Source organism: Bos indicus, chromosome 21 (assembly GCF_029378745.1).
Source record: "Bos indicus isolate NIAB-ARS_2022 breed Sahiwal x Tharparkar chromosome 21, NIAB-ARS_B.indTharparkar_mat_pri_1.0, whole genome shotgun sequence".
Lineage (NCBI taxonomy): Eukaryota > Metazoa > Chordata > Mammalia > Artiodactyla > Bovidae > Bos > Bos indicus.
Genome location: NC_091780.1, coordinates 237756 through 1391188, shown reverse-complemented (window position 1 = coordinate 1391188; position 1153433 = coordinate 237756). Strand labels below are relative to the sequence as shown.

General features: G+C 42.5%; 6 protein-coding genes, 1 long non-coding RNA gene, 3 other non-coding genes and 13 pseudogenes across 10 annotated transcripts in view; 13 read left to right on the top strand and 10 right to left on the bottom strand.

Moving 5' to 3' along the window:
- Positions 1-21556: 21556 nt before the first annotated feature.
- MAGEL2 (MAGE family member L2) lies at positions 21557-25728 on the top strand. The gene has a single exon (XM_070774975.1). It carries the CDS (start codon positions 21720-21722, stop codon positions 25269-25271), a length of 3552 nt encoding a protein of 1183 aa, XP_070631076.1. The 5' UTR covers positions 21557-21719; the 3' UTR covers positions 25272-25728.
- A 34600-nt stretch (positions 25729-60328) lies between these two features.
- MKRN3 (makorin ring finger protein 3) lies at positions 60329-70377 on the bottom strand. Its single transcript, XM_070774973.1, has one exon. It carries the CDS (start codon positions 70257-70259, stop codon positions 68832-68834), a length of 1428 nt encoding a protein of 475 aa, XP_070631074.1. The 5' UTR covers positions 70260-70377; the 3' UTR covers positions 60329-68831.
- A 370711-nt stretch (positions 70378-441088) lies between these two features.
- Positions 441089-943285, top strand: LOC109575113 (ankyrin repeat domain-containing protein 26-like; annotated as a pseudogene).
- On the bottom strand, positions 480123-492158 carry LOC139178156 (liprin-alpha-1-like). The gene is made up of 4 exons (XM_070774972.1): positions 491803-492158; positions 487926-488468; positions 484457-484588; positions 480123-480698 (listed from the first exon to the last, which is right to left on the bottom strand). The coding sequence occupies exons 2-4, from the start codon at positions 488049-488051 to the stop codon at positions 480639-480641; spliced, it is 318 nt and encodes a 105-aa protein (XP_070631073.1). The 5' UTR covers positions 488052-488468; positions 491803-492158; the 3' UTR covers positions 480123-480638.
- On the top strand, positions 524511-524617 carry LOC139178522 (U6 spliceosomal RNA). The gene has a single exon (XR_011562905.1). It is a non-coding gene; the product is annotated as a U6 spliceosomal RNA (small nuclear RNA).
- Positions 539116-539234, top strand: LOC139178507 (5S ribosomal RNA; annotated as a pseudogene).
- LOC139176048 (liprin-alpha-1-like) lies at positions 577309-582786 on the bottom strand (annotated as a pseudogene).
- Positions 660965-661070, top strand: LOC139178533 (U6 spliceosomal RNA). Its single transcript, XR_011562914.1, has one exon. It is a non-coding gene; the product is annotated as a U6 spliceosomal RNA (small nuclear RNA).
- On the bottom strand, positions 673554-701537 carry LOC139178155 (uncharacterized). Its single transcript, XR_011562539.1, has 4 exons — positions 701196-701537; positions 688016-688051; positions 680711-681136; positions 673554-676442 (listed from the first exon to the last, which is right to left on the bottom strand). It is a non-coding gene; the product is annotated as an uncharacterized lncRNA (long non-coding RNA).
- Positions 758733-760755, top strand: LOC109575114 (frizzled-3 pseudogene; annotated as a pseudogene).
- On the top strand, positions 798550-836971 carry LOC139176066 (liprin-alpha-1-like; annotated as a pseudogene).
- On the bottom strand, positions 851192-851298 carry LOC139178530 (U6 spliceosomal RNA). Its single transcript, XR_011562911.1, has one exon. It is a non-coding gene; the product is annotated as a U6 spliceosomal RNA (small nuclear RNA).
- On the bottom strand, positions 916807-916925 carry LOC139178382 (5S ribosomal RNA; annotated as a pseudogene).
- Positions 943286-945502: 2217 nt separating the features above from the next.
- Positions 945503-961278, top strand: LOC139178154 (putative ankyrin repeat domain-containing protein 20A5). The gene is made up of 3 exons (XM_070774971.1): positions 945503-945981; positions 948564-948678; positions 948841-961278. Exons 1-3 carry the CDS (start codon positions 945725-945727, stop codon positions 948979-948981), a joined length of 513 nt encoding a protein of 170 aa, XP_070631072.1. The 5' UTR covers positions 945503-945724; the 3' UTR covers positions 948982-961278.
- Positions 961279-1001058: 39780 nt separating this feature from the next.
- Positions 1001059-1073197, top strand: LOC139178153 (coiled-coil domain-containing protein 3-like). Its single transcript, XM_070774970.1, has 6 exons — positions 1001059-1001428; positions 1005549-1005754; positions 1019442-1019559; positions 1063223-1063335; positions 1064876-1065005; positions 1071525-1073197. The coding sequence occupies exons 1-4, from the start codon at positions 1001059-1001061 to the stop codon at positions 1063225-1063227; spliced, it is 699 nt and encodes a 232-aa protein (XP_070631071.1). The 3' UTR covers positions 1063228-1063335; positions 1064876-1065005; positions 1071525-1073197.
- Positions 1073198-1087430: 14233 nt separating this feature from the next.
- On the top strand, positions 1087431-1088873 carry LOC109574659 (olfactory receptor 5I1-like; annotated as a pseudogene).
- Positions 1088874-1092387: 3514 nt separating this feature from the next.
- On the top strand, positions 1092388-1093399 carry LOC139178343 (olfactory receptor 5W2-like; annotated as a pseudogene).
- Positions 1093400-1100903: 7504 nt separating this feature from the next.
- On the top strand, positions 1100904-1101916 carry LOC109575120 (olfactory receptor 5W2-like; annotated as a pseudogene).
- A 6070-nt stretch (positions 1101917-1107986) lies between these two features.
- Positions 1107987-1111158, bottom strand: LOC139178374 (olfactory receptor 5D13-like; annotated as a pseudogene).
- Positions 1111159-1114585: 3427 nt separating this feature from the next.
- LOC139178373 (olfactory receptor 5D13-like) lies at positions 1114586-1116001 on the bottom strand (annotated as a pseudogene).
- A 12351-nt stretch (positions 1116002-1128352) lies between these two features.
- Positions 1128353-1129265, bottom strand: LOC139178372 (olfactory receptor 1165-like; annotated as a pseudogene).
- Positions 1129266-1138356: 9091 nt separating this feature from the next.
- LOC139178529 (5S ribosomal RNA) lies at positions 1138357-1138475 on the top strand (annotated as a pseudogene).
- A 7323-nt stretch (positions 1138476-1145798) lies between these two features.
- The window catches only part of LOC139178152 (liprin-alpha-1-like), an 11562-nt gene continuing 3927 nt past the window's right edge, over positions 1145799-1153433 (bottom strand). Inside the window, exons 3-6 of the mRNA XM_070774968.1 lie at positions 1149805-1149885; positions 1149028-1149171; positions 1148009-1148181; positions 1145799-1146697 (exon numbers count right to left, since the gene is read on the bottom strand). Coding sequence (XP_070631069.1) covers positions 1149049-1149171; positions 1149805-1149885 — 204 coding nt within the window. The 3' untranslated portion in view covers positions 1145799-1146697; positions 1148009-1148181; positions 1149028-1149048. The remainder of the gene's footprint in view (positions 1146698-1148008; positions 1148182-1149027; positions 1149172-1149804; positions 1149886-1153433) is intronic.

Below are 1153433 nucleotides of genomic sequence, written 5' to 3'. Positions count from 1 at the left end.
ATGGAATATGGAAGAGATGTGGCCAGGATCATGTCCTGCTCCCCAGATTGCACAGCTCATTCAAAAACCTCTTTAAACAACCACTGACTAACATTTTTATTTTCTTTAATTGTTGCTCATTGTCTGTTTTAAAGTATGCAGTATTTTTCAATCCAGACAGAAGATGATGTAGAGGTGATACGCTCTGCCCACTCCTTTCCCATTTTTTGATGGGAAATTCCTTTAGGAGTGTGAAGAATATGTGTCCTCAAGGGCACTTCCAAAGGGCTTCCTCTTAATCTGGCCTTGAGGGATTCAGTGGAGGTAGAGTCAATCCTGAGGTCCCCTTCTCAGAAGTCCCAGAAGATCAAATAGAACTTCAACCCCCAAACTCTCCCACCAGTTCAAGAGAAATAGGCCTCTCAAGATGCTTTCTAAAGGGTGTGGCTAAACTCTTCTGCCACCTTGTGACTGATTCCATTTATCCTTTCCCATTAGATGAATGCATCTCTAGAAACTCCTCAAGTGGAACTTTAATTTTCAGGAGAGGCTCTTGACAAATCTAAGGACACAGGGACAAGAATCTACAAAGGATTTTTTCAACACAGAGGTAAGCCTAAATCAAAGGTTATACTTGCTAATGAAATGGACAATGGACTAGAAAGAAAAGGCCTTGGAGATCATGTATTTTATGGCCACCTGAGAAGTAGAGAAAGCAAAGATGCAAACTTAGGTATGGGAAAGAAGAATGAAGGGACTGAATGGCAGGTATCTCCTTGGAACTCCATTTAATTGTCAACATCTTCTTTATGACAGCTACTCAGGTTCCAATGAATCCAATATCTCCTTTCTCTACATGCCCACCTGAAACTGAATCCTCTGTTGTTAGGAGAGGTATCTACCTGTCCATAGGCAACTGTCTTTCCCTTTCCCAATAAAGAGACCCTACCAACTAGCCTCACTCTCCTCAAGCCCACTCTGTCCTCTTGTGAGGAAATCTAGGCTGTCATTCAAGAACTCAATTAATAATTGGACTTTGTTCTGTTTAAGATGGATGCCTAGGTCCAGCCTCTCTGTTCTTTGTTTGTTTTTGCTGTTTTGTTTAAGTAAATATTACATTCCACCTACCACATCATATCTCTCATTGTTGTTCAGTTGCTCAGACATGTCTGACTATGCAACACCAAGGATGGCAGGATACCAGGCTTCCCTGTCCTTCACCATTCCCTGGAGCTTGCTCAAACTCATGTTCATTGAGTTGTGATGCCACCCAAGTATCTCAACCTCTGTCATTCCCTTCTCCTCCTGCCTTCTGTATTTCCCAGCATCAGGGTCTTTTCCAATGAGCTGGCATTTAATATCAGGTAGCCAAAGTATTGGAGTTTCAGCTTCAGCATCAGTCTTTCCAATGAATATTCAGGGTTGATGTTCTTTAGGATTAATTGGCTTGATCACCTTGCAGTCCAAAGGACTCTCAAGTATCTTCTCCAACAACACAGCTCAAAAGCATGAATTCTTTAGTGCTCAGCCTTCATTAAGGTCCAACTCTCACATCCATACATGACAACTGGAAAAATCATACCTTTGACTATACAGACCTTTGTTTGCAAAGTAATATTTCTGATTTTTAATACACTCTCTAGGTTTGTCATAGCTTTTCTTCTAAGGAGCAAGGGTTTTTTTTTTTTTTTTTTAATATAATTTCATGGCTGTAGTCACCATCTGCAGTGATTTTAAAGCCCAAGAAAATAAAGTCTGTCACTGTTGCCATCATTTCCCCATCTATTTGCCAAAAAATGATGAGACCAGATGCCATGATCTTAGCTTTATGAATGTTGAGCTTTAAGCCAACTTTTTCACTCTCCTCTTTCACTTTCATCAAGAAGCTCTTTAGTTCTTCTTCCCTTTCTGCCATAAGGGTGGTGTCATCTGCATATCTGAGGTTATTGATATTTCTCCCAGCAGGCTTGATTCAAGCTTTTGCTTCATCCAGCCCAGCATTTCTCATGATGTACTCCGCATATAAGTTAAATAAGTAGGGTGACAGAATACAGCCTTGACGTACTCCTTTCCCGATTTGGAAACAGTCTGTTGTTCTATGTCCAATTCTAACTGTTGCTTCTTGACCTGCATACAGATTTCTCAGAAGGCAGGTAAGGTGCTCTGGTATTCCTATCTCTTAATTATTTTCCACAGTTTGTCGTGATCCACACTGTAAAAGACTTTAGTGTACTCAACGAAGCAGAAGTAGATCCATCTCTTCAGTTCAGGTCAGTTCGGTCACTCAGTTGTGTCCGACTTTTTGCGACCCCATGAATCGCAGCACGCCAGGCCTCCCTGTCCATCACCAACTCCTGGAGTTCACTCAACCTCACGTCCATTGAGTCGGTGATGTCATCCAGCCATCTCATCCTCTGTCATCCCCTTCTTCTCCTGCCCCCAATCCCTCCCAACATCAGAGTCTTTTCCAATGAGTCCACTCTTTGCATGAGGTGGCCAAAGTACTGGAGTTTCAGCTTTAGCATCATTCCTTCCAAAGAACACCCAGGACTGATCTCCTTTAGAATGGGCTGGTTAGATATCCTTGCAGTCCATGGGACGCTCAAGAGTCTTCTCCGACACCACAGTTCAAAAGCATCAATTCTTCAGCACTCAGCTTTCTTCACAGTCCAACTCTCACATCCATACATGACTACTGGAAAAACCATAGCCTTGACTAGATGGACCTTTGTTGGCAAAGTAATGTCTCTGCTTTTGAATATGCTATCTAAGTTGGTCATAACTTTCCTTCCAAGGAGTAAGTGTCTTTTAATTTCAATTTAATTGGCTGCAATCACCATCTGCTATAATTTTGGAACCCCCCAAATAAAGTCTGACACTGTTTCCACTGTTTCCCCATCTATTTCCCATGAAGTGATGGGACCAGATGTCATGATCTTAGTTTTCTGAATGTTGAGCTTTAAGCCAACTTTTTCACTCTCCTCTTTCACCTTTATCAAGAGGCGTTTTAGTTCCTCTTCACTTTCTGCCATAAGGCTTGTGTCATCTGCATATCTGAGGTTATTTATATTTCTCCTGGCAATCTTGATTCCAGCTTCTGCTTCTTCCAGCCAAGCCTTTCTCATGATGTACTCTGCATAGAAGTTAAATAAGCAGGGTGACAATATACAGACTTGACATACTCCTTTTCCTATTTGGAACCAGTCTGTTGTTCCATGTCCAGTTCTAACTGTTGCTTCCTGACCTGCATATAGGTTTCTCAAGAAGCAGGTCAGGTGTTCTGGTATTCCCATCTCTTTCAGAATTTTCCACAGTTTATTGTGATCCACTCAGTCAAAGGCTTTGGCATAGTCAATGAAGCAGAAATATTTGTTTTTCTGAAACTCTCTTGCTTTTTCCATGACCCAGCAGATGTTGGCAATTTGATCTCTGCTTCCTCTGCCTTTTCTAAAACCAGCTTGAACATCAGGAAGTTCACGGTTCACATATTGCTGAAGCCTGGCTTGGAGAATTTTTATTTTATTTTTAAACTTTACATAATTGTATTAGTTTTGCCAAATATCAAAATGAATCCGCCACAGGTATACATGTGTTCCCCATCCTGAACCCTCCTCCCACCTCCCTCCCCACACCATCCCTCTGGGTCATCCCTGTGCAGCGTGTGAGATGACTGCAATTGTGTGGTAGTTTGAGTATTCTTTGGCATTGCCTTTCTTTTGGATTGGAATGAAAACTGGCCTTTTCCAGTCCTGTGGCCACTCCTGAGTTTTCCAAATTGGCTGCCATATAGAGTGCAGCACTTTCACAGCATCATCTTTCAGGATTTGAAATAGCTCAACTGGAATTCCGTCACCTCCACTAGCTTTGTTTGTAGTGATATTTTCTAAGGCCCACTTAACCTCACATTCTAGGATATCTTGCTCTAGGTGAGTGATCACACCATCGTGATTATCTTGGTCATGAAGATCCTTTTTGTACAGTTCTTCTGTGATCCATCTCTTATGAGACACCAATTCTCCTTCAGTTTACCTTGGTGTATTTTCAACCTCTACCCTCTACTTCATAGATGCATGCCCTGAACATCCTTTGTATGACCCTGTGTTGGCAGTAACAGCAGTGCTATTATCATACACTACTCAGTCTGTGCTGTGCTAAGTGCTGCCCAACTTAAGACACAGAAATTAATTCCTGGGCTCTTTGCAAATCACAGTAGTTACTCAAAGTGTCATTAGACTGAAAAAAGCAAAGAGAATTAATGACTCTTGGTCAAGTCATTGGCACTGTTATTCTTTGATCCTGTTCTACTATGAATGTGAATGCACACTTTGGGTGAATTTTTTAATATAAATCTTGATATTTCAAATAAATTTCAGGGTCAAGGAGGGCTGTTATAGTAGTATTTTCAGTTCTATCACACAGTGATGAATCAAATATTTTATAGGTATTCTTTGGCTAAAAGTTTTGGAAAGGATTTCATCTTCTGGGTTGGAAACTAAAAGTTTCACCCTAATCATGAGAGCAACATGGATAAATTACAAAACACAACAGCACACTGAAGACACAGAGAAACCTGAATGAATTAAATTTTAGAAATAACAAGGGGCCCTTTGGTGCTTTCATCTCTGTGGGTAATGCAGAGCTATAGAAAAAAGTCCCCAAGGATGGGTGAAAAGAAAAACCAAACTATTAACAAAAATTTTATTGACTACATATTTATGATGTGACAGATTCAAATTCTGGGGAGTCTAAAAGAACTCCAAATCTGACTGTCAAATCTCCTTCAAGGCTCTCACTGGTTGCCCGTGAGTATCACACCAATGACTGAGAGCAGAGCAAGGTAGATGAGACAGAACCATGAATTCTTCCTTAAGTGCAAGATAATGACCAAAAGGAGGATGCTAATGTGGAACAAGGAACTAAGACCCTCCAAGGTACAGATCTTTCCTGAGTATAAAGCAGTAGCATGCAAGGTACTGTGGGCAGAGAAAGGGAACTGACAGCCCATACCCCCAAGGCGTACAGAGTCATTGAGTACACTGTAGCCTAATAAAGATTGAGGCAGGGAATTAAGAATAAGAAAGACTTCCTAAAGCTTGAAAATGCAGGATCAGAGCTAGATAGTAAAGAAAACTCCCTATTGAACCCCAAAACTGTCATCCAGGTTTAAAGGAAGAGAATCAGAAAAGGGAAACTTGGATGTGGGCAAGGGGAGGGAGAGATGCAGGGCAGGCAGAAAGTAAAATAACAATTTCTTTCCTATAGTCCTACAACAAGCAACTGGACCTAATAGATACATATTTGAATTCTCATTGATCTTAGATTCAAATCTCTGCTGAAAAGAATGTCTTACTCTAACCCTCAAAATATGAAAAGCCATTATCTCCAGAAACTGAGTCTCAGTATAGTTGAAAATTCTCTATCCAGCAGGGAAAAAAAAAAAAAAAAAGCTTTCAAGAATAAGTTGATAGAGAATATACAATGAAGAAAGGATAATCTTTTCAGTGAAAGCTTTCGGGAATATTGGACAGCTCATGCAAAACAATGAAACTGGACAGCCATACACAAAAACCAACTCAAAACAAAGATTAAAGATTTGAATGTAAAAGACCTGAAACCATAAAAATAGAAGTAAACAAAACAATAAAGCCCCTTGACATTGATCTTAGCAATGCTTTTTTGTTTGTTTGTTTTTGCAGGGGTGGGGAGATTTGATTCCAAAAGCAAAGACAAAATAAACAAGTGGAACTACATGAAAGTAAAAGGCTTCTGCACGGCAAAGGAAACCATCAGCAAAATAAAAAGGACACCTGCAGAATGGTAGAAAATGTTTGCAAAGTATTTATCTAATAAGTAGTTAGCCTCCAAAATATATACAAAATGCATACAGCTCATTAGCAAAACAAAACAATTAAAAAATTCTCAGAGGAATTAAACATTTTTCCAAAGAAGACATACAAATGGCCAACAGGTACATCAAAAAGTGCTCATCAACTCCAATCATTAGGGAAATGCAAGTCAAAACCACCAAGTGAGATATCACCATATTGTTAGAATGCTGCTGCTAAGTCACTTCAGTAGTGTCTGACTCTGTGCAACCCCGTAGAGGGCAGCCCACCAGGCTCTGCCATCCCTGGAATTCTCCAGGCAAGAACACTGGAGTGGGTTGCCATTTCCTTCTCCAATGCATGAAAGTGGAAAGTGAAAGGGAAGTCATGCAGCCGTGTCTGACTCTTCGCAACTCCATGGACTGAAGCCTACCAGGCTCCTCTGTCCATGGGATTTTCCAGGCAAGAGTACTGGAGTGGGTTGCCATAGCTATCATTAAAAACACAATAGATAAGAAATGTTGGCAAAAAAAAATGTGGAGGAAAAAAGAACCCTTTATGAACTATTGGTAAGAATGTAAATTGATTTAGCCACTATGGAAAAGAGTGTGAAGTTTCCTTTAAAAATTAAAAAGAGAATTGCCACATGATCCGGAAATCCAATTTCTGGGTATATATTCAAAGAAGACAAAATCACTACCTAGAAAATATATATGTGCCTCCATGTTCATTGCAGCATATTTACAGTACCCAAGACACAAAATAAAGCTGAGTGTAGATCAGTGAATCTATAAAGAACATGATATGTGAGTGGGGTGTGTGTATATATAATGGAATATTATTCAGCCATGAAAAATATTCTACCATTTGTTATAACATGGATGGACCATAGGGCATTATGCTAAATGAGGTAAGTTGGGCAGAGAAAGACAAAAAGTGTATAATCTCTCTTATAAAAGAAACTACATTCATAGTTACAGAAAAAAGACTGGTGTTGCCAGAGGTGGGGTGAGGAGTGGGCAAAATATGTAAAGGTGGCTCCCCCAAAAAATAATGAAGGTAATGAGAGTAAAATAACATTTTCAGATAGGCAACAGCTGAGAAAATTTGTTTCTTGCAAATATTCACGATAAATAATACTAAGGAAATTTTCTCAGGCTGAAGGGAATTAATACCAGAAGAAATCTTGATATGCAGGAAGGAATGATGGGAAATAGAAAGTACATATATATTTATATGTGTGTGTATATATTTATATTTTATAAATGTAATGCAATATAAAATATAAAAGGACTTTAAAAACTATTCTGCTATATATTATATGTATAATGTTTACAACAGTTTAGCATGTAATATTTAATATAATGCATAATATAATAATAATTCATATATTTAAAATTGTATACACACATATAGATAGTATAGGCAGTCTATGATTTGTATAGTGTTGTGTTGAGTAAAACTTGTGTGTATCAGAACAACATTCTCATTTGTTCAGCTACCAGATATCTGAACAAAATGAGTACACTTTTCCAATGTACACAGGTTTCAGTTAATATGGTTTTGTGCATAGTAAGAACGGTAATATATATATACTACATATTAGATCAGATCAGATCAGTCGCTCAGTCGTGTCCAACTCTTTGCGACCCCATGAATCACAGCACGCCAGGCCTCCCTGTCCATCACCAACTCCCGGAGTTCACTCAGACTCATGTCCATCGAGTCAGTGATGCCATCCAGCCATCTCATCCTCTGTCATCCCTTTCTCCTCCTGCCCCCAATCCCTCCCAGCATCAGAGTCTTTTCCAATGAGTCAACTCTTCGCATGAGGTGGCCAAAGTACTGGAGTTTCAGCTTTAGCATCATTCCTTCCAAAGAAATCCCAGGGCTGATCTCCTTCAGAATGGACTGGTTGGATCTTCTTGCAGTCCAAGGGACTCTCAAAAGTCTTCTCCAACACCACAGTTCAAAACCATTATTCTTTGGCGCTCAGCCTTCTTCACAGTCCAACTCTCACATGCATACATGACCACAGGAAAAACCGTAGCCTTGACTAGACGAATCTTTGTTGGCAAAGTAATGTCTCTGCTTTTGAATATGCTATCTAGGTTGGTCATAACTTTCCTTCCAAGGAGTAAGCGTCTTTTAATTTCATGGCTGCAGTCACCATCTGCAGTGATTTTGGAACCCAGAAAAATAAAGTCTGACACTGTTTCCACTGTTTCCCCATCTATTTCCCATGAAGTGGTGGGACCGGATGCCATGATCTTCATTTTCTGAATGTTGAGCTTTAAGCCAACTTTTTCACTCTCCACTTTCACTTTCATTAAGAGGCTTTTTAGTTCCTCTTCACTTTCTGCCATAAGGGTGGTGTCATCTGCATGTCTGAGATTATTGATATTTCTCCCGGAAATCTTGATTCCAGCTTGTGTTTCTTCCAGTCCAGCGTTTCTCATGATGTACTCTGCATATAAGTTAAATAAACAGGGTGACAATATACAGCCTTGACGAACTCCTTTTCCTATTTAGAACCAGTCTGTTGTTCCATGTCCAGTTCTAACGGTTGCTTCCTGACCTGCATACAAATTTCTCAGGAGGCAGATCAGGTGGTCTGGTATTCCCATCTTTTTCAGAATTTTCCACAGTTTATTGTGATCCACACAGTCAAAGGCTTTGGCATAGTTAATAAAGCAGAAATAGATGCTTTTCTGGAACTCTCTTGCTTTTTTCCATGATCCAGCGGATGTTGGCAATTTGATCTCTGTTTCCTCTGCCTTTTCTAAAACCCGCTTGAACACCAGGAAGTTCACGGTTCACGTGTTGCTGAAGCCTGGCTTGGAGAATTTTGAGCATTACTTTACTAGTGTGTGAGATGAGTACAACTGTGTGGTCGTTTGAGTATTCTTTGGCATTGCCTTTCTTTGCAATTGGAATGAAAACTGACCTTTTCCAGTCCTGTGGCCACTGCTGAGTTTTCCAAATTTGCTGGCATATTGAGTGTAGCACTTTCACAGCATCATCTTTCAGGATTTGGAATAGCTCAACTGGAATTCCATCACCTCCACTAGCTTTGTTCGTAGTGATGCTTTCTAAGGCCCAATTGACTTCACGTTCCAGGATGTCTGGCTCTAGGTCAGTGATCACACCAATGTGATTATCTGGGTTGTGAAGATCTTTTTTGTACAGTTCTTCTGTGTATTCTTGCCATCTCTTCTTAGTATCTTCTGCTTCTGTTAGGTCCATACCATTTCTGTCCTTTATCGAGCTCATCTTTGCATGAAATGTTCCTTTTGTATCTCTGATTTTCTTGAAGAAATCCCTTGTCTTTCCCATTCTGTTGTTTTCCTCTATTTCTTATATTTTTGGAGGACCTTCATCCATTTTACCCACCCATCACTCCTATCTCTGTCAACCACCAATCTGTTTTTTGTATATATCATACATCATTTTAAAAAGGCAACTGACCATTTAAATCGAAATAAATAGCCATGTATTGTGGGGTTTGTAGCACATACAGAGGCAAAATAAATGGCAACAAGAACACAGAGCTATGAAGAGTCTAAACAGAATTACACTGTTGACAAACTGTTATATTACACATGAAGTAAGTAAGATATTTGAATTAAATGTGGCTAAATTAAAGGTGCATATTGTAATCTGTAGAGCACTATAAGAACATGAAGGAGGTCTAAATTAAAATCCAATACAGGAGATCAAATTGAATGCTAAAATATTTGATTAATCCTAAATGGGAAACAAAAATTAGATGGCAGACATAGAAAATAAATGCCAATATAGTCAACCTGCATCCTATTGTATCATTAATTATAGTAAATGTTAAGTGATTCCAGGAAAAAGGCAGTAATTAGCAGACAGATTTAATAAATCACAACCTAAGTGTGACTGTTAACTTTATGTGTGAAGTTGACTGGGGCACATGGTGGCCAGATTTGGTCAAACATTATTCTGGGTGTTTCTGTAAAGTTATTTTATATATGATTAGCATTTAGGTCAGTAGACTCAGTTCAGTCACTCAATTGTTTTTGACTCTGCTACATCATGGACCGCAGCATGTCAGGTCTCCCTGTTCATCACCAAATCCCAGAATTTACTCAAACTCATGTCCATTGAGTTGGTGATGCCATCAAATCATCTCATCTTCTGTCATCCCCGTCTCCTCCCCGCTTCACTCTTTCCCAGCATTAGGTTCTTTTCAAATGAGTCAGTTCTTTGCATCAGGTGGCCAAAGTCACCTGTACAGAATATTGTCCTTCATAATGTGGATGCTGCTGCTAAGTCGCTTCAGTCATGTCCGACTCTGTGCGACCCCATAGACAGCAGCCCACCAGGCTCCCCTATCCCTGGGATTCTCCAGGCAAGAATACTGAGTGGGTTGCCATTTCCTTCTCCAATGCATGAAGTGAAAAGTCAAAGTGAAGTCTCTCAGTCGTGTCTGACTCTTAGCGACCTCATGGACTGCAGCCTACCAGGCTCCTCTGTCCATGGGATTTTCCAGGCAAGAGTACTGGAGTGGGGTGCCATTGCCTTCTCCGCATAATGTGGATAAGCCTTATCTAATTAGTTGAATGACTACATAGAACAAAAAGGCTCACCCTCCCCCCAAGTAAGAGAGAGTTATTTTGGTCTAATGGCCTTGGAACTGAGACACTGGGTTTTTGGTTTTTTTTTTTTTTTTTTTGGCTCTCTTTGGACTTGAGCTGCAACAATAGCTCTGACTGGGTTTCAAACCTGATGGTCCTCAGGTTGGAATTACACTATTAGCTCTGCTGGTTCTCAGTCCTTCTAATTCAGACTGGAATTAAATTATTTGCTCCTCTAGGTCTCCAGCCTGATGACTGACCCTGCAGATTTTTGGACTTGCCAGCCTCCATAATCACATGATAATAATATCTCTATAATAAACCATAAATTACATGTATGTATATATATATATATATTTATACACATACACATACACACACTCACATACACACATTCACACACACATAAATTTCCCATGGGAGAGTAACAGAAAAGTGTCACTTTATCAAAAATACATAATCACATACATAATGTGTGTTCCAAGAAAAGAACTCATAATAGATTAAATTTTTAAGTAAGGGAAGAAATAAACAAATTCACCATCAAACAAATCTACCAAGTGTTAGATTCTATCTAACCCTTCTGATTAATTGATAGAACAAACAGATAAAAAAAAATCATCTATGATACAGAAGATGTGAACACCATGCTCAATCTAATTGACCTAAGTGACAAATACATAATCAGTCAATGGCAGAACATAGTTTCTTAATCACAAGACATTTTTCAAAATATACCTTATGTTGAGCACTAAATTCAAGCTTTAATACATTTACAATAACTAAGTAATATTAGCAATATTCTCTGATCACATATTACAGTGTAATGAAATTAATGTTAAGAAAACATGCATAATACATACAAAAGTTTGGACATTAAGTGACATATTTCCAAAAAACATATAAATCAAACAAAACAAAGAAAAGCATAAAATATTTTGAAATGAATGATAATTCATTTCAGTTCAGTCGCTCAGTCGTGTCTGATTCTTTGAGACCCCATGAATCGCAGCATGCCAGGCCTCCCTGTCCATCACCAACTCCCAGAGTTTATTCAAACTCATATTCACTGAGTCGGTGATGCCACCTAGCCATCTCATCCTCTGTTGTCCCCTTCTCCTCCTGCACCCAATCCCTCCCAGCATCACAGTCTTTTCCAATGAGTCAACTCTCCACATGAGGTGGCCAAAGTATTGGAGTTTCAGCTTTAGCATGATTCTTTCCAAAGAAATCCCAGGGCTGATCTCCTTCAGAATGGACTGGTTGGATCTCCTTGCAGTCCAAGGGACTCTCAAGAGTCTTTCCAACACCACAGTTCAAAAGCATCAATTCTTCAGTGCTCAGCTTTCTTCACAGTCCAACTCTCACAGCCATACATGACTACTGGAAAAACCATAGCCTTGACTAGACGAACCTTTGTTGGCAAAGTAATATCTCTGCTTTTTAATTAAAACATACCAAAATTTGTAATATACTCCTAAAGTAAGGCTGAAAGAGATATTTGTAGTTTTAGTTACCTATGCTACAAAAGAGGGGTTTCACAGGTGGTTCAGTGAGTTAAGTACCTGCCTGCAATGCAGGAGACACTGGAGATATGGGTTCAATTCCTAGGTTGGGGAGATCCCCTGGAGGAGGGCACAGCAACACACTCCAGTATTCTTGCCTGGAGAATCCCCATTGACAGAGGAACCTGGCAGGTTACAGTCCATGGAAGTCACAAAGAGTTGCACACAACTGAAGCGACTCAGTACAGCAGAGCACTACAAAAGAGGGGACTTCCCAGGTGGCATTAGTGGTAAAGAACTTGCCTGCCAATGCAGGAGACTTAAGAGACTTGAGTTAGATCCCTGGGTCAGGAAGATCCTCTGGAAGAGGGCATGGCAGACCACTCCAGTATTCTTGCCTGAAGAATCCCCATTGACAGAGGAGCCTGGTGGGGCCACAGTCCATAGGTTCACAGAGAGTTGGACATGATTGAAGCAACTTAGCAGGCATGGACACACTTCAAAAAATGAATGATTTAAAATAAATTACCTAAGCTTGCATGTTACCAACATAGAAAAATAATAAATGAAAATTAAAGTAGAAGAATGAATAGAATAGAAATAAGACCTGAAATAAATTAAAAAGAAAACTGATCAACAATGGAGACCACTACACGTCATTTATGTTGTGAAAAGAGTATGAAAATGAGTAACCTCTAGAAATACTAATAAAAGGAGAAAGAAAGCAAAAGAGAGAGAGAACAAATCATTTATGACAGGAATGAGAGACAATACTGAATATTTTACATTCATTAAAAGGATAATACAGGGACAGTTTGTTGATTTTGATCTCCATTTAATAAAGGAAATCATTAACTTAAAACTTTAAAAATTAGCAAATTGTTAAATGTTAATAAAGGCAGATTAATACCTTTAAGTTGACAACTTAGATGAAACAGAAAAAAATCCTTAGAAACAAAAATTACCCAAATTGGCAAATGATAAAATTGAAAATCTGAACAATGTAATTTCTAAGATGATCATGCATCTGGCAGCTCAAAATCCCTGTGCTATTGTCACACCAATAAAAGACCAAGATATGGTCAGGCAATAAATAAATAAAACAAAACAAAACAAACAAAAAAATCCAGCAGTATAGCTTCAACACAACTAAAAAATTGGAAACAGAATGAAAAACACAAAGAAGATACATTGTGTTGGCCAAAAAGTCAGCTCGGGTTTTTCTGTAACATCTTTTAGAAAAATCTGAATGAAATTTTGGCCAACTCAATAGGAATAGTCTCCAAGTACAGCAACTTTGGAAGTTGGTTTTGGCAGTTTCTTATGAAATTAAATATACTCTTATACAATTCACATTTTTCTCCCTGGAATTCATGTAAATGATTTGAAATGTATGCCAGCACAGAAATCTTCGTGCAAATGTTTATAACAGTTTTATTCATAATTGTCCAAACTTTGAAGCTACTAGCATGTCTACAGTAAGTGAATGCTAATAAACTATGGCCCCTCCACACAGTAGAATATTATACCAAGATGAAAAGAAATGAGTCACCTACACATGGAAGTTTATGGCAGCTTTATTCATATTTGTCAAAATTTGGAAACAACTGAGATGCTCTTTCATAGGTGAATAGATAAATGGTGATACATCCAGGCAATGGAATATTATTCAATGCTAAAAATGAAGCAATCTCACAAGCTATGAGATCTTGGAAGAATCTTAATTGCATATTAGTGAAATTAAAAGATGCTTACTCCTTGGAAGGAAAGTTATGACCAACCTAGATAGCATATTCAAAAGCAGAGACATTACTTTGCCAACAAAGGTCCATCTAGTCAAGCCTATGGTTTTTCCAGTGGTCATGTATGGATATAAGAGTTGGACTGTGAAGAAAGCTGAGCGCTGAAGAATTGATGCTTTTGAACTGTGGTGTTGGAGAAGACTCTTGAGAGTCCCTTAGATTGCAAGGAGATCCAACCAGTCCATTCTGAAGGAGATCAGCCCTGGGATTTCTTTGGAAGGAATGATGCTAAAGCTGAAACTCCAGTACTTTGGCCACCTCATGCGAAGAGTTGACTCATTGGAAAAGACTCTGATGCTGGGAGGGATTGGGGGCAGGAGGAGAAGGGGATGGCAGAGAATGAGATGGCTGGATGGCATCACTGACTCGACGGACGTGAGTCTGAGTGAACTCCGGGATTGGGTGATGGACAGGGAGGCCTGGCGTGCTGTGATTCATGGGGTCGCAAAGAGTCAGACACGACTGAGCGACTGAACTGAACTGAGATGAAAAAAGCCAACTTGAAAAGTTTATGTATGATTCCAAGTAAATGATATTGTGGAAAAGGGAAATCAATGGAGACATTAAAAATGTCAGTATTTTCCAGGGGATAGGGAGTAGGAAGTGTGCTTTCCAGTCGGCACAATGGGGGCGATATAGGAGATGTGGATTCCATCTATGAGTCAGGAAGATGCCTTTGAGTAAGAAATGGCAACCCACTCCCGTATTCATACCTGGAAAATCCCATGGACAGATGAGTCTGGTGGGCAAAAGTCCATAGGCTTACAAAGAATTGGGCACAACTGAGTGACTGAATACACACACAGACACACACACTCACACATAGTGAATATTGGAGCACAGAGGATTTTTCAGATAGTGAAATTATTCTTGTATGTTATAAAGGTGGACACATGTGATTATATATTGTCAAAACCCACAGAACTCCAAGAGGGAAACTTTACATAAACTACAGACTTTAGATGACAATGATGTTTCTATGTAAAGTGAAAGTCACTCAATTGTGTCTGACTCTTTGCAATCCCATGGACTATTAGTCCATAGAATTCTCCAGGCCAGAATACTGAAGTAGAAGTAGGTAGACTTTCCCTTCTCCAGGGAAATCTTCCCAACTCAGGTCCCGCATTGCAGGTGGATTCTTTACCAGCTGAGCCACAAGGGAAGCCCATGTCTATATAGGTTCATGAACAAAACACATGTACTCTCTGGTACAGGATGCTGATATTGGGAGAAGTTGTCTCTGTGTGGGATGGTCAAAGATTATATGAGAACCCTAAATTTCCCCTCAATTTTGGGGGAATCTGCAACTGCTCAAAAATGATCTATTAATAAACAAACATATAGACAGATAAACATTGATACACCATTTTTTACCCACTATTAATAGAATGCCTAAAACCAAAACGGCCAATCACATCCAATTTTGACAAGGATGAGGAGCAAATGGAACACGCATACATTGTTCAGAGGAGCACACAATTATACAGTCACAGTTTCAAATCTGCTAAAATGACCAAAGGACTTCCCTGATGGCTCAGTGGGAAAATAACTTACTGGCAGTGCAGGAGACACAAGAGACACAGGTTCAATCCCTGGGTCAGGAAGGCCCCTGAAGGAGGGCATGGAAACCCACTCCAGTATTTTTGCCTGGAGAATCCAATGGAGAGAGGAGCCTGGTGGGCTACAGTCCACAGAACTGCAGAGTCAGACATGACTGAAGCAACTGAGCACGTTTGTAGAATGACCACAATTAATTAAAAAAAAAAAAAAAAAGACTGACAATTTAAAATCTTGAAAGGCTGCCAAGCACCTGGAATTCTCATGCATTCTGGAAGAGTGTACACAAAGTGTTCTATCCCAACTGTGGATAACTGTCACAGTTCCTTATAAACACACACACACACACACACACACCTGCTCTATTACCCATAGTCTGGCATTTGCTAAAGATACATGAAAATGAAGAATTTTATAAGAGTTTTCAAACAATATTTTTTAAATTTTATTTTATTTTTAAACTTTACAATATTGTATTAGTTTTGCCAAATATCGAAATGAATCTGCCACAGGTATACCCACGTTCCCCATCGTGAACCCTCCTCCCACCTCCCTCCCCTCCCCTCCCTCTGGGTCGTCCCAGTGCACCAGCCCCAAGCATCCAGTACCGTGCGTCGAACCTGGACTGGCGACTCGTTTCATACATGATATTATACATGTTTCAATGCTATTCTCCCAAATCTCCCCACCCTCTCCCTCTCTCCAAAATATAGATAATTGTAGTTGGCCATAGAAAGTAGCGAACTTCTAATATAAGTAACATGTTTAATTCTAAAAAAGTTAAATCCAGACACTTTAAAAAGAATATGCGCTATACTTATTGGATTTATATGAAATTCAGTAACAGATAGAACTTATATTTGGTTAAATAAATCAGGAAGTGGTTCCTTTGTACATGAAAAGATGTTCAACATCACTAATTATTAGAGAAATGCAAAAGAAAACTATAGTGACATATCACCTCACATCAGTCAGAATGAACACCATCAAAAAGTCTACAGTAACAAATGCTGGAGAGGGTGTGGAGAAAAGGGAACCCACCTACACTGTTAGTTGGTTGTTGCAGGCACTATGGAAAACTTATATGGAGATAGCTAGTGGGAACCTGCTGTTTAACATAGGAGCTCAGCTTGGTGCTCAGTGGTGAGCTAGATGGGTGTAATGTCAGGGGAGGGAGATCCAAGAGGGAAGGGTTACATGTACACTTATACTTGAACAGTAGAAATTAACAGTATATCATGAAGCAACTATACCCCAATAAATTTTTTAAAAAACTAAAAACAGAGTTTCCATATGATCCAGTGATTCCATGCCTGGGCATATATCTGAAGAAAACTCAAATTTTAAAAGATACATGTATTTCCAAGTTTTTTTGTTGTTGTTTTTCAGTTGCTAAATCATGTCAAACTCTTTTGCAATCCTGAGGACTATAGCCCACCAGACTCCTCTGCTCATGGGATTTCCCGGGCAAGAATACTGGATTAGGTTGTCATTTCCTTCTCCAGGGGATATTCCTGACTCAGAGAATGAACTTCATCTCCTGCTTGGCAGGTGGATTCTTTGTAATGGAACCACTAGGGAAGCCCAACCCCAATCTTTATAGCAGCACTATATACAATAGCTAGGACATAGAAACAAACCATGTGTTCATCAACAGATAAATAAAGAAGGTGTTGAACACAGTGGAATATTACTCCACCATAAAAATGAACCAAATTTGCAGCAACATGGATGGCTTAGAGATTATTATACCAAGTAAATTAAAGTGAAGTAAAGTAAGTCAGACAAAGAAAGATATGATATAACTTTTATGTGAAATCTCAAAATATAATACAAATGATTTTATATACAAAACAGAAACAAACTCACAGATATAAAAAGCAACCTTCTGGCTACCAAAAGGGAAGGAGTCATTGGGAGGGGATAATCAGGAGTACAGGGTTAACAGATACAGAATACTCTGTATAAAATGAGTGAGCAGGAAGAATTTACTATTTATTTCAGGGAAATATATTTAATATCTTATAACCCATAATGGGAAATGATTTGGAAAAAATAGTGGTTGCCTTTGGAGGAGAAGGAATTGATTGGGGCTTTATTTGATAAGAACTTCATCTTGTTTTGGCAGATGGCTATTTGGTAACAAAGTTCATTTAACAAAATGCTGTGTATCTATGTATCTGTTTGCTGGGGCTTCCCAGGTGGTTCAGTGGTAAAGAATCTACTTGCTAATGCAGAAGAAATTGGTTTGACCTTTGGGTCAGGAAGATCACCTGGAGAAGCAAATGGAAACCCACTCCAGTATTCTTGTATGGGGAATCTCAGGAACAGAGGAGCTTGATGGGCGACAGTCCATGGGGTCACAAAAGAGTTTGACACAACTTAGCAAATAAACAACAACAAGATGGTATGTTAATTATATTTCAAAGTAAAAAAAAAAAAAAGTTTTGGCAGCGCTAGTGTAATGGCCAAAAATGCTCCCTTTTGGCAAAAAAGAGATCAAGTTTCAGTTCCAGATTTTGCTGTAGATTGCTGGATCTTCCACAAGTTAATTATCATCTGAAGCCTCAATTTCTTGATGTGTAAAATGGGGCCAAACACTTGTGGATTTTGTGAGAAATATGCAATGTGTAGAAAGCTTGTAGGATGGTATTTGGTCAAATAATAGCAATTCAATAAACAGCAGTTACACTATTTTTATGAACCTCTTGCAATTCTTCTTTCAAATGCCTGTACTTCTGACATACTCTGTTCTTTTTTTCTTTTAGTGCTCCATCTATCTGGAGAACATGTATGAATTTCCTACAGCTTTGGATTTTTTTCTTTTTCTTTTTCTTCTTTTCATTGCTACTGCCAGAATCACAACCCCACTCCCACACTCCAAGCAGAAGTGAGTACTGTTATTTGCATCGACTATAATCAATATGAGTTTTAAACAGTGCAAACTAATTTATTACACTAAAAATAGCATATTCATATCCCTCTGTATCTGTAAGATCTGATGTCAGATTTTTCTCTAAACACAGCACCATGTCAAGTACATACTAAATCCTTAATAAAAGACATTTCATTAATAAATAATTTTAGACTATGAAAATCATAACATTATTTTACTGACATCCATATTTACACCAAGTCTAAAGGTATCGATGGGCACTTCTAGTACTAATCTTACACTTTCATCCACTAGCTCCTTATTGAATACTCAGAATGGGATGGGAATACAAGAGTGAACAAAAAAGACTCGAGTATGCAAGGAGATACTATGCTTGCTGTGATCCAGGCAATAAAGAAATGTACAGAAACTTCATTCGTCTAGCCAGTAATTTCCCACTCCTATTTGTGTCTCCTCATTTCTCCTAGCCCAATCTTTTCCATTAATTTTGTTACCTTTCTGTTTTATACTTAGGAAATACTGAAAGTTCTTTCTGATTAGGAAGCAGACAGACACCTACATTCCATGAATGTTTTGTGTATATGTCTTTTCTTTCTGATGTACCTTCAATTTTTAAGCTGTTTCATGAGAAGAAAGGATGGGAATGTAACAACACTTGGGTCAGAGGTATGGAGATGGGACAGCATATACACAAAAGGGTGGTGGGAACTTCGGGAAGCTAGAAGATTACACAAGGAGAAGAGGGGGGTTTTGAAGACCTATTTAAGGCTTGTAGTTCACATCCATTAGACTGAGGACATTATTGGGAATGCTTTTATGAAAACAGTCAGCCCTCAAAAGGGTCAATATTTCACTTAATTCTTCAGGTGTGATTGATACTGGAAGTAGGAAATTTTTGGGTAGCTAGGTTGTCAACAGGCCTGGGTCCGAGATCTGTGACTGTCTAAAATAGGCATATTATTTTCCAGGGAAGAAAAATCCAATTCACTCATCATTACTTGACCCACCAGAATCACTGGGTACTTACACCTTAATTTTTCTCAGATAGTTCAGTAACATTACCAGAGAGTTGCAAAGGTGCTACTTTAACTACTTTCCATTTATAATGGCAGCTACACCCCCCACATAATTCCTGATCATTTTTTAGGCTTCCATATCAGTCCCAAGTATAAAGTAGGGGTAAAGGATTTTGACATAAAGCATTTGGTGGGAGTTGACATTGTGTGGCAGTGCTATTCATTAAGCCCTAGCCTCTGTGAGAACAATTGGGCTCTGCTGGCAATCATTTACTCTGTGGGATGACCCACAGCATGATGGACCAAAGGTTAAATCCACCATAATCCTGAAAAACAAATGGTTAGTGGGAGAGCTTAATCTCTGATGAATTTACATATCAGAATTAGAGGAAGAAGAAGTGTGCTTTAGTGAGGGTAGAAATGTAACTGGCTGAAAAATAAACTGATTATCCTAAAGCCATCCACAGCCACCAACTGATATGTGACAGGGTTGATAATAGGGAAACATGAGGGTGAAGGTTTACAGATGGCCCCAGTGAAGTAGGCACTTCTTAACCTCATAAAACTTATAACTCTTTTATGTACTATTATCAACCCATGAGAGGGACCCAAAACCATGAGATATGGTGTGTCCATTCTTCAGAAGCATCTTTCTGTGAGTATGGCAGCATGACACATCATCAGGCACCAGGGAAGGACTACTGCTTATGAAAAGAAGATGCTCCTAGGGGATAAAAATTCTGATTTCTCATCCCTTCAACTGCCAGAGAAACTACTGAAACCTCACTCTCAAGTTATCATTTCATTATTTAAGGCAATAATAAATTTGGGCATGTGTTTCTGCTTTCATTGGGATTCATAAATTACTACATTTGAGGACTACTAGCTAACAATATTCTTGCCTGGAGAATCCCAGGGACGGAGGAGCTTGGTGGGCTGCCTTCTATGGGGTCGTTCAGAGTCGGCCACGACTGAAGTGACTTAGCAGCAGCAGCAGCAGCAGCAGCAGCTAACAGTACTGCAGGCGGAGTGGGGTTTAGCCTTCATCATTCTCATCTGCCCCCTTGTGGTATCTTTCACACTTTTTTTTTTTTTTTTTTTTGGTCACTCCAGACTCCTGCCCTAGGCTGTAAACAGCCTATGCTAAACTAAACATCCTTGATATTTAATATTTTGTATATTTCCAGGAAACTATACTAAAGGAGCTGTCATTTCCTTTCCGCATGAAATAGTATACTGTTACTCAATACATTTGATACCTTCTACTTTATATGTTAATACATTGCTTAATTTTTAAGCTAAATTTCCACACACACACACACCCAATTCTGTGTGATGCTGTTTATCTGTTTTCCCTATATATGAACTGTGGGTCTATTCATTCCCCTATTTTATTATTCTCTAGTGATTTTTTTTTGTTGTCATTGTTATAATTTCTTTCTTGCTCTGCAACTAAAAAATAAGCAGCAGGAAACCTACCTTGCTGTTTCATTCCAGTTACTCCACAGGAATTCCAACCCCCCTCCATACTAAAAATGCTATCTCTCATAGATGTCTGGAACATCTCAACTTCCAGTGTCTCTTTCCTTATCTCTCTATTCTTGGATGTCCTTTTTCTGCCTGTGTCTGAAAATGCCTGCAAGCTCTAAGATATACCTCAGTAATTTCACTCTAAATCTCACTCTTCTGCACCACGATCCCTGCAGCAGCTCTATTTCCATGAAGACTATCTGGATCCCAATTCAGTTTTCTTCTGAATCCCAAGCTTTTATACAAAAATGTCTGCAGGCTATCCTCTTTGGCAGGTCTACAGGACTGTAAATGCCTATGTCCCACCCAATAATCATCAATTTCTCTTCCTTAGGAGCCTCCAGTGTGTCCCTGTAAGAATCACCCACCCTAGCAATTTATCCACTTTCCCGGGACTTCTCCTCCTCTTTCACATTTACATTAAAATATAATAGGTGTCTACTGTGAGTCTATATATATATATATATATATATATATATATATATATATACACTCGTGTGTATGTGTGTGTGTGTATTTTCTTTTCTTCCCTCTGGCTCCCGTTTTGCTGTATCTGAGCTCAGACCACACCATCTTCCCCCTCTTGGATACCTTCCATGTTCCCAGTGGTCTGTTCCCAACTCTATACTGCAGTACAGGGATTTCTAAAACATAAATCTGTCCCTGTCACTCCCCTGTGAAAACTCACCCATGGGGAATCTGACCAGGCTGCATTTGGGGACTGGTCAGAGTGAGGAGGGATCTTGTGTCGGCTAGGATTTCTGGTAGACGCCCCTCTGCACTATCCACTTGTGGTGGTCGGGGGCGGGGAAGGGGCGGGATTGAGCCCCCTTCCCCCCTCCTCCTTACTGCGGAAAGCTGCAGAGCTAAGGGCACTCACTTCCTATTCACCAGTCAGCAGGGAGGACTCCTCTCAGCAGCCACGTAGGCATTCTCTTCTCTCTGGAGGAAAAGGCCCAGCAGCTGTCGGAGGAAAAGGCTCACCAGCTGTCAGAGCAAAAGGACATGTCGCAGCTAAGTAAGAATCTGGGAGATCCGAGTCCCCCGGAGGAGGCCCCTAAGCCCGCGGTTTATAGCCGCCCTACGGTTCTGATGCGGGCCCCGCCCGCCTCCTCGCGGGCCCCTCCAGTCCCTTGGGACCCACCTCCGATTGATTTGCAGGCTTCACTGGCCGCTTGGCAGGCACCGCAGCCTGCTTGGGAGGCTCCGCAGGGCCAGCCGCCTGCCCCCATAGCACCCATGTCCCAGCCTCCGTCCCTAGGGGGCCCGATGGTCCAGGCTCCCCCTCTGGGGGGCCCGATGGGCAAGCCTCCGACTCCCGGAGTCTTGATGATCCATCCTCCACCTCCGGGAGCCCCTCTGGCCCAGCCTCCAACTCCGGGGGTCCTGATGATGCATCCTTCGGCTCCCGGAGCCCCCATGGCACATCCTCCTCCTCCGGGGACACCAATGGCACATCCTCCTCCTCCTGGGACCCCGATGGCCCATCCTCCTCCTCCTGGGACCCCGATGGTGCACCCTCCTCCTCCGGGGACTCCAATGACGCACCCTCCTCCTCCCGGGACCCCGATGGCGCATCCTCCTCCTCCGCCGGCGACCCCAATGGCCCATCCTCCCCCTCCGGGGACCCCGATGGCGCAGCCTCCAGCTCCGGGAGTCCTGATTCCCCAGCCTCTGACTCCGGGAGTCCTGATGGTTCAGCCTCCTGCTCCGGGAGCTCCGATAGCCCAGCCTCCACCTCCGGCACCCCTGATGGCCCAGCCTCCTCCTCTAGGAGCCCCAATGGCCAAGCCTCCAGGTCCTGGAGTCCTGATGATCCATCCTGCAGGCTCAAGACCTCCGATCACCCAGCCTCCAGCGACAGGAGCCCCGATAGTTCAGCCACCGGCGCCGGCCCCACCTGCGCAGCCTATGGCTTCCTGGGCTCCACAGGCTCAGCCTCTGATCCTGCAGATCCAGTCACAGGTTATAAGGGCTCCTCCGCCGGTTCCCCAGGGCCCACAGGCCCCACCGGCGCCGCTGGCCACTCCCCCGGGCTGGCAGGCCACCTCGCCAGGATGGCAGGCCCCACCACAAGGCTGGCCAGCCACACCCCTGGGCTGGTCGACCACACAGGTCACCTGGCCTGGTCCGACGATCGCTTGGCAGGCACCTCTATCAGTGCGCCCTGGGCCACCACCCATCCGCCCTGGCCCACCGCCCATCCGCCCAGGCCCACCGCCCATTCGCCAGGCCCCACCCCCAATACGCCAGGCACCGCCACTGATCCGCCAGGCACCGCCACCCATCCGCCCTGCCCCGCAGGTCCTGGCCACCCCACCGCCTCTCTGGCAGTCCCTGCCGCCCCCGCCACCGCTGCGGCAGGCCCCGCAAACTCGACTGCCTACCCCGCAGTTGAGGGCGGCCCCGCCAATTCGGGCGGCCCCGCAGGTGCCAACAGCCCCTCCAGCACCGCAGATGCCGACCGCACCTCCTGCTGTCCCGCAGGCGCCCCCAACGGTGATGCCGGCCCCTCTACCGGTCCCACTGTCGGCCCCTCAGGCTGTGCACTGCCCACCCATCATCTGGCAGGCACCAAAAGGCCAACCTCCAGTGCCGCAGGAGATGCCAACGTCCATGGAGTTCCAGGAAGTACAGCAAGCCCAGGCCAGCCTGGCCTGGCAGGCTCCAAAGGCCCAGGGGCAATTCTGGCAGTCCCTGCCCACACAGGAGGCCCAGAGGCAGGGCCCACCACTGGTTCAGCTGGAGCAGCCCTTTCAGGGGGCCCCCGCCTCCCAAAAGGCCCTGCAAATCCAACTACCCACCCAGCAGGCCCAGCTCTCGGGCTCGCAGGCAGAGCTGCCATCCATGCAACTCCAGCCCTCCTGGCAGGGCCCCTCTGCAGCCCTGCAGGGCCAGCCTGGAGCCCCCTTAGCAGGGGCAAATTTTCCCATGGGCTCTGCTAAATCATTGATGACTTCATCAGGAGAATCTAGGGCTTCTTCTATGGACCGAAGGACCTCTTCAAAAGATCGTAGGACCTCTTCAAAGGAACGCAAGGCTCCTCTTAAGGACCGGATGATCTTCGGTGGCACTTTCTGTGCTCCCAGGGCAATGCCAACTGCTGGAGCACACCTGCCGACTCCCTGGAAAAACTTGCCTACCACATCTGAGACCTTTAATGCCACCCCAAGGGTCTTTCCATCTACCTCCCAGTTCCAGCCTGCCTCTTCTAATGCCTTCAAGGGCCCATCTGCCACCTCAGAGGCCCCAAAGTCACTGCCATTTACTCTGCAGGATCCATTTGCCTGCATTGAGGCCCTGCCTGCAATCCCATGGGTTCCACAGCCCAATGTGAATTCCTCAAAGGCATCCAAGGCAGGACCCAGTATCCTGATGGCGACTGCAGCTGCCCCACAAGTGATGGCCATCACTCAAGAGGCCTCAAAGACCTCGGCTGAGCCACCACGTCGCTCAGGCAAGGCCACCCGGAAGAAGAAGCATCTGAATACAGAAGAGGAGGATAGTAGTGGCAAGATGCTGAACATGTGTCACTGGCAGGCCCCCAGGCGCTGGGAAAGTCTAGACTTGAACGACTGGGAGGTGCAAACCCCCATCCAATTCCTGTGTGACTGGGAGGGCCCAAGCACCTCCCGAATCCTGAGTGGCTGGGAGGGCCTGAGTACCTCCCAGATCCTGAGTGGCTGGGAAGGGCCCAGCACTTCTTGGGCCCTGAGTGCCTGGGAGGGCCCGAGCACCTCAAGGGCCCTGGGTCTCTGGGAAAGCCCAGTTAGCCCTCCGTCCTTGATCATCTCTGAGCTCCCTACTTTTGCTCAGGGATGTGGTGCCACCCAATATGATCCCAAGCTGGAGACTCAACCACTGTCTCCCTTGGATGAGCGAGCAAATGCACTGGTGCAGTTCCTCTTGGTTAAGGACCAAGCCAAGGTGCCCATTAAGCGCTCGGAGATGGTGAAATTCATCATCCGTGAATATAAAGATGAGTGCTTAGAAATCATCAGCCGTGCTAGCCACAAGCTGGAGTGTGTTTTTGGTTACCAGTTGAAGGAAATTGATCCCCAAAACCACTCTTATATTCTCATCAACAAGGGCAGAAAGGGTGACACAGGTGTGTCCTATTTGGACAGGCCCAAGTTAGGCCTCCTGATGGTGGTTCTGAGCCTCATCTTTATGAAAGGCAATTGTGTCAGGGAGGACCTGATCTTTACTTTTCTGTGTAAATTAGGGCTGAATATCCGGGAGACACATGGTCTCTTCGGAAATACAAAGAAGCTCATCACCGAAGTGTTTGTAAGGGAGAAGTACCTGGAGTACAGGCGAATCCCCTTTACTGAGCCAGAAGAGCATGAGTTCCTCTGGGGCCCCCGAGCATTCCTTGAAACCAGCAAGATGATTGTCCTGAAGTTTTTGGCCAGGCTGTATAAGAAAGATCCACGGTGCTGGCCATACCAGTACTATGAAGCACTGGCAGAGTGTGAGTCTGAAGATCTGGATGAGGATGAGTCTGGCCCCGATGATAAAACCGACGACCCCACCAGCAGCCCCCCTCCCCATTAATGTTGTTTAGCAGATATCTCATGGTTCCTTTGGGTCCCCGGCCTAAGGCCACTGACAGGGTGGGGTGGGGGGGGGACGTTTTGTTTCTGGTGTTTCTGTTCAAGTTCTGTGTGTGTAAGTTTGGATTTCAATTTGCTTTTGTATCTGCCAAAGCTTTGTACATTTTCATGTGGTGTTGATTTCAACTGGCTATTGTTCTATTTGGTATTTTGGCATCTGTATTTTTAACTGAGATCTGTGATTCTCTGTTTTGTGTTATAATTGTTATGTTTTGGTATCAGAGTTGTGCTGGTTTTGTGAAATGAATTGAGAAGCTATCCATCTCATTCTGGTACAGATTATGTAGCATCAAAATAGGCTATTCTTTGAATGTTAAAATGACTCATCAGTAAAAGCTGTCTGCAGAAAAAGAAATATCTATATCTATATATAAATATAATTTCAGCATAATATGGAAGTGTTTGTCTTTATTCTAATTTTTATTCTAGGTACTGGGAGCCAAGTTTTACCATCCTCTCCAAATACAGCTGAACATCAAGACAATTTCCAGTAATAGTAGATACCACGGTGACAGAACTGTTTTTTCAAAACAGTGCTACATATGTTGTAATTATGCAGTAATTGCAGTGGGAGTTGGAATGTAAGATGAAAGCAAGAGTAAAGCTTCACACATCAATGAAGGTGAATCAAGAGGAGGTTTTTAATCCTTCTGATTCATCACAATAGTCTTTTAAAGTAGGCATTATTCCCATTTTGTAGGTGAGTGTCTAAGGCTAAAGTAGATCAATTAAGTGGGACATGTCAGTACCAAGACAAGGTTGTAATTTGAAGCAGAAAATTTTCTTAAGGTTATGTGGAAAGCCACGACCATCTATCTGCCTGTAGATCAAAGTACCAGGTTTGTTAGCCATGGGGAGAACAAAGGGGTCTTGGCCAGTTCTGGTGGGTGGCGGGTGTCCAGCACCTCAGGGAACCATGAGTTTAATCAACACATTGACATGGGCATTGAAAGATGCTCCCTGCAAAATATAACAGGGAAAAGGAAATACCAGGCTTCATTGAACTGAGATCATGCAGGTCGCAGTGGGTCAGGGGGAAGACGGGGGATAACACCGGGGTCTAACATACAAGGGAAGTCAGTTGGAAACTGGCTGATGTACTAAATAACCGGCAGTCAGTCCTTGGGTGCAGGATCTGGTGTGGGAGGTGGGGACCAAAGAGTTTTGGAAGAAGATATTCATGAGCACCTGACCCTGCTGGAGTGAGCAAAAGGACGTTCCTGAAGGTATCGCTATCTTCTCAGGGATGGGGACCATCAGCGTTGTTGCATCTCTACTGTTCTGGAAGGTTCCAGGGCCCCCAAATCCCGCCCTCCTTCTCTTGGTGGATAAAGCGCCTCAGTGGGGTACACGGCAAAAGTGGTATTCATCTGCCACCTAGCGGCCTGTTACGGTTCTGTCGCTCCTGCAATGGCTCAGCCCCAACCGCGGTCAAGAATCTCACACCCCAAATACTTGGATTTAGACTGGAACTTGCTTCACAACCCTTGCCCTTAATTTTACCTGCATTTGGGCTCAAATGCTCTTTCTTTTCTCTTACGTCATAGGGCAAGGTGAAACTTCCTCCCGAGGTCCAATTCAGTCTCATTTGAGAAGCTGAAATTCTAGAAGAGGAGATGAACTCATAAATCCATTCCCCGGCCCCAGCACGGAGCTGTATTTTCTGGGATGACAGCCCCCACCCCAGGACTGTCCTGGCTACAGAGTATTTTTGGCACATGATCCACGTGGCTAGGTTTTCCAGAGATTCGGAAGGAGTTTCTTGTAAACTCCTTAGGTCAGAGTGTACTGGGCTTCCTTGCCAATCTTCACTTATTTAGATGACAACAGCAAATGCCCTTTGAATGTAATAGTACCGTTGCAGCTGAGAACTGTCCCGCAAAGAGGCTTTTTTGAGCCTCAAAATTGGCACATGGGTCTAGGATTTTTAATTTCTTTATAGCTTATTTATTATTTTTATAGTTTTTTTCTCCAAACTATCCACTCACGGGTGACTTGAGCAACTTCATCTCATTTATCCTATCATCTGGTGCAAAGCAAATGATCTCATTTAAGCAATGCCAAAGGCTTAAGACCTGAACAGAATTAAAATGTAATGAGATATAAGTGTCAATAACATTACAGTTTTTTAATTGCATTCAAAATAAATTGGCAAAATATTCAACTGAAATGTTTAAGAAAGAACAGTTGACATTATAAAATCAGAGAGATGAAAACAGAATCCAGGAAAATGGGAAGCTACAGGGTAGGATGCAATGAGAGAAAATTCAAAGCTATTTCGAAGTTCTAAAATGTAGATAAATTTAGTAGGAAGATTTTTAGTATGAAGATTTTTATTACAAAATGAAGAAAAACTAAAATTTCTATAAACTAAATGGGCAAAAGCTATCAGATGACAAACACAAAAAGAAACACAAATGGAAAATGACGTTGGAAATGTTTCACCTCACTAATAGCTAAGGATGTTACCCATTATAAGTATTAGACCAGCATTCCACCTTTCATTTATTAAAGTGGCACAGAATAAAATGAAAGCTCATAGAATATCCAGTGAAAATAGAGTTATTGTAAAACTGGTATCCTTATAAACTGGTGATAAAAGTATAAATTATTGCAAATTACCCTGAAATAAATTCAGTCAACTGCATCTCCAAGAGATTTAAAAATAACACTAGCAGAAATTCATCAAATGGGAATGTATTGAATGGAAATAACTTACATGGGGCAAAAGCTTTTCCACAAAGAGAGCTGCTTAGGGAAGTGGAGGAGACTGATAATATGCACGCACACCTCATACAAGCCTACTAGCAGCAAGGTGGTCCTGCTGCCAAAGGCGTCCTTAGAAACCACTTGCAATTTGCTACAGCACAAAATTATGTGCAACAGAACAGAGACATAACAATCTTTGCCTGAAAATTTTGAAAGTGGGTGCTAGCAGTCTTATATGAAAGCTGTGGAATTATCTCAACCTTTTAGATTAAGCTGTAGATTCCTTGAGAAGAGAAATTTAAAGTTTTTTGCAAAGTGGGACTTCCTTCATGCACAGTGGATAGGAATCTGCCTGCCAGAGCAGGGAACATGGGTTTTATCCTTGTTCCAGGAAGATCCCAAATGAGGTGGAGCAACTAAGCCTGAGTGCTGCAACTGCTGAGCCTATGCTTTAGAGCACGCAAGCTGAAACTTCTGAGCCAGCCTGCATGCCACAACTACTGAAGCCCATGCCTAGAGCCTGTACTCCACAACAAGAGAAGCCACGACAATAAGAAGCCCGTGCACCATGACGAAGAGTAGCCCTCTTCTTGCTGAAACTAGAGAAAGCCCACACAAAGCAGCAAAGACCCAGTGCAGACAAAAATATAATAAATAAACAATTATAAATGTTTCCCAGAGGGATGGAATCAAGTGCATTGTTGTACAGGATGTTAAGTTGTAAGCAAGGTAATATCTTAGGATGTTGACCTAGAAATGATCTGAAATTCACAGTACTATTACTGCAAGTCATTCTTCTTGAGAGACTTAGAGGCAAAGATCAATTGCCTGTCAAAGCAGTACATAAAGCAACATTGTCAGCAACCACAATGTGCAGCATCATCTCATCTAAAAGACAGAAGCTCAGCCCAGACATGTCTGTATCTAACCAGAGCCTAACATGTGTGCAGCTCTCCCCCATTTGGTCACTAGACTGTTGCCTTTGACATTGCCTCCTACCTTCAATATTATCTCACACAAACTGCTGTGTTTGCTGTATGGAGCACAATGTTTCACTCTGTGTAAAGCCTGTGATGGCTTTTAGTTTATCTTAGAGTTAGACATTGCTCACTTTCCTCATCCTGAGTGTCAAGGGGCATCAGGTTAGAGCTGGGTAGCCTAAATTGGATTTACAAATGAGGCCAGGGGTCCCTCTGCTGGAGAGTTGGAGGAACTCCTAGGATTCTATAGGAAACACCCAGGAGTGACAAAAAGGATGGGTCTTAAAGAGAATTCCTACTGTATAGCACAGGGAACTCTGCTCAATACTCTCTAACAACCTAAAGTGGAAAATAATTTGAAAAAGGATAGATACATGTATGTATGTATATATACATATATATATACACATATATGTGTGTGTATATATATATATATATATATATATATATATATATATATATATATATATAACTGAATCATTTTGCTATACACCCTAATGGCAGAAAGCAAAGAGGAACTAGAGTCTCTTGATGATGGTGAAAGAGGAGAGTAAAAAAGCTGGCTTAAAACTGAACACTCAAAAACTGGGATCATGGCATATGGCCCCATGGCAAATAGATGAGGAAAAAATGGCAACAGTGACCTGATGTAAAGAGCCAACTCATTGGAAAAGACCCTGATATTGGGAAAGATTGAGGGCAGGAGAAGGAAGTGACAGAGGATGAGATGGGTGGATAGCATAATAAACTCAATGGACATGAGTTTGAGAAAACTCCAGGAGATGGTGAGGGACAGGGAAGCCTAGAGTCCTTGGGGTCCATGGGGTCCACAAGAGTGGGACATGACGTAGCAACTATTGAACAACAACAATACACCTGAAACTAACACAACATTGTTAATCAACTATCAGATCAGATCAGATCAGTCACTTAGTCGTGTCCGACTCTTTGCGACCCCATGAATCGCAGCACGCCAGGCCTCCCTGTCCATCACCAACTCCTGGAGTTCACTGAGACTCACATCCATCGAGTCAGTGATGCCATCCAGCCATCTCATCCTCTGTCGTCCCCTTCTCCTCCTGCCCCCAATCCCTCCCAGCGTCAGAGTCTTTTCCAGTGAGTCAACTCTTAGCATGAGGTGGCAATACAAAATAAAATTTTTAAAAGAGAGGGACTGTCATTTAGATTACACACTCCCTGTTTTCTTTTATCTCCAACCCCAAAAGTCCTGTGAGCACAAGAAAGACAGGCAAGATAGCAGGTCTGGCTTCTCTGAAGAGAATCTCTGGGAAAGGAAACCTAGCAATCCATTGTGGTTTGTACTATAAAGATAGATTGTTAGGTTTCCTTTCCTGCAGTGCCACTGAGCTAAATAGGAGAAAAATGATAATGAAGGAGTCTCCCCATATGGGCAATGTCCTTCTTTTAAATTGTTCAAAGAACCTTGCTGTGAACCCCAAGGAGAGATTTATAACACTGCTATCCCACTGGGTCAATCCCCTAATCCTTTTAGATTCTGAAACCTATACTGGTTCCTTTCTGTTTTAAGAGACAAAGCCTATATGGGGAGACTCCTTCATTCTCAGTTTTCTCCTATTTAGCTCAGTGGCACGGCAGGAATTCTCCTGGGGTCTCAGAGAGATACGTTCTCAGTGCAAATGACTTCATTCTGCAAGCTGTCAGTCTCCCAGTTAGACTGGCTTTCTCTGCCCTCACTTCTTCAGAGTAACTTCAACTTGTTTGTCTTAGAGGGCTACCAGAGGGATTCAGGTTGTCCCATCAACCAGCAATAATCACAGAAATATTTCCTATACCTGTAGTCCTCCTGGAGTGTGCTCTCTAGTGATGCAGACTCTTCCCTGAAACAGAGCTACCTGGGGTCACAAAGCTGTGGGAATTGATTTCTGACTTTCTTGACTTCTTCAAGGCATGCTTAAAAACATTTTGCTTAATACAATTATGTAAAGTTTAAAAACAAAATAAAATTTAAAAAAAAGACTTAAAAAATTTTTTTGTTTATTAAAATTTTAAAATAAATTTAAATCTAAATTTAAATTAGAGATACAAGGGGAATATTTCAGGTAAAGATGCACACAATAAAGGACATAAATGGTATGGACCTAAGAGAAGCTGAAGATATTAAGAAAAAGTGGCAAAAATATACAGAATAACTATGCAAAAAAAGATCTTAATAACCCAGGTAACCACAATGATGTGATCACTCATCTAGAGCCAGCTATCCTGGAGTGTAAAGTTGAGTGGGCCTTCAGAGGCATCTCTACCAACAAATCTAGTGGAAGTGATGGAATTCCCATTGAGCTATTTCAATAATCAAAGATGATGGTGTTAAAGTGCTGTACCCAATATGCCAGAAAATTTGGAAAAGTCAGCTATGGCCACAGGAATTGAAAGGTCAGTTTTCATTCCAATCCAAAATAAAGTCAATGCCAAAGAAAGTTCAAACTACCACAGAATTTCACTCACCTCACACACTAGCAAAGCAATGCTCAAAATTCTCCAAGGAAGGCTTCAACAGTACGTGAACTGTGAAATTCCAGATATTCAAGCTGGATTTAGAAAAGGCAGAGGAACCAGAGATCCACTTGCTGATATCATTGGATCATCAAAAAAGCAAGAGAGTTCCAGAAAAACACCTACTTCTGCTTTATTGATTACGCCAAAGCCTTTGACTGTGTGGATCACAACAAACTGTGGAAAATTCTTCAAGAGATGTGAATACCAGACCACCTGACCTGCCCCCTGAGATATGTGTATGCAGGTCAAGTAGCAACAGTTAGAACTGGACATGGAACAACAGACTGGTTCCACATCAGGAAAGGAGTACATCAAGGCTGTATATTGTGACCCTCCTTATTTAACTTCTATGCAGAGTACATTATGTGAAATGCCGGGCTGGATAAAGCACAAGCTGGAATCAAGACTACAGGGAGACATATCAATAACCTCAGATATGCAAACGATACCACCCTATGGCAGAAAACAAAGCAGAACTAAAGAGTCTCTTGATGAAAGTGAAAGAGGAGAATGAAAAAGTTGGCTTAAAACTCAACATCAGTAAACTAGGTCATGGCATCCAGTCCCATCACTTCATGGGAAATAGATAGGGAAACAGTGGAAAAAATGAGAGATTTTAATTTTAGGGGCTCCCAAATCACTGCAGATGATAGCCATAAAATTAAAAGATGCTTATTCCTTGGAAGGAAAGTTATGACCAACCTAGACAGCATATTAAAAAGCAGAGACATTACTTTGCCAAAAAAGGTCTATCTAGTCAAGGCTATGTCTTTTCCAGTAGTCATGTATGGATGTGAGAGCTGGAATATAAAGAAAGCTGAGCACTGATGAATTGATGCTTTTGAACTGTGGTGTTGGAAAAGACTCTTGAGAGTTCCTTGGACTGCAAGGAGATCAAACCAGCCAATCCTAGTGGAAATCAGTCCTGAATATTCATTGGAAGGACTGATGCTGAGACTAAAACTTCAATACTTTGGCCTCCTGATATGAAGAGTTGACTCACTGGAAAAGACCTTGATGCTGGGAAAGACTGAAGGCAGGAGAAGAAGGGGACAACAGAGGATGGGATGGTTGGATGGCATCACCGACTCGATGGACATGAGTTTGAGCAAGCCCCAGGAGTTGGTAATGGACAAGGAAGCCTGGCATGCTGCAGTCCATGGGGTCACAAAGAGTCAGACATGAGTGAGTTACGGAACTGAGCTGATTTTTCATTTTTTGCTTTATTTAATTTTTTACAGTGTTTTGTTTGTTTCTGACACACAACAATGGGAATTAGCCATAATGATACATTTAACTCCTCTTTCATGAGCTTCCTTTCCTCCATCCTCCCTACCCTCATCCATCTTGGTCATCACAGAGTGCCAGACTGGGCTCCTTGTGTTATACAGCAAGTTCTCACCAGCTATCTATTTTACACATAGTAGTATGTACATGTTGATGCTACTTTCTTCATTTGTCCCACTTTCTCCCTCCCTGACTATGTCCACAAATCCATTTTCCACACCAGCATCTCCGTTCCTTCCCTGCAAATAGGTTCATCAATACCGTTTTTCTAGATTCCATACATATATGTTTTTCTCTTTTTGACTTACTTCACTCTCCATAATAGGCTCTAGGTTCATCCACCTTACTAAAACTGGCTCAAAAAAAAATTTTTTTTTTACAGTTAAGTGATATTCCATTGTATATATGTCCCACAGTTTCTTTATTCATTCATCTGCTGATAGACATCTAGGTCACTTCCATGCCCTGGCTGTTGTAAATAGTGCTGCAAGTGGCAAAGTTTTACTGGACAGTCTCCTGCATCCTTCGTCTGATCCCCCCCCCGCCCATGTTTACATTGCATATATCAATAGTATAGTTTCAAAGATGCTGACAGCAGTACTAAGTACATATTAAGTTCAATTAAATTTTATCACAAAAATGTGGACTCTATAAATATCATCTCAATCAACATCTAGAATTATTTCACCACCACGAAGATTTCTCTCATGCTGTCTCATTATAGTCATGTGTAAACCTTCTCTCTGGCAATCACTAAACCCTGACAATCACTGCTATGTCCTTCATCACATTAATTTTCTAAGTTTGAGAATGCTATATAAATGGAATCATGCCCTTGAGTGACATTTTTCCACTCAACTATAATACCCTTGATATTTATCCAGGTTGCTGTGTGTATCAATATGGAGTTCATTCCTTTTCAGTGCTGCCAAATCATTTACCTATGAAGGACATTTTGGTTGTTTCAAAATTTGATCTCCTATAAATCTGCTATGGAGATTCCTGTGCAATCTTTTATATGCACATAAATATTTATGTATCTGAGATAAAAACGTCTGGATATAATTGCTGGGTTGGCAATTGAATATGGCAAATGAATAGTTAGTTTTAAAATGAAGCTACCAAACTGCTTTCCAGAATGATTGTAACATTTTACATTCCCATCAACCATGTATGAGAGATCCAGTTACTTCATATCCTCATAAACAGTTGGTATAATCACTTTAAAAATGTAGCCATACTAGTAGATGTGAAAAGAAGAGAAGCGAAAAGCAAAAGAGAAAAGGAAAAATATACCCATTTGATTCAGAATTCCAAAGAATAGCAAGGAGAGATAAGAAAGCCTTCCTAAGTGATTAGTGCAAAGAGAGAGGAAAACAATAGAATGAGAAAGACTAGAGATTGCTTTAAGAAAATTAGAGATAGCAAGGATACATTTCATGCAAAGATGGGCTCAAGAAAGACAGAAATGGTATGGACCTAACAGAAGCAGAAGATATTAAGAAGAGGTGGCAAGAAGATACAGAAGAACTATACATAAAAGATCTTCATGACCCAGATAATCACGATGGTGTGATCACTCACTTAGAACCAGACATCCTGGAATGTGAAGTCAAGTGGGCCTTAGGAAGCATCACTACAAACAAAGAAAGTGGAGGTGATAGAATTCCAGTTGAGCTATTTTAAATCCTAAAAGATGATGCTGTGAAAGTGCTGCACTTAATATGCAGCAAATTTGGAAAACCCAGCTGTGGCTGCAGAACTGTAAAAGGTCAGTTTTCATTCAAATATTAAAGAAAAGCAATGTCAAAAGAATGCTCAAACTACAGCACAATTGCAATCATCTTACGTGCTAGTAAAATAATGCTCAAAATTCTCCAAGGCAGGCTTCAACAATACATTAACTGTGAACTTCCTGATGTTCAAGCTGGTTTTGCTTTGAAAAGGCAGAGGAACCAGAGATCAAATTGCCAACATCCGCTGGATCATCGAAAAAGCAAGACAGTTCCAGAAAAAAAAAAAAAAAAAAAACTGCTTTATTGACTATGCCAAAGCCTTTGACTGTGTGGAACATAATAAACTGTGGAAAATTCTGAAAGAGATGGGAATAACAAACCAACTGACCTGCCTCTTCAGAAACCTATATGCAGGTCAGGAAGCAACAGTTAGAACTGGACATGGAACAACAGACTGGTTCCAAATAGGAAAATGAGTACATCAAGTCTGTATATTGTCACCCTGTTTATTTAATTTATATGCAGAGTACATCATGAAAAATGCCAGACTGTATGAAGCACAAGCTGGAATCAAGATTGCTGGGAGAAATATCAATAACCTTAGATATGCAGATGACATCACCTTTATGGTAGAAAGGGAAGAAGAACTAAAGAGCCTCTTGATGAAAGTGAAAGAGGGGAGTGAAAAAGTTGGCTTAAAGCTCAACATTCAGAAAAGTAAGATCATGGCATCTGGTCCCATCACTTCATGTCAAATGGATGGGGAAACAGTGGAAACAGTGGCAAACTTTATTTTTTTGGGCTTCAAAATCTCTGCAGATGGTGACTGCAGACAGGAAATTAAAAGACGCTTGCTCCTTGGAAGAAAAGGTATGACCAACCAGGACAGCATATTAAAAAGCAGAGACATTACTTTGTAACAAAGTTCTGTCTAGTCAAAGCTGTGGCTTTTTCAGTAGTCATGTATGGATGTGACAGTTGGACTATAAAGAAAGCTGAGCACCAAAGAATTGATGCTTTTGAACTGTGGTGCTGGGGAAGACTCTTGAGAGTCCCTTGGACTGCAAGGAGATCCAGCCAGTCCATCCTAAAGGAGATTAGTTTCTGTTTCTTAAACATAAGCTCCCTGCCTTCGGTTTTTGTATGGTGTCCCCTCTACCTAGAATGATTGATTCCCAGGTATTCACATGGATTGCATTTCTCTGAAACCAGGCATGATTTCAGAATCAAATACCAGGTCCTCACAGGTATCCCTTTTGGGTTGCTCAGATAAGTTATAACTAGGCTCAATCTAGAGGCTTGGTTGTATTATACTGTATTATATTAGGTGATGTCATCCCTTGTCATGTTATGTGATATCACATTATTCTTTTTTTTTTTTTGTCCTTTTTGGCCTTGCCATGAATTATTTGGGATCTTAGCTCCCCTATCAGGGATGAAACTTGTCCTTGCTTCACTGGGGGCATGGAGTCCTAACCATCCAACTGCCAGGGAAGTCTTACATTATTCTTGATAATGTAAATGTCAGTATGGATTAAAGAGAGTGGAGATTGAGAAGCTCTGTTCCCTGTAATTACTCAGGAACTGGGCATTTGCTCACTTAATGACCATATGTTTCACCTGGTTCTTAGAATCTATGTAATTCATTTGTCAGAAGAAGTAAGAGCATGGAGGATTCTGTCAGAGGGTTTCATAGACCAGATACTGGACTGGAGTGTTTTATTTCTGCATAAATCCCATCAGTTGGATTTCAACCATGTGGTATCAACTCACTGTGACTATGGATAGTAAATGTAGACCATCTGTGCATCCCAGGGAAAGAAGGATTGGATGAAAAATGCCAAGGTGGTCATTTTGTTCATTGAATATTCACTTCACTATTTCCTAAGTTGTTGAGCAAACTCCTTTCCTAAAGGGAGACAATCCAAAATTCATCTATGTATCAAATACAGTTCAAAATTTGGAATTTCGGAATGACACTGAAGTCCTGATGTGGTTTTTCATAGTCAAGGGCTTGGATAAATTATTTTCTCTTGACATCAAATAGTCAACCAGAGAAAGGGAAAGGCTGGCCATAATGAAAATCCTTATTTGGAAAAGCAAATGAGACCCAGAGGTGTATAGAAATTATAGGTGCTACTGACACAAGTGATGCCTATCTACTGACACAAGTGATGCCTATGAGACAGGGAGAAGTGATATTCTGGAAGGACATAGATGTGGGATAAAATCCTCATTCCTATTTTGTTAGTAAAAGGAATAAAGATGGAAGGCCTGGTAATACATTTCTTTACATTTGAATGCTGAGCAGAGAAAAGACATATGTCTTGATTCTATGTTGAAGTCTTGTCTAAGTACTTCACAAGTTTAATCCCACACCCTCACATTTGTACCTAGAAGGTCAGGCCACTTGCAGGCATGAGGGAACTTCTCTGAAGGAGAAACCAAAATTCTGTCTTCAAAGAACAAAACTCAAAGTCTGAAAAGAAAGTAAAAAGACATATGCAGTTGTGTGTTTGTAGAGCTATTTTTTTCAGTTCTTAATAACTCAGCTCAAAGAGGAACTAAGGTATGGAAAGTGTGTGTGAATAGGAGATACATATAAATGGGTTATATGTGACCTTGAGAAGTGAAGAGAAAGATGAGGTTGATGCTTCAATAAAAAGGAATGTTTGTGTTTATAACAGGGATCCTTTTGCAGCTTAGGTCCCAAATCAATGCTGGGATTTCATGTGTCTCCTGAGACACTCTCTAGAGAGATGTCAGTCCTTAAGACATTGAGTATGTAGTCTGAGATAATGCTTGTAGGCACTTTGCTCTTTGTGTCCAAAGAACCTAGAAACTTGTAATTCTAGGACAGAGGGTGGGTTGTTTGGACGCTCTGCGCAATGGCAGAGCAATAAGAAATCTTAAACATACAATCATGCTCAGTTCAGAAAGATCCATATAAAATTTACTCTCTGATTTAGAAAAGGGCCCTTGTTCTGTAGGATACCCCATGGTTGTTGGCAATCTATGATAATTGCTTGTCTTCCTTACTAGGCTGTAAGCTCTACGATGGCCAGAACACTGTCTCTTTTTCTTACTATTAGCCTCTCAGCTTTTGTCACAATGCCTGACATATAGCAAATTTTCAGTAAATATGAGCTGAATAAATGAGCAACTTTCCTATAGCCATCATTGATGAACTGAATGAGAATTAGGCAATGATGCCTGTGTATTCTCTCTCAGTGTATACACTGCAGCTCAGAGTCAAATGCCTATGGTACATGTTTGAACTCTTAGTACCTTGTTTAAAAAAATTGGCTGTATTGAATGTTGTCTGCCTGGAATCTTTAAGGTTAACCATATGGGAACCACTGCGTCTAACAATAAACTTAACTTCATTATCTAGAAGAGATTCCTGGGTTTGAAGATGGTTACTGATTCTTGGAAACAAAAACTGAAGACGTGTATCACAACTGAGTTCTGGGAGAACAAATGACAAAGCCTAGACTTATGTGCTCTGACCACCTCTTTGTATTGTAGCAATTATTAGATGGGAGATGGTTTATGGGTGGAGAGATCACCTATGGCATGCATAATTCAGGGTATACCTTGAACAAAACAGATACAAACCATGTCTTGGAGCTCCCAGACTAGTAGGGGGCTATGTAGTTCAACAATGGTAAAGGTACAGTGGATTATGCATCACAAATCAGGAAGATTTACCAACTTTAAGGAGGTTAAAGAAAGCTGTCAGCAGAAGTGTCACATAAATTGAAATTGAAGGCTGAGTAAATGGTAGAACACTCAGGAATCAGCTATTACAAACAGAAGAAAAACATGAATGAAAGCCTGAGAAAGGAATCACAGTGCATTGAGAGAGTGAAAGAGAAAGAGAGAAGTTGATGTATTCATGAGAAAGTATTCTGCATTCAAAGAACTGAGACCAGAGCATTGTTTCTTAAACTTCAAGTGTGTGTGTGTGGGTGCATGTGTGAAGAAGTTGGCAAGGGAGAATGTTGAAAGCGGAAACACAATGAAAAGGAATACGATGAAAGATCTTGTACATTATAATGGTAGGTTTGGTGTTTAACAATAATAAGAGACCTCTGAAGGCATTTAATCAGGAGAACAGTGTAATCAGATTTACATTTTGAGAGAGATGAAATGATATCTGTCTTCCCATACTCCCTGGTCCCCTACCTCCTAGAGCTCCTTTTGCTGCTGCTGCTGCTAAGTCACTTCAGTCATGTCCGACTCTGTGCGACCCCAGAGATGGAAGCCCACCAGGCTCCCCCATCCCTGGGATTCTCCAGGCAAGAACACTGGAGTGGGTTGCCATTTCCTTCTCCAGTGAATGAAAATGAAAAGTGAAAGGGAAGTCGCTCAGTCGTGTCCGACTCTTAGCGACTCCATGGACTGGAGCCTACCAGGCTCCTCCATCCATGGGATTTTCCAGGCAAGAGTACTGGAGTGGGGTGCCATTGCCTTCTCCGAGAGCTCCTTTTACTTTACTGAAAATCCTGGGGCTTAAAGGCAGTTGATTTGGGTAGGTCACGCATCACTGTTAACATTGTAGAGAGGCTTTAAAATAACCAAGGGTTCAGAAGGTGTGAAGGCACCCTTTGCATAATGAGACCATTACAATCATCTGAGGTGGCTTTGTTTCCTTTGTGTCGATTCAGATTCTCATGGAGAAAACTAGCTATAGCTCAGAAAGGAGACCCTTTCCTCTAACACCCCTGGAATGAGAGTATAAGGTCTCCTTCCCCTACAGGGCCACTAGGCAGTGGGAAAACAACAACAACAACAACAACAATTCTCCTCTCCACCAACTACCGACTGAGTATAAACTGAGCTGAAGAAAAAGTGACTAAGAGGCAATGGAGGTGAAGTGACATGAAAATGGTCTTGGTGGCCAGGATCGCATAATGTGAAAAGGAGAGGAAGTGGCAGAGGAGGAGAGGGTAGACAGCCTGGATGGGGAAGAGTTTCAAGGGAGATGACTATGGCAAGGGACATGGAGAGAGCAGGAGTTAGGAGATGATAGAAGCTTCTTCACATGAGACCTCCTTTCAGATCTGGGACATAAGACATTGCCCTGAGCACTGAGGTGTCAAAGTGCAGCAAAACTCAAAATTTTCTATCACAGACTCAAAATTCTAGATCAGCTTAAAGTATTGGCAGAACTCTGAAGGAAAGAAAAGACTGAACATTCTTTGTGAATTAGCAGTCATTTGGTTTGAAGAAGGAATGTGAGAAACCACATGTGTCCCTAATTGGGAGAACAGATCCTGCTCCGAGGCCATCACATGGTACTAGACTATACCCACTATGCCCTTCTGGACAGTATGAAGTATTAACCTGTTAATTTTCCAGTTGGAAAATTGTAAGGCTACCCGCCCTTCCCACCCATGTCCTTCTATTCTGAGACTGAAATTTGTGACATGCACTGTAGAAAGGAACAGAGGATCTTTAAGGTTAGAAAACTCATTCTTACTAGGGTGAAGAGAATGGATTGAGTGGGAATAATTAAGAAAGCAGGAGAGACAGATGGAAACTGTTTCAATAACTCAGCAAAGAGTAAAAGCTCACTAAGGTTACATAGCAGCAATGAGATGGAGAGAACCAGTAGATTTGGAGACTAAGAGCAGCCATCACTTGCCAACTACCTTACACTGAAGATCAAGAGAGATTCAGAGACATATGGAATTAAATATGAATGTAAGCTTTCAGGCTTGAGTGACTTGATGCATACTGGTGTCCTTTCTAGAACAGAAACACAGAAAGGTTGCTACTGAAATGGGAATTCAGTTTCTGATATCTGTGTCACATATCTAGAAAATAATGCCACAAAGGCAGATGCATTTATTTGTTTGTTGGTTTATTGCTTGATTCTGGAAAGCATTTGGAGTGATCTAGAAGGTGTTTATATATTCAACTGTGATTTTAGTTCCGAATGTGGGAAAAAAAAAAAAAATGTGAGTCAGAATAAAGACAATGATTGAAACCCTGGATGGAATTGAGATAGTGACTGATTATACAAAATGCTATTGAGAGCCAGGGATGGGAAGCTCCGAAAGCAGATGTGGAATATGCAAGTAATAGAAGGGTTCAGTTCAATTCAGTTCAGTGTCTCAGTCGTGTCTTACTCTTTGTGACCCCATGGACTGTAGCATGCCAGGCCTCCCTGCCCATCACCATCTCACGGAGCTTACTTAAAGTCATGTCCATCGATCTAGTGATACCATTTAACCATCTTATCCTTTGTCCTTCCCTTCTCCTCCTGCCTTCAATCTTTCCCAACTTCAGGGTATTTTTCAATGAGTCAGTTCTTCGCATCAGGACGCCAAAGTATTGGAGTTTCTGCTTAAGCATCCAATGCATATTCAGGACTGATTTTCTTTAGGATTGACTGGTTGGATCTCCTTGCAGTCCAAGGGACTCTCAAGAGTCTTCTCCAACACCACAGTTCAAAAGCATCAATTCTTCGGTGCTCAGCTTTCTTTATATTCCAACTCTCACATCCATACATGACTACTGGTAAACCATAGCTTTTCAGAACATGGTTGCCAAAGTAATGTCTCTGCTTTTTAATATGCTAAGTTTGTCATAGCTTTCCTTCCAAGGAGCAAGCATCTTTTAATTTCATGGCTGCAGGCACGATCTGCAGTGATTTTGGAGCCTAAAAAAATAAAGTCTGTCACTATTTCCATTGTTTCCCCATCTATTTGCCATGAAGTGATGGGACTGGATGCCATGATCTAAGTTCTCTGAATGTTGAGTTTTAAGTAAACATTTTCACTCTTCTCCTTCACTTTCATCAAAAGTGTCTCTTCAGTTCTTCCCTTTCTGCCATAAGGGTGATGTCATCTGCATATCTGAGGTTATTGATATTTCTCCCAGCAGTCTTGACTCCAGCTTGTGCTTCATCCAGCCCAGCATTTCCCATGATGTACTCAGCATATAAGAAAATAAGCAGGGTGACAATATACAGACTTGACACACTCCTTTCCTAATTTGGAACCAGTCTTTTGTTCCATGTCCAGTTCTAATTGTTGCTTCTTGATTTGCATACAGATTTCTCAGGAGGCAGATAAAGTGGTCTGGTATTCCCATCTCTTTAAAAATTTTCCACAGTTTGTTGTGATTCTCATAGTCAAAGTCTTTGGTATAGTCAATAAAGCAGAAGTAGATATTTTTCTAGAAATCTTTTGCTTTTCTGATTATCCAAAGGATGTTGGCAATTTGATCTCTGTTTCCTCTGCCTGTTCTAAATCCAGCTTGAACATCTGGAAGTTCATGGTTCACATACTGTTGAAGCCTGGCTTGGAGAATTTTGAGCATTACTTTGCTAGTGTGTGAGATGAGTGCAATTGTGTGGTAGTTTGAACATTATTTAGCATTGTCTTTCTTTAGGATTGGAATGAAAATTGACCATTTCAAATCCTGTGGCCACAGCTGAGTTTTCCAAATTTGCTAACATATCGAAGGCAGCTTTTTAGCAGCTTCATCCTTGAGGATTTGAAATAGCTCTACTGCAATTCTATCACCTTCTGTAGCTTTCTTCTTGGTGATGTTTCCTTAGGCCCACTTGACTTTGCATTCTAGGAAGTCTGGCTCTAGGTGAGTGATCACACCATCGTGATTATCTGGATCATGAAGATTTTTTTTTGTATAGTTCTTCTGTGTATTCTTGCCACCTCTTCTTAATATCTTCAGCTTCTGTTAGGTCCATACCATTTCTGTCCTTTATTGTGCTCATCTTTCCATGAAATGTTCTCTTAGTATCACTAATTTTCTAGAAGAGATTTCTAGGCCTTCCCATTATATTGTTTAGAATGGAGGGTATTGTCATACTCTTCTGTTTATAAGAAGGGTATCACAGACAAATAAGAAAAATAATGATAAAATCTATTGACAGAGGCACTAGGAAGCTGCAATGTTCAGTGAACCAAGAAGGGGGAGAATTAGGCACTGCTCACAGGTTTAGATTGTGACGGGAAAGTATTCATTGGATTTAGCAGTAGCAAGGTAATAGGAAGGGAAACTCTGATAACAATGGTATGTAAGAATGCATGTTAGGACTCTTCAGGGCTGTTTTACTTTCTGCAACCCTATGGACTGTAGCCCACCAGACTTCTCTTTCCATGGGATTCTCCAGGCAAGAATACTGGAATAGGTTGCCATGTACTTCAACAGAGGATCTTCTGATCCAGGGATCAAACTCACATCTCTTATGTCTCCTGCTTTGGCAGGTGGGATCTTTACCACACGTGACACCTGAGAAGCCCCAACAATGGTATAAAAATAAGAAAAAAATGAATAAGTAGAAGGAATGAGGTTATACAAATAAATTATAAGTGGAAGTAACGTGCATGTGTACATTTACACAGAAAATTGCAATAAATGTAAAGGAGTATTATGCCAGAATCTGGTCTTGACACTCTTCAGTGATATCATAGCAGTAGCAATTTCACTTACACTCTCTTATTTGCAGTATTATAATAAGTAAAATCAACATGATAATAGTTATCTTACTAAGTTGATCTTAATAGTTCTAGCTTACATTTCTCAAATCCTGCAGCATTCTGGATTCATACTGTTACACCTGGGGGTTACCTCCCATTTCTTGGTCAGTTCTGTTAAGATTCCTTTTCAATCACTGAACAAAATTTTCTGAAAAATAAGGGTTAGATGCCACACAATGGTACATTAGTCTCCTTGATTTTCCTCAAAGTGCAGTACCAAGCAACTCATTTACTCTTTATTTACTCAAAAAATGTATTAATTTTCTACTATGTTCTGGGACTTCTGAATCCCTGTACCCTTTCTTCTAACCAGTTTGTTGATTATTTAGTTATAAATAATCCTGTTTAAAGTTCATGAAAGTTATTTATTGAGTTATTGGAGTTCTTTCAGTTCTATTTGTTCTGTCTCTATATTGTACTTATATATAAACCCGAGCTTGTCTCTTGCAAAGGCTTCATTTCACTAGAAGACACTTATTATGAGGATTTCCATGTGCTTTGTTGGACTGTGAAGAAACCTGAGTGCCAAAGAATTGATGCTTTTGAACTGTGGTGTTGGAGAACACTCTTGAGAGTCCCTTGGACTGCAAGATCCAACCAGTCCATTCTGAAGGAGATAAGCCCTGGGATTTCTTTGGAAGGAATGATGCTAAAGCTGAAACTCCAGTACTTTGGCCACCTCATGTGAAGAGTTGACTCATTGGAAAAGACTCTGATGCTGGGAGGGATTGGGGGCAGGAGGAGAAGGGGACGACAGAGGATGAGATAGCTCGATGGCATCACTGACTTGATGGACGTGAGTCTCAGTGAACTCCGGGAGTTGGTGATGGACAGGGAGGCCTGGCATGCTGTGATTCATGGGGTCGCAAAGAGTCGGACACAACTGAGAGACTGAACTAAACTGAACTAAATTAACCCATGACATTATAGGAACTTGGGTATATAGTCATACCACGTAGGGGTGGTTGTTCCCTGGTTTCTTAAAAAGCCCAGTGTGGTGAAAAGTTGGTGCCCAAGGAAAGTATATCAGCCTGCTTCTGGGACTTAGTCTAAAATGCCATGGGGAGCCATATAAGCACATGTTTGTATCACCCATACCTGCCTGGATTTATCTCTACATTTAACACCTAGTATTTGACAGAGATGTTTTGTAGCTGTGATTTAAGAGATATACAAGTGCCTTAAACTGCCTTAAACAGCTCTGACTTGACCACAGGAAAGCACCCGCACAGATGAGAACTGGAGGTGTCTGAGAGTTCCCTTTGCTTCATTACCAGGCTAAAGTCTCTACCCTGGGCAGGATTTGTAATCTGCTAGGCATAATTCATGATATTTCAAAGATGTGCAGAAAACTGGATGTGCCCCAGCTGCCCCGAGAAAAACCCCATTCCTTTCCTAGAGCCCTGGTGATACACCTGCCTCCTATCCTTAAATTTCTTTACTCCCTGGGAACACTCCCGGGAAGGAGATGTTCTTAAAGAACAAGCTCTCTTTTCCCTATTCCTTGGTCAATGAATAAACTTTCTGCTCTGGTATCCAGAACGTGGTTTCACTTAATTGGTGTTTGCAACTCAGTGCAAAGGATCCACTGGAACCCAGTAACATTTGGTCCAGAGACCCCAGGAGTTATGGTCAGGGGTGGCCAAGGACCCGATTTGGAATGTGGAGTCAAGTGGAACTACAGGTAAAGCTTGGGAGCCTTCCTGTGGGCTGATTTCCAAATCACACTATTAGGGCTTTGCCCAAGGTGCAGGTGGAAGGCTCATATATCTACAGTGTGAAATTAGTGACAGTAATGGATGTGTTGCCTCTAGAACATGAAATTACCTGGGATGTGCTGTCCTGTTTCTGTATGTAACTTGTTTAATGGTGAGTCACAGGTTTTGACTGGGAAATTTTCCAGCTCACAGAGAACAAAATCATGGACAGAACCTTGACAATGATGCTGAACCCTGGATATTGTGAGGGATGGATTGTCCAGCTGTACTGGTGTAGGTAATATGTGAGGTTATACACATCCATCCATACTGCTTCCTCATAGGGACCCTCAGTATCAACATGATACCAAAAATGACATTTCCCACTTGTAAGGGATTTAAATACTGGCATCAGAGTTCTGCAATTACAGAACTGTTTAAATACCCACCAGGAGCTGTGTATATGTATATTAAGCTTTGTCCAGAGTGAAAGAAAAGTGGACTTGGATTTTCCCCATAATGGAAACAGAACAGAACATGTTAACTAGGTTAAGGTCATTTCTTGAACCACTGTTATGGCCTCAAACAATTCTGCAGTATCAGGAATTAGAGTCTTAATCAGGGGGAATCAGAGTATTGAGTTTCTGATAGTCAATGGGGAGGTGCCATTCATTAGTGGTTGGCTTAGGTTTTGACCTAAAGGGGCTTTTGAAAGGGAAGGTTTTGGCTTAATATCTCCAGTGTCAAGCACATTGTTAATGACAGAGTGTTGACCTTCAGTGCTTTATTTAACTTGGTACTAGAGGACATTTACCATCTTGCCTGAGGAAGAAGAGTTACTGGTGTCTATCAGGAAGGCTAAGAATTTGTTCCACATGGCATAGGGCCATGTCATCACAGCCATGAAAGAAAAAGTCCAGGGGCCATGAGGAGGAGAAACAGTTTGAGATAAATGTCCCATAGATTACATCCAAAAGGATTTGTACACTTATGATTATTTTACCTGCATGCCCTGCAGGCAAATATGTTTCCCTTTTATGAATTTAGAGGCACTGTCTGGAATGGCAATGACTTGGGTTAAGGTGTCTAAAAGGTCCCAAAAGACTGTAATTGAAATGGAAGAAAACATTCTATTATTATTTGTATTAAGTAAAATACATGTAAATTGAAGTGTCCAAAATTTTAAACCATATAAATGTAATGACTTCTGGCAAATATACAGATCTGTACAGCAATGTGGTGGTTAACTAGCTCTCTAGACAAACAATCGCTGATGTGCTGTTTGCCAATGTTTATGGTATAAATTTGTTGCTGCTCAGTTGCTCAGATCAGATCAGATCAGTCGCTCAGTCACGTCCGACTCTTTGCGACCCCATGAATTGTAGCACACCAGGCCTCCCTGTCCATCACCAACTCCCGGAGTTCACTCAGACTCGCATCCATTGAGTCAGTGATGCCATCCAGCCATCTCATCCTCTGTCGTCCCCTTCTCCTCTTGCCCCCAATCCCTCCCAGCATCAGAGTCTTTTCCAATGAGTCAACTCTTCACATGAGGTGGCCCAAGTACTGGAGTTTCAGCTTTAGCATCATTCCTTCCAAAGAAATCCCAGGGCTGATCTCCTTCAGAATGGACTGGTTGGATCTCCTTGCAGTCCAAGGGACTCTCAAGTCTTCTCCAACACCGCAGTTCAAAAGCATCAATTCTTTGGCGCTCAGCCTTCTTCACAGCCCAACTCTCACATCCATACATGACCACAGGAAAAACCATAGCCTTGACTAGATGAACCTTTGTTGGCAAAGTAATGTCTCTGCTTTTGAATACGCTATCTAGGTTGGTCATAACTTTCCTTCCAAGGAGTAAGCGTCTTTTAATTTCATGGCTGCAGTCACCATCTGTAGTGATTTTGGAGCCCAGAAAAATAAAGTCTGACATTGTTTCCACTGTTTCCCCATCTATTTCCCATGAAGTGGTGGGACTGGATGCCATGATCTTTGTTTTCTGAATGCTGAGCTTTAAGCCAACTTTTTCACTCTCCACTTCCACTTTCATCAAGAGGCTTTTGAGTTTTTCTTTACTTTCTGCCATAAGGGTGTTGTCATCTGCATATCTGAGGTTATTGATATTTCTCCTGGAAATCTTGATTCCAGTTTGTGTTTCTTCCAGTCCAGCATTTCTCATGATGTACTCTGTATAGAAGTTAAATAAACAGGGTGATAATATACAGCCTAGACGTACTCCTTTTCCTATTTGGAACCAGTCTGTTGTTCCATGTCCAGTTCTAACTGTTGCTTCCTGACCTGCACACAAATTTCTCAAGAGGCAGATCAGGTGGTCTAGTATTCCCATCTCTTTCAGAATTTTCCACAGTTTATTGTGATCCACATAGTGAAAGGCTTTGACATAGTCAATAAAGCAGAAAGAGATGATTTTCTGGAACTCTCTTGCTTTTTCCATGATCCAGCGGATGTTGGCAATTTGATCTCTGGTTCCTCTGCCTTTTCTAAAACCAGCTTGAACATCAGGAAGTTCACGGTTCACATTTTGCTGAAGCCTGGCTTGGAGAATTTTGAGCATGACTTTACTAGCGTGTGAGATGAGTGCAATTGTTCAGTAGTTTGAGCATTCTTTGGCATTGCCTTTAGGTCAGTCATGTCCAAATCTTTACAACCACATGGACTGCAGCATACCAGACTTCCCTGTCCTTCACCATCTCCCAGAGTTTGCCCAAGCTCATGTCCGTTGAATCGATGATACCATATAACCTCTGTTATCCTCTTCTCCTGCCTTCAATCTTTCCCAGCATCAGGGTCTTTTCCAATGAGTCAGTTCTTTCATCTCCTAGCCAAAGTATTGGAGCTTCAGCCCCAGAATTAGTCTTTCCAATGAATATTATGGATTGATATCCTTTAGGATTGACTGGTTTGATCTCCTTGCTGACCAAAGGACTCTCAAGAGTTCAAAAGTATCAATTCCTCAGGGCTCAGCCTTCTTTATGGTCCAACTTTAACATCCATACATGAAAACTGGGGGAAAAAAAACCCATAGCTTTTACTATATGAACTTTCTCAGCAAAGTAATGTCTCTGCATTTTAATATGTTGTCTAGGTTTGTCATAGCTTTTCTTTCAAGGAGCAAGGGTCTTTTAACTTCATAGATGTATTCACCCTCTGCAGTGATTTTGCAGTCTAAGAAAATAAAGTCTATCACTGTTTCCATTGTTTCCCCATCTATTTGCCAGGGAGTGATGGTACTGGATGCATTATCTTAGTTTTTGAATGTTGAGTTTTAAGCCAGCTTTTCCATTCTCCTCTCTCACCTTCATTAAGAGGCACTTTAGTTCCTCTTTGCTTTCTGCCATAAGGGTGGTGTCACCTCCTCTCACCTAATCCAATTTCAAGCCAAAAATGTCACAATACTGAATGTGGAATTGAAAGGGTATGTGCACTTGCCCCTTTGGGGCCATTAGTGCCATTCCAACATGTGGTTAGACATGTGCAGCCAAAGACCATATGAGATACAGAACATTTCCATCATTTAATCATGTTTTCCAAGACCCTTTTCAGACAATCTCTATCCCCATAAGTCACTAACTTTCTGATTTACATCATAATGAGTTATTTTAATTTTCTTTAAACTTTTGTAAATAAAGTATTAATAACCAATATGTTTTCTTAAATATCTGGATGAAAATATTGAAATATTACTTCATCATTTATTAATTTTGCTATTTTCTTAAATAGTTATGTGCCTCCAAATGTATACTTAGGTTTTTTTTTTTTTTCTGTTTGTTAGAAAAATAAAAAGTAACATTACAAGATTTTCAATATCAGAGTTTTAACGTTTTTGCTCTTATAAAAATACATTACAAAATATTCCACTATCTTTAAAGGGTGAGGGGACTGGGTTAATATGCCTCCTGTCTAAATCATTATTTATGTGTGAATAATAAACTCTATAGATCCTGCCTTAAAAATGTTGATAGAGCCCAGATCCTTGAGTACAATCATCATGCACATCTTAGGTTCCAAGATACCCAAAAGTTCCTTATTTATAGTATCTAGATTCCATTTGATTCTTTTCACCCAGATTTCATATAAACACTGCAAATGAGATACTGTTATTACCATTCTCTCTCAGACGAGTAAACTGAGGTATAGGACACTTTATTAACTTGCCCAAGCTACTAAAACAAATAGATGGTGTTAACTTCCAACCTGGCATGTATCTAGTCCTCAAAAACCTTGCCCATTCTATAAGCATAGTCTAGTGTTTCCTCTTCCTCTTATGTGACAGTCTGGATAATGGCACCACTGTATAATATATATTGAGATAGCAGAGAGGAGAAAGAGGGAGAATTAGGAGGAAAAAAAATATGACACCTTTGTAATGAGAAAAGTAGCTTAGGAGAAAATCTGCAAAGTGCCCAGGGCCAGACTCAATGCCTTTTGTTTAGATCTACTTCAACTGCCTTAGTTGGCTTTCTGCCTTTATGTTTTGTAGCACCTACTTTCTTTATTACAGAGTCTCAGATTCTCTAGTCGTTTGGTTCTTTGACTGATTGGAGCCCTCAAAAAGGAAACTCTATTAAGAATGAGTGTCTTGCCATATATCAACATGAATCCGCCACAGGTATACAGGTGTTCCCCATCCTGAACCCTCCTCCCTCCTCCATCCCTGTACCACCCCTCTGGGTCGTCCCAGTGCACCAGCCCAAAGCACCCAGTATCGTGCATCAAACCTGGACTTTGTAAACTTAAATAATAAAATAAAATTTAAAAAAAAGAAAAGCATAAAAAAAGAATGAGTGTCTTCCACCAGAAAATTACTAGAGCTAATCAATTAATAAAGCAAAGTTGCAGGATATAAAATTAACACACAGAAATCACTTGCTTCCCTATGCACTAACAATGAGAGAACAGAAAGAAAAATTAAGGAAATAATTTCATTCACCATTGTGACAAAGAGAATAAAATACTTAGGAATAAATCTACCTAAAGAAACAAAAGATCCATATATAGAAAACTATAAAACACTGATAAAAGAAATCAAAGATGATAGAAACAGATGGAGAAATATACCATGTTCACGGATTGGAAGAATCAATATAGTGAAATGAGTATACTGTGCAAAGCAATCTATATATTCAAGCTATCAATGGTATTTTTCATAGAACTAGAACAAATAATTTCACAATTTGTATGGAAACACCAAAAACCTCGAATAGCCAAAGCAATCCTAAGAAAGAAGAATGGAACTGGAAGAGTCAACCTGCCTGACTTCAGACTATACTACAAACTGCATTCATCAAGACAGTATGGTACTGGCACGAAGACAGAAATATAGATCAATGGAACAAAATAGAAAGCCAGAGATAAATCCACACACCTATGGACAACTTATCTTTGACAAAGGAGGCAAGAATATACAATGGAGAAAAGACAATCTCTTTAACAAGTGGTGCTGGGATAACTGGTCAACTACTTGTGAAAGAATGAAACTAGAACACTTTCTAACACCTACACAATGATAAACTCAAAATGGGTTAAACATCTAAATATGAGACCAGAAACTATAAAACTCCTAGTGGAAATCATAGGCAAAACACTTCCCGACATAAATCCCAGCAGATCCTCTATGACCCACCTCACAGAGTTGTGGAAATAAAGGTAAAAATAAACAAATGGGACCTAATTAAACTTAAAAGCTTTTGCACAATGAAGGAAACTATAAGCAAGGTGAAAAGACCTCCTTCAGAAAGGGAGAAAATAATAGCAAGCGAAGCAATTGACAAATACTTTAAATTTAGTTGTTCAGTCATGTCTGACCCTGTGACACCATGGGCTATAGGCTACCAGGCTCCTTTGTTCACGGGATTTTCCAGGCAAGAGTACTGGAGTGGGTTGCCATTTCCTTCTCCAGAGGATCTTCCTGACCCAGGAATCTATCCCAGGTATCTCACATTGACAAATAATTAATCTCAAAAATCTACAAGCAGCTCACACAGCACAATACCAGAAAAATAAACCACCCAATCAAAAAATGGGCCAAATAACTAAACAGAAAAAACAGACACTTCTCCAAAGAAGACATACAGATGGCTAACACATGAAAAGATGTTCAATATCACTTACTATCAGAGAAATGCAAATCAAAACCACTATGAGGTACCATCTCACGCCAGTCAGAATGGCTGCTATCAAAAAGTCTACAAACAATAAATGCTGGAGAGGGTGTGGAGAAAAAGGATCCCTCTTGCACTGTTGGTGGGAATGCAAACTAGTACAGCAGTCACTATGAAGAACAGTGTGGAGGTTCCTTAAAAAACTGGAAATAGAACTGCCATATGACCCAGCAATCCCACTGCTGGGCATACATACTGAGGAAACCAGAGTTTAAAGAGACACATGTACCACAATGTTCATCGCAGCACTGTTTACAATAGCCAGGACATGGAAGTAACCTAGATGTCCATTGGCAGACGAATGGATAAGAAAGCTGTGATATACGTACACAATGGAATATTACTCAGCTATTAAAAATAAAGCATTTAAATCAGCTCTAATGAGGTGGATGAAACTGGAGCCTATGATACAGAGTGAAGTAAGCCAGAAAGAAAAACACCAATACAGTGCACCAATGCATATATATGGAATTTAGAAAGATGGTAATGATGACCCTATATGTGAGACATCAAAAGAGACACAGATGTATAGAATAGTGTTTTGGACTCTGTGGGAGAAGGCGAGGGTGGGATGATTTGAAAGAATAGCATTGAAAAACTTATATTCGGTTCAGTTCAGTACAGTTCAGTCACTCAGTCATGTCCGACTGTTTGCGACCCCATGAATCGCAGCATGCCAGGCCTCCCTGTCCATCACCAACTCCTGGAGTTCACTCAAACTCATGTGCATCAAGTCGGTGATGCCATCCAGCCATCTCATCCACTGTCATCCCCTTCTCCTCCTGCCCCAATCCTTCCCAGCATCAGAGTCTTTTCCAATGAGTCAGCTCTTCGTATCAGATGGCCAACATATTGGAGTTTCAGCTTTAGCATCGGTCCTTCCAAACAACACCCAGGACTGATCTCCTTTAGAACGGACTGGTTGGATCTCCTTGCAGTCCAAGGGACTCTCAAGAGTCTTCTCCAACACCACAGTTCAAAAGCATCAATTCTTCGGTGCTCAGCTTTCTTCACAGTCCAACTCTCACATCCATACATGACCACTGAAAAAACCATAGCCTTGACTAGACAGACCTTTGTTGGCAAAGTAATGTCTCTGCTTTTTAAATAAGCTATCTAGATTGGTCATAACTTTCCTTCCAAGGAGTAAGCATCTTTTATTTTTTTTTTATTTATTTATTTTTTTTGCTTTCAAAAGTAATTTATTTGGATTTTCCATATCCTTTAATGAATTGCAAATATATTAACAGAAAAGACTTTCCCCCCCAAGACTGTACAATTTCTGAAATAAGTCAGGAAAAGCAAAAAAAGAAGACACAAAATTACATTGTTTCAATGCATATATAACACACACATCACACCCACACTTGCATTTTCCCAGGTTTTCACAAAGAAAACAGGTCACCATATTTCTCTTGAAGACCCATACTATACTCTGGCTAAACAGAGACTTGCAAACTTTTTTCTTCAAAAAGAGCATTTTTAATAGACTAAATACTGGTTATCACTGAGTTTTTGTTTAAGGTACAACAGCAGCATGGTTCAAATATTACTTGCAGTTCTTGGAAAAAAAATAAAAATTTTAAAGTAATGAAATACAGAAAAAGTAGGACCACCTTTCATTATTTTGAGTACCATTGTTCTCTTGAAAAAATATTTCCAACCTTCTAAAATCCCAGAGTTAAGAACCATTTCCAAGGGGGAAAAATATCCAATGCTACAACATAACTTCTGAACAAGAGTGTGTGTGTGTGTATACACACGTGTGAAAGGCTTAAAGAGAAAAAATGATGTTGAAGTACTTAGTATTTCTGATTTCCTTCAAAATACTTACTCCTTACCAAGGAGTAAGCATCTTTTAATTTCATGGCTGCAATCACCATCTGCAGTAATTTTTCAGCACCCAAAAATAAAGTCTGACACTGTTTTCACTGTTTCCCCATCTACTTCCCATGAAGTGATGGGACCAAATGCCATGATCTTAGTTTTCTGAATGTTGAGCTTTATATTACTGTATGTGAAATAGACCTGTAGTCAAAGTTCAATGTAAGAAACAGGGCACTCAAAGCCAATGAACTGGGATGACCCTGAGGGATGGGATAGGGAGGGAGGTGGGTGGGGTTTCAGGATGAGGGACACATGTACACTCATGGCTGATTCAATGTATGGTAAAAACCACTACAATATTGTACAGTAATTAGCCTCTTACCAAAATAAATAAATTAATTTAAAAATAAACAAAAATGAAAAAAGAAAGAGTGCCTTTTGCAGACACAAGAAACAAAGTTACAGTTACCACAGGGGTAAGTGGGGGTCGGGAGGGATGGGGTAATAAATTAGGAGTTTGGAGTTAACATATATACATTGGTATATATAAAATAGGTAAACAACAAAGACATACACAATGAACTATACTCAATATCTCTTAACAACCTACAATAGAAAAGATAATGAAAAATATAAGTGAATCATGTTCCTATACACCTGAAACTAACATAACATTGTAAATCAACAGCACTTCAATTAAAAAAATATTTATGGATATAACAATAATGAGCACCTCATAGGATTGAATGTCCATCATCAGGTATTGCAGCACAGGTGGACAGTTAAAGATCTGGCTCCTTCAACAGGTACTTGGAAATCCTTCCAACTACAGGGATTTTAACCAACCAAGGGCCCCAAAAGCTGTGCTCTGAAATCCATGACTGTGTTTATGTCAAAACCATGCTTCCCATGTGCTGCTCCCAGTTAATAAGGGAATGTGACGGGGACAATTTCTGAGAGATGGGGGAAACTGGTGATGGCTGGTTGTGGCTTGAGGACTCCTGGATGGACATATTGAGACTCCACTAGAGTGCAGATCAGATCAGGATGCTTCCACTCTACCATCCTCCTCTCTCTCTGTCACCTGCAGCCAGACTTTGTATGAAATGTTTTCCCACCTTTCTGGACCTCTCCCTAACTTTTCTCATGAGAATTTACCCCCAATAAAATCTGTGCACACTTAATTTTGTTTTGGTGCCTGCTTCTCAAAGGACCAAGATTACCATCCCTTGTTAACTATTTGGGCGATATCATTTTGGAAGGTGTGATATGGAAGAAATACAGAAAGCCATAGGCAAGGAGTCTGAATCACTGCTGCAGGAAACAAAGAAGCACAGCAAAGAGAACATAAAATCCAAGAAACTAGACAGAACCCAGATAGTGGAAGAACTAGCCCCTTGTTCAGAGGCAGATGAGACGGAAAGATAAGATCTGGAGTTATTTTTATTCCCAGAAATTCAGGGATGCTTGCCCTTGCCTTTGAGGTTTGTCCATTTACAGTGAAAGGGTATGTGCTTTTCTCCAATTAGTTTTATGTAGGAGCCAATCCCATCCGCACACACACACTCACATTCCAGATCAATACGTAGACAGAGTGGGAGAGGCCAATTGGAATAAGATAATCCAGGTTCAAATCCTTTCTCCACAACTTTATGGATGTGGTCCTGACAGTGGGCAAACTATTTAACTTACCCATAATTAGCATTATATTCTCTAGATATCAGAAAGATTATTAGCATACTACTCTGGGTGTTGTCATAAGAATTAGATCACACTTACAGACGCCATTTTCACTTTGCCTACTACATGGTAAAAACTTATTCGTGGTATATATATTTTATAAAGAAAGACAGATCGTGCAAAGTTTTCTGCATCAAGGCATCTGGCCAGGCATCTTCCTTTTTTTATCTGCTATCCATACCACAAGAAATTTTTATGACTGCAGGATCCTAAACCTGAGAAGTTAAGTATACAGTGTTCATAGTGTTATGTAAATCTAGTTTATCCTTATTTCTTTTAAAATGAGGACTGATTAGGATGTATTAAAAATTCTACTAAGTTTGTGGATTCCTGGGTTTCCCCTATTCATTCTTTTGTCTTTGCATTTTCTGAGGCTATGTAATCACACGAATATAAATTTTATCTGCTTTTAACTTCATGATGCACTGAAATTTTATCACCTATTCTACTAACACTTTTGCCTTTAAATTAATTTTTATATAAATCTAGAAAATCTTTCTTTTGGATTATTTGTTAATTTCCAATATTTCTGTTTATTTTCTACTTTTTTGCTTATTCTATGCCAATTTTCTCTTTTTTCTTATCTTCTTATAAATATATTATTTGTATTCTTCTTTTTCCATGCCAATTTTGCCTTCACATACGGCTCATCAGGTTTTCAAGGCAAGAATGCTGAAGTGGTTAGCCATTCCCTTCTTCAGTGGACCACTGAACTCTCCACCATGAGCCATCCATCTTGGGTGGCTCTACACGGGATGGCTCATAGTTTCATTGAGTTACACAAAGTTGTAATCCATGTGATCATTTTGGTTAGTTTTCTGGAGTGTGAAGTCAAGTGGGCCTTAGGAAACATTACTACGAACAAAGCTAGTGAAAGTGATGGAACTCCAGCTGAGCTATTTCTAACCCTAAAAGATGATACTGTTAAAGTGCTGCACTCAATATGCCAGCAAATTTGGAAAACTCAGCAGTGGCCACAGGAGTGGAAAAGATAAGTTTTCATCCCCAAGAAGGGCAATGCCAAAGGTAGTTCAAACTACCACACAATTGCCCTCTTTTCACATGCTAGCAAGATAATGCTCAAAATCCTTCAAGTTAGGTTAAACAATATGTGAATGGAGAGATGTACAAGCTGGATTTAAAAAAGGCAAATAAACCAGAAATCAAATTACCAATATCCACTGGATGATAAAAAATGCAAAAGGATTCCAGAAAAAAAAAAAAATCTATTTCTGCTTCACTGACTACACTAAAGCCATTGACGGTGTGGAGCACAACAAACTGTGGAAAATTCTTCAAGAGATAGGAATACAAGATCACCTTACCTGCCTCCTGAGAAACCTGTATATAGGTCAAGAAGCAACAGTTAGAACCAGACATGGAACAGCAGACTGGTTCCAAATTGGAAAAGGAGTACATCAAGACTGTATGTGGCCACCCTACTTATTTAACTTATACACAAAGCACATCTTGCAAAATGCTGGGCTGGATGAGGAACAAGCTGGAATCAAGATTGCCGGGAGAAATATCAATAACCTCAGATACGCAGATGACACCACCCTAGTGGCAGAAAGTGAAGAGAAACTAAAAAAGCCTCTTGATGAAAAACTTGCTTAAAACTCAACATTAAAAAAACTAAGATCATGGCATCCAGTCCCATCACTTCATGGCAAGTAGACGGGAAAAAAATGAAAATAGTGACATACTTATTTTCTTGGGCTCCCAAATCACTGTGAGTGATGACTGCAGCCATGAAGTTAAATGATGTTTACTCTTGCAAGAAAAGCTATTACAAACCTTGATAGCATATTAAAAAACAGAGACATCACTTTGCTATGGTTTTCCAGTAACCATCTACGGATATGAGAGTTGGACCATAATGAAGGCTGAGAGCCAAAGAATTGATTCTTTCAAACTGTGGTGCTAGAGAAGACTCTTGAGACTCCCTTGGACAGCAAGGAGATCAAAGCAGTCAAACATAAAAGAAATTAACCCCAAATATTCATTGGAAGGACTGATGCTGAAGCTGAAGCTCCAATACATTGGCTACCTGATGTGAAGAATGGACTCATTGGAAAAGACCCTGATGCTAGGAAAAATTGAGGGCAAGAGGAGAATGGAGTGACAGAGGATGAGATGGTTGGATGGCATCATTGACTCAACTGACATGAATTTGACCAAGCTCAGGGAGATAGTGAAGTGCAGAGAAGCCTGGCATGCTGCAGTTCATGGGATCTTAAAGAGTCAGTCGGACATGACTTAGTGACTGAACAACAGGAGAATATTGAGTATAAAGACCTGTGCATCTGGGTCACAATTTGAATTGTCACATGACAAAAGCACCACTACCAAGCCCTACCATGAATGCGTATCTACATCTGTGGGATCTCAGGAGTCATCTCTATTGCCACAGTGACTAATGATAATAGCGACTCATGGGTCCTTACAGTGACAGTGTGCTGTATTTGGCTGAAGCTTTTTAAATGATTTTTCTCATGGAGTCTAATCAACCTTTATATATTTGCAGCTTTTCTTCACACAACCCACAATCATAAGTGAACCAAATGTACTAACTACTGATTCAATTTTCAGATCTACATTTATTATATATATATATATTTACACACACACATATACATATTTTCTCCTGTATGTGTATTTACTTATATTGAACATGCATGCATGTATATGTATGTACATCTACAGATACAATCTTTTTTTTTTAATAAAAAAGACATATATTCTTTTATTAAAAAAATGACTTGTCAGGAGGTTTTTATGCACATAAGCAAAGATACCAAATATAACTATATATATAGACAAAGAGTGTTTATATAATTATTACTGACCTGCCTCTTGGAAAATCTGTATGCAGGTCAGGAAGCAACAATTAGAACTGGACATGGAACAACAGACTGGTTCCAAATAGGAAAAGGAGTACGTCAAGGCTGTATACTGTCACCCTGCTTATTTAACTTATATGCAGAGTACATCATGAGAAACGCTGGGCTGGAGGAAGCACAACCTGGAATCAGGATTGCCAGGAGAAATATCAAGATATGCAGATGACACCACCCTTATGGCAGAAAGTGAAGAAGAACTAAAAAGTCTCTTGATGAAAGTGGAAGAGGAGAGTGAAAAAGTTAGCTTAAAGCACAACATTCAGAAAACTAAGATCATGGCATCTGGCCCCATCACTTCATGGCAAATAGATGGGGAAACAGTGGAAATAGTGGCTGACTATATTTCTCTGGGCTCCAAAATCACTGCAGATGGTGACTGAACCCATGAAATTAAAAGATGCTTACTCCTTGGAAGGAAAGTTATGACCAACCTAGATAACATATTCAAAAGCAGAGACATTACTTTGTCAACAAAGGTCTGTCTAGTCAAGGCTACGGTTTTTCCAGTGGTCATGTATGGATGTGAGAGTTGGACTATAAAGAAAGCTGAGCACTGAAGAATTGATGCTTTTGAACTGTGGTGTTGGAGAAGACTCTTGAGATTCCCTTGGACTGCAAGGAGATCCAACCAGTCCACCCTAAAGGAGATCAGTCCTGGATGTTCATTGGTAGGATTGATCTTGAAGCTGAAACTCCAATACTTTGGCCACCTGATGTGAAGAGCTGACTCATTTGAAAAGACCCTAATGCTGGGAAAGATTGAGGGCAGGAGGAGAAGGGTAAGCCAGAGGAATAGATGGTTGGATGGCATCACGGACTCAATGGACATGGGTTTGGGTGGACTCCAGGAGTTGGTGATGGACAGGGAGGCCTGGCATGCTGTGATTCATGGGGTCACAAAGAGTTGGACATAGCTGAGCGACTGAACTAAACTGAACTGCCTTTACAAACAAGTGATATAATTTCACAAACTTCTGCACATTTAATTCCTACTTACCACCGTATGTTTCCATATCAGCCCATGTAAATTTCCTTCTGTTTTTTTTTTCTTCACTTTCTAAATGTGACTTTATAATGTTCCACTGTATGTCTCAGCTATTTTTAACCAGTTGCCTACTGTTGGATTTATCTAGGTATTTCTAATCTTATACTGTTATAATAAAGCCCACATTTAATATCCTGGTTTTTGAATTATTTCGTACATGTAAAATATACACGTAAGTCTCATTTAAATAAATACCAATAAAATGACTGGTCAAGAAGCATGTGTATGTGAGTTCATGATTTGATAGCATCAAGTATTCCTCTATGGAAACTGTACCAGTTACACTCCAAAACAATATTTGGGGAGGTGCCTGCTTCCCCAGTTGCCATCTGAGGTTCTTTCAGACGTCTGGTTATTTGCCAAATTGAAAGGAGAAAACTGAAACTCCATGCAGTTCTAATAAGCATTATTATTAGCGATGTTTGACATCTTTTACTATCTTTAAATCTATTGGCATTTTTTTCTGTGCAAGGTTTCTTCATACTTTTATTAATTTCTTCATTATATTGTTTGCCTTTTGTTTTATTGGATCACTTTATCATGTATTGCAATAACCTGCTGCCCTGTTTTATGATTTTGTTTTTTTGGTATGTTGATACTGTCTTCTCGTTTAACTCATATGATACTTGTAAGGCTCATTTCAAAGTAGTCACATTGTGAGGCAGTGCAATGGTGAGAGGATAAGCCTTGGCATATCTCTCAACCTCCCTACAAGGGGATAATATTAGGACTTACATCTTTGGATGTAAGATATCTTAGAAAAGAAACTGGAACATAATAAGCTCCTCACATTTGCCACAGCTATTTTCAAAATTTTCTTTAAGGCTTCTGTCAATCATGTCATAGAAAGGCATTTTGGACTACAGGACTTTAAAAGAAAAACATCCTATGTCGTTACTGTAAATTTTGGTTTCAAGCTTATATTTGAAACTTTGATGGAAGTAGAATTTATACTGTATGTAAAGTATGGTATTCGGAGTCCATGTATCAGTTTTCAAGATGACTCCTGAGTTTATCTAATAAGTTTTATTGAATAACTCAGGTTATTTTTCTTTTAAACTTTTTTCATAAATTCAATTCCCATATGTATCTGTGTCCATTTCTGGACCTTTTTAATATATATTTTTGATCTCACAATTAAAGTGCCAACCTCATTTTTCACACTGATGGCATATCTATGCTATGGGATCTGAAAGGGTTCAATGGATGCTTATTTTTCAGTTCTAAAATATTCAAGCCCTACCGTTTTTTTTTTTTTCCCCTTTCATATGAACCTTCACAGTAGATTTATGCATGTATGTATTTACTTACTTAAGCTATACATGATCTATTTTTACTTGTCTTAATCTGTTTGTGCCTGTTGGAATTGAGGTGGCCTTGATGATTTCTAAATAGCATTTGGAATCATCTTCTCCTATCTTGAAGAACAGAGCATGTTCAGAGCCAAACAGCTCTTATGGTCTTGATCTCTCAAATCCAAGAAGTCTGACAGCCTTCATTCCGTCTCATTTCTGCCCCCTTAAGTTCAAACTGAGAGGGTTCCTACTGGGGTGGCTGGTTAGGGCCACAGTTCACACCTGCACTAATCTCATCAACATGTTCAGCTGCCACACCATGAATTTGCTCTTCTGAACACACTTCATTGTTATTATTATTATTGTTGTAATATGTACAGACTGAGAATTTCCCAAATCTGTATGTTCTATTTCCCTTTTCCTATCAATTTGGTCTTCATTTTTCTCTGTCCAAACAGTTAGGAAGAACCAAGCTGCTTCTTCAGCACTTTGGTAACAAATCTTTGCACCTAAATGTCCATTTTCCATTTCACTGCTCACAAGTTCTATTTGCCATTTTGCAACGAGGGTCATATTTTCTATGTTGTCCAATAACATATTCCCTTTTATGCCTGAAATCTCATCAGAATGTCCATTACCATCCTAATTTCTACCAATATTCTGTATATGATTTTTTGTGTGTGTATGTATAAGGACTGATGCTGAAATTGAGTCTTGAATACTCTGGTTACCTGATGCTAAGAGCCAACTCATTGGAAAAGACTGATGCTGGGAAATATTGAAGGCAAAAGGATAAGAGGATGGCAGAGGATGAAATGGTTAGATAGCATCACCAACTCAATGAATATGAATCTGAGAAAACTCCAGGAGATAGTGAAAGACAGGTAAGTCTGGTGTGCGGAAGTCCATGGAGTCACAAAGAGCTAGCCATAACTTACTGAATGAACAACAGCAATTCCCTACATCTCTCTATCTTCCTTTCTGAGCCTTCACCAGTTACTTATATTAACAGAAGACTCCATAGCAATCTCAATCTTTCCAGCAGGCACCTCATGACTCTTCCAGCCTCGACCTATTACTAGTTCCAAAACTACTTCCACATTTTTAGGTAGATGTGAGAGAAGCATCTACTTCTCATTATTCATTTCTGTCTTTTCCAGTTCAGGCTACTACATCAGAATGCCACAGACTAGGTGACATAAAAACAGCCTTTATTTCTCATAGTTCTGGAGGCTGAAGTCGAGCTGCCAGCATGGTCGGGTTTTTAGTGAGGCCCCTTTCCTTTTTTGAAGATGGCCACCTAGATGGGGAAACAGTGGAAACAGTGTCATACTTTATTTTTGGGGGCTCCAAAATCACTGCAGATGGTGACTGCAGCCATGAAATTAAAAGACGCTTAGTCCTTGGAAGGAAAGTTATGACCAACCTAGATAGCATATTCAAAAGCAGAGACATTACTTTGCCAACAAAGGTCCGTCTAGTCAAGGCTATGGTTTTTCCTGTGGTCATGTATGGATGTGAGAGTTGGATTGTGAAGAAGGCTGAGCATCGAAGAATTGATGCTTTTGAACTGTGGTGTTGGAGAAGACTCTTGAGAGTCCCTTGGACTGCAAGGAGATCCAACCAGTCCATTCTGAAGGAGATCAGCTCTGGGATTTCTTTGGAAGGAATGATGCTAAAGCTGAAACTCCAGTACTTTGGCCACCTCATGCGAAGAGTTGACTCATTGGAAAAGACTGTGATGCTGGGAGGGATTGGGGGCAGGAGGAGAAGGGGATGACAGAGGATGAGATGGCTGGGTGGCATCACTGACTCAATGGACGTGAGTCTGAGTGAACTCTGGGAGTTGGTGATGGACAGGGAGGCCTGGCATGCTCGATTCATGGGGGCAAAGAGTGGACACGATTGAGCAACTGAACTGAACTGAACTGAACCTTCTAGCTATATCTTTATATGGTGGAGAGAGAGAAACCATCTCTCTTATGTCTCTTCTTATTAAATCACGTATCCCATTCATGAGGGCTCCACTCTCAACACCAAATTACCTCTGAAAGCAAACAGCTCTAAATACCACCATGTTGAGGATCAACATATGAATGGAGTGGGCAAAAAGTCAGTTGAAAGGAGTAATTTATTAGGATTTTGTCAAGTATGTAAACGAACTTAAAGAACTAACACAATAATATGTTGAACTTCCCTATCAAATTCCGTGGTATACATTTTCACTTCTTCAAGTATTCTTTAAGAATAATTACCTTATCAAAGTGCTTAATTTTGCAGCTTTTCCAAACTTATTTTTGCTTATTTCTATACACTTTATAGTCTCCATAAAAAAGTCTCCATTAAGTTTTCTATATTTTATATATGAAACTTCCATTAATTTTTCTTAGCCTCTTACAGAGTTTTTTCTGAAATTTTTCAGATAGTTTTGGATTTTCAACATGAAATATATTATCTCAGAAAGATAAATTTACATCCTTATTTGAAATTTTATATGCCTCAATTGTTTCATTTTGCATTCCATGTACTGATTCTCAATATAAACCTGACTGGCAGTACAGATAGGGGATCTACTTGTTTTTGCTTGATCAGAGGAGACAATTTTATGGTTACTTCCTTTGTTAAAAGAATGAAAATGCTGAAATAACTTTATTCTGGCTATTACCAATATATTTACACATTACATCAGGTACATGATAATTTTCACAAATAAACCATATTTCAATAAATCATTTAATCATTTGTATGAAAATGTATGTGTGTACACAGTATCATGATTATACTTTGGCATAAATTATGCATCATACAATGGAATATCATATAGCCATAAACAGTAAATAAATCCTACATTTGCTACAATGTGGATAATTCTCGAGGCATTATGCTATGTGAAATAAATCAGACAGAGAAGACAAATGCTATACCATTTATAGCTGGAATCAAAAAAAAAAATGAACTCAGAGAAACAGGGAGCAGATCAGTGGCTGCCAGGGTAGCGGAGTAAAATGGGGGAAATAGGTGAAGGTGGTCAGAGTACACATTTCCAGTTATAAGACAGGTTCCAGGGATTTAATGTACGGCATGGTGACTAGTTAATAATTGAGGTACTGTATATTGTAAAGTCACTGAAACAGTAGATTTAAAAAGTTCTCATCACATACACACACAAATTGTTAACTATGTGAGGGGTGCCACATATACATATATCAAATCATATATTTCACATCTTAAACCTACACAATTTTGTCAACTGTATCTAAGAAAAGCTGAAAAAAATAACAGAACAAAATAAAACCACATAAGAGGTCCTAATTTCCATTTTCCATTTGATAATGGTTTCCAAATTATGTAAAATAGTACTGAAATACTTGTTCTTTAAAGGTTTTATGAAAATCACTATTTTTTTTTGTAAAACTGCATTCTGTGAAATAATTTACTCATATTAAATATTAGGTTATATTTTGTGTAGTCAATGTGTAATTAATTACATGAGCCTAAAATTTATCAACTTCTTTCAAGTTCTGCAATTAATTGGTATCTGTTTGAGGAATGTTCTTTTGTATGTTTAATAGAACTTCTCTTTGTGGTGAATTCCTATGAATTGAGTGTGTGTCCAACTCCGTATTTGCATTTTGTTGCTGTTTTTTCCCTCATTTTCTTAAGTTAGATAATGGTGTACCTATTTTACATATTTTTAAATAAATCGAATCAATCATAATATTTAATATATTAATTTCTTCCATTATTTAATATTTTTAACTCATTTGCTTCCTTTAGTCATGTGTTTTGTGACTGTGCATTAAAAATCTTATAGATGTATACTATATACATGTACACATATACATATATAGATAACACATCTCACACATTTATATAAAATTATATAGAACTTGAATTTAGTGTTTTTCCAGATATAAGATGTCCAAATAATTATGCATTTTGCTACATTAAGATCAAACATTTTTTAATATTCTACCATCCTTTTCTTTTTTTTTTTTGGAAAATAACCTATTCTTTCCTGATGTACTCTTCTTCTGCTGTGCTAGTTTTGCTTGTTTGTCAGTTTTTCATTTGAGATTATTTTGGCATCAATATTCACAAATGAAAATGAGACTGGGCTCTAGTTAACTCTGTGTTATATTATATTAGAAACATTCTGATATCAATGTTAGGTGTCACTCACAAGCTAACTAAATCTTTTTCTTCTCTTCTTTGGAGTGGTGTATATAACATTGCAATCTATTTAAAGGTTTTCGTAAATTTCTGGGACAAATGTCTTTTGGGGCAGTCCAGGGCATAAGTACATTCCTGAAATTTTAACTTTTCATTAGTAATTGTTCTGGTTTGATTTGTTTCTTAGATTGATGTTTGGAAAATCACGCTGAAAATTTTAAAGTCCTATCACATTTCCAGGTGAATCTGTCTTGGTGTAACAAGGGTTTATTTCCTATTTCTTTGGTGTATGCTTTTCTCTGAGTATGTCCTATTCATAGTTTCCTATTTTGTTTAATTGCACTTCCTCCTTTATTTTTTTTTTTATTACATTAATGGTTTATCTGTTTATTGATTTTTCTTAAAAAAAAAAAAACAGCTTATATATTTGCATTTTATTTTTTTGCTTTAATCATTCTTAATTCCTTCTGCTTACCAGTGTGTGTGTGTGCATCTGAATGTTGTAGTTTCCTTAAAACTTACAGATCTGGATACCTAATCAATTATGTAAACTGTATTTCTAGACATTTTATATTAGTATTTAACATTATTTTTACTCTGAGTGCAGATTCAGCACTATTCCATAGATTATAGTATGCATACATTTTCATTATCTTATTCTGCCATTCTAGATGATTTTGAATTTATTCTTTCATCAAATTATTTTTGAGAGAGATATTTTAAAAATCTCTATATAGTAGTGGTTTCAGAGTAGCCAGTGGTACCCCACTCCAGTACTCTTGCCTGGAAAATCCCATGGACAGAGAAGCCTGGTAGGCTGCAGTCCAGGGGGTCGCTAAGAGTTGGACATGACTGAAGTGACTTAGCAGAAGCAGCAGAAGTAGTGGTTTATTTTCTTGTCTTGAATCAGAGACCACTGCCTGTACGACTAATTTTTCAATTTAATTGACAGTTTCATTGTGATCTAATACATAGCCAGTTATTTTTGTTAGTGATCAACTCTAGAAAATGTGATATGCAATATTTTTCATGGCAAAAATTCTAACATGTGTTAATTTATTTCTTTTTACCAGTTTTGGGTTATTTTCCAAGTACCCCTTTTTTCATCCCCACCTCAACTTCATTTGACACTTAGGTTGTAGTTCAGCATTTGCTGTGGAAACAGAAATCACACCCCTGAGATATTTGCAAAAGTGAAAAATGGAACACCTATAGGTATCACATATGAATTAGAAATCTTTCCCTTTAAGTCACTGAGTATGAGATACATTTTTAGCATATTCATTTCATTAAGTCTTTACATCCACCAAACTTAAACAAATGGAGCATAAGAAAATCAGATCTGCTTCACCCAGGCATTCTTTGTGTGGTCAGAATGACACTCTGTATGCTACAAGCCCCAGAGGCTGAATCCATGAATCTCCTGGAGGAGGGAACAGCATACACTCTGAATCACTCACAGAGCAAACCTTTGTATGGCAAAGGGCTCCTTTGTTCCTAACTGCAGCAGGGGTGGTTCATTTGTCCTTATGGGCAGACCCTCAGGACACTTCACCCAGCTTCAGTCCTGGTGATATCCCTGTTATTTGATCTCTTCCTGAATGAGCTGATGAGGAACAGGGAATCTCATTAAAAAAAAATCTTATTTCTTATTTTCCTCATGTAGGTATCAGTCAGAAATAACATAATTTTTGTTATATTTTTAGGAATTGACTAGCACATTTTTGGTTTCAACTGAGTGACATTTGCTAAAAATATTATTTGGTCTTTTTGAAATTATGAATATAAAGTTAATGTACCATTTTCTAAGAAAATCATTTAAAAATAATGTTACCTTAAGACAAATTCCAAAGATGATCAAAGAGAAAAACTTGGTGGTGTTTTAATTCTTGTGCAAGCTTTTCTCAGGTTCACAAGTACACAAATGTCACTTTTATACATGTTATTTTTAAAATACCACCTATGTCCTAAGCATTGTCCAGATTACACTTGACATTCACAACAATCTATAAAAATATATGGTGTTATACCCATTTTTCATATAAAGAAACTGAGGTATAGGAAGTTTAAATAACTTGCTCCTGAATGCAGGGATGGTAAGATGCAGTCGGGATTACAATCATCCTTTTTCCCCCAAACCATATTATGTTCTACAGACCCTTCTCACATGCTATATAAAGATCACTTTATATAATTATTTGGGTTTAAAATATTTGAACAAAATGTGATATTTCACAACATTAGATAGTGCATATTAGGACAAACTTTTCAAATTTTTTTGTGCTTGGCTTAAAGTGTGCTCCTTGACAGCACAGTCACCACACAGAGCTCATGTTTTGAGCCCCTGGGGTTAGTTCAGTCTTTGAGACTGCTCCATCTGGTCCCATTCTTTGGCTGCTTGGTCATCTAAGTCCCCTTTCCCCTGAATGACTAGGACAGCCTAGAAGGTGGAAATATATTTGGATTTACATTTTAGAATCACTCACCCTAGGTGCTGGTAATAACCAGGCATCAAGGGCCTCTTGACTGAGGAATTACTTGGACAACAATGATCAAGAGGGAAGGAATATGGCAAAGACCTCAGTGAAATAGGCTGAGATATTCACCCACAAAATCAGGAATCATGTAATAAGAAAGAGGCAGTTTATGAATACAGGCAGCTGAGGCACATTCTGAGTGGTGAACTAAGAAATACTGGGTCTGCAGCCCACAGATAAAGCTCCAGAACTCCAACATTCTGTAGCTCACTTATTCTCACCTCTGTCCCACCGGGCAGTTTGTGAGACTCCACACATAAATATTGCACATGTGTTTCCAGTAGCTATATTAAGTGTGTCCACCTGCTCTCAGTCATAAATGTGGGACAAGAAGCAGCATGGTGCCTATGATCTGGAAATATACTACCTGAGGTTCATTTGCTGCTGTTCCACTTATTTATGCCTACAGGTCAGAGCTATATAGGCAAGTAATTTAACATCTCTCTCTCTTATTCATCTCATCATGATGGTGATAAAAATTATAGCCAGTACCTCATAAGGTGGTTCTGAGAATTAAATTACTGTTTTGAAGAGTATAAACTCTTCAAATTTGTCCTGTCTTTGTTAAACAGTTGGGGAATTCTGCCACCCCTGTGACTCAGGTCCCCAGGATACTTTCAGCTATGTTAGGCAGGGGGATAGCTTTCTGCAGTTGATACACAGCATTTTATACATGTCAACTAGGTAAACTGTTAAAACTGTGCTATTTAACCCACATTGTTTCTTTCTTTGCTTGTTCAGTTATTGAGAAGTATTCAAATTGTTTACCAAGACTTTGTAGCTTATCAATAATTTATTTGCTTATCTAATACTATGATACTAAACAGAAAATTGGAATAGTTTATCTTCTTGGTAAATTATAATTTCATGTTTATATACTTTATGTATCTCTAGTTGTGTATTAATCTTTAATAATGAACTCTATGCTCAAAAGAGTTATAACACCTCTGATTAGTTTTTCATCCTTATAATGTTTATGTATTCTTCTACTGTATGTAGTATATAGTTAACAACATATAGTTTCATTTTCATTTTAATTATGTCTGCTAATCTTCAGATTTTAAAATACTTCCACTTAATACAGTTATGGTGTATTGGCATTATTAACTTTCCAACTTACTATCTATTCAGTTTTCATTACTTTCTATATTCCATTTATTGTCTTTCCATTATTGCATTATGACTTATTTGAAAATGTTTATTATTCTACTTTAATTTTTATAATCTTATCACTTTTATGCCAAAAATTTCTGTCAAAAGCACTTACTCTGGTATGTCTATAGATGACACAAAATACTGAATACAAAGAACTGTGTATCTGAGTCAAAGACTGTTGTTTTAAATAATAATGATACAGTGGCTAAACTGCATGGGAACTCACATAGCAGCAAGCTATTAATGGCATCACAGTAATTACCAGTGTAATATTCTGTAAATTCTTTAAGATCTGTGTCTGCTACATTTAGATAGAGCCACTGAAATAGCTGTTTTCATTAGATGCTAATCACTGAAACCTGTGAAAGGGACAGAAAAATAATTTACATACCTCACACTCACACAACAGCAATCCTATCAATCTTTCAGCTTCCAGCTCAGTATTTATTTTATTAAATAAAAATTATAGTATACACCTTAAATATATATTTTCAAATGCATAACTTTCATACACATTAATATGTATGTATATATAATTCTTACATATATACTTCCAAATACAAATGATTTCACATCAAGTTAAATAGGATAAAAACATGTAAACATATGCACCTGGTTCTGGTCAAGTAAAACATAAAACCACAAGGTAACCACAAGTTAAGAGTGCACTTGAAGGGGAATGGGGGAGGGAACAGACATGTAAACAACAGAGATGCTGAAGCTGAACCATAAAGCCCCACGAGGGTCCATTTCTTAAGACTGAAGCAGCAAAAAGCTCCTGGTTCAGTTTAGACTTCTCCCTTCACCCTGTCACATTTATTCTTGAGGGGCTTCAAAATGAGTGGAAATTCTGTAAACACTAGACTAGAACTGAGTCAATCCTGTTAAAAACAGATGACAAAATAAACCATAAACTGACAGTCATATTAATTTCACCAAACAATAACTTTAAGGATGTTTTGTTACTTTTTAACACAGTGAAACACCATAATCCTGGGGGACCAGAAATGGGAATGGTCAAGAAAACAGATGGATGTTTCTATACAAATGGTTTCAGCAGCCCCTGGAAGTGACAGATGTGTCTATAAACAAAACACAGACAAGAGCAGATGACAGAGCCTCAGCACACCAGACAACATGCCACAGCAGAATGCCACAGATTCAAAGTGCAATATTCTTCCGGCTCACAATGAGGTAAGTCCCACCAGACCTCTGTGAAGGGAAGCGCATAGCTCCTGGTGAAAACACTTACACAACAGATTGGCCAGCCAAAGCATGACAAGCTCTTTTCTACTGCTTTTAAAGGGCATGTTGCCCTCTCCCACCTGCAGAGGCTCCAAAGGTTCCCAATGGCAAGTACCAGACGCCTCAGCACCCTGCCGCTGAGGCTCCTCTCCCTGGCCCTCAGGATACACATGTTTGTAAAAACAGTTCTCTCCAAATGGGCAGACCCTGCCTCGAACAAAATACCTGCAGGTCTTGTGACTCAAAGCCTCCAAGTACTGCTGAATAAGTTTCTGCTTCTCTTCTTCCTCCTCCACCCAGAACTCACTGGGAATGACAAAGGTGGACATGACCCTGCACTGAGGGCAGGACTTGATAACTCTGCTCCCAAATTGTCTGGCACTTCTCCACCTGCGGATACACTTAAGACAATAGGTGTGGTTGCAGCTGGAGAGGATGCCAAAGCGGCAATCATTCCGGTTGGCTTTCTCATAGACAACCTCCATGCAGATGCCACACACTTTGTCCGCACTGCGCTGCACGGCAAAAGAGAGCTCCATATTCTTTTCGTGTGCTTCAATGCAGGCCTTTACATGGTCTGCCCTCTGGGCACCATCCAAGGGGTGCAAGACTGGCAGCCCACACATATCACATATATCTCCATGGAGATCAATACAGCTCTGCCCACGAAAGCACTGCCCCGCGATAGCATCACGGCAAAGCTGCCTCCCCATGCCCAAGACAATCTGTTCCCTCTCAATCATCGAGCTCTGCACAGGAGCCTCGGAAACAGAAGTGACCATGCGGCCCCGGTAGGGTTGCCCAGGAACAAATTCAACGGCATTCTCCCAGCCTTCTACACCTGCTCCTCCAGCAGCTTCAAGGCCTGCATTGTCTGTCGTGGCTTCAAACAAACCCCTTTCACCAGCCGAGCCAATCACAGGCAAGGAGCTTGAGGAAGCAGCAGGGGGGGCTTCCGCCACTTGCAGGGGCTCCATGTGCGCAGCCGTGCTAGGGCCGCTGTCTGCAGAGGCCTGGGGCTGCGAGCCAGGGCCCTCCCCAGCCGCCTGCCGGCCCGAGAGGTCGTGGGAGTATCGGCACTTCTCCCCCTCCTTGCACAGCCCATGAAGATAATACCTGCAGACGACTTGCTTTGTCCAGCTGCCAGTGCTCCGGCTCTGCAGCCAGCTGGGCCCGGCCCCTCCCCATGAGGCTTGGGCAGGCCTCAGACGTGACGGGCGGAACGGGGATGGGCCTGGAGCCGAGGACCACCGAGAGACAGGGCGCACCGGGACGGTGGGCCGTGGAGCACCTTCCCCTGCTGCCTCGGCACCCCCAGAGGCCCCGGCTGCCTCGTGGGGTTCTTTGGGAGCTGCAGGCTCTTCCATGGCAGCTTTTAGTCCCCAGAATGGTACCGGAACTTCCCCGGTGTGTCTTCCTTTCGGGCTTGAGGCCCGGAGGCCACGAGCCAGCTCCGGGACTTCTCCTTTGGAGCTGTGCGTCTGTTTTCCCGCTCCCCCAGTCCCTACTTCCTGTGCCTGTGTTCCTACTTCCTTCTCTGAGCAGGCGCAGCAGACACTTCCTGTGGCGGCAACGTCAGTCCTCCACTGGGTCGGCGCACGGTCGGTCCGGCTGGAATTGTGACCGGCATTCTCTTTTGTTCACATCCGGCCTCGGTGTCCGCCTCGCCGTCCCTGCTCTGCTGCGTGCAGCCCCTCGCCCTCCCGCGGCTCCTCTGAGGGAAGAAATCACAGCCCTTTGAGGTTTTAAATCAATCCTTTCCAGTGTTCGTTCGGACGCATTCATTTCATTGGTTTTTCATACGTGTCTGTTGAAAACATCGTAATCATGCCTTTTTAAATTTCCCACTGTGTAAAATTCATCTTGTTTCTGAACCATATCACACATGAATTTTATAAATGCTTTGTTCACTTCATTTTATGTCTATGTGGATCTGTTTTTGTTTTAATTATTTTTCATTCTGAGTACCGTAACTGTTGCTTCTGGAAGCTTTATTCATTTAGTTGTGTTGACAAGAGCTCTTTTCTTCTGCTCTTTGTTTTCTGGTAATTCTTACAGGCTTAGGTTGGAAAGGCTTTTCGCCAGTGAGGCATGAGCAGACCTCTGGTCTGAGGCTGCTTTAGTGCCTTTCAGCTGGGTTAGGTTATTGTGGTTTCCAGCCTTTCCCTCCCTTTGTGCAGAAACCTCAGACCTCGCTGGTCCTGATGCTGGCTTAATAAGCCTCTGTCCCCGTTGTGACCCTGGCTTCCCCTGCCCCCCTCTTTCTGATTTAATTCACAGTGGCTCTTTGTTTCTGTTTCTTTATTACACCCAGTTTTGTACGGTATTGTGCTGGGCCAGCCTTTCATGGTAAATCCTCTACCCTTCTGCCCATGTGGTGGTTTTTAATTTCATGAGCTGTCATTTTGCACATACATATTATTAGATTAGTAAACAAAGTAGTTATAAATATAAAGTGTTGATGTATACTGAATTTTATCATGTAGGTTTCTGTACTTTTAAAGAGATGATCATGTTATTTTTCTCTTTTTTATTTTATTGTGATTATTTACAGATAGATTTTTCAATGTTTAACTTACCCTTTTTTTCCTCAAGAATAAACCTTTTGTGGTATGATTATCATTTTACATAGTATTAGATTTTGTTTGCTAAAACAAGTTTCTCAGAGGAAATTTTATGTCCAAATTTTTATTTTAAAATTTGAGAAAATATGAATATAGCACAGAAATTAGATTGAAGTAAATCATAAACATAAATTAATTAAAATCATAAATTAATTAAAGTAAAACAAATATGAAGTAGGGGGAATTAATCAAAATCCTTTGAAAAGATTCTTGAACCTGAAGTGAAGAAGGCTAAAATAACCAAGATCAGAAATATAAAAAGTGGTATCAGTACATTAATAACAGGTATTAAAAATTATATAAGGATATCATAAGAAAAGTTAGTTATTAAATTTTAAAATGTGGAATGGTCATATTTCTAAAAAAACATTTATTAACAAAAATGACAGGACCTGAAGTAAGGAATATAAATATTGATCTGTTAGATAAATATTTATTTTAAAATAACTCCATAAATGAAATTTTTTGAAGTTTCCATCTACAGAAAAGTAAAAAGTCTATATGTGCTATTATTACAAGTCTTGTCCACACCAGTAAGGTAAGCAAAGAAATAATAAATGTTAGAATTGCAAAGAAATTATTCATGGACAGCAGAAAATTAAGAATAATTTACTGATAAACTATTATACTTAAGAGGATTTAGCAAGGACCATGAATAAGAGTGCAATAAAACAAAATAATTTGAATTTGTATTTATATTTATATGTATATTATATATATATATACATGCATATAATCAATGATATTTAGATATTTAGAATTCATAATATTTATAACACTCAAAGCTAATTATCCTAGGAATTAAAGTACTAAAATTAAAATCATTTTATTTATGAAAACAAAAAGAAATTGAAGGATAGTCTGATCATGCAGTAGAAGGCTCAATAATTTCAGATAAATTATGTAAGAATGATGTTACTGCATTATGAATCTAGGAAATCTTGGTGAATTTATATTTATCTCCTTTATGTTGAATTTTGTGTTTAGGATGGTAACTCTTTCAATGTTTGGCTCACTTTCACTCTTTTTCTCTATAAATATGTTGGATATTGATTATTCCTTTGACAACCCTCCAAATTTTCACAGAAAATGACTTGAAACACAGCTTTTGGGTTGTCCACAAATTCACAAACATAAAAAATCCTAAATATAAATCTATTACATGTTTAATGGTAGTATGTTCTCAGCACCATGTCTAAATTATATTTATTTGACTTTTTTACTTTTTATAGATTAGCACTACTCAAAGTAGTGTTTTATGATGACTTCATATGTGTTGTTCTGTATGGTAATCATTAATGCATATGGCTCTTAATCACCTGAAATTCAGGTGAGTGGTAGCTCAGTTCCAGATGGTATTTGATCTTCCTTGTCCTCAAACATGACTTCCCCGGTGGCTCAGACAGTAAAGCATCTGCCTACAATGCGGGAGACCTGGATTTGATCCCTGGGTTAGGAAGATCTCCTGGAGAAGGAAATGGCAACCCGCTCCAGTATTCTTTCCTGGAAAATCCCATGGTTGGAGGAACCTGGTAGGCTATAGTCCATGGGGTCGCAAAGAGTCAGACACAACTGAGCAACATTTACTTTATTTACTCCTGAAACATAAGGAAATGGAGAAAAGGCAGTATCTTCTAACCTGCCCAGCTGTACAGCTGGCATGGGACAGTGTCTGCTTTCAGATCCCCTCCTGTGTGACTCGCAAAAGTGTTTGTGTCTCATCCTTTCACCATGAACCACATCTTCTCATTTTATAATGAGATATTCCTTATGCACTATTAGAAACTAAAATCGTACCCCATGATTTTAAATGTTATCTAAGACTGAATAACTACAAACTCTAGGCAGTGTGTGTTGAGAGAAATAATCTAATATTTTCCATACTAGTCAAATCTCTCTTCTCATAGAATTTTATCTAACCATTATATTTCAAAAACTTATCCTGATTTTTTTTTTAATGTAAGCACTGATGTTGCTTTCACATAGTCTCTGAAAATACTTATCTAATCCTATCTCCAATTATTTGGCTCAGCTGAGCCCTCTTTCCCCAAAACACCACTGAGGGCATCCAGGTCTGGAACGTGACTGAGACCAATTTGTGCACACAGCAATGTGCAGGGCAGCAGGATATCTCCTGGATGATGAGTGTCAAAGTGTCCAACTGGAATGAAGGGAAGTAGCCTTCCACCTAAGCAGGCTGGGCTGAGCACCCAGTCACCAGGGAGCAAATTGATAAATGTAAGGTTGCTGATAGCACTACAATGCTGAGGCATATTCCAGGCAGTGTAACATGAGCCTGATAGGCAAGAGACTAGTTCTGAAGTGGGCTGTGGCCATGGGGAGAAGAGAACTGGAGACTCCCACAGTGTTTTATTTTAAACATCCCAGGCCTTGGGCCCAGCCCCACATGGCTCATATGCCCATATTTAAAGGACATGCATTGTTTCCAATGGCACCCCACTCCAGTACTCTTTCCTGGAAAATCCATGGATGGAGGAGCCTGGTAGGCTGCAGTCCATGGAGTCACTAAGAGTCAGACATGACTGAGCAACTTCACTTTCACTTTTTACTTTCATGCATTGGAGAAGGAAATGGCAACCCACTCCAGTATTCTTGCCTGGAGAATCCCAGGGACAGAGGAGCCTAATGGGCTGCTGTCCATGGGGTTGCACAGAGTCAGACACGACTGAAGTGACTTAGCAGCAGCAGTAGCAGCAGCAGCACTGTTTCCAAGCAGTTTCCTCCAGCACACACCTACTTCAGGTCCAACGTTTAGGCACTACTGTAGGGTGCAGGGAAGGAAGATTAAATATCAGACATTAGGGGTTCAAATCTGGAATGCAGTGCTCTCTAAAAATTTATCTTGGGCAAATTAAACACTCTTTTATCTCATCTAGTAAACAACAACTATCATCATAATAAGAGCAATCAACTCCCAGGTTTGCTGTGAGTATTAAATGAAATAATTATTATAAAATTATTGGAACAGTGTTTACAAGAATAATTTTTGAGATAAAATTATTTGGTAATTTAGATTCTCCCAAAGGATACTGTAACTGGAGCAACTGTGTCAGTCTGCACTTTCTGCTTTCTGGAAACTGGAATAATCCCTGCAGGTTCCCAGTACAGAAGAGGTAGGGGATAAGTATTTGTTTTCTTATACTGATGAAAAAATTGATTTTTATTTTGAAATTTACAAAGAGTTTTCTACAGTTCACCAAATTGCATACATTAATTATGTGCAGTTGTTTGTTTTTGTACACCTTAAGAAAGCTGTAAAATAAGTTGAACTTTAAAGCTGAGCACAATTAAATATATTATCAAAAAGGGAATTTCAGTTGTAGGTACCTTTGTGCAGCATGTTTGGTTCCCAAATCACTTGTATTAATAATTGTATGGGAGTCTGCTTGGGACAGGCATTCTCTCACTCATTCTGAGGGTGGGCTGTTATGAAGAGTCTAGTCACCATGCCTGAACAACTAGATAACAAGTAACCAGAAACACAAAAGTTACTCAAAGATGTCTTTCTAATTTAAAGGTGTTAATCATTTTAAAGCCATTCAAATATAGTATCACAAAACTTCTCTGATTATTAAAATTACATGGAACTATCTGTATTGTAATCAAACACTGAAATTTCAAGAAAAACTCTAAATGTTTTTCTGCAAGTGCCAAGAATTCTGCTATGTGCATATTGTAGTGTGGTTAGCAGAATTTATTTGTATTCATTTATTTTAAAGGCTTAAAACATACTTAAATTTTAATTTCTAGTCATAACCTAGATTAAACACTTAATAAAGCTGATATTTACATATAGAACAATGATAGAAACTAGTTAAGTATAAGAAGTAATTGCTTGAAATACTTAGAAAATAGCTAATATGGTGAGAATTCAAGGAAAAAAATTGAGAGAGAGCATTAAAGTACCTAAATCACCTATGAGTTATAGAAGAACTTACACAAAAACAGAAAAATATTTCAACTGAATAATATTCAAAATATGACAGGTATAAACACTTAGAATACACCTAAGGCCATGCATTGAAGTACAACATTTAGCCTTAAATACACTCATAAAGAAAGATAAGACTTTGTTTCCAAGTGGTAGGGAAAAGAAGATGAAGGCAGAGGTGGGGCAGGAATGTCATATAATGATGTTGGAGTCCTGCTGCCTTCTCCTCTTTAGAGGGGGACATAGATATTATGCCAGGTGTGCACTTGGACCTGCACACTGCCACCGTAGGGAGGGGGAAACAGAATTAATCTGAATCTTTGTTTCTTGAAGAAGGAGTGTTTTTTTTTAATATTTTAAAACATAAAAATACATATTTAGTTTCCTATGTTCTTTGCCCTGTTTCTTTCATCCTCCAAAACGTTTATGCTGTTATTAAGGAGAATTACAAGCAATCATGGCCAGCTGACCAGACAATGTTCATTTCCCACAAGAAACATAAAGTGCATATTTCTGGCCACTAGAGGATGAGGATGTAATTGATTGAATAAGCCAAGGAGGGGAAAAAAAAAAAAAACAGCAAGTTGATAGGTTTTTATACACTATTAATACTGCTGACCAAATCTTGTCAGTGAAAATTATACATTGAACACTTATTAAAATTTACATATTGGGCCTAAAAGATGTCTCAACAATTTCAAAGGCTTGAAATAATTCAGAACATATTTTCTAAGCCCAGACTGAAATTGAATCAGAAATCAATAATAAAATACAGCTAGAAAAATCATTTATATGTCAGGATATTAATAAATACATTTCTAAATCACTTGTCAATGAAAACAATTACAGAAGGAATCAGAAAATATTATTATTTGATTAATAATGAAGTGTTATATAAAAGTTTGTATGCTGGGTGGAAAGCAATACTTGGAGAAAATTTTGTAGATTGAAATAAATATATTAGAAATAAGAAAGTAATTATTTCTGATACAATCGTTAAATTTGGATAATTACAAATGTATGTGTGGGCTTAGTTAGTCATGTCTGACTGTCTGTGACGCCATGGACTATAGCCCACCAGGCTCATCTGTCCATGGAATTCTCCAGGCAAGAATACTGGAGTGGGTTGCCATTTCCTCCTCCAGGGCATCTTCCTGATCCAGGGATGAAACTTGCTTCTCCTGTGTCTCCTGCATTGGCAGGTAGATTATTTTTCACTGAGCCACTTGGGAAGCCCTTACAAATGTACATTATATTACAAAATTGGCAACAAATTTAGCAGAAGGAATACATATGTAAAGAAATGACAAAAATAAGAACAGAAATTAATAAAAGAAAGCAAATGTATAACAAGGAGAATAGACAGAGGCTTGTTCTTTAATAAGTTAAATAATTTAGATAAACCTCTAGTATGCTTCACTGAAAAGATAAAATGGAGATTTCTCAACTAACCAATATCAAGAATGAAAAACTGTGATATCTCTATTGTTCATACATACTTAAAAAGATCATAAGATTGTATCATGAACATTAGGCCATTCAATATAAAAATATAGTTCAAATTTTAAGCTTCCTGGTAAATAAATTATCATAACTAAAGTGGAAGTAAATGGAAAGTATGAATAGCCTTCTAACTTATAAAATTATTTGTAATTAAAAGCCTTCATAGAATGAAAACTCCAGGCCAAGAGAAATTCACAATAAATTCTATTAAGTACGTAATAAGGATCATTACAGACCCATGTTGCTTATAAACTTTGATGCAAATTTCAGGAAAATTGAAATATGAAGTCCAGTGATCTATAAAAGAGTGGACATAAAACAAAGAAGAGTTAGTTCTCATTATGTCAATATTTAAAAACCAGTTGGGAAAAATAGCACATTTATGCATATAGAAAACAGATAAGTGGTTTCCATACCCAGGGATGGGGCTAGCTAAAAAGAGTGAAGGTAGCAAAAAGGAACAAACTCCCAGTTATAAAATAAATGAGTCCTGGAGGTGTAATGATGACTATAGTTAATATGTTGTGTACTGAAGGTTGCTTAGAAAGTAGATCTCAAAATTCTCATGATAAAAAAAAAAAAAAAAAAAAACATTATAACTATATGTGGTGATGGATGTTATAACTAGACTTATTGTGGTGATCATTTCACAATATAAACAAATATCACATTGTTTTATTGTACACCTGAAACTAATATAATGGTTTAAGTCATGTATATATCAATAAGAAATAAATAAAAGGAAAGAACTGATTCACATGCATGCACAAGCACACAACACCAATACAAAGATATTTCCAAGAACACTAACTTCAAGATGCATTTAAAATGCTGTTTGCAAGCTCATTGAGAACAGTGTTATATCAGTGAAAGGGAGTTACACCCATTCTGAAATGCATGCAGAAAAGTGTTTGAGAATACTTGTAGTTAAAGGCGTTTCTAAGATGCTAATTGAAAGCTGCATTGAGAACAGCACCATACCAATGAGTGGAAGTTATATACACCTGTAATGCATGCAGAGAAGTATTTAAGAGCACTTGAGATAAAGATGTTTCTAGGAATGATGAAAAGAAACAAAATCAACTAGTATAAATAACCACATTAAAATATTAAGGAGAAAAAAATCCACATTTTTATGTTTAAGCAATATGTATTTCTGGTAAAATTATTGGGGCAACAGGAAAAGAAATGAATTTTCCTAACTGAATAAAGAAATATTCTTTAAGAACTCTAGATAAATGTCTTACTGATTAATATAAATGTTGAAATGTACAAAGATTATCCTCTGACATCAAGAATGAGGCACAGTGTCATCAACCAACATTTACATTTAAATTTTTACTTAAAGTCTTATCTACTGTAATAAGGAAAGTAAATAAATATAGTATATTACAGTTGGAAAAGAGTTATCAACAGGGGGACAGTTGAAAATAGAGAAGAATCTATAGTTGAACTATTTGAAGTAATAAATTTAGCAAAGCCATTGAGAAAAATCAATATATAAAAACCAATTTTATATTTGCATGTCTATGGTGAACAGTTAGAAATGAAATTTTAGAACTATAGAACTAAAGATGCATTTTCAGTGTTTTAGGGATAAAGATACTTACATGCATTGGAGAAAGAAATGGCAACCCACTCCAGTGTTCTTGCATGGAGAATCCCAGGGATGGCAGAGCCTGGTGGGCTGCTGTCTATGGGGTCGCACAGAGTCAAACACGACTGAAGCGACTTAGCAGCAGCATACTTACATAGAAATATATAAACTATAATTGAGAGAAATTTTGGATGTCCTAAATACATTGAGAATTATTCTATTATAAAGAAGTAAATATGTAATATTTCAAGAAGGTTAATATCTGGAAATTTGATCCATGGATTATCTAGAAACTCAATGAAAATGAGTGTGTGTATGACTCACTAAGGTTAGAGTAAAATGCATATGCAAGTGCTAATAATCAAATATAATTAGGCAATGAAGGGGAAAAGAAGAATTACTTTTACAAGAAATCAAAATGCATTTCAAGGCTAACTAATTAAAATACTAGACATTGTTACAATCATAGAGAGAAAACTGAATAAAAAAGAAAGTTCACAAATAGTCCCCGGCACATAGATGTTTAGTTCTTAACAAGTATGGAACTTCAGAGTAATGAAGATAGCTTTTTTTCAAGAAATGGTATTAAGACAATTGAATAAATAATTTAAAAAAAAGAAATTTGACTTCTATCACTTTGCATGCAAGCAATGTTCCTTGGTGGCTTAGATGGTAAAGAATCTGCCTACATTGGTGCGGACCTGGGTTCAATCCCTAGGTTGGGAAGATCACCTGGAGGAGGACATGGCAACCCTCTCCAGTGTTCTTGCCTGGAGAATCCCCATGGACAGAGGGGCCTGGTAGGCTACAGTCCATGGGGTTGCAAAGAGTCAGACATGACTGAGCAACTAAGTATGGCAATGTTATCTCATGAGAAATATAGATAGGAACCTGAAATATAAAACAATAAAGATATTAGGAGAAAACTAACTTTATCCCAAGAAATAATAAGATTCTCACTTTCTGGCTTTAATATATTTTCTCATATGCAGGGTTGTATTATTGTAGTATTGTTAATTCCTTACAAACTAGACAGAAATGAGCTATTATTTTGTTACTGTATTATTTGCTTGGGCATCATAGCAAAATACCAGAGATTACCTTAAACAAAAAACATTAAGTCTCATAGTTCTGGAAGATGGAAAGTTTAAGATCAAGATGCTTGTTTTGGTTTCTGGTGACAGTGTCACCCTTACTTGCAGACACCTCCCTTTGTTCTATCTTCGTGTGGCAGAAAGAGACACAGTAAGCTGTCTGGTGTCTCCTCTTCAAGGATAGCAATCCTATTGAATCAGGGACCCATACTATGACATCATTTAACCTTAATTATTTCCTTACATATTGTATCTTCAAATACAATTGGATTTGTATTTTGGATATATTTGTACATTGGATATATATACTCCTTAAAGCTATTGTCCTGTAATTTTCTTATTTTTGGTACTGTCGCTGTCTGGTTTTGTTATCAGGGTGACAGGGGCTTCATAGAGTTACTTTGAAAGTGTTCCCTCCTCTTCAGTCTTTAGGGAGAGTTTGAGATGAATCAGATCAGATCAGATCAGTTGCTCAGTCGTGTCTGACTCTTTGAGAACCCATGAATCACAGCATGCCAGGCCTCCCTGTCCATCACCAACTCCCAGAGTTCACTCAGACTCATGTCCATCGAGTCAGTGATGCCACCCAGCCATCTCATCCTCTGTCGTTCCCTTCTCCTCTTGCCTCCAATCCCTGACAGCATCAGAATCTTTTCCAATGAGTTAACTCTTCGCATGAGGTGGCAAAAGTACTGGAGTTTCAGCTTTAGCATCATTCCTTCCAAAGAAATCCCAGGGCTGATCTCCTTCAGAATGGACTGGTTGGATCTCCTTGTAGTCCAAGGGACTCTCAAGAGTCTTCTCCAACACCACAGTTCAAAAGCATCAATTCTTCGGCGCTCAGCCTCTTCATAGTCCAACTCTGACATCCATACACGACCACAGGAAAAACCATAGCCTTGACTTGATGAAACTTTGTTGGCAAAGTAACGTCTCTGCTTTTCAATATGCTATCTAGGTTGGTCATAACTTTCCTTCCAAGGAGTAAGCATCTTTTAATTTAATGGCTGCAGTCACCATCTGCAGTGATTTTGGAGCCCAGAAAAATAAAGTCTGGCACTGTTTCCACTGTTTCCCCATCTATTTCCCATGAAGTGGTGGGACCGGATGCCATAATCTTCATTTTCTGAATGTTGAGCTTTAAGCCAACTTTTTCACTCTCCACTTTCACCTTCATCAAGAGGCTTTTTAGCTCCTCTTCACTTTCTGCCATAAGCGTGGTGTCATCTGCATATCTGAGGTTATTGATATTTCTCCCGGCAATCTTGATTCCAGCTTGTATTTCTTCCAGTCCAGTGTTTCTCATGATGTACTCTGTATAGAAGTTAAATAAACAGGGTGATAATATACAGCCTAGACGTACTCCTTTTCCTATTTGGAACCAGTCTGTTGTTCCATGTCCAGTTCTAACTGTTGCTTCCTGACCTGCATACAAATTTCTCAAGAGGCAGATCAGGTGGTCTGGTATTCCCATCTCTTTCAGAATTTTCCACAGTTTATTGTGATCCACTCAGTCAAAGGCTTTGGCATACTCAATAAAGCAGAAATGGATGATTTTCTGGAACTCTCTTGCTTTTTCCATGATCCAGCGGATGTTGGCAATTTGATCTCTGGTTCCTCTGCCTTTTCTAAAACCAGCTTGAACATCAGGAAGCTCACGGTTCACATATTGCTGAAGCCTGGCTTGGAGAATTTTGAGCATGACTTTACTAGCATGTGAGATGAGTGCAATTGTGCGGTAGTGAGATGAATAGATATAAGTATTTTTTATGTTTTATATAAATTCCCAATTAAGATATGGGGTTCTGGACTTTTGTTTCAGGAGGTGATTGCTATTGTTTTTAAATACAGATTTTATTTCACTTCTTGTGATCAGTCTGTTCAAATTATCTGTTTTTTCTTGACTCAACTGTGGCAGGCTGTGTTTCTAGAAGTGTGCATTTCTTTGAGGTTGTTCAGTTTGTTGGCATATAACTGTTTATGGGTTTATCTTATAATTCTATTGCATTTCTATGGACTTGGTTGCTATTTCTCCTCTTTCTGAATTATTTTGTTTATTTGGATCCTTTCTCTTTTCTTCTTGGTGAGCCTGGCTAGAGGTTTGCAAGTGCTGTTTATTTTCTTTAAAAAATACTTCAAGAGAAGGAAATGGCAACCCACTCCAGTACTCTTGCCTGGAAATTCCCTTGGACAGAGAAGGCTGGTGGGCTACAGTCCATAGGTTGCAGAGTCAGACACAACTGAGCTATTGACACACACACAAATAATTGAGATACTTGATGGTGTAAGGGTATACTTTATCTACTCTCCCATTTCCTGCAGGAATCAGGATGGGGCAGGCAGCACCTGGGAGGCAGGATGGCTCACCACCCCCATCCATTCTGGAAGTCTTTGGGCCTCAGTGCCTGCAACAGCTGGCCTTGGGCAAATAAAAGACTAAGATGTTTACTGGCAAAAAAAAAAAAAATAGTTCTTTGTTTCATTGATCTTTTCTATTGTTTTTATCTATTTTATTTATTTCTTCTCTGATCTTTATTTGGTCCTTCTGCTGACTTTGGTTTTATTTGTTTTGTTTTTACTTTATATTTTTTAAGATGGTAATTTAGGTTGTTTATATGAGATTTGTCTTGTTTCTTGGGGAAGGCCTGTATCAACAAACTTCCCTCTTAGAACTGCATCTTATGGATTTTGTAAGGCTGTGTTTTCATTGTTATTTTTCTGGAGGTATTTTCTGATGTCCTCTTTGATTTTATTATTGATTCATTTTTTAAGTAGTATGCTATATCATCTCCATTTGTTAATTTTTTCATCAAGATTTCTTTCTGTGGTTAATTTCCTTTTTCATAGGTACCACTGTGGACAAAATAGATGGTTGAAAGAATTCTATCCTCTTAAATTTGTTGAGGCTTGTTCTGTGACCTAGTATGTGGTCTCCTTTAGAGATTGTTCCATGCGTGCTTGAAAAGAATGTATATTTCTGTTTTTTTTCTCTCTTTTTAATGTACTGTCCTATAGATATCAATTAATTTCAACTGTCAGTTGTGTTGTTTAGGATTTCTATTGCCTTATTGATTTTCCAGGTGTAAGACCTGTCCAATAACATCAATGGAGTGTTAAAGTCTCCTATTATTGCTGTTCAGTTCAGTTTAGTCACTCAGTAATGTTCGACTCTGTGTGACCCCATGAATCGCAGCACGCCAGGCCTCCCTGTCCATCACCAACTCCCGGAGTTCACTGAGACTCACGTCCATAAAGTCAGTGATGCCATCCAGCCATCTCATCCTCTGTCGTCCCCTTCTCCTCCTGTCCCCAATCCCTCCCAATATCAGAGTCTTTTCCAATGAGTCAACTCTTCGCATGAGGTGGCCAAAGTACTGGAGTTTCAGCTTCAGCATCATTCCCTCCAAAGAAATCCCAGGGCTGATCTCCTTCAGAATGGATTGGTTGGATCTCCTTGTAGTCCAAGGGACTCTCAAGAGTATTGTTGTATTCCTGGCAATTTATCCCTTTATGTCTGTTAGTATTTGTTTTATATATTTAGATTCAGAAGAACCCAACCTATGTTGGGTGCATATATGCTTTTATTAAAACTTTTTTTTTTTTTTCTGTATTGGAGTATAGCCAGTTAATGAGTTTGGGTAAACTCCAGGAGTTGGTGATGGACAGGGAGGCCTGGCTTGCTGCAGATCATGGGGTTGCAAAGAGTCGGACACAACTGAGCGACTGAACTGAACTGAATAACCAATTAACATTGTAGTGATAGTTTCAGGTGGACAGGAAAGTGACTCAGCCATTTAAGTATCCATTCTCCTCCAAACTCCCCTCCTATCTATGCTGCCACATAAGGTTGAGCAGTGTTCTCTATGCTATGCACACAGTAATACCTTGTTGGTTATCCGTTTTAAATAAAGCAGTGTGTGTATGTGGATCCCAAACTGTCTATCTCTTCCCCCATTCTTCCCCCTGCAACTATAAGTTCATTCTCTATATCTGTGAGTCTTTTTCTGTTTTGTAAATAGATTCATTTGTATTATTTCTTTTTAGATTTCACATATAAGGGATGTCATATTATATTTCTCCTTCTCTAACTGACTTACTTTACTCAGTATGACAATCTCTAGGTCCATCCATGTTGCTGCAAATAGGATTCCATTAATTTAATGGCTGAGTAATATTCTATTGCATATATGTGCCACATCTTCTTTATCTGTTTCTATGTCAATGGACATTTGTTTCCATGTCTTAGCTATTGTAAACAATGCTGCAATGAACACTGGGGTGCATATATCCTTTCGGACCATGTTTTTCTCGGGGTATATGCCCAGGAGTTGAATTTCAGGGTTATATGATAGCTATGTTTTTAATTTTTTAAGAACCCTCTGTACTGTTGTCCATAGTGGCTATACCAATATACATTCCTGCCAACAGTGTAGGAGGGTTCCCTTCTCTCCATACCCTCTCTAGCATTTATTGTTTGTGAGTTTTTTGATTATAGTAATTTTGACTGCTGTGAGGTGATATTTCATTGTAGTTTTGATTTGCATTTCTCTAATAGTTAATGATGTTGAACATCTTTTCATGTACCTCTTGGCCATCTGTGTGTCTTTTTGAGAGAAAAATCTCTTTAGGTGCACTTTTTTTTTTTTTTGGTTGGCTTGTTTGATTGATATTGAGACACATGAACTGTTTGTAAATTTTGGAGACTAATCCCTTGCTGGTCACATCATTTGCAAATATATTCTCTCAGTCTGTGAGTTGACTTTTTTGATTTTTTATTGTTTCCTTTGCTGGGTAAAAACATTTGAGTTCAAGCAGGTTCCATTTGTTTATTTTTGTTTTTATTTCCATTATTCTGGGAGACATATCAAAAAAGATATTACTGTGATGTATGTAAAAGAGTGTTCTGCCTATGTTTATGAGTGCATATATTTTAACAAGTGTAATATCCCCTTTCTTGTACACATTCTTCAATTATTGTATAATGTCATTTGTTGTCTTTCTTTTATTCATTTTGTTTTACAGTCTATTTTCTGAGTATTGCTTTCCCTGCTTTCTTCTCATTTCCATTCATGGGAAATGCATTTTTTTCCCCATCCACCTGGTGTCAACATGACTGTGCCTTTTACTCAGAGGTGAGCTCTTGTAGGCAGTGTATTGTAGGTTCTTGTTTTCTTTAACCAATCTGTCACTCTATGCCTTTTATTACAGCATTAATCCATTGACATTTAAAGTAATTAATTGATAGGTACTCATTCCCATATTAAATCTTGTTTTCCAGTTGATTTTTTTACTTCTTTGTTTATCTTTTTTTCCTTTTGTCATTTGGTGGTTTTCTGTTGTATTATATTTGAGTTCATTTTTTGTTGATTTGTTTTTTTGTGTGAATCCATTGCAAGTTTTTGATCTGTGATTTCCCTGGTTTTCAAGTGTCTGAATCCATAACTGTATACATTTGCTTTAGACTGACAGTCTTATAAGTTTAAACACATTCTTAAGGATTTTTTACTTACCTACCACACATAATTTTTTTGCATTTTTTAGCTTCATGTTTATCCTTTCACTGTTAATTGCAGTATAATCACTTTTACAGTTTTTAATCCATGAACTAATTTTTAATTGCTTTTCAATCCTTTTATATATTTATCTTTCCTATGGTGACTTTTCCTTTCCTATAGATTCCTGCTTCTTTTCTGTTTAGAGAAGGCTTTCAGTATTTCCTTTAGATTAGTTTTAATATTACTATACATTGTATTTTTTTTTGTCTGATAAATCATTTATATCTTTACCATTTTTTTTTTTACTCTAAATGATAATCTTGCTGGGTAAAGTATCCTAGGTTGCAGGTTTTCCCCTTTTAGAACTTTGACTATATCATGCCACTCCCTTCTGTTCTGTATTTGTAGAGAAATCAGCTGGCAGCCTTATAGGGGTTCCTTTGTAACTGAATTTGTTTTATCTTACTGTCTTTAGAATCCTCTTTTTATCTTTAATTTTTACCATTTTAATTATGATGTCTTGTGGGTAGGTCTGTTTAGTTTCTTATTTGGGACCCCCTGTGCTTCCTGAAACTGGGTAGCTGTGTTTATTTTCTTTAGGTTTAATACATTTTTCCACCAGAACATTTTAATCTCATGTCTTTTTCTGAAACCTATATTATATGTAGGTTGGCATGTTTTATGTCATCCCATAGAACTCTTATGCAGCTTTTTTTTTTTTTTGTCTTTCTCTCTGCTGTTCTGATTGAGTGATTTCCATTATTGTCTCTTCTAGATCTTTTATTTATTCTTCTGCATTTTTTAGTCTGCTATTTATTGCTTTTAGGTTAGTTTTTATCTTGGCAATTGAGTTGTCTAATTTTTATTCTTCTTCTTCTTCATAGTTTCCATTTATTTGTTAAAGGGATCTGTATTTCTGTTGGTAATTTTTCTTTATTACTTTAGCATATTTATTTCCTCCTTTTTCAACTTGGAGTCTAATAGACTGGTGAGGTCTGTTTCATTATTTGTTATTTCTGGGGATTTATCTTGCACTTTTGATTGGAAGTACTTCCTTTGCCTTTTCATTTACTTCACTTTTTCTGTCTCTCTAAATTTAGGAGAAACAGTTACCTATTGTGGTCTTGAAGGGGTGTGCTCATGTGGGAACATCCCTGGGCAGACTGGGCACATCCAGTATTTTTGGTGTGAGAGCTTTATTGGTATGGATGCCAGCGACATCTTTTCTCAAACCCCTTGATAGGGGGTTAATGTTGTGATATCCAGAGCCTCCACTCTGGATGTTAAGTGAAAGTAACAGTGTTAGATGCTCAGTTGTGTATGACTCTTTGTAACCCCATGGACTATAGCCCACCAGGCTCTTCTGTCCATGGAATTCTCCAGGTAATAATACTACAGCGAGTCGCTGTTACCTTCTTCAGGGGACATTTCCAACCCAGGGATTGAACTGGGTCTCCTGCATTGCAGGCAGATTCTTTACCATCTGAGTAACCAGGGAAGACCTTAAGATGGTAAGTGGGGCCATTTCTCTCCTCCATGGCTGTGACAGCCCTTTGGGAGCAAATTCTGCTCCCCAGTTTTTTAAGTAGATGCCCCAGCTGTCAAGTTTTATAAGGCTCTATTGTCCTTAAGTGTGTGCACCATCTCTAAGAAGGTAATTGCTGAAGCAAATGAGGCCCAAGTGCTCAAGAAGACCTATGTGTTACTTGTGCAGGAATCCACGTTCCACCTAGAAAAAGGCTGAGGTCATGTCCCTTTCTCTTTTGTGCTTGCCCCAGACCTAGTTCTAGGCTGGTGCTTGGGGCTCGGGTGCTCTGGGTGCATAAATTGACGTGGTGCTGCTGTTACTCCCTGTGACCTGTGCTGCATCTGTTGCAGGACCTTTCCAGGACCTATTCATCCCAGATCTAGCTCCAAGCTATGATGAAGGGTGGGTGGAATGGAAGAGCTTCCACTGGGAAATGAACCACTGCATACTCTTCCCCAGGGTCTATCTACCTAAGGGATGCATTTATATAGTGACACCTGCTGTACACACCGACAAAATCAACCCCTGTCAAACCCACTACTACCATGCATTCACTGACAGTGGGCTCTAAATTTCAGCCCAGACCACACCCTAGGCCTTCTGGGCTGTCTCTGTGGAGCTAGACCAAGTCTTCTCCAGGGCCTATCTCCTCAATAGTCAGCACCTAATGCTGCCCATATTAGCAGTCCTACCTGGTGCAGGTTTGTGATGAAAAGTGTGATGAGATGGCTGCCATCAGCATAGATTTCCTTCTGCCCTGATAAACAGCAAGCCTGCACTTGTGCTCTCCTTGAAAGCAGACTCCAAGCCCCTCTAGTCTCTCTCTCTCTTCCTTAGTGGGTCTCCTAGCTGCAGGTAGGCTCCTCAGGGTGAGGACTCACACATGTAGAACTTTTCTCCTTCACAGATCCCTCCTAGGGCACCAGACCCATTCTGACCTTTATTTATGCCACATTCTACCTGACTGCATGGGGATCTTTCTTGCACCTTTGCTGGTATAAGATGTTTTCTTCTAGTTTCCAGTTAGTTTTCTGTGAGAGTTCCATATGTATATGAATGCTGACATGCTTGTGGCCGGGAGGTGAGTTCCATATCCATCTGCTCTGCCATCTGAATCTCTCTGAGACATGATAAGATTCATAACTTAAAGAACAGATAAATAAAAATGTAGTTCTCTCCTGGGAGTTTGGAGTATATTTGTCTGCTATCATAAGTCTTACGGTAATTATTATCAAGATGTTTTTGAAGTACAAGACAACTTTTCTCCAATATCCTGATCTTCTATACTAACTACAAACATTTTGAAAGGAATAGGTAAGGTTTTATGATGGTAAAGATAGGTGGACCTTGACTTGTTTCTAGAGTTGTACTTTTGGTTTTGTAGGAATTTTCAAGTCTAAGAGAGTTATTTCTTTCAGCCCCTAAATACTACTCTAGCTGATTTATTTCCTGGTTATTTGTAAGAGGACCTGGGGAACTGCTTAGAAGAAAGAGTGATTTTTAAGGGGATCTTAATAAGGAGTTCCTTAACACTCATAACTATAATTGTTTTCCTTTCAATTTGATTCTTCTATAGGCACCAATATGACAGTTGCTTATGATGAGGGATCCCATTTTTTTTTTCCTTTTAAAGGCAGTCAATTTAAAATGTCTATTATCTGACTACTGGTAAATAGAATCTTATTTTCAATTAAAATGTTGACTCAAACCAGTTAGCATTTTTTGGCTTAATCAAAGACATAAGAGGCATCTCGCAAAAGATTATAACCCTCACAAGACCAAGAAAGTTTAGTTTCAGATTTAGTCTGAAAAGGTAAAAAGCCATCCCTTCTACTAGCAGTAAGAATGGTGTAGTGAAAATGGTATCTCCAGTGTCCCACAAATGTGGGACACCTTCAGCTATAAAAATGTTAATCAATGCACTGGGAAGATGCTACCAGAATGGGATTTGTCAGCAATCACAATCAACAAAGGGTGATATGAAGCAGACTGGGATCCCTTAGGACAAACTCCCCTGGAAGCCAGCACAGCCAGGCAAATAAAGTGCTGCTTATGATTGTGTATCTCAGGATCCAAGTCTATTTAACTGGCCACCAGTTGCACTCAAGTAAATATACCTTGCAGATGGCAGATACCACAGAGAATATCCTCACTGGACACAAAGCCAAGTTCACAAGACATAGAGAAAAATGGAAGAAAAAAAAAAAAGAAAACTCATCCCATTTTACATAGAGGATCCAGAGCTGAGTTTGACTAAACAAACACTGGTCTGATGATAATGCTTAACTCACCAGCCTGAGAAGTTGGCTCAGAAAGCAGGCTGACAGTGACTCTGCCTGCTTCCTGCCCTATGTTTCTTCCTCCTTATGATAAGCAGCAGGCTTCCCTGGTGGATCAGATGGTAAAGAATCCAGCTGCAATGTGAGAGACCTGGGCTCAATCCTTGGGTTGGGAAGATCCCCTGGAGGAGAACATGGCAACTCACTCCAGTATTCTTGCCTGGAGAATCCCATGATCAGAGGAGCCTAGTAGGCTACAGTCCTTAGGGCTACAAAGAGTCAGACATGACTGAAGTTACTTAGCATGCATGCACATGAGAAAGAACATAATACACAGACAAATAGACATATACACATAGCAAACTTTGAGAGAAGATTCGCCAAGTTTGGCTAAGTCCAAGGAATTTAGTTCCAGAAATATTTTATCTTGCTAATGTAAATTGAGAGAAAATTTTAGAAATTAAAATTGAGTGAGAGAGAGTAAAAGGTACACTTGTCACTTCCCTTTGCAAAAGACCATGGGGTCTGAGATGGGGAGACTGATATGTTAAGGAATCTTACCTTCTGCTGGCCTTTGTCACATGTCTCAGAATCTCTGAGCTGCAGCAGCCTCAGAAAGTGAAGCAGGTCCAGCCACCTTCCTTGTTGAAAGTGAAAGTGAAGTCACTCAGTCGTGTCCGAATCTTTGTGACCCCATGGACTGTAGCCTACTAGGCTCCTCCGTCCATGGGATTTACCAGGCAAGAATGCTGGAGTGGGTTGTCATTTCCTTCTCCAGGGGATCTTCCTGATCCAGGGATTGAACCCAGGTATCCCACATTGTAGGCAGACGTTTTACCCTCTGAGCCACCAGGCAAGGGGAGGGGAAATATCTCCCATCCCACTTGAGTACTTTTTAAAAAATATATAAATTTATTTATTTTAACTGGAGGTTAATTACTTTACAATATTGTATTGGTTTTGCTATACATTAACATGAATCCGCCATGAGTGTACACCTGTTCCCCATCCTGAACCCCCCTCCTACCTCCCTCCCCATACCATCCCTCTGAGTCATCCCAGTACATCAGCCCCAAACATCTTGGATCATGCATGGAACCTGGACTTGTGATTCATTCAACATATGATATTATACATGTTTCAATGCCATTCTCCTAAATCATCCCACCCTTGCCCTCTCCCACAGAGTCCACAAGACTGTCCTATACGTCTGTGTCTCTTTTGCTGTCTCACATACAGGGTTATGGTTGTCATCTTTCTAAATTCCATACATATGCATTAGTATACTGTATTAGTGTTTTTCTTTCTGGCTTACTTCACTCTGTATAATAGGCTCCAGTTTCATCCACCTCATTAGGACTGAATTCAAATGTATTCTTTTTAATGGCTTAGTAATACTCCATTGTGTATATGTACAACAACTTTCTTATCCATTCATCTGCTGATGGACATCTAGGTTGCTTCCATGTCCTGGCTATTATAAACAGTGCTGCGATGAACATCGGGGTACATGTGTCTCTTTCAATTCTGGTTTCCTCGGTGTATATGCCCAGCAGTGGGATTGCTGAGTCGTATGGAAGTTCTATTCCCAGTTTTTAAGGAATCTCCACGCTGTTCTCCATAGTGGCTGTACTAGTTTACATCCACACCAACAGTGTAAGAGGGTTCCCTTTCCTCCACACCCTCTCCAGTATTTATTGCTTGTAGACTTTTGGAGATCAGACATTCTGACTGGTGTGAGATAATACCTCATTGTGGTTTTGATTTGCATTTCTCTGATAATGAGTGATGCTGAGCATCTTTTCATGTGTTTGTTAGCCATCTGTATGTCTTCTTTGGAGAAATATTTGTTTGGTTCTTTGGCCCATTTTTTGATTGGGTCGTTTGTTTTTCTGGAATTGAGCTGGAAGTGTTGCTTGTATATTTTTGAGATTAATTCTTTGTCAGTTGCTCATTTGCTATTATTTTCTCCAATTCTGAAGGCTGTCTTTTCACCTTGCTTAAAGTTTCCTTTGTTGTGCAGAAGATATTTAATTTTAATTAGGTCCCATTTGTTTGTTTTTGCTTTTATTTCCAATATTCTGGGAGGTGGGTCATAGAGAATCCTGCTGTGATTTATGTCAGAGAGTGTTTTGCCTGTTTTTCTCTAGGAATTTTATAGGTTCTGGCCTTACATTTAGATCTTTAATCCATTTTGAGTTTGTTTTTGTGTATGCTGTTAGAAAGTGTTCTAGTTTCATTCTTTTACAAATGGTTGCCAAGTTTTCCCAGCACCACTTGTTAAAGAGATTGCCTTTTCTCCATTGTATATTCTTGCCTCCTTTGTCAAAGATAAGCTGTCCATAGGTGCGTAGATTTATCTCTGGGCTTTCTATTTTGTTCCATTGACCTATATTTCTGTCTTTGTGCCAGGACCATACTGTCTTGATGTCTGTGGCTTTGTCGTAGAGCCTGAAGTCAGGCAGGTTGATTCCTCCAGTTCATTCTTCTTTCTCAAGATTGCTTTGGGTATTTGAGGGTTTTTTTTTTTTTTTTTTGTATTTCTATACAAATTGTGAAAATATTTGTTCTAGCTCTGTGAAAAATACTGTTTGTAGCTTAATAGGGATTGCATTTTAGGCAAGGAAGGTATAGGTGTTCACGCTGCTTATGTAGGACCATTACATCTTTTCCCATAATATGTTGGATGTGGTCCACAATATCCCACAGGGTTGTGGGAGGAGGTGCAATAGCAGCAATGTTTGCAGTGACAGAGATATCAGAGCTGTAACCTGTACCTGCCTTCCTGAGGGTCCATGCTTTCTGGAGTCAGACTGCCTCAAATATAATAGTTAGGCCCAGGAGTCCTGAAAATTCAATAATTAGGAAGGGGAGTGTCCTTCTTTTCCTGAGGGCACTGCCTGGACCTTTATCTGGTAGTACACACTTGGGCTTACTCCTTGGAAGGAAAGTTATGACCAACCTAGATAGCATATAGAAAAGCAGAGACATTATTTTGCCAACAAAGATCCATCTAGTCAAGGCTATGATTTTTCCTGTGGTCAGGTATGGATGTGAGAGTTGGACTGTGAAGAAAGCTGAGTGCCGAAGAATTGATGTGTTTGAACTGTGGTGTTGGAGAAGACTCTTGAGAGTCCCTTGGACTGCAAGGAGATCCAACCAGTCCATTCTGAAGGAGATCAGCCCTGGGATTTCTTTGGAAGGAATGATGCTAAAGCTGAAACTCCAGTACTTTGGCCACCTCATGCAAAGAGTTGACTCATTGGAAAAGACTGTGATGCTGGGAGGGATTGGGGGCAGGAGGAGAAGGGGATGACAGAGGATGAGATGACTGGATGGCATCACTGACTCGATGGACATGAGTCTGAGTGAACTCCGGGAGTTGGTGATGGACAGGGAAGCCTGGCATGCTGCGATTCATGGGGTCACAAAGAGTCAGACATGACTGAGAAACTGAACTGAACTGAACTGACTGACACACTTGGGCAGGAATTGTCACCTGTTTGTTCTAGTCTTTAACTAATGAAGATCTTAGCCAGCTTTCCTAATGTTTATATCATAAGTCTAACACCCACTGGGTGAGTTTACTTTCTGTGGGACACTGATGTGTAAAAGCCATATCCACAGCACCTCAATTCTGCTCTGGTGAGCATTGCTCTGAGATTTGGGAAAGTTCTGGTTGTTCCCTTCGACTTTGCACTGTGGGATGGAAGGCATCTTTGTCGGTGGTTTGCTGCAGCACAAATGCCAGCACGTGGTGAGCCTCTCCCAGACAGAATTGCCCACTCAGGAGAGATAAGAGGGCAACCCCAACTTCCTGCTTCTGAATCCAATTGTTATGACTGTTAAATTAACATTTGTTAAGTAGATGGCTGGAGAATTGCATTTCAGCAACAGACCACAAGAGAAATTAAAATAGTGAAGTTAATCACTCATAGACTTGTCACACTATACCTGGAAGGGCAAAAGGGGACATCAAGGTGAGTGCAGAGTGAGATAGAGAGAGGATCTGGGACACATGCCTTTATAAAGTTCATGGATGGGGTGCTTTGAAGTTCCTGGGACAAGGCTGGATTCGTCAATTCAATCCAAGATAATTGACCAAAAGAATTAGGGCTTGGTGAGCTCCTTGGGTACCTTATCTAAGGTCCCCAAAAGGGAAGACCTTAGGAGGCCAGGGGGGTTATTGATGTCAAGGACTGTTGGGAGAGTCATATTAAGAACTTGCATTGATTTGTGAATCTGGGCTGCTGTCTAGAGAATGTGCTTGCATCAGGAGCTAATGTCAGCTAAGGTCCCTGCAGGTCAGTTTGCCAAACAAAATGAACCCCAGGCAGCAATAACTATGGAGCGTACTGGCCTAGGATGAATAGACTGCAGATATTTCTCCAGCAAATATGAGATTATTTAATGTCAGCAGAGAATTGCATTTTGAGATCCAGGACCTTGGGGAGCCACCTGCATGTTCCTGTGTATCACGGGAAGGATAATTCCTTCATAAAGGGGAAACAGAAGTTGGGAGGACTGTTGTAAACAAAGAGGCCTTGGCTTCTCATTGTCTGGAACCGTCACACGAAGAAAAAGGATTTTTTCTTTTTTTTTCCTTGCTGGGCTCTGCAACTGTTTCAGAGTGTGAGAGCTCCCTCTTCTGGTCTCCAAGCTCTATTCAATGCAGGTGTCTTAATTTTTCACAATGGCTTAGCTAAACACTCAATAAGGATAAAACAGTAATGATCACAACTATAAATATATAATATTTATTCTGGACAACATTATGTTTGCATAAATATAGTGACAAGTGAAATTTAAAAAGTGTATTAAGGCTTTAAAAACTTATCTTCCAGCGGGCGCGCGGGCGCCGGGGGGCGGCCAGGGTCGCGCTGGGCCGCCAGGGCCGCCCGGCCTGGTTGCGCGAGGGGCGGGCGCGCCCGCGGGGGGCCGCGGCGGGCTCGCCTCGGGGCGCGCCCGGCCTGCGCGCTTAAAAAAAAAAAAAAAAAAAAAACTTATCTTCCAGAAAACGCTGCTTCCCATTGTACAAACCCCTTTTCTCAATCTCTCAATTATTTTGGGTGGGAGTGCAGATGAAAAATTTATAGAAAGCTATGATACTTAGCTGTAGTTTCTATGAGTCTGAAATACCATTCAGTTCAGTTCAGTTCAGTCGCTCAGTCGTGTCCGACTCTTTGCGACCCCATGAATTGCAGCACGCCAGGCTTCCCTGTCCATCACCAACTCCCGGAGTTCACTCAGACTAGAGAGAGATAATATTTAGTTTTGGACTAAAGGTATATGTTTATATTCCAATACACTAGCCAAATTCTGTGGTTCAAGCTATGTGTCTATTAAACACTATTTTTTTTGTTGTTGTTGTTATTTGGCTGTTGGCAGTTTTTAATCAAATTTCTCCTTGTATTTCTGCCTCATAATTGACGAGATGGAAACAAAGCCTATGTGTTCCTTATTTTGGAGCAGGTGAGTAATTCAATCCAAAAGCATGGGAATCCTCCTCTCAGGCTCATTTCTTTTTTAGTTTTTTAAATTATGAAAGTATGATAACACATTTACAAGAGGCTTGGAAAATAAAGAAGAAAATTATATATAGTTCCACTTTATATTATAATTATTTTTATGTAGATAAGTTAGGATTTTCAGTTGGAGTTTCACTATCAAGCTCTCAAAAATTAATTGAATGAATAGACAGAAAAGTAGAAGGTTACCATAAACCTGAAAAGTACTATGAACCAATTCAACATAATTAAGATTTATACATTTTTTACACAACCAGGATACAAATTCTATTCAAGTTCCCATAGATCATAAACCAGAAAAGCCTGAAACATAATCAGGGACATAAAACAAGAAGCAAAAATTACATAGTCTTAAAGATTTGAAATCATACAGAGTCTGTTCCCTTATAACTGTGGAATTAAGAATCAATATCAAAAGATATTTGAAAATAACCTTCATATTTTCAAGTGGAATGTGAAATTTACCAAAAGAGATCTTTGACTTTGCCATTGAAAGACTTGGTAAAGTTAAAAGGCTGAAAAAACACAGAGAGTGATTGCAGAGAAGAAAGCATTTAAATGAGTAATTAATATAAAATTATAAATTAATATCAGAGATACTTTAGAAACCCTTTGTATTTGGAAATGAAATTCCTACTTTATTTTTTACAATTGTACCATATTAGTATTAACAGTTATACAGAGTTTATAATTATTATAGAGGAATATATCCTACGTTAGAGAAAATATGTGTCCAACTGAGTTGGCATGTAGTTTTCATGAACTAGAAATAAGTGCAACCTAACAAAACTGCCCACCCACACTTTCTATTAAATCTAAATTTTAGGGAATTTTTTTTTCAAATCTCTGTATATTCCAGGCATGTGTAATACTGAAGAGGAAACAGAAGACTACTTGCTCTTTTTTTTTTTCTTGTAATCTTGATTTTTATCAACCACAAATAAATTAATTTAATACCTTACCTCTTTTGAGCTCTGCAAAGTGTCACTGAGTAGCTGATTTTAGTTACCAAAGAACTTTTGTTTACTCAAACCCCAAGATTTTCATTCTGTTTAAATATTTTGGATGCAGCCCTATCTCAAAAGTATTGGACATTTGCCATAAAACATTGAATTCTGAACGTAATTTAAGATTTTATCAATAACTCAAGTTATAATTATGAACATTAATGATGTTATACTAAATTAGTGACAAAATTAAGACATTGCTAAGAAACCATTACAAGGAAAGTTAGAAAATATTTATACCACAATAAAAATGAAAAGAGAATTCACTGCAGTTTAGTGTATGCAGCTGAAGCTGCTCAGTGCAACTAAACACAATGTGGAATCTTGAATAAGTTATGAAAACATATAATGGACACACATAAAATTTTGTGAAATTTGAACAAAATCTGTACTTAGTTAATACTGTATCACACGTTAGCTTCCTGTTTTTGTTTTACAACATACCATTTCTTTATATTCTCAGAATTAGATTAGAAGTTTCAAGCCTCATTCAAATTTTGTTTAAAAAAATTACTAAAATAATAAACTTTCTAGACTTTTAGCAGTAATACTAGGTGCCAGAGTAAATAGAAGTATATCAAAGGTTTGAGTAAATATCAATTACAAATTTAGTATTCTATTCACACTTAGAAATACAAGTGGAACTAAAATGTAAACAAATAATTAGCTTGGAAAAATGCATAAGTTTTCTAAAATATATATTGTACATACTACAAATACACACATACACATGCACACACACACACATATAAAAGATTTTCCACTACATTTGATAAAGTCTTCAGAAACAACAACAAAAATGAGACGGAGAGATTGTAAAAATATGAACTAAATGAAATGGAAGTGAGGAATATGAAATTTAAAAAAGAGAAATTAAAAAAAAAAAAGTAAAAGATCGACAGGAATATAAGGTCCATGAATCAAGGTAAATAGAAAGCGGTCAAACAGGATATGGCAAGAGTGAACATGAACACTTTAGGAATCAGTGAACTAAATTGAATAGGAATTTAATTGATATAACCATTATGTCTACTACTGTGGACAAGAATCCCTTAGAAGAAATGGAATAGCCCTCATAAGAAAAACTATGACCAACCTAGACAGCGTACTAAAAAGCAGAGACATTACTTTGCTGACAAAAGTCCATCTAGTCAATGCTATGGTTTTTCCAGTAGTCATGTATGGATGTGAGAGTTGTACCATAAAGAAATCTGAGCATCAAAGAATTTGCTTTTTAACTGTGGTGTTGGAGAAGACTTTTGAGAGTCCCTTGGACTGCAAGGAGATCAAACCAGTCAATCATAAAAGAAATAAGTCCTGCCTCCAATACTTTGGCCATGTGATGCAAAGAACTGACTCATCGGAAAAGTCCCTGATGCTGGGAAAGATTGAAGACAGGAGAAGGGGACGACAGAGGATCAGATGGTTGGATGGCATCACCGACTCAATGGACATGGGTTTGGGTGGACTCTGGGAGTTGGTGATGGACAGGGAGGCCTGGCATGCTGTAGTCCATGGGGTCACAAAGAGTTGGATACGACTGAGTGACTGAAGTGACTGAACTTTTTTATTGCTTTTCTTTGAAGATCAAGTGTCTTTTAATTTCAAGATTGCAGTCACTGTCCACAGTGATTTTGGAGCCCAAGGGGAAAAAAAAGTCTGTCACCATTTTCATGGTTTCCCCATCTATTTGCCAGGAAGTTATGGGACAGAATGCCAGGATCCTTGCTTTTTGAATGTTGAGTTTTAAGAAAGCTTTTTCACTCTCCTCTTTTACTATCAAGAGGCTCTTTATTTCCTCTTCATTTTCTGCCATAAGGGTCGTATCACTTCCATATTTGACGTTATTGATGTCTCTCTCCACAATCTTGAGGTATTGGGAGAATAGTTAGTGTTGACTGTAGTACCTGTTGTTACCCTCAGATTGTGAATTTCTATAGACAGATGACTTTCCAGCAAGAATTGGCAAGCAGCCTGTTTCGTTAATAAAACTAACGTACTTGGTCATGGCTGTATAATGAAGAGAAATATTCATCAGTGTGTTTTTCTGGCAGGTTTGAGGCTGAAACTATGCAGCTTTCCCAGGGGAAAAATACTGATTTTATCACCATGCCCCAATTCCCAGGTTCACAAAACATGTTTCCCTACACTTCCAGAGGAGTTCGAGGACACACATAGGACACACAGTACCACTGCACATGGAAAGAGATCACAAGAGAGTGTTTTATTTTATTTTTTTGTTTGTTTGTTTTTTTAGTGTTGTCTGCCATACCTCTTGTTACCCTGATTAGATGAAACAGTACTATCAGTAACTTCACACAAGGAGTGTTAAGCAGCCAATTGCTTTCAGAAAACTCAAATACTTGACCAAATCTGTTGGTTTCATGAAGAGTAAAATGAACTACGGTGTCTTTCTGCAAGGTTTTAGGCTGCAATTATCCAGGTTACAGAGTGGAAAAGTACTGCATTTCCCATATGGCTCCAATTCTCAGAGTCACAAAAACATGTTTTCCAGAAGTTTTAGAGATGAAAAGACACAACACACTTCAAATTCATTGAATTACTCCTTGAGAAGAGAGGACAGGGGAGAGTTCTGTGCGTGTTGACAGCCATATCTGTTACCATGATTAGGTAAAACTGTACTGTCAGTTGACTTTCTACCAACAAAGGGCAAGTGGCTGTTTCTTTCAGAAAACTCAAATGTTTGACCAAAGTTACCGTTGTAATGAAGAGAAGTGAACCACTGTGCTTCTCTCACAGGTTTAAGTCTCCAACCATCCAGCTTTCACATGGGAACAAAAAAATATATATATATTTTGCCATCAGGTCCCAATTTGCAGATTCACAATAACATGTATACCTGCTTTTCAGAGCTGTGTAAAGACACATGTAGGACACAATGAACAATTCTATGAGAAAGGAGGTCAGGGGAGATTGTTCTGTGAGTGTTGAATCTCATACCTGTGGTTATCCTGTTTAAGTGAAACTGAATGTTATATGAATTACCAGCAAGAAGTGGCAAACAGCCTGTTTCTTTTGAAAAAATTCAAATACTTCACCAGAGCTGTTGTTGTAATAAAGAGAAAAATGAATCACTGCCGGGGACCAGCCCCGGCTGATCCAGGGTATTCGAAGGAGAGACGGCGTAGGCGAAGATCAGGAGACAATTGCTTAATTAAATGTTAATTAAGGATATAAAGAGTAATAGAATGAGGATAGCTCAGTAAAATTCAGTGAAGAAAAGAGGCTGAAATAAGGATAGCTCAGTGAGGAAATTCAGTGGAGAAAAGAGGCTGAATAATTCAGCCAGAAGGTAAGAGAAAGAACGACATGGTGAGACCAAGTTTCGGGGAACAAGGCCCGTACTTTATTTTCCAAAGTAGTTTTTATACCTTAAGTTATGCATAGAGGATAATGGGGGAAGGGGTAGAGTCAGGCAGCAAGCCAGGCTTTCTTCCTGCAAACTTATCATATGCAAAAGCTTAGGTGATTTGCATCATCTTCTGGCCTGGAGGCCTGTTAACATTTTAAGACCCTTTCTTCAGAAAACTTATTTTTCTCTAAAGGTGATTGGTCAGGAGCCACCCTCTTCCTACAGCGCAAAGGTGTGGTGGGCTATAACAAGAAAAAGAATTAACTCAAGGGTCCCAGGTTACAAACATTAAAGCTACTACTTACACCAATTATATTAATCAATACACTGCCAGGGACACAGCAGGTAAGGGATATGGAGACTTAGCAGCAAACATTGGCCCAACAAGTGAAAATTCCTTCACCAATACAATTTCTAATCAATCTTTTAACTGCTCAAAGGAATCTGTATTTAGACAGTTTAGAACATCTCCTGCCTCTCACAGTTGGGAGGCTCTGAGCAATCACATGTGGCCGGAAAAACCTATTCAGGCAGGCTAGAGGATTTCCAAAGGAGTTTGTAGGTTAAACACTGTCACACCCAGGAATTATTAACTGGAGCTGTAAGCTAACTTTTTTCAGAGAGGTAGTGGGGGACAGCCCCCCGTAAAGTCAGAGGTGTAGGTGAAAGCACAAAGCAGAAAGTAGGCAGACTCTGGTTTTGGGGGTAGATTGCTCGAGAATTTCCAGGGAGACTCCTGAGGCTTGATCCCGCCTTTGCATATGTCAAGCCTCCTTCCTCATGACCTTTGCCAGAGGCGGAGCTTGCTCCCCGCATCTCCCCCTTTTTTATTTCTTAAAACAGCCAGAGGCAGCTCAGTCGCGAGCTTTTGAATGTTCTGCCGAAGAATCCTGACAATACAAGGAAGAATGATTATGAGAAGCAAAACTAGAACTAAAGATATTAGACAGAATGTTTTTTCCAGAAGTAAAGTTAGAGAAGGTGTGAAATAAGTCATTAGCTGCTCCAGCGGTGGTAAAATCCAGTCGAGAGTGTTCCAGGGTCTGTATTTGATTATGAAGTTTCCCTAAGTCCAGGCCAATGTCAGAGCTGTTCCATACACCTGAGATATGATTTTTGATTTTTTCCCATTCATAATCTGTCTCGTTTACCTTTAAAGATGTCACGCATATCCACCGGTAATCAGCGTGGCAAAACAGAGCCATTTTCCCTTTTAAAGCCTGTAACTCAGTCCCAATATGCATTATTGCCTCTTCTAAGGCGTCTACTCTCATCTCCAATTTTCTATCTATAACTTCCTACGTTGCTCGAGTTAAAGAAACATTTTTAGACATGGTATCAACATATTGGGCAGTATGCACTTGTTGAGTCAATGATATTGCTGTCACAGTAACAGAAGCAATTGCTGCTATTAAAGCTGATATTCCTAAAATAAGTAAGCCCACAGATCGTCGTGATCACATTAAATCTTGTAGTTGTTGTAACACAGCAAGACTGTAGTTAACATATCAGTAAGTGGTTACATCATAAGATAAGGTGGACGTTGTAACACTACAAAGGAGCAAACATTATATTGAGGGTTTAAACAAGATGAGAGCATGCATTGTTCACAAGTCACTACATTGGGTCCACCAGTGAAAGTCACATGTACATTAAGTTTTCCAGAATCGTTGGTAAAGAGAAAAAACATACGGAGAGGGTAGACAAGCCAAAACAGAATAAGTAGAATTATTTTCTGGTTGGAGTTCGCGCTGCAGCAGCCCCGTCGGTCCCGCCGGGATCTCGATGTTTATCTTGCCTCCCCTTCAGGCGGGCTCCTCTTTTGTGATCGAAGCAATGGGGGAACTGGATGTCTGGGGGTCTGCAACATGGCGAATCAACCTGTCCTGGATCTAAATTGGAGAATCTGCATCCTGTGGAAAAATACAAGCACATCCTCGACCGCTAGTTAATAATGGGTCAGGACCCTTCCATTGTCCTGAGAGGAGGTCCTTCCATTTGACTAATGGTTTTGCATTTAATTGCTCCAGGCATCAATGACGAAGCATTGCAGTAGTTCCAGCCAGATCAGTATTTAGAATATTTATTACGAAAAGAGCATGTTGCAAGATTTGATGGGGGAACTATACTTAAACTCCCCTTCTTTTAGTTTTTGAATTTGGATTTTTAATGTTTGATGCGCTCTTTCAACAATGGCCTGTCCCTGGGGATTATAAGGGATGACAGTATTATGTTTAATTTGAAACTTTATACAAAATTCCTGAAAAGACTTAGACGCAGGAGCATTGTCAGTTTTCAGAGCTTTTAGCAGGCTCAAATATGAAAAACAAGTAAAGAGATGTTGTATTACATCTTTAATTGCTTCCCCTGTATGAGCAGTTGCAATAATAACATGAGAAAAGGTGTCTACAGTTAAAGAACAAAGGACAGTTTTCCAAATGAAGAGACATGAGTTACATCCATTTGCCAGAGTACGTTAGGTTTGAGACCGCGAGGATTAACTCCCATAGGTAGACTATTATGAACAGTGGGGCAATATAAGCAAGAACGCACAATTTCTCGAGCAGTCTCTCTGGGAATTTGGAATTGATATCTTAAAGCAGTAGCGTATTGATGATGAAGTAAGTGAGAGGCTCTGGCCTCCTCAATCACAGTAGCCACTGTATTTCTGGTTAACAAGTCAGCCAAGTCATTAAAGGCATTTAAAGGGCCAGGCAATCTGGAATGAGCCCGAATGTGTCCAATGAAAAATATTTTATTTCTTTTCCAAATTTGTTGCTGTAATTTAGTTAACAAATTAAATATGGTAGTTTTATTTTCAGGCAAAACCGCAGTTTCAATGTGTGGAAACAACCTGACAATATACTGAGAATCAGAATAAAGGTTAAATTCCTCATCTGCAAACATAGCAAAAGCCTCTATGACTGCTGTTATTTCAGCTCTTTGAGATGAAGTTTCCCGTGTTTCTAAAACCTTTTGGTGATTTTTAGTAACTATGGAGGCTTTACCATTTGCTGACCCATCAGTAAAAACTATTTGAGCATTTAGAATAGGAGATTGTTTACATCTGACAGGAAAAATAACTGGATGTCTGGATATAAAATTCAGCAAAACATGTGAAGGTAAATGATGCAAAAATTTTGACCAAAATAGTTTCCTATAGCAATCTGCCAATTTTCAAACATTAGAAGAGCAACAAGTTGTTCCTTATTATATGGAATTACAATTTCTGATGGCTCTTTACCAAATAATTCAATGTTCCACTTTTTTCCTTTAATATCAAAGTAGCTATCAATCCCGGATAAGAAGCCACTACATTTTTAGTTTGAGCGGGAAGATGGACCCACTCTAGGGGGCCGTTTTGTTATAAAACCAATTTTTTGTCTGGCCACCCCAATTACACCTATGGGGGTTTTATGGCAAAGGAATTATCAAGCAGTTGTCAATTTAATTTTTAAAATTTACATTTTAACAATATAAATTTAGAGATATGTTAATTTAGGTCTAATGTTTAGTTTAGGTCTCTATAAATTTAAATAATAAATGTATAACCTCCTTATCTCATTTTAGTATACAGATATACCTAAATGTAAAATGTATTTATATATGGCAACAAGTATAAACTTATTGACATACAATATATATAAATCAATATACTTGAATTAATCTTATAATTAATATATTAATTCATATATATTACAGCAATACAACACGCACACAGCCAGTACCAACCAACACAAACCAATGTACTGTAATAATACATGTCACACATATATAATTATACAGCATACAGAACATATATCATCACAGCACATCAATCCATACCAATTAATATCAGCCACACACATTATATTACTGCAATATACATTTAATTATACAGTATATATATAATACATATATTGATTTATATACAAATTAAGTAAGTATAGATCTATAAATAGAATTAGGCATACCTTTATTATATTTTATTTATACCCATACCTAATTAGGCAAACTGTAGTTAGGCAAATATATTTATATTACGTATTTATAACAATATATAAAGTATTGTTAATTGTACCACCTGTTGATAACTAAGAAATTGAGAAAACCCTTCTCTGAGTATCTCCTATTTGAGACAGCACGTCCCTCCCCCATAGGGTAAAGGGGAGCATAGGAACTACATAGGGTTGGAAAGTTCCACAGGTATCCTCAAACTGCCAATCTAACATTTTTGAACTTTTAACTACTGTGGGGGCTTGAGGGCAAATGAAACAAAATTTGACCCCTGAAATCTATCAGGGCAACTTGCCAATTATCACTATTTCATAAAAGACTTGCAGTTGATCCTTATTGAGTGAAATTATTATATTTGTTACTTCTTTTCTAAAAAGTTCCACACTTCTTTTTTCCTCCTTTTATAATTAATTGTGCCACCAAGCGGGGATAAGATAAAACTATTTTTCTTGGGGTCACTGGTAGATGGAACCAATGGGCCTTTTTGTCACAATCACCCTGTAGGTGTATGTTTTATGGCAAGAATAATTTAATCTCATCTTTTGGTAATATTAATCCTAATTAACTGATCATTTAAAGTCTCATCTACTTTAACAAGAGCCGTCTGTCTTATTAGTCAACTTTCTCTTAGAACTGGAATTAGGATCGCTTTTTAAGCAATTAAACAAAGGCTTTAAATCTGCAGTAGTCAGTTTTAAATGTGGGCATATCCAATTAATGTCCCCTAATAATTTTTGGAAATCATTTAAAGTTAGTAAACAATCTCTCCGCAGCTTCAAAGGGGCATTATCAGTTTTTAAAACTTTTGGCAGACCTAAATATGAGAAGCAAGTAAAGAGGTGTTGCACAACATGTTTATAAGCTTCTCCAGTTATCGTTTTGTAACCTAAATCTGGTCTATAGCTTTTTAGATGACAAGCAACCATCTAATATTTGCTTGAATACTTCCAGCAACGGGGAACTCACTACTCTTCAAGGTTTTAAACTCTCCCTCACCTTTTTCTCTACAGCATTCCCACCCCGCATACCAGTTTCTCTAATCTCAACTCATTTTCAATAGTATGTGTTGGCCAGGAGCTGGGTCAGTCTTTTCCAGAAATGTTAAGAGACGTCTGTTCCTGTGTCTAATAGCCCTGACATTTTATTTTCTTGAATTAAAAGATCTTTTAAAGGCCTTGGAGCTGTAATTTCCTGCACCCAAAAAGCTAGATCACTAAATCTAAATACTCTGTGGCTCTTAGCTTGAAAAGTCAAGTTTTTTCCTGCCTGATAAGGTAAAAGCAAAAACTGTGTTATTCTTTGACCTTTATTAATTTGTACAGTTTTGGTAAGCGGCGAGATCAAAACTATAATTTCTCCAATATAATCAGAATCTACCACACCATACACCACCAAAATTTCTTGAAAGGAAAGCGAGCTACACCCTAGCACAAGTCCTACAATGCTCTCAGGCAGGGGGCCAGCCACTCCCATTGGAATCGGATCAGGGGTTAATATTGTTGCTAAATCCCTTTACTGTCCGCTTTTTTCTTAGCCTGGGTGAGACCCCCCTGAGGGGGTTTTCTCCAAAGAGCGCGCTCTGCATATTGTGCACGCAGTCTGTTTTAAAATCTCCACTGTTCAAAAAACTTTTTATCTTCCTCAGGCTTAGGCAACACTTTGAGAGGCTTTGGGGGCAAAGTGGGGATCTCTTGGGCCCTGGAAGGTGCAAACGGAGGCGGCAGCAATGGCCTTAAATCAGAAAGTGGTGGATAAGTTTTTTTTTTTTTTTTTTTTTTTTTAAGGTTTGCGCAGGGTGGGTGGGAGCTCGCCAGGGTACCTGGTCACAGCATCTCTTACAGTCTGTCTCTCTCTTCCTGCTTTTCTCTCCCCCTTCCTTTTTCGCTACCCTTCTCTTTCCTTCGTTTCTTTCCCTTTACCCTCTTCTCTTCCCTAATCTTTTTTTTTCTTTCTCCCTATCTTTTTCTCTGTTATCTCCTTTTTTAACTTCCTTTCTCTATCTTGCTGCGTTCCCTGATTCCTTCCTTCTCCGTTCCTCTCCTTTTCACTCTTTAGCTCTTTCTCTATCTTTAGATCTTTCTCTATTTTCTTTCCTTTTTTCTTTTTCACTTTTTTTTTTTGTTTGTTTTTGTTTTTGTTTTGCTTGGGTGAGGCCCCCCTGAGGGGGTTTTCTGCAAGGAGCAGGCTCTGTATATTGTGTTGTTTTGTTTTTTTTTTTAAAAGCTCCTTTGTTTAAAAGAAATCTTTTTTATCTTTTTCAGCCTTATGCAATGCTCTGGGAGACTTTGGATGTAAACTGGGGAATTTTTAGGCCCTGGGAGGTGCAAGCGGAGGTGGAGTAGTCGCCTTAAATCAGAAATTGTTGGATAAATTTTTAAAGGTTTGTGTAGAGGGGGAGGGGGCTCGCCAGGGCACCCGGCCGCAGTGTCCTGTAAGCCCTCTCCTTCCTCCGGAGGTAGAGCACAGTCTCCCTCCTTTCCTTCGTCAATGGCAGAAAATATGATCTGCGCAGAAGGTGGAGACCCACTACCATCCACCGCTATAGCCTCTCCCATAGGCTATCCCACAGCCTCATGACGAGGGTCCAGAACATTTTTAATCATATTTATAGGATAAGTTTTTAGTTGTATTTTACCTTCACCCAAGTATCTAAATTAACAGTAGCCTCTTTAACAGTTTCAAGATTACTTGTATAAAGAGTTGCCATTCTTAGTTTCGTGTTACCCATGTCAGAAAATTAAGTATAATAGAAGATAAAGCTTTTAGCTTTTAAAAGATCAGGCTCTTCTTTGGCCTTTTAACTTCAGAAACCGTTTTCTCTCTCTAAGTCTAACTCTTTTAACACTTTCAACACTTCCCACTCCTCTCGCCCTGTCTATCCTACAGGGGGGTCCGCGGCACCCTTGAGTGGGGTCCTAGCCATCCCGAACACTGGAAGAACAATAGGGCTGGTGACCCAGATTGTTCCGGGGGAGGAACAGTAGGCTGATGGCCCAAACTTTTCCAAGGGAGGAGCAGTAGGGCTGGTGACCCAAACTGCTCCGTGGGGGAACAAGAGGGCTGGTGACCCAGTGGTTCCGAGAACGGGGAGCAATAGGGCTGATGGCTCTGATTGCTTTGGGGAGCTTACCTTCGAAAATCCCTGTCTCGGGCGCCACCTGCCGGGGACCAGCCCCAGCTGATCCAGGGTATTCGAAGGAGAGAGGGCGTAGGCGAAGATCAGGAGACAATTGCTTAATTAAATGTTAATTAAGGATATAAAGAGTAATAGAATGAGGATAGCTCAGTAAAATTTAGTGAAGAAAAGAGGCTGAAATAAGGATAGCTCAGTGAGGAAATTCAGTGGAGAAAAGAGGCTGAATAATTCAGCCAGAAGGTAAGAGAAAGAACGACATGGTGAGACCAAGTTTCGGTGAACAAGGCCCGTACTTTATTTTCCAAAGTAGTTTTTATACCTTAAGTTATGCATAGAGGATAATGGGGGAAGGGGTAGAGTCAGGCAGCAAGCCAGGCTTTCTTCCTGCAAACTTATCATATGCAAAAGCTTAGGTGATTTGCATCATCTTCTGGCCTGGAGGCCTGTTAACATTTTAAGACCTTTTCTTCAGAAAACTTATTTTTCTCTAAAGGTGATTGGTCAGGAGCCACCCTCCAAAAGCATTAGATAAAGTTGCATTCCTACAGAGCAAAGGTGTGGTGGGCTATAACAAGAAAAAGAATTAACTCAAGGGTCCCAGGTTACAAACATTAAAGCTACTACTTACACCAATTATATTAATCAATACACTGCCAGGGACACAGCAGGTAAGGGATATGGAGACTTAGCAGCAAACATTGGCCCAACAAGTGAAAATCCCTTCACCAATACAATTTCTAATCAATCTTTTAACTGCTCAAAGGAATCTGTATTTAGACAGTTTAGAACATCTCCTGCCTCTCACAGTTGGGAGGCTCTGAGCAATCACATGTGGCTGGAAAAACCTATTCAGGCAGGCTAGAGGATTTCCAAAGGAGTTTGTAGGTTAAACACTGTCACACCCAGGAATTATTAACTGGAGCTGTAAGCTAACTTTTTTCAGAGAGGTAGTGGGGGACAGCCCCCCGTAAAGTCAGAGGTGTAGGTGAAAGCACAAAGCAGAAAGTAGGCAGACTCTGGTTTTGGGGGTAGATTGCTCGAGAATTTCCAGGGAGACTCCTGAGGCTTGATCCCGCCTTTGCGTATGTCAAGCCTCCTTCCTCATGACCTTTGCCAGAGGCGGAGCTTGCTCCCCGCAAATCAGGATGTTTTTCTGGCAGGTTAGAGGCTGCAACATCTTTCACAGGGAGTAAATACTACTTTTACCATCAGGTCCCATTCTCAGGTTCATGAAAACATGTTTCCATGCAGTTTCAGAGCTGTGTAAAGATACACCTAGCACACACGATACCATTCCACGAGAAAAAAAGGTCAGGGATAAGTATTCTGTGAGTTTGACTGCTGTTCTTGTTATTCTAGCTGGTTTAAACTGTATTTTTGTAAGACCTCCAAGCAAGAAGTGGCAAGCATACTGTTTCATTTAGAAAAGTCAAATATCTGACAAGCTGTTATTGTAATTAAGAAAAAATGAACCAGGGTGTTTATCTGGCAGGTATGTGATTTCAAGTTTCTAGCTTTCATGTGTTAAGAATACTGCTTTTGGTATCAGGCCAAATTCTCAGGTTTAAAAACAAACAAACAAACAAACATACTTCCCTACAGTTCCATAGCTTTGTAAAGACACACCTAGGACATATTGTACTATTCCATGAGAAAAGATGTCATGGAAGAATGTTCTGTGAGTGTTGACTGCCATACTTGTTGTTATCTTTTAGGTGAATCTGTACTGTCAGATGACTTCCCCGTAAGACAAAGCAGCAAGTAGCCTGTTTCTTTCAGAAAACTCATACTTGACCAAAGCTGTTACTGTAATGAAGAGAATAATGAACCAGTGTGTTTTTCTGGCAGATTCATCACTGCAACAATCCAGTTTTCACAGGGGAAAAACACTGCTTTTTGCATCCAGCCCCAATCCGCATGTTGCCAGATACATATTTCCTTGCAGTTTCAGAGCTGTGTAAAGATACACCTAAGACACACTGTACCATTCCATGAGAAAAGAATACAGGGACAGTGTTATGTGAGTGTTGACTGCCATACCTGTAGTAACCCTGACTACTTGAAAATGTACTGTGAGTTGATTTCGCGACAAGAACTTCTTTCAGTAAACTCAAATACTTGATCAAAGTTGTTGTAGTAATGAAGAGAAAAGTGAACAAGTGTATTTTTCTGGCAGGTTTGAGGCAGCAACTATCCAGGTATCTCACAGAAAAAACTGCTTTAGGCATCAGGACCCAATTACCACCATGTTCACAAAAAATGTTTCCAAGCAGTTTCTGAGATGTGTTAAGATACACTGAGGACACGTTAAGCCATTCTATGAGAAAAGAGGTCAGGTGAGAGTGTACTGTAAGTGTTGACTGCCATACCTGTTTTTACTCTGCTTAGGTGAAATCTGTACTGTCAGAAGTCTTCCCATAAATAAGTGGTAAGCAGCCTCTTTCTTTCAGAAAGTTCAAACACTTGACTAAAGTTGTTGTTGTAATGAAGAGAAAAATGGAATAGTGTGTTTTCCTGGCAGGTTTGAGACTGAAATTATCCATTTTCTACAGGAGGAAAATTTTGCTTTTGGTATTATGTGCCTATATGCAAGTTCACCAAAATATGGTTTCCTACAGGATCAGAGTGGTGTGAAGGCACACCTAGGACACACTGTACCATCCCATGAGAAATGAGGTACGAGAAGAGTATACTGTGATGTTGACTACCGTCTCTGTTGTTACTCTGATCAGCTGAACTGTCCTATCAGATCACTCCCCAGCAAACAGTGTCAAGTAGCCTGTTGCCTTCAGAAACTCAAATAATTGACCAAAGCTGTTGTTATAGTGTAGAGAAAGATCAACCAGTGTGTTTTCCTATCAGGTTTGAGGCTGCAACTATCCAGCATTCACAGGGGGAAAATACTGATTTTATCCTAAGGCCCCAATTCCATGTTTACAAAAACATGTTTCCCTTCATTTTCAGAGCTTTGTAAAGACACACCTAGGACACACCATACCATTCCATGAAAAAAGAGATCGTGGGAGACTTTTCTGTTAGTGTTGACTGACACAGATGTTGTTATCCTTATTAGGTGAAACTATACTGTCTTTTGACATTACAGTGATGAGTGGCAATTAGCTTGTTGCTTTCAGAAAAGTCAAATACTTGATCAAACCTGTTTTAGTAATGAAGACCAGAATGAGCCAGTGCTATTTTCTGGCAGGTTTGAAGCTGGGCTATTCACCTTTCAGAGGCAGAAAATACTGCTTTTCCATTAGTGGCCAATAGCCTGGTTCAAAAAACATGTTTCCCACATTTTCGGAGCTTTGTAAAGACATGCATAGGACACAATATACCATTCCACGAGAAAAGTTATCTGGGGAGAGTGTTCTGTGAATTTTGACTGGCATATCGTTTCTTAACTCTGGTTAGTTGAAACTGTAATATCAGATGACTTCCCAACAAGAAGTGGCAAGCAGATAATTTACTCAAAGTCAGACCAAATTTGTAGTTGTAATGATGAGAAAAATGAATCAGTGTGTTTTTCTGACAAGTTTTAAGTTGAAAATATCCATCTTTCACTGGGGGAAATACTTGTTTTGCCATTAGGCCCCAATTTCCAGGTTCACAAAAACAAGTTTCCCTGTATTATCAGAGATGTGTAAAGACATTCCTAAGAGACAGTATACCCTTCCTTGAGAAAAAAGATTAGGGGATAGTTCTGTGTGAGAGTCGACAGGCACACTTATTTTTACCCTGATTAAGTGAAACTGAACTATAATAAAGTAATTTCCCAGGAAGAAGTGGCAAGCAGCCTGTTTCTTTAAGAAAACTCAGAAAGTTTACCAGAGATCTTGTAATGAAAAGAGAAAATGAACCAAGTTGTTTTCCTCGCAGGTTTGAGCCTGGCAATATTCAGCTTTCACAGGGGGAAATACTGTTTTTACAATGAAGCCCCAATATCCAGGTTCACAAAAACATGTTTCCCTGGATTTTAAGGCTTTTGAGAGATACACCTAGGACACACTGTACCATTCCATGTGAAAAGATGCCAGGGCATGGTGTTCTATGAGTATTGACTGCCATACTGGTGGTTACTCTGATTAGGTGAGATTGTACTGTCAGATAACTTCCACCAAGACGTGAAAAGAAGCATATTACTGTTAGAAAACTCAAATACTGGATAAAAGTTGTTGTTGTAATGAAGAGAAAAATGATCCCTTATGTTTTTCTGGCAGAAACATGGCTGCAAATATCCATCTTTCAAAGAGGGAAAGTACTGATTTTACCATAAGTCTCCTTTAAACAGGTTCACAAAAACATATTTCCATGCATTTTCTGAGCTTTGTAAAGATCCTCCTAGGAGATACTGTACTATTCTATTAGAAATGATTTCAGGGGAGAGTGTTCTGTAAGTGTTGACCAAACCTGTTGTTACCCTGATTAGGTGAAACTGTATTGTCAGATGACTTCCCAGCAAGTAGTGGCAAGTAGCCTGATGCTTTTAAAAGTGCAAAGGCTTGGCATAACCTGTTGTTGTAATGAAGAGAAAAATCAACTAGTGTCTTTTCCTGGCTGTTTTGAGGCTTCATGTATTCAACTTTCACAGAGGGAAAATACTTCTTTGCCATCAGGCCTCAACTCCCAGGTCCACAAAAATATGTTTCTTTACAGTTTCAGAGCTGTGTAAACACACTCACAGGACACAATGCACCATTCCATGAGAAAAGAGGTCAGGAGAGAGTGTTGTAACTGTTGACTGTCATATCTGTTTTTACCCTGATAGGGGAAACTGTACTGTCACATGACTTTCCACCCAGAACTGGCAAGTAGCCTTTTTCTTTCAGAAAACTCATAAACAAGACTAAAGTTGTTGTTATAACGTTTTTCTGACACTTTCAGGCTAGGACAATTCAGCTTTCACATGAAGAAAATACTGTCTTGCCATCAGGGCCCAATTGCCAGGTTCACAAAAGCATGTATCCCTGCATCTTCAGAGCTTTGTAAAGAAAAAGCTAGGGAACACTGTACCATCACATGAGAAAAGTGGTCAGGGGAGAGTGGTCTGTGAGCATTGACTGCCAGACCTATTGTTATCCTGAATAGGTGAAACTGTACAGTTAGGTGACCTTTCAGCAAAAGTGGCAAGCAGCCTGTTTCTTTCAGAAAGGAAAAACTTGACCAAAGTTGCTGTTGTGAAGAAGAGAAAATTAAACTAGTGTTTTTCTGGCAAGTTTGTTTCTGCAACTATGAGATTTCACTAGGGAAAATAATTCTTTTGCCATCAGGCACCAAATACCAGGTTCACAAAAACATGTTTCCATGCAGTTTCAGAGGTGTATAAAGACTTTTAGGACACACTGTACCATTACATGAGAAAAGCAGTTTGGGGAGAGTGTTCTTTGAGTCTTGAGTTCCATACCTGTCATTTCCCTGATTAGATGAAACTGAACTGTCAGATGACTTCCAAGCAAGAAGTGGCAAGCAGATTGGTTTTTTGTTTGTTTTCAAAAATTAAAAAAAAAAAACAAAAACATGACCAAAGAAGTTGTTGTAATAAAGAGAAAAATCAACCAGTGTGTTTTTTGGGCAGATTTGAGGCTGGAACTATTCAGCTTTCACAATGGAAAAATACTGTTTTGCCTTTAGGGCCGAAGTGCCAAGTTCACAGAAACATGTTTCCCTGCACTTTCAGATTTTGTAAAGACACACCTAGGCCACACTGTACCATTCCATAGGAAAAGAGGTCAGGGGAGAGTGTCCTATGAGCATTGACTGCAATACCTCTTGTAACCCTGATTAGGTGAAACTGTACTTTCAATTGACTTTTTAGTAAGAATTGGCAAACAGCCTGTTTCTTTCAGAAAACAAAAACAGTTGACTAAAGTTGTTTATGTAATGAAGAGAAATATGAACCAGTGTGTTTTCCTGAAAAATCTTAGGCTGAAACTGTCCAGCTTTCACAGGGGAAAAGAATTCTTTTGCCATCCAGCACCAAGCCCAGGTTCACAAAAACATGTTTCCCTGCAGTTTTACAGCTATGTAAAGTTGTTTCTAGGCCACATTGTACCATTCCATAAGAAAAGAGGTTTGGGGAGAGTGTTCTTTGAGACTTGACCTCCATACCTAATGTTACCCTAAATAGATGAAATTGAACTGTCAGTTGAATTCCCTTCAAAAGTGGTGAGCAGCCTGTTGCTTTCATAAATCTCAAATACTTGACAAAACTTGTTTTAATGAAGAGAAAAATGAACTAGCGTGTTTTTCTAGCAGGTATAAGGCTGAAACTATCCAGCCTTCACAGGTGGAAAATATTGTTTTACCATAAGTCTTCAATTCCCAAGTTTACAAAAGCATGTTTCTTGGCTGTTTCAGAGTTTTCTAACAACATACTTAGGATACACTGTACAATTCCATGAAAATGGATGTTGTGGAAGAGTTCTGTGAGTGTTGACTGCCATACTTGTTGTTAGTGTGATTAGATGAAACTGTACTGTCAGATGACTTCACTTCAAGAAGTGGGAAGCATCCTATTTATTTCATAAAACAAAACATCATGACCAATGTTGTCATTGCAAAGAAGAGAAAAATTAACCAGTGTGCTTCTCTGGAAAATTTAAGGCTGCAACTACCCAACTTAAACTGGGAAAAATACTTTTTTTTTTGCTATCAGGCCCCAAAACGCAGGTTAAAAAAAAAATGCTTCACTGCAGTTTCAGTGCTGTGTAAAGATATCCCTAGGACACAGTGTATCATTTCATGAGAAAAGAGGTCAGAGGAGAGTGTTCTTTGACTGTTCACTTCCATACCAGTTGTTACTCTAATAAGGTGAAACTGTACTGTCAGATGGCTTCTCAGTAAGAAGTGGCAAACAGCCTGGTACTTTCAGAAAACATAAATACTTGGTGAAAGCTGTTGCTGTAATAAAGGAAGAAATGAACCTGTGAGCTTTTCTGGCAGGTGTCATTACACTATCCAGATTTTACAGTGGGAAAATACTATTTTTACCATCAGGTCCCAATTTCCAGGTACACAAAACAGGTTTCCCTGCATTTTCAGAGCTTTGAAAAAGCACATTTTGGACACACTGTACAATTTCATGGAAAAAAAAAAAAAGAGGTCAGGGGAGAGTGCTCTGTGAGTTTAACCTGTCATACCTCTTGCTACCCTGATTAGGTTAAACTGTACTATCAATTAACATCCCAGCAAGTGGAGGCAAGAAGCCTGTTTCTGCCACAAAACTAAAAAACTTGGTCAAAGCTATTGTTGTAATGAAGAGAAAAATGAACGAGTGTGTTTTTCTGGCAGGTTTATGCAACTATCTAGCTTTCACAGGTGGAAAAAACTTTTTTTAGCATAAGGCCCCAAAACCCAGTTTCACAAAAGTATGCCTCCTGTCTGTTTCACAGTTGTATAGAGACACGCATAGGATACACCGTACCATTACTTGACAAAGGATGTCAGGAGAGAGTGTTCTGTGAGTATTGACTTCCATACAAGTTGTTAATTTGATTAGGGGAAACGGTATTGTCAGATGACTTCACAGCAATAAGTGGCAAGAAGCCTGTCATTTTCGGAAAACTCAAATACTTGACCACATTTCTTGCTACAATGAAGAGAAAAATGAACCAGTATTTTTTTTTGGGGGGGGGGTGGTGGATAGGTTTGTTGTTACAGTTATTAAGCTTTCATAGGGAGAAAATACTGTGCTTCCAATTTACAGGTTCACAATAACATTTTTCCTTGCATTTTTACAGTTTTGTAAAGATACCTCTAAGACACACTGTATCATTCCATGAGAAAAGAGGTCAGGGGCTCATGCTCTTTGAGTGTTGACTGCCATACCTGTTAGAACCCTGATTAGGTGAGACTGTACTCTCAGATGACTTTGAGAGGGCCAACTTAGGCAGGTTGATATGGAGTCCAAGCCTAAAGTCACTTTAAGGAGGAGGTAAACATTCTTTCTCACATTCTTTTTTTAAATTTCTTTAAATGTATTTATTTTAATTGGAGGCTAATTATTTTACAATATTGTATTGGTTTTGCCGTACATCAACATGAATCTGCCACAGATGTACACGTGCTCCCCATCTTGAATCCCCCTCGCACTTCCTTCCCCGTACCATCCCTCTGGGTCATCCCAGTGCACCAGCCCCAAGCATCCTGTATCCTGCATTGAAACTGGACTGGCGATTTGTTTCTTATATGATATTATACATGTTTAAATGCCATTCTCCCAAATAATCCCACCCTTGCCCTCTCCCACAGAGCCCAAAAGACTGTTCTATACATCTGTGTCTCTTTTGCTCTCTCACATACAGGGTTATCATTACCGTTTTTCTAAATTCCATATATATGCGTTAGTATACTGTATTGGTGTTTTTCTTTCTGGCTTACTTCACTCTGTATAATAGGCTCCAGTTTCATTCACCTCATTAGAACGGATTCAAATGTATTCTTTTTAATGGCTGAGTAATACTCCATTGTGTATATGTACCACAGCTTTCTTATCCATTCATCTGCTGATGGACATCTAGGTTTCTTCCATGTCCTGGCTATTATAAACAGTGCTGCGATGAACACTGGGGTACACGTGTCTCTTTCAATTCTGGTTTCCTCAGTGTGTATGCCCAGCAGTGGGATTGCTGGGTCTTAAGGCAGTTCTATCTCCAGTTTTTTAAGGAATCTGCATACTGTTCTCCATAGTGGCTGTACTAGTTTTCATTCACACCAACAGTGTAAGAGGGTTCCCTTTCCTCCACACCGTCTCCAGCATTTATTGCTTGTAGACTTTTGAATAGCAGCCATTCTGACTGGCGTGAAATGGTACCTCATTGTGGTTTTGATTTGCATTTCTCTGATAATGAGTGATGTTGAGCATCTTTTCATGTGTTTGTTAGCCATCTGTATGTCTTCTTTGGAGAAATGTCTATTTAGTTCTTTGGCCCATTTTTTGATTGGGTCATTTATTTTTCTGGAATTGAGCTGCAGGGAGTTGCTTGTATATTTTTGAGATTAGTTGTTTGTCAGTTGCTTCATTTGCTATTATTTTCTCCCATTCTGAAGGCTGTCTTTTCTACTTGCTTATAGTTTCCTTTGTTGTGCTGCTACTGCTACTGCTAAGTCACTTGAATCGTGTCTGACTCTGTGCAACCCCATAGACAGCAGCCCACCAGGCTTCCCCATCCCTGGAATTCTCCAGGCAAGAACACTGGAGTGGGTTGCCATTTCCTTCTCCAATGCATGAAAGTGAAAAGTGAAAGTAAAATCACTCAGTCGTGTCCGACTCTGTGGGACCCCATGGACTGCCGCCTTCCAGGCTTCTCTGTCCATGGGGTTTTCCAGGCAAGAGTACTGGAGTGGGGTGCCATTGCCTTCTCCTTGTGTGGAAGCTTTTAATTTTAATTAGGTACCATTTATTTATTTTTGCTTTTATTTCCAATATTCTGGGAGGTGGGTCATAGAGGATCCTGCTGTGATTTATGTTGGAGAGTGTTTTGCCTATGTTCTCCTCTAGGAGTTTTATAGTTTCTGGTCTTACATTTAGATCTTTAATCCCTTTTGAGTTTATTTTTGTATATGGTGTTAGAAAGCGTTCTAGTTTCATTCTTTTATAAGTGGTTGACCAGTTTCCCCAGCACCACTTGTTAAAGAGATTGTCTTTTCTCCCCTGTATATTCTTGTCTCCTTTGTCAAAGATAAGGTGTCCATAGGTGCATGGATTTACCTCTTTTCTATTTATCTGGCTTTCTATTTAGTTTCATTAATCTATATTTCTGTCTTTGTGCCAGTACCACACTATCTTGAGAAAGAAGAATGGAACTGGAGGAATCAACCTGCCTGACCTCAGACTCTACTACAAAGTCAGTCATCTTTTTCACATTCTTTTGCCTTATACAAGTAGGCCTTGAAGGCAGCAGTATCTCATGTTCCAGGACATGGCTTTTCTTGAGCTTTTGATGTATGATATGGGAGGTCTGGGTAAAAACTTCTATAGGCTTGAACTCTGGGTTAACCTGTTCCTTCTGGCTTATCTCATGCTGATGTTATCCCAGGATATACATGACAGGAAAGTATCTGAGCAAAATTCTCACAGCCTTGTGGTATTTTTTTAAATGTATTCTCAGCAGCTAGTTGAGAAATATATAAGGCCCTGCTTAAATTAATGAGGCAGGTACTCTCCTTCCCCCTTCTGATGTCCATGTCAGAAGCCTTTTTGGTCACTTTCACTTTAAATAAAAACACTCTCTGACATACATCACAGCAGGATCCTCTATGACCCACCTCCCAGAATATTGGAAATAAAAGCAAAAATAAACAAATGGGACCTAATTAAACTTAAAAGCTTCTGCACATCAAAGGAAACTATTAGCAAGGTGAAAAGACAGCCTTCAGAATGGGAGAAAATAATAGCAAATGAAGCGACTGACAAACAACTAATCTCAAAAATATACAAGTAACTCCTACAGCTCAACTCCAGAAAAATATATGACCCAATCAAAAAATGGGCCAAAGATCTAAATAGACATTTCTCCAAAGAAGACATACAGATGGCTAACAAACACATGAAAAGATGCTCAACATCACTCATTATCAGAGAAATGCAAATCAAAACCACAATGAGGTACCATTTCACACCAGTCAGAATGGCTGCAATCCAAGTCTACAAATAATAAATGCTGGAGAGGGTGTGGAGAAAAGGGAACCCTCTTACACTGTTGGTGGGAATGCAAACTAGTACAGCCACTATGGAGAACAGTGTGGAGATTCCTTAAAAAACTGGAAATAGAACTGCCTTATGATCCAGCAATCCCACTGCTGGGCATACACACTGAGGAAACCAGAAGGGAAAGAGACACGTGTACCCCAATGTTCATCGCAGCACTGTTTATAATAGCCAGGACATGGAAGCAACCTAGATGTCCATCAGCAGATGAATGGATAAGAAAGCTGTGGTACATATACACAATGGAGTATTACTCAGCCATTAAAAAGAATACATTTGAATCAGTCCTAATGAGGTGGATGAAACTGGAGCCTATTATACAGAGTGAAGTAAGCCAGAAGGAAAAACACCAATACAGTATACTAACGCATATATATGGAATTTAGAAAGATGGTAACGATAACCCTGTATACGAGACAGCAAAAGAGACACTGACGTATAGAACAGTCTTATGGACTTTGTGGGAGAGGGAGAGGGTGGGAAGATTTGGGAGAATGGCATTGAAACATGTAAAATATCATGTATGAAACGAGATGCCAGTCCAGGTTCAATGCACGATACTGGATGCTTGGGGCTAGTGCACTGGGACGACCCAGAGGGATGGTATGGGGAGGGAGGAGGGAGGAGGGTTCAGGATGGGGAACACATGTATACCTGTGGTGGATTCATTTTGATATTTGGCAAAACTAATACAATTATGTAAAGTTTAAAAATAAAATAAAATTAATTAAAAAAAAAAATCTACACAAAGCTCTAAGTGACCGAGACTCTCTGGTCCCAGAGTTAAAGCTTCTCCTTCTGGGACACTGAATCCAGGAACACTGTTCACCATTCACCATAGGCTATCATTTTGGGGTCTCTCTCAGAATCTTCAAGGTAAGGACATTTGGAACTCTAGTTCTTTTGTACTCCTAGTAAACAAGTTTTCTACTTTACTTTAACTCTATGGTGTGCCTGTGATTGAAAGCCAGAGACACACAAAACAAGTGTGAAGTGAGAGTAGAGCCCAGCTTTGTGGTTCCATGGCACCTCATAATGACTGAAGGTAGTCCCCAAAGGGGAGACTGTCAGGGGTTTATACTGACTTGTCAATGCCAAAAATCATCCAATGTCCCTGCAAAGGGAGTGGCCAGAAGTGGGTGAAGCATGTGGATTTAACTTTTCTTTCTTGGCCATCTTTGACCATTTAATAATTGCCTGGGGAATTGAAACTACTCACCTAATCTGTTGAATCATAGACTTTCAAGAGACTTGCAATCCATGCTGTTACTGTGTACTATACCTTAAACCCTAAATTTGGATGGACAGTCACGAAGCACCTCATCTTGCTAGAAGATAAACGCTACACCTGGGTTGTCTTTTCATGCACTGTAGACGGGAGCACATTCATGAGCTGCGTGGAGCTCTGGCTCTTGGAACATCTCTCAGGCTAGAGGCTGCTCTCTTAGCTGTCTGCTTCAGAGGCCAGCGACAGGAAAGTAAGTCCTTGTCACAGCTGTGTCTTGGTCTATATATATGGAGGCACTGCTGGTGACCATGAGATTTCTGAGGACACAGGTTGGAGACCTTAGGATCTGGTCAGATTGGAAGTGCAATGGGCTTCATCCTTTGGTAACACTGGCTCTTAGTTGACCAGAGGAGGCTCTCTGGAGACTTTTGTCTCAACTCCTTAGATATTCTTTCTGTGGAATCTCTGGAAATGAAATGGAAGGATTTGCTCTAACAGTTCTAGGACAAAAATCACTTTTTCCTCACTGGCCGGTCCTGTGCCACCTCTTGCTATTACATATCACCCAGGGTGGAATCAGAGGAGGAGATAAAATCAGGCAAAGATTTTTATTTTTGAGGAACTGGACATCAATCTGGGATGCCATCAGATCTACCTCTGGTGCATTTCCACCTACTTTGGTAGTAGAACTGGGAAGGACACTAGTGGGACAACTGCATTGGTAAGAGGCAGGTTAACTCTGGCCAGGGAAGGAAGCTTAGGTGGAAGACCTGTCTTCACCCCCATCTAGAGGAGGGAGGGATGTATCCAGTAGAAAAAAACCCACGGCACTGGGCGTCACCTTTTTTGTCTCTTACAGACGGGAGCTAACATTTCCAGAACCACCCCTTTTTAATTGTATCTTGAAAAAATGGAATATGTTTGATCCTCAGAGCTTAAAAACAGGCTTATATACAGGCTTCCTTTGCTTTAAGAGAAGACCTCTCCTTCCCAGAGAGCCAATCCCTGCTGGGAAAACATCTTATTTGCCAGTCTACCTCTGTGGTCAGAGTCAATTTGAACACTTTTGGTTTAAAATTTTAGCCATGAAACTATGACTAACAAAAGGATATATGACATTTTTAACACTGAATAGTCATGATATTCTTTAGACTCTGGAGAAAACTGGTTAAAATGAAAATGGAAAACTTTGAAATTTCTGTCTGTCCAGATTTATGTTTGTCTCAGTGTGTATCTCTGTCCTTCGACAACACTGCTGAAGGCTATTTGGTCAACAAGCTCTATTTAATTAGCCTAAAGAGAAGTCACATCAGATCAGATCAGTCGCTCAGTCGTGTCCAACTCTTTGCGACCCCATGAATCACGGCATGCCAGGCCTCCCTGTCCATCACCAACTCCCAGAGTTCACTCAGACTCATATCCATCGAGTCAGTGATGCCATCCAGCCATCTCATCCTCTGTCGTCCCCTTCTCCTCCAACTCCCAATCCCTCCCAGCATCAGAGTCTTTTCCAATGAGTCAACTCTTCGCATGAGGTGGCCAAAGTACTGGAGTTTCAGCTTTAGCATCATTCCTTCCAAAGAAATCCCAGGGCTGATCTCCTTCAGAATGGACTGGTTGGATCTCCTTGCAGTCCAAGGGACTCTCAAGAGTCTTCTCCAACACCACAGTTCAAAAGCATCAATTCTTCGGCGCTCAGCCTTCTTCACAGTCCAACTCTGACATCCATACACGACCACAAGAAAAACCATAGCCTTGACTAGACGGACCTTTGTTGGCAAAGTGATGTCTCTGCTTTTCAATGTGCTACCTAGGTTGGTCATAACTTTCCTTCCAAAGAGTAAGTGTCTTTTAATTTCATGGCTGCAGTCACCATCTGCAGTGATTTTGGAGCCCAGAAAAATAAAGTCTGGCACTGTTTCCACTGTTTCCCCATCTATTTCCCATGAAGTGGTGGGCCCGGTTGCCATGATCTTCGTTTTCTCAATGCTGAGCTTTAAGCCAACTTTTTCACTCTCCACTTTCACCTTCATCAAGAGGCTTTTTAGCTCATCTTCACTTTCTGCCATAAGGGTGGTGTCATCTGCATATCTGAGGTTATTGATATTTCTCCCGGCAATCTTGATTCCAGCTTGTATTTCTTCCAGTCCAGCATTTCTCATGATATACTCTGCATAAAAGTTAAATAAACAGGGTGACAATATACAGCCTAGACGTACTCCTTTTCCTATTTGGAACCAGTCTGTTGTTCCATGTCCAGTTCTAACTGTTGCTTCCTGACCTGCATACAAATTTCTCAAGAGGCAGATCAGGTGTTCTGGTATTCCCATCTCTTGAAGAATTTTCCACAGTTTATTGTGATCCACACAGTCAAAGGCTTTGGCATAGTCAATAAAGCAGAAATAGATGTTTTTCTGAAACTCTCTTGCTCTTTCCATGATCCAGCAGATGTTGGCAATTTGATCTCTGGTTCCTCTGCCTTTTCTAAAACCAGCTTGAACATCAGGAAGTTCATGGTTCACGTATTGCTGAAGCCTGGCTTGGAGAATTTTAAGCATTACTTTACTAGCGTGTGAGATGAGTGCAATTGTGCAGTAGTTTGAGCATTCTTTGGCATTGCCTTTCTTTGGGATTGGAATGAAAACTGACCTTTTCCAGTCCTATGGCCACTGCTGAGTGTTCCAAATTTGCTGGCATATTGAGTGCAGCACTTTCACAGCATCATCTTTCAGGATTTGGAATAGCTCAACTGGAATTCCATCACCTCCACTAGCTTTGTTCATAGTGATGCTTTCTAAGGCCCACTTGACTTCACATTCCAGGATGTCTGGCTCTAGGTCAGTGATCACACCATCGTGATTATCTGGGTCGTGAAGATCTTTTTTTTACAGTTCTTCTGTGTATTCTTGCCATCTCTTCTTAATATCTTCTGCTTCTGTTAGGTCCATACCATTGCTGTCCTTTATCGAGCCTATCTTTGCATGAAATGTTCCTTTGGTATCTCTGATTTTTTTGAAGAGATGTCTAGTGTTTCCCATTCTGTTGTTTCCCTCTATTTCTTTGCATTTATCGAATGCTTACAAATCAAGCAATTTTAAATTCAAGAAAATTAAACTAAAATGAATTTCAGGCTTGTATGAATTGGGAAATATTCACTATTGAAGTGATACCTGGTATTGATGTTTGTTTATTGATCTAATTAACATAGACATCATGAAAATATTTTTACAAATAACATAGCTTTGGGTGATTTACGTTTACCAATGTACACAATGATGATATAAAGTACAGTTCATGAACTGTTCATGGTTGCTGAAGAAAAGTAGGATGTGTTTTCAATAAAAAGTTATAAGGAATGGAATTATATTCTAATAAGGAAAAAGAAAGTAAGTCTAAACTTACAGGTGGCTGTTCTCTAAATAGGCAAATGAAGTGGTAAATACAGAAAGTGTAAAAAAGTTTTGTGGCAAGTAAAAAAAAAAAAAAAAACACTTTTGTGCATGGTACAAGTTTCTTAAGACATTAAACTCTCTTTGAATTTTTTTACTGTTACTTTGACTAAGTGAATAAATGTTGTTTCACAGTGAACATAAGCAGGTATCAATCTGGAGTTTGGTTTTCTCTTTGTTAGAAGAACAAAGTTCTCTTGAAATGTGGCTTTTGATAACATACTATGGCACACATAGACAAAACTAATTCTGCTTGTACAAAAATTAACCCCTCATCAGGGAATTTAAAATGGATAAATGATGGCTGTAAATCAAACAGTCAGGGCTATGGAAGTCCAAGATGCCTGCTTGGCTTTTCCTGGCTCCCTGACAAACCTTGGTTTTATTTGATAAGATAAAGCCTTTCCTGGCTTCAGGGTTAAAAATCTCACAATAGATAAACAAATGGTTAAAGTGTATTTTCTGTAATGTCCAGTGATTGGGACATCCACTTTGCTGGACAGGTCATGCAGACATTAGCAAAAAAAAAAAAAAAAAAAAACTTCAATAGTTCCTTGGAGACTTTAAAAAATTTTTTTAATTTATTTTAATTGGAGGCTAATTATTTTACAATATTGTAGTGGTGTTTGCCATCGGAGAAGGCAATGGCACCCCACTCCAGTACTCTTGCCTGGAAAATCCCATGGATGGAGGAGCCTGGAAGGCTGCAGTCCATGGGGTCACTGAGGGTTGGACACGACTGAGCGACTTCCCTTTCACTTTTCACTTTCATGCATTGGAGAAGGAAATGGCAACCCACTCCAGTGTTCTTGCCTGGAGAATCCCAGGGACGGGGGAGCCTGGTGGGCTGCCATCTATGGGGTCACACAGAGTCGGACACGACTGAAGTGACTTAGCAGTAGCAGTAGCAGTGGTTTTTGCCATACATTGACATGAATCAGCCATGGGTGTACATGTGTTCCCCATCCTGAACCCCCATCCCACCTCCCTCCTCATCGCATCCCTCAGGGTCATCCCAGAGCACCAGCCCTGAGCACCCTGTCTCATGTATTGAACCTGGACTGGCGATCCACTTCACATATGATAATATACAAGTTTCAATGATATTCTCTCAAATCATCCCACCTTCGCCCACATAGTCCAAAAGACTGGTCTATACATCTGTGTCTCTCTTGCTGTCTCGCATAAAGGGTTATCGTTACCATCTTTCTAAATTCCATATATATGTGTTAGTGTACTGTATTGGTGTTTTTCTTTCTGGTTTACTTCACTCTATAATCGGCTCCAGTTTCATCCACCTCATTAGAACTGATTCAAATGTATTGTTTTTTATTGGCTGAGTAATATTCCATTGTGTATACGTACCACAACTTTCTTATCCATTCATCTGCTGATGTACATCTAGGTTGCTTCCATGTCCTGGCTATTATAAACAGTGCTGCGATGAACATTGGAGTACACGTGTCTCTTTCATTTCTGATGTCCTCAGTGTGTATGCCCAGCAGTGGGATTGTTGGGTCATATGGCAGTTCTATTTCCAGTTTTTTAAGGAATCTCCACACTGTTCTCCATAGTGGCTGTGCTAGTTTGCATTCCCACCAGCAATGTAAGAGGGTTCCCTTTTCTCCTTGGAGACTCTCATTTTCACTGACATCCTCATTTGTCAGGTAGGGACAACAGAAAAGGGATTGTTTACATAAGATTGAATAGATGGCTAAATACATCTACAACTTCCGTGACTTTCTGTCTGACATATTACTTGTTTCTAATCTTTGTATTCAGATATAAAGAAGCTCTTCTCCTTAAGTTACTGATGGCTTAAAACAACTTAGTGACTTGCACCTATGGGTAGAATTAAAACATTTTTCTTTTCTCTCTGCCTCATCCCTCCTGAAATTGGAGACACTTGGATTCTGAACAGCCTCATCAAGATGAAAAAGACTGTCTCCTAACAGATACAGAAAGCTCAGAGTATACTGGGGAGCTTTAAAAGAAAAGCCCGCCCAACCGACGGCAGGCCTATGGCATCTGTTACGTTTCACTGAATATTATGTTATATTTATGTTAATTAAGGTCTGTATTTACTAAGACTCACTTCGGAGATGGTTCCTTGTGGTTATGCTATATTGCTAAGAGGTTTAATTGAGTTATCAAAAAGGACTCTTTGACTTTGTTTCTAAATCTTATCTCAGTAAACAGTTCTTGAATAAAGATCAGGTGCTCCAGGATCTACAACCAGGAGATTAACAGAAGGCTATAGCTATTTAACAAATTAAGTCAGACGACCTGGAGATGTCATTGGATTATACCTAATGGAAATTCTTCACCTAAGTTCTTATAATTTTACTGTCACTTTCACTTTTAAATAAAATCTACACAAAGCTCTGAGTAACTGAGACTGTCTATGGTCCTGGAGTTAAATCTTCTCCATTAGACTACGAATCCAGTGTCACAGTTTACTGTAAGCTATCAATTTCCTAGCAAGAAGTGGGAAACAGCTTGTTATTATATATATATAATAACTTGACCAAAGTTGTTTTTGTGATGAAGACAAAAATTAACCAGTGTGTTTTTCTAGCAAGTTTAAGCTGAAACTATTCAACTTTCACAGGGGAAAATAATTCTTTTGTAACCTGGTCCCAGTTCCCAGGTTGGTTGTTTCACACACCTAGTTTATTGAGGTGTGCTTGTATTGCTATGAACCTTCCCCTTAGCACTGCTTTTACAGTGTCCCACAGGTTTTGGGTTGTTGTGTTTTCATTTTCAATTATTTCTGTGCATATTTTGATTTCTTTTTTTATTTCTTCTGAGATTTGTTGGTTATTCATCAGCGTGTTGTTCAGCCTCCATATGTTGGAATTTTTAATAGATTTTCTCCTGTAATTGAGATCTAATCTTACTGCATTGTGGTCAGAAAAGATGCTTGGAATGATTTCAATTGTTTTGAATTTACCAAGGCTAGATTTATGGCCCAGGATGTCATCTATCCTGGAGAAGGTTCCATGTGCGCTTGATAAAAAGGTGAAATTCATTGTTTTTGGGTGAAATGGCCTATAGATATCAATTGGGTCTAACTGGTCTATTGTATCATTTAAAGTTTGTGTTTCCTTGTTAATTTTCTGTTTAGTTGATCTATCCATAGGTGTGAGTGGGGTATTAAAGTCTGCCACTATTATTGTGTTATTGTTAATTTTCCCTTTCATACTTGTTAGCATTTGTCTTACATATTGTAGTGCTCCTATGTTGGGTGCATATGTATTTATAACTGTTATGTCTTCTTCTTGGATTGATCCTATGATCATTATGTAGTGTCCTTCTTTGTCCCTTTTCACAGCCTTTGTTTTAAAGTCTATTTTATCTGATATGAGTATTGCTACTCCTGCTTTCTTTTGGTCTCTATTTGCATGGAATATCTTTTTCCAGCCTTTCACTTTCACTCTGTATGTGTCCCTCTACACCCGAAACAACTAGAAAAGGAAGAATTTAAGAACCCCAGGGTTAGTAGAAGGAAATAAATCTTAAAAATTAGGGCAGAAATAAATGCAAAAGAAACAAAAGAGACCATGGCAAAAATCAACAAAGCCAAAAGCTGGTTCTTTGAGAAAATACATAAAATTGACAAACCAATAGCAAGACTCATCAAGAAACAAATGGAGAAAAATCAAATCAATAAAATTATAAATGAAAATGGAGAGATCGTAACAGACAACACAGAAATACAAAGGATCATAAGAGACTACTATCAGCAATTATATGCCAATAAAATGGACAACTTGGAAGAAATGGACAAATTCTTAGAAAAGTACAAAACTGAACCAGGAAGAAATAGAAAATCTTAACAGACCCATCACAAGCACGGAAATTGAAACTGTACTCAGAAATCTTCCAGCAAACAAAACCCCAGGTCCAGACGGCTTCACAGCTGAATTCTACTAAAAATTTAGAGAAGAGCTAACACTTATCCTACTCAAACTCTTCCAGAAAATTGCAGAGGAAAGTAAACATCCAAACTCATTCTATGAGGCCACCATCACCCTAATACCAAAACCTGACAAAGATGCCACACACACACACACACACAAAAAAAAAAGAAAAGAAAAGAAAAGAAAACTACGGGCCAATATCACTGATGAACACAGATGCAAAAATCCTTAACAAAATTCTAGCAGTCAGAATCCAACAACACATTAAAAAGATCATACATCATGACCAAGTGGGCTTTATCCCAGGGATACAAAGATTCTTCAATATCCACAAATCAATCAATGTAATACATCACATTAACAAATTGAAAAAAAAAATAAGCCATGTGATTATCTCAATAGATGCAGAGAAAGCCTTTGACAAAATTCAACATCCATTTATGATAAAAACTCTCTAGAAAGCAGGAATAGAAGGAACATACCTCAACATAATAAAAGCTATATATGACAAACCCACAGCAAACATTATCCTCAATGGTGAAAAATTGAAAGCATTTCCCCTAAAGTCAGGAACAAAACAAGGGTGCCCACTCAAACCACTACTATTCAACATAGTTTTGGAAGTTTTGGCCACAGCAATCAGAGCAGAAAAAGAAATAAAAGGAATCCAAATTGGAAAAGAAGAAGTAAAACTCCCACTGTTTGCAGATGACATGATTGTCTACATAGAAAAACCCTAAAGACTCCACCAGAAAATTACTAGAGCTAATCAATGAATATAGTAAAGTTGCATGATATAAAATCAACACACAGAAATCCCTTGAATTCCTATACACTAACAATGAGAAAACAGAGTAATTAAGGAAACAATTCCATTCACTATTGCAATGAAAATAATAAAATACTTAAGAATATATCTATCTAAAAAAATAAAGACCTATATATAGAAAACTCTAAAACACTGGTGAAAGAAATCAAAGAGGACACTAAAAGATGGAAAAATATACTGTGTTCATTGATCAGAAGAATCAATATAGTGAAAATGAGTATACTACGTAAAGCAATCTATAGATTCAGTAGAATCCCTATCAAACTACCAATGGTATATTTCACAGAGCTAGAACAAATAATTTCACAATTTTTATGGAAATACAAAAAACCTCGAATATCCAAAGCAATCTTGAGAAAGAAGAATGGAACTGGAGGAATCAATCTGGCTCACTTCAGTCTCTACTACAAAGCCACGGTCATCTTGACAGTATGGTATTGACACAAAGACAGAAATATAGATCAATGGAACAAAATAGAAAGCCGAGAGATAATTCCACTCACCTATGGACAGCTTATCTTTGACAAAGGAGGCAAGAATATACAATGGAGAAAAGACAATCTCTTTAACAAGTGGTGCTGGGAAAACTGGGCAACCACTTGTAAAAGAATGAAACTAGAACACTTTCTAACACCATACACAAAAATAAACTCAAAATGGATTAAAGATCTAAATGCAAGACCAGAAACTTGCATTTGAGGAGAACACAGGTAAAACACTCTCCGACATAGCAGGATCCTCTATGACCCACCTCCCAGAATACTGGAAATAAAAGCAAAAATAAACAAATGGGACCTAATTAAAATTAAAAGCTTCTGCACAACAAGGAAACTATAAGCAAGGAGAAAAGAAAGCCTTCAGAATGGGAGAAAATAACAGCACATGAAGCAACAGACAAAGAATTAATCTCAAAAATATACACGCAACTCCTGCAGCTCAATTCCAGAAAAATAAACGATCCAATCAAAAAATGGGCCCAAGAACTAAATAGACATTTCTCCAAAGAAGACATACAGATGGCTAAAAAACACATGAAAAGATGCTCAACATCACTCATTATCAGAGAAATGTAAATCAAAACCACAATGAGATATCATTTCACATCAGTGAGAGTGGCTGATATCCAAAAGTCTACAAGCAATAAATGCTGGAGATGGGGTGGAGAAAAGGGAACTCTCTTACACTGTTGGTGGGAATGCAAATCTAGTACAGCCACTATGGAGAACAGTGTGGAGATTCCTTAAAAAACTGGAACTAGAACTGCCATACTACTACTACTCCTAAGTCGCTTCAGTCATGTCCGACTCTCTGCGACCCCATGCACTGCAGCCTACCAGGCTTCTCCGTCCATGGGATTCTCCAGGCAAGAACACTGGAGTGGGTTTCCATTTCCTTCTCCAATGCGTGAAAATGGAAAGTGAAAGTGAAAATGAAGTCGCTCAGTCGTGTCCAACTCTGAACGACCCCATGGACTGCAACCTACCAGGCTCCTCCATCCATGGGATTTTCCAGGCAAGAGTACTGGAGTGGGTTGCCATTTCCTTCTCCAGAACTGCTATACTACCAGCAATCCCACTGCTGGGCATACACACTGAGGAAACCAGAATTGAAAGAGACACATGTATCCCAATGTTCACTGCAGCACTGTTTATAATAGCCAAGACATGGAAGCAACCTAGATGCCCAGATGAATGGATAAGAAAGCTGTGATACATATACACAATGGAGTATTACTCAGCCATTATAAAGAATACATTTGAATCAGTTCTAATGAGGTGGATGAAACTGGAGCCTATCATACACAGTGAGGTAAGCCAGAAAGAAAAACACCAATACAGTATACTAATGCATATATATGGAATTTAGAAAGATTGTAACAATAACCCTGTATGTGAGACAGCAAAAGAGACACAGACGTGGAGAACAGTCTTTTGGACTCTGTGGGAGAGGGAGAAGGTGTGATGATTTGGGAGAATGGCATTGAAACATGTATAATATCATATATGAAACAAATCGCCAGTCCAGTTTCGATGCATGATACAGGATGCTCGGGGCTGGTGCACTGGTAAGACCCAGAGTGATGGTATGGGGAGGGAGGTGGGAAGTGGGTTCAGGATGGGGAACACGTGTACACCCATGGCAGATTCATGTCAATGTATGGCAAATCCAATGCAATATTGTAAAGTAATTAGCCTCCAATTAAAATAAATAAATTTATATTAAAAAAAAACCGGATTCAAATGTATTCTTTTTAATGGCTGAGTAATACTCCATTTGTATATGTACCACAGCTTTATTATCCATTCATCTGCTGATGGACATCTAGGTTGCTTCCATGCCCTGGCTATTATAAACAGTGCTGCGATGAACATTGGGGTACATGTGTCTCTTTCAATTCTGGTTTCCTTGGTGTGTATTCCCAGCAGTAAACTGGTATATTTTTCTGGAAGTTTGGAGATACAATTATCCAGCTTCCACAGGTGGAACATGTAACATTTACCATAAGGGTTCAATTCCCAAGTTCGCAAAAACATGTTTTGTGGTTTTTCACAGTTGTTTCACGCGTTTCCATTTTATTTCAGAAAACTCAGAATCATCACCAAAATTTTTGATGTAATGAGAATAAAGTGAACCACTGTGTTTTTCTGGAAAGTTTAACTGCAAATATCCAGGTTTCAATGGGGGAAAATACTTTTCTTTTTGCCATCATGCCCAAATTCCTGGGTATATAAAAACATGTTTCCTAGCATTCTCAGAGATGTGTATAGACACTCCTAGGGCACATTGTACCATTCCATAAGAAAAGACGTCAGGGGAGAGTGTTCTTTGAGTATTCATTGCCATACTGGTTTTTACTCTGTGTAGGTGATACTGTGTGTCTCATGACATCCCAGCATGGAATGGCAAGCAGCATATTCCTTTCAGAATACTCAAAAATTAAATCACAGCTATTGTTGTGATGAGGGGGAAATGAACTAGTGTGCTTTTCTGGAAGGTTTGAGGCTGCTTTCACAGTGGAAAAATACTTCTTTTGCCATTAGGCCCCATTTTTCAAGTTCATAAAAACAAGTTTCCCTGCACTGTAGGAGTTTCATAAACACAGATCTAGGAAACACTGCACCATTCCATGAGAAAGAGGTTGGGGTAGTGTTTTTTGAGTGTTCACTGCCATACCTCTTGTTACTCGATTAGGTAAAACTGTACTGTCAGATCCTATTCCAACCAGAAGTGGGAAGCATTCTTTTTATTTCAGAAATCTCAAATTGTGACCAATTCTATTGTTGCAATTGGAGAAGGCAATGACATACCACTCCAGTACTCTTGCCTGGAAAATCCCATGGACAGAGGAGCCTGATAGGCTGCAGTCCATGGGGTCGCTGAGAGTTGGACGCGACTGAGAGACTTTGCTTTCATTTTTCACTTTCATGCATTGGAGAAGGAAATGGCAACCCACTCCAGTGTTCTTGCCTGGAGAATCCCAGGGATGCTGGAGCCTGGTGGGCTTCCATCTGCGGGGTCGCACAGAGTCAGACATGACCGCAGCGACTTAGCAGCAGCAGCAGCTATTTTTGCAATGCAAAGAAAAATGAACTAGTGTGTTTTTCTGGAAAATGTAAGGCTGCAAATATCCAAGTTTCTCTAGAAATAATATTACTTTTGCCATCAGGTCCCAATTTCTGGGTTCAAGTAACATGGTTTCCTCCTGTTGCTGAGATTTGTTAAGACAGTGCTAGGAAGCACTGTGTCATTCCATGAGAAAAGAGGTCAGGAGAGAGTGTTTTTTGAGTGTTGAATGCCATACCTGTTGTAACCCAGATTAGGTGAACTGGTACTATCAGGTGAATTCCAAGAAAATAGTGGTAAGAACTGTTGTCATAATGAAGATAAAAATGAAACAGTGGTTTTTTCTGGCAGGGCTGAGGCTGTAAGTATCTTACTTTCAAAGGTAGAAAATATAGCTTTTACAAAAATGGCCTGCCCAGTTCCTAGATTCACAAAGGCATGTTTCCTGGTTGTTTAAAAGTTGTGTAAAGACACATATAGGACACACTGTACCATTCTGTGAGAAAGGTTGTCAGGGTAGAGTGTTCTGTGAGTGTTGATTGCCATATATATTCTTACCATGATTAGGTGAAATTGTACTGCCAGATGACTTCCAAGCCAGAAGTTAGAGGCATTCTTTTTTATTTCTGAAAACTCAATAGCAAGACCAAATCATTTGTTGTAATGTAGAAGAAATTAACTAGTGTGTTTTTCTGGCAAGTGTAAGTCTACAGGCTTCATTCACTAGGGGAAAATACCTCACTTGCCATCAAACCACAATTCCTATGTTCATAAAAACATGTTTCCCTACAATTTCAGAGCTGTATAAAAACATTCCTTGGACACAATGTACCGTTCTATGAAAAAAAGAGTTCAGGGGAGAGTGTTTTGTGACTGTTGTTTTCCATCCCTGTTTTGCCCTATTAGTAAAATGTACTGTTAAATGACTTCCTTACAAGAATTGGCAAGCAGTCTGTTTCTTTCATAAAACTAAAAAAACTAGACTAAAGCTGTTGTGGTAGTGAAGAGAGAATAAACTATGTGATTTTCTGGTAGGATTGCAGCTATAAAAATCAAACTTTCACAGTTGGAATATACTTATTAAGCATCAGGCACCAGTTGCTAGGTTCACAAAAACAGGGTTTTCTGCATTTTCAGTTTTTAAAAAATACACTTAGAAAACACTGTACCATTATTAATTTCTAGGCATTAGGAAAATAATATGATTTTATTAAATCTTAGAGATGCAATCTTGAGAATGTAAGGAACATGATTAGTAAGGAAAATGGAGTGTGAGACCTGCAGCTAAATAATACTCTATTGATCTATTCTTCTTGAAAATGTGTAAATGTTTTCTCTAATGGATGGACCTAAGGGTCAGTTTTGTTATTCTTCACTTCAAAGATAATAATAAAATTCAGAAAAGTTAAAAAAAAAAGAAAACACTGTACCAGTCCATGAGAAAATTGTCCAAGGAAGAGTCTTCTTTCAGTGTTGACTGCCATACCTGTGTTACCCTGATTAGGTGGAATGCTACTTTCAGGTGTCTTCCAAGAAAGAAGTGGCAAGCACTTAGTTTATTTTGGAAAAGTCTAAAACTGTTTTAGACAATACTTATTTGACCAAAAATGTTGATGTCATGAAGAGAAAAATGAACCAGTGTGTTTCTCTGACAGGTCTGAGGCTGCAACTATCCAGCTTTCACAGAAGGAAGCTTTTTACCAAAAGGGACCTATTTCCAGGTTCACAAAGACATGTTTTCTGGCTGTTTCAGAGTTTTGTAAAGATATACCTAGCATACAATGTGCCATTTTATTAGAAAAGATGTCAGGGGAGAGTGTTCTTTGTGTGTTGAATGTCTTACCTGTTGTAACTCTGATTAGGTGAAACTGTATTGACAGATGACTTCCTATCAAGAAGTGGCAAGTAGTCTGTTGCTCGCAGAAAACTAAAAACTTTACCAAAGCTGTTGTTGTAATGAAGAGAAAAATTAACTATTGGGTTTATCTGGCTTGTTTGAGGTTGAAACTATGCAGCTTTCACAGAGAGGAAATACTTCTTTTGCCATCAGGCCCCAATTCCCAAGTTCTCAAAAGCATGTTTCCCTGCAGTTTCAAAACTGTTTAAAAACACACTTACGATGGCATTGTACTATTCCATGAGAGAAAATGTCAAAGGAGATTATTCTTTGAGTGCTGACTGCCATACTTCTTGTCACCCTGATTTGATGAAATGGTACTGTAAGCTTACTGCCAAGCAAAGAATGGCAAGCAGCCTGTTTCTTTCAGAAAACACAAAAAATTGACTAAATCTAACGTTGTTAAGAAGAGAAAAATAAACAAGTGCGTTTCTTCTGGCTTGTTTAAGCCTTCAATTGTTCTACTTCCAAAGGTGGAAAATATAGCTTTTACTATAAGGGCCCCATTCCCAGGTTCACAAAAGCATGTTTCCTTGTTTTTCTGATTTGTGTACAGATACATTTAGGACACATTGTACCATTCTATGAGAAAAACTGTCAGGGGAGACTGTTCTGTCAGGGGCAGTGTTGACTGTCATAGCTGCTGTTAGTCTGATTAGGTGAAACTGTACTGTCAGTTGACTTCCCAGCAAGAAGTCAGAAACATCTTTTTATTTCAGAAAAGTCAAAATCATGACCAAAGTTGTTGCAATGAAAAAAAAAAAGAATCACTGTGGATTTCTGGCAAGGTTAAGGTGCAACTATCCAGCTTTCACTGGAGGAAAATAATTCTTTGTCATCAGGCTCCAGTTCCCAAGTTCACAAAAACATGTTTCCCAGCAGTTTCATATCTGTGAAAGAAACTCCTCAGTATCACAGTGCCATGCCATGAGAAGTATGTCAAGGGAGATTTTTCTATGAATATTAACTATCACATAGGTTATTCTCAGAGAAGGCAATGGCAACCCACTCCAGTACTTTTGCTTGGAAAATCCCATGGATGGAGGAGCCTGGTAGCCTGTAGTTCATGGGGTCGCTAAGAGTCAGACATGACTGAGTGACTTCACTTTCACTTTTCACTTTAATGCATTGGAGAAGGAAATGGCAACCCACTCCAGTGTTCTTGCCTGGAGAATCCCAGAATGAGGGAGCCTGGTGGGCTGCCATCTATGGGGTCGCACAGAGTTGGACATGACTGAAGCGACTTAGCAGCAGCAGCAGCAGCAGGTTGTTATTCTAATTAGGTGAAAGTGTACTGTTAGATGTCTTCCCAGAAAGAAGCAGCAACCAGCCTGTTTCTTTCAGGAAACTCAAAAAAGAGACCAAATCTGTTGTTGTAATGAAGTAAAAATTGAACCTGTGTGTCTTTCTGGCAGATCTGAGGTTGCAATTATTGAGCTTCCACTGGTGAAAAATACTGCTTTTACCAAAAGGGCCAAGTTTCCAGGTTCACAAAGGCATATTTCCTGGCTGTTTTGAGAATAGTGTAAATATACACTTAGGACACACAGTACCATTCCATTAGAAAGATGTCAGAGGAGATTTCTTTTGAATATTGATTGTCTTACATGCTGTAACCATCATTAGGTGAAAAGGTACTGCCCCTGACTCCGCAGCAAGAAGTTGCAAGCAACTTGTTTCTTTGAGAATATTTAAAAAGTTGACCAAAGCTGCTGTTGTAATGAAAAGAAAAATGAACCTGTGGGGTTTTTTTGGTGTGTGGCAGGTTTGTGGTTGCAGTTATCCAGCTTTCATTAGTAAAAAACATAGCTTTTACAACAAGGTTGCTATTCCCAGGTTCACAAAAGCAGGTTTCTTGGCTGTTTAAGAGCTCTGTAAAGACAGACCTAGGAAATACTGCACCATTGCTTGAGAGAAGAGGTCAAGGGAGAGTGTTTTGTGAGGGCTGACTGCCATACTTCTTGTTACTCTTATTAGGTGTAAGAGTACTGTCAGATGATTTCTCAGCAAGAAGTCAGAAGCATCCATTTCATTTCAGAAAATTCAAAATCATAACCAAAGTTCTTGTTGTAATGAAAAAAAAAATTTGAACAAGTGTGTTTTTCTGGCAAGTTTGAGGCTGCAACTATTCAACCTTTACTCCTGGAAGGTACTTCTTCTGCTATTAGTTCCCAAATCCCAGGTTCGCAAAAACATGTTTTTGTGCAGTTTCAGAGTTGTATAAAGACACTCCTAGAGCACACTGTACAATTTCATGAGAACAGAGGTCAAAAGATGGTATACCTTGAGTGTTGACTGCCATGCCTTGAAAGATAGCTGCTGCAGGCCATGTGCTATGCCAGGATTCATGACCTCCAGAGGATAGGATTCCAATTGGGCCCAGAGACCAGGCTTGACCACTGGAGCTTATGGTTTAACAGAATTTTATTAACGTATAAGAGAGATAGAGAAAACTTCTGACATACACATTAGAAGAGGGAGAAATAATGCCCTATTGCTAGTTTTGGGAAAGGCATTTTATGTCTGTTAATGAGCTGCTAATCAGATAAGAGAGATACCTCAAAGCTGAGGGATTTTCACCAGACCCTTCTCCCACAATATGCATTTTTGAGATAGAATGGCGTAAGGTGTGTCCTGCCTGCCCATAAAACAATTGACATGAATACTGGTTTGTTGAGCTATTATCAACCCAAAGTTTGAGGGAAAAAAAAAAAAAAAAAGCGTAGTCTTAGGCAGAACCGGTTTAATCAACAGAGAAGGAAAAAAAAAAAAAAATGCCACTTGCAGTATATTTCCTCCTCCTGCTTGGGGACATGTGACCTCCCTATTGAGGCTGTTAACACTCTCATTCCCCTCTTTTCTTTTAGGAGAATTATGTTGCCATGGAAAAGGGGCAGCATTATCATCCCGTAATTTCTTCTGAGCTGGTTAAGAGGCATCATCCTTAAATTCTTGAGGCAACATATTCTAACCCTCATATTAAGAGTCTCTGATCCAGGGGTCCAAGTAATAGTTGAAGGAGGCTGTGGCACTCCTAGGAGCCTGAACCACCTTTGAATCTTAAAAGCCTTCCTGTGACTAGAAACAAATCTTGCTACAAAGTTACAAATGTAGGGAGCAAACAGCAAAACAGAAAAATCAGCAAAGTTAAAAGATATATTAGGTAATAGTTAAGGTACAAAGTGTTACATCAGTCCATTAAAAGATTGTTCACTTCAGTTCAGTCACTCAGTCGTGTCCGAGTCTTTGCGACCCCATGAATCCCAGCACGTCAGGCCTCCCTGTCCATCACCATCCCCGTAGTTCACTCAAACTCACGTCCATTGAGTTGGTGATGCCATCTAGCCGTCTCATCCTCTGTCATCCCCTTTTCCTCCTGCCCCCAATCCTTCCCAGCATCAGGGTCTTTTCCAATGAGTCAACTCTTTGCATGAGGTGGCCAAAGTACTGGAGTTTCAGCTTTAGCATCATTCCTTCCAAAGAACATCCGGGGCTGATCTCCTTTAGAATGGACTGGTTGGATCTCCTTGCAGTCCAAGGGACTCTCAAGAGTCTTCTCCAACACCGCAGTTCAAAAGCATCAATTCTTTGGTGCTCAGTTTCTTCACAGTCCAACTCTCACATTCATACATGACCACTGGAAAAACCATAGCCTTAACTAGACGGACTTTGTTGGCAAAATAACGTCTCTGCTTTTCAATATGCTATCTAGGTTGGTCATAAATTTCCTTCCAAGGAGTAAGAGTCTTTTAATTTCATGGCTGCAGTCACCATCTGTAGTGATTTTGGAGCCCAGAAAAAGTCTGACACTGTTTCCACTGTTTCCCCATCTATTTGCCATGAAGTGATGGGACCAGATGTCATGATCTTCGTTTTCTCAATGTTGAGCTTTAAGCCAAATTTTTCACTCTCCTCTTTAACTTTCATCAAGAACTTTTTAGTTCCTCTTCACTTTCTGCCATAAGCGTGGTGTCATCTGCATATCTGAGGTCATTGATATTTCTCCCAGCAATCTTGATTCCAGCTTGTGCTTCTTCCAGCCCAGTGTTTCTCATGATGTACTCTGGATAGAAGTTAAATAAGCAGGGTGATAATATACAGCCTTGATGGCTCCTTTTCCTATTTGGAACCAGTCTGTTGTTCCATGTCCAGTTCTAACTGTTGCTTCCTGACCTGCATATCGGTTTCTCAAGATGCAGGTCAGGTGGTCTGGTATTCCCATCTCTTGAACAATTTTCCACAGTTTATTGTGATCCACACAGTCAAAGGCTTTGGCATAGTCAATAAAGCAGAAATAGATATTTTTATGGAACTCTCTTGCTTTTTTGATGATCCAGTGGATGTTGGCAATTTGATCTCTGGTTCCTCTGCCTTTTCTAAAACCAGCTTAAACATCTGGAAGTTCATGGTTCATGTATTGTTAGATGTCATCAAATTAAGGAGAGGCATCACATATGATTGTTGTTGGCCAAGGTAATCTCAAACGTGGAGAACGTCCTCTCCCTGAAGTGGAGATCCCCACCAATTCCTTGAGTCCTTCAAAAATACATCTGACAAAATGACTCTGATCCCATCTTCCTTAAACGTGTTATAGTCGAAGTCTGGTTCTATAGTTGGTACCACCTTACTCCCAGTGGGGAGGGTGACTATCCCATCCTCCCTCTTTCTGTTGATTAATTACCAAGCCATTTATCTCTATAGGCAATAGTTTGCTCCAAAACTGCTGTCTTTGAGTCAAGAGTTATCATCTGCCCCAGGATATACATTACATCCTTCCAAGTAAGGTCATAAAGCTAGGTTAAAGGCTCTAATATACTTTTCTGGGTCCTCTAAATAGTATCCCAGATCTTCCTTAATTGCTTTCATTTCTTGATAAGAAAAAGGTTTATTAACTCTCATAGATTGATTTTTTTTCCCAGTGGTTGCTTCATGGGGAGGCAACAGCTTGTGTTCCTCAGCCTCTCTGGCTGCCCTTTGCATATGATCCCAGGGCTAGATTGGATAAACCTGCTTTTGTTTATCTCTTTATCTCCTGTCCTCCATTTCATCCTGTATTTAACCTTTAGTTTTACTGTCTGAACTTCTCTTACTTTGTCTGAGTTTCGATTGAAACCAGAGTAGTCTGAAGTCGTAATGAGACAGGAGTTTGAACCTCTACTGACACTGGAGCAGTTTGAAGTTCAGTTTGAGCTTCTCCTGAGACCGAGTCACCCTTCCCCTGATGGGTGCAATGACTTTCAGATTGCTCAGTTGGAGCCCCGGGTATGGTGGCTAAGTAGGACAGGAGGGAGCTGAAGGTTTCACAACCACATCTATACCTTAGGTCATAAGTCTGGCATGTCTTGCAGAGAGAAAACAGGTAACACATATGTTGCTGCTGCTGCTGCTAAGTCGCTTCAGTCGTGTCTGACTCTGTGCGACCCCATAGATGTCAGCCCACCAGGCTCCCTCGTCCCTGGGGTTCTCCAGGCAAGAACACTGGAGTGGGTTGCCACTTCCTTCTCCAATGCATGAAGATGAAAAGAGAAAATGAAGTCGCTCAGTCGTGTCTGACTCTTAGTGACCCCATGGACTGCAGCCTACCAGGCTGCTCCATCCATGGGATTTTCCAGGCAAGAGTACTGGAGTGGGGTGCCATTGCCTTCTTCGAACACGTATGTTACTTCTACCTATTTCCCTTGTTTTCTATAGAATCAGTCTAATTGTAACATAGTATTATAATTAAAGGATCCCCCAACAGGCCACTGTTCTCTGTCCTCCAAAGGATAGCATACATGTGCAGTATCACATAGGAAGATTAGGCATGTCTTCTTTAAGTTATGAGGATTGAGTCTATTCTAATTTTTTTTTAGGATGAGTTCAAAGGAGTGAGGTTGGAATTGTTAGCTCCCACCAGTAAGAGAGAAAAAGCACTGTCCAGCACCCTTTTCTACCAGAGGCACCCTCCCTGCTCTAGATGGGGGCGGTGACACGTCTTCCACCTAAGTTTCCTTCCAGGGCTGGAATTAGGCTGTTCCTTACTAATGTAAGGTGTCCCACTACCATCTCTCCCTGTTCTACCACTGAGGTAGGGTGGAGATGCACCAGGGGTAGACCTGGTGGGATCCCAGAGTGTAGTCCAGTTCCTCACCATTAAACCCTTGCCTGATTTCTGCTCCTCCTCTGATGCCACCTGAGGTGCACAGAGTAGCCGTCTGGAATGCCTCCCAGGCTAAGAATTCTAGGGGAAACATCCATCTTCTGCGTTCCTGTGCACAGTCCTGACTATATTCTTGACTGCAATAGAACCAGTAAATCATAAAAGGATGAACATAAAGCCCAAGATGTCCCTTCTGGGTGTCACCACACCCATATATGTGATAGCAAAAGAGGTGGTGAAGGGCTGGTCAGCGAGGAAAAATTGACTTTTGTCCTTGAATTATTAGGACCAATCCTTCCAAAGCCACTGGAGAGCCTTCTTTGGTCTGTTAAGAGCTACCATTACCAAAGGAAGAAATCGATTGCACTTCCAATCTGATCAGATCCTGGGATTCCCGATCTGTGTCCACAAAACCTCATGGTCACCAGTAGTGCTCCTTTCCACATAGATCAGAGGCACAGTAGTGACAAAGACTCACTTTCAGGTAGCTGGTCCCTGAGCCAAGTAGCTAAGAGAGCGACTTTTGGCCTAAGAGAAGTTCTTGGAGCTAGAGCTCCACCTGGTGCCTGAACATGCACTTGTATCCAGTGCCTGATAAAATAGCCAACAGCATGGATTTCAAGTCCCTTGAAAATTTGTGATCTGAAGGTTTAGGTTAGTAGTTCTAATTCCTCAGGCAGTTATGAAATGGTCAAAGAGACCAGGAAAAGATGACTGAGAAAGGAAAGTTCAGTCCACATGCTTTGCCCATTTCTGGCCATTCCCCTCGCAGGGACATTGGGTGCATCTTGGAATTGGCAGGTCGTTATAAACCCCTGACAAGGCTCACCTTGGGACTGCCTTCAGTCATTATGAACCATCATGAAACCACAAAGCAGGGCTCAATGCTTGCTTCATGGCCAATTACACATTTCATTCATGGTGTTTTCACACACACAGGTACACCATAGAGTTAGTAAAGTACAGCAGAAAACATGTTTACTAGGAGAATGAAGAACTAGAGCTCAAAGCATCCTAACCTTGTCTTGAAGACACAGGATGACCCCCAAGATGAAAGGTAGCTGCTCCAAGCTGTGTGTTACGCCAGGAGTCATGACCTCTGGAAGAGAGGAATTCAGTCTGGGGCCAGAGACCAGGCTTGACCACTAAAGCTTTTTGTGTAACAGAATTTTATTAAAGTGTAAGAGAGATACAGCTTCCAACATAGACATCAGAAGGGGGCAGAAAGAAAGCCTTCTTGGTAGTTTTTGGCAAGATGTTTTATGTCTCTGGTGAGCTGCTAATTGGATAAGAGAGACCTCAATGCTGAGGGTGTTTCACCTGGTCTCTCTCCCACAATATGCATTTTTGAGATAGAATGGCACAAGGTTTGTCATCCTCCAATCCTGGGAATGACATAAAGCAATTTACATGAATACTGGTTTGTTGAGCCATTATGAGCCCAAGGTTTGAAAAAAGAAAAAAAATAGTTAGTCTTAGGCAGAGTTGGTTTTATCAACAGAGGAGGGAAAAAAATATGCAAATGTAGTTTATTTCCTCTGCCTCTTGGGGGCCTCTGACCTCCCTACTGAGGCTGTTAAAACTCTCAATTTGCTGTTACCCTAATTAGGTGAAATGGTACTGTCAGGTGACTTTCCAGGAAGAAGTGGCAAGCAGTATATTTCTTTCCAAAAAATCAAAATCATTACCAAGCTATTGTTGTAATGCAGAGAAAAATTAACCAGTGTGTTTTTTTATGGAAAGATTAAGACTGCAACTATCCAGCCTTCACTGTGGGGAAATATTTATTTTGTCATCAGGCCCCAATTCCCAGGATCACAAAAGAAATGTTTCCTTAGATTTTCAGAGCTTTGTAAAGACACACCTAGGAAACACTGTACCATTCCATGAGAAGAGAGGACAGTGGAGAGTGCTCTTTGAATATTGAATGCTGTGGCTTTTGTTACACAAATTATGTGAAACAATACTGTCAGGTCACTTCCCAGCGAGGAGTGGCAAGCAGCCTGTTTCTTTCAGAATAGTCAAGAGCTTGACCAAAGCTGTTGTTCTAATGAAGTGAAAAATGAATCAGTTTGTTTTCCTGGAAGGCTTGAGACTGAAAATATCCTGCCTCCACAGGTTGAAAATATTGCTTTTATCATAAGGGCCAATTTCCCAAGTTCGCAAAATCATGTTCCTTGGCTGTTTCAGAGTTGTGTAAAGACACACCTAGGGGACACTGTACCATTCCATGAGAAAATATTTCAGGAGAGGGTGTTCTGTGAGTGCTGACTGACATACATTTGTTACCCTGGTTAGGTGAATTTGTACTGACAGGTGACTTCCCAGCAATAAGTGGCAACCAGCCTTTTTCTTTCAGAAAACTAAAAACTGGACAAAAGCTGTTGTTTTAATGAAGAGAGAAATGACCAGTGTGTTTTACTGGCAGATTTGAGGCTGCAACTATCCAGCTTTCACAGTGGGAACGTAATTCTTTGTCATCGGACCTCAGTTCCCAGGTTCACAAAAAAATATTTCTTGTTGTTCAGAATTGTGCAAAGACACATCTAGGACACACTATACTATTCCATGAGAAATGAGAGTGTTCTGTGATTATTGACTGCCTTACCTTTTGTTACTCTGATTAGTTGAAATTATACTGTCAGATGAATTCCCAGCAAAAAGTCAAAAACATTATTTTCATTTCATAAAACTCAACATTGTGCCCAAAACTGCTGTTGTAGTGAGGAGAAACATGGGCCTGTGTGTTTCTCAGGCAAGTTTCAGGCTGCAACGCTCCAGGTTTCTCTGGGGCAAAATACTTCTTTGGACATTAGGCCCCAATATTGTGATTCACAAAAAGTATGGTTCCTTGCAGTTTCAGAGCTGTGTATAGACATTCCTAGGACACAATGTACCATCCAGTCATAAAAGATGTAAGGGGAGAGCTATGAATGGTGACGGTCATACATGTTGTTATCCTGATTAGGTGAAACTGTACTGTCAAATGAATTCCCAGCCAGAAGTTGGAAGCATCCTTTCTATTTCAGAAAATTCAAAATCAGGAACAAAGTTGTTGTTTAATGAAGTGCAAAATGAACCAGAATATTTTTCTGTCAACTTTAAGGCTACAACTATCCAGGTTTCACTTGGGGAAAATACTTTTGACATCAGACCCCGATTACCAGGTTCCCAAAAGCATATTTCCCTGTAGTCTCAGAGCTGTGTAAAGACACTCCTGGGCCACATTGTACCGTTCTATGAGAAAACATGTCAGGTGAGAGTGTGCTGTGAGTATTGACTACCATACAGCAAGAAGTGACAGCCACCCAGATTCTTTCAGAAAACCCATAAACTAGACCAAAACTGTTGTTGTGAGGAAGAGAATAATGAACCAGTGTGTCTGTCTGGCAGCTTTGCAGCTAAAAGTATACAGCTTTCACAGTAGGAAAATACTTTTTGCCAGCAGGCCCCAATTCCCAGGGTCACAAAACATGTGTACCTGCATTTTAGAGCTTTGTAAAGAAACCCCTAGGAAACCTTGAACTATTTCATGAGAAAAGAGATCAGGGGAGAGTGTTCTTTGAGTGTTAACTGCCATACCTATTGTTACCCTGATTTGGTGAAACTGTACTGACCTCCAAACTAGAAATGGCAAGTAGCATGTTTCTTTCAGATAACTCAAAATCTACACCAAAGCTGTTGTTGTGATGAAGAGTAAAATGAACCAGTGTGTTTTTATGGCAGGTCTGAGGCTGTAATTACCCAGCGTCCACATGTTGAAAATATTGCTTTTACCATAAAAGTTCAATTCCCAGATTCACAAAATCATGTTCCTTGGCTGTTTAGGAGCTGATTAAAGACACATCTAGGATACACTGTATCCTAGGATACATGAGAAAAGATGTCAGGGGAGAGTCTGTGAGTTTCGAATTCCATACCTATTGTTACTCTGATTAAGTGAAAATGTACTGTCAGATTGCTTCCCAGCAGGAAGTCAGAAGCATCCTTTATTTTTGAGTAAACTCAAAATCATGACCAAATCTGTTGTTTTAATGAAGAGAAAAATGAGCCATTGTGTTTTTCTGCCTGTTGCATTCCTGCAAATATCCAGCTGTTACTGGGTAAAATATTTCTTCTGCCATCTGGCTCCAATTCCAAGGTTTACAAAAGTACATTTTCCTGTAGTTTCAGAGAAGTGTAAAGACACTTGAAGCACACATTACCATACTATAAGAAAAAAATGTCAGGAAAGAATGTTCTATGAGCACTGACTAATGTAACAGTTGTTACTTTGTTTAGGTGAAACTATAGGGAACTGGAATGCAAAAGTAGGAAGTAAAGAAGCACCTGGGGTAACAAGCAAATTTGGCCTTGGAATAGGGAATGAAGCAGGGCAAAGGCTAATAGAGGTTTGCCAAGAGAACGCACTGTTTATAGCAAATACTCTCTTCCAACAACACAAAAGAAGACTCTACACATGGACATCACCAGATGGTCAACACCAAAATAAGATTGATTATTCTTTGCAGCCAAAGAGAGAGAAGCTCTATACAGTCAACAAAAACAAGATTGGGAGCTGACTGTGGCTCAGATAATGAACTCCTTATTGCCAAATTCAGACTTAAATGGAAGAAAGTAGGGGAAACCATTAGACTATTCAGGTATGACCTAAATCAAATCCCTTATGATTATACAGTGGAAGTGAGAAATAGATTTAAGGGACTAGATCTGATAGAGTGCTTGATGAACTAAGGACGGAGGTTCCTGACATTGTACAGGAACAGGGATCAACACCATCCTCAAGAAGAAAAAATGCAAAAAAGCACAATGGCTGTCTGAGGAGGCCTTACAAATAGCTGTGAAAAGAAGAGAAGTGAAAAGCAAAGGAGAAAAGAAAAGATATAAGCATCTGAATGAAGAGTTCCAAAGAATAGCAAGAAGAGATAAGAAAGCCTTCCTGAGCAATCAATGCAAAGAAATAGAGGAAAACAACAGAGTGGGAAAGCCTAGAGATCTCTTCAAGAAAATTAGAGATACCAAGGAAACATTTCATGCAAAGATGGCCTCGATAAAGACAGAAATGGTATGGACCTAAGAGAAGCTGAAGATATTAAGAAGAGGTGGCAAGAATACACAGAAGAACTGTACCAAAAAGATCATCACGACCCAGTTAATCACGATGGCATGATGACTCACCTAGAGCCAGACATCCTGCAATGTGAAGTCAAGTGGGCCTTCACATCACTGTGAACAAACTAGAAGAGGTGATGGATTTCCAGTGGAGCTATTTCAAATCCTGAAAGATAATGCTGTGAAAGTGCTGCAATCAATGTGCCAGCAAATTTGGAAAACTCAGCAGTGGCCACAGGACTGGAAAAGGTCAGTTTTCATTCCAATGCCAAAGAAAGACAATGCCAAAGAATGCTCAAACTACCACACAATTGCGCTCATCTCATATGCTAGTAAAGTAATGCTCAAAATTCTCCAAGCCAGGCTTCAGCAATACGTGAAGTGTGACCTTCCAGATGTTCAAGCTGGTTTTAGAAAAGGCAGAGGAACCAGAGATCAAATTGCCAACATCCACTGGATCATTGAAAAAGCAAGAGAGTTCCAGAAAAACATCTATTTCTGCTTTATTGACTATGCCAAAGCCTTTGACTGTGTGGATCACAATAAACTGTGGAAAATTGTTCAAGAGATGGGAATACTAGACCACCTGACCTGCCTCTTGAGAAACCTATATGCAGGTCAGGAAGCAACAGTTAGAACTGGACATGGAGCAACAGACTGGTTCCAAAGAGGGAACGGAGTCCGTCAAGGCTGTATATTGTCACCCTACTTATTTAACTTCTATGCAGAGTACATCATGAGAAACACTGGGCTGGAAAAAGCGCAAGCTGGAATCAAGATCAATGGGAGAAATATCAGTAACCTCAGATATGCAGATGACACCACCCTTATGGCAGAAAGTGAAAAGGAACTAAAGAGCCTATGGATGAAAGTGAAAGAGGAGAGTGAAAGTATTGGCTTAAAGCTGAACATTCAGAAAACTAAGATCTTGGTGTCTGGTCCCATTATGTCATGGCAAATAGATGGGAAATTGTGGAAACAGTGTCAGACTTTATTTTGGGGAGGCTCCAAAATCACTGCAGATGGTGATTGCAGCCATGAAATTAGAAGACGCTTATTCCTTGGAAGGAAAGTTATGACCCACCTAGGTAGCATATTCAAAGCAGAAACATTACTTTGCCAACAAAGTTCCGTCTAGTCAAGGCTATGTTTTTTCCTCTGATCATGTACGGATGTTAGAGTTGGACTGTGAAGAAAGCCGAGCACCAAAAAATTGATGCTTTGCAACTGTGGTGTTGGAGAAGACTCTTGAGTCTCTTGGACAGCAAGGAGATCCAACCAGTCCATTCTGAAGGAAATCAGCCCTGGGTGTTCTTTGGAAGGAATGATGCTAAAGCGGAAACTCCAATACTTTGGCCACCTCATGTGAAGAGTTGACTCATTGGAAAAGACTCTGATGCTGGGAGGGATTGGGGGCAGGAGGAGAAGGGGACGACAGAGGATGAGATGGCTGGATGGCATCATTGACTCGATGGATGTGAGTCTGAGTGAACTCTGGGAGTTGGTGATGGTCAGGGAGGCCTGATGTGCTGTGATTCATGGGGTGGCAGAGAGTCGGACACGACTGAGAGTGAACTGAACTGAATATGTAAATGAATAGAGGAAGCCCACTGGGGCTATTTTGCATCCACTGGGTAAATAAGTTGGATACCTGCCTCACAAAACACCACCAAAGCAATTAATACAAATACTAATAACCAACACTTGTAAGGAAAACTTGACAAATTTTACAACAATTTTTGATGAGTGAATATCTTTCTTTTTAATTGAGGTATTATGGATTTTTAAAGATTTGTTAGTTTAAGGTGTACAGCAAAGTGATTCAGGGGTTCAGTGTCTCAGGTGCTTCCTTGGACAAAATTCATTCCATTTGTGGGGCCCCTGGGATATGTCCTCTACTCAGAACAGACAATAATCCTGAAAACACAGAGCAGCATGTGGTGGTGCTCGTGGGTATTTTTGACTGAATCAATTATTCTAACATGACACACAGAAGAAGCCTAGATGCTAGGAGGGGGATCTCCAAACCTATCTTCAAACAGGAGGCCTTGTTCCCTTGAATATGGTTGCATGAAACTGCGCTTGGGAAGGGAAGGGGTGTGCCATGAATATTTTGTCTGCAGAGAGCAAAGTGCTGTGTAGAGATGATGTGCAAGCTCGTCCCAGGACTCTGAGCACATGGACACAGTGACTGGATTCTCAGCTCTGCTCTGGGGGCATCGCACTGTCTCCACCCCTGACATATGGTGAGGCACTCACAGGGGTCCTGGAGAGTATGGTCACACGACCTGGATCTGTCCAATCGGTGTGTTTCATCCTTCCTGGCTACCGTGATGGGCTCAGGACTGGGGCACTGACCAATCGGGGCCCAGGGCCGGGACTCAAGCTGGAATCAAGGGGAAGAGGAGTTCTCCTGCTGCTGGAAGGGGCGGGGCCGGTGAGGTCAGACTATAGCAGTGGGAGGGGCCTGAGGTCAGCCTGGAGCGATTGGTGACCTTCCTGCTCCCGTCAGGGCAGAGGCGCTGGCTTGAGAATGAGGGCGCTGCTGAGCCCAGGGGTTGAGAGCGCTGGTTCCTGCTGTGGTCCCGGAGCTCCACCTGAGATTTGAGGGAAGCCATCTGCCTGTGCGTCCTCCTGCTTCTCTGTGAGCTTGTTTGAACCACGCTGGGTTTTCTGTCCAGTGGGCTAAGTTGAGACCCTGGAAATGCAAGTGTGTGTGTTTTGGCTGGCTTCAGGGAAGAAATGCCGGATGGCACTGGGAAACTCCAATCTAATCTGGATTCAGGGGATATCTCTTGAGAGTGAAGTGAAAAGTCCTTCAGTCGTGTCCAACTCTTTGTGACCCCATAGACTATATGATCCATGGAATTCTGTAGGCAAGAATACTGGGATGGGCAGCCTTTCCCTTCTCCAGGGGATCTTCCAAACCCAGGGGTTGAACCCAGGTCTCTTGCATTGCAGGCAGATTCTTTCCCGGCTGAGCCACAAAGGAGGCCCAGGAATATTGGACTGGGTAGCCTGATCCTTCTGAAGCGGATCAGGATTCTTGACCCAGGAACCAAACTGGGCTCTCCCGCAATGCAGGAGGATTCTTCACCAGCTGAGGTATCAGGGAAGCCCAATATTTCTTAAGACCAGCTACTAATTGTAGGATTACCCTAAAGAGTCTTCACAGGACTAAGGTAGCAACCTGCTAAGGTAGCAATCGATGTCCTTATTCTAGAGGACAAAACTGGGGCTCTAAGAAGGGGATAACTCAGCTATAGCAAGGAAGTGTGTACCCAGACAAACCCCCCAGCTCCTGATGTTTTAACTCAGGGAGGCCACATGGTGGGGCTTGTCCGTGTGACAGGGACTAAGGCACCCAGCCCACACTGGGTGCTGTGGCGACCTGACTTGGTAACTGCCGTCTGGCAGCTCTGAGACTCAAAAAAGCAATTTTCACTGAAGAGAGGAAGTGCACCTCCCTTCATCCAGCCCACCATACCCTCCAGGTACTCCCACACCCTGTTCCCTTTCTCTTGCTTTGTGAGGAAATTAGAGTCATGCTCATGTGACCACATTGGCTGTCCAATGTTCACAGGCTACCACTGGAGCTGCTACAGGAGAAGCCAAGAGCCTTTGCCCCTGAGTACCTCTCTTTCCTTTGCACCACCGGGGCCCTCCTCCAGAGGCCTTTCTGAGACATGCAGGGACCCTCCCTCGGTTTGCAACAAGCTGTATCCACTACTGTCCTTTCAATGCCTCCCTTGAAACTCAACTCATGTGCTCCTTTGGCTGCATGATGGCCCACCTGGCTGCCATGTGAGGGACAGAGCTGACTGTGAATCCAAAGCTCAGATCTGACAGCTGGGAATCTGTGTATAAAGGACCTGATTATTCACACTGTAAAGGCTGAAGTAGGCTCCAGGGGTCCAGAACTAGGGCTTTGGCCAAAGCGACTCCACAGGGGTCTTGATGTCTGGGGAGGCTTCTGGCTATAGTGGGGCTGGGTCGAGTTTCTTGAGGTTCTGAAGGCCCACTGTGTGCAGGTTCATGGTGCATAGAGAAGAGAAGGTGGAGTCTACCCTGGATGTGGTCACAGCTCATGGATGAGCCAGAAAGGCAGGCAGGTCCTGAAAACACCTGAGCTGACTTCCTAAGGCAGTGATGTGGGGCAGAAAAAGAGACCCAGGTCTGCTCCCTCCTCTCTGCTCCCCAGGGCAGATTGTCAACAGACTAAACACTTACACGGTGATGACCATGGCTGCTGTCTACAAGGGTTTACACTGGCGTGTGTCTTCATCTGAGAGGTCAGGCCATCTCTAACCTACACTGGCCATGGGCATGGCCTGTCCACCCTCACATGTTTCTTCTCTTCCTTACTGAACATTCATTTCCAAGAGGGTTTTTGGGCCACAGGATGTTGGCTTTTCTCTAGCTTTGTCCAATGAGGAACTCTTTTGTGTTGTTGGTGTTGTTCGTTTTCCATCTCTCTCTTTTGGCTTATTCTGTGAATTTGTATGTGGAACAGGAAGAGCTCAGCATCTCCCTTCTGGCTGAGATGTCACATTTACAACAGCAATGCCTACCTGGAGGTTCTGACCACATTAGCCAAAAGGGCTTCGTTTTGCCAATGACATCTTGAAAGTACCTACACTGTCCTTTCAGTTACCCAAAGTCTACTTCAAATGAAATAAAAACAAGAATTCTCAAGTTTAGTCTTCCAGTATGTGGAGAATCAGAAAAATCCCCTGGAGAATGGAAAAGCTCCAGTACTCTGGCCTGATAATTCCATGGACTGTAAAAACCATGGGGCTGTAAAGAGTCTAACAAGACTAAGCGACTATAACTTTCACTTTCAGTGAGAAAAAAAATCCATTTTTCTGTCATTTCAGTGATTGGCATTGATTGCAGACACCCAAAGAATGGGAAGAAATGGAGAAAGAAGAAGACTAAATGTCAGGTGGGGGAGGGAGGAACGGGGAGTGATTGACATGAATCCAGGCTTTGCTGGGAAGTCGCGGGGGGTGGGGGGGAATGGAATGAGAGGGTCCGAATGTAGACAGTGGTGATGGTTACACAGCATTGTGAAGGCCTTAATATTCAAAAATTGCATCAATTAAAGTTAATTTTATTAACAACAACTTAACAGAAAAAAATACATAAAGCCATAAAAAAATAAATAAATAAAACATCACAAGAAAGCTACACACAAACCAGATGAGAATAAGCTCAGGGGAAGGGAACTCAATCTGCCCTGGGTGGGGAGTGAGTTGATGGCATCCACGGGAAGCAGACAGGGATGGAGGCTGCAGAGCCAACTGCTCCCCTGGACGAGGTGTTTCCAGAAAGGGCTCTGGGTCTCTGTCCAAAGTGGAGGCCTGTTCTCCCTGCAGGGGTGTGTCAGTCATCATGGGCATCTGGGTCTCTGGCAAGAGCCAGGGCAGGTTCTCCCTGCAGAGGTGGTGACTCATCTCCTGACGGGTTCTCCTGCCAAAGCCCAAACAGGTACAGATGCAGGTGCAGGTCAAGGTGGACGTTCTCATTAAGAGGGTGGGACATCAGTGCCTGGGGCTGGGGGTCCTGCAGGCACAGAGATCCAATCTTCTCAGGGTACTGGCCAGTACCCAGATGGCCTGGTGTGTTTGGGAGGGGAAATCTCAGGTCTCTATCTCTCCTCAGTGGATCCCTGGGTCCTGCACCAGGAGTAATCACCTCTATAGAGACAGGTCTTGGAAGTGGAGCCTGGTTGAATTTGAAGGTCAGAGCTAGAGCTGGGAGAAAAGAAAAGTTTGCCCCCAGGCCAGCATTGCCATGTTCCTAACTGGGAAATAAAACTTCCAAGAGATTCCCAAAGAATACCCAGCATAGGAGTCTTCTCTGCAGTCTATAAGATGGGTGGTGTGAAGCCAGCCTTTGCTCCAGGCCCAGCCCCAGCTCTGCGGGACTTCTCCCTGTGTGGCTCAGCACCCCTCCCCATATACTCACATGCACAGCCCAAGCCTCCTCACCTCTGTGCTCTGCCATGCTGGGCTCCAGGTCTTCCTGCTGCCTCAGAGGCAGGGCTTCTCGGGGCTCTGGGTTGGAGTCGGGTGTGCTGAGCTCTGTGGCAGCCTGAGACTGGGCCCTGGGGTGTGTCCTGGGTGGTGTCTGGGCAGCAGGCCTTCCCTGCTTCCTCTTCATTCCCAGTTGGGCTGACCCCTCCATGGGCATGCTCACCTGGAGCCTGCACTGGGCCTCACGGGCAGAGGGGTGGTGGTCCAACCCCTCCCTCAGGGAGGTGCATGGGGTGTCCCCCTCATTGGCCACATCCAGTGGGAAGCTCTGCAATGACAGTGACCATCAGCCAGCCCTGCTTGGAGTTTTCCAAGCTGGGCCTGGCCAGTGTGGCTACTGCTTCTGCCCACTCGAACTTCTGCTCCCACAATAAGCAGAAATGAGTGTCTGGTCAGATACCCACCCAGGATGAAGGAGACCCACCTGAGAATGTGAGGTCAGCCTGGGCAGCCAGCCCTGCCTGGACTCTCCCCATCGTGCCCAACCTGCTCTCCCCTGGGGTGTGGACACAACTGGCCCACAGGCTTCTGACCCACACCCACCTGGACTTGCTTGAGGCCGACACACCAAAAGAAACCCCCATCCACACTCACAGGGAAAGGTCTCAGGTTTACTCGGGTGGGATAGGAGAGAGGACCTGGCCCAGCCTGGGGCTCCCATGTTACATTCCTGTTCCTTCAGGCAAAGGGCCAGAGGCCTCTCTGTGGGCCCTGAGGCAGGGTTGACTGCATTCCCACACACTCTACCTGTGAGCTCTCTCCAGGCCCCGGCCTCTGGGCAGGAGCAAACAGCAGAACATCTTGGAAGCAAGCGATCTGGCTGGGGGCACCTCTCCACTGTGGAGGCCTGGATACCCAGGTTCCAGGTTCTGTTGGGTTCTGTTGCCAGGAAGTGACATCATTTCCTTGGTTCGTTGCTGAGGTCCCTTACACAAAGCTCCCCAAGGGAACCTCTGGGTTTCTGACTGTTCACTACACCCTTAGGCCATGTGCAGACAAAGTGACTACCACACAGCCCACCCCTCAGCCTTGGGAGGCCTGGGTGCAGCCAGAGCCTGAGCTCTGTTGACACAGCTGCTGTCAGACCAGACTCCTCCTCCTCATCTGTGATGTGGCCCTGGACAAGCAATGTGCTTCTCAGGGTTTCCCCAGTCTCTCCATCTGCAGAGTAGGGGTCATTCTCCCATCTCCTGCCTAGGTCTTTTGGCCTACAAAGAGCTCCAGTGCCTGGTTACCCCATGGGGTGGTATCACATGGAGCTTGTACACTGAGACTTCACACAGGAAGAATTCAATACAGGGCTGACCTAGCACAGAATGGGACAGAAACAGGCCTGGATGGGCTCTGGGACCTAGAAAAGCCACTCCCCTTCCTGCCTATTTCTTGATCCCCACATTGGGAGGACCGGAAAGTAATATTCAGACACTGCCCCCTCTGATATCAACCTTCCTCGTCCTCCTCTTCCATTGAAATTCTGGTTCATGTGTCCCATCTCAGTCTCTAGGGCAGGGGGAGGCTGTACCTACAATGGCTCCCAGCATCCTTGTGTTTCACTCTCATCACCTTGGGTCTTTTCTCCCCTTGCAGGGTGAATAGGCACTGTCATTGGTTCAAACCTCAAGATAGATTCATGCAAATTCTGTGAAATCTACTCACTTCCTGTCTCCATCATCCAGTCTCTCTAGATCCGTCTCTTTCTTGGCCTTTCTAAATTCAGTCTGTCTCTTCCTCTCTGTCTCTCTTGTGGATGCATGCATGCATGTATGCATGTATATTGTTCACTTAGGGTTAGGCTTTAGGGTTTAGTTTAGAGTGAAATAAAGGTTTGGGATTGGAGTTGGTGTTAGGGAAGGGATAGGTGTGGTGGTGTTTCTGGGAGACTTAGTGGTGTGAGTTCTTAGTCTATTTTACGTATGAACCCCTTATCAGATATTCTTCTTGCAAATATTCTTTCATGTTCAGTTTGCTACCATTTTGATTTGTGAATGCTTAGCTTTCTGTTGCAAAGCTGTTCAATTGGATGGAAGCCCATTGGTGTACTTTGGTTCCCTGTTTCCTTTACTTAAAGAGACCCATTTTTGCTTCCCCCCACCACATGTTCAGAAGCCCCTGACATTTAGGAGCCTATGGCCCATGCTTATTTCAAGGAGTTTCATAACTTCAGGCTTTGCATTGATATGTTTCACTGAATCTGAGGTGTTATGAGACCAAAAGCCAATGTGATTGTTCAGATGTAACCATCTAGTTTTCCCATGGCCTTTTATTGAAGAAACTCTTGTTCCCATTTGTATCTTCTCCCCTCCTTTGTCATTGATGAATTGACCATAGAAGCTTTGGTTTATTTCTGGACTCTCAACTCTATTCCATGGATCTGGTTCTGTGTGTTTTATTTATTACCAGTACCACGCTGTCCTGATAGTCCTAGTGTTATAGTCTAATTGGCCATCAGGCAGCCTGGTGTGTCCATTTCAGGGATTTTCATCAGAATGTATTGACTATTTTGGCTCCTTTGTGTTTCCATACAAATTTTGGAATTCTTTGGTTACAATGCCCTAAGAACATCCGTTGGTATTTTGAGAGGAGTAGCATGGACCCTCTGGATTGCCCCACAGTGGGGTTGGGGATGGGTGACATCATTTCACCAATAGGAATTCTTCTGATCCATGAGCACAGCTTATTTTTCATTGGATTGTGTGGGCTTCACCTTCTTTCACCCATCTCTTGCAGTTCCCTGAGAACAGGTGCTTCCCTCCTAGGTTAGATGGACTCCTAGGTATTTCCTTTCAGTGAATATCATTGTCAGTGGGGTTGATACTTGCCTTCTCATTCTAAGTGTTTGCTGTGAGTGTTAGAAATACAAATGATTTCTTTTCCCCTTCTTCCCTGTCCATCTGTCTGAACCTCCAGGTAGAACAGGCCATTCAGGGTCACACAGGGCTCAGGGAGTGGAGCTAGACCGTGTTTCTCAGGCCCTCAGCGCTGGGCATCATTTGGTGTACTCTCCGTGTACCTTCCTTAGCCTGGTGTCCCTTCAGACCTTTCCTTCAGGCTTGTTTGTGTTAATGTTCTTTGTGTATTAGGAAACAAATCCTTTATAAGCTCTGTGTATGCAAATATTTGTCTCCCAGTTTGTGTTATGTCCTTTGCGTTTTTCATAAGGTCTTTACCAGAGTACAAATCTTTGATTTTACAAAGTTCACTGTAATCCTTTGTTATTCTTTGTGTAATGCCTTTTTGTATTGTGTGTGAAGACTCAGAGCTCATGTCTAATTTATGCTCGATTTCCTTCTGGATTTGTGATATGTTTTGCATGGAAAATGTGTCTAGGAATAATTTGAAGTGAATTTGTTGTAAGGTGTCAAGTTGCCATCTACATTCATGTCATCACCTCTGGTTCCCAAGTTCATTGCTCCTAAACTCTTTTGGAGACCTTATCAGAAAGATGGTTGTTTTTCAGTTATAATTTCCACAGTTTAATGGATTCAGCAGTTCTACCAACAGGGATGCTGTGTCCAGTGAAAGGTGAGTCAGGTGTGGCCTCACTTTCAGCACCGACCCCCAGGTCGAGTTGACAGGGCACTGATCTTACATCTGTGAGCCACAGGTCACAGGCATTTTTTTGTGCCCTTGGCTGTGTTAGCAGCTGAAGGGAGTTTAGTGTCCGCAGGTGCCCACCAGGCCTTCGGCTTTGGACCACCAAAGGTGAGGATCTCAGATGACAGGAAAAACTGTGCCAGAAGTGGAGTGGGATCCACCCTGAGGATGGGCACTGATAGTAAAGAGATGCACCTGTGGTACCTTGATGCATCCTGCACACTCTTGTCCCAGAGAGAGAGAGAGATGTCTATGGGCTCTGCTAGGCCCTCTGCTCCCTCTTGTGGTCCTGAAGGCTGGCTGTCACCATCCTGAGCACCTAGCGCTGAGGTGATGACCATTGCTCTCTGCACTGTGTTTATCTTTGCCTGCATGTACATCCGAAGCATCAGGCCATCTCTGAGCTACACTAGAAATGTGCATTGCCTCTCATTGGACCTGCACATGTTTCTTCTCTTTCCTTACAGAATATTGATTTTCTAGAGCATTTGGGGGCCACGAGGATGTTGGGTCTTTCTCTGGCCTTGTCTTATGAGGGACACTTGTCCCTTTTTTGGTGTGGGTTTATCTTTCCAGTTCTCCTGCTTGGTTTATTTTTGTGAGTTTGTTTGTGCCAGCGGAAGAACTTAGCATTTCCCTTTTGGGTGAGGTGTCACACTTACAACAGCAGTGCATACCCATCTTTGCCAAAAAGGCTTCATTTTGCAGATGACATCTCAAAACCACCTCCACTGCCCTTTCTGACACCAAGATGCTATTTCAAATGAAATCAAAACAAGAGTACCCTAGTCCAGTCTTAAATTATGTGGGCAGTCAGAAAAAGCCACCATTTCTATAGTTTCTTTGGTAGGCATTTATTCGAGACATCCAGAATATGGGAAGAAACAGAGAAAGAGGAGGATTACAGGTTGTCAACAACCTCATATACGCAGATGATACTACTGCAATGGCAGAAGGCAGAGAGGAACTAAAGAGCCTCTTGATGAAGGTGAAAGAGGAGAGTGAAAAATCTGGCTTAAAACTCAACATTGAAAAAACTAAGATTATGTCATCTGGTCCCATCTCTTCATGGCAAATGAATGGGGAGAAGTAGGAACAGTGACATATTTTATTTTCTTGGCTTCCATAATCACTGTGGATGATGACTGTAGCCATGTAATTTAAATACACTAGCTTCTTGGAAGGAAAACTATAACAAACCTAGACACTGTATTAAAAAGCAGAGACACCACTTTGCCAACAGTTGTCCATATAGCAAAGCTGTGGTTTTTCCAGTAGTCATACTATATGAATGTGATAGTTGGACCATAAGAAACGTAGAGCGCCCAAGAATCGATGCTTTCAAATTATGCTGGAGAAGACTCTTGAGAGTTTCTTGGACAGCAAGGAGATCAAACCAGCCTGTACTAAAGGAAATCAGTCCTGAATATTCATTGGAAGGGCTGATGCTGAAGCTGATTCTCCAATACTTTGCCCTCCTGATGCGAAGAGCCAACTCATTGGAAATGACCTGGATGCTGGGAACGATTGAAGGCAAAAGGAGATGAAGGGGGCAGAGGATGAGATGGTAAGATAGCATCCCTGACTCAGTGGACATGAATTTGAACAAACTGCAGGAGATAGTGGAGGACAGAGGAGTCTGGCTTGCTGCAGTTCACAGGGTTGCAAAGAGTCAGACACTACTCAGTGACTGAACAACAGCCACGAGTCATTGTCTTGGCTCTTAAAATATGCTTAAATTTTAGGTTTTAATGTATTTTGTCTTAAATTGTCTAAAGTAGTGTGCAATTGCTAGTATTTTAAAGATTACAACTGTTTGGATATTCTAAACTGATTGATGGTATTTTTGTTAATCTCCAAAAATTTTGCTGGTGACCTTGGTATTTTTATTTTTAACAATAGTAATCATATTAGATGTTGCAAAACGTGTTTCAATAAACTAATATCTACAAGTATTTATCTCTATGCTATGAGAAAATATCAAGCATGGCAATATTGTAATTTGAAAACAAGCTAAAAAGTATATTTTAGATGTGCTCCAGATAATTTGTATTCTTTTAAAGCCATGAAAGTAGAATTTAAAAAAATTCTGATTTCGAGATATTAAAAATATGAATACATTAATGTGTTTTCATACACTTCCATTTTAGGTGTTTTTTAAAATTTTTTTTTCCAATCACTTTTACATTCTATGCATATTGTCTGCCCATAGCATATGTTTATTAAAGATCTTTGCAGCAGTGAATAAGTGAATAATTCAGTACCCTTGAGGATCAGGGAGGAAAACTCTCTTCTATGCCACTAGTGATAATAGACATTTTTATAACCTGACAGAGGGCATGTGAAGAAAAAGATACTGACAGCATGTTCATAATTGTAAGAGATTATGTGTCTCTCACCAGGCCCACCCTCCCTGTCCCCATCTCATTCAACTCCCTGGAGTGGAAGGTCCTTGTCACTGATTCTTTCCTTTCCTTACACATGTGTTTCCGTCTCTGAATCATGCAGGGTTTCCTCCCACAAGACAACCCTGAGTCTGTAACGGACCCCAGAGCATGAGTTTCCTCCCAACCAGCCCTTTAAAACCAGCTCCAGCTGTAAAATAAGCTTTGTTAACATATTACCTGAATAGAAATAATAAACTAGTGAATAAAAAAAAAGAAAAAAAAGAAAGACTCATAGATACAGAGAACAAACTAGTAGGAAGAGGGAAGAGGAAAGGGCAGTATAAGACTGGGGGATTAGGAGGTACAAAATTTTATGTTTAAGCTACAAGGAAGTATTGTACAGCACAGGGGATATAGCCAATGTTTTACAATAACTATAAACAGAGTGCATGCTCAGTCACCTCTGACTCTGCGACCCTATGAACCGTAGGCCGCTAGAATCCTCTGTCCATGGGATTCTCCAGGCAAGAATACTGGAGTGGGTTGCTGTTTCCTCCTTCTGGGGATTGTCCCTACCCAAGGATGGAACTTGCATCTCCTGCATCTAATGCATTGAAGGGGCTTCTTTATCCAATGAGGCATGTCCCATAAATGGAGTATATACTTTTAAAATTGTGAATCACTGTCTCACAGACTTTATTGTATATCATCTATACTTTGATAAAAAAAAGATTTTAAATGAAAAAAAATTCAAACAGTAATATAGAAAGTAGAAAGGAAAACACAAGGGAGCTTCCAGGAAAGGAAAGCTCTGTGCTGCTCAGTTCAGTTCAGTTTAGTCACTAAGTCATGTCCGATTCTTTGCGACCCCATGGACTGCAGCACGCCAGGCCTCCCTGTGCTTCACCAACTCAAACTCATGTCCATCGAGTTGGTGATGCCATCCAGCCATCTCATCCTCTGCCATTCCCTTCTCCTCCCTCCTTCACTCTTTCCCAGAATCAAGGTCTTTTCCAATGAGTCAGTTCTTTGCATCAGGTATTTGAGTTTCAGTTTCAGCATCAGTCCTTCCAATGAATATTCAGGATTGATTTCCGTTAGGATGGACTGGTTGGATCTCCTTGTTATCCAAAGGACTCTCAAGAATCTTTCCCAACATCACAGTTCAAAAGCATCATTCTTTGGTTCTCAGCTTTATACTCCAGCTCTCACATCCATACATGACTACTGGAAAAATCATAGCTTATACTAGACAGACCTTTGTTGGGAAAGTAATGTTTCTGCTTTTTAATATGCTGTCTAGGTTTCTCATAGCTTTTCTTCCAAACAGCAAGCATCTTTTAATTTCATGGCTGCATTCACCATCTGCAGTGATTTTGGAACCCAAGAAAATATAAAGTCTCTCATTGTTTCCATTGTTTATCCATGTATTTGCTGTGAAGTGATGGGTCCAGATGCCATGATCTTAGTTTTCTGGATGTTGAGTTTTAAGCCAGCTTTTTCACTCTCCTCTCTCACTTTCAACAAAAGGCTCTTTAGTTACTCTTCATTTTCTGCCATAAGGGTGGTGTCATCTGTTATCTGTGTATCTGAGGTTATTGATACTTCTCCAAACAATCTTGATTTTGTGCTGCTGTTTAAGAAAATAATGTCCTGGACAAGAGCCCCACAGCTTCTCCTCAGGTGCTGTGGCGCCAACAGGGAGATCTCTTTTCCTTCAGACGTGGCCACACGCAGGCACTTGTCCCAAAGGCACTGTGATGTCCCCTCAGTCATCCTGAGCTGGGGGAAGAAAAATCTCTTGGCTGCAGGGAAGAATGGCCTGCAAGTAAGTGGACAGATTGCTCTGGAGCCCTGCACACGGAAGAAAGGACGGGTTCTTGCGCCCCCTGCCGGCCATCTTATGGCAGAGCAGGACGCTCAGAACAGCATTTGGAGAGGGACATGCTCCCCACCCTCACCCCACCCCGCTTGTCCAGGGTTGATAAAATTACTAAATGTATCAATGTCCCAACCTCTCTGCTGATGACACTGGTGATGCCCTGCTCCCGTCATGCCTGCTTTCCTGCTGGACATGGGTCTCACCCCTTGGAACCACAGCCTAGAGAACAAGAGTCATTAGCTTTTTATGCCACCTGAAAAAAATCCCCTCTATTCTGTCCCTAGAAAATAGCTGCACATTTTCACCATCAGATTTTCCACTGGATCATTAACCTGATTATATAAATGGCTATCAGATACATGAAATGGTGCTCAACATCACTAACCATCAGGGAAATGCGAATCAAACCCTACTGAGTGATCATCTTACACCTCTTACAATAGCTGTCATAAAAATGATCAGAAATAAATGCTAGCAATAACGTGCAGCAAAGGGAACTCTCTTGCAGTGTTGGTAGGCATGTAAATTGCTGCAAATGCTACAGATAACAGTCAAAATATTAACAACATAGTTCAGTTCTGTCGCTCAGTTGTGTCTGAATCTTTGCGACCCCATGGACTGCAGCATGCCAGGCTTCCCTGTCCATCACCAACTCCCGGAGCTTGCTCAAACTCATGTCTATCGAATCAGTGATCCCATCCAACATCTCATTCTCTGTAGTCCCGTTCTCCTCCCTCCTTCAGTCTTTCCCAGCATCAAGGACTTTTTCAGTGAGTGAGTTTTTCACATCAAGCGACCAAAATATTGGAGCTTCAGCTTCAGCATCAGGCCTTCCTGTGAATATTCAGGACTGACTTCCTTTACAATTGACTGGTTTAATCTCCTTGCAGTCCAAGGGACTCTCAAGCGTCTTCTCCAACACCAAGTTCAAAAGCATCAACTCTTCAGTGCTCAGCTTTCTTTATAGTCCAACTCTCACATCCATGCTTGGCTCCTGGATAAACCACAGCTTTGACTAGATGGACGTTTTTTGGCAAAGTAATGTCTCTGCTTTTTAATATGTCATCTAGGTTGGTCATAGCTTTTCTTCCAAGGAGCAAGCGCCTTTTAATTCCATGGCTGTAGTCACTATTTGCAGCGATTTTGGAACCCAAGGAAATAATGTCTACCACTGTTTCCATTGTTTCCTCATCTGTTTGCCATGAAGTGCCATGATCTTAGTTTTCTGAATGTTGAGTTGTTTTTAAGCCAGCTTTTTCTTCTCCTCTTCCACTTTCATCAAGAGGCTCTTTAGTTCCTCTTCACTTTCTATCATAGGGTGGTATCATCTGTAGAGGTGAGGTTATCAATATTTCTCCCTGCAATCTTGTTTCCAGCTTGTGCTTCATCCAGCCTATCCCTTCACATGATGTACTGCACATATATGCAGAAGGAAATGGCAACCCACTCCAGTATCCTTGCCTGGAAAATCTCATGGACAGAGGGGCCTGCCTGGTGGGCTGCAATCCATGGGCTCGCAAAGAATTGGGCACAACTGAGCAACTAACACTTACTTACACTTACTCTGCATATAAGTTAAATAAACAGGGTGACAATATACAGCCTTGACATACTTCTTTCCTAACTTGGAACCGTCTGTTGTTCCATGTCCAGTTCTCAATGTTGCTTCTTGAACTGCATACAGATTTCTCGGGAGGCACGTCTGGTGGTCTGATATTTCCATCTCTAAGAATTTTCTACAGATTGTTGTGATCCACACAGTCAAAGATTTAGGCATAGTCAATAAAGCAGAAGTACATGTTTTTCTGGAACTCTCTTGCTTTTTTGATAACTCAATGGATGTTGGCAATTTGATCTCTGGTTCCTTTGCTTTTTATGAATCCAGCTTGAATATCTGGAAGTTCTCATTTCACCTACTAGTTAAGCGTGGCTTGGAGAATTTTGAGCATTACTTTGCTAGCGTGTGAGATGAGTGCAATTGTGTGGTAGTTTGAGCATTCTTTGGCATTGCCTTTCTTTGGGATTGGAAAGAGAACTGACCTTTTCCAGTCCTGTGGCCACTGCTGACTTTTCCAAAATTGCTGGCATATTGAGTGCAGCACTTTCACAGCATCATCTTTCAGGATTTGAAATAGCTCCACTGGAATTCCATCACCTCCACTACCTTTGTTCATAGTAATGCTTCCTAAAGCCCACTCAAATTCGCATTCCAGAATGTCTGGCTCTAGGTGAGTGATCACACCATCATGGTTATCTGGGTCATGAAGATCTTTTTTTGTACAGTTCTTCTGTGTATTCTTGCCAGCTCTTCTTAATATCTTCTGCTTATGCTAGGTCCATACAGTTTCTGTCCTTTATTGTGCCCATATTTGCATGAAATATTCCTTTGGTGTCTCTAGTCCATCCTTAAGGAGATCAGGCCTAGGTGTTCATTGGGAGGACTGACGTTGAAGCTGAATCTTCAGTACTTTGGCCACCTGATGTGGAGAGCTGATTCATTTAAAAAGACCCTGATGCTGGGAAAGATTGAGGGCAGGAGTAGAAGGTGACAACAGAGGATGAGATGGTTGGAAGATGGGTTTGGGTGGACTCTGGAAGTTGGTGATGGACAGGCAGGCCTGGCGTGCTGCCGGGGTCCAGCCCCGGTGCGGTGGATCCAGGGAATTCGAAGAGGGGACGGCGTCAGCGAGGATCAGGAAAAAACTGCTTAATTAAACATTAATTAAGGATATAAAACGTAATAGAATAAGGATAGCTCAGTGGGAAAATTCAGTGAAGAAAAGAGGCTGAAATAAGGATAGCTCAGTGAGGAAATTCAGTGGAGAAAAGAGGCTGAATAATTCAGCCAGAAGGTGAGAGAAAGAACGACACGGGGAGACCAAGTTTCAGTGAACAAGGCCCGCACTTTATTTTCCAAAGTAGTTTTTATACCTTAAGTTATAGAGTTATCCTCTATAAGCATAGAGGATAATGAGGGAAGGGGTAGAGTCATGCAGCAAGCCAGGCTTTCTTCCTGCAAACTTATCATATGCAAAAGCTTAGGTGATTTGCATCATCTTCTGGCCCGGAGGCCTATTAACATTTTAAGACCCTTTCTTCAGAAAACTTATTTTTCTCTAAAGGTGATTGGTCAGAAGCCACCCTCCAAAAGCATTAGATAAAGTTGCATTCCTACAGAGCAAAGGTGTGGTGGGCTATAACAAGAAAAAGAATTAACTCAAGGGTCCCAGGTTACAAACATTAAAGCTACTACTTACACCAATTATATTAATCAATACACTGCCAGGGACACAGCAGGTAAGGGATATGGAGACTTAGCAGCAAACATTGGCCCAACAAGTGAAAATCCCTTCACCAATACAATTTCTAATCAATCTTTTAACTGCTCAAAGGAATCTGTATTTAGACAGTTTAGAACATCTCATGCCTCTCACAGTTGGGAGGCTCTGAGCAATCACATGTGGCTGGAAAAACCTATTCAGGCAGGCTAGAGGACTTCCAAAGGAGTTTGTAGGTTGAAACACTGTCACACCCAGGAATTATTAACTGGAGCTGTAAGCTAACTCTTTTTTCAGAGGGAGGTAGTGGGGGACAGCCCCCTGTAAAGTCAGAGGTGTAGGTGAAAGCACAAAGCAGAAAGTAGGCAGACTCTGGTTTTGGGGGTAGATTGCTCGAGAATTTCCAGGGGAACTCCTGAGGCTCAATCCCGCCTTTGCATATGCCAAGCCTCCTTCCTCATGACCTTTGCCACGGGTGGAGCTCGCTCCCAGCATCTCCCCCTTTTTTATTTCTTAAAACAGCCAGATGCAGCTCAGTTGTGAGCTTCTGAATGTTCTGCCAAATAATCCTGACAATACAAGGAAGAATGATTATGAGATTAGACAGAATGTTTTTTCCAGAAATAAAGTTAGAGAAGGTGTGAAAAAAGTCATTAGCTGCTCCAGCAGCGGTAAAATCCATTCGAGAGTGTTCCAAGGTCTGTATTTGATTATGAAGTTTCCCTAAGTCCAGACCAATGTCAGAGCTGTTCCAAACACCTGAAATACGATTTGTAATTTTTTTTCCCATTTATAATCTGTCTCATTTACCTTTAAAGATGTCATGGATATCCACTGGTAATCAGCATGGCATCACAGAGCCATTTTCACTTTTAAAGCCTGTAACTCAGTCCTAATATGCATCATTGCCTCTTCCAAGGCATCTACCCTCATCTCCAACTTTATATCTATAGCTTCCTGTGTTGCTAGAGTTAAAGAAACACATTTAGACATGGTATCAACATATTGGGCAGTATGCACTTGTTGAGTCAATGATATTGCTGCTGCAGTAACAGAAGTAATTGCTGCTATTAAAGCTGATATTCCTAAAATAAGTAGGCCCACAGATCGTCGCAATCACATTAAATCTTGTAGTTGTTGTAACACAGCAAGACTATAGTTATATCAATAAGTGGTTACATCATAAGATAAGGTGGATGTTGTAACACTACAAAGGAGCAAACATTATATTGAGGGTTTAAACAAGATGAGAGCATGCATTGTTCACAAGTCACTACATTGGGTTCACCAGTGAAAGTCACATGTACATTAAGTTTTCCAGAATCATTGGTAAAGAGAAAAACATAAGGAGAGGGTAGACGAGCCAAAACAGAATAAGTAGAATTATTTTCTGGTTGGAGTTCGCACTGCAGCAGCCACGTCAGTCTCGCTGAGATCTCGATGTTTATCTTGCCTCCCCTTCCAGCCGGCTCCTCTTTTGTGATCGAAGCAATGGGGGAACTGGATGTCTGGGGGACTGCAACATGGTGGATCAGCCTGTCCCGGATCTAAACTGGAGAATCTGCATCCTGTGGAAAAATACAAGCACATCCTTGACCGCTAGTTAATAATGGGTCAGGACCCTTTCATTGTCCTGAGAGGAGGTCCTTCCATTTGACTAATGGTTTTGCATTCAATTGCTCTGGGCACCAATGGCGAATCATTGCAGTAGTTCCGGCTGAATCAGTATTTAAAATATTTATTACGGAAAGAGCATGTTGCAAGATTTGATGGGGAGAACTATACTTAAATTCCCCTTCCTTTAATTTTTTGAATTTGGATTTTTAATGTTTGATGTGCTCTTTCCACAATGGCTTGTCCCTAGGGATTATAAGGGATCCCTGTATTATGTTTAATTTGAAACTTTACACAAAATTCCTGAAAAGACTTAGAAGTATAAGCAGGAGCATTGTCAGTTTTCAAAGCTTTTGGTAGGCCCAAATATGAAAAACAAGTAAAGAGATGTTGTATCACATCTTTAACCACCTCTCTGGTATGAGCAGTTGCAATAATAACGTGAAAAAAGGTATCTACAGTTACATGAACAAAGGACAGTTTTCCAAATGAAGAGACATGAGTTACATCCATTTGCCAGAGTACGTTAGGTTTGAGACCACAAGGATTAACTCCCATAGGTAGACTATTATGAACAGTGGGGCAATATAAGCAAGAACGCACAATTTCTCGAGCAGTCTCTCTGGGAATTTGGAATTGATATCTTAAAGCAGTAGTGTACTGATGATGAAGTGAGTGAGAGGCTCTGGCCTCCTCAATCACAGTAGCCACTGTATTTCTGGTTAACAAGTCAGCCAAATCATTAAAGGCATTTTAAGGGCCAGGCAATCTGGAATGAGCCCGAATGTGTCCAATGAAAAATATTTTATTTCTTTTCCAAATTTGTTGCTGTAATTTAGTTAACAAATGAAATATGGTAGTTTTATTCTCAGACAAAAACCGTAGTTTCAATGTACGGAAACAACCTGCCAATATACTGAGAATCAGAATAAAGGTTAAATTCCGCATCTGCAAACAGCGAAAGCCTTTATGACTGTTGTTATTTCAGCTCTTTGAGCTGAAGTTTTTTGTGTTTTTAAAACTTTTTGTTGATTTTTAGTAACTATGGAGGCTTTACCGTTTGTTGACCCGTCAGTAAAAACTATTTGAGTATTTGGAACAGGAGATTGTTTATATCTCACAGGAAAAATAACTGGATGTCTGGATATAAAATTTAGCAAAACTTGTGAAGGTAAATGATGTAAAAATTTGACCAAAATAGCTTCCTATAGCAATCTGCCAATCCTCATCAAACATTAGAAGAGCATCAAGTTGTTCCTTATTATATGGAATTACAATTTCTGATGGCTTTTTACCAAATAATTCAATGCTCCTTTTTTTCCCTTTAGTATCAAAGTAGCTATCAATCCTGGATAAGAAGCCACTACTTTTTTAGTTTGAGCGGGAAGATGGACCCACTCTAGGGGGCCGTTTTGCCATAAAACCAATTTTTTGTCTGGCTACCCAAATTACACCTATGGGGGGTTTTATGGCAAAGGAATTGTCAAGCAGTTGTCAATTTAATTTTTTAAATTTTTTAAATCTACATTTTAACAACATAAATTTAGAGATATGTTAATTTAGGTGTAATGTTTAGTTTAGGTCTCTGTATAAATTTAAATAATAAATGTATAACCTCCTTATCTCATTTTGGTATACAGATATACCTAAATGCAAAATGTATTTATATATGTATTTATATATGGCTACAAGTATAAACTTATTGATATATATATAAATCAATATGCTTGAATTAATCTTTATAATTAATATATTAATTAATATATATATTACAGCAATACAACATGTACACAGCTAATACCAACCAACACAAACCAATGTACTGCAATAGTACATGTCACACATATATAATTATACAGTATATAGAACATATATCATCACAGCACATCAATCCATACCAATTAATATCAGCCACACACATTATATTACTGCAATATGTATTTATACAGTATATATATAATATGCATACATAGTATACACATTAATTTATATACAAATTGATTAAGTATATATCTATAAATAGAATTAGATATACCTTTATTATATTTTATTTATACCCATACCTAATTAGGCAAACTGTAATTAGGCAAATATATTTGTATTACATATTTATAACAGTATATAAAGTATTGTTAATTGTACCACCTGTTGATAACTAAGAAATTGAGAAAACCCTTCTCTGAGTATTTCCTATTTGAGACAGCACGTCCCTCCCCCATAGGGTAAAGGGGAGGGTAGGAACTACATAGGGTTGGAAAGTTCCACAGGTATCCTCAAACTGCCAATCTAACATTTTTGAACTTTTAACTACTGTGGGGGCTTGAGGGCAAATGAAACAAAATTTGACCCCTGAAATCTGTCAGGGCAACTTGCCAATTATCACTATTTTGTAAAAGACTTGCAGTTGATCCTTATTGAGTGAAATTATTATATTTGCTACTTCTTTTCTAAAAAGTTCCACACTTCTTTTTTCCTCCTTTTATAATTAATTGTGCCACCAAGCTGGGATAAGATAAAACTATTTTTATTGGGGTCACTGGTAGATGGAACCAATGGGCCTTTTTGTCACAATCACCCTGTAGGTGTATGTTTTATGGCAAGAATAATTTAATCTCATCTTTTGGTAATATTAATCCTAATTAACTGATCATTTAAAGTCTCATCTACTCTAACAAGAGCCGTCTGTCTTATTAGTCAACTTTCTCTTAGAACTGGAATTAGGATCGCTTTTTAAGCAATCAAACAAAGGCTTTAAATCTGCAGTAGTCAGTTTTAAATGTGGGCATAGCCAATGAATGTCCCCTAATAATTTTTGGAATTCATTTAAAATTAGTAAACAATCTCTCCGCAGCTTCAAAGGGGCATTATCAGTTTTTAAAACTTTTGGCAGACCTAAATATGAGAAGCAAGTAAAGACGTGTTGCACAACATGTTTATAAGCTTCTCCAGTTATCGTTTTGTAACCTAAATCTGGTCTATAGCTTTTTAGATGACAAGAAACCATCTAATATTTGCTTGAACTTCCAGCAATGGGGAACTCACTACTCTTCAAGGTTTTAAGCTCTCCCTCACCCTTTTCTCTACAGCATTCCTACCCTGCATACCACTTTCTCTAATCTCAACTCATTTTCAGTAGTATGTGTTGGCCAGGAGCTGGATCAGTCTTTCCCAGCAATGCTAAGAGACGTCTGTTCCTGTGTCTAATAGCCCTGACATTTTATTTTCTTGAATTAAAAGATCTTTTAAAGGGCTTGGAGCTGTAATTTCCTGCACACAAAAGGCTAGATCACTAGATCTAAACACTCTGTGGCTCTTAGCTTGAGAAGTCAAGTTTTTTCTTGTCTGATAGTAAGGTAAAAGCAAAAACTGTGTTATTCTTTGACCTTTATTAATTTGCACAGTTTTGGTAGGCGGCGAGATCAAAACTTTAATTTCTCCAATATAAACAGAATCTACTACACCATGCACCACCGAAATTTTTTGAAAAGAAAGCGAACTATGTCTCAGCACAAATCTTACAATGCCCTCAGGCAGGGGGCCAGCCACTCCCGTTGGAATCGGAGCAACCAGCACTTCAGGGGTTAATACTGTTGCTAAATCCCCTTACTATTCTGCTTTTCTCTTAACCTGGGTGAGACCCCCCCTGAGGGGGTTTTCTCCAAGGAGCACCTCTGCATACAGTCTATTTTAAAAGCTCCACTGTTCAAAAAACTTTTTATCTTCTTCAGGCTTAAGCAACACTTTGAGAGGCTTTGGGGGCAAAGTGGTGAACTCTTGGGCCCTGGAAGGCGCAAACGGAGGTGGCAGCAATGGCCTTAAATCAGAAAGTGGTGGATAAGTTTTTTTTTTTTTTTTTTTTAAGGTTTGCACAGAGGGTGAGGGAGCTCACCAGGGCGCCTGGTCACAACATCTCTTACAGTCTCTCTCTCTCTCCCTCTCTTCCTGCCTTTCTCACTTTTCTCTCCACCTTCCTTTTTTGCTACCCTTCTCTTTCTTTCGTTTCTTTCCCTTTACCCTCTTTCTCTCTTTTTCTTCCCTCCTCCCTCTCTTTCTCTCTGTCTCTCTCTTTTTTAACTTCCTTTCTTCCTTTCTCTATCTTGATGTGTTCCCTGATTCCTTCCTTCTCCGTTCCTCTCTCCTTTTCACTCTTTAGCTCTTTATCTTTAGCTCTTTCTCTATTTTCTTTCCTTTTTTCTTTTTCACCTTTTTTTTCACTTTTTTTTTTTTTCTCTCTCTCTCTCTCTCTTTTTTTTTGCTTGGGTGAGGCCCCCCTGAGGGGGTTTTCTGCAAGGAGCAGGCTCTGTATATTGTGTATTTTTTAAAAGCTCCTTTGTTTAAAAGAATTTTTTTTAAAAATCTTTTTCAGCCTGAGGCAATGGTCTGGGAGGCTTTGGATGTAAACTTGGGAATTCCTAGGCCCTTGGAGGTGCAAGCGGAGGTGGGGTAGTCGCCTTAAATCAGAAATTGTTGGATAAATTTTTAAAGGTTTGTGTAGAGGGGGAGGGGGGTTCGCCAGGGCGCCCGGATGCAGCGTCCTGTAAGCCCTCTCCTTCCTCCAGAGGTACAGCACAGTCTCCCTCCTTTCCTTCGTCAATGGCAGAAAATATGATCTGCGCAGAAGGTGGAGACCCACTACCATCCACTGCTATAGCCTCTCCCATAGGCTATCCAACAGCCTCATGATGGGGGTCCAGAACATTTTTAATCATATTTATAGGATAAGTTTTTAGTTGTTGTTGTTTTGTTTTGTTTTACCTTCACCCAAGTATCTAAATTAACAGTACCCTTTTCTGGAAACCAAGGGCACTGTTCTTGTACAAATGAAAAAAATAATTGAATGGTAGATTTTTTAACTTTGATTTCTCTCTTACTTAATAACTGCAAAATTACTCCTATAAAGAGCTGTCTTTCATTTGATTCAGTGTTACCCATGTCAGAAAATTAAGTATAGTAGAAGATGTAGTTTTAATTTTCAAAGATCAGGTTTCTTTCAACCTTTTAACTCTAGAAACCGGGTTTTCTCTCAAACCCCTTTAACACTTCCCACCTCTACTCGCCCTGTCTGTCCTACAGGGGGGTTCGCGGCACCCTCGGTGGGGGCCTATCTGTCCGATAAATTCAATACTTTCTCAACACTTTTTCAATTCAACACTTTCTCAACACTTTTTCTGAGGTACCTACCTTCGAATTAGCCTGTTCCGGGCGCCACTTGCCGGGGTCCAGCCCGGGTGGATCCAGGGAATTTGAAGCGGGGACGGCGTCAGCGAGGATAAGGAAACAACTGCTTAATTAAATGTTAATTAAGGATATAAAGAGTAACAGAATAAGGATAGCTCAGTAGGAAAATTCAGTGAAGAAAAGAGGCTGAAATAAGGATAGCTCAGTGAGGAAATTCGGTGGAGAAAAGAGGCTGAATAATTCAGCCAGAAGGTGAGAGAAAGAACGACATGGGGAGACCAAGTTTCAGTGAACAAGGCCCGCACTTTATTTTCCAAAGTAGTTTTTATACCTTAAGTTATGCATAGAGGATAATGGGGAAAGGGGTAGAGTCATGCAGCAAGCCAGGCTTTCTTCCTGCAAACTTATCATATGCAAAAGCTTAGGTGATTTGCATCATCTTCTGGCCCGGAGGCCTATTAACATTTTAAGACCCTTTCTTCAGAAAACTTATTTTTCTCTAAAGGTAATTGGTCAGGAGCCACCCTCCAAAAGCATTAGATAAAGTTGCATTCCTACAGAGCAAAGGTGTGGTGGGCTATAACAAGAAAAAGAATTAACTCAAGGGTCCCAGGTTACAAACATTAAAGCTACTACTTACACCAATTATATTAATCAATACACTGCCAGGGACACAGCAGGTAAGGGATATGGAGACTTAGCAGCAAACATTGGCCCAACAAGTGAAAATCCCTTCACCAATACAATTTCTAATCAATCTTTTAACTGCTCAAAGGAATCTGTATTTAGACAGTTTAGAACATCTCATGCCTCTCACAGTTGGGAGGCTCTGAGCAATCACATGTGTCTGGAAAAACCTATTCAGGCAGGCTAGAGGACTTCCAAAGGAGTTTGTAGGTTGAAACACTGTCACACCCAGGAATTATTAACTGGAGCTGTAAGCTAACTCTTTTTTCAGAGGGAGGTAGTGGGGGACAGCCCCCTGTAAAGTCAGAGGTGTAGGTGAAAGCACAAAGCAGAAAGTAGGCAGACTCTGGTTTTGGGGGTAGATTGCTCGAGAATTTCCAGGGGAACTCCTGAGGCTCGATCCCGCCTTTGCGTATGCCAAGCCTCCTTCCTCATGACCTTTGCCATGGGCGAAGCTCGCTCCCAGCAGCGTGCTATGGTTCATGGGGTTCAAAGAGTTGGTCATGACTGAGTGACTGAACTGAACTGAATTTTCTTGAAGAGATCTCTTGTTTTTTCCCATTCTATTGTTTTCCTCTATTTCTTGGCACTGATCACTGAGGAAGGCTTTCTTATCCTTCCTTGCTATTCTTTGGAACTCTGCATTCAAATGGGTATATCTTTGCTTTTCACCTTTCCCTTTAGCTTCCCTTCTTTACTCAGCTATTTATACGGCCTCCTCAGACAACAGTTTTGCCTTTTGCATTTCTTTTTCTTGGAGATAGTCTTGATCACTGCCTGCTGTACAGTGTCACGAACCTCCATCCACAGTGCTTAAGGCACTCTATCTATCAGATCTAATCCATTGAATCTATTTATTACTTCTACTGTATAATCATAAGGGATTTGATTTAGGTCATACCTGAATGGTCTAGTAGTTTTCTCCACTTTCCTCAGTTGAATTTGGCAATAAGGAGTTCATGATCTGAGCCACAGTCCGCTCCTGGTTTTGTTTTTGCTGACTGTATAGAGCTTCTCCATCTTTTGCTGCAAAGAATATAATCAGTCTGATTTCCGTATTGACCATCTGGTGATGTCCATGTGTAGAGTCATCTCTTGTGTTGTTGGAAGAGAGTGTTTGCTATGACCAGTGCATTTTCTTGGCAAAACTCTGTCAGCTTTTGCCCTGCTTCATTCTATACTCCAAGGCCAAATTTGCCTGTTACTCCAGGTATCTCCTGACTTCCTACTTTTTCATTCCAGTCCCCTATGATGAAAAAGTCTTTTTTTTTTTTTTTGGTGTTAATTCTAGAAGGTCTTGTAGGTATTCATAGAACTGTTCAACATCAGTTTCTTCAGCGTTACTAGTTGGGGCATGGACTTGGATTACTGTCATAATGAATGGTTTGCCTTGGAAACAGAGATCATTCTGTCATTTTTGAGGTTGCACCCAAGTACTGCATTTCGGACTCTTTTGTTGACTATGAGGGCTACTCCACTCCTTCAAAGGGATTCTTTCCTGCAGTAATAGATATAATAGTCATCTGAATTAATTTTGCCCATTCCAGTGCATTTTAGTTCACTGATTCCTAAAATGTTGATGTTCACTCTTGTCATCTCCTGTTTGACCACTTCCAATTTGCCTTGATTCATGAAAATAACATTCCAGGTTCCTTTGCAATATTGCTCTTTAGAGCATCGGACTTTACTTCCATCACCAGTCACATCCACAACTGGGCACTGTTTCGCTTTGGCTCTATCTCTTCATTTTTTCTGGAGTTATTTCTCCACTATTCCCATAACTACTATATAATCTCACAATTCCACCTCTGGATATTGTATCCAAAGAAAATGAAAATAACCATGGAGAAGACATACTTGCCCTTTCATGTTCATAGCAGCATTAGTTACCATAGCCAAGATATGGAAACAGCCCACGTGCTCATCAATAGATGATTGGTTGAAGAAGGTATGAAATGTGTATATATACACACAAACACACGTACATACATATACATACATGCATATATGCACATACACAAAATAGAATATTACTCAGCATAAAAAGTATATAAGAGACTCAGGTTGGATCCCTAGGTTGGGAAGATTCCCTGGAGAAGGAAATGGCAACCCACTCCAGTATTCTTGCCTGGAGAATCCCATGGACAGAGAGGAGCCTGAAAGGCTGTAGTCCATAGCATAGCAAAGAGCCAGACATGGCTGAAGTGACTTTACATGCACACAATAAAAAAATGAAATATTGCTATTTTCATCAATAAATTGGATCTAGAGGTTATTATACTAGATGAAATAAGTCACACAAAGAAAGGCAAATTATATATATATATGTAATTTATATATGAAATCTAAAGAAATAATGCAAATGATTATATATACAGTGAATCTATATACAGAAACAGATTGGCCACCATAGAAAACAAACTTATGAGGAAGGATAAATTGGGAGTATAGGATAAATAGATACAAGCTACCATATATAAAATAAGCAACAAGGCATTACTTTATAGTTCAAGGAACTATATTCAATATCTTATAAAAACCTATAATGAAAAATAATCTGAAATATATATAACTGAATCATTCTTGCTACACTTGAAACTAACACAGTATTGTAAATCAACTATATTATATTCTGTAAAAAAAAAAAAAAAAAAAGACAAGGGAAATAATAGATATAACAAAAGGAGCATCATTTGATTCTCATGCTCATTTCACCATTATTTCAAACACTTTATGAGATGGTCTGTTTCTAGGAAAACTGACCTTATTAAGATCTGTTCTAAGACAACAAAGTGAATAAAGAATGAATCAGTTATTACAAAGATTCCTAGATTGTTTTTTATTTAGATATGGTCATAAACTGCAATTTTTTTTTCAGAAATAGTACACTAACCATGCAAAATTGAAATGCATATTATATCATTGTCTGTAACTGAAAGTGACTTAATGATATATTTGAACCATAACTGTAAAAGCAAGTCTATCATCAAAATTTAGGGACTGCTCTATAAATTTCTAATGCCTTTTATTTAAAATCTCTGTGTGTGGCTTAAGGGATCTTACTTCCCAGACCAGAAATCAAACCAGGGTCCCAGCAGTGAAAACCTCGAGTCCTAACCACTGAACACTCAGGGTATTCTCTCTAATGCTGTCTTAGTTTAACAGAATTTACATCTTTCAACAGAATGTTTTTAGAAAAGTTTAAGCTAATAATAAATCAAGCATTATGATATGGTTAATCAAAATGCCCCAAACCAAAAGATAGTAAGGGAAAGATTTATTCAACATATTTGAAAGGTAATACAAAAAAGACACTATCTCATTAATCTAGAATTTGCTGCAATATATAATGTACTCAAGTATCAACTAACTACTTTGGCCAGAATTATACATTTTAACAATGAGGACAAATTGTATCAAATTTAGAATGAATAATCTATTATTAATATTAACTTTTTGGTATCAGTTCAGTTCTGTTGCTCAGTCATGTTCGACTCTTTGAGACCCCATGGACTGCAGCACAACAGGCTTCCCTGTCCATCACCAACTCCCAGAGCTTGTTCACACTCATGTCCATTGAGTCGGTGATGCCATCCAACTATCTCATCCTCCGTAGTCCCCTTCTCTTCCTGCTTTCAATATTTCCCAGCATCAGGGTCTTTTCCAATGAGTGAGTTCTTCGATCAGGTGGCCAAAATATTGGAGCTTCAGCTTCAGCATCAGTCCTTCCAATGAATATTCAGGACTGACTTCATTTACGTTTGACTGATTGGATCTCCTTGCAGTCAAAGGGACTCTCAAGAGTCTTCTCCAACACTACAGTTCGAAACATCAATTCTTCACCACTTAGCTTTCTTCACAGTCCAACTCTTACATCCATACATGACTACTGGAAAAACCACAGCTTTGACTAGACGGAACTTTGTTGGCAAAGTAATGTCTCTGCTTCTTAATATGCCATCTAGGTTGGTCATAGCTTTTCATCCATGGAGCAAGTGTCTTTTAATTTCATGGCTGCAGTCACTATCTGCAGCAATTTTGGAGCCCAAGAAAATAAAGTCTGTCATTGTTTCCATTGTTTCCCCATTTGCCATGAAGTGATGGGACTGGAAGCTGTGATCTTGGTTTTTTGAATGTTGAGTTGTTTTAAGCCAGCTTTTTCATTCTCCTATTTCACTTTCTTCAAGAGGCTCTTTAGTTCCTCTTCATTTTCTGTCATAGGGTGGTATCATCTGCATATCTGAGGTTATTGATATTTCTCCCTGCAACCTTGATTCCAGCTTATGCTTCATCCAATCCGGCATTTTGCAAGATGTACTCTGCATATAAGTTAAATGAGCAAGGTGACAATATACAGCCTTTACATCCTCCTTTCCCAATTTGGAACCAGTCCGCTTCTAACTGTTGCTTCCTGACCTGTGTACAGATTTCTCAGGAGTTAGGTCAGGTGGTCTGGTATTCCCATCTCTTGAAGAATTTTCCACAGTTTGTTGTGATCCACACAGTCAAAGGCTGTGGTGTATTCAGTAAAGCAGAAGTAGATGTTTTTCTGGAACTCTTGCTCTTTCTATGATCCAATGGATGTTGGCAACTTGATCTCTGTTTCCTCTGCCTTCTCTAAATCCAGCTTGAACATCTGGAAGTTCTCAGTTCACATACTGTTGAAGCCTTGCTTGGAGAATTTTGAGCATTACTTTGATAGTGTGTGAAATTTATATTGAACATATGACTGAATACCTAAGCCAATTTCCTTAAGCTTGTGTTTTATTCTGTATAAGACATAAATAGTGTATGTTAGCTAGGGAAAAAATTTGATCCATGAGTTAAAGTGTTTTATTGTTACCTTTGAAAAATAAAATTTCAACAAATATTTTACTCCCTTATATAATTCTAATTTTAAGATTTTAGTAGGTACAGAATCGGAATACTTTGTTTGATCAAAGTTGTCTCAAGTAAAAAAGCTCAGGTGAAACAGCAGGGTCAAAATAGAAGAATGAAAATGACAAGACTAAATTTTCCTAGCCTCATATCTCTGTATTTGTACTTTTAAAATAATATATTTGTTGATGTAAAATACACATAATGTACAATTTATCATCTTATTTTATGTGTACAATTCATTACGTACATTTTAAGTATATTGTTGTTTTTCAATTGCTAATTTGTGTCCAACTTTTTGCAACCCCATTGACAGAAACATGTCAGGCTTCCCTGTCCTTCACTATCTCCCAGAATTTGCTCATACTCATGTCCATTGAGTCAGTGATGCCATCCAACCATCTTATGCTCTGTTGTTCCCTTCTCCTCCTGTCCTCAATCTTTCCCAGCATCAGGGTCTTTTCCAATAAGTTGGCTCTTCGCATCAGGTGGCCAAAGTATTGGAGCTTCAGCTTCAGCTTCAGCGTCAGTCCTTCCAAAGAATATTCAGGCTTGATTTCCTTTAGCATTGAATGGTTTGATCTCCTTGCTGTCCAGGGGACTTTCACGAGTTTTCTCCAGAATTATTAAATACATCAATATTGCTGTGCAACCGTCACCACTATCGATCTTCAAAACTCTCATCTTGCAAAATTAAAACTGTATACCACTTAGTCAGCAACTTTCCATTACAGTCTCCTCCCAGCCCCCTGGCAAATACCATTCTACTTTCTGATTCTGTGAATTTGACTATCTAGGTTCCTCCTACGATTGGAATCACACAAGTTTGTGTTTTGTGACTTCAGCACACTTAGCATAACGACCTAAAGGTTCATCCATGTTGTGGCATGTGTCAATATTTCCTTCCTTTGTAAAGATGAATAATGTTTCATTATTTGTATGCATATACCATGTTTTACTTATCCATTCATCCCTGGATGATTGCTTCCATGTTTTATCCTTGGATTGCTTCCATCTATTAGCTATTATGGATAGTGATGCTATAAACACGGTGTTCAGCTATGTCTTCAAGACTATGCTTTCAATTATTTGGGGTGTATATCCGTACATGAGGTTTGGGGCTTCCATGGTGGCTCAGATGGTAAAGAACCTGCCTCCTATGTGGAAAATCAGGGTTCAATCCCTGGGTCTGGAAAATCTTCTGGAGAAGGAAATGGCAACCCACTCCAGTATTCTTGCCTGGGAAATCCCATGGGCAGAGAAGCCCAGTGGGCTACAGTTCATATGGTTGCAAAGAGTTGGACACGACTGAGTGACTAAACACTACACTATCCATAAGTGGAATTGCTAGATCATATGGCAATTTTTAAAATTTCTTTTTAGAAATGTTCATACTCATCTCCACAAAACTGTACCATTTTATGTTTCCACCACCATGCACAAGGGTGCCAGTTTCTCCACACCTTTGTCAATACTTCTTTCTCTCTCACTCTTTTTCTTTTTGGCCACACCTTATGGCATGTTGGATCTTAGTTGCCTGACCAGCGATCAAATCCATACCCCATGCAGTGGAATCACAGAGTCATAACCACTAGACTGCCAGAGAAGTCCTGTTGAACATCTTCTCATACACTTATTAACCCTGCATATATCTTCTTTAAGAAAATGTCTTTTCACATAGTTTGATTTTTTTCAGTTAATTTTAGAAGTTCTCTGTTCCAGACATTAAGCCCTTATCAAATTTATGACTTGTAAATATGATCTCTCACTCTGTCAGTTGCATTTTGACTTGGTTGATAATGTCTTTAGGCACAAAAGTTTTTTAATATTTATGAAGTCCAGTGTGTGCATTTAAAATTTTTTATGGCCTGTGTCTAGGGTGTCCTATCCATTAAATCATTACTAAAGCCTACTTTGTCAAGTTGCTAAAAATGATTACTATTGAACTTAATTTCCAGATATTAAAGAAAAAAAAAGTTTGGTTGGTGCAGTATGACAGTAGCCTCTAGAGCCAGTGGCATGAGGAATGGGGCCATGACTTGTGACAGCATGGTGAGAGGAATATGCTTGGTGGGCAAGTGTGAGATGTGCACAGAGAATGGTAGCTTCTCCAGTGTTTATACTCTCTACATAATGATGGGAGCTGTGAGAGACACAGCTGGAATTGTCCCCAAGTCAGCTCATCTTCAAAGCTAGCCATTCATTTCACTGATTACATTGATGCGTAGAGTTTCTTAATCCCATGAGAAGGGGCTTATCCCTTAACTGTAGGGTAATAATGAGAATGTGGAGTGACTCCTAAAATCCAAGAACCCATGATCCTCCTCAGTGTGATGTATCCAGTGTATGGAGTCAATTTTAAAAGAGTTTAGAATGACTGGAAGAGACCCAGTTCAAGCCCAAAGGATGAACTGCATGTTATTCACATGCTAAGGAGAGTGAAAAAACTGGCTTAAAACTCAACATTCAAAAAACCAAGATCATGGCATCTGGTCCCATTACTTCATGACAAATAGGTGGTGAAACAATAGAAACAGAGAGAGACTTTATTTTCTTGGGTTCCAAAATCACTGCAGATGGTGACTGCAGCCATGAAACTAAAAAAAACACTTGCTCCTTGAAAGAAAAGTTATGACAAACCTAGACAGTATATTAAAAAGCAGAGACATTACTCTGCCAACAAAGGTCCGTCTAGTCAAAACTATGGTTTTTCCAGTAGTCATGTATGGATGTGAGAGTTGGACTATAAAGAAGGCTGAACACCAAAGAATTGATGCTTTTGAGCTGTGGTGTTGGAGAAGACTCCTGAGAGTCCCTTGGACTGCAAGGAGATCCAACCAGTCAATCCTAAAGGAAATCAATCTTGAATATTCATTAGAAGGACTGATGCTGAAGCTGAAGCTCCAATACTTTGGCCAACTGATGTGAAGAACTGACTGATTGGAAAATATCCTGATGCTGGGAAATATTGAAGGCAGAACGAGAAGGGGATGACAGAAGATCATATGGTTCGATGGCATCACTGACTCAATGGACATGACTTTGAGCAAACTCTGGGAGATGGTGATGGACAGGAAGCCTGGCATGCTGCGTTCCATGGGGTTGCAAAGAGTCGGGCACAACTGAGTGACTGAACAACAACAAAGCTGGACTCAGGTGAGAACTTGAGACATTGGCTCATCAGCCCCTGTTCTTTTTCACTGATTTTTTCTAGTTTGTACATGGGAGAGATGAACTTATATGTAAAGGTGAGATACCGTGCCATTTCTCCTCTATGAATGCGATATGGACACTGATCCCCATCACCCTGTAGGTGAAATAACTGATCGGTGTCACTAAAGGTAAAACCATCCTCCCACCACTGATTGTGCCACGTGCAATGGGAAACTGAGAAGAGACTTACAGGTGGCATCAGGTGTACACCTGTAGTAGTAAGGTGACTCATATTGAAGGAAAAACTGTGCTATAACCCAGTTATTTTTTTGTTTGTTTTGGCCATATGGCATACAGGACATTATTTCCCTGATCGGGAATGGAACCAACACCCCCTGCAGTGGAAGCATGGAGTCTTAACCACTGGACCGCCAGGGAAGTGCCTCACAATCCAATTATGATGCCCATAATGAACACAAAAGGCATGGGGGTTGAAATTGAGGACATTTAAAAACGCCTATTAAAAAGACTCACAGACTTAGCAAACGAACTCATGATTGTGGGGGAGAAGGGATAGTTAGGGACTTTGGGAAGGTCATGTACACACTGCTGTGTTTAAAATGGATAACCAGCAAAGACCTATTGTACAGCGTGTGGTGCTCTGCTCAATGTTGTGTGACAGCCTGGATGGGAGGGGTGTTTGAGGGAGAGTGGATACACATACATATATGGTTGAGTCCCTTTTCTGTTCACCTGAAACTACCACAACATTGTTAGTTGGCTGTACCTCAATACAAAATAAAAAGTTTAAAGTTAAAAAAAGCTTAATAGAATATTAGAAAGTTATAAAATAAATAAATAAATGAAAACACCAAAAGAATATTAGAAAGTTATAAAATAAATAAACAAAAACACCTATTGAGGGTTGAACTGAAAATGTCAACATTTAGTGAGAGTTCCCACATCTCAAATAACCCATTTTGTTTCAATGCTAATAGGAAGAATAAAATTGTCTTGCGTTTTTGTGTTTTGGGGAAAAAAACCCCACAAATCTTAACTATTCTTTAAGACAATATGTTTGTATCTTTCAAATATTTACTGAATGTCAGTCTTTTTAAAATAAGACACATATCCTTTCACTAAAGGATATGTCCATTGAACTTTGAAAAAGGAAAGTTCTTCATTTTTCCTTCCTCAGTAATCGAGGAACATAATCCTTGTGTCAGGAAACTTTGTGTCATTTTTAAAGTGGTGACTGCACTAATTATCTGTAAAATTGAGGTGGATAGGGATGCTAAATATTTTCCAAAAGTTTGTGCTTCTGAGATTCAGTGGGCATATAAGCAACTGCCCACTTGATTAAAAAGACGTTTTAAAATTATTAAGATATAGCCTTGTAGAATCTAGAAGCCAGATGTGTATAGCCATAATATGAATTCTTTAAGTGAGTTTCTCTACACATAAAATGTCATGAACAGTACCTTTAGTTTGGAGAGAAAGCCAGGTATGTCTTCTTTCATATTATTAAACTCCACTGTTGCCCTTGGGCCTTAAAATTATCTTTAATGTAGTTTTAGGTTCTGCCCAATGTGACTCTTACTATGACCCCCAGGGAGCACTTTCTCACCTTTATTATCAATGATATCCATGCATTCAAAGTCTTACCTCCGGATGTGAGGGCCAGCTGACTGGCACACCAATCACCCTAGTGATCATCAAAGTTGACCTGGCTGACAAGGCAGGTGACCACTTCCGTCCCACCACTCCATGTGTGTGCCTTCCTTTCTGCTTTTGCACACTCTTGGTTCCCCAGGCCCCAAGCTCTCTTTCCTCTGAGGGACCTACATGAGCGGAAAGCATTTTTCCCAAGCTCACACAGCACAGTGGGTCATGGTTGGAGAACTAAGGTTAACAGAGCTTTCAAGCACACAGAACCCTTGGGGTCAGACAACATAAGCATCCAAGGAACGAAACAGTCCCTCTTGCGTGTAGCTTGTCTATCCTAGGAGATAGGGTGTGTGTTCAGTCTCTTGGATTTGAGAGTGGTGGATTGTAAAGCCCCAGGCCCTGTCCCCTGGAGGACACTATGGAAATGGCCCAAGCACAGGCAGGACTATAAGTATTTTGAGAATCCCTGTCATGCTGTGGACCTCCAGACGGATTGCCAGGGCAGTAGGTGTGCCTGATCCATGGCAGAGCTGTCTGCAACTTCTCTCTCCTCTCTCACTTGTCACTTCTATTGTGTCTGTTCTTCCTTAACTACCCTCCCATGGTCCCCAACTGCAGAGTCTGTTTCTGTTTGTGCACACCTCTGCAGTTATGGTAATGCAGAGAGTTAAATGGCCTGAAATGTAAGGGGATGGCTCATGTTCACCAAGATCTTAAGGATTTTCATTTCTAAACTAAATATGATGGAGAGATTGAGTAGTGGCCTATGAAGCTGGAATCATCACTTTTCTTCTGGATTCTGCCCACACACGTGTATGCATGCTCACTCGCTCTGTTGTGTCCAACTCTCTGCAACTCATGGACTGCAGCCTGCCAGCATCTTCTGTCCATGGGATTCTCCAGGCAAGAATACTGGGATGGGTTGCCCCTTCCTCATCCAGGGGAATCTTCCCAACTCGGGGACTGAACCTGCATTTCCTGCATCTCCTGCACTGGCAGGCAAATTCTTTATCACTGAGCCAGCTGGGAAGCCCCCTCTGCCCACATACTGAGCCCTAAACCAGTCTATACCTCTTGGAGATCTCAGTTTCCCAATTATACAGAGTGTTTGGACAGAGAATTGCATAAGCAAATGCATGGGTGGGCATATTCTTAGGCTCCATCAACACTGGATGTGTTGCTGGTGTGTGTGTGGGCTCAGGAGACACAGGTGCACAGGCCTCCTAAAGTGGGCAGATGCAGGTAGATCTGTAGCAGGAGTGGCCAGGACTCCTGCCGAGGTCGCAGCTGAAACAAGTGGCCATGGGCGGACCCCACAACAGTGAGTGCATCTGAAACCTACCTCCTTGCACAGACATGCACCCTGGACCAAGGGCTCTGTTCTGCTCAGGAGGCAAACTCTTTGCAGTGTTCCTGCATGCAGCCTCTTAAGTATCTCATATCCTCTGGATTCCAGAGGGCAAACATAATTTTACATGTAAGTAGTTCTCAGTGAGGCAATGGGGGTAGAAACCATGTACAGGCTCATTTCCCCCTTAGGACTAAGTGGAATAAACCCAACCAATGCAACAAGAGTTGAAGTCACATGTTGATTAATGTGCATCCAAACATTGAAGGTCACTGGCTCAGTTCAGTTCAGTTCAGTCGCTCAGTCATGTCCGACTCTTTGCAACCCCATGAATCGCAGCAGGCCAGGCCTCTCTGTCCGTCATCAACTCCCAGAGTTTACCCAAACTCATGCCCATCGAGTCAGTGATGCCATCCAGCCATCTTATCCTCTGTTGTCCCCTTCTCCTCCTGCCCCCAATCCCTCCCAGCATCAGGGTCTTTTCCAATGAGTCAACTCTTTGGATGAGATGGCCAAAGTATTAGAGTTTCAGCTTCAGCATCAGTCCTTCCAATGAATACCCAGGACTGATCTCCTTTAGGATGGACTGGTTGGATCTCCTTGCAGGCCAATGGACTCTCAAGAATCTTCTCCAACACCACAGTTCCAAAGCATCAATTCTTCAGTGCTCAGCTTTCTTCACAGTCCAACTCTCACATCCATACATGACCACTGGAAAAGCCATAGCCTTGAGTAGACGGACCTTTGTTGGCCAAGTAACGTCTCTGCTTTTGAATATGCTACCTAGGTTGGTCATAACTTTCCTTCTCAGGAGTAAGTGTCTTTTAATTTCATGGCTGCAGTCACCATCTGCAGTGATTTTGGAGCCCAGAAAAATAGTCTGACACTGTTTCCACTGTTTCTCCATCTCTTTCCCAAGAAGTGACGGGACCAGATGCCATGATCTTAGTATTCTGAATGTTGAGCGTTAAGACAACTTTTTCACTCTCTTCTTTCACTTTCATCAAGAGGCTTTTTAGTTCCTCTTCTCTTTCTGCCATAAGTATGGTGTCATCTGCATATCTGAGGTTTTGATATTTCTCCTGGAAATCTTGATTCCAGCTTGTACTCCTTCTAGTCCAGCGTTTCTCATGATGTACTCTGCATATAAGTTAAATAAGCAGGGTGACAATATACAGCCTTGACATACTCCTTCTCCTCTTTGGAACCAGTCTGTTGTTCCATGTCCAGTTCTAAATGTTGCTTCCTGACCCGCATATAGGTTTCTCAAAAGGCAGGTCAGATGGCCTGGTATTTACATCTCTTGAAGAATTTTCCACAGTTTATTGTGATCCACACAGTCAAAGGCTTTGGCATAGTAAATAAAGCAGAAATAGATGGTTTTCTAGAACTCTTTCTTTTTCGATGATCCAGCAGATGTTGGCAATTTGATCTCTGGTTCCTCTGCCTTTTCTAAAACCAGCTTGAACATCCGGAAGTTCAGGGTTCACGTATTGCTGAAGCCTGGCTTGGAGAATTTTGAGCATTATTTTACTAGCGTGTGAGATGAGTGCAATCGTGCAGCAGTTTCAGCATACATTGGCATTGCCTTTCTTTGGGATTGAAATGAAAACTGACCTTTTCCAGTCCTGTGGCCACTGCTGACTTTTCCAAATTTGCTGGCATACTGAGTGCAACACTTTCACAGTATCATCTTTCAGGATTTGAAATAGCTCCACTGGAATTCCATCACCTCCACTAGCTTTGTTCATAGTGAGGCTTTCTAAGGTGCACTTGACTTCACATTCCAGGGTGTCTGGCCCTTGGTGAGTGATCACACCATCGTGATTATCTGGGTCATGACGATCTTTTTGGTATAGTTATTCTGTGTATTCTTGCCACTTCTTCTTAATATATTCTGCTTCCCTTAGGTCCATATCATTTCTGCCCTTTATCGAGCCCATCTTCTCATAAAATATTCCCTTGGTATCTCTAATTTTCTTCCTGAATGAAATCAACAAGCAGAATCATTTGTTATTTGAGAGCCTCTGTTGAGGTGTGTTATATGAAGTAAAGAGAAGTTTATAAAAAGTTCAACTAATATGTTCGTATACATCTGTTACAGCAGCTAACTAACTTAGAAACAAAAGAATTTTGCAGAGTTTTTCAAGAAAAAGTTTGTGCCAAAATCTAAAAACAGCATTTATTTCTTGAGGTTCTGAAAAAGGATAAAGTAAAAAATTCTTGGGTTTGTTTATTTAAGAAACATAGATTGTGTTCTAAGAAATTGTTTGGATATTCAAGATGTATCATATTTCAAATCTATTACTATTTTTTAGTCTTCAGATGTTTTACAGCTGGAATGAGTTCTGCTTACTTTTTAGTGCATAAAATATAAGTAAGTAAGAGGGTCATGAGCTTAATGTTCTTCCTCTTATATATATATATATAGAGAGAGCAATTGATGCAAGAGAAGCATGGTTTGATCACCCCTGACAAGCTCCAAGACTTCCCAGCTGTATTCCTCTGCTTAAGATAGCTATTGTCTCCTTGGAATCTTCTCTGGAACTCGGTTCCCAGAGAGTATTATACAAACAGCATGCCTGAACCCTCTCATGTTTCACCACAGCACTTACTGCTTTCTGCTTTACAAGATAATTGTTTTCCATTTGTTACTAAGAGCATGTCTGTCCTACATGATTATAAGGTGCAGAATAGATCTCAGACACCTAGAACACTTAGCACATCAGATGATCAATGACCACTGATTAATGAGAAATGAATCTACACTCTCTTATCTAGATGGTCTCATCCATCATCAATGCCATTTATATTTACATGCAGCCCAAATGGAACCTCTGATCTCTAAACCCATATCCAACTATGTTCTCAATATTCATTTCAATATATCATAAGAAACTATGTTCTCAATATTCATTTCAATATATCATAAGAATCTCTAAGTTAACATATCCAAAACCAAACTCTTAATTCATATCCCAATATGCTACTTCAGACTCCTGCTAATGAAAGTAAAACTAATGACTTGATGGTGATATTAGAATAATCACTCAGGGGCTTCCATCATGGTCCAGTGGTTAAGAATCCACCTGCCAATGTAGGGGACACGGGTTCCAACCCTGGCCTGGAAAGATCCCACATACCGCCGGCCAACTAAGCTCCCAAGCCACACCTACTGAGCTCATGTGCTGCAGCTATTGAAGCCCATGCACCTAGAGCCCGTGCTCTTTAACACAAGAAGCCACTGCAATGAGAAGCCTGCACACCACAAGGAAAAGTAACCCCCATTTGCCTCAACTAGAGAAAGCCCACACGCAGCAACCAAGACCCAGTGAAACCAAAAATAAATCAATAAATTTATTTATTTAAAAAAACAAAGAATAAATACATAGATCTCTGACTTTATCTTTTGCTTCAGGGCTGATCATTTATCAAGCAACCTGGGTATCCATGTCTATCAGTGGTTTCTGCATGGTTACAGAGAACAGACTGATCGACAGAGAATATTTAAAAACTTTGTACCAGCTACAGTTATACAATATTACAGTTTAAAACTGTATAGTGCCTGGGCTTGCCTGAGTGATAGCACATTTTATAGAATCCATTTCTGAGATCTGCCCTCATTTGCAGATCCAAGAACTGTAAATGTTAGAGTTCTGAATATTAATCACATTTTGAGAAATATCTCAGGCTAATGTTTAAACTTGGATATTAAGGTAATAGTTGGCAGTGGGAGACATTCTCCTAATGTACCTGAAAGGCATATATCTTTGAATGGTTCAGATGATCCAGGACCATTTGAATGCGATATCTATTGTGTTGTAATTTGCCAGCACAATATTGAAGACTATAACCATCACATCCCATTTTCATTAAGTGTTTTAATATTAGTAGTAGTTCACCAGATTAGATATTAGCCAACAGATATGTCTTGGGTTGGTTTCTACCAGAATGAGCCTAAATTTTTTTAACTTTACTCTTTGGGAAAAATGCAAATACTGATTGCTACAAATTTAGCATCTCGTGGTCTTGATGTCCATAATGTCACACATATGTAATTACAATTTTCCCTGGAACACTGATGAATATGTGCACAGAACAGTGCATAATGGAAGAGCAGGTTAAGTAAGCACAGGCTACTCACAAAAAGAGCTAACACTGGCTCTTCATTTTCGTGACTATTCTTACCTTGTTTTTTTTCATTTTAAGTTGTTCAGTGGTTTCCAACACTTTGCAAACCCATGGACCGTAGCCTGCCAGGCTCCTCTGTCCATGGGATTTCCTAGGCAAGAATACTGGTGTGGGTTGCCATTTCCTCTTCCAGGGGATCGTTCTGGCCCAGGGATCACTCGTGTCTCTGCATCTCCTTCATTGCAGGTGGATTCTTTACTGAATTAGTGAGCCAACTCTCTAGCTGCCCCAGAACCTGCTTTGCTATGTTATCCCTGTCTTTCTGGCCTGTTCCAGAACCATCTGACCCCTCTGTGATTAGTGGCATATAGCTGTTTCCGATTCCACTCTTGGCTTTATTTCTATAGTGCCTCAATTTAGCTATACCCAGTGTCAAAGTTGGCCTATGTAAGGGGACCGTTTTTTCCCTGTGAGCGCGATCATAAACCCCCTGAAACATGCTGTTTAAATAACTGTGGATCATTTAGATTCCAAATTGCTGTTTGAATGGCAGAGTTGAGGTTTTGCTGCTGCTGTATTTATTCTATTTTGCTAGCTGAACCATAATGAGTATAAATCAAATTAAATTGAAGTTCTTTTCCCCTTTGAAAGAGTACGAGGGTATCTATTATCCTTATCACTAGAAATAATTAGAAGATCACCAGTGAATTAATTTTCCAGTCCTGTGGCCACTGCTGAGTTTTCCAAAGTAGGTCTAGCCCCCTCCTATTTTCTAAAAGCACCTTGGCCAGGGAGTCTAGTTGGTCCTGTAAGGCCACTAAAGATTTGGCCACTCTCTCAATGTCGTCTGTGAAGTCTTTGAATAGTGTATGTTAAAAGGTTGTTGATGAAGCAATTTTTCCTGTCATACCTATCCCAGCCGCGATTCCCAGACAAACTAGTAGGGGTGTAAACTGGATGGCTATTTTTGTACACGTATGTGCTGCCAGAGGTATGGTGAGAGTCTGGCTGTTAGGAACAATATTCATCTGAGGAGTGAGGAAGGCTAAGGTGCAGATACCCATCCAATTGACTGGTAGACATGAGTAAGCATCTGTCCCACGAACAAAGAAAAGGCCTCGATGGGGGTGGCACCATTCATTACAGCAAGGGACACCAAAAGGCTGCATAGCAGCCTGCACGTAGCAGATAACTGAGCACTGGCAAAAGGTTTCCTCCCCGTCTTTGGGTTGTCATGGCTGTAGCAACTGAGCCTGTTGTGAAGGGGGGGTCAGCCATACTGTGGAGCAATGTAGGTAGTAGGGAGAATCAATCATAAGAGATGTCTAATAAGAATGAGGCTTCCCACTACAATGAGATAACAGTTAGCTGCAGCTTCTGACCCAAATCCTGGGTGTCCTGGGATGCGACTGAAGCTAGTTCTGTAGCAAAAAGCAGAGCAGTAATACCAATCATGGATAGAGGCCAGGGTTGACAATGAAAATCCACTGCTATTTTGATAGTCAGACCCTCAAGCTTCTGCCTTGTGTTGACCAGCCAGCTGCCAGAGTGTGGCTGGAGCAAGGCTGAAGAATTTTCAAGCTTCTGCCATGCACGGACTAGTCAGCTTCCAGAGTGACAAGAGCAGGGCTCAGCGTCCTTTGTGGGTGAGGCCCATTGTTTTTGGAACCAGACCTTGAGGGGGTCTTGGGGGTCCTGAACTGCTTTCCAGGTGTCCTCATCACAGGAAGCCACTGCCTTCTTGACTCTGGTGTAGTGGATCCAAGGGATGACACCTATATCTTCAACAGCAGTAGGGATTGCCAGGACGACTGTGTGAGGGCCTGTCCAAACTGGCTGAAGTGGGGGTTTTGTTTTCCTAATCTTTAACTCATACCTCATCTCCCAGCTAACAGGGATGAGTCCAGTTGCCCAGTGGAATAGGTGTCCTTTCTTAGGTTTCTGGGGTGATATGGAGGAAGACTTTCCCAGGCCTGGAGGTGTCGGGACATCTCCAGGTCAGCTAGTTGTTGGTGGTCTCCCTTGAGCTGTTTCATCACTGGGGTGGTTCTCCCATGTAAGATCTCAAAGGGAGAATAGCATGAGGACCTTGGGGTGCATTTACAGAGGGACATGAGAATGCACAGAATGATAAGGCAGCTTGTTCTAGCATTGTCTGGATGTTGGCTGGGGGATATTCTTCTCATACTACTACTTGGAGAAACAAACTCAACAAGAAAGTTAAAGATATTTGGCTCAAAGATTAATAGATGTAGGGAAGCTGCTGAGGGGCTAGCCAGGAGAACCAGGTCCAGACCTTGGTTCGTGACATTAGTGTTTCTCTAGGTATGAGAAGATGCAAGAATTTGGATTCGTAAAAATCTTTACCTGAAAACATCTGACTATCTGAAGGCCTGTTTTTCTGGGTTTTTCCAGATCACAGAGTGTCTTATTTTTTGTCTCCACCCTGAACTCCTTTCAAGGGGGTGTTGAAGGACAGCATCTTTTAGTGTCATGACTTAACCTTTGTAGAGGGAGCTGGCAAGGGCCAACTTCCAGTCAGCAGGGCCCCTTCATTGTCATATTTGACCATGTTTTGGGGGCATTTCACAGTCATTGTGTCCCGTGGTGCTGGGAAGGCTCATTCCCAGTCTAACAAAAATTCCATTGACAGGCCACTTAATGTGTTGTCACTAGACCAGGCCTTGTAAGTAGCAAAAGTATCTGGACCATATCTGTCTTACTAACTTCTTGGTCCAGGAAAATATTTCCTCTTGTTGCTTCTTCCCATATCTAGAGTTACATTATTACAATTACTGATCTCATATGGAACTCCGTATCAGCATTTTATCAAAGGCTCGGTCACACATATGGTAACATAAGAAATAATCTTCTGAAGCAAGATACATAGAAAATTATATCCCTAGCAGTTATTAGTAAGGTCACAGGCAAGAAATCAAGTCAAGAACTTTCATTGGGTATAGCCGGGTATACCCCAGGTCATCTGTCTCAGTTAAATGATTATAGCCAAGTGTTATAGAGAAGGCAATGGCACCTCACTCTAGTATTCTTGCCTGGAAAATCCCATGGGCAGAGGAGCCTGGTAGGCTGCAGTCCATGGGGTTGCTAAGAGTCAGACACGACTGAGGGACTTCACTTTCACTTTTCACTTTCATGCATTGGAGAAGGAAATAGCAACCCACTCCAGTGTTTTTACCTGGAGAATCCCAGGGACGTGGGAGCCTGGTGGGCTGCCGTCTATGGAGTCGCACAGAGTCAGACACGACTGAAGTGACTTACCAGCAACAGCAGCCAAGTGTTAATCTCCTGGTTGTACATCATGGAGCATCTGGCTTTTATCCAAAGACTGGTTACTGAGATAAGCTTTAGAAACAATCTTAAAAGTGTCCTTTTTAATAACTTAATTAAGCCTTTTAAAAATATAACAAGGAACTATCTCAGAAGTGAATCTTAGTAAGCACAGACCCTAATTAACAAAATTAGAACTTAATATTTAGTGAAACGTGATTTTGTTTCTTTTTGGAGAACTCATTATGAAGGCATTAACACAGTAGCCAGGTAAGGTTTTAAACCATCAAATAAAAATAGGTCTGTCAGGCAGCCATCTTGCATTTCCCATCGCCCTGGCTCTTTGATTTTAAGCTGTTGTTTATTTATTTTTAATTTCCTGATTTAAGAGCAGACTCTCGCCATGTTTTAAGGACATCAGGATAGCAAAAGTCTAACCATGAGGGATTATTTTTTGTAGAAGCAGAATGAGCTTTGTCTACACATACTATAATCTTCAGATCAGATCAGATCAGTCGCTCAGTCGTGTCCGACTCTTTGTGACCCCATGAATCGCAGCACGCCAGGCCTCCCTGTCCATCACCAACTCCAAAATAACAAAAAAAAAATTTTAAAAACAAACATAAATCGCTTAAATGGAAAGAAATTTATACTCTGTTATTGAAAGCTACATTTTAAGAAAACTTTGTTCTCTAAACAGAGAGAAGACCAAATCCCAGTCTGGTTCCAGCTTACTGTTAATAACCAAATTTGTTTATCTGTTAAATCTTAGAAAGTCTTTTCTGTAAATCTTGAAGAACTAGAAGTATTCTTCTAAAGAAGGCATGTTTAAAATCTGATTCTATTGCAATTGACACAGAAACATGATAACTAGAATTATAGTTGACCATATTTTATCAGGCCATATCAGATCTATATGAATTTCACATAATTTTAGGATATCTATATTAGTAACATCAGCCATACAGTATAACCTGAAAAGATTTTTTTCCTTACCACTTTAACAGTACTTCCCATATAATTTAACATATTCCAATGAACCCCAGTAGCTTAATAGCTCTTTGGGATGTCTCAGGGGCCCTCTGAAGCATCCCAAAGATAGCTAGAAGTCCAGTTATTTAGAAAGTTTTGTCATAAATATAAAAGGGTTTATAACATTCAGTCAGGTAGGATAATATGTTATTGTGAAATAATAATTATTTACTTATCCAAAGTTAACAAAATATTTCAAAGGTAAATATAGAACAGATCAATTAAGAGAGAAAAAAAAACACATATCTGTTATTAAAAGCAGCTCAACATCTGAAGAAAGTATGTACTCTTAACAGAGAGAAAGGCCAAATTTAAGTTTTTGCACCAGCTTACTTTAAACTCACTTCAGTTCAGTTCAGTTCAGTTCACTCGCTCAGTCGTGTCCGACTTTTTGCGACCCCATGAATCGCAGCACTCCAGGCCTCCCTGTCCATCACCAACTCCCAGAGTTCACTCAGACTCACGTCCATCGAGTCAGTGATGCCATCCAGCCATCTCATCCTCTGTCATCCCCTTCTCCTCCTGCCCCCAATCCCTCCCAGCATCAGAGTCTTTTCCAATGAGTCAACTCTTTTCATGAGGTGGCCACAGTACTGGAGTTTCAGCTTTAGCATTATTCCTTCCAAAGAAATCCCAGGGCTGATCTCCTTCAGAATGGACTGGTTGGATCTCCTTGCAGTGCAAGGGACTCTCAAGAGTCTTCTCCAACACCACAGTTCAAAAGCATCAATTCTTCGGCGCTCAGCCTTCTTCATAGTCCAACTCTCACATCCATACAGGACCACAGAAAAAACCATAGCCTTGACTAGATGGACCTTTGTTGGCAAAGTAATGTCTCTGCTTTTGAATATGCTGTCTAGGTTGGACATAACTTTCATTCCAAGGAGTAAGTGTCTTTTGATTTCGTGGCTGCAGTCACCATCTGCAGTGATTTATTTTAAACTTAGTCCTAACCATGCACAAAACTTTTTTTCAGGGTCCACCTTAAATAAACCTTTTAATCACTTTCTGTTACAGCCACCTGTAAGTCAGACCTACTTTCTTTTCCCTTTATAAAATGTAATTTTTATATCTTCATTAAAAAAATACATCCTATTTCCTTATTAGATTAGCAAACAAAAATTAATGCTAGATATTTAATATTGAATATTTTACAGATCATGTGAGTCTGAAATTTATTTAGTTACTTTTTCTTGTATTTAGAATTGTTTTATTTGTAAGCACTTGCTGTTCTTTTGGCCAGTTAAATTAGAATTCATTTACAACTTTATCAATATTATCAGAAGAAAAAAGACATATACTGAGACATACATAAATCCAGACAGACAGACTGACAGTGATCTTATAGTTTTCTGTTTGAGATTTAAAATATATCTTTGATCACCAACCACCACCACCCCTTTTTTTCTTCCCTTGAAGTTCTAATTTGCCCAAGGCTGAAGTCTCGGGCAAAGCTGACTGTGTATTTCAAGGACATGGAAAGGGTTAACTTCAAGCTTTTCCCTCAACAGGTCTTTTTAACAAGCTAGTTGTTTTTAATTGCATATGCAGAAATAACTGGTTTTGTAGTTTCCAAAAAGAAAAAATTCTCTCACTCCAGAAATCAGCAATCAGCAGTCAAATACTCACAGTCATTCAGAGGCTATCATGATACCTCCTTTCTTCCAAGTCCCCAGGTTTCCTTAACTTGCTGCCTTCCTGGGAGCCCAAGGAGGTCATCAGGCTCCTCTTCTACCAGTTGGGGTAGGTTCCTGCCTAGAGACTGGCCCTAGAGCCTTACCTTATCATGTGGCCATTCCTGGTGAGTTGGTCCATCCCTCCAGTGAGTCCAGTTGGGGCTCGGCTGTCCAGAGATTCGGAACAGTGATCGGAAATAGAATGCAGGATACCATCAGGTTTTGTGCCTCCTCGTTCATCTCCAGGTTCCTTCACTTCAGCCGGGCCAAGCACCAGTCCGGCAGCTCGGGGGCCAATGTGGATGTAATCTCGCTGGGGCCTCCAGAAATGTTGCAGAAACCAGTACTTGGGAGACCAAGTGCCACATTCGGAGAGTTGAACTCAGGTTTATTATACTGGCGGGCCCAGAGGAGTTAACACTCCAAGATTTGAGTCCCAAACAAAGAGATTACAGGGCTTTTACAGACAGACTGTAGTGGGCAACACTAGCTCTTATAGGCTGGTTTAAACTAAGGGGATTCACATGGGCAAGAACAGTGGTCAAGATAGGGAGGGAGATGCCTGGCTTAGACAAGCATGATGAAGCAGGTTTGCAGTGGCTGAGCAAGTGCAAAGAGCAGGACAAGGTGACTGAGATAAACTCCAGTTCCTAGTATTGGAAGTACCAAATTTCTGAGACTATGTACCTACAGGATCTAGAATTTGCAAGGGGCCAGCTGAGTTACACAGGCAGAAGGACAAGGTGGTTATGTAAAATTTTAAATTTTCCTTTTCACTACAATGGAAGCCCATACACACACACACACACACACACACACACACACACACACACACACGTTAATATACAATATTTAGGCTTTTTTTTTCCTGTCTTATTTCACTGTGTGACTGACTGTTTGTCCATCCACATCTCTACAAAGGACCCACTTTGATGGCTATGTAATATTGCACTTATTGCCAAACTCAGAGTTAAATTGAAGAAAGTGCAGAAAACCACTAAACCATTCAAGTATGACCTAAATCAAATCCCTTATGGTTATACAGTGGGAGTAAGAAACAGATTTAAGGGACTATATCTGATAGACAGAGTGCCTGATGAACTATGCATAGAGGTTCATGACATTGTAGAGACAGGGATCAAGATGATCCCCAAGGAAAAGAAATGCAAAAAAGCAAAATGGTTGTCTGAGGAGGCCTTATAAATAGCTGTGAAATGAAGAGAAGAGAAAAGCAAAGGAGAAAAGGAAAGATATACCCATTTGAATGCAGAGTTCCAAAGAATAGCAAGAATCAATAAGAAAGCCTTCCTCAGTGATCAGTGCAAAGATATAGAGGAAAACAATAGAATGAGAAAGACTAGAGATCTCTTCAAGAAAATTAGAGATACCAGGGGAACATTTCATGCAAAGATGATTTCAATAAAGGACATAAATCGTGTGGACCTGAAAGAAGCAGAAGATATTAAGAAGAGGTGGCAAGAATACACAAAAGAACTGTACCAAACAGATCTTCATGACCCAGATAATCACGATGCTGTGATCACTCACCTAGAGGCAGACATCTTGGAATGTGAACTCAAGTGGGGCTTAGGAAGCATCAGTATGAACAAAGCTAGTGGAGGTGATGGAATTCTAGTTGAACTATTTCAAATGCTAAAAGATGATGCTGTGAAAGTGCTGCACTCAATATGCCAGCAAATTTGGAAAACTCAGCAGTGACCACAGCACTGGAAAAATTTAGTTTTCATTCGAATTCCAAAGAAAGGCAAAGCTGAAGAATGCACTCATCTCACATGCTAGTAAAGTAATGTTCAAACTTCTCCAAGCCAGGCTTCAGCAATACATGAACTGTGAACTTCCAAATATTCAAGCTGGTTTTATAAAAGGCAGAGGAACCAGACATCAAATTGCAATCTGCTAGATCATGGAAAAGGCAAGATAGTTCCAGAAAAACATATATTTTTGCTTTATTGGCTATGCCAAAGCCTTTGTGTGGATCACAATAAACTGTGGAAAATTCTGAAAGAGATGGGAATACCAGACCACCTGACTTGCCTCTTGAGAAACCTATGTGCAGGTCAGGAAGCAACAGTTAGAACTGGACATGGAACAACAGACTGGTTCCAAATAGGAAAAGGAGTACGTTAAGGCTGTATATTGTCACCCTGCTTGTTTAACTTCTATGCAGAGTACATCATGAGAAACGCTGGGCTGGAAGAAGCACAAGCTGGAATCAAGATCACCGGGAGAAATATCAATAACCTCAGATATGCAGATGACACCACCCTTGTGGCAAAAAGTGAAGAAGAGCTAAAGAGCCTCTTGATGAAAGTGAAAGAGGAGAGTGAGAAAGTTGGCTTAAAACTCAACATTCAGAAAACTAGGATCATGGCATCTGGTCCCATCACGTCTTGGCAAATAGATGGGGGAACAATGGAAACAGTGTCAAACTTTATTTTGGGGGGGGGGGGGCTCCAAAATCACTGCAGATGGTGACTGTATCCATGAACTTAACAGACACTTACTCCTTGGAAGCAGAATTATGACCAACCTAGACAGCATATTAAAAAGCAGAAACATTACTTTTCCAACAAAGGTCCGTCCTGTCAAGATTATGATTTATCCATTAGTCATGTATGGATGTGAGAGTTGGAGTTAAAGAAAGATGAGCACCTAAGAATTGATGCTTTTGAAATGTGATGCTGGAGAAAACTCTTGAGAGTCCCTTGGACTGCAAGGAGATCCAGCCAGTCCATCTTAAAGGAGGTCAGTCCTGAGTGTTCATTGGAAGGACTGATGTTGAAGCTGAAACTCCAGTACTTTGGTCACCTGATGCGAAGAGCTGAGTCAGTTGAAAAGACCCTGGTGCTGTGAAAACTTGAGGGCAGGAGGAGAAGGGGTCGACAGAGGAAGCCGTGGTTGGATGGCATCACTGACTCAATGAACATGAGTTTGGGTAAGCTCTGGGAGTTGCTGATGGACAGGGAGGCCTGGCGTGCTGCAGTTCATGGGGTAGCAAACAGTTGGACATGACTGAGCGACTGAACTGAACTGAATGTTACAGAGCACATATGTAGCATTTTTCCTTATCCATTTCTCTCTTGATGAACATTAGGTTGATTCCATGTCTTAGTTATTGTAAACAGGGCTGAAATGAATCAGTTCTGTTCAGTTCAGTTCAGTCGCTCAGTTGTGTCCGATTCTCTGCGATCCCATGAATTGCAGCACGCCAGGCCTCCCTGTCCATCAAAAACTCCCAGAGTTCACTCAGACTCAAGTCCATCGAGTCAGTGATGCCATCCTGCCATCTCATCCTCTGGCGTCCGCTTCTCTTCCTGCCCCCAATCCCTCCCAGCAACAGAGTCTTTTCCAGTGAGTCAGCTCTTCGCATGAGGTGGCCAAAGTACTGGAGTTTCAGCTTCAGCATCATTCCCTCCAAAGAAATCCCAGGGCCGGTCCTTCAGAATGGACTGGTTGGACCTGCTTGCAGTCCAAGGGACTCTCAAGTGCCTTTTCCAACACCACAGTTCAAAAGCATCAATTCTTCGGCGCTCAGCCTTCTTCACAGTCCAACTCTCACATCCATATATGACCGCAGGAAAAACCATAGCCTTGACTAGACGGACCTTTGTTGGCAAAGTAATGTCTCTGCTTTTCAATATGCTATCTAGGTTGGTCATAACTTTCCTTCCAAGGAGTAAGCGTCTTTTAATTTCATGGCTGCAATCACCATCTGCAGTGATTTTTGAGCCCCCAAAAATAAAGTCTGACACTGTTTCCCCATCTATTTCCCATGAAATGATGGGACTGGATGCCATGATCTTAGTTTTCTAAGCTAACTTTTTAAGCCAACTTTTTCACTCTCCACTTTCACTTTCATCAAGAGGCTTTTTAGTTCCTCTTCATTTTCTGTCATAAGGGTGGTGTCATCTGCATATCTGAGGTTATTGATATTTGTCCTGGAAATCTTGATTCCAGCTTGTGCTTCTTCCAGTCCAGTGTTTCTCATGATGTACTCTACACAGAAGTTAAATAAGCAAGGTGACAATATACAGCCTTGATGTACTCCTTTTCCTGTTTGGAACCAGTCTGTTGTTCCATGTCCAGTTCTAACTGTTGCTTTCTGACCTGCACACAGATTTCTCAAGAGGCAGGTCAGGTGGTCCGGTATTCCCATCTCTTTCAGAATTGTCCACAGTTTATTGTTATCCACACAGTCAAAGGCTTTGGCATAGTCAATAAAGCAGAAATAGATGTTTTTTTCTGAAACTCTCTTGCTTTTTCCATGATCCAGCGGATGTTGGCAATTTGATCTCTGGTTCCTCTGACTTTTCTAAAAGCAGCTTGAACGTCAGGAAGTTAACGGTTTGCGTATTGCTGAAGCCTGGCTTGGAGAATTTTGAGCATTACTTTACTAGCATGTGAGATGAGTGCAATTGTGTGGTAGTTTGAGCATTCTTTGGCATTGCCTTTCTTTGGGATTGGAATGAAAACTGACCTTTTCCAGTCCTGTGATCACTGCTAAGTTTTCCAAATTTGCTGCCATATTGAGTGCATCACTTTCACAGCATCATCTTTCAGGATTTGAAATAGCTCAACTGGAATTCCATCACCTCCATTAGCTTTGTTCGTAGTGATCCTTTCTAAGGCCCATTTGACTTCACATTCCAGAATGTCTGGCTCTAGGTGATTGATCACAGCATCGTGATTATCTGGGTCGTGAAGATCTTTTTAGTACAGTTATTCTGTGTATTCTTGCCACCTGTTCTTAATATCTTCTGCTTCTGTTAGGTCCATACCATTTCTGTCCTTTATCGAGCCCATCTTTGCATGAAATGTTACCTTGGTATCTCTAATTTTCTTGAAGAGATCTCTAGTCTTTCCCATGCTGCTGTTTTCCTCTATTTCTTTGCATTGATTGCTGAGGAAGGCTTTCTTATCTCTTCTTGCTATTCTTTGAAACTCTGCATTCAGATGCTTATATCTTTCCTTTTCTCCTTTACTTTTCGCTTCTCTTCTTTTCACAGCTATTTGTAAGGCCTCTCCAGACAGCCATTTTGCTTTTCTGCATTTCTTTTCCATGGGGATGGTCTTGATCCCTGTTTCTTGTACAATGTCATGAATCTCATTCCATAGTTCATCAGGCACTCTATCTATCAGATCTAGGCCCTTAAATCTATTTCTCACTTCTACTGTATAATCATAAGGGATTTCATTTAGGTCATACCTGAATGGTCTAGTGATTTTCCCTACTTTCTTCAATTTAAGTCTGAATTTGGTAATAAGGAGTTCATGATCTGAGCCACAGTCAGCTCCTGGTCTTGTTTTTGTTGACTGTATAAAGCTTCTCCATCTTTGGCTGCAAAGAACATAATCAATCTGATTTCGGTGTTGACACTGCAGTGAATACAAACGTGCATTTGTCTTTCTGAATTATGGTAGTCTCAACATACACAGTGGGATTACTTAATTATATGGTAGTTCTGTTTTCCATTTTTAAGGACCCTGCATTCTGCCCTCCATAGTGGCTATATCAGTTTACATTCCCACCAACAGTGCAAGAGGGATCTCTTCTCTACATCCTCTCCAGCATTGTTTGTAGATTTTTTGATGATGGGCATTGTGACTGATGTACATTACTTTGCCAACAAAGGTCCGTCTAGTCAAGGCTATGGTTTTTCTGGTGGTCATGTATGGATGTGAGAGTTGGACTGTGAAGAAAGCTGAGTGCCGAAGAATTGATGCTTTTGAACTGTGGTGTTGGAGAAGACTCTTGAGAGTCCTTTGGACTGCAAGGAGATCCAACCAGTCCATTCTGAAGGAGATCAGCCCTGGGATTTCTTTGGAAGGAATAATGCTAAAGCTGAAACTCCAGTACTTTGGCCACCTTATGAGAAGAGTTGACTCATTGGAAAAGACTCTGATGCTGGGAGGGATTGAGGGCAGGAGGAAAAAGGGACGACAGAGGATGAGATGGCTGGATGGCATCACTGACTCGATGGACATGAGTCTGAGTGAACTCCGGGGGTTGGTGATAGACAGGGAGGCCTGGTGAGCTGCAGTTCATGGGGTCGTAAAGAGTTGGACACAACTGAGCAACTGAACTGAACTGAAGGTAATACCTCATTTGAAATTTTGATTTGCATTTCTCTAATGGTGAAAGAATAGTGAGTTATGTTAAGATTCTGTTGTGTTTGGTATTCCATCCTATAACTTATACAATAAATAAGTATATTTGAATATATTCTGATTGACCCCTTGTGCTACACAAATCGATACACTTAGGCCAATGCATATTGACAGGTATCCATCCTAAATGACACTTCCAATTCCCCACCCCATGATCTGCTTATGATCTATGTAGCTTTGTCTTTCCAAGAATGTCACAATTGGGTCAAGAGCTCCTCTTCCCCTTGATTCCAGCGTGAGTTCTGGCCCTGGGCTCCGATTTGTCACTGCCCCTGTCCTGAGCCCATCACAGTGGCCAGGGAGGATGGAACACACTGATTGGACAGATCCAGGTCATGTGACCATGCTCTCCAGGACACCTGTGAGCAGCTCACCATGTGTCAGGGGTGGAGACCGTGCGATGCCCCAAGAGCAGGGCTGAGAATTCAGTCACTGTTTCCGTGTGCTCAGTATCCTGGGATGTGCCTGCTCATCCTCTCTACACACCACTTTGTCCTCTGCAGACAAAATATTCATGACACATGTCTTCCCTTCCCAAGCCCTGTTTCAAGCACCCACATTCAAGGGAGCAAGGCCTTGAATAGGTTTGGAGATCTCCTCCTAGCATCTAGGTTTGTGGTTTTTTGTCATATTATATTTAGTAAAAAACACCCACGGGCACCGCCACATCCTGATTTTCGTTTCATGATTCTTAGATTTTCTTTCTTTTTTTTAAAATTTTATTTTATTTTTAAACTTTACAATATTGTATTAGTTTTGCCAAATATCAAAATGAATCCGCCACAGGTATACATGTATTCCCCATCCTGAACCCTCCTCCTTCCTCCCTCCCCATACCATCCCTCTGGGTCGTCCCAGTGCACTAGCCCCAAGCATCCAGTATCGTGCACCGAACCTGGACTGGCAACTCGTTTCTTACATGATATTTTACATGTTTCAATGCCATTCTCCCAAATCTTCCCACCCTCTCCCTCTCCCACAGAAAACAGAAAGAGAAATTAAGGAAACAATTCCATTCACCATTGCAACGGAAAGAATAAAATACTTAGGAATATATCTATCTAAAGAAACTAAAGACCTATATATAGAAAAACTATAAAACACTGGTGAAAGAAATCAAAGAGGACACTAATAGATGGAGAAATATACCATGTTCATGGATTGGAAGAATCAATATAGTGAAAATGAGTATACTACCCAAAGCAATTTATAGATTCAATGCAATCCCTATCAAGCTACCAACAGTATTCTTCACAGAGTTAGATTTTCTTAATAGAGGACATGGCCCAGGGACCTCCCAAAGGGAGTGAATTTTTTTCCAAGGAAGCACCTGAGACACTGAATCACATTGCTGTACACCTTAAACTAACACATTGCTGTAAATCAGCAATACCTCAATTAAAAATAAAAAAAAAAGGATATTCCCTCATCAAAAATTGTTCTAAAATTTGTAAAAGTTTTCCTTCTAGTGTTGGTTCTTAGTGCATGTCTAATAGGTTTGGTGGTGTTTTGTGAAGTAGGGATCCAAGTTACTTTCCTGTATGGGTACCAAATTGGCCCAATGGGACGATTCCTTTTTCCTTTCTCCTGTAAATGTCCTTTCTCCATTTACATATTAAGAAGCTCTTAAAAAAATACCAAGTATCAAGAACTTAAGGTCTTTGGTAATTTGTGGAGCACCCCAGAGGCAGATTTCCTTTTCTGTGTCCTCTCGTCGCATTTGGCCGTTGCCAGTATCTATTATACACAAGTGCCCTCAGAGGGTTCTCTGTAGTGAACCATGCATGTTTCCATGAGTACAGGGTATGTGAGCACGGAGGAGGGGCTGAGTCCATAGTACCACTGACCATGCTCAGCAACCCCAACATTAAATCTGACTGACACTTCCTAAGGCAAGGTCTGTGTTTCTTCCTATTGGTGTCTGGATGTGCAAAATAATGTTGGTAATTTGGGACTTGGGTCTCTGGGTCCAGAGGTGTAGAGATAGACCCATAGCCTGCTTTTCCATTATATTTTCCTCCTCTGGGTTCTGCTGAGCTGGTGTGGAAATATTCCTGCTAAAGGCTTGAGAGATACTCAATCCTTCTGCTTCCCATTCCTTGCCTTGTCTGTACTTCGGTCATTTTTTTAAAATATAGCAAATTTTCAGTGTTGTTAGTCCTTGTGTCATTCTGACACTCAAGCACCTGTGATTTAATAGACCTCCAGCTCCCAAGAGCTCTTTGCCTGGTGGAGACATAGAGAACTCTGGGAGCAGCACCACATCACACTGGAGCCTGCACAAGAGAGAAGGTTCTTGCCAGGAAGGCTCCATCCCTGCTATGGGGGCCTCAGAGTTATCACCTATGATTGTGCACCCCCCAGGCCCTTGGTGCAGGCCCCACTCTGAGATGTGGAAAGGAGGTGGCTTCCCTTCCTTACACAAAACTAGAATATTTTGTCCTGGTCCTTGTCCAGTCCCATTTGGCTCCCAGGCTCTATCCTGGACCCTCACTCACAGGATCAGGAGAGCCCAGTTCTAGAGGAGTTTCAGACAAGGAGAGACTCCTGGTGATACTCCATCCAGTGGGTCCTAAATAAGCATTTCCTTGGAGTTTCCCAACCCTGAGAGGAGATACTGGGTCTGTGTCCATTTTACAGTTGAATATGTTGTTCCTCAGACCATTGTGTGATTTGCCTTGAGTCACTCTGCAGGTCAGCGGGTGAGCTGGGATTTGAACCCAGACTGTATGTCTTGGAGTCCGTGACTGTACAAGTGTTTCTGCTTCTTGGTTAAATTTATTACAGGTATTTTTTGATGCATTTGTACATGGTACTGTTCTCTCTCTGATGGTTCATATTCTGCTATCTTGCTGATATTAGTTTAATAGTCGTTACTTGGTGAAGTTTTAAGTGTTTCATATAAATCCTGTCATAATCGAATAGTGACAGTGTTACTTCTTCTGTTCCACTGGTGATGCATTTTATTTCCTTTTTTTTGCCTAGTTACTCTGGGTAGGACACTTCCATTACTATGTTGAACAAAATTGGTGAGAGTGTGCATCCTTGTACTATTCCTGATCTTTTAAGAAAATCTTTCACCTTTTTACCACTGGGTCAGATATTAGCTGTGGGCTTGTGTTATATACCCTTTAGAATGTTCCTTGTATAACCACTGTATTGAGAGATTGTATCAAAATTGATGTTACACTTTGTCAAAAGCTTTTTCTGCATTTATTGAGAAGATCACATGATTTTCTTCTTAATTTTGCTCATATTGTGTATCACATTGATTGATGTGCAGATAATAAATCATCGTTGCAGGGATAGGATAAATTTCATTTGATCATAGTGTATGATTCTTTTTTAAAAATTTTATTTTATTTAACTTTACAATATTGTATTGGTTTTGCCATATATCAAATTGAATCTGCCACAGGTATACATATGTTCCCCATCCTGAACCCTCCTCCCTCCTCCCTCCCCATACGATCCCTCTGGGTCATCCCAGTGCACCAGCCCCAAGCATCCAGTATCGTGCATCGAACCTGGACTGGCGACTCGTTTCATATATGATATTATACATATTTCATTGATTCTTTTAATGTATTCTTCATGCTAATATTCTTTTGAAGATTTGTACATGCATGTACACTAGGGTTCTCTGGTGGTTCATGTGGTAAAGAATCTGCCTGCAATGTGGGATACCTGGGTTTGACCCCTGGGTCAGGAAAATCCCCTCGATTAAGGAATGGCTACCCACTCCAGTATTCTTGCCTGGAAAATTCTATGGACAGAGGACCTTGTGGGCTACAGTCCTTGGTTCAATATAACTAGACATGACTGAGTGACTCATATTTAACTAGGGTTCTTCTTGGCATTCTTAATATCTAAATTTAAGATTTTATCTCAGTGAAACAGTACAGTCAAAGCCAAAAATGTTAAAAGTCAAAGAGTCCATAGAAGTAAAGGACAATAAGGCTATCAGATGAAATCAAGAAGGAGTCCAAATAATTTACTTTTCATGAGAATTTAGATCTTCAGAGGAATTCTCATTAAACTGAATTGAAAATGCAAGCTTTAGTTTAAAATGTAAATCTGTTTTGGTATTATGATTCTATGATGAGACTGAGATTTTTATAACATGTATAAGATACTAAGCAATACTGTGTAGCTATTAAAATAATATTTTCAAAACCTTTCATGACATTTATAAGCATTAATATACAGTGGAAAAGTCCTAGGAATGGAAGATGACCCCATATAGCATCAGATGACAGTACAGATGTATTGAATGATAGTTTTTGGATTGTATTTATTTATTTTTAATTGAAGAATATCTGCTTTACAATGTTTGGTTGCTTTTCCTCATACAACAACATGAATCAGCCATAAGTATATTATCCACTGTTTCTTTGGTGAGCCTGCCTCCCACTTCCTGCCATCCCGCCCTCTAGGTCATCACAGAGCACCATGCTGGGCTCCCTATGTTATATAGCAACTTCTCTCTAGTTAGTTATTTTACATATGGTAGTGGCTATGTTTCAATGCTGCTGCTGCTGCTGCTGCTAAATCACTTCAGTCATGTCCGACTCTGTGTGACCCCATAGACGGCAGCCCACCAGGCTCCCCTGTCTTTGGGACTCTGCAGGAAAGAACACTGGAGTGGGTTGCCATTTCCTTCTCCAATGCATGAAAGTGAAAAGTGAAAGGGAAGTCACTCAGTTGTGTCCAACTCTTAGCGACCCCATGGACTGCAGCCTACCAGGCTCCTCCATCCATAGGAATTTCCAGGCTAGAGTACTGGAGTGGGTTGCCATTGCCTTCTCCAATGTTTCATTGGTACTCTCTCAATTCGCCCCAACCTCACCTTCTCCAGCTGAGTTCACAAGTCCTTCCTCTACATCTGTATATCTATTTCTGCCCTTGAAATGTCACCAGTACCATTTTTCAAGATGTATTCATTGATATACTATATTTGTTTTTCTCTTTCTGACTTACTTCACTCTTTATCACAGGTTCTAGGTTCATCCACCTAATTAAAGTGACTCATATTTTTTTTTCCTTTTCATGACTGAGTAAAATTCCATTGTGTATATGTTCCAGAACTTCTTTATCCACTATTCTACTGATGGACATTAGGTTGCTTCCATGCCCTGGCTATTTTAAATAGTGCTTCAATGGACATTCAGGTCCATATGTGTTTTTAGAATTATGGTTTTCTCAGGGTATATGCTCAGTAGGGGATTGTTGGGTCATATGTCAGCTTTATTCCTAGTGTTTTAAGAAATCTACATTCTCTTATCCATAGTGGTTGTACTTATTTACATGTCTAACAACAGTGCAGGAGGGTTCCCTTTCTTCCGTGTCCTGTCCAGCATTTATTATTTGTAGAATTGTTGATGATGGCCATTCTGACTGGTGTGAGGTGATACCTCATGTAGTTTTGATTTGCATGTCCATAATAATGAGTGATGTTGAGCATCTTCTCATGTGTTTGGTGGCCTTCTTAATGTCTTTTTTGGAGAAATGAGTTCAAGTCTTCTGCTCATTTTTTAATTGGTTGTGTTTTTCCTGATATTAGGCTTTATGATCTACTTGATTACTTTGCAGATAATCCTTTGTCAGTTGCTTCATTTAGAAATATTTTCTCTTATTCTGAGGGCTGTGTTTTCATCTTGTTTATAGTTTGCTTTGCTGTTTAAATACTTTGAAGTTTCTCTAGATTCCATTTTTTGTTTATACTTCAGTTACTCTAGGAGATGGGTCAACAAGAATCTTGCTATGATAAATGTCAAAGAGTGTTCTGCCTCTGTTTTCCTCTAAGAATTTAAACTTTCTGGCCTTACATTTGGTCTTCAATCCATTTTAAATTTATTTTTGTGTATAGTGTTAAGAAGTGTTCTAATTTCATTATTTTACATGTTTTTGTCCCATTTCCCAGCACCAGTTATGGAAGAGGCTCTCTTTCTGTTGTTTTCCCATTGTACATTCTTGCTCTCCTTGTCTAAGAAAAGGTGCCTATAGGAGCACCGGTTTATCTCTCAGCTTTTTATCTTGGCCCATTGCTCTATGTTTCTGTTTTTGTGCCTATACCATAATGTCTTGATGACTCTAGCTTGGTGGTATAGTCTTAAGTCAGAAAGGTTGATTCCTCCAGTTCTACATTTCTTTCCAAGATTGCTATGGCCATTCTAGGTCTGTTTTTCCCCATATAAATTGTGAAATTATTACTCCTAGTTCTTTAAAAAGATGTTGTTGGTTGTTTGATAGGGATGAATTGAACCTGCAGATTGCTTTGGGTAGTGTAGTCATTTCACAATATTGATTTCTTCCAATTCAAGAACATGGCATGTCTTTCTATCTGCTTGTTTCATCTTTGACATCTCTCATCATACAGCCTATCTTTCCACATCCACGTGTTTTGTCTGTGTAGGCAGGTTTATTCCTAGCTATGTTATTCCTCTCGTTGCAGTGGGAAATTACACTGTTTCTTTATTTTCTCTGATTTTCTTGTTGTGCTATAGGAATGCAAAGGATTTCTGTGTATTAATTTTGTTTCCTGTGCTTTACTAAATTCATTGATTAGCTCTAGTAATATTCTGGTTCTATCTTTAGGGTTTTCTGTGAATAAACAGCTCAGCTCATCTGCAATCAGTGAGAGATGTACTTCTTCTTTTCCAATAGGCATTCTTTTTCATTTTCTTCTCTGATTGCTATGTCTGTGACTTACAAAACTATATTGAATAATAGGAGTGAGCATGAGCATCATGGTCTTGATCCTAATCTTAGAGGAAATGCTTAAATTTTGACACCATTTAAATAATGTTTGCTGAGAGATTTTCCTGTATGACCTTTATCATGTTGAGGTAGGTATCTTCTATGCCCATTTACAGGGCGTTTTAAAATCATAAACTGGTGTTTAATTTTCTCAAAGTCGTCTTCTGCATCTATCGAGACTATCATATGGTTTCTATCTTTCAATTTGTTAATATAGTGTATCACATTGATTGATTTGCATATAGTGAAGAATCTTTGCATCTCTGGGATAAACCCCACTTGAGCTTGGTGTACGATCCTTTTAATGTGTGTGTGTGTGTGTGTGTGTGTGTTTTCTGCTAGTGTTTTCCACAAGATTTTTGCATTTATGTTCATGAGTGATGTTAGCCTCTAATTTTCTTTTCTGTGTGGCATTTCTGCTTCATTTAGGTTCATGGTGATGGTGGCCTCACAGAATGAGCTGGGGATGTCCCTCCCTTCACGTTTCTGGAAATGTTTGATCAGGATAGGGATTGTCACATCTCCATCATTTGAGAGCATTCACCTGTGAAGTCCTGGGATTTTGTTTGTTGGAGACTTTTGATCACAGTTAGTAGTCCGTGTGATTGATCTGTTCAGAGTTTGTGATTGGTGATTGATTTATTCATATTTTCTGTTTCTTCCTGGTTTAATCTTAGAAGATTGTACTTTTCTAAGAATTTGTCCATTTTTGCAGGTTGTCCATTTTATTGGCATACAGTTATTTCCAATTGTCTCTTATGATCCTTTCTCTTTCTGTGTTGTCTGTAGTAATGTGTGCTTTTTCATTTTGAATCGATTTGAGTCTTCTCCCTATTTTTCTTGATGAATCTGGCTAATGATTTATGCATTTTTCTCATCTTCTCCAAGTCTTATTGTTTATTGATCTGTGCTAGTGTTTCCTTCATTTATTTTTGACTTATTTCTGCTGTGATCTTTATAATTTCTTTCCTTCTGCTAGCTTTGGAAGTTTTGTGACTCTTTTTCTTCCTTTTCTAGGTTATTTAGGTGTAAGATTAGGTTGTTTATTTGATGTTCTTTTCATGTCTTTAGGTAGGCTTCTTGTATTGCTATACAATTCCTTCTTAGCATTGCTTTTATTGCATCACATAGATGTTGGGTTGACATTTTTTCATTGCCATTTTTTTTTTTTTAGTTATTTTTAAATTTCCTCTTTCATTTCTTCAGTGAACTGTTTGATTTTTCCATGTGTTTGTGTTTTTTACATTTTTTTCCTTTAAATGGTCCCTAATCACCTAGCATTGTGATCAGAAAAGATGTTTGCTATGATTTCCGTTTTCTTAATTTTACCAAGGTTTTATTTGTGACCCAAAGTGTGCTCCATTCCAGAGAGTATTTCATGTGCACTTGAAAAGAAAGCTATATTCTTCTGTTTGGTGATGGAATATGCTAAAGTTATCAGTACAGTCAATCTAATGTGTGATTTATGGCCTGTTTCAATATTAATTCTCTCTGTGGATGATCAGTCCATTGCTATAAGTGGGGTGTTAAAGTCCCCTAGTATTATTATTATTTTTTTTTGTCAATTTCCCTTGAATGGTTACTTGTATTTGTCTTATGTATATAGGTTCTCCTGTGTTGGATGCCTGTGTATTTATAATTGCAATATCTCCTTCCTGGATCTATCTCTTTATCATTATCTAGTGTCCTTCCTTGTCTCTAGTAATAGTCTTTATTTAAAAGTCTGTTTTATCTGATATGAGAATTGATACTGCAGCTTTTTTTTTTTTTTTTTAATTTCCATTTGCATGGAATATCTTGTTCCAGGCCCTCACTTTTAGTCTGTATGTGTCCCTAGGTCTGAAGTACAGGTATTATCGACAGCATTTATATGGATCTTGTTTTTGCTTCCATTCAACCAACCTTTGCTTCGGTTGGAGCATTTAATCAATTTACATTTAAGTTAATTATTTATATGCATGAAATTATTGTTATTTACTTTATTGTTCTTTTTTTTTTTTTTTCAGATCTATTCATTGCCTTCTATTTTCTGCCTAGAGAACATCCTCTAACTTTTGTTGTAAAGCTCCTTTGGGGGTGCTGAATTTCTGAACTTTTGCTTATCTGTAAAACTAATGAGTTCTTCTTTGAATCTGAGTGAGATCTTAGCTGGCCACAGTAATCATGCTGGTATGTTTTTCCCTTTCATAAATTTAAGTATATCATGCCACACCCTTTTGGCCTGCAGAGTTTCTTCTGAAAGATCAGCTGTTAAACTTATGTGGATTCCCTTGTTATTTGTTGCTTTTCCCTTCCTGCTTTGAATATTTTTTCTTTTTCTAATTTTTTTCTTAGTTTGATTAATATGTGTCTTGACATGTTTCTCCTTTGGGTTACCCTGTATTGGACTCTCTGTGCTTCTTGGACCAACATGTGTTTCCTTCACCAAGATAGGGAAATTTTCAACCATTGTTTCTTCAAGTGAGTTTTTATCTTTCTCTCTCTCTTCTCCTTGAATACCTATAATGGGAATGGTGGTATGCTTGATATTATCCACCAAATGCATTAAACTATCGTCAAATTTTTGGCTCATTTTTCCTTTTTGGTGTTGACATTGGGTGATTTCCACTACTATGTATCTCAGCTTACTGATGTGTCCTTCTGAATCATCTAATCTATTGATGCATCTGCTGTATTTTTCAAGTTAGTTATTGTATTCTTCAATTATAATCAGTTCCTTTATATACTTATTGCCTCTTTGTGGAGGTTCTCACTCCTTTCTTTCCTTCTTCCCCTGAGATGAGTAAATACCTTTTATTTACTTATTTCATGGGTCCACTGCATCTTGTTGTGTCATTGGCTTTCTCTAGTTGCCTAGAGTGGGAGCTGCACTCTAGTTTTGGTGTGTGGGCTTCCCACAGTTCTGTCCTCTCTCATTGTGGAGCACAGGCTCTAGGGTGCATGAGTTCAATAGCTGTGACATGCAGGTTTAGTTTCCCTGCCGCCTGGGATCATAGTTCCCAGGCCAAATATTGAACCCTTGTCCCCTACATTGTCAGGAAAATCTTAACCAATGATCCAGCAGGAAAGACCCAGTAAATATCTCTATGAGCATTACTTTGCATTCATTTGATATAGATTATTAATCTCCATCTTGTTTAGTTCTTTTTCTGAGGTTATGTCTTGAGTGTTTATTTGGAATATATTCTTTGTCTCATTTTACCTATCTTATTTTTTCTCTATGCATTAATATTAGGTAGATGAACTATGTCTCCATGTTGAATGAGTGGACTTCTGTAGAGTGTCTCCTGTGTGGCCAAGAAGAACAGTTCCTCCAAGTAAGCAGAGACAGGAAATCCAGGGTGTCTCCTATGTAGGCTGAGTGTGGTGTCCTGTTGGATGTATGAACGTTGTTTTGGGCAGGTTGGAGAGAAAGTTCCAACAATTCCTTGCCCCTTTGGCACTTGCCCTAAAATTAGTCCATAATTCTGATTCCCATATGATGCATGCACTTTTCAAGCTGCTGCCTCTGAGCTGGCATTCAGCATCAGTAAGTTTGGCACAAACCTATTAATCATGGGGTCTTAACTTACCACGGCTCTCTCCCAGACATAGCTCTGCTGGTTTCAAATCCAGATATTATGGGGGCTCATCTTCCTGATTCAGGTTACCAGGGCTCAGGTGTTCAAAATATCCTCCCCAGGGAAGATACCAAGTTTGTAATGTCCCCTCCTGCTTCTGGGTTACCCATCACCAGTATGTGTCCTGACTAGACTGCATCTCTGCCCTTCCCATGCATCTCCATGTAGTTTTATCTTTACATCCTTAGTTGTGGAAGAGTTACTCTGCTAGTTTTCAGGTTGACATCTGGGTTTTCTTTGTGAGGAAACTCTAAGAATAGAGTAAATGTCTCAAAAAGTACTGTTTCAATTTCTGTGGAAGCTCTCTCCTTGTGTAAGTCAGTGGTACTCAAAGTGTCATCACTGGACCAGCAGTGTTAGCATCACCTGGGAAGTGGTTAAAAATGGAGATTCTCAATTTCCAGCCTGATCTAATGTATCAGAATTCCTCCATGCCTTACACGTGCTCAACACTAAATCAACCTGAAACACATCTCCCCCAGGGTTCTGTGACCACCATGCCCCTTAGTTTAATCAGGTACTGTTTTGAAATATTTAGGAATTTGGTGGGGGCATATTTCAGCACTCTCACTTGGAATACACGAAGGGATATCTAATAAATTGGACACAATACTTCTCTCTCGTTGTTGTAGCCATGCATTCCAGGAAACAGACTCACTCAGAGGGACAATGCGGATAGTGGAGTGCAGTTTATTACACTGGTAATCCCAAGGCAGAGTTTCCTCGTAGCCAAGGACCCTGACCAGTTTTTGTGAAAGTCTTATTTACTCTTAAGTGTACACGCTGTAACCCACCTCCCCAAATTCCCTGAAACTAGCCTGAACAAAGGAAAAGATACAATCAAAGTTAACCCGTGGTTCATATGCCTTAAGCCTAGGTAGTTAACAGTGGACAATCATCAATAGGCCTGTGGTCATACATCAATAAGCATAGTAGAATTTATAATTCTATTTGGTTACACAGATAATTAGGATATTCTTTTAGGCAATGGAGAGTCTAGGTACAAGCCCTTGGGCTCTTTTGTCTGAGGGTTCTGGTTTTCCAGTTGATACGTTGTCTCCATAGACACTAGGCATATAGCTCAAAGTCCACAGTGTGGCCCAACATGGAGTCCTGCTTTCAAGATAGAGCCTCGGAGGCGGTCCTAAGATGGCGGAGTAATAGGACGGGGAGACCACTTTCTCCCCAACAAATTCATTAAAAGAACATTTAAACGCTGAATACATTCCACAAAACAATTTCTGAATGATGGCAGAGGACATCAGGCACCCAGAAAAGCATCGCATTGTCTTTGAAAGGAGGTAGAAAAAAATATAAAAGACAAAAAAAGAGACAAAAGAGGTAGGGATGGAGCTCCATCCTGGGAAGGGAGTCTTAAAAAGAGAGAAGTTTCCAAACACCAGGAAACACTCTCCCTGCTGAGTCTGTGGTGAGCCTTGGAACCACACAGGGCAACATAACTCGGAGGAAAAATAAATGATTAAAACCCACAGATTATGTGCCCAATGGTAACTCCCCCAATGGAGAAGCAGTGCAGACGCCTGCACCCACCACTAGCAAGCGGGGGCTGGGCAGGGAGGCATGGGCTGCATTGCTTAGAGTAAGGACCAGGCCTGAATGCCCTGAGGGCAATCTGAGGGAACTAACTTGGGCTAGCAAACAAGACTGTGGGATAGCTACCACATGAAAAGCCCTAATTTAAGATACCACCAGGCCCACTCACAGAACAAAGGACTGTACAGATCTAGTCGCCTGCATACCATTCCCCACCGGTGACAGGCAGCCAGAGCCAGAAGGAGGCAACCACAGACCCAGAGAGACATTATCTACAAAACAGCAAACAGGCTTCTTTGCTAAGACTTCTTGATGTTCTGGACAGTCAACATCCACCTGAGAAGGTGTGCTGGTTGTACACCCAGAAAACCGTGTGGCATGGATGGGGGAGGCAATAAGTCGCAGCTACCACACTAGCCAAACACCTCATCACCTGAGCTGCTCGGACCTGGGAAGGGCACAAAACGCAGGCCCAACCGAGTCTGCACCTCTGAGGGCTTCCTGAGTGCCTGAACCTGAGCGGCTTAAAACTGGGAGGTGCATGCAGCCCAGGGCCAACCTTGGACGGTTCCCGGTGGAGCAACATAGAGACTGAGAAGTGTGGGCAAGGAGGGCACACACGCCATGAGCGGGGGCAGGCCCAGTGTGGCTGAGACACTGTGAGCACACACTGGTGTTATTTGTTTGCAGTATCCCTCCCTCCCCACAGCACGACTGAACAAGTGAGCCTAAAAAAGTGTCCACCACCACCCGCCTCGAGTCAGGGCGGAAAACAGACACTGAAGAGACCAGCAAACAAGAAGCTAAAACAGAGGGAACTGCCTTGGAAGTGACAGGTGCAATAGATTAAAACTCTGTAGTTAGTACCGACTACATAGGAAGGGGCCTATAGATCTTGAGAAATATAAGCCAGGCCAAGGAACTATCTGAAAATGAACTGACCCCACACTGCTCCCAACAACACCAGCGAAAGTCCTAGATATATTTTTACAATCATTCTTTATTATTGTTATTATTATTTTATTTTTAAGTCCTCTATTACTCCTTTAATTTTCATTTTTATAACCTACTATTACTTTTCAAAAAAAAGACCCTTTTAATTTTTTTTTTTTAATTTACAATATTGTACTGGTTCTGCCATATGCCAACATGAATCTGCCACAGGTATACATGTGTTCCCCATCCTGAATCCTCCTTGCTCCTCCCTTCCCCATACCATCCCTCTGGGTGGTCCTAGTGTCAAACTTTATATATATATATATATATATATATATATATATATATATATATATGTATGTGTGTGTGTGTGTGTATATATATATATATATATATATATATATATATATAGTGCCTTTTTTTTAATATTGTATTTTTGAAAATCCAACCTCTACTCTAGATTTTTAATCTTTGCTTTTTGGTATTTGTTATCAATTTTGTACCTTTAAGAACCCAATCTTCAGTACCCATTTTTACTTGGGAGCAAGATTACTGGCTTGACTGCTCTCTCCCCCTTTGGACTCTCCTTTTTCTCCACCAGGTCGCCTCTATCTCCTCCCTCCCCCTTCTCTTCTCTACCCAACTCTGTGAATCTCTTTGTGTGTTCCAGACTGTGGATAACATTTAGGAAACTGATTACTGGCTGGATCTGTCTCTCTCCTTTTCATTCCCCCCTTTATCTTCCTAGCCACCTCTGTCTCCTTCCTCCCTCTTCTCTTCTCTGTATAACTCTGAGAACATCTCTGAGTAGTTCAGAGTGTGGAGCGCACATAAGGAAGTGATTGCTGGCTAACTTGCTCTCTCCTCTTTTGATTCCACCTCATCTCATCCTGGTCACCTCTTTCTTCCTCCTCCCTCTTCTCTTCTCTATGTAACTCTGTGAACCTTTCTGGTGTCCCTCACTGTGGAGAAACTTTTCATCTTTAACCTAGAAGTTTTATCAGTGGTGCTGTATAGATGGAGAAGTCTTGAGACTACTGTAAAAATAAGACTGAAAACCAGAAGCAGGAGGCTTAAGTCCAAATCCTGAGAACACCAGAGAACTCCTGACTCCAGGGAACATTAACCAACAGGAACTCATCAAACACCTCCATACCTACACTGAAAACAAGCACCACCCAAGGGCCAACAAGTTTTAGAGCAAAACATACCACTCAAATTCTCCAGCAACACAGGAACACAGTTCTGAGCTTCAATATATAGGCTGTCCAAAGTGACTCCAAACCCACTGACATCTCATAACTCATTACTGGACACTTCATTGCACTCCAGAGAGAAGAAATCCAGCTCTACCCACCAGAACACCGACACAAGCTTACCTAACCAGGAAAACTTGACAAGCCACCTGTACAACCCCACCCACAGCAAGGAGACTCCACAATAAAGAGAACTCCACAAACTGCCAGAATACGGAAAGGCCACCCCAAACTCAGCAGTATAAACAAGATGAAGAGGCAGAGGAATATCCAGCAGGTAAAGGAACAGGACAAATGCCCACCGAACCAAATAAAAGAGGAAGAGATAGAGAATCTACCTGATAAAGAATTCTGAATAATGATAGTGAAAATGATCCAAAATCTTGAAATCAAAAGCGAATCACAGATAAATAGCCTGGAGAAAAGGATTGAAAATATGCAAGAAAGGTTTAACAAGGACCTAGAAGAAATAAAAAAGAGTCAATATATAATGAATAATGCAATAAATGAGATAAAAAAATACTCTGGAGGCAATAAATAGTAGAATAACAGAGGCAGAAGATAGGATTAGTAAAACAGAAGATAGAATGGTAGAAATAAATGAATCAGAGACGAAAAAAGAAAAACTAATTAAAAGAAATAAAGACAATCTCAGCGACCTCCAGGACAATATTAAATGCCCCAACATTCGAATCATAGGAGTCCCAGAAAAAGAAGACAAAAAGAAAGACCATGACAAAATACTTGAGGAGATAATAGTTGAAAACTTCCCTAAAATGGGGAAGGAAATAATCACCCAAGTCCAAGAAACCCAGAGAGTCCCAAACAGGATAAACCCAAGGAGGAAAACCCCAAGACACATATTAATCAAATTAACAAAGATCAAACACAAAGAACAAATATTATAAGCAGCAAGGGAAAAACAACAAATAACACACAAGGGGATTCCCATAAGGATAACAACTGATCTTTCAATAGAAACTCTTCAGGCCAGAAGGGAATGGCAAAACATACTTAAAGTGATGAAAGAAAATAACCTACATCCCAGATTACTGTACCCAGCAAGGAGCTCATTCAAATATGAAGGAGAAATCAAAAGGTTTATAGATAAGCAAAAGCTGGGAGAATTCAGAACCACAAAACCAGCTCTCCAACAAATGCTAAAGGATATTCTCTAGACAGGAAATACAAAAAGGGTGTATAAACTCGAACCCAAAACAATAAAGTAAATGGCAATGGGATCATACTTATCAATAAACCTTAAAAGTAAATGGGTTGAATGCCCCAACCAAAAGACAAAGACTGGCAGAATGGATACAAAAACAAGACCCCTATATATGTTGTCTACAAGAGACTCACCTCAAAATAGGGGACACACACAGACTGAAAGTGAAGGGCTGGAAAAAGTTATTTGATGCAAATAGAGACCAAAAGAAAGCAGGAGTAGCAATACTCATATCAGATAAAATAGACTTTAAAACAAAGGCTGTGAAAAGAGACAAGAAGGACACTACATAATGATCAAAGGATCAATTCAAGAAGAAGATTTAACAATTATATATGTAACCAACATAGGAGCACCACAATATGTAAGATAAATGTTAACAACTATAAAAGGGGAAATTAACAATAACACAATAATAGTGGGATACTTTAATACCCCATTCACACCAATGGATAGATCAACTAACCAGAAAATTAACAAGGAAAGACAAACTTTAAATGATACAATAGACCAGTTAGACCTAATTGATATCTATAGGACATTTCACCCCGAAACAATGAATTTCACCTTTTTCTCAAGCACACACAGAACCTTCTCCAGGGTAGATCAAATCCTGGGCCATAAATCTAGCCTTGGTAAGTTAAAAAAAAATTGAAATCACTCCAAGCATCTTTTCTGACCACAATGCAGTAAGATTAGATCTCAATTACAGGAGAAAAACTATTAAAAATCCAAACATTTTTGTGTAAGGTGTTAGAAAGTGTTCTAGCTTCATTCTTTTACAAATGGTTGACCAGTTTTCCCAGCACCACTTGTTAAAGAGATTGTCTTTTATCCATTGTATATTCTTGCCTCCTTTGTCAAAGATAAGGTGTCCATATGTTCGTGGATTTATCTCTGGGCTTTCTATTTTGTTCCATTGATCAATATTTCTGTCTTTGTGCCAGTACCATACTGTCTTGATAACTGTGGCTTTGTAATAGAGTCTGAAGTCAGGTAGGTTGATTCCTCCAGTTCCATTCTTCTTTCTCAAGATAGCTTTGGCTATTCGAGGTTTTTTGTATTTCCATACCAATTGTGAAATTATTTGTTCTAGCTCTGTGAAGAATACCGTTGGTAGCTTGATAGGGATTGCATTGAATCTATAAATTGCTTTGGGTAGTATACTCATTTTCACTATATTGATTCTTCCAATCCATGAACATGGTATATTTCTCCATCTATTAGTGTCCTCTTTGATTTCTTTCACCAGTGTTTTATAGTTTTCTATATATAGGTCTTTAGTTTCTTTAGGTAGATATATTCCTAAGTATTTTATTCTTTCCATTGCAATGGTGAATGGAGTTTTTTCCTTAATTTCTCTTTCAGTTTTCTCATTATTAGTGTATAGGAATGCAAGGGATTTCTGTGTGTTGATTGTATATCCTGCAACTTTACTATAATCATTGATTAGTTCTAGTAATTTTCTGGTGGAGTCTTTAGGGTTTTCTATGTAAAGGATCATGTCATCTGCAAACAGTGAGAGTTTTACTTCTTCTTTTCCAATTTGGATTCCTTTTATTTCTTTTTCTGCTCTGATTGCTGTGGCCAAAACTTCCAAAACTATGTTGAATAGTAATGGTGAAAGTGGGCACCCTTGTCTTGTTCCTGATTTCAGAGGAAATGCTTTCAGTTTTTCACCATTGAGGATAATGTTTGCTGTGGGTTTGTCATATATAGCTTTTATTATGTTGAGGTATGTTCCTTCTATTCCTGCTTTCTGGAGAGTTCTTATCATAAATGGATGTTGAATTTTGTCAAAGGCTTTCTCTGCATCTATTGAGATAATCATATGGTTTTTGTTTTTCAATTTGTTAGTGTGGTGTATAACATTGATTGATTTGCGGATATCAGTATACTAACACATATATATGGAATTTAGAAAGATGGTAACAATAACCCTGTGTACGAGACAGCAAAAGAGACACCGATGTATAGATCAGTCTCATGGACTCTGTGGGAGAGGGAGAGGGTGGGGAGATTTGGGAGAATAGCATTGAAACATGTATAATATCATTTATGAAATGAGTCGCCAGTCCAGGTTCGATGTACGGTACTGGATGCTTGGGGCTGGTGCACTGGGACGACCCAGAGGGAGGGTAGGTGAGGGAGGAGGGAGGAGGGTTCAGGATAGGGAACGCGGGTATACCTGTGGCGGATTCATTTTGATATTTGGCAAAACTAATACAATATTGTAAAGTTTAAAAATAAAATAAAATTTAAAAAAAATTCCATAAAAAAAAAAATCCAAACATATGGAGGCTGAACAACACACTGCTGAATAACCAGCAAGTCATAGAAGAAATCAAAATATGCATAGAAATGAATGAAAATGAAAACGCAACAACCCAAAACCTGTGGGACATTGTAAAAGCAGTGCTAAGGGGAAAGTTCATAGCAATACAGGCATATCTCAAGAAACAAGAAAAAAGTAAAATAAATAACCTAACTCTACACCTAAAGCAACTAGACAAGGAAGAAATGAAGAACCTCAGGATTAGTAGAAGGAAAGAAATCTTAAAAATTAGGGCAGAAATAAATGCAAAAGAAACAAAAGAAACCATAGCGAAAATCAACAAAGACAAAAGCTGGTTCTTTGAAAGGATACATAAAATTGACAAACCATTAGCCAGACTCATCAAGAAACAAAGTGACAAAAATCAAGTCAATAAAGTTAGAAACGAAAATGGAGAGATAACAACAGACAACACAGAAATACAAAGAATCATAAGAGACTACTATCAGCAATTATATGCCGCTAAATTGACAACTTGGAAGAAAGGGACAAATTCTTAGAAAAGTACAACTTTCCAAAACTGAACCAGGAATAAATAGAAAATCTTAACAGACCCATCACAAGCACAGAAATTGAAACTGTAATCCAAAATCTTCCAACAAACAAAAGCCCAGGTCCAGATGACTTCACAGCTGAATTCTACCAAAAATTTAGAGAGGAGCTAGCATCTATCATACTCAAACTCTTCCAGAAAATTGCAGAGGAAGGTAGACTTCCAAACTCATTCTATGAAGCCACCATCACTCTAATACCAAAACTTGACAAAGATGCCACAAAAAAGGAAAACTACAGGCCAATATAACTGATGAACATAGATGCAAAAATCCTTAACAAAATTCTAGCAATCAGAATCCAACAACACATTAAAAAGATCATACACCATGACCAAGTGGGCTTTATCCCAGGGATGCAAGGATTCTTCAATATCTGCAAATCAATCAATATAATATACCACATTAACAAATTGAAAAACAAAAGCCATATGATTATCTCAATAGATGAAGAGAAAGCCTTTGACAATTCAACATCCATTTATGATAAAAATTCTCCAAAGCAGGAATAGAAGGAACATCAGTTCAGTTCAGTTCAGTCGCTGAGTCGTGTCCGACTCTTTGTGATCCCATGAACTGCAGCACGTCAGGCTTCTCTGTCCAACACCAACTCTCGGAGTTCACTCAGACCCATGTCCATGGAGTCAGTGATGCCATCCAGCCATCTCATCCTCTATCGTCCCCTTCTCCTTCTTCCCCCAATCCCTCCCAGCATCAGAGTCTTTTCCAATGAGTCAGCTCTTCGCATGAGGTGGTCAAAGTACTGGAGTTTCAGCTTTAGCATCATTCCCTCCAAAGAAATCCCAGGGCTGATCTCCTTCAGAATGGACTGGTTGGGTCTCCGTGCAGTCCAAGGGACTCTCAAGAGTCTTCTCCAACACCACAGTTCAAAAGCATCAATTCTTCTGTGCTCAGCTTTCTTCACACAATACCTCAAGTTAAAAACAAACAAACAAACAAAAAAAAAAAACCCACGATATTCACTCATCAAAATTAGTTCTAAAATTTGTCAAGGTTTCAAGTGTTGGCATGTTTCTAATTGCTTTGGTGGTGTTTTGTGAGGTAGGGATTCAACTTACTTTCCCAATGGATACCAAACAGTCCCACTGGGTTTCCCTCTCCATTTACACATTAAGAAACATTTTTCAAAATCCCAAGTATTAAGAACTTCAGGTCTCTGGTAATTTGTGGAGCACCCAAGAGACAGGTATCCTTTTCTGTCTCTTCTCCTAACATGTCACCATTGCCAGTTTCCAGTATACAGAAGTGGAGAAGGCAGTGGCACCCATTACACTACTCTTGCCTGGAAAATCCATGGCCGGAAGAGCCCGGTAGGCTGCAGTCCATGGGATTGCTAAGAGTTGGACACTACTGAGCGACTTCACTTTCACTTTTTACTTTCATGCAATGGAGAAGAAAATGAGAGCCCACTCCAGTGTCCTTTCCTGGAGAACCCCAGGGACAGGGAAGCCTGGTGGGCTGCTGTCTATGTGGTCACATAGAGTCGGACACAACTGAAGTGAATTAGCAGCAGCAGCAGCTCCCAGGGACTCTTTGCCTGGTGGAGACATGGAGAACTCTGAGACCAGCACCATATCACACTAGAACCTGGACTGGAGAGAAGGTTCTTACCAGGAAGGTTTCATCCCTGCTGTGGGGTGTTCGGAGTTCATTTCTGATTGTTCACCTCCCGGGTCCTTGGCGGAGGCCCCACTCTGCGATCTGAAAACGCTGTGGCTTCCCCCCTGAAAAAAAAAAAAAATAGCATTTTTTTTTTTTTTTGCCTCAGTGCACGTCCAGCCCCATCTGGCTCCCCAGCTCCACACTGAACCCTCACCCACAGGTTAAGGAGAGCCCAGTTCCAGAAAAGATTCACACAAGGAGAGGCTGCTGGAGACCCTCCAACACCCTAGTCTAAATAAGCATTTCCTTTGGTTTCACCACCCTGGGAGGAGGTACTGGTTTTGCGTCCATTTTGCAGTTGAAATGGTTGAGCCTCAGATCATTGTGTGATTTGCCCAGGGTCACTCAGCAGGTTATCACTTGAGCTGGGATTTGAACTCAGAATTCCTGTCTCGGAGTCCAGGACTCTGTGCAAGTCATTCAACTCCAATATTCTTGCCAGCAGAATTGTTTGGACAGAAGAGCTTGTCAAGATACAGTCCATAGGTCACAAAGAATTGGACATGGCTGAGTGACTAACACACACAAGGGTCCCTCTTGACATTCTTTAAATTTAAAATGTTAATTCACTGAAAAAGTACAGTCAGAGGAAAAATTACATGAGTAAAAGAGTCGTTAGAACAAAATGACAATAAAGCATAACAGATGAAAAAAATTCCAAATAATGACTTTTCGTAAGAATTTTAGATCTTTGGAGGAATTCTCTTTAAACTGAATTTAACATGAAAGGTTTAATTTTAAATATAAAACTATTTTGGTATTATATTTCTATGATGAGACTGAAAATTTTCTAATTTATGTAAGATATTGAGGAATAGGGTGTAGCTATTAAAATCATATTTCAAAATCATTAAGGAATGAATAAACACTAAAATATATTGGGGAAGTAGCTATGAATAGAAAATGATCCCATATAGTTTAGATGACAGTACAGATATATTGAGTGAAATTTTTCAAATGTCTTTATTTTTAATTGAGGAATAACTGCTTTACAACGTTTAGTTGCTTTCACTCATACAACAACATGAATCAGTTGTAAGTATATATATATATCCCCTCTTTGGTGAGCCTCCCTCCCACCTCCCACCATCCCACCCTTCCAGGTCATCACAGAGCACTGTGTTGGTCTCCCTATATAATATAGCAACTTCCCACTAGCTAGCTATTTTATATATGCTACTGGCTATGTTTCCATGCTATTCTCTCAATTTGGCCCACCCTCTCCTATCATAGCTAGGCAGACAAGTCTTTCCTCTGCATCTGTGTATCTATTTTTGCCTCGAAAAAAACTTCAGCAGTACCATTTTCTAAGATTCCATATATATGCACTGGTATATGATATTTGTTTATCTCTTTTTGACTTAGTTCAATCTGTGTCAAAGGCTCTAGATTCATCCACCTCAGTTAAACTGACTTGTATTTGATCCTTTTGAGGCTCAGTGAAAGTGCTGCACTCAATATGCCAGCAAACTTGGAAAACTCAGCAGTGGCCACAGGACTGGAAAAGGTCAGTTTTCATTCCAATCCCAAAGAAAGGCAATGCCAAAGAATGCTCAAACTACTGCACAATTGCACTCATCTCACATGCTAGTAAAGTAATGCTCAAAATTCAGTCAGGAACAAGATAAGTGTGCCCACTTTCACCATTACTGTTCAACATAGGTTTGGAAGTTTTGGCCACAGCAATCAGAGCAGAAAAAGAAATAAAAGGAATCCAAATAGGAAAAGAAGAAGTAAAACTCTCACTGTGTGCAGATGACATGATCCTCTACATAGAAAACCCTAAAGACTCCACCAGAAAATAACTAGAACTAATCAATGACTATAGTAAAGTTGCAGGATATACAATCAACACACAGAAATCCCTTGCATTCCTATACACTAATAATGAGAAAATAGAAATAGAAATTAAGGAAACAATTCCATTCACCATTGCAATGAAAAGAATAAAATACTTAGGAATATATCTACCTAAAGAAACTAAAGACCTATATATAGAAAACTATAAAACACTGGTGAAAGAAATCAAAGAGGACACTAATAGATGGAGAAATATACCATGTTCATGGATTGGAAGAATCAATATAGTGAAAATGAGTATACTACCCAAAGCAATTTATAGATTCAGTGCGATCCCTATCAAGCTACCAACGGTATTCTTCACAGAGCTAGAACAAATAATTTCACAATTTGTATGGAAATACAAAAAACCTCGAATAGCCAAAGCTATCTTGAGAAAGAAGAATGGAACTGGAGGAATCAACCTGCATGACTTCAGGCTGTACTACAAAGCCGCAGTCATCAAGACAGTATGGTACTGGCACAAAGACAGAAATATAGATCAATGGAACAAAACAGAAAGCCCAGAGATAAATCCACGAACATATGGACACCTTATCTTTGACAAAGGAGGCAAGAATATACAATGGATTAAAGACAATCTCTTTAACAAGTGGTGCTGGGAAAACTGGTCAATCACTTGTAAAAGAATGAAACTAGAGCACTTTCTAACACCATACACAAAATTAACTCAAAATGGATTAAAGATCTCAATGTAAGACCAGAAACTATAAAACTCCTAGAGGAGAACATAGGCAAAACCCTCTCTGACATACATCACAGCAGGATCCTCTATGACCCACCTCCCAGAATATTGGAAATAAAAGCAAAAATAAACAAATGGGACCTAATTAACCTTAAAAGCTTCTGCACAACAAAGGAAACTATTAGCAAGGTGAAAAGGCAGCCTTCAGAATAGGAGAAAATAATAGCAAATGAAGCAACAGACAAACAACTAATCTCAAAAATATACAAGCAACTCCTACAGCTCAATTCCAGAAAAATAAATGACCCAATCAAAAAATGGGCCAAAGAACTAAATAGACATTTCTCCAAAGAAGACGTACAGATGGCTAACAAACACATTGGCTAACAAACACATGAAAAGATGCTCAACATCACTCATTATCAGAGAAATGCAAATCAAAACCACTATGAGATACAATTTCACGCCAGTCAAAATGGCTGCGATCCAAAAATCTACAAGCAATAAATGCTGGAGAGGGTGTGGAGAAAAGGGAACCCTCTTACACTTGTTGGTGGCAGTACAGCCACTATGGAGAACAGTGTGGAGATTCTTTAAAAAACTGGAAATAGAACTGCCTTATGATCCAGCAATCCCACTGCTGGGCATACACACTGAGGAAACCAGAGGGAAAGAGACACGTGTACCCCAATGTTCATCACAGCACTGTTTATAATAGCTAGGACATGGAAGCAACCTAGATGTCTATCAGCAGACCTATGGATAAGAAAACTGTGGTACATATACACAATGGAGTATTACTCAGCCATTAAAAAGAATACATTTGAATCAGTTCTAATGAGGTGGATGAAACTGGAGCCTATTATACAGAGTGAAGTAAGCCAGAAAGAAAAACACCAATACAGTATACTAACACATATATATGGAATTTAGAAAGATGGTAACAATAACCCTGTATACGAGACAGCAAAAGAGACACTGATGTATAGAACAGTCTTTTGGACTCTGTGGGAGAAGGAGAGGATGGGATGATTTGGGAAAATGGCATTGAAATATGTATAATATCATATATGAAATGAGTTGCCAGTCCAGGTTCAATGCACGATACTGGATGCTTGGGGCTGGTGCACTGGGACGACCCAGAGGGAAGGTATGGGGAGGGAGGAGGGAGGATGGAGGAGGGTTCAGGATGGGGAACACATGTATACCTGTGGGAGATTCAATTTGATATATGGCAAAACCAACACAATATTTTAAAGTTAAATAAAAAAAAAAAGAAAATTCTCCAAACCAGGCTTCAGCAATATGTGAACCATGAACTTTCTGATGTTCAATCTGCTTTTAGAAAAGGCAGAGGAACCAGAGATCAAATTGCCAACATCTGCTGGATCATGGAAAAACAAAAGAGTTCCAGAAAAGCATCTATTTCTGCTTTATTGACTATGCCAAAACCTTTGACTGTGTGGATCACAATAAACTGTGGAAAATTCTGAAAGAGATGGGAATACCAGAACACATGATCTGCCTCTTGAGAAATTTGTATGCAGGTCAGGAAGCAGCAGTTAGAACTGGACATGGAACAACAGACTGGTTCCAAATAGGAAAAGGAGTTTGTCAAGGCTGTATATTGTCATCCTGTTTATTTAACTTCTATGCAGAGTACATCATGAGAAACACTGGACTGGAAAAAACAAGCTGAAATCAAGATTGCCGGGAGAAATATCAATAACCTCAGATATGCAGATGACATCGCCCTTATGGCAGAAAGTGAAGAGGAACTAAAAAGCCTCTTGATGAAAATGAAAGTGGAGAGTGAAAAAGTCGGCTAAAAGTCAACATTCAGAAAATGAAGATCATGTCATCCGGTCCCATCACTTCATGGGAAATAGATGGGGAAACAGTGGAAACAGTGTCAGACTTTATTTTTGGGGGCTCAAAAATCACTGCAGATGGTGATTGCAGCCATGAAATTAAAAGACACTTACTCCTTGGAAGGAAAGTTATGTCCAACCTAGATAGCATATTCAAAAGCAGAGACATTACTTCGCCAACAAAGGTCCATCTAGTCAAGGCTATGTTTTTTCCTGTGGTCATGTATGGATGTGAGAGTTGTACTGTGAAGAAGGCTGAGCACCAAAGAATTGATGCTTTGGAACCGTGGTGTTGGAAAAGACTCTTGAGAGTCCCTTGGACTGCAAGGAGATCCAACCAGTCCATTCTGAAGGAGATCAGCCCTGAGATTTCTTTGGAAGAAACGATGCTAAAGCTGAAACTCCAGTACTTTGGCCACCTCATGCGAAGAGTTGACTCATTGGAAAGACTCTGATGCTGGGAGGGATTGGGAGCAGGAGGAGAAGGGGACGACAGAGGATGAGATGTCTGGATGGCATCACTGACTCGATGGACGTGTGTCTCAGTGAACTCTGGGAGTTGGTGATGGACAGGGAGTCCTGGCGTGCTGCGATCATGGGGTCACAAAGAGTCGGACACGACTGAGTGACTGATCTGATCTGATCTGAATATTCCATTGTGTATATGTTCCACAACTTCTTTGTCTATGCATCTATTGATGAACATCTTGGTGTTTCCATGCCCTTGGTGTGCAAATTGTGCTGCAATGAACATTGGGGTACATATGTCTTTTTTCAATTATTATTGTCTCAGAGTATATGCCCAGGAGGGGATTGTTTGGTCATATAATAGTTTTAGTCCTAGTTTATAAAGAAGCCTCTATAGTGTTCTCCTTAGTGGCTATATCCATTTCTATTCCAAGAGTGCTAGAGGCTTCTCTTTTTCCCATTTCTTGTCCAGTGTTTATTGTTTGTAGAATTTTTGATGATGGCCATTCTGACTGGTGCGACATGATACCTCATTTGGTTTTGATTTGCATTTCTTTAATAATGGGCAGTGTTGATCATCTTTACATATACTTGTTGACCCCTGAATGTCTTCTTGGAGAAATGTCTATTTAAGTCTTCTGCTTATTTCTTAATTGGTTGTTTGTTTTTTCTGATATCGAACTGTATGATCCACCTGTAAACTTTGAAATGAAATAATTTTTCAGTTGCTTTGTTTGCAATTATTTTCTCCCATACTGACAGTTGTCTTTCCATCTTGTTTATAGTTTTCTTTGCTGCTTAAATAATTTGAAGTTTAGCTAAACACCATATGTGCGCACGTGTGTGTGTGTGTGTGTGCATGTGTGTGTGTGTTTGGTTTGTTTTTATATTACTCTAGAAGGTGAGTCAAAGAGGCTCTTGCTTTGATATATGTCAAAAAGGGTTCTGCCTATGTTTTCCTCTAAAGTTTTAGTTTCTGGCCTTACATTCAGGCTTTTAACCAATCTTGCATTTACTTTTGTGTATAGTGCTAAGAAGTGTTCTAATTTGATTCTTGTACATGTAGCTGTCCAGTTTCTCCAGAACCACTTATTGAAGAGGCTCTCTTTTCTGTCTTTTGTCCACATTATATTCTTGCCTCCTTTGTGAAAGAAAAGGTACCTATAGGTGCATGAGTTTATCTCTTAGCTTGGTATCTTCTTCGATTGGTTTATATTTCTGTTCTTGTGCCAGTACCATGCTGTCTTGATGACACTTGCTTTGTAGTATCGTGTGACGTCAGAAAAGTTGAAACCTCTAGTTCCACCTTTCTTTTTCAAGATTGCTTTGGCCATTAAGGGTCTTGTTTTATTTTATACAAATTATAAAATTATATGTTCTAGTTCTTTGAAAAATGCCATTGGTAATTTGATAGAGATGAATTGAATCTGCAGATTGCTTTGGGTATTACAGTCATTTTCGCAATATTGATTCTTCCATTTCAAGAACATCATATACCTGTCTTTTGTGTCATCTTTGATATCTTTCATAATACAGAATTTCTTACTTGCATACGCATGTTTTGTCTCTTTAGGTAGGTTTATTCCTAGGTATTTTATTCTTCTTGCAGTTGTGAATGATACTGTTTCCTTAATTTCTTTTTCTGATTTTTCATTGGTGTTGTATAGGAATGCAAGGGATTTCTGTATATTATGTGTCCTGTGCTTTACTTGGCACCCACTCCAGTACTCTTGCCTGGAAAATCCCATGGACGGAGGAGCCTGGTGGGCTGCAGTCCATGGGGTCGCTAAGAGTCAGACACAACTGAACGACTTCACTTTCACTTTCATGCATTGGAGAAGGAAATGGCAACCCACTCCAGTGTTCTTGCCTGGAGAATCCCAGCGATGGTGGAGCCTGGTGGTGCCGTCTATGGGGTCGTACAGTTGGACACAACTGAAGTGCCTTAGCAGCAGTAGCAGCAGTGCTTTACTAAATTCATTGATTAACTCTTGTAATTCTCTGGTTGTATCTTTAGGGTTTTCTATGTATAGAAACAGGTCATCTGCAAACAATGAGAGTTTTACTTCTTTTTTTTTTTTATCTGGATTGTTTTAATTTGTGTTTCTTGTCTAATTGCTCTGGCTATGACTTACAAAACTATATTGTATAATAACAGTGAGAGTAGTCACCCTGGTTGTTCCTGATTTTGGAGGAAATGCTTTCAGGTTTTCACCATCAAGAATAATGTTTGCTGTGAGATTGTCATACATGAGCTTTATTATGTTGAGGTAGGCTCCTTCTGGAGCCTATTTTCTGGAAAGTGCCCATTTTCTGGAGAGTTTTTTTTTTTGTTTTTTTTTAATCATAAGTTGGTGTTGACTTTTGTCAAAAAACTTTTCTGCACCTATTGAGATTATCATATGATCTTTATCTTTCAATTTGTTAACAGGGTATAAAATAGTTTGATTTGCATATAGAGAAAAATTTACACACTCTGGGATAAACTCCACTTGAACTTGGTGTGTGATCCTTTTATGTAGCATTGTGTGTCGTTTTATTTTTTTTCTTCTAGTGTTTTGTTCAAGATTTTTACATCTATGTTCATCAATGATATTGGCTTTTTATTTTCTTTTCTGTGTGGTATTTCTGTTGGCTTTGGTATCACTGTGATGGCAGTTTCACAGAATGGGTTTCAGAGTGTCCTCCTGCTTGCAGTTTTTGAAAAATTTTGAACAGGATGGATGTTAGCTCATCACGAAACCTTTGATAGCATTCACCTGTGAAGCCCTGGGCTTTTGTTCATTGTAGACTTTTGATCACAGTTAGTAGTGGCTGTGATTAATTATCCATATACAGAGCTTGTGATGGGTGTTAGTGACAGGCTCACTCTCAAGAAAAATGGGTTCCAATTTCCACTTCACATCCCAAGAGAGGCACTGTCTTCAAAAGGAACGTATTTAGACATAAAAACAAGGACAGCTTTATCTGCATGCCATCCATGAGTTGTGACATACTGATCACATATTAAAGTGATATTTTTTGTGTGTTGGATTAAAATATAATTTGAATATTAATTTCCAATGCTTATTTTTGCTTTTTAAATGTGGATAATGGAAAATTGAAGTTTTATATGGAGCTTGAATTTGTAGTCCACATTACATTCCATGGACAGCTTTGGCCTAGAACAGAAACCAAGTCAAGGTGACCTAATGACCATCAGGCTGGGAGCGAGGCACACCTTTGCCCAGACAGAGTTAGACTCCCCCCATTAGAGCTGTGTGTGATTGAACTGGTTGTGGGCATAGAGAATCCTTGAGTGTAGTTTGTCTTCACAAATTTTCATTGTTTGCTTGTTTTGGTTCTTACCAAATCTTGGTGGTTTTTGATTGATGACAGAACAAACAGGCCTGGAGCGCATTTCTTGTTAAATGTTTTTGAGCTGGGGCTTCCCAGGTGACTCTAGTGGTAAAGAACCCACCTGCCAATGTAGGAGACATAAGAGACTCAGGTTTGATCTCTTGGTTGGGAAGACCCTCTGGAGGAGGGCATGGCAAACCACTATAGTATTCTTGCCTGGAGAATCCATGGACATAGAAGCCTAGTGGGCTACAGTTTATGGGGTCACACAGCATCAGACATGACTGAAGCGACTGAGCACACATGCATATTTGCTGTTGAATTATGACAGCAGATTGAGACACGTCAATGGAGGCAGAATGGGGATGGAATGAGGGTGAGTTGAGAAAGGTTCTGGTTTCTGTAAGCTGTACTGGGTTGTCCTTTCATGCTCTTCTTTTTCTCACTTTGGTTTTCAGATTGCATGTTGGTGGTGGCAGGACAACACTGACTGTGTTTGCTAGGAGCAGATTTCCTCATTAATTTAGATTTTAAAGACCAAAAGTAAGGAGGGTACCCTATGCAATATGGAATAGGCAAACAACTACTTCATCAGCCAAGTTCAATCTCTGAAAACCTCCTGACTTCTGAAAACTATTTACAGAACTATACTCTTGGAGGAGGGATATCTTTTTGTAACTGCCAATATCTTAGACTCTCATAGTTTAGAGCTAGGATTTAAATTATCTCTGATCATTCACTCCCTTCCTGCTCCATACTGCCTAATCTTCTGAAGTTTTGGGAAAGTCAAGAAAGCTTAATGAGAGCAAAACAAATAAACATTCAAGAGCATGTGGAGTCCAAGGGCTTGGTCTAAGATTAAATAACCTCACCACTACACAGTTCCATTTAAATTCTAAGCCAACCACATCAACCCAGAAAGTCAGCTCTTGCTGCAGGATCCACCTTCTGTCCATTTCCACTTTTCCCTCCATATCTGACTACCCACTGATCATATTTTCACAGTGTCGCCCAGGTACCTTGTCACTAGGTAGAGGAAATGATCCCCAAGATGTCATGCCAGTAGGAAGTATCTGCCACTCACGGCTGCTGGCAGTCTGGTGAATCTGGTGATAATTTAACTAACCTTCAGCCCTCCCTGACCCTAGGTCTTCTCCTTGGCATTGTTGTTATTAATTTGAGGACTTGTGTAGGACACAAGTGACACATGGCTCTTCAGTAAGAGGAGCTGATGTCCTTGGCTGGCAGGATGAGGCACGGGCCTATGTGCTAGGTTCCATCTTCTGAGAGGGAAAGAAAAAAACCTAACTTCCAAGAAGCACTGAGCTCTCAGACCTAAAGGAGACAGACCAAGAGTGTAGAAATTGTGGTAGGTGCTGAGCAGGAAGCTTTGTGAGAAGGTATTGCTACTGGCTGTGTCCTATCTCTCCTAGGTAGTCCAGGCTCAACTGGAGAGGGAAGAGTCAGACATCACTAAGTGACTGAACTGAACTCAACTGGGGCAATGACATCTGGCTTAGAGTTCTGCCAGGTGAAGTTGGAGGTTTGCCAGAGGCTCATCCCCTAGAGAAGGGAATTCCACCCACTGCAGATTCTTGCCTAGAGAACTCCATGGAAAGAGGACCCTGGTGGGCTATGGTCCATGGGTTCACAAAGAGTCAGATATGATGGAGCATCTACCACCACCACCATCATACATGGTCATTGGCCCTTGTCCTAGACCAACAGATCTAACTCTCCTCAGCCCCTGGTACCCTTTTTCTACTTTGTCTTTGCAGTAGACTTACATGGACACTTCATAATGCAATCATAGAATGTCTGTCCTTTTGTGCCTGGCTTGTTTCACTTAGCATAGTGACTTCAAAGTTTACTCACTTTGCAACACATTTCAGAATTTCTTTAGTTGTTAATAATATCACCTAAGTTCAACATCATGTATGATCTGGAAATTACAGATCAAAATCATGATATATCACACCACAACTATTAGGACTGAAACTCCAACTATATGATAAACTAACTCCAACTAAACTCCAACTATATGATAAAACCAATCACTGGAGGGTGAGCAACAAGAGGACCTATCCTTCGTTACTGGTGGAATGCATGTATAGTCACATTCTGAGGCAGTTTGGCAGTTTTCCCCAAAGTTAAATAAGTCTCACCTTGGGATCTGACAATCGTGCTTTCAGTATTTAGGCAATTGCTCTGAAAATCTATGTCCAAATGCAATCAAGGATGCAATTTTGCACTGAACTTCTATACAAAATGGCTATAAATTTAAAAAAAAATCGTGATATCCTTCAGTTAATGAACGTGTAGGTAAATTGGGTTACATTAAAGTCAAGGGGGGCAGAACATGTCACCCTAAGATAAGTCTCTGACATAGGTTTTTTTTTTTTTTTTTTTTTGCTCTATTTAATTCAAAAAAATAAGAAAAAAGAAAAGCTGAGTAGAAGCTACCCTTTTTAATTTTAAGATTTATTAATTTATTTTTTCCCATGTTGGATCTTCATTGCTTTGAGAGGGCTTTCTCTAGTTTTGGTGAGTAGGGGTTACTCTTGTTGCAGAGCTCGGGATCAAGGTGTGCAGGCTTCAGCTGTTATGGTGCATGTGTTTAGTAGTTGTGACTCCCAGGCTCCAGAGTGCTGGCTCAGTAGTTGTTTTGGATGAGTTTAGCTACTCTGAGGCATGTAAGATACTCCTGGACCAAAAATAAAACCCTATCCCATGCATTAGCAGGCAGATCCTTAACCAGTAGAACACCAGGGGAGCCTGAAGTTGCCCTTTTGTGAGTTACATTTACGTTGAGTAGGGAAGTCTCTGTTTGTAAGGGGATGTCCCTCTTTGTACCTGAAACAGGATAGTTACATCTCAAGGAACTCTTTATCAGTGAAGAGGTCCTGACGTAAATATGCAAAGAATCATATTCTTGTTTACTGTGCTTTCCATGATAACCTGCCATAACTGGTCTCCCCTTTTCCACCAAAGTCTTTCATATGTTTTTAGCTGAAGACGGTATTTAAGGTGATGGCTTTGATCACTGCAGGAAGTGACTCAGTTTTCCCTGGCATCTCCCATGTATGCAAGAGGTATATACGTTATTAAACTTCTGTTTCTCTCCTGATAATTCGGCTTTAATTTTGGAGAAATAAGGCTCAAACAAGAACCAAAAGGGCAGAGGGAAATTGTTTTCCCTCCTATACACATGCAAAGGAATAATACTCAACAGTGTATAGGAGTGAAAAGGTATCACTTGAAAGACAGGTAGGATAAAGATGAGAAAGATGATCAGTGACTTAAAATGTATCTATTGTTGCTTGGTTTAACGAAGGAAATAAATAGAAACAGTTGGGAAATGTTTGAATTAGAAGAAGTCACTCAAATGTGTGTTATTTTCCAAAAGAGAACCAGTGACTATAAAAGGCAAAACAAGTTCGATTGCATGTGACATTTTTTGCACTTGTATATGCTTTTTGAACAGTCCATTTGATAAAACTTGAATAAAACTTTCTTTCTGCAATGAAAAAAAAAAAAAAAAAAGAAAGAAAGACAGGGATAAATGTTAGATGTATATGGCTAAGTGAAAGAATCCAGTCTGAAGAGGCTGTGCACAGTATGACCTCATTGATGACATTCTTGGAAAGGCAAATCTACACAAGATGTTAAAACAGATCCTAGGGTGGGGAATTTGAAGTGATCCTTTAAATGGATACCTGTTAATATGCATTTGCTAAACATATCAATTCATATAGTTCAAGGGGTCAATCATGATCTATTCAAACTTATTTTTTCAGACTATAGGAGTACATAGAATGGGATGCCAAATACAACAGAATCTAACTGTATTAGAAATGCATGGAAAAACTTCACTATACGGGATGGGAAAAAGGTGCTGACCTAAGTGAACTTTTGAAATGAACAGACTCTCTAGATTAAAGGCAAAATGGACTATACATAAGCAGTAAGGTTTGTTTTATGGAGTTCTTTCCAGAGTGTGAAAGTGAAAGTCACTCAGTCCTGTCTGACTCTAGGTGACCCCGTGGACTGTATAGTCCATGGAATTCTCCAGGCCAGAATACTGGAGTTGGTAGCCTTTCCCTTCTCCAGGGGATCTTCCCAACCCAGGGATCGAACCCTGGCCTCCTGCACTGCAGGTGGATTCTTTACCACCAGAGCCACAAGGGAAGTGAAGTAGCTAACAATTCTGAAACCACTATTTATATAATCTGGAAAGGTACAGTGCACAGATAAATGACAGATGGTGGGAGCCTTGTTCCTCATTGTGGGAGTGGAAGTTACAGAGAAGCAAGGGGACATAAGAGATATAGATAAGCCCTCCACATCCTGGATCTAGGCTTCCTGGGAGGATGGTGTGGGGAGATGACTACCTGGGGAAATGCACACATCTCAATACCTGGAATGCCATGCAGATGTAGTAAATTCACACCCCATCATTCCACCCACACTAGCTGGAAATGAGGCAGAAGAGAGATAGGCCCCAGACTGAGAACCTAGAGGCTGTCCTATGTGGACAGATACTACAAGATGAAGACAATAGCAGGAGGGAAAAGGAGCTGATCTCTGTTCAGATAGCAGATAAAAGACCACAGAATCCTCATTCTCAAGGTCAAGGAGATCTTTTCCACTACACATGTGCAGAAAAGCTCCAAAGGGTCAAAGGACAAGAATGTGCCAACCTACAGTCAGTAAGTGACATCAACTACCCTTAGGCTTCCTTGCTAGGACCTGACTTGGCTAAGAGATGCACACACGGGAAGAACCCTGAGATAAACCAAATGCCAACTCAGAACCAGGCAGAGCAAGATGATTGGCCAGAAAACCTGTAAGAAACACTGCATATAAGTGATTTAAGCCACCACAATGGTGAAACCTCTTTCAGAGTGCACAGTTTTGTCTATTCACTCATAGTGTTTTTCATCCTAATAAGCACTTTACTTTTTTCAAAACTTTCTGCTTCTTTGTGGAAATTCATTTCTACAAAGCCACTCAGCCAGGGCCTTGTCACTGATCACTGGTCTAGTTATTGGGATTCAACTCTTTCACTGCCATTGCCTGACTTCTGTCTCTGGCTCAGAACAGAAGTCCTAATTCAGGCAATGCTGGCCAAGGCTTCCCAAGAGCAGAAACACTCACACTCTTTTAAGACATGCTCATGTGCCGGCAGATACAGAAGTAAGAGAGCCCTGCTACCCAAAGCCAATCTGAAATCCGGGCCCTAGGGGGTGGAACCATGATAGGGGTGTCTGGGCCTCTGATCAGCAGGTGAAAAGAAGGAGGCGGGCCAGTCCTGAGGGCAGAGATTCCCTTAAGTTTGTGAGCCACGGTGCTCTGATGGGACTTATTCCCGGGGTGGACACGGTCATAGCTACCTTGGTTCTCTTTTTAACCCAAGCCCCTCTGATGCTGCTAATGAAGGGCTAGGCCCATAAAACTGGTGGAGTCTCATACTCTGACACAATATCTTTACAAGGAACAAGAGTATATGCTTCAGAACCTTCTAAAATGAGGGCGAGAGGAGTGAAATTCAAAGATGAGAACCTGAGGAGCTTTTCTTACAAACTGCACTTTTACATTCAGCTTTCAGTTTTTTGTTTGTTTTGGGTTTGTTTTGGCCATGCTGCTTGCTGAATATCAGTTTCCCAACCAGGGGTTGAACTCTGATCACAAGAGAGAAAGGGTAAAATCCTAACCATTATGCTACCAAGCAACTCTCTCATCATTTATTTTAACTGTCCCTCTGGCCACCCCCCAAAGGTCAATTTTTAGCAGCAACTAAGACACTATTTCTCAGAGTACATTATAAAAAATGCTGGGATGGATGAAGCACAAGCTGGAATCAAGATTGCCAGGAAAAATAACAATAACCTCAGATATGCAGATGACACCAACTTTATGCCAGAAAGCAAGGAAGAACTAAAGAGTCTCTTGATGAAAGTGAAAGAGGAGAGAGAAAAAGTTGGCTTAAAGCTCAACATTCAGAACACTAAGATCATGGCATCTGGTCCCATCACTTCATGGCAAATCAATACAGAAACAGTGGAAATAGTGTCAGACTTTATTTTGGGGGCCTCCAAAATCACTGCAGATCGTGATTGCAGCCATGAAATTAAAAGGCATTTGCTCCTTGGAAGAAAATATATGACCAACCTAGACAGCATATTAAAAAGCAGAGACATTACTTTGCCAACAAGGTCTGTCTAGTCAAGGCTATGGTTTTTCCAGTAGTGATGTATGGATATGAGAGTTGGGTTATAAATCAAGCTGAGTTCTGAGTAATTTATGCTTTTGAACTGTGGTGTTGGAGAATACTCTTGAGAGTCCCTTGGACTGCAAGGAGATCCAACCAGTCCATCCTAAAGAAAATCAGTACTGAATATTCATTGGAAGGACTGACACTAAAGCTGAAACGCCAATACTTTGGCCACCTGTTGTGAAGAACTGACTCATTTGAAAAGACCCTGATGCTGGGAAAGGTTGAAGGTGAGAGGAGAAGGGGATGACAGAAAATGAAATGGTTGGATGAGATGGTATCACCGACGTGATGAACATAAGTTTGAGCAGGCTCCAGGAGTTGGTGATGGATAGGGAAGTCTGGTGTGCTGTAGTCCATGGGGTCACAAAGAGTCAGACATGACTGAGAAACTGAAATGCACTGAACTAAACTGTTTATAATAGTTTTACTTAAAATAGCCAAAATTTGGTGGAGAATGAAGCAATTGTTCAACAGATGAACAATAAACGTCTGAACAATGCAGAAGTAGCTTAATAAAGGAATGAACTGCAGACACCTTTAAAATTCGTGAATATCAAAACCTTAAGCTTAAAGATCAAAGATGACAGAAACAGATGGAGAGATACACCATGTTGTTGGATTGAGTGAATCAATATTTTGAAAATGACTCTACTACCCAAAGCAATCTAGAGAGTCAATGCAATCTCTGTCAAGTTACCAATGACATTTTTCACAGAATTAGAACAAAAATTTTGACAATTTGTGTGGAAACACAAAAGAACCCAAATAGCTAAAATCATCTTAAGAATGAGAAATGAATCTGGAACAATTAGCCTCCCTCACTTCAGACTATACAACAAAGCTGAAGTAATCAAAACAGTACGGCAGTAGCACAAGAACAGAAATAAAGATCAATGGAGGCTGGAACATGGAAGAAGATTTTGATGTCTTCTTTAGATGACATATAGATGGCCAGAAACCCATTAAAAGATGTTCAACATCACTCACTATTCTGTCAGTACTAGAGAAATGCAAATCAAAACTACAAATGTGGTATTACCTCACACCAGTCACAATTGGCATCATCAAAAAATCTACAAACAATGCAGAAGAGGTTATAGAGAAAAGGGAACCCTCTTGTACTCTTGCTGGGAATGTACATTGATATAGCCACTATGGAAGGCAGTATGTAGGTTCCTTAAAATTCTGAAAATAAGACTACCTTATGACACAGCAATCCCATTTCTTGGCAGTACCCTAGAAAACCATAATTTGAAAAGATACATGCACCCTACTGTTCATTGGGTTGCAAGGATTCAGACAAGACTGAACAACTAACCACAGAATGGATATATAAATATATATATATGGCTGCTAAGTTGCTTCAGTCATGTCTGACTCTGTGCGACCCCAGAGACTGCAGCCCACCAGGCTCCCCCGTCCCTGGGATTCCCCAGGCAGGAACACTGGAGTGGCTTGCCATTTCCTTCTCCAATGCATGGAAGTGAAAAGTGAAAGTGAAGTCGTTCAGTCATGTCTGACTCCTAGCGACCCCATGGACTGCAGCCTACCAGGCTCCTCTGCCCATGGGATTTTCCAGGCAAGAGTACTGGAGTGGGGTGCGTGAGAGAGAGACCCTACTGTTCATGGGGTTGCTAGGAGTCAGACAGGACTGAGCAACTAAAAACAGAATATATATATATATATATATAATACACACATATGTGTAATACATATATATATAATATACATATATACATAATACATATATATAATATATATGTGTGTGTGTATGTGTGTGTGTTTATGGAATCTAGAAAAATCGTACTGATGAGTCTATTTACAGAGCAGAAATAGAGGTAAGTTTTAAAAAATGAACTCATGGACACAACATGGGAGGGAAAGAAGGGGACGAGTTGAGAGAGTAACATTGACATATATACACTACCATGTGTAAAATGCTAGCTAGTGGGAAGCTGCTGGGCAGCAGAGAGAGCTCAGCTTGGTGCTCTGGGATGACCTAAAGGGGAATGAGGGGTGGAAGATCAACAGGGAGGGTGTATATGTACACATACAAATGATTCATTCATTTTACAGCAGAGACTAATTCAGCATTGTAAAATAACTATAACTCAATTAGAAATAAGAAAAAAGAAAGTGCAAATGAAACGATGAATATCCAGGACTCCCATGGTGGTCCAGTGGTGAAGATTCCATGCTCCCAATACAGGGATCCCAGTTTCCTGTACTACTCAGGGAACTAGTACATGCCACACTGATACCCAGAGCAACCAAATGAAAAACTAAATTAAAACATACAAATACCACGAACAGCATAAATAAACACAATGTTATCCATATATTTCTAATGAACTTTATAAAGAGTGGGCACATTTCCTTATAAGGAAAAGACTTGAACATTAACAGAAATAAATTAAGGAAATTTATAAACAAACAAAAAGCAACCAAAAACTTACTATGCCAAACAATAGGTGTCAGACACAAAGGAAAATACCTGATCCGATCTGTATGAAATCCTAGAAAAGTAGATCTAGTCTCCGGAGATCAGCAGTTTTATTGGCTGCCTGGGGTTGATTGAAGTGGTTGGGAAGAGGACAAGAGAATATTTGGGGTGATAGATGCATTCTGTATCTATTACATATATAGGTAATCCTCAACCAACACAGATGTGAACACAGGTGTTACACCTGGATTGTTTTTTGATAAATACATACTATGACATGACCCATGATTTTTGAATCCACAGATGTGAAACTGAGGCTACAGAGGGCTGACTGTAAAGTGTACACATTATTTTTGACTCCATGGCTGTCTTAATACTTTTTTGCTTTCAAATAACAAAATTTTATAAAGGGCTCAGAGTTATAAATTGTTACTTTCATCTCCACCTGCCTACCTCCCATCTTCATGTTGATATCTAAGAGATGCCTCAAGCTCGGGCAAGTCCACAGCCATGACTTGTCACTTCCCATCTGTTCCACCATGGGCCTCCCCCATAGTTGTCACTGCTTCCTGTTCTCAGGCCCAAACAATGGTGTCATTATTGGCTACTTCCTTTCCACCAACTCCAGATACGAAGATATGAATTGAAGAAAAATAAAGGAGATTCTGTCTTTCAAATATATCTAGTCTTACCCATATATGAGTACTTGCTTTATTACACTACTAGTACCAGTCAGCAGTGAAGTGGATTTTAAGTCAATGGTGTTTTATTAACTGCCCATGTGCTGCTGCTGCTGCTAAGTCACTTCAGTCGTGTCCGACTCTGTACGACCCCATAGACAGCAGCCCACCAGGCTCCCCTGTCCCTGGGATTCTCTAGGCAAGAATACTGGCATGGGTTGCCATTTCCTTCTCCAATGCATGAAAGTGAAAGTGAAGTCGCTCATTCATGTCCAACTCCTAGCGACCCCATGGACTGCAGCCTACCAGCCTCCTTCGTCCATGGGATTTTTCAAGCAAGAGTACTGGAGTGGGTTGCCATTGCCTTCTCTGAACTGCCCATGTAGATGGAATAAAATCAGTCCAACAAAAGTCAGTTCCAAGTGAATAGTGGATCTAAATGGGAAGGTAAGAAAACCTGGAAGAAGATATAGGGGAATATCTTTATAATCTCAGGTAGGCAAAAGTCCAAGGACAAGAAATCGTGTCTACTTTGTTCATGATGCATCTCCAGTATAGATGCCCAGAATTAACAGAAGGAACATAAAGGAAACTTCAGCTCCTTCTGGAGAAATCTATACACATGCAATTACTTGAGTCATTGTGAAGATATACAGTGTTCTTAATGATCAGATTGAATGTGAGAAATGTCACTTCTTATTAGTTTAACATCTAATGCAATCCTAATTAAATAACATTCAGAGTGATTTTCAGGATAAACTGAGTCTAAGCTTCACACAGAAAAACTGAACAAGAATACCTCAGGGAACGCCTGAGGGGAAAAAATCAGGTCAAGTGATGAGGTGTGGTAAGGCCTACCAGGAGATGAGACAGATTTTAAAGATATGATTATTATCATTTTGTTGAAGAATTCAGGCCACTGGTAGTACAAGGTGCATTACTGCCTCATGAACCACCACTAAAAATACTGCCAATTTTTTAGGTTCTGACTTGTTAGGTGCCTCCCAATTCAGATTTCTCAGAAATGTGAAGACATGTGTGCCTTGCACTGGCCTTGATGCATGGATTCTCAGAGAGATGAAGCAAATAATGAAAAAGCCAGATACAGACTCCCAAACATGCATAATTTTAGTAGAAGATTAACATAATATTTCAGATAGTTGGGAAAAGGGATATCTTTTCTTGATTGATAGTGAGAAAACGAGGTAGTCATCTAGGAAAGATATTCTTGTCTCACACTTTATACACAGACACACAGACCCTACAGCTGGCCCAAAGATGTGCAACCAAAAGCCAAGAGACAAACAGTTGTGTAGAAGCCAAGGGATAACAACTATTATATCCTTAGACTAGGAAGGCCTTTCCAAATATGCAAAGAGTCTACAAGCCACACAAACTGATAATCTGACTGCATAAAAATGAAGCCCAGTGGTGAGGCCAACCCTGTCCCAGAACTGAAGTGAAAATCCAAAAGGTAAGATTAGAGGTAGTCTAGCCCCTAGCCCCAACCCATCTTGTTTTCAGAGTCCGCATTCTCCCCAGAACCCCACCCACATGGCTGGTGTTGTTCCAGTTTATATGGGAACTCAGTCAGTTCCTAGAAGAAGAGGGTCACTTTCTATAGAAAGCAGGTTGAATGGTGTCCCCTAAAGATCTGTGCTCCAGAAACTGTGAAGGGATCTTGTCTGAGAAAAGGGTCTTTGATATCAATAGACTTGCTTCACAAAGGGTTGCTACAAACCATCAGTTCAGTTCAGTTCAGTCACTCAGTTGTGTCTGACTCTTTGCGGCCCCATGAATCACAGCACACCAGGCCTCCCTGTCCATCACCAACTCCCGGAGTTCACTCAGACTCACATCCATCAAGTCAGTGATGCCATCCAGCCATCTCATCCTCTGTCATCCCCTTCTCCTCCTGCCCCCAATCCCTGCCAGCATCAGAGTCTTTTCCAATGAGTCAACTCTTCGCATGAGGTGGCCAAAGTACTGGAGTTTCAGCTTTAGCATCGTTTCTTCCAAAGAAATCTCAGGGCTGATCTCCTTCAGAATGGACTGGTTGGATCTCCTTGCAGTCCAAGGGACTCTCAAGAGTCTTTTCCAACACCACGGTTCCAAAGCATCAATTCTTTGGTGCTCAGCCTTCTTCACAGTCCAACTCTCACATCCATACATGACCATAGGAAAAAACATAATGATAGATTTGTTTAAAAAAATATTTTTTCAAGGAAATGATATTTGAGGGGCAATAAATCAAGACTCAATAAACCAAGACACGCCTGCGCTTTGTGCAGCCTAGGAGGATGCCTTGGTGCCCCCTACCACTGACCTCACACAACAGGGTTATCCAGTATTTCAATATCAAAATCTCTTGGAGCTGGCCTGTGCTCTGCCTCCCCTGATGTCCTACAAGCTCTTCATCTTTTAAGGGGCTCTTAAAGTAACAGCACTATTGAGATAAAATTCATACTAACATGTGATTCATCCATTTAGAGCTTACAAATCAGTGGTTTTATTATATTCAAAAATAGCCATTACAGTATTTAATTTCAGAAACTTTCATCACCTCAAGATGAAAACCAGAGAACTTCCCTGGTGGCCCAGTGATTGAGAGTTCACCTTGCAATTCAGGGGACTCAGGAACTGGAATCCTACATGCCATGAAGCAACTGGGTCTATGCCCCAGAACTATTGAGGCTTGCACACTCTGGAGGCTGTACAGCAAAACTGGAGTCTGTGCACCACAGCAAGTGGCCTGGCAAAATGTAGTGAAGATCCAACAGGTAGCAACTAAGACTTGACAAAACCAAATACTTAAAATTAAAAAAAGATATATCATACCTAGGAGTGTTTAAAATTTTAATATTCTTATAGAAAGATTTTAAAATTCTAAGGTGCTCTACAATTTTCAAAAGGTTCACACATGATTTCACCTAATCTCCTATATTCCCATAATAACGCTTTTTTCTCCCACACCCCTATATGGCTGTCCCCACTACTATATTATTTAGATATATAAAATCGTAAACTGTGAAAAATAAACGCAAAAAAACACAAATTGATGTAGTGTGCCATCATAACAGGTCAAGGTGATCCTTGTCTCTCCTAGTGACTAGTGAGGCTGAATATCTTTAACTTGCTGGACATTTGTGTGTCTTTGGAGATACAGCTATTTAACTTCTTTGTGCATGTTCTAAACAGGTTGTTTATATTCTGTTTCAGGAGTTCTCAATGTTAAAGTTATAAATCCCTTATAAGATGTGATTTTATCACACTAGACTTAATTTTGGGTTGCTCAGCATGGTCAGTGGCCACTATAGACTCAGCCCCTCTGTGCTCACATTCCCTGTCCTCAAAGAAACATGCATGGTTCACTACAGAGAACCTTCTGAAGGCACTTCTGTATATTGGAAACTGGCAAAGGCCAAATGCGAAGAGAAGACACAGAAAAGGAAACTGGCTTCTGGGGTGCTCCACAAATTGCCAAAGCTCTGAAATCCTTGCTATTTAGGATTATGAAAAATGCTTACTAATATGTAAACAGAGAGAGGAGGCCCATTGGGCTATTTTTCATCCATTGGGAAAGTAAGTTGGAACCCTGCCTCACAAAACACCACCAAAGCAATTAAGACACATACTTAGAACAAACACTTGAAAAGAAATTTTGAAAAAAAATTTTGATGAGTGAATACCTTTCTTCTTAATTCAGGTATTATGGATTTTTAAAGATTTGTTAGTTTAAGGTGTACAGCAAAATGATTCAGGGATTCAGTGTCTCAGGTGCTTCCTTGGACAAAATTCACTCCATTGGAGGGGCCCCTGGGATATGTCCTCTACTCAGAACAGGCAATAATCCTGAAAACGCAGAGCAGCATGTGGTGGTGCTCGTGGGTATTTTTGACTGAATCAATTATTCTAACATGAGCCACAGAAGAAGCCTAGATGCTAGGAGGGGGATCTCCAAACCTATCTTCAAACAGGAGGCCTTGCTCCATTGTATATGGTTGTGTGAAACTGCGGTTGGGAAGGGAAGAGATGTGTCATGAATATTTTGTCTGCAGAGAACAAAGTGGTGTGTAGAGATGATGTGCAAGCTCATTCCAGGACACTGAGCACATGGACACAGTGACTGCATTCTCAGGCCTGCTCTTGGGACATTGCACTGTCTCCACCCCTGACATATGGTGAGGCGCTCACAGGGGTCCTGGAGAGTATGGTCACACGACCTGGATCTGTCCAATCGATGTGTTCCATCCTCCCTGGCCACCTTGATGGGCTCAGGACTGGGGCAGTGACCAATTGGGGCCCAGGGCCGGGACTCACGCTGGAATTAAGGGGAAGAGGAGCTCTCATTCTGCTGGAAGGGGCGGGGTCGGTGAGGTCAGTCTACAGCAGTGGGAGGGGCATGAGGCCAGCCTGCGGCAGTTGGTGACCTTCCTGCTCCCATCAGGGCAGAGCCGCTGGCTTGAGACTGAGGGTGCTGCTGAGCCCAGGGATTGAGAGCACTGGTTCCTGCTGTGGTCCTGGAGCTCCACCTGAGACCTGAGGGAAGCCGTCTGCCTGTGAGTCCTCCTGCTTCTCTGTGAGTTAGTTTGAACCACGCTGGGTTTTCTGTCCATCAGGCTAAGTGGAGACCCTGGAAATGCAAGTGTGTGGGTTTTGGCTGGCTTCAGGGAAGACATGCCAGATGGCACTGGGAGACTCCAGTCTACTCTTGATTCAGGGGATATCTCTTAAAAGTGAAGTCAAAAGTCCTTCAGTTATGTCCTACTCTTTGCGACCCCATAGACTGTATGATCCATGGAATTCTGTAGGCAAGAATACTGGAGTGGTCAGCCTTTCCCTTCTCCAGGGGATCTTCCAAACCCAGGGGTCAAACCCAGGTCTCCCGCATTGCAGGCAGATTCTTTCCTGGCTGTGCCACAAAGGAGACCCAAGAATATTGGACTGGGTAGCCTGTCCCTTCTGTGACGGATCAGGATTCCTGACCCAGGAATCAAACTGGAGTTTCCTGCAATGCAGGAGGATTCTTCACCAGCTGAGGTATCAGGGAAGCCCAATATCTCTTAAGACCAGATACTAATTGTAGGATTACCCTAAAGAGTCTTCACAGGATTAATAGCAACCTGCTAAGGTAGCAATCGATGTCCTTATTCTAGAGGACAAAACTGGGGCTCTAAGAAGGGGATAACTCAGCTATAGCAAGGAAGTGCGTACCCAGACAAACCCCTGGTTCCTGCTGTTAGAACTCAGGGAGGCCACATGGTGGGGCTTGTCTGTGTGACAGGGTCTAAGGCACCCAGCCCACACTGGGTGCTGTGGGGACCTGACTTGGTAACTGCTGTCTGGCAGCTCTGAGACTCACAAAAGCAGTTTTCACTGAAGAGAGGAAGGGCACCTCCCTTCATCCAGCCCACCACACCCTCCAGGTACTCCCACACCCTTTCCCCTTTCTCTTGCTTTGTGAGGAAATTAGAGTCATGCTCATGTGACCACATTGGCTGTCCAATGTTCACAGGCTACCACTGGAGCTGCTACAAGAGAGGCCAAGAGCCTTTGCCCCTGAGAACCTCTCTTTCCTTTGCACCGTCAGGGCCCTCCTCCACACTTGCACAGCAGAGGCCTTTCCTAGACATGTTTGGACCCTCCCTCAGTTTGCAACAGGCTGTATTCACAGCTGTCCTTTCAATGTCTCCCTTGAAACTCAGCTCATGTGCTCCTTTGCCTGCATTGTGACCCACCTGGCTGTCATGGGAGGGACAGAGCTGACTGTGAATCCAAAGCTCAGATCTGACAGCTGGGAATCTGCATAAAGGACCTGATTATTCACACTGTAAAGGCTGAAGTAGGCTCCAGGGGTCCAGAACTAGGGCTTGGGCCAAAGTGACTCCACAGGTGTTTTGATGCCTGGGGTGGCTTCTGACTATTGTGGGACTGGGAGAGCATCTTGAGGTTCTGAAGGACCACTGTGCAGGTTCACAGTGCATAGAGAAGAGAAGGTGAAGTGTACCCTGTATGTGGTCTCAGCTCATGTATGAGCCAGACAGGCAGGCAGGTCCTGAAAGCACCTGAGCTGCCTTCCTGAGGGAGTGATGTGGGGCAGAGGATGAGACCCAGGTCTGTTCCCTCGTGTGGTACCCGGGGAAGGTTGTCACCAGAGTAAACACTTACACAGTGATGACCATCGCTGCTGTCTGCAAAGGGTTTACACTGGCGTATGTCTTCATTTAAGAGGTCATGCCATCTCTAAACTACACTGGTCATGGGCATGGCCTGTCCACCATCACATATTTCTTCTCTTCCTTACTGAACACTCATTTCCAAGAGGGTTTTTGGGCCATAGGATGTTGGGTTTTCTCTAGCTTTGTCCAATGAGGAACACCTTTTGGTCATTGGTGTTGTTCGTTTTCCAGCTCTCTCTTTTGGCGTATTCTCTGAATTTGCTTGTGGAAGAGGAAGAGCTCAGCATCACCCTTCAGGATGAGATTTCACACATACAACATCAATGCCTACCTGGAGGTTCTGACCACATTTGCCGAAAGGGCTTCATTTTGCATATGATATCATGAAAGTACTTACACTGTCCTTTCAGTTACCCAAAGGCTACTTCAAATGAAATGAAAACAAGAATTCTCAAGTTTAGTCTTTCAATATGCGGAGAGTCAGAAAAATCCCCTAGAGAATGGAAATGCTACCCACTCCAGTATTCTGGCCTAGATAATTCCATGGACTGTAAAATTCATGGGGTTTCAAAGAGTCTAACAAGACTAAGTGACTATAACTTTCAGTATCAGTCAGAAAAAAATCCATTTTTCTATCATTTCAGTGATTGGCTTTGATTGTGAACACCCAAAGAATGGGAAGAAATGGAGAAAGAAGAAGACTAAATGTTGTCAGGCGGGGGAGGGAGGAATGGGGAATCCTTGACATGAATCCAGGCTTTGCTGGGAAGTGGGGGGGATAGAATGAGAGGGTTCAAATGTAGACAGTGTTGATGGTTACACAACATTGTGACGGCCTAAATATTCACAAATTGCATCAATTAAAGTAAAATTTATTAACAAATATTTAACAGAAAAAAAATACATAAAGCCATAAAAAAAAAATCACAAGAAATCTACACACAAACCAGATGAAAAGAAGCTCAGGGGAAGGGAACTCAATCTGCCCTGGGTGGGGAGCAAGTTGATGGCATCCACTGGAAGCAGACAGGGATGGAGGCTGCAGAGCCAACCACTCCCCTGGACAAGGTGTTTCCAGAAAGGGCTCTGGGTCTCTGTCCAGAGCGGGGGCCCATTCTCCCTGCAGGGGTGGGTCAGTCATCATGGGTGGCTGGGTCTTGGGCAGGAGCCAGGGAGGGCTCTCCCTGCAGAGGTGGTGACTCATCCTCTGACTTGGGTTCTCCTGCCAAAGCCCCAGCAGGTACAGGTGCAGTTGGAGGTGGATGTTCTCGTTGAGGGGGTGGAACATAGCTTCCTGTGTCTGGGGTCCTGCAGGCAAAGAGGTGCGATATGCCCAGTGTGCTGGCCAGTACCCAGCTGGCCCGGTGTCTTTGGGAAGGGAAGTCTCAGGTCTCGATCTCCCCTCAGTTTATCCCTGGATCCTGCACCTGTAGCAACTATTGCTGTAGGGACAGGACTTGAAAGTCGAGTCTGGTTGTAATTAGAGGCCAGAGCTGTGAAAGAAGAGAAGGTTACACATTGCCAGTCTTCTGATGTGCGTATACGGGGACAGAAAGCTTTCCAGAGAATCCCGAAGAATACTCAGCATAGGATTCACGCTGACTACAGTGTCAAAGATGGGTGATGTGAGGCCAGCCTTTGCTCCAGGCCCAGCCCTAGGTCTGGGGGACTCCTCCTGTGTGGCTCAGCACCCCCTCCCCACATACTGACATGCACTGCCCCAGCCTTCTTACCTCTGTGCTCTACCATGCTGGGCTCCAGGTCCCCCTGCTGCCTCAGAGGCAGGATTTTTTGGGGCTCTGGGTCAGAGCCGGGTATGCTGAGCTCCGTGTCAGCCTGAGACTGGGCCCTGGCTGTGTCCTGGTTGGCGTCTGTGCAGCAGGCCTTCCCTGCTTCCTCTTCATGTCCAGTTGGGCTGATCCCTCCATGGGCATGATCACCTGGAGCCTGCATTGGGCCTCATGGGCAGGGGCGTGGTTGTCCGACACCCCCTTGGGGAGGTGAACGGAGTGCCCCCCTCATCGGCCACATCCAGTGGGAAGCTGTGAAATGACAGTGACCATCAGCCAGGCCCGCTTGGAGTTTACTGAGCTGAGCATGACCAGTATGGCTGCTGCTTCTGCCCGCTTGAACTTCTGTTCCCAGGAGAAACATGTGTCTGCTCAGGTACCCACCTAGGATGAAGGAGACCCCCCTGAGGGCATGGGGTCATCCTGGGCAGCCAGTGCTGCCTGGACTCTCCCCATCCCGCCCAGCCTGCTCTCCCCTGGGGTGGGGACACACCTGATCCACAGACTTTTGACCCACATCTGCCTGGGCTTGGTTGAGGCAGACATACCCTGAGAAACCCCCATCCACACACATAGGGAAAGGACTCAGGCTTACCCGGGTGGGATGGGAGAGGGGATGTGGCTTGGCCTGGGGCTCCCGTGTTACCTTTCTTTTCCTTCGGGCAAAGGGCCAGCGGCCTCTCGGCGGGAACCTGAGCCAGCGTCAGCCACATTTCCACACACTCTGTCTGTGCGCTCTCCCAAGGCCCTGGCCTCTGGGAAGGGGCAAACATCAGAACTTCTTGGCAGCACGTGATCTGACTGGGGCTCCTGTCCACTGTGAGGCCTGGAGACCTGGGTTCTGGGTTCTGCTGGGTTCTGTTGCCAGGAATTACATCATTTCCTGGGTTCATTGCTGAGGTCCTTTACACAAAGCTCTGTAAGGGAACCTCTGGGATTCTGACTGTTCACCCATGCCCTTAGGCCACGTATAGGCACAGTGACACCCACACCTCTCACCCCACAGCTTTGGCAGGCCTGGGTGCAGCCAGGGCTTGAGCTCTGAGGACACAGCTCTTTCACACAGGCTCATTCTTCCCATCTGTGATGTGGCCCTGGACAAGCCATATGCCCCTCAGGGTTTCCCCAGTCTCTCCATCTGCAGAGTGGGGGTCAGTCTCGCATCTACTGCCTAGGTCTGTCAAACTGCAGTACTTATATGCCTTTCAACCTGGGGCTGGTATCACATGGAACTTGTGCACTGGGACTTCCCAAAGGCAGAATTCAATACAGGGCTGACCTTGCACAGAATGGGGCAGAAACAGCCTGGATGGGCTCTGGGACCTAGGAAAAGGCACTCCCCTTCCTGCCGATTTTGATAACCCGCCCCCCAATGGAGGACTGAAAGAAAGACTCGAAGGTCACCTTCTTTATATCAAAGAGGACCCAACTTTCTGGTCCTTTTCTTTCCATTGAGATTCTGATTCAAGTGCCCCATCTTGGCTTCTGTGGGTGGCTGAGCCTATAATGGGTCCCTGCATTCTTGTCTTTTACTCTCAAAACCTTGGGTCATTTTCCCCATTCTGGGGTGGATGGGCACTGTCATTGCTTCTAACTTCCAGATAGATTTATGAAAAATCTGTACAATCTACTCATTTCCTCTCTTTTGTTCAGTGTCTCTCTCTAGATATGTCTCTTTCTTTTCCTTTCTAAATTCAGTCTCTGTCTTCCTTTTTCTCTTTCTGTCTCTCCTGTAGATGGATGGATGCCTTTGAATGCACATGTATATTGTTAGCTTAGGGTTAGATTTTAGGGATAGGTTAGAGTGAGATAAAGGGTTTAGGTTGGAGTTGGTATTGGGGGATGGGACAAGGGTTGTGTGTTTTTTCTTGGAGACTTGAATGATGTTTGTTCTTAGTCTATTTAACATATGAACCGCTTATCAGATACATCACTTTCAAGTAGTCTCTTATGTTCAGTTTACTATCTTTTTGATTTGCGAAAGCTTGATTCCTTGGTGGCTCAGATGGTAAAGCGTCTGCCCGTAATGTGGGACCCTGGTTTGATCCCTGGCATGGGAAGATCCCCTGGAGAAGGAAATGGCAACCCACTCCTGTATCTTGCCTAGAAAATTCCACGGATGGAGGAACTTGGTGGGCTACAGTCCATGGAGTCACAAAGAGTCGGACACGACTGAGCGACTTCACTTTACTTGTGGTTGGCACAGTCAGATTTGTATTTTAAACACCAGTAAAGGTCATTTGAGGGTGCACGAGGGCCTAGAGGAGCTACTCCACATTCAAGTCAGGAGAGGCGGCCCTGAAGAGGTACCCCTTGTCCAAGGTAAGGAGCAGTTGCTGCACTTTGCTGGAGCAGCCATGAATAGATACCCCATGACCAAGGTAAGAGAAACCCAAGTAAAACAGTAGGTGTTGCGAGAGGGCATCAGAGGGCAGACACACTGAAACCATAATCACAGAAAACTAGCCAATCTGATCACATGGATCACAGCCTTGTCTAACTGAATGAAACTAGGCCATGCCATGAGGGGCCACCCAAGATGGACGGGTCATGATGAAGAGGTCTGACAGAATGTGGCCCACTGGAGAAAGGAATGGCAAACCACTTCACTATTCTTGCCTTGAGAACCCCATGAACATTAGGAAAAGGCAAAATGATAGGATACTGAAAGAGGAACTGCCCAATATGCTACTGGATATCAGTGCAGAAATAACTCCAGAAAGACTGAAGGGATGGAGCCAAAGCAAAAACAATACCCAGCTGTGGATGTGACTGGTGATAAAAGCAAGGTCCAATGCTGTAAAGAGCAATTTTGTGTGGGAACCTGGAATGTTAGGTCCATAAATCAAGCCAAATTGGAAGTGGTCAAACAGGAGATGGCCAGAGTGAACATCAACATTCTAGGAATCAACGAACTAAAATGGACTGGAATGGGTGAATTTAACTCAGATGAGCATTATATCTACTGCTGTGGGCAGGAATCCCTTAGAAGATATGGGGTAGCCATCATGGTCAACAAAACAGTCTGAAATGCAGTACTTGGACGCAATCTCAAAAACGATAGAATGATCTCTGTTCATTTCCAAGGAAAACCATTCAATATCACGGTAATCCAAGCCTATGCCCCAACCAGTAATGCTGAAGAAGTTGAACGGTTCTATGAAGACTTTCAAGACCTTTGAGAACTAATACCAAAAAAAGATGTCCTTTGCATTATAGGGGACTGGAATGCAAAAGTAGGAAGTCAAGAAACACCTGGAGTAACAGGGAAATTTGGCCTTGGAGTACGGAATGAAGCAGGGCAAAGACTAATAGAGTTTTGCCAAGAGAACACACTGGTCATAGCAAACACCCTCTTCCAACAACACAAGAGATGACTCTACACATGGACATCACCAGATGGTCAACACTGAAATCAGACTGATTATATTCTTTGTAGCCAAAGAGGGAGAAGCTCTATACAGTCAGCAAAAACAAGACTGGGAGCTGACTGTGGCTCAGATCATGAACTCCTTATTGCCAAATTCAGACTTAAATGGAAGAAAGTAGGGGAAACCATTAGACCATTCAGGTATGACTTAATCAAATCCCTTATGATTATACAGTGGATGTGACAAATAGATTTAAGGGAATAGTTCTGACAGAGTGCCTGATGAATTATTGACAGAGGTTTGTGACATTGTACAGTAACAGGTATAAAGATTATCCCCAAGAAAAAGAAATGAAAAAAGCAAAAGGGTTGTCTGAGGAGGCCTTACAAATAGCTGAGAAGAGAAGAGAAAAGCAAAGGAGAAAAGGAAAGATATACCCATTTGACTTCAGAGTTCCAAAGAATAGCAAGAATTGATAAGAAAGCCTTCCTCAGTGATCGTTGCAAAGATATAGAGGAAAACAATACAATGGGAAAGCCTAGAGATCTCTTCAAGAAAATGAGAGATAGCAGGGGAGCATTTCATGCAAAGATGGGTTCAATAAAGGACGTAAATGCTATAGGCCTAACAGAAGCAGAAGATATTAAGAAGAGGTGGCAAGAATACACAAAAGAACTATACTAAAAAGATCTTCATAACCCAGATAATCACGGTGCTGTGATCACTCACCTAGAGCCTGACATCCTGGAATGTGAAGTCAAGTGGGGCTTAGGAAGCATCAGTATGAACAAAGCTAGTGGAGGTGATGGAATTCTAGGTGAGGTATTTCAAATCCTAAAAGATGATGTATGAAAGTGCTGCACTCAATATGCCAGCAAAATTGGAAAACTCAGCCGTGACCACAAGACTGGGAAAGTTCAGTTTTCATTCCAATCCCAAAGGAAGGCAAGGCCTAAGAATGCTCAAACTACCGCACAAATGCTCTCATCTCACATGCTAGTAAAGTAATGTCCAAGATTCTCCAAGCCAGGCTTCAGCAATATGTGAACCATGAACTTCCTGACATTCAAGCTGGTTTTAGAAAAGGCAGAGGAACCAGAGATCAAATTGCCAACATCCACTGGATCATACAAAAAGCAAGAGAGTTCCAGAAGAACATCTATTTCTGCTTTATTGACTATGCCAAAGCCTTTGACTGTGTGGATCACAATAAACTGTGGTAAATTGTTCAAAAGATGGGAATACCAGAGCATCTGACCTGCCTCTTGAGAAACGTATATGCAGGTCAGGAATCAACAGTTAGAACTGGACATGGAACAACAGCCTTGTTCCAAATAGGAAAAGGAGTACGTCAAGGCTGTATATTGTCACCCTGCTTATTTAACTTATATGCAGAGTACATCATGAGAAACGCTAGGCTAGAAGGAGCACAAGCTTGAATCAATATTGCCGGGAGAAATATCAATAACTTCAGATATGCAGATGATACCACCCTTATGGCAGAAAGTGAAGAGGAACTAAAGAGCCTCATGATGAACTTGAGAGGAGAGTGAAAATGTTGGCTTAAAGCTCAACATTCAGAAAATTAAGATCATGGCATCTGGTCCCATCACGTCATGGCAAATAGATGGGGAACTGTGGAAAAATTGTCAGACTTTATTTTTGTTGGCTCCAAAATCACTGCAGATGGTGATTGCAGCCATTAATTTAAAAGGCGCTTACTCCTTGGAAGGAAAGTTATGACCAATCTAGATAGCATATTCAAAAGCACAGACATTACTTTGCCCAAAAAGGTCTGTCTAGTCAAGGCTATGGTTTTTACAGTGGTCATGTATGGATGTGAGAGTTGGAATTAAAAAAGCTGAACACCGAATAATTGATGCTTTTAAACTGTGGTGTTGGAGAAGACTCTTGAGAGTCCCGTGGACTGTAAGGAGGTCCAACCATTCCATTCTAAAGGAGATCAGTCCTGGGTGTTCATTGGAAGGACTGATGCTAAAGCTGAAACTCCAATACTTTGGCCACCTCATGCAAAGTGTTGACTCATTGGAAAAGACTGATGCTGGGAGGGATTGGGGGCAGGAGCAGAAGGGTACGACAGAGGATGAGATTGTTGGATGGCATCACCAACTCAATGCACGTGAGTTTGAGTGAAGTCTGCTAGTTGGTGATGGACAGGGAGGCCTGGTGCGCTGTGATTCATGGGGTTGCAAAAAGTCGGACATGACTAAGCGACTAACTGAACTGAACTTAAGTGATGCTTAGCTTTTCCATTACAAAGCTGTTCAATTGGATGGACACCCGTTGGTGTACTTTGTTTTATTGTTTCCTTACTTGAAGAGAGACCCATTTCTGCTTCTGCTCACCAAATGTGATGGAGACTCTGATGTTAAGGAGCCTACGACCTATGCTTATTTCTAGAAATCTCAGAACATCAGCCTTTGGGTTGATGTGTTTCACGGATATTCAGGTGGTATGAGATAAAAACTAATAGAATTCTTTGGATGTAGCTCTCCAGTTTTTCCATGGACATTTAGCAAAGACACTTTCTTGTTCCCATTTGTATATTCTCCCCTTCTTTGTCACAAATGAGTTGACCATGGGTGCTTGGATTTGTTTCTGACAAACTCAACATTATGACATTTCTCCAAAGACACACAAATGGCCAACAAATTTTAGATGCTCAGCCTCATTAATCACTAGGGGAGACAAGGATCACCATACCTCTTTAGGATGGCACACTGCATAAATTGTGTTCTTTTGTGTTATTTTTTAAGAGTTCACGATTTTTCAGAGATATCGTTATTTATGGTACTGTGGAAGCATTGGCAACATGCTGTCAGTATGAAGAGATGAGATTACTGATTCTAAAAATAATAGTGTTTAAATATGTATAATTGAGTATTTTATACCTTCTTTGATAAAGCAAAAAGTATTGAACTGATGTTGATCATTTTTATGGACATTAAATAATATATCCTTAAAGTTTCAGTTTTTACTATCTTCAAAGAAAAAAAGGTAAATTTTTGTATCCTATAATGTTGTTATATGAATATCAGTCTAAATTATTTAAAGCTTGTTCAGATGTAGACATAGCAGTGAAAGTTCTGTTAACACCAGAAATGTTTTTGTATGATAGAAAGGCAATCTGGTCTGTCTTTCTCAATAGTCTTTAATTTTGTGTTTACTACATCGTGTTTCTTTTCATTTTTTAAATTGGAGAATAATTACTTTACAATCTTGTGTTGGTTTCAGCCATAATATCAAGATGTCTCAGCCACAGGTATACATATGCCCCCTTCCTCCTTTAACTCCCTCCATTTTCCCTGCCCATCCCACCCCTCCAGGTTATCACAGAGCAAATTCCACTTGCTCTGGTTTTACATAAGGTAATATGTATGTCTCCATGCTATTCTCTCTATTGGTCCCACCCTCTCTTACCCTACTGTGTCCACAAGTCTGTATTCAGTTCTCTATGTCTGTATCTCCATCTCTGCTTTACAAATAGGTTCATCAGTAACATCTTTCTAGATTCCATACCCATGCATTAATATACAATATTGGCCTTTCTCTGACTTACATACCTTTTTTTTTTTTTTTTTGGTGGTGGTACTTTTCTTAATACTTGACCTAATGTGCAATGAAACATAGAAGGATTTCATGGGATGAAAATGGCAACAACTGAGTGTTACCTTTTAGCCTAGCACTCCAGGCCCAAGTAAATCTAGGGTAAATTCATTTCTATGACAGCTTCTTTGACTGATCACATTCACTACTTTCCCCTGTTATCATGTGTACAATTTTCTGTTCCTACATAATAATTACATGTGTCAAGTATCGTGTGTCAGAAGTTGTATAGCAATGAGGAAATATGTTCATAATGCAGACACAACAAACACCCTCCAAAAGGTGTATGTAATAAGAATAAATTTTGTAATGAATTTCACTCCCTGGAAATACATTTAAAAAATAGAAAAAGTGACATCAATATGGGTTATAGATAGGTTTTCAGTGAAGGTGGACTAGACTAACAGCTAGGATCCCATCTTTCCTTAAAATGAAGTATTAAATATAAAAGGAACACACAATAGAGAAACAAAGAGAGTCTCTTAAATAAGTTGTGTTGGGAAAACTGGTCATTGCCTTTGAGAGATGGGGAAACTGAAATTCAAGAAGACTTGCTGGGCACCAGGGCATCGTCTGAACCAGCCTCTCACCGTCCTGATGTGGTGGGTGCTCATCCACTTCCCGACATGCAGCATAGCCAGTAGAGGTGCATTGAGTCATCCAGAGCTTGCTGATGAAGAGAGGTTCCCAATGCCAGCCTGGCTCTCAGGGACTGAAACAGCCTGCTGGACTCGAGTTTGGGATGGCAGTTGAGAGTTGCCAAATGAATGGGAGGGGAGAATAGAGCAGGCTATGACTAAAGTCCAAGGTTCCACCGTCCTGGTGGGAAATGTGTTGTCCTAGACACCAAACGTTCCCGACATACACTGGATCTGAGGTCTGTGGCTCAGACTTCAGCCTTTCAGGCGGGTCATTTGGGTGACCCATACTTGAGCAGATACAGCTCTGTGGCCCTGTCATAAGCTGTCACATCCCTGTTGGCAAGAAAGGGAGCTGGACTTAAGGACAGGTGAGCTCAGATCACACCCTGGGGAGCGGGTGCACCAGGGCTGCCTTTGTGTTCCTTCCATTTTATTACAGTTTGCAAGTGTCTAGTTAGGAAGGGTGAAGTTGACCCCATTTTTTGTGGTGGAATCCAGACAGGGGCAAGGTAGAAATTTTTCTTAGGGTAGGCATGTCTAGAGGCAGCTTTTTCATCGAATTTGCATCTTCAAACACAAGCCCTTCCATGGGCTTCACTTAATGAACACATCTTCAGGAATGACAGAGATTTGTATATATCTGCTGTTTCACATGTCTACTATCTGTTCTGCCTATCAGAGTGTTGGGGGTGGTGCAAATTTGTTGCTTTCATTGTTCATTTTGTACCTGCACATGTATTTCAGCACTCTTCATATTGTCTGTTACAATAATTTCCTAACAAATTAGGGTTCAGTACACTTGCTCAGTACAGTTGCTCAGTTGTGTCCATCTGTTTTTGAACCCATGGACTGTAGCACACCAGACCTCCCAGTCCTTCACCAACTCCCAGGGATTACTCAAAGTCATCTCCATTGAGTCGATGATGCTATCCAGCCTCTAATCCTCTGTCATCCCCTTCTCCTCCCACCATCAGTCTTTCCCAGCAACAGGGTCATTCAAATGAGTCAGTTCTTCTCATCAGGTGGCCAAAGTATTGGAGTTTCAGCTTCAGCATCAGTCCTTCCAGTGAATTATCAGGACTGATTTCCTTTAGGATGGACTGGTTGGATCTTTTTGCTGTCCAAGGTACTCTCAAGAGTCTTCTCCAACACCACAGTTCAAAAGCATCAATTCTTTGGCGCTCAGCTTTCTTTACAGTCCAACTCTCACATCCATACATGACAACTGGAAAAACCATCGCTTTGACTAGATGGACCTTTGTTGGCAAAGCAATGTCTCTGCTTTTTAATATGCTGTTTACGTTGGTCATAACTTTTCTTGCTAGGAGCAAGCATCTTTTAATTTTCTGGCTGCAGTCACAATCTACACTGATTTTGGAGTCCAAAATAATAATGTTTCTCACTGTTTCCACTGTTTCCCTATTTATATGCCATGGAGTGATGGGGCCATATACCGTGATCTTCATTTTTTTAAATGTTCAGTTTCAAGCCAGCATTTTCTCTCTCTTTTACTTTCATTAAGAGGTCTTCAATTCCTCTTTGCTTTCTGTCATAAGGCTGGTATCCTCTGCAAAGCTGAGGTTATTGATATTTTCTTGGAAATCTTGATTCCAGCTTGTGCTTCATCCAATCCAGCATTTCTCATGATGTACTCTTCATATCAGTTAAATAAAGAAAATGATAATATATAGCCTTGACTTACTCCTTTTCCAATTTGGAACCATCTGTCTTTCCATGTCCATGTCTAACTGTTGCTTCTTGACCTGCATACAGATTTCTTAGGAGGCAGGTCAGGTGCTCTGGTATTCCCATCTCTTGAAGAATTTTAGACACTTTGTTGTGTTCCACACAGTCAAAGGCTTTGGTATAGTCAACTAAGTAGAGGTATATGTTTTTATGGAAATCTCTTGCTTTTCTGATGATCTAAGGGATGCTGAAAATTTGATATGGTTCCTCTGCCTTTTCTAAATACAGCTTGAATATCTAGAAGTTCATTGTTCATTTACTTTTGACCTGACTTTGAGAAATTTTAGCATTGCATTGCTAACGTGTGAGATGAGTGTAATTGTGTGGTAGTTTGAGTATTTTTGGCATTGCCTGTCTTTGGGATTGGAGTGAATACTCACCTTTTCTAGTCCTGTGGCCCCTGCTGAGTTTTCCAAATTTGCAGGCATATTGAGTGCAGCACTTTCACAGCATCATCTTTTAGAATTTGAATGGCTCAACTGGAATACCATCACCTCCACTTGCTTTGTTCATAGTGATGCTTTCTAAGGCCCACCTGACTTCGAATTCCAGGATGTCTGGCTATAGGTGAGTGATCACACCATGGTGATTATCTGGGGTTGTGAAGATCTTTTTTGCATAATTCTTCTGTGTATTCTTTCCACCTCTCCTTAATACCTCTACTTCTGTTATGTCCATACAATTTCTGTCTTTTATTGTGCCTATCTCGGTATGAAAAGTTCCCTTAGTATCTCTAATTATTTTGGAGCTATCTATATTCTTTTGAATTCTCGTTTTCCTCTATTTCTTTTCATTGATCACTGAGGAAGGCCTTCTTATCTCTCCTTGCTATTCTTTGGAACTCTGCATCAAATGGGTATAGCTTTCTTTTTCTCCTTTGTCTTTTGCTTCTTTTCTATTCCTAGCTATATGTAAGTCCTCCTCAGATAGCTAGTTTGCCTTTTTGCATTTCTGTTTCTAGGGGATGATCTTGATCACTGCTTCCTGTACAATGTCTGAAACATCTATCCATAATTTTTCAGGTACTCTGTCTGCCAGATCTAGGCCTTTAAATCTATTTCTCACTTCCACTGTATAATCCTAAGGGATTTGATTTAGGTCATAGCTGAATGGTCTAGTGGTTTTCCCTACTTTCTTCAACTTGAGCCTGAATTTGGTAATAGGGAGTTCATGATCTGAGCCACAGTCAGCTCTGAGTCTTGTTTTTGTTGACTGTATAGAGCTTCTCCATCTTTCCCTGTCTCCTGTACAATGTCGTGAACCTCATTCCATAGTTCATCAGGCACTCTATCTATCAGATCTAGACCCTTAAATCTATTTCTCACTTCCACCATATAATCATAAGGGATTTGATTTAGGTCGTACCTGAATGGTCTAGCGGTTTTCCCTACTTTCTTGAATTTAAGTCTGAATTTGGTAATAAGGAGTTCATGATCTGAGCCACAGTCAGCTCCTGGTCTTGTTTTTGCTGACTGTGTAGAGCTTCTCCATCTTTGGCTGCAAAGAATATAATCAATCTGATTTTGGTGTTGACCATCTGGTGATGTCCATGTGTAGCGTCTTCTCTTATGTTGTTGGAAGAGTGTGTTTGCTATGACCAGTGCATTTTCTTGGCAAAACTCTATTAGTCTTTGCCCTGCTTCATTCCGTATTCCAAGGCCAAATTTGCCTGTTACTCCAGGTGTTTCTTGACTTCCTACTTTTACATTCCAGTTCCCTATAATGAAAGGACATCTTTTTTTGGGTGTTAATTCTAAAAGGTCTTGTAGGTCTTCATAGAACTGTTGAACTTCAGCTTCTTCAGCATTACTTGTTGGGGCATAGACTTGGATTACTGTGTATTGAATGGTTTGCCTTGGAAACGAGCAGAGAGCATTCTTTTGTTTTTGAGATTGCATCCAAGTACTGCATTTTGGACTCTTTGTTGACCATGATGGCTACTCCATTTCTTCTGAGGGATTCCTGCCCGCAGTAGTAGATATAATGGTCATCTGAGTTAAATTCACCCATTCCAGTACATTTTAGTTAGCTGATTCCTAGAATGTCGACATTCACTCTTGCCATCTCTTGTTTGACCACTTACAATTTGCCTTGATTCAAATTCCCTAAGCGTGACTGAGAGGAGCTACCCCACATCCAAGGTCAGGGGCAGAAGCCGGGAGGACCCCATGCCCGAAGGGCAGCGGCCGTAAGGAGTTACCCCACGTCCGAAGTCAGGGGCAGCAGCCGAGAGTGCCAGCTGCAACGGTGCAGGAATGGCTGAGAAGAGCTACTCAAGTCTGAGGTCAGGGGCGGTGGCTGGGAGGAGCTACCCCACGTCCGAGGTCAGGGGCGGTAGCTGGGAGGAGCTACCCTGCATCCGAGGTCAGGGGCTGAGGCCAGGAGGAGCTACCCCATGCCCCCATGCCTGAGGCCAGGGGCAGCCGCTGGGAGGACCAACCCCACGTCCAAGGAGCAATGGCTGCACAGGTGCAGGAGGGCCTAGAGTAGCTATCCCATGTTGAAGGTCAGGAAGGGCGGCAGTGAGGAGCCCTCGTCCAAGATAAGGAGCAGCAGCTGTGCTTTGTTGGAGCAGCCGTGAAGAGATACCACACACCCGAGGTAAGAGAAACCCAAGTAAGATTGTAGGTGTTGCAAGAGGGCTTCAGAGGGCAGACACACTTAAACCATACTCACAGAAAACTAGTCAATCTAATCACACTAGGACCACAGCCTTGTCTAACACAATGAAACTAAGCCATGCCTGTGGGGCCACCCAAGATGGGTGGGTCATGGTGGAGAGATCTGACAGAATGTGGTCCACTGGAGAAAGGAATGGCAAACCACTTCAGTATTCTTGCCTTGAAAACCCCATGAACAGTAGGAAAAGACAAGATGATAGGATACTGAAAGAGGAACTCCCCAGGTCAGTAGGTGCCCAATATGCTACTGGAGATCAGTGGAGACATAACTCCAGAAAGAATGAAGGGATGCAGCCAAAGCAAAAACAATACCCAGCTGTGGATGTGACTGGTGATAGAAGCAAGGTCCGATACTGTAAAGAGCAATATTGCATAGGAACTTGGAATGTCAGGTCTATGAATCAAGGCAAATTGGAAGACTCTTTAAGGTAATCCTAAAATTAGTAGCTGGTCTTAAGAGATATTGGGTTTACATGATGCCTCAGCTGGTGAGAATCCTCCTCCGTTGCAGGAGAGCCCAGTTTGATTCCTGCGTCAAGAATCCTGATCCACTGCAGAAGAGACAGTCTACCCAGTCCAATATTCCTGGGCCTCCTTTGTGGCTCAGCTGATACACAATGTGCCTGCAATGTGGGAGACCTGGATTCGACCCCTGGGTTTGGAAGATCCCCTGGAAAAGGGAAAGGCTTCCCACTCCAGTGTTCTTGCCTGCAGAATTCCATGGATCATGTAGTCTACGGGGTCATAAAGAGGTGGACATGACTGAAGGGCTTTTCACTTCACTATAAAGAGATATCACCTGAATCCAGATTAGACTGGAGTCTCCCAGTATTATCTAGCATTTCTTCCCTGAAGCCAGCCAAAACCCACACACTTGCATTTCCATGGTCTCCACTTAGCCCACTGGACAGGAAATCCAGTGTGGTTCAAACAAGCTCACAGATAAGCAGGAGGACTCACAGGCAGATGGCTTCCCTCAGGTCTCAGGTGGAGCTCCGGGAGCACAGCAGGAACCAGTGCTCTCAATCCCTGGGCTCAGCATCGCCCTCTTTCTCAAGCCAGCGGCTCTGCCCTGATGGGAGCAGGATGGTCACTAACCGCCCCAGACCGACCTCACGCACCTCCCACTGCTGTAGACTGACCTCACTGGCCCCAGCCCTTCCAGCAGCACGAGAGCTTCTCTTCCCCTTGATTCCAGCATGAGTCCTGGCCCTGGGCCCCGATTGGTCACTGCCACAGTCCTGAGCCCATCATGGTGGCCAGGGAGGATGGAACACACTGATTGGACAGATCCAGGTCATGTGACCATTCTCTCCAGGGCACCTGTGAGCGTCTCACCATATATCAGGGGTGAAGACAACGTGATGCCTCAAGAGCAGGCCTGAGAGTCCAGTCACTGTGTCCATGTGCTCAGTGTCCTGAGACTTGCCTGCTCCTCTCTCCACACCGCTTTGTCCTATAAAGACAAAATATTCATGACACACCTCTTCTCTTTCCAAGCCCTGTTTCACGTATCCACATTCAAGGGAGCAAGGTCTCCTGTTTGAAGATATGTTTGGAGATCCTCTGCTAGTCTCTAGGTTTGTTTTTTTGTGTGTCATATTAGAATAATTCATTTTGTCAAAAAATACCAGCATGCAACATCACATGCTGCTCTGTGTTTTCAGGATTATTACCTGTTCTGAGTACAGGACATGGCCCAGGGGCCTGCCAAAGGGAGTGAAGGAAGCACCTGAGACACTGAATCACTGAATCCCTTAGCTTTACACCTTAAACTAACAAAACATTAAAAATCAACAATACCTAAAGTTTAAAAAAAAAACAATATTCACTCATCAAAGATAGTTCTAAAATTTGTCAAGGTTTCCTTTCAAGTGTTGGTATATTTCTAATTGCTTTGGTGGTGTTTTGTGAGGTAGGGATTCAACTTACTTCCCCAATGGATACCAAATAGTCCCAATGGGTTTCTGTTCTCCATTTACATACCAAGAAACATTTTTCAAAACCCCACGTATTAAGAACTTCAGATTTTTGGTAATTTGTGGAGCACCCCAGCGACAGGTGTCCTTTACTGTGTCTCCTCCTAACACGTCACCATTGCCAGTTTCTAGTATACAGAAGTGGAGCAGGCAATGGCACCCCACTCCATTACTCTTGCCTGTAAAAGCCATGGATGCAGGAGCCTGGTAGGCTGCAGTCCATGGGGTCACTTAGAGTTGGACACGACTGAGAAACTTCACTTTCACTTTGTACTTTTATGCATTGGAGAAGGAAATGGCAACCCACTCCAGTGTTCTTGCCTGAAGAATCCCAGGGACAGGGAAGCCTGGTGGGCTGCCATCTATGGGGTCACACAGAGTTGGACACAACTGAAGTGACTTAGCAGCAGCAGCAGCAGTATACAGAAGTGCCCCCAGAAAGTTCTCTGTAGTGAACCATGCATGTTTCTGTGAGGACAGAGGATGTGAGCACGGAGGTGAGGCTAAGTCCATAATGACCACTGATCATGCCCAGCAACCTCAATGTTAGTCTGTCTGTGACTCCCTAAGGCAAGGTCTGTGTTTCTTCCTTTGATGTCTAGCTGCCCACAAAAAGTTTGATGGTTTGAAACCTGATTCTCTTGAACCAGCAGTGTAGAGATTAGATCCATAGCCTGAGTTTCCATTATATTTCTACCATTTGGGCTCTCTTGAGCTGGTGTGGAGATATTTCTGATACATTTCTGGTAAAGGCCTGAAAGGCAGTCCTTGTGCTTCCTACCCCTTGTCTCATCTGTACTTCTGTCATTTTTATCAATATGGTTCCTTTACAATGCTCTTAGTCCTTGTGTCATTCTGACACTCAGGCACCTGTGGTTTAATAGACCTGCAGCTCCCGGGAGCTCTTTGCCTGGTGGAGACGTGGAGAACTCTGGGAGCAGCACCATATCACACTAGAACCTGGACCAGAGAGAAGATTCTTACCAGGAAGACTTCATCCCTGCTGTGGGGTGTTCGGAATTCACTTCTGATTGTGCACCCCCGGGTTCTTGGTGGAGGCCCCGCTCTGAGATCTGGAAAGGAGGTGGCTTTTCCCCTGAAAAAGAAACTAGTATATATATATATATATATATATATATATATATATATATATATATTTTTTTTTTTTTTTTGCCTCGGTCCGTGTCCAGCCCTATCTGGCTCCCCAGCTCCACACTGGACCCTCACCCACAGGTTAAGGAGAGCCCAGTTCCAGAAAAGATTCACACAAGGAGAGGCTGCTGGAGACCCTCCAACCCCCTGGTCTAAATAAGCATTTGCTTTTGGTTTCACAACCCTGGGACTCAAAATGGGTTTTGAATCCATTTTGCAGTTGAAATGGTTGAGCCCCAGATCATTGTGTGATTTGCCCAGGGTCACTCAGCAGGTCATTGCTTGAGCTGGGATTTCAACTCAGAATTCCTGTCTCGGAGTCCATAACTCTGTGCAAGTCATTCAGCTCCTGGTTTACATTTATTTCAAGGTATTTTATTCCTTTTGAAGCATTTGTAAATGGGTCTGTTTTCTTCATTTCTCTCTCTGATGGTTCATATCCTGTTATTGCCGAATTTATTAGTTCGAATAGTCATTTTCTGGTGGAGTTTTTAGGGTTTCACGTAATATCAGGTCATAATCAAATAGTGACAGTTTTACATCTTCTGTTCCAATGCAGATGCCTTTATTTTCTTTTATTGCCAAATTGTTCTGGGGAGGACTTCCAATACTATGTTGAATAAAATTGGTGACAGTGAGCATGCCTGTATTATTCCTGATCTTTTTTTTAGGGAAAACTTTCAACTTTTTACCACTTAGTCAGATGTTAGCTGTGGTCTTGTCTTATATAGCCTTTAGTATGTTCCATGTATAAACACTTTATTGAAAGTTGGAATAATATATAGATATTACACTTGATCAAGAGTTTTTGCTGCAACTAGTGAGGTGAACATACTATTTTTATTCTTTATTTTGCTCATATGGTGTCTCACATTGATTGACTGATTTACAGATAATGTTATCCTCACATCCTTAGAAATAATTCCATCTGATTATAGTGTATGATGGAGAAGGCAATGGCAACCCACTCCAGTACTCTCGCCTGGAAAATCCCCTGGATGCAGGAGCCTGGTAGATTGCAGTGCATGGGGTCCCTAAGAGTCGGACACGACTAAGCGACTTCCCTTTCACTTTTCACTTTCATGCATTGGAGAAGGAAATGGCAATCCACTCCAGTGTTCTTGCCTGAGATTCCCAGGGATGGGGGAGCCTGGTTGGTTTCCGTCTATGGGGTCGCACAGAGTCGGACCCGACTGAAGCGCCTTTGCAGCAGCAGTACCATAGTGTATGATGCTAAAAGTATACTTTTAATGTATACTTGAATTTGGTTTGCTGATATTCTTTGAGGATTTTTGCATCCATTTACACCAATGTCAGTCTTCTCTGGTGGTTCAGATATTAGAGAATCTGCCTATCATGCAGGAGACCCAGGTTTGATCCCTGGGTCAGGAAGGTCCCCTGGAGGAGGGAATGGCTACCCACTCCAGTATTCTTGCCCACAGAACTGTTTGGACAGAAGAGCCGGTCAAGATACAGTCCGTAGGTCACATAGAATATGACATGTGCCTCTTGACATTCTTTACGTTTAAATTTAAAATGTTAATTCACTGAAAAAGTACAGTTGAAGGAAAAAAATACACAAATAAAAGAGTCGTTAGAACAAAGTTACAATAAAGCATAACAGATGAAAAAAAAAATTCCAAATAACGACTTTTCATAAGAATTTTAGATCTTCAGAGGAATTCTTTTTAAACTGAATTTAACATGAAAGGTTTAATTTTAAATATAAAACTATTTTGGTATTATATTTCTATGATGAGACTGAAAATTTTCTAATTTATGTAAGATATTGAGGAATAGGGTGTAGCTATTAAAATCATATTTCAAAATCATTAAGGAATGAATAAACACTAAAATATATTGGGGAAGTAGCTATGAATAGAAAATGATCCCATATAGTTTAGATGACAGTACAAATATATTGAGTGAAATTTTTCAAATGTATTTATTTTTAATTGAGGAATAACTGCTTTACAACGTTTAGTTGCTTTCCCTCATACAACAACATGAATCAGTTGTAAGTATATATATATATCTCCTCTTTGGTTAGCCTCCCTCCCACCTCCCACCATCCCACCCTTCTAGGTCATCACGGAGCACTGTGTTGGTCTCCCTATATAATATAGCAACTTCCCACTAGCTAGCTATTTTACATATGCTACTGGCTATGTTTCCATGCTATTCTCAATTTGGTCCACCCTCTCCTACCATAGCTAGGCAGACAAGTCTTTCCTCTGCATCTGTGTATTTATTTTTGCCTTGCAAAAAAGTTCAGTAGTACCATTTTCCAAGATTCCATATATATGTACTGGTATATAATATTTGTTTATCTCTTTCTGACTTAGTTCAATCTGTATCAAAGGCTCTAGATTCATCCACCTCAGTTGAACTGACTTTTATTTGATCCTTTTGAGTCTAAGTAATATTCCATTGTGTGTATGTTCCACAACTTCTTTATCCATGCATCTATTGATGAACATCTTGGTTGCTTCCATGCCCTGGCTGTATAAATTATGCTGCAATGAATATTGGAGTACGTATGTCTTTTTTCAATTATTATTGTCTCAGAGCATATGCCCAGAAGGGGATTGTTTGGTCATATGATAGTTTTATTCCTAGTTTATAAAGAACCTCCATAGTGTTCTCCTTAGTGGCTATATCCGTTTCTATTCCCTCTAAGAGTGCAAAAGCTTCTCTTTTCCCCATTTCCTGTCCAGCATTTATTATTTGTAGAATTTCTATGATGGCCATTCTGACTTGTGTGACATGATACCTCATGTAGTTTTGATCTCCATTTCTTTAATAATGGGCAGTGTTGATCATATTTTCATATGCTTGTTGATCCTCTTAATGTCTTCTTTGAGAAATGTCTGTTTAAGTCTTCTGCTTATTTCTTAATTGGTTGTTTGTTTTTCTGATATCAAACTGTATGATCCACCTGTAAACTTTGAGATGAATCATTTTTCAGTTGCTTCATTTGCAATTATTTTCTCCCATACTGACAGCTGTCTTTCCATCTTGTTTATAATTTTCATTGCTACTTAAATACTTTGAAGTTTAGCTAAATGCCATTTGTGTGTGTGTGTGTGTGTGTGTGTGTGTGTTTAATTTGTTTTTTATTTCTGTTACTCTAGGAGGTGGGTCAAAGAGGATCTTGCTTTGATATATGTCAAAGAGAGTTCTGCCTATGTTTTCCTCTAAGGTTTTATAGTTTCTGGCCTTACATTCAGGTTTTTAATCAATCTTGTATTTACTTTAATGTATAGTGCTAAGAAGTGTTCTAATTTGATTCTTGTACATGTAGCTGTCCAGTATCCCCAGAACCACTTATTGAAGAGGCTCTCTTTTTTGTCCTTTATACACATTATATTATTACCTCCTTTGTGAAAGAAAAGGTACCTATAGGTGCATGAGTTTATCTCTCAGCTTGGTATCTTCTTCGATTGGTTTATATTTCTGTTCTTGTGCCAATAGCGTGCTGTCTTGATGACACTCGCTTTGTAGTATCGTGTGAAGTCAGAAAAGTTGAAACTTCTAGTTCCACCTTTCTTTTTCAAGATTGCTTTGGCCATTAGGGGTCTTGTTTTTTCCCCGTACAAATTATAAAATTATATTTTCTAGTTCTTTGAAAAATGCCATTGGTAATTTGATAGAGATGAATTGAATCTGCAGATTGCTTTGGATATTACAGTCATTTTCACAAGATTGATATTTCCAATTCAAGAACATCATATACCTGTCTTTTGGGTCATCTTTGATATCTTTCATCATACAGCTGCACACTTTCATACATCTTTCTTACTGCATACACATGTTTTGTCTCTTTAGGTAGGTTTATTCCTATGCATTTTATTCTTGCAGTTGTGAATGATACTGTTTCATTAATTTCTTTTCCTGATTTTTCATTGGTGTTGTATAGGATTGCAAGGGATTTCTGTGTATTAATTATGTGTCCTGTGCTTTACTAAATTCATTGATTAGCTCCTGTAATTCTCTGGTTGTATCTTTAGGGTTTTCTTTTCTTTTTTTTTTTTTTCCTGTTTGAGGAGTCTGAGTTTATTTTTTTATTTTTTTAATGCAATTTTAATTTAAAAAAAAATTATACATGTGTTCCCCATCCTGAACCCTCCTCCCTCCTCCCTCCTCCCTCCCCATACCATCCCTCTGGGTCGTCCCAGTGCACCAGCCCCAAGCATCCAGCATCGTGCATTGAACCTGGACTGGCATCTCGTTTCATACATGACATTTCACATGTTTCAATGCCATTCTCCCAAATCTTCCCACGCTCTCCCTCTCCCACAGAGTCCATAAGCCTGTTCTATACATCAGTGTCTCTTTTGCTGTCTCGTATACAGGGTTATCGTTACCATCTTTCTAAATTCCATATATAATCTGCAAACAATGAGAGTTTTACTTCTTTTTGTTTTTTTTAAATCTGGATTGTTATTTGTGTTTCTTGTCTGATTGCTCTGGCTATGACTTACAAAACTTATTGTATAATAACAGTGAGAGTAGGCACCCTGGTTGTTCCTGATTTTGGAGGAAATGCTTTCAGGTTTTCACCATCAAGAATAATGTTTGCTGTGAGATTGTCATACATGAGCTTTATTATGTTGAGGTAGGCTCCTTCTGGAGCCTATTTTCTGGATAGTGCCCATTTTCTGGAGAGTTTTTTTAAATTAAATTTTTAAAATTTTAATTGGAGGTTAATTACTTTACAATATTGTATTGGTTTTGCCATATATCAACATGAATCTGCCACGGGTGTACATGTGCTCCCCATCCTGAACACCCCTCCCACCTTCCTCCCTGTACCATCCCTCTGGGTCCTCCCAGTGCAACAGCCCCAAGCATCCTGTATCTTGCATCGAACCTGGACTGGTGATTCATTTCTTATATGATATTATACATGTTTCAATGCCATTCTCCCAAATCATCCCACCCTCCCCCTCTCCCACAGAGTCCAAAAGACTGTTCTATACATCTATGTCTCTTTTGCTGTCTCCCGTACAGAGTTATCATTACCATCTTTCTGAATTCCATATATATGCATTAGTATACTGTATCTGGAGAGTTTTTTTTTCTTTTTAATCATAAATTGGTGTTGAATTTTGTCAAAAAACTTTCTCTGCACCTATTGAGATTATCATATGATTTTTATCTTTCAATTTGTTAATATAATATATAAAATAGTTTGATTTGCATATAGAGAAAAATTTACACACTCTGGGATAAACTCCACTTGAACTTGGTGTGCAATCCTTTTATGTAGCATTGCGTGTCATTTTATTTTTTTTTCTTCTAGTGTTTTGTTCAAGATTTTTACATCTATGTTCATCAATGATATTGGCTTTTTATTTTCTTTTCTGTGTGGCATTTCTGTTGGTTTTGGTATAACTGTGATGGCAGTCTCACAGATTGGGTTTCAGAGTGTCACCCTGCTTGCAGTTTTTGAAAAACTTTGATCAGGATGTGTGTTAGCTCATCACGAAACCTTCGATAGCATTCACCTGTGAAGCCCTGGGCTTTTGTTCATTGTAGACTTTTGATCACAATTAGCAGTGTCTGTGATTAATTATTCATATACAGAGCTTATGATGGGTGTTAGTGACAGGCTCACTCCCAAGGAAAAGGGGTTCCAATTTCCACTTCACATCCCAAGAGAGGCACTGTCTTCAAAAGGCACATATTTAGTCATGAAAACAAGGACAGTTTTATCTGTATGCCAGCCATGAGTTGTGACATACTGATCACATATTGAAATGATAATATTTTTGTATGCTGGATTAAAATATGATTTGAATATTAATTTCCAATGCTTATATTTGCCTTTTAAATGTGGATAATAGAAATTTTGAGGTTTTATATGGAGCTTGAATTTGTAGTCCACATTACATTCCATGGAGAGCTTTAGACTAGAACAGAAGCCAAGTCAAGGTGACCTAATGACTGTCAGGCTGGGAGCTAGGCACACCTTTGCCAAGACAGAGTTAGACTCTCCCCATTAGAGCTGTGTGTGATTGAACTGGCTGTGGGCATAGAGAATCCTTGAGTGTAGTTTATTGTCACAAATTTTCATCATTTGCTTGTTTTGGTTCTTACCAAATCTTGGTGGTTTTTGATTGATGACAGAACAAACAGGCCTGGAACACATTTCCTTGTAAGTGTATTTGAGCTGGGGCTTCCCAGGTGACTCTAGTGGTAAAGAACCCACCTGCCAATGCAGGAGATATAAGAGACTCGGGTTTGATCTCTTGGTTGGGAAGACCCTCTGGAGGAGGGCATGACAACCCACTACAGTATTCCTGCCTGAAGAATCTATGGACAGAGAAGCCTAGTGGGATACAGTTTATGGGGTCACACAGCATCAGACATGACTGAAGCGACTGAGCACACATGCGTATTTGCAGTTAAATTATGTCAGCAGATTGAGACACGTCAGTGGAGACACAATGGGGGTGGAATGCAGGTGAGTTGAGAAAGGTTCTGGTTTCTGTAAGCTGTACTGGGTTGTCCTTTCATGCTCTTCTTTTTCTTGCTTTGGTTTTCAGGTTGCATGTTGGTGGTGGCAGGACAACACTGACTGTGTTTGCTAGAAACAGATGTCTCATTAATTTAGATTTTAGAAACTGAAAATAAGGAGGGTGCACTATGCAATATGGAATAAGCAAACAACTACTTCATCAGCCAAGTTCAATCTCTGAAAGCCTCCTGACTTCTGAAAACTATTTACAGAACTAATTCTTGGAGGAGGGATATTTTTTTGTAACTGCCAATATCTTAGACTCTCATAGTTTAGAACTAGGATTTAAATTATCTTTAATCATTCACTCCCTTCCTTCCTCATACTCCCTAACCTTCTGAAGTTTTGGGAAAGTCAAGAAACCTTGGTGAGAGCAAAACAAATAAACATTCAAGAGCATGTGGAGTCCAAGGGCTTGGTCTAAGATTAAATAACCTCACCACTACACAGTTCCATTTAAATTCTAAGCCAACTGCATCAACCCAGAGAGTCAGCTCTTGCTGCAGGATCCACATTCTGTCCATTTCCACTTTTTCCTCCAGCTCTCACTACCAACTGATCATATTGCCACAGTGTCCCCCAGGTACCTTGTCACCAGGTCGAGGAAATGATCCCTAAGATATCAGGCCAGTAGGAAGTTGCTGCCACTAAGCTTAGCAGCTGGCAATCTGGTGAATCTGGTGATAATTTAACTAACCCTCAGCCTTCCCTGACCCTAGGTCTTCTCGTTGACATTGTTGTTGTTAATTTAAGGACTTGTGTAGGACACATATGACACATAGCTCTTCAGTAAGAGGAACTGATGTTCTTAGCTGGGAGGATGAGGCACAGGGTTGTGTGCCAGGTTCCATCTTCTGAGAAGGAAAAAAACCTCACTTCCAAGAAGCCTTGAGCTCTCAGACCTAAAGGAGACAGACAAAGAGTGTAGAAATGGTGTTAGGTGTTAAGCAGGAAAACTATGTGAGACAGTGTTGCTACTGGCTGTGTCCTATCTCTCCTGGGTAGTCCAGGCTCATCTGGAGAGGGAAGAGTCGGACATCACTGAGTGACTAAACTGAACTCAACTGGGACAATGCTGGCTTAGAGTTCTGCCAGGTGAAGCTGGAGGTTTGCCAGAGGCTCATCTCCTGCTCCTGCTGCTGCTGCTGCTAAGTTGCTTCAGTCATGTCCAACTCTGTGTGACCCCATAGACGGAAGCCCACCAGGCTCCCCCATCCCTGGGTTTCTCCAGGCAAGAACATTGGAGTGGGTTGCCATTTCCTTCTCCAATGCATGAAAGTGAAAAGTGAAAGGGAAGTTGCTCAGTCGTGTCTGACTCTTAGCGACCCCATGGACTACAGCCTATCAGGCTCCTCCGTCCATGGGATTTCCCAGGCAAGAGTACTGGAGTGGGGCACCATTGCCTTCTCCAGCTCATCTCCTAGAGAATGGAATTCCACCCACTGCAGTTTCTTGCCTAGAGAACTCCATGGAAAGAGGAGCCTTGTGGGCTACAGTCCATGGGTTCACAAAGAGTCAGATACGATGGAGCATCTACCACCACCACCACCACCATCACCAGCATACGTGGTCATTGGCCCTTGCCCAAGACCAACATTTCTAACTCCCCTCAGGCCCTGGTACACTTATTCTACTTTGTCTTTGCAGTAGACTTACATGGACACTTCATAATGCAATCATAGAATGTCTGTCCTTTTGTGCCTGGCTTGTTTCACTTAGCATATGACTTCAAAGTTTACTCACTTTGCAGCACATTTCAGAATTTCTTTAGTTGTTAATAATATCACGTAGGTTCAACATCATGTACGATCTGGGAATTACAGATCAAAATCATGACATATCACACCACAACTATTAGGACTGCAACTCCAACTATATGATAAACTAACTCCAGCTAAACTCCAACTATATGATAAAACCAATCACTGGAGGGTGAGCAACAATAGGACCTATCCCTCGTTGCTGGTGGAATGCATGTATAGTAATGTTCTAATGCAGTTTGGCAGTTTTCCCCAAAGATAAATAAGTCTTACCTTGGGATCTGACAATCATGCTTTCAGTATTTAGGTAACTGCTCCTAAAAATCTATGTCCAAATGCAAACAAGTACATAATTATGCACAGCAGTTCTATTCAAAATGGCTATAAATTTTAAGAAATCGTGATATCCTTCAGTCGATGAATGTGTAGGTAAATTGGGTTACATTCAAGTCAAGGGGGGTATAACATGTCACCCTAAAATATGTCTCTGACATAGGGTTATTTTGCTGTATTTAATTCAATAAAATAAAAGAAAGAAAGAACGAAAAGCTGAGTAAAAGCTGCCGTTTTTTATTTTAAGATTTGTCCATGCTAGATCTTCATTGCTTCGAGAGGGCTTTCTCTAGTTTTGGTGAGTGGGGGTTACTCTTGTTGCAGAGCATGGGGTCTAGGTGTGCAGGCTTCAGCTGTTATGGTGCATGTGTTTAGTAGTTGTGACTCCGAGGCTCCAGAGCGCTGGCTCAGTAGTTGTGGCAGATGAGTTTAGCTACTCTGAGGCATGTGAAATACTCCTGGACCAAGAATCAAACCCTATCCCATGCATTAGCAGGCAGATCCTTAATCAGTAGAACACCACGGGAGCCCGAGGTTGCCCATTTGTGAGTTACATTTACGTTTAGTAGGGAAGTCTCTGTATATAAGGGGATGTCCTTCTTTGCACCTAAAACAGGATAGTTACATCTCAAGGAACTCTTATCAGTGAAGAGGTCCCGACGTAAATATGCAAAGAATCATATGCTTGTTTACTGTGCTTTCCATGATAACCTGCCGTAACTGGCCTCCCCCTTTCCCCCAAAGTCTTTCATATGTTTTTAGCTGAAGACAGTATTTAAGGTGATGGCTTTGGTCACTGCAGGAAGTGACTCAGTTTTCCTTGGCATCTCCCATGTATGCAAGAGGTATATATGTTATTAAACTTCTGTTTCTCTCCTAATAATTTGGCTTTAATTATGGAGAAGGTAGACTCAATCAAGAACTAAAAGGGCAGAGGCAAATTGTTTTCCCTCCTATACACATGCAAAGGAATAATACTCAACAGTGTACAGGAGTGAAAAGGCAGCCCTTGAAAGACAGGGATAAATGTTAGATGCATATGGCTAAGTGAAAGAATCCAGTCTGAAGAAGCTGTGCACAGTATGACCTCATTGATGACATTCTTGGAAAGGCAAATCTACACAAGATGTTAAAACAGATCCTGGGGTGGGGAATTTGAAGTGATCCTTTTGATGGATTCCTGTTAATTTGCTAAACATATCAATTCATATAGTTCAAGGGGTCAATCATGATCTATTCAAATTTACTTTTTCAGACTATAGGAGTACATAGAATGGGATGCCAAATACAACAGAATCTAACTGTATTAGAAATGCATGGAAAAATTTCACTATACGGGGTGGGAAAAAGGTGCTGACCTAAGTGAACTTTTGAAATGAACAGACTCTCTAGATTAAAGGCAAAATGGACTATACATAAGCAGTAAGGTTTGTTTTATGGAGTTCTTTCCAGAGTGTGAAAGTGAAAGTCACTCAGTCCTGTCTGACTCTAGGTGACCCCGTGGACTGTATAGTCCATGGAATTCTCCAGGCCAGAATACTGGAGTTGGTAGCCTTTCCCTTCTCCAGGGGATCTTCCCAACCCAGGGATCGAACCCTGGCCTCCTGCACTGCAGGTGGATTCTTTACCACCAGAGCCACAAGGGAAGTGAAGTAGCTAACAATTCTGAAACCACTATTTATATAATCTGGAAAGGTACAGTGCACAGATAAATGACAGATGGTGGGAGCCTTGTTCCTCACTGTGGGAGTGGAAGTTACAGAGAAGCAAGGGGACATAAGAGATATAGATAAGCTCTCCACATCCTGGATCTAGGCTTCCTGGGAGGATGGTGTGGGGAGATGACTACCTGGGGAAATGCACAGATCGCAGTACCTGGAATACCATGCAGATGTAGTAAATTCACACCCCATCATTCCACCAACACTAGCTGGAAATGAAGCAAAAGAGAGATAGGCCCCAGATTGAGAACCTGGAGGCTCTCCTATGTGGACAGATACTACAAGATGAAGACAATAGCAGGAGGGAAAAAGAGCTGATGCCTGTTCAGATAGCAGATAAAAGACCACAGAATCCTCATTCTCAAGGTCAAGAAGATCTTTTTAACTACACATGTGCAGAAAAGCTCCAAAGGCTCAAAGGGCGAGAGTGTGCCAACCTACAGTCAGTAAGTGACATCAACTACCCTTAGGCTTCCTTGCTAGGACCTGATTTGGCTAAGAGATGCACACACACGGGAAGGACCCTGAGATAAACCAAATGCCAACTCAGAACCAGGCACAGCAAGATGATTAGCCAGAAAACCTGTAAGAAACTGCATATAAGTGATTTAAGCTACCGCAATGGTGAAACCTCTTTCAGAGTGCAGTTTTGTCTATTCACACATAGTGTTTTTCGTCCTAATAAGAACTTTACTAGTTTCAACACTTTCTGCTTTCTTTGTGGAAATTCATTTCTACAAAGCCACTCAGCCAGGGCCTTGTCACTGATCACTGATCTAGTGGTCAGGATTCAACTCTTTCACTGCCATTGTCTGACTTCTGTCTCTGGCTTGGAACAGAAATCCTAATTCAGACAATGCTGGCCATGGCTTCCCAAGAGCAGAAACACTCACACTCTTTTAAGACATGCTCATGTGCCGGCAGATACAGAAGTAAGAGGGTCCTGCTATTCCAAAGACATTCCTAATCCAGGCCCTAGCAGGCGGAACCACGATGGGGGTGTCTGGGCCTCCGATCAGCAGGTGAAAAGAAGGAGGCGGGCCAGTCCTGAGGGCAGAGATTCCCTTCAGTTTGTGCGTCATGGTGCCTTGATGGGACTTATTCGTGGGGTGGACACAGGCCTAGCTACCTTGGTTCTCTTTTTAACCCAAGCCCCTCTGATGAAGCTAATGAAGGGCTAGGCCCAGAAAACTGGTGGTGTCTCAAACTCTGACACAATAGCTTTACAAGGAAAAAGAGTATATGCTTCAGAATCTTCTAAAATGAGGGCAAGAGGAGTGAAATTCAGAGATGAGAACCGAAGGAGCTTTCCCTACAAACTGCACTTTTACACTCAGCTTTCAGTTTTTTGTTTGTTTTGACCATACTGCTTGCTGAATATCAGTTTCCCAACCAGGGATTGAACTATGGTCACAACAGAGAAAGGGTAAAATCCTAACCATTATGCTACCAGGCAACTCTCTCATAATTGATTTTAACTGTCCCTCTTGCCACCCCCCAAAGGTGGACTTTTAGCAGCAACTAAGACACCATTTCTCAGAGTACATGATAAAAAATGCTGGGCTGGATGAAGCACAAGCTAGAATCAAGATTGCCAGGAGAAATAACAATAACCTCAGATAGGCAGATGACACCACCTTTATGTGAGAAAGCAAAGAAGAACTAAAGAGTCTCTTGTTGAAAGTGGAAGAGGAGAGCAAAGATGTTGGCTTAAAGCTCAATATTCAGAACACTAAGATCATGGCATCTGGTCCCATCACTTCATGGCAAATCAATACAGAAACAGTGGAAACAGTGTCAGACTTTATTTTGGGGAGCTCCAAAATCAATGCAGATCTTGACTGCAGCCATGAAACTGAAAGACATTTGCTCCTTGTAAGAAAATTCATGACCAACTTAAACAGCATATTAAAAAGCAGAGACATTACTTTGCCAACAAAGGTCCATCCAGTCAAAGCTACGGTTTTTCCAGTAGTGATGTATGGATATGAGAGTTGGATTATAAATAAAGCTGAATGCTGAATAATTGATGTTTTTAAACTGTGGTATTGGAGAATACTCTTGAGAGTCCCTTGGACTGTAAGGAGATCCAACCAGTCCATCTTAAAGAATATCAGTACTGAATATTCATTGGAAGGACTGATGCTAACGCTGAAGCTCCAATACTTTGGCCACCTGATATGAAGAACTGACTCATTTGAAAAGACCCTGATGCTGGGAACAATTGATGGTGGGAGGAGAAGGGAATGACAGAAGATGAGATGGTTTGATGGCATAACTGATGTGATGAACATAAGTTTCAGCAGGCTCCAAAAGTTGGTGATGGACAGGGAATCCTGGTGTGCTTCAGTCCTTGGAGTCACAAAGAGTCAGACATGACTGAGAAACCGAACTGCACTGATCTAAACTGTTTATAATAACTTTACTTATAATAGCCAAAACTTAGTCGGGAAAGAAGCAATTGTTCAACAAATGAACAATATATGTCTGAACAATGCAGAAGTAGCTTAATAAAGGAATGAACTGCAGATACCTTTAAAATTCATGAATATCAAAACATTATGATTAGAGATCAAAGATGAGACAAACAGATGGAGAGATACACAATGTTCTTGGGTTAAGTGAATCAATATTATGAAAATGACTCTACTACCCAATGCCATTAATATCTACTGTGGACAAGAATCCCTTAGAAGAAATGGAATAGCCATCATGGTCAACAAAGAGTCCAAAATGCAGTACTTGGATGTAATCTCAAAAACGACAGAATGATCTCTGTTCATTTCCAAGGCAAACCATTCAATACACAGTAATCCAAGTCTATGCCCCAACAAGTAATGCTGAAGAAGCTGAAGTTCAACGGTTCTATGAAGACCTACAAGACCTTTTAGAATTAACACCCAAAAAAGATGTCCTTTTCATTATAGGGAACTGGAATGCAAAAGTAGGAAGTCAAGAAACACCTGGAGTAACAGGCAAATGTGGACTTGGAATACAGAATGAAGCAGGGCAAAGACTAATAGAGTTTTGCCAAGAAAATGCACTGGTCATAGCAAACACCGTCTTCCAACAACACAAGAGAAGACTCTACACATGGACATCACCAGATGGTCAACACCAAAATCAGATTGATTATATTCTTTGCAGCCAAAGATGGAGAAGCTCTATACAGTCATCAAAAACAAGACCAGGGACTGACTGTGGCTCAGATCATGAACTCTTGATTGCCAAATTCAGGCCTACATTGAAGAAAGTAGGGAAAACCACTAGACCATTCAGGTATGACCTAAATCAAATCCCTTATGATTATACAGTGAGAAATATATTTAAGGGCCTAGATCTGATAGATAGAGTGCCTGATGAACTATGGACGGAGATTCGTGACATTGTACAGGAAATGGGGATTGAGACAATCCCATGGAAAAGAAATGCAAAAAAGCAAAATGGCTGCCTGGGGAAGCCTTACGAATAGCTGTGAAAAGAAGAGAAGCAAAAAGCAAAGAAGAAAATGAAAGATATAAGCATCTAAATGCACAGTTCCAAAGAATAGCAAGAAGAGATCAGAAAGCAGTCCTGGGCGATCAATGCAAAGAAATAGAGGAAAAAACAGAATGGGAAAGACAAGATATCTCTTCAAGAAAATCAGATATACCAAGGGAATATTTCTTAGAAAGATGGGCTTGATAAAGGACAGCAATGGTATGGACCTAGAGAAGCAGAAGATATTAAGAAGAGGTGGCAAGAATACACAGAAGAACTGTACAAAAAAGATCTTCAAGACCAAGATAATCACGATGGTGTGATCACTCACCTAGAGCCAGACATCCTGGAATGTGAAGTCAAGTGGGTCTTAGAAAGCATCACTAGAAACAAAGCTAATGGAGGTGATGGAATTCCAGTGGAGCTATTTCAAATCCTGAAAGATGATGCTGTGAAAGTGCTGCACTCAATATGCCAGCAAATTTGGAAAACTCAGCAGTGGCCACAGGACTGGAAAAGGTCAGTTTTCATTCCAATCCCAAAGAAAGGCAATGCCAAAGAATGCTCAAACTACTGCACAATTGCACTCATCTCACACACTAGTAAAGTAATGCTCAAAATTCTCCAAGCCAGGCTTCAGCAATATGAGAACCATGAACTTACTGATGTTCAAGCTGGTTTTAGAAAAGGCAGAGGAACCAGAGATCAAATTTCCAACATCTGAGGGATTATGGAAAAAGCCAGACAGTTACAGAAAAACATCTATTTCTGCTTTATTGACTATGCCAAAGCCTTTGACAGTGTGGATCACAATAAACTGTGGAAAATTCTGAAAGAGATGGGATTACCAGACCACCTAATCTGCCTCTTGAGAAATCTGTATGCAGGTCAGGAAGCAACAGTTAGAACTGGACATGGAACAACAGACTGGTTCCAAATAGGAAAAGGAGTACGTCAAGGCTGTATATTGTCACCCTGTTTACTTAACTTATATGTAGAGTACAGCATGAGAAACACTGGGCTGGAAGAAGCGCAAGCTGGAATCAAAATTGCCGGAAGAAATATCAGTAACCTCAGATATGCAGATGACAACGCCCTTATGGCAGAAAGTGAAGAGGAACTACAAAGCCTCTTGATGAAAGTGAAAGACGAGACTGAAAAAGTTGGCTTAAAACTTAACATTTAGAAAACGAAGATCATGGCATCTGTTCCCATCACTTCATGGAAGATAGATGGGGAAACAGTGGAAACAGTGTCAGACTTTATTTTTTTGGGCTCAAAAATCACTGCAGATGGTGACTGTGGCCATGAAATTAAAAGACGCTTATTCCTTGGAAGAAAAGTTATGACCAACCTAGATAGCATATTGAAAAGCAGAGACATTCCTTTTGCCAACAAAGGTCCATCTAGTCAAGGCTGTAGGTTTTCCTGTGGTCATGTATGGGTGTGAGAGTTGGACTGTGAAGAAGCCTGAGCACCGAAGAATTGATACTTTTGAACTGTGGTGTTGGAGAATATTCTTGAGAGTCCCTTGGACTGCCAGGAGATCCAACCAGTCCATTCTGAAGGAGATCAGCCCTGGGATTTATTTGGAAGAAATGATGCTAAAGCTGAAACTCCAGTACTTTGGCCACCACATTTGAAGAGTTGACTCATTGGAAAAGACTCTGCTGCTGGGAGGGATTGGGGGCGGGAGGAGAAGAAGACGACAGAGGATAAGATGGCTAGATTGCATCACTGACTCGATGGACATGAGTCTGAGTGAACTCTGGGAGTTGGTGATGGACAGGGAGGCCTGGCCTGCTGAGATCCATGAGTTTGCAAGGAGTCGGACACGACTAAGAGACTGAACTGAACCCAAAGCTATCTAGAGTCAGTGCAGTTCCTTTCGAATTACCAATGGCATTTTTCACAGAATTAGAACAAAAATTTTTACCATTTGTGTGAAAACACAAAAGAACCCAAATAGCCAAAGTCATCTTAAGAATGAGAAATGAATCTGGAACAACTAGCCTCCCTCACTTCAGACCATACAATAAATCTACAGTAATCAAGACAGTATGGCAGTGGCACAAGAACAGAAATGAAGATCAATGGAGGCTGAAACATAGAAGATTTTGATGTCTCCTAAAGAAGACATATAGATGGCCAGAAACCCATGAAAAGATGCTCAACATCACTCCCTATTCTGTCAGTACTAGAGAAATGCATATCAAAACTACAAATGTTATATTACCTCACACCAGTCAAAATTGGCATCATCAAAAAATCTACAAACAATGCAGGAGAGGTTACAGAGAAAAGGGAACCCTCTTGTACTTTTGCTGGGAATGTACATTGATACAGTCACTACAGAGGGCAGTATGTAGGTTCCTTAATATTCTAAAAATAAGACTCTCTTATGACATTGCAATTCCATTTCTTGGCAATACCCTAGAAAACCACACTTTGAAAAGAGACGTGCACCCTACTGTTCATGGGGCTGCAAGGATTCAGACAGGACTGAGCAACTAACCACAGAATGAATATATATATATATATATATATATATATATATATATATATATACATATATATATACACACACACATATATATACACCCTAATGTTCATGGGGTTGCTAGGACTCAGACAGGACTGAGCAACTAAGCACATAATATATATGTGTGTGTGTGTGAATATATATATATATATACACACATATACATACTGATGAGTCTATTTACAGAGCAGAAATAGAGGTAAGATATAAAAAATGAACTCATGGACAGAGCAGAGGAGGAAAAGAAGGGGACAAACTGAGAGAGTAGTATTGACGTATATAAACTACCATGTGTAAAATGCTAGCTAGTGGGAAGCAGCTGAGCAACACAGGGAGCTCAGCTTGGTGCTCTGGGATGACTTAAAGAGGAATGAGGGGTGGAGGAGGATCAACAGGGACGGTGTATATGTACTCAGACAAATGATTCATTCACTTTACAGCAGAGACTAATGCAGCATTGTAAAATAATTATAACCCAATTAGATATAAGCTAAAAGAAAAAGCAAATGAAAATATGAACATCCAGCACTCCCCTGGTAGTCCACTGGTGAAGATTCCATGCTCCCATTACAGGGATACCCTACGCCCAAGGTAAGAGAAACCCAAGTATGATGGTAGGTGTTGCAAGAGGGCATCAGAGGGCAGACACACTGAAACCATACTCATAGAAAATTAGTCAATCTAATCACACTAGGACCACAGCCTTGTCTAACTCAATGAGACTAAGCCATGCCCAGGGTCAACCCAAGATGGGTGGGTCATGATGGAGAGGTCTGACAGAATGTGGTCCACTGGAGAAGGGAATGGCAAATCACTTTAGTATTCTTGCCTTGAGAACTTCACGAACAGTATGAAAAGGCAAAATGATAGGATACTGAAAGAGGAACTCCCCAGGTCAGTAGGTCCCCAGTATGCTACTGGAGATCAGTGGAGACATAACTCCAGAAAGAATGAAGGGATGCAGCCAAAGCAAAAAGAATACCCAGCTGTGCATGTGACTGGTGATAGAAGCAAGGTCCGATGCTGTAAACAGCAATAGTGCATAGGAACCTGGAATGTCAGGTCCATGAATCAAGCCAAATTGGAAGTGGTCAAACAAGAGATGGCAAGAGTGAATGTCGACATTCTAGGAATCAGCGGACTAAAATGGACTGGAATGGGTGAATTTAACTCAGATGACCATTATATCTACTACTGCAGGCAGGAATCCCTCAGAAGAAATGGAGTAGCCATCATGGTCAACAAAAGAGTCCGAAATGCAGTACTTGTATGCAATCTCAAAAACGACAGAATGATCTCTGTTCGTTTCCAAGGCAAACCATTCAATATCACAGTAATCCAAGTCTATGCCCCAACAAGTAACACGGAAGGAGCTGAAGTTTAACGGTTCTATGAAGACCTACAAGCCTTTTAGAACTAACACCCAAAAAAGATGTCCTTTTCATTATAGGAGACTGAAATGCAAAAGTAGGAAGTCAAGAAACACCTGGAGTAACAGGCAAATTTGGCCATGGAGTACGGAATGAAGCAGGGCAAAAGCTAATAGTTTTTCCAGGAGAACACACTGGTTATAGCAAACACCGTCTTCCAACAACACAAGAGAAGACTCTACACATGGACATCACCAGATGGTCAACACCGAAATCAGATTGATTATATTCTTTGCAGCCAAAGATGGAGAAGCTCTATACAGTCAGCAAAAACAAGACCAGGAGCTGACTGTGGCTCAGATCATGAACTCCTTATTGCCAAATTCAGACTTAAATTGAAGAAAGTAGGGAAAACCACTAGACCATTCAGGTACGACCTAAATCAAATCACTTAGGATTATACAGTGGAAGTGAGACATAGATTTAAGGGCCTAGATATGATAGACTGCCTGATGAACTATGGAATGAGGTTCGTGACATTGTACTGGACACAGGGATCAAGACCATCCCCATGGAAAAGAAATGCAAAAAAGCAAAATGGCTGTCTGGGGAGGCCTTACAAATAGCTGCGAAAAGAAGTGAAAAGCAAAGTAGAAAAGGAAAGATATAAGCATCTGAATGCGGAGTTCCAAAGAATAGCATAAAGAGATAAGAAACCTTCAGCGATCAGTGCAAAGAAATGGAGGAAAACAACAGAATGGGAAAGACTAGAGATCTCTTCAAGAAAATTAGAGATACCAAGGGAACATTTCATGCAAAGATGGGCTCGATAAAGGACAGAAATGGTATGGACCTAACAGAAGCTGATGATATTAAGAAGAGATGGCAAGAATACACAGAAGAACTGCACAAAAAAGATCTTCATGACCCAAATAATCATGATGGTGTGATCTCTCATCTATAACCAGACATCCTGGAATGTGAAGTCAAGTGGGCCTTAGAAAGCATCACTACAAACAAAGCTAGTGGAGGTGATAGAATTCCAGTGGAGCTATTTCAATCCTGAAAGATGATGCTGTGAAAGTGCTGCACTCAATATGCCAGCAAATTTGGAAAACTCAGCAGTGGCCACAGGACTGGAAAATGTTAGTTTTGATTCCAATCTCAAAGAAAGGCAATGCCAAAGAATGCTCAAACTACCGCACAATTGCACTAATCTCACACGCTAGTAAAGTAATGCTCAAAATTCTCCAAGCCAGGCTTCAGCAATATGAGAACCGTGAACTTCCTGATGTTCAAGCTGGTTTTAGAAAAGACAGAGGAACCAGAGACCAAATTGCCAACATCCACTGGATCATGGAAAAAGCAAGAGAGTTCCAGAAAAACACCTATTTCTGCTTTATTGACTATGCCAAAGCCTTTGACTGTGTGGATCACAATAAACTGTGGAAAATTCTGAAAAAGATGGGAATACCAGACCACCTGATCTGTCTCTTGAGAAATCTGTATGCAGGTCAGGAAGCAACAGTTAGAACTGGACATGGAACAAGAGATTGGTTCCAAATAGGAAAAGGAGCATGTCAAGGCTGTATATTGTCACCATGCTTATTTAACTTATGTGCAGAGTACATCATTAGAAACGCTGGACTGGAAAAAACACAAGCTGGAATCAAGATTTCTGGGAGAAATATCAATAACCTCAGATATGCAGATGACACCACCGTTATGGCAGAAAGTGAAGAGATACTAAAAAGCCTCTTGGTGAAAGTGAAAGTGGAGAGTGAAAAAGTTGGCTTAAAGCTCAACATTCAGAAAACGAAGATCATGGCGTCTGTTGCCATCACTTCATGGGAAATAGATGGGGAAACAGTGGAAACAGCATCAGACTTTATTTTTTGGGGCTCCAAAATCACTGCAGATGGTGACTGCAGCCATAATAGTAAAAGACGCTTACTCCTTTCAAGGAAAGTTATGACCAACCTAGATAGCATATTCAAAAGCAGAGACATTACTTTGCCAACAAAGGTTCATTGCTGGGGTCCAGCCCTGGTTGATCCAGGGTATTCGAATGAGAGATTGTGTCGGCGACCAATTTATTTAAATATTCATCAAAGATATAAAGAGTAATAGAATGAGGATAGCTCAGTGAGGAAATTCAGTGGAGAAAAGAGGCTGAATAATTCAGCCAGAAGGTGAGAGAAAGAACGACATGGGGAGACCAAGCTTTGGTGAACAAGGCCCGCACTTTATTTTCCAAAGTAGTTTTTATACCTTAAGTTATGCATAGAGGATAATGGGGGAAGGGGTAGAGTCATGCAGTAAGCCAGGCTTTCTTCCTGCAAACTTATCATATGCAAAAGTTTAGGTGATTTGCATCATCTTCTGGCCCGGAGGCCTGTTAACATTATAAGACCCTTTCTTCAGAAAACTTATTTTTCTCTAAATGTGAGTAGTCAGGCGCCACCCTCCAAAAGCATTAAAGTTGCATTCCTATAGGGCAAAGGTGTGGTGGGCTGTAACAAGAAAAATAATTAACTCAAGGGTCCAAGGTTACAAACATTAAAGGTACTACTTACACCAATTATATTAGTCAATACACTGCCAGGGACACAGCAGGTAAGGGATATGGAGACTTAGCAGCAAACATTGGCCCAACAAGTGAAAAACCCTTCACCAATACAATTTCTAATCAATCTTTTAACTGCTCAAAGGAATCTGTATTTAGACAGTTTAGAACATCTCATGCCTCTCACAGTTGGGAGGCTCTGAGCAATCACATGTGGCCAGAAAAACCTATTCAGGCAGGCTAGAGGACTTCCAAAGGAGTTTGCAGGTTGAAACACTATCACACCCAGAAACTGTATTAACTGGAGCTATAAGTTAACTCTTTTTTCAGAGAAAGGTAGTCGGGGACAGCCCCCCCGTAAAGTCAGAGGTGTAGGTGAGAGCACAAAGCAGAAAGTAGACAGACTCTGGTTTTGGGGGTAGATGCTCGAGAATTTCCAGGGGGACTCCTGAGGCTCGATCCCGCCTTTGCGTATGCCCAGCCTCCTTCCTCATGACCTTTGCCATGGACGGAGCTCGCTCCTAGCATCTCCCCCTTTTTATTTCTTAAAAACAGCCAGATGCAGCTCAGTCGCGAGTTTCTGAATGTTCTGCTGAAGAATCCTGACAATACAAGAAGAATGATTATGAGAAGATTAGACAGAATGTTTTTTCCAGAAATAAAGTTAGAGAAGGTGTGAAAAAAGTCATTAGCTGCTCCAGCGGTGGTAAAATCCAGTCGAGAGTGTTTCAAGGTCTGTATTTGATTATGAAGTTTCCCTAAGTCCAGGCCAATGTCAGAGCTGTTCCAAACACCTGGGATATGATTTTTGATTTTTTCCCATTCGTAATCTGTCTGGTTTACCTTTAAAGATGTCACGCATATCCACCGGTAATCAGCGTGGCATGACAGAGCCATTTTCACTTTTAAAGCCTGTAACTCAGTCCCAATATGCATTATTGCCTCTTCCAAGGCATCTACTCTCATCTCTAATTTCCTATCTATAGCTTCCTGTGTTGCTAGAGTTAGAGAAACATTTTTAGACATGGTATCAACATATTGGGCAGTATGCACTTGTTGAGTCAATGATATTGCTGCCACAGTAACAGAAGTATTTGCTGCTATCAAAGCTGATATTCCTAAAATAAGTAAGCCCACAAATCGCCGTTGTCACATTAAATCTTGTAGTTGTTGTAACACAGCGAGGCTGTAATTGTCATACCAGTGACTAGTCACTGTCACAGGGTGGGCGTTGTAGCACCACAAAGAGCAAACATTATATTGAGGGGTCAAACAAGATGAAAGCATACATTGTTCACAAGTCACTATATTAGGTCCACCTGAATAATTCATGCATACATTAAGTCTCTTGGAGTCATTAGTAAAAAGAAAAACATAAGGGGAGGGTAGACAAGCCAAAATAGAATAAGTAGAATTGCTATCTGGGCGGTATAAGGAAACAGGAGCAGTAGCAGCAAGGGTTCTCCAAATTTCAGGTTGCCAATAGGTCTGTTTCTTAGTTGTATAAGACAGCATAGGAGGAACAAATTGATTACGATGCCTTCTAGTGGCATGTATTGGCCAAGGAAGAGGAATCCTATCCCAATCCTCGAATCTGCCCTCAAATGTATCATTGGCCAATGGGTCCTCACCTGGATTCGGGTTGCTCCAGTCCTGAATAGTATAATCTCCACCTCCTGGTATCCTATAATCAATCCTTGAATCATAAGTACAAGATGTCCAAGTCGGACACCCTGTACGACTGTCTATGGTGTTCCATACTTTGTCTGAAGGAACAACCTTATAACAATTCGGATATTTTGGTGGAGATTTGAAATGCAGGGTTACATAGGGGTCAAGAATCCCGGGCATACGAGCCAATAATACACAAGCTGACCGATGACGTAAAGACCAGGAATCTGTTATAATTATTTTTTTAGAGGCCCCAACACATCCTTCTTTGGTGAGGGTAATAAAGCTTCTAGGGTCATTGGGGAAGTTAAAGCAAACAGGGAAATCACCTGTTAATCCCCTGAAGGTATAATTGAAGTTAATAGGATATTTATCTCTAGTGTAAGAAGTATAGGATCCTCCCAAGAGCAGAGGTTGGTCTGTGTTGACCCGTATAGGCACATTATTCCAAGTAATAACTTGGAAAGTTGGAGGATCTGGGAGATATGCCCAATATTTGGTTGGAATAGGAGAGGCGCTTACCTGACAGGAAAGCAAAGCAAGCATGACAATAAACATTTTCTCAGGAGAAGCTGGAGATCCCTGTAAGGAAGCTATTTCCCGTGCCTGGGGGCAGAGTGTTTTTATTTGTCCCCAAGTGGGTATGGAGGCATTCCGGGTCGCCTGAGTCAGGCGGCTTGACACCCTTTTGTGAAGCAAAGGATCGGGGGGAGCAATATCCTGTATGTGAAGTTGAGACATCTGTTTTGTGGGCGGATCCATTCCCTGCTCATCCGGGATTCCTGATGTCAGTTGCTCCGATGTCAGTGATGTTTCCTGTGCTGGTGGGGGGATCAAGGGCAGAGAAGGCCTCTTCCTCTTTCGGGGTCACGGCGGCCATGGAATCCGGTATCCAAGGGGCTGAGACATGGCGAATCAATCTATCTGGAACCCAAATTGGAGAATCTGCGTCCTGTGGAAAAATACAAGCATATCCTTGACTGCTGCTTAACAATGGGTCGGAACCTTTCCATTGTCAGGAAAGGAGGTCCTTCCATTTAACTAATGGTTTTGCATTCAGCTGCTCCGGGCACCAATGGCGAAGCATTGCAGTAATTCCATCTGAATCAGTATTTAAAATATTTATTACAAAAAGAGCATGTTGCAAGAGGTGATGGGGAGAACTATATTTAAACTCCCCTTCTTTTAGTTTTTGAATTTGAGTTTTTAACATTTGATGTGCTCTTTCCACAATGGCTTGTCCTTGTGGATTATAAGGGATGCCTGTATTATGTTTAATTTGAAACTTTAGACAAAATTCCTGAAAAGACTTAGATGTGTAAACAGGAGCATTATCGGTTTTCAAGGCTTTTGGCAGACCTATATATGAGAAACAAGTAAAGAGATGTTGTATTACATCTTTAACTGCTTCCCCTGTATAAGCAGTTGCAATAACAACATAAGAAAAGGTATCTACTGTTACATGAACAAAAGACAATTTTGCAAATGAAGAGATTTGAGTTACATCCATCTGCCAGAGTGCATTAGGTTTAAGACCGCAAGGGTTAACTCCCATAGGTAAACTATTTACAGTAGTGGGACAATGAGAACAGGAACGAACAATCTCCCGAGCAGATTCTTGAGGAATCTGAAATTGATATCTTAGCGCAGTAGCATTTTGATGGTGGAGTGAATGAGAAGCTCGGGCTTCTTCAAAAGCAGAAGCCACTGTGACCTTAGTTAGTGCATCTGCCAGGTCGTTTAAGGCATTTAAAGGTCCAGGCAACCCAGAATGAGCCCGAATGTGGCCAATAAAATATGCTCGGCTTCGTTTCCAAATTTGCTGCTGCAGTTTAGTTAAGTGAAATATTGCAGTTTTGTTCTCGGGCAGGACCGCAGTCTCAATGTGTGGAAACAGCCTGACCACATACTGAGAATCAGAGTAAAGGTTAAATTTCTCCTCTGCAAGCATAACAAAAGCCTCTATAACAGCTGTGAGTTCAGCTCTCTGGGCCGAAGTCTCCTGCATATGTAAAACTTTATGCTGATCTTTTGTAACTATAGAAGCTCTACCATTAGCAGACCCGTCAGTAAAAACCATTTGAGCATCTGAGATGGGAGAGTATTTACATCTAACAGGGAAAATAACCGGGTGTTTAGACATAAAATTTAGCAAAACATGTGAAGGTAAATGATGCAGAACTTGGCCAAAATAATTTCCTATAGCAATCTGCCAATCCTCATCAAACATTAGAAGAGCATCAAGTTGTTCTTTATTATATAGAATTACAATTTCTGCTGGTTCTTCACCAAACAATTCAATGCTACGTTTTCTCCCTTTCAATATCAATGTAGCTATCAGTCCTGGATAAGAGGCCACTACTTTTTTAGCCTGGGCGGGGAGATGGACCCATTCTAGGAGGCCGTTTTGCCATAAAACTCTCGTAGGTGCTGTTGGAGTAGCGAGGCAGAGGAATTGCCAATTTGTTTGTAAATTAACTCTTTTTGCACAGCTATCAGATAAAGCTGCTTCCACTTTTTCTAAGGCCTCCTGAGCCTCAGCAGTTAATTGTCTCTTAAAAGTTGGATCAGGATTCCCACGTAAAATGTTAAAAAGAGGTTTTAATTCAGCAGTGGTTAATTTTAAATAAGGTCTGATCCAATTAATGTCGCCTAAAAGTTTTTGATACTCATTTAAAGTAACAAGGTGATTTTTTCTCAATTTTAATGGGGCATGAGTCACAGTTTCTGAATGATAACCCGTCCTAAGTAAGTTACGGGCGGATTGACTTGAATTTTCTCTGGGGCAATTTTTAAGCCTCTGTCTGTTAATGCCTGGGTTAAATCCTGGAGGACAGTTTGTAAATGAGCTCTATCAGGGTGAGCTATTAAAATATCATCCATATAGTGAATCACATAAAGTTGTTCATATTTAGCCCTAATATCTTCTATAGCTGCCTTAACAAATTTTTGACATAAAGTAGGGCTATTTTTCATTCCCTGGGGCAACACTTTCTATTGAAACCTTAAGTGAGGCTGTTTAAAATTTTCTGCTGGTAAACTAAAGGCAAATCGCTTTTTATCCTCAGCATTTAAGGGGATGGTGAAAAAACAGTCTTGCAAATCAATTACAATAATATTATATCCTTCTGGGATGGCTACTGGGGAAGGAAGCCCAGGTTGTAAGGCCCCAATGTCTTCCATAGTGGCATTAATAGCTCTTAAATCTTGTAAAAGTCGCCACTTGCCAGATTTTTTTCTTAATAGCCAAAATAGGAGTATTCCAGGGGCTATTGGAGGGCTCAATATGTCCCAATTCTAGTTGTTCAGAAATTAACACTTTGGCTGCCAGTAGTTTTTCTTTAGTCAGAGGCCATTGTTCTACCCACACCGGGTCCTGAGATTTCCATGTAATGGGGTCAGCAGCAAAAAAAATGGCCTCCATCAAAAATTTGGATACCCTAATCCAGTATGGAACTTTCGAGGAGCCAGGCAAATTGGCTCAATTATTCTTGTCTACTGTTTACCTAACCCTTTTGAGGGGTCATAGCCCATTTGTAGGATTTGAAAAGTTACTTTATAATCAGGGCTAAAAAGTAATATGCCCATTTTAGACAGCACAGCTCTCCTCCACAGGGAAAAGGGGAGCGAAGGAATTACATATGGTTGGAATGTTCCACGGGTATTCTCAAATTGCCAGTCTAAAATTTTAGCACTTTTAGCTACTGCAGGAGCTCTTCCTATGCCCACCAAATCATTTTCAGTAGTATGTGTGGGCCAGTAACTGGGCCAGTCTTTCCCAGAAATACAAGAAACGTCTGCTCCTGTATCTAATAGTCCTTCAATAGACTTGCCACTAACAAGAATAGATTTCATAGGACACTTCTTAGTAATTTCTGTTACCCAAAAAGCCATGTCACTAGATCCAAATCCTTTGTCCTGCCTTTCATTTTGCTTGGCTGTTTGCCCAATTGCATTATGATAAGGCAAAAGTAAAAGTTGGGCTATTCTCTGTCCCTGATGTATTTGGAAACTTTTAGTCGGGGGTGAAATCATTATCTGAATTTCTCCTGTATAATCTGAGTCAATTACTCCAGGAATAATTGTAAGACTTTGTATAGCTAAGGAACTTCTGCCTCATATAATTCCTACCAGGCCTGTCGGTAACGGACCTTTAACTCCTGTAGGGATTTTTATAGTGGGGCTATCTGGTGTTAATATTGTTGAGGTGGTGGAACTGAGGTCCAGTTCTCCGCTGCCTGGGGTTGCTCTGATGAGCTCTGCAATGGGACGAAGGGAATGAATGGGTTCAGTGAGGCTGCCACAGTCGTTGTCGGGGCCTGGGGCTGGCCCCTCAACCCGTTTCCCGACTGCTGGTTGGGGCCTAAAAAGGCTCCATTTCTATGAAATCTTGACCTACAGTCCCTTGCCCAATGATATCCTCTCTGGCAGTGAGGGCAAAGAGACCTAGGATTAATGGGCAGGGGGGCAGGGTTTTGTGGAGCAGACACAGCCGGTTGGGCTGGATTAGGCAGATAAGAACAGGGTGTTCTTTGAGGGCAGTCATGAAAAGTGTGTCCCGTCTGGCCACAGGAAAAACAAGTTCCAGGGAATGCATTCCTGCCTTGGTTATTGGTATCACCTTGTAATGGCTTATTTTTGTTAGTAAAAAAAGATTGGACTGCCTGCTGATAAGAGTTCCCTTTTATCACTGCAGCTATAGCAACACCCTGTAGCATTGACAGTCCTACATCTGCACACTGTTTCATATAATCAATTAAAGATCCAGTTCTTCTAACAGGGTGCAATATAGCCTGGCAGGTAGAATTAGCATTTTCAAAGGCCAAGTGTTTTGTTAACAGTTTAGCTGCCTCAGAGTCAGAAATTATTCTCTGGACAGCTTCTGAGAGTCGTGAGACAAAATCTTCAGGACTTTTGTTTAATATCAGATAGAGTGGCACCTGATGCCTTACCATCGGGCAATGAGCACCAGGCAGTAAAGGCACAATCAGCCACCTGTTGTATAGCAGTCCTATCTAATTTCATCTGTTCATCATACGAGGGGTAGTCAGCCTGTCCAAGTAATATAGGTTCAGTGATATGTTTAAAGTCTCCATTTTGGTTAGAAAAAGCATATATACGAGCGAGATCATCATATTAAGATTTCCAAAGTATAAAATGTCCTCCGGACAGGCAGGCCCTAGCAATTAATTTTCATTCTCGAGGTGTTAACCATTGGCCTGTTAAATTTTCTACTAGCTGCATCGTATATGGGGCTTTAGGCCCATATAAAATACATGCATTTTTAAGTTCTTTTACCAAATGAAAAGAAACAGGCTCCCAGTCGATAGCCTTTTATTCTCTTTCATCATTGTCAAAAATTAAAGGGAAACAAGCCTGAAGTTGGGTATCGAATTTCTCGCCAGGGGCAGAAAAGGTCTGTCTCCGTGGGATCGATATTGGAATTTTCCCACTTCGATAGGGAGGTGACAGCAATAATGCAGGTTTAATAGGACCTGTACGGCTTGGTATGGGAGGTGGTATGGGAGGTGGTGTGGGGGGTGGTATGGGAGGTGGTATGGGAGGAGGTGGCAATGGCATAGGTTCCACATTCTCTGCTCTGTACTCTGGAGCTCTTTGAACTGTTTGATATCCAGAGGTTACATATGGATTAACTGGGAAGGTCTCTTGGGAATCCCTAGGGGCATATAGCCTGATGGGAGACGTTTCCCTTAAGTTCTTTGGAGCTGATGGTTTGACAGGGGAAGTTTCTCTTAGGCCTTTTGGGGCATCTTTGTTTAAGAGATGCTGATCTTCATCAGAGTGATATTTAGCTGTTATCTCGTCTAAATTCTCTTTTTCTTTTGGGGAAGGCTGATCTTGTTTCTCATCCATATCTTTAAGTTGTTCCTGAGTAGTCATGGCTGCTAACATTTTTCTTAGTTGCCAATAGTCAGGCGGGTCTTCGTTTTTCTCATTTTCCTCAGGTTTAACTACAGTTTCGACCTCATTTTCCTCTTTACTTAGTTTTTTTTATTTTTTATTTTTTTTATTTTTAAACTTTACATAATTGTATTAGTTTTGCCAAATATCAAAATGAATCCACCACAGGTATACATGTGTTCCCCATCCTGAACCCTCCTCCCTCCTCCCTCCCCATACCATCCCTCTGGGTCATCCCAGTGCACCAGCCCCAAGCATCCAGTATCGTGCATCGAACCTGGACTGGCATCTCGTTTCAAACATGATATTTTACATGTTTCAATGCCATTCTTCCAAATCTTCCCACCCTCTCCCTCTCCCACAGAGTCCATAAGACTGTTCTATACATCATTGTCTCTTTTGCTGTCTCGTACACAGGGTTATTGTTACCATCTTTCTAAATTCCATATATATGCGTTAGTATACTGTATTGGTGTTTTTCCTTCTGGCTTACTTCACTCTGTATAATAGGCTCCAGTTTCATCCACCTCATTAGAACTGGTTACTCTTTTAGATTCAGGGGCAGGTTTAGCTACAACATTTTTTTCACTATCCCTTTTAAGATGTACTTTTTCTGAATCCGGGGCAGGGTCTAAGACATCTCTAATGATACTCCATAAGGAAAAGGTGTCATTAGGCACCTTTTCTGAGCCATGTTCGGAATGGTAAGTTTTTAGCTGTTTTCCTACTTTCTCCCAGACATCTAAGTTAACAGAGCCTTCGTCTGGAAACCAGGGACAGTGCTCTTGTACAAAGGAAAAAAATGATCGAATGGTAGATTTTTAAACTTTGATTCCTCTTTTATTTAATAACTGTAAAATTACTCCTATAAAGAGCTGTCTTTCATTTGATTCAGTGTTACCCATGTCAGAAAATTAAGTATAATAGAAGTAAAGCTTTTAGCTTTTAAAAGCTCAGGCTTTTCTTTTGCCTTTTAACATCAGAAACCATTTTCTCTCTCTAAGTCTAACTCTTTAACACTTTCAACACTTCCCACTCCTCTCACCCTGTCTATTCTACAGGGGGGTCTGCAGCACCCTGAGTGGGGTCCTAGCCATCCTGCAAACTGGAAGAACAATAGGGCTGATGACCCAGATTGTTCCGAGAAGGGGGGGCAATAGGGCTGATGACCTTGATTGCTTTGGGGAGCTTACCTTCAAATAGCCTGTCTCAGACGCCACCTGCCGGGGTCCAGCCCCGGCTGATCCAGGGTATTCGAAGGAGAGACGGCGTCGGCGACCAATGTATTTAAATATTCGTCAAAGATATAAAGAATAATAGAATGAGGATAGCTCAGTGAGGAAATTCAGTGGAGAAAAGAGGCTGAATAATTCAGCCAGAAGGTGAGAGAAAGAACGACATGGGGAGACCAAGCTTTGGTGAACAAGGCCCGCACTTTATTTTCCAAAGTAGTTTTTATACCTTAAGTTATGCATAGAGGATAATGGGGGAAGGGGTAGAGTCATGCAGTAAGCCAGGCTTTCTTCCTGCAAACTTATCATATGCAAAAGTTTAGGTGATTTGCATCATCTTCTGGCCCGGAGGCCTGTTAACATTATAAGACCCTTTCTTCAGAAAACTTATTTTTCTCTAAATGTGAGTAGTCAGGCGCCACCCTCCAAAAGCATTAAAGTTGCATTCCTATAGGGCAAAGGTGTGGTGGGCTGTAACAAGAAAAATAATTAACTCAAGGGTCCAAGGTTACAAACATTAAAGGTACTACTTACACCAATTATATTAGTCAATACACTGCCAGGGACACAGCAGGTAAGGGATATGGAGACTTAGCAGCAAACATTGGCCCAACAAGTGAAAAACCCTTCACCAATACAATTTCTAATCAATCTTTTAACTGCTCAAAGGAATCTGTATTTAGACAGTTTAGAACATCTCATGCCTCTCACAGTTGGGAGGCTCTGAGCAATCGCATGTGGCCAGAAAAACCTATTCAGGCAGGCTAGAGGACTTCCAAAGGAGTTTGCAGGTTGAAACACTATCACACCCAGAAACTGTATTAACTGGAGCTATAAGTTAACTCTTTTTTTCAGAGAGAGGTAGTCGGGGACAGCCCCCCCATAAAGTCAGAGGTGTAGGTGAGAGCACAAAGCAGAAAGTAGGCAGACTCTGGTTTTGGGGGTAGATGCTCGAGAATTTCCAGGAGGACTCCTGAGGCTCGATCCCGCCTTTGTGTATGCCCAGCCTCCTTCTTCATGACCTTTACCATGGGCAGAGCTCGCTCCCAGCAGTTCGTCTAGTCAAGGCTATGGTTTTTCCTGTGGTCATGTATGGATGTGAGAGTTAGACTGTGAAGAAGGCTGAGCGCCAAAGAATTGATGCTTTTGAAATGTGGTGTTGGAGAAGACTCTTGAGAGTCCCTTGGACTGCAAGGAGATCCAACCAGTCCATCCTGAAGATCAGCCCTGGGATTTCTTTGGAAGGAATGATGCTAAAGCTGAAACTCCAGTACTTTGGCCACCTCATGAGAAGAGTTGACTCATTGGAAAAGACTCTGATGCTGGCAGGGATTGGGGGCAGGAGGAGAAGGGGACGACAGAGATTGAGATGGCTGGATGGCATCACTAACTTGATGGACATGAGTCAGGGTGAACTCTGGGAGTTGGTGATGGACAGGGAGGCCTGGCGTGCTGCGATTTATGGGGTCGCAAAGAGTCAGACAGGACTGAGCGACTGAACTGAACTGAATACAGGGATCCAAGATTCCTGTACTAGTCAGGGAACTAGATCCCACATGCCACAACTGAGATCCAGAGCAACCAAATAAAAAAACGAAATTATAACATAAAAACGTCATAGACAGCATAAATAAACACAATGTTATCCATTGCCGGGGACCAGCCCCGGCTGATCCAGGGAATTCGAAGCGGGGACAGCGTTGGAAAGGATCAGGAAACAAATGCTTAATTAAACGTTTATTAAGTATATAAAGAGTGGTGAAATAAGGATAGCTCAGCGAAGAAATTCAGTGAAGAAAAGAGGCTGAATAAAATTCCAAAGCAGGGAATTTACGTCACCTACGAAGGCCGCAGGCGTCCTCCCGTTCTCCCGAAGGAGAGGAGACACTAAGGCTTCCCCGGTCAGATCTTAGAAGCCCAGGCAAAATTAGTAGGCTTGACGAGCTTCCCTGCCTCAGAGGAAAAGTTCAGCTAGAAGGTGAAAGAAAGAACGACACGGGGAGACCAAATTCCGGTGAACAAAAAGACATACTTTATTTTACAAAGTAGTTTTATACCTTAAGTTGTGCATAGAGGATAATGGGGGAAGGGGTAGAGTCATGCAAAGACAGCAGTTCCTGATCCTTGTCGAAGTCAGGCTTTCAAACTTACCATATGCAAAAGTTTAGGTGATTTACATCATCTTCTGGCCAGGAAGCCTGTTAACATTTTAAGAAACTTATTTTTCTCTAAAGGTGATTATTCTAAAGTCAGGCGCCAGCCTCCAAAAAACACTGGAGAAAGTTGCATTCCTATAGGGCAAAGGTGAGGTGGGCTCAATCAAGAAAAGAATTAACTCAAGGGTCCAAGTTTACAAACATTGAGGCAACTGCTTACATTTCTATACACCCATTATATCAATCAATACACTGCCAAGGACACAGTAGGTAAGGGATATGGAGACTTAGCAGCAAACATTGGCCCAACAAGTGAAAAACCCTTCACCAATACAATTTCTAATCAATCTTTAAACTACTCAAAGGAATCTATGTTTAGACAGTTTAGAACATCTCCTGCCTCTCACAGTTGGGAGGCTCTGAACAATCACATGTTGCCGGAAAAAACCTATTCAGGCAGGCTAGAGGACTTCCAAAGGAGTTTGTAGGTTGAAACACTGTGACACCCAGGAATTATTAACTGGAGCTGTAAGCTAACTCTTTTTTTCAGAGAGAGGTAATGGGGGACAGCCCCCCATAAAGTCAGAGGTGTAGGTGAAAGCACAAAGCAGAAAGTAGGCAGACTCTGGTTTTGGGGGTAGATTGCTCGAGAATTTCCAGGGAGACTCCTGAGGCTTGATCCCACCTTTGCGTATGTCAAGCCTCCTTCCTCATGACCTTTGCCAGGGGCGGAGCTCGCTCCCCACAATCCATATATTTCTAATGAATTTTATAAAGAGTGTGTACATTTCCTTTTAAGGAAAAGACTTGAACATTAACAGAAATAAATTAAGGAAATTTAAAAACAAATAAAAAGTAACCGAAACTTACTATGCCAAACAATAGGTGTCAGACACAGAGGAAAATACATGATCCGATCTATATGAAATCCTAGAAAAGTAGATCTAATCTTTAGAGATCAGCAGATTATTGGCTGCCTCTTGTTGATTAAAGTGGTTAGGAAAAGGACAAAAGAATATTTGAGGTGATGGATTCATTCTGTATCTATTACATATATAGGTAATCCTCAACCAACACAGATGTGAGCTGCACAGGTCCTCTTGCACCTGGGTTTTTTGATAAATACATACAATGACATAACCCATGATTGTTGAATCCACAGATGTTAAACTGAGGCTACAGAGGGCTGACTGTAAAGTGTACACATTATTTTTGACTACATGGAGGGTCTTAATAATTTTTGCTTTCAAATAACTAAGTTTTCTAAAGGGAATGGTGCTCAGAGATATAAATTGTTACTTTCATCTCCACCTTCCTACTTCCCATCTTCATGTTGAAATTTAAGAGATGCCTCAAGTTCAGGCAAGTCCATATACGTGACTTGTCACTTCCCGTCTGTTCCACCAGGGGCCTCCCCCATAGTTGTCACTGTTTCTTGTTTCTCAGTCCCAAACAATGGTGTCATTCTTGGCTATTTCCTTTCCACCAACTCCAGATACAAAGATATGAATTGAAGAAAAATAAAGTTGATTCTGTCTTTCAAATGTATCTAGTCTTACCCATATATAAGCACTTGCTTTATTACACTACTAGTACCAGTCAGCAGTGAAGTGGATTTTAAGTCAATGGTGCTTTATTAACTGCCCATGTGCTTCTGCTGCTGCTGCTAAGTCGCTTCTGTCGTGTCCGACTCTGTACGACCCCATAGATGGCAGCCCAACAGGCTACCCCGTCCCTGGGATGCTCTAGCCAAGAATACTGGCATGGGTTGCCATTTCCTTCTCCAATTCATGAAAGTGAAAAGTGAACATGAAGTCGCTCAGTTGTGTCCAACTCCTAGCAACCCCATGGACTATGGCCTACCAGCATCCTCTATCCATGGGATTTTTCAGGCAAGAGTACTGGAGTGGGTTGCCATTGCCGTCTCTGAACTGCCCATGTAGATGAAATAAAATCAGTCCAACGGAAGTCAGTTCCAAGTGAATAGTGGATCTAAATGGGATGGTAAGAAAACCTGGAAGAAGATATAGGGGAATATCTTCTTAATCTCAGATAGGCAAAAATCCAAAGACAGGAAATTGTGTCTACTTTCTTCATGCTGCATCTCCAGTGTAGATGCCCATTATTAACAGAAGGAACCTAAAGGAAACTTTATCACCTTCTGGAGAAATCTACACATATGCAAGTACTTGAGTCATTGTGAAGACATACAGTGTTCTTAATAAGATTGAATGTGAGAAATGTCACTTCTTATTAGTCTAACATCTAATGCAATCCTAATTAAATAACATTCAGAGTGATTTTCAGGATAAACTGAGTCTAAGCTTCACACAGGAAAACTGAGCAAGAATACCTCAGGAAACCCCTGAGGGGAAAAACTCAGGTCAAGTGATGAGGTGTCATAAGGCCTACCAGGAGATGAGACAGATTTTAAAGCCATGATTATTATTTTGTTGAAGATTTCAGGCCACTGTGTAATAAAAAGTGCATTACTGCCTCATGAACCACCACTAAAAATACTGCCAATTATTTAGGTTCTGACTTGTTAGGTGCCTCCCAATTCAGAGATCTCAGAAGTGTGAAGATATATGTGCCTTGGACTGGCCTTGAAGCATGGATTCTTAGAGAGATAAAGCAAACAATGAAAAAGCCAATATAGACTCCCAAACATGCATAATTTTAGTAGAAGATTAACATAACATTTCAGATAGTTGGGAAAAGGGAGATCTTTTCTTGACTGATAGTGAGAAAACTAGGTAGTCATCTAGGAAAAGATATTCTTGTCTCACACTTTATACACAGACACACACACCCTACAGCTGGCCCAAAAGTGTGCAACCAAAAGCCAAGAGACAAACAATTGTGTAGAAGCCAAAGGATAACAATTATTACATCCTCAGACTAGGAAGGCCTTTCCAAATATGTGAAGAATCTGCAAGCCACACAAACTGATAATCTGACTGCATAAAAACGAAGCCCAGTGGTGAGGCCAACACTGTCCCAGAACTGAAGTGAAAATCCAAAAGGTAAGATTGGAGGTAGCCTATCCCCCAGCCCCAACACATCCTGTTTTTAGAGTCCTCATTCTCCCCAGAACCCCACCTACATAGCTGGTGTTGTTCCAATTTATATGGGACCTCACTCAGTTCCTAGAAGAGGCTCACTTTATATAGAAAGCAGGTTGAATGGTGTCCCCGAAAGATCTGTGCTCCAGAAACTGTGAAGGGATCTTATCTGAGAAAAGGGTCTTTGATATCCATTGACTTGCTCCACAAAGGGCTGCTACAAACCATAGATTTGTTTAAAACATTTTTTTTTCAAGGGAATGATGTGTGAAGGCAATAAATCAAGACTCAATAAACCAAGATATGCCTGCGCTTAGTGCAGCCTAGGAGGATGCCTCGGTGCCCCCTACCCACTGACCTCACAGAGAAGGGACATACAGTATTGCAACATCAAAATCTCTTGGAGCTGGCCTGTTCTCTGCCTCCCCTGATGTCCTACAAGCTCTTCTGCTCTTAAGGGGCTCTTAAAGTAACAGCTCTATTGAGATAAAATTCATATTAACATGCAATTCATCCATTTAGAGCTTACAAATCAGAGGCTTTTATTATATTCAAAAATAGCCATTACACTATGTACTTTCAGAAACTTTAAACACCTCAAGATGAAAACCAGGGAACTTCCCTGGTGGCCCAGTGGTTGAGAGTTCACCTTGAAATTCAGGGGATTCAGGAACCAGAATCCTACATGCCATGAAGCAACTGGCTCTACGCCCCACAACTACTGAGGCTTGCACACTCTGGAGGCCATACAACAAAACTGGAGTCTGCGTACCACAGCAAGTGTTCTGGCAAAATATAGTGAAAATCCAACATGTAGCAACTAAGTCTTGACAAAACCAAACTTAAAATTAAAAAAAAAGAAATATCGTACTTAAGAGTGTTTAAAATTTTAATATTTTTATAGAAATATTTTTAAATTCTAAGGTGCTCTACAACTTTCAAAAGGTTCATACATGATTTCACCTAATCTCCTATATTCCCATAATAATACTTTTTTCTCCCCCACCCCTATATTACTCTCCCCACCACTATATTTTTTAGATATATAAAATCATGAACTGTGGGAAACACACACACACACACAGAAATTGATGTAGTGTGCCATCCTAACATGGGAGCTTGATCCTTGACTTCTTTAGTGATTACTGAGGCTGAACATCTTTAACTTGCTGAAGATTTGTGTGTCTTTGGAGAAACGTTTATTTAACTTCTTTGTGCATGTTCTAAACAGGTTGTTTATGTTCTGTTTTAGGAGTTCTCAATGTTAAAGGTACAAATCCCTTATAAGATGTGATTTTATCACACTAGACTTAGTGTTGGGGTTGCTCAGCATGGTCAGTGGTCACTATGGACTTAGCCCCTCTGTGCTCACATTCCCTGTCCTCAAAGAATCATGCATGGTTCACTACAGAGAACCTTCTGAGGGCACTTCTGTACACTAGAAACTGGCAAAGGCCAAATGCAAGCAGAAGACGCAGAAAAGGAAACCTGCCTCTAGGGTGCTCCACAAATTGCCAAAGCTCTAAAGTCCCTGCTACTTGGGATTTTGAAAAATGCTTCTTAATATGTAAATGGAGAGAGGAGGCCCACTGAGGGTATTTTGCATCCATTGGAAAAGTAACTTGGATCCCTTCCTCACAAAACACCACCAAAGCAATTAAGACACATACTAAGAACCAGCACTTGAAAGGAAAACTTGACAAATTTTACAAAAATTTTTGATGAGTGAATATCTTTATTTTTAATTGAGGTATTATGGATTTTTAAAGATTTGTTAGTTTAAGGTGTATAGCAAAGTGATTCAGGGATTGAATGTCTCAGGTGCTTCCATGGACAAAATTCACTACATTTTAGAGGCCCCTGGGATATGTCCTCTACTCAGAACAGGTAATAATCCTGAAAACACAGAGCAGCATGTGGTGGTGCTCGTGGGTATTTTTTGATGGAATCAATTATTCTAACATGACACACAGAAGAAGCCTAGATGCTAGGAGGGGGATCTCCAAACCTATTTTCAAACAGGAGGCTTTGCTCCGTTGAATATGGTAGCGTGAAACTGCACTTAGGAAGGGAAAAGGTGTGTCATGAATATTTTGTCTGCAGAGAACAAAGCAGTGTGTAGAGATGATATGCAAGCTCATCCCAGGACACTGTGCACATGGACACACTCACTGGATACTCAGCCATGTTCTAGGGGCATCGCACTGTCTCCACCCTTGATATATGGTGAGGCACTCACAGGTGTCCTGGAGAGTATGGTCACACAACCTGGATCTGTCCAATCTGTGTGTTCCATCCTCCCTGGCCACCATGATGGGCTCGGGACTGGAACAGTGACCAATCAGGACACAGGACCAGGACTCATGCTGGAATCAAGGGGAAGAGGAGCTGTCCTTCTGCTGGAAGGGTTGGGGCCAGCGAGGTCAGTCTACAGCAGTGGGAGGGGCGTGAGGTCGGCCTGGGGCGATTGGTGACCTTCCTGCTCCTGTCAGGGCAGAGGTGCTAGCTTGAGAATGAGGGCACTGCTGAGCCCAGGGGTTGAGAGCTCTGGTTCCTGCTGTGGACCCGGAGCTCCACCCAAACCTGAGGCAAGCCGTCTGCCTGCAAGTCCTTCTGTTTATCTGTGAGCTTGTTGGAACCACGCTGGGTTTTCAGTCCAGCGGGCTAAGTGGAGACCCTGGAAATGCAAGTGTGTGGGTTTTGGCTGGCTTCAGGGAAGAAATGCCAGATGACACTGTGAGACTCCTGTGTAATTGGGATTCAGGTGATAGCTCTTGAAAGTGAAGTGAAAAGTCTTTCAGTCGTGTCTGACTCTTTGCGAACCCATAGACTATATGATCCATGGAATTCTGCAGGCAAGAATATGGGAGTGGGCAGCCTTTCCCTTCTCCAGGGGATCTTGCAAACCCAGCAGTCGAACCCAGGTCTCCCGCATTGCAGGCAGATTCTTTACTGGCAGAGCCACAAAGGAGGCCCAAGAATATTGGACTGGGTAGCCTGGCCTTCTGCAGTGGACCAGGATTTCTGATACAGAAATCAAACTGAGCTCTCCTGCAATGCAGGAGGATTCTTCATCAGCTGAGGTATCAGGGAAGCCCAGTATCTCCTAAGACCAGCTTCTAATTGGAGGATTACCCTAAAGAGTCTTCACAGGATTAAGGTAGCAACCTGCTAAGGTAGCAATCGATGTCCTTATTCTAGAGGAAAAAACTGGGGCTCTAAGAAGGGGGTAACTCAGCTATAGCAAGGCAGTGTGTACCCAGACAAGCCACCCAATTCCTGCTGTTAGAACTCAGGGAGGCCACATGGTGGGGCTTGTCCGTGTGACAGGGGCTAAGGCACCCTGCCCCCACTGGGTGCTGTGGGGACCTGACTTGGTAACTGCCGTCTGGCAGCTCTGAGACTCAGAGAAGCAGTTTGCCCTGAAGAGAGGAAGGGCACCTCCCTTCACCCACCCCACCACACCCTCTGGGTACTCCCACACACTCTCCCCTTTCTCTTGTTTTGTGAGGAAATTAGAGTCATGCTCATGTGACCACATTGGCTGTCCAATGTTCATAGGCTACCACTGGAGCTGCTACAGGAGAGGCCAAGAGAGTTTGCCGCTGAGTATCTCTCTTTCCTTTGCACCATCGGGGCCCTCCTCCACACTTGCACACCAGAGGCCTTTTCTGAGACATGTAGGGACGCTCGCTCAGTTTGCAACATGTTGTATCCACCACTGTCCTTTCAATTCCTCCCTTGAAACTCAGCTAATGTGCTCCTTTGCATTCATCATGGCCCCACTGGCTGTCATGGGAGGGACAGAACTGACTGTGAATCCAAAGCTCAGATCTGATAGCTGGGAATCTGTGTATAAAGGACCTGATTATTCATGCTGTAAAGGCTGAAATGGGCTCCAGGGGTCCAGAACTAGGGCTTGCGCCAAAGGGACTCCACAGACATTTTGATGCCTGGGGAGGCTTCTGGCTATAGTGGGTCTGGGGCGAGTTTCTTGAGGTTCTGAAGGCCCACTGTGTGCAGGATCATGGTGCATAGAGAAGAGAAGGTGGCGTCTACCTTGGAGGTGGTAGAAGCTCATGGATGAGCCAGACAGGCAGGCAGGTCCTGAAAGCACCTGAGCTGCTTTCCTGAGGGTGTGATGAGGGGAAGAAGAGACCCAGATCTTCTCCCTCATGTAGTACCCAGGGTAGGTTGTCACGAGACTAAACACTTACACAGTGATGACTATCGCTACTGTCTGCAAAAGGTTTACACTGGCATGTGTCTTCATCTGAGAGATCAGGCCATCTCTAAACTATACTGGCCATGGGCAAGGCCTGTCTACCCTCACATGTTTCTTGTCTTCCTTACTGAACATTCATTTCCAAGAGGGTTTATGAGCCATAGAATATTGGGTTTTCTCTAGCTGTGTCCAATGAGGAACGCTTTTTTTTCATCGGTGTTGTTGGTTTTCCAGTTCTCTCTTTTGGCTTACTCTCTGAATTTTTTTGTGGAACAGGAAGAGCTCAGCATCTCCCTTCTGACTTAGATGTCACATTTACAATAGCAATGCCTACCTGGAAGTTCTGACCACATTTACCAAAAGGGCTTCGTTTTGCAGATGATATCTTGAAAGTACCTACACTGTCCTTTCAGTTACCCAAAGGCTACTTCAAATGAAATAAAAACAAGAATTCTCAAGTTTAGTCTTACAATATGTGGAGAGTCAGAAAAATCCCCTGGAGAAAGGAAAAGCTACCCACTACAGTGTTCTGGCTTAGATAATTCCATGGACTGTAAAATCCATGGGATTGCAAAGAGTCTAACAATATTAAGTGACTATAACCTTCACTTTCAGTCAGAAAAAAAAAATCCATTTTTCTGTCATTTCAGTGATTGGCATTGATTGTGGACACCCAAAGAATGGGAAGAAATGGAGAAATAAGAGGACTAAATGTTGTCAGGTGGGGGAGGGAGGAATGGGGAGTGCTTGACATGAATCCAGACTTTGCTGGGAAGCGGGGAGAATAGAATGAGAGGGTCCCAATGCAGACAGTGGTGATGGTTACACAGAATTGTGAAGGCCTTAATATTCCAAAATTGCATCAATTAAAGTAAAATTTATTAACAAAAACTTAACAGAAAAAAAATATATAAAGCTATAAAAAAATAAAACATCACAAGAAAGCTACTCACAAACCAGATGAAAATAAGCTCAGGTGAAGGCAACTCAATCTCCCTTGGGTTGGAAGTGAGTTGTTACCATCCACTGGAAGCAGACAGGGATGGAGGCTGCAGAGAGAACCGCTTCCCAGACAAGGTGTTTCCAAAAAGGGCTCTGGGTATCTGTTCAGAGCGGGGGCCTGTTCTACCTGCAGGGGTGTGTCAGTCATCATGGGAGTCGTGGTCTTGGGCAGGAGCCAGGGCAGGCTCTCCCTGCAGAGGTGGTGACTCATCTCCTGACTTGGGTTCTCCTGCCAAAGCCTGAGCAGGTACAGGTGCAGGTGGAGGTGGAAGTTCTTGCTGAGGGGGTGGAACATCAGTGCCTGTGGCTGGGGGTCCTGCAGGCACAGAGGTCTGATATGCCCAGTGTGCTGGCCGGTACCCAGCTGGCCTGGTGTCTTTGGGAAGGGAAGTCTCAGGTCTAGATCTCCTCTCAGTGGATCCCTGGGTCCTGCACCTATAGAAACCACAGCTGTAGGGACAGGACTTGGAAGTGTAGTCTGGCTGTAATTAGAGGCCAGTGCTAGAGCTGTGAGAGAAGAGAAGTTTACCCATTCCAGCCTTTTGATATGTGTATAGGGGGACAGAATTGATGCTTTTGAAGTGTGGTGTTGGAGAAGACTCTTGAGAGTCCCTTGGACTGCAAGGAGATCCAACCAGTCCATCCTGAAGATCAGCCCTAGGATTTCTTTGGAAGGAATGATGCTAAAGCTGAAACTCCAGTACTTTGGCCACCTCATGCGAAGAGTTGACTCATTGGAAAAGACTCTGATGCTGGCAGGGATTGGGGGCAGAAGGAGAAGGGGACGACAGAGGATGAGATGGCTGGATGGCATCACTGATTCGATGGACGTGAGTCTGAGTGAACTCCAGGAGTTGGTGATGGACAGGAAGGCCTGGCGTGCTGCGATTCATGGGGTCGCAAAGAGTCGGACACGACTGAGCTACTGAACTGAACTGAACTGATAGGGGGACAGAAAGCTGCCCAGAGAACCATAAAGAATACCCAGCATAGGATGCACTCTGACTGCAGTGTGAAAGATGGGTGGTGTGAAGCCAGTCTATGCTCCAAGTCCAGCCCCAGCTCTGGGGGATTCCTCCCTGTGTGGTTGAGCACCACCACCGCCCCCCCACCCCCCCCCACTACATACTCACTTGCACAGACCCATCCTCCTCACTTCTGTGCTCTGCTGTGGTGGGTCCCAGGTCCTCCTGCTGCCTCAGAGGCAGGGGTTCTCGGGGCTCTGGGTCAGAGTCCAGTGTGCTGAGCTCCGTGGCAGCCTGAGACTGGGCCCTGGGGTGTGTCCCGGGTGGTTTCTGGGCAGCAGGCCTTCCTCACTTCCTCTTCATTCTCAATTGGGCTGACCCCTCCGTGGGCATGCTCACCTGGAGCCTACACTGGGCTTCACGGGCAGGGGGATGGTGGTCCGACTCCTCCCTCAGGGAGGTGAACAGAGTGTTCCCCTCATCAGCAACATCCAGTGGGAAGCTCTGAAATGACAGTGACCATCAGCAAGCCCTTCTTGGAGTATACTGAGCTGGGCCTGACCAGCATGGCTGTTGCTTCTGCCTGCTCAAACTTGTGCTCCCAGAAGAAACATGTGTGTGCTCAGGTACCCACTCGGGACAAAGAACCCCTCTGAGGGCATGGAATCATCCTGGGCAGCCGGTGCTGCCTGGATTTTCCCCATTCCGCCCAGCCTGCTCTCCCCTGGTGTGTGGACACACCCAGCCCACAGACATCTGACCCACATCAGCCTGGGCTTGCTTGAGGCAGACATACCCTGAGAATCCCCCATCCACACACACAAGGAAATGACTCAGGGTTACCTGGGTGTGATGGGAGAGGGGACCTGGCCCGGCCTGGGGCTCCCATGTTACCTTTCTGTTCCTTCAGGTAAAGGGCCAGAGGCCTTTCGGGGGCGGGGTGTGGGCCTGAGCCAGTGTCGACGGCATTCCCACAGACTCTGCTTGTGCACTCTCCTGAGGCCCCAGAATCTGGGAAGGGGAAAAGAGCAGAACATCTTGGCAGCAAGTAATCTGGCTGGGGGCTGCTCTCCACTGTGAGGCCTGAAGACCCAGGTTCCAGATTCTGTTGGGTTCTGTTGCCAGGAAGTGACATCAATTCCTGGGTTCATTGACGAGGTCCCTTACACAAAGCGCCCCAAGGGAACCTCGGGGTTTCTGACTGTTCACTCACCACCTTAGGCCATGTGCAGGCTCTGTGACACACACACACTGCCCACCCCACAGCTCTGGGAGGACTGGGTGAAGCCAGGACCTGAGACTGAGGACACAGTTCTTTCAGACTGGCTCCTTCTTCTCATCTGTGATGTGGCCCTGGACATGCCATGTGCCCCTCAAGGTTTCCCCAGTCTGTCCATCTGCAGAGTGGGGGTCAATCTCCCATCTACTGCCTAGGTCTGTCAGTCTACAACACCTACATGCTTTTCAACCTGGGGCTGATATCACATGGAGCTTGTGCACTAGGAGTTCCCAAAAGCAGGATGACCTAGCACAGAATGGGGCAGAAACTGTCCTGGATGGGCTTTGGGACCAAGGAAAAGGCACCCCCTTCCTGCCTATTTTGAGACCCGCCCCCAATGGACAACTGAAAGGAAGACTCGAAAGTCACCTTCTCTTATACCAAAGAGGACCCAACTTTCGGGTCCTTTTTTTCCATTGAGATTCTGAGATTCTTGTTCAAATGCCCCATCTGAGCTTCTGTGAGTGGCTGAGCCTATAATGGCTCCCTGCATTCTTGTATTTTACTCTCATAATCTTGGGTCTTTTCCCCCCTTCTGGGGTGGATGGGCACTGTCTTTGCTTCTAACTTCCAGATAGATTTATAAAAAGTCTGTAAAATCTACTAATTTCCTCTCTTTTGTTCAGTGTCTCTCTCTAGATATGTCTCTTTCTTTTCCTTTCTAAATTCAGTCTTGGTCTTCCTTTTTCTCTTTCTCTCTGTCTCTCCTGTGGATGGATGGATGCCTTTGAATACACATGTATATTGTTAGCTTAGGGTTAAGTTTAGGGATAGTTTAGAGTGAGATAAAGGGTTTAGGTTGGAGTTGGTGTTGGAGAATTGGACAAGGGTGGTGTGTTTTTTCTTAGAGACTTGAGTGCTGTTTGTTATTAGTCTATTTTACATATGAACCACTTATAAGGTACATCAGTTGCAAGTAGTCTCTTATGTTCAGTTTACTATCTTTTTGATTTGTGAAAGCTTGATTCCCTGGCGGCTCAGATGGTAAAGCATCTGCCTGCAATGTTGGATCCTGGTTTGATCCCTGGGACAGGAAGATGCCCTGGAGAAGGAAATGGCAACGCACTCCAGTACCCTTGCCTAGAAAATTCCATGGATGGAAGAGCCTGGTGGGCTATAGTCCATGGAGTCACAAAGAGTCAGACACGACTGAGAAACTTCATATTTGTGTTTGGCACAGTCAGATTTGTGTTTTAAACACCTCTAAAGTTTGTGCATGGGTGCAGGAGGGCCGAGAGGAGCTACTCCACGTTCAAGGTCAGGAGGGGCGGCCCTGAAGAGATACCCCTTGTCCAAGGTAGAGGGCAGTGGCTGCACTTTGCTGGAGCAGCCATGAATAGATACCCCATGATCAAAGTAAGAGAAACCCAAGTAAAATGGTAGGTATTGTGAAAGGGCATCAGAGTTGAGACACCCAGAAACCATAATCACAGAAAACTAGCCAATCTGATCACATGGACCATGGCCTTGTCTAATTCAATGAAACTACCAATGCTGTGAGGGGCCACCCTAGATGGATGGGTCATGATGGACAGGTCTGACAGAATGTAGTCCACTGGAGAAGGGAATGGCAAACCACGTCAATATTCTTGCCATGAGAACCCCATGAACAGTATGATAAAGGCAAAATGATAGGATACGAAAAGAGGAAATCCCCAGATCGGTAAATGCCCAATATGTTACTGGAGTTCAGAGGAGAAATAACTCCAGAAATACTGAATGGATGAAGCCAAAGCAAAAACAATATCCAGTTGTGGATGTGACTGGTGATAGAAGCAAGGTCCGATGCTGTAAAGAGCAATATTGCAGAGAGGAGGAGCCAAGATGGCAGAGGAGTAGGATGGGGAGAACACTTTCTCCCCCACAAATTCATCAAAAGAGCATTTAAACGTCGAGTAAATTCTACAAAACAACTACTGAATGCCGGCAGAGGACATCAGGCACCCAGAAAAGCAACCCAACTCTTCGAAAGGAGGTAGGAAAAAATATAAAAGACAAAAAAAGAGACAAAAGAGGGAGGGATGGAGCTCCGTCCTGGGAAGGGAGTCTTAAAAAGAGAGAAGTTTCCAAACACCAGGAAACCTTCTCACTGCCGAATCTGTGCTGAGCTTTGGAAGCACAGAGGGCAACATAACAGGGAGAAAAAATAAATAAACAATTAAAACTCGCAGATTGCGAGCCCTACAGTAACTCCCCCTGAGGAGAAGCAGCGCAGACGCCTGCATGCGCCATTAGCAAGCGGGGGCTGGGCAGGGAGGCATGGCGCGGGCTGCATCACTCAGAGTAAGAATCTGGCCTGAATACTCTGAGCACTATCTGAGTGAAATAATTTGGGCTAGCAAACCAGACTGTGGGATATCTACCACGCGAAAAGCCAGCCCCAACCTAAGACACCACCAGGCCCGCGCACGGAACAAAGGACTGAACAGAGATAGCAGGCTGCAGACCTTCCCCCTCCGGTGACAGGCAGCCAGAGCCGGAAGGGGGCAATTGCAGCCCCAGAGAGACATTATCTATAAAACTGTAAGCAGGCTTCTTTGCTAACTAAAACTTCTTGGGGGTCTGGACGGTCAACATCTGCCTGAGAAGGTGCGCTGGTTTTACACCCAGATAACCGAGTGGCGGGAAGGCGATAAGTCGTAGCATTGGCGCTCGCCAAACACCTCATCACCTGAGCTGCTCGGACCTGGGAAGAGCACAAAATGCAGGCCCAACTGAGTCTGCGCCTCTGAGGACTACCCGAGTGCCTGAACCTGAGCGGCTTGGACCTGGGAGGTGCATGCAGCCCAGGGCCAGCCTCGGATTGTTCCCGGCAGAACAACCTAGAGCCCGAGCAGTGTGGGCAGGGAGGCTACACGCGCCGTGAGCAGGGGCAGACCCAGTGTGGCTGAGGCACTGCGAGCACACACCAGTGTTATTTGTTTGCAGCATCCTTCCCTCCCTCCCTACAGCGTGACTGAACAAGTGAGCCTAAAAAAAAAAAAAAAAAAAAAATTTCCCCCACTGTCCCCTTTGTGTCAGGGCAGTAACCGGACACTGAAGAGACCAGCAGACAGAAGAAGTTATAACAGAGGGAAACGCCTTGGAAGCTACAGGCAATAGATTAAAACCCCGTGGTTACTACGGACTACATAGGAAGGGGCCTATAGATCTTGAGAAATATAAGTCGGACCAAGGAACTAGCCAAAAATGAACTGAACCCACAATACTCACAACAAAACCAGAAAAAGTCCTACAAATATTTTCACTATTTTTACAATCATTCTTTCTTTCTCTCTCTTTTTTTTTTAATTTTTAGAAAAAAAAATTGTTTAAGTCCTCTATTGTTCCTTTAATTTTCACTTTTATAACTTATTACTTTGCAAAAAAAAAAAAAAAAAAAGACCCTATTTTTTTCTTCTTCAGCAAACTTCATATATATATATTTTATAATTTTTTGACCTTATTTTTTTTCCCTTCTTTTCTTCAACATTGTATTTTTGAAATTCCAAACTCTACTCCAGTTTTTTAATTTTAGCTTTTTGGTATATGTTATCAATTTTGTACCTATAGTTTTTTTTTTATAATTTCTGTGACTTTTTTTTTCTGTTTCTTTCTCTTCTTTTTTATATAACATTGTATATCTGAAATTCCAAACTCTAGATTTTTAATTTATGCTTTTTGGTATTTGATATTAATTTTGTACTTGTATTTTCCTTATAATTTTTGTGACATTGTTTGTTTTTGTTTGTTTGTTTGTTTTCTCTCTTTATGTCTCTTCTTCCTTGTTTTTTAACATTGTATTTTTGAAATTCCAAACTCTACTCTAGATTTTTAATTTTTGCTTTTTGGTATTAGTTATCAATTTTGTACCTGTATTTTCTTTATAATTTTCGCGACCTTGTTTGTTTTTGTTTGTTCGTTTATTCTCTTTCTTTTCCTTCTTCTTTTCTTTAACATCGTATTTTTGAAATTCCAAACCCTACTCTAGATTTTTAATTTTTGCTTTTATGTATTTGTTACCAATTTTGTACCTTTAAGAACCCAATCCTCAGGACCCATTTTTCACTAGGGAGCGAGATTACTGGCTTGACTGCTCTCCCTCTCTTTGGACTCTCCTTTTTCTCCACCAGGTCGCCTGTGTCTCCTCCCTAACCCCTCTCTACTCTACCCAACTCTGTGAGTTTCTGTGTGTTCCAGATGGTGGAGAACACTTAGGGAACTGATTACTGGATGGATCTGTCTCCCTCCTTTTCATTCCCCCCTTTTATCCTTCCGGCCACCTCTGTCTCCTTCCTCCTTCTTCTCTTCTCTGTATAACTCCGTGAACATCTCTGAGTGGTCCAGTTGTGGAGTGCACATAAGGAAGTGACTACTGGCTACCCCACTTTCTCCACTATTGATTCCACCTCATCTCATTTGAGTCACCTCTAACTCCCTCCTCCCTCTTCTCTTCTCCATGTAATGCTGTGAACCTCTCTGAGTGACCCTCACAGTAGAGAAACTTTTCATCTTTAATGTAGATGTTTTATCAATGGTGCTGTATAGAAGGAGAAGTTTTGAAACTACTGTAAAAATAAGACCAATAAGTGGAAGCAGGAGGCTTAAATCCAAACCCTGACTCCAGGGAACTCCTGACTCCAAGGAACATTAATAGACAGGAGCTCATCAAATGCCTCCATACCGACACTGAAACCAAGCACCACAAAAGGGCCAACAAGTTCCAGGGCAAGACATACCAAGCAAATTCTCCAGCAACAAAGGAACACAGTCTGAGCTTCAAGATACAAGCTGCCCAAAGTCACCCCAAAACCATAGACATCTCATAACTCATTACTGGACATTTCATTGCACTCCAGAGAGAAGAAATACAGCTCCACCCACCAGAACACCGACACAAACTTCCCTAATGAGGAAACCTTGACAAGCCACCTGTACAAACCCACACACAGCGAGGAAAAGCCACAATAAAGAGAACTCCACAAACTGCCAGAATACAGAAAGGACACCCCAAACTCAGCAATTTAAACAAGATGAAGAGACAGAGGAATATGCAGCAGATAAAGGAACAGGATAAATGCCCACCAAACCAAACAAAAGAGGAAGAGATAGAGAATCTACCTGATAAAGAATTCCGAATAATGATAGTGAAATTGATCCAAAATCTCGAAATTAAAACGGAATCACAGATAAATAGCCTGGAGATAAGGATTGAGAAGATGCAAGAAAGGTTTAACAAGGACCTAGAAGAAATAAAAAAGAGTCAATATATAATGAATAATGCAATGAATGAAATTAAAAACACTCTGGAGGCAACAAATAGTAGAATAACTGAGGCAGAAGATAGGATTAGTGAATTAGAAGATAGAATGGTAGAAATAAATGAATCAGAGAGGATAAAAGAAAAACGAATTAAAAGAAATGAGGACAATCTCAGAGACCTCCAGGACAATATTAAACGCTACAACATTCGAATCATAGGGGTTCCAGAAGAAGAAGACAAAAAGAAAGACCATGAGAAAATACTTGAGGAGATAATAGTTGAAAACTTCCCTAAAATGGGGAAGGAAATAATCACCCAAGTTCAAGAAACCCAGAGAGTCCCAAACAGGATAAACCCAAGGCAAAACACCCTAAGACACATATTAATCAAATTAACAAAGATCAAACACGAAGAACAAATATTAAAAGCAGCAAGGGAAAAACAAAAAATAACACACAAGGGAATTCCCATAAGGATAACAGCTGATCTTTCAATAGAAACTCTTCAAGCCAGGAGGGAATGGCAAGACATACTAAAAGTGATGAAAGAAAATAACCTACAGCCCAGATTATTGTACCCAGCAAGGATTTCATTCAAGTATGAAGGAGAAATCAAAAGCTTTTCAGACAAGCAAAAGCTGAGAGAATTCAGAACCACCAAACCAGCTCTCCAACAAATACTAAAGGATATTCTCTAGACAGGAAACACAAAAACGGTGTATAAATTCGAACCCAAAACAATAGAGTAAATGGCAACTGGATCATACTTATCAGTAATTACCTTAAACGTAAATGGGTTGAATGCCCCAACCAAAAGACAAAGACTGGCTGAATGGATACAAAAACAAGACCCCTACATATATTGTCTACAAGAGACCCACCTCAAAACAGGGGACACATACAGACTGAAAGTGAAGGGCTGGAAAAGGATTTTCCATGAAGATAGGGACCAAAAGAAAGCAGGAGTAGCAATACTCATATCAGATAAAATAGACTTTAAAACAAAGCCTGTGAAAAGAGACAAAGAAGGTCACTTCATCATGATAAAAGGATCAATCCAAGAAGAAGATATAACAATTATAAATATATATGCACCCAACACGGGAGCACCACAATATGTAAGACAAATGCTAACAAGTATGAAAGGAGAAATTAACAATAACACAATAATAGTGGGAGACTTTAATACCCCACTCACACCTATGGATAGATCAACTAAACAGAAAATTAACAAGGAAACACAAACTTTAAATGATACAATAGACCAGTTAGACCTAATTGATATCTATAAGACATTTCATCCCAAAACAATGAATTTCACCTTTTTCTCAAGCGCACATGGAACCTTCTCCAGGATAGATCACATCCTGGGCCATAAAGCTAGCCTTGGTAAATTAAAAAAAAAATAGAAATCATTCCAAGCATCTTTTCTGACCACAATGCAGTAAGATTAGATCTCAATTACAGGAGAAAAACTACTAAAAATTCCAACATATGGAGGCTGAACAACACGCTGCTGAATAACCAACAAATCACAGAAGAAATCAAAAAAGAAATCAAAATTTGCATAGAAATGAATGAAAATGAAAACACAACAACCCAAAACCTGTGGGACACGGTAAAAACAGTCCTAAGGGGAAAGTTCATAGCAATACAGGCACACCTCAAGAAACAAGAAAAAAGTCAAATAAATAACCTAACTCTACACCTAAGGCAACTAGAAAAGGAAGAAATGAAGAACCCCAGGGTTAGTAGAAGGAAAGAAATCTTAAAAATTAGAGCAGAAATAAATGCAAAAGAAACAAAAGAGACCATAGCAAAAATCAACAAAACCAAAAGCTGGTTCTTTGAAAGGATAAATAAAATTGACAAACCATTAGCCAGACTCATCAAGAAACAAAGGGAGAAAAATCAAATCAATAAAATTAGAAATGAAAATGGAGAGATCACAACAGACAACACAGAAATACAAAGGATCATAAGGGACTACTATCAACAATTATATGCCAATAAAATGGACAATGTGGAAGAAATGGACAAATTCTTAGAAAACTACAACTTTCCAAAACTCGACCAGGAAGAAATAGAAAATCTTAACAGACCCATCACAAGCACGGAAATTGAAACTGTAATCAAAAATCTTCCAGCAAACAAAAGCCCAGGTCCAGATGGCTTCACAGCTGAATTCTACCAAAAATTTAGAGAAGACCTATCCTGCTCAAACTCTTCCAGAAATTTGCAGAGGAAGGTAAACTTCCAAACTCATTCTATGAGGCCACCATCACCCTAATACCAAAACCTGACAAAGATCCCACAAAAAAAGAAAACTACAGGCCAATATCACTGATGAACATAGATGCAAAAATCCTTAACAAAATTCTAGCAATCAGAATCCAACAACACATTAAAAAGATCACACAACATGACCAAGTGGGCTTTATCCCAGGGATGCAAGGATTCTTCAATATCCACAAATCAATCAATGTAATACACCACATTAACAAACTGAAAAATAAAAACCATATGATTATCTCAATAGATGCAGAGAAAGCCTTTGACAAAATTCAACACCCATTTATGAAAAAACTCTCTTATTGACAAATTTAGACTTAAATAGAAGAAAGTAGGGGAAACCACTAGCCCATTCAGGTATGACCTAAATCAAATCCCTTATGATTATACAGTGGATGTGAGAAATAGAGTTAAGGGATTAGATCTGATAGAGTGCATGATGAACTATGGACAGAGGTTCATGACATTGTACAGGAAAGGGATCAAGACATCCCCAAGAAAAAGAAATGCAAAGAAACAAAATGGCTGTCTGAGGAGGCCTTACAAATAGCTGTGAAAAGAAGAGAAGAGAAAAGCAAAGGAGAAAAGCAAAGACATAAGTATCTGAATGCAGACTTCCAAAGAATAACAAGGAGAGATAAGAAAGCCTTCCTGAGCGATCAATGCAAAGAAATAGAGGAAAACAACAGAATGGGAAAGACTAGAGATCTCTTCAACAAAATTAGAGATACCAAGGGAATACTTCATGCAAAGATGGACTCAATAAAGACAGAAATGGTATGGATCTAACAGAAGCAGAAGATATCAAGAGGTGACAAGAATGCAGAGAAGAACTGTACCAAAAAGATCTTCATAACCCAGATAATCACGATGGTGTTATCACTCACCTAAAGCATACATCCTGAAATGTGAAGCCAAGTGGGCCTTAGAAAGCATCACTATGAACAGGCTAGTGGAGGTGACGTATTTCCAGTGGAGCTCTTTCAAATCCTGAAAGATGATCCTATGAAAGTGCTGCACTCAATATGCCATCAAATTTGGAAAATTCAGCAGTGACCACAGCACTGGAAAAGGTCATATTTCATTCCAATCCCAAAGAAAGACAATGTCAAAGAATGGTCACACTACCACACAATTGCACTCATCTCACACGCTAGTAATGTTCAAAATTCTCCAAGTGAGGCTTCAGCAATACATGAACTGTGAAATTCCAAATATTCAAGATGATTTTAGAAAAGGCATAGGAACCAGAGATCAAATTGCCAATATCCGCTGGATCATTGAAAAAGCGAGTTCCAGAAAAACATCTATTTCTGCTTTATCGACTATGCCAAAGCCTTTGACTGTGTGCATCACAATAAACTGTGGAAAATTGTTCAAGGGATTGGAGTACCAGACCTCCTGACCTGCCTCTTGAGAAAACTATATACAGGTCAGGAAGCAACAGTTAGAACTGGACATGGAACAACAGACTGGTTCCAAATAGGGAAAGGAGTACATCAAGGCTGTATATTGTCACCCTCCTTATTTAACTTCTATGCAGAGTACATCATGAGAAACCCTGGGCTGGAAGAAGCACAAGCTGGAATCAAGATTGCCGGGAGAAATATCAATAACCTCAGATACACAGATGACAACACCCTTATGGCAGAAAGTGAAGAAGAACTAAAGAGCCTCTTGATGAAAGTGAAAGATGAGAGTGAAAAAGTTGGCTTAAAGATCAACATTCCGAAAACTAAGATCATGATAGCTGGTCCCACCACGTCATGGCAAATAGATGGGGAATTGTGGAAACAGTGTCAGACTTTATTTTGGGGGGCTCTAAAACCACTGCAGATAGTGAATGCAGCCATTAAATTAAAAGACGCTTACTCCTTGGAAGGAAAGTTATGACCAACCTAGATAGCATATTTAAGCAGAGACATTACTTTGCCAACAAAGGTTCGTCTAGTCAAAGCTATGGTTTTTCCGGTGGTCATGTATGGATGTGAGAGTTGGACTGTGAAGAAAGCTGAGTGTCGAAGAATTGATGCTTTTAAACTGTGGTGTTGGAGAAGACTCTCGAGAGTCCCTTGGACTGCAAGGAGGTCCAATCAGTCCATTTTAAAGGCGATCAGTCCTGTGTGTTCATTGAAAAGACTGTTGCTAAAGCTGAAACTCCAATACTTTGGCCACCTCATGTGAGGAGTTGACTCATTGGAAAAGACTGATGCTGGGAGGGATTAAGGGCAGGAGGAGAAGGGGACAACAGAGGATAAGATGGCTGGATGGCATCACCGACTCAATGTACATGAATTTGAGTGAACTCTGGGATTTGGTGATGGACAGGGAGTCCTGGCATGCTGCAATTCATGGGTTTGCAAAGAGTTGGATATGACTGAACGACTGAACTGGACTGAACTGAACTGAAGTGATGCTTCGCTTTTTCATTGCAAAGCTGTTCAGTTGGATGGAAACCCATTGGTGTGCTTTGTTTTCCTGTTTCCCTTATTTGAAAAGAGACCCATTTCTGCCTCTGCCCACCAAATTGAAGGACACTCTGATGTTAAGGAGCCTATGATCTATGCTTATTTCTAGAAATCTCATAACATCAGCCTATGGGTTGATGTGTTTCATGAATATTCAGGTGGTATGAGATTAAAAACCAATAGAATTCTTTGGATATAGCTGTCCAGGTTTTCCATGGACATTTACTGAAGATGCTTTCTTGTTCCCATTTGTATATTTTCCCCTTCTTTGTCACAAATGAGTTGACCATGGATGCTTGGATTTGTTTTTGACAAACTACATTTCTCCAAAGACACACAAATGTCCGACAAGTTTTAGATGCTCAGTCTCACTAATCACTAGGGGAGACAAGCATCACCATCCCTCATTAGGATGGTACACTGCATAAATTGTTCTCTTTTGTGTGTTATTTTTAAGAGTTCATGATTTTTCAGAGATGTAGTTATTTATGGTACTGTGGAAGCATTGGAAACCTGCTGTCAGTATGAATAGATGAGATGAATGATTCTAAAAATAATAGTGTTTAAATATGTATATTTGAGTATTTTATACCTTCTTTGATAAAGTGAAAAGTATTTAAACTGAAGTTGATCATTTTTATGGACATTAAAAAATATATCCATAAAGTTTCACTTTTTACTATCTTCAAAGAAAAAAAGATAAAGTTTTGTCTCCTATACTGTTGTTATATGAAGATCAGTCTAAAGGGTTTATTTAAAGCTTTTTCAGATGTAGTCATAGCAGTGAAATGCTGTTAACACTAGAAATGTTTTTTCTATGATAGAAAGGCAATCTGGTCTGTCTTTCTCAATAGCCTTTAATTTTGTGTTTACTACATCATGTTTCTTTTCATTTTTTAAATTGGACAATAATTATTTTACAATCTTGTGTTGGTTTCTGCCATATATCAAGATGTCTCAGCCACAGGTATACATATTTCCCTCTCCTTTTTTAACTCCCTCCCTTCTCCCTGTCCATCCCAGCCCTCCAGGTTGTCACAGAGCAAATTCCACTTGCTTTGGTTTCACATGAGGTAATATATATGTCTCTGTGCTATTCTCTCTATTGGTCCCACACTCTCTTACCCCACTGTGTCAACAAGTCTGTAGTCAGTTCTCTATGTCTGCATCTCCGTCTCTGCCTTACAAATGGGTTCATCAGTAACATCTTTCTAGATTCCATACCCACGCATTAATATACAATATTTGCCTTTCTCTGACTTACATACTTTTTTTGGTGGTGGTACTTTTCTTAATACTTGACCTAATTTGCAATGAAACATAAAAGGATTTCATGGGATGAAAATGGCAACAACTGAGTGTTACATTTTAGCCTAGCACTCCAGGCCCAAGTAAATCTAGGGTAAATTCATTTCTATGACAGCTTCTTTGATCACATTCATTACTTTCCCCTGTTGTCATGTGTACAATTTTCTGTTCCCTATACAATAATTACATGTGTCAAGTATCATCTGTAAGAAGTTGTATAGCAATGAGGAAATATGTTCATAATGTAGACACCACAAACACCCTCCAAAAGGTGTATGTAATAAGAATAAATTTTGTAATGAATTTTACTCCCTGGAAATAAATTTAAAAAATTGAAAAAGTTACATTAATGTGGTTATAGGTAGGTTTTCAGTGAAGGTGGACTAGACTAACAGCTAGGATCCCATCTTTCCTTAAAATGCAGAATAAATATAAAGGGAACACACAGTCTCTTCAGTAAATGGTGTTGGGAAAACTGGTCATTGACTTTTAGAGATTGGGAAACTGAAATTCATGAAGACTTGCAGGGCACCAGGGCATCGACTGGACCAACCTCTCGCCCTCCTGATGCGGCGGGTGCTCATCCACTTCCCGACGTGCAGCACAGCCATAATCCAGCCCGTAGGGGTGCATCGGGTCATCCAGACATTGCCCGTAAGTAGAGGTTCCCAAGGCCAGCCTGGCTCTCAGGGACTGAAACAGCCTGTTGGACTCGAGGTTGGGATGGCAGTTGAGTGTTGCCATATGAATGGGAGTGGAGAATAGAGCAGGCTATGACTGAAGTCCAAGTTTCCACCGTCCTGGTGAGAAATGTATTGTCCTAGACACCGAACATTCATGACATACACTCAATCTGAGGTCTGTGGTTCAGACTTCATTCAGACTTCAGCTTTTCAGGGAGGTCATTCGGGTGACCCTGACTTGAGCAGACACAGCTCTGTGGCCCTGCCATTAGCTGTCATATCCCTTTCGGCGAGAAAGACAGCTGGACTGAAAGACAAGTGAGCTCGGATCACACCCTGGGGAGCGGGTGCACCACGGCTGCCTTTGTGTTCTTTCCATTTTATTCCAGTTTCAAAGTGTCTAGTTAGGAAGTGTGAAGTTGACCCCATTTTTTTTTTTTTTTTTGTGGTGGAATCCAGACAGGGGCAAGGTAGGAATTTTTTTAGGATAGGCATGTCTAGAGGCAGCTTTCATCGAGCTTGCATCTTCAAATAAAAGCCCTTCCATGGACTTCACTTAATGAACACATCTTCAGGAATGACAGAGGTTTGTATATAACTGCTGTTTCACATGTCTACTATCTGTTCTGCCTATCAGAATATTTGGGGGGTGGTGCAAATTTGTTGCTTTCATTATTCATTTTGTACCTGCACATGTATTTCAGCTCTTCTCATATTGTCTGTGACAATAATTTCCTAACAAATTCAGGTTCAGTTCACTTCAGTTACTCAGTTGTGTCCAGCTGTTTATTAACCCATGGACTGCAGAACACCAGACCTCCCAGTCCTTCGCTAACTGCCAGGGATTACTCAAAGTCATCTCCATTGAGTCAGTGATGCTATCCAGCCTCTCATCCTGTTATCCCCTTCTCCTCCCACCATCAGTCTTTCCCAGCAACAGGGTCATTCAAATGAGTCAGTTCTTCTCATCAGGTGGCCAAAGTATTGGAGTTTCAGATTCAGCATCAGTCCTTCCAGTGAATATTCAGGACTGAGTTCCTTTAGGATGGACTGGTTGAATATCTTTGCTGTCCAAGGGACTCTCAAGAACCTTCTCCAACATCACAATTCAAAAGCATCAATTCTTTGGTACTCAGCTTTCTTTACAGTCCAACTCTCACATCCATATATGACAACTGGAAAAACCATTGCTTTGACTAGATGGACATTTGTTGGCAAAGTAATGTCTCTGCTTTTAATATGCTGTTTACCTTGGTAATAAATTTTCTTCCGAGGAGCAAGGGTCTTTTAATTTCCTGGCTGCAGTCACAATCTGCAGTGATTTTAGAGTTCAAAATAATAATGTTTCTCACTGTTTCCACTGTTTCCCTCTCTATATGCCATGCAGTGATGGGACCATATGCCATGATCTTCGTTTTTTTAAATGCTCAGTTTCAAGCCAGCTTTTTCTCTCTCTTTTTCCTTCATCAAGAGGCACTTCAGCTCCTCTTTGCTTTCTGTCATAAGGGTGGTGTCCTCTGCATATTGGAGGGTATTGATATTTCTCTCGGCAATCTTGATTCCAGCTTGTGCTTTATCCAGTCCAGCATATCTCTTGATGTACTTTTCATATTAGTTAAATAAACAGAATCATAATATACAGCCTTGACTTACTCCTTTTCCAATTTGGAACCAGTCTGTAGTTCCATGTCCAGGTCTCACTGTTGTTTCTTGACCTGCATACAGATTTCTCAGGAGGCAGGTCAGGTGCTCTGGTATTCCCATCTCTGGAAGAATTTTAGACAGTTTGTTGTGTTCCACACAGTAAAAGGCTTTGGTGTAGTCAATTAAGCAGAGGTATATGTTTTTCTGAAACTCTTTTGCTTTTCTGATGATCCAAGGGATGCTTGAAATTCGATCTATGGTTCCTCTCCCTTTTTAAAATACAGCTTGAATATCTAGAAGTTCATTGTTCATTTACTTTTGACCTGACTTTGAGAATTTTTAGCATTGAGCTGCTAACGTGTGAGATGAGTGTAATTGTGTGGTAGTTTGAACATTCTTTGGCATTGCCTTTCTTTGGGATTGGAATGAAAACTCACCTTTTCCAGTCCTGTGGCCACTGCTGAGTTTTCCAAATTTGCTGGCATATTGAGTGCAGCCCTTTCAGAGCATCATCTTTTAGAATTTGAAATAGCTCAACTGGAATTCCACCACCTCCACTTGCTTTGTTCATAGTGATGTTTCCTAAGGCTCACCTGACTTCGAATTCCAGCATGTCTGGCTCTAAGTGAGTGATCACACCATGGTGATTATCTGGGGTTGTGAAGATCTTTTTTGCATAATTCTTCTTTGTATTATTGACACCTCTTTTTAGTATCTTCTACTTCTGTTATGTCAATACAATTTCTGTCTTTAATTGTACCCATCTTGGTATGAAAAGTTCTCTTAGTGTCTCTACTTTTTTTGGAACTATATCTATTCTTTTGTGTTCTTGTTTTCCTCTATTTCTTTTCATTGATCACTGAGGAAGGCTTTCTTATCTCTCCTTGCTATTCTTTGGAACTCTGCATCAAATGGGTATATCTTTATTTTTCTCCTTTGCCTTTTGTTTCTCTTCTTTTCATAGCTATTTGTAAGGCCTCCTCAGATAGCTAGTTTGCCTTTTTGCATTTCTTTTTCTTGGGGATGATCTTGATCTCTGCTTCCTGTACAATGTCAGCAACTTCTGTCCATAGTTTTTCAGGTACTCTGTCTACCAAATCCAATCCATTGAATCTATTGGTCACTTCCACTGTGTGATTGTAAGGGATATTATTTAGGTCATACCTGAATGGTCTATTGGTTTTCCCTACTTTCTTCAATTAAAATCTGAATTTGGCAATAAAGAGTAAATGATCAGAGCCACAGTCAGCTCCTCATCCTGTTTTTGCTGACTGTATAGAGCTTCTCCATCTTTGGTTGCAAATATTATAAATATAATCAATCTGAGTTTGTTATTGACCATCTGGTGATGTCCATGTGTAAAGTCATCTCTTGTGTTGTTGGAAGAGGGTGTCTGGTAGTACCAGTGTGTTCTCTTGGCAAAATTCTGTTAGCCTATGCCCTGCTTCATTCTGTACTCCAAGGTCAAATTAGCCTGTTGCTCCAGCTGTTTCTTGACAATTTAGGGTGTGTGAGTGCAAAGTCACTTCATTTGTGTCCCACTCTGTCCAACCCTATGTATTGTAGCCTTTCAGGAGCCTCAGTCCATGGTATTCTCCAGGCAAGAATACTGGAGTGGATTGCCATGCCCTCCTCCAGGGGATCTTCCTGACCCCCATAGAGCACCTGTGAAGCCACACAAAGTATGGGGGTCACTTGTATTTTCATTTTGTATTCTATAGCTCTGTACTACTAAAAGACTCTTAGTTCTGGAAGGATCTCTTTTGTATTGAAATATTGTTGCAATGAGCTGTGATTGATACTGGGATTCTTGGCCTCCGGAGATGAGGAATTCGATACGGTGCCAGGGATGAGGCTTGTTTGCTCAGAGCTTTTTATATAATAAACTTTTATTAAAGTATATAAGAGATAGAGAAAGCTTCTGATATAGAGCTCAGAAGGGAGCAGAAGAGGTGCCTACTTGCTAGTTTCTAACAAGGAGTTATATCTGCTAAGTCACGTCAGTCATGTCCGAATCTGTGTGACCCCATAGATGGCAGTTTACCAGGCTCCCTCTTCCCTGGGATTCTCCAGGCAAGAACACTGGAGTGGGTTGCCATTTCCTTCTCCAATGAATGCAAGTGAAAAGTGAAAGTGAAGTCACTCAGTTGTGTCCGACTCTTAGAGACCGCATGGACTGAAGCCCACCAGGCTCCTCCATCCATGGGATTTTCCAGGCAAGAGTACTGGAGTGGGGTGCCATTTCCTTCTCTGAGGAGTTATATACCTATTAGCAAAGCTTCATTAGAGAAAAGTAACACCTCAACTGAGAGAGTTGCACCAGGCACCTCAGCTACAACATTTATTTTGAGACAGCATTGGAACAAGGTGAGTCGTGCCTGGCTATAAAACAGTTGACAGGAATCTTGAAGAAAGGCAGATTTCCAAGCAAATACATATATATATTTTAACACATTAATATAGTCTAAGGAAGATATTTCCATGATAAAAACACATTGGTAAGCTCAAGATTTGAGATAAAGTTAAGTTCACGCATAACCATTTATTATCATGACAACAGAGAATTTTCACAGATAAAAGGAATTTAAAAAGTCCACCAATTGGAGTTTTATTTTCTCCTGCCACTTGGGCACCTCTGACCTGCCTACAGAGGCTATTAACACTCTCAGTATGTGTATTACATTTTGTGTTGCATAAGCCTGAATGAGATGGCCCAGCTTTCACTCTTAATACATGATCTGATTGCTAAACAGGAAATAAAAAAGAGTGGAGATCTCAGAATCGGGAGGAACCTAACAAGTCAGCCTTAGTAATAGTGTTTTTTGTAGTGGTACCTTAGCCAGTAATGGCACTTGTAATAGAAGTGGCCTGCATTCTTCAAAAAATTGATAACAACCCTGGTTTAAAATCTCTCTTATCTCCTGGTAGGCTTTATCACAGCTCATCACTGGACCTGACTGGTTTTCCCTCAGGGCTTTCCTAGTTATTCTTGCTCAATTTTCTATGTGAAACTTAGAAGCAGTTTATCCTGAAAATCAGTCTGAGTGGTTCTTAATTAGGGTTGCATTAGATGTTAGACTAAGGAGAAGTGACATTTATATGACATTCAATCTTAGCATTAAAAACACTGTGTGTCTTTACAATAAGCCAAGTACTTGCATGTGTGTGGATGTTTATAGATGGTGTTGAACTTTCCTTTATGTGTCCTCTGTAAATACTGGGCATCTACACTAGACATACAGCATGAACACAACAGACATGATTTCCTCTCCTTGGATTTTTGCCTACCTGAGATCATGAAGATATTCCCCTATGTCATCTACCGGTTTTTCTTACCTTTCCACTTGGATTCACTATTCACTAGGAACTGACTTTGGGTATTTATTTTATCAATAAAATAAAATTGATTTTATTCTGTCTAGATGGGCAGGTAATTCAGCAGCATTTACCCAAAATCTACTTCCCTGTCTCTGGTACTGACTCAGTGAGTGAATAAATGAAAGTTACTCAGTCGTATCTGACTCCTTTTAGCCACATGGACTGTACATGGAATTCTCCAGGCCAGAATACTGGAGTGGGTAGCCTATCCCATCTCTAGTGGATCTTCTCAAGCCAAGATTTGATCCAGGTTCTCCTGCATTGCACACAGATTTTTTTTTACCATCTGAGCTCTCAGGGAAGTCATTGGTACTAGTAGTGTAATAAGAAAGTGCTTATACATGAGTAGAATTAGATGTATCTCAAAGACAGAATCAACTTTATTTATTTATTTTCAATTCATGTCTGGAGTTTGTGGGAAGAGGAGCCAAGAATGGAATCGTTGTTTGGGTCTGAGATACTAGAAGCTGTGACAACTATGGAGAGGGGTGGGGGGTGGAGCACCTGGAGGATCAGAATAGAGGTGGAAAATCATGGATGTGGGCCCTGCTGACACTGCGGCAGCTCTTAGACTTCAGAATGAAGATGGGAAGTTAGGCAGGTGGAGATGAAAGTACCGAGTTGTATTTCTGAGCACCATTCCCTTTACAAAATTAGGTCTGTGAAAGCAAAAAAGTATTAAGACCCTCCATGTAGTCAAAAATCTGTGGACACTTTACAGTCAGCCCTCTATAACCTCAGTTTAACTTCTGTGGATTCAAAAACCATGGGACATGTCATAGTATGTATTTATTGAAAAAAATCCAGTTGTAAGTGGACCTGTGCAATTCAAATCTGTGTTGTTTGAGGGGTAGCTGTGTATGTAACACAGTTTGTATATCCATTGCCCCACTGATGAACGATAGATTGCATCTACCTTTGGTTGTTGTGAAATGTGCTAGAATGAATATTCATACACAAGTATCTGTTGGAGACCCTACTGGCAATTATTTTGGGTTTAGATTTTGGAGGAGTATTGCAGGGCCATATAGTAATTTAACATCTTTGAGGGATCTGTGAATTGTTTTCCACAGTGGCCACATCATCTTCCATTCTTCCCAGCAAGATACAGGGTTCCAGTGTCTCCACGTTCTCGCTCCAATTGTTAATCTTGTCCACTCTTGTTATATTCTGTTGTTTCTGATCTTTACATTGAAGCTATCTTTAATGTGAGGTGGTTTCTCATTGTGGTTTTTAATTGCATTTCTCTAGTGACAAATCATGTTAAGTATCTTTTCATGAGCTTAGTATAATCTACATGCATGAAAATTTAATGATATAGTTTTATGATTTCTGACATTTATACACACAGGTTCAGCAACCACAGGCAAGATACAGAATGTTTCCATCACCCCAAATTTTCTCTTATCCTTTTATGAACCACATCGCTCAACACCAGGCAGCCAATGATCTGCTGGTTTCCAGAGATGAGATCTCTTTTCTAGGATTTCATAAAAATCGGATCATGTGTTTTCATTTGTGTCTGACTTCTTTTGTTGGGAATAATAAGTTTTAAGTTGTTGCTTTGTGCTTGTTTTTAAGTTTCCTTATTTCTAACAATCTTCAGGTCTTTTCCTGGAAAGGAAATGTCCCCATTTTTTATAATATTTATCAAAAATATTTGTATATCATTTTTATGCTGTCTGTGGCATTAGTATCTTTTAATGCTTTTTTTTATTATTATTATTTGGCTGCTCTGTGTCTCAGTTGTGGTCTGTGGGATATATTCCCTGATTAGGAATCGAATCTGGGTTCCCTGCTTTGGGAGTGCAGAATTGTAGCACCAGGACCACCAGGGGATTCCTGGATATTCATATTTGTATTTGTTCTCTCTTTTTTTTCTTTTTTTATAAATTCTGTTATCATCATTTTACAATGTTACATTACTATCTGCTGTATAATAAAGTGAATCATTTATATGTATAGATATGTCCACTCCCCTTTGAGCCTCCCTCCCATCCCCTCACTCCTCCTCTTGAGGTCAATGCAGAGCACCAAGCTGAGCTCCGCATGCTACACAGCCACTTTCCACTAGCTATTTGTTTTACACATGGTAGTGTATATATGTCAATGCTAGTCTCTCAGTTGGTTCCCTCCTCTCCTTACCCTGCTATATCCACAAGTTCATTTTCTATATCTGTGCCTCTGTTTGAGCTCTGTAGGTAAGTTCATCAGTGCCATTTATATAAATATGCTGTGCTTAGTTGCTCAATCCTGTTCATACTGTAGCCTGCAAGGCTCCTCTGGCAGGGACTGTATCCTGCCAGGTTCCTCTGCCAAGGGATTCTCCACAAGTATACTAGAGTGGGTTTCCATGCCCTTCTCCAGGGTATCTTCCCAAACCAGGGATCAAACTCAGGTTTTCCACATTGCAGGTAGTTTCTTTACCGTCTGAGCCACAAGAGATGCTCAGATGTTGCAGCCACACGTTCCAGGAAACAAACCCACTCAAAGGGACAATGCAGATACTGGAGTGCAGTTTATTACACCGGCAGGCCCAAGACAGAGTCCTCTATAGCCGAGCACCCTGACCAGTTTTTGTGAAAACCTCATATACCCTAAGTGCATTTGCCCAATTCCACCTCCCCAAATTCCCTGAAATGAGTCTGAACAAAGGAAAAGAAAGACACAAACAAAGTTAACCTTTTATTCACATGCCTTAAGCCTAGGAAGTTAACAGTGGACAATTATCAATAGGCCTGTGGTCATACCCCAATAAGCATAATAGAATGTATGATTCTGTATGGTTACATAGATAATTAGGATATTCTTTTAAGTGGCTGAGAGTCTAGGAATGAGCCCTGGGGCTCTTCCTGCCAGGGGCTTATTTTTCTACTTGGTATGTCATTTCCATAGATACTGGGCATATAGCTCAAAGTCCACAGTCCAGCCCAAGATGGAGTCCTGATTTCAAGATAGAACCTGTTCTGTCTGTTTCCTCCATCGGAAGCTCAGTGAAGAGGGTAGCCTATCCTTTCTTAGTGGATCTTGCCAACCCAGAAATTGAACCTGGGTCTCCTGCATTACAGGAGGATTCTTTACCAGCTGATTTACCATGGAAGACCATATGTCTGTGTATGTATGTGTTAATATTCAATATTTGGTTTTGTTTTTCTGGTTCATTTCACTGTATGACTGACTGTCCATCCACATCTCTACAAAGGACCCACTTACATTCCTTTAATTGCTACCTGCTATTACACTGTAAATAAGCAGAACTTTTCCTTATCCATTTTTCTGTTGATGGACTTTTAGGATGATTCCATGTCCTAGTTATTTGTAAATGGGGCTGCAATGAGCATGAGTGTGCATATGTCTTTTTGAATAATGGTAGTGGGATTGCTGTGTTGTATGGTAGTTCTATTTTCAGTTTTCTAAGGAACCTTCATACTGCCCTCCATAGTGGCTATATCATATTACATTCCCACCAAAGTGTGAGAGGGGCCTCTTTTCTCTACATCCTCTCCATCATTATTTGTAGATTTTTTGATGATGGGCATTGTGACTGATGTAAAGTAATACCTCATTTGCAGTTTTGATTTGCATTTCTCTAATAGTGATCAAATAGTGAGTGATGTTGAGATTCTGTTGTATTTGATATTCCATCCTATAACTTACTTATACAATAAATAAGTAAATTTGAATAGATTCTGATTGACCCCTTGTGCTATACAAGTTGATATGCTTAGAAAAATGCATTAAAAAAACGGCGGATGCATTTCAATATTTGGCAAAACCAATACAATATTGTAAAGTTTAAAAATAAAATAAAATTAAAAAAAAAAAGATTAAAAAAAAAAGAAAGGTAAAAAAAAAATTTAAGTTTAGATGGATAAACTCCTGGAAAAAATAAAACCAACCAGAAAAAATAAAAATTTTGAATAATCCAAAAAAAAAAAAAAAAAAAAAAGGCAACCTTTACTCAGCTTTAAAAATTATTATAATTTTAATCTAATCAGACCAAACTAACTCAAAGGTCAAACAGACATAATTTGTGATGGCTTGTTCTGGTCCCCTTGACATTTGTGTACACCAATATGCTTGCACATTCATCTACCAAAGGATATCCTGATTTCAAGTTTGTAGCCATTATGAATAGTACTGCTGTGCATAATTGCATCCTTGTTTGCACTGAACATCGATTTTCAGAGTGATTGCCTAAATCCTGAAAGCACGATTGCTGGATCCCAAGGTGACTCTTGTTGAGCTTTGGGGAAAACAGTCAGACTGTCTCATGGTGGCTGTACATGCATCCTACCAGTGATGAGTAATGGTTCCTGTCGTTGCTTACCCTCCAGCGATTAGTATTATCTTATATTTGTAGTTTAGCACTCATAATGGGTGTGGTGAGATATATCATGATTTTAATTTATAATTCCCTGATTGTATATGATGGAGAGTCTATGTGTTATTACTAACAACTACGGAAATTCTAACATGTGTTGCAAAGTGAATAAAGTCTGAGGTCACTATGCCAAGTAAAACAAGCCAGACAGAAAAGGACAAATAATCTATGATTCCACTCTGAGGTATCCAGATAAGTCAACTGCAAAGACAAAGTAGAATAAGGGTGCCAGGGGATAAGTGGAGTTGGGCCTGTCGGACTTGGGCAAGGCATCTGGTCCCATCACTTCATGGGAATTAGATGGGGAAAGAATGGAAACAGTGTCAGACTTTATTTTTGGGGGCTCCAGAGTCACTGCAGATAGTGACTGCAGCCATGAGATTAAAAGATGCTTACTCCTTGGAAGAATATTTATGACCAAACTAGAAAGCATATTGAAAAGCAGAGACATTACTTTGCCGACAAAGGTCTGTTTAGTCAAGGCTATCGTTTTTCCAGTGGTCATGTATGGATGCGAGAGTTGGACTGTGAAGAAAGCTGAGCACTGAAGAATTAATGCTTTTAAATTGTGATGTTGGAGAAGACTCTTGAGAGTCCCTTGGACTGCAAGGAGATCCTACCAGTCCATTCTAAAGGAGATCAGCCCTGGGTGTTCCTTGGAAGGAATGATGCTAAAGCTGAAACTCCAGTACTTTAGCAACCTCATGCGAAGAGCTGACTCATTGGAAAAGACTGATGTTGGGAGGGATTGGGGGCAGGAGAAGGGGACAGCAGAGGATCAGATGGCTGGATGGCATCACCGACTCGATGGATGTGAGTTTGAGTGAACTCCGGGAGATGGTGATGGACAGGGAGGCCTGGCGTGCTGTGATTCATGGGGTTGCAAAGCGTCGGATATGACTGCATGACTGAACTGAACTGAACTGAATGACCCTGTATGATGATGGTGGTGGTAATGTTAGTATCTTATTCATGTCTGACCCCATGGACTGTAACCCAACTAGCTCTTCTTCCCATTGAATTCTCTAGGCAAGAGGCCTACAGTGGGTTTCCATTAACTTCTCCAGGGGATGAGCCTCTGGAAAATCTCCACTTTCACCTGGAAGAATGATAAGCCAGGCTATTGCCCCAGACCACTTTCCAGAAGAGCCCGGACTACCCATGAGACCCAGGACAGCCAGCAGCAATACCATCTCACACAGATTTCCAGTCAGCACCTGTCACCCTTTCTACACCCTTGGTCAGTCTCCTTTGGGTCTGAGAGCTCAAGGCCTCATGGAAGTGAGGTCTTCTCCTTCTCAGAAAATGGAACCTGGCAACAGCCCCATGCCTCATTCTGCCAGCCAAGGCTATCAGCTCCTGTTACTGAAGAACCAAGTGTCATACATGTCCTATAGACGTCCTCAAATGAACAACAACAATGCTAAGGAGAAGACTTCAGGTCAGGGAGGGCTGAGCTTAATGAAATTATCACCAGATACACCAGACTGCCAGCTGCTAAGGCATGTGGCAGTAACTACCCACTGGCCTGACATGTGGGAGGTCATGTCCTCAAACTGGTAAAAAGACTCCTGTGAGGGACACTGTGGCAATATGATCAGTGGGTAATGAGACCTGGAGGGAAAAGTGGAAATGGTCAGAAGGTGGTCCTCTGGCAAGAGCTGATTCTCCAGGTTGCTGTGCTTGGCATATGCTGTGCTTAGTTGCTCAGTCATGTCTGACTCTTTGTGACCTCGTGAACTCTAGCCCTCCAGGCTCATTTATCTATGGGGATTCTCCTGGCCAGATACTGCACTGGGGCATCTTCCCAACCCAGGGATCGAACCCACGTCTCCCACATTGCAGGCATTATTTTACCATCTGAGTCTCCCCAGAAGAGAGATTGTAAATGGAACTGAGTAAAGGTCAGGTTATTTGACCAGAGACCAAGCCATTGGCCTCTGAAAACTCTTGAATTTTTATTTGCTTTGCTCTCACTACTACTTCTTCACTTTCCAAGAACTTCAGAAGGTCAGAGGGTAGAGGAGGAAAGGAGTGAATGATCAAGGAGAATTGCAATCCTAGATCTAAACTATGATTTTAAGATATTGTCAGTTATAAAAAGACATCCACCTCTAAGAATCCAGTTCTGAAAAGTCTTGAAAAATCAGAAGATATTCAAAGTTTGAACGTGGCTGAGGAAATTTTCATTTGCTTCTTGCATATTACATAGTGCACCCTCCTTAATTTTCAGTCTCTAAAATCTAAATTAATGGGGAAATCTGCTTCTAGCAAATGCAGTCAGTGTTGTCTTGCCACCACCAGTATGCAATCATAAAAGCAAAGAAAGAAAATGAAGAATAAAAAAGGACAACAAGGTACAGCTTCCCAAAACCAGAACCTTTCCCAAATCACCACTTTTCCACGCCCATCTTGCTTCCTCTGATGTGTCTCAAAATGCTGTCATAATTTAACTGCAAATATGTGTGTGTGCTCAGTCGCCTCAGTCATGTCCGACTCAGTCCATCTCCATTGACTGTAGCCCACCAGGATTCTCTATCCATGGGAGTGGGTTTTCTTGCCCTCCTGCAGGCAATCTTCCTGACCTAGGGATCAAACTTTTATCCCTAGTTTTTTATGTGTCCTGAATTGGCAGACGGGTTCTATTTAACTAGAGTTACCTGGGAATCACCTTGCTGCAAATATACTTACCAGGAAATGCACTCCAGGCCTGTTTGCTCTGTCATCAATCAAAAACTCTCAAGATTTGTCAGAACAGAAAAATTTAAACAATAAAAACTTTGTAAAGACAACACTCAAGGATTCTGTTTGCCTCTGACCAGTTCAGCCACACATGACTCTGATGGGGAGAGTCTAACTCTTTCTGGGAAGAAGGGTGCCCCACTCTCAGCCTGATGGTCATGAGGCCCCCATCTTAGTTTCCACTGTAGCCCAAAGCTGTCCAATGAAGTGTACTGTGGATTACAAATTCAAGCTCCGTGTAAAAGCTGAAGTTTCTAGTAACCACATTTAAAAGCAAAAAAAAAAAAAAAATAATAAATAAATAAAAGCAGATGAAATTAATTTTCAAGTTACATTTTAATCCAGTATACAAAAAGTATTATCATTTCAATATGTGATCAATATGTCACAAGTCATGGGTGGCATGCAGAAAAGTCTGACCTTTTTTTTGATGACTAAATACTTTCCTTTCTAAGACAAAGTTCTACTCCTAGGATGGGAAGCTGAAATGGGAACCCCTTTTCCTTGGGAATAAGCCTGTCAGGTAAAATACAAGACACCTAGTTAAATTTGGTTTTCAATGAATAAATTTTTAGTACAAGTACATCTGAAGCATTCCAGGGGATGGACTTCTACTGAAAAAGGAAATGTTTTCATTGTTTTTCCAAAATTAATTTAACTGGGATTCCTGTATTTCTATTTGGTAAATCCAGCCACTTAAAAAGAATGATTAGAACTGATTCCTTCCTTAGCTAAAATAGAGTACATCAGCGGTGAGTGCACATAGCTCCCTCCCATCAGGGCCAGAGTTACAGTCATGGGAGGATGACGTGTAATTAGGTGGCCAGTTGAGGCAGGAAGGGTATAGGTGTGTCTTCCTTGGCCTAGCACAGACCACAAGGTAGTGGCAACCCCACAAAAGAGAAGCAGATGAAGGCAGAGGAGATGAAGGTCAAAGGAGAAAAGGTGGCCAGTTCTGGAAGCAGCAGAAGGTGATGGTCCACAGAAGGGCAGGGGCCAGCCTGCTAGGGAGTGGTACAGTTCAAGGTGTGAAGCACCCTTCCCAGGGTCCAGTGGTGATTACACCTGCAGGAAGGCACACAGCTGAGCAGCCGTAGTTGCAGAAGCCCAGTGGCTACTCTGCTCCACCCTTCTTCCTTTTCCATGAAGTTTACAAGATATTTGTACATCCTGTATTGCCATCAGTCCATTTTAAAGGAGATCAGTCCTGGTGTTCTGTGGAAGGAATGATGCTAAATCTGAAACTCCAGTACTTTGGCCACCTCATGTGAAGAGATGACTCATTGGAAAAGACTTTGATGCTGGGAAGGATTGGGAGCAGGAGGAGAAGGGGACAACAGAGTATGAGATGGCTGGATGGCATCACCGACTTGATGGATGTGAGTTTGAGTGAACACTGGGAGTTGGTGATGGACAGGGAGGCCTGGCGCACTGCGATTCATGGGGTCGCAAAGAGTCGGATATGACTGAGCGACTGAACTGACTAAACTGACTGACTCCTATGAACCTTGTTGAGGACCTTGATCTTAATGCAGCATTTGCACTTTTCCAACCTGCTGTGGATTTTCTTTTGCAATACATTTTCCTTTATTTTTATTTTATGTAATAAGAACTCTCACAAGGGGTGACAGTGAAGGCGGAAGCAAACAGAAGGGACTCTATCTTGAAAGCAGGACTCCATCTTGGTCCATACTGTGGTCTTTGAGCTATATGCCTAGTGTCTATGGTAACGACATATCAATTGGAAAGCCAGAACCCCCAGAAAAAAAGAGCCCAAGGGCTTGTACCTAGACTCTCCATTGCCTAAAAGAACAGCCTAATTATCTGTGTAACCAAATAGAATTATAAATTCTACTATGCTTATTGGGGTATGACCACAGACCTATTGATAATTGTCCACTGTTAACTACCTATGCTTAAGGTATATGAATCACGGGTTAACTTTGACTATATTTCTTTTCCTTTGTTCAGACTAGTTTCAGGGAATTTGGGTAGGTGGGTTACAGCATGTACACTTAAGAGTAAACAAGGTTTTCACAAACACTGGTCAGGATCCTTGACTAAGAGGAAACCCTGCCTTGGGACCGCTGGTGTAATAAACTGCACTCCACTATCTGCATTGTCCCTCTGAGTGAGTCTGTTTTCTGGAATGCATGGCTACAACATTGAGAGAGAAGTATTGTGTCCAACTTATTAGATATTCCTTTGTGTACTCCAAGTGAGAGTGGTGAAATATGCTCCCCCCCATTCCTAAAATTCCTAAAAATTTCAAAACAGTACCTGGTTAAACTAAGGGGCATGGTGGTCACAGAACCTTGGGGTAGATGTGTTTCAGGTTGATTTAGTGTTGAACACGTGTAAGGCTTTGAGGAATGATTCAGAGTGTCTGATACAGTAAATCAGGGTGGAAATTGAGAATCTCCATTTTTAACCACTTCCCAGGTGATGCTAACACTGCTCGTCCAGTGATGACACTTTGAGTACCACTAACTTACACAAGGAGAGAGCTTCCACAGAAATTGAAACAGCAATTTTTAAGACATTTACTCTATTCTTAGAGTTTCCTCACACAGAAAACCCAGATGTCAACCTGAAAAGTAGCACAGTAACTCTTCCACAACTAAGGATGTAAAGATGAAACCATTTGGAGATGCATGGGAAGGGCAGAAATGCATTCTAGTCAGGACACATAATGCTGATAGATGACCCAGAAGCAGGAGGGGACATTACAAACTTGGTATCTTCCCTGGGGAGGACATTTTGAGCAGCTGAGCCCTGGTAACCTGAATCAGGAAGATAAGCCCCCATAATATCTGGATTTGAAACCAGCAGAGCTATGTCTGGGAGAGAGCTATGGTAAGTCAAGACCCCATGATTAATAGGTTTGTGCCAAACATACTGAGGCTGAACGTCAGCTCCGAGGCAGCAGCTTGAAAAGTGCATGCATCATATGGGAAGCAGAATTATGGACTACTTTCAGGAGAATTGCCAAAGGGGCAAGGATTTGTTGGAACTTTCTCTAGGGGATGAAATCACTGATTGAGGACACTTAAAAAAATCCTCCCTGTACCCAGCTGGCCCAGTGCTAGTAAGAGACATTTCTGTCATTCCCCACTTACCTTGCTAGCACTGCTTGCCCTACAATGTCTCTCTGTTCTCTGTGGAAAACACATATCCAACCCAGTCATGCCCACAACACTCCTCCAAAATGGCTTCACCCCCGAGGGCCTGGATTCCCACACAAGTGCCTCCTTCCCTTCCACACACGGTGGGGGGACTCAGCCACAACTCACATCCCCTCAAGATGGTTCCCACTCCACATCAGCTCCAGCCAGAAGCACATCTGCAACTGTTGAGGTGGGGCTCACGTTCAGCTGCACTGGTTCAACGAGACCCACCAACCTGCCCAAAGCAACGTTGGTACTTCCGACAGAACACCACACTCAGCCTACATAGGAGACACTCTGGATTTCCTGTCTCTGCTGACCTGGAGGAACTGTTCTTCTGGGCCACACAAGAGACACTCTACATAAGTTCACTCATTCAACATGGAGACATAGTTCATCTACCTAATATTAATGCATAGAAACAAAAAGATAGGCAAAATAAGGAGACAAAGAATATATTCCTAACAAACGGCCGAGACATAACTTCAGAAAAAGAACTAAACAAGATATAGATTAATGAATGACCTAAAAAAAATAATAATCTATATCAAATGAGTGCAAAGTAATGCTTATAGAGATATATACTGCGTCTTCCCTGCTGGATCATTGGTTAAGATTTTCCTGAAAATGTAGGGGACAAGGGTTCAACCCTTGGCCTGGGAACTAAGATCCTAGGCGGTGGGGCAACTAAACCTGCGTGTCACAACTGTTGAACTCATGCACCCTAGAGCCTGTGCTCCACAATGTGAGAAGACAGAACCGTGGGAAGCTCACACACCAAAACTAGAATTCAGCCCCCACTCTAGGCAACTAGAGAAAGCCAATGACACAACAAGATGCAGTGGACCCATGAAATAAGTAAATAAAAGGTATTTACTCATCTCAGGGGAAGAAGGAAAGAACGGAGTGAGAACCTCCACAAAGAGGCTATAAGTATAAAAAGGAACTGATTATAATTGAAGAATACAATAACTGACATGAAGAATACAGCAGATGCATCAATAGATTAGATGATTCAGAAGGACACATCAGTAAGCTGAGATACATAGTAGTGGAAATCACCCAATGTCAACACCAAAAAGGAAAAATGAGCCAAAAATTTGATGATAGTTTAATGCATTTGGTGGATAATATCAAGCATACTAACATTCCCACTATAGGGATTCATGGAGAAGAGAGAGAGAAAGATATAAACTCCCTTGAATAAACACTGGCTGAAAATTTCCCTATCTTTGTGAAGGAAACACACACAGGTCCAAGAATCACAGAGAGTCCAATACAGGGTAAATCAAAGGAGAAACATGCCAAGACACATATTAATCAAACTAAGAAAAAAAAATTTTTTTAAGAAAAAATATTCAAAGCAGGAAGGGAAAAGTAACAAGTAACAAGGGAATCCATTTAAGTTTAACAGCTGATCTTTCAGAAGAAATGCTGCAGGCTAAAAGGGTGTGTCATGATATACTTAAATTTATGAAAGAGAAAAACCTACCAGCATGATTACTGTAGCCAGCTAAGATCTCACTCAGATTCAAAGAAAAACTCAGTAGTTTTACAAATAAGCAAAAGTTCAGAAATTCAACACCACCAAAGGAGCTTTCCACAAATATTAAAGGATGTTCTCTAGGCAGAAAATAGAAGGGAATGAATAGGCCTTAAAAAAAAGAACAATAAATTAAATAATAATAATTTCATGCCTATAAATAAGTAACAAATATAAATTGATTAAATGTTCCAACTGAAACACAGACTGGTTGAATGGAAGCAAAAACAAGATCCATATAAATGCTGTCGACAATACATGCACTTCATACCTAGTGACACATAAAGACTAAAAGTGAGGGCCTGGAACAAGATATTCCATGCAAATGGAAATTTTAAAAAATGCTGCAGTAGCAATTCTTATATTAGATAAAACAGACTTTTAAATAAAGACTATTACTAGAGACAAGGAAGGACACTAGATAATGATAAAGAGATAAATCCAGGAAGAAGATATTGCAAATATAAATGCACATGCATCCAAGATAGGGACACCTAAATACATAAGACAAATACAACTAACCATTCAAGGTTAGAACAATTTTTGATGAGGGAATTTTTTTTTTTTTAATTGAGGTATTGCTGATTGACAGCAAAGTGCTAGTTTAAGGTGTACAGCAAAGTGATTCAGTGTCTCAGGTGCTTTCTTGGACAAAATTCACTTCCTTTAGTAGGCCCCTTGGCCATGTCCTCTATTCAGAAAAGCTAAGAATCCTGAAAATGCAAAGTAGGATGTGGTGGTGCTCATGGGTGTTTTTGACTAAATATAATACTACAAAAAAAAAAAAAAAAACCTAGATGCTAGGAGGGGATCTCCAAACCTATCTTCAAACAGGAGACCTTTCTCCCTTGAATGTGGGTGCTTGAAACAGGGCTTTGGAAAGGAAGACGTGTGTTATGAATATTTTGTCTGCAGAGGACAAAGTGCTGTGTAGAGAGGACGCAGGTACATCCCAGGACACTGAGGACATGGAAACAGTGACTGAATTCTCAGCCCCGCTCTTGGGGCATTGCATTGTCTCCACCCCTGACACAGGATGAGCAGCTCATAGGTGTCCTGGAGAGTAGGTCACACGACCTGGGTCTGTCCAACCGGTGTGTTCCATTCTCCCTGGCCACCAGGATGGGCTCAGGACTGGGGCAGTGACCTATCAGGGCTCAGGGCTGGGACTCATGCTGGAACCAAGGGGAAGAGGAGCTCTGGACCCAATTGTGACATTCTTGGAAAGAAAAAGCTACATAGACCATAAGCAGATCATGGGGTGGGGAATTGGAAGTGTCATTTAGGATGGATACCTGTCAATATGCATTGGTTTAAGTGTATTGCTTTGTATAACACAAAGAGTCAAGCAGAATCTATTCAAATTTACTTATTTTTTGTAAAAGTCATAGGATGGAATACTAAACACAACAGAATCTTAACATCACTCACTATGTATTCATCATTAGAGAAATGCAAATAAAAACTGTAAATGAGGTATTACCATACATCAGTCATAATGCCCATCATCAAAAAATCTACAAACAATGCTGGACAGGATGTAGAGAAGAGACCCCTCTTGCACTGTTGGTGGGAATGTAAACTGATATAGCCACTACAGAGGGAGGGCAGTATGCAGGTTCCTTAAAAACGGAAAATAGAACTACCATATAATCCAACAATCCCACTGGGTATGTTGAGACTACCATAATTCAGAAAGACATATGCATGTTCACATTCACTGCAGCCCTGTTTACAATAATTAAGACATGGAATCAACCTAATGTCCATCAAGAGAGAAATTGATAAGGAAAAGTGTGACATTCAGTTCAGTTCAGTCACTCAATCGCGTCTAACTCTTTGCTACCCTATCAGCTGCAGCATGCCAGGCCTCTCTGTCCATCACCAACTCCCAGAGCTTACCAAACCTCATGTCCATTGAGTCGGTGATGCCATCAAACCATCGCATCCTCTGTTGACCCCTTCTCCTCCTGCCCTCAATTTTTCGCAGCATCAGGGTCTTTTCAACTGAGTCAGCTCTTCACATCAGGTGGCAAAAATATTGGCGTTTCAGCTTCAACATCAGTCCTTTCAATGAACACTCAGGACTGATCTCTTTAGGATGGACTGGCTGGATCTCCTTGTAGTCTAAGAGACTCTCAAGAGTCTTCTCCAACACCACATTTCAAAAGCATCAATTCTTAGGCATTCAGCTTTCTTTAAGTCCAACTTTCACATCCATACACGACTACTGGAAAAACCATAGCCTTGACAGGATGGACCTTTGCTGGAAAAGTAATGTCTCTGATTTTTAATATGCTGTCTAGTTTGGTTATAATTCTGCTTCCAAGAAGTAAGTGTCTTTTAATTTCATGGCTGCAGTCATCATCTGCAGTGATTTTGGAGCGCCCCCCCCCCCAAAAAAATGAAGTCTGACACTGTTTCCATTGTTTCTCCATCTATTTGCCAAGACATGATGGGACCAGATGCCATGATCTTCGTTTTCTGAATGTTGAGCTTTCATCCAACGTTTCCACTCTCCTCTTTCACATTGATCATGAGGCTCTTTAGTTCCGCTTCACTTACTGCCATAAGTGTGTTGTCATCTGCATATTTGAGGTTATTAATATTTCTGCCAGCAATCTTGATTCAAGCTTGTGCTTCTTCCAGCCCAGCGTTTATCATGATGTACTCTGCATAGAAGTTAAATAAACAGGGTGACAATATACAGCCTTGACGTACTCCTTTCCCTATTTGGAACCAGTCTGTTGTTCCATGTCCAGTTCTAACAGTTGCTTCCTGATCTGCATATATGTTTCTCAAGAGGCAGGTCAGGTGGTCTGGTATTCCATCTCTTGAACATTTTTCCACAATTTATTGTGATCCACACAGTCAAAGGCTTGGCATAGTCAATAAAGCAGAAATAGATGTTTTTCTGGAACTATTTTGCCTTTTCGATGATCCAGCGGATGTTGGCAATTTGATCTCTGGTTCCCCTGCCTTTTCTAAAATCAGCTTGAATATCTCGAAGGTCATGCTTCACCTATTTCTGAAGCCTCCCTTGGAGAATTTTGAGCATTACTTTACTAGCTTATGAGATGAGTGCAATTGCGCAGTAGTATGAGCATTTTTTGGCACTGCCTTTCTTTGGGATTGGAATGAAAACTGACCTTTTCCAGTCCTGTGGCCACTGCTGTGCTTTCCAAATTTGCGGGCATATTGAGTACAGCACTTTCACAGCATCATCTTTCAGGTTTGAAATAACTCCACTGGAAATCCATCGCCTCCACTCGTTTGTTCCTAGTGATGCCAAGGCCCACTTGACTTCATATTCCAGGATGTCTGGCTCTAGGTGAGTGATCACACCATCGTGATTATCTGGGTCGTGAAGATCTTTTTTGTACAGTTCTTCTGTGTATTCTTGCCACCTCTTCTTAATATCTTCTGCTCCTGTTTGGTCCATACCATTTCTGTCTTTATCACACCCATCTTTGCATGAAATGTTCCTTTGGTACCTCTAATTTTCTTGAAGAGATCTCTAGTCTTTCCTACTCTGTTGTTTTCTCCTATTTCTTTGCATTGATCGCTCAGGAAGGCTTTCTTGTCTCTCCTTTCTATTCTTTGGAACTCTGCATTCAGATGCTTATATCTTTCCTTTTCTCCTTTGCTTGTCTCTTCTCTTCTTTTCACAGCTATTTGTAAGCCTCCTCCGACAGCCATTTTGCTTTTTTGCATTTCTTTTTCTTGGGGATGGCCTTGATCCCTGTTCTTGTACAGTGTCCTGAACCTCCGTCCATAGTTCATCAGGCACTCTATCAGATCTAGTCTTTAAATCTATTTTTCACTTCCACTGTATACTCATAAGGGATTTGATTTAGGTCATACCTGATGGTCTAGTGGTTTTCCCTACTCTCTTTCATTGAAGTCTAAATTTGGCAACAAAAGCGTTCATGATCTGAGCCACAGTCAGCTCCTGGTGTTGTTTTTGCTGACTGTATAGAGCTTATCCATCTTTGGCTGCAAAGAATATAATCAGGCTGATTTCAGTGTTGACCATCTGGTGATGTCCATGTGTAGAGTCTTCTCTTGTGTTGTTGGAAAAGGGTGTTTGCTATGACCAGTGCGTTCTCTTGGCAAAACTCTATTAGCTTTTGCACAGCTTCATTCCGTACTCCAAGGCCAAATTTGCCTGTTACTCCAAGTGTTTCTTGACTTCCTACTTTTACATTCCAGTCCCCTATAATTAAAAGGACGCCTTTTTTGGTGTAAGTTCCGAAAGGTCTTGAAAGTCTTCATAGAACCGTTCAACATCAACTTCTTCAGCATTACTGGTTGGGGCATAGGCTTGTATTACCGTGATATTAAATAGTTTGCCTTGGAAATGAACAGAGATCATTCTGTCATTTTTGAGATGGAATCCAAGTACCACCTTTCAGATTCTTTTGTTGACCATGATGGCTACTCCATTCTTCTAAGGGATTCCTGCCCACAGAAATAGATATAATGGTCATCTGAGTTACATTCACCCATTCCAGTCCATTTTAGTTCGCTGATCCCTAGAATGTCGATGTTCACTCTGGCCAACTCTTGTTGACCACTTCCAATTTCCCTTGGTTCATGGACCTAACATTCCAGGTTCCCACGCAATATTGCTCTTTACAGCATCGGACCTTGCTTCTATCACCAGTCACATCCACAACTGGGTATTGTTTTTGCTATGGCTCCATTCCTTCAGTCTTTCTGGAGTTATTTCTGAACTGATCTCCAGTAGCATACTGGGCACTTACAGACCCAGGGAGTTCCTCTGTCAGTATCCTATCATTTTGCCTTTTCATACTGTTCATTGGGTTCTCAAGGCAAGAATGCTGAAGTGGTTTTCCATTCCCTTCTCCAGTGGACCACATTCTGTCAGATCTCTCCATCATGACCCGTCTGTCTTGGGCGGCCCCTCACGGCAAGGCTTGTTTTCATTGAGTTAGACAAGGCTATGGTCCACGTGATCAGATTGGCTAGTTTTCTGTGATTATGGTTTCAGTGTGTCTGCCCTCTGATGCCCTCTCACAACACCTACGGTCTTACTTGGGTTTCTCTTACCTTGGTCGTGGGGTAACTATTCACGGCCGCTCTGGCAAAGCACAGCCACTGCTCCTTACCTTGGATGAGGGGTATCACTTTAGGGCCAACTCTCCTGACCTTGAAAGTGGAGTAGATCCTCTCGGCTTTCCTGCACCCGTGCACAACCTTTAATGGTGTTTAAAATACAAATCTGACTATGCCAACCACAAGTAAAGTGAAGTCGCTCAGTTGTGTCTGACTCTGTGCGACCTCATGGACTGCGGCCACCAGGCTCCTGCATCCATGGACTTTTCTAGGCAACAGTACTGGAGTGGGTTTCCATTTCCTTCTGCAGGGGATCTTCCCATCCCAAGGATCAAACCAGGGTCCCACATTGCGAGCACACACTTTACCGTCTGAGCCACCAGGGAATCAAGTTTTCACAAATCAAAACGATAGTCAACTGAACATAAGAGACTCTTTGCAAGTGATGTATCTGATAAGCGGTTCATATGTAAATTAGACTAAGAACAAACAGCACTCAAGTCTCCAAGAAAAAACACACCACCCTTGTCCCATCCCCCAACACCAACTCCAACCTAAACCCTTTATCTCACTCTAACCTATCCCTAAAACCTAAGCCTAAGCTAACCATATACATGTGCATTCAAAGGCATCCATCCATCCACAGGAGAGGCAGAGAGAAAGAGAAAAAGGAAGACAGAGACTACATTTATAAAAGAAAAGAAAGACACATATCTAGAAAGAGACACTGAACAAAAGAGAGGAAATGAGTAGATTTTACAGACATTTCATAAATCTATATTGAAGTTAGAAGCAATAACTGTGTCCATCCACACCAGAAGTGGGAAAAGGACCCAGGGTTATGAGAGTAAAAGACAAGAATGCAGGGAAGCCATTATAGGCTCAGCCACCCAAGAAGCTGAGATGGGGTACTTGAACAGAATCTCAATGAAAAAAGAGGACCAGAAAGTTGGGTCCTCTTTGATATAAGAAAAGGTGACCTTTGAGTCTTCCTTTCAGTCCTCCATTGGGGGGGCAGGCTCCCCAAATTGGCAGGAAGGGGAGTGCCTTTTCCTAGGTCCCAGAGCCCATCCAGGCCTGTTTCTGTCCCATTTTGCGCTAGGTCAGCCCTGTATTGAATATTGGCTTTAAGAAGTCCCAGTGCACAAGTTCCATGTGATACCAGCCCCAGGTTGAAAGGCATGTAGGTGTTGTAGGCTGACAGACCTTGGCAGTAGATGGCAGATTGACCCCCACTCTGCAGATGGAGAGACTGGGGAAACCCTGAGGGGCATATGGCTTGTCCAGGGCCACATCACAGATGAGAAGAAGGAGCCTGTCTGAAAGAGCTGTGTCCTCAAAGCGCAGGTCCTAGCTGCACCCAGGCCTGCCAAAGCTGTGGGGTGGGTGGTGTGAGTGTCACTGTGCCTGCACATGGCCTAAGCAGGTGGGTGATCATTCAGAAACCTGGAGGTTCACTTCGGGAGCTTTGTGTAAGGGACCTCGACAATGAACCCAGGAAATGATGTCACTTCCTGGCAAGAGAACTCAACAGAACCCGGAAGCTGGGTCTCCAGGCCTCACAGCTGAGAGGAGCTCCCAGCCAGTTCTTGTGCTGCCAAGATGTTTTGCTGTTTGTCCCTTCCCAGTGGCCAGGGCCTCAGGAGACATCAGAGGCGGAGCATGTCGGAATGCGGTCAATGCTGGCTCAGGACCCCCCTGAGAGGCCTCTGGCCCTTTGTCCAACAAACAGAAAGGTAACACGGGAGCCCCAGGCGGGCCATGTCCCCTCTCCCATCCCGCCCAGGTAACCCTGAGTCCTTTCCCTGTGTGTGTGGATGGGGATGTCTCGGGCTATGTCTGCCTCAAGCAAGCCCAGGCAGATGTGGGTCAGAAGTATGTGGGCTGGGTGTGTCCACACCCCACGGGAGAGCAGGCTGTGAGGGATGGAGAGAGTCCAGGCAGCGCAGGCTGCCAGGAAGAGCCCATGCCCTCAGGGGGGTCTCCTTCATCAAGGGTGGGTACCTGGGCAGACACATGTTTCTGCTGGGAGCAGAAGTTCGAGCGGGCAGAAGCAGCCGCCATACTGTTCAGGCCCAGCTCAGTAAACTCCAAGCAAGGCTGGCTGACGGTCACTGTCATTTGAGAGCTTCCCACTGGATGTGGCCGATGAGGGGGTCACCCCGTTCACCTCCCCGAGGGAGGGGTCGGACCACCATCCCCCTGCCCGTGAGGCCCAGTGCAGGTTCCAGGTGAGTGCCCATGGAGGGGTCAGCCCAACTGGGAATGAAGAGGAAGCGGGGAAGGCCTGCTGCACAGACACACCCCAGGGCCCAGTCTCAGGCTGCCACAGAGCTCAGCAACCCGGCTCTGACCCAGAGCCCTGAGAACCCCTGCCTCTGAGGCAGCAGGAGGACCTGGAGCCCAGCATGGCAGAGCACAGAGGTGAGGAGGCTGGAGCTGTGCATGTGAGTGTGTGGGATTGTGGTGCTGAGCCACACAGGTTGGAGGCCCCCAGAGCTGGGTCTAGGCCTGGAGCAAAGGCTGGCCTCACACCACCCATCTTTCACACTGCAGTCAGAGTGCATCCTATGCTGGATATTCTTTGGGATTCTCTGGGAAGCTTTCTGTCCCTATATATACACATCCAAATGCTGGCGATGGGTAACCTTCTCTTCTCTCACAGCTCTTGCACTGGCCTCTAATTACAACCAGGCTCCACTTCCGAGTCCTGTCCCTACAGCAGTGGTTGCTACAGGTACAGGACCCAGGGATCCACTGAGGGGAGCTAGAGACCTGAGACTTCCCTTCCCAAAGACACCGGGCCAGCTGGGTACTGGCCAGCACACTTGGCATATCGGACCTCTGTGCCTGCAGGACCCCCAGCCACAGGCACCGATGTCCCACCCCCTCAAGGAGAACATCCACCTCCACCTGCACCTGTACCTGCTGGGGCTTTGGCAGGAGAACCCGTGTCAAGGGATGAGTGACCACCTCTTCAGGGAGGGCCTGCCCTGGCTCCTGCCCAAGACCCAGATGCCCATGATAACTGACCCACCCCTGCAGCAAGAAGAGGCCCCTGCTCTGGACACAGACCCAGAGCGCTTTCTGGAAACACCTCGTCCAGGGGAGCAGTTGGCTCTGCAGCCTCCATCCCTTTCTGTTTCCCGTGGATGCCATCAACTCACTCCCCATCCAGGGAAGATTGAGTTCCATTCCCCTGAGCTTTTTCTCATCTGCTTTATGTGTAGCTTTCTTGTGATGTTTTATTTTTTTATGGTTTTATGTATTATTTTTAGTTAAGTTTTTGTTAATAAATTTTACTTTAATTGATGCAATTTGGAAATATAAAGTCGTTCACAATGCTGTGTAACATCACCGCTGTCTACATTCAGACCCTCTCATTCCAGCCCCTCCACTTCCCAGCAAAGCCTGGATTTGTGTCAAGCATTCCCCATTCCTTCCTCCCCGACCTGACAACATTTAGTCTTGTTCTTTCTCCATTTCTTCCCATTCTTTGGGTGTCCACAATCAATGCCAATCACTGAAATGACAAAAAAATGGATTTTTTTCCTGACTGAAAGTGAAAGTTAGAGTCACTTAGTCTTGTGAGACTCTTTGCAGCCCCATGGTTTTTACAGTCCATGGAATTTTCTAGGTCAGAATACTGGAGTGGGTAGCTTTTCCATTCTCCAGGGGATTTTTCTGACTCTCCACATATTGGAAGACTAAACTTGAGAATTCTTGTTTTCATTTCATTTGAAGTAGCCTTTGGGTAACTGAAAGGACAGTGTAGGTACTTTCAAGATGCTGTCTGCAAAATGAAGCCCTTTCGGCCAATGTAGTCAGAACCTCCAGGGAGGCATTGCTGTTGTAAATGTGACATCTCAGCCAGAAGGGAGATGCTGAGCTCTTTCTGTTCCACAAACAAATTCACAGAGTAAGCCAAAATAGAGAGCTGCAAAACGAATGATACCAATGACCCAAAAGTGTTCCTCATTGGACAAAGCTAGAGAAAACCCAAAATCTTATGGCCCAAAAACCCTCTTGGAAATAAATGTTCAGTAAGGAAGAGAATAAACATGTTGGGGTGGACAGGCCATGCCCATGGCCAGAGTAGTTTAGAGATGGCCTGTCCTCTCAGATGAATACACATGGCAGTGTAAACCTTTTGCAGACAGCAGCAATGGTCATCACCGTGTAAGTTCTTAGTCTGGTGACAACCTGTCCCGGGTACCACACAAAGGAGCAGACCTGGGTCTCTTCCTCTGCCCCACGTCACTCCCTCAGGAAGGCAGCTCAGGCGCTTTCAGGACCTGCCTGCCTGTCTGGCTCATCCATGAGCTACAACCACCTCCAGGGTAGACTCCACCTTCTCTTCTTTATGCACCATAAACCTGCACACAGTGGGCCTCCAGAACCTGAAGAAACTTGCCCCATCTCCACTGTAGCCAGAAGCCTCCCCAGGCATCAAACAACTGTGGAGTCACTTTGGCCCAAGCCCTAGTTCTAGACCCCTGGAGCGTACTTCAGCCTTTACAGTGTGAATAATCAGGTCCTTGATACACAGATTCCCAGCTGTCAGATCTGAGCTTTGGATTCACAGTCAGCTCTGTCCCTCCCATGGCAGCCAGGTGGGCCACGATGCAGGCAAAGGAGCACATGAGTTGAGTTTCAAGGGAGGCATTGAAACGACAGCAGTGGATACAACTTGTTGCAATCTGAGTGAGGGTCCCTGCCTGTCTCAGAAAAGGCCTCTGCTGTGCCAGTGTGGAGGAGGGCCCCGATGGTGCAAAGGAAAGAGAGATACTCAGGGGCAAACTCTCTTGGCCTCTCCTGTAGCAGCTCCAGTGGTAGCCTGTGAACATTGGACAGCCAATGTGGTCACATGAGCATGACTCTAATTTCCTCACAAAGCAAGAGAAAGGGAGCAGGGTGTAGGAGTACCCAGAGGGTTTGGTGAGGTGGAGGAAAGGAGGTGCTTTTCCATTTCTTCAGTGCAAACTGATTTTGTGAGTCTCAGAGCTGCCAGATGGGCAGTTATCAAGTCAGGGCCCCACAGTACCCAGTGCGGGCAGGGTGCCTTAGCCCCTGTCACACGGACAACACCCACCATGTGGCCTCCCTGAGTTCTAACAGCAGTAACTGGGTGGTTTGTCTGGGTACACACTTTCTTGCTGTAGCTGAGTTACCCACTTCTTAGAGCCCCAGTTTTCTCTTCTAGAATAAGGATATAGAGTGCTACCTTAGCAGGTTGCTACCTTAATTGTGTGAAGACTCTTTAGGGTAATCCTTCAATTAGAAGCTGGTCTTAAGAGATATTGGGCTTCCCTGATACCTCAGCTGGTGAAGAATCCTCCTGCATTGCAGGAGAGCCCAGTTTGATTCCCGGGTCAGGAATCCTGATCCACTGAAGAAGGGTCAGGCTACCCAGTCCAATATCCTTGGGCCTCCTTTGTGGCTCAGCTGGGAAAGAATCTGCCTGCAATGCCGGAAACCTGGGTTCAACCCCTGGGTTTGGAAGATCCCCTGGAGAAGGGAAAGGCTGCCCACTCCAGTATTCTTGCCTACAGAATTCCATAGATCATGTAGTTTCTGGGGTCACAAAGAGTTGGGCATGACTAAAAGACTTTTCATTTCACTTTCAAGAGATATCCCCTGAATCAAGAGTAGACTGGAGTCTCCCAGTGCCATCTGGCATGTCTTCCCTGAAGCCAGCAAAAACCCACACACTTGCATTTCCAGGGTCTCCATGTAGTCTGCTGGACAGAAAACCCAGCGTGGTTCCAACAAGGTCACAGAGAAGCAGAAGGATTCACAGGCAGACGGCTCCCCTCAGGTCTCAGGGGGAGCTACGGGACCACAACAGGAGCCAGTGCTCTCAATCCCTGGGTTCAGCAGCACCCTCATTCTCAAGCCAGCGCCTCTGCCCTGATGGGAGCAGAAAGGTCACCAATCACCCCAGGCTGACCTCACGCCCCTCCCACTGCTGTAGACTGACCTCACTGGCCCCGCCCCTTCCAGCAGCGGAGGGCTCCTCTTCCCCTTGATTCCAGCGTGGGTCCCGGCCCTGGGCCCCGATTGGTCACTGCCCCAGTCCGGAGCCCATCACGGTAGCCAGGGAGGACGGAACACACTGATTGGACAGGTTCAGGTCTTGTGACCATACTCTCCAGGACACCTGTGAGTGCCTCACCATATGTCAGGGGTAGAGACAGTGCGATGCCCCAAGAGCAGAGCTGGGAATCCAGTCACTGTGTTCATGTGCATAGTGTCCTGGGACAAGCTTGCACATCCTCTCTACACAGTGCTTTGCTCTCTGCAGACAAAATATTCATGGCACACCTCTTCCCTTCCCAAGCGCAGTTTCATGCAACCATATTCAAGGGAGCAAGGCCTCCTGTTTGAAGATAGGTTTGGAGATCCCCCTCCTAGCATCTAGGCTTCTTCTGTGGCTCATGTTAGAATAATTGATTCAGTCTAAAAATACCCACGAGCACCACCACATACTGCTCTGTGTTTTCAGGATTATTACCTGTTCTGAGTAGAGATAATGTGCCAGGGGCCCCTCAAATGGAGTGAATTTTGTCCAAGGAAGCATCTGAGACACTGAATCCCTGAATCACTTTGCTGTACATCTTAAACTAACAACTCTTTAAAAATCCATAATACCACAATGAAAAAGAAAGGTATTCACTCATCAAAAATTGTTGAAAATTTTGTCAAGTTTTCCTTTCAAGTGTTGGTTCTTGGTATGTGTCTTAATTGCTTTGGTGGTGTTTTGTGAGACAGGGATCCAATTTACTTTCCCAATGGATGAAAAATAGCCCCAGTAGGCCTCCTCTCTTCGTTTACATATTCAGTTCAGTCGCTCAGTCTTGTCCGACTCTCTGCCACCCCATGAATCGCAGCATGCCAGGCCTCCCTGTCCATCACCAACACCCGGAGTACTTTCAGGCTCACGTCTATCAAATCAATGATGCCATCTAGCCATCTCATCCTCTGTTGTCCCCTTCTCCTCCTGCCCCCAATCGATCCTAGAATCAGAGTTGTTTCCAATGAGTCAACTCTTCGCATGAGGTGGCCAAAGAACTGGAGTTTCAGCCCTAGCATCATTCCTTCCAAAGAAATCCCAGGGCTGATCTCCTTCAGAATGGACTGGTTGGATCTCCTTGCAGTCCAAGGGACTCTCAAGAGTCTTCTCCAACACCATAGTTTAAAAGCATCAATTCTTTGGCACTCAGCTTTCTTCACAGTCCCACTCTCACCTGCATACATGAACACTGGAAAAACCATAGCCTTCACGAGATGGACCTTTGTTGGCAAAGTAATGTCTCTGCTTTTCAATATGCTATCAAGGTTAATCATAACTTTCCTTCCAAGGAGTAAGTGTCTTTTAATTTCATGGCTGCAGTCACCATCTGCAGTGACTTTGGAGCCTCCCCAAAATAAAGTCTGACACTGTTTCAACAATTCCCCATCTATTTGCCATGACGTGATGGGACCAGATGCCATGATCTTAGTTTCTGAATGTTGAGCTTTAAGCCAACATTTTCACTCTCCACTTTCACTTTCATCAAGAGGCTTTTTAGTTCCCTCTTCACTTTCTGCCATAAGGGTGGTGTCAATTGTCTATCTGAGGCTATTGATATTTCTCCTGGTAATCTTGATTCCAGCTTGTGCTTCTCCTAGCCCAGCATTTCTCATAACGTACCTTGCATAGAAGTTAAATAAGCAGGGTGACAATATACAGCCTTGACGTACTTCTTTCCCTATTTGGAACCAGTCTGTTGTTCCATGTCCAGTTCTAACTGTTGCTACCTGACATGCATATAGGTTTCTCAAGAGGCAGGCCAGGTGGTCTAGTATTCCCATCTCTTTCAGAATTGTCCACAGTTTATTATGATCCACACAGTCAAAGGCTTTGGCATAGTCAATAAACCAGAAATAGATGTTTTTCTGGAACTCTCTTGTTTTTTCAATGATCCAGTGGATGTTGGCAATTTGATCTCTGGTTCCTCTGCCTTTTCTAAAACCAGCTTGAATATCTCGAAGGTCACAGTTCACTTATTTCTGAAGCCTCCCTTGGAGAATTTTGAGCATTACTTTACTAGCTTGTGAGATGAGTGCAATTGTGTAGTAGTTTGAGCATTCTTTGGCATTGTCTTTCTTTGGGATTGGAATGAAAACTTACTTTTTCCAGTCCTGTGGCCACTGCTGTGCTTTCCAAATTTTCTGGCATATTGAGTACAGCACTTTCACAGCATCATCTTTCAGGATTTGAAATAGCTCCACTGGAAATCCATCACCTCCACTCGTTTGTTCCTAGTGATGCCAAGGCCCACTTGACTTCACATTCCAGGATGCCTGGCTCTAGGTGAGTGATCACACCATCGTGATTATCTGGTCGTGAAGATCTTTTTTGTACAGTTCTTTGTATTCTTGCCATCTCTTCTTAATATCTCCTGCTTCTGTTAGGTCCATAACATTTCTGTCTTTATAGAACCCATCTTTGCATGAAATGTTCCCTTGGTATCTCTAATTTTCTTGAAAAGATCTCTAGTCTTTCCCACTCTGTTGTTTTCTTCTATTTCTTTGCACTGATTGCTCAGGAAGGCTTTCTTGTCTCTCCTTGCTATTCTTTGGAACTCTGCATTCAGATGCTTGTATCTTTCCTTTTCTCCTTTGCTTGTCTCTTCTCTTCCTTTCACAGCTATTTGTAAGGCCTCCTTAGACAGCCATTTTGCTTTTTTGCATTTCTTTTTCTTGGGGATGGCCTTGATCCTTGTGCCTGTACAATGTCACGAACCTCTGACCATAGTTCATCAGGCACTCTATCAGATCTAGTCCCTTAAATTTATTTCTCACTTTCACTGTATAATCATAAGGGATTTGACTTAGGTCATACCTGAATGGTCTAGTGGTTTTCCTTACTTTCTTCCATTGAAGTCTAAATTTGGCAATAACGAGTTCATGATCAGAGCCACAGGCAGCTCCCAGTCTTGTTTTTCCTGACTGTATAGAGCTTATCCATCTTTGGCTGAAAAGAATATAATCAATCTGATTTTGGTGTTGACCATCTGGTGATGTCCATGTGTAGAGTCTTCTCTTGTGTTGGTGGAAGTGGGTGTTTGCTATGACCAGTGCATTCTCTTGGCAAAACTCTAATAGTCTTTGCCCTGCTTCACTCCATACTCCAAGGCCAAATTTTCCTGTTACTCCAGGTGTTTCTTGACTTCCTACTTTTGCATTCCATTCCCCTATAATGAAAAGAACATCTTTTTTGGGTGTGAGTTCCAAAAGGTCTTGAAAGGCTTCATAGAACTGATCAGCGTCAACTTCTTCAGCATTACTGGTTGGAGCATAAGCTTGTATTACCATGATATTAAATGGTTTTCCTTGGAAATGAACAGAGATCATTCTGTCATTTTTGAGATGGTATCCAAATACTGCCTTTCAGATTGTTTTGATGACCATTTTGGCTACTCCATTTCTTCTAAGGAATTCCTTCCCACAGAAGTAGATATAATGGTCATCTGAGTTAAATTCACCCATTCCAGTCCATTTTAGTTCGCTGATCCCTAGAATGTTGATGTTCACTCTGGCCATCTCCTTGGAAGTTTGACCAATTCCAATTTGCCTCGATTCATGGACCTAACATTCCAGGTTCCCACACAATATTGCTCTTTACAGCATTGGACCTTGCTTCTATCACCAGTCACATCCACAGCTGGGTATTCTTTTTCTTTGGCTCCATCCCTTCATTCTTCCTGTAGTTATTTCTCCACTGATCTCCAGTAGCATATTGGGCACCTACTGACCTGGGGAGTTCCTCTGTCAGGATCCTACCATTTTACCTTTTCATACGGTTCATGGGGTTCTCAATGCAGGAATGCTGAAGTGGTTTGCCACTTCCTTCTCCAGTGGACCACATTCTGTCAGATCTCTCCATTATTACCCATCTGTCTTGGGTACCCCTCATGGCATGGCTTAGTTTCATTGAGTTAGACAAGGCTGTGTTCCATGTGATAAGATTAGCTACTTTTCTGTGATTATGGTTTCAGTGTGTGTGCCTTCTGATGCCTTCTCACAACACCTACCATCTTACTTGGGTTTCTCTTACCTTGGTCGTGGGGTATCTATTCACAGCTGCCCTGGCAAAGTGCAGCCACTGTTCCTTACCTTGGACGAGGGGTATATCTTCAGGGCTGCCCCTCCTGACCTTGAACGTGGAGTAGCTCCTCTCAGCCGTCCTGCACCCATGCAGAGCCTTTAGTGGTGTTTAAAATACAAATCTGACTGTGCCAACCATAAGTAAAGTGATGTCGCTCAGTCGTGTCTGACTCTTTGCGACTCCATGGACTGTGGCCCACCAGGCTCCTGTATCCATGGACTTTTCTAGGCAACAGTACTGGAGTGGGTTGCCGTTTCCTTCTGAAAGGGATCTTCCCATCCCAAGGATCAAACCAGGGTCCCACATTGCGAGCACACACTTTACCGTCTGAGCCACCAGGGAATCAAGATTTCACAATTCAGAAAGATAGTCAACTGAACATAAGAGACTCCTTGCAAGTGATGTATCTGATGAGCGGTTCATATGTAAATTAGACTAAGAACAAACAGCACTCAAGTCTCCAAGAAAAAACACACCACCTTTGTCCCATCCCTCAACACAAACTGCACCCTAAACCCTTTATCTCACTCTAGTTCAGTTCAGTTCAGTTTATTTGCTCAGTCCTATCCGACCCTTTGCAACCCCTTGAATTGCAGCATTCATGGCCTCTTTGTCCATCAGGATCTCCCAGAGTTCACTCAGACTCACATCCACAGAGTCAGTGATGCCATACAGCAATCTCATCCTCTGTCGTCCCCTTCTCCTCCTGCCCCCAATCCCTCCCAGCATCAGAGTCTTTTCCAATGAGTCAACTCTTCGCATGAGGTGGCCAAAGTACTGGAGTTTCAGCTCTAGCATCATTCCTTCCAAAGAAATCCCAGGGCTGATCTTCTTCAGAATGGACTGGTTGGATCTCCTTGCAGTCCAAGGACTCTCAAGAGTATTCTCCAAAACCACAGTTCAAAAGCATCAATTCTTTGGCGCTCAGACTTCTTCACAGTCCAAATCTCACATCCATACATGACCACAGGAAAAACCATAGTCTTGATGAGACTGACCTTTGTTAGTAAAGTAATGTCTCTGCTTTTGAATAGGCTATCAATGTTGGTCATAACTTTCCTTCCAAGGAGTAAGCGTCTTTTAATTTCATGGCTACAGTCATCATCTGCAGTGATTTTGAACCCCCCAAAATAAAGTCTGACACTGTTTCCACTGTTTACCCGTCTATTTTCCATGACGTGATGGGACCATATGCCATTTTTCTGAATGTTGAGACTTAAGCCAACTTTTTCACTCTCCACTTTCACTTTCATCAAGAGGCTTTTTAGTCCTCTTCACTTTCTGCCATAAAGGTGGTGTCATCTGCATATCTGAGGTTATTGATATTTCTCCTGGCAATCTTGATTCCAGCTTGTCTTTCTTCCAGTCCAAGGTTTCTCATGATGTACTCTGCATAGAAGTTAAATAAGCAGGGTGACAATATACGGCCTTGATGTACTCCTTTTCCTATTTGGAACCAGTCTCTTGTTCCATGTCCAGTTCTAACTGATCCTTTCTGACCTGCATACAGATTTCTCAAGAGGCAGTTCAGATGGTCTGGTATTCCCATCTCTTTCAGAATTTTCCACAGTTTATTGTGATCCACACAGTCAAAGGCTTTGGCATAGTCAATAAAGCAGAAATATATATTATTCTGGAACTCTCTTGCTTTTTTGATGATCCAGCGGATGTTGGCATTTTGATCTCGGGTTCCTCTGCCTTTTCTAAAACCAGCTTGAACATCAGGAAGTTCATGGTTCATGTATTGCTGAAGCCTGACTTGGAGAATTTTGAGCATTACTTTAGTAGCATGTGAGATGAGTGCAATTGTGCGGTAGTTTAAGCATTCTTTGGCATTACCTTTCTATGAATTGGAATGAAAACTGACCTTTTCCAGTCCTGTGGCCACTACTGAGTTTTCCAAATTTGCTGGCATAATGAGTGCAGCACTTTCACAGCATCATCTTTCAGGATTTGAAATAGCTTAACTGAAATTCCATCACCTCCACTAGCTTTGTTCATAGTGATGCTTTCCAAGGCCCACTTGACTTCACATTCCAGGGTGTTTGGCTCTAGATGAGTGATTACACCATCGTGATTATCTGGGTCATGAAGTTCTTTTTTGCACAGTTCTTCTGTGTATTCTTGCCATTTCTTCTTAATATCTTCTGTTTCTGTTAGGTCCATACAATTTTTCTCCTCTATCGAGCCCATCTTTGCATGAAATCTTCCTTTGGTATCTCTCATTTTCTTGAAGAGATCTCTGGTCTTTCCTATTCTGTTGTTCCCCTCTATTTCTTTACATTGATCACTGAGGAAGGCTTTCTTATCTCTTCTTCCTATAATTTGGAACTCTGCATTCAGATGCTTATATCTTTCCTTTTCTCCTTTGCTTTTTGCTTCTCTTCTTTTCACAGCTATTTGGAAGGCCTCCCCAGACAGCCATTTTGGTTTTTTGCATTACTTTTCCATGGGGATGGTCTTGATCCCTGTCTCCTGTATAATGTCACGAATGTCAGTCCATAGTTCATCAGGCACTCTATCTATCAGATCTAGGCCCTTAAATCTATTTCTCACTTACACTGTATAATCATAAGGGATTTGATTTAGATCACACCTGAATGGTCTTGTGGTTTTCCCGATTTTATTCATTTTAAGTCTGAATTTGGCTATAAGGAGTTCATGATCTGAGCCAGAGTCAGCTCCTGGTCTTGTTTTGCTAACTATATAGAGCTTCTCCGTCTTTGGCTGCAAAGTATATAATCAATCTGATTTCTGTGTTGACCATCTTTTGATGTCCATGTGTAGAGTCTTCTCTTGTGTTGTTGAAAGAGGGTGTTCGCTATGACCAGTGCATTTTCTTGGCAAAACTCTATTAGTCTTTGCCCTGCTTCATTCCATATTCCAAGGCCAAATTTGCCTGTTACTCCAGGTGTTTCTTGACTTCCTACTTTTGCATTCCAGTCCCCTATAATGAAAATGACATCTTTTTGGGGTGTTAGTTCTAAAAGGTCTTGTAGTTCTTCATAGAATCGTTCAACTTCAGCTTGTTCAGCATTATTGGTTAGGGCATAGACTTGGATTACTGTGATATTGAATGGTTTGCCTTGGAAATGAACAGAAATCATTCTGTCTTTTTTGTGATTGCATCCAAGTACTGCATTTCGGACTCTTGTTGACCATGGAGAAAGGAAATGTCAACCCACTCCAGTATTTTTGCCTAGAGAATCCCATGGACAGAAGAACCTGGCGGGCTACAGTCCACGGGGTCACAAAACGTCAGACATGACTGAGCGACTAATACTTTATACTGCATTTCAGACTCTTTTGTTGACCATGATGGCTACTCCATTTCTTCTAAGGGATTCCTGCCTGCAGTAGTAGATATAAGGGTCATCTGAGTTAAATTCACCCATTCCAGTCCATTTTAGTTCGCTGATTCCTATAATGTTGACACTCATTCTTGCCATCTCTTGTTTGACCACTTCCAATTTGCCTTGATTCATGAACCTGACATTCCATGTTCCTATGCAATATTGCTCTTTTCAGCATCAGACCTTGCTTCTATGACCAGTCACATCCACAACTGGGTATTGTTTTTGCTTTGGCTCCATCCCTTCATTCTTTCTGGAGTTATTTCTCCACTGATCTCCAGTAGCATATTGGACACCTACTAACCTGTGGAGTTCCTCTTTCAGTATCCTATCATTTTGCCTTTTCATACTGTTCATGGGGTTCTCAAGGCAAGAATGCTGAAGCGGTTTGCCATTCCCTTCTCCAGTGGACCACATTCTGTCAGACCTTTCCATCATGACCCGCCCATCTTGGGTGACACCCCCCCCCCCCACCCGGGCATGGCTTAGTTTCATTGAATTAGACAAGGCTGTGGTCCTAGTGTGATTAGATTGACTAGTTTTCTGTGAGTATGGTTTCAGTGTGTCTGCCCTCTGATGCCCTCTTGCAACACCTACCGTCTTACTTGGGTTTCTCTTACCTTGGACATAGGTTATCTCTTCACGACTGGTCTAGCAAAGCGCAGCCACTGCTCCTTACTTTGGACCAGGGGTATCTCCTTACCACCACCCTTTCTGACCTTGAAGGTGGAATAGCTCCTCTAGGCCCTCCTGTGCCCGCACAACCACTGCTCCTTGGAGGTGGGGTTGCTCCTCCTGGCCATCACCAGATAATCACACCATCGTGATTATCTGGGTCATGAAGATCTTTTATGTATATTTCTTCTGTGTATTCTTGCCATCTCTTCTTAATATCTTCTGTTTCTGTTAGGTCCATACAATTTCTATCTGGTCTCATGTGTGGGGTAGCTCCTCCTGGCCGCTGCCCCTAACCTCGGACATGGGGTACCTCCTCTCAGCCATTCCTGCACTGTCACTTTCTGCACTCTTGGCCGCTGCTCCTGACCTCAGACATGGGGTAACACCTTTCGGCCACCTCCCCTCAGGCATGGGGTCCTCCCGGCTTCTGCCCCTGACCTCGGACATGGGGTAGCTCCTCTCGGCCACGATAAGTGTGCCAGTCGTGGCCGCCTGTGCCTGGCGTGCTGCAGTCCATGGGGTCGCAAAGAGTTGGACGTGACTGAGCAACTGAACTGAACTGAACTAAACCAGATCTGTAGGTCAGAAGATTAGAGAATTTAATTGTTTTCCAAGCTGTTAATATATTATATACAATTCCAGTCAAAATCTTAGCAGATGCTTTGTTAGAAATTAACAAATTAATTATAGAAGTCCAACTGTAATTTAAAAATCTAGAATAATGAAAACAACCTTTCAAAAGAAGATTAAAGATGAAATACAAAGAATATCTTATTTTTAGAATTATGATAAAGCAAAATTAATCAAGACAGTGTGCTGTTTCAAATAGATTAATGAAACAGAATAGAATATAACATACCTATAAATTTTAATCAAAATTGATAACTATAAAATATACTATTTAAATAGTAAGCATAGCACAAATTAAAACTAAAGCCATAACACTTCTATAAGAAAATTTTGGAGAAATTATTTGATGCCTTGTTCTAGAAGAATTCCTTAGCTCTGGTAACAACATGCAAAATCCCTTAAAGAACAGATAATAAAATGGTTAAAAACACTTACCTGCTCTTAAAAAAATCTGTTAAGATAATAAAAATAATAACTGCAACAAAATATTTGCAAAGCACATTTCACCAAAGATGGCATGTGGTTGATGATAAACACATGACTAAGTGGTAACTATCATTAACCATTAGGTAAATACAATTAAAACTACAGTGTGATAACACTGCATACCTATTAGAATGGCCCCAAATTAAAATGAGTGTACCTAGTGTCTGTGAGGATGTGGAGGAGCTAGTGTGATTGAAAGTTGTTCAGTTGTGTCCGACTCTTTGTGACCCCATGGACGATACAGTCCATGGAATTCTCCAGGCAAGAATACTGGAGTGGGTAGCCTCTACCTTTTCCAGGGGATGTTCTCAACCCAGGGTTCAAGCACAGGTGTCCCATATAACAGGCAGATTCCTAACTAGCTGAGCCAAAAGGGAAGCCCAACTGGTATGCTCATGTAATATTAGTGGGAATATGAAAGCCTACAATAACTTTGGAAAAATATATTTTGGCAATTTCTTTGAAAGTTAAACATTGAATACCATATGATCTAGCCAAGTCATTTCCATGTAGAGAAATGAAGGCATATTTGCATACAAAGTATTATATATTAATGTTCATAAAAATTTTATTTCTAATAACTCTAAGCTGGAAACAGTTAAAATGTTATCAATAGAGTTAAACAGAGTGATAAAATGGTTAAACAGAATGGACTAAAAAAACACAATTTGTGGTTTATTCTCATATTGAATACTATTTAGCATTAAAATGCATGAAGTCTTCAGTCAGTTCAGTTCAGTCACTTAGTCATGTTGGACTATTTGCAACCCATGGACTACAGACATCAGGCTTCCCTCTCCATCACTCTCAGAACTTGCTCAAACTCATGTCCATTGAGTCGGGGATGCCATCCAACCATCTCATGCTCTATCATCCCTTTCTCCTCCTGCCTTCAATCTTTCCCAGCATCAGGGTCTTTCCCAATGAGTTAGTGCCTCACATCAGGTGGCCAAAGTATTGGAGCATCAGATTCAGCATCAGTCCTTTCAGTGAATATTCAGGACTGACTTCATTTAGGATGGACTGGTTGGATCTCATTGAAGTCCAAGGGACTCTCAAGAGTCTTCTCCAACACCACAGTTCAAAAGCATCAATTCTTTGGCACTCAACTTTCTTTATAGTCCAACTCTCACATTCATACATGACTACTGGAAAAACCATAGCCTTAACCAGACAAACCTTTGTTGACAGAGTAATACCTCTGCTTTTCAATATGCTGTCTAGGTTGGTCATAACGTTTCTTCCAAGGAGCAAACGTCTTTTAATTTCATGGCTCAAATAGCAATCTGCAGTGATTTTAGACAACTCCCCCCGCCCCCCGCCACATAAAGTCTGTCACTGTTTCCATTGTTTCCCCATCTATTTGCCATGAAGTGATGGGAATAGATGTTGTGATCTTAGTTTTCTCAATATTGAGTTTTAAGCCTACTTTTTCACTGTCCTCTTTTACTTTCATAAAGAGGCTCTTTAGTTCTTCTTCACTTTCTGCCGTAAGGGTGTTGTCATCTGCATATCTGAGGTTATTGATACTTCTCCCAGCAGTCTTGATTCCAGCTTGTGCTTCAACCAGCCTGACATTTCACATGATGTACTCTGCATATTCTTTGGCATTGCCTTTCTTTGGAATTAGAATGAAAACTGATCTTTTCCAGTCCTGTGGCCACTGCTGAGATTTCTAAATTTGTGGACATATTGAGTGCAACACTTTCACAGCATCATCTTTTAGGATTTGAAATAGTGCAACTGGAATTCCATCACTTCCATAGCATTGTTCATAATGATGCTTCCTAAGGTCCACTTGAGTTTGCATTCCAGGATGTCTGGCTCTGGGTAAGTAATCACACCATCGTGATTGTCTGGGTCATGAAGATCTTTTATGTATAGTTCTTCTGTGTATTCTTGCCACCTCTTCTTAATACGTTCTGCTTCTGTTAGGTCCATACCATTTCTGCCTTTTATTGTGCCCATCTTTGCATGAAAAGTTCCCATGATATCGCTAATATTCTTGAAGATATCTCTAGTCTTTCCCATTCTATTGTTGTCCTCCATTTATTTGCATTGATAAATGAGGAAGGCTTTCTTATCTGTCCTTGCTATTCTTTGGAATTTTTCATTCAAATGGGTATATCTTTCCTTTTCTCCTATGCCTTTCATGTCTCTTCTTTTCATAGCTGCTTGTAAGGCCTCCTAAGATAACCAATTTGCCTTTTCCATTTCTTTTTCTTGAGAATGGTCTTGATCACTGCCTTCTGTACAACATCATGAACCTCCATCCACAGATCTTCAGGCACTCTGTCTATCAGATCTAATCCTTTGAATCTATTTTTCACTTTCACTGTATAGTCATAAGGATTTTATTTAGGATATACCTGAAAGGTCTACTGGTTTCCCATATTTTCTTCAATTTAAGTCTGAATTTGGCAAAAAGAATTTCGTGATCTGAACCACAATCAGTTCCCGGTCTTGATTTTGCTGACTGTATAGAGCTTCTCCATCTTTGGCTGGAATGAACATCATTAATATGATTTTGGTATTGACCATATGGTGATGTCCATTTGTAGAGTCTTTCCTTGTGTTGTTTGAAGAGGGTGTTTGCTATGACTAGTGCATTCTCTTGACAAAACTCTGTTAGCCTTTGCCCTGATTCATTCTGTATTCCAAAGCTGAATTTGTCTGTTACTCCAGGTGTTTCTTGACTTCCTACTTTTGCACTCTAGTCCCCTATAATGAAAAGGACATCTTTTTGGGGTATAAGTTCTAGAAGGTCTTATAGGTCTTCATAGGACCATTCACTTCAGCTTCTTCAGCATTATTTGTTGGAGCATAGACCTGGATTACAGTGATATTGAATGATTTGCCTTGGAAACGAACAGAAATCATTCTGTCCTTTTAGAGGTTGCACCCAAGTACTGCACTTTGGACCCCTTTTCCCCCCAAAATGTATCTTTTATTTTTTAATTGAATGATAATTGCTTTACAGAATTTTGCTGTTTTCTGACAAACCTCAATATGAATCAGCCATAGGCATACATATATCCCCTCTCTTTTGAAAATCTCCCCCATCTTCCTCCCCATCCCACCCCACTAGGTTGACACTGAGCCCCTGCTTGAGTTTCCTGAGCCATACAGCAAATTCCTGTTGGCTATCTATTTTACATATGGTAATGTAAGTCTACATGTTATTCTTTCCATACATCTCACTCTCTTCTCCTCTCTCCCCAAGTCCATAAGTCTATTCTGTCTATTTCTCCATTCTGCCTTGTAAATAAATTCTTCAGTACCATTTTTCTAAATTCCATATATATGTGTCAGAATATGGTATTTATGTTTCTCTTTCTGACTCACTTCACTCTGTATAGTTGGTTCTAGGTTCATCCACCTCATTAGAAGTAACTCAAACATATTCCTTTGTATGGCTGAGTAACATTCCAATGTGTATATATATCACAACTTCTTTATCCATTCATCTGTCTATGGACATTTAGGTTGCTTCCATGATATAGCTATTGTAAATAATGCTGCAATGAACAATGGGATACAAGTGTCTCTTTCAATTTTGGTTTCCTCAGGGTATATGCCTAGGAGAGGGATTGTTGAGCTATATGGTGGTTTTATTTCTAGTTTTTAAAGGAATTTCCATACTGTCTTCCATAGTGGCTGTATCAGTTTACTTTCCCACCAACAGTGCAAGACTGTTCCATATTCTCCATACCCTTAGCAGCATTCTTGTTTGTAGACATTTTTGATGAGGTCCATTTTTACTGATATGAAGTGATATCTCATTGTAGTTTTGATGTCCACTGGAGAAGGGAATGGCAAACCACTTCAGTATTCTTGCCTCGAAACCCCATGAATAGTATGAAAAGGCAAAATGATAGGATACTGAGACGAACTCCCCACGTCAGTAGGTGCCCAATATGTTACCTGAGATCAATGGAGAAATAACTCCAGAAAGAATGAAAGGATGGAGCCAAAGCAATAACAATACCCAGTTGTGGATGTGAATGGTGATAGAAGCAAGGTCTGATACTGTAAAGAGCAATATTGCATAGGAACCTGGAACAGCAGGTCCATGAATCAAGGCAAATTGGAAGGGTTCAAACAAGAGATGGCAAGAGTGAATGTCGACATTCTAGGAATCAGCGAACTAAAATGGACTGGAATGGGTGAATTTAACTCAGATGACCATTATATCTACTACGGCGGGCAGGAATCCCTCAGAAGACCTTTTAGAACTAACACCCAAAAAAGATGTCCTTTTCATTATAGGGGACTGGAATGCAAAAGTAGGAAGTCAAGAAACACCTGGAGTAACAGGCAAATTTAGCCTTGGAATACGGAATGAAGCAGGGCAAAGACTAATAGAGTTTTGCCAAGAAAATGCACTGGTCTTAGCAAACACCGTCCTCCAACAACACAAGAGAAGACTCTACACATGGACATCACCAGATGGTCAACACCAAAATCAGATTGATTATATTATTTGCAGCCAAAAATGGAGAAGCTCTATACAGTCAGCAAAAACAAGACCAGGAGCTGACTATGGCTCAGATCATGAACTCCTTATTACCTAATTCAGACTTAAATTGAAGAAAGTAGGGAAAACCACTAGACCATTCAGGTATGACCTAAATCAAATCCCTTATGATTATACAGTGAAAGTGAGAAATAGATTTAAGGGCCTAGATCTGATAGATAGAGTGCCTGATGAACTATGCAATGAGGTTCGTGACATTGTACTGGACACAGGGATCAAGACCATCCCCATGGAAAAGGAATGAAAAAAAGCAAAATGGCTGTATGGGGAGGCCTTCCAAATAGCTGTGAAAAGAAGAGAAGCAAAAAGCAAAGGAGAAAAGGAAAGATATAAGCATCTGAATGCAGAGTTCCAAAAAATAGCAAGAAGAGATAAGAAAGCCTTCCTCAGCGATCAATGCAAAGAAATAGAGGAAAACAACAGAATGGGAAAGACTAGAGATCTCTTCAAGAAAATTAGAGATACCAAGGGAACATTTCATGCAAAGATGAGCTCGATAATGGACAGAAATGGTATGGACCTAACAGAAGCAGAAGATATTAAGAACAGGTGGAAAGAATATACAGAAGAACTGTACAAAAAAGATCTTCACGACCCAGATAGTCACGATGGTGTGATCACTCATCTAGCGCCAGACATTCTGGAATGTGAAGTCAAGTGGGCCTTAGAAAGCATCACTACAAACAAAGCTAGTGGAGGTGATGGAATTTCAGTTAAGCTATTTCAAATCCTGAAAGATGATGCTGTGAAAGTGCTGCACTCAATATGCCAGCAAATTTGGAAAACTCAGAAGTGGCCACAGGACTGGAAAAGTCAGTTTTCATTCCAATTGCAAAGAAAGGCAATGCCAAAGAATGCTCAAACTACTGCACAATTGCATTCATCTCACATACTAGTAAAGTAATGCTCAAAATTCTCCAAACCAGGCTTCAGCAATATGTGAACCGTGAACTTCCTGATGTTCAAGCTGGTTTTAGAAAAGGCAGAAGAACCAGAGATCAAATTGCCAACATCTGCTGGATCATGGAAAAAGCAATAGAGTTCCAGAAAAACATCTATTTCTGGTTTATTGACTATGACAAAGCCTTTGACTGTGTGGATCACAGTAAATTGTGGAAAATTCTGAAAGGGATGGGAATACCAGACAACCTGACCTGCCTCTTGAGAAAGCTGTATGCAAGTCAATAAGCAACAGTTAGAACTGGACATGAAACAACAGACTGGTTCCAAATAGGAAAAGGAGTACGTCAAGGCTGTATATTGTCACTCTGCTTATTTAACTTCTATGCAGAGTGCATCATGAGAAACGCTGGACTGGAAGAAACACAAGCTGGAATCAAGATTTCTGGGAGAAATATCCATAACCTCAGATATGCAGATGACACCACCCTTATGGCAGAAAGTGAAGAGGAACTCAAAAGCCTCTTGATGAAAGTGAAAGTGGAGAGTGAAAATGTCGGCTTAAAGCTCAACATTCAGAAAACGAAGATCATGGCATCTGGTCCCATCACTTCATGGGAAATAGATGGGGAAACAGTGGAAACAGTGTCAGACTTTATTTTTGGGGGGCTACAAAATCACTGCAGATGGTGACTGCAGCCATGAAATTAAAAGTCGCTTACTCCTTGGAAGGAAAGTTTTGACCAACCTAAATAGCATATTAAAAAGCAGAGACATTACTTTGCCAACAAAGGTCCATCTAGTCAAGGCTATGGTTTTTCTAGTGGTCATGTATGGATTTGAGAGTTGGACTGTGAAGCAGACTGAGCCAAAAAATTGATGCTTTTGAACTGTGGTGTTGGAGAATATTCTTGAGAGTCCCTTGGACAGCAAGGAGATCCAACCAGTCCATTCTGAAGAAGATCAGCCCTGGGATTTCTTTGGAAAAAATGATGCTGAAGCGGAAACTCCAGTATTTTGGCCACCTCATGTGAAGAGTTGACTCATTGAAAAGGACTCTGATGCTGGGAGGGATTGGGGGCAGGAGGAGAAGGGGACGACAGAGGATGAGATGGCTGGATGGCATCACTGACTCGATGGACATGAGTTTGAGTGAACTCTGGGAGATTGTGATGGACAGGTAGGCCTAGCCTGCTGCTGTTCATGGGGTCGCAAATAGTCGGATACGACTGAGCGACCCAACTGAAATGAATTGAACTGAACAATGAGCTATACTGAACATCTTTTCATGTGTTTGTTAGCCATCTGTATGTCTTCTTTGGAGAAATGTCTTTTCAGGTCTTTTTCCCACTTTTTGATTGGGTTGTTTTTCTGGTATTGAGTTGTATGAGCTGCTTATATATTTTGGAAATTACACCTTTTTCAGTTGTTTCATTTGCTTTTATCCCATTCTGAGGGCTTTATTTTCACCTTGTTTACAGTTTCCTTTGCTATGCAAGAGCTTTTAAGTTTAATCAGGTTCCACTTATTTACTTTTGTATTTATTTCCATTACTCTAGGAGGTGGGTCACAGAGGATTTTTCTTTTATTTATGTCATCAAGTGTTCTGCCTATGCTTTCCTCTACGAGTTTTATAGTTTCTGGTCTTATATTTAGATCTTTAATCCATTTGTATGGTGTTAGGAAGTGTTCGAATTTCATTTTTTTTATGTGTAGCTGTCCAGTTTTCCAAGAACCAGCCACTTATTGAAGAGGTTGTCTTTGCCTCATTGTGTATTCTTGCCTCCTTTGTCAAAAATAAGATACCCATAGTTGCATGGGTTTATTTCTGGACTATATATCTTGTTCCATTGGTTTATATTTCTGTTTTTGTGCCAATACCATACTGTCTTGATGTCTGTAGTTTTGTAGTGTAACCTAACATCAGGAAGCTTGATTCTTCCAGCTCCATTCTTCTTTCTCAAGACTGCTTTGGCTATTCTGGGTCTTTTGTGTTTCCATATGAGCTGTGAAAAATTTTTGTTGTAGTTCTGTGAAAAATGCCGTTGGTAATTTTATAGGAATTGCATTAAATCTGTAGATTGCATTTGGTAGTATAGTCGTTTTCACAATATTTATTATTTCTACCCAGGAACATGGAATATCTCTCCATCTGTTTATGTCATCTTTGATTTCTTTCATTAGTGTCTTATAATTTTCTGTGTACAGTTCTCTTGTCTCCTTAGGTAAGATTATTCCTAGATATTTAATTATTTTTGTTGCAATGGTGAATGGGATTAATTCCTTAACTGCTCTTTCTGATTTTTCATTATTATTATATAGAAATGCAAATGATTTTTCTGTACTAATTTTGTGTCCTGCAACTTTGCTAAATTCACTGATTAGCTCTAGTAATTTTTCTGATACCATTTTTACTGTTTTCTATGTACAGTATCACATCATCTGCAATCAGAGAGAGCTTTACTTTTTTTCTGATCTGGATTCTTTTAATTTCTTTGTCTTCTCTGATTCCTGTAGTTAGGACTTTCAGAACTATGTTGAATAATAGTTGCAAAAGTGGACATTCTTGTCTTGTTTCTGATCTCAAGGGGAATGCTTTCAGTTTTTCACCATTGGGAATAATGTTTGCCTATCTTATATGGCCTTTACTATCATAAGGTAGTTTCCTTCTATGCCCATATTTTGAAAATGTTTCATCATAAATAGTTGCTGAATTCTGTCAAAGGCTTTTTCTGTGTCTATTGAGATGATCGTATGTTTTCTTTTTCTTTCAATTTGTTAATATGGTGTATCACATTGATTGATTTCCATATATTGAAGAATCCTTGCATCCCTGGAATAAACCCAAATTGATCATGGTATATGAGCTTTTTGACGTGTTGTTGAATTCTGTTTGCTAAAATTTTGTTGAGGATTTTTGCATCTAGGTTCATCAGTGATATTGATCTGTAGTTTTCTTTTTGTGTGTATTGTCTTTGTCTGGTTTTGGTATCAGGGTAATGGTGGCCTCATAGAATGAGTTTGGAATTGTTCCTTCCTCTGAAATTTTTTGAAAGAGTTTTAGAAGGATAGGCATTAGCTCTTCTCCAAATGTTTGATAGAATTCTCCTGTGAAGCCATCTAGTCCTGGGCTCTTGTTTTTCAGGAGATTTTTTATCACAACTTCAATTTCAGTACTTGTAATTGGGTTGCTCATAATTTGTATTTCCTCCTGGAAGATTGAACTTTTCTAAGAATCTGTCCATCTCTCCCAAGTTATCTATTTTATTGCCATAAAGTTGTTCATAACTGTCTCTTATAATCCTTTGTGTTTCTGCATTATCTATTGTAACCACTCCTTTTTCATTACTAATTTTGTCTATTTGATTTTCTCTTTTTTTCTCACTGAGTCTGGGCTAAGGATTTGTCAATTTTGTTTATCTTCTCAAAGAACCAGCTTTTAGTTTTATTAATCTTTGCTATTTTTAAATTTCATTTCTTTTTCATTTATTTCTGTTTGGAACTGTATGATTTCTTTCCATCTACTAATTTTTTTTTCTTCTTTTTCCAGTTTCTTTAGGTGTAAAGTTAGGTTGTCTATTCAATAATTTTCTTGTTTCTTGAGGTAGGATAGTATTGCTCTAAACTTCCCTCTTAGAACTGCTTTTGCTGCATCCCATAGGCTTTAAGTTGTCATGTCTTCATTGTCATTTGTTTCTAGAAATTTTTGAGTTCCCTTTTGATTTTTTTCAGTAACCTGTTGATTATTTAGAAACATATTATTTAATCTCCATATGATTTTGTTTCTTACAGTTTTTTAAATTGTAATTTATATCTATTTTCATAGCATCGTGATCAAAGAAGATGCTTGATAAAATTTCAATTTTGTTAAATTTACTGAGGTTTGATTTGTGACCCAAGATGTGGTCCATCCTGGAGAAGGCTCCAGGCGCACTTGAAAAAAAGGTGTATTCTTCTGCATTTGGATGGAATGTCCTGAAGATACTCATCTCATCTAATGAATCATTTAAGACTTGTATTTCCTTATTAATTTTCTTTTTTGATGATCTGCCTATTGGTGTGTGTGGGGTGTTTAAGTCTCCTTCTATTGTTGTGTTACTGTCACTATCTCCTTTTATGTCTGTTAGTGTTTGTCTTTTACGTATTCAGTTGCTCCTATGTTTGGTGCCTAGATATTTACAATTGTTATGTCTTCCTCTTGGATTGATCCCTTGATCATTATGTAGTGTCCTTCCTTATCTCTTGTAATCTTCTTTATTTTAAAGTCTATTTTGTTTGATATGAGGATTTCTCCTCCAGCTTTCTTTTGCTTCCCATTTACATGGACTATATCTTTTGATCCTCTCAATTTCAGTCTATATGTGTCTGAGGTTTGAAGTGGGTTTCTTATAGACAGCATATATATGGGTTTTGTTTTTGTATCCATTCAGCCAATCTGTGTCTTTTGGTTGGAGCATTTGATCCATTTACATTTCAATTAATTATTGATATATATATTCATATTGCCATTTTTTAATTGTTTGGGGTTGATTTTGTAGATCTTTTTTCTTTTGTTGTATTTCTTGATTATATAAGTCCATTTGACATTTGTTGTAAAGCTGGTTTGGTGGTGCTGAATTCTCTTAACTTTTGTTTGTCTGGAAAGCTTTTTATTTCTCCATCAGTTTTGAATGAGGTTCTTGCTGGGTACAGTAATCTTGATTGTAGATCTTTCCCTTTCAGTACTTTAAATATGTCCTGCCATTCCCTTCTGGCCTGCAGAATTTCTGCTGAAAGATCAGCTGTTATGCATATGGGGTTTCCCTTGTATGTTACTTGTTGCTTCTCCCTTGCTGCTTTTAATATTCTTTCTTTGTGTTAATCTTTGTTAGTTTGATTAGTATGTGTCTTGGCATGTTTCTCCTTGGGCTTATCCTGTATGGGACTCATTGTACCTGTTAGACTTGATTGGCTAGTTCCTTTTCCATATTCGGGAAAATTTCAACTATAATCTCTTCAAAAATTTTCTCATACCCTTTCTTTTCCTCTTCTTTTTCTGGAACCCCTATAATTTGAATGTTAGTTCATTTGATATGGTCCCAGAGGTCTCTGAGATTGTCCTCAGCTTTTTTCATTCTTTTTACCTTATTCTGCTCTTCAGACGTTATTTCCACCATTTTACCTTCCAGCTCACTGATTCGTTCTTCTGCTTCAGATATTCTGCTATTGATTCCTTATAGAGTATTTTTAATTTTAGTAATTGTGTTGTTTGTCTCTTTATGCTTATTCTTTAACTTTCCTGTGGTGGTGGTTTAGTCACTAAGTCATGTCTGACTCTTATAACCCCATGGACTGTAGCCTGCCAGGCTCCCCTGTCCATGGGGTTTTCCAGGCAGGAATACTTAAGTGGATTGTCATTTCCTTCTCCAGGGGATTTTCCCGACCCAGGAATTTAACCCAGGTCTCCTACCTTGCAGACAGATTCTTTACTGACTGAGCTATGACAGAAGCCCTAGGTCTTTGTTAATTGATTCTTGCATTTTCTCCATTTGTTTCTCTTGCATTTGTTTTCAAGGTTTTTGATCATCTTTACTATCATTATTCTGAATTCTTTTTCACGTAATTTTACTATTTCCTCTTAACTTCCTCTTCATTTTTTTTTTTGCACTTCTGTGTTTCTAGTTTGTTCCTTCATTTGTGCAGTGTTTCTCTGCCTTTTCATTTTTTAAAATAGTTATTGTGTTTGAGGTCTCCTTTTCCCAGGCTTCAAGGAAAATTGAATTATTTCCTTGAAGAAAGTTGAATTATTTCTTCCTTTTGGTTTCTGCCCTCCTAAGGTTGGTCCAGTGATTTGTGTGAGGTTTGTATAAGGTGAGACTTGTGCTGAGTTTCTATTTGCTTGTTTGTTTTTCCTCTGACGGGCAAGGCTAAGTGAGGTGGTACTCCTGTCTCCTGATGATTGGGTTTGTATTTTTGTTTTGTTTGTTGTTTAGATGAGGTGTCCTTCACAGGGTGTTACTGGTAGTTGGGTGATCCCAGGTCTTGTATTCAAATAGTTTCCTTCATGTGAGTTCTCACTATTTGATACTCCCTAGGGTTAGTTGTCTGATAGTCTAGGGCCTTGGAGTCAGTGTTCTCACTCCAAAGGCTCAGGGTTTGATCTCTGCTCAGGAATGAAGATTCCACAGTTGGTGTGTTATGGCACTGAGGGAGAGTAAAACAAATGCACAAAAACTAGGAATAAAAGATGCATCCCAGACAAATAGCAGTTACAAAATCAGGCAAATAATAGTTAAAATAATGGAATATGCATATATATATACCCATGAGCAAAGTGAAAACAGTCCAACAAAAATAAAGTACAGTAGATTGATCTGGCAAAGAACAGTTAAGAACAAAACAAAAAGCACAAACTGCAAAATAAAACTAAAGCAAGGTGCCAAGTGGGGAATATAGCAATGAAAACAAAATCAGCTAGTATGTTGAGAGGAAAGGAAAGAAAGAAAATATAGAAAGAATACACACGCAAAGTTAGAGGTAGATGAAGAAGATTTATATATGTTAAAGATTGATTGCAAGGGGAAAAGAAAAGTAGGAAAGGCAAATGAAGGAATAAATGTAGAAAAAAATATAGTAGGTTTAAAAAATTAAAAATTAAAATTAGAGAAAAAAGAAAAAAAATGGAAGAAGAAAGAAAAAAGGGGAAAGAAAGAAAAAGTCCACCGAACTGCAAAAGCCCAATGTAGAGGCAGAGATTTTTTTTTTTTTTTTGAGGCAGAGATTTATACCAACCAAAGAAAGTGCGATTGAATATACACATATACATATATATAGCCATAAGCAAAACCAAAACAGTCCAACAATAATTATGTACAATAGTTTGACCTGGTCAACAAAGGAAAGCAAAAATTATATCTACCAGAGCAAAAATAATTAAAGCACAAACTGGAAAACAAAACTAAAGCAAGGTGCCAATTGGGGGAAAAAGCAATGAAAATTAAACTAACAAATATGTTGAGTGACAAGGATTGAAAGAAAAGAAAAAAGAATAGATATGCAAAATTAATAGAGGTAGATAAGATATATATTCCTTAAAGATTAACTTCAAGGGTAAAAGAACAGTAAGAAAAGCCAACAAAGTAATAAATGTAGAAAAAATAACAATAGGTTTAAAAAAATAAAATTAAAAAAGAGAGAGAGAGAGAGGAAAAAAAAAAGAGGAAAACTCCACAGACCTTCAAAAGCCCAATGTAGAGGCAGAGGTTTATGACAACAATAAAAAATGTGACTGAGGAAAAAGAAAGAAAAAAAAAAAAAAAAAACAGCTCAAAAGCTTAATTGAATTTCTTAGTGCCAATAAATGGCACCCCACTCCAGTACTTTTGCCTGGAAAATCCCATGGATGGAGGAGCCTGGTAGGCTGCAGAGTCAAACACGACTGAGTGACTTCACTTTCACTTTTCACTTTCATGCATTGGAGAAGGAAATGGCAACCCACTCCAGTGTTCTTGCCTGGAGAATCCCAGGGACAGGGGAGCCTGGTGGGCTGCCATCTATGGGGTCGCACAGAGGCAGACACGACTGAAGCGACTTAGCAGCAGCAGCAGCAGTGCCAATAAAATCAACAACTACAGCAGAGAGGGGTACAAAAGGTGGGGGGGACAGAAAAAAAAAATCCAAAAGAACCTACAGAACAAGTCAAAAAATAAGAATATTAAATATTTTTCTTGAGTCACTGCTGTTAGAATCCTTTCCAGCACTGGGAATCACAGTCCACCTTACCTTCCTAGGATGCCCTCCAACACTGTACTGATCTCTGAACCTGCTGTGAGGGCTGCTAAGATTCTAATCTGGACCTACTCCTGTGTGTCCTTGCCTCTGATGTCCACAGCTATTAGAGCTAGTGCATTTTCTTTTGTGGGAGCTCTCAGTGGCCTTTTATATATTCCATAGACACAGTCTGCTTAATTGATAGTGTGGGTTTAATCTGCAGCTTGTGCAGCTGGTGGGAAGGTTTTGGGTCTTCTTCCTTAGCCACACTGCCCCTGGGTTTCAACTATGGTTTTATTTCCACCTCTATATGTGGTCGTCCACTGAGGTTTAGCTCCTGAGGCTGCCCTGGAGGACTTGGGTCTGCCCCTGTGAGGGCCAGGTGTGAAGGTGGTGCAGCTGCTTGGGTCACAGGGGTTCTGGCAGCACCAGGTACTCAGAGGCTTTGGCAGCTAGAGTAGTAGGAAATATAGTGCTCTAGAAGGGTATGGTGATATGCTCCAGTATTCTTGCCTGGAAAAGAATACCTGGCAGCCCCAGTCTACAGGGTAGCAAAGACTCAGACAGGACTGAATCAACTCCGCTTGCATAAGCACAAGAGGTTTTTTTTTTTTCTTTTGCCTGTGGCAGCTCTGCCCCAGTGACAGTTAAGCATGAAGGTGGTGCAGCTGCTTGGCTTGCAGGGACCCTGGGGGTGCCTAATGTTCGGGGACACAGACTGCTTCCATGACAGGAGTTATGGCCCTATAAGAGTCTTTTTTTAAGCCTCTTATAGCTGGCCATCAGAAGGCCTCTTTGGCCTGTTTTTTTCTGTAGCTCCACCTGTTCAGGTACTTAGAGGGATCCCTTGCCTTGGGTCCTTCTCTGTTGTTCAGCACATCCGCCACATAAGGGGCCTCCCTGACTGGGGTCCTACTCTGTATATCAGTGCATCAGGCACTTAAAGGGGCACCCTGCGTGGAGTACTACTCTGTAGTTTAGTGTGTCAGGTACTTGATGGGCCAGCCTCTCTATTGTTCAGCTACTTATGCTGGCTTGTAGGGAGAGAGGGACTATGGTGATGGCTCCAACCCTTATGCGTGACTCAGCAGTATCATCTTGCTTCTGTGGCTGCCTGACTTTCCTCCAAAGGCATTTCCCACCATGATCTTCTCCCTCACATTCCATCAATCCATCTCTCCACAGTTGCTGTCCCTTCCAGGAGTTCCATGTTCCTGTCCAGCATATGTATGGCTGCAGCAAGGACTGTCTGATTCTCATTCAATTTGCACTGCCATAGATCAGCTGTTTCACTCTCAGCCTTAAATATTTCTCCTCTGAATTAGGCAATTGCCCCGATGTGGGGATCTGACCACTGGTTCAGTACCCCCACCCGCCAAGGGCAGGTCCAGTTCTGCTAACGCTCCTGTGTTTTCCCCTAGTTCCTTCATTCTACTGAGTTTTGCATAGTTCTATATACTGTTTTCCACTGGTCAGGTCCTGCTGTCCACTCTCAGCTGGTGTACTGCATGCACTTCTGTGTCTGAAGGTGTATTCCTGATGTATCCATGGAGAGAGATGTACTCCATGTCCACCTACTACTCCACCATCTTGTTCTCCTCTGGACTCTTTTTATGACTATGATGGATATTCTATTTATTCTAAGGGATTCTTGCCCACAGTAGTAGATACAATGGTCATCTGAGTTAAATTCACCCATTCCAGTCCATTTTAGTTCGCTGATTCCTAAAATGTCAACATTAACTCTTGCCATCTCCTATTTGACCACTTCCAGTTTGTCTTGATTCTAACATGGACCTAACATTCCAGGTTCCTATGCAATATTGCTCTTTATAGCATTGGACTTTAGTTCCATCACCAGTCACATCCACAACTGGGTGTTGTCTTTGGTTTGGCTCCATCTCTTCAGTCTTTCAGGAATTAGTTCTCCACTGATCTCCATCAGCATATTGGGCACCTACCGACCTGGAAAGTTCATCTTTCAGTGTCCTATCTTTTTGCCTTTTCATACTGTTCATGGGGTTTTTCAAGGCAAGAATACTGAACTGGTTTGCCAGTCGCTTCTCCAGTGGACCACATGTTGTCAGAATTCTCCACCATGACCCATCCGTCTTGGGTGGCACTACAGGGCATGGCTCATAATTTCATTGAGTTAGATAAGGCTATGGCCCATGTGATCAGATTGGTCAGTTTTCTGTGATTGTTGTTTTCAGTCTGTCTGACCTCTGATGGAGAAGGATAAGAAGCTTATGGAAGCTTCCTGATGGAAGAGACTGACTGAGGGGGAAACTGGGTGGGCAGGGCCATGCTCAGTAAATCTTTAATCCAATTGTCTGTTTAAGGGCAGGGCTGTGTGTTCCCTCCCCCTTATTTGACCTGAGGCCAAACTATGGTGGAAGTGATTAAGATAATGGTGACCTGCTTCAAAATGTCCCATGCAGGCACTGCTATACTCAGTGCCCCCAACCCTGCAGCAAGCCACCACTGACCCATGCCTCTGCCTGAGACTCCTGGACATACAGGGCAAGTCCAGGTCAGTCTCTTGTGGGGTCACTGCTCATTTCTCCTGGGTCCTGGTGCAAACAAGATTTTGTTTGTGCCCTTCAAGAGTCTGTATCCCCAGTCCTGTGTAAATTTTGGTGGATCTAGGGTTGGTTAATGGCAACCTCCTCCAAGAGGACTTATGCCATACCCAGGCCTACTGCACCCAGAGCCCCTGCCCCTGCAGCAGTGCACTGCTGACACATACCTTCTCAGGAGACACCCAGACTGTTCTTTCTCAGTCCCTATGGGGTTTCCTGGTGTGAACAAGCTTTGTTTGAACCCTCTGAGAATCTCAGCAGGTTTTGGGTTTAACTCTAAATGGAGATTTCACCCCTCTTAGTGTCTTGCTGCGGATTCTTCTGTGCTCTTGGAAGAAGGATATCTTCTCAAAGTCACTCCAGCACCTACCATCTTGTGGAGGTGCTGCCATTCTAGTACCTATCATCTTGTGGAGCTTCTCTACCCTTCAGTTCATTTCAATTCAGTCACTCAGTCGAGTACAACTCTTTGAGACACCATGAACTGTAGCACACCAGGCCTCCCTGTCCATCACCGACTCCCGGAGTCCACCCAAACCCATGTCTATTGAGTCAGTGATGCCATCCAACAATCTCAGCCTCTGTTGTACTCTTCTCCTCCTGCCTTCAATCTTTCAAGAATCAGGGTCTTTTCAAATGAGTCAGCTCTCTGCATCAGGTGGTCAAAGTATTGGAGTTTCAGCTTCAACATCAGTCCCTCTAATGAACACCCAGGACTAATCTCCTTTAGGATGAAATCGTTGGATCTCCTTGCAGTCCAAGGGACTCTCAAGAGTCTTCTCCAACACCACAGTTCAAAAGCATCAATTCTTCTGCACTCAGCTTTCTTTATAGTCCAACTATCACATCGATACATGACTACTGGAAAAACCATAACCTTGAATAGACGGACCTTTTTTGGCAAAGTAATGTCTCTGCTTTTTAATATGCTGTCTAGAATGGTGATAACTTTCCTTCCAGGGAGCAAGCATCTTTTAATTTCATGGTTGCAGTCATCATCTGCAGTGATTTTGGAGCCCATAAAAATAAAATTAGCCACTTTTCCCACTGTTTCCCCATCTATTTGCCATGGAGTGATGGGACCGAATGCCATGATCTCAGTTTTCTGAATGTTGAGCTTTAAGCCAACTTTTTCACTCTCCTCTTTCACTTTTATCAAGAGGCTCTTTAGTTCTTCACTTTCTGCCATAAGGGTGGTGTTATCTGCATGTTGTTATCTGGTGGTGTTATCTGAAGTTATTGATATTTCTCCTGGCAATCTTGATTCCCACTTGTGCTTCCAAAACCCAGCGTTTCTCATGATGTACTCTGCATATAAGTTAAATTAGTAGGGTGACTATATACAGCCCTGGTGTACTCCTTTTCCTATTTGGAACCAGTCTGTTGTCCCATATTCAGTTCTAACTGTTGCTTCCTGACCGGCATACAGGTTTCTCCAGAGGCAGATCAGGTGGTCTGGTATTCCCATCTCTTGAAAAAATTTTCACAATTTATTGTGATCCACACAGTCAAAGGCTTTGGGATAGTCAATAAACCAGAAATAGATGTTTTTCTGGAACTCTCTTGCTTTTTCAATGATACAGCAGATGTTGACAATTTGATCTCTGGTTCCTCTGCCTTTTCTAAAACCAGCTTGAACATCTGGAAATTCATGATTCACGTATTGCTGAAGCCTGACTTGGCGAATTTTGAGCATTACTTTACAAGCGTGTGAGATGAGTACAATTGTGCACTAGTTTGAGCATTCTTTGGCATTGCCTTTCTTTGGGATTTGAATGAAAACGGATATTTTCCAGTCCTGTGGCAACTTCTGAGTTTTCCAAATTTGCTGACATATTGAGAAGAGCACTTTCAGAGCATCATTTTTTGGAATTCGAAATAGCTCAACTGGAATTCCATTGTCACTACTAGCTTTGTTAGTAGTGATGCTTCCTAAGGCCCACCTGACTTCACATTCCAGGATGTCCGGCTCTAGGTGAGTGTGAGTTATCATACCTTCATGATTACCTGGGTCATGAAGATCTTTTTTGTACAGTTCTTCTGTGTATTCTTGCCACCTCTTCTTAATGTCTTCTGCTTCTGTTAAGTCCATACAATTTCTGTTCTTTATTGAGCCCATCTTTGCATGAAATGTTCCCTTGGTATCTCTCATTTTCTTGAAAAGATCTCTAGTCTTTCCCATTCTATTGTTTTCCTCTATTTATTTTGCATTGATCACCTAGGAAGGCTTTCTTTCTTTTTTTTTAGTTTTAATTTTATTTTATTTTTAAACTTTACAATATTGTATTAGTTTTGCCAAATATTGAAATGAATCCGCCACAGGTATACATGTGTTCCCCATCTTGAACCCTCCTCCCTCCTCCCTCCCCATACCATCCCTCTGGGTCGTCCTAGTGCACCAGCCCCAAGCATCCAGTATCGTGCATCGAACCTGGACTGGTGACTCGTTTCATACGTGATATTATACATGTTTCAATGCCATTCTCCAAAATCTTCCCACCCTCTCCCTCTCCCACAGAGTCAATAAGACTGTTCTATACATCTGTGTCTCTTTTGCTGTCTCGTATACAGGGTTATTGTTACCATCTTTCTAAATTCCATATATATGCATTAGTATACTGTATTGGTGTTTTTCCTTCTGGCTTACTTCACTCTGTATAATAGGCTCCAGTTTCATTCACCTCATTAGAACTGATTCAAATGTATTCTTTTTAATGGCTGAGTAATACTCCATTGTGTATATGTACCACTGCTTTCTTATCCATTCATCTGCTGATGGACATCTAGGTTGCTTCCATGTCCTGGCTATTCTAAACAGTGCTGCGATGAACATTGGGGTACATGTGTCTCTTTCCCTTCTGGTTTCCTCAGTATGTATGCCCAGCAGTGGGATTGCTGGATCATAAGGCAGTTCTATTTCCAGTTTTTTAAGGAATCTCCACACTGTTCTGCATAGTGGCTGTACTAGTTTGCTTTCCCATCAACAATGGAAGAGGGTTCCCTTTTCTCCACACCCTCTCCAGCATTTATTGCTTGTAGACTTTTGGATCGCAGCCATTCTGACAGGCGTGAAATGGTACCTCATAGTGGTTTTGATTTGCATTTCTCTGATAATGAGTGATGTTGAGCATCTTTTCATGTGTTTGTTAGCCATCTGTATGTCTTCTTTGGAGAAATGTCTATTTAGTTCTTTGGCCCGTTTTTTGATTGGGTCATGTATATTTTCTGGAGTTGAGCTGTAGGAGTTGCTTGTATATTTTAGAGATTAGTTGTTTGTCAGTTGCTTCATTTGCTATTATTTTCTCCCATTCTGAAGGCTGCCTTTTCACCTTGCTAATAGTTTCCTTTGCTGTGCAGGACCTTTTGAGTTTAATTATGTCCCATTTGTTTATTTTTGCTTTTATTTCCAATATTCTGGGAGGTGGGTCATAGAGGATCCTGCTGTGATGTATGTCGGAGAGTGTTTTGCCTATGTTCTCCTCTAGGAGTTTTATAGTTTCTGGTCTTAAGTTTAGATCTTTAATCAATTTTGAGTTTATTTTTGTGTATGGTGTTAGGAAGTGTTCTAGTTTCATTCTTTTACAAGTGGTTGACCAGTTTTCCCAGCACCACTTGTTAAAGAGATTGTCTTTAATCCATTGTATATTCTTGCCTCCTTGATGGAGAAATATACCATGTTCATGGATTGGAAGAATCAATATAGTGAAAATGAGTGTACTATCCAAAGCAATTTATAGATTCAGTGCTATCCCTGTCAAGCTACCAACAGTATTCTTCACAGAGCTAGAACAAATAATTTCACAATTTGTATGGAAATACAAAAAACCTCAAATAGCCAAAGCTATCTTGAGAGAGAAGAATGGATCTGGAGGAATCAACCTACCTGACTTCAGGTTCTACTACAAAGCCACAGTTATCAAGACAGTATGGTACTGGCACAAAGACAGAAATATAGATCAATGGAACAAAATAGAAAGCCCAGAGATAAATCCACACACATATGGACACCTTATCTTTGACAAAGGAGGTAAGAATATACAATAAGGAAGGCTTTCTTATCTGTCCTTGCTATGCTTTGGAACTCTGTATTCAAATGGGTATATCTTTCCTTTTTCCTTTGCTTTTTGCTTCCCTTGTTTTCACAGCTATTTGTAATGCCTCCTCAGACAGCCATTTCACTGTTTTGCATTTCCTTTTCTTGGGGATGGTCTTGATCCTTGTCTCCTGTACATTCTCATGAACCTCTATCCATAGTTCTTCAGGCACTCTATATATCACATATAGTCCCATAAATCTATTTCTCACTTCCATTGTATAGTCATAAGGGATTTGATTTAGGTCATACGTGAATGGTCTAGCGGTTTTCCCCACTTTCTTCAATTTAAGTCTGAATTTGGCAATAAAGAGCTCATGATCTGAGCCACAGTCAGCTTCCTTGTTTTTACTGACTGTATAGAGCTTCTCCATCTTTGGACTCAAAGAATATAATCAATCTGATTTTGATGTTGACCATCTGATAATGTCTATGTGTAGAGTCTTCTGTTGTGTTGTTGGAAGAGGGTGTTTGCTATGACCAGTGCATTCTCTTGGCAAAACTCTATTAGCCTTTGCCTTGCTTCATTCTGTACTCCAAGGCCAAATTTGCCTGTTACTCCAGGTGTTTCTTGACTTCCTACATTTACATTCCAGTCCCCTATAATGAAAAGGACATCTTTTTTGGGTGTTAGTTCTAAAAGGTCTTGTGCTGCTGCTGCTGCTAAGTCGCTTCAGTCATGTCTGACTCTGTGTGACCCCATAGACGGCAGCCCACGAGGCTCCCCAGTCCCCGGGATTCTCCAGGCAACAACACTGAAGTGGGTGTAGGTCTTCATAAAACCATTCAACGTCAGCTTCTTTAGCATTACTGGTCAGGGCATAATCTTGGATTCCCGTGGTATTGAACGGTTTTCCTTGGAAACGAACAGAGTTCATGCTGTCATTTTTGAGATTGCACCCAAGTACTGCATTTTGGACTCTTTTGTTGACTATGATGACTACTCCCTTTCTTGTAAGGGATTACTGCCCACAGTAGTAGATATAATGGTCATCTGAGTTAAATTCACCCATTCCAGTCCATCTTAGTTCGCTGATTCTTAGAATGTTGATGTTCACTCTTGCCATCTCCTGTTTGAACACTTCCAATTTGCCTTGATTCATGGACCTAACATAACACTCCAGGTTCCTATGCAGTATTGCTTTTCACAGAATCAAATCTTGCTTCTATCACCAGTCCCATCCACAATCGGGGTTTGTTTTTGCTTTGTCCCCATCCCTTTATTCTTTCTGAAGTTATTTCTCCACTGATCTCCAGTAGCATATTGGGCACCTACTGACCTGGGGAGTTCATCTTTCAATGGCCTATCTTTTTGCCTTTGCATACTGTTCATGGGGTTTCGAGGCAAGAATACTGAAGTGGCTTGCCATTTCTCCAGTGGACCGCATTCTGTCAGATCTCTCCATCCATCTTGGGTGGCCCCACAGGCATGGCTTAGTTTCATTGAGTTAGACAAGGCTGTGGCCCATGTGATCAGATTGGCTAGTTGTCTGTGATTGTGGTTTCAGTCTGTCTGCCCTCTGATGCCCTCTCTCAGCGCCTACTATTTTACTTGGGTTTCTCTTACCTTGGACGTGGGGTATCTCTTCACGGCCACTGCAGCAAAGTGCAGCTGCCACTCCTTACCTTGGATGTGGGGTAACTCCTCTCAGTCGCTGTCCCTGACCTTTGACGTGGGGTAGCCCCTCTTGGCCATGCTTGTGTGCCATCACAGCCACCGCGCTTATGCCTTGTCACATAGAGGTATCTCCTCACAGTCACTCCAGTGCTCCAATCCCAAAGAAAGGCAATGCCAAAGAATTCTCAAACTGCTGAAAAATTGGATCCATCTCACATGCTAGCAAAGTAATGCTCAAAATTATCCAAGCCTGACTTCAACAGTACATGAACTGTGAACTTCCAGATGTTCAAGCTGGATTCAGAAAAGACAGAGGAACCAGAGATCAAATTGTCAGCATCTGTTGGATCATCAAAAAAGCAAGAGAGTTCCAGCAAAACATCTACTTCTTTTTCACTGACTATACTAAACTCTGATTTTGTGGATCACAACAAACTGTAGAGAATTCTTCAAGAGATGGGAATACCAGATCACCTGACCTGCCTCTTGAGAAATCTGTATGCAGGTCGGGAAACAACAGTTAGAACTGGACATAGAACAACAGGCTGGTTCCAAATCGGGAAAGGAGTGTGGTAAGGCTGTATATTGTCACCCTACTTATTTAACTTATATGCAGAATACATCATGAGAAATGCTGGGCTGGAGGAAGCACAAGCGGGAGTCAAGATTGCCAGGAGAAATATCAATAACCTCAGATATGCAGATGACAAGACACTTATGGCCGAAAGTGAAAAATAATGGAAGAGCCTCTTGATGAAAGTAAAGGAGGAAAGTGAAAAGGTTGGCTTAAAACTCAACATTCAGAAAACTAAGGTCATGGAATCTGGTCCCATCACTTAATGACAGATAGATGGGGAAACAATGGCAACAGTGACAGACTTTATTCTTGGAGCTCTAAAATCAGTGCGAATTGTGACTTAAGCCATGAAATTAAAAGGAGCTTGCTCTTTGGAAGAAAATTTATGACAAACCTAGACAGCTCATTAAGAAGCAGATACATTAGTTTGCCAAGAAAGGTCCATCTAGTCAAAGCTATTATTTTTCTAGTATTCATGTATGGATGTGAGAGTTGAACTATAAAGAAAGCTGAGCACTGAAGAATTTATGCTTTTGAACTGTGGTGTTGGAGAAGATTCTTGAGAGTCCCTTGGACAGCAAGGAGATCCAACCAGTCCATCCTAAAGGAAATCAGTCCTGATAGTCACTGCAAGGAAGATGCTGAGCTGAAACTCCAATATTTTGGCCATCCGATGCGAAAAACTGACCATTTGAAAAATGACTCCCTGATGCTGGGAAAGACTGAAGGTAGGAAGAGAAAGTGATGACAGAGATTGAGATGGTTGGATGGCATCACTGACTTAATGTACATGAGTTCGTGTAAGCTCTGGGAGTTGCTGATGGAAAGGGATGCCTGGCATGCTGCATTCCATGGGATAGTAAAGACTCAGTCATGACTGAGCTACTGAACTGAACTGCATATTTACATATAAGTTAAATAAGCAGGGTGACAATATACAGCCTGGACATGCTTCGTTTCTGATTTGGAACCAGTCTGTTGTTCCATGTCCAGTTATAACTGTTGCTTCTGGTGTGTGGTATAACAGAATCTTAAAATAACCATGCTGAGTAAAGAAGTCAAAGAGAAAATGTATGCAGAATAATTTTTTAATATAAAATTATAGAAAATGCAGACTATTGTGACAGAGAGCAGATCATTGGTTACCTGAAGGTAAAAGTGACCTCAAATACAATTACAGGAATATGAGAGTGATGAATACTATCTTAATTGGGGTCATATTTCCATGAGTATTTATTTTTCAGCATATACTCTTTAAATATATGTAGCGTTCACACATCAATTATACCTCAATAAAGTCATTAAAATAAAATATAAGAATCACTTGTGGAATTAGTTGTGAATAACTGAGATAAAATAGAGCTAAGATTTCAAAGCCACATAGTATACAGTTGTTTTTGTTGTTATTGTTCAATGGCTAAATCATTTCCTTTTGACACCATGGACCATATGACACCAGGATCCTCTGTCCTCTACTGTCTCCGGGAATTCACTCACATTCATGTTCATTGATCATCCTCTGCCACTCCCTTCTCCATTTGCTTTTAATCTTTCCATCATCAGGATCTTTTCCAATGAATAGGCTCTTTGCTCAGGTGGCCAAAGTATTGGAGCTTCACCATCAGCAACAGACCTTCCAGTGAATATTCTGAGTTGATTTTGTTTAAGTTTTGCAGGTTTGATCTCCTTGCAGTCCAGGGCACTCTCAAGACTCTTCTCTGGCACCATAATTTAAAAGCATCAATTCTTAAATGCTCAGTCTCCTTGTGATACAACTCACACGCTTGTACATGACTATTGTATAAACCAAAGCTTTTGCTGGCAAAATACTTTTATTGACTAAATTATGTCTCTGCTTTTTAATATATTGCCTATGTTTGTCATAGCTTTCATTCCTCATCCAGCCCATCATTTTACATGATGTACTCTGCATATGCATTAATTAGACAGGATGGGAATATGTAGTTTTGTCATACTCCTACACCAATTTTAGAACAATCTATTATTTCATGTCCAGTTCTAACTGTTTCTTGTTGATCCACATACAAGTTTCTCAGGAGATGGGTAAAGTAGTCTGATATCCCCATGCTTTTAAGAGTTTCCCACAGTATGTTGATCCACATGGTCAGGAGATTTAGCATAGTCAATGAAGCAGAAGTAGATGTTTTTCTGAAGCTTCCTTCCTTCATCTATGTCCCAACAAATGTTACAATTTGATCTCTTATTCCTCTACCTCTATGAAATCCAGTTTGTACCTCTGGAAGTTCTTACTTCATGCACTGCTGAAGTCTAGCTTGAACGATTTTCAGAAAAAAAACCTGGCTAGCATGTGAAATGAGTAAAATCATATGGTAGTTTAAACATTCTTAGGCTTTAAACATTCTTAGGCTAACCCTTCTTTGAGATTAGAAAGAAAACTGACATTTTCCAGTCCTGTGACCACTGCTGAGTTTTCCATATTTGCTGACGTATTGAATGTGGCACTTTAACAACATCATCTTTTAGGATTTTAAATATTAATAATTCACCTAGAATCCAAACACCTCCAATAGATTTGTTTGCAGTAATGCTTTATAAGGCCCACACATCAGTATGTCTGGCTCTACATGAGTGACCACATCATATTGTTTATCAGGGTCATTAAAACCTTTCTGGGACCAAACAGAAGCTGAAGATATTAAGAAGAGGTAGCAAGAATACACAGATCAGATCAGTCGCTCAGATCAGTCCGACTCTTTGCGACCCCATGAATTGCAGCACGCCAGGCCTCCCTGTCCCTCATCAACTCCCAGAGTTCACTCAGACTCACGTCTATCGAGTCAGTGATGCCATCCAACCATCTCATCCTCTGTCATCCCCTTCTCCTCCTGCCCCCAATCCCTCCCAGCATCAGAGTCTTTTCCAATGAGTCAACTCTTCACATGAGGTGGCCAAAGTACTGGAGTTTCAGCTTTAGCATCATTCCTTCCAAAGAAATCCCAGGGCTGATCTCCTTCAGAATGGACTGGTTGGATCTCCTTGCAGTCCAAGGGACTCTCAAGAGTATTCTCCAAAACCACAGTTCAAAAGCATCAATTAAGAACTGTACAAAAAAAGATCTTCGTGACCCAGATAATCACGATGGTGTGATCACTCACCTAGAGCCAGACATCCTGGAATGTTAAGTCAAGTGGGCCTTAGAAAGCATCACTATGAACAAAGCTAGTGGAGGTGATGGGATTTCAGTTGAGCTATTTCAAATCCTGAAAGATGATGCTGTGAAAGTGCTGCACTCATTATGCCAGCAAATATGGAAAACTCAGAAGTGGCCATAGGACTGGAAAAGGTCAGTTTTCATTCCAATCCCAAAGAAAGGCAATGCCAAAGAATCCTCAAACTACCACACAATTGCACTCATCTCACACACTAATAAAGTAATGCTCAAAATTCTCCAAGCCAGGTTTCAGCAATATGTAAACTGTGAACTTCCTGATGTTCAACCTGGCTTTAGAAAAGGCAGAGGAACCAGAGATCAAATTGCCAACATCTGCTGGATCATCGAAAAATCAAGAGAGTTTCAGAAAAACATCTATTTCTGCTTTATTGACTATGCCAAAGCCTTTGACTGTGAGGATCACAATAAACTGTGGAAAATTCTGAAAGAGATGGGAATACCAGACCACCTGACCTGCCTCTTGAGAAATGTGTATGCAGGTCAGGAAGCAACAGTTAGAACTGGACATGGAACAACCGACTGGTTCCAAATAGAAAGGGAGTACGTCAAGGCTGTATATTGTCACCCTGCTTATTTAACTTCTGTGCAGAGTACATCATGAGAAACGCTGGACTGGAAGAAACACAAGCTGGAATCAAGATTGCCGGGAGAAATATCAATAACCTCAGACAGACAGATGACACCACCGTTATGGCAGAAAGTGAAGAGGAACTAAAAAGCCTCTTGATGAAGGTGAAAGAGGAGAGTGAAAAAGTTGGCTTAAAGCTCAACATTCAGAAAACAAAGATCATGGCATCTGGTCCCATCAGTTCATGGGAAATAGATGGGGAAAGGGTGGAAACAGTGCCAGACTTTATTTTTCTGGGCTCCAAAATCACTGCAGATGGTGACTGCAGCCATGAAATTAAAAGACGCTTACTCCTTGGAAGAAAATTATGACCAATCTAGATAGCATATTGAAAAGCAGAGACATTATTTTGCCAACAAAGGTCCATCTAGTCAAGGCTATGGTTTTTCCAGTGGTCCTGTATGGAGGTGAGAGTTGGACTGTGAAGAAAGCTGAGTGCCGAAGAATTGATGCTTTTGAAGTGTGGTGTTGGAGAAGACTCTTGAGAGTCCCTTGGACTGCAAGGAGATCCAACCAGTCCATCCTGAAGATCAGCCCTAGGATTTCTTTGGAAGGAATGATGCTAAAGCTGAAACTCCAGTACTTTGGCCACCTCATGCGAGGAGTTGACTCATTGGAAAAGACTCTGATGCTGGGAGGGATTGGGGGCAGGAGGAAAAGGGGAAGACAGAGGATGAGATGGCTGGATGGCATCACTGACTTGATGGACATGAATCTGAGTGAACTCCGGGAGTTGGTGTTGGACAAGGAGGCCTGGCGTGCTGCAATTCATGGGGTCACAAAGAGTCGGACACGACTGAGCCATGAACTGAACTGAAGACCTTTCTTGTATAATTTTTCTGTGTATTCTTGCTACCTCTTCTTAATGTCTTCTGCTTCTGTTAGGTCTTTATCATTTCTGTCTATTTTCATGTCCATCCTTAAATGAAATTTTACCTTGGTGTCTCCAATTTTCTTGAAGAGATCTCTAGTCTTTCCCATTCTATTGTTTTCCTATATTTCTTTGCATTGCTCATGTAATAAAACCTTTTTATCTCTCTTTACTATTCTATGGAACTCTACATTCAGTTGGATATATCTTTCCCATTCTCCCTGGCCTTTCTCTTCTCTTCTTTTCTCAGCTATTTGGAAAGCCAACTTAGAACCACTTTGTCTTCTTGCCTTTCTTTTTCTTTGACATGTGTTTAGTCCCTCCTTCCTGCACAGTGCTACAAACCTCCTTAACAGACACACTATCAACCAGATGTTATCATTTGAATCTATTTGTCACTTCCACTGTATAATATTAAGGGGATCGATTTAGGTCATAATTGAATTTTCTAATGTTTTTCCCTACTTTATTCCATTTAATCCTGTCTTTTGTAATAAGAAGCTCATGATCAGAGCCACAGTCAGTGCAAGGTCTTGTTTTGGATGACTATATAGAACTTTTCCATCTTTGGCTGAAAACAACATAATCAATCTGATTTCAGTATTGGCCATCTGGTGATGTCCATGTGTAGAGCTGTCTGTTGGGTTGTTGGAAAATGGTGTTTGTTATGACCAATGTGTTCTTTTGGTAAAACTCTGTTAGACTTTGCCCTGCTTTGTTGGGGGCCAGAGTGAGGTACTCCGCCCGTGACAAAGGTCATGAGGAAGGAGGCTCGACATACGCAAAGGTGGGATCGAGCCTCAGGAGTCCCCCTGGAACTCCTCGAGCATCTACCCCCATAACCAGAGCCTGCCTACTTTACTACTTTGTGCTCTCACCTACATCTCTGACTTTACAGGGGGCTGTCCCCCACCACCTCTTTCGGAGAAGGAGTTAACCTAGAGCTCCAGTTAATAATAATTCCTGGGCGTGATAAGAGTGTTTTAACCTACAAACTCCTCTGAAGGTTCTCTAGCCTGCCTCACAGGCTTGTCCGCCCACATGTGATTGCTCACAGCCTCCCAACCGTGAGAGGCACGAGATGCTTTAAACCTTCTAAAAACAGGTTCCTTAGAAAAGTTAGAAAACTATTGGTATAAGTATAATGGGCTGATTAGAAATTGTATTGGTGAAGGGTTTTTCATTTGTTGAGCCAATGTTTGTTGCTAAGTCTCCACATCCCCTGCCCTTACACACATTAATGAATATATAGAAGAAATAAGTATTAACCTTTGATATTAATCACGTTAGACCTTAGGCTAAGTAAATTCTTTCCTTAACTAAAACCCACTACACCCTCACCCTGTAGGAATGTAACTTTATTTGGGTGGCGTCTGTTTTGAGAATAATCAGCCCTGGAGAAATAAGTGTCCTGATTGACTGACCGCTGTCACAAGGAGAGGGTCGTAAATTGTCAGCAGGCCCCCCTGGCCAGAAGATGATGTAACACCCCTAAGACCTCTGTATACATTTGTGTGAAGCACCTGACTTTAATAAAAGTCAGGACTGCTGTCCCCATGTGACTTTTGTATAACATCTTAGTGTATAAAAACAGACTCTGGAAAATAAAGAATTGGGATCAGTTTTTCGAAATACTGGTCTCCCCATGTCGCTCTCTCTTTCACTCTGGCTGAGTCTCCATCTGGAGCGCGGAACCCACCATGCTTACTAATTATGCCTGGGCTTCTAAGATCCGACCAGGGAGGCCTCAGTGTCTCCTCTCCTTCGGGAGAACGGAAGGACGCCTGCGGCCTACGTAAGTGGTGCAAACTTCTTGTCTTGAAGTTTTATTGGTCTCCCGCGTAAACCAAGCTACTCAGCCTCTTTTCTCCACTGAATTTTCCTACTGAGCTATCCTTATTCTATTACTCTTTATATCTTTAATTAATATCTAATTGAAGCTATTGTATCCTGATCCTCGCCTATGCCGTCTCTCCTTCGAATACCCTGGATCAGCCGGGGCTGGTCCCCGGCACTGCTTCATGTTGTACTCCAAGGCCAAATTTGCCTGTTACTCCAGGTGTCTCTCGGAGAATACAATGGCACCCCACTCCAGTACTCTTGCCTGGAAAATCCCATGGATGGAGGAGCCTGGTAGGCTGCAGTCCATGGGGTCGCGAAGAGTCAGACACGACTGAGCGACTTAACTTTCACTTTTCACTTTCCTGCATTGGAGAAGGAAATGGCAACCCACTCCAGTGTTCTTGCCTGGAGAATCCCAGGGATGGGGGAGCCTGGTGGCTGCGGTCTATGGGGTCACACAGAGTCGGACACGACTGAAGTGACTTAGCAGCAGCACCCAGGTATCTCTTGACTTTCTACTTTTTCATCCTGATCCCTTATGATGAAAAGGACATCTTTTCTGCTGATAATTCTAGAATATGTTATAGGCCTTTTAAAATTAATTAATTTATTTTAATTGGAGGCTAATTACTTTTTAGTATTGGTCAACTTCTGCTTCTTTGACATCAGAGGTTGGAGCATAAACTTGAATTTCTTTGATGTTGAATGATTTGCTTTGGAAATGGACCAAGATCATTCTGTCATATTTCAGATTGCACTCAAGTACTGTATTTCAGACTCTTTTGTTGACTATGAGGGCTACTGTATTTCTTCTAAGGGATTCTTGCCCAAGGTAGTACATATAATTATTGTCATCTGGATTAAACTCTCCCAGTCCTGCCCATTTTAGTTCACTGATTCTTTAGATGCTGATGTTCACCCTTGCCATCTCCTGTTTGACCATGTCCGATTTACTCTGATTATCAACTTAACAGTCTAAGTTCTTATGCAGTTTTGTTCTTTAAAGGATGAGATTTATTTTCACTACCAGACACATCCACAATGCAGCATCGTTTCTGCTTTGGCCAACTGCTTCATTCCTTCTGGAGCTATAAGTAATTGTCCTTTACTCTTCCCCAGTAGCATATTGGACACCTATTGTCCTGGGGGCTCATCTTGTGGTGTCATATCTTTTTGCCTTGTCATACTGTCTATTGGGTTTTCCAGCAAAGATTACTGGAGTAGGTTGCTATTCCCTTCTCCAGTAGACCACATTTTGTCAGAACTCTTCACTATGACCCATCTGTCTTGGGTGGCCTGGCATGGAATGACTCATAGTTTCATTGAGTTATGAAAACCTCATCAACATGGCAAGTCTCTGATCCTTAAAGGGGATATTAAAAAATTATCTATGTTAATTTGTCCCCTACCACATAGTGAAGTCCATAAAATCACTGTCTTGGAGGAAAACTTAATTTTCTACACTCCTGCCATCTATGAAAAAAAAAAAAAGCCTTCTCTCAGCCTTTCCAGAAACATAGAAAGTTCATTCTAACAAGGATGGCAATAGGCATAAAATAGAATTTAGAGAAAAGGAAGGGGATGAGACTGCATTTAAGTTGTCATCACAGGTTGTGGTATAATTAAGAATTTGTCTGGTCTTTGTTCCGTGTTCCTGGCTCAGATTAAAAAATCTTTGTAATTTTCTGAATGACAAGAGTGTCCTCTCTATGCCAATAACCACTGGTTATGGGGGACCAGTGAATTACTTCCAAGCTGCATCTGTTTCTCATAAATATCAATCCTGACTAAAAGATTGGGGCTGTCAGCTTCCAGACTATGAGGGCAGAGAGGGGTGACTGAAAACTAAGTTTAATCACATGGCCAGTGATTGAAACACTCATGCATACATAATGAAACCCCAGTAAAATCTCTGGAACTAAAGCTCAGTGGTGAACACAGTAATATCTTAAGAGGGTGATACACCCTGACCCACAAGGAAAGGGCACGGGAAATTTACCCAGGGAAGAAATCTCCCAGATCTCATCTTATGTATATCCATCACAATAAGCCATAATTCTATATATAGAATTCTTAGTGAGTTCTGTAAGTCTTTCTAGTGAATTGTGGAACTTGAAAGAGTTGCGCATGTGTACTTAGTCTCTCAATTGTGTATGACTCTTTGTGACTTCATGGACTGTAGCCTGTCAGCCTCCTCTCCATGGGATTCTCCAGGCAAGAATACTGGAGTGGGTAGATTTTCCCTACTCCAGACGCTTTTCCCAACCCCGGGATCAAACCCAGATCTCTGGCATTACAGGTGGATTCTTTACCATCTGAGCCACCCAGGAATCCCAAAACAGTCATGAAAAAAGTGAAAGTGTAGTTGCTGTCATGTGTGACTCTTTGTGACCACATGGACCGTAGCCTGCCAGGTTCCTCTGTCTATGGGGTTCTCCAGGCAAGAATACTGGAGTTGGTCGAATCTTCCTGACCCAGGGATTGAGCCCAGGTCTCCCACATTCCATTCAGGTTCTTTACCATCCGAGCAATCAGGGAAGGCTCTTAAAGAGTCATGGGGATCCCTTGAATTTATAACTAGCTGACCAGAATTATGGGTAAACTTGGGACCCCTGAATTGTATCTGGTATCAAAATAAGGACAGTCTTATTCAGAACCATACCCTGAATTGCAGTGCATGCAGTTGAGGTTGAAAGAGTACAAGCAATATAATAAACATAAAGAAAAATGTGAATCACTTATTTATCCAGATTAATGGAAACAGGTGAATATAAGGCCAACATTATAGGATTTATTTTACCTTTTATATTATTATACAATCATAAAAATTAATCCCTGACATCAATGTGAGCAAGTAGAAGCAGCCATTCTAACAGCTAAGGACTCAGATGCAGTGAAATGAATGAAATGAAGAGCCTTTCTTATTCCAAAATTTAGTAACTGAATATAATATCTTAACTTATCAGTGGGTAAGTGGGATTTTAAAACTAAAAGAAAACAACAGAAGGGGAAAGACTAATGATCTCTTCAGGAAAATTGGAGAAACAAGGGAATATTTTCTCCAAAGATGGACGGAATACAGGACAGAAATGGTAGATACCTAGTAGATGTCGAAGAGATCAAGAAGAGATGGAAAGAATAAATGGAAGAACTGTACAAAAAAATCTCAGTGAACCAGATTAATTCAATGATGTGGTCAAGCCCCCAGAGCTACATATTCTGGAGAGTGAAGCCAAGAGGGCCTTAGGTAGTACTGCTGTTAATAAAGCTAGTGGATGAGATGAAATTTCTGTAGAACTATTCAAAACCTCTAAAGGGTGATGCCATAAAGGTGTTTCATTCCATATGTCAGCAAATTTGGAAGACCTAGCAGTGGCCACTGAAAAAGGTCAATCCTCATCCCAGTCTCCAAGAAGCATAGAACTAGTAAGGTCATCTTAAAAAACTTGCATGTTAGGCTTCAGCATTATGTGAACCAGGAACTTCCAATATCCAAGTTAGGTTTGGAAAAGGAAGAGGAAATACAGATCAAATTGCCAACATTCACTGGATCATAGAGAAAGCTATGGGGAATTCCAGAAAGCAATCTACCTCTGTTTCTTAGACTACTCCAAAGTATTTAACTGTGGATCATAATAAACTGTGGAAAGCTCTTAAGAGATTGGAATACCAGACAATCTCACCTGTCTCCTGAGGAACGTGTATGCAGGTCAAGAGGCAACACTTAGAACCCTGTATGGAACAATTATTTGGTTCAAGATTGAGAAAGGAGTACAATAGGGCTGTGTGATGTCACCCAGTCTGATTAGTTTATACACTGAATACATCATGAGGAATGCCAGGATGGAAGAAATACAAGCTGGAATCATGATAGGCAAGAGAAACATAAAAAACCTCAGATATTGCACATGATACCACTCTAGTGGCAGAAAGCAAAGATGAACTAAAAAGCCTCTTGATGAAAGTGAAGGAAGAGAGTGAAAGAGCCAACTTAAAGCTAAATATTAAAAAAATAAGAAACCAAAAACTAAGATCATGGCATTTGCCAAGGTCCAGCCCTGGCTGATCCAGGGTATTTGAAGGGGAGATGGCCTCGGTGACTATTTAAATATTCATCAAAGATATAAAGAGTAATAGAATGAGGATAGCTCAGCAGGAAAATTCAGTGGAGATAAGAGGCTGAGTAGCTTGGTTTACGCGGAAAATCAATATAACCTGTGACACCAGGTTAGCTCTAACCACGGAGGCTGCAGGCGCCCTCTCGAATAGCGGAAGGTGCCCCACCTTAGACACCTTCTCGAGTGGGTTTTAGAAGCCCAGGCAAATAAATGGTTGCAGAGGACCTCCGTGCTCCAGATGGAGACTCAGCTGGAAATTGAGGAAAAGAATGACATGGGGAGACCAAGCTTTGGTGAGCAAGGCCCGTAGCTTTATTTTCAACAGGGGCTTTTATCCCCTAATAGGGGATGTGAAATCATGCAAAGTCAGCAGTCTTTGATCTTTATCAAAAACCAGGGTTTCTTTCCTGCAAATTTATCATATACAAATGGTTTAGGTGATTTACATCACCTTCTGGCCAGAAGGCCGATTAACATTTTATGACTCTTGACAAAGACTTATCAACTGTAAGACTTATTTTCTCTAAGAGTAATTATTTTAAGGTTTGGCGCCATCTTCTGAAGGTGTTAGATAAAATTGCATTCCTATAGGGCAGATGCGTAATGGGTTTACCACAAAGGAAAGAATTTATTACCTTAAGGGTCTAAAGTTGCTAACACCAAGGCCACTACTTATTTTTTCTACATACCAACTATATTAATTAATACACATTCAAGGATACAATACAGGGGATGTGGAAACTTGGCAGCAAGCATTGGCTCATCAATGAAATCTTTTTTTTTTTCATTTTTTTAAATTTTAAATTTATTTATTTATTAAGAAGAATAATTGCTTTAAAGGATTTTGTTGTTTTCTGTCAAACCTCAACATGAATCAACCATAGGTATACATATATCCCCTCACTTTTGAACCTCCCTCCCCTCTCCCTCCCCATCAAACTCCTCTAGATTGATACAGTGCTCCTGTTTGAGTTTCCTGAGCCATACGGCAAACTCCCATTGGCTATTTTACACACGGTAACATATGTTTCTGTTTTACTCTTTGCATACATCTCACCCCCTCCTCCCCTTTCCCCATGTTCATAAGTCTATTCTCTATGTTTGCTTCTCCTTTGCTGCCTGGTAAATAAATTCTTCAGTAACATTTTTTTAGATCGCATATATATGTGTTTAGTTAAGTTCAGTTCAGTCGTTCAGACAATTCCAACTCTTGCGACCCCATGTACTGCAGCACAACAGGCTTCCCTGTCCAACACCAACTCCTGGAGCTTATTCAAACTAATGTCCATCGAGTCGGTGATGTCATCCAACAATCTCATCCTCTGTTATCCCCTTCTCCTCCTGCCATCAATCTTTCCCGACATCAGGGTCTTTTGTAATGCGTCAGTTCTTCACATCAGATGGCCGAAGTATTGGAGCTTCAGCTTCAGCATCAGTCCTTGCAATGAATATTCAGGACTAATTTCCTTCAGGATTGACTGATTGGATCTCTTTGCAGTCCAAGGGACTCTCAAGAGTCTTCTCCAACATGAAATCTTTTACTAGCTTTATTCTGACAGTTTCTAACTCTCTGGGAGGCTCTAAGCTATTTGAGTATCTTAAGCTTCCCGTGCCTCTCGAGGCTGGGAGACTGTAAACAATCGTATGCATAGCTGTAGGAGTCCGGGTAAACTTGTCAGGCAAGTTAGAGAGCTATCTGAGGGGTTTGGATTTAAACACTCCTAATTGCCCAGGAACTTTATTAATTGGAGCTGTAAGTTAACTCTTTGACAGAGAGAGTGAGATGGTGGTGGGGGACAGCCCCCAGTAAAGTCAGAGGTGAGAGCACAAAGCAATAAAGTAGGCAGACTCTGGTTTTTGGGGGGTAGATGCTCGAGAATATCCAGGGGGACTCCTGAGGCTCAATCCCGCCTTTGCGTATGCCGAGCCTCCTTCCTCATGACCTTTGTCATGAGTGGAGTGCCTCTCGCCGGCTCCTGGCAGGCATTGGTCACAACAACAAATTCATGTCCAACTCTTTGCGACCCCATGGACTATAGTACGCCAGGCTTTCCTGTCCTTCACCATCCCCAGGAGCTTGCTCAATCTCATGTTCATATGAGATCTATTCCATGTAGATCCATATAATTACGTTTTTACAAACGTTTTAAGTTGGTTGTGGCAGTTTCACACTGAACACACAAGATTATAAGAGACAGCACAGGGAGAGCTGGTGGAAGAGCAACTCCCTGAGAAAATGTTGAGCGTGTATTTATAGGTAATTTTATGTTGCAATCTTTAACTAAAAGCAGTAAAGCAAGACAGACACCAGAACTCTAGGATTTTGGAAGGTTCCTTCTGGTGGTCTGGAGGTAATCACATGAGAGTCATCAAGAAGGGTCTTTGAAGATAAGGTGGGGACGGTGCTCATTCTGCATGCAGTTAGCATCTAGCTAATGCTAACCTCTCAGCCAGAATGTCTAACTTAAGGAAGGGCGGTGGAAAGAGCAAGCAAGGAAGAAAGAATGAATAAGATTAAATTCCAGGAGACATTTCTGAGAAAGCAGTAAAACAGGGTTCCCACAGTTGACTTTTTGAAAAAGAAAAAGTTTCTCTTTTTGCCTGTTCATGTAGAGAATAATATTCCCACTAGAATGTCTGTAAACCTTTTGAGTTTACTCATGGTCATCCTTGGATATGTTATGCATGCTACAGATAGTATTATATATTTCTGCCTCAGCATTGTCCCTAAAATATGCAGTTGATACAGTAGCTAAATGATACCCACACCCCCTGCATTGAGAGCTTGACACTTAGCCTCTGGACCACCAGGGAAGGCCCAGAGGAGGAGCATATTAAAGAGAAAGAAGATGCACAGGACAATGAGGAGGGGGCTCTTTTTCATTTACTTTCTGACTTTTATTTTTAAGTTCAGAGAATCTATTGCACGATTTTAATTTCAGTTTAGAAATAGGTTAACTGTGTACATTAGAAATGGTTTTCCCTGTTTTACAGGATGACCTGACACTACTGTTACTTGTGATACGTGAAAGGAGAGGGCAAATGGTGGAGTTTTTAGTAAAGAAGCAAATATACATGCAGTTGACAAGATGAAAAGGTACCATTGTTCGTTTTCTTTTTAAAACCCTTAGTGCTGTTCTAGGATGGTAATATCAAGATTAAATTAATAAGAGGATTCATTTGTGATCTACTTAGGTAGTAAATCAATTATTCTGACTGGAAATCATGAACAATATATAGCAGGAATGCATAGAAGGATTCCTATTCCTTTATAATATTGACCGATGTCATATGCAACCTCTTTTTGTTTGGTTGGTTGATCTTGTAATAGCTGAGGTATTTCAAATTAGTTTTATTAGCTTTGTGAAATATGGATTCTGCTTTTTAGTTTACCTCATGACAGTATCGAGTTTCTTAATTCTTTTAAAATAATTATTTAACCTCTATTTTGTATGTATATATTTTTATAAGATGCATAGTAAAACTAAAAGACTTGATTTTGTCATTTGGATAACTGTATGTTTAAATTGCTTTGTTTGAAGAATGCCGATGTTACTAGGTTACAAAAGAGTCAGATACAACATAGCGACTAAATAACAACAGCCACAAAAAGGTGATTATTACTCACGGTCACCAGATCCTGTGGGCTCATCAGTTTTTATCCTTTCTCATTTTAGTACATTTTGATATTTTCATTTTTAATGCAGGTAGAAGCAAGAAAGATAGCTTTGATCAGATAAACAGTTTCTTTAACAAAGACAAGTCAGAGGTGAATGATACAGATGACAATGATGGGCTTTAGATTCAGGCTAGGTTCAATTCCTAGGTTTCCTACCGATTAGGATTATCATCAGCAAATAAGTTTCCTGATACAAAAGGCAAATAGTAATGCATCTTTCAAAGGTGCCTGTGTGTAAGAAAGATTTTATATATAGTATTTCATTATTAGTGCCTAGCACATGCTTGTCCACATCATTAACTGCCGTCATGACTATTTTTATTCCCATTATTATCAATATTTTTTATTTAAACCTGCAACTAGCCTTCCCTTAACCCAACCTCTAGCTGACTTTGAAGCCAAATACATCAGACTAAGGAGGAAATAGGGAATTTATCCCTTAAATAGTCATCTGCCTCAGATAAGTGACCTCAGCATCGTTTCTTGTCCATCAAGAACTTTATTATTATTTTTAAAAAACATTTATTTATTTGGCTACGTGGGGTCCTAGTTGTGGGAACTCTAAGTTGCAGCATATGGTATCAAGTTCCCTGACCAGGGATGGAACCTAGGCCCCCTGCATTGGAAGCCTAGAGTCTTATCCACTGGCCTACCAGGGAAGTCCCCATCAGGGACTTTTCAAATAGTAAGTGCTGATACCTGGCATCCCAGTGGGACAGGAGGCTTCTTTTCTGTCCCTTCATTTTAGCCTTGGGGTTAATTTGCAAAGATGAACACTTGAGCCTGTAAATGGTCAGTTCTTCATGAAAGGGCAAGGCGTTCACTTGGTAAAGCATCTCAAATTAACTGTTTAAGTAAGTCAACTCAACTTCCTGAGGCTGAAGTCATCTCTCTGTTGTTTTAGAACAGCCCTCATGCTTGCTGTCAAGTATGAATCAACAAATGTCATCAGACTTCTCCAGCAAGGTGCTGACATCTTTTCTCAAGATGTTTTTGGATGGACTGCAGAAGAATATGCTGTTATTAGTGGTTTTAATGTGTAAGTGTTCACATTAAAATGCCAGTTTTCACTAAACTGTAGCCAAAAATAATTTTAACTGTTACTTGCTACGTGACCAGTGAGAGTTCCAGTTAGGTACAGGCAGTTTGGAGAATGGTGGTGATATGTTCCCCCTCAAGAGCTTAAAGCCAAGCAAAGGCCAGTTAGTGACTCTTGGCTGTGGGCTCGGGGTGTTTTATCTCAGGACATGTAGACCTTGATCCTTATAAAGCTTGACATTAGCTATTTCATTCCAAGTGTGACCTCTTGGTATGGTGTATGAACAGTGTCACAGTTGTGATATTTCTAACTAGTTCTTTGGGTCTTGAAATATTTATTTCAGCATCAAATCCTGTTTTCCCTTGAGGGCTTGCCTCTCTATACACTTCTGCTTGAATTTTCCAAGAACCTGGAGGATTCCCTAAGATCAATGAAACAGTCCTCTTCCACAAGTCATTTGGAGGGGAGAAAATAGTTCCTTCTCATCATTCTGTTCCTTGCATTGATTCTACTGCTGCAGCACTGCTGCTACAGCTGGTCTTGACAGGGTCTGCTTGGTAGCTGGATCTGGAGTCTGGATGTGGCTCTATAAAAAACCTTTAATAAAATCATTCAGGATGGGGAACACATGTACATCTGTGGCGGATGCATGTTGATGTATGGCAAAACCAACACAATATTGTAAAGTAAAAAAAAAAAAAAATTTACTAACACACACACCAAAAAATCATTTTAAAAGAAAAAAAAAAAAATCCTGCAGTGGGCTTATGATTGACCTTTGCTCCCAGGCCACCCCTCTGGGTCCAGGTTCCCCAGGCTTTAAGGTGATGGACACGTCGACTTCAGAGTGAGAGCTCATTTGTTCTCATATGTATGCTGTCACTCAGTCACCGCTGCAAACAAAGCTCCAGCACCCAGTTTGGGCAGCTTGGAGGCCTAGCTTCCCCCCTCACTCAGAGACCTTATGTGGAGCCCACATGGAAGCCTAGATCTTCATGATGAGGTGCCCTTGAGGCTCTTATTTATCTTTTCTGTTAGCAGATATCAGTGGGGACCATTTTAGGCTGTCAGAGAGGGTCAAGTGCTCCTGCAGGGATTGAGCAGACTTCCCTTTCTCCTTTGTATCTAGACTTGAAACTCAAGGTGGCTTTCTGTCCTGTGGGGGGAACCTTTTATTAGGTCACAAGTTCCCTGTCATCCTTCCTAGAGTAGTGGATGCCAGCTTGCCTGAGATTCCCTAGTTATGCTTGGCCCCTCATGGGATCTGTTTCCTGTAATAATGAAAATCTTCCAACGGACTTCTGTCTGCCTCCGCCTTAAATGTTTTCAGTATCTGCCCCATAAGGAACCCATTCAGCAGAAATCCCTAAATCTCAAGTAAGTAGGCTGGAATTCAGAGAGGTAAGCCCTGTCTAGAACCTGCCAGTACCTACTGTAAGAGTAGGGATATGTCTTCCAAGTGAATTGGAGAGGAACATGGAGATTAAACATCATTGTCAGGAAGATCTGCTCGTTCAGAGTTTGAGTAAGTAGAGAAGGAAGAGTAGTGGTCCAGGCCAGGTCTTGATTGTGATTAGTTTTCTGTTCTTGGTGTAATTAGCTGAAATAATGGTGGTTTATTATGTTATCTAATGTAGTGAATTCATATGTTATAAATAAATTTAGGTACACATTATCTAAAAGCTGAGATTCCCTAAATTACAAACCACAAAGAACATCTAATCACCAGAATTAATAACAGTTTCATGCAACACTTTAATATTAAACATATGAAAAAGCACACATTGGGATTTACTTGGAATTCCAAAGTAATTACAGCAATAAATTTGAAGATGAAATTATTCCACTATTTGTTTCTGCAATCATTTTGGGGGTATATTATCTCATTACATCCTATTAATCCTCTTTTGAAATAAGGTAGTAATATCCCAGTTGTGTAGAGGAAGACTTTGAACTGAAGAGAAACAACTCCTCCAGGAACAAAGAGCAGTTGGTTATAGAGGTAGGACTTGCAAGCTTGAGAGATTTTTCATATGCCAAGCTAAATCTAGTTAATTATTGGAGCTGTACTGCCCTGAGTTCATGACTACTTTATCTTCCTTTTCTTTCTCCTTTCAGTTCAGTTCAGTTGCTCAGTCGTGTTCGACTCTTTGGGACCCCATGAACCACAGCACGCCAAGCCACCCTGTCCATCACCAACTCCCAGAGTTTACTCAAAATCATGCCCATTGAGTCTGTGATGCCATCCAACCATTTCATCCTCTGTTGTCCCCTTCTCCTCCTGCCTTCAATCTTTCCCAGCATCAGGGTCTTTTCAAATGAGTCTGCTCTTCGTATCAGGTGGCCAAAATATTGGAGTTTCAGCTTCAACATCAGTCCTTCCAATGAACATCCAGGACTGATTTCTTTTAGGATGGACCTGTTGGATCTCCTTGCAGTCCAAGGGACTCTCAGGAGTCTTTTCCAAGACCACAGTTCAGAAGCATCAATTCTTCTGCTTTCAGCTTTCTTTATAGTCCAACTCTCACATCCATACATGACTACTGGAAAAACCATAACCTTGAAAGTAATGACTCTTCTTTTTAATATGCTAAGTTGATCTAACTTACTTTCCAGGAGTAAGCGTCTTTTGATTTCTTGGCTGCAATCACCATCTGCAGTGATTTTGGATCCCAAAAAAACAAAGTCAGTCACTCTTTCCCCATCTATTTGCCATGAAGTGATGGGACCAGATGCCATGATCTTAATTTTCTGAATGATGAGCTTTAAGCCAACTTTTTCACTCTCTTCTTTCACTTTCATCAAGAGGCTTTTGAGTTCTTCTTCACTTTCTGCCACAACGGTGGTGTCATCTGCATATCTGAGGTTATTGATATTTCTCCCGGCAATCTTGATTCCAGCTTGTGCTTCATCCAGCTCAGTGTTTCTCATAATGTACTCTTCATATAAGTTAAATAAGCAGGGTGAAAATATACCTTTACTTTCTCCTTTACTACATGTTAAATAAAAGTTTATAGAACTTAGAAACTTGAAAAGTATATGGCAATTGAAGTTTTGATATAATCTCTGACATTGTCTGAAATGATCTAAGAATTTGGCAGTTGTTTTTCGTATCAGTGTTAAAATATTATTTATCACATTTTTAACACATAGCTTTTGCCATCTGATTTCTGAATATAAAGAAAAGAGATCTAAAACTTCTCCTGAAAATAGCAACACAGGTACGTCATCTGATACTGAATTACTCTCAGTGATTCTACCATAGATAAAGTAGGAATGAGAAAGTTTCAATAATGAAAGAACTATGAAAAAAGTAGTGTAAATTGCATGTGCATTTTATTTTTTAATTAATTTTTTTATACTCTAGTATTCAGAATGCTTTAAGAAGTTAATCGTAGGTGATTTAACATCAAAGACAGTATTATCTGATAAGAAATCCATCTCTTTAATATGGCCCCTAAAGTCATATATTAGATCTTTGTGTAAATCAGAAAAAAAATTCAGTGAGTATGATGGATATTTCATCTATAGTCATAGTACAGCAGATTGGACATCTTATGAAAGTGAACTTTCATCTTTAGAAATAGTTTGGATTTAGTGAATGATGGCTCAGATGGTAAAGCATCTGTCTACAATGCAGGAGACCCAGGTTTGATCTCTGGGTCAGGAATATCCCTTGGAGAAGGAAATGGCAATCCACTTCAGTACTACTGCCTGGAAAATCCCATGGACAGAGGATCCTGGTAGGCTACAGTCCATGGGGTCGCAAAGAGTCGGACACGACTGAGTGACTTCACTTTCACTTTAAATTTTACTGTGTAGTGATTCAGTTCAGTTCAGTTCAGTCGCTCAGTCGTGCCCAACTCTTTGTGACCCCATGAATTACAGCATGCCAGGCCTCCCTGTCCATCACCAACTCCTGGAATTCACCCAGACTCACGTCCATCGAGTCAGTGATGCCATCCAGCCATCTCATCCTCTGTCGTCCCCTGTAGTGATTAGTCTCACTGAAATAGTTACCATCATTAAAACTGGGAACTTGAATAATCCCTTCCTGGTAGGATAAGAAATGATAAACAATAACTGCAAAGCTGAGGCAGTGTGCAGCATAGTAGTGAGAGATTATTTCTGAAAGAATCTACCAATTGTACAGAAGGCAGAAAAGCAATGCCTGGTTGAGAACCAGTTATTTTTCCTATTGTACCAAGCAGGTCTAGATTACCAGCTTCATTCCTTACAGATCCAGAGACAGTGAGATAGGTTGATTTCATTAGGATCAGATATTTTCTTTTGTGGGTTGGACAATTGTCATGAGAGTATATTTTTGTAAGAACAAGATGTTATCTTGCCATCAGTTAAAAGATTATCATACTAGATATTCAAATAGAACAACTTGGGACTCTGCAGGTTCTAATAAAAGCACAAAAACAGCATTAGGTCCACTGGATGTTGCATCTAGCACATTGTACAGGGTATTCAAGGATACCTTTAACTGAGTAGATCTCTATCTAATCAAAGGGGGCTTCCCAGGTGGCTCAGTAGTAAAGAATCCACCCGCCACTGCAGGAGATACGGCTTGATCCCCGTGTCGGGAAGATCCCCTGGAGAAGAAAATGGCAACCCGCTTTGAAGCTCTTGCCTGGGAAAACCCATGGACAGAAGGGCCTGATGAGCTGTAGTCCATGAGATCACAAGAGTCAGACACGATTTGGTGACTAAACAACAAAAACATCTATCAAAGAACTGTAGGTTGGTTTATTACACTAGTCAGAGGAGATACAGAGATGACAGTGTCTTGGTCTTCAATACGCTCAGAATACAGTTTTTCTCTGGTTAATTTCTGAATTTTCCTGAAGAAAATTTTCAAAGAAAACATGTTTATTTATTTGTTCATTTGTTCACTAAACAGATACATTCAAGTGTCTTTTATGTACTAAGCATTGTTCTGATGTCACAGGGTGAAAACATTCAAAAATCACTGCCCCTGCTCTCCTTGCTCAAGCTTGCAGTACTCCTCTCCCTGTGGAGTCACTGCGTGTGAGTCATCCCTCCAGCATCAAATCATGACGACCCCTGGGAAATGTTGTCCAACAGCACCAGAGTCCGTGGTTCTCTCCATCCTTCCCTCCCTCCCTTTGTTAATCAGCTTAGGATGTGATGATGTATACCTTCCAAGCTGAAAAAGTATGATTTCTATAAACATTTGACATATAATGGGAAGGACTGATATAATGATATCCCTCACTAGTACACAGCACTCTTTGGACCATCCTGATCTGTGTGGTCCAGATACTCTTGAGCAATGGAAGGAGATAGTTTCAAGAGATTCTTTTTAAACATGTTAGTATACATGTATATATATATATACACATACATACATATACACACACAGAAGCTGAACTTTTTAAAAAGTTCCATATATATATATATATATATATATATATATACACACACATACATACACACACAGAGAAGCTGAACTTTTTTAAAAAGTTTTTTAAACTTTTTATATATATATGGAACTTTTTAAAAAAGTTCAGCTTCTGTATACCCTACTTCTTGCTCACCACTACAAGTCTAGTCCCCGTTCTCATCACTGAATTGAGCCCCTTTACCTGTTTGCCCTCCCCCACCTGCCTTTCAAGAGATTATCCTTTCTAAACCTGGAATCACTATGTCTTTCTTACTTCTCTTGCCTTTGGAAAGAGGGCTAGGAAGAGAAGACTTTTTTTCCAATGCTTTACCTTGCTCTGAGGTTCAGTGCCTTTGACCAAGCTTCCCTGTGATAGGGTGTTTTCATTGTGAACTGAAGAGCCAGAGAAGTAGTTATGTCCCAGCAAGATACCTGTAGTCTCTGTTCAGTCCTCCAGGCAATAGAAATCCAGAAATACTGTGCTTTTTAAGCGTGCTATTGTCAGCTTATAGTACTTATTGTATTAATGGTATAGTATCATTTTCTGTCAGTCTCCTGGAGTTTGTTTAGGATTATGGTCATTGTAAACAGCAGTTATTTTCTTTGTTGTTTTGTTTTGCATTTGATGACTATAAAGGGGAGGAGTGGTTCTTAGGCATTAGTGGCCCAGGAGTATAGTACAACCACTGTTCCCTTCCTCTAGTGTGGCCTCCAGGTGTGGTTTGAAAGGAATGCTTTTAAACAAAGCCTCAGTCTTGGGGTTTTAATATTCTGTATTTTTCTTCCATTGATTTAAAATGTATCTTGCTTTTTTGTTTAATAGTGGATGAGAGTTCTGAAGAGGACTCTTCAAGGAGGTAGGATTTTATGGATGTTGTAAATTATATGTTTAACTAAGGGAACATGGAGAAGAGAAACTAATGATTGTTGAGTGTTCTACTCTGGGTTAGACACTGCATTATGTACTTAACATTTGTGACCTCATAGAGTCATCACAGCAGCTTTGTAAAGTAGCTGGGTCCTACTTTTACTTGATTAGACAACTGTGGTTTCAGGAGGTTAATGAATTGACCCTGGTTAAAATGAGCTGACCTGTGATTTGACAATTGGCCTTTCAGGCTCAAACGTCCACTCCCATGGCCCTCAGCAGAGACTGAGAAGTACCCATGTAGCATATAAGTTAAAGATATAAATTAGTTCTTTGACTTATGTACATTTTAAGTTTCGACATTGTGGGGAAATTCCCTGTACTCCCTTAGAGTAAAGGAAAGAAGTGGTGCCATCTCAGTAAGTGATATCCCTGCTGACAGACCAAGACTCCCATTTTGGATGGACTCAGATTCGTCTCTGAACCTTGAACAGGCAATGGAGAAGGAAAAGCTTATTCTTTCTCTTTGTTTTAAGTCATCAGGTTTATTCCAGTTTGGGCAAACAAGAATTATTTCAATCCATCAATTGGATTTTCAGTTCAGCAATTAGAACTTTTAGTGAAAAATTATTTTTAGACTCTGCCGACACATTGGCTGTCAGTCTCTGTTATGGAAACTAAGAATGAGTGTTAACTAGATATTTCATAGGTTGGGATAGATGGATGCAGAAATAGGTAACGAACAACTTTTTTGGAGACTTCCCTAGGGGTGCAGTGGTTAAGATGGTTAGTAAGACATCTTCTAATGTAGGCAGTATGGGTTCGATACTCAGAGAAGCTAAGATCTCACATGACCCAGGGTCAGACAGCCAAAACCCTAAAATAGAAGCACCATTGGAACTAATTCAGTAAAGACTTTAAAAGTGGTCCACATCAAGAAATCTTAAAAAAAAAAAAAAGCTGTTTTAAAACAGGCCAAATTTTATTCATGTCAAGAAAGTTCATTTAATATATAGACAAACTTTCACTTTTTTTTTCTTTTGTTCAAGGACATGAGCTCACTCATTTTTATTGTATGTTTTTGCTTTAAAGGTTTCCCAAGAAACCTGGCACTGATTTAGGGCCTACATCAGACAATGAAGTCTTAGATCTTAAAACCAAGGTAAAGTGTTTTGTTGTGAAATTAGTTTTCCTGCTCTGAAATTAGTTTCATGTAGTATTTACTCTTATGATTAGACAGTGGAAGTGACCAATAGATTCAAGGGATTAGATCTGATAAACAGAGTGCCTGAAGAACTATGGATGGAAATTTGTGACATTGTACAAGAGGCAGCTATCAAGACCATCCCCAAGAAAAAGAAAAGCAAAAAGGCAAAATGGTTGTCTGAGGAGGCCTTCCAAATACCTGAGGAAAGAAAAGAAGCAAAAGGCAAAGGAGAAATGGAAAGATATACCCATTTGAATGCAGAGTTCCAAAGAATAGCAAGGAGAGATAAGAAAGCCTTTCTCAGTGATGAATGCAAAGGAATAGAGGAAACAATAGAATGGGAAAGGCTAGAGATCTCTTGAAGAAAATTGGAGATACCATGGGAACATTTCATGCAAAGACGGACACCATAAAGGACAAAATGGTATGGACCTAAGAGAAGCAGAAGATATTAAGATGAGGTGGCAAGAATACACAGAACTCTACAAAAATGATCTTTATGATCCAGATAACCTGGATGGTGTGATCACTCACCTAGAGCCAAACATCCAGGAATGTGAAGTCAAGTAGGCCTTAAGAAGCATCACTATGACCAAAGCTAGTGGAGGTGATGGAATTGCAGTTGAGCTATTTCAAATCCTCACAGATGATGCTGTGAAAGTGCTGCACTCAATATGCCAGCAAATCTGGAAACTCATCAGTGGCCACAGGACTGGAAAAGGTCAGTTTTCCTTCCAATCCCAAAGAAAAGCAATGCCAAAGAATGTTCAAACCACCACATAATGGCACACATCTCACATGCTAGCAAAGTAATGCTCAAAATTTTCCAAGCCAGCCTTCAAGAGTACGTGAACCATGAACTTCAGATGTTCAATTTGGATTTAGAAAAGGCAGAGGAACCAGAGATGGGAATGCCAGACCATTTGACCTGCCTCCGGAGAAATCTATATACAGGACAAGAAGCAACAGTTAGAATTGGATATGGAACAATAGACTGGTTCCAAATCAGGAAAGGAGTACATCAAGGATATCAATTTACACCCTACTTATTTTACTTATATGCAGAATACATCATGTGAAATGTTGGGCTGGATGAAGCACAGCTGGAATCAAGATAGCTAGAAGAAATATCAATAACCTCAGATATGCAGATGACACCACCATGATGGCAGAAATTGAAGAACTAAAGAACCTCTTAATGAAAGTGAAAGAGGAGAGTGAAAAAGTTGATTTACAACAAAACATTCAGAAAACTAAGGTCATGGCATCTGGTCCCATCACTTCATGGCAAATAGATGGAGAAACTATGGAAAGCATGACAAACTTCTTTTTGGGGGCTTCAAAATCACTGCAGATGGTGACTGCAGCCATGAAATTAAAAGACGCTTGCTCCTTGCATGAAAAGCTATTCCCATCCTAGACAGCAGATTGAGAAGCAGGGACATTACTTTGCCATCAAAGTTCTGTCTAGTCTAACCTATGGTTTTTATAGTAGTCATGTATTGATGTGAGAGTTGAACTATAAAGCAGGCTGAGCGCCAAATAATTGCTGCTTTTGAACTGTGGTATTGGAGAAGACTCTTCAGAGTCCCTTGGACTGCAAGGAGATCCAATTAGTCCATTCTAAAGGAAATCAGCCCTGAATATTCATTGAAAGGACTGATGCTGAAGCTGAAACTCCAATAGTTTGGTCATCTGATGTGAAGAACCAACTCATTGGAAAATACCAGTTCTGGGAAAGTTTGAAGGCTGGAGGAGAAGGGGATGACAGAGGATGAGATGGTTGGATGGCACCCCGACTCAATGGACAAGAGTTTATAAAACCTCTGTGAGTTGGTGATGAACGGGGAAGCCTGGTGTGCTGCAGTCCATGGGATCGCAGACAGTCGCATACAACTGAGCAACTGAACTGAACTGAACTGATGTTGATATTTTCATAAAATTTGAAGAACAGTGTAGATGCATAAAAATATATTAATAAAATCATATGAAATGGAGGCTTTGCTCATAGTATATCCTTAAGAATACTGATATGTTACTGATCTATTGTATATAAAGTCTAAATATATGTGTTTCTCCACATACGTTATTATACTTGCCCTATGGGTTTAACCTTGTTTTTTTTTTTCCCCTGTTTCATGGAAGCAGCTGAATTTTTCCCCCCTGTTTCATTGGTCTCTAGCTGTTTGACAAACAGAATAGAAGTAGCTTATCGTGTTTGCAGTTCTAGCTCATCTAAATAAGGTTCTGTTAAAACCTAAACTTTCATATTTCCCTTCACAAGTGATAATCCATGTATATATTAACCATGGAAGCAAATTTCAAAATATAGCAATTAATTTAAATGTCTTAGTTTTTCAATAGTGCTCTAAAGTACCGGGGATAAATTATTACTCTAGAACATTTGGGTAGAGAAAGTAATCTAGTGAATGTCCTAGTATTTGTATAGCAGTCAATCAGGGGTAAGGAGAGGAACATCTGGGGCTTCTGATGTCATCTGTCATAATCCTTTCCCCATGAGCAGATCAGTCAGTGACAGAACTGGGATTTGAATCCACATCTGAATGACTCCAGAGCCTGTGCTCATTGTGTTAGATCATAGAGGAATGGGGGATGTTATAATTCTTTTATTCAGGTTGATACTTGTTATATTCTTCAAGCTCTTAATTTCTTCTCCAGCATGTCCTGAAATCAAAGTTAATGAAGCTAATGAAGGCTTCTCAGCAATCCACGAGAAACAGTAAGTTATTTGAAGACTGTCCTCCTGGTGTTATTCCTTGATTTGAAATGACACATGTTCTCATGTACTCTCTCTGTTCAGTGTACTAGAAGCAAAATGTGGCATTTTGAGACCAGAGAGTACAACTTTCTCTCAGGAAAATAATTCTGATAGTAATGTTGAAGATGTGGTTGAAACATTTCCGAAACCATCACCCTGGTTTGAGGGCATCTGTCATCCTGCCTTCCCATCGCCTGAGTCTGTTTCATAACTTCTCAAGTCTGTAGCAGGCCTTGGTCATACAAAGGTAAGTTTGCTCTGTTTGTAACTCTTCCTTTCCTGTATTTGTTCACATACCAGTCCCCTGATCCTTATGGTGACAAAAAGTATCCCACCACAGAAATAGAAGCCCTCAAAGTCACAATATGAAATGGTGTGATAATAAGAGCCATACATGTGCATGATTCAGATTTATAAATATTGGCATACTAAGTATGCTGTTATGAAAGAAAATAATTACAAAGCACTGAGAACAACTAAATGCATATGAAGATGGGGAGGAGGATGAAGGGGAAGAATTCCTTTAAGAAGGACAAGATGAATATAAGATGGAATGAGGGTGAAGATGAGACAGATATTATACAAACACAACAGAAATTGTGGGGTCAGTCAGACCAGGAACTCTATATTATAAATATGTGAGAAATTATTTCTAATTCAACTTAATAAGAGAAAGTGAGGTTGTAAAAAAACAATGCTCATACTTTTTTGAATGACATATAGCTGATTTTTATGAAGAACTAAAAAAAATGTGTGTTCCTTTTTTTTTTTTTTTTTTTCCGGTGATTGTTTTCGAGGTTGGTGGTGGTTCTAGTTTTTTCGTTGAATTGAAGTGTAGTCAGTTTAAAATACTGTGTAAGTTTCAGGTGTATAGCAATGTGATTTGTTTATAGTTCCCTCTGGAAGTTTATTTAAATTTGAAGGATTTCTCTTTAAAAAAAAAAAAAATTCTTGCTTTGAAATTAATGAAGCTATGTCTTCTATTTAACCTAGCAAAACTTTTGTTTAGAGATAATTCAAGATGAGCCCTGTTTTAGGCCTCCAGAGGTGTATTATGAATTAAGAATTTCTGGCCCTTCTGTTTCTTGTGGTTTCTAACTTCCCATCAGTTCAGTCAATCAGTAGTGTCCAACACTAAATACTTACTGTACTTATTTAATTTATCTTACTGTTTGCTATAACCTTGGTGGGTGTTTTAGATCTTTCTGAAAATAAAGAGGAAATACAGAAGCATTTTATCTATTCTTTTTACTAAAATTATAATTTATAATTTTATAAATGAGATTCTTAATCTCTCTTCATTAAATGAGAAAATTTTCAGCTGCAACATTCTGAAATAAGAAATGTAGAAGTATATTTTTTCCTCTGGAGAGATTCTGATTTCTTTTTTCTGAATGTCAGCAAATAATGGGTAATTACATACATTAAATGAATGAGATCACAATTTATGCTTTTTTCTTATATAGACTGCTGCTGCTGTTGCTAAGTCACTTTAGTCATGTCTGACTCTGTGCAACCCCATAGAAAGGAGCCCACCAGGCTCCCCCGTCCCTGGGATTCTCCAGGCAAGAACACTGTAGTGGGTTGCCATTTATATAGACTACTTGTTATTATTAAATAATAAGGAAAGAAAAATTACCACCAGAGTTTATAAAATTATCTGTGGAAGATATTTTTTCTTTTAAAAATATCTCTAGCAACATGTACCTTCCATATTATTTTTATTTATTTATTTTTTGTTTTAATCGGAGGCTAGTTACTTTACAATATTGTAGCAATTTTGCCATACAGGGACATGAATCAGCCATGGATGTACATGTGTTCCCCATCCTGAACTTCCATCCCACCACCTTCCCCATCCCATCCCTCTGGGTCATCCCAGTGCACCAGCCCTGAGCACCCTGTCTCATGTATCGAACCTGGACTGGCGATCTGTTTCACATATGATAATATATATGTTTCAATACTATTCTCTCAAGTCATCCCACCCTTGCCTTCTCCCATAGAGTCCAAAAGACTGTTCTTTACATCTGTGTCTCTTTTGCTGTCTCGCATATAGGGTTATTGTTACCATCTTTCTAAATTCCATATAAATGCATTAATATACTATATTGGTGGTTTTCTTTCTGGCTTACTTCACTCTGTATAATAGGCTCCAGGTTCATCCACCTCATTAGAACTGATTTAAGCATATTCTTTTTAATGGCTGTGTAATATTCCATTGTGTATATGTACCATAGCTTTCTTATCCATTCATCTGCTGATGGACATCTAGGTTGCTTCCATGTCCTGGCTATTATAAACAGTGTTGCGATGAACACTGGGGTACACCTGTCTCTATCATTTCTGGTTTCCTCAGTGTGTATGCCCAGCAGTGGGATTGCTGGGTCATATGGCAGTTCTATTTCTAGTTTTTTAAGGAATCTCCACACTGTTCTGCATAGTGGCTGTACTAGTTTGCTTTCCCACCAACAATGGAAGAGGGTTCCCTTTTCTCCGTACTCTCTCCAGCATTTATTGTTTGTAGACTTTTGGATAGCAGCCATTCTGACCGACGTGAGAGAGTACCACATGGTGGTTTTGATTTGCATTTTCCTTATAATGAGTGATGTTGAGCATCTTTTCATGTGTTTGTTTGTCATCTGTATGTCTTCTTTGGAGAAATGTCTGTTTAGTTCTTTGGCCCACTTTTTGATTGGGTCGTTTATTTTCCTGGAATGAGGTGCAGGAGCTGCTTGTATATTTTGGGGTTTAATTCTTTGTCAGTTGCTTCATTTGCTATTATTTTCTCCCATTCTGAATCTCTCTCTGCAGCATCCTTATAGTTTCCTTCATTGTGCAAAAGCCTTTAAGTTGAATTGGGTCCCATTATGTTTATTTTTGCTTTTATTTCCATTACTCTGGGAGGTGGGTCATAGAGGACCCTGCTGTGATTTATGTCGGAGAGTGTTTTACCTATGTTTTCATCTAGGAGTTTTATAGTTTCTGGTCTTATGTTTAGATCTTTAATCCATTTTGAGTTTATTTTTGTGTATGGTATTAGAAAGTGTTCTTGTTTCATTCTTTTACAAGTGGTTGGCCAGTTTTCCCAGCACCACTTGTTAAAGAGACTGTCTTTTGTCCATTGTATATTCTTGCCTCCTTTGTCATCAATAAGGTGTCCATAGGTGCATGGATTTATCTCTGGGCTTTCTATTTTGTTCCATTGATCTATATTTCTGTCTTTGTGCCAGTACCATACTGTCTTGATGACTGTAGCTTTATAGTATAGCCTGAAGTCAGGCAGGTTGATTCCTCCAGTTCCATTTTTCTTTCATAAAATTGCTTTGGTCATTGGAAGTTTTTTTGTATTTCCATACAAATTGTGATATTATTTGTTCTAGTTTTGTGAAAAATATCGTCAGTAGCTTGATAGCTATTGCATTGAATCTATAGATTGCTTTGGGTAGTATACTCATTTTCACTATATTAAGTCTTCCAGTCCATGAACATGGTATATTTCTCCATCTATTTGTGTCCTCTTTGATTTCTTTTAACAGTGTTTTATAGTTTTCTATGTATAGGTCTTTTATTTCTTTAGGTAGGTATATTCTGAGTATTTTACTCTTTTCGTTGCAATGGTGAATTGAATTGTTTCCTTAATTTCTCTGTTTTCTCATTGTTCATGTATAGGAATACAAGGGATTTCTGTGTGTTAATTTTACATCCTGCAACTTTGCTATATTCATTGATTAGCTCTAGTAATTTTCTGGTGGAGTCTTTGGGGTTTTCTATGTAGAAGATCATGTCATCTGCAAACAGAAAGTTTTACTTCTTCTTTTCCAATCTGGATTCCTTTTATTGCTTTTTTCTGCTCTGATTGCTGTTGCCAAAACTTCCAAAACCGTGTTGAATAGAGTGGGCACCCTTGTGGTGAGAGTGGGTACCCTTGTCTTTTCCCTTGTCTTTTCCCCTCAAGTCAAGTTCCTGACTTGAGGGGAAATGCTTTCAATTTTTCACGACTGAGGATAATGTTTGCTGTGAGTTTGTCATATATAGCTTTTATTATGTGGAGGTATGTTCCTTCTGTTCCTGGTTTCTGGAAAGTTTTTATCATAAAAGAATGTTTAATTTTGTCAAAGGCTTTCTCTGCATCTACTGAGATAATCATATGGTTTTTATCTTTCAATTTGTTAATGTGGTGTATTACATTGATTGATTTGCGGGTATTGAAAAATCCTTGCATCCCTGGGATAAAGCCCACTTGGTCATGATGTATGATCTTTTTAATATGTTGTTGGATTCTGTTTGCTAGAATTTTGTTAAGGATCCTTGCATCTATGTTCATCAGTGATATTGGCCTGTAGTTTTCTTTTTTTGTGGCATCTTTATCTGGTTTTAGTATTAGGGTGATGGTGGCCTCCTAGAATGAGTTTGGAAGTTTACTTTCCTCTGCAGTTTTCTGGAGGAGTTTCAGTAGGATAGGTGTTAGCTCTTCTCTAAATTTTTGGTAGAATTCAGCTGTGAAGCCATCTGGACCTGGGCTTTTGTTTGCTGGAAGATTTTGGATTACAGTTTCAATTTCTGTGCTTGTGATGGGTCTGTTAAGATTTTCTATTTCTTCCTGGTTCAGTTTTGGAAAGTTATACTTTTATAAGAATGTGTCCATTTATTCCAAGTTGTCCATTTTATTGGCATATAGTTGCTGATAGTAGTCTCTTATGATCCTTTGTATTTCTGTGCTGTCTGTTGTGATTTGTCCATTTTCATTTCTAAGTTTTGTTGATTTAATTTTTCTCCCTTTGTTTCTTGATGAATCTGGCTAATGGTTTGTCAGTTTTATTTATCTTCTCAAAGAAACAGCTTTTAGATTTGTTTATTATGGTCTCTTTTGTTTTTTTTTGCTTTTCTTTCTGCCCTAATTGTTAAGATTTCTTTCTTTCTACTAACCCTGGGCTTCTTCATTTCTTCCTTTTCTAGTTGCTTTAGGTGTAGAGTTAGGTTATTTAATTGACTTTTTTCTTGTTTCTTGAGGTAAGCCTGTATTGCTATAAGCCTTCCCCATAACACTGCTTTTACAGTGTCCCATAGGTTTTGGGTTGTTTTGTTTTCATTTTCCTTAGTTTCTATGCATATTTGATTTCTTTTTTGATTTCTTCTGTGATTTGTTGGTTATTCAGAAGAGTGTTGTTCAGCCTCTATATGTTGGAATTTTTAATAGTTTTTCTCCTGTAATTTATGTCTAATCTTACTGCACTGTGGTCAGAAAAGAGGTTTGGAATGATTTCATTTTTTTTTTAATTTACCAAGGCTAGATTTATGACCCAGGATGTGATCTATCCTGGAGAATGTTCCATGCATACTTGAGAAAAAGGTTAAATTCGTTATTCTGGGGTAAAATGTCCTATAGATATCATTTAGGTCTAACTGGTCCATTGTATCATTTAAAGTTTGTGTTTCCTTGTTAATTTTCTGTTTAGTTGATCTATCCATAGGTGTGAGTGAGGTATTAAAGTCTCCCACTATTATTGTGTTATTGTTAATTTCTGCTTTCATACTTGTTAGCATTTGCCTTACATATTGTGGTGCTCCTATGTTGGTGCATATATATATATATTTTAATTGTTATTTCTTCTTCTTGGATTGATCCATTGGTCATTATGTAGTTTCCTTCTTTGTCTCTTTTCATAGCCTTTATTTTAAAGTCTATTTTATCTGATATGAGTATTGCTATTCCTGCTTTCTTTTGGTCTCCATTTGTGTCAAATAAGTTTTTCCAGGACTTCACTTTTAGTCTGTATGTGTCCCCTGTTTTGAAGTGGTCTTTTGTATACAACATATATAGGGGTCTAGTTTTTGTATCCATTCAGTCAGTCTTTGTCTTTTGGTTGGGGCATTTAACCTACTTACATTTAAGTTAATTATTGATAAATATGATCCCGTTGCCATTTACTTTGTTGTCTTGGGTTCAAGTTTATACACCCTTTCTGTGTTTCCTGTCTAGAGAAGATCCTTTAGCATTTGCTGAAGAGCTGGTTTGGTGGTGCTGAATTCTCTCAGCTTTTGCTTATCTGTAAAGCTTTTGATTTCTCCTTCATATTTGAATGAACTCCTTGCTGGATACAGTAATCTGGATTGTAGGTTTTTCTCTTTCATCACTTTAAGTATGTCCTGGCGTTCCCTTCTGGCCTGAAGAGTTTCTATCAAAAGATTAGCTGCTATCCTTATGGGGATCCTCTTGTGTGTTGTTGTTTTTCTCTTGCTGCTTTTAATATTTTTTCTTTGTTAATTTGATTAATATGTGTCTTGGAGTGTTTTGCCTTGGGTTTATCCTATTTGGGACTCTCTGAGTTTCTTTGACTTGGATGACTATTTCCTTCCCATTTTAAGGAAGTTTTCAACTATTATCAGCTCAAGTATTTTCTCATGGCCTTTCTTTTTGTCTTCTTCTTCTGGGACTCCTCTGACTCGCATGTCGGGGTGTTTAGCATTGTCCAAGAGGTCTCTGAAGTTGTCCTCATTTCTTGTAATTCTTTTTTCCTCTATGCTTCATTTATTTCTACCATTATATCTTCTACCTCACTTATCCTATCTTCTGCCTCCGCTATTCGACTGTTGGTTCCCTCCAGAGTGTTTTGATCTCATTTATTGCATTATTCATTATTGATTGACTCTTTTTTATTTCTTCTAGGTCTTTGTTAAACATGTCTTGCATTTTCTCAATCCTTGTCTCCAGGCTATTTATCTGTAACTCCATTTTGTTTTCAAGATTTTGGATCATTTTTACTATCATTATTCTGAATTCTTTTTCAGGTAGACTCCCTATCTCCTCCTCTTTTGTTTGGTTTCGTGGGCATTTATCATGTTCCTTTACCTGCTGAGTATTTCTCTGTTTTTTCATCTTGTTTAGATTGCTGTGTTTGGGGTGGCCTTTCAGTATTCTGGCAGTTTGTGGTTCCTCTTTATTGTGGAGGTTCCTTGCTGTGGGTGGGGATAGTTGGATTGTCAAGATTTCCTGGTTAGGGAAGCTTGTGTCGGTGTTCTGGTGGGTGGAGCTGGATTTCTTCTGTCTGGAGTGCAATGAAGTGTTCAGTAGTGAGTTTTTCTATGTCTATGGGTTTGGTGTGACTTCGGGCAGCCTGTATATTGAAGTTCAGGGCTATGTTCCTGTATTGCTGGAGAATTTGAGTGGCTTGTCTTGCCCTGGAACTTGTTGGCTCTTGGGTGGTGCTTGGTTTCAGTGTAGGTATGCAGGCTTTTGGATGAGCTCTTATCGATTAATGTTCCCAGGAGTCAGGAGTTCTCTGGTGTTCTCAGGTTTTGGACTTAAGCCTCCTGCCTCTGATTTTCAGTCTTATTCTTACAGTAGCCTCAAGACTTCTCCATCTATACAGCACCAATGATAAAACATCTAGGTTAATGATGAAAAGCTCCTCCACAGTAAGGAACACCTGGAGAGGTTCACAGAGTTACATGGAGAAGAGAAGAGGGAGAAGGGAGATAGAGATGACCAGGAGTAGGAGAGGGGGAATCAAAAGGGGTGAGAGCAAGATAGCCAGTAATCATTTGCCTATGTGCTCTCCACAGTCTGGACCCCTTGGAGAGATTCATGGAGTTACAAAGAGAAGAGAAGAGGGAGGAAGGAGACAGAGGTGACCAGGAGGAGAAAAACGTGAATGAAAAGGAGAGAGACAGATCCAGGCGCTAATCATGTCCCTAGGTATTCTCCACAGTCAGGAACACACAAAGAGATTCAAAGAGTTGGGTAGAGAAAAAAAGAGGCAGGGAGGAGATAGAGGCGACTTGGTGGAGACAAAGAAGAGTCAAAAAGGGGAGAGAGCAATCAAGCCAGTACTCACACTCCCAAGTAAAAATGGGTACTGAAGATTGGGTTCTTAAAGGTACACAATTGATAACAAATACCAAAAAGCAAAGATTAAAAATCTAGAGTAGAGGTTAGACTCTGAAAAATACAATATTAGAAAAACAAAACAAAGTCACAAAAATTATGAAATATATACATGAAGTTTGCTTTAAAAATAGGGTCTTTTTTTTTTTTTGCAAGATAATAGTAGGTTCTAAAAATGAAAATTGAAGGAGTAATGTCAGGGGACATTCAGCTTTAAGGAATCCAATATGTTATTCTTTTCTTTTGTGTGCCATTTCTCAAGGATTCTCTATTTCTCATCAATTGCTGCAGGAACGAGCAGAGCTGCACCCAGTTCTTGGGACTGAGATCCTGAGAAAGGACACCTGCTTGGTCCCTTCAGTGACTCCCTCCAGTGACCTCACTGAAATGTGATCTGCTCAGTTATGTGGACATGCAATGCTCTCTGGCCCTTCGAAGATTGTTATTTGCTTGGTTTTGTTTTTGCTCAGTTTTTTTTTTTTTTTTTTTTTACTGCCTAAAGCTGCCTTGTATGAAGATACATAAACATGCTTTTCTGCAAACAAAGCACTCGAGACTTGTTTCACTCGAGACTTGTGTCCCCTGCATCCCTCTTCTCGTAGACTCCAGTCCCCAGGTCCTGGTCTGCACAAACCATGACGGAGTAATAGAGAACTTAAAAATAAAAATAAAATAAAATAAATAAATAATGATAATAGTAAAAATATATCTAGGAATTTCTCTGGAGCTGTTGTGGGCAGTGTGGGGTCAATTCAGTTTCAAATAGTTCCTTAATCCAGCTTATACTTATCAAGATCTATAGGCCCCTTCCAATGTAGTCGCTGCTAACTACATGGTTTTAATCTGTTGCACTCGTCACTTCCAAAGCAGTTCCCTCTGTTTATTTTAGCTTCTTCCTTTTGCGTTCTCTTCAGTGTCTAATTTCTATCCTGACACAAGGGGGGCGAAGGTGGTCACTTATTTAGGCTCATTTGTTCAGTACTGCTGTGGGGACAGAGGGACACTGCAAATAAATATCACTGGCATGTGTGGGGAGCGCTTGCAGCTTCTCGGCCAAACTGGGTTTGCCCCTGCTCATGGTGCATGTGCTTTCCTACTCTACACTCCTCAGGCTCTAGGTTGCTCTGCCGAGGAACTATCTGAGGTGGGCCCTGGGTTGCATGCATTTCTGAGGTCTAAGCCACTCAGGTTCTGGTTCTCAGGTAGTCCACAAAGGGGCAGACTTGGTTGGGCCTGCATTTTTTGTCCTTCCCAGGTCCGAGCAGCTCAGGCGACCAGGTGCTTGGTGAGCTCTGTCTCCCCAGGTGGGGAGTGCGTCTTATCACATCCCTGGTCCCAGCAGCTCGGTTTCCTGGGTGAAAATGGGTGCTCCCATCTCCAGTGTGCCGTATGTCTCTTCTGGGGAGCTGATCTCTGGCTGTGACCCTCCCAGCAGAAGTCTACCATCCAGAATCCCAAGGGGTTTTGGTTAGCGACTGGGTGCCTGCTTGCAGCTTGGTAGAGGATGCCTCTCGGGGGCCGAGTTTGCCTCTTTCCAGCTCTGGCTGCCCCCATCCTGCCTCCCTGTCTCTAGTTGGGGATGGGCCGACCCACAGCCATCTAGGTCTCCTCTGGTATTTGCTCAGTCCTTTGTTTTTTGAGCAGGCCTGGCAATGCCTTAGGTTAGGGCTTTTTGCAGGATAGTTCTCTCTCTCTCTCTCTCTCTCTTTCTCTCTTCTCTCTCTCTCTGGCTATCCCACAGTTTGGGTTGCTATCTCATGTTAGTTCCCTCAGATTGCCCCCTCAGGGCATTGAAGCCCAGTCCTTACTCTAAGCAGTGCAGCCCGCTCCTCCCTGTTCAGCCCCCACTTGCTGGTGGTGGATGCAAGTGCAGGGAGTTCCAGTTAGGCACGTGATCTGTGGGGTTTATTTATTTATGTATTTATTTTTCTTCCTGGTTATGTTGCCCTCTGAGATTCCAAAACTCCCCACAGACCCACCTGTGAGAGTGTTTCCTGGTGTTTGGAAACTTCTCCCCTTTTAAGACTCCCTCCCTGGGATGGATTTCCATCCCTACCTCTTTTTCTCTCTTTTTATGTTTTATATTTTGTGCTACCTCCTTTCAAAGACAATGGGCTGCCTTTCTTGGTGCCTGATGTCCTCTGCCAGCATTCAGAAGTTGTTTTGTGGAATTTGCTCAGCATTCAAATGTTCTTTCAGTGAATTTGTGATGGAGAAAGTGGTCTGCCCGTCCTATTCCTCTGCCATCTTAGGACTGTGCCCCTCATACTATTTTTAAGAAACTTAATTAATTTCAGTGTTTATAGATGTTAAATTACCATGTCAATTCTTTGTTATGTGAAACTAACATGTAAATTCTTCCATATAGAAAAGTTAGTCATTGGGGTACTTGATTTTTTTACTTGTTTTTTTCTTTCCCAATGTGAATATTGAGTCCTTGTTGATCATCATAAATGTATTAGAAAACTTTTAAACCTTCAACTTGGATAATGATAGTTTTACTCCTTTTTTTATATCTAGGTTATTCCTTTAATCTTTACCTACCATTCCAGAAGACATAGATAAGAAGTTACAGTCGTTAGTGTGCTGTTTACAGGGAAAGAGGCAGTAATCCATCTGAATGTTAAAACAGGTTTGTAAAAAAATCCATTTATTTTTAAATGAAGGATAATTGCTTTCCAGAATTTTGTTGTTTTCTGTCAGACATCAACAAGAATCACTCTTAGGTACACCCATGTCCCCTCCCTCCCAAACCCCCCTCCAATCTCCGTCTCCATCCCACCCTTCTAAATTGTTGAAGAGCCCCTCTTTGAGTTCCCTGAGTGATAGGTCAAATTCCCATGGGCTATCTATTTTACATATGGAATTGTAAGTTTCCATGTTACTCTTTCCATCCATCTCACCCTCTCCCCTCTTCCCCCTCACCCGTGTCTCTAAGTCTGTTCTCTCTGTCTGTTTCTCCATTGCTGCCCTGCAAATAAATTCGTCAGTACCATCTTTCTAGACTCCATACATATGCGTTAGTATCAGATATTTATATTTCTTTTTCTGACTTACTTCACTATGTATAATAGGATCTAGGTTCATCCACCTCAATAGAACTGACTCAAATGCATTCCTTTTTACAGCTGAGTTGTGTTCATTTGTATATATGTACCACCACATCTTCATCCATTCATCTGTCGATGCCCATCTAAGTTACTTCCATGTTCTAGCTATCATAAACAGCACTGCAATGAACATCAGGGTGCATGTGTCTTTATCCATTTTGGTTTCCTCAGGGTATACTCCTAGGAGAGGGATTGCTGGGGCATATAGTGGTCTTGTTCCTAGTTTCTTAAGGAACCTGAATACCATCTTCCATAGTGGTTGTATCAATTTACCTTGCCACCAGCAGTGTAAGAGGGTTCCCTTTCCCCCCACACCCTCTCAGGAATTCATTGTTTGTAGACTTTTTGATGATGGCCATTCTGACTGGTGTGAGGTGGTATCTCATTGTAGCTGAGCAGTAAAGAATCTGCCTTCAGTGGGAGACCTGTGTTTGATCCCTGAGTCGGAAAGGAGGGCATGACAACCCACTCCAGTATTCTTTCCTGGAGAATCCAATGGACAGGGGAGCCTGGAAGGCTTCAGTCCTAGGGCAGCACAGAGTCAGACATGACTGAAGCGACTAAGCAGCAGCAGAGGTAACAGACTTCTGCATGATGGCCATTCTGCCTGGTGTGAGGTGGTATCTCATTGTAGTTTTGATTTTTATTTCTACTGTGGTTTTTTACCAAATCAATGTTGACAATATAGGGCTTGAGGCTTAAAAGTATTGCTACATTTGGATTGTCAAGTTGATCTGCAAGGGACAATTCAAGAGAAGCAAAAGCATGGGAAATAGTAATAAATATGTGAGGCTATAATAACACCAGTTAGCTTTAGTGATGTTTTAGTAAGTGCAAACAATTTTGCATAGCTTAAGTAGCACGTGCAGAGTACCTTTATGGCAACCGTACTTGAAGTAACATAAAGTAACCGTGCCCTGTTTGAAGGAGGCAGCTATGGAAGGATATAAGAAGGGCCTGATCTCTTAGATGTGGCAGCCACTTCTTGGTGATGCAGCACCGTGTTTGAATTCAGCATCCTGGTTCTGTCATATGGAAACTGTGGGATCTTGGCAAAACCTGTCTTCACCAGGTTAAAAGTAGAGTATTTCTTCAAAAGTGATTAGGAAAACTTCATGCAACTCATTGTTACCATCCATTCTAGCAGAGTATCTCTGAGAGCCTTCCACAGAAATATGTGGATCATTTACCTGGAACTGCTGGTCAAAGAGGAAAAAAGACATTAAATGGACAAGTAGAAGGTAAGAACTGTATTTTACAGAAAAATCATTTGAAAAAATGTTGATTGAAATTGGGAATGCTGACACATTCTAATAGGCACAGAAAATCACCTGTCGGATGAGTAGTGAGAAAAAAGATGAGAAAAGGAGGGCAATTATGTATCTTATCAGGTGTCTACCACAGATTACATTGAGAATCCAGTTTAAGGAACTAAATTATTAGTTCTTAGACTTACTTCACAGTCCAATGTTTAAGACCTTGTCCGGTTAAGACTCTCCAATGAAGGTGGTGCAGTTTCGATCCCTGCTCAGGGAATTAAGATTCCATGTAACACATGACCAAAAACAAATCATTAATTCGGTTTCAAGATACTCTATGACCTAAGGAAAGTTAAGAAATAAGAGGGAAGAGGGAATGAAGGATGAGAGAGGCAGAGGGTACAGGGAAGAAATGAAGAAAAGGAAGCACAGGTCTGTGGGGGAAGGGGGCAATAAGTAATGAAGGTCTTTAGATAAAGCAAGAATATTTGACATGGATGGTGAATGTGAAGTGAGCTTCTGGCACCAAAACTTGTCAAAGAAAAACAGCAAAGTTCTCGCCCCTTCCTGTTTACTCGTTATTAGGAAGACGTTCAGAACTGTGGTCCCTGGGCATGCAGAGTGGTGTGTCATCCTCTGGGGGAGCGTGGGCATAGGTACTCAGCTGTAATGCGTGCAAATTGGTGTCATATGAAATGTTGCTGCTTTCCAGCATGGTGTCACATGGGACAAAACAAGAGAACTGGAAAGGAGGATAGAGCAGGGGGTGTGATGGGGAGACTAAGGAACCCACAGCCTCATAGAGAGTCCACTGGAAGGTTTCCAACTTCTAATGCCATTTCAGTTTAGGGGGACATGTTCACGTGAGGAAACGGAGGCTGAGATTTCCGGAGAATGAATTAAATTGAAGTCATGTAGAAGTAGACTCCATGTAAACCAGAGTTTCTCAAAATTTAATTAGTCACTTGGGGACCATGTGTGAAGCGCACATGCTGAGCAGGAGGTCTGAAATTCTGTGTTTCTAACAAGCTCTCTGAGTAGCAAGGGTGTAGCCTTGCATATAGAGAAATCTGGAAGAAGAGCATTGGATAGTGCAGGACATAACAGGATCAAGAAAAAGCATCATTTTGTGTTTCTTTCTGAGCGTGTTTATAGCCAGAGGGAAGCAAAGAGTTGAAGTAGCAGTTATAGGTGTAAGATACCATTGCTAAGCAAAGAGGGAGAAAGAAATTGTAGGTGTCAGGGAATGTTTAACTTTAGGACTCCTGTGTGTTGTTTTCTGTTTCTCATGAACCCTCTGTTCCTTATCAGTTCCTGGTATACAGGAACAAGTGGAGCGGTATGCTGTTCCCAGGACTGAGGTCATGGGACAGAACACATACATGGATTTCCTTCAGTAACTTTTACCCTACAGTAAAACCGTTTAGTCACGACACTCTTACTCAAGATATGGATTGTCTTCTGGCCTTGTGGCGATTGTTATTCCTTGTTATTCCCTTGGTGACCGTTGTTATACATCTGGCTTTTGTTCTTTTCTTAACTTTATTTTTTTGCCTAAAGCTCCCTTGTATAACAATATATAAATTCACACAAACATGAAAAATGCACCCTTGTTCCACTAGAGACTTGGGTCTCCCATGTCCTTCTTTGTCCCTCTGGCTAGTTCTTTGGAGCATGGAGGCCTGCCGAACTCACTTTCCTGCCTGGGCTTCCAAGACCTCTTTGAGAGGATACCCTGTGCCTTAGTGAGCAGTACAAGCCCTATTCTAGGGCTTTATTGGTTTTCCATGTAACCCAGGGAATATGAGTCTCTCTCTTTTGCTTTCTTTTCTTCGACTCCGGTCCACCAGGCCCCAGTCTGTTAAGAAGACCACAGGTAGGGGTGATCCATAAAAGGATGCCAAGGGGGAAGATTTAAGTCCAAAGATCCAGAGATTATTACCCTTTGGATAGGAGAGAATCTAATGAAAGGACAAAGGGAGGAAAGGAAGGCCTTAGGGAGGTGAGTTTGGAGTTGATGAGGACACTTAAGAGAACTCCTTCTAGATGACTTCAGTGTATTTGCCCTGAAAAGAGATAAGATCATTATTGCTCCAGATAATCCTGGAGGTGGGAGGGGGTGCTAGAAGTGGGGGAAACCACAACCCCTCCGAGTAACTCTTAGGCATCAAAGATATATGTTGTGCTTGTATTTGTTATTCAAATTAGATTAATTTGTAAAAGGAGGCATTGACTTTTTTTAAAGATAGCTAATTCTTTGAAAGTTGTTTCATAGAAATCCTTTGAAGCATTAGCATGATGTACCAAACCAAACTAAATTTTGAGGCCAAACAGATTAATAGGGTTCATTCCCTAAATTCTAGAAATACTTTTAATAAATACTACACTGAATTTGAAATATGCAAGATTTTTAATTTCTAATAATTCTGTGGCAATTAAATGTAGTATTTCCTTTTCACTATCTTTAGTGGATTCCTATGTCTGTCTTACCAGTGTCCTAAGATCCCCCTAAAAACAAGACACTAAAACTGAATATATTCAGTACCAAGGCTGAATGCGAGGATTCTGCTCAGTACTAACTCTGCATGAATGTACACTGGCTTTCATATTTACATGTAATTAATTTTATGGCCCTTTTTCCTTTGAGATTATCCTGGGAAATATCCTAACGTGAAGATAAACACGTTCATGATTTTACCCTGAATTCTGAACTGTGGATCGTCTCCTATGTATATTATTTAGTAGTCAACTTGTTTCTAAACCCCATTCAGCCAGCAGTCAGAATGAAAGAGTCTGTTGCTAGTAAAACAGTTGGAATGAAGGATTTACAAACATCCAGTTCAGGTAAATTTTGCAATACACAGTTAACTCTGGAAAGAGGGACACTGAACTATTTGAAATGCTCAGTCTTCATACTTCTAATATTTTCTTTCCAAATTTAATTGAAGAATTGGACATACATAAAGCAAATGCTATTGTTGATACCTGTGTTTTGAAACAAAAGATATTTATAAGCATAAGAACAAGAAATTTTTAAATTGTAAGCTTAAACTCAACATGTTTCTGTATATGCTTTGACACTCTGAAGTTCTCACTTTGGAATCTCTATACTTCTCAGGAACACTCTGAGATTAAATTTTAGACTCTAAGTTTTTTCCAATGTCCAAAAGTGCTTGTTTGAACTCTAACCTTTCCTTAGAGTAAAACTTCACTTGCTAATATGTCAGTTGTATTTCAGCTTATAATTGTTTCATTATAGTGTTGTTACACAGATGAATGTAGGCCAATCAGGTGTTTTGATGAGCAGGCTGTGTGTGTGTGTGTGTGTTTGTATGTGCGTGTGTTTGTGTGTGTGTGTGAGTTTGTGATGTCTTTGATTATTAGAAGTAGGGGAAGTAATCATACTTTAATGACTATTGGATAGACCTAATCTTTTGAAACAGTGATTCTGAAAGTTGTTGGCTTTAGGATCTTATTATACTTCTAAAAATTACTGAGAATTCCAAAGAACTTTTGTTTATGTCTATTGATGTTTACTATATGGAAGTTCAGTTGAGTACAGTCGCTCAGTTGTGTCCGACTCTTTGCAACCCCATGGACTGCAGCACACCAGGCTTCAATGTCCATCAGAACTTCCAGAGTTTACTCAGACTCAAGTCCATCGAGTTGGTGATACCATCCAACCATCTCATCCTTTTTCTTCCCCTTCTCCTCCTGCTTTCAGTCTTTGCCAGCATCAGGGTCTTTTCCAGTGAGTCAGTTCTTCACATCAGGTTCCCAAAGTATTGGAGTTTCAGCTTCAGCATCAGTCCTTTCAATGAATATTCAGGACTGAATTCCCTTTGGATGAGTGGTTGAATATCCTTGCAGTCCAAGGGACTCTCAAGAGTCTTCTCCAACTGTACAATTCAAAACCATCAATTCTTCAGTGTGCAGATTTATGTACTGTCCAACTCTCACATCCATACATGACTACTGGAAAAACCATAGCTTGGACGAGACAGACTGATGTTGGCAGACTAATGTCTCTGCTTTTTAATATGCTGTCAATGTCAGTCACAGCTTTTCTTCCAAGCAGCAAACGTCTTTTAATTTCATGGGTGCAGTCACCATCTGCAGTGATTTTGGAGCCCCCCCAAATAAAGTATGTCAGTGTTTCTTTTCTTTCCCCTTCTATTTGCATGAAGGGATGGGGCCGGATGCCATGATCTGAGTTTTTTGAATGTTGAATTTTAAACCAACCTTTTCATTCTCCTCTTTCACTTTTATCCAAAGGCTCTTTAGTTCTTCTTTGATTTCTGCTATAAGGGCGGTGTCATCTTCATATCTGTGGTTATTGATATTTCTTCCAGCTATCTTGATTTCAGCTTGTGCTTCATCCAGCCCAGAATTTTGCATGACGTACTCTGCATATAAGTTAAATAAGCAGGGTGACAATATACAGCCTTGACATACTCCTTTCACTATTTGAAATCAGTCTGTTGTTCCATGTCCATTTCTAAGTTGCCGGGAGCCGGTGAGGCATTCTGCTCATGACAAAGGTCATGAGGAAGGAGGCTCGGCATACACAAAGGCGGGATCGAGTCTCAGGAGTCCCCCCGGATATTCTCGAGCATTGTCCCCCAAAAAACCAGAGTCTGCCTGCTTTATTGCTTTGTGCTCTCACCTCTGACTTTACTGGGGGCTGTCCCCTACCACCATCTCGCTCTCTCTCTGTCAAAGAGTTAACTTATAGCTCCAATTAATAAAGTTCCTGGGCAATTAGGAGTGTTTAAATCCAAACCCCTCAGATGGCTCTCTAACTCGCCTGACAAGTTTACCCGGACTCCTGCAGCTATGCATACGATTGTTTACAGTCTCCTAGCTTCCAGAGGCACGGGAAGCTTAAGATATTCAAATAGCTTAGAGCCTCTCAGAGAGTTAAAAACTGTCAGAATAAACTAGTAAAGGATTTCATTGATGAGTCAATGCTTGTTGCCAAGTTTTCACATCCCCTGAATTGTATCCTTGAATGTGTATTAATTAATAGTTGGTATATAGTAAAAAATAAGTAGTGGCCTTGGTGTTAGTAACTTTAGACCCTTAAGGTAATAAATTCTTTCTTTGTTGTAAACCCATTACACATCCGCCCTATAGGAATGCAATTTTATCTTTGGGAGATGGTGCCAAACCTTAAAATAATTACTCTTAGAGAAAATAAGTCTTTGTTGATAAGTCCTTGTCAAGAGTCATAAAATGTTAGTAGGCCTTCTGGCCAGAAGATGATGTAAATCACCTAAACCATTTGTATACAATAAATTTGCAGGAAAGAAACCTTGGTTTTTGATAAGAATCAAAGACTGCTGACTTTGCATCCCCTATTATCCTCTGTGTGTAACTTAGGGTATAAAAGCCCCTGTTAAAAATAAAGCTATGGGCCTTGTTCACCAATGCTTGGTCTCCCCATGTCATTCTTCCCTTTAACTTCCAGCTGAGTCTCCATCTGGAGCACGGAACCCACCATGCTTATTAATTATGCCTGGGCTTCTAAGACCCACTCGAGAAGGTGTCTAGGGTGAGGCACCTTCCGCTATTCGAGAGGGCGCCTGCGGCCTACGTAAGTGGTGCAAACTTCTTGTCTTGAAGTTTTATTGGTCTCCCGCATAAACCAAGCTACTCAGCTTCTTTTCTCCACTGAATTTTCCTACTGAGCTATCCTCATTCTATTATTCTTTACATCTCTAATTAGCATATAAATAGTCACCTAGGCCGTCTCTCCTTCGAATACCCTGGATCAGCTGGGGCTGGTCCCCAGCATTAAGTGTTGCTTCTTGACCTGCATACAGATTTCTTAGGTCAGGTGGTCTGGTATTCCCGTGTCTTTAAGTATTTTCCAGTTTGTTGTGATCCACACAGTTAAAAGCTTTGCAGTGGTCAATAAAGCAGAAGTAGATATTTTGTCTGGAACTCCCTTGCTTTTTCGATGATCCAGTGGATGTTGTCACTTTGATCTCCGGTTCCTCTGCCTTTTCTAAGTCCACCTTAATGTCTGGAAGTTCACGTTTCATATTCTGTTGAGGCCTGGCCTGGAGAATTTTGAGTATTACTTTGCTAACGTGTGAGATGAGTGCAATTGTGCGGTAGTTTGAACATTCTTTGGCATTGCATTTCGTTGGGATTGGAATGAAAACTGACCATTTCCAGTCTTGTAGCCACTGCTGAGATTTCCAGATTTGCTGGCATATTGAGGGCAGCACTTTCATAGCATCATCTGTTAGGATTTGAAATAGCTCAACTGTAATTCCATCACCTCCACTAGCTTTGTTCATAGTGATGCTTCCTGAGGCCCACTTGACTTCACACTCCAGAATGTCTGGCTCTAAGTAAAGGATTACACCATCATGCTTATCTGGATCATGAAGCTCTTTTCTATATAGTTTTTATGTGTGTGTTCTTACCACCTCTTCTTAATACCTTCTGCATCTGTTAGGTCCATACTATTTCTCTCCTTTATTGTGTCCACTTTTGCATGAAATGGTCCCTTGGTATCTCTTACTCTCTTGAGGAGATCTCTAGTCTTTCCCGTTCTATTATTTTCCTCAATTTCTTTGCATTGACTACTGAGAAAGGCTTTCTTATCTCTCCTTGCTATTCTTTGGAACTCTCCATTCAAATGGGTATATCTTTCCTGTTCTCCCTTGCCTTTAGCTTCTCTTCTTTTCTCAGCTATTTGTAAGGCCTCGTCAGACAATCATTTTGCCTCTTTGAATTTCTTTTTCTCTGGGATGTTCTTTATCAATGTCTCCTGTACAATGTCACGAATCTCCGTCCATAGTTCTTCAGGCACCCTGTCTATCAAAACTAATCCCTTGAATCTATTTGTCACATCCACTGTATAATCCTAAGGGATTTGATTTAGGTCATACCTGGATGGTCTAGTGGTTTTCCCTACTTTCTTCAATTTAAGTCTGAATTTGGCAATCAGGAGTTCATGATCTGAGCCACAGTCAGCTCCTGGTCTTGTTTTTGCTGACTGTATAGAGTGTCTTCATCTTTGGCTGCAAAGAATAGAATCATTCTGATTTCATCATTGACCATCTTGTGATGTCCATGTGTAGTAGAGTCTACTACATGTGTAGTAGAGTTTACTACTCTCTAAAAATAATTACTCTTGTGTTGTTGGAAGAGGGTGTTTGCTATGACAAGTATGTTCTCTTGGCAAAGCTCTGTTTGCCTTTGTCCTGCTTCATTTTGTACTCCAAGGTCAAATTTACCTGTTACTCCAGGTATCTCGTGAATTCCTTCTTGTGCATTCCAGTCCCCTATATTGAAAAGAACATCATTTTTTCAGTGTTAGTTCTAGAAGGTCTTGTCATCATAGAACTGTTCAACTTCAGCTTGTTCAGCATTACTGGTCAGAGCATAGACTTGCATTATTGTGATATTGAATGGTTTGCCATGGAAACGAACAGAGATCATTCTGTCATTTTTGAGATTGAATCCAAGTACTGCATTTGGGACTCTTGTTGACTGTGATGGCTACACCATTTGTTCTAAGGGATTCTTGCCCACAGTGGTAGACATAATGGTCATCTGAGTTAAATTCACCCATTCCAGTCTGCCGGGAGCCAGCGTGAGTAACTCCTCCCATGGCAAAGGTCATGAGGAAGGAGGCTCGACATACGCAAAGGCGGGATTGAGCCTCAGGAGTCCTCCTGGAAATTCTTGAGCATCTACCCCCAAAACCAGAGTCTGCCTACTTTACTGCTTTGTGCTCTCACCTACACCTCTGACTTTACGGGGGGCTGTCCCCCACCACCATCTCTGTCTCTGAAAAAGAGTTAACTTACAGCTCCAGTTAATAAAGTTCCTGGGCGTGACAGGAGTGTTTTGGTTGACAGACCCCTCAGATGGCTCTCTAACTTGCCTGACAGGTTTACCCGCACTCCTACAGCTATGTATACGATTGTTTACAGTCTCCCAGCTGCGAAAGGCATGGGAAGCTTAAGATATTCAAATAGTATAGAGCCTCTCGAAGAGTTAGAAATTGTTAGGATAGAACTAGTAGAAGATTTCATTGTTGAGCCAATGCTTGCTGCCAAGTTTCCACATCCCCTTTATTGTATCCTTGGAAGTGTATTAATTAATATAGTTGGTATGTAGGAAAAATAAGTAGTAGCCTTGGTGTTAACAACTTTAGACCCTTAAGGTAATAAATTCTTTCCTTTGTTGTACACCCACTGCACCTTTGCCCTATAGGAATGCAACTTTATCTAACACCTTTGGAGGATGGCGCCAAACTTTAAAATAATTACTCGTAGAGAAAATAAGTCTTATGGTTGACAAACCTTTGTCAGAGTCATAAAATGTTAACAGGCCTTCTGGCCAGAAGATGATGTAAATCACCTAAACCATTTGTATACGATAAGTTTGCAGAAAAGAAACCCTGGTTTCGATAAGGATCAAAGACTGCTGACTTTTCATGATTTCACACCCCCTATTATCCTCTATGTGCAACTTACGGTATAAAAGCCCCTGTTGAAAATAAAGCTACGGGCCTTGCTCACCGAACTTGGTCTCCCCGTGTCGTGTTTTCTTGTTTCCTTTTCCTCCTTTTCTCTTCTGTTCTTCCTTCATGCCAAAATAATTTGGAGCGCAGGGGTCCTCTGTGACCACTTATTTGCCTGGGCTTCTGAGACCCACTTGAGAAGGTGCCTAAGGTGGGGCACCTTCTGCTGTTCGAGAGGGCGCCTGTGGCCTCCTTGGTCAGAGCAAGTTTGATATCATGAACTTTATTGATTTCCCATGTAAACCAGTTATTACTGAGAGTCTAATAAATCTCTCAGCCTGTGCTATCACTTAATCACAATGCCATCATCCTGAGGGAATCCCTGGATCCAACCGGGGCTGGACCCCGGTAAGTGGCGCCCAAACCAGGCTTTCAGTCAGTTAATCCCCCTAATTGTGCAGTTTTTGGATGGCTAGGACCCCACTCAAGGGTGCCTGGGACCCCCTGCATAAGGTAGGGTAAAGAAGGGTGGGAAGTAGTGAAATCTTTTCAAAGAGAAAAGTAGAAAAGATGGCACACTTTCTGACATGGGTAACACTGAAACTAAAGAATGGCAACTCTATACGAGTAATCTTGAAGTTGTTAAGTAAAAGAGGAATTAAGGTTAAGAAAACTAATACTCAATCCTTCTTTACATTTGTACAAGAGCAATGCCCTTGGTTTCCACAAGAGGGCACTGTTAACCTAGATATCTGGGAAAAAGTAGGTACACAGCTAAGAGCTTCTTGTGCTTAGCACGGCCCAGAGAAAATTCCTACTAACACCTTTTCTCTGTGGAATATGATTAGAGATGCTTTAGATTCTGCTTTTGAATCTGGAAAGGGACTCGCTAAAAAGGAAACTAAAAATGAAAAAATACCAGATAGAAAAGAAAGTGGGCTTGAAAAGGTACCTGTAGAAAAAGGCGATAAAAATGAAACAGTACCTGATAAAAAAGAAAATGAAAATAAAGAGTCCATACATACCTATCAAGAATTAAGGACTGTATTAGCTGCTATGAAAACCAGAAGTCATAAAGATGAAAAGAAAGATCAGCTTTCCCCTCAAGATGAAACATCTTTAGAGTAGGCAGCAGCTCAATATCATTCTGATGAGGATCAGCCTCTCCTAGCAGAAAACATCCCTGAAGAAGTAAGAGAAATATCCCCAGTCAGGCCATCCGCTTCTGAGAACTTTGGAAAAACATTCCCAATTAGGCCATCTGTAAGATCTGGGTATCAGACAGTCAGGGGATCTCCAGAACAGGAGAGGAGACGCTCCTGCTCTCCCATTCCTCCCCACCCTTATGGGAATAAAAGGCCCCTATCAGGAGTTCCCCAGAGGAGGGTCCTCTCGGGCCCTGACGAGATTAATCCCTACATCGAAGCCTGTTTTCCAATAGTGTATGATGCACATGGTACAGGAAAATCCCCTTACTGGGAACACATTCCAGTGAAAATGATAAAAGAGCTTAAACAAGCTTGTGCTACATATGGGCCTACAGCCCCCTATACTATAACACTGTTAGAGGCCTTAGCGGCCAAATGGATGACACCTCATGACTGGAAATCAGTTGCTAAGGCTTGCCTATCTGGAGGGCAATTTATGCTTTGGAAAGCTGAATATTCTGATGCTTCCCAACAGCAGGCTGATGCCAACTGCAGACATGACCTGAGTCATATTACCAAAGATATGATAGCAGGAACTAATGCATTTGGAACACTGGGAGATCAAATGGCTCTAGACACAAGGATTCTAGATCAAGCGACAGGCTGTGCCCTTAAGTCCTGGCAATCACTGTATCAAGGAAAGGAATCAACATCTTCCTTTTCAAACATCAAACAAAAACCAGAGGAGCCATATGAGGACTTTGTAGCACGGCTTATGGAAGGAATTCACAGAGTAATTTCTAGTAATGAGGCAGCTGACATACTGATAAAACAATTAGCATTCGAAAGTGCTAACTCTACTTGCCAGGCTATCCTACTTCCTATAAAAAATATGGAACACTGTCAGATTTCATCAAGCAATGTGCAGATGTAGGGCCAGCAATGATGCAGGGTGCTGCCATAGCAGCAGCCATAAAAGGAGATTCTTATCAGCAAGCAGTTCAATCTTTTCTTACAGGCAGGAATTCCAATAATCAAGGCTGGAATGCTGGCTCGTCCAGAGCCTGCTTTTCTTGTGGTCAGGAGGGGCACTTTACACGTGCCTGCCCCTAAAGAACAGCTAACTCTTCTCAGCCACACCCTGCCTCCACGGCTATGGCTCCTAATCTCCCTAAATCACTTTGTCCTCATTGCCAGAAGGGATATCATTGGGCTAAAGCCTGTAGATCAAGATTCCATAAAAACAGAACCTCACTAGTTCCTGACCAGCAGTCGGGAAATGGGTTGAGGGGCCAGCCTCAGGCCCTGATAACGACTGGGGCAATGGCAACAACAATGGACCCATTCATACCTTTCGTCCCATCACAGAGCTCAACAGAGCAACCCCAGGCAGCGGAGGATTGGACCTCAGTTCCACCACCTCAACAATATTGACACCAGATAGTCTCACTATAAAAATCCCTACTGGGATTAGAGGCCCATTACCGACAGGCTTGGTAGGAATCATATTAGGCAGAAGCTCTTTAGCCATGCAAGGACTTACAATTGTCCCTGGAGTAATTGATTCAGACTCTACAGGAGAGGAGAAGGCGTTGGCACTCTTGCCTGGAAAATCCCATGGATGGAGGAGCCTGGTGGGCTGCAGTCCATGGGGTCGCAAAGAGTTGGACATGACTGAGCGACTTCATTTTCACTTTTCACTTTCATGCATTGGAGAAGGCAATGGCAACCCACTCCAGTGTTCTTGCCTGGAGAATCCCAGGGACGGGGGAGCCTGGTGGGCTGCCATCTATGGGGTCGCACAGAGTCGGACATGACTGAAGCAACTTAGCAGCAGTAGCAGCTACAGGAGAAATTCAAATAATGATTTCACCCCCAACTAAAACTATACAAATTCATAAAGGACAAAGAATAGCTCAGCTTTTACTTTTACCTTATCACACTGCCATAGGGCATGCTGCTACTCAAAGTGAGAGACAAGAAAGAGGGTTTGGGTCTAGTGATATGGTCTTTTGTGTAACAGAGATTACTCAGAAGTGCCCTATGAAAACTATCTTGGTTTATGGCAAGTCTGTTGTGGGGCTGTTAGATACAGGGGCAGATGTTTCCTGCATTGCTGGGAAAGACTAGCCTAGTTCCTGGCCAATGCATACAACTGAAAATGACTTGGTGGGAATAGGGAGAGCCCAGGCGGTAGCTAAAAGTGCAAAAATATTAGATTGGCAGTTTGAGAATACCTGTGGAACTTTCCAGCCTTATGTAGTTCCTTCACTCCCCTTTACTCTGTGGGGGAGGGATGTGTTATCTCAAATAGGAGTGCTACTTTTCAGTCCCGATGAAAAAGTGACCTCTCAAATGCTCCATATGGGCTATGATCCATCCAAAGGATTAGGTAAACAACAGGAAGGAATAATTGAGCCAATTTGTCCAACCCCTCGGCAGCTACATACTGGATTGAGATATCCAAATTTATAATGGAGGCCATTGTTTTTGCTGCTGATCCCATTACATGGAAATCTCAAGACCCAGTGTGGGTAGAACAATGGCCTCTGCCTCAGGAAAAATTACTGACAGCTAAAATGTTAATTTCTGAACAACTGCAACTGGGACATATTGAGCCCTCCACTAGTCCCTGGAACACTCCTATTTTTGTTATTAAGAAAAAATCTGGCAAGTGGCGACTTTTATAAGATTTAAGAGCTATTAATGCCACTATGGAAGATATCAGGGCCTTACAACCTGGGCTTCCTTCCCCAGTAGCCATCCCAGAAGGATATAATATTATTGTAATTGATTTGCAAGACTGTTTTTTCACCATCCCCTTAAATGCTGAGGATAAAAAGCGATTTGCCTTTAGTGTACCAGCAGAAAATTTTAAACAGCCTCATTTAAGGTTTCAATGGAAAGTGTTGCCCCAGGGAATGAAAAATAGCCCAACTTTGTGTCAAAAATTTGTTAATGCAGCTATAGAAGATATTAGGGCTAAATATGAACAACTGTATATGATTCACTATATGGATGATATTTTAATAGCTCATCCTGATAGAGCTCATTTACAAACTGTCCTCCAAGATTTGACCCAGGCATTGACAGCCAGAGGCTTAAAAATTGCCCCAGAAAAATTCAGGTCAATCCGCCTATAACTTATCAACTCAGAAACAGTGACTCATGCTCCTTTACAATTAAGAAAAGATCACCTTGTTACTGTCAATGATTATCAAAAACTTTTAGGTGATATTAATTGGATTAGTCCCTATTTAAAACTAACCACTGCTGAATTAAAGCCTCTTTTTAACATTTTACATGGGGATCCTGATCCAACTTCTAAAAGACAATTAACTGCTGAGGCTCGGGAGGCCTTAGACAAAGTAGAAGCAGCTTTATCTGATAGCTATGTAAAAAGAATTGATTTACAAACAAACTGGCAACTCCTCTGCCTGGCTACTCCAACAGCACCTATGGGAGTTTTATGGCAAAACGGCCCCCTAGAGTGGATCCATCTTCCTGCTCAAGTTAAAAAGATAGTGGCTTCTTATCCAGGTTTAGTGGCTACTTTAATATTAAAGGGAGAAAGCAGAGTATTGAATTATTTGGTAAAGAGCCAGAAGAAATTGTAATTCCATATAATAAAGAACAGCTTGATGTTCTTCTAATGTTTGATGAAAATTGGCAGATTGCTATAGGAAATTATTTTGGCCAAATTCTGCATCATTTACCTTCACATGTTTTGCTAAATTTTATGTCTGAACATCCAGTTATTTTCCCTGTTAGATGTAAATACTCCCCCATCTCAGACGCTCAAATGGGTTTTATTGACGGGTCAGCTAACGGCAGAGCTTCTATAGTTACAAGAGATCAGCATAAAGTTTTCCATATGCAGGAGACTTCGGCCCAGAGAGCTGAACTCACAGCTGTTATAGAGGCTTTTGTTATATTTGCAGAGGAGGAATTTAAAGAAAATGAAAGTGGAGAGTGAAAAAGTTGGCTTAAAGCTCAACATTCAGAAAACAAAGATCATGGCATCTGGCCCTATCACATCATGGGAAATAGATGGGGAAACAGTGGAAACAGTGTCAGACTTTATTTTTCTGGGCCCCCAAATCACTGCAGATGGTGACTGCAGCCATGAAATTAAAAGACGCTTACTCCTTGGAAGGAAAGTTATAACCAACCTAGATAGCATATTCAAAAGCAGAGACATTACTTTGCCAACAAAGGTCCATCTAGTCAAGGCTATGGTTTTTCCTGTGGTCATGTATGGATGTGAGAGTTGGACTATGAAGAAGGCTGAGCACCGAAGAATTGATGCTTTTGAGCTGTGGTGTTGGAGAAGACTCTTGAGAGTCCCTTGGACTGCAAGGAGATCCAACCAGTCCATTCTGAAGGAGATCAGCCCTGGGATTTCTTTGGAAGGAATGATGCTAAAGCTGAAACACCAGTACCTTGGCCACCTCATGCAGAGTTGAATCATTGTAAAAGACTCTAATGATGGGAGGGATTGGGGGCAGGAGGAGAAGGGGAAGACAGAGGATGAGATGGCTGGATGGCATCACTGACTCGATGGACGTGAGTTTGAGTGAACTGAGGAAGTTGGTGATGGACAGGGAGGCCTGGCGTGCTGCGATTCATGGGGTCACAAAGAGTCAGACACGACTGAGTGACTGAACTGAACTGACTCTCAGTATGTGGTCAGGCTGTTTCCACACATTGAGACTGCGGTTCTGCCCAAGAACAAAACTGCAATATTTCACTTGTTAACTAAACTGCAGCAGCAAATTTGGAAACGAATTATTGGCCATATTCAGGCTCATTCTGGATTGCCTGGACCTTTAAATGCCTTAAATGATCTGGAAGATTCACTAACTAAAGTCACAGTGGCTTCTGCTTTTGAAGAAGCCCGAGCTTCTCATTCACTCCACCATCAAAATGCTACTGTGCTAAGATATCAATTTCAGATTCCTCAAGAATCTGCTCGGGAGATTGTTCGTTCCTGTTCTCATTGTCCCACTGCTTTGAATAGTTTACCTATGGGAGTTAACCCTCGCGGTCTTAAACCTAATGCACTCTGGCAGATGGATGTAACTCACATCTCTTCATTTGCAAAATTGGCTTTTGTTCATGTAACTGTGGATACCTTTTCTCATGTTATTATTGCAACTGCTTGTACAGGGGAAGCAGTTAAAGATGTAATACAACATCTCTTTACTTGTTTTTCATATTTGGGCCTGCCAAAAACTTTGAAAACTGACAATGTTCCTGCTTACACTTCTAAGTCTTTTCAGGAATTTTGTATAAAGTTTCAAATTAAACATAATACAGGCATCCCTTATAATCCACAGGGACAAGCCATTGTGGAACGAGCACATCAAATATTAAAAATCCAAATTCAAAAAGTAAAAGAAGGGGAGTTTAAGTACAGCTCTCCCCATCAAATCTTGCAACATGCTCTTTTCGTAATAAATATTTTAAATGCTGATTCAGCCGGAACTACAGCAATGCTTCGCCATTGGTGCTGGGAGCAATTGAATGCAAAACCATTAGTTAAATGGAAGGACCTCCTCTCCGGACTATGGAAAGGTCCCAACCCATTGTTAGCCAGCGGTCGAGGATATGCTTGTATTTTTCCATAGGACGCAGATTCTCCGATTTGGATACCGGACAGACTGATTCGTCATGTCACAGCTCCCCAGGCATCTGGTCCCTCCGCTGCCACGACCACAAAAAAGGAAGGGACCTCCTCTACCTCCACTCCCTCCGTCAACACAGGAAGCCCAGTTGGTGTCCAGACGAATGACACCAGAGATCCCGGATGAACAGGAAGAGGAACCACCCACCAGACAGACGTCACAACTCCGTATAAGAGATATTGTTCCCCCTAATTCTTTACCCCGCAGGAAATGACCGGGATGTCCTACAAGGGGAAACTCAACAAGCTTCCATACCTACCTGGGGACAGATTAAGATGCTCTGTCACCAGGCACAAGGGATAGCTTCCCCGCAGGGCTCTCCTGCCTCCCCTGAGAAGGTGTTTGTTGCTATGTTTGCCTTATTATCTTGCCAGGTAAGCACCTCCTCCCCCACTCCCGAAAAGTATTGGGCTTACTTCCCAGATCCTCCAACCTTTCAAGTAGTTACTTGGAACAGTGACCCCTTTTGGGTCCGCACAAACCGGCCTCAGTTACTAGAAGGGTCATATACTTCCCATACAACAGATAAATATCCTATTAATTTCGATTTTACCTTCAGGTGATTAACAGACGATCCTCCTGTTTGCTTCAACTTCCCCAACAATATAGAAAGCTTTATTACTCCCCCTAAGGAAGGATGTATTGGAGCCTCTAAAAAAGCCATTCTGACCCATTCTCCAGCCTCAAGTATTGAACTTAGAGGGCGTCTAGCGGTTTGGATGTTACAGGCTTGTATGCCCGGGGCCCTTGATCCCCACAAAACTGTATTCCATAGACCCCCTCCTGGATATCCAAGTTGTTATAATACCGAGCCTTCAGATATCATATGGAACACCATAGATGATTGTACAGGGTATCCGATTTGGAAATATTGTACTTATCGTTTAAGAGCTGATTATAGAATACCAGGAGGAGGAAATTACATGATTCAAGACTGGAGTAACCCAGACCCAGGTACAAGCCCATTGTTCCTTGATGACTTTCTCAATAGATATTATAATTGGAAGAAAGACTTGGTTCCTTGGCCATTAAACATCACTAGATGGCATAATAATCAATTTGTTCCTCCTACATTGTCTTACACAACTAAGAACAGAACCTTGTGGCAGCCAGAAATTTGGAGGGCCCTTGCTGTCACTGCTCCCATTTCCTTATTCCATCCAGATAGCAATTCTACTTATTCTGTTTTAGCTTGTATACCCTCACTTTATGCTTTTTCTCTTTACTAATGACTCCAAGAGACTAAATGTATACAAGAATTATTCAGGCGAACTTAATATAGTAACTTGTGAACAATGTATGCTTTCATCTTGTTTGACCCCCCAATATAATGTTTGTTCTCTTGTGGTGTTAAAACACCCACCCTATCTCATGATACCTGTAACTGTGCCTAATTACTGGTATGATAATTACGGTTTGGCTGTATTACAACAACTACAGGATTTGATGCGAACACGACAATTTGTGGGTTTACTATCTTGGGAATAGCATCTTTAATAATTGCAATTACTTCTGTTATTGTGGCAGCAATATCATTGACTCAACAAGTACATACTGCTCAATATGTTGATACTATGTCCAAAATGTTTCTTTAACAGTGGCAACACAGGAAGCTATAGATAGGAAATTAGAAATGAGGGTAGACACCCTAGAGGAAGCAATAATACATATTGGGACTGAATTGCCATACATGTATAATATCATGTATGAAACGAGTTGCCAGTCCAGGTTCGATGCCGGGTACTGGATGCTTGGGGCTGGTGCACTGGGACGACCCAGAGGGAGGGTAGGGGAGGGAGGTGGGAGGAGGGTTCACGATGGGGAACGTGGGTATACCTGTGGTGGATTCATTTCGATATTTGGCAAAACTAATACAATATTGTAAAGTTTAAAAATAAAATAAAATTAAAAAATAAAAAGTGAAAATGGCATTGTCCTGTCATGCCAACTACCAGTGGATATGTGTAACACCCTTGAAAGTAAATGAGACAGATTATGACTGGGAAAAAATTTAAAACCATATTTCAGGTGTCTGGAACAGCTCTGACATTGGTTTAGATTTAGGGAAACTTCACAATCAAACAACAACCATGGAACAATCCCGATTAGATTTTACTGCCACTGGAACAGGAAATGACTTCTTCCACACTTTCTCTAACTTGACTTCAGGAAAGAATATTCTGTCTACTGTTTTTAGCTATGCTGCTGTGGCTGCTTTAATTCTGCTTCTTATAATCATTCTTCCTTGTATTGTCAGGATTCTTCAGCAGAACATTCTGAGGCTCGCGACTGAGCTGCATCTGACTGTTTTAAGAAATAAAAAAGGGGGAGATGCCAGGAGCCAGCGTGAGGAACTCTGCCCATGGCAAAGGGCATGAGGAAGGAGGCTCAACATACGCAAAGGCAGGATCAAGCCTCAGGAGTCCTCCTAGAAATTCTCGAGCATCTACCCCCAAAACCAGAGTCTGCTTACTTTACTGCTTTGTGCTCTCACCTACACCTCTGACTTTATGGGGGGCTGTCCCCCACCACCGTCTCTGTCTCTGAAAAAGAGTTAACTTACAGCTCCAGTTAATAAAGTTCCTGGGCGTGACAGGAGTGTTTTGGTTGACAGACCCCTCAGATGGCTCTCTAACTTGCCTGACAGGTTTACCCGCACTCCTACAGCTATGTATACGATTGTTTACAGTCTCCTAGCTGCGAAAGGCATGGGAAGCTTAAGATATTCAAATAGTATAGAGCCTCTTGGAGAGTTAGAAATTGTTAGGATAGAACTAGTAGAAGATTTCATTGTTGAGCCAATGCTTGCTGCCAAGTTTCCACATCCCCTTTATTGTATCCTTGGAAGTGTATTAATTAATATAGTTGGTATGTAGGAAAAATAAGTAGTGGCCTTGGTGTTAACAACTTTAGACCCTTAAGGTAATAAATTCTTTCCTTTGTTGTACACCCACTGCACCTTTGCCCTATAGGAATGCAACTTTATCTAACACCTTTGGAGGATGGCGCCAAACTTTAAAATAATTACTCGTAGAGAAAATAAGTCTTATGGTTGACAAACCTTTGTCAGAGTCATAAAATGTTAACAGGCCTTCTGGCCAGAAGATGATGTAAATCACCTAAACCATTTGTATACGATAAGTTTGCAGAAAAGAAACCCTGGTTTCGATAAGGATCAAAGACTGCTGACTTTTCATGATTTCACACCCCCTATTATCCTCTATGTGCAACTTACGGTATAAAAGCCCCTGTTGAAAATAAAGCTACGGGCCTTGCTCACCGAACTTGGTCTCCCCGTGTCGTGTTTTCTTGTTTCCTTTTCCTCCTTTTCTCTTCTGTTCTTCCTTCATGCCAAAATAATTTGGAGTGCAGGGGTCCTCTGTGACCACTTATTTGCCTGGGCTTCTAAGACCCACTTGAGAAGGTGCCTAAGGTGGGGCACCTTCTGCTGTTCGAGAGGGCGCCTGTGGCCTCCATGGTCAGAGCAAGTTTGGTGTCGTGAACTTTGTTGATTTCCCATGTAAACCAGTTATTATTGAGAGTCTAATAAATCTCTCAGCCTTTGCTATCCCTTAATTGCCAACGCCGTCATCCTGAGGGAATCCCTGGAACCAACTGAGGCTGGACCCCAGCACCAGTCCATTTGGGGGCTTCCCTGGTAGCTCAGTTGGTAAAGAATCTACCTGCCACGCATAAGACCCAAGTTTGATGCCTGGGTCAGGAAGATCTCCTGAGGAAGGAAATGGCAACCCACCCCAGCATTCTTGCTTGGAAAATCCTATCACCAGAGGAGTCTGGTGAGCTACAAATAGCCCATGGGGTCAGAAGCATTGGACACGACTTGTGGCCTAAACCACAAACCAGTCCATTTTAGTTCACTGATTCCTAAAATGTCGATGTTCACTCTTGCCATTTCCTGCTTGACCGCTTCCAATTTGCCTTGATTCATGGACCTAACATTCCAGGTTCCTATGCAGTATTGCTCTTTACAGCCTTGGGCTTGACTCCCATCACCAGTCACATCCACAGCTAGGTGTTGCTTTTGCTTTGGATCCATCTCTTCACTCTTTCTGGATTTATTTCTCCACTGATCTCTAGTAGCATATTGGACACCTATTGACCTGCTGATGGGGAGTTCATCTTTCAGTGTCCTATCTTATTTCCTGTTCATACTGTTCATGGGGTTCTCAAGGCAAGAATACTGAAGTGGTTTGCCATTCCCTTCTCCAGTGAACCATGTTTTGTCAGAACATTACAGCATAACCCGTCTGTCTCGGATGGCAGTTCATGGCATGGCTCGCTCATAATTTCATTGAGTTAGATAAGTCTGTGGTCCATGTGATCAGTTTGGTTTGTTTTCTGTGATTGAAGTTTTCAGTCTGCTTGCTCTCTGATGGCTAAGGATAAGAGGCTTATGGAAAATCCCTGATGGGAAAGACTGACTGAGGGGGAAACTAGAACCTGCTCTGATGGCGGGGCCATGCTCAGTAAATCTTAAATCCAATTTTCTGTTGATGGATGGGGCTGTGTTCCCTCCCTGTTTTTTGACCTGAGGCCAAACTATGGTGTAGGTAATGAAGATAATGGCACCTCCTTCAACAGGTCCCATGCATGCACTGCTGCACTCAGTGACCCTGGCTGTGCAGCAGGCCACCTCCAACCCTTGCCTCAGCCAGAGACTCCTGGAAAATAAAACTAAAAAGGTAAAAATACAGGCACACACAATCATAATGGCTAATTCCATTAGTCATTAGAGTTCTGATATCACATATCCTGTCTCTGGAGAACTTCCGTGTGCACTCAGAACATAATTGAACATGGAAGTAATGTTTAAAGTTGTTGTGAAAAGAGTTTTGGTCTCTTGGACCCCCTTGCCCAGTGGGTCTCTGGACTTCAGGAATTCTCAGGGCACACTACAGAACCACCATTTTAAATCATTGGCATGGTTGGATGTGAAATGATAAAGGGACCCTTGTGTTGACACGGGGTTTAAAGTTTCACTTTTACATTTCTTGCTTGTTTCTTTGATTTCTCTTAAGAAATTTAGACCGGAGAGTTCCTTTTTTTTTTTTTTTTTTTTAAAGCAAATATTTATGTGTTGCGTTCATTCTTCCCTCATGGTGCTCTGTGCTCTTTGGATCCAGTGTGGTCCTAGACTTATCCTATTTTTATGTGGAAACAATTGGCCACCCATAAGACTATCATGTCTCATATAAGCTTATGATGTCTATCCAGGGCTTAAAAAAATCAGTTCTGAAGATATTGATAATCTGAGGAAAAACCATCTCATTGTAATTAAAGGTGTCATTGGTGGTGGTGTTCAGTCGCTAAGTCGGGTCCAACTCTTTGTGAGCCAATGGGCTGCAGCACGCTAGGCCTGCCTGTGCCTCACAATCTCCCAGAGTTTGCCCAAGTTTATATGCATTGCATCAGTGATGCTATCCCACCATCTCATCCTCTGACGTCTCCTTCTCCTCCTGCCCTCAATCTTTCCCAGCATCAGGGTCTTTTCCAGTGATTCAGCTCTTCACATGAGGTGCCCATATTATTGGAGCTTTAGTTTCAGCATCAGTCCTTCCAGTGAATATTCAGCATTGATTTCTCTTATGATTGACTGGTTTGATCTCTTTGCTGTCCAAGGGACTCTCAGATGTCTTCTCTAGCATCACTCTTTGAAAGCATCAATTCTTTGGCACTCAGCCTTCTGTATAGTCCAACTCTCACATCTGTACATGACTGCTGAAGAAACCATGGCTTTGCTGTATGGACCTTTGTCAGCAAAGTGATGTCTTTGCTTTTTAATGTTGTCTAGGTTTGTAATATTAATTAAAGTAGTAGCATTCATTAAAAGTGTTTTTAAAACCATGGTCTCTAGAGCACACAGTATTACAAGGCATAATTAAGTGTAAAATAAGGTAGATACACATTTTTTAAATAATATATTTGTATGTTGAAAAATAGTCATGTATGGATGAGAGAGGTGGACTATAAAGAAAGCTGAATGCAGAAAAATTGATGCTTTTGAACTGTAGTGTTGGATAAGACTCTTGAGAGTCCCTTGGACTGCAACAAGATCCATCCAGTCCATCCTAAAGGAAATCAGTCCTGGGTGTTCATTGGAAGGACTGATGTTGAAGCTGAAACTCCAATAGTTTGGCCACCTGATGTGAAGAGCTGACTCATTTGAAAAGACCCTGATATTGGGAAAGATTGAGGGCAGGAGGAGAAGGGGACAACAGAGGATGAGATGGTTGGATGGCATCACTGACACAATGGATATGAGTTTGCGTAGACTCCAGGAATTGGTGATATATGGGGAAGCCTGGTGTGCTTCAGTTCATGAGGTCGCAAAGAGTCAGACACGACTGAGTAACTAAATTGAACTGATGTTGAAAAAATAATTATTGGTAAAGTTCTTATGGAATACAGAATATGTAATAGAAGTTAAGTGAATCAAAATCAGTAATCAGGCAGTCAGTTCAGTCGCTCAGTCGTGTCCGACTCTTTGTGATCCCATGAATCGCAGCATTCCAGGCCTCCCTGTCCATCACCAACTCCCGGAGTTCAATCAGACTCACGTCCATCGAGTCAGTGATGCCATCCAACCATCTCATCCTCTGTCATCCCCTTCTCCTGACCCCAAACCCTCCCAGCATCAGAGTCTTTCCCAATGAGTCAACTCTTCGCATGAGGTGGCCAAAGTACTGGAGTTTCAACTTTAGTATCATTCCTTCCAAAGAAATCCCAGGGCTGATCTCCTTCAGAATGGACTGGTTGGATCTCCTTGCAGTCAAAGGGACTTTCAAGAGTCTTCTCCAACAACGCAGTTCAACAGCATCAATTCTTTGGTGCTCAGCCTTCTTCACAGTCCAACTCTCACATCCATACATGACCACTGGAAAAACCATAGCCTTCACTAGACAGACCTTTGTTGGTAAAGTAATGGCTCTGCTTTTGAATATGCTATCTAGGTTGGACATAACTTTCCTTCCAAGGAGTAAGCATCTTTTAATTTCATGACTGCAGTCACCATCTGCAGTGATTTTCGAGCCCCCAAAAATAAAGTCTGATACTGTTTCCACTGATTCCCCATCTATTTCCCATGAAGTGATGGGACCGGATGCTATGATCTTCATTTTCTGAATGTTGAGCTTTAAGCCAACTTTTTCACTCTCCACTTTCACTTTCATCAAGAGGCTTTTTAGCTCCTCTTCACTTTTTGCCATAAGGGTGGTGTCATCTGCATATCTGAGGTTATTGATATTTCTCCTGGCAATCTTGATTCCAGCTTGTGTTTTATCCAGTCCAGCGTTTCTCATGATGTACCCTGCATAGAAGTTAAATAAGTGGGGTGACAATATACAGCCTTGACATACTCCTTTTCCTATTTGGAACCAGTCTGTTGTTCCATGTCCAGTTCTAACTGTTGCTTCCTGACCTGCATACATATTTCTCAAGAGGTAGGTCAGGTGATCTGGTATTCCTATCTCTTTCAGAATTTCCCTCAGTTTATTGTGATGCACACAGTCAAAGGTTTTGGTATGGTCAATAAAGCAGAAATAGATGTTTTTATGGAACTCCCTTGCTTTTGATGATCCAGTGGATGTTGGAAATTTGATCTCTGGTTCCTCTGCCTTTTCTAAAATCAGCTTGAACATCAGGAAGTTCACGGTTCACATATTGCTGAAGCCTGTCTTGGAGAATTTTGAGCATTACTTACTAGCATGTGAGATTAGTGCAATTGTTTGGTAGTTTGAGCATTCTTTGGCATTGACTTTCTTTGGGATCAGAATGAAAACTGCCCTTTTCCAGTCCAGTGGCCACTGCTGAATTTTCCATATTTGCTGGCATATTGAGTGCATCAGTTTCACAGCATTATCTTTCAGGATTTGAAATAGCTCAACTGGAATTCCATCACCTCCACTAGCTTTGTTCGTAGTGATTCTTTCTAAGGCCCAGTTGACTTCACATTCCAGGATGTCTGGCTCTAGGTCAGTCATCACACCATCGTGATTATCTGGGACATGAAGATCTTTTTTGTACAGTTCTTCTGTGTATTTTTGCCACCTCTTCTTAATTTCTTCTGCTTGTTTTAGGTCCATGCCATTTCTGCCCTTTATCGAGCCCATCTTTGCATGAAATGTTCCCTTGATATCTCTAATTTTCTTGAAGAGATCTCTAGTCTTTCCCATTCTGTTGTTTTCCTCTATTTCTTTGCATTGATCACTGAGGAAGACTTTATTATCTCTTCTTGCTATTCTTTGAAACTGTGCATTCAGATGTTTATATCTTTCCTTTTCTCCTTTGCTTTTAACTTCTCTTCTTTTCACAGCTATTGGTAAGGCCTCCCCAGACAGTTATTTTGCTTTTTTGCATTTCTTTTCCATGGGTATGGTCTTGATCCCTGTCTCCTGTACAATGTCACGAACCTCATTCCATAGTTCATCAGGCACTCTATCTATCAGATCTAGGCCCTTAAATCTATTTATCTCTTCCACTGTATAATCATAAGGGATTTGATTTATGTCATACCTGAATGGTCTAGTGGTTTTCCCTACTTTCTTCAATTTAAGTCTGAATTTCTTAATAAGGTAATAAATCAGTACTACTAGGCAATTAAAAAGTAGAAGAAATGAGACACACTAGTTTACGTCTCTTCTTGAATCATGGTGACGTGTGAGATACTGTAAGCTGTGAAGGACTAGTGAGTTTCAGGGGACAGGTGGGTATGGAACTGATTCTCTGAAGAAAGACTTTGTACAAGTTAGTCAGAGCTGTATTCTCACATTCTAATAAATGGAGACCTTGTTTTCACATTTTTCAAATTGGGCTTCTGCTGCTTTGACCCTCAGTAATGAGACTTGTCAACGAGCCAGGCATTTGAGAGTTGATGGTCAGTGTGCATTGGTGGCCCATTCAATGACAAAAATCAGTCAGCATCCACAAATTTGGACAGAAGACTGTAATAGATAAAATGAAGATAGAGACTGTATTGGTGTTCCTGGTAGGGAATTACTTGCTCCGTCCTCTATGCAAATCGGAGCTGCCAGGAAACAGAGGAAGCAAAGAAGGTAATGCAGAAGCCCAGAGCACTCAGCTGTGGGCCACCTGGGCATGGCCTTACCATCCTTCTGATGGTTCCAAATTAAATTCTGTGGCAAAGTCTACCTTGTGCTAACTCCTTTTATACAACCTACAGCCATTCAGTAGCTCTTAGCAAGGTGTTTGCATTCTCCCTCTGACCATTTGTGAAGTTGTGAAATCTCTTAGTCTTGTCTGACTCTTTGCGACCCCATGGACTATAGTCCATCAGGCTCCTCCATCCATGGGATTCTCCAGGCAAGAATACTGGAGTGGGTTGCCATTTCCTTCTCCAGGGAATCTTCCCGACCCAGGGATCAAACCCAGGTCTCCGGCATTGTAGGCGGACGCTTTAATCTCTGAGCCACCAAGGAAGCCCCTCTGACCATAGTAATACAATAAATAACAAAGAGAGTTGGGAAAACGTAATTCTTTCAGGCTGGTGTTTAGCATACACCTAAGAGTGGGTAGCAGGATTATGTTTAGAACTCTGGGACTAGTTGGGAGACTAGGTAGCCATCTAGAGACTGCCTTCTCAAAATGGGACTTTGTAGCAATGTTTTTATATGGCTGTCAATTCATAAGTATTAATCGTGGTTATATTCACTATAACTGCAAAAGCAACCCTGATACCAAATACTAAAATACTTCTTGTGTTTTCTGTGACTTCATGTTTTTAGAATTGGCTTTCCCAGTGGGAATGGGAGTCATGGGAAATTTGCTATATAGTACCTCCTTCTCAGCTGTGTCCACATAGTATATCAACTTGTTTTAGTATTTGTAATGAATTAAGAGTTCACAAGGGAAGTTGGTATAAAGGAGTGGTGTATCACTTAAAAGCAGTATATAGAAAGTCAATTCTGATTCTACTAGGATGCCCAGTCTATTGAGTAACCACGTCTAAGAATGTGTTGTCCATAAATACTAATAAATTTAGTGCCCTTAATCAGTCATACGGTCAGGACTATGGTAAGAAATCATCCACTTTTTCTTTTTTCACTCCTGTACTTTTTTCTTTTCTATCTTCTCCTTGCATTTACAGAATATTATCAGTTATCTCCTAGTATAGTGACTACAGGCCCTAAACTCAACCTGTTTGTCTTTTTTTTTGTTTTTTGTTTTTCTTGTAATCTATACAACTGAGTCATTTGCTCTTGTCTCTCCATGAGCTTGGTAGGTCCAGGAAAAACAAGTTCAAAGAAATGCCTACATGAGTCCCTTCAACACTGGACGATGTGAGATAGGAAAACTACAAAATAGATAGAAGCCACTTCAGTCAGTTCATGTTGATCATTTTCTTCTCAGTCAATACACTTTATAAAATAATGAGCAGTTATTTTATCCTTCAGGGTCCCTGGATTTGTACATTCATTGGATTCTTAAAGATTTATTCTATACTGTACCCTGAAAGTTTTATATCCTAAATATTTCTGTAAACACTCCCTCAGTTCAGGCCTGCATCACCTTGTTATTCCCAGTATTAGTGCCCTCAGATTCGCCTTCCTCCAGTTATTCATATGCCCTTCAGATTCCTCCCTCCCGTGGTGTTTAGAGTCACCAATCTCAAAAGCACACGTTACCATGAGGCACTCTGAGTCACATTAATGTCTAGACCTCTTAAAGCACCATTGATGCTCTCATAATCTGACTTCTGCCTGATCCTCTATCTCTAGCCCTTTCAGTCCTTTGCTCTAGAATTCTGAACTGCTGCTGGTGCCCTCGTCACTTGTCCCTGTTGTTGTTCAGTCGCTCAGTCGTGTCTGATTCTACATGGCCCCATGGAGCGCAGCACACCAGTCTTCCCTGTCCTTCACCATCTCCTGGTGCTTGCTCAACTCAGGTTCATGGAGTCGGTGATGCCATCCAACCATCTCATCCTCGGTCATTCCCTTTTACTCCCGACTTCAACCTTTCCCAGGATCAGGGTCTTTTCTAATGAGTCAACTGTTCAAATCTGGTGGCCAAAGTACTGGAGCTTCAGCACCAGCGTCAGTCTTTCCAATGAATGTTGAGAACTGATTTTGTTCAGGATTGACTGGTTGGATCTCCTTGCAGTCCAAGGGACTGTCATGAGTCTTTCCGAACACCACAGTTGAAAGCATCAGTTCTTCAGTGCTCAATCTTCTTTTTGGTCCAACTCGCATATCCATACATGACTACTGGAAAAGCCTTTGCTTTGACTAGACGGACCTTTGTCAGCAAAGTAATGTCTCTGCTTTTTAATATGCTGTTTGTCACATCTTTTCTTCCAAGGAGCAGATGTCCTTTAATTTCATGACTGCAGTCACCATCTGCATTGATTTTGGAGCCCAAGAAAATAAAGTCTGTTTCTGTTCTCATTGTTTCCCCATCTGTTTGCCACGAAGTGATGGGACTGGATGCCATTATCTTCATCAGTCCATCCCTTCACTTTGGACAAATATCTACCCTGTGGTGTGTGTGCTTCTCTCCCCATCTTGCTACAACCTGAAATGCCCTCCCTCTCCTGCCCTCTGTTCCCTTGAACAGTGTAAGTCTGCACTCAGGCATTCTCTCTAGAAAAGCCATCCCTGACACACTTTTCTACATTTTTCATGAAACTCCAGTATCTAGTACTGAGCAGAAACCCGATAAATAATTATTGAATAAGAGACATGGGGGCTCTGTATCAACGTAGAGGAGGTGGGATAGGATGAGACGGAGGGGTGGGATGGGATGAGGGGAGGGAAGGAGATGAGACGGAGGTTCAAAGGGGCTATATATGTGTACCTATGGCTGATTCATGTTGAGTTTTGACAGAAAACAACAAAATTCTGTAAAGCAGTTATCCTTCAATTAAAAAAAAAAAAAAAAAGCTATATACAGGTGACTTTTAAGAGCATGTCCTCTGCAGTCTAGGAGCCAAGAGGATAGACATGTAAAGAAATGATTTACAGTTCAGATCTATATCTGTCACTAGGAAAATCTAGAAAGATACACCAGAAAAATCTTTAAAGTACTAAGGGAGCTACAAGGAAAGGCTACCTCTTTATCAGGTGAAAGATGGCAGTAATCAAAGACAACTTCACAAGCAGGTTGAGCTTTAAAAGATGAAAAGTAATTTGTCAGAAGAGTAGAGGGAAGAATTTCAGATGAAGGAACTGACAAAAGCTAAAAAGTAAGAGGAATTTTGTAAACCATGAATAATGTTGCAGTTGATGCTTGGCTGCTGCTGCTAAGTTGCTTCAGTCGTGTCTGACTCTGTGTGACTCCATAGATCACAGCCCACCAGGCTCCCCCGTCCCTGGGATTCTCCAGGCAAAAACACTGGAGTGGGTTGCCATTTCCTTCTCCAATGCATGAAAGTGAAAAGTGAAAGTGAAGTCACTCAGTCGTGTCCAACTCTTTGCACCCCCATGGGCTGCAGCCTATCAGGCTCCTCCACCCATGGGATTTTCCAGGCAAGAGTACTGGAGTGGGTTGCCATTGCCATCTCCCTGATGCTTGGCATGTTGTTAAAAATGTCCTGTTATGAAGTAGAGAAGAGAATGTATGATGACTTTATATGTCTGTCTTGTATTTTGTTTGGTTTCTGATTGTTTTGTTCACTGCTGTTTGATCAATCTGTGACTGAATCTTTGAGCTGTTTGTGTGCTTGTAAGAAAATAAGAGACATTACTTTGCCAACAAAGGTCCATCTAGTCAAGGCTATGGTTTTTCCAGTGGTCATGTATGGATGTGAGAGTAGGACTGTGAAGAAATCTCAGTGCCGAAGAATTGATGCTTTTGAACTGTGGTGTGGGAGAAGACTCTTGAGAGTCCCTTGAACTTCAAGGAGATCCAACCTGTCCTTTCTGAAGGAGATCAGCCCTAGGATTTCTTTGGAAGGAATGATGCTAAAGCTGAAACTCCAGTACTTTGGCCACCTCATGTGAAGAGTTGGCTCATTGGAAAAGACTCTAATGCGGGGAGGGATTGGGGGCAGGAGGAGAAGGGGACAACAGAGGATTAGATGGCTGGATGGCATCACTGACTCAATGGATATGAGTCTGAGTGAACTCCTGGAGTTGGTGTTGGACAGGGAGGCCTGGCGTGCTGTGATTCATGGGGTCACAAAGAGTCAGACACGACTGAGCGACTGAACTGAACTGAACTGAAACTGGTGACGTCTGGTATTTCCCAAATGGTTTGTTGAAGTTTTCAGGTCATTGGAAGTAGTTCTTAAAGAAGTAAATATTCAGCTGAAGATTAAGATTGATTTAATCTGTGATTTCATGCAATGTTTTAGATCTCTGTTTTAAATGAGGATTATGTCTTTTATCTAAACATTCTAAGTAATTTTAACTAAACATGAAGATCTGTCGAGAGAACTAGACTTTGAAATGATAACAGAGAAAGAACAAGAAAAATTTGATGAATATGAGAGTAACCATGCACAGTTTTGTAAAACTTTAAATTTCGTTATCTGGTGTAGTACTGTATGAGAAAATGTGTATCAAACAAGGCAAATTAGAATGGAAAGATAAGTTAACACCCATCACAAATGAGTTAAAGTGGAAGATCAGTTAAATTTTGTGAGGAATACCAATTACCATTTCTCCTCAGGAAGATCCACTATGTGATAGCCCTAAAGAAGGAGCAATCCAAAAGGAAATATCTCCTAATCTCACAAGTAATATACTTGATTGTGAGGAAAAAGATGAATTTGGAGTATCTGTCTCTCTAGTATTCCAAGCATTTCCTGAACAAAAAGAACCTAGTCTCAAAAATGTTTTTCTGTAAACTCTGGGTCCCTTGGATAGACTTGTCTGTCATCTTCAAAACTTTATTTCCCTGAAAATAAATAGACTTTGAAAATTGTCAACTAGACATTGAACATGTGTTTATGAAAATTGAGGAGAATTTTTATAATAATACAGAAAATAAAAAAGTAGGGGAGCCAGTATTTATATTTGAAGTAAAAGACCAAGAGATTGATATGCAAATGTCACAAAATATGAGGCAAGATACCACTAATTGGAAATTTGACACGGGACAGGCATGTCATTCTAGTCTGTGGCTTGTCTACTCTGGTAAGATGAAACATAGAATTCAAATAAAAATTCATGTTCCCCTTACTGTTGTTAAAATACTGTTCTGAAAAATAAAGCAATACAGGACTGGTTCCAGAAACCACTGCATGCAGATAATTGCAGTGCTAGTAGCAATAAAAGCATGGAACCCAAATTAGAAAATGGGAATACTTCTCCACCTAATAGTCACAGCATATCTGAACTGTATGTAAATGAAGAATTAGAGAAGATATGCAGAGGTTTAAGAATGAAATAGACATGTTTCAAGTAGAGCTGCTGGCTCTGGAAAAAAAGAAAATCTAATTTCCAAAGAGTTTCTCATTTTCTCTTGCTTTGGTTTGTCTCTTTCTTGATGATGTGGTCCATTTTGATTTTCCATTTATGAATAAAGCAGGGTCATCCAAAGAGGTAATTGTGTAGAAATCGATTATTATTTCAATAACAGGAATTCAGGAAACTATTTTCATGGCTTTTGTCCTTCAATAAATTCTCATATCTAATTCTTCTCCATCCATCTTTATATGGACTGGGAAACTCATTTAGCTATGTACCATGTGGTCTTCTGAGCCAGAATAAGCACCAAGGAAATTGCTTAAGAAGAATAATCAGCTAGGGTTTTGTGTCTTTTTTTCCCCTTTAACTCTATTGGGTTAAATATGTTATATTTCTGTAGGATGGGAATAAAGCACTGACTGAGAGATGGGACATGCACATGTGTTCCCTCTAATCTCTTCATTGTGGCTGAATATGTGTGATCTTCTTTGCTTTCTGCAATCACTGGGCACTTAGATTTCCAGCATGGCCACTTCAGGATCTTTTTAATAACAAATATGTGTGCTCCCAATATGCTTTAATCAGCACTCTCAGATGTTTCTTTTGAGACAGACTTTTCCATTATGTTGTTTACTAAAATGTGGAAAGTTTTGACATGTGTGATTTTGTTACATAGATTGTGTGTGTGTGTGTGTGTGTGTGTGTGAAAGTTGCTCAGTCATGTCCAACTCTTTGTGAACCCTTGGACTGTAGCCTGCCAGGCTCCTCTGCCCATGGAATTCCCCAGGCCAGAAAGAATACCAGAGTGGCTAGTTGTTCCCTTCTCCAGAGGATCTTCCTAACCCAGGGATCGAACCCAGGTCTCCCCATTGAGGGTGGATTCTTTAATATTTGAGCCACCAGGGAAGCCCATAGGTAGTATAAACCCTGAGCAAAAAAGAAAAAGAAAATTAAGTGTTTATCTACAAAGGAGAAGACTGAGTTCTGAGATGCTGTGAGATTTTTCTTTCTTCAGTAATAGGTTTGTAAACTTGTTTGTTTGCTGTTTTGTGTTTTGACTGAATTTGAACAACAGATAAAAAGATAAAAAAAAAAAAAAAGAAACAAAAATACTTTATGTATTCTCCTGTTTAAAAAAAAAAAAAAAAGGAGATGAGCCCTACCCCCAACTAAGGCATTGAGTTACTGTGCCAAAGTCACGCTTTTAACTTATCTGATTAATCTGATGAATTCATTTGATAATATATAACATTCAACGTTCCAGAATTGTATCATCTCTTTTGATGCCATAAAATGCTAGGGAGTGCCAGTTTAGGGGCCTTAAACAAAACCGTGAACATTTTTTTTTTGTTTTTGGTAAATAGTGGGGCAATACTAGGTAATTATTTCTATACCCTCTAGCTGTAAGGTTTGATGGTTATTGAATGTGGAATTGGGAAGCATTACTTATATTCCAGAATTCCACACTAACAACTCCTCAGTTTCATTCTGGTCCTTGTGTTTTGGTAAACTCTGGTTCATTTAATTTAGTGAACACTGTCACTTTTTTGCTACCTCCCGGATCCAAGTGAAAAAAGAATTGTGAAAGGCAGAGGGGAAAGAATAGCTTTAGTGCAGAGAGAAGAATGTTTCCTTTTTGAGGTCCAAAGGTGTCATGTCCTCTAAATCTGGCTGTTTAATGGAAAATCCCGGTAGTGGTAGTAAAGACCAAAGAGGACAGATTTTGTGTCTTTGTCTTTTTATCTCTCTGTCTCTGCCAGTCAGATGACTGGGAAGACTGAATATGAATAATCGCATGTTATTAAGAAAGCCATTTTTGAAATTTTGGGGAATTTTGCTTCTTTTCTTCAAACAGAAAGGAGCAGATTTTACAAAAATTTCAGTGACTTGTAAGTGATAAAATTAAAATAAACACAAAAATATTTTTATCACTTAAATTCAGGGTGAGCACTGAGTCAAATAATAAAATTGAAAACAAACATCTTTGTAATCAATACATAGCAGTTATTCTTAGTGTCAAACTTCCATTAAAGGTTGAAGAAGAAAAGAAGCTCAAAAGTAGTGAAGTGGAGGTATCAGAGAACATATGTGATGCTGCTGATGAGAGTGGATTGTTTCAGCAGAGAAAGAGTGGAGGAAACAGCAACCAGGAGTTTCCTGCTATGCAGAATAAGGGTTCTGATAGGTAACCCTATATCAATATTTAACAGCACAGCCCTTGTTATGTTCCTATAAAATAATTTCTAACTTGAGCTAATGTTTGTGATGTACACATTTTATATTTTACTAGAGATATAGTTATTTTTAATACTCTTGTCCTTTAGCCTTATTACTAGAGTTCCTTTTTTAACATACCGCCATGTTACATATTAGAGTATTCTGGATTTGACTGCATATTTGCCTTAATCAGCGTGTTGTATATTTAAATTTGTTTTATCACTAATGAACATCCTTTCGTTTCAGTTTGAAGACTTCTTTCAGCATTTCTCATGAGGCGGGACTAGTGGTGATGAACTCCATCAGGTTTGCTTTGTTTGGGAAAGTTTTTATTTCTCTTTCATTTCTGAAAGACAACTTTTCTGGAAAGAGTACTCTTGGCTGGCAGGTTTTTCTCTCCTAGCACTTTGAGTATGTCCATGGAGGGAGCCCAAATTGCTGATGGTGGCGGGTGAACCGATGAGGCATCAGTCTTTCAGCTGTGATGCTGCTGTCGCCACATCATATGGATGGTTTAAAAGTGAGCTTTCCTCCCCTGGCCAAATATTTCCTTGGTTTCTTTTTTCGTGGTATATGTGCCTCATGTCTTTTAAAATACTACCTAAGTTAAGAGTGGCTTTTTTTTTTTCTGTGAATTCTCTTTTTCATTTATTTTTGGCTGTGCTGGATCTTTGCCACAGCAGTGCTTGGGCTTCTCAGTGTGGTGGCTTCTCTGGATGCTGAGCGTGGGCTCTAGGGTGCTGGTTTCAGTAGCTGTGGAGCACGGTTTAGTTGCACCATGGCATGCAGAATCTTCCCTGACCAGGAATGGAACACTTTCCTCCTTTATTGGTAGGTGAACTCCTAAGCACTGGACCACCAGGGAAGTCCTTAAATTCACCATTATTATATTTAGAAGCAAAACAAAAAATATAGTGTAAATCTACTTATGATTCCATGTTTAAGAGTCAAGGTGCTTAGCCAGTGGACTCCAGGTTTTCAGTGTGGCCCTTGAGGTTTTTCTCAATGTCTTTCCAGATGCATCTCTCTACTGTCTTCCATGTATTTTGTGCTCTTCCTTCCAGGTTCCTCAGAAACAAGCCAGATGCCCTGTGCTTGATGGTTGTGCTCACATTAGAATCTCCAAGTAGAATGATTTTCTCCCTTTTCTGTTTCTCATGACCTCCTCTCTTCACTTCTTCTGCAAATCCTTCCTTATTTCACTTATCACTTTCATATGTCAAGTTTTATATATCATATTGTATCATAATCATATCTGCGTTTGAAGGAAGAATTTGTTTTCTTGCATATGGTTGGTACTCTATAACTTTCTTGTGAATTAATAAATGACTTAAGACGGGTAAGAGTTGGAATTTTATAAGAATTGGTTGTTTTTTATTCTTTATCAGTTGAATTATTGGAAAACACTGGCTTTTTTTGTGGACTTTTTAAAGTAGCGATCCTGGTGTGCATAGGAAGGAAGTAAAGAAAAAGCACGATGACAAATGGACACTGGAAGAACGTGTGATTGCACCAATATTTGAAAAGACCAATTCACTGACTAGTGGTCTGCTGCATGTGAATGATGATGGCATTTTAAGGGAAGTGGATCAGGGTGATGACAGGTACATTCTCCAGATTCCTTGCTTGTAGGGGAAGATATATTAGCACTGAATACTTCTTCTGGAAATAGAGCAGCATTATACAGTGCTCAGGCCAAGACAAGAGATTGCTCAACTCTAGTGAACAAACACTGCTGAAAGGTTAAGGTGAGGACCAGTGCCTTTGGCCAGAAGTCATTTCAGTAAATAGTCCCCTTGGAAGCTGGACTGTAATGAATACATGTAAACATTCAGTAGGGAATGTTATTGGGACAGGCAATGAAGAACTGGATGGTAACTGAAGAGGAATGTGGAGTTCACAGGTGTTACTTGTTTTATGTTAAGAAGGGAGCTTTTAGAGTATGTATGCTATTGGAGGGAGAAGGCAATGGCAATCCACTCCAGTACTCTTGCCTGGCAAATCCCATGGAGGGAGGAGCCTGGTGGGCTGCAGTCCATGGGGTCCTTAAAGTCGGACACGACTGAGCGACTTCACTTTCACTTTTCACTTTCATGCATTGGAGAATGAAATGGCAACCCACTCCAGTGTTCTTGCCTGGAGAATCCCAGGGACAGGGGAACCTGGTGGGCTGCTGTCTATGGGGTAACACAGAGTCGGACGCGACTGAAGTGACTTAGCAGTAGCAGCAGCATGCTATTGGAAATGAGCCAGCAGATGGCATATTTATTTAGTTTAGTCTTGTTTGCATTTCCAATACTAGAAAGCTTATTGATTGTATGACATTATCTTTAAACTATTACAGTGAACTAATTGTACATACTACTTCTATTCATGTATAGTTTTATGGTAAGGGCTTGTTCATTGGTTCTGAAGTGTAATATTTCTATGTAATGGAATATTCAGATGATTGCTTAAATTAATTCTATCATATATAGATTTTCAAAAATTACATAATTGTGAATTTACAAACACTTAGGCTATACTGAATAGGATATAGTCATTCCTTGATGATTCTAATTGATAGTAACATGATGAGTAGCTATGATTTTGTAAGGTGCTCTGAAACATCAGAGAAGGCAATGGAACCCCACTCCAGTACTCTTGCCTGGAAAATCCCATGGATGGAGGAGCCCGGTGGGCTGCTGTCATGGGGTCGCTAAAAGTCGGACACGACTGAGCGACTTCACTTTCATGCATTGGAGAAGGAAATGGCAACCCACTCCAGTGTTCTTGCCTGGAGAATCCCAGGGACGGGGGAGCCTGCTGGGCTGCTGTCTATGGGGTCACACAGAGTCGGACACGACTGAAGTGACTTAGCAGTAGCAGCAGTTGAAACATCACATCATATTAACTTCATAGTTGTATATAGATTCCAGGGAAAGGGGGAATATTTTATTTATATTCAATAGAAAAACATTATTAGCATTCTTTCACAAATTGCTGATATATTTTCTGTGTCCTTTAATGCTGCTCTTATTTATTTCTGCATCCTTTATAGACAATTACTTGCCAATGCAAAGAGTTTATATAAAAAAGTAAAGTTTAGGTATTGTTTGTATTTTTGAATATTTAATATTAGCCAGAAAAGAATCATTTGTTCTTTTAGGCCTGCAAGGTAAACACCATATGAAAAGAAGAAGGTATAGTAAAAAAAAAAAAAAAAATGAACTGTCAAAAATATTATCCTTGTTGAAAATACTTTGCCAAAGGAATAATGGTAAAATAGAAAATCTTCCTTTGTTGTAGAGAAGTTTACTTTGAATACATCATTTAGAAACACTGTTGATAAAGTTATCCTTTTGATAAAAATCTCTTCTTTTAAGAAATGTCTGTTTTTGTTTTGATATAGAGATTTATCACCTCTGTACACTTGGTGTATTTATACATATTTTAAGCACATTGTGAAACAGTATTGTTTACGTGTAGGTCAAATAACAAATTAATTACGTGAACAAACTGGATGACTTAACTCAGTCATCCGAGACTATTTCTGAGGATGGTGACGTGCTTTACTCTACGAATTCCATGTTCCAAGTAGAACCTCTCAACATGGGGTATAAAAGTAGGACCACAGTGTAAATGTTAATGGAAAGCCTGTCTGTGTATAGAGTAGTGATATATGCACCCCTTGTCAGTACTGCTCTAGAGCCAGGGATATGCTACAGTGCTGTGCATCTCAGAAGTTTGTTTTGCATTAAAAGGACATGAAAGTGAGAGTATACTCTGAGCCACAGGCCTATGATACTCTCACTCACTGTACCTTCTGTTGACTCTTCTTCTTTCCTGTGCCTTCACCCATGGTCAGGCCAGCATTATTTTCCTCCTAGAGTAACTGAACTAATCTCAGGACTTCTTTCCCTGCCACTCCACCTGGCAGAACCTCGGTCTGCACAGCAACTGTAATTATTGCCTATTTTTAAACATTCAGGTCTCATCATGCTACCCTCTTGCTTCAAGCCCAACTGTTGCTTCTCTTTGCTATGTGGTTAAAGGTCACAATTGTGTGGTTCCATCTGGTTTTAGTTTTCACCCTTCTTTCTACATGAATTCTAGAATCAGCTTGTCAGTTCCCTAAAATGTCTGCTGGTCTTAACCTTTTCATTTTCCTTCAGTTCAAAATACTTTGTACTTTCTCTTTTCATTACCTTTTTGATCCAAGGGTTATTTAGATCCATATGATTTAGTTTCCAAATATTGAGAGTTTTCCAGAGATCCTTCTGTGCTCTTGCTTCTCATGATTCATTAGGTGCTTCCAGAGGGGCTCTGGGGCTAGGGCTGATTATTTCCTGCCTTGGAGGCAAGACCTTGCTGACTACCCTGTTCATTCTGCTGGTACCTAGGAATTTTCCAGCCTGGGTCATGAGAATAGACAGAATTCCTGGGATTGAGTGAGCACCAGTCACAGGTTCCTATAGTCTTTTCAGATGGTTTCTCCCTGGTCTCAGGTGGTTTCTCCCAGATGGGCTCTGTTCATTCCTCTGCTGAATACCCGAAGGGCTCCTCCTTAGATCTCCAGGGTCCTTTTTCTCTCTGTTCCACTCTCTCCTCTCCGTGGTTCTGATCTGTGATCTCTGCCCACTTTCACCACAGTTCACCAGACTGTCAGCTTCATCACCTCCTGTCAGGGAGTCTGGTTAACTCAGCTTCCATTCCTTGTCCCTGTGTTGGGGCCTGGAAATTCTCTCAAGGCAGTGAGCTGGGGCATTCCTTAGGCTAACCTCATGTGTTTCCAGGATCATTGTCTTTCATTCCCTGAAGTCCTTTGTCATGAAAATCATTGTTTAATGTATTTTGTCCACGTTGTTTTTGCTTGCTCCCCTCAGGAAGGTAAATCAGTAGCTGTTCACTCTGTCTTGGTTAAAAACATAATGGCAGCTGGAGACTGTCCACAGGGTTGTTCTTCCTACTCTACTTACTACTTCCTGCTCATCCATTTCTCAGTGTGACATCTCTTCCCCAGGGAAATCTTTCTTGGACCCAGTCTACGCCAAGTTCGGTTATGTGATCATAGAACTCTCTTTTCTTAGAGCATCTATCTAAGTTCATAATTATTTTATTTGTCTTTGTATTCTACTAGACTTCAAGCTAAACAAGACCCAGGAGCATCTGTTTCATTTGTAGAGCTTTAGAATAATGTCTTTCACATTATAGACCCTTAATACTTGTTCAGTGCGTGGATGAGTGAACATGAAAGGCACAGTCCTTTATGCTAAAAAATTACTCATATAATTTTTTTTGTTTGTTTCTATCTTTGTTTTCTTCATCATGCAGATTCTGTTAGCTTGTTGAAAATTCAGGATACAATTCTTTTGCAGGAAAGATTAGTAGATTTTCAAAGAAGCCACTGTGAACTACTTAGAGGAGAATTTTACAGAAAGAAAAGTAAGGTTCATGGGCTACAAAAAGAGCTGTCAGAAACCAAAGAAGTGGAATTACAGTTAGAGCAACAGAAAGTGAAGTGGGAACGAGAGCTCAGCAGCTTGAGGTACTGTACACCTCGCTTTTAAAGAAATATTTGAACTATTGTTTCCTTTAATACTGCAGAGACATAGACATGTTGTAAGGACTAACTTATCCTCTAGGATTTTACAGGGGAGAAAGTGTTACTAGTATTGTGGAGTGTGAAATTCTTGGAAATAATATAGCAGGTTCTTAACAGTGAATGCTTCTAATAACTTAATGTACATTTTTCCAAATCATCATTTTCATGAGTATACAGAAGTCCACCATAATGGAAACCCCATTAAATATTTACCAAATTGACTTTCAGTTGTTTTTCACTTTTCTGTATTCTATTTAATACTGCAAGGAACAACTTTTCTATAAATTCATTTCTACCTTTCTAATTATTTTAAATGCATTTTCTTTAATAATATCCTATAATTTGGTCAAAGTATGAGAACTTAAAAATGGTCTGTGATCTATATTTCTAAACTATTCTTAGGAAAGTTTATATTACTTTACACTCCCACCCACAGATTTATGAAGTAGCCATTTTTCTCAAGAGAAGATGAAAACAAAATTTATGCAGTTTTATTCTTAACCCTCTGTCTTAAAACAGTGACCATTATATTGTATTCCCCCAAAATTTACTAAATTTACTATTTTAAACATTGTGAAGAGGGAACGAAAGTTATTGCAACAGTGAAAAACCTCATGATTTTCTAAGAAGAGTTTTAAATTTTGCAGATTCACCTTAAAGCAAGAAGAAGAGAACAGAAGAAATACCAAGATGTTGCATGAAAAAATGAGGGAGCATTTAAGAACAAAAGAAGACCGATATAGTAAAGAAGTTGAAGTGAAACAGTACCTAGAACTCACTTTCCAAGCAGTAGAAGTGAAAGTGAAGACTAAGAGAAATAATCTGAATCAGGTAGAGTAATCTTTGGTGGAAATTTCAAATATGATTTTATCAATATTATTTATAATATCCCCTTTAAAAAAATATCATTTATTTAGTGTCATTTTGTTTAGTGTTATGGGAAATTTTAGGTAAATTGTTAAAAACAAAAGAAAAGAAATTCAAAGTTCCCAAAGTAACAAGGCCGGAAATAAGAATTGCATGATCCTGACGTGCTAGGTGCACTTTTTCGAGCAGAGGGATGAAGAGGTCACAGCAATAGCTCACACAATAGATCTTGAGAAACTACAGGGTTGAGAATGGTGTAGAAACCGGAGGTTAAGCTCTCAGCCCACCTCAGGCAACCGATCCTTCAGCCTTGACAGACCATTCGTGAGTGAATAGGTCTAGAAGAGAAGGGTTGCTGGGAGGGACCATCGTGCCTAATTTTACATCAAGTTGCCTCTGGTCGTCAATCTGGCAGGTGGCTGAGGGTCGTGGACCCCCCTCCCTCTGTGCCCATCAGCCCTCCAGTCCACCTGCCCCATGAACAGCTCAGAACAGGCTCCAGCTTTCTCAGCTGTGTTCTCCCTCACAGCAGAGTAATCAAGGACAGGTGTTAACTGGCATCCTTGAAAGGTGCAGGAATTTTTTTTCCAGCAGTTGGTAGAAACCAGACATTCTTGAAGTTGATTGTCCTTCCTTTGGCAGAGTTCTCGAGTGGCATCTCACAGCAGAGGAATTTGCTTCCACACCCGATGTCCCTCTCAAACATGGACTGGGTCCCATCCCCGAGGTCCTAGCAACAGATCTCCCACAATAAAACGTCTCGGGAAGAGCTCGGGAAAGTAGTATTTTTAATTCAAATCCATTTGTCTAGAGCAGTCAGGTGGTGACATACGATGGCCTCATCCAAGGAGAGGCCTTTAATATTTCCATAGGAATCAATCTCAAAATTTTTGTGACTATCTCAGAGGAGCCGGCACCCTGATTGTGATTTAGGCAAGGAAGACCATGTGTGGTCTACCAAGTCCCTCTGCTTTGGAGTGAAGGTGTCAGTCACTCCACGCACATCATCACCTTCAGTGTCTGAATCAGAGTTCATTCTTGGCTCCACTGTCATTTCTTTAACCAATACCCTGTCAACGATCTTTTCACATCATTTACTGTTTTTCATTTTGTAAAAACTATGACATCAGTTGTAAAAACACTTTTGAACACTTTAAAAATTCGTTTCTTCAGAATAAACTTATAAAAGTGCCTCCCCCACACCAAGTTGGGGAGGAGGGGGGACTCTTGCTACCAATTAAAGATATTCTGGGTTTTGGTAATGATTTCACTTCCTTGATTGATCATTAGGTTAGTTTATCACTTTCCCTAATGGTAAAGAGGTAACTATAGGCAGTTCAGAGACCACATTTTGGGTGTGATTCTTCTACTTGTGAGAAAATGAGCACTCTGCTCTGTGAGTGTCCTATTTCAGTACAAGGAACTTTTGAAAACAGTGATAGATATGACATAATATATATTTAGTGATAGTTATTAAGTGTTTTTCATTGTATTTTCCCCATTTTACTATTTTAAACATTATGGAGAGATAATGAAAGTTATTGCAGCAGCAAATAATCTTATAGTTTTCTAAGAGCTTTCTAAATTTTAGCTTATTTACCATTAGTGTATGTACCATGAATGAAATAGGAAGCTTATTTTGTATTGATATGTTTGTACTAGAGACATGTGGTTTGATGTAAGAAGACTAGTAGAGTCCAAAGACCTGGAGAAAGGCTGCAGCTTACTCATATTTTTAACTTTTTCCTTTCCAGAATCCTTACAGCTAATGAGTTAATTAATGTTTGTAGAAGTGCCTAGTACAGTTGTCAATAGGTATAATTCTTGTAATTGCCTATTAAAATGTTAGAAGGTAGCATATTCTCAAGGAAAAACTTTTGTACAAAATTTAGTCTATTTATAAAGAGTTAAGGCTCTTACTGTGAAGTAGATTTATAGGATGTATCAAATGTAGTGTTTATAAACCTAGAAAGTGGTGTTGTTTATTGAATTATAGTTAATTAGCAATATTCTGTTAGTTTCAGGTATACAGCACAGTGATTCAGATATATATGTATATGTGTGTGTATATTATATAAATGGGGCTTCCCTGTTGGCTCAGACTGTAAAGAATCTGCCTGCAATGCAGGAGACCTGGGTTCAGTCCTTGGGTTTGGAAGATCCCCTGGAGAAGGTGGAGAAGGCAATGGCACCCCACTCCAGTACTCTTGCCTGGAAAATCCCATGGGCGGAAGAGCCTGGTAGGCTGCAGTCCATGGGGTCGCTAAGAGTCAGACACGACAGAGCGACTTCACTTTCACTTTTCACTTTCATGCATTCGAGAAGGAAAAGACAACCCACTCCAGTGTTCTTGCCTGGAGAACCCCAGGGATGGGAGAGCCTGTTGGGCTAAAGTCTAAGGAGTCGCACAGAGTCAGACACGACTGAAGCAACTTAGCAGCAGTAGCAGCAGCAGCCTGGAGAAGGAAATGGCTACCCATTCCACTATTCTTGCCTGGGAAATTCCATGGACAGAGGAGCCTGGCAGGCTATATTCTATGGGGTCCCAAAGAGTTGGACATGACTGAGTGACTAATACACATACACACTCACTCACACATATCTTTGTCTGACTTACATCACTTAGGGTGATAATGTCTAGGTCCGTCCCTGTTGCTGCAAATAGCATTATTTCATTCTGTTTTATGGCTTACTAGTTTTCCATTATATAAATATTCCATATCAGATGCAATTTTTAAGTGTAGTCAGATCTATGAATCTTTTATTTTAAGCCTTCTGGGTTTGTTGTAGTTCAGAGAGAAGCCTTTCCAGTTCTGAGCTTCTTGAAAAGTCTCTTGGGATTTCTTTTTGACTTTCGTGGATTCATTGTCTTCCATTAAATTTTTGAACCTTTGGGAATTTATGCTTGTATAAAGTCTGAGATTTGTATTGAACCTTATTTTTTTCCTGTTGGAGACACACTTGGTGCAGTCTTCTCATTGTATAAACATACAAGTTAGTCTTTCATTTCAGAAGAAATCATGGAATGTCAGTTTACTGAGTACTAGCTAAACATCTCCTTTGTTTCACTTAGGTTTATGATAGTTGTGAAGAAACAAAAGACCTGTTGCACAAAAAGCACATGTTGCAAGAGGAAATTGCCATGCTAAGACTGGAGATAGATGCACTGAAAAATCAGCACCGGGAAAAGGAAGAGAACTATTTTGAGGACATTGACATTCTCAAAGTAAAGAATAATGATCTTCAAAAGGCAATAAAACTGAATGAGGAAATGTTAACAAAGACTATATCCTACTATACAGGCCAGCTTAATGCTCAGACAGCTGAGAATACAGTGCTAAACTCTAAGCTGGAGAATGAAAAAGAAAGCAAACAAAGACTGGAAACGGAAGTAAAATCCTACCGTTCTAGACTGGCTGCTGCCTTACATGATCATGATCAAGGTCAGACATCAAAAAGAGATCTGGAACTTGCCTTCTGGAGAGCAAGAGACGAGTGGTTATGTTTGCGGGAAAAAATGAAGTATGATGTGGCTAATCTAAAAGATAACATCAAGATGCTTTCCCAGCAACCACCTACAGTGGAAAGTATATTCAATAAGCTGAAAATCAAGCTGCATCACATGAGAGATGATCTTAGAGAAAAGACTTTGATGTTAGAATGTGTCCAGAGAGATCTAAGCCAATCAAAGTGTCAAAAGCAGGAAATTGAACACATGTATCAGAATGAACAAAGCAAAGTGAATACATACCTTGGAAAGCAGGAGTCCTTAGAGGACAGATTATCTCAACTCCAGAGTGAAAACATGTTGCTCTGACAGCAACTGGGTAATGCATGAAACAGAGCCAACAGTAAAGAGAAGACGGTCATTAGCATCCAAGACCAGTTTGAGCAGATCATGAGAAAACTTCAGGCTGAATGTGAGAAACAAGGTCTGATGCTCAAGAAAAGAAACAAGGAGTTAATCAAGGAATGGAATCACTTAAAAGAGAGAATGTATTGGTACGAAAATAAGAAAGCAGAAGGAGAAATGAGTATCCAGAAGGAGAAATAATTCTCAGACTTCCTGAAAAAAGTTCAAAGTGATTCTTCATTCTGGCTAAGTGTTGAATCTGCTACTGCTGCTGCTGCTAAGTCGCTTCAGTCGTGTCCGACTCTGTGTGACCCCATAGACGGCAGCCCACCAGGCTCCCCTGTCCCTGGGATTCTCCAGGCAAGAACACTGGAGTGGGTTGCCATTTCCTTCTCCAATGCATGAAAGTGAAAAGTGAAAGTGAAGTTGCTCAGTTGTGTCTGACTCTTAGCGACCCCATGGACTGCAGCCTACCAGGCTCCTCCATCCATGGGATTTTCCAGGCAAGAGTACTGGAGTGGGGTGCCATTGCCTTCTCCAAAGTGTTGAATCTAGTTGAATACAAAAATACACAGGCTGTGAATCTATGGCCTCTCAACCAGCCTAAAAGCATACCTTGTATCCAGCAAATAAAAATTAGACCGAAGAAATCCTTTACTTTGAGTAGGGACATCGTGTCATTTATGAAATGTTAAGAGATTTAGTTCTAAATTGTTAACATAGACAGGTACTGGTAATTTACTCTTTATTAAGGTAATAATTTTAATCTTTATGTTACCACATTTCAGTATCATGACAAAAAAGATAAATGAAATGCTCAAACCTGAAATAAAAATTTTGAAATGAAGCTTCAGTTACCTGGATTATCTTGATAGTCAATTCCAGATTTCCCAGAGGCTGTATTTTATATATCGTACTTTGGCTTCAGTAGCTTATCATAGCTTTTTGTTATATTTGTTGGTACAATTTTATTTTTATTCAAGTCAGTTTGAGTTAATATGGGAAACACTTTAGCCTTGAATAATTTATTCTTTAAGCCTCCCAACTCTTCAAATGCATCTACTTATCATTAAATCATAATTTGGGACTCAGGTGTTGAGTTTTAGCAAAACTATTCTTGATTTAATTTTCCCACTGGTATTTATGATTTATTTAACATTTTTACAAACAATTTCCTCATAATTCTCATTTCAAGTATCAATTACTATCATTTGAATACAAGCTGGTCCTCTAAAAATGAAGGATGGTAGGATTCGTGAGCAGCAGGAATGGAGTGAGTCAGGGAGAGGGTTGTAGGATCTGCAATCTGGAAGCAGGTAGAGGCCAGGTTATCAAGGCTCCTTGAAGGCCATGGGAGCAACCTCATTTTTTAGATTGCATTTTTTTTTATATTGGAATAATCATGATGGTGTGATCACTGACCTATAGCCAGACATCCTGGAATGTGAAGTCAAGTGGGCCTTACAAAGCATCACTATGAACAAAGCTAGTGGAGGTGATGGAATTCCAGTTGAGCTCTTTCAAATCCTGAAAGATGATGCTGTGAAACTGCGGCACTCAATTTGCCAGCAAATATGGAAAACTCAGCAGTGGCCACTGGACTGGAAAAGGTCAATTTTCATTCCAATCCCAAAGAAAGGCAATGACAAAGAATGCTCAAACTACCAAACAATTGCACTTATCTCACATGCTAGTAAAGAAATGCTTAAAATTCTCCAAGACAGGCTTCAGCAATACATGAACCGTGAACTTCCTGATGTTCAAGCTGGTTTTAGAAAAGGCAGAGGAACCAGAGATCAAATTTCCAACATCCACTGGATCATGGAAAAAGCAAGAGAATTCCAGAAAAACACCTATTTCTGCTTTATTGATTATGCCAAAACCTTTGACTGTGTGGATCACAATAAACTGTGGAAAATTCTGAAAGAGATGGGAATACCAGACCACCTGACCTGCCTCTTGAGAAATGTGTATGCAGGTCAGGAAGCAACAGTTAGAACTGGACATGGAACAACAGACTGGTTCCAAACAGGAAAAGGAGTACGTCAAGGCTGTATATTGTCACCCTGCTTATTTAACTTATATGCAGAGTACATCATGAGAAACACTGGGCTGGAGGAAGCACAAGCGGGAATCAAGATTGCCGGGAGAAATATCAATAACCTCAGATATGCAGATGACAACACCCTTATGGCAGAAAGTGAAGAAGAACTAAAAAGCCTCTTGATGAAAGTGAAAGTGGAGAGTGAAAAAGTTGGATTAAAGCTCAACATTCAGAAAACGAAGATCATGGCATCTGGTCCCATCACTTCGTGGGAAATAGATGGGGAAACAGTGGAAACAATAAAGTCAGACTTTATTTTTTGGGGCTCCAAAATCACTGCAGATGGTGACTGCAGCCATGAAATTAAAAGACGCTTACTCCTTGGAAGGAAGGTTATGACCAACCTAGATAGCATATTCAAAAGCAGAGACATTACTTTGCCAACCAAGGTCTGTCTAGTCAAGGCTATGGTTTTTCCTGTGGTCATGTATGGATGTGAGAGTTGGACTGTGAAGAAGGCTGAGCACGGAAGAATTTATGCTTTTGAACTGTGGTGTGGATGAAGACTCTTGAGAGTCCCTTGGACTGCAAGGAGATCCAACCAGTCCATTCTGAAGGAGATGAGCCCTGGGATTTCTTTGGAAGGAATGACGCTAAAGCTGAAGCCCCAGTACTTTGGCCACCTCATGTGAAGAGTTGACTCATTGGAAAAGACTCTGATGCTGGGAGGGATTGGGGGCAGGAGGAGAAAGGGACGACAGAGGATGAGATGGCTGGATGGCATCACTGACTCAATAGACGTGAGTCTGATTGAACTCTGGGAGTTGATGATGGACAGGGAGGCCTGGTGTGCTGCAATTCATGGGGTTGCAAAGAGTTGGACATGGTTGAGCGACTGAACTGAACTGAACTGATGGTTGATTATAATTTTGTGTTAGTTTCAGAGGTACAGCAAGTTGATTCAGTTACTTGTACACTATATCCATTATTTTTCAGTTCCTTTTCCCAGGTAGGTGACTACAAAATATTGAGGAAAGCGGTTAGCTAAGGGCAAAGGTGGGGAGGAGTGATAAATTAGGAGTTTGGGATTAATATAGACACACTACTATATATAAAATAGATAAGCCACAAGGGAATGGCTTCATTTTTCTGCTGAGGTAGGAATCTATTGGAAAGATCTGAGCAACGGTTGGAATATGTGAAGATCTCTGAGTTAATCAAAGCTTCTAATAAAAAAGGAAAGGAAAATATTTCCACATTGTTTCCATAGTGTGGAATTTTCCATCACTTTTCCCACCTACACATTCATTTCTTTCTGGACGTGAGGTGGTGAAGCTCTGCAGATTTATTGGGAGGGGCAAGGTGTGGACAGTGGGGCCACATCCTTTGTCTGAGTAACTTAATATCAGGAAGGCTGGAGGGTGGCCCCTTCTCTGTCTATAACCAGAGTCAGTGAGGAGGAAAAAGAAGATGAGTTGCTGTCTGTGGTGATGGTTTTCAAAGTCCATATGTTGGAGTTACCTATTATTAACATAACATAATAGTAAAGTGGTTTGATAAACTCAGTGAGAGAGCATCTTATTAGGCAGTTTTGAGACAACTTCAACAGGAACTGGATGACGCTGTAAAAAAGCAGTCTATGTTGGAGGCTTAACTGAAAGTCATGTCATGTTATTGTGCTAAGTTTTTGTGCTGAGGCTCAGGATTTGAAGAACAATTGTAAACTACTACAACTACGTCAACTCACAAGTCAGGTATGTATGAAATTGAACGTGTTAACAGTTAATATGTAGGATAAAGTGTTTTAGGACGCTCATTTTCATGGTCAGCTTTCTTCTGTATTTTTGTTACAAGTAACTTACTATAATTTTCTTATCTTTATAATGTACTCATTCCTTAAACTCTGACTTTCAGCCTACCATTTGCATTATATTACTTTTTCCTTATATTATTTATCCTTAGGAAAGTTGAGAATTGTGCCTCATTATTCACACAAGTTGAGAGCCCTTTTTTCCTTTGAAACAATACTTTTAAAAGTGATAGCTGTATTACCATGATGAGGCAAGCCAGATTAAAATCAGAGGATAATATAAATTTAATGGAATATTCAGAAAATTATCATTTCTCATCTTTCCTTTTGTGAGTGGCTGTAGAGTTCTGTATATATTTATTTCATGGATTTCAGAATAACTTGTGCAGAAAGGGTATTATACAAACCAGTTGAAGTTTAGGCATTGCCTTCTTTCCTTTTCATTTTAAGGATATTGTAAAAGCATGGAGGTACACCCACTCAACATGTGTAGTTCAGTATCTCTTAGGCTAGAGAGGTGTAACCGGTGACTACAGTCAATTTTAGAGCATTTCCATCACCCACTAAAAGAAACCCTGCATCCTTTAGCCACCACTCATGGCTTCCCATCTCCCTCAGCCCCAGGCAACCCCCAGTCTAATATCTGTCTCTGTAGACAGGCCTGTCCTAGGTGTTTTATATAAATGGAATTAGCTTTGCTCATTTGATTTCATGTTTTCACAGTTCATCCATGTGATAACAAGTATCAGTTTTTCCATTTCTGTTGGTTGTCAACAGTAAGCTAAGCCATGTATCCATCATCACTTGATGGAACTTTGGGTTGTTTCTGCTTTGGGACTATTAATAATGCTGTTTTGAACATTGATTTCCATGATTCTGTGTGCACATGGTTTTATTTCCCTGTGGTTGGATCTTATCCTCAAAGTTAGCTGGCTGATTTCACCTTTTCTTGGCCTTTGCTCAGACTGTCATTTCTGTCTTTACAGTTTCTTTTCCTCTTCGGTAGTCCTTCATTATTTGAGACCTGGAGCCCAGTCTCTCGTCCTTCGTGGAGCTTTTGTGACTGTCCAGCTCTTTGAGCCTTTTCACATCAGCGCTTGTTACCTAGTCTCTGAGGAAGAGTTTAGCCCCTAATTTTACACTGTTGACATTTCTTGCATGAGGGGGAATCTTGGCTAAGTATACATTGGTGTAATAGGGAATATTTATTGATATGCACATCACTTGTCTTGTATAAATGGACAGTAACAAAGGATTACAAGAATGAGACATTTTTTATTGTTGCTGTTCAGAAAAATGTGTGGATCATCTCTGTAAACTGTTAGGAAATGGGATTTCTTTAACTTTGCAAATAATTCTCTTTGGAATGCAATTCAAATTAGCAAAAAGTCTTAGTACTTCAGAAAAAGGCTTATGGGATTAGAATCCATATTTATAAGATTTATTAATTAGAGTCTTATTCTCACAGTCTTCTTTTGGGAGGGACTTATTAACTTAGCCCTAGATAACTCAGTACAGTATCCCTGAAACTTCTTTAAAATCCTGTGATATTAAAATGGGGGAGGAGTAACAGACATTCTACTAAGAGGTGACTTGTAGTCATTTTATGAAGAAAGATAGAGAAACATTATTGTAGAACAATAAAAGAGCGTAAAATCAAGTGCAATTGTTGTGTGACAAAGATGACAGTGAAGAACATTATTTTGTGACTCTTGGTTTGAACTTCTTTCTTGATTCTCTAAGTAATCCCTAGTCCTACATTCTATAATACAGATATCGTCATACTTATTTGATCCTGAATTTGAGTTAGGCTGTGCTCAGTCCACTTTCTTCACTAGCAAACAGTATCTTATTATTTTTGAAGACTGATGATTTTCCAGCAGAGCTGGAAACTACATCTTCAAAATGTCTGCACCTGGCTGCAAAAAATCAAGTTTTTCAACAGGAGTTATTATCTATGAAACTAATGCAAAAGAAATGTAAAAACTAGGGAAGAAGAAAAAGAAGTTGGAGTAAGAAGTAGTGAACCTCAGATGTCATATAGAAATGAATATGATAGAACACACTCAAGGAGAGCAATATCAGCAGGAGACTGAAGAAAGAGTGAGACAGGATCTTGTAGAGAAATGAAAAGAATGCAACCTATTTTTTCAGGTTAATTTGTTGATCTGTCATATGCTTGAATTCACTTTCACTGTACATTACATTTTAGATCTATACAGCTTACATGTTTTCTCTACCTCCCTTAGAGCAGTTAGTTTTGTTGATTTCTGGAAGGAAGGGAGGCACTTGTTTTCCCTTTAAATATTTCAGTTTCCATCACAGTTATCACTAAATTGATCTTTCAGAATGATTCTCACTAGATAATCCTTTTACTTATAAGACCAATTGGTAAAAAACAAGGTCATTAGGAAGAAAAGAAAATATTGTGGTTTAAAACTGGTACCATCCTCTTGAATTATTCTTAAGTCATCTTGTTCAATTTTTAAAATTTTAAGTTGATCCTCTTATTCTGTGAATTATCAGGTTATATAAGTACTACTATAACAGTGATTCCACTTTAATTTTATAATTCAGATTTAATTCACTTCACATTAATGATAATTGTTTTAAACTTCTGCTCTTTTTTTTTTTTCACCTTTAAAATCACTCTCTGAATCACTGACTCAAAAGTAAAGGGAACAAGTATAATTTTCAAGGTTAATGATTATTTTAAAAATGTTATCTTTTTCAATTTGCCTTAGACACAAGCTGAATTTCAACAGATGAAACTCAGAATTAAAGACTTGGAATCCGAACTGTCCAAAATGAAAAATTTGCAAGAAGATTCTAACAAAGCAGAGTTGGAAAAATATAAGCAACTCTACCTAGTAGAATGTGAAGTTAGAAAGTCATTGGAAGATAAACTAGAAAAGCAAGTCAAAACACAGAATCACAGAAACTAAATTTAGTTCATTAATTTGTCTCTGAAGCCTAATTTTTATAGAGTGGGGTACATGAGATGAGTAGGAAGTGAAAGCTAACTACATGGTCACTGCTAAGCGGACGCTTTAAGACAAATTATTAGTACTGTATCAAGTTTTTCCACACTATGTAAAGGCATACTTATGAAATAGGGGGAAATGAACACATGGGTTAAAGGCAGGATAAATCACAAAGTGGCTAAAAGTAATATAGTGACCTGACTGAGGGGTCTGGAGAATGGAAAGGGCAGATCCCACCTGCAGTGCCTAGTCCAAGTTTCCCCAACTATCTGAAAGCAGAGCACTCCTAGGAAGCCTTTCATAAGCCAAAGCAGCATAAAGCAAAGAAGCAGGTACCCAAGGACACATTCTGCTAGTTGATACATAAAATGAATATGCACAAGTGAAGCACAGGTGCTCCCAGACAGGGCTTTGGGGACTTGATGCTGAGATGTGGGGTGTGGCTTCTGGGGAAAGAGCTCAGTGGGGCCAGTCTCCCTGCTGGGGGAGTGCAATGCCTCTCACTGTAAAACCGTACACTGAACACTGTTTAGGGTTCTCTATCATCAAAAACAGGTACTGACATAGGTCCTTTGTAGAAGTGAAGTAACCTAAAGTGAACTGTGGAAAAGCACGGGGTACTTGTAACTGATCCTGGGGCTGTTTTAGCTCTTTTCAGCCTCATCCTTTGACTTTCTCAGCCTCACTTCAGAATGTGGCTCTAAGTGATACCTCAGAGCCAAAAGCTTAATTTCTCCAAGGTCATGAGTGAAACATGTATACAAGGGTGGTGAAAGCAAATGCTTGAAAGTGGCTTTGTGGGATGGGGTGTTTCTTCATCCCTGAACTGTTTCCTGGAGGCAGGTGTGTCCCAGACGGCAGCAGGTGTCACTGTGAAGCCACCTCCTTTTCTCTCTGATGCCCTTTCTCTCCTCTCCCAACTGTGATTTGTTGATTGAGGAGCCCTAGACACATGTGTAGTTCTTTAGAACAAGGTTACAACTATCATTGTTTATAGGAGGTCTGCTCTGTGTTTTCAGTGTTCAAACAGTTTATTGGGAATTCCATTTACTATATGGCAACTTTAAAATGCAGATAATTTGGGGAAACATGAGTAAAGTTGGTGTTTTCCATCTTCCCCAGGACTCATGAGAAGCTGGCGGTGATCAGCACCAAACTTGAGGTGAAGAAAGAGCAGAACAGATCTTTACTCAGTCCTCTTAGCACGAGGCCAGTCCTGGAGCCCTGTTGTGTTGGAAATTTCAATAATCCTTTAGTGCTCAACTGAAATCCTACTCCAAGAGCAAACATAGGGTTTTCTACCTCAATTCCACGCCCTTCGAAAAACAGCATGGAGACTTACTTGACCGACGTTAGTTCTATTATCTTTTGTTCATTGGGTTTCAGATTTCTGATATGAATGATCCTTGTTTTTAATTTGGTGAACTTATAAGTTGTTTATTTGACTTATGCACACTAAGTAAAAGCTGTCATTAACTGTGCTAATCAAGGAGACATTTAATGATTTTTTTTTTTTTTTTTGGTCCTAGATCTCTGGTTTTAAGAGATACTTTTAAATTTCTTGAAAAGCTGCATTGATATTCTACTTTAGAAATGAAATCTTATTGCCTAGTAACTGAAAGTATACTTAAAGATGTTTGACTTACTTTCCAATTGATTTCACTTTGGCAGTGGTTCATAATCATTTCCAAGCTTTGCTGCACCCACCACAGTTTATCTACACCTAAGCATAAGTGACACTGGCAACCCATTCCAATACTCTTGCCAGGAAAATACCATGGACTTTATCTCACTTTATCTCTATCTTGACATCATCTGGATAAATGGTATCTAAGATAGCAATGATAGGGAGTCTTGAAATTGCAACCAGTTTTCATTTTGTAATCATTGTAGTTAGAATATCCATTTCAGTCTGTGCACACGGGTTTATCATTTTGATACTGTTTCTGTGATGTTGGTGATGCAGAGACAAGTAGCCCTTGTTAAATGCAGTCTCAACCTGTTTTCTCATTTGACATCTTGCCATCATAGAAGAGCAACCCAAAGTTTCTTCTACAGCAATGTGTCTATGTTGGGTCTTAGTACTTGAGAGCCGTGAAACTGGAGGACGTGCTTTAACTGTGCAGTCACAGCAGGCCTCCGAAAACTTCATCCCAAGTCAGACACTTCCCCATGCAGGCCTAAGGGGAGGAAGCAAATGCTTGACCCCCATCCCAGACACAGGCTGCCTACTGCACACCCAAGTTCACGGTGCTGTGGGCACCTACATCTTTTCAAAGAAGAGATTTGGAACAGAGCAGGCGAGCGGCATACCCAGGTCACAAACCCCAGGGGGACAGCGCTGCTCTGCTGTGCACAGCAGAAGGGCTCCTGGTCACTGAGCTGCCTGAACTGGAGCGCTGCTGCCCCAGTCCTGCGGGAAGGCCCAGGAGTGCTTGGTCAGCGGGCTGGGAGCAGCAGAAGGATAAGGAAGGCCAACACTTGGGGCACTGGACTCCAACAACAGGGGCTCATCCAAGAGACCCGAGGGGAGAGGCAACGAGCTCCCTCCTGATGCTCCCTCCATCAGGGATGCCGTGATGGACATGAGAGCCTCTGGAGGAAAGCAGGCTGGATGGCTCCACAGTTAATTGTCTAGGCTCTGATCAGACCAGTCTGCACGGCGCTGCTGGGTGTGAGAGCCTGGGCAGGGTGCCCGGCCTCGCTAAGCCTCAGTGTCTATGTCTGCTGAATGCGGATGGCAGCAGCCTGGAGCTCACCTGGGGATGAGATGACAGACTCAGAAAGCACGTGCATAGCGCATAGAGCCTCCTGCACACTGCTACCCACCATTATTAAATTGGCTTCCTGCAAATCTAACATCTATGTCTCTGATTCAGTCATTTCTTATAAGAAAACACTAAGCGGAAATTCCATGGTGGTCCAGAGGTTAAGACTTGGCACTTTCACTGCCGGGACACTGGTCTGATCCCTGCTTGGGGAACTAAGATCCCATAAGCTGTGCAGCATGGCCAAAAACATAAGTAAAGAACATTTTAAAAATAATAAATAATACTATGTCTATTATAAACAAGCATGAGATGATGAGAAGGCAAACAAGTGGGAGAAAGGCAAACTGTTACAATTGTCCCAACGAATGACCAATTTCCAACAGAACCATCAGCACATTTTAAGTGGTGGGTGAGTTTCATTACTTCCATTAAAACATCAATTATTCACCAGGACATAACCACACAGTATTCATTCATGTTAAACGATAAGGACTCTTTAATACTTCACAGAGAAACAAAGGCCTGCTTAATTACTAAATAGTTTACCTTTCAATGCTGCTTCCTTAAATCACTAGGCCAATAGATGCATGCAAAGAAATGAAGAGAAACCAGATTAGTTGTGACTTTGAAGCTAAAATTTCAAGAATCCGTATAGGCAAATACAATAAAGCAAAAATGATGGCAAACACGTTAAGTGACATGAAGATTTAGAGAACATGTGACTGGAAACAGAGCATTTGTTTTGAGCACAGAAGTTAAATAAGCTATTCAAGATTTACTGCTGCTAAGTTGCTTCAGTAGTGTCTGACTCTGTGCGACCCCATAGATGGCAGCCCACCAGGCTCCCCTGTCCCTGGGATTCTCCAGGCAAGAACACTGGAGTGGGTTGCCATTTCCTTCTCCAATGCGTGAAAGTGAAAAGTGAAAGTGAAGTCACTCAGTCGTGTCCGACTCTTAGTGACCCCATGGACTGCAGCCTACCAGGCTCCTCCATCCATGGGATTGTCCAGGCAAGAGTACTGGAGTGGGTTGCCAATCAAGATTTACTAGAGAAACAGTAAAAATTATTACTCTGGAAGATATTATTCTATTACAACATCATGATTTATTAAAGCACAGCATTCTGTACAACAAAAGGCCTTAACAGTTGTCTATTCTCAGCCAAATTTCTCTGTAAGTTAGTTTCTCTTAATAAAAAACATGATATACTTTAGGGGGAGCTCCCGATCCTGGGCTGTGGCCCGGAGAGGGGGCGCGGTGGTGGCGGGCTTTCTCCTTTTGTTGTTGTTTCCTCCGCCCGGGGAGCTGAAGAGGGGACGCGCCTGGGTGGGGCGGCTCGGAGCCCGGGCCTGGTGGCCCCTGGGGGCTCCCGGGCGGGCAGGGTAGGGCCGCGTAGAGCGGGCTTCAACATGATGGCGGCCGAGGCCGGCGGTGACGAGGGCGGCCCGGTCACCGCCGGGGCAGCGGGAGGCGAAAAAATTAAAAAAAAAAAAAAAAACATGATATACTTTAAATTAGTAATTTAACTGATAAGGAAGTTACCATAATACCTAGTTTAACATTGAACAAATCTAACCACCTATTGGACATTAATGTAAAATCCTGACATAGAATTTGATTTAAAACTTCTCAAAATAAATTCATTAAAGCAAGTTCCCTGTGAAAATATGTAAGAATGAGCGCTAGCATAATAGCAGGTACAGTCTTTACAATTTATTAACCATAGAAGATACTTTTTTAATGAGTCTAATAGAGACATTAACTGTGCAAAAGCTGATGAGATTTACAGTCTAAAATACAAGCACCAACACAGAAAGGATATTGTGTCAGTTCAGTTCAGTTCAGTCACTCAATCGTGTCAAACTCTTTGTGACCCCATGAATTGCAGCACGCCAGGCCCCCCTGTCCATCACCAACACTCAGAGTTCAACCAAACTCATGTCCATCGAGTCGGTGATGCCATCCAGCCATCTCATCCTCTGTCGTTCCCTTCACCTCCTGCCCCCAATCCCTCCCAGCATGAGAGTCTTTTCCAGTGAGTCAATTCTTCACTTGACGTGGCCAAAGTACTGGAGTTTCAGCTTTAGCATCAGTCCTTCCAATCAACACCCAGGACTGATCTCTTTTAGAATGGACTGGTTGCATTTCCTTGCAGTCCAAGGGACTCACTCTCAAGAGTCTTCTCCAACACCACAGCTCAAAAGCATCAATTCTTTGGTGCTCAGCTTTCTTCACAGTCCAACATTCATATCCATACATGACAACTGGAAAAACCATAGCCTTGACTACATGGACCTTTGTTGGCAAAGTAATGTCTCTGCTTTTTAATACCCTATCTAGGTTGGTCATTAACTTTCCTTCCAAGGAGTAAGCGTCTTTTTAATTTCATGGCTGCAATCACTATCTGTAGTGATTTTGGAGCCCAAAAAAATAAAGTCTGACACTGTTTCCTCATCTATTTCCCATGAAGTGATGGGACCAGATGCCATGATCTTAGTTTTCTGAATGGTGAGCTTTAAGCCAACTTTTTCACTCTCCTCTTTCACTTTCATCAAGAGGCTTTCTAGTTCCTCTTCACTTTCTGCCATAAGGGTGGTGTCATCTGCATATCTAAAAGTCCATTAATTCTACACTTAAGAGGATCATTTCTTTATGTAAGCACAATCTCATTTATGAATTACACATGATATGTAGTTTAGGATCCATCTACATTATGCTTATAACTGCGTGCAGCTGCTGCTAAGTCGCTTCAGTCGTGTCTGACTCTGTTGGACCCCATGGACCCCACCAAGCTCCTCCGTCCATGGGATTTTCCAGGCAAGAGTACTGAAGTGGGTTGCCATTGCCTTTGCCTGTAACTGCACTGTGATACACCAATTCAAATTACTGCTATGGGGGAAAAACACCATTTAATGAGACATGAAGACAAATCACAAACCTGACTAAGGGGACACACGCTGTGGACCACAGCACTGCTATGACCAGAGCAAGTGGGGGCATGGGGGAGGGGAGATGGATGGGCAAACTACAGCCTCGGGGGCTGGGGGGGGAATCTGGATTGACGATGACTAAGCAGACAACAGGATGAGACAGGAAATCAAAACCAATGATGAAAGCAGACACACCGTCAGAGAAATCCAACAGCAAGGAAAACATACAGAACTGTTCTTTTCCAAATACTCAGAAAGAAATCAAGCATGAAACCACAGAGAAATCATCAAAGAATTTTAAATATCACCTAATTAGCCAATGACCCGAATTCCAAAAACAGTGTGTCAGAAGACCACAAAATGGCCTAGTTACCACTTCACAGGCTGCTAAAATGATTCACGGTTAATTTAATTATAAGCTGACTAACAATGCAGCTAACATGAAATGGGTGGTAACAGAAAAAAGAGATAATACAAGTCCAGTAACAAAGCAGAGTGTTGTACAAGTGATTTCATGGGGTAAATAGCAATGCACTCACAAAACCTAAGCTAAACATGCAAGAAAGCTGGAACATGTGCTTTAGAGCTGCACACTCTGTCACCAAATGCCCTAGGTTGTCATCCCAGTTTTAGACTTGGAAAAGTGAGGCAGCCCAACGTCTTCCCTGGGGCCCTGGGGCACTGGGCTTTTAACCTGGTCTCACATGCAGAGCTGGCCTGAGCACGTAGCCAGGTCCATCAGCAAGCAGACCAGTGTAGATTCTTGGTTTTGTTCTCACCGCATGCCCTGCACCCTGCAGCCAGGCTTCCTCAATGGAAAATGTGCTGCACGGCTTTCCCATGCCATGAGAGCTGCCTATGGTTACTTTCACGAAGCTGTCTGCTCCCTGAGAACAGAAACTTCCATGAAGCTGCTGTGCCCAGCACAGGCCAGGCCCAAGGTTACAGAAGCAGGCTCTGGCTGAGTTCATGATGACATGCTAAGCTGGTGGTCCAAATATCAAGACTAATTTGTCACTGTGCCATTGTGGAATGATTAAAGACTAGGCAGTTCAAAAACTTTTAGACCTCTGAGTGTAGCAAATGTACCTGATTTTCTTCTGGGTATAAAGACAAAAAACAAAAACCAAACAAACAAACAAAAAAAGAGTTTTCTGGGGGAGGGATGTGGCAGGGAGGAGGCAGACAGATACCAGAGTCATGATGCCCAGCCAGTCTCCCTCCCGCACCGGGCTGTGCCGCCTCCTTCTGGGCTTGGGTTGGGGCGGGCAGGAGCCGGCATTCGAGGAGGTGGCAAGCAGGTTGAGGGAGCTCATTGATTTAAAACGATGGAGGCTGCCTAACCTCCCCCTGCCCTCCCTGCTGTCAGTCTCCTCGGCTCGCTGCTTCATGTTCTCCTCTTCTTCGATCAACCTAAAATAGAATAAAACCTGTCACCTGCCTTTGTCAGCAGAGGAACCTGTCTGGACAATAAATTTGGGCTGGCATTCTGTGTCATGATTAGCAAATTCCAGAAACAGTTGCTCAATTAACATCTCTGCCAAAAGTTTGTACTTTTCCTCTTCTGAATATTCTCAAACCTAGAATAACTTAGCGTTGAGTCTTACAAACTGGCCCTGATTATTGATGCTTGATTTTACTTATTTACTCTAACATTCTGAAGGGGCCCTGGTGGCGACTGTTTTCCTGTGAGAAGGTACCTCAAGTTGACAACCCTTACCACGCCTGCTCTCAGGGCAGAGATGCATGTCAGTGCCTCAAGTCTTTTCCACTGGGAATCGGGAACTCTGTACAATCAAAACAGCAATTCACGAACAAGCTGGAGTTTTGAAACACAAGTATTCAGACCAGATGAAGTGCTGAGTTGATTTTTTTTTTTTTTTAGGGTTGTATATATACAAATGCATCACTTGATGAAGTTCTCCACCAGCTTTGTGTGAGTTTCTGGATTCATGTCAATGTGCTGCATTAACCTAGAATTCACAGTTTCTGCTCTTCTCCCCTAATGTGTGGTGGATGATTTTATATAGCATTTTAAATACACAGTTATGCAAATAAAATGATTTTCAAATTAAAATATAAGATTGTTACAAGAAGTAAACTCTCCAGCTTCACTTCTACTTATACATCTTGAAAGGTTTTCACTGTTGATAACAAGTTGATGGACAAAATTTACCATTTACATCAAGTCAACTTGTTGCATAAGGAAAAATCACTTTTACCTGACAACTTGCTGTAAAAATAAAAACATTAATATATAACCATTCCTTACTTCCTGCAGGGACACAGAAAGACCATCTTTCTGAGCTTGTCTGTGCTCAAACACGGCCCACAAAGCTGTCTGTCTTGGCGTCAAATGGGCAGGCTGTACCACCTGCATTTGCTGGTTGTCCTGTTCACCTCCTGCCTTTCCCCAGGCCCCTCGCTCTCGGCCATCAGGAGCGAGCACCTTGGCCTGGGCTGACGTGACAAGAACAGTCTGAGCAGCAGCTCTGCCTGGTACTGTGCAGGGTCACTGGCCTGCGGCCACTCTGAATGTGGACTCGGGACATGGGCATATCTGTGCGGGTGTGACACCAGGCAGGCCTCAGTGCCCCCAGCCACCCGACTGCACCCAGACCCAAGGCCCCCTGCTCATCAAGAGGCGGGCCTTTGGATTCTATCTCGTTTTGAAAATTGTTATAACTGCCAAGACGGTGTCTAAAGAAAACATCTTAAATATACTGATGAAATGAGAAAAACTCAAACACATGTCCTTGGACCACTGTTTTACAACAAGTCAATCTTCACACTGCATTAAGTTAAAAAGGAAAATGCAGATCTGAGTGGGAATTTGCCAACCCCAAAACCCCAGCTTTCACCAGGTGACTTTTCACCAGAACGTGGGGGGCTCCGAGGGACACAGGAGGGTGCACGGGCCACAGGGGACACCGCATCTGCACCTCACCCACCTTGGGGCTCAGAGCTGAGGGGGGACACCCCACAACGCCCCCCCACAGAGAGCTGACACCGCACCATGGACAGAATGCCCTGGTTGACCGAGCTCTATAATCAAAGGCAATCTCAAAACTGAAAATTCTTGAAGCAGACCTGAGGTCAGGTTTCTTACTATGGAACACTCAGACGTCCCTAGGAGAAGACAGCTCCTCAGAGAAACCGAGTTTCTGGGGAGCTGACTTTGCAATCACCCACTGGATCTCTTCGTTGATGGCGTCCAGCTGCTTCTGCAGCATCACAGTCAGAGTCTCGGCATCAGCCTGCCCGCTGGGCAACAGTTGAGTTGGCGAGCTGAAGAAGGTGACCCTGTCGCCCTCACCGTCAGACACGCCCCCGTCACTCTTGAATGCCTGAGCCACGTTGGCCAGCACGCTGGCTTGCTGAGCACGCTCCCAGTCCTGCTTCTTCAGGGTGTGCATCTGGGCATGAGAGGACCACTTCTCGTCAGCGACATTCAGGGCAGCTCAAGTCTATCAGGAACTGAACCCAATTTTACATGGAAGCCCTGACTGTGGATAAATGGGCCATGCTCATGAGACACTGCCATCTCTTAAGCGAGCAGGATTGAAGAAACAGGCACAGGGACAATCCAGTTCCTAGACGGCCTTGTGACACTCAGGTCTCAGGCATTCCTATGAGGATATTCACAAGGGTGGGCTGATGGAGTCAGAGACAGAAACCGAAAATTACAAAAATACATCCATGCCTCCATCAGCCAGGCTGGAGGAAAATAAGAAAAAAGAACACTTCAGCTTGGCAGCCACTGTGTTCCTATCAGTGGTCATCACTGGTACCAGTTCACCAGAGAGTCCCGTCCTTGCAGGCTCCCAGCCCTCCGTTTCCCAGGCTGGTCTGAACATCCACAGACAGGAGTGAGCAGGGGCAGCCAGGGGACGGGAGGGCCAGCCCCTCCACGGTTCTCCTCTTGGGGCACAGGCCCTTGGGCTGTTCTGGGGGATGGCTCCTCGCACCGCAAGGGTGGCTCTGTCATCAGAGACACATGGGGGAGTGACTGCGGGGCCCCGTGCCGCCCTCCTGCTCTCACACCTCACACCCTTCTCTCTGAAAACGTCCCCCCTGCCACACTGTCACCCAGGTCCTGCCTTCTTTCCCAGACATGACCTCAAAGGAACTGAGGGGCAGCCTCAAGGTGCTGGCTTGCTGGTTCCCTGTCCCCTGTGGCCAGTGCCCTTGCCTCCTGTCTTCATCATGACCCTGCCCCAGGGCCGGGCTACCCCCTTTGCTGGCTCCAGGACCACCTGCCATCATTCCTCCTCTGGTCCAGCAAACCAGCTGCCTATGGGTTCACCCCCATCAGCCTGGTCAGCACGTCCTCTCCCTTCTCTCGCCTTCCAATCACACAAGGGGAACCAGCAGATTCCTCCTCCAGGGCTCCCTGCAGCACCCTCTGCTGGTCTCTGAAAGCTTCCTGGGAGTGGCCTCTACAGTCCCCCTCCCCGCCTGGTCTCCAGCTCTCTACCAGCAGGCAGTGGGCCCTGCCCTGCAGGGCAGCTCCCTGGGGGTTCCAGGAACGCATGTTATCAAGCCCCCTCCCCTCCTTGCCCTCCCCCATGCCTGCCCCAGCATGTCTCTCCCTGGGCTCCAGGCCCTGCCCTCCCTGCGGTTATTCCTCAGTCCCTTGTGCCCTTCTCATCCTTGGAATGTGGAGTGCCCCAGACCTCTACCCTTGCAGCCCATCTCTCTCCACTGGCACCCGCCTGGTGACTTTACCATGCTCGTGGCTTTAAATGCCATCTGTATGCCCACGACCCCAAGTCCACCCTGAGCTGAGTGAATCCTCTCCCGGATGCAGGCCAGAACACTCAGACTGCTCTCCTGACATGTCCCTGGGACACCCCATGGGCTCGTCCACCTCAACAAGGCTGAGGTCCAGCTCTTAGCTCCCCGCCCCAGCAGCCCTCCTCACCTCAGGAAACAGGCTCTAGGCTCGAGCTGCTGAGGCCTGAGCCCGGGCTCCTCCCTGATGCGGCCTGCTCTCTCCCTTGTCCCCACTGGTTGACACGACCCTTTCTCTATCTCCGAGCAGCTACTTCTCTTCCTAACTCCGGGTCTCTGGTTCAAGGACACTCTCCTTGTGTCACCTCGCTGGCCACCCTGTTCACACATGATCATCCCCTCCTCCTCGGACAACTCGGGCACTCTGGTCTCCTTTCCCTGCTCATTACTGTCTGACAGGTTGCACCAGTTTAAAAAGGGGTCCACAAATTCTTGCATCCTCCTCCCTTCAAGAGGCAGAAGGGGCGACTCCTGCTCAGCCCCTGAGCGAGGCAGGACTTCGCAGCTCACTCTCACAAACAGAAGTGAAGGTGTGTGGCCTCGAGACCAGGGCGCAAAAGACCCCAGGCTACACCCCATGCTCTCGCTCTCAGAGGGTGTTCCAAAGAAAGCCAGGCCATGGGAAAGCCACACGGCAGGGACCTGGGCCTGTCCCTTGCAGCCAGGTGAGTCTGAAAGCCTGCCATCCAGCCCTGGGGGCGCCTTCCCGTGTCTGTGCCCTCAGGAGGCCCTGAACCAGGCCTGCCTGCTACAATGCACAAGCACTGTGGACTGTGAGCTGCTCCCTAGGAAGTCACTAAGCTTTGCAATGATTCGTTACATAGCAGTGGATAAAGAACACACACAGTTTTTAATTCACTACTGGAGTCCTACTTCTGACCATGTCTGGCCCAAACTAACTGCTCACTGAATATGGAAGCTCTAAACACAGACATGTATGAACAAATACATGCCATGAATGAGGTGGAAATATAAAGGCACTTAAACTTCCAATGAGAATTCTTCTCATTATAAGCTGATGGATATGTGTATCCATTTACTCGTAGGATGATTTCAAAACTATGCTAATTAGTACCATGCTGGGCCTCACAGTAAGCCACAAGTTATCCAAATTGGTTATTTTAAGGAAAAAAAGCATGCCTTAAAAGTAAACTCTTAGCCAGCAAAAGGAAAATGGAAAGACGTAAAGTGAAGTATCAGCGCTTTGTTCCAAACCCACCTCAGGACCACAGTGTGAGGGGGCAGGTGCCTCACAAGGTGCCCACCAGGGATGGGAAGGTGGCGGCAGGGTCCTTGCCTCGGACGGCTCACCGTGCAGCGCTGCCAGCCTGCCTTTCTGGGGGCATCGCAGCACCACCCCATTGCCCGAGTAGTCTGCTGGCCAGTCCACCGCAGGGAACCTGAGATCCGGGGCACTGCCCAAGTGGGGTTGGCTGAAAAACACGGCAAAGAGCAGCGCTGTTAGAAGAAAAGAGAGCTCACTCTGTCAATCAAGCCAGAGCCTGTCCGTTTGGAAGATAGGCAATTTCACAGCAAAAGGGCCCACGGGAGGGCACTGCCCTCCTGGCTCCAACAGCAACAGGCCACCCGCTGCTCCACAGACACTCAGGGCTCATCCCCAGCAGCTGGAAAACTCCCATATGTGGGGAAGGCAGTGCTGACGTGAGGGTGTGGGACTAGGACAGGATCAGCTGTCTGGGGCTGGGGCATCCAGGGTCCCCCTGGAGCCCACTCTCAGGTCCCAGGGCGGGGCCTGCACCTGCTCTGCTTTCCCCTTGGCACCCTACCTCCCCTTCGGCCCGCACCTGCTCTGACCTCCCTCTCCCACGTGAAGTCCATGGATCACAATCACCGGTCTGCCTGGAACACCGTCTGCACTGCTCTCAGTGTTTTTAAAGGCGCCTCAGACAACCCGCAGCAGAAAGGCCTCGGACCCACAGCTCGGAGCTGAGCACCATTGGTGTCTCCCATTAAAGCAGAGGTGAGCATGTCACCAGACTCTGGGCTGAACAAGGCCCAGCACAGATGCTCAGGCCCTGAGCTCTAAGGCCTGGGCCTGCAGCTACCAGGAGCTCACTCAGCAGGGGCCTGCTGAGAGGCAGGGTGGCCAGCCTTGACTGTGAGCCACCTGCACTGCAGGACCTCCTGGGCTCTGCTCAATCTTGTCCCTGGGAAGAGGGTGGCGCCTTCACATGCAGGAGTCCATAAACCCGGGAGATAGGGCCCTCCTCCAAGGACAGGACACCCCATACGTCTGCACGTGGTCAGGGCCAACAACCAGCTCAGCTTGCTCGGGGTCACACGCTGCTCTGCTCGATGGATTTGCGAGGAACATTGTGCTGCACAGGAGATGGAAGTCTGAAATCTCCCGGAGCCACACCTGTCTTCCCTCCCGTCTCCCCTCCCTCCTGACAGAATTGCTCCCTTCTCTGCTCCACTTCCACCAAGGGCCTGGGGCCAGAACACCCTTGGGAACTGGGTAGGGGGTACGACACAGTCCCACTGTGGACTGCGGACCCTCGAGGGTCCTCTGAGGGCCACAGAGGCCTCCGGGTTGGGTCGCCCCCCAACCATCACCTCCCAGTCCCCTCGCGGGGTGCACCCTCCATCTCTTTCCCCCTCCTCACCCGAAGCTCTATCCTCCCGGAGAAGGTCTCAGAGACAAGGTAACCAGTTCCTCTAGGAGGTCTCACCAAATACGCCGTGCCTGCCCTGCCTGTGAGCCAGGTTTTCAGTCCCCACTCCCTTCCTCCTGAGCCAGCATAGTGCCCCCCACCCAGCCCACACTGCCTGCAAGCCCCACTCCGAAGTCCCACCTGTGCTGCTAAGTCACTGTCGTGACCCCTCGAGAGCTGCCTCCTAGAGACATCCCTCCCTCACACCAGCCGCTGTGGCCCACTGTCTTCAGAGCACAGAGGCCCCTCCTGCCCCACGGCTTCTTCCTTTTCTCATCTCTCACTCTCACTGACACACAGTGGAATGGTGACCAGGCCCCAGGCTTCTCCATCTTAACCCCCCAATTGTGCCAGGCCTCGGGTCTTGGCACCAGGGCCCTCCTCATTACCCCAAAACCCCCAAGAGCAGGAGGCCGTGTCCACCTCCTCTTCTTCCACTGTCTACGCAGTCCTCCTCACACCTCATCCACCCGGGGAGCAGGGGTTCCCCACCTCTGACAGCACCAGCCCCTCACCCTGAAAGAGCTCTGCCACCAAGTCCGGCCATGTCCCCTCCCGTTCTGCAGGGCACGTGCTCTCCTTCAACTCCACCCGCCATGGTTTCAGACACAGGACCAATTTCTGGCTCTGCCTTTGTCTCAAATGACATCTCCTTTTCTCTACAAGAAGGCTGGGTGGGGGCCCTGAACTGCAAGGATCCCCTAAGCACACAAACACAGAAGTATGGGCTCCAAACTGTCTCCTAAGTCAGGATTCAAGCAGTAGTCGATTTCCTACAGATGAATGAATGTCTGCGGGGAGCCGGTGAGGCATTCCACTCGTGACAAAGGTCATGAGGAAGGAGGCTCGGCATACGCAAAGGCGGGATCGAGCCTCAGGAGTCCCCCCGGATATTCTCGAGCATTGTCCCCCAAAAAACCAGAGTCTGCCTACTTTATTGCTTTGTGCTCTCACCTCTGACTTTACTGGGGGCTGTCCCCTACCACCATCTCGCTCTCTCTCTGTCAAAGAGTTAACTTACAACTCCAATTAATAAAGTTCCTGGGCAATTAGGAGTGTTTAAATCCAAACCCCTCAGATGGCTCTCTAACTCGCCTGACAAGTTTACCCGGACTCCTGCAGCTATGCATACGATTGTTTACAGTCTCCTAGCCTCCAGAGGCACGGGAAGCTTAAGATATTCAAATAGCTTAGAGCCTCTCAGAGAGTTAAAAACTGTCAGAATAAACTAGTAAAGGATTTCATTGATGAGTCAATGTTTGTTGCCAAGTTTTCACATCCCCTGAATTGTATCCTTGAATATGTATTAATTAATAGTGGGTATGTAGAAAAAATAAGTAGTGGCCTTGGTGTTAGTAACTTTAGACCCTTAAGGTAATAAATTCTTTCCTTTGTTGTAAACCCATTACACATCCGCCCTATAGGAATGCAATTTTATCTTTGGAAGATGGTGCCAAACCTTAAAATAATTACTCTTAGAGAAAGTAAGTCTTTGTTGATAAGTCCTTGTCAAGAGTCATAAAATGTTAGTAGGCCTTCTGGCCAGAAGATGATGTAAATCACCTAAACCATTTGTATACGATAAATTTGCAGGAAAGAAACCTTGGTTTTTGATAAGAATCAAAGACTGCTGACTTTGCATCCCCTATTATCCTCTATGTGTAACTTAGGGTATAAAAGCCCCTGTTAAAAATAAAGCTATGGGCCTTGCTCACCAACGCTTGGTCTCCCCATGTCATTCTTTCTTTTAACTTCCAGCTGAGTCTCCATCTGGAGCGCGGAACCCACCACGCTTACTAATCATGCCTGGGCTTCTAAGACCCACTCGAGAAGGTGTCTAGGGTGAGATACCTTCCGCTATTCGAGAGGGCGCCTGCGGCCTACGTAAGTGGTGCAAACTTCTTGTCTTGAAGTTTTATTGGTCTCCCGCGTAAACCAACCTACTCAGCTTCTTTTTTCCACTGAATTTTCCTACTGAGCTATCCTCATTCTATTGTTCTCTATATCTCTAATTAGCATATAAATAGTCGCCGACGCCGTCTCCCCTTCGAATACCCTGGATCAGCCGGGGCTGGTCCTCGGCAGGTGGCGCCCGATACAGGCGTTTCGAAGGTAAGTCCCCAACCCCATTCCCCCAGTGTTGAGTTTTCGGGACGGATAGGACCCCACTTAGGGTGCTGCAGACCCCCCTGTAGAATAGACAGGGAGAGAGGAGTGGGAAGTGTTGAAAGTGTTGAAGAGTTAGAGAGAAAAAAACGATTTCTAAAAAGGCTGACAAAAAAGGCCTAATCTTTTGATAGCTAAAAGCAAAATCTTTTACTATACTTAATTTTCTGACATGGGTAATACTGAATCAAATGAAAGACAGCTCTTTATAGGAGTAATTTTACATTTATTAGGTAAAAGAGGAATTAAAGTTAAAAAATCTGCCATTCAATCATTTTTTTCCTTTGTACAAGAGCACTGTCCCTGGTTTCCAGACGAAGGCTCTGTTAACTTAGATGTCTGGGAAAAAGTAGGAAAACAGTTAAAAACTTACCATGCCGAACATGGCTCAGAAAAGGTGCCTAATGACGCCTTTTCCTTATGGAATATTATTAGAGATGTCTTAGACCCTGCCCCAGATTCAGAAAAAGTACATCTTAAAAGGGATAGTGAAGAAAATGCTGTAGTTAAACCTACCCCTGAATCTAAAAAAGTAACCTTTAAAGAGGAAAATGAAGTCGAAATTGTAGTTAAACCTGAAGAAAATGAGAAAAACGAAGACCCGCCTAACTATCAGCAACTAAGAAAAATGTTAGCAGCCATGACTACTCAGGAACAACTTAAAGATAGGGATGAGAAAGAAGATCAGCCTTCCCCAAAAGGAAAAGAGAATTTAGATGAGATAACAGCTAAATATCATTCCAATGAAGATCGGCATCTCTTAAACAAAGATGCCCCAAAAGGCCTAAGAGAAACTTCCCCTGTCAGGCCATCAGCTCCAAAGAGCTTAAGGGAAACGTCTCCCATCAGGCTATATGCCCCCAGGGATTCCCAAGAGAGCTTCCCAGTTAATCCATATGTAACTTCTGCATACCAAACAGTTCAAAGAGCTCCAGAGTACAGAGCAGAGAATATAAAACCTATGCCATTGCCACCTCCTCCCATACCACCTCCCATACCACCTCCCCCCATACCACCTCCCATACCAAGCCGTACAGGTCCTATTAAACCCACATTATTGCTGCCACCTCCCTATCGAAGTGGGAAAATTCCAAAATCGATCCCACAGAGACGGACCTCTTCTGCCCCTGGCGAGAAATTTGATCCCCAGCTTCAGGCTTGTTTCCCTTTAATTTTTGACAATGATGAAAGAGAACAAAAGGCTATCGACTTGGAGCCTGTTTCTTTTCAATTGGTAAAAGAACTTAAAAATGCATGTATTTCATATGGGCCTAAAGCCCCATATACAATGCAGCTAGTAGAAAATTTAGCAGGTCAGTGCTTAACACCTCGAGAATGGAAATCAATTGCTAGGGCCTGCCTGTCTGGAGGACATTTTATACTTTGGAAATCTGAATATGATGATCTCGCTCGTATATATGCTTTTTCTAACCAAAATGGAGACTTTACACATATCACTGAACCTATATTACTTGGTCAGGCCGACTACCCCTCGTATGACGAACAGATGAAATTAGATAGAACTACTATACAACAGGTGGCTGATTGTGCCTTTACTGCCTGGCGCTCATTGCCCGATGGTAAAGCATCAGGTGCCGCTCTATCTGATATTAAACAAAAGTCAGAAGAGCCATTTGAAGACTTTTTCTCACGACTCTCAGAAGCTGTCCAGAGAATAATTTCTGATTCTGAGGCAGCTAAACTGTTAACAAAACACTTGGCCTTTGAAAATGCTAATTCTACCTGCCAGGCTATATTGCGCCCTCTTAGAAGAACTGGATCTTTAATTGATTATATGAAACAGTGTGCAGATGTAGGACCGTCAATGCTACAAGGTGTTGCGATAGCTGCAGCAATAACAGGGAATTCTTATCAGCAGGCAGTCCAGTCCTTTTTTACTAACAAGAATAAGCCATCACAAAGTGATCTCAATAACCAAAGCAAGAATGCATTCCCTAAAACTTGTTTCTCCTGTGGCCAGGAGGGACACACTTCTCGTTACTGCCCTCAAAGAACACCCGGTTCTTATCTACCTAATCCGGCCCAAACAGCTGTGTTTGCTCCGCAAAACCCTGCCCCCCCGCCCATGAATGCTAGGTCTCTTTGCCCTCGCTGCCAGAAAGGATATCACTGGGCAAGGGACTGCAGGTCAAGACTCCACAGAAATGGAGCCCTTTTAGGCCCTGACCAGCAGTCGGGAAACGGGTTGAGGGGCCAGCCCCAGGCCCCGACAACGATTGGGGCAGCCTCACTGAACCCATTCATTCCCTTCGTCCCGTCGCAGAGCTCATCAGAGCAACCCCAGGCAGCGCAGGACTGGACCTCAGTTCCACCACCTCAACAATATTAACACCAGATAGCCCCACTATAAAAATCCCTACAGGAGTTAAAGGTCCATTACCGACAGGCCTGGTAGGAATTATACTAGGCAGAAGTTCCTTAGCTATACAAGGTCTTACAATTATTCCTGGAGTAATTGACTCAGATTATACAGGAGAAATTCAGATAATGATTTCACCCCCGACTAAAACTTTCCAAATACATCAGGGACAGAGAATAGCCCAACTTTTACTTTTGCCTTATCATAATGCAATTGGGCAAACAGCCACCCAAAATGAAAGACAGGACAAAGGATTTGGGTCTAGTGACATGGTTTTTTGGGTAACAGAAATTACTAAAAAGCGTCCTATGAAATCTATTCTTGTCAGTGGCAAGTCTATTGAAGGGCTATTAGACACAGGAGCAGATGTTTCCTGTATTTCTGGGAAAGACTGGCCCAATTCCTGGCCCACACATACTACTGCAAATAACTTAGTGGGCATCGGGAGAGCTCCTGCAGTAGCCCAAAGTGCAAAAATTTTAGACTGGCAATTTGAGGATACCCGTGGAACATTCCAACCGTATATGATTCCTTCGCTGCCCTTCTTGCTGTGGGGGAGAGATGTGCTGTCTCAAATGGGCATGTTACTTTTTAGCCCTGATGATAAAGTAACTTTGCAAATGCTACAAATGGGCTATGACCCTTCAAAAGGGTTAGGTAAACAGCAGACAGGAATAACTGAACCAATTTGCCCTGCTCCTCTAAAGTTCCGTGCTGGGTTAGGGTATCCAAATTTTTGATGGAGGCCATTGTTTTTGCTGCCGACCCCATTACCTGGAAATCTCAGGACCCGGTGTGGGTAGAACAATGGCCTCTGACTAAAGAAAAACAACTGGCAGCCAAAGCGTTAATTTCTGAACAACTAGCACTGGGACATATTGAGCCCTCCAATAGCCCCTGGAATACTCCTATTTTTGTTATTAAGAAAAAATCTGGCAACTGGCGACTTTTACAAGATTTAAGAGCTATTAATGCCACTATGGAAGATATGGGAGCCTTACAACCTGGGCTTCCTTCCCCAGTAGCCGTCCCAGAAGGATATAATATTATTGTAATTGATTTACAAGACTGTTTTTTCACCATCCCCTTAAATGCTGAGGATAAAAAGCGATTTGCTTTTAGTTTACCAGCAGAAAATTTTAAGCAGCCTCATTTAAGGTTTCAATGGAAAGTGTTGCCCCAGGGAATGAAAAACAGCCCTACTCTATGTCAAAAATTTGTTAATGCAGCTATAGAAGATATTAGGGCTAAATATGAACAACTGTATATGATTCACTATATGGATGATATTTTAATAGCTCACCCTGATAGAGCTCATTTACAAACTGTTCTCCAGGATTTGACTCAGGCTTTAACAGACAGAGGCTTAAAAATTGCCCCAGAGAAAATTCAAGTCAATCCGCCCATAACTTACTTAGGACGGGTTATCAATTCAGAAACTGTGACTCATGCCCCATTAAAATTGAGAAAGGATCACCTTGTTACTTTAAATGATTATCAAAAACTTTTAGGCGACATTAATTGGATCAGACCTTATTTAAAATTAACCACTGCTGAATTAAAGCCTCTTTTTAACATTTTACGTGGGGATCCTGATCCAACTTCTAAGAGACAATTAACTGCTGAGGCTCAGGAGGCCTTAGAAAAAGTGGAAGCAGCTTTATCTGATAGCTATGTAAAAAGAGTTAATTTACAAACAAATTGGCAATTCCTCTGCCTGGCTACTCCAACAGCACCTACGGGAGTTTTGTGGCAAAACGGCCCCCTAGAATGGGTCCATCTCCCCGCCCAGGCTAAAAAAGTAGTGGCCTCTTATCCAGGACTGATAGCTACACTGATATTGAAAGGGAGAAAACGTAGCATTGAATTGTTTGGTAAAGAACCAGCAGAAATTGTAATTCCATATAATAAAGAACAACTTGATGCTCTTCTAATGTTTGATGAGGATTGGCAGATTGCTATAGGAAATTATTTTGGCCAAATTCTGCATCATTTACCTTCACATGTTTTGCTAAATTTTATGTCTAAACACCCAGTTATTTTCCCTGTTAGGTGTAAATACTCTCCCATCTCAGATGCTCAAATGGTATTTACTGACGGGTCTGCTAATGGCAGAGCTTCTATAGTTACAAAAGATCAGCGTAAAGTTTTACATACGCAGGAGACTTCGGCCCAGAGAGCTGAACTCACAGCTGTTATAGAGGCTTTTGTTATGTTTGCAGAGGAGGAATTTAACCTTTATTCTGATTCTCAGTATGTGGTCAGGCTGTTTCCACACATTGAGACTGCGATCCTGCCTGAGAACAAAACTGCAATATTTCACTTGTTAACTAAACTGCAGCAGCAAATTTGGAAACGAAGCCGAGCATATTTTATTGGTCACATTCGGGCTCATTCTGGATTGCCTGGACCTTTAAGTGCCTTAAATGACCTGGCAGATTCACTAACTAAGGTCACAGTGGCTTCTGCTTTTGAAGAAGCCCGAGCTTCTCATTCACTCCACCATCAAAATGCTACTGCGCTAAGATATCAATTTCAGATTCCTCGAGACTCTGCTCGGGAGATTGTTCGTCCCTGTTCTCATTGTCCCACTACTATAAATAGTTTACCTATGGGAGTTAACCCTCGCGGTCTTAAACCTAATGCACTCTGGCAGATGGATGTAACTCACATCTCTTCATTTGCAAAACTGTCTTTTGTTCATGTAACAGTAGACACCTTTTCTCATGTTATTGTTGCAACTGCTCGCACAGGGGAAGCAGTTAAAGACGTAATACAACATCTCTTTACTTGTTTCTCATATATGGGTCTGCCAAAAGCCTTGAAAACTGATAATGCTCCTGCTTACACATCTAAGTCTTTTCAGGAATTTTGTCTAAAGTTTCAAATTAAACATAATACAGGCATCCCTTATAATCCACAAGGACAAGCCATTGTGGAAAGAGCACATCAAACGTTAAAAACCCAAATTCAAAAACTAAAAGAAGGGGAGTTTAAATATAGTTCTCCCCATCACCTCTTGCAACATGCTCTTTTTGTAATAAATATTTTAAATACTGATTCAGCTGGAATGACTGCAATGCTTCGCCATTGGTGCCCGGAGCAATTGAATGCAAAACCATTAGTTAAATGGAAGGACCTCCTTTCCGGACAATGGAAAGGTCCTGACCCATTGTTAACCAGCGGTCGAGGATATGCTTGTATTTTTCCACAGGACGCAGATTCTCCAATTTGGGTTCCGGATAGATTGATTCGCCATGTCTCAGCCTCTCGGATACCGAGTTCCACGGCCGCCGCGACCCCGAAAGAGAAAAGGGCCTCCTCTGCCTTCGCTCCCCCCGCCAGCACGGGAAACACCACTGACATCGGAGCAACTGACATCAGGGATCCCGGATGAGCAGGGGACGGATCCGCCCACCAAACAGATGTCTCAACTTCACATACAGGATATCGCTCCCCCCGATCCTTTGCCTCACAAAAGGGGGTCAGGCCGCCTGACTCAGGCGACCTGGAATGCCTCCATACCTACTTGGGGACAAATAAAAACACTCTGCCATCAGGCGCGGGGAATAACCTCTTTGCAGGGCTCTCCAACCTCCCCTGAGAAGATGTTTATTGCTATGCTTGCCTTATTATCTTGCCAGGTAAGCGCCTCCTCCCCCACTCCTGAAAAGTATTGGGCTTACTTTCCAGATCCTCCAACCCTTCAAGTAGTTACCTGGAACAGTGACCCCCTACGGGTCCACACAAACCAGCCTCAGTTACTGGGAGGGTCATATACTTCCTATACCACAGACGAATATCCTATTAATTTCAATTTTACCTTCAGGGGATTAGCAGACGACCTTCCTGTTTGTTTCAACTTTCCCAGTGATATAGAAAGCTTTATTATTCCCCCTAAAGAAGGATGTGTCGGAGCCTCTAAAAAGGCAGTTCTGACTCATTCTCCAGCCTCAGGTATTGAACACAGAGGGCGTCTAGCGCTTTGGGTTTTACAGGCTCGTATGCCCGGGGCCCTTGATCCCCACGAACTTATAATCCATAGACCCCCTCCTGGATATTCAAGTTGTTATAATACCGAGCCTTCAGATGCCATATGGAACACTATAGATGATCGTACAGGGTATCCGATTTGGAAATCTTGTACTTATCGTTTAAGAGCTGATTATAGAATACCGGGAGGAGGAAATTACATGATTCAAGATTGGAGTAACTCAGACCTAGATAGGAGCCCATTGCCCCTTGATGACTTTCCCAGCAGATTTTATAATTGGAAGAAAGATTTGGTTTCTTGGCCTTTAAGCATTACTAGATGGCATAATAATCGATTTGTTTCGCCTATATTGTCCTATACAACTAAGAACAGAACCTCTTGGCAGCCATAAATTTGGAGGGCCCTTGCTGCCACTGCTCCCATTTCCTTATTCCGTCCAAATAGCAATTCTACTTATTCTGTTTTAGCTTGTGTACCTTCGCCTTATGTTTTTCTCTTTACTAATGACTCCAAAAGATTAAATGTACACATGAATTATTCAGGTGGACCTAATATCGTAACTTGTGAACAATGTATGCTTTCATCTTGTTTGACCCCCCAATATAATGTTTGTTCTTTTGTTGTGTTGAAACGCCCACCCTATCTCATGATACCAATGTCTGTACATTCTTATTGGTATGATAATTATGGTTTGGCTGTATTGCAACAACTGCAGGATTTAATGCGAACACGACGGTTTGTGGGCTTACTTATCTTGGGAATAGCAGCTTTGATAAGTGCAATTACTTCTGTTACTGTGGCAGCAATATCATTGACTCAACAAGTACATACTGCTCAATATGTTGATTCTATGTCCAAAAATGTTTCTTTAGCATTGGCAACACAGGAAGCTATAGACAGAAAATTAGAGATGAGGGTAGACGCCCTAGAGGAAGCAGTAATACATATTGGGACTGAATTGCAGGCTTTAAAGGTGAAAATGGCATTGTCCTGTCATGCTGACTACCGGTGGATATGTGTAACACCCCTGAAAGTAAATGAGACAGATTTTGAATGGGAAAAGATTAAAAACCATATTTCAGGTATTTGGAACAGCTCTGACATTAGCTTAGACTTAGGGAAACTTCACAATCAAATAGCAACCCTGGAACACTCCCGATTAGATTTTACTGCCGCTGGAACAGCAAATGATTTCTTCCATACTTTCTCTAACTACATTTCAGGAAAAAATATTCTGTCTACCTTCCTCGGCTATGCTACGTTGGCTGTTTTAATTTTATTTCTAATAATCATTCTTCCTTGTATTGTCAGGATTCTTCGGCAGAGCATTCAGAGGCTCGCGACTGAGCTACATCTGGCTGTTTTAAGAAATAAAAAAGGGGGAGATGCAGGGAGCCGGTGAGGCATTCCACTCGTGACAAAGGTCATGAGGAAGGAGGCTCGGCATACGCAAAGGCGGGATCGAGCCTCAGGAGTCCCCCCGAATATTCTCGAGCATTGTCCCCCCAAAAACCAGAGTCTGCCTACTTTATTGCTTTGTGCTCTCACCTCTGACTTTACTGGGGGCTGTCCCCTACCACCATCTCGCTCTCTCTCTGTCAAAGAGTTAACTTACAACTCCAATTAATAAAGTTCCTGGGCAATTAGGAGTGTTTAAATCCAAACCCCTCAGATGGCTCTCTAACTCGCCTGACAAGTTTACCCGGACTCCTGCAGCTATGCATACGATTGTTTACAGTCTCCTAGCCTCCAGAGGCACGGGAAGCTTAAGATATTCAAATAGCTTAGAGCCTCTCAGAGAGTTAAAAACTGTCAGAATAAACTAGTAAAGGATTTCATTGATGAGTCAATGTTTGTTGCCAAGTTTTCACATCCCCTGAATTGTATCCTTGAATATGTATTAATTAATAGTGGGTATGTAGAAAAAATAAGTAGTGGCCTTGGTGTTAGTAACTTTAGACCCTTAAGGTAATAAATTCTTTCCTTTGTTGTAAACCCATTACACATCCGCCCTATAGGAATGCAATTTTATCTTTGGAAGATGGTGCCAAACCTTAAAATAATTACTCTTAGAGAAAGTAAGTCTTTGTTGATAAGTCCTTGTCAAGAGTCATAAAATGTTAGTAGGCCTTCTGGCCAGAAGATGATGTAAATCACCTAAACCATTTGTATACGATAAATTTGCAGGAAAGAAACCTTGGTTTTTGATAAGAATCAAAGACTGCTGACTTTGCATCCCCTATTATCCTCTATGTGTAACTTAGGGTATAAAAGCCCCTGTTAAAAATAAAGCTATGGGCCTTGCTCACCAACGCTTGGTCTCCCCATGTCATTCTTTCTTTTAACTTCCAGCTGAGTCTCCATCTGGAGCGCGGAACCCACCACGCTTACTAATCATGCCTGGGCTTCTAAGACCCACTCGAGAAGGTGTCTAGGGTGAGACACCTTCCGCTATTCGAGAGGGCGCCTGCGGCCTACGTAAGTGGTGCAAACTTCTTGTCTTGAAGTTTTATTGGTCTCCCGCGTAAACCAAGCTACTCAGCTTCTTTTTTCCACTGAATTTTCCTACTGAGCTATCCTCATTCTATTGTTCTCTATATCTCTAATTAGCATATAAATAGTCACCGACACCGTCTCCCCTTCGAATACCCTGGATCAGCCGGGGCTGGTCCTCAGCAAATGTCACCAGTTAAGCACTTAATAACCTTTGCTAAAGTTTCTCTCTCACTTGTGACCATTTTCCGTGAAGAAGTCAAAGAAACATTTAAATACTTAAGAATTACTGCCCCTATAACAATGAGTAAGAAAAAATCAGGATGCTCAGTAATCTGCTCTCCTCATTCACAAGCCAGGTGATTCCTCCCACTGCAGTCAACAGCAAGTCATGTCTCAGTCTCCACTCACATAAAAAAGGCTACAGGTCATTAACCTTCTGTGACTCTTCAGAAACATCAGTGTCACAGTCTCTTAGGCCCCTCAAATGAATACACCCAAATATCAACTGGTCGGCCCCCCACTTCCAAACCTCTGCCTGTGGTTTTAAATGTTGTCAATCCTGTTACTACCACTCCATGGTACCAAGTTTGACCCTAAGGAACGATGCTTGTCTCTTCCCTCTCGCTGGCCACGAAGCTACAGGCTCCTTGAGGTGTGACCATGAGCAACACCCAGTCATACTGTCCACATACCAGACAGGCCCTTGTCACACTTGACAGTGCTGAGGGGAGCTGCCCGGGGGAGCAGCCTACCTGTGGTGGAAGGGAGCCCCTCACAGTCTCGTCTGGTCCACTTTGGCTCTCAGGGTTTCCAGGTTTAGAATCAGCTGGTCCTACGAAACAGCAAATGACACAGCCTGCACCGTTTGCTTTCTGGATATAAAATGACTTGCACCAAAATGTGCAGAACAGGTTACATGAGTAGGTATCAACTCCGAACATTTTAATTCTGAGAAAATGTTCTCTAAGTGTCCCTAGCAAATATAAACACTCAGAACAATATTAACCCTTATAAACCATAATGAAGAGGAAGTTCCATCTCAGGTGTAGAAAAGGTTTCTCTGGAGGAAACATCGTAAGCCATGAACAATGATGAAGTGGGTAGAGAGAAGCTGGACTTGGGGCGGGGGTTTGGGTCACGGGGACATGACTCACTCTATTGCCCTCACTGCTTTAAAGTGTCTCCATGGAGCTCACCTGCATTCCTCACATTCATTCCTCTACAGCCCACTTCACTTCCTCATGGGGTAAAACAAGTCAAATGGGCCAAGTTTCTGAGTCACTCAAGTCAACCTGGAAGCTCTGTGCTGTCGGCCACAACAGTCACCCGCCTCGTGCAGCCCCTGAGCACGTGAGACAGGCTGGTGCAAAGCTCGATGTGGAAATCACACAGAGGATTTCAAGATTCGCAGTGAAAGAAGGACGTCAAGTAGCCTATTTGTTTTTAGGAAATTTTAGATTGTGTAGGTGGCTCGTATTATCTTTCTGACGCACAGCACAGTCCATGTGAAAGGCTCACGCTTTGTCTCAGCTTTCGGGTGAACCCACAAAGGACTGCTCAGAATTCTGAACCACACATAATGGCCACACACTCTAAACCCATCTATAATGCAAACACATTCAGTGTTCAAAACCAGAAATGCTATACGTGTTACAGCACTGGATTAGCCATAAGGAAAATGTAACTCGACTTCCGCAAGCATCTGCTCAAACTCATGTCCATTGAGTTGGTGATGCCGACTAACCATCTCATGCTCTGTCATCTGCTCTCTTCCTGCCTTCAATCTTTTCCAGCACCAGGGTCTTTTCCAATATGAAAATTCATATTAAAAATGAAATAATTACCTCAAGCAATTTTTAAATGTAATAACAAAGTTGGAAAGTCTGTGTTTTATAAAATGAGCATCAATTTCAAGGTTTAAAAAGCTGTTTTAGGACTTACTGTATTAAAAAATAAAATGGAGAGAAGACAAGAGAATGATCTATTTGAGATTGGCTCTGTGTGAGAATTTGCTGAGATTAATTGACGGGATGGGTCATGGGTATTTATTATACTACTCCATCCACTTTTGTGCATGTTTGAAATTTTCCATTGTAATACATTTAAAAACAGTTTATTTTCTGATAAAGCAGAGTCTTCTCCAGCAACACAATTCGAAAGCATCAATTCTTCAGTGCTCAGCCTTCTTTATGGTCCAACTCTCACACCCATACGTGACTACCGGAAAAACCATGGCTTTGACGATATGGACCTTTGTCAGCAAAGTGATGTCTGTACTTTTCAATATGCTGTCTATGTTTGTCATAGCTTTCCAAGGAGCAAGCATTTTTTAATCTCATGGCTGCAGTCACGATCGGCAGTGATTTTTGAGCCCAAGGAAAGAAAACCTGTCACAGCTTCCACAATAAGGCATCAGCATTCAAAGATTTTTAAAGCAAAACAAAAGTTGACTTTGAATTGGCTTAGTCATAAACAGCATCCTGATCTCAACAGCCTCTGAGCAGCAGTTCTGAAAGTAAGGAAGAGCACCCTTGATCGGGAAACATTGAGCTCTCTGCCTAAGCGGGGAGGGTGCCTCACTGTGGGTTTCACGATGGGAGTCAGAACCACTGCCCCCTGGGATCCCGCCTGTGAGGCTCTGCAGTCCAGGCCCAAGAACACAGGCATGGTGGGGACTGTACAGACACGTGAGGCTGGACCTGGGATCCCCACTCCATTTCCTGGATGGTCTGTATCACCATGTAGCCAACCTTTCCAGGAAACCTCTCTCAGGACTCGGTGATGCGAGCCTCCACCATCGCCCTTTCCTGATGCACCTTCTGTCGAAGCGCAACTACGGTTCTCCTCCTGCCTAGGAGCAGCCATCCTACCACACACCATGTCTGGAACACCCGTTTGGCATTTGGGACTCCAGTGCCACGTCCGAGGCAAACAGGCTTCACACCTGGTCGCCATGCCTTCAGTTTCATAGGCCCCAGGCTGGCAACCTCAAGTTTGTTTGAGGGGCAGTCCTGAGGTCCACCTGTATCCCAAGCAGCTCCCAGACTGGCTGGTCAGAGCAACAAGCAGCCTCTTTGAACGTGGGGACGCCCTGGCCCCTGCCTACCACCTATGGGCGACCACCTCTGGCCCTGCTCCCGAGGAGGTGGATGCCCGGATCAGCAGATGGGGCCACACAGGCACACACTCAGCAGCAGAGATGGGAGTGGCGGAGAAAGGCAGCGCTGGCCCCCACCCAAGCCGTGTCTCCTGCCCAGACACCGCTTCCCTGTCAGCACAGGCACCCGCTGCAACTCCTTGATCTTCTCCTCCATTTGGGCCTCCATCTGGCGCAGCCTATCTTCTATGCTGCCGTGACTCTGTCCCGCCTGTCGCCCAAGAACAGCATCAGCTCCGCTTGCAACGACCCTGTCCTGACAGCACTCGGGCTGTGACTGCAGGGGCGGCAATTGGGCCATGCTCTATGCAGACCACGGGGCTCGGGTTCAAGGGGGGGCACATCCGCACACCTGCTCATGCAGCCTGCACGGCTTCATGTGTGACACATGGCTCACGGAGGGTGCTGGTGACCAGCTCGTGAGAGGAGACGTGCTCCCCCTGCCCCAGGCCCTGCACCCATGGCCGCTGCGCTCCCTCCTCGGACTGCCTGTGGTGAGCCAGCGTGGGCAGCAGCTGCAAGCACAAGGTACACGTTCTACCTTCCTAAGCTGGGAAAGAAGTTCAAATCGTTTAGCCTCCTGAGTGGTAGAGCTTCCGGAAGACAAAAGGTCGGACTACAAGGCAGACCGGGGACGGACAGCAGGGATGCCAGGGGAAAGGAGAAACCAAGCCTGGAGAGGAAGATCACAGGCAGAAGGGTGCCCCCTGGCGGCTGTTAGTGACCCTGCTCTGGCAGGGTCTGCGAGCACCCGACACCGCCGGCCGCCCGCGACCTGACGGCCCCTCAGGTGCTCACTGAGCCCCGGGCAACGCTTCCGACAGCCGCACCAGCACAGACCCGGCCCGACTCTCCATGCCCAGCCAGTGCCCTCCGGCAGTGCGGGGCAACACCTTTCCCGCCAGAAGGACGGGGTGGCTGGCTGGCTGGCAGTGGGGATGGTGCCCCCAGCAGCGCCATATCCCAGGGACGCGGCCTCTCACCCGCGGGCTCCCGGGGACGGCGAGTGGGGAGTGGGGCCCCGGGTCTGCATGTGCCCTGCTGGGACTTCTTCAACAAGTGTATGGATAATGACTTAAAACTGTGTTCATTACAGAGCTATTTTGGCCATCTCTTAAACGAGAATGGGATTTTTCGATGTCTGTATCTTGCTAGGTTTTGAGTAGCTGACTGAACTCTGAGCAGCAGTGACTCGGAGCTGAAGCGTCCTAGGGACACACAGAACATGGGACAAAACTGGAGGGAAATTAACTTAGGGATGACACAGAAGCGGGGGCTGCCTCACACTCAGGGAGCGCTCCCATCTCAGACGGGCAGCAGGACCCCCGAGTCTGCGCTCCTGTGTGGACCAAGCAGCATGGGCAGGGGCACGGTGGGACAGCAGGGGAACAGGCCCTCCCAGCGCCCACCCCCCCAGGGACCCAGAACAGCACCTTGGAGAGAGAGGCCACCCTCTGCGCCTGCTCCGCCTCCACCTCAGGCAGCGTCTCCGCCCTCCGCAGCGTCTGCTGCAGCTCCTCTACCAGCTCCAGGCGCTCCTGCAACTGGCGGTTCTTATCCTCTGTCTACAAAGGGAGAGCAGAGGATCAAAACAGACCGAGAGGTGTAGCCACTGTCGCTTTAAGTAAGCTGAGACAAAACCTAAATGCACGTGTCTACTGGATTCCTTCTGATTTGGAAGCTGCATCAGGGTAAATTTTGTCCCAGTGTTCCTGGGCTTGGTCTCAGCAGAACACCTCCTGCCAGAGTATTTGCTTTTCTTAAATGTTCCCCAAGGACGTATTAAAAAAAAAAAAAAAAAAGTTCTTATATAGTAAAGAAGATCATTTTTCCGTAGTGTCTTATTCATTCTTATTGACAAGTTAAGGGAAGAAGGGTTCAGTACGGACCCTTCTTAAAACATCACCAGAATCATCATTTAGAGGGAACCCTACTGACAGCACATGGCCACGGGTGTGTAAGCCAAAATATGGCTTGCATCTCCTCTGAAATACAGACCTGATAAGAGCATGCCTGGGGAAATGTCAGTCAACTAATATTTGTAAATGCACGATTATTCTTTTAACAGATCTTCTTACTCTGAAAAACTTTCAATGTAGAACATTTAGACAGATTCGTTTTTAAAAAAGAAAAAAATTAAAGTATCTATAAGCTCAGGTTCCTGAGAGGTTAGCATTTGTTTCTAAGCAGCTTTATTACTTTTTCTGTGTGTGTATTACTCTATGTACATACACAAACAATATGATATGCTTTAAAACCCTCAGAAAACAATAGCATGTGGTACGCAATATTTTCTGATCTGCCTTTTACAGCCATTATTTTGTATATCGTAATGCTCTTAATTAGCATTCCCCATCATACATTTCAATGGCTTTCTAGTATTTTATTTTTGTGGTGGGGACAATGATACACTTTGGCATGTGGGGACAATGATACACTTTGGCACACACCAGACTGACTCATTTGTTTTGGAGAAGCCAGATTGGGTTTTCCTGGTTAAATCCTGATTATCTGAGACCACTTGGAACAGGAGTGAGTAAGGCTCACCAAACCACAGGAAGTACAAATCCTAATCAGACTGGAGCTCTAACCCTGCCTTTTGTCACAGTGACCCCAGTTCCCAACAGGCAGCCAGCTGCCATGAAGTTCCCTGCTGCACTCTGCTCTTTCAGTAAAAACCCTACCAAGCCACCAGATTCACGTTCAAGTAAAACAAAAGAGTCAGGAGTGGAATTCCACAAAATGGTTAAACTAAGTCCCAAATAATTCAAACCTGTAAGTTGCAGTCACCCCCAAATTTTTAAAAATGTATTTCCTTCCAGTACAGCTGATTTACAATGATGCACATCCACACTTTTGAACGCAATATTTTAGGGTCATAAGAACTTTGCACTGGGACTTGATTTCCAACGTGGGAGTCACATGAAAAGATCTTTACCTTCCTTCCTCAGGAATTCACTACTATAAAAGTCAGACACAGTTCATAAAGGCTGTCGATGCCTAGAATCCTTATTTGTAATTTCATTTTCAAGTTTATCACTGAGGTCATCCTAAGTTTCAAATCAAACATAAAGTTAATGTCCTCAAAATAAAAGTCCTAAACATGGCAGTTTTCTCAGAGGTGAGCAAAAATGTGCCTACCCCAAAGGTCACATTTGCCACGATTGGCACCCATCTGTCTTAAGGTTCTGTCCAGCCACTTGGTTTACCAAGCTTCTTTTCTACATAATAAGCCCAAACAGCAAACAAAAAGTATACTAAACTACCCTGTTATTGCAAGAATTCCAGGAGGGAAGGTATCTGGCATGAAGTCAGGACCTCTGTCTGCTACACCATACATGCGGGCTTGACCCAGAACAGGGAGGGACCTTCAACAGATCCAATGGGGAGCTCTGAGGCTCGTTTCCTTGAGGAAAAGTTGGAAAAGTCTCATGCAATTTCCTCAGAATTAAAGTAAGAATATTAAAGAGTGGAAACAGAAGTCAAATTGTACGCAACTGGGAGCAGCCTTCTCAAGCCTAGTTCTGCTAAAGCAGAGTTACACCACATGGATGAAACGCTCAAACCAGGACCAGAAATTGCTGCTGGTGCAACTCCTATCCGCCAGTTCAAAATCCATTTCAGGTCCCTCCCTTGTCACTAAGTAACCAATGTGGGCCAAGTCCTAACATTAGAAATGAAAGGTCTTAAAAATGCTTTTTCAAGAATTCTATATGTATTAAACTCTGATACCTAATCTCCTCCTGTTGCCAAAGAGTAGTGTGAATAGCTTATACAAACCTGTGCAAATATTTCTGTTTTGAGTTCTCACACAGAATTACTCACACCAAGCTACTGAACAAGGACACCTGCTGTACTACATGTTGGAGGGGTTCTCTCTGAGATGGTGTCATGGGGGAGGGGTGGGCAGGATGGGTGCTGTCTGTCTGCACACAGAGGAGAGGCAAGGCTCACAGGAGGAGGCCTGAGTCCCCAGCACTCTTCTGTTTTCACAGTGACTGCTAGAGAGTTTCTCATAAATCACGACACCTGCAGACACGACCGCCAGAAACATCATGATTCCACATGGTTACACAGCTCGGGCCTGAGGATCTGAGGGTGAGCAAATGCCACTCAACTTGTCTGACTGCCGGTATCACTGTCACAGCTCCCTTCAAGGAGCAGAACCTAAGAAAACTAGAGAAGATGGCCAGGCAAGCTGCCTCAGCAGAGCCCACACAGCATGCTCCCATCTCTCCAAGAGAACGAGCTCCACAGGTGTAATCAGACTCGCCTGAGTGAATCAGAAGGAAATTTCAGCATCATCAGGAACACATTCGACAGGCAGTTGTGGGGCGGGGGGCGGGGGGTGGGGGGTGATGAACCGGGAGACTCAGGTTGACATATATACAGCATTGATACTACACATAAAGTCAACGAGTAAGGACCTAGTGTACAGCACAGGGAAGTCTACTCAGTGCCCTGTGGTGAAGTAAAGGGGCAGGAAATATAAAAGAGAGGCAGATACATAAATAGATAGACATATGACTGATTCACTTTGCTGTACAGCAGAAATTGACACAGCAGTGTAAAGCCACTATATGCCAATAAATGAATGAATGGATGAATGAATTTTTAAAAAAGGAACACAGTGGGCCCCCTAGAACTTGTGGAAATGAGGAGTCCACACCCAGGGTGCAGCACAGCACCAGGGATGCCCTCATGTTGGTCCACTGCCAACCAACCGCCTGGACCAGGCCTCTTCTACCCTGGAGACCTCGACGCAGAGGCAGGGAGGCAGCCAGTTGTGGTGTCTCCAGTGCTCTGCTCTTACTCACGCAGCCATGCCAAGGCTGAGATCCCCGGGAGAACAAGGGACCCACATTCCACCTCAGGACAACAGACACAGCCGCTGTCACTCACTTCATGGATGTCCTGCTTCAGTTTCCTGTTCACGTCCGTGGACTTGAGGAGGTCCTTCCTGGCCGTGTCCAGGTCCTCCTCCATCTCTGTCACATGGGCAGAGAGGGCTTCCAGGCGCTCCTTCATCTGGCTCTGCTCCCGAGACTGCCTCTCTATGATTTTCTGGAGCTCGATCACCTTAGCCAGGTCTTCCTCGTGGCCTAGAGAGCCGTCAGAGGATCTCTAAGGGGGAAAGGAAGCCTTACACAGCCTGGTTTTGGGAGGGAAGGAATACAGTACTTCCGGGCAATCGGTGAGGTCAAAACTGCCTTCTGTGCTCTGGGAGCTCACAGGATCCTCACGGTTGCTCAGACCTACATGGTGCATCGGTGAGAGGTCCTGACAGCCCCACACAGACTGGATGGTAAGACAAGAACCAGACAGAGAGTGAGACCAAGGACGTGCATTTCCACTGGCGCTGGACATGTTTTCTTGCTCGTGATGTACATCAAGCACCCTGTCCGTTAGTATCTTTTCCTGGTTATTATCCTCTGTAAGAATCATCTGCTAAAACCAAAAAAATTGAATCAGAGTAAAGAAATAAGTAAATACAGCAAAACTCCACCTGGAAAAACTCAACTTTAAACTGAAAACACAACATAAAAAGAAAATATATGGTGATGCTATCCATCCCGAATACCACCAGGTGATTAGAGTCAGAATTTGTCTTCTACTGGACAAAGGGGTACGTAAGAAATCTGCAGCTCTGAGCCACAAGTCTAGTTTACTAGTCATTAAAATAACCCAGGAGGGCGGGTCCTCAATCAGAAAGATAAATAACATCTAATGCCCACCACTACAGCCTTCATTCTTTTTTAAAACAAAAAGATTCAAATGACAAACCCTTCACGGAAACTACACAATGACTGATCAAACTTACCTCTTTATGTGTGGCACCTAATTCTTCTTCTAACAAACTATACCTTTCGAGTGCTACTCGTAATCGTGCTCTCAACTCAAATAAAAGGGGCCGAGTCACTGTGTGTTGATGTGTGTATATACATTAGTACACTTCTTAGTGTGTACTCACCCTAATACATGGATACTGTCACAGAATACCTTTAATGTCTCTCATTGATCTTAACGTCAAGAAAATCTGCTTGTTAATAGCTTTAAATTCTAAGTTTGAGAGAACAAAATGTTATCCTAAACTAATTCTATTACCCAGTTTTTAACTGCAAGTTGATATACAGAATATAATAAATCTTGAGACCTTCATGCCAACTAATACTTTTTAACTGGGGGCTTCCCAGGTGGCTCAGTAGTAAAGAATCTTCCTGCCAATGCAAGAGAGCAGGTTCGATCCCTGGGTCAGGAAGATTGCCTGGAGTAGAAGATGGACACCCACTCCAGTATTCATGCCTGGGAAGCCCCATGAAGAGAGGAGCGTGGTGGGCTACAGTCCACAGGGTTGCAAAGATTTGGACATGACTGAGCATGTACGCAGGCAATGCTTTTTAACCACATAAAACTCTGACTTCTTACAGAAAAAAAATGTATATACAAGAATTCAAGTTCAAAAGTCAACTAGTTGCATAAATACGTGTATCATCCACCTAACAAGGCAGCAAGTATACAAATCCAGGATAGCTGGGTTGCTGGTACCTTCTCGTCCAGGGCCTTGTGGTGCTCATACAGCCATTTCAGTGCCCTGAGCACCTCCACCTTTCTGGTCATGCTGGCTGGGGACTGCGCCTGCTGCTTGCCAGCCGTCATCTGGAGGGATGGTACAAACCGGGAAACCAGGCACTCCAGGTGCTCCAGCAGCAGCTGCAGGGCAGGGCCAAAGGAGCACCTTCAACCTCATGCTTGAATTCAGGGCCGATAACTCCTCTCAGCCTCATGCTATAGCCGGAAACATGCTAAGGCATGTCAGAATCCCGCCAGTTCAGTCTAAAGTTAGAGTGGACTTCCCCAGGGGCCCAGTAGTTAAGACTCCACACTTCTGCAGGGGACACGGGTTTTAATCCCTAGTCGGGGAACTAAGATCCCACACAAAGTGTAGTGTGGACAAAAATCTAAGTTAAGAGTACTCCTCCCTCAAATGTACTAGAACTAAATTACTGCTTCTACTGCTGCTACTGTTGCTGCTAAGTTGCTTCAGTCGTGTCTGACTCTGTGCGATCCCATGATCTGCAGCCTACCAGGCTCCCCCTCCCTGGGATTCTCCAAGCAAGAACAATGGAGTGGGTTGCCATTTCCTTCTCCAATGCATGAAAGTGAAAAGTGAATGTGAAGTCGCTCAGTCATGTCTGACTCTTTGCGACCCCATGGTCTGCAGCCTACCAGGCTCCTCCATCCATGGGATTTTCCAGGCAAGAGTACTGGAGTGGGGTACCATTGCCTTCTCCAAAACTACATTAGCTCTCATCATAAATTTGAAACAAGGTATGAGAACCCCGAACTGATCCACCCTAGTCTGCTCAGTGGGAATATGTGAAAGATGACTTGAAAATCACACAAAGTTTAAAGACAGCAACACGGAGGCTAGCGGTGACCCCCACGGGGCAAATGTCAACACCTGAGAATCCCCCTACTGACCATGGTGTTGCTTCTTTTGGCTTTTAGCTGAGCGATTTCGTCTTCTGTTTTAAGAAGCTGCTCCTTTTACCTTTTGAGGTCTTCACTAGGAGTTGGAAACTCCTAGAAAACAGTTAAAGGAGAAACTAAATGCAAACATAAATTAAAAAGAGAGTGAGACTGTGAAGACTGACCCTGTCAAGTCTCTCCAGGCTCCACACAAAGGATCTCCTTGCCCCTCCAGAGAAGAGGGGGTCCGCTGACCCCAAGACCACACAGACCACCACAACTCAGACTGGCCTTCGGCCTCCACCTCGACCTGGCAGGCATGTGGCAGGAGAGAACCCGGAATCCAAGCCCGCCTTCTCAAGACCCAGGGACATCTGAGAAGCTTTCCAAAACATAAGCCTAACAACAAAGTGGATAAAGAGATTCTTAAACGCCACAGAGACCAAGGACCTAGAGCCACTAGGGAGAGTGAAGAATAAAGGGAAAGTCTACAAGGCCATCAAGCTTTGGAGTGTTCCTCTGGGAGAACGGCGGATGGCACCTCAGGGCCATCTGTTAGCCTGACTCCACTGAAGCCACCCAGTCATTCAGTCAACTGGTTAAAATGTTAAATTTATGTTATATGTACTTCACCACAATTTGTGTCCATGTGGGGCCACCCATGTGGTGAACTTGCTCCAACTGAACCACACGGAGTCTTTTGTTCTTCTCTTTTTCTTTGCAGAAATTAAAAAATCCTGGGCTACATATCCCCTACTACATACTGAGTGTTCAGCACCCAGAACAGCGCCCAGCACTTGTAAGAGGCATGTAGTAGACATGTGTAGCTATGAGGGTGTATGTCATACATGTAAGCAGTAGGTACCCGTCATTAAAATATTGCAAACACTGGTCTGTGCTTTGTAAGATGGGAGACATTTACATGCTTAGCCTTTCTACTTCAAGGACTGACTCTCTAGCTCGATCCTCATACCCCAGAGACTCCTCCAGCCAGTATATCCTTTCTTTGGAAGAAGGGAGACGTTAAGGGGCTTAGCCTTTCTGCTTCAAGGACTGACTCGATAGCTCAGTCCACATGCCCCAGTGACTCCTCCAGCCAGTGTTTCCCTTCTTGTGGAGCCTCCACCCATCCTCCACACAGCATCTGCACAACCTCTTACAAGGTAATCTGCTGGGGTCGATCCTGCTCACTAAGGCCAAAACACCCTGGCCGGCAGGGCCCACAGCCATGCTAACAAAATGAAACACAATCCCAATGCTTCACCGGGTGAGGGCCAATCTGACGGGCCCAGCCCCCAGCTGCTCTCACCTCAGGCCACTCTGCTTCCAGGACGTGGGCCGAGGCCACGTTCTTCCTTGTCTTGGCCTTTGCCTTGGGGTTGCAGCACTGGAATAACGCCCACAGGCGGGCCGTTCTGTGACCCATCCTCACGGATGGAGGCAGCCACCCACTCAGGGGCAACCGTTGTTTCATGGTAGGATACCTCAGCTCCTGACCTATCACCACCGATCTCACACTACCACCACCAATATTCACGCTACGACCACCGCTGCCACACACACTGCTATCACACACCGCTCTCACACACACCGCTCTCACACTATGACCACTGCTCTCACACTATGATCACCAGCACCGCTGTCTCAAGGAGAAATGGCATGAAGGCTATGCCTCCACCACGTCTCCCAGGAGCCCGGAACCGGAACCCACTCAGTCACAAGGGACTCCATGGTAACAGGGGGGCTGGGCTCAGGCCTACCGTCAAGGGTGCAGAGAGGGGGGAGGGGCTGCCAAAAAGATGACAAGTGAGTGTGGGGTGCGGGAGAAGGAAGGCCGTGCCCACAGCTCAGGCCCCCTGTCAAACATGAGCCTGCAAGGTACTGGGTCACAGTCGAACCGACCAGTATAAACTCTTTCAGAAACCACCACCCCTGGGAATGAGTGAGAGAGTCATTTCCTAGGCAGGTTGATAGGGAGTCTAGGGGTCCCCAAGGAGAGAGGGGTCTGGAATTCTCAAGGAGGAAGAAAGGACAAACTTTTTTTCTTTCTTCACATTCCTTAGGATTATATAACAATAATGTATCCTGCCTAAGGACAGTCTTTGGATTCAACCTTCTGTTATCTTAAAATGTTGATTATGGGAGTAGACCTGGTCTTTACAAGGATATATCTTGCCTGAGGACAGTGTTTTCTTAAAATGTAAATTATGGGAGTAGGTCTGATGAGGTCTTTACAACCTCCAGACATTCTTTGGATTATATAACCTCATTGTTAACACTAGCAAGCGGGTACTCTTTCTGCCCCCTGCTGAGGCCTATGTCAGAAGCTTTCTCTATCTCCTTTATACTTTAATAAAACTTTATTACACAAAAGCTCTGAGTGATCAAGCCTCGTCTCTGGCCCCGGATTGAATTCTTCTCCTCCGGGGGCCACGAATCCTGGTGTATTTGCGTGATTCAACAATAACCTTTCATGAGCACGTCTTCTAAGTGGGCTTCTGCCCCCTCTAACCCCCAAACAAGCCTCCAGTGAGGCTACTGAAAGGGCACCCATGAACTCAAGGGTGTCCCCAGAACCCACCCAGCTGAGGAGGACTCCCCGCATTAACTGCCCCTCACTCTCACCCTGAGCTCGGTCCTCCCTGACTGACTCCCTCACTCGAGCTCAGCAAGGGCTTGACCAACCTCCCTCCAGGCACTTAAAATGAACCCAGAGTGGGTACAGGGGTTCTTTCAACCTGCTGCGAACTTGCCCTCTTAACTTCGACCCTGGGCTGCCAGACAACTCTGCCCCATGGGGGCTGCAAGGTGGAGGTTCAGGGGTGTGCTTGCCTCGAGCCGTGACAGCCAGTGCCTCCCAGACCCCGCCTGAGTCTCCCACCCCTCTCCTGGCCCCACTCCCACCCTCGCGGCTCTCCACTAGCCAGGGCACAGGCCCCACTGCTCCTGTCTCAGCTCGGACCTCTGCTGTCACTTGAGGACCTTGGTCCCCAGGGTGCTTGGGGTGCTATATCCACCCATCTCAGCTATTACACACTCTGGGAGAGACAGAGTACAGTCTGGGGTCCCGCCCGCAGTTCACCCTGAACACGTTCTCTTTTTTTGGCTTTATCTACTGGAGTTCTCTGAGATGTGTTTTTAAAACCTCAACTGTTGCTTTCAAAAAGACTATAAGGTCTCTGTGCTCAACTTTACGAATAAAATCTTCATTTTCCACCTTAAAGTGAAACTGGAGGGAAGACTAAAAGCAGTCTTTTTTTCAAACTGAAAAAGAAAACCCACATGTGACCATGTCACAGAGTACAGGTCACGTAACCCCTCCCTCCTCAGCCTTCTCCTCCACCACCAGCAGCCCGTCATCGGAAGGCCTGCCCTGGGTCTGCAGGGGCAAGGGAAGAGGGGAGACCGGCTCCTGTCTTCAGCCTGCATGGGCTGCTTGCTCCACCTCCTTCCCAAGTTCATGTGGCACTGAAACAGCCCGGGCAACCTGGGGATTCTTATCAGAAACACAACCATGGGTACCAAGCAAGGAGTCCTGGTTCTTGTTTTCCCCGGTATCAAATAAACTTGATTTATACAATTACTGTGACTGTTACATGTGGCTTCAGATGACAGAAGACCCCCAGGGTGTCTCCACTTCCAGTGACAGATGCAAGCAGCTTGTAGGTCAGCCTACCAATAGCTAGAAAAGCTAAATACAGTTTAAAAGAGGTCCTTAGGCAGCCACAATCCAAGATTTCAAACAAAAGGGAAGCCCAGTGAGGGAGCTGAAGACTGAGAGGGCCGCTCCTTCCCTCGGGCATCTGAGCAAAGCCAACTCTGTGAAGAAAAGGCAGGGAAAAAGTCAAGTAGAAGGGGATAGCTAACACAGCTCTGGAGGGTTCCTTGGGCTGTGGAGACAAATAATGGAGCGCAGGCCTGACGAGTCAGTCCAGATGTCAGAAAACGTACCCAACACTCTGCCCAAACCGGCTGAGTGCTATCTGTCACGTCGTGGTGCTCAGGAGACAGACGGTGGGCTTCAGGACTTGCTGAGAAGGTGTGTGTGGGGGGGGGGGGCGGGGTGGTGGGCTGGGAGGCAGCTGAGGCTTCCAGAGCGAGATGCTGGAAAGCTCCTCCCTGGGATCGGGGGGGAAGGTGGGTGAAGGCTGCTGAGACTGAGCTTACAAGGAACCCCTAGCCTCAAGTCCGTCAGGCCCTGAGTGAACAGACACCTCTGTCCCCACTGGAGGTCTGTGTCAGAGGAAACTCTGGAGAAGACAGAATCCCTCAGAACCTCTAGGGTTATCCAAACATAATGTCCAACATGCAACCAAAAAAGCAAAAGAGGGTTTAACAACAAACAGGACCAAGAGAAAAAAAAAAAAAACTGAACCAGATCCAGAGGTATCAGATGTATATCAGCATATCAGAGGTATGCTACAGGCATACAGATGCAAACGTCACCTGTTCAAAAATATACTTGACAAAAGGAAAAATTTCTGAGAATCAAAACCGACTCTCGAACTTTACAATAACAGTGACTGAATTTAAGAACTCAGTCTCTGGGCTTAACATCTGATTGGACGTAGCTGAAGAGAGGATCAGTGAACTGAAGGATGGGTCAGGTAAAAAATATATATAAGAGAGAAAAAAGGATAGAATATATTGAAGGAGCCCCTTGTTAAACTACATTGTTAAAAAGTATAAATGGGGACCCTCATGGTGGAGAAAAGACAGAAAGGGGAATAAGAAATGCCTCTAGGGGTTGAAACGAAAGAGCCTCTTCATGAAAGTGAAAGAGAGAGTGAAAAAGCTGGCATAAATCTCAACATTCACAAAATGAAGATCATGGCATACGGCCCCATCACTTCTTGGCAAATAAATGGGGCAACAATGGAAACAGTGACAAACTTTATTTTCTTGGGCTCCAAAACTACTGCAGATGGTGAAATTAAAAGATGGTTGCTCCTTGGAAGGAAACCTATGACAAACTTAGAAAGCATATTAAAAAGCAGAGACATTACTTCGCAGACAAAGGTTCATTGAGTCAAAGCAATGGTTTTTCCAGTAGTCATGTATGGATGTGAGAGTTGCCCCATGAAGAAGGCTGAACACCGAAGAATTGATGCTTCTGAACTGGGGAGTTGGAGAAGACTCTTGAGAGCCCCGTGGACTGCTAGGAGATCCAACAAGTCAATCCTAAAGAAAATCATACCTGAATATTCACTGCAAAGACTGATACCGAAGCCCCAATACTTTGGCCATCTGATGCTAAGAACTGACTCATTGGAAAAGAACCTGATGCTGGGGAAGACTGAAGGCAGCAGGAGAAGGGGATGACAGAGGATGAGATGGTTGGATGGCATCAATGACTCGATGGTCATGAGCCTGAGCAAGCTCGGGGAGTTGGTGATGGACAGAGAAGCCTGGTGTGTTGCAGTCCATGGGGTCGCAATGGGTCAGATACTGAGCGACTGAACTGACTGACAGGGACAGTGACAAGATTTGGTTCAAGAATCAGACCACTGACTCAAAAATGAAAACCACACATTGGTTTCAGCAGCCCTGCAGGTGCCTAAGGCAAGAAGAAAATGTTCAAGTGCTCAGAGGAAAAAAGGTGTGGCTTTTAGTGGCACAGCAACACTGAGAGCTGACTTTTCAAGAACAAGGAAGTCAGAAGATAATGGACTGGCATCTATAAAATGCTGAAAAACAAATAACCACAAACCTGGAATTCTATACCCAAGAAAAACATTCTTCGAAAGTGAAAGCAAATAAAGACTTTTAGGGCAAATGGAAATGAGACAACTCATCACCCACACACATGAACTAAAAAAATATTCAGGCAGTGCTTTGGGAAAAAGAAAAGTAGTCTCTGATGGAAATATAAAAAACAAGTAGAGACCAACAACGAGGTAACTGTGAGGGTAAATACTAACTCTACAAAACGATGTTAACACCAAATATATATCTAACAGTTCAAAGTGTAACAGTGACAAGGAGGAAACAGTTGTGTCAGGGAGGCAGTAAAAGTACTAAGTTAGACTTGAATGTAAAACACACGCTGTGTCTGTGAATGTACACACAACAACCTGACAGAGGAGCACAGAACTAGAGAAACACTTCAAACTTCTAAAAGAAGGCAAGAGCAAAGAACACAGACTAGGTGGGACAAACAGAAAACACACAGCAACATGATGTCTACACACTGAATATCAACATTATAAACAGAGCAAATATTCTCATTAAAAGATAAAGTGTCAAACTGATTCCAATGAAAACTATACACTATTCACAGAGCTACATGTTAAGATGGAATATCTTTTAGACAGGTGAACCTAAAAGATACCCAGGCCAACAACGACAGAAAACTGACGTGGCAATATCACTGTCAATATTCTCTAAAGAAAGAAGGATTATTAGTGATAAAAAGGAGCATCTCATACTGATACAAGTTCAGTCTAGCAAGATGACAAGTCTAAATTTGAATGTACCTAATAACATAACTTCAAAATATCAATACATAAAAACCGACAGAAATAGAAAAGGAGTAACAGCCAAGTTCATAATCCCAGTGGGAGAGGTTAAAGACACATCTCTTGTGGAACTGAGCCCCCTGTTATGAAGTCACCTGCAGCCATGAGGTACCTGAAATGCAGCTGGCTCTACAATGATATGCGCTGCAAGTCTGAAACACACACTGGATTTTAAAGACTTAGTATGAAAAAAAGAACGTGACCTATTTCATTAGATTTTATCATGTTGATTACACACTGAAATGATATTTTGGGTGTGCTAAAATAAAATATATTACAGGTAATTTCACCTACTTCTGCTTTTACTCAACGTGGCTACCGGAATCTGAATTACATGAATGACAAGCCTGATCTGACTGATACACACAACATTGCATTCCCACTGATATATATTATTTTCAAGAGCCCAAGGAACATATACCAAAAAGAATATATATTGGGCCATTAGGAAAGCTCAAATTATTTCAAAGGACTGAATAATGCAGGGTATACTTAGGGATTGCAATGGGCTGATGGTTTATGGGCCCTCAAACTTCACCCGGCAGGTGGTGATGATCCCAGGAGGCAGGCACTCTGGGAGGGGTCAGGCCAGGAGGGAATGGGCTCCCGTGCTGCGAGGACAGGGAGAAGCAGCAGGCAGTCTAGGAACCAGGAAACAGGCCTCACCAGACGTGGCACCTGCTGGTGATCTTGGGACTCCTCAGCCTCCAGGCCTACAAGAAACAACTTTCTGTTGTTTATCATCTAGCCTACAGTATTTATAATAGTAGCCCAAAAAGACAAAGACAGGGCTCTTCATGGAACTAAGCTAGAAATCAAAAAAAGAAATCAAAAAAGCAAAACCTCCCCAAACATTGGGAAGATAAATAACATACTGCTTGAAGAATTTCATGAATAATAATTTTAAAAAACACAATGAAAATTAGAAAATACTTTTCCATAAAAGATAATGAAAATCTGGCTTCTTCAAACTTGTGGGATGCAGCGAACTGTGTGTAGAGAGTAGCTTAAAGCCTTAAACACATATACTGGAAAAGAAGGAAGGCTAAAAATACATTAAGCCTGTATCCCTAGAAACCAGAAAAAAAGCAAAGCAAACGAAACACAAGGCAGATGGGGAAAAAAGGAGCAGAAAATAAGGAAACAGAAATCAAATATGAATTTTTAAAAAAACAAAGCCAAAAGTTGGCTCTTTGAAAGGGCCGATAAACCTGATAAACCCCTAGAGAGACTGATTAAGAAAAAGAGACAAAGCACAAATCATCAGCATCGAAGATTTTTAAAAGGGGAGACAACACATCTTACAGATAAGAAAGATATTCTGAACCACAGTTCACTTACTAACTGGAGAGTCTGCTCGCCTCAATAAATTCCTAGCAGGAGGGAAATGCTTTACTGAAATAGACCCAGGAAGACATACAAAATCAAAAAATTTTATTTGCATGAAAAAATTACATCTGAAATTAAAAGCCTCCCCACAATGAAACCAACTGGTTTTGCCAATCAATTCTTCCAAAACTCTAGGGAAGAAAACAGTAACCTCACAGGCATTCTCAGGGTAAACAAGGAACACTCTCCAACCTTGTTTTATAAGACTAGCTTAACCTTGGTACTAAAACCAACCAGGAAGAAGTACAAGAAAGTAAAATTACAGACTCTGAGTATAGATGAAATAATCCTAAATAAAACACTAACAAATAAAGTCCAAAAGAAGGAGAATACATCGAGATCAGGTTGGGGTTGTTTTAGAAACACAAATTTTTTTTTTAAGTTAAATTACCACATAAAAGAAAAATCACCTGTTTCAAAATCTGCAGAAAATAAACTTAAGAAAATTTAATGTAATAATTTTAGTTCATGACTAAGAAAAAACTCTTAGTAAACTAACAGAGAAGAATTTACATATTTTGATAAAAATATCTACAGAAAAGCTAATATTCTGTGTGATGGAGAAATACTGAAAGCTTTTCCTCTGATAATGGGACAGAGACAAGGATACTTCTTCTCACTACTTCTGTTCACCAATGTACGCTGTATTGGAGATCCTAGGGCATACAATAAGGCAAGAAGAAGAAAAGGGTAATCACAGTTGCAAAAGGGAAAAAAATAACTTATTTGCAGACATAATTATGTACACATAAATAAATATAATTAAAATTATTTGAAATAAATGGATTTAGCAAGTGAATATAGAAAAGTCAATTCTATATTAGGAATTTATAAAGACACTGAAAATATCAAATATCTAATTAAACATGTGCAAGACATACAGCAAACTATAAACTTCTAAGATAAGGTAAAGAAGATCCAAAAAAAATGGAGTGCTATCTATATTGTGTTCATGGATTATAAGAACAACATAAAAGACACACACACATACACACACAGAGTTAACCGTGTGAGGTGATGCGTATGTTTGGCAGTCATTCCACGACATCTATGGACATCAAGTCATCACAATGTAGACTTGAAATACACACAAACTGTATCTGTCAATGACTCCTTAGTGAAGCTGGGGGTCCAAAATCAGCGCCTGGTACCTGGCAGGTGTGGGAACCTGGGTTCACGTGCAGGCTGTACACACTCTTAATCACAGGTGAGACCTGAAGCAACCCAGCAACTCTCCATTTTTCTTTTTCTGTTTTGCTCTGTTCCCCTTGCCATTTGTGTTTAACATATTCCCAGTATCGAGTGAGCAGTGTCAATGCAGCAATAATGTTTCCCCATCTAAGGCAGGAGCATGTAACACCAACAGACTTCCCAATCAACCCAAGATACCTGGGGTGCCCCATCACAACAGAAAGCAAAGAAACCCGACATTCCCCGAGAGAGAGCTGCCCGATGGCAGGGGGAACTAGGTCCACCAGAAGTCCCAAGGGGACCCCAAGGGGCTTGGAGCCCACACTGGGTCCCTCAGCTTGAGGCCACACTTGCCTTTCCACCATTCTGGGGGTCCTGGCAGAAGAAAGTCAGGCCACAGAAGGGGGATGGTGTGGCTGGCCCATGGGACTCAGGGCAGGACTGACTTGAGTCTGTGCTGGGCTCCGCGTCTAGTCACCACCCTTGAAGTGTACAAAGCTCTTGGGAATCATTGTAGGTTTTTGGCAAAAAGCAATGGAGCCGAAGTCACTTATGATGGTTTTTTTAAAAAAAATCCTCACTGGGGAGTCACTCAGCACCAGCCTCGGCCCCTAGTGAGATGCAGACTCGTGATCATCCATGACTCTGCCCGCAGCCTGCTAGGGCAAGGGGAGGCTCCCAGACACCAGGTGCCACGTGGGGTTCTTTCCCCACTTTGAGTGAAGGGCTGCACCCCCCAGGATGAACCCGACTCAACCCTCCACCTCTGATGCTGAGGCGCCCATGCCTCCCATGACCAGAGGATCCAGCCTCTCCCGGGGCCTCCATGTCACTGCACAGGCCTTGTCCATGCGGCCCCAGCAGGCAGGGTGAGTCCTGTGCAGAGCCTCCCAGCTCGCAGGCCTCACTGCCCACATCAGGGCCTTGGAGGAACACTGTGTGTTCACTGAACGAGTGGATGAGGGCCCCTCACAATGACAGTGATGATGACGAGGAGGAGGAATTGAAGGGGGCTGAGATCCAAGTGTCAGTCCCTGATTCAGGCATCTGTGTGTATTAACTCATTTAACCTCATGACAAGATTGTGTGTCAGGGTGGGGTGTGGGAGGCGGGTCCTGCCACTGTTCTCACCTTGGAGCCGGCAAGTTCACTCTCAGTGTCCAGGGGTGGCTGCAGCCACTGGCCACAGACTGGACAGCTTTAACACAAATTGATTCCCCCCCAGTTCTGGAGTCAGAAACCTGTGATCAAGGTGTGGGCAGGGCTGAGCTCCCTCCAGAGGCTCCAGCAGAGGGTCCCTCTGGCCTGGTCCAGCCCTTGGGGTACCCCAGGCCTCCCTGGGCTTGTGGCTACATCACCACGACCTCTGCATCCATCTGCACAAACCTTCTCCCCTGGGTGGCTCTGTGCCTCAGATCACACCCTCTTCTCTTCCAAGGACACCTGTCATTGGATTTAGGGTCCACATGCATCCCGGGTGATCTGGTGCGGAGGTCAGAAACTTACTTCCATCTGCTGAGACCTTTCATTGGAATAAGGCCACCTCTGGAGGCTGCAGAATGATGGACGGCTTTCGGGGCCACCACTGAGCCCACCACACTTGTCATGAGGCCACAGGGCAGAGCCTCACTGGGCTTGGTGAAGGGAGCTTTGAAGAAGCAGGGCTCAGTCCTGGGGCTGCCTCAAGAAAACAGTTAGGATCAGGACACTCGGGCACAGAGACCAGATGGGCAGGGCTCGGAGGTGTGCTGGTGGGCGTGGGGCTCACCTGCAGGGAGCCTGGAGCCTGACATGACAGCCCAGGGCTGGGGGACACAGCGCGTGGTTTGGGAATGGACACATCCCAGCACGGACGAGGGGAGGCAGGCCCGGGGGCTCAGGCCAGGGGAGCCCAGATCTTCCTGCTGCTCTCAAGGGGCAGGTCAGATGGGCACAGGAGGGAGCCATGGTTTCAGCGACCTGGGTCAGAGTCCTGGTCTGCTGCTGTGTTGTCTCTGGTGAGTGACTCAGCCTCTCTGAGCCCACCGGAGAAGTGCTCGGTGGTGCCCGGGAAACAATGCATGCATATTGGAACTGGGAGAATCCTCGTCACTTATTGGTACAGCTCAATCTTTTCTGGAGGCCATAACCAATGTCTTTATGCTTGATGTTCATTTCAAAGTCAACAAGTTTTTAAAAAGATATGTGTGGCAAAGGATTTAATTAGACTTTGAAAGGATCTTCTTTCTCTTATATGAGCATGGCCATTTCATTATCATATGAGCAATAATGATATATGACTGAATATTCACATCACCAGTGAGAATTTCCCTAGTGCCAGACACCAAGTTTAGTACTTTAGGATAACCCAGTGATGTAATGACTTGTTTCCCAGGTGGTTCAGCAGAAAAGAACCTGACAGCCAATGGAGGAGATGCAGGAGACCTGGGTTCAATTCCTGGGTGGGGAAGATCCCCTGCAGGAGGAAACAGCAACCCATTTCAGTATTCTTGCCTGAAAAATTCCACAGAGAGAGGATCTTAGGGGTTACAGGGTTGCAAAGAGTTTGACACATAAGAGCCACTGAACATGCACACAGTCATGTAAATACTGTTGTTATCTCTGACAAATGGTGAAGCTTCGGTGTTGTTGTTGTTATTCATCAGATTTTGTCTGATTCTTTGTGACCCCATGGAGTATGCACTCCATGGAATTTTCTAGGCCAGAATACTGGAGTGGTTGGTGTTTCCCTTCTCCAGGGGATTTTTCTGACTCCCCACATATTGTAAGACTAAACTTGAGAATTCTTATTTTTATTTCATTTCAAGTAGCCTTTGGGTATCTGAAAGGACAGTGTAGGTACTTTCAAGATGTCTTCTGCAAAACAAAGCCCTTTCGGCAAATGTGGTCATAATATCCAGGTAGGCGTTGCTGTTGTAAGTGTCACATATCAGCCAGAGGCAAATTCTGAGCTCTTCCTCTGGCAGAAACAAATTGACAAAATAAGGCAAGAAAGAGAGCTGGGAAAACAAACCACACCAACAAGTGGAAAAGCGTTCCTCATGAGACAGAGCTAGAGAAAAACCCAACATCTTTGTGACCCCAAAACCCTCTTAGAAATGAATGTTCAATAAGGAAGAGATGAAACATGTCAAGTTCCAAGGAGAGGCAATGCCCATGGCCAGTGTAGCTTAGAGACGGACTGACCACTCGATGAAGACACACACCAACGTAAACCCTTTGCAGACAGCAGTGACGGTCATCACCATAGTAAGTGTTTAGTCTGGGGACAACCTGCCCTGGGCTCCAATAAGCGAGCAGACCTGGTTCTCTTCCTCTGCCCCCACACCATTCACTCATGAAGGCAGCTCAGGTTCTATCATACCCTGCGTGCCTGTCTGGCTCATTCATGAGCTGTGACCACCTCCAGGGAAGGACTCTGCCTTCTCTTCTCTCTGCGCCATGAATCTTCACACAGTGGGCCTTCAGAACCTCAGGAGACTCACCCCACCCCCACTATAGCCAGACCCTCCCCAGGCATTAAAACAGCTGTGGAATCACTTTGGTCCAAGTCCTACTTACGGATCCTTGGAGCCCACTACAGCCTCTACGGAGTGATTAAGCAGGCCCTCTAAACACAGATTCCTGCCTGTCAGATCTGAGCTTTGAATTCATGGTCAGCTCTGTCCCTCCCGTGGCAGCCAGGTGGGCCACATTGCAGACAAAGGAGCTCAGGAACTGTGTGTCAAGGGAAGCATTGAAATGACAGCGATGGATGCAACCTGTTGCAAACTGAAGGAGGGTCCCTGCGTGTCTCAGAAACGGCCTCTGGTGTGCAGGTGTCGAGGAGGGCCGCCACAGTGCAAAGGAAAGAGGGGTACTCGGGGGCAAAGGCTCTTGGCCTCTCGGGTAGCAGCTCCAGGTGGTAGCTCGTGAACAGTGGACAGCCAATGTGGTCACATGAGCGTGACGCTTATTCCCTCACAAAGAAAGAGAAAGGGGGCAGGGTGTGGGAGTACCCGGAGGATGTGGTGGGTTGGATGGAGGGACGTATCCTTCCTCTCTCCAGTGAAAATTGCTTTTTTGAGTCTCAGAGCTGCCAGAAGGCAGTTACAGGTCAGGTCCCCACAGTATCCAGTGTGGGCTGGGTGTCCTAGCCCCCGTCACATGGACAAGCCACACCATATGGCTTCCCTGAGTTCTAACGGCAGGATCTGGGGGTTTTGTCTAGGTACACACTTTCTTGCGGTAGCTGTGTTACCCCCTTCTTTGAGCCTCAGTTTTGTCCTCTAGAAAAAGGACATCGATTGCTACCTTAGCAGGTTGCTACCTTAATCCCATGAAGACTAATTAGGGTGATCCTACAATGAATAGTTGGCCTTAAGAGATACTGGGCTTCCCTGATAGCTCAGCTGGTAAAGAATTCTCCTGCCATGCAGGAGACCCCGGTTGGATTCCTGGGTCGGGAATGCTGATCCGCTACAGAAGGGACAGACTACCCACTGCCGTATTCTTGAGTTTCTCTTGTGGCTCAGCTTGTAAAGAATCTGCCTGCAATGCGGGAAACCTGGGTTCAATCCCTGGACTGGGAAGATCCCCTGGAGAAGGGAAAGGCTCCACTCCAGTATTCTGGCCTGCAGAATTCCATGTACTGTATAGCCCACAGGGTCGCCAAGAGGTGGACACGACTGAAGGACTTTAACTTCACTTTCAAGAGATATGACCTGAATCCAGATTAAACTGGAGTCTCCCAGTGTCATCTGGCATTTCTTCCCTGAAGCCAGCCAAAACCCACACAGGTGCATTTCCAGGGTCTCCACGTAGCCAGCTGGACAGAAAACCCAGCGTGGTTCAAACAAGCTGACAGACAAGCAGGAGAGGACTCATGGGCAGATGGCTTCCCTCCGGTCTCAGGTGGAGCTGCGGGACCACAGCAGGAACCAGCATCTCAACCCCTGGGCTCAGCAGTGCCCTTCTTCTCAGGCCGGCGGATCGGCCCTGACGGGCGCAGGAAGGTCACCAACTGCCCCAGGTGACCTCACGCCCCCTCCCACTGCTGCAGCATGACCTCACAGGGCCCCAGCCCTTCTGCAGAGCCAGCCCTCCTCTTCCCTTGATTCCAGCTTGAGCCCTGGTCCTGGGTCCCAATTGGTCAGCACCAATCATGGTGGCCAGGGGTGGAGCACACCGATTGGCCAGGTCCAGGTCATGTGACCATACTCTTCAGGACACGTGTGAGCTGCTCACGCTCTGTCAGGGATGGAGACAGTGCAATGCCCCCAGAGCAGGGCTGAGAGTCCGATCACTCTGTCCGTGTGCTCAGTGTCCTGGGACATGCCTGCACGTCATCTCTACACACCACTTTGTCTCCTCTGCAGACCAAATATTCATGACATACCTTTCCCCTTCCCAAGCGCTGTTTCACACACCAACGTCCAAGGGAGCAAGACCTCCTTTTGGAAGGTAGGTTTGGAGATCCTCTCTTAAACTCTGGACTTGTTTCTTGTATCATGTTAGAATAATTTATTCAGTCTAAAAACCCCCACTGAGCACGACCACATGCTGCTTTGCCTATTCAGGATTCTTAGCTGTTCTGAGTAGAGAGCATGGCCTAGGGGCCTCCCAAAGGGAATGAATTTTGTCCAGGGAAGTACCTGAGAGGCTGAATCACTGAATCACTTTGCTGTACACCTTAAACAAATTATTGTAAATCAACAATACCTCAATTTAAAGAAAAGATATTCCCCCATCAAAAATGGTTTGAAATTTTGTAAAGTTTTTCCTTCAATTGTTGGTTTTTAGTATGTGTCGAATTGATTTGGTGCTGTCTTTTGAGGTAGGGATCCAACTTACTTTCCCACATGGATACCAAATTGTCCCAATGGGACGATTCCTTTGTCCTTTCTTCTGGAAATGTCCTTTCTGCATTTACACATTAAGAAGTTTCTTTTAAAAATGCCAAGTATCAAGAACTTCAGATCTTTGGAAATTTGTACAGCACCCCAGAGGCATGTTTCCATTTCTGTGTCTTCTCTTCACACTTTACCATTGCCTGTTTCTAGTATACACAAGTACCCTCAGAGGGTTCTCTGTAGTGAACCATGTATGTTTCTGTGAGGACAGAGGATGTGAGCACAGAGGAGGAACTGAGTGACCATAGTGACCAATATTAAGTCTGGCTGAGACTTCCTAAGGCAAGGTCTGTGTTTCTCCCTCTTGCTGTCTGGATATGCAATATGATGTTGGTGGATTGGTACTTGGATCCCTGGGTCCAGCAGTGTAGAAACATACCCATAGCCTGCTTTTCCATTATATTTTCCTCCGGTGGGTTCTGCTGAGCTGGTGTGGGGATATTTCTGCTAAAGGCTTGAGAGGTAGTCAGTCCTTCTGCTTCTCATCCCCTGCCCTGTCTGTACTTCTGTCACTTTTGTAAATATAGCTAATTTTCAATGTTGTTAGTCCTTGTGTCATTCTGACTCTCAGGCACCTGTGGTTTAATAGACCTCCAAGTCCCAAGAGCTCTTTGCCTGGTGGAGACCTGGAGAACTCAGGGAGCAGCACCACATCATACTGGAACCTGGACCAGAGAGAAGGTTCTTGCCAGGAAGGCTCCATACCTTCTGGGGGGTGGTTCAGGGTTCACATCTGATTGTGCATCCCCTGGGCCTTTGGTGCAGGCCCCACTCTGAGATCTGGAAAGGAGGTGGCTTCCCTCCCTGACACAGAACTAGTATTTTTTTTTTTTGTCCTCGTCCTTGTCCAGTCCCATTTGGCTCCCAGGCTCTACACTTGACCCTCACCCACAGGATCAGGAGAGCCCAGTTCTAGAGGAGTTTCATACAAGGAGAGGCTCCCAGAGACACTCCAACACCCGGGCCTAAATAAGTATTTCCTTGGAGTTTCACAGCCCTGGGAGGATATACTGGGTTTGTGTCCATTTTACAGTTGAATATGTTGAGCCTCAGATCATTGTGTGATTTGGCCTGGGTCACTCTTCAGGTCAGTGTAAGGTGGGATTTGAGCCCAGCCTCTATGTCTTGGAGCCTGTGACTGTACAGGTGTTTCTGCTTGTCAGTCAAATTTATTTCATGGTTGTTTTTTTTATGCATTTGTATATGGTACTGTTCTGTTCTCTCTCTGATGGTTCATATCCTGCTACATTGCTGAGTTTATTAGCTTTAATACTTGTTACTTGGTGGAGTTTTTATGGCTTCATATAAATCCTGTCATAATTGAATAGTGGCAGTGTAACTTCATTTGTTCCAATGGGGATGCTTTTATTTCCTTTTCTTGCCTAGTTATTCTGGGTAGGACACTTCCACTACTATGTTGAACAAGATTGGTGAGAGTGGGCATCCTTGTACTATTCCTGATCTCTTAGGAAATTCTTTCACCTCTTTACCACTGACTTGGATGTTAGCTGTGGGTTTGTCTTATATACCCTTTAGGATGTTCCATGTTTAACCACTATATTGAGAGATTGTACCAAAATTGATGTTACACTTTGTTGAACGCTTTTTCTGCAATTATTGAGAAGATCACATGATTTCGTTCTTAATTTTGTTCATATTGTGTATCACAGTGATTGATGTGCAAATAATAAATCATGCTTTCAGGCACAGAATAAATTCCATTTGATCATAGTGTATGATTCTTTTTAATGTGTCTTCAATTTGGTTTGCTAATATTCTTTTGAAGATTATTCTGTGTACACCAGGGTCAGGGTTCTCTGGTGGTTCATATGGTAAAGAGTCTGCCTGCAATGCGGGAGATCAGGGTTTGACCCCTGGGTCAGGAAGATCCCCTCGAGAAAGGAATGGCTACACACTCCAATATTCTTGCCTGGAAAATTCTGTGGACAGAGGACCTGGTGAGCTACAGTCCGTGGGTCACAAATAACTGGACATGACTGACTGACTCACACTTACAAGAGTGCTTCTTGACATTCTTAATATCTAAATTTAAGATTTTATCTCAGTCAAAAATTACAGCCTAAGGCAAAAATGTCAAAAGTCCAAGAGTCCTTAGAAGTAAATGAGAATACAGCATAACAGATGAAAGCAAGAAGGACTCCACATAATTTACTTTTCATAAGAATTTTAGATCTTCAGAGGAATTCTCATTGAACTGAATTAAAATGCAAGCTTTAGTTTAAAATGGAAAACTTTTTTGGTATTATGTTTCTATGTTGAGACTGAAATGTTATTATTTATATGTGAGATATTAAGCAATACTGTGTAGCTATTAAAATCATATTTTCAAAACCTTTAATGACATTTATAAGCACTTATAATGGAAAAATAGCTAGGAATAGAAGATGATCCAATATAGCTTTAGATGATAGTATAGATGTGTTGAACGATAGTTTTTAGATTGTATTTATTTATTTTTAATTGAAGGATAACTGCTTTACAATGTTTGGTTTGTTTTCCTCATACAACAACACAAATAGGCCATAAGTGTATTATCCACTCTTTGGTTAGCCTGCCTCCCACTTCCTGCCATCCCACCCTCTGGGTAGTCACAGAGCACCATGCTGGGCTCCCCATGTTATATAGAAACTTCCCACTAGCTAGCTATTTTACATATGGTAGTGGCGATGTTTCAATGCTACTCTCTCAATTCATCCCACCCTCTCCTTCTCCAGCCGAGTTCACAAGTCCTTCCTCTACATCTGTGTATCTATTTCTGCCCTTCAAATATTCACCAGTACCATTTTACAAGATTCCATGTGTATGCATTCATATACTATATTTGTTTTTCTCTTTCTGACTTACTTCACTCTGTATCACAGTTTCTAGGTTCATCCACCTCAGTTAAACTAACTCGTATTGTTCCTTTTCATGGCTGAGTAATATTCCATTGTGTATGTGTTCCACAACTTCTTTATACATTGTTTTCTTGATAGACATTAGGTTGCTTCCATGCCCTGGCTATTTTAAATAGTGCTGCAGTGGACATTGGGGTACATATGTCTTTTTAGAGGTATGGTTTTCTCCGGGTATATGTCCAGTAGGGGATTGTTGCATCATATGGTAGTTTTATTCCTACTTTTTAAAGAAACCTACATTCCTTCTCCATAGTGGCTGTTGGGGATTTTCTCCCCGGGACTTGGAAGCGACGAACCTGAAAGAAGGACACTCGGACAGTCTCTTGCAAGGACTGACAAGTTTATTTCTGCAGTCAAGCTTTTTTATAGAAGAAGGAACAAAGAGCTTAGAGTATACAGCCAGCAGAGTGCATACAGGGTTAACACCTAATCAGTAAAAATATTTCAAGGACAGCGTGCTCTAAGTGACCCATGTGCTTATCCCATAACCTGTTTTCTCAAGCAACATCCTTAATATTTATTATTAAATCTTGGCGCCAAGCATATCCAAAGGCAGGAGATGTTTTTCTGCCCGAGCACACCAAGCCCGGGTATTTCTGGCCCTTCGCCATTTTCCCAAGGACTTCCTTCAACCGGCTATTTTGTACTGGGCTTCCCAACAGTGGCTGTATCCATTTACATGTCTACCAACAGTGCAAGAGGGTTCCCTTTCTTCCGTGTCCTGTCCAGCATTTATTATTTGTAGAATTGTTGATGATGGCCATTCTGACTGGTGTGAGGTGATACCTCATGTAGTTTTGATTAGCATTTCCTTAATAATGAGTGACGTGGAGCATCTTTGCACGGGTTTGGTGTCCTTCTTAATGTCTTCTTTGGAGAAATTTGTTCATGTCTGCTGCTCACTTTTCAGTTGGTTGCTTTTTATCTGATATTAGGCTCGATGATCTACTTGTGTACTTCGTAGATAATCCTTTGTCAATTGCTTAATTTACACTTCTCCTATTCTGAGGGTTGTCTTTTCATCTTGTTTATAGTTTTCTTTGCTGCTTAAATACTTTGAAGTTTCTCTAGATGCCATTTTTTTTATTTTTGTTTTTATTTCAGTCATTCTTGGAGGTCTTGCTGTGATAAATGGCAAAGAGTGTTCTGCCTATGTTTTCCTCTAAGAATTTTATAGTTTCTGGCCTTACTTTTGGTCTTTAATCCATTGTGAATTATTTTTGTGTATAGTGTGAAGAAGTGTTCCAATTTCATTCTTTTACATGTAGTTGTCCAGTTTCCCAGCATCACTTACTGAAGAGACTCTCTTTTCTGTCCTTTCTCCATGGTACATTCTTGCCTGCCTTGTCAAAGAAAAGATGACCATAGGAGTGTGGGTTTGTCTCTCAGCTTTGTATCTTGTTCCATTGCTCTATGTTTCTGCTTTTGTGCCTGTATCATAGTGTCTTGGTAGTATAGTCTGTAGTCAGAAGGTTGATTCCTCCAGTTCCACCTTTCTTTCCAAAATTGCTTTGGCCCTTCTGGGTCTTTTTTCCCCCCATATAATTTGTAAAATTATTAGTCCTACTTCTTTTAAAAAATGTCATTGGTTGTTTGATAGGGATGAATTGAATCTGCAGATTGCTTTGGGTAGTATAGTCATTTTCACAACATTGATTTCTTTCAAGTTAAGAAAAAGGCGTATCTTTCTGTTTGTTTCATCTTTGCTATCTTTCATCATACAGCCTGTCTTTCTGCATACGTGTGTTTTGTCTGTTTAGGTAACTTTATTCCTAGCTATTGGGGAAGAAAATGGCAACCCACTCCAGTACTCTTGCCTGGAAAATCCCATGGACGAAGGAGCCTGATAGGCTACAGTCCATGAGGTCCCAAAGAGTCGGACACGACTGAGCAACTTCACTTTCACATTTCACTTTCATGCATTGGAGAAGGAAATGGCAACCCACTCCAGTGTTCTTGCCAGGAGAATCCCAGGGATGGGGGAGGCTGGTGGGCTCCCATCTATGGGGTCGCACAGAGTCAGATGTGACTGACATGACTTAGCAGCAGCAGCATTCCTAGCTATGCTATTCTTGTTGCAGTGGGGAGTGGCACTGTTTCCTTAGTTTCTCTTCCTGATTTTTCTTGTTGTGCTATAAGTATGCAAAGGATTTCTGTGTATTAATTTTGTATCCTGGGCTTTACGAAATTCATTGATTAGCTCTAGTAATTTTCTGGTTCTATCTTTAGGGTCTTCTGTGAATAGAAACAGGTCATCTGCAATCAATGACAGATGGACTTCTTCTTTTCCAATATGCATTCTTTCTCATTTTCTTCTCTGATTGCTGTGTCTTTGACTCACAAAACTATATTGATTAATAGGAATAAGAGTGGGCACCATTGTCTTGATGCTGATCTTAGAGGAAATGCTTACATTTTGACACCATTGACAATAGTTTGCTGAGAGATTTTCCTATATGACCTTTCTTATGTTGAGGTAGGTTTCTTCCATGTCCATTTATGGGGTGCTTTTTAAATCATAAACTTGTATTTAATTTTGTCAAAACCTTTCTCTTCATTGATCAAGATTATCATTTGCTTTTTATCTTTTAATTTGTTAATATAGTGTATCACATTGATTGATTTGCAGATAGTGAAGAATCTTTGAATCCCTGGGATAAACCCCACTTGAACTTGGTGTATGATCCTTTTCATGTGTTTTTGATTGGTTTTTGCTACAATTTTCCCCAGGATTGTTGCGTTGATGTTCATCAGTGATGTTAGCCTGTAATTTTCTTTTCTGTGTGGCATTTCTGCTTCCTTTTGGTTCATGGTAATGGTGGCCTCGCAGAATGAGTTGGGAATGCTCCTCCCTCCACATTTTTCTGGAATGGTTTGACCACCCTAGGTATTATCACATCTCTACCATTTGAGAGTATTCATCTGTGAAGTCCCGGGCATTTCTTTGTTGGAGACTTTTTATCACAGTTAGTAGTGCTTGTGATTGATCTGTTCATAGTTAGAGCTTGTGACTGGTGTTGGTGCTTGACTTATTCATATTTTCTATTTCTTCCTGGTTCAGTCTTAGAAGATTGTACTTTTCTAAGAATTTGTCCATTTGTTCCAGGTTATCCATTTTATTATCATGCAGTTGTTTCTAATTGTCTCTTATGATCCTTTCTCTTTCTGTGTTGTCTGTTGTAACGTCTCCTTTTTCCTTTCCAGTTCATTTGAGTGGGCTGCCTTCTATGGGGTTGCATAGAGTTGGACACGACTGAAGCGACCTAGCAGCAGCAGCAGCATATAAGGCTCAGTGACCCCGAGTGCCGAGGTCCAGCCCCAGCTGATCCAGGGTATTCGAAGGGGAGATGGCGTCAGCGACCTATTCAAATGTTAATTAGAGATATAAAGAGTAATAGAATGAGGATAGCTCAGTAGGAAAATTCAGTGGAGAAAAGAAGCTGAGTAGCTTAGTTTACACGGAAATTCAATATAACCCATGACACCAGGTTAGCTCTGACCACGGAGGCCGCAGGCGCCCTCTCGAATAGCGGAAGGTGCCCCACCTTAGACACCTTCTTGAGTGGGTCTTAGAAGCCCAGGCAAATAAATGGTCACAAAGGATATCCGCGCTCCAGATGGAGACTCAGCTGGAAGTTAAGGAGTAAAATGACATGGGGAGACCAAGCTCTGGTGAGCAAGGCCCGTAGCTTTATTTTCAACAGGGGCTTTTATACCCTAAGTTACACATAGAGGATAATAGGGGATGCAAAGTCAGCAGTCCTTGATCCTTATCAAAAACCAGGGTTCCTTTCCTGCAAATTTATCGTATACAAATGGTTTAGGTGATTTACATCATCTTCTGGCCAGAAGGACTATTAACATTTTATGACTCTTGACAAAGACTTATCAACCATAAGACTTATTTTCTCTAAGAGTAATTATTTTAAGGTTTGGCGCCATCTTCCAAAGATAAAATTGCATTCCTATAGGGCGGATGTGTAATGGGTTTACAACAAAGGAAAGAATTTATTACCTTAAGGGTCTAAAGTTACTAACACCAAGGCCACTACTTATTTTTTCTACATACCCACTATTAATTAATACACATTCAAGGATACAATTCAGGGGATGTGAAAACTTGGCAACAAGCATTGGCTCATCAATGGAATCGTTTACTAGTTTTATTCTGACAGTTTCTAACTTTCTGAGAGGCTCTAAGCTATTTCAATATCTTAAGCTTCCCATGCCTCTCGAGGCTGAGAGACTGTAAACAAATGTATGCATAGCTGTAGGAGTCCGGGTAAACTTGTCAGGCGAGTTAGAGAGCTATCTGAGGGGTTTGGATTTAAACACTCCTAATTGCCCAGGACCTTTATTAATTGGAGCTGTAAGTTAACCCTTTGTCAGAGAGAGCGAGATGGTGGTAGGGGACAGCTTCCAGTAAAGTCAGAGGTGAGAGCACAAAGCAATAAAGTAGGCAGACTCTGGTTTTAGGAGGGTAGATGCTCGAGAATATCCAGGGGGACTCCTGAGGCTTGATCCCGCCTTTGCGTGTGCCGAGCCTCCTTCCTCATGACCTTTGTCATGAGTGGAATGTCTCTTGCCAGCTCCCGGAATCTCCCCTTTTTTATTTCTTAAAGCAGCCAGATGTAGCTCAGTCGCGAGCCTCTGAATGCTCTGCCTAAGAATCCTGACAGTACAAGGGAGAATGATTATGAGAAGCAGAATTAAAGCAGCCACTGCAGCATAGCTAAGGACGGTAGACAGAATATTCTTTCCTGAGATGTAGTTAGAGAAAGTATGGAAGAAATCATTTGCTGTTCCAGCAGCAGTAAAATCTAATCGGGAGTGTTCAATGGTTGCTATTTGATTGTGAAGTTTCCCTAAGTCTAAACCAATATCAGAGCTGTTCCAGATACCTGAAATATGGTTTTTAATCTTTTCCCATTCAAAATCTGCCTCATTTACTTTCAGGGGTGTTACGCACATCCACCGGTAGTCAGCATGACAGGACAATGCCATTTTTACCTTTAAAGCCTGCAATTCAGTCCCAATATGTATTACTGCTTCCTCTAGGGCGTCTACCCTCATTTCTAATTTTCTGTCTATAGCTTCCTGTGTTGTCAATGCTAAAGAAACATTTTTGGACATAGAATCAACATATTGAGCAGTATGTACTTGTTGAGTCAATGATATTGCTGCCACAGTAACGGAAGTAATTGCACTTATCAAAGCTGCTATTCCCAAGATAAGTAAGCCCACGAACCATTGTGTTTGCATTAAATCCTATAGTTGTTGTAATACAGCAAGAGCATAACTCAACAAGTGGTTACATCATAAGATAAGGTGGATGTTGTAACATTACAAAGGAGCAAACATTATATTGAGGGTTTAAACAAGATGAGTGCATACATTGTTCACAACAACACCACAAAGGAGCAAACATTATATTGAGGATTTAAACAAGATGAACCAGGGAGCAGCTGTAGGCATCGGCCCAGGGGAGCAGTGTCCCCAGCAGCAGGAGGCAGAATGCGAATGGCAGGCTGTGGGCCGCGGCCCTTACAGCAGGTGGACAGGCGGGGTTTGCGGACTCGGGCTAGCCGCCGCTGCTTGGGCTTGGGGCGTTCCCCTCTTGCCGGTGGGGCCGTGCTGGTCTGGACGGCACTCTGCGGGCACAGTTTTCTTTCTGGCCCTCACTCGCCACACAGATTTCTTTGCTCTTGGTCACAGGGTGCAGCGAGGGGGTGCGGGGCGCTGCTGGCGGCGCGGAGGCGAGAGCTGGCTGGGGGAGGGGGAGCGAGCGAGTGCACGCACCATGAACCTGGTCTTTGGGGAATGTGACATGATGAATTTTTCTGAGATCCAAATCGGAGAATCTGCATTCTGTAGAAATACACAAGCATACCCTCTCCCACAAGTTGGCAACACATCTGGCCTTTTTCACTTTCCAGTAAGGAGGTGTTTTTACTTGACCAGGGGCCGAGTCGTAGCCTGTAATTCAGGCATCTAGTGTCTCATCATTGTAGTCTGCCCCTGTGTGTTTACGTTTAAGTGATTAATTACAATTTGGACATAACTTTACTATTTGTCCAGCTGTTTTCCTAGGGATATGTTAATTTAAGTTTAATGTTTAGTTTAGGTCTCTATATAAATTTAAATAATAAATGTATAACCTCCTTATCTCATTTTGGTATACAGATATACCTAAATGCAAAATGTATTTATATATATATTTATATATGGCAACAAGTATAAACTTATTGACATATAATATATATAAATCAATATACTTGAATTAATCTTTATAATTAATATATTAATTAATATATATTACAGTAATACAGCACGTACACAGCTAATACCAACCAACACAAACCAATGTACTGCAATAATACATGTCACACATATATAATTATACAGTATATAGAACATATATCATCACAGCACATCAATCCATACCAATTAACATCAGCCACACACACATTATATTACTGCAATATATATTTAATTATACAGTATATGTATGTATATATAGTATATATATTAATTTATATACAAATTAATTAAGTATATATCTATAAATAGAATTAGTTATACCTTTATTATATTTTATTTATACCCATACCTAATTAGGCAAACTGTAATTAGGCAAATATATTTATATTATGTATTTATAACAATATATAAAGTATTGTTAAATGTACCACCTGTACAGCATCCCCACCCCACATACCACTTTCTCTAATCCCACCAACTCATTTTCAGTAGTATGTGTTGGCCAGGAGCTGGGCCAGTCTTTCCCAGCAATGTTAAAGACGTCTGTTCCTGTGTCTAATAGCCCTGGCATTTTATTCTCTTGAGTTAAAAGACCTTTTAAAGGCCTTGGAGCTGTAATTTCCTGCACCCAAAAGGCTAGATCACTAGATCCAAATATTTTGTGGCTCCTAGCTTGAGAAGTCAAGTTTTTTCCTATCTGATAATAAGGTAAAAGCAAAAGCTGTGTTACTCTTTGACCTTTATTAATTTGTACAGTTTAGGTAGGCGGTGAGATGAAGACTTTAATTTCTCAATATAATCAGAATCTACTACACCATGCACCACTGAAATTTCTTTCTTTTTTTTTTTTAAGAAAGCGAGCTACGCCCCAGGACAAATCTTACAATGTCCTCGGGTAGGGGGCCAGCCACTCCCGTTGGAATTGGAGTAAGTGGCAAATCAGGGGTTAATATTGTTGCTAAATCCCCTCACCAGTTCTTCTTTTCTCTTATCCTGGGTGAGACCCCCCCACCGAGGGGGTTTTCTCTAAGGAGCATGCTCTGCATATTGTGCACACAGTCTGTTTTAAAAGCTCCTTTGTTTAAAAAACTTTTTATCTTCCTCAGGCTTAGGCAACACTTTGAGAGGTTTTGGGGGCAAAGTGGGGAAATCCTGGGTCCTGGGAGGCACAAACGGAGGCAGTGGCGATCGCCTTAAATCAGAAAGTGGTGGATAAGTTTTTTAAAGGTTTGCACAGAGTGGGAGGGAGCTCGCCAGGGCGCTCGGCCACAGCGTCCTGTAAGCCCTCTCCTTCCTTGGGAGGTAGAGCAGTTTCTCTCTCCTTTTTTTTTTCTTTTTTTCCAATAGCAGAAATTATGATCTGTGCAGAAAGTGGAGACTCACCACCATCTACCGCTATAGCCTCCCCCATAGGCTATCTAACAGCCTCATGACAAGGGTCTAGGACATTTCTAATCATATTTCACAGAGCCAATAAATATTTGTCTATTCTTAGATGCAGAGAAACCCATTTTTTAAATTTTTTTTTTTTTTGAGAATATTTTTATTTATTTTGTAACCTCTTTACCCTGGCTAAACTGCAGCAGGGACTAGAAAAGAAGCCTCAAGGTGAGGATCAAATTTATCCTCTGGACTAGAGAAAACCCTTCTCTGGGAAACTCCTAGCAGAGGCCCCTTACCCCGACATGGAGGAGGAGGCATGGGGGGATGGGAGCATCCCGTATTTCTCGTCTCCTGTTCCGGAGATCCTTTAACTGTTTGGTGACTAAATCTTACGGACGATCTGATCGGGGATGTTTCCCTCAAGCTCCTAGGAGCGGATGGTCTGATTAGGGATGTTTTTCTTAAACTTTTAGGAGCATCTTTAGCTAAAAAAGACCAATGCTCATCAGAATGGTATCGAGCTGTTGTTTTTTCTGAATCTTTTTTATCCTGAGGGGAGAGTTGATCTTTTTTCTCATCCCTATTTTTTACATGCTTATTGGCAGTCATAGCGGCTAGCCATTTGTTTAGCTGCCAATAGCTAGGTATAGCCTCTTCATTTTCACTTTCCTTTATAACAGGTACCTTTTCAGATTCGCTTTTCTGTTTAACAGGTACTTTTCCAACTTCACTTTCCTCTGTAACAGGTACATTTTAAACTCATGAGCTGGATCTAAAGCATCTCTAGTCATATTCCACAGAGGAAAGTTGTAAGTAGGGATTTTCTCCAAGCCATGCTGAACACAATAAGCTCTTAGCTGTTTCCCTACTTTTTCCCAGATATCTAGGTTAACAGTGCCCTGTTGTAGAAACCAAGGGCAGTGGTCTTGTACAAATGAAAAAAAAAAAAAATGATTGAATGGCAGATTTTTTAACTCTTATTCCTCTTTTACTTAATAACTGTAAAATTACTCCTATAAAGAGTTGTCTTTGATTTGATTCAGTGTTACCCATGTCAGAAAATTAAGTATAGTAAAAGATTTTGCTTTTAGCTATCAAAAGATTAGGCCTTTTTTGTCAGCCTTTTTAGAAACCGTTTTTTCTCTCTAACTCTTCAACACTTTCAACACTTCCCACTCCTCTCACCCTGTCTATTCTACAGGGGGATCTGCAGCACCCTAAGTGGGGTCCTATCCGTCCCAAGAACTCAACACTGGGGGAATGGGGTTGGGGACTTACCTTCGAAACTCCTGTCTCAGGCGCCACCTGCCGAGGTCCAGCCCCAGCTGATCCAGGGTATTCGAAGGGGAGATGGCGTCGGCGACCTATTCAAATGTTAATTAGAGATATAAAGAGTAATAGAATGAGGATAGCTCAGTAGGAAAATTCAGTGGAGAAAAGAAGCTGAGTAGCTTGGTTTACGCAGAAAATCAATATAACCCATAACACCAGATTAGCTCTGACCACGGAGGCCGCAGGTGCCCTCTCGAATAGCGGAAGGTGCCCCCACCTTAGACACCTTCTCGAGTGGGTCTTAGAAGCCCAGGCAAATAAATGGTCACAGAGGATATCTGCGCTCCAGATGGAGACTCAGCTGGAAGTTAAGGAGTGAAATGATATGGGGAGACCAAGCTCTGGTGAGCAAGGCCCATAGCTTTATTTTCAACAGGGGCTTTTATACTCTAAGTTACACATAGAGGATAATAGGGGATGCAAAGTCAGCAGTCCTTGATCCTTATCAAAAACCAGGGTTTCTTTCCTGCAAATTTATCGTATACAAATGGTTTAGGTGATTTACATCATCTTCTGGCCAGAAGGACTATTAACATTTTATGACTCTTGACAAAGACTTATCAACCATAAGACTTATTTTCTCTAAGAGTAATTATTTTAAGGTTTGGCGCCATCTTCCGAAGATGTTAGATAAAATTGCATTCCTGTAGGGTGGATGTGTAATGGGTTTACAAAAAAGGAAAGCATTTATTACCTTAAGGGTCTAAAGTTACTAACACCAAGGCCACAACTTATTTTTTCTACATACCAACTATTAATTAATACACATTCAAGGATACAATTCAGGGGATGTGAAAACTTGGCAACAAGCATTGGCTCATCAATTAAATCATTTACTAGCTTTATTCTGACAGTTTCTAACCCTCTGAGAGGCTCTAATCTATTTGAATATCTTAAGCTTCCCAAGCCTCTCGAGGCTGAGAGACTGTAAACAATCGTATGCATAGCTGTAGGAGTCCGGGTAAACTTGTCAGGCGAATTAGAGAGCTATCTGAGGGGTTTGGATTTAAGCACTCCTAATTGCCCAGGAACTTCATTAATTGGAGCTGCAAGTTAACTCTTTGACAGAGAGAGTGAGATGGTGGTAGGGGACAGCCCCCAGTAAAGTCATAGGTGAGAGCACAAAGAAATAAAGTAGGCAGACTCTGGTTTTGGGGGGTAGATGCTCGAGAATATCCAGGGGGACTCCTGAGGCTCGATCCCGCCTTTGCGTGTGCCGAGCCTCCTTCCTCATGACCTTTGTCATGAGTGGAATGTCTCTAGCTGGCTCCCAGCAAGTCATAATGATATACATATATGTATCCCCCCACCCTCTTGAGCCTCCTTTGCCCCGCATTCCACCCCTCTAGGGCATCACAGAGCTCCAGGTTGGGCTCCCTGTGCTATATAGCAGCCTCCCACAAGTTATGAGCATACATGGGGGTTCCTTGGTGGTTCAAATGGTAAAGAATCTGCCTGCAATGCAGTAGACTCATGTTTGATCCTTGGATTGGGAAGATCTCCTGGAGATGGGAATGGCAACGCACCGTAGTATTTTTGCCTGGGAAATCCCATGGACAGAGGAGCCTGGCGGGCTGTAGTTCATGAGGTCTCAAAGAGTCAGACACATCTGAGTGACTTTGAGAGTGAGTGAGTGTATATACATCAATACTACCTTCTCAGTTTGTCCTAGCCTCTCCTTCCCCCGCCGTGTCCACAAGTCCATTCCCTACATCTGCATCTCCATTTCTTCTCTGTAAACAGGTTCATCAGTACTGTTTTCCTAGATTCTGTATATATGTATGGTGCATGCATGTTGAGTCACTTTGGTCGTGACTTTGGTCATATAGACTGTAGCCTGCCATAATGCATATCATACATGCGTTAATATACAATATTTGTTTTTCTCTTTCTGACTTACTCACCTGCTCTCTTTACTCCTTCTCTACATCTATCCTTGGGGGCCCACCTTCTCCAAGAAGCTTGAGTGTTTCAACCCTCAGGGACAGGGATTTTTGTCTCAGCTGCATTCCTGAAGCCATTATCATGCAGACCCCCAAACTCAGCACTGAACATATGCTCTTCAGGACTAGTTCTCTGATGAGATGTCAGCCCCTGGAGAATCAAGCTGGAATCCCACATCCTACTGAATCTATGCTCCTGCTAGTAGATCCATGCATGTTAGCTGTGACTTTTCTGGGAAAGAGTAGGCAAAACTCTGGTTAAACACAGCCAGTCATTGGAATCCAAGAGGAAAGGGGGAAGGAGTGGGAATTTGTCTTCTTGTGTTGGAAGTTTTTCTGTTGTTTCAAGATCCACGTACAGTCAGCATATTCATGTTGCTCTAGGATTAGCACAAGGTAAGAGAACAAACAGAAGCCTTCCTTTGTGCTATTTTAGGAACAAGGAAAATAAAATAATACCTTCCAAATGAAGGAACAGCCTAGCTTTCTGTGACACAAGAATGGGCTCGTAACACCTCGGCTGTAACAGTTTCAAATGGAATCCAATTACAGTGCAGAGTATATTTATCAGTGTATTTGAGGAACCCTTTCTCCTAAGTCCCCCCAGGGGGAGATCCACAGGCCCAGGCAGGCTCCTCTCAAACTCTCCTATTCCACCCTGGCAGGTCCCAGGGATTCCCCCGCCCCACCACCTCTCCTCTTGGTAATTGTCACCACCTCCCAAAGCTGTCAAGTTTCTCACCCCTTCCTGAGGGGCTCTGGAAGCTGGTCTCTTTATGCCCATCTGTTGGACTGCACCTCACAGGCCTACAAAGCCTGCATTTGCCCAGCTTCAAGACTGAAGAAAGCCTGGATTGGGCAACAGAGGGCTTCCCTGGTGGCTCAGCAGTGAAGAATCCACTAGCAATGCAGGAGACACAGGAGATGGGGGTTCGATCCCTGCACCAGGAAGATCCCCTTTAGAAGGGAATGGCAAACCCACTCCAGTGTTATTGACCAGAGAATCCCATGAACAGAGGAATCTGCCGGGCTACAGCCCATAAAGTGCAAAGAGTCAGGCCTGATTGAAGTGCCTTAGCATGCACACGTGCATCAGGCAACAGAGACATCAGTGGTTTGACAGATGGGGAGCTTCTGTGTCTGAAGCAAAGTCCTGGAACGACCCCCCACCCTGTGCAGCAGACACCTTCAGGATGTGGCAGCAGTCTTTGCTCCTGGTGGAGGGGGAGATTGCCAGTTACAGGGGAGTTGATGTCAGATGGGCTCATCGATTACCAGGGAAACCAAAAGAAGGGCATACACCTCACCACCCCTTTGATAAGAACAATCACTAGCTGGCGTCCAAGGCAAGTATGTAGGAAGGCCAGAGTAAGTGTAAATGAAGCAGGCACTGGTCGGGCAAGGGACGGACAGAGAGCAAGGAACAGCCATCTTGAGTGGGCTAGTCAGCCACCACCCTTCCTGGTTGTCCCTGAAAAAAAGCTTGTAGACCCTCATTTTAAGACTTTAATGCCCATCATGACAAGAGGAAAGACAAAATATGGGGAATTACATGAGTGTGTGTGTATGTCCAGTGGCTGAGCTGTGTCTGACTCTTTGTAACCCCGTGGATTGTAGCCTGCCAGGCTCCTCTGTCCATGGAACTTTCCAGACAAGAATACTAGAGTGGGTTGTCATTTCCTCCTCCAGGGGATCTTCCTGACCCAGGGATCAAACCTGTATCTCCTGCATTGGTAGGTGGATTTTTTACCACTTGAGCCACCTGGGAAGCCTGAGGAAATAGACAAAGAGTACAAATCTAACAGTCTTGAGCTTGTTCCAGAGCATCTGATGATCTGGTTGTAATAACTGGAAATTTCCTTTATGTCAACATTGGGTGTTGTAAGCAGATAGGGGAGGGGGTCCCTGGAGAAAGAGAATCAAGCATGACCTCATTTTGGTCCAAGACATTTTGTGATCTAAGCCTGGCCACAATGCTTGCCCTTAAACAGGTCTCAGTTATTTATGATCTTAAGGGAAGAAGGGACTGCAGGCATGAAGGGAAAGCAGTCAAGAAACAATGGGTCTAGGACTCCCCTGGTGGTCCAGTGGCTAAGACTCTGAGCTCCCAATGCAAAGGGGCTGGGTTCCATCCCTGTCAGGGAACTGTATCCTGCATGCCACAACTAAGAGTTTGCATGCCCCAACTAAAGATCCTGCATGCTGTATGATGTGGCCATTGAAAAAAATTGGTCCTCATTAAAAAATTATACCTTAAAATTTTTTTTAATAAATAGGTGAGCAAGTAATAATCAACACAGCAATGGCCGGTTTTTGTTCTTCATTTGTCTTTAGCTCTGGAGTAAAACTATCAGTTGTAGGGGAAAGGCTAAGCAGAAAATTCTAGCCAGGGCTTTGAAGTTTAACTCCAAGATTATATGATGGCACCATTCAGCCTCCCAAATACGTGACATAAAGTTGGGTTGTGCTGCCAAATGTGCAAAGGACATTGAATTCCTATGGTTCTTTGTTAGTAGGGACTATGAATTTACATTTCAAAGCATCCATGTCTGAACAAATTGGCTTCTAACTTAGTTTGCTGTAAAAAGCCAAGCTATTTAGTACAGAGGGTTGTACACATGCACATACATATAGAATACATATATTTTTTTAAAGAATTTTTTTGATGTGGACCATTTTTAAAGTTGTTTATTGAATTTGTTACAATATTGCTTCTGTTTTTTGTTTTGGTTTTTGAGCAGTGAGACATGTGAGATCTTGGTTCCCCCATCAGGGATTGAACCTGCAGCCTCTGCATTGGAAGGCACAGTCTTAACCACGGCATCACCAGGGAAGCCCCTTTTGTTTAACTCTTAAGTAAAAACAAGAAGCCATTTGGCCCCAGTCTAACTATTCAGGGAAAGAAGTAAGTAGAATTACTCCTGTTGGAAATGCCACGTTAATTTATTATGCATAGCATGATCAAACAAGAGGCCACAAGACAGAACAAGCAGACTATGCTCTTTCAGAGGTAAAAGAGTAATGCAAAGATGCTAAGTTGTAGTCCTTCCTGAGAATTAATTGTGCCCCCAGGATTCTTAGCAATTAGGTCTTTTCATCTTGGAGGTATCAGAGGCAGAAGAGGGTGCACAGCACCAAATCCATGGCACAGAGTTCAACACACAGTATTCTACCTGGGGGCGTGGAATCAAAAACCCAGCACTGAGAAGGAGTCATGCACAGACACAAGACTTATGAAGGCCGTGCAGGGAAAGAAAATATATGGGTTACATGTCATACCACTCTGGATGCAACCATTTTTCACACAGCAGAAACTGAGAGAGAAGATAAAGGAGAAAGACAAAGAAAGTGGGGAGGGGCTTTCCCTCGTTGTCCAGTGGTTAAAAATCTGCCTTCCAATGCAGGGAACGAGGGTTTGATCCCTGGTGGGGGAACTAAGATCCCACAAGCCACAGGGCAATTAAGTTTACAAGTCACAACTACTGAGCCTGGGAGCCAAATTTAGAGAGAAGCCCACGCCCCACAGTGAAAGATCCCACATGCTGCAATTCAGACCCACCAATGCGATGGCAAGCTGGAATCAAGATTGCCGGGAGAAATATCAATAACCTCAGATATGCAGATGAATACCACCCTTATGGCAGAAAGTGAAGAGGAACTAAAAAGCCTCTTGATGAAACTGAAAGAGGAGAGTGAAAAAAGTTGGCTTAAAGCTCAACATTCAGAAAACTAAGATCATGGCATCTGGTCCCATCACTTCATGGGAAATAGATGGGGAAACAGTGGAAACCCTGTCAGACTTTACTTTTTGGGGCTCCAAAATCACTGCAGATGGTGACTGCAGCCATGAAATTAAAAGACACTTACTCCTTGGAAGAAAAGTTATGAGCAACCTAGATAGCATATTGAAAAGCAGAGACATTACTTTGACAACAAAGGTCCGTTTAGTCAGGGCTATGGTTTTTCCAGTGGTCATGTATGGAGGTAAGAGTTGGACTGTGAAGAAAGCTGAGCACTGAAGAATTGATGCTTTTGAACTGTGCTGCTGGAGAAGACTCTTGAGAGTCCCTTGGACTGCAAGGAGATCCAACCAGTCCATTCTAAAGGAGATCAGTCCTGGGTGTTCTTTGGAAGGAGTGATGCTAAAGCTGAAACTCCAGTGCTTTGGCCATCTCATGCGAAGAGTTGACTCATTGGAAAAGACTCTGATGCTGGGAGGGATTAGGGGCAGGAGGAAAAGGGGACAACAGAATGAGATGGCTGGTTGGCATCACCCTCTCGATGGATATGAGTTTGAGTGAACTCCGGGAGTTGGTGATGATCAGGGAGGCCTGGTGTGCTGCGATTCATGCTGCAAATAGTCAGACACAACTGAGTGACTGAACTGAACTGAACTGAAAGGGGATGGCACCCCACTCCAGTACTCTTGCCTGGAAAATCCCATGGGTGGAGGACCCTGGTGGGCTGCAGTCCATGGGGTCGCGAAGAGTCAGACACGTCTGAGTGGCTTCACTTTCACTTTTTACTTTCATACATTGGAGAAGGAAATGGCAGTCCACTCCAGTGTTCTTGCCTGGAGAATCCCAGGGACGAGGGAACCTGGTGGGCTGCCGTCTATGGGGTCGCACAGAGTTGGACATCACTGAAGCGACTTAGCAGCAGCAGCAGCATAGCCATAAAATAATTTAAAATATTTAAAAAAAAAGAAAAGCGGGGCAAGTAAAGGTAAAATCAAGAAAGAGAAGGATGGAGCCTCCTCCTGGCCACCTGGCTGACCCCTTGTCAGCAACTCAGCAGCCACTCAGCATCAGCACTCTCTCAGTATCCCTGCTGTCTCCATGGTGATTTAATGTGATTCTGATGGGTCTGACTAGTTCATGAACGCTTCCTGTAGCTGGGCACTGTTGTTGCTAACTCCATTTTCCAGATGAGAAAACAGTGCTTCCGAGATTGTTAACAACTTGTCCCAAATCACCAAGTTGCTAAAATTGTGGGATCAGGCCACTGAACCTAGGTTGTTTCAGGCCCAAGCGTGTGCTCTTGGTGAGCAAAGTAAAAAAATAAGATGATGTTTAATGGAGGAGAACGTGAACATGTTTGAGTACTTAATATATACCTGGCATGTGATCCTCACAACAGTCCTGCAAGGGAGGTATCATTCCCATTTCATAGATGAAGAAATTGAGGCTCAGTGCTCACTTTGGCAGCACATATACTTAAATTAGAATCATACAAAGAAGATTAGCATGGCCCCTGCTCAAGGATGACATGCAAATTGGTGAAGCAGTTCATGTTTTTATGGCAGAAACCATTACAACATTGTAAAGCGATTTTCCTCCAATAAAAAAATAGTTTTAAAAGTATGAATAAAACTGGGAAATTTCTTTAAAAATTGATGCTCAGAGAGGTTAAGTAACTTATCTAAAGTTGCACTGCAGAGCCCCAGTCTGGGGCACTTCACGTCCTCTGTGTCTATGCTGAGAGTTTTGTACTTTCTCTCTGAAGTAAATCCAGTTTGCATGCTACCATGAAAAAGAAAAAGGCCAGGTCTCTCAGACTGCAAAGCCCATATTCCATTTGTTAAAAATATATATTGTTGTTTTGCTCCTGAGTTTTATTTATTTATTTATTTGGCTTCTTCAGGTCTTCACTGTGGCATGTGGAATCTAGTTTCTTGACCAGGGATCAAACCCAGGCCCCCTACATTGGGACTAGTGTCTTAGCCACTGGACAACCAGGGAAGTCCCCCATACTCTTTCTTATTCTTTCTTCCAGATAGAATTCTCAGGAATTTCACGGATTGAACTAAGTAATTAAAAATCTCTCCTTTAGATATTTTTAGTTCTGCATATCTAAACCAAACACCTAGTGTATTTGTCAGAATTTGAAAGAAGTCTATTAAAGACTGCTTGCAAGAAAACCACTGTATAAATTATGTTTTATAAGTTCTTCTGTTTTAATTAATTAGGTTTTCTAAAGTTCGAAGGGAAAAAAAGGAGACAGAAACCAGTTTTTAATGATTTAGAATTAGGATTCATGAATACACTGGATTCTTCCTTGGTACGGGGGAAAGCAAAGAATAAATGTGGTGGGAAACTATGAGGGTCCAGAGATTCAGACTTTAGCCTGGAAGAGACATTAAAGAGGTATTTCAGGGGCTTCCCTGGTGGTCCAGTGGCTAAGACTCTGCTCCCAATGCAGTGGGTGTGGGTTTGAACCCTGGTCAGGGAACTAGATCCCACATGCCACAAGGAAGATTGAAGTTCTTATGTGCTGCAACTAAGACCCGGTGCAGTGAAATAACTCCTTAATAAATTAAATAAATATTTAAAAGAAACCTCAATTATTAAAAAAAAAAAAAAGATGCAATTCTAATTTATTTTAGAAATAGCTTGAGTGTCTGCTAGTCAACAGTAGAGCTAAGGCTGGGGTTTCCCAATTCTTAAACCATTGTTTTTTCTTAAACATGAACCATGATTTGCTTTAGAGAATACTCTGAAAGAGTCAGTTCCTAGGCAGGTTGATAGGGAGTCTAGGGGTCCCCAAGGAGAGAGGGGTCTGGAATTCTCAAGGAGGAAGAAAGGACAAACTTTTTTTCTTTCTCCAAATTCCTTAGGATTATATAACAATAATGTATCCTGCCTAAGGACAGTCTTTGGATTCAACCTTCTGTTATCTTAAAATGTTAATTATGGGAGTAGACCTGGTCTTTACAAGGATGTATCTTGCCTGAGGACAGTGTTATCTTAAAACGTAAATTATGGGAGTAGGTCTGATGAGGTCTTTACAACCTCCAGACATTCTTTGGATTATATAACCTCATTGTTAACACTAGCAAGCGGGTACTCTTTCTGCCCCCTGCTGAGGCCTATGTCAGCTTTCTCTATCTCCTTTATACTTTAATAAAACTTTATTACACAAAAGCTCTGAGTGATCAAGCCTCAGCTGTGGCCCCGGGTTGAATTCTTCTCCTCCGGGGGCCAAGAATCCTGGTGTATTCACGTGACTGAACAACAACATTTCATCTTGGGGGCTCATCCGGGATCCTTCAGGACAAGGTAAGGATGCTTGGAGCTTTAGTTCTTTGTTCTCTTAGCGAACACGTTTTCTGCTGTACTTTACTAACTCTACCGTGTGCTTGTGCAAATGAATGGCATGCCCTGCGTAAATCAAGTAAGGAGCCCTGCTCTGCGGTTCCACGGTGATCTCATAGGGCTTATGGCAGAAACCTGTCAGGGCATTATACCGACCTGCCAATGCCAAGAGGCACCCAATGTCTCCTTCGGGAACCGACCAGAAATGGGCAAAGCGTGTGGACCGAACTCTCCTTTCTCAAACTTTTCGGTCTCTTTGACCATTTCATAACTCCTTGGGAATTAGAAGTACTAACCTAATCTATCGGATCATAGACTTTCAAGGGACTTGTGATCTATACTGTTATTTTGTACTGTGGCTTAGGTCCCAAACTTGGATTGGTAGTCAAGAAAGCACCTAGCCTCGCTAGGAATCGAAAGTTCGGAAGCTAGATGGAGCTCTAGCTCCCAGAACATCTCTGAAGTTAGAGGTTATTGGGACTACAATGGGTTTCTTTGGTAATGCCGGCTCTTAGTAGATCAGAGGAGGCTCTTATACTGGTGTGGTGATGCTTGGAAAGAACATCTCAGTTTTATGCTCGTGTCGGTCTTATTGTGGTCAGGAAATAGGGTCGTGCACAGGCACTCAGGTGAGAAATGTTTCCCACAGCAGTCTTAGCTTGGGAGGCATTCCGGAAGGTTACTTTGATTCACCCTGGGTGATATCAGAGGCAAGCAATGTTAAAGGTGAAGAGCTGGACGTCAAGTAGGGATGCTATCAAGTCTACCCCTGGTACATCCCCACCCCATCTCGGTGGTAGAACTGGGAGGGACGAGTACGGCACCTGTGTCGGTAAGGGACAGACTAAGTCTGACCAGGAAGGAAAAGCTTTTGGTGTAATGTCTGTCGACACCCTCATCTAGAGCAAGGAGGGACGCCTCTGGTAGAAAAATGGCCTTGGTCGCTTTTTTTCTCTCTTACAGATGGGAGCTAACAATTCCAGCCTCACTCCTTTGAACTGTATCCTGAAAAACTGGGATAGATTTTATCCCCAGGGCTTAAAGAAGATACACCTGGTTTTCCTATGTGATACTGCATGGCCACGGTATCCACTGGAGGATGGCAAACGGTGGCCAGTTGGAGAATCTCTTAAGTATAATACTGTTCTACAATTAGACCGGTTCTGTAAGGAACAAGGGAAATGGGTAGAAGTAGCATATGTGTTGCCCTTTTTCTCTCTGTGAAATATGCCAGACTTATGTCCTAAGGGTATAGATTTGGGCGTGAAACCTTCAGCTCCCTCCTGTCCTCTTACTTTGCCCCGTACCTGGGACTCCAAACTGGGATTCAAACTGCCCACATGGAGGTCCAAACAACTCCTGTCTCAGTACGACCTCAGACTACTCTGGTTTCAGTAGAAACTCAGACCATCGAAGTAAGAGATGAGATGGAGGACAGGAGACAGAGAAGAGGAAAAACAGGTTTCTCCAATCTATCCCTGGGATCATATGCACAGAGCAGCCAAAGAGACTGAGGAACAGCCACACAAGCTGTTGCCTCTTTATGAAACACCCACCAGGAGAAATAATCAGTCTGTGAGAGTTAATAAGTCTTTCTCTTATCAAGAAATACAAAGAATCAAGGAGGATCTGCGAGACTATTTAGAGGACCCAGAAAAATATATTAGAGATTTTAAAGGTGTTACTCTGCTTTATGATTTCACTTGGAAGGATGTGATGTATATCTTGGGACAAATGCTGACTCCCAAGTCAAAGACTCGAGTTTTGGGAAAAGCGGCTGCTTATGGAGATGAATGGCTTGGTAATGAATCAGTAGGGAAGAGGAAGAATGAGATATCGGCCCTCCCCACTGGGAATCAGGCGGTCCCAACTATAGAACCAGACTGGGACTACAACACAGCTAAAGGAAGATGGGATCAGAGTCATTTTCTTAGATGTATTCTTGAAGGACTTAGGCAGGCACATTCTAAGCCTTTAAACTATGGCAAATTGGCAGACATAGAATCGGAGGAGAAGGAAGCTCCTGGTAAATTCCTAGATAGACTGAGAGAAGGCCTTCACAGATTCACTGAGATTGATCCCGAAAGTGAAGAGGGAAAAGTGATCTTAAGGGATAGATTTCTCACTCAGTCGGCTCCAGATAGCAGCTGTAAGCTATTAAAACGGGCGTATGGACCAAATCAGTCTTTAGATACTCTGTTACAACCGGCTCAGACAGTTTATTATGGTAGGGAATATGAGGAAAAGAAAGAAAGGCCAAAAAAAAAAAAAAAAAAAAAGACAAAGGAAAAGGCGGAAGCATTCGCCATGGCTATGAAAAACGTTCTTGAACAGCCTGAGAAAAATGCCTAGAGGGGCCCAGGTGAAAAGGGATGGGTTTGCTCTTACTGTGGAAAGGAGGGGCACCTCAAGCGGGATTGCCCTCAGGCATCTAAGCCACCCCCGGCTGCATGTTCGGTCTACAAAGGACCACACTGGAAGAGAGACTGCCCCCAGAGTTGTAGGTCTAACGGGTCAGACTCTCAAGACAATCAGGACTGAAGGTACCCGGGGGTCCCCACACAAGCTCCCGTCCTAATTACACCTGAGGAACCCCGGGTATTAATAATTGTTGGGGGGTCAATCCATCGATTGCCTTTTAGATACTGGGGCAACTTATTCTGTGCTTACTGAAGCCCCTGGCCCACTTTCTTCCCGATCTGCTTCCATAATGGGACTGTCTGGACGAGCCAAAAGGTATTATTTCAGTTATTCTTTATCTTGCAACTGGGATTCTGTGCTGTTTTCACACGAGTTTCTGATCGTGCCAGAATCTCCCTCACCCCTTTTGGGAAGGGATATACTGAGCAAGGCCCATGCCTCTGTTTTCATGAATATGGAGCCCTTCCTTTCTCTCCTTTTGGTTGAACAAAATGTAAATCCTAGAGTATGGGCTGATGGAAAATCTGTGGGTCGAGCACAAGATGCTATTCCTGTAGTTGTTAAGCTCAAAGACCCACATGTATTTCCACATAAGAAGCAGTATCCACTGAAACCTGAAGTTAAGGAAGGGTTAAAACCCATCATCGAAAATTTAAAGGAGCAGGGACTATTAATTCCCTGTAACAGTCCTTGCAACACTTCTATTTTGGGTATAAAGAAATCGAATGGTAAATGGAGACTAGTTCAAGATTTACGAATAATAAATGAGGCTGTAGTTCCTTTACACCCCGTGGTGCCTAATCCTTATACTCTATTGTCTGAAATTCCTGAACGGGCCAAATATTTCTCAGTAATTGATTTAAAGAATGTCTTCTTTTCAGTGCCTTCGGCGGAAGAAAGTCAATTTCTATTTGCCTTTGAAGACCCTACACAGCCAGCTTCTCAGTTAACCTGGACAGTTTTGCCCCAGGGATTTCGTGACAGTCCTCACTTATTTGTACAAAGTTTGTCACAGGATCTACAAAACTTTAACAGCTCTGAAGCAGCGGTGTTACAATATGTAGATGATATTTTGCTCTGTGCTGAGACAGAGGAAGCTTGTTCGCGAGCCTCAGAAGATTTCTTAAACTTTCTGGCAGACTGTGGTTACAAGGCATCAAGAGAAAAGGCTCAGCTTTGTCAACAATTGGTTAGATATCTGGGCCTAATCATATCAGAAGGGACTAGGGCCATAGTCCCTGAGAGAATTAAACCTATACTAAATCACCTCCTACCTATGACTTTAAGACAATTGAGAGGATTTTGGGGAATCACAGGTTACTGTCCCATTTGGATTCCGGGTTATGGGGAACTGGCCCGGCCTTTATATAAACTTATAGCTGAAACTCAGCAGGCCCAAACTGACAAACTGGTTTGGTCTCCAGAAACTCAAAAGGCTTTTAAGGTTCTTCAGACTGCTCTCCTGCAAGCTCCAGCTCTGAGCTTGCCCACAGGGTCAGAGTTTGTTTGTCACTGAAACAAAATGTGTGGCATTGGGAGTTTTGACACAACCCCAAGGGCCTCACCAGCAACCTATTGCTTATCTAAGCAGAGGATTAGATGTGGTTTCATGTGGGTGGTCCCACTGCCTAAGAGTAATTGGGGCAGTGGCTTTATTAGCACCTGAAGCTTTAAAAATAATTAATGGACGAAACCTTACTGTACTGACTTCTCATGATGTGAGTGGAATCTTAAATTTTAAGGTTAATATTGGATGACAGACAGTAGGCTTCCTAAGTATCAGTCATTGTTGTTAGAAGGACCAGTAACTACGCTTAAAGTCTGTGGAAATTTAAATCCTGCCACTTTCCTTCCTGAGAAGGAAAATGAAACACCTGATCACGATTGTTCTCAATTCCTAACTTTAAACTATGCAGCTCGGGAGGATCTAAAGGATAAACTGCTGGGTCTGCAGAGTGCTCCCCTCTTCGTCAGTGGAAGGCTTCCCGTGGTGGACATCCCCACTTCAAGGAAAGGGCTTTCTCCAAGTCTGTGAATACCTTTGACAACAATCATATGCAATGCCTCTTATTCATCTGATGACATCTACCAACCCTAAAATGGACTGGTGCAACACTTTGTACTTTAACTATGGACATAATGTGACTTTTAATTTTGATTCTGATTATTTTGTTCTTGCTGTTTGCTCCCTGCATCTGTAACTGTATAACTGGATTTGTTTCTAGCCGCATGAAAGCTTTTAAGTTACAAATGGTTGCTCAAACTCCTGCTACTGCTGTAGCTTCCTCCAGCTACTATTTGGGGCCCCTGGATCAGAAATCCTCAATATGAGGATTAGGAGAATATGTTGCTTCATCAATTTAGGGACAACGCCCCTTGTCAGCTCGGAAGTAGTTATGGACCGAGAATGACGCCCCTTTTCCCTATGCAACATAATTCTCCTAAAAGAAAAGGGGGGAATGAGAGTCAGTTCCTAGGCAGGTTGATAGGGAGTCTAGGGGTCCCCAAGGAGGGAGGGGTCTGGAATTCTCAAGGAGGAAGAAAGGACAAACTTTTTTTCTTTCTCCACATTCCTTAGGATTATATAACAATAATGTATCCTGCCTAAGGACAGTCTTTGGATTCAACCTTCTGTTATCTTAAAATGTTGATTATGGGAGTAGACCTGGTCTTTACAAGGATGTATCTTGCCTGAGGACAGTGTTATCTTAAAATTATGGGAGTAGGTCTGATGAGGACTTTACAACCTCCAGACATTCTTTGGATTATATAACCTCATTGTTAACACTAGCAAGCGGGTACTCTTTCTGCCCCCTGCTGAGGCCTATGTCAGAAGCTTTCTCTATCTCCTTTATACTTTAATAAAACTTTATTACACAAAACCTCTGAGTGATCAAGCCTCGGCTATGGCCCCGGGTTGAATTCTTCTCCTCCGGGGGCCAGGAATCCCGGTGTATTTGTGTGATTCAACAACAACCTTTCAACTCCTTTCTCCTCCTCTCTTAATCCAGATTGGGGGGCGGGGGAGTGAGAAAACTTAAAGACTATTAAAAAACAATCAGGACATTAAGAATCAAGTTATCCTGGAAGGAGGTCAAGGTGGTAACCACAGAGGCTAGTGTTAAGGGGAGGAGCAACAGGCAAGATAAGGTCTTATCTAAAGCAATTAGAGTAAGCAGGCAAGCTTTTGTTACTTGTATTTAGCTGAACACTATGAACAGAAAGCTTTTTGAAATCCTTGGCTAAATCAAAACCTGGAAAGTGAGGACCTCTAACCTTCAGGAAAAAAAAAGCTGAGCGTGAGACAAAAAGGTATTTGTTTTTATACTTAACTTGGGAGGAAAAAGGAAAGAAAAAACAAGATGTCAATTCAGTTGGGTCCCAATTCCAGCCCTGGGAAGCCCAAAGCCCACCCTTCTTGGTTTTCTTTTTAAGGATAGCATTTTTTCCCTCCCTTGGCCAAGTTCAGTGTGTAGGATCTTAGTTCCCTTACCAAGGACCAAACCTTCACCCCCTGGAAGCGTGAAGTCTTAACCACTGGAAGGCCAGGGAAGTCCCGCCCTCCCCACCTTAGTTTTTGTAAATAGTCCTGAAGGGCTTTCTTGGTTTCTAGACTACTGAGATCTTGCTTCCATGTGTAAATTGAGTCCAATTTCCTAAAGAGGTTGAAGGCAGGCTTTACATCCCAGTAATAGGGAACAAATTTGATTGGGAATGGCTGGGTTACCATCTAACACTGACATGTCATTTTCCCCTGCCGGGGCTCAGCTTCCCTCCATCGGCTGGCTTTTCTTTAGTCGTCTTATTTCTTTCCTTTCTGCCCTCTGCCGTCCCCCCACCAACCTCTCCTTGCAGAAGCAGAAACAAGAAACTCTTCCTCTAATCTCCAGCCTGGCAGGTTTTCCCTCCCCTGGAGTCCAGGTGCCTGTAGCATTTACTCCTCAGTGGCTTTCCCCTAGGGAGACAGCTCCCTCCTTCCTCATCCCCAAAAGAAATCCTGGGGCCAGCTGTTAAGATTTCAATTATTTTTTCATGTCTTTACTCAACATGGGAAAATCTCTGAAATTTAAGGTGGCACCTGGCTGTCCTGTAGTGCTTGTATTTTTTCAAGACTTTGTTCTGTCTGGAATTTTATTATAATAACTAATGATGGGACTTCCTTAATGGTCCAGTGGTTAAGATTCTGAGCGTCCAATGCAGGGAGTCACAGGTTCAATCCCTGGTCAGGGAATTAATATCCCACATGCCACATGGTGTGGCCAAAAAGCAAAGCAAACAAACAACCACTGCAACAAAAAACTAATGGGAATGAACATACCTTGATGTTTACATAATTTTAATAAATCATCTTCAAAATTATAAAGCATTGGTAATCAAATAGAGATTCACTCAGTCATGTCCAACTCTTTGGGACCCCACAGACTGTAGTCCGCGAGGCTCCTCTGTCCATAGGATTTTCCCAGGCAAGAATATTGGAATGGGTTGTCATTTCCTCTCCCAGGGGAATCTTCCCAACCCAGGGATCAAACCTGTGTCTCCAGTATTGGCAGGTGGATTCTTTACCACTGAGCCACATGGGAAGGCTAGCTTGTATCAATGATTCACACCAAAAGTTGGTTCAGTGAAGCAGCTATGATGAGGCAGTGCTAGAATTCAAAGGGGAATCAGGTACCCTTGAAACTCAAACCTCATAATAGTAGAAAACATCACCCACTCACAGCAATATACACAGATTTGAAACTGTTTCTTTGAGAATGTTTCTGTTTGGGGGATAATTCTCTTATTTGAAGGCTCTAAGTAACGACAGGCAAACAGAGAAGATGCCTCAGTGACCTGATAGCCATGCCCTGGAGAGAGAGCTGAGAGAGGGGTCCCCAACCTCCGGGATCTAATACCTGATGATCTGAGGTGGAGCTGATGTAGTAATAATAGAAATAAAGTACACAATAAATGTAATACACTTGAATCATCCTGAAACCATCCCCCTTCTACAAATCATGGGGAAAATTCTCTTTCATAAAACTGCTCCCTGGTGCCAAAAAGTTTGGGGATATTCAAAGGAACGTTCTTTGTCCTTCACACCCACGCTGTTTGTCTTCTAACCGCCCCATCTCACAAAGCTTTAACCTCTCCTAGTGTCACACGCCCCTTCCCACTTTGAGGGGCAGGGTGCACGCCAGTGCTCAGGCCTCAGGTCCTCCCTGGGCGCTGGTGATCTGTCCTTCTCATCCTGCCTTTGTAAGGTGCTCCCCTAAGTTTTCCCTGCTCCCCTGTTTCTCTAGTTTCTCCTCAATCTTCCTAGATAAACCTGTCTAAATGATGCAAGAACTTTCTATCTAATGAATCTGTGATTTTCTCCACTTTAATCACACCTGGGCTGTGTCTACCACACTCTTTCCACAGCTGCACTTGTCGCTTCTGTTTTGTTTTCAGCTTTCTATTTTACACTGGAGCACAGCCGATTAACAATGTTGTGATGGCTTCAGGTGGACAGCAAAGGGACTCAGACGTATGTATTCCTGTGTCCATTCTCCCCCAAACCCCTCTCCCATCCAGGCTGCCACATAACATTAAGCAGAGTTCCCTGTGCTGTACAGTAGGTCCTTCATTATCCATTTTATTGTCAGATTTTATTTACTCCTTACTTTCTTTATGTCCCCTAAATGAATTTCCTCAAAACCCAGTTCCTCTCTTCTCAAGCCCCATAGCTACTATTTCATTTTCACAATCACCTTGCCTCATGTAGGGGTGTGGTGGGCGGGAGTGGGGGGGGGGCAAACTGGTGCAGTGGAGGGAGGGGGCCTTAGCCACCTGCAGCCTCCGACCTGAATAGCCACAAGGCTCCCCCAGTGGCAGAGTGGTACAGACTCTGCCTGCCAAGGCAGGAGATGCAGTAGACTCGGGTTCAATCCCTGGGTCTGAAAGGTCTCCTGGAGTATGAAATGGCAACCCACTGCAGTATTCTTGCCTGGAAAATTCCATGGAAAGGAGGAGCCTGGCAGTCTACAGTCCATGGGGTTGCAAAGAGTCAGACAAGACTGAGCGTGCATGCACATCATAGACGCCAATGTTGAGTTAAACATCCCAGCTTACTTTTGGAGGGTTTAATTATGCCTTAATGCTCCTTATCATAATTAAGCAGAAATAGTGGTTCTAATTAGCATATTTACAGAAACCACACAAGTATGCTTCCCTGGTGGCTCAGATGGTAAAGAACCCACCTGCAATGCAGGAGACCCAGGTTCGATCCCTGGGTCAGAAAATCCCCTGGAGGAGGAAATGGCAAACCACTCCAGTATTCTTGCCTGGAGAATTGCATGGATAGAGAAGCCTAGTGGGCTACAGTCAACAGGGTCGCAAAGAGTCAGACATGACTGAACAAATAACGCACACAAGTAGATCCATATAATCACACACTTCACCTACTCGTAGCTTAATGGTGTTCCATCCTTGTTTACTTTGCCCTGGTTTCCCTTTCAGCTTGAATGAGCACAACTTTTGAAGTCTTTAATTTATGATGGTTTTAATTTAAGCAAGCCCTGCTAGAGGGTGACATGCCCTCCCGGACGCTTGGGGGTCCCAGCGGTAGCTGGCCTGGGGTTGACAATGTTCGGAGGCATAGCGGCGTCGGCAGGCTGGAGTCAGGTCGCGGATCCTGCGGCGCAAGTACAGTGTGCGACCCCCAAGGAGAGGTGCGGCCCGTTGGCCCCACCAGCAGGACAGAGCGAAAGGGAGGCCAAGCTCAAGGCTCTTAGGGGGCCCAGCCGCAGCCACCTCCGTCTCCTGCCATATCAGCCTGAAGGTTCCCAATCTCGTCTGATCGTCGAAGCTATGCAGGGTCCGGCCTGCATAGTACTTAGTACTTGGATGGGAAACCACCAGGGAATACCAGGTGCTGTAGGCTTTGTGCCTACAAGAAGAGGTCTTTTATCCCCCGCCCTGCGTCCCAACTCTTGGACCCCCCGCAGCCCTAGCCCCTCCCGGGGTGGGGTGAGTGGGTGGCCGGGGCCCCGACTCCCGCTGCAGACCTGGGTTGCACCCACGTGGCCCGCAAGCCCCTCCGCATTTTCATTCGGCTTCCAGGAAACCAGACGACTGGCTGTCGGGTCTCCATCTGGGGCTCCCTTGGCTTGCCTCAGGAAATCCTGGGGGTTGCACCAACTCCAGCCCCAGCCCCAGCCCCCTGCACCACCCCCAGCCTCGCAGGTGATCACCCGTGTGCACGTGTGCTCACTAACAGATAGATGTGCCCAAATGGGGCATCTAACTTGTTGACTTATACGTTGGGTGGATCTATGCCTGGGAGTGGGACTACTGAACCATAGGCTACTTCTACTTTTAGTTCCTTCAGGAACCTCCATACTCTTTTCCATACTGGCTGTACCAACTCCCATTCCTATTCACAGTGGAAGAGAGTTCCCTTTGCTCCACATCCTCTCCAGCATTTATTATTGACAGACTTTGCAATGAGGACCATTTGGACTCATGTGAAGTGGTCCCTCCTTGTAATTTGGAGTTGAGTCTCTCTGATCATTAGTGTTGTGGAGCAAGATGACCTTTTGAAATGCAGATGCAATTCTATCACCTCCCTGCTCCACTGCTCTTGTATTTTCCCATCATATTGAATATACGAGCAAATCCCTTCACTGCTTCTTCCCCACATTCTTCTCTGATGTCTTTTCACTGGAATGCCCTCTGCACTCTTTGATTTACATCCCATAGGGCATGTTTCATATCTTGAATGTCCTACGTTTCCCTTGTCACATAGCCTTCCAAGATGCTATTTTCCCTGCCTGAACTTCTTCCTGCATCTCAACCCTGGTTTACGTAGGTTCTACCTATTGATCTCAACTCAATCGTTACTCTGAAAAGCTTTCCCTGACACCCAGGTTTTGGTGAGGGAAGAGGCCCCTCTATAAGTTCTCAAAGTATCTGCCTGTGATTTATCATTAGATTCATCTCAGTGAAAGCAGGAACTCTGTGTCTTCTTCTCTCAGCATTCTATTTCCAGAAACTTATTACATGCCTCCTAGCTCATCGTAGGTGCTCAGTATTTACTTAGTGTGTGAAAGACAGAAAAGTTCTTGGAAGCCTCAAGGTGTCACTTGGCTCGGCACTTTTGATCTCTTTGTATATTTGGTGATTCAATTCTTTCCTTTCCTGGGTTGATGTGTACACTATATTCAAGGCACAATCTAAGGCATTAAGACATATCCATCAATATGCTTTCAAGGAACTCGTACAGCAGATTTCTATAATTTATGGTTTTTACAATGCTCTAGAAGAATGTGAACGTTCAGTATGATCCATTTTCATTTCAAAGAAAGATCGTTTGACTTACATAGCCAAGGTGGAGACCTTCCAATTTTTAGTCCAATACTTATACCTTTACCATTTCAGGCAAGTCTTGTGGTTCTTTCTGTAGGTGTGTGGCTCTTCCAGAAATGTGAAGATCTTTCATCATCCTCAGACTTTGGTGTGATTTGCAATCATCAAGAAAGCTTCCAGGTATAGGTTCCAGACCACCACCACAAACAGTCAGTAGCGAATGGAGTGGATTCCAGGAATATGCGTTGTTAACCAGCATCACTGTTGATATTGTTGCTGCACACTCAATGCAGTGGGCAGGGCCTGGATTGTCCACTGGATCTCATGAGGAATGGAAAGAAGGGCTTCCCCCCATACCCCCACTGTTTACAGCCTTGTGACTAGAAACGGTCCCAAAACAAGGATCAGACAAACCAGATAAGCCCAGATAGTAGTCCATGAGATGAAGGAACTAAGCAGCTAGTTCCGATGACACCAAGGGGAAAGGTTGCTCTTTCTGTCTCCCCCTCTACTCCTTTCTTCCTGGAGGCCTTAGCGATTCATCATGGGGATTTGAAATAAATTTCACCACAGTCATATGTGTTGAATAAAGATTTTGCATTTAACCATCTCTCAAAAACTAAGAGAGCTTAACCTGCACATGTTTCTTTCAAAAAAGTCTATTGCGTTTCAAGTCTGGGGTTTCTCCCTTGCCTTGTTCAAGTAGCCTTAATAGTAAAAATCAAAGAAAACTAAATAAAGATTCAAAGATACCAACAAAGGACACCTTCTGTTTCTTAAATCATCTTTGCACTTAGTAGAACACGAGCTCTTTTCTTTGTATTTTGCCTAGGGAATTAGCAGTATCCTGGTTCAGATGGCAAGGCATCTGCCCGAAGGAGACTCGGGTTTGATCCCTGGGTCGGGAAGATCCCCTGGAGAAGGAAATGGCAACCCACTCCAGTATTCCCGCCTGGGAAATGCCATGGACAGAGGAGCCTGATGGGCCGCAGTCCATGGGTTGTAGAAAAGTTGGGCTCAACCCAGCAACTATGAACAGAAGTATTTCCAAGGATCACACTCAAGTGTGTGTGTGTGTGTGTGTGTGTGTGTGTGTGTGTGGTGGGTGTCTGTCTGTCTGTATCTCCCTCTCGCCATCTTGGAGTTGGTCTCGGAAGCTTCATGTATTTCTGCCTGTGTCTCTCCCGACACCTGGCCACCCGTCCGTTCCTCTGGCCCCGGCCTCTCACAGGTGCTATGGCTCTGGCTGAGGAGCTGGCCCCGGCCGGCTGTCTCCCTTGGCGTGGGTGCATGCGAGTGTCTGTGTGTCTGTCCGTGTGCCTGCCTGTGGCTCGTCTGCTCTCTCAGGAAGGTCGAGTGCTTGGCGGGCGGTGTGGGAGCAAGGGGGGGCCTCGGTAGGGCGAAGGGGCGGGGCTGAGGCGCTCCAGTCGACTGCGCCTCCGTGGCTCCCGGTACGTTTGGGCGCCTGGCAGGATCAGGCAAGATGGGCGCTCAGGGCCCTGGCTGCCCTGCGCCTAGGCCCACAGGAGGTTCAGAGGCCCGCGGGCCGCAGGGGGCGGGCGGCGGAGGGCCCTGAAACCGGACACCTCTGGGTCCTCGTGGCCCTGAGCAGAGAATGGGATCGGGGGGAGGCCCCCCTCAGCGAGCGTGGCCGGGCCTGGATGGCCCGGGGTGGGAGGGCGCCGAGACCTCCGCACCCCTCAGCCAAACCCCCAGGCCCCGCACGCAGGCACGCCCGACCAGCCGCTGGGGCGTCCCAGCAGTTGCTGGTCTGAGATTGTGGTGTTCGGGGCGTGGCGGCCTCGGCAGGCTGGAGTCCGATCTCAGGTCATGTGGCTCAAGTCCAGCGCGTGGCCCCCGAGGAGAGGTGGGTCCCATTGGCCCCACGGTCAGGTCAGAGCGAAAGGGAGGCGCAGCGCAAGGCTCTTAGGGCGCCCAGCGACAGGCGCCTCCGTCTCTGGCCATATCAGCCTGAAGGCGCCCCATCTCCTCTGATCTCGGAAGCTAAGCAGGGTTGGGTCTGGTTAGTACTTGGATGGGAGACCACCTGGGAATACTGGGCGCTGGAGGCTTTTTGCCTACCAGAAGAGGTCCCTTAGCCCCCGCCCCGCGTCCCAACTCTTGGACCCCCCGCAGCCCCAGCCCCTCCCCGGGCGGGGGGAGTGGGTGGCAGGGGCCCGGACTCCCGCTGCAGATCTGGGTTGACTCCGCGCGGCCCGCGAGCCCCTCCGCATTAGCATTTGGCTTCCAGGAAACCAGAGGACCTGCCTTCGGGTCTCTGTCAGGGGCTTCCTTGGCATGCCTCAGGCAATCCTGGGGGTTACACCAGCTCCAGCCGCAGCCCCACCCCCATCTCCCACCGCACCCCCAGCCTCGCAGGCAATCGTGCCTGGGCCCGCGCGCACGCACGCACAGATAGATGAGGCCAATCAGGGCATCTATCTTGTTGACTTATACTTTGGGTGGATCTATGCCTGGGAGTGGGACTGCTGAAGCATAGGCTACTTCTACTTTTAGTTCCTTGAGGAACCCTCATACTCTTTTCCCTACTGGCTGTACCAACTCCCATTTCTACTCACAGGGGAGGAGAGTTCCCTTTGCTCCACATCCTCTCCAGCATTTGTTATTGACAGACTCTGCGATGAGGACCATTTGGACTCATGTGAAGTGGTCCCTCCTTGTAATCTGGAGTTGAGTCTCTCCAATCATTAGTGATGTGGAGCAAGATGACCTTTTGGAAATGCAGATGCAATGCTATCACCTCCCTGCTCCAACTGCTCTTGTATTTTCCCATCATATTGAATATAGGACCAAATCCCTTCATTGTTTGCTCCCCACGTTCTTCTCTGATGTTTTTTCACTGGAATGCCCTCTGCATTCTTTGGCTTCCATCCCGTAGGGCATTTTTCATTTCTGGAGTGTCCTAAGTTTCCCTTGTCACATAGCCTTCCAAGATGCTATGTTCTCTGCCTGAAATTCTTCCTGCATCTCAACCGTGGTTAACGTTGCTTCAACCTATGGATCCCAACTCAATCGTTACTCTGAAAAGCCTTCCCTGACACCCAGGTTTTCTGAGGGATGAGGCCCCTCTATAAGTTCTCAAAGTATCTGCCTGTGATTTATCATTAGGTTTGTCTCAGTGAAAGCAGGAACTCTGTGTCTACTTCTCTCAGCATTCTATTACCAGAAACTTATTACATGCCTCCTAGCTCATTGTTGGTGCTCAGTATTTACTTAGTGTGTGAAAGACAGAAAAGTTCTTGGAAGCCTCAAGGTGTCACTTGGCTCGGCACTTTTGATCTCTTTGTATATTTGGTGATTCAATTCTTTCCTTTCCTGGGTTGATGTGTACACTATATTCAAGGCACAATCTAAGGCATTAAGACATATCCAAAAATATAGGTGCTTGCTTTCAAGGAACTCGTACAGCAGATTTCTACCATTTAGCATTTTTAAAATGCTCTAGCACAATGTGAACCTTCAGTATTATCCATTTTCATTTCAAAGAAAGATCTTTTGACTTACATAGCAAAGGTGGAGACCTTCCAACGTTTAGTCCAATACTTATACCTTTACCATTTCAGGCAAGTCTTGTGGTTCCTTCTGTAGGTGTGTGGCTCTTCCAGAAATATGAAGATCTTCCATAGTCCTCAGACTTTGGTGTGATTTGGAATCATCAAGAAAGCTTGCAGTTATACTTTGCAGACCACCACCACAAACAGTCAGTAGCGAATGGAGTGGATTCCAGGAATATGCCTTGTTAACCAGCATCACCAGTGATTCTATTGCTACAGACTGAATGCAGTGGACAGGGCCTGGATTGTCCACTGGGTCTCATGTGGAATGGAAAGAAGGGCTTCCCCCCACCCAACTGTTTACAGCCTTGTGACTAGAAACGGTCCCCCAAACAAGAATCAGACAAACCAGATAATCCCAGATAGTAGTCCGTGAGATGAAGGAACTAAGCAGCTGGTTGAGATGGCACCAAGGGGAAGGGTTGTTCTTTTTGTCTCCCCCTCTACTCCTTTCTTCCTGGAGGTCTTAGGGATTCATCATGGGGATTTGAAATAAAGTTCACAACAGTCATATGTGTTGAATAAAGATTTTGCCTTTAACCACCTCTAAAAAATGAAGAGAGCTTAACCTGCCACATGCTTCTTTGAAAAAGGTCAATTGCTTTTCAATTCTGGGGTTTCTCCCTTGCCTTGTTCAAGTAGCTATAATAGTAAAAATAAACGAAAACTAAATAAAGATTCAAAGATACCAACAAAGGACACCTTCCGTTTCTTCAATCCTCTTTCCACTTAGTAGAACACGAGCTCTTTTCTTTGTATTTTGACTAGGGAATTAGCAGTATCCTGTCTCAGATGGCAAGGCATCCACTCGCAGGAGATTTGGGTTTGATTCCTGGGTCGGGAAGATCCCCTGGAGAAGGAAATGGCAACCCACTCCAGTATTCTTGCCTGGGATATGGCACGGAGAGAGGAGCCTGACGGGCCTCAGTCCATGGGTCGCATAAAAGTTGGACTCAACCCAGCAACTACGAACAGAAGTATTTCCAAGGATCACACTCAAGTGTGTGTGTGTGTGTGTGTGTGTGCGCGCGCGCGGTGGATGTCTGTCTGTCTGTATCTCCCTCTCACCGTCTTGGAGTTGGTCTCAGAAGCTTCATGTATTTCTGCCTCTTTCTCTCCCGACAGCAGGCAGCCGGCCCGTTCCTCTGGCCCTGGCTTGTCACAGGTGCTATGGCTCTGGCTGAGGAGCTTGCCCCGGCTGCTGTCTCCCTTGGCGTGGGTGCGTGCGAGTGTCTGTGTGTCTGTCCGTGTGCCTGCCTGTGGCTCGTCTGCTCTCTCAGGAAGGTCGAGCGCTTGGCGGGCGGTGTGGGGGCAAGGGGGGGCCTCGGTAGGGCGAAGGGGCGGGGCTGAGGCGCTCCGGTCGACCGCGCCTCCCGGTGGATTTGGGCACCGGGCAGGCAGGTGCCGGGCAAGATGGGCGCTAAAGATTCGCTGCACCTAGGCCCGCAGAAGGTTCAGCAGCCCGCGGGCCGCGGCGGGGCGGGCAGCGGCGGGTCCCGAAGACCGACACCTCCCGGCCGCGTGGCCCTGAGCAGGGAACGGGATGGGGGGGGGAGGTCCCGCTCAGCGAGCGTGGCCGGGCCTGGAGTTGGCTGGGGTGGGAGGGCGCCGAGACCTCCGCACCCCTCAGCCCACCCCCCAGGCCCCGCACGCACACACGCCTGCCCTCCCGGTCACTGGGGGGTCCTGGAAGTCCTTGGGTCCCCCGGGCCCGGCTAGGTGGTTGCTGGTCTGGGGTTGGCAGTGTTCGGGGGCGGGCCGGCGTCAGCAGGCTGGAGTCTGGTCGCTCACGGGTGGTGCAGCTCAAGTACAGCACGCCACCCGAGCAGAGGTGCGGCCTCTTGCCCCGACCGGCAGGTCAGAACGAAAGGGAGGCCAAGTGCACGGCTCTTAGGGCGCCCCGCGGCAACCACCCCCGTCTCCGGCAGTATCAGCCTGAAGGTGCCCGATCTCCTCTGATCTCGGAAGCTAAGCAGAGTCGGTCCTGGTTAGTATCTTGGATGGGAGACCAACTGGGAATACCAGGTGCTGTAGGCTTTTTGCCTACCAGAAGAGGTCCTTTAGCCCCTGCCCCGCGTCCCAATTCTCGGACCCTCCGCAGCCTCAGCCCCTCCCGGGGCGGGGGGAGTGGGTGGCCGGGGCCCGGACTCCCGCTGCAGACCTGGGTTGACTCCGCGCGGCCCGCGAGCCCCTCCACATTCGCATTCGCTTCCAGGAAACCAGAGGACTGGCCTTCCGGTCTCAGTCTGGGGCTCCCTTGGCGTGCCTCAGGCAATGCCAGGGGCTGCACGGGCTCCAGCCCCCGTCCCCGCCCCAGCCCCACCCCCAGCCTCACAGGCGATGGATCACGCGTGCACAGGCACAGATAGGTTTGCCCAAACGGGGCATCTATCTTGTTGACTTATACATTGGGTGAATCTATGCCTGGGAGTGGGACTGCTGAACCATAGGCTACTTCTACTTTTAGTTCCTTCAGGAACCTCCATACTGTTTTCCATACTGGCTGTACCAACTCCCATTCCTACTCACCTTGGAGGACAGTTCCCTTTGCTCCATATCTTCTCCAGAATTTGTTATTGACAGACATTGCAATGAGAACAATTGGACTCATATGAAGTGGTCCCTCCTTGTAGTTTGGAGTTGAGCCTCTCCAATCACTAGTGATGTGGAGCAAGATGACCTTTTCGAAATGCAGATGCAATTCTGTCACCTCCCTGCTCCACTGCTCTTGTATTTTCCCATCATATTGAATGTATGACCAATTCCCTTCATGCTTGCTCCTCACGTGCTTCTGTGATGTCTTTTCACTGGAATGCCCTCTACATTCTTTGGCTTCCATCCCATAGGGCATTTTCATGTCTTGAATGTCCTAAGTTTCCCTTGTCACATAGCCTTCCAAGATGCTATTTTCCCTGCCTGAACTTCTTCCTGCATCTCAACCCTGGTTTACGTAGGTTCTACCTATTGATCTCAACTCAATTGTTACTCTGAAAAGCTTTCCCTGACACCCAGGTTTTGGTGAGGGAAGAGGCCCCTCTATAAGTTCTCAAAGTATCTGCCTGTGATTTATCATTAGATTCATCTCAGTGAAAGCAGGAACTCTGTGTCTTCTTCTCTCAGCATTCTATTTCCAGAAACTTATTACATGCCTCCTAGCTCATTGTTGGTGCTCAGTATTTATTTAGTGTGTGAAAGACAGAAAAGTTCTTGGAAGCCTCAAGGTGTCACTTGGCTCGGCACTTTTGATCTCTTTGTATATTTGGTGATTCAATTCTTTCCTTTCCTGGGTTGATGTGTACACTATATTCAAGGCACAATCTAAGGCATTAAGACATATCCATCAATATATTTTCAAGGAACTCGTACAGCAGATTTCTACAATTTAGGGTTTTTTAAATGCTCTAGCACAATGTGAACCTTCAGTATTATCCATTTTCATTTCAAAGAAAGATCTTTTGACTTACATAGCAAAGGTGGAGACCTTCCAATGTTTAGTCCAATACTTATACCTTTACCATTTCAGGAAAATCTTGTGGTTCCTTCTGTAGGTGTGTGGCTCTTCCAGAAATGTGAAGATCTTCATAGTCCTCAGACTTTGGTGTGATTTGAAATCATCAAGAAAGCTTGCAGTTTTAGTTTGCAGACCACCACCACAAATAGTCAGCAGTGAATGGAGTGGATTCCAGGAATATGCGTTGTTAAAAAGCATCACTGGTGATTCTGTTGCTACAGACTCAATGCACTGGGCACTGCCTGGAATGTCCACTGGGTCTCATGTGGAAAGGAAAGAAGGGCTCCCCCCCCCGCCCCCACAACTGTTTACAGCCTTGTGACTAGAAACAGTCCCCCAAACAAGAATCAGACAAACCAGATAGTCCCAGATAGTAGTCCGTGAGATGAAGGAACTAAGCAGCTGGTTGAGATGGCACCAAGGGGAAGGGTTGTTCTTTTTGTCTCCCCCTCTACTCCTTTCTTCCTGGAGGTCTTAGGGATTCATCATGGGGATTTGAAATAAAGTTCACAACAGTCATATGTGTTGAATAAAGATTTTGCCTTTAACCACCTCTAAAAAATGAAGAGAGCTTAACCTGCCACATGCTTCTTTGAAAAAGGTCAATTGCTTTTCAATTCTGGGGTTTCTCCCTTGCCTTGTTCAAGTAGCTATAATAGTAAAAATAAACGAAAACTAAATAAAGATTCAAAGATACCAACAAAGGACACCTTCCGTTTCTTCAATCCTCTTTCCACTTAGTAGAACACGAGCTCTTTTCTTTGTATTTTGACTAGGGAATTAGCAGTATCCTGTCTCAGATGGCAAGGCATCCACTCGCAGGAGATTTGGGTTTGATTCCTGGGTCGGGAAGATCCCCTGGAGAAGGAAATGGCAACCCACTCCAGTATTCTTGCCTGGGATATGGCACGGAGAGAGGAGCCTGACGGGCCTCAGTCCATGGGTCGCATAAAAGTTGGACTCAACCCAGCAACTACGAACAGAAGTATTTCCAAGGATCACACTCGTGTGTGTGTGTGTGTGTGTGTGGTAGATGTCTATCTATCTCTATCTCCCTCTCACCGTCTTGGAGTTGGTCTCAGAAGCTTCGTGTATTTCTGCCTCTGTCTTTCTGGAAACCCAGCCGCCCATCCTTTCCTCTGGCCCCGGCTTGTCACAGGTGCTATGGCTCTGGCTGAGGAGCTTGCGCCGGCAGGCTGTCTCCCTTCGCGTGAGTGCATGTGAGTGTCTGTGTGTCTGTCCGTGTGCCTGCCTGAGGCTCCTCTTCTTTCTCAGGAAAGTCGAGTGCTTGGCGGGCGGCATGGGGGCAAGGGGGTGCCTCGGTAGGACGAAGGGGCGGGGCTAAGCCGTTCAGGTCGACCGTGCCTCCGTGGCTCCTGGTGGGTTTGTGCACTAGGCAGGTGTCAGGCAAGATGGGCGCTCAGAGCCCAGGCTGGGCTGCGCCTAGGCCGGCAGGATGCTCAGAGGCTTGTGGGCCGCGGGCGGCTTCGGCCCCGAAGCCATACACCTCCAGGTCCGCGTGGCCCTGAGAAGCGAACGGGATGGGGGGCGGCCCTGCTCAGCGGACGAGGGAGCAGAGACAGGCCTGTAGAGGCCCCGGGTGGGAGGGCACCGAAACCTCAGAGCCCTCAGCCTACCCCACAGGCCCCGCATGCAAGCCTGCTCGCCCGGTCCCTGGGGGGTCCCAGCAGTTGCTGGCCTGGGGTTGCGGTGCTGGGGGGCATGGTGGCGTCGGCAGGCTGGAGTCCAGTCCCAGGTCGTGTGGCTCAAGTACAGCATGCGCTCCCCAGAGGAGAGGTGTGGCCGCCTGGCCCGACCGGCATTTCAGAGCGAAAGGGAGGCACAGCAAAAGGGAGGCATAGGGAAAGGCTCTTAGGGCACCCCGAGGCAGCCGCCTACGTCTCCGTCTCTGGCCATACCATCCTGAACGCGCCTGATCTCGTCTGAACTCGAGGTTTCACATTTGATAGTGGTCTTGTCATCTCATACCTCTTCCTGTAAAGCTAGCAGCTGAGGGAATGAAGTAAGTGTAAAACTGAATAACAATAGACTGTGTCAAATCTGTGAATCTGGAGCTCTGTGAATCCGTAGGTCTAAGGAGAGACTGGCAGCTGCTCACCAGGAGTAGCTGTCCCCATGACGGCGTTTCTGTCGTTGAACGTGCCATTGTTGCTCTAGTGTGACCGCCTTCCCCCCACGGATGGCAGGGACCACCATGTGGCAGCCCACTGGCTCGCTCTCTCTGGCTCATCCACCTTCTAGAGGTTTCCCCAGACCCTCAGTAGGAGTGGGTGCCACTGTGGGTGTGAGTGTGTGTCTCCTCGTGCCCCGTATGACATTGCACGACTAACCGCACTCTATGTTTGCATGCTTCCTCCCACGCTAGTGGGACTGGGCAGCATGGCGGGAACGCAGAGGCTGGATTCCACTACAGTCAGGACTTGCTCCTGCTGAGCTTCGTGGTGAGTACAGGCCCGCCTGGTCCCTCGGGGGCACGGAACCCACGCCCCAGGGAGTGGAGTGTCAGCGGGTCTCTGGAGGTTGGCCTGGGAGAGCCCTCAGCAGCAGAGAGTGTAAACCTGGCGCCCCTCTGCTGTCGGAGTGGTGAGAATAAGGCAGAGGTTCCCTCGCGTCAGTGTGCACGGGTTTCCCTCCCTCATTGGCGGTGCCTCTACCCACACCCTGCGTTCACGTTCTCTGAGGGAGCAGGACCCAGAGAGTCAGGGTTCACCAGGCTGCCATGCCCTGGGCCTCTCCATGTGGAGGCCAGTGTTTCACATGGAGGTGCACCAGCATCTGGGGATCGGCCGCTGCTGAAGGGCCACCCTGCCTTGTAGGTGCTGCTCTGGGTGGTCCTCTGGTGGGTCTGGCCCTGGGGCCCAGCCCTGCTCGAGTTGCTCTGAGGGCAGGAGGCTGTCTGCTCTGTCCTGTTCACGTCTCAGCTAGAAAGCTGGATTGGGCTTTTGAGTTTTTTTGTTTTTTTTTTTTTAACAACAGCTTTTAGCTATATGTCAGAATAAAGTCAGCCACAGAGTTCTCTCCTTGATCTGCTTGGTCCTCCATGTTTCTCTGAATTCTCAAAGCAGCTGAAGCCCCGAATGGGGTGGAGGGGTGTCTGGAGGGGCAGGGGCTTGGGCACCACCTGCCGTCCCAGGACTGATTCATCTGTGTGTTTGTTTCCAGTTTACCTGCATTAATTCTCCAGATGATTATACAAAAGACTACATCTTGAACTCAACGCAATCTTTACTGTGTTAATACTTGTTACATGGACCTGAAGATATTTTATTACAGGGTTTTTAATTAGTGAAAAATTCATGAATACCATAGAGAAAATATTTTAGGATTTAATGTTTCTTATATTTATGTAAACTTATGACTTCATTTATATAATTCCTTACTTTTTCTTGTATATTCAGGCTATGAATATCCTTTCAGATCAATTCATGTTCTGATACCTGATTTCAGTCTTTCAAATGAATGTGCTGTAGTGCTTGTCTGTATAAAGCCTATGAACAAATATAGGGCTTTTGTAAATGATGTATTTATTGTAATTATCCTTGTTTAATTGTTAAATGTTAAACCATGAGAGATGAGGTTTTTCTGTGATTGTAAAATCATCATGACACGGTGTGCATGATGTAACCAAGGTCTCCAACAATCACTCTGAGGTAAGCAAACTTATTTCAACCAATTGTTGTTGGATTTTAAGAACTGGCCTAAATTGTACTTTTTCTAGCAAGAAATGCTTTTTGCACCGTGAAGTGATTTAAACGTACTGGTTGTTAAATGTGAGCTTCTAATGAAATCTGGGCTGAAAGGATGACTAGAAGATGATGAAAATCTCTCCCATAACCTATTCTCTGGGGACCCGGATCCCTCCTCTCCAGAGAGACTCTTTGGGAACCAGTTGCAATGCCCTGCACATGCTGCGGAGCCATGGAGCTGGACAGTGAAGGTGCCACTTCTGCGACAGACAGGGTAGTGCAGCTCTGACAAAGGCCTTATTTTTATGTAAATCATCTTTTTACCTGTTTGTAAACATGTTTAAAGAATGGACCTAGGTGTACATTTTTAGATTGTGATGACATAGCAATTCTGGAATGTAGAAGTGGCAAATGTAACTTTTACTTTTTCAGCGGCACATTAAAAAAGCCATCAAGAGATATATTCAGGTCATGGTGCGATATTTATTATTGTTGGGGATTTTCTCCCCGGGACTTGAAAGCGACGAACCCAAAAGGACACTTGTACAGTCTCTTGCAAAGACTGACAAGTTTGTTTCTGCGGTCAAGCTTTTTTATAGAAGCAGAAACAAAGAGCTTAAAGTATGCGGCCAGCAGAGCGCATACGGAGTTAACACATAATCAGTAGAAACATTTCAAGGACAGCGTGCTCTAAATGACTCATGGGCTTCTCCCACAACCCGCTCTCACAAGTAACATCCCTATTTATTATTAACTCTTGGCCCTGAGCATAACCAAAGGCAGGAGATGTCTTTCTGTCTGTAGTACAAAGCCGAGTACTTCTGGCCCTTCACCATTTTCCCAAGGACTTTCTCCTTTTATGGCTATTTTGCACTACGCTTCCCAACATATCCTCCTTTTGTTTTTAAATTAAGCACAGCGGCAGCTAGTTGGACTCCATTGTGGGAGGCATGGAGTCTTGAGTAGAGACTTCTATATCCCATAATCAAGGACAAAAAGAGCAGGGTGATTAATACATATATAAAAATATTGCTTCCTGAAAGCCAAGCTCTAGGGTCTAGAGACGATAGGGTTTTGGTTAAAGTATCATAGAATTGAGTGCTATACAATTCTCTAGGTACCCTAACTTGAAAATTGGCAAGTTGTTGTTTCAACAAATTGAAGTCTAAACTTTAGTTACTTGTGAGATCCTGCAAATGCGCCTTAACCTTATTCCAAGGATATTCAGTGCTATTATAGGGCATGTTAGTCAGACAAAAAGAAGTAAAATTCCAGTGACAGCATATATGTGTTTGGAAAGTCAGTTGCTGCATTTGATCTCCTAAGTAGATAACCACAGTTTGTAACTCATTAATTCATGTTTGTAATTGCTGATCTATTTGAGCTTGTCAAGTCCACAGATCATGAGAGTCTTTGTGCCAAGCAGTGATAAAATCATGATTTTGTATAGAATTACGTAAAGCCATACCAGACAAAGTTCCTACAGTCACAATGGAGATAAGGTTTAAGATGCCTGCAATAATCCACCCAATGATGTGCTTAGATCGCCTAAGCCTAGTTTTCAACAATACAGAAAGAAATATAGAATCAGTCCAAGGATCAATTAAGTTTATGGGAAGCCATAACTCAGATCTTTGTTTAACTAGCACAATGCTAGCATTGTGATATGAAATGGTGTGATTAAGGCAGGTATACAATGCACATGCAGTACAATTGACAATCTTGGCTGATAAGTCAATATCAAAATGCCCTACAATAAACAAGTATGGAAGGTGAACACATGATTGAATATAGCCAGTACTATTAGATAGGAAGGTATAATTAGAAGGACGAAACACACCCATAGTCCCATAAACACTAGTGAAGTGCTCTACGGCTGCTGGAATTTTCCAAATGTGCCATTGCTCTGGCCCCACATTGGGGATGACAATCCTGGGTCGTGGGGGTGATAAGCCCCCATTATACCAATTCAGCAATATGTCCTTATCAGTCAAGAAACTTGTCTTAGATTTATGAAAGCCTCCAATGCTTGATCTATTAAACCAGGAGCAATTATGATGTTCCTCCTGCCCTTCAGAACAGTTTACATTGCCAGAAATAGTTTATCTGGAGTCATAGGAGTTCCAGTACTCTTCAGTGTCCGCTCAGCCTGATAAGTCATGTTTTCACTTGAGCCCATGTCGGGTAAGGATTCAGATGGCGTTTCCTCATTGGCTCCTCCAGGGTCATTGATGAGACCCTTTGCGTCAACTTCGTCACTTCCCAAGGGAGTCCAGTCTTGGGGTCCTTCTCGGTAGCAGACATGGTGAAGGGCAACCCAGATTTGCTCTCCATCTGCAATGACAAGACCATAACCCTTGCCTAGGAGTCGTAAGATTCCTGGCAGCCACTGATTAAATTGCTTATACTATATTGGTGTATCTCCTCTTCCATATTCCCCCTTTCTGTTTACATAAATGAGTTTTAGGGTGCGGTGGGCTCTTTCAATAATGGCTTGCCCCTGAGGATTATAGGGTATTCCTATAATGTGTGTTATGTTCCATTCTGATAAAAATGAATGAAATGAATGCGAGGTGAATGCAGGTCCATTGTCTGTTTTCAAGACAGAAGGAATCCCCATAATGGGGAAGGTGAGTAAGAGTGTGGGAATGGCGTGTTTATTGGATTCTGAAGAGACAGGTACTGTCCAGATAAAGTTGGAAAATATATCTATTGAGACAAAAAGTAAAGAAAATTTTCTTTAAGGAGCAGTGAGTGAAGTCAGATTGCTAAAGGGAATTAGGTTGTTGCCCCTGGTGATTAACTCCTGAAATTGTAGTTCATAAGTGCAGAGGGGTGCAGACAACACAGGTTTTAATAATATGTCGTGTTTCAGTGAGAGGAATATGATATTTAGACTGCAATCTGTTAACATTGGTATGAAGATTAGCATGTTCATCATTGGCAGATGTAAAAATGGGAGCTATGAGCCTGTCAACAGCATCATTTCTTGTGACCAGAGGGCCAAGTAAACCTGAATGAGCACATATATGTGCAATAAAGAAAGGTTCTGTACGTGAGCGAATTAAAGCTTGAGTCTGTGAAAAGAGAGTATATAATTCTTCATCTAGGTTGTATAAAAAGGCGGTAACAAAATCAGGAAAAAGGGAAGCAAGGTATTTGGAATCAGTATATATGTTGAAGGATAATGGTTGAAGCGACAAAAGAGCATATAAAGCATATAATTCAACTCTTTGTATTGAAGAATAGGTGTTGGGTAATTTCTCTTTGATATCAGGGCTGACAATCCCTGCTCTGCCTTTCTTGTTGCCATCAATGAAATAGGTGGGTGCATTGATAATAGGCTGGGATGCAATGATATTAGTTACAATGAATTTAGTACATTGTAGAAAGTCCCATAATTTTCCTTTCGGCAGATGAAATGAGATAACATTTTGAAAATCACTTAATGCCATTTGCATGGTCAGGTTATACTGGAAGGCAATTTGCAATTCCTGTTTTGTCAAGGGAACGTGTATTGCATATGGATCAAATCCAGTCCAAGTTTGTACATGGCTTCTTCCTGACACAATTAAGTGCCCTATTTTCTCAATATATTCTACAATTTTTTTAGACTGTTTAGTTTGTAAATATACACATTCTATTGGGCTATGCTGAGCTATAATTGCAGTGGGCGAATGTTCAGTAGGGAATATATATAAAGAAACTGGTTGATCATAATCTAGCTGAGTTGAAAAAAGATTGTTGAATGCATTTCTCCATTAAGGCCAGTTCTTCTTTGGCCTCTTTTGTTAGCTGCCTAGGGCTATTATGGTCGGGGGATCCCTCTAAAATTTTAAATAGATTTTGTAAGGCATAGGTGGGGATGCCAACAGATGCCACAGCCAATTAATATCTCCTAGCAATTTTTGAAAATCATTCAGCATGTGTAGAGATTGCACAGAAATTTGAGTTTTTTGAGGTTTGATTTTAGATTCTTCCATAACATGTCCTAAATAATTAAAGGGTGCTTTCCACTGAATTTTATCTGGTGCTACAAGCAGGCCATGATTTTGAAAAGTAGTAGTAACTTCATTATATAACTGCTGCAAACAGAATTCAGATTCCATAGAAAGAAGTATGTCATCCATATAATGAATTATAAACACAGTAGGATACTTGTCTCTAATGGGTTGTAATAAAACAGATATGAGATATTGGCAAATGGTAGGGGAGTTCATCATTCCCTGAGGTAGCACCTTCCATTGGAATCTTTTAACAGGAGCCATGTGATTTATAGAAGGAACTGAAAAGGCAAAATGTTTTCTATGTTTAGGGTGCAAAGATATAGTAAAAAAGCAGTCTTGTAAGTCAATAATAACTACAGACCATTCTTTTGGTACCATAGAAGGGGAGGGCAATCCGGGTTGTAAGGGCCCCATAGGTGACATGGTATTATTAACATTTCTTAAATCTATCAACATTCGTCATTTTCCTGATTTCTTTTTTTATTACAAAAATAAGGGAATTCCATGGGGAAAATGAAGGTTCTATATGAGCTTTTTGTAAATGTTCATTAACTAATTGCATAAGAGCTGCCAATTTTTCTTTAGTTAGGGGCCATTGAGGTGTCCATACTGGGGTATCAGATTCCCAATCAAGGGGCAGCGTTGTTAACTCAATGGCCCCCATTAAAAAGGTTCATTTAAAGAAATTGTGGCTTTCATTTGTTCAAGAAAATCCTGTCCCCATAAATTGATTGGGATATTAGTAACATATGGTTTAAGATAAGCTACAATTTGATCAGGGCCATACACTTGTAAATAGGATGCACTGACAAAAGTTTGTGTGGCATCAGTTTCATCCATTCCTAATAGTCTAGAAGGAGCCATAACCTTACCCCATTCGAGGGGCCATTCTGCAGCTCTAATGATTGAAATGTCGGCTCCAGTATCTAACATGCCTGTGAATTTTTTCCCCCGTATGCGTAAAGTAAGCATGGGTTTCTGATGTTCCTTTAGTAAGGTGGATAGTGCAGCAGTAAGGTTGGTATTGCCAAAGCCTCCTTGTCGAACTTTATCAGATGTCTTCATTGGTTTGGCATATGGTAAAAGTAATAATTGTGCAAAATATTCCCCTTTTTTGTAAGTATGCATTTTCCGTTTTGATAACATTTACCATAACATGTATTTCCCCTTCATAATCTTAGTCCACAACACCAGTCAATACCACTAAACTTCTCATTGTGTAGCTACTACGTCCCAAAATCAGTCACATTGTCCTGGGGTGGAATCGGGCCATAATATCCAGTGGGAATTTTGTGGGGGTTGTATAATTCTATTAGTTCCATATCATAAGGACTAGGTATATCAATGCAAGCACTCTTAGATGTAGCTGCTTGTAGCATCATAACGCTAGGTCCTCCTTTTGTAGTGGGGCTAGAGGATGGCCCCTTTACTAGTTTCCCTGTTGTTTTTGCTGTGCACCGGGGTTTAAAGTGTTTCTATCCTTATCAAATTTAGAATGACATTCATTCAGCCAATGAAATCCCCTTTTACATCTTGGACATACTCCTGGGGTTCTCTTCTTATTAGAAGTAGTATTATTTTTTTTGGCCTGTGTTGGCATGCGGCATTGTTTTTTCTTATGGCTGGGCTTCCCACATAAAACATTTGGCATTAGCAGCCTTTTGTACATTAAAGGTTTCCAATTTTGTTCTATGGACATAGATCTGATATCCTTATATGTTTTCAAATATTCCATAAGAGAGCCAGTCTCTCGAATAGGTCTGAGCACGGATCAACATTCCTCATTAGCATTTTCAAAAGCAAGTTGTTTTAAAATAGTATTTTGTAAAGTCACATCCTTAATAGATTTCTCAATTGCATCCTTTAATTTTCCTATAAATTGAGAATATTCCTCTTCATGTCCTTGAATAATCTTAACAAATGAACCATCAGAGTTAGTGCTATCAACCCTTGCTTATGCCCTACAGGCAGTTTCTTTAATGAAATGTAACATCTAAGAGGTAATATTAGCTAGTTGTGCAATCATATTGGCCATGGCTCTTTTTCCAGTGAGTATATCATAGGTTAAATTGGCAGGGTTACCATGAGATTGCTTGTCAATCATCAGCTGTTGGGCCTCATCATTAACCCACATTCGCCATTGCAGTAATTGTTGAGGATTTAAAACCATCTTTGTTACTTGAAAAAAATCATATGGCATCCAACAGTCAGCCCGTCCTCTGAGAAATTCTATACAGTAAGGAGAAGTAGGTCCATACAGAGTACATGCTTTCTTAAAGCTAGACAACATGCCAAAATCTAGATTAGCCTAAGTATTTTGGTCTTGGGCAGGTTGATTAAATTGCACTGGGAAAGCAAAAGTGCAAGCAGGCATCTCCCGAGGAGGAGTGAAATGATTAGTACAAGCAAAGTTAGCAATTGCTGTTACAGGCGGAGCAGAAGGAAAAACCTTAGATTTGGGCTGTCCGTTGAATGAAATGACCTCCGTTCCAAGTGGCTTCAGTTTTGACATATCCTGTATATATATATATGTCTCTAAGTTGTTTTTCTAAGGATTGTGTCTGATTGAGCATAACATTCTTATATTTCAAAGCACCTTGCATATCTTCTTCCTTAAGCTCATATTCATGTAAAGATCGAATAGTTTTTACTTCCAAATCAACGTTATGCCCTTCAATTTGTTCTATGATAGCCCATATGAGTGACCATGTAACCCTTGCTGATACGCTCGCAAAATAATATTTTTAACCCTTTTCCATACATCAAGATCAAGTGTCCCCTCCTCCGGGAACCATGGCTTATGTTCCACTGGTATATGATAGCAGTCATTCAACTGATCTCTTGAAACATTAACACCGTTTTGTTTCAAAAAATGATGCATTATAGAAATGAAAGAAATTTTACTGCTATGTTGTCCCATCCTGCTTACCTCTTTCTGCAGGGGCTCATCGCTTTGTTCAGCCTTTCTCTCAAGTCCCTGTTCATGGCGCCACTTATTGGGGATTTTCTCCCTGGGACTTGGAAGCGACGAATCTGAAAGAAGGACACTTGGACAGTCTCTTGCAAATACTGACAAGTTTATTTCTGCAGTCAAGCTTTTTTATAGAAGCAGAAACAAAGAGCTTAAAGTATGCAGCCAGCAGAGCACATACGGAGTTAACACATAATCGGTAGAAACATTTCAAGGACAGCGTGCTCTAAATGACTCATGGGCTTCTCCCACAACCCGCTCTCACAAGTAACATCCCTATTTATTATTAACTCTTGGCGCTGAGCATAACCAAAGGCAGGAGATGTCTTTCTGTACGTAGTGCAAAGCCAAGTACTTCTGGCCCTTCACCATTTTCCCAAGGACTTTCTCCTTTAATGGCTATTTTGCACTACACTTCCCAACAATTATGCAGCTGGTATCTCAGTAGACAGAGACAACATGTCTCTTTACATGTGGGTTCCACCTTTAATTTACTTGTACAATTCATTGTTATAATTCTATTTTCCTATTTACCTTTTGTGAACTTCCTGAATATGTGACAAAGTATGTACAGTCTACTTTTGAACTATGTTTATCACAGGATTATTGCTTTCTTTCAATAAAGTACTGAAGCAAAATTTCCCAGGGCCAATAAAGAGTGCCGAGGGTAAGCTGTACTCTCACTGAGAACAGACCAGAGCTGGTAATGGGAGCCTGGGTCATCACACGGACATTCTGTTAAAAGAAATGGACGGACACAATGGAAAGGCCAGAAGGTGGAAGCATAGGTGTCCCCAGAGGACGACCGACGGTGTGTTCATGCCTGTGGCTCTGGAGACAAGAGGCTCCATCACTTCAGCATCTGCGGGGACAGGGCCCCTCTGCTGCTGAGGCACAGGCAGCAGGCCAAGGGTGGGAACAAAGTGCAGGTGTCAAGGCTCACCTTCGGTCCCAGGGCAGCGGGTGCCGAGGGCAACCCTGACGTGGACCCAAATGATGCATTAGGGAGTGTGTGTGTGCACACTTGTGTGTGGGAGCTTTTCATGTTATTTTAGTCAACAGTCTTTATTATTCATATATCCATAGAAACAAGAATGTAGCAAGGGGAGGTGGGAGGGAGATTCAAGAGGGACAGGACATACGTACACCTATGGGTAATTTATGTTGATGTATGGCAGAAATCAACCGATATTGCACAAAATTATCCTTAAGTTAAAAAGAACATAGCAAGGTGGTTAGGAAAGTATGAAAAAAAGATTTCTCATAGAGATTTATCCTTAACTCCGTGTACATCTGGGAGCAGGCTTCCACCATCATCAGACCTTCCCCCCAGCATCAGACCCTCCTCCAGTGTCAGGCCCTCATCCAGCATCAGGCCCTTCCCCAGCATCAGGCCCTAGTCCAGCCAGACCCTCCTCCAGCATCAGGCTCTCGTCCAGCACCAGACCTTCCCCCAGCATCAGACCCTCCCCCAGAATTAGACCCTAGCCCAGCATCAGGCTCTAGTCCAGCATTAGACCCTAGTCCAGCTTCACGCCCTAGTCCAGCATCAGGTCCTCCCCCACCCTCAGACCCTCCCCCACCCTCCAACCCTTCCCCAGTATCAGGCCCCCTCCTGAAGTATGAGGTGTGGCAGCTCCACTTGTCTGATGCTCCTGAGCACATTCAGGCAGCCCAGAGCAGCAGGACAATAGCTCTTGCAGGAGGTACATCTTTAGGAATCACCTGCGGAGCAGCAGCAGCTGGGCTCTGTTTCAGGCCAAGGAGAGGCAAAGAAGAGGCACTTGTGCAGGATGCAGTGGAGCCTGTGGGCACGTTCCACAGCTCTGATTCCTCGCCATGGGGGCTTTGCTCTCCTGCTTTCTTTTGGGCCCCAGGGCGGTGTCCTTACAGATTCACGGTCTCCTTGACATCTCAAGGCCAAGTCCTGAGTCGCATCCCAGTCCCGAGTGGCAGAGGGCTGGGAATACCCAAGCTCAAGGCCTGAAAAGATCCCAGGGGGACAGCCGGGCCCCAGGGGGTGGCAGGGCAGAGGATGAGGGTGGCTGCCCACAGAGGGCCCCACAGCAGCACTGAAAGGAGAGCAGTGATACCTTAGCTCACACAGGGACGCTGCCCAGCCTGGCACTCAGAGACGTTATGGCCAGCATCTCTGGGGATGCAGGAAGCCCCGTGAGTGACACCATGCCACCCAGGCCGTGTGGTGGGCACTGCTAACCATGGCCTCGGTTTTCATTCTGGTTCCAACTGTCCCTCCAAGGGCTGATGGGCTCCTCTTCTGAATGGCACAGATATTTTCTTTATGTGGGTGAAAGCATCCCTGCTTGTTTCTGTCAGCCCTGTTGTTGCTCATCATGTGTTTTCCTCTTTACAACCTGTGCTTGCTGCTCTGCCAGTTTAACTTAGGAGCAGCCCTTATTTTCTGCATTTCTAGTTGTCAGCGTTCACTGGGGCTTTCCAGGTGGTGCTAGGGGTAAAGATGCTGCCTGCCCATGCAACAGATAACAAGAGATGTGGGTTCGATCCATGGGTCGAGAAGATGCCCTGGAGGAGGGCGTGGCAACCCACTCAGTATTCTTGCCTGGAGAATCCCATGGACAGAGGAGCTAGTGGGCTACAGTCCCTGGGGTCGCAGTGTCAGACACGACTGAAGCAGGTTATCACACACTCAGGTTTTAGTTCAGCCACTCAGGTGTGTCCGACTCTTTGTCACTCCATGGACTGCAGCACTCCAGGCTTTCCTGTCCTTCACTATCTCCTGGAATTTGCTCCAACTCATGTCTATTGAATCATCATGCTGTAGAACCATCTCATTCTGGTGGCATCCACCAGAGAGGTGGCTGGGGCTTGGCAATGTGCCTGGTCCCGCTGCGTGGGTGTGAACCTGCCCTCACCACTCCCTGACCGTGTGACCGTCACCGTGTCCTCCTCTGTAAATCGGGAGGGGGCAGCACCTGCTTGGGAAGGGGCACACACAGCATCGGTATATAATCAATGCACCATCCATCTCAGTGTTGTATTTATTAATAATAAGGATCACATTTAATAACCTGCTCCTTTTTCTCTCTTGTCACTTAACTGTGCTCCAGATCACATCTGCTTTACTTAACCCTGTAAATCCCACACCCAGCACAAACAAGACTCAACAAATTTGTGGCTGAAGAGGCAGGAACATACCCTGTCTTCAAGGAGATGAAGCCAAGGGAGATGAGGGCCTAATGATAACCCTGTGTGATGAGGGGACCCCAGGAGGACCTGCGTGGCTGTGGGGTGGGGTGGGGGCATGGGCAGAACCCTTGATGAGCTCCTGGGGATGGAGAAGGTGGCAGGAAGGAGGGCAGGTTGTTCCTTGTGGGATGTCCACAGATTGTACTTCACCCCTCACTGATGAGCACTTAGTCAGTTTCCAAACACGTGTCACTGTTAGGAGGAAACAATCATTGCCCAGCTCCTGCTCAATCAATTTCGTACAATATGTTTCTAGCATTGGAGTACAATCATCTGCTTTATTCATTCCATGCTCCATCCATCCACCTATCCAGCCAGCCATCTGTTCATCCATCCATCCACTCACTAATCAATCCATCCATCGACTCATTAGCTCATCTGATCATCTCAGACCCATTGAGAAGACAGACACCTCTTCTGCTCCTGCTCCCAGGAGGACTCCCAGTGTGAGTGACTGGAGCCTCGTGGGGACAATGGAGGAGACACAGAAGGGACATGCCTGCAGGCCCTCCTCCCTCTGAACAGTGAAGCACCCACCTGGTCCTAATGCCTCCTTGCTGGGGTTTTCAGGCTGGCCCTTTTCCTTCTTGCGAAACAAGCAGCTAATGGAGGACTTGATTGATGCCCTTTTTCTTTGGGGCTTTGTGCAGCGAGTCCTGCCTGCTGGTTCTGCTGCTGGGGTTGTTCCCGGGGTTGTCCTGAGAGCCTGTCGAGCTTTAGGGAGAGAAAAGGACCTTTAACTGGCACCCTCGTGCAAACACACACCACTCCACAAGAGCTACTGATAGAAACGGGCATCCAGCAACACCCGCGCCTCAACCTTGCAGCAGAGAGTGGAGTCTCCTTCACCAAACACACTCCACACGAGCAATGCAGGCTCTGAGACACAGACAACCACCCCAGGAATTTGAGATTCTCTGCTTCAAGCTCTCACCCGAGGAGGGCTTGACTCCAGGAAAGCTGGTGCAGAGGGCACTCCGACCCTCCATCAGGGTCGCTGCTTGGCAGGTGAAAATGCTCCAGGAGAAGGCAAGCTCCCCTGCTCTGGGCAGTTCCCCCCGCCTCCTGCAGGGTGACTGTCCCCAGCCGTGGCAGGAGAGCAACAGTCACCGTGCAGGTCTGCTGGCCAAGTGACCACATGTGTCCTCCATCAAGTGCTGCCTGGCTCAGGACTGGAGCTCAGGTGGTAGTCTCAATGAGGACAGTGTCAGTCAAAGGAAGGGACAGAGTCTCCTGAGAGGAGACCCCTGAGGAAAAGGGAGGGACCCTCAAGAGCGAACCTGAGAGGCACGGGGTCGTCACTGTCAGAAACGTGCCCTGGGCCGGGCAGACCTCTACCAATATCAGGAAGAAAGCTACCACAAGAGCCAATATGTAGAGAAGGACGTTTTCTAAAATCATTGAGGTCACTGAGCTCTTCTTCCCCAGCACCTGAAGTTCACCACTAAACACAGGCACTGAACCCAATGGTATTCCTTTAAAATCATCCTTGCAACTCTTTCAAGACAAGAGGCACAGGGCTCCTGAAACTGATGATGCGCACACAGGCCGCTTACTTGTGGGTGTCCCTGATATCCTCGTGGGTGGCTATGCGCAGTGCCCCCGTGTGCAGGCGGTCCAGCCGAAGGGACTGCAGCGAGGTGGGGGGGTCGAGGTTTCACATTTGATGGCAGTCTTGTCATCTCCTACCTCTTCCCGTAAAGCTGGCAGCTGAGGGAGTGAGGTAAGTGTCAAATTGGCTAACAATAGACTGTTTTGAAAATGGCAGTCACACAGGCATTACATTATAACCAGAAACTTATTTGAAAATCTATTAGCTATGCTTTCCCCCAAGTACAAAACCCCCCCTTGTTGTAGCTTAATGCCATCTTAAAGGACAGTCTTGTTCAAGAGAAGCAGGGCTATGGGGCAGTGAGAGCATCCGACTGAATGCAGAGACCCTGGATGGGAGCCTCCCTGCAGCCGGGCTCCACCCTCCCTGGAATCCAGCGACCAGATGGCCCTGCCGGGCAGGACAGCAGAGTGACACCGGTACCATGGACCCTGCATGGCATGAACTGCCCTGATGAAAGGACTGTGCTCATCGCCAGATGCTGCTCAGAAGCACCACAGCTAGAGTATGAAACCTCTCAGCAAAGCCGACCAGACCTTGCTGTTTGAAGGAGAAAAAGATACAGCTTGTGCCACCACCCAAGATCATTTGTAGTGATGATGCAGGTTACTGGAACCCATGACAACAAGAGAAACACAGAAAAGGTACCTAACCCCTCCACGCGAACACCATGTGCCTGGATCGTATTTCTCAGTAACATACAGACTCGGGGCTACCCACTGAAGTACTTACATGCAGTTCGAGTGTCATTCGCTCACAGTGGTTTCCATAAAGCACCCCTGGGTCTTCACTAAGAGATGATCTTGTATCACCCTAGAGGGGTGAGAGGTTCAAAAGGGAGGAGATATATGGGTACCTATGGCTGATTCTTGTTAATGTTTGACAGAAAAGAAAATTCTGTAAAGCAGTTAACTTTCAACTAAAAAATAAACTAATTTTTAAAAAAAGAGATGATCTCTCCTGGACTCCCAGCTTTTCCACTGGTCCTGGATGTGAGGACAAAGACAGTGGTGGTAACAGTGTGGGGAACAGATTAACCCCTCAGGGTCCAGACATGTCTCACTGATACATCTGGGTGTGTGGTTAAGCCAGGGGAGGTTTTAGGAGACATTCATGGCATGTATTTTTATAAACAATGAGTGTGTTGTTTTAACCAACTAACCTGTGCCTTTTTAGTGGGATTCTGTAAAGAATACTGATCCCGTGCAGTCCCACGGGAGCTTGGTGACAACAAAGTGACTTAGTGCAAAATACAGATGAACTCGTTTAACAGCAGCTTGATAAACTGGGCCCCCTCCCCTGAGGTCTAACAAGAACCCTTAGACAATAGAAGGCTACAAAGGCTAGAAATTATCCACATGGAACTGAACAGGGATCGATCTCAAATTCAAGTTAAAATAAGCATCTATAAAAATCAGAAAACAGCAACAAACAGAGAAGGGAAGTGACACACCTGGGTTGACTATGGACTCAGTGGAGACAAACACCTGCCTCAAAGTCAGGGACTGAGGCCAGCCCCTTCCTCCTGAGGAAGGCCTCTGGGTCTGCAGCCTGGCCACCCTCCCCCAGGATGGGAGCTGCCCCACTGGTGCCCACGTGGCCAGGCTGGGCAGCGCCATGTCCACTTAACAGGAGGGCAAAGCAGGCCACACAGCAGGCGAGCGGCACACCCAGGTCACCAACCCCAGGGGGACGGCGCTGCTCTGCTGTGCCCAGCAGAAGGACTCCCGGGCACTGAGCTGCCTGAACTGGAGAGCGGCCACCGCAGTCCTGTGGGAAGGCCCAGGGGTGCTTGGTCAATGGGCTGGGAGCAGGACAGGGACAAGGAAGGCCATCCCTTGGGGCACTGGACTCCAACAACAGGAGCTCATCCAAGTGACCCGAGGGAAGAGGCAGTGAGCTCCCTCCTGATGCTCCCTCCATCAGGGATGCTGTGATGGACATGAGAGCCTCTGGAAGAAAGCGGGCTGGACGGCACAACATTTAAGTGTCCAGACTCTGATCAGACCAGTCCGCACGGCGCTGCTGGGTGTGAGAGCCTGGGCAGGGTGCCTGGCCTCGCTAAGCCTCAGTGTCTATCTATGTCTGCTGAATGGGGATAGAAGCAGCCTGGACCTCACCTGGGGATGAGATGACAGACTCAGAAAGCATGTGCCCAGAGCACAGAGTCTCCTGCACACTGCTACCCACCATCATTAAATTGGCTTCCCACAAATCTATCATCTATGGCTCTGATTCAGTCATTTCTTATAAGAAAACACTAAGCGGAAATTCCATGGTGGTCCAGAGGTTACGACTTGGCACTTTCACTGCTGGGACACTGGTCTGATCCCTGCTTGGGGAACTAAGATCCCATAAGCTGTGCAGCATGGCCAAAAACATAAGTAAAGAACATTTTAAAAATAATAAATAATACTATGTCTATTATAAACAAGCATGAGATGATGAGAAGGCAAACAAGTGGGAGAAAGGCAAACTGTTACAATTGTCCCAACGAATGACCTATTTCCAACAGAACCATCAGCACATTTTAAGTGGTGGGTGAGTTTTATTACTTCCATTAAAACGTCAATTATTCACCAGGACATAACCACACAGTGTTCATTCATGTTAAACAATAAGGACTCTTTAGTACTTCACAGAGAAACCAAGGCCTGCTAAATTACTAGTTTACCTTTCGACGCTGCTTCTTTAAATCACTAGGCTGATGGATTCATGCAAAGAAATGAAGAGAAACCAGATTTATTGCGACTTTGAAGCTAAAATTTCAAGAATCTGTAGAGGCAAATACAGTAAAGCAAAAATGATGGCAAACATGTAAGTGACATGAAGATTTAGAGAACATGTGACTGGAAGCAGAACATTTTTTTTTTTTTTTTTGACCACAGAAGTTAAATAAGCTATTCAAGATTTACTAGAGAAACACTATAAATTATTACTCAGGAATAATACCACTCTATTACAACATCATGATTTATTAAAGCACAGCATTCTGTACAACAAAGGGCCTTAACAGTTATCTATTCTCAGCCAAATTTCTCTATAAGTTAGTTTCTCTTATTAAAAAACATGTTATACTTTAAATTAGTATTTTAACTGATGAGGAACTTACCATGATACCTAGTTTAACATTGAACAAATCTAACCACCTATTGGACATTAATGTAAAATCCTGATATAGAATTTGATTTAAAACTTCTCACAATAAATTCATTAAAGCAAGCTCCCTGTGAAAATATGTAAGAATGAAAGCTAGCATAATAGCAGGTGCAGTCTTTACATTTTATTAACCATAGATGATACTTTTTAAATGAGTCTAACATAGACATTAACTGTGCAAAAGCTGATGAGATTTCCAGAAATACAAGCACCAACACAGAAAGGATATTGTGTCAGTTCAGTTCAGTACAGTCACTCAGTCGTGTCCGACTCTTTGTGACCCCATGAATCGCAGCATGCCAGGCCCCCCTGTCCATCACCAACTCTCGGAGTTCAACCAAACTCATGTCCATCGAGTCCGTGATGCCATCCAGCCATCTCATCCTCTGTCATCCCCTTCTCCTCCTGCCCCTAATCCCTCCCAGCATCAGAGTCTTTTCCAATGAGTCAACTCTTCACTTGAGGTGGCCAAAGTACTGGAGTTTCAGCTTTAGCATCAGTCCTTCCAATCAACACCCAGGACTGATCTCCTTTAGAATGGACTGGTTGCATCTCCTTGCAGTCCAAGGGACTCACTCTCAAGAGTCTTCTCCAACACCACAGCTCAAAAGCATCAATTCTTCGGCGCTCTGCTTTCTTCACAGTCCAACTTTCATATCCATACATGACCAATGGAAAAACCATAGCCTTGACTAGATGCACCTTTGTTGGCAAAGTAATGTCTCTGCTTTTTAATACCTATCCAGGTTGGTCATTAACTTTCCTTCTAAGGAGTAAGCGTCTTTTTAATTTCATGGCTGCAATCACCACCTGCCGTGATTTTGGAGCCCCCCCCCCCCAAAAAAAAAGTCTGACACTGTTTCCCCATCTTTTTCCCATAAAGTGATGGGACCAGATGCCATGGTCTTAGTTTTCTGAATGGTGAGCTTTAAGCCAACTGTTTCACTCTCCTTTTTCACTTTCATTAAGAGGCTTTCTAGTTCCTCTTCACTTTCTGCCATAAGGGTGGTGTCATCTGCGTATCTAAAAGTCCATTAATTCTACACTTAAGAGGATCATTTCTTTATGTAAGCACAATCTCATTTATGAATTACACATAATATATAGTTTAGGATCCATCTACATTATGCTTATAACTGCATGCTGCTGCTGCTAAGTCGCTTCAGTCCTGTCTGACTCTGTGTGACCCCATGGGCTGCATCCTACCAGGCTCCTCCGTCCATGGGATTTTCCAGGCAAGAGTACTGGAGTGGATTGCCATTGCCTTCTCCTGTAACTGCATAGTGATACACCAATTCAAATTAATGCTATGGGGGAAAAACACCATTTAATGAGACATGAAGACAAAGCACAAACCCGACTAAGGGGACTCACGCTGTGGACCACAGCACTGCTATGACCAGAGGAAGTGGGGGGACGGTGGAGGGGAGATAGATGGGTAGATGGAGGGGAGATGGCCCTCGGGGGCTGGAGGGGGGGGGGGGTCTGGATTGATGACGACTAAGCAGACAACAGGATGAGACAGGAAATCAAATCCAATGATGAAAGCAGACACACCATCAGAGAACTCCAACAGCAAGGAAAACATCCAGAACTGTTCTTTTCCAAATACTCGGAAAGAAATCAAGCATGAAACCACAGAGAAATCATCAAAGAATTTTAAATATCAGCTAATTAGCCAATGATGCCAATTATAAAAACAGTGTCAAAAGACCACAAAATGGACTAGTTACCACTTCACAGGCCTCTAAAATGATTCACGGTTAATTTAATTATAAGCTGACTAACAATGCAGCTAACATGAAATGGGTGGTAACAGAAAAAAGAGATAATACAAGTCCAGTTACAAAGCAGAGTGTTCTACACGTGATTTTATGGGGTAAACAGCAATGCACTCACAACACCTAAGCTAAACACACAAGAAAGCTGGAACATGTGCTTTAGAGCTGCACACTCTGTCACCAAAAGCCCTAGCTTGTCATCCCAGTTTTAGACTCGGAAAAGTGAGGCAGCACGATGTCTTCCCTGGGGCCCTGGGGCACTGGGCTTTTAACCAGGTTTCACATGCAGAGCTGGCCTGAGTGCATGGCCAGGTCCATCAGCAAGCAGACCAGTGTAGATTCTTGGTTTTGTTCCCACCGCGTGCCCTGCACCCTGTAGCCAGGCATCCCTAATGGAAAATGTGCTGCATGGCTTTCCCATGCCATGAGAGCTGCCTATAGTTACTTTCACAAAGCTGTCTGCTCCCTGAGAACAGAAACTTCCCTGCAGCTGCTGTGCCCAGCACAGGCCAGGCCCAACGTTACAGAGGCAGGCTCTGGATGAGTTCATGATGACGTGCTAAGTTAGTGGTCCAAATATCAAGACTAATTTATTGCTGTGCCATTGTGGAATGATTAAAGACTAGGCAGTTTAAAAACTTTTAAACCTCTGAGTGTAGCAAATGTACTTGATTTTCTTCTGGGTATAAAGAGAAAAAACAAACAAACAAAAAAACCAGTTTGCTGGGGGAGGGATGCGGCAGGGAGGAGGCAGACACATACCAGAGTCATGATGCCCAGCCAGTCTCACTCCTGTGCCGGGCTGTGCCACCTCCTTTTGGGCTTGGGCAGGAGCAGACAGGAGCCAGTATGCAAGGAGGCGGGAAGCAGGTTGAGGGAGCTCACTGATTTAAAACGACGGAGGCTGCCTAAGCTCCCCCTGCCCTCCCTGCTCTCAGTCTCCTCGGCCCTCTGCTCCGTGTTCTCCTTCTCTTCTTCGATCAACCTAAAATAGAATAAACCCCGTCACCTGCCTTTGTCAGCAGAGGAACCTGTCTGAACAATAAATTTGGGCTGGCATTCTGTGTCATGATTAGCAAATTCCAGAAACAGTTGCTCAATTAATATCTCTGCCAAAAGGTTCTACGTTTCCTCTTTTTAATATTCTCAAACTTAGAATAACTTAGCGTTGAGTCTTACAAACTGTCCTTGATCATTCACACTTGATTTCACTTATTTACTCTAACATTCTGAAGGGGCCCTGGTGGTGACTCTCTTTCTGTGAGGAGATACTTCAAGTTGACAACCCTTACCTCCCCTGCTCTCAGGGCAGAGATGCACGTCAGTGCCTCAAGTCTTTTCCACTGGGAATCGGGAACTCTGTATAATCAAAACAGCAATTCATGAACAAGCTGCAGTTTCCAAACACAAGTCTCCAGACCAGATGAAGTGCTGAGTTGATCTTTTTTTTTTTTTTAAGGTTGTGTATATACAAACACATCACTTGATGAAGTTCTCCACCAGCTTTGTGTGAGTTTCTGGATCCATGTCAATGTGCTGCATTAACCTAGAATTCACAGTTGCTGCTCTTCTCCCCTAATGTGTGGTGGATGATTTTATATAGCATTTTAAATACAAGATTATGCAAATAAAATGATTTTCAAATTAAAATACAAGATTCTTACAGGAAGTAAACTCTCCAGCTTCACTTCTACTTATACATCTTGAAAGTTTTTCACTGTTGATAACAAGTTGATGGACAGAATTTACCATTTACATCAAGTCAACTTGCCGCATAAGGAAAAATCACTTTTACCTGACAACTTTCTGTAAAGTAAAAATATTAATATATAACCGTTCCATACTTCCTGCAGGGACGTGGAAAGACCATCTTTCTGAGCTCGTCTGTGCTCAAACACAGCCCACAAAGAGGTTTGTCTTGGCGTCAAATGGGCAGGCGGCACCACCTGCGTTTGCTGGTTGTCCCGTTCACCACCTGCCTTTCCCCCGGAGCCCCGCGCTCAGCCAACAGGAATGGGCACCTCGGCCTGGGCTGATGTGACAAGAACAGTCTGAGCAGCAGCTCTGCCTGGTCCTGTGCAGTGTCACCGGCCTGCGGCCACTCTGAACGTGGACTCGGGACACGGGCATAGCTGTGCGGGTGTGGCACCAGGCAGGCCTCGGGGCCCCCAGCCACCTGGCTGCACCCAGACCCAAGGCCCCCTGCTCACCACGAGGCAGGCCTTTGGATTCTATCCTGTTTTGAAAATTGTTATAACTGCCAAGATGGTGTCTAAAGAAAACATCTTAAATATACTGATGAGATGAGAAAAACTCAAACACATGTCCTTGGACCACTGTCTTACAACAAGCCAATCTTCACACTGCATTAAGTTAAAAAGGAAAATGCAGATCTGAGTGGGAAGTTGCCAACCCCAAAACCCCAGCTTTCCCCAGGTGGCTTTTCACCAGAACGTGGGGGGCTCCGAGGGATACAGGAGGGTGCACGGGCCGCAGGGGACACCGCCTCGGCACCTCACCCACCTTGGGGCTCAGAGCTGAGGGGGACACCCCACAATGCCCCCCCCCACAGAGTGCTGACAGCACACCGTGGACAGAATGCCCTGGCTCACCAAGCTCGATAATCAAGGGCAATCTCAAAACTGAAAATTCTTGAAGCAGACCTGAGGTCAGGTTTCTTACTACGGAACACTCAGACGTCCCTAGAAGACAGCTCCTCAGAGAAACCGAGTTTCTGGGGAGCCGAGTTTGCCATCACCCACTAGATCTCTTCATTGATGGTGTCCAGCTGCTCCTGCAGCATCACAGTCAGAGTCTCGGCATCGGCCTGCCTGCTGGGTGACAGCTGAGCGACCGAGCTGAAGAAGGTGACCCTGTTGCCCTCACCGTCAGACATTCCCTCGTCACTCTGGAATGCCTGGGTCACGTCGGCCAGCACACTGGCTTGCTGCGCGTGCTCCCAGTCCTGCTCCTTCAGGGTGTGCATCTGGGCACGAGAGGACCACGTCTTGTCAGCGACATTCAGAGCCGTCAAGTCTATCAGGAACTGAGCCCAATTTTACATGGAAGCCCTGACTGTGGATAAATGGCCATGCTCATGAGACACTGCCATCTCTTAAGCGAGCAGGACTGAAGAAACGGGCAGGGGGAGAATCCAGTTCCTAGATGGCCTGGTGACACCCAGGACGGCAGGCAATCCTATGAGGTTATTCACAAGGGTGGGCTGATGGAGTCAGAGACAGAAACTGAAAATTACAAAAATACGTCCATGCCTCCATCAGCCAGGCTGGAGGAAAATAAGAAAAAAAAAAAAAAACCCTTCAGCTCGGCAGCCACTGGGTCCCTATCAGAGGTCATCTCTGGTACCAGTTCACCAGAGAGTGCCATCCTCTCAGGCTTCCAGCCCTCCATTTCCCAGGCTGGTCTGAACACCCACAGACAGGAGCGAGCAGGGGCAGCCAGGAGACAGGAGGGCCAGCCCCCCCCCACCCCCCCGTGGCTCTCCTCTCGGGGCACAGGCCCTCGGGCTGTTCTGGGGGACGGCCCCTCACACCACAAGGGAGGCTCTGTCATCAGAGACACATGGAAGAGTTCCCGCGGGGCCCCGTGCTGCCCTCCGGCTCTCACACCTCACACCCTTCTCTCTGCAAATGTCCCCCCTGCCACACTGTCACCCAGGTCCTGCCTTCTTTCCCAGACATGACCTCAAAGGAACTGAGGGGCAGCCTCGAAGTGCTGGCTTGCTGGCTCCCTGTTCCCTGTGGCCAGTGCCCTCGCCTCCTGTCTTTGTCACGACCCCACTCCAGGGCTGGGCTACCCACTTCGCTGGCTCCAGGACCACCTGCCATCATTCCTGCTCCGCTCCAGCGAACCAGCTGCGTATGGGTTCACCCCCATCAGCCCGGTCAGCACGTCCTCTCCCTTCTCTTGCCTTCCAATAGCACAATGGGAACCAGCAGATTCCTCCTCCGGGGCTCCCTGCAACACCCACTGTGGGTCTCTGAAAGCTCCCTGGGAGCGGCCTCTACAGTCCCCTCCCCACCCAGTCTCTAGCTCTCTGCCAGCAGGCGGTGGGTGTGCCCCACTCTGCAGGGCAGCTCCCTGGGGGTTCGAGGAACCCATGTTACCAAGCCCCCTCCCCTCCTTGCCCTCCCCCACGCCCGCCCCAGCATGTCTTTCCCTGGGCTCCAGGCCCTGCCCTCCCTGGGGTTATTCCTCAGTCCCTTGCACCCCTTCTCAACCTTGGAATGCAGGGTGCCCCACAGCTTTACCCTTGCACCCCATCTCTCTCCACCGGCACCCGCCTGGTGACTTTACTGTGCTCGTGGCTTTCAATGCCATCTGTATGCCCACAACCCCAAGTCCACCCTGAGCTGAGTGAGTTCTCTCCCGGATGCAGGACGGAACACTCAGCTGCTCTACTGACATGTTCCCTGGGACACCCCATGGGCTCATCCACCTCAACAGGGCTGAGGCCCGGCTCTTAGCTTCCCGTCCCGGCAGCCCTCCTCACCTCAGGAAACAGGCTCTGGCCTCGAGCTGCTCAGGCCTGAGCCCGGGCTCCTCCCTGATGTGGCCCGCTCTCTCCCTTGTCCCCACTGGTTGACACGACCCTTTTTCTATTTCCAAGTGGCTACTTCTCTTCCTGCCTCCGGGTCTCTGGTTCAAGGTCACCCTCCTGGTGTCATCTTGCTGGCCACCCTGTTCACACACAATCGTCCCCTCCTCCTCGGACAACTCGGGCACTCTGATCTTTCCCTGCTCATTACTGTTCGACAGCCTACGCGGGTTTAAAAAGGGGTCCACAAATTCTTCCATCCTCCTCCCTTCAAGAGGCAGAAGGGGCAACTCCTGCTCAGCCCCTGAGCAAGGCAGGACTTCGCAGCTCACTCTCACAAACAGAAGTGAAGGTGTGCGGCCTCAAGACGAGGGTGCAAAAGGCCCCGGGCAAAACCCCACGCTCTCGCACTCAGAGGGTGTTCCGGGGAAAGCCAGGCCATGGGAAAGCCACACGGCAGGGACCTGAGCCTGTCCCTTGCAGCCAGGTGAGTCTGAAAGCCTGCCATCCAGCCCTGGGGGGCCTTCCCGTGTCTGTGCCCTCAGGAGGCCCTGAACCAGGCCTGCCTGCTACAATGCACAGGCACTGTGGACTGTGAGCTGCTCCCTGGGAAGTCACTAAGCTTTGCAATGATTCGTTACATAGCAGTGGATAAAGAACACACACAGTTTTTAATTCACTGCTGGAGTCCTACTTCTGACCATGTCTGGTCCAAACTAACTGCTCACTGAATATGGAAGGTCAAAACACAGACATGTATGAACAAATACATGCCATGAATGAGGTGAAAATATAAAAGCACTTAAACTTCCAATGAGAATTCTTCTCACTATAAGCTGATGGATATGTGTATCCATTTACTCATAGGATGATTTCAAAACTATGCTAATTAGTACCATGCTGGGCCTCACAGTAGGCCACAAGTTATCCAAATTGGTTATTTTAAGAAAAAAAAAAAAAAAGCATGCTTTAAAAGTAAACTCTTAGCCAGAAAAAGGAAAATGGGAAGACATAAAGCGACCTATCAGCACTTTGTTCCAAACCGACCTCAGGAGCACAGTGTGAGGGGGCAGGTGCCTCACAAGGTGCCCACCAGGGACGGGAAGGGGGCAGCGGGGTCCTTGCTTCTGGTGGCTCATCATGCAGCGCTGCCAGCTGGCCTTTCTGGAGGCATCGCAGCACTGCCCCATCTCCTGAGTAGTCTGCCGGCCGGTCTGCCACCAGGAACTTGAGGTCCAGGGCACTGCCCAAGTGGGGTAGGCTGAAACACATGGCAAAGAGCAGTGCTGTTAGCAGAAAAGAGAGCTGACTCTGTCAGTCAAGCCAGAGCCTGTCCATTTGGAAGATTGGCAATTTCACAGCAAAAGGGCCCCCGGGAGGACACTGCCCTCCTGGCTCCAACAGCAACAGGCCGCCTGCTGCTCTGCAGACACTCAGGGCTCATCCCCAGCAGCTGGAAAACTCCCGTATGTAGGGAAGGCAGTGCTGACTTGAGGTTGTGGAGCTGACTAGGACAGCATCGGCTGTCTGGGGCTGGGGCATCCAGGGTCCCCCTGGAGCCCACTCTCAGGTCCCAGGGTGGGGCCTGCACCTTCTCTGCTTTCCCCTTGGCACCCCACCTCCCCTTTGGCCTGCACCTTCTCTGACCTCTGTCTCCCGTGTGAAGTCCGTGGATCACAATCACCGGTCTGCCTGGAACACTGTCTGCACTGCTCTCAGTGTTTTTAAAGGTGCCGCAGACAACCCGCAGCAGAAAGGGCTCGGACCCACAGCTCAGAGCTGAACACCACTGGTGTCTCCCATTAAAACAGAGGTGAGCGTGTCACCGGACTCTGGGCTGAACAAGGCCCAGCACAGATGCTCAGGCCCTGAGCACTAAGGCCTGGGCCTGCAGGTGCCAGGAGCTCACTCAGCAGGGGCCTGCTGAGAGGCAGGGTGGCCCCGACTTGACTGTGAGCCACCTGCACTGCAGGACTGCCCGGGCTCTGCTCAGTCTTGTCCCTGGGAAGAGGGTGGTGCCTTCACGTGCAGGAGTCCCTAAACCCGGGAGACAGGGCCCTCCTCCGAGGAAAGGACACCCCATACGTTTGCAGAGTGGCCAGGTTCAACCACCAGCTCAGCTGGCTCGGGGTCACATGCTGCTCTGATCGACGGTTTTGCGAGGAACACTGTGTTGCACAGGAGATGGAAGTCTGGAATCTCCCGGAGCCACACCTGTCTTCCCTCCTGTCTCCCCTCCCTCCTGACAGAACTGTTCCCTTCTCTACTCCACTTCCACCCAAGGGTCTGGGGCCAGACCACACTTGGGAACTGGGTAGGGGGTATGACACAGTCCCACTGTGGACTGTGGACCCTCAAGGGTTCTCTGAGGGCCACAGAGGCCTCCGGGTTGGGTTGCACCCCAACCATCACCTCCTAGTCCCCTCGTGGGGTTCAGCCTCCATCTCTTTCCCCCTCATCACCCGAAGCTCTATCTCCCCAGAGAAGGTCTCAGAGACAAGGTGACCAATTCCTCTGGGAAGCCCCACCAAATATGCCATGCCTACCCTGCCTGTGAGCTGGGTTTTCAGTCCCCACTCCCTTTCTCCTGAGCCAGCATAGTGCCCCCCACCCAGCCCACAGTGCCCGCAAGCCCCACTCCGAAGCCCCACCTGTGCTGCTACGTCACTGTCGTGACCCCTCGAGAGCTGCCTCCTGGAGACACCCCTCCCTCGCACCAGCCGCTGGGGCCCACTGCCTTCAGAGCACAGCGGGCCCTCCTGCCCCGTGGCTGCTTCCTCTTCTTGTCTCTCACACTCACTGACACACAGGGGACTGGTGACCAGGCCCTAGGCTTCTCCATCTGAGCCCCCAAACCATGCCAGGCCTCGGGTCCTGGCACCAGGGCCCTCCTCATTACCCCAAAACCCCCAAGAGCAGGAGGCCATGCCCACCTCCTCTTTCCCCACTGTCTACACAGTCTGCCTCACACTCACCTTGTCCACTCCGGGAGCAGGGGTTCCCCACTTCTGACAGCACCAGCCTCTCACCTTGGGGGAGCTCTACCGGCAAGTCCAGCCAAGTCCCCTATCCGCTCTGCAGGGCACGTGCTCTCCTTGAACTCCACCCACTGTGGTTTCGGACTCCACCTGCCAGTTTCTGGCTCTGCCTTTGTCTCACATGATATCCCCTTACTCTAGAAGAAGGCTAGGTTGAGGCCCTGGACTGTGAGGATCCCCTAAGTACCCAAACACAGAAATATGGGTATGGGCTCCAAACTGTCTCCTAAGTCAGGCTTCAAGTAGTAGTCGATTTCCTACAGATGAATGAATGTCACCAGTTAAGCACTTAATAACCTTTGCTAAAGTTTCTCTCTCACTTGTGACCATTTTCTGTGAAGAAGCCAAAGAAACATTTAAATACTTAATAAGAATTACCGCCCCTCAAACAATGAGTAAGAAAAAATCACGATGCTCAGTAATCTGCTCGCCTCATTCACAAGCCAGGTGATTCCTCCCACTGCAGTCAACAGCAAGTCATGTCTCAGTCTCCATTCATGTAAAAAAGACTACAGGTCATTAACCTTCTGCAACTTTTCAGAAACATCAGTGTCACAGTCTCTTAGGCCCCTCAAATGAATACACCCAAATATCAACTGGTCGCCCCCACACTTCCAAATCTCTGCCTGTGGTTTTGAGTGTTGTCAATACTGTGACTACCACTCCATGGTACCAAGTTTGATCCTAAGGAACGATGCTTGTCTCTTCCCTCTCGCTGGCCACGAAGCTACAGGCTCCTTGAGGTGCAACTATGAGCAACACCCAGTCATACTGTCCACACATCAGACAGGCCCTTGTCACACTCAACAGCGCTGAGGGGAGCTGCCTGGGGGAGCAGCCTACCCATAGTGGAAGGGAGCCCCTCGCACTCTCGTCTGGTCCAGTTCAGCTCTCAGGGTTTCCAGGTTTACAATCAGCTGGTCCTAAGAAACAGCAAATGACACAGCCTGCACCGCTTGCTTTCCTGATGTAAAATGACTTGCACCAAAATGTGCAGAACAGGTTACGTGAGTAGGTATCAACTCTGAACATTTTAATTCTGAGAAAATGTTCTCTAAGAGTCCCTAGAAAATATAAACACTCAGAACAATATTCACCCATAAACCATAATGAGGAGGAAGTTCCATCTCAGGGGTAGAAAAGGTTTCTCTGGAGGAAACATGGCAAGCCATTAACAACGATGAAGTCTGTAGAGAGAAGCTGGACTTCAGGTGGGGGTTCGGGTCAGGGGCACATGACTCACTCTATTGCCCTCACTCCTCTCATTGCTTTAAACGGTCTCCATGGAGCTCACCTGCATTCCTGGGCATTCCTCACATTCATTCCTCTACAGCCCACTTCACTTCCTCATGGAGTAAAGCAAGTCAAACGGGCCAAGTTTCCGAGTCACTCAACTCAACCTGGCATCTCTGTGCTGTCAGCCATGGCAGTCACTCGCCTCGAGCAGCCCCTGAGCACGTGAGACAGGCTGGTGCAACACTCGATGTGGAAATCACACAGAAGATTTCAAGACTCACAGTGAAAGAAGGATGTCAAGTAGCCCGTTGGGTTTTAGGAAATTTTAGATTGTGTAGGTGGCTCGTATTATCTTTCTGATGCACAGCACAGTCCACGTGAAAGGCTCACGCTTTGTCTCAGCTTTTGGGTGATCCCAGAAAAGATTACTCAGAATTCTGAACCACACATAATGGCTACACACTCTAGATCCAACTATAATGCAAACACATTCAGTGTTCAAAACCAGAAATACTATACATGTTACAGCAGTGGATTAGCCATAAGGAAAATGTAACTTGACTTCTGCTAGGCATCTGCTCAAACTCATGTCCATTGAGTTGGTGATGCCATCCAACCATGTCATCCTCTGTCATCTACTCTCTTCCTGCCTTCAATCTTTCCCAGCATCAGGGTCTTTTCCAATATGAAAATTCATATTAAAAAACTGGAAATAATTACCTCAAGCAATTTTTAAATGTATTAACAAAGTTGGCAAGGCTGTGTTTTATAAAATGAGCATCAATTTCAAGGTTTAAAAAGCTGTTTTAGAACCTACTGTATAAAAAAACAATGGAGAGAAGACAGAAGAAAGATCTATTTGAGATTGGCTTTGTGTTAAAAATTGCTGAGACTAATTGATGGGTCATGGGTATTTATCATACTACTCCATCCACTTTTGTGCGTGTTTGAAAATTTCCATTGTAATACATTTAAAAACAGTTTATTTTCTGTTAGAACAGTCTTCTCCAGCAACACAATTCAAAAGCATCAGTTCTTCAGGGCTCAGCCTTCTTTATGGTCCAATTCTCACACCCATCCATGACTACTGGAAAAATCATAGCTTTGACTATATGGATCTTTGTCAGCAAAGTGATGTCTGTACTTTTCAATATGCTATGTTTGTCATATCTTTCCAAGGTGCAAGCATTTTTTAATCTCATGGCTGCAGTCACCATCTGCAGTGATTTTTGAGCCCAAGGAAAGAAAACCTGTCACAGCTTCCACAATAAGGCATCAGCATTCAAAGATTTTTAAAGCAAAACAAAAGTTGGCTTTGAATTGGCTTAGTCATAAACAGCATCCTGATCTCAACAGACTCTGAACAGCAATTCTGAAAGTAAGGAAGAGCACCTCTGATCAGGAGCCATTGAGCTCTCTGCCTAAGCGGGGAGGGCGCCTCACCGTGGGTCTCACGATGGGAGTCAGAACCACTGCCCCCTGGGAGCCCGCCTGTGAGGCTCTGCAGTCCGGGCCCAAGAACACAGGCATAGTGGGGACAGTACTGACACGTGAGGATGGACCTGGGATCCCCACTCCATTTCCTGAATAGTCTGTATCGCCCTGTGGCCAACCTTTCCAGGAAACCTCTCTCAGGACTCGGTGATGGGAGCCTCCACCATCACCCTTTCCTGACACGCCTTCTGTCACAGCCCAACTACGGTTCTCCTCCTGCCTAGCAGCAGCCATCCTACACACACACCGTGTCTGGACCAGCGGTTTGACATGTGGAAGTCCAGCGCCATGTCCGAGGCAAGCAGGCTCCACACCTGGGCGCCATGCCTTCAGTTTCATGGGCCCCGGGCTGGCACCCGCAGGTGTGTCTGAGGGGCAGTCGTGAAGTCCACCTGTATCCCAAGCAGCTCCCAGACTGGCTGGTCAGAGCAACATGCAGCCTCTTTGAACGTGGGGATGCCCTGGCCCCTGCCCAACACCTATGGGCGACCACCTCTGGCCCTGCTCCCGAGGAGGTGGGTGCCTGGATCAGCAGATGGGGCCACACATGCACACACTCGGCAGCAGGGAAGGGAGCGCTGGCTCCCACCCAAGCCGTGTCTCCCACTCAGACGCCGCCTCCCCATCAGCACAGGCACTCACTGCAGCTCCTTGTTCTTCTCCTCCAGTTGGGCCTCCATCTGGCACAGCCTATTCTCAATGCTGCCATGACTCTCTCCTGCTTGTCGGCCAAGAACAGCATCAGCTCCGCTCGCAACGACCCTGTCCTGACGGCACGCGGGCTGTGACTGCAGGAGCAGCAAGAGGACCATGCTCTGTGTGGACCACGGCCCCGGTTCGTGGGAGGCATGCCCACATGCCTGCTCACGCAGACTGTGCAGCTTTGTGTGTGACGCGTGGCTCACGGAGGGTGCTGGTGACCGGCTCATGAGAGGAGACGTGCTCCCCCCTGCCCCGGGCCCCACAACCGCGGCTGCTGCACCCCCTCCTTTGACTGCCTGTGGCAAGCCAGTGCAGGCAGCAGGCAGCGCCAAGTGTGGGACGCACAAGGCACACATTCTACCTTTCTAAGCTGGGAAGGAAGTTCGAACCGTTTAGCCTCTTTAGTGGCAGAGCTTCTGGAAGACAAAAAGTCGGACTACAAGGCCAACCGGGGACGGACAGCAGAGATGCCAGCGGGGGAGGAGAAACCAAGCCTGGAGAGGAAGATCACAGGCAGAAGGGCGCCCCCTGGCGGTTGTTAGTGACCCTGCTCTGGGAGGGTCTGCGAGCACCCGACACCGCCCGCCGACCACCAACGGAAGGCCCCTCAGCTGCTCACTGAGCTCCGGGCAACGCTCCCAACAGCCGCACCAGCACAACCCCGGCCCAAATCTCCATCCCCAGCCAGTGCCCACCGGCAGTGCGGGGCAACACTTTCCCACCAGAAGGACAGGGTGGCTGACTAGCTGGCTGGCTGGCAGTGGGGACGATTCCTGTAGCAGTGCCACATCCCAGGGATGTTTCTCATAAATCATGACCCCCACAGACACGACCGCCAGAAACATCATGATTCCACATGGTCACACAGCTCGGGCCTGAGGATCTGAGGGTGAGAAAATGACATTGGACTTGTCTGACCGCTGGTATCACTGTCACACATCCCTTCAAGGAGCGGAACCTCAGAAAACTAGAGAAGATGGCCAGGCAAGCTGCCTCAGAAGAGCCCACACAGCATGCTCCCGTCTCTCTGAGAGAACGGGCTCCACAGATGTCACCAGACTCGTCTGAGGGAATCAGGAGGAAATTTCAGCATTCAACAGGCAGGTGGAAGCGGGGATGAACTGGGAGACTGGGGTTGACATATATACAGTACTGATACTACACATAAAGTCAATGAGTAAGGACCTAGTGTACTGCACAGGGAAGTCTACTCAGTGCTCTGTGGTGAAGTAAATGGGCAGGAAATCTAAAAGAAAGGCAGATACATAGATAGATAGATAGATGACTGATTCACTTTGCTGTACAGCAGAAATTGACACAGCAGTTTAAAGCCACTATACACCAATAAATGAATGAATGGATGAATGAATTTTTACAAAAGGAGCACAGTGGGCCCCTTAGAACTTGTGGAAAGAAGGAGTCCACACCCAGGGTGCAGCACAGTGCCAGGGCTGCCCTCATGTTGGTCCACTGCCAACGGACTGCCTGGACCAGGCCTCTTCTACCCCAGAGACTTCGACGCAGAGGTGGGGAGGCAGCCAGTTGTGGTCTCTCCAGTGCTCTGCTCTTACTCACGCAGCCATGCCAAGGCTGAGATCACCGGGAGAAGAAGGGACCCACAGTCCACCTCAGGACAACAGACATGACCACCGTCACTCACTTTGTGGATGTCCCACTGCAGTTTCACGTTCACATCCTTGGACTTGAGGAGATCCTTCCTGGCTGTGTCCAGGTCCTTCTCCAGCTCTGAAACGTGGAAAGAGAGGGCTGCCAGGCGTTCCTTAAACTGGCTCTCCTCCTGTGACTGCTTGTCTATAACTTCCTGAGTGCGATCACCTTAGTCAGTTCTTCCTCGTGGCTTAGAGAGCTGTAGGAGGGTCTCTAAGGGGGAAAGGAAGCCTTAGCCTTGTTTTGAGAGGGAAGGAACACAGCACTTCCAGGCAATCGGTGAGGTCAAAACAAGGCACTAAGTGTACAAATCCAGGATGGATGGGTGGCTGGTACCTTCTCGTCCAGGGCCTCGTGGTGCTCAAACAGCAATTTCAGCGCCCTGAGCACCTCCACCTCGCTGGTCATGCTAGCTGGGGACTGTGCCTGCTGCTTTCCTGCTGTAATCCGGAGGGACAGCATGTACCGGGCAACCAGTAACCCCAGGTGCTCCAACAGCAGCTGCAGGGCAGGGCCAAAGGAGCACTTTCAACCTCATGCTTGACTTCAGGGCCGATAACTCCTTTCAGACTCACGTTACAGCTGGAAACATGCTAAGGCACGTTGGAATCCCGCCAGTTCTGTCTAAAGTTAAGAGTGGACTTCCCCAGAGGCCCAGTAGTTAAGACTCCACCCTTCTGCAGGGGTCATGGGTTTTAATCCCTGATTGGGGAACTAAGATCCCACGCAAAGTGTAGCATGGACAAAAATGTAAGTTGAGAACTCCCCTCTCAAATGTACTAAAATTACATTAGCTCTCATCATAAATTTGAAGGTATGAGAATCACGAACTGATCCACCCTAGTCTTCTCAGTGGGAAGATGTGAAAAATGACTTGAAAATCAGACAGAGTTTATAGATAGCAACACGGAGGCTAGCAGTGACCCACGTGGGGCAAATGTCAACACGTGAGAATCCCCGTACTGACCCTGGTGTTGCTTCTTTCTGCTTTCAGTTCAGCAATTTCTTCTTCTTTTTTAATAAGCTGCTCCCTGCATATTTTGAGTTCTACACTAGGAGTTGAAAACTCCTAGAAAACAGTTAAAGGAGAAACTAAATGCAAACATAAATTAAAAAGAGAGCGAGACTGTGAAGACTGACCCTGTCAAGTCTCTCCAGGCTCCACACAAAGGATCTCCTTGCCCCTCCAGAGAAGAGGGGGTCCACTGACCCCAAGACCACACAGACCACCACAACTCAGACTGGCCTTTGGCCTCCACCTCGACCTGGCAGGCACGTGGCAGGGGAGAACCCGGAATCCAAGCCTGCCTTCTCAAGACCCAGGGACGTCTGAGAAGCTTTCCAAAACATAAACCTAACAACAAAGTGAATAAAGAGATTCTTAAATGACACACAGATCAATGACCTAGAGCCACTGGGGAGAGTGAAGAATAAAGGGAAGGCCTACAAGGCCACCAAGTTTTGGAGTATTCCTCTGGGACAAAGGCGGATGGCACCCCAAAGCCATCTGTTAGCCTGACTCCACTGAAGCCACCCAGTCATTCAGTCAACTGGTTAAATTGTTAAATTTATGTTATATGTATTTTACCACAATTTACATGAACGTGGAGCCGTCGACGTGGTGAACTTACTCAAGCTGAACCACATGGAGTCTTTCGTTCTTCTATTTTTCTTTGCAGAAATAGAAAGATCCTGGACTACGTATCCCCTACTACATACTGAGTGTCCAGCACCCAGAACAGTGCCCAGCACTTGTAAGAGGCATGTAGTAGACATGTGAAGCTATAAGGGTGTATGTCATACACGTAAGCAGAAGGTCCCATCATTAAAATACTGGACACATTGCTCTGTGGTTTGCAAGATGGGAGACATTAATGGGCTTAGCCTTTCTACTTCAAGGACTGACTCTCTAGCTGGATCCTCATGCCCCAGAGACTCCTCCAGCCAGTGTATTCTTTCTTTGGGAGAAGGGAGACTTTAAGGGGCCTAGCCTTTCTGCTTCAAGGACTGACCTGATAGCTCAGTCCACGTGCCCCCGTGACTCCTCCAGCCAGTGTTTCCCTTCTTGTGGGGCCCCCGCCCATCCTCCATGCAACACCTGCACAACCTCTTACAAGGTAAACTGCTGGGGTCGATCCTGCCCACTAAGACCAAAACTCCCTGGCCGGCAGGGCCCACAACTATGCTAACAAAATGAAACACAACCCCAACGCTTCACTGGGTGAGGGCCAATCCGATGGGCATAGTCCCTGGCTGCTCTCACCTTGTTGAAGTCCTTTAATGGACTGTAACCTGGTGGTCTAGAGTCAACGATAAGAAGGTAAAGGAGAGAAAGAGGCTGATATTCCTTGATTTATGCAGCAAGCCAATAAAGCCCCTGAGACGGGACTTGCTCTGTTCACAGAGGCCTCAGGTGCCCTCTCGATGGAGTGAAGATGGAGAGCACCTTCTCGAGAGGGTCTTAGAAGCCCGGGTAGGAAAGTGTACTCAGAGAGCCTTTGTGCTCCAAGGGATCAACCTAAAAAAGAGAGAGAGAGAAATACACGAGGACCAGAGCTCTGATGGAGCAAAGGTGTTTTAATTAACATGGTGTGGGCATATATATTGTCTTACAAGGTAGTTATTCTCAGCAAAGATAAAAATTCCAGACTTACAAAACATAGGTGATCCATATTAAAGGGAGAGAGAGTTGTATACAATCACTTTTACCGTATGGTTCACAGGAAGGAAGAGGGTACTTATCACTGTATAGAAAAACTAATGAAGGAAATGCCTGGATTCTTTAGCCCATGGGAGAGGCTTTCCTCTCCTCTTCAGGAATTAAAAAGGAGCAGAGAATTCCTGACAGTTCCAAAACAGCACACAGGAAGCCTCCTGTTAAATGCTTCCTGACAATTCCCTCTATTTTATTATATTTTAAAAAAAAGGTCTTGATCAAATGAGTTTGGTTAGTATTAACCAACCTTATAGAAAGGCGACGGTAAACAACAAATATAATTATCAAGACAATCACCAAAGCTACAGTTCCAGACCCGATACTGTGGGTAATACTTTGAAACCATCCTCGTGGGTCTAGCCCAGGTAATTTGTTCAGCTAAAGTTTCCAAATTAGGGGCAGAGGGCAGATTTTTAGAAAAAGTTTTAAAGATTTTCTTTTATAGTAATTGTACATTCAGAGAGGCATTATCACTTATATTTTGTAAATGAAATTTGATTTGTTCCCAGTTGTAGGCACTATGATTGAAGTGAACAGGAATAACACAAAATTTAGTAGCTTAAAGAAATAGAGGAGTTAATACAAGTATATAGTTTGCAATTAATACAAGTTGCAGAACGTAAAAGTCTTATTAAATTGTAAATTTTCTATGGCTATAACAAAATGAAGTGGGACACAGGCCTGTATAAAATATGACTGATTGTAGCGAAAGAAATAGTTACTATGACGACTGGTCCCTATGAAATGTCCGGTCCAAGTTCCAAGTTCTTCTGTGCTCTGATGCTCGCAGCAAGTTTCCAAATGGCCCATTGTTCAGGCCCACTCTGTTTATCGAGGACGATCTTAGGAGGAGGTGGGGCTAATCCACAGTCAAGCCATTCAAGAAGTCCTTTGTCATAGTAATGTTCCATTGTAGTGTCAGTGACCTTCCATATCACACACAGTGTTGTTAATATCATCTGAGCAGTCAGATAACCACATACCATGGGATCCCCAATCAACAACTGTATGATTAGCCATAAACATTGATTTTCTTGATTTGGTTTGATGTTTGTCCCAAGGAATGGGAGTATAAGTAAAGTTTTTATAAATAAAGCCTTTGCATAAAGTTCTTTGTTCTTTCCCTAATTCTTTACCTAAAGTTTCAGTAATATAAACATGGTTTACAGACAACGAAAGGGCAGTAAATAATCCAAGCAGTGTCCGAAAGTCTTCTTTTGGAGGCAGGACGAAAGCCCAAATTTGTCGACTGACGTTTATGCACAATTTTGCTGGGCCCATGCACAAGGGAAGGACTTCATAGCCTAAAGAAATATTAATGAGTTTTCTTTCCTGCCCACGGTGTGAGGGCCCTTTCATGTACTAGGGAGAAAGCATATGTATAGAGTCATTAGTTGAAATGATTGGTCCTCTCTCCATCCATCTGACCACTTGTAATAGAGGGGAGTTGGGTGTTAGTCCAAGCTTCAGCAGGGGGAGGTACAGGCCAAAAGATTGAGCGTTGCCAGGAGAATGTATTCAGGACTCAGAGGCAACCCCTGTTGAGAGACCAAATTTTCAGCTTGATTAGTAGGATTTTTATTTGTCTCCAAGTGAGGAGATCATCGGGGTGATGCCACCGAGGGCGGTGCTTTCTGGAGATCTTTGGAGCAGACATAGCCCGTATTGGAATTTCTTCTTCCTGGGGTTCTTGTTTCATCCCCATTTTGAATGCTGGGGGCCCCCTTGGGTCGAATCTTAAGAAGAGGTTAAAAAATTTAAAACAAATAAAGCTGTATTAACAATAGTTATAGGTTTAGAAAATATGTTAGAACCTAGTAAAGTCTGCTTTAGATAAGGAAGACAGTAGTGTACCTGTGTATTCCCCTTTAAAAAATTTTTTTATTTGTAACTTTAGTGTGTGATGTGTTTGTTTTGACTATGTCTTGTGTCTGTGGATTATAAGGAATACCTGTAATATGTATTTATTGATAGGTATTACAAGTTTATGAGGATCAGAGCCAATTAGAGTTTTAGTCCTAATTCTTCCATTGATGATTAGAGCAATTAACTCAAGGTCAGGTGTAAGTGATTTTATTTCCATAAAATGGGTATAGATCCATTTTACTGGGTGTTCTTGTTGGGCAATAAGTCCTGTGGGAGAATGAGAGGGGAGTATAAACAATTCTAGAGGTAAATCTATTTTGATGCCAGTAAGAAATTGTTTTTGTAATTTATTTTGCATCAGAGTTCTCGTGCCTCTTGAGAAAGTGAACAAAGGCTATTTAAATCAGGATCTCCTTTTAAAGTACTAAATAGGTTATTCAGTTGATAATTAGCAATGCCTAAAGAAGGTCTAATCCAATTAATATCACCTAAGAGCTTTTGAAAATCATTTAAGGTTGATAATTTATCAGCACGGAGCTGAGTTAGTTGGGGAGTAATGCGTTGCCTATTAACAACGAACCCTAAGTAATAGTAAGGTGTAGAGGTTTGAATTTTTTCAGGGGCAATGATTAATCTAGAGTTTTTAAAGCATGGTTGAGCTATATCAAACATGTGTTCAGTGTTTAAGATAGATGGAGCCGAAAACAATATATCATCCATATAGTGAATAACAAGAAAGTTAGGAAATTGCTTTCTCACAGGCTCAAGGGTTTTGGCTATGTAGTACTGACACATGGTGGGAGAATTCATCATCTCTTGTGGCAGTACCGTCTATTGGTACCGTTTATGAGGTTTAATATGATTAGGATAAGAGAGAGAAAGCAAATCTCTCTTGGTCTACAGGGTGTAAAGGTGTATTAAAAAAGCAATCTTGTCCTGCTTGCAATGCACCCATAGGTTTCATAGATGCACTAACTTTTCTAAGGTCTGTTAGGAGACGCTATTTGTTAGATTTCTTTTTTTTTTTAAGACAAAAATAGAGTTCCAAGGAGAACAAGATTCTTCAGTATGTTTTAATTCTAGTTGTGCATCTATAAGTTCCTTAGCCGCCTGTAATTTCTCTTTCCTGAGGGGCCACTGCTCTGTCCAAATAGGCTCGTCATTCTCCCAAGTTATCTTAATAATTGTATTGTTTGTTAAATGAGCAGTGGCCCCCAGGGAAAATGTGGAATGTATATCTGAGTATGTCATATCTTATATCTTTTTATTAAAAGCATATATCTCACTTTTCCTTAGCAACTATGAAGTGTCTTGTATATTAGCATTTTATAGATTGGTGAATATATTTATTACATATAAATATGTATATATATATATGTATATATCAATATATTATACATTATAAAATATATTTATTAATAGTTTAAAATCTCTTTAGTTTTAAGAAAAACTTTTTGTAAGAGGAAGTTAATGTTTAGTAATTAATGTTTTTATTTTATTTGGAAATGACCTAGCTATTTAATAAACTTTTATTATTTAGTTTAGTACAAATCTAGAAATTTAAATTATTCCAATCCTAAGAGACTATTTTAGATTATAATAATAGATTATTCTATTAAAAATATAATTACTTTTAATAGTTTATCTAAAAGTTTTTATCTCATTTATATATTTATATATATATATATAGAGAGAGTTACCTTTTTGTTGACAAATTTAGTTTACCTTAAACCTAGGCATAATAAAAGTATTATATAATGCTGATGACTTAAGACATGTCTTAATTAGATTAGCAAACAGTTATATTTAAATTATATTCATATTTAAATAATTATATATATTTAATATTTTTCAGTTCACGTGAATTTGAATTTAAATAGAGCTCATTAACTTCATAGTATCTAAAAACAAAGCTGGTATACCATCGATGGCAGCACTGCCAGATGTTGAGGGTTTCAGGTAAAAGATGGAATTTGTCTCAGGTTTTTGCTGAAAGGGACCCGGGGGGTCCCTGCTTGGAGTTTTCTGGAATAGGTTTTCTTTCATTGTCAGATTTAGACTTACAATCTTTGGCCCAATGCATTCCTGTACTGTAGCCAGGGCAGATTTTTGGAGATTTTTTTTTTTTTTTAATTTTATTTTTTTATTTAATTTTTTTTTTTTTAAGATTCTATTTCTTTTTTTTTTTTTTTTTTTTCTCTAATTGGAGATTTTTTAATCTTATATATTTTTCTTTTCTTTTTTTTTTTTTTAAGCTTTCTTAGGGCCATCCCTTTTTAAATGGTTCTTATTTCCACATGTAAAGCATCCTTTATTTCCCTTTCTTAAGGCAGCAGCTATTGTTTCAGCTACCATTTGCATCTTTTGAGTTTCTAATCCTAGATTTCGACAAGCCTTCAAATAATCAATAATAGTCCCTTTCTCATGAATTGGAGCTATAGCTTTTTGACATCCCTGATTTGCATTATCACATAATGCAAGTAATTTGCAAGTAATTAAAGGTGTTTTAATCAACATGGTGTGGGCATATATACTGTCTTACAAGGTAGTTATTCTCAGCAAAGATAAAGATTAAAATTCCAGACTTACAAAACAGGCGATCCATATTAAAGAGAGAGAGAGTTTTAAAGCAAATAATTTCTTTAGTTGCCTTTTGGCTTCTCCAAATACACTACAGGAAATAGCAGTTTCTAATCTAGCTAAAAAATCAGCATGCATTTCGTTAGATCCCTGAACTTTAAATAAGTGATGAAGTAAAGTAGAAAAGTGATGGGGCTTTCCAGCCTTTTTACCCATGTCTTAGTACTTACCGGCCTCCATAGGCCCTGGGGTCACTCCGTCCAAGAATCTGCCTACATGTACCAAGTCCCTGTTCTGGGCGCCACTTGTTGAGGTCCTTTAATGGACCTGAACTTGGTGGTCTGGAGTTGACGATAAGAAGGTAAGGGACAGAAAGAGGCTGATATTCCTTGGTTTATGCAGAAAGCCAATAAAGCCCCTGAGAAGGGACTTGCTCTGTTCACGGAGGCCTCAGGTGCCCTCTTGATGGAGTGAACACGCAGAGTGCCTTCTCGAGAGGGTCTTAGAAGCCCGGGTAGGAAAGTGAACTCATAGAGCCTCTGCAGAGCTCCAAGGGATCAGCCTGAAAAAGAGATAGAGAGAGAGAAAGAAAGAAAGACACGGGGACCAGAGCTCTGATGGAACAAAGTTGTTTTAAGCAACATGGTGTGGAAATATATACTGTCTTACAAGGTAGTTATTCTCAGCAAAGATAAAAATTAAAATTCCAGACTTACAAAACATAGGCAATCCATATTACAGAGAGAGAGAGAGAGTTGTAAACAGTCACTTTTACCATATGGTTCACAAGAAGGAAGAGGGTACTTATCACTGTATAGAAAAATTAATGAAGGAAATGCCTGGATTCTTCAGCCCGCAGGAGAGGCTTGCTCTCATTCAGGAATTAATGGAGCAGAGAATTCCTGACAGATCCAAAACAGCACACAGGAAGCCTCCTGTTAAATGCATCCTGACATCACCTCAGGCCACTCTTCTTATAGGACTTGGGCCGAGGCCAAATTCTTCCTTGTCTTGGCCTTTGCCTTGGGGTTGCAGCACTGAAAAAGCGCCCACAGGCGGGCCCTTCTGCAACCCAACCTCGCGGATGTGGGCAGACCCCCACTCGGGGGCAACTGCTGTTTCATGGTAGGATACCTCTGCTCCTGAGCTATAACCACCGATCCCACACTACAACCACTGCTATTCACACTATGACCACCGCTCTCACACACACCACTCTCACACACACCACTCCCACACTATGACCACTGCTCTCACACTATGACCACTAGCACCACTGTCTCAAGGAGTAATGGCATGAAGGCTGTGCCTCCAGCACGTCTCCCAGGAGCCTGGAACCGGAACCCACTCAGTCACAAGGGACTCCGTGGTAACAGGGGGGCTGGGCTCAGGCCCACCATCAAGGGTGCAGAGAGGGGGGACGGGCTGCCAAAAAGATGACAGGTGAGTGTGGGGTGCGGGAGAAGGAAGGCCATGCCCACCGCTCAGGCCCCCTGTCAAACATGAGCCTGCAAGATACTGGGTCACAGTCGAACCAACCAGAATAAACTCCTTCAGAAACCACCACCCCTGGGAATGAGCACACCTTCTAAGTGGGCTTCTGCCCCCTTTAAGCCCCAAACAAGCCTCCAGTGAGGGTACTGAAAGGGCACCTATGAACTCAAGGGCGTCCCCAGAACCCACCCAGCTGAGGAGGACTCACCACGCTAGCTGCCCCTCACTCTCACCCTGAGCTCGATCCTCCCGGACTGACTCCCTCACTCGAGCTCAGCAAGGGTTCACCACCTCGCTCCAGCCACTTAAAATGAACCCACAATGGGTACAGCGGTTCTTTCAACCTGCTGTGAACTCGCCCTTTTAACTTCGACCCTGGGCTGTCAGATGACTCTGCTCTGTGGGGGCTGCAAGGTGGAGCTTCAGGGGTGTCCCTGCCTCGAGTCACGACAGCCAGTGCCTCCCAGACCCCACCAGGTGCTGCCCCACCCTCCGCCCCTGAGTCTCCCACCCCTCTCCTGGCCCCACTCCCACCCTTGCGGCTCTCCACTAGCCAGGGCATAGGTCACTTGCTCCTGGCTCAGCCTGGACCTCTGTTGTCACTTGAGGGCCTCGGTCCCCAGGGTGCTTGGGGTGCTATATCCACCCATCTCACCAATTACACACTCTGGGAGAGACAGAGTACAGTTTGGGGTCCCACCCACAGTTCACCCTGAACACGTTCTCTTTTTTTGGCTTTATCTACTGGAGTTCTCTGAGATGTGTTTTTAAAACCTCAACTGTTGCTTTCAAAAAGACTGTAAAATCACTGTGCTCAACTTTAAGAATAAAATCTTCATTTTCCACCTTAAAGTAAAACTGGAGGGAAGACTAAAAGCAGTCTTCAAACTGAAAAAGAAAACCCACATGTGACCATGTCACAGAGTACAGGTCACGTAACCCTCCCTCCTCAGCCTTCTCCTCCACCACCAGCAGCCCATCATCACAAGGCCTGCCCTGGGCCAGAAGGGGCAAGGGAAGAGGGGAGACTGGCTCCTCTGTCTCCAGGCCACGTGGGCTGCTTGCTTCACCTCCTTCCCAAGTTCAAGTGGCACTGAAACAGCCTGGGCAAGCTGGGGATTCTTACCAGAAACACAACTGTGGGTACTAAGCAAGGACCCCTGGTTCTCGTTTTCCCCAGTATCAAAGTTGATCAATACAAGTACTGTGACTGTTACATGTGGCTTCAGATGACAGAATACACCCAGGGTGTCCCCACTTCCAGTGACAGATGCAAGCAGCTTGTAGGTCAGCCTACCAAGAGCTACAAAAGCTAAATACAGTTTAAAAGAGGTCCTTAGGCAGCCACAATCCAAGATTTCAAACAAAAGGGAAGCCCAGTGAGGGAGCTGAAGACTGAGAGGCCCGCTCCTTCCCTCGGTCCATCTGAACAAAGCCGACTCTGTGAAGAAAAGGCAGGGTAAAAGTCAAGCAGAGGGGGCTGGCTAATACAGCTCTTGATGGTTCCTTGGGCTGGGAAGACAAAAATTTGAGTGCAGGCCTACTGAATCAGTTCGGATGTCAGAAAACGTACCCAACACTCTGCCCAAACCGGTTGAGCACTATCTGTCACCTCGTGGTACTCAGGAGACACACGGTAGGCTTCAGGACCTGCTGAGAAGTGGGGAGCCTGGGAAGCAGCCCAGGCTTCCAGACGGAGATGCTGGAAAGCTCCTACCTGGGCTCAGGGGGAAAGGTGGGTGAAGGCTGCTGAGACTGAGCTTACAAGGAACCCCCAGCCACAAGTCTATCAGGCCCTAAGTGAACAGACACCTCTGTCCCCACTGGAGGTCTGTGTCAGAGGAAACTCTGGAGAAGACAGCATCACTCAGAACCTCTAGAGTTTTCCAAACATAATGTCCATCATGCAATCAAAAAAGCAAAAGAGGGTGTAACAACAAACAGGACCAAGAGAAAAAAAAAAAAAAACTGAACCAGATCCAGAGGTATCAGATGTATATCAGCATATCAGAGGTATGCTAGAGGTATCAGATGCAAATGTCACCTGTTGAAAAATATACTTGACAAAAGGAAAAATTTATGAGAATCAAAACCGACTCTAGAACTTTACAATAACAGTGACTGAATTTAAGAATTCAGTCTCTGGGCTTAACATCAAATTGGACAAAGCTGAAAAGATGATCAGTGAACTGAAGGATGGGTCGGGTAAAAAATATATATAAGAGAAAAAAAGGATAGAATATATTGAAGGAGCCCCTTGTTAAACTACGTTGTTAAAAAGTATAAATGGGGACCCTCATGGTAGAGAAAAGACAGAAAGGGGAATAAGAAATGTCTCCAGGGGTTGAAACAAAAGAACCTCTTGATGAAAGTGAAAGAAGAGAGTAAAAAAGCTGGCAAAACTCAACATTCAAAAAAATGAAGATCATGGCATCTGGCCCCATCACTTCTTGGCAAATAAATGGGGAAACAATGGAAACAGTGACAGACTTTATTTTCTTGGGCTCCAAAATTACTGTAGACAGTGAAATTAGAAGATGCTTGCTCCTTGGAAGGAAAGCTATGACAAACCTAGACAGCATATTAAAAAGCAGAGACATTACTTTGCCGACAAAGGCCATTTAGTCAAAGCTATGGTTTTTCCAGTAGTCATGTATGGATGTGAGAGTTGCCCCATGAAGAAGGCTAAACGCCAAAGAATTGATGCTTCTGAACTGGGGAGTTGGAGAAGACTCTTGAGAGCCCCGTGGACTGCCAGGAGATTCAACAAGTCACTCCTAAAGCAAATCAGACCTGAATATTCACTGCCAAGACTGATGTCGAATCTCCAATATTTTGGCCACCTGATGCAAAGGACTGACTCACTGGAAAAGAACCTGATGCTGGGGAAGACTGAAGGCAGGAGGAGAAGGGGACAACAGAGGATGACATGGTTGGATGGCATCAATGACTTGATGGTCATGAGCCTGAGCAAGCTCGGGGAGTTGGTGATGGACAGAGAAGCCTGGTGTGCTGCGGTTCATGAGGTCACAATGGGTCAGATACTGAGCGACTGAACTGACTGACAGGGACAGTGGCAAGATTTGGTTCAAGAATAAGACCACTGACTCAAAAATGAAAACCACACATTGGTTTCAGCAGCTCTGCAGGTGCCTAAGGCAAGAAGAGAATGTTCAAGCACTCAGAGGAAAAAAGGTGTGGCTTTTAGTGGCACAGCAACACTGAAAGCTGACTTTCCAAGAACAAGGAAGTCAGAAGATAATGGACTGGCATCTGTAAAATGCTGAAAAACAAATAACCACCAACCTGGAATTCTATACTCAACAAAAACACTCTTCAAAAGTGAAAGCAAAATAGAGATTTTAGGGCAAATGGAAATGAGACAACTCATCACCCACACACATGAACTAAAAAATATTCAGGCAGAGCTTTGGGAAAAAGAAAAGTAGTCTCTGACAGAAATATAAACAAGTAGAGACCAACAATGAGGTAACTGTGAGGGTAAATACAAACTCTACAAAACAATGATGTTAATGCCAAATATATATCTAACAGTTCAAAGTGTAACAGTGACAAGGAGGAAACAGTCAAGTCAGGGAGGCAGTAAAAGTACTAAGTTAGTCTTGAGTGTGAAACACATGCTGTGTCTGCAAATGTGCACCTAACAACCTGACAGAGGAGCACAGAACTAGAGAAACACTTCATAGCTTTAAAAGAAGGCAAGAGCAAAGAACACAGACTAGGGGAGACAAACAGAAAACACACAGCAACACGGTGTCTACACACTGAGTATCAACATTATAAACAGAGCAAATACTCTCATTAAAAGATAAAGTGTCAAACTGATTACAATGAAAACTATACACTATTCACAGAGCTACATGTTAAGATGGAATATCTTTTAGACAGGTGAACCTAAAAGATACCCAGGCCAACAAGGACAGAAAACTGATGTGGCAATATTACTGTCAAATAGTCTCTAAAGAAAGAAGCATTATTAGTGATAAAAAGGAGCATCTCATACTGATACAAGTTCAGTCTAGCAAGAATATGAGGATTCTAAATGTGAATGTACCTAATAACATAACCTCAAAATATCAATACATAAAAACTGACAGAAATAGAAAAGGAGTAACAGCCGAGTTCATAATCCCAGTGGGAGACGTTAAAGAGACATCTCTCGTGGAACTGGGCCCCCTGGTATGTAGTCACCTGCAACCATGAAGTACTTGAAATGTGGCTGGCTCTACAATGAGATGCGCTGAAAGCCTAAAACACATACTGGGTTTTAAAGACTTAGCATGAAAAAAAGAACGTGAACTATTTCATTAGGTTTTATCATGTTGATTACACACTGAAATGATATTTTATGTGTGCTAAAATAAAATACATTACAGGTAATTTCACCTACTTCTGCTTTTACTCAACGTGGCTACCAGAATCTGAATTACATGAGTGGCAAGCCTGATCTGACTGATACACACAGAACATTGCATTCCCACTGATACATATTATTTTCAAGAGCCCAAGGAACATATACCAAAAAGAATATATATTGGGCCATTAGGAAAGCTCAAATTTTTTCAAAGGACTGAAATAATGCAGGGTATACTTAGGGATTGCAATGGGCTGACGGTTTATGGGCCCTCAAACTTCACCCAACAGGTGGTGATGATCTGAGGAGGCAGGCACTCTGGGAGGGGTCAGGCCAGGAGGGAATGGGCTCCCATGCTGCGAGGACAGGGAGAAGCAGCAGGCAGTCTAGGAACCAGGAAACAGGCCTCACCAGATGAGGCACCTGCTGGTGATCTTGGGACTCCCCAGCCTCCAGGCCTACAAGAAACAACTTTCTGTTGTTTATCAGCTAGTCTTCGGGATTTATAACTGTAGCCCAAAAAGACGAAGACAGGGCTCTTCATGGAATTAAGCTAGAAATCAAAAGAGGGTCACTAGAAAAACCTCCCCAAACATTGGGAAGTTAAGTGACATACTGCTTGAAGAATTTCATGACTAATAATTTTAAAAAGCACAATGAAAATTAGAAAATACTTTTCTATAAAAGATAATGAAAATCTGGCTTATTCAAACTTGTGGGATGCAGCGAACTATGTTTAGAGGGTAACTTAAAGCCTTAAACACGTATACTGGAAAAGAAGGAAGGCTAAAAATCAATTAAGCCTCTCTCCCAAGAAACCAGAAAAAAAGCCATAGAGAATGAAACACAAGGCAGATGGGAAAAAAAGAGCAGAAAACAAGGAAACAGAAAGCAAATATGAATTTTCTTTAAAAAGAAAGCCAAAAGTTGGCACTTTGAAAGGAATGATAAAACTGATAAACCCTTAGAGAGACTTATTAAGAAAAAGAGACAAAGCACAAATCACCAGCATCAAGGATTTTTAAAAGGGGAGACAACACATCCTGCAGATAAGAAAGATATTATGAACCACAGTTCACTTACTATTTGGAGAGTCTGCTCATCTCAATAAATTCCTAGCAGGGGGAAATCCTTTACTGAAATAGACCCACGAAGACATACAATATGAGAAAATTTTATTGGCATGAAAAAAATTACATCTGAAATTAAAAGCCTTCCCACAATGAAACCAACTGGTTTTGCCAATCAATTTTTCCAAAATCTAGGGAAGAAAACAGTAATCTCACAGGAATTCTCAGGGTAAACAAGGAACACTCTGCAAACTTGTTTTATAAGACTAGCATAACCTTGATACTAAAACCAACCAGGAAGAAGTACAAGAAAGTAAAATTACAGACTCTGAGTATAGATGAAATAATCCTAAATAAAACACTAACAAAGTCCAACTGAAGGAGAATACATTGAGATCAGGTTGGGGTTGTTTTAGAATCACAAAATTTTTAAAAGTTAAATCACCACATAAAAGAAAAATCACCTGTTTCAAAATCTGCAGAAGATAAACTTAAGAAAATTTAATGTAATAATTTTAGTTCATGACTAAGAAAAAACTGCTTAGTAAACTAACAGAAGAATTTACATATTTTGATAAAAATGTCTACAAAAAAGCTAATATCCTGTGTGATGGTGAAATAGTGACAGCTTTTCCTCTGATAATTGGATAGACACAAGGATACTTATTCTCACTACTTCTGTTCACCAATGTACTGGAGATCCTAGTCCGTACAATAAGTCAAGAAAAAGGAAAGGGTTATCACAGTTGCAAAGGGGAAAAAAAGCACTTATTTGCAGACATAATTGTGTATACATAAAAAAATACAATTAGAATGATTTGAAGTAAGTGGATTTACCAAGGGAATATAGAAAAGTCAATTCTATCTCTATTAGGAATTTATAATGGCACTGAAAATATCAAGTTATCTAATTAAACATGTGCAAGACATACAGCAAACTATAAACTTCTAAGATAAAGAAGATCTAAAAAAAATGGAGAGCTATCTGTATTGTGTTCATGGATTATAAGAACAACATAAAAGGCACACACACACACACAGAGTTAATCATTTGAGGCGATGCGTATGTGGGGCAATCATTCCACGACGTCTATGGGCATGAAGTCATCACAATGTAGACTTTAAATACACATAAACTGTATCTGTCAATGACTCCTTAGTGAAGCTGTGGGTCTAAAATCAGCACCTGGCACCTGGTAACTGGCAGGTGTGGGAACCCAGGTTCACGTGCAGGCTGTACACACTCTTAATCACAGGTGAGACCTGAAGCAACCCAGCAACTCTCCATTTTTCTTTTTCTGTTTTGCTCTGTTCCCCTTGCCATTTGTGTTTAACAGATACCCAGTATCGAGTGAGCAGCGTCAATGCAGCAATAATGTTTCCCCATCTAAGGCAGGAGCATATAACACCAGCAGACTTCCCAATCGCCCTGAGATAACTGGAGTGCTCCATCACAACAGAAAGCAAAGAAACAAGACATTCCCCAAGAGAGAAAGCTGCCCGACGGCAGGGGGAACTAGGTCCACCAGACGTCCCAAGGGACCCCCAGGGGCTTGGAGCCCATGCTGGGCCCTTCAGCTTGAAACCACACTTGCCTTTCCACCATTCTGGGGGTCGTGGCAGAAGAAAGCCAGGCCATGGAAGGGAGAGAGTGTGGCTGGCCCGTGGGACTCAGGGCAGGACTGACTTCGGTCTGTGCTGGGCTCTATGTCCAGTCACCACGCTTGGAGTGTACAAAGCTCTTGGGATCATTGTAGGTTTCTGGCAAAAAGCAATGGAGCTGAAGTCACTTAGGATGGCTTTTAAGGAAAAAAATCCTCACTAAGGATTCCCTCAGTGCCAGCCTTGGCCCCTAGTGAGATGCAGACTTCTGGTCATCCATGGCTGTGCCCATAGCCCACCAGCTCCAGGGAAGGACTCCGCCTTCTCTTCTCTGTGTGCCATGAACCTGCACAGTGGGCCTTCAGAACCTCAGGAGACTCACCCCACCCCCCCCCCTATAGCCAGAACCCTCCCCAGGCATTAAAACAGCTGTGGAGTCACTTTGGCCCAAGCCCTGGTTACAGATCCCTGGAGCCCACTACAGCCTCTACAGCATGATTAATCAGGCCCTTTATACACAGATTCCTGCCTGTCAGATCCGAGCTTTGGATTCATGGTCAGCTCTGTCCTTCCTGTGGCAGCCAGGTGGGCCACAATGCAGAAAAAGGAGCTCAGGAGCTGAGTGTCAAGGGAAGCATTGAAAGGACAGCGATGGATGAAACCTGTTGCAAACTGAAGGAGGGTCCCTGCATGTCTCAGAAATGGCCTCTGGTGTGCAGGTGTGGAAGAGGGCCCCCATGGTGCAAAGGAAAGAGAGGTACTCAGGGGCAAAGGCTTTGGCCTCTCCGATAGCAGCTCCAGGTGGTAGCTCATGAACAGTGGACAGCTAATGTGGTCACATGAGCGTGACACTTGTTCCCTCACAAAGAAAGAGAAAGGGGGCAGTGTGTGGGAGTACCCGGAGGGTGTGGTGGGGAGGATGAAGAGAGGTGTCCCTCCCCTCTTCAGTGCAAATTGCTTTTGAGTCTCAGAGCTGCCAGAAGGTAGTTACCAAGTCAGGTCCCCACAGTATCCAGTGTGGGCTGGGTGCCTTAGCCCCTATCACATGGACAAGCCACACCACATGGCTTCCCTGAGTTCTAACAACAGATCTGGGGGGTTTGTCTAGGTACACACTTCCTTGCTGTAGCTGTGTTACCCACTTCTTTGAGCCCTCGTTTTGTCCTCTAGATAGAGGACATCAATTGCTACCTTAGCAGGTTGCCAGCTTAATCCCATGAAGACTAATTAGGGTAATCCTACAATTAATATCTGGCCTTAAGAGATATCAATGAATAGCTGGCCTTAAGAGATACTGGGCTTCCCTGATAGCTCAGCTGGTAACGAATCCTCCTGCCATGAGGAGACCCTGGTTTGATTCCTGGGTTGGGAACGCTGAGCCGCTACAGAAGGGACAGGCTACCCACTTTAGTATTCTTGGACTTCTCTTGGGGCTCCGCTGGTAAAGAATCTTCCTGCAATGCAGGAAACCTGGGTTAAATCCCTGGACTGGGAAGGTCCCCTGGAGAAGGGAAAGGCTACCCACTCCAGTATTCTGGCCTGCAGAATTCCATGGACTGTATAGCCCATGGGGTCGCCAAGAGTTAGACACGACTGAGGGACTTTCACTTCACTTTCAAGAGATATGACCTGAATCCAGATTAAACTGGAGTCTCCCAGTGTCATCTGGCATTTCTTCCCTGAAGCCAGCCAAAACTCACACAGGAGCATTTCCAGGGTCTCCACATAGCCAGCTGGACAGAAAATCCAGTGTGGTTCAAACAAGCTGACAGACAAGCAGGAGAGGACTCACAGGCAAACGGCTTCCCTCGTCTCAGGGGAGCTCGGGGACCACAGCAGGAACTGGCGCTCTCAACCCCTGGGCTCAGCAGCGCCCTCTTTCTCAGGCCAGCGGCTCTGCCCTGACGGGTGCAGGAAGGCCACCAACTGCCCCAGGCTGACCTCACTCCCCTCCCACGGCTGTAGCCTGACCTCCCCTGGCCTCACTCCTTCAGGCAGAACCAGCCCTCCTTTTCCCTTGATTCCAGTGTGAGGCCCGGCCCTGAGCCCTGATTGGTCACCGCCCCAGTCCTGAGCCACTTACGGTGGCCAGAGAGGATGGATCACACCGATTGGCCAGGTCCAGGTCATGTGACCATACTCTCCAGGATACGTGCGAGCTGCTCACCCTGTGTCAGGGGTAGAGATAGTGTGATGCCCCCAGAGCAGGGCTGAGAGTCCAGTCCATGTGTCCGTGTGCTCAGTGTCCTGGGACGTGCCTGCATATCCTCTCTACACACCGCTTTGTCCTTTGCATACAAAATATTCATGACACACCTCTTCCCTTCCCAAGCGCTGTTTCACACACCCACATTCAAGGGAGCAAGACCTCCTGTTTGAAGGTAGGTTTGGAGATCCTCTCTTAACCTCTGGGCTTGTTTCTTGTATTGCTACCACTGCTACTGCTATCACTTCGGTCGTGTCCGACTCTGTGCGACCCGATAGATGGCAGCCCACCAGGCTCCCCCGTCCCTGGGATTCTCCAGGCAAGAACACTGGAGTGGGGTGCCATTGCCTTCTCCGGTTTCTTGTATTGTTAGAATAATTTATTCAGTCTAAAAACCCCCACGAGCACCACCATATGCTGCTTTGCCTATTCAGGATTCTTAGCTGTTCTGACAGAGAAGGCAATGGCAACCCACTCCAATACTCTTGCCTGGAAAGTCCCATGGGCAGAGGAGCCTGGTAGGCTGCAGTCCATGGGGTCACGGAGAGTCGGACAGGACTGAGTGACTTCCCTTTCACTTTTCTCTTTCATGCATTGGAGAAGGAAATGGCAACCCACTCCAGTGTTCTTGCCTGGAGAATCCCAGGGACAGGGGAGCCTGGTGGGTCTATGGGGTCGCACAGAGTCCGACATGACTGAAGCGACTTAGCAGCAGCAGCTGTTCTGAGGGCATGGCCCAGAGGCCTCCCAAAGGGAATGAATTTTGTCCAAGGAAGCACCTGAGAGGCTGAATCACTGAATCACTTTGCTGTACACCTTAAACAAACAAATTACTGTAAATCACCAATACCTCAATTTAAAGAAAAGATATTCCCTCATCAAAAATTGTTCAAAATTTTGTAAAGTTTTTCCTTCAATTGTTGGTTTTTAGTATGTGTCTAATTGGTTTGGTGGTGTTTTGTGAAGTAGGGATCCAACTTACCTTCCCACGTGGATACCAAATTGTCCCAATGGGACGATTCCTTTGTCCTTGAATAATTGAATATTTTTAAATTTAATAATGGAAATTATTAAATTAAATTATTGATTTAATTTAATTATTAAATATTAAATTATTTATTATATTAATATTATAAATATTGATTAAATTAATTGTTAAATATTAAATTAATTTGTTTAAATTAATATTTATTTTAATTTAAATAATATTTCAATTATTGTGCTTTATTTATTCATATTTTTTATTTCTTCCTGGTTCAGTCTTTAGAAGATCGTACTTTTCAAAGAATTTGTCCTTTTGTTCCAGGATATCCATTTTATTGTCATGCAGTTATTTCTAATTGTCTCTTATGACCCTTTGTCTTTCTGTGTGGTCTGTTATAACATCTCCTTTTTCATTTCAAGTTGCTTTGAGTCTTCTCCTTGTTTTTCTTGATGAGCCCGGCTAATGATTTGTCAATTTTGTTTATGTTCTCCAAGACGTATCTTATTGTTTTATTGATCTTTGCTCGTGTTTCCTTCATTTCCATTTACTTCTGCTCTGATCTTTATGATTTCTTTCCTTCTGCTAACTTTGGAGGTTTTGTAGCCATTTTCCTCTTTTTCTAGGTTCTTTAGGTGTTAGATTAGGTTGTTTATTTGATGTTCTTTTCATTTCTTGAGGTAGGCTTCTTGTATTGCTATAAACTTCCCTCTTAGCATTGATTTATTGCATCACATAGGTTTTGGGTTGTCATTTATTCATTGCCATTTGTTTTTAGGTATTTTTAAATTTCCTCTTTGATTTCTTCAGTGACCTGTTTGATTTCTCCATGTGTTTGTGTTTTTTACAAATTTTCCTATAAATGATCCCTAATCATGTATCAGTGTGATCAGAAAAGATGCTTGCTGTGATTTCAGTTTCTTAAATTTTGCAAGACTTGATTTGTGACCCAAGATGTGATCCATTCCAGAGAGTGTTTCATGTGCACTTGAGAAAAAAAAAAAAATGTATTCTGCTGTTTGGTGATGGAATATGCTAAAGATATCAATGAGGTCCATCTAGTCTAATGTGTGATTTAAGGCTTATGTTTCTATATTCATTTTCTTTGTGGATGATCTGTCCATTGGTATAAGTGGAGTGTAAAGTCCCCTAGTATTATTTTCTTACTGTCGATTCCCTGTTTTATGGTTATTTGTATTTGTCTTACGTATTTAGGTGCTCCTGTGTTGGATGTGTGTGTATTATTATTGCAATATCCTCTTCCTGGATCAATCTCTTTATCATTATGTAGTGTCCTTCCTTGTCTCTTGTAATAGTCTTTATTTAAAAGTCTATTTTATCTGATATGAGAATTGCTACTCCAGCTTTCTTTTGATTTCTATTTGCATGGAATACCTTTTTCCAGGCCCTCAGTTTTAGTCTGTGTGTGTCCCTAGGTCTGAGGTGGATGTATTATCGACAACATTTATATGGGGCTTGTTTTTGTTTCCATTCAGCCAGTCTGTGTTTCAGTTGGACCATTTTATCCATTTATAGGTAAGGTAATTATTGCTATGCATGATACTATTATTTACTTTATTATTCTGTTTTTCTCCCATGTCTATTCACTCCCTTCTATTTCCTGCCTAGAATGCATCCTTTAATATTTGTTGTAACGCTACTTTGGTGGTGCTGAATTTTTTAACTTTTGCTTATTTGTAAAGGTACTGAGTTCTTTGAATCTGAGTGAGGTCGTAGCTGGTTGGAGTAGTCTTGCTGGTAAGTTTTTCCCTTTCATAACTTTAAGTATATCATGCCACACCCTTCTGGCCTGCAGCGTTTCTTCAGAAAGATCAGCTCTTAAACTTATGGGGACTCCCTTGGTATTTGTTGCTTTTCCCTTTCTGCTTTTAATATTTTCTCTTTTTGCTACGTTTTTCTTAGTTTGATTAGTATATGTCTTGGCATGTTTCTCCTTTGGTTTACCCTGTGTTGGACTCTCTGTGCTTCTTGGACATGGGTGTGTTTCCTTCAACAATATAGGGAAATTTTCAGCCATTGTTTCTTCAAGGGAGAGTTTATCTTTCTTCTCCTTGAATTCCTATAATGTGAATGTCACTATGCTTGATATTATCCACCAAATGCCTTAAACTATCCTCAATTTTTTGGCTTATTTTCTTCTTTTTGGTGCTCAGATCGGGTGATTTCCACTACTCTGTATTTCTTTTTCTTTTTTTTTTTTTAATATAAATGTATTTATTTTAATTGGAGGCTAATTAGTTTACAGTACTGTAGTGGTTTTGCGATACATTGACATGAATCCGCCACGGGTGCACATGGGCTCCCCGTCCTGAGGCCCCGCCCCCTCCCTCCCTGCCCCCTCCCTCTGGGTCAGCACAGTGCACCGGCACTGCTCTGTGTGTCAGCTTACTGATCTGTCCTCTGAATCACCCAATCTGTTGACTCATCTGCTGTATTTTTCATGTCAGTTATTGTATTCTTCCATTATAATCAGTTCTTTTTTATACTTATTGCCTCTTTGTGGAGTTCTCACTCTGTTCTTTCATGCTTCCCCTGATAGAAGTAAATATCTTTTATTCGTTTATTTAATGGGTCCACTGGGGCTTGCTGTGTCATTGGCTTTCTCTAGTTGCATAGAATGGGGGCTGCACTCAGTTTTGGTGCGTGGGCTTCCCATAGTTCTGTCTTCTCTTATGGAGCACAGGCTCTAGGGTGCATGAGTTCAACAGCTGTGACATGCAGCTTTACTTGCCCCACAGCCTGGGATTTAGTTCCCAGACCACCGGTTGAACCCTTGTTGCCTACATTGTCTGGAAAATCTTAACAAATGAACCAGCAGGGAAGACCCAGTAAATATCTTTATGGCCCTTATTTTGCATTCATTTGATGTAGATTATTTATGTCCATCTTGTTTAGTTCTTTTTCTGAGTTTATGTCTTAGCTGTTCATTTAGCATAGATTCTTTGTCTCTTTATTTTGCCTTTTTGTTTCTATGCATTAATATTAGGTAGATGAACTATGTCTCCATGTTGAATACGTGGATTTTAGTAGAGTGTCTCCTATGCGGCCCAAAGGAACAGTTCCCCCAGGTCACCAGAGACAGGAAATCCAGGGTGTCTCCTGTGTAGGCTGAGTTTGGTGTTCTGTTAGATGTACCCGTGTTGCTTTGGGCATGCTGGTGGGTCTGGCTGGCCCCCCAGTGCAGCTGAATGTAAGCCCCACCTCAACAGTTGCAGGTGTACTTGTGGCTGGAGCTGACCTGGAGTGGGAATCACCTTGAGGGGATGCAAGTCACAGCTGAGTCCACCCACTGTGAATGGTAGGAAAGGAGGCGATTGTGTGGGAATCCAGGCCCTTGAGGGCAAAGCCATTTTGGAGGAGCGTTGTGGGCATGGCTGGGCTGGATATGTCTGTTCCACAGGGAATGCAGAGACATAGCAGGGCAAGCAGTGCTAACAAGATAAGTTAGGAATGTCAGAAAAGTCTCCTGCTAGCACTGGGACAGCTGGGTACAGGGAGGATTTTTTTAAATGTCAAGTGATTTCATCCCTGGATGAAGTTTCAAGAAATCCTTGCCCCTTTGGCACGTGTCCCAAAATTAGTATATAATTCTCTTTCCCATGTGACCTGTGGCTACATTGAGCGTCATTACTGACAACATTCAGCATCAGTAAGTTTGGCACTAACCTATTAAGCATGGGGTCTTGGCTTACCACAGCCCCCAGCTGTCTCCCAGACGTAGCTCTGCTGGTTTCAAATCAAGATATGGGGGCTTGTCTTCCTTATTCAGGTCACCAGGGCTCAGGTGCTCAGCATGTCCTCCCAGGGAAGATACCAAGTTGGTAATGTCCCCTCCTAATTCTGGGTCACCCATCAGGAGTATGGGTCCTGACTAGAGTCTATCTCTCCCTTCCAATGCATCTCCATATTGTTTTTTCTTTACAACCTTAGTTGTGGAAGAGCTACTCTGCTAATTTTCAAGTTGGCATCTGGGTTTTCCATGTGAGGAAGCTCTCAGAATAGAATAGAGTAAGTGTCTCAAAAAGTGCCATTTCAATTTCTGTGGAAGCTGTCTCCTTGTGTAAGTCAGTGGTTCTCAAAGTGTCATCACTGGACCAGCCGTGTTAGCATCACCTGTTAAAACTGGAGTTTCTTAAGGTCCACCCTGATCTACTGTATGAGATGCTCTGAATCATTCCTCCAAGCCATACACATGCTCAATACTAAATTAACCTGAAACACATCTCCCCCAAGGTTCTCGGATCACCGTGCCCCTTAGCTTTAACCAGGTACTACTGTTTTGCAATTCTGAGGAATTTTAGGAATTTGGGGGGCATGTTTCACCACTCTCACTTGGAAGATACTAAGGAATATCTAATAAGTTGAACACGATACTTCTCTCTCGTCACCCATTGTGAGAGTTCTTAGTACATAAAGTAAAAATAAAGAGCAATTTGATTGGTAAAGAAAATCCTACAGCAGGTTGGAAAGGTGCAGTTGCTGCATTAAGATCAAGGTCTTGTACAAGGTTCATGGGAGTACAGGATGTACGGATATTTTGTAAACTTCATGGAAAAGAAACAAGGGTGGAGCAGAGTAGCCACTGGGCTTCAGTGACCCCCTACTGATTAGCTGTGCACCTTCCTGCAGGTGTGATCACCACTGGACCCTGGGAAGAGCGCTTAACACCTTGAACTGTGAAGCTCCCCAGCAGGCTGGCCTGTGACCTCCTGGGCACCATCACCTGCTGTTGCTTCCTGAACTGGCCATGTCTTCTCCCTCTGCCTTCATCTCCTCTGCCTTTATCTCCTCGTCTTTTGTGGGGTTGCCAGTACCTTGTGGTCTCTTCTGGGCCAAGGAAGATGCACCTTTGCACTTCTGAACTCTACTGGCCACCTGATGACACGTCATCCTCCCGTGATCGTTAACTCTGGCCCTGATGGGAGGGAGCTGTGTTCACTCACCTCTGGTGTACTCTCTTTTAGCTAAAGAAGAAATCCGTTCTAATCATGCTTTTTAGGTGGCTGGATTTACCAAACAGAAATACACAAATCCCAGTTAAATTTGAATTTTAGGGAAACAATGAAAACTATTTTTCTCTCTCTTTTTTTTTTTTTTTTAATTTTATTTTATTTTTAAACTTTACATAATTGTATTAGTTTTGCCAAATATCAAAATGAATCCACCACAGGTATACATGTGTTCCCCATCCTGACCCCTCCTCCCTCCTCCCTCCCCATACCCTCCCTCTGGGTCGTCCCAGTGCACTAGCCCCAAGCATCCAGTATCGTGCATCGAACCTGGACTGGCAACTCGTTTCTTACATGATATTTTACATGTTACAATGTCATTCTCCCAAATCTTCCCACCCTCTCCCTCTCCCACAGAGTCCATAAGACTGTTCTATACATCAGTGTCTCTTTTGCTGTCTCGTACACAGGGTTATTGTTACCATCTTTCTAAATTCCATATATATGCGTTAGAATACTGTATTTATGTTTTTCCTTCTGGCTTACTTCACTCTGTATAATAGGCTCCAGTTTCATCCACCTCATTAGAACTGATTCAAATGTATTCTTTTTAATGGCTGAGTAATACTCCATTGTGTATATGTACCACAGCTTTCTTATCCATTCATCTGCTGATGGACATCTAGGTTGCTTCCATGTCTTGGCTATTATAAACAGTGCTGCGATGAACATTGGGGTACACGTGTCTCTTTCCCTTCTGGTTTCCTCAGTGTGTATGCCCAGCAGTGGGATTGCTGGGTCATAAGGCAGTTCTATTTCCAGTTTTTTAAGGAATCTCCACACTGTTCTCCATAGTGGCTGTACTAGTTTGCATTCCCACCAACAGTGTAAGAGGTTTCCCTTTCCTCCACACCCTCTCCAGCATTTATTATTTGTAGACTTTTGGATCGCAGCCATTCTGACTGGTGTGAAATGGTACCTCATAGTGGTTTTGATTTGCATTTCTCTGATAATGAGTGATGTTGAGCATCTTTTCATGTGTTTGTTAGCCATCTGTATGTCTTTTTTGGAGAAATGTCTATTTAGTTCTTTGGCCCATTTTTTGATTTGGTCGTTTATTTTTCTGGAGTTGAGCTGTAGGAGTTGCTTGTATATTTTTGAGATTAGTTGTTTGTCGGTTGCTTCATTTGCTATTATTTTCTCCCATTCTGAAGGCTGTCTTTTCACCTTGCTAATAGTTTCCTTTGATGTGCAGAAGCTTTTAAGGTTAATTAGGTCCCATTTGTTTATTTTTGCTTTTATTTCCAATATTCTGGGAGGTGGGTCATAGAGGATCCTGCTGTGATGTATGTCGGAGAGTGTTTTGCCTATGTTCTCCTTTAGGAGTTTTATAGTTTCTGGTCTTACGTTTAGATCTTTAGTCCATTTTGAGTTTATTTTTGTGTATGGTGTTAGAAAGTGGTCCAGTTTCATTCTTTTACAAGTGGCTGACCAGATTTCCCAGCACCACTTGTTAAAGAGATTGTCTTTAATCCATTGTATATTCTTGCCTCCTTTGTCGAAGATAAGGTGTCCATATGTGCGTGGATTTATCTCTGGGCTTTCTATTTTATTCCATTGATCAATATTTCTGTCTTTGTGCCAGTACCATACTGTCTTGATAACTGTGGCTTTGTAGTAGAGCCTGAAGTCAGGTAGGTTGATTCCTCCAGTTCCATTCTTCTTTCTCAAGATCGCTTTGGCTATTCGAGGTTTTTTGTATTTCCATACAAATTGTGAAATTATTTGTTCTAGCTCTGTGAAGAATACTGTTGGTAGCTTGATAGGGATTGCGTTGAATCTATAAATTGCTTTGGGTAGTATACTCATTTTCACTATATTGATTCTTCCAATCCATGAACATGGTATATTTCTCCATCTATTAGTGTCCTCTTTGATTTCTTTCACCAGTGTTTTATAGTTTTCTATATATAGGTCTTTAGTTTCTTTAGGTAGATATATTCCTCAGTATTTTATTCTTTCTGTTGCAATGGTGAATGGAATTGTTTCCTTAATTTCTCTTTCTGTTTTCTCATTATTAGTGTATAGGAATGCAAGGGATTTCTGTGTGTTGATTTTATATCCTGCAACTTTACTGTAGTCATTGATTATTTCTAGTAATTTTCTGGTGGACTCTTTAGGGTTTTCTATGTAGAGGATCATGTCATCTGCAAATAGTGAGAGTTTTACTTCTTCTTTTCCAATTTGGATTCCTTTTATTTCTTTTTCTGCTCTGATTGTTGTGGCCAAAACTTCCAAAACTATGTTGAATAGTAATGGTGAAAGTGGGCACCCTTGTCTTGTTCCTGACTTTAGAGGAAATGCTTTCAATTTTTCACCATTGAGGATAATGTTTGCAGTGGGTTTGTCATATATAGCTTTTATTATGTTGAGGTATGTTCCTTCTATTCCTGCTTTCTGGAGAGTTTTTATCATAAATGGATGTTGAATTTTGTCAAAGGCTTTCTCTGCATCTATTGAGATAATCATATGGTTTTTATTTTTCAATTTGTTAATGTGGTGTATTACATTGATTGATTTGCGGATATTGAAGAATCCTTGCATCCCTGGGATAAAGCCCACTTGATCATGGTGTATGATCTTTTTAATGTGTTGTTGGATTCTGATTGCTAGAATTTTGTTAAGGATTTTTGCATCTATGTTCATCAGTGATATTGGCCTGTAGTTTTCTTTTTTTGTGGGATCTTTGTCAGGTTTTGGTATTAGGGTGATGGTGGCCTCATAGAATGAGTTTGGAAGTTTACCTTCCTCTGCAATTTTCTGGAAGAGTTTGAGCAGGATAGGTGTTAGCTCTTCTCTAAATTTTTGGTAGAATTCAGCTGTGAAGCCGTCTGGACCGGGGCTTTTGTTTGCTGGAAGATTTTTGATTACAGTTTCAATTTCCATGCTTGTGATGGGTCTGTTAAGATTTTCTATTTCTTCCTGGTCCAGTTTTGGAAAGTTGTACTTTTCTAAGAATTTGTCCATTTCTTCCACGTTGTCCATTTTATTGGCATATAATTGTTGATATTAGTCTCTTATGATCCTTTGTATTTCTGTGTTGTCTGTTGTGATCTCTCCATTTTCGTTTCTAATTTTGTTGATTTGATTTTTCTCCCTTTGTTTCTTGATGAGTCTGGCTAATGGTTTGTCAATTTTATTTATCCTTTCAAAGAACCAGCTTTTGGTTTTGTTGATTTTTGCTATGGTCTCTTTTGTTTCTTTTGCATTTATTTCTGCTCTAATTTTTAAGATTTCTTTCCTTCTACTAACCCTGGGGTTCTTCATTTCTTCCTTTTCTAGTTGCTTTAGGTGTAGAGTTAGGTTATTTATTTGACTTTTTTCTTGTTTCTTGAGGTGTGCCTGTATTGCTATGAACTTTCCCCTTAGGACTGCTTTTACCGTGTCCCACAGGTTTTGGGTTGTTGTGTTTTCATTTTCATTCGTTTCTATGCAAATTTTGATTTCTTTTTTGATTTCTTCTGTGATTTGTTGGTTATTCAGCAGCGTGTTGTTCAGCCTCCATATGTTGGAATTTTTAATAGTTTTTCTCCTGTAATTGAGATCTAATCTTACTGCATTGTGGTCAGAAAAAATGCTTGGAATGATTTCTATCTTTTTGAATTTACCAAGGCTAGCTTTATGGCCCAGGATGTGATCTATCCTGGAGAAGGTTCCATGTGCGCTTGAGAAAAAGGTGAAATTCATTGTTTTGGGATGAAATGACCTATAGATATCAATTAGGTCTAACTGGTCTATTGTATCGTTTAAAGTTTGTGTTTCCTTGTTAATTTTCTGTTTAGTTGATCTATCCATAGGTGTGAGTGGGGTATTAAAGTCTCCCACTATTATTGTGTTATTGTTAATTTCTCCTTTCATACTTGTTAGCATTTGTCTTACGTACTGTGGTGCTCCCGTGTTGGGTGCATATATATTTATAATTGTTATATCTTCTTCTTGGATTGATCCTTTGATCATTATGTAGTGACCTTCTTTGTCTCTTTTCACAGCCTTTGTTTTAAAGTCTATTTTATCTGATATGAGTATTGCTACTCCTGCTTTCTTTTGGTCCCTATTTGCATGGAAAATCTTTTTCCAGCCCTTCACTTTCAGTCTGTATGTGTCTCCTGTTTTGAGGTGGGTCTCTTGTAGACAACATATGTAGGGGTCTTGTTTTTGTATCCATTCAGCCAGTCTTTGTCTTTTGGTTGGGGAATTCAACCCATTTACATTTAAGGTAATTACTGATAAGTATGTTCCCGTTGCCATTTACTTTATTGTTTTGGGTTCGAGTTTATACACCGTTTTTGTGTTTCCTGTCTAGAGAATATCCTTTAGTATTTGTTGGAGAGCTGGTTTGGTGGTGCAGAATTCTCTCAGCTTTTGCTTGTCTGAAAAGCTTTTGATTTCTCCTTCATACTTGAATGAGATCCTTGCTGGGTACAATAATCTGGGCTGTAGGTTATTTTCTTTCATCATTTTAAGTATGTCTTGCCATTCCCTCCTGGCTTGAAGAGTTTCTATTGAAAGATCAGCTGTTATCCTTATGGGAATTCCCTTGTGTGTTATTTGTTGTTTTTCCCTTGCTGCTTTTAATATTTGTTCTTTGTGTTTGATCTTTGTTAATTTGATTAATATGTGTCTTGGGGTGTTTCTCCTTGGGTTTATCCTGTTTGGTACTCTCTGGGTTTCTTGGACTTGGGTGATTATTTCCTTCCCCATTTTAGGGAAGTTTTCCACTATTATCTCCTCAAGTATTTTCTCATGGTCTTTCTTTTTGTCTTCTTCTTCTGGAACCCCTATGATTCGAATGTTGTAGCGTTTAATATTGTCCTGGAGGTCTCTGAGATTGTCCTCATTTCTTTTAATTCGTTTTTCTTTTATCCTCTCTGATTCATTTATTTCTACCATTCTATCTTCTAATTCACTAATCCTGTCTTCTGCCTCTGTTATTCTACTATTTGTTGCCTCCAGAGTGTTTTTAATTTCACTTATTGCATTATTCATTATATATTGACTCTTTTTTATTTCTTCTAGGTCCTTGTTAAACCTTTCTTGCATCTTCTCAATCCTTGTCTCCAGGCTATTTATCTGTGATTCCATTTTAGTTTCAAGATTTTGGATCAATTTCACTATCATTATTCGGAATTCTTTATCAGGTAGATTCCCTATCTCTTCCTCTTTTGTTTGGTTTGGTGGGCATTTATCCTGTTCCTTTATCTGCTGAGTATTCCTCTGTCTCTTCATCTTGTTTAAATTGCTGAGTTTGGGGTGTCCTTTCTGTATTCTGGCAGTTTGTGGAGTTCTCTTTATTGTGGTGTTTCCTCGCTGTGTGTGGGTTTGTACAGGTGGCTTGTCAAGGTTTCCTGGTTAGGAAAGCTTGTGTCGGTGTTCTGGTGGGTGGAGCTGTATTTCTTCTCTCTGGAGTGCAATGAAATGTCCAGTAATGAGTTATGAGATGTCTATAGTTTTGGGGTGACTTTGGGCAGCCTGTATCTTGAAGCTCAGGGCTGTGTTCCTTTGTTGCTGGAGAATTTGCTTGGTATGTCTTGCCCTGGAACTTATTGGCCCTTGTGTGGTGCTTGGTTTCAGTGTCGGTATGGAGGCATTTGATGAGCTCCTGTGAATGAATGTTCCTGGAGTCAGGAGTTCCCTGGAGTCAGGGTTTGGACTTAAGTCTCCTGCTTCCAATTATCGGTCTTATTTTTACAGTAGTTTCAAAACTTCTCCTTCTATACAGCACCATTGATAAAACATCTACATTAAAGATGATAAGTTTCTCTACAGTGAGGGTCACTCAGAGAGGTTCACAGGGTTACATGGAGAAGAGAAGAGGGAGGAGGGAGTTAGAGGTGACCCAAATGAGATGAGGTGAATCAATAGTGGAGAGAGTGGGCTAGCCAGTAGTCACTTCCTTATGTGCACTCCACAACTGGACCACTCAGAGATGTTCACGGGGTTATACAGAGAAGAGAAGAAGGAGGAAGGTAACAGAGGTGGCCAGAAGGATAAACGGGTGGAATGAAAAGGAGGGAGACAGATCCAGCCAGTAATCAGTTCCCTAAGTGTTCTCCACCGTCTGGAACACACAGAAATTCACAGAGTTGGGTAGAGTAGAGAGGGGTTAGGGAGGAGACACAGGCGACCTGGTGGAGAAAAAGGAGGGTCCAAAGGGAGAGAGAGCAGTCAAGCCAGTAATCTCACTCCCTAGTGAAAAATGGGTCCTGAAGATTGGGTCCTTAAAGGTACAAAATTGGTAACAAATACATAAAAGCAAAAATTAAAAATCTAGAGTAGAGTTTGGAATTTCAAAAATACGATGTTAAAGAAAAGAAGAAGGAAAAGAAAGAGAGAAAGAATGAACAAACGAAAACAAACAAGGTCGCGAAAATTATAAAGAAAGTACAGGTACAAAATTGATAACTAATACCAGAAAGCGAAAATTAAAAATCTAGAGTAGAGTTTGGAATTTCAAAAATACGATGTTAAAGAAAAGAAGAAGGAAAAGAAAGAGAGAAAAAACGAACAAACAAAAACAAACAAGGTCGCGAAAATTATAAAGAAAGTACAGGTACAAAATTGATAACTAATACCAGAAAGCAAAAATTAAAAATCTAGAGTAGAGTTTGGAATTTCAAAAATACAATGTTAAAAAAAAAAAAAAAGAAGAAGAAGAAAAATAAAGAGAGAAAACAAACAAACAAATACGAACAATGTCACAAAAATTATAAAGAAAATACAGGTACAAAATTGATATCAAATACCAAAAAGCATAAATTAAAAATCTAGAGTAAAGTTTGGAATTTCAGATATACAATGTTATATAAAAGAGGAAGAGAAAGAAACAGAGAAGAAGAAAAAAAAAAAGTCACAGAAATTATATAAAAAAAAACTATAGGTACAAAATTGATAACATATACCAAAAAGCGAAAATTAAAAATCTAGAGTAGAGTTTGGGATTTCAAAAATACAATGTTAAAGAAAAGAAGAAAAAAACAAAAACAAACAAACAAAAAAAACAAGGTCAAAAAATTATAAAATATATATATATGAAGTTTGCTGAAGAAGAAAAAAATAGGGTCTTTTTTTTTTTTTTTTTTGGCAAAGTAATAGGTTATAAAAGTGAAAATTAAAGGAACAATAGAGGACTTAAAAATTTTTTTTTTAATTAAAAAAAAAAAAGAAAGAATGATTGTAAAAATAATAAAAATATATCTAGGACTTTTTTTTTTTTTTTTTTTTTTTTTGTGGGTGAGTGGGTTCAGTTCATTTTTGGCTAGTTCCTTGGTCAGATTTATATTTCTCAAGACCTATAGGCCCCTTCCTATGTAGTCCGTAGTAACCACAGGGTTTTGATCTATTGCCTATAGCTTCCAAGGCGTTTCCCTCTGTTATATCTTCTTCTGTTTGCTAGTCTCTTCAGTATCTGGTTTCCGCCCTGACTCAAAGGGCACGGTGGAGGACACTTTTTTTTTTTTTAGGCTTACTTGTTCAGTCGCGCTGTGGGGAGGGAGGGAGGGATGCTGCAAACAAATAACACTGGCGTGGGCTCGCAGTGCCTCAGCCACCCTGGGTCTGCCCCTGCTCACGGCGCGTGTAGCCTCCCTGTCCACACTGCTCGGACTCTAGGTTGTTCCGCCGGGAACAATCCGAGGCTGGCCCTGGGCTGCATGCACCTCCCAGGTCCAAGCCGCTCAGGTTCAGGCACTCGGGTAGTCCTCAGAGGCGCAGACTCAGTTGGGCCTGCGTTTTGTGCTCTTCCCAGGTCCGAGCGCCAATTTGCTCTTCCCAGGCGAGCGCCAATGCTGCGACTTATCGCCTCCCCGACACTCGGTTATCTGGATGTAAAACCGGCGCACCTTCTCAGGCAGATGTTGACCGTCCAGACCCCCAAGAAGTTTTAGTTAGCAAAGAAGCCTGCTTACAATTTTATAGATAATGTCTCTCTGGGGCTGCGATTGCCCCCTTCCGGCTCTGGCTGCCTGTCACCGGAGGGGGAAGGTCTGCAGCCGGCTATCTCTGTTCAGTCCTTTGTTCCGTGCGCGGGCCTGGCGGTCTTAGGTTAGGGCTGGCTTTTCGCGTGGTAGGTATCCCACAGTCTGGTTTGCTAGCCCAAATTATTTCGCTCAGATAGCGCTCAGGGTATTCAGGCCAGATTCTTACTCTCAGCGATGCAGCCCACGCCGCGCCTCCCTGCCCAGCCCCGGTTTGCTAATGGCGGATGCAGGCGTCTGCGCTGCTTCTCCGCTGGGGGAGTTACCGTAGGGCTCGCAATCTGCGAGTTTTAAATTGTTTATTTATTTTTTCTCCCTGTTATGTTGCCCTCTGTGCTTCCAAAGCTCGGCACAGATTCGGCAGTGAGAAGGTTTCCTGATGTTTGGAAACTTCTCTCTTTTTAAGATTCCCTTCCCGGGACGGAACTCCGTCCCTCCCTCTTTTGTCTCTTTTTTTTTGTTTGTTTTTAATATTTTTTCCTACCTCCTTTCGAAGAGTTGGGTTGCTTTTCTGGGTACCTGATGTCCTCTGCCGGCATTCAGAAGTTGTTTTGTGGAATTTACTCGACGTTTAAATGCTCTTTTGATGAATTTGTGGGGGAGAAAGTGTTCTCCCGGTCCTACTCCTCCGCCATCTTGGCTCCTCCCCCTATTTTTCTCTTTTTTTAGTAGAAGTCCATCTCCTGAAATACTTGGGATGTTCTTATACTAAAAAAATATTCACTGAAAACCAAATTTAACTAGATGTCTTGTGTTTTACCTGAGAGGCTTACTCCCAAGGTAAAGGGGTTCCCATTTTAGCTTCCCATCCTAGGAGTGGCACCTTGTCTTAGAAAGGATTGTATTTAGTCATCAAAATAAGGTCAGACTTACCTGCATGCCAGACATGACTTGTGACATATTGATCACATGTTGAAGTGATAATATTTTTTGTTTACTGGATTAAAATATAATTTGAAAATTAATTTCATCTGCTTCTTTATGTTTTTAAATGTGGTTACTAGAAAATTTAAGGTATTATATGGAGCTTGAATTTGTAGTCCATAGTACACTACACTGGACAGCTTTGGCCTAGAGCAAAAGCCATGCTGGGGGACCTAACAACCATCAGGCTGGGAGTGGGGCACCCCTCTCCCCAGAAAGAGTTAGACTCTCCCTTTTGGTGTCATTTGTGGCTGAACTGGTCGGAGGCATACAGATTCCTTGAGTGTAGTTTGTCTTTACAAACATTTTATTGTTTGAATTTTTCAGTTCTGACCAAATCTTGGTGGTTTTTGATTGACGAGAGACCAAACAGGCCTGGAGTGCATTTACTGTTAAGTATATTTGTAGCAGGGTGCTTCCCAGGTGACTCTGGTGGTATAGAACCCATCTGCCAATTTAGGACACACAGAAGACTAGGGATAAAAGTTTGATCCCTAGGTCAGGAAGATCGCCTGGAGGAGGGCAAGACAACCTAATCCATTATTGTTGCATGGAGAATCCCATGGACAGAGAATCTTGGTGGGCTACAGTCCATGGGGATGCACTGAGTCAGATATGACTGAAGTGACTGAGCACACGTGTATTTGCAGTTGAATTATGACAGCAGATTGCGACACATGGGAAGAAGCAAGATGAGTGTGGAAAGGGGGTGATTTGGGAAAGGGTCTGTTTTCTGGAAGCTGTACCGTGTTGTCCCTTTTACTTCTCTTTTTCTTCCTTTGGTTTTATGATGGCATACTGGTGGTGGCAAGACAACACTGACTGCATTTGCTAGAAGCAGATGTCCCCATTAATTTAAATTTTAGAGACTGAAAATTAAGGAGGATGCATTATGCAATATGAAAGAAGGAAATGAAAATTTCTTTGGCAACATTCAAACTCTGAATATCTCCTGAGTTGGGTTCGTGGCGGTGGAAGTCTTTTTATATAAGTCTTATATAAGATATAAGACAATATCTTAGGATCATAGTTTAGTTGTAGGACTACAATTCTCCTTGATCATTCACTGCTTTCCTCTCCCTATCTCCTAACCTTCTGAAGTTCTTGGAAAGTCAAGAAACAGTAGTGAGAGCAAAGCAAATAAAAATTCAAGAGCTTTCAGAGGCCAAGGACTTGGTCTCTGGTCAAATAACCTGACCTTTACTCAGTTCGATTTACAATCTCTCTTCTGGGAAGGCTTGTATGGTAAAAAGAATCTGCCTGCAATGCAGGAGACGTGGGTTCGATCCCTGGGTTGAGAAGATCCCTTACTCCAGTATTGTTGCCTGGAGAATCCCCATGAATAGAGGAGCATGGAGGGCTACAATTCATGAGGTCGCAAAGAGTCAGACATGACTGAGCAACTAAGCATAGAACATGCCAAGCACAGCAACTCGGAGAACCTGCTCTTGCTGCAGGATCCACCTTCCGTCCACTTCCACTTTTCCCTCCAGGTCTCACTACCTGCTGATCATGTTGCCAGAGTGTCCCTCATAGGTGTCTTGTCACCAGTTTGAGGACATGACCTCCAACATGTCAGGCCAGTGGGAAGTTGATGCCACATACCTTAGCAGCTGGCAGTCTGGCGCATCTGGTGATAATTTCATTAAGCTCAGCCCTCCCCCACCCTAGGTCTTCTTGTTGACATTGCTGTTAATTTGAGGACTTCTATAGGACACGTGTGACACATGGCTCTTCAGTAAGAGGAGCTGATAGCCTTGGCTGGCAGAATGAGGCATGGGGCTGTGTGCTAGGTTCCATTTTCTGAGGAGGAGAACACCTCAATTTCATGAGGCCTTGAGCTCTCAGACCCAAAGGAGAGAAACCAAGGGTGTAGAAGTTTGACAGGCACTGACTGGAAATCTGTGTGAGAAGGTGTTACTGCTGGCTGTGTCCTGTGTCTCATGCTGAGCCCAGAAAAACTGATGCTTTTGAACTGTGGTGTTGGAGAAGACTCTTGAGAGTCCCTACAACCAGTCCATCCTAAAGGAAATCAGTCCTGGGTGTTCACTGGAAGGACTGATGTTGAGGCTGAAACTCCAACATTTGGCCACCTGATGCGAAGAGCTGACTCATTTGAAAAGACCCTGATGTTGGGAAAGACTGAAAGTTGGATGAAAAGGGGACAACAGAGGGTGAGATGGTTAGGTGGCATCACCGACTCAATGGACATGCTTTGGGTAAACTCCAGGAGTTGGTAATGGACAGGGAGGCCTGGCGTGCTGCGATTCATAGGGTCACAGAGTCAGATTCGACTGAGCGACTGAACTGACTGACTGACTGACTGACCACCACCATCATCGTGCACGGTCACTGGCCCTTGTTCAAGTCCAACAGGTCCAACTCGCCTTATCCCCTGGCAGCCTTATTCTACTTTGTGTTTGCAGTGGACTTATCTGGACATCTCACAGTGGAGTCATAGATTATTTGTCCATTTCTGTTTAGCTTTTTTCACTTGGCATATGACTTCAAACTTTACTCAATTTGCAACACATGTCATAATGTCCTTAGTTGTTAAAAATAAATAGCACACAGGCTCACTATCATGTACAATCAGGGAATTACAAATTAAAATCGTGATATATCACACCACACCTCTTAGGACTGCTAAACTCCAAATATAAGATAATGCTAATTGCTGGAGGGTGAGGAACAACAGCAATTCCTCATTGCTGGTGGAATGCATGTAAAGCCCCGCTGAGAGACAGTCTGGTAGTTTTCCCCAAAGCTCAACATGTCTCACCTTGGGATCCAACAATCATGCTTTCAGTATTTACGCAGTTGCTCTGAAATTCTACATCCAAATGCAAACGAGGATGCAGTTTTGCACAGCAGTTCTATTCACAATGGCTACAAACTTGAAGAAATCAGGATATCTTTCAGTAGATGAAAGTGCAAGCAAATTGGTGTACACAGATATCAAGGGGACCAGAACACACCACCCCAAATTATGTCTGACATGAGTTAGTTTAGTTTAACTTAAAATAATAATAATAATAAAAAATTCTGAGTAGAGGTTGCCCCCTATTTTTTTTTTAATGTGTTCATTCCTTTATGGCCACACTGTGTCTTCGTTGCTTTGAGAGGCCTTTCTCTAGTTGTGGAGAGCTGGTTCTGCTCTTGTTGCAGAGCATGGGCTCTAGGTGTGCAGGCTTCAGTAGTTGTGGTGCCTGCATGTAGTAGTTGTGGCTCCCCAGCTCTAGAGCGCTGGCTCAGTAGTTGTGGTGCATGAGCTCAGCTGCTCTGAGGCATGTGGCATACTCCTGGATCAGGGATAGAACCTGTGTCCACCGCATTAGCAGGCAGATTTTTAGCAGCTAGCTCACCAGGGAAGACTGAGGTTGCCCTTTTGTGAGGTACATTTACATTTATTAGAGAAATCTCCATTTGTAAGGGTGTCCCCCTTTGAACCTAGGAGAGGAATAATTACATCTCAAGGAAGGAACACTTATCAGTGAAGAAGTCAGGACTTAAATCTGCAAACAATCATCTGTTTATTTACTGTGCTTTGCATGATAACCTGCCATAAATGGCCTCTGCCTTCCCCTCAGGGTTTTTCTTCTGTTTGGGGTTGAAGAGCTATTTATGGTGAAGTCTGATCATTTCAGGGAGTGACTCAGTTTTCCTTGGCATCTCCTCTCTATGCAAAAGGTATACATGTTCATTAAACTTCTTTCTCCTGATAATTTGTGTTTAATGATGGAGAAGGAGGGCTCAACCAAGAACCTGGAAGGGGCGAGGGAAATTTATTTTCCTCCTATATACATGCAAAGGAATAACACTCAACAGTGGAAAGGAATGAAACATCAACCCTTGAAAGACAGGAATAAATCTTAGATGCACATGGCTAAGTGAAAGAATCCAGTTGAAAAGGCTGCACCCAGTATGACCCCATTGTGACATTCTTGGAAAGGTAAAGCTACATAGATGATAAGCAGAGGTTGGGGAATTGGAAGTGATCGTTTAGGATGGATACCTGTCAATATGAATTTGTCTAAGCCTGTCACTTTATATAGCGCAAAGGGTCAATCAGAATCTATTCAAATGTACTTATGCATTGTATAAGTAAGTCATAGGATGGAATACCAAACACAACAGAGTCTCAACATCACTCACTATTCTATCACTATTCTGTTCAGTTCAGTTCAGTCACTCAGTCATGTCCGACTCTTTGTGACCCCATGAATTGTTGGTGGGAATGTAAATTGATATAGCCACTTTGGGGGACAGTATGTAGGTTCCTTAAAAAACTGAAAAGAGAACTACAATACCACCCAATAATCCCACTGGGTTTGCTGAGACCACCATAATTCAAAAAGACATATGCACGGTCATGTTCATTGCAGCCCTATTTACAATAACTAGGACATGAAATCTGGAGAAGGAAATGGCAACCCACTCCAGTAATCTTGCCTGGAAAATCCCATGGACGGAGGAGCCTGGTAGATTACAGTCCATGGGGACAGGAAGAGCTGGACAGGACTGACTGAGTTCACTTTCACTTTTCACTTTCATGCATTGGAGAAGGAAATGGGAACCCACTCCAGTATTCTTGCCTGGAGAATCCCAGGGACGGGGGAACCTGGTGGGCTGCCGTCTATGGGGTTGAACAGAATCAGACAAGACTGAAGTGACTTAGCAGCAGCAGGACATGGAATCAACCTAAATGTCCATCAACTGAGAAATGGGTAAGGAAGAGTGCTACATATACACAGTGTAATATTATGGAGGCATTAAAGGAATGAAAGTGGGCCCTCTGAAGAAATGTGGATGGACGGTCAGTCATAAAGTGAAATGAGACAGAAAAACAAAAACATATATTGTATCTTCATATATATATATATATATATATATATATATATATTCATATATATGAATTTATACGTTTATCTGTCTATCTATAGGCTTCCATAGTAGCTCAGCTGGTAAAGAATCCTCCTGTAATGCCAGAGACCCTGGTTCAATTCCTGGGTTGGCAATATCCCCTAAGAAAGGATAAGCTACCCATTCCACTATTGTTGGGCTTCCCTTGTGGTGCAGACAGTAAAGAATCTGCCTGCAATGTGGGAAACCTGAGTTTGATCCCTGGTTTAGGAAGACACCCTGGAAAAGGGCATGGCAACCCACTCTAGTATACTTGTGTGGAGAATCCCCTTTGGCAGAGGAGCCTTGCAGGCAACAGAATGAATGGGATTGAGCAGCTAAGCACAGCGTATATGGAAAATGGTGCTGAGGCCCTTATCTCCAGAGCCCACATAGAGGCACAGACACAGAGAAGGACCTTGACGACGCAGCAGGGGAGGGAGGAGGGGCAAACTGAGAGGCCAGCAGGGACATGCATGCCCTGCTAGGATGTACGTTTCCTGTTGTTGCTTTTGTTTGTTTTTAAATTTCCTTTATTTATTTCTAATAATCCTCAGGTCTTTAACCAGACAGCTAGTGGAGAGCAGCTGTCTAATATACGGAGCTCAGCTTGGTGCTCTCCATTGACCTAAAGAAGAGGAATGAGGGGGTGGGTGGGAAGCTCAAAGGGGAGCAGATATATATGCACATATAAATGATTTACTTCATTGTACAGCAGAGAATAATGTAACAATGTAAAATGACTATAACACAATTTAAAAAAGAGAGAGAAAACAAATAGGTGGTCCTGGTGCTACGACTCTGCACTCCCAAAGCAGGGAGCCCAGATTTGATTCATAGTCAGGGAACTTTATCCCACAAACTGCAACTGAGACCCAGCGTAGCCAAATTTAAAAAAAAAAAAAAAAAAGAAAAATTACGAATGCCACAGACAGCATAAAAAATAAAATGGTATCCATATATTTCTGATAAATGTTATAAAAAATGGGGACATTTCCTTTTCAGGAAAAGCCCTGATGGTTATTAGAAATAAATTAAGGAAATTTAAAGACAAACAAAAAGCAACAACAGAAAACCTATTATGCCAAACAAAAGAAGTCTGACACAAATGCAAACACATGATCTGGTTTTTCTGAAATCCTAGACAATAGATCTAATCTCTCGAAACCAGCAAATCATTGGCTGCCTGGTGTTGATCAAAGTGGTTGGGAAAAGGACAAGAGAAGATTTGTGGTGATGGAAACATTCTGTATCTTGCTTGTGGTGGCTGTACATGGGTGTATTTATCTGTCAGAAATCATAAAACTATACCCTTAAGTTTTATTGCATGTAGATTATACTAAGGTCATGAAGCAATACTTAACATGATTTGTCACTAGAGAAATGCAAGTTAAAACCACAATGAGAAACTATCTCACATCTAAGATAGCTTCAATGTAAAGATCAGAAACAACAGAATATGACAAGAGTGCACAGGATTAACAAGTGATGGGAGAACGTGGAGACACTGGAACCCTGTATCTTGCTGGGGAGAATGGAAGATGATGTGGCCACTGTGGAAAAAAGTTCACACATTCCTCAAAAAGTTAAAATTGACCTATGAGCTGGCAAAACTGTTAGGGGAAGCACACTGATTGAAACCGCCCACCCTGGCCGGGCACCATAGTAACCATTTGCATGAGTTGTTTTATGACAGGAGATCCTGATAAGGAATACGGAACTCACCACCAACAGGAAGAGTTCGGGAGAGGTTAAAAGGAGACACCGTGTGTCCGTCCACTTCCCAGAATCCCTCTGGCTAGCATCCATCTTGGCTGAGCGGTGCGTGCGCCACCAGGAAAGACTCTGAATTTGAATGATTGGCCAAAGACCACCCAAAAACTAATCCCATCACCATAAACCCCGAGACTGTGAGCCACGCAGCACAGCAGCTCTCCTGGGTTCCCTTACCCTACTGCTCTCCACCCGGGTGCCCTTTCCCAATAAAATCTCTTGCTTTGTCAGCACATGTGTTTCCTTGGACAATTCATTTCTGAGTGTTAGAGAAGAGCCCAGTTTTGGGCCCTGGAAGGGGTCCTCCTTCCTGAAACAAAACTACTCTAGGTCTAAACCCAAAAGAATTGCCAGTAGGGACTCCAACAGATACTTGTACATGAATATTCATACCAGCACCAGTCACAACAGACAAAAGGGACAAACGTTCATCCATGGGCAATGGATAAGCAAAATGCGTTACAAACACAGTTACCCCTCAAACAACACAGATTTGAACTGCACAGGTCCACTTACACCTGTATTTTTTTCAATAAATATATACTATGGCATGTCCCATGGTTTTTGAATCCACAGACGTTAAACAGAGGTTATAGAGGGCTGACTGTAAAGTGTACACAGATTTTTGACTACATGGAGGATCTTAATACTTTTTTGCTTTCAGAGAACTAATTTTGTAAAGGGAATGGTGCTCAGAGATATAACTTGATACTTTCATCTCCACCTGCCTACCTCCCATCTTCATTCTGAAGTCTAAGATCTGCCTCAGTATCAGCAGGGCCACAGCCATGACTTTCCCCCTCTACTCTGTTCCTGCAGGTGCACCCCCACCCCTCCCCCCATAGTAATCACTGCTTATTGTTTCTCAGGCCCAAACAACGATTCCATTCTTGGGTCCTTCCTTCCACCAGTTCCAGACATGAATTGAAGAAAATAAAGTTGATTCTGTCTTTGAGATATATCTAGTTCTACTCATACATGAGTACTTGCTTTATTACACTACTAGTACCAGTGACTTCCCTGATAGCTCAGATGGTAAAGAATCTGCATGCCATGTAGGAGACCCCAGTTCGATTCCTGGCTTGGGAAGATCCGCTAGAGAAGGGATAGGCTACCCACTCCAGTATTCTGGCCTAGAGAATTCCATGGAGTGTACAGTCCAGGTGGCTGAAAAGAGTCAGACACGACTAAGTGACTTTCATTCATTCACTCACTGACTCAGTACCAGTGAGCAGGCAAGTAGATTTAAAGTAAATGCTGCTTAATTAACTGCCCATCTAGACAGAATAAAATCGATCCAACAAAAGTCAGTTCCAAGTGAATAGTGAACCTAAGTGGAAAGGAAAGAAAACCCGGTACATGACATAGGGGAATATCTTCATGACCTCAGGTAGCCAAAAGTCCAAGGGCAGGAATTTGTGTCTGCTGCATTCATGCCGCATCTCCAGTATAGATGCCCAGTGTTTCCAGAGGGAACATAAAGGAAACTTCAACACCATCTGGAGGAAACTACACACATGCAAGCACTTGGGTCATTATGAAGACACACAGTGTTCTTAATGATCAGATTGAATGTCATATACATGTCACTTCTCATTAGTCTAACATCTAATGCAATCCTAATTAACAGCCATTCAGACTGATTTTCAGGATAAACTGATTCTAAGTTTCACATGAAAAATGAGCAAGAATACCTAGGAAAGCCTGAGGGAAAAAAGCCAGGTCCAGTGATAAGGTGTGATAAGGCCTACCAGGAGATAAGACAGATTTTAAAGCCAGGATTATTATCATTTTTTTTTTTTTTGAAGAATCCAGGCCACTACTGTTACAAGTTTTGTTATTGGCTAGGATACTACTACATAAAACACTATTCTGAAGACTCTTGACTTGTTAGGTGCCTCTGGATTCAGAAATCGGGAGGGCCCTAGGAGGCGCAAAAGGAGGCGGCGGCAATCGCCTTAAATCAGAAAGTGGTGGATAAGTTTTTAAAGGTTTGGGCAGAGGGGGAGGGGGCTCACCAGGGTGCCCAGCTACAGTGCCCTGTAAGTCCCCTCCTTTCTCAGGAGGTAGAGCACAGTCTCCCTCCTTTTCTTCATCAATGGCAGAAAAATATGATCTGCCCAGAAAGTGGAAACCCACCACCATCCACCGCCATAACCTTCCCCACAGGCCATCTAACAGCCTCATGACGGGGGTCCAGGACATTTCTAATCACATTCCACAGAGCAAAAGCATCTACAGGAACACTTTTTGGCCCATGTTTCTCTTTCCCTGTTCCGGAGATCTTTTAACTGTTTGGTGACTGAATCTTACGGATGGTCTGATTGGGGATGTTTCTCTTAAGCTCTTAGGAGCATTTTTAGCTAAAAAACACCAGTCTTCATTAGAACGGTAACGGGCTGCTGCCTCTTTTAAATCTTTTTCATCTTGAGGTGAAGTATATTAATTATAAACAATTAACAAATTGTTTTTTTTAATAATTTATAATTATGTATCCATTGTCATAAATAAATATATGTATTTATATAATTGTACATTTTAATTAAAGTAATATATTGTAAATATAAGTATTTACAATGAATTTTTGTAATATTTATGTAATGTAAATAATTATAATGTAATTCATAGCTAATATTAAATATTGATCATATATAATGTATATGTATATACATAAGTATAATTAATATATAATACATAATATAATAATGTAATAATAGCATTATTTAATGAATGTAATACATTTATACATTATTAGATTACATAAACATTTATTAATATTAAAAATATATTATTTAATTACAAAATAATGTTAATACATTTTAATAAATTAATGTAAATTATTTATATATTTTATTACTAAGTCACGTTGGCAATTAATGTAGTGGATTAACCAGATTCACGAGCAGGATCTAAAGCGTCTCTAATCATATTTCATAGAGAAAAGGTGTCAGTGGGGACCTTTTCTGGGCCATGTAAAGTGTAATAAGTTTTTAGGGGCTTCCTTACCTTTTCCCAGATATCTAGGTTAACAGTACCCTCTTCTGGGAACCAAGGACATTGCTCTTGTACAAATGTAAAAAGGACTGAACATTAGCTTTCTTAAACTTAATTCCTCTTTTGTTTAACAGTTGTAGGATTACTCCTATAAAGAGTTGTCGTTCTTTTGACTCATTGTTACCCGTGTCAGAAAATTATCTTTTTTATTTCTTCATCAAAAAGATTTTTACTTCCCACTGTTTTTTACTTTACCCATTTTATGCAGGGGGGTTTGCGGCATCCTGAGTGGAGTCCTAGCCGTCCGAAAAACTGTACAATGGGGGAGACTTAACTTCGGGACCCTGTTTTGGGTGCCACTTAGCGGGGTCCAGCCCCAGTTGGATCCAGGGATTCCCTCAGGAGAACAGCGTCGGCAAATAGAGAAAGTAAAGAAGATAGATAAAAGGGGGGAAAAATAGGCTTAATCTTCCTTGGTTTACACAGAAAGCCAATAAAGTTCCTGACACAGAATTTGTTCTGTTCACGGAGTCTGCAGGCGCCCTCTCAGGTGGGGTTAGGACGCAGGATGCCCTCTCCCCGGTTAAGACGCAGGGCACCTTCCTGATCGGTTCTTAGAAGCCCAGGCAATAAGTGAACAGAGAGCCCCTGTGTTTTAAGTAGTCATCCTAAAAAAAGAACAGAGAGAAAAAAAGAGTGAAAAGGAAAAAAAAAAAAAAAATGACACAGGGAGACCAAGCTCTGATGAAGCTGGGTCTGTAGCTTTATTTTCAAAAGGAGTTTTATACCCTAAGTTATACATTTCCAGAAGTGAAAGATACAGAGTTATATAGAGTCAGCTCAACATTACATCAGTTTCACCTTTATCAAAAGCAGGACATTTTTTGCATAGCTTTTTATAAACAAGGGTCTTATGTTGTGCACACCGTCTTCTGGCCCTGTGGCCTGTTAACATTTTGTAACTCTTTTTTGATAAAGGTTGGTCACCCAGAAAATCTGTTTTCCCTTTATCTTTTTAGTCTGCAGTCCCCCTCAAGAAACAGAGATACATTCACATGGAACAAAGGCATAGTGGGTTACAAAAAAGAAAGAACTTACTAACTCAAGGGTTTTATGTTGCTAATGCCAAGGCTACTGCTTGTTTTTCTTGCATACCAACTATTTTTGTTAATGTACTCCCAGGCGCACATTGGGTAAAGGACAAGGAAACTCAGCAGCAAACATTGGCTCAACAATGCAGTATTATTTTAATAAAGCTTTTTTTTTTATCTCTAAAAGGTTATGCTTGGGGTGTTGTGAACAATCATGTGCATTAGTTGTAAGAATGTGGATAAACCTGCCAAACAAGCTAAAATAGTAACAGAGGGGTTAAAGTAAAAATGTTCCTTTCAAGCCCAGGAGACTTAGTAACTAGAGCCCTAAGTTGATTTGTTTCAGAAAAAGGTGGTCAGGGATAGCCCCCTGTAAATGTCAAAAAAGTTGGTGAAAAGCATAATATAATAAACAGTAGACAGACAGATTTTAGTTTTGGGGTAGATGCTGGAGCAGATCCAGGGAATCCCTTGAGTCCTGTTCCGCCTTTGTCTGTCAGGTCCTCTCCACATGACGTTTGTCATGGTTGGGATCTCTCGTGGTGGCTCCCGACATATATCAGAAGCTTTCTCTATCTCCTTTATACTTTAATAAAACTTTATTAAATAAAAAGCTCTGAGCAATCAAGCCTCATCACTGGCCCTGGATCGAATTCCTTTCCTCCAGAGGCCAAGAATCCTGGCATCTGTCACAGCTCATCGTAGCAACATTTCAATACTGAAGAGATCCTCCAAGAATTAAGAGTCTTTTAATAGTACAAAGCCATAGATTGCAAAATGAAAATACATATGACCCCCTCTAATTTGTGCAGCTTCACAGGTGCCACTATGTGAGTCAGGAAGATCCCCTGGAGGAGGGCATGGCAATCCACTACATTGTTCTTGCCTGGAGAATACCATGGACAGAGGAGCCTGGCAGACTACAGCATATAGGGTCGCACAGAGTGGGACACGAATGAAGTGACTTTACACTCACACACCTTAATTTGTCAAGAAATAGCTGGAGTAACAGCAAATTTAGCCTTGGAGTACAGAATGAAGCAGGGCAAAGACTAATAGAGTTTTGCCAGGAGAACACACTGGTCATAACAAACACCCTCTTCCAACAACACAAGAGAAGACTCTACACATAGACATCACCAGATGGTCAACACCGCAATCAGACAGATTATACTCTTTGCAGCCAAAGATAGAGAAGCTCTATACAGTCAGCAAAAACAAGACAGGAAGCTGACTGTGGCTCAGATCATGAACTCTTTATTGCTAAATTCAGACTTCTCCTGAAGAAAGTCAGGAAAACCACTAGACAATTCAGGTATGACCTAAATCAAATCCCTTATAATTATGTAGTGGAAGTGATAAAGAGATTCAAGGGAATAAATCTGATAGAGTGCCTGAAGAACCAAGGGCGGAAGTTGGTGACATTGTACAGGAAGCAGTAATCAAGACCATCCCCCCAAAAAAAGAAATGCAAAAAAGGCAAAACAGTTTCCTGAGGAGGTCACACAAATAGCTGTGAAAAGAAGAGAAGCGAAAGGCAAAGGAGAAAAGGAAAGATACACCCATTTGAATGCAGAGTTCCAAAGAATAGCAAGGAGAGATAAGAAAGCCTTCCTCAGTGATCAATCCAAAGAAATAGAGGAAAGCAATAGAATGGGAAAGACTAGAGATCTCTCCAAGAAAATTAGAGACACCAAGGGGATTTTTCCTGCAAAGATAGCACAATAAAGGACAGACATGTTATGGACCTAACAAAAGCAGAAGATATTAAGAAGAGGTGGCAAGAATACACAGAAGAACTGTACAAAAAAGATCTTCACAACCAAGATATTCACGATGGTGTGATCACTCACCTAGAGCCAGACATCCTGGAATGTGAAGTCAACTGGGCCTTAGGAAGCATCGCTACAAACAAAGCTAGTGGGGGTGATGGAATTCCAGTTGAGCTATTTCAAATCCTGAAGGACGATGCTGTGAAAGTGCTGAACTCAATATGCCAGCAAGTTTGGAAAACTCAGCAGTGGCCACCAGACTGGAAAAGGTCCGTTTTCTTTCCAATCCCAAAGAAAGGCAATGCCAAAGAATGCTCAAACTACTGCACAATTGCATTCATCTCACAAGGTAGCAAAGTAATGCTCAAAATTCTCCAAGGCAGGTTTCAATAGTATGTGAACTATGAACTTCCAGATGTTCAAGCTGGATTTAGAAAAGGCAGAGGAATCAGAGATCAAATTTCCAACATACATTGGGTCATTGAAAAAGCAAGAGACTTACAGAAAAGCACATACTTCTGCTTAATTGACTACACCAGAGCCTTTGACTGTGTGTATCACAAAAAAAAACTGTGGAAAATTCATCGAGAGATGGGAATACCAGACCACCTGACCTGCTTCCTAAGAAATTTGTATGCAGGTCAAGAAGCAACAGTTAGAACTGGATATGGAACAACAGACTGGTTCAAAATCGGGAAAGGAGTAAGTCAAGGCTGTATATTATTGTCCTCCTTATTTAACTTATATCCAGAGTACATCATGAGAAATGCTGGACTGGATGAAGAAAAAGCTAGAATCAAGATTATCAGGAGAAATGTCAATAACCTCAGATATGCAGATGACACCACCCTTATGGCAGAAAGCCACGAGGACCTTGATGAGGAGCCTCTTGATGAAGGTGAAAAAGAGTGAAAAAGATGGATTGAAACTGAACATTAAAAAAAAAAAAAAAACTAAGATCATTATTTTGCCATCAAAGGTCCACCTACTTAAAGAAATGGATTTTCCAGTAGTCATGTACGGATGTGAGAGTTGGACCGTGAAGAAGGCTGAGCATCAAAGAATTGATGCTTTTCAACTGAGGTGTTGGAAAAGACTCTTGAGAGTCCCCTGGACTGTATGGCAATCAAACCAATGAATCCTAAATGAAATCAGTCCTGAATATTCATTGGAAGGACTGATGCTGAAGCTGAAGATTCAATACTTGGGCACCTGATGTGAAGAAAACACTCCTTGGAAAAGATCCTGATGCTGGGAAAGAGCGAAGGCAGGAGGAGAAGGTGCAACAGAGGACGAGATGGTTGGATGGCATCACTGACTCGATGGACATGGAGTTTGAGCAACTTCTGGGAAATAGTGAAGGACAGGGAAGCCTGGCGTGCTGCAATCCATGGGGTCACAAAGGGTCAGGCACGACTGAGCAACAGAACAACAGCAATTATTTCAAAGAATTCAAATGATGTTGCATGTAAAGAAAAATATGTGAAAGCCTATCTCCACTGGCTTTTTTTTCCACAATGAATTTTCTCACCTTTTGCTTTATAAATTGAATTCATTTTACCCCCTTAATCCAGACTCAAGATTCTGTTTGTATACTGGGAAATTCCTCCACCAACATGTGTGTAAGCCGATCCCCTTTAAAGTCTGCTTGTTTCTGAGTGTAAATCTGCTTGCTCCCCAAGCCCCTGTGACGAGTAATGTCTGGTGACAGTAAGGTCCACCAGGTGCTCTGCCAAAGAGAAGCGTTGGGAGTGACCTTTGACAAGTGAAGTCCCTACCTCCCTCTGCACCTGCCCATCTGCTCTGGTGATGCTTAAGAGCCTACCAGAGGTGGCCATGGGAGGGGACCGCCTCGGGAACCAGGACACAGGCCACTCATGTGGCGGCTCCTTGGTGTTTTAAAAGAAAGACCATACTTGTTCTTGAAGTTTCTGAGTTTTTTTTTTTTTTTTTTTCCTGTTTTAGGCCATGCAGAGATTAAAAATGAAGAGCACAATAAACACTTATCAGATACCGTGGATAAGCTTCTATCCGAATCAGATGAGAAGCTTCAGCTTCATCTGAAGGAGAGAATGGCTGCTTTGGAGGATAAAGTGAGCCAGCCCCACGGCCTCTTTAGAAAGAGGTGCATCTGGCCTGGCCTGGCCTGACCCGGCCTGGTCTGCATGTGGGGGAAATCTCCAGGATAGGAGTTGGAAAACTCTTCCCATAGAGGGTCCCGGAGTGAATGTCTTTACTGGCATGAATAATTGAGTAGCAGGATTTCATGCTCGTGAATAAGCGTGACAGCATCCACAGGCAGTGTGTAAAGGAACAGACATAGATGTGTGCCTGCAACCTTTACAGAAAGCATCAGAAAGCCAGATCTACTGATGGCCCCAGTGTTACCAGCCACCATGCTAGAACTTTCTTCTAGGTCCACCCTCACCCTTTCGTTTCTTTCTTCGAAGTTTATTTCTGGGGCTTTGCTGGCAGTCCAGTGACTGAGAGTCTGCCTTGCAAGGTCAGGGATGCAGGTTCAATGGCTGGTTGGGGAGCTAAGATCCCACAGACCACGTGGCAACCATGACAAAGCAATCCCGCATGATGCAGCTAAGCTAAGGCCTGATACAGTCAAATCAATGAGTTTAGTTCAGGATCTTTTACATAATGTGATAGAAAAGACTGAATCAACTAAAAGCAAGTATTCTCATATTCCAACTCCAGCCTTCTCTCTTTTCATTTCCTTTGAAAAATGGCTGAGAACCTCCACCAGAGCAGCTCAGTGGGCAACATTCTGGTTCAGGTTCGCTGAAAACCTATCCCAGCTGCACCAGTGCCCTAAAGACAAGGCCCAGAACCTTCCCCGAGGTTGGCATTTGGGCAACGCTTGTCTGAGAGAGACCAATGGTCACTACAAGTTCTGTGGCATGTTTTCCCCCCACAAAACCCAAGATGAAACACACACCTCACTAGAGACCACACAGTGTGGTCCCCTCACTTCACCCTGACCTGTGGGCTGTCCCTGAGGTGGGGATAGTTTTGTCTCAGATTTGAATTTGACGTGTGAAACCTGCGCCAGTTTCCTGAGTGACCACTGAACTGCAAAAAGCTAAAAGCAAGTATAAAGCAGTTTCACTTCTCCCAGGACCTGGCCTCCTTGTATCTAAAAGATCAGTCAGGGAAGAAGGAGATTGTCTGTGTACAAGTTAGTGTTAAAAGTTGTCATCCAGCCTCGTGCCGGCACTTCACTCTGGGCGTGAGGTCCGCCACTCATCCTGGGGTGCTTTATGTTTTCAGACAGAAGAGTAGCCATCCCGCAGTCCATGCAACGTCTGTAAGAATTGACACTAAAGCTGTTTGTATCTTTTTCAGAATGCTGTCCTATGGGAAGCTGAAAATGCTAAAAAGCAATCAGAAGAAATGTGAAACAACAAGCTATTTAAATCTCTAAATCGTTTAGAAATTTGTTAAGAGCTGAATTGAGCTAGGTTCGTTGTTCCAGTCACTAAAGATGCTTAGCAGATATCAAGTTACATTTTCCTTAAGGCTAATCCACTGCTGTAACTCGTATAGCATATTTGGTTTTGAACCCTGAATGTGTTTGCATTATAGATGGATTTAGAGTGTGTGGCTGTTGTGTGTGGTTCAGAATTCTGAGAAGTCCTTTCTGGGTTCACCTGAAAGCTGAAACAAAGCGTGAGCCTTTCACATGGACTGTGCTGTCCGTTAGAAAGATAATATGTGCCACATATACAATCTAAACTTTCCTAAAAACCAACAGGCTATTTGATGTCCTTTTTTCACTGCGAGTCTTGAAATCCTGTGTGATTTCCACATCGAGGTTTGCACCAGCCTGTCTCACGTGCTCAGGGGCTGCACGAGGCGAATAACTGCTGTGGCCGACAGCACAGAGCTGCCAGGTTGAGTCAAGTGACTCAGAAACTTGGCCCGTTTGACTTGTTTTACCCCATGAAGAAGTGAAGTGGGGTGTAGAAGAATGAATGTGAGGAATGCGCAGGAATGCAGGTGAGCTCTATGGATACAGTTTAAAGCAATGAGAGGAGTGAGGGCAATAGAGTGAGTCCTGCCCCCCTACCTGAACCCCTGCCCCAAGTCCAGCTTCTCTCTACAGACTTCATCATTGTTAATGGCTTGCTGTGTTTCCTCCAGAAGCTTTTATACACCTGAGATGGAACTTCTTATTCATTATGGTTTATAGGGTTTAATATTGTTCTGAGTGCTTCTATTTGCTATGGGACACTTAGAGAATATTTTCTCAGAATTAAAATATTCGGAGTTGATAACTACTCCTGTAACCTGTTCTGCACATTTTGGTGCAAGTCATTTTATATCCAGAAAGCAAGTGGTGCAGGGTGTGTCATTTGCTGTTTCATAGCACCAGCTGATTCTAAACCTGGAAACCCTGAGAGCCGAACTGGACCAGACGAGGCTACCAGTGGCTCCCTTCCACCACGGATAGGCTGCTCCCCCGAGCAGCTCCCCTCAGCGTTGTCGAGTGTGACAAGGGCCTGTCTGGTGTGTGGACAGTATGACTGGGTGTCTGTAGCTTCGTGGCCAGTGAGAGAGAAGAGACAAACATTGTTCCTTAGGGTCAAACTTGGTACCACGGAGTGGTAGTCACAGGATTGACAACACTCAAAAACACAGGCGGAGGTTTGGAACTGGGGGGGGGGGGCGACCAGTTGATATTTGGGTGTATTTATTTGAGGGGCCTGACAGACTGTGACACTGCTATTTCTTAAGAGTCACAGAAGGTTAATAACCTGTAGTCTTTTTTACATGAATGGAGACTGAGACATGACTTGTCATTTACTACGGTGGGAGGAATCACCTGGCTTGTGAATGAGGCAAGCAGATCAAAGTGTAACACAACTGGGCGCAGATTTCTCAAGCCTAGTTCTTCTAAAGCAGAGTTACACCACGTGTATGAAATGCTCAAACCAGGGCCAGAACTTGCTGCTGGTACAACTCCTGTGCGCCAGTTCAAAATCCATTTCAGGTCCGTCCCTGGTCATTAAGTAACCAATGTGGGCAAAGTCCTAACATTAAAAGTGAAAGGTCTGAAAAACGCTTTTTCCAGAATTCTGTATGTATTAAACTCTGCCAACTAATCTCCTGTTGCCAAAGAGTAGTGTGAATAGCTTACACAAACCTGTGAAAATATTTCTGTTTTGAGTTCTCACACAGAATTACTCACACCAAGCTACTAAACAAGGACACTGGCTGTACTACATGTTGGAGGGGTTCTCTCTGAGACGGTCTCACGGGGGAGGGGTGGGCAGGGTGGACGTTGTCTGTGCACAGAGGAGAGGCGAGGCTCACAGGAGGAGGCCTGAACCTCCAGCACTCTTCTGTTTTCACAGTGACCATTAGGTAGTTTCTCATAAATCATGACACCCGCAGACACAACCGCCAGAAACATCATGATTCCACATGGTTACACAACTCGGGCCTGAGGATCTGAGGGTGAGCAAATGCCACTCGACTTGTCTGACCACCGGTATCACTGTCACACATCCCTTCAAGGAGCAGAACCTCAGAAAACTAGAGAAGATGGCCAGGCAAGCTGCCTCAGCAGAGTTCACACAGAATGCTCCCATCTCTCCGAGAGAACAGGCTCCACAGACATCACCAGACTCGCCTGAGTAAATCAGAAGGAAATTTCAGCATCATCAAGAACACATTTAACAGGGAGTTGCGGGGTGGGGGCGGGAGGGAAAATGAACCGGGAGACTCGGGTTGACATATATACAGCACTGATACTACACATAAAGTCAACGAGTAAGGACCTAGTGCACAGCACAGGGAAGTCTACTCAGTGCTCTGTGGTGAAGTAAATGGGCAGGAAATCTAAAAGAGAGGGAGATACATAGATAGATAGACAGATATATGACTGATTCACTTTGCTGTATAGCAGAAATTGACACAGCAGTGTAAAGCAACTATACGCCAATAAATGAATGAATGGATGAATGAATTTTTAAAAAAGGAACACACTGGGCACCCTAGAACTTGTAGAAATGAGGAGTCCACACCCAGGGTGCAGCACAGCACTAGGGCTGCCCTAATGTTGGTTCACTGCCAATGGACCGCCTGGACCAGGCCTCTTCTACCCCAGAGATCTCAATGCAGAGGCAGGGAGGCAGCCAGTTGAGGTCTCTCCAGAGCTCTGCTCTTGCTCACACAGCCATGCCAAGGCTGAGATCATCGGGAGAACAAGGGACCCACAGTCCACCTCAGGACAACAGACACAGCCACTGTCATTCACTTTGGGGACATGCCGCTGCAGTTTCCTGTTCACGTCCTCGGACTTGAGGAGGTCCTTCCTGGCCATGTCCAGGTCCTCCTTCAGCTCTGTCACGTGGGCAGAGAGGGCTGCCAGGCGCTTCTCCATCTGGCTCTACTCCTGCTTGTCTATGACTTCCTGGAGGTCGATCACCTTAGCCAGGTCTTCCTCCTGGCTTAGAGGGTCTCTAAGTGGGAAAGGAAGCCTTAGACAGCCTTGTTTTGAGAGGGAGGGAACACAGCACTTCTGGGCAATCGGTGAGGTCAAAACTGCCTTCTGCGCTCTGGGAGCTCACAAGACCCTCACCGCCACTCAGACCTACATGGTATGTTGGTGAGAGGTCCCGACAGCCCCACACAGACTGGATGGTAAGACAAGAACCAGACAGAGAGCGAGACCAAGGACTTGCCTTTCCATTGGCGCTTGGCATGTTTTCTTGCTCATGATTTACATCAAGCACCCCGTGTATTAGTATCTTTTCCTGGTTATTCTCCTCTTTAAGAATCATCTGCTAAAACCAAAAAATTGAATCAGAGTAAAGAAATAAGTAAAGACAGCAAAACTGCACCTGGAAAAACTCAACTCTAAACTGAAAACACAACATAAAAAGAAAATACATGGTGATGCTATCCATCCCGAATACCACCAGGTGATTAGAGTCAGAATTTGTCTTCTGCTGGAAAAAGGGGTACTTAAGAGATCCTGAAGCTATGAGCCACAAGTCTAGTTTACTAGTCATTAAAATAACCCAGGTGGGCGGGTCCTCAATCAGAATGATAAATAACAGCTGATGCCCACCACTACAGCTTTCATTCTTTTTTAAAATGAAAGGATTCAAACGACAAACCCTTCACGGAAATTACACAATGACTGATCAACCTTACCTCTTTATGTGTGGCACCTAATTCTTCTTCTAACAAACTACACCTTTTTAGTGTTACTCATAATCACGCTCTCAACTCAAGTAAGAGGGGCCGAGTCACTGTGTGTTGATGCGTGTATATACGTTAGTACACTTCTTAGTGTGTACTCACCCTAATACATGGATACTGTCACAGAACACTTTAATGTCTCTCATTGACCTTAACATCAAGAAAATCTGCTTGTTAACAGCTTTAAATTCTAAGTTTGAGAGAATAAAATGTTATCCTAAACTAATTCTATTACCCAGTTTTTAACTGCAAGTTGATATACAGAATATAATAAATCTGGAGACATTTATGCCAACTAATACTTTTTAACTGGGGGTTTCCCAGGTGGCTCAGTGGTAAAGAATCCGCTTGCCAATGCAAGAGGGCAGGTTTGATCCCTGGGTCGGGAAGATTGCCTGGAGTGGAAGATGGACAGCCACTCCAGTATTCATGCCTGGGAAGCCCCATGAAGAGAGGAGCGTGGTGGGCTACAGTCCACAGGGTCACAAAGATTTGGACATGACTGAGCATGTACACAGGCAACGCTTTTTAACCACATAAAACTCTGACTTCTTACAGAAAAAATATATATACAAGAATTCAAGAAGCTCAAAAGTCAAGTAGTTACATAAATACGTGCATCATCCACCTAACAAGACAGCAAGTGTACAAATCCAGGATGGCCGGGTGGCTGGTACCTTCTCGTCCAGGGCCTTGTGGTGGTCAAACAGCAATTTCAGTGCCCTGAGCACCCCCATGTCGCTGGTCATGCCGGCTGGGGACTGCGCCTGCTGCTTGCCCACCATCATCTGGAGGGACAACACATACCAGGAAACCAGGCACTCCAGGTACTCCAGCAGCAGCTGCAGGGCAAGGCCAAAGGAGCACCTTCAACCTCAAGCTTGATTCAGGGCCAATAACTCCTCTTAGACTCACCCTATTGTGGAAAACATGCTAAGGCACATCGGAATCCCGCCAGTTCAGGCTAAAGTTAGAGTGGACTTCCCCAGGGGCCCAGTAGTTAAGACTCCACACTTCTCCAGGGGTCATTGGTTTTAATCCCTGATCGGGGAACTAAGATCCCACACAAAAGTGTAGCATGGACAAAAATGTAAGTTAAGAGAACTCCCCCCTCAAATATACTAAAATTACATTAGCTTTCATCATAAATCTGAAGCAAGGTATGAGAACCCCGAACTGATCCACCCTGGTCTGCTCAGTGGGAAGGTGTGAAAAATGACTTGAAAATCAGACAGAGTTTAAAGACACCAAAACGGAGGCCAGTGGTGACCACTGCGGGGCAAATGTCAACACTTGAGAATCCCCCTACTGACCCTGGTATTGCTTCTTTCTGCTTTAAGCTTAGCAATTTCTTCTTTTCTTTCAAGAAGCTGCTCCCTGCATATTTTTAGTTCTTGAGTAGGAGTTGGAAACTCCTAGAAAACAGTTAAAGGAGAAACTAAATGCAAACATAAATTAAAAAGAGAGCGAGACTGTGAAGACTGACCCTGTCAAGTCTCTCCAGGCTCCACACAAAGGATTTCCTTGCCCCTCCAGAGAAGAGGGGGTCCACTGACCCCAAGACCAACAGACCACCACAACTCAGATCAGCCTTCAGCCTCCACCTCGACCTGGCAGGCACGTGGCAGGGGAGAACCTGGAATCCAAGCCTGCCTTCTCAAGACCCAGGGATGTCTGAGAAGCTTTCCAAAACATAAACCTTACAACAAAGTGGATAAAGAGATTCTTAAACGACACACATACCAATGTCCTAGAACCACTGCGGAGAGTGAAGAATAAAGGGAAGATCTACAAGGCCACCAAGATTTGGAGTGTTCCTCTGGGAGAAAGGCGGATGGCACCTCAGGGCCGTCTGTCAGCCTGACTCCACTGAAGCCACCCAGTCATTCAGTCAACTGGTTAAAATGTTAAATTTATGTTATATGTATTTTACCACAATTTGCATGCACATGGGGCCCTCCACATGGTGAACTTTCTCAAAGTGAACCACACGGAATCTTTCGTTCTTCTATTTTTCTTTGCAGAAATAAAAACATCCTGGGCTACGTATCCCCTACTACATACTGAGTGTCCAGCACCCAGAACAGTGCCCAGCACTTGTAAGAGGCATGTAGTAGACATGTGAAGCTATGAGGGTGTATGTCATACACGTAAGCAGTAGGTACCCATCATTAAAATACTGGACACACTGGTCTGTGCTTTGTAAGATGGCAGACATTAACGGGCTTAGCCTTTCTACTTCAAGGACTGACTCTCTAGCTCGATTCTCATGCCCCAGAGACTCTTCCAGCCAGTGTATCCTTTCTTTGGAAGAAGGGAGACGTTAAGGGGCTTAGCCTTTCTGCTTCAAGGACTGACTTGATAGCTTAGTCCACGTGCCCCTATGACTCCTCCAGCCAGTGTTTCCCTTCTTGTGTGGCCTCCGCCCATCCTCCACGCAGCACCTGTAAACCTGCTGGGGTTTACACAGCACAAGGTAAACCTGCTGGGGTCGATCCTGCCCACTAAGGCCAAAGCACCCTGGCTGGCAGGGCCCACAACTATGCTAACAAAATGAAACACAACCCCAACATTTCACTGGGTGAGGGCCAGTTTGACAGGCCTAGCCCCCGGCTGCTCTCACCTCAGGCCACTCTGCTTCCAGGACTTGGGCCAAGGCCAAGTTCTTCCTGGTCTTGGCCTTTGCCTTGGGGTTGCAACACTGAAAAAGCGCCCACAGGTGGGCGCTTTTGTTACACACCCTCGCAGATGGGGGCAGCCCCCCACTTCAGGACCTGCCGAGAATGGGGGGCCCTATGGGGCAGCCTAGGCTTCCAGACCGAGATGCTGGAAAGCTCCTCCCTGGGTTTGGGGTGGAAGGTGGGTGAAGGCTGCTGAGACTGAGCTTACAAGGACCCCACTCCCCTCCCCAGCCTCAAGTCCCTCAGGCCCTAAGTGAACAGACAGCTCTGTCCCCACTGGAGGTCTGTGTCAGAGGAAATTCTGGAGGAGACAGCATCACTCAGAACCTCTATAGTTTTCCAAACATAATGTCCAACATGCAACCAAAGAAGCAAAAAAGGGTGTAACAACAAACAGGACAAAGAAAAAGAGCTGAACCAGATCCAGAGGTATCAGATGTATATCAGCATATCAGAGGTATATCTGATACCAGAGGTATCAGATGCAAATGTCACCTGTTCAAAAATATACTTGACAAAAGGAAAAATTTCTGAGAATCAAAACCGACTCTCGAACTTTACAATAACAGTGACTGAATTTAAGAACTCAGTCTCTGGGTTTAACATCAGATTGGACGTAGCTGAAGAGAGGATCAGTGAACTGAAGGATGGGTCGTGTAAAAAATATATATAAGAGAGAAAAAAAGGGTAGAATGTATTGAAGGAGCCCCTTGTTAAACTACGTTGTTAAAACTATAAATGGGGACCCTCATGGTGGAGAAAAGACAGAAAGGAGAATAAGAAATGCCTCCAGGGGTTGAAACTAAAGAGGCTCTTAATGAAAGTGAAAGAGGAGAGTGAAAAAGCTGGCGTAAAACTCAACATTCAAAAAATGAAGATCATGGCATCCAGCCCCATCACTTCTTGGCAAATAAATGGGGAAACAATGGAAACAGTGACAGACTTTATTTTCTTGGGCTCCAAAATTACTGCAGATGGTGAAATTAAAAGACGCTTGCTCCTTGGAAGGAAAGCTATGACAAACCTAGACAGCATATTAAAAAGCAGAGACATTACTTTGCCAACAAAGGTTCATTTAGTCAAAGCTATGGTTTTTCCAGTAGTCATATATGGATGTAAGAGTTGCCCCATGAAGAAGGCTGAATGCCGAAGAATCGATGCTTCTGAACTGGGGAGTTGGAGAAGACTCTTGAGAGCCCCTTGGACTGCCAGGAGATCCAACAAGTCAATCCTAAAGCAAATCAGACCTGAATATTCACTGCAAAGACTGATGCTGAAGCTCCAATACTTGGCCACCTGATGCAAAGAACTGACTCATTGGAAAAGAACCTGATGCTCGGGAAGACTGAAGGCAGGAGGAGAAGGGGACGACAGAGGATGAGATGGTTGGATGGCATCACCGACTTGATGGTCATGAGCCTGAGCAAGCTCCAGAGTTGGTGATGGACAGGGAAGCCTCGTGTGCTGCAGTCCATGGGGTTGCAACGGGGCAGATACTGAGCAACTGAACTGGCTGACAGGGACAGTGGCAAGATTTGGTTCAAGAATCAGACCATTGACTCAAAAATGAAAACCACCCATTGGTTTCAGCAGCTCCGTGGGTGCTTAAGGTTAGAAGAAAATGTTCAAGTGTTCAGAGATAAAATGGTGTGGCTTTTAATGGCACAGCAACACTGAGAGCTGGCTTTTCAAGAATAAGGAAGTCAGAAAATAATGGACTGGCATCTGTAAAATGCTGAAAAACAAATAACCACCAACCTGGAATTCTATACTCAACAAAAACACTCTTCGAAAATGAAAGCAAAATAAAGACTTTTAGGGCAAATGGAAATGAGACAACTCATCACCCACAAACATGAACTAAAAAAATATTAAGGCAGTGCTTTGGGAAAAATAAAAGTAGTCTCTGATGGAAATATAAAAAACAAGTAGAGACCAACAATGAGGTAACTGTGAGGGTAAATACTAACTTTACAAAACAATGATGTTAACACCAAATATGTATATCTAACATTTCAAAGTGTAACAGTGACAAGGAGGAAACAGTCATGTCAGGGAGGCAGTAAAAGTACTAAGTTAGTCTTGAGTGTAAAACACACGCTGTATCTGCGAATGTGCACCCAACAACCTGACAGAGGAGCACAGAACTAGAGAAACACTTCATACTTCTAAAAGAAGGCAAGAGCAAAGAACACAGACTAGGTGGGACAAACAGAAAACACACAGCAACATGGTGTCTACACATTGAATATCAACATTATAAACAGAGCAAATACTCTTATTAAAAGATAAAGTGTCAAACTGATTCCAATGAAAACTATACACTATTCACAGAGCTACATGTTAAGATGGAATATCTTTTAGACAGGTGAACCTAAAAGATACCCAGGCCAATAAGGACAGAAAACTGATGTGGCAATATCACTGTCAAATAGTGTCTAAAAGAGAAGCATTTCTAGCGGTAAAAAGGAGCATCTCATACTGATACAAGTTCAGTCTAGCAAGAAGATAAGGATTCTAAATGTGAATGTACCTAATAACATAACCTCAAAATATTAATACATAAAAACCAACAGAAATAGAAAAGGAGTAACAGCCAAGTTCATAATCCCAGTGGGAGACATCAAAAACACATCTCTCATGGAACTGGGCCCCCTGGTATGAAGTCACCTGCAGCCATGAAGTACCTGAAATGCGGCTGGCTCTACAACCAGATGTGCTGCAAGCATGAAAAACACACTGGATTTTAAAGACTTAGCATGAAAAAAAGAACGTGAACTATTTCATTAGGTTTTATCATGTTGATTACACACTGAAATGATAATATTTGGTGTGTGTTAAAATAAAATATATTACAGGTAATTTCACCTACTTCTGCTTTTATTCAACGTGGCTACTGGAATCTGAATTACATGAGTGACAAGCCTGATCTGACTGATACACATGGAACATTACATTCCCACTGATACATATTCAAGAGCCCAAGGAACATGTAACAGAAAGAATATGTATTGAGCCATTAGGAAAGCTTGAATTATTTCAAAGGACTGAAATAATGCAGAATATACTTAGGGATTGCAATGGGCTGACGGTTTATGGGACCTCAAACTTCACCCAGCACGTGGTGATGATCCAAGGAGGCAGGCACTCTGGGAGGGGTCAGGCCAGGAGGGAATGGGCTCCTGTGCTGCGAGGACAGGGAGAAGCAGGAGGCAGCCTAGGAACCAGGAAGCAGGCCTCACCAGATGTGGCACCTGCTGGTGATCTTGGGACTCCCCAGCCTCCAGGCCTACAAGAAACAACTTTCTGTTGTTTATCAGCTAGTCTATGGTATTTATAACAGTAACCCCAAAAACCTACGACGGGGCTCTTCATGGAATTAAGCTAGAAATCAAAAAAGGGTCACTGGAAAAAGCTCCCCAAATATTGTGAAGTTAAATGACATACTGCTTGAAGAATTTCATGAATAATAATTTTAAAAAACACAATGAAAATTAGAAAATACTTTTCCATAAAAGATAATGAAAATCTGGCTTATTCAAACCTGTGGGACACAGCAACTGTGTTTAGAGGGTAACTTAAAGCCTTAAACACATATACTGGAAAAGAAGGAAGGCTAAAAATCAATTAAGCCTCTCTCCCAAGATACCAGGAAAAAAACATAGCAAAAGAAACACAAGGTAGATGGGGGGGAAAAAGGAGCAGAAAACAAGGAAACAGAAAGCAAATATGAAGTTTTTTAATAACAAAGCCAAAAGTTTGCTCTTTGAAAGAACTGATAAACCCCTAGAGAGACTTATTCAGAGAAAGAGACAAAGCTCAAATCACCAGTATCAGGGGTTTTTAAAAGGGGAGACAACACATCTTGCATGTAAGAAAAATATTATGAACCAGAGTTCACTTACTAGTTGGAGAGTCTGCTTGCCTCAATAAATTCCTAGCAGGAGGGAAATGCTTTACCGAAATAGACCCAAGAAGACATACAAAATCAGAAAATTTTATTTGCATGAAAAAAATTACATCTGAAATTAAAAGCCTCCCTACAATAAAATCAACTGGTTTTGCCAATCAATTCTTCCAAAACTCTAGGGAAGAAAACAGTAATCTCACAGGAATTCTTGCAGTAAACAAGGAACACTCTCCAAACTTGTTTTATAAGACTAGCATAACCTTGATACTAAAACCAACCAGGAAGAAGTACAAGAAAGTAAAATTACAGACTCTGAGTATAGATGAAATAATCCTAAATAAAACACTAAGAAATAAAGTCCAACTGAAGGAGAATACATTGAGATCAGGTTGGGGTTGTTTTAGAATCACAAAATTTTTTAAAAGTTAAATCACATAAAAGAAAAATAATCACATAAAATAAAAATTACCTGTTTCAAAATCTGCAGAAAATAAACTTAAGAAAATTTAATGTGATAATTTTAGTTCATGACTAAGAAAAAACTCTTAGTAAACTAACAGAGAAGAATTTACATATTTTGATTAAAATATCTACAAAAAAGCTAATATCCTGTGTGATGGTGAAATACTGAAAGCTTTTCCTCTGATAATGTGAAAGAGACAAGGATACTTATTCGTACTACTTCTGTTCACCAATGTACTCAGTACTGGAGATCCTAGTCCATACAATAAGGCAAGAAAAAGTAAAGGGTTATCACAGTTGCAAAGGGGAAAAAAAGAACTTATTTGCAGACATAATTGTGCATACATAAGTAAATACAATTAGAATGATTTGAAATATTTGGATTTACCAAGTGAATATAGAAAAGTAAATTCTGTATCTATTAGGAATTTATAATGGCACTGAAAATATCAAGATATCTAATTAAACATGTGCAAGACATACAGCAAACTATAAACTTCTAAGATAAATTAAAGAAGATCTTAAAAAATGGAGAGCTATCTATACTGTGTTCATGGATTATAAGAACAACATAAAAGACACACACACACACAGTTAACCGTGTGAGGCGATGCATATGTAAGGCAATCATTCCACAACGTCTATGGGCATCAAGTCATCACAATGTAGACTTTAAATACACATAAACTGTATCTGTCAATGATTCCTTAGTGAAGCTGGGGGTCTAAAATCAGGGCCTGGTACCTGGTAGCTGGTAGGTGTGGGAACCCAGGTTCACGTGCAGGCTGTACACACTCTTAATCACAGGTGAGACCTGAAGCAACCCAGCAACTCTCCATTTTTCTTTTTCTGTTTTGCTCTGTTCCTGTTGCCATTTGTGTTTAACATATTCCCAGTATCGAGTGAGCAGTGTCAATGCAGCAATAACGTTTCCCCATCTAAGGCAGGAACATGTAACACCAACAGACTTCCCAACCACCCCGAGATAACTGGGGTGCCCCATCACAACAGAAAGTAAAGAAACACGACAGTCCCTGAGAGAGAGCTGCCCCACGGCAGGGGGAACTAGGTCCACCAGACGTCCCAAAGGGACCACCAGGAGCTTGGAGCCCATGCTGGGCCCCTCAGCTTGAAGCCACACTTACCTTTCCACCATTCTGGGGGTCCTGACAGAAGAAAGCCAGGCCAAGGAAGGGGAATGGTGTGGCCGGCCCGTGGGACTCAGGGCAGGACTGACTTGGGTCTGTGCTGGGCTCCATGTCCAGTCACCACCCTTGGAGTGTACAAAGCTCTTGGGATCATTGTAGGTTTTTGGCCAAAAGCAATGGAGCTGAAGTCACTTATGATGGTTTTTTAAAAAAATCCTCACTGAGGATTCCCTCAGTGCCAGCCTCAGCCCCTAGTGAGATGCAGACTCCTGGTCATCCATGGCTCTGCCCGCAGCCTGCCAGGGCAAGGGGAGGCTACCAGACACTGGGTGCCACATAGGGTTCTTCCCCCACTTTGAGTGAAGGACTGCACCCCCCCAGGATGAGCCCGGCTCAACCCTCCACCTCTGATGCTGAGGCGCTCATGCCTCCCATGACAGGAGGATCCAGTCTCTCCCGGGGCCTCTGTGTCACTGCACAAGCCATTTCCATGCGGCCCCAGCAGGCAGGCTGAGTCCTGTGAGGAGCCTCCCAGCTCACTGGCCTCGCTGCCCACATCAGGGCCTTGCATGTCCACTGAATGAGTGGATAAGGGCCCCTCACAATGATGGTGATGGTGAGGAGATGGAGGAAGTGAAGCGGGCTGAGATCCAAGTGTCAGTCCCTGATTCAGGCATCTGTGTGTATTAACTCATTTAACCTCATGACAAGATTGTGTATTGGGTTGGAGGGTGGGGGGCGGGTCCTGCCACTGTTCTCACCTTGGAGCCGGCAAGTTCACTCTCAGTGTCCAGGGGTGGCTGCAGCCACTGGCCACAGACTGGACAGTTTTAACACAAATTGATTCCCCCCCAGTTCTGGAGTCAGAAACCTGTGATCAAGGTGTGAGCAGGGCTGAGATCACTCCAGAGGCTCCAGCGGAGGGTCCCTCTGGCCTGGTCCAACCCTTGGGGGACCCCAGGCCTCCCTGGGCTTGTGGCCACATCACCCCAACCTCTGCATCCATCTGCACAAACCTTCTCCCCTGGGTGGCTCTGTGCCTCAGATCACCCCCTCTTTTCTTCCAAGGACACCTGTCGTTGGATTTAAGGTCCACACACATCCCGGGTGATCTGGTGCAGAGGTCAGGAACTTGCTTCCATCTGCTGAGACCTTTCATCGGAATAAGGCCACCTCTGGAGGCTGCAGAAGGATGGACGGCTTTCGGAGCCATCATACTTGTTATGAAGCCACAGGGCAGAGCCTCACTGGGCTTGGTGAAGGGAGCTTCGAAGAAGCAGGGCTCAGTCCTGGGGCTGCCTCAAGAAAACAGTTAGGATCAGGACACTCGGGCACAGAGACCAGAAGGGCAGGGCTCGGAGGTGTGCTGGTGGGCGTGGGGCTCACCTGCAGGGAGCCTGGAGCCTGACATGACGGCCCAGGGCTGGGGGACACAGCGCATGGTTTGGGAAAGGACACATCCCAGCGTGGACGAGGGGATGCAGGCCCAGGGACTCAGGCCAGGGGAGCCCAGATCTTCCTGCTGCTCTCAAGGGGCAGGTCAGATGGGCACAGGAGGGAGCCGTGGTTTCAGCGACCTGGGTCAGAGTCCTGATCTGCTGCTGTGTTGTCTCTGGTGAGTGACTCAGCCTCTCTGAGCCCACCGGAGAAGTGCTCGGTGGTGCCCGGGAAACAACGCATGCATATTGGAACTGGAAGAAGAATCCTCGTCACTTATTGGTACAGCTCGATCTTTTCTGGAGGCCATAACCAATGTCTTTATGTTTGATGTTCATTTCAAAGTCAAGAAGTTTTTAAAAAGATATATGTGGCAAAGGATTTAATTGGACTTGGAAAGGATCTTCTTTCTCCTTTATGAGCATGGCCATTTCATTATCATATGAGCAATAAGTATATATGACTGAATATTCACATCACCAGTGAGAATTTCCCTAGTGCCAGACTCCAAGTTAAGTACTTTAGGATAACCCAGTGATGTAATGACTTGTTTCCCAGGTGGTTCAGCAGAAAAGAAACCCGACAGCCAATGTAGGAGATGCAGGAGACCTGGGTTCAATTCCTGGGTTGGGAAGATCCCCTGGAGGAGGAAATGGCAACCCATTTCAGTATTCTTGCCTGAAAAATTCCACAGAGGATCTTAGGGGCTACAGGGCTGCAAAGAGTTTGACACGTATGAGCCACTGAACATGCACACAGTCGTGTAAATACTGTTGTTATCTCTGACAAATGGTGAAGCTTCGGTGTTGTTGATTAGTCATCAGATTTTGTCTGATTCTTTGTGACCCCATGGATTCTTTGTGACCCCATGGAGTACACATGGAATTCTCTAGGCTAGAATACTGGAGCGGGTGGTGTTTCCCTTCTCCAGGGGATTTTTTCCTGACTCCCCACATATTGTAAGACTAAACTTGAGAATTCTTGATTTTATTTCATTTCAAATAGCCTTTGTGTATCTGAAAGGACAGTGTAGGTACTTTCAAGATGTCTTCTGCAAAACAAAGCCCTTTCGGCAAATGTGGTCATAATATCCAGGTAGGTGTTGCTGTTGTAAGTGTCACATATCAGTCAGAGGCAAATTCTGAGCTCTTCCTCTGGCAGAAACAAATTGACAAAATAAGGCAAGAAAGAGAGCTGGGGAAACAAACCACACCAACAAGTGCAAAAGCGTTCCTCATGAGACAAAGCTAGAGAAAAACCCAACATCCTTGTGGCCCAAAAACCCTCTTGGAAATGAATGTTCCATAAGGAAGAGACGAAACATGTCAAGTTCCAAGGAGAGGCAATGCCCATGGCCAGTGTAGCTTAGAGACGGCCTGATCGCTTGATGAAGACACACACCAATGTAAGACACACACCTTTGCAGATGGCAGTGACGGTCATCACCATAGTAAATGTTTAGTCTGGGGACAACCTGCCCTGGGCTCCAATAAGCAAGCAGACCTTGTTCTCTTCCTCTGCCCCCACACCATTCACTCATGAAAGCAACTCAGGTGCTTTCATGCCCTTCCTGCCTCTCTGGCTCATCCATGAGCTGTGACTACCTCCAGGGAAGGACTCTGCCTTCTCTTCTCTATGCACCATGAATCTGCACACAGTGGGCCTTCAGAACCTCAGGAGACTCACCCAACCCCCACTATAGCCAGACCCTCCCCAGGCATTAAAACAGCTGTGGGATCATTTTGGCCCAAGTCCTACTTACGGATCCTTGGAGCCCACTACAGCCTCTACAGCACGATTAATGAGGCCCTTTATACACAGATTCCTGCTTGTCAGATCTGAGCTTTGGATTCATGGTCAGCTCTGTCCCTCCCGTGGCAGCCAGGTGGGCCGCAATGCAGACAAAGGAGCTCAGGAGCTGAGTGTCAAGGGAAGCATTGAAAGGACAGCGATGGATGAAACCTGTTGCAAACTGAAGGAGGGTCCCTGCATGTCTCAGAAATGGCCTCTGGTGTGCAGGTGTCGAGGAGGGCCGCCACAGTGCAAAGGAAAGAGGGGTACTCGGGGACAAAGGCTCTTGGCCTCTCGGGTAGCAGCTCCAGGTGGTAGCTCATGAACAGTGGACAGCCAATGTGGTCACATGAGCGTGACGCTTATTCCCTCACAAAGAAAGAGAAAGGGGGCAGGGTGTGGGAGTACCCGGAGGATGTGGTGGGTTGGATGGAGGGACGTATCCTTCCTCTCTCCAGTGAAAATCACTTTTTTGAGTCTCAGAGCTGCAAGAAGGCAGTTACCAAGTCAGGTCCCCACAGTACCCAGTGTGGGCTGGGTGTCTTAGCCCCCGTCACATGGACAAGCCACACCATATGGCTTCCCTGAGTTCTAACAGCAGATCTGGGGGTTTTGTCAAGGTACACACTTTCTTGCTGTAGCTGTGTTAGCCCCTTCTTTGAGCCCCAGTTTTGTCCTCTAGAAAAAGGACATCAGTTGCTACCTTAGCAGGTTGCTACGTTAATCCCTTGAAGACTAATTAGGGTGATCCTACAATGAATAGTTGGCCTTAAGAGATACTGGGCTTCCCTGATAGCTCAGCTGGTAAAGAATTCTCCTGCCATGCAGGAGACCCCGGTTGGATTCCTGGGTCAGGAATGCTGATCCGCTACAGAAGGGACAGACTACCCACTTTAGTATTCTTGGGCTTCTCTTGTAGCTCAGCTGGTAAAGAATCTGCCTGCAATGTGGGAAACCTGGGTTCAATCCCTGGACTGGGAAGATCCCCTAGAGAAGGGAAAGGCTACCCACTCCAGTATTCTGGCCTGCAGAATTCCATGGACTGTATAGCTCATGGGGTCGCCAATAGGTGGACACGACTGAGGGACTTTCACTTCACTTTCAAGAGATATGACCTGAATCCAGATTAAACTGGAGTCTCCCAGTGTCATCTGGCATTTCTTCCCTGAAGCCAGCCAAAATCCACACAGGTGCATTTCCAGGGTCTCCACGTAGCCAGCTGGACAGAAAACCCAGCGTGGTTCAAACAAGCTGACAGACAAGCAGGAGAGGACTCACGGGCAGACGGCTTCCCTCCGGTCTCAGGTGGAGCTCCGGGACCACAGCAGGACCGGTGCTCTCACTCCCTGGACTCAGCAGCACCCTCCTTCTCAGGCCGGGGGCTCTGCCCTAACGGGCGCAAGAAGGTCACCAACTGCTCCAGGTGACCTCACGCCCCCTCCCACTGCTGCAGCCTGACCTCACAGGGCCCCAGCCCTTCCGGCAGAGCCAGCCCTCCTCTTCCCTTGAATCCAGCTTGAGGCCTGGTCCTGGGTCCTGATTGGTTAGTGCCAATCATGGTGGCCAGTGAAGGAGCACACTGATTTGCCAGGTCCAGGTCATGTGACCATACTCTCCAAGACACGTGTGAGCTGCTCAGGCTCTGTCAGGGATGGAGAGAGTGCAATGCCCCCAGAGCAGAGCTGAGAGTCCAGTCACTCTGTCCGTGTGCTCAGTGTCCTGGGACATGCCTGCGCATCATCTCTACACACCACTTTGTCTCCTCTGCAGACCAAATATTCATGACACACCTTTTCCCTTCACAAGCGCTGTTTCACGCACTGACATTCAAGGGAGCAAGACCTCCTTTTGGAAGGTAGGTTTGGAGATCCTCTCTTAAACTCTGGGCTTGTTCCTTGTATCATGTTAGAATAATTTATTCAGTCTAAAAACCCCCACTGAGCACCACCACGTGCTGCTTTGCCTGTTCAGGATTCTTAGCTGTTCTGAGTAGAGAGCATGGCCTAGGGGCCTCCCAAAGGGAATGAATTTTGTCCAGGGAAGTACCTGAGAGGCTGAATCACTGAATCACTTTGCTGTACACCTTAAACAAATTATTGTAAATCAACAATACCTCAATTTAAAGAAAAGATATTCCCTCATCAAAAATGGTTTGAAATTTTGTAAAGTTTTCCCTTCAATTGTTGGTTTTTAGTATGTGTCTAATTGATTTGGTGCTGTCTTTTGAGGTAGGGATCCAACTTACTTTCCCACATGGATACCAAATTGTCCCGATGGGACGATTCCTTTGTCCTTACTCCTGCAAATGTCCTTTCTGCATTTACACATTAAGAAGTTTCTTTTAAAAATGCCAAGTATCAAGAACTTCAGATCTTTGGAAATTTGTACAGCATCCCAGAGGCATGTTTCCATTTCTGTGTCTTCTCTTCACACTTTACCATTGCCTGTTTCTAGTATACACAAGTACCCTCAGAGGGTTCTCTGTAGTGAACCATGTATGTTTCTGTGAGGACAGAGGATGTGAGCACAGAGGAGGGACTGAGTGACCATAGTGACCAATATTAAGTCTGGCTGAGACTTCCTAAGGCAAGGTCTGTGTTTCTCCCTCTTGCTGTCTGGATATGCAATATGATGTTGGTGGATTGGGACTTGGATCCCTGGGTCCAGCAGTGTAGAAACATACCCATAGCCTGCTTTTCCATTATATTTTCCTCCAGTGGGTTCTGCTGAGCTGGTGTGGGGATATTTCTGCTAAAGGCTTGAGAGGTAGTCAGTCCTTCTGCTTCTCATCCCCTGCCCTGTCTGTACTTCTGTCACTTTTGTAAATATAGCTAATTTTCAATGTTGTTAGTCCTTGTGTCATTCTGACTCTCAGGCACCTGTGGTTTAATAGACCTCCAAGTCCCAAGAGCTCTTTGCCTGGTGGAGACCTGGAGAACTCAGGGAGCAGCACCACATCACACTGGAGCCCGGACCAGAGAGAAGGTTCTTGCCAGGAAGGCTCCATCCCTGCTGGGGGGTGGGGAGGGTGGTTTGGGGTTCACATCTGATTGTGCATCCCCCTGGCCTTCGGTGCAGACCCCACTCTGAGATCTGGAAAGGAGGTGGCTTCCCTCCCTGACACAGAACTAGTATTTTTTTTTGTCCTCGTCCTTGTCCAGTCCCATTTGGCTCCCATGCTGTACACTTGACCCTCACCCACAGGATCAAGAGAGCCCAGTTCTAGAGGAGTTTCATACAAGGAGAGGCTCCTGGAGACACTCCAACGCCCAGGCCTAAATAAGCATTTCCTTGGAGTTTCACAGCCCTGGGAGGAGATACTGGGTTTGTGTCCATTTTACAGTTGAATATGTTGAGCCTCAGATCATTGTGTGATTTGCCCTGGGTCACTCTTCAGGTCAGTGTAAGGTGGGATTTGAGCCCAGCCTCTATGTCTTGGAGCCTGTGACTGTACAGGTGTTTCTGCTCATCAGTAAAATTTATTTCATTTTTTTTTTTTGATGCATTTGTATATGGTACTGTTCTGTTCTCTCTCTGATGGTTCATATCCTGCTACATTGCTGAATTTATTAATTTTAATACTTGTTACTTGGTGGAGTTTTTATGGTTTCATATAAATTCTGTCATAATCAAATAGTGGCAGTGTAACTTCATTTGTTCCAATGGGGATGCTTTTATTTCCTTTTCTTGCCTAGTTATTCTGGGTAGGACACTTCCACTACTATGTTGAACAAGATTGGTGAGAGTGGGCATCCTTGTACTATTCCTGATCTTTTAGGAAAATCTTTCACCTCTTTACCACTGACTTGGATGTTACCTGTGGGCTTGTCTTATATACCCTTTAGGATGTTCCATGTTTAACCACTGTATTGAGAGATTGTTCCAAAATTGGTGTTACCCTTTGTTGAAAGCTTTTTCTGCAATTATTGAGAAGATCACATGATTTCATTCTTAATTTTGCTCATATTGTGTATCACGGTGATTGATTTGCAGATAATAAATCATGCTTGCAGGCACAGAATAAATTCCGTTTGATCATAGTGTATGATTTTTTTTAATGTGTCTTCAATTTGGTTTGCTAATATTCTTTTGAGGATTTTTACATCCGTGTACACCAGGGTCAGGGTTCTCTGGTGGTTCATATGGTAAAGAATCTGCCTGCAATGTGGGAGACCAGGATTTGACCCCTGGGTCAGGAAGAGCCTCTCGAGAAAGGAATGGCTACACACTCCAATATTCTTGCCTGGAAAATTCTGTGGACAGAGGACCTGGTGGGCTACAGTCCATGGGTCACGAATAACTGGACATGACTGAGTGACTCACACTTACAAGAGTGCTTCTTGACATTCTTAATATCTAAATTTAAGATTTTATCTCAGTCGAAAATTACAGCCTAAGGCAAAAATGTCAAAAGTCCAAGAGTCCTTAGAAGTAATTGAGAATATGGCATAACAGATGAAAGCAAGGACTCCACATAATGTACTTTTCATAAGAATTTTAGATCTTCAGAGGAATTCTCACTGAACTGAATTAAAATGCAAGCTTTAGTTTAAAATGGAAACCTTTTTTGGTATTATGTTTCTATGTTGAGACTGAAATGTTATTATTTATGTGTGAGATATTAAGCAATACTGTGTAGCTATTAAAATCATATTTTCAAAACCTTTAATGACATTTATAAGCACTTATAGTGGAAAAATAGCTAGGAATAGAAGATGATCCCATATAGCTTTAGATGACAGTACAAATGTGTTGAATGATAGTTTTCAGATTGTATTTATTAATTTTTAATTGAAGGATAACTGCTTTACATTGTTTAGTTTGTTTTCCTCATACAACAACACAAAAAGGCCATAAGTATATTATCCACTCTTTGGTGAGCCTGCCTCCCACTTCCCGCCATCCCACTCTCTAGGTTGTCACAGAGGACAATACTGGGCTCCCCATGTTATATAGCAACTTCCCACTAGCTAGCTATTTTACATATGGTAGTGGCGATGTTTCAGTGCTACTCTCTCAATTCATCCCACCCTCTCCTTCTCCAGCTGAGTTCACAAGTCCTTCCTCTACATCTGTGTATCTATTTCTGCCCTTCAAATATTCACCAGTACCATTTTACAAGATTCCACGTGTATGCATTCATATACTATATTTGTTTTTCTCTTTCTGACTTACTTCACTCTGTATCACAGTTTCTAGGTTCATGTACCTCAGTTAAACTGACTCGTATTGTTCCTTTTCATGGCTTAGTAATATTCCATGTGTATATGTTCCACGATTTCTTTATACATTGTTCTCTTGATAGACATTAGGTTGCTTCCATGCCCTGGCTATTTTAAATAGCGGTGCAGTGGACATTGGGGTACATGTGTCTTTTTAGAGGTATGGTTTTCTCCGGGTATATGGCCAGTAGGGGATTGTTGCATCATATGGTAGTTTTATTCCTACTTTTTAAATAAACCTACATTCCTTCTCCATAGTGGCTGTATCCATTTACATGTCTACCAACAGTTGCAAGAGGGTTCCCTTTCTTCCATGTCCTGTCCAGCATTTATTATTTGTAGAATTGTTGATGATGGCCATTCTGACTGGTGTGAGGTGATACCTCACATAGTTTTGATTAGCGTTTCATTAATAATGAGTGATGTGGAGCATCTTTGCATGTGTTTGGTGGCCTTCTTAATGTCTTCTTTGGAGAACTTTGTTCATGTCTTCTGGTCACTTTTCAGTTGGTTGCTTTTTATCTGATATTATAATAAAGCTCGATGATCTACTTGTGTACTTTGTAGATAATCCTGTGTCAATTGCTTCATTTACAATTACTTTCTCCTATTCTTAGGGTTGTCTTTTCATCTTGTTTATAGTTTTCTTTGCTGCTTATATACTTTGAAGTTTCTCTAGATGCCATTTATTTTTATTTTTATTTCAGTCATTCTTGGAGGTCTTGCTGTTATAAATGGCAAAGAGTGTTCTGCCTATGTTTTTCTCTAAGAATTTTATAGTTTCTGGCCTTACTTTTGGTCTTTAATCCATTGTGAATTATTTTTGTGTATAGTATGAAGTGTTCTAATTCCATTCTTTTACATGCAGTTGTCCAGTTTCCCAGCACCACTTACTGAAGAGGCTCTCTTTTCTGTTCTTTCTCCATTGTACATTCTTGCCTCCCTTGTCAAAGAAAAGATGCATATAGAAGTGTGGGTTTATCTCTCAGCTTTGTGTCCTATGCCATTGCTCTATGTTTCTGCTTTTGTGCCTGTACCATAGTGTCTTGGTAGTATAGTCTGAAGTCAGAAGGTTGATTCCTCCAGTTCCACCTTTCTTTCCAAGATTGCTTTGGCCTTTCTGGGTCTCCCCACCCCCTCCCATATAAATTGTTAAATTATTAGTCCTAGTGCCTTAAAAAAATGTCATTGGTTGTTTGATAGGGATGAATTGATTGCTTTGGGTAGTATAGTCATTTTCACAACATTGATTTCTTTCAAGTCAAGAACAAGGCATATCTTTCTATCTGTTTATTCCATCTTTGCTATCTTTCATCATACAGCCTGTCTTTCTGCATACATGTGTTTTGTCTGTTTAGGTAACTTTATTCCTAGCTATTGGGGAAGAAAAATGGCAACTCACTCCAGTACTCTTGCCTGGAAAATCCCATGTACAAGGAGCTTGATAGGCTACAGTCCATGAGGTCCCGAAGTCGGACACGACTGAGCGACTTCACTTTCACATTTCACTTTCATGCATTGGAGAAGGAAATAGCAACCCACTCCAGTGTTCTTCCTGGAGAATCCCAGGGATGGGGGAGGCTGGTGGGCTCCCATCTATGGGGTCGCACAGAGTCAGACGTGACTGACGTGACTTAGCAGCAGCAGCATTCCTAGCTATGCTATTCTTCTTGTTGCACTGGGGAATGGCACTTTTTTCTTAGTTTCTCTTTCTGATTTTTCTTGTTGTGCTATAAATATGCAAAGGATTTCTGTGTATTAATTTTGTATCCTGGGCTTTATGAAATTCATTGATTAGCTCTAGTAATTTTCTGGTTCTATCTTTAGGGTCTTCTATGAATAGAAACAGGTCATCTGCAATCAATGACAGATGGACTTCTTATTTTCCAATATGCATTCTTTCTCGTTTTCTTCTCTGATTGCTGTGTCTATGACTTACAAAACTATATTGATTAATGGCGATAGAGTGGGCACCATGATCTTGATGATGATCTTAGAGGAAATGCTTACATTTGACACCATTGAGAATAATGTTTGCTGAGAGATTTTCCTATATGACCTTTCTTATGTTGAAGTAGGTATCTTCCATGCCTATTTATGGAGTGCTTTTTAAATCATAAACTGGTATTTAATTTTGTCAAAACCTTTCTCTGCATCGATCAAGATTATCATATGCTTTTTATCTTTCAATTTGTTAATATAGTGTATCACATTGATTGATTTGCAGATAGTGAAAAATCTTTGAATCCCTGGGATAAACCCCACTTGAACTTGGTGTATGATCCTTTTCATGTGTTTTTGTTTGGTTTTTGCTACAATTTTCCCCAGGATTTTTGCGTTGATGTTCATCAGTTATGTTAGCCTGTAATTTTCTTTTCTGTGTGGCATTTCTGCCTCCTTTTGGTTCATGGTGATGGTGGCCTCACAGAATGAGTTGGGAATGCTCCTCCCTCCACATTTTTCTGGAACAGTTTGACCAGCATAGGTATTATCACATCTCTACCACTTGAGAGCATTCATCTGTGAAGTCCCGGGCATTTCTTTGTTGGAGATTTTTGATCACAGTTAGTAGTGCTTGTGATTGATCTGTTCATAGTTAGAGCTTGTGACTGGTGTTGGTGCTTGACTTATTCATATTTTCTATCTCTTCCTGGTTCAGTCTTAGAAGATTGTACTTTTCTAAGAATTTGTCCATTTGTTCCAGGTTATCCATTTTATTGTCATGCAGTTGTTTCTAATTGTCTCTTATGATCCTTTCTCTTTCTGTCTTGTCTGTTGTAACGTCTCCTTTTTCATTTCGATTTCATTTGAGTGGGCTGCCTTCTATGGGGTCGCATAGAGTTGGACACGACTGAAGCGACCTAGCAGCAGCAGCAGCATATAAGGCTCAGTGACCCCGAGCTTTCCCATATGTGGGATTTTTAGTGCTAAAACCAGGACAGCCCCGGGCAAACCAGGATCCTGGTCACCCTAGTTCTGTGTATCGTCTTCATTAATCCTGAATGCTCCCCCTTGTCTGTCCCACCCCGTGTTTACTATCCAATACTCATCTTCCATTTCTGTTTGCACATCACTTCTGCTGCCCCCAGGGAGTGGTTTATTCGTCCTATCTAGGTGCTCTAGGGCTTCCCAGGGGGCACTGAACAGAAAGTGAAAGTGTTAGTCGCTCAGTCGTGTCCTGACTCTTTTGCGACCCCATGGACTGTAGCCCACCAGTCTCCTCTGTCCATGGAAATCCCAGGCAAGAATACTGGTACCCATGCCCTCCTCAAGGAAGTCTTCCTGACCTGGGGATAGAACCCAGGTCTTACGCATTGCAGGTGAAATCTTTACCATCTGAGTCACCAGGGGTGCTAGTGGAAAAGAACCCGCTGCCAGTTCAGGAGACCCAAGAGACGTGGGTTCGATCCTTGGGTCTGGAGATGGAAATGGCAACCCACTCCAGTATTCTTGCCTGGAGAATCCCATTGATAGAGGAGCCTGGCGGGCTACAGTCCAAGGGGTCTCAAAGAGCCGAACATGACCGAGTGGCTTAGCACAAATGCTCAGGCTCTCCTGGCAGTGACCACTGTGTTCTAACAGCTTCTCTGTTTCTCTTCAAGTTACAAACTCATTAAAGACTGAGGCAGTTTTTTTTTTTTTCCTTCTACCTATAATCTCAGAGCCTAGCAGAGATTCTGGCGCATAGTAGGTGTGCAATGAAGTTTTATTGATTTAATGACTATCAGTATCAACATATCAAGTGTCATGTATTTCATATCACTACGTGGGATGTTATGGACTGAATGTTTGGGTCCCCTCCAAAACTCATATGTTGAAGTCTTAACCCCCAGAGTGGCTATATTTGGACGTGGAGCCTTTAGGGAAATGCATGAGTGTGTGCTAATTCACTCAGTCGTCTCCACTCACTGTGACCCCATGGACTGTAGCCTGCCAGGCTCCTCTGTCCATGGGATTTTCCAGGCAAGGATACTGGAATGGGTTGCCATTTCCCCTCCAGGGGATCTTCCTGACTCAGGGATCAAGACTGTGTCCCAATGCAGGGGGCCTGGGTTTGATCCCTGGTCAGCAAACTAGATCGTACATGCCGCAACTAAGCCCTGGTGTGATTAAATAAATTTTGTTTAAAATTCAAGTAACACTAAATTCAACACTATACTTAAAAAACAGCATGTGCAGATTGAGCCTATTCCTATTACAGTCACTCTATCTATATAGCTCTCCATCCATCCTTCTATCTGTATTTGTTATAACAGTGTTCACCAACTGTGGATATTTATAGTATTTCTCTGATCATAAAGTCAGGATGATTTGAACTTAGGTAAAAAAAAAAGAAGTTGGGAAGGAAATCGCAACCCACCCAGTGTTATTGCCTGGAGAATCCCAGGAACGGGACAGCCTGGTGGGCTACCGTCTATGGGGTCCCACAGAGTCGGACACAACTGAAGCAACTTAGCAGCAGCAGCAAAAAAAAAGAAGAAGAGACACCAAGAGATCGCTCTTTCTCCCCCTCCCTCCATCCCCCTTGCTTTTTCCCCCTGCAGAGGCACCTAGGAAAGACTGTGTGAGCACACACTGAAAAGGAGCTCCCAAAGGGAGCTCTCAGCAGACATCCACCCTGTCAACATTGGGTCTCAGGCTTCCAGCCTCCAGAGTGGTGAGAAAACAAATTTCTGTTGTCCAAGCCACCAGCCTATGGTATTTTGTTATGGTGCACCCAGTGCAATAACACAGGGGTCGTACCCAGTTCATATAACCATGCTGTGATGATTGATGGGTGTGGTCACACAGGCACCCTCCTGAGTCAGAGAGCTGCTTTCTATTCCAAAACCGTTCCAATAATACTTCCCATCCCATTTTAAGAACATAAGTGTTCAACATGACAAGATTGAAAAACCTATTTTTCTATAATTCTGCTTTACTTCTGCAAACAAGTATCTTAGAATAGTAACTTCTGGGACTGGAAATGGTTACATGAATACGTGGTTCAATTTCAAATGTATGACTAATATTTTTTGCAGCTAAGTAGCATTTTCTGTTTTCCAATGATACTTTAAAGTCCATTTATGTTACCTGAGTATGCATAATTAATTCCTCCTTTGGAAATGTCGTTGTTTTCTCCACTGAGCTGGTGATTCTTCATCGTCCCACTCAAATCCTACCACTCCCCTCCCACCCCTGGCCACACTTGTCATCCTGTTCCCTGCCTCAAAGCCTGACATCTACAAGCTACAGCCCCCAGGCTTTGCTGTTCTCAGCGCCTCTTTCTCGGCTCTTGACCAAAGGGAAGCACTATTACAGTGTGAAGGGAGGAGTGTGAAGGGCGGGGAGAGAGAGGGGTGGGTCTTCTCCCTCCCTCCCTGCCAGAGCCTGGTCTCCACCATGGGTGCCTTCCTCTGTCATATAGCACCCGCGCTGGGCAGCCCCTCTCCTATGACCACAGCTCTGGATGGGTTCTAGGAATAGCACACATGTTCTCTTTTGTTTCTCCAGGCCCAAGGATGATGGAAGCTTCTGCTGTTAATAGTCCCCAGTGGCTTCTCCATTCGTCTTGATTCTCTTTACCTTGCCCACAGTGTGAGTTAAGGGTTGAGTTGCAACCCCTGCCCCCATTCCTATGTTGAAGTTCTAACCCCCAAGACCTCAGAAAGTGACTGTCTTAGGAGAGTGTCTTCAAAAAGGTAATTAAAGTTAAACAAAGTCATACAGGTGGACCCTAATCCAATCTGACTTGTGTCCATATAATAAGAGGTCCAGGTGGCACTAGTGGTAAAGGACCCGCTTGCCAATGCAGGAGGCATAAGAGATGGTTTGATCCGTGGGTCTGGAAGATCACCTTGGAGGAGGGCATGGCAACCCACTCAAGTATTCTTGCCTGGAGAATCCCATGGACAGAGGAGCCTGGCGGGCTACAGTCCATGGCGTGCCAAAGAGTCAGACATGACTGAGGAACTTAGCATATACACAGTAAGAGAAGATTAGGACATCAACAAGCAGAGAAGGAAGACAGTCTGTGGGGAAGGCAGCCGTCTGCAAGCCAAGGAGAGAGGCCTCCAAAGAAATCAACCCTGCCCACATCTTAATCTTGGACTTCCCAGCCTCCAGAAAATAAATGTCTGTTGTTTTTAAGCCACTCATCAACGGTGGTGGTGGCTTAGTCACTCAGTCGTGTCCAACTCTTTGTGACTCTGTGGGCTGTAGCCCACCAGGCTCCTCTGTCCATGGGATTTCCCAGGTAAGAATACTGGAGTGGGTTGCCATTTCCTTCTCCAGGGCATCTTCCCAACCCAGGGATCGAACCCAAGTCTCCTGCATTGCATGCTATTTCTTTACCTCTGAGACATCGGTGAAGCCCACTTATCAATGGTACTTTTGTAACAGCAGCCTAAACGGACTAAGGCTTTGTTACAGCAGCCCCAGAAAACTATGACACCATGGTCAATCGTCCCATCACTAAACCACTTGTGGAGCCCTGGGGATGTGCTGGTTATATCCTTCTCGGACCTGGTCTCACACAGCCAACCTCACCAAGGACGCTTATCATATGTCCCTTTATCCACTCCATGGTATCTATCATCACATTCCTCAGTTTATAAATATGTCAATGTTTGTGTTGTGAATACCTGTTCCTGAAATACTGCAGGACTTATTTTTACAATAAGGTTCCTAAGCTGTTTCTAAGCGAGGAGCCAAATGACACCCAAGTCTCTGTGTAGAGCATCTTGTCGTTTTTGGAAAAATCTTTCCATATTTTTTACATCAGCTGCTGCTGGAAGGCCTGGGGTGATGACTGAAGTCCAGAGAGCCTCTGGAGATACTGTGTGAGAGTTTTTATTGCTGCTTCAGTGGCTGGGAGTCCCAGTGGCTGGTGAGGAAGCTGAGCAAAGTGAGCTGGAATGTATATGGAGGCCCTGGGTTCTGCATTTAAGGGGATCTAGGGAGGAAAAAAGATACCGCTGCAGTGAGAGTTGTTAGAACAGCAGAAAAAGCTATCTAATTCAACTTATTGAAGGAATATAAAGGGCTTCCTTAGTGGCTCAGTGGTAAAGGATCCACCTGCCAAGCAGGAGATGTGGGTTTAATTCCTGGGTTGGGAAAATCCCTGGGAGAAAGGAATGGCCTTGCACTCCAGTATTCTTGCCCAGAGAATTCCATGGACAGAGGAGCCTGGTGGGCTACAGGCGGCCACAACCTAGTTACTGACCAACAACAAAGTAGTGTAAAACAATTTTATAAAATCATAGGACGGGATGGGATTTATTGAGACATCCCAGTTTTATCACCTTCCCCTTCATGCAACCCCTCAAGTATTGAGTTATTCCTAAAAATACATTTCTTTGTCTCCAAAGCACTTTCACAACCATATTTCATTTGAGCCTCAAGGAAATTGTGTGAGGTAGATAGGGAGGTATTAATGTCTCCATTTTACAAATAAATGGAACTGAAGAGCAGGTAGTTGAAATGCCAGCATTCAAGGAGCTTAAAAGTGTTAGAGCTGGGCCTGGCGATTCATGATCCTCAGACCAGGTGGTTATTGATAGAGTTCCCTCCCTGCTAATCTGGGCATGCGCACAAAAGACTGATGTAACACGTAGACATTCCATCCAAAACTCACAGCGAGGAAGGACTTCTCAACATCTGGCCGTGAGCAGAAAAGGCAGAGGAAGGGAGAGAGTGAGAGAAAGACCTAATACGAGCTGAGTTTACAAGGAGCAGGAAGGGGCACATGCACTCTTATCTCAGCCCCGACTGGGCAGAGCAACACAGGAGAGCAAGCAGATGTACAGAGGCTGAGCCTCTCCGAACACGGTCCCCCTTCCGACTCCATATTCAGCTGGCAGGTCCCAGGAGTCAGGTCATCCGTTACCTCCCTCTAATGCTCTGATGGATATGTTTGCAACACACAGGGTTTTCAAATTGCTTCAGCCATGACTGCTGTCTCCAGTGAACTGGGTCCCTCTTCTTCCACAGAGATGCCCCACACAGGCTGCTCTCGCCTGCACCCTCCACCTGCCTGTCTCTCTATATATATTTATCTTTAAATTGGAGGATAATTGCCTTACAATGGTGTGGTGCTCTCTGCTGTACATAGGTATTAATCAGTCATAATGATATATATGTATATATCCGCTTACCCTCTCGAGCCTCCCTCCCCCCGCATTCCACCTCTCTAGGTCATCACAGAACTCCAGGTTGGGCTCCCTGTGCTATATAGCAGCCTCCCACAAGTTATGAGCATACATGGGGCTTCCTTGGTGGTTCAAATGGTGAAGAATCTGCCTGCAATGAAGGAGACTCAAGTTTGATCCCTGGATTGGGAAGATCTCCTGGAGATGGGAATGGCAACCCACTCCAGTATTTTTGCCTGGGAAATCCCATGGACAGAGGAGCCTGGTGGGCTGCAGTCCATGGGGTCTCAAAGAGCCAGATGCATCTGAGTGACTTTGAGAGTGAGTGAGTGTATATACATCAATACTACCTTCTCAGTTTGTCCTAGCCTCTCCTTCCCCCGCCGTGTCCACAAGTCCATTCCCTACATCTGCATCTCCATTTCTTCTCTGTAAACAGGTTCATCAGTACTGTTTTCCTAGATTCTGTATATATGTGTGATGCATGCATGCTGAGTCACTTTGGTCGTGACTTTGGTCATATAGACCCCATAGACTGTAGCCTGCCATAATGCATACCATACATGTGTTAATATACAATATTTGTTTTTCTCTTTCTGACTTACTCACCTGCTCTCTTTACTCCTTCTCTACATCTATCCTTGGAGACCCACCTTCTCCAAGAAGCTTGACTGTTTCAACCCTCAGGGATTTTTGTCTCAGCTGCATTCCTGAAGCCATTATCATACAGACCTCCAAACTCAGCACTGAACATATGCTCTTCAGGACTAGTTCTCTGATGAGATGTCAGCCCCTGGAGAATCAAGCTGGAATCCCACATCCTACTGAATCTCTGCTCCTGCTAGTAGATCCATGCATGCTAGCTGTGACTTTTCTGGGAAAGAATAGGCAAAACTAGGGTTAAACACAGCCAGTCATTGGAATCCAAGAGGAAAGGGGGAAGGAGTGGGTATTAATTGTCTTCTTGTGTTGGAAGTTTTTGCTGTTATTTCAAGATCCACGTACAGTCAGCATATTCATGTTGCTCTAGGATTAGCACAAGGTAAAAGAACAAACAGAAGCCTTCCTTTGTGCTATTTTAGGAACAAAGAAAATAAAATAATATCTTCCAAATTGAGAAACAGCCTAGCTTTCTGTGATACAAGAATGGGCTCATAACACCTCAACTGTAACAGTTTCAAATTGAATCCTATTACAGTGCAGAGTATATTTATCAGTGTATTTGAGGAACCCTTTCTCCTAAGTCCCCCCAGGGGGAGATCCACAGGCCCAGGCAGGCTCCTTTCAAATTCTCCTATTCCACCCTGGCAGGTCCCAGGGGCTCCCCTGCCCCATCAACTCTCCTCTTGGTAATTGTCACCACCACCCCAAGCTGTCAAGTTTCTCACCCCTTCCTGAGGGGCTCTAGAAACCGGTCTCTTTGTGCCCACCTGTTGGACTGCACCTCACAGGCCTACAAAGCCTGTATTTGCCCAGATTCAAGACTGACGAAAGCCTGGATTGGGCAACAGAGGGCTTCCCTGGTGGCTCAGCGGTGAAGAATCCACTAGCAATGCAGGAGACACAGGAGATGGGGGTTCGATCCCTGCACCAGGAAGATCCCCTGGAGAAGGAATGGCAAACCCACTCCAGTGTTATTGACCAGAGAATCCCATGAACAGAGGAATCTGCCAGGCTACAGCCCATAAAGTTGAAAACAGTCAAGCCTGACTGAAGTGCCTTAGCATGCACACGTGCATCAGGCAACAGAGACATCAGTGGTTTGACAGATAGGGAGCTTCTGTGTCTGAAGCAAAGTCCTGGAGCGACCCCCCACCCTGTGCAGCAGACACCTTCAGGACGTGGCAGCAGTCTTTGCTCCTGGTGGAGGGGGAGATTGCCAGTTACAGGGGAGTTGATGTCAGATGGGCTCATTGATTACCAGGGAAACCAACAGAAGGCACACACCTCACCACCCCTTTGATAAGAACAATCACTAGCTGGCGTCCAAGGCAAGTATGTAGGAAGGCCAGAGTAAGTGTAAATGAAGCAGGCACTGGTCGGGTAAGGGATAGACAGAGAGCAAGGGAACAGCCATCTTGAGTGGGCTAGTCAGCCACCACCCTTCCTGGTTGTCCCTGAAAAAAAGCTTGTAGACGCTCATTTTAAGACTTTAATGTCCATCATGACAAGAGGAAAGACAAAATATGGGGAATTACATGCGTCTGTGTGTGTGTGTCCAGCGGCTAAGCTGTGTCTGACTCTTTGCAACTCCGTGGATTGTAGCCTGCCAGGCTCCTCTGTCCATGGAACTTTCCAGACAAGAATACTGGAGTGGGTTGTCATTTCCTCCTCCAGGGGATCTCCCTGACCCAGGGATCAAACCTGTATCTCCTGCATTGGTAGGTGGATTTTTTTTACCACTTGAGCCACCTGGGAAGCCTGAGGAAATATACAGAGTACAAATCTAACAGTCTTGAGTTTGGTCCAGAACATCTGATGATCTGGTTGAAATAACTGGAAATTTCCTTTATGTCAACATTGGGTGTTGTAAGCAGATAGGGGAGGGGGTCCCTGGAGAAAGAGAATTAAGTATGATCTCATTTTGGTCAAAAACATTTTGTGATCTAAGCCTGGCCACAATGCTTGCCCTTAAACAGGTCTCGGTCATTAATGATCTTAAGGGAAGAAAGGACTGCAGGCATGAAGGGAAAGCAGTCAAGAAACAATGGGTCTAGGACTCCCCTGGTGGTCCAGTGGCTAAGACTTCGAGCTCCCAATGCAAAGGGGCTGGGGTTCCATCCCTGGTCAGGGAACTATATCCTACATACCACAACTAAGAGTTTGCATACCCCAACTAAAGATCCTGCATGCTGTATGATGTGGCCATTGAAAAAGATTGGTCCACATTAAAAAATATATACCTTAAATTTTTTTTTAAATAGAGAAATAGAGGTGAGCAAGAAATAATCAACACAGCAACAGGCCTGTTTTTGTTCTTCATTTGTCTTTAGCTCTGGGGTAAAACCATCAGTTGTGGGGGAAAGGCTAAGCAGAAATTTCTAGCCAGGGTTTTGGAATTTAAGTCCAAGATTATATGATATATATATATATATATATATATATATATATATATATATAATATTCCATTCAGCCTCCCAAATAGGTGACATAAAGTCGGGTTGTGCCGCCAAATGTGCACAGAACATAGAATTCCTATGGTTCTTTGTTAGTAGGGACTATGAATTTACATTTCAAAGCATCCATGTCTGAACAAATTGGCTTCTAATGTAATTTGCTGTAAAAAGACAAACTATTTAGTACAAAGGGTTATACTCATGCACATACATATAGACTACATATGCACACATATATAATTTTTAAGAATTTTTTTGATGTGGACCATTTTTAAAGTTGTTTATTGAATTTGTTACAATATTGCTTCTGTTTTTCGTTTTGGTTTTTGAGCAGTGAGGCATGTGGGATCTTGGTCCCCCCATCAGGGATTGAACCTGCAGCCCCTGCATTGGAAGGCACAGTCTTAACCACGGCACCAGCAGGGAAGTCCCTTTTGTTTAACTCTTAAGTAAAAACAAGAAGCCATTTGGCCACAATCTAAATATTCAGGGACAGAAGTAAGTAGAATTACTCCTGTTGGAAATGCCACATTAATTTATTATGCATAGCATGCTCAAACAAGAGGCCACAAGACAGAACAAGCAGACTATGCTCTTTCAGAGGTAAAAGAGAAATGCAAAGATGCTAAGTCGTGGTCCTCCCTGAGAATTAATTTTGCCCCCAGGATTCTTAGCAATTAGGTCTTTTCATCTTGGAGGTATCAGAGGCAAAGGAGGTTGCACAGCACCAAATCCATGGCACAGAGTTCAGCATACAGTATTCTACCTGGGGACGTGAAATCAAAAACCCAGCACTGAGAAGGAGTCATGCACAGACACAAGATTTATGTGGGAAGATTTGGGAGAATGGCATTGAAACATGTAAAGTATCATGTATGAAACGAGATGCCAGTCCAGGTTCGATGCACAATACTGGATGCTTGGGGCTAGTGCACTGGGATGACCCAGAGGGATGGTATGGGGAGGGAGGAGGGAGGAGGGTTCAGGATGGGAAACACATGTATACCTGTGGTGGATTCATTTTGATATTTGGTAAAACTAATACAATTATGTAAAGTTTAAAAATAAAATAAAATTTTAAAAAAACTGAAAAAAAAAAAAAAAAAGATTTATGGAGGCCATGCAGGGAAAGAAAATATATGGGTTCCATGTCATACCACTCTGGATGCAACCATTTTTCACACAGCAGAAACTGAGAGAGAAGATAAAGGAGAAAGACAAAGAAAAGTGGGGAGGGGCTTTCCCTGGTGGTCCAGTGGTTAAAAATCTGCCTTCCAATGCAAGGAACGAGGATTTGATCCCTGGTGGGGGAACTAAGATCCCACAAGCCACAGGATAATTAAGTTTGCAAGTCACAACTACTGAGCCCGGGAGCCACATCTAGAGAGAAGCCCACACCCCACAATGAAACATCCCACATGCTGCAATTGAGACCCACCAAGGCGATGGCAAGCTGGAATCAAGATTGCCGGGAGAAATATCAATAACCTCATATATGCAGATGACACCACCCTTATGGCAAAAAGTGAAGAGGAACTAAAAAGCCTCTTGACGAAAGTGAAAGAGGAGAGTGAAAAAGTTGGCTTAAGGCTCAACATTCAGAAAACTAAGATCATGGCATCTGGTCCCATCACTTCATGGGAAATAGATGGGGAAACAGTGAAAACAGTGTCAGACTTTATTTTTTTGGGCTCCAGAATCACTGCAGATGGTGACTGCAGCCATGAAATTAAAAGACGCTTACTCCTTGGAAGAAAAGTTATGACGAACCTAGATAACATATTGAAAAGCAGAGACATTACTTTGCCAACAAAGGTCTGTCTAGTCAAGGCTGTGGTTTTTCCAGTGGTCATGTATGGATGTGAGAGTTGGACTGTGAAGAAAGCTGAGTGCCGAAAAATTGATGCTTTTGAACTGTGCTGCTGGAGAAGACTCCTGAGAGTCCCTTGGACTGCAAGGAGATCCAACCAGTCCATTCTAAAGGAGATCAGTCCTGGGTGTCCTTTGGAAGGAATGATGCTAAAGATGAAACTCCAGTACTTTGGCCACCTCATGCAAAGAGTTGACTCATTGGGAAGGACTCTGATGCTGGGAGGGATTAGGGGCAGGAGGAAAAGGGGACAACAGAATGAGATGGCTGGATTGCATCACTAATTCGATGGATTTGAGTCTGAGTGAACTCTGGGAGTTGGTAATGGACAGGGAGGCCTGGCGTGCTGCGATTCATGGGCCGCAAAGAGTTGGACACAACTGAGCGACTGAACTGAAGTGAACTGAACTGAACTGAAAGGGGATGGCACCCCACTCCAGTACTCTTGCCTGGAAAATCCCATGGGTGGAGGAGCCTGGTGGGCTGCAGTCCATGGGGTCACGAAGAGTCAGACACGTCTGAGCGACTTCACTTTCACTTTTCACTTCCATGCATTGGAGAAGGAAATGGCAACCCACCCCCAGTGTTCTTGCCTGGAGAATCCCAGGGACAAGGGGACCTGGTGGGTTGCCGTCTATGGGGTCGCACAGGGTCGGACATGAGTGAAGCGACTTAGCAGCAGCAGCAGCAGCAACAGCATAGCCATAAAATAATTTAAAATATTAAAAAAAAGAAAAGTGGGGCAAGTAAAGGTAAAATCAAGAAAGAGAAGGATGAAGCCTCCTCCTGGCCACCTGGCTGACCCCTCGTCACCAACTCAGCAGCCACTCAGCATCAGCACTCTCTCAGTATCCCTGCTGTCTCCATGGTGATTTAATGTGATTCTAATGGATGTGACTAGTTCATGAATGCTTCCTGCAGCTGGGCACTGTTGTTGCTAACTCCATTTTCCAGATGAGAAAACAGTGCTTCTGAGATTGTTAACAACTTGTCCCAAATCACCGAGTTGCTAAAATTGTGGGATCAGACCATTGAACCTAGGCTGTTTCAGGCCCAAGCGTGTATTCTTGGTGAGCAAAGTAAAAAATAAGATGGTGTTTAATGGAGGAGAACATGAACATGTATTGAGTACTTAATATATACCTGGCATGTGATCCTCACAACAGTCCTGCAAGGGAGGTATCATTCCCATTTCATAGATGAAGAAATTGAAGCTCAGTGCTCACTTTGGCAGCACATATACTTAAATTAGAATGATATAAAGAAGATTAGCATGGCCCTGCTCAAGGATGATATGCAAAGTGGTGAAGCATTTCACGTTTTTATGGCAGAAACCATCACAACATTGTAAAGCGATTTTCCTGCAATTAAAAAATAAAGTTTAAAAAGTATGAATAAAACAGGGAAATTTCTTTAAAAGTTGAGGCTCAGAGAGGTTAAGTAACTTATCTAAAGTTGCACTGCAAAGCCCTGGTCTGGGGCACTTCACCTCCTCTGTGTCTATGCTGAGAGTTTTGTACTTTCTCTCTGAAATAAATCCTGTTTGCTTGCTACCATGAAAAAGAAAAAGGCCAGGTCTCTCAGACTGCAAAGCCCATATTCTATTTGTTAAAAATATATATTGTTGTTTTGCTCCTAAATTTTATTTATTTATCATTATTTATTTGGCTTCTTCAGGTCTTCACTGTGGCATGTGGAATCTAGTTTCCTGACCAGGGATCAAACCCAGGCTCCCTACATTGGGACTAGTGTCTTAGCCACTGGACCACCAGGGAAGTCCCCCATATTCTTTCTTATTCTTTCTTCCAGATAGAATTCGCAGGAATTTCATGGATGGAACTAAGTAATTAAAAATCTCTCCTTTAGATATTTTTAGTTCTGCATATCCAAACCAAACACCTAGTGTATTTGTCAGAATTTGAAAGAAGTCTATTAAAGACTGCTTGCAAGAAAACCACTGTATAAACTATATTTTATAAGTTCTTCTGTTTTAATTATTTAGGTTTTCTAAAGTTTGAAGGAAAAAAGAGACAGAAACCAGTTTTTAATGATTTAGAATTAGGATTCATGAATACACTGGATTCTTTCTTGGTACTGGGGGAAAGCAGAGAGTAAATGTGGTGGGAAATTATGAGGGTCCAGAGATTCAGACTTTAGCCTGGAAGAGACATTAAAGAGGTATTTCAGGGACTTTCCTGGTGGTCCAGTGGCTAAGACTCTGTGCTCCCAATGCAGTGGGTTCGATCCCTGGTCAGGGAACTAGATCCCACGTGCCACAAGGAAGATTGATCTTATGTGCTGCAACTAAGACCCGGTGCAGTGAAATAAATACTCAATAAATTAAATATTTAATAGAAACCTCAATTATTAAAAAAAAAAATGCAATTCTAATTTATTTTAGAAATAGCTTGAGTGTCTGCTAGTCAACAGTAGAGCTAAGGCCAGAACCTGGGGTTTCCCAATTCTTAAACCACTGTTTTTTCTTAGACATGAACCATGAATTGCTTTAGAGAATACTCCTTTCTCCTCCTCTCTTAATCCAGATGGGGGGTGGGGGGGAGTTAGAAAACAATCAGGACGTTAAGAATCAAGTTATCCTGGAAGGAGGTCAAGACGGTAACCACAGAGGCTGGAGTTAAGGGAAGGAGAACCAGGCAAGATAAGGTCTTAATCTAAAGCAATTGGAGCAAGCAGGCAAGCTTTTGTTACTTGTATTTAGCTGAATGCTGTGAACAGAAAGCTTTTTGAAATCCTTGGCTAAATCAAAACCTGGAAAGTGAGGACTTCTAACCTTCAAGAAAAAAAAAAAAAACTGAGCGTGAGACAAAAAGGTATTTGTTTTTATATTTAGCTTGGTAGGGAAAAGGAAAGAAAAAACAAGATGTCAGTTCAGCTGGGTCCCAATTCCAGCCCTGGGAAGCCCAAAGCCCACCCCTCTTGGTTTTCTTTTTAAGAATAGCATTTTTTCCCTCCCTTGGTCAAGTTCAGTGTGTAGGATCTTAGTTCCCTTACCAAGGATCAAACCTTCACCCCCTGGAAGCGTGAAGTCTTAACCACTGGACTGCCAGGGAAGTCCCGCCCTCCCCACCTTAGTTTTTGTAAATAGTCCTGAAGGGCTTTCTTGGTTTCTAGACTACTGAGATATTGCTTCCATGTGTAAATTGAGTCCAATTTCCTAAACAGATGGAAGTCAGGCTTTACATCCCAGTAATAGGGAACAAATTTGATTGGGAATGGCTGGGTTACCATCTAACACTGACATGTCATTTTCCCCTGCCCAGGCTCAGCTTCCCTCCATCTGGCTGGCTTTTCTTTCGTGGTCTTATTTCTTTCCTTTCTGCCCTCTGCCCCTACTCCCCTCTCCTTGCAGGAGCAGAAACAAGAAACTCTTCCTCTAATCTCCAGCCTGGCAGGTTTTCCCTCCCCTGGAGTCCAGGTGCCTGTAGCATTTGCTCCTCAGTGGCTTTCCCCCAAGGAGACAGCTCCCTCCTTCCTCTTCCCAAAAAGGAATCGTGGAGCCAGCTATTAAGATTTCAAACAATTATTTTTTTCATGTCTTTACTCAACTTGGGAAAATCTCTGAAGTTTAAGGTGGCACCTGGATGTCCTGTAGTGCTTGTATTTTTTCAAGACTTTGTTCTGTCTGGAATTTTATTATAATAACTAATGATGGGACTTCCATAATGGTCCAGTGATTAAGATTCTGAGCTTCCAATGCAGGGGGTCACAGGTTCAATCCCTGGTCAGGGAATTAAGATCCCACATGCCACATGGTGTGGCCAAAAAGCAAAGCAAACAAACAACCACTGCAACAAAAAACTAATGGGAATGAACATACCTTGATGTTTACATAATTTTAATAAATCATCTTCAAAATGATAAAGCATTAGTAATCAAATAGAGATTCACTCAGTCATATCCAACTCTTTTGGACCCCACAGACTGTAGCCCACGAGGCTCCTCTGTCCATAGGGTTTTCCCAGGCAAGAATATTGGAATGGGTTGTCATTTCCTCTCCCAGGGGAATCTTCCTGACTCAGGGATCAAACCTGTGTCTCCAGTATTGGCAGGTGGATTCTTTACCACTGAGCCACATGGGAAGGCTAGCTTCTATTAATGATTCACACCAAAAGGTGGTTCAATGAAGCAGCTATGATGAGGCAGTGCTAGAATTCAAAGGGGAATCAGGTACCCTTGAAACTCAAACCTAATAATAGTAGAAAACATCACCCACTCACAGCAATATATACAGATTTAAAACTGTTTCTTTGAGAATGTTTCTGTTTGGGGGGATAATTCTCTTATTTGAAGGCTCTAAGTAATGACAGGCAAACAGAGAAGATGCTTCAGTGACCTGATAGCCATGCCCTGGAGAGAGAGCTGAGAGAGGGGTCCCCAAACTCCGGGATCTAATACCTGATGATCTGAGGTGGAGCTGATGTAATAATAATATAAATAAAGTACACAATAAATGTAATGCACTTGAATCATCCTGAAACCATCCCCCCTTCTCCAAGTCATGGGAAAAATCCCCTTTCATAAAACTGGTCCCTGGTGCCAAAAAGTTTGGGGATATTCAAAGGAACGTTCTTTGTCCTTCACACCCACGCTGTTTGTCTTCTAACTGCCCCATCTCACAAAGCTTTAACCTCCCCTAGCGTCACCCGCCTCTTCCCACTTTGAGGGGCAGGGTGCACACCAGTGTTCAGGCCTCAGGTCCTCCCTGGGCGCTGGTGATCTGTCCTTCTCATCCTGGCTCTGTAAGGCACTCCCCTAAGTTTTTCCTGCTCCCCTGTTTCTCTAGTTCCTCCTGAATCTTCCTAGATAAACCTGTCTAAATGATGCAAGAACTTTCTATCTAATGAATCTGTGATTTTCTCCACTTTAATCACACCTGGGTTGTGTCTACCACACTCTCTCCACAGCTGCACTTGTCATTTCTGTTTTGTTTTCAGCTTTCTATTTTACACTGGAGCACAGCCGATTAACAATGTTGTGATGGCTTCAGGTGGACAGCAAAGGGACTCAGACGTATGTATTCATGTGTCCATTCTCCCCCAAACCCCTCTTCCATCCAAGCTGTCACATAACATTAAGCAGAGTTCCCTGTGCTTTACAGTAGGTCCTTCATTATCCATTTTATTGTCAGATTTTATTTACTCCTTACTTTCTTTATGTCCCCTAAATGAATTTCCTCAAAACCCAGTTCCTCTCTTCTCAGGCCCCATAGCTAGTATTTCATTTTCACAATCACCTTGCCTCATGTAGGGGTGTGGTGGGCGGGGTGGGAGGGGTGGGCAAACTGGCGCAGTGGAGGGAGGGGGCCTTAGCCACCTGCAGTCTGTGGCCTGAACAGCCACAAGGCTCCCCCAGTGGCAGAGTGGTAAAGACTCTGCCTGCCAAGGCAGGAGATGAGTAGACTTGGGTTCGATCCCTGGGTCTGAAAGATCACCTGGAGTAGGAAATGGCAACCCACTGCAGTATTCTTGCCTGGAACATTCCATGGAAAGGAGGAGCCTGGCAGGCTACAGTCCATGGGGTTGCAAAGAGTCAGACAAGACTGAGCATGCACGCATATCATAGACACCAATGTGGAGTCAAACATCCCAGCTCACTTTTGGAGGATTTAATTATGCCTTAATGCTCCTTATCATAATTAAGCAGAAATAGTGATTCTAATTAGCATATTTACAGAAACCACACAAGTATGCTTCCCTGGTGGCTCAGATGGTAAAGAACCCACCTGCAATGCAGGAGACCCAGGTTCGATACCTGGGTCAGAAGATCCCCTGAAGGAGGAAATGGCAAACCACTCCAGTATTCTTGCCTGGAGAATTCCATGGACAGAGAAGCCTGGCAGGCTACAGTCCACAGGGTCGCAAAGAGTCAGACATGACTGAGCAAATAACACACACATGTAGGTCCATATAATCACACACTTCACCTACTCGTAGCTTAATGATGTTCCATCTGTGTTTACATTGCCCTGGTTTCCCTTTCAGCTTGAATGAGCACAACTTTTGAAGTCTTTAATTTATGACTGTTTTAACTTTAAGCAAGCCCTGCTAGAGGGTGACAGATGGTCAATGTCAAAAACCCAGAAAGAGGGTTTCTGTTTAGCCTTTGATTTTTGTTTTGTTTTTTAAGCCAGAGAAATGTCCGATTGTGCTCATAGTTTGTTCAGAGAAGGCAATGGCAACCCACTCCAGTGTTCTTGCCAGGAGAATCCCAGGGACAGGGGAGCCTGGTGGGCTGCTGTCTATGGGGTCTCACAGAGTCAGACACGACTGAAGAGACTTAGCAGCAGCAGCAACAGAAGGAGAAAATTATTTCTGTTCTCAAAACACTATAACAATAACAAAAGTAAAACAAAGAACATGGAACTAGTGATTAAGAATCTGCCTGCCAATGCAGGGGATACTGGGTCAATCCCTGGTCCAGGAAGATTCCACATGCCCATGTGCCACAACCACTGAGCCAGAGCTCTAGAGTCTGTGCTCTGCAACAAGAGAAGCCATTGCAATAAGAATTCTGAGCATGGAAGGTAAAGAATAGCCCCTGTTCACTGCAACTACAGAATGCCCAAGGGCAGTAATGAAGACCCTTTGTAACCAGAAATTAATAAATAAATCCTTTAAAAAAGTCATTATCATCATCACCATGATGGCACTGATAATGGTGGCAGTGATTATAGCAGCCACCAACCCAGAGGTACTTGTATGTGCCAGGAACTGTCTCAGGAAGTATTCCTACCTTATTATTTTTTGAGGGGGGTTATACAGTGAGGCATGTGGGATCTTAGTCCCCCCTACCAGGGATCGAACCTGCACCGCTTACATTGGAAGCACAGAGTCTTAACCATTGGACGACCAGGAAAGTCCCGTTCCTACATTACTTTATTTAGCCTTCATAATAACTTTAAAAGGTAATCGTAACTGTTTCCATTTTACAGAAGAGAAAACTGAAGGTAGGATAAACTGATAAATTTTTCCACCACTACTGTGAAGACATAAGCAGTAAGACCCAGGGTCAGAATTTGAATCCGGGACTCTCCAGCTTCAGGCCACACAGTAAGCTTCTCTATCCTGTGTCGCCACCTCTCCTACCATATTATTATACAGTTATTCCACAACTGCAGTTAGTTTGTTCATAACAATATACGTTCTTAAAAAGAGTACCCTGTTCTACCTATCTAAAACACAGAGACAATTTCCATTATGTAGGGGTAAACTATAGATTTTATCAATTATCAAAACTTCAGCCATTCCTAAAGAATTGGGAAATGAAAGTCTTTTTTTTTTTTTTTGGAAAGTCTATTTTTTAATTGCCCAAAATGAAAGTCTTGTTTTTTTGTATATAAAATTCATAAGAGTTTTTATGTGGTTGTAGCCTAAGGGAAGAGATACTGCTATGTTGAGAAACCATTAAAGGTTTAATTTATTTTTTTCTTTAAGAGATTAGGGAAGCTTTGCTCAGTAAATTGGTTTGCTTAAATTGTTTGTGAAAATTTAAAAATTCCCCAAGTTCCTCCAAGCAGAATCAGTTAGTTTATTATCCTTGTTTCAAACGCTCTTTCTTTGTGCATATTTCTCTTACAGGATAGACTTCGTATTCAGTGTGGTAACTATTTGTTTGTGTCCTGGGCCATAGACTAGGCTCCCAGAAAGTGGGGTTAAGACCATTGTACCCTTAGCAGCTAGCACATAACAGTATTTAATATATATTTACTGATTTAGTGAGTGATTGTAAGTAGTAGAGTAAGAAGACATTTTACTTTTATATAATCGATGGCTCATTACTAGATTAGTGTTCAGTGTTTTGTGTGAATCCTGGCAACCCACTCCAGTACTCTTGCCTGGAGAATCCCCATGGACAGAGGAGCCTGGTGAGCTACAGGCCATGGGGCTGAAAAGAGTTGGACACGACTGAGCAACTAAGCACAGCACAGTGTGGATCTCACTTAAAATGGACATTCAAGGAATTCCCTGGTCGTCCAGTACTGAGGACTCCACACTTTCACTGCCAAGAGCAGGAGTTCAATCCCTGGTCAGGGAACTAAGAGCCCAAGTCACACGGGGTGGCCAAAAAAATAAAATAAATAAAATAAGATGGACATTCATTTCATTTCTCTGAGTTTATATCAAATGAAATCTATTTTTGCTGGAAGAGGTCTTGTTTAACACCACTGGTAATAAAGAATACATGATAATAAAAAAGCATTTTCAGGGGAGAAAATTTAGGCATGAATGCTCGTAACTATATACATAAATAAACATAATTAATTCTGAAAAGTACAAAATATTTGACCCATTAACAGAATAGATAATAATGAAAACTGATGACTTTTCTGTTAAGTAAACAAAAACTTTGTTCCCTTTACCCAAAGCCATTTGAGACTTTTTTAAATGGCAAATGATGAAAAAATGGTAAATGTTTTTGTTTGCATATATTGAAATAACCAGACATCTTTTCTCTTTTATTCTGTGAATTACATGGACTGATTTTTTAATATTATGCCAACCTTACTCTCCTTGGATACATCCCACTTGGTCATAATGTATTATTCCTTTTTTATATCTTACCAGGTTTAATTTGCCAATTTTTTCTTTAATAGAAAAACTGAAATTTACTGTAACAAACTACTCCCTAAAGAAATGAAATACTAAGTAACAATGTGGCAATTTTCTTGTATCAGAACTATTCATTATCTTAAAATATGTGTATGTTAGTTGTTTAGTCATGTCCAAATCTTTATGATCCTGCGGACTGTAGCCCACCGAGCTCCTCCAACCATGGGGATTCTCCAAGCAAGAATACTGGAGTGGGTGGCCATTCCCTTCTCCAGGGGATCCTCCCAACCCAGGGAGCAAACCTGCATCTCCTGCATTGCAGGTGGATTCCTTACCATCTGAGCCACCAAGGAAATGCATAAATAGTTTCTGGAAAAAGAGTTATTGTTGAAGACCAAGTATTAAAATCAGTATTACATACAATACTCAAAACCTTTTTTCATTCTACAACCTGGTTGATCACTTTTCTCTCCTCTGTCCCAGAACAGCCCACACATCAGCTATTGAAGCCTTTCCCTGGCTATGAGTGACATTGAATGAGAGTTAAGGCAAGCCTTGTGATAAAAGGAGTCATAGCTATTGTAATTTTAAAAATAACTCTTCCTGGCTATTATAATGGCATTGAAACATGTATAATATCATGTATGAAACGAGTCGCCAGTCCAGGTTCAATGCACGATACTGGATGCTTGGGGCTGGTGCGCTGGGACGACCCAGAGGGAGGGTATGGGGAGGGAGGAGGGAGGAGGGTTCAGGATGGGGAACACAGGTATACCTGTGGCAGATTCATTTTGATATCTGGCAAAACTAATACAATATTGTGAAGTTTAAAAATAAAATAAAATTTAAAAAAATAAAAAATAAAATAACTCTTCCACCACTGCACTTTACATTTTTCTTTTTAAAAGAAGTTCTCATGAAGAACAGCCATCATTGAAATCAGAAAGACTGCTTTCATCTTTTTATCTGTTTTTATAAAAAACAGAAAGACTGTTTTTTATAATTACAGAAAGACTGTAATTATAACAATATTAATTATGCAGTTTATTACTTTATTAAATGTAGAGTTTCTACTTCAAGTAATGAAATGTAAATCAGCATGTTAAGAGCCAACTATTCATATTTCAAAAGGATTCTCCAATTCAAAAAGGACTCACTGCAGCTTTTCTATTAAAAAAAAATCCCCATGGTTTTAAAAATAATTTTAAAATTGTAATTTACACATAATTTTCAGGAACTCTTCTATTATACAAAATGATGCACAACTCTGCATGTATATAGATCATGCCATAAAGAAAAAACTCATAAAAATTTCCCATAAGTTATCTAATTAACTGTGACTATAATAATGAACATAAACATTGGTTGCAATGCATAGAAAACCACTAGAAAAATTTATGCTCATACTATTTACTGTTTACAATTCTATGTAAGGACTTTACATTGCTAGTTTCTAAAGTGAAAAGAACTGTAATATGCCCATTATGCCATTTCCTAATTACTAATTTTTTGCAAACTTTTCCTTATTAATGATAGAAACATAAACTTCAGTTTGCCTGGTAGAATCACAGAAAATTTGAATTAGTTAAATAAAATTTGATGACCCATAGGTAATAAATACTGCACATTACCCACAGCATCCCAGTGTCAGAATTGTGTACTCTAGGCGTCAGAGACACAGAAATCCAGGAATCTGGAGAGAATGAGGAGCTCCAAGTCATAACCTGGGTGGAACTGTGGTTTGTGAGTGTCAGATGACTTTCAACTAAAATAGGTATCTTGAAAAGAGCTGTTAAGTTCTTAGAACAAGGGAATTTTGAAGTCATGGTATATTTCTTTTGAACCAATGGCCTTCTCCAACTTAGTTCTAGAATTTCTAAGTAGCTGATGTTAGTAATTCTTCTTTTCCCAAATTTACCTTGGGCTTGGTAACATGGAGTTCTTTCACCATTTAAATATAATGCTTCTTCCATACACCCTGCTCATAGGGAGTTGGGGAGACATTGATATACCAGTTAAACCGTAAACATTTTAGCATCCAGAGCTGATCCAGTTCAGTTAAATTCTTCCAATGCCAGCTCACCCTGGAAAAACAATGTTAAAAAACTATTCAGTTTACATGTCCACTTTCTCTAGGTTTTGAGCCGTCACCCTGGTACTGAGAGAACTTCTTTATTTTTTTTCTGGAGTGGGTTGCCATGCCCTCCTCCAAGGGATCTTCCTGACCCAGGGATCAAACCCACTTCTCTGCACTGCAGGCGGGTTCTTTACCACTGAGCCACTGGGGAAGTGGATTAATGGATTCATTCATGAATGAATCAGAGCAAACATAATTTTAACTTGATAAACCAGGCCTGGAATTCACAAGTAGTTTCTTTTTGGTCCTTTTCGTCCAAATCACAACCAAGTTACCTCTTACCTGAAGTGCTTCCTAACCAGGCAGGAAGATTTTTTTTTTTTTAATTGGAGGATAATTACAACATTATGATGGTTTTGCCATACATTGGCCATAGGTATACATGTGTCCCCTCCAACCTGAACACCACTTCCACCTCCCTCCCCATCCCATCCCTCCAGGTTCTCACAGAGCACTGGATTTGGGTACCCCTTTTTCTTTTCTTTTCTTTTTTAATGTTAATTCAGACAGAATCCAAGTCAACTAATATTTATCGAGTGCCTATTAACCATCCTCGTCACAACCTGAAGGGTAGTATAATTAATATTCTCCCCTTGCAAATGGGGAAACTAAGCTTCAGATAAGACTTTGGAACTTCCTAAAGATCTCTGGCTATGCCAAAGCCTTTGACTGTGTGGATCACAACAAACTGTGGAAAATTCTGAAAGAGATGGGAATACCAGACCACCTGACCTGCCTCTTGAGAAACCTGTATGCAGGTCAGGAAGCAACAGTTAGAACTGGACATGGAAAAACAGACTGGTTCCAAATAGGAAAAGGAGTACATCAAGGCTGTATATTGTCACCCAGATTATTAACTTATATGCAGAGTACATCATGAGAAATGCTGGGCTGGAGAAAGCACAAGCTGGAATCAAGATTGCTGGGAGAAATATCAATAACCTCAGATATGCAGGTGACATCATCCTTATGGCAGAAAGTCAAGAAGAACTAAAGAGCCTCTTGATGAAAGAGGAGAGTGAAAAAGTTGGCTTAAAGCTCAACATTCAGAAAACTAAGATCATGGCATCTGGTCCCATCACTTCATGGCAAAATAGATGGAGAAACAGTGGAAACAGTGGCTGACTATTTTTCTGGACTCCAAAATCACTGCAGATGATAATTGAAGCCATGAAATTAAAAGATGCTTACTCCTTCGAAGGAAAGTTATGACCAACTTAGACAGCATATTAAAAAGAAGAGACGTTACTTTGCCAACAAAGGTCCATCTAGCCAAGGCTATGGTTTCTCCAGTAGTCATGTATGGATGTGAGAGTTGGACTATAAAGAAAGCTGAGCACCGAAGAATTGATGCTTTTGAACTGTGGTGTTTGAGAAGACTCTTAAAAGTCCCTTGGACAGTGAGGAGATCCAACCAGTCCATCCTACAGGAGATCAGTCCTGGGTGTTTATTGGAGGGACAGATGTTGAAGCTGAAACTCCATTACTTTGGCCACCTGATGCGAAGAGCTGACTCATTTGAAAAGACCCTGATGTTGTGAAAGATTGAAGGCAGGAGGAGAAGGGGACAACAGAGGATGAGATGGTTGGATGGCATCACCAACTCAATGGACGCGAGTTTGGGTAAACTCCGGGAGTTGGTGATGGACAGGGAGGCCTGGTGTGCTGCGATTCATGGGGTCACAAAGAGTCAGACACGACTGAGTGACTGAACTGAACTGAACTGAAGGATCTCTGGGAGTCTGCATATGAACATTGTATGAAGGCTACAGAAACTCCAGTTGGCACACTGCTTGTTTTTCATGATATGCTTCTGTTTTCCCTCCATTCTTATGATTTAACTAAATATATAAAGGGAACACAATGACTAATACTATATTGGTGTGTCCTAAATAGCCTTTAAGATTCAATAAAGCATTATTTGTCCTGAGGACTTCCCTGGTGGTCTAGTGGCTAAGATTCTATGCTTTCAGTGCAGGGGGCCAGGGTTTGATCCCTAGTTAGGGAACTGGATTCCACATGCTGCAACTGACATCTGGTGTTGCCAAATTAGTGCATTTTTTAAAAAGTATTCTGTACATTCCATTTTCATAGCATTATGTTCAATCCTACATAGCCAGCAAATGGTGGAGGTGACCCTATTATGTGTAGTAGTTTTTAAAATAATTTATTCCAGGTTTTAAATAAGTCTTAGTAGAAACTAGAGTCAAGTCCATATATAACGTTGAGACTAGGCATTCCATGTCTCTTACCATGAATTGCAGAGATGATAGCTAATCTTCACATTCATTTCATCCTTGGAAAACTGGCCTCTTTTTCAAGGTTAACTCAATAATAAATAATGTTTGAGTGCCCCCAAAAGGAGCAGAACACTCTGTAATGGAACTCGCTACCCATCCATCTGTTTATCTATCTCTCTTCCTCCTTTTTCCATCCATTGTGTACGGTGTTTCAAAGTTACCCAAACTCGCGTCCATTGAGTTGGTGATGCCATCCAACCATCTCATCCTCTGTTGTCCCCTTCTCCTCCTGCCTTCGATCTTTCCCAACATCAGGGTCTTTTCAAATGAGTTAGCTCTTCGCATCAGGTGGCCAGTGTGTTACATCCAGGATTATTTTATGGGCTGAAGGTAAGACATGTAGGGGAGAGGGAAGCAGAAGGGGAGCACAATTAGGAGAAACAGTAGGTTCAGGATCTAGATGGAGGAAAAGGCTTAGAGGATCTTATACAACACTGCAGGCAGAAACAGAGATCACAACCACTTTGTGCAACCCAGAATGAAACTGCACTGCCCTTAATCCTCATATGGTTAGTTAATTCAATCAAGATGTGGGGTTTGGGAGGGAGGTGATGGGGAAAAAGTTTTTCTCAACTCTCATCCTTTTCCTCTTTTGACTTAGATAGGGTTTAGACCTGGGTAGTTAAGTTGGGGTCCCCCCCCCCTGCACTGGGGATAGATAAAATTTTGCTTTGTTTTTGATTTTTGCTGCTTTTTGTTTGTTTAAAACTAAACAGGAATGAGGAAAGTTGAGGGTAGAGAAGCTCTTTCAAAACTGTAAGACAACTCCCACCACATTTTTAAACAGCTCAAAGCTCATCTTGGTGCAATGACTTTATTGTTTACTTTAAATCTAGCTAAAGAACAATTGCCTCACAGTCAGTTCTGGGAAATTAAATACAATGGTGAAATCTACCAAGATTGACATATGGTATACATAGATGATAAGATTATCTATTTCGTATCACATCTCCCTGGAATGATAACATTCTCATTGTGAAAAACATGAAAATTCTGAGAAACCTGAAGAAAAACAATACCCAGAACCCTGTCAATCAGAGATGACCAAACATTATCAACAAGCTGGTAGAGTTATTTTCCTTTCTGTTTTTCAGGTATATATGAAAGCAAAATTGGGAAACTGCATGCAATTTAAAATCATGCTTTCTAAAAAAATAAAAAATAAAAAAAATAAAATCATGCTTTCTTCATTTTACACATAATAAGCATCTCTGTTCTTCCAAAACATGTTTTCTAATGACTGCCTAATAATTCTTTATATGGCGGAGTGATACTCTATTACTGGGCATTTAAAACACTATGTTTTTTAAAAAACAAATTGTTGCAATTTTAGAATAATATGTGTACATCAATACTAAATTCAAAGATACCAAGGGGCACACTGTAAAAAAAGTAAAAAAAAAAAAAGCCTCTATCATCCTTGTCATCTAGCCACTCATTTCCCTCTGTGAATGTAACCATTGTTACTGGCTTCTTGTGTGCCATTCCAGAAGAGCAACAAATATGGATACATTATTTTATTCTTCCAAAGTGGTAGGATAATTCTGCACCTTTGTTGTTTTATTGATGATATATTGAGGAGATAGTTGCAACCAGTCTGCTATTAGCAGACATTTCCATTGTTTCCAACCTTTTGCTACTACAAACAATGATGCAATATTCTTATATAGACAGACATTTTGCATGTGTTGAAGTATACCCATCAGACAAACTCCAAGAAGTGGAACTACTGGCCAAAGGTAATCTTGTGTGTGTGTGTTTTTTTTTTTTTTTTTTTTATTAAAAAGATTTTTAAAGTTTTTAGCCATGTCTCATGGCTTGCAGGATCTCAGTTCCCTGACCAGGGATCAAACTCACACCCTTGGTAGTGAAAGCCACTGGATCGCCAGGGAATGTCCAGGAATCTTTATTTTAAAATTGAGTACTACCAAATTGCTCTCCTTGGTGTTTGCATCAATTTATCTATGAAGGTGCAACATATGAAGGTGCTTGTTTCCCCACATCCTTAACAATATAAAATGTTATCATCAAAAAAGAAACTGAAAGAAGAAAAAAAGAAACTCAATCCATATGAGTCACAAACGATGGCATGAAAAGGAGGCTAAGCATTTTATCTATTTTAGAAACATCTGCTTTTCTTTCTGTGAGCTATTTGTTCACTTCCTTTGCTCATTTATCTGCTAGGCTTTACTTTTTTTTTTCTTCTTAATGTAGATTTATAGTCGTTCTTTAAAAAATAAGAAAATTACCCCTTTGCTGGAAATATGTTTTTCCCCTGTTCATTTTAATTTTGGGGGGCCACACTGCAGCAGCTTGTGGGTTCATAGTCTCTGGGCCAGGGGCTGAACCTGAGCCCTCATCAGTGAAAGCACTGAGTCCTAACCACTCCCAGGGAGCTCCCTCCTGTTTACTGTCTGTATTTATTTACAGTTTTCTTCTCGATGGAGAAAATTTTAACTTTTATAATCACAACTGAAAATCTTGCTTTCTTTATTTATAAAGCATATATAATATATATACCAAATATACAAAATAAATAAAGGTTTTAAGTTATACATTTTATTTTGAGGCTCTGAATATTATAGATTACTCACAAAGTCTTCCTTCCCTAGATTTCCTTTAATTACACTTTTTTCCTCTTTAGTCATGCCTGGTGGCTTACAGGATCTTAGTTCCCCAAACAGGGATTGAACTTCTGCTCTCAGCAATGAAAGAGCAGAGACTTAACCACTGGACCAGGGAATTCCCTCCTTTGAGTAGGGAATGGTTTTCCATAATTTCATGTCAATCTTTTATCCTTCTAGAATTTTTTTCCAGATACTGCCCAATTGTCCCAGCACCAATTATTAAATGTCATCTATCTTACTGCATTCATTTTCTTAATTTTAAAAACTAAAGTTACCATGTGAATGCACAGTAACAGGGAATTTCTGGTCTTTCTAGACTATGAAAAGAAATCAACAAAATGACTATCAATTTTATATCTTAAAAAATATGCTTGAATACACCATGAAATTATTTGTAAGAAAATAATGGTCAGATGCTTTTCCAACCTGTGAGCACATTTGCCCACTCTGAACTCCTTTAGTCTCACATGCTTCTGTATTTATCACATTAGCACCTTATTTCATGCTTTTCTATTTATGAATGGCCTGCACTCTACACTCTCAGTTTTACTATGGTCCTCTGCTCTGCAATATAAGACTATTCTGATGATGAACCATTATATACATGTGTATATATTTGCCCAACTGGCTAATACTATTTTACGGACACTTAGCGATGGCTTACTTTTTCTCCCCTTTGAGCGCTAAGTACACAGCCAGACACAAAGAGATGGGGCCAATCCAAACTGTGCAAATGAAACGTGGTTAGCGTCTTGTTGGTGCTCGGTTTTGTATGTGTGCTTTCTTTTTCCCTCAAGGTTCAGTGTTTTCTAGGCTGTCTTTACAAAACACCGAACCCTGCTTCTTTATCTGTGCCTGTGCACAGCGACAAAGGTTTTGGGGGTCCAGGAAAGAAATGATGTATAAAGATAACACCTTTGGGAGCTTGGTAGTAAAATCCAGAGCTTCTGCTGGAATTTTCTGCTGAAGCTTTCAACAGCAGAACTTTTGCTGTGATAGGGAGCAGCATTCTAACAGGACTGTCAGGATTCTTCTCCTCTGAGTGTCCATCCATTTGTCAAACTGGAAAAAAAAAAAGGAAAACAAAACAAAAAAAAGCTCCAGGTTTAGTCTGACACCAGAGACGCATTATGAAAGAGATAAAGAACTGCATAGAAAGTGAGTTTAGTAACTTATTCTTAACGAATTGCATGCATTTCTTTCCCTAACAAGTACACCCCATGGTTTGCTACCTATCTGTTCTTTCTCACATGTGTGTGAGTGAGCCCAAGCAAGGCCGGTGTGGACAGACGTGCACTTGACCTCAAAACTTGGAGTTACAGAAAAATCTGGGAGCTGGTCATAGTCGTAAACTGAGAATATATACAGACTTGTAAAATGTAGATCTTTAACTTCTGATGGGGCTATATCCCAGTTAATCCATCATAAGTTGAAAGTATCATAAATTAAAAATGCACATAATACATTTAACCTACCAAACATCCTAGCTTAGCCCAGTCTACCTTAACGTGCTCAGAACGCTTACATGAACCCTGATGCTCCTTGCTGTTGTTTAGTCGCTAAGTCATATCCAGCTGTTTTGCAACCCCATAGACTGTAGCTCACCAGGCTCCTGTGTCCATGGGATTCTCCAGGCAAGAATACTGGAGTGGGTTGCCGTGCCCTCCTCCATGCGATCTTCCTGACCCAGGAATCAAACCTGAGTCTCCTGCATTGACAGAGGTATTCTTTATCACTGAGCCACCAGGGAAGCCCTCACATGAACCTACAGTTGGGCAAAATCATCTACCACAAAGCCTATTTTAGAATAAAGCATTGACTAGTTCATGTAATTTATTGACTACTACACCTGGAGAAGGGAATGGCAACCCACTCCAGTATTCTTGCCTGGAGAGTTCCATAGACAGAGGAGCCTGGTGGGCTACAGGCCATGGGGTTGCACAGAGTTGGACATGACTGACACAACTTAGCAGGTATACAAGCACACTGAATGTGAAACCAGAATGGCTGTCTGGGTACTGATGGTTTTAAGTGTATTTGGCCTGTACTCTTGTGACCGAGTGGCTGACTGGGAGCTGTGGCTCACTGGCTGCCCAGAACCATAAATAAGTATCCTACTGCACATGGCTAGCCACCCTTCCCAAAAAAACCCAAATACAAAATTTTAAATATGGTGTCCACTGAACGTCTATCACTTTTGCATCACTGTAAAGCCAAAAAGTTGCTAAGCCAAAGCATCTTAAGCCACGGACTGTCTGTACAACCTTAAGAGAAGACACCTGGGCAGTCAGTCTTCCCCCACAGTTTACATCAGCTCATTAGTGATTAAAACTCCAGGACCAGAAACAAACCTTTGCGTTCACAATTAGAGATAAGGCAATACAAGCAAATATCTCTGAGAAGGGGGAGTATATAGGGTTAAAGTCCTGTGTGTGTGTGTTCTCAGTCACTCACTCTTGTCTGACTCTTTGCTGAGCCCACTAGGCTCCTCTGTCCATGGAATTTTCCAGGCAAGAATACTGGGATAAGGTGCCATTTCCTATTCCAAGGGATCTTCCCGACCCAGGGATCGAACTTGTGTCTTTTGGGTCTCCTGCATTGGCAGGTGGATTCTTTACCACTAGCACCACCTGGGAAGCTCCAGTTAAAGTCCTGCTGCTGCTGCTGCTAAGTCGATTCAGTCGTGTCCGACTCTGTGCGACCCCATAGATGGCAGCCCACCAGACTCCCCTGTCCCTTGGATTCTCCAGGCAAGAACACTGGAGTGGGTTGCCAGTTCCTTCTCCAATGCATGAAGGTGAAAAAAGAAAGTGAAGTCGCTCAGTTGTGTCTGACTCTTAGCGACCCCATGGACTGCAGACTACCAGGCTCCTCAGCCCATGGGATTTTCCAGGCAAGAGTACTGGAGTGGGGTGCCATTGCCTTCTCCGAGTTAAAGTCCTACTAATATGTAAATGATTGATATGATTGGAAAGGAAAAGTTTATAGGAGGACCTGGAAAAAAAAAAAAAAAGAGTGCCAGAGACAGGAAGTACATGCCAAAGCAATCTGGGGCATACCAAACAAACGCTTTGGTTACTTCACAATTTTCCCCAGTGATGACCCCAAACCAGTCCCGAGATTAGTGACTGATCAAAGATGAGAGTGTGAGAGCTGGCCAAAACCAAAAGAAAGGTTCTTATGGCAACAGCCAGCAGCAGAAGGAGCTGTTATCAGAGTCTTAATCTCTGTTTTTCTTCTTTAGACCATTAGAGAAGAGAAAACAGGAAAGTTTGGGGCTACTTGTATTTTATACGCTATTGCATTTCACCAATAGATATTTGCTAGTTATTATAAAGTAATCAGAATTTTATACTTTAGTTTTAATCATAAAATATATTGACCACCTAAAAAGGCAGGAAAGTGAAAGTGAAGTCGTGTCCAACTCTTTGTGACCCCATGGACTGTAGCCTATCAGGCTCCTCCATCCATGGGATTTTCCAGGCAAGAGTGCTGGAGTGGATTGCCATTTCCTTCTCCAGGGGATCTTCCCGACCCAGGAATCGAACCCAGGTCTACCGCATTGCGGGCAGATGCTTTTACCATCTGAGCCACCAGGGAAGCCCTTAAAAAAATAATAAAATAAAAAAGGCATATAAAGTAAAAATGTATTTTAAGCTTTATGACAGGTCAACTTCTTTGTAATCATAGGATCTATTTTTTTAAAGTAGTTGGAGTACTTCCTGATTAAAACCATTCACTGTGGGACTTCCCTGGAAGTCCAGTGGTTAAGAATCTGCCAGTGCAGTAGACATGGGTTCCATCCCTGGTCTGGGATGAGTCGACATGCTGCAAGGCAAGTAAGTCTGAGAGCCACAACTGCTGAGCCCACACGCCATAGTGACTGAAGCCCAAGCACCCTAGAGCCTGTGCTCTGCAACCAGAGAAGCCACTGCAGTAGGAAGACTGCGTCCTTTAAGTAGGGAGGAGTGGTCCCATGCTCACGACAACTAGAGAAAGCCCACACACAGCAACGAAGACGCAGCTCAGCCATAAACAAATAAATAAAAAGAATCTGCCTTCCAATGCAAGGGACTAGGGTTGATAACCTGCTCGGGGAACTAAGATCCCACATGCCACAACTAGAGAAAGCCTGTGTGCTGCAACAAAGACCCAGTGCAGCCAAACCAAAGATTTTTAAATAAAACAAAAACTATTCACTGTTACCAGATCTTTTCAGTGCTCATCAATCTCACTTTGGACACTATCATTCAAGGGGGAGGGGGGACTCTCAAATGGAAAAAAAAAAAAAAATCAGAAACCTTAACTTACACATAAGTGAATAAAATGTATTCATGTATGAATGTTCCCAGATTTCCTCTCCGCCTGTTTCTGCACAGTCCATATTTCTAACTAACATAATATGAGACTTATTTCCTTTGGGGATGGGTTATTAGAATGATAGAGAAGCCAGACCAGAGTGGTGAGGGCCAGGGGAAGGACCAGCCCACCATGCTTCGGTGATCTCTAAAAAAAGGAGCCAGTGGGGGGCATATGGAGACAGGAGGGCTGCAGGGTTTTGGTATGTAGGCAGTTTGTGGTGGTTCAGACTTTAACTGTCCTTCCAGCAGTTATACAGTGTGAGAGGACTGGGGAATGAAGAAAGCGGGTCTGGTAAGTAGTGTTATGAGTTCTGAATTGAATCCCCTGTGATTCTTCTTTGAGAGACAACATGGAAATTGGTATTCACCTTTAAAATTACTTTGGGCAGTGCTACGTGCTACTCTGTAGAAACTGAGCTATGTGGGGACCCAGGATGATGAGGGAAGAAATGTTTATGGGATATAATTATCACTGCAGTAAATCAGAAATAACCCCAAATGCCTCACAATAGTGAATCAGCTCATCAACATGATAAGAGAAAATACAGCATTAAGGATGCATGGGGGCTTTGGGAGTGAGGCCATTCAGAGTCTCACTAAGAATCTCTTAATTTCTTCCTTTATACATTGATTGAATAATTATACCTAAACTTAGAGTTACTGGGAAGATTAAAGAAATGAAAATATGTATAAAATTCCTAAAAGAGTGTATGACTTATTGTACTCATGGTAGCTAATATTATAAACAGTGGTGCCCAAACTTTTTGGCACCAGGGACCAGTTTCATAGAAGAGAATTTTTCCACGGACGGGGGGAACAGGCAGGGAGGGATGGCTTCGGGGTGATTCAAGCGCATTACATTTTGTTGTAGTTCAGTCGCTCAGTCATGTCCGACTCTGCAACTCCATGGGCTGCAGCATGCCAGACTTCCCTGTCCTTCGCCATCTGCTGGACCTGGCTCACACTCACCTCCATTGGGTCAGTGATGTTTTCCTACCCTCTGGTCCTCTGTCGTCCCCTTCTCCTCCTGCCTTTAATCTTTCGCAGCATCAGTCTTTTCTAATGAGTCGGCTCTTCACATCCGGTGGCCCAAGTATGGAGTTTCAGCTTCAGCATCAGTCCTTCCAATGAATAATCAGGACTGACTTCCTTTGGGATTGACTGGTTTGATCTCCTTGCAGTTCAAGGAATGCTCAAGAGTCTTCTCCAACACCACAGTTCAAAAGCATCAATTCTTCATCGCTCAGCCTTCTTTCTGGTTCAACTCTCGCATCCATACATGACTCCTGGAAAAACTACAGCATTACATTTATTGTGCACTTTATTTCTAATGTGATGCCACTGCTGATCTGATGAGAGGTACCAGTGGGTCTGTGGCCCAGAGGTTGGGGACCCCTGTTAGAAAATATCATAGTGATATTAAAAATAATAAGCATGAAGGGTAAATCATTAGATACACAATAATTAAATTACAAAGCATAAAGTTACCATGTTTGTACATTAACAAGGACAGGAAGCACATTTGCAAGGATTGAGGTCAGCTCAATTATTGTCAGGGATGCCCAGAGGAAAACAGGCTCAGATTGAAGAACAGTGATTTAGAATGAATATAAAAGAACATTAGGATTATAAAGCACTGAAGAAATCTATAAAAGAAAATATTCAAACCTGTCCCTCTAGAGATTAAAAAGATAATTACATTGGTTTCTCATTTATTTCCCTGATTATAACAGTCAAAGATAATTTATATTTGGCTTTGATAGGTGTTCTTTGCCTTGGGGGTTTCTCCTTTCTAATTGTGTTTATTTAGTCTAATAGAAAATGAATTTGCATTCCTTGAACTTCTACCAGTTACAGGTGGATAGATGACTGAGAAGAATGCTTAACAGCTGGGGGAAATCCCCTTGGAATTTGAAAGGTGCTGGGAATAATCCAAAAAGTAGATAATCCATGGAAGAATTAACTGTGCATGAATTTGGTAATTGCCCAGTATCTTTCTCTTTTTTTAAAAAAATCTCTAAATTGAAGCATTGTTATTTTACAGTGTTTTAGGTATCTAGCATAGTGATTTATATATGTACACACACACACACACACACACATTCTGTTTTAGATTCTTTTCCACTGTAGGTTATAATAAGATACTGGATATAGTTCCTTGTGCTATACAGTAGGTTCCTGTTTGTTTGGTTTTTTTTTCAAATCTATTATATATATATATAGTAGTATATATATATATCTGTTCCACATCTCTTGCTTCAGCTCTTTAAGAAAAAAGAGCCATACCATCACAGCCAGGGATCTAATGTGTGAGGTAGGGGAGCAGCTAAGACCGTTTTCTTATCCTAGTACCATGTATGATACTTCATTTTACAGTTAGTTCCTTTTTAATATTAACATCATATAATTAGTATATGACATTGTGCTACATTATTTTATGCTATACTATCTTATATGACCATCACTGGTGACTCAGTGGAAAAGAATACGTCTGCCAAGCAGGAGACAAGGGGTCAATCCCTGGGTCAGGAAGATCCCTTGAAGAAGGAAATGGCAACTGGCTCCAGTATTCTTGCTTGGGAAATCACATGGACAGAGGAGCCTGGTGGGTTTACAGTCCATGGGGTCGCAAAAGACTCAGACACGACTTAGTTACTAAACAGCAACAATACTATCTTATATCATATCACAATTATATTTTATAGTTACTTTTAATGCCTTTCAGGATTTCTTGACAATAGGATTGTGAAAATCCCATTTTCAGAGTAGTTGTTACAAGGATTCTTGCCGCACTTTCAAGATGCGAGGACCATTGCTAGGGCATCAGTGCCACTCATTGCACACCAAATGACAAGGAAAGGAACGTTCTCAGGCAGTGAGGTCAAGATGAAGGAAGAGGCTGTTATTTTTATTTTTATTTTTTGCTTTTTGGTTATATTATCCTGGGCGTCACTGGTAAAGAATCTGTCTGCAATGCAGGAGACCTGGGTTTGATCCCTGGGTTGGGAAGATCCCCTGGAGAAGGAAATGGCAACCCACTCCAATATTCTTGTTGAAAAATCCCATGGACAGAGAAACTTGGTGGGCTATAGTTCATGGGGTCACAAAAGAGTCAGACATGACTGAGCATGCACACATGGCTAAATATAAAATACTTTTTGGAATGTCTATCATTGACTAGGTTTCACATTACACCTTGCCCCTTACTATCCAGATTGTTTTTAAAAGTGACTTTACTTCTAATATGGGATTGAGCTTTAAAGCCAATACTTGACTCCTACAATGAAAATCCCAAGTAATGCTAAGTTTAAAAATCAGTATCCTTGGGCTTCCCTGGTGGCTCAGTGGTAAAGAATCTACCTGCCAACGCAGGTAACATGGGTTTGATCCCTGATCTGGGAAGATCCTACATGCAGCGGAGCAACTAAGCCCGTGTGCCACAACTACTGAGCCTGTGTTGATCCCATGCACCACAACTTAAACGAGAAGGCTCTAGGGCCCAGTCCCTGCAACAAGAGACGCCCTGGCAATGAGAATCTTGCACACCACAACTATAAAAAAGCCTGTGCAGCGAGGAAGACTCAGCACAGCCATAAATAAAGGAAAATTAAAAAAAAAAAAAAAAACAAAAAAAAACCTGTATGCTTACTTACTTCTCTCCGTTCTTTTTTTTTTTTTTATTGAAAATGCACTCCTTATGCTATCAATCTGTTATGTTGTTCATAAAACACACAGACAAATAAAGCCTAAACCTAAACTGGAGAGAGAAAATTGAATAAAAATAAACTGGAAATATCCCCTTCAAACTTAATTCCTGTGGCTTTCATGGAGGTGTAAAGATTACCATATAATCTAGTGAATTTATGGAATAAGTTTGCTGTTGGGCAAAAGAGAAAAACCAGTGAGTACCATTTATTCATTTAGAAAATATTTATTAAATGCCTGATAGCATCAAGCAATGTACAAGGAGCATGGTAAAACCATGCCTGACCCTATAGTTTGGCTGATTGGAGTAGAGAGATAATTAGTGATCTTTGCAAATATCAGTGACCTTTGAAATATATGCTTCTATTAGTTATGGTAAAATAAAAGAATTAACAAGATCTTTTTAAAAGTTTGAAGACCTTGAATTTTATCCAGGGTGATATTAAAAATGTTTAACAACTGGCAATGCTATCAACCAATCAAAATAGGCAGAGGCTGCTCAGCCATACCAATGAATTCTGCCTGAACATTAGCCCTGGTTATATTAATTTAGGGATTTACATTCATAGTAAGTAGAATGAAAATTCAAATATAGTCATTTTAAATATGTCCCTTTTTATTTTATCTATTTGCTTTTTTTATAAGTCTCTTTTTTAAGCTGTTGGTAACAAAGTTAGTTTAAAAACACAAATACAATATGAGAAAAACTTAGCTAGATTTTAAATTTCGGGTATTTCTAATTTTGCCATTTTCAGTGAATTTATTTTATAAAATTTTGTTATTATTTTGAACAGATATTACCTTCACATGATTAAAAAGATTCACATGATTAAAAATTCAAAAGACACAAAAGGCTCTCCAGATAAGAGTCTCTTCCAGAGAGTGTTTTGCCTATGTTCTCCTCTAGGAGTTTTATAGTTTCTGGTCTTACGTTTAGATCTTTAATCCATTTTGAGTTTATTTTTGTGTATGGTGTTAGAAAGTGTTCTAGTTTCATTCTTTTACAAGTGGTTGACCAGATTTCCCAGCACCACTTGTTAAAGAGATTGTCTTTAATCCATTGTATATTCTTGCCTCCTTTGTCAAAGATAAGGTGTCCATATGTGCGTGGATTTATCTCTAGGCTTTCTATTTTGTTCCATTGATCTATATTTCTGTCTTTGTGCCAGTACCATACTGTCTGGGCATACACACTGAGGAAACCAGAAGGGAAAGAGACACATGTACCCCAATGTTCATCGCAGCACTGTTTATAATAGCCAGGACATGGAAGCAACCTAGATGTCCATCAGCAGATGAATGGATAAGAAAGCTATGGTACATATATACAATGGAGTATTACTCAGCCATTAAAAAGAATACATTTGAATCAGTTCTAATGAGGTGGATGAAACTGGAGCCTATTATACAGAGTGAAGTAAGCCAGAAGGAAAAACACCAATACAGTATACTAACACATATATATGGAATTTAGAAAGATGGTAACAATAACCCGGTATACGAGACAGCAAAAGAGACACTGATGTATAGAACAGTCTTATGGACTCTGTGGGAGAGGGAGAGGGTGGGAAGATTTGTGAGAATGGCATTGAAACATGTAAAATATCATGTAAGAAACGAGTTGCCAGTCCAGGTTCGATGCACGATACTGGATGCTTGGGGCTAGTGCACTGGGACGACCCAGAGGGATGGTGTGGGGAGGGAGGAGGGAGAAGGGTTCAGGATGGGGAACGCATGTATACCTGTGGCGGATTCATTTTCATATTTGGCAAAACTAATACAATTATGTAAAGTTTAAAAATAAAATAAAATTTTAAAAAAAGAGTCTCTTCCACCCTTTAGACAGTTTTCCTTTCCTGAAGGAAATCAATATTGTCCCTTTTCTTGTAAAAGTAAAAGTAATGTGAAGTCGATCAGTCATGTCCAACTCTTTGCGACCCCACGACTGTAACCTGCCAGGCTCCTCTGTCCATGGGGTTTTCCAGGTAAGAATACTGGAATGGGTTGCCATTTCTTTCTCCAGAGGATATGTAAAGTCTTCCAGAAACATGGTGTACATGACTTTTTTTTCCTTCTTTAGGTTAGTAAATATCTTTAGACTGGAGCTTATAGACCAGTACAGAAAAGAAGTGGTGACTAAATCAGACAAACAAGAACAGTAAGATACAGAGCTTTATGATGGATTGAATGTTTATGTCACCCCTAATTCTGAAATTGAAACCCTAACCCTGTGGTAATGACCCAGGGAGGTAGGTGGGGCCTTTGAGAGGATTAGGTCATGAAGGAGAGCATTCACATACGGGATTGCGAGCATCCATGCTCAGTCTCTCAGTTGTATCTGACTCTTTGCCACCCCATGGATTGTAGCCTGCCAGGCTTCTCTGTTGATGGGATTTCCCAGGCAAGAATACTGGAGTGGGTTGCCACTTCCTACTCAGGGGATCTTCCTGACCCAGAGAGCAAACCATAGTTTCCTGATTGGCAGGCAGATTCTTTACCACTGAACCACCAGGGAAGCCCTCATGAATGGGTTTAATGTCCTTTATTAAAGAGACTACAGAATGACCTGTTAGCCCTTTTGTCATGTGAAGACACATGGAGAGTCTCTGAGCCAGAAAGCAGGTTCCCAGCAGACACCGAGTCTGCTAGCACCTTGATCTTGGACTTTCCAGCCTCTAGAACTATGAGAAATAAATTATCTGCTGTTTATAAGCCCCCGCCCCCACCAGTGTTCTGTTATAGCACCTGGAATAGACTAAGACATACGGGAAAATGGATCTCAGTAACTCACAGGGTAGGATATTCTGTCTACTGCTATATTCTGGGGCAAAGATGCTCTATTAAAAGGAAAGAAGGCTTTGACTGTATGCTTTAAAGATGGACTATTTCAAGTTCATTATATACATCTAGAGTTAAAGAAATCAAAGTATAATTTTTTAAAAGGGATCCTGATTTGTTTTTTTAAATTAAGGTACAATTCATACACCACACCACCCAGCATTTTCATGTATTCACAGGGCTGTAAAGCCAGCACTACTGTCTAATTTCAGAACATTTTCATTACCTCCCAAAATAAATTCCATACCCATTACAGTCAGTCACTCCTCCTCTGCTCCCTGGCCCCTAGAAACCACTCATATATTTTCTGTCTGTATGGATTTGTCTATTTTGACTATTTCATATAAATGGAATCATATACTAGATGGCTTCGGTGTCTGGTTTCTTTCACTCAGCGTACTATGTTCAAAGTTTATGTTGTAGCATATATTAGTACTTCATTCTTTTTTCTTGCCCATGCTTTTTAAAATTTAACCATTTTTAAATGTACAGTTCAGTGACATGATACACACTCACACTGTTGTGCAACATCCCCACCATCCATCTGCAGAACTGTTTTTAAAACTCAAGCTGAAACTCTACCCGTTAAATAACATCCCTATTTCTTCGTAACCTCTATTTTACTTTCTTTCTCTGTGAATTTGCCTATTTTAAGAACTTCATAAAAGTGGAGTCAAACAATATTGGTCCTTTTGTGTCTGGTTTATTTCACGTAGCACAATGTCTTCAAAGTTCATTCATGAGTAGCTTGAAATAGAACTGCCTTTCATTTTAAGGATGAATACTATTCCATTGTTTGGCTAGACCCCATTTTGTTTATCCATTTCTCACCAAATGGACGTTTGGGTGTTTACATTTTTGACAATTATGAATAATGCCACTGTGGACATTAGCGTACACATTTTTGTATGACCATGTTTCCAGTTCTCTTGGGTGGAAGAGACTCTCACTGAGACTGTAGAGGAATTTGATGAGTAATACACATTAGCCAGAAATGGATAGAGAAAAACATTTGAGTTTCGAACTTTCAAAAATGCGAATGTGTGTTCGCATGTTCAATCACATTAGTTCATGAGTCTGGTGTGCACGGTCATGTGTGTCCATCCACTACAGGTGGCTGTGCTTTTGTGTACTTTTCAGTACAGTAGAGAAGTTTTATAATTTCAAGCCCAGGATGTCTGGAAGCAAGCTTACAAACAGCGGGGTGTAGCCAGTTGTGTTAGTTGGGTACCAAGGCTGACTGTGTTGGATTTACTATCAAATTGGACCTATGAATTCATTTTTGGAACAGAACTCATTCATACAGAGTGGACTTACTGTACTTTGATCATGGACAATGGTCATCGAGACTGTGTATCCTTTGAGGAAGTGTGAAAGTAACTTAGATATGGATATATAGATTTATATACATTCCTTTGTTAATGTTCTTTTTCATTATGGTTTATTCCAGGATACTAGATATAGTTCCCTGTGCTATACAGTAGGACCTTGTTGCTTAGCCATTCTAAATGTAATAGCTTGCATCTACCAACCCCAAACTCCTGGTCTGTCCTGCTCCCTTCTCTCCTCCAACTCGGCAACCACAAGTCTGATCTCTATGTCTGTGAGTCTGTTTCTGTTTTGAGGGTAGGTTCATTGGTGCCACAGTTTAGATTCCACATATAAGTGATATTCATATGGTGTTTGTCTTTCTCTTTCTGACTTAGAATCAAGTATACTTTAAATAGTTACCCATTTTCCAAGCAGAGCTCTTCTTTCTTCAAATACCTACAATTTAAAAAAAAAGATGGAATGATTTCATATTTTGTGGTTCAAAATACCCATTAAAAAGACATCATTAGGACTTCCCTGATGGTCCAGTGGTTAAATATCTGCCTGCCAATGCAGGGGACATTGGCTCAATCCTTGGTTCCAAAAGATTCCACATGCCTAGGTGCAACTGAGCACAAGTGCTACAAGAACTGAAGCCTGCATGCCCTAGAGCCCTGCTCCCCAACAAGAGAAGCCACCATAATGAGAAGCCTGCTCACTGCAGCCAGAGAGTGGCCTCTGCTTGCCAAAACTAAAGAAAGCCCGTGCATAGCAGTGAAAACCCAGCACAGTCAAAAATAAAATAAATAAATTTTTAAAAAGACATCATTAAAGGATCAATCACTAAATATTGCCAGTCTTTTCCATTTTATCAACCGAGTATAAAGAGACAGATTTTGTACCTGAAAGGGTAACTTTATTTATAACTTGAGCAAACTTTCCTTTTTCTCAGTTTCTCCATGTGAGACAATTTATCTTAGAAAATAAATAATTTTTTAAAGGCAAAAAATAAGAAAAGAAGGGAACTATAAAGTGAAATCATTTTTGGAATATGAAAGGCGATGACAAAACTGACAAAGGAAAAATAGGAAAATGGACAACCTCCCTCCAAATATTTCAGCATGACTAGTATTAGAACTTGTGAAATTTATGAGTGAGTAGCTATGTTTTTTTATTTCATGAGTTCACATACCAGTGGGTGTACATTACATATATGTTTGCATATGTGCACCTCTGGGCTTATAGCTCAGTGTTTATCTGTATAGGTTTGTTGTTATATACCATTGAGGACAGAAATTATGTCTTATTCACCTTGACTTCTTCACCACAGGGTGCTGTACGTGGCATATTACAGGTGCTCAAGCTTGCTGGAAGGAATGAATATGCTTGTGACAATGAATATCTTTTGGATGTATCGCTAATATGTGAGTGTATTTACATATTAGTGGAGAGGTGTCCTCCTGAGCTTCAGTCATTTGTGTATCTATCTGAATGGGTGAGGAAGGGACAGACAACTCGAGTGAGAAGGTTTGGCAGAGGAGGGCAAGCTGGAGCCAGGAAGCAAGAGACAGCAGGTAACAGGTGTGACTGTCTCTCTGGCACCCACCCTGCGTGCTGTCGGCTTTCAAAATTGGGCTCCATGTTTTCCCTTCCTCCTGGCACTTCCTAAATTCTCTCGCACTGTCAGAACATTCCTATTTAGAAACTAGCTCAGGGCTATTTCTTCCCTTTTGTGGAGGAGGATGAGGAGCTGATTTCATACTTCCAACAGATCTGTTTTCCTTTCTTTTTTTAGACTCTTAAATTCTGCTTTCAAAGGGCAGGCAAAATGGAGACTGAAATAATTGATTCAACAACAACCTCAAGGCCTGTAAAATGCCATCTTTACTACTAACCAGGGAATATCATATATCACAGGTAGACACTTTTTATACTTTAGAGAAGAAGAAAAAGAATACCATTTTCTCCTCCCTCCTAATTAACTGCCCCCTGGGCTACTAGGACCCTCAAATAACAGTGAAAGATGATCTCAGAATTTCTAGATGACAATAGTAGAGGGAATTTCCCTGGTGGTCCAGTGGTTAAGACTCTGTTTCCGCTGCAGAAAGCAAGGGTTCAATCCCTGGTTGGGCAATTAAGGTCCCACAGGCCAATGCAGTGGTCAAAACAAGCAAACAAAGAAAAAGGAAATAGAAGAGAGCCTATAAAATAAAATAAAACAACCTATAGAATTTTTTAGAAGACTGAAAAATCAGAATTCAGGGCTTTCATGGTGGTCCAGGGGTTAAGAATATGCCTGCCGATACAGGACATACAAGTTCCATTCCTGGTCAGGGAAGATTCCACATGCCTCAGGGCAGCTAAGCCAGTGATCCACAACTATTGATCCTGCACGGCCTAGAGTCCATGTACTGCAGCTCGAGAGTCTAGCCCCTGCTCGCTGCAACTAGAGAAAGCCCTCGTGCACCAACAAAGACTCAGGGCAGCCAAGAAAAAATAAAGAATAACAAAAAAAAGAGAGAAAAATCAGGATTCACACATTTCCTGAACCCTTCTCTGGTGTCTAACAAAGTCCTATCAAGCATCTAATTCCCCTCCTAACTCTCAGGCACCAGCAATTTTCTGGCACCCACTGGTCTCACTCTTCCCAACTCCTCCACTTGCAGCCCATGCTCCACCTGGCCTTTCTAGGATTCGCTATTGCCTGCCAGGTGATTCTGTTCATTTTCTCTTCCCAGGTAGATTACAACTACTTTCCCTTATATGATCCACAGGTTCCAGGGGAAGCTCTCAACAAAACACCTGCTGACTGAACAACAACAAGAGATTCAGATGTCATAGAATTTTAGGGCTAAAAGGAATCTTAGGATCTTTTTGTTCACTTTTTGTGTTTTAGAGAGGATAAGCAGAGGCCCAAAGGATTACCTTTATAGATTTTAAAGAAAAATCATTGGTTCCAGACTGTATGTTCAGCTGAATAATATACTTGTTTCCTCACTAAAAAGCCATGTGGTGCAAGCGTGCTTAGTCATGTCCAAGTCTTGGAGACCCCATGGACTGTAGCCTGCCAGGCTCCTCTGTCCATGGGATTTCCCAGGCAAGAATACTGGACTGGGTTGCCATTTCCCACTCTAGGGGAATCTCTCTGACCCAGGGATCAAACCCACGTCTCTTGCATGTCCTGCATTGACTGGCAGATTCTTTATCACTAACACCTAGGAAACCCTGCTAGAACCATGGTCTTTCTATTCTGACTCCCAAACTTGATCTTCCCTATTCTGACCTCAAGCCCTACATTCTCAATGAATTGCTGCCCATGGTTTGACCTAAGAGTGGGAAAAAAAAAACAAAAACAATTAGGTCCCAGGATGACAACCTCCTTTCAAAAGGAGGTTGGGAGGACCATCGTGGTGTCCAGTGACAACAGAAGGCATCAGAAAGAAAGGGGCACTGACTTGAAGGGGTGTGGAGAGTCAGCAAGAAAGTGGCAGGGGGACTTCCCTGGTGGTCTAGTGGCTAAGACTCAAAACTCCCTATGTAGGGGCCTGAGTTCCATCTCTGGTCAGGGAACTAGATTCCACTTGCTGCAACTAAAAAGATTCCACACGTTGCATCTAGAGATCCTGCATGCCGTAATGAAGACCCAGTGTAGTCAAACAAATAAATAAAATAAATATTTAAATAAATAAATAATAAATAAAGTCAGTCATTGATAATAAAATCAAATAAAGAGGATAGGAGATAGGGTCTTCAGAGGGCCAATGACCAAGTCTAAGCAGAGTCCAGGCAAATCCAGTTCTTCACCAAAAGGCGATTAGAGTCAGGTAGGAACTGATAGGCATGATGGGCAGAAAGATAAACACTAGACAAACTCAGATCTGGCTCTGACTCTACCCTTGACAAGAAGTATAATTTGGAACAAATTATCTAACTGTCAGGCCCTCAGGCAGACTCAGAATCTTATAGTCTCTGGTTGGGAGCAAGTCTTTATTCCAAGGATTTGCAATCAGATTTTTGATCTTAAAAAGTTGGAAGAGGGTTGGAAGGATAAATTGGGAGTTTGGGATTAACATATACAAACTGTTATATATAAAATAAATAACCAACAAGGACCTACTTATGCTACATACACTACTCAATATTGTGTAATCACCCATAAGGGAAAGAATCTGAAAAAGAATAGATATGTATAACTGAATCCCTTTGCTGTACACTTGAAACTAACACAACATTGTAAATCAGCCATACTTCAATTAAAATAAAAAAAAGAGCCCAGAAACGTATCACTTCAAGTGGAAAACATTAGAGAGAATCGTCTTTCCTTGCAGAATGTTGCAGTTTGTTTACATCACAATTTACTCAGAGCCTGCTGTTAAGTTAAAATCCCATGGTTGTTATTTTAGTCTGTTGACACTGTGGTTGCATATTTCACCATGTGACATCATTACCATGGAGGCATAAGACATTTGGGGCTCCTAAATTATGACCGATGGATGGCGGTTAGGTGCTTTTTCTCAGAACACCCTTTTAACTACATGTGTACTGTACTACATGTGTGAACCACATTACAAAAAAAAAAAAAGAAATGTTGATCACTTTCAATTAAAACACTAAATGGAAAAAAAAAAAAAAAACCCTACACTAGACAGCAAAGAAATACATACTTATAAAACATTCCTCCTCTCAACGTTTTCACAAGGTCTGAATTATCTTGTAATCTGAGGATGCTATAATTTTTGCATCTACATTTGAATTCAATCTCTCTGCTTAAAGCCTCTTGTGAAGTTAAACTCCTATGAGGTTTATTTTAGACTGAAACAGTTTCATATTTTTCATTTTACTACAGAATAGAAAAAAGGCAAAATTAAAACAAAAACCAGGGACTTCCCTAGTGGTACAGTGTTTAAGACTCCATGCTTGCAATGCAGGATGCCTGAGTTCTATCCCTGGCCAGCAAACTAAAATCCCATATGCTGTGCAGTGTGGCCAAAACAAAAAAAGAGGACCTCAAAATTACGCTGATCATTGGCAAATGCCCTGTTATAGAAGTGTAGAAATGCCCCTGAAGTTATCTTATGGACACAGTCTGCCCAGCTGTAAACTTAGGTATCTATTTTTAACCCTTTTCACAGTCTCAGAATGTTAGACCTGGAAGGGGCCTTTGAGGTCATCTGATCCAAGCCACTCAATTTCCAAAGGCAGGTAGTAAAGATTAGAGGCATAAGAGACTCGCTGAAGTCAAGCAGGAGATTATTTAGTATAGCTGATCTGGAACCTGTGTTTTTCAATTCTCAGCATTACTGTTCTTTGCTTGCTTTTACTTATATTTGTTTTTTAAATTGTTAAATATCATTGCACTATATACGGTAAAAAACAAAAACTCTCTCTTCCAACAGACTTCCCTCCCACTCTTCCGTGTCGTCCAACTTTTTAGGGGAAATCACTATTGATAGTTGGGCTTCTCTGATGGCTCAACCAGTAAAGAACCCACCTGCCAATGCAGGAGACATAAAGAGACGTGGGTTTAATTCCTGGGATGGGAAGATTCCCTGGAGGAGGGCATGGCAACCCACTCTAATATTCTTGCCTGGAAAATTCCATGGACAGAGGAGCCTGGAGGGCTACAGTCTGTGGAGTTGCCAAGAGTTGGACAAGACTGAGCACATGTGCACACACTATTAACAGTTTGCTGTATACATATGCAAATTCCACGTGAGTGTCTAAGTACTGATACATTCATTCACATACATATGGGTATATACACGGGCCAAGATTTTTTTAATTTTTATTATATTTAATTTTTACTGAATTATAATTGACATATAATATAATGTTAGTTTCAGGTGTACAACATAGTGATTTGACAGTTTTTTAATTTTAATTATTTTTTTATTGAAGGATTTTGCTTGACAGAATTTTGTTGTTTTCTGTCAAACCTCAACATGAATCAACCATAGGTATGCATATATCCCCTCCCTTTTGAACCTCCCTCCCCTCTCTCTCCCCACCCCACCCCTCTAGGTTGATACAGTGCCCCTGTGTGAGTTTCCTGAGCCATGCAGCAAATTCCCATTGCCTATCTATTTTACATATAGCAGGCTAAGATTTTTGAAAATACTTTTACTCCAAACTAGAACCTAACTAAACCAAAATAAAAATGGGGGTGGTGATAAAATGGGAGTTCTGAACAACAAAATAAATATCATTTCTAATAGAAATTGTTATTTCTCTTATCATTGCTCATCTAGAAATAATCATGAAATTTTTAAACATTTTTATTTATTTGACTGCACTGGGTCTTAGTTGTGCCATGTGGGTTCTTTAGCTGCAGCATGCAAACTCTTGCAGCATGTGGGATCTAGTTTCCTGAACACAGATGGAACCCAGCCCCCTGCATTGGGAGCACAGACTCTGAGCCACTGGGCCACCAGGGAATTCCCTAGAAATTCTCATAAAATTTGACAAAAGCTATTCAGGCTTCCCAGGTGGAGCCAGTGTTAAAGAACTCACCTGCTGGGACTGCTTAGCCTCTGGTGGTCCAGGGGCTAAGACTCCATGCTCCCAATGCAGGGGGCCTGGGTTTGATTTCTGGTCAGGGAACTAGATCCCACATGCTTCAACTAAGGGTTCACATGCTTCAACAAAAATTGCAACCAAATAAATTAAAAAAAAGAAAACTCACCTTCTAATGCAGGTGATACAAAGGACATTGGGTTCAATCCGTGGGTCATGAAGATCCCTTGGAGGCGGTCATGGCAACCTACTCCAGTATTCTTGCCTGGAGAATCCCACAGACAGAGGAGCCTGGCCGGCTATAGTCCATGGGGTCTCCAAGACTCGGACATGACTCAGTGACTAACACACATGAAGGGTCCTCAGTGCTATGCACAGTAGGTAGGGTGGAATTTATCCTTTGGAGCAGTCTGTTATCGCTTTTGCTTCATAGGATTAGTTTGGTATTTTAGAAAGATCATTCTGGGACCAGAATAGAGGATGGATTAGAGACAGTGAAACCAGCTGAGGGGTTACTGCAATGTGCCAGGCGAAGGGGGCTGAGTGTGTGAACTGAGAACATGGAGCTGGATGTGCACAAGTCAAAGGAGAAGAGGGGTCTGGATGAAGAGACCTCGGAAGAAGACTCACAGAACCTGAAAACCAGTTGGATATGGAGGTGAAGGGGAGCTGGTAGACACTCCTCCTTCTCATCTCCTAAATCTTTTAAAAAATATTTATTAATTTATTTGGCTGTGCTGGGTCTTAGTTGCAGCACACAAGGTCTTTAGTTGCAGTATGTGGGACTGAATTTCCTGGCCAGTGATAGAACCTGGGCCCCAGCCCTGGGAGCAAAGAGTCTTAGCCACTGGACCACCAGGGAAGTCCCTAAGAGCTTTCTTTCTAAGCAGAAACTCTGTATCTCTTGCCAACTCTGGCCATGTAACTGGGGCTCAATTAAAGTTTTCTTTATTTTTGTTCTAAATTTATTTCAGTTTTTTTCAATTAAAATTTTTGAAGAAATCCTTCATTTTTTTTTTTTTAATCCACTATACAATCCTAAGCAATTCCTGTTCATGGTTTGATTACCAAAATTTTAATGCTTTTTTTTTTTCCTTTAAAGCATGATTTCAACTAATACAGTAGTTCTCATTACTCAACCGGTCATTCAAAAGCTGATGGTTTAGGGGTGTCCAGGTACTCATCTTTGTCTGCATTTTGGGGCCATTTCTGTTTTTTGGAGGTGAAAATGCCATCATGAAATAACTGGATATTCTTCTGTAAGAAAAACTACACCTGCAGAAGAAATGAATCACACAATCTTCAGAATACTAAAAATACTAATACCATAAATCTTTTTTAGTACACTGGGACATGGACTAGAGGGAGAATAACATTTACTGGGAGTATTTTATATGTCAGGCACTTAACAGATTTGCTCAATTAAAACCCATAACAATATGGTAAGGTGGTGGGTTTTAGCTTATTTTACAGATGAAGAAAATGAGGCTCACTGAAGTTCCATGCTTTGCCCAGAGTTATACAGACAGTAGGTGGTGAAACACAGAACCAGATCCAGGTCTGTTTAACTCTGTTTGATTTTCACTGGACCAAGGGGAAAAAATCAGAATCACTCTTAGCGAAGAACATACCATATTGGTCAGAAAGAAGTATTTATAAAATCACCGTGCAATCTGAACTACTCCATTTTGTCCCTTGTGACATCCTTCCTCTGTTAACTTTCTGACATCTAGCTAACAAGGGCTCTAGCTTGCTCCCATATTTAAGAAGTAGAATAGTACAATGGACAAGGCCAAGAATTTATATATGGACAGATTTGGGTTTATTGAGAAAAATACACTGGGGAAAATATACAGTACACCCAGTACTGTATATGTCTGCCTTCATTTTTGTGGCCTCACGGCATGTGGGATCTCAGTCCTCCCACCAGAGATGGAACTCACATCCCTTGTATTGGAAATGTTGAGTCTTAACCATGACTGCTGTTGTTCAGTCACTAAGTTGTGTCCAACTCTTTGCAACTCCATGGACTGAAGTACACCAGGCTTCCCTGTCCTTCACTATCTCCCAGTTTGCTCAGACTCATGTCCATTGAGTTGGTGATGCCATCCAACCATCTCATACTCTCTTGCCTCCCTTCTCCTCCTGCCTTCAATCTTTCCCAGCATCAGGGTCTTTTCCAAGGAGTCGGATCTTTGCATCAGGTGGCCAAAGTTTTGGAGCTTCAGCTGCAGCATCAGTCCTCCCAATGAATATTCAGGGTTGATTTCCTTTAGGATTGACTCATTTGATCTCATTGCTGTCCAAGGGAGTCTCAAAGGTCTTCTCCAGTACCACAATTAAAAAGCATCGATTCTTCAACGCTCAACCTTCTTTATGATCCAATTCTAACCATTGGACAGCCAGGGAAGTCCCTATGTCTGCCTTCATTGGATTAAAGCACTCTAATTTCCATAAGGGATTACTTTTCCCTCAGTGTTTAGGGTCTGCTGGGTTGGTTAATCAAGGTGGCCTCCCCTTTCCCAGTCATGAGATTAAGCTAGGCCAGGTAACTGATGCTGGCTTATCCTTGCTTTACAGCCAAGGTGATCATTCAAAGTACCGTAGATGCTCTGAGTAGACTGTTAAGCTGTTCTTAGACTCTTCTTGGAGGGGCTTCCTAGGTGGTGCTAGTGGTAAGGAATCTGCCTGCCAATGCTGGAGACATAAGAAATGCAGGTTTGATCCCTGGGTCAGGAAGATCCCCTGGAGGAGGCCATGGCAGTCCACTCAAGTATTCTTGCCTGGAGAATCCCTTGGACAGAGGACCCTGGTGGGCTATGGTCCACAGGGTCACAAAGAATCAGAAACGACTGAAGCAACTTAGCATGCACACATGTCCTTTCTTATCCATTTTGTGAGCCACCTGATAGCCTTCAATAAATTTCACCTACATTAGCTAGAAGACCCTTCTTGTAGGGGCATCCCTGGTGGCTCAGATGTTAAGGAATCTGCCTGCAATGTGGGAGACCTGGATTCGATCCCTGGGTTGGGAAGATTCCCTGGAGGAGGGCATGGCAACCCACTCCAGTATTCTTGGCTGGAGAATCCCCATAGACAGAGGAGCCTGGCGGGTGACAAAGAGTTGGAAACAACTGAGCAACTAAGCACACAGCATGCACACATTAGCTATAATCTATTTCTGTTGTTTGCAACCAAAACTTTTTACATTACACAGTTTTGATCCTGGCTCTAAAACTTACTAGCTTTGAAACTTTTTGCAAGTAGTCACTCAGTCGTGTCCGACTAACCCCATGGACTGCAGCACACCAGGCTTCCCTGTCCTTTCCCATCTCCTGGAGGTTACTCAAACTCATGTCCATTGAGTCAGTTATGCCATCCAACCATCTCGTCCTCTGGCATCCCCTTCTCCTCCTGCCTTCAATCTTTCCCAGCATCAGGGTCTTTTCTAATGTGTGGGCTCTTCGCATCAAGTGGCCAAAGAATTGGAGCTTCAGCTTCAGCATCAGTCCTTCCAATGAATATTCAGGACTGATTTCCTTTAGGATTGACTTGGACAGGTACACACTGCTATATTTAAAATGGATAACCAACAGGGACCACAATATAGCACAAGGAACTGTGGTCAATGGCAGCCTGGCTAGGGGAGAATGGATACATGTATATGTATGGGTGAGACCCTTCATTGTTCATGTGAAACTACCACAACACTGTTAATTGGTTACACTCCAACACAAAATAAAAAGTTAAAAAAATAAAATAGATAGCATCACCACAGACTTTCTTAGAACTTCCTGTTATTTCCAGAGGTCTTCAAAGCCTGTCCTTGAAAGGGGCACAACAAAATATTTTAAGGTAAAAAATATTTAAAGCAGATGGATGGCATTTTCAGTATATATCCTCAGTGTTTCTGTTTGTTTGTGCCTTCTTCCTCTCTGAAGGTATGTTTCATATCCAAAGCAGTGATGCTGAGTTAGGGACTGCACAGGATTTGCCTGCCTGACCCAAGGCTCCAAAAATTATAGCAACAAATATAAGACAATTTAAAAAAATATTTATTTTTATTTATTTATCTGGCTGAGCCAGGTCTTTGTTAGGGAATGTGGGATGTAGTTCCCTGACCAGGGATAGAACCCAGGTCCCCTGGACCACCAGGGAATTCACCCAGACAATATTTTGATCCACATGCCACAACTAAGACCTGGCACAGCCAAATAAATAAAAATAAATATTTTTTTTAATTAAAAAAACGTTAGTTTTGGACTTACAGAGGATTCCCCCAAATGCTAGATCTGAAATTTTGTGACTCTCACTTGACATGTAATATTCCCTCTCAGGTTTAAATTATAGCTGAAGAGAAAGCCAATAGTTTTAAAACCTCAGGGTTTTAAACCATAGATAATATCTTCCTGCACTTGCCTGCTGATACCATTCCACTGGAATAAGGGGAAATTAAGGATGTTTAGATGAGCCCTCACATTCTTAGCTCCTAACAGCTAAGTTGCAAAGGTGTAAGAAATGATTTCATTACAGTATTATTAATTGGCTGCTACAAAAATACACATGAGCAGGCAAATATATAAAGCATGGTCACTGAGTCTAGATCTGCTCAGTTAAAAATCACATATTTCCTTTTTTATTGCTATTTATTCATGTTTGATGTTTCTTCTATTTAAACTGATTGAAGTTGTGTGTGTTGTGTGTGTTTTAATTTTTATTTATCTGTTTAGGCTAAGCCACTTAGCTTGCAGAATCTTAGTCCCCAACCAGGGATTGACCCCGGCCCTCGGCAATGAATGTACAGAGTCCCAAACTCTGGACAGCCAGGGGATTCCTTAAACCAATTGTTTTCAATCTTTTATTTTATTTTTTTCAGGGCTATAAAACTCTTTGAGGATATGATGAATACTATGAATCTTCTCCCTAGAAAAATGCATATTAACATTACATTTTGCTTATACCAGGTTAAAAACTTCTGTTGTAAGCTCAGAAACTCTTTTCCCAGTTTGAGTAGAAAAAAAACCTGACTGATTCTAAGCATGATTTCTGATTAGGACAAAGTAGCTTTTCCAGGTCCTCCCTAAGGTTTTGCATTGTTTTTTTTTTTTTTTTTTCCCCTTCCTGGTTCTTCAGAGCTAGAAATTATTTCAATTAGGCTTTTTTTTTCAAATCAACTTGAATAAAGTTTGGTTTTCATGAGATGGGCCTGGTAACAGTCTTCCTGAAACAGGCAAATGGAGGTATCCTGCCCTGGTTTTTGTCATTATCCTTTTACAGCTTTTTCCTCTGTCCACTCTAGAAGATGGGCAGTGTGCATATCTGCATGCCCACACTGGTTCACAGTATAGACCACTCAGACGCTTTCATACAACATACAAAAAAATTACAAGACAAAGCAAGTTGCCTTCCCTCCTTCTACATACAAACCTTGCTGTTGTTTTTTCATGACCTCTTTCCCCCTTAATGGCTGTCCTTGCATGTTCCCCTTTAATTTTTCTTCGGATAAAGGGGAAGAAAAAGGGCTTATGGCCCTTACCCCCAGTGTGTGCTTCTAGTGTCATGCTTAAAGGCAAGGATAGGTCCTCTGGTAAAGTTCCAGTGGTAACACACCTCCAATCCCATCTTCAAAGCCATTCTTCACACTGTCACCAATGCACAACTTCACTAAAGACTTATTAGGTCTGTATTACAGGTATAAAGACAAGTCTTGACTATAATGGAGATTACAGTCTATTACAAGAGGGTTTTTTTAAACAAAAATGTATATATTTAAGGTGATGTTTTAGTATATGTACACATTGTGGGATGCTTACCACAATCAAACTATGTAACATACCCATCACCTCCCATAGTTACTGTGTGTGTGTGCATGTGTGCATGTGTGTGCATTTGTGCACTTCTGTGTGTGTGATTACCCTTGAGATCTACTCTTCTAGCAAATTTCAAGTATATAATATATTATTATTAACTATAGTCACCATGATCCCTGGGCAGGAAGATCCCCTGAAGAAGTAAATGGCAACCCACTCCAGTATTCTTGCCTGGAGAATTCCATGGACAGACGAACCTGGTGGGCTACAGTCCATGGCGTTGCAAGAGTGGGACACAACTTAGCAACTAAACTACCACCACCATCACCACATAGTCACCATGCTGTATATAAGGTCTCCAGAACTTATTCCTTTTATAACTGAAGGTTTGTACCATTTGATCAATAACTCCACACTTCCCTACTCCCTACTTTGGCTAACCACTACTCTATTCAGGGAAGTATTTTTTAAAAGGTCTGTTAGTCATTTTTCAGCTCAAAAACCTTCAGAGACTCGATAATGGCTACAGAATCCTTAGCATGCTAATCTAGGTACACCATGAATTTACCTTTTTGGTTCATCCTCCTTCCTCTCCCTTTATGCTCTATCTGTACAGACACACTGAACTTCAGACCAGAGAATGTGGTACAAAACCGGTGCTTCTCTGCTAATGTGGTTTTCTGAATGTGCTCACCTGAATCCTAAACTCAGTAGTACACAGTAGGTGCTCAATAAAACCTTGTCTCAATCAGCGGAATGAATGAACACAATAGTGGAGGTGAGGTGGTTTAAGGATTAAAGCTAGTGGCAAAGAAGGTACAACTCAACATTAGGAACCGAGCATTGGGGTTAGACTCAGGATAATCGGGTTTTTATTTGGTGTTTACAGAGCAGAACACGGTTGAGTTTCTCCACTAACACACAGCTCACCCATTGTACGCTGCAGTATCATCAGAGAAGGAAATAGAGATTACCAGGAAATGATCAGGAAATAGGGTATGGTTAGATTTAAATATGAATTCATCTTATATTCAACTAGGTGGAAACAAAGATAAACTATAAAACAATGCAAACACCTAATGCTTTGATAAGCATAGAAGTAATTATTTGTTGGTTGTTAATTTCATATATATGATGCACCTGGTCATTTAACTGCTAATACAGAGCAGAATGTAATTCCCGGGGTCACTGCCAAGGCTCGTGAGAAGCCCAGGAGGACCTGAGAGAAGAGCTCTTAAAAGTCTCCATCTTTTTCATGCAGTGATCACTGCTCTCACCTCTTTAAGTCTTTCTCTTCAAGTCTTTCTCCTCAAGCCTCTAGTGCTGGTGTTGCCATAGCTGTTTCTGTGACTCCGTCTAGCCCCCACCCCTTCCAGTAGGCCAATCACTACCTGTAAATCTTTTCACTGGCATCCGGGGTCTCTTAGGCAACAATGTGTGGTCTCTTGATTGGCCGGGAGATCCTAGAGGGCTGGCTCCAAAATTGGGCACACGGACAAAATGGAAAAGTGGGAGGGCCCAGAGGGTGGGAAAGGCTGCCATCTCTCAGTAGAATGTTAGGACGAATATGCAGCCAATCCTGAAACAAACAGCATTAAATGCGCCCATTCAAGCCGTAAGTATGTTCCAAATCAGGCCAACCTACTGAGCATGCCCAGTTATATCGTTCTGGTCACTCCAGGGTTCTGAAACGTAAACTCCATTTCTCCGGGTTTTTAGAGTGGCCAACAGGTAAAAGAAGGTTGCAGGAAAAACAATTCTGGAGAGGTTCAATGAAACAATAGCACCTGCACACAGGAAGTGAAAGAACGTGGGAAAATTGCTCAACACACAAACTCAGCAATGCTTCAACATGAATTGTAATTTATTGGATTAAAGAATTCAGGCCGACTAACAGATACACCAGGTAACCAGCAGATGGCATGCCTGAATAAGGATAACTCCAACTTTGGGAAATTTTACCATCTGATCTAATATAATTAATGAAATTTATGAAGCATCTACCATGTACTGAGAGGCAGAGTGAGAATGAAAGAATTAAAAAAAATCTAATGAGGAGGATTTGAAAATGCAATGTAGAAATAACTACTGGGATAGAACTATAAACTAATGCTGGAGAAAAACAACATTTCAGAAGGGACATCTGGGAAGTGTAAAACCATTCTTATGGGCAGCAGCTAACCAAATTATAAAAAGAAGACTTTTCTCATTATCTCACATTCTCTAAAATACATAAAAATGTATTCTCTTCCAAGGTAAATAAATGTAAACCCTATGTTTATATTGTTTCATTGTTTTGAAATAGGCAGCATTTGTATATCTCCCATTTAAAAAGAAAATGAAAAGTAAAGCTCATAGAGGTTGCTGCTTTCTTTGGAGTTGACAAAGGATCAGTAAGTGGCCAAATTGAAATGATAACTTAACGTTGTCTGAATTCCAGCCCAGTGGTTTTAAGTATGGTTGTGTGTTTTATGATCAGGTTGTTCGTAAAATGAATAAACAAAGACTTTTGCAGGGGTGGAGGCCTGGGGGAGGTAAGTAGATTCGATACTAAATTACCATGTATTACCAGTTAACATGGATGGTTTCAAAATGGGTTCATCCAGAAAGAAACCAGTTTTAACAACTCCCTGGGAGAGTGTTGGGTCTCGGTGAAGTTCCTGAGCTACCAGGGAAGCCCTTAAGGCTTTCTATTGGTGGTTATAACATTGAATGAAAGAAAGATGGGATTAAAGAGAGCCGGACACTTTATCCCTGTTAGATCTGAATATTTTTATCCCTGAAAATAAGGTCCCTTTCTTGATCCTCTCAACTAGCATCCTCTGGACCTCTCCTTGTTCAGCCCTTCATCAGTGTGACTGCTGATCCCCTAATGAACACCACCATTCACATTGTGTTCACAGTGAGCACATTGGTTCAACGTCCTCGAAAATTTAAGATTACTTTCATTTAAAAAATTTTAAATTCCTTTTAAAAATATTTATTTGGCTGCACTGGATCTTAGTTGCAGCACACAAGATCTTGGATCTTTAGTTGCAGTTTGTGGGATCTAGTTCCCAGTTGTTCTTCAGTCGTTAAGTCGTATTTGACTCTGAAACCCCATTAACTGTAGCACTCCAGACTTCCCTGTCTTTCACTAGTTCCCAGACCAGGGATTAAATCTAGGTCCTCTGCATTGGGAGGGTAGAATCTTAGTTACTGGACCACCAGGGAAGCCCCTCAACATTATTTTTAAAGGAAACATTTCAACCATAAAGAAAAGTTTACATACTTGCCTAAGAAACACGCTTTTCTCCCTGCAGAGATTTTAAAAAATGTTAACATTTTGCTTCATGTGTGTGATTAACAGTTGAAGCCTCTTTTACATGCTGCCCAGATCTCATTTCCCACCCTGCCTGCCTAGAGGCATCCACTGTCATAAAATTTAGTGTGCTGCCTACTTGTCCACTTTTTATGCTTATTATATATACATGTTTGGCCTTGTAAACAGTGTGACTGTTTTAAAGAGCTATCATAATTTACATACTTTGTAGTTCGCTTCTTTCACTCAGTGGTCTATTTCTGAGATGTGATCATGTTGATACATTCAATGATAATTTCTACATCATCTCCACCTCCCACTAGGAGCCAAGATATGTTCTATGCCTGACAGTTTTCACAAGACCATGTGTAAATTGCATAAAAATGTGAGAGCAGCACATCTCTAGAGGATCTGAAGGTACAAGGGATCTAGAAGTACCCGAAGTAGGTCCATACTGCTTTTCATAAATGCTCTTAGCTGCTTCACTCACCCTCAGTAGAGGCAGTGTTGGCTCCACAAGACACAATGACTTGATAAGAATCAGTCTATGGATCAACCTTACTTTTTAAAAAAAAAAGTATTAGTGCATTAGTATTTATTAATGAAGTTGAAAATGTCATTTCAGATCCCTTTTATGATGCAATTCCCATAGCTCATCTTCTGACATTAAACTATATTTATGACTGTCTAAGCTCAGTATTTATTATCATTTAGGGAGCACCTTTAAAACAGGTTGTTTCACTGGTGGCTCAAACAGTAAAGAATCTGGCTGCAATGCAGGAGACCTGGGTTCCATCCCTGGGTCGGGAAGATCCCCTGGAGAAGGGAATGGCAACCCACTCCAGTATTCTTGCCTGGAGAAGTCCTTGGACAGAGGAGCCTGGTGGGCTACAGTCCATTGGATTGCAAAGAGTTGGACACGACTGAGGAACTAACACTTCCACTTTTCTTTGTATAAAATAGTTGCCTATAATTAAAGATGCCACAGAGATGTGTCCCAAGGGTTTGGACAAACCACAGATTATATAGCTGTTTTTGGTCAGTCTCCTAACATGGGTGGCAAAGATTCAGACAGAAGATTATATTAAAATACACCATTTTAACCAAGTGTACAGTTGAATAACGTTAAGTACAGTCATACTATGCTACAAGATCAAAGTATTTCTTTAAGTCATGTGTGCTACCATAGAACAAAATGATGCCTGTGAAGTCTAGGTTGAAACGGGAGGGAAAGGAAGGAAAGGAAGGTAGGTAAAATGATAGAGGCAAAGGTAACAGCTTTGGCTTGGAATGAGTGAATCCAGACTCAGCCCTTAAAACGCTGCCTGGCTTTGGCTAAGTCTTTTTAACCTTTCTGGACCGTTCTTTTCTGTGTCTGAATAATGAGAGGTTAGGTTTAGATTATTTCTAAGGAATCTTTAAGTTCTGAAATAGCTTATGTAGAAAAAAATAAAATCACTTATGAAGAAAAAGAGAGAAGAAACATTTCCCAAAGAACAGAAGATGGGGAATGTCACCAATAACCTCAAGCCCCACCTGCTCACTAAAGTGGGTGTTGGTAAAGAGGGTATCTGCTCTGCTGCTTCAGCCTGGAGCTCTGCAATATGAAAGTTGACTACCTCTATCTGCACCCAGTACCATTCTCAGCACCCGCCTCATAACCAATTCCAATCCTCCAGTTCCCAGGGGGCACGCTGGTTCTCAAACAAGTTTTGGTTGTCTCTCAGTAATAGCGTTCCAGGCTTGAGTGATGAGAGTCGCTGCACTGTCTCAGCAAGGAAGGGAGGGAGAGCTTTGCAAAGGGGACTGAGGGCATTTAAGAAAAGCTTCCAGAGTGCGGAACGACTCTGATGGAGCAGGACAGGGCCAGGCATCAGCCTCGGCGCGAGGTAAAGAGCAACGAAACCTGAAGACGGGTATCCAGAAGCTGGGTTCAAAATAGGAGCACTTGGCCCAGCACACTCAGTGTGCTTGCACTGTACGTGCGTGCGCATGTGCCCCGGCCGTCGCGAAAGCTCACGGTGGCTCCGAGGCGCACACTGGTGGTCCTCACTGGCTCCATTTACCTGAGGGACCTGCGGCCCACCCCGGCGGTGCCGCAGCCCCCCGGGAGCCCGGCCCTGAGGTGTGAGGTGAGCCCCGGGTCGTGCAGGCCCCTTCCCGTCCGGCTCAGTGGGAAAAGGACTTGGGAGTGGGGACTGAGGAGGTGCCTCCGCAGCTGCCCCCTCCATCTAACCCTGTGCGGAAGAGCCACCAGCAGCCACGGCACCTCCTCCTCAGGGATCGTTATTCTCATCGCCGCCAAAACAAAAGCCTTGGGTGCTGTGCTGTGGAAGGGTGTCCCGGGGCTTTCTCTGGGTGGGTGGTGGGCCAGCGTGGGAGCCCGCGTTTGGGGCTGGGCTGACTGTGCCCGCGGACTGGATTAACCCTTTCAGTCCCGAGCCCGTGCCGAACAACCTGTTTGAGTGTGGCCCGTGCTCCCTGTGCGCACCCTCAGCCCAGCCCTGGGGCTCGGTTGGCCCCACGGGGGCTTGTGGAGCTCCTGGGCCGCTGGGGGCTGTGGGTGGAGCATGCGGCCGCTGGCAGGGAGGACGATGCACCGAGGGCTGGGTGCAGGGGCGCGGGCAGCGTCCCAGCATCTGGACTGCTTCCTGTTTCTAGTCCTGAAAGTTGTCCCCTCTCCTTCCTCCCGTCAGTTTTGCAAAGTCTGCATATTCCTCCTTGAGGCTTCCCCCTCTTCCCCCTTGGACGCTCCGTGTGTTTGCTCTGGGGTACCGCAGGGAGGTTCATCCATAGCCTCTGAAATAAGGTGCTGTTAAACATTTCAAGACATTTTAACATCTTCCTAGAGGGCTTTTTCAGAATTAGGTGCCTTCCTCAATAAGAGAATAAGGAGTGGTTTTTTCTTTCTTTCTTTCTTCAAAGAACAAAAGCATATGCCACTAATTTAGGCAGAGGAGTCAACTCGAAGTTGCAAAATATATAGGAAGGACAAAAGGTCTGGTTTTGGGCCCAGAATAAATGAAATTTTGAATTTTGGTTCCCTTATGAATGTAGGCAGACAGAGCAGCAGAGCAGACCAGCAGCTATAGAAATAAATGACTGCTCCATAAGGTTGGTCAAACAATATCTTATTTTATAGAAGTAGTTTGGAGAGACCTGTAATGTTTATATACGGGAATTGGGTTACTTGGCAAAGCCAATACTGCAGGAGCAAGGAAACAAACACTTGACAAGGGGGATGTTACCTCCCTCTTGAGCCTTCTTTTAGCCTTTAGTGGTGTGCTGACAGTCAAAGGGATAGATAAATCCGTAGTTCTGTTATTAAGAACCATTTACTCCTCAAGATAATGCTTTCCATCCGTCCTTTTTTTTTTTTTTCCCATCTGTACTTTTAAGCAAATCAATACCATCTTTTTCCTCCTTAAGAAGGAAAAAAAAAAGTGTTTGTTTGAAGTACCAAACCACAACGTAGAGGTAATAAGATAGGAAAGTGATGTAAAACCATAAGTGGGCAGGCTTGCAAGGATGGAGCTGAAAATAAAAGATAATTGAGATGCAGTTCTTCTTACAGTGTTGCCTTTTATTTAGTGAAATAACAGTTTCCTCCTCTACCCTCCTCCCCACAAATGCTTTGAAACTGTCAGGAAAATAAGGTAATTAGTTTTCAGGAAGCATTTAACAGGAGGTTTCCTGTGTGCTGTTTTGGATCTGTCAGGAATTCTCTGTTCCTTATTAATTCCTAAATACTCAAGCCTCTCCCAGGGGCTGAGGAATCCAGGCATTTCCTTCATTAGTTTTTCTATACAGAGAAAAGTACCCTCTTCCTTCTTGTGAACCATACAGTAAAAGTGATTGTTTACAACTCTCTCTGTCTTTAATATGGATCGCCTATGTTTTGTAAGTCTGGAATTTTAATCTTTATCTTTGCTGAGAACAACTACCTTGTAAGACAGTCTATATGCCCACACCATGTTAATTAAAACATCTTTGCTCCATCAGAGCTCTGGTCCCCGTGTCTTTCTTTTTCTCTATCAGGCTATTTCTTTGGAGTGCAGAGGCCCTCTGAATTCACTTTCCTGCCTGGGCTTCTAAGACCCTCTTGAGAAAGCACTGTGCGCCTTCACCGCATTGAGAGGGCGCCTGAGGCCTCCGTGAACTGAGCGAGCCCTGTGCCAGGGGCTTTCTTGGCTTTCTGCGTAAACCAAGGAATATTAGCCTCTTTCTCTCCTTTGGTCCAGTCCATTAAAGGACCTCAACAATTAGTAAAGCCTATCATCTTACCTTCTCTTTCCTCCTCCTCCATTTTTTCTTTTTTCTTTTTCTTATACACTAATATTCCCTGCCTCTACATCTCTCCTAAATCTACCAGTGCTCTATTAATAGAGGAAGAAAGGACTTTAGGTTCTTTGATCCCTTTTTTCGTCTTAGGTACTGTATTCCTCTGAGCTTTATTTTGTGTTTTGAACATTTAGGTGGATTTTTCTAGAGAGAGCCCCAGCCATGATTGAGATATTTGAAGTAGGGAGGCTTGCTGCTGCTGCCGCCAAGTCGCTTCAGTTGTGTCCGACTCTATGCAACCCCATAAACAGCATCCCACCAGGCTACCCCATCCCTGGGATTCTCCAGGCAAGAACACTGGAGTGGGTTGCCATTTCCTTCTCCAATGCATAAAAGTGAAAAGTGAAAGTGAAGTCGCTCAGTCGTGTCCGACTCTTGGCGATCCCATGGACTGCAGTGCACCAGGCTCCTCCATCCATGGAATTTTCCAGGCAAGAGTACTGGAGTGAGGTGCCATTGCCTTCTCCGGGGAAGATAAATAGTAAAGTGCACATTCTTTTTTTGTATAGCACAGTGTTGTGAGCGTGTCATCATTGGCAAAGAGAGGGGGTTTTAAACTCACTGTAAGTCCTCTGTTGCCCACTTGGCAGGCAAAACATCTCTCTCCCCGACTTAAATTTCGTATGTGTTAGTAAAACTATGAGATTTCATACTGAAAATTTATTCTGAACATGTTAGTTTGTTGATGTTAGACTGCTGTTGACTTTATTTTCTTCAGGAGACACGTGATAGGAAACAGTTCTTACTGCATCTTTACCTTCTTTCACAGGGAAGAGCAGTGTTGGCCTCAAGTGTTTTTTAACCCCTAAATCTCTAGAATTAGAGATGTTTAAAGCTGCAGCTGCCCACAATAAGAGCAGTAGTTCAAATGAAAAGCAAGACTTTGAAATATGTATGAGAGGAATTGTTCAGTATAGACTTGGGAGAAGAAGGGTCACAGTGTCTTGAGGAAAGAGGTGAAGGTTTTTAATAGTGGAATTTCCAGAAGGTTAGGAATGAATGTTTGAAGAGTACCAGCTCCTCTTTGAGTAGAAATTAGTTTTAACTGACTGTTGCATCAGAAATGATGAATCTATCTTTGAGTTACAATTTGTTATGCTGAGAACTAGCAACAGTTTTGGGGAATCCAAGGAATGTGCTGTGAATGAAGTTTAAGAAAAAACAACTAGGCTGCTGCTGCTGCTAAGTCACTTCAGTCATGTCCAACTCTGTGGGATCCCATGGACTGCAGCCTACCAGGCTCCTCCATCCACGGGATTTTCCAGGCAGGGGTACTGGAGTGGGGTGCCATTGCCTTCTCCGAACAACTAGGCTAGTATACCTAAAAAAAAATCCTGGTCCCTAAAGTTTATTTCATTAAACTAATTTTACAGTTAAAACATGCAGCCATGCTAAAGGGGAAAAAAAAATCAGGAGCTTGTTATTAGAGCATTTTTGAATACATTTTAATGGAACAGGGAAACGAAGCTGAAATTTCAACCTGATTTTTTTTTTTTTAAAGTCCAGACTCTGGCCATCTTTTAACTTTCCAGTTTTGTTTTTAGTTTTAAAAGATCTTCTGCTTCTGCCTTCTCTAGTATTAAAAGTATGTATAATTTGTAAGATGGACTGGATTTTGATGCCTACTATTCATTTTAGTTTTGAACTTTATTTGTTTTTCCTGTATTTTTTTAAGCCCCATCACTCAGCACACTGGAAGATTAGATTATCTTTTGTAATTAGTAGATGGCTAGACAGAGTTTAAAAATTAGATAAAGTAGCAAAGTGATACCTTGAGATTAGTAAGAATCTAGGCCCTATGAATTAAATATGCTGCTGTTAAGTCGCTTCAGTCGTGTCCAACTCTGTGCAACCCAATAGATGGCAGCCCACCAGGCTCCCCTATCCCTGGGATTCTCCAGGCAAGAACACTGGAGTGGGTTGCTGTTTCCTTCCCCGATGCATGAAAGTGAAAAGTGAAAGTGAAGTCGCTCAGTCGTGTCTGACTGCGACCTCATGGACTGAAGCCTACAAGGCTCCTCTGTTCATGGGATTTTCCAGGCAAGAGTACTGGAGTGGGCTGCCATTGCCTTCTCTGATGAATTAAATACAGAGCGGAGATCAGCCCTGGGATTTCTTTGGAAGGAATGATGCTAAAGCTGAAACTCCAGTACTTTGGCCACCTCATTCGAAGTGTTGACTCATTGGAAAAGACTCATGCCTGGAGGGATTGAGGGCAGAAGGAGAAGGGGACGACAGAGGATGAGATGGCTGGATTGCATCACTGACTCGATGGACATGAGTTTGAATGAACTCTGGGAGTTGGTGATGGACAGGGAGGCCTGGCATGCTGCGATTCATGGGGTCACAAAGAGTCGAACATGACTGAGCCACTGAACTGAACTTACACTTTAGCAAGCAGAAAACAGTATCCTGAGAATGAATTTATTTTTTAACTAAGATATGGAAAACAAAAGGCCAAAACCCACATGAGTTTCAGAAAAAGGAATCTAGCACTTTGAGCAGTGATATGCTCTCAGTGTGTACTTTGCTCTCTTATAAGATGATAATTTCCTTGAAAGAAGAAGCTTCAGGGGTAGTGAATCCTTATAATGAATCCTTATAATGCAGTCTTGGAAAACTGCTGCTGAGTCGTTTCAGTCGTGTCTGACTCTATGCGACCCCATAGATGGCAGCCCACCAGGCTCCCCCGTCCCTGGGTTTCTCCAGGCAAGAACACTGGAGTGGGTTGCCATTTCCTTCTCCAATGCATGAAAGTGAAAAAATAAAGTGAAGCTTCTCAGTATGTCCGACTCCTAGCGACCCCATGGACTGCAGCCCACCAGGCCCCTCCGTCCATGGGATTTTCCAGGCAAGAGTACTGGAGTGGGTTGCCATCGCCTTCTCCATGGAAAATTCTGAAAGAAGACAAAAGAATATCCTCCTGTTCCCATTGTAGCCAGTGTGTTTGAGGCAACCTTTAATTTCTGAATTGGAAACGCAAAATGTTATGTACATGTATAGTGTGTCCAGATAAGTAAATCTAAGCTGAGAAAGATGAAAGGAATCACTTTGTGTACAGAAAGTGTGAACTGGAGTAGAATTGCTAACATCTTTTGTTGCAGGGCCTTGCTGACAAGCCCCCAGGGCCCACTTTTGTCATTGTCTCTTCTGGGATTCTGCCTGCTTTCTTTCCTCTTCACAGTTGCCATCTCCTGCTTGTCCCACCTGAGTTCTTTGGGTCTGGGTTTGTAGCCAGCCTCTGAAGACAGTCTTCCAAGATTGCATCCCCTTTATTGCTGCTCTTCAGAACAAATACTCAACTTATTTTAGGGGCTTTTACTTTTTAACATCAAAAGAGAACTAGTAAATTGGGGAATATCAGATTCCTGATGTTACACATTGATAAAAATTAAACAGAACTGGACATGGAACAACAGACTGGTTCCAAATAGGAAAAGGAGTACGTCAAGGCTGTATATTGTCACCCTGCTTATTTAACTTCTATGCAGAGTATATCATGAGAAATGCTGGGCTGGAAGAAGCACAAGCTGAAATCAAGACTGCCAGGAGAAATATCAATAACCTCAGATATGCAGATGACACCACCCTTATGGCAGAAGGTGAAGAAGAATTAAAGAGCCTCTTGATGAACGTGAAAGAGGAGAGTGAAAAAGTTGGCTTAAAGCTCAACATGCAGAAAACGAAGATCATGGCATCTGGTCCCATCACTTCATGGGAAATTGATGGGGAAACAGTGTCAGACTTTTTTTTTTGGGGGGGGGGGGCTCCAAAATCACTGCAGATGGTGATTTTATCCATGAAATTAAAAGACGCTTACTCCTTGGAACTAAAGTTGTGACCAATCTAGATAGAATATTAAAAAGCCGAGACATTACTTTGCCAACAAAGGTCTGACTATTCAAGGCTATGGTTTTTCCTGTGGTCATGTATGGATGTGAGAGTCGGGCTGTGAAGAAAGCTGAGCGCCGAAGAATTAATGCTTTTGAACTGGGTGTGGTGTAGGAGAAGACTCTTCAGAGTCCGTTGAACTGCAAGGAGATCCAACCAGTCCATCCTAAAGGAGGTCAGTCCTGGGTGTTCATTGGAAGGACTGATGCTGAAGCTGAAACTCCGATACTTCGGCTACCTCATGCAAAGAATTGACTCATTGGAAAAGACCCTGATTCTGGGAGGGATTGGGGTCAGGAGGAGAAGGGGACAACAGAGGATGAGATGGCTGGATGGCATCACCGACTCAATGGATATGAGTCTGGGTAAACTCTGGGAGTTGGTGATGGACAGGGAGGCCTGGCGTGCTGTGATTTATGGGGTCGCAAAGAGTCAGACATGACTGAGTGACTGAACTGAACTGAACTTTTTATCATCAAAAGAGAACTGGTAAATTGGGGAATATCAGATTCCTGATGTTACACATGGATAAAAATTAAAATGTAGGGTTCAATGTATCTAGTCCTTTTTGTTTTCTGATGAAATAGTCATGAGGTCACTTAATTGGAATTTAGTTTTCCATATATCTTATATTGCTCTGTAAAGAAGTGAATGTTTTTTCTCAGGGTTAGGGCATGAAAAACTGTTGCCAGACCCCTCATTTTTGACTGGTTTTATGCCTGAGACTGTTCCCTCCAGTTAATCTAGCAATTCCCTTTATTCAGCTGAGATTCTGCAGATTCCTATAGTAAAAGATATAATATCAAAAAGAATGCCAAATATCTTATAATCTTTATGTGATCAGTTGCTATATTTTGTCAGTATTTCCTGGTTTCCTCAATCTTCTGTGTCCTCTCTGAAACTTACAGCTTCTTCAAAGATGGATCTCTTAGGAAAAAGGACTGTTGCTATCCATACTGATGTGATCCTGATTAGAAGCATTTATTTCATTATGTTATTGAAAAGCAATTTAGAATATATATCAAAAGTTGTTTTTGTTAACTGTGCATAATATTTGGTTCAGCTGAGAGGTGATCTGATTTTTTTTCAGTATTCAAAATCAATTTTTGACCCATTCTAAATTTATCATCATTTTTTTTGCTTTTCTTGCTACCTGTAGTAGGGTATTTTTGTGTCCCTTGGGTTGTTATTTAATCAACATCCAGTAAATCATTGATTCAAGTAGTAGTATTGTCAGCACACATTCATAGATTTAGCAGACTTAATTTTCCCATACACAAATAACATGTGACAGACTTTAAAATAACATTGCAGCGTTTATAATACTTTACTACTTTTTTGTTTTGTTTTTGTTTTTTTGACCACACTGTGCAGCTTGTGGAACCTTAATTCCTTGACCAGCAATCAAATTCGAGCTCCCTGACATAGAATTGTGGAGTCCTCATCACTGGATTGCCAGGGAAGTCCCTATAATATTGTATTTTTAAACAATTCAGGTAGTTTTATTCTGTCCCATGTATGTATATTTTTGACAAAAGTGGGAGACTATATGCTGTTCTGTAAACCATTTAAAATTTTATCGATCACTTATTCTATTGTTACTGTCTTTTCAAGTCAGTATATACAGATCCTGCTCATCATTTTTAGTGAGTGTGTTATGTGTTGGTTGTACCTTAGTTTAACCAATTCCTTATTGATAGACTTTCAGATTGTCTCTGGTTTTTTGTACTAACATTTCAGTTATACATCATGTGTACTCGTGTTTACTTTCTTAGCATAAATTGTAGAATAGGTCTGCTGAATCAAATTATATACATTTTAAGGGCTTTTAATGTCCATAGCTATTTTTTTGAAATACGAACTAGTTTTCTTTTCCTCCAGTAGTATTTGAAAATGGAGAATTTCCTGGCGGTCTAGTGGTTAGACACTTCACTACTCTGGCCCGGGTTCAGTCCTTGTTTGGGGAACTAAGATTCTGCAAGCCGTGTGGGACAGCCCCCCAAAAAAAGTATTTCCAAGTGTTGGAATGTTGAATATATTCCTTTTTCTGCACCCTCTCCTATACTGTGTTCTGTTGTTCTTACTTTGCTCATCTGATTGGCAAAAATGTTAAATATCATGTTTGTATGTTTTTATTAGTAAAGTTGAATATCTTTTCATATGTTTGTTGGCCATTTGTAAATTTATGTCCTTTTTCCATTTTTCTATTAAGGTAGTATTCTTTATCTGCTTTTTAAAAAGTTCATTTTATATATTACTTTTGCTAAGCACATAATTATGTGCAAATATTCTGTACTGTTTTAAGTTATTCTATTTTAGGATAGCATTTCTCAAAATATGACTTATAGATCACTTGTAACAGTACCTAGATAATCATTAGAATGCATGTATATCATTCATTTTCCAGAGGTTCAGATTTCTTAGACCCGTGGGGTTTCTATGAATCTGCTGCACATTAAAATTAGGGAACCTCTGATTTGGAAGAAATATGAATTCCTTAATATTTTTACTGTTCCTCTTCTTGTCTCATGGCATTCTACTGTTTTTTCTTATTTATCTTAATAATCATAAACTACAGTCTTAATGTATTAAGGTTTTATCCTATCCCAGCCTAACAATAATTCTACAAAAATGTTTTGATATATGGAAATTTGAATGTTAAAGTACATAAAGGAAAGCACTTTTGTAAGTCTGTGAGAAGCATTGTTTGTAAATGAGGCAAAAGGAATAACTGAGGGAAAAACAAGTAAAATAGAGTAGTCAGAAGTATAAGGGGGTTTCTCATCTAGTTAAAAAAACTCAATATTACTTTGTTTCTTCCTCAAGTTTTGTGTGGTCATCTTCTTTGAACCGTAAATTTGGAACCCATACTGCTTGAAAAATAGTAGAAATTAAAAATTTGAAATTCTCATTGTTATGTACATATTCAGTAGGGAGCAATGTTCCCTTTAATTTTTTTTAAGTTGCAAGCAGATGAACATGCTGCATAAGGAGCAAACTACAAAAATGCAATTTATATGGATGTTTGATACTGTAGCCAAATAAAGTTTCCAGGGCTTATTTGACACATTTAATGATATGCATAATTGTTACCGTGCTGCATGATAATTAAGCTTAAATATACATGACTGTGTTTAATATCACTTTTCCATAGCCAGACATCAGATTTCTGGGCCCAGCTTGAAGGAGGAAAAAATATGGCAGGCCAAGAAGCTTTAACAAATATTTCTGATATAGAGATTTCCATATTAGAGAAATGAGACCTTTGGGGCAGAGGCTGCTTGTAACTTTGGTGTTTCTAATTCCTAAGGCTGTAGACTTTCCTTTTCCCTTCTTCTACTCAAGACCATATGCTTGGGGGAGAAATTGGGAAGATTCAGCCATGGCTTTACTTTCTCCAAATAGTTTTTTTCTGCCCAGTAATGAATGCTTGGGACGCAGAGGTCCCTGTCATTGGTAGTGCGCAAAGGACAGTTTCTTTCTCTGCTTTAGCCAAGCCAGTTCAAGTTCTCTGTCACAGGCCCTAATATCTATTTGAGTTGTCCTGTTAACCTGGGTCTCTGAGAATTTATGCACCGGACTTTCTCATGTTTTCCCAGCCGAGGTTGTGTACTTCAAACAGAAATATTTGACATCTGTGAAGCAAAAATAAAGTAAAAGCAGACTTGACATCATTACAAAACCAAATGGAAGTATGATAGTTTTAGAATATGCTTTTTTCCTACCAATCCTGCCTTCCACTCTACTTACCCTTCCAGCCCCAAAAGAGATGCATATTTTTGTCCCTAGAAAAAAAGTCAATGTGAAAGTTGCATCCAACTCTCTATGACCCCACGGACTGTAGCCTACCAGGCTCCTCTGTCCATGGCATTCTCCAGGCAAGAATACTTGAGTGGGTTGCCATTTCCTCCTCCAGGGAATCTTCCCAACCCAGGGATGGAACCCATGTCTCTAGCATTGCAGGTGGATTCTTTACCGTCTGAGCCACCAGGGAAGCCCCCAGGAAAGGCAGTGTCAAATCCGACTCTGAAACTTGGTAGAAACTCTTAACTGGAAATCATTCATATTCCACGCTGTAACTTTCTAGAGTTGACTCTTCTCTGCAGCCTGACTGTGTGTATTGAAGCATTTGTTGGTCAAACGTGTTCTCTATCTATGTACTAAAATTTTGTACTATCTAAAAGGATGAAGCATTATTGGGAAAATGTCCTGATACTACTTTTAGAATCTTCTGTTTGCCAGTTCAGTATTGGTTGATAGAAGTTGGTCTTTGTATCCGCTGTCATTCAGTAATAAAACTACCTAAAGTTTGATGTTGCTTTACCTTTTATAGAGTACATTATTTTATAATTCACTCATACATCTTTGATAGGGAGGTGCAATTTTTAGAAAGGAAAATTCTGAGCTCAGAGAAGTTAAGTGATTCACATAGTTGGGAAGAGGCTTCAATCCACATCTTTTGATTTCTTTATAGTTTACACCTTTCACAGATACCATCTGCTGGATCCTGGAATGATTAAAACGTATATCATAAAATTTAAATAACTTGTTATTAATGTGACAGATATTTAAATAAAATTTAGGACAACAGCATGCAAGTTTTTCAAAATGGATCAATTGTGTCTTGTGACAAATGAAAAACTACCATTGTAGATGGGAAATTAAACTATATGTTCTATAAACAACTGAGGGAGGAAATAGTGCTTTCCTTTAAATGCTATTTATGGATTCTTTGGTATATCTATAGTAAGAATGAGAAGATAGAGAAACTGTTGTATTTTTTTCTGAAATACTCATGTATTTGATATCTGTAAGGCAGTATGGTGTCTCTCATCAAAGTTTGTGATTGTTGTTGATGTTAGCCACACACCCGGCACTTGGAATTTTAGTTCTCCACCAGGGAATGCACTGGAGCTCAGCAGTGGATGTGTGCAATTTTAATCACTGGACCACCAGAAAGTCCCAAAGGCAGTATTTTAAAATTTCTCTTTCTAGTAGCTGATTGTTAGTGTGTAGAAACGCAACGATTTTGTATCCTGTAACTTTACTGAGCTAATCAAAGTTTTAATATGAAGCCTGTCATATTTTAAGAGGAAATTGCAAATTTCTCCCATTTTTTTAAAAAAAATTATTTTTCCGATATTTCAGTCAAAGGAAGAAATAGCTCTTCTCCTAAGATGGAATCTGTTGTTTGGGAAAGTGGTTGATCAACTTGACACGTTGGCCACATGGTACCAGATGTAATAAAATGAAAAGAAGAGGCAAGATGATGTCCTTTTCCCATATTGTGAAACCAAAAACAAACGCCTTTTGTGAGACCAATCTAACAAGCCTCTGATGGTGCAAAGAGTAATTCTGTTTGAAGAACTTAACAGTAAGATAGAAGTACTTTCAAGCTGAGACCTGCAGGTGTACAAAGATCTAAAATACATATTGAGTAGGCCTGATCATCTGAATCCCATTTAATCAAGAAAGCATGGCTATGAGTTGGATCATCTGCTATCTGTGGCCCTTGACTATGTTTGTGGGCCATATAGGTAGGCACAGTTTGTTTTCTTTGAGCCTATTACCTTGAGGATGTGCCAGGATTTGCCTTATAACACTGTCTTCATGCCCAATCTTCTGAATCACTATGACCAACAGACGGCAGTTTTAGCAATGGAGGTAAGACTTCATCTATTATTTGACGTGTCATAGAAAATTATTCTTGTATTGCCCTTTTAATCAGTCTAATGAATGTGTTTGATAAACAACAGGAACAACTAACGTGTTATTTTTAACTGCATCTTGTACATTAAAAAGTTATGTCTTTAGGTTCAGACTCTGATAGATTGAAGATTTCATGTTTGGGGGATGTTACTCATCTTAGTTTTCAGATATTATTCTTTTATGAAGAACTTTGAAACATTGGAACATTAGCCTTTCAGAAGTTTAAATTGTTCAAGTTATGGTTACATCTTTTCTGTTATTTGATAATAAGACTTTAAAGAGCAGACTCTAATAATAATATTCATAATCCACTTAGTAAATATTGAAGGTAACATGATTTTGAAAATGGGTTATTTGGTTCAGCCTTTAGGCTGGTGGGTTTACAGTATTTATATTGTCTTAAATACTGATGATGGTATCCTGGTCTCACTATCTTTACATCAATTTAAGAACAGTAAGTCCCAAGCAGTGATAGAGGTTTTGTTGTGTGAAGTATCTGTTTTGACCTCTCAGGACGTCACGAAAATCTGTTGCCTTTCTTGAATTTTTCTAATGATAATTCTTTAGGCACTTTTTAATTATTTTACTTTAGAAGCTATGACAAATTAATGGATATAGTTAATAATAGGTTTAAATAATTTTGTAGGTGTTTCAACAATGGTTTTAGAATTGTGGACAAAGATATGTGTACCAGATAGGAATTAGGGGGCAGTAAACTGTAACAATAAGAGATAAAAGCTTTGGAATTGTATAAACTGCAGCAGCAGCTACCACTTTCTATCTGTAATACTTTGGTCAAGTTACTTGGGCTTTCTTACCATTGTCACTTTGCTTGTAAAATAGAGTTAACACTTTGGAAGATACAAAATGAAGCGTTTATACAAAATGAAGCGTTTATAAAGTATTTGGCACAGTACTTTTGGAGTAAGTTCTCTTAAAGTGATAGATTTTACCATTTTCTCATATTCTAATATTAATGTAGCTACATAGTACATAGAATTTAAAGTTTTTTTTTTTTAATTTTAGTCTTTAATCCTTTGTTACAGTGCTTTCATCAAATCAAATACTACTTGTTTTGGAATCTTCATTTTATAGTCAAATTCAAAGATTTAGTACTTCCAAGTAAACTAACATAAATCTGGGAAATTTTGTAGAAAGATGATTATTCATAGATTTTGAAACGTAGAGGGCAACTTGTATAGTCCAAATACTTGAAAATATTGTAGAGGTTGAATAAAATATTTCTGCTCTTCCACTGACTACACACAGTCTCACTGGTAAGGAGAGATTTGGTATAGACTGTTAGATTGGGTAGATGAAAATGGGTATTGGTTTAATATAGGAATTTGGTTCCTGGCATGGTAGTCCCTGTTGGGTATTAAAACTACCCAGTTCTCTCACCAAAAAAATGAAGGAGGACTATCTTTGGTTCTGGTATCATTTTAAGTCAGTATAACTCCTTTGGAAAGCAAATAGAGTTGTAAGAAATAAGTCATAAAGATTTATATACTGATTTGGGTTTAACTTTTGCCTCTTTCATGTAGTAGCTTTCAGACTTTGAAATTAAGTCACTTAACATCTTTGGGATCTGGAGAAGGAAATGGCAACCCAATCCAGTACTCTTGCCTGGAAAATCCCATGGACAGAGGAGCCCGGTAGGCTACAGTCCATGGGGTCGCAAAGAGTCACTTCACTTCACTTCAACATCTTTGTGAAAATCATTTGTGAAAAGGCACTAATAACAAAAATACTTTGAATGGCTATTAGGATTAAATGAGAGATTTAAGTAGTTAGCACAATGCATGATGCAAAATAGATGATCCAGAAGTGTTCATTCTATTCCAAATTTCATTTCTAAGTGACCCTAGAGAGAAAGTACTAGAAAGACGATGTATTTGTTTCATATGAATTTGCATCTCTCATTGTGGGCTCCTGGGGCTTTCATAATGGTGGCATGGTGAGCTGTCTCTGTCCTCTCTTCAAACATGCCCATATAAGCTAGACATTTTGCTGGCAGTGAGACTGCATCTTTTTGAATTTCACTCATTTTAGGGAGAGCACCTAGATGAGTAAGAGAAAGCTCTGGTGATATAAAGTGATGTTGGGGATGGTTGGCTTGGTCGTCATATCAGGACAGTGATGCCACTGACCGAGTCTCCTGACAGTCTGAGAGTGTAAGGTTTCTGTAATAGCAAAGGATATGGAAATTCAGCAATCAACACAGCACACTTGCAAATAGAAGTAAGGACTCTTAGATCCTTACAAGGACTTGTCTGCCGATGATACCCTCCTGTCTCTGATCCAGGAACTTTGGATCAGCTTGCCAGCTTTTAGTGGGAGCAAATAATTGGAGCAGGTAACCCCAGCACATTCTTGAGTGTTCTTTGTGGGAATGGATGAGTTGAAAGACATTTCCTAGGTAAAGCATCTTTCAGCAGACCCAGGCTTCAAGCCTGCCTCAGGTTCATTCCCATACTGATGTTTGGTGAAATCAAAATCAGTGCTTCGAATGAAATAATATATGGTATTGAGCTAAGGATGCCAGGAGAGAAATTGCAGAATTCGGGTTATTCCAAATTTGCTTATTATTGTTCACAATCAACAAGTTGGGTGTTCTTTCATTGTGTGTAGAGAATTCCTCCTCAATACCTCGATTGAAATTGGAACATGTTCAAATAAATGGGGTGAATGTCCATTTATTAAATTGGAGAAAAGATCCTTGTTAGTAAGTTTATTTCTCTTACTTTACAAAATATGTGTTTATACACAAACACACACATTAAATTTATCTTAAGTTCTTAACTTGATGTCTGTCTTTTCCCCGAGTATTGTGGCTTTTGATAGAAACAAGATTGCTCATTGCTGAGTTTCGCATACCCATTTTGAACTGTCTCAATTGCCAAGTACATGGTACAGTACAATTGTCTCCAATGTACAATTGACGTTGTACAGGAGACAGGAATCAAGACCATCCCCAAGAATAAGAAATGCAAAAAAGCAAAATGGCTGTCTGAGGAGGCCTTACAAATAGCTGTGAAAAGATGGGTAGGAAAAGCAAAGGAGTAAAGGAAAGATATCCCCATTGGAATGCAGAGTTCCAAGCAATAGCAAGGAGAGATAAGAAAGCCTTCCTCAGCAATCAGTGCAAAGAGACAGAGGAAAACAATAGAATGGGAAAGACTAGAGATCTCTTCGAGAAAATTAGAGATACCAGGGGAACATTTCATGCAAAGATGGGCTCAATAAAGCACAGAAATGGTAGGGACATAACAGAAGCAGAGGATATTAAGAAGAGTTGGCAAGAATAAACAGAAGAACTGTCCAAAAAAGATCTTCACGACGCAGATAATCACGATGGTATGATCACTGACCTAGAGCCAGGCATCCTGGAATGTGAAGTCAAGTGGGCCTTAGGAAGCATCAGTATGAACAAAGCTAGTGGAGATGATGGAATTCCAGTTGAGCTATTTCAAATCCTGAAAGATGATGCTGTGAAAGTGCTGCACTCAATATGCCAGAAAATATGGAACACTCAGCAGTGGCCACAGGACCACAAAAGGTCAGTTTTCATTCCAATCCCAAAGAAAGACAATTGCAAAGAATTCTCAAACTACTGCACAATTGCACTCATCTCACACTCGAGTTCAGTTCAGTTCAGTTCAGTCACTCAGTCGCATCCGACTCTTTGCGACCCCATGAATCGCAGCATGCCAGGCCTCTCTGTCCATCACCAACTCCCGAAGTTCACTCAAACTCATGTTCATCAAGTCGGTGATGCCATCCAGTGATCTCATCCTCTGTCGTCCCCTTCCCCTCCTGCCATCAATCTGTTTCAGCATCAGGGTCTTTTCCAATGAGTCAGCTCTTTGCATGAGGTGGCCAAAATATTGGACTTTCAGCTTCTGCATCAGTCCCTCCATTGAACACCCGGGACTGATCTCCTTTAGGATGGACTGGTTGCATCTCCTTGCAGTCCAAGGGACTCTCAAGAGTCTTCTCCAACACCACAATTCAAAAGCATCAATTCTTAGGTGCTCAGCTTTCTTCACAGTCCAACTCTCACACCCATACATGACCACTGGAAAAGCCATAGCCTTGAATAGACGGACCTTTGTTGGTAAAGTAATATCTCTGCTTTTCAATGTGCTGTCTAGGTTAGTCATAACTTCCCTTCCAAGGAGTAAACGTCTTTTAATTTCATGGCTGCAATCACCATCTGCAGTGATTTTGGAGCCCAAAAAATTAAAGTCTGACACTGTGTCCACCACGTCCCCATCTCTCTGACATGAAGTGATGGGACTGGATGCCATGATCTTAGTTTTCTACATGTTGAGCTTTAAGCCAACTTTTTCACTCTCTTCTTTCACTTTAATCAAGAGGCTTTTTAGTTCCTATTCACTTTCTGCCATAAGGGTGGTGTCATCTGCATATCTGAGGTTATTGATATTTCTCCTGGCAATCTTGATTGCAGCTTGTGTTTCCTCCAGCCCAGCGATTCTCATGATGTAGTCTGCATAAAAGTTAAATAAGCAGGGTGACAATATACAGCCTTGACGTACTCCTTTTCCTATTTGGAACCAGTCTGTTGTTCCATGTCCAGTTCTAACTGTTGCTGCCTGACTTGCATATATGTTTCTGAAGAGGCAGGTCCGGTGGTCTGGTATTCCCATCTCTTTGAGAATTTTCCACAGTTTATTGTGGTCGACACAGTCAAAGGCTTTGGCATAGTCAGTAAAGCAGAAATAGATGTTTTTCTGGAACTCTCTTGCTTTTTCGATGATCCAGCGGATATTGGCAATTAAGTAATGCTTAAAATTCTCCAAGCCAGGCTTCAGCAATACATTGACCGAGAACTTCCAGATGTTCAAGCTGGTTTTAGACAAGGCAGAAGAACCAGGGATCAAATTGCCAACATCTGCTGGATCATGGAAAAACCAAGAGAGTTCCAGAAAAACATCTATTTCTGCTTTATTGACTATGACAAAGCCTTTGACTGTGTGGATCACAATAAACTGTAGAAAATTCTGAAAGGGATAGGAATACCAGACCACCTGACCTGCCTCTTGAGAAACCTGTATGCAGGTCAAGAAGAACTGGACGTGGAACAACAGACTGGTTCCAAATAGGAAAAGGAGAACGTCAAGGCTGTATATGGTCACCCTGCTTATTTAACTTCTATGCAGAGTACATCATGAGAAACGCTGGGCTGGAGGAAGCACAAGCTGCAATCAAGATTGCCGGGAGAAATATCAATAACCTCAGATATGCAGATAACACCACCCTTTTGGCATAAAGTGAAGAAGAATTAAAGAGCCTCTTGATGAACATGAAAGAGGAGAGTGAAAAAGTTGGCTTAAAGCTCAACATGTAGAAAATTAAGATCATGGCATCCAGTCCCATCACTTCATGGCAGAGAGATGGGGACACGGTGGAAACAGTGGCTGACTTTATTTTTGGGGGGCTCCAAAATCACTGCAGATGGTGATTGCAGCCATGAAATTAAAAGATGCTTACTCCTTGGAACGAGTTATGATCAACCTAGACAGCATATTAAAAAGCCGAGACATTACTTTGCCAACAAAGGTCCATCTAGTCAAGGCTATGGTTTTTCCAGTGGTCATGTATAGATGTGAGAGTTGGCCTATAAAGAAAGCTGAGCGGTGAAGAATTGATGCTTTTGAACTGTGGTGTTGGAGAAGGTTCTTGAGAGTCCCTTGGACTGCAAGGAGATCCAACCAGTCCATCCTAAAGGAGGTCAGTCCTGGGTGTTCATTGGACAGACTGATGTTGATGTTGAAACTCCAGTACTTTGGCCACCTGATGTGAAGAACTGACTCATTGGAAAAGACCCTGATGCTGGGACAGATTGAAGGCAGGAGGAGAAGGGGAAGACAGAGGATGAGATGGTTGGATGATATCATCGACTCGATCAACATGGATTTGGGTAGACTCTGGAGTTGGTGATGGGCAGCGAGGCCTGGTGTCCTGGGGTTCATGGGGTCGCAAAGAGTTGGACACGACTGAGTGACTGAACTGAACTGATGTGCCTCTTAATTTATAGTTTTTCCTTCCGTTTCCCGTCTTCCTTTTTTCTTGTAACACACTTGCCCTGCAGATTGTCTCAGACTTTATTTTGCTGTTTGCATCCCTGTGGTGTTTTTGACCATGTTCCTCTGTCTGTTTTTGTTTTGAAAGAATAGTTCCAAGGCCCTGTAATATCTGCTTGTTACTCTGTTTAATTTTAGCAGCCATCAATTTTTCCCTAGGTCAAGAATTTTATTAGGGGTTTGTAAAATGGTGATATTCTGTCATTCTTCATGTCTCAGCTAGAATACTTTATAAACAGAAACTTCCTCATTTTGCTTATTGGACTGTTGAGTTACTCTTATGTTTATATAAAAAAGACAGTAAATATGCAGCTGTTCTCCTTTGTTAGTTTTTAGGATAATAAATTGATTCATAAGAATCTTTCAAATGTGACTAATGAGATCTTTCTCGTTTCAAATATCATTATTCTCCTTTCAATTGTCATTATGAAGTCATGGATTTTTACCATATTTTATGTGTTTCAGTCCATTGCAGTTATTATTTTGTTGTGGCTCAGTCTGTTCTGCTTTTGGCAGTGAGTACCTCTTCAAGATAGCTCCCAAGTGTTTTTGATAGTACCCTAGTGGTTTCTGATCGCTTCCTTGCTCTCTTGGTATGATCCAACCTCATTTCGTAAAATTCTGCCTCAGAACTTGAATTATCAGTTTCTTTTGTGAGCACTGGCTCCTTTTAGTTGGAAGGAATTTTCATGGATATTTACAGACTGCTATCTGGGTGCTATACTAGGTTAGTAATTTATAGGCCTCTTCAAAGATGGATCTAGGAAATACTTTTTTACAAAAAGAAAGTTCAGCATGAGTTTATACTGATAACTTGTAATTAAATAATATTGGAGAGTTTTTATTTTTTTAGAATTTTTGTTTCTTCTTATACCAAAACCTTATGATATGCAGACATTACGTAATTTCAGAATACTATCAGTATCATTACTGAAAGCACTGTAAGGTTTCTTTGTATTTCTTATGTCCTTAGGATGTATTTCACCAAGGATGTGCAGTCAGATTGCTGTGTTTTAGAGTTAAGCACTTCTCTGTTTGGTTTAACTCAATACACAGTTTAGGTTTGTTTTTCATTTTGATTTTGAGGAACGACTTAAAATTTTTTTTTATTTAAATTTATTTTATAATCATGTTTAAAAATTTGATGTATACGACAAGGTACATTCAGAGGAGTCTAGTTTCTGGACTGTGTTTGGGCTTAGTCACTCATTTGTGTCTGACTCTTTGAGACCCAATGGACTGTAGCCTGTTAGGCTCCTGATTCCTTGGGGATTCTCCAGGCAAGAATACTGGAGTGGGTAGTCATTCCCTCCTTCAGGGGATCTTCCTAACCCAGGGATCGAACTCAGGTCTCCTGAATTTCAGGCAAATTTTTTACCATCTGAGCCACGAGGTAAGGCCATAAATACTGGAGTGGATAGCCTATCCTTTCTCCAAGGGATCTTCCTGACCCAGGAATTGAACCGGAGTCTGCAGCTGGATTCTTTACCAGCTGAATCCTAACCTTATTCTTTCCTTTCCTGGGGGGTAGTTGTCTTTTTAAAGCTTTTTGTTTATTCTTCCATTAAAAGTTATAGTAATTGTAGAAAATGTCTATATAATATCTGTGTATAGCTATATATTTTTTCACGCTCTTTTGATATATTGTCATACTGTTTGTTTTCTCTACCTTATATATATATATATATATATTTTTTTTACTTAACAATATATCCTGGCTATTTCATAGTAGCACTTACAGATAATATTCCTCAGAATTTTTTTTTTTAATTGTGGCAAAATATACATGTTGCACTAGTGGTAAAGAAACCACCTGCCAATGCAGGAGATGTGGGTTCGATCCTAGGGTCGGGGAGATCCCCTGGAGGAGGGCTGGCTTCCCAATCCAATATTCTTGCCTGGAGAATCCAGTGGACAGAGGACTGTGACAGGCTACAATCCATAGTGTTGCAAAGAGTTGGACATGACTGAAGTGACTTAGCATGCATGCACGCAAAATATATATAACATAAAATTTACCATTTGAATCTTTTCTTGTTTGTTTTTTGGCATTTGGGATCTTAATTCCTCAACCAGTCCCCGGCAGTGAAAGTTCAGAGTCCTAACCATGAGACCACCAAGGAATTCCCCCATTCCAATCATTTTTACATGTGCAGTTCAGTGGCATTAAGTACAATCACCTTGGTAAGTCATTACCACTATCCTTTACTTTTTCAGCTTCTGAAACTGAATCACTATACCTATTAAACAATAATTCCCTGTTCCCCCCTCCCCTCAACCTTTGGCAACCACCATTCTACTTTTTTTTTTCTCTCTCTCTGAATTTGACTACTCCAGTGCCTCATTTGAGTGAAATCATAAAATATTTGTCCTTTTGTGATTGGCTTATTTCACTTTGTACAATGTCCTCAAGATTCATCCATGTTGTAACAAGTGTCAGAATTTCCTTCCTTTTTAAGACTGAATAATATTTCATTGTATATTTATGCCCAGTGTTTAGTTTAATCACTCATTCATGAGACACTTGAGTTCCTTCTACTTTTTGACTATTATGAATATAGCTGCTATGAATACAGATGTATAAATATTTGTTCCAGTCTTTGCTTTAAATTTTTTTTTGGTTATTCTCAGAAGTGAAATTTTAGGATAGCATGATAATTCTGTTTAATTTTTTGAGGACCCTCCGAACTGTTTTGTGTAGCAGCTCCTCCATTTTACATTTTTGCTAGTGATGCACAAGGGTTCCAGTATCTCTGTATCCTCACCAACACTAGTTATTTTCTGGGGTTTTGTTTTGGAATAATAGCCATTGTATTGGGTACGAACTTGTCCTCATTTTTTAGTTCAGGTCCTACTGCAGGACATTTGCTTTTGAAAGCAGAACTTGCTATTGAGGTCCTTATTCATCTTTGTAGGGCCAGCAGGTAACATAGTTCCTAACATATAATAACTGCTAAATAAATGTTTGAGTGAGTTAATGAACTTCATAAACTGAATTCTGGAAGAGGTGGTGGTAGTCGTGGTTGTGGTTGTAGAGCTGTACCCAAGCACGTGATCTCCTGGAATTGTAAGTAGCTGTGGGTTTGTTGGGGTTAGTAATGGTAGTCCTGACAGGAGTACCAGAGATACCACTTTCCTGTGAACACCAGTGTTTTACTTAGCCTTTTTTTTTTTTTTTTGGAGCGGGGAAAGGTCAAAGTGACTTGAAGCTTTTGACAGTATGTGTTTACATTTGTAAGTAGTATAGTAAAGTAAAGGACTAAAACAAACCCACTTTCTTATCTCTAGACCTCTCATTCTCTTTCTGCCTAAATAATCATCTCATCTCCATCTTTGCCTGTCAAATTCTAGTGGTTGTACTTGATGGATCCCTCCAGGCTTCTCTGTCTGTGGGATTTCCCAGGCAAGAATACTGGAGTGGCTTTGCCATTTCCTCCTCCAGGGAATCTCCCTGACCCAGGGATTGAACCAGCGTCTCCTGCTTGGCAGGTGGATTCTTTACTACTGAGCCACCACTGAAGCCAAATCTGATACATTAATTAATAGGAAAAAATAAGAAGAGATAATAAAATAATATATATGGTATCATCCTGTTTTTGTTGAAGAAAAGAAGTGTATTCATGTTCATGTAGAGTAAGTGATCTGGAAAGATTTTTGTCAAGACCAACAGTTGATTGTTTTTGAATTAGCACAATTTATTGTGTTTTCTGTGTTTTTCATATAATGTTTGTGTTTTCTGATGTTTTTGTAAGAAACACATTGTATTTGTAAATTCTAAAATTAGTACAGAAACTTTATTTTTAAAAATCCCAGCTGTCCTTTTTTGTCTAGCTCCCAGTTGCAGTGTCTAAGACTTAGTAACTTTTATTAAATATATTTTTATCTGAATGACAGAAACTTAAGGAAGAACTTGGTAAATGCCATAAAAAGGCATATAGTGCTGAGAAGATTCAAAGAGAAAAGGAGCATGTGTGGAAAGGATCAGTTGCAGATGATGTTTGAATTGACCTTGAAACACAGGGTTTTCTGTTGTTTTGTTTCTAAGAGGATACTATAATTTAATACCCTTTTGTACCAGTGATTAACATTTTGTGGATAGGCATTTGAGGAAATGAAATTTCTTTGATTGTATTTATTCTTTAAACTTATGGCTTATATTTTTAGGATACGTGCATTATCCAGCAGACTGACTTATTATCTTCTATTTAGGTTAGTATTATTATGGTGGTTTTCCCTAAGTAAACAACAGCCTGGTGAAGTGAATTGAAGAGCTTATTGTGTGATAGGGAAACAAGCCAGAAATTAGGAAACTTCTAAATTGAAAAACGTGGAAAATACACAAGTAGTGGAGAATTAATTGCATTTAGTTATTTCTGACTTTAAGAAAAAATAAGCTATTAAAATTTTAATTGATTTTCTTGCATTTTATATCACTTTAAAAGAATGCCTTAAAATGCTTATTTTAAAGTATTAATTGTGATGAATTTGGTTTGTAAAGTTTTATCTTTTGAGTCAGACAATAATTCACAACCATTCATGATACTTGAAATGTTAAAAGTACTTCCTGAAGGAAAGTCAGATTTTATGGGCTGCTCCAGGAGCTCCCCTTTGACTTAAGATAAATATACTCCTGTGATAAAGTCATATTTCTGCAAACTAGCTCACTGAACTAATATTTGAAAGTATTTAATATGCTGTCATAAGACATTAACAAAATAAATTTGTAAAAGAAAAGCAAATCTATGGGACTAAAGGTATTTTACAAACGTAGAATTACACACACACACACACACACACACACACACATATAAAGTAATTCTTAGAGTTTTAGACCTTTTCTGTTTAGAATTTTATCCTTACAAAAAAGCTTTCAAAGGTCGTATTTTACATTACTTAAAATTATTCTAAAAAGTTGTTTAAAATAATTTCTTACTCTAATTTGGATCTAAAATAGAATGAATACCATTTTTGAATTTTCAAGGCCATTCCACATTTGGTTTCACATTTAGTAAATTTAGTCATAATATTCCCACACCCAGTAGGATACAGTTTCTGTGGTTCTCAGACCCTTTGTAGAGTGACAAAGATTGGAATTCTGATTCTCATGACTCAAATTTTGGCCTTTGACTCTGTTCCCTTTCACACTTCTTGCTAAGCTTGGGCTGTTGCTATGCTTGAAGGCTTGTCAGCTAGCAGGTTCCTATGGTAACAGGAATGGAAATTTCAAAGAAGAAAGAGAATAGGAGCACAAAAGCTTGGCTGATTTGAATTTGAACAAAAAATAGAAGGTTCCCTGTCTTGCACCTTTGTTGAAGAAACCAGAAACTTAATTTTAGAAAGTTATTTTTCAGTTTGTAAACTTCATTTACCCTGGTCTTAATTTAGTGAATAAAAGTACTGCTGCTTAGGGGAGTACTCAGTAAGAATCTTTTAAAAATTTTATCAGCTGAAGATTCTTTTTTCCTCCTTTATAGAGCTTTGATAGTCTGTGTTCCTTATATATATTCTCAACTTGGCAGTATGCTGGCTAACATTTAATTTTGACTTTGATGAAGTTAAAAATTGTTCAGAGTTATAATCAGGGCAGTTTGCTTATTTGAAAAATATTAATGTTTTTTGTTTTGACATAATTCTATTGAGGTATGATTTGTATACAGTTAACTGTACCCATTGAACAGTGTTCAGCTTGAGTTTTGACAGAAGTATATATCTGTGAAACCATCATCACTATCAAGATATCATACATTTCCATCACCTCAAAAGCTTCCTAGGGATCTTCCCTGTGGCTCAGACACTAAAGAATCTGCAGGAGACCCAGGTTCGATTCCTGGATTGGGAAGATCCTCTGGAGAAGGGAATGGCAATCCACTCCAGTATTGTTGCGTGGAGAATCCCATGGACAGAGGAGCCTGGTGGGCCACAGTCCATGGGGTTGCAAAGAGTCCAACACAACTGAGCGACTAACACTGCTGCGGCTGCTGCTAGGTCAGTTCAGTTGTGTCCGACTCTGTGCGACCCCTTCGATGGCAGCCCACCAGGCTTCCCAGTCCCTGGGATTCTCCAGGCAACTAACACTACTATGCTGCAAAAGCTTCCCTGTGCCCACTGTAGTCCACCCCTCTGAGGTGACTCCCTGTGGAAGCAACCACTGATCTGCTTTCTGTCACTGTGGATTAGTGTGTTCATTTTAAGAGTTTTATATGAATGTACATATAGCATCTACTTTTTTATGTCTGGTTTCCTTCACTCAGAATTGTGATTTAGATTTTAATGCATGTTTTATTTTGCTTTTTAAAAACACCATTCCAGTTGACAATTGACTTTTTCACTTGGTAGTTGAGCACAGGGAATTGAGCAGGGTTCCTGGTGCCCATCAAATAGGCCTTCTGCAGCTTTATTAATTTGTAACTCTTTCCTAATCTCTTTTTAAGCTGTCATTTACTAGGAGCTGTATCCTATTTTATATATTCTTATTTGTATATGTTGTTGTTGTTTGGTCGCTATGTTGTGTCCGACTCTTTGCAACCCCATGGACTGCAGCATGCCAGGCTTCCCTGTCCTTCACCATCTCCTGGAATTTGCTCAAACTCATCTCCATTGAGTCTGTGATGCCATCCAGTCATCTCATCCTCTGTCATCTCCTTCTCCTCCTGCCCTCAGTCTTTCCCAGCATCAGGATATTTTCTAGTGAGTCAGTTCTTCACATCAGGTGGCCAAAGTATTGGAGCTTCAGCATCAGTCCTTGCAGTGAATATTCAGGGTTGATTCCCTTTAGGATTGACTGGACTGGTTTGATCTCCTTAATACATCTATATATATTAACACCATTTTATAGAGGAAAAGCTGAAATTTAGAGAGGTTACAGAGAACAAACTGGTTAATAAGCTCGAGGGCTCTGGACAAGAATGCCAAGGTTTAACTCTTGGGACTGTCTTGTAGCTATGTGATCTCTGGCGAACTACTTAACTTTCTGTGTCTTCTTTCCTTCACATTTATTATAAAATGGTATGACTAATGATAGTACCTGCCTTATGGGATCGTTGAGAAGATTAAGTTAGGTGTGTGAAGCACTTACAGCACTGCCCAGCCTGTAGTGAGTGTCCATCAATGCTAGCTGAGACACAGCACAAGATACTTACAGCTAGTGAGTGACAGAAGCATACACTTAAAGCCTTATACTCAGTGCAAGCAGCACAAAATGGTGATTCAAGTCAGTTTTATAATTCATGATGGTGCTCACAAATGGAGGTTTTACTAATGTGGTAACATATCAATATCAGATTAGTTGGTATTGTATAGTTGAGGACTAAGCAAGTTTGAGACTTACTTAAGGCATACATATGCTTGTATGTATGATGTCTGTACATACATCAGCATGTGAATATAATGCATTTTTAGGCTTTGAATTTTTTTTTTGGTGGCACTGGGTCTTTGTTGCTGTGCACAGTCTTTCTCTAGTTGTGGTTTAAGAGCTTCTCCATTGCAGGGGCTTCTCTTGTTTCAGGGCACAGGCTCAAAAATGCATAGCCTTCAGTAGTCGTGGAGCATGGGCTTAATAGTTGCAACTTGCAGGCTCCAGAGCTCGGGCTCACTAATTGTGGCCCACTGGCTCAGTTGCCCTGTGGCATGTGGGATCTTCCCAGACCAGGGATTGAACTGGTGTCCCTTGCATTACAAGGTGGATTCTTAACCACTGGACCACCAGGGAACCCCTAAACTTTAAAATAGTTATAGACTCACAGGGAGAAGCCAATACTCTTGCCTGGAAAATCCCATGGATGGAGGAGCCTGGTAGGCTGCAGGCCATGGGGTGGCTAAGAGTCAGACATGACCGAGTGACTTCACTTTCACTTTTCACTTTCATGCATTGGAGAAGGAAATGGCAACCCACTCCAGTGTTCTTGCCTGGAGAATCCCAGGGACGGGGGAGTCTAGTGGGCTGCCATCTATGGGGTCTCACAGGGTGGGACACAACTGAAGCAACTTAGCAGCAGCAGCAGCTCAGGAAATTAAGGAGTGTAGAAATTCTATATACTGTAGCTAGTTTCACCGGGGCCGGGGGGCTGGGGAATGGTGTCTTGCTATCTTATGTAGCCATTAGTATCAAAACTGGGACCTTGGACTTCCCTAGTGGTCAAGTGGTTAAGAATCCTCCTGCCAGTTTGATACGGGGGACATCAGTTTGATCCCTGATCCAGGAAGATCCCACATGCTTCGGGACAGCTAAGCCCATGTACCACAACTACTGAAGCCTCTATGCCCTAGAGTCTGTGTTCTGCAACAAGAGAAGCCGCTGCAATGAGAAGCCCGCACACCACAACTAGAGAGTAGCCCCCACTCACTGCAGCTAGAGAAAGCCTGCACTCAGCAGTGAAGACCGAGCACAGCCAAATTCATAAATAAAACTTTTTAAAGGCACAGGTGATCTAAAAAAAAAAAAAAAAAAAAGGAAAGTTACCATAGGTATACTCTTTAGCCCTTTATCATATTTCACCCGTTTTTACATGTACTCATTTTTGTGTCTGTATATGCACATGTCCATATACTTTTATTGTCTTTGCATTTTTATCACATGCATAAGTTCATGTAGCCATCACTTTGGTTAAGCTACTGTGGAAATTCCCTGGCAGTCCAGTGGTTAGGATTCTGTGCTTCCACTGCAGGGGGCACGAGTTCAGATCCCTGGTTGAGGAACTGAGATCCCACAAGACCCGCAGCGTGGCAAAAAGAAAACAAAACACCAAAATGATACAGAACTGTTTTTATCACCACATCTTTCTTGTGCTTCCTTTCTCCCTACCACCCTTTCCTATTCCCAGGAAACCACTAATTTGTTCTCTGTCCCTATAATTTTGTCAAGAATGTTATATAAATAGATTCATACAGTATATAATCTTTTGAGATGGACTTTTTTCATTTAGCATAATACCCTTGAGACCCATCCAAGTTTCTTCATGTACCAGTAGTGACTGTTTTTAATTGCTGAGTAGTATTCCAGCAATAGAGATGTTCTGCAGTTTATTTAATCATCCACTGAAGGATATTGAGTTGTTTCCAGCTTTTTGCTATTACAAATAAAGCTGCTCTGAACATTCATGTACAGGCTTTTGTGCAGACATAAATTTTCCTTTTGTGTAAATAAATGCCCAGAATTGTGATTGCTGGGTTATAGGATAAGCATATCTTTGAATTTTTAAGAAACTACTCAACTATTTTCCATAGAAGTTCTACCATTTTACATTCTGCCAGCAGTGTATGAGAGACATGTGTTCTCAGCATTCTTACCACCATTTGGTATTTTCAGTATTTTTTATTCAGCTTTTCTCAGATGATGTGATATCTTACATGATTTCAATTTGCATTTCCCTTATGACTAATACTATTGAACATCTTTTCATGTGCCATTCATATATCTTCTTTGATCAAATGTCTGTTCATGTCTATTGTTCATTTTCAGTTGAATTGTTTTTTACTTTTGAGCTTTGAGAGTTCTTTATATATTCTAATACATATACTTTGTTGGAAATGTAGTTTGTAAATACTTTATTCTAGTCTATAGCTTGCTTTTTCATCCTTTTAACAAAGCCTAGGAGAAAAGAAGCCTTAAATTTTAACAAAGTCCAGTTTACCAAGCTTTTTTCCTTTTAGGGACTGCGTTTTTGGTGTCATTTCTAAGAACTCTTCACTGGGTCTGCAAATTCTCTGAAGTTTTATAGCTTGATGTCTCACATTTAAATCTATGATCAATTTTGAGTTAATTTGTATAAAGTGAGTTTCATTGTTTTGCCTGTGAATATCCACTAGCTTCAGTGCCATTTGTTGGAAAGGCTGTCTATCCTTCCACCATTGAACTGCTTTTGTTTCTTCCTTAAAAATCAGTTATCTGTCCTTGTATAGATTTATATTTGAGTTCTCTATTCTGTCTTGTTGATCTTTGTGCGTATTTCACCACCAATACCACAGTGTCTTGATTTTTGGAGCACTGAAGAATTGATGCTTTTGAACTGTGGTGTTGGAGAAGACTCTTGAGAGTCCCTTGGCCTGCAAAGAGATGCAACCAGTCCATTCTAAAGGAGATCAGTCCTGGGTGTTCTTTGGAAGGACTGATGCTAAAGCTGTAACTCCAATACTTTGGCCACCTGATGCGAAAAGTTGACTCATTGGAAAAGACTCTGATCCTAGGAGGGATTGGGGGCAGGAGGAGAAGGGGACCACAGAGGATGAGATGGCTGGATGGCATCACCGACTCGATGGATGTGAGTCTGAGTGAATTCCGGGAGTTGGTGACGGACAGGGAGGCCTGGGGTGTGGGAATTCATGTGGTTGCCAAGAGTTGGACACAACTGGGTGACTGAAGTGAAGTGAACTGATAGAGTTTTTTCCCACTTTTTTTTTTTTTCAAAATTGTTTCTTTTATTCTACTTTCTTTTCCATATAAAATCTAAAATAAGCTTGTCTTTAACTACTAAAAGTGTTACTGAATTTTGACAGAAATGTTATTAAATCTAGAGGTCAGATGTGGAATCTCCAATCCATAAACAGTGTTGTTATGGATTGACTTGAGTCCCCCTGAAAAGTGAAAGTGTTAGCCGCTTGGTCGTGTCTGACTCTCTGTGACCCCATGGACTGTAGCCCATCAGGCTCCTCTGTCCATGGAATTCTCTCCAGGGAAGAATACTGGAGTGGGTAACCATTCCCTTGTCCAGAGGCTCTTCACGATCCAGGGATTGCACCTGGTTCGACTGCATTGCAGGCAGATCCTCTGCTGTCTGAGCCATCAGGGGAGTCCCTTGAGCCCCCCTGATAAGCCCTAACCTCCAGTACCTCAGAATGTACCTCAAATAGGGTCATTCTAAATGTTATTAGTTAAGACAGATTAATACTGAAGTAGTGAGGGACTCCTGTTCCAGTATGACAGGTGTCCTTGTAAAAGGTAACTTTGGACACAGGTACACATAGAGGGAAGATTCGTGTAGAAGCATGGAGAGAATGCTCTGTGAAGGCTAGGTTTGTGCTGCCACAAGGCAAGGAGCTACTAGAAACTAAGAAAGATACCTGGAACATATCTTTCCCTATCACCTTTAGAGGGAGTATCCTCTGGAGCACCTTGATCTCAGACTTTTAGCTTCCAGAAATGTGACACAATCAATTTCTGTTGGTTAAGCCACTCAGTTTGAGGGACTTTGTTATAACAGCCCTAGCAAACTAATAAAACATATATCTGTTCATTTATTTATATCTTCCTTGATTACATCAGCATTTTATAGTTTTTGGCATAGAAGACATACATGTTTTGTTAAGTATATACCCAGGTGTTAGAAAATAAATGTGATTATAAATGTATTGTTTTAATTTTGTTCCTCCATGTTCATTATGTATAAAAATACAATTGTATACAGAAATTAAATTTTTAGGTATGTTTTTCTTGTATTCAGCAACCTTGTTGAACTTACTCATTCTAGGACTAACAAATTGTATTAGTTTTTTGTTGTTGTTACTAATTTAAAAATGTTTTTTTGAGATCCCTTGGGATGTTCTATGTAGACAGTAATGTCACATGCAAAAAGGGACAGTTTTCTTTTTCCACTCTCTACACTTTTTATTTCCTTTTCTTGTTTTGTGCTGATGGGACTTCTAGTACTCTGCTGAATATGAGTGGTGGGACTAGGCATTCTTCCCTTGTTTCCAACATTGAAGATAGAAATCCAGTGTTTCACCACAAAGTATGATGTTGACTATAGGGTTTTCTTATATATACTTTTTCAGGTTGAAGAAGTTACTTGCCATAGTTTGCTGAAAACTTTTAAAATCATGAATGCTATTTCTGCATCATTTGGTATAATCGTGTGATTTTTCTCTTTTTATGTTAGCCTGTTGATTTGGTGGATTAGACTGATGTTGGAATATTGAACCAGCTTTGGATTTCTGGAACAAATCCTACTAAGTTGTGGTGTTGTGTAATACTTTTAGTATATTTTTGGACTTGATTTCCTACTATTTTATGAAGGATTTTTGCATTTTTAAGGGGGTGGTATTAGTCTATAGTTTTCATCTTTTGTATTATCTTTGTTGGGCTTTCTTGGTGACTCAGACAGTAAAGAATCTGCCTGCAATGCAGGAGACACAGGTTCAATCCCTGGGTCAGGAAGATCCCCTGGAGAAGGGAATGGCACCCCACTCCAGTATTCTTGCCTGGAGCTTTCCATGGACAGAGCAGACTGTCGGGCTACAGTCCACGAGATCACAAAGAGTCAGATATGACTGAGCGACTAACACACTTCTGTTTTGCTTTAATATTAAAGAGTTCTTCTGTGTATTCTTGCCACCTCTTTTAATATCCTCTGCTTCTGTTAGGTGCATACCATTTCTGCCCTTTATTGATCCCATCTTTGCATGAAATGTTCCCTTGGTATCTCTAACTTTCTTGAAGAGATCGCTAATCTTTCCCATTTTGTTGTTTTCCTCTATTTCTTTGCACTGATCACTGAAGACAGATGGCTTTCTTATCTCTCCTTGCTATTCTTTGGAACAGCAAGATTGTTTGGCTCCATAAAGGACAGAAATGGTATGGTCCTAACAGCAGCAGAAGATATTAAGAAGAGGTGGTGAGAATACACAGAAGAACTATACAAAAAAGATCTTCACAACCCAGATAATCACGATGGTCTGGTCACTCACATAGAGCCAGACATCCTGGAATGCAAAGTCAAGTGGGCCTTAGGAAGCATCACTACGAACAAAGCTAGTGGAGGTGATGGAATCCCATTTGAGCTATTTCAAATCCTAAAAGATGATGCTGTGAAAGTGCTGCACTCAATATGTCAGCAAATTTGGAAAACTCAGCAGTGGCCACAGAACTGGAAAAGGTCAGTTTTCACTCCAATCCCAAAGAAAGGCAGTGCCAAAGAATGCTCGAACTACTGCACAGTTGCACTCATCTCACAGGCTAGTAAAGTAATGCTCAAAATTCTCCAAGCCAGGCTTCAACAGTATGTGAACATGAACTTCCAGATGTTCACGCTGGTTTTAGAAAAGGCAGAAGAACCAGAGATCAAATTGCCAGCATCCACTGGATCATCAAAAAAGCAAGAGAGTTCCAGAAAAAACATCTATTTCTGCTTTATTGACTATGCCAAAGCCTTTGACTATGTGAATCACAACAAACTCTGGAAAATTCTTAAAGAGATGGGAATACCAGATCACCTGATCTGCCTCTTGAGAAGTCTGTATGCAGGTCAGGAAGCAACAGTTAGAACTGGACATGGAACAACAGACTGTTTCCAAATAGGAAAAGGAGTATGTCAAGGCTGTATATTGTCACCCTGCTTATTTAACTTCTATGCAGAGTACATCATGAGAAATGCTGGGCTGGAGGAAGCACAAGCTGGAATCAAGATTACCGGGAGAAATATTAATAACCTCAGATATGCAGATGAATGATGCCATCATTATGGCAGAAAGTGAAGAACTAAAGAGCCTCCTGATGAAAGTGAAAGAGGAGAGTGAAAAAGTTGGCTTGAGGCTCAACATTCAGAAAATAAGATCATTTTCTTTTTCAGATCATTTCAGCATTCAGAAAATAAGCTAAGATCATGGCATCTGGTCCCATCGCTTCATAGGAAATAAGTGGGGAAACAGTGACACTCTTTATTTTGGGGGGCTCCCAAATCACTGTAGATGGTGACTGCAGCCATGAAATTAAGACACTTACTCCTTGGAAGAAAAGTTATGACCAACCTAGACAGCATATTAAAAAGCAGAGACATTACTTGCCAACAAAGGTCCGTCTAGTCAAAGCTATGGTTTTTCCAGTAGTCATGTATGGATGTGAGAGTTGAACTATAAAGAAAGCTGAGTGCTGAAGAATTGATGGTTTTGAACTGTGGTGTTGCAGAAGACTCTTGAGAATCCCTTGGGTGGCAAGGAGATCCAACCAGTCCATCCTAAAGGAAATCAGTCTTGAATATTCACTGGAAGGACTGATGTTGAAGCTGAAACTCCAATACTTTGGCCAGCTGATGTGAAGAACTGACTCATTTGAAAAGACTCTGATACTGGGAAAGATTAAAGGCAGGAGGAGAAGGGGACCACAGAGGATGAGATGGTTGGATGGCATCAGCAACTCAGGGGACATGAGTTTGAGTAAACTCTGGGAGTTGCTGATGGACAGGGATACCTGGCTTGCTGCAATCCATGGGGTCTCAAAGAGTTGGACACGACTGAGCAACTAAACTGAACTGAATATTAAGTAATCCGGACTTCATAGAATTTGTTTGGATTAGTTCTCTGCTGTTTTCTGGAAGAGATTGTGTAGAATTGGTATTCTTTTAAAATTGTTAGATTTTACCAATGAAAGCATCAGGCCTGAATATCTTTTTTCAGGAGATTTTAAACTACAAATTCAATTTGTTGAATAGTTATAGGACTGTTCAGATTATCTGTTTCATCTTGGGTGAGTTTTGGCAGTTTGACTTCTGAGGAATTGGTCTATTTCATCTAAATTGTCTGGTTTATATGCATAGAGTTGTTTGTATTATTACTTAGGTGTTTTTAACATTTTTATTGGAAAGTGAAAGTTAGTTTTGGCTGTGCTGGGTTTTCATTGCTGCGTGCAGTCTTTCCCTAGTTGCAGAGTGTGGGGGCTACTCTTTGTTTTAGGCTTTTCATTGTGGTGGCTTCTCTCGTTGCAGAGCCTGGGCTGTAGAGTGTGTGGGCTTCAGTAGTTGTGGCACACGGGCATGTCACTCTGAAGCATGAGGGAATTTCCTGGACCAGAGATCAAACCTGTGTCCCCTGCATTGGCAGGCGGATTCTTAACCACTGGGCCACTAGGGAAGTCTTTCCTTATTATATTTTTAATGTCGGTACAGTGTCTAGTGGTACCCTCTTTTTCATTCTTGATATTGGTTAAGTTGTGTTTCTCTGTCGTTTTAAATCATTCATACTAGAACCTTATCAATTGTACTAAAGTTTTCAAAGAACCAGCTCTTGGGTTGCGTGACTTTTTTATAAAATTGATTTTCTGATTTCAGTGTCATTGACTTCTCTTCTTTATTATTTCCTTTCCTTTGCTTGCTTTTGCTTTATTTTGCTCTTTGTGGTTATTATGAATAACACTACTCTGTTGTGAACATTCATATGCACATTTTTGCTTCAGTTCAGGTCAGTCACTCAGCCGTGTCCAATTCTCTGCAACCCCATGGGCTGTAGCGTGCCAGGCCTCCCTGTCCATCACCAACTCCCAGAGCTTGCTCAAACTCCTGTCCATTTAGTCAGCAATGCCATCCAACCATCTCATCCTCTGTGGTCCCCTTCTCCTCCTGCCTTCAATCTTTCCTAGCATCAAGGGTTTTCCCAATGAGTCAGTTCTTCCCATCAGGTGGTGGAAGTATTGGAGTTTCAGCTTCAGCATCAGTCTTTCCAATGAATATTCAGGACTGATTTCCTTTATGACAGAGTAGTTTGATCTCCTTGCTGTCCATAGGACTCTCAAGAGTCTTCTTCAACACCACATTTCAAAAGCATCAATTCTTTGGCACTCAGCTTTCTTTATAGTTCAACTCTCACATCCATACATGACTACTGGAAAAACCACAGCTTTGATTAGACGGACCTTTGTTGGCAAAGGAATGTCCCTGCTTTTTATTATGCCAGGATGTTCATAACTTTTCTTCCAAGGAGCAAGTGTCTTTTAATTTCATGGTTGCAGTCAGCATCTGCAGTGATTTTGGAGGCCCCCAAAATAGCCTGTCACTGTTTCCATTGTTTTCCTATTTGCCATGAAGTGATGGGACTGGATGCCGTGATCTTAGTTTTCTGAATGTTGAGTTGTAAGCCAACTTTTTCACTCTCCTCTTTCACTTTCATCCAGAGGCTCTTTGGTTCTTCTTTGCTTTCTGCCATAAGCGTTGTGCCATCTACACATCTGAGGTTCTTGATATTTCTCCCAGCAATCTTGATTCTGGCTTGTGTTTTGTCCAGTCTGGCATTTTGCATGATGTACTCTGCATATAAGTTAAATAAGCAGGGTTATTTTTGCTTAGACATGATTTAAAATTATTTGGGGTATATTCCTAGGAGTGGAATTGCTGGATCATGTGGCAGTTTTATGTTTAACTGCTTGAATAGTCACCAGACTATTTTCCATAGTGGTTGCCTCATTTTACATTCCTGTCAGCAAATTTTTTTTGTACCTAGTCCAGCAATCTTACTCTCTTATGTAGTCGATAGTTCATTTATATATAATGCAATTGGTGATGTACTTGGGTTGATATCTGCCATCTTAGTATTCGATTTCAGTTTTTTCAAACTGTTTTTCTTTTTCTCTCTCCTGTCTTGACTTCTTTTGTATTATTGTATTTCTCTCTCTGATTACCAAGTTCGTTGTGCATTCTTTTATTGCTTACCCCAGAAATTATGATATATACTCTTGACTTACAGTATTCTAATAAAAATAACAACTTTGATCAGTCTCCCATTAGTGTTCCTCTGGCCCCTGTCTTTATCATTTTTTTATTACACATAATTATTTTGTATTTTATGTGTCTTTTAAGGCATTTTTTGTTTTTGCAGAGAATATTCATTTCTGTTTTCCCACATATTCACCTCTTTTGTGGCTTTTAATTCCTTTTGAATTTTCATCTTAGATTACTTTTATCTTTTAGTGTAGGTTTGGGCCAGTAATTTTTCTGTTTTTGCCTATATGAAAATGTGTTTACTTTGCCTTCACTTATTAAAGGGTATTTCTGCTGACCATAGTATTATGGTGAGCAGTTTTCTCTTAGCTCTTTAAATAAGTCATTCTGTTGTTTTCTAGCATTCCAAAGTCCAGCAGTAGTTGTTCTGTTGAAGGTAAGATATCTTTTTCCCCCGCCACTGGCTGCTTTTACAATATTTTTCTTTTTTTCCCCCACAGTTTAAATGTGATATGCTTAGGTATATCTTTTGTATGTATTCTTCTGGGGATTTGCATAACTTTTTGAATATGGGTTGTCTTTAATCAGCTTTGAGAAATTCTTGACCATCATCTTCTTATATATTGCCTCTGTTCATTCTTTCTTCCCACTTTTGAGGTTCCAGTTATGTATATCCTAAACATTTTCATGTGTTTTACACATCTGTTATGCTTTTTTGTGTATCTTTCCATAGGTTTTGATCTGTGTGCTTCTGGTTTGGATATTTTCTATTGCCTTGTTTTCCATTTTGCCAGTTCATTCTTCTGGTATATCTAATGAGCTCTTAATGTCATCATTTATTTTTCACTTACAGAATTTCCATTTGGCCCTTCTTATGATAGATTCCAATTTTCTGGAATCCTTCATCTTTTATTTTCTCCAACATATTTCTCATGTAGTCTTGGGACTGAGCTGAGTTGAGGCTGGGTTTCAGTTTTGATCGGTCTCTGCCTCCCTGTCATTTGCCCCCACTGCTGAAGTGTGGTCACTCAGGGGAGGGGCTTCCAGCTGCAAGTGAGTTATGTTCGTTTCCCCTAGCTGGACTTGAGCCTCTAATTTATGTTTCCTCATACTGATAATGCTGCCAAAATCTCCACTCTGCTTTTCAGAGGTTTTGTGCTTAGCTTTTTAACCTCCTGCCCTGTGCATCTCCAGAATTTTCAAATATCTTGAAGGGCCCAAACCAAGGAACTTCCCTTTTGACCCATCTGTCACTTTTGTTTTGAATTTTGTCTGTAGTCTTTTTTTTTTTTTTCCTTCTAATTTTTATTTTATATTGGAGCATCATCTATTAACAGTGTTGTATTAGTTTCAGGGGGTACAGCAAGGTGATTCAGTTATATATGGTCTTGCACGACTACCAGAGCCCTGCTGGTTTCTTGGTTCTCTAGCATCAGCCTGAGCAAAACTTGCTTCTCAGTCTCTTGCCTTACACCCAGGTTCAACAGATACCTCCTTGGAGAAGTGGCCACACTTATTAGGCTTTCCTGCTCTCTGATTCCTGGTCTGTCTAGTTCTTTTCCTTCAGTAGTTCCCTAGTAGCCTTCAATAGATACTTTAAAACTTTTCCTATATTTTGAAAATGTTCTTGATGGGAACATTGATTTAATTTAAAGTTATTAATTTAAAATTATTTCTTCATGCTTGGAAGTGCTGGTTGCATATAGTTTGTTATATGTTACTATATATAAATGTATGTTCTATTTATTACATATAGTGTATATATATAATATTATATGTAGTGTTATTTTATATATTAATATAATTGGTAAAGTGATTGTCACATATAGTTACGTATCAGTTATCACATCTCTTATACAATTAACTTCTTTTAACACCAGTTTCTCTAAGTGACTCTTGGTTTTGTGACTGCGTTGAGTATAGAAGTCTTCTGGAAAATGTTTTATATCAATGTAGAAATAAATTGATTGAGTCTTAGTGGAAAGGCCTTGTGGTGAGAATATATTATTAGTTAAAAATCAGCAATGACCCTTGAAAGGTTGTTGTTGAATCACACAAAAACACCGGGATTCTTGGCCCCCAGAGGAGAAGAATTCAATCTGGGGCCAGAGATGAGGCTTGATCACTCAGAGCTTTTGTGTAATAAAGTTTTATTAAAGTATAAAGGAGATAGAGAAAGCTTCTGACATAGGCATCAGAAGGGGGCAGAAGAATACCCGCCCGCTAGTCTTCAGCTGGATGTTATATAGTCATTAGCAGTCTGTTAATGAAAGAAAGGAATGTCTTAAAATTCAGAATGGCACCAGGGCCCTCGCCCATAAGATGCATTTTGGGATAATCTTGGCACTAAATGGTTTATCCTGGGCCATAAAATGATTAATTTGAATCTTGAAGAAGGGCAGACCACCATGCAAATAGTTTCATTTACATAGATTAGGGGAACAATATCTAAGTCTAACATACTGGTTTGTCAAGCAGGTTCTGAGCCAAGAGGCAGAACCAACTTGAAGACAGAGTTTGGGGGTAAATGCATAGTACATTAGCATAGCTTAAGACAAACATTCCCATAAGAAAAAGGCATTGGTTAACTTCAGGTGAAACCGGGTGTCATTATGGCAACACAGTATTTTAAGGGAAACCTCCTTTTCAATTTGTATAGAGAAAGAAAAAATATCGCTAGTTTGTTTCCTCCTGCCCCTTAAGAGAGAGAAAAATGTCTGACACTTGCAGGCTATTTCCTCCGTTTGGAGACCCCTGGCCTTCCTGCCTGTTACCCTCTCACTCTGAAACCGGTTACATAAACATGTGAAAAAAAATTTGGTAGTCAAAAGCCCAGATGTACATTTCTTGGAATAATTGATCTATTCCTGTGGGTATGATGATAATTTTAGCATGGTTTTATGTTTGGGGCCACTATTTTTTCTGTTTCCTTAATATCAGCTTACAGTGTTAGCTCTGTTTACATCTTGTGATTTCAGAGTTCAAAGAACTCTAGTGTATGTTTTTAAATTTTTCTTTTAATGTAAAAAGAACAGGAAAATATGAGACCAAAGTGATATCTCTTCCTTTACCTCCCACCTCAAAATATGTACTACTATGTGTAATGACTACTCTTCCTCTCCTCTCCTTTTCTTTCATTTTTCATCCTCCTCTCCTATTGATACATGTTAGTTGACAAAAATACAGAAATTGAAGTACATAAGAAAAACAAAATTGAAATCTCTTGTAATCCCATTACCAAGCAGTGATTAGTCAGGTTTCTGAGCATTTGACGCATATCTTTTGTGGATTTTTGTGTGTAAAATGGACTGTATTGTTATTTGTTGTTTTCAGCCAGGCCTTTTCATTAATATCACCTGTAATAATGAAAATATCCATATAGATTCTACAATGCACCTCATACTTAACCAATTCAGAATCTCTAGGGGTAGGGTGAAGAGGGTTTTGTTGAAAATAACAAAAATTTACCTTCAGAAAATTTTAATTGCCTTCAGAAATCTTCCAAAACAGAAAAAACAAGAATATTGCCATATTATATATGAAGAAAACTTTGACTTGTATACATACAACTCTCCATCTAATGATCTGATTTGAACTTTTTCCTGGCCATTCCGCCCAGTGGTGAATTTGGACTGCTCTCGGGGTTTCCGGCCATCTCCCTGTGCACTCTGTGCTCCTATCTGTGTGGAATACAGTCGTGTCACACCTCCCTGCCATAGGTTCTGTCAGCGGGCTCACAGTGAGTGTTTGAAGCTCATGGAGCTGTTTGGTGTTGCTTGGCCTGAAGATATGGAATGCAGTAGGTGTGAAAATCATAGATTTTTCATGGACCATTGCTTCTTTTGCAGCATATTTAAAATTATTTGTCTTCTAGTTCATCAGTTTTTAAGAACTTTTCAAAGTGTGTATATTACTTATAATTTTGAACAGAAGTTTCATGCCTCAGAGCTGTTCATTTCCTTAGGAATTTGGAATGAAATGAAAAAGGTAGAAAAAGAAAAACATTTCTATGAAGAAATTTTAAAAACAATTAAGAAAAACATAATCAAGATATTGATTGTTGATATCTTTCCCTTACTTTTTTTTTTTTTTTTTTTCCTGGTTATAAAAGTAATGCCATTTATAAAAAATGAGAAGATATAGAGAACATAATCATTTGTTGCCTCATTATTAAATATCTTTAATGATTTAATGGGACTTGAATATCTTTATGATTTCAGTGTTAATGACTATAGTAGTTCTGTCATTTCTATTTTTCTTTCTTTTTTTTTTTTTTTCAATTTTGTTTTTTTGACCATGCAACATGTGGGCTCTTAGTTCCCTGATCAGAGATAGAACCCATGGCCTCTGCACTGGAAGCACGGAATCAACTACTGGACTGCCAGGAAAGTCCCTTGGTTCTGTTTTACTGTCATGTATTAACATACCCAGACCCAGAAAATGTCAGATACTTTTCAGATCATTTCCAATATATAGATTGTAAGCAGTTCCTAAAGTCTTGAGGATATTTACCTGACAGTCCTATAGATTTGTATAAGAGAACATAATTGTTAGTAATAACGTGTATGGTAGTAATACTGCATTTTTTATACTATAATGTGCCTTTTTTGTTTTCTTAAATGTTTCAAGGATAAAGCATAGATGAATAGCTATAAAACTCTCACTATCTAGCTTTGTCCAATAATATTTTGCAGTGTTTGCTTCAGATTTTTTTTTCTTGGCCACACCCAAGATCCCCCATGGCTTGCAGGATCTTAGTTCCCCCAATTAAGGATGGAACCTGGGGCCCAGACAGTGAGAATACCAAGTCCTAACCATCGGACCACCAGGGAATGCCCCAGATTTCTTTTTTAAAGAAATAAAACAGTACAGGTAGAGTTGAAGATTCCTTCATTAGTATCCATCTTGATTTCATTTCCTTCTTTTCTCCGCAGAGATGAGATAATCATTATGTTGAATTTGTTGTTAATTCTTCTTATGTTTGTTTTTATACTCTTACTATACATTACAAACATATCCATAAGCAACATTATATACTTTTTTAGGTTTCATATATAGAGAAATATATAGTGTTGTTTATGTATCTGTGTTTATATCTGTATCTGTTGTTTCTATTTGTTAGTCTGGTTCTTTCCTCTTAATTGCTGTGTAATGGCCAATTGTGTTAATATTATTATCTGTAGTTATTTAGCCATCTTCTACTGATGGTTATTTAAGTTATTTCCAAGGGTTTGCTATTATGGGCAGTGCTGCACAGAACACTTTTTTTTCTCCTTCATGTTTAAAATTAATTTTATTTATCATCTGTCAATGGCCCTTCGGTTCAGTTCAGTCACTCAGTCGTGTCTGACTCTTTGTGACCCCATGAGTCATAGCATACCAGGTCTCCCTGTCCATCACCAGCTCCCAGAGTTCACTCAGACTCCCATCCATTGAGTTAGTGATGTCATCCAGCCATCTCATCCACTGTCATCCTCTTCTCCTCCTGCCCCCAATCCCTCCCAGCATCAGAGTCTTTTCCAATGAGTCAACCATCAATAGCCCTTGGAGATAGGTAAAAAGCCTATGCTGTTACTGTCATTGATAGATGGAGAAACTTAAAACATATATTAGTTACTTGTAGTCAGTTCACTGACAGTTTGCTTTCTTTTATTTGTCTACTCTATTTTCCACCTATTTGACATACTCTCTTGTCTAACCCTAACCCTAACCCATCAAACCATTCATCTGCTGTCTCCCCAAAACTTTATAATGTTTATAGTTCCTCTTTTAGAAATCTAAATTTATTGGTATTTATAACAACAGTTATGAATTACCTCGGCAGGAATCCTATTTTATGTTTTGTGTCTAACTCCTATTGTTTGATGGTCTTTTTATTTTATTAGATTATGTACAGTTATAGAAATGTCATTATGATCTCTGTTTTGATAGTATTAAATCTGTTTTATGTCCTCACTATTTTGCCTGGAATTGCCTAACTCTGAATTCTTACTTAAGTTCTGACAAACTGATCTTTCATAATAACCTTTCATTCTTCCACATCTCTCATATCCTTGTTCATACTGCACCTGTTCTTCAGTTTTATGGATACCCCAAAGTTTGGGGATTTGCTCTCACCTTTCCTAATAGCTCCCTTCCTGATCTCATTTCTTTTCTTACTTAGATTAAGTTTTGTTGTCTGTCACATAAAATAGTACTTTTGCTAACAATTTCGATGTATTCTGTCTACTGTGCTTGTTCAGATCTCTAGCTGGACCAATTCAATTAATTTCTTACAAATTAAATATGCTGCATATTTAATTATTTAAACTATAGCCGCTCCTTTTTTTTTTTTTTTACTATAGTCCAGATTCTATCATTGTTTTATTATATTTATCACATCTGTCCATCCCTCTATTGATCCACTCATCTACATTATTCTTTGAGTGTATTTCAAAATAAATTAGAGACAACAGGTATTGTCCTCACAAATATTTTATCAGGTCCTTCACCAAACATTTGTCTATAGTTTTTTTTTTTTCCTATTTAAAACTTTACAGGGAAATGCACAAATCTAAAGATAGCACATGAGTTTTGATAAAAATCTGCAGCTTAGAGAGTCAAATCCTTAGAAGGGTGTAGAACTGGATCATTACCATTACCTCATGCTCTCATGCTCCTTGATAGTCAGCCCATGTCTATATCATCCTCTGGAAGCAACTACTGTTTAGCATCCTTCCTAGAGAATTACTTTGTGTATTCTAGAACTTCATACAAATAAAGTCATACATTGTATAACTCTTATTTTGCTTGAGTTAAGATTGCTCTTCTTTGCTCTATTTTCAAGACTCATTAATGTTTTTGTGTTCATTAATAGTTCTTTCCTTTTTCTTGTCTTCCATTGTATAGATTACTGTATTTTGCTTACCCGTTCTCCTATTGATAGACATTTTAAACCATAGCCGCTCTATTTGCTCTTTGTCTTTAGTCAGTTTCCAGTGTGGTCAACAGGAAAGTTTCTATTCATTCTCCTCAGCACTTACACCAAATCTATGTCACTCACTTCAAACCTATATTTCATTTCACCTTTATTCCATATTAGACCCTTACTCCCCTCAACCTCAGTCTGTCCTCCTTTCCTGAAAATTACTTTGGCATTTTGTGCACACTATTGTGGTCTGCTACATCTCAGTCCAGTCCTTCTTAATTTCCTTTCTTGCGCCTTCTTCTTCCTGGTGCTTCTTAGCAATCTGTTTCTGTTCTTTTTGATTCTACATGCTTCCCCTGGGTAATTTCATCTCACTGATTTTAACTGTTACTCACATGCTGATGACTCCTAAATACAAATCTATAGCCTTGGCATCTTTCTGGTAAGTTCCAAATCTGCCTAACAAGCAGCCATTGGATATCCTAACCTGAATTTGTCTCAAGTACCTCAACTTCAACATGTATAAAATTGATTTTACTCCTTGCTCATTTTTTTTTTTTAATTCCTAGAAGGCATATTCCTCCTTCATTGACCTAAGCTCCCACATCCAGTCAGTTGTAGATTCTGTTGCTTTTATTTAGCTCATTTCATTGCTGTCTCATTCTCACTGCCTTATCTGGTTTTAGTTATGGCTCATCAGATATCTCTGCTCTCAATTTTGTACAGCTCAAATGTCTTCCGTACTCCTTCTAGTCATCTTTCTAATTAACTTGTATGTGGGGTGAGCGCTTTGTCATGTACAACTCTTTGAGACCCCATGGACGATATATATAGCCCACCAGGCTCCTCTGTCCATGCATGGAATTTTCCAGGTAAGAATATTGGAGTGGGTTGCCATTTCCTTCTCCAGGGGATCTTTCCGACCCCAGGATCGAACCCACGTCTCTTGCGTCTCCTGCATTAGCAGGTAGGTTCTTTACCAGTTGAGGCAGCAGGGAAGCTGTTAAGTTGGGTAAGGGCTATATGAATATATTTAGTCAACAGTCATCAATTCAGCAAATATTTAGTCAACAGTTATCCATTCAGCAAATATTAATTGGATGTCTTCCATGTGCTTGACCAGAGAAGGCAATGGCAACCCACTCCAGTACTCTTGCCTGGAAAATCCCATGGACAGAGGAGCCTGGTAGGCTGCAGTCCATGGGGTCAGTAAGAGTCAGACACAACTGAGTGACTTCACTTTCACTTTTCACTTCCATGCATGGGAGAAGGAAATGGCAACCCACTCCAATATTCTTGCCTGGAGAATCCCAGGGACGGGGGTAACCCCAGTGGGCTGCCATCCATGGGGTCACACAGAGTCAGACATGACTGAAGCGACTTAGCAGCAGCAGCAGCAGCAGCATGTGCTAGACACTATTCCAGATAGTGAAGATGAGTAGTGAACAAAACATGGTCTGTTCTTATGGAGCTACAGTTCTAATGATGGTTGTAATGGTAAGATATAAATAAACAGAAATGTCAGATAGCAGTGAATGCCAATAAGAAAGAATAGAATTAAGTGCTAGGAAATAAATAGATGTCATATGGCAATGAATGTCAATAACAAAGAATAGTTAGGTGATAGTGATATAGTATGGAGATATTAGGGAAGTCCTTTTTAAGACGGAGACACTGTGACAGGGACATGAGTGAAATGAGAGAACAAATGATACAGATATCTAGGGAAGATCAGTCCAGGCAGAAGAAGCAGAGCAACACGTGCAGAGGCTCTGAAGTGGAAGCGTGCTGGTTATATCACAGAACAACAGGGAAACGACAGAGGCTAGAGCCATGTGAGTAAGGGAGAAGGGAAGGAAATACGATCAGAAAGCACTGGGGTTGGGGGTGTGTTTAGAGCTCCTTTATGGAATTTGGATTTGATTCTGAGTGAGTTAGATGATTTTGAGCAGAAGAAACATGATGATGAGCACAGGGGTGGCGTGTCTTTCAAGGATCACTCTGGTTCAAGGATCGCTTTGGTTCTTGTGTACAAATGGAGATGAACTGGAAGCCACTCCAGAAATCCAAGGATGAGGTACTAATAGCTCAAACTAGGTGGACGCTGTGGAGGACATGGAAAGTGTTCAGGTTCTAGATACGTTGCCAAGTCAAATGACAAGAAGTGCTGGTAGGTTGTGAGATGGACATGACAGAAGCAGTTTCAAGGAGGATCCCAAGGGTTTCAGCCTGAGCAACTAGAAGAATGGGGTTACCATTTGTGAAAATGTAGAATCTAAGGAGTGGAAATCAAGAGTTTGGTTTTGGAAGGATTAAAACGTAAGGAGTGTGTATGTGGTGAATTGGCAGTTGGATGTGCAGATATATCCATCGATATGTTTATACCAGTGTGTATGCACACACATGCACACACATATTTCTGAAAGTGCTTACCTCTTGTACTTACAGTTCATGCACTCTTCGTGCCCCAGCAGTACTAAACACACCCTGTTCGAACCTCTGTGCCTTTGCTCGCCTTTTTTGTTAGAATACTGATTGCCATATTGGCAGTACTGGCAAATACTAGTTCAAAAATCCTGTGTTGAGGGACTGACATGAAGTCTCTCCTAATTTTGATTGCTTCATACATCATGCTGCTGTATTTTGTATTGTGTTTACAAGTTTGTGCCTTCTTTTGAACTCAAGAGTGTTGTTTAGGTGTTTTTCTCTTAAAGCCCTGGCTTACCACAGAGTTCTAATAAATGTCTCTGTGCAATGTTTCTGTCATTTGGCTTTATAATCCAAGCCTTGTGAAGAAAATGGTTTGTATTAATCAGCTTCAGTATAAGTTTATACATGTATTTGGCAAACTTAATATCAGTGACAGTTTCTTGGAAACTATTTGATCCATGTAACTATTGAATATCTAGTTGATGGGAGTCTGAAGGCTTAGAAACTCATGCTGTCAAGAAAACTGAAAATGCAGGAAGTTCATGAGAACAGTACTTCCGATCATGTGAGAATGTCTGCAGCACATCCGTTTTTTTCTGTACTGTGCGTGTGATACTCTCTCAAGTCTGGAAAATTGTCAAAATGCAGATTTCTTGGGCTCTACCACAGGCATAATAAAATAGAATTTGAGGTGGTGAAAAATGTATCATCCTCTCCTACCCTCTCCCCGTGTCCTTAAGTTTCTTCTCTATGTCTGTTTGTCCATTGTTGCCCTATAAATAAATTCTTCGGTACTATTTTTCTAGATTCCATATATATGCATTAGAATACAATATTTATATTTCTCTTTCTGACTCACTTCACTCTGTATAATAGGTTCTAGGTTCATCCACCTCATCAGAACTGACTCAAATGCCTTCCTTTTGATGGCTGAGTAATATTCCATTGTGTATATGTAGCACAATTTCTTTATCCATTCATCTGTCAATGGACATCTAGGTTGCTTCCATAGTCTAGCTATTGTAAATAGTGCTGCAATGTACAATGGGATACATGGGTCTTTTTCAACTTTGGTTTCCTCAGGGTATATACTTAGGAGTGGGATTGCTGGGTCATATGGTGGTTTTATTCCTAGTTTTTTAAGGAATCTCCATACCATCTTCCATAGTGGCTGTATCAATTTACATTCCCATCAGTAGTGCAAGAGCGTTCCCTTTCCCCCACACCCTCTCCAGCATTTATTGTTTGTAGATTTTTTGATGATGGCCATTCTGACCACTGTGAGGTGATATCTCATTGTAGTTTTGATTTGCATTTCTCTAATAATGAGCAGTGTTGAGCATCTTTTCATGTGTTTGTTAGCCATCTGTATGTCTTCTTTGGAGGAATGTCTCTTTAGGTCTTTTCCTACTTTTTGGTTGGGTTGTTTGTTTTTCTGGCATTGAGTTGTATGAGCTGCTTGTATATTTTGGAAATTAATCCTTTGTCAGTTGTTTCATTTGCTATCATTTTCTCCCATTCTGAGGGCTGTCTTTTCACCTTGCTTATCATTTGCTTTGCTGTGCAAAAGCTTTCAAGTTTAATCAGGTCCCACTTGTTTACTTTTGTTTTTATTTCCATTACTCTAGGAGGTGGGTCATAGAGTATCTTGCTTTGATTTATGTCATCAAGTGTTCTATGTTTTCCTCTAAGAGTTTTATAATTTCTGGTCTTACATTTATGTCTTTAATCCATTTTGAGATTATCTTTGTGTAGATGTTAGGAAGTGTTCTAATTTCATTCTTTTACATGTAGCTGTCCAGTTTTCCCAGCACCATTTATTGAAGAGCCTGTCTTTGCCCCATTGTAAATTCTTGCCTCCTTTGTAAAAAATAAGGTACCATAGGTGCATGGGTTTATTTCTGGGCTTTCTATCTTGTTCCATTAGTCTATATTTCTATTTTTGTGTCAGTACCATACTATCTTGATGACTGTAGCTTTGTAGTATAATCTAAAGTCAGGAAGGTTGATTCCTCCAACTCCATTCTTTCTCAAGACTGCTTTGGCTATTGGGGATCTTTTGTGTTTCCATATGAATTGTGAAATTTTTTGTTCTGGTTCTGTGAAAAATGCCATTGGTAATTTGATAGGGATCGCGTTGAATCTTTAGATTGCATTTGGTAGTATAGTCATTTTCACAATATTGATTCTTCCTACCCAGAAACATGGAATATGGCTCCATCTGTTTGTGTCGTCTTTGATTTCTTTCATCAGTGTCTTATACTTTTCTCTGTACAGTTCTTTTGTGTCCTTAGGTAAGTTTATTCCTAGATATTTAATTTTTTTGTTGCAGTGGTAAATGGGATTGATTCCTTAATTTCTCTTCATGATTTTTCATGGTTAGTATATAGAAATGCAAGTGATTTCTGTGTATTGATTTTGTATCTTGCAACTTTGCTAAATTCACTGATTAGCTCTAGTCATTTTCTGATACTGTCTTTAGGGTTTTCTATGTGCAGTATCATGCCATCTGCAGACAGTGAGAGCTTTACTTCTTTTCTGATCTGAATTCCTTTTATTTCTTTTTCTTCTCTGATTACTATAGCTAGGACTTCCAGAACTATGTTGAATAATAGTGGTGAAAGTGGACACCCTTATCTTGTTCCTGATCTTAGGGGGAATGCTTTCAGTTTTTCACCATTGAGAATAATGTTTGCTGTAGACTTATCATATATGCCCTTTGCTGTGTTGAGGAAGGTTCCTTCTGTGTCCACTTTTTGAAGAGTTTTAATCATAAATGGGTGCTAAATTTTGTCAAAGGCTTTTTCTGCATCCACTGAGATGATATGATCTTTTGTTCAATGTGTTAATATGGTGTATCACATTGATTGATTTGCATATATTGAAGAATCCTTGCATTCCTGGTATAAACCCAACTTGATCATGGTGTATGAGCTTTTTGATGTGTTGCTGAATTCTGTTAGCTAAAATTTTGTTGAGGATTTTTGCATCTCTGTTCATCAGTGTTATTGGCCTGGAGGTTTTTTTGTTTGTTTTTTTTTTTTGTTTTGTTTTTTTAATTGTTTTTGTCTGGTTTTAGTATCAGGTTGATGGTGGCCTTGTAGTATAAGTTTGGAAGTGTTCCTTCCTCTGCAATTTTTGAAAGAGTTTTAGAAGGATAGGTATTAGATGTTCTCTAAATGTTTGATAGAATTCTCCTTTGAAGCCATCTCATCCTGGGCTTTTGTTTTTTGGGAGATTTTTTATCACAGCTTCAATTTCAGTGCTTGCAGTTGGGTTGTTCATAATTTCTATTTCTTCCTGGTTCAGTCTTGAGAGATAGAAGTTTTCTAAGGATCTGTCATTTTCTTCCAGGTTATCCATTTTATTACCATACTGCTACTGCTGCTAAGTCACTTCAGTCGTGTCCGACTCTGTGCGATCCCATAGACGGCAGCCCACCAGGCTCCCCCGTCCCTGGGATTCTCCAGGCAAGAACTCTGGACTGGGTTTCCATTTCCTTCTCCAATGCATGAAAGGGAAAAGTGAAAGTGAAGTCGCTCAGTAGTGTCCAACTCTTCGTGACCCCATGGTCTGCAGTCTATCAGGCTCCTCCATTCATGGGATTTTCCAGGCAAGAGTACTGGAGTGGGGTGCCATTGCCTTCTCCGATTTTGTTCATAATAGTCTCATAATCCTTTGTCTTTCTGCATTGTCTGGGGTAACCTCTCATTTTCATTTCTGATTTTGTTGATTTGATTCTTCTCTCTCTCTTTCTTGATGAATCTGGCTAAAGATTTGTCACTCTGTTTATCTTCTCAAAGAACCAGCTTTTAGTTTTATTAATCTTTATTATTGTTTCTTTCATTTCTTTTTCATTTATTTCTGCTTGGATCTTTGTGATTTCTTTCCTTCTACTAATTTCGGGACTTTTCTTTTTTCTTCAGTTGTTTTAGGTGTAAAGTTAGGTTGTCTATTCCACGTTTTTCTTGTTTCTTGAGGTAGGATTGTATTGTCATAAACTTCCCTCTTAGAGCTGCTTTTGCTGCATGCCATAGGTTTTGAGTTGTCATGTTTTCGTTGTCATATTTTTCTAGGAATTTTTTTATTTCCCTTTTATCTTCTTGAGTAACCTGTTGGTGATTTAGAAACATGTTGTTTAATCACCCTGTGTTTGTGTTTCTTACAGGTTTTTTCTTGTAATTGATATCTAGTCTCATAGCGTTGTGGTTGCAGAAGATGCTTGATACGATTTCAATTTTCTTAAATTTACTGAGGTTTGATTTGTGACCTAAGATGTGGTATAGCCTGGAGAATGTTCCATGTGCCCTTGGGAAGAAGGTGTATTCTTCTGCATTTGGACGGAATGTCCTGAAGATATCAATCAGATCCATCGCATCTAATGTGTCATTTAAGACTTGTGTTTCCTTATTAATTTTCTGTTTTGATGATCTGTCCATTGGTGTGAGTGGGGTGTTAAAGTCTCTTCCTATTATGGTGTTCCTGTCAGTTTCTCCTTTTATGTCTGTTAGTGTTTGTCTTATGTATCGAGGTGCTCCTATGTTGGGTGCATAGATATTTAGAATTGTTATGTCTTCCTTTTGGACTGATCCCTTGATCATTATGTAGTGTCCTTCCTTATCTCTTGTACTTTTCTTTACTTTGTCTGATATGAGGATTGCTACTCCAGCTTTCTTTTATTTCCCGTTTGCATGCAATATATTTTTCCATCCTCTCACTTTCAGTCTATATGTGTCTTTAGGTCTAAAGTGGGTTTCTTGTAGATGGCATATATATGAGTCTTGCTTTTGTATCCATTCAGCCAGTCTGTGTCTTTTGGTTGGAGCATTTAATCCATTTACATTTAAAGTAATTATTGCTATATATGTTCCTATTGCCATTTTCTGAATTGTTTGGGGTTGATTTTTTAGATCTTTTCTCTTCTGTTCTATTTCTTGACTGTATAAGTCCTTTTAACATTTGTTGTAAAGCTTGTTTGGTGGTACTGAATTCTCTTAACTTTTGCTTGTCTGAAAAGCTTTTTATTTCTCCATCAATTTTGAATGAGATCCTTGCCAGGTACAGTAATCTTGGTTGTAGATTTTTCCCTTTCAGTACTTGAAATATATCCTGCCATTCCCTTCTGGCCTGAAGAGTTTCTGCTGAAAGATAGCTGTTAAGTGTATGGGGTTCCCTTTGTATGTTACGTGTTGCTTCTCTCTTGCTGCTTTGAATATTCTTTCTTTGTGTTTAGTTTTTGTTACTTTGATTAGTGTTTGTCTTGGCGTGTTTCTCCTTGTGTTTATCCTGTATGGGACTCTGTGAGCCTCTTGGATTTGATGGACTGTTTCCTTTTCCACGTTGGAGAAGTTTTCAACTATAATCTCTCAAAATTTTTCTCATACCCTTTCTTTTTCTCTCATTCTTCTGGGGCCCCTATAATTTGAATGTTGGTGCATTTGCTGTTGTCCCAGAGGTCTCTGAGACTATCCTCAGTTCTTTTCATTCTTTTAATTCTTCTAGGCCTTTGTTAATTGATTCTTGCATTTTCTCCATTTTGTTTTCAAGGTTTTTGATCATCTTTACTATCTTTATTCTGAATTGTTTTTCAGGTAGTTTGTCTGTTTCCTCTTCATTTATTTGGAATTCTGTGTTTCTGGTTTGCTCCTTCATTTGTGTAGTATTTTTCTGCCTTTTCATAATTTTTTCTTCACTTGTTGTGTTTGAAGTCTCCTTTTCCCAGGCTTCAAGCGAAGTTGAATTCTTTCCTTGAAGAAGGCTGAATTATTTCTTTTGGTTTCTGCCCTCCTAAGCCTGGTCCAGTGGTTGTGTAAGCTTTGTGTAGAGTGAGATTTGTGCTGAGTTTTTGTTTGTTTGTTTGTGTTTCCTCTCATGGGTAAGGCTGAGTGGGGTGGTAATCCTGTCTGCTGATGACTGAGTTTGTATTTTTGTTTTGTTTGTTGTTTAGATGAGGCGTCCTGCACAGGGTGCTACTGGTGGTTGGTTGGTGCCGGGTCTTGTGTTCAAGTGGTTTCCTTTGTGTGAGTTCTCACTATTGGATACTCCCTACGGTTAGTTCTCGGGTAGTCTAGGGTCTTGGAGTCAGTGCTCCTACTCCAAAGGTTCAAGACTTGATCTCTGGTCAGAAACAAAGACTCCACAGTGGTTTGTTATGGCATTAAGTGAGATTAAAACAAATATTCGAAAATGAGAAACCAAAGATGAACCCCAGACAAATGGCAGTTACAAAATCAGGCAAATAATAGTTAAAATAATTATATAAATTACACATAACTTATATAAAATACACATAAACTTATACACCCATGAGCAAAGTCAAAACAGTCCAACAAAAATAAAGTACAGTAGATTGATCCAGCAAACAAAGGAAATAAAAAATTATATTTACCAGTTAAGAACAAAACTAACTAAAGCACAAACTGGGCAACAAAACTAAAGCAATGTGCCAAGTGGGGGATAGAGCAATGAAAACAAAACTAACAAATATGTTGAGAGGAAAGGAAGAAAAGAAAAGAAAGAATGGATATGCAAATTAAATAGAGATAGATGAAGATCTATATACATCAAAGATTAACTGCAAGGGGAAAAAACAGTAGGAAAGGCAAAGAAAGGGATAAATATGCCAAAAATACAATAGGTTTTAAAAAATTAAAATTATAAAGAGGAGAAAAGAAAAAAAATGGAAGAAGAAAGAAAAAAGGAAAACTCCACAGAACTACAAAAGCCCAATGTAGAGGCAGAGGTTTATAACAACATTAAAAAGTGTGACTGAATATGCACATATACATACACACCCATGCTGCTGCTGCTGCTAAATCGCTTCAGTCATGTCCGACTCTGTGGGACCCCATAGACGGCAGCCCACCAGGTTCCCCCGTCCCTGGGATTCTCCAGGCAAGAACACTGGACTGGGTTGCCATTTCCTTCTCCAATGCATGAAAGTGAAAAGTGAAAGTGAAGTCGCTCAGTCATGTCCAACTCTTAGCGACCCCATGGACTGTAGCCTACCGGGCTCCTCCATCCATGGGATTTTCCAGGCAAGAGTACTGGAGTAGGGTGCCATTTCCTTCTCCAACACACCCATAGGCAAAATCAAAAAAGTCCAGCAAAAATAAAGTACAGTAGATTGACCCAGTGAACAAAAGAAACCAAAAATTATATCTACCAGAACAAAACTAGCCAAAGCACAAACTAGAAAACAAAACTAAAGCAAAGTGCCAACTGGGGAATAAAGCATTGAAACTAAAACTAACAACTATGTTGAGAGGAAAGGAGAGAAAGAAACAAAAGAAAGAATAGATATGCAAAGTTAGATAAAGGTAGATAAAGAAGATTTATATATGTTAAAGATTAACTGCTAGGGGAAAAGAACCATAAGAAAAGCAAACTGAGAAATATAGAAAAAATAAAAATAGGTTTAAAAAATTAAAAAAAGAGGAAAACTCCACAGAACCGCAGAAGCCCAACGTAGAGGCAGAGGTTTATAACAGTAAAAAGTGTGACTAGAAAAAATAAAGCTCAAAAGCTTAATTAGATTTCACAGTGCCAGTAAAATCGACAGCTACAACAGAGGGGGATAAAAAAGAGAAAAAAGAAAAAAAAATCCAAAAGAATCTACAGAACAAGTCAAAAAATAAGAATAATAAGTGTTTTTCTTGAGTCATTGCTGGGAGTCATAGTCCACTTTACCCGCCTCGGATGCCCTCCACCACTGTGCTGAACTTTGGACCTGCTGTGGGGGCAGATCAGATTCTAATCTGGTTCTACTCCAGTGTGTTCTTGCCTCCAGTGTCCATGCTATCAGAACTAGTGAGTGTTCTTTTGTGGGAGCTCTCAATGACCTTTTCTCTGTTCCATAGAGACAGAGTCTTCCTAGTTGATCGTGTGGATTTAATCTGCAGCTTGTACAGCTGGTGGTAAGGTTTTAGGTCTTCTTCCTTGGCCACACTGCCCCTGGGTTTCAACTGTGGTTACATTTCCACCTATATATGTGGGTCATCCACTGGGGTTTCCTCCCGGGGCTGCCCTGGAGGGCTTGGGTTTGCCCCTGTGAGGGCCAGGTGTGGAGGTGGTGCAGCTGCTTAGGGCGCAAGGGTTCTGGCAGCACCAGGTACTCAGGGGAGTTGGCTGCTAGGGCAGCAGGAAATACAGTGCTCTAGAAGGGTATGGCAACCAGTATTGGCCAGTACGCTCCAGGATTCTTGCCTGGAGAACCCCCTCCTCCCTGACAGAGATGCCTGGCAGGCCACAGTTTACAGGGCGGCAAAGAGCTGCACATGACTGAAGTGACCCTGTGGGCATAGATGCAAGACTTTGTTAGCCTGTGGCAGCTCTGCCCCAGTGAGAGTTGAGCATGAAGGTGATGCAGCTGCTTGGCTTGCAGGGACCCTGGCAGCACCAAGTGTGCAAGGACACGGACTGCCTCCACTGCAGGAGTTAAGTCCCTATCAGAGTCTTTTTTCGAGCCTCTTGTAGCTGGCGATCAAAAGGCCTATCTGTAGCTCTGCCTGTTCAGGCACTTAGAGGGCTACCTTGCCTGGGGTCCTTCTCTGTTGTTCGGTGTGTCAGGCACATAGAGGGGCCCTCCTGGTTGGGATCCTAGTCTGTAGGTTGGCGCCCCTGGCACTTAAAGTGGCACTCTGGGTGGGGTCTTGCTCTGTAGTGCAGTGTGTCAGGCATTTGATGGGCCAGCTGCCGATGCTGGCATTTTGAGGGAGAGACGCTATGGTGATGGCTCCATCCCCTACCCCTGACTCAGCAGTATCGCTTTGCTTCTGTGGCTGCCTGGCTTTCCTCCCTCATATCCCCTCAATCCTTCTCTTTTCCCTCCCAACTCCTCAGTCCATCTCTCCGCACTCAACAGCAGCCCTCGCCCTGGGATTGCAGCACAATCCTTAACTCCAGCTCCCAGCTGCTGGGCCTTCCAGGGGACCTGTGTCCCTGTCCGGGGTGTGTATGGCTGTAGTAAGGACTGTCTGATTCTTATTCCATTTAGGCTGCCACAGATCAGCTGTTTCACTCTCAGCCTTAAATGTTTCTCCTCTGACTCAGACAATTGCCCCATGCAGGGATTGGACCCCTGCCTCAGTTCCCCCACCCACCGAGGGCAGGTCCAGTCCTTCTAACACTCCTGTTTTTCCCATAGTTCCTTCGTCCTACCAAGTTTTGCGTGGTTCTATATATTCTTTTCCACTGGTCAGGTACTATTGTCCCTAACCTGTTAGCTGGTGTTCTGCACGCACTTCTGTCTTTGAAGGCGTATTCCTGATGCATCCTTGGAGAGAGATGTACCCCATGTCCACCTGCTCCTCCACCATCTTGTTCTAGGGAAGATTTTTACCTCTTATTTTTAAGAAAGTTCTATTGGAGTCTGGGGTAAATTGAGGACTATCTTGTAATTAAATGTTAAAAAAAAACACTTAGCTACTGTTCTACTGAAGCTTTTTATTTGTGTATGTTTATTTTATATATACTTATTTATAGTCTGAAATCTTACTGTAAACTGTGTGTCCTAAATAAATAGTATTAATTACACTATTTACTAATGGCTATGCCTGTTTTAATAAAGAATAATCTTTTTGAAGCCGAAACAAACTTAAGTATACATTTTTTGTTTTTTTGCCAACTGTGGAATATCTCATCATATGACCCACAAGCAAGATATTTGCATTATCTCTTCGACATACCGTAATGTTCTCCAAGGACATAAGCATAAATAAGTCACAACTGCTAAATGTGGAAATCCAAATCATTAGGTTCCCAATAAGTAAATGATTCTTGTCTTGTGTTTTTAGGTTCCCAGATTGTGGTGAGCTGTATCCTCGGCTGGTGGACCTGAATTTAGCTGGCGATCCTACTGAAGGAGCCTCAGTGGCAGTGCAGAGGGACTATGGCTTTTGGTGTCCCTGAGAGTTGAAAATTGATCCTGATCTTGGCTGTTGCTTTTTGCACATGCGTGATTGTTCACCTCCTTGTCCAAATATGTACTTTAGGAGAGAAGAGCTTTCATTTGCTCGGTATTTCATAGGATTGATTTCAGTCATTTGCCTCTCCGCCACGTTGTTTACTTTTTTAACTTTTTTGATTGATGTGATAAGATTCCAGTATTCTGAAAGAACCGTTAGAATTTATGCCGTCTGCTACATGATGGTGTTATTAATTTTCTTTATTGGGTTTTTGCTTGAGGACCGAGTCGCCTGCAATTCATCCAGCCCTGCACAGTATAAGGCTTCCACAGTCACCCAAGGATCTCATAACAAAACCTGTATCATGCTCCTTATGATACTCTATTTTTTTCACTATGGCTGGCAGCATTTGGTGGGTGATTCTTACCATCATGTGGTTCTTGGCAGCTGTGCCAAAGTCGGGTAGTGAAGCTATTGGGAAGGAAGCCTTGCTGTTCCATGCCAGTGTGTGGGGCGTCCCTGGAACGCTGACCATCATCCTTTTAGCGATGAATAAAATTGAAGGTGACAGTATCAGTGGCGTGTGTTTTGTTGGCCTCTATGATGTTGATGCCTTGAGGTATTTTGTTCTTGCACCCCTCTGCCTGTATGTGGTATTTGGGGTTTCACTCCTTTTAGCCGGCATTATATCCCTAAACAGAGTGCGAGTTGAGATTCCATTACAAAAGGTGAACCAGGATAAACTGGTGAAGTTTATGATCTGGATTGGTGTTTTCAGCACTCTGTATCTCGTACCACTCATGGTTGTAATTGGATGCTACTTTTATGAGCAAGCTTACCGCGGCATCTGGGAAACAACGTGGATACAAGAACGCTGCAGAGCATATCACATTCCATGTCCATATAAGGTCAGGGAAACCTTGTTCTAAATTTCAAAATATTTAACAGTGAAAAGAGCTAATCTTAGCTGTTTTTCTTTTTTTTTTTTTTAACTCTTCATGAAAAACCTGAACATTAAAATTTTGAAGTGAAGTTAATGAACAAATTTATTGTAATAAGAATGTCATACACACTTTTCTGTTAACATCTTCGTTTTAAAAGATCACTTCCGTGAGTCCAAGCCATGGGCTTTTAAGCACTTTACTTCTGTTATCACAAAATAGTTGCTTGTTGATTACTTAGAAGTCTGCAGGTTTGAGGGGAAGATGTTGATTAAAAGACAGTGTCTGTGGAAATTTTACTGATACTTAGAACTGAAGTTTTAACAGTTTTGAAAAAAAATTAGAATGCATTTGTACAAACAGTTTCATCTTTTAGTTGGCCTTAGTTTTTCTTTTTTGCATACTGAATATTTTGTGATTTATCTTTTAATTTAAAGACATCGGATAATCACAGAATTTTAGATCTAGAGAGGACCTTAGAGATGGTTTATTCAAGTTCCCTCTGTAATTTAGAGTTCTTAAACACCTATCTCATTTGAGGCTTAGAAATGTTAAGTGACTTGCTCACTTTATTAAAGTACTTACGCATTATAGATAACTTCTGTTTACTTGTCTCTTTCCCCTAGTAGACAGTGAACTCTTTAAACACAAGAACATCTTTTTCATATTTTTTCAAAGCATGTTCTATAGGTGAGTAGATGATGGCATTGAGAATGGGAATGTGTAGATTGAGAAGAAAAGACATTTTTAAGAAATGTTCCAGTTTTACTGGAAACAAGGAGTGTGTGATTAGCACATAGTCAATTCTCGTAAATGCTTGATGGCTGAAAATGCCATTTCCTTTTTTATTTTGTGGTGTAAATAATTCTACACAAAATTACATTTTAATTATTATATCTTTATAATTTATATATAATATAGTATTATAAATATTAGCTACTGGCTTTTAAAACACCAACCTATAATTGAGAGGCCAGAAAAAAATGAATAATTGAAATTTTATTACATTTCTTGATAGAATTGCTTATTAAAAACTCTTAATATGAGTTTTCAGGCCTGAAGCTAAGTAATCAAATTTTGCCTCTGATGACAGAGAAAGAGATGATTGAATTACATCATGTGCTTCTCCATGTGAGGTTTCTAGGATTCCAAATATATATTATCTTAGGACTATAAAAGAAATAATATTTGGCTCAGAAATAATGATCTGAAAAATACCAGACCTCAAACATGTAAAATAGTAAATTAGAGTAGTTGGTACGCCACTATTTTCAAAATATTCCTGAGAATCTTTTAGCATCTTTAGAACCAGTTTGAGCTATATAAAAACCTGGGTGTGTATTCATTTCTTTACAGTCGTAGGTTCTATAAGTGTTTTTTATTTCCAACTTCCAGAAATAATGTTGGATTTCCAACATCCTAAAAAGAATAGAAAATGGTATAATAACTAACATAGTTATTAAGGTATAAAGTCTGGGTCAGGAATCCTGGCTTCATATCTCACTCTTATTATTTACTAGTTTTATAGTTTTAGATCAACTTCACCTCTTTCCACTTCAATTCCTCATCTGTAGAATGAGTAATGGAATCTCATAGTAATAAGAGAGTAATCATGTTAGATAGAAATAGTAGTAGAATCTGTATCCTAGGACTGTTTTTAGGCATCTACATGCAGTTAGAAGAGTGCCTTCTGTATAAAAAGTGCTCGAATGTTAGTTCTGTTACTCATTTTTTAATTTATTGTTGCTTCTGTTACTGTTATTTACACACACACATACGTACATAAACTGTTTTTTAAACCGTTCAGTACCAAACTTTAGCAAATGCCATGTTTAAGTTATTGAGAATATACACGACAGTATGTGTACCACTAACTTGTTCATTTTAACTGCAGTAGAGAGATTCAATGGACAAATATACTTTAATTCATTTACTCATTATTTTGCTGAGGGACGTAGAGTTCCAAGTGTTTTACTGTTGTAATACCTATCTTCCTTGTACATGACTAAGAATGTTCATGGGGTGTATACCCAAAAGTGTAGTCCCAGCCTTTTAACATATAGGCATCTTCAACTCAAGTGGTTATTTTAATTGACACTGGCAGTATAGAGTTGGAATGCCCCATTTCACCCCATCTTGGTGTTCTCAGGCTTTTAAGTTTTTGTCAACCTTTGAAACAATATCTCAAGCCTGTCTTGATGTTTATTTTTATTTCCCTTATGCCTCGTTGTTTTCATATGTGTGTTGGCTGTTTGGGGTTTCTCTTCTGTGATTTGCCTATTTGTTGCCTTTGTCCTCTGCTCTGTCATGTTATTTGCCTTCTGTTGTTATTCTTGTTTAAATTCTTCTTCAGTTACTTGCATTGCAGATATCTTATCCTGCTCTCTAGCTTGCCTTTTTACTTTGTGTTTTCTTTGCCTTTTGTGTTTTCAGAAATCCCTGCCTACCTCTAAAAATCATAAAAATGGTCTGCCATTTTTTCCCAGCAGTTTTTAAAATTTGATCTTTTAATTCATGACTCTGATCTCTTGAAATTCATTTTTATCTGTGTTATGAGTAACAATTTTAGTTTTTCATATGAATGGTGCTTTTTGCCACATTTATCATGTGAATAATAATGCATTACTGTAACATACAAGTTCCATTTTTAGGCTGTCTTATTTACTGCTCTGTTTGAACAACCTTGTTTCAATCCCACATTTCCTCTACCTTATGCTTCTTCAAAATTATTTTAACTGTTCCTGGCACTCTTCTGTTTGAATTTTAGAATAATTTCTTCATGAGAAACAGTTTGCATTTTGTTGAAATTGTTTTAGGTTTTAAATGAATCCAGGGGAAATTTCTGTCTTTGTGATACTGAGTTTTAGTATCTTTTTGTTTCTTGATGTATGTATTCATTGATTTGTTCCTAGGTACCTTACAGTATTTGTTTCAATTGTGAATGAGATCTTTTCTGTTACATTTTTCAGTTGGTTTTTGGTGGTCTACAAGAATGCCACTGATTTTTGTATATTGACCTTATATTGAGCATCCCTGCTGAACTCTTCTGCTAGCTCTATGCTAAGTCACTTCAGTCGTATCCGACTCTGTGTGACCCCATAGACGACAGCCCACCAGGCTCCCCCATCCCTGGGATTCTCCAGGCAAGAACACTGGAGTGGGTTGCCATTTCCTTCTCCAATGCATGAAAGTGAAAATTGAAAGTGAAGTCGCTCAGTCGTGTCCGACCCTCAGCAACCCCATGGACTGCAGCCTTCCAGGCTCCTCCATCCATGGGATTTTCCAGGCAAGAGTACTGGAGTGGGTTGCCATTGTGTGTAAATTCTCTTATGTATTCTTTGTAGAAATCCTGTTGCTGCAAGCAAGGCCAAGTTCATATCTCACATTCCAGTTCTTATATTTTATTTAAGATTTTTGTGTCTATACTCAGGAGAGATATAGACTGCGATATTAATAGTTTTTCTTTTCTTGCCACGTATTTTTCCTTTTTGGTGTCAAGGCTGTAATAGCTTCATAAAGTGAGGTCTTTTCCTCCTGTTCTTGGAAACAGTTTTTACAATGAATAGGGACTGTCTGCTCTTTGAAAGAGTCGGTGTTTCATCCTGTAAAAATCCTCTGTCATGGTATCTTTGAAGTAAAGAGAGAGAAATTTCATCTTTCCAAACTGAAATTCTGTAATTCTCCATTCCTCCCTGTCTCCTGGCCTTTGGCAACCATTGTTCTACTTTATGTCTCTATGAATTTGATTGCTCTGGGTACCTCATATTAATGAAACTCAAACACTATAAGTATAATATTAGTTTTCATTCAGGATTTTACTTCAGAGGAATTTTATACAGACTTGTAAACTGAGCACTAGAGCTATTGAATTCCTATTTGAAGTAATATCCATACATAATTGAATATGATTTACTGTTACTGACCATGCCTAAAAGAATGCTTCTCAAGTTTTGATGATAATTCCTAATGAGAGGTTTTTAAAATGTATTAAGTAATGATGTTATCCTTGAGGTAGCTGCCTCAGGTCTTGGAGAACGTAATATTTGAATGTATGTTCACGTGACTATCAGTGCGGTTTCTATCAGTGTCATTTCTCATACTAATGAAACTTTCAAACATTTGAAAATTGCTTGAGGTAGTTGATCACATTGTTTCAAAATACCCAGTTGGGTTAAAGTAAATGTCATGTATTTAAGTCCCTGATTTGAAGAAAAGTGGGCTTGTGTAAAGTATTTTAAAATATTTAAAATGGATGTCCATGCTGAAAACAGGAATTCACTGCTTGGATTTTAAAATGCTTTATACCAACTGTTTTTTGCAAGAACACTTTTTAAAAAATGTGTGTTAAATAATTCTTGAGAATGTAATATTTAATGCCTGAAAAGAGTTGGTCATGAAATATAGCTTGAGTTTTCAGAATAATGTATATTTTACAGTTTAAAATCAGTAAAGTTTATTCCTAGAATATGTTTCATCTTATGTATTATTTAAGTAACAGTAATTTTCCAGGTACTTAGGTTTTTTTGTTGTTGTTGTTGTTGTTTTTGTTGTTGTTTTTTGTTTTGCCTTGTAAAGTATTTCCTCCTATTTATTTAGGGGCTTCTAAGAGGCTCAAATGATTTTATGAAAGAGTTACACATTTCAAAGTTTGTTGGTATTTCTAGAAAGCCATTCACATGTAACATATTTATTAAAAACATGGGGTTTAAAGTCCCATCTGTAACACTTTGAGTCTCAGTTTCCTCATGTAAATATAGGGAATACTATGTTAAATACAGTAATATCTACCTCATACGTGGCTGTGAAGATTAAATGAGAAAATAAAGTTAAGCCTCTTACTAGAATGCCATACACAAAGAAAAATTTCATTATTCTGTTGTCACAAGTACATAATTCCTGAGGTTTAAAAAAAAGTTGTTCTTATATTCTGTATTAGAATCCTCATTTTGTCTTTTAAACATTGATTTTTCAAAAGAATATGTTTCCTTTCCTAAAGTTTCCCCTTCGTGTTTTTCTCTTTCATCCATCTAATCCAATTATCTATGTCCCAAGGAATTTTGATACTAGAACCTGTGTTTCAATAATAGAAATGTGTTACCGTAATAGAAGCAGCTTAGCCAGAACTGTCAAGTTCACATTAGAGCCATTTGTAGAATTTTTTAAAAAATTATTTGTGTAGAAAACAAACAAAAAACCCATTATTTCTATTTTCAGCCCCAGAAGGCAGCCCATCTGTTGTTTATCTAATCCTGATTCAGAAACATACAAAAATAGAATCATAACATCATATATAACTTATGATTTTAGCTTCATTTTCTGATAACAGTGTTTCCCCTTCACCAGATAATACCAAAAGGAATCAGCATTGTTTATGAAAGGACCATAAGGAAATTGGTATGTTTTGCTCTTCCAACATTAATGACAGCAAATAATTCTCTATAAATATATAGTATATACTACTAAATTTTTTTTCCTGCTACTAATCTTTAAAGTGGTAAGTATCCTGCCTGTGACTTCCTAGTACCAAACTGATTTTCCCTCAAAATTGTTCAGTGCCTGTAATAGAGGGAAAGAGGGAGAGTTACTGAAAAAATATTCGAAGTCTCTTATAGGAAAATATTTTGAAATATTATATTTTAGAAGTATAGACTATTAAATTTATTTTAAAAGTATACATCCTATTATGTACAGGCTGTAAAATGCTATCAAAGGGCACTTTTAGATAAATACTTTAAAATATACTAGTCATTTTGGCCTGCGCTAAACAGATTAAATAGCCTAAGCCATGAGTTCCATTTTAGTCTTAACTCAGATCAGCTGGTCATGGTGGTGGTGGTCATTCATTAAGTCATGTCCGACTCTTTGTGACACATGAACTGCAGCACTCCAGGCTTCCCTGTCCTTCACTATGGAAGAGCCCCATCTTCGTCTTTTTGGGCTACTGTTATAAAGCCCATAGACTAGCTGATAAACAACAGAAAGTTGTTTCTTGTAGGCCTAGAGGCTGGGGAGTCCCAAGATCACCAACAGGTGCCACATCTGGTGAGGCCTGTTTCCTGGTTCCTAGACTGCCTGCTGCTTCTCCCTGTCCTCGCAGCACGGGAGCCCATTCCCTCCTGGCCTGACCCCTCCCAGAGTGCCTGCCTCCTCGAATCATCACCACGTGCCGGGTGAAGTTTGAGGGCCCATAAACCGTCAGCCCATTGCAATCCCTAAGTATACTCTGCATTATTTCAGTCCTTTGATATAATTCGAGCTTTCCTAATGGCCCAATACATATTCTTTTTGTTATATGTTCCTTGGGCTCTTGAAAATAGTATGTATCAGTGGGAATGCAATCTTCCATGTATATTAGTTACATCAGGTTTGTCACTCATGTAATTCAGATTCCGGTAGCCACGTTGAATAAAAGCAGAAGTAGGTGAAATTACCTGTAATATATTTTATTTTAACACACCCCAAACATTATCATTTCAGTGTGTAATCAACATGATAAAACCTAATGAAATAGTTCACGTTCTTTTTTTCATGCTAAGTCTTTAAAATCCAGTGTGTGTTTTAGGCTTGCAGCACATCTCATTGTAGAGCCAGCCACATTTCAGGTACTTCATGGCTGCAGGTGACTACGTACCAGGGGGCCCAGTTCCATGAGAGATATGTCTTTAACGTCTCCCACTGGGATTATGAACTCGGCTATTACTCCTTTTCTATTTCTGTCAGTTTTTATGTATTGATATGTTGAGGTTATGTTATTAGGTACATTCACATTTAGAATCCTCATCTTCTTGCTAGACTGAACTTGTATCAGTATGAGATGCTCCTTTTTATCACTAGTAATGCTTCTTTCTTTAGACACTATTTGACAGTGATATTGCCACATCAGTTTTCTGTCCTTGTTGGCCTGGGTATCTTTTAGGTTCACCTGTCTAAAAGATATTCCATCTTAACATGTAGCTCTGTGAAGAGTGTATAGTTTTCATTGGAATCAGTTTGACACTTTATCTTTTAATGAGAATATTGGCTCTGTTTATAATGTTGATATTCAATGTGTAGACACCATGTTGCTGTGTGTTTTCTATTTGTCCCACCTAGTCTGTGTTCTTTGCTCTTGCCTTCTTTTAGAAGTATGAAGTGTTTCTCTGGTTCTGTGCTCCTCTGTCAGGTTGTTGGGTGCACATTTGCAGATACAGCGTGTGTTTTGCATTCAAGTCTAACTTAGTACTTTTACTGCCTCCCTGACATGACTATTTCCTCCTTGTCACTGTTACACTTTAAACTGTTAGATATATTTTTGGCGTTAACATCATTGTTTTGAAGAGTTAATATTTACCCTCACAGTTACCTCATTGTTGGTCTTTACTTGTTTTTTATATTTCCATCAGAGACTACTTTTCTTTTTCCCAAAGCACTACGTTAATATTTTTTTTAGTTCATGTCTGTGGGTAATGAGTTGTCTCATTTCCATTTGCCCTAAAAGTCTCTATTTCACTTTCACTTTTGAAGAGTGTTTTTGTTGGGTATAGAATTCCCGGTTGACAGGTTTTTTTTTTTCAGCATTTTACAGATGCCAATCCATTATCTCCTGACTTCCTTGTTCTTGGAAAGTCAGCTCTCAGTGTTGTTGTGCCTTTAAAAGCCACACCTTTCTTCCTCTGAGCGCTTGAACACTTTCTTCTTACCTTAGGCACACGCAGAGCTGTTGAAACCAATGTGTGGTTTTCATTTTTGAGTCAATGGTCTGATTCTTGAACCAACTCTTGCCACTGTCCCTGTCAGTCTGTTCAGTCGCTCCGTGTCTGACCCGTTGCAACCCCATGGACTGCAGCACGCCAGGCTTCCCTGTCCATCACCAACTCCTGGAACTTGCTCAAGCTCATGTCCATCGAGTTGGTGATGCCGTCCAACCACCTCATCCTCTGTTATCCCCTTCTCCTCCTGCCTTCAGTCTTCCCCATCATCAGGTTCTTTTCCAATGAGTCACTTCTTTGCATCAGGTGGCCAAAGTATTGGAGCTTCAGCATCAGTCTTTCCAATGAATATTCAGGGATGATTTGCATCAGGATTGACTGATTGGATCTCCTAATACTCTATGGAGCTCTCAAGAGTCTTCTCCAAGTCCCCAGTTTAGAAGCATTGATTCTTTGGTGTTCTCCCTTCTTCATGGGCCAACTCTCATATCCATACATGACTACTGGAAAAACCATTGCTTTGACTCAATGAACCTTTGTTGGCAGAGTAATGTCTCTGCTTTTTATTATGCTGTCTAGGTTTGTCATAGGTTTCCTTCCAAGGAGCAAGCACCTTTTAATTTCACCATCTGCAGTAATTTTGGAGCCCAAGAAAATAAAGTTTGTCACTGTTTCCATTGTTGCCCCATTTATTTGCCACGAAGTGATGGGGCCGGATGCCATGATCTTCATTTTTTGAATGTTGAGTTTTATGCCAGCTTTTTCACTCTCCCCTTTCACTTTCATTAAGAGGCTCTTTCGTTTCAACCCCTGGAGGCATTTCTTATTCCCCGTTCTGTCTTTTCTCCACCATGAGGGTCCCCATTTATAGTTTTTAACAACGTAGTTTCCCAACAGGCTCCTTCAATATAGTCTATACTTTCTTCCTCTTATATATATATTTTAACCAATCCATCCTTCAGTTCACTGATCCTCTCTTCAGCCATGTCCAATCTGATGTTAAGCCCAGAGACTGAGGTCTTAAATTCAGTCACTGTTATTGTAAAGTTTGAGAGTCGGTTTTGATTCTCAGAAATTTTTCCTTTTGTCAAGTATAGTTTTGAACAGGTGGCGCTGGCATCTGATACCTGTAGCATACCTCTGATATGCTTATATACATCTGATACCACTGGATCTGGTTCAGTTTTTTTTTCTCTTGGTCCTTTTTTTTGTTACACCCTCTTTTGCTTTTTTGATTGCATGTTGGACATTATGTTTGGAAAACCCTAGAGGTTCTGAGTGATGCTGCCTTCTCCAGAGTTTCCTCTGACACAGACCTACAGTGGGGACAGAGCTGTCTGTTCACTCAGGGCCTGAGGGACTTTAGGCTGGGGGGTCCTTGTAAGTTCAGTTCTCAGCAGCCTTCACCCACCTTCCCCCCCGACCCCAGGGAGGAGCTTTCCAGCATCTCCAGCGTCTGGAAGCCTGGGGTGCCTCCCAGGCCCCCCCTTCTCGGCAGGTTCCAAAGCCCACCGTCTGTCTGCTGAGCACCACGAGGTGACTGATACTCAGCATTCAGCCACTTATGCAGAGTGTTGGGTACGTTTTCTGACATCTGGACTGACTCGTCAGGCCTGCGCTCGATTTTTTGTCTCCACAGCCCAAGGAACCCTCCAGAGCTGTGTTAGCCATCCCCCTCTACTTGACTTTTTCCCTGCCTTTTCTTCACGGAGTCTGCTTTGCTCAGATGCCCGAGGGAAGGAGCGGCCCTCTCAGTCTCTAGCTCCCTCACTGGGCTTCCCTTTTGTTTAAAATCTTAGATTGTGGCTGCCTAAGGACCTCTTTTAAACCGTATTTAGCTTTTCTAGCTCTTGGTAGGCTGACCTACAAGCTGCTTGCATCTGTCACTGGAAGTGGAGACACCCTGGGGGTCTTCTGTCATCTGAAGCCACATGTAACAGTAACAGTAATTGTATAGATCAAGTTTATTTGATACTGGAGAAAACAAGAACCAGGGGTCCTTGCTTGGTACCCATGGTTGTGTTTCTGATCACAATCCCCAGCTTGCCCGGGCTGTTTCAGTGCCCCGTGAACTTGGGAAGGAGGTGGAGCAAGCAGCCCACACAGCCTGGAGACAGAGAAGCTGGTCTCCCCTCTTCCCTTGCCCCTGCCAGCCTAGGGCAGGCCTTGCAATGACGGGCTGCTGGTGGTGGAGGAGAAGGCTGAGGATGGAGGGGTTATGTGACCTGTACTCTGTGACATGGTCACATGTGGGTTTTCTTTTTCAGTTTGAAAAAATGACTGCTTTAAAAAAAGAAAAAAAGAGAAAAAATGACTGCTTTTAGTCTTCCCTCCAGTTTCACTTTAAGGTGGAAAATGAAGATTTTATTTGTAAAGTTGAGCACAGAGACCTTATAGTCTTTTTGAAAGCAACAGTTGAGGTTTTAAAAACACATCTCAGAGAACTCCAGTAGATAAAGCCCCAAAAAGAGAACGTGTTCAGGGTGAACTGTGGGTGGGACCCCAAACTGTACTCTGTCTCTCCCAGAGTCTGTAATTGCTGAGATGGGTGGATATAGGACCCCAAGCACCCTGGGGAACAAGGTCCTCAAGTGACAGCAGAGGTCCGGGCTGAAACAGGAGCAGTGTGGAGAGCCGCGAGGGTGGGAGTGGGGCCAGGAGAGGGGTGAGAGACTCAGGCGGTTTCTGGGAGGCGCTGGCTGTCATGGCTCGAGGTAGGGACACCCCTGAACCTCCACCTTGCAGCCCCCATGGGGCAGAGTTTTCTGGCATCCCAGGGTTGAAGTTAAGAGGGCAAGTTCGCAGCAGGTTGAAAGAACCCCTGTACCCACTGTGGGTTCATTTTAAGTGCCTGGAGTGGGGTTGGTCAAGCCCTTGCTGAGCTCGAGTGAGGGAGTCAGTCAGGGAGGACTGAGCTCAGGGTGAGAGTGAGGGGCAGCTAGCGTGGTGAGTCCTCCTCAGCCAGGTGGGTTCTGGGGACGCCCTTGAGTTCATCGGTGCCCTTTCAGTAGCCTCACTGGAGGCTTGTTTGTGGCTTAAAGGGGGCAGAAGCCCACTTAGAAGATGTGCTCATGAAAGGTTGTTGTTGAATCACACGAATACACTGGGATTCTTGGCCCCCGGAGGAGAAGAATTCAATCCGGGGCCAGAGACGAGGCTTGATTGCTCAGAGCTTTTGTGTAATAAAGTTTTATTAAAGTATAAAGGAGATAGAGAAAGCTTCTGACATAGGCATCAGAAGGGGGCAGAAAGAGTACCCACTTGCTAGTGTTAACAATGAGGTTATATAATCCAAAGAATGTCTGGAGGTTGTAAAAACCTCATCAGACCTACTCCCATAATTTACATTTTAAGATAACACTGTCCTCAGGCAAGATACATCCTTGTAAAGACCAGGTCTACTCCCATAATTAACATTTTAAGATAACAGAAGGTTGAATCCAAAGACTGTCCTTAGGCAGGATACATTATTGTTATATAATCCTAAGGAATGTGGAGAAAGAAAAAAAGTTTGTCCTTTCTTCCTCCTTGAGAATTCCAGACCCTTCTCTCCTTGGGGACCCCTAGACTCCCTACCAACCTGCCTAGGAAATGTCTCTCTCACTCATTCCCAGGGGTGGTGGTTTCTGAAGGAGTTTATACTGGTCGGTTCGACTGTGACCCAGTACCTTGCAGGCTCATGTTTGACAGGGGGCCTGAGCTGTGGGCACAGCCTTTCTTCTCCCACACCCCACGCTTACTTGTCATCTTTTTGGCAGCCCCTCCCCCCTCTCTGCACCCTTGACGGTGGGCCTGAGCCCAGCCCCCCTGTTACTACGGAGCCCCTTGTGACTGACAGCGTTCCGGTTTCGGGTTCCTGGGAGACGTGGTGGAGGCAGAGCCTTCGTGCCATTTCTCCTTGAGACAGCGGTGCTGGTGATCATAGTGTGAGAGCAGTGGTCATAGTGTGAGAGCGGTGTGTGTGACAGCTGTGTGTGATAGCAGTGTGTGTGAGAGCGGTGGTCATAGTGTGAATAGTGGTGGTTGTCGTGTGAGATCGGTGGTGATAGGTCAGGAGCCGAGGTATCCTACCGTGAAACAACGGTCGCCCCCGAGTGGGGGGCTGCCCCCATCTGTGAGGATGGGTCGCAGAATGGCCCGCCTGTGGGCGTTATTCCAGTGCTGCAACCCCAAGGCAAAGGCCAAGACAAGGAAGAACGTGGCCTCGGCCCACGTCCTGGAAGCAGAGTGGCCTGAGGTGAGAGCAGCCAGGGGCTGGGCCCGTCAGATTGGCCCTCACCCGGCGAAGCATTGGGGTTGTGTTTCATTTTGTTAGCATGGCTGTGGGCCCTGCCAGCCAGGGTGTTTTGGCCTTAGTGGGCAGGATCGACCCCAGCAGTTTACCTTGTAAGAGGTTGTGCAGGTGGTGCATGGAGGATGGGCAGAGGCCCCTCAAGAAGGGAAACACTGGCTGGAGGAGTCACTGGGGCACGTGGACTGAGCTATCCAGTCAGTCCTTGAAGCAGAAAGGCTAAGCCCCTTAACGTCTCCCTTCTTCCAAAGAAAGGATATACTGGCTGGAGGAGTCTCTGGGGCATGAGGATCAAGCTAGAGAGTCAGTCCTTGAAGTAGAAAGGCTAAGCCCGTTAATGTCTCCCATCTTACAAAACACAGACCAGTGCTTGCAGTATTTTAATGACAGGTACCTACTGCTTATGTGTATGACATACACCCTCATAGCTACACATGTCTACTACATGCCTCTTACAAGTGCTGGGCACTGTTCTGGGTGCTGATCACTCAGTATGTAGTAAGGGATACGTAGCCCAGGATTTTTTAATTTCTGCAAAGAAAAAGAGAAGAACAAAAGACTCCGTGTGGTTCAGTTTGAGCAAGTTCACCACGTGGATGGCCCTGCATGCACGCAAATTGTGGTAAACTACATATAACATAAATTTAACATTTTAACCAGTTGATTGAATGACTGGGTGGCTTCTGTGGAGTCAGACTAACAGATGGCCTTGGGGTGCCATCTGCCTTTCTCCCAGAGGAACACTCCAAAGCTTGGTGGCCTTGTAGACCTTCCCTTTATTCTTCACTCTCCCCAGTGGCTCTAGGTCATTGGTCTGTGTATCTTTTAAGAATCTCTTTATCCACTTTGTTTTTAGGCTTATGTTTTGGAAAGCTTCTCAGACGTCCCTGGGTCTTGAGAAGGCAGGCTTGGATTCCGGGTTCTCTCCTGCCGCATGCCTGCCAGGTCGAGGTGGAGGCCGAAGGCCGGTCTGAGTTGTGGTGGTCTGTGTGGGCTTGGGGTCAGTGGACCCCCTCTTCTCTGGAGGGCAAGAAGATCCTTTGTGTGGAGCCTGGAGAGACTTGACAGGGTCAGTCTTCACAGTCTCGCTCTCTTTTTAATTTATGTTTGCATTTAGTTTCTCCTTTAACTGTTTTCTAGGAGTTTCCAACTCCTAGTGAAGACCTCAAAAGGTACAAGGAGCAGCTTCTTAAAAGAGAAGCTGAAATCGCTCAGCTAAAAGCCGAAAGAAGCAACACCATGGTCAGTAGGGGGATTCTCACGTGTTGACATTTGCCCCACGGGGGTCTCCGCTAGCCTCCATGTTGCTGTCTTTAAACTTTATCTGATTTTCAAGTCATTTTTCACATATTCCCACTGAGCAGACAAGGGTGGATCAGTTCGGGGTTCTCATACCTTGCTTCAAATTTATGATGAGAGCTAATGTAGTGTTGGAGAAGGCAATGACACCCCACTCCAGTATTCTTGCCTGGAAAATCCCATGGATGGAGGAGCCTGGTAAGCTGCAGACCATGGGGTCGCGAAGAGTCGGACGTTACTGAGTGACTTCACTTTCACTTTTTCCTTTCATGCATTGGAGAAGGAAATGGCAACCCACTCCATTGTTCTTGCCTGGAGAATCCCAGGGAGGGGAAGCCTGGTAGGCTGCAGATCATGGGATCGCACATGACTTTTGAGCTTCTTGAATTCTTGTATATACATTTTTTTTCTGTAAGAAGTCAGAGTTTTATATGGTTAAAAAGCGTTGCCTGCGTACATGCTCAGTCATGTCCGAATCTTTGCAACCCTGTGGACTGTAGCCCACCACGCTCCTCTTTTCATGGGGCTTCCCAGGCATGAATACTGGAGTGGCTGTCCATCTTCTACTCCAGGCAATCTTCCCGACCCAGGGATCAAACCTGCCCTCTTGCATTGGCAGGCAGAGTCTTTACTACTGAGCCACCTGGGAAACCCCCAGTTAAAAAGCATTTGTTGGCATGAAGGTCTCAAGATTTATTATATTCTGTATATCAACTTGCAGTTAAAAACTGGGTAATAGAATTAATTTAGGATAACATTTTGTTCTCTCAAACATAGAATTTAAAGCTATTAACAACCAGATTTTCTTAACGTTAAGATCAATGAGAGACATTATAGGTGTTCTGTGACAGTATCCATGTATTAGGGTGAGTACACGCTAAGAAGTGTACTAACGTATATACACACATCAACACACAGTGACTCGGCCCCTCTTACTTGAGTTGAGAGCACGATTACGAGTAGCACTCGAAAGGTGTAGTTTGTTAGAAGAATTAGGTGCCACACATAAAGAGGTAAGTTTGATCAGTCATTGTGTAATTTCCGTGAAGGGTTTGTCATTTGAATCCTTTCATTTTAAAAAAGAATGAAAGCTGTAGTGGTGGGCATCAGATGTTATTTGTCATTCTGATTGAGGACCCACCCTCCTGGCTTATTTTAATGACTAGTAAACCAGACTTGTGGCTCAGAGCTTCAGGATCTCTTAAGTACCCCTTTTTCCAGCAGAAGACAAATTCTGACTCTAATCACCTGGTGGTATTCGGGATGGATAGCATCACCATGTATTTTCTTTTTATGTTGCGTTTTCAGTTTAGATTTGAATTTTTCCAGGTGTTTTGCTGTCTTTACTTATTTCTTTACTCTGATTCAATTTTTTGGTTTTAGCAGATGATTCTTAAAGAGGAGAATAACCAGGAAAAGATACTAACACACGGGGTGCTTGGTGTAAATCATGAGCAAGAAAACATGCCAAGCGCCAATGGAAAGGCAAGTCCTTGGTCTCGCTCTCTGTCTGGTTCTTGTCTTACCATCCAGTCTGTGTGGGGCTGTCAGGACCTCTCACCAGCATACCATGTAGGTCTGAGTGGTGGTGAGGGTCTTGTGAGCTCCTAGAGTGCAGAAGGCAGTTTTGACCTCACCAATTGCCCAGAAGTGCTGTGTTCCCTCCCTCTCAAAACAAGGGTGTCTAAGGCTTCCTTTCCCCCTTAGAGACCCTCTAAGCCACGAGGAAGACCTGGCTAAGGTGATTGACCTCCAGGAAGTCATAGACAAGCAGGAGCAGAGCCAGATGGAGAAGCACCTGGCAGCCCTCTCTGCCCACGTGACAGAGCTGAAGGAGGACCTGGACACTGCCAGGAAGGACCTCCTCAAGTCCGAGGACGTTAACAGGAAACTGCAGTGGGATGTCCGTGAAGTGAGTGACGGTAGCTGTGTCTGTTGTCCTGAGGTGGACTGTGGGTCTCTTGTTCTCCCGGTGATCACAGCCTTGGCATGGCTGTGTGAGCAAGAGCAGAGCTCCAGCGAGACCGCGACTGGCTGCCTCCCCGCCTTTGCGTTGAGATCTCTGGGGTAGAAGAGGCCTGGTCCAGGCGGTCCGTTGGCAGTGAACCAACATTAGGGCAGCCCTGGCGCTGTGCTGCACCCTGGGTGTGGACTCCTCATTTCTACAAGTTCTAGGGTGCCCAGTGTGTTCCTTTTTAAAAAATTCATTCATCCATTCATTCACTTATTGGTGTATAGTTGCTTTACACTGCTGTGTCAATTTCTGCTATACAGCAAAGTGAATCAGACATCTATCTATCTATCTATCTATCTATCTATCTATCTATGTATCTCCCTCTCTTTTAGATTTCCTGCCCATTTATTTCACCACAGAGCACTGAGTAGACTTCCCTGTGCTGTGCACTAGGTCCTTACTCGTTGACTTTATGTGTAGTATCAGTGCTGTATATATGTCAACCCGAGTCTCCCAGATCATTCTCCCCCTCGCCACCCCCCCCCCGACCCCGCAACTCCCTTTGTCAAATGTGTTCCTGATGATGCTGAAATTTCCTTCTGATTTACTCAGGCGAGTCTGGTGACATCTGTGGAGCCCGTTCTCCCAGAGAGATGGGAGCATGCTGTGTGGACTCTGCTGAGGCAGCTTGCCTGGCCATCTTCTCTAGTTTTCTGAGGTTCCGCTCCTTGAAGGGATGTGTGACAGTGATACTGGCAGTCAGACAAGTTGAGTGGCATTTGCTCACCCTCAGATCCTCAGGCCCAAGTTGTGTAACCATGTGGAATCATGATGTTTCTGGCGGTCGTGTCTGCGGGTGTCATGATTTATGAGAAACTACCTTAACGGTCACTGTGAAAACAGAAGGGTGCTGGGGGTTCAGGCCTCCTCCTGTGAGCCTCACCTCTCCTCTGTTCACAGACAGACAGCGCCCACCCTGCCCACCCCTCCCCCATGAGACCGTCTCAGAGAGAACCCCTCCAACATGTGGTACAGCAGGTGTCCTTGTTTAGTAGCTTGGTATGAGTAATTCTGTGTGAGAACTCAAAACAGAAATATTTGCACAGGTTTATATCAGCTATTCACACTACTCTTTGGCAACAGGAGATTAGGTGGAAGAGTTTAATACGTACAGAATTCTGGAAAAAGCGTTTTTCAGACCTTTCACTTTTAATGTTAGGACTTTGCCCACATTGGTTACCTAATGACCAGGGAGGGACCTGAAATGGATTTTAAACTGGGCCACAGGAGTTGTACCAGCAGCAAGTTCTGGTCCTGGTTTGAGCGTTTCATACACGTGGTGTAACTCTGCTTTAGAAGAACTAGGCTTGAGAAATCTGCGCCCAGTTGTGTTACACTTTGATCTGCTTGCCTCGTTCACAAGCCAGGTGATTCCTCCCACCATAGTCAACGAAAAGTCATGTCTCAGTCTCCATTCATGTAAAAAAGACTACAGGTTATTAACCTTCTGTGACTCTTAAGAAATAGCAGTGTCACAGTCTGTCAGGCCCCTCAAATGAATACACCCAAATATCAACTGGTCGCTCCCCCCCCCCCCCCAGTTCCAAATCTCCACCTGTGTTTTTGAGTGTTGTCAATCCTGAGACTACCACTCCGTGGTACCAAGTTTGACCCTAAGGAACAATGTTTATCTCTTCTCTCTCACTGGCCAAGCTACAGACACCCAGTCATACTGTCCACACACCAGACAGGCCCTTGTCACACACGACAGCGCTGAGGGGAGCTGCTCGGGGGAGTGGCCTGCCCGTGGTGGAAGGGAGCCCCTCGTAGCCTTGTCCGGTCCAGTTCGGCTCTCAGGGTTTCCAGGTTTAGAATCAGCTGGTGCTATGAAACAGCAAATGACACAGCCTGCACTGCTTGCTTTCAGGATGTAAAATGACTTGCACCAAAATGTTCAGAACAGGTTACAGGAGTAGTTATCAACTCTGAATATTTTAATTCTGAGAAAATATTCCCTAAGTGTCCCATAGCAAATAGAAGCACTCGGAACAATATTAAACCCTATAAACCATAGTGAATAAGAAGTTCCATCTCAGGTGTATAAAAGCTTCTGGAGGAAACATGGCAAGCCATTAACAATGATGAAGTCTGTAGAGAGAAGCTGGACTTGGGGCGGGGGTTCGGGTAGGGGGGTAGGACTCACTCTATTGCCCTCGATCCTCTCATTGCTTTAAACTGTATCCATGGAGCTCACTTGCATTCCTGGGCATCCCTCACATTCATTCCTCTACACCCCACTTCACTTCTTCACGGGGTAAAACAAGTCAAACGGGCCAAGTTTCTGAGTCACTTGACTCAACCTGGCAGCTGTGTGCTGTCGGCCATGGCAGTCACTCGCCTCGTGCAGCCCCTGAGCACGTGAGACAGGCTGGTGCAAACCTCGATGTGGAAATCACACAGGATTTCAAGACTTGCAGTGAAAAAAGGACGTCAAATAGCCTGTTGGTTTTTAGGAAAGTTTAGATTGCATATGTGGCTCATATTATCTTTCTAATGGACAGCACAGTCCACGTGAAAGGCTCACGCTTTGTCTCAGCTTTCGGGTGAACCCAGAAAGGATTACTCAGAATTCTGAACCACACACAATGGCCACACAGTCTAAATCCATCTATAATGCAAACACATTCAGTGTTCAAAACCAGATATGCTATACGTGTTACAGCAGTGGATTAGCCCTAAGGAAAATGTAACTCGATGTCTGCTAAGCATCTTTAGTGACTGGAACAACAAACCCAGCTCAATTCAGCTCTTAACAAATTTCTAAACGATTTAGAGATTTAAGTAGCTTGTTGTTTTGCATTTCTTCTAATTGCTTTTTAGCATTTTCATCTTCCCATAGGAGAGCATTCTGAAAAAGATACAAACAGCTTTAGTGTCAGTTCTTACAGACATTGCATGGACTGCGGGATGGCTACTCTTCTGTCTGAAAACATAAAGCACCTCGGGATGAGTGGCGGACCTCGCGCCCAGAGTGAAGTGCTGGCACGAGGATGGATGACAACTTTTAACACTAACTTGTACACAGACAATCTCCTCCTTCCCTGACTGATCACTTAGATACAAGGAGGCCAGGAGAAGTGAAACTGCTTTATACTTGCTTTTAGCTTTTTGCAGTTCAGTGGTCACTCAGGAAACTGGCGCAGGTTTCACATGCCAAATTCAAACCTAAGACAAAACTATCCCCACCTCAGGGACAGCCCACAGGTCAGGGTGAAGTGAGGGGACCACACTGTGTGGTCTCTAGTGAGGTGTGTGTTTCATCTTGGGTTTTGTGGGGGAAAAACGTGCCACAGAACTTGTAGTGACCATTGGTCTCTCTCAGACAAGCGTTGCCCAAACGCCAACCTCAGGGAAGGTTCTGGGCCTTGTCTTTAGGGCACTGGTGCAGCCGGGATAGGTTTTCACCGAACCTGAACCAGAGTGTTGCCCACTGAGCTGCTCTGGTGGAGGTTCTCAGCCATTTTTCAAAGGAAATGAAAAGAGAGAAGGCTGGAGTTGGAATATGAGAATACTTGCTTTTAGTTGATTCAGTCTTTTCTATCACATTATGTAAAAGATCCTGAACTAAACTTACTGATTTGACTGTGTCAGGCTTTAGCTTAGCTGCATCATGCGGGATTCCTTTGTCATGGTTGCCACGTGGTCTGTGGGATCTTAGCTCCCCAGTCAGCCATCGAACCTGCGTCCCTGACCTTGCAAGGCAGACTCTCAGTCACTGGACTGCCAGCAAAGTCCCAGAAATAAACTTCTAAGAAAGAAACGAAAAGGTAAGGGTGAACCTAGAAGAAAGTTCTAGCATGGTGGCTGGTAACACTGGGGCCATCAGTGGATCCGGCTCTCTGATGCTTTCTGTAAAGGTTGCAGGCACACATCTATGTCTGTTCCTTTACACACTGCCTGTGGATGCTGTCACGCTTATTCACTAGGATGAAATGCTGCTACTCAATTATTCATACCAGTAAAGACATTCACTCCGGGGCCCTCTATGGGAAGAGTTTTCCAACTCCTATCCTGGAGATTTCCCCACACACACACAGACCAGGCCAGGCCAGGCCAGATGCACCTCTTTCTAAAGAGGCCGTGGGGCTGGCTCACCTTATCCTCCAAAGCAGCCATTCTCTCCTTCAGATGAAGCTGAAGCTTCTCATCTGATTCGGATATAAGCTTATCCACGGTATCTGATAAGTGTTTATTGTGCTATTCATTTTTAATCTCTGCATTGCCTAATACAGGAAAAACAAAAACTCAGAAACTTCAAGAGCAAGTACGGTCTTTCTTTTAAAACACCAGGGAGCCATGACGTGAGCGGCCTGTGTCCTGGTTCCCGAGGCAGTCCCCTCCCATGGCCACCTCTGGTGGGCACTTAAGCATCACCAGAGCAGATGGGCAGGTGCAGAGGGAGGTAGGGACTTCACTTGTCAAAGGTCACTCCCAACGCTTCTCTTTGGCAGAGCACCTGGTGGACCTTACTGTCGCCAGACATTACTCGTCACAGGGGCTTGGGGAGCAAGCAGATTTACACTCAGAAACAAGCAGACTTTAAAGGGGATCAGCTTACACACATGTTGGTGGAGGAATTTCCCAGTATACAAACAGAATCTTGAGTCTGGATTAAGGGGGTAAAATGAATTCAATTTATAAAGCAAAAGGTGAGAAAACTCATTTTGGAAAAAAAGCCAGTGGAGATAGGCTTTCACATATTTTTCTTTACATGCAGCATCACTTGAATTCTTTGTAATAATTGCTGTTGTTCAGTTGCTCAGTCGTGCCTGACCCTTTGTGACGCCATGGACTGCAGCATGCCAGGCTTCCCTGTCCTTCACTATTTCCCAGAAGTTGCTCAAACTCATGTCCATCGAGTCAGTGATGCCATCCAACCATCACGTCCTCTGTCGCACCTTCTCCTCCTGCCTTTGCTCTTTCCCAGCATCAGGATCTTTTCCAAGGAGTGTGTTCTTCACATCAGGTGCCCAAGTATTGAATCTTCAGCCACAGCATCAGTCCTTCCAATGAATATTCAAGACTGATTTCCTTTAGGATTCATTGGTTTGATTGCCATACAGTCCAGGGGACTCTCAAGAGTCTTTTCCAGCACCTCAGTTGAAAAGCATCAACTTCACATCTGTACAAAAGCATCAACTTCACATCTGTACATGACTACTGGAAAATCTGTTTCTTTAAGTAGGTGGACCTTTGATGGCAAAATAATGATCTTAGTTTTTTTCTTTAATGTTCAGTTTCAAGCCATCTTTTTCACTCTTTTTCACCTTCATCAAGAGGCTCTTCATCAAGGTCCTCGTGGCTTTCTGCCATAAGGGTGGTGTCATCTGCATATCTGAGGTTATTGACATTTCTCCTGATAATCTTGATTCTAGCTTTTTCTTCATCCAGTCCAGCATTTCTCATGATGTACTCTGGATATAAGTTAAATAAGGAAGACGATAATATACAGTCTTGACTTACTCCTTTCCCGATTTTGAACCAGTCTGTTGTTCCATATCCAGTTCTAACTGTTGCTTCTTGACCTGCATACAAATTTCTTAGGAGGCAGGTCAGGTGGTCTGGTATTCCCATCTCTCGATGAATTTTCTACAGTTTTTTTTTGTGTGTGTGTGATACACACAGTCAAAGGCTCTGGTGTAGTCAATTAAGCAGAAGTATGTGCTTTTCTGTAAGTCTCTTGCTTTTTCAATGACCCAATGTATGTTGGAAATTTGATCTCTGATTCCTCTGCCTTTTCTAAATCCAGCTTGAACATCTGGAAGTTCATAGTTCACATACTATTGAAACCTGCCTTGGAGAATTTTGAGCATTACTTTGCTACCTTGTGAGATGAATGCAATTGTGCAGTAGTTTGAGCATTCTTTGGCATTGCCTTTCTTTGGGATTGGAATGAAAATGGACCTTTTCCAGTCTGGTGGCCACTGCTGAGTTTCCCAAATTTGCTGGCATATTGAGTTCAGCACTTTCACAGCATTGTCTTTCAGGATTTGAAATAGCTCAACTGGAATTCCATCACCTCCACTAGCTTTGTTCGTAGTGATGCTTCCTAAGGCCCACTTGACTTCACATTCCAGAATGTCTGGCTCTAGGTGAGTGATCACACCATCGTGAATATCTTGGTTGTGAAGATCTTTTTTGTACAGTTCTTCTGTGTATTCTTGCCACCTCTTCTTAATATCTTCTGCTTTTGTTAGGTCCATGCCATGTCTGTCCTTTATTGTGCTATCTTTGCAGGAAAAGTTCCCTTGGTGTCTATAATTTTCTTGGAGAGATCTCTAGTCTTTCCCATTCTATTGCTTTCCTCTATTTCTTTGGATTGATCACTGAGGAAGGCTTTCTTATCTCTCCTTGCTATTCTTTGGGACTCTGCATTCAAATGGGTATATCTTTCCTTTTCTCCTTTGCCTTTTGCTTCTCTTCTTTTCACAGCTATTTGTGTGGCCTCCTCAGAAAACCATTTTGCCTTTTTTGCATTTCTTTTTCTGGGGGGATGGTCTTGATTACTGCTTCCTGTACAATGTCACCAACTTCCGCCCATAGTTCTTCAGGCACTCTATCAGATTTATTCCCTTGAATCTCTTTATCACTTCCACTACATAATTGTAAGGGATTTGATTTAGGTCATACCTGAATTGTCTAGTAGTTTTCCCCACTTTCTTCAATAGAAGTCTGAGTTTAGCAATAAAGAGTTCATGATCTGAGCCACAGTCAGCTTCCAGTCTTGTTTTTGCTGACTGTATAGAGCTTCTCTATCTTTGGCTGCAAAGAGTATAATCTGTCTGATTGCGGTGTTGACCATCTGGTGATGTCCATGTGTAGAGTCTTCTCTTGTGTTGTTGGAAGAGGGTGTTTGCTATGACCAATGTGTTCTCCTGGCAAAACTCTATTAGTCTTTGCCCTGCTTCATTCTGTACACCAAGGCTAAATTTGCTGTTACTCCAGCTATTTCTTGACAAATTAAGGTGTGTGAATGTAAAGTCACTTCATTCGTGTCCCACTCTGTGCAACCCTATGTGCTGTAGCCTGCCAGTCTCCTCTGTCCAGGTATTCTCCAGGCAAGAACAATGGAGTGGATTGCCATGCCCTCCTCCAGGGGATCTTCCTGGCCCACATAATGGCACCTGTGAAGCTGCACAAATTAGGGGAGGTCATATGTATTTTCATTTTGTAATCTATGGCTTTGTACTATTAAAAGACTCTTAGTTCTTGGAGGATCTCTTCAGTATTGAAATGTTGCTGTGATGAGCTGTGACAGATGCCAGGATTCTTGGCCTCTGGAGGAAAGGAATTCGATCCAGGGCCAGTGATGAGGCTTGATTGCTCAGAGCTTTTTATGTAATAAAGTTTTATTAAAGTATAAAAGAGATAGAGCAAGCTTCTGATATATGTCAGGAGCCATCACGAGAGATCCCAACCATGACAAACGTCATGTGGAGAGGACCTGACAGACAAAGGAGGAACAGGACTCCAGCGATTCCCTGGATCTGCTCCAGCATCTACCCCAAAACTAAAATCTGTCTGTCTACTGTTTATTATATTATGCTTTTCACCAACTTTTTGACATTTATAGGGGGCTATCCCTGACCACCTTTTTCTGAAACAAATCAACTTAGGGCTCTAGTTTCTAAGTCTCCTGGGCTTGAAAGGAACATTTTTACTTTAACCCCTCTGTTACTATTTTAGCTTGTTTGGCAGGTTTATCCACATTCTTACAACTAATGCACATGATTGTTCACAACACCCCAAGCATAACCTTCGAGCGATAAAAAAGCTTTATTAAAATAATACTGCATTGTTGAGCCAATGTTTGCTGCCAAGTTTCCTTGTCCTTTACCCAATGTGCGCCTGGGAGTACATTAACAAAAATAGTTGGTATGCAAGAAAAACAAGCAGTAGCCTTGGCATTAGCAACATAAAACCCTTGAGTTAGCAAGTTCTTTCTTTGTTGTAACCCACTGTGCCTTTGTTCCATAAGAATGTATCTCTGTTTCTTGAGGGGGACTGCAGACTAAAAAGATAAAGGGAAAACAGGTTTTCTGGGTGACCAACCTTTATCAAGAAAAAGTTACAAAATGTTAACAGGCCACAGGGCCAGAAAATGGTGTGCACAACATAAGACCCTTGTTTATAAAAAGCTATGCAAAAAATGTCCTGCTTTTGATAAAGGTGAAACTGATGTAATGTTGAGCTGACTCTATATAACTCTGTATCTTTCACTTCTGGAAATGTGTAACTTAGGGTATAAAAGCTCCTTTTGAAAATAAAGCTACAGACCCAGCTTCATCAGAGCTTGGTCTCTCTGTGTCATTTTTTTTTTTTTCCTTTTCACTATTTTTTTTTCTCTCTGTTCTTTTTTTAGGATGACTACTTAAAACACAGGGGCTATCTGTTCACTTTTTGCCTGGGCTTCTAAGACCCAATCAGGAAGGCGTCCTGTGTCTTCACCGGGGAGAGGGCATCCTGCGTCCTAACACCACCTGAGAGGGCGCCTGTGGACTCCGTGAACAGAACAAGTTCTGTGTCAGGAACTTTATTGGCTTTCTGTGTAAACCAAGGAAGATTAAACCTATTTTTTCCCCTTTTATCTATCTTCTTTACTTTCTCTATTTGCCAATGCCGTTCTCCTGAGGGAATCCCTGGATCCAACTGGGGCTGGACCCCGCTAAGTGGCACCCAAAACAGGGTCCTGAAGGTAAGTCTCCCCCATTGTACAGTTTTTCGGATGGCTAGGACCCCACTCAGGATGGCACAGACCCCCCTGCATAAAATAGGTAAAGTAAAAAACAGTGGGAAGTAAAAATCTTTTCGACAAAGAGGTAAAAATGATAATTTTCTGACACGGGTAACAATGAGTCAAAAGAACAACAACTCTTTATAGGAGTAATCTTACAACTGTTAAACAAAAGAGGAATTAAGTTTAAGAAAGCTAATGTTCAATATTTTTTACATTTGTACAAGAGCATTGTCCTTGGTTTACAGAAGAGGGCACTGTTAACCTAGATATCTGGGAAAAGGTAGGGAAGCCCCTAAAAACTTATTACAATTTACATGGCCCAGAAAAGGTCCCCACTGACACCTTTTCTCTATGAAATATGATTAGAGACGCTTTAGATCCTGCTCATGAATCTGGTTAATCCACTACATTAATTGCCAACATGACTTAGTAATAAAATATATAAATAATTTACATTAATTTATTAAAATGTATTAATATTATTTTGTAATTAAATAATATATTTTTAATATTGATGTTTGTGTAATATAATATATAAATGTATTACATTTATTAAATAATGCTATTATTACATTATTGTATTATGTATTATATATATTAATTATACTTATGTATATACATATACATTATATATGATTAATATTTAATATTAGCTATGAATTACATTGTAATTATTTACATTACATAAATAGTATTACAAAAATGTATTGTAAATACTTACATTTACAATATATTACTTTAATTAATTAAAATGTACAATTATATAAATACATATGTTTATTTATGACAATGCATACATAATTATAAATTATTAATAAAAACAATTTGTTAATTGTTTATAATTAATATACTTCATCTCAAGATGAAAAAGATTTAAAAGAGGCAGCAGCCCAATACCATTCTAATGAAGATTTGTCTTTTTTAGCTAAAATTGCTCCTAAGAGCTTAAGAGAAACATCCCCAATCAGACCATCCATAAGATTCAGTCACCAAACAGTTAAAAGATCTCCGGAACAGGGAAAGAGAAACGTGGGCCAAAAAGTGTTCCTGTAGATGCTTTTGCTCTGTGGAATGTGATTAGAAATGTCCTGGACCCCCGTCATGAGGCTGTTAGATGGCCTGTGGGAGAGGCTATGGTGGTGGATGGTGGTGGGTCTTCACTTTCTGCGCAGATCATATTTTTCTGCCATTGATGAAGAAAAGGAGGGAGACTGTGCTCTACTTCCTGAGAAAGGAGGGGGCTTATAGGGCACTGCAGCCGGGCACCCTGGCGATCCCCCTCCCCCTCTGCGCAAACCAAAAACTTAATCACCACTTTCTGATTTAAGGCGATTGCCACCTCCGTTTGCACCTCCCAGGGCCCTCCCGATCTCTGAATCAGGAGGCACCTAACAAGTCAAGAGTCTTCGGAATAGTGTTTTATGTAGTGGTATCCGAGCCAATAATGAAACTTGTAACAGTAGTGGTCTGGATTCTTCAACAACAACAAAAAAATGATAATAATCCTGGCTTTAAAATCTGTCTTATCTCCTGGTAGGCCTTATCACACCTCATCACTGGACCTGGCTTTTTTCCCTCAGGCTTTCCTAGGTATTCTTGCTCATTTTTCATGTGAAACTTAGAATCAGTTTATCCTGAAAATCAGTCTGAATGGCTGTTAATTAGGATTGCATTAGATGTTAGACTAATGAGAAGTGACATGTATATGACATTCAATCTGATCATTAAGAATACTGCGTGTCTTCACAATGACCCAAGTGCTTGCATGTGTGTAGTTTCCTCCAGATGGTGTTGAAGTTTCCTTTATATTCCCTCTGGAAACACTGGGCATCTATACTGGAGATGCGGCATGAATGCAACAGATACAAATTCCTGCCCTTGGACTTTTGGCTACCTGAGGTCATGAAGATATTCCCCTATGTCATCTACCGGGTTTTCTTTCCTTTCCACTTAGGTTCACTATTCACTTGGAACTGACTTTTGTTGGATCGATTTTATTCCATCTAGATGGGCAGTTAACTAAGCAGCATTTACTTTAAGTCTTCGTGCCTGCTCACTGGTACTGAGTCAGTGAGTGAATGAATGAAAGTCACTTAGTCGTGTCTGACTCTTTTCAGCCACCTGGACTGTACACTCCATGGAATTCTCTAGGCCAGAATACTGGAGTGGGTAGCCTATCCCTTCTCTAGTGGATCTTCCCAAGCCAGGAATCGAACTTGGGTCTCCTACATGGCATGAAGATTCTTTACCATCTGAGCTATCAGGGAAGTCACTGGTACTAGTACTGTAATAAAGCAAGTACTCATGTATGAGTAGAACTAGATATATCTCAAAGACAGAATCAACTTTATTTTCTTCAATTCATGTCTGGAGCTGGTGGAAGGAACGAGCCAAGAATGGAATCGTTGTTTGGGCCTGAGAAACAATAAGCAGTGACTACTATGGGGGAGGGGTGGGGGTGCACCTGCAGGAACAGAGTAGAGGGGGAAAGTCATGGCTGTGGCCCTGCTGATACTGAGGCAGATCTTAGACTTCAGAATGAAGATGGGAGGTAGGCAGGTGGAGATGAAAGTATCAAGTTATATCTCTGAGCACAATTCCCTTTACAAAATTAGTTCTCTGAAAGCAAAAAAGTATTAAGATCCTCCATGTAGTCAAAAATCTGTGTACACTTTATAGTCAGCCCTTTATAACCTCGGTTTAATGTCTGTGGATTCAAAAACCATGGGACATGCCATAGCATATATTTATTGAAAAAAAATACAGGTGTAAGTGAACCTGTGCAGTTCAAATCTGTGTCGTTTGAGGGGTAACTGTGTTTGTAACGCATTTTGCTTATCCATTGCCCATGGATGAACGTTTGGGTTTCATCTCCCTTTTGTCTGTTGTGAATGGTGCTGGTATGAATATTCGTGTACAAGTATCTGTTGGAGTCCCTACTGGCAATTCTTTTGGGTTTAGACCTAGAGTAGTTTTGTTTCAGGAAGGAAGACCCCTTCCAGGGCCCGAAACTGGGCTCTTGTCTAACACTCAGAAATGAATTGTCCAAGGAGACACATATGTTGACAAAGCAAGAGATTTTATTGGGAAAGGGCACCCGGGTGGAGAGCAGTACTGTAAGGGAACCCAGGAGAACTGTGCTGCCATGTGGTTCACAGTCTCAGGGTTTATGGTGATGGTATTAGTTTCTGGGTGGTCTTTGGCCAATCATTCTAATTCAGAGTCTTTCCTGGTGGCGCACGCACCGCTCAGCCTAGATGGATGCTAGCGAGAGGGATTCTGGGAAGTGGACGGACACACGGTGTCTCCTTTTAACCTTTCCCAAACTCTTCCTGTTGGTGGTGGCTTATTAGTTCCATATTCCTTATCAAGATCTCCTGTCATAAAACAACTCATGCAAATGGTTACTATGGTGCCCGGCCAGGGTGGGCGGTTTCAATCAGTGTGCTTCCCCTAACAGTTTTGCCAGCTCATAGGTCAATTTTAACTTTTTGAGGAATGTGTGAACTTTTTTCCACAGTGGCCACATCATCTTCCATTCTCCCCAGCAAGATACAGGGTTCCAGTGTCTCCACGTTCTCCCACCACTTGTTAATCCTGTGCACTCTTGTCATATTCTGTTGTTTCTGATCTTTACATTGAAGCTATCTTAGATGTGAGATAGTTTCTCATTGTGGTTTTAACTTGCATTTCTCTAGTGACAAATCATGTTAAGTATCGTTTCATGACCTTAGTATAATCTACATGCAATAAAACTTAAGGGTATAGTTTTATGATTTCTGACAGATAAATACACCCATGTACAGCCACCACAAGCAAGATACAGAATGTTTCCATCACCACAAATCTTCTCTTGTCCTTTTCCCAACCACTTTGATCAACACCAGGCAGCCAATGATTTGCTGGTTTCGAGAGATTAGATCTATTGTCTAGGATTTCAGAAAAACCAGATCATGTGTTTGCATGTGTGTCAGACTTCTTTTGTTTGGCATAATAGGTTTTCTGTTGTTGCTTTTTGTTTGTTTTTAAATTTCCTTAATTTATTTCTAATAACTGTCAGGGCTTTTCCTGAAAAGGAAATGTCCCCATTTTTTATAACGTTTATCAGAAATATATGGATACTATTTTATTTTTTATGCTGTCTGTGGCATTCGTAATTTTTCATTTTTTTAAAAAATTTGGCTACGCTTTGTCTCAGTTGCAGTTTGTGGGATAAAGTTCCCTGACTATGAATCAAATCTGGGCTCCCTGCTTTGGGAGTGCAGAGTCGTAGCACCAGGACCACCTATTTGTTTTCTCTCTCTTTTTTTAAATTGTGTTATAGTCATTTTACAATGTTACATTATTCTCTGCTGTACAATGAAGTAAATCATTTATATGTGCATAAATATCTGCTCCCATTTGAGCTTCCCACCCACCCCCTCATTCCTCTTCTTTAGGTCAATGGAGAGCACCAAGCTGAGCTCTGTATATTAGACAGCTGCTCTCCACTAGCTGTCTGGTTAAAGACCTGAGGATTATTAGAAATAAATAAAGGAAATTTAAAAACAAACGAAACAACAGGAAACGTACATCCTAGCAGGGCATGCATGTCCCTGCTGGCCTCTCAGTTTGCCCCTCCTCCCTCCCCTGCTGCGTCGTCAAGGTCCTTCTCTGTGTCTGTGCCTCTATGTGGGCTCTGGAGATAAGGGCCTCAGCACCATTTTCCATATACGCTGTGCTTAGCTGCTCAATCCCATTCATTCTGTTGCCTGCAAGGCTCCTCTGCCAAAGGGGATTCTCCACACAACTATACTAGAGTGGGTTGCCATGCCCTTTTCCAGGGTGTCTTCCCAAACCAGGGATCAAACTCAGGTTTCCCACATTGCAGGCAGATTCTTTACCGTCTGAGCCACAAGGGAAGCCCAACAATAGTGGAATGGGTAGCTTATCCTTTCTTAGGGGATATTGCCAACCCAGGAATTGAACCAGGGTCTCCGGCATTACAGGAGGATTCTTTACCAGCTGAGCTACTATGGAAGCCTATAGATAGACAGATAAACGTATAAATTCATATATACGAATAAATATATATGAAGATACAATATATGTTTTTGTTTTTCTGTCTCATTTCACTTTATGACTGACCGTCCATCCACATTTCTTCAGAGGACGCACTTTCATTCCTTTAATGCCTACATAATATTACACTGTATATATGTAGCACTCTTCCTTACCCATTTCTCAGCTGATGGACATTTAGGTTGATTCCATGTCCTGCTGCTGCTAAGTCACTTCAGTCGTGTCTGATTCTGTGCAACCCCATAGACGGCAGCCCACCAGGTTCCCCCGTCCCTGGGATTCTCCAGGCAAGAATACTGGAGTGGATTCCCATTTCCTCCTCCAATGCATGAAACTGAAAAGTGAAAGTGAACTCAGTCAGTCCTGTCCAGCTCTTCCTGTCCCCATGGACTGTAATCTACCAGGCTCCTCCGTCCATGGGATTTTCCAGGCAAGATTACTGGAGTGGGTTGCCATTTCCTTCTCCAGATTTCATGTCCTAGTTATTGTAAATAGGGCTGCAATGAACATGACCGTGCATATGTCTTTTTGAATTATGGTAGTCTCAGCAAACCCAGTGGGATTACTGGGTGGTATGGTAGTTCTCTTTTCAGTTTTTTAAGGAACGTACATACTGTCTCCCAAAGTGGCTATGTCAATTTACATTCCCACCAACAATTCATGGGGTCACAAAGAGTCGGACATGACTGAGTGACTGAATTGAACTGAACTGAATAGTGATAGAATATTGAGTGATGTTGAGATTCTGTTGTGTTTGGTATTCCATCCTATGACTTACTTATACAATGCATAAGTACATTTGAATAGATTCTGATTGACCCTTTGTGCTATATAAAGTGACAGGCTTAGACAAATGCATATTGACAGGTATCCATCCTAAATGATCACTTCCAATTCCCCACTCCGTGATCTGCTTATCATCTACGTAGATTTACCTTTCCAAGAATGTCACAATGGGGTCATACTGGGTGCAGCCTTTTCAACTGGATTCTTTCACTTAGCCATGTGCATCTAAGATTTATCCCTGTCTTTCAAGGGTTGATGTTTCACTCCTTTTCACTGTTGAGTGTTATTCCTTTGCATGTATATAAGAGGAAAACAAATTTCCCTCTCCCCTTCCAGGTTCTTGGTTGAGCCCTCCTTCTCCATCATTAAACACAAATTATCAGGAGAAAGAAATTTAATGAACATGTATACCTTTTGCATAGAGAGGAGATGCCAAGGAAAACTGAGTCACTCCCTGAAATGACCAAAGACTTCACCATAAATAGCTCTTCAACCCCAAACAGAAGAAAAACCCTGAGGGGAAGGCAGAGGCCATTTATGGCAGGTTATCATGCAAAGCACAGTAAATAAACAGATGATTGTTTGCAGATTTAAGTCCTGACTTCTTCACTGATAAGAGTTCCTTCCTTGAGATGTAATTATTCCTCTCCTAGGTTCAAAAGGGGACACCCTTACAAATGGAGATTTCTCTAATAAATGTAAATGTACCTCACAAAAGGGCAACCTCAGTCTTCCCTGGTGAGTTAGCTGCTAAAAATCTGCCTGCTAATGCGGTGGACACAGGTTCTATCCCTGATCCAGGAGTATGCCACATGCCTCAGAGCAGCTGAGCTCATGCACCACAACTACTGAGCCAGAGCTCTAGAGCTGGGGAGCCACAACTACTACATGCAGGCGCCACAACTACTGAAGCCTGCACACCTAGAGCCCACGCTCTGCAACAAGAGCAGAACCAGCTCTCCACAGCTAGAGAAAGCCCTCTCAAAGCAACGAAGACACAGTGTGGCCATAAAGAAATGAACACATTAAAAAAAAAAAAAAATAGGGGGCAACCTCTACTCAGAATTTATTATTATTATTATTTTAAGTTAAACTAAACTAACTCATGTCAGACATAATTTGGGGTGGTGTGTTCTGGTCCCCTTGATATCTGTGTACACCAATTTGCTTGCACATTCATCTACTGAAAGATATCCTGATTTCTTCAAGTTTGTAGCCATTGTGAATAGAACTGCTGTGCAAAACTGCATCCTTGTTTGCATTTGGACATAGAATTTCAGAGCAACTGCATAAATACTGAAAGCATGATTGTTGGATCCCAAGGTGAGACATGTTGAGCTTTGGGGAAAACTACCAGACTGTCTCTCATGGGGGCTGTACATGCATTCCACCAGCAATGAGGAATTGCTGTTGTTCCTCACCCTCCAGCAATTAGTATTATCTTATATTTGGAGTTTAGCAGTCCTAAGAGGTGTGGTGTGATATATCACGATTTTCATTTGTAATTCCCTGATTGTACATGATGGTGAGCCTGTGTGCTGTACATGATGGTGAGCCTGTGTGCTATTTATTTTTAACAACTAAGGACATTATGACATGTGTTGCAAATTGAGTAAAGTTCGAAGTCATATGCCAAGTGAAACAAGCTAAACAGAAATGGACAAATAATCTATGATTCCACTGTGAGATGTCCAGATAAGTCCATTGCAAAAACAAGGTAGAATAAGGCTGCCAGGGGATAAGGGGAGTTGGACCTGTTGGACTTGAACAAGGGCCAGTGACCGTGCACGATGATGGTGGTGGTCAGTCAGTCAGTCAGTCAGTTCAGTCGCTCAGTCGAATCTGACTCTGTGACCCCATGAATCACAGCATGCCAGGCCTCCCTGTCCATCACCAACTCCTGGAGTTTACCCAAAGCATGTCCATTGAGTCAGTGATGCCATCTAACCATCTCACCCTCTGTCATCCCCTTTTCCTCCAGCCTTCAATCTTTCCCAACATCAGGGTCTCTTCAAATGAGTCAGCTCTTCGCATCAGGTGGCCAAAATGTTGGAGTTTCAGCTTCAACATCAGTCCTTCCAATGAATACCCAGGACTGATTTCCTTTAGGATGGACTGGTTGGATCTCCTTGTAGTCCAAGGGACTCTCAAGAGTCTTCTCCAACACCACAGTTCAAAAGCATCAGTTTTTCTGTGCTCAGCATGAGACACAGGACACAGCCAGCAGTAACACCTTCTCACACAGATTCCCAGTCAGTGCCTGTCAACCTTCTACACCCTTGGTTTCTCTCCTTTGGGTCTGAGAGCTCAAGGCCTCATGAAATTGAGGTGTTCTCCTTCTCAGAAAATGGAACCTAGCACACAGCCCCATGCCTCATTTTGCCAGCCAAGGCTATCAGCTCCTCTTACTGAAGAGCCATGTGTCACACGTGTCCTATAGAAGTCCTCAAATTAACAACAATGCCAACAAGAAGACCTAGGGTGGGGGAGGGCTGAGCTTAATGAAATTATCACCAGATGCACCAGACTGCCAGCTGCTAAGGTATGTGGCATCAACTTCCCACTGGCCTGACATCTTGGAGGTCATGTCCTCAAACTGGTGACAAGACACCTATGAGGGACACTCTGGCAACATGATCAGCAGGTAGTGAGACCTGGAGGGAAAAGTGGAAGTGGACAGAAGGTGGATCCTGCAGCAAGAGCAGGTTCTCCAAGTTGCTGTGCTTGGCGTGTGCTATGCTTAGTTGCTCAGTCATGTCTGACTCTTTGCGACCTCATGAACTGTAGCCCTCCATGCTCCTCTATCTATGGGGATTCTCCAGGCAAGAATACTGGAGTAGGGGATCTTCCCAACCCAGGGATCAAACCCACGTCTCCCGCATTGCAGGCAGATTCTTTTACTGTCCAAGCCTTCCCAGAAGAGAGATTGTAAATGGAACTGAGTAAAGGTCAGGTTATTTGACCAGAGACCAAGCCCTTGGCCTCTGAAAGCTCTTGCATTTTTATTTGCTTTGCTCTCACTACTGTTTCTTGACTTTCCAAGAACTTCAGAAGGTTAGGGGATAGGGAGAGGAAAGCAGTGAATGATCAAGGAGAATTGTAGTCCTACAACTAAACTACGATCCTAAGATATTGTTTTATATCTTATATAAGACTTATATAAAAAGACTTCCACCGCCACGAACCCAACTCAGGAGATATTCAGAGTTTGAATGTTGCCAAAGAAATTTTCATTTCCTTCTTTCATATTGCATAATGCATCCTCCTTAAATTTCAGTCTCTAAAATCTAAATTAATGGGGACACCTGCTTCTAGCAAATGCAGTCAGTGTTGTCTTGCCACCACCAGTATGCAATCATAAAACCAAAAGAAGAAAAAGAGGAGTAAAAAGGACAACATGGTACAGCTTCCAGAAACCAGACCCCCTTTCCACACCCATCAGGCTTCTTCCCATGTGTTGCAATATGCTGTCATAATTCAACTGCAAATACACGTGTGTGCTCAGTCATTTCAGTCATGTCTAACTCAATGCATCCCCATGGACTGTAGCCCACCAAGATTCTCTGTCCATGGGATTCTCCATGCAAAAATACTGGAGTGGGTTGTCTTGCCCTCCTCCAGGCGATCTTCCTGACCTAGGGATCAAACTTTTATCCCTAGTCTTCTGTGTGTCCTAAATTGGCAGATGGGATCTATACCACCAGAGTCACCTGAGAAGCACCCTGCTACAAATATACTTAACAGTAAATGCACTCCAGGCCTGTTTGGTCTCTCGTCAATCAAAAACCACCAAGATTTGGTCAGAACTGAAAAATTCAAACAATAAAATCTTTGTAAAGACAAACTACACTCAAGGAATCTGTATGCCTCCGACCAATTCAGCCACAAACGACACCAAAGGGGAGAGTCTAACTCTTTCTGGGGAGAGGGGTGCCCCACTCCCAGCCCAATGGTTGTTAGGTCCCCCAGCATGGCTTTTGCTCTAGGCCAAAGCTGTCCAGTGAAGTGTACTATGGACTACAAACTCAAGCTCCATATAATACCTTAAATTTTCTAGTAACCACATTTAAAATCATAAAGAAGCAGATGAAATTAATTTTCAAATTATATTTTAATCCAGTAAACACAAAATATTATCATTTCAACATGTGATCAATATGTCACATGTCATGTCTGGCGTGCAGGTAATTCTGACCTTATTTTGATGACTAAATACATTTCTTTCTAAGACAAAGTGCCACTCCTAGGATGGGAAGCTAAAATGGGAACCCCTTTACCTTGGGAGTAAGCCTGTCAGGTAAAAAACAAGACATTTAGTTAAGTTTGGTTTTCAGTGAATAATTTTTTAGTATAAGTACATCCCAAGTATTGCAGGAGATGGACTTCTACTAAAAAAAGAGAAAAAAAAGTTTTCATTGTTTCCCTAAAATTCAAATTTAACTGGGATTTGTGTATTTCTGTTTGGTAAATCCAGCCACCTAAAAAGCATGATTAGAACGGATTGCTTCTATAGCTAAAAGAGAGTACGTCAGAGGTGAGTGAACACAGCTCTCTCCCATCAGGGCCAGAGTTAACGATCATGGAAGGATGACGTGTCTTCAGGGGGCCAGTAGAGTTCAGAAGTGCAAAGGTGCGTCTTCCTTGGCCCAGCACAGACAACAAGGTACTGGCAACCCCACAAAAGATGAGGAGATAAAGGCAGAGGAGATGAAGGCAGAGGGAGAAAACGTGGCCAGTTCAGGAAGCAGCAGAAGGTGATGGTGCCCAGGAGGTCACAGGCCAGCCTGCTGGGGAGCCTCACAGTTCAAGGTGTGAAGTGCTCTTCCCAGGGTCCAGTGGTGATCACACCTGCAGGAAGGTGCACAGCTAATCAGTAGGGGGCACTGAAGCCGAGTGGCTACTCTGCTCCACCCTTGTTTCTTTTCCATGAAGGTAACAAACTATCTGTACATCCTGTACTCCCATGAACCGTGTACAAGACCTTGATCTTAATGTAGCATCTGCACCTTTCCAACCTGCTGTAGGATTTTCTTTACCAATCAAATTGCTCTTTATTTTTACTTTGTGTACTAAGAACTCTCACAATGGGTGATGAGAGAGAAGTATCATGTCCAACTTATTAGATATTCCTTAGTATCTTCCAAGTGAGAGTGGTGAAACATGCCCCCCAAATTCCTAAAATTCCTCAGAATTGCAAAACAGTAGTACCTGGTTAAAGCTAAGGAGCACGGTGGTCCCAGAACCTTGGGGGAGATGTGTTTCAGGTTAATTTAGTATTGAGCATGTGTATGGCTTGGAGGAATGATTCAGAGCATCTCATACAGTAGATCAGGGTGGACCTTAAGAAACTCCAGTTTTAACCACTTCCCAGGTGATGCTAACATGGCTGGTCCAGTGATGACACTTTGAGAACCACTGACTTACACAAGGAGACAGCTTCCACAGAAACTGAAATGGCACTTTTTGAGACACTTACTCTATTCTATTCTGAGAGCTTCCTCACATGGAAAACCCAGATGCCAACTTGAAAATTAGCAGAGTAGCTCTTCCACAACTAAGGTTGTAAAGAAAAAACAATATGGAGATGCATTGGAAGGGAGAGATAGAGTCTAGTCAGGACCCATACTCCTGATGGGTGACCCAGAATTAGGAGGGGACATTACCAACTTGGTATCTTCCCTGGGAGGACATGCTGAGCACCTGAGCCCTGGTGACCTGAATGAGGAAGACAAGCCCCCATATCTTGATTTGAAACCAGCAGAGCTACGTCTGGGAGAGAGCTTGGGGCTGTACTAAGCCAAGACCCCATGCTTAATAGGTTAGTGCCAAACTTACTGATGCTGAATGTTGTCAGTAATGACGCTCAATGTAGCCACAGGTCACATGGGAAAGAGAATTATATACTAATTTTAGGACACGTGCCAAAGGGGCAAGGATTTCTTGAAACTTCATCCAGGGATGAAATCACTTGACATTTAAAAAAATCCTCCCTGTACCCAGCTGTCCCAGTGCTAGCAGGAGACTTTTCTGACATTCCTAACTTACCTTGCTAGCACTGCTTGCCCTGCTATGTCTCTGCATTCCCTGTGGAACAGACATATCCAGCCCAGCCATGCCCACAACGCTCCTCCAAAATGGCTTTGCCCTCAAGGGCCTGGATTCCCACACAATCGCCTCCTTTCCTACCATTCACAGTGGGTGGACTCAGCTGTGACTTGCATCCCCTCAAGGTGATTCCCACTCCAGGTCAGCTCCAGCCAGAAGTACACCTGCAACTGTTGAGGTGGGGCTTACATTCAGCTGCACTGGGGGCCAGCCAGACCCACCAGCATGCCCAAAGCAACGCGGGTACATCTAACAGAACACCAAACTCAGCCTACACAGGAGACACCCTGGATTTCCTGTCTCTGGTGACCTGGGGGAACTGTTCCTTTGGGCTGCATAGGAGACACTCTACAAAAATCCACGTCTTCAACATGGAGACATAGTTCATCTACCTAATATTAATGCATAGAAACAAAAAGGCAAAATAAAGAGACAAAGAATCTATGCTAAATGAACAGCTAAGATATAAACTCAGAAAAAGAACTAGACAAGATGGAGATAAATAATCTACATCAAATGACTGCAAAGTAAGGGTCATAAAGATATTTACTGGGTCTTCCCTGCTGGTTCATTTGTTAAGATTTTCCGGACAATGTAGGCAACAAGGATTCAACCCATGGTCTGGGAACTAAGATCCCAGGCTGTGGGGCAAGTAAAGCTGCATGTCACAGCTGTTGAACTCATGCACCTTAGAGCCTGTGCTCCACAAGAGAAGACAGAACGATGGGAAGCCCACGCACCAAAACTGAGTGCAGCCCCCATTCTATGCAACTAGAGAAAGCCAATGACACAGCAAGCCCCAGTGGACCCATTAAATAAACGAATAAAAGATATTTACTTCTATCAGGGGAAGCATGAAAGAACGGAGTGAGAACTCCAGAAAGAGGCAATAAGTATAAAAAAGAACTGATTATAGTGGAAGAATATAATAACTGACATGAAAAATACAGCAGATGAGTCAACAGATTGGATGATTCAGAGGACAGATCAGTAAGCTGACACACAGAGCAGTGCCGGTGCACTGGGCTGACTCAGAGGGAGGGGGCAGGGCCTCAGGACGGGGAGCACATGTGCACCCGTGGCGGATTCATGTCAGTGTATCGCAGAACCACTACAGTACTGTAAACTAATTAGCCTCCAATTAAAATAAATACATTTATATTAAAAAAGAAAAAGAAAAAGAAAAACAAAGTAGTGGAAATCACCCGATCTGAGCACCAAAAAGAAGAAAATAAGCCAAAAAATTGAGGATAGTTTAAGGCATTTGGTGGATAATATCAAGCATACTAACATTCACATTATAGGAATTCAAGGAGAAGAGAGAAAGATAAACTCTCCCTTGAAGAAACAATGTCTGAAAATTTCCCTATATTGTTGAAGGAAACACACCCATGTCCAAGAAGCACAGAGAGTCCAACACAGGGTAAACCAAAGGAGAAACATGCCAAGACATATACTAATCAAACTAAGAAAAACTTAGCAAAAAGAGAAACTATTAAAAGCAGAAAGGGAAAAGCAACAAATAACAAGGGAATCCCCATAAGTTTAAGAGCTGATCTTTCTGAAGAAACGCTGCAGGCCAGAAGGGTGTGGCATGATATACTTAAAGTTATGAAAGGGAAAAACTTACCAGCAAGACTACTCCAACCAGCTATGATCTCATTCAGATTCAAAGAACTCAGTACCTTTACAAATAAGCAAAAGTTAAAAAATTCAGCACCACCAAAGTAGCTTTACAACAAATATTAAAGGATGCACTCTAGGCAGGAAATAGAAGGGAGTGAATAGACATGGAAAAAAAAAAAAAGAATAATAAAGTAAATAATAGTATCATGCATAGCAATAATTACCTTACCTATAAATGGATAAAATGGTCCAACTGAAACACAGACTGGCTGAATGGAAACAAAAACAAGCCCCATATAAATGTTGTTGATAATACATCCACCTCAGACCTAGGGACACACACAGACTAAAACTGAGGGCCTGGAAAAAGGTATTCCATGCAAATGGAAATCAAAAGAAAGCTGGAGGGGACATTGCCTTTTCCGTCAGAAGAGCTAAGAATCCTGAATAGGCAAAGCAGCATATGGTGGTGCTTGTGGGGGTTTTTAGACTGAATAAATTATTCTAACAATATAAGAAACCGGAGAAGGAAATGGCACCCCACTCCAGTGTTCTTGCCTGGAGAATCCCAGGGATGGGGGAGCCTGTGGGCTGCCGTCTATGGGGTCGCACAGAGTCGGACACGACTGAAGTGACTTAGCAGTAGCACTGGTAGAAATACAAGAAACAAGCCCAGAGGTTAAGAGAGGATCTCCAAACCTACCTTCAAACAGGAAGTTTTGCTCCCTTGAATGTGGGTGTGTGAAACAGCATTTGGGAAGGGAAAAGGTGTGTCATGAATATTTTTTATGCAGAGGACAAAGCGGTGTGTAGAGAGGATGTGCAGGCACGTCACAGGACACTGAGTACATGGACACATGGACTGGACTCTCAGCCCTGCTCTGGGGGCATCACACTATCTCTACCCCTGACACAGGGTGAGCAGCTCGCACGTATCCTGGAGAGTATGGTCACATGATCTGGACCTGGCCAATCGGTGTGTTCCATCCTCCCTGGCCACCGTGAGTGGCTCAGGACTGGGGCGGTGACCAATCAGGGCCCAGGGCCGGGCCTCACTCTGGAATCAAGGGAAGAGGAGGGCTGGTTCTGCCGGAAGGAGTGAGGCCGGGGGAGGTCAGGCTACAGCCGTGGGAGGGGAGTGAGGTCAGCCTGGCTCAGTTGGTGGCCTTCCTGCACCCGTCAGGGCAGAGCCGCTGGCCTGAGAAGGAGGGCGCTGCTGAGCCCAGGGGTTGAGAGCGCCGGTTCCTGCTATGGTCCCGGAGCTCCCCTGAGACCGGAGGGAAGCCGTCTGCCTGTGAGTCCTCTCCTGCTTGTCTGTCAGCTTGTTTGAACCACACTGGATTTTCTGTCCAGCTGGCTACGTGGAGACCCTGGAAATGCTCCTGGGTTTTGGCTGGCTTCAGGGAAGAAATGCCAGATGACACTGGGAGACTCCAGTTTAATCTGGATTCAGGTCATATCTCTTGAAAGTGAAGTGAAAGTCCCTCAGTCCTGTCTAAATCTTAGCAACCCCATGGGCTATACAGTCCATGGAATTCTGCAGGCCAGAATACTGGAGTGGGTAGCCTTTCCCTTCTCCAGGGGATCTTCCCAGTCCAGGGGTTTAACCCAGGTTTCCTGCATTGCAGGAAGATTCTTTACCAGCTGAGCCCCAAGAGAAGTCCAAGAATACTGAAGTGGGTAGCCTGCCCCTTCTGTAGCAGCTCAGCGTTCCCAACCCAGGAATCAAACCAGGGTCTCCTCATGGCAGGAGGATTCGTTACCAGCTGAGCTATCAGGGAAGCCCAGTATCTCTTAAGGCCAGCTATTCATTGATATCTCTTAAGGCCAGATATTCATTGATATCTCTTAAGGCCAGATATTAATTGTAGGATTACCCTAATTAGTCTTCATGGGATTAAGCTGGCAACCTGCTAAGGTAGCAATTGATGTCCTTTATCTAGAGGACAAAACGGGGGCTCAAAGAAGTGGGTAACACAGCTACAGCAAGGAAGTGTGTACCTAGACAAAACCCCAAGATCTGCTGTTAGAACTCAGGGAGCCATGTAGTGTGGCTTGTCCATGTGACAGGAGTTAAGGCACCCAGCCGACACTGGATACTGTGGGGACCTGACTTGGTAACTGCCTTCTGGAAGCTCTGAGACTCACAAAAGCAATTTGCACTGAAGAGAGGAGGGACACCTCTCTTAATCCTCCCCACCACACCCTCCAGGTATCCCACACCCTGCCCCCTTTCTCTTTCTTTGTGATGGAATAAGTGTCACGCTCATGTGACCACATTGGCTGTCCATTGTTCATGAGCTACCACCTGGAGCTGCTACCGGAGAGGCCAAGAGCCTTTGCCACTGAGTACCTCCCTTTCCTTTGCACCGTGGGGGCCCTCCTCCACACCTGCACACCAGAGGCCGTTTCTGAGACATGCAGGGACCCTCCTTCAGTTTGCAACAGGTTGCATTCATCTCTGTCCTTTCAGTGCTTCCCTTGACACTCAGCTCCTGAGCTCCTTTGTCTGCATTGTGGCCCACCTGGCTGCCACGGGAGGGACAGAGCTGACCGTGAATCCAAAGCTCATAGCTGACAGGCAGGAATCTGTGTATAAAGGGCCTGATCAATCATGCTGTAGAGGCTGTAGTGGGCTCCAGGGATCTGTAACCAGGGCTTGGGCCAAAGTGACTCCACAGCTGTTTTAATGCCTGGGGAGGGTTCTGGCTATAGTGGGGGTGGGGTGAGTCTCCTGAGGTTCTGAAGGCCTACTGTGCAGGTTCATGGCACACAGAGAAGAGAAGGCGGAGTCCTTCCCTGGAGCTGGTGGGCTGCGGGCACAGCCATGGATGACCAGAAGTCTGCATTTCGCTAGGGGCCGAGGCTGGCGCTGAGGGAATCCACAGTGAGGATTTTTTTCCTTAAAAGCCATCCTAAGTGACTTCAGCTCCATTGCTTTTTGCCAGAAACCTACAATGATCCCAAGAGCTTTGTACACTCCAAGCGTGGTGACTGGACATAGAGCCCAGCACAGACCAAAGTCAGTCCTGCCCTGAGTCCCACGGGCTGGCCACACCCTCCCCCTTCCATGACCTGGCTTTCTTCTGCCATGACCCCCAGAATGGTGGAAAGGCAAGTGTGGTCTCAAGCTGAAGGGCCCAGCGTGGGCTCCCAGCCCCTGGGGGTCCCTTTGGGACGTCTGGTGGACCTAGCTCCCCCTGCCGTCGGGAAGCTCTCTCTCTTGGGGAATGTCGTGTTTCTTTGCTTTCTGTTGTGATGGAGCACTCCAGTTATCTCAGAGTGATTGGGAAGTCTGCTGGTGTTACATACTCCTGCCTTAGATGGGGAAACACTGCTGCATTGATGCTGCTCACTCGATACTGGGTATCTGTTAAACACAAATGGTAATGGGAACAGAGCAAAACAGAAAAAGAAAAATGGAGAGTTGCTGGGTTGCTTCAGGTCTCACCTGTGATTAAGAGTGTGTACAGCCTGCACATGAACCCAGGTTCCCACACCTGCCAGCTACCAGGTGCCAGGCGCTGATTTTAGACCCCCAGCTTCACTAAGGAGTCATTGACAGATACAGTTTGTGTGTATTTCAAGTCTACATTGTGATGACTTGATGCCCATAGACGTCGTGGAATGATTGCCCCACATATGCATCGCCTCACTCGATTAATTCTGTGTGTGTATGTGCCTTTTATGTTGTTCTTATAATCCATGAACACAATACAGATAGCTCTCCATTTTTTTAGATCTTATTTATCTTAGAAGTTTATAGTTTGCTGTATGTCTTGCACATGTTTAATTAGATAACTTGATATTTTCAGTGCCATTATAAATTCCTAATAGAGATAGAATTGACTTTTCTATATTCCCTTGGTAAATCCACTTACTTCAAATCATTCTAATTGTATTTTTTTATGTATACACAATTATGTCTGCAAATAAGTGCTTTTTTTCCCCCTTTGCAACTGTGATAACCCTTTCCTTTTTCTTGACTTATTGTACGGACTAGGATCTCCAGTACATTGGTGAACAGAAATAGTGAGAGTCAGTATCCTTGTCTCTGTCCAATTATCAGAGGAAAAGCTTTCACTATTTCACCATCACACAGGATATTAGCTTTTTTGTAGATATTTTTATCAAAATATGCAAATTCTTCTCTGTTAGTTTACTAAGCAGTTTTTTCTTAGTCATGAACTAAAATTATTACATTAAATTTTCTTAAGTTTATCTTCTGCAGATTTTGAAACAGGTGATTTTTCTTTTATGTGGTGATTTAACTTTTAAAAATTTTGTGATTCTAAAACAACCCCAACCTGATCTCAATGTATTCTCCTTCAGTTGGACTTTATTTGTTAGTGTTTTATTTAGGATTATTTCATCTATACTCAGAGTCTGTAATTTTACTTTCTTGTACTTCTTCCTTGTTGGTTTTAGTACCAAGGTTATGCTAGTCTTATAAAACAAGTTTGCAGAGCGTACCTTGTTTACCCCCGAGAATTCCTGTGAGATTACTGTTTTCTTCCCTAGATTTTTGGGAAAATTGATTGGCAAAACCAGTTGGTTTCATTGTGGGGAGGCTTTTAATTTCAGATGTAATTTTTTTCATGCAAATAAAATTTTCTCATATTGTATGTCTTCGTGGGTCTATTTCAGTAAAGGATTTCCCCCTGCTAGGAATTTATTGAGATGAGCAGACTCTCCAATTAGTAAGTGAACTGTGGTTCATAATATCTTTCTTATCTGCAAGATGTGTTGTCTCCCCTTTTAAAAATCCTTGATGCTGGTGATTTGTGCTTTGTCTCTTTTTCTTAATAAGTCTCTCTAGGGGTTTATCAGTTTTATCATTCCTTTCAAAGTGCCAACTTTTGGCTTTCTTTTTAAAGAAACTTCATATTTGCTTTCTGTTTCCTTGTTTTCTGCTCTTTTTTTTTTTTCCATCTGCCTTGTGTTTTGTTCGCTATGGTTTTTTTTTTTTTTTCTGGTTTCTTGGGAGAGAGGCTTAATTGATTTTTAGCCTTCCTTCTTTTCATTATATGTGTTTAAGGCTTTAAGTTACCCTCTAAACATAGTTCGCTGCATCCCACAAGTTTGAATAAGCCAGATTTTCATTATCTTTTATGGAAAATTATTTTCTAATTTTCATTGTGTTTTTTAAAATTATTAGTCATGAAATTCTTCAAGAAGTATGTCATTTAACTTCCCAATGTTTGGGAAGGTTTTTCTAGTGACCCTTTTTTGATTTCTAGCTTAATTCCATGACGAGCCCTGTCTTCGTCTGTTTGGGCTACTGTTAAAAATCCCGTAGACTAGCTGATAAACAACAGAAAGTTGTTTCTTGTAGGCCTGGAGGCTGCAGAGTCCCAAGATCACCAGCAGGTGCCACATCTGGTGAGGCCTGTTTCCTCCTAGACTACCTGCTGCTTCTCCCTGTCCTCCCAGCACGGGAGCCCATTCCCTCCTGGCCTGACCCCTCCCAGAGTGCCTGCCTCCTAGGATCATCACCACCTGTCGGGTGAAGTTTGAGGGCCCATAAACAGTCAGCCCATTGCAATCCCTAAGTATACCCTGCATTATTTCAGTCCTTTGAAATAATTTGAGCTTTCCTAATGGCCCAATACATATTCTTTTTGTTGTATGTTCCTTGGGCTCTTGAAAATAGTATGTATCAGTGGGAATGCAATCTTCCATGTGTATCAGTCAGATCAGGCTTGTCACTCATGTAATTCAGATTCCGGTAGCCACGTTGAATAAAAGCAGAAGTAGGTAAAATTACCTGTAATATATTTTATTTTAACACACCCCAAACATTATCATTTCAGTGTGTAATCAACATGATAAAACCTAATGAAATAGTTCACGTTCTTTTTTTCATGCTAAGTCTTTAAAATCCAGTGTGTGTTTTAGGCTTGCAGCACATCTCATTGTAGAGCCAGCCACATTTCAGGTACTTCATGGCTGCAGGTGACTACATACCAGGGGGCCCAGTTTCACGAGAGATGTGTCTTTAACGTCTCCCACTGGGATTATGAACTCGGCTGTTACACCTTTTCTATTTCTGTCAGTTTTTATGTATTGATATGTTGAGGTTATGTTATTAGGTACATTCACATTTAGAATCCTCATCTTCTTGCTAGACTGAACTTGTATCAGTAATGCTTCTTTCTTTAGACACTATTTGACAGTGATACTGCCACATCAGTTTTCTGTCCTTGTTGGCCTGGGTATCTTTTAGGTTCACCTGTCTAAAAGATATTCCATCTTAACATGTAGCTCTGTGAAGAGTGTATAGTTTTCATTGGAATCAGTTTGACACTTTATCTTTTAATGAGAATATTTGCTCTGTTTATAATGTTGATATTCAATGTGTAGACACCATGTTGCTGTGTGTTTTCTGTTTGTCCTACCTAGTCTGTGTTCTTTGCTCTTGCCTTCTTTTAAAGCTATGAAGTGTTTCTCTAGTTCTGTGCTCCTCTGTCAGGTTGTTAGGTGCACATTTGCAGACACAACGTGTGTTTTACATTCAAGACTAACTTAGTACTTTTACTGCCTCCCTGACTCGACTGTTTCCTCCTTGTCACTGTTACACTTTGAACAGTTAGATATATATTTGGCATTAGCATCATTGTTTTGTAGAGTTAGTATTTACCCTCACAGTTACCTCGTTGTTGTTCTCTACTTGTTTTTTATATTTCCATCAGAGAAAACTTTTCTTTTTCCCAAAGCTCTGCCTGAATATTTTTTTAGTTCATGTGTGTGGGTGATGAGTTGTCTTATTTCCATTTGCCCTAAAAGTCTCTATTTTGCTTTCACTTTCAAAGAGTGTTTTTGTTGGGTATAGAATTCCAGGTTTGTGGTTATTTGTTTTTCAGCATTTTACAGATCCCAGTCCGTTATCTTCTGACTTCCTTGTTCTTGGAAAGTCAGCTCTCAGTGTTGCTGTGCCACTAAAAGCCACACCTTTTTTCCTCTGAGCGCTTGAACATTCTCTTCTTGCCTTAGGCACCTGAAGATCTGCTGAAACCAATGTGTGGTTTTCAGTTTTGAGTCAGTGGTCTGATTCTTGAACCAACTCTTGCCACTGTCCTTGTCAGTCAGTTCAGTCGCTCAGTATCTGACCCCTTGTGACCCCATGGACTGCAGCACACTAGGCTTCTCTGTCCATCGCCGACTCCCCGAGCTTGCTCAGGCTCATGACAATCAAGTCATTGATGCCATCCAACCATCTCATCCTCTGTTGTCCCCTTCTCCTCCTGCCTTCAGTCTTCCCCAGCATCAGGTTCTTTTCCAATGAGTCAGTCCTCCGCATCAGGTGGCCAAAATATTGGAGCTTAGGCATCAGTCTTTGCAGTGAATATTCAGGTCTGATTTGCTTTAGGAGTGACTTGTTGGATCCCCTGGCAGTCCACGGGGCTCTCAAGAGTCTTCTCCAACTCCCCAGTTCAGAAGCATCGATTCTTTGGCGTTCAGCCTTCTTCATGGGGCAACTCTCACATCCATACATGACTACTGGAAAAACCATAGCTTTGACTAAATGACCTTTATCGGCAAAGTAATGTCCCTGCTTTTTAATATGCTGTCTAGGTTTGTCATAGCTTTCCTTCCAAGGAGCAAGCATCTTCTAATTTCACTGTCTACAGTAATTTTGGAGCCCAAGAAAATAAAGTCTGTCACTGTTTCCATTGTTGCCCTATTTATTTGCCATGAAGTGATGGGGCCGGATGCCATGATCTTCATTTTTTTGAATGTTGAGTTTTGCCAGCTTTTTTACTCTCCTCTTTCACTTTCATCAAGAGGATCTTTCGTTTCAACCCCTGGAGGCATTTGTTATTCTCCTTTCTGTCTTTTCTCCACCATGAGGGTCCCCATTTATACTTTTTAACAACGTAGTTTAACAAGGGGCTCCTTCAATACATTCTACCCTTTTCTTCTCTCTTATATATATTTTTTACCTGACCCATCCTTCAGTTCACTGATCATCTCTTCAGCTATGTCCAATTTGATATTAAGGCCAGAGACTGAGTTCTTAAATTCAGTCACTGTTATTGTAAAATTCGAGAGTCGGTTTTGATTCTCAGAAATTTTTCCTTTTGTCAAGTATATTTTTCAACAGGTGACATTTGCATCTGATACCTCTAGCATACCTCTGATATGCTTATATACATCTGATACCACTGGATCTGGTTCAGTTTTTTTTCTCTTGGTCCTGTTTGTTGTTACACCCTCTTTTGCTTTTTTGATTGCATGATGGACATTATGTTTGGAAAACCCTAGAGGTTCTGAGTGATGCTGTCTTCTCCAGAGTTTCCTCTGACACAGACCTCCAGTGGGGACAGAGGTGTCTGTTCACTCAGGGCCTGATGGACTTGAGGCTGGGGGTTATTTGTAAGCTCAGTCTCAGCAGCCTTCACCCACCTTTTCCCCCGAGCCCAGGGAGGAGCTTTCCAGCATCTCCGTCTGGAAGCCTGGGCTGCTTCCCAGGGCCGCCCCCTTCTCAGCAAGTCCTGAAGCCCACCGTCTGTCTCCTGAGCACCACGAGGTGACAGATAGTGCTCAACCGGTTTGGGCAGAGTGTTGGGTACGTTTTCTGACATCCGAACTGATTCACTAGGCCTGCACTCAAATTTTTGTCTTCCCAGACCAAGGAACCGTCCAGAGCTGTGTTAGCCAGTCCCCTCTGCTTGACTTTTACCCTGCCTTTTCTTCGCAGAGTCAGCTTTGTTCAGATGGCCCGAGGGAAGGAGCGGGCCTCTCAGTCTTCAGCTCCCTTACTGGGCTTCCCTTTTATTTGAAATCTTGGATTGTGGCTGCCTAAGGAGCTCTTTTAAACTGTATTTAGCTTTTCTAGCTCTCAGTAGGCTGACCTACAAGCTGCTTGCATCTGTCACTGGTAGTGGGGACACCCTGGGTGTATTCTGTCATCTGAAGCCACATGTAACAGTCACAGTACTTGTATTGATCAGCTTTGATACTGGGGAAAACAAGAACCAGGGGTCCTTGCTTAGTACCCACGGTTGTGTTTCTGGTAAGAATCCCCAGCTTGCCCAGGCTGTTTCAGTGCCACGTGAACTTGGGAAGGAGGTGGAGCAAGCAGCCCACACAGCCTGGAGACAGAGAAGCTGGTCTCCCCTCTTTCATTGCCCCTGCCGGCCCAGGGCAGGCCTTGTGATGACGGGCTGCTGGTGGTGAAGAAGGCTGAGGAGGGATGGGTTACGTGACCTGTATTCTGTGACATGGTCACATGTGGGTTTTCTTTTTCAGTTTGAAAAAATGACTGCTTTTAGTCTTCCCTCCAGTTTTACTTTAAGGTGGAAAATGAATATTTTATTAAAGTTGAGCACAGTGATTTTACAGTCTTTTTGAAAGCAACAGTTGAGGTTTTAAAAACACATCTCAGAGAACTCCAGTAGATAAAGCCAAAAAAGAGAACGTGTTCCAGGTGAACTGCGGGTGGGACCCCAAACTGTACTCTGTCTCTCCCAGAGTGTGTAATTGCTGAGATGGGTGGATATAGGACCCCAAGCACCCTGGGGATTGAGGCCCTTAAGTGACAGCAGAGGTCCAGGCTTAGCCAGGAATAAGTGGCCTGTGCCCTAGCTAGTGGAGAGCCTCAAGGGTGGGAGTGGGGCCAGGAGATGGGTGGGAGACTCGGGGGCGGAGGGTGGGACAGCACCTGGTGGGGTCTGGGAGGCGCTGGCTGTCGTGGCTCGAGGCAGTGACACCCCTGAACCTCTACCTTGCAGCCCCCACAGAGCAGAGTGGTCTGACAGCCCAGGGTCGAAGTTAAATGGGCGAGTTCACAGCAGGTTGAATGAACCCCTGTGGGTTCATTTTAAGTGCCTGGAGCGAGGTTGGTCAAGCCCTTGCTGAGCTCGAGTGTGGGAGTCAGTCAGGGAAGACCAAGCTCAGGGGGAGAGTGAGGGGCAGCTAACGTGGTGAGTCCTCCTCAGCCGGGTGGGTTCTGGGGACGCCCTTGAATTCATGGGTACCCTTTCAGTAGCCTCACTGGAGACTTGTTTGGGGCTTAAAGGGGGCAGAAGCCCACTTAGAAGACGTGCTCATTCCCAGGGGTGATGGTTTCTGAAGGAGTTTATACTGGTTGGTTCAACTGTGACCCAGTACCTTGCAGAGTCATGTTTGACAGGGGCCTGAGCCGTGGGCACAGCCTTCCTTCTCCTGCACCCCACACTCACCTGTCATCTTTTTGGCAGCCTGTCCCCCCTCTCTGCACCCTTGACGGTGGGCCTGAGCCCAGCCCCCCTGTTACCACGGAGCCCCTTGTGACTGAGTGGGTTCCAGTTCCAGGCTCCTGGAGACGTGCTGGAGGCAGAGCCTTCGTGCCATTTCTGCTTGAGACAGTGGTGCTAGTGGTCATAGTATGAGAGCAGTGGTCATAGTGTGGGAGTGGTGTGTGTAAGAGTGGTGTGTGAGAGCAGTGTGTGTGAGAGCGGTGGTCATAGTGTGAATAGCAGTGGTTGTAGTGTGAGATCGGTGGTTATAGCTCAGGAGCAGAGTTATCCTACCGTGAAACAGCAGTTGCCCCTGAGTGGGGGGCTGCCCCCATCCGCAAGGATGGGTTGCAGAAGGGCCCGTCTCTGGGCGCTTTTTCAGTGCTGCAACCCCAAGGCAAAGGCCAGGACAAGGAAGAACTTGGCCTCGGCCCAAGTCCTGTAAGGAGAGTGGCCTGAGGTGATGTCAGGATGCATTTAACAGGAGGCTTCCTGTGTGCTGTTTTGGATCTGTCAGGAATTCTCTGCTCCTTAATAATTCCTGAAGGAGAGGCAAGCCTCTCCCTTGGGCTGAAGAATCCAGGCATTTCCTTCATTAATTTGTCTATACAGTGATAAGTACCCTCTTCCTTCTTGTGAACCATACGGTAAAAGTGACTGTTTACAACTCTCTCTCTCTTTAATATGGATCACCTATGTTTTGTAAGTCTGGAATTTTAATTTTTATCTTTGCTAAGAATAACTACCTTGTAAGACAGTATATATGCCCACACCATGTTGGTTAAAACACCTTTGTTCCATCAGAGCTCTGATCCGCATGTCTTTCTTTTGCTCTGTCTCTCTATCTCTTTTTCAGGCTGATCCCTTGGAGCTCTTCAGAGGCTCTATGAGTTCACTTTCCCTCCCGGGCTTCTAAGACCCTCACGAGAAGGCACTCTGCGTGTTCACTCCATCAAGAGGGCACCTGAGGCCTCCGTGAACAGAGCAAGTCCCGTGTCAGGGGCTTTATTGGCTTTCTGCATAAACCAAGGAATATCAGCCTCTTTCTGTCCCTTACCTTCTTATCGTCAACTCTGGACCACCAAGTTCCGGTCCATTAAAGGACCTCAACAAGTGGCGCCCAGAACAGGGACTTGGTACATGTAGGCAGATTCTTGGACGGAGTGACCCCAGGGCCTATTGAGGCCGGTAAGTACTAAGACATGGGTAAAAAGGCTGGAAAGCCCCATCACTTTTCTACTTTACTTCATCACTTATTTAAAGTTCAGGGATCTAACGAAATGCATGCTGATTTTTTAGCTAGATTAGAAACTGCTATTTCCCGTAGTGTATTTGGAGAAGCCAAAAGGCAACTAGAGAAATTATTTGCTTTAAAACTCTCTCTCTCTTTAATATGGATTGCCTGTTTTGTAAGTCTGGAATTTTAATCTTTATCTTTGCTGAGAATAACTGCCTTGTAAGACAGTATATATGCCCACACCATGTTGATTAAAAGACCTTTAATTACTTGCAAATTACTTGCATTATGTGATAATGCAAATCAGGGATGTCAAAAAGCTATAGCTCCAATTCGTGAGAAAGGGACTATTATTGATTATTTGAAGGCTTGTCGCAATCTAGGATTAGAAACTCAAAAGATGCAAATGATAGTTGAAACAATAGCTGCTGCCTTAAGAAAGGGAAATAAAGGATGCTTTACATGTGGAAATAAGAACCATTTAAAAAGGGATGGCCCTAAGAAAGCTTAAAAAAAAAAAGAAAAGAAAAATATATAAAGATAAAAAACCTCCAAAAATCTGCCATCGCTACAGTAGAGGAATGCATTGGGCCAAAGATTGTAAGTCTAAATCTGACATTGAAAGAAAACCTATTCCAGAAAACTGCAAGCAGGGACCCCCCCACCACGTCCCCGTCAACAAAAACCTGAGACAAATTCCATCTTTTACCTGAAACCCTCAACATCTGGCAGTGCTGCCATCGATGGTATACCAGCTTTGTTTTTAGATACTATGAAGTTAATGAGCTCTGTTTAAATTCAAATTCACGTGAACTGAAAAATATTAAATATATATAATTATTTAAATATAATTTAAATATAATTGTTTGCTAATCTAATTAAGACATGTCTTAAGTCATCAGCATTGTATAATACTTTTATTATGCCTAGGTTTAAGGTAAACTAAATTTGTCAACAAAAAGGTAACTCTTTATATATATATATATATATATATATATAAATGAGATAAAAACTTTTAGATAAACTCTATTAAAAGTAATTATATTTTTAATAGAATAATCTATTATTATAACCTTATTATAATCTAAAATAGTCTCTTAGGATTGGAATAACTTAAATTTCTAGAGTTGTACTAAACTAAATAATAAAAGTTTATTAAATAGCTAGGTCAGTTCCAAATAAAGTAAGATTTTAAAACATTAATTACTAAACATTAACTTCCTCTTACAAAAAGTTTTTCTTAACAGAAAAACTAAAGAGATTTTAAACTTAATAAATATATTTTATAATGTATAATATATTGATATATTCACCAATCTATAAAATGCTAATATACAAGACACTTCATAGTTGCTAAGGAAAAGTGAGATATATGCTTTTAATAAAAAGATGTAAGATATGACATACTCAGATATACATTCCACATTTTCCCTGGGGGCCACTGCTCATTTAACAAACAATATAATTATTAAGATAACTTGGAAGAATGACGAGCCTATTTGGACAGAGCAATGGCCTCTCACGAAAGAGAAATTACAGGCAGCTAAGGAACTTATAGATGCACAACTAGAATTAAAACATACTGAAGAATCTTGTTCTCCTTGGAACTCTATTTTTGTCTTAAAAAAAAAAAAAGAAATCTAACAAATAGCGTCTCCTAACAGACCTTAGAAAAGTTAGTGCGTCTATGAAACCTATGGGTGCATTGCAAGCAGGACAAGATTGCTTTTTTAATATACCTTTACACCCTTTAGACCAAGAGAGATTCACTTTCTCTCTTTCTTATCCTAATCACATTAGACCTCCTAAACAGTACCAATAGACTGTACTGCCACAAGAGATGATGAATTCTCCCACCATGTGTCAGTACTACGTAGCCAAAATCCTTGAGCCTGTGAGAAAGCAATTTCCTAACTTTCTTGTTATTCACTATATTGATGATATATTGTTTTCGGCTCCATCTATCTTAAACACTGAACACATGTTTGATATAGCTCAACTATGCTATATTTCATTGCCCCTGAAAAAATTCAAACCTCTACACCTTACTATTACTTGGGGTTCATTGTTAATAGGCAACGCATTACTCCCCAACTAATCAGATCCGTGCTGATAAATTATCAATCTTAAATGATTTTCAAAAGCTCTTAGGTGATATTAATTGGATTAGACCTTCTTTAGGCATTGCTAATTATCAACTGAATAACCTATTTAGTACTTTAAAAGGAGATCCTGACTTAAATGGCCCTCGTTCACTTTCTCAAGAGGCACGAGAAGAACTCTGTTTGGTGCAAAATAAATTACAAAAACAATTTCTTACTCATATCAAAATAGATTTACCTCTAGAATTGTTTATACTCCCCTCTCATTCTCCCACATGACTTATTGCCCAACAAGAACGCCCAGTAAAATGGATCTATACCCGTTTTATGGAAATAAAGTCACTTACACCCAACCTTGATTTAATTGCTCTAATCATTATCAGTGGAAGAATTAGAACTAAAACTCTAATTGGCTCCGATCCTCATAAAATTGTAATACCTATCAATAAATACATATTACAGGTATTCCTTATAATCCACAGACACGAGACATAGTCAAAACAAACACATCACACACTAAAGTTACAAATAAAAAAAATTTTTAAAAGGGGAATACACAGGTACACTACTGTCTTCCTTATCTAAAGCAGACTTTACTAGGTTCTAACATATTTTCTAAACCTATAACTATTGTTAATACAGCTTTATTTGTTTTAAATTCTTTAACCTCTTCTTAAGATTCGACCCAAGGGGGCCCCCGGCATTCAAAATGGAGATGAAACAAGAACCCCAGGAAGAAGAAATTCCAATACGGGCTATGTCTGCTCCAAAGATCTCCAGAAAGCACTGCCCTCGGAGGCATCACCCCGATGATCTCCTCACTTGGAGACAAATAAAAACCCTACTAATCAAGCTGATATTTTGGTCTCTCAACAGGGGTTGCCTCCGAGTCCTGAATACATTCTTCTGGCAATGCTCAGTCTTTTGGCCTATACCTCCCCCTGCTCAAGCTCAGACTAACACCCAACCCCCCTCTATTACAGGGGGTCGAATGGATGGAGAGAGAACCAATCATTTCAACTAATGACCCTATACATATGTTTTCTCCCTAGTACATGAAAGGGCCCTCACACCCTGGGCAGGAAAGAAAACTCAGTAATATTTCTTTAGGCTATGAAGTCCCTCCCTTGTGCACGGGCCCAGCAAAATTGTGCATAAATGTTAGCCGACAAATTTGGGCTGACAAATTTGGGCTTTCGTCCTGCCTCCAAAAGAAGACTTTCAGACGCTGCTTGGATTATTTACTGCCCTATCTTTGTCTGTAAACCATGTTTATACTACTGAAACTTTAGGAAAAGAGTTAGGGAAAGAACAAAGAACTTTATGCAAAGGCTTTACTTATAAAAACTTTACTTATACTCCCATTCCTTGGGACAAATGTCAAACCAAATCAAGAAAATCAATGTTTGTGGCTAATCATACAGTTGTTGATTGGGGACCCCATGGTATGTGGTTATCTGACTGCTTAGATGATATTAACAACACTGTGTGTGATATGGAAGGTCACTGACACTACAGTGGAACATTACTATAACAGAGGACTTCTTGAGTGGCTTGACCGTGGATTAGCCCCACCTCCTCCTAAGATCGTCCTCGATAAACAGAGTGGGCCTGACCAATGGGCCATTTGGAAACTTGATGTGAGAGCATCAGAGCACAGAAGAACTTGGAACTTGGACCGGACATTTCATAGGGACCAGTCGTCATAGTAACTATTTCTTTCCCTACAATCAGTCATATTTTATACAGGCCTATGTCCCACTTCCTTTTGTTATAGCCGTAGAAAATTTACAATTTAATAAGACTTTTACGTTCTGTAACTTGTATTAATTGCAAACTATATACTTGTATTAACTCCTCTTTCTTTAAGCTACTCAATTTTGTGTTATTCCTGTTCACTCCAATCATAGTGCCTACAACTGGGAACAAATCAAATTTCATTTAAAAAATATACATGATAATGCCTCTCTGAATGTACAATTACTATAAAAGAAAATCTTTAAAACTTTTTCTAAAAATCTGCCCTCTGCCCCTAATTTGGAAACTTTAGCTGAACAAATTACCTGGGTTAGACCCACGAGGATGGTTTCAAAGTATTACCCACAGTATCGGGTCTGGAACTGTAGCTTTGGTGATTGTCTTGATAATTATATTTGTTGTTTACCGTCGCCTTTCTATAAGGTTGGTTAATACTCACCAAACTCATTTGGTCAAGACCTTTTTTTAAAAAAAATATATAATAAAATAGAGGGAATTGTCAGGAAGCATTTAACAGGAGGCTTCCTGTGTGCTGTTTTGGAACTGTCAGGAATTCTCTGCTCCTTTTTAATTCCTGAAGAGGAGAGGCAAGCCTCTCCCATGGGCTAAAGAATCCAGGCATTTCCTTCATTAGTTTTTCTATACGGTGATAAGTACCCTCTTCCTTCCTGTAAACCATACGGTAAAAGTGATTGTATACAACTCTCTCTCCCTTTAAAATGGATCACCTATGTTTTGTAAGTCTGGAATTTTAATCTTTATCATTGCTGAGAATAACTACCTTGTAAGACAGTATATATGCCCACACCATGTTGATTAAAACACCTTTGCTCCATCAGAGCTCTGGTCCCCATGTATCTCTCTCTCTCTCTCTCTCTCATTTTTAGGCTGATCCCTTGGAGTGCAGAGGCTCTCTGAGTACACTTTCCTACCCGGGCTTCTAAGACCCTCTCGAGAAGGTGCTCTCCATCTTCACTCCATCGAGAAGGCACCTGAGGCCTCTGTGAACAGAGCAAGTCCCATCTCAGGGGCTTTATTGGCTTGCTGCGTAAATCAAGGAATATCAGCCTCTCTCTCTCCTTTACCTTCTCATCATCGACTCTAGACCACCAGGTTCCAGTCCATTAAAGGACTTCAACAAGGTGAGAGCAGCCAGGGACTACGCCCGTCGGATTGGCCCTCACCCAGTGAAGCGTTGGGGTTGTGTTTCATTTTGTTAGCATAGTTGTGGGCCCTGCTGGCCAGGGCATTTTGGCCTTAGTGGGCAGGATCGACCCCAGCAGTTTACCTTGTAAGAGGTTGTGCAGGTGCTGCATGGAGGATGGGCGGAGGCCCCACAAGAAGGGAAACACTGGCTGGAGGAGTCACGGGGGCACGTGGACTGAGCTATCAAGTCAGTCCTTGAAGCAGAAAGGCTAAGCCCCTTAACGTCTCCCTTCTTCCAAAGAAAGAATACACTGGCTGGAGGAGTCTCTGGGGCATGAGGATCGAGCTAGAGAGTCAGTCCTTGAAGTAGAAAGGCTAAGCCCGTTAATGTCCCCCATCTTACAAACCACAGAGCAATGTGTCCAGTATTTTAATGGTGGGTACCTACTGCTTACGTGTATGACATACACCGTAATAGTTTCACATGTCTACTACATGCCTCTTACAAGTGCTAGGCACTGTTCTGGGTGCTGGACACTCAGTATGTAGTAGGGGATATGTAGTCCAGGATCTTTCTATTTCTGCAAAGAAAAATAGAAGAACGAAAGACTCCATGTGGTTCAGCTTGAGCAAGTTCACCATGTGGATGGCCCCACGTGCATGTAAATTGTGGTAAAATACATATAACATAAATTTAACATTTTAACCAGTTGACTGAATGACTGGGTGGCTTCAGTGGAGTCAGGCTAACAGATGGCCTTGGGGTGCCACCCGCCTTTGTCCCAGAGGAACACTCCAAAGCTTGGTGGCCTTGTAGACCTTCCCTTTATTCTTCACTCTCCCCAGTGGCTCTAGGTCATTGGTCTGTGTGTCATTTAAGAATCTCTTTATCCACTTTGTTGTTAGGTTTATGTTTTGGAAAGCTTCTCAGACATCCCTGGGTCTTAGAAGGCAGGCTTGGATTCTGGGTTCTCCGCTGCCACGTGCCTGCCAGGTCGAGGTGGAGGCCAAAGGCCAGTCTGAGTTGTGGTGGTCTGTGTGGTCTTGGGATCAGTGGACCCCCTCTTCTCTGGAGGGGCAAGGAGATCCTTTGTGTGGAGCCTGGAGAGACTTGACAGGGTCAGTCTTCACAGTCTCACTCTCTTTTTAATTTAAGTTTGCATTTAGTTTCTCATTTAACTGTTTTCTAGGAGTTTCCAACTCCTAGTGTAAAACTCAAAATACGCAGGGAACAGCTTCTTAAAAAAGAAGAAGAAATTACTGAACTGAAAGCGGAAAGAAGCAAAACCAGGGTCAGTACGGGGATTCTCACGTGTTGACATTTGCCCCATGTGGGTCACAACTAGCCTCCGTGTTGCTATCTTTAAACTCTGTCTGATTTTCAAGTCATTCTTCACATCTTCCCACTGAGAAGACCAGGGTGGATCAGTTCGTGGTTCTCATACGTTACTTCAAATTTATGATGAGAGCTAATGTAATTTTAGTACATTTGAGAGGGGAGTTCTCAACTTACATTTTTGTCCATGCTACACTTTGTGTGGGATGTTCGTTCCCCAATCAGGGATTAAAACCCATGACCCCTGCAGAAGGGTGGAGTCTTAACTACTGGGCCACTGGGGAAGTCCACTCTTAACTTTAGACTGAACTGGCAGGACTCCAACGTGCCGTAGCGTGTTTCCAGCTGTAGCGTGAGTCTGAAAGGAGTTATCGGCCCTGAAGTCAAGCATGAGGTTGAAAGTGCTCCTTTGGCCCTGCCCTGAAGCTGCTGTTGGTGCACCTGGGGTTACTGGTTGCCTGGTACGTGCCATCCCTCCAGATTATGGCAGGCAAGCAGCAGGCACAGTCCCCAGCTAGCATGACCAGAGAGGTGGAGGTGCTCAGGGCACTGAAATTGCTGTTTGAGCACCACAATCCCCTGGACGAGAAGGTACCAGCCACCCATCCGTCCTGGATTTGTACACTTAGTGCCTTGTTTTGACCTCACCGATTGCCTGGAAGTGCTGTGTTCCTTCCCTCTCAAAACAAGGCTAAGGCTTCCTTTCCCCCTTAGAGACCCTCCTACGGCTCTCTAAGCCACGAGGAAGACCTGACTAAGGTGATTGCACTCAGGAAGTCATAGACAAGCAGTCACAGGAGGAGAGCCAGTTGAAGGAGCACCTGGCAGCCCTCTCTTTCCACGTTACAGAGCTGGAGGAGGACCTGGACATGGCCAGGAAGGATCTCCTCAAGTCTGAGGACGTGAACACTAAACTGCAGTGGGACATCCGTGAAGTGAGTGACGGCGGTCGTGTCTGTTGTCCTGAGGTGGAATGTGGGTTTCTTGTTCTCCCGGGGATCTCAGCCTTGGGATGGCTGCGTGAGTAAGAGCAGAGCACTGGAGAGACCACAACTGGCTGCCTCCCCACCTCTGTGTCGAGGTCTCTGGAGTAGAAGAGGCCTGGTCCAGGCAGTCCATTGGCAGTGGACCAACATGAGGGCAGCCCTGGTGCTGTGCTGCACCCTGGGTGTGGACTCCTCCTTAACACAAGTTCTAGGGGGCCCATTGTGCTCCTTTTGTAAAAATTCATTCATCCATTCATTCATTTATTGGTGTATAGTGGCTTTACACTGCTATGTCAATTTCTGCTGTACAGCAAAGTGAATCAGTCATATATCTATCTATCTATGTATCTGCCTCTCTTTTAGATTTCCTGCCCATTTACTTCACCACAGAGCACTGAGTAGACTTCCCTGTGCTGTACACTAGGTCCTTATTCATTGACTTTATGTGTAGTATCAGTACTGTATATATGTCAACCCCAGTCTCCCAGTTCATCCCCACTTCCACCTGCCTGTTGAATGCTGAAATTTCCTCCTGATTCCCTCAGACAAGTCTGGTGACATCTGTGGAGCCCATTCTCTCAGAGAGATGGGAGCATGCTGTGTGGGCTCTGCTGAGGCAGCTTGCCTGGCCATCTTCTCTAGTTTTCTGAGGTTCCACTCCTTGAAGGGATGTGACAGTGATACCAGCAGTCAGACAAGTCGAGTGGTGTTTGCTCACCCTCAGATCCTCAGGCCCAAGCTGTGTGACCATGTGGAATCATGATGTTTCTGGCGGTCGTGTCTGTGGGGCTCATGATTTATGAGAAACATCCCGGGGATGTGGCACTGCTACGGGAATCGTCCCCACTGCCAGCCAGCCAGCCAGTCCGCCACCCTGTCCTTCTGGTGAGAAAGTGTTGCCCCGCATTGCCGGTGGGCACTGGCTGGGGATGGAGAGTTGGGCCGGGGTTGTGCTGGCGTGGCTATTGGGAGCATTGCCCGGAGCTCAGTGAGCAGCTGAGGGGCGGACCGTTGGTGGGTGGCAGGCGGTGTCGGGTGCTCACAGACCCTCCCAGAGCAGAGTCACTAACAACCGCAAGGGGGCGCCCTTCAGCCTGTGATCTTCCTCTCCAGGCTTGGTTTCTCTTCCCTCCTGGCATCTCTGCTGTTCGTCAACGGTTGGCCTTGTAGTCCGACCTTTTGTCTTCCGGAAGCTCTGCCACTAAGGAGGCTAAATGGTTCTAACTTCCTTCCCAGCTTAGGAAGGTAGAATGTGTGCCTCGCGTGTCCCGCACTTGGGGCTGCCTGCTGCCTGCGCTGGCTTGCCACAGGCAGTCCGAGGAGTGGGTGCAGCAGCCGCGTTTGCGGGGCCCGGGGCAGGGGGGAGCATGTCTCCTCTCATGAGCCGGTCACCAGCACCCTCTGTGAGCCACGCATCACACACAAAGCTGCACAGGCTGCGTGAGCAGGCATGTGGGCATGCCCCCCACAAACCTGGGGCCTGTGGTCCACACAGAGCATGGTCCTCTTGCCGCCCCTGTGGTCACAGCCCGCGTGCCATCAGGGTCGTTGCAAGCGGAGCTGATGCTGTTCTTGGCCGACAAGAGGGAGAGAGTCATGGCAGCATCGAGAATAGGCTGTGCCAGATGGAGGCCCAACTGGAGGAGAAGAACAAGGAGCTGCAGCGGGTGCCTGTGCTGACGGGGAGGCGGCGTCTGGGCAGGAGACACGGCTTGGGTGGGGGCCAGCGCTGCCTTTCTCCGCTGCTCCCTTCTTTGCCGCCGAGTGTGTGCATGTGTGGCCCCATCTGCTGATCCGGGCACCTACCTCCTTGGGAGCAGGGCCAGAGGTGGTCACCCATAGGCGGTGGGCAGGGGCCAGGGCGTCCTCATGTTCAAAGAGGCTGCTTGTTGCTCTGACCAGCCAGTCCGGAAGCTGCTTGGGATACAGGTGGACCTCATGACTGCCCCTTAGACAAACCTGGGGGTGCCAGCCCGGGGCCCATGAAATTGAAGGCATGGCGCCCAGGTGTGGAGCCTGCTTGCCTCGGACGTGGCGCTGGAGTCCCACATGCAAAACTGCTGGTCCAGACACTGTGTGTGTGTAGGATGGCTGCTCCTAGGCAGGAGGAGAACCGTAGTTGTGCTTCGACAGAAGGCGTGTCAGGAAAGGGTGATGGTGGAGGCTCGCATCACCGAGTCCTGAGAGAGGTTTCCCGGAAAGGTTGGCCACATGGCGATACAGACCATTCAGAAAATGGAGTGGGGAATCCCAGGTCCAGCCTCATGTGTCAGTACTGTCCCCACTATGCCTGTGTTCTTGGGCCTGGACTGCAGAGCCTCAAAGACGGGCTCCCAGGGGGCAGTGGTTCTGACTCCCATTGTGAGACCTGTGGTGAGGCGCCCTCCGTGCTTAGGCAGAGAGCTCAATGGCTCCCGATCAGGGGTGCTCTTCCTTACTTTCAGAACTGCTGCTCAGAGGCAGTTGAGATCAGGATGCTGATTATGATTAAGCCAATTCAAAGTCAACTTTTGTTTTGCTTTAAAAATCTTTGAATGCTGATGCCTTATTGTGGAAGCTGTGACAGGTTTTATTTCCTTGGGCTCAAAATCACTGCAGACGGTGACTGCAGCCATGACATTAAAAAATGCTTGCTCCTTGGAAAGCTATGACAAACATAGACAGCATATTGAAAAGTAGAGACATCACTTTGCCAACAAAGATCCATATAGTCAAAGCTATGGTTTTTCCAGTAGTCACGGATGGGTGTGAGTATTGGACCATAAAGAAGGCTGAGCCCTGAAGAACTGATGCTTTTGAATTGTGTTGCTGGAGAAGACTCTGTTCTAACAGAAAATAAACTGTTTTTAAATGTATTACAATGGAAAATTTCAAACATGAACAAAAGTGGATGGAGTAGTATAATAAATACCCATGACCCGTCAATTAGTCTCAGCAATTTTTAACACAAAGCCAATCTCAAATAGATCATTCTTCTGTCTTGTCTCCATTTTTTTTATACAGTAGGTTCTAAAACAGCTTTTTAAACCTTGAAATTGATGCTTATTTTATAAAACACAGCCTTGCCAACTTTGTTATTACATTTGAAAAATGCTTGAGGTAATTATTTCCAGTTTTTTAATATGAATTTTCATATTGGAAAAGACCCTGATGCTGGGAAACATTGAAGGCAGGAAGAGAGTGGATGACAGAGGATGAGATGGTTGGATGGCATCACCAACTCAATGGACATGAGTTTGAGCAGATGCTTAGCAGAAGTCGAGTTACATTTTCCTTATGGTAATCCACTGCTGTAACACGTATAGCACTTCCGGTTTTGAACACTGAATGTATTTGCAGTATAGTTGAATTTAGAGTGTGTGGCCATTATGTGTGGTTCAGAATTCTGAGTAGTCCTTTCTGGGATCACCCGAAAGCTGAGACAAAGCGTGAGCCTTTCACGTGGACTGTGCTGTGCGTCAGAAAGGTAATACGAGCCACCTACACAATCTAAAATTTCCTAAACCCAACGGGCTACTTGACATCCTTCTTTCACTGCGAGTCTTGAAATCTTCTGTGTGATTTCCACATCGAGTGTTGCACCAGCCTGTCTCACGTGCTCAGGGGCTGCACAAGGCGAGTGAATGCCATGGCCAACAGCACAGAGCTGCCAGGTTGAGTCGAGTGACTCGGAAACTTGGCCCGTTTGACTTGTTTTACCCCATGAGGAAGTGAAGTGGGCTGTAGAGGAATGAATGTGAGGAATGCCCAGGAATGCAGGTGAGCTCCATGGAGACCGTTTAAAGCAATGAGAGGAGTGAGGACAATAGAGTGAGTCTTGTCCCTCTGACCTGAACCCGCGCCTGAAGCCCAGCTTCTCTCTACAGACTTCATCGTTGTTAATGGCTTGCCATGTTTCCTCCAGAGAAACCTTTTCTTCACCTGAGATGGAACTTCCTCCTCATTATGGTTTATGGGTGAATATTGTTCTGAGTGTTTATATTTTCTAGGGACTCTTAGAGAACATTTTCTCAGATTTAAAATGTTTGGAGTTGATACCTACTCACGTAACTTGTTCTGCACATTTTGGTGCAAGTCATTTTACATCAGGAAAGCAAGCGGTGCAGGCTGTGTCATTCGCTGTTTCTTAGGACCAGCTGATTGTAAACCTGGAAACCCTGAGAGCCGAACTGGACCAGATGAGAGTGCGAGGGGCTCCCTTCCACTATGGGTAAACTGCTTCCCCGGGCAACTCCCCTCAGCGCTGTCGAGTGTGACAAGGGCCTGTCTGATGAGTGGACAGTAAGACTGGGTGTTGCTCATGGTCGCACATAAGGAGCCTGTAGCTTCGTGGCCAGCGAGAGGGAAGAGACAAGCATCATTCCTTAGGGTCACACTTGGTACCATGGAGTGGTAGTCACAGTATTGACAACACTCAAAACCAGAGGCAGATATTTGGAAGTGTGGGGGCGACCAGTTGATATTTGGGCGTATTCATGTGAGAGGCCTGACAGACTGTGACACTGATGTTTCTGAAGAGTCGCAGAAGGTTAATGACCTGTAGTCTTTTTTATGTGAGTGGAGACTGAGACATGACTTGCTGTTGACTGCAGTGGGAGGAATCACCTGGCTTGTGAATGAGGCGAGCAGATTACTGAGCATCCTGATTTTTTCTTACTCATTGTTCTAGGGGTGGTAATTCTCATTAAGTATTTAAATGTTTCTTCAGGGAAAATGGTCACAAGTGAGAGAGAAACTTTAGCAAAGGTCATTAAGTGCTTAACTGGTGACATTCATTCATCTGTAGGAAATCGACTACTGCTTGAAGCCTGACTTAGGAGACAGTTTGGAGCCTATACGCATATTTCTGTGTTTGGGTACTTAGGGGATCCTCACAGTCCAGGGACCCAACCCAGACTTCTTCTAGAGTAAGGGGATATCATTTGAGACAAAGGCAGAGCCAGAAATTGGCAGGTGGAGTCCGAAACCACAGTGGGTGGAGTTCAAGGAGAGCAGGTGCCCTGCAGAACGGATAGGGGACATGGCTGGACTTGCTGGTAGAGCTCCCCCAAGGTGAGAGGCTGGTTCTGTCAGAAGTGGGGAACCCCTGCTCCCGGGGTGGACAAGGTAAGTGTGAGGCAGACTGTGTAGACAGTGGAGAAAGAGGAGGTGGACATGGCCTCCTGCTCTTGGGGGTTTTGGGGTAATGAGGAGGGCCCTGGTGCCAGGACCTGAGGCCTGGCATGGTTGGGGGGCTCAGATGGAGAAGCCTGGGGCCTGGTCACCAGTCAACTGTGTGTCAGTGAGTGTAAGAGACGAGAAGAGGAAGCAGCCGCGGGGCAGGAGGGCCCACTGTGCTCTGAAGACAGTGGGCCGCAGTGGCTTGTGCGAGGGAGAGGTGTCTCCAGGAGGCAGCTCTCGAGGGGTCACGGCAGTGACTTAGCAGCACAGGTGGGGTTTTGGAGTGGGGCTTGCGGGCACTGTGGGCTGGGTGGGGGGCACTATGCTGGCTCAGGAGAAAGGGAGTGGGGACTGAAAACCTGGCTCACAGGCAGGGCAGGCATGGCATATTTGGTGGGGCCTCCCAGAGGAATTGGTCACCTTATCTCTGAGACCTTCTCCCGGGGGATAGAGCTTCAGGTGACGAGGGGGAAAGAGATGGAGGCTGCACCCCACAAGGGGACTGGGAGGTGATGGTTGGGGGTGACACAACCTGGAGGCCTCTGTGGCCCTCAGAGGACCCTTGAGGGTCTGCAGTCCACAGTGGGACTGTGTCCTACCCCCTACCCAGTTCCCAAGTGTGTTCTGGCCCCAGGCCCTTGGGTGGAAGTGGAGCAGAGAAGGGAGCAGTTCTGTCAGGAGGGAGGGGAGACAGGAGGGAAGACAGGTGTGGCTCCGGGAGATTCCAGACTTCCATTTCCTGTGCAACACAGTGTTCGTCGCAAAACCGTCGAGCAGAGCAGTGTGTGACCCCGAGCAGGCTGAGCTGGTGGTTGGCCCTGGCCACTCTGCAGACGTATGGGGTGTTCTATCCTCGGAAGAGGGCCCTGTCTCCCAGGTTTAGGGACTCCTGCACGTGAAGGCACCACCCTCTTCCCAGGGACAAGACTGAGCAGAGCCCGGGCAGTCCTGCAGTGCAGGTGGCTCACAGTCAAGGCGGGGCCGCCCTGCCTCTCAGCAGGCCCCTGCCGAGTGAGCTCCTGGTACCTGCAGGCCCAGGTCTTAGTGCTCAGGGCCTGAGCATCTGTGCTGGGCCTAGTTCAGCCCAGAGTCCAGTGACACGCTCACCTCTGTTTTAATGGGAGACACCAGTGGTGCTCAGCTCCGAGCTGTGGGTCCGAGGCCTTTCTGCTGCGGGTTGTCTGTGGCACCTTTAAAAACAATGAGAGCGGTGCAGACAGTGTTCCAGGCAGACCGGTGATTGTGATCCATGGACTTCACATGGGAGAGGGAGGTCAGAGCAGGTCCGGGCCGAAGGGGAGCTGGGGTGCCAAGGGGAAGCAGAGCAGGTGCAGGCCCTGCCCTGGGACGTGAGAGTGGGCTCCAGGGGGACCCTGGACGCCCCAGCCCCAGACAGCTGATCCTGTCCTAGTCAGCTCCACACCCTCATGTCAGCACTGCCTTCCCCACATATGGGAGTTTTCCAGCTGCTGGGGATGAGCCCTGAGTGTCTGCAGAGCAGCAGGCGGCCTGTTGCTGTTGGAGCCAGGAGGGCAGTGCCCTCCCGGGGGCCCTTTTGCTGTGAAATTGCCGATCTTCCAAATGGACAGGCTATGGCTCGACTGACAGAGTAAGCTCTCTTTTCTTCTAACAGCACTGCTGTTTACCATGTGTTTCAGCCGACCCCTCTTGGGTAGTGCCCCGGACCTCAGGTTCCCTGTGGCAGACCAGCTGGCAGACTACTCAGGAGATGGGGCAGTGCTGCGATGCCTCCAGAAAGGCTAGCTGGCAGCGCTGCACGATGAGCTGTCAGAGGCAAGGACCCTGCCGCCCCCTTCCTGTCCCTGGTGGGCACCTTGTGAGGCACCTGCCCCCTCACACTGTGGTCCTGAGGTGGGTTTAGAACAAAGCGCTGATAGGTCACTTTATGTCTTCCCATTTTCCTTTTTCTGGCTAAGAGTTTACTTTGAAGGCATGCTTTTTTTTTTTTTTTTTTTCTTAAAATAACCAATTTGGATAACTTGTGGCCTACTGTGAGGCCCAGCATGGTACTAATTAGCACAGTTTTGAAATCATCTTACGAGTAAATGGATACACATATCCATCAGCTTATAGTGAGAAGAATTCTCATTGGAAGTTTAAGTGCCTTTATATGTTCACCTCATTCATGGCATGTATTTGTTCGTACATGTCTGTGTTTTGACCTTCCATATTCAGTAAGCAGTTAGTTTGGGCCAGACATGGTCAGAAGTAGGACTCCAGCAGTGAATTAAAAACCGTGTGTGTTCTTTATCCACTGCTATGTAACGAATCATTGCAAAGCTTAGTGACTTCCTAGGGAGCAGCTCACAGTCCACAGTGCCTGTGCATTGTAGCAGGCGGGCCTGGTTCAGGGCCTCCTGAGGGCACAGACACGGGAAGGCCCCCCAGGGCTGAATGTCAGGCTTTCAGACTCACCTGGCTGCTGGGGACAGGCCCAGGTCCCTGCCGTGTGGCTTTCCCATGGCCTGGCTTTCCTCAGAACACCCTCTGAGAGCGAAAGCCTGGGGTTTAGCCCGGGGCATTTTGCACCCTGGTCTCGAAGCCGCACACCTTCACTTCTGTTTGCGAGAGTGAGCTGCGAAGTCCTGCCTCGCTCAGGGGCTGAGCAGGAGTTGCCCCTTCTGCCTCTTGAAGGGAGGAGGATGGAAGAATTTGTGGACCCCTTTTTAAACCCACACAGCCTGTGGAACAATAATGAGCAGGGAAAGGAGACCAGAGTGCCCGAGTTGTCCAAGGAGGAAGGGACGATTGTGTGTGGGGTGGCCAGCAAGGTGACACCAGGAGGGTGACCTTGAACCAGAGACCCAGAGGCAGGAAGAGAAGTACCCACTTAGAGATAGAAAAAGGGTCGTGTCAACCAGCGGGGACAAGGGAGAGAGTGGGCCACATCAGGGAGGAGCCTGGGCTCAGGCCTGAGCAGCTTGAGGCCAGAGCCTGTTTCCTGAGGTGAGGAGGGCTGCCGGGACGGGGAGCTAAGAGCCGGGCCTCAGCCCTGTTGAGGTGGATGAGCCCATGGGGTGTCCCGGGGACGTGTCAGGAGAGCAGCTGAGTGTTCTGGCCTGCATCCGGGAGAGGACTCACTCAGCTCAGGGTGGACTTGGGGTTGTGGGCATACAGACGGCATTTAAAGCCACGAGCACAGTAAAGTCACCAGGCGGGTGCCAGTGGAGAGAGATGGGCTGCAAGGGTAGAGCTGTGGGGCACCCTGCATTCCAAGGTTGAGAAGGGGTGCAAGGGACTGAGGAATAACCCCAGGGAGGGCAGGGCCTGGAGCCCAGGGAGAGACATGCTGGGGCGGGCATGGGGGAGGGCAAGGAGGGGAGAGGGCTTAGTAACAAGGGTTCCTCGAACCCCCGGGGAGCTGCCCTGCAGGTTGGGACACACCCACCGCCTGCTGGCAGAGAGCTAGAGACCAGGCGGGAGGGGACCCTAGAGGCCACTCCCAGGGAGCTTTCAGAGACCCACAGTGGGTGCTGCAGGGAGCCCTGGAGGAGGAATCTGCTGGTTCCTCTTGTGCTATTGGAAGGCAAGAGAACAGAGAGGACGTGCTGACCGGGCTGATGGGGGTTAACCCACACGCAGCTGGTTCACTGGAGTGGAGCAGGAATGATGGCAGGTGGGCCTGGAGCCAGCGAAGCGGGTAGCCCAGCCCTGGGGTGGGGTCGTGACGAAGGCAGGAGGTGAGGGCACTGGCCACAGGGGACAGGGAGCCAGCAAGCCAGCACTTCGAGGCTGCCCCTCAGTTCCTTTGAGGTCATGTCTGGGAAAGAAGGCAGGACCTGGGTGACAGTGTGGCAGAGGGGACATTTGCAGAGAGAAGGGTGTGAGGTGTGAGAGCCGGAGGGCGGCACGGGGCCCCACGGGCACGTCCCCCAGAATAGCCCAAGGGCCTGTGTCCCAAGAGGAGAGCTACGGGGGGCCTGGCCCTCCTGTCTCCTGGCTGCCTCTGCTCGCTCCTGTCTGTGGGTGTTCAGACCAGCCTGGGAAATGGAGGGCTGGAAGCCTGAGAGGATGGCACTCTCTGGTGAACTGGTACCAGAGATGACCGCTGATAGGGACCCAGTGGCTGCCGAGGTGAAGGATTCTTTTTTCTTATTTTCCTCCAGCCTGGCTGATGGAGGCATGGACATATTTTTGTAATTTTCAGTTTCTGTCTCTGACTCCATCAGCCCACCCTTGCGAATAACCTCATAGGATTGCCTGCCGTCCTGGGTGTCACCAGGCCATCTAGGAACTGGATTGTCCCCCTGCCCGTTTCTTCAGTCCTGCTCGCTTAATAGATGGCCGTGTCTCATGAGCATGGCCCATTTATCCACAGTCAGGGCTTCCATATAAAATTGGGTTCAGTTCCTGATAGACTTGAGCTGCTCTAAATGTCACTGACGAGACGTGGTCCTCTCATGCCCAGATGCAGATCCTGAAGGAGCAGGACTGGGAGCGCGCGCAGCAAGCCAGCGTGCTGGGTGAAGTGGCCCAGGCATTCGAGAGTGACGAGGGCGTGTCTGACGGTGAGGGCGACAGGGTCACCCTCTTCAGCTCGGTCACTCAGCTGTCGCCCAGCGGGCAGGCCGATGCCGAGACTCTGACTGTGATGCTGCAGGAGCAACTGGACACCATCAATGAAGAGATCCGGTGGGTGATCGCAAACTCGGCTCCCCAGAAACTCGGTTTCTCTGAGGAGCTGTCTTCTAGGGACGTCTGAATGTTCCATAGTAAGAAACCTGACCTCAGGTCTGCTTCAAGAATTTTCAGTTTTGAGATTGCCCTTGACTATAGAGCTCGGTCAGCCAGGACGTTCTGTCCACGGTGTGGTGTCAGCACTCCGTGGGGTGGTGTTGTGGGGTGCCCCCCTCAGCTCTGAGCCCCAAGGTGGGTGAGGTGCCAAGGCGGTGTCCCCTGCGGCCCGTGCATCCTCCTGTGTCCCTCGGAGCCTCCCACGTTCTGGTGAAAGGCCACCTGGGGAAAGCTGGGGTTTTGGGGTTGGCAACTTCCCACTCAGATCTGCATTTTCCTTTTTAACTTAATGCAGTATGAAGATTGGCTTGTTGTAAGACAGTGATCCAAGGACATGTGTTTGAGTTTTTCTCATCTCATCAGTATATTTAAGATGTTTTCTTTAGACACCATCTTGGCAGTTATAACAATTTTCAAAACGGGATAGAATCCAAAGGCCTTCCTCATGGTGAGCAGGGGGCCTTTGGTCTGGGTGCAGCCAGGTGGCTGTTGGTCCCGAGGCCTGCCTGGTGCCACACCCGCACAGATATGCCTGGGTCCCGAGTCCACGTTCAGAGTGGCCGCAGGCCGGTGACCCTGCACAGTACCAGGCAGAGCTGCTGCTCAGGCTGTTCTCATCATGTCAGCCCAGGCCGAGGTGCCCGTTCCTGTCAGCCAAGTGCGGGGCTCTGGGGGAAAGGCAGGGGGTGAACGGGACAGCCAGCAAATGCAGGTGGTGTCGCCTGCCTATTTGACGCCAAGACAGACAGCTTTGTGGGCCGTGTTTGAGCACAGACGAGCTCAGAAAGATGGTCTTTCCACATCCCTGCAGGAAATATGGAACGGTTATATATTAATATTTTTATTTTACAGCAAGTTGTCAGGTAAAAGTGATTTTTCCTTATGCGACAAGTTGACTTGATGTAAATGGTAAATTCTGTCCATCAACTTGTTATCAACAGTGAAAACCTTTCAAGATGTATGAGTAGAAGTGAAGCTGGAGAGTTTACTTCCTGTAAGAATCTTGTATTTTAATTTGAAAATCATTTTATTTGCATAATCGTGTATTTAAACTGCTATATAAAGTCATCCACCACACATTAGGGGAGAAGAGCAGAAACTGTGAATTCTAGGTTAATGCAGCACATTGACATGAATCCAGAAACTCACACAAAGCTGGTGGAGAACTTCATCAAGTGATGCATTTGTATATATACAACCTTAAAAAAAAAAAAAAAAGATCAACTCAGCACTTCATCTGGTCTGGAGACTTGTGTTTAGAAACTGCAGCTTGTTCATGAATTGCTGTTTTGATTATACAGAGTTCCCGATTCCCAGTGGAAAAGACTTGAGGCACTGACATGCATCTCTGCCCTGAGAGCAGGGGAGGTAAGGGTTGTCAACTTGAGGTATCTCCTCACAGAAAGAGAGTCGCCACCAGGGCCCCTTCAGAATGTTAGAGTAAATAAGTGAAATCAAGTGTGAATGATCAAGGACAGTTTGTAAGACTCAACACTAAGTTATTCTAAGTTTGAGAATATTCAAAAGAGGAAACGTAGAACCTTTTGGCTGAGATGTTAATTGAGCAACTGTTTCTGGAATTTGCTTATCATGACACAGAATGCCAGCCCAAATTTATTGTCCAGACAGGTTCCTCTGCTGACAAAGGCAGGTGACGGGGTTTATTCTATTTTAGGTTGTTCGAAGAAGAGAAGGAGAACACGGAGCAGCAGGCCGAGGATACTGAGAGCAGGGAGGGCAGGGGGAGCTTAGGCAGCCTCCGTCGTTTTAAATCAGTGAGCTCCCTCAACCTGCTTCCCGCGTCCTCGCATGCTGGCTCCTGCCTGCCCCTGCCCAAGCCCAGAAGGAGGCGGCACAGCCTGGCGCAGGAGTGAGACCGGCTGGGCATCATGACTCTGGTATGTGTCTGCCTCCTATCTGCTGCATCCCTCCCCCAGCACGCTGTTTTTTTGTTTGTTTTTTCTCTTTATACCCAGAAGAAAATCAGGTACATTTGCTACGCTCAGAGGTCTAAAAGTTTTTAAACTGCTTAGTCTTTAATCATTCCACAATGACACAGCGACAAATTAGTCTTGATATTTGGACCACCAACTTAGCATGTCATCATGAACTCAGCCAGAGCCTGCCTCTGTAAAGTTGGGCCTGGCCTGTGCTGGGCACAGCAGCTACAGGGAGGTTTCTGTTCTCAGGGAGCAGACAGCTTTGTGAAAGTAACCATAGGCAGCTCTCATGGCGTGGGAAAGCCATGCAGCACATTTTCCATTGGGGATGCCTGGCTTCAGGGTGCATGGCATGCGGTGGGAACAAAACCAAGAATCTACACTGGTCTGCTTGCTGATGGACCTGGCCACGCACTCAGGCCAGCTCTGCATGTGAAACCAGGTTAAAAGCCCAGGGCCCCAGGGCCCCAGGGCCCCAGGGAAGACGTCGGGCTGCCTCACTTTTCCAAGTCTAAAACTGGGATGACAACCTAGGGCTTTTGGTGACAGAGTGTGCAGCTGTAAAGCACATGTTCCAGCTTTCTTGCATGTTTAGTTTAGGTGTTGTGAGTGCATTGCTATTTACCCCATGAAATCATGTGTACAACACTCTGCTTTGTAACTGGACTTGTATTATCTCTTTTTTCTGTTACCACCCATTTCAGGTTAGCTGTGTTGTTAGTCAGCTTATAATTAAATTAACCGTGAATCATTTTAGCAGCCTGTGAAGTGCTAACTAGTCCATTTTGTGGTCTTTTGACACTGTTTTTATAATTTGCATCATTAGCTAATTAGTTGATATTTAAAATTCTTTGATGATTTCTCCGTGGTTTCATGCTTGATTTCTTTCTGAATATTTGGAAAAGAACAGTTCTGTATGTTTTCTTGCTGTTGGAGTTCTCTGACAGTGTCTGCTTTCATCATTGGTTTTGATTTCCTGTCTCATCCTGTTGTCTGCTTAGTCGTCATCAATCCAGACCCCCCCCCCCCAGCCCCCGAGGCTGTAGTTTACCCATCCGTCTTCCATCCCCCGTCCACCCACTTCCTCTGGTCATAGCAGTGCTGTGGTCCACAGCATGAGTCCCCTTAGTCGGGTTTGTGCTTTGTCTCCATGTCTCATTAAATGGTGTTTTTCCCCCATAGCAGTAATTTGAATTGGTTTATCACTATACAGTTACAGGAGAAGGCAATGGCAATCCACTCCAGTACTCTTGCCTGGAAAATCCCATGGACGGAGGAGCCTGGTAGGCTGCAGTCCATGGGGTCACACAGAGTTGGACAGGACTGAAGTGACTTAGCAGCAGCAGCACGAAGCTATAAGCATAATGTAGATGGATCCTAAACTACATATTATGTGTAATTCATAAATGAGATTGTGCTTACATAAAGAAATGATCCTCTTAAGTGTAGAATTAATGGACTTTTAGATATTCAGATGACATCACCCTTATGGCAGAAAGTGAAGACAAACTAGAAAGCCTCTTGATGAAAGTGAAAAAGGAGAGTGAAACAGTTGGCTTAAGGCTCACCATTCAGAAAACTAAGATCATGGCATCTGGTCCCATAACTTCATGGGAAATAGATGGGGAAACAGTGTCAGACTTTATTTTTTCGGCTCCAAAATCATGGCAGATGGTGACTGCAGCCATGAAATTAAAAAGACGCTTACTCTTTGGAAGGAAAGTTAATGACCAACCCAGATAGTGTATTAAAAAGCAGAGACATTACTTTTCCAACAAAGGTCCATCTAGTCAAGGCTATGGTTTTTCCAGTTGTCATGTATGGATATGAAAGTTGGACTGTGAAGAAAGCAGAGCACCGAAGAATTGATGCTTTTGAGTTGTGGTGTTGGAGAAGACTCTTGAGACTGAGTCCCTTGGACTACAAGGAGATGCAACCAGTCCATTCTAAAGGAGATCAGTCCTGGGTGTTGATGGAAGGACTGATGCTACAGCTGAAACTCCAGCACTTTGGCCACCTCAAGTGAAGAGCTGACTCTTTGGAAAAGACTCTGATGCTGGGAGGGGTTAGGGGTAGGAGGAGAAGGGGACGACAGAGGATGAGATGGCTGGATGGCATCACCGACTTGATGGACATGAGTTTGGTTGAATCCTGAGAGTTGGTGATGGACAGGGGGGCCTGGCATGCTGCAATTCATGGGGTCACAAAGAATCGGACACGACTGAGGGACTGAACTGAACTGAACTGACACAATATCCTTTCTGTGTTGGTGCTTGTATTTAAGACTGTAAATCTCATCAGCTTTTGCACAGTTAATGTCTCTATTAGACTCGTTAAAAAAGTATCTTCTATGGTTAATAAAATGTAAAGACTGCACCTGCTATTATGCTAGCTTTCATTCTTACATATTTTCACAGGGAACTTGCTTTAATGAATTTATTTTGAGAAGTTTTAAATCAAATTCTATGTCAGGATTTTACACTAATGTCCAATAGGTGGTTAGATTTGTTCAATGTTAAACTAGGTATTATGGTAACTTCCTCATCAGTTAAATTACTAATTTAAAGTATAACATGTTTTTTAATAAGAGAAACTAACTTATAGAGAAATTTGGCTGAGAATAGACAACTGTTAAGGCCCTTTGTTGTACAGAATGCTGTGCTTTAATAAATCATGATGTTGTAATAGAATGGTATCTTCCTGAGCAATAATTTATAGTGTTTCTATAGTAAATCTTGAATAGCTTACTTAACTTCTGTGGTCAAAAAAAATGTTCTGCTTCCACTCACATGTTCTCTAAATCTTCATGTCACTTACATGTTTGCCATCATTTTTGCTTTACTGTATTTGCCTCTATGGATTCTTGAAATTTTAGTTTCAAAGTCGCAATGAATCTGATTTCTCTTCATTTCTTTGCATGCATTCATCAGCCTAGTGATTTAAGGAAGCAGCGTTGAAAGGTAAACTATTTAGTAATGTAGCAGACTTTTGTTTCTCTGTGAAGTATTAAAGAGTCCTTATTGTTTAACGTGAATGAACACTGTATAGTTATGTCCTGGTGAATAATTGATGTTTTAATGGAAGTAATAAAACTCACCCACCACTTAAAATGTGCTGATGGTTCTGTTGGAAATTGGTCATTCGTTGGGACAATTGTAACAGTTTGCCTTTCTCCCACTTGTTTGCCTTCTGATCATCTCATGCTTGTTTATAATAGACATAGTATTATTTATTATTTTTAAAAATTTCTGTACTTATGTTTTTTGCCATGCTGCACAGCTTATGGGATCTTAGTTCCCCAAGCAGGGATCAGACCAGTGTCCCGGCAGTGAAAGTGCCAAGTCTTAACCTCTGGACCACCATGGAATTTCCGCTTAGTGTTTTCTTATAAGAAATGACTGAATCAGAGCCATAGATGTTAGATTTGCAGGAAGCCAATTTAATGATGGTGGGTAGCAGTGTGCGGGAGACTCTGTTCACCGGGCACGTGCTTTCCGAATCTGTCATCTCATCTCCAGGTGAGGTCCAGGCTGCTGCTATCCCCATTCAGCAGACATAGACACTGAGGCTTAGTGAGGCCGGGCACCCTGCCCAGTCTCTCACACCCAGCAGCATGCTGCATACTGGTCTGATCAGAGCCTGGACACTTAACCATGGTGCCATCCAGCCCGCTTTCCTCCAGAGGCTCTCGTGTCCATCACAGCATCCCTGATGGAGGGAGAATCAGGAGGGAGCTCGCTGCCTCTCCCCTCGGGTCACGTGGATGAGCCCCTGTTGTTGGAGTCCAGTGCCCCAAGGGCTGGCCTTCCTTGTCCCTCTCCTGCTCCCAGCCCGTTGACCGAGCACCCCTGGGCCTTCCCACAGGACTGCGGTGGCCGCCCTCCAGTTCAGGCAGCTCAGTGCCTGGGAGCCCTTCTGCTGGGCACAGCAGAGCAGCGCCATCCTCCTGGGGTTGATGACCTGGGTGTGCTGCTCGCCTGCCCTGTGGCCTGCTTTACCCTCCTGTTAAGTGGACACGGCGCTGCCCAGCTTGGCCATGTGGGCACCAGTGGGGCGGCTCCCATCCTGGGGGAGGGCGGCCAGCCTGCAGACCCAGAGGCCTTCCTCAGGAGGAGGCCCGGGGGAAGGGGCTGGCTGCAGTCCCTGACTTTGAGGCAGGTGTTTGTCTCCACTGAGTCCATAGTCAACCCAGGTGTATCACTTGCCTGCTCTGTTTGTTGCTGTTTTCTGATTTTTATAAATGCTTATTTTAACTTGAATTTGAGATCGATCCCTGTTCAGTTCCATGTGGATAATTTCTAGCTTTTGTAGCCTTCTGTTGTCTGAGGGTTCTTGTTAGAGCTCAGGGGAGGGGGCCCAGTTTATCCAGCTGCTGTTAAACAAGTTCAGCTGTATTTTGCACTAAGTCACTTTGTTGTCACCAAGCTCCCGTGGGACTGCACAGGATCAGTATTCTTTACAGAATCCCACTAAAAAGGCACAGTTAAGTTGGTTAAAACAACACACTCATTGTTTATGAAAATACATGCCATGCATGTCTCCTAAAACCTCCCCTGGCTTAACCACACACCCAGATGTATCAGTGAGACCTGTCTGGACCCTGAGGGGTTAATCTGTTCCCCACACTGTTGCCACCACTGTCTTTCCTGTCCTCACATCCAGGACCAGTGGAAAACCTGGGAGTCCAGGAGAGATCATCTCTTTTTTTTTAAATTAGTTTATTTATTAGTTGAAAGATAATTGCTTTACAGAATTTTCTTTTCTGTCAAACCTCAACATGAATCAACCATATGTACGCATATATCTCCTCGCTTTTGAACCTCCCCCCCCACCCCCCAGGATGATACAAGATCATCTCTTAGTGAAGACCAGGGGGTGCTTTATGGAAACCACTGTGAGCGAATGACACTTGAACTGCGTGTAAATACTTCAGTGGGTAGCCCCGAGTCTGTATGTTAATGAGAAATACAATCCAGGCACATGGTGTTCACGTGGAGGGGTTAGGTACCTTTTCTGTGTTTCTCTTGTTGTCATGGGTTCCAGTAACCTGCATCATCACTACAAATGATCTTGGGTGGTGGCACAAGCTGTATCTTTTTCTCCTTCAAACAGCAAGGTCTGGTCGGCTTTGCTGAGAGGTTTTGTACTCTAGTTGTGGTGCTTCTGAGCAGCATCTGGCGATGAGCACAGTCCTTTCATCAGGGCAGTTCATGCCATGCAGGGTCCACGGAGCCAGCATCGCTCTGCTGTCCTGCCCGGCAGGGCCATCTGGTCCCTGGATTCCAGGGAGGGTGGAGCCTGGCTGCAGGGAGGCTCCCGTCCAGGGTCTCTGCACTCAGTCGGATGCTTTCGCTGCCCCAAAGCCCTGCTTCTCTTGAACAAGACAGTCCTTTAAGATGGCATTAAGCTACAACAAGGGGTTTTTTTGTACTTGGGGGAAAGCATAGCTAATAGATTTTCAAATAAGTTTCTGGTTATAATGTGACGCCTGTGTGATTGCCATTTTCAAAACAATCTATTGTTAGCCAATTTGACACTTACCTCACTCCCTCAGCTGCCAGCTTTACGGGAAGAGGTAGGAGATGACAAGACCGCCATCAAATGTGAAACCTCGACCCCCACCTCGCTGCGGTCCCTTCGGCTGGACCGCCTGCACACGGGGGCACTCTGCACAGCCACCCACGAGGACATCAGGGATGCCCACAAGTAAGCGGGCTGTGTGCGCGTCGTCAGTTTCAGGAGCCCTGCGCCTCTTTTCTTCGAAGAGTTGCAAGGATGATTTTAAAGAGATACCATTGGGTTCAGTGCCTGTGTTTAGTGGTGAACTTCAGGTGCTGGGGAAGAAGAGCTCAGTGACCTCAGTGATTTTAGAAAACGTCCTTTTCTACAGATTGACTCCTGTGTTAGCTTTCTTCCTGATATTGGTAGAGGTCTGCCCGGCCTGGGGCACGTTCCTGACAGTGACGACCCCGTGCCTCTCAGGTTCGCTCTTGAGGGTCCCTCCCTTTTCCTCAGGGATCTCCTCTCAGGAGACTCTGTCCCTTCCTTTGACTCACACTGTCCTCATTGAAACCACCACCTGAGCTCCCGTCCTGAGCCAGGCATCACGCGATGGAGGACACATGTGGTCACTTGGCCAGCAGACCTGCACGGTGACTGTTGCTCTCTTGCCATGGCTGGGGACAGTTACCCTGCAAGAAGCGGGGGTAACTGCCCAGAGCAGGGGAGCTTGCCTTCTCCTGGAGCGTTTTCACCTGCTGAGCAGCGACCCTGCTGGAGGGTCAGAGTGCCCTCTGCACCAGCTTGCCTGGAGTCAAGCCCTCCTCAGGGGAGAGCTCCAGACAGAGAATCTCAGCTTCCTGGGGGTGGTTGTCTGTGTCTCGAAGCCTGCATTGCTCGTGTGGAGTGTGTTTGGTGAAGGAGACTCCACTGTCTGCTGCAAGGTTGAGGCGCGGGTGTTGCTGGCTGCCCGTTTCTATCAGTAGCTCTTGTGGAGGGGTGTGTGTTTGCACGAGGGTGCCAGTTAAAAGTCCTTTTCTCTCCCTAAAGCTCGACAGGCTCTCAGGACAACCCTGGGAACAACCCCAGCAGCAGCACCAGCAGGCGGGACTCGCTGCACAAAGCCCCAAAGAAAAAGGGCATTAATCAAGTCCTCCATCAGCCGCTTGTTTCGCAAGAAGGAAAAGGGCCAGCCTGAAAACCCCAGCAAGGAGGCATTAGGACCAGGTGGGTGCTTCACCTTTCAGAGGGAGGAGGGCCTGCCGGCATGTCCCTCTGTGTCTCCCCCGTTGTCCCCATGAGGCTCCAGTCACTCTCACTGGGAGTCCTCCTGGGAGCAGGAGTGGAAGAGGCATCTGTCTTCTCAATGGGTCTGATATGATCGGATGAGTTAATGAATGGATGGATGGATGGATTAGTGAGTGAATGGATGGATGAACAGATGGCTGGCTGGATGGGTGGATGGATGGAGCATGGAATGAATAAAGCAGATGATTGTACTCCAATGCTAGAATCATATTGCACGAAATTGATTGAGTAGGAGCTGGGCAATGATTGTTTCCTCCTAACAGTGACACGTGTTTGGAAACTGACTAAGTGCTCATCAGTGAGGAGTGGAGTACAATCTGTGAACATCCCACAAGGAACAGCCTGCCCTCCTTCCTGCCACCTTCCCCATCCCCATGAGCTCATCAGGGGTTCTGCCCATGCCCCCACTCCAGCTCAGAGCCACACAGGTCCTCCTGGTGTCCCCTCATCACACAGGGTTATCATTAGGGCCTTCTCTTGCTTGGCTTCATCTCCTTGAAGACAGGGTATGTTCCTGCCTCTTCAGCCACAAATTTGTTGAGTCTTTGTTTGTGCTGGGTGTGGGATTTACAGGGGTAAGTAAAGCAGATGTGATCTGGAGCACAGTTAAGTGACAAGAGAGAAAAAGGAGCAGGTTATTAAATGCGATCCCTATTATTAATATATACAATGCTGAGATGGATGGTGCCTTGATTATATACCAGATGCTTTGTGTGCCCCTCCCAAGCTGGTGCTGCCCCCTCCTGATTTACAGAGGAGGACACTGTGACGGTCACATGGTCAGGGAGTGGTGAGGGCAGGTTCACACCCATGCAGCGGGACCAGGCAGTTTGCTAAACCCCAGCCACCTTTCTGGTGGAGGCCACCAGAATGAGATGGTTCTATGGCATGATGATTCAATGGACATGAGTTGGAGCAAATTCCAGGAGATAGTGAAGGACAGGAAAGCCTGGAGTGCTGCAGTCCACGGAGTGGCAAAGATTCGGACACACCTGAGTGGCTGAACTAAAACCTGAGTGTGTGCTAACCTGCTTCAGTCGTGTCTGACTCTGCCACCCCAGGGACTGTAGCCCACTAGCTCCTCTGTCCATGGGATTCTCCAGGCAAGAAGACTGGAGTGGGTTGCCATGCCCTCCTCCAGGGCATCTTCTCGACCCACGGGTCGAACACACATCTCTTGTTATCTGTTGCATGGGCAGGCAGGATCTTTACCCCTAGCACCACCTGGAAAGCCCCAGTGAATGCTGACAACTAGAAATGCAGAAAATAAGGGCTGCTCCTAAGTTAAACTGGAAGAGCAGCAAGCACAGGTTGTAAAGAGGAAAACACATGATGAGCAACAACAGGGCCAACAGAAACAAGCAGGGATGCTTTCACCCACATAAAGAAAATTTCTGTGCCATTCAGAAGAGGAGCCCATCAGCCCTTGGAGGGACAGTTGGAACCAGAATAAAAACCGAGGCCACGGTCAGCAGTGCCCACCACACGGCCTGGGTGGTGTGGTGTCACTCACTGGGCTTCCTGCATCCCCAGAGCTGCTGGCCATAACCTCTCTGAGTGCCAGTCCGGGCAGCATCCCGGTGTGAGCTAAGGTATCACTGCTCTCCTTCCAGTGCTGCTGTGGGGTCCTCTGTGGGCGGCCACCCTCATCCCCTGCCTTGCCACCCGCTGGGGCCCGGCTGTCCCCCTGGGATCTTTTCAGGCCTTGAGCTTGGGTGTTCCCAGCCCTCTGCCACTTGGGACTGGGATGTGACTCAGGACTTGGCCTTGAGATGTTAAGGAGACCGTGAATCTGGAAGGACACCGCCCTGGGGCCCATGAGAAAGCAGGAGAGCAAAGCCCCCATGGCGAGGAAGCAGAGCTGGGGAACGTGCCCACAGGCTCCACTGCGTCCTGCACAAGTGCCTCTTCTTTGCCTCTCGTTTGCCTGAAACAGAGCCCAGCTGCTGCTGCTCCGCAGGTGATTCCTAAAGATGTACCTCCTGCAAGAGCTATTGTCCTGCTGCTCTGGGCTGCCTGAATGTGCTCAGGAGCATCAGACAAGTGGAGCTGCCACACCACATACTTCAGGAGGGGTCCTGATACTGGGGAAGGGTTGGAGGGTGGGGGAGGGTCTGAGGGTGGGGGAGGACCTGATGCTGGACTAGGGTCTAGTGCTGGACTAGAGCCTGATGCTGGACTAGGGTCTGATGCTGGGGGAGGGTCTGATGCTAGGGGAAGGTCTGGTGCTGGACGAGAGCCTGATGCTGGAGGAGGGTCTGATGCTGGACTAGGGCCTGATGAGTTGAAGAGTTGAATTATATGCTTTATATGCTCTTTTGTCGCTTCAACCATTATCCTTCAACATATATACTGATTCCAAATACCTTGCTTCCCTTTTTCCTGATTTTGTTACCGCCTTTTTATACAACCTAGATGAAGAATTATATACTCTCTTTTCACAGACTCAAGCTTTAATTCGCTCACGTACAGAACCTTTCTTTATTGCACATATATGTGCTCATTCAGGTTTACCTGGCCCTCTGGTCACAAGAAATGATGCTGTTGACAGGCTCACAGCTCCCATTTTTACATCTGCCAATGATGAACATGCTAATCTTCATACCAATGCTAACAGATTGCACTCTAAATACCATATTCCTCTCACTGAAACACGACATATTATTAAAACCTGTGATGTCTGCGCCCCTCTGCACTTACGAACTACGATTTCAGGAGTTAATCTCCAGGGGCAACAACCTAATTCCCTTTAGCAATCTGACTTCACCCACTGCTCCTTAAAGAAAATTTTCTTTACTTTTTGTCTCAATAGATATATTTTCCAACTTTATCTGGACAGTACCTGTCTCTTCAGAATCCAATAAACACGCCATTCCCACACTCTTACTCACCTTCCCCATTATGGGGATTCCTTCTGTCTTGAAAACAGACAATGGACCTGCATTCACCTCACATTCATTTCATTCATTTTTATCAGAATGGAACATAACACACATTACAGGAATACCCTATAATCCTCAGGGGCAAGCCATTATTGAAAGAGCCCACTGCACCCTAAAACTCATTTGTTAAAACAGAAAGGGGGAATATGGAAGAGGAGATACACCAATATAGTATAAGCAATTTAATCAGTGGCTGCCAGGAATCTTACGACTCCTAGGCAAGGGTTATGGTCTTGTCATTGCAGATGGAGAGGAAATCTGGGTTCCCCTTCACCATGTCTGCTACCGAGAAAGACCCCAAGACCGGACTCCCTTGGGAAGTGATGAAGTTGATGCAAAGGGTCTCATCAATGACCATGGAGGAGCCAATGAGGAAACGCCATTGTCTGAATCCTTACCCGACATGGGCTCAAGTGAAAACATGACTCGTCAGGCTGAGCAGACACTGAAGAGTACAGGAACTCCTATGACTCCAGATAAGCTGTTTCTGGCAATGTAAACTGTTCTGAAGAGCAGGAGGAACATTATAATTGCTCCTGGTTTAATAGATCAAGCATTGGAGGCTTTCATAAATCTAAGACAAGTTTCTCGACTGATAAGGACATATTGCTGAATTGGTATAATGGGGGCTTATCACCCCCATGACCCAGGATTGTCGTCCCCATTGTGGGGCCAGAGCAATGGCACATTTGGAAAATTCCAGCAGTCTTAGAGCACTTCACTAGTATTTATGGGACTATGGGTGTGTTTCGTCCTTCTAATTATACCTTCCTATATAATAGTACTGGCTATATTCAATCATGTTTTCACCTTCCATACTTGTTTATTGTAGGGCATTTTGATATTGACTTATCAGCCAAGATTGTCAATTGTACTGCATGTGCATTGTATACCTGCCTTAATCACACCATTTCATATCACAATGCTAGCATTGCGCTAGTTAAACAAAGATCTGAGTTATGGCTTCCCATAAACTTAATTGAGCCTTGGACTGATTCTATATTTCTTTCTGTATTGTTGAAAACTAGGCTTAGGCGATCTAAGCGCATCATTGGGTGGATTATTGCAGGCATCTTAAGCCTTATCTCCATTGTGACTGTAGGAACTTTGTCTGGTATGGCTTTACATAATTCTATACAAAATCATGATTTTATCACTGCTTGGCACAAAGACTCTCATGATCTGTGGACTCACAAGCTCAAATAGATCAGCAATTACAAACACGAATTAATGAGTTACAAACTGTGGTTATCTACTTAGGAGATCAAATGCAGCAACTGACTTTCCAAACACGTATACGCTGTCACTGGAATTTTACTTCTTTTTGTCTGACTAACATGCCCTATAATAGCACTGAATATCCTTGGAATAAGGTTAAGACGCATTTGCAGGATCCCACAAGTAAGTAAAGTTTAGACATCAATTTGTTGAAACAACAACTTGCTAATTTTCAAGTTAGAGTACCTAGAGAATTGTATAGCACTCAATTCTATGATACTTTAACCAAAACCCTATCGTCTCTAGACCCTAGAGCTTGGCTTTCAGGAAGCAATATTTTTATATATGTATTAATCACCCTGCTCTTTTTGTCCTTGATTATGGGATATAGAAGTATCTACTCAAGACTCCATGCCTCCTACAATGGAGTCCAACTAGCTGCTGTCGTGCTTAATTTAAAAACAAAAGGAGGATATGTTGGGAAGAGTAGTGCAAAATAGCCATAAAAGGAGAAAGTCCTTGGGAAAATGGCGAAGGGCCAGAAGTACTCGGCTTTGCACTATGGACAGAAAGACATCTCCTGCCTTTGGTTATACTCGGCGCCAAGAGTTAATAATAAATAGGGATGTTACTTGTGACAGCGGGTTGTGGGAGAAGCCCATGAGTCATTTAGAGCACGCTGTCCTTGAAATGTTTCTACTGATTATGTGTTAACTCCGTATGCGCTCTGCTGGCCGCATACTTTAAGCTCTTTGTTTCTGCTTCTATAAAAAAGCTTGACTGCAGAAATAAACTTGTCAGTCCTTGCAAGAGACTGTCCAAGTGTCCTTTCAGGTTCTTCGCTTCCAAGTCCCGGGGAGAAAATCCCCAACAATAATAAATATTGCACCATGACCTGAATACATCTCTTGCTGGCTTTTTTAATGTGCCGCTGAAAAAGTTATATTTTCACTTATACAATTCAGAATGGCTATGTCATCACAATCTAAAAATGTACACATAGGTCCATTCTTTAAACATGTTTACAAACAGGTAAAAAGAGGATTTACATAAAAATAAGGCCTTTGTCAGAGCTGCACTACCCTGTCTGTCTCGGAAGTGGCACCTTCACTGGCCAGCTCCATGGCTTCGCAGCGGGTGCAGGGCATAGCAATTGGTTCCCGAAGAGTCTCTCCGGAGAGGAGGGATCCGGGTTCACAGAGAATAGGTTACAGGAGAGATTTTCATCATCTGCTAGTCATCCTTTCAGCCCAAATTTCATTAGAAGCTCACATTTGACAACCAGTATGTTTAAATCACTTCACGCTGCAGACAAAAAGCATTTCTTGCTAGAAAAAGTACAATTTAGGCCAGTCGTTAAAATCCAACAATTGGTTGAAATAAGTTTGCTTACCTCAGAGTGATTGTTGGAGACCTTGGTTACATCATGCACACCGTGTCATGATTTTACAATCGCAGGAAAACCCCATCTCTCATTGTTTAACATTTAACAATTAAACAATGATAATTACAATAAATACATCATTTACAAAAGCCCTATATTTGTTCATAGGCTGTATACAGACAAGCACTACAGTACATTCATTTGAAAGACTGAAATCAGGTATCAGAACATGAATTGATCTGAAAGGATATTCATAGCCTGAATATACAAGAAAAAGTAAGGAATTATATAAATGAAGTCATAAGTTTACATAAATATAAGAAACATTAAATCCTAAAATATTTTCTCTATGGTATTCATGAATTTTTCACTAATCAAAAACCCTGTAATAAAATATCTTCGGGTCCATGTAACAGGTATTAACACAGTAAAGATTTCGTTGAGTTCAAGATGTAGTCTTTTGTATAATCATCTGGAGAATTAATGCAGGTAAACTGGAAACAAACACACGGATGAATCAGTCCTGGGATGGCAGGTGGTGCCCAAGCCCCTGCCCCTCCAGACACCCCTCCACCCCATTCGGGGCTTCAGCTACTTTGAGAATTCAGAGAAACATGGAGGACCAAGCAGATCAAGGAGAGAACTCTGTGGCTGACTTTATTCTGACATATAGCTAAAAGCTGCTGGTAAAAAAAAAAAAAAAAAACAAACTCAAAAGCCCAATCCAGCTTTCTAGCTGAGACGTGAACAGGACAGAGCAGACAGCCTCCTGACCTCAGAGTGGCTCAAGAAGGGCTGGGCCCCAGGGCCAGACCCACCAGAGGACCACCCAGAGCAGCACCTGCAAGGGAGGGTGGCCCTTCAGCAGGGGTGGCCCCAGATGCTGGTGCACTTCTGTGTGAAATGCTGGCCTCCACACGGAGAGGCCCAGGGCATGGCAGCCTGGTGAACCCTGACTCTCTGGGCCCTGCTCCCTCAGAGAACGTGCACGCAGGGCGTGGGCAGGGTCACCGCCGCTGTGGGAGGGAAACCCGTGCACACTGATGCGAGGGAGCCTCTGCTTTACTCTCACCACTCCGGCGGCAGAGGGGAACCAGGGTTACGTTCTCTGCTGCTGAGGGCTCTCCCAGGCCAATCTCCGGAGACCCACTGACACTCCACTCCCCGGGGCATGGGTTCCATGCCCCCGAGGGACCAGGCTGGCCTGTACTCACCTTGAAGCTCAGCAGGAGCAAGTCCTGACTGTAGCGGAATCCAGCCTCTGTGTTTCCGCCACGCTGCCCTGTCCCACGAATGTGGGAGGAAGCGTGCAAACACAGAGTGCGGTTAGTCGTGCAACGCCATACAGGGCACGAGGACACACATGCTCACACCCACAGTGACGCCCACTCTTACTGAGGGTCTGGGGAAACTTCTAGAAGGTGGATGAGCCAGAGAGAGCGAGCCAGTGGGCTGCCACGTGGTGGTCCCTGCCATCCGAGGGGGGAAGGCGGTCACACTGGAGCAACAACGGCACGTTCAATGAAAGAAACGCCGTCATGGGGACAGCTACTCCTGGTGAGCAGCTGCCAGTCTCTCCTTAGACCTACGGATTCACAGAGCTCCAGATTCACAGATTCAACACAGTCTATTGTTACTCAGTTTTACACTTATTTCATTCCCTCAGCTGCCAGTTTTGCGGGAAGAGGTACGAGATGACAAGACCACCATCAAATGTGAAACCTTGAGATCAGAGGAGATCAGGTGCTTTCAGGGTGGTATGGCCAGAGATGGAGACGGAGGCGGCTGCTGCGGGGTGCCCTAAGAGCCTTTCCCTGCGCCTGCCTTTAGCTGTGCCTCCCTTTCACTCTGAACTGCCAGTAGGGCCAGGCAGCCACACCTCTCCTCTGGGGGCGCACACTGTACTTGAGCCACACGACCTGGGACCGGAATCTGGCCTGCTGACGCCACCATGCCCTCTAGCACCGCAACCCCAGGCCAGCAACAGCTGGGATCCCCCAGGGACTGGGCCAGCAGGCGTGCATGCGGGGCCTGTGGGGTAGGCTGAGGGGCCCTGAGGTTTGGGTGCCCTCCCATCCGGGGCCTCTACAGGCCTGGCTCTGCTCCCTCGTCTGCCGAGCGGGGCCGCCCTCCATCCCGTTCACTTCTCAGGGCCACACCAACACGGAGGTGTCTGGCTTCGGGGCCTGAAGCCGCCCGCACCTCTGCGGCCCACAGGCCTCTGAGCCTCCTGCGGGCCCAGGCGCAGCCCAGCCTGGGCCCTGAGCACCCATCTTGCCCAGCACCTGCCCAGTGCCCAAACCCACTGGGAGCCACGAGGCGCAGTGGACCGGAGCGCTTCAGTCCCGCCCCTTCACCCTACCGAGGCACCCCCTTGCCCCCACCAAGCACTCGACCTTCCTGAGAAAGTAGAGGAGCCTCAGGCAGGCACACGGACAGACACACAGACACTCGCACGCACCCACACGAAGGGAGACAGCCTGCCGGCTCAAGCTCCTCAGCCAGAGCCATAGCACCGTTGAGAGGTTGGGGCCAGAGGAACGGATGGGCGGCTGGGTTTCTGGAAAGACAGAGGCAGAAATACATGAAGTTTCCGAGACAGACTCCAAGATGGTGAGAGGGAGATACAGACACACATACACCACACATACACCACACACACACACACACACACACACACACACACACTTGAGTGTGATCCTTGGAAATACTTCTGTTCATAGTTGCTGGGTTGAGCCCAACTTTTCTATGACCCATGGACTGCGGCCCATCAGCCTCCTCTGTCCGTGGCATTTCCCAGGCAAGAATACTGGAGTGGGTTGCCGTTTCCTTCTCCAGGGGATCTTCCCGACCCAGCAATCAAACCCGAGTCTCCTGCTGGCGGATGCCTTGCCATCTGAACCAGGATACTGCTAATTCCCTAGGCAAAATACAACAAAAAGAGCTCGTGTTCTACTAAGTGGAAAAATGATTTAAGAATCATAAGGTGTCCTTTGTTGGTATCTTTGAATCTTTATTTAGTTTTTGTTGGTTTTTACTATTAAGGCTACTTGAACAAGGCAAGGGAGAAACCCCAGAATTGAAAAGCAATTGACTTTTTTGAAAGAAACATGTGCAGGTTAAGCTCTCTTTATTTTTGAGAGATGGTTAAATGCAAAATTTTTATTCAACACATATGACTTTTGTGAACTTTCTTTCAAATCTCCATGATGAATCCCTAAGGCCTCCAGGAAGAAAGGAGTAGAGAGGGAGACAAAAAGAGCAACCTTCCCCCTTGGTGCGATCTCAACCAGCTGCTTAGTTCCTTCATCTCATGGACTACGATCTGGGCTTATCTGGTTTGTCTGATTCTTGTTTCGGGGACCGTTTCTAGTCACAAGGCTGTAAACAGTGGGCAGCGGGAAGCCCTTCTTTCCATTCCACATGAGATCCAGTGGACAATCCAGTCCCTGCCCACTGCATTGAGTGTGCAGCAACAATATCAACGGTGATGCTGGTTAACAATGCATATTCGTGGAATCCACTCCATTCGCTACTGACTGTTTGTGGTGGTGGTCTGGAACCTATACCTGGAAACTTTCTTGATGATTGCAAATCACACCAAAGTCTGAGGATGATGGAAGATCTTCACATTTCTGGAAGAGCCACACCCCAACCGAAGGAACCACAAGACTTGCCTGAAATGGTAAAGGTATAAGTATTGGACTAAATGTTGGAAGGTCTCCACCTTGGCTATGTAAGTCAAACGATCTTTTTTGAAATGAAAATGGATCATACTGAACGTTCACATTCTTCTAGAGCATTGTGAAAACCGTAAATGGTAGAAATCTGCTGTACGAGTTCCTTGAAAGCAAGAACCTATATTGATGGATATGTCTTAATGCCTTAGATTGTGCCTTGAATATAGTGTACACATCAACCCAGGAAAGGAAAGAATTGAATCGCCAAATATACAAAGAGATCAAAAGTGCCGAGCCAAGTGACACCTTGAGGCTTCCAAGAAGCCTTTTGTCTTTCACACACTAAATAAATACTGAGCACCTACGATGAGCTAGGAGGCATGTAATAAGTTTCTGGAAATAGAATGCGGAGAGAAGACACAGAGTTCCTTCTTTCACTGAGACGAATCTAATGATAAATCTCAGGCAGATACTTTGAGAACTTATAGAGGGGCCTCTTCCCTCACCAAAACCTGGGTGTCAGGCAAGACTTCTCAGAGTAACAATTGAGTTGAGATCCATAGGTTGAACCTACGTAAACCAGGGATGAGATGCAGGAAGAAGTTCAGGCAGGGAAAATAGCATCTTGGAAGGCTATGTGACCAGGGAAACTTAGGACATTCAAGAAATGAAAAATGCCCTATGGGATGGAAGCCAAAGAGTGCAGAGGGCATTCCAATGTAAAGACATCAGAGAAGAACGTGAGGAGCAAGCATGAAGGGAATTGGTCCTATATTCAATATGATGGGAAAATACAAGAGCAGTTGGAGCAGGGAGGTGATAGAATTGCATCTGCATTTCCAAAAGGTCATCTTGCTCCACATCACTAATGATTGGAGAGACCTAACTCCAAACTACAAGGAGGGACCACTTCACATGAGTCCGATTGGGCCTCATTGCAATGTCTGTCAATAACAAATGCTGGAGAAGATGTGGAGCAAAGGGAACTCTCCTTCAAGGTGAGTAGGAATGGGAGTTGCTACAGCCAGTATGGAAAAGAGTATGGAGGTTCCTGAAGTAACTAAAACTAAACGTAGCCTATGGTTCAGCAGTCCCACTCCCAGGCATAGATCCACCCAAAATATAAGTCAACAAGATAGATGCCCCATTTGGGCACTTATATCTGTGCGTGCACGCGCGTGGGAACGCGCGATGGATGGCCTCCGAGCCTGGGGGTGGGGCGGGGGCGGGGGCTGGGGCTGGGGCTGGAGCCGGTGCAGCCCCTGGGATTGCCTGAGGACGCCAAGGGAGCCCAAGACGGAGACGGGACGACCTGTGGTCTGGTTTCCTGGAAGCCGAATGCGAATGCGGAGGGGCTCGCGGGCCGCAGGGAGGCAACCCAGGTCTGCAGCGGGAGTCGGGGCCCAGGCCACTCAATCCCCCGGCCCCGGGAGGGGCTGGGGCTGCGAGGGCCCGAGAATTGGGACGCGGGGCGGGGGCTAAAGGACCTCTTCTGGTAGGCAAAAAGCCTACAGCACCCGGTATTCCCAGGTGGTCTCCCATCCAAGTACTAACCATGCCTGACCCTGCATAGCTTCGAAGATTAGACGAGGTTGGGTGCCTTCAGGCTGATATGGCAGGAGACAGAGGCGGCTGCGGCTGGGCGCCCTAAGAGCCTTGAGTTTCGCCTCCCTTTCGCTCTGACCTGCTGGTGGGGCCAACGGGCCGCACCTCTCCTTGGGGGTCGCGCGCTGTACTTGAGCAGCAGAATCCGCGATGGGACTCCAGCCTACCGATGCTGCCACGCCCCCGAACACTGTCAACCCCAGGCCAGCAACCGCTGGGACCCCCCAGCTTCCGGGCGGGCGTGTCACCCTCTAGCAGGGCTTGCTTAAATTAAAACCGTCATAAATTAAAGACTTCAAAAGTTGTGCTCATTCAAGCTGAAAGGGAAACCAGGGCAAAGTAAACAAGGATGGAACACCATTAAGCTACGAGTAGGTGAAGTGTGCGATTATATGGATCTGCTTGTGTGTGTTATTTGTTCAGTCATGTCTGACTCTTTGCGACCCTGTGGACTGTAGCCCTCTAGGCTTCTCTGTCCATGGAATTCTCCAGGCAAGAATACTGGAGTGGGTTGCCATTTCCTCCTCCAGGAGATCTTTCAGACCCAGGGATTGAACCCGAGTCTTCTGCATCTCCTGCCTTGGCAGGCAGAGTCTGTACCACTCTGCCACTGGGGGAGCCTTGTGACTGTTCAGGCCGCAGGCTGGAGGTGGCTAAGGCCCCCTCCTTCCACTGTGCCAGTTTGCCTCCCCGCCCCCGCCCACCACACCCCTACATGAGGCAAGGTGATTGTGAAAATGAAATAATAGCTATGGGGCCTGAGAGGAGAGGAACTGGGTTTTGAGGAAATTCATTTAGGGGACATAAAGAAAGTAAGGAGTAAATAAAATCTGACAATAAAATGGATAATGAAGGACCTACTGTACAGCACAGGGAACTCTGCTTAATGTTATGTGGCAGCCTGGATGGGAGAGGGGTTTGGGGGAGAATGGACACATGAATATGTATGTCTGAGTCCCTTTGCTGTCCACCTGAAGCCATCACAACATTGTTAATCAGCTGTGCTCCAGTGTAAAATAGAAAGCTGAAAACGAAACAGAAATGACAAGTGCAGCTGTGGAGAGAGTGTGGTAGACACAGCCCAGGTGTGATTAAAGTGGAGAAAATCACAGATTCATTAGATAGAAAGTTCTTGCATCATTTAGACAGGTTTATCTAGGAAGATTGAGGAGGAACTAAAGAAACAGGTGAAAGGTTGTTGTTGAATCACGCGAATATACCGGGATTCTTGGCCCCCAGAGGAGAAGAATTCAATCCGGGGCCAGAGACGAGGCTTGATCGCTCAGAGCTTTTGTGTAATAAAGTTTTATTAAAGTATAAAGGAGATAGAGAAAGCTTCTGACATAGGCATCAGAAGGGGGCAGAAAGAGTACCCCCCTGCTAGTCTTTAGCTGGATGTTATATAGTCACTAGCAGTCTGTTAATGAAAGAAAGGAATGTCTTAAAATTCAGAATGGCACCAGGCCCCTCACCCATAAGATGCATTTTGGGATAATCTTGGCACCAAATGGTTTATCCTGGGCCATAAAACCATTAACTTGAATCTTGAAGCAGGGCAGACCACCATACAAATAGTTTCATTTACATAGATTAGAGGAACAATATCCATACTGGTTTGTCAAGTAGGTTCTGGGCCAAGAGGTGGAACCGACTTGGAGACGGAGTTTGGGGTAAAGGCATAGTACATTAGCATAGCTTAAGACAAACATTTCCATAAGAAAAAGGCATTGGTTATCTCTAGGCTCAAGAATAGCTAACTTCAGGCAAAACCAGGTGTCATTATGGCAACACAGTATTTTAAGAGAAACCTCCTTTTAAATTTGTATAGAGAAGGAAAAAATATTGCTAGTTTGTTTCCTCCTGCCGCTTAAGAGAGATAAAAATGTCTGACACTTGCAGGCTATTTCCTCTATTTGGAGACCCCTGGCCTTCCTGCCTGTTACCCTCTCACAGGGGAGCAAGGAAAACTTAAGGGAGCGCCTTACAAAGCCAGGATGAGAAGGACAGATCACCAGCGCCCAGGGAGGACCTGAGGCCTGAGCACTGGCATGCATCCTGCCCCTCAAAGTGGGAAGAGGCGTGTGATGCTAGAAGAGGTTAAAGCTTTGTGAGATGGGGCGGTTAGAAGACAAACAGCACGGGTGTGAAGGACAAAGAACATTCCTTTGAATATCCCCAAACTTTTTGACACCAGGGAGAAGTTTTATGAAAGAGAATTTTTCCCATGACTTGGAGAAAGGGGGATGGTTTCAGAATGATTCAAGTGCATTACATTTATTGTGTACTTTATTTCTATTACTACATCAGCTCCACCTCAGATCATCAGGTATTAGATCCCGGAGGTTGGGGACCCCTCTCTCGGCTCTCTCTCCAGGGCATGGCTATCAGGTCACTGAGGCATCTTGTCTGTTTGCCTGTCATTACTTAGAGCCTTCAAATAAGAGAATTATTCCCCCAAAAAAGAAACGTTCTCAAAGAAACAGTTTCAAATCTGTGTATATTGCTGTGAGTGGGTGATGTTTTCTACTATTATGAGGTTTGAGTTTCAAGGGTACCTGATTCCCCTTTGAATTCTAGCACTGCCTCATCATAGCTGCTTCACTGAACCAACTTTTGGTGTGAATCATTGATAGAAGCTAGCCTTCCCATGTGGCTCAGTGGTAAAGAATCCACCTGCCAATACTGGAGACACAGGTTTGATCCCTGAGTCAGGAAGACTCCCCTGGGAGAGGAAATGACAACCCATTCCAATATTCTTGCCTGTGAAAATCCTATGGACAGAGGAGCCTCACGGGCTACAGTCTGTGGGGTCCCAAAGAGTTGGATATGACTGAGTGAATCTCTATTTGATACCAATGCTTTATCATTTCGAAGATGATTTATTAAAATTATGTAAATATCAAGGTATGTTCATTCCCATTAGTTTTTTGTTGTGGTGGTTGTTTGTTTGCTTTGCTTTTTGGCCACACCATGTGGCATGTGGGATCTTAATTCCCTGACCAGGGATTGAACCTGTGACCCCCTGCATTGGAAGCTCAGAGTCTTAACCACTGGACCATTATGGAAGTCCCATCATTAGTTATTGTAATAAAATTCCAGACAGAACAAAGCCTTGAAAAAATACAAGCACTACAGGACATCCAGGTGCCACCTTAAACTTCAGAAATTTTCCCATGTTGAGTAAAGACGTGAAAAAAATGATTGTTTGAAATCTTAACAGCTGGCCCCATGATTCCTTTTTGGGAAGAGGAAGGAGGGAGCTGTCTCCTTGGTGGAAAGCCACTGAGGGTCAAATGCTACAGGCACCTGGACTCCAGGGGAGGGAAAACCTGCCAGGCTGGAGATTAGAGGAAGAGTTTCTTGTTTCTGCTCCTGCAAGGAGAGGTTGGCAGGGGGAGGGCAGAGGGCAGAAAGGAAAGAAATAAGACCACGAAAGAAAAGCCAGCCGGATGGATGGAAGCTGAGCCCGGGCAGGGGAAAATGACATGTCAGTGTTAGATGGTAACCCAGCCATTCCCAATCAAATTTGTTCCCTATTACTGGGATGTAAAGCCTGCCTTCCATCTCTTTAGGAAATTGGACTCAATTTACACATGGAAGCAAGATCTCAGTAGTCTAGAAACCAAGAAAGCCCTTCAGGACTATTTACAAAAACCAAGGTGGGGCGGGCGGGACTTCCCTGGCAGTCCAGTGGTTAAGACTTCACGCTTCCAGGGGGTGAAGGTTTGATCCTTGGTAAGGGAACTAAGATCCTACACATTGAACTTGACCAAGGGAGGGAAAAAATGCTATCCTTAAAAAGAAAACCAGAGGGGTGGGCTTTGGGCTTCCCAGGGCTGGAATTGGGACCCAGCTGAACTGACATCTTGTTTTTTCTTTCCTTTTCCCTCCCAAGTTAAGTATAAAAACAAATACCTTTTTGTCTCACACTCAGCTTTTTTTTTTTCATGAAGGTTAGAGGTCCTCACTTTCCAGGTTTTGATTTAGCCAAGGATTTCAAAAAGCTTTCTGTTCACAGTGTTCAGCTAAATACAAGTAACAAAAGCTTGCCTGCTTACTCTAATTGCTTTAGATAAGACCTTATCTTGCCTGTTGCTCCTCCCCTTAACTCCAGCCTCTGTGGTTACCATTTGACCTCTTTCCAGGATTACTTGATTCTTAATGTCCTGATTGTTTTTTAATAGTCTTTAAGTTTTCTCACTTTTTTTCCCCCTATCTGGATTAAGAGAGGAGGAGAAAGGAGTATTCTCTAAAGCAATTTATGGTTCATGTTTAAGAAAAAACAATGGTTTAAGAATTGGGAAACCCCAGGTTCTGGCCTTAGCTCTACTGTTGTCTAGCAGACACTCAAGCTATTTCTAAAATAAATTAGAATTGCATCTTTTTTTTTTTTTTTTAATAATTGAGGTTTCTTTTAAATATTTATTTTATTTATTAAGTAGTTATTTTACTGCACCGGGTCTTAGTTGCAGCACATAAGATCAATCTTCCTTGTGGCATGTCCGATCTAGTTCCCTGACCAGGGATCAAACCCACACCCACTGCATTGGGAGAAGAGTCTTAGCCACTGGACCACCAGGAAGCCCCTGAAGTACCTCTTTAATGTCTCTTCCAGGCTAAAGTCTGAATCTCTGGACCCTCATAGTTTCCCACCACATTTATTCTCTGCTTTCCCCTGTACCAAGGAAGAATCCGGTGTATTCATGAATCCTAATTCTAAATCATTAAAAACTGGTTTCTGTCTCCTTTTTTTAAATTCAAACTTTAGAAAACCTAATTAATTAAAACAGAAGAACTTATAAAACATATTTTATACAGTGGTTTTCTTGCAAGCAGTCTTTAATAGACTTCTTTCAAATTCTGACAAATACACTAGGTGTTTGGTTTAGATATGCAGAACTAAAAATATCTAAAGGAGAGATTTTTAATTACTTAGTTCAATCCATGAAATTCCTGAGAATTCTATCTGGAAGAAAGAATAAGAAAGAGTATGAGGGACTTCCCTGGTGGTCCAGTGGCTAAGACACTAGTCCCAATGTAGGGGGCCTGGGTTTGATCCCTGGTCAGGAAACTAGATTCCACATGCCACAGTGAAGACCTGAAGAAGCCAAATAAATAAATAAATAAAATTCAGGAGCAAAACAACAATATATATTTTTAACAAATGGAATATGGGCTTTGCAGTCTGAGAGACCTGGCCGTTTTCTTTTTCATGGCAGCATGCAAACAGGATTTATTTCAGAGAGAAAGTATAAAACTCTCAGCATAGACACAGAGGAGGTGAAGTGCCCCAGACCGGGGCTTTTCAGTGCAACTTTAGATAAGTTACTTAACCTCTCTGAGCCTCAATTTTTAAAGAAATTTCCCTGTTTTATTCATACTTTTTAAACTATTTTTTAATTGGAGGAAAATCGCTTTACAATGTTGTGATGGTTTCTGCCATAAAAACGTGAAATGCTTCACCAATTTGCATGTCATCCTTGAGCAGGGACCATGCTAATGTTCTTTGTATGATTCTAATTTAAGTATATGTGCTGCCAAAGTGAGCACTGAGCCTCAATTTCTTCATCTATGAAATGGGAATGATACCTCCCTTGCAGGACTGTTGTGAACATCACATGCCAGGTATATATTAAGTACTCAAACATGTTCACGTTCTCCTCCATTAAACGCCATCTTATTTTTTACTTTGCTCACCAAGGGCACACGCTTGGGCTTGAAACAGCCTAGGTTCAATGGCCTGATTCCACAATTTTAGCAACTCGGTGATTTGGGACAACTTGTTAACAATCTCAAAAGCACTGTTTTCTCATCTGGAAAATGGAGTTGGCAACAACAGTGCCCAGCTGCAGGAAGCATTCATGAACTAGTCAGATCCATCAGAATCACATTAAATCACCATGGAGACAGCAGGGATACTGAGAGAGTGCTGATGCTGAGTGGCTGCTGAGTTACTGACAAGGGGTCAGCCAGGTGACCAGGAGGAGGCTCCATCCTTCTCTTTCTTGATTTTACCTTTACTTGCCCCACTTTTCTTTTTTAAAATATTTTAAATTATTTTTTGGCTATGCTGCTGCTGCTGCTGCTGCTAAGTCGCTTCAGTCATGTCCGACTCTGTGCGACCCCATAGACGGCAGCCCACCAGGTTTCCTCGTCCCTGAGATTCTCCAGGCAAGAACACTGGAGTGGACTGCCATTTCCTTCTCCAATGCATGAAAGTAAAAAGTGAAAGTGAAATTGCTCAGACGTGTCCAAATCTTCGCGACCCCATGGACTGCAGCCCACCAGGTTCCTGCATCCATTGGATTTTCCAGGCAAGAGTACTGGAGTGGGGTGCCATCGCCTTTCAGTTCAGTTCAGTTCAGTTCAGTCACTCAGTTGTGTCTGACTCTTTGCGGCCCCATGAATCGCAGCACGCCAGGCCTCCCTGTCCATCACCAACTCCCGGAGTTCACTCACACTCACATCCATCGAGTTGGTGATGCCATCCAGCCATCTCATTCTGTTGTCCCCTTTTCCTCCTGCCCCTAATCCCTCCCAGCATCAGAATCTTTTCCAATGAGTTACCTCTTCACATGAGGTGGCCAAAGTACTGGAGTTTCAGCTTTAGCATCATTCCTTCCAAAGAACACCCAGGACTGATCTCCTTTAGAATGGACTGGTTGGATCTCCTTGCAGTCCAAGGGACTCTCAGGAGTCTTCTCCAACAGCACAGTTCAAAAGCATCAATTCTTCGGCGCTCAGCTTTCTTCACAGGCCAACTTTCACATCCATACATGACCACTGGACCATAGCCTTGACTTAACGGACCTTTGTTGGCAAAGTAATGTCTGCTTTTCAATATGCTATCTAGGTTGGTCATAACTTTTCTTCCAAGGAGTAAGCATCTTTTAATTTCATGGCTGCAGTCACCATCTGCAGTGATTTTGGAGCCCCAAAAAATAAAGTCTGACACGGTTTCCACTGTTTCCCCATCTATTTCCCATGAAGTGATGGGACCAGATGCCATGATCTTCGTTTTCTGAATGTTGAGCTTTAAGCCAACTTTTTCACTCTCCTCTTTCACTTTCATCAAGAGGCTTATTAGTTCCTCTTCACTTTCTGCCATAAGAGTGGTGTCATCTGCATATCTGAGGTTATTGATATTTCTCCCGGCAATCTTGATTCCAGCTTGCCATCACCTTGGTGGGTCTCAATTGCAGCATGTGGGGTCTTTCACTGTGGGGCGCGGGCTTCTCTCTAGATTTGGCTCCCAGGCTCAATAGTTGTGACTTGCAAACTTAAGTGCCCTGTGGCTTGTGGAATCTTAGTTCCCCCACCAGGGATCAAACCCTCGTTCCTTGCATTGGAAGGCAGACTTTTAACCACTGGACCACCAGGGAAAGCCCCTCCCCACTTTTCTTTGTCTTTCTCCTTTATCTTCTCTCTCAGTTTCTACTGTGTGAAAAATGATTGCATCCAGAGTGGTATGACATGTAATCCATATATTTTCTTTCCCTTCACTGCCTCCATAAGTCTTGTGTCTGTGCATGACTCCTTCTCAGTGCTGGGTTTTTGATTCCACGCCCCCAGGTAGAATACTGTGTGTTGAACTCTGTGCCATGGATTTGGTGCTGTGTGCCCTCCTCTGCCTCTGATACCTCCAAGATGAAAAGACTTAATTACTAAGAATCCTGGGGGCAAAATTAATTCTCAGGAAGGACCACGACTTAGCATCTTTGCATTTCTCTTTTACCTCTGAAAGAGCATAGTCTGCTTGTTCTGTCTTATGGTCTCTTGTTTGATCATGCTATGCATAATAAATTAACGTGGCATTTCCAACAGGAGTAATGCTACTTACTTCTTTCCCTGAATAGTTAGACTGGGGCCAAATGGCTTCTTGTTTTTACTTAAGAGTTAAACAAAAGGGACTTCCCTGGTGGTGCCGTGATTAAGACTGTGCCTTCCAATGCAGGGGCTGCAGGTTCAATCCCTGATGGGGGGACCAAGATCCCACATGTCTCACTGCTCAAAAACCAAAACGAAAAACAGAAGCAATATTGTAACAAATTCAATAAACAACTTTAAAAATGGTCCACATCAAAAAAATTCTTAAAAAAAATATATATGTAGTCTATATGTATGTGCATGTGTATAACCCTTTGTACTAAATAGTTTGGCTTTTTACAGCAAACTACATTAGAAGCCAATTTGTTCAGACATGGATGCTTTGAAATGTAAATTCATAGTCCCTACTAACAAAGGACCATAGGAATTCAATGTCCTGTGCACATTTGGCAGCACAACCCAACTTTATGTCACATATTTGGGAGGCTGAATGGTGCCATCTATATAATCTTGGACTTAAATTTCAAAACCCTGGCTAGAATTTTCTGCTTAGCCTTTCCCCCACAACTGATAGTTTTACCCCAGAGCTAAAGACAAATAAAGAACAAAAACAGGCCGTTGCTGTGTTGATTATTTCTTGCTCACCTCTATTTTTTAATGTGGACCAATTTTTTTCAATGGCCACATCATATAGCATGCAGGATCTTTAGTTGGGCATGCAAACCCTTAGTTGTGGCATGCAGGATCTAGTTCCCTGACAAGGGATGGAACCCCAGCCCCTTTGCATTGGGAGCTCAGAGTCTTAGCTACTGGACCACCAGGGGAGTCCTAGACCCATTGTTTCTTGACTGCTTTCCCTTCGTGCCTGCAGTCCTTTCTTCCCTTAAGATCATTAATGACTGAGACCTGTTTAAGGACAAGCATTGTGGCCAGGCTTAGATCACAAAATGTTTTTGACCAAAATGAGGTCATGCTTGATTCTCTTTCTCCAGGGACCCCCTCCCCTATCTGCTTACAACACCCAATATTGACATAAAAGAAATTTCCAGTTATTTCAACCAGATCATCAGATGCTCTGAACCAAACTCAAGACTGTTAGATTTGTACTCTTTGTATATTTCCTCCGGCTTCCCAGGTGGCTCAAGTGGTAAAAAATCCACCTACCAATGCAGGAGATACAGGTTTGATCCCTGGGTCAGGAAGATCCCCTGGAGGAGGAAATGACAACCCACTCCAGTATTCTTGTCTGGAAAGTTCCATGGACAGAGGAGCCTGGCAGGCTACAATCCACGGGGTTGCAAAGAGTCAGACACAACTTAGCCACTGGACACACACACACATGCATGTAATTCCCCATATTTTGTCTTTCCTCTTGTCATGATGGGCATTAAAGTCTTAAAATGAAGAGGGTCTACAAGCTTTTTTTCAGGGACAACCAGGAAGGGTGGTGGCTGACTAGCCCACTCAAGATGGCTGTTCCCTTGCTCTCTGTCCGTCCCTTGCTCGACCAGTGCCTGCTTCATTTACACTTACTCTGGCCTTCCTACATACTTGCCTTGGGCGCCAGCTAGTGATTGTTCTTATCAAAGGGGCGGTGAGGTGTGTGCCCTTCTGTTGGTTTCCCTGGTAATCAATGAGCCCATCTGATATCAACTCCCCTGTAACTGGCAATCTACCCCTCCACAAGGAGCAAAGACTGCTGCCACGTCCTGAAGGTGTCTGCTGCAGCAGGGTGGGAGGTCGCTCCAGGACTTTGCTTCAGACACAGAAGCTCCCCATCTGTCAAACCACTGATGTCTCTGTTGCCTGATGCACGTGTGCATGCTAAGGCACTTCAGTCAGGCCTGACTCTTTGCAACTTTATGGGCTGTAGCCTGGCAGATTCCTCTGTTCATGGGATTCTCTGGTCAATAACACTGGAGAGGGTTTGCCATTCCCTTCTCCAGGGGATCTTCCTGGTGCAGGGATCGAACCCCCATCTCCTGTGTCTCCTGTATTACTAGTGGATTCTTCACCTCTGAGCCACCAGGGAAGCCCTCTGTTGCCCAATCCAGGCTTTCTTCAGTCTTGAAGCTGGGCAAATGCAGGCTTTGTAGGCCTGTGAGGTGCAGTCCAACAGGTGGGCATAAAGAGACCTGGCTCCAGAGCCCCTCAGGAAGGGGTGAGAAACTTGACAGCTTGGGGAGGTGGTGACAATTACCAGGAGGAGAGGTGGTGGGGTAGGGGAATCCCTGGGACCTGCCAGGGTGGAATAGGAGAATTTGAAAGGAGCCTGCCTGGGCCTGTGGATCTCCCCCTGGGGGGACTTAGGAGAAAGGGTTCCTCAAATACACTGATAAATATACTCTGCACTGTAATAGGATTCCATATGAAACTGTTACAGCCAAGGTGTTACGAGCCCATTCTTGTGTCACAGAAAGCTAGGCTGTTCCTCCATTTGGAAGGTATTATTTTATTTTCCTTGTTCCTAAAATAGCACAAAGGAAGGCTTCTGTTTGTTCTCTTACCTTGTGCTAATCCTAGAGCAACATGAATATGCTGACTGTACGCGGATCTTGAAACAACAGTGAAAACTTCCAACACAAGAAGACAAATTCCCACTCCTTCCCCCTTTCCTCTTGGATTCCAATGACTGTCTGTGTTTAACCCTAGTTTTGCCTATTCTTTCCCAGAAAAGTCACAGCTAACATGCATGGATCTACTAGCAGGAGCATAGATTCAGTAGGATGTGGAATTCCAGCTTGATTCTCCAGGGGCTGACATCTCATCAGAGAACTAGTCCTGAAGAGCATATGTTCAGTGCTGAGTTTGGGGTTCTGCATGATAATGGCTTCAGGAATGCAGCTGAGACAAAAATCCCTGTCCCTGAGGGTTGAAACACTCAAGCTCCTTGGAGAAGGTGAGCCTCCAGGGACAGATGTAGAGAAGAAGTAAAGAGAGCAGGTGAGTAAGTCAGAAAGAGAAAAACAAATATTGTATATTAATGCATGTATGGTATGCATTATGGCAGGCTACAGTCTATGGGGTCTATATGACCAATGTCACGACCAAAGTGACTCAGCATGCACGCACCACACATAGATACAGAATCTAGGAAAACAGTACTAATGAACCTATTTACAGAGAAGAAATGGAGATACAGATGTAGGGAATGGACTTGTGGACACGGTGGGGGAAGGAGAGGGTAGGACAAGTTGAGAAAGTAGCATTGATGTATATACACTCACTCATTCTCAAAGTCACTCAGATGTGTCTGACTCTTTGAGACCCCATGGACTACAGCCCGCCAGGCTCCTCTGTCCATGGGATTTCCCAGGCAAAAATACTGGGGTGGGTTGCCATTCCCATCTCCAGGAGATCTTCCCAATCCAGGGATCAAACCTGAGTCTCCTGCATTGCAGGCAGATTCTTTACCATTTGAACCACCAAGGAACCCCATGTATGCTCATAACTTGTAGGAGGCTGCTATATAGCACAGGGAGCCCTGTAATGCCCTAGAGGCATGGAATGTGGGGTGAGGGAGGCTCAAGAGGGTAGGGGGATACATACATGTATATAATTATGACTGATTAATATTGATGTATGGCAGAGAGCACCACATCATTGTAACACAATTATCCTCCAATTTAAAGATATATGTATATAGAGAGACAGGCAGGTGGAGGGTGCAGGCAAGAGCAGCCTGTGTGGGGCATCTCTGTGAAGGAAGAGGGACCCAGTTCACTGGAGACAGCAGTCATGGCTGAAGCAATTTTTGATTCAGTGAAAGCCTAAAGTAGGACTTTCCCCAGATTAATGGAAACCCTGTGTGTTGCAAACATATCCATCAGAGCATTAGAGGGAGGTAACGGATGACCTGACTCCTGGGACCTGCCAGCTGAATATGGAGTTGGGAGGGGGACTGTGTTCAGAGAGGCTCAGCCTCTGTACATCTGCTTGCTCTCCTGTGTTGCTCTGCCCAGTCAGGGCTGAGATAAGGGTGCATGTGTCCCCCTCCTTCTCCCTGTAAACTCAGCTCATATTAGGTCTTTCTCTCACTCTCTCCCTTCCTCTGCCTTTTCTGCACATGGCCAGATGTTGAGAAGTCCTTCCTCGCTGTGAATTTTGGATGGAATGTCCACGTGTGACATCAGTCTTTTGTGTGCATGCCCAGATTAGCAGGGAGAGTAAACGATGGGAACTCTATCAATACCCACCTGGTCTGAGGATCACGAGTCTCCAGGCCCAGCTCTAACACCTTTTAGCTCCTTGAATGCTGGCATTTCAACTACCTGCTCTTCAGTTTCATTTATTTGTAAAATGGAGACATTAATACCTCCCTATCTACCTCGCACAATTTCCTTGAGGCTCAAATGAAATGTGGTTGTGAAAGTGCTTTGGAGACAAAGAAATGTATTTATTAGGAGTAACTCAATACTTGAGGGGTTGCATGAAGGGGAAGGTTGTAAAACTGGGATGTCTCAATAAATCCCATCCTGTCCTATGATTTTATAAAATTGTTTTATACTACTTTGTTGTTGGTCAATAACTAGGTTGTGTCCACCTGTAGCCCACCAGGCTCCTCTGTCCATGGAATTCTCCGGGCAAGAATACTGGAGTGCAAGGCCATTCCTTTCTCCCAGGGATTTTCCCAACCCAGGAATTAAACCCACATCTCCTGCTTGGCAGGTGGATCCTTTTCCACTGAGCCACCAGGGAAGCCCTTTATATTCCTTCAATAAGTTGAATTAGATAGCTTTTTCTGCTGTTCTAACAACTCTCACTCTAGCAATATCTTTTTTTCCTCCCTAGATCCCCTTAAATGCAGAACCCAGGGCCTCCCTACACGATCCAGCTCACCTTGTTCGGCTTCCTCACCAGCCACTGGGTCTCCCAGCCACTGAAGCAGCAACAAAAACTCTCACACAGCATCTCCAGAGGCTCTCTGGACTTCAGGCATCACCCCAGGCCTTCCAGCAGCAGCTGATGTAAAAAATTTGAAAAGACTTTTCCAAAAACGACAAGATGCTCTACACAGAGACTTGGGTGTCACTTGGCTCCTCGCTTAGAAACAGCTTAGGAACCTTATTGTGAAAGCAAGTCCTGCAGTATTTCAGGAACAGTTATTCACAACACAAACATTGACATATTTATAAACTTAGGAATGTGATGATACCGTGGAATAGATAAAGGGACATATGATAAGTGTCCTTGGTGAGGTTGGCTGTGTGAGACCAGGTCCGAGAAGGATATAACCAGCACATCCCCAGGGCTCCACAAGTGGTTTAGTGATGGGATGATTGACCATGGTGTCATAGTTTGCTGGGGATGCTGTAACAAAGCCTTAGTCCATTTAGGCTGCTGTAACAAAAGTACCATTGATAAGTGGGCTTCCCTGATGTCTCAGAGGTAAAGAAACAGCATGCAATGCAGGAGACTTGGGTTTGATCCCTGGATTAGGAAGATGCCCTGGAGAAGGAAATGGAAACCCACTCCAGTATTCTTGCCTGGGAAATCCCATGGACAGAGGAGCCTGGTGGACTACAGCCCACAGGGTCACAAAGAGTTGGACATGACTGAGTGACTAAGCCACCACCACAATTGATGAGTGGCTTAAAAACAACAGACATTTATTTTCTGGAGGCTGGGAAGTCCAAGATTAAGATGTGGGCAGGGTTGGTTTCTTTTGAGGCCTCTCTCTTTGGCTTGCAGACGGCTGCCTTCCCCACAGACTGTCTTCCTTCTCTGCTTGTTGATGTCCTAATCTTCTCTAACTGTGTATATGTTAAGTTTCTCAGTCGTGTCTGACTCTTTGGCACCCCATGCACTGTAGCCCACCAGGCTCCTCTGTCCATGGGATTCTCCAGGCAAGAATACTTGAGTGGGTTGCCACGCCCTCCTCCAAGGTGATCTTCCAGATCCAGGGATCGAACCCACATCTCTTATGTCTCCTGCATTGGCAAGCGGGTTCTTTACCACTAGGGCCACCTGGGCCTCTTATTATATGGACACAAGTCAGATTGGATTAGGATCCACCTGTATGACTTTGTTTAACTTTAATTACCTTTTTGAAGACACTCTCCTAAGACAGTTACTTTCTGAGGTCTTGGGGGTTAGAACTTCAACATAGGAATGGGGGGCAGGGGTTACAACTCAACCCTTAACTCACACTGTGGGCAAGGTAAAGAGAATCAAGACGAATGGAGAAGCCACTGGGAACTATTAATAGCAGAAGCTTCCATCATCCTTGGGCCTAGACAAACAAAAGAGAAAGGGTGTGCTATTTCTAGAACACGTCCAGAGCTGTGGTCATAGGAGAGCGGCCGCCCAGCGTTGGTGCTATATGACAGAGGAAGGCACCCATGGTGGAGACCAGGCTCTGGCAGGGAGGGAGGGAGAAGACCCGCCCCTCTCTTTCCCCGCCCTTCACACTTCTCCCTTCACACTCTAATAGTGCTTCCCTTTGGTCAAGAGCCGAGAAAGAGGCACTGATAACAGCGAAGCCTGGGGCGTGCAGCTTGTAGATATCAGGCTTTGAGGCAGGGAACAGGATGACAAGTGTGGCCAGGGGTGGGAGGGCAGTGGTAGGATTTGAGTGGGACGATGAAGAATCACCAGCTCAGTGGAGAAAACAAAGATATTTCCAAAGGAGGAATTAATTATGCATACTCAGGTAACATAAATGGGCTTTAAAGTATCATTGGAAAACAGAAAATGCTACGTAGCTGCAAAAAATACTAGTCATACATTCGAAACTGAACCACATATTCATGTAACCATTTCCAGTCCCAGAAGTTCCTATTCTAAGATACTTGTTTGCAGAAGTAAAGCAGAATTATAGAAAAATAGGTTTTTCAATCTTGTCATGTTGAACACTTATGTTCTTAAAATGGGATGGGAAGTATTACTGGAACAGTTCTGGAATAGAAAGCAGCTCTCTGACTCAGGAGGGTGCCTGTGTGACCACACCCATCAATCATCACAGCATGGTTATATGAACTGGGTACGACCCCTGTGTTATTGCACTGGTGGTGCTATAACAAAATACCACAGGCTGGTGGCTTGGACAACAGAAATTTGTTTTATCACCACTCTGGAGGCTCGAAGCCTGAGACCCAATGTTGACAGGGTGGATGTCTGCTGAGAGCTCCCTTTGGGAGCTCCTTTTCAGTGTGTGCTCACATGGTCTTTCCTGGGTGACTTTGCAGGGGGGAAAAGCAAGGGGGATGGAGGGAGGGGGAAAAAGAGCGATATCTTGCTGTCTCTTCTTTTTTTTTTTTGCTGCTGCTGCTGCTAAATCACTTCAGTCGTGTCCAAATCTGTGCAACCCCACAGACGGTAGCTCACCAGGCTCCCCCGTCCCTGGGATTATCCAGGCAAGAACACTGGAGTGGGTTGTCATTTCCTTCACCACTTCTTTTTTTTTTTTTAACCTAAGTTCAAATCGTCCTGACTTTATGATCACAGAAATACTATAAATATCCACAGTTGGTGAACACCGTTATAAGAAATACAGATAGAAGGATGCATAGAGAGCTACATAGATAGAGTGACTGTAACAGGAATAGGCTCAATCTGCACATGCTGTTTTTAATGTATAGTGTTGTATTTAGTGTTACTTGAATTAAAAAAAAAATTTATTTGATCACACCAGGGCTTAGTTGCGGCATGTACGATCTAGTTTGCTGACCAGGGATCAAACCCAGGACCCCTGCATTGGGACACAGGCTTGATCCCTGAGTCAGGAAGATCCCCTGGAGGAGGAAATGGCAACCCACTCCAGTATCCTTGCCTGGAAAATCCCATGGACAGAGGACCCTGGCAGGCTATAGTCCATGGGGTCACAGAGAGTTGGAGATGAGGCTCCACATCCAAATACAGCCACTCTGGGGGTTAAGATTTCAACATATGAGTTTTGGACGGGACCCCAAACATTCAGTCTGTAACATCCCACGTAGTGATATGAAATAGATGACACTTGATATGTTGATACTGATAGTCATTAAATCAATAAAACTTCTTTGCACACCTACTGTGTTCCCAAATCTCTGCTAGGCTCTGACATTATAGGTAGAAGAAAAAAAAAAAAAAAAAAAACTGCCTCAGTCTTTAATGAGTTTATAACTTGAAGAGAGACAGAGAAGCTTTTAGAACACAGTGGTCACTGCCAGGAGAGCCTGAGCATTTGTGCTAAGTCACTCGGTCATGTTCGGCTCTTTGAGACCCCTTGGACTGTAGCCCACCAGGCTCCTCTATTCATGGGATTCTCCAGGCAAGAATACTGGAGGGTGTTGCCATTTTCTTCTCCAGACACAGGGATCAAACCCATGTCTCTTGGGTCTCCTAAACTGGCAGCGGGTTCTTTTCCACTTGCACCCATGGTGACTCAGATGGTAAAGATTTCACCTGCAGTGCAGGAGACCTGGGTCCTATCCCCAGGTCAGGAAGATCTCCTGGAGGAGGGCATGGGTACCAGTATTCTCGCCTGGGATTTCCATGGACAGAGGAGCCTGGCAGGCTACAATCCATGGGGTCGCAAAAGAGTCAGGACACGACTGAGGGATTAATACTTTCACTTTCTGTTCAGTGCCTCCTGGGAAGCCCCAGAGCGCCTAGATAGGACGAATAAACCACTCCCTGGGGGCAGCAGAAGTGATGTGCAAACAGAAACGGAAGATGAGGAGTATTGGATAGTAAACACGGGGTGGGACAGACAAGGGGGAGCATTCAGGATTAAGGAAGATGATACACAGAACTAGGGTGACCAGGATCCTGGTTTGCCCAGGGCTGTCCTGGTTTTAGCACTAAAATCCTACATCTGGGAAAGCTCGGGGTCCCTGAGCCTTATATGCTGCTGCTGTTGCTAAGTCACTTCAGTCATGTCCAACTCTATGCGACCCCATAGAAGGCAGCCCACTCAAATGAAATCGAAATGAAAAAGGAGACGTTACAACAGACAACACAGAAAGAGAAAGGATCATAAGAGAAAATTAGAAACAACTGCATGACAATAAAATGGATAACCTGGAACAAATGGACAAATTCTTAGAAAAGTACAATCTTCTAAGACTGAACCAGGAAGAAATAGAAAATATGAATAAGTCAAGCACCAACACCAGTCACAAGCTCTAACTATGAACAGGTCAATCACAAGCACTACTAACTGTGATCAAAAGTCTCCAACAAAGAAATGCGCAGGACTTCACAGATGAATGCTCTCAAATGGTAGAGGTGTGATAATACCTATGCTGGTAAAACTGTTCCAGAAAAATGTGGAAGGAGGAGCATTTCCAACTCATTCTGCGAGGCCACCATTACCATGAACCAAAAGGAAGCAGAAATGCCACACAGAAAAGAAAATTACAGGCTAACATCACTGATGAACATCAACGCAAAAATCCTGGGGAAAATTGTAGCAAAAACCAAACAAAAACACATGAAAAGGATCATACACCAAGTTCAAGTGGGGTTTATCCCAGGGATTCAAATATTCTTCACTATCTGCAAATCAATCAATGTGATACACTATATTAACAAATTGAAAGATAAAAAGCATATGATAATCTTGATCGATGCAGAGAAAGGTTTTGACAAAATTAAATACAAGTTTATGATTTAAAAAGCACCCCATAAATGGACATGGAAGAAACCTACCTCAACATAAGAAAGGTCATATAGGAAAATCTCTCAGCAAACATTATTCTCAATGGTGTCAAAATGTAAGCATTTCCTCTAAGATCAGCATCCAGACCATGGTGCCCACTCTTATTCCTATTAATCAATATAGTTTTGTGAGTCAAAGACACAGCAATCAGAGAAGAAAATGAGAAAGAATGCATATTGAAAAAGAAGAAATCCATCTGTCATTGATTGCAGATGACCTGTTTCTATTCACAGAAGACCCTAAAGATAGAACCAGAAATTTACTAGAGCTAATCAATGAATTTTGTAAAGCCCAGGATATAAAATTAATACACAGAAATCCTTTGCATACTGATAGCACAACAAGAAAAATCAGGAAGAGAAACTAAGGAAACAGTGGCACTCCCCACTGCAACAAGAATAGCATAGCTAGGAATGCCGCTGCTGCTAAGTCATGTCAGTCACATCTGACTCTGTGCGACCCCATAGATGGGAGCCCACCAGCCTCCCCCATCCCTGGGATTCTCCAGGCAAGAACACTGGAGTGGGTTGCCATTTCCTTCTCCAATGCATGAAAGTGAAATATGAAAGTGAAATTGCTCAGTTGTGTCCAACTCTTTGGGACCTCATGGACTGTAGCCTATCAGGCTCCTTTGTCCATGGGATTTTCCAGGCAACAGTACTGGAGTGGGTTGCCATTTTCTTCCCCAATAGCTAGGAATAAAGTTACCTAAACAGACAAAACACATGTATGCAGAAAGACAGGCTGTATGATGAAAGATAGCAAAGATGAAACAAACAGATGGAAAGATATGCCTTGTTCTTAACTTAAAAGAAATCAATGTTGTGAAAATGACTATACTACCCAAAGCAATCTGCAGATTCAATTCATCCCTATCAAACAACCAATGACATTTTTTTTTAAAGAACTAAGACTAATAATTTTACAATTTATATGGGGGGAAAAAAGACCCAGAAGGGCCAAAGCAATCTTGGAAAGAAAGGTGGAACTGGAGGAATCAACCTTCTGACTTCAGACTATACCACCAAAACACTATGGTATAGGCACAAAAGCAGAAACATAGAGCAATGGAACAAGATACAAAGCCTAAAGATAAACCCACACTCCTATAGGCATCTTTTCTTTGACAAGGGAGGCAAGAATGTACAATGGAGAAAGGACAGAAAAGAGAGCCTCTTCAGTAAGTGGTGCTGGGAAACTGGACAACCACATGTAAAAGAATGAAATTGGAACACTTCTTCACACTATACACAAAAATAATTCACAATGGATTAAAGACCAAAAGTAAGGCCAGAAACTATAAAATTCTTAGAGGAAAACATAGGCAGAACACTCTTTGCCATTTATCACAGCAAGACCTCCAAGAATGACTGAAATAAAAACAAAGATAAAAAAAAATGGCATCTAGAGAAACTTCAAAGTATTTAAGCAACAAAGAAAACTATAAACAAGATGAAAAAACAACCCTCAGAATAGAAAATAATTGTAAATGAAGCAATTGACAAAGGATTATCTACAAAGTACACAAGTAGATCATCGAGCCTAATATCAGATAAAAAGCAAGCAACTGAAAAGTGAGCAGAAGACATGAACAAATTTCTCCAAAGAAGACATTAAGAAGGCCACCAAACGCATGCAAAGATGCTCCACATCACTCATTATTAACGAAACGCTAATCAAAACTACATGAGGTATCACCTCACACCAGTCAGAATGGCCATCATCAACAATTCTACAAATAATAAATGCTGGACAGGACATGGAAGAAAGGGAACCCTCTTGCACTGTTGGTAGCCATGTAAATGGATTACAGCCACTGTTGGGAAGCCCAGTACAAAATAGCCAGTTGGAGGAAGTCTTGGGAAAATGGCGAAGGGCCAGAAATACACGGGCTTGGTGTGCTCGGGCAGAAAAACATCTCCTGCCTTTGGATATGCCCGGCGCCAAGATTTAATAATAAATATTAACGATGTTGCTTGAGAAAACAGGTTATGGGATAAGCACATGGGTCACTTAGAGTGCAATGTCCTTGAAATATTTTTACTGATTAGGTGTTAACCCTGTACGCACTCGGCTGGCTGTATACTCTAAGCTCTTTGTTCCTACTTCTATAAAAAGGCTTGACTGCAGAAATAAACTTGTCAGTCCTTGCAAGAGACTGTCTGAGTGTCCTTCTTTCAGGTTTGTCGCTTCCAAGTCCTGGGGAGAAAATCCCCAACAGCCACTATGGAGAAGGAATGTAGGTTTCTTTAAAAAGTAGGAATAAAACTACCATATGATGCAACAATCCCCTACTGGCCAGATACCCAGAGAAAACCATACCTCTAAAAAGACACATGTACCCCAATGTCCACTGCAGCACTATTTAAAATAGCCAGGGCATGGAAGCAACCTAATGTCTATCAAGAAAACAACGTATAAAGAAGTCGTGGAACACATACACAATGGAATATTACTCAGCCATGAAAAGGAACAATACGAGTTAGTTTAACTGAGGTGGATGAACCTAGAAACTGTGATACAGAGTGAAGTAAGTCAGAAAGAGAAAAACAAATATAGTATATGAATGCATACACATGGAATCTTGTAAAATGGTACTCGTGAATATTTGAAGGGCAGGAATAGATACACAGATGTAGAGGAAGGACTTGTGAACTCAGCTGGAGAAGGAGAGGGTGGGATGAATTGAGAGAGTAGCACTGAAACATCGCCACTACCATATGTAAAATAGCTAGCTAGTGGGAAGTTGCTATATAACATGGGGAGCCCAGCATGGTGCTCTGTGACAATCTAGAGGGTGGGATGGTGGGAAGTGGGAGGCAGGCTCACCAAAGAGTGGATAATATACTTATGGCCTATTTGTGTTGTTGTATGAGGAAAACAAACCAGATATTGTAAAGCAGTTATCCTTCAATTAAAAATTAATAAATACAATCTCAAAACTATCATTCAACACTGTACTGTCATCTAAAGCTATATGGGATCATCTTCTATTCCTAGCTATTTTTCCACTATAAGTGCTTATAAATGTCATTAAAGGTTTTGAAAATATGATTTTAATAGCTACACAGTATTGCTTAATATCTCACACATAAATAATAACATTTCAGTCTCAACATAGAAACATAATACCAAAAAAGGTTTCCATTTTAAACTAAAGCTTGCATCTTAATTCAGTTCAATGAGAATTCCTCTGAAGACCTAAAATTCTTATGAAAAGTAAATTATGTGGAGTCCTTCTTGCTTTCATCTGTTATGCTGTATTTTCATTTACTTCTAAGGACTCTTGGACTTTTGACATTTTTTCCTTAGGCTGTAATTTTTGACTGAGATAAAATCTTAAATTTAGATATTAAGAATGTCAAGAAGCACTCTTGTAAGTGTGAGTCACTCAGTCATGTCCAGTTATTTCTGACCCATGGACTGTAGCCCACCAGGTCCTCTGTCCACAGAATTTTCCAGGCAAGAATATTGGAGTGTGTAGCCATTCCTTTCTCGAGGGGATCTTCCTGACCCAGGGGTCAAACCCTGGTCTACCACATTGCAGGCAGATTTTTTACCACATGAACTACCAGAGAACCCTGACCCTGGTGTACACGGATGTAAAAATCTTCAAAAGAATATTAGCAAACCAAATTGAAGACACATTAAAAAGAATCATACACTATGATCAAATGGAATTTATTCTGTGCCTGCAAGCATGATTTATTATTTGCACATCAATCACTGTGATACACAATATAAGCAAAATTAAGAACGAAATCGTGTGATCTCAATAATTGCAGGAAAAGCTTTCAACAAAGTGTAACATCAATTTTGGTACAATCTATCAATATAGTGGTTAAACATGCAACAACCTAAAGGGTATATAAGACAAGCCCACATCTAACATCCAAGTCAGTGGTAAAGAGGTGAAAGAATTTCCTAAGAGATCAGGAATAGTACAAGGATGCCCACTCTCACCAAACTTGTTCAACATAGTAGTGGAAGTGTCCTACCCAGAATAACTAGGCAAGAAAAGGAAATAAAAGCATCCCCATTGGAACAAATGAAGTTACACTGCCACTATTCGATTATGACAGGATTTATATGAAGCCATAAAAACTCCACCAAGTAACAAGTATTAAAGCTAATAAACTCAGCAATGTAGCAGGATGTGAACCATCAGAGAGAGAACAGAACAGTACCATATACAAATGCATAAAAAAACAACCATGAAATAAATTTTACTGATGAGCAGAAACACCTGTACAGTCACAGGCTCCAAGACATAGAGTCTGGGTTCAAATCCCACCTTACACTGACCTGAAGAGTGACCCAGGGCAAATCACACAATGATCTGAGGCTCAACATATTCAACTGTAAAATGGACATAAACCCAGTATCTCCTCCCAGGGCTGTGAAACTCCAAGGAAATGCTTATTTAGGCCTGGGCGTTGGAGTGTCTCCGGGAGCCTCTCTTGTATGAAACTCCTCTAGGACTGGGCTCTCCTGATCCTGTGGGTGAGGGTCAAGTGTAGAGCCTGGGAGCCAAATGGGACTGGACAAGGACGAGGACAAAAAAAAAATACTAGTTCTGTGTCAGGGAGGGAAGCCACCTCCTTTCCAGATCTCAGAGTGGGGCCTGCACCAAGGGCCTGGGGGATGCACAGTCAGATGTGAACCCCGAAGCCCTCCCCCCAGCAGTTATGGAGCCTTCCTGGCAAGAACCTTCTCTCTGGTCCAGGCTCCAGTGTGATGCGGTGCTGCTCCCTGAGTTCTCCAGGTCTCCACAAGGCAAAGAGTTCTTGGGACTTGGACGTCTATTAAACCACAGGTGCCTGAGAGTCAGAATGACACAAGGACTAACAACATTGAAAATTAGCTATATTAAAAAAATGACAGAAGTACAGACAGGGCAGGGGATGAGAAGCAGAAGGATTGACTACCTCTCAAGCCTTTAGCAGAAATATCTCCACACCAGCTCAGCAGAGCCCACAGGAGGAAAATATAATGGAAAAGCAGGCTGTGGGTATGTCTCTACACTGCTGGACCCAGGGACCCAAGTCCCAATCCACCAACATCATTTTGCATATCCAGACAGCAAGAGGAAGAAACATAGACCTTGCCTTAGGAAGTCTCAGCCAGACTTAATATTGGGGTTGCTGAGCATGATTACATGGTCACTATGGTCACTCAGTCACTCTTCCATGCTCACATCCTCTGTCCTCACAGAAACATACATGGTTCACTACAGAGAACCCTCTGAGGGTACTTGTGTATACTAGAAACAGGCAATGGTGGAGTGTGAAGAGAAGACACAGAAATGGAAACATGCCTCTGGAGTGCTGTACAAATATCCAAAGATCTGAAGTTCTTGATACTTGGCATTTTTAAAAGAAGCTTCTTAATGTGTAAATGCAGAAAGGACATTTGCAGGAGTAAGGACAAAGGAATCGTCCCATTGGGACAATTTGGTATCCATGTGGGAAAGTAAGTTGGATCCCTACCTCAAAAGACAGCACCAAATCAATTAGACACATACTAAAAACCAACAATTGAAGGAAAAACTTTACAAAATTTCAAACCATTTTTGATGAGGGAATATCTTTTCTTTAAATTGAGGTATTGTTGATTTACAATAATTTGTTTAAGGTGTACAGCAAAGTGATTCAGTGATTCAGCCTCTCAGGTACTTCCCTGGACAAAATTCATTCCCTTTGGGAGGCCCCTAGGCCATGCTCTCTACTCAGAACAGCTAAGAATCCTGAATAGGCAAAGCAGCATGTGGTGGTGCTCAGTGGGGGTTTTTAGACTGAATAAATTATTCTAACATGATACAAGGAACAAGCCCAGAGTTTAAGAGAGGATGTCCAAACCTACCTTCGAAAAGGAGGTCTTGCTCCCTTGAATGTCAGAGTGTGAAACAGCGCTTGGGAAGGGAAAAGGTGTTTCATGAATATTTGGTCTGCAGAGGGGACAAAGTGGTGTGTAGAGATGATGTGCAGGCATGTCCCAGGACACTGAGCACACGGACACAGTGACCGGATTCTCAACCCTGCTCTGGGGGCATTGAACTGTCTCCATCCCTGACAGAGAGTGAGAAGCTCACACGTGTCCTGGAGAGTATGGTCACATGACCTGGACCTGGCCAATCGGTGTGCTCCACCCCTGGCCACCATGATTGGTGCTGACCAATTGGGACCCAGGACCAGGGCTCAAGCTGGAATCAAGGGAAGAGGAGGGCTGGCTCTGCAGAAGGTCTGGGGCCGTGTGAGGTCATGCTGCAGCAGTGGGAGGAGACGTGAGGTCACCTGGGGCAGTTGGTGACCTTCCTGCACCCATCAGGGCAGATCCACCAGCCTGAGAAGTAGGGCACTGCTGAGCCCAGGGGTTGAGAGCGCCGGTTCCTGCTGTGGTTCCGGAGCTCCACCTGAGACCAGAGGGAAGCCGTCTGCCCATGAGTCCTCTCCTGCTTGTCTGTCAGCTTGTTTGAACCACACTGGATTTTTTGTCCAGCTGGCTACGTGGAGACCCTGGAAATGCACCTGTGTGGGTTTTGGTTGGCTTCAGGGAAGAAATGCCAGATGACACTGGGCGACTCCAGTTTAATCTGGATTCAGGTCATATCTCTTGAAAGTGAAGTGAAAGTCCCTCAGTCATGTCCACCTCTTGGTGACCCTGTGGGCTATACAGTCCATGGAATTCTGCAGGCCAGAATACTGGAGTGGGTAGCCTTTCCCTTCTCCAGGGGATCTTCCCAGTCCAGGGATTGAACCCAGGTTTCCCGCATTGCAGGCAGATTCTTTACCAGCTGAGCTACAAGAGAAGCCCAAGAATACTGAAGTGGGTAGTCTGTCCCTTCTGTAGCAGATCAGCATTCCCGACCCAGGAATCAAACCGGGGTCTCCTGCATGGCAGGAGAATTCTTTACCAGCTGAGCTATCAGGGAAGCCCAGTATCTCTTAAGGCCAACTATTCATTGTAGTATCACCCTAATTAGTCTTCATGGGATTAAGGTAGCAACCTGCTAAGGTAGCAATCGATGTCCTTTTTCTAGAGGACAAAACTGGGGCTCAAAGAAGGGGGTAACACAGCTACAGCAAGGAAGTGTGTACCTAGACAAAACCCCCAGATCTGCTGTTAGAGCTCAGGGAAGCCATATGGTGTGGCTTGTCCATGTGACTGGGGCTAAGACACCCAGTCCACACTGGATACTGTGGGGACCTGACTTGTAACTGCCTTCTGGCAGCTCTGAGACTCAAAAAAGCGATTTGCCCTGGAGAGAGGAAGGATACGTTCCTCCATCCAACCCACCACATCCTCTGGGTACTCCCACACCCTGCCCCCTTTCTCTTTTTTTGTGAGGGAATAAGCATCACGCTAATGTCACATTGGCTGTCCACTGTTCACGAGCTACCACCTGGAGCTGCTACCGGAGAGGCCAAGAGACTTTGCCCCTGAGTACCCTTCTTTCCTTTGCACCGTGGGGGCCCTCCTCCACACCTGCACACCAGAGGCCGTTTCTGAGACATGCAAGGACTCTCCATCAGTTTGCAAAAGGTTGCATCCATCACTGTCCTTTCAGTGCTTCCCTTGACTCTCAGCTCCTGAGCTCCTTTGTCTGCAGTGCGGCCCACCTGGCTGCCACGGGAGGGTCAGAGCTGACCGTGAATCCAAAGCTCAGATCTGACAGGCAAGGAATCTGTGTATAAAGGACCTGCTTAATCATTCTGTAGAGGCTGTAGTGGGCTCCAAGGATCCGTAAGTAGGACTTGGACCAAAGTGATTCCACAGGTGCTTTAATGCCTGGGGAGGGTTCTGGCTATAGTGGAGGTTCTGAAGGCCCACTGTGTGCAGATTCATGGCGCACAGAGAAGAGAAGGCAGAGTCCTTCCCTGGAGGTGGTCACAGCTCATGGATGAGCCAGACAGGCAGGCAGGGCACGATAACACCTGAGTTGCCTTCATGAGTGAATGGCATGGGGGCAGAGGAAGAGAACCAGGTCTGCTCGCTTATTGGAGCCCAGGGCAGGTTGTCCCCAGACTAAACACTTACTATGGTGATGACTGTCACTGCTGTCTGCAAAGGGTTTACATTGGTGTGTGTCTTCATCGAGTGGTCAGGCCGTCTCTAAGCTACACTGGCCATGGGCATTGCCTCTCCTTGGAACTTGACATGTTTCATCTCTTCCTTATTGAACATTCATTTCCAAGAGGGTTTTGGGGCCACAAGGGTGTTGGGTTTTTCTCTAGCTTTGTCTCATGAGGAACGCTTTTCCACTTGTTGGTGTGGTTTGTTTTCCCAGCTCTCCTTCTTGCCTTATTTTGTCAATTTGTTTCTGCCAGAGGAAGAGCTCAGAATTTGCCTCTGGCTGATATGTGACACTTACAACAGCAACGCCTACCTGGATATTATGACCACATTTTCTGAAAGGGCTTTGTTTTGCAGAAGACATCTTGAAAGTACCTACACTGTCCTTTCAGATACCCAAAGGCTATTTGAAATTAAATAAAAGACAAGAATTCTCAAGTTTAGTCTTAAAATATGTGGGGAGTCAGAAAAAAAAAAAAATAAAACCTGGAAAAGGGAAACACTACCCACTCCAGTATTCTGGCCTACAGAATTCCATGGAGTGTATACTCCATGGGGTCACAAAGAATCAGACAAAATCTGATGACTAAACAACAACACTGAAGCTTCACCATTTGTCAAACAGAGATAACAACAGTATTTACACGACTGTGTGCATGTTCAGTGGCTCATTTGTGTCAAACTCTTTGCAGCCCTGTAGCCCCTAAGATCCTCTCTCTGTGGAATTTTTCAGGCAAGAATACTGAAATGGGTTGCCATTTCCTCCTCCAGGGGATCTTCCCGACCCAGGAATTGAAGCCAGGTCTCCTGCATCTCCTACATTGGCTGTTGGGTTCTTTTCTGCTGAACCACCTGGGGAACAAGTCATTACATCACTGGGTTATCCTAAAGTACTTAACTTGGAGTCTGGCCCTCGGGAAATTCTCACTGGTGATGTGAATATTCAGTCATATATCATTATTGCTCATATGATAATGAAATGGCCATGCTCACAAAGGAGAAAGAAGAGCCTTTCCAAGTCCAGTTAAATCCTTTGCCACACATATCTTTTTAAAAACTTCTTGACTTTGAAATGAACTTCAAACATAAAGACATTGGTTATGGCCTCCAGAAAAGATCGAGCTGTACCAATAAGTGACGAGGATTCTTCTCCCCGTTCCAATATGCATGTGCTGTTTCCCGGGCACCACCGAGCACTTTTCCGGTGGGCTCAGAGAGGCTGAGTCACTCACCAGAGACCACACAGCAGCAGACCAGGACTCCGACCCAGGTCGCTGAAACCATGGCTCCCTCCTGTGCCCATCTGACCTGCCCCTTGAGGGCAGCAGGAAGATCTGGGCTCCCCTGGCCTGAGTCCCTGGGCCTGCCTCCCCTCGTCCATTCTGGGATGTGTCCATTCCCAAACCATACGCTGTGTCCCCCAGCCCTGGGCCGTCATGTCAGGCTCCAGGCTCCCTGCAGGTGAGCCGCATGCCCACCAGCACACCTCCGAGCCCTGCCCATCTGGTCTCTGTGCCCGAGTGTCCTGATCCTAACTGTTTTCTTGAGTCAGCCCCAGGACTGAGCCCTGCTTCTTTGAAGCTCCCTGCACCAAGCCCAGTGAGGCTCTGCCCTGTGGCCTTATGACAAGTGTGGTGGGCTCAGTGGTGGCCCCGAAAGCCATCCATCCTTCTGCAGACTCCAGAGGTGGCCTTATTCCGATGAAAGGTCTCGGCAGATGGAAGTAAATTCCTGACCTCTGCACCAGATCTCCCAGGATGCATGTGGACCCTAAATCCAATGACGGGTGTCCTTGGAAGAAAAGAGAGGGGTGATCTGAGGCACAGACCCACCCAGGGGAGAAGGTTTGTGCAGATGGATGCAGAGGTCGGGGTGATGTGGCCACAAGCCCAGGGAGGCCTGGGGTCCCCCAAGGGCTGGACCAGGCCAGAGGGACCCTCTGCTGGAGCCTCTGGAGGGAGCTCAGCCCTGCCCACACCTTGATCACAGGTTTCTGACTCCAGAATTGGGAGGGAATGAATTTGTGTTAAAGCTGTCCAGTCTGTGGCCAGTGGCTGCAGCCGCCCCTGGACACTGAGAGTGAACTTGTGGGCTCCAAGGTGAGAACAGTGGCAGGACCCGCCCCCCACCCTCCCACCCCAACACGCAATCTTGTCATGAGGTTAAATGAGTTAATACACACAGATGCCTGAATCAGGGACTGACACTTGGATCTCAGCCCCCTTCACTTCCTCCTCCTCGTCATCATTACCGTCATTGTGAGGGGCCCTCATCCACTCATTCAGTTGGACACGCAGTGTTCCTGCAAGGCTCCAATGGGGGCAGCGAGGCCAGCGAGCTGGGAGGCTCTGCACAGGACTCACCCTGCCTGCTGGGGCCACATGGACAAGGCCTGTGCAGTGACACAGAGGCCCCGGGAGAGGCTGGATCCTCTGGTCATGGGAGGCATGGGCACCTCAGCATCAGAGATGGAGGGTTGAGCCAGGTTCATCCTGGGGGGTGCAGCCCTTCACTCAAAGTGGGGGAAGAACCCCACGTGGCACCTGGTGTCTGGGAGCCTCCCCTTGCCCTGGCAGGCTGCTGGCAGAGCCATGGATGACCAGGAGTCTGCATCTCACTAGGGGCCGAGGCTGGTGCTGAGTGACTCCCCAGTGAGGATTTTTTTAAAAATCTATCATAAGTGACTTCGGCTCCATTGCTTTTTGCCAAAAACCTACAATGATCCCAAGAGCTTTGTACACTCCAAGGGTGGTGACTGGACGTGGAGCCCAGCACAGACCCAAGTCAGTCCTGCCCTGAGTCCCATGGGCCAGCCACACCATCCCTCTTCTGTCGCCTGGCTTTCTTTTGCCAGGACCCCCAGAATTGTGGAAAGGTAAGTGTGGCCTCAAGCTGAAGGGCCCAGCGTGGGCTCCAAGCCCCTGGGGGTTCCCTTGGGACGTCTGGTGGACCTAGTTCCCCCTGCCGTCGGGCAGCTCTCTCTCAGGGACTGTCGTGTTTCTTTGCTTTCTGTTGTGATGGGGCACCCCAGTTATCTCGGGGCAATTGGGAAGTCTGCTGGTGTTACATGCTCCCACCTTAGATGAGGAAACATTATTGCTGCATTGACGCTGCTCACTCGATACTGGGAATCTGTTAAACACAAATGGCAAGGGGAACAGAGCAAAACAGAAAAAGAAAAATGGAGAGTTCCTGGGTTGCTTCAGGTCTCACCTGTGATTAAGAGTGTGTACAGCCTGCACATGAACCCGGGTTCCCACACCTGCCAGGTGCCAGGCGCTGATTTTAGACCCCCAGCTTCACTAAGGAGTCATTGACAGATACAGTTTGTGTGTATTTCAAGTCTACATTGTGATGACTTCATGCCCATAGACGTTATGGAATGATTGCCCAACATACGCATCGCCTCACACGGTTAACTCTATGTGTGTGTGTGTGTGTGTGTGTGTGTGTGTATGTCTTTATGTTGTTCTTACAATCCATGAACACAATATATATAGCTCTCCATTTTTTTAGATCTTCTTTAATTTATCTTAGAAGTTTATAGTTTGCTGTATGTCTTGCACATGTTTAATTAGATATCTTGATATTTTCAGTGCCATTATAAATTCCTAATATAGAACTGACTTTTCTATATTCACTTGCTAAATCCATTTATTTCAAATAATTCTAATTGTATTTATTTATGTATACACAATTATGTCTGCAAATAAGTTTTTTTTTTTTCCCTTTGCAACTGTGATAACCCTTTTCTTCTTCTTGCCTTATTATACGGACTAGGATCTCCAGTACATTGCTGAACAGAAGTAGTGAGAATAAGTATCCTTGTCTCTGTCCCATTATCAGAGGAAAAGCTTTCAGTATTTCACCATCACACAGGATATTAGCTTTTTTGTAGATATTTTTATCAAAATATGTAAATTCTTCTCTGTTAGTTTAGTAAGAGTTTTTTCTTAGTCATGAACTAGAATTATTACATTAAATTTTCTTAAGTTTATTTTCTGCAGATGTTGAAACAGATGATTTTTCTTTTATGTGGTAATTTAACTTTTAAAAAATTTAGTGTTTCTAAAACAACCCCAACCTGATCTCGATGTATTCTCCTTCAGTTGGACTTTATTTGTTAGTGTTTTATTTAGGATTATTTCATCTATACTCAGAGTCTGTAATTTTACTTTCTTGTACTTCTTCCTGGTTGGTTTTAGTATCAAGGTTATGCTAGTCTTATAAAATAAGGTTGGAGAGTGTTCCTTGTTTACCCCAAGAATTCCTGTGAGATTACTGTTTTCTTCCCTAGAGTTTTGGAAAAAATGATTGGCAAAACCAATTGGTTTCATTGTGGGGAGGCTTTTAATTTCAGATGTAATTTTTTTCATGCAAATAAAATTTTCTGATTTTGTATGTCTTCTTGGGTCTATTTCAGTAAAGCATTTCCCCCCTGCTAGGAATTTATTGAGGCGAGCAGACTCTCCAGTTAGTAAGTGAACTGTGGTTCATAATATTTTTATTATCTGCAAGATGTGTTGTCTCCCCTTTTAAAAATCCTCGACGCTCGTGATTTGTGCTTTGTCTCTTTTTCTTAATCAGTCTCTTTAGGGGTTTATCAGGTTTATCGGTCCTTTCAAAGAGCCAACTTTTGGCTTTGTTTTAAAAAAAAAAAAATCATATTTGATTTCTGTTTCCTTATTTTCTGCTGCTTTTTTCCCCATCTGCCTTGTGTTTCATTTGCTTTGCTTTTTTTCTGTTTCTAGGGATAGAGGCTTAATTGATTTTTAGCCTTCCTTCTTTTCCAGTATATGTGTTTAAGGCTTTAAGTTACTTTCTAAACACAGTCCACTGCATCCCACAAGTTTGAAGAAGCCAGAGTTTTACTATCTTTTATGGAAAAGTATTTTCTAATTTTCATTGTGTTTTTTAAAATTATTATTCATTAAATTCTTCAAGCAGCATGTCATTTAAATTCCCAATGTTTGGGAAGGTTTTTCTAGTGACCCTTTTTTGAGTTCTAGCTTAGTTCCATGAAGAGCCCTGTCTTCGTCTTTTTGGGCTACTGTTATAAATCCCATAGACTAGATGATAAACAACAGAAAGTTGTTTCTTGTAGGCCTGGGGGCTGGGAAGTCCCAAGATCACCAGCAGGTGCCACATCTGGTGAGGCCTGTTTCCTGGTTCCTAGACTGCCTGCTGCTTCTCCCTGTCTTCACAGCACAGGAGCCCATTTCCTCCTGGCCTGACCCCTCCCTGACCTGCCTCCTCGGATCATCACCACATGCCGGGTGAAGTTTGAGGGCCCGTAAACCATCAGCCCATTGCAATCCCTAAGTACACCCTGCGTTATTACAGTCCTTTGAAATAATTTGAGCTTTCTTAATGGCCCAATACATATTCTTTTTGTTATATGTTCCTTGGGCTCTTGAAAATAATAGGTATCAGTGGGAATGCAATACCATTTAGATCAGGTTTGTCACCATGTAATTCAGATTCTGAAGGCCACGTTGAATAAAAGCAGAAGTAGGTGAAATTACCTGTAATATATTTTATTTTAACACACTCAAAATATTATCATTTCAGTGTGTAATCAACATGATAAAAGCTAATGAAACAGTTCATGTTCTTTTTTTCATGTTAAGTCTTTAAAATTCAGTGTGTGTTTCAGGCTTGCAGTGCATCTCATTGTAGAGCCAGCCACATTTCAGGTACTTCATGGCTGCAGATGACTACATACCAGGGTGCCCAGTTCCACAAGAGATGTGTCTTTAACGTCTCCCACTGGGATTATGAACTCGACTGTTACTCCTTTTCTATTTCTGTCAGTTTTTATGTATTGATATTTTGAGGTTATGTTATTAGGTACATTCACATTTAGAATCCTCATCTTCTTGCTAGACTGAACTTGTATCAGTATGAGATGCTCCTTTTTATCGCTAGTAATGCTTCTTTCTTTAGACACTATTTGACAGTGATATTGCCATGTCAGTTTTCTGTCCTTGTTGGCCTGGGTATCTTTTACTTTCACCTGTCTAAAAGACCTTCCATCTTAACATGTACCTCTGAATAGTGTATAGTTTTCATGGGAATCAGTTTGACACTTTATCTTTTAATGAAAGTATTTGCTCTGTTTATAATGTTGATATTTCAGTGTGTAGACACCATGTTGCTGTGTGTTTTCTGTTTGTCCCACCTATCCTGTGTTCTTTGCTCTTGCCTTCTTTTAGAAGTATGAAGTGTTTCTCTGGTTCTGTGCTCCTCTGTCAGGTTGTTGGGTGCACATTCGCAGACACAGCATGTGTTTTACATTCAAGTCTAACTTAGTACTTTTACTGCCTCCCTGACACGACTGTTTCCTCCTTATCACTGCTACACTTTAAACTGTTAGATATAATTTCGGTGTTAACATCATTGTTTTGTAGAGTTAATATTTACCCTTACAGTTACCTCATTGTTGGTCTTTACTTGTTTTTTATATTTCCATCAGAGACTACTTTTCTTTTTCCCAAAGCACTGCCTTAATATTTTTTTTTAGCTCATGTGTGTGGGTGATGAGTTGTCTCATTTCCATTTGCCCTAAAAGTCTTTATTTTGCTTTCACTTTCGAAGAGAGTTTTTGTTGGGTATAGAATTCCATGTTGATGGTTATTTGTTTTTCAGCATTTTACAGATGCCAGTCCATTATCTCCTGACTTCCTTGTTCTTGGAAAGTCAGCTTTCAGTGTTGTTGTGCCATTAAAAGCCACATCTTTTTTCCTCTGAGCGCTTGAACATTTTCTTCTTGCCTTAGGCACCTGCAGAGCTGCTGAAACCAATGTGTGGTTTTCATTTTTGAGTCAATGGTCTGATTCTTGAACCAACTCTTGCCACTGTCCCTGTCAGTCAGTTCAGTCACTCCATGTCTGACCCGTTGCAACCCCATGGACTGCAGCACGCCAGGCTTCCCTGTCCATCACCAACTCCCGGACCTTGCTCAAGCTCATGTCCATCAAGTCAGTGATGCCATCCAACCTGCTCATCCTCTGTCGTCCCCTTCTCCTCCTGCCTTCAGTCTTCCCCATCATCAGGTTCTTTTCCAATGAGTCAGTTCTTTGCATCAGGTGGCCAAATATTGGAGCTTCAGCATCAGTCTTTCCAATGAATATTCAGGACTGATTTGCATTAGGATTGACTGATTGGATCTCCTCGTAGTCCATGGGGCTCTCAAGAGTCTTCTCCAACTCCCCAGTTCAGAAGCATTGATTCTTTGGTGTTCAGCCTTCTTCATGGGCCAACTCTCACATCCATACATGACTACTGGAAAAAACATAGCTTTGACTAAATGAACCTTTGTTGGCAGAGTAATGTCTCTGCTTTTTATTATGCTGTCTAGGTTTGTCATAGGTTTCCTTCCAAGGAGCAAGCGTCTTTTAATTTCACCATCTGTAGTAATTTTGGAGCCCAAGAAAATAAAGTTTGTCACTGTTCCCATTGTTGCCCCATTTATTTGCCACGAAGTGATGGGGCCGGATGCCATGATCTTCATTTTGTGAATGTTGAGTTTTATGCCAGCTTTTTCACTCTCCCCTTTCACTTTCATTAAGAGGCTCTTTAGTTTCAACCCCTGGAGGCATTTCTTATTCCCCTTTCTGTCTTTTCTCCACCATGAGGGTCCCCATTTATAGTTTTTAACAACATAGTTTAACAACAGGCTCCTTCAATACATTCTATCCCTTTTCCCTCTTATATATATATATTGTAACCGATCCGTCCTTCAGTTCACTGATCCTCTCTTCAGCTACGTCCAATCTGATGTTAAGCCCAGAGACTGAGTTCTTAAATTCAGTCACTGTTATTGTAAAGTTCTAGAGTTGGTTTTGATTCTCAGAAATTTTTCCTTTTGTCGAGTATATTTTTGAACAGGTGACGTTTGCATCTGATACCTGTAGCATACCTCTGATATGCTGATATACATCTGATACCTCTGGGTCTGGTTCAGCTCTTTTTCTCTTGGTCCTGTTTTTTGTTACACCCTCTTTTGCTTTTTTGGTTGCATGTTGGACATTATGTTTGGAAAGCCCTAGAGGTTCTGAGTGATGCTGCCTTCTCCAGAGTTTCCTCTGATGCAGACTTCCAGTGGGGACAGAGCTGTCTGTTCACTCAGGGCCTGGGGGACGTGAGGCTGGAGGGTCCTTGTAAGCTCAGTCTCAGCAGCCTTCACTCACCTTCCCCTCCGACCCCAGGGAGGAGCTTTCTTGCATTTCCAGCGTCTGGAAGTCTGGGGTGCCTCCCAGGGCTCCTACTTCTCAGCAGGTCCTGAAGCCCACCGTCTGTCTCCTGAGCACCACAAGGTGACTGATAGTCAGCACTCAGCTGGTTTGGGCAGAGTGTTGGGTACGTTTTCTGACATCTGGACTGACGCGTCAGGCCTTCGCTTGATTTTTTGTCTCCACAGCCCAAGGAACCCTCCAGAGCTGTGTTAGCCAACCCCCTCTGCTTGACTTTTTCCCTGCCTTTTCTTCACAAAGACTGCTTTGCTCACATGCCCCGAGGGAAGGGGCGGCCCTCTCAGTCTCCAGCTCCCTCACTGGTCTTCCCTTTTGTTTAAAATCTTGGATTGTGGCTGCCTAAGGACCTCTTTTAAACCGTATTTAGCTTTTCTAGCTCTTGGTAGGCTAGAAACTGTTTGCATCTGTCACTGGAAGTGGAGACACCCTGGGGCTCTTCTGTCATCTGAAGCCACATGTAACAGTCACAGTAATTGTATTGATCAAGTTTATTTGATACCGGGGAAAACAAGAACCAGGGGTCCTTGCTTGGTACCCATGGTTGTGTTTCTGATCAGAATCCCCAGTTTGCCTGGGCTGTTTCAGTGGCTGTTTCAGCAAGCGGCCCACGCAGCCTGGAGACAGAGGAGCCGGTCTCCCCTCTGCCCTTGCCCCTACCAGCCCAGGGCAGGCCTTGCAATGACAGGCTGCTGGTGGTGGAGGAGAAGGCTGAGGAAGGAGGGGTTACGTGGCCTGTATTCTGTGACTTGGTCACATGTGGGTTTCCTTTTTCAGCTTGAAAAAATGACTGCTTTTAGTCTTCCCTCCAGTTTCACTTTAAGTTGGAAAATGAATATTTTATTCATAAAGTTGAGCACAGTGGTCTTTTTGAAAGCAACAGTTGAGGTTTTAAAAACACATCTCAGAGAACTCCAGTAGATAAAGCCAAAAAAAGAGAACGTGTTCACGGTGAACTGTGGGCAGGACCCCAAACTGTACTCTGTCTCTCCCAGAGTGTGTAATTGATGAGATGGGTGGATATAGGACCCCAAGGACCCTGGGGGCCGAGGTCCTCAAGTGACAGCAGAGGTCTGGGCTGAGCCAGGAGCAGTGTGGCCTGTGCCCTGGTGAGTGGAGAGCCGCGAGGGTGGGAGTGGGGCCAGGAGAGGGGTGGAAGACTCAGGCGGGGTCTGGGAGGTGCTGGCTGTCTCAACTCGAGGCAGGGACACCCCTGAACCTCCACCGTGCAGCCCCCACGGGGCAGAGTGGTCTGACAGCCCAGGGTCGAAGTTAAAAGGGAGAGTTCACAGCAGGTTGAATGAACCCCTGTACCCACTGTGGGTTCATTTTAAGTGCCTGGAGCGAGGTTGGTCAAGTCCTTGCTGAGCTCGAGTGAGGGAGTCCGACAGGGAGGACCGAGCTCAAGGTGAGAGTGAGGAGCAGCTAGCGCAGTGAGTCCTCCTCAGCTGGGTGGGTTCTGGTGACGCCCTTGAGTTCAGGGCTGCCCTTTCAGTAGCCTCACTGGAGGCTTGTTTTGGGGGTAGAGGGGGCAGAAGCCCACTTAAAAGATGTGCTTATTCCCAGGGGTGGTGGTTTCTGAAGAAGTTTATACTGGTCGGTTCGACTGTGACCCAGTACCTTGCGGAGTCATGTTTGACAGGGGGCCTGAGCCGTGGGCATGGCCTTCCTTCTCCTGCACCCCACACTCACCTGTCGTCTTTTTGTCAGCCCTTCCCCCCTCTCTGCACCCTTGACGGTGGGCCGGAGGCCAGCCTCCCTGTTACTACGGAGCCCCTTGTGACTGATCGGGTTCCAGTTCCGGGCTCCTGGGAGATGTGCTGGAGGCAGAGCCTTCATGCCATTTGGTGGTCATAGTGTGAGAGCAGTGGTTATAGTGTGAGAGCGGTGTGTGTGAGAGTGGTGTGTGAGAGCAATGTGTGTGAGAGCGGTGGTCGTAGTGTGAGATTGGTGGTGATAGCTTGGTAGCCGAGGTATGCTACCGTGAAATAGTGGTTGCCCCTGAGTGGGGGGCTGCCCGCATCCGCGAGGATGGGTCACAGAAGGGCCCGCCTGTGGGCGTTATTCCAGCACTGCAACCCCAAGGCAAAGGCCAAGACTAGGAAGGACTTGGCCTCAGCCCACATCCTGGAAGCAGAGCGGCCTGAGGTGAGAGCAGCCAGGGGCTGGGCCCGTCAGATTGGCCCTCACCCGGTGAAGCATTGGGGTTGTGTTTCATTTTGTTAGCATGGCTGTGGGCCCTGCCGGCCAGGGCGTTTTGGCCTTAGTGGGCAGGATCGACCCCAGCAGGTTTACCTTGTAAGAGGTTGTGCAGTTGCTGCATGGAGGGTGGGCGGGGGACCCACAAGAAGGGAAACACTGGCTGGAGGAGTCACTAGGGAATGTGGACTGAGCCATCGAGTCAGTCCTTGAAGCAGAAAGGCTAAGCCCCTTAATGTCTCCCTTCTTGCAAAGAAAGGATATACGGGCTGGAGGAATCTCTGGGGCATGAGGATCGAGCTAGAGAGTCAGTCCTTGAAGTAGAAAGGCTAAGCCCGTTAATGTCTCCCATGTTGCAAAGCACAGACCAGTGTGTCCAGTATTTTAATGATGGGTACCTACTGCTTACGTGTATGACATATACCTTCATAGCTATACATGTCTACTACATGCCTCTTACAAGTGCTGGGCGCTGTTCTGGGTGCTGAACACTCAGTATGTAGAAGGGGATACGTAGCCCAGGGTTTTTTAATTTCTGCAAAGAAAAAGAGAAGAATGAAAGACTCCACGTGGTTCAGTTTGAGCAAGTTCACCACGTGGATGGCCCTGCATGCACGCAAATTGTCGTAAAGTACATATAACATAAATTTAACATTTTAACCAGTTGATTGAATGACTGGGTGGCTTCAGTGGAGTCAGGCTAACAGATGGCCCTGAGGTGCCATCTGCCTTTCTCCCAGAGGAACACTCCAAAGCCTCGTGGCCTTGTAGACCTTCCCATTATTCTTCACTCTCCCCAGTGGCTCTAGGTCACTGGTCTGTGTGTTGTTTAAGAATCTCTTTATCCACTTTGTTGTTAGGTTTATATTTTGGAAAGTTTCTCAGATGTCCCTGGGTCTTGAGAAGGCAGGCTTGGATTCCGGGTTCTCCCCTGCCACGTGCCTGCCAGGTCGAGGTAGAGGCTGAAGGCTGGTCTGAGTTGTGGTGGTCTGTGTGGTCTTGGGGTCAGTGGACCCCTCTTCTCTGGAGGGGCATGGAGATCCTTTGTGTGGAGCCTAGAGAGACTTGACAGGGTCAGTCTTCACAGTCTCACTCTCTTCTTAATTTATGTTTGCATTTAGTTTCTCATTTAACTGTTTTCTAGGAGTTTCCAACTCCTGAAGAACTAAAAATATACAGGGAGCAGTTTCTTAAAAGAGAAGAGGAAATCGCTGAGCTAAAAGCCAAAAGAAACAACACCAGGGTCAGTAGGGGGATTCTCACGTGTTGACATTTGTCCCACGGGGGTCACCACTGGCCTCCGTGTTGCTGTCTTTAAACTTTGTCTGATTTTCAAGTCATTTTTCACATCTTCCCACTGAGCAGACCAGGGTGGATCAGTTCAGGGTTCTCATACCTTGCTTCAAATTTCTGATGAGAGCTAATGTAATTTTAGTATATTTGAAAGGAGAGAGTTCTCTTACAGTTTTGTCCATGCTACACTTTGTGTGATCTTAGTTTCCTGACCAGGGGTTAAAACCCATGACCCCTGGAGAAGTGTGGAGTCTTAACTACTGGGCCCCTGGGGAAGTCCACTCTAACTTTAGACTGAACTGGTGGGATTCCGACGTGCCTTACCATGTTTTTGGCTATAGCGTGAGGCTGAGAGGAGTTATCGGCCTGGAATTCGAGCATGAGGTTGAAGATGTTCCTTTGGCCCTGCCCTGCAGCTGCTGCTGGAGCACCTGGAGTGCCTGGTTTCCCGGTACATGCCGTCCCTCCGGATGACAGTGGGCAAGCAGCAGGCACGGTCCCCAGCCGGCATGACCAGAGAGGTGGAGGTGCTCAGGGCGCAGAAATTGCTATTTGAGCATGACAAGACCCTGGACAAGAAGGTACCAGCCACCCGGCCGTCCTGGATTTGTACACTTGCTGTTTTGTTAGGTGGATGATGCACGTATTTATGTAACTAGTTGACGTCTGAGCTTCTTGAATTCTTGTATATACATTTTTTTCTGTAAGAAGTCAGAGTTTTATATGGTTAAAAAGCGTTGCCTGTGTACATGCTCAGTCATGTCCGAATCTTTGTAACACTATGGACTATAGCCCACCATGCTCCTCTCTTCATGGAGCTTCCCAGGCATGAATACTGGAGTGGGTTGCCATCTTCTACTCCAGGGAATATTCCCGACCCAGGAATCAAACCTGCCCTCTTGCATTGGCAGGCGGATTCTTTACCACTGAGCCACTTGGGAAGCCACCAGTTAAAAAGTATTAGTTGGCATGAATGTCTCAAGATTTATTATGTTCTGTATATCAACTTGCAGTTAAAAACTGGGTAATAGGGAACACATGTATACCTGTGGCAGATTCATTTTGATATTTGGCAAAACTAATACAATTATGTAAAGTTTAAAAATAAAATAAAAAAAAAACTGGGTAATAGAATTAATTTAGGATATCATTTTGTTCTCTCAAACATAGAATTTAAAGCTGTTAACAAGCAGATTTTCTTGACGTTAAGATCAATGAGAGACATTAAAGGTATTCTGTGACAGTACCCATGTATTAGGGTGAGTACACACTAAGAAGTGTACTAACGTATATACACACATCAACACACAGTGACTTGGCCCCTTTTATTTGAGTTGAGAGCGTGATTACGAGTAGCACTCAAAAGGTGTAGTTTGTTAGAAGAAGAATTAGGTGCCACACATAAAGAGGTAAGTTTGATCAGTCATTGTGTAATTTCAATGAAGGGTTTGCCATTTGAATCCTTTCATTTTCAAAAAGAATGAAGGCTGTAGTGGTGGGCATCAGATGTTATTTATCTTTCTGATTGAGGACCCGCCCACCAGGGTTATTTTAATGACTAGTAAACTAGACGTGTGGCTCATAGCTGCAGGATCTCTTAAGTACCCCTTTTTCCAGTAGAAGACAAATTCTGACTCTAATCACCTGGTGGTATTCAGGATGGATAGCATCACCATGTATTTTCTTTTTATGTTGTGTTTTCAGTTTAGAGTTGAGTTTTTCCAGGTGCAGTTTTGCTGTCTTTACTTATTTCTTTACTCTGATTCAATTTTCTGGTTTTAGCAGATGATTCTTTCAGAGGAGAATAACGAAGAAAAGATCCTAACGGACATGGTGTTTGATGTACATCACGAGCAAGAAAACATGCCAAGCGCCAATGGAAAGGAAAGTCCTTGGTCTCGCTCTCTGTCTGGTTCTCGTCTTACCATCCAGTCTGTGCAGGGCTGTCAGGACCTCTCACTGATGCACCATGTAGGTCTGGGTGGCCATGAGGGTCCTGTGATCTCCCAGAGTGCAGAAGGCAGTTTTGACCTCACCGATTGCCCAGACGTACTGTGTTCCCTCCCTCCCAAAACCAGGCTGTGTAAGGCTTCCTTTCCCCCTTAGAGACCCTCTGACGGCTCTCTAAGCCAGGAGGAAGACCTGGCTAAGGTGATCAAGCTCCAGGAAATCATAGAGAGGCAGTCGCGGGAGCAGAGCCAGATGAAGGAGCACCTGGCAGCCCTCTCTGCCCACGTGACAGAGCTGGAGCAGGACCTGGACACGGCCAGGAAGGACCTCCTAAAATCCGAGGACGTGAACAGAAAACTTGAGCAGGACGTCCGTGAAGTGAGTGACGGTGGCTGTGTCTGTTGTCCTGAGGTGGAATGTGGTTCCCTTGTTCTCCCGGGGATCTCAGCCTTGGAATGGCTGCGTGAGTAAGAGCAGAGCACTGGAGAGACTGAGACTGGCTGCCTCCCTGCCTCTGAGATGAGGTCTCTGGGGTAGAAGAGGCCTGGTCCAGGCGGTCCGTTGGCAGTGGACCAACATGAGGGCAGCCCTGACGCTGTGCTGCACCCTGGGTATGGACTCCTCATTTCCACAAGTTCTAGGGGGCCCATTGTGTTCCTTTTTTAAAAATTCATCCATCCATTCATTCATTTGTTGGAGTATAGTTGCTTTACACTGCTGTGTCAATTTCTGCTGTACAGCAAAGTGAATCAGTCATCTATCTATCTATTTACGTATCTGTCTCTCTTTTAGATTTCCTGCCCATTTATTTCACCACAGAGCACTGAGTAGACTTCCCTGTGCTGTACACTAGGTCCTTACTCATTGACTTTATGTGTAGTATCAGTGCTGTATATATGTGAACCCAAGTCTCCCGGTTCATCCCTCCCCCCGCCCCCCCGAAACTGCCTGTCAAATGTGTTCCTGGTGATGCTGAAATTTCCTTCTGATTCACTCAGGCGAGTCTGGTGACATCTGTGGAGCCTGTTCTCTTGGAGAGATGGGAGCATGCTGTGTGGGCTCTGCTGAGGCAGCTTGCCTGGCCATCTTCTCTAGTTTTCTGAGGTTCCGCTCCTTGAAGGGATGTGTGACAGTGATACCGGCGGTCAGACAAGTCGAGTGGTGTTTGCTCACCCTCAGATCCTCAGGCCCAAGCTGTGTAACCATGTGGAATCGTGATGTTTCTGGCAGTCGTGTCTGTGGGTGTCGTGATTTATGAGAAACTCCCTAGCGGTCACTGTGAAAACAGAAGAGTGCTGGGGACTCAGGCTTCTTCCCGTGAGCCTTGCCTCTCCTCTGTGCACAGACAGACAGCCCCCACCCGGCCCACCCCTCCCCCATGAGACCGTCTCAGAGAGAACCCCTCCAACATGTGGTACAGCAGGTGTACTTGTTTAGTAGCTTGGTGTGAGTAATTCTGTGTGAGAACTCAAAACAGAAATATTTGCACAGGTTTGTATAAGCTATTCACACTACTCTTTGGCAACAGGAGGAGATTAGGTGTCAGAGTTTAATACGTATAGAATTCTAGAAAAAGCGTTTTTAAGACCTTTCACTTTTAATGTTAGGACTTTGCCCACATTGGTTACTTAGTGACCAGGGAGGGACCTGAAATGGATTTTGAAGTGGTGGACAGGAGTTGCACCAGTAGCAAGTTCTGGTCCTGGTTTGAGCGTTTCATACATGTGGTGTAACTCTGCTTTTGAAGAACTAGGCTTGAGAAGGCTGCTCCCAGTTGTGTACAATTTGACTTCTGTTTCCACTCGTTAATATTCTTACTTTAATTCTGAGGAAATTGCATGAGACTTTTCCAACTTTTCCTCAAGGAAACGAGCCTCAGAGCTCCCCGTTGAATCTGTTGAAGGTCCCTCCCTGTTCTGGGTCAAGCCCGCCTGTATGGTGTAGCAGACAGAGGTCCTGACTTCATGCCAGATACCTTCCCTCCTGGAATTCTTGCAATAACAGGGTAGTTTAGTATACTTTTTGTTTGCTGTTTGGGTTTATTACGTAGAAAAGAAGCCAGGTAAACCGAGTGGCTGGACAGAACGTTAAGACAGATGGGTGCCAATCGTGGCAAATGTGACCTTTGGGGTAGGCGCATTTTTGCTCACGTCCAAGAAAACTGCCATGTCTAGGACTTTTATTTTGAGGACGTTAACTTTATGTTTGATTTGAAACTAAGGACGACATCAATGATAAACTTGAAAATGAAATTGCAAATAAGGATTCTAGGCATCAACAGGTAATGGCCTTTATGAACTGTGTCTGACTTTTATAGTAGTGAATTACTGAGGAAGGAAGGTAAAGATCTTTTCATGTGACTCCCACATTGGAAATCAAGTCCCAGTGTAAAGTTCTTATGACCCTAAAATATTGCATTCAAAAGTGTGGCTGTACTGGAAGGAAATACATTTTAAAAAAATTGGGGGTGACTGCAACTTACAGGTTTGAATTATTTGGGACTTGGTTTAACCATTTTGTGGAATTCCATTCTTGACTCTTGTTTTACTTGAACGTGAATCTGTTGGCTTGTTAGAGTTTTTACCGAAAGAGCAGAGAGCAGCAGGGAACTTCACGGCAGCTGGCTGCCTGTTGGGAACTGGGGTCACTGTGACAAAAGGCAGGGTTAGAGCTCCGGTCTGATTAGGGTTTGTACTTCCTGTGGTTTGGTGAGCCTTACTCGCTCCTGTTCCCGAGTGGTCTCAGATAATCAGGATTTAACCAGGCAAACCAAGTCTGGCTTCTCCAAAACAAAGTGAGTCAGTCTGGTGTGTGCCAAAGTGTATCATTGTCCCCACCACAAAAATAAAATACTAGAAAGCTATTGAAATGTATCATGGGGAATGCTAATTAAAAGCATTATGATATACAAAATAATGGCTGTAAAAGGCAGATCAGAAAATACTATGTACCATATGCTATTGTTTTCTGAGGGTTTTAAAGCATATCATATTGTTTGTGTACGTACATAGAGGAATACACACACAGAAAAAGTAAGAAAGCTGCTTAGAAACAAATGCTAACCTCTCAGGAACCTGAGCTTATAGATACTTTAATTTTTTTCTTTTTTAAAAAAGAATCTGTCTAAATGTTCTACATTGAAAGTTTTTCAGAGTAAGAAGATCTGTTAAAAGAATAATCGTGCATTTACAAATACTAGTTGACTGGCATTTCACCAGGCACGCTCTTATCAGGTCTGTATTTCAGAGGAGATGAAAGCCATATTTTGGCTTACATGCCCGTGGCCATCTGCGGTCGATAGGGTTCCCTCTAAATGATGATTCTGGTGACGTTTTAAGAAGGGTCCGTACTGAACCCTTCTTCCCTTAACTTGTCAATAAGAATGAATAAGATTCTACAGAAAACTGATCTTCTTTAATAGATAAGAACTTTTTTTTTTTTTTTTTAAAGACGTCCGTGGGGAACGTTTAGGAAAAGCAAATACTCTGGCAGGAGGTGTTCTGCTCACTGAGACCCAGCCCAGGAACACTGAAAGAAAATTTACCCTGACGCAGCTTCCAAAACAGAAGGAATCTAGTAGACAAGTGCATTTAGGTTTTGTCTCAGCTTACTTAAAGTGACAGTGGCTACACCTGCCGGCCTGTTTTGATCCTCTGCTCTCCCTTTGTAGATAGAGGATAAGAACCGCCAGTTGCAGGAGAGCCTGGAGCTGGTAGAGAAGCTGCAGCAGACGCTGCGGAGGGCGGAGATGCTGCCCGAGGTGGAGGCGGAGCAGGCGCAGAGGGTGGCCTCTCTCTCCAAGGTGCTGCTCTGGGTCCCTGGGGAGCACGCGTGGGGAGGACCTGTTCCCCTGCTGTCCCACCGCGCCCCTGCCTGTGCTGCTCAGTCCACACAGGAGGGCAGATGCGGGGGTCGTGCTGCCCATCTGAGATGGGAGCGCTCCCTGAGTGTCAGGCAGCCCCTGCTTCTGCGTCATCCCTACGTTAATTTCCCTCCAGTTTTGTCCCGAGTTCTGTGTGTCCCCAGGACGCTTAAGCTCTGAGTCACTGCTGCTCAGAGTTCAGGCAGCCACTCAAAGCCTAGCAGGACAGAGACCTAGAAAAATCCCATTCTCGTTTAAGAGATGGCCAAAATAGCTCTGTAATGAACACAGTTTTAAGTCATTATCCATACACTTGTTGAAGAAGTCCCAGCAGGGCACGTGCAGACCCGGGGCCCCACTCCCCGCTCGCTGTCCCCAGGAGCCCGCGGGTGAGAGGCCGCGTCCTTAGGATGTGGCGCTGCTGGGGGCATCGTCCCCACTGCCAGCCAGCCAGTCACCCCGTCCTTCTGGCGGGAAAGGTGTTGCCCTGCGCCGCCGGTGGGCACTGGCTGGACATGGAGAGTCAGGCCAGGTCTGTGCTGACACGGCTGTCGGAAGCCTTGCCAGGAGCTCAGTGAATGCCTTAGGGGCCATCAGGTCACGGGAGGCAGCTGGTGTCCGGTGCTCACAGACCCTCCCAGAGCAGGGTCATTAACAGCCACCAGGGGGCACCCTTCTGCCTATAATCTTCCTCTCCAGGCTTGGTTTCTCCTCTCCCCTGGCATCTCTGCTTCCGTCCCAGGTCGGCCTTGTAGTCCGACCTTTTGTCTTCCGGAAGCTCTACCACTCAGGAGGCTAAACGGTTCGAAATTCCTTCCCAGCTTAGGAAGGTAGAAAGTGTGCCTCGCGTTTGCTGCTGTCTGCTGCCCACGCTGGCTCGCCACAGGCAGTCCGAGGAGGGAGCACAGCAGCCGCGGGGCCCGGGGCACTGGGAGCACGTCTCCTCTCACGAGCTGGTCACCAGCACCCTCCGTGAGCCACGTGTCACACACGAAGCCACACAGGCTGTGTGAGCAGGCATGCGGGCGTGCCCCCCGCGAACCCGGGGCCAGTGGTCTGCACAGAGCATGGCCCACTTGCCGCCCCTGCGGTTACAGCCCGTGTGCTGTCAGGACAGGGTCGTTGCGAGCGGAGCTGACACTGTTCTTGGCCAACAGGCAGGGGAGAGACACGGTAGCATTGAGGATAGGCTGTGCCAGATGGAGGCCCAACTGGAGGAAAAGAACAAGGAGCTGCAGTGAGTGCCTGTGCTGACGGGGAGGTGGCGCCTGGGCGAGAGATGTGGCTTGGGCGGGGGCCAGCGCTGCCTTTCTCCACCACTCCCATCTCTGGCGTCGAGTGTGTGCCTGTGTGGCCCCATCTGCTGATCCGGGCACCCACCTCCTCGGGAGCAGGGCCAGAGGTGGTCACCCATAGGCAGTGGGCAGGAGCCAGGCCTTCCCCACATTCAAAGAGGCTGCCTGTTGCTCTGACCAGCCAGTCCAGGGAGCTGTTTGGGATACAGATGGACCTCATGACTGCCCCTCAAACAAACCTGAGGGTGCCAGCCTGGGGCCCATGAAACTGAAGGCATGGTGCCCAGGTGTGGAACCTGCTTGCCTCGGACGTGGTGCTGGAGTCCCACATGCCAAACCACTGGTCCAGACACAGTGTGTGTGTAGGATGGCTGCCTCTAGGCAGGAGAACTGCAGTTGTGCTGCGTCAGGAAAGGGTGATGGTGGAGGCTCGCATCACCGAGTCCTGAGAGAGGTTTCCTGGAAATGTTGGCCACATGGTGATACAGATCATCCAGGAAATGGAGTGGGGATCCCGGGTCCAGCCTCACGTGTCAGTACTGTCCCCACCATGCCTGTGTTCTTGGGCCTGGACCGCAGAGCCTCACAGGTGGGCTTCCAGGGGGCAGTGGTTCTGATTCCCATCCTGAGACCCACGGTGAGGTGCCCTCCCCTCTTAGGCAGAGAACTCAATGTCTCCCGATCAGGGGTGTACTTCCTTACTTTCATAACTGCTGCTCAGAGGCTGTTGAGATTGGGATGCTGTTTATGACTAGACTAAGCCAATTCAAAATCAACTTTTGTTTTGCTTTAAAAATCTTTGAATGCTGATGCCTTATTGTGGAAGCTGTGACAGGTTTTGTTTCCTTGGGCTCAAAAATCACTGCAGACGGTGACTGCAGCCATGAGATTAAAAAATGCTTGCTCCTTGGAAAGCTATGACAAACATAGACAGCATATTGAAAAGTAGAGACATCACTTTGCCGACAAAGGTCCATATACTCAAAACTATGGTTTTTCCGGTAGTCACGTATGGGTGTGAGAGTTGGAACATAAAGAAGGCTGAGCACTGAAGAACTGATGCTTTCGAATTGTGTTGCTGGAGAAGACTCTGCTTTAACAGAAAATAAACTTTTTAAATGTATTATGATGGAAAATTTCAAACATGCACAAAAGTGGATGGAGTAGTATAATAAATACCCATGACCTACCCCGTCAATTAGTCTCAGCAACTTCTCACACAGAGCCAATCTCAAATAGATCATTATTTTGTCTTCTTTCCATTATTTTTTAATACAGTAGGTCCTAAAACAGCTTTTTAAACCTTGAAATTGATGCTCATTGTATAAAACACAGACTTGCCAACTTTGTTATTGCATTTAAAAATTGTTTATTTCCAGTTTTTTAATATGGATTTTCATATTGGAAAAGACCCTAATGCTGGGAAAGATTGAAGTCAGGAAGAGAGTGGATGAAAGAGGATGAGATGGTTGGATGGCATCACCAACTCAATGGACATGAGTTTGAGCAGATGCTTAGCAGAAGTTGAGTTACATTTTCCTCATGGCTAATCCACTGCTGTAACATGTATAGCATTTCTGGTTTTGAACACTGAATGTGTTTGCATTATAGATGGATTTAGAGTGTGTGGCTGTTGTGTGTGGTTCAGAATTCTGAGTATTCCTTTCTGGGATCACCCGAAAGCTGAGACAAAGCATGAGCCTTTCACGTGGACTGTGCTGTGCGTCAGAAAGATAATACGAGCCACCTACACAAGCTAAAATTTCCTAAAAACCAACGGGCTACTTGACGTCCTTCTTTCACCGCGAGTCTTGAAATCCTCTGTGTGATTTCCACATCGAACTTTGCACCAGCCTGTCTCACATGCTCAGGGGCTGCATGAGGTGAGTAACTGCCGTGGCCAACAGCACAGAGCTTCCAGGTTGAGCTGAGTGACTCACAAACTTGGCCCGTTTGACTTGTTTTACCCCATGAGGAAGTGAAGTGGGCTGTGGAGGAATGAATGTGAGGAATGCAGGTGAGCTCCATGGAGACAGTTTAAAGCAGTGAGGGCAATAGAGGGAGTCGTGTCCCCCTGACCCAAACCCCCGCCCCAAGTCCAGCTTCTCTCTGCCGACTTAATCATTGTTAATGGCTTGCCATGTTTCCTTCAGAGAAACATTTTCTACACCTGAGATGGAACTTCCTCTTCATTATGGTTTATAAGGGTTAATATTGTTCTGAGTGTTTCTATTTGCTAAGGACTCTTAGAGAACATTTTCTCAGAATTAAAATGTTGGGAGTTGATACCTACTACAGTAACCTGTTCTGCACATTTTGGTGTGAGTCATTTTACATCCGGAAAGCAAGCGGTGCAGGCTGTGTCATTTGCTGTTTCATAGGACCAGCTGATTCTAAACCTGGAAACCCTGAGAGCCAAAGTGGACCAGACGAGACTTCGAGGGGCTCCCTTCCACCACAGGTAGGCTGCTCCCCCGGGCAGCTCCCCTCAGCGCTGTCGAGTGTAACAAGGGCCTGTCTGGTGTGTGGACAGTATGACTGGGTGTTGCTCATGGTCGCACCTCAAGGAGCCTGTAGCTTTGTGGCCAGCGAGAGGGAAGAGACAAGCATCGTTCCTTAGGGTCAAACTTGGTACCACAGAGTGGTCGTCACAGTATTGACAACACTCAAAACCACAGGCAGAGGTTTGGAAGTAGGGGGCCGACCAGTTGATATTTGGGTGTATTCATTTGAGGGGCCTGACAGACTGTGACACTGATGTTTCTGAAAAGTTGCAGAAGGTTAATGACCTGTAGTCTTTTTTACATGAATGGAGACTGAGACATGACTTGCCCTTGACTGCAGTGGGAGGAATCACCTGGCTTGTGAATGAGGAGAGCAGATTACTGAGCATCGTGATTTTTTCTTACTCATTGTTATAGGGGCCGTAATTCTTATTAAGTATTTAAATGTTTCTTTGGCTTCTTCACAGAAAATGGTCACAAGTGAGAGAGAAACTTTAGCAAAGGTCATTAAGTGCTTAACTGGTGACATTCATTCATCTGTAGGAAATCGACTACTGCTTGAATCCTGACTTAGGAGAGTTTGGAGTCCATACGCGTATTTCTGTGTTTGTGTGCTTAGGGGATCCTCGCAGTCCAGGGCCCCCTCCCAGCCTTCTTCTAGAGAAAAGGAGATGTCATTTGAGACAAAGGCAGAGCCAGAAACTGTGTCCGAAACCATGGTGGATGGAGTTCAAGGAGAGCACGTGCCCTGCAGAACGGGAGGGGACATGGCCGGACTTGGTGGCAGAGCTCCTCCAGGGTGAGGGGCTGGTGTGTCAGAGGTGGGGAACCCCTGCTCCTGGGGTGGATGAGGTGAGTGTGAGGAGGACTGCGTAGACAGTGGAGGAAGGGGTGGGCATGGCCTCCTGCTCTTGGGTTTTTTTGGATAATTAGGAGGGCCCTAGTGCCAGGACCCGAGGCCTGGCACAATTGGGGGGTTCAGATGGAGAGGTCTGGGGCCTGGTCACCAGTCCCGTGTGTGTCAGTGAGAGTGAGAGACGAGAAGTGGAAGCAGCCATTGGGCAGGAGGGGTCGCTGTGCTCTGAAGACAGTGGGCCACAGTGGCTGGTACGAGGGAGGGGTGTCTCCAGGAGGCAGCTCTGGAGGGGTCACAGCAGTGACTTAGCAGCACAGGTGGGGCCTCGGAGTGGGGCTTGCGGGCAGTGTGGGCTGGGTGGAGGGCACTATGCTGGCTCAGAAGGGAGGAAGTGGGGACTGAAAATTGGCTCAAAGGCAGGGCAGGCACAGCGTATTTGGTGGGACCTCCCAGAGGAATTGGTCACCTTGTCTCTGAGACCTTCTCCCAGAGGAAAGAGCTTCGGGTGAGGAGGGGGAGAGAGATGGAGACTGCACCCTGCAAGGGGACTGGGAGCCGATGGTTGGGGTGCGATCCAACCCGGAGGCCTCTGTAGCCCTCAGAGGACCATCGAGGGTCCGCAGTCCACAGTGGGACTGTGTCGTACCCACCACACCCAGTTCCCAAGTGTGCTCTAGCCCCAGACCCTTGGATGGAAGTGGAGCAGAGAAGGGAGCAGTTCTGTCAGGAGGGAGGAGAGACGGGAGGGAAGACAGGTGTGGCTCGGGGAGATTCCAGACTTCCATCTCTTGTGCAGCACAGTGTTCGCAAAACCGTCGAGCAGAGCAGCATGTGACCCCGAGCAGGCTGAGCTGGTGGTTGGCCCTGGCCACTCTGCAGACTTATGGGGTGTCCTGTCCTCGGAGGAGGGCCCTGTCTCCCGGGTTTAGGGACTCCTGCACGTGAAGGCACCACCCTCTTCCCAGAGACAAAACTGAGCAGAGCTGGGTGGTCCTGCAGTGCAGGCAGCTCACAGTCAAGGCGGGGCTGCCCTGCCTCTCAGCAGGCCCCTGCTGAGTGAGCTCCTGGCACCTGCAGGCCCAGTCCTTAGTGCTCAGGCCCTGAGCATCTGTGCTGGGCCTTGTTCCGCCCAGAGTCTGGTGACACGCTCACCTCTGGTTTAATGGGGGACACCAATGGTGCTCAGCTCCGAGCTGTGGTTCGGACGCCTTTCTGCTGTGGGTTGTCTGAGGCGCCTTTAAAAACACTGAGAGCGGTGCAGACAGTGTTCCAGGCAGACCTGTGTTTGTGATCCACGGACTTCACGTGGGAGAGGGAGGTCAGAGCAGGGGTGGGCGGAAGGGGAGGTGGGGTGCCAAGGGGAAGCAGAGCAGGTGCAGGCCCTGCCCTGGGACCTGAGAGTGGGCTCCAGGGGGACCCTGGACGCCCCAACCCCAGACAGCCGATCCTGTCCTAATCAGCTCCACACCCTCGCATCAGCACTGCCTTCCCCACATACGGGAGTTTTCCAGCTGCTGGGGATGAGCCCTGAGTGTCTGCAGAGCAGCAGGCGGCCTGTTGCTATTGGAGCCAGGAAGGCAGTGCCCTCCCGGGGGCCCTTTTGCTGTGAAATTGCCAGTCTTCCAAATGGACAGGCTTTGGCTCGACTGACATAGTGAGCTCTCTTTTCTTCTAACAGCTCTCTTCTTCCCCGTGTGTTTTAGCCGACCCCACTTGGGCAGCAGCCCAGACCTCAGGTCCCCTGTGGCTGGCCGGCCGGCAGACTCCTTGGGCAATGGGGCAGTACTGCGTTGCCCCCAGAAAGGCCGGCTGGCAGCTCTGCACGACGAGCCATCCGAGGCAAGGACCCCGTTGCCCCCTTCCCATCCCTGGTGGGCATCTTGTGAGGCACCTGCCCCCTCACACTGTGGTCCTGAGGTGGGTTTGGAGCAAAGCGCTGATAGATCGCTTTACGTCTTCCCATTTTCCTTTTTCTGGCTAAGAGTTTACTTTGAAGGCATGCTTTTTTTTTTCCTTAAAATAACCAATTTGGATAACTTGTGGCCTACTGTGAGGCCCAGCATGGTACTAATTAGCACAGTTTTGTAATTGTTCTACGAGTAAATGGATACACATATCCATCAGCTTATAGTGAGAAGAATTCTCATTGGAAGTTTAAGTGCCTTTATATTTTCACCTCATTCATGACATGTATTTTTTCATACATGTCTGTGTTTTGAGCTTCCATATTCAGTGAGCAGTTAGTTTGGGCCAGACATGGTCAGAAATAGGACTCCAGCAGTGAACTAAAAACCGTGTGTGTTCTTTATCCACTGCTACGTAATGAATCATTGCAAAGCTTAGTGACTTCCCAGGGAGCAGCTCACAGTCCACAGTGCCTGTGCATTGTAGCAGGCGGGCCTGGTTCAGGGCCTCCTGAGGGCACAGACACGGGAAGGCCCCCCAGGGCTGAATGTCAGGCTTTCAGACTCACCTGGCTGCTGGGGACAGGCCCAGGTCCCTGCCGTGTGGCTTTCCCATGGCCTGGCTTTCCTCAGAACACCCACTGAGAGCGAGAGCGCGGGGTTTAGCCTGGGGCCTTTTGCGCCCTGGTCTAGAGGCCACACACCTTCACTTCTGTTTGTGAGAGTGAGATGCAAAGTCCTGCCTCACTCAGGGGCTTAGCAGGAGTTGCCCCTTCTGCCTCTTGAAGGGAGGAGGATGGAAGAATTTGTGGACCACTTTTTAAACCCGCACAGCCTGTCGAACAGTACTGAGCAGGGAAAGGAGACCAGAGTGCCTGAGTTGTCCAAGAAGAAGAGGACGATCGTGTGTGAACAGGGTGGCCAGCGAGGTGACACCAGGAGGGTGACCTTGGACCAGAGACCTGGAGGCAGGAAGAGAAGTAGCCACTCAGAGATAGAAAAAGGGTCATGTCAACCAGCAGGGACAAGGGAGAGAGTGGGCCACATCAGGGAGGAGCCTGGGCTCAGGCCTGAGCAACTCGAGGCCAGAGCCTGTTTCCTGAGGTGAGCAGGGCTGCCAGGGTGGGGAGCTAAGACCCGGGCCTCAGCCCTGTTGAGGTGGACGAGCCCATGGGGTGTCCCGGGGACGTGTCAGGAGAACAGCTGAGTGTTCTGGCCTGCATCCAGGAGAGGACTGATTCAGCTCAGGGCGGACTTGGGGTCGTGGGCATACAGATGGCATTTAAAGGCACGAACATGGTAAAGTCACCAGGCAGGTGCCGGCGGAGAGAGATGGGGTGCAAGGGTAGAGCTGTGGGACACCCCGCATTCCAAGGTTGAGAAGGGGTGCAAGGGACTGAGGAATAACCGCAGGGAGGGCAGGGCCTGGAGCCCAGGGAGAGACATGCTGCGGGGCAGGGGGGAGGGCGTGGGGGATGGCAAGGAGGGGAGGGGGCTTGGTAACATGGGTTCCTGGAGCCCCCAGGGAGGTGCTCTGCAGGGCAGGGCACACCACCTGCTGGCAGAGACTTGGAGACCTGGCGGGGAGGGGAATCATAGAGGCTGCTCCCAGGGAGCTTTCAGAGACCCACAGTGGGTGCTGCAGGGAGCCCTGGAGGAGGAATCTGCTGGTTCCCCTTGTGCAATTGGAAGGCGAGAGAAGGGAGAGGATGTGCTGACCGGGCTGATGGGGGTGAACCCATACACAGCTGTTTCGCTGGAGCGGAGCAGGAACGATGGCAGGTGGGTCTGGAGCCAGCGAAGCGGGTAGTCCAGCCCTGGGGCAGGGTCATGACGAAGACAGGAGGCGAGGGCACTGGCCACAGGGGACAGGGAGCCCGCAAGCCCGCACCTCGAGGCTGCCCCTCAGTTCCTTTGAGGTCATATCTGGGAAAGAAGGCAGGACCTGGGTGACAGTGGGGCAAGGAGGAGGTTTGCAGAGAGAAGGGTGTGAGCTTTGAGAGCGGGAGGGCGGCACGGGGCCCTGCGGGCACTCTCCCGTGTGTCTCTGATGACAGAGCCGCCCTTGTGGTGCGAGGGTCTGTCGCCCAGAACAGCCCGAGGGCCTGTGTCCCAAGAGGAGAACTGCGGGGGGGCTGGCCCTCCCATCTCCTGGCTGCCCCTGCTCACTCCTCTCTGTGGGTGTTCAAACCAGCCTGGGAAACGGAGGGCTGGGAGCCTGTGAGGACGGCACACTTCGGTGAACTGGTACCAGTGATGACCGCTGATAGGGACCCACCGGCTACCGAGCTGAAGGGTTCTTTTTTCTTATTTTCCTCCAGCCTGGCTGATGGAGGCATGGATGTATTTTTGTAATTTTCGGTTTCTGTCTCTGACTCCATCAGCCCACCCTTGTGAATAACCTCATAGGATTGCCTGCCCTCCACGCTGAGACCTGAGTGTCACCAGGCCATCTAGGAACTGGATTTTCCCCCTGCCTGTTTCTTGAGTCTTGCTCGCTTAAGAGATGGCAGTGTCTCATGAGCATGGCCCATTTATCCACAGTCAGGGCTTCCATATAAAATTGGGTTCAGTTCCTGATAGACTTGAGCTGCCCTGAATGTCACTGATGAGATGTGGTCCTCTCATGCCCAGGTGCAGACCCTGAAGGAGCAGGACTGGGAGCGTGCACAGCAAGCCAGCGTGCTGGCCGACATGGCCTAGGCATTTGAGAGTAACGAGGGCGTGTCTGATGGGGAGGGCGACAGGGTCACCCTCTTCAGCTCGGCCACTCAGCTGTCGCCCAGCAGGCAGGCCGATGCCAAGACTCTGAGTGCGATGCTGCAGGAGCAGCTGGATGCCATCAACGAAGAGATCCGGTGGGTGATCCCGAACTCAGCTCCCCAGAAACTCGGTTTCTCTGAGGAGCTGTCTTCTTCTAGGGACGTCTGAGTGTTTCATGGTAAGAAACCTACCTCAGGTCTGCTTCAAGAATTTTCAGTTTTGAGATTGCCCTTGATTATAGAGCTCTGTCAGCTGGGGTGTTCTGTCCACGGTGTGGTGTCAGCACTCTGTGGGGGGGCATGGTGGGGTATGCCCCCTCAGCTCTGAGCCCCAAGGTGAGTGAGGTGCCGAGGAGGTGTCCCCTGTGGCCCGTGCACCCTCCTGTGTCCCTCGGAGCCCCCCACCTTCTGGTGAAAAGCCACCTGGTGAAAGCTGGGGTTTTGGGGTTGGCAAATTCCCACTCAGATCTGCATTTTCATTTTTAACTTAATACAATGTTAAGATTGGCTTGTTGTAAGACAGTGGTCCAAGGACATGTGTTTGAGTTTTTCTCATCTCATCAGTATATTTAAGATGTTTTCTTTAGACACCGTCTTGGCAGTTATAACAATTTACAAAATGGGAGAGAATCCAAAGGCCTTCCTCGTGGTGAGCAGGGGGCCTTGGTTCTGGGTGCAGCTAGGTGGCTGGGGGCCCTGAGGCCTGCCTGGTGCCACACCCACACAGCTATGCACATGTCCCAAGTCCACGTTCAGAGTGGCCGCAGGCTGGTGACCCTGCACAGGACCAGGCAGAGCTGCTGCTCAGGCTGTTCTCATCACATCAGCCCAGGCCGAGGTGCCCATTCCTGTCGGCCGAGCATGGGGGCCAGGGGAAAGGCAGGGGATGAACGGGACAACCAGCAAAAGCAGGTGGTGCCACCTGCCCATTTGATGCCAAGACAGACAGCTTTGTGGGCTGTGTACAGATGAGCTCAGAAAGATGGTCTTTCTGCATCCCTGCAGGAAGTATGGAATGGTTATATATTAATATTTTTATTTTTACAGCAAGTTGTCAGGTAAAAGTGATTTTTCCTTATGGGACAAGTTGACTTGATGTAAATGGTAAATTCTGTCCATCAACTTGTTATCAACAGTGGAAAACTTTCAAGATGTGAAAGTAGAAGTGAAGCTGGAGAGTTTACTTCCTGTAAGAATCTTGTATTTTAATTTGAAAATAACTTTATTTGCATAATCGTGTATTTAAACTGCCATATAAAATCATCCACCACACATTAGGGGAGAAGAGCAGAAACTGAATTCTAGGTTAATGCAGCACATTGACATGAATCCAGAAACTCACACAAAGCTGGTGGAGAACTTCATTGAGTGATGCGTTTGTACATATACAACCTTAAAAAAAAAAAAAAAAAGATCAACTCAGCACTTCATCTGGTCTGGAGACTTGTGTTTAGAAACTCCAGCTTGTTCTTGAATCGGTGTTTTGATTGTACAGAGTTCCCGATTCCCAGTAGAAAAGACTTGAGACACTGACGTGCATCTCTGCCCTGAGAGCAGGGGAGGTAAAAGTTGTCAGCTTGAGGTATCTCCTCACAGGGAGAGAGTCGCCACCAGGGCCCCTTCAGAATGTTAGAGTAAATAAGTGAAATCAAGCAGAATGGTCAGGGGCCAGTAACACTCAACGCAGTTATTCTAAGTTTGAGAATATTCAAAAGAGGAAAAGTAGAACCTTTTGGCTGAGATGTTAATTGAGCAACTGTTTCTGGAATTTGCTTATCATGACACAGAATGCTAGCCCAAATTTGTTGTCCAGACACATTCCTCTGCTGACAAAGGCAGGTGACGGGGTTTATTCTATTTTAGGTTGATCGAAGAAGAGAAGGAGAACACGGAGCAGCAGGCCGAGGAGACTGAGAGCAGGGAGGGCAGGGGGAGCTTAGGCAGCCTCCGTCTTTTTAAATCAGTGAGCTGCCTCAACCTGCTTCCCGCCTCCTCGCATGCCGGCTCCTGCCCGCCCCACAGTGGGCACTCCAAGCCCCGAAGGAGGCAGCACAGCCCAGCCCAGGAGGGACACCGGCTGGGCATCATGACTCTGGTATGTGTCTGCCTCCTCCCTGCCGCATCCTTCCCCCAGGACACTGGTTTTTTGTTTTTTTTTTTTTTTCTTTGTTTGTTTTTTGGTTTTTCTCTTTTTACCCAGAAGAAAATCAGGTACATTTGCTACGCTCAGAGGTCTAAAAGTTTTTAAACTGCCTAGTCTGTAATCATTCCACAATGGCACAGTGACAAATTAGTCTGGATATTTGGACCACTACTTAGCACGTCATCATGAACTCAGCCAGAGCTTGCCTCTGTAACATTGGGCCTGGCCTGTACTGGGCACAGCAGCTGCAGGGAAGTTTCTGTTCTCAGAGAGCAGACAGCTTCGTGAAAGTAACCATAGGCAGCTCTCATGGTGTGGGAAAGCCGTGCAGCACATTTTCCATTGGGGATGCCTGGCTTCAGGGTGCATGGCATGTGGTGGGAACAAAACCAAGAATCTACACTGGTCTGCTTGCTGATGGACCTGGCCACGCACTCAGGCCAGCTCTGCATGTGAAACCAGGTTAAAAGCCCAGGGCCCCAGGGCCCCAGGGCCCCAGGGAAGACGTCGGGCTGCCTCACTTTTCCAAGTCTAAAACTGGGATGATGACCTAGGGCTTTTGGTGACACAGTGTGCAGCTCTAAAGCACATGTTCCAGCTTTCTTGCATGTTTAGTTTAGGTGTTGTGAGTGCATTGCTATTTACCCCGTGAAATCATGTATACAACACTCTGCTTTGTAACTGGACTTGTATTATCTCTTTTTTCTGTTACCATCCATTTCATGTTAGCTGCATTGTTAGTCAGCTTATAATTAAATTAACCGTGAATCATTTTAGCAGCCTGTGAAGTGGTAACTAGTCCATTTTGTGGTCTTTTGACACACTGTTTTTATAATTTGCATCATTGGCTAATTAGTTGATATTTAAAATTATTTGATGATTTCTCTGTGGTTTCATGCTTGATTTCTTTCCGAATGTTTGTAAAAGAACAGTTCTGTATGTTTTCCTTGCTGTTGGAGTTATCTGACAGTGTGTCTGCTTTCATCATTGGTTTTGATTTCCTCTCTCATCCTGTTGTCTTCTTAGTCGTTATCAATCCAGACCCCCCTCCCCAGCCCCCGAGGCTGTAGTTTACCCATCCATCTCCCCTCCCCCGTACCCCCACTTGCTCTGGTCATAGCCGTGCTGTGGTCCAGTGTGTGTCCCCTTAGTCGGGTTTGTGCTCATTAAATGGAGTTTTTCCCCCATAGCAGTAATTTTAATTGGTTTATCACTATGCAGTTACAGGAGAAGGCAATGGCAACCCACTCCAGTACTCTTGCCTGGAAAATCCCATGGACGGAGGAACCTGGTAGGCTGCAGTCCATGGGGTCCCACAGAGTCAGACACGACTGAAGCAACTTAGCAGCAGCAGCATGAAGTTATAAACATAATGTAGATGGATCCTAAACTACATATCATGTGTAATTCATAAATAAGATTGTGCTTACATAAAGAAATGATCCTCTTAAGTGTAGAATTAATAGACTTTTAGATATGCAGATGGCATCACCCTTATGGCAGCAAGTGAAGACAAACTAGAAAGCCTCTTGATGAAAGTGAAAGATGAGAGTGAAGAAGTTGGCTTAAAGCTCACCATTCAGAAAACTAAGATCATGGTATCCGGTCCCATCACTTCATGGGAAATAAATGGGGAAACAGTGTCAGACTTTATTTTTTTGGGCTCCAAAATCACTGCAGATGGTGACTGCGGCCATGAAATTAAAAGACGCTTACTCCTTGGAAGGAAAGTTATGACCAACCTAGATAGCGTATTAAAAAGCAGAGATATTACTTTTCCAACAAAGGTCCATCTAGTCAAGGCTATGGTTTTTCCAGTTGTCATGTATGGATATGAAAGTTAGACTGTGAAGAAAGCTGAGCACCAAAGAATTGATGCTTTTGAGCTGTGGTATTGGAGAAGCCTCTTGAGAGTGAGTCCCTAGGACTGCAAGGAGATGCAACTAGTCCATTCTAAAGAAGATCAGTCCTGGGTGTTGATGGAAGGACTGATGCTAAAGCTGAAACTCCAGCACTTTGGCCACCTCAAGTGAAGAGTTGACTCATTGGAAAAGACTCTCAGGCTTGGAGGAATTGGGGGCAGGAGGAGAAGGGGACGACAGAGGATGAGATGGCTGGAGGCATCACTGATTCGATGGACATGAGTTTGGTCGAACTCCAAGAGTTGGTGATGGACAGGGGGGCCTGGTGTGCTGCGATTCATGGGGTCACAAAGAGTCAGATACGACTGAGCGACTGAACTGAACTGAACTGACACAATATCCTTTCTGTGTTGGTGCTTGTATTTAAGACTGTAAATCTCATCAGGTTTTGCACAGTTAATGTCTCTATTAGACTCGTTATAAAAGTATCTTCTATGGTTAATAAAATGTAAAGACTGCACCTGCTATTATGCTAGCTTTCATTCTTACATATTTTCACAGGGAACTTGCTTTAATGAATTTATTTTGAGAAGTTTTAAATCAAATTCTATGTCAGGATTTTACACTAATGTCCAATAGGTGGTTAGATTTGTTCAGTGTTAAACTAGGTATTATGGTAACTTATTCATTAGTTAAATTACTAATTTAAAGTATAACATGTTTTTTATTAAGAGAAACTAACATATAGAGAAATTTGGCTGAGAATAGACAACTGTTAAGGCCCTTTGTTGTACAGAATGCTGTGCTTTAATAAATCATGATGTTGTAATAGAATGGTATCTTTCTGAGTAATAATTTATAGTGTTTCTCTAGTAAATCTTGAATAGCTTATCTAACTTCTGTGGTCAAAAAAATGTTCTGTTTCCAGTCACATGTTCTCTAAATCTTCATGTCACTTACATGTTTGCCATCATTTTTGCTTTACTGTATTTGCCTATACGGATTCTTGAAATTTTAGCTTCAAAGTCGCAATAAATCTGGTTTATTTTCATTTCTCTGCATGCATCTATCAGCCTAGTGATTTAAGGAAGCAGCGTCGAAAGGTAAACTATTTAGTAATTTAGCAGGCCTTTGTTTCTCTGTGAAGTATTGAAGAGTCCTTATCATTTAACATGAATTAACAGTGTGTGGTTATGTCCTGGTGAATAATTGATGTTTTAATGGAAGTAATGAAACTCACCCACCACTTAAAATGTGCTGATGGTTCTGTTGGAAACTGGTCATTCATTGGGACAATTGTAACAGTTTGCCTTTCTCCCACTTGTTTGCCTTCTGATCATCTCATGCTTTTTTATAATAGACATAGTATTATTTATTATTTTTAAAATTTTCTTTACTTATTTTTTTGGCCATGCTGCACAGCTTATGGGATCTTAGTTCCTCAACCAGGGATCAGACCAGTGTCCCGGCAATGAAAGTGCCAAGTCTTAACCTCTGGACCACCATGGAATTTCTGCTTAGTGTTTTCATATAAGAAATGACTGGGAAAAAAAAAACTGAAAAAAAAAAAAAGAAAAGAAAAGAAATGACTGAATCAGTCATAGATGTTAGATTTGAGGGAAGCCAATTTAATGATGGTGGGTAGCAGTGTGCAGAGACTCTATGTGCCGGGCACATGCTTTCCAAGTCTGTCATCTCATCCCCAGGTGAGGTCCAGGCTACTGCTATCCTCATTCAGCAGACATAGACACTGAGGCTTAGCGAGGCCAGGCACCCTGCCCAGGCTCTCACACCCAGCAGTGTGGTGTGGACTGGTCTGATCAGAGCCTGACACTTAACCGTGGTGCTGTCCAGCCCGCTTTCCTCCAGAGGCTCTCGTGTCCATCACGGCATCCCTGATGGAGGGAGCATCAGGAGGGAGCTCTCTGCCTCTCCCCTCGGGTCACTTGGATGAGCCCCTGTTGTTGGAGTCCAGAGCCCCAAGGGCTGGCCTTCCTTGTCCCTCTCCTGCTCCCAGCACACTGACCGAGCACTCCTGGGCCTTCCCGCAGGACTGGGGTGGCTGCGCTCCAGTTCAGGTAGCTCAGTGCCTGGGAGCCCTTCTGCTGAGCACAGCAGAGCAGCGCCGTCCCCCTGGGGTTGGTGACCTGGGTGTGCCGCTCGCCTGCTCTGTGGCCTGCTTTGCCCTTCTGTTCAGTGAGGATACGGCACTGCCCATCCTAGCCACATATGGCACCAGTGGGGCAGCTCCCATCCTGGGGGAGGGCAGCCAGGCTGCGGACACAGAGGCCTTCCTCAGGAGGAGGCCCAAGGGAAGGGGCTGGCCTGAGCCCTGACTCTGAGGCAGGTGTTTGTCTCCACTGAGTCCATATTCAAGCCAGGTGTGTCACTTGCCTGCTCTGTTCGTTGCTGTTTTCTGATTTTTATAAATGCTTATTTTAACTTGAATTTGAGATCGATCCCTGTTCAGTTCCATGTGGATAATTTCTAGCCTTTGTAGCCTTCTGTTGTCTGAGGGTTCTTGTTAGAGCTCAGGGGAGGCTGCCCAGTTTATCCAGCTGCTGTTAAATGAGTTCAGCTGTATTTTACACTAACTCACTTTGTTGTCACTGCACGGGATCAATATTCTTTACAGAATCCCAGTAAAAAGGCACAGGTCAGTTGGTTGAAACAATGCACTCATTGTTTATAAAAATACATACCATGCATGTCTCCTAAAACCTCCCCTGGCTTAACCACACACCCAGATGATCAGTGAGAGCTGTCTGGACCTTGAGGGGTTAATCTGTTCCCACACTGTCTTTCCTTTCCTCACACCCAGGACCAGCGGAAATGCCGGGAGTCCAAGAGAGATCATCTTTTTTTTTTTTTTAATTAGTTTAATTTTTAATTGAAAGATAATTGCTTTACAGAATTTTCTTTTCTGTCAAACCTCAACATGAATCAGCCATAGGTACCCATATATCTCCTCCCTTTTGAACCTCCCACCGCTCTAGGGTGATACAAGATCATCTCTTAGTGAAGACCTGGGGGTGCCTTATGGAAACCACTGTGAGCAAATGACACTCGAACTGTGTGTAAGTACTTCAGTGGGTAGCCCCGAGTCTGTATGTTACCGAGAAATACGATCCAGGCACATGGTGTTCGCATGGAGGGGTTAGGTACCTTTTCTGTGTTTCTCTTGTTGTCATGGGTTCCAGTAACCTGCATCATCACTACAAATGATCTTGGGTGGTGGCACAAGCTGTGTCTTCTTCTCCTTCAAACAGAAAGGTCTGGACGGCTTTGCTGAGAGGTTTTGTACTCCAGCTGTGGTGCTTCTGAGCAGCATCTGGCGATGAGCACAGTCAGGGCAGTTCATGCCATGCAGGGTTCACTGTGCCAGCGTCACTCTGCTGTCCTGCCCAGTGGGGCCATCTGGTCGCTAGATTCCAGGGAGGGCGGAGGCCGGCTGCAGGGATGCTGCCTTCTGGGGTCTCTACACTCAGTCAGATGCTCTCACTGCCCCATAGCCCCGCTTCTTTTGAACAAGACACTCCTTTAAGATGGCATTAAGCTAGAACAAGGGTTTTTTTTGTACTTGGGGGAAAGCATAGCTAATAGATTTTCAAATAAGTTTCTGGTTATAATGTAAAGCCTGTGTGATTACTATTTTCAAAACAGTCTATTGTTAGCCAGTTTGACACTTACTTCACTCCCTCAGCTGCCAGCTTTACGGGAAGAGGTAGGAGATGACAAGACCGCCATCAAATGTGAAACCTGGACCCTCGCCTGGCCGCGGTCCCTTCGGCTGGGCCGCCTGCACACGGGGGCACTCTGCACAGCCACCCATGAGGACCTCAGGGACGCCCACAAGTAAGCGGCCTGTGGGCACGTCATCAGTTTCAGGAGCCCTGTGCCTCTTGTCTTGAAAGAGTTGCAAGGATGATTTTAAAGGAATACAGGGTTCAGTGCCTGTGTTTAGTGGTGAACTTCAGGTGCTGGGGAAACAGAGCTCAGTGACCTCAGTGATTTTAGAAAACGTTCATCTCTACAGATTGACTCCTGTGGGAGCTTTCTTCCTGCTCTTGGTAGAGGTCTGCCCAGCCTGGGGCACGATCCTGATGGTGACGGTCCCGTGCCTCTCAGGTTTGCTCTTGAGGGTCCCTCCCTTTTCCACAGGGGTCTCCTCTCAGGAGACCCTGTCCCCTCCTGTGACTGACACTGTCCTCATTCAGACCACAACCTGCTGAGCTCCCGTCCTGAGTCAGGCAGCACTCAATGGAGGGCACGTGTGGTCACCTGACCAGCAGCGCTGCACGGTGACCATCACTCTCCTGCCACGGCCAGGGATGGTCACCCTGTGGGAGGCGGGGGGGCGGGGGAACTGCCCAGAGCAAGGGAGCTCGCCTTCTCCTGGAGCGTCGTCCTTTCTGAGCAGCGACCCTGAGGGAGGGTCAGAGCGCCCTCTGCACCAGCTGGCATGGAGTCAAGCCCTCCTTGGGGGAGAGCTCAAGGCAGAGAATCTCAGCTTCCTGGCGTGGTTGTCTGAGGCCGGGAGCCTGCATTGCTTGTGTGGAGTGTGGTTGGTGAAGGAGACTCCTTCAGCTGTGAGGTTGAAGTGCGGGGGTTGCTGGGTGCCCGTTTCTATCAGTAGCTCTTGTGGAGGGGTGTGTGTTTGCACGAGGGTGCCAGTTAAAGGTTGTTTTCTCTCCCCAAAGCTCAACAGGCTCTCAGGACAGCCCCAGGAACAACCCCAGCAGCAGCAGCACCAGGCAGGACTCGCTGCACAAAGCCCCAAAGAAGAAGGGCATCAAGTCCTCCATCAGCCGCTTGTTTTGCAAGAAGGAAAAGGGCCGGCCTGAACACCCCGGCAAGGAGGAGTTAGGACGAGGTGGGTGCTTCACCGTTCAGAGAGAGGAAGGCCTGCAGGCATGTCCCTTCTGTGTCTCCCCTGTCGTCCCCATGAGGCTCCTGTCACTCACGCTGGGGGTCCTCCTCGGAGCAGGAGCAGAGGAGGCATCTATCTTCTCAATGGGTCTGAGATGATCGGATGAGTTAATGAGTGGATGGGTGGATGCATGGATGAATTGAGTGGATGGATGGATTGATTAGTGAGTGGTGGTTGGATGAACAGATGGCTGGCTGGATGGGTGGATGAATGGAGCATGGAATGAATAAAGCAGATGATTGTACTCCAATGCTAGAAACATATTCTATGAAATTGAGTAGGAGCTAGAAAGTGATTGTTTCATCCTAACACTGACATGTGTTTGGAAACGGCCTAAGTGCTCATCAGTGATGGGTGAGGTACAATCTGTGGACATCCAAAGAACAGCCCGCCCTCTTTCCTGCCACCTTCCCCATTCCCAGGAGCTCATCCAGGGGTTCTGCCCATCACCCCCACCCCATCCCACAGCCATGCAGGTCCTCCTGGGGTCCCCTCATCACACAGGGTTATCATCAGGCCCCCATCTCACTCAGCTTCCTCTCCTTGAGGACAGCATATGTTCCTGCCTCTTCAGCCACAAATTTGTTGAGTCTTGTTTGTGCTGGGTGTGGGATTTTCAGGGGTAAGTAAAGCAGATGCGGTCTGGAACACAGTTAAATGACAAGAGAGAAAAAAGAGCAGATTATTAAATGCTATCCCTATTATTAATAAATACAGTGCTGAGATGGATGGTGCATTGATTATATACCAGATGCTGTGTGTGCCCCTTACCAAGCAGGTGCTGCCCCCTCCCGATTTACAGAGGAGAACACAATGACAGTCACGTGGTTAGGGAGAGGTGAGGGCAGGTTCACACCCAGTGGGACCAGGCACTTTGCCGAGCCCCAGCCACCTCTCTCTTGGATGAAATAGGAATGAAATGGCTCTATGGCATGATGATTCAATGGACATGAGTTGGAGCAAACTCCAGGAGATAGTGATGGACAGGAAAGCCTGGAGTGCTGTAGTCCACAGAGTGGCAAGAGTCAGACACCACTGAGCGACTGAACTAAAACCTGGGTGTGTGCTAACCTGCTTCAGTCTTGTCTGACTCTGTGACCCCAGGGACTGTAGCCCACTAGCTCCTCTGTCCATGGGATTCTCCAGGCAAGAAGACTGGAGTGGGTTGCTATGCCCTCCTCCAGGGCGTCTTCTCGACCCAGGGATCAAACCCACATCTCTCGTTATCTATTGCATTGGCAGGCAGGATCTTTACCCCTAGCACCACCTGGAAACCCCCAGTGGATGCTGACAACTAGAATTGCAGAAAATAAGGGCTGCTCCTAAGTTAAACTGGAAGAGCAGCAAGCACAGGTTGTAAAGAGGAAAACACATGATGAGCGACAATAGCGCCGAGAGAAACAAGGGATGCGTTCACCCACCTAAAGAAAATATCTGTGCCATTCGGAAGAGGAGCCCATCAGCCCTTGGAGGGACAGTTGGAACCAGAGTGAAAACCGAGGCCATGGTCAGCAGTGCCCACCACATGGCCTGGGTGGCGTGGTGTCCACTCACCAGGCTTCCTGCATCCCCAGAGCTGCTGGCAGTAACATCTCAGTACCAGGCCAGGCAGCATCCCCGTGTGAGCTAAGGCATCACTGCTCTCCTTCCAGTGCTGCTCTGGGGCCCTCTGTGGGCGGCCACCCTCATCCCCTGCCCTGCCACCCGCTAGGGCCCAGCTCTCCCCCTGTGATCTTTTCAGGCCTTGAGCTTGGGTGTTCCCAGCCCTCTGCCATGCCAGACTGGGATGCAACTCAGGACTTGGGCTTGAGATATCAAGGAGGCCATGAATCTGGAAGGACACTGCCCTGGGGCCTGTGAGAGAGCAGGAGAGCAAAGCCCCCACGGGGAGGAAGCAGAGCTGGGGAACGTGCCCACAACTTCCACCGCCTCCTGCACAAGTGCCTCTTCTTTGTCTCTCCTTGACCTGAAACAAACCCCAGCTGCTTCTGCTCCGCAGGTGATTCCTAAAGATGCACCTCCTGCCAGAGCTATTGTCCTGCTGCTCTGGGGCTGCCTGAGTGTGCTCAGGAGCATCAGACAAGTAGGGCTGCCACATCTCATACTGGAGGTGGGGGGCCTGAAACTGGGAAGGGTCAGAAGTGGGGGGAGGGTCTGAGAGTGGGGAGGGCCTGATGCTGGACTAGGGCCATGATAGTGGACTGGGGTCTGATGCTGGACTAGGGTCTGATGCTGGACTAGAGTCTGATGCTGGACCAGGGTCTGATGCTGAGGGAAAGGTCTGATGATGGTGGGCAGCCTGCTCCCAGATGTACATGGAATTGAGGATAAATCTCTATGAGAAATATGTTTTTCATACTTTCCTGACCAGCTTGCTATCTTCTTTTTAATTTAAGGATAATTTTGTGCAATATCGGTTGATTTCTGCCATACATAAACATGAATTACCATAGGTGTACATATGTCCTGTGCCTCTTGAATCTCTCTCCCACCTCCCTTTGCTACATTCTTGTTTCTATGGATATATGAATAATAAAGACTGTTGACTAAAATAACATGAAAAGCTCCCACACACAAGTGTGCACATGCACACTCCCTAGTGCATCATTCAGGTCCACGTCAGGGTTGCCCTCGGCCACCCCGCCCTGGGACCGACAGCAAGCCACGACACCTGAACTTTTTTCCCACTCTCAGCCCACTGCCCGCACCTCAGCAGCAGAGGGGCCCTGTTCCCACAGATGCTGAAGTGATGGAGCCTCTTGTCTCTGGAGCCAAGGGCATGAACACACCGTCGGTCGTCCTCTGGGGACACCTATGCTTCCACCTTCTGGCCCTTCCATTGTATCCATCTGTTTCTCTTAACAGAATGTCCGTGTGATGACCCAGGCTCCCATTACCAGCTCTGGTCTGTTCTCAGTGAGAGTACAGCTTACCCTCAGCACTCTTTATTCGCCCTGGGAAATTTTGCTTCAGTACTTTATTGAAAGAAAGCAATAAATAATACTGTGATAAAAATAGTTCAAAAGTAGACTGTACATACTTTGTCACATATTCGGGAAGTTCACAAAAGATTAATAGGAAAATAGAACGATAACAATGAATTGTACAAGTAAATTAAAGGCGGAACCCACATGTAAAGAGACATGCTGTCTCTGTCTACCAAGATACCAGCTGCATAATATCACACCATGACCTGAACGCATCTCTTGCTGGCTTTTTTAATGTGCTGCTGAAAAAGTAAAAATTACATTTGCTACTTATACAATCCAGAATGGCTATGTCCTCACAATCTAAAAATGTACACCTAGGTCCATTCTTTAAACATGTTTACAAACAGAGGCAAAAAGATGATTTACATAAAAATAAGGCCTTTGTCAGAGCTGCACTACACTGTCTGTCTGGGAAGTGGCACCTTCACTGTCCAGCTCGATGGCTCTGCAGTGGGTGCAGGGCATCACGATTGGTCCCTGAAGAGTCTCACCAGAGAGCAGGGATCCAGGTCCAGAGAGACTAGGTTATGGGAGAGATTTTCATAGTCTTCTAGTCATCCTTTCAGCCCAAATTTCATTAGAAGCTCACATTTAACACCCAGTACTTTTAAATCACTTCACGCTGCAGACAAAAAGCATTTCTTGCTAGAAAAAGTACAGTTTAGGCCAGTTGTTAACATCCAACAACAATTGGTTGAAATTAAGTTTGCTTATTTCAGAGTGATTGTTGGAGAGCTTGGTTACATTCTGGAAGGATAATGCACACCGTGTCATGATGATTTTACAATTGCAGGGAAACCCCTTCTCTCATGGTTTAACATTTAAAAATTAAGCAATAATTACAATAAATGCATCATTTACACAAGCCCTATATTTGTTCCTAGGATTTATACAGACAAGCACTACAGTACATTCATTTGAAAGACTAAAATCAGGTATCAGAACATGAACTGATCTGAAAGGATATTTATAGCCTGAATATATAAGAAAAGTAAGTAATAATATAAATGAAGTCATAACTTTACATAAATATCAGAAACATTAAATTCTAAAATATTTTCTCTATGGTATTCATGAATTTTTAACTAATTAAAAACTCTGTAATATCTTTGGGTCCATGTAACAAGTATTAACAGAGTAAAGATTACATCGAGTTCAAAATGTAGTCTTTGTTGTGTACTGGATGCTGTATAATCATCTGGAGAATTAGTGCAGGTAAACTGGAAACAAACACACAGACAAGTCAGTCCTGGGTGGGCAGCTGGTGCCGGAGTCCCTGCCCCTCCTGATAGCCCCACCCCCCACCCCATTCAGGGCTTCAGCTGCTTTGAGAATTCAGAGAAACATGGAGGACCAAGCAGATCAAGGAGAGAACTCTGTGGTTGACTTTATTCTGACATATAGCTAAAAGCTCCTGGTAAAAAAAAACTCAAAAGCCCAATCCAGCTTTCTAGCTGAGATGTGAACAGGACAGAGCAGACAGCCTCCTGCCCTCAGAGCCACTCAAGCAGGGCTGGACCCCAGGGCCGGACCCACCAGAGGACCACCCAGAGTAGCACCTGCAAAGGAGGGTGGCCACTCAGCAGCAGCCGAGTCCCAGATGCCGGTGCACCTCCATGTGAAACACTGGCCTCTGCACAGAGAGGCCCAGGGCAGGGCAGCCTCGTGAACCCTGATACTCTGGGCCCTGTTCCCTCTGAGAACGTGCACGCAGGGCGTGGCCGGCAGCACTGCCGCTGTGGGAAGGACACCTATGCACCCCTTCGCGAGGGGCGTCGGCCATGCTCTGACCAGTCCGGCGGCAGCAGGGTGCCAAGGTCACGTTGTCTGCTGCTGAGGGCTCTCCCAGGCCAAGCTCCAGAGACCCGCTGACCCTCCACTCCCCAGGGCGTGGGCTCTGTGCCCCTGCGGGACCAGGCCAGCCTGTACTCACCCTGAAGCTCATCAGGAGCAAGTCCTGACTGTAGCAGAATCCAGCCTCTTCGTTCCGGCCAGGCTTCCTGGTCCCATGAGCGCAGGAGGAAGGGTGCAAACACAGAGTGTGGTTAGTCGTGCAACGTCACACAGGGCACGAGGACACACAACGCACACCCGCAGCAGTGCCCACTCCTACTGAAGGTCTGGGGAAACTTCTAGAAGGTGGATGAGCTGGAGAGAGCAAGACTGGGGGCTGCCACGTGGGGGTCCCTGCCACCCGGGATGGGGGGGAGGGTGGTCAATGGCACATTTGATGACATAAACGCTGTCATGGGGACATATACTCCATGTCAGCAGCTGCCAGCCTCTCCTTAGACCTACGGATTCACAGATTCCACACAGTCTATTGTTATTCAATTTTACACTTATCTCATTCCCTTAGCTGCCAGCTTTATGAGAAGAGGTACGAGATGACAAGACCACCATCAAATGTGAAACCTCGAGATCAGATGAGATCAGGCGCGTTCAGGGTGGTATGGCCGTAGAAGGAGGCGGCTACTGCGGGGCACCCTAAGAGCCCTGTGCTGCACCTCCCTTTCGCTCTGACCTGCAGGTCGGGCCAGCCGGCCGCACCTCTCCACGGGGGCGCACGCTGTACTTGAGCCGAACAACCCGTGACCAGACCCTGGCGGCCAATGCCGCCACACCCCCGAACACCGCCACCCTCCCCCCGCCCAACACCGCCACCCCATGGCCAGCAAAGGCCTGGCCAGGTCCAGCGGCCCCGAGGGCTTCCGGGACCCCCAGCGGCAGGCCGGGCGTGCATGCGTGCGGGGCCTGGGCGGGTGGGCTGAGGGGCTTGGAGGTCTTGGCGCCCTCCCACCCTGGGCCTCTCCAGGCCCAGCCGCACTCTGTGAGCCAGGCCTCCCCCCATCCCGATCACTGATCAGGGCCACGCGGCCTGGAGGTGTCTGGCTTCCAGCCCCGCCGCCCACCCCCTGCAGCCCGTGGGCCTCTGAACCTCCTGCAGGCCTAGGCGCAGCACAGCCAGGGCCCTGAGCACCCATCCTGCCCATCATCTGCCCGGTGCCCAAACCCACCTGGAGCCACGGAGGCACAGTCCACCGGTACTCCTCAGCCCTGCCCCTTCGCCCTACCGAGGCCCCCCTTGCCCCCACAAAGCCCGCCAAGCACTCGACCTTCCTGAGAGAGCAGATGAGCGACAGGCAGGCACACGGACAGACACACAGACAGGAGACAGCCGGCCGGCGCAAGCTCATCAGCCAGAGCCATAGCACCTGTGAGAGGCCGGGGCCAGAGGAACGGATGGGCGCCGGGTGTCAGGAGAGTCAGAGGCAGAAAGAGACGAAGGTTCAGAGACAGACTCCAAGACAGCGAGAAGGAGATACAGACAGACAGACATACGCGTGCACGCGCGCGCACACACACACACACACAGGGAGGGAGAGACAGAGAGAGGGAGACACAGAGCGAGTGACAGAGAAACAGCAAACGGAAGACAGACAGGGGAGAGAGGATGGCATCGGATCCGAGACAGACACACTGGCACAGCCCGAGAGGCACCTCAGAGGGAGGCCACACACAAGAAGCAGATTCCCCAAGGGAGGGGGCATCAGCCTTGGGCCAGGCCCCGGCTGGACGCGGTGCCCTGGGGCTGGCAGTCACCCGTGGGGACCCCAAGACTTCCTCGAAGCCGAGGTCTCAAAGGTCCCCTTCAGCCTGGCTACCTAAGGCGAGACCCAGCCCCCATCCCCAGGCCAGAGGGTGAGTGTGTGAGCATGTGTGTGAGTGTGTCAGTGTGTGAGTGTGGGGTTGGGTCGACTTGGGGCCGGGTGGATACCCAGAGTGGAGGGGGGAGGGTGTGGAGGCCAGGGGTTGGGAAGCTTGCGTGTCCTCTTGCTGTCTCTCTCTCCCTCTTTCTCCATCTCCCTTACCTGTGGTTTCCAGCTCTTGACCTGTCTCGGCGGCAGGGCGTGTGTGTGTACTTCCAAACCCAAAGCAACTTTCTGTGGAGACGTAGTGAAGGGTAAATGCACTCTTACTCATCTGATATATCCTAAAACACTGGACATGTCTGGACTCAAACTTTCAGGGCCGCCTTCCTGCCACCTCTGGCAAGCATTGATGGTGCAACAACTGTAATCCTCTAAAGGATCAAAAGTCCTGTACAAGTCCAGACATCTGCTCTGTACAGTCTCTTCCTACAGTACAGAAAAGTACAGAACAGAATGACACATTCTTTTTTTATTGTACAGATGAATCAGCTTCTATCTGCTGCCTAGTCAACATGGTCAACATGAGGGAGTCAAGCAAGAGTTCCAAATCTCTTGAATGTGGTCCTTGGAAATACTTCTGTTCAGTGGCTCAGTTGTGCCCAACTTTTATGTGACCCATGGACTGTGGCCCGTCAGGCTCCTCTGTCTGTGGTATTTCCCAGGAAGATTACTGGAGTGGGTTGCCATTTCCTTCTCCAGGGCATCTTCCCAACCCAGGGATCAAATCCAACTCTCCTGCAGGCAGATGCCTTCCATCTGAGCCATGATACAACTAATTGCCTAGTCAAAATACAAAGAAAAGAGCTAGTGTTCTACTAATTGGAAAGATGATTTAAGAAACAGAAGCTTTCCTTTGTTGGTATATTTGAATCTTTATTTAGTTTTATTTTATTTTTACGATTAAGGCTACTTGAACAAGGCAATGGAGAAACCCCAGAGTTGAAAAGCAATGGAATTTTTAAAAGAAACATGTGGCAGGTGAAACTGTCTTCATTTTTTAGAGTTGGTTCAATGCAAAATCTTTATTCAACAAATATGACTCTTGTGAACTTTATTTCAAATCTCCACGATGAATCACTAAGGCATCAAGAAAGAAAGGAGTAGAGGTGGAGAAAAAATGAGCAACTTTTCCCCTTGGCTCCATCTCAACCAGCTGCTTAGTTCCTTCATCTCGTGGACTACGATCTGGGATAATTTTGTTTGTCTGATTTTTATTTGGGGACAGTTTCTAGTCACAAAGCTAGAAACAGTGGTGGGGAAGCCCTTCTTTCCATTCCACATCAGACCCAGTGGACAGTCCAGGCCCTGCCCACTGCATTGAGTCTGTAGCAACAGAATCACCAGCGTTGCTAGTTAAAAGTGCATATTCCTGGAATCCACTCCATTAGATAGGTGGTAGTCTGGAACCTACAACTGGAAACTTTCTTGATGATTCCAAATCACACAAAAGTCTGAGGACGATGGAAAATCTTCACATTTCTGGAAGAGCCACATACCTACAGAAGGAACCACCAGAGTTGCCTGAAATGGTAAAGGTATAAGTATTGGACTGAAAGTCGAAAGGTCTCCACCTTTGCTATGTAAGTAACATTATCTTTCTTTGAAATGAAAATGGATAATCCTAAAAGTTCACATTGTTCTAGAGCATTAAAAAAAAAAAAAAACCCCTAAATTATAGAAATCTGATGTACGAGTTCCTGGAAAGCAAGAACCTATATTTATTGATATGTCTTCATGCCTTAGATTGTGCCTTGAATATAGTGTGCACATCAACAGAAGAAAGAAAAGACCTGAATCAACAAAGATACAAAAAGATCAAAAGTGCTGAGCCAAGGGAAAAGTTGAGGCTTCAAAGAACTTTTCTGTCTTTCACACACGGAATAAATATTGAGCACCTACTATGAGCTAGTAGGCATGTAATATGTTTCTGGAAATAGAATGCTGAGAGAAGAAGACACACAGTTCCTGCTTTCACTGAGACTAATCTAATGATAAATAACAGGCGGATACTCTGAGAACTTCTATAGGGGCCTCTTCCCTCACCCAAAACTGGGTGTCAGAGAAGGCTTTTCAGAGTCATAATTGAGTTGAGATCCATAGGTTGAACCAACGTAAACCAGGGTTGAGGTGCAGGAAGAATTTCAGGCAGGTAAAATAGCATCTTGGAAGGCTATGTGACAAGGGAACCTTAGTCCATTCAAGAAGTGAAAAATGCCCTATGGGATGTAACCAAAAGAGTGCAGAGGGCATTCCAGTGAAAAGACAGAGAAGAAAGTGGGGACCAAGCAATGAAGGGATTTGGTCATATATTAAATATGATGGGAAAATACAAGAACAGTTTTAGCAGAGAGGTGATAGAATCGGATCTGCATTTTAAAAAGGTCATCTTGCTCAACATCACTAATGACTGGAGAAACTCAACTCCAAACTACAGTGAGGTACCACTTCACATTAGTCAGAGTGGTCCTCATTGCAAAGTCTGTAGATAACAAATGCTGGAGAGGATGTGGAGAAAAGGGAACTCTCCTCCACTGTTAGTTGGAATCTGAGTTGGTACAGCCACTATGGAAGAGTATGGAGGTTCCTCAAGAAACTAAAACTAGAAGTACCATATTATTCAGCAGCCCCACTCCCAGGCATATATCCACCAAAACTATAATTCAACAAGATACATGCACCATCTGTGCACATATATCTGTGTGTGCACAGGCACGCACGAGCACGCACGATCGCCTGTGAGGCTGGGGGTGGGGCTGGGGCTGGAGCTGGTGCGGCCCCCGGGATCGCCTGAGGCATGCCAAGTGAGCCCCAGATGGAGACCTGAGGGACGGTCGTCTGGTTTCTTGGAAGCCGAATGCGGAGGGGCTTGAGGGATTCACGGAGGCAACCCAGGTCTGCAGCGGGAGTTGGTGCCCTGACCACCCACCCTGGGAGGGTTGGGGCTGCGGAGGTTCAAGATCTGGGACGGGGGGCAGGGGCTAAAGGAGAGGGGAGGCAAAAAGGCTACAGCACCTGGTATTCCCAGGCGGTCTCCCATCCAAGTACTAACCAGGCCTGACCCTGCTTAGCTTTTGAGATCATAGGAGATCGGGCACGTTCAGAGTGGTGTGGCCCTAGACGGAGGTGGCTGCTGCTGGGAGCCCTAAGAACCCTGTGCTGCACCTCCCTTCCGCTCTGACCTGCTGGTCGGGCCGGCCGGCTGGCCTGCTGCACCTCTCCACAGGGGCGCACCCTGTACTTGAGCCACAAGACCCGCGACTGGACTCCAGCAGTCTGGAGTCAGTGATGCCATCCAGCCATCTCATCCTCTATCGTCCCCTTCTCTTCCTGCCCCCAATCCCTCCCAGCATCAGCGTCTTTTCCAATGAGTCAACTCTTCGCGTGAGGTGGCCAAAGTACTGGAGTTTCAGCTGTAGTATCAGTCTTTCAATGAAAACCCAGGACTGATCTCCTTTAGAATAGACTGGTTGGATCTCCTTGCAGTCCAAGAGACTCTCAAGAGTCTTCTCCAACACCACAGTTCAAAAGCATCAGTTCTTCAGTGCTCAGCTTTCTTCACAGTTCAACTTTCATATCCATACATGACCACTAGAAAAACCATAGCCTTGACTAGATGGACCTTTGTTGGCAGAGTAATGTCTCTGGTTTTGAATATGCTGTCTATGTTGGTCATAACTTTCCTTCCAAGGAGTAAGCATCTTTTAATTTCATGGCTGCAGTCACCATCTGCAGTGATTTGGGAGCCCCCCAAAATAAAGTCTGACACTGTTTCCCCATCTATTTCCCATGAAGCGATGGAACCAGATGCCATGATCTTAGTTTTCTGAATGGTGAACTTTAAGCCAACTTTTTCGTTCTCCTCTTTCACTTTCATCAAGAGTCTTTCTACTTGGTCTTCACTTTCTGCCATAAGGGTGGTGTCATCTGCATATCTGAGGTTATTGATATTTCTCCCGGCAATCTTGATTCCAGCTTGTGCTTCTTCCACCCCAGCGTTTCTCATGATGTACTCTGCATAGAAGTTAAATAAGCAGGGTAACAATATACAGCCTTGACGTACTCCTTTTCCTATTTGGAACCAGTCTGTTGTTCCATGTCCAGTTCTAACTATTGCTTCCTGACCTGCATATAGCTTCTCAAGAGGCAGGTCAGATGGTCTGGTATTCCCATCTCTTTCAGAATTTTCCACAGTTTATTGTGAGCCACACAGTCAAAGACTTTGGCATAGTCAATAAAGGAGAAATAGATGTTTTTCTGGAACCTTCTTGCTTTTTCGATGATCCAGCAGATGTTGGCAATTTGATCTCTGGTTCCTCTGCCTCTTCTAAATCCATCTTGAACATTTGAAAGTTCACTGTTGACGTATTGCTGAAGCCTGGCTTGGAGAATTTTGAGCATTACTTTACTAGCATGTGAGATGAGTCCAATTGTGCGGCAGTTTGAACATGCTTTGTCATTGCCTTTCTTTAGGACTGGAATGAAACCTGACCTAACAACCTAGATGTTTTCAATTGCATATGCTAAAAGAACTGGCTTTGCAGTTTCCAAGGGAAATAAGGTTCATTTTAACCAATTTTCTCTGAAGTCCAAGGCATATCACGGCCATCCTGCATCAAAAAGTCATCTTTCCTTTATGTAGTCATAGTTTCATGCCTAAATTATAGACCAACTCGTGCTCAAATTGACTCTGATATCAGGGGCTGATCAGCTGATAAAAAGCTTGGATTGTCCTTCTGGAGGTAAGTGAGACCTTGGTCCCATAAGAAGAATATGAGGGCTTAAGGGAATTTGCAGGAGTGGGGAAAGCTTGGTCTGTCCTATGTGTACCATAATCTTAAATAATGCTTATTTTCTTTATCGAAGAAAAAAAAAAACAGCTGATAGAAACAAATATAAATCACTGAAAGTTAAAGAAATTCATCATCTGTGATTGAAAGGTGCATTCTAAGAAAATTTTGTTCTCTTAACCTAGACAGGAGACTAAATTCCAGTCTGGTACCAGCTTACCAGGTAACAAACAAACAAAATTGTTTATGGGTAAGCTTAGAAAAGTCTTGTCCACATGTATTTTGAAGTAGCAGTATTTTTGCAAAGGCATCGGTGTGAAACCATAGAAAGCATGTTTAAAACCTGATTAGATAGAAATTGACAAAGTAGTCTGGTCACTGCTGTGACTTGAAACACTTGAATATGATAACTAGAATTATAACTGACAGCATTTTACCCGGATGTATCAGATTTTCATGGATGTCACATAATTTCTAGGATACCCATATTAGTAACTGAAGGAGTCTTTGGCCTAGAAAAGAAAACAACAGTCTCAAAGGCCCTTGCTGAATCATCTAACTTTGGAGAAAACAAAACCGAACTTTAGGTCCTGCCCTGAGGCTCCAGGACAGTTGTATCTATCTGGGACTTATCACCCCCTGCCCAACTACAAATGCCATCTTTCTCTCCTTCTTTTCTGACTCGGCCCAAACTATACCTTACAGAAACATCCACCATATAATATAACTTGGGAAGATTCATTACTCTTTCTGACAGCACTTCCCATGTAGTTTAACATGCCAAATGAACTCAGGTTGATTAATATCTCTCTTTGGGAGGTCTCAGGGGCCCTCTGAAGCATCCCAAAGTTAGCTAGAAGCCAATTATTTAGGCAGGCTTGTTCATACATATCAAAAGGGTTTATAACAGTCAGGTAGGATCACATAAGTCACTGTGAAACAATACTTCTCCACTTAGCCAAAGTCAACAAAAGATTTCAAAGGTAAACCTAGAACAGCTCACTTAAGAGGTAAAGAAACTTAAAATCCATTAGTAAAGGCAGTTCAACATCTCAAGAAAACTTGTATTAGGCACAAAACTCTTTTCTGGGTGTCCACTTTCCATAAAACCTCCTTATCCCGTTCTGTACCCATTCCTTTGCTTCTCCCATCCTGAAACTGCCACCTGTAAGACAGAACTACTTCGTCTTCCTTCATAAAATGTGATTTCATTCCTCATACCTTCTTTAATAACAAGTCATACATTTCCCTTAAGCCACCACGAACTGACTTTTATATTGGCATTCTATAGATTCGTGAACGTATGTATCAGTGATAATTCCAAAAAAAAAAAAATGCTTTCTTACACTGAACATGTCAGGATGGCACCAGACACTATTCATGGATAGTCAAAAATCTCTTTTGTTTCTGTGTAAGAGGGAGGTCCTTTCAAGTAGTGAATGTTTCAGAACCTTAATTTATTTGGAAATGACCTAGCTATTCAATACACTGTCATCACTTAATTTAGCACAATGATAGAAACTCAGGTAACCAAAATCTGGAGAAACTATTGTAAGTTCAGTTCGGTTCAGTTGCTCAGTCGTGTCTGACTCTTTGTGACCCTGTGGACTGCAGGACGCCAGGCTTCCCTGTCCATCACCAACTCCAGGGGCTTGCTCAAACTCATGTCCATCGAGTCAGTGATGCCATCCAACCATCTTATCCTCTATCATCACTTTCTCCTCTGCCTTCAATTGAGACTATTAGAGACAGATATTTTAGAGTATAATTATTGTTAATAGTTTATCTAAAAGCTCATATCACATTTACATTTTTTAAGTTTTTTTGTTGTTGTTTAGAGGTACTTTCTTGTTGACAAGCTTGTGACAGATGTAACAATATAGCAATTTTTAACTTATAAAAAACCTAGGCACTATGAAAATGTGCTTAATGTTAATGTCTTAGACATGTCTATAGTAGAGTAGCGGAAAAAATATACTAGATATTTAATATTGACTATTTCCCAGTTCACATGAATCTGAAATTCATTTAGGTCAATGTTTTATTGTATTTCCAAATGTTTAATTTGTAAGGGTTTCCTTTTCTTGAGACCATTTAAATAAGAACTCAGAACTTGAGCAATATTATAAAAAAACAGAAGACCCACACTGAGACATACATAAATCCAGACAGACAGACAAGGGATTTTCTAGTTTTCCTCCCGAGATTTAAAATATATCTTTGAGCCACTTTTATCAGGGGATGGGCGGGCAGGGGAGAGGTGGGTGGAGGCAAGAATACTGGAGTGGGTTGCCATTCCCTTCTCCAGGAGATCTTCCCGACCCAGGGATTGGACCCAGGTCTCCCACATTGTAGGCAGACGCTTTACCGTCTGAGCCACCAGGGAAGTTGTTGAATTCTGTGCAAGGGTTAACTTCAAGCGTTGCCCTAGGCAGGCCTTTGTAACAAGCTAATTGTTTTTAATTGCATATGCAAAAGAACCAGCTTTACAATTTCCAAGAAAAAAAGGAAGTTTCCTTGTAACCAATTTTGTCTGATTCTATAGAATATCATGGCCATCCTAGGTCAGGTCATCTTTCCTTTCTGTAGTCATAGTTTTATCCCTGAACTATAGACAGATCAGCTGATCAAAAGCTTGGATTGTCTCTGTGGGGTGGATTTGCTTGTCCATGTGTTTCACCTGGAGGCAGTAGCGAGGCCTGCGGGACTCTCCTGAAAGTGGGGGTGGGGGCGGGGCGAACCGGAGCGCGTGGTGGGGGGTGGGGCGGATGGTGCACCAGGAGCGCGTCGGGGGCGGGGTGTCCCAATTGTGCTCTCGGGGGTCGCCATTGCAGCTGGGAATGCCCATTTCCTGTGCTCCTGGGTCCACATCCATTGGCATCCAGAGAGCGGAGAGGAGGGGAGCGAACCACAGATAAGGAAACTGGGATTCGGTGGAGGAGGGAACCACGTTTTCCACCCTCTCTGTTGGCACAGTCTTGGAGCCCCCTAACCTGGCGGTTACGGAAAGGCCTCACCTTTGGGGTCAAGGCCTTTACCGCTTTACCCCTTCGCATAAAGCTCAGACCTGCGCGGTTTTCCCAAGCAGCCTAGTGCCTGCTGGAAGTCCAAGGGATATATCCTGCCTGGTGATTTCATCTGTGGGGACTTCATAACCCTTACTCTGGCCAGCTGGCCCAGCCCTGCTTCAGCTACTTTGCAGCCCAGCAGGCCCTTGACCACCTGTTGGGATGGAAAAGGGAAGGGTCCATGAATTGCACCCTAGAAACTTAGTAGGGTGCATGAATTTAAACACCTGGTGGCCACCCAGGCAGAAAAGAAGGGAGGAGGGCACATTGCTGCCCTTTCATTGTGGAATCTGTGGCTATACCGCTGAGAGGGGGCCTTTGCATGGGGGTCCCATGTAATAAGTTTGGTGTTTTGGAACTGAATAATTAGAACGTGTAAAATTTTTAAATTATGTGGTTCTTTAATTAAAAACAGGAACAAAAAACCAAGCTCCAAGTTTTTTGCAAATTGAGGTCTAAAATTTGAAGGCCTACTTTCCTTCTACTGTGGCCTTCTATGAAGAAATGTGCATTTTTTTTTTTTAAGAAAAGAGTCAGAAAAGTGAGGGAAACATAAAACCCAGAGGTGCCCCTGTAGTTTGGCGAAGGCCTTAGGAGGTCACTTGTAAATGCTGCTGGCTGTCAGGAGGCAGTCTCTTCCTGTGGCTGATGGGCACAGAGCTCTGCAGGCTTGTCCTTTGCATGGATGTTGTTGGAAATCCAGCTCAGAGCCATCTCCTGATGTGTACCCTAGGCAAATCCCACAGGGCCAGGGGCTCCTTCCTTCACTGTATCTGTCTGTTTGACTGAAAACCAGAAATGACATATTTTTCTTTCAATCTGGTCTCTCATCCAGGCCTTGGAGTAGTATTTCTCCTCCTCAATAGGCTTGGGTTCCAGGGATGAATTATAGTCAGTTGTCCATGATTTTGCAGATGAGGAAACTGAGAGCCAGAGAGGGTGGAGGACTGTCCAAGGGAGAATGGGATATCCTTCCAGGAAGCCTGGCTCCTGGGTTTTTAATGAGCTTCCCACACAGCATGGTCATTAATTGGCAGGAAGAGGAACCAGAGATCAAATTGCCAACATCTGCTGGATCATGGAAAAAGCAAGAGAGTTCCAGAAAAACATCTATTTCTGCTTTATTGACTATGCCAAAGCCTTTGATTGTGTGGATCACAATAAACTGTGGAAAATTCTGAAAGAGATGGGAATACCAGACCACCTGATCTCCTCTTGAGAAATCTGTATGCAGGTCAGGAAGAAACAGTTAGAACTGGACATGAAACAACAGACTGGTTCCAAATAGGAAAAGGAGTACGTCAAGGCTGTATATTATCACCCTGATCATTTAACTTATACGCAGAGTACACCATGAGAAACGCTGGACTGGAAGAAACACAAGCTGGAATCAAGATTGCCGGGAGAAATATCAATAACCTCAGATATGCAGATGACACCACCCTTATGGCAGAAAGTGAAGAGGAACTAGAAAGCCTCTTGATGAAAGTGAAAGTCGAGAGTGAAAAAGTTTGCCTAAAGCTCAACATTCAGAAAACGAAGATCATGGCATCTGGTCCCATCACTTCATGGGAAATAGATGGGGAAACAGTGTCAGACTTTATTTTTTTGGGCTCCAAAATCACTACAGATGGTGACTGCAGCCATGAAATGAAAAGACGCTTACTCCTTGAAAGGAAAGTTATGACCAACCTAGACAGCATATTCAAAAGCAGAGACATTACTTTACCAACAAAAGTTCGTCCAGTCAAGGCCATGGTTTTTCCTGTGGTCATGTATGGATGTGAGAGTTGGACTGCGAAGAAGGCTGAGTGCCAAAGAATTGATGCTTTTGAACTGTGGTGTTGGAGAAGACTCTTGAGAGTCCCTTGGACTGCAAGGAGATCCAACCAGTCCATTCTGAAGGAGATCAGCCCTGGGATTTCTTTGGAAGCAATGATGCTAAAGCTGAAACTCCAGTACTTGGCGACCTCATGTGAAGAGTTGACTCATTGGAAAAGACTCTGATGCTGGGAGGGATTGAGGGCAGGAGGAGAAGGGGACGGCAGAGGATGAGATGGCTGGATGGCATCACTGACTCCATGGACATGGGTCTCAGTGAACTCCGGGAGTTGGTGATGGACAGGGAGGCCTGGCGTGCTGTGATTCATGGGATGGCAAAGAGTTGGACACGACTGAGCGACTGATCTGATCTGATCTGATTGGTGGAAATGTAAAAGGCTTTTTTAAAGAATGTGCCTACCAGCTGTGCATCTTATGGAGTATTTTCATTGTACTCCCCAACCCTTGGAAAGTGCTGGGCACAGGCAGATGCTTCATCATTTTTATTGAGTAAGTTCAATTTCACATAATTATATCCATAGTGTCAGCAACACTATGAGGTATATTAGAACAGTGATTGTCACAGTTGGTACTTCACAGATCAGTAAAGAAAGAAAACGTTTTATTAGGAAGACTCTAAGAGAATTGCTACGTTTTAAGTTTATCCCACAAGGATATTTTTAAAAAATGAAACAAATCTTTCCCATCATCACCAAGGCTATCGGAGGTCTGTTGAGGACCCCATGCAAGGGAGATTCTTCCTCTTGGGACACCCCTGGTTCAGCATCTCCCTAAGCCAGCAACCTGGGACAGTCGAGTACACTTAAAGTTCCTTCCTTGACCTCGGGAGTTTTTTTTTGGAAGACAATTTTTTGACAGACAGAGGTGGGGGAAGGTTTTGAGATGTTTCAAGTGCAGTCTATTTATTGTGCACTCTATTTCTATTTTTTTTTCCCTGGTGGCTCCATTGGTAAAGAGTCTGCCCTCAATGCGGGAGACCCGGGTTCAGTCCCTGGGTCGGGAAGATCTCCCAGAGAAGGAAATGACAGCCCACTCCAGTATTCTTGCCTGAAAAATTCAATGGACTGAGGAGCCTGGTGGGCTACAAAGGGCTGGACACATCTGAGTGACCGAACACTTATTTCTAGTATTATTTCATCAGCTCCACCTCAGATCATCAGGCATTAGATCCTCGAGGTTGGGGGCCCCTGCTTTAGTTCCCTCCTTCATCTTCTACACAGCTCCAGCCTGCTTCCTCCCCTCTTCCACCGGCAGAACTACCTGCTGGGCTTCTCTGTGTGTGACTAAGAGTCTCCTTCCCTCACTTCCTTTCTTCTGAGTCCCTTCTCCTAACTGGGTTTCCCTGATCTCCGTTTAGGCACTTTTGCCCCAGATGGTGCTAGTGGTAAAGACCCTCCCTGCCAATGCAGGAATCCGATCCCTGGGTTGGGAAGATCCCCTGGAGGAGGTCACTGAAACCCACTCCAGTATTCTTGCCTGGAAAATTCCCATGGACAGAGGAGCCTGGCGGGCTCTGACAGTCAGACGTGACTGAAGAGACTTAGCACAGCATATCAGAGGACCTTAGTACTGCAGACTCACGTGATAGTTCTGGCTCTTTGGAGTCCCTTGTCATTCCACGTGTATGTTAGGATCAGATTCTGCATTGCTTCCTAAAGGCCCCGAGAGGGTAACAGGCAGGAAAGCCAGGGGTCTCCAGACAGAGGGAATAGGCTGAAAGTGTCAGATGTTTTTTTCTCTCTCTCTTAAGCAGCCGGAGGAAACAAACTAGTGTTACATTTTTTCCCCTTCTCCATACAAATTTAAAAGGAGGTTTCTCTGAAAATTCTGTGTTGCCGTGACAATTCCTGGCTCCACCTGAACTTAACTTTTCTCAAATCTTGAGCTAAGCAATGCATTTTTTTTCATAAGGAAATGTTTTTCTTAAGCTATGTTAATATACTATGTATTTCCGCTAGACTATGTCTTCAGGTCAGTTCCTCCTAAAGGCTCAGAACAGACTTGACAAACCAGTATGTCTTACTCATACCTTGTTCTCCTAATCTATGTTAATGAAATGATATATTTGCCTGGAAATCTGCCTTTCTTCAAGATTCATGTCAATCATTTTATGGCCCAGGATGACTCACCTGCTGCCAATGTTATCTCAATGCATGTTGTGGGTAAGGGGCCTGGTGCCATTCTCTGAGACATTGCCTTTCTTTCCTTAGCAGACTGCTAGTGGCTGTATAACATTTGGCTAAAGACCAGCAGGGGGTACTCTTACTGCCCTGCTCTGAAGTCTGTGTCAGCAGCTTTCTCTATCTCTTTCATACTTTAATAAAACTTTATGACACAAAAGCTCTGAGTGATCAAGTCATAGTGAATCTTCATTTCAGATTGAAGATGCATTCCATGGTATTTCCATCTTAAGTCTTTCCATCCCTATGGGATATCTGTACATGTATTCAGGATATTTTTCAGCAATTGTGTATAATTTCATGTGTGCCAGTCTTGTCATCCTTGTTACATCCATGGCAAAGTATTTTATTAATGTTGACATTACTGAAAGGGAATTGTTTTTTTAAATTCCTTTTCAGATTATTATTTGCTAGTGTATACAGATAAAACTGTGTAATCATTCATTTTTATCAGTTTAGACAGCTTGATGGTTGTCTTTACTTTCTTTACTTTCTCATACTTTAAGATTATCCTGGCTCATACATTTACTACCTCACACCCCTAATCTCAGTCATTTATTCAAAGAACTTCTGTCCTTTTATTTTGTTTTTTGTTTTTTTTCTTTTTTAAATTTTATTTTATTTTTAAACTTTACAATATTGTATTAGTTTTGCCAAACATCAAAATGAATCCGCCACAGGTATACCCGTGCTCTCCACCCTTCTCCCTTCTCCCTCCTCCCTCCCCGTACCCTCCCTCTGGGTCGTCCCAGTGCACCAGCCCCAAGCATCCAGTATCGTGCATCGAACCTGGACTGGCGACTCGTTTCATACATGATATTATACATGTTTCAATGTCATTCTCCCAAATCTCCCTACCCTCTCCCTCTCCCACAGAGTCCATAAGACTTATAACATTGAATTATTTTTGACTATGCTGGGTCTTTGGTGCTAGGTGTCTAGCTGTAGTGAGCAGAGGCTGCCCTCTAGTGGCCGTGCCCTGGCTTCTCATTGCAGCAGTTTCTCTGGTTGCAGAACTTGGGCTCTGGAGCATGCAAGTACTTCAGTAGTTGTATGGGGGCTTAGATGCCCCTGACCATGTGGAATCTTCTAGCACCAGGGAATGAACCCGTGTTCCCTGCATTGGTAGGCAGATCCTTTACCACCGGACCACCAGGAACATTCCCTGTTCCCTTTCATTAGAGAATATTATGTAAAACATACATGTAGGAGCTAAAGATACTCAGCTGACAATACTCGGAAATATATACATGTATTCCAGCTTGCCTTTGAACATATTCAGTTAAAGGTGATTTGTGATGATGTCTCCATGGATCTTGGAACCTTTCCTTTCGTTTCTCCATAACTTCCCATTCCAATGGTAAGACACCTGGCTTCCACCACTTGTCATGTATAGAATTCAGTGCTTGTCCCATGTGGTTACTGAAAAAAACTGTCAGACTGTCTTCCAAAGGGGTCTGTGCATGCATCCCACCAGTATCTTGCGTATGTTTCTGTAGGATAGTTTACTATCAGTATACCCTCCGTGGCCAGGTGTCTATTTCAATCTTTACCAATTATGAATGGGCTTGTTTGCTCTAGTGTTCTTGGACAACTTGAGTACAGATTATTTGTCAGATATGCATTTTTAAGGAAAACAATTGTATTTATTTTTGGCTGTGTTGGGTCTTTGTGTGTGGGCTTTTCCCTAGTTTGGGTGAGCATGGGCCATAACTAGTGGTGTGGGGGCTTCTCACTCTAGTGTCTCCTCTTGTGGGGCACAGGCTCAAGGGCTTCAGTGGTTGCAGTATGTGAGCTCGGCATTGTGTCTTCCAGGATCTAGAGCATAGGCTCGGCAGTTGTGGCCACGGGCTCCATAGCATATGGGATCTTCCCATAGCAGGGATCACACCTGCGTGTCCAGCACTGGCAGGTGGATTCTTTACCACGGAGCCACCAGGGAAACCCTCAGGCATAGTTTTGAGTCTAGTTTTCCACACATGTACCTGGTGAGAGAGGCCAGGATCAAGAGGCCTGGCCACTGGGAGTCCTCAGCCACAGTTCTGGCTGTGCCGTCGAAAGCTCTGGGGTCTTTGGCGAGTGCCTCAGCTTCCCTGGGACTGTTTCCTCCCCTCAGAAATGCCGTGCTGTTGGACTGTAGCCCAAACATCCCACTGAGATTGATGCTACCATTATCTCCATTTTATGATAAACTGAGATACAGAAAGGTTAAGTGATTTGCTCCAAGACACACAGCTTAGAACTGATGGAACTGTGACACAGGCCCACACATTCTGGCTCCTGTGTAGTTACTACCTCTCGCACTAGTTCCTGAAGCATCCTGTTTTCACCAACAGCAGTGTTAGCGCTCATAACCACTGGAAGATCTGTGGTCATTTACATATGTGGATGTTTAAAGTGATGGCCAATGTGGAGCCTGGATAAAAAAAATTTTTTTTGTTTACCATAAGGTAGTTTTCTGTCTTTCCTCATTTGAGTAGTTTATAAATTTGTGTGTTTATTTGAGAAAATCTGATTTAAAACATGGATGATGTTGTGTTTGAGTGCAGTGGAGAGGTCAGTAACCTGCAGAGGGCAGACAGGAAATATTTTCACTTTGTGGTCTGTAAGGTGTCTGTTGTAACAACTCATTTCTGCTGTATGGCAGGAAAGCAGCTGTTAACAATAAGCAGACAAAAGAGACAAAAACCAATGATGGCAGATTTACTAGGTTATTAGTAGTTAAAACAGTTGTTTTTTCTTTTTTTTTTGGTTGCAAGAAGCACAGGATCAACTTACAGAGGCTGTGAGATGTGCTGAGAAAACACAGGATCACGTCCAAAAGTATGATTTAAAGCAGCATAGAAAATAAGTATAAAGCAGATAAACAGTATAATATGAGAACAGATCAATAGTGATAATAAACACATTATCGTGAAGCTGTGTAACATTTCAGCTTTGAGCTGTTTTGAGATGCATAATTTTCCCCCATTATTTCCATATTTTGCATATTATCCACAAGTGAAAAGTGAAAGTTTTAATCGCTCAGTCATGTCTGACTCTTCGCAACCCCATGGACTCTAGCCTTCCAGGCTCCTTTGTCCATGGAATTCTCCATGCAATAATCCTGGAGTGGGTTGCCATTCCATTCTCCAGGGGATCTTCCTGACTCAGGGATCGAACCTGGGTCTCCTGCATTGTCAGCAGATTCTTTACCATCTGAGCCACCAGGGAAGGCGATTAGTCACAAATAGAAACAGTACAGTTGCCAAATCATCTACTTTTCAAAATTCTAAGAACCTATGTAAATGAACCTGCAAATGTTTGTTCAAAAACAGTGTGATATTTAAAAAATCTATGTGTGAAGGAATGCCGTTACAGTCCAGGGGTTAAATTATGCCTTCCAAGGCAGAGGGTGTGTGTTTGATCCCTGATTGGGGAGCTAGGACCCCACGTGCCTCACAGCCAAAAAAACAAAACATAAAACAGAAGCAATATTGCAGTCAATTCGATAAAGACTTTAAAAATGGTCTAGGTCCAAAAAAAAAAAAATCTTAAAAAAAACCCTATGTGTGAGAATAATTATTTTAAAATCTGCATTTTAGGCTTGAAATTGAAAATGCCGAGTTACAGACTACAGTCAAAAAGCAAGTGGGCAAAATTGAACAGCTTCAGAAAAACCTGTTAAGTACAAGATTGGTAAGTCAACCTCTTAATTCCTGTCATACTGAGAAAGGATTTTAATTTTTTTACTAGTAAAATATAAGAATATTTTGGACAATATGAAAAGTCTCATTGATTAGCTTATTGTATTTTTATTGATACTGCTTGCTACTAGTACTGTGATTCCTCTATAGAAGAAGTCGACTGAATGCATAAAATTAATGATTTTTATAGTAAGATTTTAATTTAAAAAATTGTGACAGTCCAAAAGCAATATTTTATATAGACCACATTTTGTTTGTTCATTCATCTGTCAATGAAATTCCACCTTATGATTATTGTTAATAATGCTGCTTTGAACATTGGTACACAAACATCTATTTGAGTCTAGTAATTTGAGTAATGATTTGATTGAGAATTTTGAGTTTCTTTTGTAATCCAGATCTTTCTGTGAGATTTTTGAGAATGAATCATTTTAACTATTGTAGTTTGTTCTCTTCATTAAGAATGAACACTATGTCTGCATAGAACCATTTTTCTGAATGACTGTATTTTTCATTTGTTGGATTTTTTTTTTTTTAAGAGATGGGGGTTACATGGGAATTTTTCAAAGATTATTTCAGTAAGGTGTGACTTAACAAAACCTAGAATATCTTGAACCATTGATGAAAATTATTTTAGATTATCTCTAGAAAGTAAAATGTAAATAGGCAGTCTTAAAAAAAACTTTCATTAACATTTAGTATTTTATGTGTAAAAGTGTCTATTTTTAACAAATAAATGTTGGCGATTTAAACTCCAGAAAAAATGATGAAATGAAAAATCCTTTTAAGTTGTTTTAAGAAAAGTTATCAATTTTGAAATCTGTTATTGGCATCAATCAGGTTTAAAACCTGTGTTTGCTATAAATTCATATTAACTTGTGAACTCATGAGAAATAATATTTTTAAGAAAGAATAAGTCTCTCTAGATGTTTAAAAATAATTTTATTAAATTGTTTTTTTCTAAGTCTGAAGATGAAAAGGAACAATTAAAGAAATGCATTGAATTAAAACAATCTCTGGAAAATAGCTTGGACCAAGAAAAGAAGAAAAACAGTGAGTTAGAAAAAGAGATTACTGGGTAAGATTTTATTTCTGATAATCGCAACTATGAATAAAAGTATAATTTTATTTTATTTAAAACCTTAGACACAAATTCATTTTTTATGTGTATTTTCATAATTAAACACATTATCCCATTTCAAAGTTTACTGTGGAAAGTCAGCACAATCTGAAATGTTTTTGAGTGCAGCAGTGTTATACTTATCTGTAATGATTTCTGAAACAGTAACAACCGTGCCTCTGCATATAGTAATGTCACTCTCTTCCTCATCATCTATGCTGAATTTTTACTTCTGCAAAGTATCTTTGTTCTTTTTGGTAATCCTGCCTTCTTTTAATAGTGTTCCTTCCCTTCATCATTCAAGTAGTTTATTATCTAAAAACCTACCTGTGTTATTGTCGAACAACATTAAAAAGTATCTTGATTTGGCTTATATTTTCTTTTTGCCCCAAAATTTTAGTTATAAAATGTACATACAAAAATCTATGTGTAACTTAAAGAATAACAAAATTAATGACCATGTTTTGATCAGTAAGATAAAAAGCTGCTTCTGTTTTTTTTGCTGAGTATGGTTAACTCTCATCATCTACAGATTCAGCCAACCCAAGATCAAAAGTATTCAGGGAAAAAAAATTTGAGAAAGTTCCAAAAAGCAAAACTTGGATTGGTCTCAAACTGGCAACTATTTCCATAGTGTTTACACTGTATTTATAACTATTTACAAAGCATTTACATTGTTTTAGATAATCTAAGTGATCTAGGGATGACTGAAAGTATAGGGGAGATGTGCTTAGGGAGACATGAGCATCCGTTGGTTTTGTATCCACGGAGTGTTGGGGGATTTTTGAACCAGTCCTCTGTGGATGCTAAGGGATGATTATACACAAGGTTCTTCTCTGATTCTTATTAATATTTTTCTCCTTTAATTTTCTCTACATTGCTTTGCATTTTGTTAACAATGAGCTGGGCAAGATTTCTACATCTCTTAAAACAGCTTGAAGAGACTGGAACACACTCTCTCTCTTCTGATTTCCTTTCTTCTAAAACTCTCAGCCTGGGTTATTTCCCGCTTAACTCAGGCTCCAAAGATTTTTCTTTTTTTTTCAATTTTGAGTGAGAATCTTGTTGGTTTTTTATATCTAATTTCTTTTCTTTTTGTAGAGGCTGTGGTCAGTAGGAACAAATGTGTCTTATGTCTTTTCAAAAAACATTCATATATCTCTTCATCTTTAGCTTAAATACTGATCTCTGGTTTATAATTAATATTTAATAATAAATTAATATTTCACACTAGCATGCTAAAAATTGACATTAACTTATTTATAAGAACTCATATATTACATATATCACACACAGTATATTTAAATGTGATAAAATTTTTCTTCATAATATTTATCTAAGATTAGAATTTAGTTATTATGCTTTCAAAGAATATTAAATTTAAACAATGAGAAAGGATTATAATTTATAGATTTGTTTGTTTTATCTGATAGAACATATATCTGTTTAATTATTAAATATCTGCTCTTAAAGAATTTACTTATTCTATACATTTCTACAGATTTAAGAAACTCTTAAAAATGACAAGAAGGAAGTTAAATGAATATGAAAATGGAGAGCTTAGTTTCCATGGAGATTTAAAAACCAGTCAAACTGAAATGGATATTCAAATTAATATGCTAAAACAGAAGGTAATTTTTAATCAGGTTTAGAACCCCCTAATCACTTAATTTGGGGAAATATAAATCATTCCATGCTTTCAGCAGTGAAACACAGATTTGTCTATTAATTTTTTAGGTTGGACACCAGTAAAAAGACAGCTTTCCCTATATCATTTTGAGATAAAAAGGGCACACTCTTGACTCTCTCTGTCTTGAACCCTGGCTGGTGATCTGAAGCTCAGCAGCACAGCACTAATGACCCCAAAGCATCCATTGTTTTTGGTGACAGGTTTGTTGAAATCTAATGAACATACCATGCAGTTCATTCATTTAAACTGTACAGTTCAGTAACTTTATTGTGTTTAAAGAGTTATACAGGCATTACCACGTTAGAACATTTTCATCACCCTCCAAAGAAGGGTGCCAGTTTTCCCTTCCTGATCTTCCCAGCCTGAGGGAACCATGACTCCACTCCCTGACTGTGGTGTGAACACATTTTTTCATTTCTTTTGGGAGTACAGTTATGAATAGAATTGCTGTATTACACAGCAACTATGTTTAACCTTTTGAGGACCTGCCATACTGTTTTCCAGCATGGCTGCATCATTTTATATTTTTATTCAAAGTATGTAAAACGTTCCCATTTCTATACATTCCTGTCAACACTAGCCATTACCTGTCTCTGTGAGTACAGCCATCCTAGCAAGTATGAAGTGGCATCTCGTGGTGTTTTATTTCTCTCTCTGAGGAGAGACAATGAAGATTGAGTTCTAGATTAGTAACTACTCAAAGCTACCCATCTCTTTTAGAATTTTAGTAAATTGAGATGAGGTCAAAAGTCTGATTTTGGTAATGAAACTATTTCTAGTTATTTCTTATAGTACAAATCATATGTCTCATTGCTTACTAGTCTTCATTGCTTTCAAACTTGAGCAGAAATTGTAAGGAGTCACACCTGCCTATTTGTAAGAAATTGTAATTGAAGGGAACCCTAAAAAAACTTCTTCCTGAATAGTTCTTAAGTCTTCCTTCTAGTTATATGCTTCTTCTCATCAACATTGTCATTAAAAATCTCACCTTTTATTATATTCCACTTTATAGGAGACCAGTTTCTACCTGCATTTAAGTTATGTTTCTTTATTTTCTCTTTTTCAAAAATCCATTTTTCTGGTTTTTCCTAATCAGCTTTAAGTTTAGTGGCTTCAATAAATAACATTGGTTTCGTTCAAAATCTACACTTAGGAAAAGGTGGCCAGGACGGCTGTCTTCTCATCCCCTTGGCTTCAGGTGGGGCAGCTCGAGGGCTGGGGGCTGGAATCGGGTGAAGGTGTGTTCATGCCCATGTCTGATAGTTGGTGTCTGTGGTTGGCTGGACTTTGGTGAAGGCAGACAAGTGAAACACCTACCCTGAACACCTAGGCTCTGTTTTCAGCCTGGCCCTACTCACAACATGGAGCCTGGTTCCCAGGTTGAGAGCCAGGCAGAAGCTCTGCTGCCTTGTCTAACCTCGCTTTGCAGTTCACACAGCATCATTTTCATCATCTTCTGTTCAATAGGAGCAAGTCACTTATACTTGGCCTATATTCTACCATTTTTTACAGAATAAAGTTTTTAAAATGAATGGGTACATTTAAAAACTAGCACAGTTACTCACTGGCCACAATTTTTTATATTCCTCCCAATTAAAAATACCCTTTGCCCTACCCGTTCCCTCACAAGTCTCAGTTGTTAACAGTGTCAGGCCCAGGCTCAAGTATGGGTCTTACTGTCTTCATCAGGTACAGGTGGCACAAGCAAATGAGGGTTCTTGGTGTGATTTCTAGAGTGTGACTTGATAACTAAAGGGACAAGTTATCTGCCACCCACACCCCCACCATTCTGTGTTCAGAAATGGGAAACGGGAGGCACCGTAGTCCATAGCAGCTCTGAGGTCCAGTTTGGTCCTGCCAGCCCTTTGATGAGGACTTGGTCCTACCCATAGGAGTGCTTCTCATTTGCTCTACCCTCTGAGCTCAGTGTGCTGTCCTTTTCATAAGAAATGACCTCTGTCTGTAGCTGGGTCATGTTTCTTAAGCCAGCTTCCTCTTTATTGAACTTCTAAGAAAATCCCAAAGGCCTATTCTCATTTATATGTCTTGGTCTCTGTTAGGCCAAGCACTTTTTTTTTTTTTGCTCCCAAGGTTCTCTTTAAAGCTTTTAGTGTCCTTTGAACTGGATTGGGGTTCACATCATTGGAGAGGCTACCCTCACAAATCTTTTTTGAGAGAAGCCCTGAACCTTGGGCTTCTTGTGAAGCTTTGGAGGATGATGCCTTTAAAATTCTTATGCCCATAAGATCTTTAAAGGAATTTGAGGGACCACCTTAAGTCTTTCCAGGGTCTTAATGAAGGGTTTTACAGTCTACAGGCTTCACCTTTAGACCATATTTTCCTGGCCGCACCCTAGATTTGATCTTAGCCCAGAAGCAGTTTCTCTCTTTTAGCATCATGTGACCACTGGACATGTGGAGATGCTGTAAAGGAGATAACAGATATTGAACCCAAATATAATTAATACTGGTTCCTTTATATTTATTAGTCCCCTCCCCCCCCTTTTTTTTTGATAGCTTATCCCTCTCATTGATGTTACTTTCAGCTGGTTCATAACAAGAGTCTCCTTTTCCTTGTGTTTCAGTTTTCTTCTCTTGCCTAGAAGCTGTCACCAGCAGCCTCTTTAAGGGCCATCAGGATTCAGTTTACAATGTCATGAAGCCCTTTGGGTTTTCATTTCTTTCTCTGCATCCATTCAGATCTCACCTACCTCCAGGTTGAAAGGCATTCTCACATCTTTTAGTTCTTTTTTAATGGCATTTTTAATATCAGTATCTGTGCCAGGTATTTATTGCCAGCAAATTGTATAATAAAGCAAGTCAAAGCCTAGTGGCTCAAAAGAGCATTTACTTTGTTCAATAATTTGTGTTGGGGCAAAGCTCAGTGAGTGAGGCCAGCACATTTCTTTTCCAGTCGGCATCAGCTGAGATGTCGTGAAGGTGGGGACCAGAGTCATCTGAAGATTAGTTCATGCACATGTCTAGCAATTGGAGCTGGCTTTTGGATGGGGCACTAGTTGGGGGCGGTCAGTGGGGCTACTGACAAGGTGTTCAGTGTGTGGTTTGGGCTTCTTCGCAGTGTAGTGACTGATGCTAAGTGTGGGCTTTCCCACAGAGCAAAAGTCAGTTTCCCCAGACTCTGTCCAGTAGAAATCAGTTACTGAGGCCAGCACATATTTAAGGGGAGGGAATTTCAGAGAAAAGTGTCAAAGAATTTGTAGACAGTTTCAATACCACCACCTCTACTCACCTCAACTTACCGAGTAATCATTCTGTCTAAAGGAAATTTCTTTGCAACTCGGTGTCACTGAAATTCCCTGCAAATTTTGTTTGTTGTTTTGTTTGGTATGTTCTGTTCTGTGAAAAGTAACAAATGGTTACAAAAATGAGGCATTTTTTTTGTTGCTGTTGTTCAGAAAAATGTATGGGTCATCTCACTAAGCTATTAGGAAATGGAATTTCTTTAACCTTTTGAATTATTTTTCTTTGGAATGCAGTTCAAATTAGCAAAAACCATTCATAGTTCAGAAAAAGACTTATGGGATTAGAATCCATATTTATAAGATTTATTAATGAGAGTCTTATTTTCACAATCTTCTTTTGGGAAGTGTTTATTAACTCAGTTCTGGATAACTCAATACAGTATCCCTCAAACTTCTTTAAATCACGGGGCATTAAGATGGGGGGAAGGAGTAACAGACATTCTACTAAGAGGTGACTTGTAGTCATTTTATGGAGAAAAAATAGAAAAGAGTGTAAAATCAAGTGCAAATGTTGTGTGACAAAGATTATTACAGTGAAGAGTATATGTTGTGATTCTTGGTGGTTTGAACTTCTTTCTTGATTCTCTGAGTAATCCCTGGTCCTACATTCTACAATACAGATACCATCATATCTATTTGATCCTGGGTTTGAGTTAGGCTGTGCTCAGTCCACTTGCCTCATTACCAAACAGTATTGTTTTATTCTTGCAGATTGATGATCTTACAGCAGAGCTGGAAACTGCATCTTCAAAAGGTCTGCACCTGGATGCAAAAAAAAAAAAAAATTAAGTTCTTCGAGAGGAGTTATTATCTATGAAAGGAATGCAAAGGAATGTGAAAAACTAGAGAAGAATAAAAAGAAGTTGGAGCAAGAAGTAGTGAACCTCAGAAGCCATATAGAAATGAATATGATAGAACACAGTCAAGTAGAGCAGTATAAATGGGAGATTGAAGAAAGGGTGAGACAGGATCTCATAGAGAAATTAAAGGAAGTCAACCTATTTTTGCAGGTTAATTTGTTCATCTGTCATGTGCTTGAATTCATCTCATTGTAAAGTATGTTTTGGATCTATACAGCTTATGTGTTTCCTCTACTTGCCTTAGAGCAATTGATCTGGTAGTTTTCTGGAAGGAAGGGGACACTTGTTTCTCCCTTTAAATATTTCCATTTCCATCACAGTTATCACCAAATTGACCTATCAGAATGATTCTCACTAGAGAATCCTTTCATTTATAAGACCAATTGGTATAAAACAAGACTACTAGGAGGAAAAGAAAATATTGTGGCTTAGAACTGGTACCATCCTCTTGAATTATTTTTAAGTTGTCTTGTTCAATTTTTAAAATTTTAAGTTGATCCTCTTGTTCTTTGAATTATCAGGTTATATAAGCACCACTATAACAATAATTCCACTTTAATTTTATAATTTTCATATAATTCACTTCACATTGATGATAGTTGTTTTAAACTTCTGCTTTTTTTAACCTTTAAAATTGCTTTCTGAATCACTGACTCAAAACTAAAGGGAACAAATATCATTTTCCAGGTTAATGATTATTTTTAAAATGTTATCTTTTAAAATTTGCCTTAGATACAAGCACCTCTCGGGAGAACTTAGAGCAGGTACAAGAGAAGAATAATGCTTCCATAAGAAGTCAGATGGAACTCAGAATTAAAGACTTGGAATCTGAACTCTCCAAGGTGAAAACTTTGCAAGAAGATTCTAAAAAAGCAGAGTTGGAAAAATATAAGCAACTCTACCTAGTAGAACTAGAAGTTAGAAAGTCATTGGAAGGTAAACTAGACAAGTAAGTCAAAACACAGAAAGTAAATTTAGTTCATTAATTTGTCTCTAAAGCCTAATTTTTATAAAGCACAGTTCATGAGATTAGTAGGAAGTGAAAGCTAACTAGATGGTCACTGCTAGAGGGTGGGCTAAGACAAACTATTAATACAGTGTCCTTCTAAGTTTTACCACACAGAGTCGGAAACGACTGAGGTGACTTAGCAGCAGCAGCACACTGCATAAAGGCATGCTTGTGAAATTGGGGGCAATTAACACAGGAGTGAAAGACAGGATAATTCAGAGTGGCTAGAAATAGTATGGCGACCTGACTGAGGTGGGGTGTGGAGGATGGAAAGGGCAGATGGCACCTCCAGTGCCTAGTCCAGGTTTCCCCACTGTCTGAAAGCAGAGCATTCCTGGGAAGCCTTTCATAAGCCAAAACAGCATACAGCAAAGAAGCAGGCACCCGAGGGCACGTTCTGCTACTTGAAGCCTAAAATGAATATGCACAAGTGAAGCACAGGTGCTCCCAGATAGGGTTCAGGGTTGTAGTGACTTGACACTGAGATGTGGGGTGTGGCTTCCAGGGAAGGAGTTCAGTGGGGCCAGTCTCCCTGCTTGGGGAGTGCGATGCCTCTCACTGTAAAACGTACACTGAACCTTTTTATAGGAAATCAAAAATTCTCTTCAAAAAAAAATTTTTTTTTTTATTATCAAAAACAGATGCTGAGTTAGGCCTTTCCTAGAAGTGAAGTAACATAAAGTGAACTTTGGAAAAGCAGGGGATACTTGTAATTGTTCCTGGGGCTGTTTTAGCTCTTTTCAATCACCCATTGACTTTCTTGTCCTTCCCTCTAGATTGTGACTCTAGATGATTCCTCAGAGGCAAAAGCTTAATTTCTCCGAGGTCATGAGTGAAACGTGTATACAAGGGTGGTGAAAGCAAATGCTTGAAAGTGGCTTTGTGGGATGGGGTGTTTCTTCATCCCTGAACTGTTTCCTGGAGGCAGGTGTGTCCCAGAGGGCACCAAGTGTCACTGTGAGGCCACCTCCCTTTCTCTCTGATGCCCTTTCTCTCCTCTCCCAACTGTGACTTGTTACTTGAGGAGCCCTAGACACATGTGTACTTCTTTAGAGCAAGGTTACAGCTATCATTGTTTACAGGAGGTCTGCTCTGTGTTGTCAGTGTTCAAACAGTTTATTGGGAATTCCATTTACTATATGGCAACTTTAAAAATGCAAATCATTAAGTTGGTGTTTTCCATCTTCCCCAGGACTCATGAGAAGCTGGCAGTGATCAGCACCAAACTTGAGGTGGAGAAAGAGCAGAACAAATCTTTACTCAGCACTCTTAGCACAAGGCCAGTGCTGGAGCCCCCCTTGTGTTGGAAATTTCAATAATCCTTTAGTGCTCAATGGAAATCTTACTCCAAGATCAAAGGTAGGTTTTTCTACTACAATTCCACGCCCTTAGAATAACAGCATGGAGACTTACTTGACCAAGGTTAGTCCTCTTATCTTTTTTCCACTGGGTTTCAGATTTCTGATACGATTGATCCTTGTTTTTAATTTAGTGAACTTCTGAGTTGTTTATTTGACTTAATGCACACTAAGTAAAAGCCATAATTAGCTGTGCTAATAAAGGAGACAGAAATGTTATGATTTTTTTGTCCCAGAGTTCTTGATTTTAAGAGATACTTACTAAATTATTAAATTTCTTGAAAAGCTGTGTTTAAATTCTACTTTAGAAATGAAATCTTATTGCCTAGTATCCAAAAGTTTTCTTTCAGATGTTTCACTTCCTTTCTCATTGATTTCAGTTGGCAATGGTTCATAATCATTTCCAAGCTCTGCTGTACCCAACAAAGTTTTTCTACCTCTAAGCATAAGTGAATCACTGGCATCTAAACACTAACCACATATGGATGCTTTTTGTTTAAAGGAATCCTAGGTAAATCCTTTTTATGTATTAAATAAACTTAAAATACTAAACCAAAACATTAATTTCTAGTTTTGGCTTAACATTTTTTGTCATTTTCTTACAAACATTTTGTCGTTTCTTACAAAAATGACATTTTTTTTCATTTTCTTTAATTGCTTTTTTACCTATAGCATTTTTTATTTAAAATTTAAAAAAAAATCTTGCTGAGAATTTCTAGAATATTTCTAGATTTGTAGTTAATTCAAACATTTAAACATTATAAATGAAGCTCACTTTATCTCTATCTTGACATCACCTGGATGCGTGGTATCTAAGATAGCAATGATAGGGAGTCTTTAAATTGCAACCAGTTTTCACTGTTGAATCATTGTGATTAAAATATCCATTTCAGTAAGTGCACACAGGTTTATAGTTTTAATGGTGTTTTCCTGATGTTTGTGATGTATGGAAAAGTAGCCCTTGTTAAATGCAGTCTCAATCTGTTTTCTCATTTGGCTTCTTGCCATCGTAGGAGAGCAATTAAGGTTTCTTTGACAGCACTGCATCTACATTGGGTCTTAGTACTTGAGAGCTGTGAAACTGGAGGACGTGCTTTAGCTGTGCAGTTACAGCGGGCCTCCAAACACTTCATCCCAAGTCAGACACTTCCCCACGCAGGCCTAAGAGGAGGAAGCAAATGCTTGACCCCTGTCCCAGACACAGGCTGCCTACTGCACACCCAAGTTCATGGTGCTATGGGCACATCTTTTCAAAGTAGAGATTTGGAACCAAGCAAACTCTTCTCCCAAACTCACTGGTTAGGTAAATCTCCTCACCTCTCATAAGGAGGGTAGGAGTATAAGTCCTCACCTTGAAACTTTTCTCCTTCAAGTTCCCTGTCATTTGTTTTTTAAAAATGTATGCTTTATAAATTAACTATATCAACTGACTGCTACTTATAGGAGTTTGACAATAATTTATTCTTGTTCTCGCCTTTAAAACATGATTTAGTTAGAAAGCTACTATGTCATGTCATGCCACAAGCATTATTGAACTATGTAAGAAGGTTTTACATATTCATTTCCTCTGCATTATATTAAAAATCCATGTGTTTTTTCTTAATCTGAGGAAGTAGCTGGCATAGGACTCTGGACTCAGTAACTAGTACAGCCACTATGGAGAACAGTGTGGAGATTCCTTAAAAAACTGGAAATAGAACTGCCTTATGATCCAGCAATCCCACTGCTGGGCATACACACTGAGGAAACCAGAAGGGAAAGAGACACGTGTACCCCAATGTTCATCGCAGCACTGTTTATAATAGCCAGGACATGGAAGCAACCTAGATGCCCATCAGCAGATGAATGGATAAGAAAGCTGTGGTACATATACACAATGGAGTATTACTCAGCCATTAAAAAGAATACATTTGAATCAGTTCTAATGAGGTGGATGAAACTGGAGCCTATTATACAGAGTGAAGTAAGCCAGAAGGAAAAACATAAATACAGTATACTAACACATATATATGGAATTTAGAAAGATGGTAACGATAACCCTGTATACGAGACAGCAAAATAGACACTGATGTATAGAACAGTCTTATGGACTCTGTGGGAGAGGGTGGGAAGATTTGGGAGAATGGCATTGAAACATGTGAAATATCATGTATGAAACGAGATGCCAGTCCAGGTTCAGTGCACGATGCTGGATGCTTGGGGCTGGTGCGCTGGGAAGGCCCAGGGGGATGGTATGGGGAGGTTGGGAGGGAGGAGGGTTCAGGATGGGGAGCATGTGTATATCTGAAATAAAAAAAAAAAAAAGAAAAAAAAAAAAAGAAAAAAAAAAAAAAGAAAGTCATTGGCTTTCTTCTTTTGTAGAATTACGTACTTTGCCTAAATCATGACTCTCATACCTTTAAAAAAAGTCTTTTTTTTTTTTTTCCAAGGAAAACTACCTTTCTTAAAAAAAAATTTGTGTGGAACCATATTATATAAAACAGAGACAAGTATAAAGCCTTTTAGCCAAAGGAGTGGCCAGGGGTCCTGCACTTGTGACTTCTCAGTTCCTCGACCCTGCAGTGACCCCTGTGGGACCTTCCCCTTCTATGGGACATAGTTCAGAAACTAACAGTTATGTGTTAATCCTTCTCACTAAATGCCTTTAGAATAAAAACTTGCTGGTACATTTTATTCTTATGTATAATTTTCTCACCTTTCTGTGTTTTTGTTAAATGGAAAAGTTTAAAGAAAATTGCAGGTGTGTTCTCCTTAATAACATTCAACTCAAACTACTTCCTCCATTTGAACAGGATCCTCACCTAGAAATCAAAATAAAGGTCTCAGAAGTATGTATTTAGGGCAGGAGCTGTTAAGGGGAGAAGATAGTAATCATGTGGGTCATTCCTAGGATCATGGGTCATTCTCTAATTCTTTGAAATTATGTGTACTTGATAGACTGATATTTATTGTACTTTTTATCAGATTAACGTTCCATATATATGTTCTCTGTTATCTATCAGCAGAATAAGTAGGAATTCATTTTCTTTTATTTATGTGATTATTTTTCTACTTAAGTAATCTTCAAGTTAGGTCTAGTCTCTAAAAGTATTATTTAAATGTCACATTTAGTAAGCTGTATAACATTCCTATGATAATATCTCTTGCTTAACTTAAAGATAAATAATATTTGACTTATTTTAGATGCGGCAAGAGTTGGACAGGAGTATAACTAGAGAACTAAGAGAAGGTATGTTGCCAAAATGTATGAATTAAATTTAGACATTGATTTCTGAAATACACTGTAAACAAAAAATGACATCTCTTTCCATGGTTTGGATAACAGATGCTATGTTAAATATTTTTTTTCTTATACATAGCAAATGAAAAATGTGAAAGCATGAGCAGTCATAGTGAAAAATATTCTTCTTCCTCATTTATTCATCATGTTCCATAGTTTAAAAAAATCTCAAAAGGTCTATGTAATTCTATTTATTTCTGGCTGTATCCTTTCTCTACTACTGCCATCGCTGTGGAACTGTCCATCTGCACCCTGAGACCATTCTCAGAAAGCATGGAGTTAATCAATGTCTCAAGTGTCTGGTAGTGGTTAAGGCTAGAACACCCAGACTCAAGCAATTATGTTTGTGTAGCTGTCACTTGGTGGGTGACTTTATAATTTCTGTGTCATTGACTTTGTCACTAGTTTATCTCTTGCCCTCAGGAAAAGCTCCAAACACCTGCATCAATTTGGGTCCTTCCAAAGTAGTTGGCCTTATCTCTTTACCACCTTATTCTGCCCCTTAGCTGTGCATCTAACCAGGCAGACTGTGTAGGATCCCACAGATTCATTTCCTCACCTCTGATCTTTGTACGTGCTTCTCCCCTCTGACTCTTGTACTTTTTACTGTCCTTCAGGTAGCTACTTCCATAGCACCTCCGCCAAAAAGCTGGCAGTATTGACACTAAGCCGGCCGTCCCTTCTGAGTGTTCCTTGTACCATCTTGTATATCTGTCTTAGTATTTATGACACCATATGGAAATTGTCTGTTCATCTATTTTTACAGTTTATGGCATTATCATTTCTCGGGGTGACTGGGTCACCTTCATCTTGTAATTCCAGTGTTTGTCACAGCACCTTAGTTGACAGTTATTGAGTAAATGAATGAAGAATGAGAAAGCCAGAAGCTCTGATACTCAGCCATGTGTGGGACCGTGGGCTGATTATATAATTGTAATCTTGTATTTTGTTTTCTGTCATTTATAGATATGTTTCATTTTTCAGAGCACTTAGAAATATCTCAGTTTTTTTTTTCTTTTTTTACTAATACTGAGTTAGCTCAAGTATTTTAGATAAAGAATGTAATCCCTTTTCTTTCCAGCTGCTGCTGAATTTGAATCTGAGTCCTGTGGATTGTCTTCTCTAGGAGCTACAGATGGGTCAAATATGTCTCAGGACCTGCTTTTGAAAACATCACAAGAATATGTACAGATTTTGAAGAAAAAAATATATGATCTGAAAGATAAATAGTAAAAATTTCCCTTCTGGACTGTTTTCATGACATTTTAGTTGTTTCTCATTAAACATGATGATAAAATCTTTATTAAAGGGAAATATTTTTGTGTGTATGATGAAAATTTATATGGCATTTTAAAAATACTACTTTTAAGTAGTATTAATACTACTTTTAAACAGTAGTATCTAAGTACTTTTGATACTAAGTATTTTCTCTGCAGCTAACTTAAGCGATTTAAAAACCAACACTAAGTTTTCCATATTCAAAGTGAAAGTGTTAGTCACTCAGTTGTGTCCGACTCTGCGACCAATGGACTGCAGCCCGCCAGCCTCCTCTGTCCTCCACTATCTTGTGGGGTTAGCTCAAATTCATGCCCATTGAGTTGGTGATGCTATCCAACACTCTCGTCCTCTGTTGTCCCCTTTCTCCTCCTGCCTTCCGTCTTTCCCAGCATAAGGGTCTTTTCTGATGAGTCAGCTCTTCACATCAAGTAGCTGAAGTATTGGTGCTTCAGCCTCAACATCAGTCCTTCCAATGAATATTCAGGATTGATTTCCTTTAGGATTGACTGGTTTAATCTCCTTGCAGTCCAAGGACTCTCAAGAGTCTACTCCCAACACCACACTTCAAAAGCATTAATTATTTGGCAGTCAGACTTCTTTATTGTACAACTCTCATATCCATACATGACTACTAGAAAATAGTGTGTATATGTTAATCCCAATCTCCTAACTTGTCCTTCCCTTCATGTTTCCCCTTTCATAATGATAATTTGATTTTGAGATCTTTTGAGTTGGTTTCTGTTGTGTAAATAAGTTTATTTTTATTAAATTCCACATGTAAGTGATGTGATACTTGTTTTTCTCTGTCTGAGTTACTTCACTTAGTGTTGTAATTTCAAGATCCATGTGTGTTGCTGCAAATGGCATTATTATTTCTTTTTATGGCCGAGTAATATTCCATTTTCGGTGTGTGTGTGTGTGTGTGTGTGTGTGTGTGTGTGTGTACTGCATCTTCTTCATCCATTCTTCTGTTGATGGACACTTAGGTTGCTTCAATGTCTTGGCTATTGTAAATAGTTCTGCAGTGAACATTGGGGTGCATGTACCTTTTTGAATTATGGTTTTCTCCAGATATATGCCCAGGACTGAGATTGCTGAATCATATGGCAACTCTATATTTAGTTTTTATAGCAACCTCTATAGAGTTTTCTACAGTGGGTGTACCTCGTTGCATTCCATAAGCAGTGTAGAAGGATTCCCTTTTCTCCACACTCTCTCCAGCATTTATTATTTGTGTATTTTTTGAAGGTGGCTATTCTGATTGGTGTGAAATGATACCTTATTATAGTATTTCTGCATTTCTATAATAATTAGTGATGTGGAGCATCCTTTCTGAGCATCCCTAATGTGCTTTTTGGTTGTCTGTAGGTGTCCCTTACAGAAATGTGTATTTAGATCTTATACTCATTTTTTTGATCAGGTTGTTTGCTTTTTGATATTGAGTTCTTTGAGCTGTTTGAATATGTTGGAGATTAATACCTTGTCAATTGCATCATTTGCAAATATTCTGTGGGTTGTGGTCTGTCTTGTTTACAATTTCCTGCACTGTGCAAAAGCTTTTATGTTTAATTACATCCCATTTGCTTATTTCTGTTTTTATTTTCATTACTCTAAGAGGTGGATGAAAAAAGATCCTGCTGTAATTTATGTCAGAGTGTGTTCTGCCTGTATTCTCCTCTGAGTTTTACAGGACCTGTCTTATATTTAGGTATTTATTCCATTTTGAGTTTATTTTTATGTATGATGTTAGGGAGCATTCTAATTTCCTTCTTATACATGTAGCTGTTGAGTTTTCTCAGCACCAATATTGAAGGGGCTGTCTTTTCTCCTTTGTATAGTCTTGCCTCCTTTATCCTAGATTAATTGACCACAGGTACGTAAGTAGGTTTCTCTCTGGACTTTCTGTCTTGTTATATTGATCATTCAATATATTTCTGTTTTTGTGCTAGTACTGTGTTTTGATTACTGAAGCTTGCAGAGTAGTCTGCAGTCAGGGTACCTGATTCTGTCAGCTCTTGCTTTTCTTTCTCAAGATTGCTTTGTCTATTTGGGGTCTTTTGTTTCCATACACACTGTAAAATTTTTTGTTCCAGTTATATGAAAAATGCCATTGGTAATTTGATAGAAATTGCACTTAATCTATAGATTGCTTTGGATACTATAGTTATTTTGACAGTTATACAGTTATAATGTCACTTTCATTTCTATATTTCAGTTTCCTCTCTTTCCTTCTTAGTTTAGGTAAGGGTTTATTGATATTGTTTGTTTCTTTCAGGAAATGAACTTACAGTTCTTGCATATGAGCACTGGGCTGACACACCAGGCCTCTGTGTGCATGGGCAATGTGTTTAGAGGTGTTGCTTTGCGACGATCATCCTGGGATGAAAGCTTCCAAACCGTTGAGCTTCCCAGCTTGGAGGTTGTGGCAGATGGCTCTGGCTTACCTGTAGTGCTCGTGTTGGGTTTAGGGGACTGTGAAGAGCCAAGGGAGAGGTGAGATGTGTTTGGAGTCCGTAGGCTCTGCGATGAAGAAGAGTTTTGGCTTCAGGAGTAAGAACGGTGTGTCGCCCTTTGGCTCCTCCATCAACCCGGTGAGAGACAGCGGTCATGGAATCAACTTCCAGCCAGGATACCGCATCCGAGACAAAGACCTCAGAAAGATCCACGAAGCTGCCATTGTGGGCAACGTAGCCAAAGTGCAGCATGTTCTGTTGTTTGGAAAAAATGGCCTGAACGACAGGGAAAAGATGAACAGGTAAGCGGGGTGGAAGGGCCTGGCAGAGATCCCTCCTGTGAGTTTCCCCTCCAAGGCTCCTGGATACCTTCCTGGGATCCAGCACCCCACAGACTCGATAGGCAGCAAAAATCCTTAGTTGGTTTTGGACCCACTTATAATTCTCCTTATAGAGCTTTACTGATAGTTTTGAAGTCATTTAACTGAATGTCGGTAATCACAGAAATGAAATGAAACATGAATAGCATCTGTTTTTCCTTTCTTCCTCCTACTTTTTATTTGCATGGGTTAGCATGATGTACTCATGAGTAAAAACTCTCAAATTATATAGCCTTCAAGAAATCTTCTGAACCTTCTGGCTCTCACATTTTTTCTCATGTGATTTATGAAAGCACTTCTTCATGGATCACCTATTGTGGATCATGGCAGTGGACAGATTTCTGCTGTTGTCAATATCTTATTTTTAATGTACGTTTTTTATACCGTAAGGTTATATAGTACAGAAAACTGCATAGTGAGCAAAATAATTCCCATGTCAAATCAACTTCTGGATTAAAAATACAATTCAATATCCATTTTATATAAGTGTACACTTAGGTATATGTGTTCTTTGCTGAAGGACCTTAGAAGACAGCTTTGAAGCAGGAAGCTGGCTGTGTCCTTGAATAGAAAGACATTTTCTTAGGATGTATGGTCTTTCTATATTTAAAGCAAATCAACATTTCATAATTTTAAAGATTTTGGGTTACGTATGCTGTCTTTAATTGTTGTGATGAAATTAAAAGTTTTGTATAGTAGAGGAAGATTTGCCCTTCTAGATGTCAAAATGTGCTATAAGTGCCCACAAATGTTCATTTACTAACAACTGAAAAGATAGATAAATGAATGGAACAGAATGCCCAAACACCCAAATGTATGTAAAACTTTAGAACTTGAAAATGATGACCTTTTCTGTTAGAAATGATAAACTGTGTGTAGATGGTGGAGAAATAACCTGGTAAAAGAGAAAAGTAACTCAATTTTTATCTCACCAAAAAGTTTCAGATAGAGTATGGATCAAACATTTCAAATATGCACAGTGAGAAAAGTGCCAGAATAAAACTCAGGTTCCTATTTATACATTTTTTATCTGTGGACAGAGACTTTTTTTTTTTTTTTCCTATTTCTACTGTTTCTTAACCTTATTTTTTTTTAAATTGGAGAATAATTGCTTTACAATGTTGTGTTGTTTTCTGCTGTATAACATCATAAATCAGTTGTAAGTGTACACATAGCCCCTTCATTATGAGCCTCCCTCCCACCCCAAAGACCTTTCTAAGAATGATTTCAAAAGTAAGAATTCTGGAGTTTCCTGGATTTCAGCACACACACACACACACACACACACACACACACACACATGCACACACACAACAAAAAGAAATCTGGATGTTGATTTAACATTTTAACAACACAAAAAATTTAAAACTCTTTGTAGATCAAGCTGTCTATAGGCAAGTTGGATTACCAGACAGGGCTTGTCTTTTTGGCACTAATAGGAATGTGGCACAGATAAAAATGATTTCTCACTTTCAATTTTTTTTTAGAATTTGTTTTGAGGATTGATATTTTCTGACAGCTTTCAGCCTTTTCAGAAGTCAAGGGAATCTAGGGAGTTCCTTGGTCATCCATGGTTAAGATTCACTGCTGTGGGCCCAGGGTTCGATACCTGGTGGGGAAACTAAAATCCTGCCAGCTGCTGGGATGTATTGTACAACACGGGGAACATAGCAAATACCATATAATAACTTTAAATGGAGTATGACTTATAAAAATTGTGAATCACAATGTTGTGTACCTGTAATATATAATAATATGTAATATGCATCATCTATATTTTAATTAAAAAGAAGCAACCATAGACAAAAGACCTTATGGTAATTAGATCAACAGGAAAAATGAGAAATGAGCAAACAAAAATGCTACCAATTATAGTTGTACAGACATTGTGAATTATAAATTTCATTCCAATGTCAGAGACGTTAAAATGTCAGAAAATGAACATATTAGAATCACTGAAGCACAGTGTTGTCTCTAATCCTCAAAATGTATCTGCAAAGGAGGTATGATATCCTTTGACTTCATTGAGATGTTGTCCTTGTAAAAAAGTAGTAATAGTAATAAGTATGATTATATTACCTAACAGTTACTGAGCTGTTACCTGTGCCAGAAATGGTTCTAAACTCTTTGCATGGATCTCATTTAAGCATCGCAGTGCTGTCCTGTGAGAGAACTACTTCTCTCTCTCCATTTTGTTGATGAGGAAATTGAGGCACAGAGAGGCTGAGTGACAGCTAAGTGACAGAATGAAAGTCAAATTCAAATCCAAGTTGAGCTGAATCTCAAGGTCATGGTCATTGTATTCAAGTAAATTTTCTTTCATTACTGTGTTAAGAAGAGCTAATGCTAATGTATAATGTTCTTTCTTTCTCCAGAAGGAAACGAAATATTTGTTTTAGAGGGATAGGAACAGCATACTATTGAATGTTTTCAATCACAGGAACAGTTGTTTGTTTTGAAACAGTAACACTACAGTTTCCTGAAAACTCCTCTTGCTTTCATAGGACTGCCCTCCACTTGGCCTGTGCCAATGGCCATTCAGTGGTGGTCACTCTGCTCCTGGAGAGAAAATGCCTACTTAACCTCTGTGATGATGAAAACAGGACAGCGCTGATGAAGGTATGGGGCAGTGAACCATGTCCACACGAGGTGGATGTGATTTAACTACTGAGACTAAAAGTGAATTCATCTCATTTAGATATAGCAAACCGGTGAAGCTTGTGGACTGTTTACTTTGAATTCCTAGAATTTACACTCTGTTTCTTGGCGCAACACTGACAGGCCATAGAATGCCAAGAAGAGGAGTGTGCGACCCTTCTGCTGGAGCATGGTGCCAACCCAAATGTCATGGACGTCTGTGAGAACACCGCTCTCCACTACGCTGTCTTTTGCCAGAATATATCACTCACAGCAAAGCTGTGACGCCAATATAGAAGCCATGAACAAGGTATATCTCAACTAACTTTATTTACAAAATATTTGCAAAGCATTTTTTTAAACTAGAAGTGTTTTATTTCTAACTATGTAAATAGGTAAACGGAATAGTGTCCAACAAGCCCTGTTACCATGGAAACAACTCCAAAGCCACTGCAAGGGGTGGGGAAAAATGTTGGAGCCCACAGAGAGGGCAAAGCTCTGTCTCCCAGCCAGCTGTATACCTCAGAAGGAAGATTTCCCATCAGACCATGCCCGGGAGTTGGTGGTAGGCTCGGAGCCCACAGATGATGAAGGCCTGGGGGGAGTGAAGCAATGTGAGGAGTGGCTGCTTCCAGGGGCTCAAAGAATGGGTGCCCCTGGGGGTGGGTTGGAGGAGGAAGGAGACCCAGTGCCCATGAGGGGCAGCCCAGTGAGTGCAAGTGGGCCTGGGAGGCAGCAAGCCTGGAGCCCTGAGCCCTCCAGGACCCCGGTTCTGAGATCCGGCCAAGAGGGTCAGGTCATGTTTGACTCCCAGCAAGGGCATTCACTGGTGCTGGTGACTGCTTGGTTCATGATGTACACCTCAGGGTCTCCTGCGCTCAGCCCCAGGACCTGCTCAGCGGGGTTGCAGCTGTGCATGTGGAGCTGGTGATGGTGTAGCCGCCCCTCCTGCTTTCTCCAGGACGCACGTGACGTCCTGCACCTGCAGCCCCACCAGGAACTCCCTCCACTCTCACAGGTGGGCTCAGTTTTCCATCTTTGGAAGCTCCAGCCTTCCCTGAGTGAAAGTATTTTGAAGGAACCAAACTAGGATTTCACTTTAAATCATGATATTTCTCAAGCATTAGAGAGTAAAGCATTCCTTTATGTGTTTATTGCTGGTATTTGTGATAACACTGCACTTGTTAAGTAAAACATTTTCCAAATATTTTACCCCAGTTTTTTTTTTTTTTTTTGTAATCAGTCTAAAATAACACAGTAAAGCAAAAGTTGTCTCAGTAGACTTTGTCTTAAAATTCAAACATAACGAAAGCATTTTACAACATATTAGAAATCTTGCTGCTGTTCACAAATTCCCATCTTATGAAAAATGGTTTATATAAACACAGTTTCTCTCTCATTGCCCAAGTCTTAATAAGGTAAAAGGAAAGGAAAAGGAGCAAGCAAGTGAAAAGTGCAAGTCAAGCTGGAATTTTGGCAGTTGGGAAATGCCAAGAAGAGGATTTATTTATTTTAATATTTATTTATTTGGCTGAGCTGGGCTTCATTTCAGCATGTAGGATCTAGTTTTCTGACCAGGGGTCGAACCCAGGCCCTCTTTCCTGGGAGCACTGAGACCCAGCCATGGGACCACCACGGAAGTCCTGAGATTTTGGTTTGTGCTTTTTATTCCCTTCAGTTTATATATTTCTTATATGCTTTTCAGTTTTCAGGGATAATAGTTGTTATTTTGAAAAACAGTGTGAGTGAATTGTAACTTGCCTAGGTGCCAGTTTTAAGAAGACTCTGATCAAAACAGACTGACAGTGAACAGGTGGTGATTAGGTGGGAATTAAGAAAGAAGAACAAATAACTACCTGATATTATCCTATTCTGGCAGAACCATCCACTTAGATAAGAGTCTAGACTCTACTCTCCCATCTAGAATATCTTGATGGGAAGGAAGTAAGGGGGTTATAAATAATGAGATCAGGTTGCCTTTTGGGTTTACTAGACCCTATTCTACCACTGTTTACCCAGGAAATTTTTAAAAATTGCAGTTTTGATGACTCTTGCCTCTTACACTTTTCTTTTTTATTCAAACCTTCACGTAAGAGAAGGAATTGGCCATGTGAGTAAGAGATGAGACTGGAGTGGTTGCTGCACTAATTCTCAGCTATATTCTGCTGGTGAACCACAGTTATTTGGGAAAACTTATTTTAAAAATGTATAAGCCTAGGCTGTTTGCTGTAGATTTTGACTGAGTAAATCGAGGAACGCATGGACGTGTGTATTTAGAACTATTCCCTTGAGATTCTGATCTAGTCCTTGATGGATAACTATGGAGTGAATACATGTAATTTCTAAATGCACCCTTCACAACAGAAAGTAGTCTCCTGAAGCATTGGAGTTTGATCAATGCTAGCTACTTCCATCAGCTCCCTCCTTTCCAACAATATTAGCCTGACTTTTTCTCTGCCCCTGTGCTTGAGACATTAAAAGGAGTATCTTTGGCAATATCTATAGGCTTGAACAATAACTTCTTTTCCTTCCAACCACTCATCATTCAGTGACATTCTGAGAGTCTTTAGCAATTTGCTCATGGTGAAGTCACTTCGTATGTAGAGTCTGACCCTTTAAGGATTTTGCACCTTCATTTATCATCCAGGTCATTAGGTCAACAGATGTTTGTTACCAACAGGGTTTTCCTGACTGCAGTAATAGTAACTCATGAGCCTTTTTTGGTGCCAGCTGCAGGACAGACTCTTGCAGTGTGTCTGTTAGAATTGCTGATCCCTGGCATAAGCAGATGAGAGCTTTAAAACCCGTGAAGTTAGTAACAGTACAGAGGGGGATTGTTTTAAGCATTTATTTTCAGCAGGCTTGGAAACTCATGATCCATTTTATTAACAATCTAGAAGAATTCTAGAGATAGACTGTAGTTTGAACAGGCAGTGGAAACATTCTTGACTGTGAATTATGAGTCTTTTTAAAAGACTTTATGTTTAATTGAATTATGAGTCTTAATAGCCTTATTTATTACATATTGGGACCCAATTTTTATTTTGTGAAACATATGATACTAAAGAAAGGAAATGTTTCACATACAAATATTTGCTTTATACCTACCTGTTTGGAAACAGCAAACATAAAACCAAAAGTGGGCCATAACCCAAACATGGCCCTTGGATATGTTTAGTTTACCTCCATACATTGAGTCAACATTTCAAATTTAGGAGGCTCTTGCAGAAGGACCAAATCTGGACTCCCTTGAGCCTATCCTACTGTTTGGTCTGCGTGCAGAGGCCACCCCTTCTATGTGGGACATGTGTTTTCAGGGTTACCAGTCTCACCTGGCTTTTTCACTTACTCAGGTCATCAGCTTTCCGTCCATAAGCATTTGAGTTTCCAATTTTTGATTGATAGTTTATTTTGATAAATATTTGAAGGTTTTTAAAGACAACCTAATTAATCTATAATTGATTTCATATTTAAAAAAATCTCTTAAGAATGGGATTGAATTTTTCAAATTAGAATTTTTAAGTTGGTTGTGGCAGTTTCACACTGAATAACTCTCACAAACACACAAGATTATAAGAGACAGTGCAGGGAGAGCTGGTGGAAGAGCAACTCCCCGAGAAAATGTTGAGCATGTATTCATTGGTAACTTTATGTTGCAGTCTTTAACTAAGAGCAGTAAAGCAAGACAGACACCAGAACTCTAGGATTTTGGAAGCTTCCTCCTGGTGGTCTGGAGGTAATCACATGAGAGTCATCAAGAAGGGTCTTTGAAGATAAGGTGGGGAGGGTGCTCATTCTGCATGCAGTTAGTATCTAGCTAATGCTGACCTCTCAGCCAGAATACCTAACTTAAGGAAGGGCAGTGGAAAGAGCAAGCAAGGAAGAGAGAATGAATAAGATTAAATTCCAGGAGACATTTCTGAGAAAGCAGTAAAACAGGGTTCCCACAGTTGACTTTTTGAAAGAGAAAAAAAAAAGTTTCTCTCTTTGCATGTTCATGTAGAGAATAATATTTCGACTGGAATGTCTGTAAACCTTTTGAGTTTACTCATGGTCATCCTTGGATAGGTTATGCATGCTACAGATAGTATTATATATTTCTGCCTCAGCATTGTCCCTAAAATATTCAGATGATACAGTAGCTAAATGATACCCGCTCCCGCACCTGCATTGGGAGCTTGACACTTAGCCACTGGACCACCAGGGAAAGCCCAGGGGAAGAACATATTAAAGAGAAAGAAGGTGCACAGGGCAATGAGGAGGGGGCTCTCTTTCATTTACTCTGACTTTTATTTTTAAGTTCAGAGAATCTATTGCATGATTTTAATTTCAGTTTAGAAATAGGTTAACTGTGTACATTAGAAATGGTTTTCCCTGTTTTACAGGATGACCTGACACCACTGTTACTTGTGATATGTGAAAGGAGAGGGCAAATTGTGGAGGTTTTAGTAAAGAAAAAAGCAAATATAAATGCAGTTGATAAGATGAAAAGGTACTGTTTTTCTTTTTCTTTTTAAAACCCTTAGTGCTGGATGCTTGGGGCTGGTGCACTGGGACAACCCAGAGGGATGGTATGGGGAGGGAGGAGGGAGGAGGGTTCAGGATGGGGAACACATGTATACCTGTGGCGGATCCATTTCAATATTTGGCAAAACTAATACAATATTGTAAACTTTAAAAATAAAATAAAATTAAAAAAAAAAAAACCCTTAGTGCTGTTCTAGGATGGTAATATCAAGATTAAATGAATAAGCGGATTCATTTGTGATCAACACATCATCACTTAGGTAGAAAATCAATTATTATGACTGGGTATCATGAACAATATATAGCAGGATTCATATTCCTTTATAATATTGACCAATGTCATATTCAACCTCTTTTTGTTTGGTTGGTTGATCTTGTAATAGCTGAGAGATTTCAAATTAGTTTTATTAGCTTTGTGAAATATGGATTCTGCTTTTTAGTTTACCTCATGACAGTATCGAGTTTCTTAATTCTTTTAAAAGAATTCTTTAACCTCTACTCTGTATGTATATACTTCTATAAGATGCATAGTAAACCTAAAAGACTTGATTTTGTCTTTTGGATAACTCTTTGTTTTAAATTACTGTGTTTGAAGAATGCCGATGTTACTAGGTTGCAAAAGAGTCAGATACAACATAGCGACTAAATAACAACAGCCACAAAAAGGTGATTATTACTCATGGTCACCTCATCCTGGGGGCTCATCAGTTTTTATCCTTTCTCATTTTAGTACATTTTGATATTTTCATTTTTAATGCAGGTAGAAGCAAGAAAGATAGCTTTGATCAGATAAACGTTCCTTTAACAAAGACAAGTCAGAGGTGAATGATACAGATGAAAATGATGGGCTTTAGATTCAGGCTAGGTTCAATTCCTAGGTTTCCTACCGATTAGGGTTATCATCAGCAAATAAGTTTCCTGGTACAAAAGGCAAATAGTAATGCATCTTTCAAAGGTGCCTGTGTGTAAGAAAGATTTTGTATATGGTATTTCATTTTAACACCTAGCACACGATTGTCCACATCATTAACTGCCACCATGACTGTTTTTATTCCCATTATTATCAATATTTTTTTATTTAAACCTGCAAGTAGCCTTTCCTTAACCCAACCTCTAGCTGACTTTGAAGCCGAATACATCAGACTAAGGAGGAAATAGGGAATTTATCCCTTCAATAGTCATCTGCCTCAGATAAGTGACCTCAGCATCATTTCTTGTCCATCAAGGACTTTATTATTATTTTTACAAAACATTTATTTATTTGGCTACATGGGGTCCTAGTTGTAGGAACTCTTAGCTGCAGCATATGGGATCAAGTTCCCTGACCAGGGATGGAACCTAGGCCCCCTGCATTGGGAGCCTAGAGTCTTATCCTCTGGCCCACCAGGGAAGTCCCCAACAGGGACTTTTGAAATAGTAAGTGCTGTTACCTGGCATCCCAGTGGGACAGGAGGCTTCTTTTCTGTCCCTTCATTTTAGCCTTGGAGGTAATTTGCAAAGATGCACACTTTAGCCTCTAAATGGTCAGTTCTTCATGAAAGGGCAAGGCGTTCACTTGGTAAAGCATCTCAAATTAACTGTTTAAGTCAACTCAACTTCCTGAGGCTACTTATTTGTCTTTTCTGCTAGCAGATGTCAGTGGGGACACTTTTAGGCTGTCAAAGAGGGTCAGGTGCTCCTGCAGGGATTGAGCAGACTTCCCTTTCTCCTTTGTATCTAGATTTGAACCTCAAGGTGGCTTTCTGTCCTGTGGGGGCACTTTTTCTTAGGTCACAGGTTCCCTGTCATCCTTCCCAGAGTAGTGGGTGCCAACTTGCCTGAAATTCCCTAATTATGCTTGGCCCCTCATGGGATCTGTTTCCTGTAATAATGAAAAATTTCCAATGGACTTCTGTCTGCCTCCACCTTAAATGTTTTCAGAATCTGCCCCATAAGGAACTAATTCAGCAGAAATCCCTAAATCTCAAGTAAGATAGTTGGAATTCAGAGAGGTAAGCCCTGTCTAGAACTTGCCAGTACCCAGTGTAAGAGTAGGGATATGTCTTCCAAGTGAATTGGAGAGGAACATGGAGATTAAACATCATTGTCACAAAGATCTGCTGGTTCAGAGTTTGAGGAGATAGAGAAGGAAAAGTAGTGGTCCAGGCCAGGTCTTGATTGTGATTAGTTTTCTGCTCTTGGTGTAATTAGCTGCAATAATGGGGGATCATTATGTTCTCTAATGTAGTGAATTCATATGTTATAAATAAATTTAGGTACACATTATCTAAAAGCGGAGATTCCCTAAATTACAAACCACAAAAAACATCTAATCACCAGAATTAATAACAGTTTCATGCAACACTTGAATGTTAAATGTATGAAAAAGCACACATTGGGATTTACTTGGAATTCCAAATTAGTTATAGCAATAAAGTTGAAGATGAAATTATTCCACTCTTTGACTGTTTCTGCAAGCATTTTGGGGGTATATTATCTCATTACATCCTATTAATCCTTTTGTGAAATAAGGTAGTAATATCCCAGTTGTGTAGAGGAAGACTTTGAACAGAAGAGAAACAACTCCTCCAGGAACAAAGAGCAGTTGGTTATAGAGGTAGGATTTGCAAGCTCAAGAGATTTTTCGTATGTCAAGCTAAATCTAGTTAATTATTGGAGCTGTACTGTCCTGAGTTCATGACTACTTCATCTTCCTTTTCTTTCTCCTTTCAGTTCAGTTGCTCAGTCGTGTTTGACTTTTTGGGACCCCGTGAGCCGCAGCATGCCAGGCCTCCCTGTCTGTCATCAACTCCCAGAGTTTACCCAAAATCATGTCCATTGAATCAGTGATGCCATCCAACCATCTCATTCTCTGTTGTCCCCTTCTCCTCCTGCCTTCAATCTTTCCCAGCATCAGAGTCTTTCAAATGAGTCTGCTCTTCGCATCAGGTGGCCAAAATATTGGAGTTTCAGCTTCAACATCAGTCCTTCCAATGAACACCCAGGACTGATTTCCTTTAGGATGGACTGATTGGATCTCCTTGCAGTCCAAGGGACTCTCAAGAGTCTTTTCCAAGACCGCAGTTCAGAGGCATCAATTCTTCTGTGCTCAGCTTTCTTTATAGTCCAACTCTCACATCCATACATGACTACTGGAAAAACCATAACCTTGACTAGATGGACCTATGTTGAGAAAGTAATGTCTCTGCTTTTTAATATGCTAAGTTGGTCTAACTTTCTTTCCAAGGATTAAGCGTGTTTTGATTTCTTGGCTGCAATCACCAACTGCAGTGATTTTGGAGCCCCAAAAAGCAAAGTAAGTCACTGTTTCCCCATCTATTTGCCATGAAGTGATGGGACCGGATGCCATGATCTTAGTTTTCTGAATGTTGAGCTTTAAGCCAACTTTTTCACTCTCTTCTTTCACTTTCATCAAGAGGCTTTTTAGTTCTTCACTTTCTGCCATAGGGTGGTGTCATCTGCATATCTGAGGTTATTGATATTTCTCCCAGCAATCTTGATTCCAGCTTGTGCTTCATCCAGCCCAGTGTTTCTCATAATGTACTCTGCATATAAGTTAAATAAGCAGGGTGAAAATATACCTTTACTTTCTCCTTTACTACATGCTAAATAAAAGTTTATAGAACTTAGAAACTTGAAATGTATGTGACAATTGAAGTTTTCATATCTCTGACATTGTCTGAAATGATCTAAGAATTTGGTAGTTGTTTTTCATATCAGTGTTAAAATATTATTTATCGCATTTTTAATACATAGCTTTCACCAACTGATTTCTGAATATAAAGAAAGGAGATCTAAATCTTCTCCTGACAATAGCAACCCAGGTACGTCATCTGATACCGAATTACTCTCGGTGATTCTACCATAGATAAAGTAGGAATGAGGAAGTTTCAATAGTGAAAGAACTATGAAAAAATTAGTGTAAATTGCATGTGTATTTTATTTTTTTAATTAATTTCTTTATACTCTAGTATTCAGAATTCTTTAAGAAGTTAATTGTAGGCAATTTAACATCAAAGACATTATTGTCTAAAAAGAAATCCATCTCTTTAATATGGCCCCTAAAGTCCTATATTAGATCTTTGTGTAAATCAGAAAAAAAATTTAAGTGAGTATAATGTATATTTCATCTATAGTCATAGTACAGCAGATTGGACGTCTTATGAAGGTGAACTTTCATTTTTAGAAATCGTTTACATTTAGTGAATGAATAGTTAGTAGTTACTGTGTAGTGATTAGTTTCACTAAAATAGTTACCATCATTAAACCTGGGAGCTTGAATAATCCCTTCCTGGTAGGATAAGAAATGATAAACAATAACTGCAAAGCTGAGGCAGTGTGCAGCATAGTAGTGAGAGATTATTTCTGAAAGATACCTACCAATTGTACAGAAGGCAGAAAAGCAATGCCTGGTTGAGAACCAGTTATTTTGCCTATTGTACCAACAGTTCTAGATTACCAACTTCAATCCTTACAGATCCAGAGAGAGTGAGATAGGTTGACTTCATTAGGATCAGATATTTTCTTTTGTGTGTTGGACAGTTGTCATGAGAGTATAGTTTTGTAAGAACAAGATGTTCTCTTGCCATCAATTAAAAGATTATCATAATAGATATTCAAATAGAACAACTTGGGACTCTGCAGGTTCTAATAAAAGCACAAAAATACTTTGCATTAACAAAAACAGCATTAGGTCCACAGGATGTGGCATTTAGCACATTGTACATGGTGTCCAAGGATACCTTTAATTGAGTAGACCTCTATCTAATCAAAGGGGGCTTCCCAGGTGGCTCAGTAGTAAAGAATCCACCCGCCAATGCAGGATATACGGCTTGATCCCTGTGTCAGGAAGATCCCGTGGAGAAGAAAATGGCAACCCACTCCCATACTCTTGCCTGGGAAATCCCATGGACAGAAGGGCCTGGTGAGCTGTAGTCCACGGTATCACAAGAGTCAGACACCATTTGGTGACTGAACAACAAAAACATCTATCAAAGTACTATAGATTGGTTTATTACACTAGTCAGGGGAGATACAGAGATGACAGTATCTTGGTCTTCAATACGCTCAGAATAGCATTTTTCTCTGGTTAATTTCTATATTTTTCTAAAGAAAATTTTCAAAGAAAACATGCTTATTTACTTGTTCATTTGTTCACTAAACAGAAATTTCAAGTGTCTTTTAAGTACTAAGCATTGTTCTGATGTCACAGAGTGCAAACATTTAAAAATCACTGCCCTTGCTCTCCTTGCTCAAGCTTGCAGTGCTCCTCTCCCCGTGGAGTCACTGCATGTGAGTCATCCCTCCAGCATCAGATCATGACGACCCTGGGAAATGTTGTCCAACAGCACCAGAGTCCGTGGCTCCCTCCATCCTTCCCTCCCTCCCCTTGTTCATCAGCTTAGAATGTGATGATGTATGCCTTCCAAGCTGAAAAAGCATGATTTCTATAAACATTTGCTACATAATGGGAAGGACTGATATAATGATATCCCTCAAGAGTACACAGCACTCTTTGGACCATCCTGCTCTTGAGCAATGGACGGAGATAGTTCCAAGAGATTCTTTTTAAACATGTTAGTATATATACCCACAGAAGCTGAACTTTTTTTAAAAGTTCCATATATGTATACACACACACACACACACACACACACACACACACAAACAAAAGCTGAACTCTTTAAAAAATATATAGGGAACTTTTTAAAAAAGTTCAGCTTTTGTGTACCCTACTTCATGCTCACTACTACAAGTCTAGTCCACATTCTCATCACTGAATTGAGCCTCTTTACCCGTTTGCCCTCCCCCACCTGCCTTTCAAGAGATTGTCCTTTCTAAACTTGGAATCACTACATATTTCTCTTGACTTTGGAAAGAGGGCCAGGAAGAGAAGATTTTTGTTTCCAATGTTTTACCTTGCTCTGAGGTTCAGTGCCTTTGACCAAGCTTCCCTGTGATAGGGCGTTTTCATTGTGAACTGAAGAGCCAGAGATGTTGTCATGTCCCAGTAAGACACCAATAGTCTCTGTTCAGTGCTCCAGGCAATAGAAATCCAGAAATACTGTGCTGTTTAAGCATGCTATTTTCAGCTTATAGTACTTATTGTATTAATGGTATAGTATCATTTTCTGTCAGTTTCCTAGAGTTTGGTTAGGATTATGGTCATTGTAAACAGCAGTTCTTTTCTTTGTTGTTTTGTTTTGCATTTGATGACTATAAAGGGAGGGTTCTTAGGCATTAGTGGCCTACGAGTATAGTACAACCATTGTTCCTTTCCTCTAGTGTGGCCTCCAGGTGTGGTTTGAAAGGAATACTTTTAAACAAAGCCTCAGTCTTGAGGTTTTAATATTCTGTATTTTTCTTCTGTTGATTTAAAATTTATCTTGCTTTTTTCTTTAATAGTGGATGAGAGTTCTGAAGAGGACTCTTCAAGGAGGTAGGATTTTATGGATGTTTTAAATTATATGTTTAACTAAGGGAACATGGAGAAGAGAAACTAATGGTTGTTGAGTGTTCTACTCTGTGTTAGACACTGCATTACGTGCTTAACATTTGTGACCTCATAGAGTCATCACAGCAGCTTTGTAAAGTAGCTGTGTCCTACTTTTACTTAATTAGGCAATAGTTGAATTAACCCTGGTTAAAATGAGCTGACCTGTGATTTGACAATTGGCCTTCCTGGCTCCCACATCTACTCCCATGGCCCTCAGCAGAGACTGAGAAGTACCCGAGTAGCATATAAGTTAAAGATATAAATTAGTTCTTTGACTTGTGTACATTTTAAGTTTCGACATTGTGGGGAAACTCCCTGTAATCCCTTAGAGTAAAGGAGAGAAGTGGTGCCATCTCAGAAAGTGGTATCCCTGCTGACAGACCAAGACTCCTATTTTGGACGGATTCAGATTCGTCTCTGAACCTTGAACAGACAATAGAGAAGGAAAAGCCTATTCTTCCACTTTGTTTTAAGTCATCAGGTTTATTCCAGTTTGGGCAAACAAGAATTATTTCAATCCATCAATTGGATTTTCAGTTCAGCTATTAGAACTTTTAGTGAAAACAAATTATTTTTAGGCTCTGCTGATACATTGGCTGTCACTCTCTGTTATGGAAACTAAGAATGAGTGTTAACTAGACATTTCATAGGTTGAGAGAGATGGATGCAGAAATAGGTAACGAAAACCTTTTTTGGAGAATTCCCTGGGGGTGCCAGTAGTCATGTATGGATGTGAGAGTTGGACTGTGAAGAAAGCTGAGCACTGGAGAATTGATGCTTTTGAATTGTGGTGTTGGAGAAGACTCTTGAGAGTCCCTTGGACTGCAAGGAGATCCAACCAGTCCATTCTGAAGGAGATCAGCCCTGGGATTTCTTTGGAGGGAGAGATGCTGAAGCTGAAACTCCAGTACTTTGGCCACCTCATGTGAAGTGTTGACTCATTGGAAGAGACTCTGATGCTGGGAGGGATTGGGGGCAGGAGGAGAAGGGGACGACAGAGGATGAGATGCTGGATGGCATCACTGACTCGATGGATGTGAGTCTGAGGGAACTCCGGGAGTGGTGATGGACAGGGAGACCTGGTGTGCTGCAATTCATGGGGTTGCAAACAGCCAAACATGACTGAGTGACTGAACTGAACTGGTGGTGCAGTGGTTAAGATGGTTAGTAAGACATCTTCCAATGTAGGCAGTGTGGGTTTGATAGTCAGAGAATCTAAGATCTCACATGACCCAGGGTCAGACAGCCAAAACATAAAATAGAAGCACCATTGGAACTAATTCAGTAAGGACTTTAAAAGTGGTCCACATCAAGAAATCTTTAAAAAAAAAAAAAAAAAAGCTGTTATAAAACAGGCCAGGGGAGGAACCAAGATGGCAGAGGAGTAGGATGGGGAGAACACTTTCTCCCCCACAAATTCATCAAAAGAACATTATTTTTTTTTCTAATTTTATTTTATTTTTAAACTTAACATAATTGTATTAGTTTTGCCAAATATCAAAATGAATCCACCACAGGTATACATGTGTTCCCCATCCTGAACCCTCCTCCCTCCTCCCTCCCCATACCATCCCTCTGGGTCGTCCCAGTGCACTAGCCCCAAGCATCCAGTATCGTGCATCGAACCTGGACTGGCAACTCGTTTCTTACATGATATTTTACATGTTTCAATGCCATTCTCCCAAATCTTCCCACCCTCTCCCTCTCCCACAGAGTCCATAAGACTGTTCTATACATCAGTGTCTCTTCTGATGTCTCATACAACGGGTTATTGTTACCATCTTTCTAAATTCCATATATATGCATTAGTATACTGTATTATGTTTTTCCTTCTGGCTTACTTCACTCTGTATAATAGGCTCCAGTTTCATCCACCTCATTAGAACTGATTCAAATGTATTCTTTTTAATGGCTGAGTAATACTCCATTGTGTATATGTGCCACAGCTTTCTTATCCATTCATCTGCTGATGGACGTCTAGGTTGCTTCCATGTCCTGGCTATTATAAACAGTGCTGCGATGAACACTGGGGTACACGTGTCTCTTTCCCTTCTGGTTTCCTCAGTGTGTATGCCCAGCAGTGGGATTGCTGGATCATAAGGCAGTTCTATTTCCAGTTTTTTAAGGAATCTCCACACTGTTCTCCATAGTGACTGTACTAGTTTGCATTCCCACCAACAGTGTAAGAGGGTTCCCTTTTCTCCACACCTTCTCCAGCATTTATTATTTGTAGACTTTTGGATCGCAGCCATTCTGACTGGTGTGAAATGGGACCTCATAGTGGTTTTGATTTGCATTTCTCTGATAATGAGTGATGTTGAGCATCTTTTCATGTGTTTGTTAGCCATCTGTATGTCTTCTTTGGAGAAATGTCTATTTAGTTCTTTGGCCCATTTTTTGATTGGGTCGTTTATTTTTCTGAAGTTGAGCTGTAGGAGTTGCTTGTATATTTTTGAGATTAGTTGTTTGTCGGTTGTTTCATTTGCTATTATTTTCTCCCATTCTGAAGGCTGTCTTTTCACCTTGCTAATAGTTTCCTTTGATGTGCAGAACCTTTTAAGGTTAATTAGGTCCCATTTGTTTATTTTTGCTTTTATTTCCAATATTCTGGGAGGTGGGTCATAGAGGATCCTGCTGTGATGTATGTCGGAGAGTGTTTTGCCTATGTTCTCCTCTAGGAGTTTTATAGTTTCTGGTCTTACGTTTAGATCTTTAATCCACTTTGAGTTTATTTTTGTGTATGGTGTTAGAAAGTGTTCTAGTTTCATTCTTTTACAAGTGGTTGACCAGATTTCCCAGCACCACTTGTTAAAGAGATTGTCTTTAATCCATTGTACATTCTTGCCTCCTTTGTCAAAGATAAGGTGTCCATATGTGCGTGGATTTATCTCTGGGCTTTCTATTTTATTCCATTGATCAATATTTCTGTCTTTGTGCCAGTACCATACTGTCTTGATAACTGTGGCTTTGTAGTAGAGCCTGAAGTCAGGTAGGTTGATTCCTCCAGTTCCTTTCTTCTTTCTCAAGATCGCTTTGGCTATTCGAGGTTTTTTATATTTCCATATAAATTGTGAAATTATTTGTTCTAGCTCTGTGAAGAATACTGTTGGTAGCTTGATAGGGATTGCGTTGAATCTGTAAATTGCTTTGGGTAGTATACTCATTTTCACTATATTGATTCTTCCAATCCGTGAACATGGTATATGTCTCCATCTATTAGTGTCCTCTTCGATTTCTTTCACCAGTGTTTTATAGTTTTCTATATATAGGTCTTTAGTTTCTTTAGGTAGATATATTCCTAAGTATTTTATTCTTTCCGTTGCAATGGTGAATGGAATTGTTTCCTTAATTTCTCTTTCTGTTTTCTCATTATTAGTGTATAGGAATGTGAGGGATTTCTGTGTGTTGATTTTATATCCTGCAACTTTACTATAGTCATTGATTATTTCTAGTAATTTTCTGGTGGAGTCTTTAGGGTTTTCTATGTAGAGGATCATGTCATCTGCAAATAGTGAGAGTTTTACTTCTTTTCCTATTTGGATTCCTTTTATTTCTTTTTCTGCTCTGATTGCTGTGGCCAAAACTTCCAAAACTATGTTGAATAGTAATGGTGAAAGTGGGCACCCTTGTCTTGTTCCTGACTTTAGAGGAAATGCTTTCAATTTTTCACCATTGAGGATAATGTTTGCTGTGGGTTTGTCATATATAGCTTTTATTATGTTGAGGTATGTTCCTTCTGTTCCTGCTTTCTGGAGAGTTTTTATCATAAATGGATGTTGAATTTTGTCAAAGGCTTTCTCTGCATCTATTGAGATAATCATATGGTTTTTATTTTTCAATTTGTTAATGTAGTGTATTACATTGATTGATTTGCAGATATTGAAGAATCCTTGCATCCCTGGGATAAAGCCCACTTGGTCACGGTGTATGATCTTTTTAATGTGTTGTTGGATTCTCATTGCTAGAATTTTGTTAAGGATTTTTGCATCTATGTTCATCAGTGATATTGGCCTGTAGTTTTCTTTTTTTGTGGGATCTTTGTCAGGTTTTGGTATTAGGGTGATGGTGGCCTCATAGAATGAGTTTGGAAGTTTACCTTCCTCTGCAATTTTCTGGAAGAGTTTGAGCAGGATAGGTGTTAGCTCTTCTCTAAATTTTTGGTAGAATTCAGCTGTGAAGCCGTCTGGACCGGGGCTTTTGTTTGCTGGAAGATTTTTGATTACAGTTTCAATTTCCGTGCTTGTGATGGGTCTGTTAAGATTTTCTATTTCTTCCTGGTCCAGTTTTGCAAAGTTGTACTTTTCTAAGAATTTGTCCATTTCTTCCACGTTGTCCATTTTATTGGCATATAATTGTTGATAGTAGTCTTTTATGATCCTTTGTATTTCTGTGTTGTCTGCTGTGATCTCTCCATTTTCGTTTCTAATTTTGTTGATTTGATTTTTCTCCCTTTGTTTCTTGATGAGTCTGGCTAATGGTTTGTCAATTTTATTTACCCTTTCAAAGAACCAGCTTTTGGTTTTCTTGATTTTTGCTATGGTCTCTTTTGTTTCTTTTACATTTATTTCTGCTCTAATTTTTAAGATTTCTTTCCTTCTACTAACCCTGGGGTTCTTCATTTCTTCCTTTTCTAGTTGCTTTAGGTGTAGAGTTAGGTTATTTATTTGACTTTTTTCTTGTTTCTTGAGGTGTGCATGTATTGCTATGAACTTTCCCCTTAGGCTGCTTTTACCGTGTCCCACAGGTTTTGGGTTGTTGTGTTTTCATTTTCATTAGTTTCTATGCAAATTTTGATTTCTTTTTTTATTTCTTCTGTGATTTGTTGGTTATTCAGCAGCGTGTTGTTCAGCCTCCATATGTTGGAATTTTTAATAGTTTTTCTCCCGTAATTGAGATCTAATCTTACTGCATTGTGGTCAGAAAAAATGCTTGGAATGATTTCTATTTTTTTGAATTTACCAAGGCTAGCTTTATGGCCCAGGATGTGATCTATCCTGGAGAAGGTTCCATGTGCACTTGAGAAAAAGGTGAAATTCATTGTTTTGGGATGAAATGTCCTATAGATATCAATTATGTCTAACTGGTCTATTGTATCATTTAAAGTTTGTGTTTCCTTGTTAATTTTCTGTTTAGTTGATCTATCCATAGGTGTAAGTGGGGTATTAAAGTCTCCCACTATTATTGTGTTATTGTTAATTTCTCCTTTCATACTCATTAGCATTTGTCTTACGTACTGTGGTGCTCCTGTGTTGGGTGCATATATATTTATTATTGTTATATCTTCTTCTTGGATTGATCCTTTGATCATTATGTAGTGACCTTCTTTGTCTCTTTTCACAGCCTTTGTTTTCAAGTCTATTTTATCTGATATGAGTATTGCTACTCCTGCTTTCTTTTGGTCCCTATTTGCATGGAAAATCCTTTTCCAGCCCTTCACTTTCAGTCTGTATGTGTCCCCTGTTTTGAGGTGGGTCTCTTGTAGACAATATATGTAGGGGTCTTGTTTTTGTATCCATTCAGCCAGTCTTTGTCTTTTTGTTGGGGCATTCAACCCATTTACGTTTAAGGTAATTACTGATAAGTATGATCCCGTTGCCATTTACTTTATTGTTTTGGGTTCGAGTTTATACACCATTTTTGTGTTTTCTGTCTAGAGAATATCCTTTAGTATTTGTTGGAGAGCTGGTTTGGTGGTGCAGAATTCTCTCAGCTTTTGCTTGTCTGAAAAGCTTTTGATTTCTCCTTCATACTTGAATGAGATCCTTGCTGGGTACAATAATCTGGGCTGTAGGTTATTTTCATTTAAACACCAAGTAAATTCCACAAAACCACTTCTGAATGCCGGCAGAGGATATCAGGCACCCAGAAAAGCAACCCAAGTCTTCGAAAGGAGGTAGGAAAAAATATAAAAGACAAAAAAAAGAGACAAAAGGGAATCTTAAAAAGAGAAGTTTCCAAACACCAGGAAACCTTCTCACTGCCAAATCTGTGCCGAGCTTTGGAAGCATATAGGGCAACATAACAGGGAGGAAAAATAAATAAACAATTAAAACCCGCATATTGCGAGCCCTGCGGTAACTCCCCCAGCAGAGAAGCAGCGCAGACACCTGCACATGCCATTAGCAAGCAGGAGCTGGGCAGGGAGGCGCGGCGCGGGCTGCATCGCTTAGAGTAAGGACCTGGCCTGAATACCCTGAGCGCTATCTGAGCGAAATAATTTGGGCTAGCAAACCAGACTGTGGGATATCTACCATGCGAAAAGCCAGCCCTAACCTAAGACACTGCCAGGCCCGTGCACAGAACAAAGGACTGAACAGAGATAGCCGGCTGCAGACCTTCCCCCTCCGGTGACAGGCAGCCAGAAGAGGGCAATTGCAGCCCCAGAGAGACATTATCTATAAAACTGTAAGCAGGCTTCTTTGCTAACTAAAACTTCTTGGGGGTCTGGATGGTCAACATCTACCTGAGAAGGTGCGCTGGTTGTACACCTAGGTAACCGAGCAGCAGAGAGACGATAAATCACAGCAATTGTGCTCGCCAAACACCTCATCACCTGAGCTGCTCGGACCTGGGAAGGGCACAAAACGCAGGCCCAACCAAGTCTGTGCCTCTGAGAACTACCCGAGTGCCTGATCCTGAGTGGCTTGGACCTGGGAGGTGCAGGCAGCCCAGAGCCAGCCACGGATGGTTCCCGGCGGAGCAACCTAGAGCCTGAGCCGTGTGGGCAGGGAGGCTACATGCGCCGTGAGCAGGGGAGACCCAGTGTGGCTGAGGCACTGTGAGCACACACCAGTGTTATTTGTTTGCAGCATCCCTCCCTCCCTCCCCACAGCGCGACTGAACAAGCGAGCCTAAAAAAAAAAAAAAAAGGCATCCTCCACCGTCCCCTTTGTGTCAGGGCGGAAACCAGACACTGAAGAGACCAGCAAACAGAAGAAGCTATAACAGAGGGAACCGCCTTGGAAGCTACAGACAATAGATTAAAACCCTGTGGTTACTACCGACTACATAGGAAGGGGCCTATAGATCTTGAGAAATATAAGTCGGACCAAGGAACTAGCCAAAAATGAACTGAACCCACAATACTCACAACAAAACCAGAGAAAGTCCTAGATATATTTTTACTATTTTTACGATCATTCTTTCTTTCTTTTTTTTAATTTTTTTAAAAAAAATTAAGTCCTGTATTATTCCTTTAATTTTCACTTTTATAACCTATTACTTTGCAAAAAAAAAAAAAAAAAAAGACCCTTTTTTTTTAAAAGCAAACTTCATATATATATATTTTATAATTTTTTGAACTTGTTTTTTTTTTTTTTTCCTTCTTTTCTTTAACATTGTATTTTTGAAATTCCAAACTCTACTCTAGGTTTTTAATTTTAGCTTTTTGGTATTTGTTATCAATTTTGTACCTATAGTTTTTTTTTTATATATATATATAATTTCTGTGACTTTTTTTTTTTGTTTGTTTGTTTCTCTTCTTTTACATAACATTGTACATCTGAAATTCCAAACTCTACTCTAGATTTTTAATTTATGCTTTTTGGTATTTGATACCAATTTTGTACCTGTATTTTCTTTATAATTTTTGCGACTTTGTTTTTGTTTGTTCATTTTTTCTCTTTCTTTTCCTTCTTCTTTTCTTTAACATTGTATTTTTTAAATTCCAAACTCTACTCTAGATTTTTAATTTTTGCTTTTATGTATTTGTTACCAATTTTGTACCTTTAAGAACCCAATCTTCAGTACCCATTTTTCACTAGGGAGCGAGATTACTGGATTGACTGCTCTCTCTCTCCCTTTGGACTCTCCTTTTTCTCCACCAGGTCGCCTGTGTCTCCTCCCTAATCCCTCTCTACTCTACCCAACTCTGTGAATTTCTGTGTGTTCCAGACGATGGAGAACACTTAGGGAACTGATTACTGGCTGGATCTGTATCCCTCTTTTTCATTCCCCCCTTTTATCCTCCTGGCCACCTCTGTCTCCTTCCTCCTTCTTCTCTTCTCTGTATAACTCCGTGAACATCTCTGAGCAGTCATAAGGAAGTGATTACTGGCTAGCCCACTCTCTCCTCTATTGATTCCACCTCATCTCATTCGGGTCACCTCTAACTCTCTCCTCCCTCTTCTCTTCTCCATGTAACGCTGTGAACCTCTCTGGGTGACCCTCACAGTAGAGAAACTTTTTATCTTTAACGTAGATGTTTTATTAGTGGTGCTGTATAGAAGGAGAAGTTTTGAAACTACTGTAAAAATAAAACCAATAACTGGAAGCAGGAGGCTTAAGTCCAAACCCTGACTCCAGGGAACTCCTGACTCCAAGGAACATTAATTGACAGGAGCTCATCAAACGCCTCCATACCTACACTGAAACCAAGCACCACACAAGGGCCAACAAGTTCCAGGGCAAGACATACCAAGTAAATTCTCCAGCAACAAAGGAACACAGCCCTGATCTCCAAGATACAGGCTGCCCAAAGTCACCCCAAAATAATAGACATCTCATAACTCATTACTGGACACTTCATTGCACTCCAGAGAGAAGAAATACAGCTCCACCCACCAGAACACCGACACACGCTTCCCTAACCAGGAAACCTCGACCAGCCACCTGTACAAACCCACACACAGCGAGGAAATGCCACAATAAAGAGAACTCCATAAACTGCCAGAATACAGAAAGGACACCCCAAAATCAGCAATTTAAGCAAGATGAAGAGACAGAGGAATATGCAGCAGATAAAGGAACAGGATAAATGCCCACCAAACCAAACAAAACAGGAAGAGATAGAGAATCTACCTGATAAAGAATTCTGAATAATGATAGTGAAATTGATCCAAAACCTTGAAATCAAAATGGAATCACAGATAAATAGCCTGGAGACAAGGATTGAGAAGATGCAAGAAAGGTTTAACAATGACCTAGAAGAAATAAAAAAGAGTCAATATATAATGACTAATGCAATAAATGAAATTAAAAACACTCTGGAGGCAACAAATAGTAGAATAACAGAGGCAGAAGATAGGATTCGTGGATTAGAAGATAGAATGGTAGAAATAAATTAATCAGAGAGGATAAAAGAAAAACGAATTAAAAGAAATGAGGACAATCTCAGAGACCTCCAGGACAATATTAAATGCTACAACATTTGAATCATAGGGGTCCCAGAAGAAGAAGACAAAAAGAAAGACCATGAGAAAATACTTGAGGAGATAATAGTTGAAAACTTCCCTAAAATGGGGAAGGAAATAATGACCCAAGTCCAAGAAACCCAGAGAGTCCCAAACAGGATAAACCCAAGGTGAAACACCTCAAGACACATATTAATCAAATTAACAAAGATCAAACACAAAGAACAAATATTAAAAGCAGCAAGGGGAAAAAAAAAAAAACAAAAAACAAATAACACACAAGGGAATTCCCATAAGGATAACAGCTGATCTTTCAATAGAAACTCTTCAAGCCAGGAGGGAATGGCAAGACATACTTAAAATGATGAAAGAAAATAACCTACAGCCCAGATTATTGTACCCAGCAAGGATCTCATTCAAATATGAAGGAGAAATCAAAAGCTTTTCAGACAAGCAAAAGCTGAGAGAATTCTGCACCACCAAACCAGCTCTCCAACAAATACTAAAGGATATTCTCTAGACAGGAAACACAGAAACGGTGTATAAATTCAAACCCAAAACAATAAAGTAAATGGCAACGGGATCATACTTATCAGTAATTACCTTAAACGTAAATGGGTTGAATGCCCCAACAAAAAGACAAAGACTGGCTGAATGGATACAAAAACAAGACCCCTACATATGTTGTCTACAAGAGACCCACCTCAAACAGGGGACACATACAGACTGAAAGTGAAGGGCTGGAAAAGGATTTTCCATGCAAATAGGGACCAAAAGAAAGCAGGAGTAGCAATACTCATATCAGATAATATAGACTTGAAAACAAAGGCTGTGAAAAGAGACAAAGAAGGTCACTACATAATGATCAAAGGATCAATCCAAGAAGAAGATATAACAATTATAAGTATATATGCACCCAACATGGGAGCACTGCAATATGTAAGACAAATGCTAACAAGTATGAAAGGAGAAATTAACAATAACACAATAATAGTGGGAGACTTTAATACCCCACTCGCAACTATGGATAGATCAACTAAACAGAAAATTAACAAGGAAACACAAACTTTAAATGATACAATAGACCAGTTTGACCTAATTGATATCTATAGGACATTTCATCCCAAAACAATGAATTTCACCTTTTTCTCAAGCGCACATGGAACCTTCTCCAGGATAGATCACATCCTGGGCCATAAATCTAGCCTTGGTAAATTCAGAAAAATAGAAATCATTCCAAGCATCTTTTCTGACCACAATGCAGTAAGATTAGATCTCAATTACAGGAGAAAAACTATTAAAAATCCCAAAATATGAAGGCTGAACAACACGCTGCTGAATAACCAACAAATCACAGAAGAAATAAAAAAAGAAATCAAAATTTGCATAGAACCTAATGAAAATGAAAACACAACAACCCAAAACCTGTGGGACACGGTAAAAGCAGTCCTAAGGGGAAAGTTCATAGCAATACAGGCATACCTCAAGAAACAAGAAATAAGTCAAATAAATAACCTAACTCTACACCTAAAGCAACTAGAAAAGGAAGAAATGAAGAACCCCAGGGTTAGTAGAAGGAAAGAAATATTAAAAATTAGAGCAGAAATAAATGCAAAAGAAACAAAAGAGACCATAGCAAAAATCAAGAAAACCAAAAGCTGGTTCTTTGAAAGGATAAATAAAATTGACAAACCATTAGCCAGACTCATCAAGAAACAAAGGGAGAAAAATCAAATCAATAAAATTAGAAATGAAAATGGAGAGATCACAAAAGACAACACAGAAATACAAACGATCATAAGAGACTACTATCAACAATTATATGCTAATAAAATGGACAACGTGGAAGAAATGGACAAATTCTTAGAAAAGTACAACTTTGCAAAACTGGACCAGGAAGAAATAGAAAATCTTAACAGACCCATCACAAGCACGGAAATTGAAACTGTAATCAAAAATCTTCCAGCAAACAAAAGCCCCGGTCCAGACGGCTTCACAGCTGAATTCTACCAAAAATTTAGAGAAGAGCTAACACCTATCCTACTCAAACTCTTCCAGAAAATTGCAGAGGAAGGTAAACTTCCAAACTCATTCCATGAGGCCATCATCATCCTACTACCAAAACCTGACAAAGATCCCACAAAAAAAGAAAACTACAGGCCAATATCACTGATGAACATAGATGCAAAAATCCTTAACAAAATTCTAGCAATGAGAATCCAACAACACATTAAAAAGATCATACACCATGACCAAGTGGGCTTTATCCCAGGGATGCAAGTATTCTTCAATATCTGCAAATCAATCAATGTAATACACTACATTAACAAATTGAAAAATAAAAACCATATGATTATCTCAATAGATGCAGAGAAAGCCTTTGACAAAATTCAACATCCATTTATGATAAAAACTCTCCAGAAAGTAGGAATAGAAGGAACATACCTCAACATAATAAAAGCTATATATGACAAACCCATAGCAAACATTATCCTCAATGGGGAAAAATTGAAAGCATTTCCCCCTAAAGTCAGGAACAAGACAAGGGTGCCCACTTTCACCATTACTATTCAACATAGTTTTGGAAGATTTGGCCACAGCAATCAGAGCAGAAAAAGAAATAAAAGGAATGCAAATTGGAAAAGAAGAAGTAAAACTCTCACTATTTGCAGATGACATGATCCTCTACATAGAAAACCCTAAAGACTCCACCAGAAAATTACTAGAAATAATCAATGATTATAGTAAAGTTGCAGGATATAAAATCAACACATAGCAATCCCTTGCATTCCTATACACTAATCATGAGAAAACAGAGAAATTAAGGAAACAATTCCATTCACCATTTCAACGGAAAGAATAAAATACTTAGGAATATATTTACCTAAAGAAACTAAAGACCTATATATAGAAAACTATAAAACACTGGTGAAAGAAATCAAAGAGAACACTAATAGATGGAGAAATATACCATGTTCACGGATTGGAAAAATCAATATAGTGAAAATGAGTATACTACCCAAAGCAATTTATAGATTCAATGCAATCCCTATCAAGGTACCAATGGTATTCTTCACAGAGCTGGAACAAATAATTTCACAATTTGTATGGAAATACAAAAAAACTCGAATAGCCAAAGCGATCTTGAGAAAGAAGAATGGAACTGGAGGAATCAACCTACCTGACTTCAGGCTCCACTACAAAGCCACAGTCATCAAGACAGTATGGTACTGGCACAAAGACAGAAATATAGATCAATGGAACAAAATAGAAAGCCCAGAGATAAATCTGCGCACATATGGACACCTTATCTTTGACAAAGGAGGCAAGAATATACAATGGATTAAAGACAATCTCTTTAACAAGTGGTGCTGGGAAAACTGGTCAACCACTTGTAAAAGAATGAAACTAGAGCACTTTCTAACACCATACACAAAAATAAACTCAAAATGGATTAAAGATCTAAATGTAAGATAAGAAACTATAAAACTCCTAGAGGAGAACATAGGCAAAACACTCTCTGACATACATCACAGCAGGATCCTCTATGACCCACCTCCCAGAATATTGGAAATAAAAGCAAAAATAAACAAATGGGACCCAATTAAACTTAAAAGCTTCTGCACAACAAAGGAAACTATAAGTAAGGTGAAAAGACAGCCTTTAGAATGGGAGAAAATAATAGCAAATGAAGCAACTGAAAAACAACTAATCTCAAAAATATACAAGCAACTCCTACAGCTGAATTCCAGAAAAAAAAAAAAAAATGACCCAATCAAAAAATGGGCCAAAGAACTAAATAGACATTTCTCCAAAGAAGACATACAGGTGGCTAACAAACACATGAAAAGATGCTCCACATCACTAATTATCAGAGAAATGCAAATCAAATCCACTATGAGGTACCATTTCATGCGAGTCAGAATGGCTGCGATCCAAAAGTCTACAAGCAATAAATGCTGGAGAGCGTGTGGAGAAAAGGGAACCCTCTTACACTGTTGGTGGGAATGCAAACTAGTACAGCCACTATGGAGAACAGTGTGGAGATTCCTTAAAAAACTGGAAATAGAACTGCCTTATGATCCAGCAATCCCACTGCTGGGCATACACACTGAGGAAACCAGAATTGAAAGAGACATGTGTACCCCAATGTTCATTGCAGCATTGTTTATAATAGCCAGGACATGGAAGCAACATAGATGTCCATCAGCAGATGAATGGATAAGAAGCTGTGGTACATATACACAACAGAGTATTATTCAGCCATTAAAAAGAATACATTTGAATCAGTTCTAATGAGGTGGATGAAACTGGAGCCTATTATACAGAGTGAAGTAAGCCAGAAAGAAAAACACCAATACAGTATACTAATGCATATATATGGAATTTAGAAAGATGGTAACAATAACCCTGTATACGAGACAGCAAAAGAGACACTGATGTATAGATCAGTCTTTGGGACTCTGTGGGAGAGGGAGAGGGTGAGAAGATTTGGGATAATGGCATTGAAATACGTACAATATCATATATGAAATGAGTTGTCAGTATAGGTTCGATGCACAATACTGGATGCTTGGGGCTGGTGCACTGGGACAACCCAGAGGGAGGGTATGGGGAGGGAGGAGAGAGGAGGGTTCAGAATGGGGAACACATGTATACCTGTGGTGGATTCATTTCGATATTTGGCAAAACCAATACAATATTGTAAAGTTAAAAAAAAAACAAAACATAAAGGAGATCAGCCCTTGGTGTTGTTTGGAAGGAATGATGCTAAAGCTGAAACTCCAGTACTTTGGTCACCTCATGCAAAGAGTTGACTCATTGGAAAAGACTCTGATGCTGGGAGGGATTGGGGGCAGGAGGAGAAGGGGACTACAGAGGACAAGATGGCTGGATGGCATCACTGACTCGATGGACGTGAGTCTCAGTGAACTCCAGGAGTTGGTGATGGACAGGGAGGCCTGGCGTGCTGCGATTCATAGGGTCGCAAAGAGTCGGACACAACTGAGCGACTGAACTGAACTGAACTGAATACTCCATTGTGTGTATGTGTGTGTGTACCACATCTTCTTTATCCATTCATCTGTTGATGGATATTTAGGTTGCTTCCATGTATTGGCTATTGTAAATATTGGTGCAATGAATATTGGGGTGCATGTATCTTTTTAAATTATGGTTTCCTCTGGATAATTGACCAGGAATGGGATTGCTGACTCGTATGGCAACTCTATATTTAGTTTTTCAAGAAACCTCCATTCTGTTCTCCACAGTGGGTGTACCTAGTTACATTCCCATGAACACTGTAGGAGGGCTCCCTTTTCTCCACACCCTCTCCAGCATTTATTGTTTGCAGATTTTTTATGCTGGTTATTCTGACCGGTGTGAAATGATACCCCATTGTAGTATTTCTGCACTTCTCTAGTAATTAGGGATGTTGAGCATCCTTTCTGAGCATCGTTTCATGTGCTTTTTGGTCATCTGTAAGAGTTCTTTAGAGAAATGTCTATTTAGATCTTACACTCATTTTTTGATTGGGTCGTTTTTTTTTTTTTTTTTTTTTTTTAATTGAGCTCTTTGAGCTGTTTGAATGTTTTGGAGATTAATCTGTCAGTTGCCTCATTTGCAAATATTGTCCCCCATTTGCTTACTTTTGATTTTAGTTTCATTACTCTAATGGGTGGGTCAAAAAATATACATTGCTGTGATTTGTGGCAGAGTGTTGTGTCTGTGTTCTCCTCTAAGAGTTTTATAATGTCTGTCCTTATGTTTAGGTCTTTAATCCATTTTGAGTTTATTTTTGTGGATGATGTTAGGGAGTGTTCTGATTTCATTCTTATACATGTAGCTGTCCAGTTTTCTCAGCACTGCTTATTAAGGAGGCTGTCTTTTCTCCATTGTACAGTCTTGCCTCCTTTGTCTTAAATTAATTGACCACAAGTGCGTGGGTTTCTCTCTGGACTTCCTATCCTGTCCCATTGATCTATGCAGTGTATTTTGGGTTTTGTGCCAGTACCAGTGTTTTGATCACTATAGCTTGTAGTGTAGTCTGAAGTCAGGGAGCCTGATCCTGTCAGCTCCTGCTCTTCTTTCTCAAAATTGTTTTGACTTTTCAGGGTGTTTTGTATTTCCATACACACTGTAAAATTTTTTGTTCTAGTTCTATGAGAAACACCATTTGTAATTTGATACAAATTGCATCGAATCTGTATATTGCTTTGGTTAGTACAATTATTTTGACAGCAGGAAACGGTTTATTCAGAGTGGTTCTGGGTGTGTGGTGGCCACCTTGAATTAAATCAGATTCAATCAGATTCATGAAATCAGATCTGATTTTCCCAGCCTGTGGCTCTTTGTGTCCTGCAGAAGGCGCCAAATGACTGGCCAGGGCTCTGATGCTTTGGAAAACATGAGATATAATTCTAAAAGGCCAGCATCTTAAAGCATTCAGTGGTCTGTCTGCGACCCTTCCTTTTGCTTCATTTTAGTGTAATGTGGGTCAAAAGGAGAAGCAGACAGGAAAATGGTTGCCTCTCCTGGCATGTGGTAATATTGTGGAATATGAAAACGTGAGTCAAACACAGAGACAGCCCAGTCAAACAGCACCTAAACACAGAGCTTGTATGGGAACTTGTGTGTGTGTGTGTGTGTGTGTGTGTGTGTGTGTGTGTGTGTGTACTTGTGCTTCTGAGAAAGATTAAACAGTAAAGAATGGAGGTGATGAAACATACTTAAAAAAATAAGGTAAAGAGAAAATATTGTAGAGAAACCTATAAAAAGAATAAAAAAGTGGGTCATGAAAGAGAGATAAAGAGAGAAAGGAGAGCTCAAGGGGGCATGAGACCAGGGAAGGAGGATAAAAGTACTGACAAGGGAGCTCCAGGAGGCAAAATCCTAGTCCTCTTTTTCTTGCAGTTCTAATAATAGTTGAATTTCAAATGACTGTCATACAAGTAGAGGACAAGAAAAAACATACCAAGTCATTTGGAACCAATTCAGTGGAATTCTTTATTTCAAGGACTCTTTATAATTTCTCTATATTATATTTTATGTATAATTCACATACTACATTTTACATATTATATATATAATATATAATATATTTATATATTAATGACAATGTCAGATGGTAAGTTTTGAATTTTCAGTGATATCAAAGAGAGTGTGGCAGGAATTTAAGAGGAAGTTGCATGGAAGTGAGCTAGTGTGGTCGGGAGAGAAGACTAGGTCGGGAGGGCTGGGATATGGCCTGGGCCCTGATTGATGGCAATGAACAGGATATTTGAGATGAATGAACAGAATTAGCTTCCTAGAATTGTTGTTAAGCAAGGATGTTATGAACATCCATAAACCTACAGTAAAGATGGCAGAGTGGCAAAGGGATTAAAAGAATAATCTTGTTAACAACCTTCAGTGCCAGGAGCCAGCATGGAAGTTCCCACCCATGACAAAGGTCATGCGGAGAGGGCTGGTATGCAAAGGCAAGTCAGGACTCGAGGGGCCCCCCTGGACCTGCCTGAGCATCTACCCCAAAACCAGAATCTGTCTGTTTTACTATTTTACGACTTTCACCAACTCCTCTGACAGTAACAGGAGGCTATCCCCGACCACCTTTCTCTGAAGGAAATCATATTAGAGCTCTAGCTAATTAGCCTCTTGGGCATAATAGGAGTGTTTCAATCCAAACCCCTCAGATGGCTCTCTAACTTGCCTGACAGGTTTACCCGGACTCCTACAGCTATGCATACGATTGTTTACAGTCTCCCAACCGCAAGAGGCACAGGAAGCTTAAGAGATTCAAATGGTATAGAGCCTCTCGGAGAGTTAGAAATTGTTAGAACTAGTAGAAGATTTCATTGTTAAGCCAGTGCTTGCTGCCAAGTTTCCACATCCCCTGTACTGTATCCTTAAAAGTGTATTAATTAATATAGTTGGTACATAGAAAAAACAAGTAGTGGCCTTGGTGCTAACAACTTTAGACCCGTAAGGTAATAAATTCTTTCCTTGTTGTAAACCCACTGCACCTCTGCCCTATAGGAATGCAACTTTATCTAACACCTTCAGAGGATGGCACCAAACTTTAAAATAATTACTCTTAGAGAAAATAAGTCTTATGTTTGACAAACCTTTATCAGAGTCATAAAATGTTAACAGGCTTTCTGGCCAGATCAGATCAGATCAGTCGCTCAGTCGTGTCCGACTCTTTGCGACCCCATGAATCGCAGCACGCCAGGCCTCCCTGTCTATCACCAACTCCCGGAGTTCACTGAAACTCATGTCCATCGAATCAGTGGTGCCATCCAGCCATCTCATCCTCTGTCGTCCCCTTCTCCTCCTGCCCCCAATCCCTCCCAGCATCAGAGTCTTTTCCAATGAGTCAACTCTTTGCATGAGGTGGCCAAAGTACTGGAGTTTCAGCTTTAGCATCATTCCTTCCAAACAAATCCCAGGGCTGATCTCCTTCAGAATGGACTAGTTGGATCTGCTTGCAGTCCAAGGGACTCTCAAGAGTCTTCTCCAACACCACAGTTCAAAAGCATCAATTCTTTGGCGTTCAGCCTTCTTCACAGTCCAACTCTCACAGCCATACATGACCACAGGAAAAACCTTGACTAGACAAACATTTGTTGGCAAAGTAATGTCTGTGCTTTTGAATATGCTGTCTAGGTTGGTCATAACTTTCCTTCCAAGGAGTAAGCGTCTTTTAATTTCATGGCTGCAGTCACCATCTGCAGTGATTTTGAAGCCCAGAAAAATAAAGTCTGACACTGTTTCCACTGTTTCCCCATCTATTTCCCATGAAGTGATGGGACCGGATGCCATGATCTTTGTTTTCTGAATGTTGAGCTTTAAGCCAACTTTTTCACTCTCCACTTTCACTTTCATCAAGAGGCTTTTGAGTTCCTCTTCACTTTCTGCCATAAGGGTGGTGTCATCTGCATATCTGAGGTTATTGATATTTCTCCCGGCAATCTTGATTCCAGTTTGTGTTTCTTCCAGTCCAGCGTTTCTCATGATGTACTCTGCATATAAGTTAAATAAACAGGGTGACAATGCACAGCCTTGACGTACTTCTTTTCCTATCTGGAACCTGTCTGTTGTTTCATGTCCAGTTCTAACTGTTGCTTCCTGACCTGTATACAAATTTCTCAAGAGGCAGATCAGTTGTTCTGGTATTCCCATCTCTTTCAGAATTTTCCACAGTTTATTGTGATCCACATAGTCAAAGGTTTTGGCATAGGCAATAAAGCAGAAATAGATGTTTTTCTGGAACTCTCTTGCTTTTTCCATGATCCAGCAGATGTTGGTAATTTGATCTCTGGTTCCCCTGCCTTTTCTAAAACCAGCTTGAACACAGGAAGTTCACGGCTCACATATTGCTGAAGCCTGGCTTGGAGAATTTTGAGCATTACTTTACTAGTGTGTGAGATGAGTGCAACTGTGTGGTAGTTTCAGCATTCTTTGGCATTGCCTTTCTTTGGGATTGGAATGAAAACTGACCTTTTCCAGTCCTGTGGCCCCTGCTGGGTTTTCAAAATTTGCTGGCATATTGAGTGCAGCACTTTCACAGCATCATCTTTCAGGATTTGAAACAGCTCAACTGGAATTCCATCACCTCCACTAGCTTTGTTTGTAGTGATGCTTTCTAAGGCCCACTTGACTTCACATTCCAGGATGTCTGGCTCTAGGTCAGTGATCACACCATTGTGATTATCTGGGTCATGAAGATCTTTTTTCTACACTTCTGTGTATTCTTGCCACGTCTTCTTAATATCTTCTGCTTCTGTTAGGTCCATACCATTTCTGTCTTTTATCGAGCTCATCTTTGCATGAAATGTTCCTTTGGTATCTCTCATTTTTTTGAAGAGATCCCTAGTCTTTCCCATTCTGTTGTTTTCCTCTATTTCTTTGCACTGATCGCTGAAGAGGGCTTTCTTATCTCTTCTTGCTATTCTTTGGAACTCTGCATTCAGATGTTTATATCTTTCCTTTTCTCCTTTGCTTTTTGCTTCTCTTCTTTTCATAGCTATTTGTAAGGCCTCCTCAGACAGCTATTTTGCTTTTTGCATTTCTTTTCTATGGGGATGGTCTTGATCCCTGTCTCCTGTACAATGTCACGAACCTCATTCCATAGTTCATCAGGCACTCTATCTATCAGATCTAGGCCCTTAAATCTATTTCTCACTTCCACTGTATAATCATAAGGGATTTGATTTAGGTCATACCTGAATGGTCTAGTGGTTTTTCCTACTTTCTTCAATTTAAGTCTGAATTTGGCAATAAGGAGTTCATGGTCTGAGCCACAGTCAGTTCCTGGTCTTGTTTTTGCTGACTGTATACAGCTTCTCCATCTTTGGCTGCAAAGAATATAATCAATCTGATTTCAGTGTTGACCATCTGGTGATGTCCATGTATAGCATCTTCTCTTGTGTTGTTGGAAGAGGGTGTTTGTTATGACCAGTGCATTTTCTTGGCAAAACTCTATCAGTCTTTGCCCTGCTTCATCCCGTATTCCAAGGCCAAATTTGCCTGTTACTCCAGGTGTTTCTTGACTTCCTACTTTTGCATTCCAGTCCCCTATAATGAAAAGGACATCTTTTTTGGGTGTTAGTTCTAAAAGGTCTTGTAGGTCTTCATAGAACCGTTCAACTTCAGTTTCTTCAGCATTACTGGTTGGGACGGGTGTTGCAAGAGGGCATCAGAGGGCAAACACACTAAAACCATACTCACAGAAAACTAGTCAATCTAATCGCACTAGGACCACAGCCTTGTCTAACTCAGTGAATCTAAGCCATGCCCGTGGGGCAATCCAAGACGGGCGGGTCATGGTGGAGAGATTTGACAGAATGTGGTCCTCTGGAGAAGGGAATGGCAAACCACTTCAGTATTCTTGCCTTGAGAACCCCATGAACAGTATGAAAAGGCAAAATGATAGGATACTGAAAGAGGAACTCCCCAGGTCAGTAGGTGCCCCATAGGCTACTGGAGATCAGTGGAGAAATAACTCCAGAAAGAATGAAGGGATGGAGCCAAAGCTAAAACAATACCCAGCTGTGGATGTGACTGGTGATAGAAGCAAGGTCCGATGCTGTAAAGAGCAATATTGCATAGGAACCTGGAATGTCACTTCCATGAATCAAGGCAAATTGGAAGTGGTCAAACAAGAGATGGCAAGAGTGAATGTTGACATTCTAGGAATCAGCAAACTGAAATGGACTGGAATGGGTGAATTTAACTCAGATGACCATTATATATACTACTGCAGGCAGGAATCCCTCAGAAGAAATGGAGTGGCCATCATGGTCAACAAAAGAGTCTGAAATGCAGTACTTGGATGCAATCTCAAAAACGACAGAATGATCTCTGTTCGTTTCCAAGGCAAACCATTCAATATCACAGTAATCCAAGTCTATGCTCCAACCAGTAACGCTGAAGAAACTGAAGTTGAACAGTTCTATGATGTAAATCACCTGAACCATTTGTATATGATAAGCTTGCAGAAAAGAAAGCCTGGTCTTGATAAGGATCAAAGACTGCTGACTTTGCATGATTTCACACCCCCTATTATCCTCTATGCACAACTTAAGATATATAAGCTCCCTTTGAAAATAAAGCTACGGGCCTTGCTCAAAGCTTGGTCTCCCCATGCCATTCTTTCTTGTTTCCTTTTTCTCCTTTTCTCTTCTGATCTTCCTTCAGGCCAAAATAATTGGAGCACGGAAGTCCTCTGAGACCACTTACTTGCCCGGGCTTCTAAGACCCACTCGAGAAGGTGCCCAAGGTGGGGCACCTTCAGCGATTCGAGAGAGCGTCTGCGGCCTCCGTGGTCAGAGCAAACCTGGTGTCATGGGTTATATTGATTTTCCGCATAAACCAGTTATAATGAGCCTCTAATCTCTTTGCTTTGCTATTCTAATTGCCGACGCCGTCATCCTGAGGGAATCCCTGGATCCAACCGGGGCTGGACCCCGGTACTTCAGTTATAAAGGATGAAAAGCCAGAAGTTCGTAATTTAGCAAGATCATCTCCTTGGTTTTTCAGTGATCTAGCATCAATTGTACCATATTAAAAATAATTAATAAGTTGGTAAATGGTAGGAAAGCTTGACATGACATATTTATTGTATGCTTCTCACAGATCCATACTTATATCATCCAGCTGCTTTAAAGAGTTAAATTTATGATCATAAGACACATGAAGGGCATAGACAATGAGCATATTAAGAAGAGGATCAGGACGATTTGAAACCAAAGGAGGAATGTTAGTGTAATTAAAAGTTGTTGCTGCTGCTACTAAGTCACTTCAGTCGTGTCCGACTCTGTGCGACCCCATATTTCTTGTTTAATAAAGAAAGCTGTATTCCTTAAGACTTACACTTAGACATATTATAATTTGAGGTTGTATTTTGCCTATCTCATTACACGGAAGAAATTTTAATCTCATTACTTTGTTTTCCTCACCCAGCTCTTCTTACCAGCCCTCCTACAAAGCATTAAGAAGAAAATATTTAAGCCAAATTTGTCCAGGAGGTTTCACTGAGCATGTAGAGTATCCTGCTCACAGACTTGCTGTGTAGTGGTTATTCCCTGGCACTTCCCTGCAGGTTTCTCTGAACCTTAACATCTAGAATCCATGACCTGAAGTGCTGAGAGCTCTCCCCCTTTACCTGTAGGCAAACCGTTTGATTTCTGCTCCCCTTGTCTTCCCATAAAAGGGAGTTTGGGAGGATGATTTCCCAGGAAATTTCTAGTGGTTTTAAGATCAAAAGCTAGTTTTGATGCCTTATCTCATTTCTTCCAGCTGTTTTGAGTTCTGTTCTTGGTTTGCAGAGGCTTATTAAAATGCATTGGTTATTTTGCAGCTTCACAGGTGAGAGCAGAGGCTTCCCAAGGGCCAAACCAGTTCCATTTGAGGCTGGACCAGTCATCCATGTGGTTGGCCTCCGGTTCTCATCTGCTGTCTTGTTCTGTGTAGAGTGAAGATTGTGTGCAGAGTGAAGGTACAGGCAGAACGCTTCACAGTTCCTGTGTTCCAAGAACAGAGATGCTCCACCAGCTTACTCTTCAACCTTGTTGCCAGCAGGTATGACGGATTTGTTTGAGTTCTGAGCTGCTGTCAGAGTGGAAAGTCTGATTGGATCTCCATGCTAACCAAAATGTTCAGCACTGGTGCATTGCATATTGACTGATTTCTAACTTGAAGTCCTGGGGTCTTCCTGGAGGAAAGGATAGCAGGGACTTGTTCTTGTGTATTGTCAGTGGTGGTGTCTTAGATCAAATGCCTGCAAAGTTCCAAAATGTGACCCAAGTCAGGTGACCCAGCCCTCTTTCCCATGTAGTGAACAGTGTCAGGGACGTCTCTCCCCAGTGGGTACTTGAACTGTGTATTTTAATCTTCATCGTGGTAATGTAGCAAACTCTTCATGTTTGACAATGAAAAGATGGACAATTCAAACCAGATGATTATAATCCACGTAGCTCTGGATGTAATAAAGACAGTCATATGATGAGACACAGTCTATTTCTCACACACACATTCCAGTCACATATGTTTGATTTTAATTGTACTCTGCATCTAATTATACGCCTCTCTTGACTCAGCCCACACCATCATGGGCGCAGAAAGACGGCTAGGGAGGCACCAAACTGACCCTCCACTGGTGGTTATTTGAGAGCTGATCAGAAAGCTTCAAGTTCATGGCTGCAGTGGGTGCTGCCCCTACATCAGTAGCACAGAAACCTTCCTGTTGTAGTAGAACATCCATCTAAAAATGGGTAACCTCAGTAGGAAGACTGGGGCAGAGGGTAACACTGCTCTAGCAGGTTAACAGCCCTTGAAAACCAACCAATCTCAGATCCCCTGGAAACTAGAGAGGCCTGTAGCTGTCACGAACAAGTCAGACCACATAGATCTCATAGGAGACTCAGTCTGGAGCACTGGGGATCTGAGCAGATGATTTAGTCTCTTTCTATATAACTGCTTGTTCTTTGGGAGAAAAGACTGGGGTGGAGGAGCAAATTCATTTCCAAAAATCTATGCTAAAGAAAGTTAAACAGCTTTCTTTAGCCTTTATTATCCTGGTTTGATTGCAAATCTCTAAGAGGGGGAAATAAAAGGGAGCTTTTCCCAAATGTTTTTCAACTGGGATTCTGTCTTCACTGGGAATCACTCACATTTTCAACATGCACAAATGCCCCCCTGTGCCCCCGCCCCAACCCAGTTTGGAGAATGCCAGCTGGAGAGGTCAGGGAATCTCCCGCTGTCCAGAGTTGCCAGCTCTGCTGAGACTCAGCTCCCAGGTCAGTGGGAGTCAGCTCCCAGACAGTCCAAAGTGGTAGCCTTCACAATTGAACCCCCACATGCTTGGTGGTATGTGAATGCTGGCTAAGGTTACATCAATACGTGGATTAAAAAAAAAAAAAAAATTGAAGATCCACAGCCTGCCTATGCACGCTTTCCAAAGGTTGCTCTGCCGAGAGCTGAGCAGCAGTGAGCAGTCCCTGATGGGTGGAGGGTCTTGCTTTCTACAAAGACCTCTCAATAAAGGTGAGACCTGCCCTCTCTCCCTCTGTTTACTATGATGAGTTTCTCCAGGGCCCACAGATCTTTTGAGTGCCAGACAAAATAGTGTTTTTTGAGAAAGTGAAAGTCTGTTGATTTAGTATTAAATCTTTTTCCAACTCAGATAATTTCTAATACTTTTCTTTCATGAAATTTGAGGGAACACCGAGTTGAGCTCTGTCAAAAGTTAGATCATTAAAAATCATTTTGATGATAGATCACCCTATAAGAGGAGCTCAGTAACGGACATTACTATGATAAAGTTCCTTTCATTTTCATGAAAAATGTCTCATCGTGTGTACAGTGTGTACAACAACTGTAACAACAATAATTGTAAATTGAGATTAATGTTGGTGAGGATTGCCATCTGTTTTAGGAAATAGATGCATCTTCATTTAGTAAGTCTGATGAAAACTGTTTTTTTCCAATAAAATTTTACCTTTTATAGTTGATATTAATAAAATCCTGTGTGATAAATCACATATTAATAGTATCTATAGTGATAATTCAGTTTAGAATTATTTCTTTAATACCTAGAGCTATTTGGCTACAGGATTTAAACCTTACCTTCAAATTAAAATGTACAAAATTGAATTCAAGTTATATACATATTTTTGCTGCAGATAATTATGGATGATCAATGAAAGGATTTTATGCATAAAATGTATCACATTAACATAAAATATGTGAAGAAAGTAGAGTGGAAATACAAATTTAAAGAGTAAATGAAATAATTTTTGCCTACCAAAGATGAGCTTGTAGGTGTATATTAAAATGAATTATGGTAGATATCAAATTGCTGTGGTATTAGATTGTCCTGGAAAGAGTGAAGAAGTCATATTAGAATTTTATTTTTAAAATTTCCTATTTCTGATTCACCAGAGATTTTATCCTTTGCAATGATTTAAGTTGATGAAGAAATGGTTTAGCTGTTAACTTAAACAAATGTGAACAGACATACAGTGGTTTTTTTATTTTTTTGTCAAATGATAGTGTTACTATGCATTTTGAAAGATGCACAAATGAATAATTTGAAAAAACATACAGTTTAAAGAATTACTTTAAGGGGTAACCAAGCAGGAAATGGAAGGTTTTTATATCCAACAGCACATAAGGAGAATGAAAATACAGGGGTCCAGAAATGGCTCCATTTGGTCTGGTTCACCCTCTTTCCACACTTCCTCCCACTGCCCTCCTTCTAGTCAAGGATCCAGGTCTAATAGGTCCTCAGCTCCAACTTATATTCCACGTTACCACTACTCTCCTCCTCTGACGTGTGGCGCTCATTTCTTTCATACTTAATGACAATCATGTTGACTTGGCCCTGGGACCACCTCATGGAACTATCCGGGGAGTCATCGTCCCCTGGCCCACGCTCCCTGTCTCACTCTTGCCTCAAATCCCAGAAACTCTCAGACAATAGAAAGCCCAAGTTTAGGCCTAGGCCCTAAGCCCTTGTCCATCTATCATCATCTGAATGACTGCTATTAATTTGTGCATTTGCAGTTTTCAAAATGTCTCCCTCTTTATACTTCCTCTTTTCCTCCTTACCACAACCTGCTGTGATAGATGAAGGTAGAAGATGGATGGATGGATGGATAGGTAGGTAGGTAGGTAGAAAGAAGAAACTGGGGCTCAGAGGATTTACATGGTTTGCCTGTGATGACACACCAAGAAATGGTGGGGTTAGTATTTGGAAGCAGGTCACCTGTCTTCAGACTCTTCACCTTATGCATGACATCATGGGCAAGTCCAAGGTCAAAGAAAACTGATTGGAATCTTTTGAGTCTGGGGTGGCCCACTCAGAAACCTTATTGATCATATAACCCTGAAGAGTGTGGTGGGTGTTAGCACGTGGGCCTTGTCTGATGGCTCCTGTCTGGGGCCTTCACATTTCATCCAGGTTTTCTGTCAGACATTTGGAAAGGACTTACAGCGAGGCTAAATGAACAGATAAGTGTACTTCCACATACCATTGAACAAGATTACTTAACTCAGAACAGGACATGATGGTGTGGAGCTTAGAGAGCTGAGTATAAACAAACATTCACATAAAAATGGGCAAGTTTTGCCATGAGTGGTGTTTCAGTCTGGATAGTTGTACCAGAAGTAAAACTTGGTTGGATGTCAAAACACCAGTCATCTAACTTTAGTTTTATTTTTAATTAAAGACACTGACTTTTAGAAACCAAGAGAAATACTAAACCTGTTTCAACTTACCTCAAAGTGCCCAAATTTATAGTTTTTTTCTGGCTAAGTTGACTTCATCTATGCTTTTGTGTCTTTTTTTTGGAAAACTTTTGAGGATACCTTTTTTTTTTTTTTTTAAGTGAATTCAGACATACAGTTAAAAAAATAATTACTCCGACTTTGGAGCTTTATATTTTATTCTTCAATGTGAGGTATTTCATTTGAGACAACCCTTGTAAAGTTAGTTGGAATTTAGGTTCACAAAAATTCAGACACAACTTAGGGTCTAAACAACAATTGAACAACAGAGTGATTGATTCCTTAGGACTTAAAGGAGTTGATCTGTAAGTCAGATACACAGTGAATAATTTTAGTTCACTTAGCACACACAGGACATAATTTACTAAAGAAAGGACTGTGTCATTATAAACAGCCAAAGGTTGCTCTCCAAGACTACCTGGAATTTCAAGTGAGCACATGACCAGGAGTTCAGCAACCTGGACTTATTCTACCTGTCCTCGTGGATTGGCTCCAGCTGTTTCCTTCTGCTGCTGCTGCTGCTAAGTCGCTTCAGTTGTGTCCGACTCTGTGAGACCCCATAGATGGCAGCCCACCAGGCTCCCCCATCTCTGCGATTCTCCAGGCAAGAATACTGGAGTGGGTTGCCCTTTCCCTCTCCAATGCATGAAAGTGAAAAATGAAAGTGAAGTCGCTCAGTTGTGTCCAACTCCTAGCAACCCCACGGACTGCAGCCTACCAGGCGCCTCCATCCATGGGATTTTCCAGGCAAGAGTACTGGGGTGGAGTGCCATTGCCTTCTCCGGTTTCCTTCTGAGCATAGCTCAACTTGCTGAGTAGTCAGGCTCACTGTCAGTGACCAACGTGCATAGATTGTACAGCAGGGAAGGGTGAAAGAGACCAGTGTAAATGACCTCCCCTGGCATTTGGGGCAGGAAAATCTATTTCTGTGAAACTTTGCTGTACAGGAGAAACAGCATCTAGACCCCTGGTCTCTACATATAAATAATGCTTCTGCTACTATGATGATGACTAAAAGTAACCTCTCCCAGAGTTTCAAATACCAAGGATCATTTTATTTTCAGCTGCCGGTGCTGCATGCAGAGAGGACACAGGGCTCCAGGGAGGTGGAGGTGTTTGCCTGAGATCATAATGCAAGTTATTAATGGTAAGTCAGAATTTTTTCTGATATCTCTTGACTCTACACACCCACCTACTACTATCCATCTGTGAATTTGGAATCAATTTACAGATGAATTTACTACTCATGGCCAGTGTTTGTGAAGCAGTGTAATGTCCCATGCAAAAGATACTTGTTGCCAAGCTTTGTCCAACTCTCTGCGACCCCATGGACTGTAGACCACCAGGTTCCTCTGCCCATGCAAATTTCCAGGCAAGAATACTGGAATAGTGGGTTGCCATTACCTCCTCTAGGGCATCACCCCAAGCTCTCCTGCATCTCCTGCATTGGCAGGCAGATTCTTTACCACTCTGCCATCTGAAAAGGCTTCAAAGATGCTAATGGTATTTAATTAGTATGATTTGATATCCATTTATAGTGTAAGGCAGTAGCAAGAGGAGTATAAGCTATAGAAGAAACATTTAAGTTGGCATCCATTCTGAAAATACTTGGGGAAAAAAAAAAAACAAAAAACAGAAGGTCAGGGATGGATAGAACACTACTGTGCCCAGACTGACAGCTTTGGGAAGAGTGGGATATTCCAGTCTGGAGTAGTCTGGAATATTCTCCATACACCCCAGTGCCGAGCACCAAGCCTGGCTCAAAGCTGACAGCCAGCCAGCGTGTGTTCATCCAGACTGAAGCACGTACATGTTTGCATTTGAGCTGCTCTCTTAGCTTATCAAAAGGAGTATCCTAGAGTTTTTCATTTCTGATTCCTCCAGGGATTCCTATCAGGCTCCCCTGGATTATTGGGAGGAAACTGGACCCTGAAAGTAGCCCAGGTGAGTGGGAACTCAGAAGGCATGAGTTCTTGCCTTGAAGTTCAGAACCTTGAAGCCACACAAGATGTGGCCAAGATGAGCTGCCACTGCTGCTGGGGTGGTGTGTAGAAGAGGCCCCCTGGCCAGCTCATCAATCCCCCTGCCCAGGATCCTTATTATCCAGAGCAAGGTGCTGGCCCCCAGGTATTCCGAGCTGCAGGTACTTCATCCATATTATTGTTTCTAACCTGTTGATGCAGGCTGCGTGTAAGTACAAGGAAAGGAGCAACTTGGGTTCACATGAAATCCACCTGAGCACCTCAGCCTGCTGCTTGCTGCCTGCCTTCCAAGAAGACATGTGGCAACTCTGTTGCTAAACCTCGGCAAGTCCTCTACATGTGTTTGTGATAGGAGCTTCCTCTTCCAGAACACAGATACTGTTGGCTGTTTGTTTTCCTGAGACAATCAACTTTTGTTCTTTCCCAGCAGAGCGCCTACACAACCCTAGGCTTCTGTTTCTCTGGGTTGTGGAAACACTACTCTCCTTTTCAGCTCTCCTTGGAAAACTGTTAGGGACCTCCTAGAGAAGAAAGCTATTGCTTGGGGTTCTAAGTGGATTCAGGGGAGGAGTAGGGTGGTGTGGACACAGATGATACATGCACCAGTTTCATTAAGTGAGACAATGCAGATTGTCCACAATATCAAACGATATGCCTCTAGAAATCCTAGCTGGCCAGGGGGTGGTTCACAGCTTAAGAAATGGCTTCATAACTTATTCAGAGTGTGGCAAGTCCTTCAGAATTCTGAGCCCAGTTTTTTCAAGCTACTCAATGACATGGGAAAGGAAGGGGAATGTTCTAATGTGAAAGAAATGGAAAAGAGACCTAAGTCACATAATAATAACCTTGCATATTGTCTCAAAGAAGCCTACAGTAAAAAAGAGTGTTTTAGGTATTTGAGGAACTTTTTGCTATATGAGAACAAAGAGGAATTTGTCTGTATCTGCTAGGGTTATCCGAGTTTTTGGTATATAATTGTTCATCGAAGTCTCTAACAATCCTTTGTTATTGTATCCTATCATTTGTAATGTCTTCTCCTTCATTTAAAATTTTATTTCAGCCCTTTCTTTTTCTTGATGAGTCTAGCTAAAGATTTGTTTATATTAAAAAAACAGAGCTTATTAGTTTCATTGATTTTATGTTATTTTTTTAGTTTCTATTTAATTTATTTACATTCTGTTCTTTTCCTTATATTAATTTTGGGCTTGATATGGTCCTATGGTCTGCTTTTTCTGGTTCCTTATTAGGTTGCTTATCTGAGAACGTTCTTTTTCCTTAATGTACACATTTATTGTTATAAACTTTCCTCTGAGAACGTCTTTTGTTCCATCTGTTAAGTTTTGGTGGTATTCGTTTTCTTTCTTTCTTTCTTTCTCTCTCTCTCTTTTTTGGGGGGAGGGGTGCCTAATATCTATGGCACCCCACTCCAGTACTCTTGCCTGGAAAATCCCATGGATGGAGGACCCTGGAAGGCTGCAGGCCATGGGGTCACTGAGGGTCGGACATGACTGCGCGACTTCGCTTTCACTTTTCACTTTCATGCACTGGAGAAGGAAATGGCAACCCACTCCAATGTTCTTGCCTGGAGAATCCCAGGGACGGGGGAGCCTGGTCGCTGCCATCTATGGGGTCGCACAGAGTCAGACACGACTGAAGCAACTTAGTAGTAGTAGTAGTAATATCTATTGTTTGGCTGCTGTGCTATAAAACCCATCATAGTGTCATGCTAAAAGGTGCAAGTTACTTTATCCGACTTTCAGGAATCTAGTAGAAAATTAATGTAAGACATGCTGGAGCAAAACAGGAGCAAAAAGCACTGAAGCTTGCAGAGGCCACTTCCACCTAGTAAAGTCCCCACATGTAAGATTGTCACCCAGAAATAGAGAGAGCCATGGTGCGCTCTACTTAGGCATCCTGAAATAATCCCAGAGCTGCATGTTACAGAGATTTCCTTCAGTCTCTTCTGTTTGTAATTCAAATGTACAGAATGAAACTAGTTCCTCAGGCAGTATTAAAGCAGCTTTCCTCATGTCACAAAAATTTCCAGAAGTTTGAGACTTAAAAGTGGATAACATGCAGCTCTGGGATTATTTCAGGATGCCCAAGTAGAAGGACCATGGGTCTCTCTATTTCTGGGTGGCAATCTTACATGTGGGGACTTTACTAGGTAGAAGTGGCCTCTGCAAGCTTCAGTGCTTTTTGCTCTTGTTTTGCTCAGCAAGAATACTGGAGTGGATTGCCATTTCCTTCTCCAGGGGATCTTCCTAACCCAGGGATTGAACCTGGGTCTCCCGCATTGTAGTCAGATGCTTTACCGTCTGAGCCACCACGGAAGTCCCCTTGTACAGCAGGGCGTCCTGGTCAAAAATGTGGTCAGCATTCCACTGCAGAATCATGGTATCTCCCTAAGAGGAATATTAACCTTGGTTTCCATCACTAATTGAGAAGATAGGATAGAAGGTTTAAATGTTGGCTCCAGCATTTACTAGCAGTACGACCCTGAGAACTTAAGCAAGTTAATATAACCTCTCTAAACTATTGCTTTAGTTGATTATCAATAAATGAGGCTGATAATATTTACCTTGTAGTGCTGCAATAGTTAAATGATAAAGTCCATGTTAGAGGGTTCATATACACTGTGGGCTTCCCTTGTGGCTTACCTGGTAAATAATTGGCCTGCAATGTGGGAGACCTGGGTTCAATCCCTGGGTTGGGAAGATCCCCTGGAGAAGGGAAAGGCTACCCACTTCAGTATTCTGGCTTACTTTAAACTTGTACCCTGGGTATCCCCTCACACGCTGATTCTGGACTTGGCCATGTGATGAGCCTTGACCAGTGGAGCATTAGGAAGAGTAATGCAAGTGAAAGCCTGGTCAGTCCTTCCACATTGGGCTCTGTTTTCTTGGAATCCATCTGCCATGCTTTGAAGAAGCATAAGCAGCCATGAGGAGAAGCCCACTTGGAGGAGAATGGAGGCCTTAAGCCAACTCCCAACTGGGCTCCCAGCCTGCAGCCAGTACTGATTTCCATCCATCTCTGAGTTCATTTTAGATCTTCTAGACATCCAACTCAAAGCCAGCAACATTCTCGAAGCCTAGTAACCTTGTGGTCAACCCCCAGAGTTGTAAGAAGGACTAAGAAATTGTGAGAAGCCATTAAATTTGGGGTGATGTGTTATGCAGCAGTCGATAGCTAAAACAGAGCCATGTGGAGTCCTGCCACCACAGGTGGCATTGATTTTGTACCTGGTGGTAGAGTGGAGAAGTTTGGAGGAATGATGAAGAGACTGTTTGGTGCAGGCTGAAACACAGTGAAGACTATCCTACTGGAAGCTGCAGGAAAGAGAACTTGAGTTCTATAGCCACAGAACAGTTACCGGAACTATGCTGGTGGAAATATGGGAACTAGAAGAGGTGCCTCATGAACTTGGGGTCTGACTAAGGATTTTCCTGGACAGGATGTTGAAAGTATCATCTGCCTCCTTTTAGACACCTGTGGTAAAGTCCAGGAGGAGCTACTTGAGCTAAAGAAGGAAATGTTTAGATTTTAAGCACATTTAGAAGAACTGAAAAGGCACTAGACCTTGTGGGTTTGATTAAAAAAATTGCTTTCATCTCTCCAAGGAAAATTTCTCAAAGTGAAAAATGGCCTTGGTTTGAAGATGAAATCCAGAGTGCTGTTAGTAAAACATGACCTCAGGGTCAACGTCTCTGTGAAAACATGAGCAAGATTTAAAGAGTATCTCAGTGATCCTCTCAGCTAAACAAGAAAACTTCTAAGAATCTTAAAGGTACCATGTAAAGCAGAACTGCCAGACCATCCAGAGGAATTGGGAGAAATTTACATGGTTATTAAGTCTTTAAATATATGGGTGGTTTCTTACGCAGCAATAGATCAGCCAAACAGATCACTAATGGTTTTTAGATGCACTTGAATAATGGTAGGATAAAATATTTTTGACTTCAAGTTTGACTTTGGCCATATGGTCAGAAAAGGGCCACTTTCGCAAAAATATTCAAAATTTTAATTTTTACCCACATGCTCTGTATTTTTGTCAACATCTTTATTTTCTCTTCTTAAATTGTTAACTGGTCAAGTTGTATATAAGGCCTTCCCTTGTAAGCTCAGTTGGTAAAGAATCTGCCTACAATGCAGGAGATCCAGGTTGGATCCCTGTGTTAGGAAGATATCCTGGAGAAGGAAATGAAAACCCACTCCAGTATTCTTGCTTGGAGAATCTCATGGACAGAGAAGCCTGGCAGACTACAGTCCATGGGGTTGCAAGAGTCGGACATGACTTAGTGATTAAACCACCACCTTCACAAGCTGTGTATATTCTCATTTATTATTAACTTGGCATATTTCAAGCAGTTCTATGGTACCGCTTTCCTCAACTTCATGAAATCCTGCACCCTTTGCAATATTTACAATTTGTTTTCACTTTTACTGTCCTTGAATTTATTATCTGCTATAATGTTGGTAGGATGGATACTAATGTCTTGAAAGAATGGGTCTTCAGTTAGATATTAATTTTATAAGTAATCAGTTTATTAATGAATAATTTTCTTTAAGAAGTTTTGCTTCTTTTAAACAACCCAGACATTGGATTCTTATATAATGAGAGGCACTCCAGTACCACTCAATTTATAACTGAGCAGGCCTAGGACCAGACAGGGCTTAACGTTCTGGTAGAAGCTGAGTTGAAGTATGTGATTCAGGCTCACTGTCTAAGAGGAGCTTATGTTTTTAACCCTGAATCTAAATATTGGTGCAACCCACTCAGATGTAACTTTGGGGTGCAAAAGAACTAGAGAGAAGTCTGGCCTACTTAGCATGCCATTGTAAAGTGTGGAAGAGGTGGAGAAAAGAAATGAATGCTCTGTGAAGAGAACTTCTGCACAGTGTACAGAAGGACGCTGACAAGAAGGCTCTCCCTATCCATGGAATCCTCCAAGGCACCATGAGCCTGCTCCTGGCAAATGTGACCTGAGGCATGTCCTGGGTGCTGGGCAACAAAATCAGTACATCTTCATCTCTTATGGGAAGATAGAGGGAGGAGTGGGTCAAGAAGTAGTAAAGCAGTAAAAAAGGAGTAAAGAGTCTCCTGTCTCTACAGTGTCTGTCATACTGGAGAGAATCCATCCATTAGGTGATGGGAGGCTGGTTGGTCAGAACGTAGTGAAAGGAGGTAGGTATTGTACTCAGAGGGCAGATCCCTCTATATTTCCCTTTCACATTTCCCCTTTGTAGAGGAGATAAGAGAACTGAGCAAAGGAAGCTACACTTCTGGGCAGCACTGCTTTAGCTACTGTGATAGAAGCTGGTTTCAGGAATGAGCTCTCCTCCTGAAAGGAGTTGACTGTTGAGCTCTTCTCAACAGTCATCACAGTGTCCCGTCAAGCCAAAAACCCTGTGAGATCCTTCCTCTGGAATAAGAGCCTGTTTCTCAGCAAACTTTCCAACAGGATTTTAACTCTTCTATGCAGCTGGCCAAAACATCAAACCAGCAAATTGAAAACACACAGTGGTCTGTATGCTTGGGTCTTAATGAAATTTCCCATGTGTGCTATTCAGTCAGCTTCATACATTCTCAGGACAGGTACTGAAGAGCTGAGGACTCAGGCAAGTGCTCGGAGGTGAGAATTGGTCCAGGCTACACAGTGTGTGAATTCACAGTATAGAGAGTGGACCCAGCTGTCGGTCTTCTCTTTAGCAGGAGGGCTCTTCCCTTTTAAGAACTGTATCCCATTCAGCCTGCCATGGCTTCTACTACCTCCCCAGGAGACTTCACTTCCTGTGGGAAAGAACCACTCCTTGATAATATCTCAGGGAAAGTCAGAGCAGCATTAGAATAATCACACATATACCCTCTCTCCACTTCTCAACTGTGGCTTATTTCCATTTGCTTCCAAGGATACTGATGTGAAAGGGAACAGTGTGATATCAATGTCAATGAAACCACCTTGCTCTCAGTCTGAGGGTTGGTTATGCTCTGAAATATAAAGGGGAACTTGGCTCCTTAGAGACTCATCTGAGCCCCACCATGCTAAATCTTAACTGTGGTCTGTTCCATGGACTTTATTTAAGTGAAGGTGTTTCTGAGGACGTTGAACAAGGCTCTCAAGCCATTCTTCCCCAGGTAAAGGCTGTGTCTTCCAAGGCAAGCCTTTCTCTCCCCAACCTGTTGATGGCACCAATTTGATTTTTGGTGGATATTCCCCCCCAAAAAGGAGGGTGCTCTGTTTTATTCACTTCTGTATCCCCAGAGCCTAGAATAGTGCCTGACACATGGTAGTTGAAAGCGAAATATTCCAAGTTATTTGTTGAAATGTACATGTGATTGACAGCAGTGTCAAGATGCTCAATCTATGCCTAACCACTTCCATTTGACATCTAGAAACTTACACGAGAGGATGATGGGGATTTAGTTTGATAGACTTAAAATTGCAACAGGAATTCTTAGACCCTCAGCTCAGCTTCTGGAAAAATCAACTAGTCCCCCTGTTTCTGTTTTGGCAACTGTGAAAAGGGGTCTGGCCAAGTCTTCACCGTGACAGAGTGAGGGAAAAATGTGAGTGCAGTGTTTAACACCTAACAGAGTGATGCATTCCTGCGAGGTGCTTGTCAACTCCACTCTTAGCTCCTTCTTTTTCTGAAATGCACACATGGAAACCTACAGAGTGAGATGTCTATCAAGAGTCCATCCCTCTTGTTTCTATCTTCTCCTGATAGAATTGTCATGAATTCAGCATCAGAATGGTTGTTTAGGCTAAATATTGGTCCCCAGATTGGATGGATTGAAGATATTATAGACAATGCCTACATGTCCTAAACCTGCCTTCTGAAAATGTACTCTGTATGAACAGGCAAGGGAAGGACAATGTATGTGGCATGTCAGCAACCCCATAACTTCCCTGTTATAGGACAAGATTCCCACAGAGTTTGAACACAGAATTATCTTTAAGGAAGGTGCTGTTTGGGAGCCAAGAGACCCCAGGCAGGGATTCCTAACCCCAAGCCCCATTCCCAGCACCCCTAACTGCCTGTAGTTATGTGAACAGGGCAAGGCATTTAATCCTTGGGACTCAGCTTCTTTGCCTGTGAAATAATACTGGCTTCCTGCCTCCCAAGGGGACAGAAGGAAGACTGATTTAATATTTACATAGCACATTGAGAACCTCCAAGAAAGGCACCATACAACTGGGAAATATGATATAATGGGAAGAATGTCTTTTAAGTTGTTGGTCTCTGCTCAGCCTTTCCACATGTCTCTGGTCAGCCCTGTTCCACATATACAATATTAAAATGATGGGTGAAGGGGTTTGATTGGATAGTGTGCTAGTCAGGCATTGTCAGAAAAACAGATCAAGATATATATATATATATATATATATATATATATATATATATATATATATATTTCATTATGCTTCACTTCATTGCACTTTACAGATATTTTATTTACAAACTGAAGTTTTGTGGTTAAACTTGGTGTTTGGCTGGTGTTTGCCTGGTGTTGAGCAAGTTGGTTGGTACCATTTTCCCACCAGTATTTGCTCACTTTGTGTTTCTGAATTTTTCTTACTAAGGTCAGCCTCACTAACTCCAAGGCTGAGGGCTTACTCTGTCAGTAGTTGGGACCTATACCAAACTTCAGACTTAAATTGAAGAAAGTAGGGAAACCACTAGACCATTCAAGTATGACCTAATTCAAATCCCTTATGATTATATAGTGGAAGTGACAAACAGATTCAAGGGATTAGATCTGATAGACAGAGTGCTTGAAGAACTATGGATGGAGGTTCATAACACTGTACAGGAGGCAGCAATCAAAACCATCCCCAAGAAAAAGAAACGCAAAAAGGAAAAATGGTTGTCTGAGGAGGCTTTACAAATAACCAAGAAAAGAAGAGAAGTAAAAGGAAAAAGAGAAAAGGAAAAATATATCCATCTGAATGCAGAGTTCCAAAGAATAGCAAGTAGAAATAAGAAAGCCTTCCTAAGTGATCAATGCAAAGAAATAGAGGAAGACAATAGAAAAGGAAAGCCTAGAGATGTCTTCAAGAAAATTAGAGATATCAAGAGAACACTTCATGCAAAGATGGGCATAACAAAGGGCAGAAATGGCATGAATCTAACAGAAGCAGAAGAAGCAGAAGAGGGGGCAAGACTACACAGAAGAACTATACAAAAAAGATCTTCATGATCCAGATAACCATGATGGTGCAATCACTCAACTAGAACCAGACACCCTGGAATGTGAAGTCAAGTGGGCCTTAGGAAGCATCACTACGAACAATGCTAGTGGAGGTGATGGAATTCCTGTTGAGCTACTTCAAACCCTAAAAGATGATGCTGTGAAAGTGCTGCACCCCAATATGCCAGCAAATTTGGAAAACTCAGCAGTGGCCACAGGACTGGAAAAAGTCGGTTTTCATTCCAATGCCAAAGAAAGGCAATTCCAAAGAATGCTCAAACTACCACACAATTGCACTCATTTCACTTGTTAATAAAGTAATGCTCAAAATTCTCCAAGCCAGACTTCAACAGTACATGAACCATGAACTTCCAGATGTTCAAGCTGGATTTAGAAAAGGCAGAAGAACCAGAGATCAAATTGCCAACATCTGTTGGATCATAGAAAGAGCAAGAGAATTCCAGAAAAATATCTACTTCTGCTTCATTGACTCCACCAAAGCCTTTAACTTTGTGGGTCACAACAAACTGTGGAAAAGTCTTAAAGAGATGGGAATAGCAGACCACCTAACCTGTATCCTGAGAAATCTGTATGCGGACAAGATGCAATAGTTGGAACTGGACATGGAACAACGGACTCATTCCCAATTGGGAAAGGAGTACGTCAAGTGTTGCAGAAGACCCTTGGTTTGGAAAGAGATCAAACCAGTCAATTCTAAAGGAAATCAGTCCTGAATACTCATTGGAAGAAATGACCCTGAAGATCCAATACTTCGGACACCTGATGTGAAGAACTGATTCATTTGATAAGACCCTGATGCTGGGAAGGATTGAAGACAGGAGGAAAAGGGGATGACAGAGGATGAGATGTTTGGATGGCATCACTGACTCAATGGACATGAGTCTGAGCAAGTTCTGGGAGTTGGTGATGAACAGGTAAGCCTGGTGTGCTGCAGTCCATGAGGTTGCAAAGAGTCAGTCACAATCGAGCAACTGAAATGACTGAAGTGACTACACTGAACCTCTTCCATCTTGGAGGGAGCAGAGACTTTGTCCTCACTGGAGTAGATACATTCTAGGTGTAGATCTGCCTTTCCTGCCCCAGAGTGCTTCTTCCAGGAACTCTGTCCACAGAACCCATTTTCTAGCATCGTGGTATTTCCTATAGCATTGCTTCTGATCAGTGATTTTCATAGCATCTCTTCTTTGATGGCAAAGGGAATACAGCAATGTGCCCTTGGCTGTGGGATTAACTGGTTTTACCGAGGACACCATCACCTAGAAACAACTGGGCAAATTTTGAAAGCTTACTGAGACAGTGTGACAGCTAATGAAGACTCAAGTGTGTCAGATGGGAGTCAACATTCTGAAAGGGTGGGGTGCAGTTTTAAAGGGTATTGTACATGCTGTGAAGGATATAGTGTATATTTGAAGCATAATGGTGCTATCTTCGCCCCACAGCCAGAACATACGTGTCTTGTAATCAAGGGATGGAAGCGGCTTGTTTCACTACTGAACGCACAATCCAGTTGTAGAATTTTTGCTTCCCATCCTGGCTTCTTTGAGCTCTGCTTCCTTGGAGATCTTGGTCCCCAAAGGGGAGCTGCTCACCAGGGGATGCTCACATATGTCCAGGGCTCCAGGTGAACAACCCCAATCAGGGAGGCACTTTGCCAGACCTTCTAGAGAAGCAAAAACATGACTGATGTGTCTGTGAAGAATTCAGGAGAAGGACAACCCTCACAGGCCCCTGTATCCGGAAAATGCATTCTGGGTAGTACTGGAAGAGTTTTGATTCTGTCCAGTTTACACAACAAGAGAGACATCAGCTGTGCATACTGATTTTTATTTATTTGTTCATCTAAATGGAAAGAATAATCAGGGTCTTCAGGTCTGTAGAAACAGAAAACTTTTTCCAGCCCTCTGAAGCACTAGATACAATTAAAAAAAAAAAACAAAACACTTCCTTATTCTCTTGTCTGCATAAGTTACAGCACTAATTTAAAATAAATTTAACTTAAAATAGAGCAGGGCTGCTGGTGAAAACAAAATTAATGTTAGTCCAGTTACTCCCTCATTTAGCCATCACTGGTGATTCTGTGAAGGTTATTACTATTTATAAACTCAGCTTCTTTTTAAATAGTCATTTACTTATTTGGCTGCACCAGGTTTTAATTGTAACATGTGGGATCTATTTCCTGGATCAGGGATTGAACTTGGGTTCCCTGAATTTGGAGCATGGAGTCTTAGCCACAGACCACTAGGGAAGTCCTCTCTACTTGTTTCTTGATAAAGGGCCCACCTGTGCCTTTAAAACATTGCTTGTTTTGTCCATATTTTAATGCTGTAGTTAAGAACATGAACTCTGAAATCTGATGCTAGTGTTTGAATCCTGGCTCAGTTCCTTTCTGGCTATGTGATCCTGGGTAAGTCAATTAACCTCTCCATACCTAAGTCCCCTGTCTCTAAACTGAGGATGGTAACAGTGTCCATTTTGAGTGTTTGGAGCATTCATTACAATAACATAGGCAACATGTTACAATAGTGTTTGGCACATAGTAAGCAGTGAATAAACGTTAGCAGTTGTTATTGTTAATATTATAATTTGGCAATGCTTGCTCTAAGTTAGCGTGCTAGAAATATAAACCATTTTATATTCCCTCTTTCTCTACAAACCTGCAGAACACCTGCTAAATGACTGTTATGAATTGAATTCTGTCCCTTGTTGACATCCCCTCCTCTCTGCCCTGAATTTTTCTGTTCAAGTTTTAACACCCAGTGAGACTGCATTTGGAGATAGCACCTTTACAGAAGTGATTAAGGTTAAATGAGGTCACAAGAGTGTGGTCTAATCTGATAGGCCTGGTGTCCTTAGAAGGGCCAGACATTTCTTTCTCTCTACATGTACAAAGAAGACAGGCCATGTGGGGACACAGAGGAAAGGTGGCCGTTTACTAGCCTGGAACCAATCCCACTGACACCCTGATCTTGGACTTCCAGCCTCCAGCACTTTGGGAAATAAATGTCTGTTGTTTAAGCACCTCAGGCTGTGGTATTTTGCCATGACACCCTGAACAGACTAAGACGTTATGAAACGTTTTAACTTGTATATTGAAGGAGAGACAAATGGGCAGTCCTAACGTAGGATGTCTGATGCCATCCTCAAATGCCATTTCTCCATGTGGGAAAAGCTTAACTCTACCATCTCCCATGGTGGTGGTGGGGTTGTTGGGAGGAGTCATATACCATCAGGACTACTGTCCACTTGCTTCCCTCAATATAACTGTTTTCTACAGAATTAATCAAGGCTCCAGGCTGACTTCCAGCTATGTAGAGGATAGTTATTGTCCGTGAGGAGCTCTTATTCTTACTTCTTTCCTCTTCCAACACAGATGATCTTGTAGGAATAAGAATCTGGTCCATTGAGTCACTGCTTCCCTGGTGGCTCAGACGGTAAAGAATCTGCCTGCAATGTGGGAGATCTGGGTTCGATCTCTGGCTTGGGAAGATCCCCTGGAGGAGGGCATGGCAACCCACTCCAGTACTCTTGCCTGGAGAATCCCATGAACAGAGGCACCTGGGAGGCTACAGTCCCTGGGGTCACAAAGAGTAGGACATGACTGAGTGATTAAGCACACATCTGTCCATTGAGTCACTGGTTGGATTCTGGATTGGTGTGACTCTATGGATCTTTAGCCTTCATTCCCTCAGAAGCTGGGCCACACTGGCTGGAGTCCTGGCCATTTCACTTCAAGGCATGCCCAAAGCCCTCCCAGGGTTTCTGGTTCCCTGAGACCATGCTGCTCATGGCCTCTTCCTCCTGAGTCCCTGCCTCATGCCAGCTGGATTTCTGCCCTGTCACAAGAAGCATGCATGAATTTAATTGTCCTAACTGAAGACTTGGGGATCACAGGAAGATTTGGTTGTCACAGCATGTGAGGCCTTGGAATTTTCTCTCCGCCCCCCCTGCAATTTTCTCCTTACCTTTACTTTCCGAATTCCCTAAGAACTCTTCCTTTCAGTCAGAGAAGACTTTGGCTGAGTTCTAAGACTTAAACTTTCAGAAAGCCTTGTTAATAAGATGCTTGCAGAACAAAGAGCCTTCCATTTTACAGCAGTTTTGCTTATCAACTTATTGTAAATATAATATTTATTACATATGCATGATGATATATATATTATATCCATGTTATTTCATATATATGATGTTTTGACTATACAAAATATTTATATTTATAAATAATCTTTTTTTTTTTCTTACTACATGAAGAATAATTAAGGCAATTGGGAGATAAAAGGAATTGCCTAATTTAGAAATAAAGATTTAACTGTGGAGTTTAGGTCTCTTCAGAGTCACTCATTGACTTGTGAAAAGATCTTTGAAACTTCTTAATCTATTTCTCAGGTGTAGGGTGTTCTGAATCTGAACGTAGGAATGAGGTTAATCATGAGACCATGTAGCTGTAGGAAAATCCTACAGCTTTTCAGATGTTGAAGGCTTTCCTAAGAGCATCGTTAAAACAGAAGAGATGGAAAGGGAGAGAGAGATTCGGAAAAGTTCATTAGATCACACAGAATTTCCAAGGTAAACTCTGGGACGGTAAAGTTAGATTTCTGTGCCATTTGAGTGTAAATGAATTACTCAGAAAATGCAAAAACGTACCCTGAGTACTCATGGGAATTGAAGACAATCATTCTAAGAAGGCCATGTCTGGAGCGCGCGCTTTGTGCCTGCAAAGCTTCCACCTGGTCGGTGCGCAGGGCGCCAGAAGAGGGCTGGGCCGCCTCTCCCCACACTGACTTTTGGGCCGCGGACCTCTGCGCTGGCGCAAAGACCGAATTCGGCCCTGGGGCTCCTGGTCCAGCGCCAACTGCGCTGTCTCCCCAGAACCCCGCGACACGTGACGGCTTCCCGCCTCCGCCCCTCCCGCTGCCGCCCACGACCCAGCCACGGGCGGGCAGGAGGCAGCGGTGGCCGGACCTCCCCGTGCCTTTTTAAAAGCCTCCCAAGCAGGCCCCGCAGGGGGATCCCGGCGGAGGAGGGAGCGGCACGCTGAGCTTCCGCAGCGGTGCGCGGAGCCGAGCTCCCAGGGCTGCGCCTCCCGCTGGTGGGGCCCCGCACTTTCGGTTCCCCCAAAAGTGCTCTCGCTGCCGCCGCAGGGCTCCCCCCCTCCCCTGGCCACGCGCCCCCGGTAGCACAGAGCCCACCCGGCGGCTCTCGCCGCCCGCCCTAGCCGCCGGCATGCTGCGCCCGCTGCGGCTCCCCGCGCTCTGCCTGGCAGGCCGGCTGGAGGCCACCCGCGGCGGCCAGCTGCCCTCGGAGTGGAGACTCCTGAGCGAGGGCTGCCAAGCGGAGCTGGCCGAGATCATCGTGCACGCCAAGATGCTGGCGCTGCACGAGGAGGTGCATGGCCTGTACAACTACCTGCCCTGGCGGTATGAGGCCAACGACTTGGGGCTCTTCTACTCCGCTGAGATTGAGATGCTGTGTGACCAGGCATGGGGCACCATGCTCGAGGTGCCTGGGGGCTCCAGGCTCAACCTCACCGGCCTGGGCTACTTCTCCTGTCACTCCCACACCGTGGTCCAGGATTACTCCTATTCTTCCTCAGGTGAGCCTGCCACATCTCGCCCATACCATCCCTTTGGCCACCTGGCATGGCCAGCAGAGGTACCTTTATCCCCAGCAGGCTCAGGAACTCCTCCAGAATCCTGTCTGGGTGATGTTAAGTGATGCCCTAGTCTCCTTCCCATGTTCTGCTCTTTGGTGCTCCTCATGTTGAGTCTACAGAGATCTTGGGTGCCTCTGGCTAACACTGTTGGAAAAACAGGGATGGCTCCCATGCTTGACCAGGGAAGAGTGTTTTAGGCCAAAGCTCAAGGTGGTTTCCAGCAACAAACAGCCTATTCCCAATAACAGAGGTTTATGCGGGGGGTAATAGGGGAAGAAGGCCCTGGTCACAGCACTCTGAGAAGTATGAATGGCAATCGGACAGGAGCCCTCTCTGGTTGAGTTCCATGCAAGTTGATCTGTGGTGCAGATGAGATGCCTGTGGATAAGAGTTCAGGCTATGGCATCTCCTGGAGTTTGAATTAAGAAAGTGGAACCCTAATTGAGGTGGACTCCTTATAGAGGAGGAAAGCTATATTTTAAAGTGGATGCCATGGGAGTTGTTTGGGATGGACAGTGGTCAAAACCAATCCAAACACCTTTGGAATCAGATGGTTCTTGGAATTCTGGCTCCATTCTTCCTGTCATTTTGAGCAAGTTACTGACCTTGTCAAGAACCTCAAGAGCCTCACCTTCATAATGTGCCAAACAAGGTTGGTTGAGATTAAATCCTAGTAACTGGTGCAGAACACCTGGTGCAGGTTAGATGAGGAATGTGTAGTTACTCAATCCTGCACACCTGCTTAAATGCCAAGATGGGACTGGTGTGGAATGCAGCCCAGCTGTCCTCTTGTTTCACTTGGATTCACTCATATCAGCTGCCAGCAGACCTCAATGCCAGGCTCTTCCAAATAGCAAAAGTTTATAGAGGAAGGGCCTGGGAGCGGGGGCATTAAGGGATTGGGAAGGTGCTCACAGGACTTTGAAGAACAGAGAGGTGAATTAGACCAGGCCTTGTCTGTTGGGAGACTCCTGGAATCTTGTGAAGTTCCATGAACGTTTATGTGGTCACGATGAAATGTATGTAGATAAGGGTTCAGGTTATAGGCTCAACTGAAGTTTGCAATACAAAACAGCAGGTGGAACCCTAATGCATTGGTTCTCTCCAGTTGGAGGAGGAGGCTGATACAGAGGAACTGGGAGGAACCTCAAAATGCAATCTAATGGATAGTGATTGGACAATAAGTCCCATCTTCCCAGTATGTGGTGTAACATTAAGGATATTTGGAATGGCCATGACCTTGGTCTGCAGACTAACTTTGAGGTCTTGAGATTTCACATCACTGAGAAAGAAGACAGAAGGTTCCACAGAGGGGCATCCATAAGGTCGCGGTAACACCTGTTTTCCATATTAAAGCCAGAATATCTAAGTGTAGAATACATGGCGTGTTTTGTGTTGGCTTGGGTGGTTTAGCCAGATTAAGTTGAATTAAAAAAAAATACTGGAGAAGTACAGTTTCTAAATAAAACTGGCAAGGAATGAAGTAGTACCTTCTTGATATTGAGAAACTTAGATTTTTACATGTCTTTATTTAGGGAAACCAGCTCTAAAACTATTCAACAAGAAAACTTTATTTTCCAAAGTAAAAAGAGCCACAGTACTTAAGAAGAAATTATCTTCTTTTCCGATTTTATAATGAAATGCAGTTTTGTCCACTGGCTCTCTGGTGGTCAGACAGCTCTTTCCTCTTTTTCTCTGACATATTTATAAAATGTTAAGGCAGAGATACAGAGTCAAATGGTAGTCCGACAAGATTTCTATTTCACAGGGCTGTGTTGCCCTGATGCATGTTAACTGCTGCTAAGTCGCTTCAGTCGTGTCCAACTCTGTGCGACCCCATAGACACCAGCCCACCAGGCTCCCCCGTCCCTAGGATCCTCCAGGCAAGAACACTGGAGTGGGTTGTCATTTCCTTCTCCAATGCATGAAAGTGAAAGTGAAGTCGCTCAGTCATGTCCAACTCTTTGAGACCCCATGGACTACAGCCTACCAGGCTCCTCCGTCCTTGGGATTTTCCAGGCAACAGTACTGAAGTGGGTTGCCATTGCCTTCTCCGTGTGTGTTAACAACCACATACAAATCATTCCTCTGTTATTCTGGGCCCCTCAGAAAGGAGAAAGGATTCTGGTCAGTGTCACAGGAGAAAGTGGCAGTGGAGACTCCCTGGTGAGCCCCCAAATGCCTACTTTGGGCTGAAGTGCCACTTCCATCTCTCCTTTTCCTTCTCTTGGCTTCTCTATCTTGCCAACAGGTACTTTATGCAGGGTTCTGTAAAAATGTTAAGTTTTATACTGTGCTTACTCTGTGCCAAATACTTTACTTACTTTAAAAAAAAATGCACTCCTTACCATTAAACAAATAAGGATGCTGTTGTCATCCTTGTTTTATAGATTGTACATTTAATCTTAGAGAATGTAAGAAATCCATTGTGTGTCAAACAAGAGATAAGTAGCAGTGATAGGACTTGAATCTTGGGTCATTCCAGTTGGCTTTCCTTTGCCCAGGAAACAAGGAGCACTCCACTAGGGGAAGGAAGGCGGCTTGGGAGATTCACAAATGTTCACTCGCACCCATCCTCCAATTCACATATTTTGAAAAACTTAAGGATAGATACATGCAGTGTGAGGTAGAGAAACAATCAGAGAGAGTGACTCCTCTAATGTGAGTCATGTAGATGTGTAATTGGAAGTTGCATGTAAATCAGTGAAGTTAGAATATGCCCTCACACTGCACAAAAATATCTCACAATGGTTTAAAGACTTAAACATAAGACATGATGCCATAAAACTCCTAGAAGAGAACATGGGCAAAGTGTTCTCTGACATAAATTGGACCTTTTTTTTTCCTTAGGTCAGTCTCCCAAGGTGATAGAAATAAAACCAAATATGAACAAAGGGGACCTGATCAAACTTACAAGCTTCTGCACAGTGAAGAAAACCGTAAAAAAAAAAAAAAAAAGAGACAACCTAAAAAATGGGAGAAAATATTTGCAACTGATGCAATAGACCAGGGCTTAATCTCAAGTATACAGACCATACAATTCAACAACAATAAAAAAAAAAAAAAATCAAAAAATGGGCAGAAAACCTTAATAGACATTTCTTCAAAGAAGACATGCAGATGGCCAGTAGACACATAAAAATATACTCAGAGTCACTAATTCTTAGAGAAATGCAAATCAAAGCTGCAGCCAGGTACCATCTCCTATCAGGCAGAATGGCTATCATCAAAAACAGAACAAATAGCAAATGTTGGAGAGAGTGTGGCGAAAGGGAACTCTCCTACACTGTTGGTGGGAATGTAAGTTGGGGTAGCCACTATGGAAAACAGTATGGGGGATCCTCAGAAAATTCATAGGACCACCATATGACCCAGCAGTCCCCCTCATGGGCGTATCCCCGGACAAAACTGTAATTCAGGAATATACATGCACCCCCATGTTCATAGCAGCACTATTCCCAACAGCCAAGATATGGAAACAGCCTAAATGTCCCTTGATAGTTGAATTATTAAAGAAAATGTGGTACGTATATATGGATATTACTCAGCCATAAGAAGAAAGAAAGAATGCCATTTGTGGCAACATGGATGGAAATAGAGATAATCATACTAAGTGGAGTAAGTCACAAAGAGAAGAATAAATACCATATTATATCACTTATATGTGGAATGTAAAATATGGCACGAATGAACCTGTTTACAAAACAGAAACAGACAAATGGATACAGAGAATAAACTTGTGGTTCCCAAGGGCAATGGAGGGAGGGAGATGGATGAACTGGGTGTTTGGGATTAGCAGATGCAAACTGTTGCATATGGAATAAACAACAAGGTCCTACCTTAGCACAGGGAACCATATCCAATCTCCTGGGATAAACCATAATGGAAAAGATATTTAAAAAATGTATGTATATGTATAACTGAGTCACGTTACAGCAGAAATTAGCACAACATTGTAATTAAACTCTACTTTAAAAATAAAAAAGATGTATAACTGGCAACACTGTCACAGTCTTCTGTTGACTCTCGATTCAAGATGGTACACCTCATGGGTGTCCAGTCTACAGCTCTTGCCTCTTTTTTTCCATTAGGATGGATGAGAACTATAACCTCTTGCCTCATGGAGTCAATTTGCAAGATGCCATCTTTCCAGACACTCAAGAGAACAGAAGGATGTTTTCTAGCCTTTTTCAGTTTTCAAACTGTTCACAAGGGCAGCAGGTGGCAACTGTCTCCAGTGACTGGGAGGTCCAAGAAGACACTAGGGTAAGAATTGGCTATACCCTGTGCTACAGCAAAATAATAAGATAGCTATGACTCATATGAATGTTGTGAGCAAGGGAATCAAGAGTCCTCTTCCAAAGTCCAGATCAAGAAGTATTTTTCACCCTCTCCACAGCCCTCCCAGAAGTTGACAAGCACTGCTCATAAACTCTGGAGTCCTCAGGCTGTACTGTGTGGCATGAGGTTCCTCACAGAGTGAGGGGACAAGATAGGCTGATGGTTGGCATGCTGTGCCTCAGTTTCCTCTTCTGTAAATTGAAAGCCATTGTAACATCTGTATCTTAGGGCAGATGCGACATGATTTAACTAGGCAGGGAATGTCCATAGGTAAAGCCTTTAGTGAGGTGTTTGAGAGTAAGCACTCAATACATTGAGTGTTATGACTACTTCTGTTGTTGATTTCAAATACTTATGTATGTTTTTACTTGGCCCTGCTGGGTCTTAGTTGTGGCATGTGGGATCTTCAGTCTTCCTTGCAGCATGCAGGATCTTCAGTTGCAACATGCAAACCCTTAGTGGCAGGACCTAGTTCCCATGGAACAGAAGGATCCGGATCACTCTGGGCATGAAGATAGAAAAGGCATCTTTCAGTCTGAGGCAGATGCCTGAGTTGTGGGGATATTTTGAGGACTATCGCTTTCTCTGTGCAGTGGCATTGTCGCAACTGAGCCAGGGGAGCAGAGAGGCCATGGCCCATCGCTCCCAGTCTCCCACCAAGATGTTTATAGGACCATGTGACAGACCACAGGAGACAGTTCTGATGTGGGTTAATGAACCAATGTGCAGGTATTAGGTGGTTTCCTTCTTTCCCCCATCTATGGTGCCCTTGGTGGTGGTGGTGGGGGGGGGGCTATCTTTCTCTTGTCTGCTGGGTGGGCCTAGGGGAGTGCCTTTGTTCTTTCTAACCTCCTGCCCAGGGCTCCATGGTACCTGGAGGTTCTTTGCACAGAAACTGTTCTCATCGTGGGCAAGTACATCTGACTGTGGAGAAGTGTTGATTCTTCCTTTCCATACATTATCCAGGGTTCCTTCCTTAGGCCTACCCTACTGACAGTTCTCAACTCCCTGACCCCTCTTCAAGATTTGCCAAAATTTTCTGAGTGATTGTCATATATTTCACTCCCCACATGGATCTAAGCACTTTTGTTTCCCCCTGCCCCACTCTTTTTTTTTCCCCCTACCCAACTCTTAATCTGTGCCAGCACCCACTCCACATTGAACTGGACCCACCAAGTATAAGCCTGAGTATCCCCAGCCTGGGTCAGGCCATAGCATGTTCAAATTAAATCTTTTTAGTCTTGGTCCTGTGGTTCTCCATTTTGTTGGATTTTTGCTTTATGTCCTAAATCCTTGGTAATAGTACACTGATGTCAAGACATCAGATATTGATCCAAAAATTCCTCACAGCTGAACCCCAAACTCTTTAAATATATAACTGATTAGCCCTATGGTCACACAATGAAGCTATTAACATTTTACTGCAATTAGATTTTCCATCATTTGAAACAAATAGAACAATGAGACTGTGGAAAAATGATTTAATGTGAAGGCAGTCCTATTTTGGGTGGTCAGATGTTGATCTTGGGGAGAATTCCTTTTCCCTTTCATCATCCTGGTCTCTTAGATAACAGAGGGTGGGTATGTGTGTTTGCACTGAATCATAAGCTTTTGGGGAAAGAGAATTAATTGTCCCAGGTTGCTGAGCTGCTGCAGAGCCAAACTGAGGTGTTGATGGACTTTGTATGTATCACATCTTGGCTTCTTCTTCTGCCCACTTTGAAAGATACCATATCAGAGCTGAGTTAAATTAGCTAGTTCATTTGAGAATTTAGGTTTAAAATAAAACTAAGGTGCTAGCATTTATATTTTGTGATATTCCTTGAGAAATTTTTACTTTATCTGCTGTGATTAAAATTGCTGTGAATTGAAGGTGTCAGAATTAGATGAAGAGTTATGGACAGTTACTTGTTCCTTTCTTGGGAAAAAAAAAAAAAAAAACAACACTAAAACTAAAAATTATCTGCCTTAAAAAAAAAAAAAAAAAAAAAAAAAACTTATGTTCAGTTGTGCTGGATCTTTGTTGCCATGAGGGCTTTTCTCTAGTTATGGCAAGCAAGGGCTACTCTTTGTTGCAGTGCACAGGCTTCTTATTGCATTAGTTTCCCTCGTCACAGAGCACAGGCTCTGAGCACATGGGCTTCAGTAGTTGTGTGTTGTGGGCTCACTAGTTTTGGCACACAGGCCTAGTTGATCTGCAGCTTGTGGAATCTTCCTGGACCAGAGATTGAACCAATGTCCCTGCTCTGGCAGATGAATTCCTATCCACTGTGCCACCAGGGACATCCTCTCTGCTTTTTCTGTGTGAAGATGAGTATTCTGCTTTCTCTCCTATGCAGGGTAAATAAATCATGTTACTACACAGTCTGTTTTTCCTAAGGTGATGGGTCTTCCATCTTAGACGGGGTCAGAGGAGCTTGTTTGGGTCACTTTTTTATTCCAGTTAGACTCTTGCTAATGGGAACATGTGAATCCTTCATTTGTTCTGAGACCATTATGAATGGCCCTGGACGGTGCACATTACACAATTTCCGTATATCACATGCTGTGTCTTAGATGACGATGAATTCAGGGGGCACACTGATGAATTCTCATCATTTTCACTGTTGCTGCTGCTCTTCTCTAAGTCCCCAGTCAGCTCGAACAGTGTGTTTAGATCATGGTCATGAAGGGTGCATCTCCTCCTTCTCATTCACTTGCAGCATCACATGAATCTGGGACTTTAGGATCAGTCTGGAGGTTAAGAAATGGAACCAGAGGAAAATCTGATGTAGGGAAACTTTTTGTGATACATACCCAGGACAACCTGCAACTCCGTCCTCAGCAGCCAAATCCTCCCATTCTCTAATTCCATCCTTAGACATTCCCCTCCCTTGACCCCCACCCCCCACCCACCCCCCCGCCCCCGCCCCTTGCTTCAGTCAGTGGAAACATAAGCTTGCTTTCAAAAGTTGCCAGGGAATCAGCAGCACTCCCAAGTGTTCAGCATCTCTCTGGTTCAGTATCATGGTGTTAATGGGGCCTCTGGGGATGTCTTTGGCAAGTTAGAGCATCCATCCCATTTTCTGTCAGGGTGCTCTCCACGTCAGCCAAGAACATTTTCCTTTCCTTTTTCCTTCCCTGCTGGGTGAGTATAACAATAAAAACAAAAGTTGGCTGTTTTCCTCTCTCAGCAAGTCCTGTTCCAAGGGACCATGACCCAGACTGACCCCCTCATACAGCAATCCGACCTAGAGTGTCATGGGACTGACATAAAATCTGTGGAAGACCTCCTGTCATCTTTCTTTTTTCCCTTTTTAGAGTTGAAAAAGATGGTGAGGGAGGTGCCATCCTCATCAGGCAATCAGGATTGGCTGTGCCATTTTCAGAGGCATGACCACAGGCAGAACCTTAATTTCCCAAAACTTCAGTTTTCTCCTTCCCTGATAGCTCAGCTGGTAAAAAATCTACCTGCAATGCAGGAGACCCCAGTTTGATTCCTGGGTCAGGAAGATCTGCTGGAGAAGGGATAGGCTACCCACTCCAGTATTCTTGGGCTTCCCTTGTGGCTCAACTAGTAAAGAATCCCCCTGCAGTGCAAGAGACCTGGGTTCGATCCTTGGGTTGGCAAATCCCCTGGAGAAGGGAAAGTCTATCCTCTCCAGTATCCTGGCCTGGAGAATTCCATGAACTCTATAGTCCATGGTGTCACAAAGCCACTGAGCAACTTTCACTTTCAAAACATATAAACTGTCTCAGGTTGTCCTAAGGACCCAATTAGATCATAGGTTTGAAAGCACTTTGTCAGTTGTAAAGAGTGATGGAGCGGTTTATGACTATAAATGGATCATTAGAAAGTATGGCTTTAAAACTTAAAGATGATGCAACTTTTAAAAAGCTTCTGCCAGGGCAGTGGCAGTGGGAACAATGGTGAAAACAGATGATGAGGAAGCTCTCATGTGTGTTGTAATTCATTCAACAGAATTTGCTGGGTTCTGGTCACAGAGCAGTTAAAAATTCATGTACTGAATTGTAAACCATGTTCATGTGGATTCCCAAATCTGAAAGTATAAAATGGTAGTCAGTAGAGTTTTTTTCTCCCACTTTTGGCACCCATCCATCCAGTTCCCACCTACCCTCCAAATAACCACTGTTAATAGTTTCTTGTAAGCTTCAAATGAGTATTCTCCCCCAACAAACACTTCAGTCAAGATTCACTGTCTTCTTTAAGGGCATGGCAGCCCACTCCTATATTCCTGCCTGGAGAATCCCATGGACAGAGGAGCCTGATGGGCTTCAGTCCATGGGGTCACAAAGAGTCGACATGACTGTGTGACTAACACACAATTTTGGTACCAGTGGCACTGCAATGTGCACACGTGGTTGTGCCCTGCTTTGTTCACAAGTGGGTACATGTAAGTAGACATGTAATTTGCTATATCTAGACATGTATATTGGTTTAAACAGCTGCATCATATTCCATTGTATTAATGCCTTACTGTGTATTTAATCAAGTTCCCTGTTGATAGGTACTTACACTGTTTCCAGTCCATGGATATTACATGGAGTGTGGACATGTATAATGTTATATCAGTACACACCTCATTTTGTGGAATTGTTGAGTCCAGTCTTTAGCAAGTGACTGTTGAGTGACTGCCATGAGGCAGCTGCTGTGTTAGATACCAGAGTTTCAATGTTGAGAAAAAATTTTAGAATATAATATTTATAAAAATATAAATTTTAGAGTATAATTATTAATATTTTATCTAAAAGCTCATATCATATTTACATTTTTTTGATTTTTTGTTGTTGTTTAGACATACCTTATTGTTGACAAGCTTGTGACAGATACAACAATATAGCAATTTTTAACTTATACTAAACCTAGGCACTATGAAAATTTTGTGCTTAATGTTAATGACTCTTAGATATGTCTATACTAGAGTAGCGAAAAAAAAAAATACTAGATATTTAATACTGACAATTTCCCAGTTCACGTGAATCTGAAATTCATTTAGGTCAATGTTTTCTTATATTTCCAACTGTTTGATTTGTAAGGGCTTCCATTTAAATAAGAACTCAGAACTTGAGCAATATTATCAAAAAACAGAAGACTCACACTGAGACATACATAAATCCAGACAGACAGACAAGGAATCTTCTAGTTTTCCACCTGAGATTTAAAAAATTTCTTTGAGCCGCTTTTTTTTGGGGGGGGGTGAGGGTGGGGGGAGGCAGGTGGTGGCAAGAACACTGGAGTGGGTTGCCATTCCCTTCTCCAGGAGATCGTCCCGACCCAGGGATTGGACCCTGGTCTCCCGCATTACAGGCAGACACTTTACCGTCTGAGCCACCAAGGAAGTTGTTGAATTCTGTGGCAAGGATTAACTTCAAGTGTTGCCCTAGGCAGGCCTTTGTAACAAGCTAATTGTTTTTAATTGCATATGCAAAAGAACCAGCTTTATGGTTTCCAAGAAAAAAAGAAGTTTCCTTGTAACCAATTTTGTCTGGTTCTATAGAATATCATGGCTGTCCTAGGTCAGGTCATCTTTCCTTTCTGTAGCCGTAGTTTTATCCCTGAATCATAGACAGATCAGCTGATAAAAAGCTTGGATTGTCTCTGTTGGGTGGATTTGCTTGTACTTGTGTTTCATCTGGGGCAGTAGCAAGGCCCGCGGGCCTCTCCTGAAAGTGGGCGTGGGGGCGGGGTGCACCGGGAGCATGTGTTGGGGTGGGGTGAGGCGCACCGGGAGCGTGTCTGGGGCAGGGGGTTCCAGTTGTGCTCTCAGGGGTCACCACTGCGGCTGGGAGCACTCATTTTGTGCACTCCTGGGTCCCCAGGGATCGGCATCCAGTGAGCGGAGCAGAGGGGTGCGAACCACAGGTTAAGGGAACTGGGACTCAGTGGAGCAGGGAACCACGTATTCCGCCCTCTCTGTTGGCACAGTCTCGGAGCCCCCTAACCTGGCGGTCGTGGAAAGGCCTCGCCTTTGGGGCCAAGGCCTTTACTGCTTTACCCCTTCGCATAAAGCTCAGACCCGTGTGGGTTTTCCCAAGCAGCCTAGTGCCTTCTGGAAGTCCTAGGGATTTATCCTTCCTGGTGATTTCACCTGCGGGGACTTCATAACCCTTACTCTGGCTGGCTGGCCCAGCCCTGCTTCTGCCACTTTGCAGCCCAGCAGGCCCTTGACCACCTTCTGGGATGGGAAACGGAAGGGTCCACCAGTTGCACCCTAGAAATTGTTTAGGGTGGATGGATTTAAACATCTGGTGGCCACCCAGGCAGAAAAGAAGGGAGGAGGGCACCTTGCTGCCCTTTCATGGTGGAATCTGTGAATGTCCTGCTGAGAGGGGACCTTTCCATGGGGACCCTGTGCAATAAGTTTGGGGTTTGGGAAATGAATAATTAGAACGTGTAAAATTTTTAAATTATGTGGTGCTTTAATTAAAAAAAAAAAACAAACAAGCTCCAAATTCTTTGCAAATTGAGGTCTAAAAATTGAAAGCCTATTTTCCTTTCATTGTGGCATTCTATGAAGAAATGTGTGTTTTTTTTAAGAAAAGAGTCAGAAAAGTGAGGGAAACAGAAAACTCAGAAGTGCCCCTATAGTTTGGTGAAGGCCTTAGGAGGTCACTTGTAAATACTGCTGACTGTCTGGAGGAGTCTCTTCCTGTGGCTGATGGGCACAGAGCTATGCAGGCTTGTCGTTGTATGGATGTTCTTGTTGGTGGAAATCCAGCTCAGAGCCATCTCCTGATGTGTAAGAATTTCCCAGACTAGACCCCTAGGCAAATCCCGCAGAGCCAGGGGCTCCTTCCTTCATTGTATCTGTCTGTTTGACTGAAAACCAGCAATGACACATTTTCTTTCAATCTGGTCTCTCACCCAGGCCTTGGAGTAATATTTCCCCCTTCCCCTCAATAGACTTGGGTTCCAGGGATGAATTATAGTCAGTTGTCCATGATTTTGCAGATGAGGAAACTGAGAGCCAGAGAGGGTGGAGGACTGTACAAGGGAGAATAGGATATCCTTCCAGGAACCCTGGTTCCTGGGTTTTTAATGAGCTTCCCACCCAGCATGGTCATTAATTGGCAAGTGTTGACATTGAGAATAAACTATTGGTGGAAATGTAAAAGGCTTTTTTAAATAATGTGCCTACCAGCCGTGCATCTCATGGAGTATTTTCATTGTACTCCCCAACCCTTGGAAAGTGCTGGGCACAGGGCAGATGCTTCATCATTTTTATTGAATAAGTTCAATTTCACATAATTATATCCATAGTGTCAGCAACACTATGAGGTATATTAGAACAATGATTGTCACAGTTGGTACTTCACAGATCAGTAAAGAAAGAAAACGTTTTATTAGGAAGACTCTAAGAGGATTGCTAAGTTTTAAGTTTATCCCACAAGGATATTTTAAAAAAATGAACCAAATCTTTCCCATCATCACCAAGGCTATCGGATGTCTGTTGAGGAACCCACGCAAGGGAGGTTCTACCTCTTGGGACACCTCTGCTTCAGCATCTCCCTAAGCCAGCAACCTGGGACAGTCGAGTACACTTGAAGTTCCTTCCTTGACCTCAGGAGTTTTTTTTTGGAAGACAATTTTTTGACAGACAGAGGCGGGGGAAGGTTTTGGGATGTTTCAAGTGCAGTCCATTTATTGTGCACTCTATTTCTATTTTTTTCCCCTGGTGGCTCCGTTGGTAAAGAGTCTGCCCACAGTGCAGGAGACCCAGGTTCAGTCCCTGGGTCGGGAAGATCTCCTGGAGAAGGAAATGACAGACCACTCCAGTATTCTTGCCTGAAGAATTCAATGGACTGAGGAGCCTGGTGGGCTACAAAGGGTTGGACACCGCTGAGTGACCGAACACTTATTTCTAGTATTATTTCATCGGCTCCACCTCAGATCACCAGGCATTAGATCCTCGAGGTTGGGGGCCCCTGCTTTAGTTCCCTCTTTCATCTTCTACACAGCTTCAGCCTGCTTCCTCCTCTCTTCCACCTGCAGAACTACCTACTGGGCTTCTCTGAGTGTGACTAAGAGTCTCCTTCCCTCACTTCCTTTCCTCTGAGTCCCTTCTAACTGGGTTTCCCTGATCTCCATTTAGGCACTTTTGCCCCAGGTGGTGCTCGTGGTAAAGACCCTCCCTGCCAATGCAGGAATCCGATCCCTGGGTTGGGAAGATCCCCTGGAGGAGGGCAGGGCAACCCACTCCAGTATTCTTGCCTGGAAAATTCCCATGGACAGAGGAGCCTGGTGGGCTCTGACAGTCAGACGTGACTGAAGTGACTTTTAGCACAGCATACCAGAGGACCTTAGAATTGCAGACTCATATGATAATTCTGGCTCTTTGGAGTCCCTTGTCATTCCATGTGTATGTTAGGGTCAGCTTGTGTATTGCTTCCTAAAGGCCCCGAGAGGGTAACAAGCAGGAAGGCTGGGGGTCTCCAGACAGAGGGAATAGGCTGCAAGTGTCAGACATTTTTTTCTCTCTCTCTTAAGCAGCCGGAGGAAACAAACTAGTGTTACATTTTTTCCCCTTCTCCATACAAATTTAAAAGGAGGTTCTCTGAAAATTCTGTGTTGCCGTGACGATTCCTGGCTCCACCTGAACTTAACTTTTCTCAAACCTTGAGCTAAGCAACGCATTTTTTTCATAAGGAAATGTTTGTCTTAAGCTATGTTAATATACTATGTATTTCCGCTAGACTCTGTCTTCAGGTTGGTTCCCCCTAAAGGCTCAGAACAGACTTGACAAACCAGTATGTCTTACTCATACCTTGTTCTCCTAATCTATGTTAATGAAACTATATATTTGCCTGGAAACCTGCCTTTCTTCAAGATTCATGTCAATCATTTTATGGCCCAGGATGACTCACCTGCTGCCAATGTTATCTCAATGCATGTTGTGGGTGAGGGGCATGGTGTCATTCTCTGAGACATTGCCTTTCTTTCCTTAGCAGACTGCTAGTGGTGTATTGGAGAAGGCAATGGCACCCCACTCCAGTACTTTTGCCTAGAAAATCCCATGGATGGAGGAGTCTGGTAGGCTGCAGTCCATGGGACCACTAGAGTGGGACACGACTGAGTGATTTCACTTTCACTTTTCACTTTCATGCACTGGAGAAGGAAATGGCAACCCACTCCAGTGTTCTTGCCTGGAGAATCCCAGGGACGGGGAAGCCTGGTGGGCTGCCGTCTATGGGGTCGCACAGAGTCAGACACGACGGAAGTGACTTAGCAGTGGCTGTATAATATCTGGCTAAAGACCAGCAGGGGGTATTCTGCACCCATCTGAAGTCTATATCAGCAGCTTTCTCTCTTTTATACTTTAATAAAACTTTATGACACAAAAGCTCTGAGTGATCAAGTCATATTGGATCTTCATTTCAGGTTGAAGATGCATTCCATGGTATTGCCATCTTAAGTCTTTCCATCGCTATGGGATATCTGTACATGTATTCAGGATATTTTTTCAGCAATTGTGTATAATTTCCGGTGTGCCAGTCTTGTCATCCTCGTTACATCCATCGCAAAGTATTTTATTAATGTTGACATTATTGAAAGGGAATTTTTTTTTTTAATTCCTTTTCAGATTATTATTTGCTAGTGTATACAGATAAAACTGTAATCATTCATTTGTATCAGTTTGGACAGCTTGATAGTTGTCTTTACTTTCTTTACTTTGTCATACTTTAAGATTATCCTGGCTCATATATGTACTGCCTTACCCCTAATCTCAGTCATTTATTCAAAGAACTTCTGTCCTTTTATTTTTTTTTTTTAACATTGAATTATTTTTGATTATGCTAGGTCTTTGTTGCTAGATGTCTAGTTGTAGTGAACAGAGCCTGCCCTCTAGTGGCCATGACCTGGCTTCTCATTGCAGCAGTTTCTCTGGTTGCAGAACTTGAGCTCTGGAGCATCCAAGTACTTCAATAGTTGTATGGGGGCTTAGTTGTCCCTGGGCATGTGGAATCTTCTAGCACCAGGGAGTGAACCCATGTTCCCTGCATTGGTAGGCAGATCCTTTACCGTCGGACCACCAGGGACATTTTCTGTTCCCTTTCATTAGAGAATGATATGCAAAACATACATGTAGCAGCTAAATATGCTCAGCTGACCATACTCGGAAATATATACATGTATTCCAGCTTGCCTGTGAACATATTCAGTTAAAGGTGATTTGTGATGATGTCTCCATGGATCTTGTAACCTTTCCTTTCGTTTCTCTATAACTTCCCATTCCAATGGTAAGACACCTGGCTTCCACCACTTGTCATGTATAGAATTCAGTGCTTGTCCCATGTGGTTACTGAAAAAACTGTCAGACTGTCTTCCAAAGGGGGCTGTGCATGCATCCCACCAGTATCTTGAGTATGTTTCTGTAGGATAGTTTACTATCAGTATACCCTCCATGGCCAGGTGTCTATTTCAATCTTTACCAATTATGAATGGGCTTGTTTGTTCTAGTGTTCTTGGACAATTTGAGTACAGATTCTTTGTCAGATATGCATTTTTAAGGAAAACAATTGTATTTATTTTTGGCTGTGTTGGGTCTTCGTGTGTGGGCTTTTCCCTAGTTCGGGTGAGCATGGGCCATAACTAGTGGTGTGGGGGCTTCTCACTACAGTGGCTTCTCTTGTTGTGGGGCACAGGCTCACGGGCTTCAGTGGTTGCAGTATGTGAGCTCGGCATTGTGTCTTCCAGGACCTAGAGCATAGGCTCAGCAGTTGTGGCACACGGGCTCCATAGCATATGGGATCTTCCCATAGCAGGGATCACACCTGCATCTCCAGCACTGGCAAGCAGATTCTTTACCACGGAGCTACCAGGGAAGCCCTCACTTATATTTTTGATTCTAGTTTTCCACACATGTACCTGGTGAGAGAGGCCAGGATCAAGAGGCCTGGCCACTGGGAGTCCTCAGCCACAGTTCTGGCTGTGCCATCCAAAGCTCTGGGGCCTTTGGCAAGCGCCTCAGCTTCCCTGGGACTGTTTCCTCCCCTCAGAAATGCCCTGCTGTTGGACTGTAGCCTGCCAAGCTTCTCTATCCCTGGGATTTCTGAGGCCAGAATACTGGAGGGGTGCCATTGCCTTCTCTACAAGGTAGCATTTGGAAGATATTTTCTCCTGATTGTGGTTTTGATGAAGGAAGGGGGATCCTTCCAGGGCTTGAGAATGGATTCTTGTCTGACACTTGCAAACAAATTGTTTGAGAAGAGGAGTGCCGTCCAAGCGAGAGACTTCACTGGGAAGGGCTATTGGGGCAGAAGACAGGAGGGTGAGGGAAACGGAGAGAACTGCTCTGCCACGTGGCTCACTGTCAAGGATTTATGGTCATTGGGTTAGTTTCTGGTTTGTCTCTTGCCAGTCATTCTGAATCAGGATCCTTCCTGGGGGCACACACATCACTCAGCTGAAATTGATTCCAACGAGGAGGATCCTGGGAAGTTGGTAGGACCTCTAGACTGCAGTCTCCCATCTCTTTTTGACCTCTCCAGAATCCTGGTTGGTGGTAGCTTGTTAGTTCCTTGTTCCTTACCAGGACCTCCTATTGTAAGATGACTCCTGCAAGTGTTTTCTCTTCTTTGTTGCCTGGCAAGGGTGGATGGTCAGTGGTTCATTTAACAGTTTGTCTTTTGGTTCTCTTGAATAAGGTCCTTCACAGAGTAAATGTATAAAATTGTACAAGTCAGTGTTTTAAATAATTTATATTCCTAATTTGGTAAGTTGACTTTTTTGTTGTGTGTTATAACTCATCACCCGACCAAAGGTCATGTAGATCCTTTGTTGTTTTCTAAAATTGTATATTTTTTAAATTGAATTACAGTGTTAGTTGCAAAGTTTGTGTTTCTGTTCATTTCACTTTTTTTTTTAACAGTTATTTATTTTTAGTTGATTGATTGCTGCTTTACAATATTGGTTTGATTTGTCATACATCCACATGAATTAACCATAGGTGTACGTGTGTCCCCTCACTCTTGAATATCTCTCCCACATCCCATCCATCCACACCTCTCTAGGTTATTATAGAGCCCCAGTTTGAGTTTCCTGAGTCATACAGCAAATCCCCACTGGTTGTCTGTTTACAAATGTTGGTGTACATGCATCCATGCTGCTCTCTCCATTCATCTCACCCTCTCCCTCTTGTTCCCTACCCTTGTTAGTAAGTCTGTTCTCTATGTCTGCATCTCCGTTGCTGCTATGTGAACAGATTCGTCAGACCCATCCTTTTCGATTCCATGTTTTTCTCTTTCTGACTGACTTCCCTGTTTAATACGCTCTAGGTTCATCCCCTTCATTAGAACTGACTCAAATTTGTTCCTTTTTATGGCTGCATTCCATACAGGCTCTGATCGTACTTTAGCCATGTTTTGAGGAGGGTCATGGAGCTATTCTGCTCCATTTCAGTTTGGGCTTCCAGTCTCAGTGCTCACAGCAGAGCTGCTTCTGGGTGAGCCTTTTGAGATCTGTGAGGGCAGGGCTGCCTGCTCTTCTCTGGCGGCCCACAGGGGGCGCCAAAACCCCCTCTGACCCGCGGGCGCAGGATGCTTTGCCTTCAGACTGGGCTCGGTGACCAGCTGGCGGCAGTTTTGTCTCCTCAGGGCCCTCAGGGCTCAGGCTTCTGGGTAACGGGGCTGCGTCCTGGCTGAGAGGAGCGGGGTTGCCTCAGTGCCTGCCAGCAGGGCGGCGCTGCAAGAGGGAAAAATGACGATAAAGTAAATGTTTCCTGTGTCCAGCTGAGCGCTGACTGGAGGGCCATCTCAGGACTCAGTGGGGGAAAGAGCTCCATGTGCAAAATGGCAGGTTTTCAGTTTTATTTCTGTCAGATGATCTAGAGGATGACCTTCACTGATGTTCTTCCGAATAGGTGGCCAGTTTTCCTGTCACTGTTTCTTAAGAAGACTGTCCTTTCCTCTTCACTTGTTCCTGGTTTGATTTTCATGAACTGACCACGTACGTGTAGGTTCATTCCTGGGCTCTCTATTCTTTCCTGGAGTCCATGTGTCTGTGTTCCTGCCAGTTCCTCACTGTGGTGGTTACTACAGGTCTGTGATGTAGTTTGAAGTTGGAGAGGAAGATGTCTCCAGCTGTGTTCTTCTTTCTCAGAGTCTTCTTGGCTATTTAAGGTCCTGTTCAATATTAGGAGCCTAATATTTGGAATATTTCTATTTCTGTGAAAAAGGCCATTGAATATTATTTTGTGATTGCAGTCAGTGTATTTGTTGATGGCTTTGGTTGGAATGGACATTTTAATTCCTCATTGTTCCAGTGCATGAGCGTGAAATAGTTTTCTGTTTATTTGTGTTTTCTTTGGTTTCTTATCAGTGCTTTCTAGCTTTCTGACTACTGGTCTTTTATGTCCTTGATTAAGTTTGTTGCTAGATGTTTTATTCTTTTGGATGCAATTATAAGTGGGATTTTCTTAATTTTTGTTTCTGATTGTTATTAATTTATAGAAACACAAATGATTTTTGTATATTGACTGGGATTGTACGTTGTAGTATTTTATATGATTGTAAATTCATTGGAAGTTATTCAACTTTACTGAATGTAATCTAACAACTTTTTGTGAAGTTATGGGGAAACTTTTATTTGTAAAATCTGTTTCTCCTGCAATAGGTCATCCAGAGGACCCAAGGCATGGTGGTTACTAGTAGACTTCCCACAGTACTTCTTCATTCCATGTGGACTCCTTCAAGGGCAGTGAGCATCACAGCTTCCCTTGAACTTTGTCTGGGTAAGTCTTGACCTCTATAGGAAAGTTTCATGCCTTTCTAATCTGATTTTCTTTTACGATATTGACTTGTTTGTTTTGAGACATAATTTACTTTCTGGGAATTTAAACTGTACAGAAAACACCTAGCAATGGGAAAAAGTGCTCACATTTGCCACATCATCTGAAATACTCTATGTGTTTTATCCAAAATGGGTGCATGCTCCAGCAAAACCTGCACATAATCTCCAAAATCAGGAAAATATATCGTTTCTACAGTATAATGTAATCCACAGCCCCACTCATATTTCAGCAATTGTTCAATTGTATGAATATATCTTTTCTTCCCATCCTTTTTTTTTTTTTTTTTTCTTTTTAAGAGTGTAACTGAAATTTTCAGTGATTTGGGCAAACTTGATGTATTTAAAGCAGACGTGAATATGGGATCTGTGTGGCCTTTTCTATATGGATGTTTTTCACTGAAAATGGTTTTAATGTTTATTCATGATACTTGGGGATCCACTGCAATTGGTGCAGGGGCATAAGCCTTATCTCGAGTGGATGGGGAAATCAGTGTCTTTGGCATTGTGGCATGACCCACGAGCGTTCCTGTCAAGTTTCACTGTGAGACCGGCCTCCTCTTGAGGTGCAATGGGAATGTCGGGATTCCTTTCCAGACAAAGCAAAGGAATCGACCCTCATCTCGAGATGAGGAGGGGCAAAGGGGCTCAGATTGAGGTGTGCCGGGAAAATCGGTGTTCCTCTTGAGTGGGAATGGGTATGTCGGGAAACTTCCTGAGTTTCATAAAGGGTGTCGAGTACCGTTTTGAGTTTCAAAAGGGAACATGGGACTTCTCTTGAGATACTGCAGTGGGAAAGGGCCTCATCTCGCATTGAGGGGAGAATCCTGTGGTTTTCCTCGAGGCTTGGTTGGAAGTTTGGGGTTCCTATCAAGTTGCGACGTGGACCTCAGGGTCCCGCTCATATTACCTCAGAGAAGTCAGGTCTCATTTCAAGTTGTGACAGGCACCACGGGATTCCACACAAGTCACTGCAGGGGAAATAGGCCTTGTCTAGACTTGTGTCCAGAAACTCCGTGTTCCTCTCCAGTGGTGACAGGGATCTCGGGATTGCATTCAAGGTTCACCTGGGGAGTCAGGCCTCATCTCGAGTTGAAGCTAAGCACTATGCTCTCCTCTCCAGTTGCAACCAGTACTCCTGGAGCCCTTTGAGTGACCTAAAGGAAGTCAAGCCTCCTATGGAGCTTTGAGAGGGAACTAAGGATTGCTCTTTAGGCCCTGCAGGAAAAGAAGGGCCTCATCTGGCGATGACTGGGGAATCTCGTGGTTTTTCTCGAGTTGTGGTGAGAAGTTTGGGGTTTCTATCGAGTTATGACAGGGAAATCAGGGAACCTCTTGTATTGCCCCAGGGAAGTCCAATCTCCCTTCGAGTTGCGAGGGGGAGCACGGGATTCTTCTCGAGTAACGGCAGGGGAATCGGGCCTCAATTTGCGTTGAAGGGGGAATCTTGAGGTCTTTCCCGATTTGCAGGAGGAAACTTTGGGTTCCCTCGAGTTGCGACGGTGACCTCAGGGAGCTTCTCATGGTGCCTATGGAAAGTCAGGAATCCTTTCGAGTTGTGAGGGGCCTCTCAGGATTCCTCTGGGGTGGGTGCAATGGAAGAGGGCCTCATCTCCAGTTGAGGCGGGAACCTCAGGGTTCCTCTCCTGTTCTGACGTGAATCTCGGGGTGTGTCTGCAGTTTCAAACAGGGAGTCATGTCTCGACTTGTGTTGAGGCATGAAACTCTGCTTTTCTCTCGAGCTGTAAAAGAGGTTTCAGGCCTCCAGTCAAGTTGAATTGGGGGCCTAGGGCTTTTCTCAAGTTTGTAACCAGGGTATCAGTCCTCCCTTCATGTTGTGAGTTGATGCTTGGGGTTCCATTCGAATCGGTGCAAGGGAATCAGGCCTTATCTCGAGTGGATAGGGAAATCCGTGTCTTTCGAATTGTGGCAAGACCACCGTGTTCCTCTCTAGTTTCAAGTTGAGACCAGCCTCCTCTTGAGGGGCGACGGGGAAGTCGGCATTCCTTTCCAGATGAAGCAGGGGAATCGACCCTCATCTCAAGATGAGGAGGGGCAAAGGGGCTCAGATTGAGTTGGGCCGAGATAATCGGTGTTCCTCTTGAGTGAGGTATGTCAGGGAACTTCTTGAGTTGCATAAAGGGTGTTGAGTACCATTTCGAGCCTCAAGAGGGAACGTGGGAGTTCTCTCAAGATGCTGCAGTGGGAAAAGGCCTCATCTCGCTTTGAGGGGAGAATCTCCTGGGGTTTCCCGAGTTGCGGCAGGAAACTCAGGGTTCCTCTCGAGTTGTGACGTGGACTTCAAACCCGCTTGTGTTGCCTCAGGAAAGTCAATTCTCCATTCAAGTTGAGAGGGGCCTCTCGGGATTCCTCTCCAGTCGGTTCAGCGGTATATGGCCTCATCTCGGGTTGAGGCCAGAACCTCAGGGTTCCTCTCCAGTTCTGACATGGATCTTGGGATTCCTATGGAGTGTCAACAGGGGAGTCAGGCCTCGTCTTGTGTGGATATATGGAACTCCGCTTCCCTCTCGAGGTTTCAAAGAGGTGTCAGACTTCCTGTCGAGTGGACCTAGGGGTCTGGGGCTTTTTCTCGAGGTGCCACGGGGCTGTCACACCTCCCTTCGTGTTTTGAGTCGATCCTTGGGGTTCCAGTCAAGTCAGTGCAGGGGAATCAGGCTTATCTGGAGTAATGGGAAATCGGGGTCTTTTCAAATTGAGGCATGTCTCCCGGGGATGCTCTCGAGTTTCAAGGTGAGACCAGCTTCATCTTGAGGGGCAACGGCAATGTTGGGATACCTTTCCCGACGAAGCAGAAGCATCGACCCTCATCTCGAGTTGAGGAGGGGGAAAACGGGGCTCTTCTTGAGTTGTGGCATGAAACTCGGTGTTCCTTGTGAGTGGGGACTGGTATCTCGGGGACCTTCCTGAGTTGTGTCAAGGGTGTCAAGTACCCTTTCACGTTTCAAGAGGGAACGTGGGGTTTCTCTCGAGACACTGCTCTGGAAAAGGGCCTCATTTTGAGTTGACTGGAGAATCTTGTGGTTTTTCTCGAGTTGCAGTGGGAAGCCTGGGGTTCCTCTCAAGTTGTGACAGGGACCTTAGGGACCCGCTCATGATTCCTCATCGAAATCAGGTCTCTTTTCGAGTTGCAAGGGGCACGTCATGATTCCTCTTGAGACACTGCCCGCGAATAGGCCGTGTCTAGATTTCAGTCGGGAAACTCAGTGTTCCTCTCTGGCTGCGACAGGGATCTCGGGCTTCCTATCAAGGTTCATTTAGGGAGTCAGGCCTCCTCTGGTGTTGAAGCATGGAACTCTGCATTCCTCTCGAGTTGTCAAAGTGGTGTCAGGCCTCCAGTGGAGTTCAGGTGGGGAATTTGGGCTTTTTCAAGAGGATAGAGAGGGCCGACAGGCCACCCATCCTGTCGTGAGAGGATACTCGATGTTCCGTTGGATCCGGTGCGGGGGAATCAGGACTTATCTGGAATATGGAGGAACTCAGCATCCTTTTTCCTTCCGGCAGGATCTGCGGGGTTCCACTCGAGACTCAATTGGTTACACAGGCCTCCTCTTGTGGTGCGAGGGGAAGTTGGGATTCCTCTTGAGTTGAAGCAGGGAATTGGCCCTCATCTCCAGATGAGGTGGGACACACAGGGCTCTTCTCCAGTTGTGGCGGGAAACTCGGCTTTCATCTTGAGTTGTGACGGAGATCTCTGGGCCCCCTAGAGTTGCATGAAGGGATTCAAGCCTCCTCTCGAGTTTTGAGAAGGAACTCGGGCTTGCTCTCGAGGCACTGCAGGAGAAAAGGGCCTCATCTTGCGTTGACGGGGGAATCTCGTGGTTTGTCTCGAGTTGCGGTGGGAGGCTTGGGATTCTTCTCCAGGTACCACGGGTAACTCAGGCAGCCTCTCGTGTTGCCTCTGGGAAGCAAGTCTCCATTCGAGTTGCGAGGGTAAGCGCCCGGGTGCTCTGGAGTCACGGCAGGGGAATCAGGCCTCAATTCGAACGGAAGGGGGAATCTCAAGGTGTTTCTGAGTTGTGGCAGGAAGTGTGCGTTCCCTCGAGTTGCCACAGGGACCCTAGGGAGCCTCTCATGTCATCTCTGGGAAGTCAGGAATCCTTTCAAGTTGTGAGGGGCCTCTCGGAATTCCTCTCGAGCTGGTGCAGGCGACTAGGGCCTTGTCTCGAGATGAGACAGGAAACTCAGGGTTCCTCTCCAGTTCTGACAGTGACCTCGGGGTCCCTATGGAGAGTCCACTGGGGAGTCAAACGTCGTCTCATGTTGGGGCGTGGAATTCCCCTTCCCACTCTAGTTGGAATAGGGGTGTCAGGCCTCCTGTCGAGTTGAGGTAGGGATCATTTCTAGAGGTGCCACGGGGCTCTCAGTCATCCCGTTGTGTCGTGAGTTGATACTCAGGGTGGCATTCGTGTCGTTGCAAGGGAATGAGGCCATATCTTGAGTGGATGAGGACATCGGGATTTTTTCGATTGGTGGCACGACCCCTGGAGTTCCTCTTGAGTTTCAAGGTGAGACCGGCCTCCTCCTGAAGTGCGATTTCAACGTCGGAATTCCTTTGCAGACAAAGCAAGGGAATGGGCCCTCATGTCGAGATGAGGAGGGGAAACCTGGGCTCTTCTTGAATTGTGGCGGGAAGCTCGGTGTTCCTCTCTAGTGGAGACGGGTGTGTCGGGGAACTTCTTGAGTTGCCTAAAGGGTGTCAAGTACCCTTTCAAGGCTCAAGAGGGAAGGTGGGATTTCTCTCGAGACGCTGGTGTGGAAAGGGGCCTCATCTCACGTTGAGGGGAGAATTTCCTGTGGTTTCTCGAGTCACAGCAGGAAACTTAGGGATCCTCTCGAGTTGTGACGGGGACCTCAAAACCTCTCATGTTGCCTCAGGAAAGTCATGTCTCCATTCGATTTGCGAGGGGCCTCTTGGGATTCCTCTCCAGTCGGTGCAGAGGCATATGGCCTCATCTCGAGTTGATACCAGAACCTTAGGGTTCCTCTCGAGTTCTGACATGGATCTCGGGGTTCCTATGGAGTCTCAACAGGGGAGTCAGGCCTCGTCTCGTGTGGACACATGGAACTCTGCTTCCCTCTTGAGGTTTCAAAGAGGTGTCAGGCTTCCTGTCGAGTGGAAATAGGGGTCTGGGGCTTTTTCTCAAGGTGCCATGGGGTGTCACACCTTCCTTCATGTTTTGAGTCGATCCTCGGGGTTCCAGTCGAGTCAGTGCAGGGGAATCAGGCTTATCTGGAGTGGCTGGGGAAATCGGGCTCTTTTTGAATTGAGGCATGACTCCCGGATATGAGCTTGAGTTTCAAGATGAGACCGGCCTCCTCTTGATGGGAAACGGCAACGTTGGGATTCCTTTCCTGACGAAGCAGGGGAATCAACCCTAATCTCTAGTTGAGGAGGGGGAAAACGGGGATCTTCTTGAGTTGTGGCATGAAACTCGGTGTTCCTCTCAAGTGGGGATGGGTATCTGGGGGACCTTCCTGAGTTGTGTCAAGGGTGTCAAGTTCCCTTTCACGTTTCAAGAGGGATCGTGGGATTTTTCTCGAGACACTGCTCTGGAAAAGGGACTCATCTGACATTGAGGGGAGAATCTCGTTGTTTTTCTCGAGTAGTGGCCAGAAACTTGGGCTTCCTCTCGAGTTGTGACGGTACCTCAAGGACCCGCTCGTGTTGCATCATCAAAGTCAGGTCTCTTTTCGAGTTGTGAGGGGCACGTCGGGATTCTTCTCAAGCCGCTGCATGCGAATAGGGCCGTGTCTAGAGTTCAGTAGGGAAACTCAGTTTTTCTCTCTGGCAGCGACCGGGATCTCGGGCTTCCTATCAAGGTTCAACTAGGGAGTTAGGCCTTGTCTGGTGTTGAAGCACGAAACTCTGCATTCCTCTCGAGTTGTCAAAGGGGTGTCAGGCCTCCGGTCGAGTTCAGGCACGGAATTTGGGCTTTTTCAATAGGATACGCAAGGCCAACAGGCCTCCCATCCTGTCGTGAGAGGATACTCGGTGTTCCATTGGAGCCGGTGCAGGGAAATCAGGACTTATCTGGTGCGGGGAGCGAGCTCCGCCCCTGGCAAAGGTCATGAGGAAGGAGGCTTGGCATACTCAAAGGCGGGATCAAGCCTCAGGAGTCTCCCTGGAAATTCTCGAGCAATCTACCCCCAAAACCAGAGTCTGCCTACTTTCTGCTTTGTGCTTTCACCTACACCTCTGACTTTACGGGGGGCTGTCCCCCACTACCTCTCTCTGAAAAAAGAGTTAGCTTACAGCTCCAGTTAATAATTCCTGGGTGTGACAGTGTTTCAACCTACAAACTCCCTTGGAAGTCCTCTAGCCTGCCTGAATAGGTTTTTCCGGCCACATGTGATTGCTCAGAGCCTCCAAACTGAGAGGCATGAGGTGTTCTAAACTGTCTAAATACAGATTCCTTTGAGCAGTTAAAAGATTGATTAGAAATTGTATTGGTGAAGGGATTTTCACTTGTTGGGCCAATGTTTGCTGCTAAGTCTCCATATCCCTTATCTGCTGTGTCCCTGGCAGTGTATTGATTAATATAATTGGTGTAAGTAGTAGCTTTAATGTTTGTAACCTGGGACCCTTGAGTTAATTCTTTTTCTTGTTATAGTCCACCACACCTTTGCTCTGTAGGAATGCAACTTTATCTAATGCTTTTTGGAGGCTGGCGCCTGACTTTAGAATAATCACCTTTAGAGAAAAAGGCCTCCGGGCCAGAAGATGATGCAAATCACCTAAACTTTTGCATATGATAAGTTTGCAGGAAGAAAGCCTGGCTTACTGCATGACTCTACCCCTTCCCCCATTATCCTCTATGCATAACTTAAGGTATAAAAACTACTTTGGAAAATAAAGTGCGGGGCCTTGTTCACCGAAACTTGGTCTCACCATGTCGTTCTTTCTCTTACCTTCTGGCTGAATTATTCAGCCTCTTTTCTCCACTGAATTTCCTCACTGAGCTATCCTCATTCTATTACTCTTTATATCCTTAATTAACGTTTAATTAAGCAATTGTTTCCTGATCCTCGCCGACGCCGTCCCCGCTTCGAATTCCCTGGATCCACCGGGGCTGGACCCCGGCAAGTGGCGCCCGAACAGGCTGATTCGAAGGTAGGTACCTCAGAAAAAGTGTTGAGAAAGTGTTGAATTGAAAAAGTGTTGAGAAAGTGTTGAATTTACGGGACGGATAGGCCCCCACCCAGGGTGCCGCGGACCCCCCTGTAGGACAGACAGGGCGAGTAGTGGTGGGAAGTGTTAAAGGGGTTTGAGAGAAAACCCGGTTTTTATTGAAAGTGTCAAAGGGGTTTGAGAGAAAACCCGGTTTTTATTGAAAGTGTCAAAGGGGTTTGAGAGAAAACCCGGTTTCTAGAGTTAAAAGGCCAAAGAAAAGCCTGATCTTTTAAAAGCTAAAAGCTTTATCTTCTATTATACTTAATTTTCTGACATGGGTAACGCTGAAACTAAGAATGGCAACTCTTTATACAAGTAATCTTGAAACTGTTAAAGAGGCTACTGTTAATTTAGATACTTGGGTGAAGGTAAAAAACAACTAAAAACTTATCCTATAAATATGATTTAAAATGTTCTGGACCCTCATCATGAGGCTGTGGGATAGCCTATGGGAGAGGCTATAGCGGTGGATGGTAGTGGGTCTCCACCTTTCTCCACCTTCTGCGCAGATCATATTTTCTGCCATTGACGAAGGAAAGGAGGGAGACTGTGCTGTACCTCTGGAGGAAGGAGAGGGCTTACAGGACGCTGCAGCCGGGCGCCCGGGCGAACCCCCCTCCCCCTCTACACAAACCTTTAAAAATTTATCCAACAATTTGTGATTTAAGGTGACTACTCCACCTCTGCTTGCACCTCCCAGGGCCTAAGAATTCCCCAGTTTACATCCAAAGTCTCCCAGAGCATTGCCTAAAGCTGAAAAAGATAAAAAAGATTTCTTTTAAACAAAGGAGCTTTTAAAGAATACACAATATACAGAGCCTGCTCGTTGCAGAAAAACCCCCTCAGGGGGGCCTCACCCAAGCAAAAAAAAGAAAAAGAAAAAAAAAAAACTGAAAAAGAAAAAAGGAAAGAAAATCGAGAAAGATCTAAAGATAGAGAAAGAGCTAAAGAGTGAAAAGGAGAGGAACAGAGAAGGAAGGAATCAGGGAACGCAGCAAGATTGAGAAAGGAAGAAAGGAAGTTAGAAAAAGAGATACAGAGAGAAAAAGAAGGGAGGAGGGAAGAAAAAGAGAGAAAGAGGGTAAAGGGAAAGAAACGAAGGAAAGAGAAGGGTAGCAAAAAAGCAAGGGGGAGAGAAAAGTGAGAAAGGCAGGAAGAGAAGGAGAGAGAGAGAGAGAGAGACAGTAAGAGACGCTGGGACCCCGTGCCCTGGCGAGCTCCCTCCCCTCTGCGCAAACCTTTAAAAAAAAAACAAACAAACAAAAAAAACTTATCCACCACTTTCTGATTTAAGGCGATTGCTGCCGCCTCCGTTTGCGCCTTCCAGGGCCCAAGAGTTCCCCACTTTGCCCCCAAAGCCTCTCAAAGTGTTGCCTAAGCCTGAGGAAGATAAAAAGTTTTTTGAACAGTGGAGATTTTAAAACAGACTGCTTGCACAATATGCAGTGCTCCTTGGAGAAAACCCCCTGGGGGGGGGGGGGCGGTCTCACCCAGGCTAAGAAAAAATCGGACCGGTAAGGGGATTTAGCAACAATTTTAACCCCTGACTTGCGGTTGCTCCGATTCCAATGGGAGTAGCTGGCCCCCTGCCTGAGGGCATTGTAGGACTTGTGCTAGGATGTAGCTCGCTTTCTTTTCAAGGAATTTGGGTGGTGTATGGTGTAGTAGATTATGATTATATTGGAGAAATTAAAGTTTTGATCCCGCCGCCTACCAAAACTGTGCAAATTAATAAAGGTCAAAGAATAACACAGCTTTTGCTTTTACCTTATCAGACAAGAAAAAACTTGATTTCTCAAGCTAAGAGCCACAGAGTGTTTAGATCTAGTGATCTAGCCTTTTGGGTGCAGGAAATTACAGCTCCAAGGCCTTTAAAAGATCTTTTAATTCAAGAAAATAAAATGTCAGGGCTACTAGACACAGGAACAGACGTCTCAACATTGCTGGGAAAGACTGACCCAACTCCTGGCCAACACATACTACTGAAAATGAGTTGAGATTAGAAAAAGTGGTATGCGGGGTGGGAATGCTGTAGAGAAAAGGGTGAGGGAGAGTTTAAAACCTTGAAGAGTAGTGAGGTCCCCGTTGCTGGAAGTATTCAAGCAAAGATTAGATGGTTGCTTGTCATCTAAAAGGCTATAGACCAGATTTAGATTACAAAACGATAACTGGAGAAGCTTATAAACATGTTGTGCAACACCTCTTTACTTGCTTCTCATATTTAGGTCTGCCAAAAGTTTTAAAAACTGATAATGCCCCTTTGAAGCTGCGGAGAGATCGTTTACTAACTTTAAATGATTTCCAAAATTATTAGGGGACATTAATTGGATACGCCCTCATTTAAAACTGACTACTGCAGATTTAAAGCCTTTGTTTAATTGCTTAAAAAGCGACCCTAATTCCAGTTCTAAGTTGACTAATGAGACAGAGTTGGCTCTTGTTAAAGTAGATGAGACTTGAAATGATCAGTTAATTAGGATTAATATTACCAAAAGATGAAATTAAATTATTCTTGCCATAAAACACACCTACAGGGTGATTGTGACAAAAAGGCCTATTGGTTCCATCTACCAGTGACCCCAAGAAATATAGTTTTATCTTATCCCCGCTTGGTGGCACAATTAATTATAAAAGGAGGAAAAAAAGAGTGTGGAACTTTTTAGAAAAGAAGTAGCAAATATAGTAATTTCACTCAATAAGGATCAACTGCAAGTCTTTTACAAAGTAGTGATGATTGGCAAGTTGCCCTGATAGATTTCAGGGGTCAAATTTTGTTTCATTTGCCCTCAAGCCCCCACAGTAGTTAAAAGTTCAAAAATGTTAGATTGGCAGTTTGAGGATACCTGTGGAACTTTCCAAGCCTATGTAGTTCCTATGCTCCCCTTTACCCTATGGGGGAGGGACATGCTGTCTCAAATAGGAGATACTCAGAGAAGGGTTTTCTCAATTTCTTAGTTATCAACAGGAGGTACAATTAACAATACTTTATATATTGTTATAAATACGTAATATAAATATATTTGCCTAATTACAGTTTGCCTAATTAGATATGGGTATAAATAAAATATAATCAAGGTATACCTAATTCTATTTATAGATCTATACTTAATTAATTTGTATATAAATTAGTATGTATACTATATATGCATATTATATATATACTGTATAATTAAATATATATTGCAGTAATATAATGTGTGTGGCTGATATTAATTGGTATAGATTGATGTGCTGTGATGATATATGTTCTGTATACTGTATAATTATATTATATATGTGTGACATGTATTATTACAGTACATTGGTTTGTGTTGGTTGGTATTAGCTGTGTATGTGTTGTATTGCTGTAATATATATTAATTAACATTAATTATAAAGATTAATTCAAGTATATTATGTCAATAAGTCTATACTTGTTGCCATATATAAATACATTTTGCATTTAGGTATATCTGTATATCAAAATGAGATAAGGAGGTTATACATTTATTATTTAAATTTATAGAGACCTAAACTAAACATTAGACCTAAATTAACATATCTCTAAATTTATATTGTTAAAATGTAAATTTTAAAAATTAAATTGACAACTGCTTGATAATTCCTTTGCCATAAAACCCCCATAGGTGTAATTGGGGTAACCAAACAAAAAATTGGTTTTGTAACAAAACGGCCCCCTAGAGTGGGTCCATCTTCCCGCTCAAACTAAAAATGTAGTGGCTTCTTATCCGGGATTGATAGCTACTTTGATATTAAAGGAAAAAAGCGGAGCATTGAACTATTCGGCAAAGAGCCAGCAGAGATTGTAATTCCATATAATAAGGAACAACTTGATGCTCTTCTAATGTTTGATGAGGATTGGCAGATTGCCATAGGAAATTATTGTGGTCAATTTTTGCATCATTTACCCTCACATGTTTTGTTGAATTTTATGTCCAAACATCCAGTTACTTTTCCTGTCAGATGCTATTCTCCTATTCTAAATGCACAGATAACCTTTACTGACAGGCAGCAAACAGTAAAGCTCCATAGTTACTAAAAATCACCAAAAGGTTTTAGAAACACGGGAAACTTCATCTCAAAGAGCTGAAATAACAGCAGTCATAGAGGCTTTTGCTATGTTTGCAGATGAGGAATTTAACCTTTATTTGGATTCTCAGTATATTGTCAGGTTGTTTCCACACATTAAAACTGCGGTTTTGCCTGAAAGTAAAACTACCATATTTCACTTGTTAAGTAAATTACAGCAACAAATTGGAAAAGAAATAAAATATTTTTCATTGGACACATTCGGGCTCATTCCAGATTGCCCGGCCCTTAAAATGCCTTTAATGATTTGGCTAACTTGTTAACCAGAAATACAGTGGCTACTGTGATTGAGGAGGCCAGAGCCTCTCACTCACTTCATCATCAATATGCTACTGCTTTAAGATATCAATTCCAAATTCCCAGAGAGACTGCTCGAGAGATTGTGCGTTCTTGCCTACACTGCCCCACTGTTTATAATAGTCTACCTATGGGAGTTAATCCTCGCAGTCTCAAACCTAATGTACTCTGGCAAATGGATGTAACTCATGTCTCTTCATTTGGAAAACTGTCCTTTGTTCATGTAACTGTAGATACCTTTTCTCATTTTATTATTGCAACTGCTCGTACCGGAGAGGCAGTTAAAGATGTAATACAACATCTCTTTACTTGTTTTTCATATTTGGGCCTACCAAAAGCCTTGAAAACTGACAATGCTCCTGCTTATACTTCTAAGTCTTTTCAGGAATTTTGTATAAAGTTTCAAATTAAACATAATACAGGCATCCCTTATAATCCCCAGGGACAAGCCATTGTGGAAAGAGCACATCAAACATTAAAAATCCAAATTCAAAAACTAAAAGAAGGGGAGTTTAAGTATAGCTGTCCCCATCAAATCTTGCAACATGCTCTTTTCGTAATAAATATTTGCTCTTTTCGTAATAAATATTCTAAATACTGATCTGGCTGGAACTACTACAATGCTTCGTCATTGGTGCCTGGAGCAATTGAATGCAAAACCATTAGTTAAATGGAAGGACCTCCTCTCCGGACAATGGAAGGGTCCTGACCCATTATTAACTAGCGGTCGAGGATGTGCTTGCATTTTTCCACAGGATGCAGATTCTCCAATTTAGATCCAAGACAGGTTGATTCGCCATGTTGCAGACCCCCAGACATCCAGTTCCCCCATTGCTTCGATCACAAAAGAGGAGCCCGCCGGAAGGGGAGGCAAGATAAACATCGAGATCCTGGCACGACCGGCGGGGCTGCTGCAGCTCGAACTCCAACCAGAAAATAATTCTACTTTATTCTGTTTTGGCTTGTCTACCCTCTCCTTATGTTTTTCTCTTTACCAACGATTCTGGAAAACTTAATGTACATGTGACTTTCACTGGTGGACCCAATGCAGTGACTTGTGAACAATGCATGCTCTCATCTTGTTTAAACCCTCAATATAATGTTTGCTCTTTGGTAGTGTTACAATGTCCACCTTATCTTATGATGTAACCACTTATTGATATAACTATAGTCTTGCTGTGTTACAACAACTACAAGATTTAATGTGATCGTGACAATTTGTGGGTACTTATTTTAGCAATATCAGCTTTAATAGCAGCAATTACGTCTGTTACTGTGGCAGCAATATCATTGACTCAACAAGTGCATACTGCCCAATATGTTGATGCTATGTCTAAAAATGTCTCTTTAACTCTAGCAACACAGGAAGTTATAGATAGAAAATTGGAGATGAGAGTAGACGCCTTAGAAGAGGCAATAATGCATATTGGGACTGAGTTACAGGCTTTAAAAGTGAAAATGGCTCTGTCATGCCACGCTGATTACCAGTGGATATGCGTGACATCTTTAAAGGTAAACGAGACAGATTATGAATGGGAAAAAATCAAAAAACATATCTCAGGTGTTTGCAACAGCTCTGACATTGGCCTGGACTTAGGGAAATTTCATAATCAAATACAGACCCTGGAACACTGTCGACTGGGTTTTACCACCACTGGAGCAGCTAATGACTTATTTCACACCTTCTCTAACTTTACTTCTGGAAAAAACATTCTGTCTAATATCTTTAGTTCTAATTTTGCTTCTCATAATCATTCTTCCTTGTATTGTCAGGATTCTTTGGCAGAACATTCAAAAGCTCGTGACTGAGCTGCATCTGGCTGTTTTAAGAAATAAAAAAGGGGGAGATGTGGGGAGCGAGCTCCGCCCCTGGCAAAGGTCATGAGGAAGGAGGCTTGGCATACGCAAAGGCAGGATCAAGCCTCAGGAGTCTCCCTGGAAATTCTCGAGCAATCTATCCCCAAAACCAGAGTCTGCCTACTTTCTGCTTTGTGCTTTCACCTACACCTCTGACTTTACGGGGGGCTGTCCCCCACTACCTCTCTCTGAAAAAAGAGTTAGCTTACAGCTCCAGTTAATAATTCCTGGGTGTGACAGTGTTTCAACCTACAAACTCCCTTGGAAGTCCTCTAGCCTGCCTGAATAGGTTTTTCCGGCCACATGTGATTGCTCAGAGCCTCCAAACTGAGAGGCATGAGGTGTTCTAAACTGTCTAAATACAGATTCCTTTGAGCAGTTAAAAGATTGATTAGAAATTGTATTGGTGAAGGGATTTTCACTTGTTGGGCCAATGTTTGCTGCTAAGTTTCCATATCCCTTATCTGCTGTGTCCCTGGCAGTGTATTGATTAATATAATTGGTGTAAGTAGTAGCTTTAATGTTTGTAACCTGGGACCCTTGAGTTAATTCTTTTTCTTGTTATAGTCCACCACACCTTTGCTCTGTAGGAATGCAACTTTATCTAATGCTTTTTGGAGGCTGGCGCCTGACTTTAGAATAATCACCTTTAGAGAAAAAGGCCTCCGGGCCAGAAGATGATGCAAATCACCTAAACTTTTGCATATGATAAGTTTGCAGGAAGAAAGCCTGGCTTACTGCATGACTCCACCCCTTCCCCCATTATCCTCTATGCATAACTTAAGGTATAAAAACTACTTTGGAAAATAAAGTGCGGGGCCTTGTTCACCGAAACTTGGTCTCACCATGTCGTTCTTTCTCTTACCTTCTGGCTGAATTATTCAGCCTCTTTTCTCCACTGAATTTCCTCACTGAGCTATCCTCATTCTATTACTCTTTATATCCTTAATTAACGTTTAATTAAGCAATTGTTTCCTGATCCTCGCCGACGCCGTCCCCGCTTCGAATTCCCTGGATCCACCGGGGCTGGACCCCGGCAATCTGGAGCTGAGAGGTAACTTGGTGTCCTCTTTCCATGCGGCAGGATCCGCGGGGTTCCACTCAAGACTCAGTTGCTGACACAGGCCTCCTCTTGTGGTATGAGGGCAAGTTGGGTTTCCTCTTGTGTTGAAGGAGGGAATGGGCCCTCATCTCCAGATTAGGTGGGACACACGGGGCTCTTCTCGAGTTGTGGCGGGAAACTTGACTTTCATCTCGAGTTGTGACTTGGATCTCTGGGCCCCCTTGAGTTGCATGAAGGGAGTGAAGCCTCCTCTCGAGTTTTGACAGGAACTCGGGATTGCTCTCGAGGTGCTGCAGGAGAAAAGGGCCTCATCTCGCGTTGACGGGGGAATCTTGTGGTTTCTCTCGAGTTGGGCAGGAGGCTTGGGATTCCTCTTCAAGTACCATGGGGAACTCAGGCATCCTCTCGTGTTTCTTCAGGGAGTCAAGTTTCCATTTGAGTTGCGAGGGCGAGCGTGGGAGTGCTCTGGAGTCAAGGCAGGGTATCAGGTTTCAATTCATATGGAAGGGGGGATCTCAAGGTGTTTCTCGAGTGCGGCAGGAAGTGTGCATTCCCTCGAGGTCCAACGGGGACCTGAGGGAGCCTCTCATGTTGTCTCTGGGAAGTCAGGAATCCTTTCCAGTCGTGAGGAGCCTCTGGGGATTCCTCTCGAGTTGGTGCAGGCAACTAGGGCCTCATTTTGAGTTGAGGTGTGATACTAAGGGTTCCTCCTCAGCTCTGACAGGGACCTCGGTGTCCCTATGGAGATTCCACTGAGGAGTCAGATGTGGTTGGGGCATGGAACTCCGGAGGAAAAGGGGTTTCAGGCCTCCTGTCAAGTTGAGGTTGGGATCAGGGGATATTTCTAGAGGCACCATGGGGCTCTCAGTCCTGCCTTCGTGTCGTGAGTTGAAACTCGGGGTGACATTCACGTCGTTGCATGGAATGAGGCCTTATGTCGTGCTGACGGGATCATTGGGGTCTATACGAACTGTGGCACGGCCCCTGGAGTTCCTCTCGAGTTTCAAGGCCTCCTCCTGAGGTGCGACGGGAACGTCGGGATTCCTTTGAAGACGAAGCAGGGGATTGGACCCTCATCTCGAGATGTGGAGGGGAAACCGGGGCTTTTCTTCAGTTGTGGCGGGAAGTTGGTGTTCCTCTCGAGTGGAGACAGGTATGTCGGGGAACTTATTGAGTTGCCTAAAGGGTGTCAAGTACCCTTTTGAGGCTCAAGAGTGAAGGTGGGATTTCTCTCGAGATGCTGCAGTGGAAAGGGGCCTCATCTCGCCTTGAAGGGAGAATCTCCTGGGGTTTCTCGAGTTGTGGAGGAACCTTGGGGTTCCTCTCGAGTTGCCACGTGGACCTCAAACCCACTTGTGTTGCCTCAGGAAAGTCAAGTCTCCATTTGAGTTGTGAGGGGCCTCTCGGGATTCCTCTTCATTCGGTGCAGGGGCATAGGGCCTCATCTCGAGTTGAAGCCAGAACCTCAGGGTTCCTCTCCAGTTCTGGCATGGATCTCAGGATTCTTATGGAGTTTCAACATGGGAGTCAGGTCTCTTCTCATGTGGAGACATGGAACTCCACTTCCCTCTCGAGGTTTCAAAGAGGTGTCAGGCTTCCTGTCGAGTGGACCTAGGGGTCTGGGGCTTTTTCTCGAGGTGCCACGGGGCTGTCACACCTCCCTTGTGTTCTGAGTCGATCCTCGGGGTTCCAGTCGAGTCAGTGCAGGGGAATCAGGCTTATCTGGAGTGGCTGGGGAAATCGGGGTCTTTTTGAATTGAGGCATGACTCCCGGGGATGTGCTCGAGTTTCAAGGTGAGACTGGCCTCCTCTTGATGGGAAACGGCAATGCCGGGATTCCTTTCCCGATGAAGCAGGGGTATCGACCCTCATCTCGAGTTGAGGAGGAGGAAAACGGAGTCTTCTTGAGTTGTGGTGTGAAACTCGGTGTTCCTCTCAAGTGGGGACGGGTATCTCGGGGACCTTCCTGAGTTGCATCAAGGGTGTCAAGTTCCCTTTCGCGTTTCAAGAGGGATCGTGGGATTTTTCTAGAGACACTGCTCTGGAAAAGGGCCTCATCTTGCGTTGAGGGGAATCTCGTGGTTTTTCTCGAGTTGAGGCGGGAAGCATCGGGTTCCTCTCGAGCTGCAACAGGGACCTCAGGGAGCCGCTCGTGTTGCTTCAGCGAAGTCAGGTCTCTTTGGAGTTGCGAGGGGCACGTCAGGATTCCTCTCGAGTTGCTGCCCGCCAATAGGGCTGTGTCTAGAGTTCAGTCGGGAAACTCAGTGTTCCTCTATGGTGGCAACAGGGATCTCGGGCTTCCTATCAAGGTTCAACTAGGGAGTCCGGCCTCGTCTGGTGTTGAAGCATGGAACTCTGGATTCCTCTCGGGTTGTCAAAGGGGTGCCAGGCCTCCGGTCGAGCTCAGGCGGGGAATTTGGGCTTTTTCAATAGGATAGGCAGGGCCAACAGGCCTCCCATCCTGTCGTGAGCGGAGATTCGGTGTTCCATTGGAGCCGGTGCAGGGGAATCAGGACTTATCTGGAACTGAGGGGAACTTGGCATCTTTTTCCTTGCAGCAGGATCCACGGGGTTCCACTCAAGACTCAGTTGCTGACACAGGCCTCCTCTTGTGGTGCGAGGGGAAGTTGGGATTCCTCTTGTGTTGAAGCAGGGAATGGGCCCTCATCTCCAGATGAGATGGGACACACGGGGCTCTTCTCGAGTTTTGGTGGGAAACTCGGTTTTCATCGCGAGTTGTGACAGGAATCTCTGGGCCCCCTTGAGTTGCATGAAGGGAGTCAAACCTCCTCTAGAGTTTTGAGAGGGAATTTGGGATTGCTCTCGAGGTGATGCAGGAAAAAAGGGCCTCATCTCGCATTGGTTGGAGAATCTCATGGTGTGTCTCAAGTTGCAGCAGGAGGCTTGGGATTCCTCTCCATGTACAATGGGGAACTCAGGCAGCCTCTTGTGTTGCCTCAGGGAAGTCAAGTCTACATTCGAGTTGCAAGGGCAAGCGCAGAAGTGCTCTGGAGTTATGGCAGGGGAATCAGGCCTCAATTCACATGGAAGAGTGAATCCCAAGGTGTTTCTCGAATTGCGGCAGGAAGTGTGGGTTCCCGCGAGTTGCCATGGGGACCTGAGGGAGCCTCTCATGTTGTCTCTGGGAAATCAGGGATCCTTTCGAGTTGTGAGTTGCCTCTTGTGATTCCTCTTGAGTTGGTGCAGGCGACTAGGGCCTCATCTCGATTTGAGGTGGGAAACTCAGGGTTCCTCTCCAGCTCTGACAGGGATCTCGAGGTCCCTATGGAGATTCCACTGGGGAGTCAGACATCTTTTCTTGTTGGGACATGGAATTCCGCTTCCCGCTCGAGGTGGAAAAGAGGTGTCAGGCCACCTGTAGAGTTGAGGTAGGGATCAGGGTCTATTTTTAGAGTTGCCACGGGGTTCACAGTCCTCCCTTCCTGTCGTGAGTTGATACTCTGGGTGACATTCAAGTCATTGCAGGGGAATGAGGCCTTATGTCGAGTGGATGGGGACATCGGGGTCTTTTTGAATGGCAGCATGACCCCTGGAGTTCCTCTGGAGTTTCAAGGTGAGACTGGCCTCCTCCTGAGTTGCGACGGGAACATCAGGATTCCTTTGCAGACGAAGCAGGGAAATGGACCCTCATCTTGTGATGAGGAGGGGAAACCGGGGCTCTTCTTGAGTTGTGGCGGGAAGCTCAGTGTTCCTCTCGAGTGGACATGTGTTTGTTGGGGGAACTTCTTGCGTTGCCTAAAGCATGTCAAGTGCCCTTCAGGGGCTCAAGAGGGAAGGTGGGATTTCTCTTGAGATGCTGCAGTGGAAAGGGGCCTCATCTCGCGTTGAGGGGAGAATATCCTGGGGTTTCTTGAGTCGCGGCAGAAATCTTGGGATTCCTCTCGAGTTGCGAAGGTGACCTGAAACCCACTCGTGTTGCCTTAGGAAAGTCAAGTCTCCATTAGAGTTGCAAGGGGCCTCTCGGGATTCCTCTCCAGTTGGTGCAGGAGCATAGTGCCTCATCTCAAGTTGAGGCCAGAACCTCAGGGTTCCTCTCCAATTATGACATCGAACTAGGGTTTCAGTGGAGTTTGAACTGGGGAGGCAGGCCTCGTCTTGTGTTGAGGCATGGAATTTGGCTTGCCTCTCGAGTTGGGAATGGGGTGTCAAGCCTCTTGTCAAGTTGGATTTGTAACCTGCAGCTTTTTATGGAGGATGCAACCGGGGTGTCAGTGCCCCTTGGTGTTGCGACTCAGTACTCAGGGTTCCATTTGAATCAGGCCTTATCTCGAGTGGATGGGGAAATGGGTGTCTTTGGGATTGTGACAGAACCCACGAGGTTTCCTGTCGAATGTCAAGGTGAGACCGGCCTCCTCTTGAGTTGCGACGGGAACGTCGGGATTCCTATCCAGACAAAGCAGGGCAATCGACCCTCATCTCAAGATGAGGAGGGGCAAAGGGGCTCAGATTGAGGAGTGTCGGGAAACTCGGTGTTCCTCTCAAGTGGGGACGGGTATGTCGGGGAACTTCTTGAGTTTCTAAAAGGGTGTGGAGTACCGTTTTGAGTTTCAAGAGGGAACGTGGGATTTCTCTCGAGACGCTGCATTGGGAAAGGGCCTCATCTCGCATTGAGGGGAGAATCCCATGGTTTTCCTCGAGGTTTGGCAGGAAGTTTGGGGTTCCTCTCGTGTTGCAATGTGGACCTCAGGGTCCCACTTGTATTGCCTCAGGGAAGTCAGGTCTCATTTCGAGTTGTAACGGGCACCTCGGGATTCCTCGCAAGTCACTGCAGGGTAAATATTCCTCAGATAGACTTGTGTCCATAAACTCCGTGTACCTCTCCAATGGGGACAGGGATCTCCAGGTTGCATTCAAGGTTCCCCTGGGGAGTCAAGCCTCGTCTCGATTTGAAGCAAAGAACTCTACTCTCGAGTTACAACGGGTATTTCCTGGAGCCGTTTAAGTGGCCTTAAAGGAGTCAAGACCCTTATGGAGTTTTCAGAGGGAACTCAGGATTGCTCTCTAGGCGCTCCAAGAAAGAACGGCTTCATCTCGCGATGATGGGGCAATCTCGTGCTTTTTCTCGAGTTCTGGTGGGAAGCTTGGGGTTTCTCTCGAGATACGACTGGGAGCTAAGGGAGCCCCCCGTGTTGCCCCAGGGAAGTCCAGTCTCCATTAGATTTGAGATGGGGAGCGTGGGATTTCTCTCAAGTCACGGCAGGGGAATTGGGCCTCAATTCACGTTGAAGGGGGAATCTCAAGGTCTTTCTCGAGTTGCGGCAGGAAACTTTGGGGTCCCTAGAGTTGCCACGGTGACCTCAGGGAACTTCTCATGGTGCCCATGGAAGTCAGGAATCCTTTCGAGTTGTGAGGGGCCTCTCAGGATTCCTCTGGTGTCTGTACAATGGAAGAGGGCCTCATCTCCTGTTCAGGCGGGAACCTCATGGTTCCTCTCCTGTTCTGACGTGGATCTCGGGGTGTTTCTGAAGTTTCAAATGGGAAGTCAGGTCTCAACTGTGTTCAGGCATGGAACTCTGCTTTTCTCTCCAGCTGTAAAAGAGGTTTCAGGCCTCCAGTCAAGTTGAATTGGGACCTGGGGCTTTTCTCGAATTTGGAACTGGGGTATCAGTCCTCCCTTCGTGTTGTGAGTTGATTCTCGGGATTCCATTCGCATCGGTGCAAGGGAATCAGGCCTTATCTTGACGGATGGGAAACTCCATGTCTCTCGAATTGTGGCAAGACCCGTGGGTTCCTCTCCAATTTCAGTTTGAGACTGGCCTCCTATTGAGGTGCTACAGGGACGTCTGCATTCCCTTTCAGACAAAGCAGGGGAATCGACCCTCACTTTGAGTTGAGGAGGGTAACAAGTGGCTCTTCTTGGGTTGTGGCGGGAAACTCAGCGTTCGTCTGGAGTGGGCATGGGTATCTTGGGAAGCTTCTGGGGTTTCATAAAGGGTGTCAAGTTCCCTTTCTACTTCCAAGGGGAACTTGGGATTTCTTGGGAAACACTGCACCATAAAAGGGCCTCATCTGAAGTAGAGGGGAGAATTCTGTGGTTTTTGTGGAGTTGTAGAGGGAAGCTCAGGGTTGCTCTCAGGTTGTGTGAGGGCCTGGGGGACCCGCTTGTGTTTTCTCACGGAAGTCAGATCTTTCGAGTTGCAAGGGGCACCTCGGTATTCCTCTTACGTCGCTGAAGGGATGAATAGGGCCTCATCTCGAGTTGAGGCGTGAATCTCAGGGTTCCTCTCCATTTCTGACATCAATCTCAGGGTTTCTGTGGAGTTTGAACAGGGGAGGCAGGCCTCGTCTTGTGTTGAGGCATGGAGCTCGGCTTCTCTCTCGAATTGTGAATGGGGTGTCAGGCCTCCTGTTGAGTTGAATTTGGAACCTGTTGCTTTTTCTAGAGGATGCAACTGGGGTGTCAGTGCCCCTTTGTGTTGTGACTCAGTACTTGGGGTTCCATTTGAATCAGGCCTTATCTCAAGTGGATGGGGAAATCGGTGTCTTTGGGATTGTGGCATGATCCACGAGGTTTCCTGTCGAGTTTCAATATGAGACTGGCCTCCTTTTGATTTGCGATGGGATTGTTGGGCTTCCTTTCCAGACAAAGCAGGAGAATCGACCCTCATCTCGAGATGAGGAGGGGCCAAAGAGCTCAGAATGAAGTGTGCCCGGGAACTTGGTATTCCTCTCAAGTGGGGACACGTATGTCAGGAAACTACTTGAATTGCATAAAGGTGTCGAGTACCGATTTGAATTTCAAGAGGGTACATGGGATTGCTCTTGAGACACTGGAGTGGAAAAGGGCCTCATCTCACCTTGAGCGGGAAATCCCGTGGTTTTCCTTGAGGTTTGGCAGGAAGTTTGGGGTTCCTCTCATGTTGTGACGTGGACCTCAGGGTCCTGCTCTTGTTGCCTCAGGGAAGTCAGGTCTCATTTCATGTTGTGACAGGCACTTCTGGATTTCTCGCAAGTCACTGCAGGTGAAATAGGCCTCAGATAGACTTGTGTCCAGAAACTCTGTGTTCCGCTCTAGTGGTGACAGGGATCTCTGGGTTGCGTTCAAGGTTCACCTGGGAAGTCAGGCCTCGTCTCGAGTTGAAAGATGGAACTCTGCTCTCCTCTCGAGTTGCAACAGGCATCTCCTGGAGCGGGGGAGTCAAGCCTCCTATGGAGTTTTGAGAGGGAACTTGGGATTGCTCTCTAGGCTCTGCAGGAAAAGAATGGCCTCATCTCGCGGTGACGGAGGAATCTCATGGTTTTTCTCGAGTTATGGCGGGAAGTTTGGGGTTTCTCTTGAGTTACGACGGGGAACTCAGGGAGCCTCCCATGTTGCCCAAGAGAAGTCAAGTCTCCATTCTAGTTGCGATGGGGAGCGTGGGATTGCTCTCGAGTCATGGTAGGAGAATCAGGCCTCAATTCGCATAGAAGGGGGAATCTCAAGATCTTTCTCGAGTTGCAGCAGGAAACTTTGAGGTCCCTCGAGTTTCCACGGTGACCTCAGGGAACATCTAATGGTGCCTATGGGAAGTCAGGTATCCTTTTGAGTTGTAAGGGGCCTCTTAGGATTCCTCTGGGGTCAGTGCAATGGAAGAGGGCCTCATCTCCAGTTTAGGCGGGAACCTCAGGGTTCCTCTCCTGTTCTGACATGGATCTTGGGGTATGTCTTCCATTTCAAACAGGGAGTCAGGTCTCGAATTGTGTTAAGGCATGGAACTCTGCTTTCCTCTCGAGCTGTAAAAGAGGTTTCAGGCCTCCAGTCGAGTTGAATTGGGGATCTGGGGCTTTTCTCGAATTTGCAAACGGGGTATCAGGCCTCCCTTCTTGTTGTGAGTTGATTCTCGGGGTTCCATTTGAATCAGTGCAAGGGAATCAGGCCTTATCTCGAGTGAATAGGGAACTCTGTGTCTCTCAATTTGTGGCAAGACCGCTGGGTTCCTTTCCAGTTTCAAGCTGAGACCGGCCTCCTCTTAAGGTGCAACGGCGATGTCAGCATTCCCTTCCACATGAATCTGGGGAATCGACCCTCATCTCAAAGTTGAGGAGGAGAAAACGGAGCTCTTGTTGGGTTGTGGCGAAAACTCAGCATTCCTCTTGAGTGGAAACGTGTATCTCGGGAAGCTTCTGGGGTTTCATAAAGGGTGTCAAGTTTCCTTTTGAGTTCCAAGAGGGAACGGGGGTTTCCTGGGATATGCTGCAGCATAAAAGGGCCTCATCTCACGTTGAGGGGAGAATTTTGTGGTTTTTATGGAGTTGTGGCGGGAAGCTCAGGGTTCCTCTAGAGTTGCGTGGGGACCTGGGGGACCCGCTAGTGTTTCCTCAGGGAAGTCATATCTGCTTTTGAGTTGTGAGTGGCACTTCAGGATACCTCTCCCATCGCTGCAGGGATGAATAGGGCCTCATCTCGAGTTGAGGCGGGAACCTCGGGGTTCCTCTCCAGCTCTTACAGGGATCTCATGGTTTCTGTGGAATTTGAACAGGGGAGGCAGGTCTTGTCCTGTGTTGAGGCGTGGAATTCGGCTTGCCTCTCGAGTTGGGAATGGGGTCTCAAGCCTCTTGTCAAGTTGGATTTTTAACCTGCAGCTTTTTTTCGAGCATGCAACTGGGGTATCTGTGCCCCTTGGTGTTTCGACTCAGTACTCGGGGTTCCATTCAAATAAGGCCTTATCTCGAGTGGATGGGGAAATCGGTGTCTTTGGGATTGTGGCACGACCCACGAGCTTTCCTGTCGAGTTTCAATGTGAGACCGGCCTCTTCTTGAGGTGCGACGGGAACGTTGGGATTCCTTTCCAGACAAAGCAGGGGAGTTGCCCATCATCTCGAAATGAGGAGGGGCAAAGGGGCTCAGATTGAGGCGTGTCGGGAAACTCTGTGTTCACCTTAATTGGGGACGGGTATGTCGGGGAACTTCTTGAGTTTCATAAAGGGTATCAAGTACCATTTCGAGTTTCAAGAGGGAACGTGGGATTACTCTTGAGATGCTGCAGTGGGAAAGGGCCTCATCTCACGTTGAAGGAAGAATCCCGTGGTTTTCCTCGAGGCTTGGCAGGAAGTTTGAGGTTCCTCTTGGGTTGCGACGTGGACCTCAGGATCCAGCTAGTATTGCCTCTCATTTCGAGTTGTGACGCGCACCTCGGATTCCTCACAAGTCACTGCAGGGTAAATATTCCTCAGATAGACTTGTGTCTAGAAACTCCATGTTCCTCTCCAGTGGGGACAGGGATCACCGGGTTGCATTCAAGGTTCCCCTGGGGAGTCAAGCCTCGTCTCGATTTGAAGCAAAGAACTCTACTCTACTCTCAAGTTGCAACGGGTATCTCCTGGAGCCCTTTAAGTGGCCTTAAGATAGTGAAGACTCCTGTGGAGTTTTCAGAGGGAACTCGGGATTGCTCTCTAGGCGCTCCACGAAAGAAGGGCTTCATCTCGCGATGATGGAGGAATCTCGTGGTTTTTCTCGAGTTGCGGTGGGAAGTTTGGGGGTTTCTCTCGAGTTATGACTGGGAACTCAGGGAGCATCCCGTGTTTCCCCAGGGAATTCCAGTCTCCATTAGATTTGAGATGGGGAGCGTGGGATTGCCCTCGAGTCACGGTAGGGGAATTGGGCCTCAATTTGCGTGAAGGGGGAATCTCGAGGTCTCTCTCGAGTTGTGGAAGGAAACTTTGGGGTCCCTGGAGTTGCAATGGTGAACTCAGGGAACTTCTCATGGTGCCTATGGGAGGTCAGAAATCCTTTCGAGTTGTGAGGGGCCTCTTAGGATTCCTCTGGGGTCAGTGCAATGGAAGAGGGTCTCATCTCCAGTTGAGGCAGGAACCTCAGGTTTCCTCTCCTGTTCTGACATGGATCTCGGGGTGTGTCTGCAGTTTCAAACAGGGAGTCAGGTCTCAACTTATGTTGGGGCATGGAACTCTGCTTTCCTCTCGAGCTGTAAAAGAGGTTTTAGGCCTCCAGTCGAGTTGAACTGGGGACCTGGGGCTTTTCTCGAATTAGGAAATGGAGTATAAGACCTCCCTTCAGGTTGCGAGTTGATTCTCGGGGTTCCGTTCAAATCGGTGCAAGGGAATCAGGCCTTATCTCGAGTGGATGGGAAATCCATGTCTCTCGAACTGTGGCCAGACCCCCAGGTCCTCTCCAGTTTCACGTTGAGACCGACCTCCACTTGAGGTGCGATGGGGACATTAGCATTCCTTTCCAGACAAAACTGGGGAATCGACCCTCATCTGGAGTTGAGGAGGGAAAAATGGGGCTCTTCCTGGGTTGTAGCGGGAAACTCAGCATTCCTCTGGAGTGGGGACGGGTATCTCAGGAAGCTTCTTGGGTTTCATAAAGGGTGCCAAGTTCCCTTTCTACGTCCAAGAGGGAACGTGTGATTTCTTGGGAAACGCTGCAACATCAAAGGGCCTCGTCTCACATTGAGGGGAGAATTTCGTGGTTTTTGTGGAGTTGTGGCGGTGAGCTTAGGGTTCCTCTCGAGTTGCATGGGGACCTGGTGGACCTGCTCGGATTTCCTCAGGGAAGTCAGATCTGCTTTCGAGTTGCATGGGGCACTTTGGAATTCCTCTCCCTTCACTGCAGGGGTGAATATGGCTTCATCTCGACTTGAGACAGGAACCTCAGGTTTCCACTCTGGCTCTGATAGGGATCTTGGGGTCCCTATGGAGATTCCACTGGGGAGTCAGACGTCATCTCGTGTTGGGACATGGAACTCTGCTTCCCTCTCGAGGTGGAAAAGGGGTGTGGGGCCTCCTGTCGAGTTGAGGTAGGGATCACGGGCTATTTCTAGAGGCACGATGGGGCTCTCAGTCCTCCCATCGTGTCGTGAGTTGATACTCGGGATGACATTCGAGTTGTTGCATGGGAACGAGGCCTTATCTCGAGTGGACGGGGACATCAGGGTCTTTTCAAATGCTAGCACGACCCTTGGAGTTCCTCTCAAGTTTCAAGGTCAGACGGGCCTCCTCCTGAGGTGCGACGGGTACGTCGGGATTCCTTTGCAGACGAAGCAGGAGAATGGACCCTCAACTCGAGATGAGGAGGGGAAACCTGGGCTCTTCTTGAGTTGTGACGGGAAACTCGGTGTTCCTCTTGAGTGGAGACAGGTATGTCGGGGAACTTATTGAGTTGCCTAAAGGGTGTCAAGTACCCTTTCGAGGCTCAAGAGGGAAGGTGGGATTTCTGTCCAGACGCAGCAGCAGAAAGGGGCCTCATCTCGCCTTGAGGGGAGAATCTCCTGGGGTTTCTCGAATTGCAGAGGAAACTTGGGGTTCCCCTCGAGTTGTGACAGGGACTTCAAACCAGCTCATGTTGCCTCAGGAAAGTCAAGTCTCCATTTGAGTTGCGAGGACGAGTGCAGGAGTGCTGTGGTGTCACAGCAGGGGAATCAGGCCTCAAATCGCATGGAAAGGGGAATCTCAAGGTGTTTTTCGAGTTGCAGCAGGAAGTGTGCATTCCTTCGAGTTGCCACGGGGACCTCAGGGTACTTCTCATTGTGCTTATTGGAAGCCAGGAATCCTGTCAAATTGTGAGGGCCCTCTCAGGATTCCCCTGGGGTTGGTGCAATGGAGGAGGGCCTCATCTCCAGTTGAGGTGGGAACCTCAGGGTTCCTCTCCTGTTCTGACGTGGATCTCGGGGTGTGTCTTCCATTTCAAACAGGGAGTCAGGTCTTGAATTGTGTTAAGGCATGGAACTCTGCTCTCCTCTCAAGCTGTAAAAGAGGTTTCAGGCCTCCAGTCCAGTTGAATTGGGGATCTGGGGCTTTTCTCGAATTTGCAAATGGGGTATCAGTCCTCCCTTTGTGTTGTGAGTTGATTCTCGGGGTTCCATTCGAATTAGTGCAAGGGAATCAGGCCTTATCTCGAGTGGATAGGGAACTCTGTGTCTCTTGATTTGTGGCAAGACCCCCGGGTTCCTTTCCAGTTTCAGTTTGAGACCGGCCTCCTCTTGAGGTGCGACTGGGACGTCGGCATTCCCTTCCAGATGAAGCAGGGGTATCGACCATCATTTCAAGTTGAGGAGGAGAAAAAGTGGCACTTCATGGGTTTTGGCGGGAAACTCAGTTTTCCTCAGGAGTGGGGACAGGTATCTTGGGAAGCTTCTTGGGTTTCATAAAGGGTGTCAAGTTCCCTTTCTACTTCCAAGAGGGAACGTGGGATTTCTTGGTAAACAATGCAGTGTAAAAGGGCCTCATCTTACATGGAGGGGAGAATTCCGTGGTTTTTGTGGAGTTGTAGTGGGAAACTAAGGGTTCTTCTCAAGTTGCATAGGGACCTGGGGGACCTGCTCGTGTTTCCTCAGGGAAGTCAGATCTGCTATCAAGTTGCAAGGGGCACCTCGGAATTCCTCTTCTGTCACTGCAGGGATGAATAAGGCCTCATCTCGAGTTGAGGCGGGAACCTCAGGGTTCCTCTCCATTTCTGACATCGATTTCAGGGTTTCTGTGGAGTTTGAACAGGGGAGGCAGGCCTCATCTTGTGTTGAAGAATGGAACTCATCTTCCCTCTCGAGTTGTGAATGGGGTGTCAGGCCTCTTGTCATGTTGGATTTGGAACCTGTGGCTTTTTCTGGAGGATGCAACCGGGGTATCAGTGCCCATTGGTGTTGCAACTCAGTACTCGGGATTCCATTCAAATAAGGCCTTATCTAGAGTGGATGGGGAAATCGGTGTCTTTGGGATTGTGGCACGACCCTACGAGGTTTCCTGTCGAGTGTCAATGTGAGAACGGCCTCCTCTTGAGTTGTGATGGGAATATCAGGATTCCTTTCCAGATAAAGCAGGAGAATCGACCCTCATCTCGAGATGAGGAGGGGCAAAAGTGCTCAGAATGAAGTGTGCCTGGGAACTCGGCATTCTTCTCAAGTGGGGACGTGTATGTTGGGGAACTTCTTGAATTGCATAAAGGTGTTGAGTACCTATTTCAAATTTCAAGAGGGTACATGGGATTGCTCTTGAGATGCTGCAGTGGGAAAGGGACTCATTTCACGTTGAGGGGAGAATCCCGTGGTTTTCCTCAAGGTTTGGCAGGAAATTTAGGGTTCCTCTCGAGTTGTGATGTGGACCTCATGGTCACGCTCGTATTGCCTCTGGGAAGTCAGGTCTCATTTCGAGTTGTGACAGGCACCTCTGGATTCCTCTCAAGTCACTTCAGGGGAAATAGGCCTGATAGACTTGTGTGCAGAAATTCCGTGTTCCTCTCCAGTGGCCACAGGGATCTCTGGTTTGCGTTCAAGGTTTACCTGGAGAGTCAGCCCTCATCTCGAGTTGAAGGAAGGAACTCTGCTCTCCTCTCGAGTTGTAACGGGCGTCTCCTGGAGCCCTTGAGTGACCTAAAGGGAGTCAAGCCTCCTATGGAGTTTTGAGAGGGAACTTGGGATTGCTCTCTAGGCCCTGCAGGAAAAGAAGGGCCTCATCTCACGATGACGGGGGAATCTCATGGTTTTTCTCGAGTTATGGCGGGAAGTTTGGGGTTTCTCTTGAGTTACGACTGGGAACTCAGGGAGCCTCTCTTGTAGCCCCAGAGAAGTCCAATCTCCATTTGAGTTGCGATGAGGAGCTCGGGATTTCTCTCGAGTCACGGCAGGGGTATCGGGCCTCAATTCGCTTAGAAGGGGGAATCTCAAGGTATTTCTCCAGTTGCCCAGAAACCTTTTGGGTCTCTCGAGTTGCGACGGTGAACTCAGGGAACTTCTCATGGTGCCTATGGGAAGTCATGAATCCTTTCGAGTTGTGAGGGGCCTCTTACGATTCCTCTGGGGTCAGTGCAATGGAAGAGGGCCTCATCTCCAGTTCAAGCAGGGACCTCAGGTTTCTTCTCCTTTTCTGACATGGATCTTGGGGTGTGTCTGCAGTTTCAAACAGGGAGTCAGGTCTCGACTTATATTGAGGCATGGCACTCTGCTTTCCTCTCGAGCTGTAAAAGAGTTTTCAGGCCTCCAGTCGAGTTGAATTGGGGACCTGAGGCTTTTCTCGAATTCGGAAATGGGGTATAAGTCCTCCCTTTGGGTTGTGAGTAGATTTTTGGGGTTCTGTTCGTATCATTGCAAGGGAATCAGGCCTTAACTCGAGTGGTTGAGGAAATCCATGTCTCTCGAATTGTGGCAAACCCCCAGGACCTCTCCAGTTTTACACTGAGACCAACCTCCTATTGAGGTGTGACGGGGACATCTGCATTCCTTCCAGACAAAGCTGGGGAATCGACCCTCATCTCGACTTGAGGAGGGGAAAACGGGGCTCTTGTTGAGTTGTGGTGGGAAACTCAGCATCTTCTGGAGTGGGGCGGGTATCTCGGGAAGCCTCTGGGGTTTCGCAAAGGGTGTCAAGTTCCCTTTCGAGTTCCAAGAGGAAACGTGGGATTTCTTGGGAAACGTTGCAACGTAAAATGGCCTCTTATCGTGTTGAGGGGAGAATTTCATGGTTTTTGTGGAGTTGTGGTGGGAAGCATAGGGTTTCTCTCGTGTTGCGTGGTAATCTGGGGGACCAGCTCGTGTTTCCTCAGGAAGTCAGATCTGCTTTCGAATGCGAGGGGCACCTTGGGATTCCTCTCCCATTGCTGCAGGGCTGAATATGGCTTCATCTCGAGTTAAGGCGGGACCTCAGGGTTCCTTTCCTTTTCTGACATTGATCTGAGGGTTTCTGTGGTGTTTGAACAGGGGAGGCAGGCCTCGTCTTGTGTTGAGACATGAAACTCAGCTTGCCTCTCGAGTTGGGAATGGGGTGTCAAGCCTCTTGTCGAGTTGGATTTGTAACATGCGGCTTTTTATGGAGGATGCAACTGGGGTGTCAGTGCCCATTGGTGTTGTGACACAGTACTCGAGGTTCCATTCGAATCAGGCCTTATCTCGAGTGGATGGGGAAATCGGTGTCTTTGGGATTACGAGGTTTCCTGTAGGTTTTCAATGTGAGACCGGCCTCCTCTTGAGGTGCGATGGGATTCCTTTCCAGACAAAGCAGGGGAATCGGCCTTCATCTCGAGATTGGGAGTGGCAAAGGGGCTCAGATTGAGGTGTGTTGGGAACCTCAGTATTCCTCTCAAGTGGGGACAGGAATGTCGGTGAACTTCTTGAGTTTCATAAAGGGTGTTGAGTACCGTTTCAAGTTTCAAGAGGGAACGTGGGATTTCTCTCGAGACGCTGCATTGGGAAAGGGCCTCATCTCGCATTGAGGGGAGAATCCCGTGGTTTTCCTCGAGGCTTGGCGGGAAGTTTGGGGTTCCTCTTGATTTGCGACGTGGAGCTCAGGATCCCACTCATATTACCTCATGGAAGTCAGGTCTCATTTTGAGTTGTGACGCGCACCTCAGGATTCCTCACAAGTCACTTCAGGGTAGATATTCCTCAGATAGACTTGTGTCCAGAAACTCCATGTTCCTCTCCAGTGGGGACAGGGATCTCCAGGTTGTGTTCAAGTTTCCCCTGGGGAGTCAGCCCTTGTCTTGAGTTGAAGCAAAGAACTCTACTCTCTTCTTGAGTTGCAACAGGTATCTCCTGGACCCCTTTAAGTGGCCTTAAGGGAGTCAAGACTCCTATGGAGTTTTCAGAGGGAACTCAGGATTGCTCTCTAGGCCCTCCAAGAAAGAAGGGCTTCATCTCGCGATGATGGGGCAATCTCGTGGTTTTTCTCGAGTTGCGGGAGGAAATTTGGGGTTTCTCTCGAGTTACGACGGAGAACTCGGGAAGCGTTTCGTGTTGCCCCAGGGAAGTCCAGTCTCCATTAGATTTGAGATGGGGAGCGCAGGATTGCTCTTGATTCAAGGCAGGGGAATCAGGCTTCAATTCGCGTTGAAGGGGGAATCTCAAGGTCTTTATCAAGTTGCGGCAGGAAACTTCAGGTTCCCTCGAGTTGCCATGGTGACCTAGGGAACTTCTCATGGTGCCTATGGGAAGTCAGGAATCCTTTCGAGTTGTGAGGGGCCTCTCGGGATTCCTCTGGTGTCTGTACAATGGAAGAGGGCCTCATTTCCAGTTGAGGTGGGAACCTCTGTATTCCTCTCCTTTTCTGACGTGGATTTTGGGGTGTGTCTGCAGTTTCAAACAGGGAGTCAGGTCTCGACTTAGGTTGAGGCATGGAACTCTGCTTTCCTCTCCAGCTGTAAAAGAGGTTTCAGTCCTCCAGTCGAGTTGAACTGGGGACCTGGGGCTTTTCTCGAATTTGGAACTGGGTTATCAGTCCTCTCTTCGTGTTGTGAGTTGATTCTCAGGGTTCCGTTCTAATCGGTGCAAGGGAATCAGGACTTATCTCGAGTGGATGGGGAAATCCGTGTCTCTCGAATTGTGGCAAGACCCCTGGGTTCCTCTCCAGTTTCAATTTGAGACCAGCCTCCTCTTGAGGTGCGACAGGGACGTCGGCATTCCCTTCCAGATGAAGCAGGGGATTTGACCCTCATTTCGAGTTGAGGAGGGGAAAAAGTGGCTCTTCTTGGGTTGTGGTGGGAGACTCAGCGTTCCTCTGGAGTGGGGACGGGTATCTCGGGAAGCTTCTGGGGTTTCATAAAAAGTGTCAAGATCTCTATCTATTTCCAAGAGGGAACGTGGGATTTCTTAGGAAACACTGCAATGTAAAAGGGCTTCACCTCTCGTGAAGGGGAGAATTCCATGGTTTTTGTGGAGTTGTAGTATGAAGCTTAGGGTTGCTCTCAAGATGAGTGGGGACCTGGGGGACCCACTCATGTTTCCTCAGGGAAGTCAGATCTGCTTTCGAGTTGCAAGGGGCACCTCGGGATTCCTCTTGTGTTGCTGGAAGGATGAATAGGGCCTCATCTCGAGTTGAGGCGTGAACTTCAGGGTTCATCTCCATTTCTGTCATCGATCTCAGGGTTTCTGTGGAGTTTAAACAGGGTAGGAAGGCCTCGTGTTGTGTTGAGTTATGGAACTCCACTTCCCTCTCCAGGTGTGAATGGAGTGTCAGGCCTCTTGTCAAGTTGCATTTGGAACCTGTGGCTTTTTGTGGAGGATGCAACTGGGGTGTCAGTGCCCCTTGGTGTTGAGACTCAGTACTCGGAGTTCCATTCGACTCAGGCCTTATCTCGAGTGGATGGGGAAATCGGTGTCTTTGGGATTGTGACAGAACCCACGAGGTTTCCTGTCGAATGTCAAGGTGAGACCGGCCTCCTCTTGAGTTGCGACGGGAATGTCGGGATTCCTTTCCAGACAAAGCAGGAGAATCGACTGTCATCTTGAGATAAGGAGGGGCAAAAGAGCTCAGAATGAAGTATGCCCGGAACTCTGTATTCCTCTCAGGTGGGGACGCGTATGTTGGGGAACTTCTTGAATTGCATAAAGGTGTCGAGTACTGATTCGAATTTCAATAGGGTACGTGGGATTGCTCTTGAGACGCTGCAGTGGGAAAGGGCCTCATCTCGTGTTGAGGGGAGAATCCTGTGGTTTTCCTCGAGGTTTGGCAGGAAGTTTGGTGTTCCTCTCGAGTTGTGACGTGGAACTCAGGGTCCTGTTCGTATTGCCTCTGGGAAGTCAGGTCTCATTTAAAGTTGTAACAGGCACCTCTGGATTCCTCTCAAGTCACTGCAGGGGAAATAGGCCTCAGATAGACTTGTGTCCAGAAACTCCGTGTTCCTCTCCAGTGGTGACAGGGACCTCTGGGTTGCGTTCAAGGTTCACCTGGGGAGTCAGGCCTCATCTCGAGTTGAAGGAAGGAACTCTGCTCTCCTCTCGAGTTGTAACGGGCATCTCCTGGAGCCCTTGAGTGGCCTAAAGGGAGTCAAGACTCCTATGGAGTTTTGAGAGGGAACTCGGGATTGCTCTCTAGCCGCCCCACCCCCACCCCTCCATCTCACGATGACAGGGGAATCTCGTGGTTTTTCTTGAGTTGCGGTGGGAAGTTTGGGGTTTCTCTCGAGTTACGACTGGGAACTCAGGGAGCCTCGCATGTTGCCCCAGAGAAGTCCAGTCTCCATTCGACTTGCAATGGGGAGCGGGGGATTGCTCTCCAGTCATGGCAGGACAATCGGGACTCAATTCGTGTAGGAGGGGGAATTTCAAGGTCTTTATCGAGTTGTGGCTGGAAACTTTGGGGTCCCTCGAGTTGTGACGGTGACCTCAGGGAACTTCTCATGGTGCCTATGGGAAGTCAGGTATCCTTTCATGTTGTGAGAGGCCTCTTAGGATTTCTCTGGGGTCAGTGCAATGGAAGAGGGCCTCATCTCCAGTTGAGGCGGGGACCTCAGGATTCCTCTCCTTTTCTGACATGGATCTCGGTGTGTGTCTGCAGTTTCAAACAGGGAGTCAGGTCTCGACTTAGGTTGAGGCATGGAGCTCTGCTTTCCTCTCCAGCTGTAAAAGAGTTCTCAGGCCTCCAGTCGAGTTGATTTGGGGACCTGGGGCTTTTCTCGAATTTGGAAATGGGGTATAAGTCCTCCCTTCGGGTTGTGAGTTGATTCTCGGGGTTCCATTCGAATTGGTGCAAGGGCATCAGGCCTTATCACTAGTGGATGTGGAACTCTGTGTCTCTCGAACTGTGGCAAGACCCCCGGGTTCCTCTCCAGTTTCCTTTTAAGACGTGCCTCCTCTTGAAGTGCAACTGGTACATCGGCATTCCCTTCCAGACGAAGCAAGGAATCAACCCTCATTTTGAGTTGAGGAGGGGGAAAGTGGCACTTCTTGGGTTGTGGCAGGAAACTCAGCATTCCTCTCGTGTGGGGACAGTTGTCTTGGGAAGCTTCTGGGGTTTCATAAAGGGTATCAAGTTCCCTTTCTACTTCCAAGAGGGAACGTGGGATTCCTTGGGAAACACTGCAGCGTAAAAGGGCCCCATCTTGTGTGAAGCGGAGAATTCTTTGGTTTTTGTGGAGTTGTAGTGGGGGGCTTAGGGTTGCTCTCAAGATGCGTGGGGACCTGGGGGACCCGCTCGTGTTTCCTCAGGGAATTCAGGTCTGTTTTCGAGTTGCTAGGGGCACCTCCGGATTCCTCTTGTGTCAATGCAGGGATGAATAGGGCCTTATCTCGAATTGAGGCGTGAACCTCAGGGTTCCTCTCCATTTCTGTCATCGATCTCAGGGTTTCTGTGGAGTTTGAACAGGGGAGGCAGGCCTCGTCTTGTGTTGAGTTACGGAAATCCGTTTCCATCTCAAGTTGTGAATGGTGTGTCAGGCCTCTTGTGGAGTTACATTTGGAACCTGTGGCTTTTTCTGGAGGATGCAACTGGGGTGTCAGTGCCCATTGGTGTTGCGACTCAGTACTCAGGTTTCCATTCAAATCAGGCCTTATCTCGAGTGGATGGGGAAATGGGTGTCTTTGGGTTTGTGACACAACCCACGAAGTTTCCTGTCGAGTGTCAAGGTGAGACTGGCATCCTCTTGAGTTGCTACGGAAATGTCGGGGTTCCTTTCCAGACAAAGCAGGAGAATCGACCCTCATCTCGAGATGAGGAGGGGCAAAAGAGGTCAGAATGAAGTGTGCCCGGGAACTCGGTATTCCTCTCTAATGGGGACGCGTATGTCAGGAAACTTCTTGAATTGCATAAAGGCGTAGAGTACCGATTCGAATTTCCAGAGGGTACGTGGGATTTCTCTCGAGATACTCCAGTGGAATAGAGCCTCATCTCGCGTTGAGCGGAGAATCCCGTGGTTTTCCTCGAGGTTTGGCAGGAAGTTTGGTGTTCCTCTCGAGTTGTGACGTCAATCTTAGGGTCCTGCTCGTATTGCCTCTGGGAAGTTAGGTCTCATTGCAACTTGTGGCAGGCACCTCTGGATTCCTCTCAACTCACTGCAGGGGAAATAGGCCTCAGACAGACTTGTGTCCAGAAACTCCGTGTTCCTCTCCAGTAGTGACAGGGATCTCTGGGTTGCATTCAAGGTTCACCTGGGGAGTCAGGCCTCGTCTAGAGTTAAAGGAAGGACCTCTGCTCTCCTCTCAAGTTGTAACGGGCATCTCCTGGAGCCACTGAGTGGCCTAAAGGGAGTCAAGACTCCTATGGAGTTTTGAGAGGGAACTCGGGATTGCTGTCTAGACCCTGCAGGAAAAGAAGGGCCTCATTTCGCGATGACGGGGGAATCTCGTGGTTTTTCTTGAGTTGTGGCGGGAAGTTGGGGTTTCTCTCGAGTTACGATAGGGAACTCAGGGAGCCTCAAGTGTTGCCCCAGAGAAGTTCAGTCTCCATTCAACTTGCGATGTGGAGCGGGGGGTTGCTCTCGAGTCATGGAAGGGCAATCAGGCCTCAGTTCGCGTAGAAGGGGGAATTTCAAGGTCTTTATCGAGTTGCAGCTGGAAACTTTGGGGTCCCTCGAGTTGCCACGGTGACCTCAGGGAACTTCTCATGGTGCCTATGGGAAGTCAGGTATCCTTTCATGTTGTCAGAGGAAGAGGGCCTCATCTCCAGTTGAGGTGGGAACCTCAGGATTCCTCTCCTTTTCTGACGTGGATTTTGGGGTGTGTCTGCAGTTTCAAACAGGGAGTCAGGTCTCGACTTAGGTTGAGGCATGGAACTCTGCTTTCCTCTCCAGCTGTAAAAGAGTTCTCAGGCCTCCAGTCGAGTTGATTTGGGGACCTGGGGCTTTTCTCGAATTTGGAAATGGGGTATAAGTCCTCCCTTCGGGTTGTGAGTTGATTCTCGGGGTTCCATTCGAATTGGTGCAAGGGAATCAGGCCTTATCTCGAGTGGATGTGGAACTCCGTGTCTCTCGAACTGTGGCAAGACCCCCGGGTTCCTCTCCAGTTTCCATTTGAGACCAGCCTCTTCTTGAGGTGCGAAGAGGACGTCGGCATTCCCTTCCAGATGAAGCACGGGAATCGACCCTCATTTCGAGTTGAGGTGGGGGAAAAGTGGCACTTCTTGGGTTGTGGCGGGAAACTCACTGTTCCTCTCGAGTGGGGACAGTTATCTCAGGAAGCTTCTGGGGTTTCATAAAGGGTGTCAAGTTCCCTTTCTACTTCCAAGAGGGAACGTGGGATTTCTTGGGAAACACTGCAGCGTAAAAGGGCCTCATCTCGTGTGGAGGGGAGAATTCCTTGGTTTTTGTGGAGTTGTAGTGGGAAGCTTAGGGTTGCTCTCAAGTTGCATGGTGACCTGGGGGCCCCACTCGTGTTTCCTCAGGGAAGTCAGATCTGCTTTCAAGTTGTGAGGGGCACCTCGGGATTCCTCTTGTGTTGATGCAGGGATGAATAGGGCCTCATATCGAATTGAGGCATGAACTTCAGGGTTCCTCTCCATTTCTGGCATCAATCTCAGGGTTTCTGTGGAGTTTGAATAGGGGAGGCAGTCCTCGTCTTGTGTTGAGTTATGGAACTCTGATTGCCTCTCAAGTTGTGAATGGGGTATCAGGCCTCTTGTAGAGTTGCATTTGGAACCTATGGCTTTTTCTGGAGGATGCAACCTGGGTGTCAGAGCCCCTTGGTGTTGCAATCAGTACTTGGGGTTCCATTCGACTCAGGCCTTATCTCGAGTGGATGGGGAAATCGGTGTCCTTGGGATTGTGACACGACCCACGAGGTTTCCTGTCGAGTTTCAGTGTGAGACCGGCCTCCTCTTGAGGTGTGATGGAATGTCGGGATTCCTTTCCAGACAGCAGGAGAATCGACCCTCATCTCGAGATGAGGAGGGGCAACAGAGGTCAGAATGAAGTGTGCCTGGGAACTCGGTATTCCTCTCAAATGGGGACGCATATGTCGAGGAATTTCTTGAATTGCATAAAGGTTTCGAGTACAGATTTGAAATTCAAGAGGGTACGTGGGATTTTTCTTGAGACACTGCAGTGGGAAAGGGCCTCATCTCGCGCTGAGGGGAGAATCCCGTGGTTTTCCTCGAGGTTTGGCAGGAAGTTTGGTGTTCCTCTCGAGTTGTGACATGGAACTCAGGGTCCTGCTAGTATTGCCTCTGGGAAGTCAGGTCTCATTTAAAGTTGTGACAGGCACCTCTGGATTCCTTTCAAGTCACTGCAGGGGAAATAGGCCTCAGATAGACTTGTGTCCAGAAACTCCGTGTTCCTCTCCAGTGGCGACAGAGATCTGTGGGTTGCACTCAAGGTTCACCTGGGGAGTCAGGCTTCATCTCGAGTTGAAGGAAGGAATTCTGCTCTCCTCTCGAGTTGCAACGGGCATCTCTTGGAGCCATTGAGTGGCCTAAAGGGAGTCAAGCCTCCTATGGAGTTTTGAGAGGGAACTCAGTATTGCTTTCTAAGCCCTGCAGGAAAAGAAGTGCCTCATCTCGCGATGACAGGGTAATCTCGTGGCTTTTCTCGAGTTTTGGCGGGAAGTTTGGGGTTTCTCTCGAGTTACGACGGGGAACTCAGGGAGCCTCCCGTGTTGCCCCAGAGAAGTCCAGTCTCCATTCAACTTGCTATGGGGTGCGGGGGATTGCTCTTGAGTCACGGCAGGGCAATCAGGCCTCAGTTCGCGTAGAAGGGGGAATCTCAAGGTCTTTCTCGAGATGCAGCTGGAAACTTTGGGGCCCCTTGAGTTGCGACGGTAACCTCAGGTAACTTCTCATGGTGCCTATGGGAAGTCAGGAATCCTTTCGTTGTGAGGGGCCCATAGGATTCCTCTGGGGTCAGTGCAATTGAAGAGGGCCTCATCTCCAGTTGAGGTGAGAACCTCAGGTTTCCTCTCCTTTTCTGACGTGGATCTTGGTGTGTGTCTGCAGTTTCAAAAAGGAATAAGTCTCGACTTATGTTGAGGCATGGAACTCTGCTTTCCTCTCCAGCTGTAAAGAGGTTTCAAGCCTCCAGTCGAGTAGAATTGCGGATCTGGTGCTTTTCTCGAATTAGGAAACGGGGTATAAGTCTTCCCTTCATTTTGTGAATTGATTTTCAGGGTTCCGTTCGTATCCGTGCAAGGGAATCAGGCCTTATCTCGAGTGGATGGGGGAATCCGTGTCTCTCGAATTGTGGCAAACCCCCAGGTCCTCTTCAGTTTCCGTTTGAGACCAACCTCCTCTTGTGGTGCGACAGGGACATCAGCATTCCTTTCCAGATGAAGCAGGGGAATCGACCCTCATCTCGAGTTGAGGAGGGGAAAACGGGGCTCTTCCTATGTTGGGGCGGGAAACTCAACATTCCTCTGGAATGGGGACGGGTATCTTGGGAAGCTTCTGGGGTTTCATAAAGGGTGTCAAGTACCCTTTCGAGTTCTAAGAAGGAAAGTGGGATTTCTTGGGAAACGCTGCAATGTAAAAGGGCCTCATGTCGCACTGTGGGGAGAATTTCGTCATTTTTGTTTAGTTGTGGTGGGAAGCTTAGGGTTCCTCTCGAGTTGCATGGGGATCTGGGGGACCCACTCGTGTTTCCTCAGGGAAGTCAGATCTGCTTTCGAGTTGCCAGGGGCACTTCGGAATTCCTCTTCTGTCGCTGCAGGGATGAATAGGGCCTCATCTCGAGTTTAGGCGGAAACCACAGGATTTCTCTCCAGCTCTGACAGGGATTTGGGTGTCCCTATGGAGATTCCACTGGGGTTTCAGACGTTGTCTTGTGTTGGGGCATGGAACTCCACTTCCCTCTCCAGGTGGAAAAGTGGTGTCAGGCCTCCTGTCGAGTTGAGGTAGGGTTCAGGGGCTATTTCTAGAGGTGCCACGGAGCTCTCAGTCATCCCTTCGTGTCATGAGTTGATACTCGGGGTGACATTCGAGTCGTTGCAGGGGAATGAGGCCTTATCTCAAGTGGACGGGGACATCGGGGTCTTTTCAAATGGTAGCATGACCACTGGAGTTCCTCCGAGCTTCAAGGTGAGACCGGCCTCCTCCTGAGGTGCAACGGGAATGTCAGGATTCCTTTGCAGATGAAGCATTAGAATGGACCCTCAACTCGACATGAGGAGGGGAAACCTGGGTTCTTCTTGAGTTGTGGTGGGAAACTCTGTGTTCCTCTCGAGTGGAGACGGGTATGTCGGGGAACTTCTTGAGTTTCCTAAATGGTGTCAAGTACCCTTTCGAAGCTTAAGAGGGAAGGTAGGATTTCTCTCGAGACATTGTAGCCAAAAGGGGCCTCATCTCTCGTTGACGGGAATAGTCTCCTGGGGTTTCTCGAGTTGCGGCAGAAAACCTGGGCTCCTCTCGAGTTGTGACAGGGACCTCAATCCAGCTCGTGTGGCTTCAAGAAAGTCAAGTCTCCATTCAAGTTCCGAGGGCAACCACAGGAGTGCTTTGGAGTCACATCAGGGGAATCAAGCCTCAATTGTCATGGAAGGGGGAATCTCAAGGTGTTTTTCGAGTTGCAGCAGGTAGTGGGGGTTCCCTCGTGTTGCCACGTGGACCTCAGGGTACTTCTCATGGTGCCTATTGGAAGTCAGGAATCCTGTTTAGTTGTGAGGTGCCTCTCGGGATTCCCCTGGGGTCGGTGCAATGGAGGAGGGCCTCATCTCCAGTTGAGGCGGGAACCTCAGGGTTCCTCTCCTATTCTGACATGGATCTCAGGGTGTGTCTCCCATTTCAAACAGGGAGTCAGTCTCGACTTGTGTTAAGGCATAGAAGTCTGCTTTCCTCTCGAGCTGTAAAAGAGTTTTCAGGCCTCCAGTCCAGTTGAATTGGGGATCTGGGGCTTTTCTCGAATTTGCAAATGGGGTATCAGTCCTCCCTTCTTGTTGTGAGTTGATTCTCTGGGTTCCATTCGAATCAGCGCAAGGGAATCAGGCCTTATCTCGAGTGGATGGGGAACTCAGAGTCTCTCGATTTGTGGCAAGACCCCAGGGTTCCTCTCCAGTTTCAAGTTGAGACCGGCCTCCTCTTGAGGTGCGACTGGGACATTGGCATTCCTTTCCAGATGAAGCTGGGGAATTGACTCTCATCTCGAGTTGAGGAGGGGAAAACTTGGCTGTTGTTGGGTTTTGGCGAGAAACTCAGTGTTCCTCTCGAGTGGGGACGGGTATCTGAGGAAGCTTCTTGGGTTTCATAAAGGGTGTCAAATTCCCTTTCGAGTTCCAAGAGAGAAGGGGGCGTTTCCTGGGATATGCTGCAGCGTAAAAGGGCCTCATCTCGCATTAAAGCGAGAATTTTGTGGTTTTGTGGAGTTGTGGCTGGAATTTAGGGTTCCTCTAGAGTTGCGTGGGGACCTGGGGGATGCACTCGTGTTTCCTCTTGCATCACTACAGGAATGAATGGGGCCTCATCTCGAGTTGAGGCGTGAACCTCAGGATTCCTCTCCATTTCTGATTCGATCTCAGGGTTTCTGTGGAGTTTGAACTGGGGAGGCAGGCCTCGTCTTGTGTTGAGGCATGAAACTTGGCTTGCCTCTTGAGTTGGGAATGGGGTGTCAGGCCTCTTGTCGAGTTGCATTTGGAACCTGTGGCTTTTTCAAGAGGATGCAACTGGGATCTTAGTGCCCCTTCGTGTTGCAACTGAGTACTTGGGATTTCATTTGAATCATGCCTTATCTCAGTGGATGTGGAAATCTGTGTCTTTGGGATTGTGGCATGGCCCACGAAGTTTCCTGTCGAATTTCAATGTGAGACCGGCCTCCTCTTGAGATGTGACAGGTTCGTCGGGATTCCTTTCCAGACAAAGCAGGGGAATTGACCCTCATTTGAGATGAGGAGTGACAAAGCAGCTCAGGTTGAGGTGTGCTGGGAAACTCTATGTTCCTCTCACATGAGGACAGGTATGTCGGAAAATTCTTGAGTTGCATGAAGGGTGTCCAGTAACGTTTCGAGTTTCAAGAGGGAACGTGGGATTTCTCTCGAGACGCTGCAGTGGGAAAGGGCCTCATCTCCTGTTGAGGGGAGAATCCCCTTGTTTTCCTCGAGTCTTGGTGGGAAGTTTGGGGTTCTTCACGAGTTGCGACATGGACTTCAAGGTCCCGCTCGTATTGCCTCAGGGAAATCAGGTCTCATTTCGAGATATGACAGGCACCTCTGGATTCCTCACAAGTCACTGCAGGGGAAATACGCCTCAGATAGACTTGTGTCCAGAAACTCTGTGTTCCTCTCCAGTGGTGACAGGGATGTCCAGGTTGCAATTAAGGTCCAACTAGGGAGTCAGTCGAGTTGAAGCAAAGAACTCTGCTCTCCTCTCAAGTTGCTACGGGCATCTCCTGGAGCCCTTTGAGTGGCCTAAATGGAGTCAAGCCTCCTATGGAGTTTTGAGAGGGAACTCGGGATTGCTCTTTATGCCCTGCAGGTAAAGAAGGGCCTCATCTCGCGATGACGGGGGAATCTAGTGGTTTTTCACGAGTTTGGGTGGGAAGCTTGGGGTTTCTCTCGAGTTGTGATGGGGACCTCAGGGAACTGCTCATGTTGCGAGTAGTCAGGTCTCTTTTTGAGTTGTGAGGGGCACGTCAGGATTCCTCTCGAGTTGGTGCAGGGGACTAGGGCTTCGTCTCGAGTTGAGGCGGGAAACTCAGGTTTCCTCTCCAGCTCTGACAGGGATCTCAGGGTTCCTATGGAGATTCCACTGGCGAGTCAAACGTTGTCTTGTGTTGGGGCATGGGACTCCGCTTCCCTCTCCAGGTGGAAAAGGGGTGTCAGGCTCCTATCAAGTTGAGGTAGGGATCATGGGCTATTTCTAGAGGCCCCAAGGGGCTCTCAGTCCTCCTTTTGTGTTGTGAGTTGATACTCGGCATGATATTTGAGTCGTTGCAGGGGAATGAGGCCTTATCTTGAGTGGCTGGTTACATCGGGGTCTTTTCAAATAGTGGCCCGACCCCTGGAGTTCCTCTTGAGTTTCAAGGTGAGACCGGCCTCCTCCTGAAGTGCGACAGGAACACGGGGTTCCTTTGCAGAGTAAGCAGGGGAATGGACCCTCATCTCGAGATGAGGAGGGGGAAATGGGGCTCTTCTTGAGTTGTGGCGGAAAACTCACTGTTCCTCTCGATGGGAGAAGGGTATGTCGGGAACTTCTTGAGTTGCCTAAATGGTGTCAATTGCCCTTTCGAGGCTCAAGAAGGAAGGTGGGATTTCTCTCGAGATGCTGCAGTGGAAAGGGGCCTGATCTCGTGTTGAGGGGAGAATCCCCTGGGTTTTCTCGAGTTGCGGCAGGAAACTTGGTGTTCCTCTCCAGTTGTGATGGGGACCTCAGGGACCTGCTCGTGTTGCCTCAGGAAAGTCAAGTCTCCATTCGAGTTTCGAGGGGCCTCTTGGGATTCATCTCCAGTCGGTGCAGGAGCACAGGGCCTCATCTCGAGTTGAGGCTGGAACCTCAGTGTTCCTCTCCAGTTCTGACATGGATCTCAGGGTTCTTATGGAGTTTCAGTATGGGAATCAGGCCTCGTCTTGTGTGGAGACATGGAACTCCGCTTCCCTCTCGAGGTGTAAAAGGGGTATCAGGCTTCCCGTTGAGTTGGCATAGGGATCTGGGGCTTTTTCTTGAGGTACCCTGGTGCTGTCACACCTCCCTTTGTGTTTTAAGTCCATCCTCGGGGTTGCAGTCGAGTCAGTGCAGGGGAATCAGTCTTATCTGTAGTAGATGGGGAAATCTGGGCCTTTTTGAATTGAGGCACGACTCCTGGGAATGCATTCGAGTTTCAAGGTGAGACCAGCCTCCTCTTGAGGGGCGACGACAACACTGGGATTCCTTTACTGATGAAGCAGAGTAATCAACAGTCATCTCGAGTTGAGGAGGGAGAAATAGGGCTCTTCTTGAGCTGTGGCGGGAAACTCAGCAGTCCTCTCAAGTGGGCACGGATATCTCGGGAAGCTTCTGGGGTTTCATAAAGGGTGTCAAGTTCCCTTTCCAGTTCCAAGAGGGAACGTGAGATTTCTTGGGAAACACTGCAGCATAAAAGGGCCTCATTTCGTGTGGATGGGAGAATTTCATGGTTTTTGTGGAATTGTGGTGGGAAGCTTAGGGTTCCTCTCGAGTTGTGTGGGGACTTGGGGGACCCGCTCGAGTTTTCTCAGGGAAGTCAGATCTGATTTCGAGTTGTGAGGGGCACCTTGGGATTCCTCTCACGTCGCTGCAGGGATGAATAGGGCCTCATCTCGACTTAAGGCGGGAACCTCAGGGTTCTTCTCCATTTCTGACATCCATCTCGAGGTCTCTGTGGAGTTTGAACAGGGGAAGCAGGCCTCGTCTTGTGTTGAGGCACTGAACTCGGCTTGCCTCTTGAGTTGTGCATGAGGTGTCAGGCCTCTTGCCCAGTTGGATTTGGAACCTGCATCTTTTTCTGGAGGACACAACCAGGGTGTCAGTGGCCCTTCGTGTTGTGACTTTATTCTCAGTGTTACTTTGGAGTCTGTACTGGGCATCAGGCCTTATCTCGAGTAGATGGGGAAATCGGTGTCTTTGTCTCTTAATTTCTGTCATACTGAGAAAGGATTTTGATTTTTTTACTAGTAATATATAGGAATATTTTGGACAATATGAAAAGTCTCATTGATTAACCTATTGTATTTTTATTGATTCTGCTTGCTACTAGTACTATGATTCCTCTATAGAAGTCGACTGAATTCATAAAATTCGTGATTTTTATAGTAAGAATTTAATTTTAAAAATTGTGACAATCCAAAAGCAATATTTTATATAGACCACATTTTGTTTATTCATTCATCTGTCAATGAAATTCCACCTTCTGACTATTGTTAATAATGTTGCTTTGAACATTGGTACCCAAACATCTATTTGAGTCCAGAAATTTGAGTAATGATTTGATTGAGAATTTTGAGTTCCTTTTGTAATCCAGATCTTTCTGTGAGATTTTTGAGAATGAATTATTTTAAATATTGTAGTTTGTTCTCTTCATTAAGAATGAACACTATGTCTGCATAGAACCATTTTTCTGGACGACTGTATTTTTCATTTGTTGGAATTTTTTTAAGGGATGGGGGTTGCATGGGAATTTTTCAAAGATTATTTTAGTAAGGTGTGACTTAACAAAACCTGAAATATCTCGAACCATTGATGAAAATGATTTTAGAGCATCTCTAGGAAGTAAAATGTAAATATAGGCAGTGTTTATAAAAACTTTCATTAACATTTAGTATTTTATGTGTAAAAGTCTCTATTTTTAACAAATAAATGTTGGCAATTTAAATTCCAGAAAAATTATGAAATGAAAAATCATTTTAAGTTGTTTAAGAAAAGTCATCAATTTTGAAATCTGTTATTGGCATCAATCAGGTTTAAAAACTGTGTTTACTATAAATTCATATTAACTTGTGAACTCATGAGAAATAATATTATTAAGAAAGAATAAGTCTCTCTAGGTGTTTAAAAATAATTTTCTAAACTTGTTTTTTTTCTAAGTCTGAGGATGAAAAGGAACAATTAAAGAAATACATTGAATTAAAACAATCGCTGGAAAATAGCTTGGACCAAGAAAAGAAGAAAAACAGTGAGTTAGAAAAAGAGATTACTGGGTAAGATTTTAATATTTCTGATAATCTCAACTATTAATAAAAGTATAATTTTATTTAAAACCTTAGATACAGATTCATTTTTACGTGTATTTTCATAATTAAACACACTATCCTATTTCAAGGTTTACTGTGGAAAGTCAGTGCAATATGAAATGTTTTTGACTGAAGCAGTGTTATACTTATCTGTAATGATTTCTAAAACAGTAACAACCGTGACTCTGCATATAGTAATGTCACTCTCTTCCTCATTATGCTGAATTTTTACTTCTGCAAAGTATCTTTGGTTTTTTTGGTAATTCTGCCTTCTTTTAATTGTGTTCCTTCCCGTAATCATTCAAGTAATTTATTATCTAAAAACCTACCTGTGTTATTGTTGGACAACATTAAAAAGTATCTTGATTTGGCTTATATTTTCTTTTTGCCCCCAAATTTTAGATAAAATGTACATACAAAAATCTATGTGTAACTTAATAATAATATTAGTGACCATGTTTTGATCAGTAAGATAAAAAACTGCTTCGGTTTTTTTCTTTTTTTTTTTTTTTCTGAGTGCAGTTAACTCTCATCATCTACAGATTCAGCCAACCCAAGATCAATGGTATTCAGGGGAAAAAAATTTGAGAAAGTTCCAAAAAGCAAAACTTGGATTGGTCTCAAGCTGGCAACTATTTCCATAGTGTTTATACTGTATTTATAACTATTTACAAAGCATTTACATTGTATTAGATAATGTAAGTGATCTAGGGATGACTGAAAGTATAGGGAAGGTGTGCTTAGGGAAACTTGAGTATCCGTGGATTTTGTATCTACAGAGTGTTGGGTTTTTTTTTTAACCAGTCCTCTGTGGATGCTGAGGGATACAAAGGGTTCTTCTCTGATTCCCATTAATATTTTTCTCTTTTAATTTTTTCTACATTGCTTTGCATTTTGTTAACAATGTGCTGGGCAAGATTTCTACACCTCTTAAAACAGTCTTGAAGAGACTGGTACCCTCGCTCTCTCTTCTCATTTCCTTTCTTCTGAAACTCTCAGCCTGGGTTATTTCCCATTTAACTCAGGCTCCAAAGATTTTTCTTTTTTTTTCAATTTTGGGTAAGAATCTTGTTGGCTTTTTGTATCTACTTTCTTTTCTTTTAGTAGAGGCTGTGGTCAGTAGGAAAAAACATGTCTTGTGTTTTTTGAAGAAACATTCATATATAATATCTCTTCATCTTTAGTTTGAATACTGATCTCTGGTTTATAACTAACATTTAATAATACATTAATATTTCACACTAGTATGCTAAAAATTGATGTTAACTTATTTATAAGAACTCATATATTACATATATCACACACAGTATATTTAAATGTAAAATTTTTCTTCATAATATTTATCTAAGATTAGAATTTAGTTATTATGCTTTCAAGGAATATAAACTTGAACAATGAGAAAGGATTATAATTTATATTTTGTTTGTTTTATCTGATAGAACATATATCTGTTTAATTATTAGATATCTGCTCTTAAAGAACTTACTCATTCTATACATTTCTACAGATTTAAGAAACTCTTAAAAATGACAAGAAGGAAGTTAAATGAATATGAAAATGGAGAGCGTAGTTTCCATGGAGATTTAAAAACCAGTCAAACTGAAATGGATATTCAAATTAATATGCTAAAACAGAAGGTAATTTTTAATCAGTTTTAGAACCCCCAAATCACTTAATTTGGGGAAATATAAATCATTCCATGCTTTCCGCAGTGAAACACAGATTTGTCTATTATTTTTTTAGGTTGGACACCAGTGAAAAAGACAGATTTTCCCTATATCATTTTGAGATAAAAAGGGCACACTTTTGACTCTCTCTGTCTTGAACCCTGGCTGGTGATCTGAAGCTAAGCAGCACAGCATTAATGACCCCAAAGTATCCATTGTTTTTGGTGACAGGTTTGTTGAAATCTAATGAACATACCATGCAGTTCATTCATTTAAACCCTACAGTTCAGTAACTTTATTGTGTTTAAAGAGTTATACAGACATTACCACATTAGAACATTTTCATCATCCTCCAAAGAAATAACCCTGTGCCAGTTTTCCTTTCCTGATCTTCCCAGCCTGAGGAAACCATGACTCTACTCCCTGACTCTGTAGATGTCCCTTTTCTGGACATTTTGTGTCAGTGGAATCACACAATATGGGATCCTTTGTGACTGCCTTCTTTCATTTAGCATAAAATTTTCAAGGTACATCTAACATGTATCAGTATTTCCTTGATTTTATTGCTCAGTAATATTCTATTGTATGGATGTACCACATTCAATTTATTCATTCATCATCTGATGGACCTTTGGGAATGTTTCTACTTTTTGGCTAATGCCAGTAATGTTGCTGTGCACATTTATGTCTAAGTTTTGGTGTGAACATATTTTTTCATTTCTTTTGGGAAAACAGTTATGAATAGAATTGCTGTCAGATCAGATCAGTCGCTCAGTCGTGTCCGACTTTTTGTGACCCCATGAATCGCAGCACACCAGGCCTCCCTGTCTATCACCAGCTCCCGGAGTTCACTCAGACTCACGTCCATTGAGTCAGTGATGCCATCCAGCCATCTCATCCTCTACCATCCCCTTCTCCTCCTGCCCCCAATCCCTCCCAGCATCAGCGTCTTTTCCAATGAGTCAACTCTTCACATGAGGTGGCCAAAGTACTGGAGTTTCAGCTTTAGCATCATTCCTTCCAAAGAAATCCCAGGGCTGATCTCCTTCAGAATGGACTGGTTGGATCTCCTTGCAGTCCAAGGGACTTTCAAGAGTCTTCTCCAACACCACAGTTCAAAAGCATCAATTCTTCAGCGCTCAACCTTCTTCACAGTCCAACTCTCACATCCATACATGACCACAGGAAAAACCATAGCCTTGACTAGACGAACCTTGGTTGCAAAAGTGATGTCTCTGCTTTTGAATATGCTATCTAGGTTGGTCATAACTTTCCTTCCAAGGAGTAAGCGTCTTTTAATTTCATGGCTGCAGTCACCATCTGCAGTGATTTTGGAGCCCAGAAAAATAAAGTCTGACAGTGTTTCCACTGTTTCCCCATCTATTTCCCATGAAGTGATGGGACTGGATGCCATGATCTTCGTTTTCTGAATGTTGAGCTTTAAGCCAACTTTTTCACTCTCCACTTTCACTTTCATCAAGAGGCTTTTTAGTTCCTCTTCACTTTCTGCCATAAGGGTGGAGTCATCTGCATATCTGAGGTTATTGATATTTCTCCCGGCAATCTTGATTCCAGCTTGTGTTTCTTCCAGTCCAGCTTTTCTCATGATGCACTCTGCATATAAGTTAAATAAACAGGATGACAATATACAGCCTTGACGTACTCCTTTTCCTATTTGGAACCAGTCTGTTGTTCCATGTCCAGTTCTAACTGTTGCTTCCTGACCTGCATACAAATTTCTCAAGAGGCAGATCAGGTGGTTTGGTATTCCCATCTCTTTCAGAATTTTCCACAGTTTATTGTGATCCACACAGTCAAAGGCTTTCGCATAGTCAATAAAGCAAAAATAGATGTTTTTCTGGAACTCTCTTACTTTTTCCATGATCCAGCAGATGTTGGCAATTTGATCTCTGGTTCCTCTGCCTTTTCTAAAACCAGCTTGAACATCAGGAATTTCATGGTTCACATATTGCTGAAGCCCGGCTTGGAGAATTTTGAGCATTACTTTACTAGCCTGTGTACACAGCAACTCTGTTTAACCTTTTGAGGGCCTGCCATACTGTTTTCCAGCATGGCTGCATCATTTTATATTTTTATCCAAAGTATGTAAAACGTTCCTATTTCTATACATTCCTGTCAACACTAGTCATTACCTGTCTCTGTGAGTATAGCCATCCTAGCAAGTATGAAGTGGCATCTCATGGTGTTTTATTTCTCTCTCTGAGGAGAGGACAATGAAGATTGAGTTCTAGATTAGTAACTAGTCAAAGCTACCCATCTCTTTTAAAATTTTACTAAATTGAGATGAGGTCAAAAGTCTGATTTTGGTAATTAAACTATTTCTAGTTATTTCTTATAGTACAAATCATATGTCTCATTGCTTACTAGTCTCCATTGCTTTCAAACTTGAGCATAAATTCTAAGGAGTCACACCTGCCTATTTGTAAGAAATTGTAATTGAAGGGAACCCGAAAAAACTTCTTCATGAATAGTTCTTAAGTCTTCCTTCTAGTTATATGCTTCTCCTCATTAACATTGTCATTAAAAATCTCACCTTTTATTATATTCCAGTTTGTAGGAGACTAGTTCCTACCTGCATTTAAGTTATGTTTCTTTATTTTCTCTTTTTCAAAAATCCATTTTTCTTTTTTTCCTAATCAGCCTTAAGTTTAGTGGCTTCAATAAACAACATTGGTTTCGTTCAAAATCTGCACTTAGGAAAAGGTGGCCAGGACGGCTGTCTTCTCATCCCCTTGGCTTCAGGTGGGGCAGCTCGAGGGCTGGGGGCTGGAATCGGGTGAAGGTGTGTTCATTCCCATGTCTGATAGTTGGTATCTGTGGTTGGCTGGACTTTGGTGAAGGCAGACAAGTGAAACACCTACCCTGAACACCTAGGCTCTGTTTGCAGCCTGGCCTTACTCGCAACATGGAGCCTGATTCCCAGGTTGAGAGCCAGGCAGAAGCTCTGCTGCCTTGTCTAACCTCGCTTTGCAGTTCACACAGCATCATTTTCATCATCTTCTGTTCAATAGGAGCAAGTCACTTATACTTGGTCTATATTCTACCATTTTTTACAGAATAAAGTTTTTAAAATGAATGGGTACATTTAAAAACTAGCACAGTTACTCACTGGCCACAATTTTTTATATTCCTCCCAATTAAAAATACCCTTTGCCCTACCCGTCCCCTCACAAGTCTCAGTTGTTAACAGTGTCAGGCCCAGGCTCAAGTACGGGTCTTACTGTCTTCATCAGGTACAGGTGGCACAAGCAGATGAGGGTTCTTGGTGTGATTTCTAGAGTGTGACCCTGTGAGCACAACCCTCTCAGTACTAAGACTCGATAACTAAAGGGACAAGTTATCTGCCACCCACATCCCCACCATTCTGCTGAATGACTAGACTCTCCCGTTCAGAAATGGGAAACAGGAGGCACCATAGTCCATAGCAGTTCTGAGGTCCAGTTTGCTGCTGCCAGCTCTTTGATGAGGACTTGGTTCTGCCCATAGGAGTGCTTCTCCTTTGCTCTACCCTCTGAGCTCTGTGTGCTGTCCTTTTCATAAGAAATGACTTCTGTCTATAGCTGAGTCATGTTTCTTAAGCCAGCTTCCTCTTTATTGAACTTCTAAGAAAATCCCAAAGGGCTATTCTCATTTGTATTCCTTGGTCTCTGTTAGGCCAAGCAGTGTTTTGTTTTGTTTTGTTTTTGTTTTGTTTTTTTTTTGCTGCCAAGGTTCTCTTTAAAGCTTTTAGTGTCCTGAAAATTGGATTGGGGTTCATGTCATTGGAGAGGCTACCCTCACAAATCTTTTAAATTTTTAAGAGAAGCTCTGCACCTTGGGCTTCTTGTGAAGCTTTGTAGGATGATGCCTTTTAAATTTGTATGCCTTTAAGATCTTTAAAGGAATTTGAGGCACCACCTTAAGTCTTTCCAGGGTCTTAATGAAGGGTTTTACAGGCTTCACCTTTAGACCATGTTTTCCTGGCAGCACCGTAGATTTGATCTTAGCCCAGAAGCTGTTTCTTTCTTTTAGCATCATGTGACCACTGGACATGTGGAGATGCTGTAAAGGAGATAACAGATATTGAACCCAAACATAATTGAGCCTTGTTCCTTTACATTTAATAGCCCCCCCTTTTTTTGATAGCTTATCACTCTCATTGATGTTACTTTCAGCTGATTCATAGCAAGAGTCTCCTTTCCTCTGTGTTTCAGTGTTGTTTTCTTCTCTTGCCTAGATGCTGTCACCAACAGCCTCTTTAAGGGCCATCAGGATTCAATTTACAATGTCATGAAGCCCTTTGGGTTTTAATTTCTCTCTCTGCATCCATTCAGATCTCACCTACCTCCAGGTTAAAAGGCATTCTCACATCTTTTAGTTCTTTTTTAATGGCATTTTTAACATCAGTATCTGTGCCAGGTATTTATTGCCAGCGAATTGTATAATAAACCATGTCAAAGCCTAGTGGCTCAAAACAGCATTTACTTTGTTCAAACATTTGTGTTGGGGCAAGGCTCAGTGAATGAGGCCAGCACGTTTCTTTTCCAGTCAGCATCAGCTGGGATACTGTGAAGGTGGGGACCAGAGTCATCTGAAGATTAGTTCATGCACATGTCTGGCAGTTGGAGATAGCTTTTGGATGGGGCATTAGTTGGGGGCGGTCAGTGGGGGCACTGACAAGGTGTTCAGTGTGTGGTCTGGGCTTCTTCGCAGCATAGTGACTGATGCTAAATGTGGGCTTTCACACAGAGCAAAAGTCAGTTTCCCCAGACTCCGTCCAGTAGAAATCAGTTACTGAGGCCAGCATATATTTAAGGGGAGGACATTTCAGAGAAATGTGTCAAAGAATTTGTAGACAGTTTCAGTACCACCACATCCACTCACTTCGACTTACCAAGTAATCATTCTGTCTAAAGGAAAGTTCTTTGCAACTTGGTGTTACTGAAATTCCCGCAAATTTTGTTTGTTGTTTTGTTTGGTATGTTCTGTTCTGTTAAAAGTAACAAATGGTTACAAAAATGAGGCATTTTTTGTTGTTATTGTTGTTCAGAAAAATGTGTGGATCATCTCACTAAGCTACTAGGAGATGGGATTTCTTTAACCTTTTGAATTATTTTTCTTTGGAATGCAGCTCAAATTAGCAAAAACTATTCATAGTTCATTGAGTTAGACAAGGCTGTGGTCCTAGTGTGATTAGATTGACTAGTTTTCTGTGAGTATGGTTTCAGTGTGTCTGCCCTCTGATGCCCTCTTGCAACACCACCATTTTACTTGGGTTTCTCTTACCTTGGGCGTGGGGTATCTCTTCACAGCTGCTCCAGCAAAGCGCAGTCAACACTCCTTACCTTGGACGAGGGGTATCTCCTCACCGCCGCCCTTCCTGACCTTCAATGTGGGATAGCTCCTCTAGGCCCTCCTGTGCCCGCGCAACCACGGTGTGGGGTTGCTCTTCCCTGCCGCGGCCCCTGGCCTCGGGCCTAAGGGCGTGGGGTATCTCCTCCCAGCTGCCGCCCCTGACCTCCGACGTGGGGTAACTCCACTCGTCGCTGCCCTGACCTCGGACGCTGGGTATCTCCTCTCGGCCACCCTTCCTGTGGTCATGTATGGATGTGAGAGTTGGACTCTGAAGAAGGCTGAGTGCTGAAGAATTGATGCTTTTGAACTGTGGTGTTGGAGAAGACTCTTGAGAGTCCCTTGGACTGCAAGGAGATCCAACCAGTCCATTCTGAGGGAGATCAGCCCTGGGATTTCTTTGGAAGGAATGATGCTAAAGCTGAAACTCCAGTACTTTGGCCACCTCATGTGAAGAGTTGACTCATTGGGAAAGACTCTAATGCTGGGAGGGATTGGGGGCAAGAGGAGAAGGGGATGACAGAGGATGAGATGGCTGGATGGCATCACTGGCTCAATGGACGTGAGTCTGAGTGAACTCCGGGAGTTGGTGATGGACAGGGAGGCCTTGCATGCTGTGATTCTTGGGGTCACAAAAAGTCGAACACGACTGAGCGACTGATCTGATCTGATTTGGTCTGATTCATAGTTCAGAAAAATACATGGGATTAGAATCCATATTTATAAGATTTATTAATGAGAGTCTTATTTTCACAATCTTCTTTTGGGAAGCATTTATTAACTCAGCCCTAGATAACTCAATACAGTATCCCTCAAATTTCTTTAAAACATGGGGCATTAAGATGGGGGGAAGGAGTAAGAGACATTCTACTAAGAGGTGACTTGTAGTCATTTTATGGAGAAAAAATAGAAAAGAATGTAAAATCAAGTGCAAATGTTGTGTGACAAAGATGATGACAGTGAAGAATATATTTTGTGATTCTTGGTGGTTTGAACTTCTTTCTTGATTCTCTGAGTAATCCCTGGTTCTACATTCTACAATACGAATACCATCATATCTATTTGATCCTGGGTTTGAGTTAGGCTGTGCTCAGTGCACTTGCCTCATTACCAAACAGTATTGTTTTATTCTTGCAGATTGATGATCTTACAGCAGAGCTGGAAACTGCATCTTCAAAAGGTCTGCACCTGGATGCAAAAAATCAAGTTCTTCGAGAGGAGTTATTATCTATGAAAGGAATGCAAAAGAAATGTGAAAAACTAGAGAAGAATAAAAAGAAGTTGGAGCAAGAAGTAGTGAACCTCAGAAGTCATATAGAAATGAATATGATAGAACACAGTGAAGTAGAGCAGTATAAATGGGAGATTGAAGAAAGGGCGAGACAGGATCCTGTAGAGAAATTAAAGTAAGTCAACCAATTTTTGCAGGCTAATTTGTTCATCTGTCATGTGCTTGAATTCACCTCATTGTAAATTATGTTTTGGATCTATACAGCTTATGTGTTTCCTCTACTTCCCTTAGAGCAGTTGGTTTGGTAGTTTTCTGGAAGGAAGAGGGCACTTGTTTCTCCCTTTAAATATTTCCGTTTCCATCACAGTTATCACCAAATTGACCTATCAGAATGATTCTCACTAGAGAATCCTTTCATTTATAAGACCAATTGGTATAAAACAAGACTACTAGGAGGAAAAGAAAATATTGTGGTTTAGAACTGGTACCATCCTCTTGAATTATGTTTAAGTTGTCTTGTTCAATTTTTAAAATTTTAAGTTGATCCTCTTGTTCTTTGAATTATCAGATTATATAAGCACCACTATAACAATAATTCCACTTTAATTTTATAATTCACATTTAATTCACTTCACATTGACAATAATTGTTTTAAACTTCTGCTTTTTTTTAACCTTTAAAATTGCTTTCTGAATCACTGAACCAATAAAATCAATAAACACTAGGAGTATGTTTATTTAGCCCACTGTACCCTCATGAGCAATTACTTCAATCATCAGAGCAAAAGAAAATCTTTCATGTACTGAGTACTTTTCCTAACTGCATGTTATAGAAGAATCTCCCTGTTTGTCTCAACACTTTTACTTTGTACATATTTCTATATTATATGTAGCAATTTTGACCCCCAAATAATCTGCTTTGAATTATTTCATCACTGCCTTCCAAACTACCCCAATGCTAATTCATAATTTAAAAATAAAATATATGCATTTTTAATGTAAAGAAAATGTTAGTTCTTTTCAGAATGGCACAAAGTTTCCACAATTGCGTTTACATTAGTGTGCCTTGTCTAATCCTCCATAGTTTTAACCTTCTATAAGTGATATAATTTTTAAACCTTTGAACTCACATTCACAAGGAAAATGAGCATCTGTCAATAGAATCATTAACAGGTATCCTCCCAATTCCATTCAGATGGCACGGTGGTAAAGAATCTGCCTGCCAATGCAGGAGATGCAAGAGACACTAGTTCGATCCCTGGGTCAGGAAGATCCCCTGGAACAGGAAACGGCAACTCACTCCAGTCTACTTGCCTGTGAAATTCCATGAATAGAGGAGCCTGGTGGGCTACAGTCCAGTGGCCCCAAAGAGTCAAATACGACTGAGCGCACACGAACACACACACACACACTCAACAGCTCATTTAGAGATTACGTCTGCTGGCAGTGCTTTGGACAGTATGCTCTTTTGTTGTTTTAGTTATAATTGCCCACATGTGTTAAGGCAATGTTAGCTCCCATGGTGAAGCTAGTTATAGTTCATGTCTCAAGTCTATTTGCTTCCTTTAATATGTAGGCAGTACGAGGTTTAGTTATTTATGCATTTTATTCATAGTGTTTATATGCATATATACCTTCTAATTAAATGTTTAGTATGTTTATATACTTTTGTATATAGTCTGTAATGTAATCTAGGATGAGGATTATAATAGTGATGATAAAGATGATGATATCAGTTTTGTTTCTGAAATTTAGGAAAGCAGGAATCACAACGTCATGGAAATAGTGCTGTTCCCTAAATTCACCAAATGTCATGTGTATAGCAAGTGATTCAATTATACATATACATGTACCTTTTCTGTTTCAAACTCTCTCCCCTTTTACATTGTTACATAATATTGAGCAGCACTCCCTGTGCAGTAGGTGGGTCTTCATTCAACATCCATTTTAAGTATAGCAGTGTGTTCGTCACATCTTTTCTTTTTAAATTTCTGCATGTAAATGATATCATGCGATATTTCTCTATGTCTGACTTCACTCAGTATGACAATCTCTAATTCCATCCATGTTGCTTCAAATTACATCACTTCATTCTTTTTAGCAGCTGAATAATATCAGTTTTTAATACTTTTAATGTGTGTGTTATGACTGACATTTTGGATGTTCCAAGGGAAGTGTGCTTTTCTTTTCTGTGCATGCGTTCAACCCAACTTCATCCGATTTCTGAACTTCTGTGGATGTAGATAGCTGTGAATATAGACACATTTCATAAGCATTTTGCAAGAATTTAATGTATCCACAATGTCAATGGGAAGAATAGTAAGAAAGGCCCTGGAATGATCTCTTGACATTTCACAGAAAAGAATTGCATGCTTCTGTAAGTGTGGCTTTCATAATTATGATATTCCACAGCTAGGAATTTGATGATCTGAAAGCAGTTGTTAGACAAATCCCTTACATTTTAAATAATATTTCATTTTATAATCAATTTTGTTGTTGTATAATTCTGACATGTAAAAGCATTGTTAAACCTGCAGGCCTTGAACTTTTCTTATAACTTGGTTCATGACAAGTATGACCCCTTCATCATTACTTGAAATAGTAGCCCAAAGATAAAAATGATTTCAAGAGACATTGTTAATAATACCTGTATCTGCACTGATCTGTTTTCAATCTATTTTTGTTTTGAATATTCATACAGTCCTAATAAACTCCTACATCTAAAATTTTATCATTAAGATAAAGTCAGCAAAATGTTTTTGAAAGGTCTCTAAAGGAGGAGTCAGTTGTCCTAATTGTCTTCACAAATATAAAATGAAAGTGAAAGTCTCTCAGTTGTGTCTGACTCTTTGTGACCCTGTGTACTCTACAGTCCATGGAATTCTCCAGGCCAGAATACTGGAGTGGGTAACCTTGCCCTTCTCCAGAGGATCTTCCCAACCCAGGGATCGAACCCAGGTCTCCCTCATTTCAGGGAGATTCTTTACCAGCTGAGTCACAAGGGAAGCCCAAGAATATTGGAGTGGGTTGCCTATCCCTTCTCCCGCGAATCTTCCCAACCCAGGAATCAAATGAGGTCTCCTGCATTGCAGGCAGATTCTTTACCAAATGTGTGACTTTCAAATAAGAAATATATAGAAAGATTATGCAAAGAAGTCTCAAAAGCAACAGGAAGAAAAGAAGCAATCTAACATCAATGTACAAGGTTTTTCTTTTTTCCTTCATTGGAGTATCACTGTTATTCAGTACTGTGCTAGTTTCTACTGTATAGTGAGGTGAGTTAGCTATATGTTTGCATACTTCCCCTCCCTCCGACTCCTGATATCCCATCATCTAGGTCACCGCAGAGCACTGAGTTGAGCTCTCTGTGCTTTACAGCAGGCTCCCACTAGCTCTCTGGCCATCATCAAAAATCTACAAACAAGAAACGCTAGAGAAGGTACAGAGAAAAGGGAACCCTCTTGCACTGTTGGTGGGAACTTAAATTGATATAGCCACTGTGCAGACAGGTATGGAGGTTCCTTAAGAAACTAAAAGAGTAGAACTGCCATTGACTCAAGAATTCCACTACTGGGCATATACCTGAGAAAACCACAATTCAAAAAGACACATGGACCTGCAGCACTATTTACAACAGCTGGGACATGGAAGTAACCTAAATGTCCACTAAATATAGAAACTCTTAAATAGATTCTTTACTAAAGGAGATAAGCAGAAGTCAAATGATCACATAAAGGATAGTCACTGTCATTAGTCATTATCAAAATGCAAATGAAAACAAAAATGAGATTATGCTAAACATGTATTTCAATTGTTAGAGTTAAATAAAACAAATTACAAAATGGTATAATTCAAAATCGGTGTGTATATATATAACTTTTGAACAGCTTTCAATGCAGGGCATCAAATTTCTAAATTATCTCTTTAAGTATTAATCTTCATAAGAGTATAAATCTATTCCTACTCCGTATGCTGCTGCTGCTGCTGCTAAGTCGCTTCAGTCATGTCCAACTCTGTGCGACCCCATGGATGGCAGCCCACCAGGCTCCCCCATCCCTGGGATTCTCCAGGCAAGCACACTGGAGTGGGTTGCCATTTCCTTCTCCAATGCATGAAAGTGAAAAGTGAAAGTGAAGTCGCTCAGTCGTGTCCAACCCTCAGCGACCCCATGGACTGCAGCCTTCCAGGCTCCTCTGACCATGGGATTTTCCAGACAAGAGTACTGGAGTGGGGTGCCATTGCCTTAGTTAAATCTAATATTCTTCTCCATTGCATTTTGTGAGTTGGGGTCTATGTGTGTTTGTAGCGTGTGCTACAAAAAATACAGTTCTATTACTTTATAATCACTGTACCAAGAGTTGCCACAATTAACTTAAGGGCATGCTTACCTGGGGAGAGAATACAGTAACTTCTTAGAGCTTTAGTCTGTGACAACTGAGGGCAGTTGATAGAAATAGGAGTCTTGGCTGGACACACGGCAGCACAGCTAGAAATATTTCTGTCCTCTCTTCCAGTTTAGCCTGATATTGTAACTAATGTTGACATGAGGGGTCATGCCTGGAAATTCAGTATTCTGTTTCCAGTTTGTACATCTGAAAAGGAGTGAGTGAGCGTTCCTCTGTATCCCCCTGTAGTCTGGGAAGTGGTGAGGACTATCTGACTCATGTGGACGTAGAGATGGAAGATCTGTATTGAAGATGACACAGCTGCCCTGACAGTCCTGGATTTCTTACTGTAGAACACTTACTGTCAGAAAAACAAAATTCCCTGTAAGACAGTGTATATTAACATCTTTTTAGACCATCTTTATTTTATAAAAATAATATAGCATCATGAATTATTGTTTTGCAATGTTTATATTTCTTAGTAATTACAAAAATCAGCAAGAGATATAAAGAATGTAGAGAACATGTGGTGTAGACAGGTCTGGTTTTACTTGTTGCACCAAACTTCTTGAGTGGCAGGCAGAAAGGTTTAGCTCAATTAGAAAGTGACCTGGGGAAGAAGCTGATCCCGAGGGTAAGAATAATTCGTATTTAAAGAGCCCTAATTGTTATGAAGATAGAAGATATTTTAGAGGGCAGTTAAACCTGGTATCAAATTCTTGGTATCATGAATTACCTAACTGCCAAAAAAAAAAAAACAAAAACAATATATATATATATATATATATATATATATATATATATATAAACCTTTCACAGTTTCTATCAGCTTTTAACTCAAAAACTCAATTAATAAAGGTAAGCATTATATTTAACTTGAATCTAAACAGGTGAGCATGCCTCATTTTGGTCCAGTGTTGAATTTAGTTTTAAATGTACCTGTTTATATGTAACATCAGGCAAAAAACACTCATTTCAGAAAATTTAGGAAGGAAACTTTTGTTGTTATTGTTGTTTAATTTCAAAACTCTGATTCAGATAGCCTTTTTACTTTTCTGACCCACATCATTATATTATCAAATAAAAAATTACAAAAGTACTTTATAATATTGTGGGCCAGTATACCAAAGTTTACCAACTTCTGCATCACTATCATAATAATTTAAATGCCAACTTTTATTAAGTGATACTATGTGTTAAGTATGTATTTAAGAAGTTTGCATGTATTAAATCTGGTGATATCTCATTAAAATTAATTGTATATAACTAAGGAATAAGATAGTAAATGAACTTTATTAAAAGGATTTTTCACCCTGTTTACATCAAATCCTGTTTGTTAAAAATAACTTTTATGGTAACTGAATCTGACAATATGAAAGAGATTTTGGTATGCTTTAATTTTAATCTTTAGAAGCTTCAAATAGGAATTCAGTTCCATTCAGTTCAGTTGGTCAGTTGTAACCGACGCTTTGTGACCCCATGGACTGCAGCACACAAGGAATTAGACTTCTGGAGTCACCAGTTTTAGACTTCTATTTCCTATCTTCAATTTGATTTTACAAACTTGCTTTCAATAGCACCATGTACATTTTAATGATAGATAATGTACATGCTTATTATAATCTTCACATAGTGGAAAGACCAGAAAAGCAAACATGAGTTATTTGGATAAAAACAAAAGTGGCTACATAACCTGAACAATTTAGTGGCTCTTCTTTCTGAGTGTAGTAGTCATGCTATCTAAAGGTTTCCAGAAGTTGGAAACCAGCAGCGACATTGGAAGATTTGAGAAGAAAAATTTTGATGAGATTGAGTTTATAAACTAAGTGTAACTTGGATAGGATTTGAATAGCTTTAACATTTCTTACTTTAAATATGATTTTACATTGATAATTCCGCTTAAGATTCATAAAATCTTGCTCCATTTGACAAAGAAGAGCAAAGTTAAGAATAAAAAAATATTTCAGTAAATTAAGAACACTGTATTTTTTATTGCAAGTTCTGTTTTTTGACTTATTCTGGCTACTTTTTGAACCTGAGTTTCCATATGACTTTCAAATGTACTACCCTGTGTGAAAAAATGAAAGTGTTAGTAGCTCAGGGATGTCTGACTCTTTGTGACCCCATAGACTGTAACCCACCAGGCTCCTCTGTTCATGGAATTGTCCAGGCAAGAATACTAGAGTGGGTAGCTGTTCCCTTCTCCAGGGGATCTTCTTGACCTAGGGATATTCAAATGTACTATCCTACTTGAACAGAAAGGAATAATTTAGACAGAAGTCCAAAAAATGAGAGAAGACCTTATATAAAAAGAAGATACAATAAAAGAAAAAAAAAAAAAAAACTGACAGTAGTTTCTGAAGGCAGAGGTTAACTCATCAAATGTAGGGCATGATGCATAATGGACTGAAAAGACTGATGGCTCATTCAACAAGCAATTTTAATCAGTATCCAAGTATTACACTCTAATTTAAATTAAATAGGTGAATAAACATGGATAAAGGTGTCAGGATAAGGTAATGAAAAAAATAGGCACTGTTTCATAGTCTTATACACATAAAATCATATCTTAATAATGTCATCTATCAGACCCCTGTTTCTGATCATTTTAAAGACTCAGTCAAAGCATTTTTATATTTTTTAAAATCACATTTTCATTGGGAGAATTCTATAATAATAAGTTAAGTTTAAATACCTTCTGATCCTTAATATATATTATATGTAAAATATAAATATATATAAGCAGCCTGAAATATTGTAGCTGGTATAGTAGATTCATGTTCAGCTTTCCTTTTCCTAGGGAAAAGGAATTCCCCAGGGTGCTCAAGTGTTGGATGGACTGTTCCTTCTGCCCTATATGTGTGTCTACAGTTTCGTAGCTGAAATGTTGACCCTCGTCCTTACTTAAAACTGTTAGAATATGGATATAGGCATGTCTCTTCTTTGCAGTGGCTTCATCTCTGTGAACTTTCAAATTAGTTAGCACATAACCATGGAAGTTATGTTTGATATACTGAAAACAATGATGTAATTTGCAACTGCTACAAGAATGGGTGAAAAGAGTATAATTTCTAGACACACACACCCTCTGCACTTGAACTGCACTGGTCTAAAAAGACTGATGATTCTTTCAACAAGCAATTTTAATCAGTATCCAAGTACTACAGTCTACACTGAATTAAATAAGTAAATAAAACAAGAGGGTATAGGAGGTTGTTCTGAATTTTGGGTAGAAAGCCTCGCTTACATCTTGGGGTCTATTGTAGAGAAACAATCAAGTTGACTCATTTTAATTTATTCAATAAATTAAGAAATTGCTTTTGTGAGAAAATATACTATATACTCCATAGAAAGATGTATAGACTATCACAAGAAGCTTAAAATCTAGCTATAGCAAAGGACAAGTACTTAATGAAGATGGACAACCTCAGCTCAACATATTCACATTCACATAAACAAACATACACACACAAAAAAACCACAAGAATGAATGAATTAAATGGGACCAGCAGAACAACAGCAATTATCAAGGATGTGAGTAATTTAGGAAGATCGTGGAGATAATTGTGGCTGATATTTCTTACATGCAGTAAGTATGTGAGGGGTGAGCATTCTAGTTAGAACTCCTAGCTGAAACCTAAGTGCCAGATGTACCTACTTCTTATCTCTTGGGTGTTCCTGGACAGAAAGATCAGCTTAATGACTCTTGTCCAAGTTGGAAAATCTGAATAAAAATTATGACTACTGGGACTTTCCTGGTGGTCCAGTGGTTAAGACTCCCTGATTCCACTGCAAGGGTCCAGATTTGATCCCTAGCCTGGGAAATAGGATCCCACATGCCTTGTGGCCAAACTAAAATAAATAAATGAATAAAAACAAAAAATTATATATTTAAAAAATGACTGTTGCTTTTATAGACATTACATTGAAATACACACTTTTAAAAAATAAATAGTATCCCATAATACCCAATGGTCAGCTCACTGATTAGGTTTTATAGTAGAAGGGCTAAATATGCATAACATCAAAGACAAACATGATTTGGAAATACCACTGGAAGATCATCATTTTAAAATTAACTATCTTTATCCCCAAAACAATTTTAAGTGGCTTACAAAATATTTACAGGAACAATAAAATTAATTTTGAATTGATAATAATGGAAAACAGAATAGAGAGGTGAAAATAGCCCCCAATCCCTCCCAGCATCAGAATCTTTTCCAATGAGTCAACTCTTGGCATGAGGTGGCCAAAGTACTGGAGTTTCAGCCTCAGCATCAGTCCTTCCAATGAACACCCAGGACTAGTCTCCTTTAGGATGGACTATTTGGATCTACTTGCAGTCCAAGGGACTCGCAAGAGTCTTCTTCAACACCACAGTTCAAAAGCATCAATTCTTCGGTGCTCAGCTTTCTTTACAGTCCAACTCTCACATCCATACATGACCACTGGAAAAACCATAGCCTTGACTAGGCAATAGCAATGAAATTACTGACTTCATTCCATCAGCAAGTGTCAAGTCTTCTGCAGCCAGATTTAGCTAATATATTCTGTTCAGTGCCTATTTCAACTGCCTTTCAGAGGAAGTTTGCTATCACCTCTAAAGGGACACAAGATACTTTACTTGACTACTTATAGGGTAGCTCAGCCACCTCATACAATTTTTTCAAGATATTAACTGCATTCAACTCCTTCTGGAAATATGGATATGACACTGTGTATAAAGGGATTCAGGCTTCCCCAGTGGCTCAGCAGTAAAGAGTCTGCCTGCTGAGCTGCAGGAGATGCAGTTTCAGTCCCTGGGTCAGGAAGATCCCCTGGGGGAGAGTATGGCAATCCACTCCAGTGTTCTTTCCTAGAGAGTCCCATAGACAGAGGAGTCTGGTGAGCTGCAGTCCAGAGGGTCACAAAGAGTCGGACACGACTGAAGCAACTTATGACTATGCACATAAAGGGACTTATTTGGCAGATTCATTTAGGACCATGGGAGGAGGTCATCTGGAGAAGGTGACATTTGGTTGACTGGCACACTGGACCTGCGTGCACCTCACCCTCTCCCTTGTCTTTAGAATGCGCATTCTGTCCATCATTCCTTCAATGAGAGGTATTTCCAAAGACCACACAAGCAGTCTTGAGAGAGCAACTTGCTGTTGAGACCATCTGGACAGTATACATGCTTGAAGCTGGTCAAGACCTCTGTATAAATATTTGAAATTCTGACTGGTGGGTATTGAGGTCTAGTTGTCTCACAGCCTCCCATGAAAAGCCCTATATGTGAGACTATAAGAAATAGTTTGATGCTTATTCTAGAACATGAGTTCAACTTTAATTCAATTGTATTTTACTGACCTGCCTTAAAGTTAATTCAACTTATTGGGATATCAGGGCTTCCCCAGTGGTTCAACGATAAAGAATCCACCTACAGTGCAGGAGACCCAGGTTTGATCCCTGGGTCAGCAAGATCCCCTGGAGGAGGAAATGGCAACCCACTCCGGTATTCTTGCCTAGAGAATTCCATGGAAAGGGAAGCTTGGTGGGTTACAGTCCATGGGGTTGCAAAGAGTCAGACATGACTTAGAGACTAAACAACAACAAGAATATCTGGGTGTTGACACCAAGGATGAGAAGAATCAGGACTTTTTGTTTGATGATGGGTTACTGGAACCTGAGAGTCACAGTTTCCTGCACAGAGAGGAGTGTTATCAACTTATCAGGGAATGAGAGAATTTCTTAAAAGAAAATTTAAATTTCTGAAAAAAAAAACATATATACAGTGAGAAACAGAGTACTAACATAATTGGAAATCTCAATTACACAAAAATCTTTAAGAACACTGAAAGTTTATTTTTCAGGACTGACTCAGAGGCATAGTAACTAGATTAGATAGTTTTCTCTGGTGCCATCTATTGTCTGAAAGATGTAAGAATTCTAGGATCTACAGTATATGGGAAACACTTTTTTTTTTTTTTTTTTTTTGAGTTTCATCCTTTTCTTTTTCTTTTCTTTTTTTTTTTTAAATTTTATTTTATTTTTAAACTTTACATAATTGTATTAGTTTTGCCAAATATCAAAATGAATCCGCCACAGGTATACATGTGTTCCCCATCCTGACCTTTTAAAGTTCATTCCTCTCAAGCAGTGCCAATGTGAAAGAGCATTTGCTAGGAAAGTCTGCTTTCTTAAGGCTGGTTCATGGTGAGCATTTAAGTATTTGAGTGGAAGTAGCATATATTTTCTTGATGACCTCCTTTACCACATTAGTTGCCAAGTTCCAAACCAAAGATCCTTAATACAAACCCTTTTTACCTTGTCACTTTTCATCCAATTCTTTGCTTTTAAAAATTCAATGTATCAATAAATCCATTCAGTAAGTTTCTAATTTAGATGTATTTTTCAATTCTATTTTATTTTCTAAGGTTTCCAATCATTTGCAGAATGCCTCCCAACTTTTGTCATTTTCAATTTTTTTTTTTTGACAATTTTCTTTAGGATGTTTTTAGAATTATTTTTAAATTCTTACTTGCCAACTCCAATTTTGGTTCAATGTGTATTTGCTTTTGGAATTTTCCCTCTTGTATGGGCATAAAATCTTTCCTGTTATCATGCTTAGTAATTTGTTTATTACATGCCATACAGACTACAAAGATGTTCTACAGGATTTCTCAAATCAATGAAGCTTCAGTTATTTTTCTGATGCAATTAAGAGTGATAAGCTCCATTCAATAGAAAACTGATTCTTTTGGTTTTGGCAACATGCACTGTATCTCCAGTTCACCCCTCATACTAGTACTAGGTACTCACATAAATACTTGAGCTTTCTCAGTCTCTTCAGCACAAAAATATAGAATTGTCTATTCTTGTGTTTCAGAGGTTTTTGACATATCTTTAACCCCCCACTCCAAGCAATTTAAAATTTGGCAAATGCTGTGAAGGGAAAACAGCTCTGTGTTTGTAGCCATGCAAATTTCCCAGTTTGTGTACTCTGCTGCTGCTGCTGCTAATTCACTTCAGTCGTGTCCGACTCTGTGCGACCCCATGGACAGCAGCCCACCAGGCTCCCTCCGTCCCTGGGATTCTCCAGGCAAGAACACTGGAGTGGGTTGCGTTTCCTTCTCCAATGCATGACAGTGAAAAGTGAAAGTGATGTCGCTCAGTCGTGTCTGACTCTTAGCGACCCCATGGACTTCAGCCTACCAGGCTCCTCCATCCATGGGATTTTCCAGGCAAGATTTCTGGAGTGGGGTGCCATCGCCTTCTCCAAGGGTACTCTAGTACTGTGTAATCACCAAAAGTTCTGAAAGTTTTTCTGAGAGCAGCTGAAATATTGTTTTAGTGAAACCGTCATACAAAACGCACATAAGAACAATCAAGTTGATGATGAAAAACTGTATTTAGTAACTGGGATGGTTTTGCCTCCCTTTGATGCTCTCAGGCATATGACTCTTATTTAAAAGTCCTTCTGGGACTTTCCTGGTGGGCCAATGGTTAAGAGTCCACCTGCCACTACAGAGGACATGGGTTCAATCCCTGGTCCAGGAAGATAACCACAAGCCACATTCCATCTAAGCTGTGCACCACAACTGCTGAACCTGTGATATTAGAGCCCATGGTCTAGAGCCTATGGTCTGCAACAGAAAGTAGCCCTACTCTCTGCAACTAGAGAAAGCCCATGCACAGCAAGGAAGATCCTGCACAGCCAAAAATAGATAGATAGGTAGATAGATAATTTTTTTAAAATAAAGTCCTTTCGTCTCCTCAGAAGGCACCTACAATAACAGGTTCTATAGCACCCTCCATGGGTCTCACCCGTCAGTGCAACAAAAAATATTACATTTCAGTGCTGAGGGCATCAAGTAACATTTTTAGGAACTTCCATGTGGTTTTTGAAATACTTTAAATGAGAGCTACATTTTAAAATATATCAACTATTTAAAAGAACCTCTACAGTATTAGAGTGTAGGACTCTAGTGGGATTTCAAGTGTCAGAAAAAAAACAACCACAATATTACTGAGAGTAAAAATTGCCTCTTCAAACTAACACTAACAGAATTGCTATTATAATTATGAAGCTGTTTCAAAATAATAATTCACAATAACCTACTAATTATTCCCTAGGAATCTCTTGGAAATGAACATGTTTGGAACCTTCAGTTATTGGGTCCCTAATGACTTGAGAATGTATATAAAAGTCCTTGGTTCTATTGGTGAAATTATTCATCTAGGTAATAGGAAAATGTCTCCTTCTTTGGTAAGTAGCTTCTGTGTTTACCAGATTGGCTTTATTGATGCAAAAATAGACTTTTATGGATCTGAGACCTCTGACATGTGTCAAAATAGTTACAAAATCATATGTATTAGCATATTACCCACAAATAAATTTACCCGTGTCATTCTTCTATAGCTTCTACAGGGATCTGAGACACTTACCTTGTTTAAATAATTTTTTTTTGTTAACAGAAATAAACTGAAACATGAATGGCTAGCATGTAGCCAACTAAAACATGATAGTTTCAATTAATTTATTTTCTATTCTAACATTGTTTTGCTATACATTTATGAAAATTTTAGCAAATCACGTCAGTTTGATTGAATCTTTTTGGTCATTCCCATTGAAAGCAAGAATCCAAGATTCACTCTCATCTCTGACTTTTCCCCTCCCTCATGCTTCTCTTCTCACTCACGTTTGTCTACATGGATGGTGGTGGTGGTGGTAGAGGTGATTTGGTTACTAAGTCATGTTCAACTCTTCATGGACTGTGGCCCCACCCAGCTCCTCTGTCCATTGGATTTCCCAGGTAAGAATACTAGAATGGGTTGCCATTTCTTTCACCAGGGAATCTTCCTGACCAGGGATCAAACTCAGGTCTCCTGCATTGTAGGTAGATTCTTTAAGGGCTGAGCCACCAGGAAAATCCTTCTTAGTCTATTGGAAGGGATGCTCGCTGTGAATCCCCAAGAGTAATGGACTGTGTTTTCAGGAAATAACTGAGTCATTCTGCACTGTCTTCAGCAAGTCTGCACCACAGCCTGTCTCACGGAGGCTGCACTGTTAATTCTCTAACCACCTTCATGGTTGTCCTCATGAACTTTGACTTCACACATATCTGAATTTGAATTATACCTGTCAACTACTTATAGAGTGACTCAGAACATTAAGCTTCAATGTCCCAATGCAACATACAGAATCAATAATGAGAATCTAGCTTACACAGCCAATCTGTCTTGAAGTTTTGGAGGCAGGAGCCTGGGCTCCAATCCTATTTTCATCACATCTTAGCTCTCCAGCTCTCTGTGCTTTAGCTCCCTCAACTGTAAGAGAAAGACGACAGTAACAGCAACTGCTGTGAAACTTTGTGAGTGTACTTTTGTGTGACAAGTAAATAAATTATATGTAAAGTGTTTAGAATATTGCATTTCACATCACAATCATTATATAAATGATAACTATTATTTAAAAAATCTGGTGACATAGTTCTAATTATTAGCTAGGGATAAGCGAGAGCAGTGGGGTTGTTTCTTTTGTTGTTTAGTCGTTAAGCCGTGTCCGACTCTTTGTGACCCCATGGACTGAAGCCCATCAGGCTTCTCTGTCCATGAGACTCTCCAGGCAAGGATACTGGAGTGGGTTCCCATTTCCTTCTCTTGAAGGTCTTCCCAGATCAGGGATTGAACCCACATCTCCTGCTTTGACAAATGGATTCTTTACTGCTGAGTAGATAGCAGTGGAGTAATTGAAACTAATCTTCACTCTTTACCTATTATGTGCCAGTCTATCTAAAGTGAGACAGCAAAAAAGTATAGATAGATAGTTTTCCTAATTTAACCTGACAGAGAAACCATGTGAAATACTGTTGTCATTATTATAGTAAAATTTTAAATATATATATAATGTTATATGTAATAATATACATATAGTATATGTATTAAGTATAGCAGATTCTCTCTCTCTCTCTCTCTCTCTCTCTCTCTCTCTATATATATATATATATATATATATATATATATGTATTATACACACACACACACACACATAACTGTTCAAGGTCATACAGTCCAGGTGGCTAATATGAGATTCTAACCAAATGCTTATTAACTCTAAATTTAGGTCTTTCATTTCTTAACACTCTGATTACCTTGAAAACAGGCAAAATAAGAATAAATTAACTACTATTTTAACAAGGTACTGCATCTCATTCACACTCTTTGAGGTAATAACATAAGACAGCATCCTAACCCTTCTAATTCTCTTAGACTTTTCTGTGCCTATGGTATAGCATACTTTTAGTAATTAGATGATATTACAACAATGAAGTTCTTAGCCCTGTAGCTGTCTCAGTAATTTTATATAAGTGAGAGAATTACCCCAACCATTTGTTCTAGCCAACTGTGGCACTAGTAGCAAAGCTCACTGGAGGTTTCACTTGCTTGTTTTATAGATTTCAAAGTCATCTTTTAAGGTTACAATAAAAAGTCTTATATTTCAAAGTCATGTTCAAATTCTCCTTGCTTCCAGAAAATCTCTGAGATTACAGAAACAGATATTGACAAAATTCTTAGACTCAATTATCCTGAATTATATTAGGATAAAAGTTAAACACAGCTATTTGTGTTTGTTCACTTATATAATTAGTGAGGAGGCTATATAGAGTGATTTTTAAAGATGAGAAGTTAACTTAATACTAATTTTTTGCCCACTTTACTCAGTCATCTAATATTTATGTGCTTACTAGAAGCCAAGAATGATAAAGAATGCCAAAGAGAAAAGCAGTTAATCACTTTAATCTCCTTGACTTAGTATCTTGATAGGATTTAAGGAATTGCCTTAAACTCCTCCCTGTCTAAAACATGCTCTCAGCTGATGTTTACTGACATTTGCTTTCATTTCACTAATATTATTTTTGCTTTTATTATTTTTTTAATAGCTGAAGTATATCTCATTGCATCAGTCTAATTACAGTCAAGAGTGCAACACACTACTATCTATTAAATACTGGACAGAAGGAGTACATTGTTCTAGAATTATCATTGCAAGATGTACTCAAGTTAACATACTTTTAATAACAGATATATTTTTCCTTTTATCATCATTTCATTTATTACTTCATTATTCATTTAATCCTCTGTACTAGCTAGAGGTCTATACTTGAGAATTAAAAAAGGTAAGAAATAAGAGATGTTATCTGCACATGTCTGTCCAGTGGAAGAACTAGCTATTAATCAAACAAATAAAATAAAACTATCAACCATGAGATAAAGATACTAAATTCTGAAATATGTTTCTCATAACTTATATTTGGAAGGAGACATAAATGGCAACCCACTCCAGTATTCTTGCCTGGAGAATCCCATGGACAGAGGAGCCTGGCGGGCTACAGTTCACAGGGTCACAAAGAGTCAGACACAACTTCACTTTCACTTTCACTTTGGTCTGGGACTCTTGACTTGATTGCTTGTTTTTTTGTTGAAACAATAAAATAACCTTATAACTATATCTATTCTTTTTCTCTTTCTATCAACATAGCATCTTAGGATGTTAGAATTCTCATAAGAAGAAAACAGCACAGAATATGGACTTTTTAGATGGAACCTGTACCTTGGTAACAGAATTTATTGTTAGGGTTTCCAACTCATCCTGAACTGCAGATTGTCCTGTTTCTCCTGTTTCCGACTTTGTACTCTATGATTTTAATGGGGAGCATTGGATTGATGATGTTAATCAGGGTTGATCCGCACCTTCAAACGGATCAATGGATCAAATGGATCAAAAATACCCCCACGTATTTTTTCCTTAGTAACCTATCCTTTGTAGACCTTTGCTATTCTTCAGTCATCGTTAACAATATGCTTGTCAACCTCCTCTCTCAGAACAAGTCAATTTCCTATCACAGCTGTGCCCTGCAGTTCTATTTCTTCTGTACTTTCGCAGATACCAAATCCTTTATCTTGGCTGCCATGGCGTATGACCACTATGTTGCCATCTGTAACCCTTTACTGTACACGGCTATGATGTCTCAGGGTATCTACATATGGTTGATCATCTTGTCATACTTTGGAGGCAATACGAGTTCCCTGGTGCACACATCCTTTGCATTTATTCTGAAATACTGCGATAAAAATGTCATTAGTCATTTTTTCTGTGACCTCCCTCCCTTGCTTAAGTTATTGTGCACAGACACGTCACTTAATGAGTGGCTTCTCTGCACGTACGGCAGCTCAGTGGAAATTATCTGTTTCATCGTCATCATCATCTCCTACTTTTACATTCTCCTCTCAGTTTTAAAGATCCGTTCTTTCAGCAGGAGGAAGAAGACCTTCTTTACCTGTGCTTCTCACCTGACATGTGGCCATCTACCAGGGAACTCTGCTCTTCATTTACTCATGACCCAGCAACCTGTATTCTCCCAACACTGATAAAATCATCTCAGTGTTCTACACCATCATCATCCCAGTGCTGAATCCCTTGATTTATAGTTTGAGAAACAAAGACGTGAAAGACGCTGCTGAAAGAGTCTTAAAACCAAAGCTAAATCCCTCCTGAGATATAAGGTTCCAGGATTCATCTAAATCCCTGATTACAAGCTCCAGCTGTGTGTATGCTCAGTCATGTCCAGCTCTTTGTGACCCCGTGGACTATAGCCCACCAGCTGCTTTTGTCCTTGGAATTATCCAGACAAGAATACTGGAGTGGGTTGCCATTTCCTCCTCCAGGGAATCTTCCTCACCCAGGGATGGAACCTGTATCTCTTGCTTATCCTCCACTGACAGGCGGATTCTTTACCCCTGCAATGCCTGGGACAAACTGTAGCTAAGAACCTGCAACAACCTTGCCAGCACATACACAATTTCTCACACAAGCATTTTATCAAACACTTGTTTTCACAGAGCCAAACACATTTAATAGCCCCCAGATAAAGGAAACATTTAAAAGTTTCAAAATTGCTGCAAACTAATAGTTGGATAACTTTCCAACTATTCAGTTCAGTCACTCAGTGGTGTCTGACTCTGCAACCCCATGGACTGCAGCACGCCAGGCTTCCCTATCCATCACCAACTCCCGGAGCTTGTTCAAACTCATGTCCATTGAGTTGATGATGCCATCCAACGATCTCATCCTCTGTTGTCTCCTTCTCCTCCTGCCTTCAGTCTTTCCAGCTATGGGGTCTTTTCCAGTGAGTCAGTTCTTCATATCAGGTGACCAAAGTATTGGAGCTTTAGCTTCGGCATCAGTCCTTCCAATGAATATTCCTTTGTTATTGACTGGTTTGATCTTCTTACAGGCCAAGGGACTCTCAAGAGTCTTCTCCAACATGACGGTTCAAAAGCATCAATTCTTTGGTGCTCAGCCTTCTTTATGGCCCATCTTTCACATCCATACATGACTACTGGAAAAACTATAGCTTTAACTTGACAGATCTTTGTTGCTAAAGTAATGTCTCTGCTTTTTAATATGCTGTCTGGGTTTGTCATACCTGTTCTCCCATGGAGCAAGCATCTTTTAATTTCATGGCTGCAGTTATCATCTGCAGTGATTTTGGAGCCCAAGAAAATAAAGTCTGTCAATTCCAACCATTAGGAGCTGGGAGTTAATGCTAGAACAGATTGTAATAGGTTTTCTTAAAAGATATAGTAAGAACCTCAGAGATTGTGTCTGTGTGTGTTTTCATGTGTAGAATATCTCATTAACAAGATTGCATTTACAAAATTACTGGATTAGGGAGGAAGCCATATTCCTTTGGTTTCTGTGCTATCTCTTGTACCCAACTAGTCAATTGTACTTTGGTCAAGTTACTTATTTTTTCTGTCTCAATTGTCTGACCTGTAAAATGAGGAGAGTATAGTACGTACATCAATGACTGTTGCATGTTTGACTAAATGCTGACAATCATGCCTGAATCATTTTAAACACTTGATAGATCTTAAATACATATATTTCTTTAATCATTTAAAATATACAAAGTGCAACAAGATGGTGTGAGGCAGGGGTGCTAGGAAAGCAATCAAAACAATATCAAATACCTTTTCTTAAATGCTGTCCAATAACAAGTCAAGAACCTTCTATACCCAATCTAATCCAAATTAATTTGAAAACTTTTTCTAAGTGGCATCTTGTAGACTAAAGGTTAATTGCAAGCAGAGTATTTGTTTTCCTCCCTATCTTTTATTTTTATGTGTGAAAGTATTACTGAAAGTATGGAACATCCTTTTCTGGTACCTCAGAAACACAATGAGCTACTGAGCATATAACCTGTGTCTTCAATGGCCGGTCAACTGACGTGACATTCAGAAGTGCCACAGAGAACAGTCACTTGAAGTCTAGACATAAAAGGACATGTATGATTTCAAAATACATTTCTATAACTTATATTTTTGCTGTTTGTTATTATTTTCATTATTATTATTTATTATATCATTATTTAATTGCCAGTTATATATCTGTTGGTGAGGTATCTGTTCAAATCATGTCCCTATTTTTAATTGGGTTGTGTTTTTATTATTTATAAACATTTTTGTAAGTCTAGCTACAAATTCTTTGTTGCAAAAATGTTTTACAAATATTTTCTTCATTTCATCTATAAATCTAACATCTATATTACATAATAATACATAGCGTTATGTAATAATACAAAACATTAAAAATGATTTCATAAAATTATGTAACAGGAATAATTAATAATCAACAAAACATTTTCCCCCTCTGCTTATATTCTATTCATACTGCTTCAGTTTTTACTTGCTATATAAACACTGTCTTAAAATGGCACAGGTTAAATAACTGGGCTGAATTATGTTATTCTTCATGTTGACCATGGTCAGATTGTATCAATCCATATAGGATCCCACAGACAGAGGAGCCTGGTGGGCTACAGTCCAGGGGGTCTCAAAACAACAACAACCAAGTATAAACATTAGTTTGAAGGTTCTTGTTGTTTTATTTCAAAAGTAGTTATTTCAAAAGTATCTTACAAATAACAACCTGTGAAAAATTGAACTTCATGTGAACAATATATCATATTCTTTAGGTCTAAAAAATATACACGTCATTCATATTCCAATTTTCACATATTATCCAAGACACACACACATACAAATACGTGACACACATATAAATGCATGAAAACACAATGGAGATGAGTCTATATATTTCAGAAACAATTGAAAGTGAAAGTCACTCAGTCATGTCTGACTCTTTGTGACTCCATGAACTATATAGTCCATGGAATTCTCCAGGCTAGAATACTGGAGTGGGTAGCTATCTCCTTCTCCAAGAGCTCGTTCCCAACCCAGGGATCAAACCCAGGTCTTCCTCATTGCAGGCAGATTCTTTACCGGCTGAGCTATGAGGGAAGCCTACAGCATTTATTATCACTCATCTCATTTCCATTTTATAAAGAAAAAGTCTTTTTTATATTTCACTGGAGTGGGTAGCTGTTCTTTTCTCCAGGGGATCTTCCCAACCCAGGGATTGAAGCCAGGTCTCCCACATTGCAGGTAGATTCTCTACCATCTGAGCCACCAGGGAAGTGCAAAAATATTGGAGTGGGTAGCCTACCCATTCTCCAGGGATCTTTCTGGCACAGGAATCGAACCAGGGTCTCCTGTATTGCAGGCTGATTCTTTACCAGCTGAGCTACAGGGAGGCTCAAGAGATAAAAATATATGTGTTAAATAAGTTTGTAGAAATGTTTCCCTTCAGTGAGTAAAGAGACTCTTTCTTTGGCACCAGATTATTCCCACAAAAAGGTAATTAATATTATGACAAAACAAAAATACACATCTAGAGAACTGCTCATTAATACTTGTTTAATGTCTCACCAAATACTGAACATAACACAAACCCAAACCAGAAACATAATTATTGTATTATGATCAATCCATGGTATGCTCATTATTTCTGGAACTGATACAGATACTCTTAAAACAATCATGGTTTTGAGAAATATTAGAATTGTTATCTTGGTTTGTATCCACATGAATATTCACAGAAAATGCTTAGTCCTGAAGCTGACAGCCAGGTATCTCTAACATTAGAGTCCACCCACATTATTTTGAAGAGGAGAAGACAGGTAAATTCATCAAATGTATTCTCTGAAGTAAAGAAAGGAAGGCTCAGAGACAAGCTTGTAGAAAGTAACATGCCTCACAAATTACATTTAGATTAGGTTCAGTTTCCCAATGTTCTATACCAGGTACTTGTTTTATTGAGTAAAAACAGTTATGCCTTTTTCAAGAGTGGGTGCATGAATGTATAATTTTCTGAATATGAAGACAATTGCAGATAGAATTGTGTTCTATCTTATGATATACTGCAGATGTGCAGAAGTGTTACACATCCATGAGTCCTTTTCTTGATCATTTTCTGAAAGCTTAGACAAGAACAAAGAAAAATGGATGGAGGGAATTGCTCCTCCATGACTGGGTTCATTTTCTTGGGAATACTGATAACACCGAGCACAAAGTGACCATACTTACCATGGTTCTAATTGTTTATCTCATTGGCTATTTGGCAAATCTTGGGATGATATTCCTGATTAGGACCCCCAGCTGGACCCCCAGCTGCACACATCCATGTACTTTTCCCCCAGTCACCTCTCCTTCTGTGTCCTCTGCTATTCCACTGCAATTCACCCCAAGATGACCATGGACCTATTTGCCAAGAGCAAATCAATCCCCTTCTATGGCTGTGTTCTGCAATTCTTGGTCTTCTGTATCTTTGCAGATTCTGAGTGTCTCCTGCTGGCAGTAATGGCCTATGATCAGTACAAGGCCATCAGCAGCCCCTTGCTCTATGTGGTCAGCGTGTCCAGCCGGATGTGCCCCCTGCTCGTGGCTGGGGTTTATCTGGTGGGAATGGCACATACTCCGATACACACAACATTAGCATTTCGCTTATGTTTCTGTGGGTCAAATGAGATTAACCATTTCTTCTGTGATTTACCTCCACTTTTCCTCCTCTCCCGCTCTGATATACAGGTAAATGAATTCAGGTAAATAGCGTTATTCACTATTTTTGGTTTTATTGAACTGAGTACCATTTCAGGAGTCCTTTTCTCTTATTATATCATCCTATCAATCTTGAAGATCCACTCTTCTGAGGGGAAGTTCAAAGCTTTCTCCATCTGCACCTCTCATTTAAATGTTGTGACAATTTTCTAGGGAACTGTACTTTTCTTGTATTTCAGGCCAAATACTTCCTACTCTCCACATCAAGACAAAATGACCTAATTGTTCTACATCCTTATGATTCCCATGTTAAATCCTCTGTTATATAGCCTACAGAACAAAGATGTGAAACAGGCCCTGAAAAACTGGAAAATAAAAGGTGGTTTTAAAGGGTGTACTATAAATATATAGACATACATACATATGTCTGTTGTTTTTGTAAAATTATATTCATGATCCAAGGGAAATGAAATTGTTTCAAATACTTTAAAGGAGTGAATAACTATTTTTAATAAAGTGTAATCTTTAAAAATACTACCATTCCAAAACACAGCTTTCATTGTGTATAACAACTAATATATAGCACTTCCTTTTTGCCAAATACTTCCAGAATTTTGCAATTTTGTCAACTATTATGATTAATTCTTTCATTCAAATATTATTTCAATTACCCTAAGATTTATTGTATATTTACTGAGAGAACTTTGAGCATTTAGGTCCTTTATATTCTATGATACAGACTGCATTTTCTATATTAATAACTATAAGCTAGAGCTAATAGCAAGCATTAATTAACTACATAGTCAGGTACTTCCTAAGAAGCCTCAAAATCACTCTGAAATAAAAATTGAGGACTATAAATCCAGCAGAGGCAAGACTATCAAAAGAGAAAAGGCAGTCTCTTCAATAAGTGGTGCTTGGAAAATTGTGTAGCCAGTGTAAATGAATGAAATTAGAATATTCTCTAACACTGTACACAAAAATAAGTGCAAAATGGATTAAAGACATAAATATAAGATGAGGTATTACAAAACTCTTAGAGGAAAACATAGGCATAACAGTCTTTGACATTCATTACAGCAATATTTTTTTTGTATCCACCTCCTAAGGCAACAGAAATAAAAACAAAAATAAACCAATGGACCTATTTAAACTAAAACAACAACAAAAACTTCTGCACAGCAAAGGATACCATAAACACAATGAAAGGACAACCCATAGAATGGGAGACAATATTTGTAAACAATGTGAGCAACTAGGGATTAATTTCAAAATTTACAAACAGCTAATGCAGCTCAGTATATAAAACAAACAATCCAAACAAAAACATGCACAGAAGATCTGAATAGACATTTCTCCAAACAAAACATACAGGTGGTCAAGAGGCACATCAAAAGATTATCAACATGTGAATCATTAAAGAAACGCAAATTAAAACCACAAAGAGATATTATCTCACACTGGTTAAAATGGCCATAATCAAAAAGCCTACAAACAGTAAATGCTGGGGAGGGTGCCACTTCATTTCAGTTCAGTCACTCAGTCGTGTCCAACTCTTTGTGACCCCATGGACTGCAGCACGCCTGGCCTCCATGTCCATCACCAACCCCCGGAGCTTACTCAAACTCATGTCCATTGCCATGAGATGCCATCCAACCATCTCATCCTCTGTCATCCCCTTCTCCTGCCTTCAATCTTTCCCAGCATGAGGGTCTTTTCAAATGAGTCAGCTCTTCACATCAGGTGGCCAAAGTATTGGAGTTTCAGCCTCAACATCAGTCCTTCCAATGAATATTCAGGACTGATCTCCTTTAGGATGGACTGGTTGGATCTCCTTGCAGTCCAAGGGACTCTCAAGAGTCTTCTCCAACACCACAGTTCAAAAGCCTCAATTCTTCGGTGCCCAGCTTTCTTTCTAGTCCAACTCTCACATGCATACATGACCACTAGTAAAACCATAGCCTTGACTAGACAGACCTTTGTTGGCAGAGTAATGTCTCTGCTTTTTAATATGTTGTCTAGGTTGGTCATTGCGGAGAAGGCAATGGCACCCCACTCCAGTACTCTTGCCTGGAAAATCCCATGGACGGAGGAGCCTGGTGGGCTGCAGTCCATGGGGTCGCGAAGAGTCGGACACGACTGAGCAACTTCACTTTCACTTTCACTTTCCTGCATTGGAGAAGGAAATGGCAACCCACTCCAGTGTTCTTGCCTGGAGAGTCCCAGGGATGGGAGAGACTGGTGGGATGCCGTGTATGGGGTCGCACAGAGTCGGACACCACTGAAGCGACTTAGCAGCAGCAGCAGCAGGTTGGTCATAAGTTTTCTTCCAAGGAGTAAGGGTCTTTTAATTTCATGGCTGCAGTCACCATCTGCAGTGTTTTGAAGCCTAAAAAAATAAAGTCAGCCACTGTTTCCACTGTTTTTCCATCTATTTGCCATGAAGTGATGGGATCAGATGCCATAATCTTTGTTTCCTGAATGTTGATCTTTAAGCCAACTTTTTCACTCTCCTCTTTCACTTTCACCAAGAGGCTTTTTAGTTCTTCTTCACTTTCTGTCATAAAGGTGGTGTCATCTGCATATCTGAGGTTATATTATTTTTCCTGGCAATCGTGATTCCAGCCTGTGCTTCATCCATCCCAGCATTTCGCATGATGTACTCTGCATATACATTAAATAAGCAGAGTGACAATAAACAGCCTTGACATACTCCTTTTCCTATTTGGAACCAGTCTGTTGTTCCATGTCCAGTTGCTTCATGACCTGCATACAGATTTGTCAAGAGGCAGGTCAGGAGAGGGTATGGAGAATAGAAGAACCTCCTACACTGTTGTGGGAATGTAAATTGGTACAGCCACTATGGAGAACAGTATGAAGATCCCTTAAAAACTTAAAAATGGAGCTAGCACATGATCCAACCATCCCCATCCAGGGCATATATTCAGAGAAAACTCTAGTTTGAAAGGATATGTGTACCCCAATGTTCATTACAGTGCTGTTTACAATAGCCAAGACATAGAAGTAACCTAAATGTCTGTTAACAGATGAATGGATAAAGACAATTCAGAACATATTTATAATGGAGGATTTGTTGCTATTCAGTCATTTAGTCATGTCCAACCCTTTGCGAGCCCATGGACTGCAGCATGCCAGGCCTCCCTGTCCTTCATTATCTCCCAGAGCTTGCTCAAACTCATGTCCATTGGGTCGCCATCCAACCATCTCATCCTCTGTCATCCCCTTCTCATTCTGCATTCAACCTTTCCCAGCATCAGGGTCTTTTCTAAAGAGTCAGTTCTTTGCATTGGGTGGCCAAAGTATTGGAGTTTCAGCTCCAGCATCAGTCCTTCCAATGAATATTCAGGACTGATTTCTTTTAGGATGGATTGCTTTGCTCTTATTGCAGTCCAAGGGACTTCATACCCAAAGTTTGCTCTAAGATCTTTATATCTGGTATGATTGGGCTACTTCCAAAGATACCAGAACTATGATTCATTGGAAAATGAGTGTCCAATGATTATGATTGTCATTGCAAAAGACCCTGATGCTGGGAATGATTGAAAGCCAGAGGAGGAGGGGATGACAGAGAATGAGATGGTTGGATGGCATCACCAAGTCAGTTCAGTTCAGTTCAGATGCTTAGTCATGTCTGACTCTTTGCAACCTCATGGACTGCAAGATGCCAGGCTTCCCTGCCCATCACCAACTCCCAGAGCTTACTCAAACTCATGTCCATCGAGTATATGACAACATCTGGTCCCATCACTTCATGGCAAATAGATGGGAAATCAATGGAAACAGTCACAGACTTTATTTTCTTGGGCACCAAAGTGACTGACTCCATGGACATGAGTTTGAGCAAGCTCCTGGAGTTGGTGATGGACAGGGAAGCCTGGCATGCCGCAGTCCATGGGGTAGCATAGAGTCAGACACGATTGAGTGACTGAACTGACTCACTGAAAGAGTTCCGTTGCTGTCTAGAAGGGAGAATTTGGGAGGATGTAATATGAGTGAGTCTTCTGTCTCATAGAATGAATGTGGATAGTAGCAAACAAATAACTTTTTTAAGAAAAATTATGAACTCTGTTTATTTACAAAAATCACTTGTGTAAAAAGTTTTAAATGAGTCATCTTTGCATATATGAACTTTATCAGTAGAAAATTCTGGACACAGTTACATTCTTATTTTTGTTCCTCAGCCTCCACTTTAATAGACAGAAATATTACTACTATACTTAGTAGTAAATGAACATTTAGATAGTATTACCTTTTCAAATTCTTGCACTAGAAATTTTAGGAAATGAAAAAAAAAATCATTGATTTTTCCTGAGGTCTTAAATGTAATATAAATATTCTTATATAAATAAAATGTAATTCAGAAAGAAAAAAATGCATTATTTAGGAAATGTGAGGGAGTCATAAAGTCATTGAAATGCCTGTAAGTAATGTGGTAGGATGAGAATAAGACAATGTGTGGTGATGATTGTTACTAATGTTATAGCATCGTTATTCATAATGGATAAAAAGTAGAAAAAACCTGAAAGTCACTTAACTGAAGAGGGGATCTGCAAAGTGTATTGTATCTTTAAAATGAAATATTATTGTCCCAAAATGATGAAACAAAATACTGATAAGTGGAACAACATGGATGCAACTTGAAAACATTATTTTCAAGGAAAGAAGCCTGACAGGAAAATAAACAAATAAACAAATGAACAAAACAAATGAGAACAAAAAAAGGTATCACATGATTCTGTTTGTATGAGACATCCGTAATAGGAAACCACATAGAATTAGTGGTTGCTGTGGGCTAAGGAAGGAGAACTGACGGGTAGCAAGTGGGGGGTTCTTATTGAAGTAATGAAAATATTCTGGATTTAGAGACTGGAGATAACTGAACAATCTTGAAAGTATAATTAAAAAACAATGAAAACAAGAACTGCATACTTACATAAGAAAGAGCATATGGTCAAAGTGTAGCAATATTTCTAAATGTATTGAAGGAGACTGTTTCAAAGACAAAATGACCAATCCAAAGGAGCTGAAAATGACGGCGGGAGGATCTTTTTGAGTTTCATTAGGTTTCCTCTTTGACTGGACAAGGAAGAGATAGTTTCAGGGTAACTGTGAAGCACACCATACAAACAAATTGCTATTTTCTTCTACCATAGATCAATTTGGCAGCAATAGTGAGGCTTCAAAACTCAGCTTTTGCAAAGTTGTTTCTGAATTCACAGGGGAATACACAGAAGCAGAAACATAATTAATGAAATGTTTGCTAACATCAAAACCCAGGGGCAGTAACTCAGGGATTTAAGTCCCCATACACCTGGTAAAATAAAAGACCATCTACTTATTATCATTTAGCTACCCAAGATCTACTCACTTCAGGTAGGTTTCCAGGTCCTATCTTAAAGAATATAAGAGGAAATAACTTTTTGAGAAAGAAAAAATGTATTTGTAAGTGAAGCATTTATGCCTACTTACTCAGTTAAATTAACTCTGCATTTATTTGCCAGAAATGATTTTGATTTCTCTGATTGGGAACCATCTTCCTGAACTTGTTAATAACCACAGTATGACTTCTTAATGATTTTATTTTCTTGTTGGCTCACAAAAAATCTTTTACTCCTTTTATCATTGGATAAGTGTATACATGAATTGAAGGTTTGTTTCATTTTGTTTAAAAAATAATACAACCACCACAGTAAAAATAAAAACTTTCAAATTAATTCTCATGTGAAAAAACATCATATCTATTTAGGCTTAAGGAAGAAGTTCATTAAATGCATTCTATTCTCATATACCTCAAAAACGTATACAAGTCAAGAGGGAGGTGATATATTTATAATAGTGGCTGAGTTGCTTTGCTACATGGCAGAAACCAACACAACACTGTAAAGCAGTTTTACTCCAATTAAAAAAATAGGCATAGTAAACACGACACACACACAGATACATACACGAGAGAGGGTATGTGTCTCTCAGAATAATTTATTGTCTCTCGTCTAATTTCCATTTTATAATATTACAGCCCATTTAAAATCCAAACAGATGCAAATGTGTTCTATTGTTTTCAATTCCTTTTAGATCTTTTCTTTCACTCATCAAGCGACTTGATTTTTGACAACTATCTCTGCAAAGGGGTAATGAGTATTATGACAGATCAATAATAAATTACTAGGAATAAAGGCTGATAATAATACTTAAATGTTTCACTATTAAATACAACATAAAACCAGTAACAAAATAGTGATCATTATTATTAGTCAGTGACAGAGTCATTATTTCAGGAATTAATACAAATATTCTTAAGCCAATCATGTAGTGAGAAACATTAAAGCTGTAATCCCATTTTGTTTCCATGTAAATACTTTCAAGTGGAGAGAATCCTTAGCCCTGTCTACAGCTCAGCATCTCTAATACATTAGAGTCTTGTTCATATTATTTTGAAGAGGAAAAGAGAGATCAGTTCAGTTCAGTTCAGTCACTCAGTCATGTCCAACTCTTTGCGACCCAATGAATTGCAGCACACCAGGCATCCCTGTCCATCACCAACTCCCAGAGTTCACTCAGACTCATGTCCATCGAGTCAGTGATGCCATCCAGCCATCTCATCCTCTGTCATCCCCTTCTCCTCCTGCCCCCTATCCCTCCCAGCATCAGAGTCTTTTCCAATGAGTCACCTCTTCGCATCAGGTGGCCAAAGTGCTAGAGTTCCAGCTTTAGCATCATTCCTTCCAAAGAAATCCCAGGGCTGATCTCTTTTAGAATGGACTGGTTGTATCTCCTTGCAAGTCCAAGGGACTCTCAAGAGTCTTCTCCAACACCACAATTCAAAAGCATCAATTCTTCGGCGCTCAGCCTTCTTCACAGTCCAACTCTCACATCCATACGTGACCACTGGAAAAACCTTAGCCTTGACTAGACGGACCTTTGTTGGCAAAGCAATGTCTCTGCTTTTCAATATGCTATCTAGGTTGGTCATAACTTTCCTTCCAAGGAGTAAACGTCTTTTAATTTCATGGCTGCAGTCACCATCTGCAGTGATTTTGGAGCCCAAAATATAAAGTCTGACACTGTTTCCCCATCTATTTCCCATGAAGTGATGGGACCAGATGCCATGATCTTTGTTTTCTGAATGTTGAGCTTTAAGCCAACTTTTTCACTCTCCACTTTCACTTTCATCAAGAGGCTTTTTAGTTCCTCTTCACTTTCTGCCATAAGGGTGGTGTCATCTGCATATCTGAGGTTATTGATATTTCTCCCAGCAAACTTGATTCCAGCTTGTGTTTCTTCCAGCCCAGCATTTCTCATGATGTACTCTGCATATAAGTTAAATGATCAGGGTGACAATATACAGCCTTGACGTACTCCTTTTCCTATTTGGAACCAGTCTAAATTAATTCAAATATATCCATTGAGATAAAAATATCAGACTCCGACATGACCTTGTAGGAAGTAATATGCCTCATAAATGACATAATAGATTTGGTTCAGTTTCTCAGCAGTCTATTCTAGGTGATTTTTGTTATTGGGTAATAGATACCTGAAGAAGTATTAGTCACTCAGTCATGCTGGACTCTTTGTGCCCCCTAGAACTGTAGCCCACCATCCTCCTCTGTCCACAGAATTCTTCAGACAAGAATACTGGAGTGAGTAGCCATTCCCTTCTCCAAGGGATCTTCCTGACTTTGGGATCAAACCTGGGTCTCCCATGTTGCAGGCAGATTCTTTATTGTCTGAACCAACAAAGAAGCCCCAATAGATAGCTTTGCCTCTTTAAAGAGCGGGCACTTGACTGGATGCTTTTCTGAATACAAAAACACAATTATAGAAAGAAATGTGTTCTGTCTTATGATATTTTGCAGATGTGCAAAAGTGTTACCTATCCATGTATCTTTGTTATTTATTTTTTAAAATATTTTTCTAAGAGTATAGACAAGAACAAAGAGGAATGGACAGAGATAATTGCTCCTCCGTGAATGAATTCATTTTCTTGGGTATTACTGAGAAGACTGAGAACAAAGTGACCCTATTTACCTTGTTTCTCCTTGTTTATCTCATCAGTCTTCTGGCAAATCTTGGAATGATAACCCTGATTAGGATGGACCCCCAGCTGCACACACCCATGTACTTTTTCCTCAGCCACCTCTCCTTCTGTGACCTCTGCTATTCCACAGCCACTGGCCCCAAGATGTTGGTGGACCTATTTGCCAAGAACAAGTCAATCTCTTTCTGTGGCTGTGCTCTGCAATTCTTGGTCTTCTGTATCTTGGCAGATTCTGAGTGTCTCCTGCTGGCAGTGATGGCCTATGACCAGTACAAGGCCGTGAGCAGCCCCTTGCTCTATGTGGTCAGCGTGTCCAGCGGGGCGTGCTCTCTGCTTGTGGCTGGGATTTACCTGGTGGGAAATGGCACCATTTGGCAGATGCTCTGATACACACGACATTAGCAATCCACTTACACTTTTGTGGGTGAAATGAGATTAACCACTTCTTCTGTGACTTACCTCCACTCTACCTTCTTTCCTGCTCTGATACACAGGTCAATGGATTGACAGTATTTATTGTTTTTGGAGTTATTGAATTGAGCTCAATTTCAGGAGTTCCTGTCTCTTATTATTATATCATCCTTGCAGTCTCAAAGATCCATTTTGCTGAGGGGAGGTTCAAAGCTTTCTCCACCTGCACCTCCCACCTAACTGCTGTGGCAATTTCCCAGGAAACTATGCTTTTTATGTACTTTGGGCCAAGTTCACTCTACTCTTTAGATCAAGACAAAATGACCTCATTGTTTTACACCCTTATGATTCCCATGTCAAATCTTCTGATTTATAGCCTATGGAACAAGGATGTGAAAAATGCCTTAGGAAAACTAAAAATAAAAGGTGGCTTCAAAGATTTATATCACACATATGCACACACATATAGTAATTACTTTTGCAAAATTATACAGTATGACACATGAGAAATATAATTTTATCAAGTTATTTAATAAATGAGTAGCTATACTAAAGTTCAGCCATAGGGAATTGTTGCAGTTTTCAAAACTTGTCATGCTTCATTGTATGTCTTGACCTTATCTATGAAACTTTCTCTGTGCAAAACTTCCTGGCTCTTCAAATTCTATCATTTTTGTGTGTATCCATTCATTCAAACATTATTATTTCAAGTATATTATTATTTATCAACTATTTAATTATTCTTTGTCTGCCTCTAAGTGCTTTACATTTCTTGAAAAACTCATTAGTTTGTATAAAAATGGACCTTGTAATCTAGATGAATAAAGAAACATTTATTAACTAACCACACACACAATTCATAATAAAGTTTAAGACTTTCATCAATTAAAAAAACAGGGTTAAAAATCTAGGAACAAATGTCAAAACATAGTGTGCAGAAGAAAGGTTTTCTTGAATGGAGATATTAATTGTCAGATCCAAAAATAAATTTGGGAAGGAAATGATTCTAGAAAGATAATTTGACACTTACAGAGGTCTTGAGTTGAGCAGCTGTATACCTTTCCAGGGGATTCCCAGTGGCTCAGTGGTAAACAATCTGCCTGCCAATGCAAGTGATACAGGATCTCGGATTCAATCCTTGGGGCAGGTAGAGCCCCTGGAGTAGGAAATGGCAACTTGCTCCAATACTCTTGCTTGGAAAGTTCCATGTACAGAGGAGCCTGGCAGGCTGTGGTCCCTGGGGTCACAAAGAGTTGGATGTGACTGAATACACAGATGCACACATACACACAGCTTTTTAGAATTAAGAAATCCAAAACTGAAAGCAATTTAAAGTGCCTTGGTAAATTGCTTAGTTTTCCTTAATAATTAGCTATCAACTCCTCCTCTTCTTAGGTTTGATTAAATGTTCCTTTTTATAGTTCACAGACAACCATTTCCTTTAATCATTCTATTTGATATTGTCCTGTTTGTGAAATCATGGCCTACAGTATGAGATTGTGAACAACCTTTGCTCAAGGATTCTACATTCTGTCTGTATTATCCAAAGCACTTACCTAATGTTTGGGACACAAATGGAGAACGAGAGAGAGAGAGAACAAAGCAAAGAAAAAGGAAGGAATAAAAAGAGTAGATAACATTTTTGAGTGTTTATTAGACATCAATAATTAACAAAATAAAATTTAACTGAAGATATAGTATGTGCCTTGAATACATATATGTAATAAATTTTAAGAAAGAATATAAAATGGCTGTGAATACTAGGGTGCTTATCTATAAAGAAGATACACATCACACTAGAAGTAAAGAGCATTCATCTGTATACATTCTTAATATGTATCTATTTTGTGGGTTTCTGCTCTAGAATCTGATGCTAAGGCACTGAATCAGCATGTCTAAACAATACAGATATATTTGAAGAAGCATGTAAAATTCATGTACTTATTTATTACAGTTGCAAAAGTTAGAAAACCAGTTTCTTAGATTTTCTAGCTATCATTGTAGAGTGTCTTTGTGCAAAAACATTTCAGAATGTAATTAAAGCCCAAGAAGATTCTCTGGCTTCCACAGGGGGACTTGTGAGAAACTGACCTCTTACACAGAATCACACTGGAAAGAATTTATGAAGAATTGTTTTTTTAAATAAAAGACTTCAGGGGTTTTCACCTCTGGTATGTTTTCTCAGTTTACACACAATATTTTAGAACTGTTATTTATGAGGAGAAACATGGTAGAAATCATTTTTTGAGATATATTGTCCAAGAAACAGAGAAGGCAATGGCAGCCCACTCCAGTGCTCTTGCCTGAAAAATCCCATGGACAGAGGAGCCTGGTAGGCTGCAGTCCAGGGGGTCGCTAAGAGTCGGACATGACTGAGCGACTTCACTTTCACTTTTCACTTTCACGCATTGGAGAGGGAAATGGCAACCCACTCCAGTGTTCTTGCCTGGAGAATCCCAGGGATGGGGGAGCCTGGTGGGCTGCCATCTATGGGGTCGCACAGAGTCGGACACGACTGAAGTGACTTAGCAGCAGTCCAAGAAAATGGAGTGTTGGTGGATTGTTGCTAATTTAGAGAATATAAATGTGTAATCTGGTTAGGTAATCTCTCTCTTTTTGACTGCCCTGTATCAGAGCATCTAAAGATTCATTTATCTACATACTGGCTGTTATTATGAGATCTAGTGGATGTGAACTAAAGGCAAGAATATTTTAAGTCCTATAAATGGAATTATAAAATTAAAAATTGACTTATTCAATTGTCTGAGGGCCTCCCACCTCAATTTACCAATATCTCCCTGGAAGGAACTTGTACATATAGATACACCTCAGCTTTTGTGACCATCCTAAGGATATGGTAAAGAATCTGCCTGGAATATGGGAGACCTGGGTTTGATCTCTGGGTCAGAAAGATTCCTTGGAGAAGGGAATGGCTACCCATTTCAGTATCCTTTCCTGGAGAATACCATGGACATAGGTTCCTGGTGGGTTATAGTCCATGAGGTCACAAAGAGTCTGACATGACTGAGTGACTAACACTTTAAGGGTCGACATGTCTCCAGATCATCTGACTCTGACAGACAGTAAGACCTTCATTCAAGAATGTCACAGAAAATTTAAACCATATCAAACACTTTCCCAACCATGACAGTATATAACTGGAAATCAGTTAAAGAAATAAGTTTTAAAATTTGCAAATGTATGGAGATTAAACATATCCCTGAACAACCAGTAGTTCAGAGAAGAAATCAAAAAAGAATTAAAAAATATACTGAGACAAATGGAAATAGAAAAATGTCATGCCAAAAATTAGAGGACAATAACAAATTACAACAAACACAGCTTTAAGAGAAAAGTTTGTAGTGAAAAAATGCTTACATTAAAAAAAAAAAAAAAAAAAGCTAGACCTTTTATACCCCAAGGAACTAAAAAAGGAGAACTTTGAGCTTTAAGCCAACTTTTTCACTCTCCACTTTCACTTTCATCAAGAGGCTCTTTAGTTCTTCTTCCCTTTCTGCCATAAGGGTGGTGTCATCTGCATATCTGAGGTTATTGATATTTCTCCTGGAAATCTTGATTCCAGCTTGTGCTTCTTCCAGCCCAGCGTTTCTCATGATGTACTCTGCATATAAGTTAAATAAGCAGGGTGACAATATACAGCCTTGACGTACTCCCTTTCCTATTTGGAACCAGTCTGTTTTTCCATGTCCACTTCTAACTGTTGCTTCCTGACCTGCATACAGATTTCTCAAAATGCAGGTCAGATGGTCTGGTATTCCCATCTCCTTCAGAATTTTCCACAGTTTATTGTGACCCACACAGTCAAAGTCTTTGGCATAGTCAATAAAGCAGAAATAGATGTTTTTCTGAAACTCTCTTGCTTTTTTGATGATCCAGCGGATGTTGGCAATTTGACCTCTGGTTCATGTGCCTTTTCTAAAACCAGTTTGAACATCTGGGATTTCACAGTTCACATATTTTGAAGCCTGGCTTGGAGAATTTTGAATAAACTCTTCAGATTTTCTGAAATCTGTATTAGCTTAGAAAGGGCAAAATCTCTAAATTGAATATGACCAGTGTTAATAAACTATATTCAAGGACTATTTGTGAGAGACCCTTTTGATAATGGAAGTGTCATTTCTGTGGTTCTGAAAACTGTAAAAGAGTCAAATGTTTATAGAATATACAGCTACAGCTAAAGACTTAAAATTAGGCAAAGAAATATATTCCAAGATACAGTACTTGGCAATAGAAGCACTCATATAAGTCTTTGAGTGTATTATTTATGGTATTTTAGCTTTTTAAATCTCATGTGACAACTATATTCATTAAGGAGACATCATCTAAAGTCTTACCCAGGTGAAGAGTTAGTCACCTAGTCGTGTCATCTCTTTGTGACCCCATAGACTGTAGCCCGGCTGCTCTGTCCATGGGATTCTCCAGAGAAAAATACTGGAGGGGATTGCCATTCCTTCTCCAGGGCATCTTCCTGACCTAGGGATTGAACCTGGGTCTCCTGCATTGCAGGGGGATTCTTTACCATCTGAGCCACCAGGGAAGCTCCCTTACCTAGGTGAGCACAGTACTAAATATTATGAATTTAGTCAGAAATTTTCATTTCTTTTCATCTTTTATTCATCCAGCAAGTATTCATTGAAGACCAAATGTGTTTTCTAGGTAATTTTCTAGGCATTAGAGATATAAGATACAATAATAATACCAGAAATTTCTACTCTTTTGGAGTGTATAGAGGGAGAAGGAAATGAAACAAATAAATTATTGCATGTAGTTAATGTATCATCTGTTTCTAAGCAAAAAAATATATTGTTAATGGGATAAAGAGTGATTGTCTCATTATATTAGATTTTCAGAAAAGAATTTTCTTGGAAGGTGCTATTTGAGTAGGCACATACATGATTTAATAGGGGCTTCTCCAGTAGCTCAGACGGTAAAGCGTCTGCCTGCAATGTGGAAGATCTGGGTTCGATCCCTGGGTCAGTACGTATACTGTATGTCACTGAGTTCAGTGTGAGGATTGTCATGGTTTAAAACAGACTCTACTTGAACAATCACTTATGAGCATTTGGAACAGAGCATACTATAAAGGACTTTCCTGGTGGCTCAGAAGGTAAAGCGTCCGCCTACAATGTGGGAGACCTAGGTTCGATCCTTGGGTCGGGAAGATCCCCTGGAAAAGGAAATGGCAACCCACTCCAGTATTCTTGTCTGGAAAATCCCATGGATGGAAAAGCCTGGTTGGCTACTGTCCATGGGGTCGCAAAGAGTCGGACATGACTGAGCAACTTCACTATCTATCTATCTATACTATAGAGGGCTTCCTAGGTGGCACTAGTGATAAGGTACCTGCAGGAGACATAAGCAGTTCTGGCTCAGTCCCAGCGTCTGGAAGATCCTCTGGAGGAAGGCATGGCAACCAAGTCCAATATTCTTGCCTGGAGAATCCCATGGGCTGAGGAGCCTGGTGGGCTACAGTCCAGGGTCCAAAGAGTCAACAGAGTGAAGTGACTTAGCACACAGCACGCACGTGCTATAGAGAGAAAGGATGATGATGTGTGGAAGGGATAGGTAGATAGGACTCTGTGATGCCCACAGGTAGAAACTATTTTTAAAATAGTGACAGAAGGGAAAGCTAGGAAATGATGACTATGAACTTTCTTAGTTCATTGAATTGGCTAAAGTAAAACAAGATCCAAAAGGGCAATAGTAGGCAATACAACTGAAAGGATGAATGTAAGAAACAGTCTGTGCTCAGCTGTACCATCAACCAGAAAGATGGAACACAGCTTATGGGTCACAACAGCTGTGTAAAGCACAGATTTACAAACAGCCAGGAAGCAGTGATGTACCAACAATACTAAAAATTAGTTTTATTTTTTTTAAGAATTGTGTGTGGTTTAGGAGGAAAGAGAGAGAAATGGAAGTCACATACCCTCCTTCCCTGTGTGTCTCTGTGTATCTTTTTCTGTCTCTTATAAGGACACTCTCATTGGATTTGGGATTCACTTTACGCTCATCTTGACTCTTACCTTAATTATATCTGCAAAGATCTTATTTCCAAATAAGGTGACATTCTGAGTTCTGGGTGATGGGTATTTGGGAGACACTATTCATCCACAGCTCTTCCATGCTGGCTCAGAAGTTGAAGAATTTCCCTGAAATGTAGGAAATCCAGGTTCGGACCCTGGGTCAGGAAGATCCCCTGGAGAAGGCAATGGCTACCCACTCCATCATTCTTTCCTTGAGATTTCCATGGACAGAATAACCTGGCAGGCTACAGTCCGTGGGGTGGCAAAGAGTCAGACATGACTGAACAACTCACAGTTTCACTTATCATACACCCACAACACACATCATTTTACACATGATATACAGCTATTTTATTTGACACTGAACTGAACAAAAACTAAGAGATCAAATAGCCAATTCATGGCTCTAAATTTATTATCTAGTGAGTTGACTACATAATTTGAGTCTTCATCTCTACAAGAAGATCTAATCAACACTATGTAATGATCAAATTTCTTTTGGACATACAGATCTTCAACCAAATTGTATTCAGTGATTCATTAATTTCCTGACACTCTCTTTCACATCTTTGTTCCTGAGGCTATAGATCAGAGGATTCAGCATGGGACTCACCACTGTATAAAATACAGAACCTACTTTGACCGTGAGCCATGAGTTTTTGGAGCTGGGTACACAATAAAGGAACAGGACAGTCCCATGGAACGTGGCGATGGCGGTCAGATGGGAGGCACAAGTAGAGAAGGCTATTTGGCACCCCCCAGCAGAGGGCATTTTTATGATAGTGACAAAAATGGACATATAAGTAGTGAGGACAATTGCCAGGCTGCTCACCTCATTGAATATGGCAATGGCAAAACAGAGCACTTGGCTGATGAAGGGGTCAGAGCAGGAGATGGAGACAATGACAGAGTGCTCACAGAGGAAATTATTTATGATGTTAGGCCCACAGAAGGATAATGCCAGGAGAAAACAGGTGAGTGTCAGGGAGGAGACTATATCCCATGTGCAGGGACTAGCCACTAACGATGCACAGAGCTTTGGGGACATGACCACTGTGTAGAGTAGAGGCTTACAAATGGCCACAAATCGGTCATAGACCATCACTGCCAACACGAATGCCTCTGCCACTGCAAACATACAAGCTGAGAAGAATTGCATGATGCATCCTGTGAATGAGACGGTTCTGTCTTCCACACCAAATTCTGCAAGAGTTTGGGTGTAACTGTGGTGGAATAGCAGAAATCAACAAAGGACAAGTGACTGAGAAACAAGTACACGGGGGTGTGGAGTTTGGCACTGATCCTGATGATGGTGATCATGCCCAGGTTCCCCACCACGGTGACTGCATAGACGGTGAGGAAAGCCAGGAACAAGGGAACCTGGAGGTCAGGATATTCTGAGAAGCCCAAGAGGGTGAACGTGGCTCCTGCACTCCGATTTCCTTCAGCAAACCACAAAATTGTTGTTGGAGAAAATCTGAGACAGTGATAATAAAATGATAACAATGATAATGCTGACATTTATCATGCAGCAGACATTGTATTAAAATATTGGTACATTAGTTTTGACCACTAAATAAGACTTATGAATTTCAAAACAACTGGTCTCATATTTTACAAAAGGAAATGGAAGTATATATGAGTTAAGACACTTGTTTGAATTAACACAACCTGCTAGTGATGAGTTAGGTTTGAAGTTGATCATGAGTGACAGAAATTGAATTTCATGTAGAGTTAGAAATGTTTTCTATAGTGTTGCAGAAAAACATGTTTTTCATAGTTCCACCATTCTGAAGGTCTGTGCTGTTTAGTGGGAGTAACATAACAATAAATGAAAACATAGCACTCAAATTTATTTTAAAAAGCAGGAGGAGTAATATTTTTAGAGGTCGTAGGACTTCTATCATTATATTCAAACTGAAGATCATCAAAAAGGCAGAGGTCATGAGTCACCACAAGAATCTTCACATTTTAGAAAACATAAATGAACATTGAAGGAAGTAAAGCTCTATCTTCAAGTTTTCCAATGCTTCCAGTTTGATGCTAAAATTATTGGCTTTGTGTTCAATGCAGCGACCTGGTAAAGCAATGAAGTTGTATTACAATTTGTAGTACCCTCACTTTTGTTTTCTTTCCTATTTGACTATCATTTGTCTCACATACTGCCACTGATGCTTTCAATATAGTCTTTTAAATTCTTTGATCAATATCTCTTAACTTGCTATCAATATTTTTAATCTAATAAATGTATTAGGAATATTATACATTTAAATCGTTATAGAATATCTGAATTACAGAGTAACTTAAAATATATTTTGCTCAACTCTTTCACACTCTATACTGTTTCTCAAGAAAATCAGAAAATATGGTAATAAACACAAGTGGTTACATTATCACCCTCAAAACTTCTGTTGACAGGAATATTGAGTTTGATTAAAACTACAGGTGATAATCTTGCTTTGAGTCATACAATCATTATTGTGCACATTATTTTGAGAAAGCAAAAGCATCTTGTACTGGTAAGCAGTTTATAACAACAGAAGTATACTTATTTAGCAAAGATTTTTAAATAAATTAACCAACAACAAGCACACATCTGAAATATTCATTAATAAAGGGACTATTTGTTTGAACCTCATAAACACAGATGCAATTTTAGTTTTGTCTGACCATGTGAAGGGAGAAATAATTCACTATTTCTTGAATAGCTTTATGGTACTTTTGACACTCAAAAAATGTATTTCCTATATGCAGAAAAGGGAATGAGTGGGAAGTGGAAAAGAGTTAGTGACAGACAGACTGACACAATGAAAGAAGTAAAGAGTTGGAAACATAAATTTAACTTCAGTTCCAAGCTTTGGCACTTACTGTATGATCTTTGGTGAATCACTCAGATTTTATGAGCCTCAACTTCTTTATCAGTAATAATGATATGATATTTTATAGGTATATAAGTATTAAGTTAGGAAATGGCATTAATATAATTTGCACAATCTTACAGTTATGCAGTTCAAAATATATAGGTTTTCCCACCCTCATCCATTTTAATTCTTAATACTCTGAATAATTGGTATTATTTTTAAATGTATTATTTTAAACAATCTAAGAAACAGATCAAGGTTCAAAGTTGGCAGCAGCAAAACTGCAGGAACAATTTGTGATGTCAAAGAGTAGCTCAACTCTTTTTCTGAATTTCCTCTTGACCCTGTTCATGTTAATTCATCAATCACTATCCTTCAGTAAATTGTTTCTGTTTCCCCTGTGTTTTCTCATTATTATCTGACTCTTATTAATCATCCCTTTTTAATATCATGGTCACCTAGGCTCAGGCAACTTCCCTGTGATGCTGCTAACCTGCACTGTGAGAAAATCAATTTCTTCTCTTCTTGATTACTGTGGTTGTTATGACACTTTCTGACTCTTAAAACTTTAATTTCTCCCTACTAACTAACTTATCAAATCTAAATTTCTCAGCTCAGTTTTACCTAAACCCTTATCCTAGCTATATTCTCCAGTTTTCAACCTTCTCTGCTCATGTCAGTATTCTCAGAATATAATTTCCTCTTTTTCTTACATACTGATGCAGCACTTGAACAAGACATAAAACATTTCATGAAAATTACTATCATGAGGACACTTTTCCTTTTCACTTCAGCCATATTTTCCACACCCTTGACATACCTGAAGACATTACTGTCAGAAAAATGGAATTGTATATTATGGTATTTATTATTATTTTATGCATATTATTCTTATCTTCTTTTGACTCAATTTTGAGGTGTTGAGGAATTACCAGGCATTATAACAGTCTTTTTAAAAATTTCATTGTGACTACTCTGCTAAGCACAGTGTGGATATCCTCAGAGCAAAAGTCAGGATGATACCCCAGTGAAGGGGGAGGATATCAAAGCTCAGCCCTCAGGAAAATGGACTCAGGAGACATTATCACACAAAGACTGACAAAGAGTGTCCACTGCTTTAGGGGTTTCAGGATCTCAGAGTTCACCAAAGGAGAGAAAAGAAACAAGATAGATCATCCCGCCTGAAACCAACTTACCCCAAGATTCCATTTCTACTATTAATTGTCTCCAGGGCAGTTCCCACTCAGAATTCAAACATCATGTAAAACATTAAGGAGTTAATCAATATAGCAGGAGCCCACAAAAATTCAATGTGACTGGAATATACTTCTTTCTTAATATCCAGAAAAACTCAGAGAAAGGAAGAAACAGAGAGAGAGAGATTTGGAAGCTGAATCTGATTCCTATGAACAAAATGTAGGGCTTATGTATGCTCCCATGACCTTGGGGATTTAGACCCCAGAGAAGATTTCTTGAGCTATTTATTTTTATATCACATATCAATAAATTAGCTTGAATGCTTTTTTTATGTGGCAACTTGCAAGAAGGTAGTTTTTTTTTTTTCTGAATCACTGGAAATGGCACCTCAAATACTCTATTTCATGAATTTCTTTTAAAAATAATTATAAAAAAATACATGAACTGAATAAGAAAACTTGGTGACTACAGTAAAACCCAAAATGAAAGATAAATAAGCTAAAATGAAACTGTTCAGAGATATTGTGAAGTGAAGTGAAGTGAACTCGCTCAGTCGTGTCTCACTCTTTGCGACCCCGTGGACTGTAGCCGGCCAGGCTCCTCTGTCCATGGGATTCTCCAGGAAGAATTCTGGAGTGGGTTGCCATTTCCTTCTCCAGGGGATCTTCCCAACCCAGGGATTGAACCCTGGTCTCCCGCATGGCAGGCAGATGCTTTATCCTCTGAGCCACCAGGGAATTCCCTCAGAGATATTAACCGCTATTATATATATTTACTTTGCGATTTTTCTTTCCCATTTTGTGTATGAAGTGCATTTGTTGCTTAACCTAAATAAATATTATTGTCTTCAGAAACAGTGATGTTCTTTACTGAAGCTAAATTGTGTTTTCTTCTAAATATAAGCAATCCACACTTCCTAGCTTATACAATTAAATAATACAGTCTCTTAAAAATGGCAAACACATTTTGGAAACTTGTTTAAGTCTCCAAAACCTCTGAATGTCAATCTACTGGTTCTACTACAGTGAAATATCACACAGTTAGACCACTGGCTTGCCTGGTGGCTCGGTGGTAAAAAAAAAAAAAAAAATCAGCTGCAGTGCAGGAGACAGAGATTCTACCCCTGCCTGGAGTCGGGAATAGCACTTGGTGAAGGCAATGGCCACCCACCCCAGTATTCTTGCCTGGGAAATCTGTTGGACATAGGAGCCTCGTGGGCTACAGTCCATGGATACACAAAAGATTTGGACACAGTTTAGCAACTAAACAGCAGCAACAAATGCTTTCCCTAGGCTCCTGACAACCTGACTAACACTTGCCAGACTCTACCAGGAACCCATAACACACCAGAGGCTGTTTCCTACCAGGCATAGAATTATTGTACATAGTATGGTCTCGATCCAAAATCCCACAAGTCTGCATGGTTATTCTCTCACTGAGACAGGCTTGAGTTCCACAGTGCATCTTCCCCCCATTGCTGACACCTCTGTACCCTGGACTAGCTTTGGAGCCAGTATCTACACCCTGGTCACCCAGAGCTAGCAACCTTGTTGGATATTAGTTCTCCAGGCTGCACAACAAATTGCCACCAACTTCGAGGCTTCAACTGCTATCACAGTTTCTGTAGCATAATAGTCTGGGAAGCGTAACTTCATAAGATACTGCTAAACTATTTTCAAAGTTATTTAACCCTTATCTGAAATGCATAAGCATTTAACTTGCTCCACATTTTCACCAGTATTTGAAACTCTTATTCATTTTAGCTATTCTAAAGGGAGTACAGTAGTTTCTCCTTGTGGTTTAAGTTTTAATTTTAATAAGAATGTCATTGATGACTAGCTATACTTAGTATTTTTTCACATGTTTGTGTGTTCTGTTTTGTCAAATGTGTGCTCAGATAGTTCATCAAAACTTTAAGTAGGCTTTTTTCTCATATTGAGTATAAAGACTTCCTCTGTATGTTTTACATTGAAATCATTTATCAAATATATTTTTCAAATACTTCCTCACAATCTATGGCTTGTATTTTCACCTTATTATTGGTGTCATTTATGCTTAATAAATTTTTACCAAACATTTTTTAATGGCAATGAAGCTCCTTTTATTGTTTTTTAAAGATCCATCCTTTTTATGTTCATTCAAAGAATTATCATCCTAACTTTTTTTTTAATCCTTTGAACAGTTTATTTTGCCATTTTCCAAGCATTTCTATTTTCTCATTACATTCTATTATATTTGTACACACACACGGTGGCTTTTCCACAAGAAAGAACATTCTGCTCCTAACTTTTGAAAGATTTTTTCTGTTTTATGCTAAATATTTTTCAGTTTTCATTTTTATGTTTACATCTATGATTCATTCATCTGTGATTCCTTGGAAAGAAAGCTATGACAATCCTAGACAGTGTATTAAAAAACAGAGGCATCACTTTGTTGACAAAGGTCCATATAGTCCAAGTTATTGTTTTTCCAATAGTCATGTATAGATGTGAGTGTTGGACCATAAAGAAGGCTGAGTGCTGAATTGTTGCTTTCAAATTGTGGTGCTGGAGAAAACTCTTGAGAGTCCATTGAACAGCAAGGAGATCAAACCAGGTCAATCCTACAGGAGATCAACCCTGAATTCTCATTGGAAGGACTGAGGCTGAAGCTGAAGCTCCAACATTTTGGCCACCGGTTGAGAAGAGTTGACTCATTGGAAAAGACCCTGATGCTGGGAAAGGTTGAGGGCAGGCAGAGAAGTGGGCAACAGAGAATGAGATAGTTGGATAGCTTCACTGACTTAATGGACATGAGTATGAGCAAACTGATATAGTGAAGGACAGATTGCTGTCATGCGTGCCTAAACACTTTAGTTTAAGACAATACTTGGTCATTGTATGATTGGAATAATTGTGTTGTTGATTGGTCACTCATATTTTATTGTTACTGTGTGTTTGATTGATTAGTTCTTGGAGTCCGTGTTGCCCTCCTGTCTTTAATTTTCCCAGACTTGTGTTTTGAAGAGGACATCATAAACAGTTTATGCCTTCTTTGTAGGAAGCTTGAACTTTCTCCTTAATCATTTTTCTTATGAGGTACATGCCAACTGTCCAAAACAGAAAAAAATAGCTTATTTCATCATATACCCATAAACTTTTAATACAATTGAATCCACTCAAAATAATTTATAAATACTACAAAAAGCAGTCATTTAAAAAAAATTTGGTTTACATATGGTTTACAGCTATTTTACTAAACACTGATGTATGCAAAAATCAATAATCATCAATAAAATGCTATCCTGCCACAGATATACTAACTTAAAGCCTTATATTTATCAAAAGATTTGAATCATCAATTACACCACAAGAACTGAACAATCTGTAGCATAGGATATCAATTTTTTTTTTCAGAAATAAAATAATGAATTTAAAAATAGTATGTGGAGTGACAAAGTGGTTTTGTGAAAACTAATCTTGTGAATGTATTTTTTACTTCTTTGTTCCTCAAGCTGTAGATCAAGGGGTTCAGCATAGGAATCACTACTGTGTAAAACACAGAAGTCACTTTGACTGTGAGCCAAGAAGTTTTGGGGTTAGAAATGCAGTAAAGGAAAAGGATGGTTCCATGGAACATGCTGATGGCTGTCAGGTGGGAAGCACAGGTGGAGAAGGTTTTCCAGCTCCCACTTGCAGAAGGCATCCCCATAACAGTGATAAAAATGAATATATAGGACATCAGAATAATCACCAGGCTGCTCGCCTCATTGAACATGGAGATAACAGAACATAACATCTGACTGATATAGGGATCTGAGCAGGAGACAGAAACAATTACAGAGTGGTCACAGATAAAATTATGGTGCTAGACTTGCAATAGGATAATGCAAGAAGAAAATATGTGTGTCATGGAGCACACTACACCCCATGAGTAAGAGCCAGCCACCAAGAGAGCACACCAAGAGATATCACAGTGGCATAGAGCAAGGGGTTTCAGACCTCCACAATGCGGTCATAAGCCATTGCTGCTAACATGAATGTTTCTGCTACACCAAACAGGCAAGCAAAACAAAAGTGCGCAATGCAACCAGAGAAAGAGATGGTTCTGTCCTCCACAATCAAATTCTCCAACAGTTTGGGTGTGATCCAACCAGTCCATTCTGAAGGAGATCAGCCCTGGGATTTCTTTGGAAGGAATGATGTTAAAGCTGAAACTCCAGTACTTTGGCCACCTCATGTGAAGAGTTGACTCATTGGAAAAGACTCTGATGCTGGGAGGGATTGGGGGCAGGAGGAGAAGGGGACAACAGAGGATGAGATGGCTGGATGGCATCACCAACTCGATGGACATGAGTCTGAGTGAACTCTGAGAGTTGGTGATGGACAGGGAGGCCTGGTGTGCTGCGATTCATGGGGTCGCAAAGAGTCGGACATGACTGAGTGAATGAACTGACAGTAGAAAAACAGAAATTGACAAAGGACAAGTGACTAAGGAAAAAGTACATGATCGTGTGGAGTTTTGAATTGACCTTGATGATTATGATCATGCCTAAATTCCCCACCACTGGAGAAGGCAATGGCAACCCACTCCAGTACTCCTGCCTGGAAAATCCCATGGGGTTGCTAAGAGTCGGACACGACTGAGCGACTTCACTTTCCCTTTTCACTTTCATGCACTGGAGAAGGAAATGGCAACCCACTCCAGTGTTCTTGCCTGGAGAATCCCAGGGACAGGGGAGCCTGGTGGACTGCCGTCTACGGGGTTGCACAGAGTTGGACACGACTGAAGTGACTTAGCAAATTCCCCATCACAGTGACTGTGTAGATAGACAAGAAAACAAGGAAAAGTGGGACCCAGAGTTCTGGATATTCTGAAAAACCCAGGAGAATTAATGTGAGTATGATACTCTGATTTCCTTCTGATAGCAGGATGATTCCTGTTGAACAAAGGACCAAACATTATTCCTGAAAAGTAGAAATGAATACAAAAGAGAAACAGAGAAGGCAGAAGCTTCATATGTCTCTGGGGGAGCTGGTATATATTCTCCAGATATGGTCCTCAAACCAGCAGCAGCAGGGACGCCTAAAAATATGTTAGGAATGCAAATTCTCAAGCCCTGTCTCCAACTTCCTGAATCAAAAACTCTGGAAAGTAGCTCACAAATTGTGATTTATCCAGGCCTCCAGGTGATTTCTGATGCATGATAAATTATGAGAACCACGGAAATACAGACTATTCATGCTATCATTTAAAATTTAGCCCTTAGTATTTTCAATATACAACTAAAATATAAATTTGGAACACAAAAGAAAGTGTAAATCTCAAAATTTTGAGATGCCAAAAAGAAGCAGAGTACTTTGTTATGGTTCTAACAGTTACACTAAGGATCAATAAGATCACATGGTGTGTAAAAGGTGCCGTATAAATCTCAGTATAATTTTTTTATATTCTAGTCATATTAAAGAATTGACTTTTAATTGACAAATTAAAAGTTTGTGAATTGGCATAAATCTTAAGTTGTAACTAGTTTATGCCTTCCATCTTGTGCTTAAATTAATTATAGAATCTTATTCATGAAATAATCATGTACCTTCCATCAAAACCTCCATTAAGGTTATACTGCCTCCTGGGATAATTATTGGGTTTTTATATTGACATTTTGCTTAACATTGACTCATTCATTAATTTAATCTAATTAACTTATATTAATTATTTGTAAATGTGATTTTAGATCATCTATTTTAATATATAAGGCTTCCATAGTGGCTTAATGGTAAAGAATACACCTTCAATGTAGGAGACACAGGAGACACAGGTTCGATTCCTGGGTGGGGAAGATTCCCTGGAGAAGGAAATGGCAACCCACCCCAGTACTGCTGTGGGCCTCTCTGGTGGCTGAGTCAGTAAATAATCCACCTGCAATGCAGGAGACCACCTGCAATGCAGGAGACCTGAGTTCAATCCCTAGGTCGGGAAGATCCCCTGGAGAAGGAGATGGCAACCCACTCCAGTATGACTTAGCAGCTAAACATTTTTGATATATATCTAAAATTATAGGTGAGTGTTAGTTGCTTTCTCGTGTCTGACTCTTTGAAAAACCATGGACTGTAGCTCATCAGGTTTCTCTGTCCATGTGATTCTCCAGGTAAGAATACTGGAGTGGATTGCCATTGCCTTCTCCAGGGGATCTTCCCAACTCAGAGATCAAACCCCGGTTTACTGAAGACAGATTCTTTACTGTCTCAGCCACCAATATATAATTAAATATATAATATAAAGTATATATAATGTTATGAGAAACAAAATGATATAATTTATATTTATAAATTATATATAATTATATATAATTAATTGTTATATTTACCAACAATAAATTTATACAAAATGCATTCAAGATACAGTGAAAATTACAAATTTTCTCTACCAATGAGTAAACCTCTGTTATGAGGAAGCAAACTTGGAGAAGATAGGGAAGCAAGAGCTGCAATGCCTTAAAATGAATGGCCCCGAGATACAGACATAAAACTTCAGTAAAATTAGATGGATGGTCTGCTTCATCTTTGTTTTGTCCAGATCAAGTGTCAGGCTACAGACGCAGCTCCATGAAGGCTTAGTTGATATCCACTACAAACAACCCTAGACATAAATAATATGTCATCAGAATTTTTTTTCCAATAGCAAGAGGGACTGGGCAGATACATTGTAAATATTCATTATTATTCAGGCTATTTTAACAAATGGCTTTCCTTCAACATTTGAAAATATTAGCAACACCCTGGTATATTAGGAAGACTGGAACCACTGTTTTAGTTTACTGATGCAATACTCATATCAATAACCAAAGAGACTGAAAAATTGATTTGGTGTTCAACGTTAGCAATTTCAAATGATTTTGCAGAAAATCAGTGGATTATTGGTAGGTTTGTATTCAAATTGGAACTGCTGCTGCCGCCAAGTTGCTTCAGTCGTGTCCGACTCTGTGCGACACCATAGACGGCAGCCCACCAGGGGATTTTCCAGGCAAGAGTACTGGAGTGGGGTGTCATTGCCTTCTCCGCAAACTGGAACCAGGTTTATGGAATTACAGAATTCTCTGCATCTTTGCAATTTCCCTGTTGCTCACTCCTACCACTTTCAGTAATACAAATGTTAATTGTGAAAACCACTTCATGCCATATTAGTGCAAATTAAAATGTTTCTGATCATAGAAAGGGATCATCTATAGTTTGTGGAATAATCTGTACGAGTGGTAGCTCCATCTTTTCCATTTAATTTGCAACATACAGAAAGAAACATGAACTGATATGAAACCAGATGTTCTTGATTAATTTACTGAGAATTTCTTTTTAGGATTAATGAACCTCCAGTATATTTCTTCTCATTATTCAAACATTCTTTAAGATATTAAAAGACTTTTGGCTTGCAAAAATGGCAGTATATTTCAATGAGCATGCCAGTAAAATGGCATTTTATTTCCAGGAACATTAGAAATATTAAAAAATACAAAGAAAAATTTAGAAACTGAATTCACAGTATAAATTCTGCCAAACTCTGGGGTCTTATATTTCCCCCCATGACCATGAATATATGAAGTACACAGAATTGTAATTGGAGTATTACTCAGTGGACCACAAGCCATTTAATTAGGTGAAACACTGTCTCTTGTGTCATTTTAGTGGATGGATTTTCTTCTAAATCATTAAAGATAATTACACCACCACATCTATCCCATGAATTACTTTTTTGATATTGAACTTTTAAAATAATAGGTATTCATCGAATAAACATAAAATGTAGACTTTGAAATATGGAAAAAATATAGAAATAATTGTTATTAACTGCATTTCAAATCCAGCATTCCAGTTTAGAGTAGAGAAATTTGGCCAGCTCTGCCTTAGGCAAAAGATAAAGATGGTCTTCGCCAGTGATGTAATGTGGATATCATTCACCATGATACAATGTTGTGAGAAAAGCTTCACTTCTGTGATAAAACCATACTGAAAATCTACAATCCCAATTTAATGTGAGAGAATCATTAGGTAAACCCATATCCAGAAACATTCTTCAGGATACCTCACCAATATTCCTTAGAATTGTCAAAGTCAAGAAAAAACAAGAAAGGAGTGAAACACTGTTTCAGACCAGAGGATACTGAGGAGATGTGAAAACTAATCCAATGCTGCACCCGGATTACATCTCAGAAAGAAAAGAGTGTATTAGTGGGAAAAAACAAACCAGATGGAATCAAATTAAATTTAAATTTCAGTCGTTAAAATATACCTTTAATTCTCTCTTAAATTTTATTTTACTGTGGTAATAACACAATATGAGATCTACCATCTTAAGATATTTTTAAGTGTATAATACAGTACTGTTGACTACACATATAGTTTTGTACAGCACAGCTGTGTGTCTTGCTAAATTAAAACTTCTTGACCATTGATTTGTAAATTTCTGCTTCCCTCTCCACTAGCCTCTGGTAGCTATTATTCCACTCCTTGATTCTGATATATCACATAAGTGGAATCCTACAGTATTTGTCTTTCTATGGCTGACATTTTCATTTAGCATAATGTCCTCAAGTTTCATCCATGTAGTCACATATTACACAATTTTCTTCTTTTTAAAGGTCAGGTTGTATTCTACTGTTCACATATGCACTGCATTATTTTATCCAACTATCTGTCCATAGATATTTCAGTGGTTTCCACTCCCTGGCTATTGTGAATGGTTCTACAGTGAATGTGGGAATGCTAACATATTTTTAAAAGCTTGACCTCAAATTTTTAGGATAATACTCATAAGCAGGATTTCTGGATCATGTACAGTTCAATTTTCAACTTAATAAAGAACCTCTATACCATTTTCCACAGCAGCTGCAACATTCTGCATTCCTACTAACAATGTACAGTGAGGTGTGATGAAAACTGAAATATCTTTGCAACTTATTTTTTAAATTAAAAATTATATAATTTATTCTTAAAATGTCATCATTCACATTAGTAGTCCCATTTTATTGTATCTCCAATACTACAAACAGCTCTGCTTTATGCCAACATACTATCAATTCTGAACTGAAAAAGTGTAAATGAAATAAGTAGCTCTCAATATCCCCACTTTGCATCATTTTGCTACATTTGCCAGACTTTGCTTTTAGTATCTGTGACTGTCAGTGTGTTGGGGCCAGGTTGAGGGGTAGTTTTGGGGAGTAGTAAGCAATGCTGGGAGGGATTGGGGGCAGGAGGACAAGGGGACAACAGAGGATGAGATGGCTGGATGGCATCACTGACTCATTGGATGTAAGTCTGAGTGAACTCTGGGAGTTGGTGATGGACAGGGAGGCCTGGCATGCTGCGATTCATGGGGTCGCAAAGAGTCGGACACGACTGAGCGACTGAACTGAACTGAACTGAAGCAATATTTTTTAAACTTATTATTAACTAAATAACAACTAATTAGTGAATGCAAACTTACAATTTCCTAATAATGTTGGGCTGGCCATAAAGCTCATTCCAGTTTTTCCATAACATGTTACAGAAAAGCCAGAACAAATTTTTTGACTAACCAAATATACACATTTCACAAAGAAGTAAGCAAGACACAACAAATCAAATTTCCTGGTCCAGAAAATTGGTATGTGAAGTCAGGGTTTGAACACAATATTTTCTTTGCATAAATAGATAATAAAAATCACAGTTGCTTTAGGGCCTCCTCCACTAATAGGTTCCCTGATGGCTCAGACAGTAAAGAATCTGCCTGCAATGTGGAAGAACTGGGTCCAATCCCTGGGTTAGGAAGAGCCCATGGAGGAGGGCACTGCAAGCCACTCCAGTATTCTTGCCTGGAGAATACCATGGACAAAGGATCCTGGTGGGCTACAGTCTCTGGGGTTGCAAAGAGTCAGACACAAATGAGTGACTAAGCACACCAGTAACAGCCATTACTGAAGTAATTGCTTAGAGTACAGTAATTGCTTGGAGTACAGTAACTGGCCTTGGAGTACCGAAGGAAGCAGGGCAAAGGTTAATAGAGTTCTGCCAAAGAACGCACTGGTCATAGCAAACACCGTCTTCAAACAACACAAGAGAAGACTCTACACATGGACATCACCAGATGGTCAACACCGAAATCAGATTGATGATATTCTTTGCAGTCAAAGATGCAGAAGCTCTATACAGTCAGCAAAATCAAGACTGGGGCTGACTGTGGCTCAGATCATGAACTCTGTATTGCTAAAGTCAGATTTAAATTGAAGAAAGTAGACCATTGAGGTAAAATCTAAATCAAATCCCTTACGACTATACAGTGGAAGTGAGAAATAGATTTAAGGGACTAGATCTGATAGACAGAGTGCCTGATGAACTATGGACGGAGGTTCATGACATTGTACAGGAGACAGGGATCAAGACCATCCCCAAGAAAAAAATGCAAAAATGCAAAATGGCTCTCTGAGGAGGCCTTACAAATAGCTGTGAAAAGAAGAGAAGCAAAAAGCAAAGAGAAAAGCAAAGATATACCCATTTGAATGCAGAGTTCCAAAGAATAGCAAGGAGAGATAAGAAAGATTTCCTCAGTGATCAGTGCAAAGAAATAGAGGAAAACATTCTATTCAATTACAATAGAATGAGAAAGACTAGAGATCTCTTCAAGAAAATTAGAGATACCAAGGGAACATTTCATGTAAAGATGGGCTCAATAAAGGACAGAAATGGTATGGACCTAATAGAAGCAGAAGATATTTAGAAGAGGTGGCAAGAATACACAGAAGAACTGTCCAAAAAAGATCTTCAGGACCCAGATAATCACGATGGCATGATCACTCACCTGGAACCAGACATTCTGGAATGCAAAGAGAGTGGGCCTAAGGAACCATCACTACAAACAAAGCTAGTGGAGGTGATGGGATTCCAGTTGAGGCTATTTTAAATCCTAAAAGATGATGCTCAGAAAGTTCTACGCTCAACATGCCAGGAAATTTGGAAAACTCAGCAGTGACCACAGGACTGGAAGAGGTCAGTTTTCATTCCAATCCCAAAGAAAGGCAATGCCAAAGAATGCTCAAACTACCACACAAGTGCACTCATCTCACACACTAGTAAAGTAATGCTCAAAATTCTCCAAGCCAGGCTTCAGCAATACGTGAACTGCGAAATTCCAGATGTTCAAGCTGATTTTAGAAAAGGCAGAGGAACCAGAGATCCAATTTCCAACATCCCCTGGATCATCAAAAAAGTAAGAGACTTCCAGAAAAGCATTTATTTACGATTTATTGACTATGACAAAGGCTTTGACTGTGTGGATCACAATAAACTGTGGAAAATTCTGGAAGAGATGAGAATACCAGACCACCTGACCTGCATTTTGAGAAATCTGTATGCAGGTCAGGAAGCAACAGTTAGAACTGGACATGGAACAACAGACTGGTTCCAAATAGGAAAAGGAGTACGTCAAGGCTGTATATTGTCACCCTGCTTATTTAACTTACATGGAGAGTACATCATGATAAAGCCTGGGCTAGATGAAGCACAAGCTGGAATAAAGACTGCCAGGAATATCAATAGCCTCAGATATGCAGCTGACAACACCTTTATGGCAGAAAGTGAAGAAGAACTAAAAAGCCTCTTGATGAAAGTGAAAGCGGAGAGTAAAATAGTTGGCTTAAAGCTCAACATTCAGAAAACAAAGATCATGGCATCCAATCCCATCACTTCATGGCAAATAGATGGGGAAACAGTGGAAACAGTGGCAGACTTTTCTTTTTTGGGGGGTGGGGTCTCCAAAGTCACTGCAGATGGTGATTGCAGCCATGAAATTAAAAGACCCTATTCCTTGGAAGATAAGTTATGACCAACCTAGACAGTATATTGAAAAGCAGGGACATTACTTTGTCAACAAAGGTCAGTCTAGTCAAAGTTATGGTTTTTCCAGTGGTCATGTATGGACTATAAAGAAATCTGAGCACCAAAGAATTGATGCTTTTGAATTGTGGTGTTGGAGAAGACTCTTGAGAGTCCCTTGGACTGAAAGGAGATCTAACCAGTCCATCCTAAAGGAAATCAATCCTGGATATTCATTGGAAGGACTGGTGTTGAAGCTGAAACTCCAATACTTTGGCCACCTGATGTGAAGAGCTGACTCACTTGAAAAGACCCTCATGCTGGGAAAGACTGAAGGTGGGAGAAGGGGATGACAGAGAATGAGATGGTTGGATGGCATCACTGACTCAATGGACAGGAGTTTGAGTAAACTCTTGGATTTGGTGATGGACAGGGGTGCCTGTCATGCTACAGTCCATGGGGTCGCAAAGAATTGAACATGACTGAGCAACTGAACTGAACTGAATAGCAGTTAACTTATAGTTTTGTGGGTTTTTTTGATATGATAGTGTCCTGTGTTTCTCCCAATCACACTCTCATTTTAATTTCTACATAATATTCACTGAATTGAATAAGAAGACTCTCATCATTTTTGTTTTGAGAGAAAAATATAATCTTGATGGCAAAAACTAACAAGGACAATAAAAGAAAATTACAGAATAATCTTACTAATGATCACAGAATTTTAAATTATACATAAAATATTGACACATTAAACCAATCAACTAATAGAAAGGTAAATATATAATTATAGTAATTTTCTTAGGAAAAAACACATATTTTGATATTAGAAAATTTTTAAAAATACAAGTTACCATATCAAAATATTAAAGGAGTTAAAATGAGGAAAATTAACTTGATAAATTCAACATTCACTCACTAAAAAACAAAATATAACAAACAGACACATACAAAACAAGTATGTGAGATAACTTTGTTTAACATTTTAAGCATGAAATGTTTCCTTGTTAGATGAGGAAGTCAAGGGTACCCACTTTTACTGTTTATTCAAAATTGTACTAATGTTTTCAGCTAGTTAACCAAACACAAGAAAAAAACAAAAAGAATAACATTGGAAACAACATATCCAGAAAATGTTTATTAGAGATTGTGTGATATGCATGCTGAAAATCAAAAGTAATCTACAAATAAATTATAAAATTATTTAAAAATATTGTTAGAGTTGCAAAAATGCATTGAATCCTAATTGAAAAACAATAAACATTTTACAAATGACATTTAAAATAGTATGAAAAATAATCACACATCCAGATTAATTTAAAAATATATGTAACAACTTTATAGAAATATGATATATCTTATATTGTAAAACATGAAGTAGATCTAAATTAACATAATAATGTAGCATGCTTATGATTTGGAAGACTTGAGGATGCAAACTTATCATTCTTTGCAAATAGATCTACAATTCTACTGTTTTTCTACACTAAATCTAAACAAGAATAATTCTAAAGTTTGTTTTAAAAGGTAAAAATAAAGAATATCTTAAACATTCTGCAAGATAATAAGTAACTTTTTAAGAGTTGTTCAACTTGATGTTAACGCCTATTAGTTAAGGGTAGTTCTGATTATAAAACAGCTAGAAGCATACAGAAAGTCTAGGAACAGAAGTATAGATATACTGATATTTACTTTATGAATATTCTGGCACCACAAAGCAGTGTTAAAATGAGTGCATTTTTCAATAAGTATTTCTGGGGTAAATATACACCAATAAGTCAAAATATAAAATTAGATTATAGTCATGCCCCATCAAAATTTACTTTCAGTTTGAAATAAATATAAAAATCAATGTAAAAAGAGAAAATAAAACTCTGAATTGAAAATAGAGGAAGTAGAATAGAAAATATAATACTGTATGAAATTTGTGATAATTTAGCACATAAAGTATGATAATATCTTTGTTATTTTGGAGGTAAGAAGTGAATCTTAAATAAGAAATTAAAAGCACTTCACTGTGTAAAGAAACAGTTTGATAAACATTAATCCATTAAACATAAGGAAATGTGTGCACCTAAATACATCACCAAACAAGTGAATAGACAAGCCACAATCTAGGAGAAAATATTCATGATACATACATCAAAGGACTTTTATTTAGAATGCATAATGAAATACATATTTCATAATAGAATATTAACAACATAATACAAAAATAGGTAAAAAAAAAAAAACCTGAATAGGACCTTCACAAAGAAGTAAGACAAGTCAAATGACTGATAACTAAATTATAGGAATTCAACCACATTAGTAAAGTGGAATTGAATTCATAACCAAAATGAAGTACCCCTACTCATCCACCAACCTCAAAATACTAAAATGTCTGCTATGACAGTATTAAATATTGGCAAGAATGGACAATAATTAGAACCCACATGCAATATAGTTGGAATTTAAACTAATACATCTATTTTGGAAAATTGTTTGATGGCACCTAGCAAAATATCAGAAACAAGCGCCTTTGATCCAAAACATTCAGAGACAGAGCATACCTCACCCAGTGAGTGCTCATGTGCAATGCAGCACATACTTGTGTAAGAATGTTCATGCAGCATTTCCATTAAAGACAAAAAGGGTGAAATAACCAGGAGTGAAATTGCTGGCTCATATGGTAGTTCTATTTTTAGCTTTTGTGTATGTGTTTATGTGCGTGTGTGTGCAAAACTCCATACTGTTTTCTAAGCAATATGCAGTTGGCTCTACTAATTTACATTCTCATCCACAATGCACAAGGTTTCTCTTTCTTCTAATTCTCTCCAAAAATTGTTATTTGCAGACTTTATAAAGAAAGGAGGAGGGTCAATTTAGGAGTATAAAGTCTACAAAATACTCTGTATAAAATAGATAAGCTACAAGGATACCGCTGCCTAGCTCCATAATTTCTAGCTATTATCTTTTGTGTGCTCTGCTGTGCTCAGTCACTTCAGTTGTGTCCAACTCTTTGTGACCCCATGGACTGTAGCCCACCAGGCTCCTCTGCCCATGGGATTGGGTTGCCATGCCTTCCTCCAGGGGATCTTCCCCACCCAGGAATCAAACCCATATCTCTGGCATCGCCTGCATTGCAGGCAGGTTCTTTACCCACTGAGACACTAAGTTTTAATAGCATATAGTCTAAAAACATAATGAACCACTGTGTTGTGCATCTAAAATTATTATAACACTGTAAATAAATAATACTTCAATAAAGAAGAGGAAATAGCCAAATTCCATTTGTAATAGAAGTATGAATAAACATATTATCATATCATATATTTATTTTGTGGAACATTCTTCAGCAACAAAAATGGAACTACTGTTATAGTCAATCACTTAAAAATTCTTTTGAAAAAAAATGCTGAGCCAAATAAGCCAGACATAAGGGAATATACTCTAAAATTTTAATAATACAAATTTCAAAAGCAACAAAGTTAAATTTTAACTGTCATAAAAGATATGACCAACCTAGCATATTGAAAAGTAGAGACATTATTTTGTCAACAAAGGTCCGTCTAGTCAAGGCTATGGTTTTTCCAGTGGGCATGTATGGATGTGAGAGTTGGACTGTGAAGAAAGCTGAGTGCCAAAGAATTGATGCTTTTGAACTGTGGTGTTGGAGAAGACTCTTGAAAGTCCCTTGGACTGCAAGGAGATCCAACCAGTCCATTCTGAAGGAGATCAGCCCTGGGATTTCTTTGGAAGGAATGATGCTAAAGCTGAAACTCCAGTACTTTGGCCACCTCATACGAAGAGTTGATTCATTGGAAAAGACTGTGATGCTGGGAGGGATTGGGGGCAGGAGGAGAAGGGGACGACAGAGGATGAGATGGCTGGATGGCATCACTGACTCGATGGATGTGAGTGTGAGTGAACTCCGGGAGTTGATGATGGACAGGGAGGCCTGGCGCACTGTGATTCATGGGGTCACAAAGAGTCAGACACAACTGAGCAACTGAACTGAACTGAACCTATTCTCTGTTTAGAAGAAAAAGTTTTGAACACAGCAATGAAGTTTGCTCCTAGAGGCATCAGAGAGGCACAGTGACTAGAAAAATGCTTACAGACATGCTGTAAAGAGCTGATAATGTCTTTAATTTCTTGGAGAAAGCAACATATAAGATTATTATACAGAATTACTTGTCTATTTATCACATTTCATAATTTGAGAGTGAGAAAAATAGAAAGGAAATGAAAGAAAGAGGGAAAAAAAAGAAAGAAGACATGGAACAGAAATCATTTGCAAATTCTGAGGATTTTAGGATGTGGACAGCCTTTTGATGTGCTGTGCTTAGTCACTCAGTCTTATCTGACTCTTTGTGACCCCATGGACTGTAGCCCACCAGGCTCCTCTGTCCATGGGGATTTTCCAGGCAAGAATACTGGAGTGGGTTGTCACGTCCTCCTGTAGGTGCTCTTCCCTACCCAGGGAAAGAACCCAGATCTCCCATTTTGCAGGGGGATTCTTTACCATCTGAGCCACCAGGGAAGTTCATGGACAGTGTTAGATGATCATTATTTAGCCTATAACACTCTTAAAGTGAGACATAAACATAATTTTATTTATTTTTTTCTTTTAAACTGAAGCTGATATTTTAAAATCACATTGCAGTTTAAAAATCACATTATAAAAATCACATATATATATTATATACAATCTCTTGTATATAATATATATATGTATATATATATATATAATATTATATATATATATATATATTGTGTCTCAGTCACTAAAGAATCAACATGCACTTCAGGAGACATGAGTTCCATCCATGGCTTGGGAAGGTCCCCTGGAAGAGAGCATGGCAACCCACTCCAGTATTCTTCCCTGGAGATTCCCCATGGACAGAGAAGGGGTCTCAAAGATCACACTAATCAGCGAATAAGCACACATTTGAAGAAAAATGTAATAACCATCAACACACTGTGTAAAGTACATTTAAGAAAGTGCTCTCCTCTATCTCTTTTCTCATTCAAAATTACATTAGGTGAGAAGACATTTTGGTGTTGACTAATTTTCTGATGGTAAGACCCCCATTTAGCATGGGGATCACTACTGTGAAAAGCACAGTGGCTACTTTGATGAAGAGCCATGAGCTTCTGGAGTTGGGTACCCAGTAGAGAAGAAGGATGACCCCATGGAAAATGGTGATGGCAGTCAGGTGGGAGGCACAGGTGGAATAGGCTTTTCGGAGTCCACCGGCTGAAGGCATCTTGATGATGTGACAATTATGAAAACATAGGAGGCGAGAATAATCAGGAGGCGACACACCTCATTGAGAGTAGAAATGATAAAACATGTCATCTGACTGAAGTAAGAGTCAGAGCAAGAGGCAGAGCCAATTGCAGAATGCTCACAGCCAAAGTGATGTATGATGTTAGAACCATACAAGGACAGCTCCAAAAGAGAACATGTGATTGTCAAGGACCACATTCCACCCCATGTGTAGGTTCCAGTGACCAGGAGGCTGCAGAGCTTAGGAGACACAGCAACTGTGTAGAGCAGGGGGTTAGGGTTAGCCACAAACCAGCCACAAACTGGTCATAGGCCATCACTGCTAACATGGACATCTCCGTAATCACAAGTGTGCAACCAAAGAAGAACTGCAGCATGCAACCCATGTAGGAGATAGTCCTTGTGTCCACAGCCAAGATCCCTAAGAGTTTGGGTGTGGTTATAGAAGAGTAACAAAAATCAAGAAAGGAGAGATGGCTGAGAAAGAATTACATGGGGGTGTGAAGTTTGGGATTGATTCTGATGGTCACAATCATACCCAGGTTCCCCACCACAGAGACTGTATAGACAGTGAAGAAGACCAAGAATAGGGGCACCTGGAGCTGTGGGTATTCTGAGAAGCCTGAGAGGATGAAGGTGATTCTGATTTCTCTCATCCATCACTATGGTTTCTGCCAGAGAAAACCAGAGTTCACCCTAAGCAACCAGACATGACAGAAATGGAGGGTACTTTTCTTTCCCCCAGCCTGGACAGGGGACTGGTCTGCAGTGGTGAAGTCTGGGATTTCCCAGGAATACAAATAAGACAGGTGGAGCCCAAATGGTATACTGTGTGTCTACAGGTGTGGAGCATGCAAGTCCGCTTCTGATGGAAAGGCAAGGAGAGGATGGACTGGGAAGAGCTGAGTGTCACGGTGACTCAGAATATGTCCTTGTTTGAATTTCTCCCAGCTCTGTCTCCCTTTTCTCCACATGAAGAATTCCTTTCTTTAGCTTCATTTAATTGAACTGTTGATTGTGCTTGCAAATTCTTATGTTTGTTCAGGGCATTCTAACTGCTCAAGATGTCCTGTTTTTCTCTCACTTTTCCTTAGTGCTCTCCGATCAGAGAGAGGCTTCCCAGGTAGTGCGATGGTAAAGAATCCTCCTGATAGTGCAGGAGATGCAAGGGACATGAGTTCAATCCCTGGGTCAGGAATATCCCCAGGAGAAATAACTGGCAACCCACTCCAGTATCCTTGCTGGTGAAATCTGATGGACAGAGGAACCTGGAGGGCTATAGGCCATGGAGTCGCCAGTCACACAACTGAGAGATCCAGCACCACCTCATCAGAGAAGCCTCAGGTTTACGTTCCCTTAATGATTTCACCAACTGGCCAAACCTTGGTAAAAAGTCACATATTGTATCTCCTAGAGAATATGAATGATGTCTTGTTAACATTCTAGACTCTTTAATCAAGTCAAATTTAACTTGCCTTCAAATTAACCTCAGTCACTTATTAATATGTCTCTGACAAGTTAAGCTGTCTGAAACCTTACCTATAGAATATAATTCTATTATAAGAATTTGTTTTTACTACACAATTATGTATAAAATATAACTTAAATTAGTGAATTATTTTCTAAAACATTTAAGACTTTAATTTTACATGTAATAAATGCCCCCCAACCATCAAATTTAGTTTAGAATACTGGAGTGGGTAGCCATTCCCTGCTCCAGGGGTTCTTCCCAACCCAGGAATTGGACCCAGGTCTCCCACATTACAGGCAGATTCTTTACCAGCTGAGTCACAAGGGAAGACCGGAAATAGTTGAGTGGGTAGCCTATCCCTTCTCCAGCAGATCTTCCTGACCCAGGAATCGAACTGGGGTCCCATGCATTGCAGGCGGATTCTTTACCAGCTGAGCTATCAGGGAAGTCCAACTTTAATTATTTTCTAAAACATTTAAGACTTTAATTTCACATGTAATAAATGGCCCCCACCAAATTTAGTTTCTTCTCTTGTATTTCTAATGCTGTTTTTCATGTTTACTTTCAATTTGAAATATTTGACCTCAAAATATTCTACAATGTAGCACTGCCTATAATTTTACAAAGTCTGAAATGGTGCAAATAGTGACTAAGAAGTATAAAAAATGCATACACGGAGGAAATCTTTTTCTTACTTAATTATTTTCTAATGTTTCCTTCTTAGCCGCACATTTTCATTAATGTCTCAAGCCATCAAGGCATGAGCTTTGTTTTGTCCATTTTTTCCTGTCCTTGTGTGTATCTCTATAATTTCTTTTCCATCCAAGGTTAAGGCTGTGAAAAATTTAATTAGGGCAAAATGAACATATTCTTCAAAATACACTCCCATCTTAATTGCTAGCTACCACCCATCTACTCAGCAGCTATCTTTATTTAGCCTACCTACAGCCATCCTTCAGGACTAATTTTCATTCAATCTTAGTTTAAAATCATGCTCAAATGCTTCAGTTCAGTTCAGTTCAGTCGCTCAGTCGTGTCTGACTCTTTGTGACCCCATGAATTGCAGTGCACCAGGCCTCCCTGTCCATCACCAACTCACAGAGTTCATCCAGATTCAGGTCCATCAAGTCAGTGATGCCATCCAGCTATCTCATCCTCTGTCATCCCCTTCTCCTCCTGCCCCCAATCCCTCACAGCATCACAGTCTTTTCCAATGAGTCACCTCTTCACATCAGGTGGCCAAAGTACTGGAGTTTCAGCTTCAGCATCATTCCTTCCAAAGAAATCCCAGGGCTGATCTCCTTCAGAATGGACTGGTTGGATCTCCTTGCAGTCCAAGGGACTCTCAAGAGTCTTCTCCAACACCACAGTTCAAAAGCATCAATTCTTCAGCACTCAGCCTTCTTCACAGTCCAACTCTCACATCCATACATGACCACAGGAAAATCCATAGCCTTGACTAGATGAACTTTTGTTGGCAAAGTAATGTCTCTGCTTTTGAATATGCTATCTAGGTTGGTCATAATTTTTCTTCCCAGGAGTAGGCATCTTTTAATCTCATGGCTGCAATCACCATCTGCAGTGATTTTGGAGCCCAAAAAATAAAGTCTGACACTGTTTCCACTGTTTCCCCATCTATTTCCCATGAAGTGATGGGACCAGATGCCATGATCTTCGTTTTCTGAATGTTGAGCTTTAAGCCAACTTTTTCACTCTCCACTTTCACTTGCATCAAGAGGCTTATGGACTCTGTGGGAGAGGGAGAGGGTGGTAAGATTTGGGAGAATGGCATTGAAACATGTGAAATGTCATGTATGAAATGAGATGCCAGTCCAGGTTCAATGCACGATGCTGGATGCTTGGGACTGGTGCACTGGGACGACCCAGAGGGATGGTATGGGGAGGGAGGAGGGAGGAGGGTTCAGAAAAAAAAGAAAAAAAAGAAAAAAATATAATAAATTATAGCTCCTATTTCCTTTAGATATTCTGGTCTTAACTCTCTTGTTACCTCTCCCACTTAGTCTTTCTTAATTCAATCTATATTTCTACCTATGTGTCACTGTTCTATGTTCTCATAACACTTATTATTTCTGAAATAGCCTTAATCATTTTTTTATTTACTTGTTTGCTGTCTTTTCCCATTAAAATATATCCAGGTGACCAGGGGCCTTTGCTTATCTTGTTTACCAGTGTATCTTCAGAGCCTAGAACGTTTATTGGAAGAAAGTAGACAATGAATAAATTTTTATACAAAAAAAGTGAAAGAAGGAATAACTGCAAAAAAAAAAAGAAAAAAAAAAAAGGCTTTTGAGGTCCTCTTCACTTTCTGCCATAAGGGTGGTGTCATCTGCATATCTGAAGTTATTGATATTTCTCCTGGCAATCTTGATTCCAGCTTGTGTTTCTTCCAGTCCAGCTTTTCTCATGATGTACTCTGCATATAAGTTAAATAAGCAGGGTGACAATATACAGCCTTGACATAATCCTTTTCCTATTTGGAACCAGTCTGTTGTTCCATGTTCAGTTCTAACTGTTGCTTCCTGACCTGCATACAAATTTCTCAAGAGGTAGATCAGGTGGTCTGGTATTCCCATCTCTTTCAGAATTTTCCACAGTTTATTGTGATCCACACAGTCAAAGGCTTTCGCATAGTCAATAAAGCAGAAATAGATGTTTTCCTGGAATTCTCTTGCTTTGTCCATGATTCAGCGGATGTTGGCAGTTTGATCTCTGGTTCTTCTGCCTTTTCTAAAACCAGCTTGAACATCAGGAAGTTCATGGTTCACATATTGCTGAAGCCTGGCTTGGAGAATTTTGAGCATTACTTTACTAGCGTGTGAGATGAGTGCAATTGTGCAGTAGTTTGAGCATTCTTTGGCATTGCTTTCTTTGGGATTGGAATGAAAACTGACCTTTTCCAGTCCTGTGGCCACTGCTGATTTTTCCAAATTTGCTGGCATATTGAGTGCAGCACTTTCACAGCATCATCTTTCAGGATTTGAAATAGCTCAACTGGAATTCCATCACCTCCACTAGCTTTGTTCGTAGTGATGCTTTCTAAGGCCCACTTGACTTCACATTCCAGGTTGTCTGGCTCTAGGTCAGTGATCACACCGTCGTGATTATCTGGGTCGTGAAGATCTTTTCTGTACAGTTCTTCTGTGTATTCTTGCCACCTCTTCTTAATATCTGCTGCTTCTGTTAGGTCCATACCATTTCTGTCCTTTATTGAGCCCATCTTTGCATGAAATGTCCCCTTGATATCTCTAATTTTGTTGAAGAGATCTCTAGTCTTTCCCATTCTGTTGTTTTCCTCTATTTCTTTGCATTGATCGCTGAGGAAGGCTTGCTTATCTCTCCTTGCTGTTCTTTGGAACTCTGCATTCAGGTGCTTATATCTTTCCTTATCTCCTTTGCTTTTCACTTCTCTTCTTTTTACAGCTAAGTCATACAGTGACTCACTTAGTGGCTCAGTCACACACTTGATAATGTAAGGAACAACACTTCTTGAAACAGGCAATATTGAAAACAACAGCAGTAATAGTAGAATCATAAGTAAGAAGTTAAGTCAAGAACTTCTATTAGGTGTAGCCCAGTGACATCTCCATGTCATCTGACTTAGTTTGCTAAATGACTATAGCTTGCTGTTGATATCCTGGTTGTAGATCCTGAGCATCTGATCTTTATTCAAAGGCTGGTTATTGAGATAAACTTTAGAAACAAACTCAGAATGTCCTTTTAAACAACTTAATTAAACATCTTAGCAATGTAACATAACCACAAGGAACTATCTAAGGAGTGAGTCTTAGTAAATATAGACCTTAATTAAAAAAACTGGAACTTAATATTCAGTGAAACATAATAGATGCCATAGGCCTGACATCAGTCAGGTGGATTTTTCTTTTAGAGCTCCCCGGTATACGTTGAGATTTCTGTATATGTTGGGAGACAGTCTTTTTATTTACCTGATAAGGCTGTTCAGAACCCAAGTGTCTCCAGTTTCTGGAGGAATGAGGCAGAGAGAAAAAAGGTATAATTTTACCCATAGGAGTAAATCACTAGATTGTTTTAAATGAAGTGCTTCTTTATATCTGAAAAAACAGAGTAAAAGTCAACGATATGTCAGACAAAAAGTTGTGAAAATTGTGGTCATATTTAGCAGTCTACTCCATACCATGCAATTGATCCCTTTGTTCTGCTGTCCTTGCCCCATGACCAAGGACATCAGTGAAAGCAATAGTCTCGAAGAGACTCATGAAGTATTTGTGAACGTCTGTATGACCTGTCCAGCAAAGTGGGTGCCCTGATCACTGGAGATTGTGGAAAGCACCTTTTAACCATTTTTTTCTATTCTGAGATATTAATCCTGAAGCCAGGAAAGGCATTATCAAATAAAAATAAGGTTTGTCAGGGAGCCAGGAAAAGCCAAGTGGCCATCTTGGACCTCTCATAGCCCAAACTCTTTGGTTTATGGCCATTTTAAATCCATTTTAAATTCCCTGAAGAGGTGTTAACTTTTGTAGAAGCAGAATGAGCTTTGTTCATATGTGCTGTAGTCTGTTATCAAAAGCCACATTCCAACAAAACTTTGTTCTTTTAATCAGTGAGAGAAAACCAAATTCCAGTTTGGTAACAGCTTATATTCACTGTGAAACAATAGTTATTCACTTAGTCATAGTAACAATAAGACTTCAAAGGCAGTTTAATGTCTTAACAAACTTGTAGCATGCACAAAACTCTTCTTTCACTTGCAACACACCTGTTTACACTTTCTGTATTCATCACTTCATTTGTCCATTTAGAGGACAGCCACCTGTACGTTTAGACTTACTTTGCTTTTCCTTAATAGAATGTAATTCCATTCCTTATTACTTTTTATTAAAAACACATATCTTACTTTTCTTCAGAAACCATGACTTGTACTTTACATCATCATTCTGTAGATTGGTAAGGATAAATCACCCAAAGTTATATCATTTATAAAAGTATCTTCACAATGTCTCTGTTAATTAGATCAATAAACAAACATCAATGCCATGTATCAATTCAGTAATGATTATTTCCCAGTTCACACAAGCCTCAAATTCATTTACTTTAATTTTCTTGAATTTAGAATTGTTTGATTTGTAAGCACTGACTTCTCTTTAGGCCAATTAATTAGAGCTCATTGAACCACTTAGCCTTTAGCAATTTTTTCCAAGGATGGAGACATACACCGAGACACACACAAATCTGGACAGACAGAAACCTCACAGTTTTCCACCTGAAATTTAAAATGTCTCTTTGTCCATTTTATTTTCTTGGCTTGAGTTCCAGCTCATGGCTGGAGTCCCAGATAGAGTGGGCTCTGTATCTCAAGGACATGATAAGAGTTAACGCAGGTTTTTCCCCAGGCATGTTTCTGTTTCTCAGGCAGGATCAGAGCTCCCCAAAACAGTATTTTCACAAGTCAAACTTTTAGTAATTACATGTGCAAAAAGAACCAGTTTTGTAATTTCAAAAAGATTCCATTTTACCTAGTTTTCTCTGGAGTCTAAAGAATACACATGGCCATTCAGGGTTCAAAATGTCATTTCTCCTTCATGTAGTCATAGCTTCATAGCTAAACTTTAAACCAGAGAGTGCTCAAATTGGCTCTGATGACAGGGGTAGACTGATCGATAAGATGTCCCAGCAGGGATATCTCTCTGGGCAGGTGAGGTCTTCTCTTAAAGCAAAGAAACCCCATATATAAGGGATTTTTAGGCGTTGAGGATCAAAATTATCCCAGTTTTTCAAGATATTATTCAAGGGGGGTGGTTCTGGACTGTTAGGCCCCATCTGTAAGAGAGAAAAAAGCAGTGCCCAGTGCCATGGCTTTTTTCTACCAGAGGTGTCTGCCCCTGCTCTAGACGGGGTTGGAGACTGATTTTCCACCTAAGCTTCCTTCCCTGGCCAGAGCTAACCTGTCTCTTACAGGTGAAGGTGTCCTACTCCCAACCCCCCTCGTTCTACCACCCAGGCATGGTGGAGATGCACCAGGGTTAGCCCTGATGGCATCCCAGATTGATGTCCAGGTCCTCACCATTAAAACCTTGGTTTGATTTCCCTTTTATTCTGGCACCACCTGGGGTGGAACAGAGTAGTTTTCCGGATGCTTGCCGAGCCAAGACCACTAGGGGAAGCACCCAACTTCTGTGTACCTGCGCACATCCCTCATAACAGTATAAGTGGCAAGTCATAAAGGGATGAACAGAAAACCCAAGACATCCTCCTGAGAGTGGCCACACGAGTCTATTTAATAACAAAGGAGGCGATGGAGGGCCCGCCTGCGAGGAAAAACTAATCCTTCATATTCATGGAGTGCCAACATCATCCTTTTTATTCCTGTCCATCAGACTGTACGAAAAGAATACCTAAGGAGTTGAGACAAGAGCCACTGGAGGGCTTCGTCTGCTCTGCTAAGAGCTAGCGTTACTAAGGGAAGAAGCCCAATGCACTTTCAATCTGCCCAAATCTGGAGTGTCCCAATCTGTGTCCTCAGGAATCTCATGCTCACCAGCAATGCCTCAATCCATATAGTCCAGAGGCATAGCCATGACAAGAACTTGCCTGTGTGTCTGTGGGATCAAGATGGTGATTTCTAGTCTGAGAGATGTCCCTGGAGCTAGAGCTCCAGCTAGCTCCCTAAAGTGATCCTGTCTGCAGTGTCTTGTAAAACTTGGAGTGGGGGCCTTGCTAGAAAAGCACAATAACAGCATGGATTGCAAGTCCCTTGAAAGTCTACAATCCGGCACACAAGGTTAATAACTTTAATTCCCCAAGCAGATATGAAATGGTCAGAGGGACCAGGAAAAGCCGACTGGGGAAAAGAAGTTCAGTCCGCATGCTTCTGATTTAGTAAAGTAGCTGCTGCTGCTAAGTTGCTTCAGTCGTGTCTGACTCTGTGAGACCCCAGAGTTGGCAGCCTACCAGGCTCCCCCGCCCCTGGGATTCTCCAAGCAAGAGTACTGTAGCGGATTGCCCTTTCCTTCTCCAATGCAGGAAAGTGAAAAGGGAAAGTGAAGTCACTCAGTCGTGTCCAACTCTTAGCAACCCCATGGACTGCAGCCTACCAGGCTCCTCCGCCCATGGGATTTTCCAGGCAAGAGTACTGGAGTGGGGTGCCGTTGCCTTCTCCGTAGTAAAGTAGAGACCACAGTAAAAGAGCAAAAGAATCTCAACTCTGAGTGTTCTTACCTTGTCTTGAAGATCTTGGACAAGCCCCCAAGATGATAACCTAGCAGTCAACGGTGACCGATGCCACTGGATTCATGGTGCCTAAGAAGAAGATATTACTCTGGGGCCAAAGACAGTCTCAGTCACTCAGAGCTTTGTGTATATTTTATTTAAAGGGAAGGTGACAGAAAAAGCTTCTGACAAAGACATCAGAAGGGGCTCATTAATTTAAGTGGGGCCATATATACTTCTCAACTAGCCTCTGAGAATAGACAAAAAACATCTCAAGGATGTGAGCGTTTTGCCCAGACCCTTTCCTATAACATACATCCAAAGCTCAAAAAGAGGAATGTCCTTGAACCTGAGATACTGCTCCCTACAATGCCTACTTGTCTTAGGCAAAAGAATGTGAAAAAGAAAGCAAGCTTGCCTCCTCCTTAAAGGGGCTTTAGGCTTGGACTCTTTATTAACCTGCTGGGACAGGTAAGTATACAGTTAAACTCAGAAAACTCTAATGTTGTAACGGTGGTGAGTAAAGCATTTGTATAACATACCACTGATAACTCATATAAGTATATCACTTATAAATTCAGCATGAAGGTCAAAAGATAAAATATCAAAATAATGATAACTACAAAATGAAATAATGGAACCATGTTTGAAGAATTAGATGACAGTATGATACGAAGTCAACAAACAGAGAGACTCAATGAAGAGCTACAAATTATTTTTTTTTAAAGGAAACTAACATAAATTCTGGATTTGAAAACTAAAATAATTGAAATGAAAAATTGATAGGTTCAACAGCACATTTGAGATGCTAGCAGAAATAATCCATAAACTTGAAGATGAATTCATAGAAATCAATGTAAAAATAAAGAGAAAAAAATGTTGAGGGAAAATGATCTAAGGCATCCATTCATTACACCATCAAGTATGGACGGAGAGAGACTCTCAGAAAGCAGGGAGAGAAAGGGGAGGGAGTAAAATTACTTGTAGAGGGAATGGCTGACAGGCAGGTCAGAGCGAAAGGGAGGTGCAGCGCAGGGCTCTTAGGGCACCGGGCGGCAGCAGCCTCCGTCTAAGGCCATAGCACCCTGAATGCTCCCTATCTCATCTGATCTCCGAAGCTAAGCAGGGTCGGGCCTGGTTAGTACTTGGGTGGGAGACCGCCTGGGCATACCGGGTGCTGTGGGCTCTTTGCCTTCCCTCTCCTTTAGCCCCTGCCCCACGTCCCAACTCTTGGGCTCCTGCAGCCCCAGCCCCTCCTGGGGGTGGGTGGCCAGGGCACCGACTCCCGCTGCAGACCTGGGTTGCCTCCGCGCGGCCCGCGAGCCCCTCGGCATTTGGCTTCCAGGAAACCAGACGACTGTCCCGCGGGTCTCCGTCTGGGGCTCCCTTGGCGTGCCTCAGGCAATCCCCGGGGGCTGCACCAGCTCCAGCCCCAGCCCCAGCCCCAGGCCCAGCCCTACCCCCAGCCCCACCCCCACCCCCACCCCCACCCCCATCCTCACAGGCAAACGCCCGAGCTCGCGTGCACCCGCGCGCACACACAGATATATGTGCACAGACGGTGCATGTATCTTGTTCAGTTATACTTTTGGTGGATATATGCCTGGGAGTGGGACTCCTGAATCATATGGTACTTCTAGTTTTAGTTCCCTCAGGAACCTCCATATTCTTTTCCATAGTGGCTCTACCAACTCACATTCCTACTAATGGTGGAGGCGAGTTCCCTTTTCTCCACATCCTCTCCAGCATTTGTTAGCTACAGACTTTTCCATGGGGACCATTCTGACTAATGTGAAGTGGAACCTCGTTGTAGTTTGGAGTTGAGTCTGTCCAATCATGAGTGATGTGGAGCAAGATGACCTTTTGGAAATGCAGATGCAATTCTATCACCTCCCTGCTCCAACTGCTCTTGTATTTTCCCATCATAGTGAAGATATGACCAAATCCCTTCATTGCTTGGTCCCCACTTTCTTCTCTGATCTCTTTTCACTGGAATGCCCTCTGCACTCCTTTGGTTCCATCCCATAGGGCATTTTTCATTTCTTGAATGTACTAAGGTTCCCTTGTCATGTAGCCTTCCAAGATGCTATTTTACCTGCCTGAAATTCTTCCTGCATCTCAACCCTGGTTTACGTTGGTTTAACCTATGGATCTCAACTCAATTATTAGTCTGAAAAGCCTTCTCTGACACCCAGTTTTTGGTGAGGGAAGAGGCCCCTATAGAAGTTCTCAAAGTATCTGCCTGTTATTTATCATTAGATTAGTCTCAGTGAAAGAAGGAACTGTGTGTCTTCTCTCAGCATTCTATTTCCAGAAACATATTGCATGCCTACTAGCTCATAGTAGGTGCTCAATATTTATTCAGTGTGTGAAAGACAGAAAAGTTATGTGAAGCCTCAACTTTTCACTTGGCTCAGCACTTTTGATCTCTTTGTATCTTTGTGGATTCAGTTCTTTTCTTTCTTCTGTTGATGTGCACACTATATTCAAGGCACGATCTAAGGCATGAAGACATATCAATAAATATAGGTTCTTGCTTTCCAGGAACTCGTACATCAGATTTCTATAATTCAGGGTTTTTTTTTAATGCTCTAGAACAATGTGAACTTTTAGTATTATCCATTTTCATTTCAAAGAAAGATCATTTTACTTACATAGCAAAGGTGGAGACCTTCCAACTTTCAGTCCAATACTTATAACTTTACCATTTCAGGCAAGTCTTGTGGTTCCTTCTGGAGGTGTGCGGCTCTTCCAGAAATGTGAACATCTTCCATAGTCCTCAGACTTTGGTGTGATTTGGAATCATCAAGAAAGTTTCCAGGTAGAGGTTCCAGACCACCACCTCAAAGAGTCAGTAGCGAATGGAATGGATTCCAGGAATATGCATTGTTAACCAGCATCACTGGTGATTCTGTTGCTACAGACTCAATGCAGTGGGCAGGGCCTGGACTGCCCACTGGGTCTGATGTGGAATGGAAAGAAGGGCTTACCCCCTCCACTGTTTCTAGCCTTGTGACTAGAAACGGTCCCCAAACAAAAATCAGACAAACAAGACTATCCCAGATCGTAGTCCATGAGATGAAGGAACTAAGCAGCTGGTTGAGATGGAGCCAAGGGGAAAGGTTGCTCTTTTTTTCTCCACCTCTACTCCTTTCTTCCTTGATGCCTTAGTGATTCATTGTGGAGATTTGAAATAAAGTTCACAAGAGTCATATTTGTTGAATAAAGATTTTGCATTGAACCAACTCTAAACAATGAAGAAAGTTTCACCTGCCACATGTTCCTTTTAAAAAGTCAATTGCTTTTCAACTCTGGGGTTTCTCCATTGCCTTGTTCAAGTAGCCTTAATCGTAAAAATAAAATAAAACTAAATAAAGATTCAAATATACCAACAAAGGAAAGCTTCCGTTTCTTAAATCATCTTTCCACTTAGTAGAACACTAGCTCTTTTCTTTGTATTTTGACTAGGCAATTAGTTGTATTGTGGCTCAGTTGGGAAGGCATCCACCTGCAGGAGACTCAGGTTTGATCCCTGGGTCGGGAAGATCCCCTGGAGAAAGAAATGGCAAACCACTCCAGTATTCTTGACTGGGAAATGCCACGGACAGAGGAGCCTGACCGGCCACAGTCCATGGGTAGCATAAAAGTTGGGCACAACTGAGTAACTAAGAACAGAAGTATTTCCAAGGACGACATTCAAGAGATTTGGAACTCTTGCTTGACTCCCTCATGTTGACCATGTTGACTAGGCAGCAGATAGCAGCTGATTCATCTGTACAATTAACAAAGAATGTGTCATTCTGTTCTATACTTTTCTGTACTGTAGGAAGAGACTGTACAGAGCAGATGTCTGGACTTGTACAGGACTTTTGGTCCTTTAGAGGATTACAGTTGCACCATCAATGCTTGCCAGAGGTGGCAGGAAGGCGGCCCTGAAAGTTTGAGTCCAGACATGTCCAGTGTTTTAGGATATATCAGATGAGTAAGAATGCATTTACCCTTCACTATGTCTCCATAGAAAGTTGCTTTGGGTTTGGAGGTACACACACACACACAAACACACACACACACACAAACACACACACCCTGCCGCCGAGACAGGTCAAGAGCTAGAAACCACAGGTAAGGGAGACGGAGAAAGAGGGAGAGACAGACAGCAAGAGGACACGCAAGCTTCCCAACCCCTGGCCTCCACACCCTCCCCCCTCCACTCTGGGTATCCACCCGGCCCCAAGTCGACCTGACCCCACCCTCACCCACCGACACACTCACACACACTCTCACACACTCACCCTCTGGCCTGGGGGTGGGGGCTGGGTCTCGCCTTAGGTAGCCAGGCCGAAGGGGACCTTTGAGACGTCAGCTTCGAGGAAGTCTTGGGGTCCCCACGGGTGACCGCCAGCCCCAGGGCACCGCGTCCAGCCGGCCCGGCCCAAGGCTGGCGCCCCCTCCCTTGGGGAAGATGCTTCTTCCGCGTGGCCTTCCTCTGAGGTGCGTCACGGGCTGTGCCAGTGTGTCTGTCTCAGATCCGATGCCATCCTCTCTCCCCTGTCTGTCTCCTGTTTGCTGTCTCTCTGTCACTCGCTCTGTGTCTCCCTCTGTCTCTGCCTCCGTGTGTGTGTGTGTGTGCGCGCCCGCGCACGCGTCTGTCTGTCTGTCTATCTGTATCTCCCTCTCACAGTCCTGGAGTCTATCTCTGAACTTTCATCTCTTTCTGCCTCTGTCTCTCCTGACACCCGGCGGCCCGTCCGTTCCTCTGGCCCCGGCCTCTCACAGGTGCTATGGCTCTGGCTGACGAGGTTGTGACGGCGGGTTGTCGACTGTCTGTGTGTCTGTCCGTGTGCCTGCCTGTCGCTCGTCTGCTCTCGCAGGAAGGTTGTGTGCTTGTCCGGCGGCATGGGGGAAAGGGGGGGACCTCGGTAGGGTGAAGGGGCGGGGCTGAGGCGCTCGGGTGGACCTTGCCTCCGTGGCTCCCGGTGGGTTTGGGCACCGGGCAGGTGTCGGGCAGGATGGGTGCTCAGGGCCCTGGCTGGGCTGCGCCTAGGCCCACAGGAGGCTCAGAGGCCCGAGGGCCGCGGGGGTCGGGCGGCGGCGGGGCCGAAAGCCAGACACCTCCGGGACGCGTGGCCCTGGGCAGTGAACGGGATCGGGGGAGGCCCGGCTCGCTGAGCGCGGCCGGGCCTGGAGAGGCCTGGGGTGGAGGGCGCCGAGACCTCCGCGCCCCTCAGCCCACCCCCCAGGCCCCGCACGCACGCACGCCCGGCATGCCGCTGGGGGTCCCAGAAGCCCTCCGGGCTGCTGAACCTGGCCAGGCGTTTGCTGGCCGCGGGGTGGCTGTGTTCGGGGGCGTGGCAGCATTGGCCGGCAGAGTCTGGTCGCGGGTCCTTTGGCTCAAGTACAGCGCGTGCCCCCGTGGTGAGGTGCGGCCGGCTGGCCCAACCGGCAGGTCAGAGCGAAAGGGAGGCACAGCGCAGGGCTCTTAGGGCACCCAGCGGCAGCCACCTCCTTCTACCGCCATACCACCCTGAACGCGCCTGATTTCGTCTGATCTCGAGGGCTCACATTTGATGGTGGTCTTGTCATCTCGTACCTCTTTCTCATAAAGCTGGCAGCTGAGGGAATGAGGTAAGTGTAAAATTGAATAACAATAGACTGTGTGGAATCTGTGAATGTGGAGCTCTGTGAATCCGTAGGTCTAAGGAGAGACTGGCAGCTGCCGACATGGAGTATCTGTCCCCATGACCGCGTTTACGTCATCAAATGTGCCATTGACCGCCCTCCCCCCATCCTGGGTGGCAGGGACCCCCACGTGGCAGCCCCCAGGCTCGCTCTCTCCGGCTCATCCACCCTCTAGAAGTTTCCCCAGACCCTCAGTAGGAGTGGGCACTGCTGCGGGTGTGCGTTGTGTGTCCTCGTGCCCCATGTGACGTTCCACGACTAACCGCACTGTGTTTGCACCCTTCCTCCCATGCTCATGGGACCAGGCAGCATGGCCGGAACGCAGGGGCTGGATTCTGCTACAGTCAGGACTTGCTCCTGATGTGCTTCGGGGTGAGTACAGGCCGGCCTGGTCCTGCGGGGGCACGGAGCCCATGCCCTAGGGAGTGGAGGGTCAGTGGGTCTCTGGAGGTTAGCCTGGGAGAACCCTCACAACAGAGAACGTGACCTTGGCGCCCCACTGCCGCCGGAGTGGTCAGAGCATAGCCAAGGCCCCTCGCATAGGGACTCATGGGTATCCCTCCCACAGCGGCAGTGCTGCCGGCCACACCCTGCGTGCACGTTCTCGGAGGGAACAGGGTCCAGAGCATCAGGGTTGACGAGGCTGCCCTGCCCTGGGCCTCTCCGTGTGGAGGCCAGCGTTTCACACGGAGGTGCACCAGCATCTGGAGCTCGGCCGCCGCTAAGCGGCCACCCTCCCTTGCAGGCGCTGCTCTGGGTAGGCCTCTGGTGGGTCCGGCCCTGGGGCCCAGCCCTGCTCGAGCAACTCTGAGGGCAGGAGGCTGTCTGCTCTGTCCTGTTCACATCTCAGCTAGAAAGCTGTATTGGGCTTTTGAGGTTTTTTTACCAGCAGCTTTTAGCTATATGTCAGAATAAAGTCAGCCACAGAGTTCTGTCCTTGATCTGCTTGGTCCTCCATGTTTCTCTGAATTCTCAAAGCAGCTGAAGCCCCAAATGGGGTGGGGGGTGGGGGTGTCAGGAGGGACAGGGGCTGGGGCACCAGCTGCCAACCCAGGACTGACTTTTCTGTGTTTCCAGTTTACCTGCACGAATTCTCCAGATGTTTATACAGCATCCAGTATACAACAAAGACTACATTTTGAACTTGATGGAATCTTTACTCTGTTAATACTTGTTACATGGACCCGAAGATATTACAGGGTTTTTAATTAGTGAAAAATTCATGAATACCATAGAGAAAATATTTTAGAATTTAATGTTTCTGATATTTATGTAAACTTATGACTTCATTTATATAATTACTTCCCTTTTCTTGTATATTCAGGCTATGAATATCCTTTCAGATCAATTCATGTTCTGATACCTGATTTCAGTCTTTCAAATGAATGTACTGTAGTGCTTGTCTGTATAAATCCTATGAACAAACACAGGGCTTTTGTAAATGATGCATTTATTGTAATTATTCTTGTTTAATTTTTCAATGTTAAACCATGAGAGAAGGGGTTTTCCTGCGATTGTAAAATCATCATGACACGGTGTGCTTTATTATCCTTCCAGAATGTAACCAAGCTCTCCAACAATCACTCTGAAATAAGCAGACTTAATTTCAACCAATTGTTGTTGGATGTTAACGACTGGCCTAAACTGTACTTTTTCTAGCAAGAAATGCTTTTTGTCCGCAGCGTGAAGTGATTTAAAAGTACTGGGTGTTAAATGTGAACTTCTAATGAAATTTGGGCTGAAAGGATGCCTAGAAGAAGACTATGAAAATCTCTCCTGTAACCCAGTCTCTGTGGACCCAGATCCCTCCTCTCCGGTGAGACTCTTCGGGGACCAATCGCGATGCCCTGCACCCGCTGCAGAGCCATCGAGCTGGACAGTGAAGGTGCCACTTCCCAGACAGACAGGGTAGTGTAGCTCTGACAAAGGCCTTATTTTTATGTAAATCATCTTTTTACATGATTGTAAACATGTTTAAAGAATGGACCTAGGCGTACATTTTTAGATTGTGACGACATAGCCATTCTGGATTGTATAAGTAGCAAATGTAATTTTTACTTTTTCAGCGGCACATTAAAAAAGCCAGCAAGAGATGCGTTCAGGTCACAGTGTGGTATTTATTATGCAGCTGGTATCTTGGTAGACAGAGACAGCATGTCTCTTTACATGTGGGTTCCGCCTTTTAAATTAAATTTACTTGTACAATTCATTGTTATCATTCTATTTTCCTATTAATCTTTTGTGAACTTCCCGAATATGTGACAAAGTATGTACAGTCTCCTTTTGAACTATTTTTATCACAGTATTATTTATTGCTTTCTTTCAATAAAGTACTGAAGCAAAATTCCCCAGGGCCAATAAAGAGTGCCGAGGGTAAGCTGTACTCTCACTGAGAACAGACCAGAGCTGGTAATGGGAGCCCGTGTCATCACACGGACATTCTGTTAAGAGACACGGACGGATGCAATGGAAAGGCCAGAAGGCAGAAGCATAGGTGTCCCTAGAGGATGACCGACGGTGTGTTCATGCCCTTGGCTCCGGAGACAAGAGGCTCCCATCACTTCAGCATCTGCGGGGACAGGGCCCCTCTGCTGCTGAGGTATGGGCAGCGGGCCGAGGGTGGGAACAAAGTGCACGTGTCGAGGCTCGCCATCGGTCACAGCGTGGGGTGTCCGAGGGCAACCTTGACGGGGACCCAAATGATGCACCCTAGTCCAGCATCAGGTCCTCCCCCAGCATCAGACCCTAGTCCAGCATCAGACCCCAGTCCAGCGTCACGGCCCTAGGCCACCATCAGGCCCTGCCTGACTCTCAAACCCTCCCCCACCTCCGACCCTTCCCCAGTATCAGGCCCCCCACCTCCAGTATGAGGTGTGGCAGCCCTACTTGTCTGATACTCCTGAGCACACTCAGGCAGCCCCAGAGCAGCAAGACAATAGCTCTGGCAGGAGGTGCATCTTTAGGAATCACCTGCGGAGCAGGAGCAGCTGGGGTTTGTTTCAGGTCAAGGAGAGACAAAGAAAAGGCACTTGTGCAGGAGGCAGTGGAGGCTGTGGGCACGTTCCCCCAGCTCTGCTTCCTCCCCGTAGGGGCTTTGCTCTCCTGCTCTCTCACAGGCCCCAGGGTGGTGTCCTTCCAGATTCACGGTCTCCTTGATATCTCAAGCCCAAGTCCTGAGTTGCGTCCCAGTCCGGTGTGGCAGAGGGCTGGGAACACCCAAGCTCAAGGGCTGAAAGGATCCCAGGGGAACAGCCGGGCCCCAGCAAGTGGCAGGGCAGGGGATGAGGGTGGCCGCCCACAGAGGGCCCCGGAGCAGCACTGGAAGGAGAGCAGTGATGCCTTAGCTCACTCGGGGATGCTGCCCAGCCTGGCCCTCAGAGATGTTACTGCCAGCAGCTCTGGGGATACAGGAAGCCCGGTGAGTGACACCACGCCACCCAGGCCGTGTGGTGGGCACTGCTGATCATGGCCTCGGTTTTCATTCTGGTTCTAACTGTCCCTCCAAGGGCTGACGGGCTCCTCTTCCGAATGGCACAGATATTTTCTTTATGTGGGTGAACACATCCCTTGTTTCTGTTGGCGCTGTTGTCGCTCATCGTGTGTTTTCCTCTTTACAACCTGTGCTTGCTGCTCTTCCAGTTTAACTTAGGAGCAGCCCTTATTTTCTGCATTTCTAGTTGTCAGCATTCACTGGGGCTTTCCAGGTGGCTCTAGGGGTAAAGATCCTGCCTGCCAATGCAATAGATAATGAGAGATGTGGGTTCGATCCCTGGGTTGAGAAGATGCCCTGGAAGAGAGCATGGCAACCCTCTCCAGTCTTCTTGCCTGGAGAATCCCATGGACAGAGGAGCTAGTGGGCTACAGTCCCTGGGGTCGCAGAGTCAGACACGACTGAAACAGGTTAGCACACACTCAGGTTTTAGTTCAGTCACTCAGTTGTGTCCGACTCTTGTCACTCCTTGGATTGCAGCACTCCAGGCTTTCCTGTCCTTCACTATCTCCTGGAGTTTGCTCCAACTCATGTCCATTGAATCATCATGCCATAGAGCCATCTCATTCCTGTTTCATCCACGAGAGAGGTGGCTGGGGCTCGGCAAAGTGCCTGGTCCCACTGGGTGGGTGTGAACCTGCCCTCACCACTCCCTAACCACGTGACTGTCACTGTGTCCTCCTCTGTAAATCGGGAGGGGGCAGCACCTGCTTGGTAAGGGGCACACACAGCATCTGGTACATAATCAATGCACCATTCATCTCAGCATTGTATTTACTACTAATAGGGATAGCATTTAATAATCTGCTCCTTTTTCTCTCTTGTCACTTAACTGTGCTCCAGACCACATCTGCTTTACTTACCCCTGTACATCCCACACCCAGCACAAACGAGACTCAACAAATTTGTGGCTGAAGAGGCCGGAACATATGCTGTCCTCAAGGAGAGGAAGCTGAGTGATATGGGGGCCTGATGATAACCCTGTGTGATGAGGGGACCCCAGGAGGACCTGTGTGGCTGTGGGGTGGGGTGGGGGGCATGAGCAGAACCCCTGATGAGCTCCTGGGGATGGGGAAGGTGGCAGGAAGGAGGGCGGGCTGTTCCTTGTGGGGTGTCCACAGATTGTACCTCACCCCTCACTGAGGAGCACTTAGGCCGTTTCCAAACACATGTCACTGTTAGGATGAAACAATCATCACCCAGCTCCTACTCAATCAATTTCGTAGAATATGTTTCTAGCACTGGAGTACAATCATCTGCTTTATTCATTCCATGCTCCGTTCATCCACCCATCCAGCCAGCCATCTGTTCATCCATCCACCACTCACTAATCAATCCATCCATCCACTCTTAATTCATCCATCCATCCAACCATCCACTCATTAACTCAGCTGATCATCTCAGACCCATTGAGAAGACAGACGCCTCCTCCACTCCTGATCCCAGGAGGACCCCCAGCGTGATTGACAGGAGCTTCGTGGGGACGACAGGGGAGACACAGAAGGGAGATGCCTGCAGGCCCTCCTCCCTCTGAACGGTGAAGCACCCACCTGGTCCTAACGCCTCCTTGCTGGGGTGTTCAGGCCGGCCCTTTTCCTTCTTGTGAAACAAGCGGCTGATGGAGGACTTGATGCCCTTCTTCTCTGGGGCTTTGTGCAGTGAGCCCTGGCTGCTGGTGCTGCTGCTGGGGTTATTCCTGGGGCTGTCCTGAGAGCCTGTGGAGCTTCGGGCAGAGAAAACGACCTTTAACTGGCACCCTTGTGCAAACACACACCCCTCCACAAGAGCTACTGATAGAAACGGGCACCCAGCAACACCCGCGCCTCAACCTCGCAGCTGACAGTTGGAATCTCCTTCACCAACCACACTCCACAGGAGCAATGCAGGCTCCCGGCCTCAGACAACCGCACCGGGAAGCTGAGATTCTCTGCCTCGAGCTCTCCCATGAGGAGGGCTTGACTCCAGGCCAGCTGGTGCAGAGGGTGCTCTGACCCTCCCTTAGAGTCGCTGCTCGGCAGGTGACGACGCTCCAGGAGAAGACGAGCTCCCCTGCTCTGGGTAGTTCCCCCCGCCTCCCACAGGGTAACTGTCCCCGGCCGTGGCAGGAGAGCGACGGTCACCGTGCAGGGCTGCTGGTCAGGTGACCACACATGCCCTCCATCGAGTGCTGCCTGGCTCAGGACGGGAGCTCAGCAAGTGGTGGTCTGAATGAGGACAGTGTCAGTCACAGGAGGGGACAGGGTCTCCTGAGAGGAGACCCCTGCAGAAAAGGGAGGGACCCTCAAAAGCGAACCCGAGAGGCACGGGGCCGTCACCGTCAGGAACGTGCCCCAGGCTGGGCAGACCTCTACCAAGAGCAGGAAGAAAGCTCCCACAGGAGTCAATCTGTAGAGATGGACGTTTTCTAAAATCACTGAGGTCACTGAGCTCTTCTTCCCCAGCACCTGAAGTTCACCACTAAACACAGGCACCGAACTCAGTGGTATTCCTTTAAAATCATCCTTGCAACTCTTTCAAGACAAGAGGCACAGGGCTCCTGAAACTGACGACGCACACACAGGTCGCTTACTTGTGGGCATCCCTGAGGTCCTCATGGGTGGCTGTGCGCAGCGCCCCCGTGTGCAGGCGGCCCAGCCGAAGGGACCGCAGCCAGGCGAGGGTCACATTTGATGGCGGTCTTGTCATCTCCTACCTCTTCCCGTAAAGCTGGCAGCTGAGGGAGTGAGGTAAGTGTCAAATTGGCTAACAATAGACTGTTCTGAAAAAGGCAATCACACAGGCTTTACATTATAACCAGAAACTTATTTGAAAATCTATTAGCTATGCTTTCCCCCAAGTACAAAAAAACCCTTGTTCTAGCTTAATGCCATCTTAAAGGACCGTCTTATTCAAAAAAAGCGGGGCTATGGGGCAGCGAGAGCATCTGACTGAGTGCAGAGACCCCGGACGGGAGCCTCCCTGCAGCCGGCCTCGGCCCTCCCTGGAATCCAGCGACCAGATGGCCCTGCGGGGCAGGACAGCAGAGCGATGCTGGCACCGTGAATCCTGCACGGCATGAACTGCCCTGATGAAAGGACTGTGCTCATCGCCAGATGCTGCTCAGAAGCACCACAGCTAGAGTACAAAACCTCTCAGCAAAGCCGTCCAGACCTTTCTGTTTGAAGGAGAAAAGGACACAGCTTGTGCCACCATCCAAGATCATTTGTAGTGATGATGCAGGTTACTGGAACCCATGACAACAAAAGAAACACAGAAAAGGTACCTAACCCCTCCACGTGAACACCATGTGCCTGGATCATATTTCTCGGTAACATACAGACTGGGGACTACCCACTGAAGTACTTACACGCAGTTCGAGTGTCATTCGCTCACAGTGGTTTCCATAAGGCACCCCCAGGTCTTCACTAAAAGATGATCTTGTATCACCCTAGAGGGGTGGGAGGTTCAAAAAGGGAGGAGATATATGGGTACCTATGGCTGATTCATGTTGAGGTTTGACAGAAAAGAAAATTCTGTAAAGCAATTATTTTTCAATTAAAAAATAAACTAATTAAAAAAAAAAAAAGAAGAAGATGATCTCTCTTGGACTCCCAGCGTTTCCGCTGGTCCTGGGTGTGAGGAAAGGAAAGACAGTGTGGGAACAGATTAACCCTGCAGGGTACAAACAGGTCTCACTGATACATTTCGATGTGTGGTTAAACCAGGGGAGGTTTTAGGAAACATGCACGGCATGTATTGTTATAAACAATGAGTGCGTTGTTTTAACCAACTAACCTGTGCCTTTTTGGTGGGATTCTGTAAAGAATACTGATCCCGTGCAGCCCCACAGGAGCTTGGTGACAACAAAGTAACTCAGTGCAAAATACAGCTGAACTCATTTAACAGCAGCTGGATAAACTGGGCTCCCTCCCCTGGGCTCTAACAAGAACCCTCAGACAACAGAAGGCTACAAAGGCTAGAAATTTTCCACATGGAACTGAACAGGGATCGATCTCAAATTCAAGTTAAAATAAGCATTTATAAAAATCAGAAAACAACAACGAACGCAGCAGGGAAGTGACACACCTGGGTTGACTATGGACTCAGTGGAGACAAACACCTGCCTCAGAGTCAGGGCCCAGGCTAGCCCCTTCCCCCAGGCCTCCTCCCGAGGAAGGCCTCTGGGTCTGCAGCCTGGCTGCCCTCCCCCAGGATGGGAGCTGCCCCACTGGTGCCACATGTGGCTAGGAAGGGCAGTGCCATGTCCTCGCTGAACAAGAGGGCAAAGCAGGCCACAGAGCAGGCGAGCGGCACACCCAGGTCACCAACCCCAGGGGGACGGCGCTGCTCTGCTGTGCTCAGCAGAAGGGCTCCCAGGCACTGAGCTACCTGAACTGGAGCGCAGCCACCCCAGTCCTGCGGGAAGGCCCAGGAGTGCTCGGTCAGTGTGCTGGGAGCAGGAGAGGGACAAGGAAGGCCAGCCCTTGGGGCACTGGACTCCAACAACAGGGGCTCATCCAAGTGACCCGAGGGGAGAGGCAGAGAGCTCCCTCCTGATGCTCCCTCCATCAGGGATGCCGTGATGGACACGAGAGCCTCTGGAAGAAAGCGGGCTGGACAGCACCATGGTTAAGTGTCCAGGCTCTGATCAGACCAGTCCGCACCATGCTGCTGGGTGTGAGAGCCTGGGCAGGGTGCCCGGCCTCGCTAAGCCTCAGTATCTATGTCTGCTGAATGGGGATAGCAGCAGCCTGGACCTCACCTGGGGATGAGATGACAGACTCGGAAAGCACGTGCCCGGCACACAGAGTCTCCTGCACACTGCTACCCACCATCATTAAATTGGCTTCCCACAAATCTAACATCTATGGCTCTGATTCAGTCATTTCTTATAAGAAAACACTAAGCGGAAATTCCATGGTGGTCCAAAGGTTAAGACTTGGCACTTTCACTGCCGGGACACTGGTCTGATCCCTGGTTGGGGAACTAAGATCCCATAAGCTGTGCAGCATGGCCAAAAGCATAAGTACAGAAATTAAAAAAAAAAAAATACTATGTCTATTATAAACAAGCATGAGATGATCAGAAGGCAAACAAGTGGGAGAAAGGCAAACTGTTACAACTGTCCCAACGAATGACCTATTTCCAACAGAACCATCAGCACATTTTAAGTGCTGGGTGAGTTTCATCACTTCCATTAAAACATCAGTTATTCACCAGGACATAACTACACAGTGTTCATTCACGTTAAATGATAAGGACTCTTCAATACTTCACAGAGAAACAAAGGCCTGCTAAATTACTAAATAGTTTACCTTTCGACGCTGCTTCCTTAAATCACTAGGCTGATAGATGCATGCAAAGAAATGAAGAGAAACCAGATTTATTGTGACTTTGAAGCTAAAATTTCAAGAATCCGTAGAGGTGAATACAGTAAAGCAAAAATGATGGCAAACATGTAAGTGACATGAAGATTTAGAGAACATGTGACTGGAAACAGAACATTTTTTTGACCACAGAAGTTAAATAAGCTATTCAAGATTTACTAGAGAAACACTATAAATTGTTACTCAGGAAGATACAATTCTATTACAACATCATGATTTATTAAAGCATAGCATTCTGTACAACAAAGGGCCTTAACAGGTGTCTATTTTCAGCCAAATTTCTCTATAAGTTAGTTTCTCTTAATCAAAAACATGTTATACTTTAAATTATTAATTTAACTGATGAGGAAGTTACCATAATATCTATTTTAACACTGAACAAATCTAACCACCTCTTGGACATTAATGTAAAATCTTTACATAGAATTTGATTTAAAACTTCTCACAATAAATTCATTAAAGCAAGTTCCCTGTGAAAATATGTAAGAATGAAAGCTAGCATAATAGCAGGTGCAGTCTTTACATTTTATTAACCATAGAAGATACTTTTTTAACGAGTCTAATAGAGACATTAACTGTGCAAAAGCTGATGAGATTTACAGTCTTAAAATACAAGCACCAACACAGAGAGGATATTGTGTCAGTTCAGTTCCGTTCAGTTGCTCAGTCATGTGCGACTCTTTGTGACCCCATGAATCGCAGCATGCCAGGACCCCCTGTCAATCACCAACTCTTGGAGTTCACCCAAACTCATGTCCATTGAGTTGGTGATGCCATCCAGCCATCTCCTCCTCTGTCGTCCACTTCTCCTCCTGCCCCCAATTCCTCCCAGCATGACAGTCTTTTCCAATGCGTCAACTCTTCACTTGAGGTGGCCAAAGTGCTGGAGTTTCAGCTTTAGCATCAGTCCTTCTCAGGACTGATCTCCTTTAGAATGGACTGGTTGGATCTCCTTGCAGTCCAAGGGACTCACTCTCAAGAGTCTTCTCCAACACCACAGCTCAAAAGCATCAATTCTTTGATGCTCAGCTTTCTTCACAGTCCAACTTTCATATCCATACATGACAACAGGAAAAACCATAGCCTTGACTAGATGGACCTTTGTTGGCAAAGTAATGTCTCTGCTTTTGAATACACTATCTACATTGGTCATAACTTTGCTTCCAAGGAGTAAGCACCTTTTAATTTCATGGCTGCAGTCACCATCTGCAGTGATTTTGGAGCCCCAAAAAATAAAGTCTGACACTGTTTCCCCATCTATTTCCTATGAAGTGATGGGACCAGATACCATGATCTTAGTTTTCTGAATGGTGAGCTTTAAGCCAATTTTTTCACTCTCCTCTTTCACTTTCATCAAGAGGCTTTCTAGTTCCTCTCACTTTCTGCCTTAAGGGTGATGTCATCTGCATATCTGAAAGTCCATTAATTCTACACTTAAGAGGATCATTTCTTTATGTAAGCACAATCTCATTTATGAATTACACATGATATGTAGTTTAGGATCCATCTACATATATTATGCTTATAACTGTGTGCTGCTGCTGCTAAGTTGCTTCAGTCGTGTCTGACTCTGTGCGACCCCATGGACTGCAGCATACCAGGTTCCTCC

Coding starts and splice junctions, on each gene's coding strand:
- MAGEL2 (XM_070774975.1), top strand. CDS start 21,720: ATGTCGCAGCTAAGTAAGAATCTGGGAGATCCGAGTCCCCCGGAGGAG.
- LOC139178153 (XM_070774970.1), top strand. CDS start 1,001,059: ATGCTGCGCCCGCTGCGGCTCCCCGCGCTCTGCCTGGCAGGCCGGCTG. Junction 1,001,429..1,005,548: donor TTACTCCTATTCTTCCTCAG/GTGAGCCTGCCA, acceptor ATGGGTGTCCAG/TCTACAGCTCTTGCCTCTTT. Junction 1,005,755..1,019,441: donor AGGTCCAAGAAGACACTAGG/GTAAGAATTGGC, acceptor CTCCTGCAATAG/GTCATCCAGAGGACCCAAGG.
- MKRN3 (XM_070774973.1), bottom strand. CDS start 70,259: ATGGAAGAGCCTGCAGCTCCCAAAGAACCCCACGAGGCAGCCGGGGCC.
- LOC139178154 (XM_070774971.1), top strand. CDS start 945,725: ATGTGTTTGGAGTCCGTAGGCTCTGCGATGAAGAAGAGTTTTGGCTTC. Junction 945,982..948,563: donor GACAGGGAAAAGATGAACAG/GTAAGCGGGGTG, acceptor TTGCTTTCATAG/GACTGCCCTCCACTTGGCCT. Junction 948,679..948,840: donor ACAGGACAGCGCTGATGAAG/GTATGGGGCAGT, acceptor CAACACTGACAG/GCCATAGAATGCCAAGAAGA.
- LOC139178156 (XM_070774972.1), bottom strand. CDS start 488,051: ATGAAGGAGCGCCTGGAAGCCCTCTCTGCCCATGTGACAGAGATGGAG. Junction 484,589..487,925: donor TGAAGCAGGACATCCATGAA/GTGAGTGACAGC, acceptor CTCCCTTTGTAG/ACAGAGGATAAGAACCGCCA. Junction 480,699..484,456: donor GGGTGGCCTCTCTCTCCAAG/GTGCTGTTCTGG, acceptor GCTGTTTCGTAG/GACCAGCTGATTCTAAACCT.